The sequence below is a fragment of the Lissotriton helveticus genome, chromosome 1_2 (assembly GCF_964261635.1).
Source record: "Lissotriton helveticus chromosome 1_2, aLisHel1.1, whole genome shotgun sequence".
NCBI classification, from domain to species: Eukaryota; Metazoa; Chordata; class Amphibia; order Caudata; family Salamandridae; genus Lissotriton; species Lissotriton helveticus.
Genome location: NC_136058.1, coordinates 211620771 through 212680722, shown reverse-complemented (window position 1 = coordinate 212680722; position 1059952 = coordinate 211620771). Strand labels below are relative to the sequence as shown.

Genomic DNA, 1059952 nt, shown 5'->3' with positions numbered 1-1059952 from the left:
TCCCGCATTTTTTATCCCGCAGACTTTCAGTCCGCATACCATTATCCCGCAAGGTCATTGACTTCGCATACCATTATCCCGCATTTTTTCAAAATGCATGTGCATTTATCGCGCATGCCTTTACAAAGAATTACGTTTTAAAGGCATGTATGGTAAATGCATTTGCGTTGTGAAAACCACGATGACGAGAGAGGTAAGTGGGTTTGTGTTAATTTTTTCGTGGGTTAGTGATTGTGTAGTGTAGTGTTGTGTAGTGTAGTGTTGTGTTAGTGTAGTGTAGAGTTGTGGTGGTTGTTTAGTGTAGGGTCATGCTGGGGGTAGTGTTTTAGGGTTTAGGGTTGTGTTGTAGTGTTTGAGTAGTGTAGGGTCAAGCTGGGGCTAGTGTTTTAGGGTTTAGGGTAGTGTTGTAGTGTTTGCGTAGTGTAGGGTCATGCTGGGGGTAGTGCGTAGTGTAGGGTCATGCTGGGGGTAGTGTTTTAGGGTGTAGGGTAGTGTTGTAGTGTTTGCGTAGTGTAGGGTCATGCTGGGGGTAGTGTTTTAGGGTTTTGGGTAGTGTTGTAGTGTTTGCGTAGTGTAGGGTCATGCTGGGGGTAGTGTTTTAGGGTTTAGGGTAGTGTTGTAGTGTTTGCGTAGTGTAGGGTCATGCTGGGGGGTAGTGTTTTAGGGTTTAGGGTAGTGTTGTAGTGTTTGCGTAGTGTAGGGTCATGCTGGGTGTAGTGTTTTAGGGTTTAGGGTAGTGTTGTAGTGTTTGCGTAGTGTAGGGTCATGCTGGGGGTAGTGTTTTAGGTTTAGGGTAGTGTTGTAGTGTTGTAGTGTTTGCGTAGTGTAGGGTCATGCTGGGGTGTAGTGTTTTAGGGTTTAGGGTAGTGTTGTAGTGTTTGCGTAGTGTAGGGTCATGCTGGGGGTAGTGTTTTAGGGTTTAGGGTAGTGTTGTAGTGTTTGCGTAGTGTAGGGTCATGCTGGGGGTAGTGTTTTAGGGTTTAGGGTAGTGTTGTAGTGTTTGCGTAGTGTAGGGTCATGCTGGTGGTTGTGTTTTAGGGTTTAGGGTAGTGTTGTAGTGTTTGCGTAGTGTAAGGTCATGCTGGGGGTAGTGTTTTAGGGTTTAGGGTAGTGTTGTAGTGTTTGCGTAGTGTAGTGTCATGCTGGGGGTAGTGTTTTAGGGTTTAGGGTAGTGTTGTAGTGTTTGCGTAGTGTAGGGTCATGCTGGGGTGTAGTGTTTTAGGGTTTTGGTAGTGTTGTAGTGTTTGCGTAGTGTAGGGTCATGCTGGGGGTAGTGTTTTAGGGTTTAGGGTAGTGTTGTAGTGTTTGCGTAGTGTAGGGTCATGCTGGGGGTAGTGTTTTAGGGTTTAGGGTAGTGTTGTAGTGTTTGCGTAGTGTAGGGTCATGCTGGGGGTAGTGTGTTAGGGTTTAGGGTAGTGTAGTGTTTGCGTAGTGTAGGGCCATGCTGGGGTGTAGTGTTTTAGGGTTTTGGGTAGTGTTGTAGTGTTTGCGTAGTGTAGGGTCATGCTGGGGGTAGTGTTTTAGGGTTTAGGGTAGTGTTGTAATGTTTGCGTAGTGTAGGGTCATGCTGGGGGTAGTGTTTGAGGGTTTAGGGTAGTGTTGTAGTGTTTGTGTAGTGTAGGGTCATGCTGGGGGTAGTGTTTTAGGGTTTAGGGTAGTGTTGTAGTGTTTGCGTAGTGTAGGGTCATGCTGGGGGTAGTGTTTTATGGTTTAGGGTAGTGTTGTAGTGTTTGTGTAGTGTAGGGTCATGCTGGGGGTAGTGTTTTAGGGTTTAGGGTAGTGTTGTACTGTTTGTGTAGTGTAGGGTCATGCTGGGGGTAGTGTTTTAGGGTTTAGGGTAGTTTAGTTGTTTAGTGTATGCTAAAGGCATATTTGTTCTAAAAGTTTTCGTTATTTTAATTTGCGGCCTAATAATACATGCAGGATTTTTTTTGCGGACTGATGGTATGCGGGATTTCGTCATATATTCGCTTATCATACTTTCTATGGCAAAATGAACCCCCTCATTTTGTTCCTTTTTAAATTAAATGTTTTAAGAGTTACCACTTTATTCCAATCAAGATGGCTTCAGGTGTGCCATACCTTTGTAATAAGTAGGACTGTTAGCACTCTAGTTGTTCTTTAGAACACTCTGGGACATTCTGTCATTGGGCTATAGTTGGGCTACATCTGGCTGATATTTGGGCTACATTTGTTTTTTTTTGTCTCTGGTGGCCATCTTTGGGCTACATATATATATTTTTCAAAGTTAATTTTCGTAAAAACCACTGGAGCCTATATCTTGAGACATAGCAAAGGCACATCGGGCTACCAGTCCCCACAATTTTGCCAAGTTTGGTGTAAATCCATTCAGCCGTTCGGGCTAAAAGTGAGGCCAACCGCCCTATGGAAAATTGCATGGGAAAAACACGTTTTGGGACCCCCCTTTTTTCTCGGCCCCCCCTTGACGAAACCCCCCCAAATTTTCAGGGGCTGCTCAGAAACAAAATGTTCCATTTTCCTGAAAATTTCAGCCAATTCTGTCCTCAAACGCCAAAGTTATTCGACATAGAATTTTCAAAAATCCCATAGGAAAAAAATCCTAACTATATATACCTACTGGCTATTGCCAGTAGGTAATATATATATTTAAATATATATATTACCTACTGGCGGTCGCCAGTAGGTATATATAGTTAGGATTTTTTCTCTATGGGATTTTTGAAAATTCTATGTCTAATAACTTTGGCGTTTGTGGACGGAATTGGCTGAAATTTTCAGGAAAATGGCACATTTTGTTTCTGAGCAGCCCTTGAAAATTTGGGGGGGGTTCGTCAAGGGGGGGCCGAGAAAAAAGGGGGGTCCCAAAACGTGCTTTTAACATTGAGTTTTCCATAGGGCGGTTGGCCTCACTTTTAGCCCGAACGGCTGAATGGATTTGCACGAAACTTGGCAAAATTGTAGGGACTGGTAGCCCGATGTGCCTTTGCTAGGTCTCAATATATGTGCTCCAGTGGATTTTGAGAAATTAACGTTCAAAAAAAGATATATATCTGTAACAGCGGACCGGGCAGCGCTCCGGTTCGCGGACTTTTCGCGGTACGGAGCTTTGTGAAGCGAAGCTGATTGGTTCTCCGGCGTCTGTGAACATTCCAAACAGTCCGTAGCGGCCGCCATCTTGTCTCTCGGTAGGATCGAGAGACAAGAGGAGGCCAAAGCGAAGGGGCAAATGACCATAAGGGGGCATAGTAGATCCTCGCTGACCCCCTAGGTTTGATGTGGAGGTTTTAAAAGGGCCCCGCGGGGCAAAAAAAAATAATAATAATAATAATCGAACGGCTGAATGGATTTGCACGAAACTTGGTAAAATATTAGGGACTGGTAGCCCGATGTGCCTTTGCTAGGTCTCAATATATGTGCTCCAGTGGATTTTGAGAAATTAACGTTCAAAAAAAGATATATATCTGTAACAGCGCTCCGCTTCGCGTAACGGAGGTTTGCGAAGCTGATTGGTTCTCCGGCGTCTGTAAACATTGCAAACAGTCCGTAGCGGCCGCCATCTTGTCTCTCGGTAGGATCGAGACAAGAGGAGGCCAAAGCGAAGGGGCAAATGACCATAAGGGGGCATAGTAGATCCTCCTTGACCTCTTAGGTTTGATGTGGAGGTTTTAAAAGGGCCCCGCGGGGCAAAAAAAAAAAATAATAATAATCGAACGGCTGAATGGATTTGCACGAAACTTGGCAAAATTGTAGGGACTGGTAGCTCGATGTGCCTTTGCTAGGTCTCAATATATGTGCTTCAGTGGATTTTGAGAAATTAACGTTCAAAAACAAGATATATATCTGTAACAGCGCTCCGCTTCGCGGAGATAAAATTATATCTGTATTACCTAGCTGTTGCTAACACCAGTTAGCGACGGCTAGTAGGAGATAGCGACCATCTTGGGCCCCACTTTGCATGTGAGTGATATTTATCACTAATGACATGCAAAGTGGGCATGCCAAGATGTTAGCGACTGGAAACAGTCGCTAACATCGCTATCTCCTATTATCAACTTTTGGAAATATTCGCGATAAGCGCGAATATCTCCAAAAGCTAGCACCTGCCCTGAGCAGTTCTTAGCCATGTTATCCAATGGGAGGTGGATAACATGGCTAAGAGCATTAGCTCGGTAATGCATGAATATCGCTGAGTTTTCAGCGATATTAATGCATTGCGGTCGTTTTTTATCGTATTTGCGATAAACCTTGATAATAGCAAGGTTTATCTGCGATAATTCTGACGATGCTTAGCGGTAAAAAAATCGTTGCTAAGCATCGTTAGGGATAAATATCGCTTAACTTTGGTAATATGCCCCAACGTCTGTTAACGTTCGATTCGAAGGAAATCAGGAAGTGTTGAAAAACATTGTCTGCGCCATCTTGCCTTTTTTCAAATGCCACACTTTTGTCGTGCACGGCAGTCATTTTAGATGCCTTGACCAGACCCACTCTGTGCACGCTGTCGATCCTTAGCATGGCTCCCCACCCTCGCAAGCATCTCCCCCAGGCAGTGGTCACCCCCGCTCTCTGTCTTATGCATGGGTAATAAACCACCCCCCATCTGCGCTGCTCTTCCCTGAGAATCACACCCTGTGCCCGCCCGACACCTCCCTTTCGCCCTATTCACTACCGCACCCTCTGACACTCCTTTTCCTCTGTGTCCGATTGTCCAGGCCGGTCCTAGGGTATCAGCTAGCCCTGCAGATGTAGTTTATGGCCCCAGCTGTAAAGAATCACCCCTCTTCAAAGGAGTTATAGTAGATCAAGGCCCACACTCGATGAGATCCGTCACAGCAGACGCGTTCCTATTATCTGAAAACCATCCTGTATTGTGATTGGGGAGGGGACCGAGCCTGAAGCGGAAGATTCCAGGGATGACTCTTTGTACATCAAAGTTTTTACAATTATGTGTCACATTAAAAATATATAGCACTCCAACAAAGTAGTAAGATTATAAAACTTTAATAACTTATAAATATATACAAGAAAACAAAAACAGTAATAACATATAAACATTTTTAGGGAAAAACAACGAAGTAGCGGTCGGCTGTGCGAATAGTCCCAACGCAGCACAACGTCCAGATTTCTGGCGTGGGGCGTCGCGGGGGGTGGGTCATCAGTAGCAAACTGTTGTGCGAATAGTTCCAAGGCAGCAGAACGATGGCACCAAGGTGATGTCCAGTAAGTTGCCGCACTGGTTTTGGTATCCTACAATGCTGCTCCGAATAACGGCGTGGGGCGCCCCGGGGGAGGCGGCGTGAACGGGCCTCTCCAGGTGGAGTCTCGTCTGTTGTAGTGGGGCGCCCCTTTACGTTTCAGTTGCCATTCCGTCCGCTTTTGGTCCACTGTGTCAAAAGCCGCAATTCAGCTGAGTTGCGCCCACTCTTGCGGTGCAGCGATAGGCGGCTGTCACAGGACTCTCAAAATGGCGGCAGGCTGTTTTCTTTTTGGGCCTGGTCCACTGAAATGGCCCTGGGACACCTTGGAAATCGGACGCTTGTCTGCTAGGTCTTGGACCCCATTCTCGAAAGCGTCCCCTCCGCCTTGAGGATTCATCAAAAGTTTTGGGGGCCCCCGACTCCTGTAGGCTTCTGGTGGGGAGCGGCTGCCATGATTGCTCGCGGAATGACCACGACGGAGCTACGAGATGGTGGTGCTCTCATGCTGACGCCAGCTTCAGTCTGAAACATCCAGAAACAAGGTGGGGCTTTCATCGTTTGGGAAAAAAAAAAGTTTTCATCCAATGAAAAGTGTTGTTTTTAGGTCATATGATCAAGCCTTCCATCATTAGGAAACCAAAAGTAAAATGAACCAATGAAAAGTTTTATAAACAAGTCACATGACCTGTTATGCGGCATAGGGTATAAAATGCGGAGAAAATACGTTGGCACGTGAGGCGCCGTCAGTAGCGGACCGATGTGCGAATAGGCCGAAGGCAACACAACGCGCCAAGATCCGGATGGCACCGAGGTGGTGTCCAGCAAGTTGCAGCACTGGTGTGGCCATCCTACAATGCTGAAAGTCGGCGTGGGGCGCCCCGTTGGCCTGTGAGTTTGCGTCAGTAGCGGACCGATGTGCGAATAGGCCGAAGGCAGCACAACGCGCCAAGATCCGGATGGCACCGAGGTGGTGTCTAGTAAGTTGCCGCACTGGTGTGGCCATCCTACAATGTTGAAAGTCGGCGTGGGGCGCCCCGTTGGCCTGTGAGATGGCGTCAGTAGCGGACCGATGTGCGAATGGGGCCAAAGGCAGCGCAACAATATTTTCTGACTAGAAGACACCACAAGGCGCTGAGATGCCAAGATTCGGATGGCACCGAGGTGGTGTCTAGCAAGTTGTGGTACTGGTGTGGCCATCCTACAATGGTAAAAGTCGGCGTGGGGCGCCCCGTTGGCCTGTGAGATGGCGTCAGTAGCGGACCGATGTGCGAATGGGGCCAAAGGCAGCGCAACAATATTTTCTGTATGGAAGATACCACTAGGAGTTGAGATGCCAAGATCCGGATGGCACCGAGGTGATGTCTAGCAAGTTGCTGTACTGGAGTGGTCATCCTACAATGCTGAAACTCAGTGTGGGGCGCCCCATTAGCCTGTGAGATGGCGTCAGTAGCGGACCGATGTGTGAATAGGCCGGAACCAGCACAAGGCGCGAAGATCCGGATGTCACCGTGGTGGTTTCATAGTTGAGAGGCACTTCATCTGCAGTGGGGCGCCGAGATCCGGATGGCACCGAGGTGATGTCTAGCAAGTTGCTGTACTGGTGTGGTCATCCTACAATGCTGAAACTCGGCGTGGGGCGCCCCATTAGCCTGTGAGATGGCGTCAGTAGCAGACCGATGTGTGAATGGGGCAAAGGTAGCGCAAGAATATTTTCTGAATAGAAGACACCACAAGGCGCTGAGATGCCAAGATCCGGATGGCACCGAGGTGGTGTCTAGCAAGTTGTGGCACTGGTGTGGCCATCCTACAATGGTAAAAGTCGGCGTGGGGCGCCCTGTTGGCCTGTGAGATGGTGTCAGTAGCGGACCGATGTGCGAATGGGGCCAAAGGCAGCGCAACAATATTTTCTGACTAGAAGACACCACAAGGCGCTGAGATGCCAAGATCCGGATGGCACCGAGGTGATGTCTAGCAAGTTGCTGTACTGGTGTGGCCATCCTACAATGCTGAAACTCGGCGTGGGGCGCTCCATTAGCCTGTGAGATGGCGTCAGTAGCGGACCGATGTGCGAATGGGGCCAAAGGCAGCGCAACAATATTTTCTGAATAGAAGACACCACAAGGCGCTGAGATGCCAAGATCCGGATGGCACCGAGGTGGTGTCTAGTAAGGTGCACTGGTGTGGCCATCCTACAATGCTGAAAGTCGGCGTGGGGCGCCCCGTTGGCCTGTGAGATGGCAGCAGTAGCGGACCGATGTGCGAATGGGGCCAAAGGCAGCGCAACAATATTTTTGGAATAGAAGAGACCACAAGGCGCTGAGATTCGGTTAGCACCGAGGTGGTGTCTAGCAAGCTATGCAGCTGAGTTGCGTGCGCACTTGCGGCGAATAGGTCAAAGGCAGCACAACAATGTTTTCTGAATAGAAGACACCACAAGGCGCTGAGATTCGGTTACCACCGAGGTGATGTCTAGCAAGTTGCCGCACTGGTGTGGCCATCCTACAATACTGCTCCGAATAACGGCGTGGGGTGCCCGAAGGGGGGGGGGGGGAGGCGGCGTGAACTGGCCTTCCTAGGTGGAGGCTCGTCTGCTGTAGTGGGGCGCCCCTTTACCGTTTCAGTTGCCATTCAGCTGAGTTTCGGCTGCTCTTGATGCTACAGTGACAGGCGGCTGCAACAGGACTCTCAAAATAGCGGCCTGTTCTTTGGATTTGGGCCTGGTCCACTAAAATGGCCCTGGGACACCTTAGAACTCGGACGCTCGATTTTTTTTTCCTTTCCTGTACATGCAAAAAAAGGTAAATGCCCGGTACGTTACACGCTTCATCTGCCACGATGAACTCTCCAGAGGAACCGAAAAAAAATATAGTTATGGTAACTATACCATGCATCGTCATATGGAGAGGTGGCACCAATTAATTATAGTGCTGCATAAAAGAGATTTGGAGGAGAACCCCTGACCTGCTAGTACATTCATCAAAGAAGTGGCACTGACAGCATCAGAGGCAAGGGAAACGGTCCCAAATATTTAGAAGAACTTTGGAAAGATTAAAATGACATGTTTAGATTGTGGCAAATTAATTTCATGTGGACAGATGAGTGTTACTCTAATAAATACAGCATATGAACATCATCATAGTCGATGGTTGGTAGAGACATTTTGACTATATCCTGGACCTGCCCGTCCTCGCCCAAAATGGCGCCGGAATAAATGGGACTCGTAACTCCTTGTTGTGTACTGGTTGCAGAACCTTGAAATCACGAGATACGTATGCAGTTTTGAAGCACATGGCGGGCGGGGACGAGAATTGATTGAATATTTCGACATCCCTATTGATATTAAGTTCTGATGTGTTATTGATTACTGTACTATTGAAAGTTCGAATTAACGTCACCCATGGTACTTGCCCGCAAATGTATATCTAAATAATTTTATTGTAACTGGCCCTGTCGTATTTTAATTATAAAATGTACGTCCACCGATTCCGTAACTGTTAGACACCTTAGTTCTTGCAACCTAATGGCCCGCCCGTTACGTTCCTCTACAGTGTAAATGTCTACTCATCATATACGATTACAGTTTGCTCCGTGGCCGGCCCACGTGGTTATAGGCTCGTATTTGTATAATGAAATTTTCACAATAAAGGTTTTTAAAAGAAAACATGGTAGTAGTATATACATTGGTAAAGTTTTTAATAATAGTCACTGTTTTAGAATCATTAAAAGGCAAGTGAAATAAAGCAGACCAATTACATGAAGGGTAAAAGGTAAAATACGAAGGAACGCAGTAAAGATAAATGGTCAAGGGCTGTTGTGTTTTCTACTCCTGCAACATAAAGTGATCGATAAGAATCTCATATTCAGGCGTATCGGCGACTAAGACAGCAGGTCGACCCTCTTTTGCTCAACGGCTCCGTCATGGGACGAAGAAACGCTCTTTTTCTCGAAAAAAGAATATATTTTACTTGCAGGACAGTTGTAAATTTTCCGGGAAAGTACATTAGCCTGGAACATTATAACATATATTTAAGAAAAAATAATGTTCGGAAGTAATAAAAAGCTTAATTTTTAGGTCATATGACCAAGCCTTTCATCATTAGAATAAGAAAAGTAAAATGAACCAATGAAAAGTTTTATTAACAAGTCACATGACTTGTTATGCTTACGTTACGCGCTGCGCGCCCCGGATGACTTCCGGATGCGCTAACGCGGCGCGTCATATGACGCATTACGCGACAACGCAGGTCCAGAATATAGTCAAAATGTCTCCACCAACCAGCGGTCGGAACACAACCCCTTTCAGCAGGCTAAATAGTTCTGTTAAATGACAACAGAAGGGACAGGCAACAAGAACCATCAGTCAAAGAGGGGAGGGCTAGTTCTTCTCTACCGGGTTACATTGGGGCGCTACCGGAACTGATCGAATTGGTAGTCTACAGTGTTTCTGGATGTTTCAGACTGAAGCTGGGGTTAGCATGAGAGCAGCACCATTTCGTAGCTCCGTCGTGGCCATTCCGCAACCAATCATGGCAGCCACTCTTTATCGTTATTTTGGGCGGGGTGGGTGGCGGAGCCGAGCTGTTTTGCAGCCATCATTGTGTGGAGTTCAGTTCATCTCACTAGTTTTGTATTTGTCATGAGGGGTTGTTCCTAATGTTTCTATTTTAGCGAGGTCAAAAAGAGATCCCATTAGTGGCCTACTGATTTTGCTCGATTCCTTTTCTTTTTTTTTTACACGATTTTTCGTTATCTGCAAAGACTAAACAGAGTATTGCGACTCTGTGTTTGTTTGTAAATAGAGAATGAACCAAAGAGAACCAATTCTAAAACAGTAAATACTTGGATAACAATCAATCAAATGGAGAGAGAAGCAGGCACGACGTATTACAACGGGGGCAAAGGCCTGCGTTAACTACCCTTCACTATGTGCAAAGAGAGAGTACTCCTAATAGAAATGAGGGGGGGGGGGCACCATTCAAAGCAGATCAGTGTGCATAAACACGAAAATGTTTCCACTTACCACGTACTTGACATTCGACAGCTTATGATATTTGCTATTAAAAAACCATTGAAATTCACTGAAAAAAACATAGGTTATAGACCATATATAGTTAGGAATTAGCATTTACAAAACCTTGAAAATTCACTGAAAAAACCATAGGTTATAGACCATATATAGTTAGGAATTAGCATTTAAAAAACCTTATTTTACTCACACAAAACCATTGAAATTCCATATATAGTTAGTTGCACTAACTATATATCGCGCACCCGCAATCCACTGCTGATGATGTCACATATTACATCATTCATGACATGGTCAGTGACATCACTGATGACATCTCAAATGACATCACTGATGACATCACTGATGACATCTCAAATGACATCACTGATAACATCTCAAATGACATCACTGATGACATCTCAAATGACATCACTGATGACATCTCATTTGACATCAATGACCACATCACTGATGATATCATTCATGTGACAATACAATGCATCTCCTCACACTTTAATATAACCTCTGTTACACCCAGTGTTAAATATAGAGTATAATTTTTGAAACCATTGACACACCAATACTAGTTACTACATACGCACTCAGTGATTCCTATGTTTACACACACATTCACTCATTTACCCATACAATCATTCATACATACAATCACTCATCTTTACAACACTATCATATGCACTCATACACCTATACAGACTCTCACACTCTGTCACTCATCCATGGAGTTACTCACACACCTAGTCAGTCCTGTAAATAATCAATCACACTTCCATTTTCTAATCTATACAGTTAAACATAGAGCACCTTACATTTTGAAACATATACTAACACATACTTACTCTCTTATACAATCATTGATACAAGTACACATTGATCTGCACAGAGTCACACACCTCCCAGCCAGCCACACACACACTCAGTCTCCCATACAAATACTTGGGCAATCAATCAATAACCCATATAGTTACTCATATAGCTACTGACCAACACATGCAGCAGTTTACAGAACAACAGACATAATGATGCACAAATTAAGACAGTTTAGTCACTAACCCATGCACTCAGTGAGACACATTTAATCACTCACTCATACAGTCAGTCACGCACCTACTAAATCCTTCATCCAGACACTTCTACATCTACTCATTCTTCAATATGTAAAACATATTTAAACTTTTCAAAAACACACAGTCACTGGATGATGTCATCAGTGATGTCATTTGAGATGTCATCAGTGATGTCATCAGTGATGTCACTGACCATGTCATGAATGATGTAATATGTGACATCATCAGCAGTGGATTGCGGGTGCGCGATATATAGTTAGTGCAACTAACTATATATGGAATTTCAATGGTTTTGTGTGAGTAAAATAAGGTTTTTTAAATGCTAATTCCTAACTATATATGGTCTATAACCTATGGTTTTTTCAGTGAATTTTCAAGGTTTTGTAAATGCTAATTCCTAACTATATATGGTCTATAACCTATGGTTTTTTCAGTGAATATATCGCTAAGCGCGAATATCTCCAAAAACTAACGCCTGCCCTGAGCAGTTCTTAGCCATGTTATCCAATGGGAGGTGGATAACATGGCTAAGAGCATTAGCTCGGTAATGCATGAATATCGCTGACTTTTTAGCGATATTCATGCATTGCGGCCGTTTTTTATCGCATTTGCGATAAACCTTGATAATAGCCAGGTTTATCTTCGATAATTTCTGACGATGCTTAGCGGTAAAAAATTCGTTGCTAAGCATCGTTAGCGATAAATATCGCTTAACTTTGGTAATATGCACCAACGTCTGTTAACGTTCGATTCGAAGGAAATGAGGAAGTGTTGAAAAACATTGTCTGCGCCATCTTGCCTTTTTTGAAATGCCACACTTTTGTCGTGCACGGCAGCCATTTTAGATGCCTTGACCAGACCCACTCTCTGCACGCTGTCGATTCGTAGCATGGCTCCCCACCCTCGCAAGCATCTTCCCCAGGCACTGGTCACCCCCGCTCTCTGTCTTATGCATGGGCAATAAACCTCCCCGCATCTGCGCTGCTCTTCCCTGAGAATCACACTCTGTGCCCGCCCGACACCTCCCTTTCGCCCTATTCACTACCGCACCCTCTGACACTCCTCTTCCTCTGTGTCCGATTGTCCAGGCTATCAGCTAGCCCTGCAGATGTAGTTTATGGCCCCAGCTGTAAAGAATCACCCCTCTTCAAAGGAGTTATAGTAGATCAAGGCCCACACCCGATGAGATCCGTCACACCACACGTGTTCCTACTATCTGAAAACCATCCTGTATTGTGATTGGGGAGGGGACCGAGCCTGAAGCGGAAGATTCCAGGGATGACTCTTTGTACATCAAAGTTTTTACAATTATGTGTCATATTAAAAATATATAGCACTCCAACAAAGTAGTAGGATTATAAAACTTTAATAACTTATAAATATATACAACAAAACAAAAACAGTAAAAACATTTAAACAACGAAGAGACCGTGGCAATTTCTTTTGAATTATCCAATACATTTATTGAAATTGACAGCACCAATAATGAAATATTCTCACAAGGAGGAGATGACTTGAATGATTTTTTTGATCAATCTCTTGATGGCGAATTTATCGAATGTTTGGAGACCATAGAGTTACAAGAATCATCATTGCAGACTTTTCATGAGGAAATTCCTGATGAGGACATGTTACTAGTTCTTTCAAATTATGAAAATTCAGAAGATGTTGCCTGGGTGCCGCACTGATTTGGGTATCCGGCGTGGGGCGTCCCGGGGGGTGGATTGTCAGTAGCGGTCTGTTGTGCGAATAGTTCCAAGGCAGCAGAAAGCGCTGAAATCTGGATGTCACGAAGGTGATGTCTAGTAAGTTGCCGCCCAGCAAATAACGGCGTGGGGCGCCGCGGGGTGAGTGAGTCCAGTAGGCACCACAGCTATACTTACCGGCATTGCAGAATTACTGCTGGGGACAATGCCTGTGCTGTAGCAGGGTCACAGCAGAAACAAAAAGGATTCTGTTGAAGATGTTGTTGGTTTTCAATTTGAAAACAGTTCTGGTGTCAACTGCTATGCTAATGTAGTGGTTAATGTTTTGTTTTCTCTAGAAAATGTAAAAGAGGGGGAGGCAGTCCATAGTTCCGGTAAAATGGCAAAGGAAAGGATCGGTGGTTTGAACTATCAGTCAAAAAGGGGAGGGGGTGCAACAATTTTTCCTACCGGGTCACACTGTGCTTTCACCGGAACTGAGGTCTGCAGGATTCTAGTCATTCAAACTGAGGCTGGCGGCAGCATGGGAGCGCCGACGTCCCGCGGATACAGTTTCGTCACTCCACGGGCGATCATGGCAGTCATTCCCCATCGGGGGTGTCGGCGGGGGTCGGAGACTCCCGCGGCTCCTCTAGAATCTTCAAGGTCGTGGAGGACTACGGTGGTGGAGTCAACCAGTGACCGGGCCATTTCTTTATGCTGGGCCCGCTCTTGCCAGGTCGACCGCCATTTAGAGAGTTCGGTAGCTACTGGCGATCGCGGGGTCAAATGAGCGGACGGGCTCCACCCTGCCGGGCGAGACGTTGCAGCATTGCCACAGTGGAAGAACCCTTTTCCGGGCGCCTGGAGCGCTGAGGGTGCAGCTGGGAAGCCTCCACCTGGGGAGGCGGGAGAGGCCTGTTCGCAGCGTCTCTCCCTCCCAGTGCACCCCACGGCGTCTCGCTTGACAGGCGATGAGGATGAGGGGGGGGGGTCGGAGGCATGTGCAAGACATCCCCCCCCAGTGTTGTCGCAGCCATTATAAAAGAAAGAAGAAATGTCCCGTCCGTCTTTGGGCCGCACCTCCGGTGGATGGCGGCCGGACGCCCTTTGCTCTGGCCCCATGAACGGGTTCCTTGGCTCATCGGCTGCAGCCGGATCCCGTCGGCCCCAGCCCCCGGCCGTTGGTGGCCGGACCGGGAGAGAGTGTGGAGGGACAACCTGCAACTCTTAAGGGCCACCGCGGCCGGACTGGGAGAGAGAGGGGAGGGTCGAGGACACGGACATTCCCCCCCCTGAAACTCTCCAGTGTTGTCAATCCCCCTGGCCGGGTCCCGCTGGCCTCGGCCTCTCCTCCGGCTACACCCTACGTGATGATCTCCTGGCCGAGGCGTGGCAGCAGGACCCGCCTTATATGTGTTGCTTCCGGCTGGGCGTAGCCGAAAACCTGTTGCCCTTTGGAAGTTTCTAGAATGGGGCGGATGTCTGCTGACTTCTATCTTTCCCAGTTTGCCGTTATTTGGCCGTGGCAGGCGGTGGGACAGACACGTTTTGGGGCAGTGAGGGGCGATGTTTTCAGGTTTCTTATTACGGGCTTACTTCTAACGTTTCTTGTTTCTAGGACAATAATAGGTTTTATCATTACGTATTGTTATCGTTTCTTTGTTTGTTATTTAATAAAAAGTTCATCAGTGGCCTACTGATTTTCGTTTTCCTATTCTTTTCTTTCCAGGTTGTTTCATGCTAAAGTTTCTGTTAACAGGATACAGTGATCACTTCGTTATTATTGCATATGTCCTTTTCACTAGGGGTGCTCTCTGGTCGGGCCAGATGACCTATCTCTAGTAAATGGTCCGGGTGAAACAGGTGCATCAATCAGTGGGGAGTAGATAGGCATGACAGATTACAACGGGGGAGAAAGGTCCGCATTACGTACCCTTTCACTACTTGCAAAGATTTTCCTACGTTTATTTGCAAACAGGGAATACCTCCAAAAAGAACTAATTCCCAAACAGTCAATGTTCGGACAATCAATCAATCAATGAGGAATGAAATAGGTACGACGTGTTAAAGGCTTGCGTTACCTACCCTTCACTATCTGCAAAGGGAGAGAGAATATTCCTATTCTTCCTCGTTTGCAGGCAGAGAAGATCCTTAAGAGAACCAACTTCGAACAATTCAATGCTCGATTCAAACAATCAACAAGGGGTACTGTGAACACAAATGAACGCCGCTTATGTACATACACATTGCTATTTTCAACAGGTTGTTCCTAATGTTTCTATTTTAGCGAGGTCAAAAAGAGATCCCATTAGTGGCCTACTGATTTTTCTGGATTCCTTTTGTTTTTTTACACGATTTTTCGCTATCTGCAAAGACTAAACAGAGTATTGCGACTCTGTGCTTGTTTGTAAATAGAGAATGAACCAAAGAGAACAATCAATCAAATGGAGAGAGAAGCAGGCACGACGGATTACAATGGGGGCAAAGGCCTGCGTTAACTACCCTTCACTATCTGCAAAGAGAGAGTACTCCTAATAGAAATGAGGGGTGGGGGGCAGCATTCAAAGCAGATCAGTGTGCATAAACACGAAAATGTTTTTACTTACCACGTACTTGACATTCGACAGTTTATGATATTTGCTATTAAAAAACCATTGAAATTCACTGAAAAAACCATAGGTTATAGACCATATATAGTTAGGAATTAGCATTTACAAAACCTTGAAAATTCACTGAAAAAACCATAGGTTATAGACCATATATAGTTAGGAATTAGCATTTAAAAAACCTTATTTTACTCACACAAAACCATTGAAATTCCATATATAGTTAGTTGCACTAACTATATATCGCACACCCGCAATCCACTGCTGATCATGTCACATATTACATCATTCATGACATGGTCAGTGACATCACTGATGACATCACTGATGACATCTCAAATGACATCACTGATGACATCAATGATGACATCTCATTTGACATCATTCTTGTGCTAATACGATAAACCTCTTCAGACTCTAATATAACCTTAGATACACTCAGTGTATACAGACACTCACACACTGTCACTCATCCATGGAGTTACTCACACACCTAGTCAGTCATGCAAAGAAACAATCTCACCTCCATTTCTTCAACTATACAGTTATACACACCTTACTTATTCAAACATATACTAACACATATTTACTCTCTTATACAATCCCTGATACAAGTTCACAATGATCCATACAACCACTCACACATTCAGTGGCTCTCATGCACAGTTATTTATATATGCCAACTCTCACATGTACTGTGTTTTACATATGTACTTACTATGACATGTAGCATTGAGATATCCATTCACTCATCAATACACTCATGCACACAGTCAACTGCCCATGTAGCTGTTTCCACATGCACTCTTGAACTCATACACCTAGTGAATCAACTGCTCACACATCTATGCACAGAGTCACACACCTCCCAGCCACCCCTACACAAACTCAATCTCCCATACAAATACTTGGGCAACCAATCAATAACACATATAGCCTCTCGTATAGCTAATGATCAACACATGCAGCAGTTTACATCACAACAGACATAATGATGCACAAATTAAGACAGTTTAGTCACTAACCCATGCATTCAGTGAGACACATTTAATCACTCACTCATACAGTCAGTCACGCACCTACTAAATCCTTCATCCAGACACTTATACATCCACTCATTCTTCAATATGTAAGACATATTTTAACTTTACAGAAACATACAGTCACTGGATGTTGTCATCAGTGATGTCATCAGTGATGTCATTTGAGATGTCATCAGTGATGTCATCAGTGATGTCACTGACCATGTCATGAATGATGTAATATGTGACATGATCAGCAGTGGATTGCGGGTGCGCGATATATAGTTAGTGCAACTAACTATATATGGAATTTTAATGGTTTTGTGTGAGTAAAATAAGGTTTTTTAAATGCTAATTCCTAACTATATATGGTCTATAACCTATGGTTTTTTCAGTGAATTTTCAAGGTTTTGTAAATGCTAATTCCTAACTATATATGGTCTATAACCTATGGTTTTTTCAGTGAATATATATATATATATAGAGGCAGCGGCACAGCACTTGATAAGCACCACTAAAATGTCAGACCCCGCCTATGTGGGCGTGGCCACTCCAGTGGCACGCTGGTCTTTGTAGTGCTCCGTATTTCTCTAGTGAGCAGCTGTGCAAACGCGTCCATAATGTCAAAATTAAAACCATAGTGGGCAGTGGGACATGACTTGAGTCCCCGCTTACACAATCTTCCTCCAACAGCCCGGCTCCTGTCCCATAAGCAGCGGCGCATTACACGTCGTTGCTGGAGTGCTGGGGGCATTTGCCACTGCCTCTTTAGTTCGTTGGCCTTTGAGAAAGTGGAGTGACCACGAAATGCGTCAGGCTGAACTTTGATTTGTGAGGCATTGCTGTTGTTTTCCCAGCTTCAACCCCTCCAATAAAGCTTATTGTGGCAAAGAGCATCCGGTTGTGAGGCTCCTCTATACACAGGCATCGTGTTGGGATTAATGGCGGCTTGCCTGAGCCGCGGTGGAGCCCAGGTGTTGAATGAGCACTCCAGCAATGACGTGTAATGTGCCGCTGCTTATGGGACAAGAGCCAGGCTGTTGGAGGAAGATTGTGTAAGCGGGGACTCGAGCCATGTCCCACGGCCCACTGTGATTTTAATTTTGACATTATGAGGGCGTTTGCACAGCTGCTCACTGGAGAAATACGGAGCACTACAAAGACCAGCGTGCCACTGGAGTGGCCACACCCACATAGGCGGGGTCTGACATTTGAGTGGTGCTTATCAAGTGCTGTGCCGCTGCCTCTCTAGTTCGTTGGCCTTTGAGAAAGTGGAGTGACCACGAAACGCGTCAGGCTGAACTTTGATTTGTGAGGCATTGCTGTTGTGTTCCCAGCTTCAACCCCTCCAATAAAGCTTATTGTGGCAAAGAGCATCCGGTTGTGAGGCTCCTCTATACACAGGCATCGTGATGGGATATATCTATATATATATATATTTATTTTTATTTATTTATTTCTTTATTTCGGCCAACGGCCATAAAAGACACACATATATACATTCATTAACTCATATATCATAACAATATACATGCATCAATCATTTAGAACAATAATTTCAATAATAAGGTGCAAAATTAATTTTCACCAATTGAATCATAAGCATCATTCATTTAGCAGGGAAATACAATTTTTAGCAGCAAAGTTCAGTATTTAAAATCAATCCAGCTTCAAAGCACCTGTCCCAATTTCTTTCGGACAATAAAAACCGAGTGAAGAAACCTACTGATACTGAATACAATAAACTGTGCAGTATTTGTTTTTAAGATCCTGTATGCTGTAAAACAAGATCTGGTTCCTAAGAGAACACACATAGGTTTGAGCCATCTTTTTCGAGCTTTCAGATATGTTTTGCATATAAACAACATGTGAACCTCATTCTCCTTGCATAAATCTGAGCACATAGGACATCTCTCACTTGTACTATTAGGACAATCCAGTTTTTTATTTGTCCAACGCTCGATGTTGGAATTCAGCATGAGGTTTCCATACCTAAACTTCAGGAAGAGAGTCTTGGCAACGGGAGGCTCTATTTCGTCCAAGAAGTATTCAAAACACGGTTCACTTTTGAAGGATAAAAAATGTTTAGTTAAGGTGCCGATTCTACTTTCATGAACATGTCTGTTGTTCATAAAGCACCAATATGCTCTTTTTACCATGGTTTTAGCAGAGGCTGGTAAATTCTCTGGGTTTTCCCAGAACGAACACAAACCCAGATTATCGAACCATTTTTTAACATGCCCGAACCACCGAAGGGAATTGAAAGAATCTAAATTCAATACTTCTTGAAGACCATTCCTGTAATCTATCAGTTCTGGAGTGGACCAAATCCTTATCCAGAACATTAATGGTCTTATGATAGTTAGGTGGTCGGTTCGTTTGAAATTCAAATCGAGCTGGAGAGGTATTAGTGGTGTACTGGTTGGGACCTTTACAATTGTTCTCATAAATTTGTTATCAAGGCCTTGGAAACTCTCCCTGGCCCAAGGTCCCCATATCTCAGCCCCGTATAAGGCGGCAGATTGAATTTTAAATTTGAAGAGTTCAAGTACAGGAGTTATACTTTTACTTGTACTAGCATTCAATCTACAGATTATAGGTTTTGCATTATGGGCATATGACACCTTACTTTTCTCGATTTGAGCCTTCCATGTTAACTTAGAATCGAGTACTACCCCCAGATAAGTAAAGTTCTCCACAGTACCTAAAGTTTCCCCATTCAGGGTCAGGTTCCCTCTGTCCGGTCTAATAGGATTTAAAGCCATACATTTTGTTTTATCAACATTTATTTCTAGCCCTTTGGTCACACAGTAGCTGCTGAAGGAGTTTAAGAGTGCCTGGAGGCCCTTCTTGGTTTGGGATATTAAGATGGTATCATCCGCGAAGAGCAACGCAGGCACTCTCTCTCCATTCAGCTGTGGTGAATCATTGTTGCAAGCATTAAGATAATCAGGCACATCATTAACAAAAATAGAAAACAGGGTGGGGGCCAGGACGCATCCCTGTCGGACACCACGCTTAATCGGGATATCTCGCGTCAGTTCACCTTTCGGACCCCATCTGATGTTTGCGTGATTTCTAGCGTGCAACTCGATAATGTGGACCAAGAGACTTTCTGGCAGACCGGCTGTGTTTAGCGATCTCCAGAGCAGATTGCGAGGAACAAGGTCGAATGCCGCCCTTAAATCAATAAAGGCTACATACAAATGACCTTTCCTAATGTGAACATACTTCCAAAACAGACAGCAAAATCTAAAGACCTGGTCTAACGTGCTGGTCTTAGACCTAAAGCCTGCCTGAAATTTGGAAAGTATAGCCGACTCCTCCAACCAGTCATTTATCCTAAATAGTAGATGCTTAGCATAGAGTTTTTGCAGGATGTCCATTAAACTAATAGGTCTATAATTAGAGGGAACAGATCTTTTTCCCTTTTTAAAGATCGGGACAACTTCTGCTGCACGCCAACTATCAGGAAAATTACAACTTACGGACAGAGCATTAAACAAACGATTGATATAGGGAGCCCAAACTTCAGGTACATATATATATTACCTACTGGCGGTCGCCAGTAGGTATATATAGTTAGGATTGATTTCCATAGGGAAATCGCAACATTCTATTGGGAATAACTTTGGCGCCGGCTGAGGAATCTGCCTGAATTTTTCGGCACCTTTGCCTCGCGGCGCTCCGGTCCTTCCCTGAAAGTTTGGAGGGGATTCGTCAAGCGGGGGCCGAGATAAAAGGGGGGTCCCAAAACGTGTTTTCCCCATGTTAATTTCCATTGGGCGGTCTGTCGCACTTTTAGCTCGAACGGCTGAATGGATTTTCACCAAACTTGGCAAAATTGTAGGGACTGGTACCCCGATGTGCCTTTGCTATGTCTCAAGATATATGCTCCAGTGGTTTTTACAAAAATTAACTTTGAAAAAATATATATTGGGCTACATTGGGCTATAGATATGTTAGAGCCCAAATGTAGCCCAATGTAGCCCAATGTAGCCCAAAGATGGCCACCAGAGACAAAAAAAAACAAATGTAGCCCAAATATCAGCCAGATGTAGCCCAATGACAGAATGTCCCAGAGTGTTCTAAAGAACAACTAGAGCGCTAACAGTCTTACTTATGACAAAAGTATGGCACACCTGAAGTCATCTTGATTGGAATAAAGTGTTAACACTTAAAACATTTAATTTGCAAAGGAACAAAATGAGGGGGTTCATTTTGCCATAGAAATTATGATTAGTGCTGAAGAAAGAAAAATTAGGGCACATTTTGAGTGACTTCTCAAATCCTCTTATATTTCATTAAAAAAATTCTGATATGCAGTCTCCCAAGATGGCCACCAGAGACAAAAGAGCCCAAATGTAGCCCAAATATCAGCCAGATGTAGCCCAACTATAGCCCAATGACAGAATGTCCCAGAGTGTTCTAAAGAACAACTAGAACGCTAACAGTCTTACTTATGACAAAAGTATGGCACACCTGAAGTCATCTTGATTGGAATAAAGTGGTAACACTTAATACATTTAATTTGAAAAGGAACAAAATGAGGGGTTTCATTTTTCCATAGAAATTTTATATATATATATATATATATATATATATATATATATATATATATATATATATATATATATATATATAAATATATATATATATATATATATTACCTACTGGCGGTCGCCAGTAGGTATATATAGTTCGGATTGATTTCCATAGGGAAATCGCAACATTCTATTGAGAATAACTTTGGCGCCGGTTGAGGAATCTGCCTGAATTTTACAGCAACTTTGCCTCGCGGCGCTCCGGTCTTTCCCTGAAAGTTTGGGGGGGATTCGTCAAGCGGGGGCCGAGATAAAAGGGGGGTCCCAAAACGTGTTTTCCCCATGTTAATTTCCATAGGGCGGTCTGTCGCACTTTTAGCTCGAACGGCGGCTGAATGGATTTTCACCAAACTTGGCAAAATTATAGGGACTGGTAGCCCGATGTGCCTTTGCTATGTCTCAAGATATGTGCTCCAGAGGATTTTGAGTAATTTAGGTTCAAAAAAATTTATATATCTATGGCCGCGCCCCGGTACGCGCACCGGGGAGCGCTCCGGGCGCGCCACGCGACTTGCGCACGGGAAGCTGATTGGTTCTCGGGTGTCTGTAAACATTCGAAACAGTCCGCAGCGGCCGCCATCTTGTGTCTCGGTAGGATTGAGACACAAGAGGTGGCAAAAATCAAAGGGGGAAATGACCAAAAGGGGGCAGGGTAGACCCCCCTAACCCCCTAGGTTTGATGTGGGGGCCATTAAAGGGTCCCGCGGGGCAAACAATATTTTTTTTTGTTTTTCGCGGGGGGAGCGCCCGGTACGCGCACCGGGGAGCGTACCGGGGAGCGTACCATGGGGAAAAATTGTGAAAAAAATTATATAATCATAATATTAAATAATAAAATAATCATTTTTTGAAAAGAGCTTTTGGTTCTGTGGCTGTTTTAGGTACCTACAAGTACGTCCCATACACACCCACACGCACACAACCCCACACCTCCACACCCACACACTCCCCACACACACCTCACACACGCACACCTCCACCCACACCCAAACACCCCACACCCCCACACCGACACCTTACACATCCACACCCACACCCACACATCCCACACACACTCACTCACACACACACCTCACCCCCCAACACACACACACACACACACACACACACAGATACCTCACAGACACACCTCACACATCTCACACACACACCTCCCCCCACACACACACATGCACACCTCACAGACACACCCACACATCCTACACACATACCCCCCACACACACCCCACACACACCTCACACACCCACACACCCACCTACACCCAAACACCCCACACACCCACACCCACACACACACCTTACACATCCACATCCCCACCCACACCCACATACCCCACACACCTACACACACCTATACACCTCATCCCTCCTCAGACACACACACACACACACCTCACAGACACACCCCACACATCCCCACACACACCTCACCCCTTCCCCACACACACACACCTCTGACACACACCTCACACACACACACACACACACACCACACACACCTCACACACACACACACACACACACTCCTCTCACACACACACCCACACCCCCCCCACACACACACACACCCCACACACACACCCACACATCCTACACACACACCCCACACACATACCCCCCCACACACACACCCCACACCCACCCACCCCACACACACACACCACACACACACTCATTATTTTTCTTATTTTTTTGAGGGGGTGCCCCACACACATACCCCGACACACACACACCCCACACCCACCCCCCCACACACACCCCCACCATACCTCATACACCCACACCTCCACCCGCACCCAAACACCCCACACACCCACACACACACCATACACCCCCACACCCCCACCTACACCCACACCCCCCCAAATCCCCCCCACACACACCTCACTCCCCCCACACACACACACACCTCCCAGACACACCCCACACATCCCCCACACACACCTCACCCCCCACACACACACACACCTCCGACCCCCCCCACCCACACACCCCACACACACACCTCACACACACACACACACACACACACACATTCCTCACCCCCACACACACCCACACCCCCCCCCCACACACACACACACACCCCACACACACACCCACACATCCTACACACACACACCCCACACACATACCCCCCCACACACACACCCCACACCCACCCCCCCACACACGCACACCACTCACACACTCATAATTTTTTTTATTTTTTGAGGGGGTGCGCACCCCGGTACACGTATCGGTACACGTACCGGTACGCGTACCCTGGAGAAAAAGAAAAAGACAGAGTTTTTAAAAAATTTAGCATTTTTATATAAATTGGAGGTAGTTCTGAAAAGAACTGTTTTTTTATTCTTATTGTTGTTTTATATTTTTTTATTGTTTTTTTGTACCCCGTGACTTTAAAAAAAAATAAAAAATTATTTTGCCTTGGGGGTCCTTGTGGGACCCCCTGAGCAGGCCTAGGGGGTCAGGGTGTTTCTACTGTGGCCCCTTTGCGAGTTTCACACCTTTGTTTCACTGCTTTCTTGTGCCTTGGTTCGAACAAGGCACAAGATGGCTGCCAGGGACACCCAGTATGCAAGGGGAATTAGTTCCCCCCTTCAAACATGCACGGGGGCTGCGTTGCAGAGAGGTGTAAAAAAGGGTGTGGCCTCATTACACCTCTATGCAATGCAGCCATCTGGCGCATACTGGAGGCTCCTGGTGGGCTAGTTGGCCCCCAGGGACCCCCATTATGCAAGGGGAATTAGTTCCCCCTCTGCAAACGCGCCAGGCGGCTGCGTTGCAGAGAGGTGTAACAAGGGGCATAGCCTCATTACACCTCTGCAATGCAGCCCCCTGGCGCATACTGGAGGTTCCAGGTGGGCTAGTTGGCCCCCAGGGGCCCCCAGTATGCAGGGGGAATGAGTTCCCCCTCTTCAAACATGCACGGGGGCTGCGTTGCAGAGAGGTGTAAAAAGGACCGTGGCTTAATTACACCTCTCTGCAATGCAGTCCCCTGGTGCATACTGGAGATTCCTGGTGGGCTTTCAGGTCTTATATAGTTAGGAATTAGCATTAAAAAAACTTTGAAATTCACTGAAAAAACATAGGTTTCAGGCCTTATATAGTTAGGAATTAGCATTTAAAAAACCTTTGAAATTCACTGAAAAAAACCATAGGTTTCAGGCCTTATATAGTTAGGAATTAGCATTTAAAAAACCTTTGAAATTCACTGAAAAAAACATAGGTTTCAGGCCTTATATAGTTAGGAATTAGCATTTAAAAAAAACCTTGCAAATTCACTGAAAAAACCATAGGTTTCTGTCCTTATATAGTTAGGAATTAGCATTTAAAAAACCTTGCAAATTCAATGAAAAAAACATAGGTTTCAGGCCATATATAGTTAGGAATTAGCATTTAAAAAACCTTGCAAATTCACTGAAAAAAACATAGGTTTTAGGCCTTATATAGTTAGGAATTAGGCACAAGAAAGCAGAAAAACAAACGTGTAGAACACAAAAAGGGGGCAGGGTAGGAACACCCTGACCCCCTAGGGCTGCTCAGGTGGTCCCACTAGGATATTAATATATTTAAACATTATCCGCTAATAGAATTAGCATTTAAAAAACCTTTGAAATTCACTGAAAAAACCATAGGTTTCAGGCCTTATGTAGTTAGGAATTAGCATTTAAAAAACCTTTGAAATTCACTGAAAAAAACATAGGTTTCAGACCTTATAAAGTTAGGAATTAGCATTTAAAACAACCTTTGAAATTTACTGAAAAAACCATAGGTTTCAGGCCTTATATAGTTAGGAATTAGCATTTAAAAAAACCTTTGAAATTCACTGACAAAACCATAGGTTTCAGGAGTTATATAGTTAGGAATTAGCTTTTACAAAACCTTTGAAATTCACTCAAAAAACTATAAGTTTTAGTGGTGTTATAGTTAGCTGGACATTTTACTCATACAAAACCATTGAAATTGCTCCTATATAGTTAATTGTACTAAGTATATATCGCACACCCGCAATCCACTGCTGATGATGTCACATTACATCATTCATGACATAGTCAGTGACATCACTGATGACATCTCAAATGACATCACTGATGACATCACTGATGACATCATCCACGTGACAATCACATACACCTTTTCATACACTATTACAATTTTTCATCACTCTTTGTAAAATACAGAGTGTCATATTTTAATCCATTGTCACAGCAATACAAGTATCTAAAAATCCACTCAGTGATTCATACATGTATACACACATCTAATCCCTTACCTATGGATTCACTCATACATGCTGTCAATGAACAATAGAACACTATCAAAAATACTTATACATCTATATCGACATTAAACAACAGCACGCATCCTATTCACATATGAAGTCATCCTACTCACTTATGCAAACAATGGATCATACTTACATATTTACTTAGCAAAACACTTATACAAATACCACTTCTTCTATTCATTTAGATCGTAAGTCATACTTAGTGAATTATGAAATCATTATTACAAGTATACAGTTATCCATACAGTCACTCACACAATCATTGTGTCTTATGTATACTTATTTATATACAACAACTGACACATACACTGCCTTTTATTTTTCTAGTTTGTTGGACCTGTACCTTTGAGAAATATATTTGCTCATCACCACACCCATAAAGAGATTCCCTCACCCAAACTGTTAGAACATGTAGTTGTAACTTCATATGTCTACTGAATAAACTATTCACACATCTTTGGACAGTCACACACCCTCCACCGAACCACACACACTTTCACACTCCCATACAAATACTCAGTTAACTAATCAATACCTAATATAGACTTTCACATAGCTAGTAACCAACTGTAGAATCAGTTTACACAACAACTGACAAAGTGATACAGATATTCACACAGTTTAGTCACTATCCACTATATTTTGTGAGACATTATAAATTGGTCAAGTAAACAGTCAATTACACTGCTACTAAATCCTCCATCCAAATATTTATTTATATATCCACTCATTCTTCAATGCAAATTGCTATATATATAATGCATATTTAAATAACGAAGCAAACTACATTCACTGGATGATCTCATCAGTGATGTCATCAGTGATGTCATTTGAGATGTCATCAGTGATGTCACTGACCATGTCATGAATGATGTAATATGTGACATCATCAGCAGTGGTTTGCGGGTGCGCGATATATACTTAGTACAACTAACTATATAGGAGCAATTTCAATGGTTTTGTATGAGTAAAATGTCCAGCTAACTATAACACCACTAAAACTTATAGTTTTTTGAGTGAATTTCAAAGGTTTTGTAAAAGCTAATTCCTAACTATATAACTCCTGAAACCTATGGTTTTTTCAGTGAATTTCAAAGGTTTTTTTTTAATGCTAATTCCTAACTATATAAGGCCTGAAACCTATGGTTTTTTCAGTGAATATATATATATATATATATATATATATATATATATATATATATATATATATATTTATTTATTCATTTATTTATGTATACATAAATACATAGGTATGTGTATATATTACCTACTAGCAGTCGCCAGTAGGTAGTTATAGTGAGAACCTAGTTTTCATAGGAAAAGTGTTTTTTGTTTTGCCAATACCTTTGGTGTCATTTTCTGAATCTTCGCAAACTTTCAAAAATGAATGGGCGCTCTGGTCAGCTCCTGTCTTGAAAGTTTCAGGGTGATTCGTCAAGTGGGGGCCAAGAAAAAAGGGGGTCCCAACAATGCGTTTTCCTGATGTTAATTTACTTAGGAAAAATTGGAACAGGCTACAGCCCGAACTGCTGGTCGGAAATACACCAAATTTGGCAAAAAGGTAGCTCTTGGTTCAGAAAGCGGCCTTTTTTAAATGGTGTAAATCCGAGCATAAGCTGACTTCTGATTGGCTGCCAACACTCCAAACCAGGAAGTTTTTGCAGCGATCTTGTGACACGGTAGGCCTGCTCAGAGGCTAAAAAGATTTTATTTATTTTTTTAAACTGCAGAATTGCGCTGGGTGCACGGATCCTGCAGAGAAAAAAACAAAAAAGAAGCACGGGCTTTGCGCTTGATTATTTGGAAGCCCCCGGGTGGGCCAGGTCCTGGGGCAATGCCAAGATATATTTGTGGGGGTCCGCAGGGGCCTCACGGACCACCCCAATCCCCGGGGACTGCCACCTCCCCGGGTCTTTCATCAAATTATTTTTGGGGGGCCTCACTGGCCCCACAAGCCCTGGGATCCACCACCTCCCTCGGGCTTTGTGAAATGATGGGAGGGGATCTGAGCGGACCCCCTCCTGGAGCCCTAGATGGCCCTGGGGACCGCCAACCCCCAGGGCCAGCTCCTGCAATGTCCCAGGACATTTCTGTTTGCTATGGCAGGGTGGGAGCACACGCTCCCACCCTGTCATGGCAAACACTGCTTTGGTTTTTGGACACGAGAGCAGGAAACCTGCTCTTGCGTCCAAAAACCAAAGCAGATTGTTTTTGCACAAGGGTCACTGCATGTCAGCAGCGCCCCTATTCTCAAAGCAATGTTTACTCCCGCAGGAGGCAGGGAGCTGGCGGGACCGTGAAGGCATTGGGGTTCCCCCCACGGTCCCCAACAGTGAGGCCAGACCCCTGGGATGGGGTCCCTGGGGCCAGAAGTGTCCTGGGAGGGGGCAACGCCACCCCCTCCTCATTAATTAAAAAATCAAATTTAAAAAACAGAAAGGTCGGCCCCGGGGAATGAGGTCCCTGGGGCCACGAGGCCCCATCCTAAAAAAAGGTTGGCCAGGCCCCAGGGATGGGGTCTACGGGGCCAGAAGTGGCCAAGGGAAGGGGGGCCACGCAGCCCCACTCCCATATCATTTTTTTTTTAAATGAGGCAATGCCCTGAGGGATGGGGTCCCCGGGCCATAATAGGCCTCAGGAGGGGGGCTCTTGCCTCCCGCCAAAATAATACTTTTAAAAAATGCTGGACAGGCCCCGGAGGATGGGGTCCCTGGGGCCAATAGCAGCCCAGGAAAGAGAAGCCACATGGCCCTCTTCCTGTTTTTTTTTTTTAATGCTCAGGCCCTGGGGTATGGGGTCCCCAGGGCCCCAAAAAAGGGCATGTGCAACCACCGAGTAATACTCCCACAAGGGAAGTACAGGCAGCAGCCACTACATTGCTTTGGCACGGCCCCGAAAATAGTAAAAGAAGGGTGCCACACAACGCTCTTTCTACAAATATATATATTTTTTAAAGCCGGCATCTCGCTGGAGGCCTCGCCCCCTCCCTGAAGCACTCTGCAAATGTGCCACCTGGTGCATTCTAAGTTGAGGGATTAAGTCCCCTTGAATACTAAGGGTCCCTGGGGGCCAATTAGCCCACCAAGTACCTCCAGTAAGCGCCACACAGCTGGATTGCTGAGAGATGGTCCGAGGCCAGGCCCATTTTTACACCACTCTGCAAGCGCGCCTCTTGGCGCACTGCTGGTGGGGCGATGGCGTCCTCTTGTGTCCTAAGGACCTCAGGATACAAGTGGACTTCATCCCTCGAGCAGCAGTGCACCAAGAGCTGCGTTTGTAGAGTGGTGTAAGAAGTGCCTCGGACCACTCTCAGCAATCCAGGTGTGTGGGACTTACTGGAGTTATTTGGTGGGCTAGTTGGCCCCCAGGGACCCTCAGTATTCAAGGGGACTTATTCCCCCAATTTAGAATACACCAGGAGGGGGCTTTGCAGAGTGGTGGAGAAAGGGGGCATGGCCTTTGCCCAGCTTTCAGCAATATCACTACCTTGGACATACTGGAAGATATCAGGTAGGCTAGTTTGCCCCTAAGGACTCCCAGCAGCGAAGGGGACTTTAAGCCCCTTCTAAGAGCACATCAGGAAAAACTTTTGCAGAGTGGTGGGGAAAGGAGGCGTGGCCTGCTATGGCATCCTAGCAATCTTGCTGTGCGGGACTTACTGGAGGTAATAGGAGGGGTAGTTGGCCCCCAAGGTTGTCCTTGGGGCCAACTACCCCTCTTGTTACCTCCAGTAAGTCCCACACAGTGGGAATGCTAGGACGTCATAGCAGGCCATGCCCCCCTTTCTCCACCACTCTGCAAACGCACATCCTGGCAGACTACAGGCTGGGAGATGAAGTCCAATTTACTCCTGAGGGACTTTGGGGGCCAAGAAGCCTCCTGGTACCTCCTCTAAGTCCTATACAGCGGAATTCCTGAGCGCTGGTCAGAGGCCCAGCACCCTTTCTCCACCACTCTGCAAATGTGACTACTACTTAAAGAAGCATCTTTCTGCACCTCTGACTTAGAGGTATTTTTAATTGCCCTATTATGTACTAGGGCCTTACAGAGGAGGTCATTCAAATCACAGGGGTACCCCAACGCATAGTGTTCCCTAGTGTATTTAGGTGTTTTCACTGTATTCGAAGTGTCTTTTAGCATAGCACTGGTTCTATGCATGGTTAATCAGAGTCAGTTACCCCAGTAACCGTCAGCAAAAAGTTGGGGGCACAAGATGACTTTGCAACAAGGCCACTTTTTGCTCCTCTGTTGATTCTTTGTGCACATCTCTTGCTTCTCTACCTTTCTTCGTATTTCTGGACTTCTGTTGCCTCTTTCTGCATTCCTCTTGCTTCTTTCTCTGCCTTTCTTGCTCTTTCTGCACATGTCCTAACTCTGTAGGCATAGTTAGAAAGTAGCAAATTAGCATTTAAAAACCTTTGAAATTCACTGAGAAAAACATAATTTTCAGGGACGTTATAGTTAGAAATTAGCACTTAAAAAACCTTTGAAATTCATTGAAAAAATCAGAGGTTTCAGGGATTTTATACTAAGTTGGACATTTCACTCGTAAAAAAACAGAGAAATTCCACTGTTATAATTAGTTCAGTTCAGTATAACTTGCGCCCCCGCAATGCACCACTGATGATGTCACATATTACATCATTCATGACATGGTCAGTGACATCACTGATGACATCTCAAATGACATCACTGATGACATCATCCACATGATAATCTGTTGCACCTTCTCACACCCTAATATAACCTTTGATACACCTACTCAAAAATACAGACTGCCTTTTTCGAAACCATAGACACAGCAATACCAGTTACTACATACCCACTCACTGATTCTTCAGGTCTACCCACATACCACTCATTCACCCATACAGTCACTCATACATGTGGTCACTCATCAGTACAGCACTATCATATGCACTCATACACCTATACAGACACTCACACACCACCACTCACCTACAGCGTTACTCACTAGGGGTGGGCGGAATTTGCGAAATTCACTTTCGCAAACTATCACGAAAATGTCGAAAATCTCCACGAGCAGGCGAAAATATCGCGAAGACGCAGAAGTTTTTTTCCCGCCTGTTCGTGATATTTTCTCTGTGATCGAGTTGAAAAAGTCTCGCCAACTTACCCATGCAGTCGCCTATGGGCGCGGCCATCTTGTTTTTCACTCTATTGCATGGTTCTGGGGCCTACTTTTAATCCTCCCTCAATCTTTTCAATCCTTTGTTTCTAGACACTTTTTTTATTCGATTTTATTTATTATCTCTCCGACTATTTCCCAGCTTCTATATTTTTGGTTTTGGTCTACTTTTTCTGTGTTTTTTAACTATTTTTTCACTCTTTTTCCATCACCTGCTTTTTCCATTTCTTTTACTAACTTTTTTAAATGTTTACCTTTTCTTTTCTGCCCCCCGCCTACCCCAGAACCATGGCAAAGGGACACAGCAGGGCTCATCGCAGCCAGAGTCGCAACCTACTTACTTGCGGAAGGCGGCGCCCACAAGGGGTGCAGGCACGGGCCTTATTTGGGGAGGTGGAGTTGGCTGCACTAGTTTTCTTTGTGCAGCGCCACCTCCCCTTAACCCTAGCAGCAGGTGGCAGGCCTGGGTTCGGGTACGGGCTCCTGGAGCATCGGCAGCGGTGGGGGAAGGTGCGTCGGGCAGTGTTCCGCTGCTCTGAGGTCCGGCGCACCCAGAACCAACTGACGCACCGGTGCTCCGATATCCTGGACCGGGAGCAAGACCTGCTGGACCTGCTAGGAGTGGAGGTCCCGGGTCTTGGTGAGTAACTAATTATTACTACTTTGTGTCTGTTCTTCTGTTCTGTGTTATATATTGCAAATATATATTTTTTCCCAACCAGCTAGAATGCTGTTGCTTACAGTACAGGAAAATTAAGTTTAAAAGTCTTCAGTTATTGTTATGATGACACAGGTGCTCTTCTGCGCTACTATTCTTACTTGTTTGCAACTTTGCATTTGCGCTCGCTTACCGTGATTATGTAAGAGTTTATTTTAGAGAAATTAAGTTACGTAATGCTATAGTGACTCTAGTCCTCACTTTGTCCTGTCACTAAGAGATAGGGGTGGATTGATACTTAGGTTTAGTTACTTTGTATGAGTTTGTCATTCTTATGTGGTATGCATGATGCCCCCTCTGTAATGTCACGTGCTGCTAGTACCCCAGTCTTTAGTAGAACCTTTTCCAGTTTGTGCAATGAGTGGTAATAGGCCTAGCACTTGCAAAACATCATTCAGCATCAATCAATCAACCCAAAATTTGGTGTATACAAAAATGTAGTCATGTCATGTGTCCTCTATTTGACCATATGCATTGTTGAGGACTAAAAGAAGTGGAAATGCATACTTAGTGTACAATTGGCACGCCTGGAATAGGTGGGCTACGTCAGGTAGTACGTCGTACTTAGGCTTAGTTAGTATTCTGGAATCAAAATGGAAGACTGGATTAGTGTTGATAAATAGTAATTAGTCGATCCGTGAATCCCCCGATACTATTTGTTGACCAAATAAGATTGGTCAATTTAGTTATTGCAATTGTTGTTTACATGAGTGTTTTTTTGACCGTTCTTTAAAAATATTTTATTTGTTTCACACCAATCATCAATGTTTGTCTCTTTCTTATATCTTTCCTGTTCAGCACCGAGGGGCAGGCAGACAGGGTCACAATTGGCGGGAGTACACTATCCGGAGGACACCAACGAGGGCTCTTCTGCTGGCTCTAGTAAGTCTTCTTGTTTTTTTATTAATAATTCTTATTCCATAATTTTACTGCACCATATTTTTCCCTAACTATTGTTTCCGTTTTCTAATGCCATAGTTTACCAACAATTATCCTTCGATCTGTGCAATCTGTTTCGAAATTCTTGTTATCCTTGCCTCTGCTATGATGACTCTCTATACTACTACTATTAGTCTGTCTGTAGTAGCTAAGCTTGCCCAGTTGGCCACTCTTTATTTAAAAGGTTTTAAATAAAACTCAGATTCACCAGTAGCTCTAGCCATTGAGTCCAGTCCTTTGGGTTGTTTTCTTGTACTACTTCTAGTCTTATTGATCTTGAGTCTTTGTTAATTTTGAGGCTTTTCGACAATGTCAACCAACAAATGCCCAACCAGATTTATTACAATTTTGATAGGATAGGACATACTACTACTGTTGTAGGGATTTTACAAATACAGAACTTTGCACAAGAAAATAGGATGTTGGTGATGGGAGGTTGGACCTTCCTCACACCTCAATCAGAAGTTCAGAACCCACCACAATCCCCTGCCCGACTAGTTATAGTAGTGTCTCTTCATAACTATTAGCTCTCCGAACCCTCCCCCCAAGATACCCAACAAGTAGACAACCCAGAACATAACACACCCGACCTCTCAGTCGTGGACGCAATGCATATGCATTGCACACCCTTCCTTTAGCTTGCTCACTCGTGTAAGTCCAAACCTAATACCACTGAGTCTATGTAAGTTCAAAGGTTTTATTTTCAATGGACAAGCCTTCTACGTTGTTCTATAATGCAGCACCAACAGGAAAATTCATAACATTAAAACAATAAACATTCTTACACTTACAGTTACAACAACTAGAACTCCATGGTACAAAAAAAGTGAAATCATTATAACTGAACAGTGGTGGAAGCACCACCATCCCCTTGTTAGGAATATATTTTATATAAAATTTGAAATGAAGATCTCTGAGCAAATTCTGAGGACCCCTCACCTTAGAAGAACCTAGTACTGGTAGTTGTTATATCATAAGCTCTGCAAACCTCTGGTTCGTAGAAGGGAATCTTCCGTCTGTAATGAGAAAAATGGTGCACGTTAGTATATTGAAAGCATTTCTCAGCCGTGCCAAAAAGTGTATCATTTTTATGGATAAGCAATATGGACTAACACCACAACTTCATAAAAAAAGTGGCTTGTTAATATTTTGGTTGACAACGCTTAGACAGTAGCAGTATGAGGTCATGTGGGCTCAAAGGTGTCTATTATACAACAAGCTGTGACGTAACGTCACGTGTGCAAAAATAAAAGACACAAAGGTAAAATGGTTGCATGGCTAACTAAGCAAAGACTAGAATGACCCTAGGGACCAGATAACTACTATTGTCTACTCTAGTACTACCTGATTTGTAATAGTGATGTATTGTATACTATGAACTCATTTTTCAATCTTGCTACTGACCAATAGGGGGAGGTGTATATGACACTTAAAAAATGTGTAATGTTTTTTCTAGGCGCACTACCAACCACCAGTGCCGGGGCCAGTGGCGACGTGGCTGAAGAGGAGGAAGCGGCAGTTGCAGATGGAGCTGCAGGGGGCGAGCCAGCACCAGTGGCGGGCGGTGGTAAGTTAGATTAATAATCCTTAACTATTGACATTACACTCACTGCAAGGGTGTACTGTATGTATACTGTACTGTTGAGACTTAGGGCCCCATTAGGTTGGCGGGCAGATTGCCCTCGCCGGGCCGGCGGTAGTCACCGCCAGCCCGGCAGCGGCAAACCGCCCGCCATCCCTGTAGAAAATAAAGACCTCCCGCCATATTACAATGGCTGGGGGTTCTGTGGCAGATGGAAAGACCGTACGCCGCTTTTACGCATGGTCGACATGTTAACCGGGCAGAAATGGGTTAAATATGGTGCCAGCCATATTACATTATGCATTTTGGGATGCCTTTCCGTGACGGCATTGCCAGCAAGGAAAGGCGTGTGGAGTGTGCTTGTGGGGCCCGTTGCAGGCACATGGGGGGGCGCATGGGGGGTGCCTATGGATGGTACTCCCTGCCTTCCAAAGGACAACGTGGCAGGGACCGCACAGGCCTGTCACATTGTGCTTTGAAAAGCACATGTATTTTTAGCATTGTGGTGGGCGGTGTTTTCAGCACCGCCAGCCGCAATGTTAAAAATACGGGATGCGCCTGCCACTGTGGAGGGCGCATCCTAATTTTCACCACGGGACCCCCGCCCTCATGGCGGGCGGTCCCTTGTAGTGTGAAGATGGCGGGCAGACTAAGTCCGCCCGCCATCCTAATGATGCCCTAAGTAAGTTGGAGTTGTTGTGAACTTGTGAACGTTTGAAGAGTCAAGACACCCTTTGATTGGCATTAGTGCGGGAGTATTGAGTAACCAATGGCCTCTTCTCTCTGATTTCAACTCCGCTTTGAAAGTGTTATGGAGAAGACCAAAAGTCAGATCAGATCACCTGGTGTTGAACTACAAAAAAGGAAAGACGGGTGGAAGGAAGAAGGACGGGCAAGATTTAATATTTATGACTGAGAGAGAAGGATACGTGTGATGCAATCATGCAAATTAAATTGCAAAGGTACCCCCTGCCAAAGGTGGCCGATAGGAATCTGATGCATGGTTGGTTGAATGCCTGAAAAAATCCCGCAAATGTTAAAGACCAAGCACGTGGGAGGATAGATACATACCACAAATGTTATGTACTGTGCTTTATAGTGCTACCATGCCACTATGTGTACTATAATTAACTTGTCTTACTGTTTTTCTAAGAGTAAATTTTACAATAGTTTTGCTTTTTCTTTTTGATATACAGCTACTCCTAAACCAGATCCTAAGGAGTTGGCCGCCAAGGCTCGGTGCCGGAAGTTGGAGGCGATACAAGTAGAATATCGATGGCTGGTGGTCCTGGAGGTGGAGGAGGAGGAGGCAGCAGCAGCTGAACACTCCTCCAATGCCCCGGGCCCCAGCCACCGCCCTCCAGCGGTACGGCGCCACCGTCTTGCAGCCGCCTGCCCCCTTTCCATCACTGGTGCCCCACCACTGTGGCTGCAACTGCAGCGCTCTAAAGCGCCGCGTCGCCCTAGACAACCCCGCCGAACCTAAGAGAGGAGACCCTGTTGATTGCCCCTTTTTTATTTATTGTTTTGGTGGATGGGAATTGGCGTTGGGGTTTTGGACATTTCGTTGGACTTCTTTATGGACAATTGGACATTGGTTGGGGTTAGGGAGAGGGGTGGGTCAATCAATCAATCAATCAAGAAATGTTTAGAGTGCGCTACTCACCCGTGGGAGTCTCAAGGCACTGGGGGGAGAGGGGGCGGAGCTGCGACTGCTCGAACAGCCAGGTCTTTAGGTGTCTCCTGAAGGTGATGTGGTCCTGGGTCAGACGTAGGTGGGCGGGGAGGGAGTTCCATGTCTTGGCGGCCAGGTAGGAGAACGATCTTCCTCCGGTGGTGGTTCTGTGGATCTGTGGGATGGCGGCGAGGGTGGTGAAGCGGAGCTGGCGAGTTGGAGTGTAGAACGTGAGGCATCTGTTGAGGTATTCGGTCCGGCGTTGTGGAGTGCTTTGTGTGCGTGGGTGAGGAGCCTGAACGTGATTCTTTTGTTGACGAGGAGCCAGTGCTGGTCTCTCAGGTGGGCGGTTAAGTGGCTGTGTCGGGGGATGTCCAGGATGAGGCATGTGGATGCGTTCTGTATGTGCTGGAGTATGTTCTGAAGTTTTTCTGTGTTTCCTGCGTATAGGGCGTTTCCGTAGTCCAACCGGCTGGTGACGAGCGCCTGGGTGACCGTCCTTCTCGTTTCGGTGGGGATCCACCTGAAGATCTTTCGAAGCATGCGCAGGGTGTTGAAGCATGAGGGCGAGATGGCGTTGACTTGTTTGGACATGGTGAGCGAGGAGTCCAAGATGAATCCTAGGTTGCGTGCGTGGTCGGTGGGTGTCAGTGGGGAGCCCAACGCGGTGGGCCACCGGGAGTCATTCCAGGCAGATTGTGATGTTCCAGGATGAGGACCTCCGTTTTGTCTGAGTTTAGCTTTAGGCGGTTGTATTTCATCCATTCCGCGATGTCTTTCATTCCTTCCTGGAGGTTGGTTCTGGCGGTGGCTGGGTCTTTGGTGAGGGGCAAGGATCAGCTGGGTGTCAGCGGCGTAGGTGATGATGTTGAGGTTGTGTTTGTGTACGATGGCGGCAAGGGGGTTCATGTAGACTTTGAAGAGGGTCGGGCTGAGTGAGGAGCCTTGGGGTACTCCGCAGATGATTTTGGTTGCCGCGGACCGGAAGGGAGAGAGGCGGACTCTCTGGGTTCTGTCGGAGAGAAATGAGGTGATCCATTCCAGGGCCTTTCCTAGGATCCCTGCGTTGTGGAGGCGGGATCTTAGAGTTCGGTGGCAGACGGTATCGAAGGCGGCAGAGAGGTCTAGAAGGATGAGGGCGGTGGTTTCCCTGTTGTCGAGCATGGTCCTGATGTCATCGGTGGCTGCAATGAGGGCGGTCTCGGTGCTGTGGTTGGCTCGGAAGCCGGACTGTGAAGGGTCGAGGGAGCCATTTGCCTTGAGGAAGGTGGTCAGCTGTTTGTTGATGGTCTTCTCGATTACCTTTGCTGGGAAGGGAAGAAGGGAGATGGCCCGGAGGTTCTTGAGATCCTTTGGGTCCGCTGTAGGTTTCTTTAGTAGGGCGTGGATCTCGGCATGCTTCCAGCTCTCTGGGAAGGTGGCGGACAAGAAGGAGTTGTTCATGACGTTCCGGAGGTGGGGTGCAATGACGGCATCTGCTTTGTTGAATATGTGGTGAGGGCAGGGGTCTGATGGTGAGCCGGAGTGGATGGTGTCCATGACATGGGTGGTGTTCTCGATGCTGATGGGGGTCCAGGTGCTGAGGGTGTCGTTGGGGGGCATTGGCTCGGTGGCTGGTAGCGGGGTCTTGGGCGTTGAAGCTGTCATGTATGTCGGTGATCTTGCGGTGGAAGTAGGTGGCGAGGGAGTCGCAGAGGTCTTGCGAGGTTGGGATGTCATTGGAGTTGGCGCTGGGGTTGGAGAGTTCTTTCACGATGCTGAAGAGATCCTTGCGATCTTTGAAAGCGGTCCTTTTGGTGGTGCAGGTCAGTTGGTGTTGTTTGCGGGTGGCGTTCTTGAGAGCTGTGAGGTTCTCTGTTGTTTGGTCATGGCGCCAGGTCTTCTCGAGGGATCGGCATGATTTCTTTGTGTTCTTGAGGTCGTCAGTGAACCAGGTGGCTTTTTTGTTGCTGGGCTTGCCAGAGGGGGTTTTTAGGGCGTCGACGCAGTCACTGATCCACTGTGTAAGGTTGCGTGCAGTGGTGTTGGCGTCAGTTGTGTCGTTTGGTGGGTTCTGGCTCAGTGCTGTGGTCAGCTGGTCTATGGTGACTTTGCTCCAGCATCTGCGGGGATCTGTTGTGGACGGCGGTGGGATGTGGTCTTCTGGAAGGTGAAGTGGACGCAGCTGTGGTCTGTCCAGTGTAGGCCGGTGGTGTGGCTGAAGGAGAAGATGTTGCTGGTTGAGAAAATGGGGTCCAGCGTGTGACCGGCGAGGTGGGTGGGGGTGGTCATCAGTTTCTTGAGTCCGAGGTTGGCGAGGTTTTCAAGTAGGGAGGTGGTGTTCTTGTCATTGTTGATCTCCAAGTGGAAGTTTAGGTCACCCAGGAGAATGTAGTCTGCGGAGGTGAGGGCATGTGCACTGATGAAATCGACGAGGGCTTCGCTGAATTGTGTGCGTTGTCCCGGGGGTCTGTAGATGAGGGTTCCTCTGAGGGTGGTCTTGGGGTCAGTGTGGATATGGAAGTGTAGATGTTCGGTGGAGGGGAGGCCGTCCTCGGTGTTGGTCGTGATGTTGATAGAGTTCCTGTGGATGATGGCGATTCCTCCCCCGGTTTGGTTGATGCGGTCCTTCCGGGTGATCTTGTAGCCGTCCGGGATGGCTATGGCAATGTCGGGGGCTGAGAAGGCGTTCATCCAGGTTTCTGTGAGGAAGGCGACTTCCGGTGCAGTTGTGTCGAGGAGGTCTCAGAGTTCGATGGCGTGTTTGTGGACGGAGGGGGTTTTGAAAAGGATGCACTTGAGGTGGTTGTTGCATGGTCCGGGGGCGGGGTGGCGGTGCGGAGGCAGGTGAAGTTGCACATTCGGCAGGAGAAGGGTCCGTTGGTGCACTTCGGGGTGACTCGGTAGCAGGTGGATGATCGGCCAGTGTTGAGTGCGTGAAGGGTGGCGGTGTTGTAGCTTAGCCTGGTTGAATGGCTCCTGCGGGGGCCAGGGGTTATTGCGCTGGGCGCGGTCCAGGTACGGACGGGCGCAGACAGGCTTGCCTTAGGCGTGCCAGCGGCACGGCCCCGCAGCGGCCTGCATTATGAGGGGTCGAGGGAGGGAGGAGAAGCTGGGAGGGGGGGAGCGGGAGCAAATCAGGGCTCGGGTGCGGGGTCGCAGGGGAGGCAGCGGCGGGAAACAGACACAGGGCAGACACGGGATGGGGGCGAGGGGAATAAGCGGCACAGACAAGGCAATACAAAATAATGGAATACAACAGTGGGTAAAAAAATGGCACAGACAAGGCAATACAAGCCGGGAAGCAGGGTGTGCTACCGTGTTGGGGGAGCGACCCGGCTTGAAAACAGGATCAGGGGTCAGGTTTTTTTTTTTTTACATAGTTTTTTTTTGTTAGGGTTCTTAAATCAATATTTCTAATTTACATACAATGTTGCTAACATTTTGTGGGTGGGTTTACTGTTTTATATCACACTGTTTCCTTGCTGGTGCAGGGCCGCCCATAGCCAGTGTTTGATTTAAATAATTGGCTGACTCTGTAAGACACAAAAAGAAAGATGCGGCACCCCTCACTGATTGAGTTGTCCTACTAGTACTGTCAGTCTCTCTCTTCTAGTCTATGCATTCTTTATCTGGACTCAAAGGGTTGTGTGAATTGATTGACAACATGTCCATTGTTAATTATGCCTTCCCCAAACTTCTCTAACCTTTGCTTGATGTTTCGCTTAGGCACAGTAATGGCTGCATGGTGATGATGATTTCCTTTCCTAACATGCCATGGTTGTGGTGGTGGTGGTAGTAGTAGTAGTAGTAGACACTGGCAGGGCAGCAGCATTTGCAAAAAAAGAAAATGAGACAGTCAGTCACCTGAGAGAGACTGTTCGAGGAGTAGTACAATGAAGTACAGTACCGAACTTACCGAGAAACAATAATATGCAAAAATATTTTACAACAAAACATAACGGTTGTGGGGATAACCTACTAAACAGAGTTACAACCATAGTTGTGTTGACTCACTTGAGAAGGCCTACAGTAGACTCGACAAAAGTGTAACAGTTAGTGCTGTGTATGAGGATGACAACAACAAATCCTATCAATGCCGGCAATTCATGCTGATGTATTAGGTTCCTTCGGTAAAAAAAAATCACCTCTAAAATATACTGCTCATGGGTGGCCAAGCAGAAGAAGATCCTCGCTCTGCCTTGAAATTGAAGTACTGTTGCTTTCGCCATATCCGCCCCAGCAAGCATGTGATAAATTATTGGTGTACATTTAATTTAGTCACACCTCAATAAGTCACACAGCCCGGGGGAAGAGGGTTAGGGTTTGTTGAATGGATGGGAAGGGGGGTTTGGGGAAAGGTTTGAAAATGAAAAAACAGTACGCATGGCGAAACAACAAAACACAATCTCTGTAGTGTAGACTACCCTATCCATATCAGTATGCTAAGAGAGAAAAGGGAAATGCATGCATGATGATTATTGATAAGGAGACCCGGATTACATACAGTTCTTGTTCAGTTGTTCCGGGCTTACTTTTACAGATAGCAAATAAAAATTTTAAATATTGGTAGGATAAATCATAAACAGAGAGCAAACCTAATGATAATAATAACAACAAGAAGAACACACTATTGTAAGGATTGTAGACAAAAAAAGAATCAAATTATTTAAAAGATGATGAAAGTTGATACTGTTACTGTGTTATCCTGGTCAAAAATGTGGATTTGCATCTCGGTATTCATCTTTGTCCTCTCGTCCATCAATCTTGGGTGTCTCTATGTCGCCACTGCCTGCAAGGCAAAAGTAGATTTATTGGTAAGGTAAGTGTGCATTGTAATGTTTTCCCAAGTGTAGCGCAAGGCCCGGCCTGTAATTGTAGATGGAAAAACAAAAGGGATATTGAGAAACAAAGTTGAAAGAGAAATGCACAAGTTATGGTGTAGTGCAACAAGAACACTTTTCAATGCGGCATGTAGGCATCATCTCTACTCTAGCCTGTTTCCAGAATTGATCTTCAACAACAACAGGACAGAGCAGGCCCACAGTGACGGCACGTCACTTAGCACATCCTCCTTTTAGAGTACTTTTTTTTTTAAGAGTTGGACAAAGCACATATCCAAACATAGCATTTTACTGTTTAAGTTAGTAAATCAATGCACCGCAGTCATCCCACCGCTACACTCGACTCCACTTCTACACAGACATTTGGGTCTGCTGTGGTTGTTGTTGACGTGTTTACCTTTTATGCCACTCATGAAACGTCCTCCTGACTTGTTATTATTCCATCAATCATCTTCGATACTTGTACTGACTGACTATGAAGATCGGCCTGCAGTAGAAGTACAATTTTATTATTACACAACAAGAGTAGAAATATTATTGACTTGAGTCACTCTTTAGTGTGTACAGTAAGACTACTAGTACACTTTGACTTCACTTCATGCACAACAAACAAACAACAAAAACACAAACACAAAACGCTCACAGTCAGGTGTCCAATGCATGACATTCATTTTCATTACCTGTTCCTTCCCATCTTAAGTTAACGGGCTGTCTTTTTCGCCATCATCATCATGGACGGTGCTGTAGTCATACTCAGTGTGCAGATTGAGTCCCCTTCCTGTATTCAATCAAAAGCAATGTATCAAGCTGCAGTAGAAGTACACATTTCTTATTAAAAATAGTTGCGAGAAGGGGAAAATTGCCTTGAGTTACGTTTAGTGTGTACTTTAGAAAGATGATTAGAGCACAATGAAATAACTTTATGCACAACAAACAACAATAAAATCACTCAGTCTGCGTCCAATGCATGGCATCAATCATTACCTGTTCCATCTCATTTTCAGTTAATGGGCAGTCTCTCTCGGCTCTGAAAGGAGGATAGCTATAGTAGTCGTCATGTTCCACTTTTTTTGGCGGTACTAGGAAAGTTTAAATTTTTTCTTCTATTTTCCATCATCCAATCATCATGAGGGCAATGGATTTATGAAGATTCAGTATGGGTTCGGAGGACTGTACTGTGAAATGCAGACACCTGCATTTTCTATATTGAAATAAGAAGAGTAGAAGACGGTGGTAATGGATTTGTTGTGATTCAAAGTTTGTAACCAGAATGACAGACACACAAATAAAGGAAAATAAAGGAGGAAGACAGTAAGTGCAAGCCTAATTGTCAGGGAAGTATAGCTCATCCTCAAACTCTGGGGGTTCAGCCAGTAGCAGATAATCATGTATCATGTAACACACTACTTCTGTCACCTGAGCCGCTGTCCTCATCTTCCTCCCTTGCTCATGTATTGTGTAATTCGGTGGTATGAAGTGCTGATTCATTTTGATCATTGTTAACCTCCCCACATTCGGAAGAGACACTTGCGACAGGGCAAGCCAGATAGCTTATCGCCAGCCTGCTGAGCAGTTGCCATTCAGCCCTTTTCCTATACCAATACTGCAATGGGTTTTGATCAATGTACACTAGTGTTGGGTCGTCTAGGTAGGCCTGGACCATCCGCTCAATGTTCAGGGGTGCTGCTGCTAACCTTTCAGGCTCTTTTCTCTGTGCATCAGCACTGTGCTTATTAATGCCTAACTGTAAATACCAATCCTATAACGATTCTACTTGGCCGAATGATCCAGTTATTGTTGCTATTGTCGATAGTGATGGTGAGTGTTGTGAGCCAAACGCACTGCCCTCAGCCTCCAAAGTTGCACTTGATGCCGCATGCCCTGCTGCAGTGCTTTTTGTGGATTAATCTAGCGGGCTTTTAATTAGCAGCTGTTCATTTTCCATCTTACTCGCTGCCTCAGCTATCCAAGTTTTGTAGCGGGCAACATCCATCTCTGAAAAAGGAATGAATGTATTCAGTCCCAATTTTGCCCGTGGATCCAGAATTGTGGCAGAAATGTAATGTACTTGTGACAAAATCTTATTTTGCACCATTGTATTTTCAGCTAAGCGACAGGCTAAGCTCTCCACCAAGTCATAGGCTTCCTTTTTTACCTCTACACCTTTGTATGATTCAGACACCTTCTTCAGTTGATGCTCTAGCATTTTCAATAATGGGATAGCTTGGCCCATTGTACAGTCCTCCTTGCTGACTACACGTGTGAAGACCTCATAAGGACGAATCATCTCAGTCAGGCATTTAACTAGGCACCATTGGCCCAAATGAAGGGTCATGCCTTTCACAGTAACATCCAGTCCTCGCATGACATATTCATTGAGTGGCCTGTACTGCTCAAACAGACGATGAAGCATGTAATACGATGAGTTCCAACGTGTTGCCACCTCCTGGATGAGTGCTTTGACTGGCATTTTATATTCACATTGAATGATCCTCAGCTGCTTCCAAGCTTTAAAAGAACGTCTGGAATGAGTGCATATTCTTCGGCAGGTGGTCAGTAAGTAGCTGACTATGGGTTCTTTTTACAGAAAGTCTTGAACTATAATGTTTATTTCGTGCGCCAAACACGGAACCCTGAAATAGGAACCAAGTCGCATGGCTTTAAGTACATTACTACCATTATCAGTGGCAACAAAACCAATACTAAGCCCTCTTGGGTGCAGCCATTCAAAAACCTTGCTGCGAAAGTCTTCCAAAATGTTTACAGCAGAATGAGATTTCTCCATGACGAACATGGCTACAGTTGCATGTTTCCGAGTCGCTTTAAAAATCTCAGCTGTGTCAACAGCACCTCCTTCATATAGCTTATCTTTAACCCCCACAAAAGAGACCCAGTGTGCAGTGATGCACATGTAATCTGTGGTTTGGCAAATGGTCCACATGTCTGTTGTCAGGTGGATATTGTGAACAGAACTCTGCTGCAAAGCTTGTCCAACCAATTCCAGCACATCATGATGTAGTGCCGGAACAGCAAATCTTGAGAAATAGGACCGGCTGGGTACCTTCCATTTAGGGCAGATGGCTGACACAAATTCAAGGAAACCCACCCCTTCCACAAATGAAAAAGGGAGAAGGTCCAGCGCTAACATTTTAGACAGCTTCGCATTGTACAACCATGCCGTTGGGTGGTTGCGTTGGAACTGCCCCTCCAACTTAAGCATGCTCTCAATGGTAGGCTGGATTACTTTCCTTTGTGGTGCTGTTGTTTTCATTAACCCACTTAGGCTCAACAACGACTTTGTCTCATTGCAGTACCCGGTCGCCTTGGTGTCTCAGCCTGACTCTGAGTATGGCTCTTACTGCGGTGCCACTGAGATGTTGCTGAGGAGGATGTGGGTGGTACCACTACACTACTGGGGACAGGGCTTGAAATGCCTCCCTCTTCTTCACCTTCCACCGCAGTATTATCGTCCCCTGATTCTTCATGCCCAACTTCAATGGGTTGAGTTTTTCTACTTTGTTTTACGTGAAGTAGGTGATACTCCCACATGATAGTGTGGTGTATTCTGAGATGACTTGCTTGGCCTCCGGTACCATAGTTTGTACCAAGCTTACCCCGCCGAACATCTTGTTGACAAATTGAGCATATAGCAACGTTCTCCTCCTTGGTGCTAACAGAAAAGAAGTCCCAAACTGGGGAAGAGAACTTTCTGGCACTGCTGGATGTGCCACTTTCAATACCAGATGAACTGGAGGGTGTGCTTGGAATGTGACTCTGTGCAGCTACACTGTGACTTTTACTACCAGTACCTACTGAGATGTTTGAGCTGGATGTAGGTCCCTGCCGGGCCTTTGAAAATATGGCAGCTGGAGGTCGTGGTGGTGTAACCTGTGTTGGTGGTACCCGTGCTACATCCCGCTCAGCAGCATCCTTTTTGGATAGGGTGATAATGTTGGTCTCCATCCCCTTTGGGGCGGGAGTTATGTGCATGATTACTGGCTTCATCAACATCATCCCCCTCTTGTGCATCTACCTCCATAACTCTGAGTTTTTCTGGAACCTTACTTTTCAGAAGCATTGTCTTGTGGTGTGCATCACTCTCAGACTGAGCTGGTGGCTGCCAAGTGGTATCACGATCATCAGAAGTGGGGCTAGAAGAAGAAGATGATGGACTAAGCCTTCTTTTCCTTGCTTTTGGTCTGGAAGACAATAGCTCTTCTGAAACAGTGGTTTGCTCCACTTTGTCTGCAGGAAGTTCGATTTCCTGAAATGCCCCTACTTCAGGAGCAACAACTACTATTGTGGGCTTTTCTTGCGGCTGCTGCTGTTCTTGCGGCTGCTGCTGTTCTTGCGGCTGCTGCTGTTGTTGTTGCAGCTGCACACTTATCTGCTGAGTTTCCACCTGCGTTGATTGTGTACTACTTTTTTCGATAATGACATTTCAACATCGCTGCTCATTAGTAGACTGGCTACCTCTGCGACACTCAAGGGCTTGGGCATAGGTTTATGGGTTGGACTGCTGGTGTGGAGGTGCTACTCCCAGCTTGGTTCCCGGACAACACTGCTGCAGGCGTAATTTTTTTGGTTAAAAAAAAACATTGGCCGGCACACCAGTCGTGGTTAGTGGCACTTCCTTTTTCTGTTCCTTCGTCTCAAAGGCAACTTTCTTTGTACTGGACCTGGTACCTTTCTTTGGGGCTATCTTCTTCAGATGTCAGGGAGGATGCAGGTGCACAAGTTGTGGTCACACGTGGACGTGATGCGCAGCAGGACTTCTGTCTGGCTGGCAGTACAACGGGTGATGATGATGACACCTCCTCCTCTGGCTTTTTGTGCACCTAAAAGCAAATAAGGCAGGAGAAGAACATCAGTGAAATGTTGCATTTGTTGTTGTGGTTCAGTTACTACTGTACTAGTACAAACAAACAAACAAAAGTTATAGTCTTGCCCATTCTGAGACTTTGTCAACAAGGGCTATCTTATATTACTGTGTACACACTACACTCTCAGGAAGAATAGGAAAGAGAATAAGAACCACCAAAATAAAAATGTAATGGAAGTGGGGTGGACCCTATTTGCCATTAAAGTGTTTGAGCATCACATCATTCATGGAGCTGCTGCTGGCAAAGGGGGTGGATGGATGGAAGCAGTAAGCCAATAGGAAAACCATGCAGGCCTATATGGCAAGAGCAGGACACTAATAACTCCCACCACAAAAAAAGGCCACCAGCCACATGGACACTCACTAATCACAAGCAACAAGCAGGGGGCCTGGGAAACACCAGGAGCTGACAAAAGGCCTATAAAAGCCAGGCAAAAGAATGCTAAAGCACACTGCTCTGCCTTTTTAATGCAATAAAATGCAAAAACGAAAGTTCAAAGGCCCAAAAAAGGTCTGCAGGGTGCATGCATAGCACACCAACACACACCAGACACACACAACAAAGGCATGTCTTTAAGAGACCCAACAACAGAAAGCCCACCCCAAAACAAACACATTTCCCAACTCAATCCAATGCCATCCATGTCCAAAATGATGTTTAAATTCAACAGACCACACAGAAACACTTGATTAATAGAGCTGTGGTTACCTGCTCTTAGCCTACTGGATGAAAGCAGGCCAGTTGGCAGACAAGGCCAGACAAACTTGCAGGACTAGGCTTCAAAATGTCCACCAGCCACATGGCCATGCCAAACATCAGAAAGTACACCCGAAAAAAAAACACATTTCCCAACTCAATCAAATGACATTCATGCCCTAAATGATGTCTAAATTCAACAGACTACACAGAAACACTTGATTAATGCAGCTGTGGCTACCTGCTCTGAGCCTACCGGATGAAAGCAGGCCTGTTGGCAGACAAGGCTAGACAAGCTTGCAGGCCTAGGCTTCAAAATGGCCACCAGCCACATCACCAGGCCCAACAACAGAAAGCCCACCCCAAAAAAACACATTTCCCAACTCAATCCAATGCCATGTATGCCCTAAATAATGTCTAAATTCAACAGACCACACGGAAACACTTGTTTAATTCAGCTGTGGTTACCTGCTCTGAGCCGACTGGATGAAAGCAGGCCTGTTGGCAGACAAGGCCAGACAAGCTTGCAGGCCTAGGCTTCAAAATGGCTACCAGCCACATGGCCAGGCCCAACATCAGAAAGCCCACCCCACAAAAAACACACTTGCCAACTCAATCCAATGCCATCCATGCCCTAAATGATGTTTAAATTCAACAGACCACCCAGAAACACTTGATTAATAAAGCTGTGGCTACCTGCTCTGAGCCTACTGGATGAAAGCAGGCCTGTTGACAGACAAGGCCAGACAAGCTTGCAGGCCTAGGCTTCAAAATGTCCACCAGCCACATGGCCAGGCCCAACATCAGAAAGCCCACCCCCCAAAAAACCCATTTGCCAACTCAATCCAATGCCATCCATGCCCTAAATGGTGTCTAAATTCAACAGACCACACAGAAACACTTGATTAATAAAGCTGTGGCTACCTGCTCTGAGCCTACTGGATGAAAGCAGGCCTGTTGGCAGACAAGGCCAGACAAGCTTGCAGGCCTAGGCTTCAAAATGGCCACCAGCCACATGGCCAGGCCCAACATCAGAAAGCCCACCCCAAAAAAAACCACTTGCCAACTCAATCCAATGCCATCCATGCCCTAAATGATGTTTAAAATCAACAGACCACACAGCAACACTTGATTAATAAAGTTGTTGCTACCTGCTCTGAGCCTACTGGATGAAAGCAGGCCTGTTGGCAGACAAGGCCAGACAAGCTTGCAGGCCTAGGCTTCAAAATGGCCACCAGCCACATGGCCAGGCCCAACAACAGAAAGCCCACCACAAAAAAAACACATTCCCAACTCAATCCAATGCCATCCATGCCCTAAATGATGTCTAAATTCAACAGACCACACAGAAACACTTGGTTAATGCAGCTGTGGCTACCTGCTTTGAGCCTACTGGATGAAAGCAGGCCTGTTAGCAGACACGGCCAAACAAGCTTGCATGCCTAGGCTTCTAAATGGCCACCAGCCACATGGCCAGGCCCAACAACAGAAAGCCCACCCCAAAAAAACACATTTCCCAACTCAATCCAATGCCATCCATGCCCTAACTGATGCTTGAAAATGAAATACATTCAAAACTCACCAAATGAACAGTTGCTTCATCATGCACCCACCCATGACTAGCTCTGGGCCTACTGACTTCTACTACTACCCACAACAATTTAAAAAAAAGGAATGGTATGTACCAAAATTTAATTGTAGTTGAAACAACTGCAATGCCCTCAATCAAACAGACACAACAAACACTTACTTGTAAAATATCCAATTAAAAAATCCTCAAATCCAATAATAATGATGCAGCAGACAAAAATAGTGATCTTTCCAGCTCAAAATCCAAAGGCAGAATGGGCAGGAGATGGACAAAGCACTGGGAGGAGCCTGCTGGACAGGGACAGGAAGTTGGAGATTCTGTGGCACTTCCTCCCTCTCCCCCCCCCACTTTAAAAAAGGACTCCTTGCACAAACAAGGACAGTCAAACATCAATATGTGGAGTTTTTTTCATCCAAATCATCATTTGCAGAAGGTTTTAAAGTGCTAGAGATGATAATCTTCTCCAGATTGAAAATTTTACATGTTCGAGTTCTCGAGCTTCACCTTACTTCCGCCGGATGTCGATGGCGCGTCCAAAATGACGTGTTTGCGGTCTCTCGCTCCCTGTTGCGTTGGATATGACGTGTTCGGGTTCTCTTGCTCCTTGTCACGTTTGATATGACGTGTTTGCATCCTCACGCTCTCGTACGCTGTGGAGAATGACGTGTTCGGGTTCTCTCGCTCCTTGTCGCGTTCGATATGACGTGTTCATGTCCTCACGCTCTCGCTCGCAGTGCAGAATGACGTGTTGGATATCTTATACTCTCGCCGTGCATGATCACGTGACGAATGTCGTGATCGCGGGCACGAACTCTCGCGAGATAGCGCGGACGGCTACCAACATTTCGTGGAGCACGCGACTGGATTGGGAAAACTTGTCAGCGAATGCGGGGATCCAGGTAAGGCGATTGCGCACACGAGAACGTATTTTTACAGCACAAGCATGAAAAAAATTCCGGTACGCTGCAGATCGCGGAAATTTTGGCATTTTCGCGCTCTCCGCAGAACACGAAAATGTCAAATTATCGCAATTTCCGCGAGCGGAATGGAATTTGACGCCCAGGACTATTACTCACACACCTAGTCAGTCATGCAAAAAATCAATCACACTTCCATTTACTCACCTGTACAGTTATACAAACACCACCTATCTTATTCATACAAACACTAACACATACTTACTCTCTTATACAATCACTGATACAACCACACACTCATCCATACAGCAACTCTCACAATCACTCACTCTCACATATAGTTCATTTATATACTTCAACACTCACATATACTGCCTTTCACATATGTGGCTACTCACACATGTACCACTGGGACATCTATTCACTCACCAACACACCAATATACACACTCACCCACCCATACAGCCCTTCACAGATACACTCTTGAACCAATACACCCAGTCAATCACCCAATCACACATCCATTCATGGAGTCACACACCCCCCACTCACCCACACAGGCACTCAGGTACCCGTACAGATACTCAGACAACCAATCAATAACCCATTTAGACACTCATTTAGCCACCACCAACCCATGCAATCACTAAGACGCATTTAATCACCCACTTATACAGACAGTCATGCACTTATTAAAACATCCATTCAAACACGTATACACCCACTTACATTTCAATACACCTTGGCATATATATATATATATATATATATATATATATATATATATATATATATATATATATATATATATATATATATATATATATATATACATATATATATATATATATATATATATATATTTATTTATATATCTAATGTGCCCTAATTTTTCTTTCTTCGTCACTAATCATAATGTCTATGGCAAAATGAATCCCCTCATTTTGTTCCTTTGCAAATTAAATGTTTTAAGTGTTAACAATTTATTCCAATCAAGATGACTTCAGGTGTGCCATACTTTTGTCATAAGTAAGACTGTTAGCGCTCTAGTTGTCCTTTAGAAAACTCTAGGACATTCTGTCATTCGGCTATAGTTGGGCTACATCTGGCTGATATTTGGGCTATATTTGTTTTTTTTTGTCTCTGGTGGCCATCTTTGGGCTACATTGGGCTACATTGGGCTACATTTGGGCTCTAACATATATATAGCCCAATGTAGCCCAATATATATTTTTTCAAAGTTAATTTTCGTAAAAACCACTGGAGCATATATCTTGAGACATAGCAAAGGCACATCAGGGTACCAGTCCCTACAATTTGCCAAGTTTGGTGGAAATCCATTCAGCCGTTCGGGCTAAAAGTGAGTCCAACCGCCCTATGGAAATTAACATGGGGAAAACACGTTTTGGGACCCCCTTTTATCTCGGCCCCCGCTTGACGGATCCCCCCGAAACTTTCAGGGAAGGAGCGGAGCGCAGTGAGGCAAAGTTAAGGAAAATTACAGGCAGATCCCTCATTCGGCGCCAAAGTTATTTCCAATAGAATGTTGCGGATTTCCTATGGAAAACGATCCTAACTATAACTACCTACTGGCGACCGCCAGTAGGTAATATATATATATATATATATATATATATATATATATATATATATATATATATATATATATATATATATATATATATAATACTTTTCAGAAACACACAGCCACTGGATGATATCATTAGTGATGTCATCAGTGTAGGCATTTGAGATGTCATCAGTGATGTAATATGTGACATCATCAGCAGTGCATTGCAGGGGAGCGAGTTATAGTTAGCTGAACTAACTGTAACAGCTGAATTTCTCTGGTTTTATGTGTGAGATGTTCAACTAACTTTAACGTCTCTGAAATCTATGTTTTTTTCAGTGAAGATATATATGCATTACCTACTGGCGGTCGCCAGTAGGTATATATAGTTAGGATTTTTTCTCTATGGGATTTTTGAAAATTCTATGTCTAATAACTTTGGCGTTTGTGGACGGAATTGGCTGAAATTTTCAGGAAAATGGAACATTTTGTTTCTGAGCAGCCCTTGAAAATTTGGGGGGGGTTCGTCAAGGGGGGGCTGAGAAAAAAGGGGGGTCCCAAAACGTGTTTTTAACATTGAGTTTTCCATAGGGCGGTTGGCCTCACTTTTAGCCCGAACGGCTGAATGGATTTGCATGAAACTTGGCAAAATTGTAGGGACTGGTAGCCCGATGTGCCTTTTGTAGGTCTCAATATATGTGCTACAGTGGATTTTGAGAAATTAACATTTAAAAAAAGATATATATCTGTAACAGCGGACCGTCAGCGCTCCAGGACGCGTACTTTTCGCGCAACGGAGCTTTGTGAAGCGAAGCTGATTGGTTCTCCGGCGTCTGTCAACATTCCAAACAGTCCGTAGTGGCCGCCATCTTGTCTCTCGGTAGGATCGAGAGACAAGAGGAGGCCAAAGCGAAGGGGCAAATGACCATAAGGGGGAATAGTAGATCCTCGCTGACCCCGTAGGTTTGATGTGGAGGTTTTAAAAGTGCCCCGCGGGGCAAAAAAAAAAAATAATAATAATAATCGAACGGCTGAATGGATTTGCACGAAACTTGGCAAAATTGTAGGGACTGGTAGCCCGATGTGCCTTTGCTAGGTCTCAATATATGTGCTTCAGTGGATTTTGAGAAATTAACGTTCAAAAAAAGATATATATCTGTAACAGCGCACCGCTTCGCGTACTTTTCGCGTTACGGAGCTTTGCGAAGCGAAGCTGATTGGCTCTCCGGTGTCTGTAAACATTCCAAACAGTACGTAGCGGCCGCCATCTTGTCTCTCGGTAGGATCGAGAGACAAGAGGAGGCCAAAGCGAAGGGGCAAATGACCATAAGGGGGCATAGTAGATCCTCGCTGACCTCCTAAGTTTGATGTGGAGGTTTTAAAAGGGCCCCGCGGGGCAAAAAAAAAAAATAATAATAATAATCGAACGGCTGAATGGATTTGCACGAAACTTGGTAAAATATTAGGGACTGGTAGCCCGATGTGCCTTTGCTAGGTCTCAATATATGTGCTTCAGTGCATTTTGAGAAATTAACGTTCAAAAACAAGATATATATCTGTAACAGCGCTCCGCTTCGCGGAGATAAAATTATATCTGTATTACCTAGCTGTTGCTAACACCAGTTAGCGACGGCTAGTAGGAGATAGCGACCATCTTGGGCCCCACTTTGCATGTGAGTGATGTTTATCACTAATGACATGCAAAGTGGGCATGCCAAGATGTTAGCGACTGGAAACAGTCGCTAACATCGCTATCTCCTATTATCAACTTTTGGAAATATTCGAGATAAGCGCGAATATCTCCAAAAAGTAACAGCTGCCCTGAGCAGTTCTTAGCCATGTTATGGTGGTGGATAACATGGCTAAGAGCATTAGCTCGGTAATGCATGAATATCGCGGAGTTTTCAGCGATATTAATGCATTGCGGTCGTTTTTTATCGTATTTGCCATAAACCTTGATAATAGCAAGGTTTATCTGCGATAATTTCTGACGGTAAAAAAATCTTTGCAATGCATCGTTAGGGATAAATATCGTTTAACTTTGGTAATATGCCCCAACGTCTGTTAACGTTCGATTCGAAGGAAATCAGGAAGTGTTGAAAAACATTGTCTGCGCCATCTTGTCTTTTTTCAAATGCCACACTTTTGTCGTGCACGGCAGCCATTTTAGATGCCTTGACCAGACCCACTCTGTGCACGCTGTCGATCCTTAGCATGGCTCCCCACCCTCGCAAGCATCTCACCCAGACAGTGGTCACCCCCGCTGTCTGTGTTGTGCATGGGTAATAAACCTCCCCCCATCTGCGCTGCTCTTCCCTGAGAATCACACCCTGTGCCCGCCCGACACCTCCCTTTCGCCCTATTCACTACCGCACCCTCTGACACTCCTTTTCCTCTGTGTCCGATTGTCCAGGCCGGTCCTAGGCTATCAGCTAGCCCTGCAGATGTAGTTTATGGCCACAGCTGTAAAGAATCACCCCTCTTAAAAGGAGTTATAGTAGATCAAGGTCCACACTCGATGAGATCCATCACAGCAGAAGCGTTGCTATTATCTGAAAACCATCCTGTATTGTGATTGGGGAGGGGACCGAGCGTGAAGCGGAAGATTCCAGGGATGACTCTTTGTACATCAAAGTTTTTACAATTATGTGTCACATTAAAAATATATAGCACTCCGACAAAGTAGTAAGATTATAAAACTTTAATAATTTATAAATATATACAAGAAAACAAAAATAGTAATAACATATAAACATTTTTAGGGAAAAACAACGAAGTAGCGGTCGGCTGTGCGAATAGTCCCAACGCAGCACAACATCCAGATTTCCGGCGTGGGGCGTCGCGGGGGGTGGGTCATCAGTAGCAAACTGTTGTGCGAATAGTTCCAAGGCAGCAGAACGCGCCGAAATCTAGATGACACGAAAGTGATGTCTAGTAAGTTGCCACTCAGCAAATAACGGCGTGGGGCGTCGCGGGGGGTGGGTCATCAGTAGCAAACTGTTGTGCGAATAGTTCCAAGGCAGCAGAACGATGGCACCAAGGTGATGTCCAGTAAGTTGCCGCACTGGTTTTGGTATCCTACAATGCTGCTCCGAATAACGGCGTGGGGCGCCCCGGGGGAGGCGGCGTGAACGGGCCTCTCCAGGTGGAGTGTCATCTGTTGTAGTGGGGCGCCCCTTTACCGTTTCAGTTGCCATTCCGTCCGTTTTTGGTCCACTGTGTCAAAAGCCGCAATTCAGCTGAGTTGCGCCCACTCTTGCGGTGCAGCGATAGGCGGCTGTCACAGGACTCTCAAAATGGCGGCAGGCTCTTTCCTTTTTGGGCCTGGTGCACTGAAATGGCCCTGGGACACCTTGGAAATCGGACGCTTGTCTGCTAGGTCTTGGACCCCATTCTCGAAAGCGTCCCCTCCGCCTTGATAATTCATCAAAAGTTTTGGGGGCCCCGACTCCTGCAGGCTTCTGGTGGGGAGCGGCTGCCATGATTGCTCGCGGAATGACCACGACGGAGCTACGAGATGGTGGTGCTCTCATGCTGACGCCAGTTTAGTCTGAAACATCCAGAAACAAGGTGGGGCTTTCATCGTTTGGGGAAAAAAAAAAGTTTTCATCCAATGAAAAGTGTTGTTTTTAGGTCATATGATCAAGCCTTCCATCATTAGGAAACCAAAAGTAAAATGAACCAATGAAAAGTTTTATAAACAAGTCACATGACCTGTTATGCGGCATAGGGTATAAAATGCGGAGAAAATACGTTGGCACGTCAGGCGGCGTCAGTAGCGGACCGATGTGCGAATAGGCCGAAGGCAATACAACGCGTCAAGATCCGGATGGCACCGAGGTGGTGTCCAGCAAGTTGCAGCACTGGTGTGGCCATCCTATAATGCTGAAAGTCGGCGTGGGGCGCCCCGTTGGCCTGTGAGTTTGCGTCAGTAGCGGACCGATGTGCGAATAGGCCGAAGGCAGCACAACGCGCCAAGATCCGGATGGCACCGAGGTGGTGTCTAGTAAGTTGTCGCACTTCTGTGGCCATCCTACAATGTTGAAAGTCGGCGTGGGGCGCCCCGTTGGCCTGCGAGATGGCGTCAGTAGCGGACCGATGTGCGAATGGGGCCAAAGGCAGCGCAACAATATTTTCTGACTGACACCACAAGGCGCTGAGATGCCAAGATCCGGATGGCACCGAGGTGGTGTCTAGCAAGTTGTGGCACTGGTGTGGCCATCCTACAATGGTAAAAGTCGGCGTGGGGCGCCCTGTTGGCCTGTGAGATGGTGTCAGTAGCGGACTGATGTGCGAATGGGGCCAAAGGCAGCGCAACAATATTTTCTACAATATTTTCGGAGTAGAAGACACCACAAGGCGCTGAGATGCCAAGATCCGGATGGCACCGAGGTGATGTCTAAGTTGCGGACTGATGTGCGAATGGGGCCAAAGGCAGCGTAACAATATTTTTTGTATGGAAGATACCACTAGGCGTTGAGATGCCAAGATTCGGATGGCACCGAGGTGATGTCTAGCAAGTTGCTGTACTTGTGTGGTCATCCTACAATGCTGAAACTCGGCGTGGGTCGCCCCATTAGCCTGTGAGATGGCGTCAGTAGCGGACCGATGTGCGAATAGGCCGAAGGCAGCACAACGCGCCAAGATCCGGATGTCACCGTGGTGGTTTCATAGTTGAGAGGCACTTCATCTGCAGTGGGGCGCCGAGATCCGGATGGCACCGAGGTGATGTCTAGCAAGTTGCTGTACTGGTGTGGTCATTCTACAATGCTGAAAGTCGGCGTGGGGCGCCCCATTAGCCTGTGAGATGGCGTCAGTAGCGGACTGATGTGCGAATGGGGCCAAAGGCAGCGCAACAATATTTTCTGAAGAGAAGACACCAAAAGGTGCTGACATTCCAAGATCCGGATGGCACCGAGGTGGTGTCTAGCAAGCTATGCAGTTGAGTTGTGTGCGCACTTGCGGAGAATAGGTCGAAGGCAGCATAACAATGTTTTCTGAATAGAAGACACCACAAGGCGTTGAGATTCGGTTACCACCGAGGTGATGTCTAGCAAGTTGCCGCACTGGTGTGGCCATCCTACAATACTGCTCCGAATAACGGCGTGGGGAGCCCGAAGGGGGGGGGGGGAGCCGGCGTGAATGGGCCTTCCTAGGTGGAGGCTCGTCTGCTGTAGTGGGGCGCCCCTTTACCGTTTCAGTTGCCATTCAGCTGAGTTTTGGCTGCTCTTGATGCTACAGCGACAGGCGGCTGCAAGAGGACTCTCAAAATGGCGGCCTGTTCTTTGGATTTGGGCCTGGTCCACTAAAATGGCCCTGGGACACCTTAGAACTCGGACGCTCGGTTTTTTTTTCCTTTCCTGTGCATGCAAAAAAAGGTAAATGCCCGGTACGTTACACGCTTCATCTGCCACGATGAACTCTCCAGAGGAACCGAAAAAAATATAGTTGTGGTAACTATAACATGCATCGTCATATGGAGAGGTGGCACCAATTAATTATAGTGCTGCATAAAAGAGAGATTTGGAGGAGAACCCCTGACCTGCTAGTACATTCATCAAAGAAGTGGCACTGAGAGCTTCAGAGGCAAGGGAAACGGTCTCAAATATTTAGAAGAACTTTGGAAAGATTAAAATGACATGTTTAGATTGTGGCAAATTAATTTCATGTGGACAGATGAGTGTTACTCTAATAAATACAGCATATGAACATCATCATAGTCGATAGTTGGTAGAGACATTTTGACTATATCCTGGACCTGCCCGTCCTCGCCCAAAATGGCGCCGGAATAAATGGGACTCGTAACTCCTTGTTGTGTACTGGTTGCAGAACCTTGAAATCACGAGATACGTATGCAGTTTTGAAGCACATGGCGGGCGGGGACGAGAATTGATTGAATATTTCGACATCCCTATTGATATTAAGTTCTGATGTGTTATTGATTACTGTACTGTTGAAAGTTCGAATGAACGTCACCCATGGTACTTGCCCGCAAATGTATATCTAGATAATTTTATTGTAACTGGCCCTGTCGTATTTTAATTATAAAATGTACGTCCACCGATTCCGTAACTGTTAGACACCTTAGTTCTTGCAACCTAATGGCCCGCCCGTTACGTTCCTCTACAGTGTAAATGTCTATTCATCATATACGATTACAGTTTGCTCTGTGGCAGGCCCACGTGGTTATAGGCTCGTATTTGTATAATGAAATTTTCACAATAAAGGTTTTTAAAAGAAAACATGGTAGTAGTATATACATTGGTAAAGTTTTTAATAATAGTGACTGTTTTAGAATCATTAAAAGGCAAGTGAAATAAAGCAGACCAATTACATGAAGGGTAAAAGGTATAATACGAAGGAACGCAGTAAAGATAAATGGTCAAGGGCTGTTGTGTTTTCTATTCCTGCAACATAAAGTGATCGATAAGAATCTCATATTCAGGCGTATCGGCGACTAAGACAGCAGGTCGACCCTCTTTTGCTCAACGGCTCCGTCATGGGACGAAGAAACGCTCTTTTTCTTTAAAAAAGAATATATTTTACTTGCAGGACAGTTGTAAAATTTCCGGGAAAGTACATTAGCCTGGAACATTATAACATATATTTAAGAAAAAATAATGTTCGGAAGTAATGAAAAGCGTAATTTTTAGGTCATATGACCAAGCCTTTCATCATTACAATAAGAAAAGTAAAATGAACCAATGAAAAGTTTTATTAACAAGTCACATGACTTGTTATGCTTACGTTACGCGCTGCGCGCCCCGGATGACTTCCGGATGCGCTAACGCGGCGCGTTATATGATGCATTACGCGACAACGCAGGTACAGAATATAGTCAAAATGTCTCCACCAACCAGCGGTCGGAACACAACCCCTTTCAGCAGGCTAAATAGTTGTGTTAAATGACAACAGAAGGGACAGGCAACAAGAACCATCAGTCAAAGAGGGGAGGGCTAGTTCTTCTCTACCGGGTTACATTGGGGCGCTACCGGAACTGATCGAATTGGTAGTCTACAGTGTTTCTGGATGTTTCAGACTGAAGCTGGGGTTAGCATGAGAGCAGCACCATTTTGTAGCTCCGTTGTGGTCATTCCGCAACCAATCATGGCAGCCGTTCTTTATCGTTATTTTGGGCGGGGTGGGTGGCGGAGCCGAGCTGTTTTGCAGCCATCATTGTGTGGAGTTCAGTTCATCTCACTAGTTTTGTATTTGTCATGAGGGGTTGTTCCTAATGTTTCTATTTTAGCGAGGTCAAAAAGAGATCCCATTAGTGGCCTACTGATTTTGCTCGATTCCTTTTCTTTTTTTTTACACGATTTTTCGTTATCTGCAAAGACTAAACAGAGTATTGCGACTCTGTGTTTGTTTGTAAATAGAGAATGAACCAAAGAGAACTAATTCTAAAACAGTAAATACTTGGATAACAATCAATCAAATGGAGAGAGAAGCAGGCACGACGGATTACAACGGGGGCAAAGGCCTGCGTTAACTACCTTTCACTATCTGCAAAGAGAGAGTACTCCTAATAGAAATGAGGGGGGGGGGCACCATTCAAAGCAGATCAGTGTGCATAAACACGAAAATGTTTTCACTTACCACGTACTTGACATTCGACAGCTTATGATATTTGCTATTAAAAAACCATTGAAATTCACTGAAAAAACCATAGGTTATAGACCATATATAGTTAGGAATTAGCATTTACAAAACCTTGAAAATTCACTGAAAAAACCATAGGTTATAGACCATATATAGTTAGGAATTAGCATTTAAAAAACCTTATTTTACTCACACAAAACCATTGAAATTCCATATATAGTTAGTTGCACTAACTATATATCGCGCACCCGCAATCCACTGCTGATCATGTCACATATTACATCATTCATGACATGGTCAGTGACATCACTGTTGACATCTTAAATGACATCATTCTTGTGCTAATACGATAAACCTCTTCAGACTCTAATATAACCTTAGATACACTCAGTGTATACAGACACTCACACACTGCCACTCATCCATGGAGTTACTCACACACCCAGTCAGTCATGCAAAGAAACAATCTCACCTCCATTTCTTCAACTATACAGTTAAACACACCTTACTTATTGAAACATATACTAACACATATTTACTCTCTTATACAATCCCTGATACAAGTTCACAATGATCGATACAACCACTCACTCATTCAGTGGCTCTCATGCACAGTTATTTATATATGCCAACTCTCACATGTACTGTGTTTTACATATGTACTTACTATGACATGTAGCATTGAGATATCCATTCACTCATGCACACAGTCAACTGCCTATGTAGCTGTTTCCACATGCACTCTTGAACTCATACACCTAGTGAATAAACTGCTCACACATCTATGCATAGAGTCACACACCTTCCAGCCACCCCCACACAAACTCAATCTCCCATATAAATACTTGGGCAACCAATTAATAACACATATAGCCTCTCGTATAGCTAATGATCAACACATGCAGCAGTTTACAGAACAACAGACATAATGATGCACAAATTAAGACAGTTTAGTCACTAACCCATGCATTCAGTGAGACACATTTAATCACTCACTCATACAGTCAGTCACGCACCTACTGAATCCTTCATCCAGACACTTATACATCCACTCATTCTTCAATATGTAAGACATATTTTAACTTTACGGAAACATACAGTCACTGGATGTTGTCATCAGTGATGTCATCAGTGATGTCATTTGAGATGTCATCAGTGATGTCATCAGTGATGTCACTGACCATGTCATGAATGATGTAATATGTGACATGATCAGCAGTGGATTGCGGGTGCGCGATATATAGTTAGTGCAACTAACTATATATGGAATTTCAATGGTTTTGTGTGAGTAAAATAAGGTTTTTTAAATGCTAATTCCTAACTATATATGGTCTATAACCTATGGTTTTTTCAGTGAATTTTCAAGGTTTTGTAAATGCTAATTCCTAACTATATATGGTCTATAACCTATGGTTTTTTCAGTGAATATATATATATTCACTGAAAAAACCATAGGTTATAGACCATATATATAGTGTCATCAGTGATGTCACTGACCATGTCATGAATGATGTAATATGTGACATGATCAGCAGTGGATTGCAGGTGCGCGATATATAGTTAGTGCAACTAACTATATATGGAATTTCAATGGTTTTGTGTGAGTAAAATAAGGTTTTTTAAATGCTAATTCCTAACTATATATGGTGTATAACCTATGGTTTTTTCAGTGAATTTTCAAGGTTTTGTAAATGCTAATTCCTAACTATATATGGTCTATAACCTATGGTTTTTTCAGTGAATTTCAATGGTTTTTTAATAGCAAATATCATAAGCTGTCGAATGTCAAGTACGTGGTAAGTGAAAACATTTTCGTGTTTATGCACACTGATCTGCTTTGAATGGTGCCCCCCCCCCTCATTTCTATTAGGAGTACTCTCTCTTTGCAGATAGTGAAAGGTAGTTAACGCAGGCCTTTGCCCCCGTTGTAATCCGTCGTGCCTGCTTCTCTCTCCATTTGATTGATTGTTATCCAAGTATTTACTGTTTTAGAATTAGTTCTCTTTGGTTCATTCTCTATTTACAAACAAACACAGAGTCGCAATACTCTGTTTAGTCTTTGCAGATAACGAAAAATCGTGTAAAAAAAAAGAAAAGGAATCGAGCAAAATCAGTAGGCCACTAATGGGATCTCTTTTTGACCTCGCTAAAATAGAAACATTAGGAACAACCCCTCATGACAAATACAAAACTAGTGAGATGAACTGAACTCCACACAATGATGGCTGCAAAACAGCTCGGCTCCGCCACCCACCCCGCCCAAAATAACGATAAAGAGCGGCTGCCATGATTGGTTGCGGAATGGCCACAACGGAGCTACGAAATGGTGCTGCTCTCATGCTAACCCCAGCTTCGGTCTGAAACATCCAGAAACACTGTAGACTACCAATTCGATCAGTTCCGGTAGCGCCCCAATGTAACCCGGTAGAGAAGAACTAGCCCTCCCCTCTTTGACTGATGGTTCTTGTTGCCTGTCCTTTCTGTTGTCATTTAACAGAACTATTTAGCCTGCTGAAAGGGGTTGTGTTTCGACCGCTGGTTGGTGGAGACATTTTGACTATATTCTGGACCTGCGTTGTCGCGTAATGCGTCATATGACGCGCCGCGTTAGCGCATCCGGAAGTCATCCGGGGCGCGCAGCGCGTAACGTAAGCATAACAAGTCATGTGACTTGTTAATAAAACTTTTCATTGGTTCATTTTACTTTTCTTATTCTAATGATGAAAGCCTTGGTCATATCACCTAAAAATTACGCTTTTAATTACTTCCGAACATTATTTTCTCTTAAATATATGTTATAATGTTCCAGGCTAATGTACTTTCCCGGAAATTTTACAACTGTCCTGCAAGTAAAATATATTCTTTTTTCGAGAAAAAGAGCGTTTCTTCGTCCCATGACGGAGCCGTTGAGCAAAAGAGGGTCGACCTGCTGTCTTAGTCGCCGATACGCCTGAATATGAGATTCTTATCGATCACTTTATGTTGCAGGAATAGAAAACACAACAGCCCTTGACCATTTATCTTTACTGCGTTCCTTCGTATTATACCTTTTACCCTTCATGTAATTGGTCTGCTTTATTTCACTTGCCTTTTAATGATTCTAAAACAGTGACTATTATTAAAAACTTTACCAATGTATACACTACTACCATGTTTTCTTTTAAAAACCTTTATTGTGAAAATTTCATTATACAAATACGAGCCTATAACCACGTGGGCCTGCCACGGAGCAAACTGTAATCGTATATGATGAATAGACATTTACACTGTAGAGGAACGTAACGGGCGGGCCATTAGGTTGCAAAAACTAAGGTGTCTAACAGTTACGGAATCGGTGGACGTACATTTTATAATTAAAATACGACAGGGCCAGTTACAATAAAATTATCTAGATATACATTTGCGGGCAAGTACCATGGGTGACGTTAATTCGAATTTTCAACAGTACAGTAATCAATAACACATCAGAACTTAATATCAATAGGGATGTCGAAATATTCAATCAATTCTCGTCCCCGCCCGCCATGTGCTTCAAAACTGCATACGTATCTCGTGATTTCAAGGTTCTGCAACCAGTACACAACAAGGAGTTACGAGTCCCATTTATTCCGGCGCCATTTTGGGCGAGGACGGGCAGGTCCAGGATATAGTCAAAATGTCTCTACCAACCATCGACTATGATGATGTTCATATGCTGTATTTATTAGAGTAACACTCATCTGCCCACATGAAATTAATTACCACAATCTAAACATGTCATTTTAATCTTTCCAAAGTTCTTCTAAATATTTGGGACCGTTTCCCTTGCCTCTGAAGCTCTCAGTGCCACTTCTTTGATGAATGTACTAGCAGGTCAGGGGTTCTCCTCCAAATCTCTCTTTTATGCAGCACTATAATTAATTGGTGCCACCTCTCCATATGACGATGCATGGTATAGTTACCACAACTATATATTTTTTCGGTTCCTCTGGAGAGTTCATCGTGGCAGATGAAGCGTGTAACATACCGGGCATTTACCTTTTTTTGCATGTACAGGAAAGGAAAAAAAAATCGAGCGTTCGAGTTCTTAGGTGTCCCAGGGCCATTTTAGTGGACCAGGCCCAAATCCAAAGAACAGCTATCTCACAGGCTAATGGGGCGACCCACGCCGAGTTTCAGCATTGTAGGATGACCACACAAGTACAGCAACTTGCTAGACATCACCTCGGTGCCATCCGGATCTCGGCGCCCCACTGCAGATGAAGTGCCTCTCAACTATGAAACCACCACGGTGACATCCGGATCTTGGCGCGTTGTGCTGCCTTCGGCCTATTCGCACATCGGTCCGCTACTGACGCCATCTCACAGGCTAATGGGGTGACCCACGCCGAGTTTAGGATGACCACACCAACTTGCTAGACATCACCTCGGTGCCATCCGAATCTTGGCATCTCAACGCCTAGTGGTATCTTCCATACAGAAAATATTGTTACGCTGCCTTTGGCCCCATTCGCACATCAGTCCGCAACTTAGACATCACCTCGATGCCATCCGGATCTTGGCATCTCAGCGCCTTGTGGTGTCAGTCAGAAAATATTGTTGCGCTGCCTTTGGCCCCATTCGCACATCAGTCCGCTACTGACACCATCTCACAGGCCAATAGGGCGCCCCACGCCGACTTTTACCATTGTACGATGGCCACACCAGTGGCACAACTTCCTAGACATCACCTCGGTGCCATCCGAATCTTGGCATCTCAACGCCTAGTGGTATCTTCCATACAGAAAATCTTGTTACGCTACCTTTGGCCCCATTCGCACATCGGTCCGCAACTTAGACATCACCTCGGTGCCATCCGGATCTTGGCATCTCAGCACCTTGTGGTGTATTCTCTTCAGAAAATATTGTTGAGCTGCCTTTGGCCCCATTCGCACATCCGTCCGCAACTTACACATCACCTCGGTGCCATCCGGATCTTGGCATCTCAGCGCCTTGTGGTGTCTTCTACTCCGAAAATATAGTAGAAAATATTGTTGCGCTGCCTTTGGCCCCATTCACACATCAGTCCGCTACTGACACCATCTCACAGGCCAACAGGGCGCCCCACGCCGACTTTTACCATTGTACGATGGCCACACCAGTGCCACAACTTGCTAGACACCACCTCGGTGCCATCCGGATCTTGGCATCTCAGCGCCTTGTGGTGTCTTCAAATCAGAAAATATTGTTGCGCTGCCTTTGGCCCCATTCGCACATCGGTCCGCTACTGACGCCATCTCACAGGCCAACGGGGCGCCCCACGCCGACTTTCAACATTGTAGGATGGCCACAGAAGTGCGACAACTTACTAGACACCACCTCGGTGCCATCCGGATCTTGGCGCGTTGTGCTGCCTTCGACCTATTCGCACATCGGTCCGCTACTGACGCAAACTCACAGGCCAACGGGGCGCCCCACGCCGACTTTCAGCATTGTAGGATGGCCACACCAGTGCGGCAACTTACTAGACACCACCTCGGTGCCATCCGGATCTTGGCGCGTTGTGCTGCCTTCGGCCTATTCGCACATCGGTCCGCTACTGACGCAAACTCACAGGCCAACGGGGCGCCCCACGCCGACTTTCAGCATTGTTGGATGGCCACACCAGTGCGACAACTTACTAGACACCACCTCGGTGCCATCCGGATCTTGGCGCGTTGTGCTGCCTTCGGCCTATTCGCACATCGGTCCGCTACTGACGCAAACTCACAGGCCAACGGGGCGCCCCACGCCGACTTTCAGCATTGTAGGATGGCCACACCAGTGCTGCAACTTGCTGGACACCACCTCGGTGCCATCCAGATCTTGGCGCGTTGTGTTGCCTTCGGCCTATTCGCACATCGGTCCGCTACTGACGCCGCCTCACGTGCCAACGTATTTTCTCCTAATTTTACACCCTATGCCGCATAACAGGTCATGTGACTTGTTTATAAAACTTTTCATTGGTTCATTTTACTTTTGGTTTCCTAATGATGGAAGGCTTGATCATGTGACCTAAAAACAACACTTTTCATAGGATGAAAACTTTTTTTTTTCCCCAAACGATGAAAGCCCCACCTTGTTTCTGGATGTTTCAGACTGAAGCTGGCGTCAGCATGAAAGCACCACCATCTCGTAGCTCAGTCGTGGTCATTCCGCGAGCAATCATGGCAGCCGCTCCCCACCAGAAGCCTGCAGGAGTCGGAGCCCCCAAAACTTTTGATGAATTCTCAAGGCGGAGGGGACGCTTTCGAGAATGAGGTCCAAGACCTAGCAGACAAGCGTCCGATTTCCAAGGTGTCCCAGGGCCATTTCAGTGGACCAGGCCCAAAAAGGAAAGAGCCTGCCGCCATTTTGAGAGTCCTGTGACAGCCGCCTATCGCTGCACCGCAAGAGTGGGCGCAACTCAGCTGAATTGCGGCTTTTGACACAGTGGACCAAAAACGGACGGAATGGCAACTGAAACGGTAAAGGGGCGCCCCACTACAACAGATGACACTCCACCTGGAGAGGCCCGTTCACGCCGCCTCCCCCGGGGCGCTCCACGCCGTTATTCGGAGCAGCATTGTAGGATACCAAAACCAGTGCGGCAACTTACTGGACATCACCTTGGTGCCATCGTTCTGCTGCCTTGGAACTATTCGCGCAACAGTTTGCTACTGATGACCCACCCCCCGCGACGCCCCATGCCGTTATTTGCTGGGTGGCAACTTACTAGACATCACTTTCGTGTCATCTAGATTTCAACGCGTTCTGCTGCCTTGGAACTATTCGCACAACAGTTTGCTACTGATGACCCACCCCCCGCGACGCCCCACGCTGGAAATCTGGACGTTGTGCTGCGTTGGGACTATTCGCACAGCCGACCGCTACTTCGTTGTTTTTCCCTAAAAATGTTTATATGTTATTACTATTTTTGTTTTCTTGTATATATTTATAAATTATTAAAGTTTTATAATCTTACTACTTTGTCGGAGTGCTATATATTTTTAATGTGACACATAATTGTAAAAACTTTGATGTACAAACAGTCATCCCTGGAATCTTCCGCTTCAGGCTCGGTCCCCTCCCCAATCACAATACAGGATGGTTTTCAGATAATAGCAACGCTTCTGCTGTGACGAATCTCATCGAGTGTGGGCCTTGATCTACTATAACTCCTTTGAAGAGGGGTGATTCTTTACAGCTGTGGCCATAAACTACATCTGCAGGGCTAGCTGATACCCTAGGACCAGCCTGGACAATCGGACACAGAGGAAAAGGAGTGTCAGAGGGTGCGGTAGTGAATAGGGCGAAAGGGAGGTGTCGGGCGGGCACAGGGTGTGATTCTCAGGGAACAGCAGCGCAGATGGGGGAGGTTTATTACCCATGCATAAGACAGAGAGCGGGGGTGACCACTGCCTGGGGGAGATGTTTGCGAGGGTGGGGAGCCATGCTAAGGATCGACAGCGTGCACAGAGTGGGTCTGGTCAAGGCATCTAAAATGGCTGCCGTGCACGACAAAAGTGTGGCATTTGAAAAAAGACAAGATGGCGCAGACAATGTTTTTCAACACTTCCTGATTTCCTTCGAATCGAACGTTAACAGACGTTGGGGCATATTACCAAAGTTAAGCGATATTTATCCCTAACGATGCTTAGCAACGATTTTTTTACCGTCAGAAATTATCGCAGATAAACCTTGCTATTATCAAGGTTTATCGGAAATACGATAAAAAACGACCGCAATGCATTAATATCGCTGAAAACTCAGCGATATTCATGCATTACCGAGCTAATGCTCTTAGCCATGTTATCCACCTCCCATTGGATAACATGGCTAAGAACTGCTCAGGGCAGGTGGTAGCTTTTAGAGATATTCGCCCTTATCTCGAATATTTCCAAAAGTTGATAATAGGAGATAGCGATGTTAGCGACTGTTTCCAGTCGCTAACATCTTGGCATGCCCACTTTGCATGTCATTAGTGATAAATATCACTCACATGCAAAGTGGGGCCCAAGATGGTCGCTATCTTCTACTAGCCGTCGCTAACTGGTGTTAGCAACAGCTAGGTAATACACATATAATTTTATCTCCGCGAAGCGGAGCGCTGTTACAGATATATATCTTGTTTCTGAACGTTAATTTCTCAAAATGCACTGAAGCACATATATTGAGACCTAGCAAAGGCACATCGGGCTACCAGTCCCTACAATTTTGCCAAGTTTCGTGCAAATCCATTCAGCTGTTCGATCCTACCGAGAGACAAGATGGCGGCCGCTACGGACTGTTTGGAATGTTTACAGACACCGGAGAGCCAATCAGCTTCGCTTCGCAAAGCTCCGTAACGCGAAAAGTACGCGAAGCGGTGCACTGTTACAGATATATACCTTTTTTTGAACGTTAATTTCTCAAAATCCACTGGAGCACATATATTGAGATCTAGCAAAGGCACATCGGGCTACCAGTCCCTACAATTTTGCCAAGTTTCGTGCAAATCCATTCAGCTGTTCGATTATTATTTTTTTTATTTTTTTTTGCCCCGCGGGGCCCTTTTAAAACCTCCACATCAAACCTAGGGGGTGAGCGACAATGTACTATGCCCCCTTATGGTCATTTGCCCCTTCGCTTCGGCCTCCTCTTGTCTCTCGATCCTACCGAGAGACAAGATGGCGGCCGCTACGGACTGTTTGGAATGTTGACAGACGCCGGAGAACCAATCAGCTTCGCTTCACAAAGCTCCGTTGCGCGAAAAGTCCGCGAACCAGAGCGCTGCCCGGTCCGCTGTTACAGATATATATCTTTTTTTAAACGTTAATTTCTCAAAATCCACTGGAGCACATATATTGAGACCTACAAAAGGCACATCGGGCTACCAGTCCCTACAATTTTGCCAAGTTTCGTGCAAATCCATTCAGCCGTTCGGGCTAAAAGTGAGGCCAACCGCCCTATGGAAAACTCAATGTTAAAAACACGTTTTGGGACCCCCCTTTTTTCTCAGCCCCCACTGGACGAACCCCCCCCAAATTTTCAAGGGCTGCTCAGAAACAAAATGTGCCATTTTCCTGAAAATTTCAGCCAATTCCGTCCACAAACGCCAAAGTTATTAGACATAGAATTTTCAAAAAACCCATAGAGAAAAAATCCTAACTATATATACCTACTGGCGACCGCCAGTAGGTAATATATATATATATATATATATATATATATATATATATATATATATATAGATATATACATTCTTTCAATCCTTCTCCACAACATAAAAAGCAGGCACCGACTCCGTGAGGTGAGTATCAAGGATTATTCTTTATTCCATTCCGGAGACGCGTTTCGACGGACCTAGCCACCTTGGTCATTACATCTACTTCTCCCCAAGTGCATACTCATTTTATAGTGGTTCCAAATAACATGTGACACAAATGAAAAAAGTTTGGAAAAATGAAAAAAATCAAAGAAAAGACCATTGGTTGTCATGGTTACAGGCATATAAACGATAGACATAGTGGAGTTGAAATAAATTGTAAATATGCAAGTCATGGTGAGTAAATTCATTAATAGTGACTTTTCCGTTGTTATTTCAATAGGTCATGTTGCATTGATTACCACTTGCTACTTGTACAGAATTAAACAACCAAAAGGGGATTATCGTTTCGAGAGCCTGATTATGCTGCTTTTTCTGAAAGTGATGGAGAGTGAGAGGGTATTGTCATCCCGTTCCTTTAAATGCATGTCTGCGCGCGCAATCTGTAACTCCGTTTCAGAGTTGGAGCAGCCTGCGGGGAAGATGGTTCACGCTGCACTATGCCTTCATTAACACTCGGCTATTGTGGGCCTTCGCAGTTGAGGAACTGTTGCCGCTGCGAGCCCGCATTTGTCTATGTTACCAAAGTCATTGTTATCGCTATTGTGGGCTGCCACAGCTGAGCAGCTGTTGCTACTGAGAGCCCGCATTTACCTGTGTTACCAAAGTCATCGTTATCGCTATTGTGGGCCGCCACAGCAGAGGAGCCTTTGCCGCTGACAGTCCGCATTTACCTGTGTTACAAAATTCATCGTTTTCGCTATTGTGGGACGCCGCAGCTGAGGAGCTGTTGCCGCTGAGAGCCCACATTTGTCAGTGTTACCAAAACCATCGCTATCGCTATTGTGGGTCGCTGAATCTGAGGAGCTGTGCCACTGAGTGCCCGAATTTGCCGTCCCACGAGAATCATCGCTATTGCTATTGTGGGCTGCTGCAGCTGAGGAGCTGTGCCGCTGAGTGCCCGCAATTGACGTCCTATGAGAATCCTCGCAATCGCTATTGTGGGCCACTGCAGCTGAGGAGCTGTGCCGCTGAGTGCCCGCACTAGTCCCCACTTTGAGGATGTTGTTTGCACCTGCGTGTGCCGCTGGGTGCCCGCCTTTAAGTCCCGTCCCAGGATTATCGTAAATGCACGCCCCGGACCGCTACAGCTGGGAGCTGTGGCCCCTGCGAGTCTGCCTGTCATCACTACGGCTTCCTTGTGAGGCTGCGTGTCGTGCCCCTTTAAATCACAGGTACATTGTGCATCACCAGGTCAAGTGGACCCCGGCCTCCATCTCAGTTCATTCCACACGCTTTTTGAGTCCTCTATTGCTTTGGAAGTGAATCTGTAATTATGTGCATTGTAGTTTCTTGATTGCTTTTGAGCCTTGTGTTAAGCCTATATAAAGATACTTACTTTTCTATAGCTACTTGTGTGGTGTCCCTTTGTAGTGTCTTCCTTGCGTTATTGTGGATGGTCATAAATGATTCACACACTGCCTCTGAGATAGGCCTGTCTGCTGGTGCTACGATACCACAGGGTTGAGCAGGGGTTATCAAAGGGTGTAGTCCCCTTCCCCAGACTTAGGAAGAAGGATTTCAATTTTGGCCTCGGCGCCAGCCGCTGTCAACTAGAGATCCCTATTTCTAACACTCCTTTACTGCTCCGACTCCACCACGATGCCAAACGACTCCATTGCTGCCGAAAACTAAGGTGAGCTATTTGTACAATAGTATTCATGTGTTGACTATTGTTGCAGCCTCGTGTATCTTTTACATTGCTCTAACATGCAATATTTTTCTTAGGTGAAATGCAATAGTGTTCATTTTACTACGTAAATTGATCACACCTGAATTGACACATAAAAATAAAAAAATGTGTGTGATGATTATGGGTGTTGTGCCTGTGGTGCCTGTGGGTGTGCATTAGTGTGTGTATGTATTTTGTGTGTTTGGCATGCAATATGTAACACAAAGGGCCGTAACACATTGCTTGCATATGTTTTTGATACTAACATGACACATGCACCTAGACACATTGATATGTAGTACTTACCAGTCTCCACTTCAAACTGGACTTGTTACATCAGCAAACCTCTGCTAGGACACCGCCAGCAAAATGGGAACATGTAAATAGGCTCAGGACAATACCGCCGGCTTGACTGTGACGGAGTACTGTTAATCAGCAGAGATTGCCACTGCTGTGGTTCAGCCAGCACATCTAAATACAGCTGTCGGAATACCGTCAACTTGACGGAGTACTTGGAACCGCTGCAACAGAGGGACAGCGGTGGTCCCACCAAGATCTAAATCAGGCCCATGGTCTCCATGGTGAGCGGCACTGTGTGGATCATGCTTGAAGGGTCAATCTGGGATGTTTCCTCTCTCTACTGGCTAGGAGGCCAGGGCTGGAACGTTCTCCCCCTCTCGCTGCTCAGCCTATCTACTCACTTTTCCTTTTGAGACCTTGTCATCTCCTGCTGTGTCTAGCCTCCGGTGTCCTTGTATATAATGATACAGTTTTTTGCAGCCAGCATTTTACATTGCAAGCGTGTCACAATGGAGTCAATACAATGTGTCTTTACATCAACACTGTATAAATAGATCAGGTGTTTCCATCCCAACTGGGAGGTTGCAGGGTACTGCATGGGGGAGATCCAGGTCCTGGACAGGATCCATCGATTCAGCCTATAAAACTCACTCTGCTACAGGCGCGCAACACCCATTGGACTCAAAGGGCTTCAGCCCCCTGTGTGTGGATGAGACAGCTTCCCGGGCCCACACACAGCCGCACCCGAGCACTTCACAGGTACTTAAAAGACCATTTGCATGTTAATGAGGCCTTGCTATTGTTTCACCCCTTCTAAGAGACCCTGCAGCTCCACTCTGCCCATTGCTTAGAGTTTCAGCCTCTCCCGAAATGTTTTCTTAGCCCCCCCCTCTCCCTCCCTAAATGTGGTACTAGTTGCGCCTCTGCTCTGCTATGAATGACCCTGACAATAAGGCTGTGTGCGCCCCACTGCGGCTGTAGGCAGTGTTGGTGCTTTTGCTCCATGGGTGTTTTCTCTGCCAGCTTCCTCCTGGCTGGGTGCTGTCTGACCAAATATCACTTCTTGGTTGTTTCAATTCTCTGCTCAGTGGTGGCATTCACTGGGTATCAGGACTGCAAGTATCCTGTGCCCACTCTGTCTACGGCTCAAAATGACCAAGATGACACTTCTTAGCTGTGCTGGGCTTCTGAACAGGGCATCGCAGAGCTCGGAGGGCCGCATGAAGGAACCGTTCATGTATGTGTGCCTTGAGGAGCCAAAATAACAAGCATGAAAAAGAATGTGACAGGCCCAGTGTGCCTACACAGACACAACAATCCTTTCGCTGCCGTACTAACAAAGTGAACACGAAATTAATTGTGACTCTAAACATGATTAATGCTCACTCTTTGGCCATAGTAAAGTAACTCCAAATGCTGCAAACTATCCCCCTCCCCCGACCCACTGAAAAAAGTCAGGAGGGCCCCCTGAGAGTCCCATATCCAGGAGATATTCATTGTGATGTGTGAGGCCCCCACGGTGGGGGCCCCGCGGGTTCTGAAGGCCTCCTGCGCCTCAGGGTCTGAAGAGGCCTGTTTAGCAAGTAGCGCGTGCAAAAGGAGGCAACCGATGGAACCAATCAGTGGCTTGTTTTCACTCACTCCCTTATTAAAACAAGAAGGTCCTGTATTGCATGTCAGCGCTACCCAAACATTCTAAATGCTTTATTTTTAAAAGTGCTATTCGGCTTGTGAAATTATGCAAGGAGACTCGCCCAAGAGACTCACCATTGATTAAGCTCAGTAAACCCCCGAGCATGACCCAGTGATCTCTTGTGACAACGCCTTTTTTTATCTAACACTTCTCACATACTGGCTGAAATGTCAACAAGGACGTGTTGGCACTATCAGTGTGTCTAATATCAACCCAGTCCTTCAACAAAGTAAGCTACCCTCGTGTCTGCCCAATAAGAGAAGAGAATAAGCTGCCCCCCTCTCCCTGCTCATGTGATTCCTTCCCCCTGTCTGTCCAGGGCTGCCCGCTTTCTCCCTGCATGCAGAACGCACGGTGGTATGCTGGACCCTGCTTCTAATCCCTGCCTCCCATCCCTGTGTCCGCATCCTATTGTTCGGCCCTCGTCCACCTGCCCGTCAGAGCACAGGCGGCGGCGGGATGCCAGAGGCCGGAACCCAAAGAAATCTACCTTAAGAAGCTGAGCTCTGAGCCGGCGGCGGTAGAAAGAGGGGGAGCCACCCCACGCGGGGCAGCAAAGAATCGACCCGCAGAAGGCAGCAGAGACGCCGAGCGCGACAGCAGGTACAACCGCAAGGAAACTCGAACCACAGGTCAAAGGATTTCTCAGGGGAATTGGGTGACCTAGAGTAGACGCATGCCTCTCCTCCCCACGACCCGTCATCTGTTCTCTACTGGGTGGCCAGTTGGCTGCTCCCATGTTCTATGGGCCCATCTGCACAAAAGGCATAGGGGGCGGGACAAAACATTTTTGAGTAGCGCTGTTACATGTCTTTAGTGGTAATTAAGGCACTTATTGCACCTTTTACTGCATATTATCTGAAGGTGATAATGGGTGACAAGAATGTTTCTGTACATATATGTCTAATGGTCTTTCAACACTGTTTTCAAAACCGATATTTCACAGAAATGATGTCACACCTATGTATTTTTTTTTAAATGTAAAAGTACAGGAATTTATATAGCGCAAATCACCAAGCGGTCTCTAAGCGCTTGCTTAGGGAACCCGTCCTGGTATTCCCCTGTGAGATAACCCCAGCAGGGTATCCACAAGGTGAAAGCCAGGCATCCCGCCGCGAGGGGCCGTTGTGGAGATTAAGCAAGCTATTGCCCAGAGTCGCAGAGTGTGAACCCGTGAATCGAGTAGGCACCGGAGCGAGAATTGTCGAGTCCATGGACATTTTAGGACTCAAGACCCCGCGAAGCCGGGAATTGAACCCTGGTCCTGGGCTGACCTCTGCTTCCAGGTCTGCCTCCTCTAACCAGTGAGCCACACTTCTCCACATGATGTCTACAATTTTTGAAATTATATTATTCAAATGAATTATGGATTTCAAGATATAAGAAGGCTGAACAGCCGTTTAGTATGATGTAATTCATGCAGTGCTGTTTTCAATACTCATTATTCTCTTTTGCAAACATTTTACGTAAATTATGCTCAATATATAACATGTTCAGAAGTTATGGTGACTTTTACCAACCACTCTGCCTAAATTACATTAACATGTCACAAGAACGCTACTTTGCTAAAAGAGAACTATGGTTGAGTGAATTATAAACTTCGCCCACATTGGTTTACATCAGTCCTGTCCTGTGTCCTACAGTTGGAATTTCTACCGGACTTCCGGTTGCAGGGATACTGAGTTCCCTTGATTTGGATATTGAGTTCTCTCCCAGGGCCTTAAACCATAAACAACAGCCGTTTGCAGATTCGCATCATTCTTCACTTTCCAAGCTGCCAGAAGTGCCTTCATGGCACTTGCAACATCAGGGTATGGGGCACATGTGTACTATTGGGACCCAGACATGGCTGGCAAGCTTGATGAAGGCGCTGGTAGCAGCAATGCAGCCGCTGCCATGCAAGCTTTTTTTTTTTTTACAGTTTATTTACATTTCGAAACTTAGATAGAGCCGCACTTTTCAAGTGAGCACTTCGTAAATAGCTTTACAAAAAACATGTGGAAAGTGTGCTAATAAACAAAGATGCATATTCTGATTTGACAGCTCTGTAGTGTGCTCTACGTCACCTGATTTACTTGATTTAGTCATGTCACTCAATTTATGAAAAGTTTTTAGGAAGAGGAAAAGGTACGATGAGTGACGACAACAACATATAAAAAATGTATCTTATAGGTACTAAAACATACCAATTAAATTGCCTGTAACAGAACACATGATAGTGCTAAACAAAATCCTTTCAAATTCAGAATGATCACCCAAGCTGCACTACATCATCACTCCTTGCATTTTTCAGGAAGAGTATAAGTCTATGATTTTTTATAATTTTAAAAATGCCCTTTAACGAATGTGTCCAAGGGATTTTGGTGATCTGATATATTGTTCATTTTGTAATGTACGTCAAGTTTAACTGTAGCATCCCTTGAAACCTTTGTTTTTTTATTACATAAATATAATCTTTTTATGAAGTGATTGCTAACCTGTATTGTACTGTTTTCTAGCAATGTACATAGCAAATATTCATATTAGTCCGCTCAGTGTTGGCAATTTTGTCTGTATTAAAAGGAAACACATTTTAAAGTACATTGCGACAATCCCTGGTCAGAAGTTGACATTATTCAAAGAGATATTAAGACAGAGTTAGAGGGTCCCCTCTCTGTGGAATGTTTGAGAATATGAAAGGCAAAAGCAGCATTTTAAAGAAATGTTAGCAAATACAATTGATGAAAACATTGTAAGATCATTTTTATAGTAAAAACTAAGGGGAATTCCCGAAGGAAATAAAAAAAAAACCAGGTCGGTAGTGCATCTTATAGGACCCGGATCCCCCAGCATGCTCCCCGCTCCCTCCTCATAACCTGACGACCCACATGAGAATCAACAACAGAGATTTGTGTGGGTGTAAAACGGCCATGTTTAATATTTTTGACATTTCATAAACATGACAAGGCATTTCAAAATTCATTACATATAGTTATCAACACAATTTTATTCTTGACTTCCTGATCTTCATCCGCCAGATTAAGATTCTAATCCCCTAGCACTAAGGGGGCTTCCGGCTCCCCTCTTCCATGCCGTGCATCCACGCGAGATGGAACCCACCTGCACCCCATGAGGAGTGGGCCCCCAACCTCTGATCCTTGTCCGCCTACTCCAGGGGCCCACCCTCCGACCACCAGGCTGACCAGGAACCCAGGAGGCTCGTAACCTGTCGCCCTAGCCTCCCCAGCCGGGGCCCTATTTCACAGCGGAGAGCTTACCGTCTCCCCCCTCAGTGCTAGCCTAGGGAGTACGCAAGGCGGACTCCCGTCCATTCCGTCGGTCAATTGTACTGTTCCAAGATCTTTCTACCGCAACACGCCCTTCCAATCCACTGAGCTAAAGGGACGGGTGGGTGGGAGTTTAAAACTATACAAAGGGGCTGTAGAAGGGGGGACGCTTCTGGGAGGCCGCCACGATCCGGTGCAACAGAGGAAGGAGAGGCCGGGGTCCCTGCCCCTAGAACCTAAATAGGTCACCAGGCTCCGCCCTCTGTCGCACCGGAAGTGCGTCCTGCCCCGGAAGTGATAAGCGGCCGGTCGCCCATTGGGGCAGACCGGCCACCCCTATCTAGATCAGGGAGGGGCGGGGGCTGGGGGGCCGGGCCCTAAGTGCGCGCTTGCCGATGCTCTGCTCACGCTTGGCATAGGACCCGGATCCCCCAGCATGCTCCCCGCTCCCTCCTCATAACCTGACGACCCACATGAGAATCAACAACAGAGATTTGTGTGGGTGTAAAACGGCCCTAAGGGGGCTTCCGGCTCCCCTCTTCCATGCCGTGCATCCACGCGAGGTGGAACCCACCTGCGCCCCATGAGGAGTGGGCCCCCAACCTCTGATCCTTGTCCGCCTACTCCAGGGGCCCACCCTCCGATCACCAGGCTGACCAGGAACCCAGGAGGCTCGTAACCTGTCGCCCTAGCCTCCCCAGCCGGGGCCCTATTTCACAGCGGAGAGCTTACCGTCTCCCCCCTCAGTGCTAGCCTAGGGAGTACGCAAGGCGGACTCTCGTCCATTCCGTCGGTCAATTGTACTGTTCCAAGGTCTTTCTACCGCCACAAAGGTGATCAGGGCTCACAGGTCCGTCACCTTCCCCACCAGCGCTCTCCATGAAAGACCCTAATCCTCTAACCCAGCTCTATGTACCTATTCCCGATAACTGCACTCCATCATTGCGATACATCACCTCACCGGAAAATCCATTTGGTGCGGAATGTGACACCAGCGGCCCGTCACTGAGCCCACCTGGTCACCTCCAACCTTGTGATACCTCACCTCTCCGGAGACTGGAGACCATTCGGGTGGAATGTTACACAAGCGGCCCTACCCTGAACGCGACTTGGGCAATTCCTACTTGAGCCGCCTCACTGAGACATTCCAGGCTCTCGACATCTTTCCGGGGCCGCCCGCCCCGACACAGGAACCCTGTTCCCTTCAGGCCTACCGGCCATACCACTCGCCACTGCCATAGTCGCCTTGCAGCTTGTCGCATGAACGAGTGCCTCGTGCCACCACCACCTTCGCAGGCACACTACTGAACAGGAGAGAAATAGAAAAGTCAAGTATGGTCATTGGCAAATCATTAGCATTTCTGACACTACCATTCTGGCCAAATGGGTTTCATGCCACCGTTGGACGACCAGCGCCCGACCTATTCCATTGTGCTGTCTGGTAAGCCTGCCTCTGCAGTTAGCGTTCCCCACCTATCCTGCCTGAGAGGGCCGGGTATCCCAACAGGCTCAGTCCCAGTCCCGCTAACATTACTCTGAACGGCATTTCTATGGAAACGGACAGCCCGTTTTATCCTGTGTCTTCCTGAGACAAACTAAGTGAGCCTGAGTGACTGTATAGTTTCCATGCTCTTGAGGATCAGGGCCGTCCTGTTCCGAGGATGCTAGAAACTAAGCGGAGATTCAAGAGACTGTACGCTCGCAGATCCATATAGCCTAATGTATACGGAGGGGGAGCATGGAGGCTGTCTGCCTACAAAACCTAGTCTATGATATCCCAACCTGACGGGCCCATCTAGGGTATATGGGAACTCCACGCCCATTGAAGGCGGGGTCCTATGTTATCAGACAAGGCGACCAGACCAGTGAAATCTAGTTACTTCTTATTTACCCGAATCTGGCCTACTTTCCAGGATGATAATTGACATATGGGGGGTCTTGGAGTGAATTAATAACGCAGCTTATCATATGGTTTCCACCCCGGAATTAGCAGTACCGTGAACCGTATGTACACGATAACTATAAGCCACTGAGACTACTATGCAGGTACCCACATGGCGCTATCCTCATTTGTCTTAAGTACTAGCAATAAACCTCTTTACTCGCTGGTAAGGGAGCACTCCTGCCCTATTTAGATCACACAGAGCTGAACTTCAACTCTTGCACGTTCTGCCCCTACTAATCCCTTTGTTCATTAATAAATACCCACTGACAACCAATAAAGACTTGTCCCCCTACAACAGTCTGCTCCCATTAAGGTCCTCTATGGTCTTCTTGTGGATCTGCCAACCATAAGCACTTACCAACCCAAACCCAGTTCCCATTACGGCATGATTCTCCACCATAAGAAACGTGGACACTCACGATAATAAAGTAACCCAGTGCAGGCGCCATTTTGGAAGGCCAAAAGATGAAAGGCCGAGTAGGCCCCACCGAATCCCTGCTACGCATGCACACACAAATAATTACCTACGGCATGATTCTCCACAGTAAGAAACGTGGACACTCACGATAATAAAGTAACCCAGTGTAGGCGCCATTTTGGAAGGCCCAAAGATGAAAGGCCGAGTAGGCCCCACCGAATCCCTGCTACGCATGCACACACAAATAATTACCTACGGCATGATTCTCAACTATAAGAAACGTGAACACTCACGATAATAAATTAACCCAGAGCAGGAGCTCCTTTTGGAAGGCCAAAAGATGAAAGGCTGAGTAGGCCCCACAGAATCTCTGCTACGCGTAAGAAAAACGTAAAGAAAAAGAAATAGAACAATGACCTCGGGGGCAGGCGCTTCCGGCTGTTAATGGGAGCTTGGAAGGTTGAACCCTCTGGCCTTTTCACCAAGACAACTACCAGGAAACGGTCTCCAAAGTTCCCCATGTGGTCAGTGTACCGCACATGGTTATTCCACATAGTGCTTCTTTATGCCAACCTGATGCAATTCTAAATTGTGCACTTAACGAGGATTACTCGCATGGGAATAACATAACCAACGAACCCGCGCTGGGTCAGAAAGAAGTCCAAAGCGGAAGGCAGATGGAAGGTATCGGGGTCTCTCAGTGAGAAAGCTGTATACCGAACCTTAGTTAACCCCTGTCCCACGCTGAATACACATAGTGCGCACTTTAACACACAGTACACGCGAATCATTACAAAACAGATTCATGTAATAGAGAGCATTCCCCGCACCCCACAGCCCGCCCATGTCGACCAAGAAGGAGCCTGCAGACCCAGGAGCCCTGCCGGCAGCCGCAGACCACAGGAGCAGACTCACTATTATCGCCCGCCCCGGACACCACTCCCGCAATCCGCGGCCGCATACAGGCCCCCCGGCACACCCGACTCCTTACCTGGCGAGATGGACGGCTGCAAACGCGCTTCTCCTCGTCGCCTCCCACCACACGCTCGCTGTGCTGAACCTCCGGCATCCCCCTCTTAACTCCGGACGAGGAAAAGTTTAAAACTATACAAAGGGGCTGTAGAAGGGGGGACGCTTCTGGGAGGCCGCCACGATCCGGTGCAACAGAGGAAGGAGAGGCCGGGGTCCCTGCCCCTAGAACCTAAATAGGTCACCAGGCTCCGCCCTCTGTCACACCGGAAGTGCGTCCTGCCCCGGAAGTGATAAGCGGCCGGTCGCCCATTGGGGCAGACCGGCTACCCCTATCTAGATCAGGGAGGGGCAGGGGCCGGGGGGCCGGGCCCTAAGTGCGCGCTTGCCGATGCTCTGCTCGCGCTTGGCAATGGATGCAGGGCGAACAACATGAATGAATGAATTACACATTTGTTACGCGCACAGCTACCCGTAGGCATCCCGGCGCCCTTTGCTCATTCATTCACAAAGTTAGGCAAACAGGTGAGTTTGAATAAGAACACATGTAAACACAATTTTACACGGGAGTTGTGGTTTCTCACCAAGGGTAACTTGAAAGAAGATGAATTTCGAGGGTGTATTTAAAACTAATTGGATCAGGATCAGTGATGGAATCTGTTAGGGTGTGACGAAACAGCGCAAAAGGAACATATTTTGAAATGTTCTGAAAAAAGGAACATATTATAACAGTTTGATGTCTAGGAACAATCAGAAACGCAAGATGGAGTCCGTCAAATGCCGAATAACTAAGTAATTGTGGTATTCACTGATTCATAATTCACTCTGTCACAGCCCTACCAGCCTTTCATAGACGCCACCTGTAATAAAAATGATTGATTAATGATTAATCAACGGTGTACAGACCAAACCTGCCTCTCTTATAGTGCGCCATCATTAAATAAAGAAAGTCTAGAATACGTTGCTCCCAAGGGCAAAACGAAAATTCGCTTCAGAGCTGCAGAAATGCAGCGAGGCCTACCCTGTGGGACAGGTTTGATTAATAGTGAATAACGTGCAAGGGTGAGAATAGCTGTTATTGACTGTCTTCACAGCAAACAGAAAAGGCCCGCATTTCCAGAGCTTGAACATCCATGCCTGTGGGGCCGGGAGACATTGTTTACAATGAATGCGCTACAACGCATTCCATTACAATGTGTTTGTTATAATGCAAAGCATTACATCGCAAGTTGTTACAATGACTTGCTGTAGCGGGCAGAAGGTGTTGGATCTAGAATCCAACACCTTCGTACTGTTGCACAAACTGGAGTAGGAATAATAATGTATACTATTCCTAAGTCCAGCGCCCCCCCTACAGCTAGTCGTTGTAATGACTTGCGATGTAATGGTTCGCGTGGTAACACTGCTGTCTGTGAGAAGTTGGCCTGGCATATGCTGTCCACTAGTTATAGTGGGCAACTTGCACCAGTCCAAACAAGCCCGTAGAGGTGATAGGTTAAAGACAACCTTATTTGAAAGCTATCCTAGTGGTAGCTATGGAGAGCACCCTTCAGGCTAAGTCTTGAAGGAACGTAAAGCAGCTTGGTTGACCAGTCTATAATCTCTTGAGTGGCTAAATGAAAGGAGAACCACACCAGACATATATATAAAATATATGTATTTATTCTTAAACACACCCTACTAGTCTCTTTATGAGGCTAGAGGTCAAAGCAAAAATGTTACACTTAATATATCACAGTATATTAGCACAATATAGTTAGGCCCTAGGGGCAAACCAAACCATATATTAAGAAAGTGGTATAAGAGCCACGACTTGACTAGACACAAGGCCTAGAGCCTGTAGATCCGCTGGGACCACAAGGATATACACAAGTTAGTGACACAGGGGACCCACGGGGGACACGTGCAGTGTGAGAACACTGCCGTGAATCACAGTTAGCTTCTATGGGGAAAGTTGTGGTTGGAAATTTAAAGAATAAGGACATTTAGGAGAGGACTTTGAGCAAACCCCTCTAGACCTAAGGGGTTCTAGGGCCAGTACCCATGGGAGCACCGGAGAACTCTGGAATTGTCGTTTATTTCAATAGCGATCTGCTGCAAAGTGCGGCTGCTGTAGAAGAGGAAAATGTCCGGTGTGATCCAAGCCAGGATTGAAGATGTGGAGAACCTGAAAGCAGAGGGGACAGAGTCTGGGTCACTTGCCAGACAAAGGATGTCGAGTGCTGCGGCATTGGTGACCGGATTGGAGCCAAAAAGGCTTGGCAACAGCAATCCACACAGGAAGAGAAAATATGCTTCATGCGGACCAGCAAGGTCTGGGGGACTCACCAAGTGATGGAGAGTCAGGGCACGTCGAGAGCCCAAAGAAAATCAGAGCTGCCTTCTCAGGGACCCATCAGTCGACGGACCAGGGATCGCAAAGGTACCTCAAGTGAAAACACAAAGGGCCGGCTCAGGGAACACTCGTGGAGTGTAGGCCAGCAATCTTCGGTGGATAAGGTGCTCGGGGTCTGGGCTACAAGTAACCCAATGCATAGCCTCAAGGAACGTCGAGAAGCTGATGCACTTGCAAATGTGCACGGTGTCCAGGGGTTCTGGTTCCATGGTACCCACGAGGGCTAAGGGTTTCAACTTTGTTGGGGACTCGGTTTGGCCTCTGGGAAGTCTGGAAAGCCACCTCCTTTGTTGCAAATACTTCGGAGTCCGACAGGAGCTTCAGATATGCAAACTGGGCAGATGCGTCTTTGGTCCATGCCAAACTGGGGAGTAACTCCTTTACTCCAGGGGAGATTCTTCAGTCATCTAGTCGTGTAGATCGTTGAAGTTCTGGGATTTCTGTAGCAGAGTTTTGTCCAGGTGTAATGTAAAATCCTGTAGTCAGGGGTTCCTTTCTTCTACCCAAGGAAGGGGTTGGACATACTCTGGGGGCCCACCTATGGGAGGGTTTGGAAAGAGGGGTGGCTACACCCATTTCCTTTGTCCAGTTTTGCACCAGTGCAGACTTCAAAGAACTCTTGGAGTTCTCCCACCCATCCCCAATACACTAAAGCCTGTCTGGGAGGTGGTTACACCTCCCTGTGGCAGGTAACCTATTGTTCAGGCCTCCCCTGCGGGAGTTTTGTCCAGCAGCAGGAGGCTCGTGTCTGTGGTTGCAGCATCCATTTTGTGATGCCAGGGCTCTTTTAAACTGGTACCGGGTATACCGGTACCAGGACTGGACTCATGGGTGGATGATTCCAAAGTGTTTGACACCAAACATGATGTTTCCTTGCAGTCATTCCAAAGTTAGAATTTACCGCGAGGTTATAATTCACTTAAGAGTATATGGTGTGGCTGCATCACAGAACAGCCCCTGAGAATAGATTCCGAAGTCTGCAGAGGCGCCCTGCTCATGCATGGGCACCCTCTCACACAAAACCCAGCACCCTGCCTTCAGGTTTGATAAGGCCTACCATAGGGGTGACTGACAGGTTGCTATGTGTAGCGATTTAAGGTAGGTATAGGTAATCTATATCTAAGAAAGGGGTGCATGCACCACCTTACCCAGGCTTCAGTAGCAGTCCTGTGGTGTCTGGAAGGCTTGTGGGGTATGTATGCCCTTGATACCATATACTAGGGACTCATAAGGGAAACCCAGTAACCAAACTGGAGCTTACCTAAAGTACATGGAATCAATTTAGAGAGTAAGCAGCTAGGCTGGGCTCCTGAATAGCAGGGCCCCAGCCAGATTAAAGTCGAAACAGCAAAAGATGGGGGTAACCATAAGAAGTAGATCCTACTCTCCTACATGGTTGTTGTAACGACCGCGTTGTAATGGAATGCACTGTAGCGCATTCGTTGTAAAGAGATATATTCATGGGGCCTCTTGAAATGGGGCCACGGATAGCAGACCAGCTGCACAGTCCTTGTCACAATCTTTGAAACTAGGAACAAATTTTGAGGCTCTGTCGAAGATTTGCTGGCCTTCCCTGCTGCACATGTTGGCTGCATATGAGTCCCCTGTAACGCACTCCTCTCTAATACATTTAATTGTTCACAAGAAAAAGAGAGTGCAAGGCCACAGGCATGTATGAAGCATCAAGAAAACAGAGACCCTTCAGTGTATGAATGGGCTGCAGGTTGGGCCAGGGGACTCGCTTGGGAGGGTGAGGCCCACTTGACCCTCTCTCTAGAGTCGGGCCTGGACCACGACCCATCCTATGTTCTCTCTTGTGTGGCCAGTTGGCTGCCTCCATGTTCTGTGGCCCATCCGTACAAACAATAAAGGGGGCAGATCAAAAACATTATTTTATGATCCTGTTACGCGTCTTTGGTGGTAATTAAGGCAGTGTTCGTACTTTTTAGCTGGATATTAAACAAGCATTTGCAATGAAATAGGTCTCACACTTGCGAAAGTTTAAGCTATTGGCATTGTAAATGACAATGCCTTTTATTTATATGTTTTGATAATTAACACATATCTAAAAGGCATTGTTATTTACAATGCTAATAGCTCAAACTGTTGTAAATGCGAGACCTCGGCCGCCATTGTCCAAGGCTGCTTGAAAAGTGAAAGTGTACATTGGGCGCTAAATGTTGCAGGAAAGCCTGTCATGCTTGCAGTAGGAGAAATGCATTAAAGAAAATAGGGGTTACAGACTAAATAAGACATACCGTGTAAGAACAGAAGAAAAAGGGCCAGTCCTCATAGGAGGTTACAAATGAAGACAAGGCGGTACTAAGGAGGTACTAACAAGCCAATTATCGACTCAGAACCCACATTTAGATAGGACAATGACACAAGACAATGGGAAATATAGGCGGAGCTTCCAGTCCATACTCAAATATAGCATGCCACGCAGAGCAGTGCATGTGCTGCCCAAGCTTGATCTAAAAAGCAGACATCTGGAGGTGATTATGGGTGACAAGAATGTTTGTGTACACATGTTGCGTTATATTTTGTTATTCTGATTATTATGTTGTGCAATGTGGCATTATCTGTATGTACAGCATTATTGCATGGGTATTTCATTTAGTATTGCTACCTGACCGGTTTTATGTAGGGGTGGGAGGAATTTTCTGAGTTTCACTCCATGGAATTCCACGGAGTTACAGAAAAACTCCACAAGATTCTGCAGAATTCTACAAACGGTTGAAAAATATGCAGCTCATGCTACTCATGCTGGAATTTAGTGCAGTTAACATGAGCAGCGCTGAAAATCATCATGAATTGCACCATGCATTGTGCAAGAGCGTACAGCTATTCAAGTTAATTTTGCTGCCACTCAAGTCAAAAAATCCACTTGAGCGGTACCAAATCTGCTCGAACTGCAGCACTCTAACAGCGACCGCTTGCGAATGACAGCAGCTGTCCAGATCAGAAAAACACACTAGAAGATGCCAAATCTCACTTGGCAGCTTGCATATTCTTGAGCCTCATGGGACAACAATTTTGCCAAGTGGCAACTGGATGAATTTGATTAGAACTCCAAGTTAAAGAGTAACGAAAAGTGACCAAAATTCCACCAATTCCACAGACGGAAAGGAACATTTTACCCACCCCTAGTTTTTTTTTTATCGGTGTGACTGAATTTGTAATATCCATGCTCATACAAAAATTAAGAAGTAATCAAAAGTTGGTATATTTTCCCTCATCAATACATAGGGGCAGATTTATGATAACTGGCGCATCCCCAGGGATGCGCCAGTTATCTTGCGCCGCTGCTCCGCCACCCATGGTGCGCCGCATTTATAATGCGGCGCACCATGGGGCAAAAACGGCACAGATGCGTGACGCATCTGTGCCGTTAAGGTGGCGCATTGCTGGAGTTGCGTCGCAAGTGCGACGCAGCTCCAGCAAGGCTCGGGGGTGCCCCATCTTTGCAATGCTGCGTCAAGACCTACGCCTGCTTCAAGCAGGCGCAGGGTTTTGATGCAGCATTGGCCTGAAAGTGACTGAGTGAAATCTTATAGATTTCACTCAGCCACTTTTGCGAGGCGCACCTGCCCCGGAACGCCCACCCTGCGCCGGAACGCCCACAAGCGGCGCAGGGCTTTACAACGTGACGCATCTGCCTAGATGCGTCACGTTGTAAATCGGTCGTAGGGATGCGCCATGTTTACGCCGCCTTGCGTGACGCAACATCGGCGTAAACGTGGAGCAAGGGCCTCATAAATCTGCCCCATAATGTATACAGTAAAAGTAAGAGGAAATCACTTTAAATGTGTTCTACAGCTGCCCTAATAACCGTGAATGATGATTAAAGTTAACAAAGACAGAAAGGCCATGTTACAAGTGAATATATGTGTTTTCATATAATTCCTGTTTAAGGATCATGTCCAGGCCTCTGTATAATCTTAAAACGTGAACCAATGGCAGGTATTTTTTCAGCAGGAAAGGTGGCAACCTGAGTTGTACAGTGGATGTTGCATTCTGTTTTCTGGTTATTTTGTTGTGTTTTGCCCTTTAATATTGTTGCATTGATCTTATTTTGCTTTGTGTTATGTTATTTTATTATGTTGTTTATTGCAAAAATGTCTACAAATGCTGCTACGTTTTCAGCCAAATGTCGCTCACTTACTTGCAGGTCCAGTGACAAACAGCCATTTACCACTGTCCATGGTGGTAAAATATCACTGCTCCAGCATTTTAGCTATTTAAGACACCAGTCAGCCCAAAACTGTGGCAGAGGGCAAAGAGCTGTCCTAAAACAGTGTTCACTTAAGGTGATATTGCCTAGGTGTTCAGCCTGTTTCTTTTTGCATTTTCAGCATTCCCACAGTAGTATTGTTCCTACTTCATGCTGCTTTAGTGTTTGCTGCTGCATTCACTGTTCCTCACTCAGGCACGACGGAATAGCCTTCAGCAGTGGCCACTGATGGAACATGCATACATTGAAGTAGTTTCTGACTGCACCATTCCCTGCACTGCCCCTGAAGAAATTAGTATATTGTTTATTATCACCAGAGAAGTTGGATTGAATGTAACAGACAACGAAAGCACCCAAAACATGTTATACCCCTTTTGGAATTAGCGGGAATTCATGCAGCTGTCTCGTGTAAACTGGGCAATAAGCAACAAGAACATGAATGGAAGGACTGTGTATAAAATAGACCAGGTCTAAATCTGGACTTGGATCAGTGTACGTTAAACATTATACTGTCATCTATTAGACTGGGGTATGCCTTATATTTAGGGCCAATGAAATTAGGCAATTGTGCTGCCATAGTTTTTTATACATTATTTTGCCACATTTGCCACACAATCCATCAACTGCAGCCTATGATTTTGACCCCAAAAATTATTTCTAGCTCAAATGGTTCAAAAGTTGCAAAAAACACAGGGACACATGTTTCCTGCATAGTGGAAGGACCATGGCAAAGGTTAACTGGTCATCTCTCTATTGCTTATCGCTATATTTGGGTGTTAAATTGGTACTACTGAAATGCAACCCATGCTAACACAGTGCTAACAAGTGTAAAAGTGACACAATAATAAAGTAATCCTAACACAAAATGTGCCATATTATGCCACATATTTTGCCTTTTGTTGCCACAAAATTTACACAACCTTGCTGCATAAATTTGTCCTTCCCTCGCGCATAATTCCACTGGAAGTTTGCGATTGTGCAGTCGCATAATTCCAGTGGCCCTACTTATTTTCAGCAAATATACAGTCTCCCCGAAAAAGACATTTTCTGCGGTGTTAATTTTCCAGACCTACTTCCTTTTCCCCATTCCCTTCCCGAATGCCTCGCCCTTCAGAGAGGAGCACAGGTGGCACAGAGGGGCACACCTTATCTTCTGAGCTGTTTGGGAGGACTCGCATGAGTCACAGTGCTCTGCAAAGCAATGCTTTAATTCTGGCTTTACACAATGTACACAGGATGCTCCTTGTGAACTGTGCGAGAGCTCACAGCCGACTCCAGTTGATTCTATTGTGATTTAATCAAATGCCATTATATTAACACCTCAATCGGTCTCTGGACCAAAGCAATTAGACAATTTAGAATTGTTTGTTTTCTTACTTAATCACTATTTTTCTTGCACAGGAATCGGTTGACGCGCAGAAGAAGGTTACTAACAAGTGCTTCAAAGTTCACCCGGCACACACTTCGCTCCCAGTCATGGACAGCGCCACTTCAGCCCCCGGCGGCACCGGTGTGGAAAGGAAGACGCTGGGTACTCCGGACATCATCGTGGTGGTGGCGTATTTCGTCTTTGTTCTGGTCGTTGGGATATGGGTAGGTCCACAGTTACGTTGCACTTGTCAAAATTCAGTTTAACACACTTGGGAGCATATTACCAAGCCCTCGATAAATGCGTTAGCGACTTTTTAAAGTCACTAACGCATTTATTTTCATTTCGCACTATTCCCAATAGTCTCTAACCTGAGTTAGAGACGTATTCTTGACGTTATCTATCACCCCGCGCTGGGGGCGATAGATAACGCTAATAGGATGCAGGGTGGGCGTTCCCACGTCCAACCACATGTAAAATGTGGTTGGAGGTGGTAACACCCTATTATCAAGGCAGGCGTTGGAAGAAGGAGACCTGCGATAAACTCGTTTATCGCAGGTCTCCCAACACCTGCTTTGATCAGGTGTTAGGCATAGATAACATGGGGGTGTGGATCATAAAGCTGAATCCACCCCCCCATATTATCAATGCACACATTAGCACGTGACAACAACGCTTGTTTTCATGCGCTAATGTTCCATATCGCCGACTATCGCCGGATTTGATTTCGCCTACGTGATGCGTGTTGATAATTACGAGCTATCACGGCGAAAAAAATCCTGCGATAGCCGGCGATATGAAAATGTGCGATGTGCGTTTTGTAACACACATCTAGATAATATGCCCCTTGGAACGCTCAAACAGAGCCCGAGGGGTGGCAGCTGTCAACCCCTCCCTCCTCCCCACATCTTCCAGCATATATGTGCTCGGAGCCGCTGTTTATGCAGGGGCACCCGACCCGTCAGGCAGAACTGGGAGGCTCAGATTAACCCAGCAGTGTCTCCAACACTGCACAAGCATGTGTACAGTGGAGATATTCAGCTGACAGGGTTAACGGTATTGTTCCTGACCTAGCATCTAAAAATTGACACTCAAACTCCTGTCTTGGGGGTTTGTTCCAGCCCCTGACGTCATATAATTCGCTTTCATACCGAACATAACCCCTTTCTGACTGTACAGACGCCATGTAGAAGACATCCCATTGGTAAAGACAGAAGGAAGTGCACAGAGAGCTGTATGTCTCCCTGTCTACAAGCATTTATTTTTTGAGTTCCCAGTATTTTATTCAATTAAATAAAAAGACATACAATCAGATGTCATTGGGATATAAGTAGAAGGTAGACATACGATACAATAATGTTGAATAGATGATATACAAATTTATTTGAAAATATTGTGGAACTTCATTCACTTAAGACTGTAGTGTTACAATGATATATAAAAGATAGCTATGAATCCAGCACCACTTGTAAGATCAGCCCATGTAGGGTATCTAACAACATGCATATATGAGTGGGTGCAGATGTGGAGAAATTTGCACATATCACAGCATTCCATAGATGGGGAGTGTATATTGTGGGTTATGTATATCATTCTGATCTATCGCCTTGTTAGGTCTCGCTGAGTCAGCGGGCATGCGCTGCTCAGAGAGACATTTAGTAGCGGCTTTTGGAAGTGCTCCAAAAGCGGCCACGAGCTTGCGCTCACGCGCACAAGCATGTGCGCTCCTGCGCGCGCATCCCTTGCATGCTTTAGCTCATCATCGCGATCACTTTTGCTTACACAGCGTTCGTAATCGCGAAGAGTTTCTCTTTCACGGACGTGTGGCATTACTATTACTGCAGCGTGGCCAATGCTTGTTGCTTCTTGCAATTCCTCTCGCATTCTTATTTTGTAGCAACGACATTTGCAGGCTTCGGTTTTCTAATTATTAGTTCTCTACATCGCCGAAGGTCCGTTTGTCCAGGTAATTAAGTTCCCCTTGTGCCTACCTTCTTGCCCGCAGGGTAAGAAAGTAAGGGGCAGATTCATTTACTTTCATGTATGTACAATCCCGTGGTATGATCATGCCGCCCTCCTCCCTTTTATCTGCGGTCTGAGGAATAATTTGTTTCAAATTGGGTCTTCCTATTTTTATTTGTGAAGGATTTGCAGGGACTTATTTTGCATGACATCTAACCAGGTCTCATACATTTGTAGTGTTTTATTTTTCCAGTGTTGTAAAATTCTTACTTTCACCACGCAACTACACACAGTCAACATTTCAGGGCAGACTCTTTCATACTCCTATGATTTTCCCTTCCACAATGATGATGCCGGTGGAAGTTAAGGTGGAACGACGGGATTGGAAGATAGGGTCACAGTTGTAGCTTAAGTTGTGATGTTCATGTCGTTAGGCTTTGTGCTGTCACCACTAGTGGCGCCCTATCAGCTTGATGTCAGCATGTTATATGGAATTAATTAATAATACTGAGTGTGGATGCAGGCTGTGACTTGAGCAAGTTGAAGCCTCGAGTGGCTCATAATGGACCTCACTCATCAAAGCTAATATCACATTAGCTACTTTTCATCTGCTTGCATGGTTTAAACCATCTATTGCTGAGGGAGGGTTGAGGTAATAGGACACAGTTGAGGCTTTGACTCGGAGAGAGAGAGAGTCTCTCTCCCGTCTTTCTCCCGTCTCTCTCCTGTCTTTCTCCCGTCTCTCTCACGTCTTTCTCCTGTCTCTCTCTCTCGTCTCTCTCTCTCTCCTGTCTCTCCCATCTTTTCCTGTCTCTCCCATCTCTCCTGTCTCTCCCGTCTCTGTCTCTCCTGTCTCTGTCTCTCCCTCCAAATGGAACACTGGGGATTACAGAGACTCCAAGGGAGACTACACCTGGTTCTCATCTTCATCAGTGGTTGTCCTAGATCTTGCGTCAGTTTTTACAGGCCCTGAATTACATGAGTGCTAATAGTTTACGGGTATTATACTTGGAATGCCTACCCATCCTCCAGTACTTTGTGTTCTGGTGACAGTGGCTCCTTCTCATATTGCAGTTCTAGCCAAAGTTTGTGGCTGGGAGACTTTTTAGCATCTTTTGCTTGGACAATGTAGTGTTATACGAGAATCTGAAGTTGTTATCTTTTCTTTATAAACTGCTTATTTTACCTTGTGATGGGTCTCTTTCTAAAAAGAAGCATTGGCATAGCCAATAGGTCACGCCTTTGGGATATTATAAGTGTTTAGCCATGCAACAGTTGATGTTGCACAAAGGATATTGTGCTGCATAATTAAATACTTATAAGGTCCCAAAGGCGAGACCTATTGGCTATGCCTATGCTTGTTATTTTTGCCTCTGGAGTTTTATACAGCGCAAAATTGCCCGAAGGTATCAGAGTGCTTTACATGAGCACCAGTTGCTTACAAAAGTACACATATTTTTTTTTTTTAGGCACAGGGAGATTAAGTGATTGGCCCAGAATCACAGGTTGTTGAGCGTCCCTGCCGAGACTTGAACCCGGTTTCCCTTTGTCGAGTTGACCACTCTAGCTGTAAGATCACATCCTCTCCCAATATGCCTTGAGGTCCGGGAGAACAAGCAAAAAGGAATTGTGGTTGTGAGGTGGGGAGGAGGAGCTGTGGGGGAGGAGTGAGGTTGAGCAAGAAATCCAGAGCCCAGAAGTGACTTTTTTCAGACACAGGAGTCTGGCAGAGGATGAGTTATCTCCTCAAATGTATTCTTTCCTAAGTATTTGTCTGAGGAGTGCCATGCTGCACTGGAAATGGAGAGGGAGGGGGAGGAAGGGAATTGACTTTTAGAGTGCAGTGCATGTGCCCATCTGAGGTATGAGATCGATGCCAACCAGGTGTGATGAGAGGGAAGGTTGAATGATTTCTATTTTGAAAGGATAGCTTTCACTGCAATGGTTAAAATAAGGAGCCGTATCATTGACATTAAGGGTCAAAGCAGTCACTGAGGCCCAGGGACCAAGAGATATCATAGGAAAGTTTAGAGGTATGTGTATATCAAATCTTTTTGGTAGCTTGTCCTGTATCGGACGCCTTTATGGTTCCAGGAGTCGACATTCAAAGAATGTGTTGGGGTGAACCAGTCTCCAACAATAGTCAATCTCTCGCAGGTTTAGTTTATGTAGCCTAGATGGGGTCCAGTGAAGCAGATTCATTGTGAATAATTTGGATTGTTTGAGATGGGTGAAATTTAGCGGATGTGTCCTGCCGATAAAGCGGCAATAATTTTATCGTCTGTTCTTGATAATATGCCCGAAGTTTTTTCAGTTCCACCTTAATCATAAGGAAAACTGCAGAAATTAAAGTTAGGGAGGGCATAAATAGCGGCTAATGCCGAGAAAGGAAGTGGATCGTCACTAGTATTGTACAGATCTTGGATCAGCCTGATGCCTTTGAAGGCCTTCGCATTTGCAACCTGAGCTTCAACTTCAGTCTTAATTTTAGGGTTATGCCATAGTGATGCCCATCTGGAGTTATGGATAGGCTCCAGCACCTTTCGGTACAAAAGTTTAGGAGCATTCAGGGTATCTGTAAATATTCATTGGGAATGGGGTCGCAAAGATGTGGACATTGTAATAAGGGAACATGTACTTAAGGGAGCACATATGTCCTGTTCTATCTCCAACCACCTGCCGGTATTGGATGTTTCGAAGGCAAAAAAGCACATTGTGCCATCAGGAAGGCTGATTGGTAGAGGCTCCAATTTGAGAGATTACAACCACCATAGGAGAAACGTTTCCTAAGGGATTTGTAGGAGCTCTCACTCTTTTATTGCTCCACAGGAAATTTGAGGATATTTTAATATGTGAAAAAAGGAAGTAAGAGCATAGAAGACACAAAATCTACTATTGGGATGATCATTATCTCGAGAGAGAGACACCCAGCCCTTTGTGCAGGTTTATCCTAAAACTTTTTTCATTTTGCCTTCTATTTTTCTGACCCTGTTTTTGTTGGCAGTAGGACTCTGGGTATTTTACCATTGCTGATCAGTGCGAAAGTGCATACGCTTTCTGTGTGATTATGATTGGTTATCCAGGATTGGCATATCTGATTTACTGGTAAGTACCTAGTAAAGTGAAATGTGTGTTCCAAAACCTGTAACTCAATGCTACTAGTGAGCTTGCAGCACAGGTTGTGCCACCCACATGAGTAGCCCTGTAAATGTGTCTCAGACCTGCTATTGCATTGTCTGTGTGTGCAGTGTTTATCTGCCTTGCCAACTTGGCAAGTGCACCCACTTGCCAGGACTTAATATTCCCTTTCTTTACATGTAAGGCACCCCTTAGGTAGGTCACAAGTTACCCCCATGGGCAGGGTGTAGTGTATGTGAAAGGTAGGACATGTCCTGGTGTGTTTTACATGTCCTGGTAGTGAAATACTGTGTATTTCATGTTTGACTGTTGAAAGGCTGCCTGTCCCATAGGTTAACATGCTAGCTGCCTTTTAACATCTTACAAGTGCAGCTTTCAAATGGGACAAAATAGAGAAATGGAGTTTAGGCTCTCTGAATTCAGAATTTGATAACACACCTTTTAGTAAATGTGTTTTTTAAATTGTGTGTTTGAAAATGCCACTTTTAGAAAGTGGGCTTTTTCTCGCTTTACCATTCTGTGTGCCTCTGCATGTTTGTGTAGTCACCATCTGGTTTTGGAGTGACATGAGCTGGGCATGTGCATTCTCTCTAGAAAGTCTCAGGGGTGTTGGAAGAGTTTTCTGCCTTTCCTGGGTGACTCATAGACAGGCTGAATAGACAAATCTGCATTTAGAGTGGTGGGATGAGTTTTCGCCAGCACCTGACTGGGCTATGTCTCCTTTGAACAATGCTGTCTCCTCCCTCTGTGGTCAAGCTGGACCAGAAAGGACAAAACCGGTTTGCACTGAGCTCAATGAAAACATGGGGTATAAACCCCAGAGCTTTAGGTTACTTTTGGAAACAGGAGACCCTGCCAAGAAGAAGAGCTGAAGAGCTGTGTGAGGAGCCCTACTCTTTCTGTTGTGTGAGAAGAGGGTTGGCCGGAAGTTGCTGCTTCTATCTGTGGGCAGAGGAAAAGGACTGACTCTTTTTGCCCTACTGTGGTATCCTGCTTGAGAAGCTTTCCAAGGGCTTGTGTGTGCTGGCCTCGTCTTAGACGTCTCAGTGAAATCAAAGGCTTCAAAAAGATCCTTGCTAGATCCCAAAATAACCTGCCTGGAAAGAGAGCTGCGTGAGGAGCGCTACTCTTTCTATTGTGTGAGGGGTGGATTGGCCTGTAGTTGCAACACCTGACTGGAGCAGGAGAAGGACTGGACTGTTTTTCACCTAGTAAGCATGTTTTAGGAGCTTCATTTTGTGGCACAAGTCTGTGGAGATTGCTTCCCCTTTTAAGAAGGACCACTCTCAACAAGCGAGTGGTGAGAGGTTTATTCTGTTGTTTTGGCAGCGAGAAAGGTGTGGTGAGAGTTATAGTTGCCAGTGACCTTTTATCAAAAGTCAGCACATAGGGAGTGTGGCTTTATCTCCCCATGTAGCGTAGATCTGAGCGCTACTTATCCGGAAGGAAGATGGCTGATGTTTGTTCCTGGTACGGCCCCTGTCAGCAGGTGACCGGGGGGTACAGGGCAGAGGAGAAGGGTCTCTGCCAGTGTAGGCAGTATGACTAGCCATCGTAAACCTCTACCTACTTCAGTAACCATGATCCCAGTGTGACGGCACCACCGAAGGGAGACCAGTGCAGGGCACATTTCAGAGGCTGCCAGCATTTCTGGGTGTTGCAGACTCCCCAAGCTGGCTGCAAACCTTTTGTTTGACACATTCCATTCCTGCCATCCCAAGTAAAAGCAGAGCGGGTCCCCCAGGACGCGAGGACCTCTCTCGTTCCCTGCAGACTTTGCCCCACTCTTCGGGCGGCCTTTGCCTGTCCAGACTAAGTGGCTGCATTGTGTGTTTAGCAGTTGCACCTTGCTCACAAGCTGCTGCATTGGCTTATCCTGCACGCAGGGGGCCCCATCAAGATCGCCCTGCTGCTAGTTATAATGTGTGAGTGCCCCCACCATTCCTGATAAAACATAACTGGGGGGACACCCGTCTCTTGACTTGGCACTACAGGGCGGATCCTCAACGGAGGCCCCGGTAAAACTGCGCCTTGAAGAAGGGCTTGGAATTACTGTATTTCCCAGAGTAGGCATTCCCAAACTTCGGCAGCCTGCCTGTTGGGCATAAACACGTCCCTGGCAACCAAGCCAGAGTACAGACCATACCCTGCTATTCAGAGGGCTAGTATTACGTGTTCCAATATCCCTGATGGTTGCTGAGGAGCTTAGAGAATTACCTTGTGATTTAGGCACTACTGTCGATGATGAGGGTTTTCATGTGGTTTCCTGCACTCTGAATTCAGAACCTGTACATACTGCATAGTACCAAATAGGAGCACAGGAGTGAGGTGCCCTATTGGCTGGTGGTGAGGTTATAGTAATATGCATTTGGTGATGTTTCGGTGACTTGTTTATGCCTTTCCGTAGTGGTGAGCGAAAGTTTGGTCCTTGATGGAATGATGCCCTGAAGTTGTGATGTTTGTTGTTTTTCCTCATATTTCAAGGACTGGCATAGTATGCCCAGCAGCCAAAATTTATGTATGACCAAACCTCCATTTTAGGCCTTGATGTGTTCTAATGTAAGTCGTGTTTATGCCTCTTACTGACAGGATAACAAATACTCTTTCAGGAGCTGCCTAGATGCATTGTAATGTCTTCTTTTCATGATGTGTGCAACCTCTAAGTGTTTACTTTATTTCACTAATTGTGATGTTGTGACAATTGCCTAGTTGACAAAGTGATTTATTTGATTGTGGTCTATGTGTTATAGACAATATATGAATTACTTTTATATATTACTGTGTGGAGTCTCTTTTGTAGTGTATTTACTGTGTCACTGGTGTGTGTTTGTGTTGAGCAAACACATTGCCTCTGGGATAAACCTGACTGCTGCTCTGTCAAGCTAAAAAGAGGGTGTGCAGGTTTTTTTGGGTGTGTAACTCCGTTACCCTGACTAGAGTGGTGGGTTCTGCCTGTCTAAGCTGCATAACCAAGCCAACCAGAAACACAATTTCTAACAGCCACCATGAAATGAACGTAAGTGACCAGGAGGATAGCAGATCCTTAACTTTGGAAATGGTCTGTGATTCATTGCACTGAGCTGTTTCACCTATGTCGCTACAGAAAAAAAGTACAGAGATATTTAAGATGTTTGGGCTGCCATTTAAGTCCTGAGTCACCCAGGTGTGAGGGAAAGCACAGAGGGTTTAGAGGAAATACCTCAGTTGTCTCTCTATTTAAAGTATATCCAGAGACCTCTGAGGATGTATGGATAATGTTGGTAATGCTCTGAAATTCGGTATTGCATTTTCTGTGTCCACTGAGTAGATAAGAATGTCATCCGTGTAAGCCGCAGTTTTATGACTTTTAGATCTGATTTGGAGGCCTTTAATCTACGGGGCAGCATTGACTAATTTAAGTTAGCGGTCAATAGCGATTAAAAAAAGGAAGGGCGATAGAGGAAACCATTGTCTTGTACCTTGGTGTTGGTCAAGGTATGAGGTGGTGGAACCCTTTATCCTTTATCCTAATATTTGCCTTGGGATTCACTTAGAACACCATAACCATTTCAGCGAATGAGTGGCTGAGGTTATCGGGCTCAAGGATAGTGTGAAGAAAATGCCAATATACTTTATCAAATGCCTTGTCGGCATCAAGTGCGACCCGTGAGAGAAGAAAGTTGGGACTTTGCTATTACAGGATCACAGAATGTATGAATATTGTCTCTGGCAAGTCAACCCTTCACAAAGCCGGTTTGGGAGTTTTGTATAAGTGTTGGTATGCAATTTTCTAGTCTACTGGCTAGTATTTTGGCAAACATTTTGCCTCCATGTTTAAAAGTGAAGTAGGACTAAAGTTTTTAGGATCTGAATGATCTTTTCCTTCTTTGGGAATAACCACTTTTGTGGCTTAGCACGCCGTGCCGAACATCTTACCATGGAGAGTGAAGTGGTCAAGTGTGTTTTTGAGGTAGTTGATGACCGATGGCATAAATACTTTATAAAAAGAGATGGAAAACCATCAGGACTGGGCCCCTTACCCGTCTGAATTGATTGTATTGCTTTAACCATTCCTTCTGTTTCAATTGGCTGCTTCAGATGTGTTCATCTCAGCATCGGAGACCTAAGTCGCCGGGAGAGATTCAGAAATTCTAGGCTTTTTAATTTGTCTCATAGCCTTTGTGGAGTGTCAAGTGTACCATAGAAGTATTTAAAGGCCTCAAATATCTCTTTAGTTAAAACATTTTGAGAGCCTTCTTGGGCCATGATATGTGTAATCTGGTTGCTGCAGTTATTACATTTAAGAGTGGTGGCAAGCATTTTCCCAGCTCTATTGCGAAGCAGCAGTTCTCTAGGTTTTTGTCTATGAACACTACGATATGCCCCATTGCTTACAATGGTATTGTAGGCATACTTCAATTTTTTGATATCATTGAGTAAGGTCTAGGTATTAGAGTGTCTGAAAGCCTCTTCTTTTTTTTTACTTTAGTACCTAAGGTATGTAGTGCTCTCTTAATTTCACAATTTTTAGCTTCCATACATATAATAATATGACCTCTGATGGCGCATTTAAACGTCTCCTACAAAATTACTGGGGATTTGACAGAGTGTTCATTTTCTCTAAAAAAAGAAACCTATTTCAAGCTTAAGATCCTCAATGTCCCGATCATATTCTAGTATCTTTTTGCTTAGCCAGAAAACTTCATTACTGCTTTTATCAGGCAGGATCTTGATGTACATTGAAACCGCAGCATGGTCTGAGTTGAGAATGGGGTGAATCTTAACATCTTGGAGGTGGTGTGTGCAGCAAAGATTAAGAAATTGTTTATGTGCCCTAGAAATTCTAACTTTGAAAGCAGAGTGATGGTCCAAAATGGGGTCCATAGGGGGATTGAAATCCCCACCTATTATCATTTTGGAGTCTTGTGGGCTATCTGCACATTTTTAATTAGGGTATGCCAGAATAAGGGATCACCTATGTTAGGGGCATAAAAGTTCATGATATAAAGATCATACATACTGTTATTTATTCTAGTAAATAACCATATGCCATTGGTACCATGTTCTGAAGTGATTACATGTATATTAGATTTTTTAGAGAGTAGAGTAAGTACCCTGTTCTTCTTCCCACATGCTTCAGAACAAGTGAGATCAAAAACACAGCCTTTCCTCATTAAAAACGCTTCCTTAAAAGAAATCTTATTTTCTTTGAGTAATACTTTATCCGCGGCTAGATCCTTAATGTACTCCAGAGCTTTGATTCTTTTAACAGGGTGGTTCAACCCCTTGGTGTTCAAGGAGACAACATTTAGTGAGGACATTGGACGATTTCCGTAAGTGCTGATTGGCAAGTCAATCTCTGAAATAATAGATCTAGACAAAGATAAAAATCAGGTTATCATAAAGACAATTGGAATTCCAGGTACAATATAGTAATCCGTACAAAAAAGGGTTACCTAGAAACGGAAATGCAAGAGCATGTGAAACACACAAGTAAACCCTGTAGGAGCAACACTTCCTGCCTGCATTCAAATGACTATCTATATATCCTTCCAGTAGAACAACAACATAGTATTAATCCGAGTAGAACTTGATCCCCTCCGTTCAAGGTGGAATGACAAGATAAATCCTGTTGTTCTTGAAGCGAAGGATTAGGTTGGTATTACTTATGTCAGTTAAGTAGGACTAACAGTGACGAAACCTATGATGGCAAATGGTCTACTTAGTAAGTCTCACTTAGGAATGTGGTTCTGCGCCTTTGATGGGGGGAGAATCATAATCCTCAACCCAGGTGTCCATAAATACATATCAGGACAAGGTACAAAAATGGTCTAGTACTTAATGTCAAATAGTTTATCGCTAGTTGAATCAGAAATTATGGGTATTGGTGAGATAAAACCAGTGCCTTCTCCACAGTGTTATGGGTCTAATATGGACATATGTATAAAGAGGTATGCTATTAGGAGAGCCAGAGTGAATAAACCCAATCACAGTGTTTCAGTAAACTAACATGGATAGGTCACCATTTCCTGGGTGGGCATTTGACTACAAATGTGAGCCTGGATGCACCTAGGGATGACATAGGATGATCACTTATAGAACTTGTTAACTTACAGGTGAGAGTATATATCTAATTATAATCAATTCACAAAAATCATTGCATGAATAGTACAAGTGAGGTTAAAAAAGCACAGCAGAGCAACGTTAGGCAAGCAACATACAAAAAATAGAAGAAACGTCAATGAGGGAAAGATGCCATGATCTAGAAATTGAAAACAGGAATCCTTGCATAGTGAGGAAATGACTCTCAGCAAAAGGATATATCTAAACTGTTGATGTAGGCACAGGATCACAATCAGGAGGAGCCAGTTGAGTGGAGCATTGTTGAAGAACCAGGAAGATTGCCAGAGTCCACTTAATATTCCAAATTGTTGTCTAGGAAGGTGGCTAGTCAGACGGATCTGAAAAGATATTGGTCTGACCTTTAGATGTGATTTGACATTTTTAGAAACCAGAGAATGAAAATGGAATCTTTATCTCCATAAATTATTTCCTGAGGTTCAGAAAACCTTTGCGTTGAATAACCATATCTCTAGCATAGTTCTGCAAGATGAAGGTCTAGTGTTCTTGCCATTTAATCATGCGTACCTTCCACATATGTTACGGGATTTGTTCTGTGTTGATTGCATAACAGTTAAAAGATCAGTGGTCTGGGAGTGGGCATGTTTTTCAGCTTAAAGGCTGGGACCCCATAGGCTCTTTTGATCTCAAAGTCTTTGTTGAAGGAGATTTGAGGGATCCAGGTTACTAGGACGTTGGCTACAGAGTTGGCAGAGTTTTCAATACCTTCAGGCAGTCAAAATAGGCAGCATCATCTTACATTCCACCATCTCCTCAAGGACCCCTGGGACCATTTTGTTCAAGTATTAATTGTTAATTTAAACACAGCTAGTCCTTATTAACATTATTACAAAAGTGCACAAGAAAAAGGATTTTGGAATGTTCACATGCATTCAATTCAACACGGTTCTCATTTAAGAAACTCAAATGCAAATGAAATATTAAACAAATTGTCAAATCTAATTAAATATAACTTTATTTGATTCACTAAGCCATAAAATACATTAGCGTCACAATTCATACCTAATTAAAATCAACCATTTAATAGTTAAAAAGTGCATAAATCCTTTTATAATATCATATACTCTATTTCACGGCTCACATAGGCATCAATTTAACAGCATTGAAAACTACATTACAAACATACAGCCCCTAAAATAAGAACCCACTCTACAGTGCAATACCTTTCTCCCTTATTTTCTCTACTTGTAGTAAACATTTCACAATATAGAACCAAGTTAGACAAGAAATAAATTGCTGTGAATACAACTAAGCCGGCCTACATAATACAAAATATAAAGTTTTACAACGTTATAATATATGCTTTTCTAGGCAAAGCAAACAATTCATAGAAAAATCATACGAAGTGCACATGACTCTGAAAAGCTATCATATGTGAAGGGAGGGCCCCATTCACAGAACTAACTTAAGACAAAATCCAAAACTTACTACCATCTTGGTGTTCACAGAAGACACTTATTCATTTTGGTATTCACAGAAGGCACTTACTCATTTTTGTATTCACAGAAGTTAGGAGTCCTACCTTTAGGAATCCTAAATGCCTTCTGTGAATACCAAAAGTCCTAAAGTTAAGATTGTTCTCAGTTTAGGAGTAGCAAAGTTAGGACTCCTAACTTTACTACTCCTAAACTGAGATAAATCCTAACTTTAAGACGTTTGGTATTCACAGAAGTCATTTAGGAGTCCTAAAGTTAGGAGTCCTAACTTTACTACTCCTAAACTGAGAAAAATCCTAACTTTAAGACTTTCTGTATTCACAGAAGGCATTTAGGAGTCCTAAAGTTAGGACTCCTAACTTCTGTGAATACTGAAATGAGTAAGTGCCTTCTGTGAATATCAAAATGAGTAAGTGTCTTCTGTGAATACCAAAATGGTAGTAAGTTTAGGATTTTGTCTTAAGTTAGTTCTGTGAATCGTGCCCGGAGATAATAGCCTATAGGACATATTATCATAGTTTAACACCTATAAATAATTAATAGTGTTCAGCTGAAATCCAGCCCATAAAAGCCTATGAAATGCATTCTTTAGCATCTTAAGACAGGGCTGCATACCTGAGACAGTTAATAGAGGACTGTGAGCCACCACAGAAGCTTTATGTGATTTTCTTAATTCCCTCGCTTCTGTTCTCACCTGCAGGTCATAGTAGTGAGGTCCCTTTTAGTTATATCGCTCATGGACTGAATGGATTCCCAAACAATCAAGGCATGTCAATAGTACCACATCATCTCTTGATATAATTCAACCAGGGGATCTGTGGTGCTTCCCCCAGGATCCGAGCAGTCACTTTTAATCTTTCTATTCAATGAAGCCACCTCTTTAATCCATACAGCTCTCCACAGCTGGAGAGGAGCTGCATACATTTTGTCTTCAACAAAAAGAATGCCTAACTCCACATTTCAAATAAAATTAAAACAACTGTGGGGAACTGAAAGCATCTTTTCCAAGCACCTATTATCATCTTGCCAAATAAAATCCACGTTTGAATACTACCAGATGCCAGCCCCACAAGTTACTTCTGTAGATAGTAATCATTACTTTGAGTGGCTTGGTGCTCAACCTAGCCGCAAACCTAAATGTTGCCAAAATGGCTTTATCTAGGTATTATTGTTGATTCTCCAACAAAGTTTCAGCTTTTATTGCAGACCTTGATAGGAAAATGTTAACCCATGAAGCAACTGTGGACCAATGGAACCACACCTCCTGCACAGTTCCTTTTAATTAAGAATTGGTTCACTCCATTCACAGTACCAGCTGTTGCATGCAAAGCAGAAATAGGAAGAAACATAAAACAGAATTGTGCACCCTAACAATGGAAAGTCATTTTGCTATTTGCGGTTTGGAGGACAATCTGAGGCACCAGTGATAGATATGGATCATGGTGTCCCCCTTGGGGCAGTTGTGACTCCACCACAGCATTGATTAAAACTGTGCTGCATATTAAATAGGTGCCAATCTTCTGTATGGGACTTCTCATGGAACCCCTTATCAAAAGAGGTGCCTGCTTCATATATAGAAAAGCCCTGATGAAGTTAAATTCTTTTGAACGAAATGCATTGTCTGTTATCTTGGCTGTTTTTTATGGAAAACACCAATTCTCAATAAAGAATACTATAAAGAGCCAAAGGACTGTTGACCTTCCATTGTTAGGGTTCCCCATTCTGTGTAATGTTTCTTCTAGATAGGAAAACGTATTGGCAGAGAACATCTTATTGCCATTCAAAAAGTGAGCACCAGCTTGTTTATTTCCCACTCGGCTATACATATTTAATGATTTAACTATGTTAACTTCAGACCCAAGTGGTCCATACAGAGGGAAACAAAGGGAGATATTCTCAAGAACGTGTGATAATTACCGCAAAATAAGCTTAACGCAACTCTTCATATAGCAGTCTATTGCAGGAAAACAATGCCTTGTTAACTCAGTGTTCACAACACGGAGGTACAATGCGATAGGCCCACGACAACGCATCAAATGTCCGCAATAAAGACAACGCGACCCCGCAAAAATGCAAAACACCAACACAAAAAAAGTTGCGATGAGGCCGATCTCGAAACAAAAAGCAGCGAATACCAGCAACTGGCTTGCACATCCCATGCGTCAGGCGGGAAAAAGCACTATAAAAGCAACAAATAAAACACACCAAAACCAATTTTAACTGTGTAGCACAATGGATACACCAGGACCGAGTGCAGAGGCCAACACAAACCCCACATGCCACACAGACCACCACCAGCAAGGAACTTCAGGGTCGGGGAAGGCCAAGGAGAAGAGGAAGACGGGGTGCAGTCCGCTGCAAAACGAGATCAGCGTCATGGAGGTGACAGAACACTACCATCAACCGACCCACAATTAGACTAACGTGAATGCAGTTGGAGTGTCGAGGAGGTCAATGGAGGAGAACAAGAGGCGCTGGCATGATGTAAAAAGCAAAACCAAGCACAAACCTGCTGCCAACAGGAAGGCAGCAACAGCGACAGGAGGTGGAAGTCCTGCACCACAGGAGGAGTTGGAGGAAATGGAGGGCATAGTCATCAGTGTGGAGAAGGTGCAAGGAGGTGGGAGTACGGACACAGCTCAAGAGGACCTTACACAACATCAACAGGGTGAGTAACAACCAGGGACTTTGGGGACGGGGGGAGATGAGCACAATGACACACATGCACAACGATGTGTAGCACACTGCACACCCACAATGACCCAGGATCACGTCCCTGATCCGTGTGGCACACTGCAGCACACGCACATAGTAATCACAGCACATCCCACAACAATGTGGTACAAAGTGCAACACAGACACTGCCAAATAGGGGACACAACTGGGTCCACCCATGCGCAGAAACAGGCCAATCACATCTAACAGAGCAGGAAACTGGGAGATGGAAATGTACATGTACAACCTCACATGCGTCACATAGTCCAAATGTCCACTGTCCTGCATCAAATTGTCAGCACCTACCAAACAGTCACAATGTACATTGTCATACAGTCTGCATGTCAGCAAGAACAATGTGCCAACATACATGTCAACACCATGTCAACATTGATGCATCTCCCCTTCACATTGCAGAGGGACAAACAACACCTCCAGCAGAGCATACCAGACAACTCATCAGTGATGCTGAAGACGACCACCACATCTTCGACACTGACACCCTACAACATCTCATGGACATCTTAGGCAACCCACCCCCAGGAGCAAGGCAGCCAAGCTACATAGTGGAGACCCCAGCAACTGCACAGACCACACAGCAGGAAGCACCCGCCACCACGGCTGGCTCCCAACACTCCACCGAGGCACACATCGCATTCAAAAACCAGGTGTCAGAATGCCAAAATGAGGTGTCCAAACAGGTGCGGGTGGGGTCAGAGCGCATGGAAGCCAAACTACATCACATACGTGGTGTCTAAGTCCCATCAGGGACCACCTACACCTCACAAAGGGGACCCACACTGCGACAGAGACACATGCATTTGCACATTTCCTGTACTGAACCACGGCCAGAGCCTCGGAACACCATTCACACACCCATGATGGACCACCATACGACAGCCCAGTCCACTCCTCTTACGTATTGAGTGGGTGACAACAAAGCTACATGTCCACGGTCGTACCCGCTGCCAGTGGGGGCATGGTTGCGACCGCTGTACACAGCACAATGTAATGTTGGGTTTGTGTTACTATCCTTGTGGGGACTTGAGTGCGATAACACACTCACGCTGTGGGGACTTGATTGCACTGTGGGGACCTGAACCCAGGTCCCCACAAGGCAATGTCTTCTAAATGATAAAGAATGACTTCAGGAACATATGTGCCGATTTTTACAACATTTAAAAAAATTGCCTTGTGGGGACCTGTGTTTCATTAAGTGTGTTTATATTTTTGCTCGCTCTGTCCCTGTAGACAGGAGGTGGTACTGCAGCCTTAAACACACTTTGCATTTAAACACACTTTGCTCACCAGAAACAGACTAGCAGCAGAAAGGATAGAGATTTCGAAGTAAAAGCTGTATAGCCCTATGTTTATCCAAATATTTTTCATTCAAATTAACATTTTCTCTATTTATTAATATAAAACTTTATTGCTATGAAGCTTTTGAATTTAGACTATTCAGGTCTAAAAATTGTTAGTGGTTTTATAGGATTACTATAAGCAATTTTGGTCAGTATCGAATCCCAGATTACTTTATTATAGACATTTAATCCTTACCTGCAATTAAAGAATGAAGGTGAAAGACAATGTGATATAATATTAACTGATTTTCTTGCTTTTGGCAAGTAACCTGGGGGCATCAATGGCAATTGTTAGTTTAACCCCTTCCTTGCTGCCGTTGGCCATTGGCCGACGGCAGCACTACCTCCCCAGTGCTGCCGTTGGCCGATGGCCAACGCAGCCCCGGCCGTTTTGCAGAAGTGCCGCACTGCCGCAAAATCGCGGCAGCTGTAAACGGGTAAATGCTTATACCAAAAATGCAGAGCCTTTATATTGCTTTGCCTTTGTTTAAATATTACTATGCAACACAGAATATGTTCTTTTAGATTATGGCTAGATGATTGAGAGAATAGCGTTGTTTTGTGGTAAAGGCTACATTCTCTCAGGCAGCTAACTGAAGCAATGTTATGCCCACCTTGCAGTAGCCTTGAAGCACTTTGGATGAGATACATAGGGGGAGACAATTACTGATGTCGTGAACCACCGCTTTATCAACTAAAGCAGGATTGGGGTTCTTTTAGGGCCTCCTATATCTGCAACTCGGCAGACAGAAGTTCATAATAAACGCGATAAAGGAATATCGGGTTAATAAAAGAGCAAGCAGGAGCACTGAATAACAAAAGGTGCACAAATAGAAAGGAGAAAGAAGGAAGGAATATTGAATGAAAGGAAGGATGGATGCATGGGTGGGTGAGTAGATGTATGAGTGGGTGGGTAGATGGATGAGTGGGTGAAAGGATGAAAAAAGGATAGTTGGATGGACAGGCTGGCAGAATAAAAGGATGGGTGGATGAATGGATGGATAGGTGAGTAAATGAATAGGTGGATGGATAGGTGAAAGGATGGCAGAGAAAAGAGATGGATGGATAGTTTGATGGACAGGTAAAGGATGGGAAAGTAAAGGGACGGAAGGGTGTGTTAAAAGATGAAAGAATGGATGTCAGAGTAGCTGGATGTGTGAATAGATGATGGATACCAGAATAGAGCGGTGGATGGCAGACTGTATTAATGGCAGAGTGGATGGATGGATGTAGATTAAACAATGGATGAAAGAATGAATGGATCACTGAATGCAAAGTTGAAATGGTGGATATCAGTGGGTGAATGGAAGGGTGAAAATGTGATATAAATGGATCGATGGTTGAATGGCAAAGAGCAGTTCATGCACACTGTCTCCTGCACATTACTTTGTGTCTAAACGTATTTAATGCATGCATTGGATTCAAGAACATACTGCTTTTATGCACAAGTTCGCTGATGCACACACTGATTTCTTTCATGGGTGCGCTCTGCCGTAAGCACACTTTTTTAATAGGTCACTGTTTTCTAGCACAAACGTCTTGTATGTACACTTTGTTCAGGGACACAATTGTTTCATGAGAACACTTGTTTTGTGCTCACTCTGTATATGCACAAGCACTTCATAATAACAAAAATGTTCTTTGTCCCAGTGACCGTTTTGGAGCAAGCACAACTTTCCTTTACAAGTTGCTTTCATATACATGCTCCTTACGTGCGTGCACTGACCGGGAGCTGTAAGTACTGGGTTCCCAGGTAAAATAAACGTGGATCCAATCTTAAAAATCTGCTAAAAGTATTTAGAAAAGCCCTTGGGGGCCTGTAGCGGTTGATATTTCATAAATTAAAGCATTATTAATAATGGTTTGAACAGCTTCAGCAGATGTGCTTCTACGGAGCTGTTGTGTGTAAACGCTGAGTTTACTCTGAATACCGAATATTTTATGAACACATGCCTTCGTCTCCTACAAGAAGAAAGGGGCTAATGAGAGGAAAAATCCGCCCACCCCCCCCCCCCATCAAAGAATGCGTGCGCACTAAAAGAAAGGCACACAAGTATCCTTGCTTCTAGAGTCAGACGGAGACGGAGAGTTTTAGAAATCAGACTGCTGGGGAAGGCTCTCAGCTATGCAAACACTGCTGGGGGCGTGGGCTGAAAGAGGCCTGACGGAGCCGTCAAAGTCTTTGTCATGCAGCGCTGAGGGAAGCTCCCCTTCACACCTCTTCTCAATAGAGGCTCTCTTGCGCTGCAGGGTCCACACCCAGCACACCTTCAGGGGGGAAGGGCTGCCAAGGAGAACGAGCAGTGAAAGGGCTCTTCCCGAAGGAGGAAGGAAAAAAATGTGCAAAGGCCCTGTTGCTATCGCCACTGACACATTCCTTGTATGCTATGCTGTAAGGAATAAAAAGGTGAATGGAACTCCTATTCTCTGACCTTGGCATTTCTGCATCTTTATGCACGGACTGGAAATTCATTCTGAATTAACCCATCAACTATATGCCAATATAAGTAAACTGTTAAGTGTCTGTAATTGACCCAATATTTCTAATTTCAAATCTATAATTAGTTTCCTGTGCTGGTGCTTTAGAGAGGAAGTACTTTGAAAAGCACAGACAGTGAAAAGCTTTGAATTTGCTTGTGCGTTTTCCCTTATTTGAATTGTATAGGTAAAATGTCTGACTTTGCAAATTTTCAATTATATGCTGTGTGGCTTCTAGACACGAAGGTCTCATAAGCCTCTCCTTGATAAGACATAAACACTGCAAAATCAACGAATAATTCTTCAAATTCTACTTTTATCCTTTTCATTCTGGAAACTTTTTTATCATTATATATGGGAACAATAAGTCACAGGATGCATGAAAAATATAAAAAGGTCCGACATTCATGGTGACCAAATTTGAAAATCAAAAACCCTAGTGTTCCCCGAACATAGACATATAAATATAATTTTGCATGGTCCCAGGGCCACTGCATACCTTACATACTTTAAATGCCAGCATTCTCCAACACGGTCCACGTTACAGTAAGAGAAATTCAAAGCAGCCTTTACACAGTATAATCTGTGTTAACTAAATTGCTTTTGCTTTGGGGCAGCCATCTAACTCTGCACTGGAACACATGAACCGGTTTTCCTCTGTGTCTAGCTGCCCTTTACTTAAAACCGGAAACGTTCTAAATCTGTTGAAGAAGACAGACTCCGCAAATCCAGGCTCCCTAGTTACCCTATCAATATGGGATAACATTATCTGCGAAATAAGCATGCTCAATTGGCTAATGAAATGACTCTCAGCTTAGAAGTGTAGTAAGCTTGGCAAATGCAAAGCTACGTTTGGTAGAATTACCTTTTTGTGACTGGGAATGAGCTCAAATTAATTCCTGAAGTTCTCTCTGGTTAGGTTGGCATATCCAGTCCAGTACACTCCATTCAGGGGCGCTGGAATTATGCAGCATGGGGGCCCCAAATTATGTGACAGGTTTGACTAAATTATGGGTCAAGAAAAGGCAAGTTATGCAGCACAATAAGGCACATTTTGTGATAGTATTACCTCATTATTTTGTCATTTTTACACATTAACACTATCTGGGCAAAGCTTTCACCTCATTAGTATCACTTTGACACCCAAACACAACAGTATAAAACAGAAAGATGATCACTCAACCTTTGCGCAGCAACACGTTATGCTGTGTTTTAGTAACTTTTTATTCATTTGCGCTAGCAATCCTTTTGGTGCTACAATCTGCAGATTATGCAGCAGGTGATAGATTGTGTAGGAAAGGAGGCAAATCCATACTTATGCAGAAAATACTATGACTGCAAATTTGCATAATTCCAGTGACTCTGACTATAATGCATAAGTGACTAGACCCTGCGCTCCAGCTGATCTAAGAATCCATCACACATTTTCAAAAAGTGTTTAAATGAATTTTGTTTTCGGAATGCACAGACAGGAAAAGGCCACATTTCTGTAGTCTGACTTTTTCTGTACAAAGGCTGGCTGCCTGGTCCTTTTCCGTACAAAGCAAACACAAGGACATGATCGACGGAGCACTGAAACTTTTCAGACACTCACCCCAGTCACAGATCTGAGTTGAATCCATCATCGTTCTTTAGCTTACTTCACCATACCAGATCGGAACCAGCTATATGCAAATCAGTCTTGGCACTGTGCCTCATGGGAACAATTTATTCCTAACTGCCAAGCCAGGTCTTCCATGGACTGTAAACAAGCATCCTGGTAACACCCCTCATCAGCCAGGCTAGTTTGAATCCAGAGGCAAAGTGAGTAAGGTACCCTTGTCTGGGCATACCCTTCCAAGTTAGGGCACACAAAGCAAACACAAGGAGATGATGGACGGAGTTCTGAAACTTTTCAGACACTCGTACAGATCTGGGTTGAATCCAACATCGTTCTCTAGCCACCACCCAAGTTCAGACCCAGCCATATGTGAATCAGTCTTGACCCTGTTCTCAATTGGAACAGTCCAGCCCGAACTGCCAAGCCAGGTCTACCCTAGACCGGAAACAAGCATCCTGGGATTGGTTTTGGGTTAACAGCCCCCATCAGCCAGGCTAGCTTTAATCCAGTGGTAAAGTGAGCAAGAGACCCACGTCTGGGCATACCATGCCAACTTAAGGTGAACAAAGCAAATACAAGGAGATGATGGCCAGAGCGCTGAAACTTTTCAGACACTCACCCCAGTCACAGATCTGGGTTGAATCCATCATCGTTCTTTAGCTCACTTCAATACCCCAGTTCAGAGACGGACATATGCAAATCAGTCTTGACCCTGTTACTCATTGGAACAGTCCTGCCAAGTCAGGTGTTCCCCTGACCGGAAACAAGCATCCTAGCACTGGTTTCGGGGTAACACCCCAAATCAGCCAGGCTAGCTTAAATCCAGTGGCAAAGTGAACAAGAGACCCACGTCTGGGCATTCCCTGAGATGATGGACGGAGCACTGGCACTTTTCCGACACTCACCCCCAGTCACAGATCTAGGTTGAGTCCATCATCATTCTTTAGCTCACTTTTCCAGCCCAGTTCTGACCCAGGCATATTCAAATCAGTCTTGACCCTGTTCCTCATGGGAACTGTCTAGCCTGAACGGAAACAAGCATCCTGGGACGGGTTTCAGAGTAACACCCCATATCAGCCAGGCTAGATTTCTATGACTTGGGGTGAGTGTCTGAAAAGTTTCAGCACTCCGTCCATCATCTCCCTGTGTTTGCTTTGTACGCTTAAGTTGGCGTGGGTCCCTTTCTCACTTTGCCACTAGATTCAAGCTAGCCTGGTTAATGAGTTGTATTACCCTGAAACTGATCCCAGGATGGTTGTTTCCGATCCAGGGAAGACCTATCTTTGCAGTTTGGGCTGGACTTTTCCCATGAGGAACAGGGTCAAGACTAACTTGCACATGGCTGAGTCTGAACTGGGGTGGTGAAGTGACACAAAGATTAATGATGGATTCAACCCAGATCTGTGACTGGGGGGTGCATGTCTGAAAAGTTTCAGCACTCCGTCCATCTTCTCCTTGTGTTTAATACATTAATTAAAGTGTGAGTCTAGGGCAGTGTCTGATGTGTGAGAAACACACGACTAGTTTTGGACTTATCCCTGTCTGCAAGGGTCATTCCCAAGGTTTGGGTATGTTTTATAGTCTTGGGAGATGGCACTTTCCTTTCGCTTCTCTCAGTACTCTTCTTTCTAGAGTGGTTCATTTTGGATTTTTGGCCAGTCCCTCTTGAGTGGGAGGAAGGCATACTTAAGCTGTAATTATCTGTACAGTTGTGAGAAGTTGAGTTTGTATTCCTCATGAAAATCTTCGCGGGGATATATTTCCAAAATTGATACGCCTATGTTATCACATTTTCAGAAATTTCTCTAATGTTTCACATCCCCCATCATTTCTCCATTCCACTTTGGAAAGTTTTGAAAATTGTCACAGATGCTGTGGGATGGGATAAGGTAAGAACTCAAATGGCCCCAATCATAGCATTCAACTCGTGACATTCTCATCCCAGCTCCATTCATTAAGTAGTGTAAGCAACAGTTAATTTGTAAAAAAAAATAATTATGGGGCTCTGGTCAGGAGGCACCATGCACTACTAGCCCATATTTCCCGTTAGCGCTGCCTAAAATAGAACCAGCTACTAACCATAAAAAATAGGGTGAGAATGTATGTAATGGCCAGTGGTGCTGCTGACTTCGTAGCCAGTGGGAACCAGGTTTTAGTTTTGGGGTCGGCTCAACATCCTCTGATTCCTGACGAATCACTAAATCTCCCCATGCCTACCATAAATGAATGTGTCCTTAACTGGTGCCCATGAAAAGCAACAGTGTTGATGATTAAGTGCCTGTGCTGAGCACCAGAAACCATGGCTCAAATTAGGCACTGAGTGCAGGAATATTTTGTCCATCAGTTTTTTAATGCAATTTAAGTGCTGATTGATACAGTTCTTTAAAAGCCCATTTGTTGGCCACCACCATCTATGAGGCCCACTAATAGTGATGACTGTTGGGAGCACTATGCCCATAAAAAAAGACAGTCAGGTACAGAGTCACCACTGTCATTCTTCAGACACAGCCTCAATTCCCCTTCCAGCTGTCTAAAGATACAATTCTCAAGATTGATGGCTAGAACACTTTGCTACTCTGAAAACTCGTGTCACCAAGAATAAGCTGTCAGCACCCTGATAAATCCAAGAACTTACTGAAGACAAGCACAGTACTTGAAGACTGGAGAAGAAATGGAGGAGAATGAAATTCCAGGAGGACCCGATCATTCTGAAACCACTCTGCTGCATCTATCATTCCATTATCATCCCAGCGAAAACCACATACTCCAAGGAATTATTCAACAGAGCAATCAACAGAGGCATAGCCCACTTTAAGGCTGTCAAACAGTGTGCCAACCCCAACCGAGTACCCGTCATCCCACCCTAATCCAACAGATGCAGCACTATCAACCCCTTCTTCATGGAAAAAACAATAAAATCAGATTAAACATCAGCCATTCATCAGTATCATCCACACCATCACCTATACCCAGCCAGTACACCACTAACTGGTCACTCTTCAAGATTATCTCCACTAAGACCTTTCTAACATTCTGAACTAACTGATGCTGATCTCTTACAAAGATAGAAAAAGATTTATGAAGGTGCACCCAATGAGGAAAAATATACAGTCTTTCAAATAAAGTCTTCTTTATTTTTCTTTCTTTACCAGCCAACCCGTTTCGGCCATACGGATGCACTTCTTCAGGGCTTCAAATAGCTTTGTGCAATCAAGAAATTGGATGATGTAATTCCTCTGTTCCAGGATTAATATGATTCCAGTCTGCACATAACATGCTGCATCATGAACTCGCAAGCTTCATGTATAATGGGTATTGTGTACCCACTAGAGGCACTAGCATCCATGTCTAAAGCATACATCCATCGTTGCATATCCCGAATCGCAGGGGGGAAGGAAGCAGCCTGGAGCAAAGGGATTACATCATCTAATTTTCTAAAAGTGAAAAAAAAAAAAAAATGGGCAACCCAAAAACCCCATTTGATATTGGGCAAAGGTTACAGAAAGTTAGAGCTTACAAGGGAATTGTTTTAAAAAAAAAGTATTCCAAAAAGAATTGTTTACAACTTAATTGCCTCAACACTTAATAATAAATCACAAAATCATATTGTTCAAATGAGTGTCCCAAGAGGAGACCATATGAAGCAGTATATTTTTTTTTATTCTAAGTTGGAAAGTAAGCTGAGACCTGGCCCAATCCACCTTGTGCATTCGAACCGCACTCCAAAGAGGTCAGCCATAACTTTAGACTTTGTCCCGTTCTCACAGAACTAGATGCCAGTGGTTGGCGCTTCAATGTTTTAGGTGCTATTTTTCACTAGGAACTTTAAAACCTCATAACACCAGTTCAACTGATTGGATACCACCTTGCATATTTGCAAGCCCCTATAGCCACCGCAATGTCACCTTTTCAGACGTTGTGGTGGCAATAAGGGCTTTGCCTTGTTTACAAGGCAGCATTAAGTCACTTAATATGGCTTAACGCTGCCTTGTAAATAAGGCCCCCTTTCGCGCTACACTTAGCGTGAAAGGGGCGGGCAATGGGTGTTGAGGTGGGTGTTCCACTGCAACACACATTGATTTTGGCACTGCCCCCTATTTACAAGGGCAGTGTGAATAGGAGGCAGCGCCAAAATTAAGACCAGGAAAAACCTGGTCTTAAACAGGCAAAATGAGGAGAAATGCTGTATTACTGTTCCATGTGTGGTGCATTATGCAGAACAGATGGAAACAGCAAAACACCAATGATTGTTTGTGTGAAGGAAGGTGTCCCTTCCTGCATGTAAACAATCATTTAAAAAAATTACTTTGTGCAACTTCTATGTGTGCTGCATTAAACAGCACACACAATACTTACAAAACAGAATTTCGAGATTGTTTATGTGCAGGAAGGGGCAACTTCCTGCACATAAACAATCCTTCCCATCAACGCAGGCACTCTTGCACCATGGTGCAAGGGTGCCTGCGTTGGCGCTAGGCAGCTACATTTAGAGCAAGCACAGGGGAAACGCCGGGCGGCACCATATTCTTGTACATATGGTGCAGCCCTGTGTCTCTAAAGTGATGGAGCATGGAGTTTGCCTTCTTGGCACACGACATGCTTCACCACTTTCTTGTAAATATGCCTCTGTCTTTCTCACGCTCTTTGAAAGATGGCTCCTCACCAAGGACAGTGACAAAAAGATTGTCTCAAACCCACACTGACTGTAATTAAGTCATCAGCTCACATATACATCACAGAAGTCGTCAAGAAATATTAGGGCAAGAGTGGCTATTACTAAACTATCACTCTACTGCTATGCTATCAAATCCCTCATACATATGGTGCCTGAGATGCCCTGACAGATGGCGGAGACAGTGTGGAGGAACATTGCATATTACTATACACAGGGTGAACTGCCCTAAACTCCAGCAGTTCTGGACATGAATGCTAATGATAGCATGTTTCAAATGAGTATTGTCAGATTCCCAGGAAAACATGCTGCTTGGGCTTCCCTATACACAAATATACCCACTGCATGCTCAGTAGATGGCACAGGTACTTTGTGTTTTTAGCCGGCTGATCATCCTAGACTGGGGGGAAAGTGCATACCAGATTTTGGGGAATAGCACCTGAGACCTACTCAGTATAGAGAAACTAACCATAGTTCAAGTTCCCGGACTTCAGTCTTCAGACAATTTACATGTCCCTGATTCTTCAGGGTACAAAAGAGTATCCCATCAGACATTTCTCAGTTGGGCTCAATGTGGCATATATGAAATGAATGAAATGAAATGAAAAGGGGTTTTGTAAAGCACAGCAGCTGCCCTGCTAAGAACCAGGTTGGTACCTTCCAGTGAGTTGGTCCGGAGATTAGTCTAGCTTAGTTAAAAAGAAAGGTTTTAAGCTGTTTACGGAAACTCAACAAATTAGGATTGGATCTTAGATGGAGGGGAAGTGTGTTCCATAGCTTGGACGCATTATAGGAGAAAGACCGGCCCCCTGCTCTAGATCTTCGGATCTGGGGGACTTTTGCTAAGAAGGCGTGGGATGAACGAAGTTGTTTATTGGGTTGGTAAGGAGTAATCCGAGAGTGATTGATTGCTGGGCCAGATTTCCAGTATGCTTGGTGGGTGATGCACATAGATTTGAATTTAATTCTTTCCCACTCCATTCACAGTACCAGCTGTTGCATGCAAAGCAGAAATAGGAAGAAACATAAAACAGAATTGTGCACCCTAACAATGGAAAGTCATTTTGCTATTTGCGGTTTGGAGGACAATCTGAGGCACCAGTGATAGATATGGATCATGGTGTCCCCCTTGGGGCAGTTGTGACTCCACCACAGCATTGATTAAAACTGTGCTGCATATTAAATAGGTGCCAATCTTCTGTATGGGACTTCTCATGGAACCCCTTATCAAAAGAGGTGCCTGCTTCATATATAGAAAAGCCCTGATGAAGTTAAATTCTTTTGAACGAAATGCATTGTCTGTTATCTTGGCTGTTTTTTATGGAAAACACCAATTCTCAATAAAGAATACTATAAAGAGCCAAAGGACTGTTGACCTTCCATTGTTAGGGTTCCCCATTCTGTGTAATGTTTCTTCTAGATAGGAAAACGTATTGGCAGAGAACATCTTATTGCCATTCAAAAAGTGAGCACCAGCTTGTTTATTTCCCACTCGGCTATACATATTTAATGATTTAACTATGTTAACTTCAGACCCAAGTGGTCCATACAGAGGGAAACAAAGGGAGATATTCTCAAGAACGTGTGATAATTACCGCAAAATAAGCTTAACGCAACTCTTCATATAGCAGTCTATTGCAGGAAAACAATGCCTTGTTAACTCAGTGTTCACAACACGGAGGTACAATGCGATAGGCCCACAACAACGCATCAAATGTCCGCAATAAAGACAACGCGACCCCGCAAAAATGCAAAACACCAACACAAAAAAAGTTGCGATGAGGCCGATCTCGAAACAAAAAGCAGCGAATACCAGCAACTGGCTTGCACATCCCATGCGTCAGGCGGGAAAAAGCACTATAAAAGCAACAAATAAAACACACCAAAACCAATTTTAACTGTGTAGCACAATGGATACACCAGGACCGAGTGCAGAGGCCAACACGAACCCCACATGCCACACAGACCACCACCAGCAAGGAACTTCAGGGTCGGGGAAGGCCAAGGAGAAGAGGAAGACGGGGTGCAGTCCGCTGCAAAACGAGATCAGCGTCATGGAGGTGACAGAACACTACCATCAACCGACCCACAATTAGACTAACGTGAATGCAGTTGGAGTGTCGAGGAGGTCAATGGAGGAGAACAAGAGGCGCTGGCATGATGTAAAAAGCAAAACCAAGCACAAACCTGCTGCCAACAGGAAGGCAGCAACAGCAACAGGAGGTGGAAGTCCTGCACCACAGGAGGAGTTGGAGGAAATGGAGGGCATAGTCATCAGTGTGGAGAAGGTGCAAGGAGGTGGGAGTACGGACACAGCTCAAGAGGACCTTACACAACATCAACAGGGTGAGTAACAACCAGGGACTGTGGGGACGGGGGGAGATGAGCACAATGACACACATGCACAACGATGTGTAGCACACTGCACACCCACAATGACCCAGGATCACGTCCCTGATCCGTGTGGCACACTGCAGCACACGCACATAGTAATCACAGCACATCCCACAACAATGTGGTACAAAGTGCAACACAGACACTGCCAAACAGGGGACACAACTGGGTCCACCCATGCGCAGAAACAGGCCAATCACATCTAACAGAGCAGGAAACTGGGAGATGGAAATGTACATGTACAACCTCACATGCGTCACATAGTCCAAATGTCCACTGTCCTGCATCAAATTGTCAGCACCTACCAAACAGTCACAATGTACATTGTCATACAGTCTGCATGTCAGCAAGAACAATGTGCCAACATACATGTCAACACCATGTCAACATTGATGCATCTCCCCTTCACATTGCAGAGGGACAAACAACACCTCCAGCAGAGCATACCAGACAACTCATCAGTGATGCTGAAGACGACCACCACATCTTCGACACTGACACCCTACAACATCTCATGGACATCTTAGGCAACCCACCCCCAGGAGCAAGGCAGCCCAGCTACATAGTGGAGACCCCAGCAACTGCACAGACCACACAGCAGGAAGCACCCGCCACCACGGCTGGCTCCCAACACTCCACCGAGGCACACATCGCATTCAAAAACCAGGTGTCAGAATGCCAAAATGAGGTGTCCAAACAGGTGCGGGTGGGGTCAGAGCGCATGGAAGCCAAACTACATCACATACGTGGTGTCTAAGTCCCATCAGGGACCACCTACACCTCACAAAGGGGACCCACACTGCGACAGAGACACATGCATTTGCACATTTCCTGTACTGAACCACGGCCAGAGCCTCGGAACACCATTCACACACCCATGATGGACCACCATACGACAGCCCAGTCCACTCCTCTTACGTATTGAGTGAGTGACAACAAAGCTACATGTCCACGGTCGTACCCGCTGCCAGTGGGGGCATGGTTGCGACCGCTGTACACAGCACAATGTAATGTTGGGTTTGTGTTACTATCCTTGTGGGGACTTGAGTGCGATAACACACTCACGCTGTGGGGACTTGATTGCACTGTGGGGACCTGAACCCAGGTCCCCACAAGGCAATGTCTTCTAAATGATAAAGAATGACTTCAGGAACATATGTGCCGATTTTTACAACATTTAAAAAAATTGCCTTGTGGGGACCTGTGTTTCATTAAGTGTGTTTATATTTTTGCTCGCTCTGTCCCTGTAGACAGGAGGTGGTACTGCAGCCTTAAACACACTTTGCATTTAAACACACTTTGCTCACCAGAAACAGACTAGCAGCAGAAAGGATAGAGATTTCGAAGTAAAAGCTGTATAGCCCTATGTTTATCCAAATATTTTTCATTCAAATTAACATTTTCTCTATTTATTAATATAAAACTTTATTGCTATGAAGCTTTTGAATTTAGACTATTCAGGTCTAAAAATTGTTAGTGGTTTTATAGGATTACTATAAGCAATTTTGGTCAGTATCGAATCCCAGATTACTTTATTATAGACATTTAATCCTTACCTGCAATTAAAGAATGAAGGTGAAAGACAATGTGATATAATATTAACTGATTTTCTTGCTTTTGGCAAGTAACCTGGGGGCATCAATGGCAATTGTTAGTTTAACCCCTTCCTTGCTGCCGTTGGCCATTGGCCGACGGCAGCACTACCTCCCCAGTGCTGCCGTTGGCCGATGGCCAACGCAGCCCCGCCCGTTTTGCAGAAGTGCCGCACTGCCGCAAAATCGCGGCAGCTGTAAACGGGTAAATGCTTATACCAAAAATGCAGAGCCTTTATATTGCTTTGCCTTTGTTTAAATATTACTTTGCAACACAGAATATGTTCTTTTAGATTATGGCTAGATGATTGAGAGAATAGCGTTGTTTTGTGGTAAAGGCTACATTCTCTCAGGCAGCTAACTGAAGCAATGTTATGCCCACCTTGCAGTAGCCTCGAAGCACTTTGGATGAGATACATAGGGGGAGACAATTACTGATGTCGTGAACCACCGCTTTATCAACTAAAGCAGGATTGGGGTTCTTTTAGGGCCTCCTATATCTGCAACTCGGCAGACAGAAGTTCATAATAAACGCGATAAAGGAATATCGGGTTAATAAAAGAGCAAGCAGGAGCACTGAATAACAAAAGGTGCACAAATAGAAAGGAGAAAGAAGGAAGGAATATTGAATGAAAGGAAGGATGGATGCATGGGTGGGTGAGTAGATGTATGAGTGGGTGGGTAGATGGATGAGTGGGTGAAAGGATGAAAAAAGGATAGTTGGATGGACAGGATGGCAGAATAAAAGGATGGGTGGATGAATGGATGGATAGGTGAGTAAATGAATAGGTGGATGGATAGGTGAAAGGATGGCAGAGAAAAGAGATGGATGGATAGTTTGATGGACAGGTAAAGGATGGGAAAGTAAAGGGACGGAAGGGTGTGTTAAAAGATGAAAGAATGGATGTCAGAGTAGCTGAATGTGTGAATAGATGATGGATACCAGAATAGAGCGGTGGATGGCAGACTGTATTAATGGCAGAGTGGATGGATGGATGTAGATTAAACAATGGATGAAAGAATGAATGGATCACTGAATGCAAAGTTGAAATGGTGGATATCAGTGGGTGAATGGAAGGGTGAAAATGTGATATAAATGGATCGATGGTTGAATGGCAAAGAGCAGTTCATGCACACTGTCTCCTGCACATTACTTTGTGTCTAAACGTATTTAATGCATGCATTGGATTCAAGAACATACTGCTTTTATGCACAAGTTCGCTGATGCACACACTGATTTCTTTCATGGGTGCGCTCTGCCGTAAGCACACTTTTTTAATAGGTCACTGTTTTCTAGCACAAACGTCTTGTATGTACACTTTGTTCAGGGACACAATTGTTTCATGAGAACACTTGTTTTGTGCTCACTCTGTATATGCACAAGCACTTCATAATAACAAAAATGTTCTTTGTCCCAGTGACCGTTTTGGAGCAAGCACAACTTTCCTTTACAAGTTGCTTTCATATACATGCTCCTTACGTGCGTGCACTGACCGGGAGCTGTAAGTACTGGGTTCCCAGGTAAAATAAACGTGGATCCAATCTTAAAAAATCTGCTAAAAGTATTTAGAAAAGCCCTTGGGGGCCTGTAGCGGTTGATATTTCATAAATTAAAGCATTATTAATAATGGTTTGAACAGCTTCAGCAGATGTGCTTCTACGGAGCTGTTGTGTGTAAACGCTGAGTTTACTCTGAATACCGAATATTTTATGAACACATGCCTTCGTCTCCTACAAGAAGAAAGGGGCTAATGAGAGGAAAAATCCGCCCACCCCCCCCCCCCATCAAAGAATGCGTGCGCACTAAAAGAAAGGCACACAAGTATCCTTGCTTCTAGAGTCAGACGGAGACGGAGAGTTTTAGAAATCAGACTGCTGGGGAAGGCTCTCAGCTATGCAAACACTGCTGGGGGCGTGGGCTGAAAGAGGCCTGACGGAGCCGGCAAAGTCAAAGTCTTTGTCATGCAGCGCTGAGGGAAGCTCCCCTTCACACCTCTTCTCAATAGAGGCTCTCTTGCGCTGCAGGGTCCACACCCAGCACACCTTCAGGGGGGAAGGGCTGCCAAGGAGAACGAGCAGTGAAAGGGCTCTTCCCGAAGGAGGAAGGAAAAAAATGTGCAAAGGCCCTGTTGCTATCGCCACTGACACATTCCTTGTATGCTATGCTGTAAGGAATAAAAAGGTGAATGGAACTCCTATTCTCTGACCTTGGCATTTCTGCATCTTTATGCACGGACTGGAAATTCATTCTGAATTAACCCATCAACTATATGCCAATATAAGTAAACTGTTAAGTGTCTGTAATTGACCCAATATTTCTAATTTCAAATCTATAATTAGTTTCCTGTGCTGGTGCTTTAGAGAGGAAGTACTTTGAAAAGCACAGACAGTGAAAAGCTTTGAATTTGCTTGTGCGTTTTCCCTTATTTGAATTGTATAGGTAAAATGTCTGACTTTGCAAATTTTCAATTATATGCTGTGTGGCTTCTAGACACGAAGGTCTCATAAGCCTCTCCTTGATAAGACATAAACACTGCAAAATCAACGAATAATTCTTCAAATTCTACTTTTATCCTTTTCATTCTGGAAACTTTTTTTATCATTATATATGGGAACAATAAGTCACAGGATGCATGAAAAATATAAAAAGGTCCGACATTCATGGTGACCAAATTTGAAAATCAAAAACCCTAGTGTTCCCCGAACATAGACATATAAATATAATTTTGCATGGTCCCAGTGCCACTGCATACCTTACATACTTTAAATGCCAGCATTCTCCAACACGGTCCACGTTACAGTAAGAGAAATTCAAAGCAGCCTTTACACAGTATAATCTGTGTTAACTAAATTGCTTTTGCTTTGGGGCAGCCATCTAACTCTGCACTGGAACACATGAACCGGTTTTCCTCTGTGTCTAGCTGCCCTTTACTTAAAACCGGAAACGTTCTAAATCTGTTGAAGAAGACAGACTCCGCAAATCCAGGCTCCCTAGTTACCCTATCAATATGGGATAACATTATCTGCGAAATAAGCATGCTCAATTGGCTAATTAAATGACTCTCAGCTTAGAAGTGTAGTAAGCTTGGCAAATGCAAAGCTACGTTTGGTAGAATTACCTTTTTGTGACTGGGAATGAGCTCAAATTAATTCCTGAAGTTCTCTCTGGTTAGGTTGGCATATCCAGTCCAGTACACTCCATTCAGGGGCGCTGGAATTATGCAGCATGGGGGCCCCAAATTATGTGACAGGTTTGACTAAATTATGGGTCAAGAAAAGGCAAGTTATGCAGCATAATAAGGCACATTTTGTGATAGTATTACCTCATTATTTTGTCATTTTTACACATTAACACTATCTGGGCAAAGCTTTCACCTCATTAGTATCACTTTGACACCCAAACACAACAGTATAAAACAGAAAGGTGATCACTCAACCTTTGCGCAGCAACACGTTATGCTGTGTTTTAGTAACTTTTTATTCATTTGCGCTAGCAATCCTTTTTGTGCTACAATCTGCAGATTATGCAGCAGGTGATAGATTGTGTAGGAAAGGAGGCAAATCCATACTTATGCAGAAAATACTATGACTGCAAATTTGCATAATTCCAGTGACTCTGACTATAATGCATAAGTGACTAGACCCTGCGCTCCAGCTGATCTAAGAATCCATCACACATTTTCAAAAAGTGTTTAAATGAATTTTGTTTTCGGAATGCACAGACAGGAAAAGGCCACATTTCTGTAGTCTGACTTTTTCTGTACAAAGGCTGGCTGCCTGGTCCTTTTCCGTACAAAGCAAACACAAGGACATGATCGACGGAGCACTGAAACTTTTCAGACACTCACCCCAGTCACAGATCTGAGTTGAATCCATCATCGTTCTTTAGCTTACTTCACCATACCAGATCGAAACCAGCTATATGCAAATCAGTCTTGGCACTGTGCCTCATGGGAACAATTTATTCCTAACTGCCAAGCCAGGTCTTCCATGGACTGTAAACAAGCATCCTGGTAACACCCCTCATCAGCCAGGCTAGTTTGAATCCAGAGGCAAAGTGAGTAAGGTACCCCTGTCTGGGCATACCCTTCCAAGTTAGGGCACACAAAGCAAACACAAGGAGATGATGGACGGAGTTCTGAAACTTTTCAGACACTCGTACAGATCTGGGTTGAATCCAACATCGTTCTCTAGCCACCACCCAAGTTCAGACCCAGCCATATGTGAATCAGTCTTGACCCTGTTCTCAATTGGAACAGTCCAGCCCGAACTGCCAAGCCAGGTCTACCCTAGACCGGAAACAAGCATCCTGGGATTGGTTTTGGGTTAACAGCCCCCATCAGCCAGGCTAGCTTTAATCCAGTGGTAAAGTGAGCAAGAGACCCACGTCTGGGCATACCATGCCAACTTAAGGTGAACAAAGCAAATACAAGGAGATGATGGCCAGAGCGCTGAAACTTTTCAGACACTCACCCCAGTCACAGATCTGGGTTGAATCCATCATCGTTCTTTAGCTCACTTCAATACCCCAGTTCAGAGACGGACATATGCAAATCAGTCTTGACCCTGTTACTCATTGGAACAGTCCTGCCAAGTCAGGTGTTCCCCTGACCGGAAACAAGCATCCTAGCACTGGTTTCGGGGTAACACCCCAAATCAGCCAGGCTAGCTTAAATCCAGTGGCAAAGTGAACAAGAGACCCACGTCTGGGCATTCCCTGAGATGATGGACGGAGCACTGGCACTTTTCCGACACTCACCCCCAGTCACAGATCTAGGTTGAGTCCATCATCATTCTTTAGCTCACTTTTCCAGCCCAGTTCTGACCCAGGCATATTCAAATCAGTCTTGACCCTGTTCCTCATGGGAACTGTCTAGCCTGAACGGAAACAAGCATCCTGGGACGGGTTTCAGAGTAACACCCCATATCAGCCAGGCTAGATTTCTATGACTTGGGGTGAGTGTCTGAAAAGTTTCAGCACTCCGTCCATCATCTCCCTGTGCTTGCTTTGTACGCTTAAGTTGGCGTGGGTCCCTTTCTCACTTTGCCACTAGATTCAAGCTAGCCTGGTTAATGAGTTGTATTACCCTGAAACTGATCCCAGGATGGTTGTTTCCGATCCAGGGAAGACCTATCTTTGCAGTTTGGGCTGGACTTTTCCCATGAGGAACAGGGTCAAGACTAACTTGCACATGGCTGAGTCTGAACTGGGGTGGTGAAGTGACACAAAGATTAATGATGGATTCAACCCAGATCTGTGACTGGGGGGTGCATGTCTGAAAAGTTTCAGCACTCCGTCCATCTTCTCCTTGTGTTTAATACATTAATTAAAGTGTGAGTCTAGGGCAGTGTCTGATGTGTGAGAAACACACGACTAGTTTTGGACTTATCCCTGTCTGCAAGGGTCATTCCCAAGGTTTGGGTATGTTTTATAGTCTTGGGAGATGGCACTTTCCTTTCGCTTCTCTCAGTACTCTTCTTTCTAGAGTGGTTCATTTTGGATTTTTGGCCAGTCCCTCTTGAGTGGGAGGAAGGCATACTTAAGCTGTAATTATCTGTACAGTTGTGAGAAGTTGAGTTTGTATTCCTCATGAAAATCTTCGCGGGGATATATTTCCAAAATTGATACGCCTATGTTATCACATTTTCAGAAATTTCTCTAATGTTTCACATCCCCCATCATTTCTCCATTCCACTTTGGAAAGTTTTGAAAATTGTCACAGATGCTGTGGGATGGGATAAGGTAAGAACTCAAATGGCCCCAATCATAGCATTCAACTCGTGACATTCTCATCCCAGCTCCATTCATTAAGTAGTGTAAGCAACAGTTAATTTGTAAAAAAAAATAATTATGGGGCTCTGGTCAGGAGGCACCATGCACTACTAGCCCATATTTCCCGTTAGCGCTGCCTAAAATAGAACCAGCTACTAACCATAAAAAATAGGGTGAGAATGTATGTAATGGCCAGTGGTGCTGCTGACTTCGTAGCCAGTGGGAACCAGGTTTTAGTTTTGGGGTCGGCTCAACATCCTCTGATTCCTGACGAATCACTAAATCTCCCCATGCCTACCATAAATGAATGTGTCCTTAACTGGTGCCCATGAAAAGCAACAGTGTTGATGATTAAGTGCCTGTGCTGAGCACCAGAAACCATGGCTCAAATTAGGCACTGAGTGCAGGAATATTTTGTCCATCAGTTTTTTAATGCAATTTAAGTGCTGATTGATACAGTTCTTTAAAAGCCCATTTGTTGGCCACCACCATCTATGAGGCCCACTAATAGTGATGACTGTTGGGAGCACTATGCCCATAAAAAAAGACAGTCAGGTACAGAGTCACCACTGTCATTCTTCAGACACAGCCTCAATTCCCCTTCCAGCTGTCTAAAGATACAATTCTCAAGATTGATGGCTAGAACACTTTGCTACTCTGAAAACTCGTGTCACCAAGAATAAGCTGTCAGCACCCTGATAAATCCAAGAACTTACTGAAGACAAGCACAGTACTTGAAGACTGGAGAAGAAATGGAGGAGAATGAAATTCCAGGAGGACCCGATCATTCTGAAACCACTCTGCTGCATCTATCATTCCATTATCATCCCAGCGAAAACCACATACTCCAAGGAATTATTCAACAGAGCAATCAACAGAGGCATAGCCCACTTTAAGGCTGTCAAACAGTGTGCCAACCCCAACCGAGTACCCGTCATCCCACCCTAATCCAACAAATGCAGCACTATCAACCCCTTCTTCATGGAAAAAACAATAAAATCAGATTAAACATCAGCCATTCATCAGTATCATCCACACCATCACCTATACCCAGCCAGTACACCACTAACTGGTCACTCTTCAAGATTATCTCCACTAAGACCTTTCTAACATTCTGAACTAACTGAGGCTGATCTCTTACAAAGATAGAAAAAGATTTATGAAGGTGCACCCAATGAGGAAAAATATACAGTCTTTCAAATAAAGTCTTCTTTATTTTTCTTTCTTTACCAGCCAACCCGTTTCGGCCATACGGATGCACTTCTTCAGGGCTTCAAATAGCTTTGTGCAATCAAGAAATTGGATGATGTAATTCCTCTGTTCCAGGATTAATATGATTCCAGTCTGCACATAACATGCTGCATCATGAACTCGCAAGCTTCATGTATAATGGGTATTGTGTACCCACTAGAGACACTAGCATCCATGTCTAAAGCATACATCCATCGTTGCATATCCCGAATCGCAGGGGGGAAGGAAGCAGCCTGGAGCAAAGGGATTACATCATCTAATTTTCTAAAAGTGAAAAAAAAAACAAATGGGCAACCCAAAAACCCCATTTGATATTGGGCAAAGGTTACAGAAAGTTAGAGCTTACAAGGGAATTGTTTTAAAAAAAAAGTATTCCAAAAAGAATTGTTTACAACTTAATTGCCTCAACACTTAATAATAAATCACAAAATCATATTGTTCAAATGAGTGTCCCAAGAGGAGACCATATGAAGCAGTATATATTTTTTTATTCTAAGTTGGAAAGTAAGCTGAGACCTGGCCCAATCCACCTTGTGCATTCGAACCGCACTCCAAAGAGGTCAGCCATAACTTTAGACTTTGTCCCGTTCTCACAGAACTAGATGCCAGTGGTTGGCGCTTCAATGTTTTAGGTGCTATTTTTCACTAGGAACTTTAAAACCTCATAACACCAGTTCAACTGATTGGATACCACCTTGCATATTTGCAAGCCCCTATAGCCACCGCAATGTCACCTTTTCAGACGTTGTGGTGGCAATAAGGGCTTTGCCTTGTTTACAAGGCAGCATTAAGTCACTTAATATGGCTTAACGCTGCCTTGTAAATAAGGCCCCCTTTCGCGCTACACTTAGCGTGAAAGGGGCGGGCAATGGGTGTTGAGGTGGGTGTTCCACTGCAACACACATTGATTTTGGCACTGCCCCCTATTTACAAGGGCAGTGTGAATAGGAGGCAGCGCCAAAATTAAGACCAGGAAAAACCTGGTCTTAAACAGGCAAAATGAGGAGAAATGCTGTATTACTGTTCCATGTGTGGTGCATTATGCAGAACAGATGGAAACAGCAAAACACCAATGATTGTTTGTGTGAAGGAAGGTGTCCCTTCCTGCATGTAAACAATCATTTAAAAAAATTACTTTGTGCAACTTCTATGTGTGCTGCATTAAACAGCACACACAATACTTACAAAACAGAATTTCGAGATTGTTTATGTGCAGGAAGGGGCAACTTCCTGCACATAAACAATCCTTCCCATCAACGCAGGCACTCTTGCACCATGGTGCAAGGGTGCCTGCGTTGGCGCTAGGCAGCTACATTTAGAGCAAGCACAGGGGAAACGCCGGGCGGCACCATATTCTTGTACATATGGTGCAGCCCTGTGTCTCTAAAGTGATGGAGCATGGAGTTTGCCTTCTTGGCACACGACATGCTTCACCACTTTCTTGTAAATATGCCTCTGTCTTTCTCACGCTCTTTGAAAGATGGCTCCTCACCAAGGACAGTGACAAAAAGATTGTCTCAAACCCACACTGACTGTAATTAAGTCATCAGCTCACATATACATCACAGAAGTCGTCAAGAAATATTAGGGCAAGAGTGGCTATTACTAAACTATCACTCTACTGCTATGCTATCAAATCCCTCATACATATGGTGCCTGAGATGCCCTGACAGATGGCGGAGACAGTGTGGAGGAACATTGCATATTACTATACACAGGGTGAACTGCCCTAAACTCCAGCAGTTCTGGACATGAATGCTAATGATAGCATGTTTCAAATGAGTATTGTCAGATTCCCAGGAAAACATGCTGCTTGGGCTTCCCTATACACAAATATACCCACTGCATGCTCAGTAGATGGCACAGGTACTTTGTGTTTTTAGCCGGCTGATCATCCTAGACTGGGGGGAAAGTGCATACCAGATTTTGGGGAATAGCACCTGAGACCTACTCAGTATAGAGAAACTAACCATAGTTCAAGTTCCCGGACTTCAGTCTTCAGACAATTTACATGTCCCTGATTCTTCAGGGTACAAAAGAGTATCCCATCAGACATTTCTCAGTTGGGCTCAATGTGGCATATATGAAATGAATGAAATGAAATGAAAAGGGGTTTTGTAAAGCACAGCAGCTGCCCTGCTAAGAACCAGGTTGGTACCTTCCAGTGAGTTGGTCCGGAGATTAGTCTAGCTTAGTTAAAAAGAAAGGTTTTAAGCTGTTTACGGAAACTCAACAAATTAGGATTGGATCTTAGATGGAGGGGAAGTGTGTTCCATAGCTTGGACGCATTATAGGGGAAAGACCGGCCCCCTGCTCTAGATCTTCGGATCTGGGGGACTTTTGCTAAGAAGGCGTGGGATGAACGAAGTTGTTTATTGGGTTGGTAAGGAGTAATCCGAGAGTGATTGATTGCTGGGCCAGATTTCCAGTATGCTTGGTGGGTGATGCACATAGATTTGAATTTAATTCTTTCCCAGACAGGGAGCCAGTGTAAAGCTCTCAACCCAGGCTCTATCGGGATTCTGCGTGGAATTCCTAGCAGAGTGCGTGCTGAACAGTTCTGGATCCGCTGAAGTTTTTGCAAACTGTATTCAGGCGCCCCTAAATACAGGGCGTTACTGAAGTCAAGGCGGGATTGAATTAGGCCCTGCATGACTACCTGCTTGGCCTCGAAGGGAAGTAGAGGAAGGATTTTTTCAACATCCTGATGAGACCAAAGCAGGTCGCTGACACTTTAGTTGTTTGTATATTGAAGGTCAAGGATTTGTCCAGCCACACCCCAAGACTTTTTATATTGTTTTTGGGTGTGGGAGGTACGCCCAAGCTGGTGGGCCATAACAGCTCCAGGGTGGAGGGGGCTGATGGGCCAAGAAGCATAAGCTCGGTTTTATCCCCATTGAGCTTCAAGCGTGACTTGGTCATCCAACTCTTAACCTGTTCCAAGCAGGTTGTCAGACTGGTCTGTGGGTGGTAGCTATTCTTTTGCGCAAGAGAGACCACTAGCTAAGTGTCGTCCGCATAGGTAATGATCTTAATACCATGCGGACGGACAATCTCAGCCAGCGGTCTCATATATGTATTGAATAGCGTGGGGCTCAGTGATGATCCCTGCAGCACCCCACAGCCCAGAGGCTTGCTTGATGAGACAGAGGCTCCTTCAAAGACTTGGAAGGTCCGGTCACTTAAGAAAGATTTAAACCAAGCCAGGGCTTCTCCTGATATTCCTAGGCTAAAGAGACGGCGTAGGAGGATTTTGTGATTCACCGTATCAAAGGCGGCGCTCAGATCAAGGAGGATCACAGCCACTGATCCCCCCCTGATCCAAGATCTGCCAAGCTTCCTCTGTTACCACCATCAAAGCAGTTTCCGTCCCATGTTTGGGGCAGAAACCCGTCTGGGTAGCATCAAGCAGATGGTTACACTCGAAAAACCTGGTTAAGGAGATGTTAATATGTTTTTCGAGGACTTTGCTTGCCCTGGGGAGCAATGAAATCGGGCGGTAGTTGTTGAGGTTGCCAGGGTCAAGGGTGGGTTTCTTCAGGAGTGCTCGTACCATGGCGTGTTTCCAGGTAGGCGGTACCGTTCCAGTCACTATGGAGGAGTTCAGTAACTCCATGAGTGTGGGAAGAATAACCTTATCGGCTAAGACCAGTGTGCTCGGAGGGGCAGGGTCACATGGGGAGCCAGATTTTATTTGGTGCATCAGAGGCTCGAGTGTTTCTGTGTCTAGCTGGGTAAAATGGTCTTAGATGTTTTGATGAGAATCCTCCACTTCTGCAGCTAGATGAGGTCCTTGGGTGGGAGACTCTGCATCTGAATCCGGAAAGGATAAGTAAATTGTATTTACTTTGTGAAAAAAGAACTCAGCTAAGTCATTACATTGGGAAAGTGGATTGTAATTGGCGGCCGAAGATGGTGGGAGCCTAGTCAGACTTTTTATTGTTTGGTATATCTCTTTAGGCTTGGATCTAGCTGACATTATTTTCTCGCTTTAATAGGCCGATTGTATTGATTTTATTTCGGATTTATAGGTTCTGATGGCCTCCCTATAGATGGCTTTGTCCGTGGTGGCATAGCTCAGGCGCCACTTTCTTTCCAGCCTCTTACATAGACGTTTTTTGCCTCTAAGCTCTTCTGAGTACCAGGGAGCTGTTTTGTGCTGCCTTTTTGAGCCGGAGGTACGAAGGGGGAGTATAGAGTCCAATGATTTCGTAATCCAATTATCATATTCATTATTATTAAGAAAAGGGTAGCAGAGGAGTGGGGGTCTGGTGGTAGTAAGAATGCTGGTCCAATGATCTATGCTTAGTTTAGGCCAGTTTCTCATTTTGCACGGGAAGGGGATGGGGGGGTGAGAATTTGTGTGTGGTCCAAGTGAGGGGGATCAAAAAATGATCAGTCCAGGGAAGGCGACTGATAGTGCCCACTTTAAGGTGTGCGCAGTTGCTAAATACCGGGTCTAAGAGGTGGCCTTTGACATGTGTGGGAGATGGAACAAGTTGCTCTAGTTGAACTGCAGCCAAACTCTCTATCATCTCTATGGCGACGTTGTCCGAAGTATTGTCAAAATGAACATTTAAGTCGCCGAGTAGCGTGAAGATTGACGGGGAGGTAACCAATTCCGCTACAGCAGAGGGTAGAGCTGTTTGAAACTGTTTAATTGACCCAGGAGGACGGTAGATAAGAATGCCAGTAAAGCTGTCATCGGGGGAGAATTCAATGACAAAGGGCATGCTTTCACAGTCAGCGATAGTCTCCGACGAGCAGCGACATATGTATTTATCCTTGTAAATGATGGCAAGCCCCCCGCCTTTTCCCTGAGTGCGGTCTGTACAAGCTATCTGGTAGCCTGGTGTAAGGGCTTGTACCAGGTCAGGCTCAGAGTCTTGAGTCAGCCATGTTTCAGTCAAGAAGACTGCATCAGGCTTATGTTCGTCCAACAGCAGGGACATTTCCAAGCTATGTTTTGGCAGGGATCTACAGTTTAGGAGAAGCATATTGTAGTCCCACAGTTCATTCTTGCTTGATGGACTGGAGAGCTCTATATTACAGTGAGGACAGAGGTGGGGAATCTCCAAAGGGTGGAACTGGTGACGGCAGCTTGTTATTGTGGGGGTCCGTAGTTGGTAGAGAGACTCTATGCTATAGTGCTTCCTCAGTCCCAGTGAAGGGCCGCACGGGCTTACCTTTGGCGCGCCTTTGGCGCGCCCGCTGCGCGCCCGCTGCGCCGTCGGGGATAAGCCTTCATCTTATAGGGCTGAGGAGGGTGGGAGGCAGCCAACAGCTGGAGCGCTAACCTCGTTCACACCTAAGATGGCGCCCAACCCTGTCTGCGCCCGTGTCAGAGCCTACTCGCCTGATCGGGGAGCGGGGTCCTAATTACGGCGAGGGAGCGAGGTTTTTAAAGTAAGATTGTTGCAATCACAATCCCTCTCACAGCACAGTATTTTAAAAAGATTAAAAGGTTTTGCTACAGCCTAACCCCCGGCTTCCGCCTCAGGGGAAGTACAATGCTAATTCTAAGCGCTCGCGTATCAGCGTGCCCTAAGTACTATTGGGAGGGCGGGAGGCAGCCAACAGCTGGAGCGCTACCCTTGTTCACACCTAAGATGGCGCCCAACCCTGTCTGCGCCCGTGTCAGAGCCTACTCGCCTGATCGGGGAGCGGGGTTCTAATTACGGCGAGGGAGCGAGGTTTTTAAAGTAAGATTGTTGCAATCACAATCCCACTCACAGCACAGTATTTTAAAAAGATTAAAAGGTTTTGCTACAGCCTAACCTCCGGCTTCCGCCTCAGGGGAAGTACAATGCTAATATAATATATAGGAGCAGACAGAGTGCAGTTGGAAAGATGTTAATGTTAAAAAGCTGAGACATGGAAAGGTAAATGCAGCAAACAGATGTTCCTGTTTGTAAGGGAGGGAAGTGGATTAGTTGAGATTTTATATGCTTTTAAGTGAGCCCTACTGGCTACGTGGCTAACCACTTGTGACCAATACGCATCATGGGTTTTCTTCATTGGCGAAACTTGGTAAAGTACAGGGCTGGGTCCCACTGTTTGTACCAGAAAGTGTATTTCTTTTTTGCAATGGCCTGCATCTAACAATCTACTGTTTGTAATAGATATTTGGCAGTTGAAGGGCACCCAACTGAATAGGAAACACCCAGTATGAATTCCTATGGCACTGTGACTGTAATTAGTAATATCACAGGTGCTATGCGTTGGGCCAGATGGCATTTAAATTTTCCCGTTGTAATATCAGAAATCTCACATTTGGCTTTTTAGGTGACATTTTTGCAGTTATGCCTTTGTACCACATTGTGTAGTTACATGATGTTACCACAAGCGTATGAGAATAATGCCTATCACCTGAGCGTGATTAGCTATTGATCTCACCACTTGTGTTATTTGTGCAATTGTTTTACTGTGAAATGTGTCCTTGCATCAAAAATTGATGCAAAGAATGCATTTCACACTAAAATAAAGTACTAAATGGCAGATATGCATTTAGCATAATTACATCGTAAATTACGTGAATTTCACACACCCTAGCTGTGAGTGTTACAGTAATGGTCCAAACTGATAGAGATTAGGACCAACACCCTCCAGCCACGAGGACCTACAGTCTGGGGGATTACGATCAATTGTTTGGATCTCATACAGCAGTGACAAAGCATGTAGGTTCAGGGATCTCACAAGTACGGGAGAGTTGGACATGAAGCACACTCAGCCTTCTCAACTTGTGAAGCTGATGGACCTGTCCCTTAGCCTTACCCCTCATATATATATATATATATAAATATTAAAGATTTAATATTTAATATATAGAAATTATTTTGATCTTGAGGTTTTGTTCCCACCCAGAACTTGAGTGGCCTCCTTAAGATATCCCAGAGTCTGTTCAATTTGTGGAGTAAGAGATTGGGAATGAGAATGAAGATTGTAGTTGTATGAGTGAATATCATGTTGATTTCCTCTGAAACTATGAAACAGTCATCTGACTTCAAGGCTGAGTTTGTAAAGTGGCTGTTGACGCCAAAGGACACCCTGACTTATATTCCGCTCAGTGTTGTGTGGTAGCGTATATATGGTAGTACAAACAGTGTATTAGTAATCTTGTTTAATCTGATTTAGCATAGAATTGGTGTTCAGAGGGAATTGTTTGTGATAATTTTCATTTCCAAGTTTGCTCAAGATCTTAAGCATGATGTACATGGACCACAGGGCATACTAATTGTGTAGCTTCTGTCTCACCAATTTGAAAGTTTAGTATTTTACAGCATGATCACGTACTGAGCCTGCATTCATATCAAAGTAGAGCTCTCCTGATTTCCCAACTATTGCATACTAAGCTATATCCTTGAGTTAAACTGATTGCAGGTGCCACATTAGGCAGCTGGTTTTCTCCGGCACACTGGCAAGAGGCTCAAATTTACAGTTGTCTACCACATACTGAAGGAAAATTAATGTCATTAATGGATCCCTGTTCCGAATATCTGTGGCGTTCCTTTCAGGATAATAACTTTATCTGTTTTATGAATAAGATGTTTGAGCTTTAATTTTAAGTTTTAATTTAGTAATACATTAACTTTAGCAGTTTCTTTACAATTATTAACATGATTTATGGATATAACCTGAACCTTTATCAGAAGATAAGACTTCAATTCTACCAAAGAATGAAACCAGAAAATTCATAACCACTTTATTCAAATAATAATCTAAAAAAACATTAATCATGCTTTGTCTATTAAATAAGGTATCATTGAATGCGGATACCTACACCACATCTAATAACTGCTGAAAATCGTGGTTGTGTACACGTAGTGTCTGGTTTAACTATTAAGAAACATTTTCTCTTTTTGTTTGAAAACTATTTGTCTGGAGGACAGTCTTTTATTGGACTCTAACTTGTGGTCTGTTTACCCTACTCTTAAAATCAACTACTGTGTATTTCATATGTGATTGTCTAGATAAACAATAACATTTAAGAAAAAAGAAATATGCAGAGAATAAAAAATAATTATTGGAATTCTATTTCTCATTTAACTTCAAAATGAGTGTAATGTTGCACATAAGGAAATAAAATAACTTCTTACACCTTAGAGATGATAAATTATTTCAACATCCATGCCTATTGAAATATTTATAGGATTATCCTGAAATCTAATATACTCAAAGCAGATAAATCCATCGAACTTCTGTTTTTCCTTCATCTCAGTTTCTAATGATTCAATCCTCCAACTGTTTCTTCATTATAATGTATAATGGTAACCCCCTGCCCCAATGATGGTCTTGCCACTTCACAAACCTGTACTTGTAATTGAGTCACATTATACCCTGTGTTATTGACATTTTATGTAACATTACATAACTCATCAATTGAGGTGATTAACAGGCTACTTTTAGTCAGCCCATGAATTTGGTCTGTTAACTGTAAAGCCAAGATATCAAAGAAGCACTTTATTCAAAAAGTGGCTAGAGAGATGGACATTTAGGCCTATATTAAAAGAATTGTGGCAATACCAATTTGACCCATCATGGGAACTAAACCAACTGGTATTACTAAACTAACTGGAATTACAAGATGTGCGGGAACCTGCACTCCAAGTTTTTTCCTCAAACACACTTCGGTCAGAAAAAAATATTCAGCAATCATTGTGTAAACTTGTTATAGCATGGTGATAATGCACCCAGAATTTACTGCACCCTGCAGCATCAGTTTTGTGGGTGCAGTATTACTGCATTAGGAATCTAGTAACTTGTAATGAGGGAAAAAATGGTAAATGTCTGACACACCTTTTGGTTCTGGATCTCGAATCTAGTGCAGATCATTGTTGAATTATGTGGACAACAATTACTAGAGCCGTTCTAAATGGGTGATGTATTAAGGACAGAGCAGCTAGCTCTATGTATTCTATGAGGAAAACATTTCTACTACTTAACTGCACCTTCATAAATGGGGGATTTTTCTACATACATATAGGTTACATCCACAAGCTAAAAGATTATCCAGGTTAGTTTTTTATGAATTATATTCTACAATAGCTTCAAGGGAATATTACCTAATAAATTAATGAGCATGCCAACAATGTTCGATACAATGGAACTATCAGTTTTCCAAGTGCATACAGATAACCTTGTCTCATTGGATGGTGTGTTCATCTGCTTTTCCGAGCTTGCTGAGTGAATAGCTTGAGATCTACTTAGAAAATCCTTTTGGAAATGGGTCTCCCTATCCTCTACATATAATGCATGTATAACTCCTTAGCATATGGAGAAGAAGTTGCACATTTAATCAACCCTTCGGATTTTGAAAGGTCGGTGACATTTGCTATTCTGATAGTTTGCTTCTTTGTCAGGTCCGGTTATGCTTGCTGAAATTCTTCTAACATATATTTTTCTAATTTTGCATTGTGTAAGACATAGCCACGTTTTTACACTGGCAAACATATGTATGTATTTACCCAGAGCACTATGCAGTTTCTTCTTTTTCAAATATTTATATTTGTTTCATCAAAAAACCAATAGAGTGCATCATACTCATCAACAATTTGAAACGATGTAGCAAACTTCAACAACAAACCCACCTTCGACCCCCATCTTTCATCAGGACATTGAAAATTTGAGCTAATTTGAGCAAATTGCACAGGCCATAGCTCATACTCAAAATATATCTTAATCTTCCAATCAAATACACCACTATGTACTTTTACACTATAACACATTCTGTAGGACTCACCATCACCAGTAATGAAGAAAACTTACAGGTCAGTTTCTTTTGTAAAGGTCTTCAGCAGGCACCCTTTAGGCCTACACTCCAAGTGATTTGTTAACAGTGTAAATCAGTGGTTCCCAAACCTTTTCGACCCGCGGCTCCCTTGACCCATTGCCCATGGCTCCCCACTGTTGTTTTTTTTTTGGGGGGGGGGGGGGGGGGTTGTAAGCACGGTGACAGGAGTACTTGCATTTTTCTCCCTGAAAATGATTGGGATGCAGCGGTATTATATTCATATACGCCAAGTGTTTTGTATTACTAAGGAGGCGCCTCTAATAAAATATTCCTAAGTACATTTCTTTGCCCATGCCTTTTTTAGAGTACCCTCTCAAACTTATTTATCCCACTTACAGTGCTAGATAGCACCCCTATGCATGTAGGCCCCATTGCCAAAGTGGTTCTTCACTTGAAGAATATTTGCAGGCACTTCCATTTCTACCCATGTCAAACAATGCCAACACACCTGTCTCAGCAGGGTGACTCACGATTTTGTAAACCACTTACAGATTTATTTTTGCTGTCTCCTCCATAAAATTGCCTCCAAATCAATGCAAGTAAAAAAAATTCCTCTTTTTTTCTTTATTCGTCCCTCTTTCTTACTTCCATATGTTGCCCTTATGCCATATATGGTGTTTCACTTGCCCTGTGTTCCAGGAGAGAGCAGGCCTGTCTAGAAATGGGTTTGATCCCTTCAGCTCCCTTGGGCCCTGAATGGAAAATTCAATTAGCACGTGGTCGGGACAAGTTAATTCTAGGATGGGCTTACATCCATAACCATCTATACTACTATAATAAAGGAGAAAGTTTCAGGCTTTGAGGCGGGTAAACTCTGGAACCACTGCGCCAATCTACACACCCTATACACCGTAGAAATCGTCAGGGTATGTAGATGGTTATAGGCTATGTAAAGTTTAAAAATAAACCTTATTCAAACAATTAATATTTTTAAAAAAGTAGTCCCCCCCAAAGTAGCGCCGGCCGCGACGTGCGTGCTCACGTCGAGGAGCGGCGTCAGAGCGGCGTCAGAGGAGCTCCGGCCATGGCGCGGGGGAGGAGCGGTCACGTGAAGAGCAGCATGGAGAGGCGGACATGGCGCGGGAGAGGAGCGGCGGCGAACAAGCGGTGAGGAGCAGAGCGGTGAGGAACTGTGAACTCAGGAGCAGCGGAAAAGGTAAGCAGGCGGGTGTCGGGCCAGGCGGGGAAACGGTCAAAAGGTAATGTCGGGGCAGGCGGGGGTCGGGGAAGGTGGGGGACGGGGATTGACTCAGGCCACGCGAGGGTCGGGCCAGGCGGCAGGCGGGTGACGGGGCGGGCGGGGGCACGGGCTGCAGGCGGGGAACGGACAAAAGGTAATGTCGGGGCAGGCGGGGGTCAGGGAAGGCGGGGGACGGGGACGGGGATTGACTCAGGCCACGCGAGGGTCGGGCCAGGCGGCTGGCGGGGGACGGGGTGGGCGGGGGACGGGGTGGGCGGGGGCACGGGCTGCTGGGCAATGTCAGGGCAGGCGGGGGTAGGGGGAAGCCTTTAAAGCTCCCGGACAAGGTCGGGACGGGCTGCTAGTACTAATATAATAAAGAGAGAGCCCAAACCTTTGAGGCGGGTAATCTCAGGAACCACAGCACCAATCACAACACCCAATACAGCGTTGGAAAGGGCAGTTGCAGCAGAAGGACATAGGCTATGCAGAGGCCCACCATATGCATTTAAAAGGTAAAAGAACCGTGCCAGCAAAGTAGTCCCTTGTGGGCGTGTCTGCGTTGTGCTGTAGGCGTTTCTTGATTGCAGTGCTAAATTCACCTCCAAGGGCCCAGGAATGGATGGTATGGGTTTTTGGGTGGCAAGGGAATTTTTAGGGTCTAGGGTTGGTGTGGGTTTTGGGTGGCAATAGATTTTTGTGGGTAGGTATGGGTTTTTAGGTGGCAAGGGAATTTGTAGGGTTTAGGTTGGATATAGGTTTTCGGTTAAAAAGGGAATTTTTAGGGTTTAGGGTGGGTATGGGTTTTTGGATGGCAAGGGAATTTTGAGCATTTAGGATGGGTGTGGGCTTTTAAGTGGCAAAGGAATTTTTAAGGTTTAGAGTGGGCTTGTATTTTTGGGGGGCACAGGAAATGTATGGTTTTGGGTGGGTATGGGATTTTGGATGATAAGGTAATTTTTAGGGATTAGAGAGGAGGTGTGTTTTTGGGTTGTCACATACTTTTTCGTGTTTAGGTTCTGTATAGTTTTTGGGTGACCAGTGAATTTGTCTGGGGATAGGGTGGGTATGCGTTTTTGAGAGGCAAGGGTTTTTTAAGGTTAGGGCAGGTATGGGTTTTTGGGTGGTTAGGACATTTTTCAGGTTAGGGTTGCAAGTAATTTTTAGGATTTAGAGTGGCTATCGTTTTTTTGGGTGGTAAGGGAGTGTTTAGGGCTTAGGGTGGGTATGGGTCTTTGCGTGGCAAGGGATTTGTTAGGATTTAGAGTGCCAAGGGAATTTTAGTTTTTAGGGTGGGTATGGGTTTTTGATTGGCAAGGGATTGTTTAGGCTGGGTATGGTTTTTGGGTGGCAAGGGAAATTTTAAGGTTTAGGGTGGGTGTGGATTTTTGGGGGCAAGGGAAATGTTATTGTTTTGGTTGGGTATGGGTTTTTGGGTGATAAGGTATTTGTTAGGCGTTTAGGGTGGGAATGGATTTTTGGGTGGTAATGAATCATTTAGGTCTAGTATTTGTATGGGTTTTTGGGTAGCAAGGGATTTTTCAGGGTGGTTATGGGTTTTGGGAGGCAAGTGAATTTTTAGGGTTTACGGTGGGTGTAGGTGTTTGAGTGGTAAGGGATTTTTCTGCATTTAGGATGGGGGTGGGTTTTTAAGTGGCAAAGGAATTTTTAAGGTTTAGAGTGGGTGTGGATTTTTGGTGGGGAAGGGAAATTTATGGTTTTGGGTGGGTATGTGTTTTTGGATGAAAAGGGCATTTTTAGGGATTAGAGTGGATGTGTGTTTTTGGGAGGTGAGGGACTTTTTAAGGTTAGGGTGGCAAGGGAATTTTTATTTCTAGGGTACGCATGGGTTTCTGATTAGCAAGGGATTTTTTAGGGTTTAGGGTGGGTATGTTTTTTTAAGTGGCAAGGCCATTTTTAAGGTTTAGGGTGGGTTTGGGTTTTTGGGTGATAAGGTAATTTTTAGGGTTTAGGGTGGGTATGGATTTTTGGTTGGTAAGAAATGTATGTATGTATATATGTATAGGTATTCTTGTATAGCGCGAATTCTGTCACCCAACGGGCATCCTGGCGCTTAGACTGTCCTGACACTTACACATACATGATGTTTTACAACAGCAAATACAATTACATTGCCCTGGGAAACAGATGAGTTTTCAAAGTTTTTTTAAAAGAGTTTAAATGTTTTAGGATTTAGGCTGGGCATCGGTTTTTGGCTGGTAATGAATTGTTTAGGTGTAGTTTTTATGTGGGTTTTTGGGTGGCAAGGGATTTTTCAGGTTGGGTATGGGTGTAGAGGACGGCCCGGGACCAGGGTTCGATTCCCGGCGCGGCAGGTTTCTGGACCAGGGTCAGCGGACTCGATAATTCTCTCGCCTCGGTGCCCACTCTGATCAGCGTTCACACTCGGCAACTCTGGGCATTAGCTTGCCTCATCTTCACTAACGGCCCCACCAGACCGCCGGGGATGCCTGGTCTCACCCTGGAGATACCCATCAAGGGACCATCTCTCAGGGAAGCCAGGAAGGGTTTCGCAGCGGTCGAAGCGCCTTGGGACCCTACGGGTAAGTAGTGCGCTATATAAATGCCTATACATACGTGTTTGGGAGGCAAGTGAATTTTTAGGATTTAGGGTGGGTGTAGGTTTTTGAGTGGTAAGAGATTTGTTAGGGTTTAGGATTGGTATGGGTTTTATGGGTGGCAAGGGAATTTTTTTGGGTTCAGGGTGGGTGTGAGATTTTTGGTGATATTGTAGATTTTACAGTGTTTATGGGTTTTTGGGTCGCAAGGGTTTTTTAAGGTTTAGGGTGGGTGGAAAAGGATTTTTTAGGATTTCTAGTGGACATGGTTTTTGGGTGGCATTGGAACATTCAAGGGTTAGGGCTGGTATGGTGGTAATGAATTGCGATTTTCCTAATAACATGACAAGAGAATCTGGATTTCATTAAAGACATGGAGGCTAACATTATGCATTTTCTTTTAATGCTAACTCCAAGCAGCCACTTAGAAGCAATACATCATAAAGTGAAATAGATCTAGAATAGAATCTTCCAGATGTACAATAGCCATGCACATAGGATAGTCTGCCTCTTTTATATGCGAGGTAATAAGGTAAGTCTTCTTCTGTGTAGAATTTTCTTTCATTTTTTTTTGTGTGCATTCCAAATGGATAGAAATAATGAAGATTGAATGAAGGGGGCACAGAGTTAATTCTTTCTGAACACCTTCCTTGCGGAAACAGCAGTATAGATGAATTAGTTATATTGAATTATCTGAAATAAGAAAGAGTATAAGTGCTCTGTTGTCATGTAACTGAGAAAGGTGAAATATCAAAGCGCGCAAGTTATATTATATGACATTTTTAACAATCCATTAAAAAAAGATTGTATGAAACTTTCAACAATACATTGAATAAAGGTTGTGTCATAAATTATGCATCTATTGGTCAGTAATTCATGTATCCACCCATGGGAGGGCAAGGGTGGGATGGTGTTAGCCTCTGTGCCTTTAATGAAATCCAGATTCTCTTATTAGGAGAATCGTAATTTCATTACAAGACCGGAGGCTACCATTATGCATGTTGGTAGTTTAGTAATACATCTGACATATGTTTAATAGGATTACAATATTGTTTAGCAAGAGTGTTAGAATTTGACCAAACAGCTGCTTTGAGAATGTCATCTAGTTTACCTACTTTCTAAAGTGATTCGCTAGCCATAGCACCCCATATGAGTGTGCCTGGAATCTTTTAGGCCAATACCAGCTGATTGCATTGCTTATAGAACTCATCTTGCTATAGAATCTGATGTAATGGGTTTGAAGGGTTTCACAAAAGAGATAAGTAATTGATTAACACCATTCGCATGATGTTCGCTTATTCTTGCATCTTATTCTTTCATACATTCTACCACAAAAGGTTTTTTGCACGCGATAAACTTTGTGTTGAGAATTGATATAGTCTTAGTTCTCTTAATAATCCCGAAATTGACACCAAATGCATCATAGACTTCTAGTGTTTTAACGTCTGATACTCTACGGTAGGAGATTAGGCAGAGAAGAAATGCTAGTTTTATGGAAAGTCTCTTCTTATTTAGGTATCTGTTCTCAGACCAGGTATTGAAAGAGTATAGTAGTAACTTAACATCCCATAGTGTTTCATATTTAGGTTTAGGTTGTCTCCTTAGTTTGATACCTTTCATAATTCTGCATATTGTGGCATTTTTCCCTATGGTCTTGCCATTTATTACAGCATGGCTTGATGTAATAGCTAATCTGTAGCAATTAATTGATCTGTAAATAACCCCTCTCTCATATTGTTAAACTAAAAAGTTTGCTACGTGTACAATAGTAGCCTCCATGGAATCCAGGTTCCTCTCCAGGCACCAGCGTACCCAAGTTCTCCAGATGCTATTGCATCTAGTGGGTTCCAGGAGCCCATGACTCTTGTAGGATGTCTCCTAAAAGGCCTTCTGCGGGTGGAAGTAAAAAGGGTATTTCACAGGCTAATTCCAAGCTCATCGGAAACCATGCCTGGGAGGGCAGAAAGGGGTTATTAGTAATAAGGAGCATTGGTCTTGTCTCACGTCCCGGAAGACTCCCTGGGTCATTGCACATGGGGGAAATGCATATGCTCGAATTCTTTTCCATGGCTGGAGAAGGGCATTGACTGCTTGAGCACCAGGATCTGGCATCCAGCTGAAATATGTGTGCAGTTGGAATGTCAGTCTGCTTGCGAAAAGATCTACTTTCAGAGGGCCCCAGAACTGATTTAAAGTTCTGAAGGCTTTCATGTTAAGTTTTCAGTTGCTGTGGTCTAGGAGGAATCTTGAATTCCAGTCAGCAGTGATGTTGCTTTTTCCTGGTAAGTATGCTGCTTTTAGGGCTCTCTGGTGTTCTAGACAGAACATCCAGAGTTTTGTGGCTAGATTTATATAGGTCTGAGAATTTTGTACCCTATAAGCAATTTATGTATGCCGCAACTGATATGTTGTCCATTTTTATAATAACCAATCTGTCTTGTAGGGATTGTTTGAAGCTCATCAGAGCGTAAAGGCCAGTAGTTAACTCTAGGTAGTTTTTGTGGTGTGAGCTCTCTGTATAGGACCATAGACCCCCCATGTTCTGGCTCTGTAAGCACTCTCCCCAGCCATGATGGCTCACATCTGACTCTAGAATGAATTCTGAGGAGTTTATGAAAACGGCTTTGCCGTTCCAGGCATCTAAATTCTCTAACCACCAGTTCAGTTCAGGTTTGGCTTTGTGGTCTAGGGTTGATTGATTGATTGATTGATTGATTGTGGGTTTCTAAAGCGCTAGAATCGACTCCCGAAGGAGTAGCTCTGCGCTGTAGACCACTGGGGAACCCGTCCTGGCTTTCCCTGTGAGATGGTCCCTACTGGGTATCTCCAAGGTGAAACCAGGCATCCCCGGCATATGTGGGAAGCCGTTGTGGAGATGAGGCAAGCTAATGCCCAGAGTTGCCGAGTGTGATCCCTAGTTAGAGTAGGCACCAAGGCGAGAATTATCCAGTCCGTTGACCCTGGTTCAAGACCCTGCCGCGTTGGGAATTGAACCCTGGTCCCGGGCCGTCCTCTGCTTCCAGGTCTGCCGCCTCTAACCAGTGAGCCACAACACTCCACAGACGGTTACTTTGTCTCCGTACCATAGTCCAGCATGGAGGGCTTTTGCCTTCACTCTTTGAAGGGCTAGATAATTTAAACGTCCGGGAAAGATAGCTTGGATATAGGAAGATAGGAGGCCCAGGAGTTTGGGTTGTTCTCTCAGGGACAAGAGGTCTCGTTTCAATACAAGTCGTATTTCTTTGCCTATTTTCATGATTTTCTTCTTGGGTAGTAGCAAAAGACTCTACAATGATTCCCAATAATTCCAGAGTTTTTGAGGGTGTCATGATAGATTTTTGGGGGGTTTATTATGAAGCCAAGGCTCTCTAAGAGATTTACTGCTGTATTCAGGTCTTGAAGAATCTGAGAGTGGTGCTGGGATATAATGAAAATGTCACAGAGATAGACTAACAGTCATCTCTCTCTCTCTCTCTCTCTCTCTCTCTCTCTCTCTCTCTCAAGAATGATGTCAATAGTTCTCAATACCTCGGTGAAACACCAGGGAGCACAATATAGCCCAAAGGGGAGAGCTTGGAATTGGAATAGACAACAGTTCCATGTGAATTGGAGGTATGGTTGGAACTCTGAGGCCATGGTGATTGTGAAGTAGGCACCTTCACTAGTCCAACTTCACTAGCCAGTCCTTTTCTAGAGGCATGTCTCTCAGGAGGTAGATACCATCCATTTTGAAATGTTTGTAGATAAGAGATTTGTTCAGTTCTCTCAGGTTTAGGACTGGTCTTCAACCCTTGTCTTTTTTCTCTACCAGAAAGAGAGTGCTTACCAATTTCATATGATCCCATGGAACTTATATAAATGCTCCTTACTCTATCATCTTCCTCTACTATTTTCTGTTCTGTGATCAGTACTAGGTTCCTTGGGGGTGAGGATTGTGTCGGTGTTATCAAAAATTATATTTTGAAGCCTTGAATGGTTTCTAAAACCCAGGGGTCTTGTGTAATTGTTTTCCAAGTCTTTAAAAAACAAATCTGAGTTGACCTAATCCTCATTGTCTGTAGTAGGGTGTTTGGTGGACACCACCGGCAGAGCGGCCCCTTCTGTCAGGTCTGGCAAAAACACTAGGGTTGAATACTCGACGCATGCTGTTCTGAGCTTTGACTAGGGCTGTGGAGGTTGTGACATATTTGCCTAGGATCTTGATCATGTCTTCTCCAAATAAGAGTCTTTTGGGGTTTGCTGAGGGTTCTTTGTCAGCCATGTCTCTCAACTCAGGGTTGGTCTTGGTAAGGACTACTCTTCGTCGTATGCATGTATCCCTGCATTTGCGTTCCCTAATAGGATCCGAGTTTTCTGACTCCATCCTCTTTTCTTAGTAGATCTAAGTCTAACGGGGTACCGTTAATATGGCTGTCTTCTGCCATATCAATTATTCTAGTCAGTGGGCCTAAAATATCAAGTATGCGATCCTGGCAGGTCTTCAGTTACCATTTCATGCCCTTCCTGGGGTCTCTACCCACTTTGAATAGGAATTTGATTAATTCTGGGTCGAGGTTGGGTGTCAGGCATACCTTTTCTTGAACCACTGGATCTTGGGGCCACCATTGGAGCTCCTCGGGTGTCTGATATTATGTGGAGAGAACATCTCCTCACCCAGTGGGTTGGTTAGAATTTCTTTAGAGGATGAAGGGAGCTCTTCCTCTGATAGGGGACTCTCGAATTCTAGATCATCCTGGTCTAGATAAAGGATATATTCATCCAATGGGTTCATGTTTTAGTCTCCTTGTGGTTCAATTTCAAGATCTTGTGTATCATGACGAGCACTTCGATATTGTGTGCCGCTTTGGACACTTTGATAGGCTGTGTCGCAAAGGACACTTGATACTTTTGAGGTGCGTAGACCTCCCAAAATATTTGAGGTGCTTAGACCTCCCAATGTGCTTATGGGGCTTGCTCTTTCAAAATTGTTTTTTTCTCTTTAATCTTGTGCCCCCCTTTTTTTTAATTGTATTCCACATTTTGGCCTTTCTGGGTTTCAATAGTGCCATCTTCTTTCTCTATTAAGGGTTTTTTGGTTGCGATGAACCGGTTGAGTGTTTTGCGCATGCAGGAGTGCATCTCTTGTTGAGTAATCTTTTTCATTTCTTCATTATTGATGTTAGGGGTAAGTACCTCAAGACCATCTGATTCTACATTAGACATGTTGAGTAATCTTTTTCATTTCTTCATTATTGATGTTAGGGGTAAGTACCTCAAGACCATCTGATTCTACATTAGACATGTTGGATTTTATACTCCTTTACGGGTTGTAGTAGTTAGTAATCTATATAGATGACTTGGAAGGTAGGCAATCTGATTTATGAGTAAGGTTCAGAAGAGCTTATGTAAATTAGGGATTTGTTAGAGGAGCTTATGTAAATTAATGCATTGTTACATCAGGTCTTTTACATGTTATGCTCCTTTACTGTAAAATGAGGTATTTGGAGTAAAAATAGTTTGAGTACTTGCGGTCGCAGTTAGCAGCTGATCACAGGAGTGCCCAACTGCCAGACTTCCTGACATCGGATATGCTTGTGAGCGATCAGCTGTTGATTTACTGCCCAGGTAGCCCCTCAACTACAGATGGGTTAAAGATTTTATTTTTATTTTAATTATTGATTTTTGTTATGAGTTCCCAACTTGTCTGTATTTCGGGGTAGCCCGTTATTGGGTGAAAATGCAATGTGAGGTCCAGGGTGAGGGCGGAGAGTGGGGGGGAGCAGGATTTCCATAAGTTGAAAATCAGTTAGGTGTGAGACGAAATTTAAGAGGAGTTTGAGGTCAAAGAGGCATAAGTGTATTCAGAAAGGTATACAAATTAAATTGAGAAAACATACATACACATGTAGGTGCCCATTCTAGAAGATACAAGTCATACATGAAAGTGAAGAGAAAATGTACTTATCTGCCTGGAGCCACATTTAAAAGAGGCAGACTATCCTGTGTGAATGGCTATTGTACATTTGGAAGATTCTATTCTAGGCCTGTTTCACTTTATGAAGTATTGCTTCTAAGTGGCTGCTTGGAGTTAGCATTAAAAGAATTATGCATAATGGTAACCTCCGGTCTTGTAATGAAATCATTTAAGGTTTAGTGTTTGTATGGGTATTTGGGCCACAATGGCTTTTTTTTATGGTGGGTATGGGTTTTTGAGTGGCAAGTGAATTTTTCGTGTTTAAGTGGGTGTAGGTTTTTGAGGGGACCTGGGCATGTCTATGATCACACATATTCTTTTTGACAACCGTGGTAATATATAGTCACACACCATCTCTGTGGGGACCTGTGCATGTCTATAATCACACGCTATCTCTGTGGGGACCTCAACATCTCTATAATCACACACTATCTCTGAGGGGACCTGTGCATGTCTATAATTACACACTATCTCTGTGGGGACCTCAACATCTCTATAACCACACACTATCTCTGAGGGGACCTGGGCATGTCTGTAATCACACACTATCTCTGTGGGGACCTGGGCATGTCTATAATCACACACTATCTTTGTGGGGACCTGGGAATCTCTATATTCAAAAGAACAAAATGGAGGAGTACTACCCGATGAGGGTATGTGAAGGCTCTTGTCTGAACTCAGGAAGAATTGTTCCTTTGTTAGGAAACCCCTCACTCACCGCCTAGTGGTGACTTGCTTCATCATCGGGGCCCACCCAAGTGGCCTAGCGTCACTTGGGTGTGCTTCAACACCTGCAACTGCAGTGGAGCTGGTAGTGAAGTGTGGGGTGCAAACAAAAAAGAATGTGAGTGTTAAAAATTGTCCTGGTATTCTTTTGTATAGAGTTTTAATAAAAAAGATACTGGACAAAATTAAAAGATAAGGTTGAGATAGTAGTGGGGAAGTTACGGCCCACTTATCTCTGTTTTATGTGTTGGTCGACATGTTTCTACCATAAGGGGAAAATCCCCGGTATTCCTCAGGACCAAAACAAGGAAGTGGGTGGTATGTGCCCCCTAAAAGACACACCCAGACCTAAATCCTTGGACAGCCAGAAGAAAAATCAGCTTCTGGGACGCACACCTAAAATAGAGGGTGCTTTAAAACCTGTGGGGAAGGAAAAGAAAAGAATAAAATAATTACTATCCTGTTACGTAGTGCAGTGCTAGAGTGCAGGATTCGTGCAATTATTCTGGCTTCCCACAGTGGTGTTTGACATAGTGCCTTCATCGAAGCAGAGCGTGTCTACATGTGTTGTGCAAACGTGCTCTTAGCTATGGAGATAAAATATCTATGGAATAAGGTCTGATTGTAGCCTTAGTGCGTGCTATATAGGGAAAAGACATGCTGGCATCAAAGTCAGGGGTGCACTATGTAGGAGTGCTCATATTGTGTACCGCCGTGGATTGAATAATGTGCCAGCTAGGTAACATTTAATTACTTTTGTATGACCTGATCATGGTTTGTGGTCAACAGAAAAAGACAAACTGGACTGACAAACATACACAACATAGAGTAATTCACAACTAAAGATATGGCAGACTGATGGAAACAGGGCTTACAATGCTGTAGCTCAACTCGAGCTGCATCAAGCAGGAGGGGGGCGCTATGCCGGTAACAACATAGTCTAAGGAGAAAAAGATATGTTGATAGTAAGGGGGGGTTCCCTGTTAGGCACTGGCGATGACCTCCGTTGTTGGTCCTGTCTGTAAGGAAAGAAAACAATAACTTACAGTTGTCAGGGCGAGATCAGGCGGTTCACCTACTTCCCCGTGCTCGCTGCTCGGTAGGAATGAGTCAGCGTGGGCGTGGTGTTTAAAAAGCGTATGGTCGCTTCCGGTGGAGCCAGGGAGAGTATGGGAGCCTGTGAGGGACAAGGGTAGGCATGGTTACTCGCAGAAGCCGCGCATGCGTGGTAGCGCGAGGCTTACTGCTGGTGGTGGGCGAGGGAATCGCTCGGCACCGTAATAAGAGTGTTCACGGAGTTGGCAAGGCAACGGCAAGGCGCTGCGCCTGCGCAGAAGAAATGTAAACACTGGTGGCCCGGGAGTAGCGGAGTATGCCGCCCGGTGCCGAGTGTTTGGGCAATGAGAAAGTTCAAGGGGTAGGCATGGCAACAGCAATGCGCTGCGCCTGCGCAGAGGAAATGTAAACACTGGTGGCCTGGGAGTAGCGGAGTATGCCGCCCGGCGCCGAGTGTAGGGAAATCTCAGCGAAGGAAAAGGAAATGCTGGGATTTGGTCTACGGGACGGGGAATCTCCTTGGGACCTCATCGGAGATGACAAAAGGCGCATGATAAACAGACAGCAGGAGTGTCTTCAGTCTGTAGGGAGTGTAACTGAAGGGCATACGAGGAGATCAAAACACACAGGGGGGTACTGTATGTGGTTTATATGCCACTAGAGCCATTCCTAGAAAACACTGGAAAAATATGGGGAACAGGGCAGGGAATCTCCTTGGTAACTTGCCGGAGATGTCACGGGGGATTTATAAACGGACTGAAGAGGTGTCTTCAGTCTGTAGGGTCTATAGCTCAAGGGCATGGTGGGTGAAAAGACGGTGCTTGGGCCATGGGGAACTAGTTGGGTTTAGCATGGTACTTCAAACGTTGGTTGATAGTTAAGAGAGAAAAGGAAAAGTGTCCTACAGCCATGGGTGTGATCGTATCTGTGGGAGATAATGTCCAGACAGAGAAGATGGTTCATCTCAGCACAGAGTTCCATGGGATATTGTCATTAAGCCCATGGATATGAGTGGAAAGTCTATATATCCATCTCTGTTCCTTTTCAAATAGGCGGGCCTGGATATTGGGGCCCGCTTGCAGCTGTTCGATGACCGTCCACTTCATGTCGTTTGTAGTGTGGTGGGCCGTTAGAAAATGATCTGTGAGTTTTGTCACGTTCTTTTTACATCTTATTGTACTCCTGTGTTCACAGATTCGTTGTTTGATTTTTCGCGTTGTCATGCCGACGTACGGTTTGCCACAGGTGCAGGTGATAAGATAAATCACATTGGAGCTGTTGCAATTAGTATGGGATCTCTGCTCCCATGTCTTTCCTGGTTCCAAGTTGATGGTCTTGGTATTTGCAGTGAGGTGGCATACGCTGCAGTCCCCACAGCGTGAATGCCCAGTGACTGGTGGTAAACCCCAAATCTGAGTCAGTGTTGGTTCGTTGGTGTTGTGATTGTTTTTGGGTCTAGTGTTCACCAAGGTATTTTTTAGACTGTTCGCTTTTTTGTACGAAAAGAGTGGTTTTTCCCAATGGAATGATCCAGAGTTGATGATTGACCAATGTTTTTTGATACTTTTACTCACTTCATTGGAAATGACATTGTAGGTCGTGACACATGTCAGAGGAATGTTCTCAGTGTCTTTTACAACTTCCTCAAGGAGTGCTTGGCGTGGTTGGTTCCTTGCCCGTTGTCGGCATTTTTTAGTGATCTTGGTGGGGTATCCACGCTGAGACAGTTTGGTGGACAGGTCATCTGCTTGTTCTTTGAAGTCCTGGAGATTGGTACAGTTCCTCCGTAATCTAAGGTATTGGCCATAGGGGAGGTTCTCCCGTAGGGGCCGCGGATGGAAGCTTTCAAACCTAAGAAGGTTATTCTTGGCCGTAGGTTTGAAATGAGTCTTAGTGGTCAAGGTGTCCTGTTTTTTTTGGATTTCAATGTCTAAGAAGATCATTTTTTCTTTATCTATGCTGTGAGTAAAGTGTAGATGTGGGTCCCGTGCATTGATCCAGGTGATGAAGGTTGTTGGGCGAAAGTATGTGTTGTGTTTCAAAATCAAAAACATAGAGTCCCAACAACCCTTATCTTGGAAACCTGGTGTTCTGGCGCCGTTACATTGACGACGTGCTGGCAATCTGGAAGGGCCCCCAGGAGATACTAACAACCTTCATCACCTGGATCAATGCACGGGACTTCTTAGACATTGAGACTCATTTCAAACCTACGGCCAAGAATAACCTTCTTAGGTTTGAAAGCTTCCATCCGCGGCCCCTACGGGAGAACCTCCCCTATGGCCAATACCTTAGATTACGGAGGAACTGTACCAATCTCCAGGACTTCAAAGAACAAGCAGATGACCTGTCCACCAAACTGTCTCAGCGTGGATACCCCACCAAGATCACTAAAAAATGCCGACAACGGGCAAGGAACCAACCACGCCAAGCACTCCTTGAGGAAGTTGTAAAAGACACTGAGAACATTCCTCTGACATGTGTCACGACCTACAATGTCATTTCCAATGAAGTGAGTAAAAGTATCAAAAAACATTGGTCAATCATCAACTCTGGATCATTCCATTGGGAAAAACCACTCTTTTCGTACAAAAAAGCGAACAGTCTAAAAAATACCTTGGTGAACACTAGACCCAAAAACAATCACAACACCAACGAACCAACACTGACTCAGATTTGGGGTTTACCACCAGTCACTGGGCATTCACGCTGTGGGGACTGCAGCGTATGCCACCTCACTGCAAATACCAAGACCATCAACTTGGAACCAGGAAAGACATGGGAGCAGAGATCCCATACTAATTGCAACAGCTCCAATGTGATTTATCTTATCACCTGCACCTGTGGCAAACCGTACGTCGGCATGACAACGCGAAAAATCAAACAACGAATCTGTGAACACAGGAGTACAATAAGATGTAAAAAGAACGTGACAAAACTCACAGATCATTTTCTAACGGCCCACCACACTACAAACGACATGAAGTGGACGGTCATCGAACAGCTGCAAGCGGGCCCCAATATCCAGGCCCGCCTATTTGAAAAGGAACAGAGATGGATATATAGACTTTCCACTCATATCCATGGGCTTAATGACAATATCCCATGGAACTCTGTGCTGAGATGAACCATCTTCTCTGTCTGGACATTATCTCCCACAGATACGATCACACCCATGGCTGTAGGACACTTTTCCTTTTCTCTCTTAACTATCAACCAACGTTTGAAGTACCATGCTAAACCCAACTAGTTCCCCATGGCCCAAGCACCGTCTTTTCACCCACCATGCCCTTGAGCTATAGACCCTACAGACTGAAGACACCTCTTCAGTCCGTTTATAAATCCCCCGTGACATCTCCGGCAAGTTACCAAGGAGATTCCCTGCCCTGTTCCCCATATTTTTCCAGTGTTTTCTAGGAATGGCTCTAGTGGCATATAAACCACATACAGTACCCCCCTGTGTGTTTTGATCTCCTCGTATGCCCTTCAGTTACACTCCCTACAGACTGAAGACACTCCTGCTGTCTGTTTATCATGCGCCTTTTGTCATCTCCGATGAGGTCCCAAGGAGATTCCCCGTCCCGTAGACCAAATCCCAGCATTTCCTTTTCCTTCGCTGAGATTTCCCTACACTCGGCGCCGGGCGGCATACTCCGCTACTCCCAGGCCACCAGTGTTTACATTTCCTCTGCGCAGGCGCAGCGCATTGCTGTTGCCATGCCTACCCCTTGAACTTTCTCATTGCCCAAACACTCGGCACCGGGCGGCATACTCCGCTACTCCCGGGCCACCAGTGTTTACATTTCTTCTGCGCAGGCGCAGCGCCTTGCCGTTGCCTTGCCAACTCCGTGAACACTCTTATTACGGTGCCGAGCGATTCCCTCGCCCACCACCAGCAGTAAGCCTCGCGCTACCACGCATGCGCGGCTTCTGCGAGTAACCATGCCTACCCTTGTCCCTCACAGGCTCCCATACTCTCCCTGGCTCCACCGGAAGCGACCATACGCTTTTTAAACACCACGCCCACGCTGACTCATTCCTACCGAGCAGCGAGCACGGGGAAGTAGGTGAACCGCCTGATCTCGCCCTGACAACTGTAAGTTATTGTTTTCTTTCCTTACAGACAGGACCAACAACGGAGGTCATCGCCAGTGCCTAACAGGGAACCCCCCCTTACTATCAACATATCTTTTTCTCCTTAGACTATGTTGTTACCGGCATAGCGCCCCCCTCCTGCTTGATGCAGCTCGAGTTGAGCTACAGCATTGTAAGCCCTGTTTCCATCAGTCTGCCATATCTTTAGTTGTGAATTACTCTATGTTGTGTATGTTTGTCAGTCCAGTTTGTCTTTTTCTGTTGACCACAAACCATGATCAGGTCATACAAAAGTAATTAAATGTTACCTAGCTGGCACATTATTCAATCCACGGCGGTACACAATATGAGCACTCCTACATAGTGCACCCCTGACTTTGATGCCAGCATGTCTTTTCCCTATATAGCACGCACTAAGGCTACAATCAGACCTTATTCCATAGATATTTTATCTCCATAGCTAAGAGCACGTTTGCACAACACATGTAGACACGCTCTGCTTCGATGAAGGCACTATGTCAAACACCACTGTGGGAAGCCAGAATAATTGCACGAATCCTGCACTCTAGCACTGCACTACGTAACAGGATAGTAATTATTTTATTCTTTTCTTTTCCTTCCCCACAGGTTTTAAAGCACCCTCTATTTTAGGTGTGCGTCCCAGAAGCTGATTTTTCTTCTGGCTGTCCAAGGATTTAGGTCTGGGTGTGTCTTTTAGGGGGCACATACCACCCACTTCCTTGTGGAATACCGGGGATTTTCCCCTTATGGTAGAAACATGTCGACCAACACATAAAACAGAGATAAGTGGGCCGTAACTTCCCCACTACTATCTCAACCTTATCTTTTAATTTTGTCCAGTATCTTTTTTATTAAAACTCTATACAAAAGAATACCAGGACAATTTTTAACACTCACATTCTTTTTTGTTTGCACCCCACACTTCACTACCAGCTCCACTGCAGTTGCAGGTGTTGAAGCACACCCAAGTGACGCTAGGCCACTTGGGTGGGCCCCGATGATGAAGCAAGTCACCACTAGGCGGTGAGTGAGGGGTTTCCTAACAAAGGAACAATTCTTCCTGAGTTCAGACAAGAGCCTTCACATACCCTCATCGGGTAGTACTCCTCCATTTTGTTCTTTTGATCCTTGACCAGGGAATCAGGAGTATTTCCCGTCCGACGTTCACGGACACAACTCCTTACTCTCCTACTTGTTTTCCAAATCTCTATATTCACACACTATCTCTGTGGGGACCTGTGCATGTCTATAATTACACACTATCTCTGTGGGGACCTCGACATCTCTATAACCACACACTATCTCTGAGGGGACCTGGGCATGTCTATATTCACACACTATCTCTGTGGGGACCTGGGAATCTATATATTCACACCCTATCTCTGTGGGGACCTGTGCATCTCTATAATCACACACTATCTTTGTGGGGACTTGTGCATCTCTATATTCACACACTATCTCTGTGGGGACCTGGGCATGTCTATAATCACACACTATCTCTGTGGGGACCTCGACATCTCTATAACCACACACTATCTCTGAGGGGACCTGGGCATGTCTATATTCACACACTATCTCTGTGGGGACCTGGGAATCTATATATTCACACACTATCTCTGTGGGGACCTGTGTATCTCTATAATCACACACTATCTTTGTGGGGACTTGTGCATCTCTATATTCACACACTATCTCTGTGGGGACCTGGGCATGTCTATAATCACACACTATCTCTATGGGGACCTCGGCATCTCTATAATCACACACTGTCTTTGTAGGGATCTTGACATCTCTATAATCACACACTATCTCTGTAGGGATCTTCACGTCTCTATAATCACACACTTTCTCTGAGGGGACCTGGGCATCTCTATAATCACACACCTTCTCTGTGGTGACCGTGTTAATACTATGGTCACACACCATCTCTGTGGGGACTTGACCATTCCTGTAATTACATGCAATCTCTGTTTTGGCTTGAACATCATCAGCTTAGCATTCTCTGTATGGACCTTTGTGAATACTGAAATGTAGTAAAGTTAGACTTTTGGTCGAAATTTACCTTTGGGAATCGGGCCCTATTTTAATGAGGACTTCAAGACAATCATCTTCATGCACTATCTCTTAAACATTGCTATAATAACACACTATCTTTGTGGGGGCTTGAATAAAACTATAATAAAACACTATCGTAGTGGGGACTTGAACATAACGATAAAAACATACCAACTCTGTGGGGACTCGAGCATCCCTGTAATCAAACACATGCTCTGTTTTGACTTGAAGCACCAGGGGGTGCCATGAGGCACAAGGTCAAGACTGATTTGCATATAGCTGTGTCTGAACTGGGGTGGCGAAGTGAGCTAAAGAACAATGATGAATTGAACCCAGATCTGTGACTGGGGATGAGTGTCTGAAAGGCTTCATCACTCCGTCCATCATCTCCTTGTGTTTGCTTTGACTTGAACATCATCAGCTTCACATTCTCTATATGGGGCTTTGTGAATATTGAAAAGTAGTAAAGTTACACTTTTGGTCTAAATTTACCTTTGTGAATACTGACAAGTAGTAAAGTTAGACTTTTTGTCTAAGTTTACCTTTGCGAATTGGGCCATATTTTAATGAGGACTTAAACACAATCACCTTCATGCACTATCTCTGTGGGGACTTAAACATCGCTATAATAACACACTATCTTTGTGGGGACTTGAACACTGTAATAGCACACTATCTTTGTGGGGACTTGAACATCGCTATAATAACACACTATCTTTGTGGGGACTTGAACATCGCTATAATAACACACTATCTTTGTGGGGACTTGAACATCTCTATGGTAACACACCATCTCTGTGGGGACTTAAAAATTGCTATAATAACATACCATCTCTGTGGGGACTAGAGCATTCCTATAATTACACACAACATCATTAGCTTCACACTCGTTATAATGGGATTTAAGTTTTGAATATACACACTATTTCTATGGAGACTTAAACACAGTGATCTTCACCCACCATCTCTGTGGGGACTTGAACATCTATTTTGGCAAAAATGTAAGCAGTTAATCAAGCTCTGGGTTCGACTTGAACATATTCCTTAGATTCATATGTTAATATCTTTATGTGTTAGTTCCCTTATCTCCTAAGATTGTAAGCACTAATAAATAGGTTAAATACAGCTTTAAGGGCTTTTCTTTAAGCATGATATATTTTCTGGCACATTAACATAATGTGTCTTCAACATATACCCCTAGTATATATGCAGCAATTTATATATGAATAGATTATAATGCTGTTTGTGTATATTGTTGATAAAATAAACATTTAGCCATGTGCCTTCAACTGTATACAATCACAAACAGTATTACAGACTAGGTCCCCACAAGGATGGTAGCACGTGTTCAAGTCCCCAAAAGGATGGTGCTGTGCGCACGATTAAATAACAATATATTTCCAAATTTGAAGCAGGATCCTGTATCATGAATTTATTCTCAACATTTTTCTGTTATTAGTGTGTTTTAAAAACATTGGGAAAGGTTAGTCCCCACAAGGCTGGTATTCACACATAGTCCCCACAAGGATGGTAACACGTGTATGTCTGTATGCCCGGGCCCGAATGCATACAGTATGACCACACGGACACATTATATAGTTGGTGGGACTGGCTACGGGCACATGCGCCCGGCACTTTTATTGGCAGGGTCGCATGTACAGTGACTCCTGTGCTGGATGTTTGTGGGGTGAGTGTAAGCCAGCCCTCATGGAGTGGTTGGTGCTGGCAACAATTACAAAAGTGAAAACTATTAAAACAGAAACAGAAAACACCAGCATTACAGAGACAACAGCGTAGCATCATGGTGGTAGCCGGAGCAAGTACAGAGGTCACCCAAAATACAAACATAAGTGTCCGTGAGTTCCATTGCACTGAGGTTAGGGTACGAGAGCTGAGCGCGCTCATGTGAAGAACATGTATTGGATAGTGTCCCTTTGGGATATTCCTGATGCAGCTGCAGTGGTGGGTGTCACACCTGCATCATCGTCCTCATCATCGTCCCAGGTCTCCCACACTGCCTGAGGTGACATTGCTGCGTGAGTTCTCCATAGCAAAAAACAGAAATAGACGAAGACTTGTGGTGCGCTGAGTTAGTGGCACCTGGAATGCTGAGCAGGGTATCAGGCAGATGATGGCATCCACAACAGGTGTGAGCAACTCCATAAGTATGCCAGTACGACTGTTTCGACTCTGGCAGTTGGCGTTTAGAGGGGGTTCTGGCGTTGGTGGGCTGTGCCTCCTGCGGTGATGGGATGTCCGGGCCGGTCAGGACTCGATTTGATGTGTGAGCCCTGGTGGACTGCAGTGTAGTCCATAGGCAGCGGACAGTGCACAGCCACAGACACATGGCGTTGATGACCCAAGTCCATCATCTCAGAGGCCATCCAATATCTCAGAAGACAGGGTCCCTGACTTGAGCTGCACAGAGTTAGTGGCCCCGTATGCACTGCGGCTGGCACAGGTACACCGCCACGGGACAGTGACTTGCGGTGCACTGGGAAGGGCCACATGGACTGAGCGGGTTCTCGTCGAAGTCCAAAGGGAATGTGGCGGAGGGGGGCAGGGGACAGTGGAAGGTGTCCTCCAGTGCATGATGCAGAGAGCAGAAGCCACCCGGAAGCGGTAAATTGAGGACTGCAATGCTACTGCCTTGTCACTAGCACCAAGTCTGTATCAGCTACATGAGGATGAAGACAACCCCCAGTCCATAGACTCAGACGCCACTAAAGTTCAACCAGAGAGTGTCCATGAATGTCAGGAAACAGACTCAGTGGCACCGGGGCTGGGAAGGTATGCAGACTGCGATGAGGCCGGTACAATGATATGGACTCTGCCATTGCTAAATCAAGACTCAGTTCCAAATGTGTGACCAACTCAACCACAGTGTAGGCGGAAAGCGTATCCAGCCAGGGGCCACCTGCAACGTGTGGTTGTGATGCTGTACAAAAACTTGGTGGCACCACATCGAAGGGAGTATAGTGATTTTAAGGCTGCATTTCCATGTGTACTTGGCCATTGCATTATCAAGACTCCAAATGTGTGACCTACTCAAGCTTAGTGTGGCCCGAGAGCAGTAGTCCGTGAGGGCCCACAGACATGTGTTGTTGTAATGCTCTGCACAGACTTGGTGCCACCACATCGAAGGGAGTATAGTGACATAAAATCAGCCATAAATAATGTTCTCTGCCATAGTGTAATAAAGACTCAGTTCCAAATGTGTGACCTACTAGTCCGCTGTGTATGCCGGTAGAGTACGTAAACAAGAAAGTAGTACTGCGGGCCTTGCTCGCGGAGGCCATGATGGTCGTAGCAGGTTGCCAGTGTCGCGGGCCTCGGGCTTGGAGCTTGCACCGGTACATGGTGGGCCCACTTCGACACATGCCGGTGTCAGCAGATGAACATTGAGGCGTGGGTGGGCAAGGGTGGGCCAGATGGGTTCGAGGACTAGCGGCCTGGGGTGCAGCAGGCGCACAGGATTGCAGGCAACACCGCTCACGGCGACGGCATCGGCCTTGTGGTGGAGTGAGAGGCGTCGGCCTGGCAGAGACGCTGGGCCTTCCGGAAGAGAACCATGCCCAGAGCTATGTGCTTTTTATTCACGCTGGCCTGGTATACGCCGCGCCAGCTCACTCCATTCATGCTTACAGGGGGGGCATAACAAGCTACATTTCCGTGAGCTTCCCCACTGGTTGGGGTGACATGGTTGTGTCCACTGTCCACTACACTCCAAACTGGTCTGCATACTACTGTCGGTCCATCACATCCACGGCACACTTGGCATGGTGTACATTCTCATTCATTGGTCAGTTGCCTCCTTCGCACGTGCCTGGTCCCCACCTCTTCCCACAATCTGCTATCGTGTGGCTGAGGTGTCATGCTGTTGATGGCTTATGTGCATGGCTGGCCCAGATTCCCACAGTAAATTGTGCTGTCGGGTCTGGTGGGTGGGCATGCTGTTTGGCATGTTGTATGTGAGTTTGTAATGTGTGCATTCCCAGTGTTGTGAGTTGCATGATTGTCGAGTTGAGGTGTGTGGTGTGTTCATTTGGTACTTGCCAACAAGCAGTGCATTTCCTTAGGTGCCATCCTGGAAGCGCCGGTTGATGATGGACTGTCAGTAGATGTAGGAATCATGCACACTGCCTGGGTGGTTGGCATCGACGTTGGTGAAGAGTGCCTGGTGCTCCACTATTGCCTACACATTGATGAAATACGTGTGCTTTCTATTGCGGTTATTGTGTGCAGTGTTGCCAGGGGGCACAAGTAGGAAACGTGTGCAGTCAATTGCCCCTAACATGTGCGAGAACCCAGCTATGGGGTAGATGCCTTGCTTGGTCTCCAGCTGTTCATGCGCAGGGTGGGGGAAGTATAGAGAGTGGGGTACCAAGGGGATGATATCATCCACGACCGTTTTGAGGAACTTGGATTGGGCTGGCTGTGAGACTCCTCCGACTCTGGCAGTTGTTGGTTGGAAGGTACCAGAGGCCAACACGTGCAGCACGGCAAGATAAATCCTGTTGTTCTTGAAGCGAAGGATTAGGTTGGTATTACTTATGTCAGTTAAGTAGGACTAACAGTGACGAAGCCTATGATGGCAAATGGTATACTTAGTAAGTCTCACTTAGGAATGTGGTCCTGCGCCTTTGATGGGGGGAGAATCATAATCCTCAACCCAGGTGTTCATAAATACAAATCAGGACAAGGTACAAAAATGTTCTAGTACTTAATGTCAAATAGTTTATCGCTAGTTGAATCAGAAATTATGGGTATTGGTGAGATAAAACCAGTGCCTTCTCCACAGTGTTATGGGTCTAATATGGACATATGTATAAAGAGGTATGCTATTAGGAGTGCCAGAGTGAATAAACCCAATCACAGTGTTTCAGTAAACTATCATGGATAGGTCACCATTTCCTGGGTGGGCATTTGACTACAAATGTGAGCCTGGATACACCTAGGGATGACATAGGATGATCACTTATAGAACTTGTTAACTTACAGGTGGGAGTATATATCTAATTATAATCAATTCACAAAAATCATTGCATGAATAGTACAAGTGAGGTTAAACAAGCACAGCAGAGCAACGTTAGGCAAGCAACATACAAAAAATAGAAGAAACGTCAATGAGGGAAAGATGCCATGATCTAGAAATTGAAAACAGGAATCCTTGCATAGTGAGGAAATGACTCTCAACAAAAGGATATATCTAAACTGTTGATGTAGGCACAGGATCACAATCAGGAGGAGCCAGTTGAGTGGAGCATTGTTGAAGAACCAGGAAGATTGCCAGAGTCCACTTAATATTCCAAATTGTTGTCTAGGAAGGTGGCTAGTCAGACAGATCTGAAAAGATATTGGTCTGACCTTTAGATGTGATTTGACATTTTTAGAAACCAGAGAATGAAAATGGAATCTTTATCTCCATGAATTATTTCCTGAGGTTCAGAAAACCTTTGCGTTGAATAACCATATCTCTAGCATAGTTCTGCAAGATGAAGGTCTAGTGTTCTTGCCATTTAATCATGTGTCCCTTCCACATATGTTACGGGATTTGTTCTGTGTTGATTGCATAACAGTTAAAAGATCAGTGGTCTGGGAGTGGGCATGTTTTTCAGCTTAAAGGCTGGGACCCCGTAGGCTCTTTTGATCTCAAAGTCTTTGTTGAAGGAGATTTGAGGGATCCAGGTTACTAGGAAGTTGGCTACAGAGTTGGCAGAGTTTTCAATACCTTCAGGCAGTCAAAATAGGCAGCATCATCTTACATTCCACCATCTCCTCAAGGACCCCTGGGACCATTTTGTTCAAGTAGTAATTGTTAATTTAAACACAGCTGGTCCTTATTAATTAATTAATTAATTATGTGCTTATATAGCGCTGGAATCACTCCCGAAGGGGTACCTCCGCGCTTCGACCGCTGCGAAACCCTTCCTGGCTTCCCTGAGAAATGGTCCCTTAATGGGTATCTCCAGGGTGAGACCAGGCATCCCCGGCGGTCTGGTGGGGCCGTTAGTGAAGATGAGGCAAGCTAGTGCCCAGAGTTGCCGAGTGTGATCGCTGATCAGAGTGGGCACCGAGGCGAGAGAATTATCGAGTCCGCTGACCCTGGTCCAGAAACCTGCCGCGTCGGGAATCGAACCCTGGTCTCGGGCCGTCCTCTGCTCTCGGGTCTGCCGCCTCTAACCAGTGAGCCACACTACTCCACATTACTCCACACACACTACTTATTAACATTATTACAAAAGTGCACAAGAAAAAGGATTTTGGAATGTTAACATGCATGCAATTCAACACGGTTCTCATTTAAGAAACTCAAATGCAAATAAAATATTAAACAAATTGTCAAATCTAATTAAATATAACTTTATTTGATTCACTAAGCCATAAAATACATTAGCGTCACAATTCATACCTAATTAAAATCAACCATTTAATAGTTAAAAAGGGCATAAATCCTTTTATAATATCATATACTCTATTTCAAGGCTCACATAGGCATCAATTTAACAGCATTGAAAACTACATTACAAACATACAGCCCCTAAAATAAGAACCCACGCTACAGTGCAATACCTTTCTCCCTTATTTTCTCTACTTGTAGTAAACATTTCACAATATAGAACCAAGTTAGACAAGAAATAAATTGCTGTGAAAACAACTACGCCGGCCTACATAATACAAAATGTAAAGGTTTTACAACGTTATAATATATGCTTTTCTAGTCAAAGCAAACAATTCACAGAAAAATCATACGAAGTGCACATGGCTCTGAAAAGCTATCATATGTGAAGGGAGGGCCCCATTCACAGAACTAACTTAAGACAAAATCCAAAACTTACTACCATCTTGGTGTTCACAGAAGACACTTATTCATTTTGGTATTCACAGAAGGCACTTACTCATTTTTGTATTCACAGAAGTTAGGAGTCCTACCTTAAGGAATCCTAAATGCCTTCTGTGAATACCAAAAGTCCTAAAGTTAAGATTGTTCTCAGTTTAGGAGTAGTAAAGTTAGGACTCCTAACTTTACTACTCTTAAACTGAGATAAATCCTAACTTTAAGACTTTCTGTATTCACAGAAGGCATTTAGGAGTCCTAAAGTTCGGACTCCTAACTTCTGTGAATACTGAAATGAGTAAGTGCCTTCTGTGAATACCAAAATGAGTAAGTGTCTTCTGTGAATACCAAAATGGTAGTAAGTTTAGGATTTTGTCTTAAGTTAGTTCTGTGAATCGTGCCCGGAGATAATAGCCTATAGGACATATTATCATAGTTTAACGCCTATAAATAATTAATAGTGTTCAGCTGAAATCCAGCCCATAAAAGCCTATGAAATGCATTCTTTAGCATCTTAAGACATGGCTGTATACCTGAGACAGTTAATAGAGGACTGTGAGCCACCACAGAAGCTTTATGTGATTTTCTTAATTCCCTCGCTTCTGTTCTCACCTACAGGTCATAGTAGTGAGGTCCCTTTTAGTTATATCGCTTATGGACTGAATGGATTCCCAAACAATCAAGGCATGCCAATAGTACCACATCATCTCTTGATATAATTCAACCAGGGGATCTGTGGTGCTTCCCCCAGGAACCGAGCAGTCACTTTTAATCTTTCTATTCAATGAAGCCACCTCTTTAATCCATACAGCTCTCCACAGCGCGAAGGGAGCTGCATACATTTTGTCTTCAACAAAAAGAATGCCTAACTCCACATTTCAAATAAAATTAAAACAACTGTGGGGAACTGAAATCAACTTTTCCAAGCACCTATTATCATCTTGCCAAATAAAATCCACGTTTGAATACTACCAGATGCCAGCCCCACAAGTTACTTCTATAGATAGTAATCATTACTTTGAGTGGCTTGGTGCTCAACCTAGCCGCAAACCTAAATGTTGCCAAAATGGCTTTATCTAGGTATTATTGTTGATTCTCCAACAAAGTTTCAGATTTTATTGCAGACCTTGATAGGAAAATGTTAACCCATGAAGCAACTGTGGACCAATGGAACCACACCTCCTGCACAGTTCCTTTTAATTAAGAATTGGTTCACTCCATTCACAGTACCAGCTGTTGCATGCAAAGCAGAAATAGGAAGAACCATAAAACAGAATGGTGCACCCTAACACTGGAAAGTCATTTTGCTAGTTGCGGTTTGGAGGACAATCTGAGGCACCAGTGATAGGCATGGATCATGGTGTCACCGTTGGGGCAGTTGTGACTCCACCACAGCATTGATTAAAACTGTGCTGCATATTAAATAGGTGCCAATCTTCTGTATGGGACTTCTCATGGAACCCCTTATCAAAAGAGGTGCCTGCTTCATATATAGAAAAGCCCTGATGTAGTTAAATTCTTTTGAACGAAATGCATTGTCTGTTATCTTGGCTGTTTTTTATGGAAAACACCAATTCTCAATAAAGAATACTATAAAGATGCAAAGGACTGTTGACCTTCCATTGTTAGGGTTCCCCATTCTGTGTAATGTTTCTTCTAGCTAGGAAAACGTATTGGCAGAGAACATCTTATTGCCATTCAAAAAGTGAGCACCAGCTTGTTTATTTCCCACTTGGCTATACATATTTAATGATTTAACTATGTTAACTTCAGACCCAAGTGGCCCATACAGAGGGAAACAAAGGAAGATATTCTCAAGAACGTGTGATAATTACCGCAAAATAAGCTTAACGCAACTCTTCATATAGCAGTCTATTGCAGGAAAACAATGCCTTGTTAACTCAGTGTTCACAACACGGAGGTACAATGCGATAGGCCCACGACAACGCATCAAATGTCCGCAATAAAGACAACGCGACCCCGCAAAAATGCAAAACACCAACACAAAAAAAGTTGCGATGAGGCCGATCTCGAAACAAAAAGCAGCGAATACCAGCAACTGGCTTGCACATCCCACGCGTCAGGCGGGAAAAAGCACTATAAAAACCAACAAATAAAACACACCAAAACCAATTTTAACTGTGTAGCACAATGGATACACCAGGACCGAGTGCAGAGGCCAACACGAACCCCACAAGCCCCACAGACCACCACCAGCAAGGAACTTCAGGGTCGGGGAAGGCCAAGGAGAAGAGGAAGACGGGGTGCAGTCCGCTGCAAAACGAGATCAGCGTCATGGAGGTGACAGAACACTACCATCAACCGACCCACAATTAGACTAACAGGAATGCAGTTGGAGTGTCGAGGAGGTCAATGGAGGAGAAGAAGAGGCGCTGGCATGATGTAAAAAGCAAAACCAAGCACAAACCTGCTGCCAACAGGAAGGCAGCAACAGCGACAGGAGGTGGAAGTCCTGCACCACAGGAGGAATTGGAGGAAATGGAGGGCATAGTCATCAGTGTGGAGAAGGTGCAAGGAGGTGGGAGTACGGACACAGCTCAAGAGGACCTTACAAAACATCAACAGGGTGAGTAACAACCAGGGACTGTGGGGACGGGGGAGATGAGCACAATGACACACATGCACAATGATGTGTAGCACACTGCACACCCACAATGACCCAGGATCACGTCCCTGATCCGTGTGCACACTGCAGCACACACACATAGTAATCACAGCACATCCCACAACAATGTGGTACAAAGTGCAACACAGACACTGCCAAACAGGGGACACAACTGGGTCCACCCATGCGCAGAAACAGGCCAATCACATCTAACAGAGCAGGAAACTGGGAGATGGAAATGTACATGTACAACCTCACATACGTCACGTAGTCCAAAAGTCCACTGTCCTGCATCAAATTGTCAGCCCCTCCCAAACAGTCACAATGTACATTGTCATACAGTCTGCATGTCAGCAAGAACAATGTGCCAACATACATGTCAACACCATGTCAACATTGATGCATCTCCCCTTCACATTGCAGAGGGACAAACAACACCTCCAGCAGAGCATACCAGACAACTCATCAGCGATGCTGGAGACGACCACTACATCTTCGACACTGACACCCTACAACAGCTCATGGACATCTTAGGCAACCTACCCCCAGGAGCAAGGCAGCCAAGCTACATAGTGGAGACCCCAGCAACTGCACAGACCACACAGCAGGAAGCACCCGCCACCACGGCTGGCTCCCAACACTCCACCGAGGCACACATCGCATTCAAAAACCAGGTGTCAGAATGCCAAAATGAGTTGTCCAAACAGGTGCTGGTGGGGTCAGAGCGCATGGAAACCAAACTACATCACATACGTGGTGTCTAAGTCCCATCAGGGACCACCTACACCTCACAAAGGGGACCCACACTGCGACAGAGACACATGCATTTGCACATTTCCTGTACTGAACCACGGCCAGAGCCTCGGAATACCATACACACACCCATGATGGACCACCATACGACAGCCCAGTCCACTCCTCTTACGTATTGAGTGGGTGACAACAAAGCTACATGTCCACGGTCGTACCCGCTGCCAGTGGGGGCATGGTTGCGACCGCTGTACACAGCACAATGCAATGTTGTATGCCCCGGGCCCGAATGCATACATTATGACCACACGGACACATTATATAGTTGGTGGGACTGGCTACGGTCACATGCGCCCGGCACCTTTATTGGCAGGGTCGCATGTACAGTGACTACTGTGCTGGATGTTTGTGGGGTGAGTGTAAGCCAGCCCTCATGGAGTGGTTGGTGCTGGCAACAATTACAACAGTGAAAACTATTAAAACAGAAACAGAAAACACCAGCATTACAGAGACAACAGCGTAGCATCATGGTGGTAGCCGGAGCAAGTACAGAGGTCACCCAAAATACAAACATAAGTGTCCGTGAGTTCCATTGCACTGAGGTTGGGGTACGAGAGCTGAGCGCGCTCATGTGAAGAAAATGTATTGGATAGTGTCCCTTCGGGATATTCCTGATGCAGCTGCAGTGGAGGGTGTCACACCTGCATCTTCGTCCTCATCATCGTCCCAGGTCTCCCGCACTGCCTGAGGTGACATTGCTGCGTGAGTTCTCCATAGCAAAAAACAGAAATAGACGAAGACTTGTGGTGCACTGAGTTAGTGGCACCTGGAGTGCTGAGCAGGGTATCAGGCAGATGATGGCATCCACAACAGGTGTGAGCAACTCCATAAGTCTGCCAGTACGACTGTTTCGACTCTGGCAGTTGGCGTTTAGAGGGGGTTCTGGCGTTGGTGGGCTGTGCCTCCTGCGGTGATGGGACGTCCGGGCCGGTCAGGACTCGATTTGATGTGTGAGCCCTGGTGGACTGCAGTGTAGTCCAGAGGCAGCGGACAGTGCACAGCCACAGACACATGGCGTTGATGAACCAAGTCCATCACCTCAGAGGCCATCCAATTTCTCAGAAGACAGGGTCCCTGACTTGAGCTGCACAGAGTTAGTGGCCCCGGATGCACTGCGGCTGGCACAGGTACACCGCCACGGGACAGTGACTTGCGGTGCACTGGGTAGGGCCACATGGACTGAGCGGGTTCTCGTCGAAGTCCAAAGGGAATGTGGCGGAGGGGGGCAGGGGACAGTGGAAGGTGTCCTTCAGTGCATGATGCAGAGAGCAGAAGCCATCCGGAAGCGGTAAATTGAGGACTGCAATGCTACTGCCTTGTCACTAGCACCAAGTCTGTATCAGCTATATGAGGATGAAGACAACCCCCAGTCCATAGACTCAGACGCCACTAAAGTTCAACCAGAGAGTGTCCATGAATGTCAGGAAACAGACTCAGTGGCACCGGGGCTGAGAAGTTATGCAGACTGCGATGAGGCCGGTACAATGATATGGACTCTGCCATTGCTAAATCAAGACTCAGTTCTAAATGTGTGACCAACTCAACCACAGTGTAGGCGGAAAGCGTATCCAGCCAGGGGACACAGAAACGTGTGGTTGTGATGCTGTACAAAAACTTGGTGGCACCACATCGAAGGGAGTGTAGTGATTTTAAGGCTGCATTTCCATGTGTACTTGGCCATTGCATTATCAAGACTCCAAATGTGTGACCTACTCAAGCTTAGTGTGGCCCGAGAGCAGTAGTCCGTGAGGGCCCACAGACATGTGTTGTTGTAATGCTCTGCACAGACTTGGTGCCACCACATCGAAGGGAGTATAGTGACATAAAATCAGCCAAAAATAATGTTCTCTGCCATAGTGTAATAAAGACTCAGTTCCAAATGTGTGACCTACTAGTCCGCTGTGTATGCCGGTAGAGTACGTAAACAAGAAAGTAGTACTGCGGGCTTTGCTCGCGGAGGCCATGATGGTCGTAGCAGGTTGCCAGTGTTGCGGGCCTCAGGCTTGGAGCTTGCACCGGTACATGGTGGGCCCACTTCGACACATGCCGGTGTCAGCAGATGAACATTGAGGTGTGGGTGGGCAAGGGTGGGCCAGATGGGTTCGAGGACCAGCGGCCTGGGGTGCAGCAGGCGCACAGGATTGCAGGCAACACCGCTCACGGCGACGGCATCAGCCTTGTGGTGGAGTGAGAAGCGCCGGCCTGGCAGAGGCGCTGGGCCTTCCGGAAGAGAACCATGCCCAGAGCTATGTGCTTTTTATTCACGCTGGCCTGGTATACGCCGCGCCAGCTCACTCCATTCATGCTTACAGGGGGGCATAACAAGCTACATTTCCGTGAGCTTCCCCACTGGTTGGGGTGACATGGTTGTGTCCACTGTCCACTACACTCCAAACTGGTCTGCATACTACTGTCGGTCCATCACATCCACGGCACACTTGGCATGGTGTACATTCTCATTCATTGGTCAGTTACCTCCTTCGCACGTGCCTGGTCCCCACCTCTTCCCACAATCTGCTATCGTGTGGCTGAGGTGTCATGCTGTTGATGGCTTATGTGCATGGCTGGCCCAGATTCCCACAGTAAATTGTGCTGTCGGGTCTGGTGGGTGGGCATGCTGTTTGGCATGTTGTATGTGAGTTTGTAATGTGTGTATTCCCAATGTTGTGAGTTGCATGATTGTCGAGTTGAGGTGTGTGGTGTGTTCATTTGGTACTTGCCAACAAGCAGTGCATTTCCTTAGGTGCCATCCTGGAAGCGCCGGTTGATGATGGACTGTCGGTAGATGTAGGAATCATGCACACTGCCTGGGGGGTTGGCATCGATGTTGGTGAAGAGTGCCTGGTGCTCCACTATTGCCTACACATTGATGAAATACGTGTGCTTTCTATTGCGGTTATTGTGTGCAGTGTTGCCAGGGGGCACAAGTAGGAAACGTGTGCAGTCAATTGCCCCTAACATGTGCGAGAACCCAGCTATGGGGTAGATGCCTTGCTTGGTCTCCAGCTGTTCATGCACAGGGTGGGGGAAGTATAGATAGTGGGGTACCAAGGGGATTATATCACCCACGACCGTTTTGAGGAACTTGGATTGGGCTGGCTGTGAGACTCCTCCGACTCTGGCAGTTGTTGGTTGGAAGGTACCAGAGGCCAACACGTGCAGCACGGCCAGCAGCTTTGTCTGAGGTAGGATGTTGGTTGTCCACTGTGTTGTAACCATCATCCTGTAGGCATAGGTGGTCAGGATACTGAGGATGGTTGCCCCTTGAGCCTGTAGTGGGTAATGACATTCTCTGGTGTCGGGTCTGTGAGGTTGGTGCATTTTCAGGGGGGTCTCTGTCTTTGTCTGTGCTCCCTCAGTGTTGGTCCGGGGGGCAGGTGGGGGTCCGGGGCTTGGGGTGTTGCCTGGGGGTGGTGGCGGTGGGTGTTGTGGCCCTCTTGAGTGTCTGGCCTGCATGATAAGTGGCTCTATGGCATCTGTTGCCTTTCAGGTGTGGCTTTGGCCTTGGCTCCCTTTCCTGTTGGAGGCTGTCATCCGACTTTACACCAGGTCAGAGCAAGTGTTAATTTCCTGCTGCTAACGCGCCTTATTGCCTATTTTGTGATCTTATTGCCGATCTGGCTGGTGATTGAGAATGTTGCAGAGTTGTGTTGTTGTGACTTTTGGCACGGGAACGCCTACTCTGCATTTCAGGAGCGATAGTTGCCAGGGTCATCTGTGGTGATGTTTTTTTGCGGCTGCTATCGCAGGTAAACTGGTGATATGGGCTTTTATCACCAGCTTGTGAATGGGTAGATACATTTATCGCAACCTTGGCTGCGATAAAGTGCAGATAACTTGGTGATAGTTCCTTGAGAATATGCCCCAAATTCTGTTAAACACTGGAAGGTGATTCCTGTCTGCACCATCAGAACTGCATTTCCTGCATAAAGTAGGATCCGAAGTGGTCATCCTCCTATGGCATATCTTAAGCTCCTTCCACCAAAAATCTATCTTCCTTGTTAACATACAGTGTAAACAGAAAAAGCACAAGGATGCATCATTGATTAACACCTTTTCTAACATCAAACAATTCAGTGCATTCATCTTGCCTGCCGTACCATACTCTGGCCTTAGTGTCACCATACAGTTGACCACTCCATGTCTAACAAAAGACCCCGCAAAGTATATTGAGTTACGCATTCAAGAGTGGACGAGAAGTCTATGAAGGTTATATATGAAGGTCACTTTTAGCTAAATTATATTTGCTCATTAGAAGGAGTAAATTCAAGTATTGCTCTTCAGTCCCAAGTTTTTTTACAAAAGCCATGCTGTAAATCACAAATATTTTTATTTTCCTCTTCCCACTCTTCCAACCTTGCCAGCACAATCCTGCCCACAATTTTAAGGGTTGGCCCCAGCAACGAAATGGGTCTACAACAAGACTTTCCATTTTTAAAGATCGGAAGCATTACAGACGGTAAGAAATTGGGTTACTGGGTGAGGGGGAGGAAACCCATCTCAAGCAGAAAAGCCAATTCAAAATAGGGTCTCAGTTGCAAGTAACCCTGAATTAAAATGTGCTCAAACCTTGGGTAGCTTGGAACAGAACAGTTACACTTAACTCAGAGGCAATGTGTAAAGTATTTGTGCAACACTTCAAAGAGTCACATGGTGGAAACAAACCACAAAAGGATCCCACAACAATGTTAGAAAAATAGAACAATGTTTAATAAGTAGAACAAGACCAACACAACAAAAATACAACTAGTTGAATCGGAGATATTCAATTTTAAAGACTGAGTGAAAATAGTGCCAAAGGCATTAAAAACGATAACTGTGGATATCTGATCGTGCTGGACTGGGACCAAGTCACAAAATCAGGCCAACCACAATGGAGTGCGAGCCGACTACAAGGACCCAGTTATGCATGCTAAACAGAGCACCTTAAGTCCTAGTTTGCTGAGTGTTGTGAGGATGTGCGTCAAAGATGCAGCCTGCAGATGAAGCGATGTGTCAGTACTGAGTTACAGCAAGTCCGCAGTACGAGGATCCCATCAACAAGAGCTTGTGATGCATTGTCCAAAGTAGAGGATATGCCGGGCGATTGGGCGACGCACCAGTTCTGACTACCTCTCCTTTGTCAAGCACCTTAGGCCAACTTCCAAGGTCCAGGACTGTAGTGACACCTCTTGGCAGGGTAGGGTCACAGATTGCAAAGCCCAGATGCAGGGTCAAGGTGGTTGGAGCATTCTGTCCCCAAGGCTCAAGTCAGGAGGCAAGCCAACTTACCCTTGGAGTTGCTCTTGGGTTTTGTGTGCAAGAGATGAAGGTTCCGTCCTTCTCAGCCAGGGAAAAGGACATCAGGAAGAAGGTCAGAATGTTGTAATTTGGCAGTGATTAGGTTAGCATTAGCAGAAGCCATCCTGTATTTAGAGACTATCTTGTCCGTTTTGTGGAATCCATTTTGTATTTCTGTCAGCCATTTTGTTTGCCATGTGCTACCATGTGCTCGCCATGTGCTCTGTCCTACCTTCCTGTTAACTGCTCTTGAAATCTGCCTAGAGATGAGATATATTTAGCCTTTTCTGCTTTGCACATGCTCAGTTGAGCTTGCAGATGTCCTTGCAGCTGTCCCCAGTCTGTAACTGTCAGGATGTGTTCACCAGAATTAGCAACTGGTAGCTCCTCCCACTTGTTGACTGTGCAATTTCTGTATGACCTTATATGAACCTAAAACCAGCATTTTGTACTTGTACCGTCTTCATTTGAGCCCCTGTGAGGGTATAAAAGGACCAAGCTCCTTCCATTTAGTGTGCTACTTCCTACAATACCGAAGGTTGCTGTGTGAATATAGTTCCACCTCATGAGGTTTAATAAACTCTGTATTTTCTATTCCAGCTTCTCTGCCAACTTCTTCCTATTGGTCTGAGGACTCTGTGCAGAGAAGGGAGAAGCCATAGCACTGGTAGGCCTTGCTGAGGCTCACCACCACAAATTGGCGCTCCAACGCGGGGCTCATCAGCGACTCGGATGCCCGAAGGACTGATCGGAACGAAGGATTGGAATCTCGCTTTGGACGCGATCGCTGCCTGAGGAGACCCGAGTCTTGGCAACCACAGCGTTTTTCCTTTCTTTCTAATCTGACCATCCAGGTGGCGCCGGTCCTCGACTGAGATCTCTTTTGTTGATTCGCTGTGCAGTGACCATTTGGTCGATTTGAGAACTTGGCAGTTGGAACCTCGACACCATTTGATTGGTAAGAGTTGTTTTGCGGCACTTGCTGTTGGTTTTTGATGCCTTAAATTGGTAAGGTAGTTTAGTAACACTTACTGTGGCTTTAGATTTGAAGGATTGGGCAATAATTGTATCTGTTTGTAAGGTATGTATGAATTGCAATTTATTTAGGCAGGTAATGAGGAGATTTTTCTCTATTTGAATATGTTTGAACGGCGCAACGTACAAAGAGTAACTTAAGCGCTACTTTGATAATAATGCTCCATATTTTGCACTATTTTTGGCATGCCTGTTTCCAGCACACTTCGTAGGATGTGTTGCTTTTGTAGAGATACCAGTTTGATACTCGATGAAGCACAACCGGCCCCTACGGAGGGGACGCTTAATAGGGATATGTATATTAAGTATGGTATTTCTTCTATAATGTACAGCACGTTATGGAATAAATACACTTGTAAGGATCCTGAGTTGCGTTGGCCTATGCATGGGTCATTTGATTTGCGAAAGATTCAATATGTGGAACAATGCATGTTTAAGCGAAAGACTAGGCAAGATATGTTTGACTGTGTGCGAATGTGGGAGAAAGAAGTGCGTGAACGAATGAAGCGTGAGCCAGCCTTTTCTGCTTCGCACATGCTCAGTTGAGCTTGCAGCTGTCCCCAGTCTGTAACTGTCAGGATGTGTTCACCAGAATTAGCAACTGATAGCTCCTCCCACTTGTTGACTGTGCATTTTCTGTATGACCTTATATGTACCTAAAACCGTCATTTTGTACTTGTACTGCCTTCATTTGAGCGCCTTTGTGGGTATAAAAGTAACACGCTCCTTCCATTCAGTGTGCTACTTCATACATTACCGAAGGGTGCTGTGTGAATGTAGTTCCACCTCATGAGGTTTAATAAACTCTGTATTTTCTATTCCAGCTTCTCTGCCAACTTCTTCCTATTAGTCGGAGGACTCTGTGCAGAGAAGGGAGAACCCCTAGCACTGGTAGGCCTTGTTGAGGCTCACCACCACAAGAACAGCAAGGAAACAGTCCAGTTGATTGTTGCAGTAGCATAGCAGTCCTTCTACCTTGCAGAGTATCCACAGATCAAGAAGTGTACTGAAGTTGTGGTGTCTGAAGTCCACTATTTGTACCTTTGAAGTGGGGGAGAAGCTTCTAGAGTTTTTCCTTTGAAATCCCAGGTACCTTGCCTCTGCTGTCCTGGCTCCAGACTAACTACAGGGGTATGCAGCCCTTTGTGGAGGCACAACACAGCCTAATCAAGTGTAAGTGGGTATATGCACAGCTCCACCCTCCCATCCTGCAAGTGATGGCCTATGCTCCCTATTGTGTCTGGCTGTCTAGGAGGCACACACAACGCTCAGCCATTGGCTACATCCAGGCATGTGACCTAAGCACAGCCACTAAATATCTAAAGCAGGAAAATGCCAACTTTCTAAAAGTATTACATGTGTATATGTCTCCTACAACCTAAATTCTTGTTTCTTTTTATTGTCAGAGACAACTTTAATAATCCATGTCTATTTAGCCAATGCGAGCTTCTTGTTATTTCATAAACTTTTGCCCACTCCTCCTCACACACCATTATCATTAATATTTTGTTAGAAACATTAGTTTGATCCCCCCTTATTAACTCAACTGAACCAATCCCTTTCTAAAAGAGGTACTGTCGAAATTGTAATTTAAATTCCTACTGGCTACAATGGTATGCCTGAGACATGTTTGAAGAGCTACTTAAGTGGGTGGCACAAGAAGTGCTGCAGGCCAACTAATAACATTTAATATACAGTCCTTAGGTACACGGGGTACCACTTTACTAAGGACTTATGAGTAAATTAAACATGCCAATCGGTGATAAGTCAAAGTTACCATGTTGCAAGGAGTGAACACAGGCACTTTAGCACTGGTGAGCAATGGTGGAGTGTGCAGAGTCCTAAGGCCAGCAAAAAGTCGATCAGCAAAAAAAATTGAGGAGGAAGGAAAACAATTGGGGTGGGGGAGCTGAAAGTGGGGACAACTACCCAACCCCTTGGGAGCTTTCACCACTAAGGCCAAAGAACCTGGATAGGCCATCAGCATTGGTGTGGTCTGACTCAGGATGGTGTTCCACCATTAAGTCAATTTCTTGTAGGGAGATGGGCCACACCAACACTTTGGGGTTTTCACCCCTCATTTACAGGAGCCATCTGAGGGGCCTAGTGTCTGTCTGGACCCCAAAGTGAGTCCCAAACAGTATGGTCCCAGTTGTTTCTTCAGTGCTCAGACTACATCACTGCACCAGGGTTCCCAAGGAATTACCCTCCAGATAATATAGACTACCAGTTGGTCTAGGCTCTCCTCGTTTAACTGTGCAAAGACAGCCCCTATGCCATGCTCTGAAGCATATGTTTGCACTATAAACTCCGTAGAGAAGTCAGGAGCTTTGAGTTCTGGGTAGTGTACACATGGCCTCCTTGAGGGTAACAAATACTTTCTGGCAGGTGTCTGTTCAGATCACCTCTCTAGGCGTCTTCTTTAAAGTCAGCTCTGTTAAGGGGGCAAAAATGGGGTCATATCCCTTAACAACGTCCCATTTTATGTTATGTGGCCCAGGACGGCCCTCACTTCACTCTGTGTTTTAGGGGGTTGCCAGGCTAGGATAGTTTCAATCAAGTAGCAACAGGGTCAAAGAGTAAATATTTATAACATTATCAGAATATTGAAACCATCACTAAGTGGTGGTAAATTGCAAAGCCATATCAATGCACCAAATACGGTATGGTCCATTCTATGCCTTTCATGTACACCACACAAAGCCATTCACATGGCTAGCAACACACATAACCTTCACATAAATAAATTGCTGACTTCCTAGGGCCCATCACATTTATATGCCCACTGGACCATTCCATCAGTCATTAGACCACTTACAAATACACCTCAACCAAACAAATGCACACATTCCACCTGACATCAGCCATAAATATTTCCAGCCAACAGCCACATATTCGGTCATGCTACAGCCACACATACCGCCAGCCAAAAGCCAAACATACCACTAACTTTTAGTCACATATTCCACCAGTCAACAGTCATGCAAACCATCAGCCAAAAACCACACATTCAGTCAGCCAACGGTCATGCAATTTCCGCTATACAAATAACACCAGCGACTTTTGGCTGGTAGTGCTTTTACCAGAGTTCCACTTAGACCATGTCCATTGCCTCATGCCTATAGGAGATCTCTACGAAAACAAGCCTAGGCTAAGTTTTGTCTACCTGCTCATACCTGTCTCTCAGCTTGAGTCCTAATAATGTGAGGGCGCTGGGTGCACCTTCACTAACACCTCCCCATGCCAGCTTGCTTAGGGTCTGGAGGGCTCGCCTTTCATCTGCTTTAGTGCACTCACTTCTCTAAATCCAACTCCTTCCAGATTGTGGACTTAAGTTGGGGGTGTCTGAGGATGGAATTGGGACCCATTCCTCCGACAGTGTGAGCAAACCTACTATGAGGGCTAAAAAATGCTGGTCTATAAATGCTGGGGCAGACTGTACTAAGTTCCCTAAAGAGGACTTTTGAAAAAGTCCAAGGGCCTGATTAAACTTCGAAGTGTGGTATTTACTATGTATGGGAGACAGTGTAAAGATGTCCATCTTTCTAACTGAGTACCTGTACTATTTATTCAGAGTCCATTGGACATGCTGACAACTCTAGTCATTGACAGAAACCACAATCACAGGGGTTTCTGTCAATGAGTTGAAAGTTTGGCGCACAGCTCTGTCAAACATGATGACCCCTGTCAAACTTCTATCATGTTTTTTTTTCTTCAAAGCAATATCCCAAAGCAGGATTTTGTTTTTGAAAACCCCAAAACAAATGACCCCCACAACATGGAAGTTTACTTCCATGGTTTGGGCTTATTTAAACTTTTTTACTGTCCCTTACCACCAAGTTTTTCATGGCAGTAAGGGATTTTGGAAACTGGCTAATCAACCACCCTCTCTAAATCAGGTCAGCAGTTGAATGAGCAAGCCTCCAACAGCCATACTCCATCAGGCTATCAGTACAGTGTGTTACCAACAGAGCTGAAACAGTATCTGTCAATGACATACATATTGTCCTACCAACTGTAAATCAGGCAGGTGGACCTTCAGTATAGCAGAGATGGTGCTCTCTTATTGTGACAGAATACCCTCTCCACAAAACCCTTAATCAGCCTCTAAGGGCCATAGGGTTTAGGGGATAGGTGAATTTCCTTTCCACTGTTATGTGCATTGCATAGACTGTAATGTACTTGTAATAGATTGGGCAGAACATCTGACACTTTTTGATGTAGTATGAAGGTGGCAAGAAGTCAAAAGCAAGACCAAATATGTGTCACTTTACTGGAGTCAGTAAAAACGCAGTGACTCAAATCTAGTTTAGTAAAGAAAAATCTTGGATTAGAGTCCTTCTTCCAAACTAGAGGGCAGAATTTAAAAGTGTACAAAGCGAACCAATTAAAGGGCAGTGGAAGGTAGCATCCATGGACTGCCATCTGGGGCAGATGGCAACTCTTAATCTCCGGGTTCCTCTTCAGTCAGTTTTCCAGGACTTCACATTTGTGTGGTACAAAGTGAAGCTAGTTGGAAAACATAGACCAGGTTGAGATGTACCCTGGGACAGTGATATGTACTCTCCTACCTCTTTCCTTGCACAAAACAAACTCTGCATCTGCAATATCAGCTGCACTATTGCAGAAATGCAGTCACTGAAGTGCAGATCCTGCAACCTTGCAGCATTCTCTACAAAAGATACAACAGATGCTACTGTTTCTACAGCAGTAAAGCTTTCAATGACAGCCAAATTGAAGTCAAGGAAGGACATCAGTCTTCCTGTGGTGGCCTATCGATTTACAGCATATGCATTGTTTGTTGTCAACTGAATCAGGTGCCTTATACATTTCTTATACCATGTGTGCATTTTACAACACAAATTATATAGTTCAAGACCATGGTCATTTTGATCCATTCCAACGATGTACATGTTGTAATCAAGTGTTCAGGTGGGATTGTGCACGTCTGCCAACTAACCTAAAACCATAACCGGAGAAGGGCTCTCAGAGTGAAGTGTAGTGAGCACACTTGCTAACAACCTGTCTGAGAATTTGACAGTGAGCAATTTGCTGCAGTTCAGCACACTGCTATGACCATTTTGGAGCTTCATGCAAACAGATTCTGAGGGTGTCTCTTACAGTGCTTTCTAATTGTACCACAAGACACAAATGATGCCAGCTTTGTATGGGTCACTACATAGCTGGTATTTTCTGTATAGAAATAAGCTACATAAAGGCTATAACCTTTATGAAGGAGAGATTGGGGAAGATCCAATCCAATCTTGTCACTAACTCCTAAAATGGAAAGGCAGCCTAAAGGATTTATTGTAGAGCTCTCTCTCTGAGGCTGTGCACATAACCAGTAGAGCTCTCATACAACATGTAAATCTTGATCAGTGCTGGCTCCTCTGCTATGGCGGAGGGGCATCGCCCCCCTGCCAGCCACCTCAAAAAGTGAAAAATAGAATGATAATAAAACATGTTTATTATGGATTTATTTTTCCTTAGAGGGCTGAGTCTTAGAGGTGGAGCCATCGTGATATCTGTCATGGAGGAAGAGTAATGGGGAATACTGTCAGTGCGCATGTCGGTTGGACAGCTGTCCTAAGACATGCACACTGAGCTGCCGCCAACTCCAACTGTGTTGCCAGGTTGGAGACAGCAGGCACAGTCTCTCTGGGAGTGCAAATTGAGGGTGCTCAGGCCAATCCTGATGCTTCTCTCATGCTTAAAGAGCATAGGGCAACCTCTAGATTGGCCGCAGGGGAGTCTGGGTCCCTTTGCCTGCAGTAAACTGGAGTCAGAGAGGAGCAGAAGAGCTGCGATGCGGCAGGTGAGTTATTTGTTTTTGTTGTGCATTATGTCATCGTCTCCCCGACCCACTACTTTGGTTTCATACAGGCCGCTACTGATCTTGATGTGGTGAAAATCTCTTTTTTGGTATGTACTGCCTAAACAGTTCCTGTTCCATTGGGGGATGAATATTGCACGACCTGTGATGATCTGAGTGGTCGTGGGGCAGTACAGCATATGCTGCTAAATCAAAAAAAACTCCTCTCTGCGCATGACTAGTGAAAGGCTGGGTGTTGCCCAGCTTTTCTGTGCACTATTTTTAAGTCCAACATGAGGCCCAGAAATGTTTTCAACTCCCCAAGTGAAGTAGAAGTTCCTAGGTTTACCCTAAAGTGAGTCACCAGAGTGCCCCCTTGCCCTCACAGAAACTGTTTGGCATGCAGATTTGTTTGGGGCACACTTTAATCAAAGATCTTACCAAGATAGATAGAAGTCAACAGATAACACATTTGCAGTATACTCCCAGCATCTGCAAAGTGTGCCAAGTGAGCACTCTGCCTGTGGTCAAGGCAGTACCTCCCTGTACTCTGGATTTGTCCACCCTGGTCTGGCTCTCAGCTGCACAAATGATGCTTGCAAAGGTACATCATGACATGCCACGGCCATGTTCCCCTGAATCACTGGAAATGTGACTTCATTATGAGGACCTTCGAACAGAAAAATTGTTCCCACATTCTAAATCTTGTCCCTCTCCCTGAGATGCTTATTCAGTATCACACCCTGCCTCAGAGATCTCCTCTATTATGTGGCTTAGAGCCTCTGGAGCAGTCATCTAACGAGACAACATCTCTGTTTTCTATCGAAAGGTAGAATGCAGAGACACTCATGGAAATAATTGCTCTGTGTGTGTGCTATTAAATGAAATAGTGAAATGTAGTGTTGTGAATACAAGAGTGCAGTAAAGTGTGATCACAACAACAATAACATTTTCACAATCGGAAAAGTACTTATGTGAGCCAACGCCTAAAAGAACTTAATCAAAAAGGCTAAGAGAAAGCGTTGCAACATTTCCAATAAGGCAAAAGCATACGCATATTATGTCACGTTTGTTGCCGATGCCAGGAGAAACCTGTGAGACATGCCCCACATGAAAGAGTAGAATGCGAGTGACTCACAATAAAGTGAGCCATGTGCACTTGCCGGATGTATGACGTTACAACGCATACTTTTATCACGCATGCCTTTACAATGCGGTATTTACAACAAATACCTTTACAACGCATAGTGCTTTGGAGCGCTGGATAGTGAATAGTTTAATTTACTATTCCAACTCCAGTCTCCGTGGATAGTAGGGAAGGTGTTGGATAGTAAATTAAATCTATTCCCTATCCGAGAGCGCCCCCCAGCGCAATGTGTTGTAATGGTTTGCATTGTAAAAGTTGCGTCGTAAAGGCACTGCGTGGTAAAAGTTGCGTTGTAAAGGATGCTTCCCGCACTTGCCCCTCTGTTTTTGTCCACCACAGCGTAAGTCAATGTGTTAGCCTTCATCAACCACTGACCAGTTTTTGCTTCTGCCCAGCAAATCATGTATTGTTTGGGAAATGGGTGAGCAACCTTCATCCATTGATCATTTATTGTGCCAATCATGTTATGTCTACCCAGTATGACATACATCATGGGGTAATAGCTGACTTCACTTCAGCCAATGATCTGCTATTCTGACTTTCATTTGACTTTCACACACCATAGTATAGGTTAATATGTCAGACCACTTTAGCCATTAATCACTTACAGTGCCATTCACATTTTACTATCACCCACTTCAACATAGATCATGTGGAAATGGGTGAGCCCACTTCAGCCACTGAGAAGATATTGTTCATATGTTAATGGAGAAGTGGGTGAGTGTGAGAAAGTGGTTTCCTAAATGGTGCAGTTGTGTAATAAACTCACAAATCTGTGTCGGTCTAGTCAGGCTCATTTGCAAAACCTTAGCTCAATCCTGGGTAGTTCTGGCTTCAAGCAGTCAGGCTTTATCAAAGGAACACGTGCAGAGCAATTAGAAGTAACAAAACAGTTGAACAGTAGCGGTCGGCAGTAGGTGTTTCTGTAGCGCGCGCACTGCATTACATTTGGTGATGCAGTGCGCGCAATGAAATTCGTTTTATTTATTTAAATGTTTACTTACCTATAAAACTCCGTAATCCATACATTACTACCCCCCACCCTGCACCTCCCCCTGCCCATGTCACCGCCCTACAGAAACACCTACTGCCGACCGCTACTGCAGTTGAATAAGAAAGAAAAATGAGACAATGGAAATCCAACATCAGTTTATAAAACAGATCTTCAATGGTGTGGTCCTGATGCAACGGATACAGGATGATAAAGATGACAGAGGATGCTGAGGATATACTGACAGAGATCTCTCTGAGGCCCGTCCTCGCTCATGGTCATGGCAGAGCAAGTTTGGCCATAAGGATGGATGTCCCTCGTGGATCAGTTGAAGTCCAGCCAAAACACCAGTGGCCACTGGTCTAATGGTCAACAGCAAAACAATTGGTTCCCTTTAACCAGTGATAACTCCTGACTTGGGTGGCCAAATTGCACTCTCCTGGGTCTAGCTGCCTCGGGTGCAACTTTTGAGATTCAGGACTCAGTCCTCTAGGCTACATGTCATCTGTCAGCAGTGGTCAGGTAATCTTGGTTACTAAGTCACCAAAGCATGCTTCTTCAGCTTTCAAGGCCCTTTAGCTGTAACAGGAAGCCATCCAACTGACTCTTGGAGTCACTTTTTCTGTCTGAGGCTCGAGGATTACTTTTCCCCAAGGAGTGCACCACAGGTACAGTCATATTTTTGATAGCCCAAGGAGCAGCGGGTGCAGACCTGTCTTGTGCAGACTCTATTTGCTGGGTTCAAATATCTGCAGGGCAATCTTTAGTCATCCACTCTTTAGTACAGACGTGATCTGAGATCTGGGTGTCAAGGCTGCCACTTTTGTGTCCAGAAATTCCCCTTGGGATTCAGTGACTACTAATTTCTTGGTGTGGCTGACTAATGGTTACATGCCCAAAGGATAACAGGGTGGGCACCTGGTTCCCTCTCTCTGTTCCTACCGACAACTTATCTTGGAAAAGAGCAGTCCCTCTCGTATGTGTCCACTATTTCCTCTCCAAAGGTGGCTTCCCCATTACAGCTTACCTTTTGGGCTCATTCCCTCTTTGGCTTTCCTATCAGTGAGACCTAACGCTTCTTCCAGCATCAGGGCCTATGCGTTCCTTCCTGATTGTTGTCCTCACCTCCCCAGAGGATGGCAGACAGCTGTCTTGTGGTCAGTAACCGTAATCCCTGACTGGAAAGCTTTGAGCAACGGAATGGCACGTTTTTAAAGCTGCCATTTACTTGAAAGTCACAATAGATTTGACTTGCGCATCATGTTGGCTTTAATACAATGATTCTTTAGATACCTTGAAGTACCACTTTAGTAGTACCATTCAAAAGTTAGCACAGCTGAGTGGTCAGTGTGTAACCTGTACTTGCCAATAGTGCTTCTGACCTTTCTACAGTGAAAACAACAGTTTGGGGGTTCTAATGTTAGAACTTGTATGATCACATCATCTACTCAAGACTTAGGGCTCAATAGGCCTGACTTAGTGGTGACATACATCTATATCTAAAAGAAAGGTCTAGACTTTGTCATTATTGTAATTGGCAAAGATGAGCTAGCAGTTCAAAAAATGCTTTGCCAGTTAGCAATAGGAGTCATGCATTGCTTTGTCACAAATTGTGGTGGCACAATAAATGCTGCACTCCACAAGGGGCTCTTTACAGGTCCTAGTTTCCCCTAGTACCATCAACTAGGGAGGTATAAGTAAGTTAATTTATGCCAATTGTGGGTCAACTAATCAGACATACATATTTAAGGGTCTGAGGATGAGCACTGAGGCCTGTTTAGCAGGACTCGTGGTCCCTTTGTTATAAACGAAATTGAGGCCTTAACATAGGTACTGTCTCAGAGGCACAAATCCTTTGTGTCACAGAGACAGGTAGGCCCTTTGACCTAGATTAGCCCTCATTTCACAATAACGAGCAACAGAGAGGCTGTCCCCTTATCTGATCACTGTGTGCTCTGTGCACAGAAGACGGTCCATCCTAAATACGTAATCTCCATGTCCAACAGTGACTAACCTACGTCACAACAAATTCTTGGAAACAGACCAAGAACACATCTTCCTCTGACCAACATTACGTCAATCCAAGACACCTATCCAGTATAAGTATGCCTCCCTTTGCCCAAGCAAACCAGAGGAGACAGAGACTTCCAGGGCGACACTCTGCCCGAGGCACTGCAACCTGTGTCATGCCACAGCTCCAGCTGGCAGAGGTCCATCACCCATCTGTGGGTGTCCAGCTCAAGATCAGGATGAAGTCCCACTAAGGTAAAGGGGTTACACTAACTCCTAGGGGGATTATTGGCTCTCTAAGACCTACACACATGCTAGGTACACTTAGGTACATCTAGTTAGGCGTCATAGGAGTAAAGGCTTTATCTTAATGCATTCTGTATTTCATGTATTTGTTCATTACTATTGCAAAATGGTAGAACCATACAAAGCCTTTTTATTTAACTGCACTGCTGGCCATAATTCTCTGCTACTGTCCAACAGTTGTCGCAGCACATATAACCAGTACTAGAATAACAACTGTGCAATAAATTTAATTGTAAACACACCAACTGTTTCTTCTATGTACTTCTCTGAGATGAGTGACTGAATGAAAAGTAGTATATTGCTTTCATGATCCTGAGGGATGAGGGTTTTATGTTATGTGATAAGCTATTCCCTTCTTGTCTTCAAGAAGTTTCTAGTGGCCTCTGAGCTAACTGGTACAGAGTATTTAAGTTTATTATACATAATAGGGCCATACAGACCTCAGTCCTATGCCAAGCCTATCTTGTATGTTATTCCAATGCGCAGAACCTATAAGGGATATAGGAACTACACTACACCTTCAGATTAAAAAAAAAAAAACAACATCAGTCCAGAATGTTGTGAGTGATCATGCAAAAAGAGGCATTACTTTACAGTGAGTACACTTCAGCTATTGATCAATTATTGTTCCCAGCATGGCATACATCAAGAGAACACACTCCAGCCAGAGATCAGTTATTCAGCCATTTATTTTTCTTCAGTACACCACATCAACCACTTCTGCCACTTATCTGCCATTTATTGTGCCACTCACATTTTACTTCTACCCACCACAACATAAATCTTGGAGGCAATTGCTCCACACTGCTTTTTTCCTCTCTTTTCCAATGATGCATTTTAAACATTTTCCTGCCTGGGGGCACCATAAAGGCCCCAGGTGGCACAAAGATAAAAAAACAAAATGGCTGTCAGACTTTCCATTCCCATGGGGAAGTCAATACCCCCTCACTCGGCCAATTGGCCACCCCAGGGAAGGGAAAAAAAAATCATTTCAGGATCCTGGGGAGTCAACCCTTGATGGGGTGCGATCCCGTCACCCAAAAGGGGAGACTCCCCTCTTCCCAGTGATGCTATCCCCTATCCTTGGTGTGGCGGCTGGCAGTTGATTTTCCTCTGGACACACTGGAAGCTTTACTCACCTGCTTTTGCCGGTGCACTGATAATGTGGTATTGATGTCACTGACTGATGGTAGGAGGTGTGGGGACTGATGAAGAAGGGACTCCAGATCAGCCCTCACAAGTGCTCACATGAGGGAAAGCCTCTGGTGGAACCACCAAAACTTCCCCCGAGGTCCCTTATGAGCATGATGTGTTGAAGTCCTCTCCACTGCAGAGATAGCACCGAGGACATCATTGAGTCATCCTCCAAATGCTGGTAGTCAAATTTTGCCTACATGGCAGAATGAGGTAATTGAAATTCTGGCCTTGTCGGGAGAAGGGAGAACAAACCTTAATCCTTGATGTGTAACATTTTGCCAACATTCATAATACCTCTATATCTCTGAAATCTTTAAAAGTTACTATGTTCCTAGGTTGTGTGTTTATACCAACAGTTTTTAGATGTACAAACTGCAGTGGGAGGCGGGTTGCCTAGACATTGTGACAAACTGACAAGCAGGTTTTGAAGCAAGATTCACTAATAGATGGGAAGGTAACCAGAGGGCTGATGGGGACCGGCTAAGTAAAAAAGCAACTAATGTATAGCTTTGAGCAAGCCAATTGTGAACTATAGTGAAAGGAGAAGAGTCAGAACAAACGCTGCTGCCAAACTAGGCTAAAATACTTGGGGGCATATTAACAAGGCTAGGCGATATTTATCGCTAAATGCACTTAGCGCTAGGATAATTGTCACCGGCCAACTCGGAATTTTATCACGGAGGTAGCGTGCTATCAGCAACGCTTATATCCAAAGGGATAACATTCAGAGAGCAAGCTGCCAATTGTGAGATTATCGCTGGAAATACAGCGATAATCCCACAAGGTTTAGCGATAGCTTGCTGATAGGGATAGATATCCTTAGCCATGATATCCACCTTACATAGGATATCATGGCTAAGTCAGAAAAATACCAGACATAAAAAAGCAGCGTTAACCGCGGTTAGCGCTGCTTTTTTTGTCGCTAACAGGGTTAGCGATATCCTTGAAAATAGGCGAAATGTTGCTTAGTGACATTTCTCCAATTATTTTACTCTGGAACGCCCCCTTTGCATCTCATTAGAGATGCAAGGGGAAGCGGAGAGTAAAAGGGTGCTAACATGCAAATTTGTGTGTTAGCACCCTGTTGCTGATGGGGCGCTAGTTTATCTCGGCTTTTTTGGCTTTTAAAGCCAAAAAAACAGAGATAAAGCCCTTGTTAATATGCCCCTTGGTTTGACACTATTCACCTGTAAGTGTGCCTGACTGTGCTCTTCCCTCATGGTTGGGGCTGTGCACATAAGTCTGGGAAATGTTGTGTTTCTTGTCCAAGTGCATATTTTCCACTGTCCTATGTGTCATCTCTTCAAAGCTCCCAGTTTCTTCTTCCCAAACCTGTCCAGCGACCTGACAACAACACAGATTTGTTTAATTTCACCTGGAGATTTCAATTGCTTGTTACCGTAAAACCTCTGGATGAAAAACCAGGCCAAAATGAGAAATTACCAGAGAAATCAGAATGAATGTTTTCCTCAGTCATTCCTAATTTCGTAATAGACCCTCAGAGTCCAACTTCTACTTTTCTCCACCCTCAGAGCTACCTCCAATATTGGTAACTTGGAGATGGAATAATACAGACCCATTATTTGGACCACTTGTATTGAGGGGCCTTGTGAATTTATAATGATGGAGTCTAGAGATGTGGGTGAGTATATTGATGCAATCTAACAGTATGCATGTGTGAGAAGGTGCCTTGCTACAGAGCGAAGGCCACTGGTCAAACCTATTTCAAGTTACAGTTCTCTATATTTTTCTGCATTTTGTACACTTTAGCAATTGTTCAACATGTATACTCTGATTCCAATTTCTATAATGATAAGTTAACATTTTATTCTTCTTTTGAATGAAATGCACATAATCAGATCCTATGATTCTATGCATTTAGACATGTATTGCTGTTTAGTGAATAAATAGTGCATTTCTGTTGTAGGACGTTAGGGAGTAGCCATTTTTAATATCTAGCTATGCCAACTCCTATCAAAGCCCAACCCAAAAAATAATGCAGCCTGGTCATCATTTACCTCCTACTATGAAGAGGCCATAGGCAAAATACTCACTGCATTGAAACCAGCCAACCACCTCTCTGACCCGGTTCCGGCAAACGCAGTTAAAGACCTCATTCCACTGCTTTCACCTCTTTGGTCCAAGATCATAAACAGCTCACTTTAACAAGGATGCATTCCAGTTACCCTCAAAGTAGGTCAGGTTTCACCCATTCTAAAGAAGCCCACGGCAGACCCCACGGACCTTTCCAACTATCGCCCTATCTCCAATATCCCCACCTTAGCCAAGCTGCTGGAAAAATGTGTGCACCTACAGCTAACGAAACATATTGATCACTTCAATCTTCTCAACAATCATCAATCAGGCTTCCGTGCAGGCCACAGCACAGAATCAGCCATGACACACATCATTGACGACGCGCTGCAAATACTCGACCAAAATAGCTCCTGCCTACTCATCCTACTGGACCTCTCGTCGGCCTTTGATACGGTCAAACATGAGAACTTGTTAGACCTCCTGAAACACAGAATGGGTTTGTCTGGGACAGTACTTAGTTGGTTCACTTCATTTCTCCAAAATAGGACACAACAATACAAAGTCAATAACACCCTCTCCAAACCCGTCCCAGTATCTTTAGGTGTCCCACAAGGATCCGCACTATCCCCAACACTATTTAATCTCTTCCTAGAACCGCTCACTGAAATCCTACAAGCCTCTAACGTGCAATCCCACATGTATGCCGACGATACTCAACTCTACCTCAAGATACACACCCTAGAGGACGTCAAACTACTAAATACAGCGCTTAGGAGCACCCAAACTTGGCTTGCAGAAAATCATCTCAAACTGAACGCCCTAAAGACTGAATTCCTACTAATAGCGCCCCCGGCTCAAATCCCCAAAATGCAAGATTGGATCAAACATATTACGGCTTTTAACGTTAAACCTACCATCGTAGACTCAGTGAAATCACTAGGAATCACTCTGGACAGTAACCTCAACATGCATAAACATATCAGCAATGCTACAAAGGGAGCCAACTTCCAGATAAACGCTTTGAGGAAAATGAAACCCTACTTACCACACAATGACTTCAAACAGGCAGTACAAGCTCTGGTTATACCCAGAGTGGAATACAGATGTGTCTCTCTCTGTGGCCTACCCAAAACATCAACTGCACCACTCAGAGCATCCATCAACGCCGCAGCAAGACTCATAACTGGATCTAAACGTACCTCCCACACCTCCCCGGACCTGCAATCCTTGAACTGGCTACCCCTGGAGGCGAGAATCCAGCTGAAAATTGCCTGCATGACACACAGAGCCATGCATCACGTCACCCAGCTATTTGGCACAGATATTGACGATCTCGGGTGGTCCCAGATCCTCAAGAAGTGCGGCAAAACTACTACTAAAACCACAAAAATTCCACAAGAAAAAAACGTATAACAGATCCTTCTCTGGGATGGCACCCAGAATTTGGAATGCCCTACCCCCAGAAACCAGACTCAATCCATCCACTTCCCTTTTTAAAAAGGAAGTTAAAGCCATCCTCATGGCCAAGTTCACATGATGCTACCGAACCTACAGAAGTCCTGTGACGAAACGCACATGTGCCCCCACCCTCAAGACACTTTCTTTCCTTTGATGTTACACCTAACTATGTTGTTTTTACTATTTGCCTTGTACATATGTTTCTGATCTACTTTGGTGTTCTGTTTAAGTGACATTCACTGTTTGTACAGCGCTCTGATATCCGCTAGGATCTTGTTCGCGCTTTGTAAAACTTTTAAAATAAATAAATAAAATAGCTATGCTATGGTAACAGTATATAAATTAGATGACTTATCAAAACACTGCAAAGCTTATTTCTTACCCCATAATGCTGAATGATTTGGATGTCAATCAGGACAACAGGTTTGACATGTGTGAGTGTCTTGTTGATGTGCTATTGCAGTCAGGGTTTAAGTTTAAAATGCGAATCCAGACCATAGTGATTTGATGATGGAGTGACTTCCACTTCTGGATTCTCCTCAGGCTATAGCATTTGCTCCAAGCACTGGAGTATTTTCTAGTTCAGTAAAATTTTATTGAATTTTTGACAATGGAGAATACAGAAATACATACAAAAAATTGAAGAAATAATTCATTAAATTACAAAGAAGCGAAAGAGAACAATCATAAAAATACAGTCATCAATAAAATACATCGCAATATAATATTGTCAGTCAAAGGAGAACTTAAGAAGGGGAGAAGGGGAGGGAAAGGGAGGGAGAGAAGGGAAGGGAAATATACAATTCATAGCATAATAACTTAGATAAATAGAGTTACCAATAAGATAATATCAATAGGAAAAAACAAGAATCATAACTGTACATACGAATCTATAGGAGACCAAAAAGATTGAAAATGTGAAGAATTATGACGAACACCTTGTAACGATAGTTGAGCACCTCTTCTTGTAAAGATAATCCAAGACCACCAAGCATGGACTGAAAGAGAAGTAGCATCCTTCCAACAAAAAGTGATGGATTTTAACGCAGCCGAAACCAAAAAATTTAATAATTTTGCTTCAATATCATCAAGGGGCACACTCAAAGCAACAGATTTACATATGACTAAATTATAAGAGGGTAAATCAGAAATAGGTAACATTTTCAAGATTACATTCCATACTTCAGACCAAAATTTCCTAATAGTAGGACAATCAAATAACATGTGCCGTAAAGAGCCAAGATGCAAATTACAATGCCAACATAAGTTAGATGGTAACAAGTTAGCTTTAAATAAACGCAATGGAGTCCATAAGGAATTAAATAAAATATAAGCATTAGTTTGATAAATTGACACTGGCAAACATCCAGAAATACAATGAGTCCAAATTAATGACCATGAATCATTTGATAGAGATAAAGATAACTCATTATTCCAAAAAGTGGTAATTATATCAACATTGGAACCTAAGGATATGGTAAGTTTCTTATAAAATACAGACACCGCTTTAGAGGACAAAGAAACAGTATTAATATAAATCAAAAAATCAGCTGTCATTTTAGAAGGAATACCATTTGGGAAGGAATCTAAAATAGAATTACAAAGAAATTGATATTTTAACAAATCTGATAAGGGCAGATCGAATTTCGATTGGAGTTGAGTAAATGGAATAAAAGCATCATCCAAGAAAACATCTCTAAGATAAAAAATACCTTTAGCAATCCAGGAAGACCAAAAAGAGATATTCCTATTTAATTTAATTAAGGCACTATGTCATAGGGACAAATGCACCGTAGAAAGTAAAGGGGACTCAAAATTGGAGTCTAAATCATTAAATATTAATCTCGATGATTTGACAATGGAAGAAGAATGTACAATCTTAGATATAGGAGACATGGTTAACAAGGACAGTAAAGGAAAAGGTTTTACAAGGGACGTCTCAATATGAAACCAGATAGGGGGATTAACAATAGGGGAAATATTAAACCATAACGAACTTTGTTTAAGGATAAATGCCTTATGATACAAAAAGAAATCAGGTAGGGCAAAACCAACTTGACATTTGGGAATTTTTAATTTTTTGTAAGCAATACGGGGAGGCATATTATTCCATAGAAATTTAGATAATAGTTTGTCAATATCTTTATAAAATTTGAGTGGAAATTGAGTTGGTATCATAGCCAAAGAATAAAATATTTTAGGGGCAATAGTCATTTTAATAGATTCCATTCTCCCCCACCAGGAAAGATGAAGGGAAGACCATTTGGAAGTTTTTTGTTTAATATACTCCAGGATGAATTCACAATTTAATTTCAAGGTAGCATGGAGGGATAATGAGAATAATATTCCAAGGTATTTCAATTTACTCTTTTGCCAAACGATATCTGGTGAGGGTAACATATCAGAAGTACATAACATATTGAGCGGAAAAAATTCAGTTTTACTAATATTTAATTTATAACCTGACACAGTGGAATATTTAGAAATAATATCAAGCAAAAACGGAACCGATGAAACAGGATTACTAATAAATAATAACACATCGTCAGCATACGCCAAAGTTTTAACAGTAATATCATTAATAGTAATACCATGAATGTTGTCACATTTTCGAATATTATTAAGAAATGGCTCTATACCCAATAAAAAGAAAAGAGGGGAAAGGGGACAGCCCTGACGAGTTCCTCTGAAAAGGGAAAATTGGTTAGAAATCTGGCCATTAATAAACAATCGGGCAGTGGGAGCACAGTATAAGGCAGAAATCATACGAATAAAGGATGGGCCAAAATTAAAAGATAATAAAGTTTTAAATAAAAACTGCCAATGGATTTTATCAAAAGCTTTTTCAGCATCTAATGCCATAACACCAGCAGGGATAAGGATAGTAGAGCTTTGTTCAATAATATGTAATAACGTTCTCGTATTATTAGCAGAGTATCTATTTTTCATAAAACCAGATTGGTCGGGGTGGATGATTGAATGAAGGACAGGTGCTAACCTAGAGGCAATAATTTTAGCATATAATTTACAATCCTGGTTAATCAAAGAAATGGGACAATAATTAGCAACAAGGGTAGGGTCTTTATCAGGTTTAGGAAGGACGACAATTAATGCTTCAGAAAAAGAACCTGAAATGGTACCTGATGAAGAAAAATGAGAAAAAATCTGGCACAAATAAGGTAAAAGATGATGTTGGAACTCTTTATAAAATTCAGCAGGGATACCATCAGGACCAGGGGATTTATTCTTTGGAAGCGATTTAATGGCTGAGAGGATTTCATCATTAGTAATAGGTAAATCTAACTTAAGTTTATCAGAGGGAGAAATGTGAGGTAAATCAGAATGTTGTAAAAAGGCATCAATTATAGATTCATCACAAAAATCTGGTTTATTATATAATGTGGAATAAAAATTAAACTCTTGAACAATATCATTATGGGAAAGTGCAGTTTTACCTTGATGACACTGAATGGAGGTAATCTGTGTTTTATCTCGTTTAATACGTAAATAATTAGCTAGAAGTCTACCAGACCTATTGGTGTTAAAGCGGAATTTAGCATTGGATTTAAAAAGTTGAAGCCCAGCTCTTGTACTAAGAATAGCATTAAATTCATACCTTAGCTTTTGTAACTTTAATTTATATTGAGGATCACTAGACGTAATAAATAGACGCTCAAAATGAGCTATTTGTTTCTCTAAAGATTTAACATGAGAATTAAATTTCTTATTTTGATGAGCCATAATAGAAATAGTAGTACCTCTGACATAAGCCTTAAATGCATCCCATCTAGTGGTGACAGAGGTAGAGCCTTCCGGATTGAATGTAAAATAATCCTGAATTGCTTGGAAAAGTTTGGGTTTATGAGTGTCATTAAGGACAATATCAGTATTCATACGCCATCTCGACTGTTTAGTAAAAGAAGATGAAACATTTAAAACAAAAGAAATCATTGCATGATCTGAAATGTCAATGGAACCAATGGTAGGGTTATTTGCAAATTGAATGAGGGAAGGGGAAAGGAGAAAATAGTCTATTCAGGAATGGGAATTATGAGGATTGGAGAAAAAAGAAAACTCTTTACCAGTTGGATAGTGCAATCTCCAAATATCCGCTAACTTGGTGGTTTGAACAAAAGCCTTAAAGGCATGAAAAGTCTTGGACGGTCTAAATCGAGATGTAGATAATCTATCCAACAAGGGATCCACAAAAACATTGAAATCTCCACCAAAAATCAATGGAACATGTCCCAACTTTAGAACTTCAGTCGTAACAGTAGCCCAGAAAACAGGATCCTCAGCCGTAGGGCCATACACATTAATCAAAAAGAAAATGGAGTCATGAATTTTAACTTTGGCTATAATATATCTACCTTCAGAGTCTGAAATCTTATGTAAGACTTGACAATGTAATCTTTTGGCAAAGAAAATAGCGACCCCGTTCTTTTTACCTTTAGCAGGTGAAGAGACAATAGAGTCAACCCACTTTTTGTTCATATAATTTAAAACTTTATCATCAACATGTGTCTCTTGGACAAAACAAATATCAGCCTTAGAGTTACCTAAATAGTCTAAAATTTTCAAACGTTTTACTGGGTGTCTTAAACCTTTTACGTTAAGAGAAACAAGTTTAATATTATGAACATTAGCCATTAGGATAGAAGAGAAAGTAGAAAAAGGAATGAAAACAAGAAGGAGGCAGAAAAAGACAGGTTAAAAGAGTAACTCTAAGCGAAAAATAGGAAAGGGAGAAACAAAAAAGAGAGATTAAGGCACAAACAAGCAACATGAATAAAGACAAGGAAACGCACACCCGTTCCTCAAGCATGGCCGGTTACCGTTGGAGCCCATGAAGAATTTATGTATAAACATGCCACAAGAATTCAGCGAAATCAAGTCAAGAATTAGGATCTTGTGTATCCATTGACGGAGGAGCCTGCTGTTCAAGGAAAAGACGAAGATCTTCTGGACGTTGAAAAGATTTAGAGATATTGTCTTTCCAGACCCGCATTGTAGAAGGATCAAATAGTCCATATTTGAAACCAAGGCTCCTCAGCTGTGGACGAAGGGAAGAGAACTCCTTACGAATAGCCACAGTTTCTTTCGCAAAATCCTAATGGATGAAGATTTTGGTTCCATTCACCAATAATGACGGGATTTCCCTCACAGCTTTTCGAATAAGAACCAGATGATGATGACGCAGGACCTTAAATATCATCTGCCTTGGCTTAGAATGACGAGGATTGCGATGTGACGGAACTCTATGAGCTTTATCAATCTCACATTTTTCTGTGAACTTAATATTCAGGAGACCAGGCAAAAGAGATTCAAGATAGAGCCGACAATTGGTCCCTTCAATTTCCTCAGGTAAATTAAAGATGCGAAATATTGCCTATTGCGATTTTCCAAGTCCAGCAGCTGATTATGCATTGGAATAATTCTGGTCATTAAAGGTGTAAAAGCATCCAACTTATTCTTGTTATCTTGAATTTTAATAGTATTATCCAACACCTTCATCGATATAGACGCCATATCTTTACGAACATTTTTGACCTCTGAGGCAATGGTGTCAGTGTTCAAACGTAAGGCTTTAATTTCCTCCAAAATTAGGGCCAAAGAAGGTTCTGAGGATTCCACCACCTTAGATTTGGTTGGAGGAGGGGAAACCTGCTGCTTCCTTTTATTAGTGGAGGAATTCTTAGAATCCATTTTGAGGAGATAAAATATGCCTTAATATGTAGAAGAAATAGAATAAGACAAAATAACCTCAAAATGTGAAGCAAAATGTAATAAATAGGGGCAAATGCGGCAGAAAACACTGGAAAACCCCAGGTGCAGCAGCTAAACAGTACAGTAGGCGGAGCTAGGCCCAAGCCAGCCTCTCTCATAAGTAACTCTCCGCCCCCAGGCTCACAATTCCGGCAGTACCTTGAGGAGCAGCAGGGAGCAGAAACCATGGAAGGTGAAGAAAACACTTCCGTCGAGTAAAGTCGTCAAAAAAGAACTCCACAGGTAAGTAAAGGCATCAGGAGGCAAGCGCCGGTAATTTCGCTGGGTTTGTGACAAAAATTCGTCTCCTTCGCACTGGAGTATTTTCTATTGGTTTATCAGGTCTACTATTATTACAAGACTGTGAAAGGCAAGGTTGGTCCATAAGTCCAGTGAACTTTGTTTGCCTTTGTAATGATCTAGGCAGATTCAGACAACCTCATTCAAATTCTCTTGAAAATATGTAATGAACAGTATATGTTTTTGTCTTTCAGTCTTCTATACGTGCAAGTCGAGGAACTGTTGGAGGATACTTCCTTGCTGGCCGATCAATGACGTGGTTCCCTGTAAGTTTTTAAACTATATTGAAACTGAATATGGAATAAACACATACAAGCACATTCTGACCTTCAAGCTACGTTTTATTTTTCGTTTTTCAATTTTCTTTTGAATTTTAGCTTTGGAGCAAAAGTGCTTTTAAATTTGTCACAGTGGATTCCTTCACAAATTATTCAGAAAAAGATTTTCAGAAGATTTTACATTCTACACTTTCAAAAGTCACCCCTTTAGGATGCTAATGAAGAATTATATTTTATTAAAAACCTGTTTGATTGTGAGGATTTTTGCACACATCTTTGCCAGGATTTGTTTTATTTATTATTTTTATGGACCTGCCGAAATATGCACGAACATTTAGCAGTAGTGCAAACACTACAAGGTTTTATTGTCAATGTTTCTATAGTCCGATGGGTCTGTGGATTCATTGTGAGGGGTTGATATACACAAAAATGTTGTGACTATCTGAAATATATAGTATCTAGCTCAGGAGGACCCTGGAGAGAGCCCTGAACCCGTTCATGCCAACGCCGTCGGTGCTCGCGAAAATTCTGCTACAAATTCAGCGGTGACCCACTGGGGACACTGAAGAGACCAGAGTAGTAACCCGGTGCTGGATCAGATATGTGCAGCGTACCCACTGCAGAATCCCTTACCTACCCCTCACCCTGCTTCAACTTTTGCAGCAGATGTGCAATCAAGTTGTGAATGACTACGCTGTTGCACTTACCACTTAGGTGTAATAAATAGAAAACGTATTGATAGGCTCAGATCTGTTACTCTTGATGGGATAATGTCTCATGGGAGTTCTAGCACTCATCAGCCAATGCCTTATTGAGCTCCCTTGAGATTTAGAAGTACAATCCAACCTATGTCTACAACTAGTGTCTACCAGAATATTGGTAAAAGTCCTTCCATCAATGAAGCTTTATGCCATCAAGGGTCAGATCACAGCACAGCGAAACGCCGCCATAGACCATGTATGACCAGGCCAACAGAGGCTGGATGACCGGGAGGACGTGGGGTATCTTGTGACAGACACTGACCCCTAGTGAGGCCTACTGCACTGCTAGACTGCTTTGCTGATGGAGCAATGTGACAGCGGGGGGACCACTGAGGGAGCATACCTGCTCTAGAGAAGGCACCTATCCCAAAGAGACACCTGAGTTCCAGTGGCTTATGGCACTTATAATACCGGTGCTGAAACCGAGGAAGCCCGCACATGACGGCACAGCGTATAGGCCTCTGTCAATACTGAACATTGACTATAAAATAATGAGTACGATCCTTGCAGCCAGACTCCTGCAAAACATGCCATTCTTGGGCGAGACACAGCCACTAACATCAGGTGACTCCTGACCATCTTGGGCACAGATGACTAAGACAGAGCTGCAGCGGGTGTATTCATAGAAGACTTAGGAAGGTTTTCCATTGCATGGAATGGCACGTCCTCTATGATGTGTTAGGCTGGATGGGACTGGGGGTGGTTTTTTAGAGTGAGAGAAAATATTGTATGCAAACCCGATGGCCAGGGTGCGTACGGGGAGGGCTATCTCTCTGGGTCAGAAAGTAGAGCGGGGCATGTGAAAGAGATGCTCCTTGTTCACTCTGCTATTCGCACTGGCCATGGAGCCTTTGGTACGCTAATCGAGACAAGATAACCGCGGACTGAAGGTAAGGGATTCACAAATTTATATCCCCCTAAATGAAGATGACCTCCTGAAATTTTTCTGGGATACAGAGAGGACTTGAGAGGGGTGCAGAGCATGCTCGAATGCTTTGGTCTGCTTTTGGGTCTGAGCGTAAACTGGCAGAAATCCCAACTCTTCCCCATGACACCCAATAGGCCCCCCTAAATGAGCTCGGCTGCCTCCAATGCGGACCCAGTTGCCTGGCATACCTAGGGGTAAAAATATATAATGGAACCACTAACCTCATGAAGGGCAATGTCAGTACAGCGAAATGCTCCCTCCGCTCCTCCATGGAGTTTTGGATGTCCCTACCATTATCAGTGGCAGGCAGAGTGGCTCTACTGAAGATAGTGGCAATGCCGCAGTTATTGTATTTCTTTGGTACCCTCCCAGTTTGGATACTCCAGACGATGTTCCTGGATCTAGACTTACAGATCGTATCATTAATTTTGAGTTCTGGCTACAGACTAGTGGCCCTGACCACGATGCAGCGCTCCATAGCGACTGGAGGGCTGGCGGTTCCAGACTTTGAAACGTACTACATTGCGGCATAGCTCAACTGGCTAATCCACTGGAGGGTGACCAGGATGACCCTGGAGAGAGCCCTGAACCCGTTCATGCCAACACCATCGGTGCTCGCGAAAATTCTGCTACAAATTCAGCGGTGACCCACTGAAGAGACCAGAGTAGTAACCTGGTGCTGAATCAGATATGTGCAGCGTACCCACTGCAGAATCCCTTACCTACCCCTCGCCCTACTTCAACTCTTGCAGCACGATGGTGTCGCTATTACCCCAATAAAGACGCGAGCCAGAGGAGGTACAGTAGACACGTCTTTATTCTTACGTGTGTACCTCGTTACTACTTTGTTACCGCCTACTTCCTCTCCTCCCCACGCCCTTCCTGTGCTGCCTGTCCTGTCACACACAGGGTCAGGCAGCCACATTACGACATCTCCCCCTTTTGTATAAAGTCTTACTGTATCCTTAGATTACTTCAATGAGGCGTTCCGGCCGTCGAACTTGTCGTCGGGGTCTCTCTGATCTGTCTGAGGTGTGTCGATGACGCACAGGGTGATCTTGTCTTGCTGGGCTGGATGAGCCACAGTCGCTGCTTCTACTTCTACTTTCAGATTCAGTAGATGATTCCCACTGGTGTTGGTCATCTGTTCCAGGTGGGTTGCATTTCTTGAAGTGTGATACGTTTCGTGTTATTTTCTTGTGATCGCCTTGAGCCGTGATCATTGTCCCTTTCCGACGGCTGACCTTTAGTGGGTGTGCCAGGTAGCGACTGTCTGCTTTGGTTCCTCGATCTCTCCGAACTATCACCCAGTCTCCTTCTCTGATGTCCGAGTGCTTTGCATGTCTCCGCTGATCAGCATACGTCTTCATTTTCAGTTTCTTGTCGTGATCAATATTGACTAGTGTTTCATGGTCAGTGTTTGTTGGTCTTGACTGGCTCGCACTGGCTATGGTTGGTAGCCGGGTGCGTGGAATTCTCCCTAACATAAGGGTGGCTGGACATTGATCTGTGGTGCTGTGGGGCGTGGTGCGATATGCTCTTAGCACTTCATTCAGTGCTTGTTGAATGTCTTTGTGGGCCCGCTCCGCTTGTTGCACGGCTTTCTTTAATGTTCCCATGAATCTTTCCACCATGCCATTGGCTTGTGGCCACAGTGGTGTGATTCGTTGATGTTTGAAGTCCAAATGTGTCGCGAAGTTGGCAAACTCGTGACTGTTGAATGGAGGCCCATTATCAGATTTGACACGTAGAGGAATGCCCCATGCTGCAAACGTTTCATCAAGCATTGGAATTACTGCAGCTGCTCTGGTGGATGGTATGAGTTGGGCGAACGGGAATCTGGAGTATTCGTCCATAATGACGAGAATGTACTGTCCTGACTTCAGGGGTCCAAAGAAATCTACCGCCACTTGCTGCCACACTCCTTCAGGTAGTTCAGACATCTGTAGTGGAGCTGGCGGGTCATCTCGACTTACTAGCTGACATGATGTGCAGTCCTTGAGAGTGTCTTCCACCATTTGGTCCAGTGTCGGAAACCAAACCCGTTCTCTTAGCGCTTTCTTGGTGGCACTTGTCCCACGATGGCCTTCATGAGCAAGGTTGATGACTCCTTGTCTCAGTTTCTGAGGAATGACAATCCTCCCCCCTCTCAAAATGAGACCGTCACTGCTGATTGAGAGTTCATCTTGGACATGACGGAATGCAAGAAGCTCCCGAGAGAGAGAGCTTTGGTCATCCGGCACGTGACGCCATGAGCAGTTACGGATGCGTTCGGATACAGCCTGGACGACGGGGTCATGAGCGGATGCTTCCTGAATGGCGGTCAGCGGGACTGTGGGAGGACACGCTGCATCAATGACGAAGTGTAGATACTCCTCGGCAATGGAGAGCGGAGGAGTGGCAGAGGCTTTTGGGTGGCGTGACATATAGTCAGCAGGGTTGTCTGATTTCCCAGGCTTGTGGACAATGGTATAGATGTAGTCCTGCAGACGGAGGCCCCAGCGCTCTATGCGTGGAGGCATCTTGGCCTTGGGATTGCCGAAGATGGTGATGAGAGCCTGATGGTCTGTGACAATGGTGAAGTGCTTGCCGTAGACAAAGAGGTGGAAATGTTCACACGCCCAGACCACAGCTAGGCTTTCCTTCTCCGGTTGGGAGTACCGAGTCTCGGTGTCAGTGAGACTACGGCTGGCGTATGCAATGATGTGACGCTGGTTGGAGTCCTCCGTGTATTGGGCAAGGATGGCACCGAGGCCAACCGGACTGGCATCCACCGTGAGTTCTGTCCGCTTCTTTGCATCAAAGTAGGCCAGATTGATCGCCGAGCTGACAGCCTTCTTGATTTTCTTGAAAGAGTGATGGCAGGCGTCTGTCCATTCGAATGGCTGACCTTGACGGGTGAGTTCACGCAGTGGATGACTGAGAGTTGCAAAGTCCTGTATGTATCGAGAGCAGTAGCTTGCCATGCCGAGGAATGAGCGAAGGTCACTCACGTCTTGAGGTGTTGGCGTGTCCGCTAAGGCTGACACCTTTTCGGGGTCTGGTGTCATACCGTCCTTGGAGAAGATGTGTCCATAGAACTTCAGGTGTGATTTATGAAACTCACATTTGGCTGAATTCAGGGTGAGGTTCGCATTGAGGAGCGCATGGCACACTCGGTCAAGGGCCGTGTCATGTTCTGTCTGATCCTTGCCATACACCAGGAGATCATCGCTATAGTTGAAGGAATTCGGTATGCCTTGTATTACCCGTCGGATGGTTTCTTGGAAAATTTCAGCGGCAGATGATATGCCAAAGTTTAGGCGTTTATAGCGGAAGAGGCCTTGGTGAGTTGTGAATGTGGTGATGTAACGGGATTGTTCATGGAGTTCAAGTTGGTGATAACCTTTGTTAAGGTCTAGCTTTGAAAATACGGTGGCTCCATTGAGACGGGCAATCATGTCACTGATGTGTGGCCCAGGGTGACGTTCACGTTCAATGGCCACATTGGCTGCACGCATGTCTACACAGAGACGCACTTTGTTGTTTTGTCCTTTTTTGGGGACGACAACCACGGGTGATATCCATGGCGTAGGGCCGGAAGTGCGTTCAATGATGTCGGCTTTAAGTAGTTCCTGCAATTCATCATCTACTGCCTGTTGCAGATGAAATGGTACTTTCCGATGGTGTTGTGCTACTGGTGTGACACGGTCGTCTATGTGTAGTTTGACTTTGAAGTGGTTTAGCTTTCCCAGTCCTTTGAATAAGTTGGGGAATTTCGCCACAATGTCTGGTGCATCTTCAGTCATGTAGAGGAGTTCTACCAATTTGAGCCGTTCCGCTGTTGGCAAACTGAGTAGGCAATCAGCTATGTCTGGACCTTCTACCACATGGATATACGCTGGAATTGTTCGATCTCGAAAGGTTAGGGTAGTGTGAAACCGGCCCAGGCACGTTAGTGGCTTCCTGGACATCCACGTGAAGATTCTCACAGCTGCTGGTTCTAGCACCGGGCGTGGCTTCATACTCTGATGTTCTAGCGCGCAGATGTAATTCAGGGAGGCTCCTGAGTCTAGGACAAATTTGGCTGGGTGACTTCCAATTCGGATATCTAGTTTCTTATATTTTCGCAGCCGGTCCGGGTCTGAGACCATGCATATGTATTCGTCACTATCTTGAGACACAGGTGTGCGTGTCGCGGAGTCACTGGATGTTGACCTCGACCGACGAGACTGGCGTGATTCGAGGGAGTGATCACTGGATCGTGAAGAGCTGGTGGAGCGTCTTTCCTGTTCCTTGACAGCACGTGCATGATGATGTTTTGAAGATTGGGTCCTGGAAGATCTCTGTCTTGAGCGTGATGATCTTTGTCTTGACGACTTGGCTTGGCATACACTTTCGAAGTGATTGTCTCTGCCGCAGTGGTGACATCGTTGCCCCATGGCTGGGCATTGGCCTGAATGTGGATAGTCCTGTCCACACCGGTAACAGCTGGAGCGTGACTTGGTGGATTTGGTAGAGCGTGATTCCCTTGATCTGTGACTCGCTCTGGATCTGTGAGAAGAGTGATGATGTGTCGATTGTCTCGATTTCCCTCGATCAGTCTGATGTGGTCGATCCTTGTGGCTTCTTGCTTGAAGGCGAAATGCCTGTTCCTTCTTGTCTGATTTGTTCCCTTCCATTTTCTTGGCATGATCTTCTGCCTGATCGTTTATACGTGTCATTTCTTCGATTTCCGCTAGTGAGTAATGTTTCTTTAACAGGCGTCGCCTTAGTGACTCGGATTGACATCCTTCAATTATGCGTAGTCGCAGTGCGTCTTCAGTGTTAAAGTCATCAAAATTGCAGTGTCGGGCTAGTCGTCGAATGCGTAGTATGAAGTCACCCATTCTTTCTTCTTTTTCTTGTGTAGCTAGGTTGAACGTGTATCGTTCGTAATCAAGGTTGTATTTGTGTAGGAATTGCCTGTCAAGGATTCCTTTGACGTCATCATATGAAGCAGTGGCTGCATTAGGCAATTCTTTGATGAGTTGAGCAATGTCTTTTCCCACTAAATTACGTAGGGCAACTAGTTTCTGTTTGGGGTCCTGGACTTGTGCACCTGTCATATAGTCCTCAAAATCTTCGGACCACGTCTTCCATTTAGGGCCCATGCTGCTGCCAGAGGTGAGTTCCGATGGCTCTGGTGGCCGGAGATATGATAGTCCCATGATTGGTTGGGGCCCTGTGTGATTCATTATGGCAGCGTTGGTAGGTGGAGCTTGTGTTCCTGGTGTCGCGGGTGTAACCGTTGCTGGCATTCCTCCGGTATCACTGGAGGAGCTAGGTTGCACTGACATGCTCAGAAAAAGAGCTTAGTATGATTTGGGGCCACTTTATGTAAGTATTTCAGGGTGCCTGACTCTAAGATGGCCGCTCCAGTAAATGTGCATGAAAGTCTATGGGCCACGCCTGACCTCAAAATGGCCGCCGTCAGTGACACGTGGTATGGCTTGAAACAGTTAGATTCTGTGTAGAAACACGTTTTCTTTAGGCAATTTGAGCAATTTGGGCAGTCGCTTCGTTTTATGGACTCACCCAGCTTGGTTGTGCCCACCACGCGTCTCTCTCTCGCTTCAGTGCGGCCGCAGCGTCTTTCGCGCTCTTTTTCTTTTCAGCCGGGTGTCTGCAGCGTCTCTCACGCTTTCTCTTGGTGGCCGGCTGCAGCGTGATTGGACACCGGGACGTCCCTCTGTTTCTCTTCCCGCAGCGGTTCCTTTTCCACCGCGCTGCTTTGGGGACAGGAGGCAGGAGGCAGGAGGCAGCCCGTCAGCGATTGAGCGCGGTTTTTCCAGCCGCTCAGGCGCCGCTCTGACAGGGGGCTGCAGGCTCGAGTGTTCGGCTGCTCATAAGCAGCGGGGTGTTGAAGCGACGTGGGATCTATTGCAGGCATCCCACCCTCGTCGCCATTGTCGCTATTACCCCAATAAAGACGCGAGCCAGAGGAGGTACAGTAGACACGTCTTTATTCTTACGTGTGTACCTCGTTACTACTTTGTTACCGCCTACTTCCTCTCCTCCCCACGCCCTTCCTGTGCTGCCTGTCCTGTCACACACAGGGTCAGGCAGCCACATTACGACAGATGGGTACTGGGCTGGCCTAGATGCCTGGATGGAAGCGGTGGTGAAGGTGGTGGGGGACTTTTTTGAGATCCTGAGTTACTCCCCTTTGATGACTTTTGCACAGAATTATTCGACCTACCCGTAGGCCACTTTCTCCTACACAGGGCCCTCACCTCAGCAATTAGGAAGCACTTGGATATGGGGTGCACAAAACCACGAGCACAGGACTGCTGCCGCTACGTGGCTCTGTCAGCAGGTAGGAGCAAAATAGTTTCATGTCTTTACCGTGCGATACATCACGATATCTAGCAGCCCATGGAGTGGTTGCGACTGCAGTAGAAGGGGGATTGGGAATCCTGATCCCTGAGGCAGATTCAGGGGCCCTAGAAGATAGGACCCCGAAAGTCTTACGTAATGTCCGGTTCAAACTACAATATCCTACATAGGGCATATCTTACCCCGGTGCGAATTAAAAGATATTTCCAAGCGAAGACAGTGGCTTGCCCCAGATGTGGGGAAAGAGAAGTGCATATAGTACATATGTTCTGGGACTGCCCCACACTAAGTGGCATATTATCGAGAACAGGAGATAAAATTATCGTCACTTTATCAGCAGAAAACTGCAGATAAAGTGGCGATAATGGGCTTGATAATATGCTCTTTGGAATTCCAATCGAAGCCCATGTTATATGTGAAGACATCTAACATAGGCTTCGATTGGAATTCCATAGAGCATATTATCAAGCCCATTATCGCCACTTTATCTGCAGTTTTCTGCCGATATAGCGGCGATAATTTTATCTCCTGTTCTTCATAATATGCCCCTCAGTGTTTTCTGGGAAGGGGTGCTACACATAATGTGGGTAAGAGTCGAGCATGGAGAAGAGAACTAGAAAAATGAGCGAGCTCTAAACGGAGGATACTTCTGAAGGAAGCCTGAAAGGGCTTAGGGAGACTAGGCACGGCAAGGGCCTGGCGAACACTAGTCGACAAATTACTGGCATTCAACCTGGACGCGGCAACAGCAGTTCCCTCGCGTCCCCCATCGCTCAAACACAAGGGAGATGAAATGGGCCGGGACGCATAAGCGGCACTCCCTCCATGACCCTAACCCTTGCACCTCAGCATTATAACCTTTCTGACACTTCTGGCAGTTACCTTTAAAAGCACATCTACACACTACTCAAGCTGACATTCAGAAGTTGGAACGACTCACAGGGATGGGGGGAGGGAGTTGAAATGTTAACAATGTTGATCACAATGGGGATGACACTAATATGCCAACACTTTACTTAAAGATATGTCACGAAATTGTTATACTTCTGACGTAACTGTGCAAAACACCAATAAAATCTGGTTGAAAAAAAAATCAAGGGTCGGATCACAGATTGGATCCTGAAAGAACAGTCCTCTTTATTGTTTCTGAGTGATAAGTATGCCGGGATTACCTACAACGCATATAAAGCCATTTTATAAAACATGTAATACCATTTGGATTTTATTTTAGTAAAACATTTAAATGTTTTCCCGTGCCCCAAGTTACATGATTTGGAGGCATCTAAAAAAAGCGCTCGAGATATCCAGAATCTATGCATTTTGCTCTCAGAACTTATATATTAAGTCACTTTCGAGGCAGCGTGCATGGAAAACGTTACACTTCAGCATTGTCTCCAAGACAATTGAGGGCAAAGGCCAAACCAGTCAAATCCTTCACCAACTACCTTTCAGTTACATGGCAGATTTTTATGGTGTTGACAAGAAGAGGCAAGGGAGAGATCGCCAGATTTTAAAGCCTTCAGGCAACACTTTTCAAAGTTATCACAAACCAGTCTGTTTTAAAATTGTGAAGCAAGAACTTGTATGGCTGTTTCCTTTTGCAAGTAAGTAATTTTGAAACCCTACTAATCAATGGTAGAACTTTTCCTTTATAATGCAGAACCTTAATATACCAGTTGAGACATCTTTTGGTGAGATGCCCCATGAATAGCCAAGAAGGTCTATTGTTGTCCAACAGTCAGATAGAGATTGCTTCTAAAACTGGACTCCCCTCCCTCACCATGCCTAGGAACAGTGAATAGATATGCCTATTGTTAAAGAATGATTTAGATGTATGTACAGGCAATCCAGCCTATTCTTGGATAAGCAAAAGAGTTGCTTGAAGATAATGCTTCTCTTCCATGCACTGCCCACCACACTGGGGCTAGCAGAGGTACTGTGCTGGAACTAGTGACCAGGCAGCATTGTCTCAGTGGAAACATGCGAGGGCCATTCTTACTAAATGCTGATTGTGCTGTACTACATCTTTGGAATAAGAATATCTGACTGCTTTAGCACTGTAACATTAAGTGTTCATTAAGTGCAAACACTAGAGTATTTTCTGTATGTGTGTCAGAGCCATAGTGCATGATTCCATCACTGCAGATATGAAAGTGAATAGTCCAGATTCGCCTAGAATTCAGATGACATGATTCCATTTCTGCTAGATCTGTGCAAGACTTACTCATTGGAATTATAGAGGCCAATTCCAAAATGCGTTTATGAGCATGAGTATTGCTACATGAATACTCTTGTTCATACTCTTACATGCTTTTGTCAATCGCCACCAAACATCCAACTTCCTACTAATAAAAGTACATCGACCCTTCCAGAAATAGGCCGTTCTTCTTCTACCACCTTATGAAGGCATATTAGAGTACATAAGGGTATTACGTGAGCATTACTATGTACTCCAAAATGCTTTTGTGAACAGTCCATACAAATCTTAAGAATATCTCTTCCATAACAGCTTTATCTATCTTTTAACTTGTTGAAGAGAATTTTGGAGGCAATGAAAATTATTAGCCCAACAATAATACTGGATATAAATGAAAGACTCTCTTCACAAACATGAAAAGGCAAATTGGAATATTTTAAAAACCTTATAAACTCTTTACAACAGCTGCCTAGAAAGTGGATGGTACAACTGTGGAGTTAAGTGTTTGAGTGCCAGATTTTGTGTAATTGTGTTTGAATTTTTTATTGACGTGTCATACATTTTGTATACAGCATGTTCTACAAAGGAAAGCGAGTTATGGATTCATGTATAGCTCAGTTAAGGCATATAAGTGACGTCACAACATTCGGAAATACAGCTTGTAACAAGTACTGGGGTTAAATCAGAGGGGTTTTCATTAAATGTACAAGTCACATGTGTTGCACGTGGATCCATACAGTAGTTACCAGTTTAGGGTATCTATTGATCAATGTATCTTAAAATGGTCATCAGTTCATGCTTTCATAGTGGAGTAGAAAAAATTTCTTTATATGAAAAACAGAACAACAATAACATTTGGAGCCTATAACCGTAAGCCCCTAAACCCCCGTGCCCCCATCTCAGCCTACTCAGGAGGTATCTGGTGTGCCACTGAGTGTGCAGACATTTTAAGACTGATCCTATTTGTGCATGGGCAGGGAAGACAGGGACAGTCCCAGCCCATAAACACAACAGCCATTCATCACACCACCCTCATCTCATTGTGTGTCAGGGTCGCTCATATCACTGCCCTGGGAGAGCACTCAGAAACCCACCAAAATTGCATCCCAGCTAGAGGCTGCAGGTATATGCACAATACCAATATGTCCTCCCTGCATCACGCTCACCGCCTGCGCCCACATAAGAAAGGATTGAGTCCATGCCTCAAGTAATGGTGGCTCCGGGGGCTTCCACCGTTGGGCGATGAGTCTCTTTTGTGTTAGGAAACCAAAGTCAAGGAACCTAGAGGTTATCTTATTCTTATTATACCTCTGGAACACCACACCAGTAAGTACGGAGGAAAAGGCACAACCATAGCATCTGGAGGAGATCTGCAATCAATAGAACGCAAATGGAGCAGGCAGCATCTACATGGTGGAAGTAGCGATTGATTTTGGCGGGGATTAGATAGGTCCTGTCTACTATGTAAAAAAGATTGAGGCTGAACCTCATATTACTGATATATGTGTGGGGGTCTCCAAGATCGCTGCCCATTCCTTGTTTGTACGGGAATGGGCCAGACCTTCTTCCCAGTGGGCAGGCATTGATGCTGGCTTGACCTGTAGTGCGGCATCCAGCTAGTGTACGAAGTGCCTACCCAGCTCTATAACGTGTAAGTATTGCACTACTAAATCAGGGGCGGCTCTAGGCTCATGGCGGACCAGGGCAGGGAGCGTAGGTAGGGGGCCTCGGAAGAGGGGGTCCGGGAGGGGCAGAGCTCGGAGGCCAGTGAAGAGGGGGGGTCAGGGTGTTTGGAAGTGGAACAGAGCCAGAGATTGCCAAATCCTTGCCTGAAGCCGCCACGCAAATATGTATCCATCGTCACAGGATTATTATATTAAGGATAAATATTGGCGTGGTGGCCCCTGGGGTTTAGTGGCCCTGTGCAGGTGCACAGCTTGCACATGCCTAAGGCCGCCCCTGACTAAATGAGTTGGTGGTTCACTCGCCAGCTCACCCCATAGCTGGGCCAGTGTCACCATAAGGGAGTTGTACAAAAGGAACTGTCCCGATGATTGCTCAGATTCGCCATTAATGTCTCCTGGGGGTGAAGACAATTCTAAAGGTCACCCATTGCATGTAGTCCTGGGGCGTGCCAGGTCTCAAGTTCCGCTATGGAGGTAATGGTGCCATTTCTGGGAGTGCCTAGTAGGGCTAGAGCTGGTGCATAGGGAATCACTGAGCGTGTAAGGTAAAGGCTCCAGCCAGAGCAGTGGTGCATGACATTTAACTGTAAGGGGTCCAGTTTTTTGGCTCGAGTAGCAGGCTGCAGATTTGTGAAATAATAACAGGCGTGTGTCACATTATTTCAGATAAATTGGATCTGAAGCAGTGGCATGGATGTTTATGATAAAGTATCTCAAAAATAATATCCTGAGAGAACATCTTGAAAATAAAAATATTGAAGTTACAGTCTGCAATATTTTTCTGATGCATGAGACAGTGCTTTAGTCCAGCAGTAGAACAGTAAAATAGAGTTTATGGTGCCGAACAACATCAGGGAGGAACGAAATAGCAATGAAATGGGCTAAAAGCTCAAAATGTTAAATTATAAGGAGTTAGAAAACAGTAGGTGTAGTGAGGATGTAGGATTTTTTGGGATGTGTACCTTATCTAAAAAAACAGCTATGAAAGAAAATTTAAAAAAAACTTTTTGTACGATTATTGCAGAGAAAATATTGTTATACATAAAAGCATAGCCTAATAACCTACAGAAATATCGTAAAGGGATGTATATACAAATGTATACTTCTACTATATTTAAATCTACTTTAGTGTACCTCGGCGAGATATTTATGACAGTTCATATATAGGGTGAAAAAAGGTGCATTATTATCCACTTGAGGCTTAGCATGTCATGAGTCATGGTCTCTCCCCGCACTCAGCTGAGCTAATTAATACCTTATTACTCTGTGATATCAATATATATATTACAGAGTGGTGCTATACCACACTGCACTCCAATTTATACCCCTACACTACACTGTAAAACCCTCTACTCCATTCTCTTCCCCTACAATCCACTATATAACACTCTACTCCTCTCTAACACACTTTCCGAATTTCTATGATCACTCCCCTGTACTGTAGAAGACACGCTCCGACAGCGGCGGCTGGTGCCATTTGAAGTGGTAAGGCGTAAAATTGTCGTTTTGCACTGTGGCTGCGAGCACGCCTGATCAACCTGGGGTGAAATTTTTAAAAAAGAGTGGACAAATGGTGCATTTTCAAGCAAATTTTAGGAAGCAGGAAGGTTGATAAATGAGGGTAGAGGAAAACAAATACCTCCTCTGTCGTGTCCCCCAATAGATCAGCACTGTGTGCAGAAGTATGAACCTGTCACAAGTGCTACCATCACAGAGGATCTGTGTGCCATATCCAGGGCTGTAGGGCTCCAGGGAAAATTCTGCCACATGCCCATTGTGGCCTCCCATGGACAGTGTAAGGCAGTAGAAGGTATTGGTGGGAGCCAATCAACCTGAGTAAGGCTTGTTACTGTCATGACAGTTGCAGGAAAAGAAGCGAGGTGGAACCAGTTTTTAAGGAGGGGGAGTCAAATTGAAGAGCCTTGAATAAGTCCCAATCACAGGAAATTAAAAAAGAGCAACCTTCTTCACGCATAACCCAGAACCAATCAGGGCCATGTCTGATTTAGGAAAAAAGGAGCTCATGCATCAAGGAAAACAAGAATAGAATAGGGAGGCAGGGAGAAAGACAGGATCTACCAGTGCTTCCTGACCAAAGTCCATTCCAGCAGTGGAGTCAGTGAGTTGAAGGGGAGGGATCATGCAGCAACAGTACACCTACCTTCTGGAAGAGGGGGAAGGAGAGGACATATCAACAGCTCCTTGTCGTGAGTGCCTGTTCTTTACATTCCATGTCCATGAAGCTTAATGGGACTAAACCGTAAAGCTCTACTAATGCAGAGAAAAGGGCCACTAATGTAATTGCCTGGACTGACTGAACCTAAAACAAATGGGCAGATGCTATAAATCCACAATATATGAATGATTATACCCTGAGAAACAAAAGGAGAACAGCAGTGGCCCATGCAGATAAGAGCGGTGGGTCTGCAGGTAAGAGCGGTGGGGCCCAGTTTGGGTAAGATTCAACAGACGACGATGAGGGAAAATGATTTATTTATGACATTTTCCCACATGGTAGTCTGTTGAACCCCCTCCCCCCCAAACCGGGCCCCACCGCATCACCACTCTTACCTGCACGGGCCGCTGCTAAAGGAGAATAAAGAACATATCGCTAAGGAAAAGAAAGGACAAACTACAAATAAAAGTATTTCAGCCACGCAACTTCCTTGTGGTTGAGGTTATTCATTGAATGTGTTTCCCAGCTGTAAACACAAGCGCATGCCAGATTATCTGAGCCCCATTTACGAATTATTGCTTAGGCTTTGAACCCATAGACCTGCATATTCTGGAGTTCATGGCTGTTAGACAAAAGAATGTGATGCCCCTGAAAAAGCCTGTGAGAATCCCATCCTAAGCTTGAAGCTTGGAGGTAGAGGACATTACCACAGCGTCGAGCCCCCACACCCCTCAGGCACAGAAGAAGGCTATCCAAGTGGGTGGCAGAGCTTGCAGAGAGGTCCAGGGTCTGCGGCTGTCACAGTCTTCCTTTCTCTGGCCCCACTTCCTGTCATTTCTCCTCTTCTCATTCTCCCGGTGTGGGCCAGGAGAGGGGGTTGGGTATTTTGCACCAGCTTTCTTTGCAAAAATAGTCCGTTGCCTGTCTCAGCATCACTGGTGTGCACTGCTCAGCACCCAATCCGCGATGACAATCAGCCCCAGTGAATATGCAGCATTATTGTGGATTGCACAGCTTTAACTCTGAACAGGAGACTTCTGCCCCATCGACTGAGACTCTGTCAACATTCCAGTTATTTTCCAAGAAAATATTTTTCCCTGCAGACGAACCCCTTCCTCTACAACCTCTCCATATCTAGAGGCGATCCTTTCTCTAGTCTCCTTCCCAAAATAGTAGGAAAGTTACTCCCACGCTTTGCTGGAATTCCAAGGCGGGAAAGTCTCAGATCAGAGTTAAAAAATGCCAAACAACACAAGTTTGTGGTTGCTCACGGATGTACAAGACAGCCCCACCCTCTTGTGTTTGGTTTATTACTGTGTGATTCTGCTCACTCAGGAAGTAGAATTACAAAGTAGTAAAACTATCAACACCTACCAGGAATTCTTCTGTGACTTTATGACTGGTGTAAATGGACTAATTTGCCACTAAAAGTGTATACATTTGCCGAAAACGCCTTTGTGCATCGCTCCAGGCTTTAATTGTTGCCATACCTGCAGGTGTTGTGCGCATTATTACTCCAGCCCATTGTGTCACTGCTTCAGAAGGAAAGTACCAGAGAGCCAATCAGTGATACTCAACTTGATTTTCTAGCTGCTTTCTTCTGTCAATTTCGGGTACTTCTACAAAACAATTGTGAATGCATTCCGTAAACACACAAAAAGCAGGTACCAACTACTTTTGTGTCTCTGGACAGTATGAACACTGATATCCAGGGATTTCTAAATTTTTAAAACATTTCTGAAAGCACCGAAAACTGCCCCCTTTTAGTCTCTGCAAATATGTTCTAGAAACAGGAAACTCTAAAAATAAAATGTGTGGAAAAATTATTACACAATAGAAACAGCAAAAATAGTGAATGCACTGCTGCTTGTTTTTTCCTGAGGCAAATGCTTCTATTCATTCGAGCACCTAAACCTCAACAGGCATCTGTTCTATATTTTTCACGATTCTGAGGCACAGCATCAGATAGCTTCATTATAGCAAATATGTAATTTCCCTTACTTGTCGCTGCACCATCCAAGATCAATTTTACACCTACCTCATCCTGTCACTTCCCAGAGAAATTAACCAAGGGAAGATTTTCTCTGTAGTTCATTTTCCTTTGTGGAAAAGCAAAGCGTTTCGTGTATGAATCACCAATACAAAGCTTCTAGCCTGCTTTTCTAAACCGTAACAATTTCAAATTCCTCTACTTCACCTTTAATCACATCTTTCTTACGCCTATTGGTTATATAGAGCTCATTATGTATATCTGCTTCCCACTTAAAAGTCACTCTGGCTTTAAAAGTCGGTCCTGTAAAAAGGCTGTAGACAATTTTTCACATACAAATATCTGTTTTGGAAGGTTGGGGATGTAATAAATCCAACTCTCAATAAGAATGTTTCTGTAATTTAATAGAATTTGTTTTGAAGAATTAATTGTGCGTGGATAATTGCAGGTGTAAAATGAGGAACAATGGACTCTGATTTACCCTTGTTAAGTATTAACTGAAAGTTACACTTCCACTTGTGAGACTTAACCCCGGGATGAATTATTACCACGAGTAAATCTGCGAAAGAGATTTTTAGTCATCAGTATGAACACTTGAACGTGCGAAGAGTCTATGCTTCACAAGAGTAGTAATACTTGGTTAACTAGATATAGACATGCAATAACTGGCAGAGGCTTTAGGATGTGTTGAAATTAATATCAAACTCTGGGCTAGTGAATCTGCTGAAGGAATTTGTTTTTGCAGCATGTCTGCTTTATGGTTTCCCAACTCAATTTACTGCAGGTCTAGCAGGGAGTTAAACTGGCTTTAGCACTGGATCGGGATTGAAGAGGACCACCCATCCTTTTATTGTCAGAAATATTCTTGTCTATATTGGCTCCACTAGAGTTTCATGGTCTGCTAAGATTTGGGGGCATATTAACAAGGCCAGGTGATAATTATCGCTAAGCGCACTTTGCGCTAGGATAATTATCGCCGGCCAACTCGGAATTTTATCATGGAGATAGCGTGCTATCAGCAACGCTTATCTCCAAAGCGATAAAATTCATAGTGCAAGCTGCCAATTGTGAGATTATCGCTGGAAATACAGAGATACTCCCACAAGGTTTGGCGATAGCTGGCTAATAGGGATAGACATACTTAGCCACGATATCCACCTTAGATAGGATATCATGGCTAAGTCGGAAAAATACCAGATGTTAAAACGCAGTGTTAACCGTCGCTTAGCAACATTTCTCCTATTATTTTGCTCTGGAACGCCCCCTTTGCATCTCATTAGAGATGCAAGGGGAAGCATAGAGTAAAAGGGTGCTAACATGCAAATTTGCGTGTTAGCACCCTGTTGCTGATAGGGTGCTAGTTTCATCTCTGCATTTATGGCTTTTAAAGCCAAAAAAGCAGAGATAAAGCCCTTGTTGATATGCCCCTTGATGAGGCCAGATTCCACGTTCTAGACTTACTTAGGAACCTCTGGTCGATGGTCTTTATAACCTGCTAAAAAGCATGGAGGGGGAAAGCAAATTTTACGGATTATAGATTTCCCTTCCCCATGCGTCTAAAGGACCACAGACTCTCGATTCAAGTATGCTAATTTATTATAAGGCCAAAAAGAGAAAAACATAGATACACCTTAATATAAGAGTATAGACATAAATGAATACCAATATAGAGCCAAGTCTGCGAATATAATTCATTTGGCACACTAGGCACAGAACAATGAATTCCAATATCCGAACACAACTAAGTATATATAATTGCTGTGTCCCATTCCCTTTTCATTTGTATTTCAGTATTAGGAGTATAATCTGTCCCTACCCTACATCTAGAGTGACATCCCTACTTTACTTCCCAGTTGATTTCCCCTCACAAGGTGTCAGCACGTGAAGACTTCCTGAGAAGCGCACTCACATTAAATGGGTAAAGTAGCGTAAAGCTAAGGATCTCGCTCTAAATTGCTCCCTTTCCTCAATCCACAGCAGAAGTCCCCCGAATCTGTCCTTGTTCCTAATACAAAAATCAAAGTTACACCCCTAACAGATCACATGGTCATGCTCCAAGAACACTTCCTTTGTGTAATTTTCCACAAAACTCGAATTAATTTAGGTTTCACCCAGCGACCTTGGTTCCCAGGTTTCACCAAGCACGAAAGACGTCCTTCCTTCTCTCTGTACAGGCTCTTAAAAGTCATTCCTCTCCTCCCCATGTACCTTCTTAAATCTAAAGAAACAAGTTTGGATTCCTGCACCTGTAGTAGGGGTGAGAAAAGCTCTCTACACATACACACATTCTAATTAGCTTATAACATGAGAGCAGACAAGCAAAAACTAAATTTAGGGAAACAAAAGTTAGGCCTACAAGACTGGTTAACCTAGGAGCGTTCATTAATAAACACCTGTTACACAAGTCTCTATACAAACAATTTTTATAAAAGTAGATACATTTATATTGCATAATATTCATAACGTGCATTATAGATTACATGATTTCTCCAAAAACATGCAAAATCCTAATCATTTGTGTATACAGGATTACAAATTCATTCTAATGTCTAGATGTAGCGATATCATTTCTATTCTAATAACACGGATCACAGCAAAACAAGAATATGTGTGAGTACATTTTGTCAATGAGTTTAATGCCCTCTTACAAATTTTAAGAGCAGAGAGCGCTCTATCAGATTCAAGGCCTGAAATATGCCATTTGTTCTGGTGATTCATTGGCTCCTTGTGCTGAGGGATTGTGCGATCAGATCCTTAATGATGGTTTTGGATTACATTTTGGTGTGGGTTGTGGCAGTGCCTAATAGGTGAACTTTACACCTCACAACTCATTCAAGCTTTATAGTCCTCACTTCCAGAGCATCATTGACCCATTGAAGGATTTAGGGCATAAAGGTACAAACAAGATTACATTTATTCACTTTGTAAATTAGATCATTTTATGGAAAAGGAGTTTATGATATGACACCATGTATGAGACCTTTAGATAAGAGGTCAAACATGCCATGGTTCTCCTGTGCAGTATAATCAACAAGGAGACCGGTCTAGGTAGCTGAGGACCTCAGGTAATTAGTAATTTTGTCAAGAACAAAGGTCCTAAGCTTATCAAATAAAATCATGAGTGGCAAACATAGACTTAAATAGGGACTATGGCTCTTTTTTCTCTCCAATGTCCAGCCGGACAGGGAAATATTTATTTTCAAGATTTAACAAAGATTCACGAATAGGTGAGACACGACATAGATCAAAAACTGTGCACAAGCCTGTACCAAGTGAGTGAGGGGAGGGAGAACAATACAGGGAAGAATTGAGGGAAAGATAAGGAAAAAGTATAACAGGCAAAAGAAGTGGAGCAAAAGGCGGCTTACAATACAATGCAATCTTGTGTAAGCACAAACCAACAATTACTTCAACAAATGTGTACAATTGAGAAATGCAATACTGTTAAAACAGTCGACGTGACGTTTCGATCCCTAGCTCCAATTATTGACTGGGATCATCTTCAGGACTATTTATTGTACCATTGTCTGAGTAGTTAAAAAGCCTGATCGCGAGACAGGGGGGGGACCAAGGTGTCTAATTGTGAAGTCTCGGAGGTGATGGAGGTCACCTTAACGTATGAACACGGAGCCTAGAGAGGCTTCTGTAAAGTGATGGGCGAAGTAGCTGAACGTCTGATCGGCGTTCCTCGTCCCGGTGTGTGCAGCCTTTACGAAATGGCTGAGGACCAACTGCGCTTGTGAGCCTGGAATAATGTGGGCAAGGGCAGGCTGCAAAGAGATGCAGTCCGGTTCCAACTGATCCTCAGTGGGATCACGGTGTCAGGCGTTTCTAGTCCCGTCCGGAGTGCACGATAGCAGATAAGGTAATCTGCTATCGTGCACTCCGGACGGGTCTAGAAACTTCCGGACGGGACTCACTTTACAGAAGCCTCTCTCGACTCCGTGTTCACATGTCAAGGTGACCTCCATCACCTCCGAGGCTTCACAATTAGACGCCTTGGTCCCCCCCTTACTCGCGATCAGGCTTTTTAACTACTCAGGCAATAGTACAATAAATAGTCCTGAAGATGATCCCAGTCAATAATTGGAGCTAGGGATCGAAACGTCACGTCGACTGTTATAACAGTACTGCATTTCTCAATTGTACACATTTGTTGCAGTAATTGTTGGTTTGTGCTTACACAAGATTGCATTGTATTGTAAGCCGCCTTTTGCTCCACTTTTTTTGCCTGTTATACTTTTTCCTTATCTTTCCCTCAATTCTTCCCTGTATTGTTCTCCCTCCCCTCACTCACCTGGTACAGGCTTGTGCCCTGTTTTTTGATCTATGTCGTGTCTCACGTATTCGTGAATCTTTGTTAAATCTTGAAAATAAATATTTCCCTGTCCGGCTGGACATTGGAGAAAAAAAGAGCCATAGTCCTTATTTAAGTCTATGTTTGCCACTGATAATTTTTTTTGATAAGCTTAGGACCTTTGTTCTTGACAAAATGGTTCTCCTGTGCTGCATAGATATTGTAAGATCACTGGATGGAAGATTCAGCAGGTTTGTGGGGAAGAGATGATTGACTGGTTATGATCTAAACAGAAGGACGCAAATCCGTAGTTAGAGCTGGTAGCAAATTAATTCCGTGGTTGTGGGCCATAGAGAATCCGATGCACATAGAAGGGCTTCTACACAGGACTCACCTTTGACTTGCCGCAATTTTAGCCAAGTTTTACTGAAGGAGATAAAATGTACTATTTAAAGAATATCCTTACTCCATAAATTTGGAAACTGACCTAAACTCAATGTTAATGTTATAAATTGATAAAACAAGACACATTTATAGGTACTTAAAACTAAGTTGGTGATACTCCTGAAACCTGAAATAAATGGAGCGTAGGAAAGCATTGTTTGCTAAGGAAATGAAACTTAAAATATTTTCTATAAAACAAAAAAACAAAAATCTGGATTTATTTTGGTTCTAATTTGGGAGCTTGGAATTCTGTTAAGCCATGTCATCTGTCTTTTCACTTGGGAGTTCAGTGTTGCAATTTGTGTAGTAGACCCAAAATTCAACTCTGTTCCAGATAACCATCCAACTGATATTGCCAATACCATTGTTAAATGATGTATCTTCGTAGTAGTGTAGAAGTGTAGTGCAGAGCATTCCTGACCCAAATTAGCATGAACAAGGAGTCTCAAGATTGTAGCTATGCAAGCTGAACATTCCACTTCTGTAAGCTGCATGGTTTAAGCCTAAGGGTGGGCAAAGTTGCCAGAGTACCACTATGAAACTCCACTCCATAATTCCATTCTGTCTCATCCCAATTAATAAAACAGAAACCTCACATACCTTTGGTAAAACAACAAGTAACTCTCTCATTACACGCTAAAATGCATATAGTCATCTCACAAAAGTGAAAACGAAAATATGGCAAGCAGTGAGACAGGTGATGATTTTCGGGTCCTGCCTAACCTAGGGAGAGAACCAAGCAGATGCCTTGAAAACTAAGATCACATCTTGCTGAACGATTCGGTGGTGGTCCCATCATCTTAGGACCACCCCAAGCACAGTTATAGGCAACAATACAATCCCAAACAAAGGCCCTGCAAAGCATTATGAGACGAGATTCTAGAGTGCAGTGAATATTATGGTATCCAATATCAAAACATTCCTCAAGTGGCAGCGACTCTCCCAGCTCAACTGAGAGCTAATACTATAATATTCACTGCACTCTAGAATCTCGCCCCATAAGGCTTTGCTGGGCCTTTAGTTGCCCATAACTTTGCTTGGGGTGGTCCTAGGAAGATGGGACCCCCACCGAATCGTTCAGCATGATATGCTCTTTGTGTTCAAGGCATCTGCTTGGTCCTCCCCCTGGGTTAGGGGGAGGACACACAAACAATCTTCTGCTCAATGCAGACACCCTTGCATTATGGTGCAAGTGTGCCTGCATTTACGCTAGGTTGCTAAGTTTAGCGCCAGTGGAGGGGGAAACTCAGGGCTGCATCATATTGTTGTAAATATAGTGCAGTCCTACGTTTCTGAAGTGGTGGAGTGCAGCATTAGGCCAGGAAGGCTAACGCTGCACTCTGTCACACTAAATCTTTGATAAGCAACACCAAAACCAGTGACAACAGGCTACAGCACAGGGAGTCAGTATCGCTACTCTAAGGGAATAGCCCCCTTTCTTCAACCCAAAGCACAAGATACAGGGCTAAGACCTGCAGATTATCCTCCAATCGGTTTCTGGTCATACCCAAAGCAGTTAGCTATAACCCCATAGTTGCAAACCATTTAAAATTCTACCCATTGTCCATCCCTCAGGCACCTTGGGCGAACACATCTAAAACTGTGCAAAGTGAAGGTCTCTCAGATGCAGCTCCCTGCGTTCAAAACATGAGTAGGTCAGTTCACTATACCAGTTTGATCTATCCCTACAGCTAGCTGATAGAAAAATCTTCAGAAGAAACCTTAAATAGCCACAATCACGTGGAACTGATCACCATGGCTGCAGACAAACTGCAACTTCCACTTTTCCCCCTCCTCCTCGAATTGAGCTAGAATCACTCAATGCCTAGCCTGAAAGGATAGCTATAGACATGCAAAACGCCCTCAGAAATGTGAAGAAAGTACTTCTCTCAGAAAGCTATCTCTTCAAAATCATCCAGATTAAAAAATCAGTACACGTATTACACAGCAACAAGTTTAACATGATTAACATGACCCTACTGCCTCTGCCAAACAGGATTTTTTATTCATGCAAAATCCTCAGGTATCTGACGGACTCCGAAACTCAATCCTTAATGCAATCTTACGAGTTGTCAACCAGCCCCCGCCGGGATAGAAACGAACAACAAATTAGAGCAGTTCCAATCAACGTAAATAGAATAACACAGGTTAATCCTAGAAAATGAAATGCTCACAACCTGAAATAAATAACATTAATCCCTGTAGGACAAGACTCTATTTTAAATACCCCTCCAAAACCACTTTTGTGCTTACTACTGAATTGCAGATCAGCAATGAAACATGCAGCGGTCATTGCTGACCTAATCCTGAACCAGGGTATTGATGTAGCAATTTTAATGGAAACGTAGATCAATAATGCATCGTCCCTGTGCCTAGACCTGTTGGCTCTTCCAAACTACAATATTGTGAGACTAGACAGGCTAATTAAAATGGGTGGTGGAGGAGTGGCCTGTATCCACAGATCTGACATCTCCATCTCTAAAGCTCACTCTGAACCTCTGGAGTCCTGTGAATACCTGGGCTCTCTCTACATCTCTCAGACAATCAACACTTTAAGCTACACGTATTCTACCACCCCCAGGTAATAATGCAATGTTCATAGACCAACTGATGGAAATTATTACAGCAAACTCTGATCCACACTCCAATGATATTTTTCTTGGGAACTTCAATCTACATTGGAACGACCTTAAAGATAATCAGGTCAATATTCTCAAAAACCTTCTAGCAGACGATTCACTAGTGCAGGCTCATGGTCCTCCAACTCACTCTAAAGGCGCTACATTAGATTGGATCATTTCCAAAGAAAACAAGATTGATTCAATCGCTATTGTCCCTTGCTGCTGGTGTGACCACCACATCATCACCTTCCAAATTACAGCCATAAAGAAGAAAAGAACCACACAATCAGTCAAGCCTAAGCAATGGGTTAGAGATAATAAAGGCCTGAACATTGAGATACTAACAGCAAGTTGCGAGAACAAACTTGAACCCCCTACTGAATTGGTAGACATCAGCGAGCTTACGTATCATTACAACCGTACAATGTCTAATATAATCAATAACATAGCCCCTTTAAATACTCAAAAAAATTCAAGTTAAAGCTAAAAACCCATGGTTCAACGGCTCTCTGAATGAAGAAAGACAGAAACTCAGACTAACAGAAAGGAAATAGAGACAGCTCCCATCATCCGCTCATCTAAACCAGCTAAGAAAGATCAGGAAAAACTACAATAGAAGGGTACACCAGTCAAAAAAAAGACTTTTTTAGAAATGAACTTGATAATGCAAAGAACAGACCAGGAAAACACTTTGATCCTCCAAAGAATCAATGGAACAAATTGGCCAATTCCTCTCAACTAACAGCTCAATCTGCTCTCAGCTGTAAAGACTTTTCAACATTTTTAACAACCAGAGCTAGCTCCCTGGAGGGAGAACTCATGGATACCGCTGTCTACTAGTCCTCCTCGACCTATCTTCAGCATTTGACACCGCAAACCTTGATAAACTATTAGACTGATTGGAGAATATGATGGGTTTCTAGGGTACAGTCCTAAAATGGTTTCACTCCTTCTTAGACAACAGATTGCAAAGATTCTTGGTGAACCACAATCTATCCCTTCCATCCCCAAATGATATTGGAATTCCTCAAGATTCAACTCTATCCCCATCCCTATTCAATCTATTCATCAAGCCATTCACTGAAGTATTGCAGCAGGCTAGCATCTCATTCCACATGTATGCAGATGACACTCAGCTGTATAAGTAGATCACATCGTTGGAAGAGATCAACATAATGAAGCAAGCACTACAAAAGACCGTTCCCTGGCTATCCAGCAACCATCTTAAACTCAACTCGCAGAAAACAGAATTCATTCTGATCTCCCCTCCTAAATCCTCCACGTTGATCAAAGAATGGACCAAGCTGATCACAGAGCTAAACTGTACTTCGATTCTAGTGGAGTCTACCAAGTCTTTTGGAATCTTGCTGGATAAGGATTTAAACATGCGAGCACACATCAAAACTATGGCAAAAAATGCCCCATTCCATCTGTGCTTCATTAGAAAATTGAAACCATTCATTTACACAGCTGACCTTAAAACGGCAGTCCAAGATGTGGTTATCTGAAGAATTGAGTATCGGTGCACACCTCTAGCAGGGCTTCCTAAGATTTCAACTGCTCTACTAAAAGCCTGCCTCAATGCTGCAGCTAAACTTCTAACAGGTTCTAGAAAACCTGACCGCATCAGCCAACATCTGAAAGTGATCAAATGGCTACCGTACAAAGCAAGAATTCAGCTAAAGATGGCGTGTCTTACACACAAAGCTCTAAAACTACAAAACACCACTTTACCTTGGCCAGAAAATTACGATATCAGGAGGCTTTAGATCTTTGAGAGGTTCCGTAGATTTCCTACTGAAACCAGCATTCTTCTGTAAGAAGAGAACTCTCGAGCATTATTGGGAGCTGCACCAAGAATTTGGAATGCCCTTCCGCCGAATATCATGATTAAATAAAGAGGCTAAGTCATTTTTCAGGAGTAAATTCCTCCCTTAACTAACTACGGTTTACTCTAGGCTCTGTTAAGACCTTCAGTCATTCCTAAATCGGCTACATTCAGCTGGGCTAATAGGATCCTTGTATTGCTAATATCAGAGCAATGACTCCGGTAATTGTGCAAGTCAGTGAGCTTTCATCGATTCTTACCTTTGGGCCACTATCAGCCCTGTTTGGATACCTCAAATCCATACGCAAGATTGAAGGAAGATGGCAAATTAAGGTACCTTCACCAAGCCACAGGGATATGGGACTGGACTTGTAACTGTAACTGTATCCAGGTGCTGACTCCACGTTTTCTTTAATAGTGATATTACAGTCTAAATGCAATTAAGTCATAACATGTACTACTATAACCTGTGTTGCCGCCTAGTATGATTTAATATGTATTTTATTTGTAAATTTGTAAACACTGAAGGAAACTGATTGCGGTTGAATTGTAAAGCGCTCTGACACCCAGGATTGGGTAATGTTCGTGCTATAGAAAACACATGGGGCCCGATTCACAGAACTCACTTAAGACAAAATCCTAAATTTACTACAGTTTTGGTATTCTCAGAAGGCCCTTACTCATTTTGGTATTCACAGAAGGCACTTACTCATTTCGATATTCACAGAAGTTAGAAGTCCTGATTTAGGACTCCTAAATGCCTTCTGTGAATACCGAAAGTCTTAAAGTTAGGATTTTTCACAGTTTAGGAGTAGTAAAGTTAGGAGTCCTAACTTTAGGACTGCTAAATGCCTTCTGTGAATACCGAAAGTCTTAAACTTAGGATTTTTCACAGTTTAGGAGTAGTAAAGTTAGGAGTCCTAACTTTAGGACTGCTAAATGCCTTCTGTGAATACCGAAAGTTTTAAAGTTAGGATTTTTCTCAGTTTAGGAGAAGTAAAGATAGGACTCCTAACTTTAGGACTCCTAATTGCTTTCTGTGAATACCGAAAGTCTTAAAGTTAGGATTTTTCTCAGTTTAGGAGTAGTAAAGTTAGGAGTCCTAACTTTACTACTCCTAAACTGAGAATAATCCTAACTTTAAGACTTTTGGTATTCACAGAAGGCATTTAGGAGTCCTAAAGTTAGGATTCCTAACTTCTGTGAATACCGAAATGAGTAAGTGCCTTCTGTGAATACCAAAATGGTTAGTTCTGTGAATCGGGCCCTAGATAAATAAATAATTTAAAATATGTCTCTTGGTTTGATGCTAATGCCTCTTTCAGGCCAAAAACAGATGGAACAACTTCATTATCTGGGTACCGCAATACATAATGGATTGCTTGAGGTGGGACATATTAAACTTATTTTGGTTGTCCATTTACTTATATACTATTGTGCGGCCTCCTCTGATGTGTGTGTAAACCTAACCTTTTGCCACAAATTTTTGGCCTTACTTTTAACCTTCTGTCCTGAATTAGGACCCTTTGTCCTGATAGTTTACACTCACCGTCCTGAATGTGCACCCATGCCAGTTGGTCACAGCCCTGTATTTCGAAGGCGCTTTCTTGGCACTTTTTAGGGGTGGTGGCTTTTACTTGCATAAAAACCTGACAGAAGTTTTACAAGACGTGGAAAGGGCAAGGGTTCACAATCTTACTATTAGAAACATGAATATTCGTTCAGGATAGAACATCGAGAGATATAGCGATTACATAGAAAAATCGTTGTCTAAGTCTTGAGAAACTCACATTGAGCAGAATCTAAGACACACAGCAATGTTATTTTATGTTTTCCTAACAAGACTGCTTTAGCGCTTCCTTGCCAGTACAATAGCTTCGCACAGCTCTGAGTTCGGGTGCCTTCCTGTCCTGGTCTTCTGTAGTGTATTGTTTTTCTTTATATATTAAGTTGCATATACACTATAATGGTAGTGTCCTTTGCTGTGTGTAGTTGCTCTTCTTTACCATTTTGTGGACACGCCACATGAGTATAGTGCCTTGTTAGGATCCGTATCATTGCTTCAAACTGCACTAGCATTGGAGTTGAGCTCATGCAGCTTTATTGTGCTATGTTGGCAATCCAGGCTGGACTGTTCCCATGAGGAGCAGGGTCAAGACTGACTTGCAAATGGCTGGGTCTAAACTGTGCCGGCATAGTGAGCAAAAAAACAATGGGGCAGATTTATGAAGGCCTTGCGCCGCCGGTGCATCATTTTTAACATGGGAAAAAGTGACGCACCGGCGGCGCAAGGCCTTCATAAATCTGCCCCAATGGATTTAAGCCAGATCTCTTCACTGCGGGTGAATGTTTGATTCAGACTGGGTAGAATTTCACCCAGTAGACAAGCATGCTACCTTCCTGTTTCTTCGTCTCAATTGGACTGAGTATTAAGGACTCTGATTCACATAAATGTAATTAGGCTCTGGTTACACGTGTTGGGCCTTTTAATTATGGGTAGGATTTCTGTAATTCCATTTATGATGATCCAAGCGGAAATTATGTGACACAGGCATGAAACACGTCAACATTCAGGTTGAAAGATGCTCCATCTCGGCTGTTATAAGAAAAGAAGCATCCACTATGCGAGGAGATGAGAATAACAATCTTTTCTTGGATTGCCTGGATGGTTCACTTGAGGGGAGTAACTTGGACCTAAACAGAACATGGACTCCTGTCCTTGTCTGAAAAATGTTATTCAGGGAATAGGGAAAAGAATTATTGTCATAATTTTCTTAATATGAATTGAACAATTCTCTTAGCCTAATGTTACTACGGCAATTGTGTAAGTATTAAAGATATTAGGACAGATTTACAAGCCCTTTGCGCTGCCAGTAAGTCACTTTTTGTGACGCACTGGCAGCGCAATACACTGCCTCATATTTACAAAGACAGGAAAAGCCACCCTGGGTGGCTTTTCCTATCCTTGTAAGTATGGCCCTTTAACGTGAAAGGGCAGTTCCATGCGTATTGCTGTGGGTGTTCCCACGTAGTCAAGTCAGAATTTATATATATATATAGCGCACTACATACCCAGAGGGTCTCAAGGCGCTTGAGGAAGGGGAGGGAGGTTTACTTATCGAATATCCAGGTTTTAAGCTGTTTTCTGAAGGCTAACACCCATTGAACAAGACACATATCCAGAATTACGAGGAATCGTAAGTCTGGAAATGAGTATCAATGCTACGCCTCCACAGGGGAGGCCTAGGGAGGCACAACGAGGAGAAATTTATTATTTTCTCCTCGTTTTTGTTTCCTGTTTCTATGAGTGCTGCATTCTGCAGAACACATTGAAGGAGGAAATCATCTCTGATCATTGTATGTACAGGAATAGTTCCCATCATGCACATAAACAATTATTGAAAGAATACTGTTTTTCTACTTCTATGTGTGCTAATGCAGTAACATATAAGTTGCAAAACGGCATTTCAGATTGTATTTGTGCAGGAAGGGAACCCTTCCTGCACAAAAACAATCTACCCACGACCCAGGCATCCTTGCACCATGGTGCCAGGGTGCCTGCGTCTGCGCATGGCAGCAGTTTATGCGCCAGCGCAGGGGGAAGCACAGAGATGCAACATATTGTTGTGAATATGTTGCATCTCTGTGCTTTCCAAACTAACGCAGCACGGCGCAGGAAAATGACTTGCTGCGTTAGTTTATTGTTAATTTGCCCGTTGCATGTAAAGAAATGGTTACCAATTGCGACAAATTCCACTTTTTAGGTCAAGAGACTTTGTTATAATTTATCCCTATGGAGAACCCTCTTCAATAATTGATTTTTTATGTACATATGTTTACATATGTTTATCCGGGAACCCCCTTTTAACCTCCAGCACTTTGCCATAGCCATTCCTTAAAAGTTTGTAAAAGGAGATAGATTAGGATTTACAAAATCTTTTCTTTGTGCCAGAGCCTTGTTGAGAGAAGAATCTAAATTTATGAAATCCACAGTTATATCTCACTATGGACCACATGTATGAAGCATTTTTGCGAACAAAATGACAGATCGGGCCATTTCTGACCTAAAAAATTCTATTGGATATATACAAAACTCAAATTGCGATTTGGTAGCATGTTCCTAAATCGCAATTTGTGTCTGCGATTCGGTATTTGGAAAGGGCATGTTTAGGGCTTTCCCTTCCTAATACCGAATCTGAATGGTATGTACAAATGTTCTGTTCATTCGCACTGTACCACCAACCCAAAGTTGGAGGTAACCCATTCACAAATGGGACGGAGTCCCAAAGGCACACTTCCAACTATGAGAATGGTTTAAAAATATTTTTAGGCTTCCCCGCTTGTAGTGGTAATCCAGACAAGGATGAGGCTAGTGCAGCTTAAAATATTGCACAGGATATATGTTACAGGTCCCCATCTAGTTCGGATGGGTCATTTGGAAAGCAGAGAGTGCAGAAGGGGCTGTGGAGAACTGGGGACATTTATTCATATATTGTGGCACTGCCAACACATACAATTATATTGGAGGGAGTTCCATCACCCGCTGCGGGCGGTGCTAGCTGTCGATTTGCAGCCAGAGGCTAGTAGATGCATTTTAAATGTCTGGGAACCAACAGACCTAAATACTTACACAACACAGTGGGCAACATTGGCATTTATGATAGCGAAGTGTAACGTTGCTCAACTATGGGCTGCCAGTCAACCGCCTCGGATTGGGAAGTGGGCGGAGGATCTAGACTGGTGCATGTTCAGGGAGAAGTCAGTCTACATTGCTAGGGGATGCCCGGGGAAATGGAATATGGTATGGGAAGCTTGGAACCGGTACAGGGGAGACATCTGTACCCCACCAGACCGGATGTTGAAGTGCTTGAGTCAACCAAATACAAAAACTGTGGATTATCTTGTCATGTGTAAAATGTTATTGAGGAACCATGGAGACACCTGCTTGTAACTACTTGATGTGTTTTGGTCGAACTGTTTAATAAAAAGAAATATAAAAATATATATATATATATATTTTTAGAAGCAGGCAGTGGTCTCATGGGCCACTGCCTACTCTTAAAAAATGTATAGAAAATGTTAAAAAAAATGTAACGCATCATTTTTCCTTTAAAGAAAAAAGGCTTTGTTATAAAAATATATAGCTTCATTTAAAAGACATCACAGGCATGGTGGTCTGCTGACCCCAGCAGGTCCCCATCCCAGTGTTTTTTGCGACTTCCAATGGTTTGCAAACAGACACCTTACTCATTAATATTCGTGAGGTAGGCCTATTTGCGACCCACTGGGATTTGCAAAAAATGTGAAGCACACTTTAGTACATTAGTGTTTGCGTTTACCAAATAGCGATTTGGTAACCGCAAGCACTAATGTTAGTACATCTGGGTATATGATTATTAATATAAGGGTATTAGGTATTTAGGTTAAGTTCATATTGTATATGAGCATAACCTTCTAACACAGTTTAAAGTGGGCATTTTAAATCACTCTGTAACATTTCCTAAAACATGGAACTTACATCATGATTTAGCATTTTGGCATTGATATAATCAACTGATCAACGCACTATGGGCCATATTAGCAAGGACTTGCGATGATTAACGCAAAGCATGCTTAGCGCTGTATTTTTTATCACCGGCTATCGCTGGTTTACATCGCAGAGATAACGCGTTATTATCAACGTTTATCTCCAAGGCGATAACAAACCAGCGATAGCGGCGATTCTCCAGCATCAACGCGGTAATTCCAGCGATGAATTCCCATCACTAAGGAAAAGGTCGCTAATAGGCAGGTGAGGATTCAGCGGTAGAATCCACCTCCCATAGAAAATTATGGCTAAGCCAGGATTGTAGCAGGTGTTAAAATCCAGCGATAAACGTGGTTAGCGTGCGTTTTTTTATCGCTTCGCGGGCCTTGGTAAGAGGCAGAAGGTGTGTTTGCGACTGCTTTCAGTCGCTTTCAAGTTGGAAACGCCTCCTTTGCATGTCATTAGTGATAAATATAGCTGACATGTAAAGCGGCACCCAAAACGGTCGCTTTCGCATAAAGGTGTCGCTAACAGTTGTTAGCGACAACTTGCTGTAAGAGCGCTAAAAATATCGCCGCTTCAGCGGCAAAAAGTTGGGGCACTTAAAATTCAGAGGGTGAAATTCACTGCTCCTTTATTGTGTAATTTGTAATTTGCTAATTGTTTCCCATCCTTTTTATATTTCCAATTGATACCCTCTGGTTTTTTTTTCAGAACAAGATTTTATTGTGTTGTTGAAAAATTGCATGACAAGCACAGCGCCCCGGGAACCGGAGGTGCTGTGAGCATTAGAGTAATAATCACATTTAGGCAATTCAAACAACTATTTAAGGTAGAATAATTTTCCTACGTCCCCCCTCCCCTCTCCCTCCTAATCCCCCTACCCGGAACCCCCCTCCCGCCCCCTGCACAGCGTCTAAGTAGTCTATAAACAAAAAGCATATCAAGAAACATTCAGTGTGTGTTCCTCATCACCCGGGATCAGTGTCCAAATGACTTTCTTCAGGTTCATCATGTGCTGGTGGTTCCAGCCACAGTCCTCTATATTCTGCCCATCTCTTCCAAATCTTATAATGCTTCCGAGGGCAGCTCCAGTCCCATGTAGAAGTCCGGTCCCCTTTTCCACACTCCCACCAGGGGGGCCCTGGGGTCCTTCCAGGCTCGGGCCACATCTCTCTTGGCCACAGTGAGGCCCAACAGCAGCAAATGTCGTTTATAGATATTTCCCCCATGGAGAAGACCCAACTGTGGCAAACGGGGGAGCTCCCAGGCCAACACCTCAGACAGGCAGTCCCACACCCCTGACGAAAACCTCCGTAGCCCGTCACACGACCATACTGTATGTATAAAGGTGCCCACCTCTCTGCCACATCTCAAACAATCAGGGGACGCAATCAAGCCTGCCCTCCACATTCGTTCCCTTGTATAATAGGCTCTATGTAGATATTTGAACTGAATAAATCGTAGGCGTACTGCAATGGCCGCTCCTCTCAGGGCCTCAAGCGCTTCTCTCCAGTCTTCCTCCTCAAATGCACCCACATCACTCTCCCATTTAGTCCGCAGACCGTCTAGGGAAGATGAACAATGTGTAACTAGCGTTTGGTAGATGGTAGATATCTTTTTACTTTCCAATTCCCCCATAAATACCTTAGCCTCCAGTGGGCTAAACTCGGGCAATGAGTCCAGTCCTTTCAGGATGGGTGCAATAACATGTCGGAGCTGCAAATATCTAAAGAACTGGGTCTGGGGCATATCATACTCCCCACGCAGCTCCTGGAACGAGTTGAGGGTCGTGCCCCTGACAACGTGGCCTAAGGCTGATATGCCAATCGCGTCCCAGCCACGGAACCCCTGTAGGGACGTCAGCGCCGGCAGTAGCCCATTCTGCCACAAAGGGGTTTCCCTCGTTAGCCTGTTCCACCGCCCCATGCGGCGGAGTGCTCCGCGCCATATATGAAACACTATTTGAGTGACCACTGGGAGCCTCTTTCTCTTACTAGCCGAGTAAAGTATAGTATGTAGCGTGTCAGGGTCCATCAGGTACCTCTCCAGGGCATAGTTCAGATCGCCCCGGTCCTCATACCACCACTCATTCAGTATCAATAGATGGGAAGCTTGATAATAGGACAGAATGTCCGACGTCGCTAGGCCGCCACAATACGTGGAAAGGAAACATGTGCGGAGAGCTACTCTCGCCACTCCCCCGGCCAAAGAAACTTACTGAGTGTCGAATTTACTTGCTTGAACCACTGCGGTGAAATAGGATATGGGTGATTTTGTAGTTGGTATAATAGACGCGGGAGGGCTACCATCTTAAATATGGCTGAGCAGCCGTATATATTCAGGGGCATGCGGGACCATGTAGTCATGTCTGATCGGACACGCTCCCATACTGGCACAACATTGCGCGTCCAGGAGACTCCACGCAAGTCAGTCAGGAATACACCCAGATATTTAAGGCCTCCCGTTGCTTCCTGCAATGCCGCCCCCAGGACCCCAGGCCACAGCACTCTCCCAGCACCCACAGCACAGACTTACGTAAGTTCAAACGGAGGCCCGACACTTCCCCGAATATCCGCATTATGTCAAGGACCCACGGCCCAGATCTATTCAGATCTCTGAGGAAGAATAGGACGTCATCCGCATAGAGTGCGATTCTATCGCAGGGTCCCGCCTTCCACTCAATGCCTTGCATCTGAGCGTCCACTCGTACCCACACCGCAATGGTTCCATAGCCAGGGCAAATAAATATGGCGATAGTGGGCATCCTTGCCTGGGGCCCCGACCTATGGAGAAGGAATCGGACACTGCCCCAGCCACTCTCACCGACGCTGTCAGGTCTGTGTATAATAACTGCAGGTATGATAGAAAGTGGGGCCCGAGATTCAGGCGGGATAGAAGTGCGCGGAGGTAGACCCAACTTACTGAGTCGAAGGCCCTATCTATGTCGGCCAGCAGAAGTGCCGCAGGGATCCCCGCTGCTCGGGCCACCTTCACCACCACCTGCGCGCGTCTAATATTGTGTCTTGTTGCTCTATGGGGCAGAAACCCGGCTTGGTCCGGGTGGACAAGATCGGTAATGTATGGGAGGAGGCGATTGGCCAGCGATTTCGCCAATATTTTCGCTTCTGTATTCAATAGCGATATCGGTCTATACGACTCCGGTAGTTCAGGGGGCCTCCCTGGTTTGCAGAAGACCACAATTTCAGCGTGTCGCCAGTCCCTCGGGAGTCGGCCACACTCCTTGGCTGCCTCCAATGCCCTACCGTAGTATGTTCCTAGTTGGAGGTGGAATTTCTTAAAAAATTCACAAGGGAACCCATTGGGTCCGGGGGCCTTGCCCACGTTTAATTCTCCGAGGACTGTACCCAGCTCTTCCGCTGACAAAGGGAGTTCAAGTCGAGTACGCCCTTCATCTGAGATTGTTCATGGCGGGAGGTCGGCAAGAAACTTGTCGACATCTTCCGCCGGTAGGAGCTCCTGGGGGGCATATTGGGCCGCATAATACAGTGTAAAGCCGGCCGCCAGGTCCACTGGGGCCGTCATGGGTGTCCCCGCCTCATCACGAAGACACAGTAGGGACTGCGCATGGAAAGTGCTCTGGCAGAGCCTATATAGCATCGAGCTGGATTTGTCGCCCCACTGGTAGATCCTACTCTGAGTCGCCAGCCACAGCTGCCTAGCCTCATCTAACAGCAAGGAGGCGTACAACTGCTGCAACAGTAGTAGTTGACCCACATCTTCCTCACTCCCACCAGCGTGGCATCTTTCTTCCTGGTCGCTGACCCGGTCTGCAGCTTTCACTATATCCTCCCTTCTTGCCTTACGGGCAGCTGCACACCAAGCAATGTCCACCCCTCGAAGCGTGGGGTTCAGAGCATCCCAGAGGGTCATGTCATCCGTGTCAGGTTTATCATTGTCGCTCCAGTAGTGAGCAATAGCTCCCCTCATATGTGTCTGGTCGCTTTCTTGTTGCAAATGCCACGTGGAAAGACGCCATCTGAACGGCTGTCGTCTTCTATCTAGAAGTAGGTCAATCACTATCGGGGAGTGATCTGACAGACCGCGTGGCAGTATGGACGTGGAATCCACCCTCCCAACCCAGGCGTGAGGGACAAACAGGTAGTCAATCCTGGAGAAGGACTTATGCACTGCTGAGACGAATGTGTATTCACGACTTTGGGTGTGTTGGTGTCGCCTTGCATCCACCCATCCCATCCCTCTCACCATGCCATTCAGTTTAGTAGGTGTGTCCGAAGGCACCTCTCCCCCCAGCCTGTGTCGATCCATCCGTGTATTCATCACATCATTCCAGTCGCCGCCCACCACTGCCATAACATCTGGTATCTCAGCCCATACACCGAACAGCTTTTCTATAAGAGCTCCTTGCAGTGGAGGTGGGGCATATACACTCCCGAAGTCTACCGGTTCAGTGCCTATCTTGCCCTGGGCAAACACATACCTGCCTTGCGCATCAACCCACTAATTCTCATGAACATAGGACAGCCTGCGGTGTACCAAGATTGCTACCCCACGAGATCCCCTCGCAAACCCAGCATGATATACCTGCTGAAAACCGTAACGCTGTAGGCTAAGGGTCTTGGTACCCATGAGGTGAGTCTCCTGCAACAGTAACACATCAGCCCTGTCTCTCTTCCCCTGCCTTAGGACTGCCCCTCTATTTATCCTGTCCAGCATCCCCCGTACATTCCAGCTCACAACACGCATCGATGCCCTCTGTAGGCCCGATTCGGGAGTATCAACCGCCATCCATGGGCAGAAATATGGATAGCCCGAGTGTCTGAGGCCACACACACACATCTTGCTTCAATAGGCCTCGAAAGAACACTGTGCAAATTAACGCATCCCTCCCTCCCTTTCCCCCCTTCAATTCACACCCAACAAACCCCCCAACCCCTACCCCGTCCCAAGTCACTCCAACAACTTCCCCGCCACCCCCACCCCATACCTCAGTAACATTGAAGTACCTGTTGCGGTATAGGTCATCTCCGGCCCCCAACGGTAGGTCAGCGACCCACTATCCCAATGGATCCCCATGAACTACCCACTCAGTCCCAACCCACCCCCACCTAACAAACTCCTCTAAATTGAGGGGTTACCGCCTTTCAGTCCGTCCCTCCCCACCCAACCCACATCCCGTTTCTGTAAGTCTACATTTGTCTGCCAGTGTTAGTGTTACTATAAGCGTAGACCATCTTCGACCAGGCCTGCACTATCTGCCACTCAGCCTGTACTGTGGTATACAAATCAAACAGGTAACCTGTGTCCTTTCGCCCCTCACGGATCCACTTTCGGAGAGTCTGGGGTGTTAGTCTCCTCCGTGTTCCCCTTTTTTGCTGGGGAGCGTTTAGATGAGCAAGATCTCCAGTTACTTCTGCTGCGCGAGCGTCAGGGCGTCCGCGGCGGCACTGCTGAGGAGGATGAATCTGAGTCTCGAGCCGGCGGTGTATGTGGTCTAATTCGTACTGTCTCATCCGTCCATGTGAACACCTCTTCAGGGGAGTTAAAGAATAGGGTGCGGGACTGATAGACCACCCGTAGACGAGCCGGATAAAGTAGAGCATATTGGATCTTGAGGCCTCGCAGGCGGGCTTTAGCTGCCATGAAGGACTGCCGTTGTTGCTGCACTAGTCTTGTGTAGTCCGGAAATATCATGATCCACTGATTATTCCACTGGAGGGGCTCTTTCAACCGGGCTTGCTTCAGGATCGTGTCCCGGTCATGATAGTTGAGCAGCTTGGCTATTACCGGCCGCGGTCGTTCGCCAACCAGCGGCTTCTGAGTTAGCGCTCTGTGGGCCCATTCGATGATAAAGCAGCGGGAGAGGGACTCCGGCGGGAGCCAGCCTTCCAGCCACTCGGTGAGAAAGGCTTCCATGTTGCCCTTTTCGCAGTCTTCTGGAAGGCCGACGAATCGTAAGTTGTTGCGCCGAGCCCGTCCTTCGGCATCCTCAGCCCGGAGCGCCAGGCCCTTTTGTATGCCTTCCATGTTGGTCACTCTTTTCTTCAAGGTCGCCAGATCGTCCTCCACTCCTGTAATCCGGGCTTCTGCTTCTGTAATGCGGGCCACCGCATTCCGCAAGTCTTGCCGCAGCAAGGTAACATCAGCCCCAACGGCCCCAATTTTGGCATCTAACATGTCCCGGGATTGGGTGATTGCCGCCAGGAGCGCTGCATTGTCTAGTCCTTGGGCCTGGTGGCCTCCCGAAGCTCCAGAGTTTCCACTTGGGCACGTGAATTTATCAATAGTCCCCTGTTTCGAGGTTCCACCGCCACTCCCGCCTCTGGTCATGGTCAATGATTGATAGGGCAGTCGTCAGGTCACTTTCTGTGGCTCTCGTGTCTCTCGCCTCTCGCCACTGGGGGGGGGGGCCCTTCCTCTTCAAGGAGTCGTCCTCTGGGGCCCACTATCCCCACACCCCCCGTTCCACAGGCTCAGAGAGTAGGCAGCAGGGAGTCCGGGCCACGCTCGCCAACCACGGCTACAGTGTCTGCCCTTGGCGTCTTCCCTCCGGACACACTACAATTCACTACAATGTGCGTCTATCCACCAAGGGCACTCTTAGTCTCTGGCAATTAGGGTCCGGATTTGTCCATGGCTGCGGGGGCATGCAGGTTTAGACCGCCACAGGTTTGTTGTCTATCTCCAGGCTTCTGTGCCTCCAGCTGCCCCCTCGCTGTTTCATCCGCAAGATGGCCGTTTCAGGGGCCCGACCCAAGGCGCCCGCTACTGTCCCTCGCTACCAGGAGAGGCTTACTTGATGTTGCGAAGGCTTGCCGTCCGCGGTCTGTCTCGGCCGCCGAGATGTCCGTGGCTGCTCGTCTGCCCCGGTCACTGCACCCGGTCGTCACCGCGTACCTCCGTATCTGCTTTCGGCACGTTAGGTGCCCCCTGGCTCCGGGTGTCCCTCCAGGTCGCCGCCTTCACCACCAGCCAACACACAGCCGATACTCCGGTGTTCGGCAGCACTGCTCCTGTTTTGGGTCCGTCAGCGCCGCCGGACCAGCGCCAGTGCAGCCGCCGTCGGCTGTCCTCCTCCCCGGGCGTCTCTAAACTCGAGGTCCCCGGCGCCGCTCTCTATTGCGTGCTCAGGTTCCGAGCGTAGTGCAGCGTCTTCCTATGCTCCGATGCGGCTCAAAGTCGCGCCATGTCCGACGATCACCTTCCGCTGCACCACACCACACCGGGATACTGTTGGGTGCGGGGGAGGAAGGATAATTTTGGCGGATAAGATAACGGCGGGACGGAGCTCTGTTAAGCTGCGTCTGCCATGATGGCTTCCTTAGCCACGCCGATACCCTCTGTTTTGCAGTTGAAATCTTTCTGAAAATGGCTATGTGTACTAAATCAAATTAGTATTTTCGTTATTATAAATTTGATCTTTTTATATGTTTGTATTGCTTTTGTTAGTGTTATTAACTGAATGAACCAATTTGCTAATACTAGGTTTGTGAATGCAGGCCTGATTAATTTAACTCTGACTATCCTTAACTAGGCTTTGTATTGGAAATGTTGTTTATAATGTTTATAGCACTTCGTTCCTTGATCATAAAGAACGTGGGAATGGAACAAAATAGAATGGTTTTGATCCCACTTTTATACACATTTTACAGACAGGCTTTTTAGATCCACTGTCTAAGGCTTCAGAGCATGGTTGGGTTAGTTAACTTTCAAGTGCACTTTTGAGGCTGCCCTCCAGATACAGGGTGTGATTACGATGGTGGAAGGCCCTCCACCGCCAGCTGTGCGGTGGCAGGCCCTCCGCCATCGGACAGCAATTTACCCCCGTCACCGCCTGCAAACACGCCGTCGAACTGTGGGACCTCCTCGACTCAACCGCCCGCGACGTCACCTTCCTGACGGAGACCTGGCTGAATACCACCTCAGCACCAGACATCGCCATAGCCATCCCAGAAGGCTACAAAATCTCCCACAGAGACCGCACCAACAGAGTAGGAGGTGGAATTGCCATCATCCACAAGAACACTCTCAGAGTCTCGACCAACATCGACGACACCCTCAGAACCGCCGAGCACCTGCACTTCCAGATCCACACCGACCCCAACACCACCCTCAGAGGAACCCTCATCTACAGACCCCCCGGATCCCGACCACAGTTCAGCGCCTCCATCGCAGTCTTCATCAGCACCCACGCCCTCGCCTCCACGGACTACATCCCCCTCGGGGACCTGAACTTCCACCTCGAGAACAACAACAATGCTAACTCCACCACCCTGATCGACAACCTTACCAACCTCGGACTCAGACAGCTTGTGACAACACCCACCCACGCCACCGGTCACACGCTTGACCCTTTCTTCTCCGCAAGTCCCCACGTCTCCTTCAACCACACCACCAAACCCCATTGGACCGACCATCGGTGCGTCCATTTCACCTACAGGAAACCCACCACACACCACCGCACCCAACAGATGCCATGCCACTGCTGGGGCAAAGTCACCGAAGACCAGCTGACCACCACCCTCGCCAAGAACCCACCCGCCGACCCCACCAACATCGACATCGCCGCCCGCAACCTCAGACAGTGGACCGACGACTGTGCCAACACCCTTGCACCACTCAAGACCCCCTCCAACAGCCGCACCGGCAAGAAAGCCACCTGGTTCACCGAAGACCTCCAGGCCTCCAAGTGCACATGCCGGAAACTGGAGAAGAACTGGCTCCGCGAACGATCCCCAGACAGCTACACAGCCCACAAGAACACCACCCGCAGACACCATCAACTCATCAGAACCGCCAAGAGGACCGCATTCAAGGACCGCCTGGACAACAACGCACACAACAGCAAAGAGCTCTTTAGTATCGTGAAGGAACTCTCCAACCCCAGCTCCAACACCAACGACATTCCCCCATTGCAGGACCTGTGCGACTCGCTGGCCTCCTTCTTTCACCGCAAGATCGTCGACATCCACGACAGCTACAATGCCTCGACTCCCCGCCTACCACTGAGTCCCCCAACAAGACCACCACCCGCACCAGCTGCCTGTTCTCCTGGTCCAACGTCAGCGACAATGACCCCATCAAGATCATGAATTCCGTCTACTCCGGATTCCCGTCCGACCCATGCCCACACCCAGTCTTCAACAAAGCGAGCACAGTCATCGCTCACCCATCTCCGAAGAGTGTTCAACATCTCATTCGAGACAGCAACCTTCCCGGAGAGCTGGAAGCACGCAGAGATCAACGCCTTACTTAAGAAACCCAAGGAGGACCCCAACGACCTCAAGAACTTCCATCCTATCTCCCTGCTCCCGATCCCGGCGAAGGTCACAGAGAAAATCGTCAATGAACAACTGACCGGCTACCTCGAGGACAACAACATCCTGGACCAGTCCCAGTCCGGTTTCCGCAACAACCACATCACTGAAACCGCCCTCATTGCCGCCACCGACAACATCAGGACCCTGCTGGACAGCGGAGAAACAGCAGCCCTCATCCTCCTGGACCTGTCAGCCACCTTCAACACGGTCTGCCACCGTACTCTGTGAGCACGCCTTTACGACGCCGGAATCCAAGAGAAGGCACTGGACTGGACCGCATCCTTCCTCTCCGGGAGAATGCAGAGCGTCCGCCTCCCACCCTTCCGCTCCAAGGCCACCAAGATCATCTGCGGTGTACCACAAGGCTCCTCACTCAGCCCGACGCTGTTCAATATCTACATGGCACCGCTCGCCCATGTCACCCAATAGCACAACCTCAACATCATCTCCTACGCCGAAGACACCCAGCTGATCATCTCCCTCAATAAGACCCTCTCACCACCAAAGCCAACCTACACATAGGAATGAAGGCCGTCGCCGAATGGATGAAGGACAGCAGGCTGAAGCTGAACACTGACAAGACGGGGGTCCTCATCCTCAGCTCCACCCCCTCAGCCTGGGACGACTCCTGGTGGCCAACATCGCTGGGAATAGCACGACACCTACTGACCACGCACGCAATCTGGGGGTCATCCTCCACTCCACCCTCTCCATGACCAAGCAGGTCATCGCTGTCTCCTCATCCTGCTTCAACACCCTCCGAATGCTCCACAGGATCTTCAAGTGGATCCCCACCGAAACGAGATGAACTGTCACTCAGGCCCTCGTCACCAGCAGACTGGACTACGGAAATGCCCTCTACGCAGGAACAACAACCAAGCTCCTGAGACGGCTGCAACGCATCCAGAATGCCTCTGCACGGCTGATCCTCGACATCCTCCGCCGCAGCCACATCACACCCCACCTGAGAGATCTACACTGGTTCCCCGTCAACAAGAGGATAACCTACTGGCCTTCAGAAGACTTCTCAAGACCTGGCTCTTCGACCAGTAGCAGCTCCCCCCGTGCCTTGAGACCCTCACAGGTATGTAGCATGCTTTATAAATACCCTGATTGATTGATTGATGGCTGAGTGAATCGGAACACGACTGTGGCGGGTGCAAAGACTGCCTACCACGGTTCAGTCACAAGCAATCGTTCTTTTTGAGACTTATATTCCTATTTGTATAATGGAATTAATACGACTAAAAGTCTCATAACTCAAAGAAAAAACCCGGCTTGGAACAGCACATGATGCATGTACCTAGCTACTTGGCAGCTAAGCAGGGTCACTATCAATTTTGGGTTACAAACAACACAGGGACAGTTATCCACTGCCGACCATGAGACCATGCTTGATGGTGCACTCACCCAGGACACAAGAAAGGTCCTGCATCTCATTTAGTCAAGGACAAACCTAGGCTTCTACACCAACACTTGATAAATATGATGCCTTGGCTTGGTTCACATGCAGTCAGCAAACAGCAGCAGCAGCTTGGACCTAATGCGAACAAAGTCAGGGTTTAGCAGAAACCTGCCTGCCAAGGTGTATGTTATTTAATTTATTGGGAGGCCGAACAATATACAGTGTCATATACAGTGTCATCTGCAGAGCTATTTGTGCACAGTATATTATATGGCTCTATATCGAAGCGCAAAACATATACAATGTAATGAGTGCCATACTGATCACAAAGGACACCTTTTTATTGCTTGATTTGTCAACTCTAGATAACATGGTATGTTTAGTTTTTACCTATTTAAATGCCTCAACATTTCAAAAATTGGCATTCAAATTTCCTTTCATCGTATTTTACTGCTGCTCATATGGATGTATTTTTTATATGAAGAGCAGAAGCGATAATGTGCAATGGCTTTACTATAATAGTTCAATCTTGGTCCTAGATGGCGCATGCAGTAAAATCCACTGAGCTATGTTTAAACTTCATGCTCTCTCCTCTCCTGTGGTTTTTCTTGCAGATCGGGGCTTCGCTAATGTCGAGCAATGTGGGGAGCGGCCTGTTCGTTGGCATGGCGGGCACCGCAGCTGCTGGAGGCCTGGCGGTCGGAGGCTTCGAGTGGAATGTAAGAATCCATGCCAGGCTTAGGTTATTGTGTCAACTAGCCTTCTGACTGTCTGATTAATGAGTAATGGGAAAACTGGCTTAAAAACCACGATGTGTGTATCTTAGTTAATGCAACATGTCTACTACGTGTTGTGACATGACTTCAACGCTGTTATGTACAGGTCAGTGGCAAACTTTTAAGCTAAATTAAACATTTGCATATTTTTGATTGGTTTCGGTGTAGGAAGCTCGCTCTGTATATACTATACCAAGGTAAGGTATAGTGTGCACAGAGTTCAGTGGATCCCCTAGGGTAGGGAGAGGTAAAAGTAGATAACACCTTACTATCTATTTGTGGTAGTGTGGGTGCGCATTGAGGCTTTATCGGAGGGTAGTGCTAACATTTTGTGTACAATAGAAATGATGTCACACACTTAAAGACATGAACTCAGACCAATTTATTGGTATACAAATATTATTTATGGTATTTTATTTTCTAGAACCAATCCAGGCCTGGTACAGGTGGCATAAATATACTTTGCAAGAAAAATGCAGTTAAATACAGTTTGAATGCTGTTCAATGCAATTGGTTTGGTTACAGGTTAGTCATTTGTTCATAAAACAGTTGGAATTACTTTTTAGTTACGACTGAGGTCACTTTGTACATTACTTTTTCTAACACAGCAAGGTATCTCTAGAAACCAAGCTGGTATATTTCTAAGGCAGAAGGAAAAGAAGATAATATGTTTTGCAAAATAGTTATAGTTTTGCAGTATTGCTCACGATGCACACCTAGAACCTGGGAGATTATAAGTGGAGTTACGGGCCGCTGAGTAGGATTCAGTCAGATGGGCACTCATGTCGCACCACCAGCAGCACAGAGGTGGCTGGGTGCAGGGTGCTGGGGCCACACATTAGCCAATCAGCTAAGCATGGTTGTTAGTTTGGGGACTGCGGACGAGCCGGCCACCAGGTGGGAAAAAACAAAAGCTCCTGGGGTTGAGGTCAGCACTGTAGAGCCTAATGGCCAGCAGAAGATCTACACCTCCAGCGGAATAGAGGCTGCCGGGTGCAGAATGCGGTTGTTGGGGTTCCCAAGGGTTTCTCTGTGGAGACCGGTGGTCTTGGTCTCGTCTGCAGATTCGGTCAGGATTCCTGGAAGGCGGTTGATGACTGGAGGCAATTTGGGTCTTTGGGAGTTATTCACTCGTGACTGCAGCATTCATAGACGTAGTAAATTAGGCTGTCGCGGTTGGTCTTCTTGGACCTTTTCAATTAGAGAGTCGGTCGCGCTGTCGCCTTTGGGCGTGGTCGGAGGGTACCTCCCAGAGGAGGGCTGTATACTAGGCTTAGGAACGTGTAAAGGTTAAGGAATCACTGGGAACCAGACTAGGATTGCCAAGGGAAACGTATTAAGGTATTGGGTCACTCGGGCTCTGGGTGCCGGGAGCGGAATGGTGAAGGCCCACAGAGTCAGCCAGAGTTAGAGTCAGTTGGTTTTGAGCAAGTCCAATGCTCGCAGGAGACAAAGTGCTTTGAGATTGTGAAGGCATTGCAGGTTCTCCGGGTTTTAGAGGGCTGCTTGCTGCAGGACACTCTGAGGTTCTGCTGGAGGAGTCTGAGGTCAGGGCACGCCAGTAGGGCTGGGGCCAAGGCAGGGGGTGTCCTCCTTTTCTTCTTTCAGCGCATCTTTTCCGTCCTTCTTCTTCAGGCTTCTTCTTGAGAGAGTAGTCTGAGGAGGCAAGGTTCAGCGTTGCCCCTAAATACTAAATTTAGGGGCATTACAGGTAGGTACGGGTCACGACCAATGGGATGGGTACACATCCTATCATGCCCCCTCCATCTGCAAGATGGCAAGGACCTGAGGTGTGGGGTGGCAAAGGTGGGGACACCTCTCTTCCTATCTTGGTTTTACTCCCAATTCTCACGCCCAAAGTGGGGGTCAGAACTGGTAGAGGCCAGTTGCTGAGAGAAGCAAATGGGTTGAGTAGCTCGGAAAGGCGGAAAGCCTTGAATCTTCCCCTTTGTGGACTCTACCCATCCCGGGGGAGAAGTCGTCGCACCTTCCCCCAGGATTTGCCTTGTTTCAACTACTGTAGGCTCTCTACTCTGGGATCCAAAAACCTGTCTGATATAAGCAACCACTTAGCCAGGACACTAATGTTAAATATTTTTTCAGGGGGCATGTCTAAGATGCCCTCTGAATGCATGGGAGAGCTGACCTGACGCTGTTTCTGGGCTGCCCTTTATCCCTCACGCTAGAGGGGTACTGCCAAAACCGCTACCTCTCGCCACACCCGCTTCGCGGGTGCCGCAGCGCGGTTGAGGCGAGGGGCTTGACGCGCTGTTGGTGCTGTTGGTGTTGCCGCTATCCAGGTCGTGGGTAGAGTGGAAGAGTGGAGGAGCCTTTGGCGTGTTGAGAATGGTGGTGACAGGCAGGGACTCGCTAGACCAGGAGTCCCTGCACAGCCACGGAGATCTTGGCTGCGCCCCCTTGAAGCCACGCCCCCCGCCCGGCTGAGTTTCAAAAGCAAGCGAAGCAAGGTCTACGGTGGGAGAGCTGACCTGACTCTGTTTCTGGGCTGCCCTTTATCCCTCACGCTAGAGGGGTACCGCCAAAACCGCTACCTCTCGCCGCACCCGCTTTGCGGGTGCCGCAGCGCGGTTGAGGCGAGGGGCTTGACGCGCTGTTGGTGCTGTTGGTGTTGCCGCTATCCAGGTCGTGGGTAGAGTGGAAGAGTGGAGGAGCCTTTGGTGTGTTGAGAAGGGTGGTGACAGGCAGGGACTCGCTAGACCAGGAGTCCCTGCACAGCCACGGAGATCTTGGCCACGCCTCCTTGAAGCCACGCCCCCCGCCCGGCTGAGTTTCAAAAGCAAGCGAAGCAAGGTCTACGGTGGGAGAGCTGACCTGACGCTGTTTCTGGGCTGCCCTTTATCCCTCACGCTAGAGGGGTACCGCCAAAACCGCGACCTCTCGCCGCACCCGCTTCGCGGGTGACGCAGCGCGGTTGAGGCAAGGGGTTTGACACGCTGTTGGTGCTGTTGGTGTTGCCGCTATCCAGGTCGTGGGTAGAGTGGAAGAGTGGAGGAGCCTTTGGCGTGTTGAGAAGGGTGGTGACAGGCAGGGACTCGCTAGACCAGGAGTCCCTGCACAGCCACAGAGATCTTGGCCGCGCCCCCTTGAAGCCACGCCCCCCACCCGCAATGCTACCTATTTAACTCTACGTTGGGCGCGTAGCGGAACGCGAGCGGAACGCCGTGCGAAGCCCGGGCAAAGGGCGGGCAGTCTGTGGCAGTCAGGGGCTGTCTGAGGCTGGGCTGGGCCACCCCTCTGTCATCGCCGACTCACACAGCGCTGGAGGATCCATTAACTCTAGTGAGAGTACCTGCTCTTCCTTTATAGCTCGAGCGAATGACCACCCGCTCAGGGAAGAGCCTGAGGGGAGGTGGCGGAGGGTGTCCAAGTGGTGTCATAGGTACCATGGACAAATTCATCACACGGGTAGCAGCCGTCATAGAGAAGGAGATAGCTATGATGGAGCGGCGGCTTTCGCAGGAGCTAAATCCATCCAAGAGATCATCCTTGGGGTCTATAGCTCTGGTAGAGTCACCCACAAGCAACTCTGCTCCCCCTTTAATTTCTCCTCACATAACGGACGAACCACGGCTTGTTTCATTGAGGGCTAGTATTGACAGACTGGAAAGCCTGGTTGCATCATCTAGTCACGCTCCCGAGGTTGATGGCATTGAGGCACCCCCTCCTATTGTTTCCCCTGCTACTATAACCAGCCCTGAGTCCACCCCTCCTTCAGTTGGAAATCCCAAGTCTCTAGGCAAACTGCTGTTGGTCCCTAAGATCTCTGCATTCACAAAAAGGAAAAGGAAAAGGATTGCTAGCCCATTTAAAAGGAGCTCCCTGAAACTGTACAAGAAAGCACGGAAACAGGGACCCAAGGGCTTAGGTTCCAAATGTCCAACAAATTCCTCTTCTCTATTTAAGGGGACGGGTTCCATCATAGAAAATGTAAGCGCCCTTCCCTTTCCAACCCACCAGCCTTTGTCTTCCTGTGCCCCGGCTACTTTTGCGCAAATCGAGGGGTTGTTGAAATCACTGTTGTCTCCGATTGCCGACAGAGTAGCAGGGTTGGGAGATAGGCTAGACAGGCTTGAACAATCAACCATGGATAGCTTCTATTGGCTGAAAGCACTTATTAAACTCCACTCGAAGATAAGGGAGGAGGGGCAGGGAGGGACCTCCCCAAACAGCACTACAATGGTGTCTCAGCATGCCTTGCCTGATGTAACCCCCGTGGCTAGAGTAGCAACCCCTCAGCCAACTGACATTGCATCTGCAGTGTCGCTGGGGGCTTCATCGGGGAGTACTGGTCAAAGAGCGCAAGCTCCTCCTAGTATCCCTAAGCACCCCAAAGCGCCGGGTCGGGCTGAGCTGCCAGGGGGGAGTGGCCCAGTAAAAGCAAAGGGAACCCTAAAGGGGTCGGGCAAAGGTAAAGCCACTTCCCAGGCCTGCCCTGCTGAATCTCTGATTTCTAACCATCACCCTACACACCCGCAAACACAATCACCAAACGTTGCCCATGAAGCCGCATTTTCCAAAACTGCCCCTAAATCTCCTCCAGTGAATTTGCCCCCTGACTGCCACCCGTATGTTGCTGTCCTTATAAATGTACCCACATTGAAGGCTGGTCACAATGAATCCCCCGAAGCTTTATTAAACAAAACTATGTACTGGCTTGAGTCCAAAAGACCCCTTGCGAGGGGCCTTGATGGACACATTATAGGAGCCAGAAGGGTAACTTGGGTGGGTTACGGACACAAGCAAGCAGAAGGAGACTGCGTGGTGGTCAACTTTAGGGACAGAAGAGTAGCACAAACTATTTGCGACTACAAACCTAATCCTGGGGGGGGCAGGGAATCGGTATAGTGGATTTAACGTTTTTTATCCAAGATTAGTCCCAACCCCTACTGGTCGAGATTTCGGCATGGGATGGAGTAATAGCACCAACTGTTTTGATTTCCCTGCTAAACCACTATTTTATCCTCAGGCAGTCTGGCCATCACCTCGGTGGAGAACTCCGGGATATTGAAATGAACTTAATCCTGGGGAGGCCCCCGGAGTTGACAAATCGGTTGGTGACTCTGATTTGAGTGGGCTGTCAAGCAGAGCAATCCCCATTCCCATGCATGAGAGAAGGCAGGTTCCAGATGGGCAGGGAGGGATCAGCGGTTTAGTGCTCCAGGACTCCTTGGCGGGGGGGAATGACCTCGACTCCGGCGGTGTTACAGCTGTGACGGATCCAGTTCTCAGGATTTTCAGCTGGAACATCGCGGGAATCGACAGGAAGCTGGAGTTGTCTGACTGGAATGCCCTTGTGGAGGGATACTCCATATGCATATTCCAGGAGACATGGGCCATGGAGCCCTGCCATAAGGTGGGCTATTCGTCCCACTTTGTTCCCGCTGTCATGTCCCAGGCAGGGAGGGGGCGCCCCTCGGGGGGCCTTCTCATTTGGGTTGCTGTCTCCCTGGATTGCAGGGTGGAGGAACATCCCACAAATTCTCCTGATATCCTGAACATTACGTTGAAGGATTCCCGGGGGTCGCCTGCTCTTAGATATATGTAATGTCTATGCTAGAGGTACTAGGGGAGGAGTACAATCGGCCACCATTGCACTTCTGGAAGATCTCCTAAGGCAACGGCCAAGGAACTCGTGCACTATGGTGGCGGGTGATCTAAATTGTACGTTCGAGCCCCTGGGCCTCGACGACATGTTAGGAATAGAAGAGGAGGATGCGAGAAAGGGGATTCCGGCCCTGGCTCTGCCCCCCATTAAGAAGTGGACGCAAGTGGCGTTGCAGATCAACGCATTCAATTTGGAATTTGATTTAAGGGCGGTAAATGGGCGGTCCAAATCTGACCAGAAGGGCGCACACACTTACAATAGGCCCAATCATACATCGAGAATAGATTACATTCTTCTCGACGTATGTTTATGGAACACTCTGAGCGACATGGAGATTATTGAGAGTATTGAAAGCGATCATAATCTTCTCTCTCTTGTTCTGTCTCCAACTTTTGTTGGCACCCAACACCCAGACGATCAATGTATCTAACTGCGGGAGGCGGCTAAAATGGCCTAAGATCGCCCTGTCCAGTGAGAAACTATCTGCCATAGGGGCCCTGCTGGCTGCAGCCCAGAGCAATTTGGGCCCATTGCTGAGTGCACCCAAGGAGGTTACGCAGGTTTTCTGTGCCCTAATTGGTGCACTGAGCAAATTTTTTGTCTCTCCAAGCAGCGTCCCAGGTATGTCTAAGAGGAATGAATCCTGGACAAGACAGTGTTGGTACACGACCACATGTAGGTCCCAGAAAAAGGCCTTGATAGGGGCTGTTAAATCCAAGTCCCCACTAGCAGTTAAAACAGCAAGGAAGGACTATTCTCTTACCATAAAGGCAGCGAAAAGGGAATGGGAGGAGAAGTTTTGGGAAGATCTTTTGGTTGCAAGCAAGGGAAAGGACGCAAGGGGTTTTTGGAGTTTGATTAGGTATAAGAATAAGCCAGATGGCTCGATGGTTACATGCAACAACCCTGCCCAGCTCTGGTATACTCACTTCGAGGCCCTGTATTCTCATCCTGAAGGAGTTATTAGCGAGTCCTTTTTTTGGAGGACGACTTAACGGTTAGTGACATGGATGACTTTACTGAGAGGGAGGTGGAGGCTGTAATCAAGTCCCTGGTCCCATTAAAGGCTGCGGGCCGGATGGGATACCCGGCGACTTGCTTCGTGCCAATCCCAAGGAATGGGGACAATTGGTTGCTGCGTTATTAAATGCAATTATGAAGGGCGCACTGGTACCTGATTCCTGGAAGGGGGCGGAGATTGTCCCGATATTCAAAAAGGGGTGTCGGGACAACCCCGCTAACTACAGGCCCATCAGCCTAATTGACTCTTCCCAAAAGGTGGTAGGGAAGGTGATTTTGGGGAGGGTCCTCCAGTGGGCAGATGAGCATAAAATACTGTCGGACTTCCAGGCGGGTTTCCTTTCAGGTACGGGGACGAAAGAACAAGCATTCAGGTTGATGCTCCTGTACTGGAAGGTGGTGGTGCTGGGCAAGGGCAGTCTTTATCTGGCCTTTATTGACCTGAAGACTGCCTTTGACCTAGTACCGAGGGAGGAGCTATGGAGGGTTTTGCAGGGGCTGGGACTGCCCGCCTACATCCTGTTGCTTCTGATTAAACTTCATTCAGACAACTATGCACAGGTGCGGTGGGGCAAGAACGGGGAGAAAACCAACAAAATCCCAGTGCATAGGGGTGTCCGCCAGGGATGTGTGCTGGCTCCCACACTATTCCCATTGTATGTGAATGGCGTGGTTGAGCACCTCCTAAAGGAACCTGCAGATGCTCCGTCCCTGGCGGGCACCCGGATCCCCACCCTGCTCTTTGCCGACGATACCCTGCTCATTGCAAAGACACCTCAGGGTCTCCAAAAGCTCCTCACCCGCTTCCAGGAGTTCTGCTCCCTTAGGGGCCTGGTAATCAACGTAGACAAGACCAAATTCCTGATTATGAATCCCCCTAAAAAGCTAGGGCCCCCTCCGGTTCTAAATACCGTCCCCCTGGAGAGGGTCCGTGAGTTTGATTATTTGGGGATTCGCCTAAGTAACTCCATGAGCTGGACCCCACATATCCAAAAGATGTTGCTCAACCGCAAAAGGGTGACTGGTGCCCTACTCAGGGAACATCGTTCATCCCCCAAACATTGTATCTCCCCAGCTGTAGATATTTATAAAGCAAGAGGGGTTGCTGCGGCTTTGTATGGGGCGGAGTTGTGGGGCTCCACAAACCTGGAGGTATTAGCCAAGGCAGAAAGTAAATTCCTGAAAGATCTCTTGGTACTCCCATCGAGCACACCGACAGTCCCAGTGCTTCTTGACTTGGGCTGCAAATCAATCGCGGACCAGGCGCAATTACGGCCTCTGCTTTTGTGGGCTCGCCTGTGGAGGGTCCCGGAGCTAGCCTCCTATGCAGCAGGTCTGTCCAAGGTAATTGCTATGGAGGGATGGCATCGAATCAAATGGCTAAGGGACATCAAGAGCCTACTGGTGGAGCTGGTTTTGGAAAATTCCTGGGTTACTCGCTCTGCCCCTCCGAAGGCCACCCTGAAGAAGCTATATTGGGACTGGATAGCCACCAAACTCATTCGCAATCCTCGTCACTGCAATTCAACCGCAGCATTCCTGAGAATCAAGGACGTGGTTGCTTATGAGCCTTATTTGGACCTAATCTCCATTCCCCTGGACAGGGCTCTCTATTTTAAACTCAGAGTGGGCACCTTACCTTTGGCCAACTTGGTGTCCAGGTGGAGATCTTCACCTTCCCAGTCCTCACCTTTCTGTGCCACGTGCTCGACACGGGTGGAGACGGTGGCACATTTTTTCTTCGAATGTCCTGACTATCGTGCCCCAAGGAGGCGTTGGCTAATACCATTGTACAGGCTCTTAGGCACACAACAGCATCTGGTGGCCCTTCGTATTTTATTGACTGATACATCCCCCTCCATTGTTTGTGGTGTTTAAAAGTTTTTAAAATGGGCTTGGGTGATCCGAGCTAAAAGGCTTTCTATTTCAATTTAATTCTTTTTTTAATTGTTTATTGCATTTTACTTGATTATTTTAGTAATTACAATTGTATATTACCATAAGCCTTGAAAATTTATTTTTGTATGTACTGCTTTTAAGATATTTACGTATCGAAATAAAGCTTTTACAACAGCATTTAAATCCCACGCTGGTATCAGTGTGGATTTAATGTGTTGAGAATTTTGATACCAAACTTCCCAGTTTTCAGCAAAGCCATTATGGTGCTGTGGAATCAAAAGGTCATGGATAGCATCAGATATACAAAAGGGTGGCTCTGTAAATTCTGCCACAATGCAGAATTAGTTTTCAAAGTCTTTAACAGGTTTTTGCATAGTGTTCTAGCTTCTGTTCTTATGCAGCAACAAAGGGTGGGCGTAATTGGCGGGATTTCACTACACGTAATCCTGCTAAGATGAACAAAAACTCTGTGAACTCCGCTCTGTAACTCTATTCCATCTCATCCCAATTAATAAAACAGAACCCTCACATACCGTTGATAAAACAACAAGTAACTCTATCTTTACATACAAAAATGCATATAGTCATCTCACAAAAGTGAAAATACAGAAAGCAGTGAGAGAGGTGATGATTTTGGGGTCCTCCATAACCTAGAGAGAGAGCCAAGCAGATGCCTTGAACACTAAGAGCACATTATGCTGAACGATTCGGTTGTGGTCCCATCCTCCTAGGACCACCCCAAGCACAGTTATGGGCGAAAATACAATCCCCAACCAAAGGCCCTGCAAAGCATTATGTGACAAGATTCTAGAGTGCAGTGAATATTATAGTATCCAATATCAAAACATTTCTCAAGCGGTTCTCCCAGTCCAGCTGAGAGCTAATACTATAATATTCACTGCACTCTAGAATCTCACCCCATAATGCTTTGCTGTGCCTTTGATTGGCATTGTATTTTTATCCATAACTTTGCCTGGGGTGTTCCTAGGAGGATGGGACCACCACAATCGTTGAGCATGATATGCTCTTTGTGTTCAAGGAATCTGCTTGGTCCTATCCCTAGGTTAGGGGGGAGCCCAAAATCCTCAACTCTCTCATTGCCTGATATTTTTCAAAGCTCACTTTTGTGAATTGGTTATATGCTCTTTAGCATGTAAAGGTAAAGTTGTTTTCTCAAAGGGTTGTGGGTGCAGTAGATTACTCCCGAGTTTTTCATGAATTCATGCTTCGCGAAACTCCCCTCATCTCATCCCAATTAATGAAACAGAAATCTGACATACCTTTAGTAAAATAACAAATACCTACCTTTACATGATAAAATGCATCTAGTCATTACACAAAAGTGAAAAGAAAAGTTTAGCAAGCAGTACCTTTAGGTAAACAACAAATAACTCCATTGTTACATGCCAAAATGCTTATAGTCAGCTCACGATAGTGAAAATAAAAAAAAAGCAAGCAGTGAGAGAGGTGATGATTTTGGGGTCCTCCCTAACCTAGGGAGAGAACCAAGCAGATGCCTTGAACACAAAGAGCACATCATGCTGATTGATTTGGTGGTGGTTCCATCCTCCTAGGACCACCCCAAGCACAGTAATGGGCAAAAATACAATCCCATCCAAAGGCCCTGCAAAGCATTATGGGACGAGATTCTAGAGTGCAGTGAATATTAGAGTATCCAATATTAAAACATTCATCAAGGGGCAGGCTCTCCCGGCTCAGCTGAGAGCTAATACTATAATATTCATTACACTCTAGAATCTCGCCTCATAATGCTTAGGTTGGTCTTCCCGTGTCTGCCTGCGTCCCTCAAATTGTGTCTTATTTGTTTTTGCGGACCATAGGACTCTGAGCACTTTACCACTGTTAACCAGTGCTAAAATGCATGTGCTCTCTCCTCTAAACATGGTTTGATTGATGTATCCACATTTGGCATATTTAATGTACCTATTAGCGCCTAGTAAAGTGTACTAGATTTGCGCAGATGCCATAAAATAAATTATACTAGTGGGCCTGTAGCACTGATTGTGCCACCCACAGAAGTAACACTATAAACATGTCAGAGGTCTGCCACTGCAGGGCTTGTGTGTGCGGTTTACACTGCCCAGCCAATTGCAATTTAAAACCCCTCGTCAAGCTTAAATTCTCCTACTTATTACATATAACTCACCCCTAAGGGGGGCCTTAGGTAGCCCATAGGCCGGGGTGTTGTGTAATTAAAAGGTATGACATGTACTTTAGGTTTCACATGTCCTAGTAGTGGAAAACTCTCTAATTAATTGTTCACTGCTATGAGGCCTACCTATCTCACATGTTAACATTGGGAATTCTTTATTACACTTATAAGCTGTAATTCCTAATTAGGGAGAAATAGCTATGTCATGTGTGATATCATTGGAATGGTGATGAAAAATCCTCTTTACTGGTAAATTTATAATTTTTTCTGCTCTTATCCCTTTGTGCCGGTAGCCTGTCTCTGATACACACCTGGGGAAGAGGGGGGTTACAGCTGGACTTTGTGTATTCCCTCTAAACAACCACACACAAAATGAGCTTATGTATGACTGATGGGCCACCCACATCCTTATGTGTCTTCCTGGGTAGGATGAGAGAGTGGAGCTCACACTTATACCTGAATATGCTGTGGCTTGTCTCCACACAAAAGGCTTCATACCTCACTTCAAAGGAACACCTGGATATTTTCTTCGGTTTCCAGCCTTCTTCGTGAACTGCAATGGATGACTGTGCCTTACCGTGACAAGTTCAAAACATTATGCTACATGTTATGGGTCAAATCTGGAACTGCTCCTAAATATCTTCTGGACTCGGTCCACCTTTTCCATCCTTCCTGCTCCTGGAGAACCTCTCCGCAGACTCAGTTTGTTGTAACAAAAATCCTTCTGGCTCACAAGAAAGGCTGATCTTTTTCTTACTTAGGGTAACGTCTGTGGAATCCCCTGCCAGCTTCCTTGAGAGATTTGACATCCATCTCGACATTCCGCATAGTTCTAAAAACCTGGCTTTTTTAATTAGCTAAGCAGATCATTTTTTTACTCTTGCCTGCTCCAGCCCTGCACTGGGACACGTAGCTGTGCTCATTATAAGTTCTCTGATCATATTAATAATAATATATGTACTGGGTCTCTCATCCTACCACTTCAGTACACTCCTGGACCTGTGAAGAACTCTGCCAAGAAAAAGAACTGATGTGCTGCTATGAGGACTACCGCCATATGGGTCTGCTGCTCTGTATTAACTGCTTTTCTGTTGTGCTGCCCTGGTGCCTCCTACCCTCTGCCCTACTGAGGAAGTACTGGACCTATCTTACTTGAAACACCCCCTGTTCTCAGTCTCATGGACATCAAATACTTTTTATCAACCTGCAACAGCACCAGGACTTTGCTTGCTATAAGTCTTGCTCTGCCAAGTGGTACCAATCCAGCCCATGGCCCTTGGAAGTGGGTAGTAAGTGCTGCAATTGACGGAATCCACACATCGACAATGTTGCACCGATCAGAACCGGCACATCTCCCTTGATGACAACGCATTCCTGTTGCCACAAGGAGCAAAGCCATCGCATTGCATCGCTGACACCATGGCACATCTCTCCCAGGTCCTTACCCATTGTCCACATCCTTCGGTACCCACACAACACATCCTCAATTTATTCAGCTCAACAACGACACTTCAACAGTACTGTGCTTTGACAAACAACTCATCTCATTTTGCTTCCCACAACTCTGCCCTGTTGATAACACATCTAAGGTACCTTTCAGTAGACCAAGGCTGGTTTCTGTATCTGTCCTGCCCTCAATCACGGTCAGCCTGAACTTTCAGATTTGTCCCAGTCTAGCATGACTAGATAGCCTTGGTTGGACCTTTTAACTTTTAAGCACTATATTCTCATTTAACCATTAACAATTCTACATTCTTGTTCTACATATGAGATTTGTAAAAGTTTTGTTCTTACTTTATTCATTAAATCAAGCTCTAATTTTCTAACCAGGTGTGGTGTTTGCACTGTTTTCCTGTTTAAAGTGTTGCACAAATACTTTACACATTGCCCATTAAGTTAAGCTGGGCTGCTCCGTACCAAGCTACCAGTGAGTGAGCACAGGTTAATGTAGGCTGTTTTTGTTAACTTACCGTGATTAGGATTGTGGTTCCTGCTTGGACAGGTTGCATACCTCTGCCAAGCAGAAGCCCAATTTCTAACAGTGTTACTGTCTGGAATCAAAGCACAAATCACATTAGGAGCATTCACAGTCATGTGACCCAGGACACTGACAGAAAGCACAAATGGCTAGACTTTCTTAAAGTGGTATTTTCAGAATGTAATTTAAAGTCCAAGTTCATCATTAAAAATGATTTAAAATTATGATCCTTTTGCGCATAAAAAGTATATTGCTACCTATTCTTAATCCAAAGTTTGCACTTAGTAAATGTAATGAAGTAACCCTGTGTTAAGCAATGAGGAAATAGGCCTTGCAAGAGTGAAAAACTAATTTAAGTGTTTTTCACTGCCAGGACATGTAAAGCCTATGCATACATATCCTACTTTTTAAATACAATGCACCCTGTCCCTTGAGCATTTTATGCCTACCTTAGGGGTGACTAATAAGTATAAAAGAGGAAGGTATAGGCTTAACAAAAGGTTTAGTTTGCCTGGTCAAAATGGGAGTTTAAAACTGTACTATAGGAATGACAGGCCTGAGACATGTTTCAAAAGGCTACATATATTTGCTGGTACAATGAGTGCTAAATGCCCACTAATAGCATTTACAGACCATAGGTATCTGAGAATTGTAAATCCCTTCTACTGCCAATCAGCTCATTTGCTTGTGGGCAGTCATGATGTGGTCATCAACGTGGGCTTAAAAGTCCATATCATGAAAAACATACAGCTTGACAAAAGCACTGATATTTTTACAATTTCCCAAACTAACTGGCGGTGGTGCCAAGTTGAGATGCCTGGAATTTTCCATATATTGCTAATGCTTGCACTAAATAGTAAGAAATTGGAAAAGTATAAAGTTTGTTGGTGTGTCCAGTCCTTTGTTAACAATCTCTCGGAATATAGTACTTATGTTAGCCAACTTGATATTTGGAAGGTCTTTGGGCATCGGGTCACATTAATTACATAAATCATTAGAGGTCCATGGAAGAGCAGCCTATTATTCTATTATTTCTCCAACTTGAAGGCCTAGAGTGGGCAGATGCTTAACATCATCCCGTTTTAGGTGTGAATTGTACAGCTGGAATGGCCCTTCGTAATTTGCGATCCGGTACTTGTAATTTCACCATGATTAGTGAAAATTTTGTATAAAAAGTTTACTCCATTAGTAATGGTGGTGCGCTACATCATAATGTGAGTCCCAGGTATGTCTGTTGGAGTGATAGCCTCAGAAAGAATATAATGGAATAGTAATACAACTTTGCCAATTACAGAACAAGTGAAGGTGAAGTTTGCATGTGATCACTGTTTCACATGTTTTCTGCATATTTGACTGTATACTTTGTTTTGTATAAAAAAATGGATATAAAAAACAATATCACTTGACAGGCTGTGGTAGGATTACCGAGATTCCAGAAAAAAAGTCCTCCTTTCCCTATAAACTATTATTAAATTTGAGTTAACTTTATTTTGGTTATTTCAAATTGTCTGTAGCCTGCAGAATTTAATTGTAACTATATTCACATATTTAAATCATCTATAATGTGTATCTTATTGAGATAGACTGTATATATAATGTAGACCTTTCGATCTGCACACATTAAAATTTTGACCACTTCTATTTTAATTTTTGCAAATAGAAGCTTGTACTAAGAAGCCAGACATTTGATTAAGTATTAGTGTTTAACCAACATCATGGAGTCAGAGGCAGCAGATGGTACATCAAACTTTATTTTATCCACTTTACAGCTGGGTTTGCTATTCTATCATTACCATACAGTTGTAACAGTAGACTACCTAAGAATTATATACCTTTAATAAGAAAAACTCCACTGTACTTCTTAAAAATGAACATGCCTCAGAGGCTGTGTTAGGTTCACCATCAACTGCCCAATAAAGGATGAAATAGGAAAAAACACCCCAAACTGTGGAAAGGATCTCAGAGTTCTGAAAAGCACCTGGAGGCTAAAAGACAACTCAATGATGGCTCTGTTGTGCACTTCAGCCGGAGAAGCCTTCATGTCTTACTGCTGCCATCCTGTTTGGTACCTCCCCACCCGTAAAAATGTGCGTAAGGGCAAGCCTCCAAGATCATAGCTCTTTCAAGATGGTGGAGTCCGAGCTCTCCTGCCACGGAAGTGAAATAAAATGAAATTAATGAAATCAAATGAAAAAGGTATTTATAAAGTGCAGCTACTACCCAAAGGCATCTAGGCTCTAGCTCATGGAGCAAACGGTCACAGAAGCTGACCCGTAAGATCAGAGATTGAATGGCCAAGTTTGTTTATGCTTTTCTAAAAGCCAGCAATTGGGTTTCCCTTTTTAATTCCAAAAGCAGAGAGTTCAAAGGTCTGGTGGTCCTTAATAGAACATTTCTGTCACCCCAGTCGGCTTTTTATACTTAGGAACCACAAGGTTGTAAGTAGAAGTAGACCTCAGCGTCAGAGTAGGAACATAACATTGAAAATCGCCTTTCAATAAGCTTGGACCTGTACAGTGTATCGCTTTAAAGGCAATGCAAAGAGCCGTGCTCAGACGTGAGTCCCTTGCTCACTTTGCCACTGGATTCAAGCAAGCCTGGCTGAAGACGGCTAAAATGCCAGAAACCGGTCCTAGGAAGCTTGTTTCCGGTCCAGGGAAGGCATGGCTTGGCAGTTCGGGCTGGATTGTTCCCATGAGGCACAGGGTCGGACTGATTTGCATATGGCCATGTCTGAACTGGGGTGGCAGAGTGGACTAAAGAACGGTGATGGATTAAACCCAGATCTGTTGACTGGGTGTGAGTGTTTGATTGGTTCAGATGCTCCGTCGATCACCACCCTCTTTTGTACTGTTTTTGGGATACTCAACAGCAAGTGAGCAGGAGTATTTTGCACAATCTGAGCGCTGAAAATTGCTGAGAAACCCAAGGATTGAATCAGTTGTGCCGGAGGGGTGACATAGATATTAAAAAGGGTCGGTCCCAGCGATGAGCCCTGGAGAACACCATAAGGGAGTGTAAAGGTGGACAGTTTAAAATCGGCTAGTGCAACAAATTGTTCGCGATCCATGAAGAATGACTTGAGCAATGCCAGCGCTCTCCCCTTCATGCCTATTGCATCAAGACAATCCATCAGTTGTTTATGATTAATGGCATCAAACATTGCAAAAAGATCAAACATCACCAAACATTTCCCCCTGCACCCGCTGTCTGCCTAACCTGTTCTGATCCTGTAATCAGAGCCAGTTCTGTGCTGTGATGTTTCCTAAACCCATACTGAGTAGGGCCAAGATATCCAAGCTTCTCACTGTTGCGGTGATTCTGCTCATGCCCAGAACTATGCACAGGAAACCAGGACCTCAGTGAATTGTGGTGTACCAAAAAACTCACCTCAGTACCCAGAACCCCTATCCGACTAGCATCAGTGTCTCATTAGCTCTCCGTCCTATAGCGAAGCTACCAATGATTAGACAACCCAGAACAAGCGACTTAGGGTACTCTCAGGAATGGTGGGAATCAAGATTACTCTTTCATTTTTATTCTCATGCCAGTCCACAATGTGAGTAATCAGAGACACGGTAAAGTTTAAAATGTTTTTAATGACATGCTCTAAGATGCAGTATGTTGGCTAACATGAGCAGGCATCTGATTAGAAATAAATTAATCAGCATTTTTACAATTCCATAAAACACAAAGGGAGAAATCATGTTACAATGATAGTGGAACCAGGTCTTATAGTACCTTGCGAACCACCCTCCCCTGCTAGGAAATAGGTTTTATGATAATAGAAGGTCTCTTAGGCTTAAATTGGGAACCCCATACCTCCATGATCCGCAGAAGTAAATCTGATCACAGGATCAGCAAAGCTCTCTGTCTCTGGAAAGGTTTTTCTCCAAGTGCCCAAATCATGCATGCTTTGCAATAATAACCATCAGGATTCAAGCAAGCCGGGCCGAAGACGGCTGCAATGCCAGAAAACGGTCCCCGGAAGCTTGTTTCCTTTCCAGTAAAGAATTGGCTTGGTAGTTTGGTCTGCCCTGTTCCCATGATGCACTGGGCCAGGGTCAGACTAATTTGCATATAGCCAGGTTCTGAGCTGGGATGGTGCAGTGAGCTAAAAAACGGTGATGGATCAAGCCCTGATCTTTTGACTGGGTATGAGTGTTCTGTTTAACTCAGATGCTCTGTCCATCACCACCCCCTTTTCTGAATCGTTTTGGCCACTATAGGAGTGGCAGGGTATGCTCAGACATGAGTCCCTTGCTCACTGCACCATCAGGATTCAAGCAAGCCGGGCCAAAGACGGCTGCAATGCCAGAAACCGGTCCCCGGAAGCTTGTTTCCTTTCCAGTAAAATATTGGCTTGGTAGTTTGGTCTGCCCTGTTCCCATGATGCACTGGGCCAGGGTCAGACTAATTTGCATATAGCCAGGTTCTGAGCTGGGATGGTGCAGTGAGCTAAAAAGCGGTGATGGGTCAAGCCCTGATCTTTTGACTGGGTATTAGTGTTCTGTTTAACTCAGATGCTCTGTCCATCACCACACCCTTTTCTGAATCGTTTTGGCCACTATAGGAGTGGCAGGGTATGCTCAGACATGAGTCCCTTGCTCACTGCACCATCAGGATTCAAGCAAGCCGGGCCGAAGACGGCTGCAATGCCAGAAACCGGTCCCCGGAAGCTTGTTTCCTTTCCAGTAAAGAATTGGCTTGGTAGTTTGGTCTGCCCTGTTCCCATGATGCACTGGGCCAGGGTCAGACTAATTTGCATATAGCCAGGTTCTGAGCTGGGATGGTGCAGTGAGCTAAAAAACGGTGATGGATCAAGCCCTGATCTTTTGACTGGGTATGAGTGTTCTGTTTAACTCAGATGCTCTATCCATCACCACCCCCTTTTCTGAATCGTTTTGGCCACTATAGGAGTGGCAGGGTATGCTGAGACATGAGTCCCTTGCTCACTGCACCATCAGGAATTGCAATAATAAAGGCACTAGAATTTCAGTTGGTTGCAGTTGTGTACGTGTTGTGTCTAGAGCCTAGGCCGATCAACCTGAATAACTGCATACATTGTTATTATGACCTTGAAGAATTCTGCACTCAGTGTACAGACTAAGGTAGTTGTGTAAGTCTAGGGATGTGAAAAACAAACTGTTCTCATGCGAAGAGAATCAATCAGTTTAACATACAACAACAGTTACATGTAGTGTCGTGTGCAAAAGCTGCAAAGTGGCAAAATGGCGTTTAAACTTCTAATACATTTATGCTAACATAGCAATGTGTGCAAGCTAAACCCTGTCTTCTCTACACCGACCCCTGATCGGACTACGAAGCGATAAGCCCGGAGAACACCATAAGGGAGTGTAAAGGTGGACGGTTTAAAATCGGCTAATGCAACAAATTGTTTGCGATCCATCAAGAATGACTTGAGCGTTTCCAGCGCTCTCCCCTTTATGCCTATTGCATCAAGACAATCCATCAGTTGTTTATGATTAATGGCATCAAACGCTGCAGAAAGATCAAACATCACCAAATATTTCCCCCTGCACCAACTGTCTGCCTAACCTGTTCTGATGCTGTAATCAGAGCCAGTTCTGTGCTGTGATATTTCCTAAACCCATACTGAGTATTGCCAAGATATCCAAGCTTGTCACTGTTGCGGGGAATCTGCTCATGCACAGTACTATGCACAGGAAACCAGGACCTCAGTGAACTGTGGTGTACCAAATAACTCACCTCAGTACCCAGAACCCCTATCCGACTAGCATCAGTGTCTCATTAGCTCTCCGTCCTATAGAGAAGCTACCAATGATAAGACAACCCAGAACAAGTGACTTAGGGTACTGTCAGGAATGATGGGAATCAAGAACACTCTTTCGTTTTTATTCTCATACCAGTCCACAATGTGAGTAATCAGAGACATGGAAAAGTTTAAAATGCTTTTTTTAACGACGTGCTCTAAGATGCTGTTTTGTTGCTAACATAAGCAGGCATATGATTAGAAATAAAACAATCAGCATTGTTATAATTCCATAAAACACAAAGTGAGAAATCATGTTACAATGATAGTGGAAACAGGTCGTATAGTACCTTGTGAACCACCCTCCCCTGCTACGAACTAGGTTTTATAATAATAGAAGGACTCTTAGGCCTCAATGGGGAACTCAATACCTCCAAGATCAGCAGAGGTGAATCACATCACAGGATCAGCAAAGCTCTGTCTCTGGAAAGGTTTTTCTCCAAGTGCCCAAATCATGCATGCAGTGTAATATTAAAGGCACTAGAATTTCAGTTGGTTGCAGCTGTGTGCATGTTGTGTCTAGAGCGTGGGCCGATCAACCTGAATAACTGCATACATTGTTATTATGACCTTGAAGATTTCTGCACTCAGTGTACAGACTAAGGTCATGGTGTAAGTCTAGGAATGTGAAAAACAAACTGTTCTCATGCAAAGTGAATCAAGCAGTTTAACTTACAACAACAGTTACTTGTAGTGTTGAGTGCAAAAGCTGAAAAGTGGCAAAATGGCGTTTAAACTTCGAATATGCTTATGCTAACATAGCAATGTGCGCAAGCAAAGCTCTGTCTTCATTACCTTCATGCCTATTGCATCAAGACAAGCCATCAGTTGTTTATGATTAATGGCATCAAACACTGCAGAAAGATCAAACAGCACCAAACATTTCCCCCTGCACCAACTGTCTGCCTAACCTGTTCTGATGCTGTAATCAGAGCCAGTACTGTGCTGTGATGTTTCCTAAACCCATACTGAGTAGGGCCAAGATATCAAAGCTTCTCACCATAGTCTGATATTTCTATATTCATAGCTTTCTCCACCATTTTTGCAGGTAGAGGAAGCCTAGAGATAGGATGATAGCTGTTCTGGTCTATATTGTCCAAATTTGCATTTTGTTTTTTAAAGTGGGAGAGTTGATGCTAACTTTCACTTAATGGGAAAGATGCCCGAAACAAACATTTAATTGAAAATAGGTAGAAGTTGTGCAGCAAAGATCCTAGAAAGATCTTAGGAGGAACCGGATCAAGGGGGAACCGGATTTTGTGAGAAGAAGCACATTTTTAACTTGAGTGAGTCAAATGTGAGAAGCATGATAAAGTGGGGGTATTGACAGATTCAGTTACTATCTCTTGAGTATTATAGTGGATATCATGTTTGACCTGCGGGCACTGGGAGGGAACTGGGCCTAATAAAGGTGCCCTTGCGAAACTGCTGAATACTGCCTTAATCTTGTCCTGAAAGAAAGTGGCTAAGAAACTACAGAACACTTGACTCACGTTAGTGTTTATAACCTCTGGGGTTGGGGTAACTTTCTCACTGTAGCAAACAGTTCTTTGGAGGAGTTTGATGATGCTTCTATGGACATTGTGTAAAAGCAAGTTTTTTCCTTACGAATTAGCTCTTTATAAGTTGTCAAGGACTGTTTGTAAGCTTCCTTATCACTGGTGCCATAATGGAGTCTCCATTTCCTCTCTAATCGGTGGCATTCTTGGTTTTGTATTTTAAGTTTCTGAAAACCACAGTTCAGAGTGTTTAGATCTTCGATTTAGATGTTTTTTAGGAACTTGGGGCCAGATGTAAGTAAATTCAATTTAGCGAGTCCTTAATATCGATTTTTACCGAATCGCTATTAAGGACTCACTAAATTGAATGTAGGTAGGAATCGCTATAATATTAGCGATTCCTTAAAATTCCTTAATAACGAATCACAAATTGAGATTCATTAATAAGGAATACATACCCATTCATTCCTATGGGCTCATAGGAATGAATGGGAAGATATTCACTATTTGTGATTCGTATTAAAGAATCGCAAATAGCGGGAGCTATTTCAAGGGTGCCAGGGTGTCAAAAGGACACCCTGTTGCGCTCCTGAAATGTGCATGTGTGCACATGTGGCGCACATACATGCCCTAAGGGCATGAACACGTGCTTTTTCACAGGAAATCGCTAATTACCACCAACTTGAAGTTGGTGGTAATTAGCAATTCCTTAAGCTTAAAGTGCACTTTCTTTTGTGCTACCTACATTCCATTTAAGGAATCGCAATTACCGATTCCTTAAATGCAAAGCAAAATAAGGAATCGCAAATTTTGCGATTCTTTATTTTGCTAGTAGGTTTAAACTCACCTACATTGCTCTCAGCCAAATACCGATTGAAAACGCTGAAATTCTGCGAATTTCAGCGTTAGCGATCTGTATTTGGCCACCTACATCTGGCCCTAAATGATCTATTGAACCATGAACCTTTTGCTCAAAGGGCCCGATTCACAGAACTAACTTAAGACAAAATCCTAAACTTTCTACCATTTTGGTATTCACAGAAGGAACTTACTCATTTTGGTATTCACAGAAGGCACTTACTCATTTCGGTATTCACAGAAATTACGAGGCTTTACTTTAGGACTTCTAAATGCCTTCTGTGAATACCGAAAGTCTTAAAGTTAGGATTTTTCTCAGTTTAGGAGTAGTAAAGTTAGGACTCCTAACTCTAGGACTCCTAAATGCCTTCTGTGAATACCGAAAGTCTTAAAGTTAGGATTTTTATTAGTTTAGGAGTAGTAAAGTTAGGACTCCTAACTTTAGGACTCCTAAACTGAGAAAAATCCTAACTTTAAGACTTAAAGTTAGGATTTTTCTCAATTTAGGAGTTGTAAAGTTAGGACTCCTAACTTTAGGACTTCTAAACTGAGTAAAATCCTAACTTTAAGACTTTCGGTATTCACAGAAGGCATTTAGGAGCCCTAAAGTTAGAACTCCTAACTTCTGTGAATACCGAAATGAGTAAGTGCCTTCTGTGAATACCAAAATGAGTAAGTGCCTTCTGTGAATACCAAAATGGTAGTAAGTTTAGGATTTTTTCTTAAGTTAGTTCTGTGAATCGGGCCCATTGGCACTAGCAGCCACCATTGGGTCATTGCTAAAAGACGGGAATTTCTGGGCTAGACATCTTTCCAGGGCTTCTGCATAATCGTGTGGTTTGTGGTTAACTTCCTTCCCACTACTAGGTCATGACAGCTGGGGGCAACGAGTGAACACTACTGTTTTATGGTCAGACCACACCAGCAGGAGAGCAGTTAGGTTCTCGAGGGAATCATTATTTGAGAATACCCCATCCAGCAGGTGAGCTGCTGAATGTGTATCACCAGTTACATGTTGGGTGTATCCTATGCTTTCCATGATATCCATAAGATGGACAGCATCCCTATCCTGCGAGTCCTCTAAGTGAAGATTATAGTCACCTAAGATAAGAAAATGCTGCACTGGGTAGCCCACCTGGAAGTGCAGTCCCAAGGTGGACTACCCATAAGAGGTTTCTATTTAAAATGTGTTGTCCAAAAGAGGGGGCTGCACTACAACATTAGAGAAATAGAGAGCCAGCATTTGTACCAGGACTACGTCTAAGTACCTCTGGCGGATGAAGATGGCTGTGGCATGGGCTTGGGGAGAGCGGAGAAGAGAAGACCACGGACCTGGCAAAGTCTTCTGCACAGAAACATTGATTAAATGCCATCTGCTTTATGATTGCTGGCCCTCTGCACCTCCATGGATCAGACAGGTATCCCCACAGAACCTTGTCAACTCGCTTATACTATAACATTAGATGTGAGACCAGGAAAGTGCTTACAAAAAATCTTCCAAAAAAGAAAATTTAACAGTGGTGGGAGCAAGACTTTCTTCACTCCTTGCACCGATAAGATGACAAGGGCATCTCAGAAAGAAGCATTAAGGAATTTGCAATGCACTTCAAGGCTCTGACGAAATGTAAGTTATGCAGACCTACCTTGTTTCGTTTCAGAAATATGGGGTTACACTTGAGAAATGAAAATACGCATTTCGTCATGATGCATATTTGCGCTGCAGTTCGTGGCAAAAAATAATAGTGCAAGAATGCAGGAACAGCATGAACAACCAGAACACAAGTAGCTGTCAATTGTGTTTTTTCTTGTTATTTTGGTGGAGGGGGGTTTTAGCATATAAGAGACAAAAATGGACACAAGGATGCACTACAGATCAGATATTACAGGTACAATACCTCCAACAGTGGCACATTTAAATGCAAAATTGGGGAGTATATTCAGTAGTCTGTGAGACCACTATCTGCACATCCTGATTTCTGCAGCCTTCATAAGCACAGTGCAAGTTGTGAACATTTTACAGTTTACACCTTGTTATGGCTTTTGCCTACCCTTACTGGTGACAATTAGTCCATCCTTTGCAATCACAAGAACAGTTGCACAGTATTTGAGTACAGGGCCGAGAAAAAAAAGGTCCAGACACCAAATTAAAGGTGGCCCTATTAGTGAATCAGATAGCTAAAAAATGTGAACCACGTTTTTTGATTTTGTTGATTTTATTTCATTAGCAAAAACATCTAATCTCTTTCTCTAACTCTGCCCAGCATGATAGCACACCCACTAATGGATCCTCACACCTCTAGCCTAGAGCCAATTTGTATTTTACAACTAAAAATAATCACGCGACCCAACATTACATCCAACTTCAATTGAGCCAGTCCAACTCTTGAAGAACCGGGTTATTTAAGACCCAGCGGCGTCAGGGGACACGCCCAAAGTCTTCGGGTATCACCTGTCTTCGAACACAGAGACACGAAATCTTCTTGGTGACGTCAAAGATCGAATTTATTGGCTGCAACCAGAAACAGAGGTCCACGAAGTTCAATGGCTGTAATCGAATCGAATTTTACAAAGCAAGCCATCCTTTTTATGCCAAAAATCACATTCCAGACAAATACCTTACATTTACAAACTGTCCAATCACATGTGTCCAAATCGGAGGTATCGCATGATGGAAAAACCCACTTTTCAGTTGCCCAGCCCACGATTGCATGAACTCAACATTCTTAATCAGACAGGTCAATCGAGGCAAGGTAGGAGGCAACAGGAACGAGACAAAACATGTGCCCGAGAAATCAGGGGGCAACGATGTGTACGCTTTATCGTAACAGACAAAATAGGTACCCTTAGCTGCTAGAAACGGTGGGGAAGTCTGGGACGCAAAAACATACGTCTCCGTGCAAACACTCTTCCCTAACTGAGCTCTCGGATTCTTGCCATTACCTTGCAGACAAAGATGACCCTGATGGGGTACGATCCAAATCGGAGAGGATCTTTTCGCTTGCTGGTTCTCACTCAGACTAGCTCCATATCCAGTAACGTTCCATCCAATATACGCTAGTGTCTCATCGCTAGGGATTGTCTCATAGGAGCTAACTCCTCTAATCATATCGACTATTCCCTTAACTAGAGCACTATTCTTTGGATTATCCTTCACAGAGCGTAGGGGGTAAATTTCACGAGCATAGATGAACATCGTTCTGTATGCCCACACAGATTCATTGTAGCTGAATGGCAGGACCAGATAAGGAATGCCCTTTTCAGTAGTATGATGCATAAGGCCACACACCCAACAGTTAGTCTTGTTCACTACTAGTTGGTGTTGGTGCAGAAGCTGAACAAAGGAGTTATTAATGAATTCCAATCTTCTAATGGATTCATGTTCAGGCAGAGGATGAAAAGAATGCGAAGAAACAGTAGAAGAAGGTGTGGGTTGTGAAGTGGGTGCAAACGTCACTTGAAAAGAGAATATAATATATACCATTAAAAACATCATCAAACTAAGTAACATGAAAAGACATAATATTAAAAAACATTTCCTACTCATTGTTTGACACATTTTGTTTTTAAAACTTATTTCCTGAACAGGTCTCTCCATCTTGAAAAACTCCATCCTCTAACCGTGCTGTTCGCGACTGTTGGGTGTTCCGTGCTAAGGAATGCGCCTGTCAGTCCAGGGAACGCCTTAGGACCAACCAGAACTGTCGACCTTGTGTCTTCGGCTTGCACTCCCAAGACTTGACACCGCGACCTTACAGCTGAACCCGGATGGCGGTTCGAAAAACAAAAATCGGTCAAAACAGTTTCTCAGATGGGAGAGCTGAATTTCAAAGATAGCAAAAAGGAAAATTTTATTTTATTTGTCCCCTGACTCTTGGTCGCAAATTATAACGGCCTTTATCAGGTAATGTCTGGTCGCGAAATAAGGGTTCAGGCTCAGTAGTGTCCAGTCGAGTTGACGGTGGCACAGCTTCTTGCAGAAGATCGTCGCTTTCTCGCTCAGAACTTGTCCCAATTAAACGTGCATCGCTAAAAGGTAGAAAACGTGGCACAGTGTCAGTTTCCGAATCAGGAATGCCCTCCTGGACCCACCGATCGTACGGCAGAGGCAAAGGGACCCTCTTACAGTGTACGCCGTGGATCCAGTTCTTTTTTCCTTGCACTCGCATTGCAGATCGCGTTGATAAGAGTACCAAGTAGGGGCCAGTCCAGCGAGGCTGATCGTTCTTTGTCCGCTGAAAATTCTTGATTAGAACCCAGGTACCAGGATCGATGGCATGTCCTGGATCTTCAGAAGCCTGAGGCAGTGTATCATGAACCTGTTGGTGTAAGACACGCAATTTAGCCGTCAAATCATACAGATAGTCAAGCAATACAGGGTTTTCAATCTCGCTGAATTTCGCCGGCCTCGGCACTCCCCATATGTTTGCCGGGCGACCAAAAATTATTTCATAGGGACTAAGTCCCACTCGAGAATGTACAGTCATCCTAGTTGACAGAAGTGCTAATGGCAACGCGTCAGGCCACTTAAGACCAGAGCTCGCCTGTATCTTGGCAAGTTTTAACTTAAGAGTGCCATTATAGCACTCTACTAGTCCAGCTGATTGTGGGTGATTTGCAGCGTGGAACTTTTGTCGGATACCTAATCCTTCGCACACTCTCTTCATCACTTAACCCACAAATTCACTCCCATTGTCACTCCAGACCATTCTCGGCAAACCAAACCTAGGGAAGAACTCCTTAATAAGGGCTCTAGCTGTGGAAAAGGCAGTGTTATCTTTTAGGGGATATGCTTCTACCCATCTCAAAAAGGCACAAACAACCACAAGTACGTATTTCAGGTTGTTGCATCTCTCCATGTGAATGAAATCTAATTGTAAAACCTCAAACGGGTACGTCGGAGGCGCAAAACGACCAGCTGGAGTCGGGGTTCCCTTACCAGGATTGTACATCAGGCAGACCATACAATTCTTGACCACATTCTCTGCACATTTAGGAATTCCAGCATTCTGCCATACTGGAGCCAACAACTTACAAATCCCTTTCACACTGATATGAGCCATTCCATGCGCCATCGTAACCACTGCAAGCACGTACGCATCGGGTAACAACCATCGCTGATGCTCTGACAACTCAACCCAGCAACCATTTGCATCCAATTTACCCATACTCTCTCTCCACACACTCAACTCTTTCTCTGTAGCTTCAGCTTGAATAGACTTCACACTTTCTATCGTATCCTCACACATTCCAACATCACCAATCCATCTTGCAGGACCTGCAACATATATTCGACTCATCACATCCCTCGCCACATCTTTTGCGACTCCATCGACAAATGCATTACCGCGATCAACGTCATTGGTAACCTTCTTGTTTGCGCTGCATTTCACAATCGCAACTTGCAACGGCAAGGTGAGTGACTCAAGAAGCTCATTCACCAACTGACCATTCTGAATCTTCGTTCCATGAGACGTGAGGAACGCACGTTCCTTCCACAAGCGTCCAAAACTATGAGCCACACCAAACGCATACTGACTGTCGGTGTATATGGTCACTCTCTTTCCTTTCGATAACACACACGCTCTCGTAAGTGCAATCAACTCGGCTGCTTGAGCTGAATTATGTGGGATACGTGCAGCTTCAACAATCGTATGCAAAGTCGTAACAGCATATGCCGCAGTCGTGTCACCATTTGGGAGCTTGAAGCATGAACCATCCACCCATAAGGTACCATCACACTTCACAAGAGGAGTGTCCGTAAGATCTATTCTCCCTTTCGTTTCCTCTTCTGTCCTGAGAAAACAATCATGCTGTTCAGAAACATCTGTCTCTACTGAAATTGGTAGCAACGTAGCTGAATTCAACGTATTGCATCTCTTTATGTGCACATGACTCGCTAAGAGTGTCAACTCATAACCTGACAATCGAGCACTAGTTAAGTGCTGTGTCTTAGTCCTGTTTAACAGAGTATCCACTGCATGTGGCACCATTACAATCAACGTATTATTCATCACCAAGCCAGCAGACTGTCGGATAGAAACAGCTGCTGCCGCTGTGGCCCTCAAACAACTCGGCAACGCTCTAGCTACCGGATCCAAGGTCGACGAGAAATACGCACATGGACGTTGCTTGTCCCCAAAAGATTGCGTCAACACTGACAACGCGCATCCCTCTCTCTCGTGGACATAAAGCGTAAAAGGCTTACTGTAGTCAGGAGTACCCAACACAGGAGCCGAATACAGTGCATCGCGTAATTCAGAAAAACTTTTCTGACAGTCGTCAGACCACGGGAGGGGGTTCGGTGTATCTTTACAAGTCAATGCCACCAGAGGTTTGGCCAGCAAAGAAAAATTCGGTATCCATTGTCTGCAATACGATGTGATACCCAAGAAAGCACGCACTTCTCTCTGTGTAATTGGCACATTCATGTTCGCAATCGCTTGAATTCGTTCTGGGGTAAATCTTCTTCCCTCCTTCGATAAGAGATGACCTAAGTAGGTCACTTCTTGTCGACAATACTGCAACTTCGAAAGAGACACCTTGTGATGGAAGTCAGAAAAATGACGCAACAATGACAAGGTAGCTTCCCTACAAATCTACTCAGTGTCGGCAGCGACTAACAAATCGTCAACGTACTGGAGAAGAGCAGCGCCGTCCGGTAAAGCAATCGTATCAAGCTGTGTTTTTAAAGCCTGACTATAGATGGAAGGGCTTTCGCAATAGCCTTGAGAAGCTCTCTTAAACCGGAAGCTTCGGCCTCCTAAAGAGAAGCCAAAGATATCCCTACTCTCCTCGGCAATCGGGATACTGAAGAAAGCATTCTTCAAATCAATCACCGAAAACCACGTGGCAGACACTGGAATCATGGTCAATAAGGCTGTGATATCTGGAACAACAGGAAATTGTGGAACTACAATCTTATTCACCTCGCGAAGATCGATCACAAACCTGTAAACAGGTGGCTGAAAAGAGTCAGTGCGTTTCAAGACAGGCAAAACAGGGCTGTTGCAAACATTACCTCTCGTTTCTTCAATTACATCTTTCTCAATTAAATCATGAATAATCGCTAGCAACGCCCTTTCACCATCACTAGAAATCCTATATTGAGGAATGCGTGGCATTTTAACGTTTGTTTTCAGTGTCACAACATATGGTGGTATTTCTAAAAGACCCACATCATTAGGACCAGTAGCCCAAATAGTATCAGGAAGAGAAGACAATTCTGTCGGAAGTTGATCCCTCGACAAATACATCGGAGAGACCACCTTCTTACCCAATGTAAGTTGTACTCCCGAAGGAGAACAATACAATGTTGCATCCAATCTTTTCAACAGATCCAATCCCAACAAGTTTTCGCCACAACCTGTTGTCAGAATAAGGGGTGCTTCAAATTCACAAGGGCCAACAGAAAGAGACAAAGGATTAGAAATCTGGTTTCTAACTGGGGCGTCAGAAAAACCTACTGAAACGTTTGTTAAGGCAGACAAAGGTGCGCCAGGGAGTCTAAAGTGCATAATAGAACTCTTCGTAGCACCAGTATCCAACAGAAAAGGCTCTAACACACCTGATGTAATCACTTCAACCTGAGGTCCACTCTGATCTACTGGAACTGAAACAACTCCCTCTCTTTGTCCATGGCTGTCCTAGCAATCATTACCATCCATATTCTCACCTTCGACATAGTAGTCGTCCGCATAGTACTGAGTCGTCCTATCAGACGCATTATTCTGCTGATCAAAACAATTAATTGAATTCTGCTGAAGGAAGGAACGCGCGTTCTGGGGGAAACCTCCATGTCCCCTACCTCTAGAAGCTTGTGGAACACCCCGACCTCTTGTGCCAGAAGCACCATTCATACGTTGTAACAAAACAGGGCAATTATTTTTAAAATGACCCTCTTCTTTGCAATATGCACATAGATTAGGGCCTACAGGAAAACGTGGCTGAGAAGGCTCAAACCTTTGCGAGTTTCGCTGAAACTGCTGAGGTTGTTGATAATCACGTTGGTTATTACGAGGCGGGTACGCTTGCTGTAAAAGAACCTTCGTCTTCAAATCTTTAGTCTTCTATCCTTCTCATCCTTATCCCTATTCTCGTATTACTGTGCAGTAGCCAATATCTGTGCTGACGAGGAAACAGCCCAAGAACTCTCTGAATCCTTTAACTTGGTACATAATTCGGGAAGTAAATTATGCACGAACTTATCAACAAACAATCGTTGACCACCCTCGGTACTCATGTCTTGACCACTGTGGTCAATGAACGTTTCTTCAAACCTAGTGAAGAAATCAGATACTGTTTCATCTTTCTTCTGCTTACACGCAGACAATTTGTCCCAATTTACTCGCATAGCAGGCATCAAAGTTTTCATGTAAGTAATGATCTTACCAGGAAGTTCTGCAACTAAAGGCTCAGGTTTAGCACCACCAACTCGTCGGCCATCCGCAGCACTAATATTAACCCATGTGTCACCTAACTCCAGCGCATGATCAGTATGACGAATCAAACCCCATAAAGGCTGTGGGACCACATTACCAAATAACATGTCTATATCCGCTAGATTCATAACGCACAAGTCTGCAGTCTGTGATAATTCCTTATAATACCCTGCGGGATTTTTACGGGGGTCAGGCAAAGTCTGCTTAAGGGCCAAGACTTCAGCTCGTTTCCACGGAACATGCACCCAAACACGTTGAAAATGAGCCGGTGCAGCTATAATACCAAGACCTACATCAGCCTGAACTGCTTCCTTCCATACCGGAGGAACCTCTCTCATTGGATATTGCCGCACCTTTCTCCTAACAGAGGGATCAGGCTCAAACAACGACCGAGAAGGAGACTCATTCCTGAACGAAAGCAGCGTCGCTACTGCTCTCTCAACTTCGTGACCCACAATCGTGCCTTTCGCAAACTCGGATTGCACATTGGACAACTCGGGCGGAGTTAGTTCCAGATCACCATCTTCCCATTCCTCACAGAGGAACGTGCACATTTTATCAAAAACATATCTCTGCTTCGGCGCTTCCCATTGACGGAAGACATCCATAACAGACTCTAAATCATATCTTAAAGGACGAGTGACCCATATATGCACTAAATGAACCAATACTTCCCTCTCTTGGGAATCAGGTAGTTGACTACGCAACTGTTTACGCTCTGAAGCGGGGGTCGTACTAAATGACCCAAAGAAAGGAGACAAAAGAGTAGTGACAGTATCAGTCATCCTCTGTCGAACAGAAGGGGAAGTTGACAGGGCAGAAGATAAAGCGGACTGAGAAAAAGTCAACATAGGAGCAGTAGCAGAGGAGGCAGCAAGAACAGGCTAAAAAAGTCGCAGGAAGTAAAGGCGGAACAGGTAGCAAAGTCGGCAGCCCTTGAGAAGGTTGCGCCAGAGGGGTAGGAGCCAACTGAAGAGGAGCTGGCGGTTGTGCAACAGCAAGAGGCAAAGCAACCGGAGGTTGCGCAACTAGAGGTGGCGGAGGTGCTGTAGCAGTCTGCGCATAAGGGGGTGGCGAATTCAACGAATGTGACATCAAAGGATCTTTCTCAAGTTCCTTCGTCGCATCTTGCTGAAGAGGAGGCAAAACTGGATAGCATTTATCAATCGCCATTGTACGTTGCCTGTGCAACTGCTCACTCGCTTGTTCTTCTTCATTATCTCTAAACTGTATAGCAGCTTGCATTATCGAGATACCCTTTTCTCTTTTATTTTTCTTCGCTAATTTAATTTCTTTCTGTTTGGCTTCCTTTCGCGGAAAGAGTCAAACATCGCCGGCCGGGCTTTCTTCTTAAAAAGTCTAACTTCTAAATTATCTAAAACGTCAGTGTCAAAACTACCATATTGGGGCCATTTAAGGACACCGTCCTTCCTTGTGTACCTAATCCATACTTCATTATACGTGATGGGGCCCACGCCATGTTTTACATAGAGCTCATAGGTTGGAGTTCCAATCCGACGAACCGGACACGAATCCTCCAATCGGGAATCCCTATTACGACCACAACAAAATATTCTTCCAAGTCTCCTAAGACCAGGCGTCTTGGCTCTCTAGTCTAGCTTCAAACTTCAAGGGAGTATCGAATACGATAGTCTCGTGAATACACAAGTCCCTCGGCTTTGGAGCTTGCAAGTTCCAAATCAAAGATCACGAGTTCCAAATCAAAGATCCGAAGGGAAACCCAAAAACAAAACTAAGGACTGGGAGACGCTCCACTCATACTTAACTGAAGTATCGATGACGTCGCCAGAAGATCCATCTATCGTCTCGCTCTACAAGTCATCAAAGGCTCCAAGACAGGGCGACAATCAGGGCAGCAGTCTTTCGTAGCCGTCGGAAAGCGGGAAACCTCGCAGCAAAGACTTTCGGACCACAACGACATACAGGGGTCGATGAAGTGGCAGGCCTTCCTCCAGAATTTCCACACGAAGCTTCTCACGATCTTCAGGCTTGGACCGGTACCGCTGAAGTCGCCCCACGTTGGGTGCCAAATGAAGAACCGGGTTATTTAAGACCCAGCGGCGTCAGGGGGCACGCCCAAAGTCTTCGGGTATCACCTGTCTTCGAACACAGAGACACGGAATCTTCTTGGTGACGTAAAAGATCGAATTTATTGGCTGCAACCAGAAACAGAGGTCCACGAAGTACAATGGCTGTATATTCGTAGGAGACTGCTCGAATTTTACAAAGCAAGCCATCCTTTTTATGCCAAAAATCACATTCCAGACAAATACCTTACATTTACAAACTGTCCAATCACATGTGTCCAAATCAGAGGTATCGCATGACGAAAAACCCACTTTTCAGTTGCCCAGCCCACGATTGCTCATTGGTCGAACTCAACATTCTTCATCAGACAGGTCGATCGGGCACCTCCCCATCGTAAACAGCCAGAGGAGTAAGGAGCAGAGACAGGTGTGAGTAAGATAAGACATAGTTGTGTGCAATAAAGGGGATTATGATCTCCTGTGCCTTGATTCTCAATCTCGATAAGCTACTGGGAAAGGAACTGGTCTAACAAGTTTGGCTTTAGGCAAGAGGGTAGTTCGCTCGGGTCATTCAGAAGTCAGCTAAAGTGTACGTGTGCTAGGGACTCGTTTGGCCGTAGTCATCGGCCTATGTGGGGCAACCACAAAATGGCTGCCATACACAAAATGGAACCCAAGGGTTCAAAACGAAACTCTAAATACATAGTGAATCCATCGGTGTAACGTGACGAAAACACTCATGCTTGCCGTACTAACTGGTTACGGTTCGCTAATATCAAATTCCTAACGAAACCATGACCTTTATGAAACGGGTTCAGAAATCACGGAACCTCACTCTGTGCCCCTACTTATGCCACTAGAATCTTGTAATCACCCCATCCAGCTGATTGAAGAGATATATGAATATTGTGGGAAACAACTTTAGAAATTCGTACACAATGGGGCTAACTTCGTCTTCAATATGTTTACTCAAACATCTCAAAATATGCTTCAGATATCATTGTCTTTGCAAGCGCCTAGATTTTCCATATCAAATTATTGCATACTGATCCCTCCCGCTCCCATGTGTGCACCCCAAATACATTGAAAGACCCTTCTGCTCTGTCAAATTAATGGTTTCCTTGTACTTTGCCATATATCAATTTTTCATTGTCATGATTTTGGTTTTAATTTATCCATCGTGAAATGCTGATGAAATATGTCTGACTGACACTGTCAATATCTCAGTGTTGGATTGATAATTATGTTGCTTGCATGTGAGATGACAGCCCCATGTTTTGTTTCCTGCTAGGCTTCATGGGTTCTGGTGGCCCTGGGGTGGATCTTCGTTCCTGTCTATATCACATCAGGAGCAGTGACTTTGCCGGAGTACCTGAGGAAACGCTTTGGAGGACAGAGGATCCGGATATACATGTCCATCATGTCGCTCATTCTCTACATATTCACCAAGATATCTGTATGTATACTTTAATGAGCTAGCACTACCTGAGTAAATCCTTACTGGTTCTGCTTTGGCATGTTTGAATAGTAAATTAAGTGTACATGAGTTTTGAGGTATAGGAATTTGTTCTTAGTACTGCAAATTTATTTTACATATCGCCATACCTTATCAAAGCCATACATGGTGGCCATCTTGGGTGTTTCAAGCATTCGGCTACAAAATGCACCAAAATGCATCAAGTAATCCACTGATGCATGGGGCATGGGTGAAAAAATGTTGTTTGTCTTGCAGCACATGAATCCTTGTGCAGGTCCTGAATTTAGGAGCAGAAAGTTGGATAATTAGTGTTTGATAAATGGAAGGCTCTATCTTTCATATAAACGAAGCTACAAAAAGACAAAATAAGTCAACCATTGGTTATTTGAGTCTCTGGCATACTTGGTTACCTTTTACTGATTCCCACAGTATCTAAAGTACTATGGGTCAATTCACGGATCGATTTGGGTGTGTAAATCTAGCTTTAATAATCAGCTGAATTTACAAGTGAAAGGTATGGCCCCAGAAATCCATTTACTCGGGCACAATATTACCCCATATATGTTGGTAAACGTCGTTTACAACGCGGTGTTTACACCACATGACGTTTACCACGCTGCCATTACAACGCAAGTCATTACTACGACTTGCGCTGGATGGCGCTCTTGGTAAAGGAATATTGTGATTTTCTATTCCAACACCTTCCTTACTGTTACGTGGGCTCGAGTTGGAATAGAAAATTATAATAATCCTCAATCCGCGCCCTCCAACGCAAGTCATTGTGACGACTTGCGTTGTAAAATCCGCAATGTAAAGTACCACAATTAAAATGATCACGTTGTACTATCATACATCCTATATGTTTACGGGATAAATCACTTTCCATGATGTGAAGAGGAAGAAAACATCTCTAAAATTGGTGGGTTGGAAGGGGAAAGGGTTTTTCAAAAATGTGGCTTTATTTAGAGACACAATCGTTTAAGCATGCCCATTGACAAAATGGAGAATTAGACAGACAGATATGCCCTGTATCCACAAGCAAAAACAGGAATTTACAAACGTTCTACTGAAGTACACTTGTGCATTGATACCCTCATGGGTGATTAGCATGCTATACAAATAAACATAACATAACCTGTATCTGACATACCTTTCCAGGCGTACTTCAGAAAGTTTTGTGAATTTTTTAAATTGATGAAAATATCCATTCTATGGTGCAACTTTGTGGGTGTATGACTGTTTAAAGACTCAGGACTCAAGCTGATGCCTCCATTGTCTCTGCTGAACCGAATAATGTCATATTAACATTTATAAAGGAACAAAGGTCCCTCACAACATAAAATAAGAACTGTAATTAACACAGAAATACAATGATGTCAATGTTTCTATGAATCCAAATGGATATTGTAATTTATTTTTGAAAAGTACTCAAAGTCACAGCTTTCAACGAGGAATTGATATACTAATCTCATGCAGTGCACACAGTGGCTGAAATACAATCAATGGTTAGGCCACAGACATGAAAAATAGCACCATTGCACATATTGAAAATATAGGGATAAATAGGCCTGTCCCAAGTTGCTTAGGTCGATGATGTTTTGATCCCTAACATAATAATGGGATCATCATCAGGACACAACAAATGATGCCTGAGAAGAATGCCAGCATTACATGGAGAGTAAATTGGTATCTCACGATGTCTATGCGGGGTATCCAATCAAAGATCAATCAATTATTTGTATCATATACCATGCCAGAAGGAACAAGGCAGAAGATTACGTTAGCAACCCCTAAAATCAGGGAGCCGGATCAGGATCAGATTGGGGGAAATTGTGGTAAATGTCCAAATAGAAACTTCAATCGGGGAAACAATACGCGAGGTGAACTAAGAAAATAGCTGTATCACGGTCCCACTTTTATGGTTTTGTACACTTTTCAAAATTTGGATTTATACAAGCATAGATACTATTGTATTTTCGTGTTAATTATTGTTTGTATTTTATGTTGTGAGGGCCCTTTGCTTCTTTGTTAATACTTGCACGCCAGGCCCCTTCCAGACCGCTAAGGTTCCCATGTTTCTGTAAAATATAGGGGCATATGTACAAGCCCCTATCGTCACCACAACGTCACTTTTACCAATGTTGTGGTGGCGATAGAGACTGCGCCTTACGTATAAGGCTAACAAAATATATAATTGCCCCTCGAGGAACCATTCAAATCAGCTTCTTTTTCATATTTTGTCACATTCGTGATCAGTAATTCAATGCCTGCAGGAGAAAAGTATATAAAAACCAATCTATATACCTGGCTATATCAAAAATTATATTTATTCTTTATTCAAAGTATCTTTTTCGTACTTGGCAACAAACACAATACTGACAAAAGTACAACTGTTTTACAGTAGTGTTAGACCACCTTTTGCTGTAGTTATGGACAACTGAAATACCATATTTCATGAAAGATCACAGTCATATATGCAATTTTTATATAACCAAATTTGAACCAATTAGCAAAACGGTGATGGGCGTCGACGTTTCGGTCCCCGTTGGTCTACCAGATCCGAGGGACCATCATCAGGACGATGTAGTTGCTCACACATACATCTGATATAAGAAAAACAAACTTACACTTAGTACTTGATAAATAAATAAATAATCCCTGCTAAAAAAGTATCGTTCATGCTTTACACAGAAGGACAACAAAATCAAACAATTACCCAAGTGAAACTCAAAACCGGTGTGTCACACCAAAAAACATTAAAACCCTAAAAAGTGCCACCATCATTTGTGTAACCATGTGCCAACCATTATCAAAACATCACTTACAATTAAACGGTGGAAGTAGCCGGAATACCTGGAACCACCACTCCAAAAATGATTCTGGCTCTAATATAATATAAAAACCATCATCAAAAACTTTCTCTATTTATTTACCAAATATTCAACTACACTCAATTACATGGAGTACTTACATTTAAATATTCACCAATGATCACCTATGACCTATAACGACATAATATATAGAATTCCCAATAAGTATGGAACATATCCATCAATTTAACCTAGTACCAACACCACCCGTGTTTTAAAGGTGTTGAAAAACAAGCAGTTAGTACTCACTGAATGATCTTGAAGGGCTTCTCATCACCTATGAAAATAACATATAGCGTCTTAATACCATGCTCGCTTTATGGACTTTTTCGCTAGTCTGTATGGATATGACCTCGAGACCAGTTTGGTCAGAAGCACCTTCGCCTCCCTGAAATAATCCTCCCTTTTGGTACAATTACGTCTTATTCTTAAGAATTGACCAAAAGGGAGGTTATCCCGTAGATTTCTTGGGTGGTGGCTCTTGTACTTTAGTAATGTGTTACGAGCCGTCGGTTTAGTATAAAGGCTCATAAAAAGATGTCCTTCATTATGTTTAATTTTCAGATCCAATAAACTGATCGAGTCTTTGTCACTTTCTAGTGTGAATTGCAGGTGCTGATTGTGATCATTCAGCCAAAGATGAAATTCACTAAGCTCTAATTGTGAACCTTCCCATACTATACATATATCATCTATGTATCGTAGATATTGAGTGAGTTTAGAGCTAAAAGGGTTATTGTTGTAAATTACCCTTTCTTCAAAAGCGGCTACAAACAAGTTGGCTATGTCCGGCGCAAAAATTGCGCCCATGGCCACACCTTTTACTTGACCATAGAAATCAGTGTGGAATAAGAAGTAATTTTCTTCAAGTGCTATACGTGCACAATCTAGAATGAACTTAGTCGGAACTTGGTGGGGACAAACACGCTTTTCCAAATCCTCCTCAATCATTAAGAGAGCTTGATCCTGTGGAATACTTGTGTACAAGCTCTCTATGTCCATTGTGGCCAAGATATTAAATTGTGGATTGTAATCTTTCCCTTCCAATTTGCTGATAACATCTCTACTGTCTTGTGTGTAGGGACGTGTTTTGGGCACAAAAGGTTTCAGAAAGAAATCTACATATTCAGCCAGCCAGACCTCGAGACGAACGGATCCCTCGACCCCTCACAGTCCGGCTTCCGGGCCAATCACAGCACCGAGACCGCCCTCATCGCCGCCACCGATGACATCCGAGCCCTGATGGACAAGGGAGAAACAGCGGCCCTCATCCTCCTAGACCTCTCCGCGGCTTTCGACACGGTCTGCCACCGCACCCTAGTACAGCGGCTCAACAACGCCGGAATCCAGGGGAAGGCACTGGAATGGATCATCTCCTTCCTCGACGGAAGAACACAGAGAGTTCGCCTACCACCGTACAAGTCAGAGGCCTCCGAAGTCATCTGCGGCGTCCCCCAAGGTTCATCTCTGAGCCCCACCCTCTTCAACGTCTACATGAGCCCCCTCGCGGCCATCGTACGCAAACACAACCTCAGCATAATCTCCTACGCCGACGATACCCAGCTGATCCTCTCCCTGACCAACGACCCCGCCGCCGCCAGAACCAACCTGCACGAAGGGATGAAAGAGGTAGCCGAGTGGATGACGACCAGCCGCCTGAAACTGAACTCGGACAAGACGGAGGTCCTCATCCTGGGCTCCTCGCCCTCCGCCTGGGACAACTCCTGGTGGCCCCCCGCCCTGGGCACCGCACCCAAACCGACAGACCATGCGCGCAACCTGGGCTTCATCCTGGACACCTCCCTCTCCATGACCAGGCAAGTCAACAGCGTCTCCTCGGCGTGCTTCAACATCCTACGCATGCTACGGAAGATCTTCTGGTGGATCCCCACCGAGACCAGGAAGACCGTCACCCAGGCCCTCGTCACCAGCCGACTGGACTACGGCAACGCCCTCTACGCCGGTACCACCGCCAAGCTCCAGAAGAGACTCCAGCGGATCCAGAATGCCTCAGCCAGACTCATCCTCGACATCCCACGAACCAGCCACATCTCCGGACACCTGAGAGACCTTCACTGGCTCCCCGTCAACAAAAGAATCACCTTCCGCCTCCTCACCCACGCACACAAAGCCCTACACGACCAAGGCCCGAGCTACCTCAACAGCCGAGTCAACTTCTACGCTCCCAAACGCCACCTCCGATCAGCCAACCACGCCCTCGCCGCCGTCCCCCGCATCCGAAGAGCGACTACAGGAGGAAGGTCCTTCTCCTACCTGGCCGCCAAGACCTGGAACTCCCTCCCGACCGACCTGCGCCTGACCCAAGACCACCTCTCCTTCAGGAAGAAGCTGAAGACCTGGCTGTTCGAGCAGTAGCGGCACCCCCCCCCCCCCAGCGCCTTGAGACCCTACGGGTAGGTAGCGCGCTTTACAAGTGGCAATGATTGATTGATTGATTGATGGATGTGGTACTGACTGACAACCGGCCACAATTGGCCTTCCCGGGGGGTTTTGACTGCACTTATGAGTTTTTGGCAACGTGTAGAATGCCGGAACGGTATAATCCTTTTTGTTTAAATAATCAAATTCCTTTTTAGTTAGCCAGAGCCCTTCTAGACCAAGAGTTGTTAATGAAAAAAAATATTTTCGAATTCTAGGTGTGGGGTTACTTGAAAGTTTCTTATAATGCTTAGAGTTGCTTAATTGTCTCAGCACTTCCCAATCGTAATCAGTTTTGTTTTGTAGAATTATACCCCCACCCTTATTCGCAGGTTTTATAATTAAATCATCGCGTCTCGAAAGGGACTTAACAATGCCAAGTTCCTCTTTTGAGAAGTTCAAATTTGCATATTTTTTATCCTGAAACATTTGTTCTATTTCAGTGAGAACCACATTTTCAAATGTAATAGTTTCTTTGGGCATTAGGTACTTTACGTATAAGGCAGCGTAAAGTCACTTAGCGTGGATTAACGCAGTCTTGTACATAAGGCCCCCTGTCACGCTACGGTTAGTACAAAAGGGGCGTGCAGTGGGTGCTGTGGTGGGTGTTCCACCGCAACACCCATTGCATTCGACGCTGCTCCCTATGTAAAAGGGTGGCGTACATAGGAGACTGGGCCAAAATTAAGACCAGGGAAACCCCGGTCTTAAGTTAGTGAAACAAGGGGAAATGCATTATTTCTCGTCGTTTTTGCTTTTTCCATGTGTGCTGCCTTGTGCATCACACATGCAAAAAGCAAAATGCCATGGTTTGTTTATGTACAGGAAGGTGTCCCTTCCTGTACATAAACAAACCTTTAAACAAATGCCATTTTGTCACTTTCATGTGTGCTGCATGAAGCAGCACACATGAAAGTGACAGATTGTCATTTTAGGTTTGTTTATGTGCAGGAAGGGACTTTTCCCTGCAAATAGTATCAACAAAGGGTTTGTGGTGCCAAAATCACCATCTTCACTGCTAGCCTGGACTGATACTGCCCAAGCTGACTTCCAATTAGAGGTGATACATTTAATAGTGATAAAAATAAGAAGATCAAAAAGTTTACAATGGGACTCCAATAAGGTAGAAGATTATATATACGATATTTGCAAATAAGTATGCTATAATTGAGGACCTCAAAGATAGGAAGTATTTTAACAATAATATCCCAAACATTACGCCAGAATTTAAATATTACAGCACACTCAAAAAGAACATGCCTTAAAGTGCCCTCATAACGTTTGCAATGCCAACAAAGTGGGGAATCAACAAATTTAGCCTGATATAATTTCCCTCAATCATTTTTATATTCTGAGTTTGCTATTAAGGTTGCATTTGTGTAGTAATCTTTATTTATAAGGGCAAGCAATGCCAACCACTGCATTTCATTTTAAATTCTGACTGTATGATGATATTAAACTCATGCACCCTATAACACTCATGTCCTATTTATTGATTTACACACTTTTATGAATCGTTCCCTTTGTATATTATATGTGTATGTATGTGTGTGTGTGTATGTGTGTGATGTAAAACTCTCAGACACCCTATATTGGGAGGAGTAATGCTGTAAAAAAACTTCAAAGAATATATGAGAGGGTCTCTGAAGAGATGAAGGGCTCAATTGGCAGGTGGTAGTGAGTGACTCAAAGGAAAAGAAGGTAATTATGGGTGTGTCAATGCAAATTGCTGCACCGGGCACCTTCAGCAAATAAGGCGGTCCAGAATTGAATGAAGTATATATAGACTACAAAACTAAATTGAAAATTTAAACGCTCTGTAAATGTGCAGGAATTTGAAACTGGAGCCTTAAAGTTCAGTTCATATCCTTAGCTTGACTCGCGGAAACAGCACACGTACTTCAAACAGTAGAGTGGATGATTAGTAGGCTTAATTGAAAGCACTAGCATTATCTGACAAAAAGAGGATGCATTATTGGTTAGTGTTACCTACCCAAATAACAGATATTGAATCCCAGTGTTTGAAGTGTCATGGAGAACACAACGGAGCATCAGGACTGAGAAGATTCATAATGCAGCGGTGGAGATAACACCATGGCCCAAGCTCTACATCATTAATCAGAAAAATAGTCAGATTTGATTAATTTCTTAGGCTATAAATACCAGCAGGAGTTGTGTCAAAATGTTCACAATCCTTAAGGCACTGCACCCCAACAGTTGTTGTGTGAAATTCACACAATCAATAAAGCTCTGTACACTAGCAGTGGTCATGTAAAGTTCTCACCATCCCTAAGGATCTTCACACAAGCAGTGGTCATGTGAAAATGTTCACAACCCCGAAGGCACAGCACCCCAACAGTAGATGTATGAAGTTTACAAAACCTTACAGCTGTACACATCAGACATAGACATGTAAAGTTTGCACAATTCCCTAAGACTGTGCATACCAGAAGTAGCTGTGTGAAGTTTAAACACGTTCCTCTGGTTATTCACAACAGCAGTAGTCCTGTATAAATGTGCATGGTCCCTAAGTTTTTTTTATAATTAATAGTTTTGCAATCGTTTTCATAAGTTAGCTGTGGTGAGCTCATGAAGAACCATGCATACCATATGCTAGGTACAATTTACTCATCTATACCGAGAAGCAACACTACCATATCTTTGCAATGTGGCAATAGTAGCTAAGTGTGTGTTGTTACACTGGCTAGCCCATAGACTAATAATCCTGCACCTTATCTACAGTTGCTCCAAGGCATCTCATTGGTAGACACAATTACTATTACAAAAGAAGTGGAAGCTCTTTACTTGTGGTGTGCAATACCAATTCTACAGTAACTATGGGAAAGGTAAACCCAGCATTCTGCTCCATTCTGGACACAAGGTTGCATGTTGCAAAATGACTTCTGCCCAATTAGTATAGCCAGATTTTTTGCCTTTTGATCACCCGGTTTTGGAATTTTTACTGTGGGTTTGTCTCACTACTTGTGTCTCACCCACGGTAATCATATGTTAAATGAATTGCACATGCCTAATGCCAGAGTCCACCTTTCAAGATAAGGACACCGCGATGCAGCTAGGGTAAGGGGGACTTGGCTGGTTACACATGTGTGCACTTGCATGTGTGCACATTGTGTGTGGTTGCCTGGGTGAGACTATGATTGTGTGCAGCCCGGTAACTGTGCACAGAGGGGTAACTCTGCAGGCTTAGTTATTAACTAAGAGTAGGCCTTCTAATATGAGTGGGTACTCATAGGTAAATTCAGTATGGTTTACTGTTTTGTCTGCAGTGCAACATAGGCGAAATCTGCCTTAGAGTGCAGTTTTGCTTTCCTTTGACCTATAAAGTCTAGCAAGATGTCAAACAGGCTTGACATGTGTTCCCCCACTTCCAATATGCAGGTCCCAAGAAAATATTATGTACATCTTATGGGTAATTCAGATTTTTCATATTTCTCTGACTCAACTCAGGATAAGAGTCCAGGCTTTTGTCACCTTGCTGTGCAAATGTAATTACTCTGCTCACCAGCAGAGGGATCAAAGTTCTCCCCACACAAATGAAGTTATTTATAGTGCTTCCCTCAGCTCCTGAACAGGAAGCGAGGGGAAAAATCTGTATCTGTTATTTAGTTGTCAAACTGTACCATGTCAGCGGACAGCACAGGCCCACAGAACAAAGGAGGAAGCCCAGACTACTGGATGCAACACATTAGGGGGCTCCTCTTTCAAGTGTTGGTGGGAAAGACCCTGGCAGTGATGTCAGCTAGGGGCAAAGCTGAAGCTCCCAGAGGAGTTGTGTCTCATGACTTGTGGATGGCACTGTCTTGTACTATCCCAGCATTCTGTGCTGGAGGGTTGGGACATGGGGGGAGAGGTGATGTTGCAACCTAGGTTTGGCCAGGGGTGCCCAGCATCTGTAATCTTCCAATCCCATTTAAATACTCTTGCATAAGGGGGAGATCATTTTTATTCACTGAAACTAGACAGCTACAACAGCCATGGACAACTGGAAGGACAAGCTCCTTAATGCCCGAATGGACTACAAATTCTGCCCACTCTTGACCCTAGGACCAGAAAGACTCTCTGAGGTCCAGTGAGGCTTCCCCCCTTGCACCCTCTGAAGAACAGTTGGGTGAAGACTTGGCCTACACTGCTCCCACAGATGCCCTACAAGATGGCCAGTAGTACATGGGTTCTCTGAAGGGCACAGCAGAAAAAGACTGGAGCAAGAAGACAGCGAGACTAGCTCCCTCTAGAGTGAATCCCTTTAGAGGCAAGGAAGCACACAGGAACTTCTCCTGTTGGCCAGAGCACACCACCAGGAGTAAATTGAGCATATAACAGGGCTTGAAATATGGGCGTCAAACAATTTGACCTTCGAACCCCTGTTTCGTAAAAGAGCATGTGGCTCTTTGCTGTATTTTATAAAATTTCGCCTGGGGTGGGAGCTCCGGGCAAGATTAATTTATTGTGAATATCCAGAGGAGGCTTGCGTGGGGTCGCCTCTCACATGTTTAATTGCCGATGGGACCCCATCTCTGCTGGGCCGCTTCTCCTGGTTAAGTGTCCCAGCGAGTGGGAGGCAGGGTCCCCACGACTTTAATGGTGGTAGCAGGAGAAGGTGAGCAGGACAGCATTGCTTCTGCCTGCAGAGAGCTGAAGAGCCGATGGGACAGCCTGGAGTGAGTTTCTCACGCTTCCCCAACCTGAAAAAAGACTTGTGGTGTCATGGGTGGGACCGGGGCACCCCATTTAAACAAAAACAATAAAGCAAAAGGAAAAAAGAAACAACATGCAGGCACCCACATACAGGAGGAGCCCCGTTGTTCAAACAGTCACTGCTCTATGGCTATTAGAGTTCTATAATGCTTCAGGGAGTCTTATTTGCATATTTGTCTTGCCTTGTGGTGACCCCAGGGGAGCAGGAGCACCACCAATGGATTCAGGAAGTGTTGTGGGTGGTCTGTAGGAGTTGCAGCAGCCCCCCAGAAGTAACTTTTAAAAGCTGACCCCATGTTTGCAGGGTCAAGGAAATTATGAACCAGCTGGCTATTAAGGCTGACATTGTGTACTCTCATTGTTGAAGCTTTTGTTCTTCAGCTGAGAGTGCATTGCTGTTTAATGGCTTGTTCTATGGTTGCATTTTATGTGGTATGTCTGGTATAACAAGATCCTGGCATATGTTATGATTGTTTTCAGTGCTTCATTAACTATTTATGCCACTGTAATTGTTAATGTTAAAATTCTTTATTGACAATAATAACTGCACTAATTCATGGTTTTTATGGATTACAGTGAAATGATGGTGAGTTTAACACGTGGATTAATTGTGTTTTAATGTGATGCACTGTCAACAAAGCCAATGGACTTACTTTATATTATTGATCTGGTGATTTCTGACAAAGCTAATAGGCTTGCCTCATATGTTGTTTTGGTGAGTACTTGACAAAGCCAATAAGCTTACTTCTTTTTCCGCAATACACAACTATTTTGTGATGTTCTATCAATCAATCAAAAATAGCCTTATTCAATTTAAAATGTAAATCATAAAATCATAGGGGCAGATTTATGAAGGCCTTGCGCCGCCGGTGCGTCATTTTTAACATGGGAAAAAGTGACGCACCGGCGGCGCAAGGCCTTCATAAATCTGCCCCATAGTTTATAACATACAGTTACATACATTTGCACACAAGCAAACATTAAAGAATAAAATGGTTCAAAAAGATTTTCAATCAAATTTAAACACCAGGACTCATATTCCACGTTGTTTTCCTTGAGTTAATAACACATTTCAAGTATGTAACCATGGAATTCGTAAACATTTAATTTTCTAAAAATTGTGAGGCCAAAAATGCTAAGCGACATTGTCTCAAGCCCAAAGTTTTTAAAATCAGCACTTTCAATCTTTTTCTTGGGAGAGAATAAAACTTACAAAATAAGAGGATGTGCATCATAGATTGTTGTGATAAGTCATCGCATGGGCAAGCATCAAGGTTTTTAAACCAGTCATTTATGACCGGGAAACTTGAAAGTCTATAAAAAGACCCAGACGGAAATGAGTCAGCAACATCCTATCATAACTCCCAGATACATACACAAGATAGGGCTGAAGACTGTGACATCAACAACTGACTTTCCAAGGCCGTAGGTTTAACAATTTCTTGTGAAAATCTAATTGACTGCAAATTAGCGAAACAGTCATCTTTGAATATTTTTCTCGAGATTGATAGAATACTACCCGGCCTAGCAAAATATTCAGGGTGACCAATATCGCTCATGAATATTCTGATGTAGTTTAGCTAGGGGATAGAGATACCCTATGAAGCCTTAAATAGTCGTTAATGATGTCCCGATTAAAACTGATGTGTATTGTTGCCCATGTCTTGTGCCATAACAGAATTGGTTAAATTTTAATCAAATCCGAAATACATGAAATCCCAAGCTCGGAGTGACAAATAAAAGTAGCGGTGCTGTTGGGGACCACCAATAAGTACCTTGTGAATGCGTTCTCAATTAGTTGTAGGGGCTGGGCATCTGTGCATCCCCAAATGCCTGCTCCATACATAGCTGTAGTGATACACTTGGATTTGTAAATTTGTATTAATTCCGGCACTGGTCTAACACTGCAAAAGACCAGGCCCCCCTATAGTCAAAGTGGATGCCCAAATACGGAAATCTATTGATGCATTCCACCTTAGTATTGTTAATAAAGATATAACAATATTTAGAGCTATTCTTGCCACATTTTATCATGTAAGTTTTAGAAATATTCACTTCAAGGCCCCTAGATTGCGTGAACGTGGAAAAACTGGTTACAACTCTCTGCAACCCTAAATGAGTATGGGCCATTAAAACTAATACTACGCTACACTAACGGAGCATCAGTGCTTAATTTGTAAAATTTGAAGTGCAGGTGCTCAAATGTTTGACGGAGGCCACGCCCACATTTCTCTGGCTCCACCCACTTACTATATTGGCTCCACCCACATCGGCAACTGGCACTGCAAACGTCAGATGTAACATATATACAAATAGCAAGTAACAAAAGGATCTCTCTGACAGAAGCAGTAACACGTGTCACTGACCTACTTTACATGATTACATGCACTTTTTGATCAGCATGGTAAACGTTCTTTGCAGCAGGTATAGTAACCATCCGGCATCTGTACTACCTTACAAGCAGTCACAACTTCCCCTAGACAAAACTCCTGTCTTTCGCTATGAAGACGATTAATCACCAGTTATCTTGACATTTGAATGTATGCCTGAATATTACTGGAGGCCAGAAAGGAACTCGGCAGCAGGTGCTTTTAAAACAATAATATACTGCCTGTGCTGGGGCCTGGGCCCATCCGGCCCAGTCACAAGTCCAAGCCTCACCAAGAACACCAAGTTGGAATGCATTGCACGCAGTGTAATGGTGACGTGACTAGACCCTGCTCAGCCTGCTGACTGACACCTTCATTTGCCCTTCACTGTCCTCTCAGTCTGTGTGTTTTCACTGTTTTGTCTGATGAGGATTCCGAGGGTGAAAGGGAGGCATGCATGACTGTGTGCACCCAAACAAAAAGTAGTGTTGGTTGGTTTGGCAAGCAACAGCAAGCAATTGCCATGGCCCACCGCCCCTTCAAAGGCAGTTAGTTATTCTGCAGGCCTTTTCTGTGCTTTTTGTTTGTTTTACAGGCATGTAATGCAGAGGTGATAAGCGTGTCTGCCCCAGGGAAGACACTGACAGAGGCGGGACAGGAGAAGAAAGTTCAGGAAATGTGATTTCATGGGCCCACTGGGTAGGGAGAGAGGCAAAACGTAATACATTTTTACAAAACGAAAAATGCCCACATTTCAGATTCATTTTACTTGTATACACAAGTAAAATGAATAGCTGATGCAAATAAATACCTGAGTCTTTTTCATATTTTGGTCTTGGGTTACATATGTGAGAAAGTACATTTATTGGAGAGAAGTCAGACTAGAGCTACCTTCATCTCTCCAGTGGCATTGATACACTTATTCCACTTTTAGGGCGGTAATGGCCTGGACACTTTTTGGGGGGAATGTTGCAGAGATCTTTGTGTAACCTGCACGCCACAGGTTTAAATGCTGGTAAGTTTAATGGTGCAAGCAGGCAGCAGCCCTCAGCCCCATACTGACCGGTCACAAATTTCATTTGACTAATGTGTGCATTCTGGGAGTTGTAGTCTGTTTGCTGTCCTAGGGAAAATTAGATTAAGATTAGACCACGACTGGGAAATTCGTGCCCTGCTGACCTGGAAGTTGGACCTACTTGTAAACCCTTTGAGAACTACCGCAGCGAGACAACAATCTACAGCAGAGTTTGTGTATAATGAATATCGCAGATTTGAATCCTATGGAGAAACTCAAATTGTTTCTATTTTTTTGGTACATGCCCATGAAGTTTTGAGAAGTTTCCAATTTTCTAATTTCCAAAGCTTTCCAAGATTTCTTGGTTTACGTTTGCTGGAGCCTGTGCACAGTTTTAAGTACATTGGGAGTTAATGTTCACTCTTATCGAACCCAGACACAATGACAAATATCTACAGAATTCTTCTCCACCAGTTAACCCTTTGCGGGCCCGGCCTGGCCTGGCCTAAAACGAAACTGAATCCTGCCCTGGCTGGGCCTGGCTGCATAAAATAAAATAAATAAATAATCCTGTAGTACTGATTCCAGTCCGGCCCGCAACTGCGCAACAAGTAGCCAGTGCAGTCACAGAGTGCTGGCAACAAAACATGAAACATGGCGATGATCATCAAACTAGGGCATTTGAACAACATTTTTAAGCAGTGACGTGAGTGACCATGATGAACCGATAAAGTAAATCTGTAGGCCTCACCTGCGCTGCTGCGCAGATTTATTACTTAATTGAATTCAATGATATGTCTGCCGCCTATCCCAGATAACCAATCAACAATGATAATTTAAAAAAAAAACGTAAGCCTGCGGCCCCCGCCGCCCCCAGGGCCCAGGCCCTGCCTGCCCTGCCTCACCTCACCTGCCTGCCAGTGCCAGTGCAGCTCATGATTATAATCTCGGCCCCCGCCGCCCCCCCCTGACTGACACCAGTAAATTAATCACACCGTAACGCCCTGGCTGGCCCCTGCCTCGCTCACCCTCACCTGCTGTCTGAGCGCTCCCAGTCCCAACTCCGACCGAGTCCAGTCCAGTCCAGTGAGTCCAGCAACTTTGCAAGGCCGGCTGGCAGAATCTCCTAGATACTCGGCGAGGCCAGGGCGAGGGGAGAGGTGCGGGTACGGCCGGTATGCTGGGGCGGGCAGAGGAAATGCGCGCCACGTGCATTCAATTGCATGCAATCTGCGCACGCGTCGCTTCCTCTGGCGCGCATAGCCCCAACCCACTGCCCAACCCCCGCTGCAAAGCCCTGCCCAGTGCCTGGCCTGGCCCCTGCAACATGACACAAACAGTGTCCCGCCCACTGGGGCCCTGATCCGCGCCGCGGCCGGGCCGGGAACTCTTGCCTTGAAGAGAGAGTAGAGGTCGGACCGACAGCAGTAATTAGTACTGCATGCAGCAAAGCAGCATCATCGACGACCTGATCAGTGACAGTGAGTCAGTAGCACAGCCACACTCACCAGTGACACACACGCACGAGTCACGAGTTAAAAAATCAAATTCTAAGGCAGGAGCACAGGTGCACTTAATGCCGCGTGATAGACCCGGCCCCCATAATTAAGTGCCGGTGCTGAGCACCGGCAAGCTCCGGCTCAAATTAAGCCCTGCGGAGCATACGTAGTTTGTACTAATTCGCACTCTGCAAATTGCATGTAGCACAGTATAAACACTGTGCTTAATCCCGTAGCGTAGCAGCTAAATCAACAACATCCTCAGATGCTTTGATAAAGCAATTTTACATGCTAAAAAGCATATAACCGATTCACAAAAGTAACATTTTTGAATGAAAATACTAGGCAATGATTTTGGGGTCCCCCCTAGTCTTGGGGGGGGACCAAGCAGATGCCTTGAACACAAAGAGCATAAACAAAAAGCACATCTTGTTGAACTTTGGTGGTGGTCCCATCCCCTTAGGACCGCCCCAAGCACAGTTATTGGCAAAAATCTAATCCCAACCAAAGGCCCTTCAAAGCATTATGGGACGAGATTAGCAGTGGGCAGTGAATAGTATAGTATCCAATCTCAAAATAATTCAGCAAAGAGCTGCAGTTCAACTAGCCATTACTAGATGTCCCTCACGAGTCAAATGCAAAAGCATTGAAAGACCCTTTCATGAAGCTTTTGCATTTGACTTGTGAGGGACATCTAGTAATGACTAGTGGAACTGCAGCTTGCGTAGTGCTACTACACAAACTACGCCCAGGGTTAATTAAAACCACATAATCTGGTTATAGTAATGCAGGAATAGGGTGATTATTAATAAAGGGGAGGTCCTGGCATTGATCGATTAAAACTTAGCCGAGGCCATTGATATATAAAGTAAAAAGAAAGGGGGCGAGCAAGCAGCCTTGTCTCACTCCTTTTCTGATTGGGAATTTAGCTGAACATTCGCCTCGATTTCCGTATCGAACCCTTGCACCTGCATCTTTATAAAGCTGCCTCATTTAGTTTATAAGGGGTAGATCCACCCCCATTTCCGTGAGTATGTTCCAAAGTCTGTCGGGTTTCACACAACCAAACGTGGAGCTGAGGTCCACAATGGCTAAGAATAGCCTTCCTTGCTTTGCCTGCATATATTTACCTATCATGAGGCCCTGTTGCAGATTAGAAATAATAGCTGTATCTTCCACCCAAGTCTGTAATCTATTTAAAATAACATGCCCTGTCACTTTGAGAAAAGAGTCCAATAGGGAAATCGGAGGGTAACATGTAGGCTTATTACAATCCCCCGTTTTGAATATCGGGACCAGGATTGAATCAGACCAAGATGGAATGAGACCCTGGTGAAAGCAAGCTGTTAAAACAAGAGTTAGTAGTGGGACCCAAAGAGGGAGGTTTGATTTAAACACATCTACCGGGACTCCATCCAGGCCGGGAGCATTTCTCCCTGCACCAGCGTTTATTGCACCTGTAACTTTGTATAATGAGAAATGTAAATCCAATGGGAACGTATTAAAAAGTTTGGTCTCTAAAAAAGGTTCAGAATCTACTGGGTGCAGAGCCTGGTCCGCATCATTATATAAAGTAGGAAAATGGTGCACCCATGTGTCCTCGCTAATCGCTATTTCAATTGCTGGTAAATCTCTAGGAGCTAGGAAAGGCGCGTTAATCGCCTTCGAAAAGCTGGTATTGTCTCTAGTAAGGATGCTTCGTGCAGGGAACACCACAAATAAACTATTAGGGCCTCATTAATGAGAAATGATGGGCCATGTGGAAGGGCCTGCATCAGTCTTACGCCCGCAAGATTTTGACGTAACGGCGTCCTAGAAGTGATGCAGTGAAATCTCATAGATTTCACTGCGTCACTTCTACGAGGCTTTTTGTGGGGGAGCGCCCTCCCTGCATACAGTATACCTGACACAGGTATAATGTAGCGCAGGGGTTTACAAAGCGACGCATCTGCTTATATCATGTCGCAAGGAGTTACAGATACGTCAGTATTTTTTACGTATCTGTAAGCACAAAAGTGGCGCATTGCTGGAGTGTGTTATAAAAGTGATAAACCTCCAGCAATGTGTCATTTCACATCGGGCAAGCCCCATGTGAAAGGGCCTGAATCAGTCTTACGCCTGCTGTGAGGTAGGCGCAAGATTTTGACGCAACAGCGTCCTAGAAGTGACGCAGTGAAATCTCATAGATGTATTTTTGCATGTAATGATAGTGTTACTTGTTGTTTTATCAAGGGTATGTGAGGTTTCTGTGAGGTTTAAGTTTTTATTAATTAGGGTTAGACGGAATGGAGTTGCGGAGCGGAGTGGAACGGAGTTGCGCAGCAGAGTTCACAAAGTTTTGATCAATTCCGCACAATTCTGCTTACCCGAGTTAAATCAGGCTCCCCTGAGGATGTTTGTCCTCCACATATATATAGAGAAATAGGACAAACCTTGCCTCAAACTATTCTATCTGTACTGAATTCCTCACTGGTGAGTGGCATGGTCCCCCCCGATTCAAACAGGCCCTCCTTATTCCTCTATTAAAAAAACCTGGGGCTGATCCTCAAGCCTTGGTCAACTATAAACCAATCTCTTTACTTCCATATTTGTCGAAGATATTGGAAGCGCACATCTCCACATCCTTTTCCAAATTTATAGAGGATAGTGACTATCTTGAAACTAACCAAGCAGGTTTCCGTCCCTGTCACTCAACGGAATCTGTCATTTTGGCCGTTCAAAACACATTAAGATCAAATGCGGATAAAGGCATCCACCAGGCACTGGTTCTCCTTGATTTGTCGGCCGCGTTCGACACGGTTGATTTTTCTATTCTAATTAGCCGTGTCGAGCAGGCCGGCCTCAGGGGCGCTGCCCTTGAGTGGATCACTTCCTTTATCTCGAACCGCACTCAAGCGGTTCGCTTAGGGCCTTTCACTGCTTCAAGAACCACCTCCACTTGTGGGGTCCCACAGGGATCCTCACTTTCCCCTTTGCTTTTCAATTTGTATCTGCGCCCCCTCCTTCACCTCCTAAAACAATTCAATGTCACAATCTTGAATTATGCTGACGATTTACAGCTAATTTTCCCTCTGAATACTCCTGATTCAGTCGCCCACTTTCACCAAACTATGCTTATGATACAACGCTGGATGAGCTTAAACCACCTCAAGCTCAACCCGGGTAAAACCGAGTTAATTCTTCCCGGGGACAGCAGTATCAGCTGGGGCCCTCATTATTGGCCTTTGAGCCTTGGTCCTGCCCCAGTCCCTGCTTCTTCAGTGAAGAGCTTGGGTGTTACACTTGCATCGGATCTTTCATTAAAAGCTCAAGTCGGAGCAGTTGTTTCTGCTAGTTTTTACCAGATTAGGAAAATAAAAAAGATTGCACAATTTCTGACATACTCAGCCCTTATCCAGGTCACCATCGCACTGGTACTCTCCAGGCTGGACTTTTCTAATAGTCTGTACCTGGGCCTTCCATCTGGCCTTATAAAAAGACTCCAACTAGTGCAGAACCAGGCAGCCAGACTTGTTCTTAAACAACCTAGGCGGTGTTCCATCAGGCCTGGCCTAGAACAATTACACTGGCTGCCTGTATCTCAAAGAATCATGTTTAAGTCCGGCTGTATCATGTACAAGAGTCTACAAAACATAGGGCCTCAGTTCATCAATCAGTTGGTCTCCAAATACAAGCCCACTCGCAATCTTAGATCCATCAATAAAGACTTGCTGGTTGTTCCCTCTTACAGGAGAAAGCGTCAGGGCGGCAGCTGTTTCCATTACTTAGCTGCTGTCCTATGGAAATCCCTACCACTTTCCCTTCGGCTCAGCCCAGACTTTCTAACTTTTAGACGTTCTTATAAAACTTGGCTGTTCAGACAGGCTTATTTTCAGTAAGTTGTTGTGTTAGGTTCCTACTTCAACAGCGCCATGAAGCCCACGGGCGTACGTGCGCTTTACAAAAAAACCCTAACATAACATAACATAACATAACATAGTGGTACTCTGCCAACTACGCCCACCCTGATTTCCAGCTGATTTCTATCCTGCTTGTTTAGCAGGCTTCAAGTGCTGTCTCTTCTTGAATTCCACAGTTAGACAATCCTTAACCTCCGCAGAAATAAAAGAAAAGGAGTTCAAGACCTCCACGTAAGAATCAGACTCATTAAGGCAAACTGAAAAGGCCTGATTGCGTTTGGTTATTAATAGTTTAATAAACTCCGTCGGATCAACTTTAGGTCAGCTCAAGGAGTACTCATTCATTCTACTGAGGGGCAGTAATAAATGCAAATTGCTCTGGTGTGCCCCCCTTACTTAACACACAGCTTGGTAAGTCGAATTAATGCTCATAGGAAAGTGGTCACTCAGTGTTTGAAAGGATTTCAAAATTGATCACCCTACTTGAGTGGCTATTTGAGAGAAGAATAAAATCAATGATGGAACCACACGCGATGCCATTATATGTACGCCTAAATGGAACTATTGGGGTACATAATTCATTGGCGAACCCCAGGTCAAATTGAAACAAGAGTGAATTCAATAGGTCCCCAGATGTTGTGTGTGGAAAATTAGCGTTTTCAGCACCTTTTTCATGGGCTAAACCAGTGCTAAAAGTGCTTTGCGGCAGTTGTGGCCAAGGGTCCAGCCTAAAGTGACCCGTACAGGGCTTTCCCCGCTGCCGGACCTCTGGCGTCCTTTTGTGGCATCCTATGCCCCTTCTCCACTCAGTGACTGACCGAAAAGTGCTTTGCGGCAGTTGTGGCCAAGATTCCAGCCTAAAAGTGACTTGTGCAGTGCTTCCCGTGCTGCGGGACCTCCAGCATCCTTTTGTTGCGTCATATGCCCCTCTTCCACTCAGGGACCGGGTGAAAAGTGCTTTGCTACAGTTGTGGCCAAGTGTCCAGCCCAAAAGTGAATCGAGCAGTGTTTCCCTCTCTGTGGGACCTCCATCGTCCTTTTGTGGTATCCTACCCTATGCCCCTCCTCCACTCAGGAACCAGGCAAAAAGTGCTTTGCGGCAATTGTAGCCAAGGGTCCAGCCTAAAAGTGACTTGTGCAGTGCTTCCCACACTTTGGGACCTCCGGCGACCTTTTGTGCCATACTATACCTCTCCTCCACTCAGGGACCAGGTGAAAAGGGCTTTGTTGCAGTTGTGGTCAAGGGTCTAGCCCGAAAGTGACACATGCAAATGTTCTATCTGTATAGGTGGGAGGGTTATTTGGTTGTGGGGAGTCTTAAATGTTTGGGGTAAAATGCAATTTCATCATGTCATCTAAGATATTTTGAATTTACCTTATGTATATATTTGCAAATACATTAATGCATAGTATTTAGTAGTGTGTGTTTAAGAAATATACTTTTCATTTTCTAAACAACGGCCACTTGCTTTAGGATCATTTACATTGTTCCTATGGTCCTATGCTAAATGTTTGCAATGAATGCAACATAATTATGCTGCTTTGCATATTTGTGTAATTTCTGGAACTGTAATGTGAAATTGATGACATTCTGCTAAATGTTGCCAGTGTAACAGACATTTTGCCCAAACCTACTCTTCTCTTCATTTATCAGGGATGTTGTAAAGACTTAAAAATGCCCGGGATGGAAGTGGAGTGCTGTGCATGGCCAAGAGAGGATAAAACAGAGAGATGGCTTCATATTTATAGGTTACACATTAATTAACATGGTGGTGGTGTATAATATGAATGATAATGCAGGCTCCAAATACGCCAGAAATTATCATTGAGTAAGAAGGACAGTTGGTTGGGTGACAGAGCAGGAAGGATGGTACTTATTGCATTATGAGGTAAGGGCACAGTCTCAGTTATAGAGAGGTAACTATCACATACTGCATGTAGTCTAGATAAACTGTTCTTTTGGAGAACAGAGTTCCACAAGATTAATTCAGATTTATATGGTGTGCTCAACATTTCACCATTCATTTATGTATATGAAGCACACTCTTATTATTTTCTCATGGCTTTTCCTTAGTTAATGCTTTTCTGCCAATGTGGACAATATCTATATGTTTTGCCCCCACTGCTCGGTTTCTAGCACTTGTTTATACCTTGGTGATGGCTCCTTGCCTCCTCATTTTACATACAGTCTGCTACAAACAGGCACTTTAACCAATAAATGAAAGCTGCATCTATAATGATTATTGCAATCCATGAATGCCTAAACGATCAATCTTTTTCTACGCCTCTTGCTTTTAGATGCAAATGTTGCCTATCTTTATTGCAGGCAGATATTTTCTCCGGCGCGCTCTTCATCCAGATAGCCCTGGGCTGGAACATCTACCTGTCGACAGTTCTGTTGCTGACGGTGACTGCGATCTACACTATAGTGGGTAATTATGTCTGCTTTCAAAGCACATGGTCTGTCAAAAGGAGGCACACACCTGGCTCTGGTGCCCCGTTACTGTCACTTGTGGGTGCCAGCACGACCCTTACTAAGCAGCTCCTCTATCTGCTTTAATGGCAGTAGGTCTCCCTGACTCTGCCTGTGGTGAACTCATGCTGTCCACATTTCGCTCTGTGCCACCTCTAATTTAACTAATGTACTGCCTGTAAATATTCTAGCTGCACTGTTTACTTAGCCGCATTGTCTGCTCAGCCAAATCTATACTTAGCCGTATTTGCTCTTTTGCTGCATTGTTTATTTTTCTGCTTTGGGAAGAAGATGCGCCCTAGAAAGACTCCACATACCCAGCCACCTTCAGGACAGCCTTCAACAAATACCACCAATGCCTAAAAGACATTAAGAGAGGTGCTGCAGCCAACAGCATTGAAACCAGCTCCAACCACAGCAAGGAATGTTTCAGCATTATCTGAGAGTTCTCCAGCGCATCAGCCACCGGGAACACTATTTCCCCTTCCCAGGAACTCTGCAACTCCCTGGTGCACTATTTCTACAACAAGATATCCACCATCAACAGAAACTTCAAAGAACAACCCACGACCTCGACAACCGCTATCCACACAGAGCATTGCAGCCCTAATGCACTAGATTTATTCTGGATCACCCATGGGCTCCTTACCCCACCACTTCTTCTACCTCTGGAGCAAGGAAACAAATGGAGAAATGACCTCCATTTTCAACGCATTCATCAGCACACCTGTCTTCCTTAAGAAACCCTATGCCGACCCCAGCAATCTCAAGAACTACTGCCCCATTTCTCTCCTCCTTTCCCCACCCAAGTAATTGAGAAGGCCATCAATCACCAACTCACTGAATACCTGGAGAAATACAACCTGCTTGACTCTTCCCGTTATGTGTCCCACAGCAACCACAGCATGGAGACCACCTTGGTCACAGCCACTGACAACATCAGGGCCCTCTTCAAACAGGGAGAAACAGTGGACCTGATCCTCCTCGACCTTTGAGCAGTGTTCAATACCAATATCCCACCCCACCCTCAACAAGAGACTCAATCACATCAGGATTCAGGAAAACACCCTCAAATGGATTGTATCCTTTCTCACAGGTTGGACCCGAAGAATCCTCCTACCACCCTTAACCTCAGAACAAAAGAACTTCATCTGGGGGTTTCCTCAAGGTTAAACTCTCAGCCCTACCCTGTTCAACACCTACATAATGCCCCAGGACAATATCATGAGAACCCAAGGCACAATATCATATCCTACGCAGATGATACCCAACTCATCCTCTCACTATAATAAGACCTAGCCACCACTAGGAGAACTTCCACAGCTGCATGACAAGTATCACTGACTGGATGAGGACCAACTGCCTGAAACTCAACATCTACAAGACAGAAGTGCTGATTTTCAGGAGCAACACTTCCCCATGGAAAGACACCTGTTGGCCCTCTGAGCTCCGACCCACCCCCCTATATCAACGGACCATGCCTGCAATCTTGGCATCATCCTGGACAACAAACTCACCATGAGACCAATGGAGTCTCCTCCACCTGCTTCCACAACCTCCTCATGCGTTGAAAGATATTCAGATGGATTCCCACCAATACCAGGAGAAATTTCACTCAAGCCCTAGTCACCAGCTGGCTGGACTATGGATATGCACTCTAAGCAGGAATCACTACCCAACTCCTGCAGAGACTTCAGATGATACAGAACTCAGCTGCCAGATTCATCTTGAACTTTCCAAACAGGTCCACATCACCCCACACCAAATAAAACTCAACTGGCTCCCCATCCAGAAAAAGGTGCCAATTCAAAATGCTGCTATACACCAAAGCCCTCCATGACCAAGGTCCAGCATACATCAACCACCATCTAGAATTCTACCAACCCACCAGACACCTATGCTCCACCTCCCTTGCCCTCACACACGCTCTCCAATCTGCCGAAGCCCCAGTGGAGGATAAGCCTTCTCCCACCTTGCCGCCAAGTACTGGAAAAACCTTCCCCTTAACTTCCAAACATCGTCCTCACTCTGGGAATGTGGAAAGTGACTGAAGACCTGAATTTTCGACTGATCCCAGCAGGAACCCAGCACCTGGATACCCTTATGAGTTATTAGTCACGCACTAAAAATACCAATTTATTGATTGATTGATTGATTGATTGATTGATTGACTTCTCACAGCAAGCCCTCACATGGTCTTGAGACAACTAACTCTCATTTGGTATGTGAGTTCCCAACTTTTCTTGCATAATTATGCTGTGTTTAATATTTAACTCATACATGATGTTAGCACATTGTGTACTCTGAAGAGTGGGACAGTGTAAGTTGCATGTGGTAGTACCAGCCCCATTTCACTACTTTGTATCCTCTTTTAATAAGAGTCAGATAGAGTCCTATACGTCCTAACTTCTCTTACACCAGTATACATGCACAAGGACATAAAGCTGTGTGAGCAATACACCAGAAACACACCTAAATCTGCATTGGAATATGACAAGAGGGCTTTGTGGGATTAATGCACTGCAAGATGGTAAAGGCTAAAATAGAGGGCACAGGCTTGCTTTCATCATGAGTGGTATACACTGACAACCGCGAAATATTGTAAATATTTGGAAAACAGATGTTTTTAGTTTTCAAACCAGTATATTAAATTAATTGCCTTCTGAGTTCAATTTATGTTATTTGTCTTACAGTGCCATTAAAACATGTACATAAGCGCCTCAAATATGCAGCACAGGAGTGAATTTCACTAGTGATTTTTGTAAAGGTTTACAGTGGTTGCCATTTGTACATGTCATATTTTGTGTCTCCCAAAAGGCTCTGCTTTGCTCTCAGTCTTGCTAGACAGGTGCAGGGAAATGTCTGCTTTACCCTCAAAAACATGTTGCTTGGGAGAAGGTCTGTGGGGAAGTCATCCTTTTTGCCCTGCTCAGCACCATTTTCTGGCTGATATTAGTGGTAACTCACTCTGACTGTGCCCTGGGCTCTGCTATCTAGGCAGTGCTCTGATGAAAAAGGTTTATGGTAATTGGGTGTCATTACAATTGGCAATGTCAGACCCCTGTATGGCCCTAGTCTATACTAAGGCAATAGGGATTGAAATTACCTGCAAGTCCCTACTATATAATTGGAAAGGGGGGTTTCTTTTCTGTGAGACAATATCCATCTTTATAGCAGCCTACCCTGATTGGTAAGCCTTAACAGGCTGAACCAAGCTGCTTTGATTAGGTGGTAAGTGGCATGCATAAAGCAACAATTCAAAAAAGGATTAATGAGTAGACTCTCTGAAAGTAATAGGTTAACAGAGCTTCCTGCACCCTCTCCCTTAGGAAGTCCCCAGCCTAGAATGCGTACGGTGGACTTTTAAGGATTTCCCCAGGTGCGTTTAGGGAATATTAGCCCCAAACTTCCAAGGACCATTGCAGAACTCTTGACCCTCGGAAATATGTTTTTGACACTTTGAACCCTTAAGAAGATTTTCAGGAAGAAGTTCCAGAAGCTTGGAAAAGTTTAGAACAACTTTTGGAGAACGCTCTATAAGTGGACTAACCCAACGTCGATAGTCAAGCCGACTACCTTCAACCGTGACCTGGCCTAGATTTTCAGTTTGTTCCACTGAAATATCCGGAGCTCAAGGCTTCCAGGAGTTGACTGGGAGCTCCTGCAGATCCAAGCCGATGAACCAGATGCTAATCCGGCCTGACGAAGTGCCTAGCTTGCCGTTAAGAGAAAATCCTACAGAAAAGTTTCTGAGTGTGAAGGTAACATTTTGATAAGGGTCTCCCACTTAGTGAATCCGACCAGGGCTCCTTCGCAGTTGGCCCCAAACTTTGACTTTCCCCCGGTCAAGCGCGAACATATGCTCCAAGATTGTGGAATATGTTTTTAAGCACTAGAAAGTGTTTCATCTTTAACAATGAATATCTCTGGTTCCCTGTATTGGATTTTTGTTGTGTTGATGTCATATTAAGATTTAAAAAAAATCCTACTTTAATAAATTAGTGTGGGATTTTTATTGTGTGTTGTGTCTTACTTATTTAATGTATTGATGTTTTTAAATCTCCTAAGTTAAGCCTGCCTGATTGTACCCAGCTACAAAGAGTTGGGCAAGGGAATAATCTATTGAGACCATGTCCAGACATTATATTGCATTGGTATCTTTATTGTTAATTACTGATAGAGCGCACAGGTCACCCGACTAGTAATATTTTTTACCATATGCACACTTGGGCCCATAAATTTCAATACACCATACTAAATATATTCGGGTAACCTACACTCTACTACCAGCAATCCAATTCCTACCTAATACCGATACCTTAGACTTACCACTCCTTGTCACCGGTACCTATGACCACTGAGGATCAGGGAGCTAGCTGCAAGATAAGCAGTCAACAATAACATAATATTTATAACATTTGCACTCAGGTAATAACCACAGACTTGGGAAGTTTTAAAAAACCTTTATCTGATCTTCTTCAATTGATGAAAGTAAAAGATTTACAGCAAGTAAACTATCGATAACCAGAATCATGAAAAGCGTATATCCATATAAGAAGAAAATAAAGCCAACCATTTAGAAGTCTAAAGGGAAGGTAAGAACAGGGAACATACTATAATGAACTCACAGAATCTTTATTTAGAAAGGTGTTTCTAAAGACCGGGAAAATAAGGAGCATGCTAGAATGTCGCAGATTATTGTTTCCTACAGGATGGGTAAGAAAAGGGAACATAAAACAACAATAACGAAAACCGAGTTCACCATGTAACTATAAGGTGGGTAAGAAATTGGAACACGCTAATAATTCAGAATGATCACTTTAGTTCAGTATAGGGAGGGTAAAGAGAAGGAACATCTATTTATTCAGAGACAGCACTTTAGTATGCAACTATAAGGTAGGGGAAAAATGGAACATGCTAATAAAGGGACTTTCACGACTTCAGTATTTTGTCACCAGGGAAGGGGAAAAGAAGAAAGGAACATATGCGATTATAACTTTTAGCAAGATTTCAGGAAAGGATAAAGGAGAAAGGTCGCAAATGTGTTTCCCTCACAGACTTATATTTACCTAAAACGGTGTGGAGACCAGCCCTGGCCACGGGTCAGTTAAGGACAGGAGAAACCCCAGGGGAAAGCGATTGCCAGTAGGCCAGGAGGTGCAGTATGGAAACCAGGACAGGAAAACCAGATTCGGATCAGAACCGGACCACCAAAGGTGAGACCAGCACCCCCAGTTTAGTTGCAACACCTGCATTACCACCTCTCTGCAGCTATCAGTCAGAACCCCGATTGGGTTATCGAATTCCCCAGCAAAGTGCTTCACCAGCACTTAAGGTTCTCAAAAACCCCGATTGGGTCTGTGAGTCTGTCTGACAGAGTGCTCCGCAGCTATTGAGTGCGTTGGGTCAGTGAAAGGTCAGCTATTCGGACAAGCTATTCCGTGCCAAACACAGTACGGAATCGGCCCTACTGTCGGTCACGGAACATCTAAGGGAGGTGCAGGACCAGGGCGAGACCTCGTTTGTGATTCTGCTGGACTTGAGTGTGGCCTTTGACACGGTCTCCCACAGGATCTTGTTAGAGCGACTGTGGGAGATCGGATTCAGAGGGAGTGATTTGGATTGGTTCGCGTCTTTTCTATCGGACCGTTCCTTCCAGGTGCATGCCCCGCCGTACTCGTCCAGTAGGCACTCTGTGGAGTGTGGGGTCTCGCAGGGCTCTGCGCTTAGCCCCACATCGTTTAATGTGTATGTCCGCCCCCTGGCAGTGCTGGCACGAGATCGTGGAATTAGGCTGGTATCGTATGCTGACAATACTCAGCTTGTTTTCACTATCTCTAAGGACATTGAGTTAGACCAAATCAAATTCCAGGAAGACATCTTGGCCATCTCTAACTGGCTGTCCTAGAACTGTCTTCAGTTAAACTCCTCCAAAACAGAGGTACTTGTCATAGGCAAGGAAACCCAGAGTTGGAACCATCATTGGTGGCCCTCCATATTAGGACCTCCACCTATTCCTAAGGAGGTAGTAAAAAATCTGGGTGTGATGTTGGACAACTCACTCTCTTTAGAGTCACATGCCAAAAAAGTGGCGGGCACCTGCTATGGCCGCTTGCGTGCTCTTAAATCCATTCTTGGCTTCTTTGAGCCTCCCACTCATCAGTAAGCATGGGCGGATCTAGCGGATCTCGCGTACGCGAACTTGCGGATTTACGGATTCGCAATCCGCGAAGATCCGCGAACTCTAGCGGATTTGCGGATTTTCCCGTTTTTTGTGTTGGCGCGCGTTCGCGCCGATTTTGGGACAAGTTCGCAATTGCCAACTTACTTTTCGGCTCGCAACGGCCGCGACTATGTTGTTTCTACGTCTGGTTTATAATCACAGGTTCACAGCACCCTCTGTTTCACCACTGCCACCCTCTGGGACACCCATGCCACCCTCTGGTACATCCTCACTGCCACCCATTAGGTTTATTTATCACTGTAGATTATGGTGGTTGAAAAAAGCAAGCACACCTGCCCTTCTTCAACTGCCATCAATTAATTTGTGGGTCATTAATGTGTCAGTAATTTTGAAACTTCCAGTCTGGCTGGCACCTGCTTCCTTCCTTATCTGTAATTTGCTTTTTGTTGCAGTGAATTTTTTTTTCACAGGACCTTTATGGTCTACTTGTAGCTATTCTATGAGCCTGCTGTTTGGGTCATAGCAGGGTCATAGAATAGTTGCAAACTCTGGAGGGGCCCCTCAGGAAGCACTACCTTGAATGTTACTAATGTTAAGTTTGAACTTTTGCACCTGCTCATTGCTTTCAGTTTAGCTAAAATCGTTTTTTTCTGCAATTTCGCACGTTTTTTGGGTCTCGAATCCGTGCGAGATCGATTTCGGAAGCCGCGAATACGTGCAAATACAAAATTGTTTTTTGTGCGACGTGTATGTTCGCGTGATCTTGCGCGTGTTCGCGAGGCGCTTCTAACTATACGTTTGCCAAGTTACCCTATCGGTCGTACACGGGCGCGGCCATCTTGTTGGCGTGACGTAATTCCGTTTCCGGCCGCTATGTGTAATCTCGCAAAGTGTGCTGCTCGCTAGTACAATTTCGCGCGTACTCGCAAGGAAAATCTCGCGCGAACTTACCCACGCGGTCGTGAACGGGCGCGGCCATCTTGTTTCTCATTCATTGCTATGGTTCTGGGCATGCTTTCTCTATCCTCTCTCAATCTCTGCCATCCTTTGCTTGTTTGAAGTTTTTTTGATCTAATTTTACTTATTATCTATCCCTCTATTTTTCTAGCTCTATATTTTTGTGTTTTCTGCAGCTTTTAGTTACTTTTAAACTACTTTTTTTAACTCTTTTCTTTTCTTCTTCACTATTCTATTTCTTGTTTATCATTTAACTCTATTTCTGCCCAGACCATGGTAAAGGGAGCCGGGAAGCACCCTGAGAAGGGGAAGGGTCCCGCACCCCGTGCCCGGCTCCCGTGCGGGCGTTTAAGGGGGGAGCAAGTGGTCCCGAGGGAGATCTTCAGCGCGGAGGAAGTGGCGGCACTGATCTTCCACGTCCAGCGCCGCCTCCCCAAGACGATCCTGGGAGGCGGCAAGATCGCGACTGGCTATGGCATCCGGGAGCGTCGCAAGCGGTGGGAGAAGGTGTGCCGGGCCATGTACAAGATCTCTGGGGTCCGGCGCACATATAACCAGGCCACCCACCGCTGGACCGATGTCATGGACCGGGAGCGGGACTTGCTGGACGCGCTCGGCGTAGAGGTCCCCGGGCTTGGTGAGTAGTAGTAGTAGTACATTTACTACTCTGTTTTATCCTGCTCTGTTATTTGCAAATCTTTGTTCTTTACCAAGAGCAATAATGCTGCCGATTACATTGAGGTAAATTATATTTCAAAATCTTCTATGCATTTCAGGTGCACTGCTCTCCTTCTCAGTAGCCTTGCTTGCTACTATGCTTCTTTGTTTTGTATGTTGTGTTCAGAAGCATTTCATTGGCCTGAGAAATTATGTATGAGTGTAGTGTAAAGAAAAGAACTGCGTAATGCTAGACAGTAAGGGTCATATTTTCAATTACCGGCGCATCCCTGCAAAGTAGCAGGGATGCGGCAGTAATTGTGTGCCATGCCACCACCACCCATTGGCCCAAAACGTCACAGAAGCCTTACGCATCTGTGCCGTAAAGGCAGCGCATTGCTGGAGTTGCGTGCCAACGATGGCGCAGCTCCAGCAATGCTCTGGGGTACCCTATCTCCCCAATGCTGCATCAAGCCGTACGTCGGCTTCAAGCGCGCAGGGTTTGAGTCATGCATCATTGTCCTAAAAGTGACTGATTGACATCTTGTAGATTTCCCTCAGCCACTTTTAGGATTCGTTCCTGCGCAGGTACGCCCTCCCTTGCGCCGGAACGCCCCCTGATGGCGCAGGGCTTTACAACGTGATGCATCGCCCATATGCCCATATGTGTTTTTTTTTAATATATACGCCGCACCAACACCATGGCGAGTCTTTTGTTCTGCCGCTGCGTCACAAAAGGCACGCAACAATGGAGGAAAATGAGCCGCAACTTCCGCAAGGGACTTCTAAATCAGCCCCAACAGACTGAAGTCCAGTCCTTCCTTTAGACACATGGCTATAAGAAGAAATAGTGGCGGTGGTGGCGGGTGGATTGATAGTTTGAGTATTCACTGATCTGCAAGCAGGATGGACTTTGTCTGTCACTTCGCGTGCTGCGCACTGCTGCCTGCAGTGCCAGGCCTAGGCAAACCTCTTTAGTAGTCTGTTTATTGAGTTACATAGGAACTTTCTAAGTCAACGTTCCGCAAATCAGGCAATACGAATAACGTAGTATACCACATGAGATAGATCCCGTGGAATAGTGGTCTATCTATTTGCTATTTTTCCAAAATATTTTGTTATTGTTCTTTTGAAATGTTTGATTTGGTTGAAAAATCTCATCCATGTTTTCTGGTTTTTCTTTCTTTCATGTTGTACATCAGCTCCCCCCAAGGGCAAGAGGACACAGGAGGAGGGTGCTGAGGATGCAGGCCAGGATCGGGCAGGCGAGGGCTCCTTTGCTGGCCCCAGTAAGTTTACATTTTAATAAACAGTACCTATTTTTTCCTAGCGTTCCTCATTCGATTTTTTCTAAATCGTCTTTGATCTTCTTGTAGACTGGATATAAATTCTTATCCTGCCTCGAATATGACTCCCTGTGGTATTACTAGACTATTCGTATTAGTCTGTCTGTGTAGCTAACTAAGATTGGACATTTGGCAATTCCATTGGACTCCCATTATATTCAGCAATACCTCTATGCACTGTCTCCTTACTGACTAGATAGTGTGGCAGAGTCATTCAGCTCCCGAAGTCACCGATTATAGATCCCCAATGATCTCTAGATTATCGTACGCAGGACAAGAGAGTAGTACGGAGTCACAGCACAGTCAAGAAGTGTCAGAGGCACTCATGCTTGCAAAAATTCCAAAACCTTTAGCTCATCCACTCTAGTCTAGAGGAACAAAAACCACAGAGTCTATTTAAGTTTAAAAGCTTTATTAAAAGTAAACACATTTATTAAAATCTACTTTGTCATAAAACTATTTAACTGAAAACGGAAAAGTGGTTAGTGCTGACGATTAATTGGACACATTTCTTATGGTCGAGCCGAGCTCTCACCTTGTTTGAACTTGATCCTGGTCGTGTTCTTAGGAGTCAAGCTTCTGTCTGTTAGGAGAAAAAGTGGTGCGTGTTAAAAATCAAAAGCAAACATTCATCAGTTGTGCATAAAAGTGCAGCAAGACAACAGCCTTCCCTGGAAAATGGGACATTTTTACTATGGAGTAGACAGTCACAAATTATTCCATTGTATTCTGTTTTTTTAACATTTCTCCTAGACCAAATATTATATAGTAGTGAGTGGTGTATTCTAACATTCTTAAATGTACTTTGTAGGTGTAACATCTGGTGACGGGGCCAGCGCGGAGGTGGCTGTGTTGGGCGAGGACTCGGAGGCCTCTGGGGAGGAGGCGGTGCAAGAGCCGGCGGACGGTCCTGTGGGGGATCAAACGGTGGTGGCGGAAACAGGTACGCTATATATTCCTTACTTATTGAGATTGAAGACTGCATAGTGTGCTTTCTGCACGGGTGTATTACAAATCAACCAGGTAGTAGCCTCCTCGAAATGTACTCCGACTTAGCTGTGAAGTTTTTGGTGAGAAGTATCCCAATAAGTTCTTAGACGAACGTGATGGATGGGATGAACGAAAAGCGAAAGAAAGGTGTAAGTAAGTGGGACGCGAACTTGTATGATGGCTGGCAAAGAAGAACGATATGTGTTTGCTTGGCCCCCGAGGTGGCTGGGAAGGAAAGAATATGGTATGGTGCATGGCTGGGTCAATGATGAAGCAAGGATGGGTGGAAAGACAGCAGCCTGGGTGGGTGAAACAGAAACTGTATGTGTGCGTATACTTTGACTGAATGGATGCCTGGAGCATGGTATTCTCTGACTCTTAGATAGCACATGTGTATCTAGAGAGAGTAGATGGTCGCCAGGTGAAGTAAGTGTTACCTTGAAGAGCATGTACCACCGCACCCGCACGTCCGTTCCAGTGCAGGGAAGGCAAGGAAAAGAAATTGTAAATGTGTCCAATACTACCATGAATAGTAGCAGTACTTTGTATTGCGTTTACAATCACAGCATATATCTGGTTATTAGGGTGGACACTCCGTACCTCTCTTAATAACTTTAGTTTACTTGTAGTACGTCATTCATGTGTGGGTGTATCACTGTTCACTCAATATTAAGCAAAGCACCTAAAGTCATCTCATCTGTCATTAAATACGTCCCATGTGAAGTGATAGATAATCAAATTAGTTAGCTTCTTCATTTTCCTTTTCTAGTACTCATTTGCACTGTAGGGTGAAAGGTAAATTAATTAAGCAGTAGCCCTTGTAACAGAGTATTCTCAGTGCCACCCGTAATAGAAAAGTAATAGCTTCACCACCTGCATGTACTGGACCGGTACAGTAACGCAAGTCTGTCTCACTCATCATGGTGTGCAACTTTTTTTCTCGGGTGCAAGTTCACTGTGCTGTCCATGTCATTCTGCCGGCTTGCATAAGATAACGTACCAATTTCCCTAAACAAGAGAGAAGAAGAAGAATAAGACTGGTGTACTGTCATAGTCGACTGTAATGGAAGTCCATAGTGGTCGTAGAATTTGTTCATTAAACTACCACTAATGTTAGAGCAAGGATGCAGAAGTGGGAGGTTACATAGATACTGTCCTCAATAGTTATGTACTGTGCTTTCAATTTGCTACTTGTACTCTGTGACCCAACTTTCGGCTCAATCACTTTGTGTTATTAATAAGGAGCATTGGTTACAGACTATGTCTTTCTTTCTTCATATAGTTGCTCCTTCCAAATCAACAACAAGGAGGGAGCAGGCTAGATTGGCCCGGCAACGGAGGCTGGAGGCCACTGTCGCCGAATATCGGCGGCTGGTGGCCCTGGAGGAGGAGGAGGACACGCAGTCGAGCGGGGCAACAACAACATCCTCGACTGTGACCACTGCATCCTCCTCCGTGACTAAGCCAGCGGGACCGAGCCGGGCTAAGAAAGACGACCGCCACCGCCAAGCAACCGAAATACCAGCTGCCCCCCACAGGAGCTGCAAGGACCGCCAACGCCGCCTACGAGTCCGCATGTCCAACCTGGAGCAGGAGGTCCTGAGGTATAAGAACTTGGTTAAGGGCCTCCGCTCCGAGCTTGCCACCCTCCGCAAGGAGTATGATGCCCATGCCGCATCATGCACCAGCACCAGCACCCTCCAGTAGTGGAGTGTCCCTTGCCCTTTTTTTATAGACTTTTGGGGGGTGGGATTTGGGAGTTGGGATCGTTTTGGCCTTTTGGACGTTTCAAAGACAATCGTTGGGGTTAGGGTGGGTGAGGGAGATTATTTTGTTAGGGCTAAATAAATATATTTTTAAACTTTATCTGACCATACCTGTTTTTTACTGCTTTTTCAGTCTGGTGGGTGGGGGGCGGGGGTGTAACAGTAACTTTGTTTTCCTGAACAGTCGTAGGACTTTAGTAGTACAACCGTCAATCTCTTGTCTACTCCGAAATAATACTCCATTATATTACCTCCCACCAAACGCTTATCTTACCTGTAATTTGTGTTAGAAATTAGGGCTAGGCCCAGGGCTGGCTCCAGGTGAAATGGGGATTAACGTTGTCAATCCTGGGCGGGTGACATTTCCTCATTGCGGTGGTACTAGTGGTGTGACACAGTGGCAGTTGCATGCCTATGGAAAAAAAGAAAACGAAACCTTGTTTGTCCTCCTTACTGTAGCATTACAACGGTTACGGTACGATCGAGAAAATAGCAGGTGACAGTACACTAGAACAGTGCCATAATGTAGCCTAACAAATGGTAAAGTATTTGCTTGCAAGTATAACTAGTACTTGCGTTGAATTTATTTGACATTGGCTACTACTACTAGAAGATATAGTACTGAAGCTGAGTAAGTCTAGAAGATATCCTCGTATTCCTTCACCAGCCTGTTGCTATGACCTTATCCTCCCCAGCAAGTGTGTGGAATTATTGATGTCATTTTAGTCAGACATCAAGCAAAACAACACAGCCCGGGGGAAGAGGGTTAGGGTTTGTAAAATGGATGGGAATGGGGGTTTCTTTTTGGGTAGGTTTTGTTGAGAGAAGAAAAAAAAAGCAGAGCATGGACAAACAATAATTGAAGATACAGACAATCTTTGGTTACAAACTAAAGGTAAGCACATGCAGTCACACTCATAGAATAAAAGACAACAATGGATACTGTATCTGTATTGCGTATGTTGTTGGAGTTGTCCTGTTGAATTTGGTAAGTAAGTTGCATGCAGCAAACAATTCCTCTTATTGGCGGCACTCCTCCATTCCAGCTGACGCTTCGTCCATCAATGTGGTGACCACTGACAGAAGACACCCTGTCCACTGCCTGCCTGGCGGATGTTGACTGAAACCCGGCCTGTAATTATTGAACGGAAAACAGGAAGTGCTATTACAATACCACTGATAAATAAATAAAAGGTATGTACGCTGTGTGGTTCAAAAAGTGACACTTTGATTTCCCTAATAGACAGTACAATATTTTTGAAATTGCGTGCTCTGTCTGAGTCACCTTTTTAAGGATCAATAAGTATGGCCAAAATATTATAGCGGATCTTTCCCCTCAAGGTAGGTGTACTACTGTGTTTTAGAACAAAATTTGACCTTCCCAGCAATGCTCCCACCAAGACCCTTACTAAAGCCAGTCGCAAAAATGTAGAAGAACCCCAATCATATCTCCAAAAACGATGCCTAGCAGAAAAATGGTTACAAAACGTACTTTGAAAGTAACAGTAGGCCCAAATACAGACCGTGGATTGTATTCAAACCACTTGCAAGCAAGCAAAAGTATCCATAGCCAGCATCGCTCCAACAGTGCTCTACAACAACAGAACTGCGTTGCAATAGAACCCCCCGAAACACATGCAATCCTGCTGCTAGGGCTAACCCTAACGAACCCTAACTTACAAAACGTGCCAAAACTGGTGTTTCCTTATGGATTTTGTCCAACAAACTTCTAGCCGGTATTAGACCTTCCCAGGAATGCCCCAGGCAAGACCCGCCAACCCACCCGCAAAAAAACACCCGACACAACACCCCCAAACAGCGAAAAAGCTAAATCTCATACTTACAATGTCTCTCGGCCTTCGGTCCAAACGCGGCGCTGTGCAGCTAGGTCCTCATCATCATCAATCATCATAACTCCTGTTTTCCACCACGGATTTCCTGAAAAGCAAATGCAATCAAGATTAGACTGTCGCAGCAGTGCTTCGACAGAGACCCCGGCCGCAACCCACCCACGAACAGCAGGAAGCCCCCCAAAACGCTACATTGAGCAAGATGTCAGAAGAAATAGCAAAAAAAAGGCTGTTCCTTATGGATTTTGTCCAAAACACTTCTATCCGGTATTAGACCTTCCCAGGAATGCCCCAGGCAAGACCCGCCAACCCACCCGCAAAAAAACACCCGACAACACCCCCAAACAGCGAAAAAGCTAAATCTCATACTTACAATGTCTCTCGGCCTTCGGTCCAAACGCGGCGCTGTGCAGCTAGGTCATCATCATCATCAATCATCATAACTCCTGTTTTCCACCACGGATTTCCTGAAAAGCAAATGCAATCAAGATTAGACTGTCGCAGCAGTGCTTCGACAGAGACCCCGGCCGCAACCCACCCACGAACAGCAGGAAGCCCCCCAAAACGCTACATTGAGCAAGATGTCAGAGGAAATAGCAAAAAAAAGGCTGTTCCTTATGGATTTTGTCCAAAACACTTCTATCCGGTATTAGACCTTCCCAGGAATGCCCCAGGCAAGACCCGCCAACCCACCCGCAAAAAAACACCCGACAACACCCCCAAACAGCGAAAAAGCTAAATCTCATACTTACAATGTCTCTCGGCCTTCGGTCCAAACGCGGCGCTGTGCAGCTAGGTCATCATCATCATCAATCATCATAACTCCTGTTTTCCACCACGGATTTCCTGAAAAGCAAATGCAATCAAGATTAGACTGTCGCAGCAGTGCTTCGACAGACACCAAAAATTACCCACAAACACCCGGAACCCCGCCAAAGAGCACCTCAAAGGCAAGCAAGTCAGCAAAAACGGCAAGAAATTTCCACCTCATATTTGGTCCAAAACACTTTTGTCCATTATTAGAGCTTCACAGCAATGGGCCCAAATCCGTCAACTCACCCGCAAAGAAGTACAACACCCCCACAAGTGCTGAGTCTTTCTTCATTGGGCGTAATCCAGCACTCTGCTTGGAGGGAAATCGCAGTCTGGAGGAGGAGGATAGAGGAGCATGTTCTTCAGAACTTGTGAACCTGAGGAATGTAGACTGCGGCACCTTCAAATCAATAAGCAAACAAGTGAAGACAGTTCTGATGATGGTCTTGTTTTTGGGATTAGGTGATTAAAGTTTGAATTAAATTAACTGTGCAAAACAAAGAAAGAGAGACACAAAGCACACAGGAATAAAAGTGAATAAGGACGAAAAAGAAAGTTCTTGATTGATTGTCTCATTTTCAGGGCTCGGTGTCAGGGAATAAGAACAAGATTTCGTCATCATACTCTGCGAATTCAGGCTGGATGAGGTCAGTGGCACCGAACAGAGAAAAAATCCCCTCATCTACGTTGCTGTCCTCCTCGTCTTCATGCGGCGTGCTTTCTCGTACTTTGTAATCTGGTGGTATGAGGTGCTGATTCATCTTGATCATTGTCAGCCGCTCCACATTTTTGGGCAAGAGGCGGCTCCGTTTGGGAGTTACAATGCCACCAGCAGCACTGAAAACACGTTCAGAAGACACACTTGCGAGTGGGCAAGACAAATAGTTTATAGCCAGGTTGAAGAGCTGTGGCCACAATTGTTTTTTGCCATGCCAATACTGCAATGGCTCATCATTAAGGAAGACCTCTGTTGAGTCATTCAGATAGTCCTGCACCATCGACTTAAGGTCATCAACTGTTCCTCCACTTTGCTTACTTTTTGCTGTGCCTGTGACATTTTTTCGAGAACCATACCCCATCAAACTTAGCCAATCCTCCTCCGCAGCCACTGTTAGTGTTGTCATTGTGTGTGGTGCAGATGATCCAGTTGCCGGTGTCTTTAACGGCTGAGAGGTCACTTGTGCCCCAGCCACAGGTGCAGAAGTGGATTCTTGTGACTGCGGATGGCCTGCTGATGCTGATGTACTGGCTTCTCCTTCAATAACCTGCCGTTCTTTTTCAAACCTCTTGGCTGACCAGGCTAACCAATGTTTGTACTTTTGAATATCTGCATCAGCAAAAGGAAAGAATGCTTCGCCTGCCAGCGCCTTTTTGTAGCGTGGATCCAGAATAGTAGCACAAATGTAATGCTGATCTGACTTGATGTTTTGTAGACGTTCATCACCACGTAGGCGATCTAATAATTTCTCAGACAAAATGAAATGTTTTTTTTTATTTTTCATCTTTTTCAAACTCAGAAGACACCGCCATCAGTTGGTGCTCCAGCATGCACAACAATGGGATAGCTTTTCCCAAATTACAGTCCTCCTGGCTGACTGCACGCGTGAAGAACTCAAAAGGACGAAGCATGTCTGTCAGGCTTTTAACTATGTCCCATTGCGCCGCACTCATCCGCAGGTCCTCCTTCTGAGATGTAGCCTCTGTGAAGAAATAGTGATCGAGTACTGTATACTGCTCATACAGACGCTCAAGCATGTAGAAGGTTGAGTTCCAACGTGTTGCCACCTCCTGGATGAGTGCTTTCACTGGCATTCTACGTTGAAGTAGCAGTCTCCGCAGATGCTTCCGGGCCTTAAAAGAATGGCTGAAATGGTTGCACATTTTGCGGCAGGTGGCCATTACCTCGAACGCTGGACTCTGTTTATCACTCAAGAATTTTTGAACTACCAGGTTGATACAGTGCGCCAAACACGGCACTCTAACATGGTCACCCATGAACATGGCCTTAACTACATTGGCGCCATTATCCGTGGAAACATAACCAATCTTGCGTTTTAGGGGGGATAGCATTGTCAAGACCTTTTTGTTAAACTCTTCCAAAAGGTTTTCTGCTGTGTGACTTTTCTCCAAGCCAAACATGGCTAGTGTTGCATGTTTCCGAGCAGCTTTGAAAACTTGGTCCGGGTCAACACCTGCGTTTAGCTTTGCTTTAACACCTGAAAAAGAGACCCAGTGTGCAGTGATGCACATGTAATCATCGCCTGGGCCACTGGTCCACATGTCTGTTGTCAGATGTATTGTGTGAACAGCACTCTTCTGCAAAGCTGCCCCAATCGCCTGCAGCACATCTTCATGTAGTGCTGGAACCGCAACTCTGGCAAAATAGAACCGGCTCGGAACCTTCCATTTAGGGCAGAGCGTTGCCACTAATTCAAGAAAACCTACTGCTTCTACAAAAGAAAAAGGTAGAAGGTCCACAGCTAGCATTTTAGCCAGCTTAGTGTTATACAGACGCGTCAGTGGGTGGTTGCGTTCATATGGCACGTCTGAAGTAAGCATTGTTCTAATGTTGCCCTGGACCAAGCATTTACGGGCTGATAATGACTTCCTTGACCCAATTTTGCTCGCTGGTGAACTTTTGTGCGTTGGTGTCTCACTCGCTCCAACACTCTTAGTGTGCCTCACATTGGGTGTGCTGCTGACAGGGGTACTGGGTGTAAGGGAAGTCTTTGACACGTCTTCTTCCTCCTCGTCATCATCAGATGAAACATCAACGTTTCCTTGAATTTGCCCTTTCTTGATCGCATCTAGGTGCGCAAACCATCTGACAGTGTGCTTTCTCTCAAGATGACCTCTCTGGCCGCCGGTACCATAGTTGGTACCTGACTTACCACGACTAACTGCAAGCTTACAAAGGGTACAAATGGCAAACTTTGGATTTTTTGGACAAACAGTAAAGAAGTCCCAAACTGGGGACTTGAAGTGTCTGTGGGACCTGGAGGAGGCGGCGATACTGGTGGTGGTGGTCATGAAGCTAATGCCAGATGAAGTGGAGGATCTGGATTGCCCAACTTTTGTACGTTTTGCACTTTCACCGCCACTAATTAAGGTCGAGTTTGACGGAGGTCTCTTCTTGCCAGAAAGAAATATGGAAGCGGGACGAGTTGGTGTACTACTTAACTCCAATGATTGTGGTGTTTCCACTGCCTCCTCATCGACAACATCATCATCATCATCACGCTGAGCAGCTCTTCGGGCTAGGGTCAAAATGTCTGTTTGCTGCATGCCCGCTGGGGCTGCAGTGACCTTTATGATGACTGGGTCGTCGTTGGCAGAGTCTTCATCAGCAGCAGTATCCGCCACTTCTTGTTGAGCCTCATCACACTCCATAACTCTGAGACTTTGGACGAGCTTCCTTTTACGCTTAACTACCTTTGTTGGATCATGGTGTGCCTCACTCTCAGACGGCTGTGGTGCTGGTTCCCAAGTTTGATCCGTATCATCAGAAGGAGGTGTGCTTGAAGAGGATGTAGACACCACCCTTGATCTCTTCCTTGCTAGGGGTGCGGAAGACAATGAAGGATCATCAGGAGGAGTGGCTTCCTCAAATGATACCTCGCCTTGATTGTCGATTTCCTGATGTGCCCCTACTTCGGGAGGAACAACTATTGTGGGCACTTGTGACCCTCCATGCACCTCTGCTTGCGCATCTCCTTGCGCTGCCTCTCCTTCCACATGTACTTGGGCTTGTACTTGCACATGTGATTGTTGTTGCGGCTGTGGTTGTTCAACACTCGTCAGATGAGCTACAACAACCTGTGTTGATTGAGGGACATTGCTGCTGCTTTCTTGCGATGAGCCAACATCACTGGTCGATGGTGATTGAAGAACTATACTGGCTGCCTCTGCAGCACTCAAGGGCTTGGACTTCAGTTGGCATGGTGGTGGTGGTGGTGGCACTGAGCCCAATGGAGCGGGGGTGCTGCTGCCAGCTTGGTCCCCAGCAGATCCCGCTGCTGCTGCTGCAGGCATACTTTTTTTTTTACTCCCAAAAAAAGGGGCGGGCGGCACACCAGTGTCCTTGGTAACTTGCTTCTTCTGCTCCTTACTGGCACCTTTCTTGCTAGAGGAGCTACGGGTTACTTTTTTTGGGGCCATCTTCTTCAGAGCAGGTCAGCAGGCAGCAGTTGCACGAGTTGCAGAGGGTTCTGTGTCCAGACGTGACGTCGCGTGACGTTATGCTGCACACACCGCTGCAGGACTTCTTCCTGGCACTGGTGGTTCTCTTGAGTCTTCTTGTGCACCTAAAAGCAATGGAAGACAGAGGAACATCAGTTCAGTTATACACCCCAAAAAATCGACAAAACACAGAAAAATGAGCACAATCCCATGCCATCCATGATGTTTACATTGAAGACACCCCACAGAAAGACTAGGGACATGCAAGTATGCAACACTCACTACCCCTGGGCATAATGGATGAAAAGTAGGCAAAATAAGTGCAGGCCTCAGACACTGCCTCTCCTCAAAATGGCCCCTTACACCCCAAGCACATGTTGCCTGTTCCAGCCAGCACTCAAGATGGCCACCACCACCACCCACATGGCCAGTCCACATCAACAGTACACCCCCAAAAAACAGAAAAACAGCCAGAAATCACCACAATCCAATGCCATCCATGATGTTTACATCAAAGAGAGTGAGACCACACCACAGGCACACTCAGTCCATGCACCACCACCACCCCTGGGCAAGCAAAAGGCCACACCAGCAGCCCCCCAAAAACGACAAAAAACAATAAAATAAGCACAATCCCAGCCCATCCATGACCTCAATTATGTTTAAATTCAAGAAGACACCCCACAGAAAGACTAGGCCCATGCAACACTCACCACCCCTGGCCAAAGGGCCACACCAGCAGGCCCAAAAAAACGACAAAAACAATAAAATCTGCACAATCCCAGCCCATCCATGGCCTCAATGGTGTTTAAATTCAAGAAGACACCCCTGAGAAACACTAGGCCCATGCAACACTCACTACCCCTGGGCATAATGGATGAAAAGTAGGCAAAATAAGTGCAGGCCTCAGACACTGCCTCTCCTCAAAATGGCCCCTCCCTTACACCCCAAGCACATGTTGCCTGTACCAGCCAGCACTCAAGATGGCCACCACCACCACCCACATGGCCAGTCCACATCAACAGTACACCCCCAAAAAACAGAAAAACAGCCAGAAATCACCACAATCCAATGCCATCCATGATGTTTACATTAAAGAGAGTGAGACCACACCACAGGCACACTCAGTCCATGCACCACCACCCCTGGGCAACAGGCCACACCAGCACCCCCCCAAAAACGACAAAAAACAATAAAATCAGCACAATCCCAGCCCATCCATGGCCTCAATTATGTTTAAATTCAAGAAGACACCCCACAGAAAGACTAGGCCCATGCAACACTCACCACCCCTGGGCAAAGGGCCCCACCAGCAGGCCCAAAAAAACGACAAAAAACAATAAAATCAGCACAATCCCAGCCCATCCATGGCCTCAATGGTATTTAAATTCAAGAAGACACCCCTCAGAAACACTAGGCCCATGCAACACTCACTACCCCTGGGCATAATGGATGAAAAGTAGGCAAAATAAGTGCAGGCCTCAGATACTGCCTCTCCTCAAAATGGCCCCTCCCTTACACCCCAAGCACATGTTGCCTGTACCAGCCAGCACTCAAGATGGCCACCACCACCACCCACATGGCCAGTCCACATCAACAGTACACCCCCAAAAAACAGAAAAACAGCCAGAAATCACCACAATCCAATGCCATCCATGATGTTTACATTAAAGAGAGTGAGACCACACCACAGGCACACTCAGTCCATGCACCACCACCCCTGGGCAAAAGGCCACACCAGCACCCCCCCAAAAACGACAAAAAACAATAAAATCAGCACAATCCCAGCCCATCCATGGCCTCAATTATGTTTAAATTCAAGAAGACACCCCACAGAAAGACTAGGTCCATGCAACACTCACCACCCCTGGGCAAAGGGCCCCACCAGCAGGCCCAAAAAAACGACAAAAAACAATAAAATCAGCACAATCCCAGCCCATCCATGGCCTCAATGGTGTTTAAATTCAAGAAGACACCCCTCAGAAACACTAGGCCCATGCAACACTCACTACCCCTGGGCATAATGGATGAAAAGTAGGCAAAATAAGTGCAGGCCTCAGACACTGCCTCTCCTCAAAATGGCCCCTCCCTTACACCCCAAGCACATGTTGCCTGTACCAGCCAGCACTCAAGATGGCCACCACCACCACCCACATGGCCAGTCCACATCAACAGTACACCCCCAAAAAACAGAAAAACAGCCAGAAATCACCACAATCCAATGCCATCCATGATGTTTACATTAAAGAGAGTGAGACCACACCACAGGCACACTCAGTCCATGCACCACCACCCCTGGGCAAAAGGCCACACCAGCACCCCCCCAAAAACGACAAAAAACAATAAAATCAGCACAATCCCAGCCCAATTATGGCCTCAATTATGTTTAAATTCAAGAAGACACCCCACAGAAAGACTAGGCCCATGCAACACTCACCACCCCTGGGCAAAGGGCCCCACCAGCAGGCCCAAAAAAACGACAAAAAACAATAAAATCAGCACAATCCCAGCCCATCCTTGGCCTCAATGGTGTTTAAATTCAAGAAGACACCCCTCAGAAACACTAGGCCCATGCAACACTCACTACCCCTGGGCATAATGGATGAAAAGTAGGCAAAATAAGTGCAGGCCTCAGACACTGCCTCTCCTCAAAATGGCCCCTCCCTTACACCCCAAGCACATGTTGCCTGTACCAGCCAGCACTCAAGATGGCTACCACCACCACCCACATGGCCAGTCCACATCAACAGTACACCCCCAAAAAACAGAAAAACAGCCAGAAATCACCACAATCCAATGCCATCCATGATGTTTACATTAAAGAGAGTGAGACCACACCACAGGCACACTCAGTCCATGCACCACCACCCCTGGGCAAAAGGCCACACCAGCACCCCCCAAAAAACGACAAAAAACAATAAAATCAGCACAATCCCAGCCCATCCATGGCCTCAATTATGTTTAAATTCAAGAAGACACCCCACAGAAAGACTAGGCCCATGCAACACTCACCACCCCTGGCCAAAGGGCCCCACCAGCAGGCCCAAAAAAACGACAAAAATCAGCACAATCCCAGCCCATCCATGGCCTCAATGGTGTTTAAATTCAACAAAACATTTGTATCATGCACCCCTAACCAACCCTGGTCCTACTGGATACTGTGGCTACCCACAATATAATTTATTTAATGTTCTGAAAAAGTTCCAAAATTTTACTTGCAGCAACTGTAATGCCCCAAACAAACTTACTTGTGAAAGTTGATTTCTAATCCAAAAGTGATCCAAAGACAGTCAAAAAGGCCTCAAATCCAAATATCCAGCAGCACCCACAAAAAGTAATCCTTCCAGCTCCAGATCCAAATGAAAGTGACCAGGAGATGGACAAAGCACTGGGAGGAGCCTGCTGGACAGGAACAGGAAGTTGGAGACTGTGGGGCACTTCCTTCCTCCCCCCCCCCCAAAATGGACTCCTTGCAAAAAAAAAGGCCATGCAAATGTCAACCTGAGGAGTGATTCTGATAAAAATCATAATTTTCTGAAGGTTTATCCTGTTTGCTGGTGATTTTCTTGTGCGAAATTGCAAAATCTCTATTTCGCAAGTGCGAGATTGTTCCTTTCCGCCGCAACTACGTGTTCGCGATTGCGAACTCTCGCGAGGTGTGCTGTGCAAGGTGGCAAGCCGCGAGTACGTATTCGCGGGCGCTAAACTCCCGCGGGAACACGCAGCAAGATCTAAAATGGCGCGTCACTCGCAAAGAAAAACAACTCGGCAAACGCTAAATGACGGAAAGTGAACGCCGTGCACCACGCCGCGCGCCGCAACCAAGCAAAAAATCCGCCGCGAGCGGATTCACGGATTTTCGACAAATTCGCGAGAGTTCGCGGATTGCGAATTTGCCGAAAATCCGAAAAATCCGCGAGCGGAGCGGATTTTACGCCCATGCTTACTCATCAGGTCATAGTCCAGGCGGTAGTCTTATCACATCTAGACTACTGCAATGCTCTCATGCTGGGCTCTAACCTGACAGTGATTAACAGACTACAGAGAGCTCAGAATGCGGCTGCCCGTACTTTGTTTGCCTTGCCTAAAACCTGCCACATCTCCCCGATTCTTAGACGCTTGCACTGGTTGCCTATAAAACAACGCATCCAATTTAAAACTCTATGTATTACTCATAGAATCTTGTATGGCTCCGGTCCACGAATTCTGCAGGGACTTTGTACCTTCTATGTCCCCAGGCGCACCCTCCGCTCAGCGGATCTATCCCTTGCTGGCACAATCAAAATTCGGAGAAGTAGAGCTGGTGGCGGCTCCTTCAGGTACCTAGCCCCGAAGCTATGGAATTCGATCCCCCTAAAGGCTCGGGCCACCACGAATCACATGCTCTTCAGAAAACAGATTAAAACTTCGCTGTTCTCCTCTATCTAGCTTTTCTTACTGGCCGTGTTTCTGCATCTCCTGCTATGTCCATAAGCGCTAGGACGCCCCGCTGCTGGAGTAGCCATGCGCTATACAAGCAAATTAACATAACATAACACAAGTCGGACAAATTCTCTAGCTAAACCTAGGCTAGTTATACTGTTTTCGGGTCAGTGTACCACCCTCCAAATGTTGCAAGTGTGAGGATCCCCAATTTCGATTGGGCAAAAGAAAGGACAGGTCATCACACCTCCTAGGATTTGACTTTCTCAAGCCCCTCATTAGAATTTTTAATACCCGCCCACCGAATTTCAGGTTTTTATGATGACTTCAGTTTGTGAAACAATGGACAGTCTATTGACAATTACATTGTAGTCTTTTGACTTCTTCTTAGTAGGGTCAAACGTGAGTTCCCAGGCACATCTTGGCTGGTGCTTCGGCCTGGCTGGCGTTCAATGACACAGAGTTCATCCTCTGGTTGTGGACTGTCGTGCGCAGAAAGGATTTTCAAAATGGAGTATTCCCGTCCCTCATGCCCAAGGATTACGATACATGAAAGGTAAATAGAAACAGTTTTAGAACACAGAAAAAAATGAATGCACTGTATACCGTGAATCGCTATACTACTCCCATTACTTTATAATAACTATAGCTTTAGTGATTAATGCATAATGAACAGCATAGCTAAAGCAGCAATGCAATCTTCAGGCATGTGAGAACACAAAGCAGCCATCTTAGTTCTACTGCGCCAGTGCAAAGAGTTTCCCACCAGAACTGCGAGTACGTCACGTCACATGGGTATGACCGACGCATGCGCAGAAGAAATTCCCGCGCAGCAGCAGCCATTTTGAGTAGCAAGCGTATTAGGATCAGAAAACACATAGGCAAGCGTCTCTCGGACACCCAAAATGTCAGAATAAGGGGTAAATTAATAAGACAAACAGATTGATTAATAAATTAAAGTTATTCGAGGTTCATGATTTCAAGCAAGGCGCTTTACGTGCAAATCCTTGCTCCATCAAGTGGTAGGTGCAGACTTAACCCTACTAATAATACTATTTTATTTAATTAGATTGTTTTCTATTGCATGGACCATGCAACAAAAGCCTTGGAGTACTGTGTAGAAAAACCATTTGAAATAGATAGAAATTTTGTGCCATGCAAAAATTATCTGTCAAGCATACAAAATATATAATGTTATAAGCAATAGAACAAACATGTTCAAGAAAATAAAAGATCATCAACAGTTTTGTGACACAGTATATTGAAATGAGTTCATATGTAGAGATATGTGATAGGTCTTAGTATGTATGTTTCACCATAGGTTATGGATATGCATATAATACGTTGAATACATTTGCAGTATCAACCAAAATTAAATAATGCTTGAGTATTTACAGATTATTTTCATATTGAGAACAGTCACCACCAATACAGAAATGAAAAAACAAAGAACCAAATTAAGTGTTAGTAGTAAAATGTTTCAAAGACATCAGGTATGTCCAGAATAATATTTTTGTTAGTTATTTCATGCATATTTTTTCCTATTACAAGATAAACGCCACAGAATTAGCAATAACTGTGTAGGCCTGGCATAACCAGGCAGAACTTGTCTTGGAATTCCCAATATGTGGAGCTAACACGCATATTTGCCAACTGTTCTGCTCTGAGCAGGAAGTGCAGATGCTGAAAAGGATGTTAGAGAACCATGGAGGTGAGGGCGGGAGAGGGTAGTGGACTATGTTGTCTAGGAGGAAGGAGCATTACATGTTCCCCATTCCCCATGCCTTCAATCAGGTTTGGGTGGAGTCAGGGACTGGAGCTGGTCTGCAAAGCATTCTGGGGCTTATTTAAAAGTCCCTGGCACTGCCACTGCATCACTTTATATAATGTACCGGCAGCGCAATCTGCTGCACCATATTTACAAGGCTACTAAAGCCAAACTGCGTGGCTTTTCATGTTCTTGTAAATATGCCACCATTACATGCAACACTTTGCGTGAAAGGGGCTGAGGCATAGATGTTGATGTGGGTATTTGCACGCAGCACCAATGGCTTCTGTGGCATTTCCAGATTTACGAGAAATCGTAAATCTGGAAATTAGTCAGAATGCTGTGGGTAGGGAGGAGCAACAAGGATTTTTTTCCTCCAACTACGCATGCTGTATTCTGCAACTCACATAGGAAGTGGAAATCAAGTCTTGTGATTGTTTTTGTGCAGGAAGGTGTCCCTTCAAAAAACAATCATCCCCATGATGGAGGCACCCTTGCACCTGTGTTGGTGCATAGCAGCTTATTGTGTGCCAGCGCAGGGAAGAGCATAAGGCTCCCTCATATCATTGTAGATATGGCGCATCCCTTTGCTTCTCCTCAGGACACCCCCGTGCCGCACGGCCCTCCAGCTGTGTCTGTGTGCCCCCTCACTCGCTCGCTACTGATCGTTGCCGTTTTTTACCGCTAAGCACTGTGCCATTGTTTTCCCTCCATTTGTTTTCCCTCCATTTGTAGCCTGTTTGCCCCCGTTTTGATTGTATTATCGCCCCTGTTCCCTTTGTGTCTGTATTCTAGACACTGTGACCCCCGCTCCCCGCTTTCCGCCGCCGTACATCGTGGCTCGCCCCCTTTTCTTCTGTGCCCTCCCCGCTCCCGCCTCCCAGCTGCCCCTCCCTCCCACTTCGCCTTAAATGGAGACCGCGCGCACGCGCAGCGTTCACGCGCAGCGGGCGCGCCGATTGTGCGCCAAAGGCGCGCCAAAGGCAAGCCCGTCTGCGCCTGGACCGCGCCCAGTGCCAGGACCCCTGGCCCCGCCGATGCAAGACCACCCGACAGACCTACGACACCGCCGCCCTGAACGCACTCAATACCGGCCGGAACCCTGCCTGCTGCCGGGCCACCCCGAATCGCATCCACGGACCCTTCACCTGCAAAACCTGCAAGTTCACCTGCCTCCGAACCTGCACCGCACCCGCCAAGCCAATCACCAGCAGCAACCACCTCAAGTGCATCCTGCTCAACACCCGCTCCGTCCACAGACACGCCGTGGAACTCTGGAACCTCCTCGACACACCATCACCAGACATCGCCTTCCTCACGGAAACCTGGATGAACGTCTCCTCAGCCCCCGACAACGCCATCGCCATTCCGGACGGGTACAAGATCATCAGGAGGGACCGCATCAACCAGACCGGAGGAGGCATCGCCATCGTCCACAAGAACACCATCCGCATCACGACCGACACCAACGACACCTTCTCCGCCGCCGAGCACCTCCACTTCCAGATACACGCCAACCCAAAGACAACCCTCAGAGGCACCCTCGTCTACAGACCCCCGGGACCACGCACACAATTCAGCGAAGACATCACAGACTTCATCAGCCCGCACGCCCTCCCCTCCACGGACTACATCCTCCTAGGGGACCTCAACTTCCACCTGGAGAACAACAAGGACTAAAAAAAGAGGGAGTAAGAGGAGCACTCTGTATACACTGTTTTAAACCGTAAACTACTTTTTTTTATACAAGGGTGCTATCTGCAACTGTGTTGGCTACACAGTGTGTGAAATACTCTAATGAAATGTAAGCGAAGCCTACATGCAAGATGCACTGTTCCTAAGGAGAAGAAATTCTCACAATATGTTCCATTTTTATATGTACAATTATGTAATCAAATCATTAATTCTTTGAGAAACACAAAGTTTATTGATACCAAGACATATTTGGTTAATCACAATTATTCTGTAACGAAAATTGCTCTAAGTGCCTCTATTCAAATTTACTGTGTTGTTCTAAGAGCGATACAATAACTCGTAGTATTCATATATACATATGATCATGTGAGGACTTTACATCATTATATATAACAAGTAAAGGACTTGAAAGATGTCGCCCGATGCATTTCGGGAAACCCTGTTCCCTTCTTCAGGGGCGAGAATCTGCGAAAGAACAAATTAAAAATACATAAGATGCACAACTCTAATGAATTATTCTCATTTCGACTTGAATTGTATCAGTGGTGACACATAGGGGGGGGGATACTTGATCCTGGACTGAATGGGTCAACATACACCTAATGCAGCATGCTGCTACTGTATGTTACATGTCAAAACAACAGTGGGATCTATCGGGACTATACGATAAGAATGACTCAGGTTAAACTGATACATTGTCTACATACTAATTGGTTACGTGCATGATATGATGTAACAAAACTATCAAGCTTCACATGAGCTTAATCTTAATGACTTGTACTATGGTTTGTATGAAGTCGACATGTTCTGCTGATCAAATAATAATAATATCACTGACATAACAAAAACATAGTTCCAAACATGAGAGAATTACATCGGTAAGTATCAAAAACTAAAAACAGGAAATATATTCACAAATCACCATTGCTGTTACCTTCCTATTATCACGGCTCCTTCTTGATAAATGTTCCTATGGTAGGTCCTATTTACTCTTTAGGAGGAACGATGATACCACTCTAAATTACGTAGAGTTATGATTTATCATATGTGCATACCTTTAACAATGTTACCGTATGCTTTCTGTCCTCCGCGTTCGTCACGTGTTGTGTGGGGCCACTGTGCACGCGAATATAACCAAACTGATCCTGTTAATAAAGTGTACTAGGATTTACTCATAATAAACAAATATGCCATGTTTCTCATATCAGGCAAATATAAGATGCAATCAGTCCAACCTATGGTTGTAACAGAATTATTGCGTGCCCATTATAATTGCTCTCAATCTATTTACGTTCAATGACGACGCTTCATCTATACGGCTCTAGCACACATAATATTAAACTTGTCTCCCAGAGTACTGGTTATCAAATAATAAGTACTCCTTTCCATAAAGTTACTTTCTCGGTCTACATCCTGATTGCGAGTCTATACATAATATCCAAGGTGGCATGTAGTCCACGGACAACTGACATGCTTACATGTGGACACTGGAGCCTCATATTAATAATAAGAGCTGGGCCTATGATATGTAATTACCTACTGGCTGAACTATCAGGCCGAGATTACTGCGTTCTTCACTGTTCGTCAAAGCGATACAAATGAGATATCTGTAATTGAATAGACAGAAACAAACTGAGTGACGGGGCTAACGTTAAATATATCATCCTGATGGATAAACACAGTCACGTAAGTACCTTTAATCTTCATGCGTTTGTTACAGTAAGCCCTCTGTTATTGTCACAGCGGATGCTTGTATTTACCAGCCACTATCTATATAAAAATATAAGTACAAAATGCATGTGTCGATAAGATCTTCTTACTCTCAATTACCAACCGAATTATATAGCCTGAAATTAAGGGACACTCGAGGGCTGATTTACCGAGTTCTAATCTCTGTTGGCGTGTACTAAACTGGATCTGCGAAACCGCGGAAGGATACCATACGCCATTTAAATAGTTCGTATGTGATAGTACGCTGCGTGAGCTACACTAAGGATGCTGGGATCAGTAGTCATGGTGTCTTGCTTAAGACTAAATACGACATCCTACGTTCTACTAAATATAAATGATGATATGCCCAATCATAATAACGTACGAAATATCTGTACTATAAACGGTGCATGCTAATTATATATAAGCATCTGGGTGAATCTTGCGGGAAATAATTGAAGGGCTCTTCTGTGGTAGTTGTGTATGGTGGGGCTGTTTTCTTTGTAACATTCTGGTGCTGGAAATGCGTTCCGTGTTCAAAAATGATATAACTCCTAAATCAAACTATTTTTTACAAAAAATACAGACTCATAATCATTCCTGAAGCCTGACTTTTCTAAATGCGCTAAATGAGGATACATATACGTGCACATTGTACTGATTACATTTTTTTGCGTACCCCTATATTAACATATGGCTTATTGAATTATTCCACGAACATCAATACAATATACATCCTCCTTCTAATATGCTGTGACTCCAACCATTAAAGAAGCACAGATTATAGATCAAAAAATAAAAAATAAAAAAGTAATAATGTACCTAAAGTGCCAAAACATAATTATACAATGAGACGAAAGACATTCCATCTCCATCTTTCAAATCTTTATTTCGGCTACACGCCATAAAAGAGCAACTTAAACATTACAATTCAACAAAAAGAAAAAATAGTAACATTCAATTAAAAATATTAAGAACATTCTATATAGCTGTGCAATACATGTAGAAAAACTCTTGGAGCATGATAATAAAAATCATATGAGACTGAAGGACACATCATTAATTTTGGGAGCAATTTCAGTTAAGTGGTGCTGTTAAAAACAAATTCAAATTCAAGTCCATGATTCAAGTCCATAGATAAAGGAAACTCGTTTACAGCCGATGACCCATTTTTTTCCTGCGGTAGCAAACAGACAGTAAAAATCTACTAACACTAAATATTATCTGTTGTGAAGTGTTTGTAGACAAAATTCTCAGAGCCTGACAGTAGGATCTCAAGCCTAATAGTAGGCATATTGGTTTGATCCATCTTGTTCTTTCTTGGCCAAACAAGGGACAGAAGAAGAGAATATGTTGCTCATTCTCTATTTGGTTATTTTCACAAAGTGAGCAAACTTCGTCCAATGCCTCAGAAGATGGATCACGGTTCCTTGCCCAACGAGCCAAAGTTGATTTTAATAAAAGATTACCGTATCTGAACTTTAAAAATAATGTTTTGGCAAGTGGAGGCTCTATTTCGTCCATAAAGGTCTCATAAGAGGGTTCATCCTTAAAGTTTGAAAATTTTGAAACTAATGAGCCACTAGTTATGGCATTCACCGTCATGTTTGCTACATAGGACCAGAAGGCCTTTTTCAGGACTAATTTGGGGTTAGATGGTAATAGCTCAGGGTTCTCCCCAAAAAGTTTCAGACCTATGTTGTTGAACCACATGTCTAAGCCATGGGATTTTTTTCTGGCTGTCCAGTGCCATGATCTCTATCAGCCCCTCTCTATATGCTTGGAGTTCAGGGACATGCCACAATCTCACCCATAGCATAAGTGGTCTAATAAGAACATGGTGGTCTGTTCTTTTAAAATTAAGGTCCAATTGGAGAGGTACTAATGGAGTTCCTCTCGGAACCCTTACCAAGCTTCGCATGAAATTATTATCTTGGACACTGAAGGTCTCCTTAGACCCAGACCCCCACAATTCTGCACCATAAAGCACTGATGATTGGACTTTGAATTTAAAAAGTTCCATTACTGGAAACACCGCTTTACTAGTGCTTAAGCTTTGCTCTCTAAGTATCGGTTTGATATTCTGAGCAAATATTAGTTTGCTTTTTTCCAATTGTGCTTTCCAGGTGAAGTTGGAATCTAGTGTCACCCCTAAATATGAGAAGTGAGGCACAGATTCCAGCTTCACTCCTTTTAACATTAAACACCCCTTATCAGGTTTGGTTGGGTTCAGGGCCATGTACTTCGTTTTCTTAACATTAATCTCTAGCCCCTTTTGGCTACAATAATCATTGAAAGTGTTCAATAAAGTCTGCAAGCCATTTTTTGTTTGGGATATCAGGATAGTATCGTCAGCGAATAAAAGAGATGCTACCCTTTCGCCATTTAATTTGGGTGCATCGTTTTTACATCTTTCTAAGTATGAGGGAATATCGTTTACGAAAATAGAAAAAAGCGTGGGGGCCAGAACGCATCCTTGGCGAACTCCACGTTCAATTGGAATTTTCCCGGATAGTTCGCCGTTTGGACCCCATCTGAAACTCGCAAAGTTCCCTTCATGTAATTTTACAATCTGTGCTACTATATTATTTGGCATGCCTGCTGCACTCAACGTTTTCCAAAGAAGATCACGTGGCACCAGATCGAATGCTGCCCTTAAGTCAAAAAAGGCAACGTATAGATGGGCCTTTTTTATCGTTACGTACTTCCAATAGAGGCAGCAGAATCTAAAACACTGATCTATAGTGCTGACTTTTGTCCTAAACCCGGCTTGAAATTTAGTCAAAAATGAATTTTCATCCAGCCAATTACTCACTCGTGCTAAAATATGGCGTGAGTAGATTTTCTGTAGGATGTCCATTAAGCTTATTGGCCGATAATTACAGGGATCCTTCCTGTCTCCTTTTTTATATATTAAAACAATTTCAGCTCCCTTCCAGCTTTCTGGAAATTCTAAACTATATGACAGTTTATTGCACAGATAATTTATGTAGGGTGCCCATATTTTTGAGTCGTGCTTGTAAAGATCCCCAGGGATTTTATCCAAGCCTGGGGCTTTCCCAGTTTTAACTTGGCTTAAAGCCAGCCCAGTTTCCCCCAAGGTAAAGACAAGCGGATCTACTGGAATTACATAACTTGCTGTCTCCGATACTATATGGAGATCTTCATATTTTCTATACAAGTTAGTAAAATGAGTTACCCAAGTTTGCTCATCTAAAAAGGTATCCTTAGCCACCCTTCCTACATTATTCCCGTTTGCTATCAGCCTCCAGAAAGCTACAGTATCGCGTGACCTTGCGGCTGACAACAATTCCGCCCATTTCTCTTCCTCCCACGCACTTTTGGATATCCTTTGGACAGATTTATAGTTATTTCTAGCTTTATGAACGTCTAGTTGTGACTTGGATTTAATCGCAACTATCAATTCCCTCTTCGACTCTCTACAAGATCTGTCATACCAAGGTTTACTGTGCGACAGATTCTGGGTCTTCTGCTGGTTTTTTTCCGGCATTTTGGTAACCAATAATTTTAATTTAAGAAAAAACTCCTGATGTATAGTCAAGAAGGGAGTTTTTACTTCCTCCTCGGGAGTTAAACTCAAATATGAAGCAAAAGTCCCAGCAAAAAGTGAATATATATCACTGAGAATATCGCTATGGTCCAAAATAAATGGCCATTTTAGCGATCTCCTGTTATTACTAATATGGATTTCATTTCTGTCACCAGCACCTTCCTCAGATGAGAGTGATGAAAGAGAATCACTAAATAGTGCAACATCTAAGGACAAATTTAGAGGGAAATGGTCGCTTTCAGTCCTCTCCATTATGTCGAGATCTATGAGGTACGGCCAAAGGGGGATTGAAGCTATCACAAAGTCCAAATTACTCTTGTAGGTATTTCTACTAAAGGTTGGTTTTTTTAAGATGTCAGACGGTAACCGACCATTACAAGCCCTAAGGAAGTGCTCTGTGCATAATTTAATCAGCTGGAGAGCCAAAGTAGAGCACTTGACCGATTTAAAGTTCCCGAGAAAAGGGATCTTATTTGCCTGGTCTTCTTCCTCAAAAATCTCGCTTAGGCCCGAAATCGGCTCATAGTTACAGTTCAGATCCCCAGCCAAAATGTCAAAATCCTCCCTAGGATCCAGCCCTCTCAGAAAACAATCCAACTTGGAGACGGTTGGAGATTCCTTTGAAGAGGGGGTTGGCTTGTTATAGATATTTATTAGGAATAATTTGTTCCCATTGGAGGTTGTTATTTTTAGTACTAGGATATCTACAGAATTCACGTCTATCACCTCAATATTAACCTTTAGGTTGATTTTTACCCAAATCAAAAGACCCCCTGACGACCTTCCACTTCTAGAGGGTATTGCCCCAATGCCATAGGTCTTATAGCCTACCCTGTGTGGGATGTCAACTGCCCATGTTTCCTGGAGTAAGCAAAAATCAAAAGATTCTATGAAAGTAGCCCACTCCGGATCCCTCAGGTTACTAGCAACCCCGGCTATATTCCAACAAACCAGGTTAACTGGCACCCCAAATACAGAGGGCGTAACAATATTAGCCCTTGGCGTCTTACCAACAATATGTGACGCCATTTTATTTGCCGAGGATATTTCCTCGGGAAGTGAGTGCCTTGAAGAGCATGTTGGTTCTACCTGTTCTTCAGGAATATTTGTGATGTAAGTTACCAATTTAACCGGAGACCTGGATGCTAAAGTTGAAAATGGGTTACACTCATTTACAATTCCCGGAACTGTGGGATTCCTCATATCTCTTCCCTCATCCCCCCCGCTCGGGAAACTTCAATCACAGTTGTCAAGACCACTGAAGACATCAAAATGATTTGACGTTTCCAGTGGTGTGAAGGGTTTTAGATGGTCCATCCTTCTATTTTGGAGGTTTTGATTTCTAACTGGAACATAGTTCCATCCCAAGGGGTCAGGGGCTGTCACATGACAAGGGGGATAATACGTACTTCTCATACCCTGTTGGGACGGAGGATACTGAGCATATTGATTACTCCCAACATTCCCAACATTCTGTACAAAAGGGTAGTTAGATGGCTGAGTTTGCGTTGTGCAGTGTGAAGGGGGATACTGAAATGGAAACACCACTGACCTTGGATAAAAATACGTTAGGGGTCTTGGAGTTATAATGTTATTGGAACTGCCCATCTGCCAGTTCAATATATAATGAACCGCAATGGGATCCCTGAAGTTCACAACCACCACGTCACCGTCTATGTCTTTGGTTCTGCCCCCCAACCATTCAAGGCGGCGAACGTGAACTATTTCCCCATTGATATGATTTGCAAGTGGCCTATGCATTCTCAGCCAATGCGTTATCTTATTTTTTAATTGAAAAAAACCCTCCCTCTTATTTTGCTCGAGGACCGGCACCCCTGTTAGGACTACCACATAGGGTACTGCCTCTGGTGGAAGTTCGGGCAGCGGAACCCTTTTTGGTTTCCCCCAGGTGTGACTAGTTTCCCTCGTCTCCCTTGTTGGGTTTGACAAAACTAGATTAGATAAATTGCTGGTACTTTTAGATATATTGTCACTAGTTTTGGTTATGGCGTTACCCAGCAGATGATCAGCAATTTTTGATTGAGATGAACTAGGGGATACATGATGATGGACAATCGCTGATACTGTGTTCCCCATAGGTTTAGGGACAGATATAATTGGGGAAGGGCTAGGAACGATACAAGAGGAAGTAGATGGAGGTGGTTGGACTGTGGGTGACAGGGTTTGAGGTGCAGTGTTAGATGTTTTACTAACTACATTAGTGACACCTTTATGGCATACAGGATCTTGTTTGACCAAGACATTCTGAATTTTAGACAGTCTACACTCCACTTCCATTAACCTCTCTAGAATAGATGCAGAATAAGATTTGATCAGATTCTCAATATCAAGTAGGGACACAGGGCCCTTGTTCTCAGTATGAACATCATCAATTACAACAGTGACCATACTATCCTCCTTGTCTACTGGTGTATTAGGTTGGCCTGAGGATGTAGATATACTATGGGTCCCCTCTAAATCTGATTGTGTAACACAGGGATTCTTGACAACCATAGACAATTTTTTTCCAAAGTCTGAACAGCTCAATTTAGGTTGCAACGGATCCCACCTTTTCCGCCGTTTTTTATTCGGCGGTGGACCGTAGATTTTCCCCGTGACCGGCAATTTTTTGGCCTTATTCCGGGCTACGTGCAATTGTAACGAGACATCTCCCTTTGGTGTCGTTATACTACTTGTAATCGGTGATACAGGCAAGCCAGACGTGTCCGACCTAGATGCAGTGTCAGGTGAGAGTACAACCATGTTTACTTCCGGGAGTAAGCTGTCCAATATAAGAGGCAACTCATTGGTTATTATACCAGTAACAGTATCAAGAGGTCCAGTCGCGGGGGTTAAAGGTAGTGATGCAGACCCCTTCTTGATACTTTCCACGGAACGGCGGCGATCTGCCCGCCGCTCCGCCAGGGCAATCTCCCGAGTAATATCCGGTGATGGTTTAGAAAAATAATTATCCAAAGTCCCATTGAGCAGCAAACCCTGATTATCCTGCATGGGTTGCTCAATGTTAGTGGTGGCCATCTATAGATAATAAGAGCAAGTTGCCAAAATGATTGACGGAAATGAGAAAAAAAGTCGGGAACAGACAGTACCTGTAGGGCAAGGGGATATGCCCGGCCCGGCTCCTCGTGTCTCTGAGGGTCTCAGAGTGTTCGCCCTTAGTCCGGGCTTTGTCCCGGGATTCGTCCCGCACACGCGTACCGCTCACGCGTGCCAGGTAGCAGATCTTATACCGGAAAGAGTTTAAGGGGAGGAGTCCCCGGGAAGAGGCGGCAGGTGTGCTAGGTGTTGGGCGCACAGCCTGTTGGGCCTCGCAGTCCCGTCCCCCTTACGGCCACACTTTTGCTCAGCGGAGCGTCTCTCTTCACCAGCGCTATCCCAGGGTCACAGGCAAGGGCTTTCAGCACGAACATACAAACACTCCTCTGCGAGCGGCACCCGCGGAGCGGCGAGGAGTAAAGTAGGCGGTGATGGAGGGGAGGAGTCCCCGGGAAGAGGCGGCAGGTGTGCTAGGTGTTGGGCGCACAGCCTGTTGGGCCTCGCAGTCCCGTCCCCCTTACGGCCACACTTTTGCTCAGCGGAGCGTCTCTCTTCACCAGCGCTATCCCAGGGTCACAGGCAAGGGCTTTCAGCACGAACATACAAACACTCCTCTGCGAGCGGCCCCCGCGGAGCGGGGGCCGCGAGGAGTAAAGTAGGCGGTGATGGAGGGGAGGAGTCCCCGGGAAGAGGCGGCAGGTGTGCTAGGTGTTGGGCGCACAGCCTGTTGGGCCTCGCAGTCCCGTCCCCCTTACGGCCACACTTTTGCTCAGCGGAGCGTCTCTCTTCACCAGCGCTATCCCAGGGTCACAGGCAAGGGCTTTCAGCACGAACAAACAAACACTCCTCTGCGAGCGGCTCCCGCGGAGCGGGGGCCGCGAGGAGTAAAGTAGGCGGTGATGGAGGGGAGGAGTCCCCGGGAAGAGGCGGCAGGTGTGCTAGGTTTTGGCCGCACAGCCTGTTGGGCCTCGCAGTCCCGTCCCCCTTACGGCCACACTTTTGCTCAGCGGAGCGTCTCTCTTCACCAGCGCTATCCCAGGGTCACAGGCAAGGGCTTTCAGCACGAACATACAAACACTCCTCTGCGAGCGGCACCCCGTCAAGGGGTGTACTAAGATGTTGCCTGTGATGATATCATGCGTACCCCGAAACAGACTGACATCATGGATTCATGCAAAGGCACTATGTGTTGTTTGAACTGTGTACACTGTAATAATATCATCACAGGCAACATCTTAGTGCCGGGTAAAAAAATACAATTGCGTTTCACCGGAGACTACAATACAACTAATATTGTTTACAGTCTAAAGTGCCCGTGTGGTAAATTGTATATAGGCAAAACAGAACGTAAATTTAAAGTCAGGCTCACCGAGCACAAAAGTAATTTCAGAACTAGAAACAAGACCACGTCTGTAGCCAACCATTGGATTGAAGAAAAACATAACATTGCACAATTGAGAGCGCAAATCATTGAAGTAGTAAAAAAACGTGATGGACAGAATAACCATGTTAAACTCCTACAAAGAGAGTTATTTTGGATTGAACATCTGGGAACCTTTACTCCACGTGGTCTCAATGACAGAATTGATTACAGCTGCCACTTGTAAACACGTTACACGGTTCACATACATGTAACATACACTTTGCATATAATACAAACACAGCAGATTTACAAGTAAAAACAAACAGTAGGAAAGTGGACAAACAAGTAGGATCAGTTTCCATCATCTTCTGATTATAAAAACAGACGTGACATTTACAAAGTAGCAGAATGTTACATTTATACAGTAATACTTGTTGATCAGTAGACTGTAACTACCTTGAGTAAAGGATAATGACTTAAGACAGTGTGTTCTACATATAGCATGTTCATAGTATGGTTTGTTTAAAAAAACAGATAATATTGACATGAGTACACTAATATCTAGATACAAGATAGGGTATAGATTTTCTTACAGCACATAAGTAACGTATCTTGAATTTGATGACATGTGAATGTCTTTCGTCTCATTGTATAATTATGTTTTGGCACTTTAGGTACATTATTACTTTTTTATTTTTTATTTTTTGATCTATAATCTGTGCTTCTTTAATGGTTGGAGTCACAGCATATTAGAAGGAGGATGTATATTGTATTGATGTTCGTGGAATAATTCAATAAGCCATATGTTAATATAGGGGTACGCAAAAAAATGTAATCAGTACAATGTGCACGTATATGTATCCTCATTTAGCGCATTTAGAAAAGTCAGGCTTCAGGAATGATTATGAGTCTGTATTTTTTGTAAAAAATAGTTTGATTTAGGAGTTATATCATTTTTGAGCACGGAACGCATTTCCAGCACCAGAATGTTACAAAGAAAACAGCCCCACCATACACAACTACCACAGAAGAGCCCTTCAATTATTTCCCGCAAGATTCACCCAGATGCTTATATATATAATTAGCATGCACCGTTTATAGTACAGATATTTAGTACGTTATTATGATTGGGCATATCATCATTTATATTTAGTAGAACGTAGGATGTCGTATTTAGTCTTAAGCAAGACACCATGACTACCGATCCCAGCATCCTTAGTGTAGCTCACGCAGCGTACTATCACATACAAACTATTTAAATGGCGTATGGTATCCTTCCGCGGTTTCGCAGATCCAGTTTAGTACACGCCAACAGAGATTAGAACTCGGTAAATCAGCCCTCGAGTCTCCCTTAATTTCAGGCTATATAATTCGGTTGGTAATTGAGAGTAAGAAGATCTTATCGACATATGCATTTTGTACTTATATTTTTATATAGATAGTGGCTGGTAAATACAAGCATCCGCCGTGACAATAACAGAGGGCTTACTGTAACAAACGCATGAAGATTAAAGGTACTTACGTGACTGTGTTTATCCATCAGGATGATATATTTAACGTTAGCCCCGTCACTCAGTTTGTTTCTGTCTATTCAATTACAGATATCTCATTTGTATCGCTTTGACAAACAGTGAAGAACGCAGTAATCTCGGCCTGATAGTTCAGCCAGTAGGTAATTACATATCATAGGCCCAGCTCTTATTATTAATATGAGGCTCCAGTGTCCGCATGTAAGCATGTCAGTTGTCCGTGGACTACATGCCACCTTGGATATTATGTATAGACTCGCAATCAGGATGTAGACCGAGAAAGTAACTTTATGGAAAGGAGTACTTATTATTTGATAACCAGTACTCTGGGAGACAAGTTTAATATTATGTGTGCTAGAGCCGTATAGATGAAGCGTCGTCATTGAACGTAAATAGATTGAGAGCAATTATAATGGGCACGCAATAATTCTGTTACAACCATAGGTTGGACTGATTGCATCTTATATTTGCCTGATATGAGAAACATGGCATATTTGTTTATTATGAGTAAATCCTAGTACACTTTATTAACAGGATCAGTTTGGTTATATTCGCGTGCACAGTGGCCCCACACAACACGTGACGAATGCGGAGGACAGAAAGCATACGGTAACATTGTTAAAGGTATGCACATATGATAAATAAGTTTTAAGTAAGTTAAGTTTAAAATATTTATTAAGCGCAACATACACCTGGGCGGTTTCTTGCCGCTGAGATAGCAAACAGCCTACTGGGCAGAGTCAATCGCTAAGACATAAACTGAAGAGGGGAACAAGGTTTAAGACGGAAAGGCCTGAGTGAATAAAAATGTTTTCAATGATTTGCGGAAAATGGAGTACTGGGTGAGAGACCTAAGGTGAAGGGGAAGAGAATTCCAGAACATGGGGGCGAGGGTGGAAAATTTCGAGCCACCCTGTCTTTTTTTCCTGTAGCGAGGGACTGCTAAAAGATGTTGGGCCGAGGAACGGAGGTCTCTACCAGGGACATAAGATTTGATGGCTGAAGATATAAAACGAGGGGCCAGGCCAGTCCTGGCCTGAAACGCCATGCAGCCTAATTTGAACAGGGCGCGTTCCCGAACGGGAGCCAGTGGAGGGTCTTCAGGAGGGGGAGGTATGATGGAATTTGGGGAGACCGAAAGCGAGGCGGGCCGCCTGGTTCTGCACCAGTTGCAGTTTGCGCAGGCTGTACTGAGGGATGCCATTGAACAAGATGTTCCCGTAGTCCAGGCGGGGCAGGACCAGTGCGGACATAATTAGTATAAGTGCAGAGAAGGAAAAAAAGCGAGAAATAGAGCGGATAGTACGAAGAGTGAGAAAACAGGAAGAAACCACCGAACCTATCTGGGAGTGCATAGTGAGTTTGTCATTTAGCTTGATGCCAAGAGTCTTAACAGAAGGAACTGGGGTAGGAGGAGAACCGAAGGAAGGGGGCCAAAATAGAGAGTTCCAGGGACTGGAGCAACCACCCGTAACCACAAGTTCCGTCTTATCGGGATTGAGCTTCAGGTGGTTGAAGTTCATCCAGTCCCTGATGAAAGATAGAATAGATTGGAAGTTAGAAATAGAGTCGGAGGAAGAGGACAGATTAAAGATGAGCTGGAGGTCATCGGCATAGTTATATACCGTGACCTCCAGCTGCTGTAGAGCAAAGATAAGAGGCGAGATGTAAAGATTGAACAGTAAAGGAGACAGAGAGGAGCCCTGGGGAACACCGCACTGGACCTGGCAGGGGGTGGCTGAAAACTCCCCAAGATGAACCGCCTGGGTCCGGTCCCTCAAGAAGGACGAGAGCCAAATAAATCATAACTCTACGTAATTCAGAGTGGTATCATCGTTCCTCCTAAAGAGTAAATAGGACCTACCATAGGAACATTTATCAAGAAGGAGCCGTGATAATAGGAAGGTAACAGCAATGGTGATTTGTGAATATATTTCCTGTTTTTAGTTTTTGATACTTACCGATGTAATTCTCTCATGTTTGGAACTATGTTTTTGTTATGTCAGTGATATTAATATTATTTGATTAGCAGAACATGTCGACTTCATACAAACCATAGTACAAGTCATTAAGATTAAGCTCATGTGAAGCTTGATAGTTTTGTTACATCATATCATGCACGTTACCAATTAGTATGTAGACAACGTATCAGTTTAACCTGAGTCATTCTTATCGTATAGTCCCGATAGATCCCACTGTTATTTTGACATGTAACATACAGTAGCAGCATGCTGCATTAGGTGTATGTTGACCCATTCAGTCCAGGATCAAGTATCCCCCCTATGTGTCACCACTGATACAATTCAAGTCGAAATGAGAATAATTCATTAGAGTTGTGCATCTTATGTATTTTTAATTTGTTCTTTCGCAGATACTCGCCCCTGAAGAAGGGAACAGGGTTTCCCGAAATGCATCGGGCGACATCTTTTAAGTCCTTTACTTGTTATATATAATGATGTAAAGTCCTCACATGATCATATGTATATATGAATACTATGAGTTATTGTATCGCTCTTAGAACAACACAGTAAATTTGAATAGAGGCACTTAGAGCAATTTTCGTTATGTATCGTATCAAAAAATTGAAGTTTTTGTAAGCACTTCCAATTACAGAACAATTGTGATTAACCAAATATGTCTTGGTATAAATAAACTTTGTGTTTCTCAAAGAATTAATGATTTGATTACATAATTGTACATATAAAAATGGAACATATTGTGAGAATTTCTTCTCCTTAGGAACAGTGCATCTTGCATGTAGGCTTCGCTTATATTTCATTAGAGAACAACAAGGACTGCAACACCGCCGCCCTGCTGGACAACCTCGCCAACCTCGGACTCAAGCAACTGGTGACAACCCCCACCCACTACGCCGGCCACACGCTTGATCCCCTCTTCTCATCCAGCAAGCACATCACCTTCAGCCACTCCACCGGACTTCACTGGACCGACCACTTCAGCTTCAGAAGAACCACGACCCACCACCACCCGCAACAGGTTCCTCGCAGGAGCTGGAGCAAAATCACCACCTCCCAACAGGCCCAGAAGCAAGCAAGAAAGCTCCTGGTTCACCGACGAACTCAAGGACTCCAAGAAGACCTGCTGCACCCTCGAGAAAGCCTGGCTCCTCCACCAGACCACCGACAACATGACCGCCCTCAAACACGCCACCCGCAAGCACCACCAGCTTATCTGCACCACCAAGAAGAAATCACTGAAGGAACGACTGGACAACAACGCCCACGACAGCAAGGAACTTTTCAGCATCGTCAAGGAGATCTCCAACCCCAGCACCGGCAACAATGACATCACTCCTTCACAATATCTCTGCGACTCTCTCGCCTCGTTCTTTCACCGCAAGATCGCCGACATCCACAACAGCTTCGGTGCACCATGCACGCACCCAACCGTCGAACCAACGGCCGCCACCGCCACCCTCCGCACCTGGACCACGGTGACCACCGAAGACACAGCCCGCACGATGAACACCATCCACTCCGGATCCCCAACCGACCCCTGCCCCCACCACATCCTCAACAAGGCCGACTCCACCATCGCACCCCAACTCCGGAACATCATCAACACCTCCTTCAACACCGCCACCTTCCCGGAGAGCTGGAAGCATGCCGAGCTCAGCGCCCTACTGAAGAAATCAACAGCGGACCCCACCGACCTCAAGAACTTCCGCCCCATCTCGCTCCTCCCTTTTCCTGCCAAAGTCATCGAGAAGATCGTCAACAGACAGCTTGCCGCCTTCCTCGAGACGAACGGATCCCTCGACCCCTCGCAGTCCGGTTTCAGAGCCAACCACAGCACCGAGACCGCCCTCATTGCAGCCACCGACGACATCCGAGCCCTGCTCGACAACGGGTAAACAGCGGCACTCATCCTCCTGGACCTCTCTGCAGCGTTTGACACTGTCTGCCACCGCACTCTAGTTCAACGCCTCAGCAACATCGTTATCCAAGAGAAGGCACTGGAGTGGATCATCTCGTTCCTCGCCGGGAGAACACAGAGAGTCCGCCTCCCCCCATTTCGATCCGAGGCCACCAAAGTCATCTGCGGCGTACCGCAAGGATCATCACTCAGCCCCACCCTCTTCAACGTCTACATCAGACCTCTTGCAGCCATCGCACTACAACACAACCTCAACATCATCTCCTACGCTGACGACACCCAGCTGATCCTCTCCCTCACCAGAGACCCCGACACCGCCAGAACTAGCCTACACGAAGGGATGAAAGACGTCGCCGAGTGGATGAAGAACAGCCGCCTGAATCTGAACTCAGACAAGACGGAAGTCCTCATCCTGGGACCATCACCCTCCGCCTGGGATGACTCCTGGTGGCCCCCCGCCCTGGGCACCACTCCCAAACCAACAGACCACGCATGCAACCTGGGCTTCATCTTGGACTCCTCCCTCTCGATGACCCGACAAGTCAACGCCGTCTCCTCATCATGTTTTCACACCCTACGCACGCTCCGCAAGATCTTCCGATGGATCCCGACCGAAACCAGGAAGACGGTCACCCAGGCACTCATCACCAGCCGACTGGACTACGGAAACACCCTCTACGCCGGAACCACAGCCAAGCTACAGAAAAGACTCCAACGCATCCAGAACGCCTCCGCCCGACTCATCCTGGACATCCCCCGACGCAGCCACATCTCCGGCCACCTGAAGGACCTGCACTGGCTCCCCGTCAGCAAGAGGATCACGTTCAGACTCCTCACCCACGCACACAAGTCTCTCCATGACCTGGGCCCCAAGTACCTCAACTACCGCCTGACCTTCTACACGCCCACCCGCCAGCTACGATCTACTAGCCTCGCCCTCACCGCAGTACCACGCATCCGAAGAGCCACCGCCGGAGGCAGATCCTTCTCCTACCTGACGGCCAAGACATGGAACTCCCTCCCCATTCACCTTTGGCTGACCCAGGACCACCTCGCCTTCAGGAGACAACTCAAGACCTGGCTGTTCGATCAGTAGCGGACCCCTTCCCCCAAGCGCCTTGAGACCCTTCCAGGTGAGTAGTGTGCTATACAAATGTCATGATTGATTGATTGATTGATTGCTTTACAATTAACGCAGCACAGTGCAACAAATTGGCTTGTGGCACAGCACTGTGTTAATTCCTTGAAAATACGGCCCTCTGTTCCCAATATGATTTTACTACCAGATAGGATTAGGCCCAATGTTTCAGCATCTCATAATTTGGGTGCCAGAACATTGGACCATTTGCAATAGAATTCAATGGAATTCCCTACAGGAAAATCTATCCACTCACCTTGTAATGAAGCCCCAAGCCTCAAAAGGCTAACCTGAGCATAAGTTGTTGCTACTATTTTGCAAGTTCAAATTTGAATTAGCTTTACAGGTGATGCTTTCCTGAGATAGAGGGTGAGGGAGTTTCATATCTTTGTGACTGCTCAAAAGAAGCCCCTTTCAATGTTTCATATTTCGGTGCTTTAACGAATACTAGATCTAGACCAGTTTTGCTTCTAGAAGAGCGACCTCCCTAAGGTATTTTACAATTTTGGGAGAGGTATTTTGGTGTGTGCAGACAGAGTGCGTTATAAGTAATGCAAACATGTTTGTAGGAGTATCTTCATTTATTGCAGAACCCTTAGGCATTGGAGTACTATGGTCTACATGGCAGGTGTCAGCCTATTTTATGCAGATAACTATTGCCTATAAAGGTGGAAGCCAGGCTCTGGGGAAGTCTGTGAGGAGAGCACTGACATAGTTTATTCTGTTAAAATCCAAGGCTTGATATTTGTAGTCTGTGTTAGAAGTTGGGTTTCCGGTTGGCAGAGGTATGCACCCTGTCCAAGCAAGTGTGTTGTCTCATCATCTCACATGATCTTGACCTGATTGTGTTAACAGAAACCTGGCTAACTGAATCCTCCTTGTCCCTCTTTGGCATTCTTGTACCCCCAAATTATGACATCATCAGAGTGGATAGGAGTGATAAGTCTGGGGGAGAAATTGCGTGCATACATGGTAGCAGCATCTCAGTAGACAGAGCCTTATCCCCCTATTCTCCTTTTGCGAATACATGTGCATTGACATCAATAGTAATGGCACTCCAGTATGCTCGTTACACATCATCTATCATCCACCTGGTGACAACCTCATCTTCACTGATTACTTCATGGACATGGTCACAATGAACACTGGACGACAAAACACTCAAATATTCCTTGGGGACTTCAATCTCCATTGGAACGACCACAACGAGTCAGTGGTTAACAGTCTCAAAAATGTAATCGGCGCGCTAGACCTCACCCAAATTTGCAACAGCCCCAAACACAACAAAGGCGCAACCTTGGATTTAATAATCTCCAAAAATGACTCCATTCAGCTTGAGTCAATTCTACCCTGTGATTGGTCAGACCACCATATCATCACCCTCTTTATCAGGGAAACAGTGAAACTTAACTCAGCTCAATCCACTAAACCTAAGATATGGAAAAGAGACTTGAAAAAACTCAACACCAACACTTTACCTTCCTACAGCCACAAGCTACTCTAGCCTCCGGATGGTCTCTCCAACGTACATGACCTCACCGACCACGACCTCAACTCTATGACCTTGTTTATTAATGAGGTTGCTCCCCTTCAACTAAAGCGAGTTTTCTCGAAAGACTCTAAACCCTGGTAAAATGATCTGCTGAACGATGATAGTCGTTCTCTTAGAGCTTCCGAACGCAATTGGAGATCAGTCCCATCCGCCAAGCACCTTAAAACTTTAAGAAAAAAGAGAAATGCTTACTATAGAATGATCAAGCGCACTAAAGCAGACTTTTTCATCCACCAACCAGACCAAGCAAGAAACTGTCCCCAAAACGTTCTGAATTAATCAAAACCCAATCTAAGGATGAACCTCAAAGACTACAAGACATCCCTCGTCCACAACCCACTTGTGAAGAATTCTCTACCGTCTTTAATCTAAAGACTGATAACATCAAGAAAGATCTCCTCATTGACCTAATCTTACATTCGAGTACTTTCACCAAAACACCCCCTACTCTTCCAACGTTGTCACAGCAAACCACCTCAAAACTTGAACTAAAAAATGATACAGCTTGGTCTTCCTTTGATACATACACTGAAGAAGCAATAGGCAAGATTCTCAGCACACTGAAGCCGGCCAATCACACCACCGATCCTCTCCCCGCTAACGCTGTTAAACCCCGTTAATTCTGCCGCTCTGGACCAAAATCATCAAAAGCTCACTCCATCAAGGTTGCATCCCGGACACCCTCAAAGTAAGACAGGTATCACCCATCCTAAAGAAACCCACAGCTGACCCCACGGACCTAAACAATTATTGTCCTATTTCCAATAGCCCTACCCTGGCCAAGCGTTTGGAAAAATGTGTACTCCACCAATTGACAAAACACATTGATCACTTCGACCTTCTTGACAAACACCAATAAGGTGTCAGAGCAGGGCACAGCACAGAATCAGCTATGACTAAGCTGTCCTGTTTTCAGTTTCTATTTTTGGTAAATTCTGGTGGGTTTTTTTCAGTGATTTTAATATCTTAAAAACAGTTGTTATCAGTGGTTACACATTTTCACGCCACTAAAAACAACAGAAAAAGTGTATTTCCGGTGTTTATGGAATGTTTTGCTTTTATCATTGCTTACTTTCTGCACTGAAAGAACATGGTATATAGACAGTGTACGTATAGTGTAGATGAGGTCCAAAGAGATTTTTGCAAATTAATCTTATTGTAGTACATCATACAATACTTCTTCAGTGAGTCTTTGGTCATGTGTGCTCGCACTTTCCTTCCCATGTAAACTTCTGTGAAAAGGCCCTCTCAGCTTTCATAGCCCCTTGGGCTGAGAACCATCAGCTAAGGGGCACAGTTTGAATGACTCTTTCTTTGATGCCACATAAAGCACGAAATGATAAATATTTGCGTTTTAGTTCCTGGGCATAAGAAAACAGTGCACCAGAATGGCCTAAAAAGTCAATAGCATCCCTTATTAACTCTGAAGATTGTAAAGATGCTTTCAGCATACCATCTAACAAGTGGCAAGGATCTCCTACAGGGAATCACTTCAGCTCAGGTATCAATTTTGGCAGGTCATCACACAAATGTATTATATATGTAGCTGAATCACTACAAATAAAAACAATATCACTCCAATATTTGTTGAACTTGGAAAGAACCTTTTTTGCAGAGCATAGCAAGTGACACTGCGTTCCATGTTTTCCAAAAGTCTGGTGTCACGTTTTCACCACTATCCCAGATGCTTGGTGATATACAGACTCGTCACTATACCTTAGATTTAATGTATAAAGCCTGTCGTATTGGCAATTCACCTACTATCAATACTGAGCCACTAGAAACTATGGTCTGATGTATTAAGGGTTTTTACCCATTCTCTGTGGACAAATGTGATGACACATATTAGGAAAGATTTTTATGAAACTAGCCATTTTACCTATCAGTGAAAGATTCAAATGCAGCCAAAATATCAAATGCGAGTTTGATATGTCCTGATTCTCTACAGTTTATAAAATAATTAAACTAAACCGAAAACGTGAAACTAAACCCTGCATCTTTAGACCAAAGGCCATAAAACTGAAAAAAGTAAAAGGAAGAAGAAACCGTATTTTAGTGGCATCCCTAAAGAACAAAATTCAAGCAGAATATTGTTAGCCAATCTTTCTTAATGCTAGCTTGTATAACAAAGTTACATTTTATTGACCCCTTCAGTAAGAACAAAATGACTCTTTCACTTTCTTTTTCCTTTCTTTGAATGGCATTTAGTCTGTGGTTGTGCAGGTGTTTTTTCAGTGTTTATATGTTTTCACCGGTGAGGGCTACTTTTCTTTAAGTGGGGTTTTATCAAGTATTATAGGTTTAAACCTAAAACCCCACAGCCTAGCTATGACACACATAATTGACGATGCTTTACAAATACTTGATCAGAATGGATCATGCCTACTCATCCAATTAAACCTCTCCTCAGCCTCTCCTCAGCCTTTGATACGGTCAAACACGAGAACCTGATAGATCTGCTGAATCACAGAATGGGCCTATCAGGGTCAGTGCTTAACTGGTTTAACTCTTTTCTTCAAAACCGGACTAAAAAACTCAAGGTCAACAACTCCCTGTCCAAATCCGTTACAGTAACTTTGGGAGTCCCACAAGGGTCCGCACTACCCCAGACACTGTTTAATTTATTCATGGAACCACTTACTGTTCTGTTGCAAGCATGTAACATACAATTTCACATGTACGCAGATGATACACAACTATACCTTAAAATACACACACCAGAAGACATCAAATTGCTTAACACCACACTTATGAACACCCAGTCATGGCTAGCTGAGAACCGTCTCAAACTAAATGCACTAAAAACTGAATTCCTCCTAATAGCTCCACCCACCAAAATACCCCTCTTGCATGACTGGTTCAAACATCTTACAGCATTCAACCAACCATTGTGGACTCAGCAAAAACATTGGTTATAACCCTTGACTGCAACCTCAACATGCATAAACACATTAGCAACGCATTAAAGGGGGCAAACTTCCAGATAAATACATTGAGGAAGCTGAAACCCTTCTTACCGATCAATGATTTCAAGATGGCAGGTCAAGCGCTAGTTATCACTAGGTTGCACTATGGAAGTGTCTCTCTTTGTGGCCTCCCCAAAGCGACAACAGCACCACTAAGAGCCTCCATCAGTGCTGCAGCGAGACTCATCACGGGCTCGAAAAGAAGGTCCCGCATCTCCCCTGCCTTAAAATCCTTGAATTGGCTACCATTTGAAGCCAGAATTCACCTGAAAATTGCCTGCATGACTCATAAGGCTATACACCACAATGCACCCTGCTATCTCACTCAGAAATTGACTATCTCTGGTGGTATTAGATCCACAAGAAGAGCGGAAAACTTACTATTGAAGCCACACAGATTCAACAAGACAAAAACCTATGAACGTTCCTTCTCAGGGATGGCACCTAGCATTGAACGCACTACCCCCATAAACCAGGCGTATCACCTCTACGGCATTTTTCAAAAAGGAAGTAAAAGCGATTCTCATGGAAAAATTCACATGATTGTTAACTAAGGAAACTATGAGTTCACTAGTACCTCCACCAGTAGTCCTTTTATGACACGGGTCCAACCAGACAATCTAGGCACCACAGTTCCCATTGCTGTGTCTCAACAGGACTTTTCTGTTTTGCACCTTTTTGTTTCACTTGCAATATGTTATGTATACTTGATCTACCTGTTTCTATTTTGTTGTATAAATTTCATCACTGATTGTAAAGCGCTCAGATATCCGCAAGGGTCTTGTTCCCGCTCAATTAAACTTTTCAAAATAAATAGTTGGCTCAAGTCAGATACACACCATAAATGTACCTGTGCTCACCCTCTGGTAGATTGACACAGAGCAAGCATGCTTAACCAAAGAGGCAATTTGTAAAGTATTTGTGAAACACTTCAAAAAATAGCGCAGTGAAAACACCACAAAAAGCATTCACACTGGTTTAGGAAAATAGATTATCGTTTTATAAATGAAACAAGACCAAAACAACAAAAATCCAGGAGGTAGAATTAGAGATATGAAGTCTCAAAGCTTTAAATATAAAAATTGCGCATAGAAGCAAATAGCGCTCAAAGCGTTAATTGGTCACGCTGGACTGGGCCAATTCAAGAGTACAGACCACCGAGTCAAGCACCAGTTCCGATTGCAGTGGTTCCAAAGGTGATCAGAGGAGTGATGCATCAATCTTCTCTACACAGTGGCGGGAATGCGTTGGTTCCAAAGCGGTGGTTCTGGTGACAATGTTGCGGTTTTGAGTGTGGTGTGTCTGTCCAGGCCTTGAAACAGCGGTGATGCATCAATCCCAAACTCGCAGTAGTCGTTGAGTCTGTTCCGATTGGTGCAAAGGTGTTAATGCGCAGGTTATGGGTGTGATGCACTGATCCTACTCCCACAACAGCATTGGTTCTGCTTCCCACGGATTGCTGATGCATTGGTTTGACTGGAACAAGCACATGGGTCATCTTCCAATGAACCTGGCACAGGAGCAGGTGGTAAAAATGTGATATCCCTGAGTCTCAGAAACATCAGGCAAGCCAACAAGTCCCTAGGGATCACTCTGGGTTCAAGCAGAGCCCAGTTCTCCCTCAGCAGAGGCAGAGGGAAGCAGGCAGCAGGACACTGCCTATTCAGGTGTAAATACCCCTGCTATTCCTGCTGACAATTAGCCATTGGGATGCAGACGGCCACTCAAATACACTCAACCTTACTTTGTGGGTAGCTGTGCAGAGGGAATACACAAAGTTAAGCTATCACCTACCCCGGACATGTATTGGAAACAGGCTACAGGCACACATCTTTAAGAGCTGAGAAATGCCAACATTCTAAATGTGGCATTTCTAAAATAGTAAGGTTAAATCTGACTTTGCCAGCAGAGAGGAGTTATCATTACCATTCCAATGATGAAATATGACAGAGCTACTCCTTTTCAATCAGGAATTACAGAATAAAAATGTAATAAGGAATTCACAATTTTAACCTGTGAGAGGAGTAGGCCTCACAATAGTGGAAAACAAATGTGCAATAAAAGGGGAGTTTAAGGCTTGGCAAGGTGTTTTAAATGGCAAGTCGACATGGCATTAAAACTGCACATATAGGTTCTGCATTTTCAGGCATGAGATTTGTTTAACCCTTTCTATGCTGATGACGGAACCGCTCCGTCATCAGCTGCGGTGGCGCTGTGCTGATGACGGAGCGGTTCCGTCATGGCCCGGCAATTTTTCCATGTTTTAGGGGAGAAGCCATGGTAAAGTGCTCAAAGTTCTAAGATCAACAAAAAAGAATCAGCGAAAAGAGGAAGTAAGCAGGCAGAAGGTTTGGGGGATGACCACCTTAAGGCTCACAGGTCCAACATGTGTCCCTCCCCACAGATGAAAGTGGAGAGAGCTACCCAACTACTAGGGAGTACTCATCACTGAGGCTGAAAAACCTGGACAGACCATCAGCTTTGGCCTGGTTTACCCCTGGGCTGTGATCCACCCTAAAATCCTTACCCTGTACGTAAATACACAACCTCAACAGTTTTGGATTTTCACACCTCATTTGATTTAGCCACATGTAGGGCCTGTGGTCTGTCTGAATCAGGAAGTGAGTCCCAAACACGTATGGTCTCAACTTCTTCAGTGCCTAGACCACAGGTTTCCCTTTCAATAGCACTCTACCTTTGTTCCATGGGAAGTAACCTGTTTTAGATGAAGGCCACAAGTTGGTCTAGGACCCCTTCATCAAGTTGTGTAAATACTGCCCATATGCCATGCTCTGAGGCATCTGTCCTTACAATAAATTACCTGGAAAATTCAGGGGCCTTGAGCACAGGTGCGGTGCACATGTCCTGCTTTAGGGAGTCAAACTATTTTTGTCATGCATCTGTACAAATCGCATTCTGGGTCTGCTTCTTCGTAGTCAGCTCTGTCAAGGTGGCAACAATGATGCCATATCCCTTGACAAACCTCCTATAGTACCAAGTGAGGCCTAAGACTCTTACCTTCTTATGCCTCACTGGGTACTATAGACAGGGGTTTTAGACTATTGTGTTCTGGGGCTTCCAGGCTATCATAGTCTCTACCTTGGCCTGGAGGGGCTGCACCTTACCCCTGCCAACCAGGTGTCCCAAGTACACCACAGACCCATGCCCTATCTGGCACTTACTGGCCTTGATAGTCTGACTTGCTTGTTGCAGATCCGGAGGTGAAAAATGTGGCTCTTCCTGCTGCTTCTGAACCCTACAATGTCATCCAAGTAGGCACCACTGAAGGCCTCCTTTCCAACCGACACCTGGTTCACCCACCTCTGGAAGGTGGTTGGGCATTCTTGAGTCCAATGGGCATCACTCTAAACTGATAGTGGTCCCTTGGAGTAGAGAAGGCTCACCTCTCCTTTGCTCCCTCACTTGTATATCAGCTCATCAGCCCAGGGGGCTGGATGAGCATCAGTCCTGGTTACTGAATTGAGTCTCCTGAAATACACAAAGAAGCTGAGTCCAGGTTTGGTGCCCGGTGGAGCAGCTTTTGGTACCAGTACCACTGGACTATACCAGGGGCTACTGGAGGGTTCAATCACCCCCAGTTCCAGCATTTTAGAAACCTCCTCTTTAATGCTGGCCCTCACCTTATGAGACAGTGTGTAAGTTTTATTATTGACAGTAAGGCTGTCTCTTGTGTCCACATCATTGTGACAAAGGTAGATAATCCGAGGGGTGATAGAGGAGTACTGCCCCAGTAAATGGTAGCAGTCCCTCTGATGTTCAGGAGTTAGAGTGGGGGAACGGTTTACACCTTCCACTGATCCATCTTTCTCCTTGTAGGCTAAGAGGTTAATTAGGTTTTCACTCTCCTTTCCCTTCCCTGTATCTGTCACCAGCAGCATGGTGAGCACAGACCTCTCAAAGTAGGCTTTGAGATGTTTAATATGGAGTACTCTTTCGGGGTGCCTGGGGATATTGAGATCCACCAGATAGGTGACCTCCCCCTTCCTCTCAACTATCTCATAGGGCCCAATCCAATGGCCTTGGAGGGCTCTGGTCTCCAAGGTTTTTCTCACCCACACTTTCTGCCCATGTTGTAATTTCATATGGGTAGCCTTTTGGTCATACAACTAGTTCATCACTTTCTCACTGGCTTCAAAGCTATCAGAAGCTTACTTTCACAACTCAGCCATTTGGCTTTTAAGTCTAACTACATCCTGGGGACTCTTTCTGGGAGCTTGCACCCACCCTTCTTTTACCAAACTCAAGGGTCCTCTTACAGGGTGCCCGTACCGGGGCTCAAAGCAAGTAAAGCCACCCCTTCAGTTGCCCCCTATAAGCATGGAAACAGACATGTTAAGAGGACATCCTACTTATGCCACACAGCATCAGGCAGGCCTTTGATCAGGCCTTTCAGGGTCTTGTTGAACCTTTCAACCAGCCCACTGGTTTGTGGATGGTAGGGAGTGAAGAACTTGTAAGTCACTCGAAACTCTGTCGACATTGACTGCATGTAAACAGACATAAAGTTGGTTCCCCTGTCAGACACCACTTTTTTTGGGATACCCACTCTGGTAAACATCTCCATTAAGGCCTTAGCCACTGCAGGTGCAGTTGCAGTCCTCAGAGGTATGGCCTCTGGGTACCTTGTGGCATGGTCCATCAGCACCAGGTAAAGCTGCAGCCAGAGGCTGTCTAGGGATCAATAGGCCGTATAATGTCACTGCCCACCCTCTCAAAGGGTATGCTAATGACAGGCAAAGGAAGAAGGGGGGGGGGGGGTTCAGCCTCTGTCCTGTTTTCCCACTGGCCTGGCAGGTCAAGCAAATCCTGCAGAATGCATCTGAGGAACTCTTCATCCTAGGCCAATAGTGGGGGCCTAAGCCTTGCAAAGGTCGTGTATTGGCCCAGAGGGCCTGCCAGGAGTATGTGTAGATCCTGCACCAGTAGGAGAGCTCTTTATCATTGGGGTACCACCAAGGCCCTGCCTCATTGTACCATGCACAGGAGCCTTAGGCTCACAGTAAAGGAGGTTGTCATCCCATTAAATGTGAATGACTTCCAGAGGCATCACCTGCTGCTTGGGCTTCGGCTTGTTGCCTCATGCCCGCTAGGGCTGGACACTCTCTCTGTGCCATATAGAACTGCTACTTGGAAGATCCTCCTTCCATTTGCCAAACAGCAAGCTCTGGCAAGTCACCAAGGGGATAAATGCCTTCTCCGTGGGCTCCTAGGTGGGCACCACAGGTGCCCCATCAACCTCATTCAGGGCCTGATTTCCCATGCCCTCTGTCCTTCTTTTTCTTAGCAGCTGGCTGGGTTATATATTTAGGTTCCAGCCCATCTTGACTCCCATCCTGGGTAGCCATAGACCTGGTGGTAGCACATATCCACTCAGGCAAACTTAACATTTCCAGGTGTGCCTGAAGCAGCACTTCCTTCCAGGTAGTGTGCGGATGGGCATTACCTAACAAACAGTCCACAGGCATGGAAGGATTCAATGCAATTTCCTAAAAGCCTGAGGAACCGCCCACCCACCCACTCCAAAGGAACAAGGGCCATTGGACAGTGACCCCCTCTGTTGTCAGCCACCAAAACCTGGTGGAATGCATTTAGTATCACCTGTGCTGGAGACACCAGCTGACTCCTTACCATAGTCATACTGGCTCCTATATCCCTTAGAGCCTTAACATGTTACCCATTGATTGTAACCCACAGCGTATACTATGCTATATTTGATGGTACATGGGTTTTAGGAACCAGAGACAACAGGGTAACCTCACTGAACTCCCCCCCCCACACTTGTGGGGACAAATCCCTCCCACAGCACTACACTGATCACTCATGAGACTTTTCCTCCAGTGTGAGGTTGTGCTCATTTTGGGCACTTGGGTTCCCCCTCGTATTGGCCATACTCAAAATACTCAGAGCACTCGGGATTCTTTGGCTGCCTCTTATCACGGAAAGTCTTCATCTGGTGGCCAGTTTGGGAATTGGATCCTTTCCCCTGTGAGTTGTTCTGGGTGCCTTGAGAGAACTCTTTTATCCCCCCCCTTCTTCTGGTGGGAACCCTGACCTTGGAATTCTCCTCCAGGTGCTTTCTTGGGCACTCTGGAGCTGACCCAGATGTCTGACTCCATAGCAAGCTTCCTGGGGTCAGTCAGCTTTCTATCAACCAGGTGTTGGTGCAGCTCTGGAAAACAAGTATAACATAACATGTGTATTTGTAAAGTGCAAGATTACCCAAAGGTGTCCTGGCTCTGAATAACAGGTGTTTATTGTTACCCAACTCAATGGTACTCATTTTATTGACCTCAAATGGATGAGTGGACCCGCCGGGATTTGAACCTGTGACCATGAGGTGAAACACAGGCCCCTGCAGTGGCTGCTTTAGTCCACTGAGCCACCGGACTTAAGACACCAGAATCAAGCATGTGCGCCTTCAAAATGTACAGCCCTGAGTTATCATCAACCTTGCTGCCCCTCACTCAGCCCCTCAGCGCCTTGCTTGCATAGTAAAGGAAATCTGCACTTTTTTGTTAGGAAATCTTGTGGCTGCCTCTGAACTTCGGCCTATACCTCTCAAGGGCCATTCCAAACATATTAGGTAAAATTACCTTCATGGGGGTTTACTGGGTGTGATCTTCCACCTCAATCGTAAGGCGTGTTGCCTTCCCTACTGTGGGCATGTAGATCCACAGACTACGCCGCCAGGACTCCTCAGGGACCTCGTGCTCGCTGACAGCCAACTCATAGGTGGAGAACCACTTGTATATGTCATCTCCCACAACATAACTGGGTACCAGATCCTTTGGGGTGACAACCTTCCCATCTGCAGCAGACATTGTAGTTACTCTGCCACCACTACTGTGGATCTCCATTTGCATGCCTCTGATGTCCTGCTTTATCAGGCTGGGCTCATGGGCCCTCCTCCTCTCCTCCATGGACACCTTTTTTCTTCACGAACTGGGTACTACTCCTATTTAGCAAGAGCCTGCTCCTTCTAAAGCTTGGTAAGTGCCTACTCCTTGTTAATCATGGCACATTCTAGTTTCAGTTTCCTCTCCCCCTCCTGTACTCCAGCTCACCTGGGGACATGTTCATTGAAGACACACTGATGCCTGCCCAGGGGTAGACCTCCAGTCCTGAGAGGATGTTACCCCCATCTCAATAGGCTGCATGACAATATATTCTGTTAATGCTTCTGTTACATTAAATTCAAGGGAATACATGTTTTGGACAGCAATGATATTAACCCAATTGTGATTATAGACCCTAATGAATTAACAATTTAGGATGTTTTCTCATTGAATCACCGATTATTGTCTCTTTTGTGTTTTTTTTAAATAGTTTTTCATGAATTATTGGGGGATTGTTAAGATGATTTATGCCTTTTATCATGTTTTTATATTTTTGTTGATAAGAATTTACATAAATAAATCAATATATTTTCTTATATTTGGGAATTGTAGTTTTTGTTCTCATATCCACAGCTGACAGAGGGACGATATTTTGACATTGTGCTGTATGTATGGTGAGAATGGTAGTATGAGTGAAATTTAATCCAAGGCAAAGTTTTGATATTACTCTGACAATATCTTCAGACAGGTTCTGCTCCAACTCCTCCTTAAGCTCTGATCTTTCTTCCTCCTCTGTATTGGTGAGAATAATAGTACTGAATGGTGTGCCCTAAATTACAAAGTCCAACGTTCTGCATCCTTTAAAAACTTCCTTTATTGAATTTCCTTGTATTTTGTAAAGATAGCCAATAAAACAGCCAGTGCATTTTGTTCAAACAAATTTGAATTTCCTCAGGGCTCTAAATGGCACATAATAACACACAAAAGCAGAAACAACAACACAAACAATTCTACATACAAAGAAGCTGCAGAATTAATTACAGAAAATATATATTTAAAAGAAACGATATGACATATACATTATACATACAGAAATATATAAGCAAATCGAATATCACAAATAATTCTACATATAATGATGCTGTAGAATTTATGACTGAGAAGATATATTAAAGTATAGTCCTATAATCAGAACTGATATATCCTATACTAATAAAATGAATCATATGTGTACGGTAGCACGTGTACAGGGACCCTAAACAAAATAGGGCAGCTGCCTACTACCTTCCAGTATGTCCTAAGAAATTGTAAAGCCTGAGTCTGAACATATAAGTTTACAGTGTAACAAAGCAAAGAGAGGAATGCATAGTTCTTAAGTACATTGTGCTCAGTGAATCCATTTAACAAATTATGTTTCTGCTGCTACACATATTGATGCAAGGCCAACATACCTCTTAATTGTACAAAGAAGTGTCATTCTCTATGACTGATAACGAGATCAGTTAACAAGAAGGACTGTGATCATTCCCCTCCTTCTTTTCAAACAATCAGTACTTCAACAAGTTCTGCTAAGTGATTCTGATGCCATTCAAGCATTTTATCCTATAAATCTGTATCCTACTACCAATAAGTCCTACTGTTACGAACTTTTCCTCCTCCATTATTGTCTTTCAATGATCGCCTTTATTTGTTACGTGCCTTTTTGTTCACCTTTTCATTCCTTTTACTGTAAAGCGCTCTGCTACATGAGCCCCCTCGCAGACATCGCACGCCAGCACAACCTCAACATCATCTCCTACGCCGACGACACCCAGCTGATTCTCTCCCTCACCAACGACCCCGCCACCGCCAGAGCCAACCTTCACGAAGGGATGAAAGAGGTATCCGAATGGATGAAGAACAGCCGCCTGAAACTGAACTCAGACAAGACGGAAGTCCTCATCCTGGGATCCTTACCCTCTGCCTGGGATGACTCCTGGTGGCCCCCCGCCCTAGGCAGCGCACCCAAACCAACAGACCACACACGCAACCTAGGCTTCATCCTGGACTCCTCCCTCTCCATGACCAGACAAGTCAACGCCGTCTCCTCGTCGTGCTTCAACATCCTGCGCATGCTACGTAAGATCTTCCGGTGGATCCCCACCGAGACCAGGAATACGGTCACCCAGGCCCTCGTCACCAGCCGCCTGGACTACGGCAACTCCCTCTACGCCGGAACCACCGCCAAGCTCAGAAGAAACTCCAGCGGATCCAGAACGCCTCAGCACGTCTCATCATGGACATCCCCCGCCGCAGCCACATCTCCGGACACCTGAGAGACCTGCACTGGCTCCCGGTCAACAAGAGAATCACCTTCTGACTCCTCACCCACGCACACAAAGCCCTACACAACCAAGGCCCAGGATACCTCAACAGCCGCCTCAACTTCTACGCTCCCAAACGCCAGCTTCGATCGACCGGCCACGCCCTCGCCACCGTCCCCCGTATCTGAAGAGCCACCACAGGGGGACGGTCCTTCTCCTACCTCGCCGGCAAGACATGGAACTCCCTCCCGACCCACCTCCGCCTGACCCAGGACCACCTCGCCTTCAGGAAGCAACTCAAGACCTGGCTGTTCGAGCAGTAGCGGACCCCCCTCCCCAGCGCCTTGAGACCCTCTGGGTGAGTAGTGCGCTATATAAATGCCTTGATTGATTGATTGATTGATTGCTACCTTTGGGTCTTGTTAGCGCTATAGAAAACTTCTAAATAAATAATAAATAAATAAATACATTTTATAAACCTTTCCAAAATGTCGGCCACGCATACGAGGATTGAGACTGCGGGTTGGGGGGTGCTAAGATCCTGTTCTGATTATTTCACATGGTGTTAACACACAGGTGTTTTTACATTGTGATCTACGGGTGCATGCCAATTTATGTGCTCCTGATTGGGGAACGGTATGTTTGTCGAAAGCTGTGTGTGGGACGAATTGCTGATCGAAGTGAGATAGCATTACTAGCGGGGCCGAAACTTGGACTTTGAGGGTTTGTGCACTGTTTATGGTGTGCTCCAATGAGGGATGTCTGTTTGCCCACCTTCCCTGAGCATTGTTTATCTATATGGGGAAGGTGGGAAGATGATGAGTTCAATGGACTTATGATGGGATGCCACGAGTATAATGTTGTGATTATTTGTAAGGACTTCATATCAGGTGGTGCTCTCTCTCTCTATTAGGCAAGATGGTTACTGACTTTACATCGGGTAATGCTCTTTCTTTATCAAACAAGACGAATATCGGTTAGTAGTATAAAGCAAGGGGACGGTATTTTATTAGTAACACGCTTGTCTAAAATCAAGTATGATAGGAGTTATTCCCCTGGGTCCTATACAGCCTGAAGTGACTTGTTTTTTCATGCCCAGGTTGTGTGAATGTGGGGAGCGAGCAGAGCACTTTGTGTGTGGCGTCCTTACTTCTGTCGCTATATAGTCACATGTCTATGGTTGTGGGAGGGATGGCACATGATATATCTTGGTGCCATGTTCTTTTCCGCCTGTTTTTTATGAGTGTTTGCACCCTTTCGCTTAATATAATAATGACACAAGTGGGCTTTCCATGGTCCTTTGTCTTCTTTCTGCTGAACCATGGCGGACTTTATATCCCAAGGACCTTGCACACTCATTTTCTTGCGTATATATTATTGCTGTTCACCTACTTTGAGTTTGATTGACCAAGATGTGATTTGATTAATGTCACAAAATAATGAATTATGAATATTACAATATTATTTTAACCATGATAGGTGTCAACACTGGGGAATACCTTCACCTCACCCTGAAATGGATAACTGTTGTGTATTATGAGGGGATTTCTGGCAATTGAACCTGGGAATAATTTGAACAGTTATTTATAGAAGAACACTTCTTTGTGAGATGCCTTGCATCAATACATGTGGCAGCGGAAACATAATTTGCAAAATGGATTCACTGAGCACAATGTATTTAAGAATCATGCACTCCTCTCTTTGCTATGTTTCACCATACACTTATACAGTCACACTCAAGCTTTAAAATTTCTTACGGCATAGGGGAAGATAATGGGCAGGTCCCCATCTTTGGTGGGGTTGCCTGTGCATTTGCTACCTTATTCATGTGATTGGTTTTTATTGGCATAGGAAAGATCAGTTATGAGTGTTTGGCTACCTTTTTAATATATCTGTTCTGTCATGAATTCTGCAGCTTTTTTATATGTAGAATTGTTTGTGTTATTTGGTTTGCTTCTGTATTTTTTTATGTATCATTTACAACCCTGAGGAAGTTCATTTAGAGCCCCGAGGAAGTTCAAATGTGTTTGAACAAAATGAGCTAACTGTTTTGCTGGCTATCTTTACGAAATACATTAAACATTTTAAAAAATTAAGGGTTAAAGGATACAGAACTCTGGACTTTCTAATTTGTGGATGCACCATGCAGTGATATTGTTCCCATTTGTTGCTGCTCAGGCGTACTAGCATACAATAGATGGAACTGTGAATAAAGTGCACCAAGTTTGGATTGGAAGAAACTGCGTGGGAGGTGTAATGGCAGGTGGCCACATTTTTTTTTTATGTAACTATGCGTGTGAATCAAAGATTTAATTTGGAAGGTGCAACTTCAATTTCCGATCTTTTAAAGTTTTGAACTGATTAATTTCCCATTGCAGGTGGTCTAACTGCGGTGATTTATACTGATACACTTCAGACTGTGATAATGGTAGTTGGATCATCTGTCCTTATGTTCATTGGTAAGTAACTATCATATAATAAGAGACACATTGCACATTTGGATCTGGGATTGAAGTAGTATTTGGAGTAATATTGTTGTTTATTTAGTATGCCATGGCATTAAATTAATTGGGGTTTATTTACAGTCTCAATCATCCTCTTTTTTTATTTTTTTAAATGTATTTTGCAGTTAGTAGAAAAAGACATACACAAATAAACAATTCATCCGAATAGCAAAAACAATGTAATACTTAATAAATGCTTGTTGATTAACATAAATTCAAAACCTAAATTTCAATATTTCAAGAATATAAGCAAAAATGACCCTAATTCCCACCCCAAATTTTATAAAACTTTGTTAAGGCTCCTGCTCTTTGAGAGTATTTCTTCTCCTTTGCCTCAATTCAGGACATCTTAAGTAACCACTGCACAAATGTTGGAGAGTCAACCTCTCTCAATCTGTGCAATATCAGAGATTAATTTTTGTCCATTGGTGGAACTTTGTGGAATCTTACATAGTTTTTATGTAATTCCACAGTATTTTGGAAGAGTCAAATTATGCAAGTTCTGCCCACCCATAGGTGTAATTTCCAATTGAGAGCTGGAAGCTATGGTGTGTTTGGTATCTTAAAAATTATAATGAGAACCCCTATTTAATGGTAAAGTGGCTTTTTTGATTGCAACATTGAAAATGCCACTTTTAGAAATTTGACAGAACAAGAAACCTAGCTACCACTTATTTACACAGACAGAGGGCCAATTTCTTAGTTTCATTGGTCCTGTTTATTTATTTAACCATTACTTGACATTTCATTGTATTTTTTCAACACTTCAAAGACGTCTGAAATGGGAGATACACCGTATCTCCCGTTTCAGACGTGTTTGAAATGTTGAAAAAGTACAATGAAATGTGAAGTAAAGGAGTACACCAGGGCAGAGGAGAGAGCAGAATAGCAACACATCTTTTTAGCTTTTATGCTCTCTTTTGTTCAAGCAACGCCGGCAGCAACTCTACTTAATCCACTGCGTTGCATGATGTCTATATAAAATTGACCCTAGATTTTATTGATTTGCCCAAGGAACCAGGGTCATTCATTCTCACATACATACTAACAATCACAATGTCCAACCACATCTGTACTCCCTTTGCAGCTTGCCAGTGTCAAAATTAGTACATCTGTGTTCAAGGGGAATCTTCCAGCTTATTTACAATGTTGACAAATTTGCATCTACCGTTTACCAAGCTTTGGCTCTGAAAGCTAAATTTAAATAAGGACCTAAGCATGCCTCCCCCCGCCCCCCATTGATTAAGGAGGCCATTAGGCAATCTCATTAGGAAGACTCCATGGGGGACTTCCCTTACCTCAGCAGCATTGTTTTTATTTAGAAAGAACCCAGTGGCCCTGTGGTTTCTCAGCATTGCAGTTTCTTCCAACCTAACAGTTCAAAATAAAAGCTTTGCACACACTCAATATTCAAGATAACTCAAGCTAGCCATCAGTTAGAAACGTCAGCAATTTATTCATCTTCAAAACAATTTAAATGCAAAGTAAAGTCAAAAAGAGAAACCCAGTGCCTTTAGGTGTTCTCCTCATGCACCTCCATAGCACCTGAGGCACTCCAATACAGGCTGAAAATGCTCATCCCACCGGTGTAAAATTACAGATTGTCCATTTTAAGCATATGTATAGTGCTGATCGTATGATAGTTATATTGGGAATGTTTGGGGCATCTGGTATGCCTTTTAGAATTTTAGAATATCAGTCTAGTTGATTATTATTATTATTATTAGTATTAGTAGTTGTTTTAGTAGTAGAAGTAGTAGTAGTAGTCTTTCTATTATTACTATCAATATCATTATCACTATTACTTAAAATAATACTACTAATAATAAAACATATGTACTTCATTATAATTCACAATGATGAACTATATTAATTTCATCCTAATGAGGTAATATTAAATTTTAAATATGTAACTTTTTGTAATATGAGTAAACGTGTTTACTATTCCTAATACTATTTCTACCACTCTTATTACTACTACCATTACAACTACTAAAAATACTACTACTATTGTTTAATGTCATGATACAACAATATACACATATGACTACATATATTAGCATTATAATACAAAATAGTGAACATACAAATTAATTAAAGAGCATTTCATCACATTTTGTGGCACTACATCGTGTCATTCTACACAGGCATTGGCCTAGAATTACTGAATGAAAGCATGCTTAATCACTGAAAAGAAAATCCAATTTTCCGTATTTTACTGTTTTTAACAATAGATTCAAACAGAAAAAAATATTATGTGCGTTTTTATCGATAAGAAGCAGTAAAAGGGGAAATCTGCGAGGCTTTATTGTGAGTGAATTCATTTAGTAATGCTCCATGTATATATGTGAAGGGTTCAGAATACACAAGTGCTTTTAATGCTGGACAAAAACATTTATCCATCTTGCATGAATGGTCACTGCTAGTAGAGAGTGTTTTTCAATATAACAAAATTAGGCATGGGCTGAAAGTTCGTTCCGCTCGCGGAATTTGCGGATTTTCCGCAATTTCGCGATTTGCGCATCTCGCGAAATCGCGGTAAAATCCGCGAATCAGCGGGGACGAATTTTCAGCCAAGCACTTACAGGGTTACAGCAGCAGGTGCAAAAGTTGAAGCTAATTTTTTGTAACCTTTTACAAAAGGGTTACAAAGAAATTAACTTCAACTTGGGTACCTGCTGCTGTAAGCCTGTAAGTGCTTCCTGGCGCCTCGTTGCCTACTTGCAACTATTCTCTGACCCTGCTCTGACCCTTGAAGCAGGGTCAGAGAATAGTTACAAGTAGGCAATGAGGCGCCTGTCACGAAAATTAATCCTCAACAGGAAGCACTGACAGATATAAAAACAAGCATTTGCAATGCAATAGGTCTCGCATTAGGAAAGTTTGAGCTATTGGTCTAGTAAATGACAATTTTTTTATTTATGTGTTGGTTTTGAAAATAGCTAAATTAATAGCTTTGTCATTTACAGTGCCAATAGTTATAACTTTCACAAATGTGACACCTATAGCATTTGTAATGCAACATATTTTGTATTTACATGACTTAGCTGTATTGATATAACAACTTACAATGGCTTTTAATTTTTTTAAATAATTAATACTTAAATAAAAGTAATTTTAATTTATAATGGCAATAGCTTAAACTTTTGTAAATAACTTTTGTGAAGATTATGTTCAGTGTATTTTATTATGACGAAAATCCAAGAACAGAAGTGAAATATTAACATCTTTTTGTGACATTTGTAATAAAGTTTGAAACATTGAGAGAACATATTTGAACTAGTTGTTGTTGAATGGTTGCGCAGATTGATGCTGGGGTGGCGCTGAGTGGTGCTGTGGTGGTGCTGAGTGGTGCTGTGGTGATGCTGAGTGGTGCTGTGGTGGTGCTGAGTGATACTGGGATGGTGCTGAGTGATGCTGGGGTGGTGCTGAGTGGTGCTGTTGTGGTGCTGAGTGATGCTGTGGTGGTGCTGAGTGATGCTGTGGTGGTGCTGAGCGGTGCTGTGGTGGTGCTGAGTGATAATGTGGTGGTGCTGAGTGATGCTGTGGTGGTGCTGAGTGATGCTGTGGTGGCACTGAGTGGTGCTGTGGTGGTGCTGATTGGTGCTGTGGTGGTGCTGAGTGATGCTGTGGTGGTGCTGAGTGATGCTGTGGTGGTGCTGAGTGGTGCTGTGGTGGTGCTGAGTGATAATGTGGTGGCGCTGAGTGATGCTGTGGTGGCGCTGAGTGATGCTGTGGTGGCGCTGAGTGGTGCTGTGGTGGTGCTGAGTGGTGCTGTGGTGGTGCTGAGTGATGCTGTGGTGGTGCTGAGTGGTGCTGTGGTGGTGCTGATTGATGCTGTGGCGGTGCTGAGTGATGCTGTGGTGGTGCTGAGTGGTGCTGTGGTGGTGATGAGTGATAATGTGTTGGTGCTGAGTGATGCTGTGGTGGTGCTGAGTGGTGCTGTTGTGGTGCTGAGTGATACTGTGGTGGTGCTGAGTGATGCTGTGATGGTGCTGAGTGGTGCTGTGGTAGTGCTGAGTGATAATGTGGTGGTGCGGAGGGATAATGTGGTGGTGCTGAATGATGCTGGGGTAGCGCTGAGTGATGATGTGGTGATGCAGAAGGCAGAAAGGCACAAAAAGCAGTCTAACAAAGGGCAGAAGGGCAGAAAAACAAGGAAAAAATGAGTCTAACAGGGCAGAAAGGCACAAAAACGAGTCTAACAGAGGGCAGAAGGGCACAAAAACGAGTCTAACAGAGGGCAGAAGGGCACAAAAACAAATGAATAACAGAGGGCAGAAGGGCACAAAAAACGAGTCTAACACAGAGCAGAAGGGCAGAAAAACAAGGGAAAAATTAGTCTAACAGAGGGCAGAAGGGCAGAAAAAACGAGTCTTACAGGGGCAGAAGGGCAGAAAAACAAGGGAAAAACGAGTCTAACAGAGGGCAGAAGGGCAGAAAAAACGAGTCTAACAGGGGGCAGAATGAATCCCGCCATGTGTGTTTGTCCACGAAGATGCCACGTTTTTGAGCAATACCTCTACTCAACTGGAGTACTTTCTACTGTCTAATCAGTAAGTGCTCCCTTGTTGGCTAAATGTATAGGGGCAGATTAACAAAAACTGGCGCATCCCCAGGGATGCGCCAGTTATTGTGCGCCCAGTGGTGGCTGGTGACATTTGGAAGTAGGGGGGCGTAAAAGTTTGATCTGAGTGCTCGGTGGCGAGTGAGCCTAGCGAGTGAGTCTGACTGCCATAAGGTGGGTTTGTGGGGTCCTTCTCGCCATTTTTGTAATCACACTGACTATCCCCAGAGCTCAACTAACCCAACCAATACATACCTTAACACTACAGGCACACCAACACAGGCCCAAGTGATGGAGGAAAGCCACAATTCCCAGCGCCTAACTGGGCGTTGACCAAGCAAAACACAAGAAAATGAAGCACATTACAGCATCCACTGACCACACTTACTGAGGGATCCACCTGCTGGCGGGTCTCTGCAGTAGGAAGACCCATAAAGAACCCCTAATGACTGGCACATGACCAACTGAACACATTTACATGGGTGTTGGATGAGGTCGCATGGCACGCTACCCTATGAAGCTTCAATCTTATAGATTCCAACAACAACCTGCAGATAACATTGTACATAATGCACTCCGTACCCATTGATTACAGCTGCCGTGGGAGATGCTGTGCTGTGTATTGTCTAAAGTTACATAGAATGCACGTGTATGCACACGTCCACTTTCTGCGTGGTTTGCATGATTCAACTCCACTTCAAAGTCTTTCCCTCATAATTGTTTATAACTGTGAAAGTCTTTTTTTTTATTAGGATGACCACGTCATGCAGAGGAGTACAAAAAACGATTTTATGGCTCCTTACTAGCATCCTTGGCAGCGTGCCTTTAGTAAAAGTGGGTGGTGAACTGCGAGCACCTTGCTCTGGAACAAATGGCGCACTAAACACAGACATGTCTTTTTAAGAAACTGAAGAGTTTATTTTCCTGCTTTTCCGAGGTTGGGTCCAAAGACTGCCTGAAACTGACGTCTGAATGACATAGGAATCAGGCGGCAGGGCTCCCGATCTTCCATGCTACCACTTTTGCTTCAATAACCGCCTCCCTATCTCTCTGACCATCTTAACTCAATAAATGATGGTGATTGACGTGCTAAAATGTTTAGTTTAGTGTGTGCTGATATAAACCAATTTCAGTTTTCTGGTGTGAGGAGCGCGGTGAAAGGCAACCAAACAATATTTTCTCGACCCAAGACATGCGCTAATAAAACAGTGCCTTATTTTCCCTCCTTCTATTTGTTGACGTTCCAATAATGCAAGATGGGCAGTGGAAAGTGCACCGTTTGCGGCACCTTCTGGAAAATCAAGTTCTGAACCCGATTGACTCTCTAATTCTCTACAGATTGCAAGATCCGTGGGGCCTATTGCGTCCCCACTCCTCAGCTCTACCCTGAAACTGTTTTTCTTCAATGGAGGTAGGGCATGGCTTAAACCTAGATGCTTCTGTTCTGTCTGCGAGAATAAAGGCAGCTCCAGCAATGCTCTGGGGGGCCCTATCTCCCCAATGCTGCATCAAGCCTTGCGCCTGCTTCAAGCAGGCGCAGGGCTTTGACGCAGCATTGGCCTACAAGTGACTGAGTGAAATCTTGTAGATTTCACACAGCCACTTTTAGGAGGCGTTCCTGCACAGGAACGCCCTCCCCTGTGCCAGAACGCCTCCTGATGGCGCAGGGCTTTACAACCTGACGCATCTCTCAGATGTGTCACGTTGTTAATACCCAGCACCATGGCGCATCTTTTGTGCTGCCGCTGCGTCACAAAAGGTCTCGGTAGAGGGTGGCAGTGGTGAACCAGAGGGTGGCAGTGATGAACCAGAGGGTGACAGTGATGAGCCAGAGGGTGGCAGGGGTGAACCAGAGGGTGACAGTGCTGAACCAGAGGGTGGCAGTGCTGAACGAGAGGGTGGCAGGGGTGAACCAGAGGGTGGCAGTGATGAACCAGATGGTGGCAGGGGTGAACCAGAGGGTGGCAGTGGTGAACCAGAGGGTGGCATGGGTGAACCAGAGGGTGGCAGGGGTGAACCAGAGAGTGGAAGTGGTGAACCAGAGGGTGGCAGTGCTGAACCAGAGGGTGACAGTGGTTAACCAGAGGAAGGTACTGGTGAACCAGAGGTGCTGTGATGAACCAGAGGGTGGCAGTCGTGAACCAGAGGGTGGCAGTGGTGAACCAGAGGGTGACAGTGCTGAACCAGAGGGTGGCAGGGGTGAACCAGAGGGTGCTGTGATGAACCAGAGGGTGGCAGTGGTGAACCAGAGGGTGGCAGGGGTGGCAGGGGTGAACCAGAGTGTGGCAGTGGTGAACCAGAGGGTGGCAGTGCTGAAACAGAGGGTGACAGTGGTTAACCAGAGGGTGGCAGTGGTGAACCAGAGGTGCTGTGATGAACCAGAGGGTGGCAGTCGTGAACCAGAGGGTGGCAGGGGTGAACCAGAGGGTGACAGTTCTGAAGCAGAGGGTGGCAGGGGTGAACCAGAGATTGGCAGTGCTGAACCAGAGGGTGGCAGTGGTGAACCAGAGGGTGGCAGGGGTGAACCAGAGGGTGGCAGGGGTGAACCAGAGGGTGGCAGTGGTGAACCAGAGGGTGGCAGTGATGAACCAGAGGGTGGCAGTGGTGAACCAGAGGGTGCTGTGCCCATACATGACCGCATGGGTTACTTCACCATGCAAGCGACTCGCGAACACGCAAAAAGCCCCGTGAACACGCAAAAAACCCCACAAACACTCAAAAAACCCAGTGAACACGCAAAAAAACAAAAATCCGCAAATTCGCACGAATTCGCGGATTTTGCGGATTGCGAATTCGATTTCACGTGAATTTGCGGAACCCAAATTCGCAAATTTCGCCCATACTTAAACAAAATTAACACTATTTCTAGGCAGGATACCATTTAGGCCAGAGGTAGAAGATAAGAGTGAGGTGATGGAAAAAGATTCTTCTTAGCCACCATAGTTTCAGAGGTCAGGCCTGCAAAACTCACCGAGTTGCAAGGACATGCTAATTGTTGTGATTGTTTGGGATGGTATAGCTGTGTGATGTTAGTTAAATGACACACATTCCACATTTTTTTTCAAGTATCTTCATATCTATGACTTAGTATTTTAGAAATCGCAGACGTATCTATTTCAAGAATATCTACTTTCAGTGTGTGAGAAAACTGAAAAGTTAAACAGGGTTTATCCAAATGATTCTTTTTCCACAGAACAAACCAAACCTGACTAACTTTCCGCACATATGAGGTTATGGGTCTGTATTTCTGTACAGTAAAAGATGAATCTATTTTCTTTTCAGCATTTAATAAGATTGGTTGGTATCCTGGACTTGTTGAAAAGTACATGACAGCAATTCCCAATGTGACAGTACCTAACACCACCTGCCACCTTCCACGTGCTGATTCATTTCACTTGTTCAGAGATGCTCTCACAGGTGACCTTCCCTGGCCAGGACTGATATTTGGCCTCACTGTAATTGCAACGTGGGTTTGGTGTGCAGATCAGGTAAAGGCCATTTATTTTACAATTTTGGTACTCATGATATATCTTCAATTCAGGCATGCACTGGTGTAAGGAACTGCAATACTGACTGAGTCATTAGTGCATTTAAAAAATAATGTTGCATTGACAGAGCTTGATTGGGAGTGAGATGATTTTTAGATATAAGGTCCCATTAAATTGCCTTTTGAGGATTTTATGCTCTTTGTCTACTTTTAAATTTCCAGATTCCATTGAGTTTCCAAGAACACCTCAGCTTTCAGGAAGATAATTCTATAACAATGGTCACTCAAACAATACAGTTCTTAAGCCAACTAATTTGAGTCTGTACTCTGGATAGATGGCATTTTTCCCAAAAAAAGATCCCTAAGACCAGCGCTGATGGCATTTGGAGGATTTAATGTGGTGATATTAATAAATTAACTCATTTGTTTCCAACCTATCACTACCTATTTGGGAGTTAGTACGTGTATTTTAAGGTAGAAGAAACTTCAATTAATCATTTAAATCTCATAACTAGCTCTGTGCTCTGAATTATACACTATAGTTCTTGGAACTTCACATGTTCATGAATATGTGCAGTTTAGACAGTGCAGATGATGCCATCAAACATCTTTGGAATTTCCACAAATCTAACAAAAATATGTTTTTTGAGACAGAATTGGGCAGTAGACTGAATAAGATGATACATTTTAGGATGAAGCCTATCTTCGTGTGGAAATAATGTATTCAGGTATAACATATAGACCCTTACCTTTCATCAAGCCAACAGAACATGAAATGATTAATCACTTCCTGATGTCGTGGACAAGGGAAGAACTGGACAACACTAAACCTGTAGTCTTAGAGGACCATAGTATCGACCAAAGTTTCATCTGTTGCATCCCCATCTGAACCTGAGGTTCAACAGCTCCAAATCAATATGCCTGGTTTATTTCAGATGGAAAAGTTACAGAGGCAAACCCATTAGCCTATGCCATATTCTCTGTTCATCAAGAATAGCCTAAATACAAACTAAATTAATGGTCCATTTGTACCCACATCAGTTCTATTAAACTATCCCTTTCACATGAAAAAGAACCAAGCATTGGCAAAGCCAATAGATGTCACCTATGAAACATGGCAACATGGCTTAAATGAAAGCAAAAAGTGCTATGAGGCGGTAAATGCTGGCTTCTTTATAGCAATTTTTTTTTTTACTTGAACATGCCTAATTGCACAAAATTAGATAGTACGCACACCTTAATTGCATAAATGGCAGAGCGGGTTCGGGTGGTAACAGGCGGGGGCCTGTGGAGAAAAAAACAGATGGAGGCAGGTGCGTGGAGGTAGAAGAATTGGACTGTTGGAGAAGAAATAGATGGGGCGGGTGGGTTATGGGGACAAAAACAGACAGTTCAGATCAAACTGCATCTTATTTCACTATATAATAACTTTTTGCCACCAAAATAACAGTGAAAAGCTCATGAAGTGGCATGATTGTATATTATACATTTGCTACAGACTTCATATGAGTGCAATTATGAACATTAGGAACACAAGGAGTAACGTGTAAGGAAAGCACTACAGTGCCTCATCGGGGGGAGTAAACACTAAACAATTAGTGAAACTATTTCAGCCTGTTTACAGCAACAACAAAACAAGCATTTTCAATGCGAAAGGTCTCACATTTGGGAGAATTAGAGCTTTTGGCATTGTAAATGATAATATTTTCACTAATGTGATTTTATTTGGAGTGGATGTGGAAGTGAGTGGAATTATGTGGATTACAGTGGAATTGATATTTGTGTAATTTATTTCGTGTGGTGGAAATGTGCGGTGTGCAATATATTTTTGTTGTGGAATTATGTGGAATGGTAAGGGACACTGGAATTATGTGGTGGGAGAAGGCCAAATTATGTGACAGGTTTGATTAAATAATGTGGTAAGAAAAGGCAAATTATGCGGCGTGATGCATCATATTTTCTAATAGTTTTCCTTTATTATTTTGTCCTTTTTATATGTGTTAATACTGTCTGGGTCATAAATTGCACCTTATTAGTACCAGTTCAGCACGCAGTCATAGCAATAAGCAACAGAAATGTAATGAGTCAAACTTTTAAAATGGCATTTTACCCAGTGCTACTGGGGTCAGTTATTATGCATTATTCTTTGATTGAGACTGTACTGTTCCTTCTGCCCAATACCGCCAGATTGTGCCATATGTCTGTATTGTTTGTAATGGTGTATTACGCAACTGTTGAATGAACAGATTTAATTTTTTAAAACAATAAAAAATAAAATAAAATGGCATTTTACAGCACAGAAACTCGTGTTGTTGCAATTTTAGTAACTTTTGAACCGTTTGAGCTAGAAACTTTTTTTATTTTACTCAAGATCTAAGTGCAGATTACGTAGCAGATGATGGATTATGAGGCAAATGCGGCAGTGTGACATTGACCGCACAATTGCATGATACCAGTGGACCTGGGTATCATCAATAGATAGTGTTGAGAGCTGCACAGAATATATAGAAATGATGGTAGAGAGGGCTAGGAGGTTTGCTGAAGAAGTAGTAAATTAACTAAAGGCAGGAGCAGAAAGTAAAATGGAAATGGAAATGCAAATCCAGTGTTTGTAAAGCTATTGCCCAGAGTCACATAGTGCTGAGCTGACCTGCCGCCGGTACGGGGATCTGAGCCCCCATGTTCCGGCGTCAGTCGCCTGGCCACTGCGCCACACCTCTTCAAAAGTGTATGAGAAAGAGCTAAAGAAGGGGGGAGTAGGCTACAGATGTCTGAAGAGGGAGCATTTGTGAACGCCGAAGATACCCTAAGAAGAAGAGTAGGGCATGTTTTGGAGGGATGGAAAACTTGAAAGAGTTTGGGAAAGAAATTGTGTTTGAAGAGTTGAAGTGAACCATATGAGAGAAGTGGGAAGAGTGCATGAGAGAGTGAGAGAGAGGGGGGAAAGGGTACGAGAGATAGCTGGCTGGCAGAGAGATTGCCAAACCTGTAACGTAGAAGTAAATGTCTATAATAAATTAACAAGAAACACATACACCCAACATCGTTAGCCAGCACATAATGTGAAAACCCATCAAATTCTGGGCCGCCCAAGCACTGTACAGAATGAAACAGTATCCAACAACAAAATACTCATTTTCCAGACACCCCTGGAGCTGCAACAAAAACTTCGGTGATACAGCATAAAGCATGCAGGAATTAAAACACCTTCATAAAGAGGAGCAAAGTACGCCGAGTACACCACACAGGTATGACATGCTAAGGCACCTTGATAAGTGACTGATTCCGCCCCAGCTGCAAAGGCTATTTAAAGGTATTGTAAGTTAGGCCAGTAAGGGCATTTGCTCATGGACCAGTGAGCTTTTTTTACACCTCCATCACACTGCTTTAAGTGCTGAGAATCCTTAGTACTTGGCTCTCTGCCAGGCATCTGCATTACACCAGGTTCCAGCAAGGTGTTTCGGGCATAAAGGGGTTTAGTTAGCAAGGCACCTGAGGATACAGAAGAGACATCAAGGTAACAGCTGGTCAAGGAGGGGATAACAACTGTGCCTGGGGAGTAACCAAGGTGCCCTTAGGATGCGTAGGAGGGGGTATTAGGTGTCCTTCAGATTTTTGAAGGAATACCAAAGTGCACGTGGGACTTCGAAGGGGCATCAAAAAGCCTTTAGGGCCCAGAAGAGGTGCCCTGGTGATAAAAGTGCATTCAGAAGGCAATTGTGATATAATAGGGCATCAGGGTGTTACCAGGATGCACTAGTGACTGAAGGATGCCTGGGCACAGAATATACCCTAAGGTGCCTTCAGGACAAGGAGAGGCTAATAAAGAACCCGCAGAGTGCCTCACAGGATCCGAAGAGATCCTGGCACGCAGTAGGGGTTACAATGTTTTCTCACAACAGGCACCCTCGTAGTGCAGCGGGGACCCTGAGGTGCACTTGGGATGCAGAGACCACAACAAAATGCCCCAGGGATGCATTTAAAAGCCAATGTACCCGCAAGTGCACTATGGATTAGTCAGGCGGGCAACTAGAGCCAAATTTCGGGGGGTGGGGGGGTGGAAAATATTTCGGGGGGGGGGGGGTAATTCTTCCAAACACGGACAGAGTGGCTGTAAGAAGGGGTGAACACACAACAAAATCCTCATTTACAAGTAAATGGTCTTTAAAAGACCTGTTAAGTACTCGGGTGCAGCTGCAATTAGATGCTCGCCAGCCCGTGAAGCTGTCTCTGCCCGGGCTGACACACACGACGGGGGGGCGGGGGGTTGTGGGGGGCTGAAGCCCCGTGAGCCCAATGGGTGTTGTGTGCCTGGGATCAGTCATATGGGACGGGTTACGTGATGTGGCCTCCTGTCCGGCACTCTTTTGTGGCACTCTTCTCCCCTGGAACGTATATGGTGAGCCCTTGTCGCCCTGGGTGCCAGACTGAAACCTTCTCACTCCCCAGCAGCCACTGCTTGTGCACAGAGGCCCTCTCGGCCAGAGAGAAGGCAGCTCACATGACGGAATGCAGCAACCCCGGCACGGGGAGCCAGGCTAATGCGCATTTGCAACACCAGGGGGATCATAGAGCACTAGAGAAAGAGAGGATGTGCAACTAAAAACACAAACAAGCATTTGCAATGCAATAGGTCTCCAATTACGCGAGACCTATTGCATTGCAAATGTTTGGCAACTTGGCATCACGGACAACGCGGGAGGAAGGGCGGGGGGGGGGAGAAGGCAGGGAAATCAGTAGGGAGGGAGGGAGGGCAGGGGAAGTCATGGACAACATGGCTTTGTTAAGAAGGGACTAACACGCCTCATAATGAATCAGAAGACAGCATGTACGAAGGACAATCACACAAGCCAATAAAAAATAAGGATGGGGAGTGGTGGGGCTTCTCTCCGTATTGAACTACCACAGCTCTTTGCAGAGCAGCACAAGCTTGCTGGCTCACGCTCGACCTAAAAAGGGGAACATCCTTATACCGTGGCAGCATTTTAATTACTAATCTCTGTTCAATTTACCTTGTAATTGTGCTTACATAACTCACCCTTCAGGAGTAGAATGCGTTGTGTGTCAAAAACATTACTCAATTCCAATCTATGCCAACACAACGGAGAAAAAGTAAGCCTAAGTCTTAACATTTTCTCCTGGTAGTTCAATCCCCTCCTTCAAAACACTCTCCACTAGTGTCACCTAAGAAAACAGACTCTAATAAATCAGCGGTTTATGAAGATTTCTGAAAGATATGTCATCTTTAGAAACACAGTAGAGCAAGTATACTACCACTTAGCCCATCATAACAGTGTGAGAGTCGTTTCACCGAGTGTTAGGACACATGCTGATGGGTACTGAGCTGTGTATCATGCACAAGTCTGTATGCCTCACATGCTGGTGTGTGCATAAATCAGTGTGTTCCCATGAGGCACAGGGTCAGACTGATTTGCATATGGCCATGTCTAAACTAGGGTGGCAGAGTGGGCTAAAGAACGGTGATGGATTAAACCCAGATCTGTTGTCTGGGTGTGAGTGTTTGATTGGTTCAGATGCTCCGTCCATCGCCAACCCCTTTTGTACAGCATAATTCATTTTACAGTACAATGGTCACTCTTGAAACTGGTCAAGTGTGTATTACCAATGCCAAAGCCGCATTGTTAATCATAAGTAAAAGTACTGTGCTTTTCTTATTACCAACATGCAGATGTGCCGTGAACATCAAGCAATTCACAACTCATTGTGCCTTTCAATGTAAAGACATTATCCCGACTATTCTGTGCTGTACTCATTATTCCTAAGTGCAATTAACACTGTGCAACCTTGACATGTGTATTTTGCTTACAATTGCCAAAGCAACCCCATACTGTACACGCCAACCCGTGGTGGGCACTATCATGCTTGAGTAATTTGATATGCCATTTGAAATAAAGTCATTCCTAAAAAAAATAATGCAGAGATTGTTAATATCACTGTGCAACAGTCATCCTGGAAACTGGCCTAGTGTGTCTATTTATTATAAATGCTAAACCCGCTGTATTAGTCATATATAAATGTTTTATGCAATTTACCTTTTAAACATGCAGGTATGCCGTGAACATCAACCAATCAATCAATTTATCAGAGTACTTATAAAGTGCTCTACTTACCCGTGAGGGTCTCAAGGCGCTGAGGGGATGGGACGCTGCTACTGCTCGAAGAGCCAGATCTTGAAGAGTCTTCGGTAGGCGAGTAGGTCTTGGGTCTGCGGTAGGTTGGTAGGGAGGGTGTTCCAGGTCTTGGCGGCGAGGTAGGAGAAGGATCTGCCGCCGGAGGTTGAGGGCGAGGCTGGCGGAGCAGAGCTGGTTGGTCGGGGTGTAGAAGCTGAGTCTGCTGTTCAGGTAAGCTGGTCCGGTGTTGTGGAGTGCTTTGTGTGCATGGGTGCGGAGCTTGAAGGTGATCCTGGGGAGCCAGTGTAGATCTCTCAGGTGGGGGGTGATGTGGCTGCGGCGGGGGACGTTGACGATCAGTCGGGCGGAGGCGTTTTGGATGCGTTGTAGGTGTTTGGCTGGGATTCCTGTGTAGAGTGTGTTGCCATAGTCCAGTCTGCTGCAGACGAGGGCCTGTGTCACCGTTTTTCTTATTTCGGTCGGGATCCACTTGTAGATCCTGCAGAACATGCGGAGGGTGTTGTAGCAGGAGGAGGAGATGGTGTTGACCTGTTTAGACATGGAGAGGGAGGAGTCGAGGATGAATCCTAGGTTGCGTGCATGGTCGATGGGTGTCGGTGCTGTTCCCAGTGTGGTCAGCCACCAGGAGTCGACCCAGGCTGAGGGGTTGGGTCCGAGGATGAGTACCTCTGTCTTGTCCAAGTTCAGCTTCAGGCGGCTGTTCCTCATCCAGTCGGCGACGGCCTTCATTCCCTCGCAGCGGTTGGTTTTGGCGCTGTGCGGGTCCTTGGTGAGGGAGAGGATGAGCTGGGTGTCATCGGCATAGGAGATGATGTTGAGGTCGTGTTGGCGGGCCACTTGTGTGAGGGGGGCATGTAGATGTTGAACAGCATCGGGCTGAGGGATGAGCCCTGGGGGACGCCGCAGATGATGTTGGTGGCCTCGGATCGGAAGGGTGGGAGGCGGACGCTCTGGGTTCTGCAGGAGAGGATGGACGTGGTCCAGTCAAGGGCCTTCTCTTGGATTCCGGCTTCTAGGAGGCATGTCTTTAGAGTGCGATGGCAGACCATGTCAAAGGCGGCTGACAGGTCCAGGAGGATGAAGGCTGATGTTTCGCCGCTGTCTAGTTGGCGCCTGATGTCGTCTGTGGCGGCGATGAGGGCTGTCTCGGTTCTGTGGTTTTGTCTGAACCCGGACTGGGACGGGTCCAAAATGTTGTTGTCGATGCATGTTGACGATTTCCTCGATGACCTTCGCCGGGAACGGGAGCAGGGAGATGGGCCGGAAGTTCTTGAGGTCCTTGGGGTCCGGCTTGGGCTTCTTGAGGAGGGCATTGATTTCGGCGTGCTTCCAGCTTTCCGGATATGTCGCTGTTCGAAGGAGATGTTGATGACCTTCCGTAGTTGGGGTGCGATGGCAGCGCCTGCTTTGTTGAATACGTGGTGTGGGCACGGGTCTGACGGAGATCCTGAGTGGATGGAGTTCATGACCTTGCGTGTCTTGTCGCCGTTGACGTTGGACCAGGAGGTCAGGCGGTTGGCGCTGGTGGTGTTCACAGGGGAGTCGGGGTCTGGCATGGTCGGGGCGGTCATGGTGTTGAAGCTGTCATGGATGTCAGCGATCTTGTGGTGGAAGAAGATGGCTAGTGAGTTGCACCGTTCTTGTGAGGGCGGTATGTCGTTGGCATTGGCGCTGGGGTTGGAGAGTTCCTTTACAATGCTGAAGAGCTCTTTGCTGTTGTGTGCTTTGTTATCCAGGCAGTCTTTGAAGGAGGATCTCTTTGCTAATCTGATGCGGTGGTGATGTCTGCGGGTGGCGTCCTTGTGGGCTGCGTGGTTGTCCGGAGTGCGTTCGTGGAGCCTAATCTTCTCCAGTTTCCGGCAGGCGAGTTTGGAGGTCTGCAGCTCGTCGGTGAACCAGGAGGGTTTCTTGAGTGGGGCGAGGGTGTTGGCGCAGTCGTCGATCCGCTGTCTGAGGTTACGGGCTGCGGTGTCTGGGTTGGTGGAGTCAGTGGGCGGTTTTTGGGCGAGGGTGGTGATCAGCTGGTCTTCGGTGACTTTGCTCCAGCAGCGGCGAGGCAGCTGTTGGGTGCGGTGGTGCGGGGTTGGTTTGTTGAAGGTGAAATGGATGCAGCGGTGGTCGGTCCAGTGGAGTTCGGTGGTGTGGGCGGTGGAGAAGATGGAGTCCAGCATGTGGCCAGCGGTTTGGGTGGGTGCGGTGACAAGTTGTCTGAGGCCGAGGTTGTCGATCATGGTGGCGAGTTGGCGTCGTTGTTGTTCTCGAAGTGGAAATTCAGGTCCTCGTGGAGGATGTAGTTTGTAGAGGTGAGTGCGTGAGTGCTGGCGAGGTCGGCGATGGAGTCGCTGAATTGAACTCGGGGTCCGGGTGGTCTGTAGATGAGTGTTCCTCTGAGGGTGGTGTTGGGGTCGGAGTGGATCCGGAAGTGCAGGTTATCTGCGGTGATGAGGGTGTCAACTGCGTAGGTGGCGACCTTGAGGGTGGATTTGTGGATGATGGATATTCCTCCTCCGATTCAGTTGGCGTGATCTCTGCAGGTGATCTTGTAGCCGTCCGGGATGGCTATGGCGATGTCGGGCGCCGAGGAGTCGTTCCACCAGGTCTCGGTCAGGAAGGCCACGTCTGGGGCGAAGGTGTCGAGCAGATCCCAGAGCTCGACTGCGTGTTTGCGTGCGGAGCGGGTGTTAAGGAGTATGCAGAGGAGGTGGTTGGGTCCAGCCCTTGGAGGTTTGGTGGTTTTGTCGCAGGTGAAGCTGCAGGTGTGGCAGGGGAAAGGTCTGTGAGTCCGTTTCGGGGCGGCTTGGAAGCAGGTGTGGTTACGACCGGCGTTGAGTGCGTAGAGGGTGCTGGCGCCGTAGCGGAGTTTGGTGTTGTGGCGTTCGTAGTGTCCAGGGTTTCTGGCGCTGGGCGCGGTCCAGGCGCGGACGGGTGCAGATAGGCTTGCCTTTGGCGCGCCTGCTGCGTGCGTCCGCTGCATGCCTGCTGCGCGGCCTCCATAAGAGGGGGATAGGGAGGGAGGAGCAGCTGGGAGGCGGGAGCGGGGTGGCCAATAGGGAGCAGAGGGGGCGGGCCGCATGGACTCAGCGGCGGGAAAGGATCAGGAGAGGCGGGAACCAGGCGGCGGCAGAAAGCAGGTCACGAGGCAGCTGGCAGCTGTGTGGTGGAGTGGGGAGCGACCTTCCTACAAGCAGGGTCAAAGGTCGCTCCTACGCCACTCACTGTGCGGCCCCCTTAAGAGGGGGAGGGAGGGAGGAGCAGCTGGGAGGCAGCAGCGGGGTGGCCAATGGGGAGCAGGAGGGCGGGGCCTCAGGACGCAGTGGCGGGGACGGATCGGGAGACGACGGGAACCAGGCGGCGGCTGGAAGCAGGACACGAGGCAGCTGTTGGCTATGTGGTGGCGTGGGGAGAGATCTGCCTGCATCACACTCTTCACAATTAGTGTTACCTTTCAAGGCAAAGGCAATCTCTGGACACAACCATGCCATGCTCATAAATCCAGAAGTGTACAAGTCTCCATGGAACCTCAACACATGTGTATTTGAACAAATGCCAAAAAGCTCGCTCGTGATGGGCGATATCATGCTAGTATAATTCGACGCTGAGGTAGTGCTACACTGCAACATTAAACAAGATGGCTGGAACTCCTTTGGAACACACAATTAAAATGCATTTCCATTATGCGTTCCAAAGCAGTGCTGGCAATGTTCTTTTGCTCTGCATTTGACCGGTCGAAGTAAATGTTCAAAAGAATCTTCTTTAGGCAACTACAACAGCACAGGAGACCCTTTGTTAAAGAAAATGAAGGATCCTGGTGAACATGTTACATTGGTAACGCATCTCACAGCAAACCCCTATCAAAGGCAATGCCCTTAGCTTAATCAAACTGCTCCGATACCTTTGTGTCCAGTTTGCAAAATAATTGCAAGCAATTAAAAAAAAGCTGTCCCCCAGCAGGAAAGGAGCTGTTGCCCCAAAAGAGGCACCACCTCCAATGGTCCTGTGACCCTTCATGCAACTGGATGGGATCGGAGCAGCAGCAGCGGAAGTAGCCACTGGCTGCAGTTAACCGAGCACCGGAGCAATCTTACCAGGAAGCCTTATGTAGCATAAGGGTTAGAGTGGCCGCCCTTTAACTGGTCTAAACAAATAAAATGCAGCCGACAAACACGCTTGCTCACAAATAGAAAAGAAGGGCAAGCTACACGGATGAAAAGTTAACAGGACGGAGTACTTGCAATGAGTTGGGGCTGCTCTGGATGCTATGGCTTTTGGCTGACCAGATTTTATCTGTTCGGGGCTCAGCTTGTCTCCTTGCTGTGGGTCCCGGGTTCAGTTCCCTGTCCGATCGTAAGCTATGGGGGCAGAGACACAGGATGGAATTCACAGTGAGTGTTGAGGATAAAACAGCAGCTGAGCATTCAAGATGATAAGAATCTGTGTGAAGAGCGACACAGGAGGTCAAGAGTAAGAGGTCAGGGGAGGAGGGGACAAGCAAGGGTGCTGACATGCTTCCTCACAAATAGGAAAGACATTCAACAAAAGTGGATAAAAATGAGTATGTGGGCCATGTGCCACTGATAATAAAAAACACAGGAGGAAAAACAGGAAATAGCATGCTCCAACCAAAAGAAACAGAGGAAAAGTAAGTGGCAAGCACATGAACCAATGAAAAGTATAGGCGGGATGTAAGCCCCTCGTAGGAGTTATATTGATTGCAATAGATTTCATAAGCACAGCGCAAGTGCTGTGCAGGCAAAACCTGAAAAAAAGGCTTGGAGAAAACTTTTACATTAAACTATTAGTATCAAAAGCCATCTAGCTGTGCTCATAGTTCGAAACTTTAGGAAGTAGTATAACTCTCCTGTTAGTTTGGCAAAAAGGCAATATGAATAACATAGTTGGGCATTAATTTTGGAGTTTGTCATAGGTACACGAGATTAGTATATTTTGAAATGAGTTCTACCATGAGTAGAGAACTTGACAATAATATTTCAATGGCAACATGGAAAGAACACTTGCTATTTCCTAGAGGGCTGTAATGTGTATCTTGCTTTAAATATTGCAAATTGATAGTAAGAGTCTTAAAAGCATTGGATGGTGACATGTATTGAGTATCTAATTAAAAATGTAAGAATTTCTAGGGTCCCTGAACATGTTGATATCCCTATCGCTCTTTTGAAATTGAAACCTACTTGTTGGGCATGCAAGTTACTTTCTGTTTTTGAAGCAGCTTTAAAATCATGAATATTGCAGAGCTATTGAGAGGCAGGTTTACACTTAAAAAACGTAAAAATGGAGATAGAACTTAACAGCTAACTAAAGCTTGATAGCAATAATAAATACAGACAGCTAGATTCAGCCAAGACCCTTTTGTGCGACTTAAGGAACTTGATTGAACATAAGTATATGATTCCATTCATTTGGGCTGCTTTTAGGAAAGGGACATCAGTGGTGGTTAATGGAACAGCCATGTATTTGATTCCATGCGTGTCTCTGGCTGCCCAAGAAGGCTGGGCTGCTACTTCATTGACTACAGTGCAACATTCAAGAGGGGAGTCACATTTCAGTTCTAGAGGAACAGGACAGGATGGGAACTAAACAATCTATACTAGCACTCGTTTGTGCTTTACATTCTGGCATACCCGTACAAGTGGACAGAAGTGACCTTCATCCACGTGAACTTAAGACCTCCAGTGGACTAAATCAAGGGTGGTAGATACTGCAAAGCCCGCTGCCAGTTTAGCATGCCCAATATGCTTCCATCCCTCCTTGGCAGTGCTAACATTTATTTTGTCATCTGTTTGGACATTTAATTATAATTGATCAAGCACTGATAGGACGTCAAAAAGGTTGGATATCTTAAATGAATACAAATATGAACAGTGTTCAAGAATGAACAATACAAAAAAGGTCATAATTGTTTGAAACAGACAGAATTCTAAATCATCATTGTCAAGAGAAAAGGTCAAATTAGAAGTTGAATACCATTACAAGTATTTTTGAATTTCTTTTGACAGTCATCTAAATTGACAGTCTCACATACAACTAATGTTGTGTCACTTTATTTTGCTTCAATAATGTTGTGGAAATAACTCTATTTTACTATTTTTGCAATAATGAGCTCTAAGATCTTGTATTGCTCATTTGCTTTTTTGTGCATGGTTGAGCTAAACAGCTAGGCATCATAGAAAGCAACAAGCTTGGAAGGTTTACATATTTATCCGTCAACCCCACAAGCTTGGGAGCATGGTATTCCACCTTTTTACAAGTGAGAATAATGGGCATCTTTAAGCATTCACATACTGTCGTCTGTAAATTCATTTAACTCAATGCAACTAATCAGCTGAGTGGAGATAAGACCCCGAGGGAAAAAATAAACACAAAGTGATACAAAAAGTGAAATATGAATGAGCAAAACTGTGTTATTGATATGCAATTAATAATGAAAGTAAGAATATAGCAAAGGTGGTATGATCAATGCATTTCTGTTATACCAGCGCCTGCCAATCATATTTATGCTTTGGTATGTACAAATGCCCAAGTAAATGCGATGAAAATGTGGTTCCAACAGTTCAATTTACTTTGTTATATGAGTAGATGGATCCCTTATATTGCTAGTCTTACATGCCATTTGTATAATTTTGATGAAGAGACTTTATGATACATTGTCATGGTTGAACCCAGTCTTCGGTCTCAGAAATTACTATTTGAGGAATTGTATTAGAATCTTAACTTAGGCACATATGCAGAAGCAAAGAACAAAGGGGCAAATTATCAAGGACGGGCGATACATTATCGCCGCTTTTATCGGCAGGAAACTGCCGAAAAAGCGGCGATAATGGGCTTGATAATGGGCGATAATGGGCTTGATAATATGCTCTATGAATTCCTATCGAAGCCCATGTTATGGTTCTGCCATTCCCATTTCTAGTAATATTTGCCACAGCCTTGACTGATTCACACAGTCAAATGCGATAGTTGGGTCCCTGATCGCTAAATACATAGGGGTGTGCTTCACTACAGTGTATTTACCCAATATAAACAAAGGTTCAGGCACTTCTCCTGTGTTCCCATATGTGTATAAAAAACATACCGGCATAGGTTCTAAATCTTATAATCATCCACCCACTCAATGATTTTAAGATATAGGACCCTCCCAAAGATTTTAGCTGGAATGTCTGTGCAGCTAGGTGAAGATTGATCGCCCTTTTTGAAAATTGATACAACTGTTGATGATGCCCTTGTGGCAGGTAAAGATACACAGTTTACAATATTGGAAATATTGATCAACAGCTGAGCCCATGGACTATCATTGCATTTTATCCCATCCGGGCGGGGTGCCTATCCCTCTGTTCTTTGCTGTATTGCAATAGTCACTTCATGTAGGGTAACAGGCACAATAGTATTTGACTCAACCCGCTTGCTTACACACTTGGCTGATTCCCCACTGAATAAATTGTAGAAAAGTGTTTCTCCCATGCCTTGCTACTGATGTGGCAGCCAATTGGTGCCCCCTCTTTGTTAGCTGACTTGAGGGTTGGGACTGATTCCAAAGGTAATTGCTAATAATTTTTCTTTTTTTTTAATAAATAAATTTTCTTGCAATAATCAAACATAGCATTGCTAGGACAGCAACTATCATAGCACAGTGTATTGAGACATAGTCCAACAATGGGCAAACGTTATCGATTCCTACACAGTCAATGTAGCTCAATCTCCCTGGCGTTGCAACGGTTTCCTTCTCCTTCAAACAGGTTTTCATCAGACAATTCTACATAATCAATTTGCACAACCGGCATGCATAACATTCCCATAAATTCTTTGCACTTTACTCAAATTTTGGTCCATTTGTCCGGGCAACCTTTACCCTTGCAAACCACCCTCTCCGCCAGCATACATCAATCCATATTTGCCTTGCATTTTCTCAGAGTAGAGGTGGATGCAGCCTACCAAATCTTTGCTGTTACGTTTGGCCCCCTCTCTAGGTGAGGCTATTGCCTCCTTTCATTCTGTATTTTCCAGCTGTCCCACATCATCCTCCCATCTTTTTTGAAGGCGTGGCAAGAGGTCAGGGAAATTATTATAAAATGTGCGATCAAGTCATCAGTCTTCCAGCTGGGAAGCCTCAGGAAGCTCCTCTCCCCCTAGCAGTGCCCTTCGTAGAGTATGACTGATCTGGAGGTAGCGATCGGACTCCAAATGTGCCAGTTGGTAATCTCTCTGTAATCTGCAAAGAACATCACTCACCCTCTGACCAACAGGTCTCCCACTCTTCAAAGGCCTACTAGGTCCCACTTATCAAAGCCCTACTGGCTCATCAGTACCCCCAGTTTCTCTGTGTCCCTTAAAAGAGTCACCTGGGTAACCCTACCCTGCCATCCCAATGACGCCAATATCACATGCCATATTTGTATCATGACGGAAGTCGGGGTAGGATGTCATTTGTAGCTACTCGCACCATAGATCCTTCCAAGGTGATGTCCCGGTTACATATTTTGATGGTCCATTCGATATGCGGGCTCATCATGAGGTAAGTCAAACCAATGAGTGACCACCTTAAGCTGGGCCACCCAATTAGTATTTATGAAGGGCCAGGAATGCTAGTCCGCTGTCATACCAGTCTCCGGTCAGTTTTGGTGGGAATATTCTGGGGGCACTCCCAGTCTCAGAGGAGTGTACGAACTGTGGCTTTCACTGCACAAAAGTATGAAGGCGGTACCGGGTATGGAGTGTTGTGGAGCATATGAAGAAAGTAAGGCAGGGCCAAGATTTTTAATAGTGATGCCTTCCCCAGCAGGGTCAGAGGCAGGGCCCTCCAATGTTGGACATCCCTTTGCAGATGTGCAAGTGGGGGCTCAAGGTTGTGTTCATGAAAAACGTCTGGGTCTCTGGTAAAATAAATCCCCAGGTAGGGTAACCCTTTCATGACCACCCTTGCTGTGCAATCCCCGGGGAAGCATGGGGATCTTCATGGAGTACATAAATTAATGACTTGTCCCAATTAATTGTTTACCCCTCGTACTTATGATACAGGTCAAATATATGTATGGTGTTCCGATCAGCTATGTATAATGAATATATGACGTTACAATGCATGCTTTTACAACAAATATTTTACAGTGCAGCTACCACTGCAATGCATGTTTTCACACCACAAGCCATTACAATGCATGTTTATAGAAATACATACAAAGTGCCATTACAACACCCATGTAGAATAGGATGTTTTCTGTATTAAGGGAGATCTTGTCTACCCACTCCATGGGCCATTTTAGCCCCCTAATTAGCTGGTCACCCTTATCCAGACCCCCGATTGTTCCAGCAGGAAGGCAAAGATCAATGAGGAGAGCGGGCAGCCCTGCCTCATGCTTCGATGCAAAAGGAAAATTGTTGATGTGCCCCCATTCACCCTCACCTGGGCCAGTGGGTCAGAATATAAAATTCGAATCCAGGCCATGAATTCTGGTCCAAATCCCTGTTTTTCAAAAACTATATACAGCAATGGCCATTGCACCATGTCAAAAGCCATCCGTGCTTCCAAACATAGCACCGCTGCATATTCATGGATGTCACGGCTTGACATAACACCCCCTGTAAGCATCAATAATTTTGTGCAGTATTTCTACCTGGCATTAAGCCTGATTGGTCTGGGTCGATCAGCGACCGTATGACATGAGTCAGTCAGGTGGTCAGTAATTTTGCTTCTGCATTGAGCAGCGAGATCAGCTTGTAAGAGGCACAACTATCAGTCGTTTGGTGTCTCAGGTGACCCTCATGCCCCACTTACAGGCCCATTCAGACAGTCATGCAGCCACTCACAGAGTCACTCATAATCACAAAGACCCACTGATGGGCCCATTCAGAAACTCATGCACTGCTCAGAGACGTATGCCCCCAGTCACAGACCCATTCAGAGGCGTGTGCACCCACTCACAGACCCACTGAGAGACTCATGCACACCCTCAGAGACCCATACTCACTTAAAAACCTACTCACATACCCTCTCAGACTCAAGCCCCACTCAAATTCCCTAATGTCCCACTTACAGACTAACTCACAAAGTCATGCAGATACTTACAGTCTCACTCATATTCACATATACCTATTGACATACCCACTCAGAGACTCATGCAGCCCCTCACAGACCCACTGAGAGAATCATGCACCCTCCCACAGACCCACACTGACTTATTCACCTACTCAGAAGCCCACTGAGACAGTCATGCAGTCACTCACAGACTCACTCGTATTCACATACACCCACTAGTAGACCACTCAGAAACTCATGCACCAACTCAGAGACTTACTCAGAGGTTCATGCACCAACTCAGAGACTCATTCACCCACTCATTGATCCACTAAGTGACTCATGCACCCCTCACGGATACACACTGATTTACGCATCAACTCACAATCATACTAAGAGACTCATGCCCCACTCACAGACCCTCAAGCCCCACATACAGAACCACTGAGACAGTCATGCAGCCACTCACAGAGTCACTCATATTCACAAAGACCCACTGATGAACCCATTCAGAGACTCATGCACCACTTAGAGACCTTACCCAGTTACATACACATTCTGAGGTTAATGCACCCACCCACAGACTGACTGAGAGACTCATGCACCCCCTCACAGATCCATACTAACTTAAAAAACTTCTCACAAGCCCACTTTGAGTGGGACACTTTGACTCATGTCCCACTCACAGACCCACTGAGAGACTCAGGCACCCCTTCAGAGACCCAGTCAGAGATGCATGCACCCAGTCGTAGACCTATTCAGAGGCTCTTGCACCTACTCACAGATGAGCTGAGAGACTCATGAAACCCCTCACAGACTTATGCACCAACTCACAAGCCCACTCTGACACTTATGTCACTTATACCCACTGACAGACCCACTCTGATACTAATGCACTTCCTCAGAAACCCAATCAGATAGTCATGTACCCTGTCAAACACTCATTCAGAGGCCTATGTGCCCACTCATAGACCCACAACTACTAATGCATCTACTTACAAACCCACTCAGAGACTCTTGCCCCCACACAAAGACACTCTTGCATCACTTAAAGACCCACTGAGACAGTCATGCAACCACTTAAAGACTCACTCATATTCATATACACCCACTGACAGACCCACTCAGAGACTCGTATACCCACTCACAGTCCCACTCAGAGACTCGTGCACTCAATCTGAGACCTACTCAGAGATTCATGCACCCAGTCACATACCCCATCAGAGACTCATGTACACACTCATAGTTCCTCTCAGAGACTCTTGGCCCTCTCCCAGACCCATACTAACTTACACACCTACAAACAAGTCAACTTAGGGATGTATGCCCCACTCAAAGACCCCTATGCCCTACTTACAGACCAACTCAGACAGTCATGCAGCACACTCATGCATCCCGTCACAGACCCAATTCAGCTCATTCACACACTCACAGACCCACTGAGAGACTCATGAACCCCCTCAAGTCTCACACTGACTTACACCCCTACTCAGTACCCCCTCAAAGACTCTTGCTCCAATCACAGACCCTCATGCCCCACTTACAGTCCCACTCAGACAGTCATGTAGCCTCTAACAGACTCACCCACTGACAGACCCTATCAGATAATCTTGCACTCACTCAGAAACCTACTCAGATACTCATGCACCCTTTCACACATATTCATTCAGAGGCCCATGCACCCACTCATAGACCCGCACCAATTCATGCACATACTAACAAGCCCTCTGAGAGACTCATGCCCCCCTCACAGACCCTCACTTCCCATTTACAGTCCCACTGAGACAGTCCCATGCTGACTTACACCCCTACTCAGAGCCCCCTCAGAGACTCGCCCCACTCACAGACCCTCATGCCCTACTTACAGACCCACTCAGACAGTCATGCATCTACTCACAGACTCACACTTATTCACATATACCCACTGACAGCCCCAATCAGATACAGAATTCTACAAAGAGCTGCTGTTCAACTAGTCGTTACTAGGTGTTCCTCACGAGTCAAATACAAAAGCATTGACATTATTACATCAAGCTGCAGTTCAACTAGTCTTTGCTAGGTGTCCCTCAAGTCAAATGCTTTTGCATTTGACTCATGAGGGACACCTAGTAACAACTAGTGGAACTGCAGCTTCATGAAAGGGTTTCAATGCTTTTGCATTTGACTCGTGAGGCACACCCTGTAACAACTAGTTGAACTGCAGCTCTTTGTAGAATTATTTTGATATTGGATACTATAATATTCACTGCCCACTGCTAATCTCATCCCATAATGCTTTGCAGGGCCTTTGGTTGGTTGGGATTGTATTTTTTCCCATAACTGTGCTTGGGGTGGTCCTAAGAGGATGGGACCACCACCGAATCATTCAGCAAGATGTGCTCTTTGTTTTTAAGGCATCTGCTTGGTTCTCTCCCTAGGTTATTGAGGATCCCAAAATCATCACCTCTTTCACTGGTTGCTAAATTTTCATTTTCACTATTGTGAAATGACTGTGCATTTTAGCATGTAAACACAGAGATATTTGTTATTTTACTAAAATTATATGAGGTTTCTGTTTTATTAAATGGGAGTCCAACGGAGCGAAGTTGCAGAATTCACAGAGTTTTTGTTCAAGTTTGTTGAATTCCGCGTAGTAGTACTCCGCCAACTACGCCCACCCTTAGTAAAAGCATTAGGTGGTGCAGAGTGGGCTCTTGTGCAAGCTCTAGATTTATATTGTAATCTAGCGGGCTGGGATAAATACTCACCTTATCAAGCACAATATCTTATTAAACATAAAGCTAAACTCCCAGTTAGGGATATTCTCTCACAATTTAATTATTATGGTGTGATTGAGCCTTGTGTCTCCCCTATGAATAATCCCTTATTTCCAATGCTTAAACCTGAACATTCTTAACTTATAGTCTTAGACTATCGAGTATCGACATTTAAACAGTCACACAAGGACTTTTACTGTACTGATTTCCCACATTAAGGGCATAAATAATATAGGTTTGTAAAAAATACAAAACTACATCGGACATTTCCAGTGTTTTTTTCTATCAAAACATAGCACCTGAAACCCGGAATTTGACCGATTACTCAGCATTAGGAGAGTATTGAAGGTTCTGTTGACCCTCACAGGGTTCTAAGAACAGTTCAGGTCTATTTTCTGTTGGGTGATGTCAATTTTATAAGAAATGAACTTAGAAGCATTTTCTTACAATTTTGATGAAATTTACCTCACAGGCAATGATTTAATAGCACATTTGACCAGAGTGGATCGTACAGTTCTGGGATTCGCTGAATATTGCTTTAAATCTAATTTTCTGAAATCTAAAATTGCCTTTTTCAGTGTCCGGTTCTAAGGATATGACTTAGCGAATGAAGACAAAAGTCTAGCACCACATTCCTGAGATAAATATTCTTTATTAGAACCATGAGATACCTTAAATAAACTTCAATCCCTTTAAGGATTTATTGAATTTTTGTAGAACATACATACCATGTTATGCACAATGGGTCACACCATTGTGCAATTTTATTTGACCTGCCTTTTCTAATAAACATTGGAATGCTGAACATATTAGTATTCTCTGAAATCTACAGGCAGACATGCTTAAGTTGAAACACTTACATACTCGTTTCAGCTCTATTAATTCAGTTATCTGCATAATTGCGGGTTCCTGTGGTTACACATCTGTTTTATTTAATTAAGGAGAAATAGTGCTGATTGCCTTTAAATCGCATTCATTATCAAAAAAGCATTTTGCATCAACAGAAAATGACTGTATTGAGAGAACGTCCATTGGCACAAGGGAGACGTATAATTGTGGTGTCTCCTGTTTTGGCCCTGGAGGAAGTCACCAAGGCCAGCTTTCCAAACATGAATGCCTTACATCCTAAATGGATCCAGTGGGTCACTTCCTTGACAGCTACTGATGTAGATTACATGTTTTACCCTAATTTGAGAGCACAGGAATGTCTCCAGCATGAACAAGAATACCCCATGCCTAATGACATTTTGCCTCTCAATGATTATTCCTTCATAATCCATACGGATGGTTCAGCCCAGCCACTGGTTGGTACAAAGTACAAGTACTCAGCTACATGTGCTGCAGTTAAGGGTGTCATAAAGTATGGAGTTTTTCAGGCACAAAGGACATATATAGAAACTGTAGGTGGCTGTACTGCTCAGCAGGCTGAATTGAAAGCACTGGTTCTGGCTTTGCAGCATGATGATTTAAAAGTCTCTACACTTATAGTGTGTTATTCCTATTACTATGTCCAGGCCTTTAATGAAAATGTACCTTATTGGCGCCTTAATGGATTCAGAGATTCCAAAGGAAATACTATTAAGCATAACTTCTCTGGAGTAAATTGGCAGCTCCGAAAGATGCTTTGCCACAGACTCATGTGAGCCACACATTGAGTCATCAACGTGTCGGTGTACAAGTTGCAGGGAATTTATTTGCTGATAAAGCTGCCAAGTCAGCTGTTCAGATTGTTTATGTGGTTGCAATTACTCTTAAAACTCTACCTAAATGCTATTCAGCAGAGAATTCCTATCTGTTGAGTACTCAATGCTCCCTTTGCCTGCATTACTGAGATGCGTTATCGAGTAATGCCCAACCAGGACTGCAGGTTAGGATTAATAATTGATGCTCATGAGGGTTTATCATCTGCCTATGCAAGTGTGGTGGCAACTGTTTCTTTGTTACAGAAACAGTACTGGTGGGAGGGTTTTTATCAGCAGACCAGAAAGTGTGTACTTAGTTGCGACATTTGTAAACAAATTAAAGGTTCCAACGTTGCGCCCCCAGTACAGTGATATGGGCTTAACTCAATTTTTTTCTTTTGTTCACCAACCCATTACAGTCTGGACCGAGCCATTTACAATTTGTCTTGACCCTGCTCCCCATGGGAACAGTCCAGCTTGGGCTGCCAAGCCAATTCCTTCTTGAACCAGAAACAACCATTCTAGTACCACTTTCAGGGTGAATGTTTGCATTGTTCAGCATTCCATCCATCATATGTTCTCTTTTCTTTTGCTGACCTAAGTGGGAAGGGTATGCCCAGACATGGGTCCCCTGATCACTAAGCCACTGGATTGTAGCTAGCTTGATTAATGAGGAGGGATATCCCGAAACCGGTCTCAGGATGCTTGTTTCCAGTCCAGGGAGGATCTGGCTTGGCAGTTCAATATAAACTGTTCCCTTGAGGAGCAGGGTCAAGATTGATTTGCATATGACTGGGTCTGAACTTAGCTGGCTTGGTGAGCAAAAAAGCAATAGATAAAATCCTAATCTGTGACTGGGGGCGAATGTTTGCATTGCTCAGCATTCCATCCATTTTTTGTTGTTTTAATTTTCTAAAAGTGGCATTTTCAAAATTATAAAACTAGTTCTGACTTTTCCATTATAGAGGATTTATCTTTACAAGTCCATAGGTACCAAGTATGATAGATTTACTCCCTCTCGATTGGGAATTATAGCGTAATAAATGTATTAAGGAATTCCCAATGTTTTCTTATGGGACAGGTAGGCCTCACAGTGGCAACACATGAATTTGGAAGTATTTCACTACCAGAACATGTAAAACTTATAAGCACATGGCCTGCCTTTTACCTAAAGAGCACCCTGCCCTATGGGCTTCCAAAGGAGTACCTTAGTGATGACTTATGTGGAATGAAAGGAGTGTTTTAAGGCTTGGCAAGGGTTTTAATTGCCAAGTAGACATGGCAATGTAAACTACTCACAAGGGCTCTGTAGTGGCAGGCCTGAGAAATGTTAAAGGGGTGCTTAGGTGGGTGGTGCAATCAGTGCTGCAGGACCACAAGTAGTGTTTAACCCCTCCCATGCTCATGACGAGCTCAGCTCGTCATGAGCCACGGTTCCCGTGCTCGTCATGACCGTTGAAACGCTCGCACGTGGGGCTAATTCCCATGCTGGGCTGAGCGTTCCATGGAAACGGGTGTGGTGATGACGAGCTCAGCTCGTCATGAGCACACGAGTACCGTGGCTCATGATGAGCTGAGGTCATCATGAGCACCAGGGTGCTGTGCGCGCTCCCCTGCCCCCAGCACATCTGGGAAATGTGCCCCGCAGCCAAGGCGTTAATTTAGAGGAGCTAGGCACATGTAGTGCACTTTGCAATGAACCGATTAAATATGCCAATTAGGTGTATGCCAATCAAACTATGTTTAGGGGAGTGAGCACAAGAACTTTAGCACTGGTTAGCAGTCAGAAAGTGCTCAGAGTCCTATGGTCAACAAAACAAAACCAGCAAACTTAGAGGCAGGCAGGCAAAAAGTTTAGGGGAACACCACCCTAAGGCTGACAGCTTCAACACCACTACTCCACAGTAGCATTAAGGAAAGACGCTGGGCCAAATGATGTATTACGAAATCCCATTGATGCTTTTTGGCCTCTGTAATTTTTCTACCAGTGAAATTATAATTAGTAAAATAACACTGGTAGTTTGTGAATACCACAACAGTAATAATAATAATAATCTTTATTCGGTTTTTTAGCAGCGCAAAACCATAAAAGTTATCGCAACATACAAAAATGCGCAAGTATTAATAAAAACAGATATTACACACAGTTTGTTTAAAACGTAAGATCAGATTGTGTACAAATTGTGTAGATAGTAAAACAGTCAGAGGTTGTTCCTATGCCTCATAATACTCTTTAAGAAATTCAGTACGTGATAACAAGTACATTCCGATTCCAGCAACTGTAGTGCTAACATGGCTGGGTGACATTGTCTATAGCCCCATCTTTTTAATAGCGGGGTTATCCAAATTTTTCGGTGGATTTGGAAAAATTTACAAAACAAAATTGTGTGGATAGTAGACTGTTGGGACAGATCGTCACACGGACAGGGGGCCAAGTTAGTATTCCAATTGTTTTTTTCAGGAAAAGTCACTAATCTGTAAAAGAGATTCAGTCTGAACCTTGTTAGGAGCATTTTTTCGTACGCTGAAAATTCCAAGGTCAGATAAAGCTGGATTTTCGGGGAATGCTGTATCATATTCGCATGTATCGCAGATATTTTTGGGTCGTCAGCAAAGTCAGTCTCAAGGACTCTAGGTGGCTCAGGGCGATTTGTTTCAGATCTTTCTTGGATATTTCATTTAGCTTTTCTGGAGTAAAATAATACTTTTGTAATCCTAGATCGTAAAAGAAATTTCTGATATAGGAGAGCCACACTATTTTATGTGCATGATCTAATTCCATAGAGTCCTGCAGGATGTTTTTGGTCAGCCGATTCTCATCCGACAGCCACACGCGCCTCCAAAGTAGAAGTGGCTGGATCTTTATTAGGTCTTCAATGTATGGGATTCCCAATTCCATATGCGAGGCATAGATGGAAGTGCCTTTTGGCGTGGACAAAAGGAATCTCATGAAGATGTTTTCTTCTTTTTGCAGTGCACCAGTGGCTGTGTGTCCCCAAATCCCTGCCCCATATAAGGCGATGGCTTGGCATTTTGCAGCATAAATCTGTAACAATTCTAGTGATGGTCTCTTTCCAAGTTTATTTGAGAAGTTCATCAGGGCTAAAATTGCGCGTTTAAAAAGGTGTCTCCTGGCCTCAACAGCTGGTTTAAAAATTTAAGCTGTCATCAATCATGATGCCTAAGTATGGGTATTGCGAGGTTTTTTCAATTTTTTGGTCTTTTAAATAAATGTTCTTAGTGACTTTTCGTTTTCCTCCCGCTACCATGACAAATGTTTTTTTTACATTGATGTGTAAATCCAGAGCACCCATGAAGTCGGCATACTTAGATAGGGATTTCTGTAGCTCGATCGGAGTGCGTGCTAGGATGACTGCGTCGTCCGCATAGAGCAGTGCGGGGATCAGGTGATGTTTCAGTCTGGGCAAATCCTGCCCCCCCCTCAACATGGTCTCCTCGAGGCCGTTGGTATACAGAGAGAAGAGGAAGGGGGCCAGGACACATCCTTGCCTTACTCCTCGCTCTACCCTAAACGGCGCCGTTAACTCTCCTTTTGTCCCATATCTCACTTTAGCTGAAGCTTCGCCATATAGCTCCCTCAAGAAGTCCAGGAGGGGAGGATCAACCCCTAATGTACTCAGCAATGACCAGAGCTTCGCGTGCGACACGCAGTCAAACGCGGAGGACAAGTCCACGTAAACCATGTAAATTGTCCCTGGCTTTGCGTGGATGTATTTCGAAACTAGCATGCTTAAATTTAGGGCCTGCTCGACTGTTCCAAAACCTTCCCTAAATCCAAACTGGAGATCCGAAAGGATATCTTTATCTCTTGCCCAGTGCTGAAGTTTTTCTAGGACAACTCTGCCGACTACTTTACCTAGGGAGTCAAGCAGGGATATAGGACGATAACATTTCGTATCCTGGCGGTCCCCCTTTTTGAAGATAGGGACCATGATGGAACATGACCATGATTCCAGCAGACCGAGATTCGCTGCTGCTGTGCAGACTCTTGTGAGCATTGGTGCCCAAAGATCAGGAAGGTGTTTAAATAGATCCACTGGTACCCCATCGGGGCTGGGTGCTTTGCCGCTCTTGCTCATTGATAGTGCCATTTCGATGTCTTGTAGTTCGAAGTCAATCGGTATTGGAAATGCTACGGGTGAAGGATTAAAGTTACATTCTTCAGTCAAGGATGGTAGTTGAAATATTTTTGAGAAGTGGTTCACCCAAGTTTCCTCATCGATGGCCACATCGATCTGTGGGGTATTAGAGTCCGATAACAAGGGTGACTTAACGATTCTCCAAAATGACTGACTATCTTTAGATAGTGCACTTTTGTGCAGAGCGTTCCACAAGGACAGTTTCAGGTCCTTTTTCCTTGCCCTTCTGGCATTGTTGTAGTCTCGCCGGAGTTGTTGGATCTCGATTGGATCTCTGTTTGGTTTTCCAAGTGCTTTTCTAAGGTTGGTCTGTGCCTTAGTACATTCATGGTTAAACCAGCCTGTGGTACTTGGTTTATTTTGTTTGGGTACTCTGGTCAGAAGTGTTTTTACTTGTTCTAATATCGACTGGAAATTTTCCAAGATTTGCTTTGGATCTGTTTCGGAATCCAGGCATATCAATATGTTGTTGTGAGCGGTCTTTACTAAGGTATTAGTAAGCTTGTTCGGATCCACTTTTTCCCATTTTATAGTATATCCGTTGTTTTTTCCTAATTCAAGCCTGTTTTGTGATAGGGTACTTGCTATTGTTGCCATAAGGGACCTTGGTTGTTTCATGTGTAGGTTGAAACTTAGAGCGGAGTGGTCACTTAGAATGTTTTCCAAAATTGTAACATTACTGATTTGGTCTCTTAGACCTTCTGTGATCATTATGTAGTCCACTGTGGTCTCGTGCCCTCTTCCTCAGTAGGTAGGTTCTAATTGGTTATCTTGTGGTAGAATAGGATTTATTATTAAAAGTTCCAGGTCTGAGAGGATCTCGTTCATAGCTGACCCCGTTCGCGAGTGGAGGAAGTGGACGAAAGGGTTCTCATATTCGTCCATCATTCCACAGGTCTGATTGTTCATGCAGGGGTGTAGATTGAAATCCCCTCCCCAAATTATATGAACGGTGCCCTTTCTCTCGTGAAGGTGCCGATGATGAGTGATTTTTTGTTGAATTAAAAGAAGGGTGTTTATGAAGTTGTCATCATCTAAATTGTTGTATAGATTAATTAATATAGTGGTATGTTTTTTCCCTATTGTGAGAGTGAGCAACTGAAAGTTTGGAAAAGGATCTGCCTCTACTACAATCAGGTCTGTTATTGTGTTCGCTACGTAGGTTGCCAGCCCCCCCCCTAGATCTGCCCGAGCTGCTTGGAAGGGCAGGAGTTGAGTATGTCTTATATCCCTGAAGGTGTATGGGCGTCGTGACCCATGTCTCTTGTAAACATATAATTTTAGCATCCTCCAAAAATCTGACGGCGGAGCCATCCTCTATTTTTGATCGGAGACCTGCAATATTCCAGAAGATCACCAGGAGCTGTAAGATTACCTTTTCTGTGTCTGCCATTTTTGATTCTGATAGAACAGGGGGATCATTTGGTGTGACCGCGGTTGCATGTATGGGATTCGGGGATTCGTCTCGTGGTCAATCGACCATTTCCAGGCTGTTAAACCGGTTCATAGTCGGTATGCCTTGCCAATTTTGCCCATATGGCATGTCTCTATAATTGGAACTATATGATCGATAGAGAGGTCTGTCCCATTGTTCCCAGTTTCTAACTCTGTTTTGTGGTCCCACCGTCTGCCACGGGCCCTCGTGTTGTTGGTAATTCTGATTTGTTGACCACCAAGTATTGTCAGGATCACTATATCGCTGAGATATTTTAGGCCCAGCAAGATCTAGTTCCCATGGTTGGGGGATTGCTTTTCGCCAGATGTTATCGGGTTCATTTGCATAGTTATTATGATATCTTTTTGGGTAGAAATAAGAGAGGGATCTTGTAGCGATCCCTCCAGTTGTATTGTTTTGTTCCCAGGAACAGATATAGTCAACTATTCTCGGATCTTCGAAAGTGATCACTATACAGTCTCCCCTAATGGTTTTCTTCCTATGCCCCACCCAAGGGGTCCTACAAACTGATGTTATCGTGCTTTTCCAGGTTGGCGGAGCAGATCGATGTATGTTCAGCCAATACTGTACTTTATTTTTTAGCGACCAATTGGGTTCCTTCCCCTCTACCATTAGTTCGGGCACCTCCGTCATCACTACCACATAAGGACAAGCCTCAGGTGGCATGTTTAGAGGGTGCCTGTTGTCATTGGTCCCTCTCAAGACTCCTTTGTTATTTGGAGAATTTGGCTTTTTGGTGGCAGGAGTTTTGGGGGCCGGTATAGTTGTGGTTGGCGTATTTACTTTAGATGAATTTAATGTAATATTAGTCTGTGGGGGAATAGTAAGGACCTTGGGCGTGGGTTTCTGTGCAGGGGGAGCCTTTGGTGGAATAGGGGCCTTTACTGTGGGTTGCTGTTTAGGCGGTGGGCAAGCTGGGGTTAGCGGTTTTTTATGTGTAGACAATATGGCCGAGGTGTTTGTCCCTTCTTTTGGCGGTCCCTGTAGAGGGATTGTCTTGGGGCAAGTAGCGATTTTAATCAATTGAGCCTCAATGTTAAGCAGTCTGGTCTCTATTGGGCGAATAAAGGAATCTAGGAGGGAAGCTATCTCCTTCATTAGCCTTGATGATTCTCTTTCCTTGCTCGTTGTTAGAGGTGGGGGGGATTCTGAGATGGTGTTATCGCGGAGGTTATGTGGTGAACAGTGGATCGATATCACATTATTGTATGGGTCAGCTGTGTGATGGGATGATGCTTCCGGGTTCATGGTATCGATCAGCTCTGTGTCGCCGCCCATTCTTGTGTTTGAGGTGTTATCTAGTTTTTCCCTGTCCTTCCTTTTCTTTATCGCTCCCTCCCTCCTCCCTCTAGCTTGCCTTACCTCTTCCAGGGTGTTATCAGGAAGAATATCTGGAGATTTTTCTAGCTCATTTTCTGAAAATGATACTGAAAGTTGGGAGGCCGATAGATCTACATTATTTGGAAGACTAAGTCTGTTTGAAAGCACTGTTGTTTGTGTTGGCGCAAAGTGTGTATCTGGGGTTCTTGCGGTTGCTAGTAGTCCCATTGAGGATCGCCTTGCAATTTCAAGTTCAGTGGAAACTCTGCCCTCAATCAGGCTTATACTTTGGTCAATGAATGTGTTTGCTTTAGAAATAAAGTCATCCATTGGTCCTAACAGTCTGTCACCTACTCCGATTTTTTTTGGGGGGATTTTTTTTTGCTTACTTGCTCGCGTATTCATTTTCTGTAGGTGGGATATGGAAAGGTTTCTTGTTAGTAATGGTAAGTCGTAGCTAACTTCAGGCAGGTGGTAAATACCTTTAATTTGAAGACCGCGAAAGCTTAGTGCAAGGGCCCAGATCGGACTCTCACGTTCTCGAACGGCCTCAAACGGCCCGCTCTTTGCCCGGTCTTCGCCCTGAGCTGCGTCCCGCGCTGCGGGAAGATTGTGGTGAGATATTGGGGGCGTGGAGGGCGGTGGGCGGGCCAGCAGGGAGAGCGGACCGGAAGGTGGAGTTCGGTCTCGCAGGGACTCCTGGTTCCTGGAGTCCCTGCACGCTCGCAGCCCCGCTAGCGCTTCTCACCCGGAGCCGCCCTACAGCTGCAGAGTCTTCCTGTTTTGCCCCTTCGCCTCACGAGGCGATGCGGCACCCGTGAAGCGGGTGCGGTGAGGTGTGGGCGGTAAAAGAAAAGGAGCCGCTGAAGTGCTGATCAAGGTAAAGTGTCTCCGTGCCAATTTGGTTTGGGTCCCGCTGGAAAGGTAGCGAGGGAAGGTTTTGAATCCTCAGAAGGGCGGTGGGCGGGCCAGCAGGGAGAGCGGACCGGAAGGTGGAGTTCGGTCTCGCAGGGACTCCTGGTTCCTAGAGTCCCTGCACGCTCGCAGCCCCGCTAGCGCTTCTCACCCGGAGCCGCCCTACAGCTGCAGAGTCTTCCTGTTTTGCCCCTTCGCCTCACGAGGCGATGCGGCACCCGTGAAGCGGGTGCGGCGAGGTGTGGGCGGTAAAAGAAAAGGAGCCGCTGAAGTGCTGATCAAGGTAAAGTGTCTCCGTGCCAATTTGGTTTGGGTTTACCACAACAGTAGTAAAGTTACCAAAGCAACTGTAAATATATATAAACGTATATGTTTACCTAGCTTTCCTACTGGTTTGGAATTCACAAACTATGAGTATAATTTTAATAGTAGTAAAATTACTAGTAGTAAAATTGCACTTGTACATTGTGAAATACCAAAGTAGATGTAAAGTTACTAAACAAGTACAACCTTACACAAAAGTATGTTTGCCTTTGAGATTCAGGGCCATACAATTTACATAAATCAAGTTACCACACATTCCTAACATGTGGGCATGTGTCTGAGTGATCTAATGTAGGAATGATTTGGGAAAGTTGAATGGCAGTCATTTTACAGACTCTGACTCTGGATTCATGATCATTGATTTATAACTAAGATGTGTTCCTTTTATTTTTTGTCTGTTTCAGGTACTAGTCCAGAGGACACTCTCAGCCAAGAACCTTTCACATGCAAAGGGAGGCTCAGTGTTAGGTGGTTACTTGAAAATACTGCCCACCTTTTTTGTGGTCCTTCCTGGCATGGTCAGCAGAGCACTTTATCCAAGTAAGGATGTATTCACTATTTCATATTTACACACAAATAAAGTTATTTCATTTTTATGGTCTGAAACAAAATACTAGCTTGAAGATGGTTTACCAGAGTGGCATATTACCAAGACCATGGATCTAAATTCAAACAACAAAAACACAGCCTTAGTTCCCAGGTTGGGTAATCAAAGATAGTCCTATCTGAGTTATGCTGGACCCTTCATTCTTGTGGGCTCTTCTGCAAATGGAATTGTCCCACTGAATATCGAAACAAGATGGCGTCTGTGTGAGAGGTCGTGGCGGCTGCTTTCCCGCTTCAAGGAGCTTGGTACAGGGAGAAGCGACACAACCCCGTTCAGAGTAATCTTTTTGGGGCAGCAAGAAAACAGGGATGTTGAAGACCTACCCAGAGCCCCGGTTAGGTGTTAGCCACCTGGGATTAAAAAAAGACTGTTGGAACAGTTAGTGTATAACCTTATTGCGTATACTATGCAAGGAATAAGAATAAGGGTAGTGGCATCTTAGCCCGAAAGAAAGAAGCCAACGTTAAAATGCATTTGTCAGAAAAATATGGGGGATTGGCTCTCTTGGAATGCTGTAATGCCATACACACTTTTACCATCTGCTCAGTTTGTGGGTCTACTGGGGATGATCACAAGCTCTTTGAGTTTCTAAATGCATAGCTGGGGGGCGTGGCTAAGATGGCGGCGGAGTAGGACGTGTCTTTCTATCCCTCCGATGCCGTTTGTTAATCGCTTTGGAAATCAGCCCACCCGTGCCCATCCGAGCCGGAGTGTGAGAGCGGAGGCTGCCTATGAACCTCCCGTTCCAGTGGTGGCGACATTTCGGCGATAAAAGGCGGTGAGGGCTACTGCTTTGCTTAGTTCGGCCTCGCTTTGCTGCCGCCCGGCGAGGGAGCTGGTGGGACGCCGATGGAGGGGGACTCTGGCACTGGAGCTCAGTGACCTGGGTGGTGACACCATGTCAGGAGCTGTGGTGGGGTGACAGCCCCTCTGGCATTGCGGTGCGTCGGGCGCAGTGGGGTACTGCTTGCAAAGCGGCCTGGCGAGCAGCGGCCGGGGGACTGTCTCTGGGCCTCCATTTTGTGAGGCGAGCGGCCTGGGCCTACAGTTGAGTGGCGGGCCCTCCTGACATTCAGCAGCTGACGGTGCTCGCCGCGGAGAGAGGTGCCCTGGATTGGAGACCGCATAGGCATAGGAAGAGCTGTAGAGCTGTGGTGTGGAGGCGGCATAGAGCACGCAGGTGAGGAAGACTGCGGGTTTGGTGCGGCAGGTCTCGGTCCGTGCATCGGCGGACGGCTAGTTTCAGGGTGGTGGAGGTGTGAGGAGCCCAGTGAAGAGCGGGGGCTGACCGGCTTGGTGTGACTGCAGTGGATGCCGGGCTGCTGCGGCTTGCGGGACCTGATGTGTGGCCCACTTATGGACTGCATGATGGAGGGCTAAAGCTGCTCGATATTTGCTAAGATTTCTTGGACACTGCTGGGGATATTGGAGGCCGCCCGGTGGGTGAGAAAGGCTCGCTGAACCGCGTGTCGGCGGGGGGCGGCCCTTCTTTGCTGAGGTCTGGCGGCAGAGTGGCTGCCTTGAATCCGGGGCCTATATCTGGCCCGCGCATCGGAGGTGTGGAGCGCTGGTTGGGTTTCGCTGTACAGTGGTGGTGAACTGTGCCCCCCCCAGTCCTGTGGGGGCTGGAGTGTGAGCGGAGCCAGCCCTGGGAGAGGCCCTGACAGCGGTGTGTTAACTGGCCCTTGCTGATGCACCGGGGCCTGTGAGAACTGGGCTGCTGGGTGATTGGGGCCTGCTTGCTGCTCATTGAAATCACTTGGAGGAGGTATTGACTTGGCCTTCCTTGAGTGCTCATCTCCTCCAGACACTTGATTGCTGGGACCCCGAGGGGCAGCTGCACCGTTGTGGCAAGGAGTGAGGCCAGGAGAGTACGGTGGTTTTACCCTCAGTGGAGAGAAGGGAGGTTTAGGGGGCTCTCGTAGGGGCTGGGCAAGCAGCCGGATCGGAGTCCCGGGGCGCGTACGTAGGTCCATGGCTGTGCCCTCTGAGAGTTGGTGGCGTCCCTGCTTTGTTGCTGAGCCCTAGAGCCGACAGGGGTGAAATGGCGGCCTCCAGGAACCAGAAGGATAAAACCCTCAAAGAGCTCCCTCAGAGGGTGGTAGGGTAGTCTACCTCTCCGCCTAAGGACAAATCCCTGTGCACTGCGGATAGTGATGCACCGGCGACCAGCCCTTCATGCTGGACATTGTCTTCACCATAAAGGAAGACATCCTGGAGCTCTGCTCGCAGCTTACCTCGGGCCTGCGCGAGATGAGGCGGGATGTTGATGCGGTTGGGGAACGGGTGGCGACCCTAGAGGAGCACGACCTGGGAACAGCGGAAGACATCCACCGACTCTAGCAAGATGTAATCCGCCTCACGGAGCAGAATTTGGACCTTCACGCCCACGCTGAGGACTTTGAGAATAGGTCTCGGTGGGATAATATTAAGATACGGGTGGTCCCGTGGAAAGGCGAGGGAGATGATCTGCGTGAGTACGTCTGGGCTCTTTTCCATCAGGTCCTGGGCGAGGAGGAGGGAGACCTGGACATTCAGATGGATCGTGTACATCGCGTTGGTTTGCCGCGTGGCGCCAAGGCCCCTCCCCTAGACATTCTTGTATGTGTTCACGATTTTCAGCTTATAGAAAGGATCCTCCGGAAAGCTCGGGACCTTAATCCCATACATTTCAGGAACCACCAACCAGTCCTTTTTCAAGTTCTGGCGGCCTCCATCCTTGTCAAACGTAGGGAGTTTAAGCCTATCACCACTCATCTGCGGGAGCAAGGCATTCCCTACTCATGGGGGCACCCATTCAGGCTAATTTTCAAACTCAATGGCAAGTTGGTCCAAGTGCGTTCCCTGGATTCGGCCTTCAAGAACTTGGGCCTGGAGAGGGCCGCTTCTATGCCCAAAGTCGGGGGGTCGCCTGTGGCAATCTGGGCGGTGGCAGCATGTCGCGAAGTCGCCTTAATCCGTGAAACTAGACCTGACTGCAAGTCTTCTAGAAAGGGGGGCTGCTGTTGCCTCCGTGGCCTTGGTGACTGATTCGCCTGGGGTCTCTTGAAGCCTGGTAGCTTGGAACTAGTTGGGACTAACTCTGGCGTCGGAGGAGAACAGTTTTTCACTACCGTGTTGTTGCACTCGTATGTTCTTGACTGAAGGAATGTCCTGTATCAGGATCTGGAGATGGGTGATGGAGGCGCCATGTTCCCTTGCCATTGGGGCCTGTTTGACAGACGTATGTTTTGCGTAATCTGCTTCTTTTTTCCTTAGGGGTACTCATGTGGTTGGGGTTGGGGAAACGTTTGGAGGTGTGAGGGGCATCAGCTTTTGAAGGTTTTGGGCGTAGATCGGGGGCACCATCAGGATGTTGTGACTCCAAAAAAATGCTGGGGTTTAGCGCTGCAGTGGCTCTCCCTCCCTGCTTTAGATATGGTTGGTAGGAGTCTGAAAGTTGTGAGCCTGAATGTTAGGGGTCTGAATAGCCCAGTTAAGTGTTCTGCTATCCTCTCCCTGTTAGAGAATGCGGACAGTGAAGTGTGCCTGTTGCAGGAGACGCATCTCCTCTCCAAGGATGTTTAGTGCATGGCGGACAAGCGCTTCGCGCTGCAAGTCTGGTCCTCAGGTCCGGCTAAGAAGCATGGGGTAGCCATTCTCTTTAGCGTGCGGGCACACTGCAAAGTTCTCTTTCAGGTGGTAGACATTAAAGGTAGATTTTTAGCTGTCCGCGTTCTCTGGGGAGAGATGCAGCTCACGATTGGGTCCATCTATGCCAATCTCTCGCAGGCGTTAGCGTCTCTGGATGCCCTGATTCTGGTGGGTGGCGATTTGAATATTGTAATGGACTCGGGGTTGGACAGGTCCGAGCAGAGGTCTCACCAAGCGGGGGCAATGTCGCAGGGGGGGGAGGCAGTGGCTGCTAGACTGGAGGTTACCTTATGTGTGGCGTGCTCAGCTTCCTCAAGAGCACGATTATACTTACTAATCTGCGGCTCTTAAAACGTATGCGCACTTAGACCACTTCCTAGCCACATCCTCTCTGTTGCCTCATTTGTCAGCTTCCGATATCACACCACCTCCCTGTCCGATCATGCGCTCATCTCAATGTTGCTCACTTCCCAATGGCGACCGGCCGATGCCGTCGGGAGTTGGCGCCTCCGCGACTCCATGCTTAATTCAGATTTGGTGGTCCTGAGGGTCCAGGATTCTATTACCCAGTATCTTGCGGATAATGATGTAGAGGGGACTCCCCTTGCATCAGTCTGGGAGGCCCTGAAGCTAGTAGTATGGGGTGAGTTTATAGCGCTTGCAGCCACATATTCCCAATTGCGCAAGGAGAAGCACGCTGAGCTGGAGAAGGAGGTTGGTGGCTTAGAGGCGATCCACAAGAGGACTGGAGCCCCGAGGGTTTGGAGGGAGTTGGAGACAAAAAGACGTATGTTAAAGCACTTAGACCTTGATAGGGCTTCCCATGCATTACTGCGCTTGCGACATAAGTTCTACCTTAGTGGGGACAAGGGGGGGGGGAGATGCATGCGCATAGGTTGCGGGCGCGCACTCAGGTGTTAGCTGTTTCATCCATTAGAGACCCTCAAGCGATTGAGCAGACAACTGACGAGGCTATTGTGGACACCTTTCGGCAGTTCTATCAGACTCTGTACAGGGGGGAGGGCATGGATGGGGGATGTGGCAGACTACTTGGCGTCTTGAGGCATCACGCCCCTACTACCGGCTTCGGCGGAGGCTTTAGATTCGGCGATACGCGTCGAGGAGGTCATATCTGAGATCGCGCGATTGTAAATCGATAAATCCCCAGGGCCCGATGGCTTCTCGGCCTCATTTTATAAAACTTACTGCATGGAGCTGGCTCCTCTTTTAACCCGACTCTTGAATTCCTTCCTTGATACGGGAGCGGTGACTCCGTCCATGGCAGAGGCGGCGATTACAGTTATTCTTAAACCTGGGAAGGACCCATAGAGCTGTGGTTCGTACAGGCCGATCTCGCTGCTCAACATTTATGCCAAATTGTTTGCGGGCATACTGGCTGCACGACTCAGCCCTTTGATGGATGGGGTCATTGAGCCGGATCAAGTGGGATTTATCCCAACTCGCAAGGGGGAACAATACCAAACGGCTGCTGCACCTTATGGACTTGGTTCATCGTTCTCGGGCTCAGGCCTTCTTTCTCTCTATTGACGCAGAGAAGGCCTTTGACCGCGTAGAATGGGATTACTTGTTCACGGTGCTACGGGTCTTCGGGATGCGGGACAACTTCCTGCAGTGGGTTCAGTGTCTTTTGTGCGGCCCCTAAGGCGCCAGTGCGGGTGAACGGCTGTAAGTCAGCCCTCTTCCCCATCACTAGGGGAATGTGGCAGGGCTGCCCCCTCTCCCCGCTGCTCATTGCGCTCCATATGGAGCCCTTCGCCCAGCATGTACGGTCCAACATAGGTATCTCAGGGATCAAGTTCGACGCAGATACCCACAAGATTAGCTTATACATGGACGACGTTATTCTTTCATTCTTCCCTGCAGTGTCTGTCGGCAGAACTCTTTGCCTTTCAAAAGGTAGCGGGCTTCAAAGTCAAAGTCCCCAAGTTGCAAATTCTGAACGTCTCCGTCCCTAGTGCGGATGCACAGGATCTGCAGCAAGACTTCGACTTTCAGTGGGTGCATTCCGACATTCCCTACCTAGGTATCCGATTGCCCCCCTCTATCGCTAAAATGGCGTCTCTAAATTATGGATTGCTAGTTGAGCACACTGCCAAGGCCCTCTCAGACTGGTCCCGTCTTAAATTCGCCTGGTACGGATGGCTGCAGTAAAGATGACTGTGCTTCCAAGGGTTCTTTATCTCTTCCAAATGCTGCCTCTGAGCCCCCCACCGGGTACTCTGCGGAAGCTGCAGGGGCTCCTCAACAGGTTTTTGTGGAACAATCAGCGCCCGCGGCTAGCGGTGTCCCTCGTTACTTCCCCGAAGGTGGCGGGTGGGTTAGGTTTCCCTGTCTTGACAGCCTACTATCAGGCATCCTGTCTCCGCTATATTGCAGAATGGAATAGGCCCCTGTCTAGTAAGCATTGGAATTTTATGGACCAAACGGTGGTGGGGTGTAATATCTGGCGTAAGCTGTGGTTGCCGCGCAACTCTTCCCCGGTGACTTCCCTAACCCTGAAGGCATGGGACCTGCTGGCGCAATGCAGGGGGTGGACTACCTTTCCCTCCCCAATGACACCCATCATCGATAACCCAGTCTTTCTGCTGTGTTGTGCGTCCCCAGTCTTCCACCGCTGGCGGTAGGAGGGCTGTAAAAGAGTAGGCTCGCTTTTTGACCTGGACGGTCTGGTTCTTTTTCCCGCTTGCGTACTGAATTCTTCCCGCTACTGGAGTCTGATGCTTTTTACCACACGTAGGTAGCGCATTGGGTGACCCAACCATTCAATATGGCCTCTATGTCGCGGCCCTTGTCGGGATTTGAAAAATGGTTAGTCTGCAAGAAAGATGATCGCAAGCTCGTCTCAGAGTTATATGCAATGATTCTGCGCACACCCTAAGAAGCTATGTACGAAGGCGCAGGTTCGCTAGGAAACAGAGTTGGGGCGTCCCTTGACCAGTAAGGAGTGGGAGCACATTTTTTACCGCGTACACCACACAGCTTCTAACACTGCAGGTACCGAGTCTGCATACAAAGTGGCATCCCATTGGTACTACACCCCGGCGCGCTTCAAGGAGTAGGATGTAACGAAATCGGGGCTTTGCTGGCGGGGGTGTGGCCTCTCGGGGACTCTGGTGCACTTGTTGTGGCATTGTCCGAAGTTGAGGCGCTATTGGAAACTGGTATTGGATGAGTGGATGGTGCGTTTCAGATTACATTTACCCGGGTGCCTGAGCACGCCTTTCTGGGGCTTCCCCATCCTAAGTCCTTTCCCTTAGGGGAGGGGTAGGCAGATAGCTTTAGCTTTGTTGGCAGCGAGGCAGGTCCTCTTGGCGCAGTGGGGTTCCCCGGTCATGCCTGACACTCTGGACTGGATTCAAAGGCTCTGGCACATCCTAGCCATGGAACGGCTCTCACTGGGCATGGATGGGAAGGGATCTGAATATGCGAAGCTCTGGGGTCCTTTTTTAATACTGCTTGCTAAGGACCTCCGTGAGGTGACTTGTCCGAAATACCTTCAGATCTTACAACTTATTCCTTTGGAGCCTAGGGGGGCTACTGCAGAGGTTTGAGGGGTGCCTGATAGCCTTAGTGGTGCCTGGATGGTGAAGGAGGGAGGGGGAGGGTAGGGGGGTTGGGTGGTGGGGGTTTCTTCCTTTTTTGTGTTGTTTTTTGTGTTTGTTCTATTATAAAAGTGGAGACTATTGCATAGGCAGATTGGCTCTCGAACTCGGAGTTTGACGCGGGGTTGCCCCTCGGGGTGTAGGCCTAGACGCTGTGTTGAACCTGTGAGATTGCGCCCTGCCGGCAAGTTGATGTAGGCAGCTGGGCTGTGTACCAAGATGTTTTCCTACATAATAAAAATATTTGACTCTAAATGCATAGCTGGCTGCCTGGCCCACACAACTATGCTGTGCAGAGCCTTGAATGTCAATGGGAAGGACGGGCTCTGGGGCAATAAAATAGAAAAATATTCTGGCCATAAGCCTAAAGTCTTTAGAGCTTTTTCCCATTTAATATAGGACAAAGGGCTTATAGATGTGGCCATATTTAAATGCACCAGACTTAGGGAATACATTCTTTTCGGCCCGCACAAATCAGCTGCCCACCTTGACTACTTCATGGTCTCATAAAATGTAATATTAAACGGTAGCATTGAAAAAATACCCTCAGGCAATTTCAGACCACAATCCTTCGGTCTTAGCAATGACAAATATGTGGGAGCGAAGGAGTCCAGCAAAACTGGACATTTGAAAGAGGATTGTTGGTTGATAAATTACTCAGATGAATAAATGGATTGTAGATTTTATGGAGAATAATAGAGGCACTACAGGGATGGGTATGGTGTGGGATGCCTTTAAGGTCGGGGCAAGGAGACAGATATTAAGGGGCCGATTACGATAGCGGATTTCCCGCATCCACCGGGCCGGCGGAAGCCACCGCCGGCCCGGAGGATGCGGGAAATCCGCCGGGAAGCCTTGCAAGACTCACCGCCATATTAGGATGGCTGGTGGGTCTTACTATCTGTCCGCCGCTTTTCCGCTGCGGGTGGATTCCGCCCGCGGCGGAAAAGCATTAACATGGCTGGCGGTGTCTATCAGACACCGCCAGCCATATTAGGATGACTGCGGAAAGATGCCTTTACACGGCGGCATTTCCGCCGTGTAAAGGCATACGGATTTGTGTTTGGGGGCCCGTTGCGACCCCCAGGGGTGAAGGGGGGGTGCACATGGGGGGTACCTATGGTACCCCCCTGCATTTGCCTGCACAAAGCGGCAGGCACCGCGAGGTGCCTGCCGCTTTGTGCATGCAAATGCACAACTTACTTTTTTATCATTGCGGCGGGTGCTGCTTCAAGCAGCACCCGCCGCAATGATAAAAATACAGGATGTGACCGCCAGGGTGGCGGTCACATCCTAATTTGCACGGAAGGACCGCCGCTGCCCCTGCGGACGGTCCCTCCTTCTCTATGGTGGCGGACGGACTCAGGTCCGTCCGCAATCATAATCGGCCCCTAAGTGTTAGCCTTCACTGCAGATAGCTGAATATCATATTTTAAAAAGCTGATGGAAATAGAAGAAGAGCTTGTTTGTGCTATAGCTGCTGGGGCATGCATAGGGAACATACAGGGCAAACGGGCCTTTGCCAAACCAGCAATAGGCAATGTTACAATGGCAAAAGTGGCAGAGAAGTATATTGCATGGTGACAAGAGTGCTATGAGTATAACGAGCGAGTGGGACATACGCTGGCTGTATGTATAAGGCAGAAAACAGTCAGTGTGGAGATCAAAAATGAAACGGGAGATTGATAACTGGCTCCCCTGGCATTCGGGAAGAATTACACAGATTTTACGATAAGCTATATGACTCGGAGGAGGCACTGAGGAAAGTGCAATTAGAGCCTATTTGGGCTCTACTTATGTAGAGAAAATTTCCCAGGAAGATCAGGAGTTTTCAGAAGCTCCTTTCACGACAGAAGAAATATACAGGGCACTAAGTGATCTCCCTTCTAGCAAGGCTTCTGGACCTGCCCAGATCCCACCCTGGAACTTTACAAAGTTTTTTTGACATCCCTAGGACCCCATCTTATTAATACTCTATGTCGGATAAAAAACGGGAAGCTCTCCCCGGAGTCATGGGCTAGGGCCAGCATTATACTTTTCTGAAAAGGGATAAACCATCTATCTCCCATAGACAACATGGTTTCATCCCAGGTAGAGGAATCACTGATCATATCAGAAGTGTCATCATGGTATTTAAAACCGCTTGACTGCAGGAGACCCCATGGCATTGATATTTCCAGATGCTGAAAAGGCATTTGATACAGTTTCTTGGGTTTACTTGTGGGCCTCTTTTGAATGGTTTGGTGTGGCAAGGATATCGGGGTATTCGCTCAATCAGTATAAAACAAGAATTATTACAAATGGTTTGGTAAACATAGATGATCCTTGGGTGACACAATTAGCAATTTATTTCGGGATAAATATATCATTCGAATTAGAATGAATTCTAGAACTGAATCTAACCCCAGTCATCCAGAAAGGGAGGTAGGATTTTGATAGGATGAATAATTTACATTTGTCAATATTCGGCCGATGCAACATAGACAAAATGGCCTTTTGCCTAAGGTCCTTTATTTCTTGTGAGAAATACCTCTGGAAATCAAGAAAACAGTGGTTAAAGAAGACGGAGGACATGATTAACAGATTTATATGGGTGCATGGGAAGACCAGGAGGGCCCTTAAATAATTGCCCATACCTAGGGAAAGAGGAGGGTGGGTTGTACCCGACCTCAGAACGTATTATTGGGCTGCAGTTCTCCAGTATTGGTGCATTAGTGGGAGGAAAACCCTTGTATCAATGGAGTCAGAAAAGCGTACCGTATAATTACAAACTTTTACTAGGAAGTGGGGCTAACAATTGGCTCCTGAATTAAAGTGCATCAAACTACTATAAAAAAGTTAGAGTTAAGACACCTCTGGCTGCATTTCGGGTGTGAGTGACTAAGAAGAGAAAGATAGGAGTCAGGAGAATGGATTTCTATCCCCGCTTTTTAGGAACCCTTCACTCCCGGAAATCTTTCATAATGCGGCTATGCAATGCTGGGAGAGCTTAGGTGTGATGAATAAATGATGGGGGACTTTTTTGACACCGGAGGAATAAAGTCCTTTGTGGAAATTCAAATTAGCTATGAGGTTGATCAGAAAGATTTTTTTAAACATCTGAATATACAGAGCAAGTGGTTTATACTAAATATGCTATTATGGAGGATGTAAGGGACAAAGAGGCCTGTACAATTAGTCAGATTTATAAGGGGCTGATTAGCTTTTTGTCAATTATCTTGAAAAACAAGCTGAAAAATTTGATCAAAGACTGTGAATAAAGGGAGCGGGCTTTTTAGAATCTCTAAACCTTGGCCAGACAATTTTGTGCTTGTCAGGGTTACAAGCACATTATAAAACAATCCTAGATCTCTATTATACACCAGCTAAAATTGCTAAATGGGGGGCGTTCAGCCGGCACTTGGTCCCCCACTGTCAAAGCTCAGAGGCAGATGTGGTTCACATTTTTTCTACCTACCCTCATTTGAAAACACTGAAGAAAGACATAGAGAAATGTTTAGACCGATCCTTGAAGTTAAAAGTAACCCTAACGCCTGAGTTATTGCTGTTGAGGGTTAGTAGCGAGGGGCCGAATGGAGTACACCATTATTTTATGTTTCTGGCTATGGCATTAGTTAGAACTTGCATCTCTTCTGCCTGGTTGGACCCATCAGCTCCCACTGTTCATCAATGGCTTGCCCTGCTCTTATCAACATTTTATCTGGAAAAAGGGGTTTTTGACCGAAAGGGCTGGAGGGGTAAAAAATTAGGAAAGAATATATGGACCTAATTTACCGGTGGAAGAACGATGCTGGGGCGGGCCAAGATGAAACGTTAAATATGTGTATTGATGGTATTTAATAAGGGTGGGCGCAAAATTCGTTCCGCTCGCGGATTTTCCAGATTTTCGGCAATTTCACGATCCGCGAATCTCGCGAAATTGCCAAAAAATCCGCAAATCCGCTCGTGGGCGGATTTTGGGCAGTTGAGTAGAGGTATCGCACAAACCGGTAGCGTCTTCTTGGATAAATATGAAGGGCAGGGTTCATTCTGGCACGATGCTCCTGTCACAAAAATTAAACCTCAACAGGAAGCACTTACAGATATAAATAAAGCAGGTGCCGAGTTGAAGCTCAAATTCGGTAACGCATTCATCAGCACAAAAACAATCGTGAGCTTTGTCGAGGCAGGGCAGGTGTGCTTTCTCCCTATATATATAACGTCGAAAATTAGCTGTGATGCTGGATAGAGGCCTTTGCATCCTTGACTTTCACGAGCGCAATCCCCGTGCAGTTCCTGTGAGCAGGAGCTTCTTTCTCCTCATCTGCTGTTCTGATTGGTCTCTGACCTTTTAGACACACAAGAGGCATATGAACTCGCATAGAAGGCCTGCCCGATTGGCCCCGCCCACACACTAGCTGTGTGCACCGTCTTCCCGCCATTTACCCACTATGATGGACAGCTCACTCCAGGGACGCCTGCGCCCTTCGGTGCGATGGCATAGTAACACACACATGGTCACTGGAGACAACTCTTCTGGCACTTTACGCAGCTGTAGTGTAGTAAAAGCACCATACATTTACCTAAGGAGGTAGCACTTACTGATTAGCCAATAGAAGTACAGAAAGTACAGTCTATTTGTGCAAAACGGCATATTTGCGAGTTCGCAATTTTTTTTCCCGAACTTGTGTTTTTTTTTGCAATTTCGGGGAATTTGCTGACCGCAAATCCACAAAATTCGCCCATACTTAGTATTTAATATGACCTTTTACGGTACTTATTAAGTGGAAGCTCCCTTGGTTTTATTTTTCTTGGATGGTATTTTGTGATTGTTGAATCTCCTCATGTATGTATGTACTCATTAACCTGATCCCTATAAAATCTTTAATAAAATCTTTTAAAAAGAAAAAAGCAACTGCCTCACTGGATGCTCTCCATTGGATCCTGAGTGTGGCAAACTGTAAGCGTGTGATAGTATCCATAGTTTTCTGTATGCGGATGCCATACAAACAGTGACAAATCTATCCTTGGGTTATTATCCTAACCTTAAGGTTCAAGCCGAGCCATCATAAGTGGCTTCATAGGTGGAACACAATTTCATTAAATTTAATTTAAAAAATCAGAAATCCTGTCACTCTTCAGCATGGTGAATCAATAGAAATATTCCCTCTGGCCATTAAATCTGGGATATTGTCCTGAGGAGACATCTACTGTTCAAAATTATTTTTCTGACCAAAAGAATAATCTAAAAAAACAAATTGATATAATATCAAAGTCTTGCTTGTTGTACCTCACCCTGTGCTGTGTGATGGCATTTCCCATTTCCCCTCAAAATGTTTTGGTGGCCAATTCCATATACTGTGCATAGCTCTACAGTTGTGACAGAGGTACATCATTAAAAAAATCATTTACACTAGCCCGAATTTATTTAGTGAATTGCAGGACGGTGTAAATGCAAGCATTTGAATCTACAAGCACCGGTTAGCACCTGTGATGTGACTTCAGTTTTGTTAAGAGTAAGGTCTCCATGCACGAAATTGGGGAATTTAGCTTGGTGGGTAATTTCACAGTATTAAATGAGTCAGACAGCTGAATCCACAGGATCGATTCAGCCTATTCAGTCTAAAAGTAGATAATTGTGGTTATCTTGAATAATAAAACAATTGTTGTATGAAATTGAATTACTAGTCGAAAGGGGTTAGTGCCTACCTCAAGTAATAACCACAACCCTTGTCAGGGTGAAACCTTGAAGTCACCAAACTGACCTCAGTTTAACCCTCTGCTAGCCATACCACAGAGCAGGCATACTTAACGTTGAGGCAATGTGTAATGTATTTATTAAGAACCAAGTAGATAAATGTGATATCTCAAGAGCAGATGTTTGCACTTGAGAGCATCCATGGTAAAGGAATTGAATGGGGTCATAGAGTGTTGGGAAGTGAAAGAGACAATTGATGGAGTTTACATGTTAGTGATGGAGGCGACCTATTGAACATGGAATAACCCTCATTTTATACCCTTTTATGCAGTCTACTAATCATTGGGTCTACCATTCTACACTGGTGATGAGCAAGGAATGTGATTTCAGAGTTTTGTTGTTCAGGGTCTCAGCATATCATTCACACAATAGTCGTGGATAAAGAAACTCACTATCCTGGTATGCTGTCTCTTGTCACATGAAGACAACCATTTTTCCTGCTTGTGTGAGTTCTCTTGGGTGTGTGCTATATACGCTTTTTCATGTTTCTACAGCTTCTCCTGTGTTTTTCAGTCTCCCATCTGCTTTCTACTAACTTTGGAACTGTAATCAGAAATGTTGGGATGTTTTTTCTACCGGATGGTCTTACTTGTTACCTACTGTACATATTATTATACTTATGGCCACTCGCATGGAAATCTGAGGTGTTGCAGGGTTGGGAACACACAGCTCAAGCTCACTTACAACAGCTAAAGCACAACGAATACAGTACATCATGCTTTTCCAAGGGGGTGCCACTTTATCATGTGCTTTATATCGCGTGCAAGATGACCAACATCTTCTAGAACCTCGTCTCAGCAGGACGACACACCTGGCTCAACCGAGGTTGAGGACTCTCCTCCTCCATGTTTATTCCATGCTCTGCTGTGCCTTCATCACACATCTACGGTAACGTATCTCAAGTAATTTACGTGATATGGGAGTCATCTTGGATTGGTCCCGATCCGTTTCCAGAGATCGCGATGGTTGTGTCGTGGAGCCAACAGAAATATGCCACTTATTTGCATTGTGTGTACCTACTTAGCAGTGATATGCACATTAGTCTATGAACTCTACTTTGCTACTTTTGGATTTGTTCCCAGGGACACAGTGATGTACACACTTTATTTTGGACACTCATATCTACTAAACAGTGATACGCACACTTACTTCAAACATCTGTATCCACTAAACTGGCATTCCTGTGGTGAGCTACTCATGGTGCTGGTGTGTCACATACTAAGTTTTCTCATTTTAATTTCCTCACCTCTTAATATGTAAATTCATGCTGAAGGATTCTGTTTCTCCACCACTCCAGTGACACATGCTACCATCATTCTTAATTCCATGTTTACCTATGTTTGAGTATATTTTATGATTGACAGGTGGGCACAATATTTTTGCAAGCCTCCAATTGCAAGTGCTTAAACTTGCTTCTATACGTAGGAGTCCTTCAGTTTATTACAGTAAAACACCTCTTCTCAGGTGACTTATAATGCAGAATGTAAGAGCTCCTCCATTTTTTTTAACATCACTAGGAGACCCACCTATTAAGTGACAAAAATGGAGAAAGGTTTTTGAAAGATATGCAAAAGTTTGTGGGGCTTCTTTAGTGCAGATAGATAAAAAGCTCTTCTCCTACATTGTCTAGGTTCGGCAGGTCAATGCGTTTTTAACCACCTGCCAGAGATCATGAGAGAAGATCTAAATGAATATAATATTTGCATCATGAAACTAGATGAACACTATTTACCAAAGACTAGCACTATTTTGTACCGCTACCATTTTGGTCACAGAACTCAAAAGGAGGGTTGTAGGAGAGTAGGATCTGCTCTTATGGTGACCCACACTTTTTGCTGATGTTTCACTGTTTTTCGACTTTAGTCTGGCTGGGGCCCCGCTATCCAGGACCCCAGCCTAGCTGCTTCCTCTCTAAATTGATTCCAAGTACTTTAGGTATACTCCAGTTTGGTTGCTGGGCTACCCTTATGAGTCCCTAGTATATGGTATGTTAGGTACCCAAGGCATAGGTACCCCAGAGGCCTACCAGGGGCTGCAGCATTTATTATGACACCCTGGGAAGCCTTCCAAAATGACACCACAGGACTGCTACTGCAGCCTGGGTAAGGTGGCGCATGCACCCCTTACTTAGATATATGTTACCTATGTCTACCGTAAATCACTACATATATAAACCTAGCAGTCACCCCTATGGCAGGCCTTATCAATGCTGAAGGCAGGGTGCTGGGTTTTGTGTGAGAGGGTGCCCATGCATGAGCAGGGACCCTCTGCAGCCTTCAGAAACTATTCTCTGGGGCTGTTCTGTGATGCAGCCAGACCATATACTCTTCAGTGCATTATAACCTTGTAGTAAATGCTAATTTTGGAATGGCTGCACAGAAACATGTCATGTTTGATGTCAAACACTTTGGAATCCTACCCCCCGCCAGTCCTGGCGGTGGGGGTAGAATTCCACCCTTCTAGAGGGAAAGACATGTACACACCGGTAAACCTGGTGCCAATTTAATAGAGCCCTGGCATCACAAAATGGACACGACACAAGTCTGGCTTCCTGCTGCTGGATGTAACTCTGACAGGGGAGGCTTGGACAATAGGTTTTCTGCCATAGGAAGGTGTAATGACCTCCCAGACAGGCTCTAGTGTATTGGGGCTGGGTGGGTGCACTCCAAGAGTGCTTTGAAGTCTGCACTGGGGGCACATTTGGTGTTCCTGTGCATAGCCCAGTTCAAACCAGTTGCAGGGGCTACCAGCCCCTGCTCTGGTGTAAAACTGTACAAAGGAAAAGGGTGTAGCCACTCCTCTTTCCAAACCCTCCCATAGGTTGGGGCCCCGGAGTATGTCCAACCCCTTCCTTGGGTATAAGAAAGGAACCCCTGGCTTCAGGACTTCAGTTATCACCTGCACAAAACTCTGCTACAGATATCCTGGAACTTTGACAATCTACACGACTAGATGACTGAAGAATCTCCCTTGAAGTAAAGGAGTTACTCAACTGCTTGGCAGGCACCAAAGACGTATCTGACCGGTCTGCATCTCCGAAGCTCCCGCTGGACTCAGAAGTAATTGCACCCCAGGAGATAGATTTTCAGACTTCTCCAAGGCTGACCTGAGTCCCCAGCAAAGCTGAGACCCGCAGCCCTCGAGAGTACCTTGGAACCGGAACCCCTGGACACCATGCACATTTGCAAGTGCATTAGCTTCTCAACGTTCCTTGAGGCTGTGCATTGGGTTACTTGTAGCCCAGACCCCAAGTACCTTTTCCACTGCTGGCCTACACTCCACAAGTGTTCCGTGAGCCGGGCCTTTGTGTTTTTGCTCAAGGTACCTTCACAATCCCTGGTCCATTGACTAGTGGGTCCCTGAGAACGCAACTTTGACTTTCTCTGGGTCTTCTTGGTTGCTCCAGATGTGCCCAGACTCTCGACCACGTGGTGAGTCCCTTGAACCTTGCTGGTCCGCACCGAAGCATTTCTTCACTTTCTGCTTGGGTTGCTGTTGCTAAGGCTGTTAGGTCCAATCCGGTCACCGACACCGCAGCACTCGACATCGTTTATGGGACAGCATGAATCCAGCTCCTGGTTGTCATCAACGCCTCCTTGTCCTCGTGGCTGCAGAGTCAAGCTTCACCTCTTCAACCTGAAGGCACCCGACATCGGTGGGCATTGATCTATTGTGCCCCTGGTCACTGACAAGTGACCCAGACTCTGTCCCCTCTGCTTTCAGGTCGATCTCATCTTTGATACAGGCTTGGATAACACTGGACACTTTCCACTTCGACAGCAGCAGCACTTTGCAGCTGATCGCCCTTGAAATCAGCGATGATTTCTGACCCCAAAAGACACCTAGGCACCCGGCTTCCCTGGGTGAGGTGACTCTAGTACTAAGGTGCTCCCATGGATGTTGGCCCTTGCACTCCTTAAGTCTAAAGGGGTTTCTCAAAGTCCTCTCTCAAGTGTCCTTAATCTTTAAATTTCCAACTGCGACTTTCCCATTAGAAGCTAACGGTGATTCACGGCTGTGTTCTCACACTACACGCATCCCCCATGGGTCCCCTGTGTCACTACCTTGGGTGGGTCCTTGTGGTCCCAGCGATTCTACAGGCAGTAGGCCTTGCGTCTAGTCAAGTTGTGGTTCTTATACCACTTTCTTAATATATGGTTTGGTACGCCCCTAGGGCTCAACGTATATTGTGCTAATTTACTTTGTGATATTAAGTGTAACGTATGTGCTTTTACATATAAACTCATAAAGAGACTAGTAGGGTGTGTTTAGAATAAATACATATATTTTATATATATACCTGGTGTGGTTGTCTTTTCATTTAGCATTTCAAGAGATTATAGACTGGTAAAACAAGCTGCTTTACATTCCTTCAAGACTTAGTCTGAAGGCTGCTCTCCATAGCTACCACTAGGATAGCTTTCAAATAAGGTTGTCTTTAACCTATCACCTCTAAGGGGCTGTTTGGACTGGTGCAAGGTGCCACTATAACTAGTGGACATCATATACCAGGCCAACTTCTCACAAGGGTGAATTTGTAGAGAATTATGTCACTGCTTTAAGTAAATTAGTATCCTTCTGTAAGTTTGGTGCTTTAATTGAGGAAAGGATAACGGATCAGTTTATGCTCGGATGTTGCATGGAGAAGGCAAGGGATGATTTGTATCAAAATGATGAGCCATCCCTAGATGAAGTCCTATTGACTGCAAAACAAATAGAGCACTCTCTGTAATGTGTGGAAGTCATCACAAAAAAAGAACTAAAAGGAGAAACTGTTTGCATGATGAAACATTCAACAACAGAGAAAAAACACCAAAGAAAGGAAACAAACTATAGGGTTGGAAAGAAAAGTACCTACCAACCTAAATGTTATATATGTGGTAAATTTAGTCCTCTTGCAAATGATTAAAAGTGTCCAGCAATCAAAGCTGTTTGTACAAGTTGTAAGGAAACTGAGGGGCATATTATCAACAACTAGCGATATTTATCTCTAAATAAGCTAAGCGTCATTTTTTTTATCGTCGCGCATCGCCAGATTTTATCGCAGAGATAACGTGCTATTAGCAACGTTTATCTCCAATGCATTAAAATATCCGGCGATAGCGGCGAAATGCGTGAATTTCGCTGGAAATCCAGCGATATTCAGGCATTATCGCTAATAGGGTCTTAACCTGAATATCCACCTCCCTTTAAATATACAGGCTAAGAAGTGGTCTGAGCAGGCATTCGGTTTTGGCAATATTCGCGCATAGCGCACATTTTTTCATTGCTATGCCTGCCTTGATAATAGGCGATAGCGATGTTAGCGACAGCTTTCAGTCGCTAACAGGTTGGGTATGCCCACTTTGCATGTTATTAGCGATAAATATAGCTGACATGCAAAGCGGGCCCCGAACCGCTTGCTATCGCCTACAAGCTGTCGCTAACGTCTGTTAGCGACAGCTTGCTAATAGGGCGATAAAATTATCACCGCTTTGAGGCCAAAAACAGCCGCTAATGCGGCAATAATCTCATATCGCCCGCCTTGATAATATGCCCCTGAGCTTTTTTCTGCTGTTTGTAAAACTAAAACATACAAAGGGAAGGTTAATGAAGTCAGAGATAGATGCAGCAGTGACAGTGATGAGGACAAGGATTTTGACTGTAGTCAGATTGTTTTACAGGTGTCAGGGAATGTAAACAAATGTCCATTGGATGAGGTGGTTGTTGAGGGTGGAAGACCAAAAGTGTTGTTAGATTAAGGATCGAAAATTACTATGGTTTTGAATCAATTTTATCTATGAGACCTCATAAACAAGATTAAAGTTCTGAAACCTGACTTTAGACCATATGCGTATGGTGGGGAACCTATTCAATTATTTGGTTATTTTTGGGGATTGCTGGAGTATAATGAAAGGTACACAACTGCTAAGATTTACATATCACAAAAGGGGACAGCATTTTGTTTGAGCTGGTTTCACCAGAAAGATCTTGGGGTGATTCTAGATCCCAACTGAGATCCCCGATTGTATTGAAAGAGGGTTTACAGGTAAAGGAGGTGGATGTACAGGAAGGTTCTGAAGACACATATGCTCAACACTTGAAAAGGGATTTTCTAAGAGTGTTCAAAGATGAACTTGGGTGTCTTCATGATTATGTTAATCGCATACGCCTGGTGAGTGGTGGGGCCAACCCATTTTTTGGGAAAGTATGTGGGGTTCCATTTGCTGTGAAGGAAGAAATGAGAATGGAATTGGATAAAATCAAGGCTGATAGGATTATAGAGGAAGTACAGGGAACACAGTGGTTTGCTACGGTAGTGGCTGCAAGGAAGGAAAAAATGGTAGCCTATGTGTGGACGCGCACCGCAGTGAAATTCGCTGTCCATAAGAACTGGCTTCACCTGACTCATTGTCGCAGGGTTCCTTTGCCCTTGCCTAATGACCAGTGGGTAAAGGATGGAGTAGGGTACTCCCAGTGCAAGGCAGTGCCTCAGTTTGTCCCCTTCACTAATGGCAAATTGACCTGGACACGAACAGACAAGGAAAATGATAACGGTTTAAATGCAGCAGTTCTTCCAGAAGTACGAGCTATCCAGGAGCCCCTGTTTGTTGACCATTATGTTCCTGGGGCTACTAGGTACAAAATGAGAGAAGAAAGATTAGTTATGGACGGACTGTATAAGTCAGGACATACTTTGCTATAGTACCAACGGAGTTAGTTTTGAGTGATGAGAGTTTTGTGCACTGCTTGAACATTGAACAGGATAGATCAAAGTATCCCTTGGGGATACATTATCCTGGTTGATGTGGGATACAAGCTTAGAACAGATCAAGCTTCACCGCGGTGCTCAAGAGTGCTAACATATTGATGGACAATAGAAGCCTGTACCAGTGAGGCCCTGACAGACACTGGGAACTTGCATATTTCCCCATTTCATCATTTGTTTTGCATCCCTTTGGTAGCATAGTTGCTGAGGAAGAGCAGCCAGTGATTCTTGTTGCCCAGCACAATGGAGTGTGGACCCGTAAACAAAAGTTAACATGTAATTTTGCTGTTAACTTTGTTATGTAGGGTATCATGGGTTTTGGAAAGTGATCAAAGTGTACCTTTACATAGTAAGGATAAGAATGTTCCTCAGGTCCGAAAGAAAAGGACAGCTCCAAGCAGTGTGTTTCTAGATACACACAAGAGGTTCTTTAGAGAAGGGACTGCGTGTTACCCCACTGAATCTGTCACTAGTCTATGGACAGAACATCCATTGTCAATTGTCAATTTTACCTATACTCCCCCCTTGACTTTATAGAAGTGCAAGGAGTATTTGGGTTTTCGCTGTATAGGTCTTGCCTATATCATGGAAAGCTACGAGGCATGTCTTAACTAGGGTGTGACAACAACACTTATTGCAACAAGTTCTAAATGCAAAAACAGAATGTAACTCTGGTGGGTTACCAGTATAAGGAATTGAGAGTTCCCTGAGAAGCCGGTTATTACCCTGCTTCTTGTCCAATTATACATTTCACTAACACTATATTTTATGTCAACTCTTCAAGTTCAAGTTCAAGTTCAGTAATTTGTATAGCGCACTACTCACCCAGAGGGTCTCAAGGCGCTTGAGGGAGGGTGGGTGCATTACTTATCGAGTAGCCAGGTTTTTAGCTGCTTTCTGAAGGAGAGGTGGTTCTGTGTAAGGCGGAGGTGATTGGGAAGAGAATTCCATGTTTTGGCCGCTAACTAGGAGAAAGATCTTCCTCCCATGGTGGATCTATTGATGCGCGGAATTGCGGCGAGGGCTTGGTTGGATGAACGTAGTTGGCGGGTGGGTGTGTAGAAGGACAATCGTTTGTTGAGGCATTCGGGTCCTAGGTCGTAGAGGGCCTTGTGTGTGTGGGTGAGGAGACGGAACATTATTCTCTTGTTGATGGGAAGCCAGTGGAGATCTTTCAGGTGACCGGAAATGTGAGCTTGACGGGGGATGTCCAGTATGAGTCTGGCTGAGGCGTTTTGGATGCGTTGGAGTTTTTTCTGTAATTTGGCTGTGGTTCCGGCGTAAAGGGTGTTTCCGTAATCTAGTCGGCTAGTGACTAGTGCGTGGGTGACCGTCTTTCTTGTTTCGGTGGGGAGCCAGCGGAAGATTTTTTTGAGCATGCGTAGGATGTTGAAGCATGATGATGAGACGGCGTTGACTTGTCTGGACATCGAGAGGGAGGAGTCTAGGATGAAGCCCAGGTTACGTGCGTGATCTGTAGGTATGGGTGCTGTGCCCAGAGCCGGTGGCCACCATGAGTCGACCCATGCAGAGGGGGATGATCCTAAGATGAGGACTTCCGTTTTGTCCGAGTTTAGTTTTAAACGGCTGTTCTTCCTCCATTCGGCTACTTCTTTCATTCCTTCGTGTAGATTGGTTTTGGCGGTGTTAGGGTCTTTGGTGAGAGAGAGGATTAGCTGGGTGTCGTCCGCCTAGGAGATGATGTTGAGGTTGTGTTGTCGCGCGATGGATGCGAGGGGACTCATGTACACGTTGAAGAGGGTGGGACTGAGTGATGATCCTTGTGGTATGCCGCATATGACTTCGGTGGCCTCTGATTTGAATGGGGGAGGCGGACTCTCTGGGTTCTTCCGGCGAGGAACGATATGATCCAGTCCAACGCTTTTCCTTGTATTCCGACGTTGCTGAGGCGTTGTATGAGGGTATTATGACAGACTGTGTCGAAGGCGGCGGAGAGGTCAAGTAGGATGAGGGCAACTGTTTCTCCGTTGTCCAGTAGCGTACGGATGTCGTCTGTAGCAGCGATGAGGGCGGTTTCGGTGCTGTGTTTGGCTCGGAAGCCGGACTGTGAGCGGTCGAGGGAGTTGTTGTATTCAAGGAAGGCGGCGAGTTGACTATTGACGGCTTTCTCAATGACTTTGGCAGGAAATGGGAGGAGAGAGATGGGGCGGTAGTTCTTAAGTTCAGAGGGTTCCGCTGTGGGTTTCTTCAGAAGGGCGCTGACTTCGGCATGTTTCCAGGTTTCTGAGAAGGTAGCGGAGTTGAAGGAGCAGTTGATGACATCGCGGAGATGGGGTGCGATGATGGAGTCTGCTTTGTTGAAGATGTGGTGGGGGCATGGGTCAGTTGGTGAACCTGAGTGGATGGAGTTCATCAGACGGATGGTGTCTTCGGTAGTGATTGGGTTCCAGACGCAAAGGTTGTGGGAGTGCTGTTTTGGTTTGGAGGTGGATGGAGTGGGTTGTTCTTCGGACAGGTTTTCAAAGCTGTTATGAATGTCGGCAATTTTGTTGTGGAAGAAAGAGGATAGAGAGTCGCAGAGGTCTTGGGAGGGAGTGATGTCGTTGGTGCCGGCGGTGGGGTTGGTAAATTCTTTGACTATGTTGAATAGTTCCTTGCTGTTGTTGGCGTTATTGTCGAGTCGATCCTTGAATGCTGATTTCTTGGTGGATCGGATCAATTGGTGGTGTTTGCGGGTGGCGTCCTTGAAGGTGGTCAGGTTGTTAGTGGTTGGGTTTTTTCTCCAGGTTTTCTCTGGGGTCCGACACATCTTATTGGATTTCTTAAGGTCATCGTTGAACCAGGGGGCCTTTTTGCTACCTTGTTTGATCTGGTGATTTTTTAAGGGTGCTAATTCGTCAGCGCTGTGGGTGATCCATTGTGTGAGTTTGGTGGCAGCTTGGTTTGGGTTCGATGATATGGCGGGGGGGTTTGGTTGAGCGGTGTGAAGAGTTGGTCGGTGGTGATTTTGTTCCAGTTTCTTCGAGGAATAGGTTGTGGTGGGATGTAGGTCGTGTTCTTATTGTAGCTGAAGTGAACGCAGCTGTGGTCTGTCCAATGGAGAGCTGTGGTGTGATCGAAGGAGATGTGTTTGCTGGAGGTGAAGATAGGGTCGAGTGTGTGACCGGCTAAGTGGGTGGGGGTGTCAACAAGTTGTTTGAGTCCGAGATTGGCCAGGTTGTCTAGAAGGGTGGTGGTGTTGCTGTCGTTATTCTTTTCCAGGTGGAGGTTGAGGTCTCCCAGTAGAATGTAGTTCTCGGATGTGAGGGCATGTGGGCTGATGAAGTCAGTGATGTCTTTGTTGAATTGTGTGCGGGTTCCTGGTGGTCTGTAGATGAGGGTGCCTCTAAGTGTGGTCCTGGGGTCGGTGTGGATCTGGAAATGAAGGTGTTCGGCGGTTGCGAGGTTAATGTCGGAGCTGGTTGTGACTCGGATGGTGTTTTTATGGGCGATGGCGATGCCTCCTCCTGTTTGGTTGGTACGGTCCTTTCGGATGATCTTGTAAGCGTCCGGGATGGCTATGGCGATGTCGGGCGCTGATGATGCGTTCATCCAGGTTTCTGTAAGGAAGGCGACGTCCGGTGATGAAGTGTCGAGTAGGTCCCAGAGTTCAGTGGCGTGTTTGTGGACAGAGCGGGTGTTGAGCAGGATGCACTTCAGGTGGTTAGAGTCGGAGCTGCGTTTGGAGGGGGAGGATTTGGTGTGGGTCCTGATGCAGGCGAACTTGCAGGAGTGGCAGGCGAATGGTCCGTGGGTGTGTCCTGGGGCAGCTACGCAGCATTGTGGGGTGCGTTCAGGGTTAAGGGTAAGGAGAGTTGCGGAGTCATACGTTAAGCGGGCGGGGTGGCTAAAGTGGGGACCAGTGGGGCCGGCGCTGGGCGCGGTCCAGGCGCGGACGGGCGTAGACGTGCTTACCTTTGGCGCACCTTCGGCGCGCATAGGGCGCGACGCTGCGCGTGAACGCTGCGTGCAAAAGCATCTGTCATATAAGGATAGTGGAAGGGGAGGGGCGAGGGAGGAGCAGCTGGGAGGCGGGTGCCTGGTGCTTATCCGGCCAGGGGGCACAACAACAACAGCAAAATGGCTGCAAGCCAAAACCGAAACAGGATTGGGGTAAAGACACAGTGGGCGCGAAGCAAATGCCAGTGGACACAGATGATCAGGCACAGATGATTTAAATAGGCAGCACTACACAGTTGGGGATATTGTAGAAGCGCTCTATGGCAATCTAGTGCTACGATTTAAAATCAGATTGGCAGATATGACACAAACGGGAAATTTAGCGCTGCGATGTAATTCAGTTTGGCAATTATTAAACAAAGCAGGCAATCTAGCGCTGAGATAACTTCTAATGCTCAGATTGGCAAATATGACACAAACGGGTACTTTAGCGCTGTGATGTAATTTAGTTTGGCTAATAATAAGCAGAGCAGGCAATCTAGCGCTGAGAAAACTTCTAATGCTCAGTCAGGCAGTCGCAAGTCTTGCGGTGTAGCGTTACGATACCACTCGGTGGGAAGAGCAGGGAGCAGCGTGAAGAGCGGCCGCTTCTGATGGGAGTCAGGGCGGTCACAGTTTAATACACGGGAGAGCGGCGCTTACAAAGTCAGTGGGAGGGAGGAGCAGCTGGGAGGCGGGTGCGTGGTGGATATCCGGCCTGGGGGCACAACAACAACAGCAAAATGGCTGCAAGTCAAAACCGAAACAGGATTGGGGTAAAGATACAGTGGGCGCGAAGCAAATGCCAGTGGACACAGATGATCAGGCACAGATGATTTAAATAGGCAGCACTACACAGTTGGGGATATTGTAGAAGCGCTCTATGTCAATCTAGTGTTACGATTTAAAATCAGATTGGCAGATATGACACAAACGGGAAATTTAGCGCTGCGATGTAATTCAGTTTGGCAATTATTAAACAAAGCAGGCAATCTAGCGCTGAGATAACTTCTAATGCTCAGATTGGCAAATATGACACAAACGGGTACTTTAGCGCTGCGATGTAATTTAGTTTGGCTAATAATAAACAGAGCAGGCAATCTAGTGCTGAGAAAACTTCTAATGCTCAGTCAGGCAGTCGCAAGTCTTGCGGTGTAGCGTTACGATACCACTCGGTGGGAAGAGCAGGGAGCAGCGTGAAGAGCGGCCGCTTCTGATGGGAGTCAGGGAGAGTATTGCGTAAGGGCATGCACTCTTTAATACAAAGGACCCCAGTACCTTTGGGAAGAATTGTAAGTATTCTGCAGAAAATTATGATAGACTGGGGTATGTCCACCCAGCGTTTTCCTCTTTATCTAATAGGACTAATTGAAATGTCCATAATGGTTTGGATGATGTGGCACTTGGGATGGTACTGCACCTCTGTTGCCTCTTTCATCAACTCACTTGCTTATTTCTACACTCCTCTTTTTTCTTTCTGCACCCCTCTTGTCTCTTTCTGCACCCCTCTTCCTTCTTTCTGTACCTTTCTTGCCTCTTTCTGCACCCTTTGCACCCTTCTTTCTTCGTTCTGCACTTCTCTTGCCTGTTTTTGTATCCCTCTTCACTCGTTCTGCACTTCTCTTGCTTCTTTCGGCACCTCTCATGCTTCTTTCTGCACTTTTCTTCCCTCTTTTTGCACCTCTATTGAATCTTTCTGCACCTCTCTTGCCTCTTTCTGCACCGCTCCTGCCTCTTTCTGCACTTCTATTGCTTCTTACCACACCTTTCTTCCTCTTTCTGCACCTCCCTTGTTTCTTTCTGCACTTCTCTTGCCTAGTTCTGTACCTATTTTACTTCTTTCTGCTGTTCTCTTCCTTCATTATGCACATCTCTTGCTTATTTCAACACCTCTCTTGCTTTTTTTGCACTTTGTTTCCCTCTTTCTCGCCACTCTTGCCTGATGCTACACCTCTGTTGCTTCTTTCTGCACTTCTGTTGCTTTCTTCTGCACCCCTCTTGCCTCATTCTGTACTCCTTTTTCTTATTTCTGCACTCGTTTTACCTCTTTCTGCACTTCTATTGCCTCTTTCTGCACCTCTGTTGTTTCTTTCTGCACTTCTCTTGCCTCTTTCTGTACTCCTCTTGCTTCTTTCTACACTTCTGTTGCATCTTTCTGCACTTCTTTTGCTTTTTTCTGCACCTCTATTGCTTCTTTCTGCACCCCTGTTGCCTCTTTAAATGTATGACATAATATCGACAGACAGAATATCTACATACAAAAATATCGACACAAAAATATCGAAATCAAAAATATCGAAATTATATCTACATAATGGTAAGTACAAAAATATCGAAAAAATAATATCGTTGTACAAAAATATCGAAATTAAAAATATAGTTTTTTAAATGTATTAATAATAATTTAAAATTAATTTAAAAATACATATAATTTTACAAATATTAACGCATGTTTTTACAACGCAGATACTTTTACAACGCACACCATTACAACGTAAGTATTGGTAAGTATATAATAATTTTTTTATGTAAATTAATTAATATAATATAATTTAATTTAATTTAATTTAATTTAATTTAATTAATTTAATTTAAATTTAATTTTACTTTAATTTTTACACTGTACCCCTGTACCCCAAAAACCCAAAACTGACCCTGAACCCTAAAAATACCCCTTTACCAAAAAACTAAAAACTGACCCTGAACCCTAAAAATACCCCTTTACCCAAAAACTAAAACTGACCCTGAACCCTAAAAATACCCCTTTACCCAAAAACTAAAAACTGACCCTGAACCCTAAAAATACCCCTTTACCCAAAAACCAAAAACTGACCCTGAACCCTAAAAATACCCCTTTACCCAAAAACTAAAAACTGACCCTAAACCCTAAAAATACCCCTTTACCCAAAAACTAAAAACTGACCCTGAACCCTAAAAATACCCCTTTACCCAAAAACTAAAAACTGACCCTGAACCCTAAAAATACCCCTTTACCCAAAAACTAAAAACTGACCCTGAACCCTAAAAATACCCCTTTACCCAAAAACTAAAAACTGACCCTGAACCCTAAAAATACCCCTTGACCCAAAAACCCAAAACTATAACATTTTAAATATAATTATATACTTACCAATACTTACGTTGTAATGGTATGCGTTGTAAAGGTATCTGCGTTGTAAATGCATGTGTTGTAATAGTTTTTGGTTTGTAAAAGTTTCGTTGTAATGGTAGTGCGTTGTAAAAGTTGCGTTGTAATGGTTGTTTCCCTATAAACACACAACCCACTACACATAGATAAATGAAATCATTTATTCACTTAATAATTATTAATTACCAATTAGTTATTAATTAACAATATCAAAAATTAATAAATTAAAAATATTAACACATCAACTCTAATTAATTTAATTTACTACTTAATATTATTTCATTACAAATTAATTATTAATTAACAATAACACTAAATTAAATATATTAGCACAATAAATCTAATTAATGTAATTAACTAATTAACATTAATTAATTACCAATTAACTATTAATTAACAATAACAATAAATTATATATCTTATTTATTTATTTTATTTTATGTAGCTTATAAAGCGCGCAGCTACCCCCTGAGGGGTGTCCCGGCGCTGGAACCTGAGTCTTTAGAGGGGAGAGAAGGAACGGACAGGGGAAGTGACATGATAAATCAGAGTCTAGAAAAGAGCAAGGTTTTGAGTCTGGCCCGGAAGACAGATTCAGAGGGGCAGAATCTGAGCTCAACTGGCAGGGAGTTCCATAGTTTTGCAGCAATGACGCTGAATCCTCTGCCACCCATTCTGGAAAGTCTAAAGCGGGGGGAGATCAGAAGGCATAGGTCATTGGATCTCAAGGATCTGATGGACCGGGATATTGAGACTCGTTTTTTTAGATAGTTTGGTCCGCGGTCATTAATGGCTCGATGAGTCAGGGTAAGGATCTTAAACTGAATTCGGCTGGCCACAGGTAGCCAGTGCAGTTCCCTACGATATGCGGCGACTGACTGACGATAAGAAATGTTACCAATCAGCCTCGCCGCCGCATTCTGGACAATCTGCAGCCGGTCAATAAGGTATTGGGGAGCACCGGCATACAGGCTATTAGCATAGTCCAGGTGGGACGTGATGAGAGCGTGGGTAACTGTCCGGCGGGAATCCAAAGGGAGATAGGGGAGGATTTTCCTGATCATGCGTAGCTTCAGGAAGCAGGCCGAGGTCACTTTTTGAATCTGAGTCTTGCATGATAAGGAGTCATTGAAATGGAAGCCCAGGTTGCGGGCCGAGTGGACGGGAGAGGGGGCGGGATCGAGTGCCGCGGGCCACCACCAGGAGGAGGGGATGGAGTTCTTCTGGTTAAAAAACAGCACCTCTGTTTTGTCCGCGTTGAGTCTTAGATGGTTTTCAGACATCCAATCGCTGATGATGTTAAGACACCGGCGGAAGTTGGAGAACGCGGAGTCAGAGTGGCCTCTAAAGGAGAACACCAGCTGAGTATCATCAGCATAAGAGACCACCCTGACTCCGCAGGACTCCACCACGCCGGCCAGTGGGGCAAGATATATGTTAAAAAACAGAGGGCTGAGGGCCGAGCCCTGTGGCACGCCGCAAAACAAGGGTTTTTCCTCCGATCTGAAAGGCCGCAACAGCACCCTTTGACTTCTTCCAGAGAGGAAGGACTCAATCCAACTGATGGCAGTGCCGCCAATGCCCATGTGCCGTAGTCGGTCAAGGAGAATGGAGTGGGATACCGTATCGAATGCCGCGGACAGGTCGAGGAGGACCAACATGGCCTCCTCGCCTCTGTCCACGCACTCTCGAATGGTCTCCGAGACCTCCAGCAGAGCCGTCTCGGTACTGTATCCCGCCCGAAATCCAGATTGCGAGTCGTGCAGTAGTGAATTGTTCTCCAAGTACTCCGTGAGTTGCAACTGCACGGCTTTCTCCAAAACTTTAGCAGGTTTGGGAAGGAGAGATATAGGGCGGTAGTTGGAGAATACAGTGGGATCGGCATCTGTCTTTTTTAGAATTGGGATCACCAAGGCTTCCTTCCAGGTGGTAGGGAAAACGCCATAGTGTAGAGAAGCATTCCAGACGGAGAGGAAAGGGTCGGCTAGCAGGGGGGCCAATTCACCCATAGTTTTGGCCGGAACGGGGTCAGAGGGTGCACCAGACTTGCAGTGAATGAGTAGTCTGATAGCATCCTCCTGGGCAAGTTTATTGAACGCAAGAAGGGACGGAGAGTCAGGGGGGTCGGTAGACGAGGGCCGAGGCATTGGCCCTTTAGGGAAGGAAACGCAAAGTTTATCGATCTTTTCAAGGAAAAAGTCCGAGAGTCCTTCACAAAGTTTCTGGCTAGCTGAGACCTGACTGGTCCTGGCCGGAGGGGTGATAAAATCTTTAACGATGGAAAAGAGGGTTTTAGAAGAGTTTTTGGCCTTGGCGATTTGGAGCGAGAAGTGGTCTTTCATGGCTGTTTTTTTATGTTTGAGAAATTTTCTCAAGGCCGCCTTGTAGGCAAGCTTAGCTTCAAGATCGTAATTAAGCCTCCACTTCCGTTCTAGTGCTTTACAGCTGCTTTTTTCCTCGCGGAGGGAGGTGGAGAACCAGGGAGCAGAAGGACGGGATCTAGTGGAAGTGATGAGTTTCTGGGGGGAAATAAGGTCAATAGCATTGATAAGGGCGGAGTTTAGTCTGGCGATATTAAAATCGATATCCGGGGATAGATGGTCCGTCTGGAAATGGAATATCGGGTCCAGGGAAGCACAAGTGACTTTGTGCCATTTCCTACCCAGCTCTTTCCTGGGCACAGGAGGGATGGATTTACGGTCTAAGGCCAAAGAAAAGGGGATAAGGTAATGGTCCGACCATGTAAGAGGAAGGGAGGGGGAAACAATAACAGTGGGGAAATTAGCAAAAATAAGATCCAGGGTGTGACCTGCCACATGAGTAGGACCGGTGACAAGTTGAGTAAAATTAAGGCTATCCATGATTTCCAGTAAATTCTTCGCTTTTGCGCAAAGGGAATTATCGACGTGAAGGTTAAAATCACCTAGAACTAAAAAATATTGATGTTTCAAGGCTAGATCTTAGCACATTAAATCTAATTAATTTAATTAACTAATTAATATTAATTAATTACCAATTAATTATTAATTAACAATAACACTAAATTAAATATATTACCACATTAAATCTAATTCATGTAATTAACTAATTATTTTCAATTAATTACAAATTAATTATTAATTAAAATATTAAAAAATATATATTAATTATTTAATTATTATTAAATTACTTCCCACCCTATTCCCCCATAAACCCACAACCCGCTCTAATACTAAAACGCAAAATGTTAACATAATTACTAGGGGACAAGCCAGGAGCCAGGAGACCCTTACCTGCTCGCCAGCATACGCCTGCACACAGCGCCAGTCCCTGGGTGGGGAACGCTGTAAGTCTCGCCGCCATCACTCCATCAGCGCGGCTGGAGACTACAGCTCCCAGTGGGCTTAGCGCGCACTTCCGGTTTCCCGCTGTCTTCGCGCCCGGAGGCGCTACAAAGGCCAGGCTCTCCCTCGGTGGAGCGGGGGACAAGCCAGGAGCCAGGAGACCCTTACCTGCTCGCCAGCATACGCCTGCACACAGCGCCAGTCCCTGGGTGGGGAACGCTGTAAGTCTCGCCGCCATCACTCCATCAGCGCGGCTGGAGACTACAGCTCCCAGTGGGCTTAGCGCGCACTTCCGGTTTCCCGCTGTCTTCGCGCCCGGAGGCGCTACAAAGGCCAGGCTCTCCCTCGGTGGAGCGGGGGACAAGCCAGGAGCCAGGAGACCCTTACCTGCTCGCCAGCATACGCCTGCACACAGCGCCAGTCCCTGGGTGGGGAACGCTGTAAGTCTCGCCGCCATCACTCCATCAGCGCGGCTGGAGACTACAGCTCCCAGTGGGCTTAGCGCGCACTTCCGGTTTCCCGCTGTCTTCGCGCCCGGAGGCGCTACAAAGGCCAGGCTCTCCCTCCGCGTCGCGGGACGCGCGCGGGCAGCGCCGGGCGGAGCCCGGGCAGAGGGCGGGCCGTCTGTGGCCGTCAGGGGCTGACAGAGGCTGGGCTGGGCCACGTCCCTTACTCTCCACTATCTGTAAGTACACCTGCCTAGTGGAGCCCACATCTTGTGCCCCGCAGTATGCCTACCCGCTCAGGAAAGCCCATCAGGAGTGAAGGTGATAGGGGGTTAAAAGTTGCTAGCCCTGTGATAGGAACTATGGACCGCTTTATCACCAGGGTGGCGGCGGTGATTGACAAGGAGATTGCTATGTCAGAGCGGCGGCTATCAGAGGTATACCTCCCCTCAAGACGTTTATCCTTGGGGGTTGCTGCCCAGTCGCCTACACTGATAAATGCCCGGTCACAATCTGTATTTCCACCTAGTGGGCCTAGCATCTCCACCGACCCCCCCTTGCTGGCTGGTATAGAACTACATATAGAGAGGCTGGAAAACCTCCTGGTTGAACATACACCTATGGTTACCGGGGAAGACGGCGGTCTTAGCAGGCTGCCTTCCCCTTCACCCCTACCCCTAAGCTGTCCGCACGAAGCCACCGAGGATACTTTTTCATTAAATTCACTCACCTCCTTATTAGATACCCCAGTAGGGGAGCCAGACAGGGTACCCACCAACTCCCAATCTCCTGACATTAGTCAGGGACTCAGGCCCCCAAGTAAAAAACAACGAAAGCGCAAAAAGGGTAGGTTAGTAAGACAGGCTGCTCTTTATCAAAGAGCAAGAAAGTTAGATGGATCAGGGATGAGAAACTTAAGGGATGGGACCGTAGAAATTGAAGCTGACAAAGAAAGGGATCCTATGACCTCTCCCAAGGGGCTACATACTGGTGATAGTACGGCTAAAGCTCCTAATCCCACCGACCCAGTAGTAGCCGGTCATATTCTTGAGAAGATATATAGCCTCTTGAATCCTTTAGTAGCACAGGTTAAGGGGCTAGGGAATCGGATAGACAAACTAGAACAATCAACCCTTGATGGGTTTCATTCACTCAAAACTACAATTAAACAACTAGCTAGGATGAGTGAAAACAAGGACAAGGTCATAAAGGGGAATGAGTTGTCATCCCAGAGAGATCCCATAACCCCTTTAGGTACACTTAAAGCTGGTTCTAGCAATCCATTAATCCCACCTCCTAAATCTCCCACTCGTCCCAAAGCGGGACAAAAAGACAAGGGTTTGCCCAAACATCAGGAGCCTGTTAAAAATAAACCAATCCCTCCAACACTAAAACAGCCACAGGCAGGTAGTGGCCAAATGGAAGGTCCCCTAAAAATGGGCACACGGAAGAAACTCAATGGGGCGCTGGTAGGGGAAACCCATAGATCTGCATCTCAATCTATGGCCCCATCCACTACGTTACTGGTCCCTAGAAAACTAGTACGGAGGATTCCCCCAGTAAACCTCCCACCTGACTGTCAACCTTTTGTTGTTGTCCTGGTTAATGTGCCCCCTCTAAAAGAGGGCCAGTTGGAAAACCATCAGTCACTTAAGAATAAGTGTATCCACTGGCTAAAGGCAAATAGGCCAATTCCGCCAGGTGTGGATGGTATTATTTTAGGTGTTCGCAGAGTGGGGTGGGTAGGCCAGGGGAAGAAGACTCAGGAGGGGGATTGTATAATTATAAACTTCCAAGATCCAAGAGTAGTGCCCTCGATTTGTACCCCTAATACATGCATGGGAGCTCCAGGGGTTAAAGTAGTGGATCTCTCTTATTTTTACCCTAGTCAAAGTTTTGTCCTAACTGGAGGAAGCTTAACTTCCCCTGTTTCTGTACAGAATTGGGCTGGGGCCACAGGAGGCTTAAGGGAGAATCATTTGCGGCGACTAGAGCCTAACTGACTGGAAGCTGAGAGTAGTGTGGAGCTACCGGGAGTGTCACCCACCCATGTAAGCAGCGCAGGGGGGATGGTAGACCCGCTGATAATTCCCCAAGAACCCGGTATACCTCAGTCACACATGAGTAGGACCACCGCTAGGGACTCTCTTGCACCCAGTGACGCTCCAGCTGCGACGGACCTAGCCTTTAAGGTTTGCAGTTGGAATGTCGCAGGGATTGCAAGAAAACTGGATATACCGGAATTCATTACTTGTGTTGACGATCACACCCTGTGTCTCTTCCAAGAGACATGGAGCTTGGTCCCGGTTCATAGGGTGGGTTTTTCCTCCTTTTCTTCCCCTGCTCAGGCTTCGGTATCAGGGAGAGGGCGACCTTCGGGCGGCCTACTCATATGGGTTGCAGCCTCTTTAGATTGCAGAGTAGTGGAGTTCCCCACAGGTTGCCCGGACATTCAGAACATTACCCTAATAGATCCAAGGGGAAGAACTGTTTTGAATATCTATAACATTTACGCCCGGGGAACCAAGGGTGGGAGGAAGTCTTCTGTAATATCTCTCCTCGAGTCCCTGTTAAAAAACACCCCTCATAAGACACGTACACTGGTGGCGGGTGACATGAACTGTACGTTCGAGCCCCTGGGCTCGGACGTCGCCACCGATCAGGACGAGGATGATGCTAGGTTGGGGATTCCGGTTTTGGATATCCCTCCGATCAGAAGGTGGACTGAAGTGGCGCTCCAGATATACTCCCTGAGCCTGGAATTTAATTTAAGGGCAGCCAATGGGAGGACAACCTCAGATAGGGGGGGTGCACACACGTATAATAGGCCTGGACACACCTCTAGGTTGGATTATATCCTAATAGATGTGTGTCTATGGTCCTTTGTAAAAGACATGCAGGTGGTACATACGACGGAGAGTGATCACAATTCCCTCTCCCTGAGTATGGATCAGTGGTGGCGCCCCCTAATGAAGGACAACATTTACCCGGTCGCCGTACCCCCGGATCTGTCCGAAGTCTCCCATTGTGGCAGACGAATAAAATGGGCAAAATTGATTCTCTCTGAGGGAAAGGTAGGGGAAATCTTAACCCTCTTAAATCAAGTGGTAACAGATCTTAGAAACCCATTAGAGGGGGCAGGTAGAGCGAGTGGACTTTTCCCCTCCCTGGTTGAAGCCTTATCTAGTGTGTTTTCATCCCATCCTATCAACTTGGGAAAAAAAACATTTAGAAAACCTGCTGAGGGTTGGTACACCAAAAAATGTAGTTCTTATAAGGCCAAACTAGTTGAGGCAGTTAAACGCAAATCCCGTAGTGAGATACAGGAAACTAGGAAGGCCTATAATAAATCCCTTAAGATTGCTAGGCAGGAGTGGGAAGACAAATTTTGGGAGGACCTACTTCAGGCTAGTAAGGGTAGGGATTCTAGGGCCTTTTGGAATCTCATAGGCACACGGAATAAACCAGATGCATCTGTGAGACCCTGCAATATCCCCCCGCAACATTGGGTAAACCACTTCGGGTCCCTTTACCTCCCCCCAGAAGGGGAATTAAATGCTGGGAGGGAATTTAGATTAGCAGTTGTCCCCCATGCATACGATTTCTTCACTCCCTTAGAGATTGAGGGGGTCATAGGATGGGTGGCCCCGCGCAAAGCACCGGGTCCAGATGGTCTCCCTGGGGATCTTATGAAGGCTTACCCAGTAAAATGGGGTAGGATCATTGCCGCCCTCCTAAATGACATCATGATGGGAGGGGCAGTGCCTGAATCCTGGAAGGGGGCGGTGGTAGTCCCGATCTACAAAAAAGGGTGTAGGGAAACCCCGGGAAACTACCGCCCCATAAGCCTGATAGACTCCACCCAAAAGATAGCTGGTAAAGCTGTCCTTGGAAGGATCTTACATTGGGTGGAGGAAAACAAAATCCTATCAGAATTCCAGGCAGGTTTCCGGGCTGGTATGGGGACCATTGAGCAGGTGTTTAGGTTAGCTCTCCTGGGGTGGAAGGTTGTTGATCTGGGCAAAGGCAGTCTTTATTTGGCTTTTATAGACTTGAAGACTGCCTTTGACCTAGTCCCCCGGGAAGAGCTCTGGAGGGTACTCAATGAGTTGGGAATACCTCCTTACATCTTGTCCCTTCTCATTAGTCTCCATGACCATACCTTTGCGCAGGTCCGCTGGGGCAAAGACGGAGAACTCACTGAGAGGATCCCAGTGTCAAGGGGTGTTAGACAGGGATGCGTCTTGGCGCCCACCCTATTTTCACTTTATGTGAATGGGGTGGTAAAACATCTGCAAAAAGAACCAGCCGACGCCCCCTGTCTTGGAGGAGTCCGTATCCCCACATTGCTTTTTGCGGACGACACGCTTCTGATCTCCAAGACCCCCCAAGGCCTGCAGAAATTGCTAACGCGTTTCCAGGAGTTTTGCGCTGCTAAAGGGTTAATTATAAACGTGGCCAAAACAAAATACCTAGTCCTAAATCCTCCCAGGAAACTTGGCCGTTCACCTACACTCAACTCAGTGGCCTTAGAGAAAGTAGCCGAATTCGATTACCTCGGTATTCGGATTACGGATAGGATGTCCTGGGCAAACCACATTGAGAAAATGGTCCTAAATCACAGAAGAGTAGGAGGAGCACTTGTGAGGGAGTTTTTGGCCTCACCTAGGAGATCGCTTTCCCCAGTAATTGACATCTACAAGGCTAAAGTAGTGACATCAGCCTTGTATGGGGCTGAGCTGTGGGGCCACTGCCGATTGGATGCCCTAGCGATAGCGGAGACCAAGCTCCTAAAATCTATTATTTCCATTCCTCTGAGCACGCCATCTGTACCAGTGCTGTTGGACACGGGCTGTAAGAGCATCCAAGATCAGGCTCAGCTTCGCCCTCTCCTATTGTGGACACGAATCTGGAGGGGTGAGGACTTAAAATCCTACGCCGATGGTTTGGGGGAAATAATGAGTTTGGGGGGTTGGGCCAAGATCAGATGGCTGAGCGAAACCAAGAAGCTCCTGGAGAAGATTGGTCTTGGGGATTGTTGGTCTTCACGCACAGCCCCTCCTAAAGAAGCTGTTAAAGCGCTCTTTTGGAAGTGGACGGCGGAGCGCTTAATCACAAACTCGAAGCACTGCAAGTCCACGGTCTCATTTTTACAAACTAAAGACATTGTGGCCTTTGAACCCTATTTGGACCTAATCACACTCCCATTTGACCGTGCCCTGTATTTTAAATTTAGAGTTGGATCCCTCCCGCTAGGAGCTGTGGTATCAAACTGGACATCAGTGGCCCGTGCCTCCCCGTATTGTGCTTGTTGCCCGAACAGGGTTGAGTCTATTGTGCATGTTCTATTTGAATGTCCGGATTATGCCAGGCCCCGGAGGTATTGGTTGAAACCCCTCTTCCAAATCTTGGGTACTCGTAGCCACCTAGTCGCCTTGCGCATTTTAATTACTGACACTTCCCCCCCCATTGTGTGCGGAACTGCTAAATTTTTAAAACAGTTTTGGCTTATTCGATGTAAGAGACTGTCAGTAGCGATTTAATTCTTTTCTTAGCTAAGTTATTTATCGGGCGTTTTATGTCCTTTTATTCGTTTTAAATGGGTTCTTATACTGACTTCTTAAAGCTATGTCTTTTTGTATTTTGTATTGATGTTTTGTATATGTGCTTATAAGATATCTTGCATATCGAATAAAAGCTTATGACTGACTGACTGACAATTACTAATTTTCAAACATACATTTCTAAACATATTTAGCAAACATATAAACAACATAATAAAATACATAACACTAAACAACTAAATTTCGATATTACTAACATACATACCTTAATCTCGATATTCTGTCTGTCGATATTATGGCACATCGATATACTATACCATCGATATTAAAACATCGATAATATTGTATATCGATATTTTAATTTCGATATTTTGTCTGACTACCGCCTCTTTCTACATCTCTCTTCATGCACCTCTCTTGCCTCTTTCAGCATCTCACTTGCTTCTTTCTGCACTTCTTTTGCCTCTTTTTATACACCTCTTGACTCTTTATTCACTTCGCTGGCCTCTTTATGCTCCTCTTTTGCTTCTTTCTGCAATTCTCTTGCCTCTTTATGCACTTCTCTTGCCTGTTTTTGCACCTGTCTTGCCTCTTCCTGTATCTCAGTTGCCTCTTTCTGCACCTCACTATCCTTCTTTCCATATCCCTCTTGCTTCTTTCTGCACCCCTCTTCCCTCTTTCTGCCCTACTCTTGCCTCTTTCAGTACTTCTCCTCTTTCTTTCTGCATCTCTCGTGTCTGTTTCTGCACCTCTCTTGCCTCTTTCTGGTAGTTCTCTTGCTTCTTTCTGCACCCCTGTTGCCTTTCTGCACCTCAACTCCTGCACCTATCTTCCTGCACCTCTCTTGCCTCTTTCAGCATCTCACTTTATGCACTTCTCTTTGCTTTTTCTGCTCCTCCTTTGCTTCTTTATGCACTTCTCATGCCTCTTTATGCACTTCTCCTAATTGTTCAGCACCTGTCTTGCCTCTTCCTGTACCTCTTTTGCCTGTTTCTGCACTTCACTATCTTCTCTCCGTATCCCTCTTGCCTCTTTCTGCACCACTCTTCCCTCTTTCTGCACTACTCTTGCCTCTTTCTGTACCTCTCTTCTTTCTTTCTGTACCTGTTTCTGCACCTCTCTTGCCTCTTTCTGCAGTTCTCTTGCTTCTTTCTGTACCCCTCTTTCCTCTTTCTGCAGCTCTCTTGCCTATTTTTGCATCCCTCTTGCCTCTTTCTGCTCCTCTGTTGGTTCTTTCTGCACTTCTATTTCTTCTTTCTGTACCTCTCTTGCTTCTTTCTGCACCCCTCTTGCCTCTTTCTGTATCCCTCTTCCCTTTTTCTGTACCCTCTTCTCTCTTTCTGCACCTCTCATGTGTCTTTCTGCACCTCCTTTGACTATTTCAGCATTAATCTTGCCTCTTTCTGTTACTCTGTTGCTTCTTTCTGCATTTATCTTGCCTGTTTCTGTACCTCTCTTGCCTCTTTCTGCTCCTCACTTGCCTTTTTCTGCACTTCTCTTTCTTTTTCTTGCCTCCTTTTGCACCGTTCTTCCTCTTTCAGACCTTTCTTCATCTTTCTCTTGCGTCTTTATGCACCTCGCCTGCCTCGTTCTACAACTCTTTTGCTTCTTTTTGCAATTGTCCTCCCTCTTTCAGCACCCCTCTTGCCTCTTTCTGCACCTCTGTTGGTACTTTCTGCACTTCACTTGCTTCTTTCTGTATCTCTCTTGCTTCTTTCTGCATCCCTCTTGCCTCTTTCTGCACCCTTTTCCCTCTTTCTACACCTCTACTGCCCCTTTTTGTACCTCTCTTGCCTCTTTCTGCACGTCTGTTGCCGCTTTCTGCACCTCTCTTGCTTCTTTTTACACCCCTCTTCCCTCTTTCGGCATCTTTCTATATCTTCCTGCAGTTCACTTGCTACTTTCTGCACTTCACTTGCCTATTTCTGCACCTCTCTTGCTTCTTTCAGCACTTCTCTTGCCTCTTTCCGCCCCTTTCTTCTTCTTTCTGCAACTCCATAATACACAATGGCCCAGCAAACTAATACGTTCCAATATTTGCTTCTCTTCCCTTGTTCTGCAACTCTGTTTCTTGTTCTTGCTTTTCTACTGCCTCTTTCTCCACCTCTATTGCCTCTTTATACACCTATCCTGCTTTTTTACACCTTTATTGCCTCTTTCTGTACTTCTGTTGCCTCTCTCTGTACCTCTGTTGCTTCTTTCTGTACTTCTCTTGCTTCTTTCTCTACCTCTCTTGGTTTTTCTGCATCCCTCCTGCCTATTTCTGTACCCCTCTTCCCTCTTTCTGCATCTTTCTTCCTCTTTCTGCAGTTCTCTTGCTTATTGTTGCACATCTCTTGCCTCTTTTACACCTCTCTTGCTTCTTTCTGTACTTCTGTTACCTCTTTCTGCACCTTTCTTGTTTCTTTCTGCACATGTATTGCCTCTTTCTGTACCACTCTTGCCTCTTTCAGTACTTCTCTGGCTTCTTTCCATACCTTTCTTCCTTTTTCTGCGTGTCTCTTGAATCTTTCTGTAACTCTCTTGCCTCTTTCTGCACCATTGTTGCTTCATCCTGCACTTCCCTTGCCTCTTTCGGCGCCCATCTTGCTATCTTTCTGCACCACTGTTTGTCATTTCTGCACTTCTCTTGCTTCCTTCTGTACCTCTCCTTCTTCTTCCTGCACCTCGCTTGCCTCTTTCAGCACCCCTCTACCCTCTTTCTGTACCCTCTTTCTGCACCTCTCTTGCCTCTTTCTGTACCTCTCTTGCCTCTTTCAGCACTTCTCTTCCCTTGTTCAGCAACTCTGTTTCTTCTTCTTGCTCTTCTACTGCCTCTTTCTCCACCTCTATTGCCTCTTTCTACACCTCTCTTGCTTTTTTACACCTTTTTTGCCTCTTTCTGTACTTCTGTTGCCTCTCTCTGTACCTCTGTTGCTTCTTTCTGTACTTCTCTTGCTTCTTTCTCTACCTCTTTTGGTTTTTCTGCATCCATCCTGCCTATCCCCCTACCCCTCTTCCCTCTTTCTACTTCTTTCTTCATCATTCTGAAGTTCTCTTACTTCTTTCTGCACTTCTCTTGTCTCTTCCTGCATCTCTCTTGTTTTTTTTCAAAATGTCTTGCCTCTTTCTGTACCTTTCTTTCCTCTTTCTGCACCTCTCCTGCCTCTTTTTGCACCTCTCTTCTCTTGCCTCTTTCAGCACTTCTCTTGCTCTTTCCTGTACCCCTCTCACCTCTTTCCGCACCTTTCTTCTTGTGCTTATTTCTTCACCCATCTTTTCTCTTTCTGTACCTTCTTCCCTCTTGCTGCAACATTCTTCCCTCTTTCAGCAGCTCTCTTGCCTCTTTCTGTACCCTTCTTGACTCTTTCTCCACATTTGTTGGTGCTTTCTGCAATTCTCTTGCTTTGCTCTGTACCTATCTTCTTTATTTCGCTTGTGTAGTTTGCGAAGTTTGCGCTACTTTGCACTACGCGAATTGCACGTAGCACATTGCAAACATGTGTAGCGTAGCGGTCATTTTTTGCTTGCTCGCGGTCCTCAATGTCAAGTTGGCGAACAAGCAAAATTACATCCCGACGAGACGTTTTCTTCGTTCGCGATCAGCAACATCAAGATGCGATCCCGAGCGTGTAAAATGTACATCCCGGCGAGATTCTCAATGTGGGGAGGTCAGGTTTCCCATTGGGAGTGGTCGCGTATGCTCGCGACAGCTCGCGATGTGAAACTACCAGTCCGCATTGAGAAAGCTGCCGCTCGAGTAGAAATTTACTCGAGCGGCAGAAAACGACCTCTTGCACTGTGCAAGATGCAGTTTGCACTGATTGCACAGCGCGGACAAGCATCCGGCACTCTTCAATCAGTGCAAACAGCATTTTGCACAATGCACTACGCAGTTTGCGTAGCTGCGCATAGCTCGCGTATTGCGAAGTGTACTTCAAGTGGCCACGCGTAGCGCTACTTTGCGAACTACACCCTGGGTTACTTTTTCTTCTTTTTGCACCTTTATTGCCTCTTTCTGCACCTCTCCTGAATCTTTCTGTACCTGACTTGCCTCTATTTGTACCCCTTGTGCCTCTTTTTGCACTTCTATTGCTTCTTTCTGCACTTCTCTCCTCCCTGTACATTTCTTGCTTCTTTCTGTATGTAGAAGAGTAGGATCTGCTTGCTACGGTTACCCCCACTTTTGCTGATGTTTCACTGTTTTTCGACTTTAGTCTGGCTGGGGCCCTGCTATCCAGGACTCCAGACTAGTTGCTTCCTCTCTAAATTGATTGCAAGTACTTTAGGTACACTCCAGCTTGGTTACTTTCATCACAAAATGGATGCTGCAGCCACAGACACGAATCTTGCCTCCTGCTGCTGACCAAAACTCCGGCAGGGGAGGCCTGGACAATAGGTTTCCTGGCACAGGGAGGTGTAACCACCTCCCAGACAGGCTTTAGTGTATTGGGGCTGGGGGGGTGCACTCTGAGAGTGCTTTGACGTCTGCACTGGGGGCACATTTGGTGTCCCTGTGCATAGTCCAGTTCAAACCGGTTGCAGGGGCTACCAGCCCCTTCTCTGGCATGAAACTGGACAAAGGAAATGGGTGTTGCCATCCCTCTTTCCAGACCCTCCCCTAGATGGGTCCCCAGAGTATGTCTAACCCCTTCCTTGGGTATAAGAAAGTAACCCCTGACTGTAGGACTTTAGATTACACCTGAACAAACTCTGAAACTGAATCCTGGAACTTAGATGCTCTACTCAAGACTAGAGGATGGAAGAATCTCCCTTGGGGTCAAGGAGTGACTCCCCTGCTTGGCAGGTACCAACTAAGCATTTGCCGGTCTGCATCTCTTAAGCTCCCACCGGACTCCAAACTATTTTCAGCCCAGAAAGAGGATTTCCAATTTTCTCAGAGGCCGACCCGAGACCCCAGCAAAGCTGAGACCCACAGCTCTCACAAGTGACGTGGAACTGGAACTCCTGGACACCTGCACATTTGCAAGTGCTTCAGCTTCTCATCACTCTTCGAGGCTGTGCTTTGGGTTATATGTAGCCCAACTCCCAATCACCTTTTGCACTAAAGACCGTGGGCCTACACTACACGAGTGTTCCGTGAGTCCACTACTTGCATTTCAGCTCGAGGCTCCTTCACAATCCCTGGTCTGTCAACTGGTGGATCCCTGTGAATCCAACTCTAATTTTCCTTGGGCTTCCCTGGTTGCTTCAGGCGTGCCCTGACTCTCCACCATGTGATGAGTCCCTCAGACCTTGCTGGTCCACACCGAAGCATTTCTTTACTTTCTGCTTGGGTTGCTGTTGCCAAGGCTTGTTGGATCCAATCCAGTCTTTGATGCAGCTGCACCTGACATCCTTTGTGGCACAGCTCGATTACAGCTCCTTGTTGTCATCAACACCTCCTGGTCCTCATGGCTGAAGAGTCAAGCTTTTCCTCTTTTACCTGAAATCACCGGACATCGGTGGGCATTCGACTATCATGCCCCTGGTCACTGGCTAGTGACCCAGACTCTGTCCCCTCTGCTTTCAGGTTCATCTGATCTTTGATCCAGGCTTGGATGCCACCGGACACTTTCCTCTACGACGGCAGCAGCCCTTTGCAGCAGATCGCCATTGAAAACGACAATGATTCCCGACACCAAAAGACACCTATGCACTTGGCTTCCCTTGGTGAGGTAACTCGAGTACTCCGGTGCTCCCATGGGTGTTGGCCTTAGAACCCCTTAAGTCTAAAGGGGTTTGCTCAAAGTCCTCTTCGAAGTGTCCTTAATATTTAAATTTCCAACAGTGACTTTCCCCATAGAAGCTAACGGTGATTCGCGGCTGTGTTCTCACACTGCACGCGTCCCCCGTGGGTTCCCTGTATTACTACTTTGGGTGGTTCCTTGCGATTCTATAGGCTCTAGGTATTGTGCTAGTCAAGTCATAGTTCTTATACCACTTTCTTAATATATGGTTTGGTACGCCCCTAGGGCTCAACGTATATTGTGCTAATTTATTGTGTGATATTAAGTGTAACGTATGTGCTTTAACCTCTAGCCTCATAAAGAGACTAGTAGGGTGTATTTAGAATAAATATATATATTTTATATACATACCTGGTGTGGTTCTCCTTTCATTTGGTCATTCAAGAGATCATAGACTGGTAAAACAACTGGTTTTCATTCCTCCAAGACTTAGCCTGAAGGCTGCTCTCCATAGCTACCACAAGGATAGCATTCAATAAAGGTTGTCCTTAACCTATCACCTCTAAGGCGTTGTTTTGACTGGTGCAAGGTGCCGACTATAACTAGTGGACAACATATGCCAGGCCAACTTCTCTTACTGTACTCATGCGTCTGTCTGCACTCATCTTTCCTCTTTCTGCACCCATCTTGTCTCTTTTTACACCTCTCTTGTTGCCTCTTTTTGCACTTCTATTCTTTCTTTATGTACCTCTGTTGCTTCTTTCTGCACTTCTCTTGCTTCCTTTTGCACCCCTCTTGCCTCTTTCTGCACCCCTCTTCCCTCTTTCTGCTCTCTCCTTCTTATTTCTGCAGTTCTCTTGCTTCTTTCTGCACTACTCTTACCTCTTTCTGTGCCTCTCTGGCTTCTTTCTGCACTTAACTTGCTTCTTTCTGTTCCTTTTTTGCCCTCTTTCTGCTCCTCTCTTGCCTATTTCTGCACCTCTCTTGCCTCTTTTAGCACTTCTCTTGCTTCGTTCCACACCTTTCTTCCTATTTTTGCACCTCTCTTTCTTCTTTGTGCATCTCTCTTGCCTCTTTCTGCATCTCTCTTCCTTCTTTCTGCACTTTTCTTGCTTTCTTCTGTACTTTCCTTGCCTCTCTCTGTACCTCTATTGCTTCTTTCTGCACTTCCCTTGGTACTATCTGTACCTCTCTTTATATCTTTCTGTACCTCACTTGCCTCTTTCTATATCCCTCCTGCCTCTTTCTGAACTTCTATTGCTTCCCCTCTGCACTTTTCTTCTCTCTGTGTCGTCTTTCTTGCTTCTTTCAGTACCTCTCATGCATATTTCTGCACTTGTCTTTCCTCTTTCTGCACCCATCTTATCTCTTTTGGCACCACTCTTTCCTCTTTCTGCACTTCTATTGCCTCTTTATGCACCTCTGTTACTTCTTTCTATACTTTTCTTGCTCCTTTCTGCACCCCTCTTGCCTCTTTCTGTACTCCTCTTCCCTCTTTCTGCTCTCTTCTTCTTTCTGCAGTTCTCTTCCTTCTTTCTGTACTTCTCTTGCCTCTTTCTGCTCCTCTCTTGCTTCTTTCCGCGTCTGTCTTCCTCTTTTTACCTCACTTTCTTCTTTGTCTACCTCTCTTATCTCTTTCTGCACCTCTCTTCTTTCTTTCTGCACTTCTCCTGCTTCCTTCTGCACTTCTCTTGCTTCTCTATACCTCTATTGCTTTTTTCTGCACTTCCCTTGGCTCTTTCTGCACCTCTCTTGCTTCTTTCTGCACCCCTCTTGCCTCTTTCTACACCACTCTTGCCTCTTTCTGTACTTCTCTTGCCTCTTTCTGCACATCTGTTATAACTTTTTACACTTCTATTGCCTCTTTCTGCACTTCTCTTACCTCTTTCTGAACTTCAATTTTTTTTACATTTCTCTGTCTACTTTCTGTACCGCTCACGCTTCGTTCTGCACCCCTTATGCCTCTTTCTATATCCTTATTCCCTCTTTCTGCATTTCTCTTGCCTCTTTGTGCACCTCTCTTCCACCTTTCTGCACTTCTGTTTCCTCTCTCTGCTCATCTGTTGTGCCTTTCTGCACTTCTCCTGCTTCTTTCTGCACTTCTCTTGCTTCTTTCTACACTTCTCCTGCCTAATTTTGCACCTCTCTTGCTTTTTTTTGCATTTCTCTTGTCTCTTTCTGCACCTTTCTTGCCACTTTCTGGAACTCTCTAGCCTCTTTCTACAACGCTCTGGCCTCTTTCTACACTACTCTTGCTTCTTTCCTTAACTTTCTTTCTCTTTCTGCACCTCTCTTGCTTTTTTCTGCACGTCTCCTGCCTCTTTCTTTCTTCTCTGTTAATTCTTTCTGCAGTTCTCTTGCTTATTTATGCACCCCTCTTGCCTCATTCTGCACATTTCATTTGTCTTTCTGCACTTCTCTTGCCTCTTGTTGCACCTATGTTACTTCTTTCTGCACTTCTCTCTTTTTTATGTACCTCACCTGCTTATTTCTGTATTTCTCTTACCTCTTTGTGCACTTCTCTTGCGTCTTTCTGCACTTCTCTAGCCTCTTTTTGAACTTTGCTTGTCTGTATCTGTACTCAAATCAAAAGAGCAAGCTGTTAAGTTTAAAGGTCTGCGCGCTCTTGTGACTGAGGTACATGGCAACTTGTACATGTTTTCTCACATGCGTTATATACCTGATGATGGTAGCTTAAAAAGTGGGTAGCTTCTCCTATAAGTTGTCAAATCTTCTTAGTTCTGTTTCTTTCTGCACCTCGCTTGCCTTTTTCTGCACTTCTCTTGCTTTTCCCTGTGCATTTCTTCCTCTTTCTGCATATGTCCTACCTATGTAGGCATAGTTGGAAAATAGCATTTAAAAAATCTCAGAAATTCACTGAAAAAACAGTGGTTTATGCGAATTTATAGTTAGTAATTAGCATTTTAAAAAAACCTTTGAAATTCACTGAAACAACCTCAGATTTCAGGGACGTTCTAGTTCGGAATGAACATTTAAAAAACCTTAGATATTTACAAAAAAAACCCACAGGTTTAAAATGACATCACTGATGACATCATCTAGTTAATATCAGATGCACCTCTTCACACCCTAATATAACCTTTCATACACCCACTCTAAAATTCAGACTACCATTTTCAAAACCATTGGCACACCAATAACAGTTAGTACATTACCACTCACTGATTCATAGGTCTTCACAAATGCACTCGCTCACCCATACAGTCACTCAGAAATACAGGTACTCATCAATACAGCCACTGATGTATGCACTCATTCACCCATAGAGACACTCACATACCGTCACTCACCCATAGAGTTACTCACACACCTAATCAGTCACCCAAAGAATCAATTACACTGCCATTTGCTCGCCTATACAGTTATACACACACCACCTCACTTATTCCTATAGATACTAACACATACTCTCTTGTACAGTCACTGACACAGTAACACACATATCTATACAGCCACTCTCACAATCGATTCGATTTGATTTAAAACTTTTATTCGGTTAAATGATTCAACCATATAAGCAAAAACAAATATATATCATTATTATCATTATTCACAGCAATACACAGAAAAGAAAATGATGATGATTAAATTACCCATACATAAATTAGTAAAAAAATATGAATAAAGAAAAGTCTTAGACATAAGAAAACAATATAATAAATGCAAGTACATGATTCGTATACTCCCCCTGAGTATATGTAAACATAAATAGTCCGTATCCATATAAAATGCAAATGCAAGGATTACTTAAAAGGCACTAAAAAACATACAATCAGATATCAAGGTCATTTAGTTTCCTGGTATACATCTCTTACAGGAGGAATGTTACTATATAAGTACATAATTCATATACTCCCCCTGGATTTATATAAACATAAGTAGTCCGGATCTAATAACGCACAAAAGCAATAATACTTGAAAACCCTATAGATCCTGCAATCAAGTATCAAAGATCATTGATTTCCTAATATGAATCGCTTTCAGAAGGAATGTTGCTATGTAAAAGCACAATCCTGGTTCCTCTAATCTTAAGAGCAGATTCATAGCGTTTTTGGTAGATCTAATGTTACAACGTAAGAAGAACGGTTTCAAATAAATTTTCCTAAAATTAGAATACAAATTATAGAGTAATAACATATGGCAACAGCTTTGACGAGAAACTCCATCACATGGGCAGGGTAAGATAGAACCTTGTTTCATAACAGGAAAATGAACAAGGTGGTGTATGGTACCCAATCTTAATCAAGTTAACACATAACGGTGTGATGCTCTTGTTACAACAGACAAATAGCTTTGGAACCCCTATCTAAGATCCAATTGCATATAAAACATGTAAGTTATTTGATTCAAAAGCACACGGCAGCGGTCCACTGTTTTATGGGCTAACAAAGATGTTTTAATCTCCCCTCTTGCAATGAAGTCTACACTTTCGGGGTCTTGATGGATGTCACAATTAAACAAAGCTTTAAACCAGTGGGAGATATAGTTAAGCCAGGGAATTCTTAAGCAATTCTTCGTTTTAAGGCAATCCCGTATTACAGATTGTGTAAACAATGTCCCTTCCTTTGACCATATGGATTTCCAAAGTAAAAGAGGGCACAGTGAAACCAGGTCCGAAATATAATGAATGCCCGCTTCGCGGTGAATGATTTCCATAGAGGCCGATCGTGGGGCACACAACAAGCGTTTTAAAAAAAGAGTTTTCAGTTTCTAATTGTAAATTGCCATGACAGTGACCCCAGACCCCAGCACCGTAAAGTGCAGCTGTAACGCATCAAGTCTCATAAATTGTCAACATATCTTTAATACGGCGACTGCCCAGTTTAATAGCAAATCTAAATATGCCATTTATGTTCCTCAACATCTTTGCACGGGCATTGTCCTGTTCCTGTACAAAGGACCCACTCCCTGCAAAAGTAATGCCTAAATAGCAGAAGGTTTTAACCATTTCGACCTTACAACCTTCTATAAAATAGGATCTACATCTAATCGGGTTTCTGCCACAAGCCATCACAGAGGTTTTAGGTTTATTAATTAAAAGCTTCATTTTTGCGATAAAAACAGTAAAACTATTAATAAGATGCTGTAACCCAATGGGGGTGCGTGAAAGTAAAACCGCGTCATCAGCAAATAAAAGAATTGGAATAGGATTTCCTTCCACCCTCGGGGCATCTGCCACTATCGGCTTTAGGGCTGCTTCCACCTCATTAATAAATAAGGAAAAAAGTAGTGGAGCGAGGACGCAGCCCTGGCGGATGCCTCTTTTGACTTTAAAGGGGGGGGTTTATTCACCTAAGGATCCATACCGGACCTTACTGGATAATTCCTCATGTAGTCTTGCCAGGAAATATACTATCTCTTTGGGTGCACCCATTTCCAACAATAAAGGCAATAGGGTGGAATGGTCTACCAAGTTGAATGCACTACTAAGGTCGGCAAAACATACATATAAATTACCCTCCTTAGCTGTGGTATATTTACCGATCAATAGATCCAAGTTGACACACTGCTCTAATGTGCCAACTCCTTTTCTAAAACCATATTGTACTTTTGTGAGGATCGACTTCTCGGTTACCCATGCTTTCAGTCGTGAGAGCATAACCCGGCTCATGATCTTTATAGAGGAATCCAGTAGGGAAATAGGGCGGTAGTTGCGAGCATCGGTTTTATCCCCCTTCTTAAAAATAGGTATTATGATTGACTATCCCAAGGATCTCACAATCACTCACTCTCACATATAGTGACTTATATACTCCAACACCTAAACAGCCCCTCGCAGATGCACTCATGAACCCATACACCCAGTGAATCACCGACTCACACATCTATGCAGGGAGTTACACCCACCCTCCCACCCATACAGGTACTCAGACAACCAATCATTAACCCATATAGACACTCATGTAGCTACTTCCACACCAACTGACGGACTGATACAGACATTCACACAGATTAGTCATTCACCCATGCATTCACTAAAACACATTTAATCACTCACTTCTACTGTCACTCATGCACCCACTAAATCATCTGTATTTTAGAGTGGGTGTATGCAAGGTTATATTAGAGTTGTGAAGAGTTGCATCAGACATTAAGTGAATGATGTAATCAGTGAAGTCATCAGTGATGTCATTTGAGTTGTAATCAGTGATGTCATCACTGACCATGTCATGAGTGATGTAATATATGATGTCATCAGCTGTTCATTGCGGGGGGACACGTTATAATTAGCTCAGCTAACTATAACAGCTGAATTTCTCTGGATGGGTTTTTTCAGTGAATTTCTAAGGTGTTGTAAATGCTAATTACTAACTATAATTTTCCCTGAAAAAAATATTATACACACAAACACACATATATATATATATCTATATATATACATATATAGATATATATATATATACACAACTTTGATAGAAAAACAGACCTTTGAGGTGAGCAGATCTAGAGTGTCGCTGGTGTTGAGAGTGCTCTAACAGGAGCTGCTTTCCACCAAAACTTGAGAACTACACAGAGTTCTCTCTTTCTTTTTTGCATAATTTATGCATCAATCTATGCCTGAAAGGGTTTTGTTTTGACTTATTCTGGGTGCTCCCTTGTGTCTGGACAAAGCTATACCTCTCTGAAGAGCTCTAATTAGAGCAGAACACTGTGTCAGGGGTTGATTTTATTCATTTCAGGTTGGCTTGAGTTGGTATTTTACCAATTCAAAGCTGTAATATTGTGCCTGGAGTGATAAATGGCTTTTGTCATTTTACAGCTCGGCAAGGACAGCACTGTGCTTGTCCTATGCTTAAAGACTTTGCTGTATAAATGGCAAACAACTTTGTCCTTTTCTATCTCGGCGTGGATAGCACTGTGCTAATCCTATGCTTAAAAACTTTGATAAAAAAACAGAAAATTATGGTGAGCAGATCTAGAGTGTCGCTGGTGTTGAGAGTGCTCTAACAGGTGCTGCTTTCCAACAATACTTGAGAACTACCCAGAGTTATCTCTTTCATTTTTGCATAATTTATGTGTTACTCTATGCCTGAAAGAGTTTTGTTTTGACTCATACTGGGTGCTCCCTTGTGTCTGGACAAAGCTATACCCCTCTGAAGAGCTCTAATTAGAGCAAAACACTGTGTCAGGGGTTGCTTTTATTTATTTCAGGTTGGCTTGAGTTGTTTTTTTACCAACTCAAAGCTGTAATATTGTGCCTGGAGTGATAAATGGCTTTTGTCATTGTACAGCTTGGCAAGGTGTTACTTAGCACATAGATGCATGAATGACTGACTCTCTGTTTGTATGTGTTTTGAATACAGCATATGTGCAGGACTGTATGGGTGGATGAGTGTGTATATGAGTACGTTAGTGAGTGAATGACTGTCTCACTAGTGTCTTTATCAGTAACTACATATGTTTTAATCTAGTATATGTGAATATTGATGTATATAAGTGAGTATATGTGAGAGTAAGAGATTGTAAGAGTTCCTGTTTAAATAAGTATGTGTTTCTATAAGTGACTGTTTAAGAGAATAAATATGTGTAAATTTCCTTAGAAGTAAGATGGTAGTGTGTGTATAGCTCTATATGCAAATGAATGATGTTCAATAGTTTATTTGCATGTGTGAGTATGTGTGTGAGTAACTTTTGGATGACTGTTGGTGTGTAACAGGATGTATAAGTGTATCACTACATATGATGAGTGAGTATATGTATGAGTGAGTATATAGAACTGTTGGTAAATGAGTGGATGTGTATATAGATAGTGGAATAACTGAATTGGTTGTTGTAACTGGTATGGGTATCTCACTTTGTTTGCAAATTTTAGTTTCTATTTTTGAATATGTGTTTCAAAGGTTACATTACAGTGAAAGGAGGTCTGTCACTCTGTCACAAGGATGGTGTCATCAGTGATGTCATGAGTGATGTCACTGACCATGTCATGAGTGATGTAATATGTGACGTCATCAGCAGTGCATTACACGCGCAAGTTATAGTGAGTCCAACTAACTATAACATGGGAATTTTAATGGTTTTATGCGAGTAAAACTTCCAGCTAACTATAACTGGTGTGAAACCTATGGTTTTTTCAGTAAATTTAATAGGTTTTTTAAATGCTAATTCCTAACTATAACTGGTGTAAAACCTATGGTTTTTTCAGTGAATTTCAATGGTTTTTTAATAGCAAATTTCTATAGGTATAAAAAGTAAAAAATGTTATAACGAATTTTATATTGTATAATTATGTATTTTTTCTTTTTTATTTGTTTTGCCCCGGGGCGCTCCCGGGGCACGTACCGGTGAACGCACGGGTAAGCGCAATGTTACGGCGTGCCCCGGGGCACGTACCGGGGAGCGTCCCGTTAGCGCTATTCCTGCGAACGAAAACAACATCGTGACGTATCGCGTAGCCGCGTGATGCGTCATATGACGCACTGCGTAAGCGCACCCGGAAGCACGCGAGCGCATACAATCGCGCAACGTTCTGACACGCTTACGCTACGCACCCCTGGGCGTGCCCCAAGGCGCGACTACGGCCGCGCCCCGGGGCACGTAGCGTAAGCGCGTCGGGTCATGTCATCTGAAAATAACACTTTTCATTGGTGCAGATCAGTTTTGGTTTCCAAATGATTAAAGCCCGGATCATGTGACTTGAAAATAACACTTTTCATTGGCCCAGAACAGTTTTGTTTTCCAAATGATGAAAGACCCCACCTTTTTTCCTTATTCTGACTTTGTCCTTTGACTGAGGAAGACCTGTTTGAACAACTTAGAGAAATATTTTCTACTTTAAAATGGCTACAGTAGCAGCAGCAGCTGGAGCATCTGCACCACCACCACCAAGAGGACCACCACAACATTACATTGGTGGTCAAGAAGAGGAGGAGGAGGAAGAGGAAGAGGAGGAGGGGAGAAGATGGCTGCATGAAGACAATACCCCATACCAGCCAAGGCCACACATTGTATGGGAGTTTTTTTCTATCCCAGAGGGCAAGAAAAAAGTCAATGCGGCCAAGGTGACTTGCCTAATCTGTGGCATGGAACTTTCAAGGGGCAACCCTAACAAGAAATATTCTTTTGGTAATAATACCATGATTAGACACATGACCCGCAAGCATCCTAACAACTATTCTAATGCAGAGATGAGGGAACTGGCCAGAAACCTCCCCCAATCTTCAAGGACCACCTCCAAAAGAAAGCAACCCACTCAATCGGGACCAGAGACAACGGAGACGATGCTTTGCATTCAACCACGATTTGCGGATTTCCGAATTACATGTATATATTGTGGTAAGCTCATCTCCTATGGTGAAAAGAGCGTAAAGCTCGTCGTCCTTGCTGGTGACAACCACAATTGCCCCAAAAAACCCTAATTTTTTACGTTTTTTGTTTTTTGCTCCAGTTGAGCCATTTTCAATTCCCTTTTTTTTTGTTTCTCCCCATAAAAAATACAAAAAAAATATAAAACTGTTCAGAAAAGCCCAAAAAAGTACAAAATGTTCAAAAAAACATTAAAAAAATATAAAACAACAAAAAGAAGAAAAAAACAGTTCTTTTTAGAACTACCTCTAATTTATAAAAATAAACATATATTTTTAAAGAATCTCTGTCAATTTTTTTTTCTCAGGGTACGCGCACCAGGGAGCGCACCCAAAAAAAAGAAAAAAAAATGAATGAAGGAGTTAGCATGAGGGTAGAACACAAAGAGAGTAATGTTAAGAGAAAGAGAGATAGAAGGAGAAACACAGAGGTATTGTTTATTACATAGTAAAAAATAGAGAAGTTTAATAGGGTGAAAGTGAGAAAAGTAAAATGAATAAGGGAGCGAAAGAAGGGAAGAGAGAGGAAGAAGACTAAAGTAGAAATAGTGGGAGAATGTGAGTGGCTGTTGAAAGAAAAGAAAGGACACTAAAAAATGGGGAATGAAGGGTAGTGACGGAACCGGGATAAATGAACAACGGTGAGGGAGGGTGAAAAAAGAGCAGTGAGTGTAAGTAAAGAGGGGTGAAAGAGGGTGAAAAATTGAATTAGGATAAGACATGGGGAGTGACAAAGAGAAAGGACAGAGAGAGTAAAGGAAACAGTGCCTGAATGGGTCTGAGTGAAACAGCAAAGAAAGGTAAGTATTGCAGTGTGTGTGACTTATAGGGAGTCACTGGGTGTAGGTCAGGGTGTGGGTGTGTAAGGTGTGTCTGTGGGTGTGGGTGTGTGGGGTGTTTCGGTGTGGGTGGAGGTGAGGGTGTGTGAGATATGTGTGAGGGGTGTGTGGGTGTTGGGGGTATGTGTGTGGGATGTATGTGTGTGTATGGAATGTGTGTGTGTGTGTGTGTGTGTGTGTGTGTTAGGAGTGTGTGTGGGGTGTGTGTGTGTGTATGACGTGTGTGTGGTGTGTGTGTGGGCTGTATGTCAGAGGTGTGTGTATGTGTTGGGAGGGGGATGAGGTGTGTGTGTGTAGGAGTGAAGTAAATAATTAGGAAAAAGAGAATGAGTGAGGGAGCAAAGGAAGGGAACAGAGGGTAAGTGAACTAAAGAATGGGGACTGAAAGAAGTTGAATGTGAGAGGGGAAATAGGAAAGGGGAGTAAAGATGGAGAATAAGAATAAGTGAACGAAGCAGAGTAAGGAAACAGGAGTGAGGTTTCTTGAGAAATTATTAGTGAGGTTAAAGCAAAGGGTGATGACAAACTACATTTTTTTAGTCACACTTACCATATAATAAATGTAACTTTTATTACATTTTTTTACTACACTTTGTATCTGTGAAAGAGAGAAGAAAAAATAAGTTATAATTAGTAAAATTTCTATTTTAAAATAAAAGATACAAATGAAGAGGTTAAAAATCATAATAGTGTATTTAGAAATAAAGTAAGAGTGAAGGACACAGAAAGAGAAATAAAGTAAGGTAGAAGGACAAAACGAGAGAAAAAGAAATAGTAGGAGAGCAAATTACTAAGAGTGAGGCATATAGATTCACTGACAGAGAGGAAGAGAAGAAGAGAGAAATGAACTGAAGGTAAGAAAGATACTAAAAGAATGTGAGTTAGCAAAACTAAATCAGGAAACAGGAGTAAGTAAAAAGATAATGACTGAGAGGGAAAGGAGTCTAATTAAGGATGCATTTAGAAGAATGAGGAATGGAAGATAACTGAGAGTAAGTGAAGAACAGTCATAGAGTGAAGGGATAAAGGGAGAGAGGATAATATAGAAGGATTGAGTGAAAAGGAGTGAGGAAGTTAGTAGACAGACAGACTAAGAGAAAAACTGAGTGAAGTGGAGTACAATGAGTGAGGAAAGGAAATGAGTAAGGGAGCAAAAAAAGGAAAGAGAGGAGAAGAGGACTAAAACAGTGGTACTGAGAGAAAATGATTCGGTGATAAAAGTAGAGAGAAGGACACTGAAAGATAGGAAATGAGGGATAGTAATGGAACCAGAGTAAAAGAAATGGGATGAAGAACGATGAGAGAGGAGCAGTGAAGTTGTTGTAAGAGAAATGATAGAAGGTAGATAAACACAACTGAACATAACACAAGGAGAGTGAGGGACTGAGGACATAGAGGTAGTGAACGGAAAATAGACAGAAGAGGTCAAAAGAAAGGAGCAAACAAAGATAAGCGAGGGAGAGTGGGTGATTTATAGTGATAGAGTGCGACAATACTGCTGAGTGAGTAAAGAGGAATTACTAAAAGAGCAAAGGAGTAAAATACGGAAAAGGGAAGTAAAGCAGAGAGACTGAAAGCTGAAAAGTTATGCAAGGGATAGAGGGGATGCAGACCGTTGAAATGAGAATGAGGGGTTGTGAAAGAAGTGGAGTAAAGGAACGGGGTTTACAGAGAGTGAGAGAAAGACATTATAAGTGAGTAAAAAGAGCTGAAAGAGGATGGAAAAAGGAAAGTGAGTGTCAGACAATGGGAATAAAATTTAATTTACACAATCCAAAGTATAGAATAACTTGTACAACATGTTACATAGTTTATTTTTGCTGTTCTCAGAATATATTGAATTTCACTTAAAACAGTGAGTTCAAATTACTCATCATATGACAGCGGGAAAAAAACCCACAATCTAAAAGATTGTGTTTTTAAAAAAACCTTAGATACTGACAAATGACAAATGTACACTAATCTTTGATTCACTTACTTTTCCTTTAGGCCAAATAGTATATCATGAAGGTCCTTTTCTCGTTGGAAAGTACTCTGCTGTTCACTAAAAAATCCATTTCATCGACTTTCTAGAAGAAAAGCTCCAAGAACATCTGAAATATTTTCATTATTTTCATATACTCCTTTTTTTCAGTCATGACTCTTTACTCATTCCTTTACTTTTCCTTTTGGCCAAATAGTGTCAGACTATTGAGTATATTTTCAAATTAATTCGAAGAAACTCTGAAATTACCGTTTTTCCGACGTTCTGAAAGAAAGGCTCATACAATATTTTCACAATATTTAAGTATTTGTAAAACCATCTCTGACTCACTCATGTTCATCATTTTGTATAATACTGATATCACTTACTATGAGATCCACTTATAGTACCTATATGACAAGTCAATTTTTTATATTACCTGGATCACTTTTACTCAGAATATATTTTTAAATTGCAAAATAACCTTTATTAACTGGTCCCGTCTTCATAGGCCAATTACCTTTACTTAAATTTTGGTTCTAAAAACACTAGGTATGAATTTTTAAGTCAAAAGGCAAACGTTGTTTGAAAGTCAAATGAGTGTCATTACATTGGGTCCAACCTTTACGACATTTTAAATAGCATGTGTAATGCCCTGATGTTGTTGAAGGACCGTCATGATAAATAATTGCTACAGTTGCAAACGTTCTTCCTGAAATTGATAACTGAGAAGCCACAACATTTTTAATAGAAGTTGACAATTTACTTCCATCAGGTCTACATCGTTGGAACATTATAATCACATATTTGCCATAAGTTTGTAAAAATAATGTGGACAGCATTGCAGACTTACATTGGGTACACACCAAATTGTGATCAGCTGCTTTAACTAGATTATTAAAAGGCACTGATTTGCAGTCTGGTAAAGTCAAATATATAAATCTTTCAGTGTCTATTCTAGTACTACTTGATAAACTACAGTTGTCGCAGTCATGCTGCCATTGATAAGAAAGGCTAAAAAGATTTTTTATATCTACACCTTCATCTTCCAAAACATCAAGCATATACATTAAAAATTCCTGACAATTCTGCTGAATATTCTGTGAAAATTGATTTTGACCAGAACATATGTCTAGAAGATTTCTAATTTCTGAAACACTTTCTATTTTTGCTCTATCACTGCTACATTTCTCAAACACGGAATTCAATAAACAGCAGAATGTTTGATCCCGATTTTCAACAATCTGTTCTTGTAAATTTTGAAGAAAAAACCCAACATTAAGCACTACATTAGCATACCAGTTGACACCAGAACTGTTTTCAAACTGAAATCCAACAACATCTTCAACAGAATCCTTTTTCTTTCTGCTTACAATTACAGTTTCATCTACTTTTTGTCTTTTTGCTACTACCTCACTGCAATTATTCTCATTTCTTCTTTTTCGGCCTACCACACGTTTTTCAAACAGAGGATATTGAGGCAAATGTGGAGCATACTCTCTTCTTAACCTATTGTATTCTTTAACACAATCTAGATCAGCACAAATCTTTGTTTCTTCACACTCAAGCAAGTACAATCCTGATAAAGTTCTGACTTGTGATAATGCCACATATGCCATACCCTCTTTAAACACAGAACTTCCAATGTTCACCAAAGCACTATCTACACTTAAACTTCGAGATTTATGAATTGTCACCGCATATGCCAAACAAACAGGAAACTGTTTTCGGCTAACATATAAGTCTTTCACAAGCAAAAACCTAGCTGAACAACGACAAATTTGTTCTATTTCGTCAATGCCATCAAATTTAATTTTTAAAATTTCAATTCCATCTCTATTTTTGTAATTCACAAAACCAACAACATGACACATTTACCAGACCTCTTTCAACATTTAAATTCCTTCTCAAAATAATACGACAATTTAAACACACATTCAGAGTCTTTTCAAAACCAGCAGTTTTAGATACAGTCTTCTCTAATGAATCCAATTTTGATTTCAAATTTTCAGACAAAATAATTGTTGCTCCCATATGCTCTATTTTATCTATAGCTTCCAGTTTCACTATCTCTTCATTTTCTAACTTTAACATTTTGTTGTTGAACATGGAACATTCTTTCAGAGTAGGTATCAAACATATGCCAGATTTCTTCTCGTTAATTTTCCTAAAAATATTCTCTGGAAGAATGTTTTCATTTGGGTACATATTTGAAACTAATCGTCCATGTAAAGCTTCTTTTCCATGCTGACTTATTTTTCCGATTCTTACATCTTGTAGAATATTTTTATAATCTTCATCCTTTGCCTGCCGCATATTTTGGAGTAGTTCTGCATATTTGAAATTTAACCATTTATTAATGTTTCCAATGCTTCCTAGGCACTTCCTGGTATCTTCATGCGTGACCATTTTAAACACTGGTTGTCCTTTCACTGGAGTCAACTGCAGTAGATCTCCAAAAACAATAATGTGTTTTCCTCCGAATAACACATCATACTCTGTTCTAAGAATTTCTTGCATTCTCAAATGCACAAAAGCAAGCATTAGATTTGAGACCATGCTTACTTCATCAATGATAAGAAGTTTCATTTTCTTCAGGACTCTGGAAACTTCGGAACACGCATCTCCAGGTAGCTTGTGGTATTGCAATTTGTTATCATGCTCCACTGGCAGCATCAGTAAACGATGTAAAGTAATCCCTTTAATATTATGTGCTGCCAGCCCAGTTGGAGCGGTAACAACACAAGACAGCGGTGATTCAGTCCTTTTCTGCAGATAAGTTGCAATTGCTTTAATCAGAAAACTTTTTCCAGTTCCCGCTTCTCCACTCACGTACAGTTGGACAGGCTTAAATGATGTACATGAGCACTCTTTCTTCTCATGACTGAATCCATGTTCAACCTGTTCTGTGACTTCGTCATATATCTGTTTCTGCTCAAGGTTTAATTGTTTCACCAAATCTTCTAAATTAATTACATCCTCTTGAGCTTGCTCCATAGCTCTTTCCACCTCATCCATGGCAGTGGCAGCTTCATTTTGGATAATTGGTCCTCCTAGTGGATCCTGACTCAATGAAGCAGAACTCTGACTGTCTTGAGAACTGTCTCTCGCAATCTCTGCAGCAATTGTTGCTTCTTGCTCTATTTCTTCATTCAACATTTGCAGATAATTTGGAAAAACAGGACATTCTATGGTATCCTTCGTTGCATTAAAAGAGTCTTTGTAACAGAGAAAATCTCCAAGTAGTTCCTCTTCTGTACGCCATGGTTTAAAGAGTTGCAAAAGAGCCAAATAGTAAAATTCTCTTTTGTCTGGATTTTCACAACTCAATTTTTGATGATTTATCAAATGGCCTTTTCTCTGCTTCACTAGACATCCTTCACATCAAATGACAGCATATATTCCATTATTGATATCTTCTCTGATGTTCCTCTTATAAATACATCTTTGCAGAACTTCATAGAGACAAGCGTTCTCAAGATAAGGACTTCTATTTGGATAGTATGTATCCAACATGTTTGTCTTTAAAATATCTGTACTTTCTGGTTCTTTCTCCAACAAATACTCTATTCCCTGTACAGATTTCAAAACTCGGTTTCATGTTGCAGCAAGACCTAGACTCACCCAAATGATGGTTCTAGATTTGGCATATAGACTTGCTGATGACAACATTCATATGCTCCAATTTCTCGATGTGACAACATCTTTAGACTGTAACTGTATAATTTCTTGCTTAGACTCTTTTCATGTGAAATGTCCTCCCACATTTCCTTCAGTTCTGTCTTTTCTTTTTTTGTGATGTAAGACGTCACATATCGAGCCACAGCAATAGAGTTGTCAGCAACGAACTGAATATCAATGTTAGCATTCCACATGGACAAAATCACTGGGTTGTAGTCGTTGAGGTATTTGGACTCTTCGTTTCTTTTTAAATTGTATGTATTTTTGGGTGATTTCCTCGTCACAGTATGTCGCAGAGAAGACATCAATTTATTTACTCTTCCTTTAGAAATCACTGCTCATGGAAAACCAAATCAACATTTTGTGTAGAACTTGTCCTTGTTTCTGAATTTTCGACGACAGTACTTTCCACAACGATGGGATTGAAAGCGTAAAACTTGTTGCCTTAAACTGTTTTCTTCAATAGTTTTCGGAACAGCACTTGTTGAATACTCTTCAATGAAGCTCATCACTGTCTCATCCGAATCTGTTCCAAATTTGGGTGCATCTTTAATCCACAACAACATATGTATGTGAGGAGCACCTCTCGCTTTGTACTCCTTTCTCCAAAAGAAATCCAAAACCTCTCCAAGGGGAGGATTTTTTTTGTTGGTAATGAAAGACATCAAAGCTTCAAATCTATGATTAAAATATCTGCATACATTCACTGGATCCAAAGAACACAGTTCTCCAGGTGTTTTGAATTCTATATTTTGTATATTTGCATTTGCCTCGCGTATAAATTGAAGTAAGTCGTCCCATGCATACTCGGCACAGCTAAGAGTGAGGAACCATGTAGGAGTTCCTAAGTTTCTTAGCATACATTTCAATTCCCCATGACGACGGTACCAATACTCGTTTGTACCACGCTGACATGCCATGAGATTGATTAGATGAGATTCCAAAATATTATCTTGCAGATTAACTTTCTCCATAAAGTCCCTCGCCGAAACATTTTGAAAATGTGGTCCACTTTTCAGTATATGGTTTACTGCATAAGAAAGCCCAGACAAGTCACTTTCATACAGTAGATGAAACAAATAAGGAATGCATTGTTGAAACCTTGGATCTTCACCATATAATCTTACAGTTCGATATTCAGATGCAGGAATTTGAAGTGGTTGATCGTCATATCGTCCACCTCGACCTGTTGGAAATAAATGTGGAAAACAACGAGCTTCCAACCATTCTTCCCATACACTAATGGGACTTCCTTTTGCTGCTTTCATTTGAAACAAGTCAATTGCATTCCCCATCACTTCTTTGGAATGCAAAGGATGAACAGTATAATGTTCATATATTTCTTCACTTCTAGACACATCAACTTTTTCAATTTGGCCAGCTGAAGAATCACTGTCTTCATCTGCAGCTGTTTCCTCTGCTCCAACACATACATGTTTGTAGTACTCATTGTTTTTGACCAAATACAACGTTGCCTTTTTGACTTTCCTAACATCCACTAAATCTTGCCAGATTTTCTTACTCTTTGTCGGAACCCCATTAACTAGAATAACCAGAGGTTCCTCTTCCACTTTCTCTACACCAATTGTATCAATATTTTTCTTGAAATCTAGAGGCAAATAAACAACTCTTCCCTTTAATACTCCCTGTAAATCTGAAGGAGGCAATTTCCCTATCTTAGGCTCCATGCGAACAATTGCCTGAAAAGGATGGACACATTGAATCAAAATACACTCATATGTATTTAAATCCATCAATTCAGGAGGAATGTCTACCAACTCAAGATTATTATGAACAGCTCTAGTAGGCATTCTGTTTTGATTTAATTTATCATAACAATATTTACAAATACGCTGATCAGAACTCAAATCAAAAGAATTCTCCACCCACAAATAAATTGCAAAATCCTTTCACTCATAATTATTTTTCTTTTCACTTTTTACGTATAAATCAACTAATCTAGTTTGATTCTTATAATGAGTTTGTCGACAACACACACAAGTAAAATTCGGCCTTTCACTTGATTTCACCTTAAACCTGATAATTTCCTGGTCAAACTTCTCTGTACTTTAAATCTGTACATTGTCTTCCACATTACCTTGAATTTCTGTGTCAATTTCTACACTGTCCTCTTTTTCACTAAAATAACAAATCTCAATTTCTTCACAAATCTTCACATCTAATTCAGTTCCATGCAAAAGAGCACTGTTTAATTGTTTAAGCTTAAGTGCTGGACTTTTTGCATAATACAACCTTCTCACTAATTTCCTCATTTTGTTATGATGCACTGCTAACATCCTAAAATGATGAAAAAGACTCTGACATACTTTTCTTGAAAGACAAACCAGTGAATGGCCTTGCAAACCTGTCTTTTCTCTCACTCTGCAAGGATCTAAGTCTTGCAACATTTTCATTTTCTGTTTTAGAGTTTTCTTACTATATGTACGTAAGAAGTTACAAAACAAATCGATTGATTCCTGTCGCACACTACAAATACTACTACACTTCCAAGTGTACACTGGACCCTTAGTACGTCTCCCTAAAACTTCATCAGTTAACACCTCTTCTGGTTCTCTAGGCACAAGTTTCTCTTTTTCAATCGGACAACCGTCTTTCACCTCATATGCTCGACCACTGGTGTCAACTGCATGCAGTAAATCATTCTCCTGAAAGTAACTCTCCTCATTAAAAAATGGCTCACAACTTGAACTGTGCATCCATTCTCCAGAAAAAACTTTATCAAAATTAGTCCGATTAATTACTCTTTTCCATTTACTGTTTGATTTGAAAACATCAATTGTCTTGTTAAGTGTCCTAATTCAATTGATTATTAAAATAAATAATTTTTTCTTAACTTCAAAAGCATGATCAAATTTCTTCTCTACACTTTTATTTTTCTTATAAAAAGCAGATCTCTGTTTACCTTTTTTAATATTTTTTAACAGATTTAAAACCACCCTATTGCGAAACATTCGTTTACGAATGTCCCTAAATTGATTTTGCCTTCTATTCCTATACATATTATTGTCTCCTGCTGCAGTAGTAACATTTTTTGGGAATCTCTCCTTCCTCTTCAAATTGCTCTCTCCTCCCCTTTTTCTACATACTGTCCAACATTTTTTTTGGAGCTACATATGTAGCGTAAGATAGACTTAGTTGTCTTACCAGGAGCTTTTTTCCTGTTTTTTGAAGTATTTGTTGTAGAAGACTGCTTTAATTCCGTTGCTGTTTTTAATTTTTTCCGCTTACAATCTTTTCGTCTCCTTTCCCTTGAGGGCATTTTTTCTTATTTTTGAAATCTTGATTTAAATCTGTGCAAAACAAAAATAAAAATAAAAAAATCATTATAGACCACTATTACCAAACAACAAAACAATGACAATAAGCAAACAATATAAACACTATAATATTTCTACATATTACCGTATCTCTGTTTTTTAAATATAATTCTAAAAAAATATTTTGGGCACATGAATTACTTTTACATTTTTAACAAGGATTAGATAGTATCTGCATGTTTAAAAAAATATATTTGCACATTTCACAATAATATCACCTGTGTTTCCTCAGATTAGTAAGCAGATTGTACACATGAGGTAAGAACTGTCCTGGGGAACATAGGGGGTGAGGCCGGTGTCTAAGAGTCCACTGGACTGCACTTCATGAAGCCTATCCCCCACTACACTCTTAGACACAGCCCTCACCTCCTTTCCACCTCTGGACAGACCTCTCTTCCACTACACTCCTCAACACAGGCATCACCTCCTATGCACCCATGGACAATCCTCACCTTATCTGCAACCCAGAATAGACCTCAACTCATCTGCACCATTAGACAGGCCTCAGTTCATTTACACCCCTGAACACGCCTCATCTCATCTCCACCCTGTTACCATCAATTATACTCAATGTATTGAGGCCTGTCGAAGGGCCACAGATTACAAAATGTTTGTCTAAGGGTCAGAGGAGGTGAGTCCTCTCAATTGCACTCTTGGACACAGGCCTCAACTCCTTTGCGCCCCTGGACATGCCTCACCTCATCTGTACAATCCACTTCCTTATTTGAGGAAACACAGGTAACATACATTTCCTCTCTCTTGCAAACATTCCTACCAAGCATTACCATAAAAATGACACAAACCAGCAGCAAACAAGCTCAGTCTTCTTCCTAATCTGAGGTGACACAGGTGACATGATTGTGAAAGGTTCAAATATTTTTATGTAATCATGCACACACTATTTATTCCTTCTCAAAAATGTAAAAGCCATTCATTTGCCCCAAAATCGTTTTTTGAATAACATTTTAGAAACGGAGCACAGGTCCTATGTACAAGCATTCAACTTCACTACTGAAACCTCACTATTTCACAAAATAAAAATCCTCTATCTTGCAAATGTAGATACCAAGCATTATCAAAAAGCATGACACAAACCAACAGCAAAAAAGCTCAGAGCCTAATTTATGAGGCCCTCATTAGTTTTCCGCTGGTGATGCGTCACTATTTGTGACGCATCGGCAGCATAAAACATGTGCCTTGTTGCGCCATATTTAAAAAATGACACATCTAGGTAGATGCGTCACTTTTTAAACCCCTGCGCCACATTATATCTGCGTCAGGTATAATGTATGCAGAGGGGTTGTTCCCCCTTAAAAAACCTTGTAATAGTGACGCAGTGAAATCTATGAGATTTCACTGCGTCACTTTTAGGACACTGTTATGTCAAAATCTTTTACCTGCCTCACAGCAGGCGTAAGACTGACGCAAACCCTTTCACATGGGACTTTCCCCATTTGAAAAGACGCATTGCTGTAGTTGCGTCACTTTTGTGACACACTCCAGCAATGCATCACTTTTGCGCTTACAGATACGTCAGAAATACTGACTTATCTGTAACTCCTTGCGACATGATGCATCATACATTAAATATGACGCATCATTGGTGTCGCAAGGAGTGCACAGTGAAAACTGACGCATCGGTGTTTTCATAAATAAGGCCCTCAGTGTCCTTCCTAATCCGAGGTAACACAAGTGACATGATTGTGAAAGATTCAAATATTTTTATGTAATCATGCACACACTATTTATTCCTTCTCAAAAATGTAAAACCATTGATTTACCCCAAAATCGTTTTTTGAATAACATTTTAGAAACACAGCGCAGGTCCTATGTACAAGCATTCCATTTCAGTTCTGAAAACTCACTATTTTACAAAATACATTTCCTCTCTATTGCAAACATTCCTACCAGGCATTACCCAAAAAATGTCACAAACCAACAGCAAAGAAGCTCATTCTGCTTCCTAATCTGAGGTAACACAAGTGACATGATTGTGAAAGGCTCAAATATTTTTATGTAATCATGCACACACTATTTATTCCTTCTCAAAAATGTAAAACCATTCATTTGCCCCCAAATCGTTTTTTGAATAACATTTTAGAAACACAGCGCAGGTCCTATGTACAAGCATTCCTTTTCAGTTCAGAAAACTCACTATTTTTCAAAATACATTTCCTCTCTATTGCAAACATTCCTACCAGGCATTACCCAAAAAATTTCACAAACCAACAGCAAAGAAGCTCATTCTGCATCCTAATCTGAGGTAACACAAGTGACATGATTGTGAAAGGTTCAAATATTTTTATGTAATCATGCACACACTATTTATTCCTTCTCAAAAATGTAAAACCATTGATTTACCCCCAAATCGTTTTTTGAATAACATTTTAGAAACACAGCGCAGGTCCTATGTACAAGCATTCCATTTCAGTTCTGAAAACTCACTATTTTACAAAATACATTTCCTCTCTATTGCAAACATTCCTACCAGGCATTACCCAAAAAGTGTCACAAACCAACAGCAAACAAGCTCATTCTGCTTCCTAAACTGAGGTAACACAGGTGACATGATTGTGAAAGGTTCAAATATTTTTATGTAATCATGCACACACTATTTATTCCTTCTCAAAAATGTAAAACCATTGATTTACCCCCAAATCGTTTTTTGAATAACATTTTAGAAACACAGCGCAGGTCCTATGTACAAGCATTCCATTTCAGTTCTGAAAACTCACTATTTTACAAAATACATTTCCTCTCTATTGCAAACATTCCTACCAGGCATTACCCAAAAAGTGTCACAAACCAACAGCAAACAAGCTCATTCTGCTTCCTAAACTGAGGTAACACAGGTGACAACATTGTGAAAGGTTCAAATATTTTTATGTAATCATGCACACACTATTTATTCCTTCTCAAAAATGTAAAACCATTGATTTACCCCCAAATCGTTTTTTGAATAACATTTTAGAAACACAGCGCAGGTCCTATGTACAAGCATTCCATTTCAGTTCTGAAAACTCACTATTTTACAAAATACATTTCCTCTCTATTGCAAACATTCCTACCAGGCATTATCCAAAAATGACACAAACCAACAGCAAAGAAGCTCATTCTGCTTCCTAATCTGAGGTAACACAGGTGATATGATTGTGAAAGGTTCAAATATTTTTATGTAATCATGCACACACTATTTATTCCTTCTCAAAAATGTAAAACCATTGATTTGCCCCAAAATCGTTTTTTGAATAACATTTTAGAAACACAGCGCAGGTCCTATGTACAAGAATTCCATTTCAGTTCTGAAAACTCGCTATTTTACAAAATACATTTCCTCTCTATTGCAAATATTGATACCATGCATTTTCAAAAAGCATCACACAAACCAACAGCAAAGAAGCTCAATCTGCTTCTTAACCTGTTCGATGCTCATGACAAGGCCAGCTCGTCATGAGGCACGGTTGAGCTGTGCTTATGACGAGCTGGCCTTGTCATGAACAATGGTATTCTAAGAAAGTTAGCGCAGGAGGGGAAAACCCCTTAGCAGCCAAGGTGTTAATCTGAACTCTCTATCTATATTGAATGAATCATAACTCACCTTTACAAATGCTTTGGGAGATTGAGAACAGTGTCAGATACACACACCAATATTTCTTTAGCAGAGCAAAAGGTATGTACTCCAGGCACTGCAACCATGAATGGCACAGAAAACCTCTAATTCTACACACATATTCCTCATTGTAACCAATCAAAACTCGTCCCTCTCTATTTTCAAATCAACACCCTTCCCCCCTCAGCCCTTTCTACCTGTTACCATAGCAACTCCCTCCTCACTGAGCTCTCAGGGTTAAAAGTTTATTCTACAATGTTGCACATGAACTCAGCAAGGATGTTTGACCTATGAATAAACCAGCTTATCAGGTGCAATCTTTCTTTCTATGACTTTTTCTTGACAATTCAAATGACTTCTTTCACAGAACACAACCATGTACCCTAACTTTCACTTTTCAACTATCTGAATCCACCAATCATTGCTTGTGATTCAAGAGCACTGAAACTCAACAGTTTTTTTTTGCAAACTCCTACTGTTCCAACTGCCATTTCATTCCTACACTTCATCTGACTGCACCAGAACCTCCTCTCACCATGTACTCTGTCTGGATTATTGGACATAGCTACATTCACTAGGCTCAAAGGTATGCAGCTATCAGAAATTTTCACAACCTTGATTTACCAAATGTGCACATAAAATGGATTGGCCAAAGAGGATTGAGATGTCATCAATTGATACCATTGGTGAAAACCTTTCACCATCTGCCACACCCTGACCTTATAATTTTGCACTGTGGTGGAAATGACCTAGGCACTTTGACTGGGGTAGGTCTGGAAATGGGCAATTGATGACACTTTTTCCACAAACTGCCTTGGTATATTCCAATATATGCCAAAGACAGAAATGGAAGTGGTCCAACCAATTTTGTCCACAGATTGAGAAAGCAAGGAAACATGTGAATAAATCTGTTTCTGCTTACATGAGAGACTATGGAATGGGTTCAATATACAACAACAACTTGCGTTACAACATGCAAGATATCTACAAAGGAGATGGTGTGCACTTCTCAGATGAGGGGAATAGAATATTCCTCCTGAATTTAAGATTGTGCATTGGAACCTACTTGTAGGTACCTAAATCAGCCCCAGAACCGAAAAGCTCTTTTCAGGGCTACCCTACATCTGATCACTCACAATGATTATTTTACTCTAACTATTTTCACTAATTTTCACCAAAGTACGCTCCCCGGTGCGCGTACCGGGCGCTTCCCCCGCGAAAAATTAAAAAACATATATTTTTTTGGGCCTATATGGGCCTCCTTAGCCCCCTCAGAAAACCTAGGGGGTCAGGGGGTGCCTACCGTGCCCCCTTATACCCATTCCCAACGTTGTTTGTCCTCCATCTTGTGTCTCAAATCTACCGAAACACAAGATGGAGGACTCCCGTTGTGCTGCCGGTAAGCGTACCGGGGCGCTCCCCGGTGAGCGCTCCCAAACTTTTTTAAAAGTTCATTTACATAAAAACCTCTGTAGAGAAGTTCACCAAATATAGAATAAGACATACTACATACCAGTCCCTACCTTTTTCCCAAATTTGATGGAATTCCATTGAGCCATTTGGCCTGTAGCCCTCTCTAAATATCCTGAGGTAAATTACATGACAAAAACACATCTGAAGTGTTAGAATTTACAACCAATTAAAATGTTACTTTCAATTTCTAGTATTATTTCCTGACATTTGATTGGTTATGTACATGAATATAAATGAAAAAAGAGGGAAACACAGCCATTTTGACTACAACTACCTGAGGTACATCTGGAAAGGATTTTCAAATTTTTTCTTCTTCACCTCTCTCAAAAGTAAGTTGTTAATTTGTAATGAGCACTTTAAATTAATTAGTAAAAACGTTTTCTGATAGTTATTTATTGTCCCTCTGTTATAGTTATAGCTTGAGATACGCTTCTCTATTATATTTATGGTTTAAGTTAGGCTTCTCTAGTATAATTATGATTTTAATTAGTCTTTATCACATGCACTTTTTAATAATTCTACTTCCTGCCTGATACCATACACTGCCCAAACATAACTTCACTGTTAAAAACTCAGAAGTACCTGTCTGAACTTAAACCTAACAGTGCCCTATCTCTACTGATATATTTATTTTTTATACAATTTACAGCAACAAAATGGAAGGAGAGCAAAAGAAATTTAATATTTCATTCGAAATTGATCTCGAGAACAACCCAGAGGAAGAGATTAATGATTTAGACTTTTTGGATCAGTCTCTTGATGAAGAGTATCTTAAATATGTGGAAGAAATGGAATCATGTAATCCAAATGAGGACATTCCTGACGAAATAATGTTGGAAGTATTATTACATTTTGAAAAATCAGAGCAATATATTTTTATTTAATACTTAAAAATTGTTCCAGACATTATTCTTTTTTATATGTAATTCATGAAATAGTACCAAAATGAATATAATATAATGTGAGACTTATAGTATACTGTGCAACTTTTTTATGTTACATAATAATTTTACTCATAGTTACTTCCTTTCTCCCACTATATTATCTCCAATGTTTATTTGACATCTCTTTTTCATCTCCTGCCTCCATGTTGTTTCTGCTTTCCTGACAGACTATAGTATAGATTCCATATACCACAATAACTTCTGTAACAACATGCAAATTATCTACAGAGGACACAGTCTACATTGAATTTAAAACTCTGCATTGGTACCTACATGCTGGTACTTATATCACGCACACAACACAACAACTCTATGCAGAGCTACCCTACCTCTAAGCACTTTAAATTATTATTTTACTGTTTCACTGGGTTTTCCCCATGTGTGAGGGGGGGTGAGGTGTGTGTGGGGTGTGTTTGTGAGGTGTGTGTCTGTGTGTGTGGGGGGGTGTGGTGTGTGTGTGGGTGTAGGTGTGTGGGGTGTGTGGGTGTGGGTGGGGGTGTGAGTGTGAGTGTGTAATGTGGGTGTGGGAGTGTGGGGTGTTTGGGTGTAGGTGGAGGTGTGGGTGTGTGAGCTGTGTGTGGGGTGTGTGTGGATGTGGGGGGTATGTGTGTGGGATGTGTGCGTGTGTGTAGGATGTGTGGATGTGTCTGTAAGGTGTGTGTGTGGGGGGGCGTGTGGGGGGATGTGTGGGGTGTGTCTGTGAGGTGTGTGTGTGTGTGTGGGGGGGTGTGTGTGAGTGTGGGTGTGTGGTGTGGTTGTGGGTGTAGATGTGTAAGGTGTCGGTGTGGGTGTGTGGGGTGTTTGGGTGTGGGTGGAGGTGTGGGTGTGTGAGGTACGTGTGGGGAGTGTGTGGGTGTGGGGGTGTAGGGTTATGTGTGTGGGGTGTGTGTGTGTGTGATGTGTGGGTGTGTGTGTGTGAGGAGTGTGTGTGTGGGTGTGTGTGCGGTGTGTGTGTGGGGTGTGTGCGTGTGTGTATGTGTGGGATGTACTTGTAGGTACCTAAATCAGCCACAGAACCCAAAAGCTCTTTTCAGAGCTACCCTACCTCCGATCACTCAAAATGATTATTTTACACTAAGTTTTTTTCACTATTTTTCACCAAAGTACGCTTCCCGGTACGCTCCCCGGTGCGCGTACCGGGCGCTCCCCCCGTGAAAATCAATTTTTATTTTTTTATTTTTTTTGTCCCGCGGGACCCTTTTATGGCCCCCACATCAAACCTAGGGGGTCAGGGTGGGTCTACCCTGCCCCCTTTTGGTTATTTCCCCCTTTGTTTTTGCCACCTCTTGTGTCTCGATCCTACCGAGACACAAGATGGCGGCCGCTCCGGACTGTTTCGAATGTTTACAGACACCCGAAAGCCAATCAGCTTTCCGCGCGCGAACTCGCGGTGAGCGCCCGGAGCGCTCCCCGGTGCGCGTACCGGGGCACGGCTATAGATATATATATTTTTTTAAACCTAAATTACTCAAAATCCACTGTAGCACATATCTTGAGACATAGCAAAGGCACATCGGGCTACCAGTCCCTACAATTTTGCCAAGTTAGGTGAAAATCCATTCAGCCGTTCGAGCTAAAAGTGAGTCCAACCGCCCTATGGAAATTAACATGGGGAAAACACGTTTTGGGACCCCCCTTTTATCTCGGCCCCCGATTGACGAATCCCCCCCCCCCAAACTTTCAGGGAAGGAGCGGAGAGCCGCGAGGCAAATTTGAGGAAAATTTCAGGCAGATTCCTCAACCGGCGCCAATGTTATTCCCAATAGAATGTTGCGATTTCCCTATGGAAAACAATCCTAACTATAACTACCTACTGGCGACCGCCAGTAGATAATATATATATATATATATATATATATATATGAATATTCTTCTGTCCGGCTGGATTGGATGTTTGGATGAAATACGGTGATATATATATATATATATATATATATATATATAGAGAGAGAGAGAGAGAGAGAGAGAGAGAGATAGAGAGAGAGAGAGAGAGAGAGAGAGAGAGAGGTTGTAGGAAAGTGTGAAAGGGCAATTAAGTGATTGTGTTAGTGTGCGTGTGTGGTTTAATGGGTGAGTGAGTGACTCTGTGAGAGGCTGTTTGGGTAACTGAGTGCGTTTGTGAGTGGCTGTATTGGTGAGTGTGTGGGTATGTGAGTGCCTGTATTGGCTCTGCGAGTTGCTGTGTGGGGGATACATTGGGTTTATGAGTGGCTGTAAGGGTGAGTAAGTAGGTGAGTGAGTATTTCTATGGGTATGTGAGTGGTTGGTATATGATAGGTTGTATAGGTGTATGAGTGGGTCTGTGGATGATGTAATCAGTGATGTCATAAGTGATATCACTGACCATATCCTGAGTGATGTAATATGTGAGGTCATAAGCATTGCATTTTGTGGGGTGTATGCTATAGTTGGATCAGGTAAATATAATTGCTGAATGTTTATGGCTTTGTATGGATAAAATATAAACCTTACATAACAACCCTGTAACCTTTGTCTTTTAAAAAATGAATTTCTACTTTTTTTTACATTTTATTTCCTTGATATACTACTGCAGATTGGGATTCATGGCATGTCTCTCCAATGGGTAGCTGACTTCCTGTCAAACAGTACCCAAACTGTCATTCTGGGTCCTTACAAGTCGAGAACTAGATCACTTGACTATGGGGTGCCTCAGGGGTCCTGCATCAGCCCTAAGCTTTTTTATATTTATATGGCCCCCCTGACTAAATTAATCAGAGATTTTGGTTTTGAGATAATTTCTTATGTAGACAATATGCAGCTGCTCTTCTCCTTTGGGAACAATCTGTCCAAATCTAATGCTTCTTTCTTCTCCAGGATGAAAGCCATAGCAACCTGAATGTTGGAAAACAGACTTCAGCATAATCCCTCAAAAACAGGAATTATGTTATTTGGACAGACCCAATTTCTCGGGACTCCTGACTGGTGGGCATTAGAGCTGGTTCCTGTCCCAGTACCCAAACTAGTGGTACAAAAATCTGGGATTCCGCCGGGACCAATGCCTTTCTATGATAGAACACACTTTGGCCATTACTGGCTCTTGTTTTCAAATGTTGTGTTTGCTGAGAAGAGGTTTTCCTTTTACTGCCACTCCCCTCAAGGAAAACCCTTGTCCAGTCGCTGATTATCACCCATCTGGATTGAGGCAATTCACTTTTGGCTTCCAGAAATGAGAAGCAGCTCTCTAAACTTCAGGTTATTCAGAACACTGCTGCACGTCTTATATGTAACCTCCCGCCTGGCACAGCAACTGCCCCTCTTCTTCAGTACCTACACTGAACACTGGCGAGAAAAATAATACTTTTTAAGGTATGCTATGTAACACACCATGCCCTCCATTGACATGGTTCCACATATTTAGCCTCCAAACATTTGCTCTATACTCCTCCAAGAATTTTAAGATAATGTGACAAGGCCTTGCTCAAAGTCCCCAGGTTCAAGAAGGCTAAGGCAGGCTGCAGGTCTTTCTCCTTCCTTGCCCCTCACCTCTGGAATAAATTGCCTATGCAATTACGCATCTGTAAAAATCACTCACACTTCAGAAAAGTGCTTAAGACCTACCTATTTCAATAGTGCCTTTTGCCTACCATCTGTCTTGGTCCCGCACCAAGATAACCCACAGGGGGTGATTTGAGCCTGTAATCAATTAAAATAACATAACACAACATAACTATAACAGCCATGTAACCTTTGTTTTTTTCAGTGACTCTATTTTTAAAATTTGTATTCCTAACTGTAATGTCCCAAAAACCTTTCATTTTTGCACTGAATTTCTAAGGTTGATATAAAAGTAATTCCAAACTGAAACCTGTAACCTTAGAGGAAGTGTATGTTAGTGGCTGTATGGGTCGGTGAGTGGGTATGTGAGTGGGTGTGAGAGTGTCTCAGTAGGTCTTTGAGTGGGTGTATGAGTGTCTCAGTGGGTTTGTGAGTGGGTGCATGAATGTCTGAGTTGATCTGCAAGTGGGTGCAAGAGTGCCTGTGTGTGCCTATGACAGTGTGTAAGTGTCATAGTGAGTTTGTGAGTGGGTGCATGAATGTCTGTGTAGGTCTGTGAGTGGGTATGTAAGCATCTGTCTACTTCTGACTCGTTGTCTATTGAATTTCTCGAGAAAGAAGAGAATAGTAGTATGGAAGAAACATTATCAACCTGGAAAAATGAAGATATTGTAGCACTAATAATGAATGCCAGAGAAATGTTTGAAAGTTGGGGTATCACAATGACAAGACCAACAAAGAGACGATATCCCTCTCCTCTACTAACAGAGATAAAGAAAAACAAAAAAGAGGAAGTACCGATCATACCTGCATACTCAGTACACCACAATGCAAGAGGAAAAACAAACCTGTCCGGAGACGCTACAATGACTCCTACTCCTCAACAAGAGGGCAACAAATGGAATTGGATGGCCGCAGCCTTAAATGTTAGGAATATGGAATGACCAGCCACAAAGGGCAAAAGCATCGCCAGGAGTAACATAAGATTTTTATCTTGGAACATCGCTGGTGCCAAAAAAGAATTAGAGGAAGATACAGCCCCAGCTTCTTGGAAGTGCTATGACACCATCACCCTGCAAGAAACATGGATGATGGAGTGTAAGGATGTACCCAACTGTACACTCCACCAAGTAAAAGCTACCAGAATACACAATTATGGAAGGCCGATGGGCGGTTTGGCAACCTATGTTTCAACCGCGCTAAACATTCGTACAGAACAATTACCGAGTACTACACATGATCTACAAGTTATAAAAATAGAACAGGGTCAAAAAAATAATGAAACCGTAATTTTAATAAATCTGTACATTCATCCAAATGCAAGGGAAAAAAAGGTACAAATAGAAACATTAATGTCATTAGTCGCTTCAAACAGATTCGATAATCCAGAATGGGAGATAATTATAACTGGCGATTTTAATTCATATTTAATCCATACACCAGACGATGATGATCAGCTGCTAGTAGACAACGTGCTATGGTCCGTTCCTCCACAAGCATATGCATTAATAAAGAGACAGGACCTAAAGGGGCAACAGTTGGTCCAGTCACTAGAACATCTAGGTCTGCGCGTCCTAAATGGTAGAACAAAAGAGGACAACCCTCCACGCTGGACCTATCAAGGTACTCACGGGCAGTCAATCCTGGACTATACTATGATAACTCTTCCCTTACTGGCTTGCGTGATGAAATATAAGATTAAATATTCCACCCGAAGTGATCATGCATATCAAGTATTTGAACTGGAATTAGGTTACAATAAACACTGTGCAGCGTCCGTCGAGCTGGGTCAGTTGACCACGACAAACCTCAAAAGAATTCGATGGTCAACAGAAACCCTACCTGAACTATCAACATTAGCAAAACAAATAGTCGAAGCCAAGAATACAACAGGCAAAAACACATGTAGAATGTTGGTCTATTTTCACCGAAATGCTATTGCTTAAGGCACCAAAAAGCAATTTCGCACAGACAAGGAGGCTAAAGCCTAAAACAAATATGTCTAGGACAGCCTTCTTGTAAAGGAAAGAATTAAGAAAGATGGTGAGGAAGAACAATGCACAGAAAACCCCCAAACATACATGGCAGGATATAAAGACCTCCATCCCAGCCTCGATAGTGCCGGGAGGCACCGACGGATAGAGCGGGGTCTCACCCAATCGAGCTGGAGCCGCGTGAGGTGAGGTATAACCACTGTGGAGTGTCTAGAGATTCATCAGTCCAACAAGTACCGACTTGCACCCACCTGGGTGATCCACTAATGAACGACACGTACCAGAGTCCCGAGGGGCGATCCGGAGGAGGGGCTAGCGGTGTGCGCTCCATTGATGACTAAACACAATATGGCTTCCTTGAGCTTTGGGCCGAAGGGCTCTTGGACGACGCACCTGCGTGCCGGTTCTGGCATCGAGGCCTTTGACTGTTGTGTGGCGGCCTTCTCTTCCACCCCTAACGATCTTTTTCTACTGATGAAGGAAGTTATCCCGAAACCCAAGACGTGTCTCGGGCGATATCCTAAAACCCGGGACATGTATCGGGTCTAGAGATTCATCAGTCCAACAAGTACCGACTTGCACCCACCTGGGTGATCCACTAAAGTACGACAAGTACCAGAGTCCCGAGGGGCGATCCGGAAGAGGGGCTAGCGGTGTACGCTCCATTGATGACTAAACACAATATGGCTCCCTTGAGCTTTGGGCCGATGGGCTCTTGGACGACGCACCTGCGTGCCGGTTCTGGCATCGAGGCCTTTGACTGTTGTGTGGCGGCCTTCTCTTCCACCCCTAACGATCTTTCTCTACTGATGAGGGAAGTTATCCCGAAACCCGAGACATGTCTCGGGCGATATCCTAAAACCCGGGACATTTATCGGGTCTAGAGATTCATCAGTCCAACAAGTACCGACTTGCACCCACCTGGGTGATCCACTAAAGAACGACAAGTACCAGAGTCCCGAGGGGCGATCCGGAGGAGGGGCTAGCGGTGTGCGCTCCATTGATGACTAAACACAATGTGGCTCTTTGTCCTGATGGGCCGCACCCCCAAGGCACTCCGCACTCTAATTTCAGGATTTGTTCTTTTTATGGCCGACTTAGGCCTGACAACTAATTTTAAAAAATCCTTAATCATGAGTTGTGGCCCTAAAAATTATAAAATTGCCGAGATTAAATCAGGGTCAAATGTTTTGAAAAGTACCAGTACTTTCCCCTATTTGGGGTTGCTATTTTCAAACACTGGTTCGTGGCATGCACATGTATCTTATGCTAGGAATAAGTTGGGTAAAGCCATAAATTGTGTTATCTCTTTGAGACAACCCAACTACGCAGACGTAATTACACCACTAGTTAAGATCTATCAAACCCAATGCATGCCAACTGGCACTTATGGCGCCGAGGTCTGGGGTTACACAAACTGCTCCCATATCCAAATGGAAGAAAATAGGTTCTGCCGGAAGGTGCTGGGCGGGGTCATTTGTTCCCCAAACTATGTGTGCCATAACGAATTAAACATCTCATACATAGAGGACTTTGTAAGATCCAGACCAGCACTCTTCTGGCTAAGGATATGGAATAACCCGGCTGCCATCCTGACCCGCGAAATAATTTTAGATTGCTTAAAATGCGATAGGGCACTCTGTATACCATGGTTAAAAGCGGTAAAAGATTGCCTTGAAAGTGTAGGGCAGGGTTCTCTGTTTACTATACCAAGTTTAATAAATCGTTCCCATAAGACCATTATTCTTAGGGCACTATATGATTTGTATAGAGAGGAGCGGGAAAGGAAGAACTTGACTAAATGCACTGTTACAAAATATATGGGCTATTCTGAACCCCACATTAAACATCCTGGCCCACCATATAGGTACTTACGTCTGCACCTTGGCAGGTGGAATAGGGGTTTACTGTTTCGTTTCCGAGATGGGAGTATAGTAAATTTACTAAATTTCCCTTTGGGTTACAATAAACATCTAGAAACTCTAAATTGTCCATGTAACCCTAATATGAAACAGAGCCTTATGCATTTCTTGTTCTTTTGTGGTTTTTATAAAAAACTTTCCGTCCATTATTTAATGACTTATTGTAGAAAACATGAATTGACTAATTTTAAATTAGCATTGAGGTCTTTTTTACTACTGGGATCAGATGAAGTTATATTCAGGGTGAGCTGCTTCCTTAAAGCTGCCGTCAGATCACGAGCCACTTTATATATTGAGGTAGAATAATTGCACACTGCACTTCTTTCTATGCGCTTTAGAGAATCTCTTAGTTGCATATTTTTAAATTGTGTATAAAGCTGTTTTTATTATAATATGAAGGGACAAATTTGCGTGTAGATATGAAATTGAAATTTGATTATGTTTGACTGTTCTTAGACTTGTTTTCCAGATGTCATTATTGTATCATATTGTTTTTATTGTATTTTGTATGTACTTTTATGGATGTTTTTATTCCGAATAAAGATCATTTGACTTGACTTGACAATGTGGCTCCCTTGAGCTTTGGGCCGACGGGCTCTTGGACAACGCACCTGCGTGCCGGTTCTGGCATCGAGGCCTTTGACTGTTGTGTGGCGGCCTTCTCTTCTACCCCTAACGATCTTTCTCTACTGATGAGGGAAGTTATCCCGAAACCCGAGACATGTCTCTGGCGATATCCTAAAACCCGGGACATGTATCGGGTCTAGAGATTCATCAGTCCAACAAGTACCGACTTGCACCCACCTGGGTGATCCACTAAAGAACGACAAGTACCAGAGTCCCGAGGGGCGATCCGGAGGAGGGGCTAGCGGTGTGCGCTTCTTTGATGACTAAACACAATATGGCTCCCTGGAGCTTTGGGCTGACGGGCTCTTGGACGACGCACCTGCGTGCCGGTTCTGGCACCGAGGCCTTTGACTGTTGTGTGGCGGCCTTCTCTTCCACCCCTAACAATCTTTCTCTACTGATGAGGGAAGTTATCCGGAAAACCCGAGACATGTCTCGGGCGATATCCTAAAACCCGGGACATGTATCAGGTCTAGAGATTCATCAGTCCAACAAGTACCGACTTGCACCCACCTTGGTGATCCACTAAAGAACGACAAGTACCAGAGTCCCGAGGGGCGATCCGGAGGAGGGGCTAGCGGTGTGCGCTCCATTGATGACTAAACACAATATGGATCCCTTGAGCTTTGGGCCGACGGGCTCTTGGACGACGCACCTGCGTGCCGGTTCTGGCATCGAGGCCTTTGACTGTTGTGTGGCGGCCTTCTCTTCCACCCCTAACGATCTTTCTCTACTGATGAGGGAAGTTATCCCGAAACCCGAGACATGTCTCGGGCGATATCCTAAAACCCGGGACATGTATCAGGTCTAGAGCTTCATCAGTCCAACAAGTACCGACTTGCACCCACCTGGGTGATCCACTAAAGTACCAGATTCCCGAGGGGCGATCCGGAGGAGGGGCTAGCGGTGTGCGCTCCATTGATGACTAAACACAATATGGCTCCCTTGAGCTCTGGGCCGACCGGCTCTTGGACGACGCACCTGCGTGCCAGTTCTGGCATCGAGGCCTTTGACTGTTGTGTGGCGGCCTTCTCTTCCACCCCTAACGATCTTTCTCTACTGATGAGGGAAGTTATCCCGAAACCCAAGACATGTCTTGGGCGATATCCTAAAACCCGGAACATGTATCGGGTCTAGAGATTCATCAGTCCAACAAGTACCTACTTGCAACCACCTGGGTGATCCACTAAAGAACGACAAGTACCAGAGTCCCGAGGGGCGATCCGGAGGAGGGGCTAGCGGTGTGCGCTTTATTGATGACTAAATAACCACTGTGGATCATTGATGCAGCACTTCCCACATGCTCATCGTGGTTCTTAGAAGCAATACAGAGACTGTATGTATCTGATTTATATCCACTTGGAAAAAGCTTGTTGATGCAGTGACATTAATTGATATGGTCCTGAAGAATACCAGGGTTCTTATATCCAAGGAAGTCAGAAACATGTTGACCAAGCTATTGTTGGAGCAGTGATTAAGTTTAAACTGTTCTAAGTCTCTTTCACTTTATCATTTACACAGTTTTAGTAGGGCAACTGCGTGGATCCGATAATAATATGTGCTTTGCATCAACGTACACATGATCCAGGGAGTTTACCCTTTTTAAATCACTTCACTTACATGCACTGCACGAATTGTGACAATAAATACATGTCAGACTTAGTACACTACACAGATCTTGGTTCAGTTTTTTCCTTCAGATAAAATCATCAGAAGGATACGGTACTTCACGCAATGGTTTTCTCTGATTTATAAGAGAGCCTGTGTGGGCACTGTTTGGTTCCCAGATGATGACACTGGGCACAATACTGTGTAGTGATGGGATACCTTAATATCCTTGTATGATTTTTTTGTTGTAGCCTTCCCCTTTTCACACACTTGTGGTGTTAGAGAGAGAATATTCTTCACTCTGTTCATATGTACATTGTTCTTAGAGTACATTGTCAATAGTCTTCAGGATTCCGTTTTGTGTAGTAGTTTGTAAGGATATAAAGACTGCCAAAAGGCAGTATAAAATCCAAATTTGGAAGGACCTAAAGGCACAACAGGAAAGCCTCTGGACAAAATTAATTTTCAGTGCCAAACAAGCAAACAATAGGCTTTTCTGGAAACAAGTCAACAAACTGATAAGATCAAAAAAATTATAAACAACGCATTTATATCAGAGAACTCATGGGCATCCCACTTAACAAAAATATTTGATGACCATGCAACTTCCGTGAATCAGCCAAATACTGTGAGTCTCGATACCTTAATTGCAGTACCAAATGTGAAGACTCTTACAGATTCATTAGATCATGGAACAACCATAACCCAGGAAAGTCAAGGCTACTCAGTGAGTCCCGATGCCTTAATTGCAGTACCAAATGTGAAGACTCTTGCAGAATCATTAGATCATGGAACAACCATAACCCAGGAAAGTCAAGGCTACTCAGTAGAAGACATTGCAAGTATAATAGAAAAGGGTCGTAATGATGGCACCCCAGGTCCAAATGGCATCCCGCAAGCCATTTTTAGGACGGATCCAGACTACTGGGTGAAATCATTACATGGTCTTTACAATGAGATCACTTTAACAAATACCCTCCCCACAAGCTGGAAGGGGTCAATCATTAATCCGATCCACAAGGGTGGTGATCGGGCGGATCCGGCAAACTACCGGTTAATTGCACTCATGGACGTGGAAGCGAAATACTTTGCCACACTAATCCTGGAGGACCTGGTGGAATGGTCTAATACAAATGCCCTGATTCCTGTCAACCAAACTGGATTTCGAAAATGGTTGTGGCACCACAACAAATATTTTGGCTCTTGCAACGATGGTCGATAAATGCAAACACTAGCGAAGACCGCTACATGAGTGTTTTATAGACTTCAAATCGGCGTTCGATCGAGTGAAGCGTGGGCTCCTATGGGCAAAACTACACAACCTGGGGCTTCCGGAAACAATATTACGCCCTATCATACAACTCTACACAAATACGTGGGTCCGTGTAAAACTGGTGAATGGTACCAAAGTGTAAAAAAAAATACCAACTGAGATCGGATTAAAACAAGGCTATGTATTAGCCCCCCACTTATTCAATCTTTTTATGGCTGACCTCTCACCTCGATTGGATCAAGCAAATGCACACCCTCCACGGCTGGGAAACCAGCCCATAACGCATCTTTCTTATGCAGATGATATCGTTTTGTTTAGCCTGACCCGTGTAGGCCTACAAAGGGCACTTAATGAACTCTTGCTGTTTGCCAACATCAACGCACTAGAGATTAACGAGACTTAAACAAAAACTATGTTGTTCACGAACTGCTCACGACATCAGTATCAATTTAAATTAGGAGAAAAATGCCGTGAAATAGTAAAAACCGATAAGTACCTAGGGGTATATATCGACAAAAGTATGAATTTTCAATCTCAGATTCAATATCTTGAAAAAAAGGAAACGGAAATATTTATGCCTTTTGCGCTATCGCGAAGAAGCTACATGGTCCGTGATTTACGCCCTAATTTCTGTGATGGCCGCTAAGCTTCTACCATCAATCACGTATGGAAGCATAGTGCTAAATGGGAAAGATGTTAAAATCTTAGACTCAATACAGACAAAGGCATACAAAAAAGCGTTCAGTTTACCCCAGTCAGCAGCTCCGGCCCAGGTCTGACTTGAATTTGGCCTCATCAAGCAGGCTATTGGGAGAAAATACGCAGCAATCAAAACATGGTATAAACTGTGGCAGAATCGAGCTAATCTGCTAATTGATGCCTTGTGGCAAGCCCAGGAAGATCCAAACTCAAGTTACGGGAAATTTAAAAAAAAAAGCATTAGATGATACTAATACGAAGGAGCTATGGTCAAAGAACGCGTCATTCCAAATCTTCCGTGGCTTAGCAAATAAGACGTCAAAACTGCAATCATTATTGGCAGACAAAGCCACTTTAGCAAAAAGATCACATGGATGGATGGTTCTCCAATCATATACAACTCTTCGACCGGCGGAATACCTCAGCGCAACATACTCGCCGCACTTGAAACTCAAACTAATGGCAACAAGATTTGGGGTATTACCAAGCCTAGCGGAACAACAGTCGTAGAAATATAGTGGCATCAAATCTTGCGGTTTATGTGGGGAAGCCTGGCAAGATATCGTCCATCTAATATGCGTCGGTCCTAATTTAAAAATGCAACGCATGCGACTACTGATAAAGGCATTTAACGACAGAGGTATTCGAACGTGTAGAGGTGCAATAATTAAAGGACTCCGCACGACTGACCCTCAGTTGACTTGTAAAATAATGAAATTCTTACTTTATTATGAGACACATTTTAAGTTGGCATCATGAGAAGGACACTGTTGTTGCTTTATTGAAAATATTGAATTCATAAGTGGGTTCATGTTTTTAAAAATATCATTCTTTTTAAAATAATATTTTATAGTGACTTTATATTTGTATTATGAAATTGTTATGGTTTTAATTAACTTAAACAATAAAGACATTCATTAGTGTCTGAATGGGTCTGTGAGTGGGCATGAGGGTGTCTCAGTAGATCTGTTAGTGGGTGCATGATTGTCTTAGTAGCTCTGTGAGTGGGTGTGAGAATATCTGAGAAGGCCTCTGAGTGGGTGCACAGGTGTTTCACTTGGTCTGTGAGTGGGTGTGAGACAGTTTGAGTGGGTCTGGGAGTATGTGATTAGTGTCTGAGTAAGTCCATGGGTTTGTGCATGCATGTCTTTGCAGGTTTATGAGTAGGTGTATGTGTGTCTCAGTGAGCATGAGAGTATCTGAGTGGGTCTATGAGTGGATATGAGAGTGTAAGGGGATCTGTGAGTGGATATATGAATGGGTCTCTGAGTGGGTGTGTGAGTACCTATATGGACCTGTAAGTGGGTGTAAAAGTGAATACATGGATCCGTGAGTGATTGTGTGAGTACCTGTTTAGGTCTTTTGAGTGGGTATTTGAGTACTTGTGTGGGTATGTGAATAGGTTTGCTAGTGCTTGTATGGATTTCTGAGAGTGTGTGTGTGAATGCTTGGATGGCTTTGTCAGTGGGTCTGTGAGTACCCGTGTAGTTCTGTCAGGGGGATTGACAGTGCATATATGGGTCTTTAAGTGAGTGTGTGAGCATATGTGTGGGTCTATAAGTGGGTGTGTGAGTAGACCTCTGAGTGCCTGCATGGCTCTGTGAGTGGGCCTATGTGTGGCTGTGTGGGTATGTGTGTGGGTGTGAGACTGCCTATGTGTGTCTCTAAGCGGTTGTGTGAGTGGCTGTATTCGCCTGTGGGTAAGAGGGTATGAGAGTGCCTGTGTGGGTCTGTGAGTGGGTATGTGAGTGCATGTGTGGGTCTGTGAGTTGGTGTGTGAATACCTATGTGTGTCTGTGAATGTGTGTGTGTATGTATGTGAGTGTATGGGTCTGCCAATGGGTGTGTGAGTGTCTGTGTGGGTCTGCGAGTACATGGGTGAGTTCCTGTGTGGGTCTGTGATTTGGGTGTGTGAGTATCTGTATTGGTGCCTACGTGGGTGTATGAATGGGTCTCTCAATGCCTGCATTGGTCTGTGAGTGGGTGTGTCAATGCCTTCGTAAGTCTGTGAGTGGGTGAGTCAATGCCAATGTGGGTCTGTGAGTGTGTGTATATGTGTTTGTGTGAATGTATGGGTCTGTGAGTGGGTGTGTGAGGGTCTTTGTGCATCTATGGGAGGATATGTGAGTTCCTGTATGGGTCTGTGATATGTGAGGGTCTGTTGGACTTTCAATGGATATGTGAGTGTGTGAGCATATCTGTGAGTTGGTATACGAGTGTCTATGTAGGCCTGTGAGTGGGTGTTGGAGTGTCTGTGTGTGGGTCTGTGAGTATCTGTGTGGGTCTGTGAGTGGGTGTATGAGTGTCTGAATAGGTCTGTGAGATGGTGTCTGAATGTCTCCAGGGTCTGTTAGAGGGGGATAAGTGCCTGTGTGGGTCTGTGAGTGGCTATATGAGTGCCTTAGTGTGTCTGTCAGTAAGTGTGTATGTCCAGGTCTGTGAGTAGGTATGAGAGTATCTGTGTTGGTCTGTACATGGGTGTTTGAGTTCCTGGGTGGGTCAGTGAGTTGGTGTGTGAGTGTCTTTGTGAGTCTGTGAATGGCTTTGTGAGAGCCTGTGTGGACCTGTGAGTGTGTCTGCGAGTGTCTGATTAGTCCTGTGAGTGGGTTTCTGAGTGGCTGTGTGTGGGTGAGTGAGTGTGAGTGTGAGTGGGTCTGTGAGTTGATGCCTGAGTATCAGTTTGTGAGTCTGTGAGTGGGTATGTGAGTGTATAAGTGGGTCTGTGAGTAGGTATGTGAATACCTGCATAGGCCTGTTAGTGGGTTTTTGACTTTACAGGTCTGTAAATGGTTGTGAGAGTTAATGTCTGAATTGATCTGAAAGTGTTTTGTTTTCAAAGTGCGTCAAGATTCACAGATCTATCATAGGTTTATATTGGGGCTGCTTTGAGCCTCGCAGGGGATCTACAGATTCCAGAATTGGAAGGAAATATATAACTCCATTTCATACCCAATATAGACCCGTCTGACACTTCTCTAACGCATCCATAAGTTCAGGGTACCTGTGCCCTGACCTTTTTAATCATTCTGTTGATTAATTTTAAGACCCCGGGACCGTTCCCTGATAATTAAAAAGGTGGCCTGCAACCTCCCGATGAGATTGTGGTCAGTCAACCACGGCCTTGCTGGTGGCGTGTGACTTTGCTGATCCACCGCAGGGGTCCGGGTGGGTCCAAGACCCTGGATATACAATTTTGGTTTTCCTTCAATAACTCCACAACTACTGAATAGATTTACACTAATTCACAAAAGGGCTATTTCAAGACAAACAGCTACCTCTCTGTCAAATGAGGTGTAATTCAGACCAGCATTCGAGCTGTAGTGGTGTTCAAAATCACTTTGGGAAATTGCATTTGTTTATATGGTACTTTGCCAAAATTTAAAAATACACCGCAATTGTGCTGATACTTGTGAATATTTCATTCAGAGGCATGCTGGTTAATGTAGTATTTTGGACTACTTGGCACACTGCTTCTTGCATTTAAAAATCATGTGATTAGTAAACATTGCAAACTTGCTTCACCTGTGACCAAGGCTCCTGATGGACCTGAAATGTGGAAGAACTAATGCAAGGCACACACTCTGCCACTTTCAACTATGAAAATAAAAACTATTGGAATTTCGAGATGGCTTGATTGCTTCAGAGGCAGGATTTGAAAGTTAAAATAAAAAAAATGCTAGGACCGTGGGATGGAGTCCACTTGGGGCAAAAATCAGAGTGGTAGTGCACTAACGAGAGTTTGTATATGAGTGTGAGTGGGTGTGTCAGTGCTTCTGTAGATGATGTAATCAGTGATATAATCAGTGATGTCATTTGAGATGTCATCAGTGATGTCACTACCCTTGTCATGAGTGATGTAATTTGTGAGACTTTAAGGAGTGCATTGAAGGAGTGCAAGTTATTGTTAGCTCTCCTAACTATAACTGGTAAAATTCAGTGCTTTTTTGTTCAAAACATTAAGGCTGTCACTGACATATCCACCTCACTAAAACATTATTTTAACGTTTGTATTTTTTAGTCAATAAATATATTTATATACATCACTGGTACGGATATGTGGACTTAATTACCTTGATGCTCTTTTCCATCCTTCAAATATCATTCTAAGCCTTTATCTGGAAATTTACATATAGTGTCACCTTACAAAATAGGGGGAAACAGGTTAAATATTTAGGGCCACACACCGTTTAAAGAACATATGATGCCTTAATGATCAATAACAAGGGAATATGATTTCACCTTAAGTTTACAATTACCATAGATGTTGGCAGAATTTTTGTGGTCACTGTTGAAATCCTGTCTCCTTGACAGCTAGCTTTGGTCTGAATAAAGTAATTATGAATTCAAAATATGAGCATCGATAGGCTAAAGTATTTTCTAAGCTAATCATGGTGCACAATGTGTTTTTTCTGTCCTTGCCCTCTAGAAGACTTATTCTGTTTCCCATTTCTTATCAAGTAAAACATAAATATTTTTTTTGTTATGTTTGAAAATAAAATGTGGGTACATCATGTTTCACTTAAAAGATTATATATTTGTTTGTAGATGAAGTTGCCTGTGTGGATCCAGAAATCTGTCACATTGTTTGTGGAACTAAAGTGGGCTGTAGCAACATTGCTTATCCTAAACTGATAATGGAACTGCTACCTGAAGGTGAGAGTCTTTAAAAAATGTCTGTTATTTGCATTTTTCCTATCTATGATTTGTAGGAATGCATTACACATATGAAGACCAACATAACTAATACCAATTAAGCTATTTGAATATGCGTGCAAATATGATGCAGATGTGTCTCTGTATCTTAAAAAGTCTGTAATACATGACAACATTTGATCTAATTTATTCCAGTAAGATGCAGGATATAAGAGCATTATGGGAAATTAATTCATAGGACCTTGATCTCACCTTCTCAAGTAAGGATAGTGGATCATTTATATACCCTAACGAAGCAGGAGGCGGCATGTCTGCAATAAGGACTCACGTAGATGTGTCATTATCGGCCCCCATTAGGTTTCCCTGTGCATATGACTCACTAAATCAGCAATGCGAACCTGGCAAAGAAATGGAAAAAGGAAGCGGTGCGTGACATTTAGAACACTGAAAGACAACAAAGGTTGTGCTGTGGTCATACATTATGGATCACTCTGGTACTACCACAGCCTCAATTCTACAACATGGTGCTAAGCGAGGTCAACACACCTGTACCATAAACCTGACTCTGAAGGACAGAAAAAGGCATGTAGCAGGTTGGAGATACTCCCAACTAATGTCTTGCAATCCTGACCTGGAGTGATGATATGAAGCCAACAGATACACAAAATAAGGTAAGCATGGGACACTAGCTCAGAAAGAACACCACCTTCTCTCAGGAATTAAAAAATGTGTGGAGATGGGACTACCACAAAACCTCACCACTAAACACCAGACATAGGGAAGAGACACCTTAGGACTGTCCCAAGTACGTAGGCGTGATACAAGCCATTAAAACTAAACTTTATGATGCAAACTGGGCATATGATCGCCCTGTTGCACAGATTTGGAAACTCACATGATATTTTTTATTGTGCCCTGATGAGATGATGGAATTGAGAGTATTATACCAAGATACTCTACATATAATGCAGTTGGTATATGGACTGGATCACAGAAACTCCCTGGGGAATAAAACACCACAAGAACTGCAGATAAATTGAGGGTTTTGGAATAAAGTAATCCACCGTAGAGGCTCACTGGACATGTCATCATGCAGACTAAAGCAACAAGACCTCTTACATAAGGGACATGATAGTCATATCAAAGTCTATGCTCAAAATAGCTGGACCCCAACCAGTACAATCAGAGGATTTCAAATTGGTGACATAGGGTGGCATGGAAGGACTGGCCTCAAAAGGTGATATGCACAGAACAGTCAACACTACACAGCTAAAATGTGATGTAAACTCCAAACAGTTTGCAAAATCTTAGATTACAAATCCATATTTGGAGGGAGCATTGGTAATGGTGTAATATCTCACATACTCCATGTGAGAACCATTCGGTGCCATTGATACTCTATAACTATAAGGTTACTTGGCATACACTATATCTTACTTAGTGTAATCTCACAAAAGTGAAAATGAAAATACAGCAAGCAGTGAGGGAGATGATGATTTTGATGTCCTCACTAACCTAGGGAGAGAACCAAGCAGATTGCTTGAACGCAAAGAGCACATCATGCTGAATTATTGGTGGTGGTCCCATCCTCCTAGGACCACCCCAAACACAGTTTTGGCCAAAAAAATACAATCCCAAGCAAAGGCCCTGCTCAAAGAATTGTGGGAGAATTTAATTTCCTGGTTGAGTGAAGTACAAAACTGAATCAAAATGACATTTTTCAAAGCTTTATGAACATTAATACAAGGAGATTTGACCATACCTGTTAGAGTAGGAGTAGACATAGATCCTAGGGTAGCCAGGATACAATGTTTTGATCGATAAAGGATTACGTCCATGTATTTGACTTGAACAATTACATCAAATTACAGAGAAAGACGAGGTTCTACCATTTCCTCGTCATGGTATATTTAATTTGAGAATAATTGAGAATTTGAGACTGAAATTATACGAAATAAGACCACCTCCTAGCTCAATTTGCAGCATTAAATACTTGAGAACACATAGCTCACCAGAAAGAGAAAAAAATATATCAGGGTACTTATATAAAAACCATAGATCAGTATACATAAGCTAGATGGTATGCAAAACAGAAAGTATGGAGAGCAGATACTATTCAGGGAACAAGAATGTACCATTTGGTACCTGTCGAAGGAGAGAATAGAGGAAAACAAAAAGAGAAAAGAAATCATATTGAGAAAGGTAAGAGTGATGCTGAAACAGAAGGAGAAAGTAGTGACGGTGATTATGATCTTTTAAATTACTTATTGATGAATCGTCCAATACCATACAATGAATCTCACAGTGAGGGGTTGACAAACAGAAATATAGTTGAAATTCCAAATGTCCCTAATATGCCTGATACTAAAATAGACTGCAATTTTTTCTCCTGTAAGGGGGTGGGAGTGATAGAAATAACAACTTCATTGAACCCATATGATTTGAATTCACCAGATGCTTTAACCATTCCTGTTACTATCGGTCCTGTTGTACCTCTTTATAAATCTGGGTCACAGGTAAATACTGCCCACACTCTGACTATACCTGCTCTAGTGAATACTGCACATTGAAATCTACTAGATTTGAAAAGAAGATCTTTGCTTCATATGCCTATGGTTACGACTCTAAGTAATACTACCGGTACTAACAGTACAGCTTCATTTTAAATCAGACACAATTTGATCCGAGAAGCAGAATGGTTCAGAGGTTACCACCTGAACAAGTGAGTCTCCTGAAATAAGTTACACTGCTTATGAATTGACTGTGCCAACAGGAATCTCTTTTCCTGATACATCCACATTAAATATGCAACCTGGAACAAGTAGAGATTTGACCAATGGCGATTTGCATTCAAATACTTCAAGAGAAGAGTCTGGATTTACTCCCCAAGAATTGGATGACAGGCTCAGAGGGTTTAATACCCCAAAAAGCTCTAAAACTGTTCTGGTCCCAGTTAAGGGAAGAACAGTAGATGTGGCTAAGCTAAAAGTAGGGTTAGAAGCAATGATTTGTGGAATTCTTAGCCCACCTCAATTGGGTATCTACCAGGAGAAGGAACCATTATTTCTCTGTAAAGACATTACCCGATGAGCTAGACAGATGCTCAAGAAGCTACTTGAATTGGCTCAGAAAAACGAAACTGATGTTCAGTTTTATATTAATTAATTAATACAGAATAAGGAACTATTAGCACTGATCAAAAATGGAACGAGAGATAATCAGAGAATCAGTGGACGAGTAATTAGAGAATCTATCACTATAAACACCTGACCCCCACTTGCCAATCGCAGACTCTTACTAACAGACAAGAAAAGTGCCGCAATAGACTCAGGGTCGAACTTAATCTGGAGACTGAGTCTAAAAGTAGAAAACAAAGCAAACACAAGGAAAAAACACAATTTCCTAAAACTGTGTGACCATTTGGCAGGTGAAAAAAATAAGCAACTAGCCCTCCATCCCCTGTTGCTGACAGCAAAAGCAGTGATCCTCTTCTGCCAGGAACATTCTGTGGAGATCCACTGGGGTGTAATAAGCGAGATAGAAAGGACATCCTCTTAAAATATGCTGCTCTTATGTCCTCATTGCGAGACAGACTGCCACTCTGAGAAAGTGGATTGTGTGGACAGACTGATTTTAACTTAAAAACTTTAGGCTGACTGCCCCCCTGATCCCGTAGTAATCTATACCAGTTTCCAATCCCCCTTAGTTTTGACCTTAAAAGTGAACACATTACAGGGTGGGAGTTTAAGATGGACTCTGGACAGTGATTCTTTAAAAAGAGGGTAATCTGCTAAAACCACAGATAAAACAATTGCATTGATCGCCACATCTCGCATGCAGTTCTTGCCATGTAATACATATACCCCTCAACAAGAAATGTCCTAGTTCTTTAAAACCATTAGCATTCCATAAATCTGACTATGTGGTATTCTCAGGCCGGCATATTTACCTTACTGCAATGTAAGATACTCATAGCCCACTGAAATGTGCTTAGATGGATAAAGTGCTTAAAGTTGGCGCCAAACTCATGTGCACCCTTGTATCTTGCTTGCTTTGGGAATTTTACTGTCTTAATAAAAACTGGGAGCTGGAATCCTGCTTCCTGGATCATTTTGTCTGTAAAAAAAAAGATCGACCATCCTCTTCCTTTCAATGGATCTTACATGTGCGACTAGGGACAATATCTCATAATATGTCTGCACCTGAGGTAGGCCTCTTTTTGGTTCCTGATAGCGACGTTGCGAGGCCCCCGTCACATGAGAAAGAGGGCCCAGTGTATACCCTCTCTCCTCTATTCGTGGAAACCCTGATATAAATCGTTATTTGAAATCTTCTCCACGATAAACAGCAACAGAAGAAACTCTTTGAATGAAGCATATTTGGAAAAGTCAAACAGGTAAAGCACAGGATATCCATGGGAGTCACACTACACAGATACACACTACACAGATACCCCCACCCTTGGTAGAGAAGAGTGGAGCCTAATACCTGGACAAAAAGAAATGGGGTCCAACATCAATTTTAGGCAGAGAATAGCCAGCCCTATACACTGGATTGAAAATGAACGGCAGACAGAACAACATACAAGTCAGCTGCAGTGAACTGCAAGCCAGGGAAGCACTTCCACAAGCTGGCATAAAGATAACGTTCAGATTCCCCAATATTCACTTGTGACATATCGACACGTTATTGTTTATATCACTATATATAATTGAGGCCCTGAAGAAGATGGATATTAATTTCTAGATCCATCGAAACGTGCGTCGGCCAAGAGTCTTTGACATCCCAGAACTCAGCACAAAACTAGAGGAAAGCAATTATCTTCTCTTTACTTGCTTTTTTGTGCTTGATTAGTGGTTCAAGGGGGTGTGTCTGATTGATGATGTAAGAACGTGGTATGATTGTGGTTCCGTTTTTGTGGATGGGATATGTCTGAAGGGGAAGAGATGTGTTATATTAATTGCAAATATCAATTAATAGAAGCTGTACAGAACAATGTCTATAATGTTGAGATGACAAGATGTTAAAGTGTTTGATGATATCTATCGAGAAATGTACAAGCAAGCAGCTATGTTATTGAAAATATTTTTGTAAATCATATCATGTTGAAAGAGGTATACATATATATATTTTTATAACTAATACTATAAAACAGAACTTTTATTATTTAAAAAAAATTAACAAATGAACTAAAAATGTGTCATATGTGTTGAGAGATACATTTCTTGGTTAGCTGCCCTATATTCTCCAAGTAGAATTGAGAATACACTAGTAAAAGGAATATAGGTCAGGTGGGAGTTTGTCCTAGTGACTATATTTAGTTTTGCACCTGAGGTAGTGCCAACCCATCCTGACTGGTATCAAGTTGGAGTATAGAGATTTATACCCTAGAAACCTTCTTATTGCACACGAAGTGCCTAAAAAGTGTCTCCAGGTCCATAAAATAGCTCGTATTAACTTTGATCAGGACAATATTTTAGGGTGCAGTGAATATTATAGTATCCAATATCAAAACATTCATCAAGGGGCAGGCTCAATGCTTTGCTGGGCCTTTGGTTCACATTGTATTTTTGCCCATAATTTTGCTTGGGGTGTTCCTCGGAGGATGGGACCACCACAATAATTGAGCATGATATGCTCTTTGTGTGAAAGGCACTGATTGGTCCTCCCTCTAGGTTGGGGGGACCCCAAAATCATCACCTCTCTCATTGCATAATATTTTTATAAAGTTCACTTTTGTGAATTGATTATATGCTTTTTAGCACACCAATGAGGGAAGGGCACTCCTTCTGCGCCTTGCAGAATTCCTCCCTGGAGGGGCCACCTTCTTGCTGCCATTGGGTCAGCTCCAGTTCGGCCACCTGTTCCCCGGTAGGCTTCAGGGCTTCAGGGCATCCCCCTCAGGTTCTGCTTCCTCCTGGGCGGTGGGACCAGCTGGGGTGGGTCTCTCGCACCCCTTGCCGCTTCCTCTCCTGGCAGGTTCCTGGGCCACTGTTTCAGGCTCCAGCTCTGCTGTATCACCCTTACTGGCCGCTATAACACAGATCCACGCAGGCAAACCCAACATCTCCAGATTAGCTTGGTGCTCCACATCCTCCCATTGAGATCTCTCCAGGTCATTACCTTGCAGACAGTCTACAGGCAAGGCTTGACTTACAACAACTTCCAAGAGACAAGAGACCCCCATCCACTCAACGGGAACTCGCGCCACTTTGCAGAGGCGCACTGAGCTGTCAGCTGCAACTACCGGGCGGTGTGTCACGCTGGCTCCTGTGTCTCTCAGAGCCTCTATCTCCCTCCCATTGATGATCACCTTCTGCCCGTATTTCTTAGTGTTAGGGGGCAGGAAGGTTTCCTGGACAATCTCTAGGTCTCCTAATGAGACAAGGGTCATAACTGCTAGTCCCTCCTCCCCGCTAGAAATCACATCCCCTTCCAAAGCTACACTTGCTAACCCTGGGGTTGGAGCACCAGTGGGTGCTGGGGATTTCTTAGGGCACCTATTGACAACATGTCCCACCTCATTGCAGTGATAGCAGGTAGGGGGACCTCTGTTATCCCTTCTGACCCTAGGGGGCCATGGCTGTTTGGGTTTGGGGGGTTGGGACTCCTTTCCCTGGGAACTATTTTGGGGGCATTGAGAGAACTCCTTTTGGTTACCCTTGTCCCCCCCACTCTTTTGCTTGGGACCCTGACCACCTTTGGCTGTGGTACCCACAATTCCTCTGTGGACCTTGGTACTGGTCCAGTGGTCTGCCTCCTTAGCAAGCTCAATGAGGTCTGTCAGCTTGCTGTCTAAAAGATGCTGGCGCAGCTCTGGAACACAAAGACTACTCAAGTGCTCCCAACTAATTAAATGCAACAACTCCTTATAATCAGTTACTTTGCTGTCCTTTATCCAACCCTCCAGTGCAGGCGAGTACAAATTCACACAATCCATCAAAGTCTCAGACTCTTTCTTCTTAGAGTTCCTAAACTGCAGTCTGTACTGCTCTGGAGTAAGTCTATACCTGAGACATAGGGCCTCCTTCATATTGGGGTAGGTCATGGTACCTGCTAATTCTAAGGGCTCTAGAGCACTCCTCCCAGAAGCCTCAAAATATTTCCACAGGCCCGCCCCCAAAGCTGTTCAGGCACACCATTCATTCTCAATGCAATCTCATAACAAGTAAACCAGGCATAAATATCCTCACTCCTATTGCAGTTCTGTACCAAATCCTTGGGAATATATACTTTACCCCCTGGCACTGGCTGTGCGCTGCCACCATTTGAACTGGAATCCACCTGCTTGCATTTGACATCCAGTTCCCTCATGGTCAATTCATGAGCCAAAAGCAATTTTTTTTCCTCAAAGGCACGGGCATTTTTTCTCTCCTCCGCCGCCTTTTCTCACTCTTTCTCAATTTCCAATTGCTTTATCTTTAACCTCATGACTTCCAAGTCATAGTCTCTTACTCTTTGATTCTCTTCTAACTCTTCTGGGGTCAGACTCCGGCTGGAGTGGTTACTGCCAGCCCTTGAGTTTAGTTTGCCCACTGGCAATTCGTGGGGTTGAAACCCCTCCCTTCTACCTGCATCATTTCCTTCTTGGGCCTCCCACCAGGCCTTCAAGATTCTCTGCAAATCATCCTTCGTGTAGTTGCTCTTTATGGGGAATTCAAACTTGTGGCAGAATTGCTGCAGCTCTGCAACTTTGTAGGAATACAAATCCTCAATGACAAACTCCAATTCTGCTTCCACACTGGGTGCCTTTCCATTCACAGACATGATGTATTGAAGGGTTACTTAAAATAGAACCAACCAAAAAAAACTCAACCGTAGTATGCGGTGGCGTAGTAGTCTGCACTCACTAGTGATGTACACCAGTCACTGTGCGTCTAGTACAAATACAAGTTCAAATCCCTTCGCTGCCACCAATGTTATAACTGGGGATCTCTAGTTGGCAGAGGTAGGTACCACTGTCCAAATAGGAACCCTTGCTTCTAGTCAGGGTGAGAAGGAAACACTGCAGATAGCCCCTGCTCACTTCCTTGGTAGCTTGGCACGAGCAGTCAGGTTTATTGAAGGCAATGTGCAGAGTATTTGTACCAACACTCACAGTAACACAGTGAAAACACCACAAACTGACTCCACAACAGTTTAGTAAAATAAAGATATTTAATCTAAACTACACAAGACCAAAACGGCAAAAATCCAACATAAACAGTTCAAGAATATGGTTTCAAAAGTGTTCTTAAGGTTGCGTAACAATATTCCACAGTTGCGTCACGTTTTAGCCACCAGTACCTCTAGATGCAACAAAAGTTCCAAGTGAAAGCTGTAGCATTGAACATGAAAGGATGCGTTACTCCTGAGACCCTGGAGAGGCTATGGGACAACCGAGCTGACGTAGTGGGCGTGTCGCGGTGACTCCGATCTGTATGGGGAGGGATGCGATTCTGTGTGTGGGTTCCGGTGCAAAGGTTTTGGTGGAAGCAACTCGCAAAAGGTACGATGCGACGATCTTCGGGGCGGCGACGATCTCTGGTGCGATGACGATGCGCGGCTCAGCGGCGATCTTCTCCTCTCTCGGCCCCTCGAGGCGAATGCTCTGCAACGACTCTCACAACGACTTGATGCAGTCCACAAGCAAGTGGTGCAATGATCTCACCCAGTGACAACAGGCTCCGCAACAATACTCGCAGCGATCGTAACTTTCCCGCCCAGGACTGGTGCATCCCGCAAACGAAGGATGCAACGACTCTGGCATGGGCAACAGGCGCTGCGATGATCTCGGCCTTCGTAGCAGTGGGAATTTCCTCGCACTGACGGGGATGTGCTCCGCAAGCGAGCGATGTGTGAAAACTTGCAGAAAGTTCTTAACATCTTGGTTTCCAGTTTCCCAACACAGGTACAACTTCCAGAGGCACCACAACTGGCCCAAGCACTCTAGGAAGGACAGCACTCTCTCAGCAGAGTTCAGGGAAGCTGGGGGTGAAGTCCTTTTGTTCCTTGGACTTCTTAACAGGGAGCCAGCTCTTCTTCAGGCCCTTGGAGATTCCTTCAAGCAAGGGGACACAGCACAAAGCAAAGTCCTTCCATTCTACTTGGCAGCAAAGAAACTGCAGGTCAGTCCAGCAAAGCAACAGAAGGACAGTCTTCCTTCTTCAGTCTTCCATCTTTCTCCTTGGCAGAGGCTCCTTCTTGATTCCAGGATGATCTAATTTTCTGTAGTCAGGGGTCCTGTACTTATACCCCTAAAAGTCTTTGTTCCCTTTGTGCAGGAGGGCTCTGAGCCTGGTCTGAACCAGTTCTGGATGTTCCTTGAGCACTTTGTTTTCCTGGCTACTCCTTTCCTTTCAGAGTGAGGGGCAGGGTCATCAGCCGACCAGCAGGAGGTGGAGCCAGCATTGTGGAAGGCAGGCACAGCCCTATTCAGGCCCAGGTGCTATCCCTCCCACCACTCAAGATGCAGATGCAGTCATTCAGCCTAGGGCTGACTCATCCATCCTCCTGGGGGCTCCCCAGCCCCTGTCACTCTCAAATCAGACAGTCAATTCACAAACAGTCCAAAGCTCACAGAAAGGTCAGACAAGAGAACTGCAACTTTCTAATAGTGCTGTTCTCAAACACACGATTTAAAAACGACCTTTTCAAAAAGATGTGGTATTAAATTCTGAGTTCAGGGATACCAGACTTGTATGCCCTACCTTGGGAAGATATGCTGGTAGCCAATGTAGCCAGCATCCCCAATGATAGCCTATGGGCAAGGTAGCCTTACACTAGTGAAAAATGAAAATGGCTGTCATTCACGACCAGAGCATGACACCTGCACTAGTACATGCTCTACCTTTCACGTACATTGTACCCTGCCCAAGGGGGTACCTTGGGCCTTCCATCGGGGTGACCAATGTGTACAGAAAGGGAAGGAATAGGCCTGGTCAGTGGGGATACTGACCAGGAGGACATGGCAGTTCACAGACTGCACACAGGCACTGCGGTGGCAGGCCCAAGACACCATTTTAGGGCTACTCATGTGGGTGGCACAATCAGTGCTGCAGGCCCACTAGTAGCATTTATATCACCAGCCCTGGCACACTCAGTGCAGTTTACTAGGGACTTCTTGGTGATACAAATATGCAAATCATGGATAACAATTACAATCACAGTTTACACAGGAAACACTTGCACTTTGACACTGATCAGCAGTGGCAAAGTGTTCAAAGCATCTAAACCAGCAAAAACTAAATCCAGCACAGCGTCAAAAATATAGGAGGTAGAGGCAAAAAGACAGCCGAAACCACGCCAAAGATGCCAGGTCTAACATGTATTGTGTAACTTGATGTCTTTTCCATGTTTGGTATTTGTTGGGACTTGTTATTTAGGAAGCATTGTCACAACTACTCACTAAGGGGCAGATTTCCAAGAAACTGACGCATCTCTGAATCATAGCAAAGATGCGTCAGTTTACTCGTGTCACGCAAAAAACCCTTGCACCACCATGGATGTGTCGCATTTACAATGCGGCGCACCATGGCGCAAGGATTGACAGATGAGTCACTCATCTATTGGCGCAAAGTTCATGCATTGCTAGAGTCATGTCGCAAGCACGACACAACTCCAGCAATGCTAAGGAAGGCCTATACCTATTGTGCTGCATTACTCATTATGCCTGCTTCAAGGCATAAGGTTTTGACATAGTAGTGTTGTAGAAGTGGTGCAGTGAAATCTTGTTGATTTCACTACATCACTTTTACAAATCTTTCTTGCATTGGAACGCCCACCCTGCATACATTATACATGACACAGATATAATGTGGCACAGAGCTTTACAACATGACCCATCTCTTTATATGTGTCAAGCTGTAAATGCGTCACAACGTGGCGCGTTGTTTACACAGCCGCTGTGCCTCAAACGTGGCGCAACGGCGGCACAAAAGTGTCACAAGGGGCTTGTAAATCTGCCCCTAAGTTTGTATGTAAATACAGAAATTATTGAGAGTGTTTTTCCATTTCTCTGACAAGAAAAAAGAATGATTAAAGTTATGTAAAATGTATAAAATCATGGTTAATAAATACAAAGGCCAATCTAATCAGTAATTGATTTGAGTCTGTTGAAGTCGAGAACAGCACCAAAAGTGACAGCTAGACAAGATCCCCTTTTTTTTACTTTTACCTAGGCCAGCCTAGCTGCCAGATTAGGGCCCACCCCCTGACTATTAGAAAGTTGGCATTTCCTATGTCTTTTAGTGGAGATGCATCTCACAGCGGTGGCTCTGATGGGCTGTATTAGGCTAGGTGATATCCTTGTGGGGAGAAGCATCTGCTTTGATGGGCTGCAATGGGCAGGGCAAAGTCTTTGCGTCGAGGAAGTCTGCGCAGCAGAGGCAACTGTGCTGGTTTCCGAGGGTAATGTGTTCAGCAGCAAGGGAAATTTGCTGGTTCTGCAGCATATCTGCTGCACCAAGGAGGAAATGCATTGGTTCTGCTGGATGCACAAATGGGCTAGCAGAACTCCTTCAGACCCACTACCAAGGGTCCCCGACTGGGGTGGCACCACTTGGGAAGGCAGGGTTCACGGATGGCGGAGTCCAAGTGCTGGGTTCAACGCTGTTGGAAGCCCATTATGTTCCGGAGGCTTCTGATAAGGAGGACAGCAATCTAGCTCTTGTAGTCACACTGGGGTCACTGGTTTTAGAGCTGTAGGTCCAGTCCTTCTCACCCAGGCAAGAGGACAACAGAGCAGCAGGTCAACACAGCATGGCAGCCTTTGTGAGAGTGCTCAGGCAGAGCCACTTGTAATGTGCAAGTGCGGCAGGTGACAGCTTCTCACCCTCATTAACTCAGAGTGGGCTATCCTGCCTACACCAATTTTCCCATTGTCTTACTGTCTGTGATCGTAGATCAACTACCAGCAATAGCTAGTCATGTGACCCAAGATCAGACTGCAGGCACCAAATGGTTAGGAAATGCCAACTTTCTAATAGTCAGGGGGTGGGCCCTAATCTGGCAGCTAGGCTGGCCTAGGTAAAAGTAAAAAAAAGGGGATCTTGTCTAGCTGTCACTTTTGGTGCTGTTCTCGACTTCAACAGACTCAATCTCAATAGGAGGTAGTCTGGAGTAAGATTTCCTTGCTTGCGCTCGCCAACTTAATGTTAGTGAGCCGTGGAAGAGGAAAAATGCTACGCGGAGTTTTCAACTCCACGATCTACACAGAGGATGGAAAGGGAAAAACTCTGCAAACTCTGTGAGCGGAGTGGAATTTCACAGCCAGGCCTAATTGGAAACCCCATTGCTCGGATGCCCTGACCTCGCATCGCCTCTGCAGCATGACACATACTCAACACAGGAGTCCGCATCTCTTTGCAGCTAGGTTTAAGTTACTCTTATTCTTCAGTACTAACTGGGTTTCTGTAGCTTATTTTCACTCAAATACTACTGCTTGGATTTTTATAATTTTAGGTTTTGTTTATTGAAATGTATTCTAAATTGGTATGGGGTTTTTCTTGTGTTGTGCTTTCACTCTATTACTGTTTGAAGTGCTGCATAAATACAATGCACATTGCCTTTGAGTTAAGCCTGACTGCTCTGTGCCAAGCTACCAGAGGGATGAACACAAGTTAATTTAGGGTTAGCATGTGCCCCACCCTGACAAGGATTGTGGTTGCTGCTTGACCAGGTATCACACCCCACACCCCAGTCAAACAACAACCCAATTTCTTACAGGAGCTCCACAAGACTCCTGCAGAATTCCATAACCAAAAGTACAGAAACAAAAAAAATAACACAATCACAAGACTTCTGTGACAAAATCCCTATGGAACTCATCACTAAAATTTGAAAGATAGAAAATGACCATAAGGAACACATCACACAAATACATGTCCCAACCAAGATAGAAAGCAAAATCACTTTCCTACCATTGCATACATCTAATAGCCTATCAGAAAAAGATTTCCTCAGCATTACCATTGCAAGCAGGCCATCAGGATCACCTTCAGACCCAGCACCTCCTTAAATCTTTAATGATGTCCTTTGAACAACCTGTGCAGGGGAGGTAGATAGATACTTACTCAACAAGTCCCTAGAACTAGGTTCCTTCCACCTCAAATGTGTGTTTTTTTCTAGCAAAGTTTTTAAGCATAGGATTAGCGCAGTGCCTATCATCCTGAGCTAGAAGGGGACAAATTATTTTGCCATTTCTACAGCAAAGTCTTTAAGCATAGGTTTACCAGAGTGCCATCCACACTGAGCTGTAAAATGACAAACTCCATGCACAGTTTTACGGCATTAGATTTGTAAAATACCATCCAAGCCAATCTAGAATTAATAAAAGCAAGCTCTGTTGCTGTCATTATAGTTTTTCAGAGATGTGTAGACAAGGGAGTACCCTGTATAAGCTAAAACAATATCCTTTCAGGCTTAGAGTGCTGCAAAAATTATGTAAAAAGAAGCCTCGAATCCTGGGTACTTCCTGAGTTTAAGTGGAGAGCAGCTCCTGTATAGAGTACCCTACAACACGAGCGACACTCTGAATCTGCACACCAAAAGTTCTGTTTATCTAGCAAAGATTTTAAGCAAAGGATTAGCACAGTGCCATCCATGCCAAGCTAGAAAGGGACTGTGCGCAGCCTGATCATGAGTTGAACTCAAGCAGGTGGAGGGTCCTTATGCTATTCCCAAGGCAGAACCCTGAAAATGGGCACTGCAATGAGAACAGCAAGAATGTTCCAGACTGTAAAGTCCATGCCGTGCTGGAACTGGGGGTACAAGCAGACAGTGGGACACATGCAGTGCCCCCTTGAATGCATCCCCATGGTTTGTTTCCCCTCCGCCAACTTCGCAGAGGGCAAACTTATATTATGCTCAATGGGCCGTTGCCATCCAGCCTTGCATATTATAGGCTTGCTGTGTTGTGCCACTACCAGGTGATGGTAGTTCCGTGGTGCAGTGGTGGCTAGTCCTGAAATCCACTTTGTAATGAGGCAGAAGCAGGACTGCCACAATTGCACCACCACGATTCTGGTGGTCCAAGATGGCCAGACTCAAAATTCAGTCCAAAGTCTTTTTGCCATTTCTATAGAAAAGTATTTATGGATAGGAGTAGCACAGAGCCATCCACGCCAGGATGTAAAATTACAAAAACCTTTACCACTCCAGGCACAGAATTACACCATCCAAGTCAACATGGAGTTAATAAAACACTGTTTCGCTATCAATGTAGCTCTTCAGAGAGGATTAGCTTTGTCCAGACACAAGGGAGCACCAAGTATAAATCAAAATAATACCCTTTCAGGTTTAGAGTGGCACATAAATATGTAAAAATGGAGGTAAAAGGCCAAACGACGTGCACAGGATTGGTTGCATGTGGGCAGTTGGCTGCAGCCCAAGCCCTTTGGCCAACCACTCGCTGCGCACAGCAGCAGCTGGATTAATGTAAGGGATTTAAATATTCCTAGAAATTCACTGAAACAAATAAAGGCTGTAGGAATGTTATATTTAGGAAATAGAGTCAAGACGTCACCAGTAGGTAGTTATAGTTAAGACATAGGAAAAGTATTTTTTGACGTGGCTATAACTTTTTAGTTTGACCAATCTTCATTATATTTTCCCCCAAAAAAGTGTCAAGGTAGGTTCTTGTTGTCATGGAAAGTTTGGTCTTGATTCGTGCAGTGGGGACCGAGAATGTGGGGCATGAAATAAGGGTACATTTGTAATGGTAATTCTTATAGGAACCTTTAGCCCCAGCCCAAACCATTGAACAGACTTTCACCAAATTTGGCAAGAAGTCAGATGTTTGTTCAAGGAAGTGCCTTTAGATTATTTGGTGTAAATCTGTTTAGTAGTTATTGAGAAATTCAAATAAAGTGATATCACTGGTTTCGCAATTAATGCACTTGCCAGTAGGAATGGTCTGAATGGCTGGACGGAACCTGAACAGAAAGTTGTGGCTGCCATTTTATTGCTTCGGAATTGTTCCCGGGGATGAACATTTCAGAAAAAGCTACGATAGGGGGTCAGAGCAGAGGTACTCTGACCCCGTGTTTGAGAATTGGGGGTGTTAGTGACACAAGTTATGTGTCCAAAATAGATTTTTTTTAATCATGCAGGAATATCAACTTCCTCACGAATGTAGGTGGAAGTATTAAAAAAATATCAATGAATCATTAATACACATTGTTATAGCAATTTTGATAAATGTTTTTATAGAATTATTTATATAGTGAGTTATGTACTGTGATGGTTGGAATTAATTATAGAGCTATATATTTTTTTGTTGTGGTGGCTATTGAATTCCAGCTTTTGCTTTCTGCTTTCGCAACGTAACCATGGGGACCAACATCATCGCAATCTTTGGTCTCACCGCAAAAACGGATAACAGGTTCAAGGGATAATTGTTCTAGAAATACACTATAAAAACATGAGTTTGAAGTGCACAATGATAAACCCGTACTGTTTAAAATATGGTCATATGTGTGCATTTATTTGTTATCACTTTATGGAAAAGGCGTGATTGTTGCGGTTAATAACATCATTGCAAAGTCTCAAATAACAGCAAACACAGAAAATAGGCCTGAAAGATGGTGTTTAAAGAAACTTATTAGGAAAATATGAGTTTAAAAAGGCTTTGAAAGAAGTATGTATGTAGTAATATGTGTAGGGCAATGTTCAGAATGGATTATTTTTATATAATGTTTTAGAATTTGATGGTGGTCATTGAATGTCTGCTTTTGTTTTCCGTTTTCGTGACGTGTCTGCGGGGATCATGATTACCGATGTCATTGCAGTCTACGAAGTCACAGCGAAAAGTTAGAATAGGATTTGGAGATGGTTTTATAGAAACATGACTTTGGAGAACTTTGTAAGAAAACCGTAGCGTGTAAAAAACTGTAGGATGTGTGGATGCATGTGTTTTAGACTTTATGGAAAAGGCGCGATCGTCGCCATTAACAAAGTCATCACTACATCCCGAAAAACCACAAAAATGGGAAATAGGTCTGAAAGATGGTGTTTAAAGATACTTAGTAGAAAAATATGAGTTTAAACATGCTTTAACAGAAGTATGTATATAGTAATATGTGTAGGGTAATGTTCAGCATGTTTTTTTTTTACACATTATTTTTCGATGTGTTGGTGGTCATTGAATGCCTGGTTTTGTTTTCTGTTTTCGTGACATGTCATTGCGTAGATCCCCACAAACTAAAGAAAAAAAACCTTTAGAAAAAAACTTCACAATATTTTGGGTGCTAGGCTGGCTCTGACAAAAGCCATTGCAATGGTTGTGTGTATATGGTACTATACATAAGACCCAATGCAGAGTTTCAGGTTACTTAGAAACATCCTGTTGCCTTCATCTGTAAAGTAAACTCCATCCCATCTATAAATTCCATGCATGTCAAAATGCAGATTGTTGTTATAGATATAGCCCATGCGATGGTCTCTGAGGAATACAGAAACAGTTTTCTTAACATGTTTCCTGGCTTTGTCAATCTGTGGACAGAATTTATTTGACCACTTCTATTTCTGTCTTTGGAATTTATTAGAGTGCACCAAAACAGTGTGACGAAAAAGCAAATTCACTTCTGCGAAGGTTTTTTTACCATTAGGATTTCCAACCCTACCCCAGTCAATGTGCCTAAGTCATTGCCACCACAGGTTAAAATCATGAGGTGAAGATATTGGTAATCCACAACCTAAGTCCCTGAAATACCTTTCTTTTTGGCAGCTTCTTTAGCCCAATAGACGTAGCAGTAACCCACAATCTAAACATTTTGAAGTGAAGGGGCAATAGTTGTCAGGAGAAGGCTAGAGCTGAAGGAAAGCAGTTAAAATTGAGGTGATTTAAAATATATATATATATTTAATTGGATGCTGTCAGCATGAAAGTTAATAAAATTACATAGGTGCATATTAGCAAGAACCTGCGATATTTATTGCAAAACGCGCGTAGCCCGTTTACTTTTATTGCTGCCTATCGCTGGATATTTTAGTGGAGAAAACATGCTTTTGGCAACGTTTATCTCCACTGTGATCAAATATCCAGTGATAGCGGTGAAATATCGCGGGAAATCCAGTGATATTCACGCATTAACCCCATGGTGGACTTAGCCTGAAAATCCATCTCCCATTGAGAAATACAGGTAAGTCAGGTTTTCAGCAGGTGTTAAATACTAGCGATAATCGCACTTAGCGCAACTTTTTTTATCGCTACGCCTGCGTTGGTAATAGGGGGGAGTAGTGTTAGCGACTGTTTTCAGTTGCTTCCAGTTGGGAATGCCCACCTTGCATGTCATTAACGATAATCATCGCTGGCATGCAAGGCATTAGGAAAACCGTCCGCTATAGCCAGAAAGCTGTCGCTAACGCCTGTTAGAGAAAGCTTGCTGACAGGGTGATAACAAAATTGCCACTTTAGCGGCAAAAAGTGCCACTAAAGCAGCGATAAAGCCCTTGCTAAAATGCCCCACAGTGTGTTGGATGCCTTAGCAAGAAGTCTTATAATTGGCTGTTGTTTAAGAAATGAAATGTGATAGATGTATTGATATACTTTTGAATCTGGGGAGTAAAGCACACCTACTGTATCTTATTGGGAAGTAGCATGTTCCTTCTAGAATGTGCCTTGAACTTGTGACTAGGGATGGGCGGAATTTGCGAAATTGCCGTTTGCAAAATTCCACGATACGCCAAGAAATCTCAGCAAAAACACAAACTTTGGCGTGCTCGCAGAGATTTTTTGCGCCCGTTGAAAGTATCCCCTGTAAGTGGCGCTACTGTGTTTGCGTGAGAATAAAACCAACCTTGTCACCAACTGAGTTACACCTACTGGGGGTTCCAAATTTTGAACATTACTACTTAATGGCCCAGCTATAGTGGCCTGCCCGCTGACTTGCTGGGCATACCCTGAGCGAGATGTTGACTGCGTTTGAGGTGCACAGATTGAGAGAGCATTATGCACACAAACGAGTGTCAGCGTGTACGTGGGACATTGTATACATCCATAGGTAAGTGTAAGTGAAAGAGAGAACTGAGTGCACTGATTACCCAGGATCACGTTTGAGTGGCCATTCCAGCCCAGTTTGTTTCCCTTTTCATTGGGGTATCTGCAGCCCTGTTTGTTTAATGGGACTGCAGTGAGTGAACCCATGTGGTGTTAGTACTAGGGTGCACCCCTATTAAAGGTGAACACGAGAGAGCTAATGACTTCACCTTCATTAGCGAGTGAGGACAGGCACTTGTTCAAAAAACAAAAAACTCTGGGTCTGAAGTGCGATTTTTACTGAAACTAATCAGGATGCAAATTAAGAGTGAGCGAAAATGAAAAGAAAAAAACAGGCAAATGGAATAAACATGTGTTAACATGTTCCATGACACCGCTTCCTTGTAATCTTGTGAAAACATGTTATCTAAACCTTGCCAATTTTAGCCTAAATGCGTCCAATTAATTACACTGTGCAGCAGCCCTGTTCAAGCACAGAGAAGCAATGAAGCATCCGCAGCAGGACGTGTCTGTCGTACCCTGAGAGTTCACCTGTGAGGAGGGGTTCTATGGCAGCCGATGAGTACAAAGTGTTAGAAAGCCTCAGTGCTCACTAAAGGATTCAGTATCGGTGCACTATCGATTGTTGTTTTTTGCTAGAGACAAGATCAGGTGAAAAAGAAAATCTGTGATAAATCAGACCTTTAAGGGCTCAGCGCTGCCTCTCAGGCAATCAATGTTTTTTTTGTAGCCTTTCCTTTGTGAATTAGGCTTTTTGAGGAGGCTGGGAAAGAAGCAACGCTGTATTGAACCATCTGCCGCATTCACTTCTGACACAATAATAACAGCTCGTAAAAGAAATGAATGTGTAATATTCTAGCTCTCTAATAACAATAATGATCAAAATGAAGCGAGGTGAGAAGGTTGACTAGCAGCATGTGTTTGAGGTTTTTTTAACGCCATTGCTAGCGGGGTCTCTGAGAGAAGGTGCGGCTCCGGTGATCCAAAAGCAGAGAAAAGAAACCAAGCTTGGAGGAGTGGAAGGGGGTGTGTGGGGGCTGCAGACAGGCACCAGCCTGCAGTGCCAGGGGCTGAGCTCAGAAGAGAGCCTTGCTGCAGACAGGGAGCCGCCCTCATGCCCCCACAAATTCCGTTCCTCTGCGAATCGCGGAAGTTTTAAAATGTTCAGGTTCCGCGATGGAATGCAAAAATGCCGAAATTTCGCAATTTCCGTGAGTGGAATGGAATTTGCCGCCCACCCCTACTTGTGACCTACTGGTTCCAGGGTTGCTAGGTACACTGAGCTGACAGTGTATTGGGGAAGGGTGTTAAAGAGACAGAACATCTTTTTTTAAGATGAGAAGTGATGACATAATTTGAGTTATGGCAAGCTTTCATTTCCAACTCAGGACTATGTAGTAAACTGTTGTGTAGTATATTTTTTTTAACTAAATCTAGATATAGGTTCGAGCACTTTTTGCGATTTCTCCATGATCATACCAAATACATTGTTAGGAACACAAAGATATGAATCTCTTTTTGAAAGGGAGGGAAAAGGTTAACAGATACTAACCATTCACACGTGGAGATAATGTAGTCTTAAATGAAAGACATGATTTTACTTGCTGCCTTTCTTATGATCACAGAGTGCAAAGTTGAAGAGGTTGCCATTTCATGGTTGTTTTGTATGAGAGTGGTGTACCATTTTTGTGCTTAGTTTTTCAAACCCTAACAGTGTCAAAACTAGGCCTAGGCAGTAAATTCCGTTCAGTTCACGGAATTTGCGAAATTTGGGTAATTTGCGTCCTGCGGCGTCGCAGAATTGTTTGCTTTTTCGTGCTTTCAAAATACGTGTTCACAAGATATTTCCCCCTGAGCACGCAAACAGCGTTCGAGAACAGGAAAAAAGCATCGCAACCGGCCGGAACAAGCAATTTCAAATGTTCGCTGAACTTTTGCATGCTCGCAGAGATTTTTTACCGTTTCGCCGAGCTTTGTGTAGCGCGACTGCACAAATTACGCACACCCCTATTCAAAACTATCCATAAAGTGCTAAAACAACAATATGATCTAAAACTTGAATATACTGTTATGTACTTAACTTTTTAATCCGTTATAAAAATGAAATGAAGATGTATATGGGAGTTTGATAGAAAAAGGAGAATCAGTGATATGAATAAATTTATCAGATGAACTGTATCTATTAGAGTGTATGTTTTTAAGAGTTTAGTGGTACATGTTTTGGGAGGGAAGAGAAAAATTTCTTTGTGCCTCTTTATTACATTGTGTACTTTTATTGTAAAATAATAGTATAGTATTGTGGAAAGTAGCAATGAGGAACTAAGAATGTTTTATATGTCTAAACATCATGTGCAGAAGAGATGCATCTGTTGCATTCTGGGAGTTGCAGTACTTTTAGTAAGATTATTAAACAGGAGTGGTGTAGTCACAAATAAAAGATAAGAACATGGTGTCTGCCTGTATATGAATTAGAAAGAAGTCATACTTGTTAGGTGTGTATTGGAAAGTGTTTGTCGATGTGTTTTAACTTATATTACTGGTTGCATATGCTTATATGGTGAGAAATGGTTCATGTGGTTGCCAATAGATATATATACGGTGGGACTTTTGAGTTTACTCAAAGATGCAGAGAGGTATATATTTTTGGAAAGATGGCTTGAAGGTGTTTATTTTTTAAGAAAATGCATATATGTTTGCATGGTGTTCTGTAGGGCTAATGAAAATTTCATGTATATAGTGATGAAGGTGTCATTTTTTTAAACATTGAGGAGGATTAATAGTGCTTAATGCTTTGAGAGTTCTTGTGCCACCTTCATTTCGAGTGCATCTTTTGTTTGAGAAATGCTGAATATGTGTTTTAGAATCCGAAGAAGTATTTGAAAAAGGATATAGGTATACCATTCACAAAACGTTTTGTGCCTTGAAAAACTTTTAAATGTTGTTTCCGTTTTAGAAACTTAATGATACATGTGCACCCTCAGTAACAAAGCAATGTATGCTCTTAAAGAGACAAATATGCACTTAGATAGCAGGTGTGATATCTAGACTTCACTCACACATAGCTCAGTAGAAAAGCATATATGCAGTAAAACAGGTAGTTTGATACTGACAGAATGAGGTAATCAATGAGTCAGAGATATAGTCACAACTGTTATGTATCAGCAATGAAGGTACTTTCATGGTCAGTCAGGTAGCATTCAGGCACTCATTCAATCACCCAACCACTAGTGAGGCAGTCATATATTCAGTGATTCAGTATCCATGGAGTTATTGAAGTACCTAGATACTACACATGTACTCTTCGAATCAGGCAGGCAGAAACTATGTAGTCATTGAAATATGGAGGTACTACCTATACATTTATCTAATCACCTAGACCCTAACCATTTACTTTTGCAATTAACAAGGCTGTAAGTCTGAAGTCAGTGTAATACTTACAACCCATGAAGTAATTGAAATACTGAGGCACATGCATGAACTCATGCAAACACTCAGGTAATACTCATCTAACAATGCAGAGAGTATCATTGTAGTACACCTGTTATTCATTCAGTAGCTATGCACTCATTTAATTACTGTGGGAATACTCTTGCACTAATATAATCACCCCAGCAGTACACTTACCTTTATCCACTTTCTCAAGGTTTAACAATGGAGTTACAATCACTCAGACACTAATCATGCACCTATGTAATCAGCCAAGAACTACTGATACACTTCTTAAATTATCCAGGCACTACTCATGTAGTGATCTAAACAACCAGGCACTACCTGTTTATTGAACCAAAAACAAATGGGGAGCAGCAATGTAGTCAAGCAATCACTGAAACACAACTCATGTAGTCATCCAATCTGGTAGGTGCTATGCATATACTTAAACAATCGTGTATGCACTATCCATGGACTCCATAAATCACCTATATACTATATGTGCACTCCTGCATTCATCCAGATACTAAAGTTGCACTCATTTAATCATCCAACCATTATCTATGCATGTATTGAATCATTGACCCATTAGTCATGCACATATCTAATTATTCAGGTACTACTCTTGCACTCATCCAAACACCCAGATAGTACTGACATACTCATGCAAACATGCAGGCAGTAACTATGCAGATACATATAGGTGAGTAAGTAGCTATTTAATTAACTCTATTGGTGAGTGAGTAGGTGTGTGAGTAGCTCTATGGGTGACTGACAATGTGTGAGTGGTGTTATGGGTGTGTGAGGGGATTTAACAATAACTGTATTAGTGAGTGAGTTGGTGTATGACTGGCTGTATGAGTGAATGTGTATGTAGGCCTATGAATCAGTGAGTTGATGTGTAAGTAGTCTTATGGGTCTGTCAACGGTTTTGAGAATGGTATTGTGGAAATTGGAGTAGGTGTATGAAAGGTTAGATTGGGGTGTGAGTGGGTGCATCAGAGATTCTGTGGATGATGTCATCAGTGATGTCGTGAGTGATGTCATTTGAGACATCCTCAGGGATGTAATTGAGCATGACATGAGTGATGTAATATGTGAGGTCATATGCAGTGCATTGTGAGGGCGAGTAATAGCTCTGCTAACTATAACTTCAAAATGTTTGTATGAGTGAAACCTGAATCTAACTATAACATCTCTGTAACCTTTGTTTTTTTTAGTGAATTTCGAAGTTCTTTTAAAATCCATTTCCTAAGTATAACATCCCTGTAACCTTTGTTTTTTTCCGTGAATTTCTAAGGCTTTTTAAATGCTAATTTCTAACTATAATGTCCTTGTAACTTTTATTTTTTCAGTGGATTTCTGTTTTTCTAATTATATTTCCTAACTCTAACATCCATGTAACCAATGATTTTTGATGTATTTTTAATGTTTTTAAATTGTATTTTCAATCTATAATGCTCTAGAACAACTATTTAATATGCTTGTATTTTCATCAGTGGATTAATAATCATAATTGTTTTTCTTGACATTTTTGTATATTTGCGATGACCTTGCAAAAGCAGCAGTGATGTCATGAAAGGCGCATGTTTTTGAGGAAGTCTTAAACATATATATAGACAGATTTTAATTATTAGCAGACACTAGTTGTTTAGTAATATAGACTTTATATTTGAATTTGTGTGATGTTTTTGTTGAAAAACCTCGTTAATGTGGTGTGTTATATATTTGCGGTGACTCTGTAGACCATGGCTTCTTTCTCCCCTTTACCCTGTTGAATTGCATTGTATTGTTTAGTGCTTTTATACCTCTGTACCACACTGTGCAATTGTTATATAATTCTGTTTCAATAAAAAATTCTGTCAAAAAATAAAAAGTTGGGAACACATACTTACACATATTATAATTAATATTTGACACAAGTTGTATGTGAATATACTCTTCAAACCAAACTTTTGTAAGAATTCTTTCAATTAAAAGCATTTTACTATGTGTTTTGCGTGATCTCAGCGATGCTGGAAGTCGCAATGACATCAGTAACCACGATGAACGCTTGTTTTTCGTTAAGTATATTTATACATATTACATTGTATGATCCACATTTGGGGTTTAATATCAGGCGATTAACACTTATGTTTGAGTAACTATTTTCAAATAATATATTATTCTGTCCGATTTCCGGTCTTTGTGAAGATACTGATTGTCACGAAGAGCATTTTACTGGGAAATAAAGGAATATGATAGGATGATACACTTTTAAATTATAAGAATGTGAAGAACTCGCCCATTTATCTAGCTTGAACATTCTTCAGGAGGAGCTCATTGTAAGTAGCTCACTAGGATTTGTTGGAGTGTTGTTGTTTTGCTTATTTTGGCAACTCAGCCAGAAGAGGGAGATCAGGTGGAACAGCAGATGGACCAGGAAGTCTAAGATGTGAATTCTGGTGACTCTGGAGATGAGGTACCTCCCCAGGAGAAATCAAGCATTGCATTCAGGATTCCATTGGAAGAATCAAAAACAGTTGCCAAATCTGTGCAATGCACAATATGTGACAAACCATTGTCAAAGGGTACAAAACAAATATTCTTGCGGGACTACGTCCATGCTTAACCATCTAAAAACATATAATGGAAATTGTCTAAAAGCAGCAAGAAGGCAACACGAGGCTGAAGGACCCTCAACTTCAATAGCAGCCCAACAAAACCAGGGCAGAGAGTCCCTTCAGAGGTCCAATCTCAACTTCATGATTTGGCTCCAGAGTTTTCCTGGATGGCATCATACTGCACTGATTGCGAAGTTGTACTGAGTGCTGGAGAGCAGTCCATAAGAGTCCTTCGCAATGCTGCAAAAAATCATAAATGTTACACTTTTTTATTTTTGGCCTTCATAGTTTTTCTACATTAGCAGGCAACTGATTTTGCTTTTCCCTCACACTCTCTTGGTATACTCTAATATATGTCAAAGACAGAAATGGAAGTGGTCAAATCAATTCTGTCTACAGATTGAGAAAGCCAGGAAACCTGTCAATAAACAAGTTTCTGCATTCCTCAGAGACCATCGCATGGGCTGTAGTTATAACAGCAATCTGCGTTTTCACGTGCATGGAATTTATGGACATGATGGAGTGCACTATACAGACAAAGGCAACAGGGGGTTTCTAGGTAACCTGAAACTCTGCATCCAGTCTTATGTGTTGCTGTCATATACACACAATCAACACAAATGCTCTTGTCAGAGTCACCCTAGTACTACTGTTAATTTTCTCTATAAAGATCCTTTTTTTAGTTGTTGGTAATCTTCGCAACAATGTCAAGATCATCGCAAAATCTCAAAACAAAAGCAGAATATTCAACGGGTACCAGCACATCCAAAAATATGAACAAAAAAATCCTTTGTAAACATTGCACTACACATATTACCATACATATATGTATATATATATATATATAGATATATATATATATATATATATATATAGATATATATATATCTATATATATATATATATATATATATATATTCACTGTAAAAAACATAGGTTTCACACCAGTTATAGTTAGGAATTAGCATTCAAAAAACCTATGAAATTCACTGAAAAAACCATAGGTTTCACACCAGTTATAGTTAGGAATTAGCATTTAAAAAAACCTATTAAATTCACTGAAAAAACCATAGGTTTCACACCAGTTATAGTTAGCTGGAAGTTTTACTCGCATAAAACCATTGAAATTCCCACTTTATAGTTAGTTGGACTCACTATAACTTGCGCATGCAATGCACTGCTGATGACGTCACATATTACATCACTCATGACATGGTCAGTGACATCACTCATGACATCACTGATGACACCATCCAGTGAATGTGTGTCTTTCTCAAAAATAAATATGTGTTATATATGTATATATAAAAGTTGATGGAAGAATAAATGTTTAAATAAGTGTTTACGTAGATTTTTTTTTAAATTGATTGGTTAACTGGTTTATTAAGTGTATCTTAGTGAATACATATATTAGAGAGTAATGTTTAAATATGTAAATATATGTATTAGTGTTTCACTTTGTGTATAAGTGGCTGCATGGGTTGGTGAGTAGCTTCATGTGTATGTATATGGGTTATTAGATGTTTTTCTTAGTATCAGTATGAGTGTTTGTATGGTTTAGTGGGGGTATTACTTAGCACATAGATGCATGAATGACTGACTCTCTCTTTGTATGTGTTTTGAAGACAGTATATGTGCAGGACTGTATGGGTGGATGAGTGTGTATATGTGTGTGTTAGTGAGTGAATGACTGTCTCACTAGTGTCTTTATCAGTAACTACATATGTTTTAATGTAGTATATGTGAATATTGATGTATATAAGTGAGTATATGTGAGAGTGAGGGATTGTAAGAGTTCCTGTTTAAATAAGTATGTGTTTCTATAAGTGATTGTTTAAGAGAGTAAGTATGTGTAAGTTTCCATAGAAGTAAGGTGGTAGTGTGTGTGTATAGCTGTATATGCAAATACATGGATGTTCAATAGTTTATTTGCATGTGTGAGTATGTGTGAGAGTATCTTTTGGATGACTGTCAGTGTGTAACAGGATGTACAGGTTTTTTAAATGCTAATTCCTAACTATAACTGGTGGGAAACCTATGGTTTTTTCAGTGAATTTCATAGGTTTTTTAAATGCTAATTCCTAACTATAACTGGTGTGAAACCTATGGTTTTTTCAGTGAATTTCATAGTTTTTGTAAATGCTAATTCCTAACTATATATAGGGCCTCAAACCTATGTTTTTTTCAGTGAATTTCATAGGTTTTTTAATAGCTAATTTCTATAGCTATGAAATATAATATTTTTTATAATAAATCCTATATTGTATATTTATGTAATACTATTTTGTTTATGTATATTTTTCCCTTTTTTTTGTTTTGCCTTGGTGCGCTCCCGGTGCGCGTACCGGTGAACGCACTGGTACGCGCAGTGTTATGGCACGCCCAGGTGCGCGTACCAGTGAGCGTCCCGTTATCTTATGACGCACGGCGTAAGCGCACCCGGAAGCGCCCAAGCGCATATGATCACGCAACGTAAGTGCCGCCGGGCGCGCCGCCAGACGCGCACCGGGGCGCGTAGTGTAAGCGCGTCGGGTCATGTGACCTGAAAATAACACTTTTTATTGGTTCTGAACAGTTTTGGTTTCCAAATGATGAAAGCCCAGGTCATGTGACCTGAAAATAACACTTTTCATTGGTTCAGAACAGTTTTGTTTTCCAAATGATGAAACCCCCCACCTTTTTTCCTCATTCTCACTTTGTTCTTTGAGTGAGGAAGACCTGCTTCTATTGATAGAGAAATGGCTACAGTAGCAGCAGCAGCTGGAGCATCGGCACCACCACCACCACCAGCACAAGGACCACCACAACATCACATTGGTGGTGAACAAGAAGAGGAGGAGGAGGAGGAAGAGGATGAGAGAAGGCAGTTCCTGCCTGAAGACAATCCCCCATATAAACCAAAGGAGCACTTCATATGGGAGTTTTTTAAATTCCCAAGGGGTGAAAAGAAGGTAAATGCTGCAAAGGTGACCTGTCTCATCTGTGGCGCTGTACTATCCAGGGTGAACCCTGCCAAAAATATGCATTTGGGAATCACACAATGATTCGCCACATGCAACGATTGCACCCCAATAACTATTCTGCAGCAGAGGTGAGAGAACTGTGCAGAAACCTTCCACAATCGTCTTCCAGATCCTCAACAAGCCAAGAACGCACTCCATCTGGTCCAGAGGCAAGGGAGATGGTCCCAAACATACAAACCAAGTTTGGTAGATACAAAATCGTTTGTATCATTTGTGGAAAAATGATTACTTATGGTGAGCAAAGTATTAATCTCATCAACCTTGCTGGTGACAACCACAAGTGTTCAAAGAAGCCTTAATTTTTTCCTGTCTTTTTTGCTCCAGTTGAGCCGTTTACAATTCCCTGTTTTTTGTTTGTCCCCATAAAAAAATACAAAAAAATATAAAATTCTTCATAAAAGCCAAAAAAAGTAAAAAAAATTCAAAAAACAATAAAAAATTATAAAACAACAAAAAGAATAAAAAAACAGTTATTTTTACAACTACCTCTAATTTTATAAAAAAAATGCTACATTTTAAAAAAACTCTGTCATTCTTTTTTCTCCATGGTACGCGTACCGGTACACGCACCGGTACGCGTACCAGGGCGTGTACCAAAAAAATAAAAATAAAATAAAGAAGTAAGCATGAGGGAAGGACACAGAGAGAGTGATGTTAAGAGAAAGAGAGGTAGAGGGAGCAACACAGAGGGACTGTTTATTACATAGTAAAACAGAGAGAAGGAGTAATAGGGTGTAAATAAGAAAAGGAAAATGAATAAGGGAGCGAAAGAGGGGAAGAGAGAGGAAGAAGACTAAAGCAGAGGTACTGGGAGAATGTGAGTGGGTGTTGAAAGTAAAAGGAAGGACAGTAAAGGATGGGGAATGAGGGGTAGTGACGGAACCGGAGTAAAGGAACAACGGTGAGGGAGGGTGAGAAAAGAGCAGTGAGTGTAAGAAAAGAGGGGTGAAAGAGGGTGGATAAAAGTGAATAAGGGTAAGACATGGGGAGTGACAGAGAGAAAAGACAGAGAGAGTAAAGGAAGGAGTGACTGAAAACCTCCTCTCTCTCACTGTCTGTCTCTAATGCACCATATCACCACCAATTTTGTGTAGATTCAGAAGAGAGTAAAATGTAATTCTTGAAAACATCATAAGGGAGCTTAACTTAACTCTCCTCATTAAAAAATGGCTCACAACTTGAACTATGCATCCATTCTCCAGAAAAAACTTTATAAAAATTAGTCCGATTAATTACTCTTTTGCATCTACTCTTTGATTTGAAAACATCAATTGTCTTGTTAAGTGTCCTAATTCTATTGATTACTAAAATAAATACTTTTTTCTTAAGTTCAAAAGCCTGATCAACAATCTTCTCTACACTTTTCTTTTTCTTATAAAGAGCAGCTCTCTGTTTACCTTTTTTAATATTTTTTAACACATTTAAAACAACCCTATTGCGAAACATTCGTTTACGAATGTCCCTAAATTGGTTTTGCCTTCTATTCCTATACATATTATTCTCTCCTGCTCCAGTAGTAAAATTTTTGGGGGCCTCTCCTTCCTTTTCAAATTTGCTCTCTCCTTCTGTATATTCACATTCTCATCAACATTTTTTTCTGATCTACATATGTTCCGAAAGAAAGACTTAGTTGTCTTACCAGGAGCTTTTTTCCTGTTTTTGAAGTATTTGTTGTTGCTTTAATTCCGTTGCTGTTTTTGATTTTTTCCGCTTGCATCTTTTCTTCTCCTCTGCCTTGAGGGCATATTTCCTTACTATTGAAATCTTGATTTCAATCTGTGTTAAAGAAAAAAATAACACATTTTAGACCACTATTACCAAACAACAAAGCAATGACAATAAGCAAACAAGATAAACACTAGTTTACAACATATCTAAGTTTATATCACAGCAACTATGTAACTAGGAGTAAGACAGAGAAAAAGAGCTAGAGGAACTAACACAAAAAGACAGAGAGAGTCATACAAAGAAACAGGTAGAGGGAGTAAAACATATAGAAGGAGTAAGACAGAAAGAGTGTATAATATGTTGTAGGACAGAAAAAGGATGTAATAGGGAGAGGGAGTCAGTCAAAGAAAGGGACAAAGGGAGTAAGTCAGAAAAAGGATGTAACAGGGTGTAAGACAGAGAGAGGGTGTAAAACGATGTAAGACAGAGAGAGGGTGTTAGAAGATGAGAGAATGTAAAAGAGACTAAAACGGAGAGAGGCTGTAAAAGGTAGAGAGAGAGAGTAAGTTTGAGAGAGGGTGTAAGAGGAAGTAAATCAGAGAGAGGATGTAACAAGGAGTAATGAGAGAGAGGGAATAAATTAGAGACATGGTGTAAGGGAAAGTAAGTCAAAGATAAAGTGTAAGAGAGTGTAACACAGAGTCAGGATGTTAAAAGGAATGAGTCAGAGAGAGGGTGTTAGAAGGGGACTGATCGAAAAATAGAGTAAGTCAGGAAGAGAATATAAGAGAGACTTGTACATTCTTGACAATACTTGGTAAAGAAACCTTGGTGCATAAAGGAATTGTATTTTATAAATGAGCGACGTTTCAGTAGTGTAATGAAATGCTTATACATATGACCTTTTCGCAGTTTTTTAAATGTTATTCTAAAAAATGATTTCGGGCACATGAAATAGTTTTACATTATTGACAAGGATTAGATAGTATCTACATGATTTACAAAATATATTAGCACTAAGCATGGGCGGATCTAGCGGATCTCGCGTACGCGAAATTGCGGATTTACGGATTCGCAATCCGCGAAGATACGCGAACTCTAGCGGATTTGCGGATTTTCCCGTTTTTTGTGTTGGCGCGCGTTCGCGCCGATTTTGGGACAAGTTCGCAATTGCGAACTTACTTTTCGGCTCGCAACGGCCGCGACTATGTTGTTTCTACGTCTGGTTTATCATCACAGGTTCACAGCACCCTCTGTTTCACCACTGCCACCCTCTGGGACACCCATGCCACCCTCTGGTACATCCTCACTGCCACCCATTAGGTTTATTTATCACTGTAGATTATGGTGGTTGAAAAAAGCAAGCACACCTGCCCTTCTTCAACTGCCATCAATTAATTTGTGGGTCATTAATGTGTCAGTAATTTTGAAAGTTCCAGTCTGGCTGGCACCTGCTTCCTTCCTTATCTGTAATTTGCTTTTTGTTGCAGTGAAATTTTTTTTCACAGGACCTTTATGGTCTACTTGTAGCTATTCAATGAGCCTGCTGTTTGGGTCATAGCAGGGTCATAGAATAGTTGCAAACTCTGGAGGGGCCCCTCAGGAAGCACTACCTTGAATGTTACTAATGTTAAGTTTGAACTTTTGCACCTGCTCATTGCTTTCAGTTTAGCTAAAATCGTTTTTTCTGCAATTTCGCGCGTTTTTTTGGGCGCGAATCCGTGCGAGATCGATTTCGGAAGCCGCGAATGCGTGCGAATACAAAATTGTTTTTTTTGCGACGTGTATGTTCGCGTGATCTTGCGCGTGTTCGCGAGGCACTTCTAGCTATACGTTTGCCAAGTTACCCTATCGGTCGTACACGGGCGCGGCCATCTTGTTTGCGTGACGTAATTCCGTTTCCGGCCGCTATGTGTAATCTCGCAAAGTGTGCTGCTCGCTAGTACAATTTCGCGCGTGCTCGCGAGGAAAATCTCGCGCTAACTTACCCACGCGGTCGTGAACGGGCGCGGCCATCTTGTTTCTCATTCATTGCTATGGTTCTGGGCATGCTTTCTCTATCCTCTCTCAATCTCTGCCATCCTTTGCTTGTTTGAAGTTTATTTGATCTAATTTTACTTATTATCTATCCCTCTATTTTTCTAGCTCTATATTTTTGTGTTTTCTGCTGCTTTTAGTTACTTTTAAACTACTTTTTGAAACTCTTTTCTTTTCTTCTTCACTATTCTATTTCTTGTTTATCATTTAACTGTATTTCTGCCCAGACCATGGTAAAGGGAGCCGGGAAGCACCCTGAGAAGGGGAAGGGTCCCGCACCCCGTGCCCGGCTCCCGTGCGGGCGTTTGAGGGGGGAGCAAGTGGTCCCGCGGGAGATCTTCAGCGCGGAGGAAGTGGCGGCACTCATCTTCCACGTCCAGCGCCGCCTCCCCAAGACGATCCTGGGAGGCGGCAAGATGGCCACTGGCTATGGCATCCGGGAGCGCCGCAAGCGGTGGGAGAAGGTGTGCCGGGCCATGTATAAGCTCTCTGGGGTCCGGCGCACATATAACCAGGCCACCCACCGCTGGACCGATGTCATGGACCGGGAACGGGACTTGCTGGACGCGCTCGGCGTAGAGGTCCCCGGGCTTGGTGAGTAGTAGTAGCTATTCATTTACTACTCTGTTTTATCCGGCTCTGTTATTTGCAAATCTTTGTTCTTTACCAAGAGCAATAATGCTGCCGATTACATTGAGGTAAATTATATTTCAAAATCTTCTATGCATTTCAGGTGCACTGCTCTCCTTCTCAGTAGCCTTGCTTGCTACTATGCTTCTTTGTTTTGTATGTTGTGTTCAGAAGCATTTCATTGGCCTGAGAAATTATGTATGAGTGTAGTGTAAAGATAAGAACTGCGTAATGCTAGACACTAAGGGTCATATTTTCAATTACCGGCGCATCCCTGCAAAGTAGCAGGGATGCGGCAGTAATTGTGTGCCATGCCACCACCACCCATTGGCCCAAAACGTCACAGAAGCCTTACGCATCTGTGCCGTAAAGGCAGCGCATTGCTGGAGTTGCGTGCCAACGATGGCGCAGCTCCAGCAATGCTCTGGGGTACCCTATCTCCCCAATGCTGCATCAAGCCGTACGTCGGCTTCAAGCGCGCAGGGTTTGAGTCATGCATCATTGTCCTAAAAGTGACTGATTGACATCTTGTAGATTTCCCTCAGCCACTTTTAGGATTCGTTCCTGCGCAGGTACACCCTCCCTTGCGCCGGAACGCCCCCTGATGGCGCAGGGCTTTACAACGTGATGCATCGCCCATATGCCCATATGTGTTTTTTTTTAATATATACGCCGCACCAACACCATGGCGAGTCTTTTGTTCTGCCGCTGCGTCACAAAAGGCACGCAACAATGGAGGAAAATGAGCCGCAAGGGACTTCTAAATCAGCCCCAACAGACTGAAGTCCAGTCCTTCCTTTAGACACATGGCTATAAGAAGAAATAGTGGCGGTGGTGGGTGGATTGATAGTTTGAGTATTCACTGATCTGCAAGCAGGATGGACTTTGTCTGTCACTTCGCGTGCTGCGGACTGCTGCCTGCAGTGCCAGGCCTAGGCAAACCTCTTTAGTAGTCTGTTTATTGAGTTACATAGGAACTTTCTAAGTCAACGTTCCGCAAATCAGGCAATACGAATAACGTAGTATACCACATGAGATAGATCCCGTGGAATAGTTGTCTATCTATTTGCTATTTCTCCAAAATATTTTGTTATTGTTCTTTTGAAATGTTTGATTTGGTTGAAAAATCTCATCCATGTTTTCTGGTTTTTCTTTCTTTCATGTTGTACATCAGCTCCCCCCAAGGGCAAGAGGACACAGGAGGAGGGTGCTGAGGATGCAGGCCAGGATCGGGCAGGCAAGGGCTCCTTTGCTGGCCCCAGTAAGTTTACATTTTAATAAAGAGTACCTATTTTTTCCTAGCGTTCCTCATTCGATTTTTTCTAAATCGTCTTTGATCTTCTTGTAGACTGGATATAAATTCTTATCCTGCCTCGAATATGACTCCCTGTGGTATTACTAGACTATTCTTATTAGTCTGTCTGTGTAGCTAACTAAGATTGGACATTTGGCAATTCCATTGGACTCCCATTCTATTCAGCAATAGCTCTATGCACTGTCTCCTTACTGACTAGATAGTGTGGCAGAGTCATTCAGCTCCCGAAGTCACCGATTATTGATCCCCAATGATCTCTAGATTATCGTACGCAGGACAAGAGAGTACGGAGTCACAGCACAGTCAAGAAGTGTCAGAGGCACTCATGCTTGCAAAAATTCCAAAACCTTTAGCTCATCCACTCTAGTCTGGAGGAACAAAAACCACAGAGTCTATTTAAGTTTAAAAGCTTTATTAAAATTAAACACATTTATTAAAATCTACTTTGTCATAAAACTATTTAACTGAAAACGGAAAAGTGGTTAGTGCTGACGATTAATTGGACACATTTCTTGTGGTCGAGCCGAGCTCTCACCTGGTTTGAACTTGATCCTGGTCGTGTTCTTAGGAGTCAAGCTTCTGTCTGTTAGGAGAAAAAGTGGTGCGTGTTAAAAATCAAAAGCAAGCATTCATCAGTTGTGCATAAAAGTGCAGCAAGACAACAGCCTTCCCTGGAAAATGGGACATTTTTACTTTGGAGTAGACAGTCACAAATTATTACATTGTATTCAGTTTTTTTAACATTTCTCCTAGACCAAATATTATATAGTAGTGAGTGGTGTATTCTAACATTCTTAAATGTACTTTGTAGGTGTAACATCTGGTGACGGGGCCAGCGCGGAGGTGGCTGTGTTGGGCGAGGACTCGGCGGACTCTGGGGAGGAGGCGGTGCAAGAGCCGGCGGACGGTCCTGTGGGGGTTCAAACGGTGGTGGCGGAAACAGGTAAGCTATATATTCCTTACTTATTGAGATTGAAGACTGCATAGTGTGCTTTCTGCACGGGTGTATTACAAATCAACCAGGTAGTAGCCTCCTCGAAATGTACTTCGACTTAGCTGTGAAGTTTTTGGTGAGAAGAATCCCAATAAGTTCTTAGACGAACGTGATGGATGGGATGAACGAAAAGCGAAAGAAGGGTGTAAGTAAGTGGGACGCGAACTTGTATGATGGCTGGCAAAGAAGAACGATATGTGTTTGCTTGGCCCCCGAGGTGGCTGGGAAGGAAAGAATATGGTATGGTGCATGGCTGGGTCAATGATGAAGCAAGGATGGGTGGAAGGACAGCAGCCTGGGTGGGTGAAACAGAAACTGTATGTGTGCGTATACTTTGACTGAATGGATGCCTGGAGCATGGTATTCTCTGACTCTTAGATAGCACATGTGTATCTAGAGAGAGTAGATGGTCGCCAGATGAAGTAAGTGTTACCTTGAAGAGCATGTACCACCGCACCCGCACGTCCGTTCCAGTGCAGGGAAGGCAAGGAAAAGAAATTGTAAATGTGTCCAATACTACCATGAATAGTAGCAGTACTTTGTATTGCGTCTGCAATCACAGCATATATCTGGTTATTACGGTGGACACTCCGTACCTCTCTTAATAACTTTAGTTTACTTGTAGTACGTCATTCATGTGTGGGTGTATCACTGTTCACTCAATATTAAGCAAAGCACCTAAAGTCATCCCATATGTCATCAAATACGTCCCATGTGAAGTGATAGATAATCAAATTAGTTAGCTTCTTCATTTTCCTTTTCTAGTACTCATTTGCACTGTAGGGTGAAAGGTAAATTAATTAAGCAGTAGCCCTTGTAACAGAGTATTCTCAGTGCCACCCGTAATAGAAAAGTAATAGCTTCACCACCTGCATGTACTGGACCGGTACAGTAACGCAAGTCTGTCTCACTCATCATGGTGTGCAACTTTTTTTCTCGGGTGCAAGTTCACTGTGCTGTCCATGTCATTCTGCCGGCTTGCATAAGATAACGTACCAATTTCCCTAAACAAGAGAGAAGAAGAAGAATAAGACTGGTGTACTGTCATAGTCGACTGTAATGGAAGTCCATAGTGGTCGTAGAATTTGTTAATTAAACTACCACTAATGTTAGAGCAAGGATGCAGAAGTGGGAGGTTACATAGATACTGTCCTCAATAGTTATGTACTGTGCTTTCAATTTGCTACTTGTACTGTGACCCAACTTTCGGCTCAATCACTTTGTGTTATTAATGCTAAGGAGCATTGGTTACAGACTATGTCTTTCTTTCTTCATATAGTTGCTCCTTCCAAATCAACAACACGGAGGGAGCAGGCTAGAATGGCCCGGCAACGGAGGCTGGAGGCCACTGTCGCCGAATATCGGCGGCTGGTGGCCCTGGAGGAGGAGGAGGACACGCAGTCGAGCGGGGCAACAACAACATCCTCGACTGTGACCACTGCATCCTCCTCCGTGACTAAGCCAGCGGGACCGAGCCGGGCTAACAAAGACAACCGCCACCGCCAAGCAACAGAAATACCAGCTGCCCCCCACATGAGCTGCAAGGAACGCCAACGCCGCCTACGAGTCCGAATGTCCAACCTGGAGCAGGAGGTCCTGAAGTATAAGAACTTGGTTAAGGGCCTCCGCTCCGAGCTTGCCACCCTCCGCAAGGAGTATGATGCCCATGCCGCAAAATGCACCAGCACCAGCACCCTCCAGTAGTGGAGTGTCCCTTGCCCTTTTTTTATAGACTTTTGGGGGGTGGGATTTGGGAGTTGGGATCGTTTTGGGACGTTTCAAAGACAATCGTTGGGGTTAGGGTGGGTGAGGGAGATTATTTTGTTAGGGCTACATAAATATATTTTTAAACTTTATCTGACCATACCTGTTTTTTACTGCTTTTCAGTCTGGTGGGTGGGGGGCGGGGGTGTAACAGTAACTTTGTTTTCCTGAACAGTCGTAGGACTTTAGTAGTACAACCGTCAATCTCTTGTCTACTCCGAAATAATACTCCATTATACTACCTCCCACCAAACGCTTATCTTACCTGTAATTTGTGTTAGAAATTAGGGCTAGGCCCAGGGCTGGCTCCACGTGAAATGGGGATTAACGTTGTCAATCCTGGGCGGGTGACATTTCCTCATTGCGGTGGTACTAGTGGTGTGACACAGTGGCAGTTGCATGCCTATGGAAAAAAAGAAAACGAAACCTTGTTCGTCCTTACTGTAGCATTACAACGGTTACGGTACGATCGAGAATATAGCAGGTGACAGACAGAACAGTGCCATAATGTAGCCTAACAAATGGTAAAGTATTTGCTTGCAAGTATAACTAGTACTTGCGTTGAATTTATTTGACATTGGCTACTACTACTAGAAGATATAGTACTGAAGCTGAGTAAGTCTAGAAGATATCCTCGTATTCCTTCACCAGCCTGTTGCTATGACCTTATCCTCCCCAGCAAGTGTGTGGAATTATTGATGTCATTTTAGTCAGACATCAAGCAAAACAACACAGCCCGGGGGAAGAGGGTTAGGGTTTGTAAAATGGATGGGAATGGGGGTTTCTTTTTGGGTAGGTTTTGTTGAGAGAAGAAAAGAAAAGCAGAGCATGGACAAAAAATAATTGAAGATAAAGACAATCTTTGGTTACAAAGTAAAGCTAAGCACATGCAGTCACACTCATAGAATAAAACAATGGATACTGTATCTGTATTGCGTATGTTGTTGGAGTTGTCCTTGAATTTGGTAAGTAAGTTGCATGCAGCAAACAATTCCTCTTATTGGCGGCACTCCTCCATTCCAGCTGACGCTTCGTCCATCAATGTTGGTGACCACTGACAGAAGACACCCTGTCCACTGCCTGCCTGGCGGATGTTGACTGAAACCCGGCCTGTAATTATTGAACGGAAAACAGGAAGTGCTATTACAATACCACTGATAAATAAATAAAAGGTATGTACGCTGTGTGGTTCAAAATGTGACACTTTGATTTCCCTAATAGACAGTACAATATTTTTGAAATTGCGTGCTCTGTCTGAGTCACCTTTTTAAGGATAAATAAGTATGGCCAAAATATTATAGCGGATCTTTCCCCTCAAGGTAGGTGTACTGTAAACTGTGTTTTAGAACAAAATTTGACCTTCCCAGCAATGCTCCCACCAAGACCCTTACTAAAGACAGTCGCAAAAATGTAGAAGAACCCCAATCAGATCTCCAAAAACGATGCCTAGCAGAAAAATGGTTACAAAACGTACTTTGAAAGTAACAGTAGGCCCAAATACAGACCGTGGATTGTATTCAAACCACTTGCAAGCAAGCAAAAGTATCCATAGCCAGCATCGCTCCAACAGTGCTCTACAACACCAGAACTGCGTTGCAATAGAACCCCCCGAAACACATGCAATCCTGCTGCTAGGGCTAACCCTAACGAACCCTAACTTACAAAAAGTGCCAAAACTGGTGTTTCCTTCAGGATTTTGTCCAAAACACTTCTATCCGGTATTAGACCTTCCCAGGAATGCCCCAGGCAAGACCCGCCAACCCACCCGGAAAAAACCACCCGACAACACCCCCAAACAGCGAAAAAGCTAAATCTCATACTTACAATATCTCTCGGCCTTCGGTCCAAACGCGGCGCTGTGCAGCTAGGTCATCATCATCATCAATCATCATAACTCCTGTTTTCCACCACAGATTTCCTGAAAAGCAAATGCAATCAAGATTAGATTGTCGCAGCAGTGCTTCGACAGAGACCCCGGCCGCAACCCACCCACGAACAGCAGGAAGCCCCCCAAAACGCTACATTGAGCAAGATGACAGAAGAAATAGCATAAAAAAGGCTGTTCCTTCAGGATTTTGTCCAAAACACTTCTATCCGGTATTAGACCTTCCCAGGAATGCCCCAGGCAAGACCCGCCAACCCACCCGGAAAAAACCACCCGACAACACCCCCAAACAGCGAAAAAGCTCAATCTCATACTTACAATATATCTCGGCCTTCGGTCCAAACGCGGCGCTGTGCAGCTAGGTCATCATCATCATCAATCATCATAACTCCTGTTTTCCACCACGGATTTCCTGAAAAGCAAATGCAATCAAGATTAGATTGTCGCAGCAGTGCTTCGACAGAGACCCCGGCCGCAACCCACCCACGAACAGCAGGAAGCCCCCCAAAACGCTACATTGAGCAAGATGACAGAAGAAATAGCAAAAAAAAGGCTGTTCCTTCAGGATTTTGTCCAAAACACTTCTATCCGGTATTAGACCTTCCCAGGAATGCCCCAGGCAAGACCCGCCAACCCACCCGGAAAAAAACACCCGACAACACCCCCAAACAGCGAAAAAGCTCAATCTCATACTTACAATATCTCTCGGCCTTCGGTCCAAACGCGGCGCTGTGCAGCTAGGTCATCATCATCATCAATCATCATAACTCCTGTTTTCCACCACGGATTTCCTGAAAAGCAAATGCAATCAAGATTAGATTGTCGCAGCAGTGCTTCAACAGAGACCCCGGCCGCAACCCACCCACGAACAGCAGGAAGCCCCCCAAAACGCTACATTGAGCAAGATGACAGAAGAAATAGCAAAAAAAAGGCTGTTCCTTCAGGATTTTGTCCAAAACACTTCTATCCGGTATTAGACCTTCCCAGGAATGCCCCAGGTAAGACCCGCCAACCCACCCAGAAAAAACCACCCGACAACACCCCCAAACAGCGAAAAAGCTCAATCTCATACTTACAATATCTCTCGGCCTTCGGTCCAAACGCGGCGCTGTGCAGCTAGGTCATCATCATCATCAATCATCATAACTCCTGTTTTCCACCACGGATTTCCTGAAAAGCAAATGCAATCAAGATTAGACTGTCGCAGCAGTGCTCCCAGACACCAAAAATTACCCACAAACACCCGGAACCCCGCCAAAGAGCACCTCAAAGGCAAGCAAGTCAGCAAAAACGGCAAGAAATTTCCACCTCATATTTGGTCCAAAACACTTTTGTCCATTATTAGAGCTTCACAGCAATGGGCCCAAATCCGTCAACTCACCCGCAAAGAAGTACAACACCCCCACAAGTGCTGAGTCTTTCTTCATTGGGCGTAATCCAGCACTCTGCTTTGAGGGAAATCGCATTCTGGAGGAGGAGGATAGAGGAGCATGTTCTTCAGAACTTGTGAACCTGAGGAATGTAGACTGCGGCACCTTCAAATCAATAAGCAAACAAGTGAAGACAGTTCTGATGATGGTCTTGTTTTTGGGATTAGGTGATTAAAGTTTGAATTAAATTAACTGTGCAAAACAAAGAAAGAGAGGCACAAAGCACACAGGAATAAAAGTGAATAAGGACGAAAAAGAAAGTTCTTGATTGATTGTCTCATTTTCAGGGCTCGGTGTCAGGGAATAAGAACAAGATTTCGTCATCATACTCTGCGAATTCAGGCTGGATGAGGTCAGTGCCACCGAACAGAGAACAAATCCCCTCATCTACGTTGCCGTCCTCCTCGTCTTCATGCGGCGTGCTTTCTCGTACTTTGTAATCTGGTGGTATGAGGTGCTGATTCATCTTGATCATTGTCAGCCGCTCCACATTTTTGGGCGAGAGGCGGCTCCGTTTGGGACTTACAATGCCACCAGCAGCACTGAAAACACGTTCAGAAGACACACTTGCGAGTGGGCAAGACAAATAGTTTATAGCCAGGTTGGAGAGCTGTGGCCACAATTGTTTTTTGCCATGCCAATACTGCAATGGCTCATCATTAAGAAAGACCTCTGTTGAGTCATTGTATTGTATTGTATTTATATAGCGCACTTCTACCCGGAGGCCTCGTAGCGCTGTATTCATACCGCTGTGGAACCCATCCTGGTTTTCCTGTGAAATGCCCACTCCTGGGCACCCCCAAGGTGAAGCCAGGCATCCACAGCGCTGCGGGGGCCGTTGTGGAGATTAAGCAAGCTATTGCCCAGAGTCACAGAGTGGGACCCATGATTAGACTAGGCACCGAGGCGAGAATTATCAGGTCCGGGGACTCTCATTCAGATAGTCCTGCACCATCGACTCAAGGTCATCAGCGGTTCCTCCACTTTGCTTACTTTTTGCTGTGCCTGTGACTTTTTTTCGAGAACCATACCCAAGCAAACTTAGCCAATCCTCTACAGCAGCCACTGTTTTTGTTGTGTGTGGTGCAGATGATCCAGTTGCTGGTGTCTTTAACGGCTGAGAGGTCACTTCAGCCACAGGTGCAGAAGTGGATTCTTGTGACTGGGGATGGCCTGCTGATGCTGATGCTGATGTACTGGCTTCTCCTTCAATAACCTGCCGTTCTTTTTCAAACCTCTTGGCTGACCAGGCTAACCAATGTTTGTACTTTTGAACATCTGCATCAGCAAAAGGAAAGAATGCTTCGTCTTCCAGCGCCTTTTTGTAGCGTGGATCCAGAATAGTAGCACAAATGTAATGCTGTTCTGAGTTGATCATTTTAAGACGTTCATCACCACGTAGGCGCTCTAATAATTTCTCAGACAAAATAAAATGGTCTTTTTTTTTTTCATCTTTTTCAAACTCAGAAGACACCGCCATCAGTTGGTGCTCCAGCATGCACAACAATGGGATAGCTTTTCCCAAATTACAGTCCTCCTGGCTGACTGCACGCGTGAAGAACTCAAAAGGACGAAGCATGTCTGTCAGGCTTTTAACTATGTCCCATTGCGCCGCACCCATCCGCATGTCCTCCTTCTGAGATGTAGCCTCTGTGAAGAAATAGTGATCGAGTACCGTATACTGCTCATACAGACGCTCAAGCATGTAGAAGGTTGAGTTCCAACGTGTTGCCACCTCCTGGATGAGTGCTTTCACTGGCATTCCACGTTGAAGTAGCAGTCTCCGCAGATGCTTCCGGGCCTTAAAAGAATGGCTGAAATGGTTGCACATTTTGCGGCAGGTGGCCATTACCTCGAACGCTGGACTGTGTTTATCACTCAAGAATTTTTGAACTACCAGGTTGATACAGTGCGCCAAACACGGCACTCTAAAATGGTCACCCTTCAACATGGCCTTAACTACATTGGCGCCATTATCCGTGGAAACATAACCAATCTTGCGTTTTAGGGGGGATAGCATTTTCAAGACCTTTTTGTTAAACTCTTCCAAAAGGTTTTCTGCTGTGTGACTTTTCTCCAAGCCAAACATGGCTAGTGTTGCATGTTTCCGAGCAGCTTTGAAAACTTTGTCTGGGTCAACACCTGCGTTTAGCTTTGCTTTAACACCTGAAAAAGAGACCCAGTGTGCAATGATGCACATGTAATCAGCGCCTGCGCCACTGGTCCACATGTCTGTTGTCAGATGTATTGTGTGAACAGCACTCTTCTGCAAAGCTGCCCCAATCGCCTCCAGCACATCTTCATGTAGTGCTGGAACCGCAACTCTGGCAAAATAGAACCGGCTCGGAACCTTCCATTTAGGGCAGAGCGTTGCCACTAATTCAAGAAAACCTACCGCTTCTACAAAAGAAAAAGGTAGAAGGTCCACAGCTAGCATTTTAGCCAGCTTAGTGTTATACAGACGCGTCAGTGGGTGGTTGCGTTCATATGGCACGTCTGAAGTAAGCATTGTTCTAATGTTGCCCTGGACCAAGCGTTTACGGGCTGAGAATGACTTCATTGACCCAATTTTGCTCGCTGGTGAACTTTTGTGCGTTGGTGTCTCACTCGCTCCAACACTCTTAGTGTGCCCCACATTGGGTGTGCTGCTGACAGGGGTACTGGGTGTAAGGGAAGTGTTTGACACGTCTTCTTCCTGCTCGTCATCATCAGATGAAACATCAACGTTTCCTTGAATTCGCCTTTCTTGATCGCATCTAGGTGCGCAAACCATTTGACAGTGTGCTGTCTCCTAAGATGACCTCTCTGGCCTCCGGTACCATAGTTGGTACCTGGCTTACCACGACTAACTGCTTGCTTACAAATGGTACAAATGGCAAACTTTGGATTTTTTGGACAAACAGTAAAGAAGTCCCAAACTGGGGACTTGAAGTGTCTGTGGGACATGGAGGAGGCGGCGATACTGGTGGTGGTGGTCATGAAGCTAATGCCAGATGAAGTGGAGGATCTGGATTGCCCAACTTTTGTACGTTTTGCACTTTCACCTCCACTAATTAAGGTCGAGGTTGACGGAGGTCTCTTCTTGCCAGAAAGAAATATGGAAGCGGGACGAGTTGGTGTACTGCTTAACTACAATGATTGTGGTGTTTCCACTGCCTCCTCATCGACAACATCATCATCATCATCACGCTCAGCAGCTCTTCGGGCTAGGGTCAAAATGTCTGTTTGCTGCATGCCCGCTGGGGCTGCAGTGACCTTTATGATGACTGGGTCGTCGTTGGCAGAGTCTTCATCAGCAGCAGTATCCGCCACTTCTTGTTGAGACTCATCACACTCCATAACTCTGAGACTTTGGACGAGCTTCCTTTTACGCTTAACTACCTTTGTCAGATCATGGTGTGCCTCACTCTCAGACGGCTGTGGTGCTGGTTCCCAAGTTTGATCCGTATCATCAGAAGGAGGTGTGCTTGAAGAAGATGTAGACACCACCCTTGATCTCTTCCTTGCTAGGGGTGTGGAAGACAATGAAGGATCATCAGGAGGAGTGGCTTCCTCAAATGATACCTCGCCTTGATTGTCGATTTCCTGATGTGCCCCTACTTCGGGAGGAACAACTATTGTGGGCACTTGTGACCCTCCATTCACCTCTGCTTGCGCATCTCCTTGCGCTGCCTCTCCTTCCACATGTACTTGGGCTTGTACTTGCACATGTGATTGTTGTTGCGGCTGTGGTTGTTCAACACTCGTCAGATGAGCTACAACAACCTGTGTTGATTGAGGGACATTGCTGCTGCTTTCTTGCGATGAGCCAACATCACTGGTCGATGGTGATTGAACAACTATACTGGCTGCCTCTGCAGCACTCAAGGGCTTGGACTTAAGTTGGCGTGGTGGTGGTGGTGGCACTGAGCCCAATGGAGCGGGGGTGCTGCTGCCAGCTTGGTCCCCAGCAGATCCCGCTGCTGCTGCTGCAGGCATACTTTTTTTTTTACTCCCAAAAAAAGGGGCGGGCAGCACACCAGTGTCCTTGGTAACTTGCTTCTTCTGCTCCTTACTGGCACCTTTCTTGCTAGAGGAGCTACGGGTTACTTTTTTTGGGGCCATCTTCTTCAGAGCAGGTCAGCAGGCAGCAGTTGCACGAGTTGCAGAGGGTTCTGTGTCCAGACGTGACGTTGCGTGACGTTATGCTGCACACACACACCGCTGCAGGACTTCTTCCTGGCACTGGTGGTTCTCTTGAGTCTTCTTGTGCACCTAAAAGCAATGGAAGACAGAGGAACATCAGTTCAGTTATACACCCCAAAAAACCGAAAAAACACAGAAAAATGAGCACAATCCCATGCCATCCATGATATTTACATTGAAGACACCCCACAGAAAGACTAGGGACATGCAAGTATGCAACACTCACTACCCCTGGGCATAATGGATGAAAAGTAGGCAAAATAAGTGCAGGCCTCAGACACTGCCTCTCCTCAAAATGGCCCCTTACACCCCAAGCACATGTTGCCTGTACCAGCCAGCACTCAAGATGGCCACCACCACCACCCACATGGCCAGTCCACATCAACAGTACACCTCCAAAAAAAAGAAAAACAGCCAGAAATCACCACAATCCAATGCCATCCATGATGTTTACATTAAAGAGAGTGAGACCACACCACACGCACACTCAGTCCATGCACCACCACCCCTGGGCAAAAGGCCACACCAGCAGCCCCCCAAAAACGACAAAAAACAATAAAATAAGCACAATTCCAGCCCATCCATGGCCTCAATTATGTTTAAATTCAAGAAGACACCCCACAGAAAGACTAGGCCCATGCAACACTCACCACCCCTGGGCAAAGGGCCCCACCAGCAGGCCCAAAAAAACGACAAAAACAATAAAATCAGCACAATCCCAGCCCATCCATGGCATCAATGGTGTTTAAATTCAAGAAGACACCCCTCAGAAACACTAGGCCCATGCAACACTCACTACCCCTGGGCATAATGGATGAAAAGTAGGCAAAATAAGTGCAGGCCTCAGACACTGCCTCTCCTCAAAATGGCCCCTTACACCCCAAGCACATGTTGCCTGTACCAGCCAGCACTCAAGATGGCCACCACCACCACCCACATGGCCAGTCCACATCAACAGTACACCCCCAAAAAACAGAAAAACAGCCAGAAATCACCACAATCCAATGCCATCCATGATGTTTACATTAAAGAGAGTGAGACCACACCACAGGCACACTCAGTCCATGCACCACCACCCCTGGGCAAAAGGCCACACCAGCAGCCCCCCAAAAACGACAAAAAACAATAAAATAAGCACAATCCCAGCCCATCCATGGCCTCAATTATGTTTAAATTCAAGAAGACACCCCACAGAAAGACTAGGCCCATGCAACACTCACCACCCCTGGGCAAAGGGCCCCACCAGCAGGCCCAAAAAAACGACAAAAAACAATAAAATCAGCACAATCCCAGCCCATCCATGGCCTCAATGGTGTTTAAATTCAAGAAGACACCCCTCAGAAACACTAGGCCCATGCAACACTCACTACCCCTGGGCATAATGGATGAAAAGTAGGCAAAATAAGTGCAGGCCTCAGACACTGCCTCTCCTCAAAATGGCCCCTTACACCCCAAGCACATGTTGCCTTAAATTCAAGAAGACACCCCACAGAAAGACTAGGCCCATGCAACACTCACCACCCCTGGGCAAAGGGCCACACCAGCAGGCCCAAAAAAAGGACAAAAAACAGCACAATCCCAGCCCATCCATGGCCTCAATGGTGTTTAAATTCAACAAAACAGTTGTATCATGCACCCCTAACCAACCCTGGTCCTACTGGATACTGTGGCTACCCACAATATAATTTATTTAATGTTCTGAAAAAGTTCCCAAATTTTACTTGCAGCAACTGTAATGCCCCAAACAAACTTACTTGTGAAAGTTGATTTCTAATCCAAAAGTGATCCAAAGACAGTCAAAAAGGCCTCAAATCTAAATATCCAGCAGCACCCACAAAAAGTAATCCTTCCAGCTCCAGATCCAAATGAAAGTGACCAGGAGATGGACAAAGCACTGGGAGGAGCCTGCTGGACAGGAACAGGAAGTTGGAGACTGTGGGGCACTTCCTTCCTCCCCCCCCCCCAAAATGGACTCCTTGCAAAAAAAAAGGCCATGCAAATGTCAACCTGAGGAGTGATTCTGATAAAAATCATAATTTTCTGAAGGTTTATCCTGTTTGCTGGTGATTTTCTTGTGCGAAATTGCAAAATCTCTATTTCGCAAGTGCGAGATTGTTCCTTTCCGCCGCAACTACGTGTTCGCAATTGCGAACTCTCGCGAGTTGTGCTGTGCAAGGTGGCAAGCCGCGATTACGTATTCGCGGGCGCCAAACTCCCGCGGGAACACGCAGCAAGATCTAAAATGGCGCGTCACTTGCAAAGAAAAACAACTCGGCAAACGCTAAATGACGGAAAGTGAACGCCGTGCACCACGCCGCGCGCCGCAACCAAGCAAAAAATCCGCCACGAGCGGATTCACGGATTTTCGACAAATTCGCGAGCGTTCGCGGATTGCGAATTTGCCGAAAATCCGAAAAATCCGCGAGCGGAGCGGATTTTACGCCCATGCTTAATTAGCACATTTCACAATCATGTCACCTGTGTTTTCTCAGATTAGTAAGTACATTGTGCACATGAGGTGAGGCCTGTCCAGGGGTGCAGAGGAGGTAAGGCCTGTGTCGAAGAGTGCATTGGACAGGACTCACCTCCTCTGACCCTTGAACAAGCCTCACCTCCTCCGTGCACCCTGGACAGGCCTCAATGTATTGGGTATGATTGATGGTAACAGGATGCAGATAAGGTGAGGCCTAACCAGGAGTGCAGATGAGGTGAGGCCTGTCCTGGGGAGCAGAGGTGTTGAGGCCTGTGTCCAAGAGGGCAGTGGACTGGACTTTATAAAGCCTCTCCCCCACTGCACTCTTAGACACAGGCCTCACCTCCTCAGCAACTTTCACAATCATGAAACCGTATTCGACTTTCCTCATCTCCTCTGCACCTTTCGCAATCATGTCAGGTGTGTTTCCTTATATTATGAATCTGATAGTGTTTTTTTATTGTTGCTTTCTGTTATTTTTTTGTTAATGCTTGGTAAAAAATTTCTGCTGCATAGAGGAATTGTATTTTGTAAAAAAATGAGGTTTCAGTAGTGAAATGGAATGCTTGTACATATGACCTGTGCTCAGTTTTTTTAATGTTAATATAAAAACGATTAAAGGGCAAATGAATGGCTTTAGCATTTTTCAGAAGGATTAGACAGTGTCTACATGATTAAATAAATATACCTGCACTTTTACAAACATGTCAGCTGTGTTTTCTAAGATTAAGAAACAGATTAAACTTTTTTATTCTTTCTTTGTGTCATATTTCTTGATAATACTTGGTAAAGAAATGTTACTACATAGAGGAATTGTACTTTGCAAAAAAATGAGGTTTCAGTAGTGCAATGAAATGCTTCTATATATGACCTGTGCTCTGTTTTTTAAATACTAATTAAAAATCGATTTAGGGCACATGAATTGGACCCCTGGACAGACCTCACCTCATGTACACCCCTGGACAGACCTCACCTCATCTGCACCCTGTTACCATCAATTATACCCAATACATTTAGGCCTGTTTAAAAAACGATTTAGGGTTGCAGATGAGGTAAGGATTGTCCAGGGGTACAGAGGAGGTGAGGCCTTTGTTCAAGAGTGTACTGGGAGAGATGCATGTCCTGGGGAGCAGAGGTGGTGAATCTTGTGTCTAAGAGTGCAGAGGGCTGGACTTCATGAAGCCTCTCCACCACTGCACTCTTAGACACAGGCCTCACCTCCTTTACACCCCTGGACAGGCCTCTCTCCCACTACACTCTTCAACACAGGCCTTACCTCCTCTGCATGCCTGGGCAATCCTCACCTCATCTGCAACCCTGAACAGACCTCACCTCATCTGCACCCCTAGACAGGCCTCAGCTCATCTACACCCCTGGACACGCCTCACCTCATCTGCACCCTGTTACCATCAATTATACCCAATACATTGAGGCCTGTCCATGGGGCACAGAGGAGGTGAGTCTTGTCCAAGTGTCAGAGGAGGTGAGTCCTCTCCACTGCACTCATGGACACAGGCCTCACCTCCTTTGTACCCCTGGACATGCCTCACCTCATCTGCACAATCTACTTCCTAATCTGAGGAAACACAGGTGACATGATTGTGAAAGGTTCAAATATATTTATTTAATCATGCAGACACTATTTATTCCTTCTAAAAAATGTAAAAGCCATTCATTTGCTCCAAAATCGTGTTTCCAATAACATTTACGAAACAGAGCGCAGGTCATATGTACAAGCATTCCATTTCACTACTGAAACCTCACTATTTTACAAAATACATTTCCTCTCTCTTGCAAACATTGATACCAAGCATTATCCAAAATCATGACACAATTCAACAAGAAAAAAGCTCAATTTGCTTCCTAATCTGAAGTAACACAGGTGACATCATAGTGAAAGCTTCAAATATATTTATTTAATCATGCAGACACTATTTATTCCTTCTCAAGAATGTAAAATCCATTCATTTGCCCCAAAATCGTTTTTTAAATAACATTTAATAAACAATGCGCAGATCCTATGTACACACATTCAAATTCACTAGTGAAACATTACTATTTTACAAAATATAATTCCTCTATCTTGCAAATGTTGATACCAAGCTTTATCAAAAAACATGACACAAACCAACAAGAAAGAAGCTCAATCTGCTTCCTAATCTGAGGTAACACAGGTGACATGATTGTGAAAGGTTTAAATATATTTATTTAATCATGCAGACACTATTTAATCCTTCTCAAAAATGTAAAAGCCATTCATTTGCCCCAAAATCGTTTTTTAAATAACATTTTAGAAACAGAGCGCAGGTCCTATGTACAAGCGTTCAATTTCACTACTGAAACCTCACTATTTCACAAAATACAAATCCTCTATCTTTTTATCTTATCAAAAAACATGACACAAACCAACAAGAAAGAAGCTCAATCTGCTTCCTAATCTGAGGTAACACAGGTGACATGATTGTGAAAGGTTCAAATATATTTATTTAATCATGCAGACACTATTTATTCCTTCTCAAAAATGTAAAAGCCATTCATTTCCCCTAAAATCGTTTTTTAAATAACATTTTAGAAACAGAGCACAGGTCCTATGTACAAGCATTCAATTTCACTACTGAAACCTCACTATTTCACAAAATACAAATCCTTTATCTTTTTCTCTTATCAAAAAAAATGACACAAACCAACAAGAAAGAAGCTCAATCTGCTTCCTAATCTGAGGTAACACAGGTGACATGATTGTGAAAGGTTCAAATATATTTATTTAATCATGCAGACACTATTTATTCCTTCTTAAAAATGTAAAAGCCATTCATTTGCCCGAAAATCGTTTTTTAAATAACATTTTAGAAACAGAGCGCAGGTCCTATGTACAAGCATTCAATTTCACTACTGAAACCTCACTATTTCACAAAATACAATTCCTCTATCTTGCAAATGTTCATACCAAGCATTATCAAAAAACATGACACAAACCAACAAGAAAGAAGTTCAATGTCGGCGGCCTTCGACACCGTCCCCCATGGGGGTCTCCTCTTAAGACTTGATGAGATCGGTCTGAGGGGGACGGTGTTGAGATGGTTTACATCTTTTCTAGCTGGTCGCCGACAGTCGGTCTGGGTTTCCTTGGCTTCCGCTGAGATGCCGCCATTGGGAGTCGGAGTCCCGCAGGGCTCGGTATTGAGCCCGACTTTGTTTAACATCTTCTTGACCCCATTGGCGGCCCTGGCGGAGTCCTATGGAGCCCAGATCGTATCCTACGCGGATGACACCCAGCTGCTCTTCACCTGCCGGAAAGGGGAGGATTTTGAAGGAGAGAGTATCTGTGAGTGCCTTGGGGCTGTTTTTAAATGGCTCCAACTGAACAGCCTCAAGTGCAACTCAGATAAATCGGAGGTACTCTTCTTCGGTTGCCAATCCGACCCGGACTGGCAGATGTGGTGGCCGACGGACATGTCTCCACCGAGCCAGTCGTCGCAGGTGGCAAAGAATCTGGGGGTCAAAATTGACAACGGTCTGACCCTCAGATCTCAGATCCTCACTCTTACAGGCTCGTGTTTTGGACTTCTCCGCATGTTGCGGAAGTTCTTTCCGCTGCTCTCAGAAGATCACAGGAGGATTGCGGTGCAGGCCTTGATCGGTTCAAGATTGGACTATGCTAACATCTTATATCTTGGCCTGCCCGAATACCTCCTGCAGCGGATGCAGGTGGTCCAAAATGCGGCGGCTCGCGCCATTTTTGGCTTGCACAGGCGAGCGCATGTTTCTGGCCTGTTACAGGCACTTCATTGGCTGCCTATCCGACAGCAGATAGTTTTTAAAACTTTGACTCTTGCTCACAAGGCCTTTTACTCAACTGGGGCTAAATACCTGCAGAGGAGGCTTAAGCAATATTGCCCGTCGCGATCTTTGAGATCAGGATCACAGCTTCTTGCCGTTGTGCCCCGTGTGAGGAAGGCTCGACTGGGAGGTCGTTCCTTTATGCTTCGGGCTCCTCAGCTCTGGAACTCTCTGCCTTTTCTGTTACGAAGCAACTCTAATTTGCTATCTTTTAGAAAGGCCCTCAAAACCTGGCTGTTTGCCTCTTAGATTTTACAAAACAATAAAAATTAGTTTTTTTGTGCTTCCCTCTTTATTCTTCATGTGGTAGGTTTGCTTTTAGGATGTCAATAAAGCGCCGGGACCCTCATTGAGTAGCCGTGCGCTATAAAAGTCACAAAATAACATAACATAACATAACATAACAATGTGCTTCCTAATCTGAGATAACACAGGTGACATCATTGTGAAAGGTTCAAATATATTTCTTTAATCATGTAGACACTATTTATTCCTTCTCAAAAATTTAAACGCCATTCATTTTCCCCCAAATCTTTTTTCACATCACATTTAAGAAACACAGCTCAGGTCCTATGTACAAGCATTCCATGTCACTACTGAAACTTCACAATTTTACAAAATACATTTCCTCTATGCAGCAAAAACTTTTTACCAAGCATTATCAAAAACAATGACACAAAGCAACATTTAAAAACCACAATTTGCTCCCAAATCTTCTCCATAGTGTATACACGTCTCTATCTATATTAAATGAATCATTACTCACCTTTACAAATGCTTTGGGAGATTGAGAACAGTGTCAGACACACACACCAATATTTCTTTAGCAGAGCAAAAGGTATGTACTCCAGGCACTGCAACCATGAATGGCACAGAAAACCTCCAATTCTACACACATATCCCTCATGTTAACCAATTAAAACTCTTCCCTCTCTATTTTCAAACCAACACCCTTCCCCCCTCAGCCCTTTCTACCTGTTACCATAGCAACTCCCTCCTCACTGACCTCTCAGGTTTAAAAGTTTATCCTACAATGTTGCAAATGAACTCAGCAAGGATGTTTGACCTCTCAATACACCAGCTCTCCGGTGCAATGTTTCTTTAAATGACTTTTTCTTAACCATTCAAATTACTTCTTTCACAGAACAGAACCATGCACCCTAACTTTCAGTTTTCAACTATCTGAATCCACCAATCATTGATTGTGATTCAAGAGCACTGAAACTCCACACTTTTTTTATGCAAACTCCTACTGTTCCAACTGCCATTTCATTCCCACACTTCATCTGACTGCACCAGAACCTCCTCTCACCATGTATTCTGTCTGGATTATTGGACATAGCTACATCCACTGGGCTCAAAGGTATGCAGCTATCAGACATTTTCACAACCTTGATTTACCAAATGTAGACATCAAGTGGATTGGCCAAAGAGGATTGAGATGTCATCAATTGATACCATTGGTGAAAACCTTTTACCATCTGCCACACCCTGACCTCATAATTTTGCACTGTGGTGGAAATGACCTAGGCACTTTGACTGGGGTAGCTCTGGAAATGGTTTTAAAGGACACCTTTGGGCAATTGATGACACTTTTTCCACAAACTGCCTTGGTATATTCCAATATATGCCAAAGACAGAAATGGAAGTGGTCCAACGAATTTTGTCCACAATTTGAGAAAGCACGGAATCATGTGAATAAATCTGTTTCTGCTTACATGAGAGACTATGGAATGGGTTCAATATACAACAATAACTTGTGTTATAACATGCAAGACATCTACAGAGGAGATGGTGTGCACTTCTCAGATGAGGGGAATAGAATATTCCTCCTGAATTTAAGACTGTGCATTGGAACCTACTTGTAGGTACCTAAATCAGCCACAGAACCCAAAAGCTCTTTTCAGGGCTACCCTACCTCTCATCACTCAAAATGATTACTTTACTCTAACTTTTTTCACTGTTTTTCACCAAAGTACGCTCCCCGGTACGCGTACCGGGCGCTCCCCCCGCGAAAAATGTAAAAATAAATAAATAATTTTGGCCTATATGGGCCTCCTAAGCCCCCCTCAGAAAACCTAGGGGGTCAGGGGGTGTCTACCGTGCCCCCTTTTACCCATTCCCAACGTTGTTTGTCCTCCATCTTGTGTCTCAAATCTACCGAAACACAAGATGGAGGACTCCCGTAGCGCTGCCGGTACGCGTACCGGGGCGCGCACCGGTGAGCGCTCCCAAAAAATTAAAAAAGTTAATGTACATAAAAACCACTGGAGAGACTTTTACCAAATATAGAATAGGCCCTACTACATACCAGTCCCTACCATTTTCCCAAATTTGGTGGAATACCATTGAACCATTTGGGCTGTAGCCCTGTCTAAATATCCTGAGGTAAATTACATGACAAAAACACATACGAAGTGTTAGAATTTACAACCAATTAAAATGTTACTTTCATTTTCTACTTTTATTTCCTGACATTTGATTGGTTATGTACATGAATATCAATGAAAAATGAGAGGGAAACACAGCCATTTTGACTACAACTACCTGAGGTACATCTTTAAAGGATTTTGTCATTTATCTTCATCACCTTTCTATAAGGTAAGTTGTTAATTTGTAAGGGGCACTTTAAGTTAATTTATAAAAACGTTTTCTGATAGTTATTTACTGTCCCTCTGTTATAGTTATAGATTAAGATAGGCTTCTCTGTTATAGTTAAAGATTGAGTTAGGCTTCTCTGGTATAATTATGAATTTACTTAGGCTTCTTCACATACACTTTTTTATATTTCTACTTCCTGGCTGATACCATACACTGCCCAAAGATACCTTCACTGTTAAAAACTCAGAAGTACCTGTCTGAACTTAAACCCAACAGTGCCCTAACTCTACTGATATAGTTATTTTTAATGCAATTTACAGCAAGAAAATGGAAGGATAAAAAGAAAACATCAATATTTCTTTTGAAATTACCGATGAGTAGATTCTTCAACAAGATTTCGTTGATGAGGATTTTATGGATGAGTCTCTAGACCAACAATTTATTGACTGTTTACAAAATATTGAATCATGCAATTTTGAGGAGATTCCAGATCGTCTAATGCTGGAAGTTTTATTAAACTATGAAAATTCTAAACAATACATTTTTATTTAATAATTAAAAATTGTTTGAGACATTATTCATTTTTATATGTAAATCATGAAGTAGTACCAAAATGACTATAATATAAAGTGAGACTTACAGTATACTGTGCAATTTTAAAACATCATAAGGGAGCAGGAAAGACTACCCATGATCCCCTAGGCCTTCTAAGGGAGTGCTTAAAGGATCTGTTTCTGCTTTCCTGACAGACTATGGTATGGATTCCATATACCACAATAACTTCTGTAACAACATGCAAGATATCTACAGAAAAGAAGGTGTACATTGAATTTAAGACTCTGCATTGGTACCTACATGTTGGTACTTAAATCACCCACACAACACAACAACTCTATTCAGAGCTACCCTACCTCTAATCACTTTAAATTATTATTTTACTGTTTCACTGGGTTTTCCCCATGGTACGCTCCCCGGTACGCTCCCCGGTGCGCGTACCGGGCGCTCCCCACGCGAAAATCGAAAATTATTTATTTATTTTTTGCCCCGCGGGGCCCTTTTATGGCCCCCACATCAAACCTAGCGGGTCAGGGGGGTCTACCCTACCCCCTTTTAGTCATTTCCCCCTTTGTTTTTGCCACCTCTTGTGTCTCGATCCTACCGAGACACAAGATGGCGGCCGCTCCGGACTGTTTGGAATGTTGACAGACGCCCGAGAGCCAATCAGCTTTCCGCTCGCGAACTCGCGTAGCGCGCTGGTACGCGCCCCGGTGCGCGTACCGGGGCGCGCTTATAGATACATATATTTTTTTGAACTAAATTACTCAAAATCCACTGGAGCACATATCTTGAGACATAGCAAAGGCACATCAGGCTACCAGTCCCTACAATTTTGCCAATTTGGTGGAAATCCATTCAGCCGTTCGGGCTAAAAGTGAGTCCAACTGCCCTATGGAAATTAACATGGTCGAAAACACGTTTTGGGACCCCCCTTTTATCTCGGCCCCTGCTTCACGAATCCCCCCAAACTTTCAGGGAAGGAGCGGAGCGGGCCATCTTCTTTGAGAAATTCGCGAACATTCGTCCACTGGCGCTAAAGTTATTCCCAATAGAATGTTGCGGATTTCCTATTGAAAACAATCCTAACTATAACTACCTACTGGCGACCGCCAGTAGGTTATATATATATATATATATATATATATATATATATATATATATATATATATATATATATATTCCGAGCAATTTCAAAAAGACACCGCACTCTTCTCGGATGTTTTCAAGCGTATTTAATCCAACTTTAAGAAAAACTTCCTCACCTACGCGTTTCGAACACAACTGTTCTTGATCACGGTAGTAACAAGTCCGTTTTTACTTTTCAGTCTTTATACCCTTACTGCCCAATTGGCAATTAGGATGCATTGTGGGAGGGGTAGTTTGATTCCAGGTTGAATTTCAACCTATCAATTTCCCTATACACCAAAATTATAAGCCACATATTTATGACCTGTTCATAGTTACTGGGCTTAGTGCCTGTTGATTTGTGAAAAGTTATTTTCAATATACATGATGTGTGTTTTATACATCCTTGTATCGCTTTGTAAGTTTGAATACATATGTTACCACATGTTCATAACCTATTCATTTTTACTAGGCTTAGTGCCTAATCAATTTGGAAAAATAATTTTTCTCATATGCATGATGTAAGTTTACATCGCTATGTACGTTTGAATACATATATTGGGGTGATAGCTAAGTGCTGTATCCCAAGTTAGTGGCTTATGCTTTGGTGCGGGAGCATGATCTTAGTTAAAACAGCGATGCAAACTACAAACATAAATTTGTCATTTTGTTCTAATCAGCTTAGACCCTTTTTAAATTTCAAAATCTGTACAAATTGTACTTAGAGAAGCTTCTCAGATACTTGGATCGAGCATAGATTATACATTTCTTACTCTTTTGTCATCTATCATCCCTTATTGTTGTACACGTTTGATATTTGACCACTATTGTTCCAAGATAGATATCATGATTTTTAGATCACATACATTCTTTTGTATTTTTAACTGTCTCTTTGTTGATTCCACAAGTCCTTTATAAGTGTACATACAGTTCCTCATCCCCATTAAGACCCAACGGGATCTTTGTTTTGAACCTTATTATTAATTTCGATTCCAAACGTCTGAGTTTTTGTAGGCGATTCCCTCCTCTTTCATTTTCTGGTACCATGGCTATTCCTGAGTACCTTACATTGAGCCAGGTTTTGTTTTTATGAGACATGAGGTGTTTGGCCATTGCGTACGCTTGGTCTTTATTTTGTATGGCCCTAATGTGCTCCAACATTCTTTTTTTGAGAGCACATATTGTCGATCCAATATACCTTTTGCCACAGTCGCATTCAAGAAGATAAACCACAAAATGAGACTCACATGTGATCTTGTTCCGTATTTCAAAGGGATTGCCTCTTGGATCAGTTAGAGATTTAAGATTTTTTCCAATTTTGCACGCTTTGCATGATATGCATTTAGTGAAACCTCTTTGTCTTTTCTCCAACCAAGATTCTTCCTTTTTGTTTCTGAAGTGGCTGTTGATCAAGGTATCTCCCAGTGATGGTGCCTTTCTAAAGGTGATCAATGGGGCATCTCCAATCATATTTCCAATGTCCGGGTCTTTTTTCAACACACCCCAGTATTTGGTGACTATTTTTCTGATTTTGTCACTTTCCTTGGAATATGTTAGGATGAGACGTGGCTTTTCCTCCATCTTTGTTTTATTTTTCTTTTGTACAATCAGTGTTTCAGTTCTTGTCTTTTTTCTTGCTCTCTCTTCTCCCAATTTGATAGTTCGTATACTATATCCTCTTTGTGAGAATCGTAGTGCCGTTTCAGCAAATTTTTGTTCCATTTCAATGGGTTCTGAGCAATTTCGTTTCATCCTTAGAAACTCTCCGTAAGGTACATTTTGTTTCAGAGATGCCGGATGGAAACTGGTTCCATGAAGAATACTGTTTGTAGAGGTCTTTTTTCGAAAGAGCGTAGTATGTATTTTGTTCTCTTTTATATATACTTTTGTGTCTAAAAAAAATCAATTTCCTTATCTTGGATGTTAAAAGTAAATTGCAAACCCACATTGTTGGTATTCAAGATCGTTATGTATTCAAGCAATTCTTCCCTTGTCCCCTTCCATAATAGGAAGAGATCGTCGATGAATCTCAGCCAGAGAATTGTCTTGGAGGTGTATTGCTCGTTTTCCTCTCTCCAAGCTATGTGTTTCTCCCACCATCCCATGGTGAGATTAGCATAGCTTGGAGAGAAGGAAACCCCCATAGCAGTTCCACGATTTTGGGAATAAATTCCATTATTAAAGAGAAACACATTGTTTGTTAGACATGTCTGTATCATGTCTAACAGCATTGCTGAGTGATTGAGTTCTCCTATTGGTCTCTGCCTGAGAAAATATGCAATGGCTTCTAGACCCAATTTGTGTTCAATAGATGTATAGAGTGATACCACATCTATTGTGGCTAGTAAGTACGTTGGTTGCCATTCTGTGTCCATGATGATACGTAAAAAATCTCCAGTATCTTTAATGAAAGAGTTTAATGTTGGCACTATGGGAGATAAGAAGAAATCCACATATGAGGCAATGTTTTCATATAGCGATCCACAACTGGATATTATTGGTCGAGCTGGGGGTTTGTGCAATGTTTTATGCACTTTCGGCAGAAAGTAAATTGTCGGTGTTATTGGATTGTGGACTGTTAGAAATTTTGTTTCTTCTTGAGTCAACAAGCCTGTTTCCTGCCAGATTTTTATTTGTTGGTGTATAGTTGTTGTCATTGTCGCTATTGGATTGTCTTTTAGTTTTGTGTAGTTGTTAACATCATCTAATTGCCGATTTGCCTCTTCTATGTAGTCTGTTTTGTTAAGTATCACAATATTTCCGCCTTTATCGGCTGGTTTGATCTCGATTTTCGGGTTTTCTTTTAGAGACTTGAGTGCTTGGCGTTCTTCCCAGGATAAATTTTCCTTCTCTCTGTTGTTATTATTTTTCATTTTGTCTAATTCAATGTTGATCAGGTCTTGAAACGCATCTATTTTGTTGCCGGGATGTAAAACTGGACAAAATTTTGATGGATTTTTGAAGCTTGTTTTTGGATGCGTATTGTATGGAATTTCCATTTGTCTCAGTATCTGTGTTTCTGTTGCTGATACGTCAGTTTCATCATTAGCCAAATCATGAGCTACTTTTAATGCAGGTATGTCAGAGATAGTATATCTTTCTTCTTCAATGTCGATACTGGACTCCTCTCCAGTTTTCTTGGTTGATTTAGCAAAAAATGTTTTCAATTTTAACTTTCTGATGTACTTGTACATGTCTATTTTGGTTTCCACATTATCCTGATGCTTATCCGGGCTAAATGTCAAGCCTTTGTTCAATAAAGTTTTTTCATTAGTTGTTAATGTATAGTTGGAAAGGTTTATAATTAGATCGGGACCCAGATCATTTCCTTTTTTGTTTTTCGTTACTACTTCTTTGACAGAGTGCGATTGCGCAATGGATATCTTGGCGTGTTTATCTCTTCTGGTTTTGCGCTTGGATTTGGGTTTGAGAATTGACCTCTTCCTCGTCCCCTCTGTCTGCCTCTTCCACGTCCTCTCCATTGTGTTTTTGGAGTTTGTTGATCGTAATATAACATTTCCATTTCCTCTAAAAAAGAGCACCTTTTGTGAGCGGATATTTTTTCTCTCCCTCTTTGTTCTCCTTCACTCGTGTCAGATTCAGTTTCGCTTGCACCCGGTGTTATTCCTGTTGATTTTGGCTTGTTAGTTCCCTGTTGTTTTAAAGCATCAAACCTTTTGGCAAACGTGAATATTTGGCCATTTGCATAGTCATATTGATCCCTTCTGAATTTGCGCTGTTTTCTTTCTTCTATCTCATTCTCGTGTTTGTCCAAATTATTTTCCATTATGGTTCTTAGTTTTTTTATTTCCTCTTCCCCTTCTTGTGAGGCTTTAATTTGTTGTTCCATGTCCTCTATTTTTATATGTAGATCAGCTACTCCTATTTTGGCGTGTTTTATGATTATCAATATCATATTTTTAGAGCATTGCATGTTATTATGGCCCCATTCTTGGAAAATAATTTGGACAAACACGAGAATGAGATAGAAGAAAGAAAACAGCGCAAATTCAGAAGGGATCAATATGACTATGCAAATGGCCAAATATTCACGTTTGCCAAAAGGTTTGATGCTTTAAAACAACAGGGAACTAACAAGCCAAAATCAACAGGAATAACACCGGGTGCAAGCGAAACTGAATCTGACACGAGTGAAGGAGAACAAAGAGGGAGAGAAAAAATATCCGCTCACAAAAGGTGCTCTTTTTTAGAGGAAATGGAAATGTTATATTACGATCAACAAACTCCAAAAACACAATGGAGAGGACGTGGAAGAGGCAGACAGAGGGGACGAGGAAGAGGTCAATTCTCAAACCCAAATCCAAGCGCAAAACCAGAAGAGCTAAACACGCCAAGATATCCATTGCGCAATCGCACTCTGTCAAAGAAGTAGTAACGAAAAACAAAAAAGGAAATGATCTGGGTCCCGATCTAATTATAAACCTTTCCAACTATACATTACCAACTAATGAAAAAACTTTATTGAACAAAGGCTTGACATTTAGCCCGGATAAGCATCAGGATAATGTGGAAACCAAAATAGACATGTACAAGTACATCAGAAAGTTAAAATTGAAATTTTTTTGGCTAAATCAACCAAGAAAACTGGAGAGGAGTCCAGTATCGACATTGAAGAAGAAAGATATACTATTTCTGACATACCTGCATTAAAAGTAGCTCATGATTTGGCTAATGATGAAACTGACGTATCAGCAACAGAAACACAGATACTGAGACAAATGGAAATTCCATACAATACGCATCCAAAAACAAGCTTCAAAAATCCATCAAAATTTTGTCCAGTTTTACATCCCGGCAACAAAATAGATGCGTTTCAAGACCTGATCAACATTGAATTAGACAAAATGAAAAATAATAACAACAGAGAGAAGGAAAATTTATCCTGGGAAGAACGCCAAGCACTCAAGTCTCTAAAAGAAAACCCGAAAATCGAGATCAAACCAGCCGATAAAGGCGGAAATATTGTGATACTTAACAAAACAGACTACATAGAGGAGGCAAATCGGCAATTAGATGATGTTAACAACTACACAAAACTAAAAGACAATCCAATAGCGACAATGACAACAACTATACACCAACAAATAAAAATCTGGCAGGAAACAGGCTTGTTGACTCAAGAAGAAACAACATTTCTAACAGTCCACAATCCAATAACACCGACAATTTACTTTCTGCCGAAAGTGCATAAAACATTGCACAAACCCCCAGCTCGACCAATAATATCCAGTTGTGGATCGCTATATGAAAACATTGCCTCATATGTGGATTTCTTCTTATCTCCCATAGTGCCAACATTAAACTCTTTCATTAAAGATACTGGAGATTTTTTACGTATCATCATGGACACCGAATGGCAACCAACGTACTTACTAGCCACAATAGATGTGGTATCACTCTATACATCTATTGAACACAAATTGGGTCTAGAAGCCATTGCATATTTTCTCAGGCAGAGACCAATAGGAGAACTCAATCACTCAGCAATGCTGTTAGACATGATACAGACATGTCTAACAAACAATGTGTTTCTCTTTAATAATGGAATTTATTCCCAAAATCGTGGAACTGCTATGGGGGTTTCCTTCTCTCCAAGCTATGCTAATCTCACCATGGGATGGTGGGAGAAACACATAGCTTGGAGAGAGGAAAACGAGCAATACACCTCAAAGACAATTCTCTGGCTGAGATTCATCGACGATCTCTTCCTATTATGGAAGGGGACAAGGGAAGAATTGCTTGAATACATAACGATCTTGAATACCAACAATGTGGGTTTGCAATTTACTTTTAACATCCAAGATAAGGAAATTGATTTTTTTTAGACACAAAAGTATATATAAAAGAGAACAAAATACATACTACGCTCTTTCGAAAAAAGACCTCTACAAACAGTATTCTTCATGGAACCAGTTTCCATCCGGCATCTCTGAAACAAAATGTACCTTACGGAGAGTTTCTAAGGATGAAACGAAATTGCTCAGAACCCATTGAAATGGAACAAAAATTTGCTGAAACGGCACTACGATTCTCACAAAGAGGATATAGTATACGAACTATCAAATTGGGAGAAGAGAGAGCAAGAAAAAAGACAAGAACTGAAACACTGATTGTACAAAAGAAAAATAAAACAAAGATGGAGGAAAAGCCACGTCTCATCCTAACATATTCCAAGGAAAGTGACAAAATCAGAAAAATAGTCACCAAATACTGGGGTGTGTTGAAAAAAGACCCGGACATTGGAAATATGATTGGAGATGTCCCATTGATCACCTTTAGAAAGGCACCATCACTGGGAGATACCTTGATCAACAGCCACTTCAGAAACAAAAAGGAAGAATCTTGGTTGGAGAAAAGACAAAGAGGTTTCACTAAATGCATATCATGCAAAGCGTGCAAAATTGGAAAAAATCTTAAATCTCTAACTGATCCAAGAGGCAATCCCTTTGAAATACGGAACAAGATCACATGTGAGTCTCATTTTGTGGTTTATCTTCTTGAATGCGACTGTGGCAAAAGGTATATTGGATCGACAATATGTGCTCTCAAAAAAAGAATGTTGGAGCACATTAGGGCCATACAAAATAAAGACCAAGCGTACGCAATGGCCAAACACCTCATGTCTCATAAAAATAAAACCTGGCTCAATGTAAGGTACTCAGGAATAGCCATGGTACCAGAAAATGAAAGAGGAGGGAATCGCCTACAAAAACTCAGACGTTTGGAATCGAAATTAATAATAAGGTTCAAAACAAAGATCCCGTTGGGTCTTAATGGGGATGAGGAACTGTATGTACACTTATAAAGGACTTATGGAATCAACAAAGAGACAGTTAAAAATACAAAAGAATGTATGTGATCTAAAAATCATGATATCTATCTTGGAACAATAGTGGTCAAATATCAAACGTGTACAACAATAAGGGATGATAGATGACAAAAGAGTAAGAAATGTATAATCTATGCTCGATCCAAGTATCTGAGAAGCTTCTCTAAGTACAATTTGTACAGATTTTGAAATTTAAAAAGGGTCTAAGCTGATTAGAACAAAATGACAAATTTATGTTTGTAGTTTGCATCGCTGTTTTAACTAAGATCATGCTCCCGCACCAAAGCATAAGCCACTAACTTGGGATACAGCACTTAGCTATCACCCCAATATATGTATTCAAACGTACATAGCGATGTAAACTTACATCATGCATATGAGAAAAATTATTTTTCCAAATTGATTAGGCACTAAGCCTAGTAAAAATGAATAGGTTATGAACATGTGGTAACATATGTATTCAAACTTACAAAGCGATACAAGGATGTATAAAACACACATCATGTATATTGAAAATAACTTTTCACAAATCAACAGGCACTAAGCCCAGTAACTATGAACAGGTCATAAATATGTGGCTTATAATTTTGGTGTATAGGGAAATTGATAGGTTGAAATTCAACCTGGAATCAAACTACCCCTCCCACAATGCATCCTAATTGCCAATTGGGCAGTAAGGGTATAAAGACTGAAAAGTAAAAACGGACTTGTTACTACCGTGATCAAGAACAGTTGTGTTCGAAACGCGTAGGTGAGGAAGTTTTTCTTAAAGTTGGATTAAATACGCTTGAAAACATCCGAGAAGAGTGCGGTGTCTTTTTGAAATTGCTCGGAATAATTTACGAGTCTGGTCCTTGACTCGTCACCTGCACCAGCTGGCCGGCCGCTCCTCCTCCAGCAAGGGACGTTTGCTCTGAATACAATTGATACGTGAGGAGAGAGCCCAGCACCTTAATAAACCGCACATTTGCACTAATGATGTCGTGGCATGCGAAAAGGAACGTCAATAAGTAATCCAAAGGGTGCACAGACACACTGAAATAAAGCGGATTGAACTAAAATATCAGCGCAAACCACGAGCGGAATACAAACAAACAGTCTACGGCGGAACGGAAAAACACACCCTCTCAGGACTCGGTCGAGCGCTGACGCGAAAGTGCCGGAGGGCATTCAGCGGTCCAGGAGACTCCCGGGTAAGTGAATGCCGAGAGAAGTGTGTGTGCAAGCCCGTATAACTGAAGGTGTTGCAGCGTATGACAATATCGAGTGACAGACTACTTGTCACTTGGTGAACTAAAATAAACGTGTTATTTTCTCGGATAAGCGTCCATCTTTCAAAGGCATAGAGCCTTACAACCACATCGAAAAACTTCCCACGTTTAGCAGACAAGTCGTTCATCAACGACAGCAAACAAACAGACAGTTGAATATAAACACGCAAATAACGTGTTGTGGCTGACCCAAAACATTTCTGACAAAATGGAAAAGAGAGCGGCAAAGCGCCTGGAAAAAGCAGAGAGCTTGTTCTCACATTCTCAACAAACTGCCACAAATGTAACCTCTGACCCCAAAACAACGACCTCCAAGAATCCTCAAATAACATTAAAACAACTATTTCAACAGTTAGAAAAACTACTGCGCAAAGAGATATCGCGCTCCTGGGAAATAATAACACTCGATAAATACCTGGAATTAGGACTTTTACCAAGAGGTCTACGTTAAGCATGGGCGGATTTTGCGGATCCACGATTCGCGGATTCAGCGGATTCACGGATCGTGGATCCGCAAAATCCGCGGATTCGGCGGATTTGCGGATTTGGGGGCGGGGCTTCCTCGGGCGTGTGGGCGGGGCCAAACGGACGGGGCTTCCACGCGAGCGCACATGCCTCTTGTGTGTCTAAAAGGTCAGAGACCGATCAGAGCAGCAGATTAAGAGACAGAAGCCCCTGGTCACAGGAACAGCACGGGGGTTGTGCTCGTAAAAGTCAAAGATGCCCAGCCTCCCAACGCTCACGTTTTTTTTTGGGCTGCTGAATGAGTCACTGCATTTGCGCTTCAACTAGTTCCAGCGACCAAGTGTGTGTCACTATGCAATCGCGCCGAAGTGCGCAGGGGTCCCTTGAGTGAAATGTCCATCATAGTGGGTAAATGGCGGGAAGACGGTGCACACCTCGAGTGTGTGGGCGGGGCCAAACGGACGGGGCGTCCATGCGAGCATGCCTCTTGTGTGTATAAAAGGTCAGAGACCGATCAGAGCAGCAGATTAATTATTTAATTGTGCCAGGACCGTCGTGCCCGAATGAACCCTGCCCTTCATATTTATTCAAGACACCACTGTTGAAGTAATTTGCGATGGCGCCGGCAAGCTGCCAGCGCCATCCTGCAAAAGTTACTTAATTAGCTTCAACAGGAAGCTCCAACTGCTAAAATAAAGCAGGCGCTCGAGCCCCTGCTGTATCTTATCTGTTAGAGCTTCCTGTTGAAGCTAATTAAGTAACTATTGCAGGATGGGCGCTGGCAGCTTGCCGGCGCCATCGTTAATTAGGCGCGCGCGCTTGAACTTTTGACCGCAAAATCCGCTCCGCTCGCGGATTGCGGATTTTCGGCAAATCCGCGAGAGTTCGCGGATCGCGGATTTGCCGAAAATCCGCAAAATCCGCGATCGGAGCGGATTTTGCGCTCATGCTTAGTCTACGTATATTTACCTTACCAAATCATCCAGATACAAGCGCAGCGATGCTGGAAGAATGGGGCCATAATAACATGCAATGCTCTAAAAATATGATATTGATAATCATAAAACACGCCAAAATAGGAGTAGCTGATCTACATATAAAAATAGAGGACATGGAACAACAAATTAAAGCCTCACAAGAAGGGGAAGAGGAAATAAAAAAACTAAGAACCATAATGGAAAATAATTTGGACAAACACGAGAATGAGATAGAAGAAAGAAAACAGCGCAAATTCAGAAGGGATCAATATGACTATGCAAATGGCCAAATATTCACGTTTGCCAAAAGGTTTGATGCTTTAAAACAACAGGGAACTAACAAGCCAAAATCAACAGGAATAACACCGGGTGCAAGCGAAACTGAATCTGACACGAGTGAAGGAGAACAAAGAGGGAGAGAAAAAATATCCGCTCACAAAAGGTGCTCTTTTTTAGAGGAAATGGAAATGTTATATTACGATCAACAAACTCCAAAAACACAATGGAGAGGACGTGGAAGAGGCAGACAGAGGGGACGAGGAAGAGGTCAATTCTCAAACCCAAATCCAAGCGCAAAACCAGAAGAGCTAAACACGCCAAGATATCCATTGCGCAATCGCACTCTGTCAAAGAAGTAGTAACGAAAAACAAAAAAGGAAATGATCTGGGTCCCGATCTAATTATAAACCTTTCCAACTATACATTAACAACTAATGAAAAAACTTTATTGAACAAAGGCTTGACATTTAGCCCGGATAAGCATCAGGATAATGTGGAAACCAAAATAGACATGTACAAGTACATCAGAAAGTTAAAATTGAAAACATTTTTTGCTAAATCAACCAAGAAAACTGGAGAGGAGTCCAGTATCGACATTGAAGAAGAAAGATATACTATCTCTGACATACCTGCATTAAAAGTAGCTCATGATTTGGCTAATGATGAAACTGACGTATCAGCAACAGAAACACAGATACTGAGACAAATGGAAATTCCATACAATACGCATCCAAAAACAAGCTTCAAAAATCCATCAAAATGTTGTCCAGTTTTACATCCCGGCAACAAAATAGATGCGTTTCAAGACCTGATCAACATTGAATTAGACAAAATGAAAAATAATAACAACAGAGAGAATGAAAATTTATCCTGGGAAGAACGCCAAGCACTCAAGTCTCTAAAAGAAAACCCAAAAATCGAGATCAAACCAGCCGATAAAGGCGGAAATATTGTGATACTTAACAAAACAGACTACATAGAAGAGGCAAATCGGCAATTAGATGATGTTAACAACTACACAAAACTAAAAGACAATCCAATAGCGACAATGACAACAACTATACACCAACAAATAAAAATCTGGCAGGAAACAGGCTTGTTGACTCAAGAAGAAACAAAATTTCTAACAGTCCACAATCCAATAACACCGACAATTTACTTTCTGCCGAAAGTGCATAAAACATTGCACAAACCCCCAGCTCGACCAATAATATCCAGTTGTGGATCGCTATATGAAAACATTGCCTCATATGTGGATTTCTTCTTATCTCCCATAGTGCCAACATTAAACTCTTTCATTAAAGATACTGGAGATTTTTTACGTATCATCATGGACACAGAATGGCAACCAACGTACTTACTAGCCACAATAGATGTGGTATCACTCTATACATCTATTGAACACAAATTGGGTCTAGAAGCCATTGCATATTTTCTCAGGCAGAGACCAATAGGAGAACTCAATCACTCAGCAATGCTGTTAGACATGATACAGACATGTCTACCAAACAATGTGTTTCTCTTTAATAATGGAATTTATTCCCAAAATCGTGGAACTGCTATGGGGGTTTCCTTCTCTCCAAGCTATGCTAATCTCACCATGGGATGGTGGGAGAAACACATAGCTTGGAGAGAGGAAAACGAGCAATACACCTCCAAGACAATTCTCTGGCTGAGATTCATCGACGATCTCTTCCTATTATGGAAGGGGACAAGGGAAGAATTGCTTGAATACATAACGATCTTGAATACCAACAATGTGGGTTTGCAATTTACTTTTAACATCCAAGATAAGGAAATTGATTTTTTAGACACAAAAGTATATATAAAAGAGAACAAAATACATACTACGCTCTTTCGAAAAAAGACCTCTACAAACAGTATTCTTCATGGAACCAGTTTCCATCCGGCATCTCTGAAACAAAATGTACCTTACGGAGAGTTTCTAAGGATGAAACGAAATTGCTCAGAACCCATTGAAATGGAACAAAAATTTGCTGAAACGGCACTACGATTCTCACAAAGAGGATATAGTATACGAACTATCAAATTGGGAGAAGAGAGAGCAAGAAAAAAGACAAGAACTGAAACACTGATTGTACAAAAGAAAAATAAAACAAAGATGGAGGAAAAGCCACGTCTCATCCTAACATATTCCAAGGAAAGTGACAAAATCAGAAAAATAGTCACCAAATACTGGGGTGTGTTGAAAAAAGACCCGGACATTGGAAATATGATTGGAGATGCCCCATTGATCACCTTTAGAAAGGCACCATCACTGGGAGATACCTTGATCAACAGCCACTTCAGAAACAAAAAGGAAGAATCTTGGTTGGAGAAAAGACAAAGAGGTTTCACTAAATGCATATCATGCAAAGCGTGCAAAATTGGAAAAAATCTTAAATCTCTAACTGATCCAAGAGGCAATCCCTTTGAAATACGGAACAAGATCACATGTGAGTCTCATTTTGTGGTTTATCTTCTTGAATGCGACTGTGGCAAAAGGTATATTGGATCGACAATATGTGCTCTCAAAAAAAGAATGTTGGAGCACATTAGGGCCATACAAAATAAAGACCAAGCGTACTCAATGGCCAAACACCTCATGTCTCATAAAAACAAAACCTGGCTCAATGTAAGGTACTCAGGAATAGCCATGGTACCAGAAAAAGAAAGAGGAGGGAATCGCCTACAAAAACTCAGACGTTTGGAATCGAAATTAATAATAAGGTTCAAAACAAAGATCCCGTTGGGTCGTAATGGGGATGAGGAACTGTATGTACACTTATAAAGGACTTGTGGAATCAACAAAGAGACAGTTAAAAATACAAAAGAATGTATGTGATCTAAAAATCATGATATCTATCTTGGAACAATAGTGGTCAAATATCAAACGTGTACAACAATAAGGGATGATAGATGACAAAAGAGTAAGAAATGTATAATCTATGCTCGATCCAAGTATCTGAGAAGCTTCTCTAAGTACAATTTGTACAGATTTTGAAATTTAAAAAGGGTCTAAGCTGATTAGAACAAAATGACAAATTTATGTTTGTAGTTTGCATCGTTGTTTTAACTAAGATCATGCTCCCGCACCAAAGCATAAGCCACTAACTTGGGATACAGCACTTAGCTATCACCCCAATATATGTATTCAAACGTACATAGCGATGTAAACTTACATCATGCATATGAGAAAAATTATTTTTCCAAATTGATTAGGCACTAAGCCTAGTAAAAATGAATAGGTTATGAACATGTGGTAACATATGTATTCAAACTTACAAAGCGATACAAGGATGTATAAAACACACATCATGTATATTGAAAATAACTTTTCACAAATCAACAGGCACTAAGCCCAGTAACTATGAACAGGTCATAAATATGTGGCTTATAATTTTGGTGTATAGGGAAATTGATAGGTTGAAATTCAACCTGGAATCAAACTACCCCTCCCACAATGCATCCTAATTGCCAATTGGGCAGTAAGGGTATAAAGACTGAAAAGTAAAAACGGACTTGTTACTACCGTGATCAAGAACAGTTGTGTTCGAAACGCGTAGGTGAGGAAGTTTTTCTTAAAGTTGGATTAAATACGCTTGAAAACATCCGAGAAGAGTGCGATGTCTTTTTGAAATTGCTCGGAATAATTTACGAGTCTGGTCCTTGACTCGTCACCTGCACCAGCTGGCCGGCCGCTCCTCCTCCAGCAAGGGACGTTTGCTCTGAATATATATATATATATATATATATTCACTGATAAAACCATAGGTTTTACCAACGTTATAGTTAGGAATTAGCATTTAAAAAACCATAGAAATTCACAAAAAAACATAGGTTTCAGGGACATTATAGTTATTTGAACATTTGACTCATATAAAACCAGAGAAATTCGCCTGTTATAGCTAGTTGAGCTAACTATAACTCACACGCCCGTAAAGCACTGATGATGATGTCACATATTACATCCCTCGTGACATGGTCAGGGACATCTCAAATGACCTTACTGATGACATCACTGATGACATCATCCAGTAAATGTGCATTTCTCTAAAGTATAAATATTTTTCATATATATCTATACCAAGGTGTATTGAAGAATGAGTGGATTTACAAGTGCCTGGATGGATTATTTAGTAGGTGCGTGGCTGACTGTATAAGTGAGTCATTGAACGTGTCTTACTGAATGCATGGGTTAGTGACTAAACTGTGTGAAAGTCTGTATTAGTCTCTCAGTTGGTGTGTAAGTGGCTGCATGGGTTGGTGAGTAGCTGCATGAGTATCTATATGGGTTATTGATTTGTTGTCTGAGTATCTGTATAGGCGCCTGAATGTATGTGTTGGTGGGTGCGTGTGGGGGTGACTGTGCATACATGTCTTACTGGGTGTTTCACTGGTTGTATTGATTCAAAAGTGCATCTGGGAAGGGCTGTATGGGTGAGTTAGTGTGTATTTGGGTGTGTTGGTGAGTGAATGAATGTCTCAGTGGTATATGTGGGAGTAACTACTTTAAGGCACTATATGTGACTGTTTTAATATATAAATGACTATACGTGAGAGTGAGGTATTTGAAGAGTGTGTGTATACATGAGTGTCTGCTTGAATCAGTGATTGTATAAGACAGTAAGTATGTGTTAGTATCTCCATAAATAAGTGATGTGGTGTGTGTATAAATAACAGAGTAGGTGTGTATAACTGTATACATGAGTAAATTGGTATGTGATTGATGTTTGGTATCACTAACTAGGTGTGTGAGTAACTCTATGGATGACTGGCGGAGTGTTACTGTATGTATTGGTGTATGAGTACATATTACTGATTTGTATAGATGAGTAACCACATGTATAAGTGACTGGATGTGTGTATAGACCTAGGAAATAGTGGGTGGTATGCAGTATCTGGCATTGTTGTGTGTATGGTTTCAAAAATAGTAGTCTGTATTTTAGAGTGCATGTATCAAAGTTTATATTACGGCATCAGTATATGCATCAGATTTTCACGTGGATGATGTCATCAGTGATGTCATTTGAGATGTCATCAGTGATGTTATCAGTGATGTCACTGACCATGTCATGAGTGATGTAATATGTTACGTCATCACCAGTGCTTTGCGGGCGTGTGAGTTATAGTCAGCTCAACTAACTATAGCAGGCAAATTTCTCAGGTTTTATATGAGTCAAATGTTCAACTAACTATAATGTCCCTGAAACCTATGTTTTTTAGTGAATTTCTAAGGTTTTTATAAATGCTAATTCCTAACTATAACGTCTGTAAAATGCTAATTTCTAATTATAATGTTCATTAAGCATATCTTTTTTCTGTCTATTTTAATTTATCATCCCATTCTCAACGTAGTAAAAACTGCAATTCTCAACACTCTTCCATCGATACCTTCTGCCAACAAAATCGCCACAAACCACAGACACAAATAACGCTAATGATGTACAAACTAGTCGTTCACGTGCAAAAAAAAACCACGAAAACACAACTTCCCCATATTTTAAACAACCAGCCAAATCTGCAATGCTCCCTAAAAACAGACGAAAGCCACACTTACCAGTAACAAATTAACATCAACCTTCAACTGATGTAAGGACTTCAACTATCTACTGCGTGAATTATACCCAACTCACACCCACATCTAAAGACCAACACGTGATAGAGGTACTAATCATGTAGCTCCGACACCCAACAAGGCCACAACACCCAGCGCCACCACCACCAAAACCTTCCTCCCTGGTCCACTCTCCCGCTACTACCACCGAGGCAGCACAAAACAGGACAATGGAACTTCCCAAAATACCATATCCCCTCAACCGCACAATAGCTGAATGTTCGGACATGTGGCAACCAACTATATGTGACGGAGGCAAGTCGCCCATCAACAATAATTCACACAATTCCAAGTGAACCAGTGATGTGCTGTACAGACTAACCCTGGGCGTAGTGTGCGGAGTGGGGCTCCGCGGAGCTACGCGAAGTGGGCGAAAAGCTATGCCCACTCCCGCACTCCGCGTAGCCCCACTACGCACCTCCCTCCCGCTCTCCCCTAGATACATTATTTAAGCAACTACCCTGAAAAATACAATTATAAAGCACTTACCTTGTCCGGGGCTCGTCTGGGGCTCCCTCTTTGAATAGCGTCCTTTCCTGGATACCAATGCGCATCCAAATGATGAAAGCCCCCACCTTTTTTCCTCAATCTCACTTTGTTATTTGAGTGAGGAAGACCTGCTTTTTTCTTACAGATATGGCTACAGTCATATCAACAGCTGGAGCATCTGCCCCACCACCACCACCACCACCACCATCAAAAGGACCACCAGACGATCACATTGGTGGTCAAGAAGAAGAGGAGGAGGAAGAGGAAGAGGACGAAGAGAGAAGGCAGTTCCTGCCTGAAGACAATCCCCCATACAAACCAAAAGAGACCTTCATATGGGAGTTTTACAAAATCCCAAGGGGTTTCAAAAAAGTAAATGTGCAAAGGTGACTTGTCTCATCTGTGGTGCTGTGCTATCCAGGGTGAACCCTAAAAAAAATATTCCTTTGGGAATCACACTATGATTCGGCACATGATGCGTTTGCACCCTAACAACTATTCTGCAGCAGAGGTAAGGGACCTCTGCGGAAAGCTACCCCAATCATCATCCAGACCCTCAACATCCAAAGAACCCACTCCATCGGGTCCAGAGGCAAGTGAGGTGATGCCAAATATACAAACAAAGTTTGGGGGATACAAAATTGTTTGTATATATTGTAACAAAACAATTAGTTATGGTCAGCAAAGCATTACACTAATCAATGTTGCTATGGATAACCACAAATGCCCGAGGAAACCATAATTTTTCCTGATTTTTTTGTGCTCCAGTTGAGCCGTTTTCAATTCCCTGTTTTTTATTTCACCCCATAAAAAATACAAAAAAAATATAAAACTGTTCAGAAAAGCCAAAAAATGTAAAAAAATGTTAAAAAACAATAAAAAAATATAAAACAACAAAAAGAATAAAAAAAACAGTTCTTTTTAGAACTACCTCTAATTTATAAAAAAAATGCTACATTTTTTGAAAACTCTGTCATTCTATTTTCTCTAGGGTACGCGTACCGGTACGCTCCCCGGTTCGCGTACCGGGACGCGCACCAAAAAAAAAATAAAAAAAAAAATAAAGGAGTGAGCATGAGGGAAGCACACAGAGAGAGTGATGTTAAGAGAAAGAGAGCTAGAGGGAGCAACACAGAGGGACTGTGTATTAGATAGTAAGACGGAGAGAAGGTGTAATAGGGTGTAAGTGAGAAAAGGAAAATGAATAAGGGAGCAAAACAAGGGAAGAGAGAAGAAGAAAACTAAAGCAGAGGTACTGGGAGAATGTGAGTGGGTGTTAAAAGTAAAGTGAAGGACAGTAAAGAATGGGGAATGAGGGGTAGTGATGGAACCGGAGTAAAGGAACAACGGTGAGGGAGGCTTAGAAAAGAGCAGTGACAGTAAGTAAACAGGGTTGAAAGAGGGTGGATAAAAGTGAATAAGGGTAAGACATGGGGAGTGACAGAGAGAAAGGAGAGAGAGAGAGTAAAGGAAGGAGTGACTGAAAGGTAGTGAGTGAAGCAGCAAAGAAAGGTAACTGAGTGAGTGTGGGTGAGTTGTAGGGAGTGAGCATGACGAAAGAGTATTGACAGAATGAGGGGAGAGAGACAGCGACGATAAGAGAGACAGAGTGAGGGAACGGAAGTGAGGAACTGTGAGGACAGACGGACTGAGAGAAGGAGTGACAGGAGTGAAGTAAATGATTAAGGGAAACGGAATGAGTGAGGGAGCAAAGGAAGGGAACAGAGGGTAAGGGAAGTAAAGCAGGGGGACTGAAAGAAGTTGAATGTGGGAGGGGAGTTAGGGAAAGGGGAGTAAACATGGAGGATAAGAATAAGTGAGGGAAGCAGACTAAGGAAACAGGAGTGAGGTAGGGTGAGAGAATAATAGTGAGGTTAAAGCAAAGGGTGATGACAAACTACATTTTTTTAGTCACACTTACCATATAATTAATGTAACTTTAATTACATTTTTTACTACACTTTGTATCTGTGAAAGAGAGAAGAAAAAATAAGTTATAATTAGTAAAATATATATTTTAAAATAAAAGATACAAATGAAGAGGTTAAAAATCATAACAGAGTATTAAGAAGTAAAGTAAGAGTGAAGGACACAGAAAGAGAAATAAAGTAATGTAGAAGGACAAAAAGAGGGAAAAAGAAATAGAAGGAGAGCAAATTACTAAGAGTAAGGCATATAGATTCACTGACAGAAAGGAAGAGAAGAAGAGAGAAATGAACTGAAGGTAAGAAAGATACTAAAAGAATGTGAGTTAGCAAAACTAAATCAGAAAACAGGAGTAAGTAAAAAGATAATGACTGAGAGGGAAAGGAGTCTAATTAAGGATGCATTTAGAAGAATGAGGAATGGAAGATAACTGAGAGTTAGTGAAAGAGAGTCATAGAGTGAAGGGATGAAGGGAGAGAGGATAATATAGAAGGATTGAGGGAAACGGAGTGAGGAAGTTAGTGGACAGAGAGACTAAGGGAAGGACTGAGTGAAGTGGACTACAATGAGTGAGGAAAGAAAAATGAGTAAGGGAGCAAAAGAAGGAAAGAGAGGAGAAGAGGACTAAAACAGTGGTACTGAGAGAAAGTGATTCGGTGATGAAAGTAAAGAGAAGAACATTGAAAGATAGGAAATTAAGGGTAGTAATGGAACCGGACTAAAAGAAATGGGGTGAAGAACAATGAGAGAGGAGCAGTGAAGTTGTTGTAAGAGAAATGATAGAAGGTAGAAAAACACAAGTCAACATAACACAAGGAGAGTGAGGTACTAAGGACATAGAGGTAGTGAACGGAAAATACACAGAAGAGGTAAAAAAAAGGACCAAACAAAGATAAGCGAGGGAGAGTGGGTGAGTTATAGTGATAAAGTGCAACAATACTGGTGAGTGAGTAAAGAGGAATTACTAAAAGAGCAAAGGAGGAAAAGACGGAAAAGTGAAGTAAAACAGAGAGACTGAAAGCTGAAAAGTGGTGCAAGGGAGAGAGGGGATGCAGACAGTTGAAATGGAAATGAGGGGTTGTGAAAGAAGTGCAGTAAACGAATGGGTGTGAAACAGAGTGAGAGAAAGGCAGTGTTAGTTATTAAAGAGAGCTGAAAGAGAGAGGAAAAAGGAAAGTGAGTGTGAGAAAATGGGAATACAATATAAATTACACAATACAAACTATAGAATAATTTATACAACATGTTAGATAGTTTATTTTTGCTGTTCTCAGAACATATTGAATTTCACTAAAAACAGTAAGTTCAAACTATTCATCATATCACAGCGGGAAAATAAAAAACACAATCAAAAAGATTGTGTTTAAAAAAAAACATATAAACTTACAAATCACATATGTACACTAATCTTTGATTCACTTACTTTTCCTTTAGGCCAAATAGTACATCATGAAGGTCCTTTACATTGGAAGGTACTCTGCTGTTCTCTAAAAATTCAATTTCATCGACTCTCTAGAAAAAAAGCTCCAAGAACCTCTGAAATATGTTTCAATGTTTTCATATACTCCTTCTGTTCAGTCATGACTCTTTGCTCATACCTTCACCTTTCCTTAAGGCTAAATAGTGTCAGATGTATCAGTATATTTTCAAATTACTTAAAACAAACTCTAAAATTACCGTTTTCCCGACGTTCTGAAAGAAAGGCTCAAACAACATTTTCACAATATTTAAATATTCATACTTCCATCTCTGACTCTCTCCTGTTGAACATTTCCTATAATACTGATATCACTTACTATGCGATCCACTTACCATACCTTTATGAGAACTATAATTTTTATATTATCTTCATCACTTTTACTCACAATATAATTTTAAACAGCAAACTAACTTTTATTAACTGCTCCCGTCTTCATAGAGCAATTACCTTTACTTAAAGTTTGGTTAAAAAAACACTAGGTATGAATTTTTTAAGTCAAAAGGCAAACGTTGTTTGAAAGTCAAATGAGTGTCATTACAGTTAGTCCAACCTTTTCAACATTTTAAATAGCATGTGTAATGCCCTGATGTTGTTGAAGGACCGTCATGATAAATAATGCTACAGTTGCAAAAGTTCTTCCTGATATTGATAACTGAGAAGCCCCGAAATTTTTAATAGAAGTTGACAATTTACTTCCATCAGGTCTACATCGTTGGAACATTAAAATGACATATTTACCATAAGTTTGTAAAAATAATGTGGACAGCATTGCAGACTTACATTGGGTACACACCATATTGTGATCAGCTGCTTTAACAAGATTATTAAAAGACACTGATTTGCAGTCTGGTAAAGTCAAATATATAAATCTTTCAGTGTCTATTGTAGTACTACTTGATAAACTACAGTTGTCGCAGTCATGCTGCCATTGATAAGAAAGGCTAAAAAGATTTTTTATATCTATACTGTTGCAGGGTTTCTGTACTCACACAGAACTGTGCACAGAGGAGTGGAACCTCGGCAAATTAGGGCGTCCCAAAACTTACCTTAGCAACCAACTCACCCCTTACCGAGCTAGCTACAGTGTCTCATTGGACATATCAAACTCCCAATGTTTAGACAAACCAGAACATGAACTTACAGTACCTCAGGGTACGTGGGACTCATGAACACTCTTTCGTTATATTATCATTACAAACCAGAACATGGAGTAAAGAAGACACATGTGCATTTGAAATGTTTATTTACTAATGCCGTCTTCTCAGGCGCAGTATCTTAGATAATACAAGTATACTTATTATCAGTATCAAAATTATCAGCATAGTTACTAAGACTTAAAAAGCGAATGGTGACAGCATGTTAACATGCTGTAATGAATAAGAGTTAACAACACTTATATCTCACCCTCCCTAACACATATATTATATTATTAGCTAAGAAGGTCTCTTTGGGTTGTTTTAGGGCGGGCCCATACCTTAGTGTCCTAGCATGAAGGAATCACATCAGCATACACCAGCTCTCTCTGCATGTGCACCGCATCAAGTGTGTTAACAATTCTCGTGCAAAGCAATATCAATCCCGCCTCAACCCCAAGTTGGCAAAGGCTGCACTTGTGTTATGACTATGAAGGCGTGGAGATCAGACCTCATAACAATTTCATATCGTGTTGCTCCTGAAACTTCAGCACTCTCCGTGCAGACATGGTTTAACAAACAAAACTGATATCAGAGCAATAACATATTATTCTCACATACACCACGGCAAACCACTAGGTTGAAAGCTAAGTCAACAATTAAGGGTCGTGTGCAGAAGTTGCAAGAAAGGAAAAATGGCGTTTAAATCTCAAATGTACATATGCTAACTTAACACGATATAAGGATATATAGGAGCTATACAACACCCCCCCATGATCCGAGAACGGACTAAATAAGATAACACAAGTGCCATCACATGAGAGCAGAATCCAATTATAAACGAGCATGAATAAAAATTCAATTATAAAAACTAATGCTAAAAAATAGCCCACAAGTATAAGTGGCTCAAGCCAATAGGCAAGAAAAAAAAATGTCTTGACTAAAAGTCAATAAAATCAAGGAAATGCTATCAATCAGCATGTCATTTTGAGGCAGTGTCTATGATAAGACTGTATATGAAAAGTAAGCTGCAACAGCCTCCAGGAGGAAGTCACTGTCCTCATCCGAAAACAGTTCAGCCATCCAATTTAAAAGATGAAAGGAACATACGTGATCTTCCAGCACCGGATCCTCTATAACCATCAGAGGACAGCTCGGTGGGTTTTCAAGAAAACTTCGTTCCAAGAAATTTTGCGCTGCCGACAACACATCCCAACCATCAGAACGAACGTTCTGTTCCACCACATCCCCCACACCAACTCTTAGTACATTAGGAACATTAACGACTTCCGTTGGGCCATGAATCTGAAAACGAACTGCATCCCACGCGATTCCATCCAGAACAGGCCATGCTGTGATGTTAACCAAAGTCAAGTCTCTTTTTAATCTGTGTGTAGAATGTGAAGAGGAAAGTGGGGCCAATGTTCCATTTAAATGAGTAATGCAAGTTCTCTCCTCGACATAGTGTCCATTCATAATCCGAAAAAAATAAAACACAAAACCAATTGACATAAAAAGGTAAACCGAAAAAAGGACCAGCCAAATGTATATCCAAGGAGGAATCAAAAAATGTTTTTTAAACTGGCTAGCATATACCGCAATTTGAGAGGGTTTTTTCGAGGCAAGGGAAGCAGAGTCAAATGAAAATCTGGATTCCGTGGCTAAACGAGCTTGCAGGTCAGGCATGGACAAATCAGTGGGGTATGTATAGTCTGTCTCATCAAGATTAGTTCCGGGCATATTATTTAATAATGGACTGGAAACAGCAGGTAATTCGATGGCCACTTCAGGTTCAATATTAGAGGCAGTGGGCATAATTGAATTTCTCACAATGGAAGGACAGGAAACAGCCGGTGTCATGCTAAGAAGAATCGGCCACTCTGTGTATCTTGACATTGTCAATAGAAATAAACCTGTTTTCCTTACGACCTGGAAGTGGTGGTAAAATGACTGTTCTTGTGCCCTTCACTCCAAGCACTGGGACTGGAGCTCGATAGGAGGGACCAAACTCTTTCTTGTTGTCGATCTTCTCTCGAACCAGTTCTCCAACTTGGGGTAGCCAGCCAACTACCGGGATCTGCAACGCATCATCCGATGTGGAGGGCAAATGTTCCTTTGCAAGACTGTCTCTGGTCTTTTGTAGATTCTGTAAAACATTGCAATGTTCATCTGCGTCAAAGGAAGTGGCGCAAACCACAGAGTCTAGACCGTCAAGGTCAGGGACGTACATCTTGATGCCAAAGAGCATTTCGTATGGGGTCCGCCCACCCAGAGACCTTCTAGGGAGATTATTAAGAGCACGCTGCACGCCATAGAGGTGAGCCAGCCAGTTTCTGCCAGTGCCTATAACTCGGGCTGTCAAAGATTGCTTTAAATCACGGTTCATTCGTTCAACTACACTATTACCCTCAGGTCTGTAGGGTGACGAAAACTTGACTTGGACCCCCATCGAAGTCATGGCATCCTTATACGCCTTAGAGGCGAAAGCCGGACCCTGATCCGAATGGAAGGTACCACAGGCAAAAATCCCTATAAAGATACGCAAATCTCTAATGACAGTCCGTGAATCAGCGCTGCGATGTGGCCATACCCACACAAAGCGTGTGCATGAGTCAACTGCTACTAAGATGTACTTATACGCAGTATCAGATGAAAAAGGACCGCAGTGATCTAAATAAACACAGCCTAGTGGTTTATTAGAAATGTACAACTGAGTCTGTGGCGGACGCGTAGCAGTTGAAGGTTTAATCTGCTGGCATATGTCACAAAGAAGGACATAATCACGCGTCTGTTTGTACAGTCCCCGCCACCAGAAACGTTGTTGTAGCTGCGTTACAGTGGCTGAGACGCCTGCATGCGCAGACGCCACACCTTCATGAGCCGCTGTAATCAAGTCTGTTCTGCGATCCGAGTTGGGAATCAGCCGTTCCCCAACATCAGGAATTGTCACAAAAGGAACCTTTTCGGGACTTAAGTGGTATTTATACTTCGAAGGGAATCCCGCAGGATGTTTACTTCCCTTCTCAGAGGCAGCAATCGCTGCCAAGATGTCGCTATCAATCTTGGTTTTAGACCTAGTAACTGCTGCAACTAAGTATGTAGATACTGCTGATTTCGCTGCTTCATCAGCAAGCGAGTTGCCAACAGCGTGAACTCCTACGCGCTGATGACCGAGAGTATGAATCACATAAACGAGTGGCAACATAGCCTTAAGCTCTGCCACTCGAACCCAGATCATTTTATGTTTTATTGTGCTACCCTTGGAATCATGAAAATCATTTTGAATCCAAAAGAACAAGTTTTCATTGTAAGATTGGACACAGTAGTAAGAATCACTTACAATTAGAGTAGTAACACTTGGATCTGCGTACTCCAAAGCTAGTAAGAGAGCACGAAGCTCTGCCAATTGTGCGGTGCAATCGCCCAGGGGCAACGTGTGTACCTCCCTGGAAATGAACTCATCATTCAACATAGCACCGACCACAATGGCGCATGCGGAAACGTAGGCATGTTTAGAGCCATGCGCAACCTGCGCCGACCCATCAGTGTAAATGATGCAATGGAAGTCCTCTAAAGGTCGCATCGCCAGAGGAGCAGGATGAACGAATTCATACTGCAAGTACTCCTGCGACCGTAAGGAAGCGTCAAAAATAAACATGACATCCGTGGATGACAATGACGCAGCCCACTGAATCCACCGAGGGTGCAAAGCCTTTGAATTTGGTACACTGGCTTTCGTGACTGCCTCCAAATGAGGACAGGGTGTTACCACTAGCATGCGTTTCCCCTGAGACAGTGCTCGTTCTTTTAGAATTGCCATCTGTACAGCAGTTAAAACTTTTTCCACTGTGGGAAACCGCATCTCAGCCGAAGTGTACAAGTGTGACTTGTAAGCGATAGGTATTGTGTCACCTTCATTAAAAGTGAGGTATGTGAAACCCACCGTCCCGGGAATTATTCTTATTACCAGGTTGGTGTGGTTATCACGAGTCAGTAAATATTTAGAAGCGAGCAGATCAGCCTGCAAGGATTGCAAAATGGCTGAATGCTCAGGCAGCCAGCATGATTTTGAGAAAGTTGGTTGTATCAAAGCATACAAAGGCTTGATACGCTGGGCATAATCCGGAATGTAAGTTCTGCCGAAATTCAAAAAGCCCAGTAAAGATTGTAATTTTTCCAGTGTTGTTGGAGCGCGCAATTGTGCGCACTTCTCTAAGAAGTGAGGAGCCAAACCTCTACCTTCATTGTTGAGCTCATAGCCCAAAAACAACACTGTGTGTTCTGCAATGTGCGATTTAGCAAAATTAAATTTGTAACCCATGTCTGCAAAGGTACAAATTATGGAATTCACTCGACACAGATGCATCCAGATTTCGTCGTCTGTGAGATAAATATCATCCACATAAGAACATGCATCCGGATCGATTCCCTCCAATAGTGTGACTATTCTGGAGGTGAAGACCCCAGGACTATTTTTGTAGCCCATTGGGAGTCGCCGGAAGCATTTTTGCACACCAGCGGACGTAAAACTTGTCCATTGGGAGCTAAAGCCATCCAGTCTGTGGGCATAAAAACCATTGGAAATGTCAAGCGTTGTCTTGAAACGCTTACGCACTAGACTATCCACTAGGGCAGAGCCGTGAGTATTCTGTACTGCACAGTTACGGCAATGCGAGTTCAAATGCCGGTAATCCAATACCAAACGATATGATCCGTCAGGTTTGGTCACAGTAAAAAGGGGATTATTCATTGGTGACACACACGTTTCAATAACTCCCTGATATTCCAATTGTTCAAGGATTTCTGCGACGGCCGCTTTAGCTTCACGCCGTATGGGATATTGAGGCTGAGGCTGCGGCTCAGACCGCAAAGGAATTTCGTGGCATGGGGACAATTTGTCCCAACCACATTGGTTGCGGTAGAGAGCCGGTGCAAGAGCACGAGCCCACTCTTCTGCAAAATGCTGCGCATGCTCAGTTGAGACAGTGTGCGCAAAACTGGGAAGGATTACCTCCTCCCCTCGCGGCGCTGCGAGCACAAAAGGTGGGGGCCAGTCAGCCTCGGAAAGCAAAATGTCGTACGTAGACGAAAGGTTCTCCCAAAATACCCCTCTGACAGTACGCTGTATGTTACCTTCAATTAACAGGACAATTTCAAAAAGTCTTTCAGGGGGAGCTAATCTCGTATCGGCTGTTTCTATAACAACAAAAACTTCAGTCGCTGTCACCCTCAGTAGTGGACGGAGCGCCTCTCTGACTATGGTAATCTCCGCCGCGCTGTCCAGCAAGGTCAGAGCCCACGTCAGATTCCGAAGCCGCGTTCTCACTATCTGTGGCATATCTATGCGCTGTTAAGGCCGCGACTTTCTTCTTCGCAAACTGCGGACGCTTAGGCGTAGAATCCACCTGCTTCACTGCGCCGTCTGTCTGGCGGGACTGACCACGTCCTTGCTGGCCACCACGTCCACGTCCACCCCCTCCTCCACCACCGGTCTTCTGTGCCGATGTTTCCTGAAAGGAACGAGGAGAGCGTTGATCAGAACCCTGAAAACGATCAGGTGATTTAATCATCGCGCGATCGCGCAAATCATAAACTCTGTCTGCCGGCGCAGGAGCTTGTATTGCAGGAACCGAATCCTGAGTTTGCCTAGTCTGCTTCCCCTGTGTCTGTTTTTTAGGCCAATTCAGTTTTTTGGACTTGGGCTGGACATCTGTCACTGCAGATTGTCCCTGAGGTTGTTTTTTATCCTTCACTGGAAAATATTTCAGACCTCTACTTGTGCGGCCAATTGTCTTATAAGCGGCCACCACAATCTTTGCTAACTGGCGGGGTTTGTCGGCATCGGGCAGAGCAGCCAAAGCATTCGACACCTGAAAGTTAACTGCATCTCCTTTAACATTGGAGAGAATGAGATCACTTACAATCTCAAAAGAACCACACAGGCGCATACCCAATTCAACCGCTGCCTCTGGACCGTGATCATTCTGAACACGTCTAATGATTTCAGGCAGAGCATTCATAGACGGGGTGCCGAAGCACCTCGTATAAACTGCCGCAAAAGTTTTTCCCCAGCTTTCACAGTCAGCAAGTTCAGGAGTAATATCCTTCGGTAGAGTAATCGTTAACATTCTATGTTTATCAGCAGGAGTAGAATTCGGAAAAACCGCCTCCAGTTGATCAAACTTCTCTGCTAGCCAGAATGGGAAGTCATCGTTGTCAACAGGACGCGCACCAAAAACCGAATTAACCATCACTGGATTGAGACGCATTTCGCCTCGTTCCATGGGAGCGGCCGCACCCCCCTGGGGACCACCAGGAAGATGTCGACCGATGTATTGCACTAAAGCACGAATCACGGAAATGGAAACAACATGTAGCCTGCGAATTTCTGCCAGGGTACAAGCCCCGTGATTCGGGTGCGGGGTAAAGCCACCCAACGCAGGCCAATTTGTACCTGGAATTGAGAGTGGACCCAACCTCGCAGCGGACAAAGAGTGGGGGAGGGCGCCATCAAACCAAACTCGATGCTGCCAATGATCAATAGGTATTTCCAATGCCCTGTACGGCGTATATTCAGCCGGGACATCCGAGGCGGTGTAGGAGTGGAACAAACCAGAATTAGCGTCCACAGCCGGAAACGTAACCCAAGAGTAAAACAACTCGTAAGGAAACGCCGGATCTGCACATACCACGAAAATCACAGCCATCCCATCTACTGGGACTTGGTACGTCTGAAGGTGATTGCGTACCGCTACGCGACTATGCTGCGCAATAGCCACCGCCGCCATGTCAATACTGGAAACAAGAACACACAAAGAATACTTTGTAGCACAACTGGGTAGTAATTCAAAGAAACCGTTTGAGAAAGAATCAAGCTTGAATAAAGACCTATTTCAAAAAATAGGTAGGTTTCACCGACACCCCGATTTCCGGAAACGGATGTGAAGGGGTTAAGGCATGAACGATAAACTACTCGAGTGTCATGATTTAAGACCACCGAAACTGTTGGGCGCCATGTTGCAGGGTTTCTGTACTCACACAGAACTGTGCACAGAGGAGTGGAACCTCGGCAAATTAGGGTGTCCCAAAACTTACCTTAGCAACCAACTCACCCCTTACCGAGCTAGCTACAGTGTCTCATTGGACATATCAAACTCCCAATGTTTAGACAAACCAGAACATGAACTTACAGTACCTCAGGGTACGTGGGACTCATGAACACTCTTTCGTTATATTATCATTACAAACCAGAACATGGAGTAAAGAAGACACATGTGCATTTGAAATGTTTATTTACTAATGCCGTCTTCTCAGGCGCAGTATCTTAGATAATACAAGTATACTTATTATCAGTATCAAAATTATCAGCATAGTTACTAAGACTTAAAAAGCGAATGGTGACAGCATGTTAACATGCTGTAATGAATAAGAGTTAACAACACTTATATCTCACCCTCCCTAACACATATATTATATTATTAGCTAAGAAGGTCTCTTTGGGTTGTTTTAGGGCGGGCCCATACCTTAGTGTCCTAGCATGAAGGAATCACATCAGCATACACCAGCTCTCTCTGCATGTGCACCGCATCAAGTGTGTTAACAATTCTCGTGCAAAGCAATATCAATCCCGCCTCAACCCCAAGTTGGCAAAGGCTGCACTTGTGTTATGACTATGAAGGCGTGGAGATCAGACCTCATAACAATTTCATATCGTGTTGCTCCTGAAACTTCAGCACTCTCCGTGCAGACATGGTTTAACAAACAAAACTGATATCAGAGCAATAACATATTATTCTCACATACACCACGGCAAACCACTAGGTTGAAAGCTAAGTCAACAATTAAGGGTCGTGTGCAGAAGTTGCAAGAAAGGAAAAATGGCGTTTAAATCTCAAATGTACCTATGCTAACTTAACACGATATAAGGATATATAGGAGCTATACAACAATACCTTCATCTTCCAATACATCAAACATATACATTAAACATTCCTGACAATCCTGCTGAATATTCTGTGAAAATTGATTTTGACCAGCACATATGTCTAGAAGATTTCGAATTTCTGAAACACTTTCTATTTTTGCTCTGTCACTGCTACATTTCTCAAACACAGAATTCAATAAACAGCAGAATGTTTGATCCTGATTTTCAACAATCTGTTCTTGTAAATTTTGAAGAAAAAAACAACATTAACCACTACATTAGCATAGCAGTTGACACCAGAACTGTTTTCAAACTGAAATCCAACAACATCTTCAACAGAATCCTTTTTCTTTCTGCTTACAATTACAGTTTCATCTACTTTTTGTCTTTTTGCTACTACCTCACTGCAATTATTCTCATTTCTTCTTTTTCGGCCTACCACACGTTTTTCAAACAGAGGATATTGAGGCAAATGTGGAGCATACTCTCTTCTTAACCTATTGTATTCTTTAACACAATCTAGATCTGCACAAATCTTTGGTTCATCACACTCAATCAAGTACAATCCTGATAAGGTTCTGACTCGTGATAATGCCACATATGCCATACCCTCTTTAAACACAGAACTTCCAATGTTCACGAAAGCACTATCTACACTTAAACCTTGAGATTTATGAATTGTCACCGCATATGCCAAACAAACAGGAAACTGTTTTCGGCGAACATATAAGTCTTTCACAAGCAAAAATCTAGCTGAACAACGACAAATGTGTTCTATTTCGTCAATGCCATCAAATTTAATTTTTAAAATTTCAATTCCATCTCTATTTTTGTAATTCACAAAATCAACAACATGAGCCATTGCTCCATTTACCAGACCTCTTTCAACATTTAAATTCCTTCTCAAAATGATACGACAATTTAAACACACATTCAGAGTCTTTTCAAAACCAGCAGTTTTAGATATAGTCTTCTCTAATGAATACAATTTTGATTTCAAATTTTCTGACAAAATAATTGTTGCTCCCATATGCTCTATTTTATCTATAGCTTCCAGTTTCACAATCTCTTCATTTTCTAACTTTAACATTTTGTTGTTGAAGATGGAACATTCTTTCAGAGTTGGCATCAAACATATCCCAGATTTGTTCTCGTTAATTTTCTTAAAAATATTCTCTGGAAGAATGTTTTCATTTGGATACAAATTTGAAATTAATTGTGCATGTAAAGCTTTTTTCCCATGCTCACTTACTTTTCCGATTCTTACATCTTGTAGAATATATTTATAATCTTCATCCTTTGCCTGTCGCATATTTTGAAGCAGTTCTGCATATTTGAAATTTAACCATATATTAACGTTTCCAATGCTTCCTAGGCACTTCCTGGTATCTTCATGCGTGACCATTTTAAACACTGGTTGTCCTTTCACGGGAGTCAACTGCAGTAGATCTCCAAAAACAATAATGTGTTTCCCTCCAAATAACACATCATACTCTGTTCTAAGAATTTATTGCATTCTCAAATGTACAAAAGCAAGCATTAGATTTGAGACCATGCTTACTTCATCAATGATAAGAAGTTTCATTTTCTTCAGGACTCTGGAAACTTCGGAACACGCATCTCCAGATAGCTTGTGGTATTGCAATTTGTTATCATGCTCGACTGGTAGCATCAGTAAACGATGTAAAGTAATCCCTTTAATGTTATGAGCTGCCAGCCCAGTTGGAGCAGTAACAACACAAGACAGCGGTGATTCAGTCCTTTTCTGCAGATAAGTTGCAATTGCTTTAATCAGAAAACTTTTTCCAGTTCCCGCTTCTCCACTCACGTACAGTCGGACAGGCTTAAATGATGTACATGAGCACTCTTTTTCTCATGACTGACTCCATGTTCTATCTGTTCTGTGACTTCGCCATATATCTGTTTCTGCTCAAGGTTTAGTTGTTTCACCAAATCTTCTAAGTTAACTACATCATCTTGAGCTTGTTCCATAGCTCTTTCCACCTCATCCATGGCAGTGGCAGCTTCATTTTGAATAATTGGTCCTCCAAGTGGATCCTGACTCAATGAAGCAGAACTCTGACTGTCTTGTGAACTGTCTCTAGCAATCTCTACAGCATTTGTGGCTTCTTGCTCTATTTCTTCGTTCAACATTTGGAGATCATTTGGAAAAACAGAACATTCTATGGTATCCTTGGTTGCATTAAAAGAATCTTCGTAACAGAGAAAATCTCCAAGTAGTTCCTCTTCTGTACGCCATGGTTTAAAGAGTTGCAAAAGAGCTAAATAGTAAAATTCCCTTTTCTCTGGATTTTCGCAACTCAATTTTCGATGATTAATCAAATGACCTTTTCTCTGCTTCACTAGACATCCTTCACACCCAATGACAGCATATATTCCATTATTGATATCTTCTCTGATGTTCCTCTTATAAATATAGTTTAGCAGAACTTCATACAAACAACTGTTCTCAAGATGACTACTTCTATTTGGATAGTATGTATCCAACATGTTTGTCTTCAAAATATCTGTACTGTTTGGTTCTTTCTCCGCCAAATACTACATTTCTTGTACAGATTTCAAAACTCGGTTTCGTGTTGTAGCAAGACCTAGACTTGCCCAAATAATTGTTCTAGACTTGGCGTAGAGACTTGCTGATGATAACCGATCAGAACATTCATATTTCTCAATGCGACAACATCTTCAGACTGAAACTGTATAATTTTTTACATATACTCTTTTCATGTGAAATGTCCTCCCACATTTCCTTCAGTTCTGTATTTTCTTTTTTTGTGATGTAAGACGTCACATATCGAGCCACAGCAATAGAGTTGTCAGCAACGAACTGAATATCCATGTTAGCATTCCTCATGGACAAAATCACTGGGTTGTAGTCGTTGATGTACTTGGACTCTTCGTTTCTTTTTAAATTATATGTATTTTTGGGTGATTTCCTCGTCACAGAATGTCGCAGAGAAGACATCAAATTATTTACTCTTCCTTTAGAAATCACTGCTCGTGGAAAACCAAAACGACATTTTGTGTAGAACTTGTCCTTGTTTCTGAATTTTCGACGACAGTACTTTCCACAACGATGGGATTGAGAGCGTAAAACTTGTTTCCTTAAGCTGTTTTCTTCAGTAGTTTTCGGAACAGCACATGTTGAATACTCTTCAATGAAGCTCATCACTGTCTCATCCGAATCTGTTCCAAATTTGGGTGCATCTTTAATCCACAACAACATATGTATGTGAGGAGCACCTCTCGCTTGATACTCCTTTCTCCAAAAGAAATCCAAAACCTCTCCAAGGGGAGGATTTTTTTTGTTGGTAATAAAATACATCATAGCTTCAAATCTATGATTGAAATATCTGCATACATTCACTGGATCCAAAGAACACAGTCTCCAGGAGTTTTGAATTCTATATTTTGTATGTTTGCGTTTGCCTCTTGTAGAAATTGAAGTAAGTCGTCCCATGCATACTCAGCACAGCTAAGAGTGAGGAACCATGTAGGAGTTCCTAAGTTTCTTAGCATACATTTCAATTCCCCATGACGACGGAACCAATACTCGTTTGTTCCACGTTGACATGCCATAAGATTGATTAGCTGAGATTCCAAAATACTGTCTTGCAGATTGACTTTCTCCATGAAGTCCCTCGCCGAAACATTTTGCAGATGTGGTCCACTTTTCAGTATATGGTTCACTGCATAAGAAAGCCCAGACAAATCACTTTCATACAGTAAATGAAACAAATAAGGAATGCATTGACGAAACCTGGGATCTTCAGCATATAATCTTAAAGTCCGGTATTCAGATGCAGGAATTTGAAGTTGGCGATCGTCATATCGTCCACCTCGACCTGTTGGAAATAACTGTGGAAAACAACGAGCTTCCAAACTTTCTTCCCATACACTAATGGGACTTCATTTTGCTGCTTTCATTTGAAACAAGTCAATTGCATTCCCCATTACTTCTTTGGAATGCAAAGGATGAACAGTATAATGTTCATATATTTCTTCACTTCTAGACACATCAACTTTTTCAATTTGGCCGGCTGAACAATCACTGTCTTCTTCTGCAACTGTTTCCTCTGCTCCAACACATACATGTTTGTAGTACTCATTGTTTTTGACCAAATACAACGTTGCCTTTTTGACTTTCCTAACATCCACTAAATCTTGCCAGATTTTCTTACTCTTTGTCGGAACCCCATTAACTAGAATAACCAGAGGTTCCTCTTCCACTTTCTCTACACCAATTGTATCAATATTTTTCTTGAAATCTAGAGGCAAATAAACAACTCTTCCCTTTAATCCTCTCTGTAAATCTGAAGGAGGCAATTTCCCTATCTTAGGCTACATGCGAACAATTGCCTGAAAAAGATGAACACATTGAATCAAAATAGACTCATATGTATTTAAATCCATCAATTCAGGAAGAATGTCTACCAACTCAAGATTATTATGAACAGCTCTAGCAGGCATTCTGTTTTGATTTAATTTACTATAAGAATATTTACAAATACGCTGATCAGAACTCAAATCAAAAGAATTCTCCACCCACAAATAAGTTGCAAAATCCTTCCACTCATAATTATTTATCTTTTCACTTTATACGTATAAATCAACTAATCTACTTTGATGCTTATAATGAGTTCGTCGACAACACACACAAGTAAAATTAGGCCTTTCACGTGATTTCACCTTAAACCTGGAAATTTCCTGGTCAAACTTTTCTGTACTTGAAATCTGTACATTGTCTTCCACATTACCTTGAATTTCTGTGTCAATTTCTACACTGTCCTCTTTTTCACCAAAATAACAAATCTCAATTTCTTCACAAATCTTCTTCACGTCTAATTCAGTTCCATGCAAAAGAGCACTGTTTAATTGTTTAAGCTTAAGTGCTGGACGTTTTGCATAATACAACCTTCTCACTAATTTCCTCATTTTGTTATGATGCACTGCTAACATCCTAAAATGATGAAAAACACTCTGACACACTTTTCTAGAAAGACAAGCCAGTGAATGCCCTTGCAAACCTGTGTTTTCTCTCACTCTGCAAGGATCTAAGGGCCAGATGTAGGTAGGATTGATTTACCACTTCTTAAATACCGAATTTTACCGTTTCGGTATTTAAGAAGTGGTAAATATGAAGGGGGGAGATGTAGGTATTTCCAGATGTGGAAATACCGAATCGTTAAGATTCGGTATTTACCGAATCTGGAAATACCGAATCGGTATTTCCTATTGATTCCTATGGGCTGTGAAGCCCATAGGAATCAATGGGCAATACCGATTCTGTAATTACAGAATCGGTAAATACCGATTTTAGCAAGGGTGCAGGGGGTGTCACTTTGACACCCTCTGGCACCCCAAAAATAGGCATGTGCGCCATGTGGCACACAGACATGCCCTAAGGGCATGTCTGTCTGTCACATGGCTAGGTGTGCATGCACACATGTGCATGCACACCTGAATTCGGTATTTTAACACCCAATTGGATTGGGTGTTAAAATACCGAATTTGTAGGGCCTTTGGGACTCTGAAGAGTCCCACCTACATATGGATTTACAGAATCGGTATATTTACCGATTCGGTAAAATACCGAAGTGGTAAATTTACCGAATCGGTAAATATACCGATTCTGTAAATTCTGAACCACCTACATCTCAAAAGCCAAATACCGGTCGGTAACGGCCGAATTCAGCCGTTGCCGCCCGGTATTTGGCTACCTACATCTGGACCATAGTCTTGCAACATCTTCATTTTCTGTTTTAGACTTGTCTTACTATATGTATGTAAGAAATTACGAAACAAATCGATTGAATCCTGTCGCACACTACAAATACTACTAGACTTCCAAGTGTACACTGGACCCTTAGTACGTCTCCCTAAGACTTCATCAGTTAACACCTCTTCTGCTTCTCTAGGCACAAATTTCTCTTTTTCAATCGGACAACCATCTTTCACCTCATATGCTCGACCACTGGTGTCAACTACATGCACTAAATCATTCTCCAGGAAGTAACTCTCCTCATTAAAAAATGGCTCACAACTTGAACTATGCATCCATTCTCCATAAAAAACTTTACAAAAATTAGTCCGATTAATTACTCTTTTGCATCTACTGTTTTATTTGAAAACATCAATTGTCTTGTTAAGTGTCCTAATTCTATTGATTATTAAAATAAATAATTTTTTCTTAAGTTCAAAAGCCTGATCAACAATTTTCTCTACACTTTTCTTTTTCTTATAAAAAGCAGCTCTCTGTTTACCTTTTTTAATATTTTTTAACAAATTTAAAACCACCCTATTGCAAAACATTCGTTTACGAATGTCCCTAAATTGGTTTTGCCTTCTATTCCTATACATATTATTCTCTCCAGCTTCAGTAGTAACATTTTTGGGGGGCCTCTCCTTCCTTTTCAAATTTGCTCTCTCCTTCTCTTTATCCACATTCTGACCAACATTTTTTTTTTTATCTACATATGTTCCGTAAGAAAGACTTCGTTGTCTTACCAGGAGCTTTTTTCCTGTTTTTTGAAGTATTTGTTGTAGAGGAGTACTGTAATTCCGTTGCTGTTTTTGATTTTTTCCGCTTGGCATCTTTTCTTCTCCTCTGCCTTGAGGGCATATTTCCTTACTATTAAAATCTTGATTTCAATCTGTGGTAAAGAAAAAAATAACACATTATAGACCACTATTACCAAACAACAAAGCAATGACAGTAAGCAAACGATATAAACACGAGTAAATCAGGAAGAGGATGTAAGAGAAAGTATGACTTACAAATTTGTATTGGGTATAATTGATGGTAACTGGGTGCAGATGAGGTGACGCTTGTCCAGGGGTGTAAAAAAGCTGAGGCCTGTCTAAGGATGCAGATGAGTTGAGGTCTATTCAGGGTTGCAGATGAGGTGAGGATTGTCCAGGGGTGCAGAGGAGGTGAGGTCTGTATTGAAAAGTGTAGTGGAAGAGAGGTCTGTCTAGGGGTACAAAGGAGGTGAGGCCTGTGTCTAAGAGTGCAGTGGGGGATAGGCTTCATGAAGTCTAGTCCACTGCACTCTTAGACACAGGCCTCACCACCTATGCTCCCCAGGAAAGGTCTCTCTCCCACTACAGTCTTGAACACCGGCCTCACCTCCTCTGTACCTCTGGACATGCCTCACCTCATCTGCACAATCTACTTCCTAATCTGAGGTAACACAGGTGACATCATTGTGAAAGGTTCAAATATATTTATTTAATCATGCAGACACTATTTATTCCTTCTCAAAAATCTAAAAGCCATTGATTTTCCTCAAAATCGTTTATTAAATAACATTTTAGAAACAGAGCGCAGGTCCTATGTACAAGCATTCAATTTAACTACTGAAACCTCACTATTTCACAAAATACAAATCCTCTATCTTGCAAATGTTGATACCAAGCATTATCAAAAAACATGACACAAACCAACAGCAAAGAAGCTCAATGTGCTTCCTAGTATGAGGTAACACAAGTGACATCATTGTAAAAGGTTCAAATTTATTTCTTTAATCATGCAGACACTATTTATTCCTTCTCAAAAATGTAAAAGCCATTCATTTTCCCCAAAATTGTTTTTCACATCACATTTAAGAAACACAGCACAGGTCCTATGTACAAGCATTCAATTTCACTACTGAAACCTCACTATTTCACAAAATACAAATCCTCTATCTCGCAAATGTTGATACCAAGCATTATCAAAAAACATGACACAAACCAACAGCAAAGAAGCTCAATGTGCTTCCTAATCTGAGGTAACACAGGTGACATCATTGTAAAAGGTTCAAATTTATTTCTTTAATCATGCAGACACTATTTATTCCTTCTCAAAAATGTAAAAGCCATTCATTTTCCCCAAAATCGTTTTTCACATCACATTTAAGAAACACAGCACAGGTCCTATGTACAAGCATTCAATTTCACTACTGAAACCTCACTATTTCACAAAATACAAATCCTCTATCTTGCAAATGTTGATACCAAGCATTATCAAAAAACATGACACAAACCAACAGCAAAGAAACTCAATGTGCTTCCTAATCTGAGGTAAAAAACAACAAGTGATGGACTGAATGTGGATCAATGTCACACACTCCCCCAGTCAAAAGATCTGGGCCCAAATCCATCGTTTTTTTGCACTCCACACCACCCTGGGTCAGATAATGGCTTTATGCAAATCAGCTCTGACCCTGTTGCCCCATGGGAACAGTCCAGTCCGAACTACAACAGCCATATCTTTCCCAGACCGGAATCAAGCATCCGAGGACCGGACCGGTTTCGAGGTAACACCTCTCTTCAGCCCGGCTAGCTTGACTCCAAGTGGTGTGGAGTGCCTGGGACCCACGTCTGGGCATCCCCAGCGCACTTAGGGCGGCAATTGCAAAAAACAACAAGTGATGGACTGAATGTGGATCAATGTCACACACTCCCCCAGTCAAAAGATCTGGGCCCAAATCCATCGTTTTTTTGCACTCCACACCACCCTGGGTCAGATAATGGCTTTATGCAAATCAGCTCTGACCCTGTTGCCCCATGGGAACAGTCCAGTCCGAACTACAACAGCCATATCTTTCCCAGACCGGAATCAAGCATCCGAGGACCGGACCGGTTTCGAGGTAACACCTCTCTTCAGCCCGGCTAGCTTGACTCCAAGTGGTGTGGAGTGCCTGGGACCTACGTCTGGGCATCCCCAGCGCACTTAGGGCGGCAATTGCAAAAAACAACAAGTGATGGACTGAATGTGGATCAATGTCACACACTCCCCCAGTCAAAAGATCTGGGCCCAAATCCATCGTTTTTTTGCACTCCACACCACCCTGGGTCAGATAATGGCTTTATGCAAATCAGCTCTGACCCTGTTGCCCCATGGGAACAGTCCAGTCCGAACTACAACAGCCATATCTTTCCCAGACCGGAATCAAGCATCCGAGGACCGGACCGGTTTCGAGGTAACACCTCTCTTCAGCCCGGCTAGCTTGACTCCAAGTGGTGTGGAGTGCCTGGGACCCACGTCTGGGCATCCCCAGCGCACTTAGGGCGGCAATTGCAAAAAACAACAAGTGATGGACTGAATGTGGATCAATGTCACACACTCCCCCAGTCAAAAGATCTGGGCTCAAATCCATCGTTTTTTTGCACTCCACACCACCCTGGGTCAGATAATGGCTTTATGCAAATCAGCTCTGACCCTGTTGCCCCATGGGAACAGTCCAGTCCGAACTACAACAGCCATATCTTTCCCAGACCGGAATCAAGCATCCGAGGACCGGACCGGTTTCGAGGTAACACCTCTCTTCAGCCCGGCTAGCTTGACTCCAAGTGGTGTGGAGTGCCTGGGACCCACGTCTGGGCATCCCCAGCGCACTTAGGGCGGCAATTGCAAAAAACAACAAGTGATGGACTGAATGTGGATCAATGTCACACACTCCCCCAGTCAAAAGATCTGGGCCCAAATCCATCGTTTTTTTGCACTCCACACCACCCTGGGTCAGATAATGGCTTTATGCAAATCAGCTCTGACCCTGTTGCCCCATGGGAACAGTCCAGTCCGAACTACAACAGCCATATCTTTCCCAGACCGGAATCAAGCATCCGAGGACCGGACCGGTTTCGAGGTAACACCTCTCTTCAGCCCGGCTAGCTTGACTCCAAGTGGTGTGGAGTGCCTGGGACCCACGTCTGGGCATCCCCAGCGCACTTAGGGCGGCAATTGCAAAAAACAACAAGTGATGGACTGAATGTGGATCAATGTCACACACTCCCCCAGTCAAAAGATCTGGGCCCAAATCCATCGTTTTTTTTGCACTCCACACCACCCTGGGTCAGATAATGGCTTTATGCAAATCAGCTCTGACCCTGTTGCCCCATGGGAACAGTCCAGTCCGAACTACAACAGCCATATCTTTCCCAGACCGGAATCAAGCATCCGAGGACCGGACCGGTTTCGAGGTAACACCTCTCTTCAGCCCGGCTAGCTTAACTCCAAGTGGTGTGGAGTGCCTGGGACCCACGTCTGGGCATCCCCAGCGCACTTAGGGCGGCAATTGCAAAAAACAACAAGTGATGGACTGAATGTGGATCAATGTCACACACTCCCCCAGTCAAAAGATCTGGGCCCAAATCCATCGTTTTTTTGCACTCCACACCACCCTGGGTCAGATAATGGCTTTATGCAAATCAGCTCTGACCCTGTTGCCCCATGGGAACAGTCCAGTCCGAACTACAACAGCCATATCTTTCCCAGACCGGAATCAAGCATCCGAGGACCGGACCGGTTTCGAGGTAACACCTCTCTTCAGCCCGGCTAGCTTGACTCCAAGTGGTGTGGAGTGCCTGGGACCCACGTCTGGGCATCCCCAGCGCACTTAGGGCGGCAATTGCAAAAAACAACAAGTGATGGACTGAATGTGGATCAATGTCACACACTCCCCCAGTCAAAAGATCTGGGCCCAAATCCATCGTTTTTTTGCACTCCACACCACCCTGGGTCAGATAATGGCTTTATGCAAATCAGCTCTGACCCTGTTGCCCCATGGGAACAGTCCAGTCCGAACTACAACAGCCATATCTTTCCCAGACCGGAATCAAGCATCCGAGGACCGGACCGGTTTCGAGGTAACACCTCTCTTCAGCCCGGCTAGCTTGACTCCAAGTGGTGTGGAGTGCCTGGGACCCACGTCTGGGCATCCCCAGCGCACTTAGGGCGGCAATTGCAAAAAACAACAAGTGATGGACTGAATGTGGATCAATGTCACACACTCCCCCAGTCAAAAGATCTGGGCCCAAATCCATCGTTTTTTTGCACTCCACACCACCCTGGGTCAGATAATGGCTTTATGCAAATCAGCTCTGACCCTGTTGCCCCATGGGAACAGTCCAGTCCGAACTACAACAGCCATATCTTTCCCAGACCGGAATCAAGCATCCGAGGACCGGACCGGTTTCGAGGTAACACCTCTCTTCAGCCCGGCTAGCTTGACTCCAAGTGGTGTGGAGTGCCTGGGACCCACGTCTGGGCATCCCCAGCGCACTTAGGGCGGCAATTGCAAAAAACAACAAGTGATGGACTGAATGTGGATCAATGTCACACACTCCCCCAGTCAAAAGATCTGGGCCCAAATCCATCGTTTTTTTGCACTCCACACCACCCTGGGTCAGATAATGGCTTTATGCAAATCAGCTCTGACCCTGTTGCCCCATGGGAACAGTCCAGTCCGAACTACAACAGCCATATCTTTCCCAGACCGGAATCAAGCATCCGAGGACCGGACCGGTTTCGAGGTAACACCTCTCTTCAGCCCGGCTAGCTTGACTCCAAGTGGTGTGGAGTGCCTGGGACCCACGTCTGGGCATCCCCAGCGCACTTAGGGCGGCAATTGCAAAAAACAACAAGTGATGGACTGAATGTGGATCAATGTCACACACTCCCCCAGTCAAAAGATCTGGGCCCAAATCCATCGTTTTTTTGCACTCCACTTTTTTGCTATAAAAGTCACAAAATAACATAACATAACATAACATAACAATGTGCTTCCTAATCTGAGGTAACACAGGTGACGTCATTGTGAAAGGTTCAAATATATTTATTTAATCATGCAGACACTATTTATTCCTTCTCAAAAATCTAAAAGCCATTGATTTGCCCCAAAATCGTTTTTTAAATAACATTGTTATGTTAAAAAAATGTTATACCGCGCACGGTCACCAAAACGGTTTCATGGCGCTCATAACAGATGCGGGGAGCAGAAGCGTGTGTTTACTCGAAGGCTGACTGGAAGAGGTAAGTTTTTAACATCCTACGAAAGCAATCGTAGGTAGGGCAGTGTCGGAGAGTGGACGGGAGGGAATTCCAGGTCTTAGGGGCCAAAAAAGAAAAACCAGAACCGCCATGTTTTTTTCGTTTAATTTTGGGAATGACTAACAGGTTATGGTAGGAAGAGCGGAGATCTCTGGAGGGGACATAGCGCTTCAGATTGGAAGAAATGAAGGCAGGGGCCAGATCAGAGAGAGCTTTAAAAATTGTACAGCCCAGTTTGAAAGTGCATCGCTTAGCCACCGGGAGCCAATGAAGGCTCCGCAGTAGCGGCGAAACATGCTGGTGCTTAGGTTGATGGTAAACCAGGCGTGCTGCCTGATTTTGCACCAGTTGCAACCTGTGGAGAAGGTATGCAGGAATACCTGCATACAGAGTGTTGGCGTAGTCAATTCTCGATGTGACGAGGGCCATGATGACAAGGATAAGTGCGTCTCTGGTAAGAAATCTACAGATTTTACATATCCTGCGTAGATGGAAGAAGCAGGATGACGTGACCGCACTGATCTGGGGCCTCACAGATAAGTCACTGGTGATGACGACGCAGAGACTCTTCACAGAGTTGACAGGGCAGGGAGGGAGCCCTAGTGAGGGAGGCCAAAAGCTGTTGTTCCATGGATTGGCTACTCCACCCACCAGTACAAGCTCGGTCTTGGTGGGGTTCAATTTGAGCTGGCTATGGTACATCCATTCCGAGATCTCAAGCATGGTGGACTGAAAACAAGTACGGGAGGAAAGGGAGGTGTCAATGGGAAAAATTAATTGTAAGTCATCCTCGTAATTGAAGATAGTAGCTGCGGATTTGCGGAGGGATGCAATCAAAGGTTGCATGTACAAATTAAATAATAAAGGGGATAAAGCGGAGCCCTGAGGGACACTGCAGGATAGGGGAGAATAGGAAGTGGAGAAGGTGGACAGGTGCACAGCTTGAAGACGTCTGTCCAAAAAGGATCTGACCCAGTTGAGAGCCAGGCCTTGAATTCCGGCGTTCTTGACACGGTCGATCAATATTGCATGATCGACCGTGTCAAAAGCCGCCGATAAGTCCAACAAGACAAGTGCTTGAGAGATGTTATTATCGGCGCCCTTTCTTAGGGTGTCCATAACAGCCACGATGACCGCTTCGGTGGAATGGAGAGGGCGGAAACCGTCTTGCTGGGCCTTCAAGAAGGACGAACTCTCAATAAAAGCGCTTAGGCAGCGAGTGACATAAGTCTCCAAAATGTTCCCTAAATAGGGGAGAAGGGAGATGGGCCTATAATTGCTCAAGACCGTAGGGTCGGCATTGGTCTTTTTTAAAATTGGTATCACAACTGCCTGTTTGAAGGAATCCGGGACCACCCCCGTCACCAACGAGTTGTTAAGTAGGGCCAGGGGAGGGTCGGGACAGGCCAAGAAGACTTCCCTAAGGACCTGGGGAGGACAGCAATCATTGGGGGAGCCAGAGCTCACTTTATACAGCAGAGAATGAAACTCCGAGAGGGAGATCGGGGGAAAAACGTCCAGACAGCAAGGATTTCTGGGAGGTGGAGAAGGAGGAAAGGGGGATGAGGGCAAGGGAATATTGTTCTTGATGATGGTGATTTTATCCATAAAAAAAGCATTAAGTGAATCGCACAAGGACTGTGAGGGTTGGGGTTGAGGGGTGACTTGGTCTGGAAGAGAAAGCTCATTCACAATGGAGAAGATATCCTTTGCCTTGGAGGCAGACTCCATGATTATTTGGGAGAAATAAATGGTTTTAGCCAATAAGATGGATTTTTTTATAGGCTCTCAGACGGTCGATAAATTCAATTTTCAACTGATGGTCATAGTTGCGCCTCCAGCGACGCTCCGCCTGGCGTAAGGCCAGTTTATCCAACTTTAGTTGGTCCGTGAACCATCGCTGGGCGTCGTGGGGGCACCTAGTTTTTATAGTTTTCAGAGGGGCGATGGTGTTAACGGCCGATAACAGCCATTGTTCAAGGAGGGAAGCCTGGTGAGTAAGCATGGGCGGATTTTGCGGATCCACGATTCGCGGATTCAGCGGATTCACGGATCGTGGATCCGCAAAATCCGCGGATTCAGCGGATTTGCGGATTTGGGGGCGGGGCTTCCTCGAGCGTGTGGGCGGGGCCAAACGGACGGGGCTTCCACGCGAGCGCACATGCCTCTTGTGTGTCTAAAAGGTCAGAGACCGATCAGAGCAGCAGATTAAGAGACAGAAGCCCCTGGTCACAGGAACAGAACGGGGGTTGCGCTCGTAAAAGTCAAAGATGCCCAGCCTCCCAACGCTCACGTTTTTTTTTGGGCTGCTGAATGAGTCACTGCATTTGCGCTTCAACTAGTTCCAGCGACCAAGTGTGTGTCACTATGCAATCGCGCCGAAGTGCGCAGGGGTCCCTTGAGTGAAATGTCCATCATAGTGGGTAAATGGCGGGAAGACGGTGCACACCTCGAGTGTGTGGGCGGGGCCAAACGGACGGGGCGTCCATGCGAGCATGCCTCTTGTGTGTATAAAAGGTCAGAGACCGATCAGAGCAGCAGATTAATTTTTGGGCTGATGAATGAGTCACTGAATTTAAGCTTCAACTAGGGCACATGCTTTATTGATATTTGCAAGTGTTTCCTGTTGAGGTTTATTTTTTTGTGCCAGGACCGTCGTGCCCGAATGAACCCTGCCCTTCATATTTATTCAAGAAGACACCACTGTTGAAATAATTTACGATGGCGCTGGCAAGCTGCCAGCGCCATCCTGCAAAAGTTACTTAATTAGCTTCAACAGGAAGCTCCAACTGCTAAAATAAAGCAGGCGCTCGAGCCCCTGCTGTATCTTATCTGTTAGAGCTTCCTGTTGAAGCTAATTAAGTAACTATTGCAGGATGGCGCTGGCAGCTTGCCGGCGCCATCGTTAATTAGGCGCGCTTGAACTTTTGACCGCAAAATCCGCTCCGATCGCGGATTGCGGATTTTCGGCAAATCCGCGAGAGTTCGCGGATCGCGGATTTGCCGAAAATCCGCAAAATCCGCGATCGGAGCGGATTTTGCGCTCATGCTTACTGGTGAGTCACTAGGGCAGAGGTCGGAGGGACTGTAGCGGCCAGTATAGATTGAAGTTCCACCAAATTGGCTCTCTTCCAGTTCCGAGCAGTGAAATTGGTCGAAGGGGAAGGACGATTGGGGATGGTTAAGTTGAGGGAAAAAGAAATAAAACAGTGATCTGACCAGGAGCAAGGGGTCACAGTGGGAGGCGAGATTTCAAGATTGGCCGTCCACACTTGATCTAGGATGTGGCCTTTGCAGTGAGTGGGACATGTGATGTGTTGGTGACAGTTCAGACTTGATAGAAGATCAGAAAATTTCTCCGAGAGGTGACTTTCCCGGGGATCAGAGGGCCAGTAGTTGAAATCACCAATGATCATAACCTTGGCATGATTAATAATGAGTTGAGAGATAAAGTCACCAAACTGTCGAGGGAAGGAGGGCATGAAATCAGGGGGTCTGTACACAAGGACAACAATAAAAGAGGACCTGGTAGAAGTGAATTTAACAGTGAGACTTTCCGTTCTGGGGATCGCTGCACAGGCTAAAGTGGTGAAAGTGTACTGCGAGCGAATGATGGCAGCCACCCCCCCACCAGCTTGCCCCGCTGGATGATTAGATTGCAGGATATAGTAGCCGGCAGGGATGGCGGCAAGAATATCAGGGACAGAGTCCTCGGTCAGCCAAGTCTCTGACAGGAGAAGGATGTCCACCGCTCTTTCGTCCAATAGTTGGAAAATTTCCAGCTGGTGTTTCACCATTGACCGTGTATTGAGATAGATCACGGTCAATGGAGAGACCACAAGCGATGACGAATTGAGACAGGGGGACATCGGCACAGGGCAGAGGATCGGACTCACAGGGCTGACAGTGCATGGAGGAACAAGGATGCCACAATCCAGAGCGGTCTTTTCGGTGTGGGCCTATAAAGGGAATGTGCAGCGAAGCAGTAAGAGGTCGGCGGAAGAGTAGGAAATGAGATGGGCATTATGACAGGCCCCGGGCCTTGATCGGCCGCGGACTGGCGCAGACGGTCTTAACTTTGGCGCAACTTCGGCGCGAAGTTGGCGCTCCCGCTGCGCTCGTCCGCTGCGCTTCTGCCAGACCGCCATTTATACCAGTAGGGAGGTGAGCCACTAGACCACTAACCTGCAAGATGGAGAGGCAGGGCGGAAGTGGTATGAGGGGCAGGAAGTGGCGCTCAGTACTACGACCCTCCGCACAAACGGCACAATGCCGGGGCGGAACGGGGAAAGGAGCGAAGAACAACAGGTAAGAGGAGCCCAAGCCCAATGCCCAGTAATAAACAACCCAAAATCACGTTTGCGCTAGAATTGCAGTTTACAAAATACAGCTTGTAGCCAGCTAAGTGAGAGAGTTAAAAACAAGCAGCAGCGCATTCGCACGCCCGCAGCCTCAATCGCCGCGTTAGTTAACATTTTAGAAACAGAGCGCAGGTCCTATGTACAAGCATTCAATTTCTCTACTGAAACCTCACTATTTCACAGAATACAAATCCTCTATCTTGCAAATGTTGATACCAACCATTATCAAAAAACAAGACACAAACCAACAGCAAAGAAACTCAATCTGCTTCCTACTCTGAGTTAACACAGGTAACACCATTGGGAAAGGGTCAAATGTATTTCTTTAAGCATGAAGACACTATTTATTACTTCTCAAAAATGTAAAAGCCATTCATTTTCCCCCAAAATCGTTTTTCACATCACATTTAAGAAACACGGCACAGGTCCTATGTACAAGCATTCCATGCCACTACTGAAACTTCACAATTTTACAATATACAATTCCTCTATGCAGTAAAAACTTTTTACCAAGCATTTTCAAAAAACATTACACAAAGCAACATTAAAAAACCACAATTTGATTCCAAATCTTCTCCATAGAGTATACAAGTCTCTATCTATATTAAATGAATCATTACTCACCTTTACAAATGCTTTGGGAGATTGAGAACAGTGCCAGACACACACACCAATATTTCTTTAGCAGAGCAAAAGGTATGCACTCCAGGCACTGCAACCATGAATGGCACAGAGAACCTCTAATTCTACACACATATTCCTCATGGTAACCAATCAAAACTCTTTCCTCTCTATTTTCAAACCAACACCCTTCCCCCCTCAGCCCTTTCTACCTGTTACCATAGCAACTCCCTCCTCACTGAGCTCTCAGGTTTAAACGTTTATTCTACAATGTTGCAAATGAACTTAGCAAGGATGTTTGACCTCTCAATACACCAGCTTATCCGGTGCAATGTTTCTTTAAATTCATTTTTCTTAACCATTCAAATTGCTTCTTTCACAAAACAGAACCATGCACCCTAACTTTCAGTTTTCAACTATCTGAATCCACCAATCATTGCTTCTGATTCAAGAGCACTGAAACTCTACAGTTTTTTTTTTGCAAACTCCTAATGTTCCAACTGTCATTTCATTCCCACACTACATCTGACTGCACCAGAACCTCCTCTTACATGTATTCTGTCTGGATTATTGGACATAGCTACATCCACTGGGCTCAAAGGTATGCAGCTACCAGAAATTTTCACAACCTTGATTTACCAAATGTGGACTTCAAATTGATTGGCCAGAGAGGATTGAGATGTCATCAATTGATACCATTGGTGAAAACCTTTTTGCATCTGCCACACCCTCACCTCATAATTTTGCACTGTGGTGGAAATGACCTAGGCACTTTGACTGGGGTAGGTCTGGAAATGCTTTTAAAGGACACCTTTGAGCAATTGATGGCACTTTTTCCTCAAACTGCCTTGGTATTTCCCAATTTATGCCAAAGACAGAAATGGAAGTGGTCCAACCAATTTTGTCCACAATTTGAGAAAGCACGGAAACATGTGAATAAATCTGTTTCTGCTTACATGAGAGACTATGGAATGGGTTCAATATACAACAATAACTTGCGTTACAACATGCAAGATATCTACAGAGGAGATGGTGTGCACTTCTCAGATGAGGGGAATAGAATATTCCTCCTGAATTTAAGACTATGCATTGGAACCTACTTGTAGGTACCTAAATCAGCCACAGAACCCAAAAGCTCTTTTCAGGGCTACCCTACCTCTGATCACTCAAAATGATTATTTTACTCTAACTTTTTTCACTGTTTTTCACCAAAGTACGCTTGCCTATATGGGCCTCCTAAGCCCCCCTCAGAAAACCTAGGGGGTCAGGGGTTGTCTACCGTGTCCCCTTTTACCCATTTCCAACGTTGTTTGTCCTCCATCTTGTGTCTCAAATCTACTGAAACACAAGATGGAGGACTCCCGTAGCGCTGCCGGTACGCGTACCGGGGCGCGCACCGGTAAGCGCTCCCAAAATTTTTTAACAGTTAATTTACATAAAAACCACTGGAGAGACTTTCACCAAATATAGAATAGGCCCTACTACATACCAGTCCCTACCATTTTCCCAAAGTTGGTGGAATTCCATTGAGCCGTTTGAGCTGTAATCCTGTCTAAATATCCTGAGGTAAATTACATGACAAAAACACATATGAAGTGTTAGGATTTACAACCAATTAAAATGTTACTTTCATTTTCTACTTTTTTTTCCTGACATTTCATTGGTTATGTACATGAATATATATGAAAAATGAGAGGGAAACACGACCATTTTGACTACAACTACCTGAGGTACATCTTGAAAGAATTTTCTCCATTTATCTTCATCACCTTTTAATAAGGTAAGTTGTTAATTTGTAAGGGGCACTTTAAGTTAATTTGTAAAAACATGTTCTGATAGTTATTTACTGTCCCTCTGTTATAGTTATAGATTAAGATAGGCTTCTCTGTTATAGTTATGGATTGAGTTAGGCTTCTCTGGTATAATTATGAATTTACTTAGGCTTCTTTACATACACTTTTTTATATTTCTACTTCCTACCTCATACCATACACTTCCCAAAGATAACTTCACTGTTAAAAACTCAGAAGTACCTCTCTGAACTCAAACCCAACAGTGCCCTACCTTTACTGATATAGTTATTTTTTATGCAATTCACAGCAAGAACATGGAAGATACACCACATACCAACAATATTTCTTTCGAAATAACTGATGAGCAGATTCATTTCGAAATAACTGATGAAGAAATTCTTCAAGAAGATTTATTTGACTTCCTAGATGAGTCTCCTGACCAAGAATTCATAGACTGTGTAGATAATATGGAATCATGCAGTACAAATTTGGAGGAGATTTCGGATAATGAAATGTTGCAAGTGTCATTAAATTATGAAAATTCAGAATAATAAATTAATATTTAATAATTAAAAATTGTTTGAGACATTATTCATTTTTATATGTAATTCATGAAGTAGTACCAAAATGATTATAATATAAAGTGAGACTTACAGTATACTGTGCATACTATACAACTTTTTGGTGTTACATAGTAAGTTTGCTCATAGTTACTTCCTTTCTCCTACTATATTATCTCGAATGTGTATTTGACATCTCTTTTTGATCTACAGCCTTCTTTCTCTCACTGTCTGTCTCTAATGCACCATATCACCACCAATTTTGTGTAGATTCAGAAGAGAGTAAAATGTAATACTTGAAAATATCATAAGGGAGCAGGGTAGACTACCCATGATCCCATAGGCTTTCTCAAGGAGTGCTTAAATGATCTGTTTCTGCTTTCCTGACACACTATGATATGGATTCCATATACCACAATAACTTCTGTAACAACATGCAAGATATCTACAGAGGGGACGGTGCACATTGAATTTAAGACTCTGTATTGGTACCTACATATTATTTTACTGTTTCACTGGGTTTTCCCCTTGGTACGCTCCCTGGTACGCTCCCCGGTGCGCGTACCGGGCACTCCCCCCGCGAAAATCGTTTTTTTTTTTTTTTTTTGCGGGGCCCTTTTATGGCCCCCACATCAAACCTAGGGGGTCAGGGGGTCTACCCTGCCCCCTTATGGTCATTTCCCCCTTTGTTTTTGCCACCTTTTGTGTCTCGATTCTACCAAGACACAAGATGGTGGACTGTTTGGAATGTTGACAGACACCCGAGAGCCAATCAGCTTTCCGCGCGCGAACTCGCGTTACGCGCCGGGTGCGCTTCCCGGTGCGCGTACTGGGGCGCGCTTATAGATCTATATATTTTTTTGAACCTACATTACTCAAAATCCACTGGAGCACATATCTTGAGACAAAGCAAAGGCACATCGGGCTACCAGTCCCTACAATTTTGCCAAGTTTTGTGGAAATCCATTCAGCCATTCGGGCTAAAAGTGAGTCCAACCGCCCTATGAAAATTAACATGGGAAAACACGTTTTGGGACCCCCCTTTTATCTCGGCCCCCGCTTGACGAATCCCCCCCAAACTTTCAGGGAAGGAGCAGAGCGGAGCGGGCCATCTTCTTTGAGAAATTTGCGAAAATTCGTCCACCGGCGCCAAAGTTATTCCCAATAGAATGTTGCGGATTTCCTATGGAAATCAATACTAACTATAACTACCTACTGGCGACCGCCATATATATATATACTGGCGGTCGCCAGTAGGTAGTTATAGTTAGGACCTAGTTTCCATAGGAAATCCGCAACATTCTATTGGGAATAACTTTGGCGCCGGTTGTTGAATCTTCGCGAATTTCTCCAAGAAGATGGCCCGTTCCGCTCCGCTTAGTCCCTGAAAGTCTTGGGTAGATTCATCAAGCGGGGGCTGAGAAAAATGGGGGGTCCCAAAACGTGTTTTCCCCATGTTAATTTCCAAGGACCTTTAGACACGGCTACAGCCCGAACCGCTGAACGGAATTACACCAAATTTGGCAAAATGGTAGAGTCTGATTCGCAGATCGCTCTTCTGCTTAAATGGTGTAAATCCCTGCAGTAGTTGTTGAGAAAATCGAATTTGAAAAAATGTATATATCTATAAGCGCGCACCGTGTGCGCACCCGTGCGTGCACCGTGCGAGCACCCCGCCATTTAAAAAAAAAAAATGTTGCCTTGGGGGTCCTCGTGGGACCCCCTGAGCAGGCCTAGAGGGTCAGGGTGCTTCTACCCTGCCCCCTTTTTTGAGTTCTACAAGAAAGCAGAAAAACAAACGTGTAGAACACAAAAAAGGGGCAGGATAGACACACCCTGACCCCCTATGCCTGCCCAGGTGGTTCCACATGGACCCCCAAGGCCCCAATTTCTTTTTTTTTAAACCCGGTCTTTTTTTTTCCAAATTACCCCCCGGGGGGACTAAATCGATGGGGCATAGTGAAAAAGAAGTGAGGGGGGTCCCCAATCCCCCCCACACTGCCCCGGGGACCACCGCCCCCCGGAGCAAAGCAACGCAGCCCCCTGGCGCATACTGGAGGCTCCTGGTGGGCTAGTTGTCCCCCAGGGACCCCAAGTATGCAAGGGGAATTAGTTCCCCCTCTGCAAACGCGCAAGGGGGCTGCGTTGCAGAGAGGTTAAAAAGGGGCATAGCCTTATCATACCTCTCTGCAATGTAGCCCCCTGGCGCATACTGGAGGTTCCAGGTGGGCTAGTTGGCCCCCAGGGACCCCCAGTATGCAAGGGGAATTAGTTGCAGAGAGGTGTGAAAATGTTTTTTTTTTAATTTATATTAAAAATATGTATGTAATTGAAAAAACTAAATATCTAAAAATAAATATTTTAAAATAATGTAGTAAATCAGTATAAAAATATAACAATTAATACATTTAACAATTATCATTTACAAAACCATTGAAATTTACTGAAAATAGCCATAGGTTTCAGCCACGTTATAGTTAGGAATTACCATATAAAAAACCTTTGTAATTCACTGAAAAAACCATAGGTTTCCGCCACGTTATAGTTAGGAATTAGCATTTAAAAAAACCTTGCAAATTCACTGAAAAAACCATAGGTTTCCCACCAGTTATAGTTCGCTGGTCATTTTACTCATACAAAACCTTTGAAATTCCCCCGTTATAGTTAGTTCAGCTAACTATGACTGGCGCGCCCATAATGCACTGCTGATGACGTCACATACTACATCACTCATGACATGGTCAGTAACATCATTCATGACATCACTGATGACATCTCAAATGACATCACTGATGACATCATCCTTGTGAAAGAGTGACAGACCTCCTCTCACTCTAATACACACATTCAAAAATAGAAACATAAATTTTCAAGAAAATGTAGATACCAATACCAGTTACAACAACCTATTCCACCATCTACTTCCACATCCACTCATTCACCAACAGTTCTATATAGTCACTCATACATGTACTCAATCATCATATGTACTCATACACCTATACATCCTGTTACACACCGATACTCATCCATAGAGTTACTTACACACATACTTACACATGCAAATAAACTATCAAACATCCATTTACTTGCATATACAGCTATACACACAAACATACACATACTGACTCTCTTAAACGAAACACATACTTAGGTATACAGGAACTCTTCAAATCTCTAACTCTCATATATACTCACTTATATACACCAATACTCACATATAGTAGTTTAACACATATGTACTTAGTCATAAAGATAGTATTGAGACAGTCATTCATTCACTAACACACCTATGCTCACACTCATCCACCCATAAAGTCCTGCACACATGCTGTCTTCAAAACACATATAAACAGTGAGTCACTCATTAACGCATCTATGTCCTAAGTAATATCCCCCACCAAACCATATAAACACTCAGACACTCATACTGATACTCAAAAAAACAACTAATGACCTATATAGACACTCATGTAGTTACTCACCAACCATGCAGCCACAGAAAATGTGTGAGACTGATACAGATATTTACATATGTAAACATTACTGACTAACCCATGTATTGACTAAGATACAATTAATCAGTCAGTTATACAATCAATTTTACAAAAAAGTCATCCGTTGAGACACTTACTTACCCATTTATTCTTCCATCGACCTTTAGATATACATATATAAACAATATTTATTTTTTAGAAAGACACACATCCAAAAATGTATATATCTATAAGCGCGCACTCCCAAGGCCAATTTTTTTTTAAAACCTGTTTTAAAAAAACAAACATATTTTTCAAATTACCGCCCGGGGGGACAAAATCGTGGGGGCATAGTGATAAAGAATTGGGGGGGCCCAATCCCCCCTACACTGCCCCGGGGACCGCCGCCCCCGGGAAAGGCAACGCAGCCCCCTAGCGCATAATGGAGGCTCATGGTGGGCTAGTTGGCCTCCAGGGACCCACAGTATGCAAGGGAACTTAATCCCCCAATTTAGAACACTCCACAGGGCGCGTTTGCACAGTTTAAGTTGGGGAATTAATTCCTGTTCAAACCAGAGGTCCCCTAGAGGGAACTAGTCCAACAGGTATCCCCAGTAAGCGCCATGGAGCTGCTCTGCAGAGTGTTGTAAAAAGGGGGCGTGCCCTCTGAACACCTGCCTGCAAAAATGTAGTAAATTAGCATTAAAAAAAATAACAATTAAAACATTTAAAAATTGTCATTTAAAAAACCTTCGAAATTCAATGAAAATAACATAGGTTTCAGGCCTGATATAGTTAGGAATTAGCATTTAAAAAACCATTGAAATTCACGGAAAAAACATAGGTTTCAAGCCTTATATAGTTAGGAATTAGCATTTAAAAAACATTTGAAATTCACTGAAAAAAACATAGGTTTCAGGCCTTATATAGTTAGGAATTATCATTTAAAAAATCTTGCAAATTCACTGAAAAAACCATAGGTTTCAGGCCTTATATAGTTAGGAATTAGCATTTAAAACACCTTTGAAATTCACTGAAAAAAACATAGGTTTCAGGCCTAATATAGTTAGGAATTAGCATTTAAAAAACCTTTGAAATTTACTCAAAAAACTATAAGTTTTAGGGGTGTTATAGTTAGCTGGACATTTCAGTCATACAAAACCATTGAAATTTCTCCTATATAGTTAGTTGTACTAACTATATTTCGCGCACTCGCAAACCACTGCTGATGATGTCACATATCATATAATTCATGATATGGTCAGTGACATCACTGATAACATAGAAATATCAATATAGGACTAGCTAGGTTGTGTTAGTGAGACTCAGGAGGTACATCTGTGGGCAAACCATTAGGTTTGGTCATGAAGCCCTCACACACCAACCTAGTTGGTGTCATGCTTCATCATCGGGCCCACCACAGTGACACCGAATGTATCCCGGGTGTGCTGCGACTCCAGATTACTGAGGAGCTGGTATGCTTACTGAGTGTGCAGTGATTGGTGAGTATGAACGTGAAAAGTTAAAAGCTATACAGGTGGTCCCAGTTCCCAAGGGTGAAAGGTAAATTTTAATATCTGGGCCCCTGTTAGCAAGATAAAAAGGCTTGTGGACGATGTGGAGTCCCGACACTGGAGCAGGACGATAGGTCGCAGGAGCACGCTGATCGGAATTACCGGTCTTCTTCCCCTCCCTGCCAAGTGACCCATGAGGCTTTAACAGCAAGTAGCAAGTTAAAGCAGAGGGAATCCCCCTCTAACACGTACAGCACCTTAGCGAGTGCGACGCTTTTTACCACACACCAAGTCACTTAATATAGTTTATTGTCACCCACACATACTCATTGGTCCTGAGGAAAGCCAGTTTTAACCTAAAGGCCTGGCTGAAACATGTAGACCACATAGGACGTAGGAGCTCTTAATACACCCCACATCGTCCACAAGCCTTTTTATCTTGCTAACAGGGGCCCAGATATTAAAATTTACCTTTCACCCTTGGGAACTGGGACCACCTGTATAGCTTTTAACTTTTCACGTTCATACGATGCTAATTAAAACCCTGGCAACAAACTCAGGGGGAACACAGGAGCAATGATGATACCAAGGCGCCCTTAACTTGTGTCTTCATTGAGTCTCTGTTGGTCTAACTGAGGGAAGATTTCAAGCAAATGAAGAAGGAAACTGCACAAGAGATCAAGTAAGTGAGAAGGGTTGTGGACTCTTTGGGAGACACGGTGGAAAGGCAGGGATGAGGAGATTGAGTTCCTACAGAGGGAAGTACTTTGCTTGCACGACCAGCTCCTGGACCTCCAGGCCCATGTGGAGGACCTGGAGAACCAGTCTAGACGCAACAACACCCGTATTCCCAATACCCCCAAGGAGCGAAAAGACAGAACATTGCAGAGTACGTGCAGGGCCTCTTAAGGGCAATCCTTGGAGCCTCTGAGGATATGGAGCTTAAACTAGATTGTACATACCGGGTGGGTCCCGGAAGGCCTACTCCTCTCCCCCCCCCAGATATTTTAACCTGTGTGCATGATTTCCGGTTGAAAGAGAAAATACTACTCATGGCCAGAGACTGCGACTCCCTACAATATCAGGCGCATCAGCCCTTGTTATTCCGAAACCTAGCAGCATCGACCCTCCAAAAGCAAAAAGGGTTCCGACCCATCACAACACACCTTTGAGACAGCAAAATCTCATATTCCGGGGGGCACCAATTTCAGGTGATATTTCGCATCGACTGAAAGATACACCATGTTCGCTCAGTCAAAGAGGCCCACCAGATAATAAACATCACGGAAGACGCAGAGACAGGGCCGTGCTCAGCAGGGCAAAGGCCAGAGACAAGGAGGTTGGAGATCGTGGTGGCGGGCCCCCTGAAATCGTGACCGGATCTAGACACAATAGCAAAAGAGAGGCAAGCGGTTCTGACATCCTTGGAAAAAGACTCCAAAGGAACAGCATGAACAGGCGGAGACGAAGCTAGAGTAATACCATGCGGCTGGTCCTTGAGTTCATCTGGGCGCTTCTACCACTGTGTGTGTGGCCAGGGTCTGGAAGGAGCTGAGTGAACTGCTCCGTACTTCTTCCACCGCCACCTTGTGGAATGTATCCCCAGTACATTTATGAGTTATGTTCTGTTGTTTTGTTAAATTGTTATATTTGTTGGGGATGTTATTTAACCAAGGGTCCTTCTTCTGCCATGCCCATGTCACCAACACCACCTCACTACAGGCAAAAGTCTAGCTGCTATACTATGTTGGGCTACACACCACAAACCAAACCAACGCAACATGGCCTCACAACTACTCCCTATGTTGTCATAATGCCCAGACTTCTTAAGATCGTATCCCTGAATGTAAAAGGGTTTAATTACCCCATTAAACGCCGGGCCATATTGTCATACCTGGAACACTCCAAGGCTTATATTTGCCTTCTCCAAGAAACTCACCTACTAGCGGGAGACACACATAGACTGCGATCCCAAGCCTTCCCCCATCAGTTATTTTCATCTCTTTCCACCAAAAAACTGGGTGTGGCCATCCTTTTGTCTAGGGAAAATAGGCCCTAAACAAGCCAAGTTGACAGGGCAGTTTTTAGCTTACTCTTTTGTAGTGGGCACACAAACACTCACCTTAGGATCCATCTATGCCCTCTATGAGGGTTAGGAGGCGTACTTATCAAAAATAGTGCAAAAAATAATGCCTCCCAAGATAGGACAATTCCCCTCGGCAGAGATTTCAATATTGTCGTTGACAATTCCCTAGATAGATCAGCCCTGAGGCAGGGATGGACAGGGGCCCTCTCTGAAACAGGGAAGCAGATACTTGCTGAGGCAGGACTTGTAGATATGTGGAGGGAGAGCCATCCTACAGCGAGAGAATATTCCTTTAACTCCCATTCCCATAAAACATATGCACGAACTTCTTCGGCATAACACGCTTAATGCCCTACATCCAGCAAATAGACATTCAGCCGCGGTCTTTGTCAGATCAAGCGGTGATCATCCTAGCTCTTACACTGATGCTCGGCCCACCTTGCCCCAGCACTTGGCACCTGTGAGACACGCTGCTGTACAGGCCTGAGGTGGTCCAACAAATCACAAAGGTCATGAGAGATTACCTGGAAGTAAATGACACACCCAAGATCCAAATAGCTATTTTATGGGATGCCCTAAAGGCGGTGATACAGGGGGAATTTATCGCAATAGCTGCCTCTGACAATAGGGTGCGTAGGAAAAAAAGAAAGCTCTTGTTGCAAGAGACACAGGAGTTAGAGAGGATACACCAGAGGACCAGGGCACCTAGAGTGAAGACGGTAAGAAGCTGCGCTTTACCAGTTAGCAGGGCTGGACCTGGACAGGGCTGAGCATGCGGCACGTAGACTCCGACACAATTTTTACACAGGAGGAGGGAGACTCATAGCCCAAAAACTGCGGACACAGCGGCAGACATCCACTATAAATGCGATAACGACCCCCAACGGGGAAGAGAGGGTCACAGACAGGACATCGCTGATACTTTTCACCAATTTTATGCAGACTTATATACTGCTCAAGATCTCAGGCTCAGGCGGGGTACCTACAGGGAGTCCCTACATCTACTATTACCACAGACCAAGCAGATGAGTTGTAAGCTCCAATTCTAATTGAGGAGGTGATCTCCGCTGTCGCTAAACTAAAGCCTCGAAACTCCCCAGGCCCGAACGGGTTCTCCGTTCTGTTTTATAAAACTTTCTGTCCCATACTGGCTTCAATCCTCACAAGAGTCTACAACGCTGTGGGGATATCACCTAGGCTTCCTAATTCAATGCTGGGTGCATCAGTGATTGTAATTCCTAAAAGCGGGTAGGATAAAAAGCAGACCCGCATCCCTTCTCAGTATTGATTTTAAGTTCTTCACAGGGGTCCTCGCGTCCCGGATTATCGCCACTATTACCTGGACTGATCGACCCTGACCAGGTGGGTTTTGTGCCTGGACACCAGTGCACTGACAACACCAAATGCATACTCCATGTAATTGATAAGGCTAAGTGCTTTGGTACGGAAAACTTGATTCTGCCCTTTGACTCTGAAAAAGCGTTCGACAGGGTGAATACGACGATTCTGAAAGCCACGTTGCAGCACTTTGATCTCTCCGATAGGTTCATTGCGTGGGTTTTTAGTGGCTTTACTAAGCCAGTAGCTACAGTTCAAGTGAATGGGTGCAATTCTTCCCCATTCCCCATACAAAGAGGGACACGCCAGGGCTGTCCTCTCTCTCCCATGCTTTCATCAGAGATAATCCGCTCATCTCCGGCATTTGCTTTGGGGGAGACACACACACAATCAGCTTGTATGCCGATGATGTAATAGTGTCATTGGAAAATCTCACAACATCCTTCCCAGCCGTATTGTTGGAACTTGAGTGCATTTCCCAAGCTGCAGGCTTCAAAATAAATGTTCACAAATCGCTGGACCTTAATCTCACCTACAACCCACCACACTAAGCTCCCTAAAGAATTAATTTCCCATGCAATGGGTCAAATCAACTATTCCCTACTTAGGAATACAACTATTGGTGTCTATTAATGATACTATATTGCTAAACTACACCGCTTTGCTTCATCAGGTGAGGGAAGACTTACGACGCCGGAGACCACACGCATTGTCCTGGCTTGGCCGAATAGCCTCCATTAAAATTACTATCCTGGCATCGATTTTATTCCTATTCCAGACCCTCCCTTAGAGCCACCTCAGGTCATGCTGTGCATGCTTCAGCAGGAGCTAGAATCCTTTATATGGGCAGGTAGGACACCTAGAATGCATCGAGAGTTGCGTTATAGACCCCCATGGGAGGGAGGCATAGGGATTCCAATCCTTCAAGATTATTTTTGGGCGGCTCAGATAAAAACGTTTGTTGAGTGGTCACGCCCGGAATCATAGAAACAATGGCTTTTTATGAATAGAGCATTAGCAGGGAGGTCACTATGGCAAATACCGTTCTTTCCAAAAGCAGCCAGACCTAAGGACCTTTATCTTTCATGCGCAATGAGAGTCCCCTAACAAGCATGGGACAAAATAGTGGCCAAAAGCAACCTCATTCCCTTTCCGTCTCCTCTGACACCCATTGTTGGGAATGTTTCTTTTTACCCGGGTTTGGACTCAAGGGCCTTCACAGGATGGACGAGGGACGGAAGCAGATCAATTGGGCACTCTTTCGACAAGGAGGGTCCTCTTTCCTTTAAGACCTCCGTCGCCAACAGGGGCTCACCGAAGCAGAACGCTATCATTACCAGCAGAATAGGCACTGGGTTATCCACCCGGAAGTCCGCCCACTATTGCAGCGCTGCCTCACCGCCTATGAAAAATAGCTATGAGCTAAGCTAGATGATGCTCACCTTATATCACAGCTATACTGCCTGATCAGACAGACACAAATCGCTAAGACAAAGGAGATGGGAAATAGAATTAGAACGCACTCTCACACAGCGTGAATGGGAGGACATTTACTATAGAGCTAAACACCCTGCAACCAATATAGCCAGCGTAGAAACAGCAAACAAAATAGCAATGTATTGGTATTACACCCCCGTCCGATTCCACAATTGCAACCCATCAAAAGATCCGCTATGCTGCCGAGGGTGTAGTTTACCGGGCACCTTGACCCATGTTCTGTGGGATTGCCCTTGTTTACAATCCTACTGAAAGCAAGTTTTATGCGAAATAGACACTCATTTCAACACGGAACTGCCCCGATTACCAGCATATATTGGTTTGGGGTTTCCAAATGCCCTCATGTTCACTCTCAAATCACATAGGTGCCTCACACATTGGGGTTCCACCTGCCACCCACATAGATAGGATGGCTACAGCGCATGTGGCATATCCTAGGCATGGAGAGGATTTCACTTTGTCTCAACAAATAAGAGGGGACTAGAAGCTGGTTGTGGTCCAGTACCCATGCTCCTGATATTAATCACAATACCAAATAAAGGGTAGCTGTTTCAACAGTAGGGGTACTAAAAGTCACCCACTCACCAAAAGTAGAGGAAATAAAGGGGTGAAGGGAGAGTCCTAGGTCTAGAACCCACTAGTCACAGGCAAGCACATTTCTTGTCTCTTGTAGCCCTCACACACCCCAAAGGATGTCATGCTTCATCATTGGGCAATTGCTCCTCGTCGGGCCGGCGCTGCCATGCCCTACGGGTCCCCCAAAGGGTCACTTTGGAAGAGATCTTTTGTTAGAACAGCCATCAGATGATCATTATTGCCTCTACTTCCGGTGAGTGGTTGACTTTTAGCACCCCTACCATTGGAACAGATACCCTTTATTTGGTATTGAGGATTTCCCTTTCACTTGTGAATAAAGGCACCTCATTTCCCAATTGGTGGGGACCCTTTTTGTCACTGCTGTCTTTCGAATTCAACACAATTACCTGCCCTAAATATCTGAGGGTGCTGCGCCTTACCGAACAGGGACAAGAGGCTTCTCAAACCACAAGCGACTAGCTTAGACAGGTGCATCGGGCGTCGGGAGGAAAGGAGGGACATGGGACAGGTGTTTGGGGCAGGGGTAGTTGGGGGGGTGTTAATGAAAATTATACTGCTTCTCCCATGTAGTGGGAGGTCTAAATGCAGGTTTCTTGATGTGAACATTCAATAAAGAAATTTTAAAAATATATACAGCTGTGACTTTATAGTAGGGAGAAGCTTCTAGATAAATGCCTTTGAATTGCACAGATTCTATGCCTTCTTGGCCACTTGCTCCAGACTAACTACAGGGGTTATGCAGCCCTTTTTGTGGAAATAGGACACAGCCTATTCAGTGTAAGCGGAACTGGGCCCAGATCCTCCCATCCACCCTGCTAATAATTGACCATCCAGTCACACCTAAGCTACCCATTGTGTGTGGCTGTCTAAGAGGAATATACAAAGCCCTGCTGTCAGCTACACCCAGTCATGTGACCCACAGACAGGCTGCAGGCACCAACTGGCTAGGGCAAAAACATGCCAACTTTCTAAAAGTGGTATTCTTAAAATTGCAATTAAATTCCGACTTCACTATAAGTTAGGATTTCAAATTTTGATTCCAGAGACACTAAACATCAACTGGTTATATAAAACATAATAAGGCAACTTCAATATCATCCTACGGAAGAGATAGGCCTTGTAGTAGTAAAAAAAACATTTAAGAGTTTTTTACTACCAGGACATGTAAAACTTAAAAATACATGTCCTGCTTTCTTTTTATACATTGCACCATGCCCTCTGGGCTGTGCACGACTTACACTATAGTTGACTTATATGTATTAAAACAAAGGTTTGACCTGGCAAAAGGTATACTTTGCCACATCAAAATGACAGTTTAGAATTACACACACAGGCTCCACAATGGCAGGCCTGAGACATTTTTAAAGGGATACTGTAGTGCAGAGGGCCCCCTCCAAAACTTTATGGCAAGGATTGGGGGAGCGGGAGGGACATGGCTGCGTGCAGGGAGCGGGGCATATGAGATGATTTCAGGAATACTTTTTCTATAGCTTATGAACTGCACCAAATATGAGACTTATAAAACAGTAAATGCATCAACGAAAAACAGATATCCCAAACAAACTGAACCCCATAATTGGGGTTTTGTGAGCCCCTCACACTCTTTGACCCAATGCAACTATACCTGCTGCACTAATGATAACTGCAGTCCTGAGTAGCAGGCTATCTCCTCTTCCTCTTTTACCTCTTCCCCACCATCATGGATCATCACCTCTGTCCTAATGCTTGAAAGGACAATAAGCTATGATGCCCCTTTTTATAAAGTTAGACAGTCATAATTGTGATGCAGTGGGCCTCTCAAATCCCTGGGCCCCAGTCCTGCTGCATTTGCTCCTTTATGATAACCAGCAGTAGCCACTTACACACTTGGCATCAGTTCCAGCTTCACTAATAAATGTCCCTTTTTTTAAAAATGCACTTATATTTTCCCCTTCTTTGGGTTATCTCTCTGAAGAAGCGGTCTCTGGCCATTTGTAAACATAAAAATGAGTCTGCATACAGTGCTTCCTATTCTGGGCCTTCTCTTTGACAAAATCTATGAATCTCGCTCCTTTCTTCTGTCTCCTAGACCATTAGTGTGAGGCCCCAGGGATCGAGAGGATTAGGACTCTGCATCTGAATGCACCCTGCTGGCATTCTACCTGTCACCCCATGGACTCAGCTTTGACAAACAAACTGCCCCTGAATGGTTAATACTGACTTTGAGATTCCCCTGCCTGAAATCGAAGTGTGTGGTGGTAGTGCAGAAAATTAAAATATAAACCATGAAATTATGAGTTTCTGCAGCAGCGCTTTCCACAATATTTTCCAGTTTACCACATTTGCCACATAATCTGCAGATTTCAACAAAAAAACCTTGATTATAGCTCAAACGGAACAAAAGTTACTTAAAGCGTGACAAAGTGTTCCGGAGCAGTGGAAGGACCTTTGCAAAGATTGAGTGGTAATCTTGTAGTTGCTTACTGCTGTATTTGGGTGCTACACTGGTACTAATGAGGTGAACTACTTCCCCTGACAATGTTACCTTGAGATAAAATGACAAAATAATTGAGTAATGCTAACCACAAAATGTGGCGCATTGTGCCACATAATTTACCTTTTCTTGCTACATAATTTAGTCAAACTTGCCGCATAATGTTGTCCTCTAATGCTGAATAATTCCAGTGGATCTGCTTAAAGCTTTATGGTGGCAAAGATCTATTCTTTGTAAGATGTAATGTAAAGGAGTTCTTAGCTGGTATCTGGAATAGTGCAGACACTTACAAAAATGCATTAGATACAGTTTGAATACTTATTACTAAAAAGTTTGTTTTGTAAGAACTTGTTTTATCTCAATCACTGCATCATTTTGCAGCAGCCTAGCTTAGAGTATGTAAATACTGTTTTAAAATAATGACTTACATATTCACAGTGCTTTCTGCAACAGGCTGGGACCTCATAGCACTATAAATAGGGCCAATGGAATTATGCAGCAGGAGAAGGCCAAATTATGCAGCATCGTTGACTAAATTCTGCATCAAGCAAAGGCGAATTATGCTGCAAATTTTGTGATAGCATTACTGCACTATTTTGCTATTTTTACACTTGTTAACATTGTCCTGGCCTTTATTGTCCTCATAAGTACCACATTAACACCCACATATACCAATAAGCAACAAAAAGGTGACTAGTCAACCTTCAGGCAGGGCCTTCCACTGTGAGGTAACCTGTGTTGCTGCATTTTTAGGTTTTGCCTCGGCAATGCGTACGAAGTACGCATGCGCTAGCAAAACCTCTTGAGTTCTATATCGATCGATGACCCGCCTCTGTCTCTCATTGGCTAGGTCCATAAATGGAGGCTAGCCATTGGGAGACAGAGGCTGTCAATCACGCTTTCTCGGGGAAAACGCGATTCGGGGGCGTTTCTCTGGCTTTTTTAAGCCCCGCCCCTTTGTCCCGGGCCGCGCTGTGATTGGCTGCCGGCCCGGGACACCCCCGTGACGTCATTTCCCGGGCCGCGCTCTGATTGGCTGCCGGCCCGGGACCTGACTTGTTAGCTCTCTATAGGCAAACCCACGCTGAGCTGCCAGCCCCTCTCTCCAGAGCAGGTACTTTGCTGCTTTTGCCGACAGGTCACTCCACCGCCCTCCACGCTCCTGCCCTCTCCCTGCTCCTGGATATAGTTGCAGCTTTTTAGCTCTCTATAGGCAAACCCACGCTGAGCTGCCAGCCCCTCTCTCCAGAGCAGGTACTTTGCTGCTTTTGCCGACAGGTCACTCCACCGCCCTCCCCGCTCCTGCCCTCTCCCTGTCCTTCCCGTCCTCTCGCCCTCCCATCACTGCTCCACTGTTGCACTCCTTGCTCCCTCCTCTCCGGTCCCGGGAGATGGCCGAGGGCAGCTCCTGCGCGCGCTGGCCGTCCCCCTCCTGCTCTGCTCCCTGACTGGGATGCGGCCGCCCTCCGCCCTCCTCCCCCAGGCACAGGAACAGGACCCCTCCGGCGCCACGCTCTCTTTGAACCGTTTGGTGTGCGTTTCCAGCATTTATCATTTCACCCTGGATAGCCCCCATGGCCGGGCACGAATGAGACTGGTTCCAGCGGGAGGAGCTGATTGGACAGATAAGCGACATCCGAGTCCAGAATCTGCAAGGTAAAGGAAAAAACATGTTTTCTCCAGAGCCTGTTTCTCATTCCTCATGTTCTGTGCTGTTATGTGGGTTGCGCTACCCCAGCAACAGCTAGCTGTGGCTGCTTTCACCGACCACAGATCACAGCCAGATCGCTGAAAATGTTATCTATCATGTTTTTCCCTTTTCCATGATAACGCCGATCTCCCTCAAAGCACGTCAGTTGCAGCGGCGCGTGTTGTTGTATTGCATTATTTATATTTGATTTGTTTGTGTATGCGTTGCTTTTATGACATTCCTGCATCCATCAGGCTACAGGATTGTGTAGCAATGGTGGGTGGGGGGTGGGGGGCTTAGTCTTGGATGCGGCACGAGCCTCCGATGTTTTCCGCTCATCTTTTCTGAGTGTTTGCTGCTGTTACTACTTTGCACATTTTGTGTGGGCTGATTCAGGCAGTGTGTGATTGATGTTCGTCTTTGCCACTCTGAGGCTGCGGGGCAGTGTGCAGCGAACAACTCCTTCAGAATCAACAAAACAGCGTGTGTTGGTCTTAACACCGCTTTGGCGCACTCTGGCAGTCCTGGTGCGCGAGGGAGACTGGAGCCAATCAGGAGGGCTCTCTGAAGTTCAGCACGAGTTTTAGCACAAGCAGCCTCCGCTGGGTGGTCCTCCCCTCTTATTAGTATAATTGATTCGGAATAGAAGTGTTGCTGCTTGAACTGCCTCTCAATCTAAAATCACTCATTTCAGAACATCGCTGGCATGATGTGTCATAGAACTTCAAATGCTAACAACTTGCATGCTGCTTCACTTAGTTTCAAACGTACACATCATTTAACTGTTGTTAGTTGTAGGGTGGCCGGATGGCTTCACGTCACAGGAACGCCGCCTTTCCATTCTTGCACTTTGATTTCACATATCAGAGCATTCTGGGAGTTGTAGTCTTAGTTAATTTTGTTTGAGTCCTTTGGAACAGCCAATACATGCGACAACAATGATATGTAAAATCAAATTTCAGAGCCACATGGAGATCCTACATATTCGTGCAGAAAGGATCTCTTTCTACACTCTAATTTATGCCATGTGACCACGTTATCCAGTCATGAATTGTAGCTAATAGCTCACTGTAGTCTGGGACTTTAGTTTTACTTTAGAACTGTACATACGAGTTCAGGCCCCCCAGCATGCAGAGTGTTGTTTACTTTTACAATTAGTATTGGCCCATAAAAGGGTGCCCTATTTATTACACCCTGTATTCCGACAGTTGACGAATGTAAATGTATTGGGAAGAAGCGCAACTAGAGCCAAGTTTGGGGGGCTAAGAAAAACTTTCGGGTGGTGGGGCTAATTCTTCCAGCAATAGGCAGAGTGGAGCTGCAGGGGCTCTAAGAAGGGGTGAAAAACAACAAAGCCTCAATTACTATAACTGCCCCAAAAATTGGGCTAATGTGTGGATTTTGGTGCTTAACGCACCGACACGTCATATTATTTACTAGCTTGTGTGTGCCCTTGTAAATTTCGACATGTTTTAGCTGCTGACATTTAGTAGAAGAAAATGCGCCGAGGTGTGATGCTTATCACACAAATTGTAATTGAGCTATGTGTGGCAATAGAATATACCGTTTGCAGTAAATGAGACCCAGTTCCAAATGGGGCATAACATACAGATTTTGGCGTTGCCATATCCTGTTATGTATTGTATGAGGCATTTTTCTCCAGGTAAATTGTGGCAGTTTTGACTTAGCAAAATATACCTGGGGAGAAGTGCGGCGGCTGTAGTGCTTGTCTCACAACTTGTCTTTGCCACGTGTGCTGTAATTAAGTAAACATCGCTACAAAAATAGCTCAGCACACACAAAACTGGTTTTACAAACCATGTATGCTGCTATTCAACAAAGACCAGAGGTCACGGGCCGACAAACAGTGCCAGGCCTGGTGAGAGGCGGAAATATTTTCCGTGGGTGCTAAAGAGGCCGAGACAAGTGTAACTTTAGGATTCTGTTTCCATAAAAGCTTCTTTCTTTTTCCTGCACCCCAGGCAAGGAAGAGCCTCAGTGTAATATGTCACTGCTCAGAAGCGAGCATTTAGAAGAAATTATCAGTATTTGCTTATTTTCCTTACACGAGGCGCTGGCTTCTATGTGGTAACAAATTAACTCAAAATAACTGCAAAAGACAACTTTGTTTGCTGTGTATGCTCTGGAGATGTTGTTAGCCACAAAACAAATCTAAAATGCCTGAAAAAACCTTGTGCCGAGCATTCTGTGCCTCAAGTGGTGCATTAAAGGCTGGTGCATGGAGTTGTCGTGCTGCTTCGACACGGCACCCTGTCCGATCCTGCTGAGATGGTGCTCCCTCCATCTTACGTTGCTTTCATACATATTGCATAGATCTGGTCGCCTTGTACGCTCTCCGTACCAGATGCCATGTAGCGTATGCAAGGGGTAGAGATCTGTTTTGATTATTGTAAATACACCAGGCAAAATTAAACCCACCCCTCACAGACTCCGACGAGCCGGATGTCCACACGTGGCTGAGAGCGGCCGGCGCGGCTACCAAAGGAGTTCAATTGGATTTTGGCTAAAACAATGTTGACTTTGCTGGGTAACCATAATAAAGAGTTCCCAGCCCTGTGGACAGGCTAGACTGCTTTACTGGCAGCGCGGTAATATGCAAATTAAGCGCTGGGTGCGAGGCTCCTTTTCGGAGAGCACTGTGATCAACAAAGATGTCAGAGAGCTCTGCATGTGTGACTAAGTACTTTCATGCGGTAATCCTGGGCAAATCACTCCTTTCCCCTCTTTTCTTATTGACAAAAGCCGACAGTGCTTAGAAATCTGGCAGGCTGTATGAAGAACTATGTAAAACATACGGGAGAGATCACTCCGTTCAGGCTGGAGGAGCTGTAGGTAGCTGCAGTGTGTTATGATTATCTGATAGTGCCTTCTATCGCTAGTAAGGCTTCGAAAAGCTTTCTTAGCGTGATCGCCGTTTTCATGCTATTAACGGATTCAATGAAAACTATGCTGCACCGGCCTATCTATAAAGCTGCAGGGTGTTGTTTAAGGGAATGGCGGGGTGTAAAAGCAGAAAACGCATTATTTTAGTGATTTCATTTAGAGTTGTGCTATGGTGCAAAGTACTCACTCACTCACACACTCTCACTCACTCATTCACTCGCATACTCACTCACACACACACACACTCACACACACTCACTCACTCCCTCACTCTATCTCTCACTCACTCACTCACTCACACACACAATCACTCACTCCTGCCAGCCCTCCAATCGTAAGGTAATAAGGCGCCAGGGTGCTTGGAGTAGTCCAACAGTGTTAATGGGATCAGGGGAAGTGACAATTCCCCCAAAGAGTGGGTCACTCTGGGGAGTGGGCTCTGGAGAGACCCCCATGCCGTGGGCTTCCAGTTTGTCAAGCTTCGCGCCCGGGCTGTGTGGGTGTGTGGGGGAGGCTCTGTGTGGGGAGGCTCTGTGTGGGTGGGGCTCTGTGGGGGGGCTCTCTGTGGGTGTGTGTGTTTAGCATTTGCGAGAGATTATGCTATTGGTATTGTAAATAACAATGCCATTTATTTATTTGTTTTCAAAACCAACACATAAATAAAAATATTGTTATTTACAATGACAATAGCTCTAACTTTTGTAAAGGTGAAACCGTTGCATTGTAAATGCTTGTTTAACCTGCAAATAATGCAACAGATGATGGATTATATGGCAAATGCGGGAAAACCATAATTCTGCGCTGTGGGTGCAGGGTGAGCATGAAAGTGAAGGGTGAGAATGAGGAGTGAGTTGTCTGAATGCAGGGTGAATTCCCAGACACTTGAAGTTAATCAGCATGTTATTGACAGGGTGTGGGGTTTCAGATATAAGTTAAACTATTGCTATTTTGAAATTAATCAGGGAATAGAGGGTGAAGGAAAATAATAATATGCTGATCCTGCAACAATCTTCCAGTCTTATGATTAGGGTTGCCAGATCATTATTTTGATGTTGCAGATGGTACAAAAATAAACCGCCACCTAAAGCCTTATTATCAGCACTGTGCGTACTTCATGTTTCATGACTGAAAATAAAAGGAACAGACAAAGTCAAATTACAAATGAATACATACTTTTTTATTTAAGACCCTATTTAGTGTCAAAGCAAGGTCTTTGCAGGCTCTTTAAACATACATGGCTGGCATTTTTTTTATTGGCAACCCTTTTTAATATTCCTTTGCATGAAATGCATTTTCACACTACAGCAGAACATTTGAAATACAAATGCAGGGAATAGGCAGAGTCGGGGCAAGGAGGTACTGGAAAAAGTAAAAAAAAACTAACCCTCTGTAACCAGTTTCCAAAGGTATGCAAATGGTCTTTAAAGGCCTGTGAAAAACTCAGGCTTTCTGGAGTCTTAATAAGTCTCCAGAAACTTCCCAGCTGAGCCCCCAGCAGCACACCCACTGACCTCTGGCCCCACGGCACTCTGAGCGCTTCGGACAAAATGAGGACAGCCTGGAAATGCAGAAAATAAACATCGCTGCACTTCCAGGCGTCCTCATTTACATGTGTTTGCAGAGGCCTTTGCGCTCCCCCTGGGGACCCATCAAGGCCCCCCAGGGGGGGGTGCGCCCCACAGTTTGAAGACCTGTGCTCTAGTGAGTGGCACAACCAGTGCTGTAGGCCCCCTAGTAGCATTTAATTTACAGGCCCTTGGCACAGGTAGTGACACTTTATGAGGGACTTAAAAGCAAATTAAGTATGATAATTGGTTATGAGCCGATTTAATATGTTTAGAGGAGAGAAAATGTTGGAAGGTGATGTATTAGTAGGTCCATGCAGGTACCTACAGCTAGTAATAACACCAAAAATCACAAATAAGGCCCACTCAAGGCTCAATAATTTCATTCTTGCTTTTTCATTGGTAGCTTGGCTCACAAGGAGTCAGGCTTAACTTAGGAGGCAGGTATGTAAAACATTCAATATCACCAAAAACACACAATAAAAATCCAACAATATATAAAAACAGGACACATTTTTACCTTTAAAATGACACTGAAATGACAAGATCAAATGTAAACATGGGCTTTCTAGTGCTTAAAAGCATAAAGCGCCAACTGGGGACATCTGATCGCGCATGACAGGGACCAAGTTAAAACTTCAGGCTGACCACAATAGAGCGCCAGTTGGATACTTTAGGGTAGTTGGAGCAGGTCAAAATCTTACCTTTGCACTAAGTAACTTCTTTAGTCCACAAGGTTAAAATGATTGCCTACAGGCTGTTCAAGTTTCTTAATAATTATCGCTAATTTGTGGTTCCTGAATCGTGTGTGGAGTTAATTTGGTGTTTGGCCTACATATTGTTTTTTACAGCTTTTGCGTTTGTACTGAATAACATAAATGATAATGCTAATAGTTGGTATAGCTGATTCATTTGGTGTGTTTTTCTTCTTTCACCAACAGGTCTGAGAGGCTTAATGATTGCTGTCTTAATAGCTGCCCTTATGAGTTCACTCACATCCATCTTCAACAGTAGTAGCACTCTCTTTACTCTTGACATTTGGCAGAGGATACGCAGGAATGCATCTGATCAGGAGCTCATGATAGTTGGCAGGTTGTTATGCTTTCATATGAAATTGTGATTCCTAAGTTCCTCCTTAAGTTTAGGCATATTGTTGTTCAGCAACTCAAAGGATAAAGTGACATTATGTTCAGCATATTTTGCTTCTTCATTAAATAACTTACATGGCACAGAGAACATCACAGTGGTCTTCTTCTATGCAACTAGTGCATTCTCCCTGTCCCTTTACACCAATTTCATTGCATGTGTTCACTGTCAGTTACCCGCCGCTGGTGATAATTGATAACCTATGGTAGACGTAGAATCATACATGCCAGTATGGAAACAACTGCAGGAGAAACACATTCTGGCTTTGTTTTACTTTCACCTCCTGCCAATGAAACAATATAAACCATTGAGAATGGTCTAAGAATGTCTAAGAATGTGACAGTTCGATGTGGAGTTGAAGGGTGCTGCTGGAATGCGGAGCCAAAGCATGCTGATCACCATTGAAAAAGAGTACACTGAAGAAGTGAATGGAGCATCAGCCATGGTGAATAGGTTGGGTTTGGTGGGAGGTGTAGGATTGGCTTGTGCAAAGTGTCAGGTAGGCTAGAAACCTCAATGTGTTCCACCCCACATCAGAAGGTGCTCCTTTCTTATAGTCTCACTTATTTAAATGCAGCATTTACAGTTCATACTGAAAGATACAGCCTGCCACTATGAGTTGAGTCACATAGTGTAGAAGAGGATGTGGCCTTGCAGTATAATTACTGACAGGCTAGGCAGGCTGTCTGTCCTATATCCAAGTGAAAGTATGGCAGCTGCACTCCAAATATCCTCTATATGGAAGAAGGCAGGAGGGAGGAATGGAATTGAGCTATCCTGACCGTTTATCTATCCCAAGGACCTGCCCAATGAATCCCTGTTGCACAGCACTAACCTGGATTGCTGCCAATACGACATGTGGGTGAAGCCAGCTGGGTCTTTTGCCAGTTGCCTTCAGTCAATCTTTCATACAAAATGTGGTTCCACAAACCTGATAGATTTTCGCCTGCCCTAGTTCCAATTCTTTTCAAAACATCTTTTCATCTTCCCAAGTGAATATTGTGTTAGAATAAAAGGTTTGCACCTTTAACTGTTCCCACAAATCATGGTTCCGCAATCACACATATTTTTACTACCCATCTCCATCTTGTGCTCGTCTCTATTTCTCCTCATATGTTGGTTCCACCATCTCCAGCAATTCCTCATCCCCCACTTTATACCAAAAAAGATGTTCATTATACGTAAGCCAAAACCATCGTCATTTTCATTGGTTGTTACTTTCAGACTCCAGCAAGTTCTTCTTGGCAAATTATGAATGTTAATAGGACTAGTGTACTCAACAGTTTTGTATTTCGTACTGTAAATAAATACATTTTACCTTTGTGTTTCCTTAAGGGTATTCGTTCTGTTCCTGGTTGGTATCAGTATTCTCTGGATACCCATCATTCAAGCAGCCAACAGTGGAAAACTCTTCGACTACATGCAGTCTATGACCAGTTACCTGTCCCCACCAGTCACTGCAATCTTCCTTCTTGCTATCTTTTGGAAGAGAATCAATGAACCTGTAAGTAATATGAATCAATGAAGGTGACACATTCTAGGGTATCTGGTTCTTGATTCCCCAGAGTAATAACTACTGTTTGACAGAATAGGTGATCCTGATAATATGCCGACTTTTATTACAGTTGTGATTGGAGTGTCATGTCACCATACCAGGTGAAGAATGCACCACCTCCTTAAGGTATAGAGTCACACATGTAATATCTTTTAATAAGCATCCCTCTAAAATAAGTTTTGATATTCATCATAGTGCTTGGTTGTCTCCACTGTCCCAGCAGTATTATGTATAAAGTACAAACATACTGGACATGGATATGTTCTTGGCTAGAACATGCCTACTGTCTGTTTTTGCTTTGTAACTTTTGCTGCTCAATGAGAATATCTAAGTGCGCCCCTTAACACCACATCATTTGTGACTAGCATGCCCACACCTATGCAATATATAAAAAATACATGCAACGGATTTCCCTTATTGTAAATCACATGTATCTCACACATAAAGGAATGATTTAGCTTTGAACTCACTTATTGTGATGGCATTTTAAAGCACACTGAAAGTTACCTTGACTAACAAATTGAGAATGTTAACTTTCCAGCGTCACATAAAATGTTCTGCTTGCATGTTTTGGAAAATAGAACTATTTTGTGTGTTAAAAGGGATGGATATGATACAAAACCCTTGCATTAAAAAACAATAAGCTCGATTTATTCGGTGAAATAATGTTGCAGGCTGCCGCTGAGATCTCAGGAGCACCCTTCAGCATGCAGATCACGTTTACATGCTCTTCGACAAACAGAAACCCTGGCAATCAAACAATAAAGCTGGGTTGACATTTTTACTTAGAAGAAAGTATTTTGAGGCCCCTTTGTCCTACCCCACACGCCCAAGACATTCGTTTGAATGTATTAGGCTATAGGCCTAGCTCAGTTTCTAGCTCATGGTGAGAACTGAACTCCAATCATTTACTGAAAACATCAGGCAGCAATGGAGGGTCACATGTGACAGTGCTTGGGTTGAATAACAGGGTTGCACAGAGCCAAAGTCAATCGATCATTGATATACTAGGTATAATTCCTTTTTTCAAATCCACACAGTTAGAATAGTAGTAGGGTGTGTTTATTTATTTTACATGCTCAATACAAAAATTACTTTGGCGCAGTGATACCAACATTCACCACAAAAATTAAGAACACATGAATACACATTACTAATGATTTTAGGCATTCTCACCATGCATTACACAAGAACAAGTGATCCTGGGTGCAACTGGATACCAGCCCTTTAGTACAATGGCTGCTTGGGGAACAGTATGTACTATGCAATTCTAAATTATACATAGACTTTCGTTCCTGGTGGTGAGATCATGCAATCCTGAACAACTCATACACATTGATGTAAGAAGGTGTGCTCATATTTCCAAGTCACATTAGCAACAGCACAAGCCACTGCATTTCCATACTTCCCTTGGATATCACGCACTTGCTAAGATATCTGGAGGAATCCTCCTCCTCCCTTTGTCTGTTCAACACAATGCAGCCAAACGTGAGAGTTTCCATGCCTTTCTCCATACTTTGATTATCCGTGATAATAGCAGTGACCGAGAGGAATGTACTTTTCACCATGCCAGATGTGACCTTCAAGTCAGCCCAAATTGGGATTTGATGTCCTCCTTTCCAAGGACAGCAGGGCTAAATACTAAATAGCAAGCACACTTTTTAAGTTTTGAAAAAGGACATTTAATAAATGAGTTATATCAATAAGTAAGAAACCTTATAGAGTAATAGCAAACGCAGTAAACGCAGTGTTGGAATGGTGTTGGATTTTGAGTCCAACACCATCCCTACTGAAACACAGATTGGAGTCGGAGGAGTAAATTATACTATTCCAAAGTCCAGTGCTTTCCTAAAGCAAGTCAAAATCATGGTAAAGACTTGCGTGCTAAAGGAATGCACAGCAATAATGCAGTCATTGGTTAGACTTTGTTGTTAAGGCATGTGTGGTTCTGTAATACAACAGAAAAATAATATGGTTAGGACTCAAAGTAAATATTATTGCATGAAGAACAAGAGGGTAAAATGGTAGCGTGCATTTAAGTTAAAGTAACAAGGGTAACTATGAGACAGTTATAGATCAAAATAAAAATAAGGTCTGAGGTATGTTATCTGATTGAGAGGTTTTGTGAAGTTTTAGCCTTATTTTATCCTGTAGTGTAGAAGGCCAAGATATGTTTAGGTCACGTTCCATTGTAATTTAACTTCAGGTTTATCTATGTTGTCTGTGGAAGCACCGGAGACTACTTACCCCTTCGCTGCTAGGCCTTTTCCCCCTGTGCTTAGGCCCCTGTAACTTTTTTTTTTTTTAAGTTTGAAAAGCTTTATTGAGTTGAAGAAAACAATGTAAAACATCAGTACAATTGCACAAATAAAGAGCGATAAGAATGAAAACAATTGTGGGGAATAATGTGCCAATAAACAAGAAAGGCCCCAAAAGGGGAAAGCACTATACAAAGAAAAAAATGCTTTTATAACTTTTCATTTTGTGGGGGGGGGAAGAGAGAAAGAAAGAGGGAAGAAAGGGAAAAGAGGGGGGGGACGGAAGGGGAACAGCAGTAGAAAAATATATGGGAAGAGAAATAAAGAGGTATGAAATACAGGGAAGTTCACAGTAACAATAATAACAGTAAAACTAAATATAACAATAACATGTGATCAAGAGGCACTTTTAGATAAAAAGTCTGTTAAAGGGGACCAAAGTAAATCACGTTTTATCAACAATGGAATAGAAGAAGCACATGCACGATCTAGTCTATGATGATGGCAGAGCAAATTCCACTAAGCATTATAAACCACTTTTGTAGTGTCTTTCCAATTAGTTGTTATAACTTGAAAAGCGATAGCAATGCAAAGATCAATAAATTTACGAATATGGAGTGGGACATCCCAAACTGGGGCCAAACCACCCAGGAATACCAAAGAAATAACAAAGGGAACATTATTAGATAAAATCTTATTAAGTGTAGACCAAGTACGGGACCACATAAGTTGGACCTTAGGACAAAGAAAAAACATGTGAACAAAATCACCAGGAGTGCATGAACAGGACCAACACTTCTTAGTGTCTAACAATTTAAATTTAAACAAATCACAGGGAGTATAAAATAATCTATTATAAAAAAAATAAAGGGTTTGTGTGGTACTAGCAGAACGAGAGGTGGAATGAAGTTTGGACCAAATAGAGTCCCAGGTAAGTGAGGGAAAAGTTTGATTGAGGTCCGATTCCCAGAGAAGTTCAAGATTAGTTTTAGGCCTGTCAGTAAGTGAGGGGGAAAGTAACTTATAAATAGCAGAGGCCTTAAGGGGAACCTGAAAGTTAGGTGGAGAGGCAAGGAGGGGAGGTGAAGAGGATGAAGGAGTATTGTGTAGGATAATAGTGGATAGTTTGGGCAAAAGTTCATGAAAGTGTGTGCAGTATTTGTTAGAGATACCGAAGGAATCTCGAAGTGCTGGAAAGGTTAATAAGGAATTGCCAGAAATAAGATGTTGGTAAGTGAGAATTCCTTTGTCAATCCATTCCTTCCAAAAGAGCGCACGATTGTGTAATTTAAGAGATTTATTATACCAAAGTGGAGTGTTCATATGAAGGGAAGATGGTAAAGAGAATGATCGAAAAAGGGCAAGTGTTAAAGCTTTGGAGTGTTTAGAAATAGGAGAAAGTAGCTTAGGCGGTGGTTGAGTGAGATTGGAGGCAGTAAGGAAGGAGAAGGGGTGAAGTTGCGCCAATTCCAGAGAACTCCAAGCCGTGGTGGGAGGAGACGAGTTTTCAAGAAGAAAAGGGCAAATTTGCTTGAGAATGAAAGCTTGAGATATTGGAGAAGTTAACACCACCAAGATGTTTAGGTTGTTGAAGACGGAGGAGTGAGACTCTAGCCTTACGCTTATTCCACAGGAATTTGGAAAAAAGACTGTTGATAGACTTAAAAAAGAAATGAGGGAGAGAGATAGGAAGCATGGAGAGACAGAAGTTCACAATAGGAAGGAGCATCATTTTAATAGTGGAGAGACAACCCCACCAGGAAAGAAAAAGAGGGGACCAACGTTCTGTAAGAGAAGAGAGCTTTTTAAGGATATCGGAGTGATTAATTTTGATAGTTTCTCTAATGGTGTTAGCATATAAAACGCCAAGACATTTGATAAAACCGGAATTCCATTGGAAACCAGAACCCCGAAACATATAAGGAAGACAAAATTTATTGAGGGGAAGGACTTCAGTTTTATCGATATTTAATTTATATCCAAAAACAGAGGAATAATCATGTAATAAAGAAAAGAAAGCGGGAGGGCAACAACAGGGTTAGAAATGTAAAGCAAAATATCATCTGCATAAGCGGTAAACTTAATCTCAACATCTTTATAAAGAAAGCCAGAATAGGAAGTGGATTGTCGAATTTTTTCAAGGAAAGGTTCGAGCGCCAGATTAAAAAGAACAGGGGAAAGTGGACAGCCTTGTCTGGTACCTCTATGAAGGGGAAAATAATCAGATTGCATACCATTAATCCATGTAGAAGTGGTAGGAGCAGAATAAAGCAACTGAACAAATTTAAGAAAAGTGGGACTAAAACCGTGCCAGCGAAGGGCGCCAAACATAAAATCCCAGTTGACACGGTCAAATGCCTTCTCGGCGTCTAGAGTAATGGCAGCCAAAGGGCTGTCCATTTTAGCAGAAAGATGAATGATATTAACAAGGGTTCTAGAATTGTCTGTAATGGATCTTCCCTTAACAAAGCCGGATTGATGGATGTTAACCAAATCAGGGACAATGGAACTAATTCGTAAAGCCAGAATTTTCACATACAATTTACAATCAGTATTAATGAGGGAGATGGGTCGGTAATTTTTACATAGGGAAGGGTCCTTATCTTTCTTGGGGAGAAGAACTAGCATAGCCTGCGAAAAAGAACCTTTAGATTCACCAGAGGAGAGAAAATGGTTAATTAACTGAAGAAAATGAGGAATCAAGATAGATTTAAATTGGAGAAAGAAACGTACAGTAAAGCCATCAGGGCCAGGTGTCTTATCTTTGGGGAGAAGAGAGAGAGCAGCAAGAATTTCCTTTTCTGAAATCGGGGCATCAAGAGAAGAGAAATCCAACGAAGGATTGGGAGATTTAGGGATAGAATTAAAGAAAGAGTCTAATTGCTCTGTAGAGGGGGAAGACTCAGGAGTATAAAGAGTAGAGGAAAATTGAACAAAGCAATCCAGAATTTTGGCATCAGAAGACTGGAGCGAGCCTTGTGAATCTTTAATCGAGACTATTTTCGATTTCTGTTTTTTAATTTTGAGATAATTTGCCAGAGCCCTGCCAGCTTTATTGCGACCACCATAAATCTTCGCATTAAATTGAAGAAGCTGATTGGAGGCCGATTCCCAGAAATGTTTATTAAATTGCAATTTAGCGGAAATGAGAGAGGACAGAGATTCAGGAGAGTTGGAAGTGTAGTATAGATGCTCTAGTTCTTTAATGCGTTTTAGATAAGAGGAAGCTTGGGATAGCGCTTTCTTTTTTTTACGTGAAACAAAATCAATAATACAACCCCGGGCAGTGGCTTTGAAAGCATCCCAAAGAAAGTGAAAGTCAGAGGTGGAGTGAAAGTTAGTAGTAAAAAAGTCATCCATGAAATGAGTGAAGTGTTCAATGAAAGTGGGATCAAGTAAAAGAGAGTTGTTAAAGCACAGGGGAAAAAAAGGAAATTTCTAGAGAGTCATGGTGGGACAACCTCCATGAATCTATAAGGCCTCTAGATGAGATGGCTTTGTAAAAGGACTTTTGCATTTTGTTGGGAATGTAGCGAGCTTGTGATTTGCGGTCTAAAAAAGGGTCCATCAATTGATTACAATCTCCCCCAACAATTAAATCATCATTAGCATTAGAAGTGAGAAGGGAGGAGAAATCATTCCAAAAGGAAGAATCAATGCCATTCGGACCATAGACATTACAGAGAGAGAGATGAACATCATTAACAATGCAATCAAGGAGCAGCCACCTGCCATTAGTGTCAATAGTTTCATTTAGAATTTGAACAGACAACGCTTTATGAAATAAAATAACAACACAATTTTTGTGATTAATAGCAGGAGAGCAAAAAACATCCCCAACCCATTGTCTACGTAACATCGATAACTCTTGAGTAGAAAGATGTGTTTCTTGTAAAAAGGCAATTTGACATTTTAAACGAGCAAGATGAGATAAAACACGTTGTTTCTTGAAAGGGTTACGAAGACCCTTAACATTCCAGGATATGAGTCGGAAACTTTTCATATGAGGAGATTAAAGGAAAGTAGAAAGAGAGAGTAGTACAGGTAAAAAAAGAGAATATATAGAGAAAATGGCAAGGAGAGATAGAAAGTAACTAAATGAAGTAAAAAGAAGAACGATGGAAATAGTAGAGGAGCCCAAGTAGAGAGAGCAAAAGGAAAAAGGAGCAAGGCCATCAGAGTAAGGTGAGATGAGAAGAAGAGAAGAGATAAAAATGGAGGAGAAAGGGAAGGAGTGACTAACATCACAGTGCCAAAAGAAAGGAGGAAAGGAGCAAAGTGAGGTGGATAAAGTCGAAAAGAAAGGGAAAGGAGAGGATAGTGAGGAAAAAGGGAGTGGGAGCTAAACGCTGCCCGAAAAAAGATAGTAGGAAGAAGGATGGCAAGGGAAACCAAAACGGTTCCAGCCATACAGAACAATTAACGGAGTAAAAAGACAATAAAGTGAGAGCGGGAGCAACAAGAAAAGACGACCGCACAAAAGGGAAAGTGTCAGAAAACCCGGTCCGAGGAACATGAAGGAAGAGAGGCAAGAATAAGAACAGGGAATAAAGAAAATGGAACCCAAGACCGAGCACGACAATATAAACAAATGGAGGAGACTTACCGAACAGTTAAGCAAGGACAACAGCGAATTGGAATAATGGAGACGAAGACAGGACAGTACGATGGAGGGGCATACAACCAAAACATAGGGCGACGAACCTAGAAATCAGCGGAGACAAAAACCAATTAGATCATATGAAATAGAACAAATAAACAGCACAAGTATGAACAATAAGCGAAGTAAAGAAAGGAAGACATGAGGAAATTAAAGGACGCCTTGTTCCATGGAGTCTTCTCTGTGGAAATGGATGAATCTGCGGAGATCTGCCGGATCCTCGAAGCTGTAAGACCTTTCTTTGTATGTGACCTTGAAAAAACAGGGATGAATAAGTCCGTATCTAGCGTTCATGGAGCGTAGTGTAGCCCGCATATCCAGAAAGTCCTATCGACGCATCGCAGTCTGTTTGGAGACATCCTAAAAGAAAAAAAGTTTATGTCCCGACCAAAGTAGTTGCTTGTGTTGCTTGGCTGAATGCAAAACAGACATGAGGTCAGAATATAGAAGAAAATAAGCAATAATGCCTCTAGGTTTTAAAGAAGAAGAGGAATTTTTTGGGCCAAGACGATGCGCACTTTGAATATTCAGGTCCACATGTTTAGGCAAGCCGACTATTGGTAGGACTTGTGACTTCAAAAATAGGATGATGTCGGACCCCTCTGAATTCTCCGGAACGCCGTAAATAAGCAGGTTATTGCGTCTATTCCTCTTTTCCAAATCCTCGGTCGTTTTCTTGAGGACTTGAACTTCCTTGGTGAGGATATTCACTTTAGCGACAACATCTTGAGCGTCACTGATTTTTTTGTTCAACGTTGGTGACCCTTTGATCTAGGCTGGAACACTTGTCGTCTAACCTCTGCAGGGTAGCAGTAGTATCCACAATAAAGGGACGAATTAGACGAAGTTCCTCCATGAGGTCCTCAAGGGTAACTGGAGACGGCGATTTAGAAGGAGATGGAGGATCCGTCTTGGGATGCTTGCCTGTTGTTGCAGGATCCTTGCGTGAGGAAGAAGCTGCGGTGGAGGCTTTAGTGCTGTGCGCCTGCTGCATGGTGATGGAGGCGGGAAAGCAGCGTGAAGTAAAGAACAAATCAGCCGACCATGCAGTGGCGGTGAATGAAAGCAAAGCGAACTGCAGAGGTGGAGACAAGAACAGCCCAGTAAAGGACAATGCACCTTCGTGGCAGAGAGTAGCACACAGCAATGAAGTAGCGAAGCCCCAAGCAGGCGAGCTCTAATGTAGATGTGAGGGCAGGAAACAAACGTCAAAAATAGTACCAGAATACCTCAAGGTGCCTCAGAGGAAATCAAATGCCTCCTGGAACAGTAGAGTAAGACATAAGTCCATTAAGAAGTCATAAACAGCAGAAAAGGCAGCGGAGAGATATTTGAGGAAAAACGAGAAAATAAAAAAAAAAAAAAAAATGGCGGCCGGATCCGAAGCAGCGACATTTATACAAAATTCGGACTCAAAAGATGCATTGCCACAATCAGGAACATACCCATGTGCTGGGGGGCAGTTCCGACATCGAAATCCGAAGTTTCCGACCAAAAACGCTGTTGGGAAGCGGGACCTCTGTGAATGAAGCGCCGCCGAAATCGCGGAGCTCAGGGAGGGGCGGCCATCTTATCTGCCGCGTCGCGCGCTCTCTCAGGCCCCTGTAACTTTTTGACCACATAAGTTATCCTCACCAAATTTGCATCCTTTTCTTCCAACTTCATGGGGATTTCAAAGGTACCCACGGTTTGCTGAATCCCCTGGTGGAGACCCAGAAATTAACCAAAATACAGCTACACCATCCTTCTAGCTTTCAGGGACAAGCAGACTTTTGTAAAAAAAAAACTACATTTTTTAGACAGTTTTGGTTTTTCTGGGACATAGCCAATTTTTGCTATTTTTGGCACGTTCAACCTCTTTCCAGTTAATGGTACAAATGGGTACAAAAGCAGTGATGGATCCTAGGATCCTAAAAAGCTATACATTTCTGAAAACTAGACAGAATTCGAAACTCAACAAGGGGTCATTTGCGTAGATCCTTCAAGGTTTTTGTATAGAAATCAACAGTTGAAAAGAGACAAAATTGAAAACGCGTTAAAATAAACAGCCATTTGTGCCAGCGTTTTCACCTTTAACTTCTAATAAGTATGACAGATGTTTGAAAACAATATAATGTTACATCCGATGGACCCTTCTTGTTGTGGGGATATATAGAACTTGTATGTTCACCAAGAACCCGAGGTACCCGGAGCCAATAACTGAGCAGCGTCTTGCAATGGTTTTTTATTGTGTCTTAGGTATATTGCAATTCATTTGGGAAATATAAACAGGGAAAAATCAGTATGAAAGTCACCTATGTATTTCTGAAATGGAAAATAAATATATAGAGTTTATAAACAGTAGCTATTTGCACATCTCCGAAATTGTGGATACCGATACCAGTATGTGAATTATAGGTCATTTTTCAAAGTGATTTCTTTTTTACAAATTGTCTTACATTTGGAAAGCAGAAATGCTTTGAAAGTCAATAGGTTGCTCTACAATGGTGTGTTCCCCTAAGTCTCCCAATAAAAATGGTACCTCACTTGTTTGGGTAGGTGTAGTGCCCGCGTCAAGAAATGGCCCAAACCTCAACGTGGACACACCACATTTTCACAGTGAAAACAGACCCTTTTTTTGCAAACAGCCAAGCTGTAGATTTTGAACTCTTGCTCTGCCGGCACCTAGGGAAACCTAGAATACCTATACAGTTTTGAAAACTAGAAAACCAGGGAAATCTAGGATGGTGAGACTTGTCTGGCTCTCACCAGGTTCTGTTAACCAAAATCCCCTGCAAACCTCAAACTTTTCCCAAAAAAACACATTTTCCTCACATTTCTGTGGTGGAAAGTTCTGGAATCTGCGTGGATCCACAAAATTCCATCAAATCCTCATTCCCCAAAGTCTTGCGGAAAAATGGTACCTGACTTGTGTGGGTAGGCCTAGTGCCCATGACAGGAAACGGCCCAAAACGCAATGTGAACACATCATATTTTCACAGTGAAAATGAACTCTTTTTTTGCCAAGTGCCTAGCTGTAGATTTTGAACCATAGCTCTTCCGGCACCTAGGGAAACCTAGCATACCTATACATTTTTGAAAACTAGACACCCAGCGGAATCTAGGATAGGGTGACTTGTCTGGCTTTCATCAGGTTCTGTTACCCAGAATCCCGTGCAAACCTCGAAATTTGTCGAAATAAACATATTTTCCTCACATTGGTGGAAAGTTCTGCAATCTACGTGGATCTACAAATTCCGGGCCCATTTTCATTGTGGTTTGTCCACTTGCGTTGTGGGCCTTTTCCTGTCGCAGGCACTAGGCCTACCCACACAAGTGAGGTACTATTTTTATCGGAAGACTTTGGGGAATGTGTGGTGGGTGGGACTTTGTGGATCCACGCAGATCCCAGACCCTTTCCATCACAGAAACGTGAGGAAACTTTGTTTTCGTTATACTAAGTTTGAGGTTTGAAAGGGATTCTGGGTAACAGAACCTGGTGAGAGGCACAAAAGACACCCTATCCTGGATTCCCCTTGGTGTCTAGTTTTAAAAAATGAACAGGTTTGCTAGATTTCCCTATGTGTTGGCTGCGCTAGGGCCCAAAATCCAACGGTAGGCACATTGCTAAAAACAAAGCTGTGCCCAGTGGGCTTTCTGCCGCCCTGGGGGGGAGTCTGGGGTTTGCCCCTATATGCCCCCAAGGTTGACAGAAAGACTGTGGCTATTAGTATGGGGGCATTGGTATGCCCATTATGGACAGCCCCCATGCATAAAAAAGCCTGGGTAATCGCTTGTGCCTAGTGTGTTCTCCGACGCCTCCTGGGGGGCAGATCAGGGGCTACTGCCCCAATCTGTCTCCAGGGGGGCAGAAAGACTGTGGAATTTTTTTGGGGGATGGGGCATTGGCATTCCCATTCTAGGCAGCCCCCACCCCTACGTAGATTAAAGAAAAAATCCCTGGTGCCTTGTGGGCTTTCTGCTCCCAGCTCCCAGCCCCCAGGGGGGCTGATCCGGGGCATCTGCCTCCTGGGGGGCAGAGAGACTATGGCTTTTTAGGGGGATGGGGGCATTGACATGCCCATTCTGGGCAGCCCCTACCCCAACATATCTATTTAAAAAATCCCTGGGGCCTAGTGGGCTTTCTGCGCCGGGGGGACAGAACATTGTGTGCCTTCTTTGGTGGTAGGGTGGGGGCATTGTCATGCCCATTCTGGGCAACCCCCACCCCTGCCATATAATAAAAAATCCCTGGCACCTATAGAGCTTTTTGCCCCCCTGGGGAAACAGAAAGGCTTTCTGGCCTAATTTTATAGGGGAGAGGAAAGGCTCCAAAGGGCCGCTACCCTCTTCCTGGTGCCTAGTGGGTGGACCCCCGCTTGGGGATTGCCCTCCTGGGACAATCCCCGGGAAGGGTACCATTAGAAAAGGGAGATTCTCCAATTTCCAGCGTCACCTCTTCCATGTTTTCCGGTGCTCGGGGGCTGAGATAGCCCCACAGACACCGAAACTGTAAATCTGAAACTAAGTTTCAGTTTCATTTTCAACATAATGACAACAGCGTGCCAGGCTTGCGATCATCATTACAATGAAAAAAGCCAGTATGCTTTGGGAGGTTGGGGAAACATTCCCCCATTCCCCCCCGCAACGACAGATAAATACTTAAAGAACTGCTACGACTTTGGAAATGCAGCTTTTGTAGATGCTTACCTGCACTGGGTCCCACTGGATGACCCGCGCTGTTGAGGCCCCCGTCCGCTCCTTCGGTCGTCGACGGATAGCTGAGGCTATACCCTGAGGTGGTCACATTTACCAGGGGACATCCGTTTTCACCAGGGCAGGGCATTTTGGCGGCGGTGATTGTTCCCGTTCGCCGTCAGCAGTGGACGCCTCTGTGGCTGTTGAGAGGGCTGCAGATCGCAGCGGATCGCTTCAACGCCGTGCACTGGGTTCCCCTGGATGGCCTGCGCTATCGAGGCCCCCGTCCGCTCCTTCGGTCGGCCACCGATGGCAGAGGCTATGCCCTGAGGTAGTCGCATCTGCCTGGGGACGTCCGTTTCCACCAAGACAGGGCATTTCGGCGGCGACGATCGTTCCCGCTCACCAACGGCGGTAGATGCCTCAGTGAATTTGGAGGGAGCTGCGGATCGCGGCGAATCGCTTCGACGCAGTGCTGGGAGCCGAGACCTGTCCATGCCGTTGGAGGACGTTCGCGGTCGGAGCTGGGCACGGCTGCGGTGGTGGCCGTGTGGGCTCCACTGCGGGCTTGGAGTATTAGCAGCGTGTTCGGCAGATTGCACCGACTCCGTGCTGACTGACCTGGAGAGGCTGTTCTTCTTTGGCGGACCTATCCTGCTTGATTCCCCGACCGTCGAGGTGAGTGCCTTCTTGGACGACCTGCAAGGGTCGCCTGCTTCTACAGCACATTTGCTGGGGCCGAATGATCCCTTCGCCTTGAGCCTGCGTCCAGCTGCTCCCATCCGTGTGGTGCTGCATGGGTCCCCTCTGAGCCTGAGACTGGCTCCTACTAGCCGACCTGGTCCGGCAGGAACTCTGCTACACATATAGGGACACTACCTCGGCCGCCTCGTTGCTTAAGCTCGCCGACCCTCGGATCTTGAACCTGGATCCTGCGGGTTACACGGTGATTGGATTTGTCCCTGCCAATTGCCATTGACTAGGCTGCTAATCGCTCAGCCCAGTGCTGAATTAATGAAAACTTTTACAGCCTTGTCTGATGGCGATATGTGCTTTTTAACGTATTTTTATTTTTTTAACTCTTTGGGTTACCACCCTCTAATATTATTTTTATGTATCTCTCGTCATGCTTCTACCTGAGACCAAGGCTGTATTACCACATGATTCCAAACTTGTGGAACCCATTTTGTGTCTCTTAAATCACTTACAATTTTTCTTTGGCCTCCATTTTGCCTTCCTTTCTTTATTTTGGTGTTGTTGCCCCCTTGCCTTGCTGAAAATTAGACAGTGAAAAAGGACTTATTCCACCTCCTCAAAATCGATGGCCATCTTTGAATGGAGCCCCAGTTACAATTGCCTTTGTAGCTCCAGCCTGCTGTCTTTGCACTTCAAATTACTTACTTTCTTCTCTCTACATGCCTTCCCTATCTCTTTTCATATCTTTCTCATCCATGCTCACCCCATTTATCCTGCGCTTGCCTTCTTCCTGAATATACTACTCATCACACAGATGCTCTATTCTATGATACCTTTCAACTCTACCCTCTTCTTTACTGACTATTGACCTACACTCTACGGTACCTTTTAACCTTTTAACTCTACCCCCATCTTGGCTGATCATCAACCTATTCCTACACTGTATAACGTAATTTTGTGCACTTTATTCATTTCCGTTTTGATGTGTTATTTTATTGTTGTGCTTTCTGTCTGACAATATTATCCCCCCCTTATGATGTCCTTCAGTATGGCTCACCCCCAGTTCTTAATATTGTAATTTGTCCTGGGTTATGGATAACTCTACCTCCCCTCTTCTTAGTCGTGCCCTACACATTTTGTTATTTTGATTTTCTCTGTGGCCTAAGTTGCATGCTCCCCCCTTTCTCATCTCATGTTATTTGCTTTTATGTATATATACTACAGTTCACTATCTTTGCAGTTTATACCTTATCTCATCGGCATTTACTCTTTTTACTTTGATTCACATCTTTCTCATTATTAATTTGTTTTTCATCCTTCTCATTTGTAGTTTTAATTCTATAAATGTACATCGTGATGTGCTCCTTTTTCGTTATGTACTCTGTATTTTATTGTGTATTTTGTTTCATTTTGCTCCTCCCTATTTCATGTTTCTCTGTTTGGCTCACCTTCACTTCTTATCATTGCAACCTGCTTTAGCTAAACTATTTTGTTGTATATTTTCCTTGAATATGTTACCACCACACACGATGTTCTTTTGTTCGGTTTTACCCACACTTCTAACTGCTGGAACCTGCTCTGGCTATATATAACCTGACTCCCTCTTCCCCTATTTCCGCATTCTATATTCTTGTTTTGAGGTTTAGTACGGTCTAATCCGTTTCCTTCTTCTCTTTCTCCCCAGTCTCCTAATCATGCCTACCCTCACCCATCCCCCCTCTATCTCAGCTCCACCCATCTCGAAATTTGGCCCTAACTCTTGGTCTATCCTCTACCACTCGCATCTCTCCAAACATGGTAAGAAAAACTTCAAACACAAACTTCTCCGCCTCCATCCAGAAACCCTATTTGCAGATCACCATAATAGCCTTAACTCCTGGATCATCACCAACTACATCTTCTTCACCAATTGCCCATCTAAATGGAAAAGCCTATTTCTCCGACATCTCCCTATCACTAACTCCCGCAATATCCCATATGGTCTGAAACTCTCCACCACTCCCTCTCCTTCCTTTCATGGTGAAATAGATATCTCCATCTTCAAATCTGGAAGCATTCTCATCCAAGCATCTGAAAACCACCTCCACATCTTTGAACACCACTTTATCGCTCAATCCCAATCCCTCACACAGTCCTTGAACCCTTTCTTCTCACCCCCTCTACCCCTAAACCCATTCTCTCCCATCTCCTCCCCGGCCCTCCTGTCACTTCTCTCTGATTTACCCCCACCCCTAGTTCCTTCATCACCCATCGCTTCTCCGACCCCCTATCTCTTCTCCCTGATTTACCTTCCTCCTCTCTTACATCCAACACTGTTGCCCTTTCCCAAACGCATTTTACCCCCCCTGCCTCTATCACTATTACAAGCACTGATTCCCCTCACCCCACTCCCCCAATTTCTCCTCACACGATTTCCCCCTCCTCTTCCCCAATCATGAAGATTATTCTCATTCACTACTTACCACCCTCGCTCTCAACATTATAACCTGTTACGACACCCTTATCTCCCAGTCTCCTAGTGTACATGTCTCCTTCCCATCCTCCCCCACTAACGACTCGCCCGCCCCCCCTTGTGGCCCCTCTAAACTGTCCAATTCCCCTCTTACCCGCACACCTACTCTTGCTTCCTCTTTAACCCCGATTTCTTTATGCTCTGCTGCACGCTACTCTCCTTATGAACAATCCCCCCACCCTCCACATTATACATCTCCTCATCGACGCCTCCAGCCTCCCCCACTTACCCCCTTATATCCCCCATTCCAATAAAGCATTCTCTTCTATTCACCTCTCTCCCTCTGACTTCCATATCACTTCACCCTCTGATGCACTTTATCCTCTCCCTCCTCGCTTAACCGGCCCCCACACCCCCTCAACAGCTCCCACGTCTCCTCCACCGATACACCCTTCTTACACTCCCTTGTTCTCTCTTACAACTCACAATACACCAACCCTTACTGTCCCTCCACCTCACTCACCTAATGGTCTGCTTAAAACGAATGCCTTTCCTACGTCTACCTCGTGTGCATCCCCTCTCCCAAAAATGTTCCTCCCCCACTTTTTAATTTCCCCCTCCTCACCCACCCAGGTTTTCCCCCTTCTTCCCCACATTATCCCCCGCCCAGATAACTCTAACTCTACAAACTTCCACAAATCTAACGATCTACTTCACTCCTCACTTCTTACACAATCACTCCTCAATGTTGAACTTCTCCTTACGTCCCTCGTCATAGAACTCTCCTCACTCAGAGCTTATATCGCACTCCTTGCTAAAGCACACTCCTCAGAGCACGCACACACATCGATCCCTTCACAATATACCTTATCATAGCACATCAACACTCCTCTCAATTCTCCCACGAACAGCCCGCCGAGCGTTATTACCAACACCAACACTCCACCCCTCCCTTGTAACTACAAAACCCCATCCAAACCCGCTGAACTTACCTTAATCGTCCCTCCTTGTAAGGCCAACATGACGTCCCCTCCACAACTCAATACTTGCCCAATGACCTTGGGAGCTAACTTTTCTACAAACTCCACTGTCTCTCCCTCATCATCCTCGTCCACTATCCCCCGTATCCATCAGTCGACTATCCCAGTTCTCCTAGGAACGAGCAGACTCCCCCTTCATCCGCCATCTCCTAGACCCCCAACAACTTAGACCTATCCTCCCCTGTCCCCCCACCCAATTGCCTGACCCCACTCCCCTCTGTTGCATGTTGATTAACTGCCGATCCGCCTCTTGCCCTCCAACTTAGATTACGGAAACCATTCTCAGTGAAAACATAGACAACGCATTCCTAACTGAAACTCGGCTTAACACCCACTCCACTCCTATCCTCGACTTGCTCATTCCTCCAGGTTATTCCATCATTAAGAAAGACAGAATCAATCAAATAGGAGGAGGCCTTGCCCTAATCTTTAAAGATGAACTTAACCTCTCTCTAGTCCATCTACAAGACCCTTCCACTTTTGAATACATTTGCGCCGATCTCACTATTCCTGGCTCCCCTACCATTCGGTTGCACACTATGTACCACCCTCCTGGAAACTGTAACCCCTTTACGGAAGAGATGTCTGATCTTATTATTCAAGCTTTGCTCTCCCACTCCAAGAATCTCTTCCTTGATGATTACAACATCCACTGGAATAAAAATGAAGACCCTGCTGTCATCCTATTTAAAGACGCCATGGACATCACTGACCTTACCCAACTCTGCCATTCCCCTACTCTTACCAAAGGTGCCACCCTCAATGCCATTTTGTCCAGCAAAGATCTGGCCTCTCTCTCTCTAATATCCTTCCCGTAGACTGGTCTGATCACCACCTTATCCTCTTCACCTTGAATAGCTCCATTACTCGCCCCACCCCTACCGGCAGTCTACCCATGAAACCAACTCGCAACCTTCACCTTATTCCACCTGGCGAATTGGAATCGACAAATAAAACTCGCTTACTTCTCCCCCCTCTCTCTCACAGCACCAACGACCTAACCGAACATTATAACAATTCTATTCTTGAAGCCCTCGACCAAATTGCCCCAACCAAACTCAAACAACAAAAAAACATCCCTCCCAAACCCTGGTTCAATGCCGAACTCAATAATGAAAGACGGGCCCTCAGGCAAGCAGAATGTGCCTGGAGGAATCATCCCACCCCTAATAATCTGGTTCTCCTTAGAAATGCCAGAGCCCAATACAAAAAACACATCTTCAATGAGAAAGCCTCCTTTCTCCAGTCACAACTTGACTAGGCTAGAAATCGTCCGGGGGAATTCTTTAACATCATTAAAAAACAAACTTCCTCTGGCCTTCGTAAAATATTGGCCTCTGTTGAAAGATGCGAAGAAATTGCCAGATTCTTTACGAATAAAGTTAACAAGATCGAACTATCCTTCTCTTCTCCTCCTCTCTCACTCCAACCTCCCCTTAACCAACACACCCTCCCTAACATTCCTAAAACACCTCTGTCCTCTTTTCCCCCGCATCACGATCCCTCTCAACCCCTCCCTGCTCTCCCCCAACCTGACTCCACTCTTATGGTCCACCTTGCTAAAAACAATGCTTCATGGAGTGAATCTAGTATAGTATCAGAAACCACTATCGTCAACATCATTTCTAAACTCAAACCATCCTCTCATTCCAAAGATCCTCTTCCCGCCCATTTGCTTCAAGAACTCAAATACATCATTGCCCCAATATGGACCAATATCATCAACTCCCCTTTTCCACTAGCTGTGTTCCTGCCTCCCTTCAGCTATGCCAAATCTCCCCCATTCTTAAAAATACCTCTGCTGACCCTAATGACCTTAACAATCTACGCCCTATCTCTAACCTTCCCTTCCTCTCTAAAGCCCTTGAAAAATGTGTCCTGTCCCAATTAGATAACCATATCGTGTCCTTTAATCTCCTTGACGCTTTCCAATCCGGTTTTAGAAAGGGATGCAGTACCAAAACTGCTATGCTCAATATTACAGATGAGATTCATCGCTCGCTAGACAAAGGTGAATCCTCAATATTAATCCTCCTTAACCTCTCAGCTGCATTTGATACTGTCCACCATCCCACCCTTCTTAATACTCTCAAAGATCGCTTTGGTTTGGAAGGCACTGTACTCAAATGGTTCTCCTCGTTCCTTGAAAATAGATCACAACAAATTAAGCTCAGTCACTGCCTCTCTAAACCTCAACCGGTCTCACTTGGTGTCCCACAAGGTTCTATCCTCTCCCCAACCCTATTCAATCTTTTCATGGAACCACTCACCCTCATTCTCAAACAAGCTAAAATCAGTTACCACCTCTATGCCGATGATACCCAACTATACTACAAGATCAAATCCCACAATGACATCCTCCACCTCAACGATACCCTGATTAGAGTCCAAGCCTGGTTCCATCTTAATCATCTCAAACTGAATCCTAAAAAAACCTGAAATCATCCTTTTCACTTCCAAAAACAATTCCCTTCCCATTCAACTCTGGATCAATGATATCAAAGCATTTAATTGCTCCCTCTCCACCTCTAATTCTGTCAAATCCCTAGGCATCAGCATCGATCAGAATCTTACTCTCATCCCCCACAATAAAAATGCAGCCAAAAGTGCTCTTTTCACCCTTCACCACCTCAAAAAAATTAAACCTTTTATTCCAGCGGATGACTTCAAAATCGTTGTCCAATCACTTGTCCTTTCCAGGATTTACTATGGTAACGCCACACTTGCTGGCACCCCTAAAATCCATCTTGCTCTGATTAATTCTGTTCTCAACCTAGCTGCCAGACTTATTTCTGACTGTAAAAGATTTGACCACATCTCTCCGGTCCTTAAAAATCTCAATTGGCTCCCAATAGAAGGACGTTCCACCTTCAAAATTGCATGCATTACTCACAAGGCTCTTCACCAAAACACCCCTGCTCACCTTTCAATCAAACTACAAAAAGCAGCGTGCTCCAGGTCCCTGAGGAGCACTAACTCACTTATCCTGATCCCTTCTAGACTCAAATGCAAAAAGACCCAATCCTGTGCATTCTCTGGTAATGCTCCGTCGATTTGGAACTCTCTCCCCAAGGATCTTTGCTGCAACCCCTCTTACCCTCTCTTTAAAAAAAGACTCAAAGTACTTCTCAACAAATATTCGGGTACCTAATGTTACTGACTCCGACCCTGCTCACTCTTTTTTCCTTTCTTGTTCACTCCTCTACCTAACCCCTCTCCCTCTTTTCATATTCTCCCTCCCCCTCTCTACACCTCCATCTCTCTCCTAAAATTCCAACATTCATCGTCCCCTTAATGATCTCTCTGTTTCTTTGCCCTCATCGCTCCTTTGATTGCTTTGTTTGATCCCATGTGATTATTCTGCACATTGTTAATCTTATCTTGATATGTTGACCTACTTTGTAAAGCGCTCTGATACTCTTGGGTCCAGCAGCGCTATATAAAACCTTTTAAATAAATAAAATAAAATAAATAAAAATGACGGAATGGTTCCGTCATGAGCACACTGGCACTTATGCTCATGACAGAACCATTCAATCATGAGCATAGAAGGGGTTAAATATGAGAAGCTGGAGGGGATTATGAGAGCAAATTTGACAATTGAGGATTTTGAAGATGAGTGGAATTGTGTGCTAGGAGTGTGGACATGGTTTGTGAGATAGTGTGAATGTAGAAATTACACTTTTCATTATAAGAGAGAGGAAAATTTAAAAACAATTGTGCTAGATAATCATAGAGAAAAGAATCATGTTGAATATGTTGAGGAATCCAAAGTAAACCTTTCTCTATCCAAGAGTCTCAAAAAATTGATCTTCTGTTAAATTTTATATATTTATTATATCATATGGATGAATTAGAATGTGTTCTTTGAATGGTGAGAGAGAAATACTGCTTGTCAATATTTTTATGGATAGGAAGGTTACATGACAGTATGTTTTGGGATGAAAGACTAGAATTCTTGAAAGGAGAAAGGATGATATCAATATCTAACCAAAGAGGAGAGTATTCTAAATGTTTTTCTGATAAATAATGTGAATTGAGAATGAAAATCGGGAAAATTGACATCTCTTTTTTATGTATTTGATTTGAGTTGGAGAAGAGACAGACAGGTATTTAATTTTTTCAGAGAAATGAAGATAAAACGGAATACATTTTTAAAAGAAATTATATGGGATATTAATAGAATATTGTGAAGAGGAGAAATAGAACAAGAGTAACACGTATCATTTGAGAAAGTCAAGTGCACCCTACCAGGACAAAAGTAAGGGATGCCTTTTGGAGGTTAACTATGTTAATTTAGTTATAACTGCATATGACTTTAAATATATTGTTTCTTTAATACAGTCTGTAAACCAAGGTCCTACATACTTTATTTTATATGAATTCAAAGCAAAATTTATTTGAATGAAATCTTGTTAAAAGCATAAAGTGTGTGATAATTTCGCATTTGTCTGTGTTGATTTTATAAGCAGAAAGAGCTCCAAAACTATTAACTTCTGTAAAGAATGGTGACAGGGAGGAATCAGTGTTGGTTCCAAATATTAGAATTCCATCAGCATAAACCTACCTTTAACTTGTTTATCCCTGTAGTGAAAAGCAATTAATTTCAGTTTTTTTATATCTTTGCAAGAAAGGGTTCTAGTGTGAGAATAAAGAATAAAGGATATCCCTGTCCTAAACCTCTATGCAATCAGAAGGATGGGGGGGATTAAACCATTAACAAACATTGAAGGTTTGGGGACTGCATATAGAACACAAGATAACATTCTATAAAATTGGGACCAACAGCAACCCAAAAGAGGGATTGAAAAATAAAACTCAAGTACATACAATCAAATGCATTTAAAGCAAGATAGCTGCCAATCTTTGCTTATAAGATTTGGATTTACTTAAAACATGAAATAAAAACCTTATATTATCTGAGGTATGTCTACTCTTGATAAAATCTAATTGGTCAAGAGGACTTGTAATAAGAGTTTGCTAGGAAAATTGATGAATGGTTCCTACATAGCATGTCATCTCTTTCACCTTTGGGTATGAGAAATATGAATTCTGATTTGGTATTTATAAATTAGGAAAATAATTGATAAATGTCAGGAAATAAAAACTCAGAAAAATGAAGATAAAATTCAATAGGTAACCATCAGGAATGGGATATTTTCCTGTTTTAATCAATGTCAGTGCTGTGCTAGTATCCTTTTGATAGATGTCCTTTTCCAAAGAAATCAGTATGACTATCAAACTTTATTTGAATGGATCATAAATAATGATGTATATCATTTTGGTGAGGGATTATCTTAAGGGTATTATAATATTTTGTGAATTAGCCTAAAATTTCAGCATCTTTAACTAGAATAGAAGAAAGGAATCATCTTGTAGAATAAATTCCTAACTTATCGCAATCTTTTTAGATTTCAAGATAATTAGCCAATAGCTTACCTACTTTATTCTGGCCTCCATAATATATAGCACTTGATTTAGGTAGATTAGATGCAGCAGGCGTAAGGGTGATGCACCATGCATTGTAGGGGTGGCCCCTGTGCATTGCAGGAGTCATGTCGCACTTGCGACATGACTCCAGCAATGCGCCGCCCGTACCCCGAAAGATGCGTCATGCATCTTCCCTGCCTTGCACCATGGTGCGCCGCATTGTAAATGTGGCACACCATGGGTGGCGGAGCTGTGGCGCACTGTGGCGCACATTAACTGGCGCATCCCTGGGGATGCGCCAGTTAACATAAAACTGCCCCTCAGAGAGAGCGAGCGGCTGCTGGCTACTGCTGTTTATATATTCTATCATTCAGTTCTATTTTCTTAGCACATAATGTATTCTCTGGCTCATTTTGGAAGTGAGGATGCATTTTGCGGTAAGAAAATAGTGCTAAACGCTAGATTTTTCTTCTCACACAATTACACATAATTATGAGCAACGTTACGTTAATTACGAGAAATTACGCTGGAGAGTATTACACCAGGTACGCCCACCCCTCGTCTAGAGTAGGAGTGAGTGAAGGTTTAACTTTTCTAATGAAGCTAGCTGAAATATGGAATTTTATCCTTGGTAAAAATCAAGAAAAGTTTCCTAAAGTTTCGCAAGGGATTGAAATAGCTGGTGTTATTAGGAACAGTGTTGGGCAGGGGCTGGGATTACACACATTGACCAAGGTTGGTGTAAGGAAGGACGCAAAGAGTGGCAGTCACTTGTGCTTAGGATGCCTAAAGTAGCCCCTCTTTTTTATTTTTTTGCAAAGTTTTGTAACTTGACTTCACAAAAGTACACTCCTGTACCTTAAAAACATCATCTAAAACTAAGTTAAGAGGCACCATGATGCCTCAACAAATCTGGGGTTGATTGTTTTATCCACACTAAATGTGATTCGACAGTTCAGACTAGAAGGCTCCTTTCCATGTGGGAATGTTTGATTTACGTAAGATTAGTTTTCTTCAATGAGTGTGTACACGAGCAAAATATATTTATGGCCAAGGAAATGCATAACCATGAGGCAGCCTCCCATATTGGTGCCATGATAACTTGCGGGGCCATCAACTACTAACAGCAATATTCAGTTTTTGATCAGGATTGAGAGGCATGTCAGTGGTGAATATTTTTGGGTTGTTGGTCATGTTGCTCTTATGTACATTAGGCACATTGGGCAAAATGTTCAGTTGCAGACATCAACTCGTTGTTACATGTATGTGCCAAACATACATTCAGCAGCAATTTGCTCATAGGGTTAAATTATATGAACTTTAACCAGCACAGCATTGGAGAATTTTACACAGTCAGCGATACACACCATTTGTGTATACCAGGCATAACACGCAGTCCAATAGTAGACTGTGAGCACTACTGCACACCTCATTTGAGCATGCCTCTGTGTGGTAATGGACGTATGCCTCTGGCCTGAGTGCCCCTCGATACTGTCTGGATCCCTAATCCTGATTTTTGTTGTCATAAGTAAACACGGATCAGGTGTGTATGCCATGACATCAGCGTGCCTCATAGATTGCCATCTTGTTGGACCGAGAGGGGTTCCCAAAGTGCTACCTTCATAGTGGTGGACGGTTACTGAGCCTACCAGGAACTAAGAAGCAAGAATGATTAGGTTCCTTTATAATCTGTAATAGTGGTGGAAGGTTACTACTGTTACCAGGAGTTAAGCAGCAAGACTGATCAGGTCTCCAATTATCTGTGTCACCGGAGTGAGGTGCAGAGGCTCACTCACTTTTTAAAGTTCTGCTGCTGTGTGCCTAACTCACCCTTGGCCTACATTACTTAGATTTGAATTGCTGTGCAGTGCACGATTGGTGGCTCTGCAATGATTTCATGGGATAGAGCAAAGTCGTGCAGTGTGTGTATGATGGGTATACTGGATGTGTGTATAACTGGGAGGAACGCAGTACATTAAATATGTACTGCTGTGCAATACCTGCACGGTGAATGCATGTACTGGGTGTATGTGTACATGAAAGGAGTACAGTACATGAAGGGTGTAGTGTTGTGCAGAGCATGCATGGTGATTGTGTACACTGGCTGTAGGTGTGACAGGAAGTAGTACAATATGGAAGGGCTACAGTACTGAGCTGTGAACACAGAGTGAATGTGTGTGCTGAGTGTGTGTGCCTGTGGTGACACAATACATGGAGGTAACAGTGCTTGACAGTGTTTGTGCTGTGTACATACATACACTGAGTACAAGTGTGCCTGTAATGGTACATTACATGGCGGAACCTGGGTTCTATTTTGGGAGGCCCAAGCCTGACTGGTAAAGACATGAGGAGGTGGAGGAAACCCTCAGACAGGTTGGTGTATTGCTACATTTCCTTGCGATTAGGGAAACACACTGGAGAAAGGCTAGTGAGGCTCTGCCTGTACACTTCAAAGGGTTCTCTTTGAATCAGTGAGTGATCACAACTAAGGGGCCTGGACACATCTCAGGAAAGTGATGGGGCTGAAAAGGGAATAATAAAGAGTGGGACTGGGAGCCTGATATTAACACATATCACTGTGGCTGACATCTAGGTGCAAACTCTAGCCACTCCGCTGGTCTGTGTTGTGGGACGGTCTGCTTCCAAGTCTCTCCTGCTGTGAAAGATGTTTTTTTTAAAAAGAAGAGGGCGAAAAGTATGTACTACAAAAGAAGCAAAACCAAATCCTAAAACATCAGAGACACAGACCCTAAGTAAGATTTGGTGTCTGATAATGGGCTATAACAAGGGGAGGTTGCGACCCCAAAAATTGTCATCTGCCTAGCAGCCAGACAAGGAGGTGAAAGTCTGTAAGACTGCTACATGTGGCCTTCTGGGTGAGGGTACATGTAAGAAATTGAGTTGTTGGTTGACTGAGTTGTCAGCCCTGGTCAGCCCTGGTCAAGCAACAATCCCAATCCCTTGAAGGGTGAACCTTTGCTTAACTCTAGGTAGGTTGGCACAAAAGCAGTCAGGCTTAACTTAGAGGCAATGTGTAAAGTATTATGCAGGACACAAACAGTAATGAAGTGAAAACACAGCGCAAGACTAATCCCAAGCAAATTTCAAAAAATAGATAGCATTTTTATAAATAATTTGGCACCAAATTGACAAAAATATTATGAGAACCGAGGATATTGATTTTGAAGGTGTTAAGTGGAAATAGTGCCAACATGGGATATCTGGTCATGCTGGACCGGGCCAAAGTCAAACCTTCAGGCTGACCGCAAAGGAGCACTGACCAGCTACGGGGACCAAGCTTGGCCTACGGAGCAAAAGTACCTTAGCCTAGGATACATCAACTTCAAGGATCCTGTTCACAGCGGGGATGCGGGGTGCAGGCGAGGCAATGTGTCAGGTCAGATCCGCACAGCAGGAGCAATGCACCTGCTCTTATGAGTGCAGGTGTTGTGATGCAGAGTTCTCTGCATTGTTGTTAAGGCTGGTGCTGACGGGATGTGAGTACCTTGCATCAGGAAGAAGCGCCACACAATGGTGATTCTGAAGGAGATGCGTCAGCTCCGATCCATGTAGGGGTGGAGATAGGCCTGCTGGAGCAGCACCTTTCGGCCACTTCCAAGGGTCAAGGACTGGGGTGGCATCACTTGGAAGGGCAGACTCATAGATAGCAGAGTCGAGGTGCAGAAACAGGATGGCTAGAAGTCTTGTATGTCCACGAGACTAAAGATCAGATGGCCCGATAACTAGCCCTTAGAGTCACTCTGGGTTCTTGGGTCAAGTGTATAGGTCCAGTCCTTTTCAACCAAGCAAGGCGGGAAGCAGGCTACAGGTCAGCCCAGCAGAGTGACAGTCCTTCAGCAGCACAACACAGCCTGGCAGAGTATCCACAGGTCCAGAAGTGTACACTGAAGTGGTGGGGTCTAAGGACCAGTTCTTATACCCGGGGGTGCCTTTGAAGTGGGGGACACTTTCTGTAAAGTGCAGTGAGATCCTCCATTAATGCCCTTACTCCAAAATCACTACAGGGGTTATGCAGTCCTTTGTGTGTGGACAGGGCACAGCCTATTATGGGATAACTGTGGAGGTTCCTGGCTCCTTCCTCCCATCATCAAGTTACACCTAACCTTCCATTTTGCGACTGTATAGGAGAGATTCACAAATCCCAGCGGACAGCCAACCCGGACATGCAATCAGAGACAGGCTGCAGGCACATAGGGCTGAGAGCAGGAGAATGCCAAGTTTCAAAATTGTAATGCACAAACCGACTTTGCCATTAAAGAGGATTAATCATTCACATGCTAAAAGTACCAGCAGGACAGATCTACCTACTCTCAATTAGGAACTGTAGCTTATTAAATGTAATAGGGAATCCCCAAAGTTATACTAAGGAATGAGTAAGTCTCACAGTCATGAAAAATGGTTGCATCACAGTACCATGCATGCCTAAACCATGTGTGCCTTAACAACGCAGTCTAAACAATGACTGTGTCTTTATCACGCATTTCTTTAGCACGCAAGTTCTTGCAACAACTTGTTTTAGGAAAGCGCTGGACTTCGGAATAGTATAATTTTCAATTACAACTCCAGTCTGTGTTTCAGTAAGGAAAGTGTTGGACTTAAAATCCAATACCAGTACAACACTGTGTTCCCTAAAGCAAGTCATTGTAATGACTTGTATCCTAAAGGAATGTGTGGTAATGTCACAGTCATTGTAGTTCCCTTATTGTAAAGGCACTGTATAGTTTCTGACTACGTGGTAAAGGATGTTTCCTGTGAAAAATGAATTCGGGAGTTTTTCACAACTAGTACATGTAAACCCAAAAGTGCATGTCAAACCTTTTAATTACACAGCAATAAAAGGGGAGATTACGGCTTGGCATGGGATTTTAAATGCCATGTTGAAATGGCATTGGAACACTGCATTCAGGCTGCAATGGCATGGCTGGGACATGTTTTAGGGTGCTACTTAAGTGGTGCAAGCCCACTGGTAGGGTATATGGTGTACCACTCCACAAGGGACTTACAAGTAAATTAAAAATGCCAAATACGTATATGCCAATCAAACTATGTTTACTAGAGTGAGCACTAGCACTGTAGCACTGGATATCAGTGGTAAAGTGCACAGATTCCAGAGGCTGACAGAAGCAAAAATCTAGTAAAATTGGTGGCAAACACTGTTCCCAATAACCTGCGCGCCCGTGCTCGCGCGCATTGAAGGCACCCCAAGCGCGCAGTGCTCATTATTTAGCGCGCACATTCTGAGACTGTTCGCGCCGCCGGTTTTAACATGCCAGCGGTGCGAAAACCCGTAATTTTCTGTTCGCGTTCACTTGCAAATGGCCCTTGCACTTGCTCTATTCCTTTCCTGCCAGTGCACCGCTGCGGGGCTGATTGTGGGCCATTGAGGTAGTATTCATATTAATTGCAGCGCACACGGGCTGCAATTAATATGAATACTACCTCAATGGCCCTCAATCAGCCCCGCAGCGGTGCACTGTTAAGAAAAGAAAAACTGAGTTTCAAACACGACGTGTGCTTTAGCACACGCGGTGTTTGACACTGTGATTTTCTTTTCTTAACAGTGCACAGATGCGGAGCTGATTGTGGGCCATTGAGTTAGTATTCATATTAATTGCAGCCCGTGTGCGCTGCAATTAATATGAATACAGACGCTGAAGAGAAAGGGAGGAGGCGCCTGTCAGACAGAGGCTCGGAGAGGAAGAGGGCGGCGGATCCGAGCAGGGGAAGAGAGGCCGGAGCGGGAGGGGCATAGCTGCCAAGGTTTAAGATTCCCATGTGTGACAGTTTCATAATTTCAGTGCAATTATGAGTGACATTTCAAGGACTATGAGTGACAATTTCTCGTGAGGAAATTCAAGCAATGAAGACATGGGAAACATTAAAATATTAGAAATTACAACGAAGAGTGAGGCTGAGGCACGCACAGATAACAGTTAGGCTGTATTTCATTATGTAATGACTAGTTTAGGAGCCTCAATCCCAATAAAAATCATTACCCCGAGCTGGGTGGCCGACCCCAATCGGTGAGCGGTGCCCCTACCTGCCCAGCAGCAGGCACCAGATCACATCAGCTGCTGTAGGCAGCCTGACACTGAGCTACAGGCGATTCTGACAGTGACCTCCGGCTCAGCTCTGGAATTGCTGTTGGATCCGGGCCGACACTGCAGGCAAAGATTATGGTAAGGGACCCAGCACCAGCACAAGGACCTCAGATTCCAGACCCTGCCCTCTCAGTACATTTGTGTTAACAATGACAAAAACTCAGGGCTGGCAACTGGTAAAACACTGTCTACTTACGGATCTTTAGTCAGATTGGCCCGTCAGCGAGTCACACTGCAACAATGGAGCTGTGTACTCAGGCCGCGAGCCACACACCCCGCGGAAATCTGCCTTGTTCTTAGACTTTGGTCCAGGTTGCTGGCTGTCCTTGGCCGGCTCGGAAATTATAATTGAATGCCGCTGATCATAAATAGAGCAGAGCACCGGCGGCCTGGCTGGTCATATGGAAACAGTAGCATTGTAGACCGAGCTGCAGCATGATTCTGGACGGCCTAAGTTCCTCGCAACCAAACTACCCGCTCTGGCAGTGTCAGCCAGCAGGACGTGACGTACTACCGCTACCCCTCGGTAAAAGCTATAGGGATGCATAGTTTTAGGAATACAGAGGAGGCCTTTTGAGAGCATGCAATCAGAAGATGTTAAATTCTAAAAATAATTATGCTATTTGCATATGGGATTTCGCATTGCAATGTAGTATTTGTACAGCACTTAGTCCCCCTCACCTCCCCAATGTGGGGTACCCAAGCGCCTACTTACACAGACTGCGTGCTACTCATGTCTAAGTCATACACTTGGAGTCACACCAATATCAGAAACCTCATTTGCAATATATTAAATCAAGACTCTGTACAATAGCCTAGGAGCTGTTTTTTTCGGTTGTACGTTGTTTGGAGGCTTTTGCTACCAGCCTTTGCCAAACACAGATTGCCAGCCTTTGTCGTGGGCCCCTCCTTCCCATAAAATCAGGAAAACATAGGGTCTGGGCCTCTCTCTGATGTCACGTGAGTGACCCGGCCCAAGTGTGAACCAATGTCAGAGAGGCCCTACAACATGAAACATGCAGTTAGATACCTCACACGGCGCCGGTCCGGCCACCTATTACACCTTCTGAGCATTACTACCAGCTAGCACCTGATGGTGCGGTGCGAGACGCAGGCTGGTAAATTTAACATATTTCAGCTGCAGATGGGAGTCCGATTGTGGTGGTTATGCCTCTACATTGCCATTGGCGGCAGCGATACAGACTCTGCCAAGGCCACCCAGGAGGCTGCAGGCACTGGCAAGATCAGGGCACGAACCACTGTGGGCCACTGGAATAGGAGTTTACCGCCCGGTGTCCCCAGCCCGCCGCCAGTGTTTTTAAGGATGGACAGTGAGTTCCCCCACCCACAGGTAGCCATAGCCACGCCGCTATCACTGAGACAGAAGCCATATCACACACTGTGCAATTAGCGGGACACCTTGCAGTACCCGGATACCCATGTTATCTTTCTTATTAGCACACCAGCTTGAATACACACCTCCCGTCCAGCATCCAATGAGCACCAGACAACTGGCAAATGCCTGAAGAAAAAGTCAACACATAAATAAAAGGCATTGTCATTTACAATACCAGTAACTCAAACCCGTCGTAAATGTGTGACCTATTGCATTGCAAATTCTTGTTTTATAATGTTTTTCCCATCCTGCTGGAGTCTTGCGGGAGTCAATTCGGCCCCTGTACTCCTGTGGGCCTGAAAATGTTTCAGAATTTGGGCCCAGGGGGGTGTCTCTGATATAAAATACTGTATATAATATCTGTTTTAATATTCAGAAATTTGCACACGTACAAGAAGTAATACTTTTCGAATGTCAGAGTTTTCTATATGTGAAAGAAAGAGTATGTTGATATCTTGGAATAGCTGTGATGATGGGGCACGGAGGGCCTGGAACAATGTATCCATGCATCACCCCGAAGTTAATAAAATGCTCACTGCCCACATCCATGTGCATTTGGAGTTTATATGATTGCATAATATTGTTTGTTATTTCCAGTCCTTATAAATGAGGCGTGGTATATAAAGGGCTATACAAAAACACATTATTGTTCCTGCTATTATTATTAGCACACCAGAAGAGGTTGGGCATCAGAGAGAATTGTGGGACAGGTGACAATGAGACAGAAGCCAGGGCGGAGGCAGGCCGATTAGGGAATAACTACCAAAAAGAGAACCGAGGGTGGAGGGTGAAGGTGGGTCGAAGAGGAACTGCACCGTTGTCGGTAGTAGCTGAGCTCTGGTGGCATGGTGCCACCCCCCCACAGTATGCCTTACAGCAGCTGGCAGGCCATAGATATCCACCAACACCAGCTCCTTGTGCTCGGACCAGTGACACTGTAACTCCTCTCTCTCGGCCTTCACTTCATGCGCCACCCACCGCCCTAGCCAACCAGAGGCTGGGATTTCTCATCCCTGCTGCGGCGACAGCTGTTGTTTCAAAAGAGGTGACAAAGGAGAGAAACCGCATCTATACCGAATGTGCATGAGCAACATTTCAGCACCGGTGCACGGCCAGAAATCAAGGGACCCAGAAAGACGTAACCACACCGACGTATAAAAGCTGCAGAGCAACAGCCGGGCAAAATGATAGCTGCTTCGAAAGAAAACCAAAGTATGAACGCACTTCTAGATGACATAGCCTCATTCCATAACCATGGTTAATGTCACTCAGCAGATTTAAACAAGCATAAGCCTCTGTGTATCTAAATTGCAAATCTGCCTTAAGACCCTTAATGTGGCGCCGTGGGTGTGGAAGCGGTACAAAAGGTGGTGGTGATGGACGGAGCATCAGAACCAATCAAACACTCACACCCAGTCAAAAGATCTGGGTTTTATCCATCACCGTTCTTTAGCCCACTCTGCCACCCCAGTTCAGACATGGCTATATGCAAATCAGTCGGACCCTGTGCCTCATGGGAACAGTCCAGCCCGAACTGCCAAGCCATGCCTTCCCTGGACCGGAAACAAGCTTCCGAGGACCGGTTTCTGGCATTCCAGCCATCTTCAGCCCGGCTTGCTTGAATCCAGTGGCAAAGTGAGCAAGGGACTCACGTCTGACCATGCCCTGCCACACTTATGGCGGCCAAAAGCGGTACAAAAGGGGGTGGTGATGGACGGAGCATCAGAACCAATCACACACTCACACCCAGTCAAAAGATCTGGGTTTTATCCATCACCGTTCTTTAGCCCACTCTGCCACCCCAGTTCAGACATGGCTATATGCAAATCAGTCTGACCCTGTGCCTCATGGGAACAGTCCAGCCCCAACTGCCAAGCCATGCCTTCCCTGGACCGGAAACAAGCTTCCGAGGACCGGTTTCTGGCATTCCAGCCGTCTTCAGCGTGGTGTGGTGTGGAAGAGCACAGTATTTTTAGATTTTTAACAACAGTTTGGAGGGATATTTGGCGCTACAAACACGCGCACAGAGTAAAAAATTAGAGGGAACATTGGTGGCAAACAAACGTTTGGAGGAACACTGGGGGTGGATGAAAAAATTCTTCTCTCTCAGCAGAGTTTGCAGAGTTTTTCCCACTCTGTGTTTCGCTTGGAGCAGGGAGTTCCGCCAAAACTCCACCAACCACCGGGTGGCAGAGTTTTTTCTTGTGTGTGGCTCACCAACGATATGTTGGCAAGTGTGAGTGAGAATTTGCATACCCTAGCATGATTTTCAGGTGCTAGAACATCTCCTGGCAAGAATTCTCAACCCGGGCAGTCGCATAAGGTCTGGACCGTTTGCATTGAGAAAGCTGCCGCTAAAGTAGAACATTTACTGGAACTGCAGAAAGACAGTATGTATTACCAAAGGGTTCTGTTAAGAAGTATACCATTGATGAGATGTCTATGTTTTCCTATTCAACTAAAATAGCCAATAAATTGTGTAAAAACAGTCAACAATGATACCTACAAAGACAGTAAAAACACGATTGAAACTGAATTTTTCATTTATGCACAATATATTAATGTTCATGTGTTGTGCAGGATAATACATAAACTTAGAGGACACAGGACTGTTACATAACATATGTGGTTACATACATAAATGCCATTTAAAAAGTGCACAACATAGAATAAAATCCCAAACATCATAAGACGCTTGACATTATCAACAAAGACAGAAAGGGTAATTCAATTGGGCATCCGTATATCCTTGGTTTACATGTTCAAACACAAGTCCCTATTGCTTGAATGTAAGTATGTTGGACACTAGGATGGAAAACCTATGGTTATCGTCAATATTTCGACCCTTGATAGAAAGGGTGTACATACAACACATCACATCGGGTCTTCTTCAGGACAAAGACTTTTCAAAACTGCCTGTGTTATAGACATAATAGATCTCACTTGGTATAGAGGGGTAGAGATCAGATATATCCAGATAACGATCTCATAGGGGGTTTTCACTATGGACCAGGATGTATTATCTCATACCAGTCAAGAGAAAATCATGCAGAGGAATCAAATCTTTTCATGTGTGGGAGTAACCATGAAAGCCAAATAGGACACCACCTTCTCTGGAGCCTGGAGCACCAGAACCAGCTCCGGCCTGCTTGCCAAGATCAGTGAGCCCTGTGAGGAAGAGGAGAGCTTTGGTGGGACTGATGTCTAGTAGGGATCCCTGTTGAGTAAATTCACAATGTGAGGTGTGAGGGGACACATCTGCTGCACCAATTGGGTCTTTTCCTATGTGCAGGACTGAATCCATGACCCCTGTATACTAGGACATTGCTGCTGTGAAGATAGCCATGTAAAAAGATTGCCATGCGGTAGGGGCAGAAGCATGTGTGGCACCGTTGCTGCAACCCCTTTTAGTCGGGAGGGGCCTCCGTGGAAATGACTTTGTTTGGATCAGGGTTGAAGCCAGCTCAACACTGTAGCGATAACTCTGTATGCCAGTAAGAGCTGTAGTGGTAAGGACTACAGAGCAAAGCCTTGTGTGACAGAGGTGCGGCAACCGTGTATGCCTTGATGGGCAGCCGGGAATACTTGTGCTGTGCGTATCGGGCATGAGCCCTTGACCTGTGAGAAGCAGTGACCCATAGGTCACCAGAAACAATAAGAATTGCAATTGACCAAACCTTGCGGACTGAGTGAGGATGACATGGGAGCATCGCTACCTCCGCGGGTTTGAGATCAGGAGCATTGGAATCACCCCACCATTGGGAACGTGGAAACCTACACCACAGGAAGAGCACAGAAACACCTCTGATTGCTGCCTGAGCAAGACCACATAGGCTAAGGAGAGAACCCATGGTTGCCGAGTGCTGCCAATAATTCTGTGTGCATCAGACTCTCCTGGGCAAGACGTTGCACTCTTCTCCCTGATGGATCAATACGAATTGTTACAGGCCTACTGTGCACTTGCTGCTGAAAGCACTGTAGCACTAAAACACTTTTGACTGTATTCAAAGAGTGGACTTTTGAGATAAAGCCTGCTAGTGAGCATTCCCTGAATGTGGCTACCACTAAATGTAGAACAACCCAGATACCATTGCCAGGAACGGGTGAGACAAGGGCTTGCAACTGATGCTCCAGAGCCCTATCTCAAGGGGGGAAATATGCTATCGTCTGTGAATGCCGTAATCTTCCGTTGAATTATTAGAGTTAAAAGTAAAATAATTATTTTGGTTATAAAAGTAAGTATTTGGCTGGACACTAATTTATTGCTGCTAGGTCACACTTTTTGCATTGTCAGCCTTGTTCACTAATCTGTATCTACACCTCTGCCCATGGGAGCCCTAGATTGCACATTCATGTCTTCCCCTGAGAGTCAAGTGCAGAAGAGGTACTTGACCCAGACCCCTGGACATCAGGAGTAAAAATCCTCAATACCACAGTTAGGTCAAGTAACACCTTCATCCCCCATGGTCCTCGAAATTGGGCTCTGACACCTACTTTGGTGAGCCTGAGACCACCTATAAGTTCTTGGAAATAGGGAAATAAAGCAAACTCTAAAACCTGTTACCAGGCTTGTTGCTTCAAAAGTGTGCAACAGAACAGTGTACTTTTGAAGGGAGGCAGAGGATCCAAGATGGTCAATGGTCATTGTCAATTGGATCTTTTCAAATTTCAAAGATTTGTTTTCATTTGTATTAAAAGTTTTAGACCACCTTTCAGGTTGTCTATTTCTGGGTGGCCACAGTATTCTTATTCACTCTCTATGTAAGTGTGAAATCTCTGGAAACTACTTTAGGCTAGTGTCTTTCTTATCTTTTGGTTGGCTCTTTCTCAGCTATAATGAAGAGACACATGTCATCTTCTTATCCTGTTGTTTAGGAACCTTCTTATGAATCAGTTCTTGGTCGATTACTTTCCACACTGGAAACTATTCTGTTACCATCTATAATTTCTTCCTTTGGCTTTAACACTCATGTTCATGCTTATATAGTTTATCTACTTATTGTTTCTGTTTTCTGACTCTCTGTGTGACAATGTAGTGAAGTGGGTTATTCTTTGAGGTGGAAAAGAATAAGGCCACCACCTGCTAGATATCACCCATTTCAAATAAAACAAACCTGTGGTCAGTCCCTGGTAACATGAGACTAAGTAGTCAGGCTTAAATCAAAGGCAATGTGTAAAGTATTGCTTGTACAAAACAATCACACAAAACACAATACAATGCCACAAACTGCTTTAAAATAAGGTGATGAATTGTATGAGTACACCAATATCCAAACAACAACAATATAACAGTGGAACTAAAGAAATTATTTGTTTAAAAGTTTTAAGTGAAAATAGCTCCAGAAAAACACACAGCACTAACAGTAATCTCTGGAAGTGGTAGACCCGGACCTAGGTGCAATTTGAGACCAACAGCTATAGGACTCTGGAGAGAGCTACAAGTGGATTGGTCCCAGTTAAAGTCTGGAAGTCACTAAAGTTCAAATGCAAGTCCAAAAGCATAAAAGGACTTTGTCACTTTTTGGAAAGAAACATTTTCCATGGGTTGAGGGCCACTGAAACTGTAGCTGCTGCTGTGAAATCGAAGGCCAGATACTTGAAGCAGGTTGGGCCCTATATAGCTTTTGAGCTTCCTTGCTGGAACCTTTCTATTTCCCAAAGCAGAATGAGACTTTCTCCTTTTTTGGAACTGATTGTAGCCTTGACAAGGAGGAAACTGGAATTCAATCCAATGCCATGGAACTGCTGGTCAGTCACTTTTTCCACAGGTCTGTCTAAAGCTCTGGAGGAAAGGTTTTTCAATTTTCCAGATTTCTGCTTTTGCCCAGGCAACCTCCGGAGTACACTGCTAAGGCCTCCAGGCACCTCAGAGAAATGCACTTAGAGATTTTCAGGGTGTAAGACAGAGGTCCACAGCAAAGTCCAGTCCAGGTCCAGTTACCATTTTTCAGGTGAATATTTCAAGGAAAAGGCCTTGTGTAGCTTTTAGGGTTCCTGTTGCCCCATAACAGACCACCCTACTGACCCTTGGAGTCATTCTCTTTGTCCTAGGTACACGAGGTAGCAATTCTAGTCCTATAGGGCTTTTCTCAGGTTACTGAAAGCAGATTCAGACCTCTTCTGATGGTCCGCAGGTCCAGAAAGTATTCTGAGGAGGGATGGGAGAGTGCCCAGCTTTGAAGGGTTTACCAGTCTACGGGTTGGAAAGACTCTTGGCACCCCTAACCCATGAGGTAATCGATCTCGGGTCAACTTTAGCCACTTTTCCAGCAGTTCCTGGGTGTCTCATTGCAAAAAGTGCCACAGTTCCCCTCACTCTTGAAATCCAACATGGGGAAACCCATACTTTCTTTGTGTGGAGCCTATGTGCTCACCCAGAACTGTGGCTAGGGTAATGAGCGTTTCCCTCCTCTGTGGTCCCCAAAAAATAGCTCTGGAGATAGCTTAACCTCCACTGAGTTTGGTACCAGCTTGACTATGGGGTCAAAAGCTGGAGGTTTCCAAGTATCACCTAACATTTTCTTGTGACATGGTAGACCCCTTTGACGTTAATTAAGTTCTTAAGCCCACCCTCAACTGGTCTTCCTGCTCTTGGAGCTGATTCACTTCTCTTTCACACCTAATTCCAACCATGGGGAGTTTGAGTAGTTGCTGGAGAGATAATGCAAATTATCCTCCAGCAGCTTTAGGCAGGTCAAGAGTAATATTCTTAAAGTTACATTTTCCATATATTTAACTAAAAAAAACTTTCATTAAACATAAACAAGTCCTTGGAGTCTGTAGCTGGCCCATGAACAATTTCACAAAATAAATGTGTATGATCTATGATTTGTTTTTTTCCTATGGTGCAACTAAGCCTGGTCAGTGACAGTGTTGTTTTGATACTAGTCACTGGGGGGAATTATGTATATATAATATAACACAACTTCCACTCTTAGATGTTATGTACGCTACTTTGGTGGCAGCAAGATACACCTAGGAGTGACTTATTTCATATTTAAAATCAGATTTCCCTACCCATCAAAGGAGTGATTTTGACAGGCCTCAGTGAAAGGGTTCAAACTGCTGCTGTCAGATTCCACCGAATAGGCATGACGCTATGTTTTTACTGTCACTATTCTGGAAGGCACAATAGGTGCTTCAGTACAAAAGTGGCATTTAACTTTAAATGCCAATGGTGTATTTTTGCACAATATGCTCTGGTCTTATAGGAAATGTAAACGTGCCAATCTGGTTTCAAGCCAATTTCAACACAGTTTCGGGGTCAGAGCACATAAACTAAGCACTGAATAGTAGTGTCCCTGTATTAGAGTTTATGATTATCAGAAGGTGAGTCCCCCCAACGATTTAAAACATGGGGAACTACCCAAAAAGGGATTACTGTGCAAAAGGCAGTAAATCAGCTGGTGTGTCACTCTGAAAAGTGGGTGGCGTTGTACCTTTTAAAAGTCAACCCTTAAAAAAGTTGGACCCTTGTTTCCTCCGTCTGCTGCTAGAACTCCTTCTTCCATCTTCTTCTACTCCAATGTTACTGCTTTTTCTACCTTAGTTTGAATAGCATTGCTTTTAGATTTGACACATAAGGGACACCTAAGCCCAGATTTGCTAAGATCTTTACTTTGTCATTGCATGCAGCAAGTTGTTGCAAGGAAATGCAGGTTCTTAACTGAGATTTTTAAAGCCATTCAAAGGATGATTTGCACAATCTTGCATGGGTATTTTTTTAAAAAGAGTAATGCAAAGCAGCACATAGTGCTAAGTTGCATTATCTTGCACCATCGAGGCATTCCATGGGTTGAGTATGACTATGAATTTTGACGTATTGCCAGATTTACAAAGACTTGTAAACCTGGGAATGCCTAAAAATGGTGCGCTTCCCAGGCCCTGGTTTAAGGAGGAGAAAAATATGTATTTCTCCTTGTTACTTCCTTTTCTATGTGTGATGCATTCTGCATCACACAAAGAAAATGTAAAATTTATTTAAGGATTATTTTTGTGCAGGAAGGTATCCCTTCCTGCACTAAAACAATCCTGCTTGTAACGGAGGCACCCTTGCACTATGGCGTGGGTTATTTAAGCTTTCCCCTTTGTGTATGAGTGTTAGCTTTGGGCAGCACACAGTGCGCAAGAGCAGGAAGGGAGCAGAAGTGCACCATATCTGCTTGTTTCATGTAATGCAGTGCAGCGGCTTGCGTTGCTTTGCGTGAAATCTTAGTAAAGGTGCCCCATAGTAACTTGTGGAACTACAGCTTCATGAAAGAATATCCATCCTTTTGTATTTAGCTTGAGAGGGACACCTAGTAACAACTAATGGAACCAAAGGTTCATGAAAGAATCTCCATAATTTTGCATTTGATTCAAGAGTAAAGTCTAGTAACACCTTGAGGAACTGCAGCTCTGGGAAAGAATTTTAAAGGTTTTCCATCTGTCTTTTTAGGGACCTCTAGTAACAATATGAGGATTTACAGGTTTGCGAACATATTGCCTGCACAAGTGTTCCACAATAATCAAACCTTTTATTGAAAGATGACATATTGATACTTCAGTGTTAGAAATAGGGTTTCTGGTTGGCAGAGACTTGCACCCTGTCCAAGCTTGAATTACAATCCTAGTCAGGGTAAGTCAGATACACACCCTAAATTAAGCTGTGCTCACTGTCTGGTAGCTCAGCACAGAGCAGTCAAACTTACCTTAAGAGGCAATTTGTAAAGTATTGGTGCAACACTTCAAACAGTAAAACTGTGAAAACACCGCACAACAAGATACCACACCTGCTTAGGAAAATGAAGCTTAATTTAATGAACAATGCAAGACTTAAATGACAAAAAACCAATAGGTATAACCAAGTCGTCCTAGACCAGGTCAAATTCAAAGGTTCAGGCTGACCACGATGGAGCACGGTTTGGCTACAGGGACCAACCTTGTACTGCTACACTGTACTTTGTTTGCATCACTGATGAAGATCTGATGCATGGAGAAGAGGAGGCAATGCATGGTTGATCCTTTGGATGTAGGCGAGGCATTGGTTCCAAACCACGCAAAGTCAGAGATGCATCAAAGTTTTAGGTGCTACACCTTGCCGACAGCAAAGTGCTGTACTCGATTCCTGTGTCAACTGCGATGCATTGTCATTGATGGAGATGCACCGGTTCTGAGCAGGACAATGAGGGTGATGCAGGGATTTTGGCACTTGCAGCACTTTACACCTACTTCCAAGGGCCCAGAACTGGATTGGCACCACTTGGCAGGGCAAGCCTCCCAGATGGCAGATTCCAGGTGCTATAAGTAGATGGGATGGATATCTTTGATGTTCCTGAGACTTGAAACAAGAGGCAAGCCAGCTAGCCCTTGGACGTCATGCTGGTTCTGGGTTGACAAGATGCAGGTCAAACCTTTCTCACTTGAGAGCAAGGAGGGCTGAAGGTCAGCACAGCAGAGCTGGAGTACAGCAGAGTCTTTCGAGCAAGCAATCATGAGAGAAGTGGATGAACTCACCCTGAACCCACATCGACCTTTTCAGAATGTAACAAGGGCTGAACAGACAGCACTCAATGAACTTAAAAAAGATGGCCAGATCGTCATCAAGCCAGCCGACAAAGGCGGAGGTGTAGTCTTACTCTCAGCAGCTGGTTATGACAAACAGTGTCTGGACTTGCTGTCTGATGACAAATTCTATAAAGTACTGACAGTGGAACCCACTAACAGGTTACAAACAACCATAAGAATGATGATTGAAGAAGCTGAAGTAAACAACTGGATATCTAAAAAAGAGGCGGACTTCTTAGTGACTACAAACCCAAGGACTCCATACTTTTACTCTCTACCCAAAACGCATAAAGCACGAATTCCACCCCCAGGTCGACCAATAGTCTCGGGTATTGGATCAGTCCTTGAACCCCTCCCCCAGTTTGCCGATCATTACCTGAAACCGTTGGTTCAAAAGACACCAACATACCTAAAAGACACGAGAGATCTTTTTAACTTGTTGAAAGACGTAGGATATTCACCAGATACCATGTTATTGGTTGGGCTTGATGTGGAAAGCCTTTATACAAGCTTACCCCAACAAAGAACTTTGGATACCTTAGAGACCATCATCTTCAATGCAGACTGGCCACATAAGACGCCCAGACATTTCCTTTTAGAATGCTGTCGGCTCGCCCTCACCGAGAATTAATTTCAGTATAAAGAAACTCTGTACCTGCAATGCCACAGAACATCGATAGGCAGCACATTTGCCCCAAGTGTGGCAGGGCTATATGTGAGCACTTTTGAAGAGACACACATTCACACTGAATCAAATCCCTACTTTCGTCATATACTGTTTTGGAAGCGGTATATAGACGACATTTTGTTGATTTGGAGTGGGAATGAAGAAAGTCTACAAGCTTTCCACACCTGGATTAATATGAGGGACACCTGCTTGAAATTCACCTATAGTGCTGACAGATACAGCTTGGATTTCTTGGATATCACCATCTATGCAGAGACAGGATCCCTACAGACACGCACTTTTTTTAAAGAAACAGATAAGAACAGTCTGTTATCTTTCAAAACCTTTCACCCTCGTCCCTTAAGGGAAAATCTCCCTTACAGCCAGTTCCTCAGGCTACGTTTGTCCACAGACTCCAGAGGTTTAAATGATAACATCCCTTGGCTGAGCCTGTAAAAACCTGCACCCCCCCTTAAAATACTGAAACTATGATGTACAACCAGGAATTTGGACCATTAGCTTCGGTACCTGCCCTTCTCCATACTACTGGTATAAGCCCTAGCCAAATTTCCTCCTTGACCTATCCTAACACTCTGAACAGATATCGGAGCCCTTTGACCTTAATTATGAGGAAAGTCGACCACCTGTAAATGAAGAACAGCACAAACAGAGAACTACACTTGTCACCACATTACAGGAGCTCTCCGTTCCTAACAACAAATGGGAAGCTTTTAGAACCTGTTTGATGGAACCCCTAATTTCACGGTATCTATAATTAAATCAAAAATGTCTCTAAACCATTCTAGGTATTAGACTATATTATGGTTTAAATCTAATTTAGGAATCTAAACCGAGTATAGAATGTTCACCTTTATATGCACCATAAATCTCTTTAATGTGGGATTTATTATCACTTGGCCCCCTGACTAATATCCAGCCACTGTTATGTAGTTTTAACAAAGCACTCGGGCATCCATGTGAACATCTGTGTAACTTTGACGAAGTTCGAATATTAATCCTCAGCGTTATTTACCCCTTTTAAAATAGTGTTCTCCAAGTCAGGCATTTTCATAACCATGATTAAATACCCAGGCGACTATCGCAAGAAACGATAGTCTCCCTTCACTTTCCATTACTAAAGACTTATAATAGGGAACCCGGAAGCGCTTCAAGCTACTTCCGGGTTATCACTGGCAGCGTCAGCAATACGCGAGGCCCGAGGATTGGAGCAGAAGGTAACTGAAAAGATTCTATCAGTGCGAGGAAACCGCAAGTATTTCAGAATCCTTAACTAAAATCTCTAATTCCTCCCTGCGTCCAGCCCCCTCGAGCCCATTGAAATACCCGAAGGAGGTGTAAAATTGACACGCTCCAGGTATGTGTAAACCCGACTTTAAAACAGCGTTATTTGGGTTACTCAATAAAACTTAGGAATCGTGTTTGTGTTAAGAGCACTGACGCCAGGTATGGCGTTTTTGAGATTGTGAGCACAGTAGACCCACACCTTGAGAATGCATCTCAGTGCACATTATTCTGGTAACACGTTCATCTTCCATACCGAAGTGCACACTGTTTTAGCAACACAATATTTCTGCATGTTCGAGAATGAATCTACCAACACCACATCAGTATGGTCCAGACACTTTTTGCATGTAACACGTTTGTGGAAAAAGAGAGAGTGACACTGCCATCTACTAAGGGGCTTGTTAAAGTATTGCCATTTTTTAAGTTGCCATAAAGTTAATAGTCAAGTTTGACTTAGTGTCTCCCACTTACCCTTACCCTTGTTTTGTATTTCTGTCAATGTTTGTATTATATATTGCAGGTACATTGAGACCTAAAAGAGAAGAAACAGGTTAATGACCTTCTTTTCTCACACTTGTTTACAACAATACTGTAGACCTGCACTAATTTCACATTTCACGGTTGGTCCTGAAGAAAGCCCATAAGGCCGAGTATCGGCAGATGGGGCTGAAACATGTCGGCCATTTTTACTTTCACTAATTGTTAGTACGTTCTGAATTCATAATGATTCTAAGAACGCACATCTACAGCATTTCCCCACAAGGGGTTGCCCGAATCCAGATCCAATAAAGTCTAATATCTGGCTATACGGACATTTTAACTCAACACTGCCCACATCACTGGCTCACTACTGTTTTTAACCATGGGTAAGATCCTCCAGGTGGAGGCTGCATACCAAAAACTAACCCTATGATTATGCACACACGTGTACTAATAGCGGAGAATCAAATATACCGCTACTACGACCACCCAACACGTGCATGAGGGTTTTTATTGGAGACATATCGCTCACCTCCTGCATACCCTGGTTCATGCAGGACAAGTGTTCCTTCCCTCTATCTGGTCATTTATAGAGCGCACTACTCACCCGTAGGGTCTCAAGGCGCTGGGTGGGGGGGGGGTGCCGTTACTGCTCGAACAGCCAGGTCTTGAGCTTCTTCCTGAAGGAGAGGTGGTCTTGGGTCAGGCGCAGGTCGGTCGGGAGTGAGTTTCAGGTCTTGGCGGCCAGGTAGGAGAAGGACCTTCCTCCTGTTGTCGCTCTTCGGATGCGGGGGACGGCGGCGAGGGCGTGGCTGGTTGATCTGAGGAGGCGCTTGGGAGTGTAGAAGTTGATCCGGTTGTTGAGGTAGCTCGGGCCTTGGTCGTGTAGGGCTTTGTGCGCGTGGGTGAGGAGACGGAAGGTGATTCTCTTGTTGACCGGGAGCCAATGCAGATCTCTCAGGTGTCCGGAGATGTGGCTGCGTCGGGGGATGTCGAGAATGAGTCTGGCCGAGGCGTTCTGGATCCGCTGGAGTATCTTCTGGAGCTTGGCGGTGGTTCCGGCGTAGAGGGCGTTGCCGTAGTCCAGTCGGCTGGTGACGAGGGCCTGGGTGACCGTCTTCCTCGTCTCGGTGGGGATCCACCGGAAGATCTTACGTAGCATGCGCAGGATGTTGAAGCAAGACGAGGAGACGGCGTTTACTTGTCTGGTCATGGAGAGGGAGGAGTCCAGGATGAAGCCCAGGTTGCGTGCGTGGTCCGTCGGTTTGGGTGCGGTGCCCAGGGCGGGGGGCCACCAGGAGTCGTCCCAGGCGGAGGGCGAGGAGCCCAGGATGAAGACCTCCGTCTTGTCCGAGTTCAGTTTCAGGCGGCTGGTCGTCATCCATTCGGCTACATCTCTCATCCCTTCGTGCAGGTTGGCTCTGGCGGTGGCGGGGTCGTTGGTCAGGGAGAGGATCAGCTGGGTGTCGTCGGCGTAGGAGATTATGTTGAGGTTGTGTTGGCGTGCGATGGCCGCGAGGGGGCTCATGTAGACGTTGAAGAGGGTGGGGCTCAGCGAGGATCCTTGAGGGACGCCGCAGATGACTTTGGTGGCCTCTGACTTGTACGGTGGTAGGCGGACTCTCTGTTTTCTTCCGTCGAGGAAGGAGGTGATCCATTCCAGTGCCTTGTCCTGGATCCCGATGTTGCCGAGGCGCTGTACTAGGGTGCGGTGGCAGACAGTGTCGAAAGCCGCGGAGAGGTCCAGGAGGATGAGGGCCGCTGTTTCTCCGTTGTCCATCAGAGTTCGAATGTCATCGGTGGCAGCGATGAGGGCGGTCTCGGTGCTGTGGTTCGCTCGGAAGCCAGACTGTGAGGGGTCGAGGGATCCATTCGTCTCGAGGAAGGCGGCCAGCTGTTTGTTGACGGTCTTCTCGATGACTTTGGCCGGGAACGGGAGGAGCGAGATGGGACGGTAGTTCTTGAGGTCGGTGGGGTCTGCTGTGGGTTTCTTGAGAAGAGCGCCGAGTTCGGCGTGCTTCCAGCTCTCAGGGAAGGCGGCGGTGTCGAAGGAGGTGTTGATGATGTCCCGCAGGTGGGGTGCGATGACAGCGTCGGCCTTGTTGAAGACGTGGTGAGGGCAGGGGTCAGTCGGAGATCCGGAATGGATGGAGTTCATTGTGCGGATGGTGTCTTCGGTGCTGATCGGAGTCCAGGTGCGGAGGGTGGTGGTGGGTGGCGTTGTTGCGGTTGTGGCTTGCGTTGGTTGGTTGCTGAAGCTGTTGTGTATGTCCGCGATCTTGTTGTGGAAGTAGGACGCGAGGGAGTTGCAGAGGTCTTGCGACGGGGTGATGTCATTGTTTCCGGCGTTGGGGTTGGAGAGCTCTTTCACGATGTTGAAGAGTTCCTTGCAGTTGTGTGCGTTGTTGTCCAGCCGTTCCTTGTATGTATTTTTCTTGGTGGCGCGGATCAGTTGGTGGTGTTTCCGGGTGGCGAGCTTGAGGGTGGTCATGTTGTCCGTCGTTGGTTCCCTTCTCCAGACTTTCTCGAGGGCTCGACAGTTCTTCTTGGAGCTCTTGAGTTCGTCGGTGAACCATGGTGTTTTTCTGCTGCAGGGTCTGCTGGGTGGGGATCTCAGAGGGGCGAGTTCAGCAGAGTGGCAGTCCTCTCTGTAGCACTGCAGTCCTTCTACCTGGCAGGGTATCCACAGATTCAAAGTGTATTGAGCTGGTGGTGTCAAGTATATAGTTCGTATACCCATTTATTACGTTGAATGTGTGGGAGTCTTCAAAAACAGGCCTTTGATGTGCACAGAGTCCTTACCCTTCCTGCTCTGGTTCCAGACTCACTAAAGGGGTGTATGCAGCCCTTTGTATGGGGACAGGGTTCAGCCTATTTAGGAGTAAGTGTTAGTTTCTCCTTCCCATCCTTCCCAGGTTGGCCCATCAAAATGTGGATAGCCCGTCAGTCCTACCTAAGCTACCTGTGTGTGTGGCTGTCTGGAGTGAATGCACAAAGTCAAGCGGTCAACCACCCCTGCCTTGTATTCAGAGACAGGCAAAAGACACCAGATGGGTAAAATAAGAAAATGCCAATTTTCTAAAAGTGTTTCATGCAGACAAGGGAAAGCCAAGGATACCTAGGAACCAACGGTAATTTTAAGGCTACATGGAACAGGGGTCCCTAATCATAAATGAAGGAGAGTAATATTCAGGGTACACAATAATAATGCCCAAGGAGAGTTTTAGGAGTTAGCTTACCAGTAGTTTATTTGTCTAAAAATAAAATTGGTTTGTAGTGGTATGTACCCTTTAAGGGATGCAACACAATAGGTATTTCACACAGGCACAAAACAGGTTTGTGACAACAACAATTATATAAAATCAAAAGTCACACTTTTTGTTAAAGACAGCACTACTGCACCCAAAGAAACTATTTTGCATACTTATAGGGGTCAGAGTGATTCAGTTGATGATTTTTCGATCCACTAAACATATGGGATCATCAGGACAATTCATTATTTGCCTGAATACATAATTCACATATGATAAATCAGTATTACAACCTGTAGGAATACTTGAGGGAGTAGATAAGAGGAAGAGGGAGAAAAAGAAAGAGAAATTAGTTCTGAATGCACACTACAGGCTCTTAAATGATGGAACAACCATGATTCACTTGCAATTGGTACACGCAGTAAATTCTGTGTAGAGAATGAAATAAAAAAATATTTGTCACACAACTGGGGTGTACAAGTTAATAAATGGAGTGGTCCCCGAAATATGAATGTGTAGTTAGGGGTGGACAGAATTTGCAAAATTCACTATCGCGAAAATGTTAAAAATCTGCGTGAACACGCGGAAATATTGCGAAGACGCAGATGTTTTTTTCCCGCCCGTTCACGATATTTTCTACGTGATCGCGTCTCGCCAACTTACCCATGCGGTCGCTCATGGGCGCGACCATCTTGTTTTCACTTGTCCCGCCCGCTCGCGATGCTTACTTCCTGTTCCGGGTCGCGCATTGCATGCTCACGCCTGTTCGCGGTACGTATTTCCTGTTCGGTAATGCTTTTACATGTTCGCGACGCTTTTTGCGTGCTCGGGGGGAAAATATTGCGCGAACTTGTGCACGTGGTCACAAGGGGCGCGGCCATCTTGTTTTTCACTCTATTGATATGGTTCTGGGGCCTGATTTTCAATCCTCCCTCTACCTTTCCAATCCTTTGTTTCAAGACACTTTTTTTGATCTTTTTATTTATTTTCTCTCTGACTATTTTCCTGCTCCTATATTTTTGGTATTTGTCTACCTTTGTGTGTTTTTTACCTACTTTCCCCCTCTTTTTCTATTGCCTGCTATTTTCATTTCTTTTACTTACTTTTTTAATTTTATTACCTTTTATTTCCTGCCCCGTCTCACTCTCCCCAGAACCATGTCCAAGGGTAGGGCTCGCCGCAGCCAGAGCCGTGACCGTCTTCCTTGCGGAAGGCGGCGCCCACAAGGGGTGCAGGCACGGGACTAATTTGGGGAGGTGGAGTTGGTTGCACTCATTTTCTTTGTGCAGCGCCACCTCCCCCAACCCTGGCAGCAGGTGGCAGGCCTGGGGCCGGGTACGGGCTCTGGGAGCGTCGGCAGCGGTGGGGGAAGGTGCGCTGGGCAGTGTTCCGCTGTTCTGGGGTCCGGCGCTCCCAGGCCCAGTTGACGCACCGGTGGTCCGACATCCTGGACCAGGAACAGGACCTGCTGGACCTGCTAGGAGTGGAGGTCCCGGGTCTTGGTGAGTAACTATTTAATTATTACTACTTTTTGTCTGTTCTTCTGCTCTGTGTTAAATATATATTTACATAGCAAATATATTTTTTTGTCCAAAAAGCTAGAATGCTGCTGCTTACATTACAGGTTAATTACATTTAAAAGTCTTCGGTGATTGTTATGACACAGGGGCTCTTCTGCGCTACTACTAATCTCACTTGTTAGCATGATTATGTAAGAGTTTATTTTAGAGAAATTAGGTTACGTAATGCTATAGTGACTCTAGTCCTTATTTTGTCCTGTCATTAAGAGCTAGTGGCGGATTGATACTTAGGTTTAGTTACTTTATATGACTTTGTAATTTTTTAGTGGTATGCGTGATGCACCCTCTGTTACGTCACGTGCTCCTAGTACCCTAGTCTTTATTAGAACATTTTCTAGTTTGTTCAATGAGTGGTAATAGGCTTAGCACTATCAGAACATAAGCATCAATCAATCACCCAAAAAATTGGTGTATACAAAAATGTAGTCATGTGTCCTCCATTTGACCATATGCATTGTTGAGGACTAAAAGAAGTGGAAATGCATACTTAATGTACAATTGGCACGCCTGGAATAGCTGGACTATTATTCTGGAATCAGAATGGAAGACTGGATTAGTGTTGATAAATAGTAAGTAGTCGATCCGCGAAACCCCCGATACTACTTGTTGACCAGATGAGATTGGTCAATTTAGTTATTGCAATTGTTGTTTACATAAGTGTTTTTTGACCGTTCTTTAAAAATATTTTATTTGTTTGATACCATCTATCAATGTTGGTCTCTTTTTTATATATTTCCTGTTCAGCACCCAGGGGCAGGCAGACAGGGGCGCAGTTGGCGGGACAAGAACAGCAAGAGGAGGACACCAACTCGGGCTCTTCTGCTGGCGCTAGTAAGTCTTTTTGTTTTTAATATTAATTCTTATTCCATAACATTTACTGCACCATATTTTTCCAGAACTATTGTTTCCGTTTCATAATGCTATTTTTTACCAACAATTATCCTTCGATCTGTACTGTTTCGAAAATCTTGTTATCCCTGCCTCTGCTATGATGACTCTCTGTACTACTACTACTATTAGTCTGTCTGTACTGTAGTAGCTAAGCTTGCCCATTTGGCCACTCTTTATTTAAAAGGTTTTAAATAAAACTCAGATTCACCAGTAGCTCTAGCCATAAAGTCCAGTCCTTTGGGTTGTCCTCTTGTACTACATCTAGTCTTATTGATTTTGAGTCTTTGTTAATCTTGAGGCTTTGACAATTCATACCAACAAATGCCCAACCAGATTTATTACTATTTTGATATGATAGGAAATACTACTACTGTTGTAGGGATTTTGCACATACAGAACTTTGCACAAGAAAATAGGATGTCGGTGATGGGAGGTTGGACCTTCCTCACACACCTCAATCAGAAGTTCTGAACCCACCACAATCCCCTGCCCGACTAGTTATAGTTGTGTCTTGTCATAACTATTAGCTTTCAGAACCCTCCCCCAAGATACCCAACAAGTAGACAACCCAGAACATAACACACCCAACCTCTCAGTCGTGGAAGCAATGCACATGCACACCCTTCCTTTTGCTCGCTCACTCGTGTAAGTCTACACCAAATACCATCAAGTCTATGTAAGTTCAAAATGTTTATTTTGAATTGACAAGCTCTGTACGTTGTTCTATAATGCAGCACCAACAGGAAAATCAATAACATTAAAACAATAAACATTGTTACACTTACTTACAGTTGGCAAATAAATCATGATAACTGAACAGTGGTGGAAGCACCACCATTCCCTAGGTAGGAAAATAGTTTATATAAATTTATAAATGAAAATCTCTGAGTGAATTCTGGGGACCCCTCACCTTAGAAGAAGCTAGTACTGGTAGTTGTTGAATCATACGCTCTGCAAAGCTCTGGTTCGTAGAAGGGAATCTTCCGTCTGTAATGCGAAAAATGAAATGGTGCACGTTAGTATATTGCAAGCATTTCTCAGCCGTGCCAAAAAGTGAAGCATTTATGGATACGCAATATGGACTAACAACAGTACACCAGAACTTCATAAAAAAGTGGACTGTTAATGTTTTGGTTGACCGCTTGTACGCAGCGCTTAGACAGTAGCAGTATGAGGTCATGTGGGCTCAAAGGTGTCTTATACAACAAGCTGCAAGGTAACGTCACATGTGCAAAAATAAAAGACACAAAGGTAAAATGGTTTCATGGCTCGGGCTAACTAAGCAAAGGCTAGAATGAGCCTAGGGACCCTTAACACATTTTTCAATCTTGCTACTGACCAATAGGGGGAGGTGTATATGACGCCTAAAAAATGTGTAATGTTTTCTAGGCGCACTACCGACCAGCATTGGTGGGGCCAGTAGTGAAGGCGATGCGGAGAGAGAGGATGCAGCAATTGCTGATGCCGATGGAGCGGTAGGGGGAGTGCCAGCACCAGTGGCGGGCGGTGGTAAGTTAGATTCATAATCCTTAACTATTGACATTACACTCACTGCAAGGGTGTACTGTATGTATACTATACTGCTGAGACTTAGGGCCCCATTAGTATGGCGGGCGGATTGCCCCTGCCGGGCCGGCGGTAGTCACCGCCGGCCCGGCAGGGACAATCCTCCCGCCATCCCTGTAGAAAAGACCCCCCACCATATTACAATGGCTGGGGGGTCCGCGGCAGATTGAAACCGTCCACCGATTTTCGACACAGTCGACATGTCGGCCGCGGGGAAAAGGGTTCAATATGGTAGCGGTGTTTGAAACACACCACCCGCCATATAATCTGCATTTTGGAATTTCTTTCCGTGGCGCCAAGGAAAGGCATGTGGAGTATGCTTGGGGGGCCCATTGCGGGCCCCCATGGAGGGTACCTATAGTACCCCCCTGCCTTTCAAAGCACACCGTGGCAGGCTCCGCGCTGGGCCTTTCACGTTGTGCTTGGAAAAGCACAACATGTATTTTTAGCATTGCGGAGGGCGGTGCTTTCTGCACCGCCCACCACAATGTTAAAAATACGGGATGAGCCCGCCACTGTGGGGGGCGCATGCTAATTGCCCCATGGGACCCCCGCCTCTATGGCGGGTGGTCCCTTTTAGCGTGAGGAGGATGGCAGGCGGCCTAATGGTGCCCTAAGTAAGTAAGAGTTGTTGTGAACGTTTGAAGAGTGAAGACACCCTTTAATTGGCATTAGTAAAGGCATTAGGGGCGGGAGTATTGAGTAACCAATGGCCTCATCTATCTGTGATTTCAACTCCGCTTTGAAAGTTTTATGGAGAAGACTAAAAGTCAGATCAGATCACCTGGTGTTGAACTAAATAGTGGAAGACGGCTTGATGGAAGAAGGACGGGCGAGATTTAATATTTATGACTGACAGAGAAGGATATGTGTGATGCAAGCATGCAAATTGCAAAGGTGGCTGATAGTAAAGAATCTGATGCATGGTTGTTTAAATGCATAAAAACAATCATGCAAATGTTAAAGCCCAAGCAAGTGGGAGGATAGATACATACCACAAATGTTATGTACTGTGCTTTATAGTGCTACCATGCCACTATGTGCATAATTAACTTGTCTTAATGATTTTCTAAGAGTATATTTTACATTTGTCTTGTTTTTTCTTTTGGATATACAGCTACTCCTTCCAAACCTGATCGGAAGGAGTTGGCCGCCAAGGCACGGCGCCGCAAGCTGGAGGCAATCCAGCTAGAATATCGGCGACTGGTGGTCTTGGAAGAGGAGGACGAGGAGGCTGCAGCACTTGAAGCCTCCTCCAGTGCCCCGGGCCCCAGCCACCGCCTTCCAGCGCATTTCCATCTCTGGTCCTCCCCCCACTGTGGCTGCAACTGCCACGCTCTAAAGCGCTGCGTCGCCCGACTAGAGGAGCAAGTGCGTGTCCTCCAATCCCGCCACACATAGAGTCCCTGTCTATTGCCCCTTTTTTAATTCTTGTTTTGGTGGGTGGGATTTGGGCGTTGGGGTTTTGGACATTTAGACTTTCTCGTTGGGGTTAGGGAGGGGGGTGGGTCAGCTTTTGTATTTTTTTTACATAGTTTATTTTTGTTAGGGTTATATTGAATCTATATTTCTACTTTACATGCAATGTTGTTAATGTTTTGTAGGCGGGGTTACTGTTTTACATCACACTGTTTCCTTGCTGGTGCAGTTCCCCCCAAAGCCAGTGTTTGATTTAAATAATTGGCTGACTGTGTAAGACACAAACAGATGGATGCGACACCCCTCATTGATTGAGTTGTCCTACTAGTACTTTCAGTCTTTGTCTTCTAGTCTATGCATTCTTTTTCTGGACTAAAGGGGTGTGTGAATTCATTAAAAACATATCCATTATTAATTATGCCTCCCCCAAACTTCTCTTACCTTTGCTTGATGTTTAACTTAGGCACAGCGATGGCTGCATGGTGATGATGGTTTCATTTTTCTAACATGCCATGATTGGGGTGGTGGTGGTAGTAGTAGTAGACACTGGCAGAGCAACAACATTTGCAAAAATAGAAAATGAGGCAGTCACCTTTGAGAGACTGTTCGAGGAGTCGTAGAATGAAGTACAGTACAGAACTTACCAAGCAAAAATAATATGCAAAAATATTTTACAACAAAACAGAATGGTGGTGGGGATAGCCTACTAGACAGATATACAAACTATAATTGTGTTGAGTCACTTGACTAGGTCTACAGCGTAACAGTTAGTGTTGTGTATGAGGATGATAACAAATCCAATCAATGCCAGCAATTAATGAGGAGTTATATGTTCCTTTGTTAAATAAAAATCACCTCTAAAATATACTGCTCATGGGTGGGCAAGCAGAAGAAGATCATCGCTCTGCCTTGAAATTGAAGTACTGTTGCTTTCGCCGCATCCGCCCCAGCAAGCGTGTGATTAATTATTGGTGTACATTGAATTTAGTCACACCTCAATAAGTCACACAGCCCGGGGGAAGAGGGTTAGGGTTTGGTAAATGGACGGGAAGGGGGGCTTTGGGGAAAGGTTTGAAAATGAAAAACAGACAGTACGCATGGACAAACACCAAACAACAAACTCTGTAGACTACCGCATCCATATCACTATGTTAAGGGGGAAAAAGGCAATGCATGCATGATGATGATTGATAAGGAGACCCGGATTACATACACTTCTTGTTCAGTTGTTCCGGGCTTAATACTCTTACAGATAGCAAATAACATTTTTAAATATTGGAAGTGATGAATAATAAACAGAGAGCAAACCTAATGATAATAACAACAACAAGAAGAACACACTGTTGTAAAGATTGTAAACAAACAAAATGAATCAAACTATTTAAAAGATGATGAAAGTTGATACTGTTACTGTGTTATCCTGGTCTAAAATGTGGACTGGATTTGCATCTCGGTATTCCTCTTGTCCTCTCGGTCCTCTCGTCCATCAATCTTGAGTGTCGCCAGTCGCCACTGCCTACCTGGAAAATTTAGATTTATTGGTAAGGTAAGTGTGCATTGTAATGTTTTCTCAAGTATAGGGCAAGGCCCGACCTGTAATTGTAGATAGAAAAACAAAAGGGATATTGAGAAACAAAGTTGAAAGAAATGCACAAGTTATGGTGTAGTGCAACAAGAACACTTTTCGAGGCCGCATCTATGCATCATTTCTACTCTATTCTGTTTCCAGCATTGACCTTCAACAACAACAGGACAGAGCAGGCCCACAGTGACGGGCCGGCACGTCGCTTAGCACATCCTCTGTTTTTTTAGAGTACTTTTTTTAAAGAGTTGGACAAAGCAGCACATCTCCAGCAACATAGCATTTTACAATTTAAGTGAGTAAATCAATGCACCGCAGTCATCCCACGGCTACACTCAACCACTTCTACACAGACATTTGGGTCTGCTGTGGTTATTGTTGATGTATTTACCTTTTATGCCACTCATAAAATGTCCTCCTGACTTGTTATTATTCCATCAATCATCTTCGATACTTGTACTGACTGACTGTGAAGATCGGCCTGCAGTAGAATTAAAATTTTGTTATTATACAACAAGAGTAGAAATATTGTTGACTTGAGTCACTCTTTAGTGTGTGCAGTAAGACTACTAGTACACTTTGACTTAACTTTATGCACAACAAACAAACAACAAAAACACAAACACCAATCGCTCAGAGTCAGGTGTCCAATGCATGACATTCATTTTTCATTACCTGTTCGTTCTTATCTTAAGTTAACGGGCCATCTTTTTCGCCATCATCATCATGGATGGTGCTGTTGTTATACTCAGTGTGCAGATTGAGTCCCCTTCCTGTATTCAATGAAAAGCAATGTATCAAGCTGCAGTAGAAGTACAAATGTATTAGTAAAAATAGTTGCAAGAAGGGGAAAATTGTCTTGAGTTACGTTTGATGTGTACTGTAGAAAGATGATTAGTGCACAGTGAAATAACTTCATGCACAACAAACAACAACAAAATCACTCAGTCTGCGTCCAACGCACGGCAGCAATCATTAACTGTTCCATCTCATTTTCAGTTAATGGGCAGTCTCTCTCGGCTCTGAAAGGAGGATAGCTATAGTAGTCATCAACATGTTCCACTTCTTTTGGTAGGACTAGGAAAGTTTTTATTTTTTCTTCTATTTTCCTTCATCGAATGATCATGAGGGCAATGGATTTAGGGAGATTCAGTATGATGGAGCGGAGGAGCTGGATTTGGAGGACTGTACTGTCAAATGCAGACACCTGAAACATGTATATTGAAACAAGAAGAGTAGAATATGGTGGTAATGGATTTCTTGTGATTCAAAGTTTGTAACCGGGACGACAGACACACAAATAAAGGAAAATAAGGGAGGAAAACAGTAAGTGCAAGCCTAATTGTCAGGGAAGTTTAGCTCGTCCTTAAACTCTGGGGGTTCAGCCAGTAGTAGGTGATTATTTGACACACTACTTCCGTCACCTGAGCTGCTGTCCTCATCTTCCTCGCTTGCTTCATGTATTGTGTAATTCGGTGGTATGAAGTGCCGATTCACTTTGATCATTGTTAACCTCTCCACATTTTTGGGCAAGGGACTGGGCCTTCTCACTGTTACAATGGAACCAGCAGCACTGAACACACGTTCGGAATGAGACACTTGCGACAGGGCAAGCCAGATAGCTTATCGCCAGCCTGCTGGGCAGTGGCCATTCAGCCCTTTTCCTATACCAATACTGCAATGGGTTTTGATCAATGTACACCTCTGTTGGGTCGTCCAGATAGGCCTGGACCATCCACTCAATGTTCAGGGGTGCTGCTGCTAACATTTCAGGCTCTTTTCTCTGTGCATCAGCACTGTGCTTATTAATGCCTAACTGAAAATGGCAATCGTGTAACGATTCTACTGGGCCTAATGATCCAGTTATTGTTGCTGTTGTCGATAGTGATGGTGAGTGTTGTGAGCCCTCAGCCTCCGAAGTTGCACTTGATACCGCATGTCCTGCTGCAGTACTTCTTGCGGGTTGATCTTGCGGGCATTTAATTAGCAGCCGTTCATTTTCCAACTTACTCGCTGCCTCAGCTATCCAAGTTTTGTAGCGGGCAACATCCATCTCTGAAGAAGGAATGAATGTCTTCAGTCCCAATTTTGCCTGTGGATCAGAATTGTGGCAGAAATGTAATGTTCTTGTGACAAAATGTTATTTTGCATACTTTTTTTTTCAGCTAAGCAACGGGCTAAGCTCTCCACCAAGTCATAGGCCTACTTTTTGTCCTCTACACCTTTGTATGATTCAGACACCTTCTTCACCTGATGCTCTAGCATTTGCAATAAGGGGATAGCTTGGCCCATTGTACAGTCCTCCTTGCTGACTTCACGTGTGAAGACCTCAAAAGGACGTAGCATCTCAGTCAGGCATTTAACTAGGCACCATTGGTCCATCTGAAGGGTCATGCCTTTCACAGTAGCATCCAGTATTTGCATGACATATTCATTGAGTGACCTGTACTGCTCAAACAGACGATCAAGCATGTAATACGTTGAGTTCCAACGTGTTGCCATCTCCTGGATGAGTGCTTTGACTGGCATCTTATATTCACGTTGAATGATCCTCAGCTGCTTCTGAGCTTTAAAAGAATGGCTGAAATGAGTGCATATTCTTCGGCAGATGGTTAGTAAGTTGCTGACTATGGGTTCTTTTTTCTGAAAGTCGTGAACTATAATGTTTATGAAGTGGGCCAAACACGGAACCCTGAAATAGGAACCAAGGTCCATGGCCTTAAGTACATTACTGCTGTTATCTGTGGCAACAAAACCAATACTAAGCCCTCTTGGGTGCAGCCATTGAAAATCCTTGCTGCAAAACTCTTGCAAAATGTTTATAGCAGTATGAGATTTCTCCATGGCGAACATGGCTACAGTTGCATGTTTCCGAGTAGCTTTAAAAATCTCCTCTGTGTCAACAGCACCTCCTTCAGATAGCTTATCTCTACCCCCCACAAAAGAGACCCAGTGTGCAGTGATGCACATGTAATCTGTGGCTTGGCAACTGGTCCACATGTCTGTTGTCAGGTGGATATTGTGAACAGCACTCTGCTGCAAAGCTTGTCCAACCAATTCCAACACATCATGATGTAGTGCCGGAACAGCAATTCTTGCGAAATAGGACCGGCTGGGAACATTCCATTTAGGGCAGATGGCTGGCACAAATTCAAAGAAACCCACCCCTTCCACAAATGAAAAAGGGAGAAGGTCCAGTGCTAACATTTTAGCCAGCTTTGCATTGTACAACCGCGCCGTTGGGTGGTTGCATTGGAACTGCCCCTCCAACCTAAGCATGCTCTCAATGGTAGGGTGGATTACTTTCCTTTGTGGTGTTGTTGTTTTCATTAACCCACTTAGGCTCAACGACGCAGTTGGTCTGATTGCGGTACTCGGTCGCCTTGGTGTCTCAGCCTGACTCTAAGTATGGCTCTTACTGCGGTGCCACTCAGATGTTCCTGAGGAGGATGTGGGCAGTCCCACTACACTACTGGGGACAGGGCTAGAAATGCCTCCCTCTTCCTCACCTTTCACCGCAATAATATCGTCCCCTGATTCTTCATGACCAACTTCAATGGGTTGAGTTTTTCTCCTTTGTTTTAAGTGAAGTAGGTGAATCTCCCACACAACAGTGTGGTGTATTCTGAGATGACTTGCTTGGCCTCCGGTACAATAGTTTGTATCAAAGTTACCGCGCCGAACACCTGTGCGACAAATTGAGCATATAGCAACGTTCTCCTCCTTGGTGCTAACAGAAAAGAAGTCCCAAACTGGGGAGGAGAACTTTTTGGCACTGCTGAATGTGCCACTTCACTACCTACTGATATGGTTGAGCTGGATGTAGTAGGTCCCTGCCGGACCTTTGAAAATATGGCAACTGGAGGTCGTGGTGGTGTAAACTGTTTTGGTGGTATCCGTGCTACATCCGGCTCAGTAGCATCCTTTCTGGATAGGGTGAGAATGTTGATCTCCATCCCCTTTGGGGCGGGAGTGATGTGCGTGATGACTGGCTTGTCTTCATCAACATCATCCCCCTCTTCTACATCTACCTCCATAACTCTAAGTTTTTCTGGAACCTTCCTTTTCAGAAGCATTGTCTTGTGGCGTGCATCACTCTCAGTCTGAGCTGGTGGCTGCCAAGTGTCATCATGATCATTAGAAGCGGGGCTTGAAGAAGAAGATGATGGACTAAGCCTCCTTTTCCTTGCTGGTGGTCAGAAAGACAATAGATCTTCTGAAACAGTGATTTGCTCCACTTTGTCTGCAGGAAGCTCAATTTCCTGAAATGCCCCTACGTCAGGAGCAACTACTACTGTGGGCTGTTCTTGCGGCTGCTCCTGCTGTTCTTGCGGCGGCTGCTGCTGTTCTTGCGGTGGCTGCTGCTGTTCTTGCGGCGGCTGCTGCTGTTCTTGTTGCGGCTGCTCCTGTTGCAGCTACAGCTGTTCTTGTTGCGGCTGCTGATGTTCTTGTTGTGTCTGCTCACTCATCTGCTGAGTTTCCGTCTGCGTTGATTGCGTACTACTTTGCGATAATGACATTTCAACATCCCTGCTCGTTAGTAGACTGGCTACCTCTGCAACACTCAAGGGTTTGGGCCTAGGTTGGTGGTGTTGGACTGCTGGTGTGGAGGTGCTGCTCCCAGCTTGGTTCCCGGACAACGCTGCTGCAGGCGTAACTTTTTTGGTCCCAAAAAAAACATTGGCCTGCACACCAGTCGTGGTTAATGGCACTTCCTTTTTCTGTTCCTTCTTCTCACCGGCATCTCTCTTGGTACTGGACCTGTTACCTTTCTTTGGTGCCATCTTCTTCAGATCTCAGGTAGGACGCAGATGCACAACAAGTTGTGGTCACACGTGGACGTGATGTGCAGCAGGACTTCTGTCTGGCTGGCAGTACAACGGGTGATGATGATGACACCTCCTCCTCTGTCTTTTTGTGCACCTAAAAGCAAATAAGCCACGAGAAGAACATCAGTGAAATGTTGCATTTGTTGTTGTGGTTCAGTTACTTACTACTGTACTAGTGCAAACAAAAGAAATAGTCTAGCCATTTCTGAACTTTGTCAACAAGGGCTATGTTATACTACTGTGTACACACACTACACTCTCAGGAAGGATAGGAAAGAGAATATGAACCACCAAAATAAAAATGTAATGGAAGTGGGGTGGACCCTATCTGCCATTAAATTATTTGAGCATCACATCATTCATGGAGTTGCTGCTGGCGAAGGGGGTGGATGGATGGAAGCAGTAAGCCAATAGGAAATCCATGCAGGCCTATATGGCAAAAGCAGGACACTAATAACTCCCAACAAAAAAAAGGCCACCAGCCACATGGACACTCACAAATCACAAACAACTAGCAGGGGACCTGGGAAACAGCAGGAGCTGAGGACAAAAGGCCTATAAAATCCAGGCAAAGGATGCATGCTAAAGCACACTGTTCTGCCTTTTTAATGCAACAAAATGCAAATACGAAAGTTCACAGGCCCCAGAAAAGTCTGCAGGGTGCATGCATTGCACACCAACACACACCAGACACACACAACAAAGGCATGTCTTTAAGACGCCCAACATCAGAAAGCCCACCCCCAAAAAACACACTTGCCAACTCAATCCAATGCCATCCATGCCCTAAATGATGTCTAAATTCAACAGACCACAAAGAAACACTTGAATAATAAAGCTTTGGCTACCTGCTCTGAGTCTACTTGATGAATGCAGGCCTGTTGGCAGACAAGGCCAGACAAGCTTGCAGGCCTAGGCTTCAAAATGGCCACCAGCCACATGGCCAGGCCCAACATCAGAAAGCCCCCCCAAAAAAACACACTTGCCAACTCAATCCAATGTCATCCATGCCCTAAATGATGTTTAAATTCAACAAACCACACAGAAACACTTGATTAATAAAGCTGTGGCTACCTGCTCTGAGCCTACTGGATGAAAGCAGGCCTGTTGACAGACAAGGCCAGACAAGCTTGCAGGCCTAGGCTTCAAAATGACCACCAGCCACATGGCCAGGCCCAACATCAGAAAGCCCAGCCCAAAAAAAAAAACACTTGCCAACTCAATCCAATGCCATCCATGCCCTAAATGATGTCTAAATTCAACAGACCACACAGAAACACTTGATTAATAAAGCTGTGGCTACCTGCTCTGAGCCTACTGGATGAAAGCAGGCCTGTTGGCAGACAAGGCCAGACAAGCTTGCAGGTCTAGGCTTCAAAATGGCCACCAGCCACATGGCTAGGCCCAACATCAGAAAGCCCACACCAAAAAATCACACTTTCCAACTCAATCCAAAGCCATCCATGCCCTAAATGATGTCTGAATTCAACAGACCACACAGAAACACTTGATTAATAAAGCTGTGGCTGCCTGCTCTGAGCCTACTGGATGAAAGCAGGCCTGTTGGCAGACACGGCCAGACATGCTTGCAGGCCTAGGCTTCAAAATGGCCACCAGTCACATGGCCAGGCCCAACATCAGAAAGCCCACCCCAAAAAAACACACTTACCAACTCAATCCAATGCCATCCATGCCCTAAATGATGTCTAAATTCAACAGACCACACAGAAACACTTGATTAATAAAGCTGTGGCTACCTGCTCCGAGCCTACCGGATGGAAGCAGGCATGTTCAGACATGGCCAGACAAGCTTGCAGGCCTAGGCTTCTAAATGGGCAAAAGCCACAAGGCCAGGCCCAACAACAGAAAACCCACCCCAAAAAAACAAATTTCCCAACTCAATCCAATGCCATCCAGGCCCTAAATGATGCTTGAAAATGAAATACATTCAAAAAACACCAAAGGAACCATTGCCTCATCATGCACACACCCATGAGGCCATGACTAGCTCGGGCCTACTACTGACTACTACTACCCACAACATTTAAAAAAAAAAGAATGATAGTTACCAAAATTAAATTGTAGTTGCAACAACTGCAATGCCCCCAAACAGACACAACAACCACTTACTTGTAAAATATCTAATTCAAAAATCCTCAAATCCCATTGCAATGATGTAGCAGACAAAAAGAGTGATCTTTCCAGCTCAGAATCCAAAGGCAGAATGAGCAGATGGACAAAGCACTGGGAGGAGCCTGCTGGACAGGAACAGGAAGTTGGAGATTCTGTGGCACTTCCTCCCTCTCCCCACCTTATCATTTGCAGAAGGTTTCATGCTGCTAGAGCTGATATTCTTCTCCAAATTAAAAATGTTTCATTTTCCAGCTCTCGAGCTTCACATTACTTCCGCTGCATGTCGATGGCGCGTCCAAAATGACATGATCGCATTTTCTCGCTCCCTATCGCGTTGGATATGATGTGTTCGGGTTCCCTCGCTCCGCGTTACGTTTGATATGTTCACATCCTCCCGCTCTCGCTCGTGGTGGAGAATGACGTGTTCGGGTTCTCTCTCTCCTTGTCGCATTCGATATGACGTGTCCACGTCCTCCTGCTCTCGCTCGCGGTGGAGAATGACGTGTTCGAGATCTCATACTCTCGCGGTGCATGATCGCGAGACGAATGAGGTGATCGCGAGACGAATGACGTGATCGCAAGACGAATGACGTGATCGCGGGCGCAAACTCTCCCGAGATATTTGTAATGGCTACCAACAATCCAACATCTCGTGGAGAACGTGACGGGAACGGGAAAACTTGTCGGCGAATGCGGGGATTCAGGTAAGAAGACCGTGTGCGCGAGAACTTATTTTTACAGCGCGAGTAAGAAAAAAAATTCCCAGTCGATGCAGATTGCGGAAATTTTGACATTTTCGCGCTCTCCACGGAACGCGAAAATGTCAAATTATCGTAATTTCCGCGAGCGGAACGGAATTTGACGCCCAGGCCTATGTGTAGTATCTTCATGTTATGTTTATAGTGTTCCACTTTACCTTGTACCTAGCTGCTCAGCTAATGTTCTGTGTGGAATGTTGGTATGATGGACATGAGCGGAATGCTTGGGTGCCTGATGTGAGTGTAGACAGTTGGAAGATGGGCTGAGAAGCTAGCAGGCTGATCCTGATGGGGTTAAGAACCTAATAAATATCATAAAGACATCTCTCGGCTACTTCTGCTGTGTCACCTCCATGCATGGAACCAGCTCATTACAGAACGACATGCAGAGAAGTCAGGGGCACGCATCCATATACGAGCAAATGTGAAATTCTGATAATTACCACTGCAATTCAAGACATACAGTGCTCAATGCAAACATGTTTACCATACTATGGTCATACCTAAAACTAAGGTAATGGTAAAAGTACCTAATTCAAGATACAATCCTGCCACATATCCAACCAAGGGATCACTGGGGATGCCAGGGGCTAAAATTGCAGTAAACTATTGTTCTGTGCTCCCAGGGGAGCGAGACAGAGTCCAGTATTCGGCCCTCTCAGTTACAGGCTACGGGTTCTTAGAATTGAAATATCCAATTAGACAGTGCCTCTACAATTTTAACCGAACAGAAGATATGCTACAATAAACCCAAATGGAAGGAAAAACTTAAAGCTCACATACCTAACATAATTAATGCAGGAAGCAGCCAATGTATGTTTACAAGGGAGCTGGGACAAGGACAAGGCACAATATCCAAACTTCTTACCCAAGATGCTCAATGGCTATGAGGGGTTCCCAGTAATGTCCAGTGCAGTAGATGAACAAAGATTCGAGACAATACCTGGTGACTGATCGCTTCAACCAGAGACACATGGACTCTAAATTTCCAAACACAATATAAGTGAGGATTATTAACCAGGGGGGCAGTCATACCACTCTGTAAAATATAATAATTAGAAGTGCATTGTTGTACGTACCAAACTAGATAAAGGAAGCCCAAAGCCATTGGCAGCATTGAAGTGCAGGATGTCGGTACGGCGGGTTGTGTCAGAAGTTAACAACGTGTCCCGGGCATGGCAGAAACGAAGTAAAGCTTTTCCTGTAATGGAACTAAAATAGGGCAAATGAAGAACTTCATAAAAGTGCCATTTTCATAACTACAATTAAAAATGTAACTCCACCATTAATTGGGATTTTAAATTGTGATTCCAGCGATACCACACTTGGTGATCTTGTCTCTTCCCAATTGGAAATTATACTATGTAATAAGGTAACCCCATTGTTAGCCAATGGGAGTAATAAGCCGTACCACAGTGAAAAAAACCAATTTAGGAGTTTTTCACTACTAGGACATGTAAAACTTAAAAGTACATGGCCAACTTTTTAAAGATACTGCACTCTGCCCTAGGGCTGCACAGGGCCTGCCTACATTAGGGGGGACATCTGTATTAAAAAGAAGGCTTGGGCCTGGAAAACAGGTTGAAATTGTCAGGTCGACATGACAGTTTAAAACTGCAGACACAGGCTCTGCAATGACAGGCCTGAGACATGTTTGGCTACTTACGTGGGTGGCACCATCAGTGCTAAACTAAATATGCTGATTGGGGATAACCAATGTTACCATGTTTGAAGAAGGTAGCACATGCACTTTCGCACTGGTTAGCAGTGATAAAATGCCCAGATTCCTAAAGCCAACAAAAACGAACTTAGCAAAAAGGAAAGGAGGAAGGCAAAAGGTTTGGGGGTGACCCTACAGAAAGGGCCATTTCAAACACAGAACATATATCAGCATTGGCATATTTACCTGTTGAAACTATGCACAATGTATTAGACAAGTATAAGTGGATATGTACTTTTTTTACTGAAGCCATTACCCCTGCAATTTGTGAAGGACATTTGAAACAGTTGTAGCATACTCAAGACAGATGTTTAGGAACATTCAGCGTTATTGCAGTTTCGTGACAGACTTGTTAAGCAGCTGCTTCTGACTTGAGAAGTACATCTAGTAATTACTTGAGATCATAAAGCTGTGTGAAAGGCCAGACCAATTGGCTGTGCCAATGGACTTTATATTTTAGTCTTCCAAAATACTATATCACTCCTCTCCAAACTATTAAAAATGTATTTGTCTGTATTCTCTTTTCTCTTGCCTATCATACTGATGTTTCTCCATATCCTGCTATCTGTGTATTGTCTTCAAGTGCCTTTATTCTCTTGATCTTCTCACTCTATGCTCATTGATTTAATTGTACACCCAAACCTATCATCTATTTTCCGTCTCTCAATATTGTCTTTCTTTTCCTCGACCTCCGTGAATTCTTTATAAAGTGATCACACACTTTCTATTTGGGTTGCTTTAACTTTCTGTGTAAGAAACTGTTGGAAAGACACTTACAGGCTACCACTAATCAAGCATAACCTTGTAGTCATTTTTGTTTATTGTATTCATAAATAAGGTGCCATTTTTCTGTCTTTCAAACTGACTTCAAGAATTGCTTTAATAAATAGATATCATTTGAAAACTATTTTCTCTCGCGCAGTCCTCATTCAGTTATTGATGGTATGTACCTCTGAGTAACCATGCTGCAACTTCATTCTATGGCAGAGCTCCTACTACACTAAACCTATCAGCGATTATCTAATATTAATATGCACAAATGTGTTTTCATATTATTTTCTAGCCCCTGTGCATTCTACATATTCCACAGCTCCCAGGGGCATGCTTTGTAGCGTGCAATTAACTTGTGTGATTCCACCTGGATTCATGCTAAATGTTAACATGTGTATTGTATACATACATTGATGTAATATATGCCTTTAAAGGTGTTCTTAAATCAGGATTCTCTATTTTAGTCTGTACCATCCATGTTTACCATTTGCTTTGAGGATTAAATTGTTGATTTAAGCACTGATGGCGTGATTCACAAACTGCATTTAATAGTATGTAAGGTAGGACTACTTTACAAAATGCTATTCACAAACCTACTGGTAGAAATCTCCACATGCCCTATGTTTGTTTTAGGGATATCCTCACACATGTAGGTTTATTACATAGGGCCTGATTACGATGTCAGTTGGAAAGCATTCTGACCGGCTCCTTGTCGGAATCGTTTCTGACCGTCTCGGGTTAGGCGAGTAAGACCGACTGATTACGATGTTTCCGAACACCCTTCCATCGTACACCACATTGAAAATAGGGTACCTGCCACACTCTGCATGGTTGTGAAGATAGGTCCCATGGGTACCTACATGGGCCCCAACCAAAGGCCTCTAGGTGAAAGGGGGCCTGCTACGGGCCTCCCAAGTCAGTTTTTGGCAGCCATTTTGTGTCGGACAGACTGATTAGCTAAGTCTGTCCAATTCTGACATTGTAAATTGTAAATTGATACTTGTATAGCGCACTACTCACCCGCAAGGGTCTCAAGGCGCTTGTACGAATACAGCTGTGGAACCCATCCTGGCTTTCCCTGTGAGGTGTCCACTCCTGGGCACCCCCAAGGTGGAGGCCGGGCATCCTTAGCGTTGTGGGGGCCGTTGTGGAGATTAAGCAAGCTATTGCCCAGAGTTGCAGAGTGGGACTCCATGATTGGAATAGGCACCGAGGCGAGAATTATCAGGTCCGTGGAATTTTTTTTTTAGCCCAAGACCCGCCGAGGCGGGGAATTGAACCCTGGTCCCGGGCTAGACCTCTGCATCAGGGTCTGCCGCTCTAACCATTGAGCCACACTTCTCCACCTTGTAATACGTCTGTCGGAAACGCAGTCCATAGACGTGTATGATTCAGCTAGGACTGACTCAGAGTCTCCGCTACCGGTCGGAACCAAGTTGGAAAGACTGAACGGTTACCTTCTATCCTAATCGATAGGATGGAAATGTTTCTGAGTTGGTCAGAAACATAGGTTCCAACATGGGTTAGGAAATTCCGAATGCCATTCGGAGCCTTTCCTACCGACATCGTAATGAGGCCCTTAGTTGTAAATGTAGGAGAGACTGGGGGAGTGGCTGGAAAATTGGGACTGCTTACTACTAAATGGTAGGGGTTATGGGAGGGATAAGGCGGGGTTTTGGGTAGGAAAGACAACCAGCCATAAAAGAGCGAGCCCAATGCTATTTACAAATTGCACCTCTAAATTTACTACAGCCAAAAACGGCCCAGAACAGTAGTAAATGTACTCTTGCTCAGACCTACAGTATGTTCAACACCACACATGACCAGCTGTTGGTACTGCAAAACCCTCCCAATGAAAATAATAGAGACAGGAACTTAAAAAAAAAACATCTTTTTCAGGATAAAATATTTGAATACCCTATTTTAATTATATAAAAGTAACTTCATCTGTTTAAAATAAAATAGGCTAATTATATAAATATTTTAATTATTTCCTATTATATACCTATGTTTTTAATATATAATAAATAAATATATAACTTTTACTGTAGGTGAGTTTTCTTATAAAACAACACTATTGTTTAATGTAATTCAATTTAGTGTGCTAATTTAATTTAGTATATTTAAACTAATTACATATTTAGTAAACTGAGTAGTATTATCTAATGTTTTATTTTGTTCTACCTTTAAAATAAATATAAATCATTCATTTGCATTAATAATTGGACTATAATATATTTACTATTTATTTTACATTTAATACATTGTTTTATATGTTCTCTGTATTTACCATAGGATGTCTTTGCCTCTGTTGTGAAAAACTGTGCCAATTTGTGAAAAATTGCTAGTAGTAATTTATATTTTTTAATTAGGTTCCGTTTCCACCTTTTGCAGTAAATTTACACTCAGGAAATGGTAAATAGAGAAAAGAAGAAACTGTATTACAAAGTGTAAGAGTAAATCTACACAAGTATTCATGTGTAAATTTACCGTTTTTAATAGGCTCACAAATCTTTAATGATACAGTTGTGGAACCAAATGATTTCATTGACATGCACATAATGGGGCCCGATTCACAGAACTAACTTAAGACAAAATCCTAAACTTACTACTTTTGGTATTCACAGAAGTTAGGATTTTGTCTTAAGTTTGGCTTAAGACGAACTTAAGACAGACTTAAGTTAGGATTTTGTCTTAAGTCTGTCTTAAGTCTGTCTTAAGACAAACTTAAGACAAAATCCTAACTTCTGTGAATACCAAAAGTAGTAAGTTTAGGATTTTGTCTTAAGTTAGTTCTGTGAATCGGCCCCCTTGTTTCTGTAAGTATTCGCAGGTGATGTTCACTTTTTTATTCAATATGTATCACCAGCTTCATCTACATATGCACTAGGATATCTTTCAAGTTTGCTGTTTAAATTCACCCTTACTACCTCGTTCATCAATTCATCTGCCTCCAAATTGTTAATTATTATTAGCTCGTTACTAAAGCTAGGTACTCTTTTCAGGAAAATACATTTGTGTTCCAAAGAATTGCATTGACCTCAACAATGGGTTCTACTTCAACCATGTACTAGTCACAAAATGACTTCTAAACTTAGTTTCTACAATGCATTTTTTTACCATTGTTTGGCAAAAACACTTACACCTGGCTGTTATTTAAAAGCATATGATTCACTCTAAATAAATGATATCTCCGTATAGGATATCTCAAAGAGTAAGGTTTGAGGGTCACAATCTCTTTTTTAATCTTCTTCATTTCACAGGGTGCTTTTTGGGGACTCATCATTGGATTAGTTGTTGGAGCAATCCGCCTGATCATGGACTTCATCTATCAAGCACCGCATTGTGGTGAGGTGGACACACGTCCCTCTGTACTGAAAGATGTCCACTATCTACATTTCGCTTTTATCCTTTTTGCACTGACCTGCAATATCAGTATAGCTGTGAGCCTATGTACCCCTCGAATCCCAGAAGAAAGCGTAAGTATATTTACCACTTTTAAAATGGATTCATTGAGAACATTCCCAACCTGGGGGCATATTTATCAATAAGTTATACAGTGCAGCAAGCCACTTTGATGCACTTCACTACGTAACAGGGAAAGGGCAGGAATTAGCTGTATTTAGTATAATATAGCACATTCATGTCTTTTTTTAGTGCTGGCACACAATGGGCTTGCTATCCTCAGGCACCCTTGCAGCATGTTGTAAGGGTGTCTGCGTTGTATGATGATCGAATTTGAGACTAAGATCATTTTGTAGCACTCTCAAGGCCTTTTCAAGTTACTCTAGTAACCAATGATTCTGAAATTATGGATTTTCAACAAAACTGTATGCACCTCTTGACAAATGTGTTTCTTTCTGCGCATCAGCAGAAAATTAGCACTGGCTTCCAAATAATGCATTGAGCTAGGAGGATCTCTGTACAAACGGCTATTCTATAAAACCTATGTAATAGAAAAAAACAAAACTAAAACACAATAATATCCTATGGGCCACTTGAAAAGCATCTGTTGACCCCTTGGACCAGCAAGGAAGGCACATTTTCTTTAATGTACTATTTGATTAGTTTAGTCAGGTTTACTGAACTTCTTATCAGCACACATCACACAACTAATGGTTGTTTCTAGACATTCCAGACATTATTAATCAGTAAGAGAAAATATAAATATAAGCAGTAAAACATTTACCAGCAAGACATGTTACTTTAAGCAGAGATTGTCATCTTATCTACATGTTCCTCACATTATAAGTAAAAAACATATACCTTTATTAACTACTTTTATCAGACAAAATATATTTGCCCAGGCCAAGAGCTGGGAACCAATGGACCAAATGTTTGGAGACCATTCAGGGACACCACTTTCTGCATGTGAGTAAAGTTCAGGAAAGTCGGGATAATGGTTATGCACAAAACCTGCCATCTTGGGTACTGCTGTATTTTGTGGAGGCAGCCATAGATTAGTCTAAATTGAAAAAATGAAGGAGCAGGGAGATGGAAGATTTAGATTTGAATGGAAATGTCATAACAATGTGTGAAGTACTTGAAAAAAAATATTCAAATGTACCATTCTAAATCCAGATGGGATAGTCACCGTGAGGGTATCTATGAGCATCAGTGTATTCCATATCGAGTAAGCCAAAATCTTTCTCCAATAATCACTTCAATTTGCTGATGGAATCCATGTTATTATTAATCACTGTCCTACAGATCCTAAAATAGTTTTCCTCTACTGATTGCTGACAATGCTCTGCTTTCTACAGGTGATTATCTGGGATACCTTTAATTTCTTAGCGTAGTTTTTAAGGTTTGATTGAAAATTAAAAGTCCTACTTTTTAAATGCACTGCTACCTGCCCTCTGAGTTGTCCAGGGCCGATCCCAGGGGTGACTTATATGTATTAAATGGAATGTTTGGCCTGGAAAAAGGCTTATTTTGCCAGGATGAAACAGCAGTTAAAACTGCACACATAGGCTCCTCAATGGTGACATGTTTGAAGGGCTACTTAAGTTCGTAGCCCAAACAGTGTTGCATGCTCACTAGCAGCATTTAATTTACAGGCCCTGGGCACATGCAGTGCAATTCCACTAGAGACTTAACAGTACATTACATATGTTAATTAGAAATTAGCTAATGTTTCCGTGTTTTAAGGAGTGAGTACATGCACTGTAGCACTGATTAGCAGTGGTAAAGTACACTGAGTCCTAAGGCCAGCGAAAATGAGCTCAGCAAATATGGAAGATGAAGGAAAAACGTTCTGAAGGAAGACGCCCCAACGGCTGACAGGTCTCACATGTGTCCCCCCCAGTTGAAAGTGGAGAGAGCTAACCAACACCTTAGGGGTTGCTCATCACTTAAGCATAAATACCTGGATGGACCATCACGATTGGTTCAATCTGACCCAGGATAGTGTTCCATTTCGTATACAACGTTATGTATATAAAAACACCCGCATATACGAATGCAACGTTGTGTCAAAATTTCAAAGCAATCGGTGAAGAACTTTCGGAGATTTGAGATTATGAACAAACGAACAGTTACATTTTTATTTATATAGATATTCTGATGGTACTACTGGGGCACTTTTTCAAAGTAGTTAAATTGGTACTGGTTACACTGGCCTGGGCGGGGAAGCAGGCAAGATTCAATTGGGATATACACTAACACTGCCATATTCAATGAGGGGACTAGGAGCCCCAGACCTAGATTTGTATTACCAAAGCTGCGCAAAGTTCACATGCGTACCACTGGATTCAAGATATAACAGGGCCCCCCCATTTGCAGATTGAGAAAACAGTAGTGGCCCCCGCCCTACTCCCGGCACTAATGTTTAAAGCCCCCATCCAAAAAAGCAGAGCCCAGGACTCAGTAAATGCTGTCATGCATGCCTGGCGATACCGACTTAAAAAGCAGGCAGGTGCTATACTATCACGCCATTGACTCCAATAGAATAGTGCCAATGGCTACCTTTAGGCAGGTAGAAGGAGGTAATATGCGCTCTAAAATCAATGAACATCAATACTATAGGTGACCTATTTATGGAGGGCAAGGCGCAGGGGTGGGCTGAGAGAGAGGCAGATGGGCATAAAAACACAATAGTCGCACGATTCCACTTTCAAAGAGTGAGACATGCACTGAGGGAGACATTAGGTGATGAAATGTTGGAGCTGCCGGAAATGGCAGCCTTCATTTATCTACTACAAACAGACTAGCCCACAAAGATAGTTTCCAATAGATATAATATCTCATATGACTACCACAAAAACTATTACATCAAGGCTGAACTGGAGTGGCAGAATGAGATGGGGAGAATTTAGATGACACTACTGTTGTGAGACCACGAAGCGTGTCTCATTGAATGGGCACCACAGATTAATCCATTTCAAATTCCTCAATCGAGTTTATTACACCTCAGCTAGATTGCACCGGTATGCTCTGCAGGACTAGGCAGAGTGTGAAAGATGTAGAGCATGCCCAGCTGGGTTTTTTCACCTAGCTATGTTATGTCCAGGGATTGCCAATTATTGGAAACTAATATTCATTAAGCTAGTAGAAATAATTGGCATGACGTTAACTCCGGAACGGTTATTGGCGCTGCTGGGCTACTCAAAGCGTTTGCCGAAAGAAGTTGGACGGTTAGTGGATATGGGACTGCTACTGGCAAAATGCAGGGTTGCGATGTGCTGGGCTTGCGGTCCGCTTCCCACTAAAGCTAGCTGGTATAATGACATAGTGTACTGTAATATGCAAACAGAATTATACAGTGAGCTACTCCCCCCCCCGAGCCAGCCAAAAAACCTTTGGGGTTTATAGAGAAGTTACGTCACTGTAAGAGAGGTGAAAGAACCTCACTCGGAATGTCCAAACTTATGAACCTGCCAACAAGCGGGAAAGGATACAAATGTCTGTCTGACAAATTTTTATACTCAAGATGATGTTAGCTGCTGATTGACTGCCAAATAACTATTGCAAGGTCAGATCGACTGTAATCGACTAACATTGTTTATAGGCAAGACCTTCAAGAAGGAATGTATGCTCCCCCCCCAAAAAACTGCATAAATGACAGTAATAGACAGAATGCTGGTAATACTTAAATCAAAGTCTAAAGACTGCTGTGATCAACTATATGTTATGTTTTCAGTATGATGTTTTGGAATGTTTTTTTTCTTTCTCCTTTAATTTTGCAAGTTTTGTGCATGTGTGTTCAAATATCAATAAACAGATGGTAAAAAAAGTATATCCAGATTGACCTGCTACTACACAGATCACCAAATTCGTAGTGTTTGCACGTGTGTGTAAGTGTTTGGAAGCTATCATGTCAGCTTGTAAGGAACATCGGATATCTGTATGTTCCTGTGACCAATGGTGAATTGAAAAATCTGGTCTGATTAAGTTGTTGAAAGCTTTCACTTTTTCCGCATAATCTAAGATGTATGTTCTGCCAAAATTTAGAAATCCCAAAATGGATTGTACATTTTTTAGAGTCTTTGGAGGTTGGAGCAGTGCAAACATTTCTGAAAAGTTAGCTGCTAGGCTTTTCCCTTCATTTCACAATTCACAACCCAAAAATAGGATTTTGAGGTGGTCAATTTTTGATTTTTAAAATTACATTTGTAGACCTCAGAAGCAAACCCCAAAATTATGTTTTTCACTACGGCCAAATAATTCATCGTCCATCAGATAAATATCGCCTACATAGGACAATGCCTCCTCATCAAAATTTTGAAGCACCTCTGTTTTTCTTGCTGAAAACCACCACAGGCTATTCTTATACCCCTGGGGCAGTCTACAAAATTTACCCTGAGCGCCTAGGAGTGAAAATGCTGTCAAATGTCTGATTTCAGTTGCTTTATTTTGGCAAAATAATCCATTTGAGTTATCTTGTGTTGTTTTGTATTTTTTCTGCACAATGTTATTCATAAATGCGGCACTGTGTGCATTTTGTACTGCAAATATATTTGTGCAAGTGTTCAAATGCCTGTAATCTAAAACTAGACGATATGAATTTTCGGGTTTCATTATGTGAAGCAAAGGATTCTTCATTGAAGAGGTACAATTCTCTATTACACGTTGATATTCAAGTTGATCTACCTGACTTGTTTTTTCCCGTCATGTTTTATGGGGTACTGTCTCTGTGGAGTTGGAGTAGTTTTTACTAGGATTACATGGTGATGTGACTCGGCATACCATCCTAAAGGATTGCGGTATAATGCAGGAGCTAATGCTACCACGCGCTCCTGGGCGTATGAATGTTTCAGTGATTCTGTGACAAGGGCCAAGGATGTTGGTTAAATCACTGTTTCTCCTGTTGGGCAATCCATAACAAACTCAGGCGGCCAATCTTTTTCTGCTAAAAGAATGTTGTAGCCAAATGACAAGTTGTCCCAAAAGAGACCTTTAACCTTCCTAGGAATGTCCCCCTCCATCTGGAGTGTTATTTCATATAACTGGTGTGGGACACTCACCCTAGTATCAGGCATTTCCACCGTGATATGTTCATTCAACACCCCTGTCACCAGAAATTCCATCAGGTTCTGGTGAGTTGTTGTTACTTCTGCTGCACTGTCTAGCATCATCAGAGCCCAATCCCCTTTCAGAAGCTGAGCCCTCAGTAGCCTGGGAATTTCTTATTGTAAGGCCCGCTATCTTCTTCTATTTAAATTGAGATTTTGGTTTATCTTCTTTTTTGATATTAAAATCTGAATTGCGATGTGTGTCTCTTGACTCTGTTTGCTCTTCTGATCTGTGTCCCGACCGTCCTTCCCTCCCAGATTTTTTCGATGAAATCTACAAGGAACGAGAGGAATGTGTATCAGTATCCTGATACCTGTCAGGTTTTTGAATGTTATCATGATTACTAATATTATACCTCCTTTCGGAGGGCGCTCCTGCTGAGGAGACCCACCTCTTGATTGTGATCTATTATCTCTATTTTTTTGTTTTTTATTATCTCATTTTCTCTTTGAAGAGTCAGGTGCATGCTTGGTGTTATCCTTTTCAGAACTACCCATTACTTGTGTTTTCATAGCTCCTGCTCCCAAATTATCTCTACCTAATTTGGCATATGTATCTTCGATAATTGTTGGTAATTCTTGTTCCTGTTGTGTAGGGGTGCATTTCTGCAAGCATTGGTGTGTAGCCATTGCTGCTGCCTCCCCTTTTATGTTTGCTAACATAATTTTAGATACCTCGGAAAAATTTAGGGGTGGGTGGAATTTGCCTAATCGCGTTACGCAAATCTCCGCGAAACGGTAAATAATCTCTGCGAACACGCAGAAGTTCCACAAACTTGCGGGATTGCTTGTTCACAATGCTTTTTTACTGTTCACAATCGCTGTTTGCGTGCTCAAGGGGAAATATTTTGTGAACACGCGTTCTGAGAACGCGAACAAGCAAAACATTTCGCGAAGTCGCGGAATGCAGAAGTTTGGACAATTACACATTCTCCGCGGAACGCGAAATTACCCAAATTCCTTAAATTCCGTGAGCGGAACGGAATTTGCCGCCCAGGCCTAGAAAAATTACCTAATAATTTCATCCCCAAGTTCAGAGCAGGTTCTGCTCCATATTCATTCTGTATTTGTCTTGATACTTCTGATATAACCACTATTGAATGGATACCATGAGTTCTTGTATAGATGGCAGGGAAGCCTGTACCCAAGTGGTACAATCCTCTATCGGGAGAGCTATCCCCATTGGCAAGCAGATTAACAGTATTCTGTATTTTTCTTGTGGGCCTGTGTGTGTAAACACAGCCTGTACTGTGCTATTTTCTGTTCTATCCAGAATGGCAATCCCTCATGTTTACTGGGCATTCTTCCTCTAACCATGTTCAGCATTTGTGGGGTAATCTTAGTTGCTGTCCTTTGTAGTTGACCTGCAGGTGTAATGTTAGTTGGTTGAAGTGTGAGTTTCTCATGAAGAACTGTGTCAAGTTACTATGAAGTTTTATTATTTATTTGTGAAGTGTACGTAGTTCTGCTAATGGCAATGTTTCAACGTCTGGATGTGGTGTACAAGCCGCTAAGACCGACCAAGTTGCTCCATCTCTGCTGGGCGGACCAAGTTTTACTTTTTATGTGGTGTGTGGGAGGGCGCCTTTAAACCAGTTTATATGCTCCTGGTAACTAAGTGGAATTTCAATGTCCTTGTATGGACAATATTCTTCCGGTGTTTCATCCGGCTTGTAAGTATGAAATGTATTTATGCGTGCATCTGATGTTGGCAATTTAACACACAAATAGAATACCTCCATCCTGAATGATTCGTCTGCCTCAATCATGATTGTTACAGTCCCACCTAATGCTGAGACTCCAAACTGTGCTCGATTTAAAGTAAGTGCATTTCTGATATTTTCGGAAATGTTTATAGCACCTTCCAGCTCCCCATCCCCTGCTGTATTCGCTTGTAATGCTGCCGCAGCGTTCTCTTTCGAAAGACATTGTTGAAAGAGCTTCAGGAAAACTGAGATAAGGGATAATGCATAATAGGGAAGTAAAATCCTTCAAGCTTGAATAAAATCTACAGCCAATACATAGGATATATCTACTCAGCTGCAGCAGATTTTTCCCTTCCCACTCCAGACGTCCTTCGGTAGATGTGAGTAAGGGTATCTGACAAAAGCACAACTGAACTACTCGGATTTGACCATTAAATAAGAACCAAACCAACATTGGCTGTACCATGTTGTGTAGTTCCTATAAATCTATGTAGGATCTGCACGTTTAGACAACATAAACTGTGAGACTGGTGTCCCAACTGATTCCAGACACACCCACTGAAAATGTTTGCCACTCCACCGGTTAGCTCATGTGCCCCTCTTACCAAGGAGCAAATAGTTTCTGGCAACTATCAAACATGACAACCCTGACCCCCCAGGAATTGTGGAAATAATACAGTACTTTTGCTCAGTAACGCGTGCTCTCTTTGTGTCAGAGAGATACACAGAATAAATGATGGGGGCATTTTCAATTAGCATTTATTGAACCAGCGTCCTTCTTGTGTAAAATACATATGCTGCAACAACTATAAGACAGAAACGGATATATACAATCATGAGCACTAACAGAGTAAATAGATGGTAGAATTCTACCATAGTACTAATAGAATGAATATCTGTAGGCATGCAAATACAAGATAGTAATAATGCGTACTCCTACGATGCTTACCCTAACTCGATGTACCTAAATGTCCCTAGCCTGTGTGTAGCTGTATAGCCAAGAATCCCCTAGGATAAAGCATACCTGATTCAAGTTGATACCACACGCTCGCGCAGCTGCTGCTGTTGCTCTCGTGCTGCCTCTTTTTAAAACGCCTTATTTTAAATCACTTAGCTTCACATGCACTTGCACTATTGCTCTATTGCGCTGCGCGATTAGAACGCAGTTATCCTCTCGCGCTGGGAAATTCGCCTGGGGTTATATTCAGGTCTTACCTGCATTATAATTGTGCCATCACTCGCACTTTGCGGGATTTAGAACTCAGGATCCCCTGGAAAGCGCATTGCGGTGCTCGCGCCGCCATCTTGGGTGTGGATAGCCAGGAGGTGCCATATTACAGGCGCCATCTTGGGTGTGGGGCCAGAGATCGGCCTGGCAGGAATCCCGCGCTCTGAAGAGATTATTTAAGCGGATATCTCCTCAGTCTCAGGTAGATTCAACTTGATACCACACGCTCGCGCAGCTGCTGCTGTTGCTCTCGTGCTGCCTCTTTTTAAAACGCCTTATTTTAAATCACTTAGCTTCACGTGCACTTGCACTATTGCTCTATTGCGCTGCGCGATTAGAACGCAGTTATCCTCTCGCGCTGGGAAATTCGCCTGGGGTTATATTCAGGTCTTACCTGCATTATAATTGTGCCATCACTCGCACTTTGCGGGATTTAGAACTCTGGATCCCCTGGAAAGCGCATTGCGGTGCTCGCGCCGCCATCTTGGGTGTGGATAGCCAGGAGGTGCCGAATTACGGGCGCCATCTTGGGTGTGGGGCCAGAGATCGGCCTGGCAGGAATCCCGCGCTCTGAAGAGCTTATTTAAGCGGATATCTCCTCAGTCTCAGGTAGATTCAACTTGATACCACACGCTCGCGCAGCTGCTGCTGTTGCTCTCGTGCTGCCTCTTTTTAAAACGCCTTATTTTAAATCACTTAGCTTCACGTGCACTTGCACTATTGCTCTATTGCGCTGCGTGATTAGAACGCAGTTATCCTCTCGCGCTGGGAAATTCGCCTGGGGTTATATTCAGGTCTTACCTGCATTATAATTGTGCCATCACTCACACTTTGCGGGATTTAGAACTCAGGATCCCCTGGAAAGCGCATTGCGGTGCTTGCGCCGCCATCTTGGGTGTGGATAGCCAGGAGGTGCCGAATTACGGGCGCCATCTTGGGTGTGGTGCCAGAGATCGGCCTGGCAGGAATCCCGCGCTTAACGGCCATATAAGATGTGCTACCCTCAAGCGCGCAGCGGTGACGAGCAGCGGGCGCGCCGGAGGTGCGCCAGAGGCAAGCCCGTTTGCACCCGTTCGCGCGCCGGTCGTGCCCGGTGCCAGTCACGCTGCCCGTACCTCCTCATCTCCAGTCACATACTCCAGGTCTGAGTTAATACAGCTACAACCCCAAACGCATTGTCCTGTGGCCTGCTCAATGTCCGCTCACTTTGTAAACATCACGCTGAAATAGCACTCCTCATAGACTTCCATGCTTTGGATGTGCTTTTTTTAACTGAGACATGGACACGAGCAGACAGCAATGTGGAACTTGGACTAGCCTGTCCAGCGGGATATAAAATCATGCATTGCCCGAGGGTAGGGAGTAGAGGCGGAGGAATTGGTCTTATTTTCAGAGACTCATTGGCGCTCTCTCTATTCGAGGTCAAAGCGGTCCAGGAGTTTGAACTCTTGGGTTTCTCGATGAAAGGACATAAAGGGGTCGTACAGTCCGGACTGCTCTGTTACAGACCACCGGGCTCTGCACCGTCTAAACTACCAGACTTGGTAGACTTAATATATGACCTCTCTAATTCGCATGCGAGACTCTTTGTTCTCGGAGACTTCAATCTATGGCCTGATGGGTCTCTGGGTACAGCATATAGAGAACTGTGCCAGGCATGTGGCAACCTTCAGATGCAACAGCTGGTGCTGTCCCAGACCCATACGAAGGGTCATGTATTGGACTTGATCTTCGCTGAAGCCTCTCGGGTGGTAGTCGGGGAAATAATTTTTCAATGCTGGACAGACCACGCACTAGTTTGCTTCTCCCTCTACCTCCCTGTAGAGTCCCTCGGCAAGAATGGAGTGAAGTCTACTGCGAAGAGACAGTGGTCAAAGCTCTTACATTACTCGGAACTTCCACCCCTCCTTTCCGGGACTTTCCATTTGATGGAAAATGCTGAAGCAAGCTATTCTAGCTTGCGCCAGCAAATTACCAGCTCTCTGGACATATTGGTCCCGATACGGAACCCTAAGGCCAAGCGCCACCCACAAAGCCCTGGTATTCTCCTGACTTATTTCAACTGAAACTCCAGTGTAAGCAGGCGGAAAGGGTGTGGAGGAGGTCATATTCCGAGAATGCTAAGTCACTATATAAAACTGCATTGCTTGAATATAAAGCCCAAATCAAAAGTGCTAAGGCAAAATATTTTGAGGTCACGTTGACACAGGCAACGAATAAATCACAGTCCTTATTTAAAATAGTAAATGACCTCTCTAAGCCCGAGTGCGCGGCGTATAATATTCCAGCCTCACAATCACTCTGTGATTCCTTAGCAGGAGCATTTGAGGATAAAATTGCAAACATTTTAAATGCCCTCGCTCCCTCAGGCACATACGTCCCTCAGCCTGTGATTGCCTGTCCACCCTCCCCTGCCCCTGCTGAGGGGGATGAGCATACTTCCCGTTTACGGTTGGAGTCTTTCCCCCTTCCCTCATTGGACGAGTTTTGCAAGCTAGCAAACGGAGTGAACTCTGGTTCCCCTTTGGATCCACTGCCCCACAGTTATTGGAAAATATTTCAGGATGAACTTTTTTCCCCTCTACACTCCATCTGTCTTCAGTCCTTTAAATCAGCTGTGGTCCCTGACAGCTGGAAGTTGGCGGTGGTCTCCCCTCTCCTAAAAAAGCCAACGCTAGACCCCACCTGTTTGTCGAATTATCGACCAATATCCTTGCTTCCTTTTCCAGTGAAGATCATGGAAAAACTGGTTACCCGGTCCCTCTCCGACTTTTTGGAAAGTAACAACTATTTGGAGATGGCCCAGTTCGGCTTCCGGCCAGCCCATGGCACGGAGTCGGCACTGGTGGTCGTGTTGGACAAACTTCGATCGCGGGTCGATGATGGTCGAGCAGCCTTTTTAGTGCTGCTCGACCTATCGGCCGCGTTCGACACGGTCAGCCACTCCATCCTTGTTAACAGGTTGGAGGAGGCCGGGATAGCTGGTTTGGCAAGGAATTGGTTGATCTCATATCTTCAGAACAGGCATCAGGTGGTGGCCCTACCACCTTTTCGCTCAGGTATTAGGAGAGTGGGACAAGGCGTCCCGCAAGGGTCTGCGATCAGCCCCATACTGTTCAATCTATATCTGTGTCCGTTAGTTAAATTGATCAAATCCTTTGGCATCTCAGTGATCAATTACGCTGATGACACCCAGCTCATCTTTTCCTTGGAAAGCAAAGATGCGGTGTCCACAGATACCTTCCAGCGCTGTATGACGGCCACGTCCGAATGGCTGAGGAACAATTCGCTTCAATTTAACAGCTCCAAGACGGAGGTTCTCCATTGCTCATCGGACCGCGTCCCACGCGCTTTGCCGACTGATCTTTGGCCGTCCTCCTCATTAGGTAAGGTTGTGGCGGTGGATTCTGCCCGTAACCTTGGAGTGATGTTCGACTCCAACCTTCAGCTAAACGGCTTTGTCGACAAAACTGTCTCTGTCTGTATGATGCTACTTCGTATGCTACGGAAAATTCTCCCCCTGCTGCCACTCCAGGTTAGACCAGAGGTGGTGCGTGGCATTATCCTTAGTAGAATAGATTATTGCAACGCATTGCTTCTGGGGGCTCCTGGCAACCTGATCTCTAAACTGCAACGTGTCCAAAATATGGCCGCAAAATTAGCCCTTGCTAGGCCTCGCGTTGCTTCCTCCTCCCTTGCACTTAGAGATCTACACTGGCTCCCAGTCCATCAGAGAATTATTTTTAAATCTTCTTGCTTGGTCTTTAAGGCTTTACATGACCAAGGCCCAGTAATGCTACGGAACCTTTTCCTTTGGTATCACGCAGCGAGGCCGCTACGCTCATCCTCGTTATACCTGGCTGTGGTTCCCAGGATTAACAGGATTCGAATGGGGGGCCGATCATTTGGATTCACAGCTGCCAACCTCTGGAACTCCCTTCCATTATCCTTGAGGAGCTTGGAGGACTTGTCTTCCTTCAAGAAAAATGTAAAAACTCATCTCTTCCCCAGAGCTGGCTAAAACGTGTTGCGTATAGGTTTCAGTGGAGTCAAAAGCGCGAGGATACCCTTTGGGTGGCAGGATTTTGCGCTATACAAGTGCACAATAAAAAATAATTTAATACCCCATTTCCTTATGTGGGAGAAAGAAGGACCCTTTCTTGGTCTCGAAGATGGACATCCTGCGAGGGATGTCAGACCACTGTGTGCTGCAGTGTCTGCGTGCAGAGACCTCAGCGTCTCGTGTCAGCATGGATGTCTATCTTCTCTGCCTAACCCAGCAAAGATATGGTGCTCATATACCCAGAAGGTGCCCTCATGGGTTGTACCTTACTGTGTCATGTCAGCCGAAGATGACGATAGTGATGAACCTGATATACAGCTATTATGCAGAAGATGGTAATCCAGCTGTGATTCCAGAATCCTCATGCATAATTAATGAGGCTAGTTTTCGTAGTACAATGGCAGTAGAAATGTAGGTAAAAGGTTAGGAGACTTCCCAGGCCTATATTGGGGTACACTTGGAACCTTAACAACCTTAGGGATGACATCTGTAATAAAAGTAGAGTTAAGGCTTGGCAAGGGGGTTTAAATGGTAAGTTGACATGGCAGTTTCATACTGCATTCAGGCTGCAGTATCAGGCATTGGAAGTGTTCTACAGTGCTACGTTGGTGGTTGGCACAATAGGGGATTCAGTCCCAATGGTAATATTTAATTTACAGGCCCTGGGTATATGGAATATCACACTACAAGGGACTTATAAGCAAACAAAAAATTCTAATGAGGTATATACCAATTTCAACATGTTTTAGGGCAGTGAATACAAGTACTTCAGCACTGGTTAGCAGTGGGAAAGTGCACAGAGTCTTAAGGCCAACAAAACAGGTTCAGCAAAAATGCTCGAAGTGAGTCACACATTTTGGAGTAAGACTACCCCAAGGTTGAAAGGTCTAATAAATACGTATTAACAGCCACCAGGACAATTGGTATTAGGTGACATTAACATGTTCCACATGAAGTGAAATAATAAAAGTGAGCAAGGACAGCCCTGATTTGTTCCTCAGGGTATCAGTATGGAGCATGAATTTTTCTACTTTATTATTATTTTAGCTATTTTCCTTGTCATAACAGCCGTGAGCCAAATCTCATCCCCTCAAATAGTGTCCAGTGCTAGCACGAGGAGACCCTATCAAACATTTAGTATCAATATTGATAAGCATAGATTTGGCAACCCAGTTATGCATTATTTGAAGATAAGCACAGTCAGCCAGAAGAACAGGTCCAACAAGAAGTTATTTTCTCTAACTGTTATATCCTGTAGGTTGTTAGCGGGGGTTTCTGATCTTAATCAAATATTTTTTTTAAATAATCTCAGGGTGAACGTTTAGTTGCTTTGGGAATATTTTTAGATATGTATATTGTGAAAGTGGTAAGGGACTACACCATTTTCACAGACTGCGAACACTAAATATAAGAGACAAACAAATGTAAGACAGTATTTTCAGGTACCTAGTCAAACAAACAAAAGAGAGTATTTTCAGGGACCCATTTGTTTTAGGAACTGGTACCAATAAAAAGAGAACCATTTTAATGTACATATCCTGCCTTTTGCATAGTAATCAGAATGGTTGTAAATGTTCTCCAGGAATATGTCTCCTACAGCAGAAACATTTGGTGAGCTTGGTTCTAGTTCTTTTTTAAAACTCTGTGAACTTCACAGCTAACTTGTAGAGGGAGAAAGCATAGAGATATGTGGATGATACTGTAATGAGGCCTTTCTAAGAATTTTCTAGGAAATAATAAACTGGCTATGAGCCAATCAATTGTAGCATTTTCTGATTTGTAATTATAGTTTTAACTGTGTTGTTTTCGTTGATACATTTTAAGTTGTTTATCACTTTAATGCTTTTCATTGTCTTATTTTAAATATCTTAAGTATATATTTTTATCAGCTTGTTCGTTTAACATGGTGGACTAGGCATAGCACTAATACTCGAGTTGACCTGATTAATCCCTGGCTGAAGGAGAAAGATGCAGACAGCATTGCAGACATGGATGATTCTGAACAAGCTGCAGGTAACTCAACAAAAAGGGGCTATTTGAATAATATGTGTGTAATAGAATTGGTGGTACAATATTTTACTTTTTTAACAATAATTTTGGAGAAAGCAAGTTTTGTCATGAGACTGCCAGACCAATGAACATGATTTGAAACATGAAATTACAAACAGGAGATTATTCTAGAAAATGTAAATGAAAAATTCCAAATATTAAAACTCACGAAAAAGACTGGATAGGAAACATGCCACAAGCCTAGCATGATAAACGATCATGAGCATTTCTTTTAATTCATTTCCCACACATCAGTGCAGGAGCTACCCCAAGTGATACAAGTGAAAGAGTTCAAAATAGCTAATACAGCACTAATGTTTTAGCTATGTTAAGTTGTTTGTGCCTTTCAACAAACAAATACATTTACAGAGGTTTGGTATCTTTTGTGTTGCTATTTATTTCCTTACTATATGAATGTAATGTGAAATGTCTTTATGGAGGAGACTTTTGCAATGCCATGGTGCACAACAACTGATGTGAAAATGTCATGAATAGAGTAATATTCTCTTGACTAGTACCTTATTCCCATGCCCAGTCATTTTTTATTGATAAATAAGGGGGGGCATACCCAAGCCCACTCCAGGCCCTTGGTACACAATCCCCAGGGGCCTATTTTCTTACTTTGAGGGTGGAGTCATTCCTCTTTCCAGAGCCACTTTTAGATAGTGGAAACTCTGCCCTCTGGGGTCTCCCTATTTTTAATATAGAGGAGCGGGGGATAAGTGCCCCCCTTCTTAGCCATTTTAAGGCCACAGGGACCCATTTCCTGCAGCATTTTTTTTAATTGGGAGGTGGGCATGATGCCCCTTTTCCTGGGCCTTTGACAGGTTTTGGGAACCAAATCCCAAGGGCCCCAAAAAATGTTTCATTGTGGAGGGAGCCATGCGGCCCACTCACTGAGACATTGTATGCCTTTAAGGACCACCAGGTCCAGTGCCTGAAGGCAGCTGTGTTATAGGGACCCCCTCCCCAGGACACCACTCTGCTCTCTGACTGGGAGAGTATGGGGAAGGAATGTAAACTTCATTCAATGCCTGCACGCTTTCAGGCAGGGAACATAACTTTTCTCCCACCCAGCGGAAACACAAATAATGCTGTTCTTGCCCATGTGAGAGAAAAGTCACAGCCAGCTCCCACTGCACCCAGGATAAGTGGCAGGGAAGCAAGCAGGGGCTGCAATGTCATTGGGGCTGCCCCCAAAGCCCCCAACTTACTAAAATAGATGATGGGGCTGCAGGTGGGCACTGGAGGACCACAGTAAGAAAAATAAACAGCCAGCTTTTGTCATTGTGCTGACTGGTGAGCCAGCAGGGGCTATAAGGCTTAAGGCTCTCATTTGTGGCCCCTAAGTTTGAGAAGAAAAATGTCGGTGCCCAGTTTAAAAAGTAAATAGATGGCTGTTGCCATGGTGCTGGCTGGGGAGCCAGCAAGGAGTGCGTGGGTGTTGGGACTCACCCTGCAGTTCCCAACCTAAAAAGTGTGGGAGTCTCATGTAGGACCAGGATACCTAAATAATGCAAACAACGCCAAAAATAATAATAAATGAGGAGCAGGAGCTGCTCATTTATTTTTCACTGCCCTGGTCAAAGAGTGGCCATAATGTCCTGCAAGGGCTTTTTAGTCGTTTTTTTGTAGTTTTTTTGTGTGATTCAACTGGTGCCCCTAGAAGGGTAGGGGTATTACCAATACGATTTTTTAAAGATGTGGAGGCTGTAGGACGTGTAGCAGCCCCCAGAAAATAAAAAAAATACATTAAGTCTCCTATTGGGGACTTTCGGACTAAGCCAATAGGTCTGATTTGTAGATATTGATGAGCTGACTCCTTGATAAAGCCAATAGCCTGCCTTTTTTATATTTTCGTGTTCTTACCCTTTAACACAGCCAATAAGTCTGCCTGACTTAAAATTATACCCTTTATGTAAACAGACATTCGTAGTGGCGGGGGAGTTGAGTGATGGGCTGTATGTCCCTTGAAACTTTGATTTATTTTCAGTCAAATTCTTAGTTTTTTATGTAAAATAAGATAGTATTACTATTCCTAACTATAATGTGACTTTAACCTTTGTTTTTACATAAGGTAATATTTTATTACCATACGTAAAGCCAACCCCTGATGCAGGCAAGCAACCCCATGCGTTCTTCCCCCATACTTATTCAACTCCTGCTGGCATCCCTCCTGCCGTGCATGTCCTGCTGGCATGTGCATTGTGCAGTTGACCTCACAGATCCAAGCAGCACCTTGGCAGACTTACTGACTTTGTCAAAGAGTCACAACACAAAAATATAAAAAGTAATGCCATTGACTTTATCAATTGGTGAGTTTTAATGTTATATGTTCCTCATGAGGGAGAATCCTACCCTCCAGTATGCCACACGTCTTCTTTTTATGATTGAAAGCTTTATTGAGATAAAATTGGTAATACAGTAAGGTGACATCAGCAGAACAAAATGCAAAAAAAAGGGGGAGTATACATGGGAGAAATAAAACATAGGTCGCTGGTGGCACAATGAAAAAATCAAAGCATTTTTAAAGAGTTTTCTGGGGGGGGGAGAAGGGGGAGGGAAGGGAGGGATGAGAACAATGTTAATACAATTAAGAATAAAAAATAGAAATATGCATGCAAAGCGGTGGCAATAAAGTACAGTATATGCACAAGTATATTAAAAATCTATGGAATAAAAACCATATCAACAAGAGAACATAAGTAAGATAAGAACTGCATTAGTGAAAGCTAAAAATATGAACTATAAGCAGGAGTACAACTGTTCAGGGGGGTCGGAAATTGTCACCGGAAAGCGGGGTATAAGGTTTTTGGGCGGACTGATCTAAATATAGGGTAAGAGGCAGCCAATAAAGTTCAACATTACGAGAGGGTTTACAGCTAGACGCAAATGCAACATCCAATCTATGAGAATGACAAAGGAGATTCCACCAACAATTTATGGAGATTTTGGTCAAAGATTTCCACTTGGAAGCTATATGTTGGAGTGCAAGGGCAAGCACGAGGTCAAAAAGACCATGTGAATGTGGGGGAATGTCAAAAGATTCGGACAGGCTACCCAAAAACACCAAAGAAGTAGAAAAAGAAATAGAAAAATTAAAAATACGAGAAATGCGGGACCAGACCTGTGACCAGAAAAGTCGGACTGAAGGACAGAAAAAGAAAAGATGAAGAAGATCAGCGTTGGGAGCATTACAGGTCCAACAGTTAGCAATAGAGGAAGAGAGAAAGCGAGAAAGAGAGAGGGGAGAGAGGTATAGTCTGTGATAGAAGAAAAAGAGGGATTGAGTGATAGAAGCAGTACGAGAGGTCTTCAAAGATTTAGCCCATATTTTGTCCCACAGAGGAATCGGCCAAGAGCAAACAAAGTCTTTTTCCCCAAGAAAGTTCCAATTTTGATTTGGGACGATCGGGAGCAGGAGTCAAGAAGTAACGATAAATAAGAGAAGCTTTAGGAATAGTAGAAAGAATAGTAAGAAGAGATGAAGAAGAAGTAGATGTTACATCCGAGGGTAGAGAATAGTAGCAATCAAGAACGGATTCCATAAGAAGATAGTATTTGTTGGCAAACGAGGAAGGGCAACAAAATTGGGATTGAAATTGAGGAAAGGAACAGGGAGAGGACCCGTCAAAGAGATGGTGAACCCAGATGATACCCTTCGATCTCCATGAAGTCCAAGCAACAGGCCTATTTCGTATGAGGATAAGTGAGTTATACCAAATGGGTGACAATAAGAAGGACGTTCGAGAAACGGGGAGTGTGGATACCAAGGGCCTTAAAAGAGAAGAAGTGTGTTCGAATAATGGGGGATTGAGGCATGAAGCCTTAGCAGTGAAGCGAATTGCATCTTGAAAAGAGTAAGGAGACAATAATTCACGTTCAACAGAGAGCCAAAGGGGAGAAAAAGGGTTTATGTCGTGCGATAGCCAGCGAGAAGCTTGACGAAGAGAGAAAGATTTATGATAGAGCTTAAAGTCTGGAAAATTAACCCCAGCATTAGATTTAGCTTGGCGAAGGGCTAAGAGAGAAATACGAGCTTTCTTCTGTTTCCAGAGAAACTTAGACAAGACGGAGTCAATACGACGGAAGTAGAGAGCCGGGATATGTATTGGAAGCATAGAGAGTAAATAAATCAGGATTGGAGCAATCATCATCTTGATCGAGTCAAGACGGCCCCACCAGGAAAGGAATAGGGGGTTCCAAGAAGAGAGCAAAGAATCAATTCTAGAGACGACTGCAGAGATATTAAGTTTGATAGAGGAGGAAAGAGAGTTAGAGAAGAGAACGCCAAGATATTTGATTTTCTTACTGTTCCACGCAAAACCAGTGGCGGCAAAAACGTGTGGGAGGCAGAATTTAGTTAAGGGAAGAATCTCCGTTTTGTCAGAATTTATTTTATAGCCGGAAACCAAGGAAAATTTCTGAAATTCAGCTAATAAGGAAGGGACAGAGGTGACTGGGTCTGAAATGAATAAAAGTATGTCATCTGCGTAAGCAGATAATTTTAGCTGATGAGGACCGTACGGAAAACCAGAAATGGAAGAATTGTTACGAATAGAAGATATAAAGTGTTCAAGTGCTAGAATAAAAAGAAGGGGGGAAAGAGGACAGCCTTGACGAACACCACGTTTAAGTGTGAAAGGGGAGGTAAGTTGACCATTGATGAGAACGGAAGCTTTGGGCATAGAATAAATTAAAGAGATTTAAGAAATGAATTTCGGACCGAAACCATGCCACTTCAGGGACGCTATCAGAAAGGACCAATCAACCCGATCAAAGGCTTTTTCAGCATCAACCGAGATAGCTGCAAGAGGAAAAGAAAGGGATGGAGCCTTATTGAGAACATTGAGAAGAAGTCTGGAATTATCCGATGTAAGACGGCCCTTAACGAAACCACACTGTTCCTTCCCGATGAGATGTGGCAAGAATGTATCAAGACGCAGAGCCAACAATTTCGCAAACACTTTATAATCGACGTTTACTAGAGAGATTGGTCGATAATTCTTGCAGAATTTGGGATCCCTGCCCTCTTTAGGGAGGAGGCATATGGTAGCATCTTGAAAGGAGCCTTGGGCTAGGCCAGCTGAACAGAAAGATTGAAAAAGAGAGAGAAGCTTAGGTAAGAGAAGATCGGAAAAATGTAGATAAAATTCAACTGGAAATCCGTCAGGTCCCGGGGTCTTACCTTTGGTCAGAGACGATAAAGCTGTAGATAACTCCGAAAGGGTAAAGTCTGAATCAATGGTCGAGAAATTAAGTTGGGAAGTGTCTGGTGGAGGTAGATTTTCAAAATATGAGTGGACGAGTTCTGGGGTAGGGGGGTTCTCAGGGGAGTACAAAGATTCATAGAAGGAGTGAAATTGTTCCAGAATTTCTGTATCTGTGTGTAAAAGGGTATTGGTAGGAGAATAAATAGAATCAATAAGCGTTCGTTCTTTGCGTGATTTCAGATAGTTAGCCAGTAATTTACCCGATTTATTACGGCCTCCGTAGTAACGTGCTCTACCCCGAAGAAGAAAGGAAGAAGCGGAGTCCGTGGTAAGTTTGTTAAAAGCAATTTTCGCTTGAAGAAGTTCAGGGGACATATGATGTGGAGAGGAGGTATAAAATTGGTGTTCTAATGACTTAATATGTGCGAGAGCGACTTTACGTTTCTGAATACATTTCTTCTTCTTTTTGGAGACAAAGTCAATAATAAATCCGCGAGCTGTGGCTTTGAAGGAATCCCAAAGAACATGGGGGGGAATATCAGGAGTAGAGTTAGTTTGGAAGAATTCAGAGGTGAAAGAACGAAAAGAGGAAGAGAAGAGAGGATCCAGAAGAAGAGAAGAATTAAAACGCCAGCGAGAGGATTTAGGAAGAGGGGGAAGAAGATCGAAATCAGTGATGATAGGGGCATGATCAGAAATGACAATAGGTTCAATAGAAGAAGATATAAGGGTTTGAGATAAAGAAGGAGAAAGAAAAATATAGTCTAGACGAGAAAAGGAGGCGTGAGGAGGAGAGAAAAAGGAAAAATCTACAGTGTCTGGGTGGGTAAGTCTCCATGAATCTACAAGGTGAACCTGTGTAATAGTATCCAAGAATTGTTTGTGAGGTTTGTGAGGGGCAAAACGGACAGAGGATTTACGATCTAAAAAGGGATCAATGACCTGATTACAGTCTCCACCTAGCAGGAAGGAATCACTTTTATGTTGAATACATTTTGCAGTAATGGAGGGCCAAAAAGAGGAATCAAAACATGTAGGACCATAAACGTTGAACAAGGTGATTGGGATGGCATTAATAAGTAACTTAGCAAGAATCCAGCGACCCTGATCATCCTTTTCTTCAAGAATTACTTTACATTTGAGACGTTTATGGATCAAAATGGCAACACCATTCTTTTTATGAGAGGCCGGAGAAAAGAGGACAGTGCCAACCCATAATCTCTTTAGTTTCAAGGATTCAATATCCGAAAGATGGGTTTCTTGAATCAGAACAATGTCAGGATTATAGGAGGAGAGGTGTGAAAGTACTCTCTGCCGTTTAATCGGATGATTAAAACCTTTCACATTCCATGAAACAACTTTGAAAACCAAAACATTTTAAACTGTTCAAAATTGAAAAATGCATAAAAATACTGTACCAGTAATAAGCAACATATTAAAGAAGCAGAAGGAAAGCCAACCATTAGAGGAATAAAAGGAAAAATAGTGAAAATGAGAAGAAGGAAAGGAGAAAGGAAAAGGAAGAGGAAAAAGGGAGGGGGAAAGAATAGAGGAGAAGGAGAAAGTGCAGTAAAGGGGAAAAAAGGAAGAAAAAAGAGAATGCATAGAAGACAGTACAAATCCAGAAGGATGACTGCAATAAACATACCTGAAGGGGAAGAAAGACAAAGGGAGGTGGGGAAGTGGTGATGCAGAACAAGACGGGTAGACTAGGATCAGAAGAACAAGCGCACCGAAACCTCACAGAAGTACACGGGGTGATACATGGTGAGGGAACAACCAAGGTAGATCTGTACAAGGGAAGAAAGAACAACAATTAATTAGGAGTACATGAAATACAGGACATACTATGATGATTACAAAATAAAGGAAAAATATTGCAGAACACAAAAATCGAAAAAATTAAGTAAGAAAGAATTGCAACTACATAGATGAGATAAAGATAGATAAAGAAAATCAGAATAAGAATGGAAAGCAGTGATAAGGAACAAGAAAAGTCAGGAACAAATTACAACAAGGTATAATAGAAGAGAATAAAGAAAGAAGACACAGCGAAAGACCGTTCATAGAGAGAAACAAGAACAAGTATTCAAAAGATACAACAACATATATCAGCCACTATTTGAAGGCGAAGCATCCATTCCATCGTTGTTATGCAGGAGAAGGAAATTATGAAGTTCAGCAGGATCTTGAAAGGACCAAGATTTGTTCTGGTGGGTGACTCTGAAGGTACATGGGTGAAACAAGCCATATCGTGCTCCAAGAGAGCGTAGAGAGGGACGGAGAGCAAGGAATTCCTTTCGTCGAGCAGCAGTGGGGGTAGAAACGTCCTGGGAGATATAAACACGTTGACCTTGCCAGGATAATTGTCTTTTGTCTCTAGCTGCAGAAAGAATGGACAATAAGTCTGTGAATCTCAAGAAAAGGATGATGACTCCACAAGGTTTGGTAGATGTCGACGATCGTGCCCCCAGTCTATGTGCTCTTTGAATACTGAGGAGTGTAGAAGGTGGCATGTCTAATAATTTCGGAAGGAAAGTTGAAAAGAAAGTGACAGGGTCATCCCCCTCAAGAGTTTCCGGCAAACCATAAATACGGAGGTTGTTCCGTCTATTGCGGTTTTCCAAATCCTCGGTGTGGCGTTGTAAAGAAAGAACAGTTTTTTCTAACGAGTCAATGCGTCGTGAATTGGACTGAACTTCAGGAAGCTGCTGTTCTATGGAGGAGAGACGAGTATCCATGACTTCCCACTTGTCTTTTAAGAGTTGCATATCTCTACTGGTGTCCTCAATGAATGGACGCAATGCACGAATTTCTTCAAGAATTAAATCAATGGATTGTGAAGGAGGAGACTCTGGTGTAGGAGAGTTCTGCTTCAACCTTTTTGGAGTCGACGCAGAAGGTGATGATTTATTGGACGGTGTTTGACCTGAAGAAGTACGTTGAGAAGAGGAAGTCACCATCTCAACAGACCGTGATGAAGTATCCAAGGTAGTGGAACTCGCAGGAGTAACTGCAGAGGCTGTGAAGACAAATTTGGGCTTGCGCAGATTTACCATAGGAGAAAGCGAGTACAAAAAGGTACTTCCAAAAGTAGTATATGAGGAGGCTTATATGCAGTGAATAGTAGAAGGCAGAGCCACTGGGAACAAAAGTGGGCTGAGGACGTTGAGCGGTCTGGTTAGGATAGTCTGCGTGTCACTGTGAGGAAGCCATTACAGAGGTATCGCCATCAGAACTGAGAAATGAAGGCACAGTGTTACAGTTGTATGAGCGCTGTAGTCTGTTGTGCCGGCATGAAGAAAAACAACATTCCAGAATATTCGACACAGAAGTCTATAGGGATGGGATGGAAAGGCTGCAACAGCATACGTTAATAACAGGAATATGACCAAGCCGACGATGAAGAAATTACCACCATATTAGCAAGTCTATGCAGGGGTCAACATACGAGATGACATATACCAGGATTGAAAAAGTGGTAAAAAAGGCTCTTGAAGAAGGAAAGGTATCATATCCTGAAGTAACAGTAACAATAATTATAATTACGCCTCAGAAATAGCGCGTGTTCGCTGTAGAAGCGTACATCCCAGAGAATATCATGTGGTAAGTCTGCGCGCTATATGCATATATGGAAATACGGAGGAGGAGGTAGGCATTAGAAAGACAATGTAGAAGGCAGTAAATTGTAAGGAGCAGAGTCAAAACCGCGGCTTGCAATCAGCCGCGATTATCGCAAAATGGCGGTCGCATGACAGACTTCCATAGACGACTTGAGGTAAATGCGGAACGTAAACAATCCGGAAAGTGCTCCAAAAGCTCACCGCCAAGGTCCAGGGTCAAGGCGTAGATGATGACATAAGCCGGTGCAAGCAGGAAGAAGAAGCGCAACAAGTCCGCGAGGAGACCGGCAACACTGAGGCGGATCACAAAATGGCGGAAGCCGGCAGCTCGATGCTCCGAGATGTGAAAAAGGTCTTTGGAGCCGGTGAAGGGAAGTCGGAAAAACACACCTGTTGGTCACGGCATGTTCCGATGTCAAAATCCGTTGCTTGCAGCAGAAACGGTCTTCCTCACCGCAAGGAAAAGGTACGGAGGTGTTCCGGTGCGGAGGAGCTCCTCACCTAGCCGGCCATCTTGCGCGGCATCCAAGCCACGCCCCCCATGCCACACGTCTTCTAATCTCTGCTTTGAATCGTTACATCCTGGCGGGCTTGGAGCTCCTGACCGAGCAAACTAGCTGGTCGCCATCTTCGCAATTCTTTTCTAGTATAGGCATGGAGTCAGAAAGGCTCAGGGAGAAGCTTCATTTTTGTACTCCTCTGGAGTGGGGTTCCAAGGCCCTCCTTGATACTCGGAGAGAGGATACAACCCTCCCCTAATATGTATTAAAGCCACCCCACCCCCTAGCTGCTGGGCAACCTGTGGCGGTAATGTTTTTTCAAAGTGTGGGAGCCTGTTTTTTTAAATTTTATTGTCGATTCAAAGACCCTGTCTGAATTAACAGTAAAATGTACAACGCCAGCTCTAGTGGGGCAGGGTATCCCTACCCTGCCCTCTTTTATCTGTTTTTTTACCTTTTTTTCAGGACTCCAGACTCAGTCCTGAGTCCTCAGAAGACTGCTGCCACATCTTGTTCATGTGGTGGAAGCCAATCAGTCTTATCTTAAAATCTGCTGGGTCTATGGATCCTTCATGGCATGAAATATTCATTTTATTTTGCCTTTACTGCTCAAAAACTACTGTTACAGTTTTACCCTAAAGTTTTAGCACACTTTCTGGGTAAAAATCTAGGGCCATATTATCAAGAAAGGGCGATACATTATAGCCGCTTTTATCGACAAGGAACTGCCGCTAAAGCGGCGATAATGGGCTTGATAATATGCCCCTGTGAATAGGCCTGGGCGTAGTTTACGTTCATGTAGTATACTGTAATACACATAGTCTGCATAGTGTAGTTCATGACACTGTGTACTTGTCTGCACTGCTGAAAAATTGGAAAATAATTGCAAATGGCATCCGGCACAGTGACAGTTATGATAAAATAATTATCTCTATCTTTATATGCTAAAGTGCATTTAGTACTTTCACAAAAGTAAAACTGAAAAATTAGCAAGCACTGAGAGAGGTGATGATTTTGGTATCCTCCCTAACCTAGGGGGAGTACCAAACAGATGCCTTGAAAACAAAAACGCAAAAACAAGAGTTGATGGACAGAATGCAGAAAAATGTCATACATTCACCCCAGTACAGAGATCTGGGCCTAAATCCATCGTTTTTTTGCTCACCGTGCCATTCCAGTTTGAACCCAGCCATATACAAATCAGTCTTGACCCTGTGCCCCATGGGAACAGTCCAGCCCGAACTACCAAGCCAGGTCCTCCCTGGACTGGAGACAAGCATCCAAGGACCGGTTTCGGGCTTTCAGCCCTCATCAGCCTGGATAGCTTGATTCCAGAGGCATGGAGAGCACGGGACTCACGTCTGAGCATACCCGTCCCTCTCAGGGTGACAATGCAAAAACAACAGTTGATGGACAGAATGCAGAACAATGTCATACATTCACCCCAGTACAGAGATCTGGGCCTAAATCCATCGTTTTTTTGCTCACCGTGCCATTCCAGTTTGAACCCAGCCATATGCAAATCAGTCTTGACCCTGTGCCCCATGGGAACAGTCCAGCCTGAACTGCCAAGCCAGGTCCTCCCTGGACTGGAGACAAGCATCCAAGAACCGGTTTTGGGCTTTCAGCCCTCATCAGCCTGGATAGCTTGATTCCAGAGGCATGGAGAGCACAGGACTCACGTCTGAGCATACCCGTCCCACTCGGGGTGACAATGCAAAAACAACAGTTGATGGACAGAATGCAAAACAATGTCATACATTCACCCCAGTACAGAGATCTGGGCCTAAATCCATCGTTTTTTTGCTCACCATGCCATTCCAGTTTGAACCCAGCCATATGCAAATCAGTCTTGACCCTGTGCCCCATGGGAACAGTCCAGCCCGAACTGCCAAGCCAGGTCCTCCCTGGACTGGAGACAAGCATCCAAGGACTGGTTTCGGGCTTTCAGCCCTCCTCAGCCTGGATAGCTTGATTCCAGAGGCATGGAGAGCACGGGACTCACGTCTGAGCATACCCGTCCCACTCCGGGTGACAATGCAAAAACAACAGTTGATGGACAGAATGCAGAACAATGTCATACATTCACCCCAGTACAGAGATCTGGGCCTAAATCCATCGTTTTTTTGCTCACCATGCCATTCCAGTTTGAACCCAGCCATATGCAAATAAGTCTTGACCCTGTGCCCCCTGGGAACAGTCCAGCCCGAACTGCCAAGCCAGGTCCTCCCTGAACTGGAGACAAGCATCCAAGGACCGGTTTCGGGCTTTCAGCCCTCATCAGCCTGGATAGCTTGATTCCAGAGGCATGGAGAGCACGGGACTCACGTCTGAGCATATCCGTCCCACTCAGGGTGACAATGCAAAAACAACAGTTGATGGACAGAATGCAGAACAATGTCATACATTCAGTACAGAGATCTGGGCCTAAATCCATCGTTTTTTTGCTCACCATGCCATTCCAGTTTGAACCCAGCCATATGCAAATCAGTCTTGACCCTGTGCCCCATGGGAACAGTCCAGCCCGAACTGCCAAGCCAGGTCCTCCCTGGACTGGAGACAAGCATCCAACAAAATGTGCTTTTTGTGTATGCTCTTTGTGTTCCAGGCATCTGCTTGGTCCTCCCCCTATTTTAGGGGACCCCAAAATCATCAACTCTCTCATTGCCTAATTTTTTCATTGTAAAATATCACTTTTGTGAATTGGTTATAAGCTTTTAAGCATGTAAAATTGCTTTTTCAAAGCATCTGAGAATGTTGTTGATTGTGCGACTTTCGTTCGTAGCGTAGTATTAAGACCAGGGTTACTCCCATGTAACATGGGCCTCGGGGATTGGGTACCCAGGGCCTAACAAGGCTCCGGGAGACAACCATGAAGTCCCCCTCCCCTTAATTAAAATAAACAACCCTGGGGGATGGGGTCCCCAGAGCCTAACAAGGCTCAGGATGTGGGGGCACAAGGCTCCCATCCCCTTTATTTGGATGAGATCCTCAAGGTATAATCAAGCTTGGGGAGGTGGGGGCATGCAGTCCACCTCCCCTTTATCTAAAAAAGGCCCTGGGAAATTGGGTTCAAAGGACCTAATAAGGATCAGGGAGAGGGACCAACATGGCCCTATATACTTTCATTTAAATAAAGACTTGGGGGACGGGGTCCCCAGAGCCTAATATAGCTCGAGCACAGGGTGTTTGATTGCCCCTACTCCCCTTTAATTAAAACAAAAGGTCCTGTAAATGTGGTCCCAAGATTCTAATAAGGCTAAGGGAGGGGGATGTGAGGCCTCCCTCCCATTAAAAAAAAAGCCACAGCCCCGTGGGATGGGGTCCCTAGCATCTAATGAGGCTCTGAGAGAGAGGTCAATTGGTCACTGTTTTAAAAAATAATAAGGCCCTAGGGATGGGGTCCCTAGGGCCTAATGAGGGTTGGGGAGGGTGGCCATGTGGCCTGCAACCCCTTTAAGTAAAATACCCTGGAGTATGGGGGTCCCCTGAGCATAATAAGGCTCAGGGAAGGGGGACACTTGGTGCCCCTGCCCGCTAAAAAAACAAGGCCTTGGACCTGGGGTCCACAGGGCCAAATATCTCTCAAAAAGGGGGGCCAGTGGACAACCCCTTGCTGCACACAGCAAAATGCTGTGCATGACAGGGATTGGCTTTATATATGGTAATAAAATATTACTTTATGTTAAAAAAACTAGAAATTCACAGAAAAAAAAGCAGATGATGTAGTAATGTTATAGTTAAGTGAATATGTCGGTGACAACATTAATGTTTTGAACTAAAAAAACAGAGCTAATTGTAACTTGAGCCTCAACCATGCACCGCTTATGACTTCTCATATTACATCACTCATGAAATGGTATATAACAGTACTTATGACATCCCAGATGACATCTCAAATGACAGAGACAATATACATATATATATATATATATATATATATATATATATATATATATATATATATATATATATATACATAAATATATATAAATATATATATAAATATATATATACATAAATAAATATATATATATATATATATATATATATAAATATATATATAAATATATATATACATAAATAAATATATATATATATATTCACTGAAAAAACCATAGGTTATAGACCATATATAGTTAGGAATTAGCATTTACAAAACCTTGAAAATTCACTGAAAAAACCATAGGTTATAGACCATATATAGTTAGGAATTAGCATTTACAAAACCTTGAAAATTCACTGAAAAAACCATAGGTTATAGACCATATATAGTTAGGAATTAGCATTTACAAAACCTTGAAAATTCACTGAAAAAACCATAGGTTATAGACCATATATAGTTAGGAATTAGCATTTACAAAACCTTGAAAATTCACAGAAAAAACCATAGGTTATAGACCATATATAGTTAGGTATTCCCTGTTTGCAAATAAACGTAGGAAAATCTTTGCAAGTAGTGAAAGGGTACGTAATGCGGACCTTTCTCCCCCGTTGTAATCTGTCATGCCTATCTACTCCCCACTGATTGATGCACCTGTTTCACCCGGACCATTTACTAGAGATAGGTCATCTGGCCCGACCAGAGAGCACCCCTAGTGAAAAGGACATATGCAATAATAACGAAGTGATCACTGTATCCTGTTAACAGAAACTTTAGCATGAAACAACCTGGAAAGAAAAGAATAGGAAAACGAAAATCAGTAGGCCACTGATGAACTTTTTATTAAATAACAAACAAAGAAACGATAACAATACGTAATGATAAAACCTATTATTGTCCTAGAAACAAGAAACGTTAGAAGTAAGCCCGTAATAAGAAACCTGAAAACATCGCCCCTCACTGCCCCAAAACGTGTCTGTCCCACCGCCTGCCACGGCCAAATAACGGCAAACTGGGAAAGATAGAAGTCAGCAGACATCCGCCCCATTCTAGAAACTTCCAAAGGGCAACAGGTTTTCGGCTACGCCCAGCCGGAAGCAACACATATAAGGCGGGTCCTGCTGCCACGCCTCGGCCAGGAGATCATCACGTAGGGTGTAGCCAGAGGAGAGGCCGAGGCCAGCGGGACCCGGCCAGGGGGATTGACAACACTGGAGAGTTTCAGGGGGGGGAATGTCCGTGTCCTCGACCCTCCCCTCTCTCTCCCAGTCCGGCCGCGGTGGCCCTTGAGAGTTGCAGGTTGTCCCTCCACACTCTCTCCCGGTAAGGCCACCAACGGCCGGGGGCTGGGGCCGACGGGATCCGGCTGCAGCCGATGAGCCAAGGAACCCGTTCATGGGGCCAGAGCAAAGGGCGTCCGGCCGCCATCCACCGGAGGTGCGGCCCAAAGACGGACGGGACATTTCTTCTTTCTTTTATAATGGCTGCGACAACACTGGGGGGGGGGATGTCTTGCACATGCCTCCGACCCCCCCCCCTCATCCTCATCGCCTGGTCCGGCCATAAAAAATGTCAAGCGAGACGCCGTGGGGTGCACTGGGAGGGAGAGACGATGCGAACAGGCCTCTCCCGCCTCCCCAGGTGAAGGCTTCCCAGCTGCACCCTCAGCGCTCCAGGCGCCCGGAAAAGGGTTCTTCCACTGTGGCGATGCTGCAACGTCTCGCCCGGCAGGGTGGAGCCCGTCCGCTCATTTGACCCCGCGATCGCCAGTAGCTACCGAACTCTCAAAATGGCGGTCGACCTGGCAAGAGCGGGCCCAGCATAAAGAAATGGCCCGGTCACTGGTTGACTCCACCACCGTAGTCCTCCACGACCTTGAAGATTCTAGAGGAGCCGCGGGAGTCTCCGACCCCCGCAGACACCCCCGATGGGGAATGACTGCCATGATCGCCCGTGGAGTGACGAAACTGTATCCGCGGGACGTCGGCGCTCCCATGCTGCCACCAGCCTCAGTTTGAATGACTAGAATCCTGCAGACCTCAGTTCCGGTGAAAGCACAGTGTGACCCGGTAGGAAAAATTGTTGCACCCCCTCCCCTTTTTGACTGATAGTTCAAACCACCGATCCTTTCCTTTGCCCTTTTACCGGAACTATGGACTGCCTCCCCCTCTTTTACATTTTCTAGAGAAAACAAAACATTAACCACTACATTAGCATAGCAGTTGACACCAGAACTGTTTTCAAATTGAAAACCAACAACATCTTCAACAAAATCCTTTTTGTTTCTGCTGTGACCCTGCTACAGCACAGGCATTGTCCCCAGCAGTAATTCTGCAATGCCGATAAGTATAGCTGTGGTGCCTACTGGACTCACTCACCCCCGCGGCGCCCCACGCCGTTATTTGCTGGGCGGCAACTTACTAGACATCACCTTCGTGACATCCAGATTTCAGCGCTTTCTGCTGCCTTGGAACTATTCGCACAACAGACCGCTACTGACAATCCACCCCCCGGGACGCCCCACGCCGGATACCCAAATCAGTGCGGCACCCAGGCAACATCTTCTGAATTTTCATAATTTGAAAGAACTAGTAACATGTCCTCATCAGGAATTTCCTCATGAAAAGTCTGCAATGATGATTCTTGTAACTCTATGGTCTCCAAACATTCGATAAATTCGCCATCAAGAGATTGATCAAAAAAATCATTCAAGTCATCTCCTCCTTGTGAGAATATTTCATTATTGGTGCTGTCAATTTCAATAAATGTATTGGATAATTCAAAAGAAATTGCCACGGTCTCTTCGTTGTTTAAATGTTTTTACTGTTTTTGTTTTGTAGTATATATATATAAGTTATTAAAGTTTTATAATCCTACTACTTTGTTGGAGTGCTATATATTTTTAATATGACACATAATTGTAAAAACTTTGATGTACAAAGAGTCATCCCTGGAATCTTCCGCTTCAGGCTCGGTCCCCTCCCCAATCACAATACAGGATGGTTTTCAGATAGTAGGAACACGTGTGGTGTGACGGATCTCATCGGGTGTGGGCCTTGATCTACTATAACTCCTTTGAAGAGGGGTGATTCTTTACAGCTGGGGCCATAAACTACATCTGCAGGGCTAGCTGATAGCCTGGACAATCGGACACAGAGGAAGAGGAGTGTCAGAGGGTGCGGTAGTGAATAGGGCGAAAGGGAGGTGTCGGGCGGGCACAGAGTGTGATTCTCAAGGAAGAGCAGCGCAGATGGGGGGAGGTTTATTGCCCATGCATAACACAGAGAGCGGGGGTGACCAGTGCCTGGGGAAGATGCTTGCGAAGGTGGGGAGCCATGCTAAGGATCGACAGCGTGCAGAGAGTGGGTCTGGTCAAGGCATCTAAAATGGCTGCCGTGCACGACAAAAGTGTGGCATTTCAAAAAAGGCAAGATGGCGCAGACAATGTTTTTCAACACTTCCTCATTTCCTTCGAATCGAACGTTAACAGACGTTGGTGCATATTACCAAAGTTAAGCGATATTTATCGCTAACGATGCTTAGCAACGAATTTTTTACCGCTAAGCATCGTCAGAAATTATCAAAGATAAACCTTGCTATTATCAAGGTTTATCGCAAATGCGATAAAAAACGGCCGCAATGCATGAATATCGCTAAAAAGTCAGCGATATTCATGCATTACCGAGCTAATGCTCTTAGCCATGTTATCCACCTCCCATTGGATAACATGGCTAAGAACTGCTCAGGGCAGGTGTTAGTTTTTGGAGATATTCGCGCTTAGCGCGAATATCTCCAAAAGTTGGTAATAGGAGATAGATATCTTGCATGTTGTAATGCAAGTTATTGTGGTATATGGAACTCATACCATAATCTCTCAGGAAAGCAGAAACTGATCCTTTTGGGACCGCCTGAGAAGGCCTAGGAGGTGAGGGGTACTCTACTTTGCCCCCTTTTCACGTTCCGAACTATTTTTTTTTACTCTCTTCTGTAATTACACAAAATGGCACCGATAAGATGCATCAGAGACAGACAGTGAGAGAAAGGAGGCCGGAGATGAAGAAGAGATGTCAAATACACATTGGAGATAATATAGTGGGAGAAGGAAAGTAAATATGAGTAAACTTACCATGTAACATAAAAATGTTGCACTCTATACTATAAGTCTCATTTTATACTACAATCACTTCGCTACAACCTCATAAATTAAAAATAAAAATGAATAATGTCTCAAACAATTTTTGATTTCTAAATATAAATTTATTCTTCTGAATTTTCAAAATTTGAAAGAACTAGTAACATGTCCTCATCAGGAATTTCCTCTTCAATCATCTCATCTGGAATCTCCTCATGAAAAGTCTGCAATGATGATTCTTCTAACTCTATGGTCTCCAAACATTCGATAAATTCGCCATCAACAGATTGATCCAAAAAATCATTCAAGTCATCTCCTCCTTGTGACAATATTTCATTATTGGTGCTCTCAATTTCAATACATGTAGTGGATAATTCAAAAGAAATTGCCACGGTCTCTTCATTGTGAGCCATTTTATTTTGAAATTGCTTGCTGTAAATTGCAGAAAAAAATAATCACTTTCATTTATCGTTTTTAGTAATACATAATATAATACTAACTTTATCAAGTATTTAGTATAACAGAAGGACTGTAAATAAATAACAGAAAACATTTTTCAAATTATCTTCAAGTGTACAACATAGTTCCCCTTACAAATTAACAACTCACCTTTTTAAAAGTAGGAGAAGTGTTAGTACTGTGTAAATCAAACACCAGCAATTGACCACCAAAAATTCCTCACAAATGTACCTCAGACAGTAGTATCACAAAATGGCTGTGGTTTCCTCTCATTTTAGATATATACATAACCAATTAACTTTCATCACACACAAATACAAAACCAAAGTAACATTTTAATTGGTTCTAAATTTCAACACTTTCAAATGTGTTTTCCCCATGCAATTTTCCATAGGACATTTAGATACGTCTACAGCCTGAATGGCTGAACGGAATTACACCAAACTTGGCAAAATGGTAAATCAAACCTAAGAGGTCAGGGAGGATCTACTATGCCCCCTTATGGTCATTTGCCCCTTCGCTTTGGCCTCCTTTTGTCTCTCGATCCTACCGAGAGACAAGATGGCGGCCGCTACGGACTGTTTGGAATGTTTACAGACGCCGGAAAACCAATCAGCTTCGCAAAGCTCCGTAACGCGAAAAGTATGCGAAGCGGAGCGCTGTTACAGATATATATCTTTTTTTGAACGTTAATTTCTCAAAATCCACTAGAGCACATATATTGAGACCTAGCAAAGGCACATCGGGCTACCAGTCCCTACAATTTTGCCAAGTTTCGTGCAAATCCATTCAGCCATTCGATTATTATTATTATTTTTTTTTTTGCCCCGCGGGGCCCTTTTAAAACCTCCACATCAAACCTAGAGGGTCAGGGAGGATCTACTATGCCCCCTTATGGTCATTTGCCCCTTCGCTTTGGCCTCCTCTTGTCTCTCGATCCTACCGAGAGACAAGATGGCGGCCGCTACGGACTGTTTGGAATGTTTACAGACGCCGGAGAACCAATCAGCTTCGCTTCACAAAGCTCCGTAACGCGTAAAGTCCGCGAACCGGAGCGCTGCCTGGTCCGCTGTTACAGATATATATCTTTTTTTTAACGTTAATTTCTCAAAATCCACTGGAACACATATATTGAGACCTAGCAAAGGCACATCGGGCTACCAGTCCCTACAATTTTGCCACGTTTCGTGCAAATCCATTCAGCCGTTCGGGCTAAAAGTGAGGCCAACCGCCCTATGGAAAACTCAATGTTAAAAACACGTTTTGGGACCCCCCTTTTTTCTCGGCCCCCCCTTGACGAACCCCCCCCAAATTTTCAGGGGCTGCTCAGAAACAAAATGTTCCATTTTCCTGAAAATTTCAGCCAATTCCGTCCACAAACGCCAAAGTTATTAGACATAGAATTTTCAAAAATCCCATAGAGAAAAAATCCTAACTATATATACCTACTGGCGACCGCCAGTAGGTAATATATATATATATATATTTATATATATATATTACCTACTGGCGTTCGCCAGTAGGTAGTTATAGTTAGGATTGGCTACCATAGAAAATCCGCAACATTCTATTGGGAATAACTCTGGCGCCGCTTGAGGAATTTGCGCTCCTTCCCTGAAAGTTTCGGGGGATTCCTGAAGTGGGGGATGAGAAAAAAGGGGGGTCCCAAAACATGTTTTCCCCATGTTCATTTCCATAGGACAGTCTGACAAGTCTACAGCCCGACCCGCTGAACGGAATTACGCCAAACTTGGCAAAATTGTCGGGACTGGTACGCAGATGTGCCTTTGCTATATTTGCTGAAAATTGCTCCAGTGGTTTTTTTGAAAATTAACTTCAAAAACACATATATATCTATAAGCGCTCTCCGAGCGCTCACAGGTGCGCGTACAGGGGAGCGCACCCGGCGCGCTACAGGAGTGCGCGAGCGGAAAGCTGATTGGCTGTCGGGTGTCTGTCAACATTCTAAACAGTCCGGAGAGTCCGCCATCTTGTGTCTCGGTAGAATCGAGACACAAGAGGTGAAAAAGAAAGGGGGAAATAATTAAAAGGGGGCAGAGTAGACACCCCCTGACCCCCTAGGTTTTCTGAGGGGGGGTCTAGAAGGACCCTGAAGGGCAAAAAACCTTTTTTTTTGAGCGCTGGGTGAAAGGGCCTGCGTCAGTCTTACGCTTGCTGTGAGGCAGGCGCAAGATTTTGACGCAACGGTGTCCTAAAAGTGACGCAGTGAAATCTCATAGATTTCACTGCGTCACTTCTACAACCCTTTCTTGCGTCAATACGCCCCCTTTGCATACATTAAACCTGGTGCAGGTATAATGTGGCGCAGGGGTTTACAAAGTGACACATCTACCTAGATGCGTCACTTTGTAAATATGACTCAACAAGGTGCATTTTTTACAGCACTGGTGCGTCACAAAAAGTGACGCACCGGCGGCATAAAAGTGACTCATGGCCTCATAAATGAGGCCTTCAGTCTTCTACTCATGGGTCATATTTAATGTATGACGCATTGTGTCGCAAGGAGTTACAGATACGTTAGTATTTCTGACGTATCTGTAAGCGCAAAAGTGATGCATTGCTGGAGTGTGTCACAAAAGTGACGCAACTCCAGCAATGCATCCTTTCACATGGGGCCAGCCCCATGTGAAAGGGCCTGCGTCACTCTTACGCTTGCTGTGAGGCAGGCGCAAGATTTTGACGCAACGGTGTCCTAAAAATGACGCAGTGAAATCTAATAGATTTCACTGCGTCACTTCTATGACCCTTTCTTGCATCAATACGCCCCCTTTGCATACATAACACCAGACGCAGGTATAATGTGGCGCAGGGGTTTACAAATTGACGCATCTACCTAGATGCGTCACTTTGTAAATATGACTCAACAAGGTGCATTTTTTACAGCACTGGTGCGTCACAAAAAGTGACGCACCAGTGGCGTAAAAGTGACGCATGGCCTCATAAATGAGGCATTCAGTCTTCTACTCTTACTTTTTCTTTCACTTTCTCTGTTTCTTCACTGCCTTACTCACCTTGTCTCACACTCAATTGTCTTTATCCAGTCTGTATCTCCACTCTTTGCTAAACATCACTGCTCTTTTCTTACCCTTCCACACCACCGTTCTTTTACTACATTTTCTTCACTTATCCACATTTCCCATGTTCACTCTCCTTCTCCTCACTCTCCTTCCCCACACTCACCTTCTTTCAGTCCCCCTACTTCACTTCCCTTCCCCTCTCGTCCCTCTCTTTGCTTTCTCACTCATTTTCCTCTCCTCTCTCACTGCACTCCACTTCAGTTACTCTTTTTCATTTTTTTAAGAATACGGCTCTTTGATGAGAATTGGAGGTAGTTCTGAAAAGAACTTTTTTTTCCTTCTTTTTTCCTATTTTTTGAACAGAAACAAAAACAGGGAATGGGAAACTGCTCAACAGGAGCAAAAAAATAATAATCAAAATTAGGGCTGGGGACGGCAGCGGTGGTTCTCTAATGCTCGAACCATGAGCATAACTCTCTGAGTGACGTTTTGATAGCTTTACATAAATGCAAAATTATTTTCATTTCGTAAAACAAAAATACTGCTTTTATAAGTATGGTACTAAATGTCTTGCATTAATATTTACTTTTCATACATATTTTTTTTACGAACGCAGAAATAGCGCTCTCGGTGCGCTCTCGGGAGAGCTTACCGGTGCGCGCACCCTGAGCGCTCCAAGACAAAATGGTACCGGTGAGCTTACCGGTGCGCGCAACCTGAGCGCACCAGGAAAAAATGTAAAAAAAATATATATACATTGAACAAATAATTAAAAAAAATATATATATATAATTAATTGTTGTAAAAAACAGCTAATAAAAAAAAATCGTAGGTTACAAAGTCGATATACAAAGGAATTAGCTTTTAAAAAAACTATGAAATCCACTGAAAAAACCATAGGTTTCACAAACGTTATTGTTAGGAATTAGTTTTTAAAAAACCTTTGAAATTCACTAAAAAAAACATAGGTTTCACAATCGTTATAGTTAGGAATTAGCATTTAAAAAACCTTTGAAATTCACTGAGAAAACCATAGGTTTCACACTCATTATAGTTAGGATTTATCATTTAAAAAACCTTTCAAATTCACTGAAAAAACCATAGGTTTCACACCAGTTATAGTTAGCTGAACATTTTACTCGTACAAAACCATTGAAATTCCCCCATTATAGTTAGTTGTACTAACTGCAACTCGCGCGCCCGCAATCCACTGCTGATGATGTCAAATATTACATCATTTGTGACATGGTCAGTGACATCACTGATGAATGACTGACTCAATAGTATCTTTATGAGTAACTACATTTGTTTTAACCTAGTATATGTGAGTATTGATGTATATAAGTGAGTATATGTGAGAGTAAGAGATTGGAAGAGTTCCTGTATTAATAAGTATGTGTTTCTATAAGTGATTGTTTAAGAGAGAAGGTATGTGTAAGTTTCTGTAGAAGTAAGTGTAGTGGTGTGTGTATAGCTGTATATGCAAGTAAATGGATGTTTGATAGTTTATTTGCATATGTGAGTAACTCTATGGATGAATATCGATGTGTAACAGGATGTATAGGTGTATGAGCACATATGATGAATGAGTACATGTATGAGTGACTATATAGAACTGTTGGTGAATGAGTCAATGTGTATGTAGATGTTGGAATTACCTAATAGGTTGTTGTAACTGGTATTGGTATCTCCATTTTTTTGAAAGTTTTAGTTTCTATTTTTTAATGTGTGTCTAAAAGGTTATATTAGGGTGAGAGGAGGTCTGCCACTCTTTCACAAGGATGATGTCATCAGTGATGTCATTTGAGATGTCATCAGTGATGTCATGAGTGATGTCACTGACCATGCCATGAGTGATGTAATATGTGACGTCATCAGCAGTGCATTGCGGGCGCGTGAGTTATAGTTAGCTGAACTAACTATAACGGGGGAATTTCAATGGTTTTGTATGAGTGAAATGTCCAGCTAACTATAACGTGTGAAACCTATGATTTTTTCAGTGAATTTCTAAGGTTTTATAAATGATCATTCCTAACGATAACGTGGCTGAAACCTATGGTTTTTTCAGTGAATTTCTAAGGTTTTTTAAGTGCTAATTCCTAACTATAACGTGGCTGAAACCTATGGTTTTTTCAGTGAATTTCAAAGGTTTTGTAAATGAAAATTTTTAAATGTATTAATTGTTATATTTTTTTATACTGATTTACTACATTGTTTTAAAGTATTTATTTTTAGATATTTTATTTTTTAAATTACATTACATATTTTTAATATAGATTGAAAAAAAATGTTTGTAAAAATATTGAAATTGTAATATTTATGTATTTTATTTTATATTTTTTTAATTTATATATATTTTATATAGCAGGCAATGATAGTTACTGGTTACTGGTAAGTATGGTTAAAATTACATTTCAGGATCAGTAGTGGGCTGAAAGATGCAGAACTGAGGTCTCTCCTGATAACAGGTGAGTATATCGGAATTCGTAGTTCGGCTGATTTTAGAGGAATTTTTTAAAGTTCCAAAACTCCACACTTAGAAGAATTTCCAAGTGAAACCAGTCAATGTTAGCCTATGGAAGAAAATTCAAGTTAGTGTAAGTATGGTTAGAAATACTTCTCAGGATCAGTAGTGGGCTGAAAGATGCAGCACTGAGGTCTCTCCTGATAACAGGTGAGTAATTCGGATTTCGTGGTTCGGCTGATTTTAGAGGAATATTTGTACATTTCAAAAATAGACACTCAGGGGGTCCTAAGGATGACGGGCGGACCTTAGTCCGGCCGCCATCCTATGGGATTACAGGACCACCCACCATAAGGGCGGGGGTCCCGTGGAGGGTATTAGGATTCGCCCGCCATAGTGGCGGGCGCATCCTGCATTTTTAACATTGTGGCGGGCGGTGCTCTCAGCACCGCCTGCCACAATGCTAAAAATGCTTTCAATGCATTTGCATACACAAAGCGGCAGGCACTGCGCGGTGCCTGCCGCATTGTGTATGCAAATGCAGGGGGTACCACAGGTACCCCCCATGTGTACCCCCCACCTCGCCTTCACCATAGGAGCCCGCAGGGGGCCCCCAAAGTGCAGAAAGCCTGCCTTTCCGTGGCAGCATTGCCAAAGCTCATACTAATATGGATAGCGGTGTCTGATAGACACCGCCACCATATTAAACAATACCTACCACCGGTAGGTAATATATATATATATATATATATATATATATATCTTCGCCACTCCACTCCCAAGAGCTGGTCGCTTGCGTTTTCCCACAAGGAAAGAAACGTGGAGTACAGACCCAAATTAGTGCCAAGATTACCTATTTATTTAGCTGCTGTTCCGTCGGCCATTACGCGTTTCGGTACTAGACGTACCTTGATCACATGACACAGGGAAAGGTCACCTGATTCTTTAAATGCCAACATTTCTCGCTTTTTTTCATTTTTTCGTGATGCAATCTTAAAGTGACAGTGCTCCTATTACAGTGCAAAACAAAGCTACAATTTGTCAACTTATTTTTTGATATTGGTATAGTACCAGAATTCAATTACTTTCTTTACACGTATTATACATTTCACCTGGTTTGTTACTTTGTGCAAATTTGCATAAATATGTGCAAATCACGCAATACAGTACATCATTTAGTGCAAGTTTTTTTGTGTGCAATTTGCCAAACTTATCACGGTATAAATACCTAAAGGGCAAATTGTGCTTTTCTGTGCAAATACGCAGTTCATATTATATATATATATATATTCACTGAAAAAACCATAGGTTATAGACCATATATAGTTAGGGATTAGCATTTAAAAAACCTTATTTTACTCACACAAAACCATTGAAATTCCATATATAGGTAGTTGCACTAACTATATATCGCGCACCCGCAATCCACTGCTGATGATGTCACATATTACATCATTCATGACATGGTCAGTGACATCACTGATGACATCACTGATGACATCTCAAATGACATCACTGATGACATCATCCAGTGACTGTGTGTTTCTGTAAAGTTTAAATATGTTTTACATATTGAAGAATGAGTAGATGTAGAAGTGTCTGGATGAAGGATTTAGTAGGTGCGTGACTGACTGTATGAGTGAGTGATTAAATGTGTCTCACTGAGTGCATGGGTTAGTGACTGAACTGTCTTAATTTGTGCATCATTATGTTTGTTGTTCTGTAAACTGCTGCATGTGTTGATCAGTAGCTATATGAGTAACTATATGGGTTATTGATTGATTGCCCAAGTATTTGTATGGGAGACTGAGTGTGTGTGTGGCTGGCTGGGAGGTGTGTGACTCTGTGCAGATCAATGTGTACTTGTATCAATGATTGTATAAGAGAGTAAGTATGTGTTAGTATATGTTTCAAAATGTAAGGTGCTCTATGTTTAACTGTATAGATTAGAAAATGGAAGTGTGATTGATTCTTTACAGGACTGACTAGGTGTGTGAGTAACTCCATGGATGAGTGACAGAGTGTGAGAGTCTGTATAGGTGTATGAGTGCATATGATAGTGTTGTAAAGATGAGTGATTGTATGTATGAATGATTGTATGGGTAAATGAGTGAATGTGTGTTTAAACATAGGAATCACTGAGTGCGTATGTAGTAACTAGTATTGGTGTGTCAATGGTTTCAAAAATTATACTCTGTATTTAACACTGGGTGTAACAGAGGTTATATTAAAGTGTGAGGAGATGCATTGTATTGTCACATGAATGATATCATCAGTGATGTGGTCATTGATGTCAAATGAGATGTCATCAGTGATGTCATCAGTGATGTCATTTGAGATGTCATCAGTGATGTCATTTGAGATGTTATCAGTGATGTCATTTGAGATGTCATCAGTGATGTCATTTGAGATGTCATCAGTGATGTCATTTGAGATGTCATCAGTGATGTCATCAGTGATGTCACTGACCATGTCATGAATGATGTAATATGTGACATCATCAGCAGTGGATTGCGGGTGCGCGATATATAGTTAGTGCAACTAACTATATATGGAATTTCAATGGTTTTGTGTGAGTAAAATAAGGTTTTTTAAATGCTAATCCCTAACTATATATGGTCTATAACCTATGGTTTTTTCAGTGAATTTTCAAGGTTTTTTAAATGCTAATTCCTAACTATATATGGTCTCTAACCTATGGTTTTTTCAGTGAATTTCAATGTTTTTTTAATAGCAAATATCATAAGCTGTCGAATGTCAAGTACGTGGTAAGTAAAAACATTTTCGTGTTTATGCACACTGATCTGCTTTGAATGCTGCCCCCCCTCCCCCTCATTTCTATTAGGAGTACTCTCTCTTTGCAGATAGTGAAGGGTAGTTAACGCAGGCCTTTGCCCCCGTTGTAATCCGTCGTGCCTGCTTCTCTCTCCATTTGATTGATTGTTATCCAAGCATTTACTGTTTTAGAATTGGTTCTCTTTGGTTCATTCTCTATTTACAAACAAGCACAGAGTCGCAATACTCTGTTTAGTCTTTGCAGATAGTGAAAAATCGTGTAAAAAAACAAAAGGAATCGAGCAAAATCAGTAGGCCACTAATGGGATCTCTTTTTGACCTCGCTAAAATAGAAACATTAGGAACAACCCCTCATGAGAAATACGAAACTAGTGAGATGAACTGAGCTCCACACCATGATGGCGGCAAGACAGCTCGGCTCCGCCACCCACCCCGCCCAAAATAACGATAAACTCTATGCAAATATTACAAATATATACAACACACCAGCAAAGTAACAGGGTAAAACATTTTATTAAATAACTATTTACATAACTATTTTATACTTTTTGTTGCCCGATCCGGCTAGCTCAATCGATCGAGCATGAAACTCATGCACTCTGATAGTTCAAAGTTTTGAGGAGTGCTTGTAACACTGTCTGAAGCCTATTTGTACTTGCTACAGCTTCACTGTTCTCAATGTAAGTGGGGGCTGTTTGAGGACGTGACTGCATTTGAAAACAATGTGATGCGGTGCCACCCTGAACCGCTTGACGGAGGCCCCCGAGGGACGGTGTCATGGCGCGGACTCGGAGGGGGCGCTTGGCTCCGGCCCCCTCCGCAAGTCGTGTTGCCCTGGTGTGGCCTGAGATCGCCCCCGACATAGGTGGCCGGCTCCCGGGGTCAAGCGGAACTTTTTGCCTTTTGGTGACTCTTCCATTCTTGACCTTGTCCCACAATCCGTTTCACCTAAAGACACGCTGTAGTGGGGCGCCCCTTTACCATTTCAGTTGCCATTCCGCCCGCTTTTGCTACACTGTGCCTCTTCCGCTATTCAGCTGTTTACCGCCCGCTCTTTCGACTACAGCGTCTCGCTCACCATGTACTTGAGTTGCTCCCGCTCTTGCGGTGCAGCGATAGGCGGCTGCCACAGGACTCTCAAAATGGCGGCCGGTTCTTCAGATTTGGGCGTGGTCCACTAAAATGGGCCTGCGACACCTTGGAACTCGGACGCTTGTCTGCTAGAGCTTGGGCTCCATTCTCGAAAGCGTCCCCTCAGCCTTGAAGATTCTACAAAAGTCTTGGGGGCCCCTGACTCCCGCAGGCTTCTGGTGGGGAGCGGCTAGCATGATTGCTCGTGGAATGGCCACGACGGAGCTACGAAATGGTGGTGCTCTCATGCTAACGCCAGCTTCAGTCTGAAACATCCAGAAACACTTTAGACTACCAATTCGATCAGTTCCGGTAGCGCCCCAACGTGACCCGGTAGAGAAGAACTTGCCCTCCCCTCTTTGACTGATGGTTCTTGTTGCCTGTCCCTTCTGTTGTCATTTAACAGAACAATTTAGCCTGCTGAAAGGGGTTGTGTTCCGACCGCTGGTTGGTGGAGACATTTTGACTATATTCTGGACCTGCGTTGTCGCGTAATGCGTCATATGACGCGCCGCGTTAGCGCATCCGGAAGTGCTCCGGTGCGCGAAGCGCAGCTTCCCGGAAGCGATCCGGGGCGCGGCGCGCAGCGCGTAACGTAAGCATAACAGGTCATGTGACTTGTTAATAAAACTTTTCACTGGTTCATTTTACTTTTCTTATTCTAATGATGAAAGGCTTGGTCATATGACCTAAAAATTACGCTTTTTATTACTTTCGAACATTATTTTTTCTTAAACATATGTTATAATGTTCCAGGCTAATGTACTTTCCCGGAAAATTTACAACTGTCCTGCAAGTAAAATATATTCTTTTTTCGAGAAAAAGGGCGTTTCTTCGTCCCATGACGGAGCCGTTGAGCAAAAGAGGCTCGGCCTGCTGTCTTAGTCGCCGATACGCCTGAATATCAGATTCTTATCGATCACTTTATGTTGCAGGAGTAGAAAACACAACAGCCCATGACCATTTATCTTTACTGCTTTCCTGCGTATTATACCTTTTACCCTTCATGTAATTGGACTGCTTTATTTCACTTGCCTTTTACTGATTCTAAAACAGTGACTATTATTAAAAACTTTACCAATGTAAATACTACTACCATGTTTTCTTTTAAAAACCTTTATTGTGAAAATGTCAGTATACAAATACGGGCCTATAACCACGTGGGCCGGCCACGGAGCAAACTGTAATCGTATATGGTGAGTAGACATTTACACTGTAGAGGAACGTAACGGGCGGGCCATTAGGTTGCAAGAACTAAGGTGTCTAACAGTTGCGGAATCGGTGGACGTACATTTTATAATTAAAATACGACAGAGCCAATTACAATAAAATTATCTAGATATACATTTGCGGGCAAGTACGATGGGTGACGTTAATTCGAACTTTCAATAGTACAGTAATCAATAACACATCAGAACTTAATATCAATAAGGATGTCGAAATATTCAATCAATTCTCGTCCCCGCCCGCCATGTGCTTCAAAACTGCATACGTATCTCGTGATTTCAAGGTTCAGCAACCAGTACACAACAAGGAGTTACGAGTCCCATTTATTCCGGCGCCATTTTGGGCGAGGACGGGCAGGTCCAGGATATAGTCAAAATGTCTCTACCAACCATCGACTATGATGATGTTCATATGCTGTATTTATTAGAGTAACACTCATCTGTCCACATGAAATTAATTTGCCACAATCTAAACATGTCATTTTAATCTTTCCAAAGTTCTTCTAAATATTTGGGACCGTTTCCCTTGCCTCTGATGCTGTCAGTGCCACTTCTTTGGTGAATGTACTGGCATGTCGGGGGTTCTCCTCCAAATCTCTCTTTTGTGCAGCACTATAATTAATCGGTGCCACCTCTCCATATGACGATGCATGGTATAGTTACCATAACTATATTTTTTTTCGGTTCCTCTGGAGAGTACATCGTGGCAGATGAGGCAGGTAACGTACCGGGCATTTACCTTTTTTGCATGTAGAGGAAAGGAAAAAAAATTCGAGCGGCCGAGTTCTAAGGTGTCCCAGGGCCATTTTAGTGGACCAGGCCCAAATCCAAAGAACAGGCCACCATTTTGAGAGTCCTGTTGCAGCCGCCTGTCGCTGTAGCATCAAGAGCGGCCGAAACTCAGCTGAATGGCAACTGAAACGGTAAAGGGGCGCCCCACTACAGCAGACGAGCCTCCACCTGGGAAGGCCCGTTCACGCCGCCTCCCCCCCCCCCCTTCGGGCACCCCACGCCGTTATTCGGAGCAGCATTGTAGGATGGCCACACCAGTGCGGCAACTTGCTAGACACCACCTCGGTGCCAACCGAATCTCAGCGCCTTGTGGTGTCTTCCATTCCGAAAACATTGTTGTGCTGCCTTCGGCCTATTCGCCGCAAGTGCGCACGCAACTCAGCTGCATAGCGAGTGAAACACCAAGGGACGCCCCACTGCAGCCGAGGAACCTTCATCTTGGGGGCGACGCACAGCATCACATTGCTTTCCAATGCAGTCAGATCCTCAAACAACCCCCACTGACTGATGCGAACTCACAGGCCAACGGAGCGCCCCACGCCGACTTTCGGCGCAGCATTGTAGGATGGCCACACCAGTGCGGCAACTTGCTAGACACCACCTCGTTGCCATCCGGATCTTGGCGCGTTGCGCTGCCTTTGGCCCTATTCGCACATCGGTCCGCTACTGACGCCATCTCACAAGCCAACGGGGCGCCCCACGCCGACTTTCAGCATTGTAGGATGGCCACACCAGTGCGGCAACTTGCTAGACACCACCTCGGTGTCATCCGGATCTTGGCGCGTTGTGCTGCCTTCGGCCTATTCGCACATCAGTCCGCTACTGACGCCATCTCATAGGCCAACGGGGCGCCCCACGCCGACTTTCAGCATTGTAGGATGGCCACACCAGTGCGACAACTTGCTAGACACCACCTCGGTGCCATCCGGATCTTGGCGCGTTGTGCTGCCTTCGGCCTATTCGCACATCGGTCCGCTACTGACGCGAACTCACAGGCCAACGGGGCGCCCCACGCCGACTTTCAGCATTGTAGGATGGCCACACCAGTGCGGCAACTTGCTAGACACCACCTCTGTACCATCCGGATCTTGGCGCGTTGTGCTGCCTTCGGCCTATTCGCACATCGGTCCGCTACTGACGCCGCCTCACGTGCCAACGGATTTTCTACGCTTTTTATACCCTATGCCGCATAACAGGTCATGTGACTTGTTTATAAAACTTTTCATTGGTTCATTTTACTTTTGGTTTCCTAATGATGGAAGGCTTGATCATATGACCTAAAAATAACACTTTTCATTTGATGAAAACTTTTTTTTTTTCCCAAACGATGAAAGCCCCACCTTGTTTCTGGATGTTTCAGACTGAAGCTGGCGTCAGCATGAGAGCACCACCATCTCGTGGCTCCGTCGTGGTCATTCCGCGAGCAATCATGGCAGCCGCTCCCCACCGGAAGCCTGCAGGAGTCGGGGGCCCCCAAGACTTTTGTAGAATCCTAAAGGCTGAGGGGACGCTTTCGAGAATGGGGTCCAAGACCTAGTAGACAAGCGTCCGAGTTCCAAAGTGTCCCAGGGCCATTTCAGTGGACCAGGCCCAAAAAGGAAAGAGCCTGCCGCCATTTTGAGAGTCCTGTGGCAGCCGCCTATCGCTGCACCGCAAGAGTGGGCGCAACTCAGCTGAATGGCGGATTTTGGCACAGTGTACCAAAAGCGGGCAGAATGGCAACTGAAACGGTAAAGGGGCGCCCCACTACATCAGACGAGCCTCCACCTGGGGAGGCCCGTTCACGCTGCCTCACCCCCCCCCCCCCGGGGCGCCCCACGCCATTATTCGGAGCAGCATTGTAGGATACCAAACCCAGTGCGGCAACTTACTGGACATCACCTGGGTGCCATCCACATCCTAGCGCGTTCTGCTGCCTTGGGACTATTCGCACAACAGACCGCTACTGACGAGGCCTCCCCCCGCGCCCCCCGGGACGCCCCACGGAATGGCAACTGAAACGGTAAAGGGGCGCCCCACTACAGCAGACGAGCCTCCACCTGGGGAGGCCCGTTCACGCTGCCTCACCCCCCCCCGGGGCACCCCACGCCGTTATTCGGAGCAGCATTGTGGGATACCAAAACCAGTGCGGCAACTTACTTGACATCACCTGGGTGCCATCCACATCTCAGCGCGTTCTGCTGCCTTGGGACTATTCGCACAACAGACCGCTACTGACGAGCCACCCCCCGGGACGCCCCACGCCGTTATTCGGAGCAGCATTGTAGGATACCCAAAACCAGTGCGGCACCCACGCAACATCACCTGGGTGCCGTCCAGAACTCAGGACGTTGTGCTGCCTTGGGACTATTCGCACAACCGACCGCTACTGACCATTGTTCCTTCTTTTTTCCTAAAAATGTTTAAATGTTTTTACTGTTTTTGTTGCGTTGTTTATATTTATAAGTTATTAAAGTTTTATAATCCTACTACTTTGTTGGAGTGCTATATATTTTTAATGTGACACATAATTGTAAAAACTTTGATGTACAAAGAGGCATCCCTGGAATCTTCCGCTTCAGGCTCGGTCCCCTCCCCAATCACAATACAGGATGGTTTTCAGATAGTAGGAACGCGTGTGGTGTGACGGATCTCATGGGGTGGGGGCCTTGATCTACTGTAACTCCTTTGAAGAGGGGTGATTCTTTACAGCTGGGGCCATAAAGTACATCTGCAGGGCTACCTGATAGCCTGGGACCGGCCTGGACAATCGGACACAGAGGAAGAGGAGTGTCAGAGGGTGCGGTAGTGAATAGGGCGAAAGGGAGGTGTCGGGCGGGCACAGAGTGTGATTCTCAGGGAAGAGCAGCGCAGATGGGGGGAGGTTTATTGCCCATGCATAAGACAGAGAGCGGGGGTGACCAGTGCCTGGGGGAGATGCTTGCGAGGGTGGGGAGCCATGCTAAGGATCGACAGCGTGCAGAGAGTGGGTCTGGTCAAGGCATCTAAAATGGCTGCCGTGCACGACAAAAGTGTGGCATTTGAAAAAAGGCAAGATGGCGCAGACAATGTTTTTCAACACTTCCTGATTTCCTTCGAATCGAACGTAACAGACGTTATCTCTCCCACACTACTGGTCCCCCTGGGCTTAAACGCCGAGATGGTAGGGACTGCATCCCGTGGAGATAGGCCGAAAAAAAAGTAAAAAAAAGTCTATAAACATACAATAAGTTAAAAGTCAATCATTCTTGTTTCCTTGTAGTACGCTCCCCAGTCCGCTTACCGTTACGCTAACCAGGCGCACCCCACCAAAAAAAACGATTTATTTTTTTTCTTTTTGCCCCGCGGAGCCCTTTTAAAGCCTCCACATCAAACCTATGGGGTCAGGGAGGATCTACTATGCCCCCTTATGGTCATTTGCCCCTTCGCTTTGGCCTCCTCTTGTCTCTTGATCCTACCGAGAGACAAGATGGCGGCCGCTCCGTACTGTTTGGAATGTTTACAGACACCGAAGAGCCAATCAGCTTCGCTTCGCAAAGCTCCGTAACGCGAAAAGTACGCGAAACGGAGCGCTACCCGGGACGCTGTCACAGATATATATCTTTTTTTGAACGTTAATTTCTCAAAATCCACTGCAGCACATATATTGAGACCCAGCAAAGGCACATCGGGCTACCGGTCCCTACAATTTTGCCAAGTTTCATGCAAATCCATTCACCCGTTCGATTTTTTTGGGGGGGTTTTTTTTTTCCCCGCGGGGCCCTTTTAAAACCTCCACATCAAACCTAGGGGGTCAGGGAGGATCTACTATGCCCCCTTATGGTCATTTGCCCCTTCGCTTTGGCCTCCTCTTGTCTCTCGATCCTACCGAGAGACAAGATTGCGGCTGCTACGGACTGTTTGGAATGTTTACAGATGCCGGAGAACCAATCAGCTTCGCTTCGCAAAGCTCTGTAACGCGAAAAGTACGCAAAGCGGAGCGCTGCCCGGAGCGCTGTCACAGATATATATCTTTTTTTGAATGTTAATTTCTCAAAATCCACTGGAGCACATATATTGAGACCTAGCAAAGGCACATCGGGCTACCAGTCCCTGCAATTTTGCCAAGTTTCGTGCAAATCCATTCAGCCATTCGAGCTAAAAGTGAGTCCAACCGCCCTATGGAAATTAACATGGGAAAAACGCGTTTTGGGACCCCCTTTTTTCTCGGCCCCCCCTTGACGAACCCCCCCCAAATTTTCAGGGGCTGCTCAGAAACAAAATGTTCCATTTTCCTGAAAATTTCAGCCAATTCCGTCCACAAACGCCAAAGTTATTAGACATAGAATTTTCAAAAATCCCATAGAGAAAAAATCCTAACTATATATACCTACTGGCGACCGCCAGTAGGTAATATATATATATATATGTAATTTACATCTATATACAAACATAATTATCACAGTATAAATACATAAAGTGCACATCTTGCTCTTTTGTGCAAATACGCAATTCATATTGTATATAAATGTAGTGCAAATTCAGATCCACAAATAAATAGGAATTTGTTTAGAAAACTACATTTGCCATCTATATACAACTAAAATTCTGTACATTTGTAAGTAACATGTAAAGATGTCATTTTTCTTTTTTTATATATACATTCAAGTTAAAGTATTACTACTTGTATGTTCAAGGTCTTACGTGTGATGTATATTTACCATGGTCTTAAAAGGATGTATAGATTCTGAAACATATCAATTTTCTTATATATAGTAGCTTTTTTGATACTCCACTCAGAAGCCTCTGGTGATAGTATGTAGTGTTGTGTATATGAAGTGTTATAAAAAAGTGAAGTTGGTGCAGTTTTATGTTAGAATCTAGATGGGGAAGAAGAATTTTTTTTTAAAAAGGAATATATAAACAATTACATACATACATTTAATTAAAAAGTTGTTGTTACTTTTTAGGATTCTTCTAATTCGTGAGATTACCTAGTTAATGAACTTTCTCTCAAAGGGTGTTCAGCTATTTCTTATAGATTTTTAAATTTCCTTCTAAGACCTATTATTGATGTTATTCTTTTTATAACCCAGTATATAAATCTTCCGTTATGTTTAATCCATGCGGATGTTTAGAATCTAGTTCCAGGATATACCTGGTTTCCAGTTTTCTAAGTTTTTCATCTCTATCCCCTCCTCACTTGCTTGGGGGTATAGTATCTATTAGGAAGTACTTACGAAGTTTGATATCCCCTTGATGGTTTTCATGGAAATGACGGGCAACGGGATATGTTGGGTCTCGATTTTTGATTGCACGTATGTGCTGTAATATTCATTTATGCCCCTGCAGCTTAGTACTTCCCACATACTTTAGCTTGCAGGGGCATTCCAGAACATAAATCACATATTCTGTTTTGCAAGTTAGCATTTGTTTTATTTGATGTTCTCCTTTCCCAAATGATAATGCAAAACTTTTTGTGTTTTCTCCATTTAGACACGCCTTGCAATTTTGACATTTATAGAAACCCTGCCTTTGGTGAAACCAGTTATTTTTGGGGATTTCTATTGGGTTGTTGACCACTAGACGATCTCTCATATTTGGCGCTCTTCTATTGGTGATAGTTGGTTTGTTGGGTAAATACGGTCCCAATATTGGGTAATTTTTTACCAGCGGCCAGTTTTTTGGAATTATATGTCCGATCTCCTTATGTTGTTTATTGTACCTCACAATCATCCTGAAATCATCTGTTGATTGTGGGGATGTATTAGGTACCTCCATGTTTGTTGTTATTTTTGCAAAGGCTGATTGTAGGAGTGACGTTCTGTCTATTTCATTGCTTTTTCTTATGGCTGTGTCAATACATGATATCGAGTATCCTCGTTGTAGGAATCTGTTTTTGCTTATTTGTTGGGCTGTTTTTAACTCTTGTGTGTACTACATATACGTTTTAGTCTAAGCATCTCCCCGTATGGGATGCTTTTATTAGCTGTCTGGGGTGGTGACTATTAGCATGTAAAATGGAGTTTACCGCTGTTGGTTTCCTATGTACTTTTGTCTCCAATTTTCCACCCTCTATATATACCTCAACATCCAAGAATGTTACACAAGTAGGACTAATTTCCGAAGTAAACTGCAAGTTGATTTCATTCTGGTTAAGATTATCAATAAACATTTCTGCTTCTCTCTTAGTGCCCCTCCACACAATGAACAAATCGTCGATATATCACCACCAGCATTTTACATGTTCTGTCAATACGTTTTCAAATTTGCTATGGAGGACCAGTTACTCCCACCACCCCATATGGAGACAGGCGTAGCTTGGGGAGAAACTGGCCCCCATAGCTACACCACGTATTTGCTGATATAAAACATGCTGGAAAAGAAAGATGGTACTGTGCAAACAAAAGTCCATCATATCAAGGATCATTTTACTATGCTGTTTATGGGTTTCATGTCTTTGTCTTAGGTAAAATTCAGTTGCCCTCATACCATCTTTATGGTTAATGCTCGTATATAACGCGGTAATATCCATCGTGATTAGGAGATAGTCTGGTTGCCATGTTAGATTGCTGATTTTTGCCAAAAAATCTCCTGTATCGCTTAAGTACGAGGGCAACTTCTGGACAAAGTCTTGTAAAAAGTGATCGATATATTGGGACATGTGTTCCGTTAGACTGTTTATTGCAGATATAATAGGCCGCCCTGCTGATTTTTGTGAGTTTTTATGTAACTTTGGTATGAAATAAAGCACTGGTGTTGTTGGTTTATCGTTCTTTAAAAATAAAAACTCCTCTTTATTTATGAGTCCCAAGCTTTTCCAGGCTATCAATTTAGTATATAGTTTTTCATACGTCTCTCTTAATTTATTCTGATCGCATCAGCAATAACAGTCTTCGTCCATTAGTTGATTTTGCGCCTCTAGCAGATATTCAGATTTTTTCCAGAGTACCAAGTTACCCCCTTTATCTGCATGGCGTATCACAATTTGTCTATATTTTGACAATTTGCTCATTAGTCGATTGTAGCTGATTTCCAACTTCCTTTTCTTCCTATTTTTAGGTTTGTTTATGGCGATATTCAACTCTTTGAGTTCCTTCGTTATTTGTTCATGATATATGTCAATTCCATCTCGATATTTACAACAAGGGGTGGTGATGGACAGAGTCTCTGAATTAAGCAGAATACTCTCACCCAGTCAAGAGATCAGGGCTAGATCCAACACCGTTTTTTAGCTCATTGCACCATCCCAGTTTCAGAACCTGGCTGTATGCAAATTAGTCTGTCCCTGGCCCAGTGCATCATGGGAACAGGGCAGACCAGACTACAAAAGCCAATTCTTACACTGGGAAGGAAACAAGCTTCCGGGGACCGGTTTCTGGCATTTCAGCCGTCTTCGGACAAAAATATTTACAACCCCTTGTTGTAAATATTTTTGTCCACCCTAAGCGTGGAAGGGTATACTCAGACATGAGTCCCTTGCTCATTGCACCATCAGGATTCAAGCAAGCCGGGCCGAAGACGGCTGTAATGCCAGAAACCGGTCCCCGGAAGCTTGTTTCCTTCCCAGTGTAAGAATTGGCTTTTGTAGTTTGGGACACAGGGAAAGGTCACCTGATTCTTTAAAGAATGTGGAGAATGTGGAGAAGTGTGGCTCACTGGTTAGAGCAGGCAGACCCTGAAGCAGAGGTCAGACCCGGGACCAGGGTCTCGAGCTCAAATGTCCACGGACTCGATAATTCTCGCTTCGGTGCCTGACCTAATCATGGTTTCACACTCTGCAACTCTGGGCATTAAGCTTGCTTAATCTCCACAACGGCCCCCCGCGGCGGGATGCCTGGCTTTCACCTTGGGGATGCCCTGTAGGGGCTATCTCACAGGGAAAAGCCAGGACGGGTTCCCAAGGCAAAGCGCTTAGAGACCCCTGGGTTATAAGCGCTATATAAATCCCAACATACATACATACATACATACATACAAATGCCAACATTTCTCACTTTTTTTCATTTTTTCTTTATGCAATCTCAAAGTGACAGTGCTCCTATTACAGTGCAAGACAAAGCTACAATTTGTCAACTTATTTTTGATATCGGTATAGTACCAGAATTCAATTACTTTCTTTACACGTATTATACAATTCAACTGGTTTGTTACTTTGTGCAAATTTGCATAAATATGTGCAAATCACGCAATACAGTACATCATTTAGTGCAAGTTTTTTTGTGTGCAATTTGCCAAACTTATCACGGTATAAATACCTAAAGTGCAAATTGTGCTTTTCTGTGCAATTACGCAGTTCATATTATATATATATATATATATGTAATTTACATCTATATACAAACATAATTATCACAGTATAAATACATAAAGTGCAAATCTTGCTCTTTTGTGCAAATACGCAATTCATATTGTATACAGATGCAGTGCAAATTCAGATCCACAAATAAATAGGAATTTGTTTAGAAAACTACATTTGCCATCTATATATAATTAAATTCTGTACATTTGTAAGTAACATGTGAAGATGTCACCGCCACCATATTAAACCATACCTGTCGCCAGTAGGTAATATATATATATATATATAATCACTTCTCTCCCCCACCGGGAAGCATGGAGTCGCACACGAAACTTGCAATTTTGCCGATTTATTAATGGTTTTGAACAGCTTGTGGCAGGGTCCGACGCGTTTCGTTCGCCATGGAACTTTTTCACAGGTACACCCTACACCTCGACAAACTTTAAAGCTCCCAGGTCCAATGTTTTCAAAGTTCTCAATTCTCTGGTGGTTTTTTATTTTGGAATTCACTTCCTGTGATGACAAACAGCATTCTGGGACCTGTGGTGCGAGAAGTTGTCATTAATTATTTCCCTCCAGTGGGCGGTGTACTTTGCAAGCTGTTTAAAGATTTTTAAAACCAAAATCCCAGGCAAAAAGTTCCCCGAGTCAGTGCACTTTCAGAACTGTCTTGGGTCCAATACCGAGGGTAGTCCTCGGGGGCACCACATTCTCCTTATTCGTTTTACTGATTCCAACAGGATGGTTCAAGTCGGGAAATGCTTGGCGCTGTTTTGGTGGTACGTTTCTCTTCGGTAGAACCACACCGAAATATAAAATCACTTCTCTCCCCCACCGGGAAGCATGGAGTCGCACACAAAACTTGCAATTTTGCCGATTTATTAATGGTTTTGAACAGCTTGTGGCAGGGTCCGACGCGTTTTGTTCGCCATGGAACTTTTTCACAGGTACGCCCTACACCTCGACAAACTTTAAAGCTCCCAGGTCCAATGTTTTCAAAGTTCTCATTTCTCTGGTGGTTGTTTATTTTGGAATTCACTTCCTGTAATGACAAACAGCATTCTGGGACCTGTGGTGTGAGAAGTTGTCATTAATTATTTCCCTCCAGTGGGCGGTGTACTTTGCAAGCTGTTTAAAGATTTTTAAAACCAAAATCCCAGGCAAAAAGTTCCCCCGAGTCAGTGCACTTTCAGAACTGTCTCGGGTCCAATACCGAGGGTAGTCCTCGGGGGCACCACATTCTCCTTATTCGTTTTACTAATTCCAACAGGATGGTTCAAGTCGGGAAATGCTTGGCGCTCTTTTGGTGGTACGTTTCTCCTCGGTAGAACCACACCGAAATATAAAATCACTTCTCTCCCCCACCGGGAAGCATGGAGTCGCACACGAAACTTGCAATTTTGCCGATTTAATAATGGTTTTGAACAGCTTGTGGCAGGGTCCGACGCGTTTCGTTCGCCATGGAACTTTTTCACAGGTACGCCCTACACCTCGACAAACTTTAAAGCTCCCAGGTCCAATGTTTTCAAAGTTCTCATTTCTCTGGTGGTTTTTTATTTTGGAATTCACTTCCTGTGATGACAAACAGCATTCTGGGACCTGTGGTGCGAGAAGTTGTCATTCATTATTTCCCTCCAGTGGGCGGTGTACTTTGCAAGCTGTTTAAAGATTTTTAAAACCAAAATCCCAGGCAAAAAGTTCCCCCGAGTCAGTGCACTTTCAGAACTGTCTCGGGTCCAATACCAAGGGTAGTCCTCGGGGGCACCACATTCTCCTTATTCGTTTTACTGATTCCAACAGGATGGTTCAAGTCGGGAAATGCTTGGCGCTCTTTTGGTGGTACGTTTCTCCTCGGTAGAACCACACCGAAATATAAAATCACTTCTCTCCCCCACCGGGAAGCATGGAGTCGCACACGAAACTTGCAATTTTGCCGATTTATTAATGGTTTTGAACAGCTTGTGGCAGGGTCTGACGCGTTTCGTTCGTCATGGAACTTTTTCACAGGTACGCCCTACACCTCGACAAACTTTAAAGCTCCCAGGTCCAATGTTTTCAAAGTTCTAATTTCTCTGGTGGTTTTTTATTTTGGAATTCACTATATATATATATATATATATATATATATATATATATATATATATATATATATATATATATATATGTAGGTAGTTATAGTTAGGACCTACTTTCTATAGGAAATCCGCAATATTCTATTTGGAATAACTTTGGCGCCGGTGGACAAATCTTCGCAAATTTCTCCAAGAAAATGGCCTGCTCCGCTCCTTCCCTGAAAGGGGGGTCCCAAAACGTGTTTTCCCCATGCAATTTTCCATAGAGACCTTTAGCCAGGGCTTGAGCCCGAACGGCTGAACGGAATTACACCAAATGCGGCCGTGAGGTAGAATTCGGTTCGCAGATTGTGCTTTTTGTTAAATGGTGTAAATCCGTTTAGTAGTTCCTGAGAAAATCATAGTGATATCTAGAGACGAAATACTGTACGCGTACGGAAATTCGTACAATTACGAGCACGATCTGCATGTTGATCGGATGTCAACTGTCTGTCAACACTCCAAACCAGGAAGTGTTGGCGACTCAGAAATAACTTGCGAAAACGAAAGCAATTGCACTGTAGGTGTGGTTTATATAGTTTTTAGTTGTTTAGTAGTCTATGGAAGGAAGCTGTGGGTCCGCCTATTTAGATGGCATGTTTTGCAATTTACACATGCTCACGTTTTAACTGTTTTTCTTCTGCACGTGTTCGGAAAAGTTACAAACTGTGAAGCTGTAAAGGTTTCGATTTCGATCGTAACACGTATAAGGTATTATTATCTACATACGTTGGAGAGTTTGAAAAGTGTTACTCAGTAAAATGTGTTCTTTGCATTTTCATGATTAAAAACATCTAAATAGAAGACAACAAAAAAATATTGTTATCATTAGAAGAAAAAAAAGGATTCATATTTGTTATTATTATGCTACTTAATTTAAAAAATGCTAGCATTTGTAAATTGTAAACCTACCCTCGGAAAGGTGTGCTGGCGCTTCGGGCGTTGGGAAGATTAATAAATAATAAATGCCCTTTTCTAAGCAAATGCAAACTTGGCTTTTAAAGTTTCAATTGCCCAGTCTGTATCTTTACACTTCCTCCAAACATTCTGCTACTGCTATTTTAGTATTGTAGTGAGCTATACAGCAGAATGTGTTTATCTATACACTGTTTTAAAAGTGAAGCAGTTATACATTCAGCTCGACACTCTCCTTGGACAACTGTAATCATCCACTCACTACCTAAGTATTCATGCATTAAAATAGGCCTTAGGCCACAGACTGCTTCAAACCCCTATAGACTATGCATGCAGTCTTCTATGTACTTGCAAACTTGTCTTTTATACCTTCTATTCCTCAGACTGTTTCCCGCGATTTGCGAAATTGCTTTTAAAAGGAATATACGCTTATTAAAAGTTAAAAAAAAATGTTCAAAATTATCCCAGATAATGTCTTCTCTTAGTATGTACATTAAATACATAAATATATGTTTTTAAACAATTAAAAACTATCGCGCCTTTTGCGTACGGGGTGCCGTACATGATATCACACGGAAGCGTTGATGCGACGCGTAACGTCAAAGCGTATTCGTAGCGTATGCGCGGGTATGCACTGAGTACAATTAGCAGTACAAAGTATGGTGTGATCACCGTATGCGTATGGTACGATTACCAAAAAACAATGAAAAAGGAATTATATAGAATTTAATTTTGATATATTTTTTTAAAAAAATGATAACAAATATTTTGTTTTGTTAATATTGTACATTTAGAGTATGAAATATAACTTAAAAAAATATATGTATTTAGAATAAAAATTTAGGAAATTACTATAAAAAGAAAGAAATATAATAATTATTACATTTTAAAATTATCATTTAAAAAACCTTTGAAATTCACTGAAAAAAACAGGTTTCACACATTTTATAGTTAGGAATTAGCATTTAAAAAACCTGGCAAACTCACTGAAAAAAAACATAGGTTTCACACATGTTATAGTTAGCTGGACATTTCACTCATACAAAACCATTGAAATTTCTGAAAAACACACATTCACTGGATGATGTCATCAGTAATGTCATCAGTGATGTCCTTTGAGATGTCATCAGTGATGTCATGAGTGATGTCACTGACCATGTCATGAGTGATGTAATATGTGACGTCATCAGCAGTGCATTGCGGGCGCGCGAGTTATAGTTAGCTGAACTAACTATAACGGGGGATTTTCAATGATTTTGTATGAATGAAATGTCCAGCTAACTATAACATGTGTGAAACCTATGGTTTTTCAGTGAATATATATATATTTATAACCTACTGGCGGTCACCAGGTGGTAGGTATAATTAGGCCTTTGTTTCTATTCATACCGTTTGTCAAGCGGGGGCAGAGAAAAAGGGGGGTCCTAAAACACATTGTTGCCATGTTAATTTGCATATGAAATTTTAGACAAGGCCACAGCCCGAACTGCTGAATGGAATTAAATTAAATTTGGCAAAAAGGTAGCTTTTGGTACAAAAAGCACTTTTTTTGTTAAATGGTGTAAATCTGTTCAGTAGTTATTGAGAGATATAACTATTTCTCAGATATACAACTGTAGCCGTGGAGGATCCGCGAACCCTCCCAATCACGTGCCTGAGATCATCTGATTGGCTGCCAACAATTCAAACCAGGAAGTGTTGCCAGCCATCTTATGACTCGGTTAAACCAATTCACAAGAAAAAAGGTACAAAATCATTAAAAAACAAGAAAAGGGGGCAGGGTAGAAACACTCTGAACCCTATAGGCCTGCTCAGAGGGTCACACACGACCCCCAGGGCCCACAAAAGCATTTTATTTTATTTTTGGTGGGATTGGCGCAAAAAATTAATAAGAAAGTCCTAGCACCGGGGGATGGGGTCCCCGGGGTCTAAATCGGCATCAGGACGGAGTTTACGATCCCACCTCTCATGATTTTATTTAAAATAGGTCAGGCCCTGGGAGATGGGGTCTATAGGGCCCAAAATTGTCAAAGGAAGGGGAGCCACATAGCCCCCCTTCCTAAAATTAAAAAAACAAGAAAGCAGCAACGTGCTTGAGGCCCCGCTCCCGTTCTCCACTTCTCTGCAAATTCACCTCCTTGCACACTCTTGGTTGGGGGATGAAGTTCCCTTTATTCCTGAAGGTCCTTAGGAGCCAACTAGCTCATCTGTTACCTCCAGTAAGACCAAGACAGTGGGATTGCTAAAAGGTGGGAGGAGCCATGCCCCTTTTTACACCACTCTGCAATATCCACCTCTTGGTGCACTGCTGGTTGGTCGACAAGGTCCCTGTGTGTCCTGAGGACCTCAACTCTAAAGTGGACTTCATAAGAGGTGTGTTTGCAGAGTGGTGTGAAAAGGGGGCAGGGACCCTGACTACCTCACATCAGTCCAGCTGTGTGGGGCTTACTGGAGGTAATAGGAGGGCTAGCTAGACCCCAAGTTCAAGTTCAAGTTCAAGTTCGGGCATTTGTATAGCGCGCTACTCACCCAGAGGGTCTCAAGGCGCTTGGGGAAGGGGTTCATTATTTGTCGAATAGCCAGGTTTTCAGTTCTTTTCTGAAGGAGATGTGGTTTTGAGTAAGGCGAAGGTGTGTTGGGAGTGAGTTCCAGGTCTTGGCAGCCAGGTAGGAGAAGGACCTGCCACCCATGGTGGATTTCCGGATGCGTGGGACTGTGGCGAGGGCTTGATTGGACGATCTTAGTTGGCGGTTGGGTTTGTAGAAGGATAGTCGAGTGTTGAGGCATTCGGGTCCTATATTGTGGAGGGCTTTGTGTGCGTGGGTGAGAAGGCGGAAAGTAATTCTTCTGTTGACGGGGAGCCAATGAAGGTCTTTTAGATGTTCGGAGATATGATCTTGGCGCGGGATGTCTAATATGAGTCTCGCTGACGCGTTTTGGATGCGCTGGAGTTTTTTCTGTAATTTTGTTGTGATTCCGGCGTAGAGTGTGTTACCATAGTCCAGTCGGCTCGTGACCAGAGCATGGGTGACAGTCTTTCTTGTCTCGAGTGGGATCCAGCGGAAGATCTTTTTGAGAATACGAAGGATGTTGAAGCAGGAGGACGAGACGGCGTTGACTTGTCTGGACATCGAGAGAGAGGAGTCCAAGATGAAGCCCAGATTGCGTGCGTGGTTTGTGGGTGTGGGTGCAGTGCCCAGAGCGGATGGCCACCAGGAGTCGTCCCAAGCTGAAGGGGAGGGGATCCTAGGATGAGCACCTCGGTTTTGTCTGAGTTGAGTTTAAGGCGGCTCTGTTTCATCCATTCGGCTACTTCTTTCATGCCTTCGTGAAGGTTGGATTTGGCTGTGTTGGGGTCATTGGTGAGGGAAAGGATTAGCTGGGTGTCGTCGGCGTAAGAGATGATGTTGAGGTTGTGTTGACGCGCGATGGAGGCGAGAGGACTCATGTAGACGTTGAAGAGGGTGGGACTGAGTGAGGAACCTTGAGGTACGCCGCAGATGACTTCGGTGGACTCTGAGTAGAATGGGGGAAGTCGGACATTTTGAGTTCTTCCAGCGAGGAATGAGGTGATCCAGTCCAAGGCTTTTCCTTGAATGCCGATTTAGGGACCCTCTAGATGCAAGGGGACCTCATCCCCAACCACGAGCACACCAGGAGGGAAAGCGAGTGGTGGAGGAAGGGGGCGTGGCCTGCGACCACCTCTCAGTGATCCCACTGTGTGGAGCTTCCTAGAGGTAACAGGTTGGCCAGTTGGCCCCTAAGGAGCCTCTGCAGCGAAGGCGACTTCATCCCCCAACTAAGAGCATGCCCGGAGATGCTTTTGCAGAGTGGTGGACAATGGGGCGTAGCCTGGTATTACAGCTCAGCAATCCTACTGTGTGGCACTTACTGGAGGTAATTGGAGGGGGTAGTTGACATCCAAGGACATACTTGGGAGCCAACTACCCCTCCTGTTACCACCAGTAAGTCCCACACAGTGGGATTGCTAAGAGGTTTTAGGAGGCCACACCCTCCTTTCTCCACTACTCTGCAAACGCACCTCGTGGCACACTACTGGTTAAGGGATGAAGTCCACTTTACTCCTGAGGGACCTTTGGGGCCTATGCAGCGGAATTCCTGAGCACTGGTTCCAGTCATAGAAAGTATTTTTTTTAAGTTCATGAGTATTAAATATATATATCCTAAAGTGTATTGGTGAATCAGTGGGTTTTTGAGTGACTGTATAGATAACTCAATGGGTGCTTGACTGACTGTCTAAGGGAGTGATTAGGTGTCTCAGTAAATGTATGGGTGATTGACTGGTTGAATGAATGTTTGTATCTCTCTGTCAGTTAATGTCTAAGTGGGTGTATGAGTGCATTAGTGGGTTCATGAATGGCTATATGGGTGATTGATTTGTTGCCTGACTATGTCTATGGTTAACTGGGTGTCTGTGTGTGTAGGTGAGGAGATGTTTGACTGTCTTATGGATCAGTGAGTGGGTGAATCTGTAGCTATATGGGGTACTGTTGTGTGTTTGAAAAGTTGTATGAGTGAGTGAGTGTCTGTATGACTGTGTCAGTGATTGAGTGCTTGTGTCAGAATGGGTGAGTAACTGAGCATGTGAAAGGCAGTATACATGAGTGAATGTATGCATGAGTGAGTGAATGTGAGAGTGGCTGCATAGATGAGTGCCTGCCTCTGTCAGTGACTGTATAGCTGAGTGAGTATGTGTTCCTATTTCTATGAGTAAGTAAATGGGTGAGTGTGTAAATGTTTGGGTGAGTAAGTGGCTGTATGATTGACTGTATGGGTGAGTGTCTAGGCGTGTGAGTAGTTTTATGGGTGACTCACTCAGTGGGCCAGCGCCTGTATGCCTATATGAATGGATATGTCAATGGCTAAATTAGTGAATCAGTGGGTCTATGAGTAGCAGTATGGGTGAGCGAGTAGATGTGTGTATAGATTAATGAAGCAGTGAGTGGGTATGTAAGTACTGGTATGGCTTTGTGAATGGGTTTGTGAAGGGTTGTGTGGGAGCGGCAGTGGATGTATAAGGTATTCTACAGTGGTGTGAGTGGGTGCATCTTCAGAAACATGGTGAGACTTACAACAGTAACAAGAAAAGTTCCCTTGACCCGATTGTTCAGATACAATAGTTAACAATACATTAGAATATTGAATCTCGGGAAGCCCAATTCATTGCATGTTGCATGTTGAGCAGCGGAGAGCAGCAGGGCTTACTTTAATCTTTTGCCGGTTTGAGGAAAGGCAGCAGCTGTGTTACAATATTGGATACAGAGTGACTGGACGAAATCTTCTGCAAGATTGACGCAGCTGCTGGTTGCGAGCTTGCAGCTGGTGGACTTAGAAAGAGCAGCTGAGACTTCTCTGGTGAGTGCGGGTGAACTCTTCAAAAGCTTAAACCTACCTGTCCATGCGGAGCCCACCTGCCTTGGGGTTTGTGACGGGCGCGAAGACGGGCTGTGCTGCACTCCCTGGTCTCCCCCGCCGCCGCTGCCTTCCACCACCTGTGCGGCCACTGAGGGGGGGACCACATCTCCCAGGACTCCTTGCTGATGCTGACGCCGCCAGCGCACTGATTTTGCACCAGGTGGCACAAAAAGTCGCCGGAGTTCCCGCGTCGCCGGAGTTCCCGCTAAGCCCGGGGCCACAGGAGGGCGGGTTGGGCTACGGAATTAACATTATTTACTGTTCGTACCCGTAACACGTTTTATTTTGAACTGGAAAAATGTTTGGCATATAATTAATTGGCACTATCGAGCAGCTTTATATCTGCACGCTCATTATAAGGCTTAAGACTGTGTAGAATCTAATTACATTGCCGAAAATTGTTGATTTGTAGCAGTACACCCAGAATGGCAAAACAAAGGGATGAGAGCGGGAAGGGGCTAATTGGCACTTTAGATGCCTATTTATTAAGAGCTGAAAATGCCATAATTCACAAAATTAAGCAAACTGAGCGCAGACTGTCCCTGGGCTCTCAAATGCCACAAATACCTCAAAATGGCAATAGTACCCCAAGTCCTAACACCAATGACTGCCTCATTAAAAAAAGATTACAAACTAATGGGTGTATCTTATCATTACCCAAATTGCTAAGCATTGAGGAGATTTCAGATTCTGTAGATTCGTCCCTCATTTACATTGATAAACCCTGCGTAGTGACAAGGGCACAAAAAAACAAACAAAGTAATGGAAATTGCCACCCCCAGATTGTTACAAAAAGAAAGGGCCAAGTACATAAAAAAACGCAGAAACAAACACAGCATATGTCAATACCTTTTGTAAAAAAGGCCTCAAAGGAAAACCCAGATCTTTTAACTGATCCAGCACCTGAAATAAGCAAAGAAATAGCCCTGGAAGACACACAAATAACACTTATACCACCAATCATAGAACAGGGCACGGATGGGGGGTTCTGGGTTAAACTGGAAGCGGTAATCTCTTCTTATTTAAAACCAGTGCTGCAAAAACTGACGACCATTGATAGCAGATTGTCGTGTTTAGAGAATCAACACTCTAGCACTTGTGTTTCACATGCCAAAATGAGACCCAGTATAAACAGATCTAAAGGAGATTCTGACAGTATGGATATAGATAAATCTGATCCCCGGGGGAAAAATACGATACACAATGGGAAAGGGAGGGGAAACGCCGGGATTGCAGGTCCTCTCTTAAATACTCCTATGATAATATCAGAGGACCGGACTAAGGATGGCTCCCAGGCCCTTAGTATTAATAAATCCATAAGGGAACGAAACACTCAAAACAAAGACACAGTTAATACGCCTTTAAGTGCGGTCCATCCTCCACGCTACTCGTCCCAGAGTAGCCCTGATTCGACCCTTAACCTACCTCCACAAACTACTCCTTACATTATTGTTCTATCAGATATCCCTCTTTTAGCTCCAGAAGAAAGTGAAGAATGGCCCTCTTTGAGGAATAAGTCCATACATTTTATAAATGCTAAAACAGGTATAAGCCAAAACACATTGTTCTTAGAACTTAAGATGGCCCGTAGGGTTAGTTGGGTTGGACCAGCTAAGAAAACAATGGAGGGGGATTGTATTGTTCTAAGCTTCAGGCCCCCTGGTTTGGTAAGAGCCATAATTGACAGGGTAAACAAGCAGAATATACACAAATCTGGGGTTTTGATACTTCCCCTGGGGTTTTTCTATCGACATCTCATGGGATGATTACGTCAAATCGAATCTGCATTTCAAACTGGGCAAAAGTTATCACCATTGTTGCCCCCATGGTACCATTCAAATCGTTTTGACCCTTTGAGTTCCTTGGCTGAGGTAGATTGACTTGAACCAGAGAAGTGAGGAAAATTGAATTTTGCCTTGTCATGTGTGCCTACGTGTTCCCCATCCTATGATATATGTACATGATCGATATGCATATATCCCCCTATGATCGATTAAAGACGCAATTATAGTTGTGTCCAACGTTAGTATGCCAGTTTCCAGTTCCTGTGAAAGCAACGAGTATTAGGCCTATGTTGCCCACGTTTTACATTATGCACGTTAATTCATTGAATTGTCCCCGTTTCTAGACCTCAAAAGGGCCCGGACACCAGATTCAAGCTCCAGTCTCCTGAACCCACTCCGAGGAGCGATGCAGCCCCCACCTGCATCCCTGACCCTTCACTTACTCCCTGCCGCGCAGCGCGGTGCCCGGCCTGGCTCTGCCTGCCTGTCTGCCAAGAATATGTTATGCCTCTAGTTATCAGTTTAGCTCTCCGTCTTCACATTCCTAAGCTACTGAACCGCATAAACATCTCCAGCTATAGTCTAGTCTTTCTGTCTCCATGCAAGAGAATTACTGTATTAATATTCATAGAAGATTCATAGCACACGCAATACATGTAGAATATATGCATGCACCAGCCTTAGTGTCAAGTAGCCTTTGCCCTGATAACTTTTAGATTCTATCAACATGTACTCCAAACACCAGATACCAGATATGCTATAGGTACATGTCGTCCTGACACCGCAGACTTTAGTCTCCTCTTCTAGTACAGAAGTCAGAGCCCCCAGTTCTCCCCGGTAACACGTCATGGCCCGTTTGCGCGCACCACTAGGTTAAAGGTCCCAGCTGCTCAGGTAGCCCCCTCCATGTTTTCCGCCCATTCATGACACTTCTGTGACGTTCTCATCACATGTCTACGTGCACGCCCTGTGCACGCCTTCTTTTCACGCCCATGTGTTCTTATCTTCCAATTGTCACTAGTTACGCCTACTGTATGCAATGTAATTCTAATGTTTTACTATATATACCTTGTACTGTTGATGAAACGTTGCAGCTGCCTTCTATGCCATTCTATTTCAGGCTGTCCCGATCCTGTCCCTTCCCTTATGCCTGAATAAAGCCCGTTCGACTCAGATTCCTCGGATCCTGCCTCTTATTTATTGAGCTATCTGTTATTATTAATGTATTCAAAAATAGTACCGGTATTTAATTATTTATTTACCACATAAATGGCGCCCGAATAGGGACGTGCCCTTTCCCCACGCGCCGGCGATGTAACGCAGGCCCCCTGACCCTTCTACAGCCGTGACGGAACTCTACCGTGCACGTGCAGATATTTCTGCTTCAAGTCTCCCTCAGGCCCACGGAGGAGATGGAAACTGCGGTCCGGCATCCAGACGAGGCGGTGTGGAATGCGGTTCGTCCCGACCAGAGCCCAAGCCGAGAGAGCAAGGTCCGAGGTATCCGGAGGCCCACCTGTTTCTGAGGTCCGAAGTCCGAAGTTCGTAGTCCGACGTCGTAGCAGTCCAGTCCAGTCCGAGGCCTTCCAGTTTCTGCTTCCCGGTGAGTACCGTTGCGGGGGAAGTATCTAGACAGGATCATTAGTTTGTTCCTGGTCCGATGGGTTTGGGTACACAGATCCAGTCCGACGTGTCCACCTAGGTGGATACGGTATGACGTGTCTCTTTATGAGACCGGTATGTTCTGTACTGTTTTAGCAGTGCATCCAGTAATTCTAGTAAGTCCGTTCTCGAGAAATTCAAGTGTTATGTTTTCAGTCTATCAGGTAGTATTCTGTTCAAACTGTCATTAATGTATTTTTATGTCGTGGTATGAGTGATTTGTCTGCTATTTCATTACTGTGATTATTGTGTATTGTGTTCCAAGTATAAACTCAGTCATGCCTCTGTTTTCGAAATTACGTCAGATCAAAAACAGAAAAGGGTTACTCGAAGAATCAGTTCCTGTCCCTCCTAGGGACAGTCCTGGACATTTCATGTATCACAAGCATGGCTTAGATGCCATATTATATCTAGACTTATGGGCGGATTATACGAAAGATCTTGAAGAGAAATATAGATGGCCTGTATCAGGTACATGGGATGCCGAGTGCATCATGCGAGTAGAGGAAGCATTATGGAAAAAGAAAGCCAGACAGTCCCAGAAAGATGCCATCGAGTTATGGCGCAAAGAATCTCATAAAAGAACCGAGAAAGAATTCAGGAAAACAGAATTAAGTAGGGAATCCGCAGAAAAAGCCCAAGAAAGGGAATTAATCGAAGAAGGTGAACGAGTTAGAGCAGAACAGTCAGACAGACAGAGAAATGCCCTTATTAAAGGTATGTATCCTCTTCTTGCCGAGGGCTTGCCGAAGGCAACCCCGGAAGCACCCTGTAATCTACCGCCACCATTGGTCCCGATTAAGCTACGTCATAAACCGACCGCAGCTGAAATTTTTCTTTCGTCCTACTTGGACGACACAGTCCCAGAATATGCAAATCGTATTCCGCCTGCTAACGCTCAGCATCCTGTAAATAATGTAATTCCTGTTCCTCCAGTCACTGGTCCCGGGGGTCAAGTTAATGTGCCAGTGCCCCCGGACCAGCCCACATTAAATGTACCCGTTTTGCCAGTCACTCTGCCAACACGTACAGTATTAACTGACGATTCCAGTTCAGGAGGTGCGGGGGGAGGTGCTCCTATCACCCCGCCTCAAGTAAGACGACTGACGCCGCGAGACGCAGCGTTACAGCGTACGCCAAAAGTGGCTACATACGCAGACCTCAGGAGACTTCTTACCGACTGTATATATGATCCAGTCCCAGGCGAAGATCACATGGTATTATATTCAGTACGTTTAAGACGGGTTGCCAACTTTTTGGTCACCCTGCCCGACATGAAGGATCATCTAGACAGAATATATCGTTTTGTCCGTACAGGAGAGAATCCAGGAAGTATTCACGAAGCTATGGCACACAGAAAAGTCGAGACTCAACATATGATTTTACAGTTCTTGATTAACTGTTTAAGAGAGCAAGATTATCCTGATAAAGACCAAGACGAGATGAAAGGCCTGACCAGGTGGAGTGATAATATAGCCGAGGGAAAACACAAGACACAAGGTAGTGTAGAAAGTATGTACAAGAAAATTCGTAAGGAAATTATAAGTATACACCAGAAGGAGGAAGCAAAAAGAGCAACCGAGAAAGAGTATGACTCTTCTAGTGAAGAGGTAGACAGCGAGAATCCCTCCAGAATAGCGTATGTAGGTAGAACTAGACTTTCCGACCGACATTCACGCCTAGATTACAAGAAAGTTTTTCCTCCTCCAGTACCAGAACAGTGTTCTCTTGAACAAGTATTCCAGGCCACCGATCAAATTCTGAAATCACGAATAGGTTATAGTGAGCTTAGTACAATGCATGAACAAGAACTAGCCCAATCAGCAGTCCGATGGACTAGTGATTCTACCACGTTTCCAGATGAAATAGTGGCCCAAATGTTTCTGAAACTGCCCCCAGCCGAGCAGCGTCTGGTGGGTACGTATATGATCCAACACCTCATTACATTGTATGAGGGTCAGTATTCTGATCCAGGTCCTTTACATGATGTACTGAACGAGTTACTCCTAAACAGATGGAAAGGTCTAGGTACCGATTTAATTAGTGTCATACTAGAACAGCGCCACAAATACAGAACGTTCTTGAATCCACATTTTGTTCCTGTCCCACCTCCAGAAAGAAAATCATTCTATATAGACAGAGAGAATCCGTTACGAGAAGTACATCCAGTTAAGGGAGAGGGGGGTGGTCTAGAACGAGTATTTGTTTACACCCCTATCACAAAAATAGAACTTCTGGAAATGAAAAAGTTAATACCTTGTCACAATAAAGATCCAGCAGGGTTCCACCGTGAATTAAAGGACATGCTCCGTATGGGAGAATACACGTATCCTGATATCATTAAAATGTTAAAGGTCCTGTTGCCTGCGGGCATATATGAAAAACTTAAAGAAAAAGAATGGGAGGTGGGAGAGAAAAAGATAGATTGGACCGCATTAGAGACTGAAGATAACACACGAGTTCCAGGTACCGGTCTTGGGGAAAAAGCTAAAGCATTGCCCGAGTTATTGATACAAGTTTTGCCAAGATTACTAGCCACGAAAAAGGAAGATTGGGATGCCATCTCAGCCTGTAAACAGAAACAAGATGAAGACACTAGTGATTTTTATTCTAGATTTGAGAAATGTTTCATTATTAATAGTGGTCTGAAAACAAGTAGTGAATCTTATCCACATCTTTTTGTTACCAAGCTAGTCGAGAATTCAAGTCCACAAGTTAAAAATCGAGTACTGAAAGTCGAAAGTACCTGGCAAGCTAATACTCCGTCACAAATGCTCCAGATGCTCCAGTATCACCAGAACAGAATTAGAGAAGAGCAGGAACATGAAAGGAGACGTATGAAAGACACGAAAATGAAAGTACTAGTTGCACAGTCTGTTCCGCAAGACAGTCAGAAGAGGGGTACGAATCAAGCTAGTCATCCTGCAGCTCCCGTTAAAGGGACATGCAATTACTGTAAACAGCCAGGTCATTATATAAACGAATGTGCAGTTCTGAAACACAACATAGCTACTGGTAAGACAAAAGAGAGACCACGTCCTCCTAGACAAGAACAAGTTTCACAGACTTCCCAGCCACCGCAGAACGCACAACAGACAGTTACAGTACCGCAGCCTATAGCTGCGACACAGCACGTTACACAGCAGATGTACCAGTACGCACAGTCAGAATATCCAGATTATCAGCCGTATTCATGAAACAGCCTAGAGAGGGAGGTTGGCTTGCCTCTCATCGAGATTCCTGTAGATCAAGAGGGTCCCTATGTACATAGTCAAGTATTAGGGAAAGACAGAAAGTTTCTGATTGATACAGGGGCAAGTAGGACTACCATCAGTCATGACGAGGTTCCAGGGGCTCCACTCTCAGGCTCTAGAAACGTTTCCCTTGGATTTTCAGGAAAGCCTATTGTTAATGAAATATCGAAACCAGTTACTCTAGAAGTTGGTCCATTGTCCCGAACTACAGACTTGTTACTAACGAAATCCTGTCCAGAGAACTTACTTGGTATAAAGACTCTGAAAGAATTAGGAGCAGTTATATGCTGCTCTCCAGAAGGGGTACGATTGTTTCTGCGAGATTTTAAAGGTCATTATGTATTACGTGATTTTGATCCAAGATTATTGAATGTACCACAGCATTAATGGGCGCAAGGTCCAACTGATGTAGGTTGTATGCACATCACACCCCATCGTGTTACTCTGAAGAAAGGTGTTGTATTACCACGAATCCGACAGTACAAATTGCCACCTGAGGCTGTAGCAGCCTTATCCAAAATTATTGACGAGCTTATTGCTCAAGGAGTAGTTGTAGAAACTGACTCCAATGTATGTAATTCTCCTATCATTCCGATTCTGAAACGTACTGATCCAAATGCACCTCCAGTTTATCGATTAGTGATTGACCTTCCAGAACTTAATAAATGTATCATACCCCAGTACCCAGTAGTCCCAGATATTTCTTCCCTATTAACTGCTATTGATTCAGAAGCTACGTTCTTCACTGTTATTGATCTCAAGAACGCATTCTTTAGTGTCCCCATTCATCCAGACAGCCAGTTCCTTTTCGGATTCTGTTTAAATGGAAGAAGCTATAAATTCACACGAGCTCCTCAAGGTTTCACAGAAAGTCCTAGTATTTACAGTCAAGCACTTAAAAGACAACTAGACAATATTCACATGCTAACTGACACTGCCCTGCTCCAGTATGTCGATGATCTATTGATCACAGCCCGTTCTGAACGTGACTGCGAACGTGCGTCACTTACAGTCTTGTATTTCCTGGCCGAGATGGGGCACAAGGTGTCCCCTTCTAAATTGCAATTCTGTGTCCAGCAAGTGGTCTACCTAGGACACTTACTGTCCAAGAGGGGTAGGCAGTTGACACCTGATCGTATCCAGTTAATAGCACATCTTCCACAGCCCAAGACTCAGAAGGAGGTACGAGCTTTTATCGGCCTCACTTCTTATTGCAGACAATGGATTCCTCAGTATGCATTTCTAGCTAAGCCACTGATACAGTTAACGACACAGGAGGCAGCCGTATCGACTGTCCTCCCTTGGACCCAGGAACACACACTTGTTTTCAATGAGTTAAAGAAAGCCTTATGCCAAGCACCTGTTCTAGCAACACCGAACTACAGTAAGCCTTTTACACTTTTTGTCACTGAACGTGATGGTACTGCATTATCTGTTCTCACACAAGATCAAGCAGGACAATACAAGCCCTGTGCTTATTTCTCTAGCACATTAGATCCAGTGGCCCAGGCTCTGCCTGCGTGCCTCAAGTCAGTCGCAGCCACAGCTCTAGCTATCAGACAAAGTGATTCCATAGTGTTAGGACATTCCCTGACAGTACAAGTTCCACACTCCGTGGAAGTTCTTTTAAACCGAACACAGACTCAGCACTTGACAATTGCACGTTTAACAGGTTATGAACTGACACTGTTTCAGCCACATATAGAAATCAGACGCTGCAACATTTTAAATCCAGCTACACTGTTACCGTCAGTTACCCCAAATCCTGCCACACATGACTGTGTGGAAGTTGTTAACACCATGACAAAGCCAAGACAAGACTTGACGGACATTGCATTACCTAATCCCGACCTGACACTTTATGTGGATGGTTCAAGTATGAGAACAAGTACAGGAGAACTAGTAGCCGCGTATGCAGTGACTACTGAAACTGAAGTTATAGAAACACATCGTATTGACACCCTGTCTGCTCAAGCAGCAGAGCTTGTCGCTCTGACCCAAGCCTGCATACGGGCGAAGAACCTGAAAGTAAACATATACACGGATTCACGTTATGCATTCGGAGTCGTACACGACTTTGGAGTGCTCTGGCAAGAAAGAGGTTTTATGACTTCTCATGGAACCAAGATTCAGCATGGCCCCCTCATTCAAGCTCTGTTAGATGCAATACATTTACCGACAGCTATCGCTATCATGAAGTGCAAGGCACATACGAAAGTCACTGACATCATTTCCCAGGGTAACGACCTGGCAGATCGAACAGCCAAGCTTACAGCTCAGACTTCAGACATTCCAGTTAACATGACACAGACAGACATTCCCGATCAGACTACTTGTATGACAGTTAAGGACCCTACACAAGATGTACTAGATATACAGTTACATGCTACTCCCGATGAAATCAAGAAATGGTCTGAACAAGGAGAGGTCCAGACAGATCAAGGATGGTTGACGAAGGGAAAAGCCACATGGTTTCTCCCCGACTCTATGGTTCAAGTCATTATTAACACCGCACATAGTCCAGCACATTTAGGAGAAAAGGCCATGTTAGACAGTATTCAGAACCTTTGGTTTAACAAGCATTTACGAGCAGCAGCCAAGCAGAAAGTGCGTACCTGCATGATCTGTTGTCAGTTCAATCCAGGTAAAGGTGTCCCGGTGGAACAAGGTGGATTCCATCCTCCTGACTACCCTTTTGAAGTCCTCCAGATGGATTATATTCAGATGGAGCGATGTCGAGGTTTCAAGTATGTCCTCGTAGTTGTATGCGCTTTGTCCAGGTGGACAGAAGCCTATCCAGTTCCAGATTACACAGCTGCGACCACTGCCAGGCAGTTGGTTCGTGAGTTTTTCCCCCGCTATGGATTGCCTAGGGTCGTGTATTCAGATAACGGTCAGCCATTCTCATCCGAACTCATGAAACAAGTATCCCTTCTGTTAGGGTACCAGTGGAAGTTCCATTGTGTACGACATCCTGAAGCAGCCGGTCTCGTAGAGAGACATAATCAGACTCTGAAAATCCGCATTGCCAAAGTATGCGCAGAGAAAGGCGTAGATTGGATAGTAGCACTGCCAGTCGCCCTTTTCTATATGAGAATGGTCGCTCACTCCCGTTCAGGTCTGTCTCCTTTCGAGATAGTGTTCGGTCGTCCCCCAAACATGTGGGGTACACCTAGACCACGTACAATTACAGATGTTGACAGTAATATGCTGACAGATTACCTGGCCTCCTTGATGTCTGCACTACACTCTTGTCGTTCACAGGTTGCCGCTGCTTTTCCAGACAACACCGAAGTGAAACCGCATGAGGTCATACCAGGCGACCTCGTCCTCGTGAGAAATTTTGATCGTTCAAGTCCGCTGGAGCCCCGCTGGAAGGAGCCCCGACTTGTGTTACTGACAACAAGGACCGCCGTGAAGATCGAAGGCAGGAAGGGGTGGTTGCACTCCAGTCACGTGAAGAGATTCCATGGACTCAAACCAAAGACTTTTCTCAAGGACTGCCCCGTTCTCAAGGACTGCCCAGACACTGAATCTAAACTTCCCCTGTTAGAGAAAACTCCGCACCAGGAGTATAAAGATAAACTAAAGTCTAGTAAGTCAGCCAGTTTAATTGTCTAAGTCCCTCTCGGGTGAAACGGTTAGACAGGTTCCTGACATGTATGAGATAGACCCACACAGTGAGAGAGTTAGTCAAAACTCTAAGAGAATACGTTATCAAAAGAATCTTCGAAGTAGATGTATCGTTACTCTGTTTTTTCTGATATTTCTGAGTCTTATGGTTACTTGCATAAGTTATGCCTTACATTTATGTTTTCCTATTTCACATGTACATATGTTTTCTAATGTTACAGTAGAGCACACATTTAGTGACCTGCCTCCTCACGAGTTATCCTATCGTATTGCTATGCGTAATAATACGTTTATCCGAATGTTACACTATTCACACCAGACCAGCAATGCCACTAATTGTTGGGTGTGTGGTCGACTCCCCCCTTTCCAGACACCGAAGGGAGTTCTGCCACTCTTTCCCTATCCATTTTCATATAATGGTTTGTGTGGAGCATGGTCCACGTTAACGTCATCCTCAAATGATATGTTTCTCCTGAATCAGACATGTTTCCCAGACAAGGAAGGACCTTCCCATAGAACAGGGTTAGATCTAGAAAACGAAGTATATGATCTAGGTAATTATTCCTCGAATTTCATGGTTTTGAATGTTCAGTCCGAGACTACTCCAGATTTGCCTGCTATTTCGGTTCTACCCGTTAAAGGCGAATTATGTGTCAGAAAGAATGGTTCCGCACATGTAGGTCATAGTGATTGTACTACTATGGTCGAGTATAGTGACAGTGGGAAATCTATTTTCATAGCCTCACGTCATTCTTATTTTGTATGTGGCCAGACCGCATATGTTCGTCTGCCCCTCGATTGGGATGGAACATGTTACATTGCCTTCCTACTGCCACCCGTTTTTCTAGCCCCGTCTGATTATCACAGAAATACACATCTAGTACACGTTAGACATAGAAGGGAGATCGAATCCCCAATTGTCGATCAAACTGAAACTACCTTAGAACAGTATCAAGACTTCAATAAAGGTTTCTTTTTCTTCATAGGTCCTGTCCAGAATAGTAAGTTAATACGTAGGCTAACCAGAACCCTTGAAGCAGTAGTGAATGAGACTACTTCTGCTCTAGGCAACTTAACTGAAGAGCAATCTGCTATGAGATTTGTCGTGCTCCAAAATCGTCTCGTCCTTGACGTCATACTGGCCGATAGGGGAGGAGCTTGTAGAGTCATCGGATCTAGTTGCTGCATTTTCATTCCTAATAACGCACCGTCTGTTTATTCAGCTATAACCAGACTTCATAAAATTGCCCATCAGATACACCAGAATCCAGGCACCTGGACATGGTCCGGTTGGCTCTGGAGTATAGTATCTGCCTGGGGATGGAAAGTATTGTCATTCCTGGGTATAGCAGTAATGATCATATTCAGTTGTTGCCTCTGTTTACAATGTGGCCCTGCGATTTGCGGCTTGTGCGCTACCTCTTGTATTCCTAGTCCTAAGTCCCGTTCCAAGACAATTCGAGACGAGCAAATGATGCTCTATGAACAGATAGATGGTATCATGAATATTGATGTTTCCTGATGGAAACGTAGGGCACAAGGAGGGAATGAGGAAAATTGAATTTTGCCATGTCATGTGTGCCTACGTGTTCCCCATCCTATGATATATGTACATGATCGATATGCATATATCCCCCTATGATCGATTAAAGACGCAATTATAGTTGTGTCCAACGTTAGTATGCCAGTTTCCAGTTCCTGTGAAAGCAACGAGTATTAGGCCTATGTTGCCCACGTTTTACATTATGCACGTTAATTCATTGAATTGTCCCCGTTTCTAGGCCTCAAAAGGGCCCGGACACCAGATTCAAGCTCCAGTCTCCTGAACCCACTCCGAGGAGCGATGCAGCCCCCACCTGCATCCCTGACCCTTCACTTACTCCCTGCCGCGCAGCGCGGTGCCCGGCCTGGCTCTGCCTGCCTGTCTGCCAAGAATATGTTATGCCTCTAGTTATCAGTTTAGCTCTCCGTCTTCACATTCCTAAGCTACTGAACCGCATAAACATCTCCAGCTATAGTCTAGTCTTTCTGTCTCCATGCAAGAGAATTACTGTATTAATATTCATAGAAGATTCATAGCACACGCAATACATGTAGAATATATGCATGCACCAGCCTTAGTGTCAAGTAGCCTTTGCCCTGATAACTTTTAGATTCTATCAACATGTACTCCAAACACCAGATACCAGATATGCTATAGGTACATGTCGTCCTGACACCGCAGACTTTAGTCTCCTCTTCTAGTACAGAAGTCAGAGCCCCCAGTTCTCCCCGGTAACACGTCATGGCCCGTTTGCGCGCACCACTAGGTTAAAGGTCCCAGCTGCTCAGGTAGCCCCCTCCATGTTTTCCGCCCATTCATGACACTTCTGTGACGTTCTCATCACATGTCTACGTGCACGCCCTGTGCACGCCTTCTTTTCACGCCCATGTGTTCTTATCTTACGTTTGTCACTAGTTACGCCTACTGTATGCAATGTAATTCTAATGTTTTACTATATATACCTTGTACTGTTGATGAAACGTTGCAGCTGCCTTCTATGCCATTCTATTTCAGGCTGTCCCGATCCTGTCCCTTCCCTTATGCCTGAATAAAGCCCGTTCGACTCAGATTCCTCGGATCCTGCCTCTTATTTATTGAGCTATCTGTTATTATTAATGTATTCAAAAATAGTACCGGTATTTAATTATTTATTTACCACATAAAGGTGATGAAAATACTAACATAGAAATTATTCCCTCTCTCCCTGATTCTCTGGCTAATAATAGCGACAGTCAGACGTGTTTTGGTACTGTTGATAAAATCAATAGTTTACCAGTTGATAGCGAGAAAGATCATCATAACGTGATCCAGGTTGGCCAATTAATAGAAAGAAATCAGACGACTGAATCCACTAGTGTGGCAAATAGACAGGCAACTGGTGGTACCATTCGCCTGATTTCGTGGAATATAGCAGGTATTTAACTAAGCTATCAGATGAGGCATGGATAGAATACATTAAATCCTTTAACATAATTTGCCTTCAAGAAACGTGGAGTAGAGAGAACCTTTTCTTGGATGGCTAGAGTACTTTGTCTGTTGCTGCTGAACCCTCACCCTCAGGAAGGGCAAAGGGTGGTCTAATGACCTCAATTTCAATATGTAATATGTCATTAAGGATAGATAAAATATGTTCTTCTCCATGGTATCAATTGATCTTGTGCACTAATTTGATTGTTGTACCTCTGCTTATGGTGAACTGGTACTATAATATATTTGACACACGTGTCGTCTGTCATTGACACTTTGCAGGTGGAACTCACTAAAATGACTTGAAAAATATCACCCTTATGCATTATTGGGGATTTTATTTGTAATCTATGTCCATTTAGTGGAGCCACGTCTGTGGGTTATCAGACATCGATGAACAACCCTTGGCCCACTTCAAGCACACTACACAGGGAGATGCCTTAAACAACATCATTGTGGTAAAGGACCTCTGCATACTTGATACTCTGGTCGATAGGTCAATGGCCCCCATACCAACTTTTCAGGGCGCTAGGGGGTCGACGAGTATAATAGACTTTATCTTAATTTCTAGTGGTTATGCTTATTTAGTCGATGACTTTAGGGTAGCACCGAACCCGGCTAGTGATCATAACCCCCTCACGTTATCATTGATGATAGTGACACCGAGGACAATGTCCATAGAACAACCAAAAACATATAATTACAATCAACGGGTTAGAATAAAATGGGACAAGATCCTAAGAAAATGGAGGAACGGATCCCTGAGGTTAATTCCTTAGAAATAACGACATGCCTAACTGCCACTTCTGATCCAGAGAAGATAGTTCAAAGTTTCGAGGCCCTCTGTAAGAGTGTGGCACAAATCTACTTAAACCAGTTAAGAAAGGTGTTATTAAAGACAATAAATGGTTTAATGGGGAGTGTTCTAAAGCACAATCAATGCTGAGGAAGGCCCTCCATGTGGCACCCCAGGATAAAGAAATGGTCAGGAATGCAAGGCAAATATACAGAAAGGCAGTTGAGAAGAGAAAAATGGAACTAAAGGCGAAGGCCTGGGATGACTTGTGAAAAGCCATTGCCCTGCGAGATAGTAGGTTGTTTTGGGAGGTCATAAACCGCCCACTATTTATTAGCAAAGAGAGGTCTATGATATCGCATATAACCGGGGAGGTTTGGGAGACCCACTACTCAAAGATATTTAACCCAAAGGGCATTTTTATTAGCAAATGATTGTGAGGAGGATGTCCCCTTAAATGTTGAGTCTGCACGGCAGCTCAGCCTTTCGCTCTCCCTGGAGGAAGTGGAGGAGGCATTAAGAAAAGGTATTGCCCTGAAGGCCCTAGGGCCTGATGCCGTACCATTGGACTTGTTTAAAAATAATCCAAAACGTTGGGCTCCCCTCCTGCTAAATGTTTTTAAAGCAACTATTGTGGGATGTATCCCATCATCCTGGAAAAATGTGGTAATCGCTCCCATCTTTAAAAAGGGAGAAAATGATGACCCCGGTTGCTATAGGCTAATCTCCCTAATAGATGCCACCTGTAAACTTTTGGGGAGAGTAATATTGGCGCGATTGGAAACTTGGGCGGATGTATCTGGTATTATTGTGGATTCCCAATACGGCTTTAGGAGAGGTAGGGGGACCACAGAACAGTGTCTAAATTTAGCAATGATCATGGGTAAGTACATGAAGTCACGAAAAAAACTCCACTAGGAAGTGAGGGTCAAAGGGAACATATTTAAAGACCTACAACAGATTAAATCCCCAAATCCTATACTCAATAACAACAAAGTAATCTGGTGGTCTATGATCTCAAACATGCAAATAAAAAAGAGAGGGAACGAAAACGTGGTTGCTTACAGACAAGTTAAGTTCTAATGCAACCAACCTGAGAAAAACATATAGCCCTATTCAGGGAAGATGAAAAAAGGATTTCCATCAACTGCCCTTTGTGGCCAGTGTCATCATTTGGAATCCTAGCTTCCCTATCACATCACCCCATTAACTCAGGGGATGATACCGTGATCTAGGATTGTGAACCAGAAAGCCAGAACACCTTACAGAACAGTGTTAGATGACTCAAAGCCTATAGTCCCAAGTACTCAGACTAAATGGAAAAATTGCAGTGCAGTATTAGTGAAAGAATTTAAAAAGGACATGGCAGAAATCCCCAACAATTTTATTAATGTCCACTCCCATGCCTATTAAAATAATGCAGGTGCGGCTTCCAACAAATGTACCGCAGGTCTTAGGTCGACTAGTTTCAGCCAATGGGGTACACTGCCCTGGCTTTCTTCAGGACCTTACTTATATGTTAGCTACTGCAACACACGAAACAATATAATAAATGTGAAAAAAATAAAATCAGCTTGGGCTCAGAACAAGTACTGAGACACCGACGGAGAGGGCGGGGTCTCCTGCAGAACCTGAGTCTGTGCCAGGTGAGGTGAGGCCAATACCCTATGCAGGATAGGTGTGGAAATCCTCCATCCTGTTTTGAGGTGTTTGTGGTATTCACAAAAGGGAACACTGTGATAATGATTTTATTTTTTTCACATTTATTATATTATTTTGTGTGTTGCAGTAGCTAACATATAAGTAAGGTCCTGAAGAAAGCCAGGGCAGTGTGCCCCATTGGCTGAAACTAGTCGACCTAAGACCTGCGGTAAATTTGCATTTACATTTACAGCTGCATCATGGCACCTTTTCTGTTTATAATTTACACAAATGGTTTGGAACAGTTTTTATTGAAAAAATGTTTAGATTTTCCCAAGATAAACGGCAATTATGTACCGCTGCTGTCATATGCAGATGATACTGTTTTGATGACTCTAACGGCTAACAGCATGCAGAAAATATGGACCTTTGAGGACTTGTCATTCACAAAAGAAATTTTAAAGGATTGCATGAATCTTGATAAGGCTATGTCAATACCCTGTTTACGTTATGTAAAGGAAACTTTCCATAAAATAAGGTTAGAAAGTTTTTATGATGACCCGGTCTCTATCAATTCAAACATGAAGAAGGTCATTAAGTATGCTTATTACACTGTTGAAGGATTGCATAGGCAAGAAATATTAACATATAATCAAGCGGTCATACCACAACAACAGTTGTATTTGTCATTTACTACGCACACACAATGGCGCTTCTATTTGACTAGATTTCAGTTGCAAATATTGCATTTTTTGGCAGCTTTCCCGAAACAAGGGGGCTGGTGTGAGAGACTGCCCCCTTGCCCATGTAATAATGCAGCCCAACAAAGCACAGTGCACTTTGTCCTCTTCTGTTCACTTTATAAAGCTCCGAAAGATCGTTTTATCAAACCCCTCTTGAAGGATATTTGACCTTGTACGTATATGGAAGGTTTTGAGTATCTGAGATTATTGTCATCTGATGTTATATGTAGCTCTATGCTTAGTTTTATCAGATCTGCAATTTCTATTATAAAACGCTATGAATTATGAATTTGTATTGATACTATGTCTTTTTAAATATGATATTTTATATATTGAGAATGCACTGCACTTAAAAAAATCTTTTTTAATGATCTCGGGTGGTCAACGTGAACGATTTTAACCAGTACTATTCAATGATCTACCTCACTATTGTAATGTATAGCCTGTTAGTATGCATTGTTTGTGAATTTTGGTACTTTGAACATGAACTGTGAAATAAGATTTGTGATTGAATGTATGATACTTGTTAATTTAATAGTATACTTTTATGATTCTTTTTTTGAATAAAGTTATTTGAAAGAAAAGAATCTTATATCCAATACAGTATCATAACACTTTTTTAAAAAGATATTTTTCGTTCACATTCCATTATACAAAAGATAAAATGGCATAAAGCTATACAACTGTAACAAAATGAAATAAATTCTTCTTAGGTTAAAAGAACATAAAATACATATAATTTACGGGGAAATTAATGGACAGTTTGCAATTATGACCAGCATAATAGAGACACACACATGTAAGACCCAGCCCTTGTCAAATACCGATGCACATTCAATTAGAATCAGGGACTCCGTAGTTAATTTCAACAGCGTTGACACGTTTCAATGGCTCCAATAATATCACACCATCTTTATCAAGACACAATATTTCTGTCTCTTTGATTATGTCAATTGCTTTTTTTTCTCCTCTTGTTTTATATAAATTCAAGGTGTATCATTAACTCAAAATGTTTAATTCGACATGAAGTTATCCAGCCCAATGCAGAAATGCTGCTCCTAATCCTTCATTGAGTTTTGCTCTGCATGGGTCTTATAATGAGTTCCGCTCGTATTCCACATGTCTAAAATTAGAGGGGTGTGGCTGTCAGGTGTCGCTCGACTGATTAAGTTAGTAATTTGTCTTCGTCTGTGAGCAGCTTTAAATCGTCTCCCATGTATTTAATTTAGTGGGCTTTGAGTGTTGGTGGTGCTCTGCTGCAGGGCTTGCTTTTGCTTTTCTTCGGGTTGCAGCTTAAGTGTAGCGGTATTTCCTCACACCTCCGAGTGTCGGGTTCAATGATGTCCATCATTAAGCTGCGAACCGAAGAAAAGCAAAAGCAAACCCTGCACTGAGGTGCAACCCCATACACTCATCCAATCATTCAAACGTTATCCTATCACTCAGCTTTCTCTGGCAGCTCCACTATTCACGACTAATCAGAATGTTGGGCCAAGCAAAATAAAAAACAGCAATTCTTCCCATGTCACTGTTGTAAGTCTCACCATGTTTTCGCACCTCTCTTGCTTCTTTCTGCACCTCTCTTGCTTCTTTCTGTACCTATCTTGCTTCTGTCTTCACTTCACTTGCTTTTTTCTGCACCTCTCTTGTTTCATTCTGCACCTCTCTTGCCTCTTTCTGCACCTCACTCTTCTTTCTGCACCTCTCTTGCTTATTTCCACACCTCTCTTGCTTTTTTCTGCACTTTGCTTGCTTATTTCTATAGTTCTCTTGCTTCTTTCTTCACTTCTCTTGCCTTTTTTTGTATCTCACTTGCTTCTTTCTGTACTTCTCTTGCTTCTTTCTGTACCTCTCTTCCCTCTTTCTGTGCTTCTCCTGCCTCTTTATGCACCTCTCTTGCTTATTTATAAACCTCTCTTGCTTCTATCTGCACCCCTCTTGCTTCTTTCTGTACCTCTCTTTCATCACTTCTCTTGCTTCTTTCTGTACCTATCTTGCTTCTGTCTGCACTGCTCTTTCTTTTTTCTGCACCTCTCTTGTTTCATTCTGCACCTCTCTTGCCTCTTTCTGCACTACACTCTTCTTTCTGCACCTCTCTTGCTTATTTCTACACCTCTCTTGCTTCTTTCTGCATGTTGCTTGCTTATTTCCATAGTTTTCTTGCTTCTTTCTTCACTTCTCTTGCTTTTTTTGTATCTCACTTGCTTCTTTCTGCACTTCTCTTGCTACTTTCTGCACCTTACTTGTTTCTTTCTGTACCTAACTTGCGTCTTTCGGCACTTCTCTTGCTTCTTTCTGCACCTCTCTTCCTTCTTCTGCACTTACCTTGCTTTTTTCTGCACTCCTCTAGCCACTTTCTGCACCTTTCTTGCCTTTTTCTGTACCTCTCTTGCCTCTTTCTGTGCTTTGCTTGCCTCTTTATGTACTTCTCTTGCTTCTTTCTGCAGCCTTGTTTCTTCTTTCTACACCTCTTTTGCTTCTTCCTGTACTTCTCTTGCTTATTTATGCACCTCTCACTTCTTTCTGTACCCCCTTGCCTTTCCCTGCACCTCTCTTGTATCTCTCTTGCCTCTTTCTGCACCTCTCCTGCCTCTTCTTACAATTCTCTTGCTTCTTTCTGTACCTCTCCTGCTTCTTTCTGCACTTCTCTTGCATCTTTATGCATTTCTCTTGCTTCTTTATGTACCTTTCTTCTTTCTGCACATTTCTTATTTTTTCTGAACTGCTCTTGATTCTTTCTGCTCCTCTCTTGCTTCTTTCTGCAGCTTGCTTGCCTCTTTCTGCACCTCACTTGACTCTTTCATAACTTCTCTTGCTTCTTTTTTGCACCTCTCTTACTTATTTCTACACATTGTTCCCTCTTTCTGAACTTCTATTGACTCTTTCGGCACTTTCTCCTGCTTCTTTCTGCACATTTTCCTCTTTCTGCACTGCTCCTGCCTCTTTACAGGGATGTAATAGTTATGAATTAGCATTTAAAAAATCTTAGAAATTCACTGAAAAAACATACATTTCAGGGATGTTACAGTTAGGAATTGGCATTTAAAATACCTTAGAAATTCCCTGAAAAAACACAGGTTTCAATCATGTTATAATTAGAAATTAGCATTTAAAAACCTTAAATATTCACAAAAAAACACATCACATATTACATCATTCATGACATGTTCGGTGACATCGCTGATGGCATTTCAAATGCCATCACTGATGACATCACTGAAGACATCACAAACATAATCTCTGAAGCACCTACTCACATCCCAATATAACCTTTTAGACACCCAGTCCAAATGTGAGACTACCATTCCTGAAACTATTAAAACTCCAATACCAGTACATACCATTCCCAGTCACTGATTCATAGGTCTACATATATATCTACTCACTCACCCACAAAGGTACTCATACAGCCAGTCACTCACCAATACAGCCACTGAGACAGCTACTATTGCATTGTCAGCCACCCATAGAGCTACTCACACAGCTGCTCACTCACCTAAACACTCAATCACACTGCCACCTAATCAACCATACAGAAACACACACATACAAACTACTCATACAGATACTAACAAATACTTACTCTCCTTACAGTCGCTGACACAAGCACACACTCACCCATCCAGCCACCCTCACAATCACTCACTCACACATAAAAGTAAAGTAAAGTCCACATTTGTAAAGCGCACAATCACCCGTAAGGGTCTCTAGGCGCTGGGGGCCGTCGGGAAGATTAAGCGAGCTATTGCCCAGAGTCACATGGTGCTGGGCTAACCTGCCGCCGGAGCCGGGGATCGAACCGTGGTCCCCAGATTCCAACGTCAGTCGCCCTGGCCGCGGTGCCACACCTCTCCCACTACAGTCACTTATCTGCTCTAACACTCACATATACTGCCTTTCATATATGCAGTTACTCACCCCATACCACTGAGACATCCATTCACTCACTGACACAGGCATATACAGACTCACTTGCCCATACAGTCCCTCTCTGATGTACTTATGAACTCATACACTCAGGGATTCACCCACTCATACATCCATGCAGGGAGTGACACACCCCCTCACCCATCCACACCGACACTCAGGAACCCAAACAGGTACTCAGACAACTAATAATTAACCCACCAAGAAATTCATGTGCCTACTCACCAACCCATGCAGCCACTTCCACACCAACTGACAGACTAATACACACATTGACGCAGATTAGTCACTATCCCATACATTCACTAAGACACGTTTAATCACTCACTTATACAGTCAGTCCTGCACCAACTAACTCATCCATACAGACACTCATGTACCCACTCATTCTTCAATATATATATATATATATATGTATATATATATATTCACTGAAAAAACCATAGGTTTCACACCAGTTATAGTTAGGTGGAAATTTTACTCGCATAAAACCATTGAAATTCCCACGTTATAGTTAGTTGGACTCACTATAACTTGCGTGTGCAATGCACTGCTGATGACGTCACATATTACATCACTCATGACATGGTCAGTGACATCACTCATGACATCACTGATGACATCTCAAATGACATCACTGATGACAACATCCTTGTGGCAAAGTGGCAGACCTCCTATCAGCATAAAATAACCTTTGACACACACATTCAAAAATAGAAACTAAATTTTCTTAAAAAAGGAGAAACCAATACCAATTACAACAACTTATTAGGTAATTCCAACATCTACATACACATCCACTCATTCACCAACAGTTCTATATAGTCACTCATGCATGTACTTACTCACCATATGTACTCATACACCTATACATCCTGTTACACACTAATACTCATCCATATAGTTACTCACACACAAATTCACACATGCAAATAAAGTATCAAAAAACATTTACTTGATTATACTGCTATATACACACCACTACACATACTTCTACAGAAACGGAAACATATTTACTCTCTTAAACAATCAATTATAAAAACACATACTCACTAACCCACCCATACACACAATCATCCACCCATACAGTCTTGCACACATGCTGTCTTCAAAATACATACAAATAGTGAGTCACTCATTCATGCATCTGTGCTCTAAGTAATATCCACCACCGAACCATACAGACACTGATACTGATACTCAAAAAAACAACTAATAACCTTTATACACACTCATGTAGCTGCTCACCAACCCATTCAGACACTTATATACAAAGTGAGACACAGGTACAGATATTTAAATATTTAAACATTACTCGCTAATATATGTATTCACTAGGATACATTTAATAAGTCAGTTAACCAATCAATATTACACAAAAAAACATCCATTTAGACATTTATTTACCCATTTATTCTTCCATCAACCTTTAGATATACATATATAAAAAATATTCATTTTTCAGAAAGATACACATTCACTGGATGATGTCATTAGTGATGTCATTTGAGATGTCATCAGTGATATCATGAGTGATGTCACTGACCATGTCATGAGTGATGTAATATGTGACGTCATCAGCAGTGCATTGCATGCGCAAGTTATAGTGAGTCCAACTAACTATAACGTGGGAATTTCAATGGTTTTATGTGAGTAAAATTTCCACCTAACTATAACTGGTGTGAAACCCATGTTTTTTTCAGTGAATTTAATAGGTTTTATAAATGCTAATTCCTAACTATAACTGGTGTGAAACCTATGGTTTTTTCAGTGAATATATATATATAAATTTTCTATGGCAAAATGAAACCCCTCATTTTGTTCCTTTTCAAATTAAATGTATTAAGTGTTACCACTTTATTTCAATCAAGACGACTTCAGGTGTGCCATACTTTTGTCATAAGTAAGACTGTTAGCGTTCTAGTTGTTCTTTAGAACACTCTGGGACGTTCTGTCATTGGGCTATAGTTGGGCTACATCTGGCTGATATTTGGGCTACATTTGGGCTCTTTTGTCTCTGGTGGCCATCTTGGGAGACTGCATATCAGAATTTTTTTAATGTAATATAAGAGGATTTGAGAAGTCACTCAAAATGTGCCCTAATTTTTCTTTCTTCAGCACTAATCATAATTTCTATGGCAAAATGAACCCCCTCATTTTGTTCCTTTGCAAATTGAATGCTTTACGCTTTAACACTTTATTCCAATCAAGATGACTTCAGGTGTGCCATACTTTTGTCATAAGTAATACTGTTAGCGCTCTAGTTGTTCTTTAGAACACTCTGGGACATTCTGTCATTGGGCTATAGTTGGGCTACATCTGGCTGATATTTGGGCTACATTTGTTTTTTTTGTCTCTGGTGGCCATCTTTGGGCTACATTGGGCTACATTGGGCTACATTGGGCTACATTTGGGCTCTAACATATATATAGCCCAATGTAGCCCAATATATATTTTTTCAAAGTTAATTTTCGTAAAAACCACTGGAGCATATATCTTGAGACATAGCAAAGGCACATCGGGGTACCAGTCCCTACAATTTTGCCAAGTTTGGTGGAAATCCATTCAGCCGTTCGGGCTAAAAGTGAGTCCAACCGCCCTATGGAAATTAACATGGGGAAAACACGTTTTGGGACCCCCCTTTTATCTCAGCCCCCGCTTGACGGATCCCCCCGAAACGTTCAGGGAAGGAGCGGAGCCCAGAGAGGCAATGTTAAGGAAAATTACAGGCAGATCCCTCATTCGGCGCCAAAGTTATTCCCAATAGAATGTTGCGGATTTCCTATGGAAAACGATCCTAACTATAACTACCTACTGGCGACCGCCAGTAGGTAATATATATATATGTATATAACGGGAACAGGCATTCCAAATTTACTCCCACGGAAAGAAAACAACGCAGAGTAAGCCCAATCATTTGTGCAAATCTCAGTGCTTTATTGTGCAATCTTGCAGCCAGCCACCCGCCATATATATATATATATTGAAAACAAATTCCTATGCACACACAATATCAGTTTTAACACACAGTAATGTGATCGTTAGTCAGGTCATTCTTCTTATGTGAGCAATTTTCTCTTTATTGCTCAAGCCAGTGGCTGGCGTGACTTTGCTTGAGCAATAAAGAGAAAATTGCTCACATAAGAAGAATCGAAGAATAATTTCTATGATTTACTGACCTGACTAACGATCACATTACTGTGTGTTAAAACTGATATTGTGTGTGCATAGGAATTTGTTTTCAAATTGTCAGGTGTTGTATATAATACCTTTGTAGGGGTTGAGAGGGTTTCCCCTTTTCTGTGGCACCACTATTTATAACCATTGAGCTGGACAGATAGTCAGAAACATAGCAGAGCGCAAGTATTCCCTGTGAGTCAAAACCCTGTTTCTTTGAGAATATATGGATATATATATATTCACTGAGAAAACCATAAGTTTCAGGGGTTTTATAGTTAGCAGGACATTTTATGCGTACAAAACCATTGCAATTCCTCCGTTATAGTTAGTTCTACTAACTATACCTTGCGCGCCCGCAATCTACTGCTGATGATGTCACATATTACATCATTCATGACATGGTCAGTGACATCACTGATGACATCACTGATGACATCTCAAATGACATAACTGATGACATCACTGATGACATCCTCCGGTGAATGTGGTTTGGTTCGATATTTAAATGTATATTATATATATAGCAATCTGTATCGAAGACTGGATTAAGTGTCTGGATGGAGGATTTAGTAGCACTGTCATTGACTGTCTAAGTGACTAATTTAAAGTGTCTCAGTAAATATATGGGATAGTGACTAAACTGTGTGAATATCTGTTTCACTGTATCGCTTGTTGTGTAAACTACTACATAAGTTGGTTAGTAGCTATGTAAAGTCTATATTAGTATTAATTAATTAAGTGAGTATTTGTATAGGATAGTGAATGTGGTTGGATGGGAGGTGTGTGACTGTCCAAAGATGTATAAATAGTTGATTTAGTAGGTATATGAGTTAAGACTGCACGTGGAAACACTTGGTTGGGTGAGTGAACCTCTATATGGGTGTGGTGATGAGTAAATATATTTCTCAATGATACATGCCTAACAAAGTAGAAATATAAAAGGCAGTGTATGTGACAGTTGTTGTTTACAAATAAGTATACTTTACACTCAGTGATTGTATGACTGACTGTATAGAAAACTGTATAGTTCTAAAAGTGATTTTATAACACACTAAGTATGGGTTACTATCAGGGGGCCCGATTCACAGAATGAACTTAAGACTCAATCCTAAACTTACTACTCACAGAATGCACTTACTACTTTTGGCATTCACAGAATGAACTTACTACTTTTGGTATTCACAGAAGTTAGGATTTTGTCTTAAGTTTGTTTTAAGACAAACTTAAGACAGACTTAAGACTGACTTAAGACAAACTTAAGACAAAATCCTAACTTCTGTGAATACCAAAAGTAGTAAGTTCATTCTGTGAATACTAAAAGTAGTAAGTGCATTCTGTGAATACCAAAATAGTAGTACGTTTAGGATTGAGTCTTAAGTTCATTCTGTGAATCGGGCCCTATATGAATAAATGAAGTGGTGTTTGTATAAGTGTGTAGCTTAGTAAATGTAAGTATGATCAATTGTTTGCATAAGTGAGTAGGATGACTGCATAAGTGAATAGGATGTGTATGTAATGTCGATGTAGGTATATAAGTATATTTAATAATGTTCTATTGATCTTTGTTAGCATGTATGAGTGAATCTTTAGGTAAATATTTAGATGTGTGTGTAGATGTAGGAATCACTGAGTGGGTTTTTAGAAACTTGTATTGGTGTCTCAATGGTTTCAAATTTGGTACTCCATATTTTAGAATGAGTGTTGAAAGGTTATACTAGTCTATGATGAGTTGTATCGGATTGTCATGTGGATGATGTCATCAGTGATGTCATCAGTGATGTCATTTGAGATGTCATCAGTGATGTCATCAGTGATGTCACTGACAATGTCATGAATGATGTAATATGTGACATCATCAGCGGTGGATTGCGAGCGTGCAAGTTAAAGTTAACAGAGGAATTTCAATGGTTTTGGACGCATGAAATGTCCTGCTAACTATAACACCCCTGAAACCTATGTTTTTTTCAGTGAATTTCAAAGGTTTTTTAACTGCTAATTCCTAATTATAACATGTCTGAAACCTATGGTTTTTTCAGTGAATTTCAAAGGATTTGTAAATGACAATTTTTAAATGTATTAATTGTTATTTTTTTATACTGATTTACTACATTTTTTTAAACAATTTATTTTTAGATATTTTATTTTTTAAATTACATTATAATTACGTTAAAAATTACATTACAAAATATACTTTCTCAGAATGAATTACTTTAGTTTAAATACTTTTCAAATAGGCAATAGACTTTTAAGTACAGTAGTTACAGTTGTTGTAATGCGCAACCCAATTTCAGACACAATGCATCAATGAGCTCAATGTGAATTTCTAGTTAAATGCAATTAGTTACTTTTTGGATTACTTTTCAAACCACAGGACTGGATCCTAGATTCCGTCCTGGGATATCTCCTGTAAAGAGTTGAGAAAAAGCGTTTTGGTTACAGTAGTGAATTTTAAGGAATATTATTGTATTTTAAAAGTTGGCACCTAGAAACTTTTTCATATAGAATCACCAATGTTATTCTATGGGAGGAAATCCACTTATCAGGTAAGTAGTGTTACCGTTACTTTTTCTTACTCAGTGGTGGATCTGGGATCCAGCACGAATGCATCTCCTGTAAACAGTCAAAAGAATGCGTTTAAGTCATACAGGCAATTTTTAAGGAATATTTTTAATTTGTTAAAATAGACACTTAGAAACTTTTCTGCTGAAAACCACACAATGGATTCCTACGAAAGGAAATACAAGTTACTGGTAAGTACGCTTAGAATTACTTTTCAGGGTCAGTGCTGGGCTAAAAGATGCAGCCCTGGGTTCTCTCCTGATAACAGGTGAGTAAATCGGAAATCGTAGTTCGGATGATTTTAGAGAAATATTTGTACAATGGTGAAGGAAGGGGGCGGGGCCGTGTGGCCCTGTGGCGTGTTTAAAGTTGGGGAATTAATTTCTCCTCAAACCTGCGGTCCCCTTGGGGGCAAACTAGCCCCCCAGGTACCTCCAGTATGCGCCAGGGAGCTGCGTTGCAGAGAGGTGTTCAGAGGCCTTGACCCTTTTTACAACACTCTGCAACACAGCTCTGTGGCGATTACTGGAGGTACCTGGTGGGCTAGTTGGCCCCTAGGGGACCTCTGGATTGAAGAGGAATTAATTTCCCAACTTAAAAGGCGCCACAGGGAGTGTTTACACACATATCACCTCATATATTACCTACTGGCAGTCGCCAGTAGGTAGTTATAGTTAGGACCTAGTTTCCATAGGAAACGCACAACATTCTATTTGGAATAACTTTGGTGCCGGTGGACGAATCTTCGCGAAATTCTCCAAGAAGATGGCCTGCTCTGCTCCGCTCCTTCCCTGAAAGTTTAGGGGTGATTGGTGAAGCAGGGGCTAAGAAAAAAGGGGGCTCCCAAAACGTGTTTTCCCCATGCAATTTTCCATAGGGACCTTTAAGACAAGCTACAGCTCGAACTGCTGAACGGAAGTTCACAAAATTTGGCAAATAGGTAGAGTTTGGTTCACAGATGACGCTTTTTGTTAAATGGTGTAAATCTGTGCAGTAGTTCCTGAGAAAATCAAAAGTAAATTTATAAATATATCTATGGACGAAGTACCGTCCGAGGATTATACACGTACCCTTAAGAGCACGAGCTGCATGCTAATTGGCTGTCAACTGTCTGTCATCACTCCAAACCAGTTAGTGTTGGCTGCCATCTTTTGTCTCTGTAGAACTGAGGCACAAGAAAACTGAAAAACAAGTGCGCAAAAGACGCAAAGGGGGCAGGGTAGAAACCCCTGACCCCCTAGGTGTGCTAAGCCGGTCCCACAAAGACTCCCAAGGTCTAAAAAATATACATATATTTTTTAAATCGCTGGATGCGCGTAGGATATGCGTATGGCGTGGGAAAAAAAAGAAAACCTGAAGCCCGCCTTAGTGCTAATTAGCCCCCGGGGGGCCAAGTCCCAGGGGCAATGTAGTTTATTATAATGGGGGGCCCAGAGGGACCCCCCAGACCCGGGGACCGCTACCCCCGGGGCTTTTTTTTAAATATATGTGCGGCGGGGGCTCATGGCCCCCCACAGAAAATGTAAATGTATATGTGTGGGGGGCTCTTAGGTCCCCCCAGCCCCATGGACCACCACTCCTTGAGGCTTTAAAACATTAATTGAGGGGGGCTCTGAGGTCCCTTCAGCCCCGGGGAGCGCCACCCTCTGGGGCTTTAAAATATTAATTGAGGGGGGCTCTGAGACCCCCCAGCCCTGGGAACCGCCACCCCCGGAGCTTCTTGAAAGTGTTGGAGGGGGCCACATGGCCCCCCTCCTGGAGCGCAAGATGGACCTGGGGACCGCCACCACCAGGGCCAGCTCCTGCAGTGTCCCGGGGTGCACAGCCCTGGGACACTCCCGTTTGCAATGACAGGGCGGGAGCCTCGCAGCTCCCACCCAGTCATTGGAAACTGCTTTCCTTTTAGGAAGAGAGAGCAGGTTAAACTGCTCTCTTTTCCAAATAGGAAAGCAGATTGCGTTTTCTCAGGGGGAGCAGCATGTTAGTTGTTCTCCCTAAGGAAAAGCAATGCCGGCTCCCGAAGGACGCAGGGAGTCGTCTGGGACCGTGGGGGCATTGGCGCTCCCTCTATGGTCCCCTACGTTTCATGTAAGCCCCGGGGGATGGGGTCCCCGGTGGTAATAAAAATGAGTGATAGGGGCTATTTTTTTTTACGCTAAAATGGTACGCTCTTCAAACCCCAGGGACCACCAGTCCCCGGTGCTGTATGTATTGTGGGAGGGCAGGATTTTGCAGTGTCCCGGGGTGCCCATCTCGCCCTCCCATAGCAAGGAAATATGTTTTCTCTTTCAAAATCTAAATCAGATTGCTTTTCTAAATGGGGAGCTGCATGTTAGTAGTTCCTGCTGTGGAAAAGTAATGCCGGCTCCCAAATGTGTAGAAGTTGTGCACCAAAGGTGCTGGAGTTGCGCACTATACAGATTATGAGTTGTGCATCCAGGGCGTGCACAACAGGGGGCCGCACTGAGCTGGTTGCGCAACATTTACCTTTTCTGTTAAAAAATAACTCCTATCAGAACTTTCTAATATTCCTGGGGATTGTATTCCCTGGGTCTTATAAAAAAAATGTGGGGACCATGAGGGGAGCCACTATGACCCCATGGTCCGACCGGCTTTCCGTGTTTTTGGGAGACGGTATTGCTTTTACACATGGGGAGATGCTAACTTGCATGTGGAAATGCAATCTTGTTTGGATTTTTAAAGTGAGAACAGATTGCACTGCTCTGTCTTTCAAAATTCAAACTTTGTTTGTTATGGGAGGGCGGGAGCCGAGAGACTTCCGCCCTCTCATAGCAAACAGCAGTGTCCCAGGGGTATGCACCCCGAGACACTGCAGGAACTGGCTCTGGGCTTGGCGGTCTCCAGGGCTCTCGAGGGCACCAGGCCGAGGGCCCCGCAGCCCCCCTCACACAATTCAGGAATCCCAGGGGGGTGGTTGTTCCCGGGGTTTGAGGGTCGTCATTGAGGCCCACACACTTTTAATTTTGTAGGGGGCGGGGGCTTTGGACTCAAAAGTGGCACAAGGGGGGTTGTAAATCTGGTATAGTGTTTTGTTTTACTTTGCTTTCCTTTCTGTCTTGTAGAGGATCCAGGGTAAATATAATGGTTTTTGTACAGCCAGTACCTTTCAACCCTACCCCCAAACGGCTTTCTGCCTGTTATCATAGTAACAGTTCATGGAACACTTACGTGAGCACAGAGGTTAGAAGTTCACCATACTATGGCGTTGTACTTTGAAAACCTTTGGATTGGAACCGTTAGTTGTAGATATAGACTCTGGTACGGATCTGGTACAGAGTTAGTCTCAGAATTATATTTCAAATTATAAATATCATTTCTGTTGGGGACCGCTACCCCCCGAAAAAAAAAGATGTACATATTTTTTGTAATTAACTTTAATTAAAACAACAATAAATAACTGGAAACGAAAGCTTAAAGATAACAATACAATAAAGAACTAGAAACATAACTTTAATAAAACAATATAATAAACAAAATGTGATGTGGACTCCAATAGACGTTTGGTAGGTAATCTGCAAAACAAAAATGAAAATTAGTGTTTAAAATCAGATCGATGTGACTAAATGAGGTCAAACATTACAAGTCAAGGTAACCCTAGGATTTTACGTGTACAGTGTGCCTGGTACATTTCACTTGTGTTATAGGCCCGCGTTGAAGCAGTGTCTGTATGGAAATGCCTACTGGCTCAGATTTAAATTACAGATCAACAGGTATTTAAAATGATTCAGAGATGAGACAGAATTAGGTGAGAGATCAAGTCATTATGCAGGACAATATTCTTTAGGGCTTATTTACAAGAGTCTTGCGTGTTACTTTTTTCACGTTGAAAGTGACGCAAAAGTGGTGCAAGGGGCTTGTAAATAAGCTCTTTTATTTGTAATGCATTTAATCGGAGGTATTGTATATCTAGGCCGCTCTGCTTACCTTTTGTAATCACTGTGGCCAGCAGAATTCACAACTTCAACTTAGCTTTCGTTCTACACGTCAGAGTAGACAGCAGCGTCCATAACTTTAAAAGAGGAAGAGTAATGATGTGAGAGAGAGTGAGAAAGGGAAAGAGAGAAAAAACGACATTAAAGCGTGGGAGAGAGGAAGTCATACATGGAGCTGTTAATACTGGAGAAAATATTCATAGCTCACCTTTTGCCTCTGTTGTGTGACAAAGCACGTGCAGGTTCACAATGCACCCTCCAGTTTAGTGACCCGAAAGATAGAATATAGACTTTGTAAATATATCGCATTCCTAAGTTCTGAAAGTGCCGTAGCGTGGTACAGCCAAAGGGCATACGGTGCTATGCTGCGGTACTTTTGTGTAGACCTGCCCCCGTGTACATAGACTGTTGCATCTCATTGACTCGCAGAGTCTGCAGGTGAGTGTTTTTCTTGAGAAGTCAGAGGCAGATTTACAAGCTCCTTGCGCTACTTTTCCCATGTTAAAAGTGACACAAAAGTGGCGCAAGAAGTTTGTAGATCTGTTTGTCAGACTGTTGTAACCTATCTATTCTCACTGCTCTGAGTTAATTGTATATTTCTAATTAGTGAATGTGCTGGACACTACCCACTCTGTCCTTTCACAGATAACTTGTTATTGTTTCGGAAACAAGCTTCTTTGCTCAAATTTGTGCCATTGGCGTGATTCAAAGAGGGTGCACTATGTGTCGAAGCAGCTTTCTCAGAAGTTGTTACGATGGCCACACATCATCGCAGATTCCTCGAACATTGAGTTTTAGAAGTGTTGGGGGGACGCCAATTTGTGAAACACCACCTGTAAGATAAAAAGGTAGTTAACATTGTGTGTAATTTTTTTATCAAAGGAGAGAGGTAGTGACAGAGTGTTTTTCACCACGTTCTGGGACATAATGCACCCTGAAGCTCTACATTTAAAAGATAGTAAAAGAAAGATGTTATGATTGGTAATTGTAACTATCTTTATGTGGAGTTGGATAACATCGCCCTTTCACACACGTTCCTTCTCACATTTATAAGAACTATTTGTATAGTTTATATTCCGGACGCTTGAGCGATTATAAAAACGATCCTACTACTGGAAAAAAAATATATATACGGGTAAATTTATACACTAAATAGGACTGCGTTTTTCTAAATCGCTGCGTTGCTTTTTTGTATCCAGTCTGCTACAGTCCTTCGACTCCCTCCAATGCGTACCCAGGCCTCACTGCTCACCTTTTTGTGGATAGGACAACTTCTACATCATGCATTCCTGCTCTGCCAGTAAGAAGTCTCACATACGGTGCCGAGTCTTGATATCTCTATGGCTAACGACATACTCGTGCTCCCATCATCAACATCGCAGGTTCTTCACCCGCTCAGTGCTTTGGGTACTACTAACTCAGTGACCAAAGAGGCCATGCACGTGGTAGTGGGCCCCTTTGTTCAGTAGTTTGGGCCTACATGAAGCGTGCGAACCACCAGGACGGGCCATCACAGCGCTTGCTCTAAAATGGCGTACAGCACGCAGTCTGCCTCACACAATACACTAAAAAAGAAAAGAATGTGATGAGAGGTGATTTGTGACGTGTTTAGGCTTGAGAGCCTGGATAATCATTAAATGGGGTCTGGCAGTGAAGTGCATAGTAATTCTGGAAGAAGTCTTTCGGGGTCTTGCGAAAGCAAGTCATCTTTAATAATTGCCTCTCGCTGTGTGTACTTGTAAGATTATCTGATTTGTTCGTATGTTAAAAAAGATACTTTCAACACCTCTTTTTGAGTGGTTGTGAAGCATTGTAAGAAAGAAATGAATTAGCGACCAATCCCTTTCCTTGCGCTGATTTTGAAAAACATTTGATTGGCTGTTGTGTGGTTACGTGTACCTTCCTGATGCTAATTTTGATTGGCTTTTGTTTTACTATGTGACGTTACGATACACTCACCTTGTACGTAGCCCATTTTGTGATGCACTTTATCATATCACAGTCTCTAATCATTTAAATATTTTTGCTTCTTTCTTAAATATTTAAAACCTTACCCATTAAGATAATTTACCTCTCTTCGATATTCTTTCCTTCCTCCGTCAAAATTCATCCAACTTCTCTGGAGGGGGCATAATGTTTTATGTATTTTTAAATATACATTAACAATATGTTCCCTCTGAGGAAATTAAAGATATTGTCTAGAGGCTTTGCCCGTACTGATTCTCTGAAATGAAACTAATTATCCCACGGGTGTGGTTTATATACTTTTTGGTTACTTAACATTCTATGGGATCAATATATTGCTCCTCCCAATTTTAAGTCACGTTTTTCAGTTGACAGGTGTTGTCATTTGCACTGTTTTAGTGCGTCACGTGTTTATGTAAACGTGCCTCTTTCTATACTTTTTAACTTTTGTATAATTTCAAAATGCTTTACTTAAACTTGTTTTTATTATTAAAGTATTTTGTAGGGGGGGCCTTGAACGCAAAAGTGGCGCAAGGAGGTTGTAAATCTGGAACAAAGTGTTTTGTTTTACTTTGCTTTCCTTTCTGTCTTATAGAGGATCCAGGCTAAATATAACTGTTTTTGTGCAGCTAGTACCTTTCTACTCCACAACCAAACGGCTTTCTGCCTGTTACCATAGTAACAGTTCATGGAACAGTTTAGTGAGCACAGAGGTTAGAAGTTCACCACACTATGTTGCTAATAGATATAGTTACTTGGTGGCGTTTTAAATTTTTTCCAGAGGAACCGTTAGTCATAGAAGAAGTCAGTGGAAAATATAATAAAAATATTAGCAGGGATTCGCTGGGGCCCTCACAGTCCCGGGGCTTCACTCATGATGGAAAGGGGATGCAGTAGGCTGTGGAAATTATATCAGGAAAACAACAATGCGGCTTATTGCCGCTTTTCTTTAATATAATGTGGAATAATGTTTATTTATTAGGCAGTGTTCACTTTTGTAACAGATACAGTCACTTTGTTACAGGCAAGTTATTAATATGTAGGACGGCGTGTTCTGTAAGTGTGCGTGATACAAATTTAACATTTAATTGGCTAAGGTGTTCTAACAACAATCTTAATGTTCATATGGGTGTGAACTATTAAAAGTAGAAGTATTTTCTGTAATTCACTTGTGCTCCGGAGAGTTGCAAGGACATGTAATTGGCTTACATGTTGTATGGAGGACTTTCCTGAGCTTTATGTTGGTTGGTTGCGAACTATTGAAAGTATTATTGTTGTCAACCATTCATTTCTGCTCTGCGGAGTAGGAGGGACATCTGATTGGCTGACGTGATTTAAGGAGGACTTTCCTAAGCTTAATGTTTATTGGCTTTAAACTGTTGAAAATGAAAGTGTTGTTTTCGCGGACTATTAGGGTATTCGCGGAGTATTAGGGTAACGTGTTCCAAGCGGGAGCTTACGAAGCTTGATGTTTATTGGCTTGAAGTATTAAAAGTAGAAGTTTTGGCAGTCATTCCTTCCTCCTCTGAGGAACAACATGGACATTTTATTGGCTAAAGTGTTCCGAGCACAAGTTTGCTCCTTATTGGGTGGGAACGGTTCACTGTTGTCAGTGATTTTGTGACGCACTTCCAAAGGAGTATGGGAAAAGAAAGTAGTAGAGGGCATATTAGGAACACTATTAACTCTGTACAGTGCTCATAAGGTGGTGGGACGGGATTATGAGGGGAAAAAATTGTTTTTATATGTTTCAAGGGTCATTTATATAATTGCCGTGTGGTGTATAGATCACGGCGGAAAAATGACAGTGTCTTGCGCAGTTTTTTTTCATCAAGTTTGCGGGTGACATACTTCTTAGGAGTACTATTTACTTATAATGTGGTGTTTACTTTTCTGATGGGGAGGTGTGATTGTGCAGCAAAAAAATTCAGTCTAGGTTTGAAACAGTTTGTATTTAGCAAATACAAATAAACTTTCTTCAGAAACTGTCACTGTATTTATGAAATGGGTGAGAATTAAAATTGGAATTTCATAAAATATCAGTTAAGCATGGCCACAACCTTCCTTATTGTTGATAATGTAAGAGGGCATCAGTTACTTGTAGATAAAGTAGAATAGAAGTGCTACAGCAAACACTCCCGCACTACATTATCTGAGGTCAAGAGAACAAGTAAAAAACAGTTAAATACAAGTGACACATAGAAATGTGTGCATTATTATTTTTCAAATTTGTAATTCAGGAACGTTCTGTCGTAGTGCTTAAAGGTCGCACACTGTTCCGCTAACATATCACATACTCACTTAAGAATATATAGGATGGTACTCTTATAATATACAGTACTGGTCCTATATATTCTTTAGGGAGAAGGTGAATAGGAACCGCAAATAAGTATAGAAATTAGAAAATAACATTCAGAAATGTAGGGTTTATTAAATACTTAAAGTAACAAGGTATTCATGATAGCTATATTTTTTATTCTGCAATTTCGTAAAATATGTTTCTCGAAAAGAAATATACACAGATATATATTACAGATGGCCTGAACAATCTCCTATTCCTCATCTGTAACAATAGGACAATCTATTACAATATAACGATTTATACCATTGTTACGGTAAAAAGAAAAGGAAAATAAAGTTATCTACTTAACAGAAATCCATAATTAAATACTTTCGAGCGGTAATTATTTACTGAACTTCTTTTCTGCGGGAGGTGAAAAAGTTTGATTTTCATGGCGACGGGTCATAAACTCCTCTGAGATCATGACTGTGTGAATTAAAATATATATATATTTTCACAGTATATGATCACAAGGGGTGAACAGACTAGAAACCAAAAGGCTGTGTCATTGCTTATATATCTTTACTCTTTGTGCCGACGTGTCATGACCTCCACTGAGATCAGCATTATTGTTAATGTTATAATATACATATTAACAGTATATGATCTCTAGGGGAAAACACAGTAACAACTGGAAGATGATGACGTTGGTTGTAAATGTTTAGGGATTGCGCCGACGGGTCACCCACACCTCTCAAGCGAAGTACAGTGTCAATATTATAATATAGAAAGTCACAATATATAAGCTGAAAGGAGCCAGAAAAAGAGCAATGTTTGTTGTAATCTATCTGTTTCTAAAAACAAGCTGCGGATGTTACAGAGAAAAACGAAAAACATGCAATCAAATTTTTTCTAGATATAACGGTCTAAATATTGACAAATAGCCACAAATTATAACTAAGAACTATGCCTATGCCATATTGAAACAACTTACGACTCCGGAATATGATTGTTGATGCAAAAGAAGAATCCAATGCTAGAAAAGGGAACCTGCATCACAGATTGGTGACTCAGAAATAACTAGCGAAAACAAAACTAATTGTGCAGTAGGTGTGGTTAATATAGCTTTTGGTTCTTTAGTAGTCTACGGAAGGAAGATTTGCTCCGCCTATGTAGAGGTCACGTTTTACAGTTTACACGTGCTGACTTTTTAACTGTTATACTTCTGCACGTGTCGAGAAGAGTTACAAACTGTGAAGATGTAAAGGTTTCGATTTCCATAGTATCACATATAAGGTCATTATTATCTACATACGTTGGAGAGTTTAAAAAGTGTTACTCGGTAAACTGTGTTTTTTGCATTCTCATGATTAAAAACCTCTAAATAGAAGACATAAAAAAAATATCGTTTACAATATAAGAAAAACAAATTCATATTTGTTATTACTATGCTTCTTAATTAAAACAATGCTACCATTTGTAAATCGTAAAGCTACCCTCGGAAAGGTGTGCTGGCCCTTGGGGTGTTGGGAAGATTATGCAAGGTATTACTTACAGTGAGATAGTGGTAGGCTAAGATGTCATAGTGTATAAAATGGGACATGGCTTGAGAACAGGTCTCTGCAACGCACTTGTATGGTATTGAATAGAAAGACATGCTTGGCTAGTAGAGACCAGGGACTTTCAGGATTAAAAGAGACGAAATTGCTCACATAAAATACGTCACAGAGTGTGTTTTCAAGTACTCTTTAATATTTACAAGGACAAGATAAGGTACTGTGTGTAGCTTTTCTTCTCTATGTAAATGTGTCCTCATCATACACAATACTTTGTGTTGAAGGGGCGTTCTATAGCTGTTGCTGTGAGTATTTTCGACTTATACAAACAATGACTAATTTCTAATTATGTTAAAAGGTGTGTATTGGATAAGTGTTTAAGGATTTATGTGTGTGAAAACACATGAAGTATTCAAAACTTATTGTGAGAATGGTACATAAATACCCACAGATTCACAGTGTTATTCTAGACAAGCAACAGTATCCTTTGCATTTTACTAAAACACATTTATTAATTTGGAAGGGGTAAGGTGAATAGACATTTTCTATATTTTTTAGTACTGTATTTTAGTATAAGAGCCTGAGTCATTTTCCATAGTCATAAGCAGTGATTGGTTTCGAATTTTACGAAAACTTAAGAACAGGATATGTTTATAAGCAATTATATTTATATAACCTTATGAAGTACTAAAACTCTACTGTTGGAATGTCATTAGACAATGGTATTTACATAATATTTTTTTGGGGCCAATATAGTTGATAAACCTACTTTTGTATTATGTACTAAGAAAACTGTTAAAGTGAAGTGGACCTAGAACATAACAGATTTGTTAAAGATAAAGAGGAGAATATTACCGAAGACACATTGAAAATTAGCAACAGTTTAATTGAAGTACAAAACCTACCTATAACAGGCAGTGATACTGAATTAAAGGACATCAGTATTGCAGATATCACCTGTGATTTTTAAAATGAAAGCAATGATGCTGATTTTTTGGAAGCACTGGATCACGTAGAGTTACTGGAAGCTATAAACTCTGAAATGGCAAACCAGCAGTATGATCTCGAAGAAGTACCAGATAAACTCCTTTAAGAAGCTGTGTTAAAATATTAGATGTCTGAAGAATAATTTTATTGTTTAATAATAATAAAGCATTGAGCACTATGTACTAATCCATTCACTGTACTAAAACTCAAGCACTTGTAGATTCACTCAGATACTCACTTTACATTAATCTATTGATTCAGTCAGTAGCCAGTACTTATGCAGCGAAGTAGGCCTTAAGACATGGACTGCTTCAAACCCTTATACAGTATGCATGCAGTCTTGTATCTACCTGCACACTTGTCTTTTATACCTTCAATTCTCCAGTCTGTATCCTTACACCGCCAGCAAACACTCTGTTACTGCCCTTGTACTGTTATAGTGACCTATTCAGCGGTAAGTACTAATCATTCAGTGCGCTAAAACTCGAGCACTTATAGATTCACTCAGACACTCTCCTTGTAGTAGTGTAATCATTCACTCAGTACCCAAGTACTCATGTAGCGAAGTAGGCCTTAGGACAAGGACTGCTTCAAAGCCGTATGCTGTATGCATACAGTCTTCTATCCACATGCATACTTGTCTTTCACATCTTCAATTCTTCACTCTGTATTCTTACACTTCCACCAAACAGTCTGTCACTGCTATTGCACTATTGTAGTGACCCATTCAGCAGTATGTGCTCATCCATTCACTGCGCTAAAACTGAAGCACCTATAAATTCAGTCAGGCTCTCTCCTTGCAGAACTGTAATCATTCAGTCAGTAGCCAAGTACTCATGCAGCAAAGTACGCCTTAGGGCATGGACTGCTTCAAATCCCTATGCACTATGCATGCAGTCTTGTATCTACCTGCACACTTGTCTTTCACAAGTATGGGCTGGAACGCGTACAGTACGATTACAGGTGCGAAGGATAATGCGAGGACAGTACGTGTACCATACGTTTACCCCCAAAAAATTGCCAAAAATATATAGAAATTAAAAAAAATAATAATAAGAAGAAAATCGGGCCCGATTCACAGAATGAACTTAAGACTCAATCCTAAACTTACTACTATTTTGGTATTCACAGAATGCACTTACTACTTTTGGTATTCACAGAAGTTAGGATTTTGTCTTAAGTCTGTCTTAAGACAAACTTAAGACAAAATCCTAACTTCTGTGAATACCAAAAGTAGTAAGTTCATTCTGTGAATACCAAAATAGTAGTAAGTTTAGGATTGAGTCTTAAGTTCATTCTGTGAATCGGGCCCATCATGTTTAAATTTTATTTTTTTATTATTTTACATTAAAAATATGTAAAGTACGAGACTTCACGGGCAAGATGGCCGCCGACAGTCCGTAGGGGACAGCAGCCCCATTCCACTCTCCCTACGCTGACCTGGATTGAATGGTAAAAATGAATGACTAATACTGTCTAAGATCAAGGGAAGGTCGGAGAGGATGGAGAGTAAGCTGGAACATGTATGCTACATAACAGTGAGTGCATGACGATCTTCGAGGACCTGTACATCTCGGTGTCTACTCGCATGTGGATGCATACAGAAGGTCGCTTGCTGAGAAAACAGAGCAACCTTTGGGAGACAACAGTGACTATAATAAGGGAAGCAGTGGCACACCTCCTTGTGAGTTGGGAGGTGGTCAGACGGATCATGGCCCCGAAGGCGCAAAAGCTACTGAAAGAGCAAATAGAGCATAGGCAGAGGGAAGAAGATCCTGGGACACAGAGTGAGCCAGACACCCCTGCGGCGAACCTAAGGGCGAAGGCTCGTCATAGAGCTCAGGCACGGAGGGAGGCTGCGAAAAAGCGTGAGCAAGAACGCTTTGTGGCAAACGAGAAAAGAAGAAGAGAAGATCATCGTGAACCCTGCTGCAGAAGCTGTGAGGGAAGCGATACTCCGGCAGCCCTTGATATTTGAGTCGTTTTCACCCCGCTTGGAGCGAGCGATTCCAGCACTGGCGGGCAGATTCGAGGGTGCGACTGAGCAGGGCGCTGAGAAGCGTGAAGTCGAGCTTCCAAACCCGATGGCACAGCTCATCCTGCAGGGCTATGGAGCGCTCTCTGCGGCAGGGGAAGCAGCAATGGAAGCGGTGACTGCGGATGATGCGTGTGCTGCAGCGGATCCAGCTTTGGAGACTGCGCTGCATGATCGGGCCGATGTGTTGACGGGAGCAGCGGGGGCTGCGGGAGCTGGTGCAGCGGAGCTGGGCGGAGCTGGGACGCCTGCGGTGGAGACTGTGGAGACTGTGGAGCGCTCTGAACCTGCCGAAGTTACAGAGCAGGTGATTGGGCCTGTTTTTATGGGCGGAGATAGTGAAAACACTATTGAAGGATGGACTAGTAATCTTGTCATCAGCGCAGAGCATAAATTGAAGCCGACTGACCCGCAGCAACTTGTGGAGCCGCAATTTAATGCGCTGTGGATGGTGGAAGCGGCTGTACAATCGACTGTACAATCGGTAAAGCAACCGAGTGATGCGCGTGAACATAGCAACGCGCAGGAAGTGATAACTTCCACGCTTAAAGAAGGGGGGGCAGATTTATTTTCAAAGATAGAAAATCCTGATTTATTATTGCCACAATTGCCACAATCACAACTTCAAACTATTCAAATTATTTCTATTTCTGATTCTACGCCGCCCGAACAAGGCTCGATGCAACAGTCAAGCCCGGATACAGGGTTATCCGAAGTAACTCTGCATCCCGCACAATTAATTAAACAAACTGATTTGACAGTCTCGAAAGGAGAGGATGAATTACCCTCAAGACGACTAGAGGCAGAAGCAGAGTCCACATACGAAAGTGGTAATGGAGTTGCCTATAATGCACAGCAAGGACATACATCAACACAGCAAGGGGGGGGTATCTGCGCTTCAACAAGTACACTGTCTGAGATAAATAAAGGTGATACGGCAGTGGCAAAATTTGTGATCAACCCAACCAGTGGTGCTATCTCTAAAGCAACTATGAAATCAAAGCCTCATAGATTGGCTGGCCCTCCAAGGCCTACTAGATCAAAAGACCTCACATCACAAGATCGTAGAAAAATTGAAAAGGAGGGGGGCAGCAGTATTAGACGTCTTTCTGCTCAAGGACAACATAGGGATGAGCGTACCCTACCATGTAACAATGATAAAGAAGGGGAGGAATTTACTGAAACAGACTTGAGCTCTACCTCGTCTTGTGATTCATCAAGCAGTTCGCAGGAATCAGACGACTATCTCTCGTTATCCGAGTTGGAGCAGAAAGGAGCGATCAAAAATCTTAAACATAGGGGGGATCACACTCAAGAGTTAGTAGACAATCGGCTGCGACACAGAGAGGTCGGCCTAAAAAGCTAAACCGGGATAAATTAGCTTCATCACATAAACAGCAGGATGGAGTAAGACGAGGCGATCCACAAGAAGCGAAGGTGATTAATGAACAGGAGCGGGGGCTCTCCAGATCCAGATACAGACATAGATAGATTTGACCTTTTATTCTCTACGCTTAAACAAATGCAAGAAGAAGCCCGACTCGAAAGTAAAAGAGCAAAACGAGCAAATAGGAGAATACAGAGATCTCTTCATAAAGTAAATGAACTGTACACTGAATTTTCTGATAGACTGACGGAGGTGGAGCAGAGAACTGGCAAAGTAGAAGACGAGGTGGTAAAGTTTCAGGAATTCAGACAAGGGCAAGAGAAAACTGAGTCTGATATAATGTGGAAACTTGAAGACTTTGAAAATAGGCAGAGGCGAAACAACATAAGACTGCTTGGGGTGGAGGAAGGGAAAGAGGGTGGAGACGTAAGAGCATACGTGGTGGAGCTGTTGAAAGGAGCCTTTCCTGAGATGAATAACTGGGACTGGGATAAAGAGATCCAACGGGCACACCGATTTCCCCTGTCACAAAAAAAGGGTAATGCGAGTCCAAGAGCAAGAGCTATTCTCGTTTATCTTGGGAACTATTTGCTAAGAGAGGAACTAATAACTAAGGCTAAACCGCACAAAAAACGTACATATAAGGACATAACCTTTTTTGCTCTCCCAGACTTCTGTCACACAACAGTTGAGAGAAGATGGCGTATGAGGCAACTTATAGTACCTTTTCAAAATCTAGGGTGCGAGGTTTATTTGCTGTTTCCATCTCATCTTAAAGTAGGTTGCAATGGTCAGTTTAGAGTTTTCTTCTCTGAAATAGTTGCACAGGAGTATCTGTCCTATCTCCGAGAAGAGAGAACACATAGGGAACACTCCAATCGGGTTGAAGATACAAGACAAGTAGTTTCCATAAAAAATAAATAAAATGTTATTGGGATTGCTTAGCTGTTCACTATCTGAATAATAGTTATATAACAAGGCACATGGGAGAGTGGATGAGGGAAAGCCCCCTGGGGGCTCGGCTGTCACATATAGGTCAGGATTGACCTATTTGCCGGTAAGGGAGGGGGGGGAGGGACTTGGGGGGGAGCTAGGGGGGAGACAGGACACGGCACGGCATACAAAAGAGAGAAGTACTTCAGTGAATGAAAAAACTGAACTGAGAGAATGGCCAGGGAAACGAAAATATGAAAAAAGAAAGAATAGAAATAACAATGATACAGTGCTTATAGGATGTTGGATAACTAAGATAAACAGGAGTTTAAAACAAAAGAAAGAAGGAACACATTTATTTGGCGAGGGGGACAAATATGAGGAAACAGGAAATAAGGTAAAAGGAAACAAATTGTATAATATGTATAACGTGAATCTGTATGGTAACAAAAAAATGAATTATCTATGGGGACTAGATATGTAACGTGGAACGTGTGTGGGCTAAATGATACTCAGAAAAGGTTAAAAATTTCAATGTTATTAAGACAGATGAATGTGGACTTTATTTTTTTACAAGAGACACACGTCATGACTTCACAAGAATTCTATTTAAAACAACTGGGCTATCAGGTACTAGTAAGTTCACAGCAGGGTGTTAAAAAGAGGGGAGTAGCTATACTATCTAGAAATAAAAACCTGCTCCTAAGAAAAAAAGCATTTGATCAATGGGGGAGGTGGGCAATGGTTGAATGTATGATAGATGGGGAATGGACTACGCTGGTAACTGTATATGGATCAACTGAGGATGACCCGGAGATTCTTCAATTTTTAGATGTGGAGCTAGCGACTTGGGCACCTAGAATTATTATGGCAGGGGACATGAATATTAATGGGGCTGATGGTCTAGGCTTACGTTCATTCGGTAAATACTCTGGGAGAAAGAGGCGTGTTTGCAAAGCCTTGCAGGGATTAGTAGCAAATAATACTTTATCTGACGTTTGGGGGGAAAAAAATGTTGGAAATAAGGGTTATACATATTATTCGGCCCCACATAAAATCTGCGTAAGATTGGATTATTTTTTTATATCAAATGTACTTATACCAGAATCAACAATAGAAAGACTCCCACGGATCCTAAGTGATCACAATCCCCTAATCCTTACACTACCAAAACCGGCAAATATTCGAGAGCAAAGACAATGGACTTTCGAAAGAGGATTATTGCAGGAAGAAAAATACGTGAATCACATGAAAGTATGGATCAAAGAGTTTTTTTAGATTAACAGAGATAGCTCTACTGTAGGGGTAGTATGGGATACTTTTAAAGTGGGGGTCCGGGGAGAAACCTTGAGCTTTAACTCTTATAAGAGAAAACAGGAGTTGATGATAAATATTGAACTTGCAAAGGCAGTGCTTAAGGCTGAAGAGAAACTAGAGGAATGTATAGTAGGCGGTATCCCAGTAGATAACGTAATCTTGGAACTTGTAAAAGCGAAAGGGGATGCAGAGGGAGAAATCGCTAGAAAGGCTGCAAAATTATATACTGCAAAAAGAGAAAAATGTTACGAATGTAGTGAAACAGTGGGTAGAACCTTAGCTGTGCGAACAAGGCAGCAAGAAGCGTTAGGAACTGTAAGGGAGATTAGGGATACTTCTGGTAGGATTCATACAGAGTCAGGGGAAATAAGGGAAGTGTTTAGAAACTTTTATGAGAAGTTATATGAGGAATCAATAAGGGGAGATGCTACTAAAATTAGAGATTATCTACAGGAAATCCCGGTGACTAGATTTTCGGATGAAGAGGCAGATACTTTAGAGGAAGTCTTTCAGGGGGAAGAAATTAAAAACACTATTTTGCATCTCCCCTCTGGAAAAGCTGCAGGCACAGACCAGATCCCAATAGAGTTTTATAAAGTATTCTGGGACATCTTAGAAGCTGACATGGTTAGGACGTTGCAACAGGCACAAATTGGAGATTCAATACCTAGGTCATGGGGGGGGGGCTGAAATAGTGATAATTTTAAAGAAAGGGAAACCTCCGGAAGAACCGGGGTCATATAGGCCCATTACTTTGATGAACACGGATACTAAAATCTTTTCTAAAGTATTAGCAACAAGATATGCTAAAATAATAAATAGAGTAGTGAGTAATAACCAACATGGTTTTATACCTGGAAGAGGCACCACGCACCATACACGTAAGGTAATAACTTTATTCGATGCCACAGCAGTCTCAGGGGACCCAATGGCGATTATGTTACTAGATGCGGAAAAGGCATTTGACCGGGTCTCCTGGGACTATTTGTGGCATATCCTTGAAAGATCAGGAGTAAAAAAAAAGTATATTAAAGCAATTCAGGGGTTATACGTAGATCCTGTGGCCTCTGTGCGAGTGAATGCGGGGACTACAGCACAATTCCAGATTAGAAGAGGTACGAGACAAGGCTGCCCCTGCTCTCCGTTGTTATTTGCAATGTATATGGACCCATTAATTCGGAGAATAGAGACTTGTGATATAATTAAAGCACTGCCCACTCGAACTGGCTATTGTAAAATATTAGCGTATGCTGACGACGTCGCAATAATTACACCAACACCAATGGAGGCTATTGCCCAAGTGGAAATAGAAGCTTTGAAGTTTGGGGAAATCTCGGGTTATAAACTCAACACTAATAAGACCCAGATAATTAAAAACCATAATACCATGTGTACAGATACCCGAGTTGTCCAGGCATGCACATATCTAGGAGTATCTATCTCAGCTGATTTAGACCATTTAGTGGAAAAGAATTTAACACCCTTAATTAATAAAGTACGGAGAGATCTAGACAGATTAGATAACCTACATTTATCAATAGTGGGACGAACAAATGTAGTAAAGATGTTGATCTTACCTAAGTTCCTTTATTTTTTTAGAGCAATACCTTTATTATTTGAAGTTAAATTGTTTAAGAAGATAGAAGATATGATTAACAGATTTATATGGGCAAGGGGGAAAACCAGGAGAGCACTTAGATTTATGACACTTCCACGGGAGAGGGGGGGTGGGCACTGCCAGACTTAAAATTTTACTATTGGGCAGCAGCCCTGCAAAATATGTGTGGTTTAGCGGGGGGTGGAGAATCTGATGGGTGGAATGAGTTGGGATCACTAGCAATTTATGGTTTACTGTTGGGCCCAGAAGCAGAAAATGTTTTTTTTAAATATACTGAAATGAGCTATTACAAAAGGACACGATTTAGAACGCTACTAGCGGCTTATACTGTTTGGAAAGCCTTTACTAAAAGATTTGGGCTGGGGCGGTATAATTTCTACACTAGACTGAGAGGAAATCCAAACTTACCGGTTGAAGTAGTCTCTGATACTATATTTATAGAATGGGAAAGAAAAGGAATTAGAAGGATAGGTGACTTAATGGATCAGCAAGGTGTCTGCCAGTTTTCCGCACTACAAGCAAAGTATGCAATAGATAAAAGACAATTCTTTAAGTATTTACAAATAAGGAGTTCTTTGCACAATAAACAAGGTGGTGTGGCAGGATTTAGTAAAAATGCAATCATGGAAGTGATCGAAGCGGGTGAGGAATGCACTATAAAGAGATTCTATGCTGAGTTATTAAACTCAAAAGAGGATGATATCGAAAAATGGGCAAATAAATGGAAAGATAGTTTGGAAGTCAGGGAGGAAAGCTTCCATATGTCTCTGGAAATGGGGTATACACTGTTATGCTCAGCACCTCTCCAGGCGCAACACTACAAAACACTATACCACCTATACCATACACCGGCAAAGATAGCCCAATGGGGGGGGATAGCAGGAACTAACTGCTTTAGATGTGGAAATTCAGAGGCGGATCTAATTCACGTATTTGCAACATGTCCTCACCTGCAGCCACTTATAAAGAACATACAGGGGTTCTTGAACCAAGAATTAGGAATAAATACTCTTCTTACCCCCCCAATAATTCTCTTGGGGATAACGGAGGAGGAGAGACAGCACCAGGATAGATGGGAATCCTGTTTATTCTTAGCTATGGCAGTCATGAGACTCTGTATTGCATCTGCATGGCTGGATCCTTTACCACCATCATTTCACCAATGGCTGGCTAAATTACTATCAATATATAACTTAGAAATTGAGATATATGCAAGGAAAGGGAAAAAGGGAAGAAAAACTGGCAAACATATCTGGGATCCCATTACTCGCTGGAAAGAAGGGAGTATGGTTTGAAAGGTCTGAAATGCTTGAACAATATATACTCTGTTAAGATGTTTATTACTGTTTAAGATACATTTAGGTACGCTGATTTTGACCCAACTTGGGGGGAAAAGCTTGTAATCTTGTTTGGACTTTATTCATCAGTGCACTTACTTATTTATTTTACTTGATAGTAATATCTATTTTCTCCTTCCTTTGCATTTTCTCATACTAACTATTACTTTTTTTGCCTTACCCTTCATCTCTTTTAATACATGATATGTTATGTTCTATGCAAATATTGCCGTGCCCTGTATGTATGTATGCAAAAAAGAGGGGGAAAAAAACCTTTCAATAAAAATATTTTAAAAAATATATATATATGTAAAGTAATTTAAAAAATAAAATAGCTAAAAATAATTATAATTATAAAAAATGTACTAAATTAGAATAAAAAAATAAATATAACAATTAATAGATATAAACATTGGCATTTATAAAACCTATGAAATTCACTGAAAAAAACTTAGGTTTTAGGCACGTTATAGTTAGGAATTAGCATTTAAAAAACCTTGGAAATTCACTGAAAAAAAACATAGGTTTCACACATGTTCTAGTTTGCTGGACATTTCACTAATACAAAACCATTGAAATTCCCCCGTTATAGTTAAATCAGCTAACTATAACTCGCGCGCCGGCAATCCACTTCTGATGACGTTGTAGTGTAGTTCCTATCTTCCCAATAGGCTCTGCGCATTGGAATAATACCTACAGCAGTAAAGGCCTAGGCCAGACGTTAACTAGGTCTACTACTGTCGATACTAGACTTAAGTTTTGGGTTTGCCAGCGTAGCTCAGAGTTCGCTAGAAACTTTCTCGAATGTTCAGGAAAGCATTAACTCCCCTGATTAGACAAGAAGGGATTTAGTTTCTGACAACCATAGAACATGACAACTTTGCTCTCCCCTAATCAAGAGTGTATCTCCAGAGTCGTGTGAGCACAAGGCAATTATTTTACTCAGTCAGTACGTGCATTCTTAGTCTCATCAGATTGTAGAGAAAAGGAAGAGACGGGCGTGTTCAATAAAAAGGTGTTATTTATTGATCAGTCTCTTTTCTCGTACAAGAGAAATGGATCGATATTATTGCAATACTTATAGTTAAGTAAAGTGCATACATTAAAAGCAATAGTATAAAATAATACTGTAAAAACATTGATATGGTTTCTGAGCCATATGATGTTTAAAATGATTAAAATATATTTACATACAGATATACATTTGACTAAACATACTCAACTGGTGTTTCTAAATACGCCTACCCCGTGTACCTGACCTAAGTCTAATGCGTGGGCGGGAATAGAAAGTTACAGTTTAAGTTAAGTTTGTTTTTGTCAAGTGAATAACTAAAGAATTCTCTGTGAGGGGTTATTCAGTTCTGTACCTGGAAGTTAGGATGAATGAGGAATGGTATCTCTTTCTCTGGTCTCGATATTCCAGGCTGCCTGCGAGGGCTGCCCGAAAGCGCCGGTGCTGGGTCTCTCGGCAAGAGATAGCAGCGCGTCTCTCAGCGCGTCAGGAAGGCGGGCTGCTGCCAGCGGGGTCTGCTCTGCTTCTGGGCTTCAGCAAGTATGGCTGCTCCGTCTTGTCACCACGCGTGTGTTTGCATAGGGCAAGATCGGCAATATTTATACCTTAAAGGTGCCGAGATTGACGTAAGGATGGACATAGATGCGTCAATAAAGATGTCATACGACTTGCTCGTTAGCACATTCTTTTACTGAAGTTCTCTGTGAAATCAAAACAATGGCCGCACGGATTTTCCAGGCTGTCATAGGTTTGATTTGTTATGAGAACGTCGTATGCCTTATCAGGGGCTGGAGGAATGTCGCTTGTCTAATTAGATCTCAAGCGTTATGACCTAATCAGATAACACGTTCCTGTGCCGTAGTGTGACTGCGTCAGATAACGGTATCTGCATCATGGGGGCTTTTCTTGCCTCATGGGCTGACTGTTAGTTAACTTGATAGTTAGTTTAACCAGAATAGGGTCAGGAATAGGGGGATCGATTCAGAACCTATAGGAATACATGACAACGTCACATATTACATCACTCATGACATGGTCAGGTAAATCAGTCATGACATCACTGATGACATCTCAAATGACATCACTGATGACAGCACTGATGACATCATCCTTGTGAAAGAGTAGCAGACCTCCTCTCACCCTAATATAACCTTTGATACACACATTCAAAAATAGAAACAAACATTTTCAAAAAAATAGAGATACCAATACCAGGTACAGCAACCTATTCAGTAATTCCAACATCTACATACACATCCACTCATTCACCAACAGTTCTATATAGTCACTCATACGTGTACTCACTCATCATATGTACTCATACACCTATACATCCTGTTACACACTGACACTCATCAATAGAGTTACTCACACACATACTCACACATGCAAATAAACTATCAAACATCCATTTACTTGCATATACAGCTATACACACACCACTACACTTACTTCTACAGAAACGTACACATACTTACTCTCTTAAACAATGGCTTATAGAATCACATACTTATTTATACAGGAACTCTTCCAATCTCTCACTCGCACATATACTCACTTATATACATCAATACTCACATATACTAGTTTAAAACATATGTAGTTACTCATAAAGATACTATTGAGACAGTCATTCACTCACTAACACACCCATACACACACTTATCCACCCATATAGTCCTGCACACATGCTGTCTTCAAAACACATACAAACAGTGAGTCAGTCATTCATGCATCTATGCGCTAAGTAATACCCAACACCAAACCATACAGACACTTATACTGATACTCAAAAAACAAACTAATAACCCATATAGACACTCATGTAGCTACTCACCAACCCATGCAGCCCCTTATACACACAGTGAGACACTGATACACATGTTTACATATTTAAACATTACTCGCATTAATATATGTATTCACTAAGATACACTTAATAAGTCAGCTATACAATAAATTTTACAAATAAACCATCCATTTAGACACGTATTTATCCATTTATTCTTCCATCGACCTTTAGATATGCATATATATAAAAAAAATTATTTTTCAGAAAGATACACATTCACTGGATGAGGTCATCAGTGATGTCATCAGTGATGTCACTGACCACCATGTCATGAGTGATGTAATATGTGACGTCATCAGCAGTGGATTGCGGGTGTGCGAGTTATAGTTAGCTGAACTAACTATAAGGGGGGAATTTCAATGGTTTTGTATGAGTGAAATGTCCAGGAAACTACAAAATGTGTTAAACCTATGTTTTTTTCAGTGAATTTCTAAGGCTTTTTTAAATGCTAATTCCTAACTATAACGTGGGTGAAACCTATGTTTTTTACAGTGACTATATATATATATATATATATATATATATATATATATATATATATATATATATATATATATATATATATATTGCCTACTGGCAGTTGCCAGTAGGAAGTTATAGTTAGGAGCTTGTTTCTATTCAAAAAGCGTTTTTTCTTTAGCTAATATCTTTAGCGCTGTTTGATGAATCTTCGCAAAATTTTCAAAACGAATGGTTCGTGCAGGTCAGCTCCTGTCCAACAGTTTCGGGGTGATACGTCAAGCAGGGGCTGAGAAAAAAGGAGGGTCCAAAACCTGTTTTCCGCACGTTCATTTCCATAGGAATTTTGGAACAGACAACAGCTTAAACTGCTGAATGGAATTACACCAAATTTGGCAAAAAAGTAGCTCTTGCTTCAGGAAGCAACCTTTTTTTAAATGGTGTAAATCCGTTCAGCAGTTCCTGAGAAATAAAAAATAATCGATATCTGAGCACCGAGGAGGAATTGCAGCTCAACCCGAGCACAAGCCGACTTCGGATTGGCAGCCAACACTCCAAATTAGAATGTGTTGGCAGCCATCGTGTGACTCAGTAACCAAGTCACAAGAAAACAGTACAAAAAAGATGAAAAATAAGGAAAGAGGAAGGGTAGAAACTAACCCTGGGCAATGAACTCCACTCCACTACCGGAGTTTGCGGAGATTTGTTAACTACGCATTCCATTCAGCGTATGTAGCGGAGTCAGCTACTAAACTGCACCCACAAATGCTTTGATGATGCAACTTTACATGCAAAAAATGCATATAACCAATTCACAAGAGTGAACTTTGAAAATGAAAAGTATCAGGCAATAAGAGAGGTGATGATTTTGGGGTCCCCCTAACCTAGGGTGATGATCAAGCAGATGCCTTGAACACAAAGAGCATATCATGCTGAACGATTCAGTGGGGGTCCATCCTCTTAGGACCACCCCAATCACAGTTATGGACAACAATACAATCCCAACAAAAGGCCCAGAAAAGCATTATAGTACAAGATTAGCAGTGGGCTGTGAATATTATAGCATTGAAATTATTTCCTCAAGCTGCAGGTCAATGCTTTTGCATTTGACTCACGAGGGACACCTAGTAACGACTAGTGGAACTGCAGCCTGATGTAATCAATTCAGTGCTTTTGCATTTGAGTCGTGAGGGACGCCTAGTAATGACTAGTTGACCTGCAGCTCTTTGTAGAATTATTTTAATATTTGATACTATAATATTCACGGCCCACTGCTAATCTCGTCCCATAATGCTTTGCAAGGCCTTTGGTTGGGATTGCATTTTTGCCCATAACTGTGCTTGGGGTGGTCCTAAGAGAATATAACTAAGCATGGGCTGAAAATTCGTTCCGCTCGCGAAATTTGCAGATTTTTGGCAATTTCGTGATCCGCGAATCGCGCAAAATTGCCAAACAATCCGCAATTCGCAAGTTCACACATTTTTTTGCTTGTTCGCGCTTCTGAAATACAATCTCGCGCACGCTGCGTTGACTCACCTTGATTCTGAGTTTGCTGAGTTGTTTTCCTCCTGCGAACAAGATGGCCGCACCCAAAAATGACCGCATGGGTAAGTTCGTGTTAGCCACGCTGAAAAAAAAAAACAGCGAACACGCCAAAATAAAAAAATTCGCAAGTTCGTACAAATTCGCGGATTTTGCGGACCACAAATTCGCTTTCCCGCGAATCCGCAGGCCACAAATTTGCAAATTTCACCCATACTTAGATATGACCACCACTGAATCATTCAGCAAGATGTGCTCTTTGTTTTCAAGGCATCTGCTTGGTTCTCTCCCTAGGTTAGGGAGGATCCCAAAAACATCATCTCCATCACTGCTTGCTAAAATTCATTTTCACTGTTGTGAAATGACTACATGCATTTTAGCATTTAGACAGAACAACTTGGCTTTTTTTCAAAAGTATATAAGGTTTCTGTTTTATTACTTGGGAGTTGACAGAGCGAAGTTGCAGAATCAGAATTTATAGAGATTTTGTTCACCTTCGTGGAATTCCACGTAGTAGTACTCCGCCAACTATGCCCACCCCTAGTAGAAACACCCTGACCCCTTAGGCCTGCTCAGGGGGTCCCACAAGGACCCCCAGGGACAAAAAAACATTTTCTTGGCCCTGCTCCCCCGCACACTGCCCCAGGGACCCCCACCTCCCCAGGGCACTAATTCTTTAAATGCGGGGGGCCATTATGGACAACCCCGAACCCGTCTTGCCCAGACGTGGGTCCCGTGCTCACTACATCAGTGGAGTCAAGCTATCCTGGCTGATGAAGGCTGATTGACAGAAACCGGTCCTAAGATGCTTGATTCCGGTCCAGGGAAGACATGGCTTGGCAGTTCGGGCTGGACTGTTCCCATGGGGCACAGTGTCAAGACTGATTTTCATATGGCCATGTCTGAACTGGGGTGGCGTGGTGAGCAAAATAACAATGGATTAAACCCAGATCTGTGACTGGGGGTGAATTTTTTGCCAATGTGCAATATTCCATCCATCATCTTGTGTGTTTTGCTGTTCACCCTATGTGGGAAGGGTTGCCCAGACGTGGGTCCCGTGCTCACTACGCCACTGGAGTCAAGCTATTCTGGCTGATGAAGGCTGATAGCCAGAAATCGATCCTAGGATGCTTGATTCCGGTCCAGGGAAGACATGGCTTGGCAGTTCGGGCTGGGCTGTTCCCATGAGACACAGGGTCAAGACTGATTTTCATATGGCCATGTCTGAACTGGGGTGGCGTGGTGAGCAAAATAACGATGGATTAAACCCAGACCTGTGACTGGGGGTAAATGTTTTGCCAATGTGCAACATTCCGTCCATCATCTTGTGTGTTTTGCTGCAGTTCTCTTGCCTCCTTCTGCACCTCACTAGCCTCTTTATTTAACTCTCTTGCTTCTTTCTGCACCACTCTTGCCTCTTTTTGTACCGGTGTTTTTTGTTTCTTCATCTGTCTTGTCTCTTTCTGCGCCCTTCGTGTCTCTTTCAGCACCTCAGGTGCATCTTTTTTCAGTTCTCTTCCTCTTTCTGCACCCCTCCTGACTCTTTCTGTATCCCTGTTGCCTCTTTCTGTACCTCTCCTACCCCTTTCTGCACCCCTCTTACCTCTTTTTCCACCTCTGTTGTTTTTTTCTGCACCTCTTTGGCTTCATTCTGCACTTCATTTGCCTCTTTCTGTACCTCTCTTGCCTCTTTCTGCACCTCTGTTAGTTCTTTCTGCACTGCTCTAGCTTCTTCCTGCACCTCTGTTCCACATTTCTGCATCCCTCATGCCTTTCTCTGCACCCCTCTTCCTGCACCTCTCTTGCCTGTTTCTGCAACTCTCTTGCCTCTTTCTGCAGTTCTCTTGCCTCCTTCTGCACATCACTTGCCTCTTTTTGCACTTCTGATGGTTTTTTTGCTTGTTCTTGCTTTTTTCTGCATCTCTCTTGCATGTTTCCGCACCCTCTTGCCTCTTTCTGCACCCCTTTTACCTGTTTCTGCACATCTCTTGCCTCTGTATGCACCTCTGTTCCCTCTTTCTGTACCTCGTTTGCCTGTTTCAGCAACTCGCTTGCCTCTTTCTGCAGTTCTCTTTCTTCTTTCTGCACCCCTGTTGCATCATTCTGCACTTTCCTTGTTTCTTTCTGCACCTGTCTTGCTTCTTTCTGCACCCCTGTTGTCTATTTCTGCACTTGTCTTCCCTCTCTCTGTACCTTTCTTGCCTGTTTCTGCATCTCACTTGCCTCTTTCTGCACATTTCTTACTTCTTTCTGCACCTCTGTGGCTTCTTCTAGCAGTTCTCTTGCCTCTTTCTGCACTTCTCTTGCCTGTTTCTGCACCTCTCTTGCCTCTTTCTGCACCTCACTTGCTTATTTCCGCACCCCTCTTGCCTCTTTCTGCACTCCTCTTCCCTCTTTGTACAACTCTCTTGCCTCTTTCTATACCTCTCTTACCTCTTTCTGCACCACTCTTGCCTCTTTCTGACCTCTGTTGCTTCTTTCTGTACTTCTCTTCCATCTTTCTGTATCCCTCGTGCCTCCTTCTGCTCCTCTGTTGCTTTTTAATGCACTACTCTTGGTTATTTCAGCACTGCTCTTAGATCTTTCTGCATCCCGCTTGCCTCTTTGAGCACCTCTTTTGCTTCTGTCTACACTTCTCTCTCCTCTTTCTGCACCCCTCTGTCCTCTTTCTGCACCTCTGTTGCTTCGTTCTGCACTTCTATTGCCTCTTTGTGCAACTTGCTTGCTTCTTTCTGCAGCTGACTTGCCTCTTTCAGCACCTTTGTTGCTTTTTTCTGCAGATCGCTTTCATCTTTCTGCACCCCTCTTTTCTCTTTCTGCACCTTTTTTGCTTCTTTCTGCACCCCTGTTCCCTCTTTCTCCACTCTTCCTGACTTTTCCTCTCTTGCTCTTTTTGCACTCTTCGTGCCTCTCTCATCACCTCTGTTACTTCTTTCTCCACTTCTCTTCCCTCTTTCTGCACCTCTCTTGCTTCTTTCTGCACCTCACTTGCCTCTTTCTGCACCTCTCTTGCCTCTTTCTGCACCCCTGTTCCCTCTTTCTGCACATTTTTGGCCTGTTTCTGGTCCTGTCTTGCCTCTTTCTGTGCCTCTTTTTGCCTCTTTCTGTACTTCTCTTGCTCTTTCTGAACCCTTCACGCCTCCTTCAACACCTCTGTTGCTTCTTTCTGTACTTCTCTTCCTGCTTTCTGCACCCCTCCTGTCTATTTTTTTTGTACCTCTCTTGCCTCTTTGTGCACCACTACTACCTTTTTATGCACCCCTCTTGCCTCTTTTTGCACCTTTGTTGGTTCTTTCTGCACTGCTCCTGCTTCTTTCTGCACCTCACTTGCCTCTTTCTGCACATTTCTTGCTTCATTCTGCACCTCTGTTGCTTCTTTCAGCAATTCTCTTGCCTCTTTCTATACTTCTCTTGCCTGTTTCTGCACCTCTCTTGCCTCTTTTTGCACCTCACTTGCTTATTTATGCACCCCTCTTGCCTCTTTCTGCACCCCTCTTGCCTCTTTCTGCACCCCTCTTCCCTCTTTGTACAACTCTCTTGCCTCTTTCTATACCTCTCTTACCTCTTTCTGCACTGTTCTTGTCTCTTTCTACACCTCTGTTGCTTTTTTCTGCACTTCTATTGCCTCTTTGTGCACCCTTTGTACTTCTTTCAGCATCTCTGCTGCTTATTTCTGCACTTCTCTTCCTTCTTTCCTCACCCCTCATGTCTCCTTCTGCACATTTCTTCCTTCTTTCTGTACCCCTCGTGCCTCCTTCTGCTCCTCTGTTGCTTCTTTATGTACTTCTCTTGGCTTTATCTGCACTCCTCTTGCCTCTTTCTGAATCCCTCTTGCGTCTTGGAGCATCTCTTTTGCTTCTGTCTATACTTCTCTCTCCTCTTTCTGCACCCGTCTTGCCTCTTTCTTCACCTCTGTTGCTTCTTTCTGCACTTCTATTGCCTCTTTGTGCAACTTTCTTGCTTCTTTGTGCAGCTGACTTGCCTCTTTCAGCACCTCTGTTGCTTTTTTTCTGTAGTTCACTTGCTTCTTTCTGCACCCCTCCTTTTTATTTCTGCACCTCTTTTGCCTCTTTCTGTACCCCTGTTCCCTCTCCCTGCACCTTTCCTGCCTCTGCCTCTTTTGCTCTTTTTGCACTCTTCCCGCCTCTTTCATCACCTCTGTTACTTTTTTTTGCACTTCTCTTCCCTCTTTCTGTACCTCTCTTGCTTCTTTCTGTACCTCACTTGCCCCTTTCAGCACCTCTGTTGCTTTTTTCTACAGATCTCTTGCCTCTTTCTGTACTTCAATTGCCTCTTTCAGCACCTCTGTTGTTTTTTTCTGAAGATCTCTTGCCTCTTTCTGCACCTCTCTTTATGCACCTCTCTTGCCTCTTTCTGCACCCCTGTTCCATCTTTCTGCACATTTCCGGCCTGTTTCTGGTCGTCTCTTGACACTTTCTGTACCACTTTTTACCTCTTTCTGTACTTTTCTTGCTCTTTCTGAACCCTTCATGCCTCCTTCAACACCTCTGTTGCTTCTTTCTGCACTTTGTTCCTTCTTTCTGCACCCCTCCTGTCTCTTTCTGTACCTCTCTTTCCTCTTTGGGCACCCTATTACCTTTTTATGCTCCCCTCTTGCCTCTTTTTGCACCTTTTTTGGTTCTTTCTACGCTGCTCTTGCTTCTTTCTGTACCTCACTTTCCTCTTTCTGCACTTCTCTTGCTTCTTTCTCCACCTCTGTTGCTTTTTTCGCCAAATCTCTTGCATCTTTCTGCACTTCTCTTTCTTCTTTCTGCTTCCCTCCTGCCTCTCTCTGTACTTCTCTTGCCTTGTTGTACACCCCTCCTACCTTTTTCTGTACCCCTATTGCCTCTTGTTGCACCTCTGTTGGTTCTTTCTGCTCTGATCTTGCTTCTTACTGGACCTCATTTGCCTCTTCGTGCACTTCTCTTGCTTCTTTCGACACCTCTATTGCTTCTATCAGCAATACTCTTGCCTCTTTCTGCACTACTCTTCCTTCTTTCTGTACCCATCCTGCCTCTTTAAGTACCTCTCCTGCTTCTTTCTGCACATCTCCTATCTCTTTCTGCACCCCTCTGGCCTCTTCTTGCACCTCTGTTGGTTCTTTCTGCATTGCGCTTGCTTCTTCTGTAGATCACTTGCCTCTTTCTGCACTTATCTTGCTTCTTTCTACACCGCACTTGCCTCTTTCTGCACTTCTCTTGCTTCTTTCTACACCCCTATTGCTTCTTTCAGCAATTCTCTTGTCTCTTTATGCACTTCTCTTCCTTCTTTCTGTAACCCTCCTGCCTCTTTCTCTGCCTCTCATGCCTGTTTGTGCACATCTTCTACCTCTTTATGCACCTCTCTTGTATCTTTTTCCACCTCTGTTGTTTTTTTCTGCACTGCTCTTGCTTCCTTCTGTACCTCACTTGCCCCTATCTGCACTTCTCTTGCTTGTTTCCAAACCTCTGTTGCTTCTTTCAGCAATTTTCTTGCCTCTTTCTGCACTTCTCTTACTTGTTTCTGCACCTCGCTTGTGTCTTTCTGCACCCCTGCTGCCCTTTTCTGCACCTTTGTTGCCTCTTTCCGCATTTCACTTGCTTCTTTCTGCACCTCTCTTGCCTCTTTCGGTACCTCTGTTGATTAGCATCTAAAAAACCTTTGAAATTCACCATAGGTTTCCCGGGTGTCATAGTTATTTATTATCATTTTTTTAAACTTAGAAATTCACTACAAAAAACACAGGTTTAAGGACGTTAGAGGTAGAAATTAGCATTTAAAAAACCTTAGAAATTCACTGAAAAAAACACAGGTTACAGGGACATTATAGTTAGTTGGACGTTTCACTTGTACAATAACAGAGAAATGTTGACATTTTTGAGCTAACTATATCTCATGCCCCCACAATGCACTGCTGATGACGTCACAATATTATAGCACTCATAACATGGTCAGTGACACCACTGATGCCATCTCAAATGACATCACTGATGGCATCACTGATGACATCATCCAGTGACTGTGTGTTTCTGTAAAGTTTAAATATGTTTTATATAGATATATGACAAGGTGTATTGAAGAATGAGTGGGTGTATGAGTGTCTGAATAGCTGATTTAGTAGGTGTGTGACTGACTGTATAAGTGAGTGATTAAGTGTGTCTTACTGAATGCATGGTTTTGCGACTAAACTGTGTGAATGTCTGAAACAGTCTGTCAGTTGGTGTGTAAGTGGCTGCATGGTTTGGTGAGTAGCTACATGAGTGTCTATATGGGTCATTGATTGGTTGTCTGAGTATCTGCATGGGTGCCTTAGTGTCTGTGTGGGTGGGTGGGGGTATGTGACTGTGTGTGCAGATGTGTGAGTGAGTGATTCACTGGGTATATGTATGGGTTCAAGGGTGCTTTTGTGAAGGGCAGTATGGGTGGGTGACTGTGTGTATGGGTGTGTTGGTAAGTTATTGGATGTCTCAGTGGTACATATGTGAGTAACTACATATGGGAATGGCAGTATATGTGAGTGTTGGAGTGTATAAATGACTATATGTTAGAGTGAATGATTGTGAGAGTGGATGTATGGATGGGTGTGTGCTTGTATCAATGATTGTATAAGAGTGTAAGTATGTGTTAGTAACTGTATCAATATGTAAGGGGATGTGTGTATAACTATATAGGTGAGTAAATGGGAGTATGATTGATTCTTTGCATGACTGACTAGGTGTGTCTGTAACTCTATGGGGGAGTGGCGGTGTGTGAATATCTGTTTAAGTGTGTGAGTGCATATATCAGTGGCTATATTGATGGGTGACTACATGTATGAGTGACTATATGGATGAGTGGATGTGTGTGTAGACCCATGAATCAGTGAGTGAGTATGTACGAACTGGTATTGGTATATCTATGGTTTTGAAAATTGTAGTCTTTATTTTAGAGGGGGTGTATCAAAGGTTATATTAGGGTGCAAGGAGGTGCAGCAGATGGTCCATCAGTCATCAGTGATGTCATTTCAGATGTCATCAGTGATGTCATCAGTGATGTCACTGACCAGGTCATGAGAGATGTAATATGTAACGTCATCAGCAGTGCATTGCGGGGCCACGAGTTATAGTCAGCTCAACTAACTATAACTGCCGAATTTCTCTGGTTTTGTACGAGTGAAATATCCAACTAACTATAACATCCCTAAAACCTGTGGTTTTTTTCAGTGAATTTCTAAGGTTTTTTAAATCCTAATTGCTAAATATAACGTCCCTGAAACCTGTGTTTTTATCAGTACATTTCAAAGGTTTTTTTAAATGCTAATTCCTAACTATAAATGCTAGTTTCTAAATATGCCTACATAGGTAGGACATGTGCAGAAAGATGAAGAAGTGCAGATAGAGGCAACAGAAGTCCTGAAAGAGGAAGAAAGGTACAGAAAGAAGCAAGAGAAGTGCAGAAAGAACAGTGGTGGCTGGTGACATTTCAAAGTGGTGGGCGTTAAAATGATTGCCGTACTGCATTGTAGCGAGTGAGCCTGAACAACTTAAGGGGGGTTCGGGGGAAAATCTATAAATTAGGAGTGGACAAATGGTGCATTTTCAAGCAAACTTGAGCAGTAGGAAGGTTAATAAACAATACAATTGCAATATTTATCATTTAAGAAATTGCCAATTTTTATGAGTTATGGAGGACAACCTTTGCATATTTTATTAGCAGAGTCCCCGCGCTTTTAATAAAGGGCCTAAAGAAAGTCACATTTTCACCCTTCCCACTGGTTACCTGGAAGGTTTCAGATACATAGCGCTCTGGTCAACAGCCTCAGGTAATTAAAACTCCAATGCCAGCCCATGGTACCCACTACCGGAAGACCACTCACAGATGACAGTAGTGCAAGACATACCAGCAGACTTACTCCTGAAAACCATATCCATGAGCAGTATTGTAAACCCATCACAGTCAATATTAAAAAATACAGATAGGTCCATTTTAATATTAATATTACTCCAGCAGACATTTGGTCTATGAGAGGGGGGTGAGGGTATCACAAATTCAAAACACCAGACTGACCCTGTTCAATAGGGGTGCTGTGATGCTGCACTATTCCTGGCTATGGCAGGTGCAGGGGTGGCTTCATGGGGTCCAGGCACGGGGCCCTTGTCTCCGATGCAGTAGTCCCCACCCCAGTAAGAGCATAAACTTCGGGCATAGCATTCCTCCACCATCAACCAAGGCTTCAACTACTTAATCACACACTTCAAATTCACTTCTTAAAAAGACATAATTCATATTTAATTATTTTGGCACCTGGCATCACGGTCACTGGCCTCTTATATGAAGAGGTAAATACCGGTCTCGTTAACTAACGACCCCGCTGGGGAAAGTATTAACTTACTGAGGCCATTTCCTTCCATGCCTGGTTCTGCAACTCGGATTGTAGGAAAACCCAGTAATATTGCACATGTTATCTTGTTCGAAGTAGCAGCACTCAGGAAAATGACATTTTTTCATGCTCAAATTCTGCCTGGGGCTACCTGTAAAAACATGTGCAGGAAGAAATGGTGACATTTGTGCACAACTTGTTACCCTGCCCCCAGATTCAGGATAACTGACCCTCTTGGAATGAGGTGCAAAGTGACTGCAAAGCGAGGACTAACCAATTAACTGATGGTGCTGTAATAAGCAACTTAGAAACCCATCTCACGGAAAAAACATGTACAGATCAACAGCAAAGTAAAGTTAATGACATTTGTGAGAAGAGAGACTTCATCGGTATGCAGAGTCTGTCCGCAAGGGAGCGGGAAAGTTCCCCATTTCAGGAGTATTATTTAAAGTCTTTTGGCATTTCAGGAATGAAAAAAGAGTCGAACTAAACCACTCTAAGGACACAATACAATACTCTCTGTTTGTCACAGGAGCAAAGTCAACAGCGCACGTCCACTGGCTTGACCGGACAGTGAACAGCTTAAATCTTCATTCGGTGGCATGAGGTTGCCACTTTCTAGTATATTAGCATGATGTCAGAGCTCTAAGCAGCAGAACATATTGTACAATTTGAATACGTCACAGGCTGAACGGAGAGTGCAAATTCATTATGCAAGGCTGCAATGTCACGGAATGTGCAATGCTCATGATGGGGGTGCGCAGGGGGGGTTTCAGGCTGGGGGGTTGCACAGGAGGGGGGTTCAGGTTTTAAAATGAAAAATAAAAAACGTACATGACTGGGTCCACGCCACCTGTTCCGCTGTCCTCGTATTTTAACATTTTAATTGATTGGGGTGACTCCAGGCCATGAGCATCTGCCCCACTCTTTGAGTAGATGGCAGTGAGCTCTGCAGAGAGTCCCTCACACCAGGGGCTTGTACTGCTGCTCTCATGGGAAGTGTCCTGCCGCTGACCCGTACACCATGTGTGCAGAGGGTGAGGGTAGGTCCTCATGAGAAAGGAAGGTAACTGGCCCAAGGGTGGTGGAAGTAGCAACAGGGCCTGGCACGAGGGAGTGCGTGCAGCACCTCTCAGAGCAGGGCAGAGTCTGTGTGAATTCCTGCAGGCATCCTCCCTCCCTCCCCCCTCCACCGATCACAACGCTGCAATAGCAGTACCCCCATGCCCCAATGGGGGAGCCGCCACTGAGAATGAACAAACAGAGGTGGCAAAAGAGGCCTATTTTGACTGTACCATACAACAGACTCATACAAAGTAGCCTAATCACTACTCCTTATCCCAAGATGTCTTAAACCTCACTTTTCTCTTGAAGGTTCACTATTAATCAACTGCTCAGAATGTTAGGCCTACCTACCAAATATAAAACAGCAGTCCTAAGCATATCACTGTTGTAAGTCTTACCAAGTTTGTGAAGGAATGCATGCGTGTCTCTGCTTTTACCGAGTGACATGTTACATAAAAATACATATAAAAATACTTGAATACCTGTGTTTCAAACAGCATACTCTGTAAATATGTGTACAAAAAGGTGTATGTATGTCTTTCTGCTCATAATACAGGGCACATGTGTATTCAATGTGTATTTAATTGACTGTTGTGCTGCTCTCACTGCCTGAATAAAAAATAAAAAAACCCTCGCTGTATTTCTTTTTCTGTCATCTGCTTTGCTGTAATCTGGTTTGCTGTAATCTGTAGTCTGTTCTCTCACTGCCCATTAATCCTTTTCTTCCCCTGCCTAATATTGTTGTTTTCCCCCTGCCACTCTTGCTGTGCCCTGCTTTTGTTTTTCCCTGCCGTACATCGCCCGCTCTTTCCGCTGCTGCGTCCATGCCACCCGCCCCCTGCTCGAGTATTCGCTACCCCACTCCCACCTCCCAGCTGCTCCCTCCTCCCACCTCCCCTCATATGAATCCCACGCAGCGGACGCGCCCGTGTGCCTACGGCTAGCCTGTCTGTGCCCATCTGCACCTTGACCGAGCTCAGCGCCTGAACCCCTGGCCCTCACGAACACCACAACGTCCATCTCCTCAACGACTCCAGCGCCCTCACCCACTCAACGCAGGGCGATCACACACCAGCTGCCGGGCCTCCCCGAAGAGCACCCAAGGACCCTTCTCCTGCCGGAACTGCAGCTTGACCAGCATCCGGCCTGCCAACGAACCCAACTACCTCAGCTGCATCCTTCTCAACACCCGCGCCACCCACAAACACGCTGTAGAACTCTGGGACCTACTCAACACAAACACCCCAGCCGTCGCCTTCCTGACGGAGACCTGGCTGAACCCCTCCTCCACACCCGACATCGTTATAGCCATCCTGGAATGCTACAAGATCACATACAAGGACCGCATCAACGGAGTAGGAGGAGGAATTGCCATCGTCCACAGGAACACTCTCAAAATCTCGACATACACAGATGACACCCTCAGCACCGCCGAACACCTGCACTTCCAGGTCCACACCGACCCAACACAACCTTCTGAGGATCCCTCATCTAAAGACCCCCGGACCCCGACCACAGTTCAGCGACCGAATTCGTCAGCACACATGCCCTCGCTTTCACGGACTTCATCCTCTTCGGGGACCTAAACTTGTACCTCGAGAACAACAACGCAACAACGACTCCAACTCTTCCACGTTGATCGCCAACCTCAGACTCAGACAACTCATCACAATACCCACTCACTCCACCGGCCACAAGCTTGGCCCCATCTTCTCAGCAAGCTCACACACCTACTTCAACCACACCACCGAACTCCACTGGACCGACCACCGTTGCATCCACTTCACCTTCCGGAAACCCACCACCGCACCCAGTAAATGCCCCGCCGCTGCTGGAGCAAAGTCACCGAAGACCAGCTAACCAACACCCTCGCACGAAGCCTACTTGCAGACCCGACCAACCCCAACGCCGCAGCCCGCAACCTCAGACACTGGATCGACAACCATGCCAACACCCTTGCCCCGCTCAAGAAACCCTCTAACAGCCACACCAGAAAGAAAGTGAGCTGGTTCTCTGAAGACCTCCAGGCCTCCAAGCAAAACTGCAGAAAGCTAGAGAAGAACTGGATCCGTGAAGGAACACCGAAAAGCTACGCAGCCCACAAGAACGCCACCCGCAGACACCACCACCTCATCAGATCCACCAAAACAGCCTCCTTCAGAGACGGCCAAGGCAACAACGCGCACAACAGCAAAGAGCTCTTCAACATCGTGAAGGAACTCTCCAACCCCAGCTCCAACACCAACGACATCCCACCTTCGCAAGACCTGTGTGACTCGCTGGCCACCTTCTTTCACCGCAAGATCGCAGCTATCCACGACAGCTTCAACACCGCGAATGCCCCGGCAACCACAGAGAACTCCACCCCCACAACCACCACCCGCACCAACCCCCTGATCTCCTGGACCAACATCAACGACGACAACACCATCAAGATCATTAATTCTGTCCACTTAGGGTCCCAGTCAGACCCATGCCCACACCACATCTTCAACAAAGCCAGCACCACCATCACACCCCATCTCCAGAAAGCAATCAACATCTGCTTAGGGACAGCAACCTTCCCGGAGAGCTGGAAGCACGCCGAGATCAACGCCTTACTCAAGAAACCCAAGGCGGACCCCAAGGACCTCAAGAACTTCCTAAACATCTCCCTGCTCCGTTCCCAGAAAAGGTCATTGAGAAAGCCGTCAACAAACAACTGACCAGATTCCTTGAGGAGAACAGCATCTTGGACCTGTGCCAGTCCGGGTTCCGCAGCAACCACAGCACCAAAACTGCCCTCGTCGCCGCCACCGATGACATCAGGGCTCTGCTAGACAACGGAGAAACAGTGGCCCTCATCCTCCTGGACCTGTCAGCCACCTTCAACACTGTCTGCCACCTCACACTATGGACACGCCTCCACGATGCCGGGATCAAAGAAAAGGCCCTGGACTGGACCATCTCCTTCCTCTATGGCAGAACTCAGAGCGCACGCCTCCCCCCTTCTGCTCTGAAGCCACCGAGATCATATGCGGCGTACCCCAGGGCTCATCCCTCAGCCCAACGGTATTCAACATCTACATGGCACCGCTCGCTCATGTCGCCCGACTGCACGACCTCAACATCATCTCTTTCGCAGATGACACCCAGCTGATCCTCTCCCTCACCAAAGACCCCCACACCACCAAAACCAACCTCCACAAGGGAATGAAGGCCGTCGCCGACTGGAAGAGAAACAGCCCACTGAAGCTGAACTTGGACAATATGGAGGTCCTCATCCTCTGATACACCCCCTCGGCTTGGGACGACTCCTGGTGGCCGACCGCACTAGGAACAGCTCCAATGCCTACCAACTATGCACGCAATCGAGGGGTCATCCTCGACTCCACCCTCGCCATGACTAAGCAGGTCAACGCCGTCTCTTCCTCCTGCTTCAACACCCTCTGCATGCTCTGCAGGATCTACAAGTGGATCCCCACCGAAACAAGAAGGATGGTCACCCAGGCCCTCATCAGCAGCAGATTGGACTAGGGAAACGCCCTGTACGCAGGAGCCTTAGCCAAACTCCTGAAACGGCTCCAACGCATCCAGAACTCCTCTGCAAGCCTGATCCTCGACATCCCTTGCCACAGCCACATCACACCCCACCTGAGAGACTTGCACTGGCTTTCCATCAACAAGAGGATAACCTTCAAGCTCTTCACCCACGCACACAAAGCACTCCACAACATCGGACCAGTGTACCTCAACAGCCGACTCAGCTTCTACACCCCCACCCGCCAGCTCCCCTCTGCCGACCATGCCCTCAGCACTGTCCCCCGCATCCGAAGAGTGACTGCCAGCGGCAGATCATTCTCCCACCTTGCCGCCAAGACATGGAACACCCTCCCCATCCACCTACGGCAGACCCAAGACCTACTGTCCTTCAGAAGACTCCTCAGGACCTGGCTCTTCGAACAGTAGCAGCGTCTCACCCCTTAGCGCCTTGAGACCCTCACAGGTAAGTAGCTCGGCTTACAAATGCTTTGACTGATTGATTGAATAGTATATTTGAGAGGCTCTATACTATATATATATATATATATATATATATATATATATATATATATATATATATATATATATATATATATATTCACTGAAAAAACCATAGGTTATAGACCATATATAGTTAGGAATTAGCATTTACAAAACCTTGAAAATTCACTGAAAAATCCATAGGTTATAGACCATATATAGTTAGGAATTAGCATTTACAAAACCTTATTTTACTCACACAAAACCATTGAAATTCGCATATATAGTTAGTTGTACTAACTATATATCGCGCACCCGCAATCCACTGCTGATCATGTCACATATTACATCATTCATGACATGGTCAGTGACATCACTGATGACATCTCAAATGACATCACTGATGACATCACTGATGACATCTCAAATGACATCACTGATGACATCACTGATGACAACATCCAGTGACTGTGTATTTCTGTAAAGTTAAAATATGTCTTACGTATTGAAGAATGAGTGGATGTATAAGTGTCTGGATGAAGGATTTAGTAGGTGCATGACTGACTGTATGAGTGAGTGATTAAATGTGTCTCACTGAGTGCATAGGTTAATGACTAAAGTGTCTTAATTTGTGCATCATTATGTCTGTTGTTCTGTAAACTGCTGCATATGTTGATCAGTAGCTATATGAGTAACTATATGGGTTATTGATTGGTTGCCCAAGTATTTGTATGGGAGACTGAGTGTGTGGGGGTGGCTGGGAGGTGTATGACTCTGTGCATAGATGTGTGAGCAGTTGATTCACTAGATGTATGGGTTCAAAAGTGCATGTGGAAACAGCTGTATGGGCGGTTGACTGTGTGCATGAGTGTATTGGTGAGTAAATGGATATCTCAGTGCTACATGTCAAAGTAAGTACATATGTAAAACACAGTACATGTGAGAGTTGACATATATAAATAACTGTGCATAAGAGCTAGTGAATGTGTGTGTGGCTGTATGGATCATTGTGAACTTGTATCAGGGATTGTATAAGAGAGTAAATATGTGTTAGAATATGTTTGAATAAGTAAGGTGTTTATAACTGTATAGTTGAGAAAATGGAGGTGTGATTGATTCTTTGCATGACTGAGTAGGTGTGTGAGTAACTCCATGGATGAGTGACAGTCTGTGAGTGTCTGTTTACACTGAGTTTATCTAAGGTTATATTAGCGTCTGAAGAGGTTCATCGTATTATCACATGAATAATGTCATCAGTGATGTGCTCAGTAATGTCATCAGTGATGTCATCAGTGATGTCATTTGAGATGTCATCAGTGATGTCATCAGTGATGTCACTGACCATGTCATGAATGATGTAATATGTGACATGATCAGCAGTGGATTGCGGGTGCGCGATATATAGTTAGTACAACTAACTATATATGCGAATTTCAATGGTTTTGTGTGAGTAAAATAAGGTTTTGTAAATGCTAATTCCTAACTATATATGGTCTATAACCTATGGTTTTTTCAGTGAATTTTCAAGGTTTTGTAAATGCTAATTCCTAACTATATATGGTCTATAACCTATGGTTTTTTCAGTGAATTTCAATGGTTTTTTAATAGCAAATATCAAAAGCTTTAAAATGTATTCTTCTTTAATTCGAAAAATATATTTTATATGTTTTAATACAAATTTTTTATGTATTTTTTTTAATTATTTTTTTTGTTTCGCTCCCGAACCGCGAACCGGGTCGCTTCCCGTTAGCTCAAATTGGTGCCGCGACCCGGTCCGCGAACTGGTAAATGTTCTGTTTGCGCAACTGCCGCGTTAGAAAACAACATCGTGACACGTCGCGTAATCGCGACATATGGCGTTCTCGCGTAATGCGTCTTATGACGCACCGCGTTAGCGCACCCGGAAGTGCTCTGGAGAGCGAACCGAGGCGCGAAGCGCAGCGCCCCGGAAGCGATCCAGGGCACGGCGCGCAGCGCGTAACGTAAGTGTAACAGGTCATATAACTTGTTATCAAAAGTTTTCATTGGTTCATTTCACTTTTGGTTTCCTAATGATGTAAGGCTAGGTCATGTGACCTAAAAATAACACTTTTCATTGGTTTAGAATTATTTTTTTTCCCAAATGATGAAAACCCCTCCTTGTTTCCTCACTCTGACTTTCAACTTTGTGAGAGGAAGACCTTTTTTCATTACTTAGAAATCCTTAGGCTTTCGTACTACCGAAACGTAGGTGCTTATCCTCAGCCTCATGTCGGCACTGGCAAGATGGTAATGGTAGGCAGTAATAGCTACCAGCCTTTTTAGACACCATAGCATAAGTTATTCCCCAAAAATAAAGTTGGTTAAGGGGACTTTACGCTTGGTTTTTAAGCACTCTTTTATGTTGTGTGTTTGTCACCAGCAGATATCACTGCTATCCACTGTTTGTCACAATTTCTGTTGTTTGTTGTGGACACTCCTTTTCTTTCTTCTTTTTCTTTGAGAGACAGGTGACGACCGATGATGAGACAGGGGCCTGTCTGGAAATTTCATACCAGTTACCCCGTTGGTGGTGTTTCCGTGAGGTGTCACTTGTCTCTCACACATTTTTTCTAAGGAGAATTCAGTCCAACACAAATGTGTGGACACGGTTGACCAACATATGTAGGTCACGAGTGTTGTTGTTCGGTGTTGCTGTTAAGGCGAACAGGCGGAGACTTTTTTAACGTGGGCAGGAGTGCAGTGCAATATCTCCTTATAAGATGTATAAGAGATTGAGAGGTAGCAGTATATACTAACTGCCCTACTTTAGAGTCACTGACATATTTTGACGCCTGAGGACTGGGTCTTTTTGTTGTTTGGCAGATGAAGTGAGGCCTATCTTGCAACATGGTGCATCTTTTGCACTGCTGCTGTGTCACAAAAGTGACACAACAGCAGCGCAAAAGAGGTGCACGGCCATCATAAAACTGCCCCTAACATTTTAAATGATTGTTTCAGGATGCCGATAAGGTGTGGCCTATCCAGAGATTTGTTTGAGGTGAGGTCTACTCAGAGTTACAGATTAAATTTAGGCTTGTTGAAGAGTACAGAGGAGATAATACATGTGCAAGCCTACCAACGAAGTGAGTCATGTCCACTGCACTCTTGAACAAAGGCCAGACCTCCTCTGTCTCCCTGGACAGGCCTAAACCTCATCTGCACAATGTGATTCGTAATGTTAGGAAACACAAGTGATATAATTGAAAAACGTGCAAATATTTTTTCTCATTTAACAATCACATCACCTGTATTTCCTCAGCTTAGGTATCTCATTGTACAGATGTAGTCTAGCATATCCAAGAGTATGCAGAAGGTGAGGACTGTATGCAACAGAGCAATGTACATTACTCACCTCCCTTGACACTTACAGAAGCCTCAGTTTCTCCATGCCTCCTACACAGTTCTAAATGTATATCATAAATACAAAAAGTACAGAATTAATTATACATGTTAAATGGTTTATTTTTGCTGTTCTCAAATTTCACTAAAAACAGTGACTTGAAGGTATTCATCATATAACAGCGGGGAAAAAAACACAATCAAAATGATTGTGTTTAAAAAACCCATATAACATAACCAATCAGAAATCAGAACTCCTCAAAAGTAACTTACTTTCCATGACGTCGAAGGATGTCCTATGAACAGCCTATACTCTGTTGTGCTGTTATTATTTTCAGCCCGCCACTTTCTGAAAGAAAAGCTCAATCGTTTTGACAAATATGTTACATACAATAAATAACTTCTCGCTCTCTACCGCACTTCTCCTCAAGGCCAAATCGTGTAAGAGCCATTTATAACTCTTGGAATTCTTCTAAGCAAATCCCGTCATTTTCTTTTTCCGCAACTTTCAGAAAGAAAACTTTCAAGATCACTTTCACAATCCTGTACTAGTAATATCTCACCCTTCTTGCTCACTCATGTTCCACATTTCCTATGACACTGATACTGCTTACTATGAAGCAGACTTACACTACCTCTATGACTACTACAATTATTTAATTCTCTACATCACTTTTAATCACAAAGCAATTTAAAACAGTACATAAAATTATATCAACTCCTAAAATCATTATAGGCCAGTTACCTACCCTAAATTCTTTCTTCTGAAAACAGAAAGTAAGAATATTTTTAAGTCAAAAGGCAACATTGTTTCATAGTGCAAAGTGAATTTTTTCCAGAACATCAGCTTTTTTTACATTTTGAATAAGATGTGTAATAAGTGGATGTTGTCAAAGGACCATCATGTCACATAATAGCTGCAGTTAGAAATGTTCTTTCTAAAATCAACGACTGTGTAGCCATAACATTTGTAATTAAAGTTGAAAACTTATTTTCATCAGGTTTATATAGTTGGAATTTTAAAATGACATTATAACCAAAAGTTTGTCGACAGCATTGCAGACTTACATTACCTCTACTCCATGTTTTGATTGGCTGCTTGAATTAGCTTATTAAAAGAAACAGTTTTTCTGAACTCATTCAAAGTGCAGATATTTTTCCATGACGTCCAGTGTTATGGTAAGAACACCGTTTGCTTTGGGAAATACTCTGTTGTCCTTTAACTAATTCGTGCCCACCACTTTCTGTAAGAAAACCTTCTTTTTTTCAGAAACTACTTAAAACTCAAAAATAACTTTTGACTCTGTACTACACTTATCCTCAAGGCCAAATAGTGTAGGAGCCATTAGAACCTCTTGAAATTCCTCAGAGAAAATCCCGAGATTCTTTCCCTAACATTTTGGTTGTAAAAACACCAGGTAAGAATTTTTAAGGTCACAAGGCAATTTTTTTTTTAAAGTTAAAACAGAATCATTGCAGAATGACCAGCCGTTTCTAGACTTCAAACAAGCTGTGTAATGTCCTGATGTTGTTGAAGGACCGTCATGATATATAACTGCTGCAGTTACAAAAGTCCTTCCTGATATTGACAACTGCGAAGCCACAACATTTTTAATTAAAGTTGTCAATTTTGTTCCATCAGGCCTACATCGTTGGAACATTAAAATGACATACTGGCCATATGTTCGTATAAATAATGTGGACAACATTTCAGACTTACATTGGCTACACTCCATGTTGTGATCAGCTGCTTTTACTAGCTTATTAAAGGACACTGATTTACTGTCTGGCAAAGTTAAATATATAAATTTTTCTGAGTCTACACTAGTAGTACTTGATACCATACAGTTCTCACAGTCATGCTGCCATTGATAAGAAAGGCCAAACAGGTGATCTACATCTACACCTTCATCTTGCAATACATCAAGCATATACATTAAAAACTCCTGACAATCTTGCTGAATATTTTGAGAGAATTGCGTTTGACCTGAACATTTGTCTAACAGATTTCGAATTTCAGACACACTTTCTATTTTTGTTCTATCAGTGCTACATTTCTCTAACCCAGAATTCAACAAACTGCAAAATCTTTGATCCGAATTGACCACAATCTCTTCTTTTAAAGTTTCTAGAGAAAAGACAACATTAACCACAACATCAGCATAGCAGTTGACACCAGAACTATTTTCAAATTGAAAACCAACAACATCTTCAACAGAATCCATTTTTTTTCTGCTTATAATTTTGGGTTCATCGACTTTTCGTCTTTTTGCTACAACCTCCCTACTATTGGTCACATTTCTTCGTTTCCGGCCTACCACACGTTTATCAAACAAAGGATATTGAGGCAAATTTGGCGCATACTCTCTTATTAACCTATTGTATTCCTTAACACAATCTAGATCCGCACAAATGTTTGTGACATCACACTCAATCAAGTACAATCCCGATAAAGTTCTGACTTGTGACAATGCCACATATGCCATACCTTCCTTGAACACAGAACTGCCAATATTCACCAATGCACTGTCTACACTTAAACCTTGTGATTTATGGATTGTCACCGCATATGCCAAGCAAACAGGAAACTGCTTACGGCGAACATATAAGTCTTTTACAAGCAAAAACCTAGCAGAGCAACGACGAATTAGCTGTACTTCCTCAATGCCATCAAATTTAATTTTTAAAAATTCAATTCCATCTCTATTTCTGTATTTCTCAAAATCAACAACATTACCCATTGATCCATTTACCAGACCTCTTTCAACATGTAAATTCCTTCTTAAAATTATACGGCAATCTAAGCACACATTCAGAGTCTTTTCAAAACCAGCAGTTTTAGATATAGTCTTCTCTAATGAATCCAATTTTGATTTCAAATTCTCAGACAAAATAATTGTTGCTCCCATATGCTCTATTCTGTCAATAGCTTCCAGTTTCACAATCTCTTGGTTTTCTAAATTCAACATTTTGTTGTTAAAGATGGCACATTCTGCAAGAGTTGGCATCAAACATATTCCAGATTTCTTCTCAGTAATTTTCCGAAAAATATTCTCAGGCACAACGTCTTCTTCTGGATACAAATTTGATAGTAATCGTGCATGTAAAGCTTCTTTCCCATGCTCGGTCACTTTTCCGATTCTAACATCTTGTAGAATATTCTTATAATCTTCATCCTTCGCTTGACGCATATTTTCACGCAGTTCAGCATAATTGAAGTTTAACCATATATTGAATGTTGCCAATGCTCCCTAGGCACTTCCTGGTATCTTCATGCGTGAGCATTTTGAACACAGGTTGTCCTTTCACTGGTGTCAGCTGCAGAAGATCACCGAAAACAATGATGTGTTTGCCACCAAATAACACATCATACTCTGTTTTGAGAACTTCTTGCATTCTCAAATGCACAAAGCAAGCATGACATTGGAAACCATGCTTACTTCGTCAATGATAAGAAGTTTCATTTTCCTCAAGACTCTTGAAACTTCACAACAAGCATCTCCAGATAACTTGTGGTATTGTAATTTGTTATCATGCTCCACTGGCAGCATCAGTAGACGATGCAAAGTAATACCTTTAATGTTATGTGCTGCCAGTCCAGTTGGAGCGGTGACAACACAAGACAGCGATGACTCAGTCCTTTTCTGCAAATAATATGAAATTGCTTTAATGAGGAAACTTTTTCCAGTTCCCGCTTCTCCACTCACGTACAGTCGGACAGGCTTCAACGACGTACATGAGCACTCTTTCTTCTCATGACTTAATCCATGATCTATTTGGTTGGTAACTTCGTCATATATTTTCCTCTGCTCAACGTTGAGTTAAGTTAACCGCATCCTCCTGAGCATGTGCCATGGCTCTTTCCACTTCAATCATGGCAGTGGCAGCTTCATTTTCGATAACTGGTCCTCCTAGTGGATCCTGACTCAATGAAACAGAACTCTGACTGTCCTGAGAACTGTCTCTAGCAATCTCGGCTGCAATCATTGCTTCCTTCTCGATTTCCGCATTCAACATTTCTAGATATTTGGGAAAAACAGGACATTCTATGGTCTCCTTGGCGGCTTTGAAAGAGTCTTCGTAACAGAGGAAATCTCCAAGCAGTTCCTCTTCTGCACGCCAAGGCTTGAAAAGTTGCAAAAGTGCTAAATAGAAAAACTCTTTTCTTTCAGGAGATTCGCCACTCAATTTTTGATGGTTTACCAAGTGGCATTTTCTTTGCTTGACCAGACATCCCTCACTTCCAATTACAGCATACACTCCTTTATCAATATCTTCTTTGATGTTCCTCTTGAATATGTAATTTTGTAGAACCTCATACAGACAAACATTCTCGAGGTGACTGCTTCTATTTGGATAATATGTATCCAACATGTTGGTCTTCAAAATATCTGTACTGTTTGGCTCCTTTTCCGCCAAATACTCAATTTCCCGTACAGGTTTCAGAACTCGATTACGCGTTGCAGCAAGACCAAGACTCGCCCAAATGATACTCCTGGATTTGGCATAGAGACTTGCTGAAGACAACCGGTCCGAACATTCATAAGCTCCGATTTCTCGATGCGACAACATCTTCATACTGAAACTGTACAACTTCTTACTGAGGCTCTTTTCATGGGAAATGTCCTCCCACATATCCTTCAATTCTGTCTTTTCTTTTTTGGTGATGTAAGATGTCATATACCGAGCCACAGCCATACAGTTATCAGCCACAAACTGTATATCCATGTTAGCATTCCACATGGACAAAATCACTGGGTTGTAGTCGTTGATGTACTTGGACTCTTCGTTCCTTTTCAAATTGTAGGTATTTTTGGGTGATTTCTTCATCACATTATGTCGCAGCGAAGACATCAAACTGTTCACTCTTCCTTTAGAAATCACCGGTCGTGGAAAGGCGAAACGACATTTTGTGTAGAACTTGTCCTTGTTTCTGAATTTACGACGACAGTACTTTCCACAACGATGGCTTTGGAAGCGTAAAACTTGTTCTCTTAGGCTTTTGTCTTCCTTTGCCTTTCGAACAGCACATGTAGAATACTGTTCTATGAAACTCATCACTAAGGATCTGTTCCAAATTTGGGTGCATCTTTGATCCACAACAGCATATGTATATGAGGAGCACCTCTTGCTTGGTACTCCTTTCTCCAGAAGAAATCCAACACCTCTCCAAGAGGTGGATTTTTCTTGTTCATGATGAAAGACATCATAGCTTCAAATCTATGATTGAAGTACCTGCATACATTCACTGGATCCAAAGAGCACAGTTTTCCGGGTGTCTTGAATTTGATATTTGCAATGTTTCCATTTGCCTCTCGTAGAAATTCAAGTAAGTCTTCCCAGCCATACTCGGCACAGCTGAGAGTGAGGAACCATGTGGGAGTTCCTAAGTTCCTCAGCATACATTTTAAATCACCATGACGACGGTACCAGTACTCATTAGTACCACGCTGACACGCCATGAGATTAATCAGGTGAGAATCCAAAATACTGTCTTGCACATTGACTTTATCCATAAAGTCCCTTGCCGAGATATTTTGCATGTGTACACCACTTTTCAAGATGTGGTTCACTGCATATGACAGTCCAGACAGATCGCTTTCAAACAGTAGATGAAACAAATAGGGAATGCATTGACGAAACCTAGGATCTTCTGCATACAATCGTAAAGTCCGGTATTCAGAAGCAGGAATTTGATCAGGTCGCTCATCATATCTTCCTCCTTGACCTGTTGGAAATAGCTGTGGGAAACACCGAGCTTCCAAACTTTCCTCCCAAACACTAATGGGACTTCCTTTGGCTTGTTTCATTTGAAACAACTCAATAGCATTCCCCATGACTTCCTTGGAATGCAAAGGATGAACACTATAATGTTCATATATTTCTTCATTTTTAGAGGCTTCTACTTTCTCAATTTGACCAGCACACAAATCGCTATCCTCTTCTTCACTTACTTCCTCTTCTGCAACATATACATTCTTGTAGTACTTATTGTTTTTCTTCAAATTTAAATAATAAAACGAATTTCGTAGCGCTCACTGCACTGCATTTTGCGATGCAGTGCGCGCTACGAAATTCGTTTTAATATTTAAATTGTTTACTTACCTGTAATTATCCAGTTGCCGGTTTTTAGCCCTCTCCACCCTGCCCCTCCCCGCCTCCCTGCCCCACCGTAACTCCCTCCACGGCCCGCGACTGCCTTTCTTAATATTTTTTAACAAATTGCCAATTATCCTGTTGCGGAACATTCGTCTACGAATGTCCCTAAACTGATTTTTCCTTCTACTACCATGCACAGAGTTATCTCCTGCTCTAGCAGTAACATTTTTGATTGGCCTTTCCTTTCCGTTTAAATTGGCTCTCTTTTTCTGGACTAAAACATGTTCTGTAGTAATACTTTTTTTTCTACAAATGTTTCTTAGGAATGATTTTGTTGTCTTACCCGGAGCTTTCTTGGTGACTTGACGAGTTTTTATTGTAGAGGACTGCTGCAAGCATTTAGTAATCTGCTGTCTTTGACGTTTTGTAGCCTTTCGGCTTCTTTCTTTAGATGGCATAATGTAGTTTTGAAATGATCTGCAGTTGAATCTGTGGTAAAATATAATAAAAAATGTTATTAACCACTATTACCAAACAGTAAATCAATAACAGTCGTCAAAAAATTAACACACTACTTGTCAATTTTACATACAATAATTTTTAGTGCATTGGCAAATTTAGTACTTACAAATAGTAGCAAAGAAATAGAATGCTTCTACATTTGACCTTTGCTCTTTTATATGTGAATCTGAACTAATTTTTATCAGCATATTTCCCTATTTTATTAAAGACACTTCACACAAGCTGTTTTTGAAGATGTGTTTAATTTTAAATGAAACGGTTAACATGGTTACTTTTCATTTCCAGTAACTTTTAAAAATAAATGTTTATAGTTCCATAGGCTCGAGCAGGTCAGCTTCCCACCCTATGTCATACAATTCTGACAAATCGGCATCCTCATCATGTTCTTCATCATCCTCAGGATTTAAATCATCCAAGGGATCTACTTCCACTGATGTTTCAATCACAATTTCAATGATAATATCGAGATCAACAGATTGCTCATTATCACTCATGCTTGATGTTGTCGTTATCTTTAAAGAAAGAGAACAAACAATGAGATGTTGCAGAGTAAGAGACAAATCTCAGAGACTATAATTGTAAAATTGTTTAACAAGAGTAACATTTTGCAGATATTATTTAACCATGTCCAGCGATGCTGAGGAGGTGAGGCCTATGTCCAAGTTTTCAGTGAACAGGACTCATCTCTTCTTAACCTTGGATAAGCCTCACCAACACTGTGTCCCCTGCTAATACTTAAATTTAAAGGAGCAGATTTATGTTAACTGGCGCATCCCCAGGGATGCACCAGTTAACGTGCGCCACTGCTGTGCCACCCTTGATGTGCCGCATTTACAATGCAGAGCACCATTGAGCAAAAACAGCACAGATGCGTCACGCATTGCAGGAATCACTCCTTATGCCTGTTTCAAACAGGCGTAAGGATTTGATTCAGCAATGCCATAAATGTGACTCAGTGAAATCTTCTTAATTTTACTGTGTTAGTTTTACAGGGCTTTCATGCAAATGACTGCCCACCCTACAACAAAACGCTCACAGGAAATCTGCCGCAGGTTTCATGTGGCACAGGACTTTACAGCATGACACATCTGCCTAGATGCATCAAGTTGTAAATATGTCGCAACATAGCAAATCTTTTGCACCGCCGCTGCGTCACAAAAGTGACGCACAGCGGCGCAAAAGAGGCACACGGCTATCATAAATCTGCCCCTAACATTTTAAATGATTGATTCAGGATGACGATAAGGTGTGGCCTATCCAGAGGTTTGTTTGAGGTGAGGCCTACTCAGGGTTGCAGATGAAATTTAGGCTTGTTGAAGAGTACAGAGGAGATAACACATGTGCAGGCCTACCAATGAAGTGAGTCATGTCCACTTCACTCTTGAACAAAGGCCAGACCTCTTCTGTGTCCCTGGACAGGCCTAAACCTCAACTGCACAATGTGATTCATAATGTTAGGCAACACAGGTGATGTAATTGAAAAATGTGGAATTTATTTTCCTCATTTCAGAATCACATAACCTGTGTTTCCTTTTCTTAGGTATCTCATTGTGCAGATGGAAACTAACATATCTAAGACTACGCAGAAGTTGAGCACTGTATGCAACAATGTTGACATTTACAGAAGATTCAGCTTCTCCATGCCCCCTACACAATCCTAAATGTTTACAGTTTAAACTGACGGTATCTTGTTGGAGATGAAGTGAGGCCTGTCTTGCAACATGGTGCATCTTTTGCATCACTGCTGCATCACAAAAGTGACGCAACAGCGGCACTAAAGAGGCGCACGGCCATCATAAATCTGCCCCTAACATTTTAAATGATTGATTCAGGATGACGATAAGGTGTGGCCTATCGAGAGGTTTGTTTGAGGTGAGGCCTACTCAGTGTTGCAGATGAAATTTAGGCTTGTTGAAGAGTACAGAGGCGATAATACATGGGCAGGCCTACCAATGAAGTGAGTCATGTCCACTACACTCTTGAACAAAGGCCAGACCTCCTCTATCTCCCTGGACAGGCCTAAACCTCATCTGCACAATGTGATTCATAATGTTAGGAAACACAGGTGATGTAATTGAAAAACGTGCAAATATTTATGCTCAATTCACAATCACATCACCTGTGTTTCCTCAGCTTAGTTATCTCATTGAGCAGATTTAGTCTAGCATACCCAAGAGTACGCAGAGGATGAGGACTGTATGCAACAGAGCAATGTACATTACTCACCTCCTTTGACACTTACAGAAGCCTCAGTTTAATATTTCTCAGTTCAATATTTATTTAAAGAAGCAGACACCAATATGACCTTCTCATAAATGTGAAAAGCGTTTTTTTTTTAAAAAAAAACGATTTTCTGGTCATAATTTGAAAACACGACACAGGTCCTATGTAGAAGCACATCCTATCAGTACTTAAATTAGCCAAGCACACATGGGGGCGTATTTACAAGAACCTTGCACCACGGGGAAATGTCTTAAATTAAAATGGGAAAAATAATATCAAAGGGACTCAAAGGCCTTGTAAATATGCCCCAAGCAGCCTATGAAACTCTAGCAGTACATATAAAGAAACTTAAATGACTTCAATAAACGTTTTTAAACACATCAACTAAAGCAGTTATTCAACTACATTCAAGGGGAAGTGACTTAAAATGCCCTAACACACAAGAAAGCGTATTTTGAAGGCCCTTGCACCATTTTTCCATCACTTTTAACATGGCTATGTAACTCAAAGAAACAAAATCTAAATTTGCCAAGCACACATGGGGGCGTATTTACAAGGACCTTGCACCACGGGGAAATGACTTAAATTAAAATGGGGAAAATAACATCAAAGGGACTCAAAGGCCTTGTAAATATGCCCCAAGCAGCCTATGAAACTCTAGCAGTACATATCAAGAAACTTAAATGACTTCAATAAACGTTTTTAAACACATCAAGTAACACAGTTATTCAACTACATTCATGGGGAAGTGACTTAAAATGCCCTAACACACATGAAAGCGTATTTTGAAGGCCCTTAAACCATTTTTGCATCACTTTTAACATGGCTATGTAACTCAAAGAAACAAAATCTAAATTTGCCAAGCACACATGGGGGCGTATTTACAAGAACCTTGCACCACGGGGAAATGTCTTAAATTAAAATGGGAAAAATAATATCAAAGGGACTCAAAGGCCTTGTAAATATGCCCCAAGCAGCCTATGAAACTCTAGCAGTACATATCAAGAAACTTAAATGACTTCAATAAACGTTTTTAAACACATCAAGTAAAGCAGTTATTCAACTACATTCATGGGGAAGTGACTTAAAATGCCCTAACACACATGAAAGCGTATTTTGAAGGCCCTTAAACCATTTTTGCATCACTTTTAACATGGCTATGTAACTCAAAGAAACAAAATCTAAATTTGCCAAGCACACATGGGGCGTATTTACAAGGACCTTGCACCACGGGGAAATGTCTTAAATTAAAATGGGAAAAATAATATCAAAGGGACTCAAAGGCCTTGTAAATATGCCCCAAGCAACCTATGAAACAAAGCAACATTTTAAATACACAACTTTCTTCATAATTTTCTCCCTAAAGCATACTATTCTCTATCTAAATTAAATGAATCTTTTCTCACCTTAGCAAATACTTTTTGAGTTTCAAAACAGTCTCAGACACACACCAATTTGTCTTCAGCAGAGCAAAAGGTATGCACTCCAGAGGCTGCAACCAACAATGGCACAGAAATGCTGTAATTCATCACACATATCTCTCATGTCACCCAATCAAAACTCTTCCCTCACTTTTTTCAAATCAACACCCTTCCCCCTTCTGCCCTTTCTGCCTTTTTTCCATAGCAACCACCTCCTGAAAGACCTCTCATGTTTGCAAGTTCACACAACAATGTTTCAATTGAACTCTGAACTCTCAGTACACCTGCGTATCCAGTGCAATCTTTCATAAAATGATTTTTTCTTGACCATTCAAATTACATCTTTCAAAGAACTCATCCATGCACCCTAACTTTCTGTTTTCAGCAATCAAAATCCACCAATCACTGCTACTGATTAATTACCACAGAAACTCCACAGTTTTTTTGATTACATACTCCTACTGTTCCAACTGCCATTTCATTCCCACACTTAATCTGACTGCAGCAGAACCTCCTCTCACCATGTTTTCTGTCTGGATTGTTGGACATAGTTATATCCACTGGGCTCAAAGGTATGCTGATAACAGAAATTTACACAACCTCAATTTACAAAATGTGGAAATCAACTGGATTGGCCACAGAGGATTAAGATGTCACCAATTGATACCATTGGTGAAAACCTTTTTGCATTTGCCAAAACCTGACCTGTTAATTGTGCACTGTGGAGGAAATGACTTGGGGACTTTGACTGGGGCAGATCTGGAAATGCTTTTAAAAGACACATTTGACCAATTGATGGCACTTTTTCCTCAAACTGCCTTGGTATATTCAAATATATGCCAAAGACAGAAATGGAGGTGGTCCAACCAATTTTGTCCACAAATTGAGGAAGCATGTAAATAAGTCTGTTTCAGCTTACATGAGAGACCATGGAATGGGCTCCATCTACAACAATAACTTGCGTTACTACATGCAAGATATCTACAGAAGAGATGGAGTTCACTTCTCAGATGAGGGGAACAGAATTTTCCTCCTGAATTTAAGACTGTGCATTGGTACCTACTTGTAGGTACCTAAATCAGCCACAGGACCCAAAAGCTATTTTCAGAGCTACCCTACATCTGATCACTCACAATTATTATTTTACTCTAACTTTTTTCACTAATTTTCACCAAAGTACGCTCACCGGAGCGCTACCCGGTACGCGCACCGGACGCTAACCGTGCAAAAATTTGAAAAAAAATGGGTTTTTTTTCGCACATATGGGCCTCCTCAGCCACCCTCAGAAAACCTAGGGGGTCAGGATACGTCTACTGTGCCCCCTTCTATCCATTCTCAACATTATTTGCCCTCCATCTTGTATCTCAAATCTACCGAAACACAAAATGGAGGACTCCCGTAACACTGCCGGTTCGCGTACCGGGGCGCGCACCGGGAAGCGCTCGCTCAAAAAAGGTGGGAAAGTAATATACTGAAAAACCACTGGAGACACTTTCACCAAATATAGATTAGCTCATACTACAAACCAATCCCTACCATTTTCACAAATTTGGTTGGAATTCCATTTAGCCATTTAGCCTGTAGACCTCTCTAAATACCCTGAGGTAAATTACTTCACAAAACACATCTGAATTGTTGTAATTGACAACCAATTAAAATGTTACTTTCATTTTCTACTTTTTTTACCTGACATTTGATTGGTTATGTACCTGAATTATATATAAAGAAAGAGAGAGAAACACAGCCATTTTGACTACTACTTCCTGAAGTACATTGCAAGAGCATTTTCACTGACAACTTAAACTTGTTTTTAAAAGGTAAGATGTTATTTTGTAAATTTGAAAGGAGAACTATGTCATGCACTTTAAATTAATTTGGGAAAACATTTTTAGATAGTTATATACTGTCCCTCTGTAAGAGTTAGACATTGAGAAAGGCTTGTTTATTATAATTATGGATTGATTTAGATTTCTGTGGTATAATTATGAATTTACTTAGGCTTCTTCACAGGCACTTTTTAATAGTACTACTTCACGCCTGAAACCATACAGTGCCCATAGATTACTTCTCTGTTATAAACTCACAAGTACCTGTCTGAACTTAAACCCAACAGTGCCCTATCTCTACTGATAAATTTATTTTTTATGCAAATTACAGCAAGAAAATGGAAGGAGAGCAGAATATTTCCTTCAAAATTGTTCTGGAGAACAACACAGAAAAAGATATTGAGGACAATGATGACTTAGATTTCATGGATGAATCACGGGACCGTGAATTAGTTCAATGTGTAGATGCAGTAGATTCGCTGATTGAAAATGAGGACATTTCCGGCAATGTGTTGTTAAATGTTCTGTTAAATTTGGAAAAAGAATCACAAAAATAAATTTATATTTAATTAAAAAAAAAAAAAAAACAACAAAATGAACAATCAATAAACATACAATATTTAAAAAGTCTATCATTCTTTTTTCCTTATAGTACGCTCCCCGGACTGCTTCCCGGTCGCTCCCCACGCAAAGCCTCCACATCAAACCTAGGGGGTCAGGGAGGATCTGCTATGCCCCCTTATGGTCTTTTACCCCTTTGTTTTGACCTCCTCTTGTCTCTCGATCCTACCGAGAGACAAGATGGCGGCTGCTCCGGACTGTTTAGAATGTTGACAGACTCCGGAGAGGCAATCAGCTTCGCTTCGCGAAGTTCCGTTACGCGTCAGGTACGCGAACCGGGGCGCTGCCCGGAGCGCGCTTACAGATATATATATTTTTTTGAACGTTAATTTCTCAAAATCCACTGGAGCACATATATTAAGACCTAGCAAAGGCACATCGGGCTACCAGTCCCTACAATTATGCCAAGTTTTGTGGAAATCCATTCAGCCGTTCGAGCTAAAAGTGAGGCCAACCGCCCTAAGGAAAAATGCATGGGAAAAACGCGTTTTGGGACCCCCCTTTTTCTTGGCCCCCCCTTGACGAAACCCCCCCAAATTTTCGGGGGCTGCTCAGAAACAAAATGTTCCATTTTCCTGAAACTTTCAGCCAATTCCGTCCTCAAACGCCAAAGTTATTCGACATAGAATTTTCAAAAATCCCATAGAGAAAAAATCCTAACTATATATACCTACTGGCGACCGCCAGTAGGTAATATATATATATATATATATATATTCATTGAAAAAACCATAGGTTATAGACCATATATAGTTAGGAATTAGCATTTACAAAACCTTGAAAATTCACTGAAAAAACCATAGGTTATAGACCATATATAGTTAGGAATTAGCATTTAAAAAACCTTATTTTACTCACACAAAACCATTGAAATTCCATATATAGTTAGTTGTACTAACTATATATCGCGCACCCGCAATCCACTGCTGATCATTTCACATATTACATCATTCATGACATGGTCAGTGACATCACTGATGACATCACTGATGACATCTCAAATGACATCACTGATGACATCACTGATGACGTCATCCAGTGACTGTATAATTCTGTAAAGTTAAAATATGTCTTACATATTGAAGAATGAATGGATGTATAAGTGTCTTGATGAAGGATTTAGTAGGGGCATGGCTGACTGTATGAGTGACTGATTAAATGTGTCTCACTGAGTGCATGGGTTAGTGACTAAACTGTCTTAATTTGTGCATCATTATGTCTGTTGTTCTGTAAACTGCTGCATGTGTTGATCAGTAGCTATATGATTAACTGTATGGGTTATTGATTGGTTGCCCAAGCATTTGTATGGGAGACTGAGTGTGTGTGTGGGTGGCTGGGAGGTGTATGACTCTCTGCATAGATGTGTGAGCAGTTGATTGACTAGATGTATGGGTTCAAAAGTGCATGTGGAAACAGCTGTATGGGCGGTTGACTGTGTGCATGAGTGTATTGGTGAGTGAATGGATATCTCAGTGCTACATGTCAAAGTAAGTACATATGTAAAACACAGTACATGTGAGAGTTGACATATATAAATAACTGTGCATAAGAGCCAGTGAATGTGTGAGTGGCTGTATGGATCATTGTGAACTTGTATCCAGGATTGTATAAGTGAGTAAATATGTTTTAGTATATGTTTCAATAAGTAAGGTGTGTATAACTGTATAGTTGAGGAAATGGAGGTGTGATTGATTATTTGCATGACTGACTAAGTGTCTGAGTAACTCCATGGATGAGTGACAGTCTATGAGTGTCTGTTTACACTGAGTGTATCTAAGGTTATATTAGAGTCTGAAGAGGTTCATCGTATTATCACATGAATGATGTCATCAGTGATGTGATCAGTAATGTCAAATGAGATGTCATCAGTGATGTCATCAGTGATGTCATTTGAGATGTCATCAGTGATGTCATAAGTGATGTCATTTGAGATGTCATCAGTGATGTCATCAGTGATGTCATTTGAGATGTCATCAGTGATGTCATCAGTGATGTCACTGACCATGTCATGAATGATGTAATATGTGAAATGATCAGCAGTGGATTGCGGGTGCGCGATATATAGTTAGTACAACTAACTATATATGGAATTTCAATGGTTTTGTGTGAGTAAAATAAGGTTTTTTAAATGCTAATTCCTAACTATATATGGTCTATAACCTATGGTTTTTTCAGTGAATTTTCAAGGTTTTGTAAATGCTAATTCCTAACTATATATGGTCTATAACCTATGGTTTTTTCAATGAATTTCATTGGTTTTTTAAAAGCTAATATCTATAGCTGTAAAATTTATTCTTCTTTAAATCCAAAAATATATTTTATATGTTTATGAATAATTTTTTTTTTAAATATTTTTTTTGTTTCGCTCCCGGTCCGCGAACCGGGAAGCTTCCCGTTAGCTCAATTTGATTCCGCGATCCGGTCCGCGAACCGGTAAGAAATCAACATAGTGACGGTATCGCGTTGCCGCGTAATGCGTCTTATGACGTACTGCGTTAGCGCACCCGGAAGTGCCCCGGGGCGCGGACCGAGGCGCGAAACGCAACTCCCCGGAAGCGATCCGCGGCGCGAAAGCGCGACGTATCGCGTTGCCGCGAAATGCGTCTTGTGACGTATGGCGATAGCGCACCCGGAAGTGTCCCGGGGCGCGGACCGAGGCGCAAAGCGCAGCGAACCGGAAGCTAACCGGGGAGCGTTCCGCAGCGTGTAACATGAGCGTTAGAGGTCATGTGACTTGTTAATAAAACTTTTCATTGGTTCATTTCACTTTTAGTTTCATAATTATGGAAGGCTAGGTCAGGTGACCTAAAAATAACACTTTTCATTGGTTGAGAAGTATTGTTTTTTCCAAATGATGAAAACCCCTCCTTCTTTCCTCACTCTGACTTTCATTATTGTGAGAGGAAGACCTATTTTGCTTCTTGGAAGACCTATTTTGGTTGTGTGAAAATGGCTTCATTGATTGCTGCAGCTGGTGCACCCCCACCACCACCTCCACCTCCTCATGGGAAGAGAGGACCACCTCCCCAGGTGGTTACCAACACTGAGGAGGAAGATGAAGAAATGGATGAGGAGGGAGAACAACCACAATTCCTGGAAGAGTTGCCCCGGGTTTCAAGAAAGAAAGCCAGTTTCATCTGGCAGTTTTTTTCCATCCCTCCTGGCCAAAAAAAGGTCAATGCCAGGTACGCAACATGCCTCATATGCAAGGAACAATTGTCCAGAGGGACGGACAAAAAATACAGTTATGGTAATCACACCATGCATAGGCACATGACGAGGAAACATCCCCTAAATTACAGCCGGGCGGAATTAAGGGATATGATGGACAATCCTAGAGCAACTCCTGTGGCGAGATCAACAACATCGGTTTCTTTAACACCAGAGGAGGCACGGGAAACTGTGCCAAATATCCAACCAAATTTTGGGAATATGATACATTTATGTTTGCGCTGTCGTGCATTATTAGCTTGTGGCAACATGAGCATCAATGCACTCAACCTTGCATATGAACACCATGATTGCCCTAACCGCCCCCAGTAATTTTTTTTTGCTCCTATTGAGCCCTTTTCAACGCCTGTTTTTTGTTGTTTCCCCCCCCCAAAAAAACCAAAAAAAATATAAAATCGTTCAAAAAATACAAAAAAAACAAAAAATGTTCAAAAAATACAAAAAAAATATAAAACAACAAAAATATAAAAAAAAAGTTCTTTTCAGAACTACCTTCCCTTTCAAAAAAAATTGCTACAATGTTTAGCACTCTGGCAAGCTCTATTTCTTTTGGTTCGCTCCCGGGTTAGCTTCCCGGTACGCGGACCGGGAGCTAACCAAAAAAATTTAAAAAAAAAAAAAAAGTGTAAGTATAAGGAAAGTAAACAGAGAGTGATGTTAAAAGAAAGACAGCTATAGGGAGTAAAGAAGAGATACTGTTTAATAGATCTATTTACCGAAGAAAAGACAGAAGAGGGTATAATTGTGAAAAACAAAATAGATAACGAAGTGAAAGAAAAACAAGCATTGGCATAGCCAATAGATCTCGCCTTTGGGACCTTCTAAGTATTTAGTTATGCAGCATAATATACTTGGTGCAGCAACATCAACTGTTGCATGTCTAAACACGTATAAGGTCCCAAAAGCGAGACCTATTGTCTATGCCAATGCTTGTTTCTTAAGTAGAATTGCAATATGTCTGACTCCTCCATGTGAAAAGATCTTATCTTGTGCTCTAAAGATTGCTAAAGTCTCGACAGAGAACAGGCTAGGCTGTAAGTAGGGTAAATTGCGCTTGGTGATCTGTTTGAGGGAGCGTCTGCTTTGCCTGGTGTCTTTGGAGAGCAATTTTGATTGTTATACTGGACAATATAGCCCTAATGTAAATAACATAGGGGCATATTATCAACATAGGCAATAAAAGTTTTGCAGCTTTTATCGGCAGAAATGTGTCGCTAAAGCTGCTTTTGCGGCAGAAAACTGCCGCTAAAGCCGCTTTTGCACCAGTTTTCTGCCAATAAAAAGAGCAATAATTTTATTGGCTGTATTCATAATATGCCACTTAGTGTGCTTCAACTACACAGAGAAAGCATTAAGAACAAATAGTGATACAGTGATCAGTCAAAGACACTAAGAGTAATAGAGATGGAGTGAGTGAACAAGAGTGAGGAACTATGAGAAGAGAGGGACTGAGAAAAAGAGTGGAAGGAGTTGAGTAAGTATGTAATAGAGAAAGGAATGAGGGAAGTAGCAAAGGCAGGAAACTGAGGGTTAAAGAAATGAAGCAGTGGAACTAATAGTAGTTCAATGTGATAGAAATGTAACGAAAAGAGTACAAAATATTTACCTTATAATTGTCGTTAAATTACTCACTTTTTGTTTTTATACTTTCAATCTGTGAAAGAGAGAACAAACATTAGAAAAATATAAAAACATGTATTAAAAAATTACAAAAGACAAGGGCAAAGATTGAAGGACAAACAGTTTTTCAACAACTTTGACACTTACAGAAGCTACACAGTCCTAAAGATATACACTATCTTGATGCAGATGAAGTGAGGCCTATATTAAAACATGGTGCATATTTTGCATTGCTGTTGTTTCAGAAAAGTGTTGCAAGACACTAAAATTTTAAATAATTGCTTCAGGATGCCAATAAGATGTCTACTATCCAGAGTTTTGTTTCAGGTGAGGCCTACTCAGGGTTGCAGATGAAATTTCGAGTTGTTGAAGAGAATAGAGGACATAATACATGTGAAGGTCTACCAATGAAGTGAGTCATGTCCACTGCAATCTTCAACAAAGTCCAAACCTCCTATGTTTCCCTGGACAGACCTAAACTTGATCTGCACAATGTGATTCGTAATGATAGGAAACACAGGTGATGTAATTGAAATACATGCAATTTATTTTGCTCATTTCACAATCACATCACTTGTGTTTCCTTTGCTTAGGTATCTCATTGTGCAGATGTAGTCTAGCATATGAAAGAATACGCAGAAGTGCAGCACTGCATGCAACAACTTTGACACTTACAGAAGCCTCACCTTCTCCATGCCTCCTACACAGTTCTACATATACATCATAAATGCAAACAGTACAGAATTAATTATACATGTTAAATGGTTTATTTTTGCTGTTCTCAGAATGTATCAAAATTCACTAAAAACAGTGACTTGAAGGTATTCATCATGTAACAGCGGGGAAAAAAAACCACAATCAAAATGATTGTGTTTAAAAAACCCATACAACATCAGAAATCAAAAATCAGAACTCCTTAAAGTTAACTTACTTTCCATGACGTCCAAGGATGTCCTATGAACAGCTTACACTCTTTTGTGCTGTTATTACTTTCAGCCCGCCACTTTCTGAAAGAAAATCTCCATCGTTTTTAAAAACATGTTACATACAATAAATGACTTCTTGCTCTCTACCACAAGATTCCACAAGGCCAAATCTTGTCAGAGCCATGTATAACTCTTGGATTTCTTGTTAGCCAATCCCGTCTTTTCACATTTCCGCAACTTTCAGAATTAAAATGTTGAAGATCATTTTCACAATCCTGGAATAGTAATATATTCCCCTTCTTGCTCAGTCATGTTCTACTTTTCCTATGGCACTGCTACAAGCAGACTTACACTACCTCTATGACTACTACAATTATTTAATTCTCTACATCACTTTTAATCACAAAGCAATGTAAAACAGTAGACAGCATTGCAGACTTACATTCCCTCTACTCCATGTTTTGATTGGCTGCTTCAATTAGCTTATAAAAAGAAACAGTTTTTCTGAACTCATTCAAAGTGCACTTATTTCTCCATGATGTCCAGTCTTGTGGTTAGAATTTATGTCTCTGAACTACACTTATCCTCAAGGCCAAATAGTGTAGAAGCCATTAGAACTTCTTGAAATTCCACAGAACACATCCCGAAATTATCTCCCTAAAATTTTGGTTTTAAAAACACCAGGTAAGAGTTTTTAAGGTCATACGGCAATTTTTTTTTGAAAATTAAAACAGAATCATTGCAGAATGACCAGCCATTTCTAGACTTTAAATAAGCTGTGTAATGTCCTGATGTTATTGAAGGGCCGTCATGATATATAATTGCTGTAGTTACAAAAGTCCTTCCTGATATTGACAACTGCGAAGCTACAATTTTTTTTATTAAAGTTGTCAATTTTGTTCCATCAGGCCTACACCGTTGGAACATTAAAATGACGTACTGGCCATATGTTCGTATAAATAATGTGGACGTCATTTCAGATTTACATTGGCTACACTCCATGTTGTGATTAGCAGCTTTTACTAGCTTATTAAAGGAGACTGATTTACTGTCTGGCAAAGTTAAATATATAAATCTTTCTGAGTCTACACTAGTAGTACTTGATACCATACAGTTCTCGCAGTCATGCTGCCATTGATAAGAAAGCCCAAACAGCTGATCTACATCTACACCTTCAGCATGTAATACATCAAGCATATACATTAAAAACTCCTGACAATCTTGCTGAATATTTTGAGAGAATTGTGTTTGGCCTGAACATCTGTCTAACAGATTTCGAATTTCAGACACACTTTCTATGTTTCTTCTATCAGTGGTACATTTCTCTAACACAGAATTTAACAAACTGCAAAATCTTTGATCAGAATTGACCACAATCTCTTCTTTTACATTTTTTAGAGAAAACAAAACATTACTTACTACATTAGCATAGCAGTTGACACCAGAACTGTTTTCAAACTGAAAACCAACAACATCTTCAACAGAATCCTTTTTGTTTCTGCTTGTAATTTTAGGTTCATTGACTTTTTGTCTTTTTGCTACAACCTCCCCAGTATTGTTCTCATTTCTTCGTTTCCGGCCTACCACACGTTTCTCAAACAAAGGAAACTGAGGCAAATGTGGCGCATACTCTCTTCTTAACCTATTGTATTCCTTAACACAATCTAGATCTGCACAAATGTTTGTGACATCACACTCAATCAAGTACAATCCCGATAAAGTTCTAACTCGTGACAATGCCACATATGCCATACCCTCCTTGAACACAGAACTGCCAATATTCACCAATGCACTGTCTACACTTAAACCTTGCGATTTATGGATTGTCACCGCATATGCCAAGCAAACAGGAAACTGCTTACGGCGAACATATAAGTCTTTTACAAGCAAAAATCTAGCAGAACAACGAGCAATTAGCTGTACTTCCTCAATGCCATCAAATTTAATTTTTAAAAATTCAATTCCATCTCTATTTCTGTATTTCACAAAATCAACAACATTACCCATTGATCCATTTACCAGACCTCTTTCAACATGTAAATTCCTTCTTAAAATTATACGGCAGTTCAAGCACACATTCAGAGTCTTTTCAAAACCTGCAGTTTTAGATATACTCTTCTCTAATGAATCCAATTTTGTTTTCAGATTCTCAGACAAAATAATTGTTGATCCCATATGCTCTACTCTATCAATAGCTTCCAGTTTCACAATCTCTTGCTTTTCTAAATGCAACATTTTGTTGTTAAATTTGGCACATTCTGCAAGAGTTGGCATCAAACATATTCCAGATTTCTTTTCAGTAATTTTCTGAAAAATATTCTCAGGCACAACATCTTGTTCTGGATATAAATTTGACAGTAATCGTGCATGTAAAACTTCTTTGCCATGCTCGGTCACTTTTCCAATTCTCACATCTTGTAGAATAGTCTTGTAAACTTCATCCTTCGCCTGACGCATATTTTCATGCAGTTCAGCATAATTGAAGTTTAACCATATATTGACGTTGCCAATGCTGCCTAGGCACTTCCTGGTATCTTCATGCGTGAGCATTTTGAACACAGGTTGCCCTTTCACTGGTGTCAGCTGCAGAAGATCTCCGAAAACAATGATGTGTTTGCCACCAAATAACACATCATACTCTGTTTTGAGAACTTCTTGCATCCTCAAATGCACAAAGGCAAGCATGACATTGGAAACCATGCTTACTTCGTCAATGATAAGAAGTTTCATTTTCCTCAAGATTCTTGAAACTTCAAAACAAGCATCTCCAGATAGCTTGTGATATACTAATTTGTTGTCATGCTCCACTGGCAGCATCAGTAAACGATGTAAAGTAATCCCTTTAATATTATGTGCTGCCAGTCCAGTTGGAGCAGTGACAACACAAGACAGCGATGACTCTGTCCTTTCCTGCAAATAGCATGAAATTGCTTTAATGAGGAAACTTTTTCCAGTTCCCGCTTCTCCACTCACGTACAGTCGGACAGGCTTCAACGACGTACATGAGCACTCTTTCTTATCATGACTTAATCCATGATCAATTTGCATGGTAACTTCGTCATATATTTTCCTCTGCTCAACGTTGAGTTGCCTTTCCAACTCTTCTAAGTTAACCGCATCCTCTTGAGCATGTGCCATGGCTCTTTCCACTTCATTCATAGCAGTGGCAGCTTCATTTTCGATAACAGGTCCTCCTAGTGGATCCTGACTCAATGAAGCAGAACTCTGACTGTCCTGAGAACTGTCTCTGGCAATCTCGGCTGCAATCGTTGCTTCCTGCTCAATTTCCGCATTCAACATTTCTACATATTTGGGAAAAGCAGGACATTCTATGGTCTCCTTGGCGGCATTGAAAGAGTCTTCGTAACAGAGAAAATCTCCAAGCAGTTCCTCTTCTGCACGCCAAGGCTTGAAAAGTTGCAAAAGTGCTAAATAGAAAAACTCCTTTTTTTCAGGAGATTCGCCACTCAATTTTCGATGGTTTACCAAGTGGCATTTTCTTTGCTTGACCAGACATCCCTCACTTCCTATTACAGCATACACTCCTTTCTCAGTATCTTCTTTGATGTTCCTCTTGAATATGTAATTTTGCAGAACCTCATACAGACAAACATTCTCGAGGTGACTGCTTCGATTTGGATAATATGTATCCAACATGTTTGTCTTCAAAATGTCGGTACTGTTTGGCTCCTTTTCCGCCAAATACTCAATTTCCCGCACAGGTTTGAGAACTCGATTACGCGTTGCAGCAAGACCAAGACTCGCCCAAACGATACTCCTGGACTTGGCATAGAGACTTGCTGAAGACAACCGGTCAGAACATTCGTACGCTCCGATTTCTCGATGCGACAACATCTTCAGACTGAAACTGTACAACTTCTTGCTGAGGCTCTTTTCATGGGAAATGTCCTCCCACATATCCTTCAATTCTGTCTTCTCTTTTTTGGTGATGTAAGACGTCACATACCGAGCCACAGCCATACAGTTATCAGCCACAAACTGTATATCCATGTTAGCATTCCACATGGACAAAATCACCGGGTTGTAGTCGTTGATGTACTTGGACTCTTCGTTCCTCTTCAAATTGTAAGTGTTTTTAGGTGATTTCTTCATGACATTGTGTCGCAACGAAGACATCAAACTGTTTACTCTTCCTTTAGAAATCACCGGTCGTGGAAAGCCGAAACGACATTTAGTGTAGAACTTGTCTTTGTTTCGGAATTTACGACGGCAGTACTTTCCACATCGATGGCTTTGGAAACGCAGAACTTTTTCTCTTAGGCTTTTCTTCTCCTTTGCGTTTGGAACAGCACACGTAGAATACTGTTGGATGAAACTCATCACTGAGTCTTCTGGATCCGTTCCAAATTTAGGTGCATCCTTGATCCACATCAACATATGTATATGAGGAGCACCTCTTGCTTGGTACTCCTTTCTCCAGAAGAAATCCAACACCTCTCCAAGAGGTGGATTCTTCTTATTCATGATGAAAGACATCATAGCTTCAAATCTATGATTGAAGTACCTACATACATTGACTGGATCCAAAGAGCACAGTTCTCCAGGTGTCTTGAATTCGATGTTATCTACGTTAGCATTTGCCTCTCGTAGAAATTCAAGTAAGTCTTCCCAGCCATACTCGGCACAGCTCAGAGTGAGGAACCATGTGGGAGTACCTAAGTTCCTCAGCATACATTTTAAATCACCATGACGACGGTACCAGTACTCATTAGTACCACGCTGACACGCCATGAGATTAATCAGGTGAGAATCCAAAATACTATCTTGGACATTGACTTTATCCATAAAATCACTTGCCGAGATGTTTTGCATGTGTATACCACTTTTCAAGATGTGGTTCACTGCATATGACAGTCCAGACAGATCGCTTTCAAACAGGAGATGAAACAAATAAGGAATGCATTGTCGAAACCTAGCATCTCCTGCATACAATCACAAAGTCCGGTATTCAGAAGCAGGAATTTGATGAGGTCGCTCATCATATCTTCCTCCCTGACCTGTTGGAAAAAGCTGTGGGAAACACCGAGCTTCCAAACTTTCCTCCCAAACACTAATGGGACTCCCTTTGGCTTGTTTCATTTGAAACAACTCAATAGCATTCCCCATGACTTCCTTGGAATGCAAAGGATGAACACTATAATGTTCATATATTTCTTCACTAGTAGAGGGTTCTACTTTCTCAATTTGACCAGCACACAAATCGCTATCCTCTTCCTCACTTACTTCCTCTTCTGCAACATATACATTCTTATAGTATTTAATATTTTTTTTCAAATACAATGTTGCCTTTTTAACTTTCCTAACATCTACTAAATCTTGCCATATTTTCTTATTCTTTGTCGGAACCCCATTAACTAAGATAACCAGAGGTTCCTCTTCCACTTTTTCTACTCCAATTGTGTTAATGTTTTTCTTGAAATCTAGAGGCAAATAAACAACTCTTCCCTTTAATCCTCTCTGTAAATCTGATGGAGGCAGTCTTTGACTCCATTCTTACAATAGCCTGAAAGGGGTGGATACTTTGAATCAAAATAGATTCATAAGTATTTAAGTCCTTCAATTCAGAAGGAATCTCAACCAATTCCAGATTATTATGAACTGCTCTAGTAGGCATCTGGTTTTGTTTTAATTTGTTACAACAATAAGTACACACACGTTGATCCAATCCCAAATCAAAACAATTTTCTACCATCAAGTATGTTGCAAAATCCTTCCATTCACTATTATTTTCCCTTTCACTTTTTGCATATAAATCCACTAACTTAGTCTGATTCTTATAATAAGTGCGTCGACAACACACACAAGTGAAATTAGGCCTCTCACTTGATTTCACGTCAAACGTCGCAATTTCCCTCTGGAAATTATCTGTACTGGAAACCTGTACACTATCTTCCACATGACCCTCTACTTCTTGCTCAATTTCAACATTCTCCTCTTTACTTCCAAAGTAACAAAACTCAATTTCTTCACATATATTCTTCACATCTATTTCAGAACCATGCAAAAGAGCAGCGCATAATTGTTTCAGCATAATTGCTGGACTCTTAGCATAATACAACATTCTAACTAATTTCCTCACTTTGTTATGATGCACTGCTAGCATCCTGAAATGATGAAAAACACTCTGGCATACTCTCCTGGAAAGACAAGCCAGTGAATGACCATGCAAACCTGTCACTTCTCTTACTCTGCAAGGATCTAATTCTTGCAACAACATCATTTTCTGCTTCAAACTTTTTTTGTTAAATGACCGTACAAAATCACAAAGCAAATTGATGGAATCCTGTCGCACACTGCAAATACTACTACACTTCCAGGTGTACACAAGACCCTTAGCACGTCTTCCTAAAACCTCATTACCTAACACCTCTTCTGCCTCTGTTGTCACAAGTTTTTCTTTTTCAACTGGACAACCATCTTTCACTTCATAAGCACGACCACTAGTGTCAACTGCATGCACCAAATCATTATCCTGGAAATAACTCTCCTCATTAAAAAATGCCTCAGAGCTTGAACTATGCATCCATTCTCCAGAAAAAACTTCACAAAAATTACTACGATTAACTATTCTCTTCCATCTACTATTTCTTTTGAAATCAAAAATTGCCTTGTTTAGCTTCCTAATTCTATTGATTATCAAAATAAATAACTTACGTTTAATTTCAAATGCCTGATCAATAACTTTCTCAACTTTTTTTTTTCTCTTATAAAAAACTAGTTTCTGTTGACCTTTCTTAATATTTTTTAACAAATTGCCAATTATCCTGTTGCGGAACATTCGTTTACGAATCTCCCTAAACTGTTGTTTCCTTCTACTATCATGCACAGATTTATCTCTTGCTCTAGCAGTAACATTTTTCATTGTCCTTTTCTTTCCATTTGATTTCCTTCTCGTTTTATGGACTGAAACATTTTCTGTAGTAATATTTTTTTTACTACAAATATTTCTTATGAAATATTTAGAGCTCTTACCCGGTGCTTTCTTCGTGGCTTGAGAAATCTTTTTGTTAGAGGACTGCTGCGTTTTTTTTTTCACCTGCTGTCTTTGACGTTTTGCAGCCTTTATCTGTCTTTGTATTGTAGGCATGGTGAAATCTTGAAATGATCTGCAGTTGAATCTGTGGAAAAATATAATAAAAAATGTTATTAAACATTATTACCAAACAGTAAATCAGTAACAGTGATCAAAAACTTAACACACTACTTGACATTTTAATTTGAAGATTTTTTAGTCATTGGCAATTTTACAATACAGAAATACCAGAAAAGAAATGACATTTATATTTATGTTACCTATGCTATTTTATATGTGAATCTGATCTAATTTTATGAGCATATTTTAATATTTTATTGAAGACACTACACATAACCTGTTTTTGAAGGTGTCTTTATTTTTAAATTAAACGGTTTACCTTTTTACTTTTTATTGATTATAAATTTTAAAAATAAATGTTTATATTTCCAAAGGCTCAAGCAGGTCAGCTTCCCATCCTATATCATATAATTCGGACAAATCTGCATCCTCATCACGCTCTTCTTCATCCTCAGGATTTAAATCATCCAAAGGATCAACATCCACTGATGTTTCAATTACAAGTTCAATGATGAGGTCAAAATCAACTGATTGCAGATTGTCGCTCATGTTGAGGTTGTCTTTATCTTTAAAGAAAGATAACAACAATGAGATGTTGCAGAGTAAGAAACAAATCTCAGAGATTATAATAGTAAAATTGTTTAACAAGAGTAACATTTTGCAGCTATTATTTAGCCATGTCCAGCGATGCTGAGCAGGTGAAGACTATGTCTAAATTTTCAGTGAACAGGACTCATCTCTTCTTAACCTTGGATAAGCCTCACCGACTCTGTGTGTCCTGCACATACTTAAATGTAAAGGGGCAGATTTATGTTAAATGGCACATCCCCAGGCATGCACCAGTTAAAGTGCACCACTACTCTGCCACCCATGGTGTGCCGTATTTACAATCAGATAGGAGAAAGCTTCGTCAAAACCCTTCGCCTGCTTTAAGCAGGCATAGGTCTTGACGCAACATTGTGGAGATGGGGCACCCCTGAGCCTTGCTTGAGCTGCATCGCACTTGCGATACAACTCCAGCAATCACTACCTTTACAGCACAGATACGTCACGCATCTGTGCCATTTTTGCCCCATGATGCCCCGTATTCTAAATGCAGCACACCATGGGTGGCGGAACAGCGGCGCAGGATGACTGACACATCCCTTGTGATGCACCAGTCATCATAAATCTATCCCTAAGCTTCTTATCTTGTTACAGATGAACCGCCATATGTACCATCAAACTATTTTGCATTTCCTAAATAGCGAATTTTAAGGAATAAATAGCAATTCTTTACCATTCCTAATTTGCAATGAGCAAATTGCTAATTGCAAGTTACCCATTCATTTCCATGGGCTAGGAGGCTCATAGGAATGAAGGTTTAATTTGCGATTAGCAATTTGCTCATCACAAATTAGGAATTTTTCCAAGGGTGCAGGGGTGTCTCAAGAACACCCTGCTGCACCCCTGAAAAAGAAATTTGGGGGCATATGGCACACATACATGCCCTAAGGGCATGTGTTGGCGTCATATGGGACCTTTTGTTTTTTTGAAAAAAAGCTTTTTGAAAAGAATTCACAAATTACCACCAATTTACCACAATAGTTTCCAAATCCTTAATGTCATTTTTTACATATTTTTTGTTTGATACATTGCATTTAAGTAATCGCAAAATTTGCAAATCCTTCAGTGCAATCGCAAAATAAGGAATAGCAAATTTTGCTACTCCTTATTTTGCATCAAACTTGTTTGATACATACCATTTGTCTAATTAACATTCGCAAAGGCCGAAATTCGCAGAATTTTGATCTTTGCGAATGCTAATTAGCTTGATACATATGGCCCCAAGTGAGGCCTGTCTTGCAACATGGTGCATCTTTTACATCACTGCTGCATTGGTTTCATGTGGTACGTTTTTTTTACACCATGACATATCTGCCTAAATGCATCAATTTGTAATGTTGTCGCCTCATAGCAAATCTTTTGCACCACCGCTGCATCATAAAAGTGACGCACAGTGGCACAAAAGAGGCATACACCTATCATAAATCTGTCCCTAGCATTTTAAATGATTAATCCAGGATGACAATAAAGTGTGTCCTATCCAGAGGTTTGTTTAAGGTGAGGCCTACTCAGGATTGCAGATTAAAGTTACGCTTGATGAAGAATACAGAGGAGATAATACATATAAAGGCCTACCAATGAAGTAAGTAATGTGCACTTTATTGCGCCAGTCATCATAAATGTATCCCTAAGCTTCTTATCTTGTTACAGATGAACCACCATATGTACCATCAAACTATTTTGCATTTCCTAAATAGCAAATTTTAAGGAATAAATAGCAATTCTTTACTATTCCTAATTTGCAATGAGCAAATTCCTAATTGCAAATTACCCATTCATTTCCATGGGCTAGGAGGCTCATAGGAATGAAGGTTGCAATTTGTGATTAGCAATTAGCTCATCACAAAATAGGATTTTTTTCAAGCGTGCAGGGGTATCTCAAGAACACCCTGCTGCACCCCTGAAAAAGAAATTTGGGAGCATATGGCACACCTACATGCCCTAAGGGCATGTATGGGCGTCATATGGGACCTTTTTTTTTGTTTGTTGAAAAAAATGCTTTTTGAAAAGAATTCGCAAATTACCACAAACTAGAAGTTGGTGGTAGTTTCCAAATCCTTAATATCATTTTTTACATATTTTTTGTTTGATACATTGCATTTAAGGAATCGCAAATTTTGAATTATTGACATTTTAAGTCATTTCCACATGTGCAGTGTTTTCAAAATATGATTTGAAAATCGTTTTTGGGGAAAAGTAATGGTTTGCAAATTTATGACAAGGACATAATGGTGTATGCTTCTCTATAAGCCATTTCAGTGTCTCTGATGTCATTTTTCCCATATTACATTATAAGACCTTTCCCCATGGAGCACATTCCTTCTAAATATGCTCCCACCTGTGCATTGCGAATTTAGATTTTGACTGTTTGAGTCACAGAGCCATGTTAAAAGTGACCCAAAAAAATTGCAAACGTTTTAAAATAACACATTCATGTGTCTTAAGGACATTTTAAGTCATTTCCCCATGGACAATGTTTTCTAAGTGGCGCAAAAGAGGCATACACCTATCATAAATCTGTCCCTAGCATTTTAAATGATTAATACAGGATAACAATAAGATGTAGCCTATCCAGAGGTTTGTTTAAAGTGAGGCGTACTCAGGATTGCAGATTAAAGTTACGCTTGATGAAGAATACAGAGGAGATAATACATGTAAAGCTCTACCAATGAAGTAAGTGATGTCTACTTCATTGCGCCAGTCACCATAAAGGAATCCATAAGCTTCTTATCTTGTTAGACATCAACCGCCATATGTATCATATAACTATTTTGCATTTCCAAAAAAGCGATTTTTAAGGAATAAATAGCGATTCTTTACCATTCCAAATTTGCGATGAGAAAATTGCTAATTGCAAATTACCCATTCATTTCCATGGGCTAGGAGGCTCATATAAATGAAGGTGCAATTTGCGATTAACAATTTGCTCATCACAAATTAGGAATTTATTCCAAAAGTGCAGGGGTGTCTCAAGAACACCCTGCTGCACCCCTAAAAAAGAAATTTGGGGGCATATGGCGCACATAAATTTTAACAACATCCCTTTACCTCAACAACGATTTTCAAATCATAACTTCAAAACACTACACATGGGAAAATTACTTAAATTGTCCTTAAGACACATAAAAGCGTTTTTTGATTGGCTTTCCTGCATGGTAGGGTCACTCTTAACATGGCTATGTAACACAAACATTCAAAATCTAAATTTTCCATGCACATGTGGGAGCATATTTACAAGCAATTTGCGCCACAGAGAAATGTCTTACACTAAAATGAGAAAAATAACATCAGGGACAGTCAATTGCCTTATAAAGAACCGTACACCATTATGTCCTTGTCATGAATTTAAAAACAATTCCTTTTCCCCAAAAACGATTTTCAAATCATAATTTCAAAACACTGCACATGAGAAAATGACTTAAAATGTCATTAAAACACATGAAAGCGTTTTTTGATTGCCTTTCGAGCATGGTTGGGTCACTTTTAACATGGCTATGTAACACAAACATTCAAAATCAAAATTTTCCATGCACATGTGGAAGCATATTTACAAGCAATTTGCGCCACAGAGAAAGGTCTTACACTAAAATGAGAAAAATAACATCAGGGACAGTCAATTGCCTTATAAAGAAGCATACACCATTATGTCCTTGTCATGAATTTAAAAACAATTCCTTTTCCCCAAAAACGATTTTCAAATCATAATTTCTAAACACTGCACATGGGAAAATGACTTAAAATGTCATTAAAACACATGAAAGCATTTTTTGATTGCCTTTCCAGCATGGTTGGGTCACTTTTAACATGGCTATGTAACACAAACATTCAAAATCAAAATTTTCCATACACATGTGAGAGCATATTTACAAGCAATTTGCGCCACATAAATCATAATTTTCTCCTTAAAGCACACTATTCTCTATCTAAATTAAAGAAATATTTTCTCACCTTAGCAAATACTTTGAGTTTGAAAACAGTCTCAGAAACACACCAATTTGTCTTCAGCAGAGCAAAAGGTATGCACTCCAGAGTCTGCAGCTATCAAAAGCACAGAAATGCTGTAATTCTTCACACATATTTCTCATGTCACCCAATCAAAACTCTTCCCTCACTTTTTTTCAAATGAAAACCCTTCCCCCTCTGCCCTTTCTGCCTATTTTCCATAGCAACCACCTCCTGGAATACCTCTGGTGTTTGCAAATTCACACAACAATGTTGCAATTGAACTCTGAACTCTCAGTGCACCTGCATATCCAGTGCATTCTTTCATTTAATGATTTTTTATTGACCACTCAAAATACATCTTTCAAAGAACACATCTGTGCACCCTAACTTTCTGTTTTCATCAATCAAAATCCACCAATCACTGTTACTGCTTCATGAACACAGAAACTCCACAGTTTTTTTTTCATTTTACACTCTCATTTTTTCAACTGCCATTTCATTGCCACACTTCATCTGACTGCAGGAGAACCTTCTCTCACCATGTTTTCTGTCTGGATTGTTGGTCATAGTTATATTCACTGGGCTCAAAGGTACGTTGAAAGCAGGAATTTACCTAACCTCAATTTACAAGATGTGGAAATTAAGTGGTTTGGCCACAGAGGATTAAAATGTCACCAATTGATACCATTGGTGAAAACCTTTATGCATTTGCCAAAACCTGACCTGTTAATTGTGCACTGTGGAGGTAATGACTTGGGCACTTTGACTGGTGTAGGTCTGGAAATGCTTTTAAAGGACACCTTTGAGCAATTAATGGCACTTTTTCCTCAGACTGCCTTGGTATATTCAAATATATGCCAAAGACAGAAATGGAGGTGGTCAAACCAATTTTGTCCACAAATTGAGAAGTCGAGGAAGCATGTAAACAAATCTGTTTCAGCTTACATGAGAGACCATGGAATGGGCTCCCTGTACAACAATAACTTGCGTTACTACATGCAAGATATCTACAGAGGAGATGGAGTTCACTTCTCAGATGAGGGCAACAGAGTTTTCACTCTGAATTTAAGAATGTGCATTGGTACCTACTTATAAGTACCTAAATGTACCATAAACCCAAAAGCTCTTCTCAGAGCTACCCTACATCTAATCACTCACAATTATTATTTTACTCTAACTTTTTTCACTAATTTTCAACAAAGTACGCTCCCTGGGGCGCTACCCGGTACGCGTACCGGGAGCTAACCTCGCGAAATTTTTTTAAAAAAATGTTTTTTTTTCGCACATATAAGCCTCCTCAGCCACCCTCAGAAAACCTAGGGGGTCAAGATAACTCTACCGTGCCCCCTTCTACCCATTCTGAACATTATTTGCCCTCCATCTTGTATCTTAATTCGACCGAAACACAAAATGGTGGACTCCCGGAACGCTTAAGGTCCGCGTACCGAGGCGCTCAACGGTTCGCGTACCGGGTCGCTCCCTGGGAAGATAAAGGAAATAAAAAATAATCAACAAATCCAACAATCAATTAACATACAGCATTTAAAAAGACTATCAATCATTTTTCATTGTAGTACGCTCCCCAGAACGCTTCCCGGTTCGCGGACCGGGCGCTAACCACGAAAAAAAACAAAACAAAAATTTTTTTTTTTTTGCCCTGCGGGGCCCTTTTAAAACCTCCACATTAAACCTAGGGGGTCAGCGAGGATCTACTATGCCCCCTTATGGTTATTTCCCCCTTTGTTTTGGCCTCCTCTTGTCTCTCGATCCTACCGAGAGACAAGATGGCGGCCGCTCCGGACTGTTTAGAATGTTGACAGACACCGGAGAGCCAATCAGCTTCGCTACGCGAAGTTTTGGTACGCTTAAGGTCCGCGAACCGGGGCGCTGCCCGGTCCGCGCTTACAGATATATATCTTTTTTTGAACGTTAATTTCTCAAAATCCACTGCAGCACATATATTGAGACCTACAAAAGGCACATCGGGCTACCAGTCCCTACAATTTAGCCAAGTTTCGTGCAAATCCATTCAGCCGTTCGGGCTAAAAGTGAGGCTAACCGCCCTATGGAAAACTCAATGTTAAAAACACGTTTTGGGACCCCCCTTTTTTCTCGGCCCCCCCTGGACGAACCCCCCCCAAATTTTCAGGGGCTGCTCAGAAACAAAATGTTCCATTTTCCAGGAAATTTCAGCCAATTCCGTCCACAAACGCCAAAGTTATTAGACATAGAATTTTCAAAAATCCCATAGGGAAAAAATCCTAACTATATATACCTACTGGCGACCGCCAGTAGGTAATATATATATACGTTCAAAAAAATATATATACGTTCAAAAAAAGATATATATCTGTAAGCGCGGACCGGGCAGCGCCCCGGTTCGCGGACCTTAAGCGTACCAAAACTTCGCGTAGCGAAGCTGATTGGCTCTCCGGTGTCTGTCAACATTCTAAACAGTCCGGAGCGGCCGCCATCTTGTCTCTCGGTAGGATCGAGAGACAAGAGGAGGCCAAAACAAAGGGGGAAATAACCATAAGGGGGCATAGTAGATCCTCGCTGACCCCCTAGGTTTAATGTGGAGGTTTTAAGAGGGCCCCGCAGGGCAAAAAAAAAAAAATTCTTTTTTTGTTTTTTTTCGTGGTTAGCGCCCGGTCCGCGAACCGGGAAGCGTCCTGGGGAGCGTACTACAATGAAAAATGATTGATAGTCTTTTTAAATGCTGTATGTTAATTGATTGTTGGATTTGTTGATTATTTTTTATTTCCTTTATCTTCCCAGGGAGCGACCCGGTACGCGAACCGTTGAGCGCCTCGGTACGCGGACCTTAAGCGTTCCGGGAGTCCACCATTTTGTGTTTCGGTCGAATTAAGATACAAGATGGAGGGCAAATAATGTTCAGAATGGGTAGAAGGGGGCACGGTAGAGTTATCTTGACCCCCTAGGTTTTCTGAGGGTGGCTGAGGAGGCTTATATGTGCGAAAAAAAAACATTTTTTTTAAAAAAAATCGCGAGGTTAGCTCCCGGTACGCGTACCGGGTAGCGCCCCAGGGAGCGTACTTTGTTGAAAATTAGTGAAAAAAGTTAGAGTAAAATAATAATTGTGAGTGATTAGATGTAGGGTAGCTCTGAGGAGAGCTTTTGGGTTTATGGTACATTTAGGTACTTATAAGTAGGTACCAATGCACATTCTTAAATTCAGAGTGAAAACTCTGTTGCCCTCATCTGAGAAGTGAACTCCATCTCCTCTGTAGATATCTTGCATGTAGTAACGCAAGTTATTGTTGTACAGGGAGCCCATTCCATGGTCTCTCATGTAAGCTGAAACAGATTTGTTTACATGCTTCCTCGACTTCTCAATTTGTGGACAAAATTGGTTTGACCACCTCCATTTCTGTCTTTGGCATATATTTGAATATACCAAGGCAGTCTGAGGAAAAAGTGCCATTAATTGCTCAAAGGTGTCCTTTAAAAGCATTTCCAGACCTACACCAGTCAAAGTGCCCAAGTCATTACCTCCACAGTGCACAATTAACAGGTCAGGTTTTGGCAAATGCATAAAGGTTTTCACCAATGGTATCAATTGGTGACATTTTAATCCTCTGTGGCCAAACCACTTAATTTCCACATCTTGTAAATTGAGGTTAGGTAAATTCCTGCTTTCAACGTACCTTTGAGCCCAGTGAATATAACTATGACCAACAATCCAGACAGAAAACATGGTGAGAGAAGGTTCTCCTGCAGTCAGATGAAGTGTGGCAATGAAATGGCAGTTGAAAAAATGAGAGTGTAAAATGAAAAAAAAACTGTGGAGTTTCTGTGTTCATGAAGCAGTAACAGTGATTGGTGGATTTTGATTGATGAAAACAGAAAGTTAGGGTGCACAGATGTGTTCTTTGAAAGATGTATTTTGAGTGGTCAATAAAAAATCATTAAATGAAAGAATGCACTGGATATGCAGGTGCACTGAGAGTTCAGAGTTCAATTGCAACATTGTTGTGTGAATTTGCAAACACCAGAGGTATTCCAGGAGGTGGTTGCTATGGAAAATAGGCAGAAAGGGCAGAGGGGGAAGGGTTTTCATTTGAAAAAAAGTGAGGGAAGAGTTTTGATTGGGTGACATGAGAAATATGTGTGAAGAATTACAGCATTTCTGTGCTTTTGATAGCTGCAGACTCTGGAGTGCATACCTTTTGCTCTGCTGAAGACAAATTGGTGTGTTTCTGAGACTGTTTTCAAACTCAAAGTATTTGCTAAGGTGAGAAAATATTTCTTTAATTTAGATAGAGAATAGTGTGCTTTAAGGAGAAAATTATGATTTATGTGGCGCAAATTGCTTGTAAATATGCTCTCACATGTGTATGGAAAATTTTGATTTTGAATGTTTGTGTTACATAGCCATGTTAAAAGTGACCCAACCATGCTGGAAAGGCAATCAAAAAATGCTTTCATGTGTTTTAATGACATTTTAAGTCATTTTCCCATGTGCAGTGTTTAGAAATTATGATTTGAAAATCGTTTTTGGGGAAAAGGAATTGTTTTTAAATTCATGACAAGGACATAATGGTGTATGCTTCTTTATAAGGCAATTGACTGTCCCTGATGTTATTTTTCTCATTTTAGTGTAAGACCTTTCTCTGTGGCGCAAATTGCTTGTAAATATGCTTCCACATGTGCATGGAAAATTTTGATTTTGAATGTTTGTGTTACATAGCCATGTTAAAAGTGACCCAACCATGCTCGAAAGGCAATCAAAAAACGCTTTCATGTGTTTTAATGACATTTTAAGTCATTTTCTCATGTGCAGTGTTTTGAAATTATGATTTGAAAATCGTTTTTGGGGAAAAGGAATTGTTTTTAAATTCATGACAAGGACATAATGGTGTACGGTTCTTTATAAGGCAATTGACTGTCCCTGATGTTATTTTTCTCATTTTAGTGTAAGACATTTCTCTGTGGCGCAAATTGCTTGTAAATATGCTCCCACATGTGCATGGAAAATTTAGATTTTGAATGTTTGTGTTACATAGCCATGTTAAGAGTGACCCTACCATGCAGGAAAGCCAATCAAAAAACGCTTTTATGTGTCTTAAGGACAATTTAAGTAATTTTCCCATGTGTAGTGTTTTGAAGTTATGATTTGAAAATCGTTGTTGAGGTAAAGGGATGTCGTTAAAATTTATGTGCGCCATATGCCCCCAAATTTCTTTTTTAGGGGTGCAGCAGGGTGTTCTTGAGACACCCCTGCACTTTTGGAATAAATTCCTAATTTGTGATGAGCAAATTGTTAATCGCAAATTGCACCTTCATTTATATGAGCCTCCTAGCCCATGGAAATGAATGGGTAATTTGCAATTAGCAATTTTCTCATCGCAAATTTGGAATGGTAAAGAATCGCTATTTATTCCTTAAAAATCGCTTTTTTGGAAATGCAAAATAGTTATATGATACATATGGCGGTTGATGTCTAACAAGATAAGAAGCTTATGGATTCCTTTATGGTGACTGGCGCAATGAAGTAGACATCACTTACTTCATTGGTAGAGCTTTACATGTATTATCTCCTCTGTATTCTTCATCAAGCGTAACTTTAATCTGCAATCCTGAGTACGCCTCACTTTAAACAAACCTCTGGATAGGCTACATCTTATTGTTATCCTGTATTAATCATTTAAAATGCTAGGGACAGATTTATGATAGGTGTATGCCTCTTTTGCGCCACTTAGAAAACATTGTCCATGGGGAAATGACTTAAAATGTCCTTAAGACACATGAATGTGTTATTTTAAAACGTTTGCAATTTTTTTGGGTCACTTTTAACATGGCTCTGTGACTCAAACAGTCAAAATCTAAATTCGCAATGCACAGGTGGGAGCATATTTAGAAGGAATGTGCTCCATGGGGAAAGGTCTTATAATGTAATATGGGAAAAATGACATCAGAGACACTGAAATGGCTTATAGAGAAGCATACACCATTATGTCCTTGTCATAAATTTGCAAACCATTACTTTTCCCCAAAAACGATTTTCAAATCATATTTTGAAAACACTGCACATGTGGAAATGACTTAAAATGTCAATAATTCAAAATTTGCGATTCCTTAAATGCAATGTATCAAACAAAAAATATGTAAAAAATGATATTAAGGATTTGGAAACTACCACCAACTTCTAGTTTGTGGTAATTTGCGAATTCTTTTCAAAAAGCATTTTTTTCAACAAAAAAAAAAAGGTCCCATATGACGCCCATACATGCCCTTAGGGCATGTAGGTGTGCCATATGCTCCCAAATTTCTTTTTCAGGGGTGCAGCAGGGTGTTCTTGAGATACCCCTGCACGCTTGAAAAAAATCCTATTTTGTGATGAGCTAATTGCTAATCACAAATTGCAACCTTCATTCCTATGAGCCTCCTAGCCCATGGAAATGAATGGGTAATTTGCAATTAGGAATTTGCTCATTGCAAATTAGGAATAGTAAAGAATTGCTATTTATTCCTTAAAATTTGCTATTTAGGAAATGCAAAATAGTTTGATGGTACATATGGTGGTTCATCTGTAACAAGATAAGAAGCTTAGGGATACATTTATGATGACTGGCGCAATAAAGTGCACATTACTTACTTCATTGGTAGGCCTTTATATGTATTATCTCCTCTGTATTCTTCATCAAGCGTAACTTTAATCTGCAATCCTGAGTAGGCCTCACCTTAAACAAACCTCTGGATAGGACACACTTTATTGTCATCCTGGATTAATCATTTAAAATGCTAGGGACAGATTTATGATAGGTGTATGCCTCTTTTGTGCCACTGTGCGTCACTTTTATGATGCAGCGGTGGTGCAAAAGATTTGCTATGAGGCGACAACATTACAAATTGATGCATTTAGGCAGATATGTCATGGTGTAAAAAAAACGTACCACATGAAACCAATGCAGCAGTGATGTAAAAGATGCACCATGTTGCAAGACAGGCCTCACTTGGGGCCATATGTATCAAGCTAATTAGCATTCGCAAAGATCAAAATTCTGCGAATTTCGGCCTTTGCGAATGTTAATTAGACAAATGGTATGTATCAAACAAGTTTGATGCAAAATAAGGAGTAGCAAAATTTGCTATTCCTTATTTTGCGATTGCACTGAAGGATTTGCAAATTTTGCGATTACTTAAATGCAATGTATCAAACAAAAAATATGTAAAAAATGACATTAAGGATTTGGAAACTATTGTGGTAAATTGGTGGTAATTTGTGAATTCTTTTCAAAAAGCTTTTTTTCAAAAAAACAAAAGGTCCCATATGACGCCAACACATGCCCTTAGGGCATGTATGTGTGCCATATGCCCCCAAATTTCTTATTCAGGGGTGCAGCAGGGTGTTCTTGAGACACCCCTGCACCCTTGGAAAAATTCCTAATTTGTGATGAGCAAATTGCTAATCGCAAATTAAACCTTCATTCCTATGAGCCTCCTAGCCCATGGAAATGAATGGGTAACTTGCAATTAGCAATTTGCTCATTGCAAATTAGGAATGGTAAAGAATTGCTATTTATTCCTTAAAATTCGCTATTTAGGAAATGCAAAATAGTTTGATGGTACATATGGCGGTTCATCTGTAACAAGATAAGAAGCTTAGGGATAGATTTATGATGACTGGTGCATCACAAGGGATGTGTCAGTCATCCTGCGCCGCTGTTCCGCCACCCATGGTGTGCTGCATTTAGAATACGGGGCATCATGGGGCAAAAATGGCACAGATGCGTGACGTATCTGTGCTGTAAAGGTAGTGATTGCTGGAGTTGTATCGCAAGTGCGATGCAGCTCAAGCAAGGCTCAGGGGTGCCCCATCTCCACAATGTTGCGTCAAGACCTATGCCTGCTTAAAGCAGGCGAAGGGTTTTGACGAAGCTTTCTCCTATCTGATTGTAAATATGGCACACCATGGGTGGCAGAGTAGTGGTGCACGTTAACTGGTGCATGCCTGGGGATGTGCCATTTAACATAAATCTGCCCCTTTACATTTAAGTATGTGCAGGACACACAGAGTCGGTGAGGCTTATCCAAGGTTAAGAAGAGATGAGTCCTGTTCACTGAAAATTTAGACATAGTCTTCACCTGCTCAGCATCGCTGGACATGGCTAAATAATAGCTGCAAAATGTTACTCTTGTTAAACAATTTTACTATTATAATCTCTGAGATTTGTTTCTTACTCTGCAACATCTCATTGTTGTTATCTTTCTTTAAAGATAAAGACAACCTCAACATGAGCGACAATCTGCAATCAGTTGATTTTGACCTCATCATTGAACTTGTAATTGAAACATCAGTGGATGTTGATCCTTTGGATGATTTAAATCCTGAGGATGAAGAAGAGCGTGATGAGGATGCAGATTTGTCCGAATTATATGATATAGGATGGGAAGCTGACCTGCTTGAGCCTTTGGAAATATAAACATTTATTTTTAAAATTTATAATCAATAAAAAGTAAAAAGGTAAACCGTTTAATTTAAAAATAAAGACACCTTCAAAAACAGGTTATGTGTAGTGTCTTCAATAAAATATTAAAATATGCTCATAAAATTAGATCAGATTCACATATAAAATAGCATAGGTAACATAAATATAAATGTCATTTCTTTTCTGGTATTTCTGTATTGTAAAATTGCCAATGACTAAAAAATCTTCAAATTAAAATGTCAAGTAGTGTGTTAAGTTTTTGATCACTGTTACTGATTTACTGTTTGGTAATAATGTTTAATAACATTTTTTATTATATTTTTCCACAGATTCAACTGCAGATCATTTCAAGATTTCACCATGCCTACAATACAAAGACAGATAAAGGCTGCAAAACGTCAAAGACAGCAGGTGAAAAAAAAAACGCAGCAGTCCTCTAACAAAAAGATTTCTCAAGCCACGAAGAAAGCACCGGGTAAGAGCTCTAAATATTTCATAAGAAATATTTGTAGTAAAAAAAATATTACTACAGAAAATGTTTCAGTCCATAAAACGAGAAGGAAATCAAATGGAAAGAAAAGGACAATGAAAAATGTTACTGCTAGAGCAAGAGATAAATCTGTGCATGATAGTAGAAGGAAACAACAGTTTAGGGAGATTCGTAAACGAATGTTCCGCAACAGGATAATTGGCAATTTGTTAAAAAATATTAAGAAAGGTCAACAGAAACTAGTTTTTTATAAGAGAAAAAAAAAAGTTGAGAAAGTTATTGATCAGGCATTTGAAATTAAACGTAAGTTATTTATTTTGATAATCAATAGAATTAGGAAGCTAAACAAGGCAATTTTTGATTTCAAAAGAAATAGTAGATGGAAGAGAATAGTTAATCGTAGTAATTTTTGTGAAGTTTTTTCTGGAGAATGGATGCATAGTTCAAGCTCTGAGGCATTTTTTAATGAGGAGAGTTATTTCCAGGATAATGATTTGGTGCATGCAGTTGACACTAGTGGTCGAGCTTATGAAGTGAAAGATGGTTGTCCAGTTCAAAAAGAAAAACTTGTGACAACAGAGGCAGAAGAGGTGTTAGGTAATGAGGTTTTAGGGAGACGTCCTAAGGGTCCTGTGTACACCTGGAAGTGTAGTAGTATTTGCAGTGTACGACAGGATTCCATCAATTTGCTTTGTGATTTTATACGGTCATTTAGTAAGAACAGTTTGAAGCAGAAAATGAAGTTGTTGCAAGAATTAGATCCTTGCAGAGTGAGAGAAGTGATAGGTTTGCATGGTCATTCACTGGCTTGTCTTTCCAGGAGAGTATGCCAGAGTGTTTTTCATCATTTCAGGATGCTAGCAGTGCATCATAATAAAGTGAGGAAATTAGTTAGAATGTTGTATTATGCTAAGAGTCCAGCAATTATGCTTAAACAATTATGCGCTGCTCTTTTGCATGGTTCTGAAATAGATGTGAAGAATATATGTGAAGAAATTGAGTTTTGTTACTTTGGAAGTAAAGAGGAGAATGTTGAAATTGACCAAGAAGAAGAGAGTAATGTGGAAGATAGTGTACAGGTTTCCAGTACAGATAATTTCCAGAGGGAAATTGCGACGTTTGAGGTGAAATCAAGTGAGAGGCCAAATTTCACTTGTGTGTGTTGTCGACGCACTTATTATAAGAATCAGACTAAGTTAGTGGATTTATATGGAAAAAGTGAAAGGGAAAATAATAGTGAATGGAAGGATTTTGCAACATACTTGATGGTAGAAAATTGTTTTGATTTGGGATTGGATCAACGTGTGTGTACTTATTGTTGTAACAAATTAAAACAAAACCAGATGCCTACTAGAGCAGTTCATAATAATCTGGAATTGGTTGAGATTCCTTCTGAATTGAAGGACTTAAATACTTATGAATCTATTTTGATTCAAAGTATCCATCCCTTTCAGGCTATTGTAAGAATGGAGCCAAAGACAGGGAAATTGCCTCCATCAGATTTACAGAGAGGATTAAAGGGAAGAGTTGTTTATTTGCCTCTAGATTTCAAGAAAAACATTAACACAATTGGAGTAGAAAAAGTGGAAGAGGAACCTCTGGTTATCTTAGTTAATGGGGTTCCGACAAAGAATAAGAAAATATGGCAAGATTTAGTAGATGTTAGGAAAGTTAAAAAGGCAACATTGTATTTGAAAAAAAATAATAAATACTATAAGAATGTATATGTTGCAGAAGAGGAAGTAAGTGAGGAAGAGGATAGCGATTTGTGTGCTGGTCAAATTGAGAAAGTAGAACCCTGTACTAGTGAAGAAATATATGAACATTATAGTGTTCATCCTTTGCATTCCAAGGAAGTCATGGGGAATGCTATTGAGTTGTTTCAAATGAAACAAGCGAAAGGGAGTCCCATTAGTGTTTGGGAGGAAAGTTTGGAAGCTCGGTGTTTCCCACAGCTTTTTCCAACAGGTCAGGGCGGAAGATATGATGAGCGACCTCATCAAATTCCTGCTTCTGAATACCGGACTTTGCGATTGTATGCAGGAGATGCTAGGTTTCGACAATGCATTCCTTATTTGTTTCATCTCCTGTTTGAAAGCGATCTGTCTGGACTGTCATATGCAGTGAACCACATCTTGAAAAGTGGTATACACATGCAAAACATCTCGGCAAGTGATTTTATGGATAAAGTCAATGTCCAAGATAGTATTTTGGATTCTCACCTGATTAATCTCATGGCGTGTCAGCGTGGTACTAATGAGTGCTGGTACCATCGTCATGGTGATTTAAAATGTATGCTGAGGAACTTAGGTACTCCCACATGGTTCCTCACTCTGAGCTGTGCCGAGTATGGCTGGGAAGACTTACTTGAATTTCTACGAGAGGCAAATGCTAACGTATATAACATCGAATTCAAGACACCTGGAGAACTGTGCTCTTTGGATCCAGTCAATGTATGTAGGTACTTCAATCATAGATTTGAAGCTATGATGTCTTTCATCATGAATAAGAAGAATCCACCTCTTGGAGAGGTGTTGGATTTCTTCTGGAGAAAGGAGTACCAAGCAAGAGGTGCTCCTCATATACATATGTTGCTGTGGATCAAGGATGCACCTAAATTTGGAACGGATCCAGAAGACTCAGTGATGAGTTTCATCCAACAGTATTCTACGTGTGCTGTTCCAAACGCAAAGGAGAAGAAAAGCCTAAGAGAAAAAGTTCTGCGTTTCCAAAGCCATCGATGTGGAAAGTACTGCCGTCGTAAATTCCGAAACAAAGACAAGTTCTACACTAAATGTCGTTTCGGCTTTCCACGACCGGTGATTTCTAAAGGAAGAGTAAACAGTTTGATGTCTTCGTTGCGACACAATGTCATGAAGAAATCACCTAAAAACACTTACAATTTGAAGAGGAACGAAGAGTCCAAGTACATCAACGACTACAACCCGGTGATTTTGTCCATGTGGAATGCTAACATGGATATACAGTTTGTGGCTGATAACTGTATGGCTGTGGCTCGGTATGTGACGTCTTACATCACCAAAAAAGAGAAGACAGAATTGAAGGATATGTGGGAGGACATTTCCCATGAAAAGAGCCTCAGCAAGAAGTTGTACAGTTTCAGTCTGAAGATGTTGTCGCATCGAGAAATCGGAGCGTACGAATGTTCTGACCGGTTGTCTTCAGCAAGTCTCTATGCCAAGTCCAGGAGTATCGTTTGGGCGAGTCTTGGTCTTGCTGCAACGCGTAATCGAGTTCTCAAACCTGTGCGGGAAATTGAGTATTTGGCGGAAAAGGAGCCAAACAGTACCGACATTTTGAAGACAAACATGTTGGATACATATTATCCAAATCGAAGCAGTCACCTCGAGAATGTTTGTCTGTATGAGGTTCTGCAAAATTACATATTCAAGAGGAACATCAAAGAAGATACTGAGAAAGGAGTGTATGCTGTAATAGGAAGTGAGGGATGTCTGGTCAAGCAAAGAAAATGCCACTTGGTAAACCATCGAAAATTGAGTGGCGAATCTCCTGAAAAAAAGGAGTTTTTCTATTTAGCACTTTTGCAACTTTTCAAGCCTTGGCGTGCAGAAGAGGAACTGCTTGGAGATTTTCTCTGTTACGAAGACTCTTTCAATGCCGCCAAGGAGACCATAGAATGTCCTGCTTTTCCCAAATATGTAGAAATGTTGAATGCGGAAATTGAGCAGGAAGCAACGATTGCAGCCGAGATTGCCAGAGACAGTTCTCAGGACAGTCAGAGTTCTGCTTCATTGAGTCAGGATCCACTAGGAGGACCTCTTATCGAAAATGAAGCTGCCACTGCTATGAATGAAGTGGAAAGAGCCATGGCACATGCTCAGGAGGATGCGGTTAACTTAGAAGAGTTGGAAAGACAACTCAACGTTGAGCAGAGGAAAATATATGACGAACTTACCATGCAAATTGATCATGGATTAAGTCATGACAAGAAAGAGTGCTCATGTACGTCGTTGAAGCCTGTCCGACTGTACGTGAGTGGAGAAGCGGGAACTGGAAAAAGTTTCCTTATTAAAGCAATTTCATGTTATTTGCAGGAAAGGACAGAGTCATCGCTGTCTTGTGTTGTCACCGCTCCAACTGGACTGGCAGCACATAACATTAAAGGGATTACTTTACATCGTTTACTGATGCTGCCAGTGGAGCAGGACAACAAATTAGAATATCACAAGCTATCTGGAGATGCTTGTTTTGAAGTTTCAAGAGTCTTGAGGAAAATGAAACTTCTTATCATTGACGAAGTAAGCATGGTTTCCAATGTCATGCTTGCCTTTGTGCATTTGAGAATGCAAGAAGTTCTCAAAACAGAGTATGATGTGTTATTTGGTGGCAAACACATCATTGTTTTCGGAGATCTTCTGCAGCTGACACCAGTGAAAGGGCAACCTGTGTTCAAAATGCTCACGCATGAAGATACCAGGAAGTGCTTAGGGAGTATTGGCAACGTCAATATATGGTTAAACTTCAATTATGCTGAACTGCATGAAAATATGCGTCAGGCAAAGGATGAAGTTTACAAGACTATTCTACAAGATGTTAGAATTGGAAAAGTGACCGAGCATGGGAAAGAAGCTTTACATGCACGATTACTGACAAATTTATATCCAGACGAAGATGTTGTGCCTGAGAATATTTTTCAGAAAGTTACTGAGAAAAAATCTGGAATATGTTTGATGCCAACTCTTGCAGAATGTGCCAAATTCAACAACAAAATGTTGCATTTAGAAAAGCAAGAGATTGTGAAATTGGAAGCTATTGACAGAGTAGAGCATATGGGATCAACAATTATTTTGACTGAGAATCTGAAAACAAAATTGGATTCATTAGAGAAGAGTATATCTAAAACTGCGGGTTTTGAAAAGACTCTGAATGTGTGCTTGAACTGCCGTATAATTTTAAGAAGGAATTTACATGTTGAAAGAGGTCTGGTAAATGGATCAATGGGTAATGTTGTTGATTTTGTGAAATACAGAAATAGAGATGGAATTGAATTTTTAAAAATTAAATTTGATGGCATTGAGGAAGTACAGCTAATTGCTCGTTGTTCTGCTAGATTTTTGCTTGTAAAAGACTTATATGTTCGTCGTAAGCAGTTTCCTGTTTGCTTGGCATATGCGGTGACAATTCATAAATCGCAAGGTTTAAGTGTAGACTGTGCATTGGTGAATATTGGCAGTTCTGTGTTCAAGGAGGGTATGGCATATGTGGCATTGTCACGAGTTAGGACTTTATCGGGATTGTACTTGATTGAGTGTGATGTCACAAACATTTGTGCGGATCTAGATTGTGTTAAGGAATACAATAGGTTGAGAAGAGAGTATGCGCCACATTTGCCTCAGTATCCTTTGTTTGAGAAACGTGTGGTAGGCCGGAAACGAAGAAATGTGACCAATACTGGGGAGGTTGTAGCAAAAAGACGAAAAGTCGATGAACCTGAAATTACAAGCAGAAACAAAAAGGATTCTGTTGAAGATGTTGTTGGTTTTCAATTTGAAAACAGTTCTGGTGTCAACTGCTATGCTAATGTAGTAGTTAATGTTTTGTTTTCTCTAGAAAATGTAAAAGAAGAGATTGTGGTCAATTCTGATCAAAGATTTTGCAGTTTGTTAAATTCTGTGTTAGAGAAATGTAGCACTGATAGAACAAACATAGAAAGTGTGTCTGAAATTCGAAATCTGTTAGACAGATGTTCAGGCCAAACACAATTCTCTCAAAATAGTCAGCAAGATTGTCAGGAGTTTTTAATGTACATGCTTGATGTATTGCATGATGAAGGTGTAGATGTAGATCAGCTGTTTGGGCTTTCTTATCAATGGCAGCATGACTGCGAGAACTGTAGGGTATCAAGTACTACTAGTGTAGACTCAGAAAGATTTATATATTTAACTTTGCCAGACAGTAAATCAGTCTCTTTTAATAAGCTAGTAAAAGCAGCTGATCACAACATGGAGTGTAGCCAATGTAAATCTGAAATGATGTCCACATTATTTATACGAACATATGGCCAGTATGTCATTTTAATGTTCCAACGATGTAGGCCTGATGGAACAAAATTGACAACTTTAATTAAAAATGTTGTGGCTTCACAGTTGTCAATATCAGGAAGGACTTTTGTAACTGTAGCAATTATATATCATGATGGTCCTTCAATAACATCAGGACATTATACAGCTTATTTAAAGTGTAGAAATGGCTGGTCATTCTGCAATGATTCTGTTTTAATTTTCCAAAAAAAATTGCCGTTTGACCTTAAAAACTCTTACCTGGTGTTTTTAAAACCAAAATTTTAGGGAAAGAATCTCGGGATGTGCTCTGAGGAATTTCAAGAAGTTCTCATGGCTCCTACACGATTTGGCCTTGAGGATAAGTGTAGTACAGAGACATAACTTCTTACCATAACACTGGACTTTATGGAGAAATACGTGCACTTTGAATGAGTTCAGAAAAACTGTTTCTTTTTATAAGCTAATTGAAGCAGCCAATCAAAACATGGAGTAGAGGGAATGTAAGTCTGCAATGCTGTCTACTGTTTTACATTGCTTTGTGATTAAAAGTGATGTAGAGAATTAAATAATTGTACTAGTCATAAAGGTAGTGTAAGTCTGCTTCATAGTAAGCAGTATCAGTGTGATAGGAAATGTAGAACATGACTGAGCAAGAAGGGGAAGATATTACTATTCCAGGATTGTGAAAATGATCTTCAACATTTTAATTCTGAAAGTTGCGGAAATGCGAAAAGACGGGATTGGCTAACAAGAAATCCAAGAGTTATACATGGCTCTGACAAGATTTGGCCTTGTGGAATCTTGTGGTAGAGAGCAAGAAGTCATTTATTGTATGTAACATGTTTTTGAAAACGATGGAGGTTTTCTTTCAGAAAGTGGCGGGTTGAAAGTAATAACAGCACAACAGAGTGTAAGCTGTTCATAGGACATCCTTGGCCGTCATGGAAAGTAAGTTAACTTTAAGGAGTTCTGAATTCTGATTTCTAATGTTGTATGGGTTTTTTAAACACAATCATTTTGATTGTGTTTTTTTTTTCCCCGCTGTTATATGATGAATACCTTCAAGTCACTGTTTTAGTGAAATTTGATACATTCTGAGAACAGCAAAAATAAACCATTTAACATGTATAATTAATTCTGTTCTGTTTGCATTTATGATGTACATGTAGAACTGTGTAGGAGGCATGGAGAAGGTGAGGCTTCTGTAAGTGTCAAAGTTGTTGCATACAGTCCTCATATTCTACGTAGTCTTTTATATTTCATTACTTTCACTGTTTCTGACTGATCTAAAAAATTTTTTTTAAAAAGAACAGTAAGTATAAGGGAAGGAAACATACAGTTATGTTAAAAGAAACACAGCTATAGGGAATAAACTAGGGATACTGTTACCCGCAATCCTCTGCTGATGATGTCACTGAGCATGTCATGAATGATGTAATATGTGACATCATCAGCAGTGGATTACGGGTAATAGTATCTCTAGTTTACTCCCTTATAGCTGTCTTTCTTTTAACATAAGTGTCTGTTTCCTTCCCTTATACTTACTGTTCTTTTTTTAAAAAAAATTTTTTGGGTTCGCTTCCGGTTCACGTACCGGGGAGCGAACTGGGAAGCGAACTAAGAGAAATAGAGGTTGGCACAGTTGCAAATATTGTACCAATTTTTTAATAACGGGGAGGTAGTTCTGAAAAGAACTTTTTTTAAAATTGTTTTTGTTGTTTTATATTTTTTTTATTATTTTTCTGAACATTTTTTTACTTTTTTTGAATTTTTCTGAACAGTTTTATAATTTTTTTGTTTTTTTTTCGGAGGGGGCAACGAAAACGATTCATTGTAAAGGGCTCAACAGGAGCAAGAAAACAAAAAAAAAGAATTTATTGTTTGGGGAGTTTCGGACAAACATGAGCATGATTGTCAATAGCTCTGTTGATCAGAGTGATGCTACTTTCTGCGTAGCAAATGAATCCACTGCAATGTAGGCAGACTTGTTTTACTTCACGAAATCTCGTTTGTATATTTGGCACCATCTCCCTGCCCTCTGGTCCCGTTACTTCCGGTACAACAGATCTTCTGGCCATAATAGGGAGATTATCTAGGTCGTCCTGTTCCTCTTCTTCGTCTTCTTGCTGAATTATAACTTTAGCAGGTGGTCCACTCTTCCTTGGATGTGGTGGAGGTGGTGGGGAAGCACCAGCTGAAGCTAGTAAAGAAGCCATTGCTCACTGGTAACAAAGGGTCTTTCTCTCACAATGATGAAAGTCAGAGTGAGGAAAGAAGGAGGGATTTTCACCATTTGGGAAAAAAAATAGTTCTCAACCAATGAAAAGTGTTCATTTTAGATCATATGACCTAGTCTTACATCATTAGGAAACCGAAAGTGAAATGAACCAATGAAAAGTGTTATTACCAAGTCACATGACCTGCTGTGTGTATGTTACGCGCTTTGCAGGGCCTCCCGGTTTGCTTCCAGAAACCTGTGCTTTGCGACTCGGTAAGCGTACGAGTTCGCTAACGTAGCACGTCATATGACGTATCACGCGACAACGCGAAACGTCATGCGGACGGGAGGCGTCACGATGTTGTTTTCTAACGCGGCAGTTGCGGTAAAGAAACGTTTACCGGCTCGCGGTCTATTTCGCGGCATCAAGGTCAGCTAACGGAAAGCTTCCCGATTCGCGAAGCGGGAACGAAGAAAAAAAAATATTTTAAAAAAAAGTTATTAATAAACATATAAAATATATTTTTGGATTTAAAGAAGAATACATTTTACAGCTACAGATATTAGCTGTTAAAAAACCAATGAAATTCACTGAAAAAACCATAGGTTATAGACCATATATAGTTAGGAATTAGCATTTACAAAACCTTGAAAATTCACTGAAAAAACCATAGGTTATAGACCATATATAGTTAGGAATTAGCATTTAAAAAACCTTATTTTACTCACACAAAACCATTGAAATTCCATATATAGTTAGTTGCACTAACTATATATCGCGCACCCGCAATCCACTGCTGATGATGTCACATATTACATCATTCATGACATGGTCAGTGACATCACTGATGACATCACTGATGACATTTCAAATGACATCACTGATGACATCACTGATGACATCTCAAATGACATCACTGATGACATCTCACTTGACATCAATGATCACATCACTGATGATATCATTCATGTGATAATACAATGCATCTCCTCACACTGTAATATAACCTCCGTTACACCCAGTGTTAAATAGAGAGTATCATTTTTGAAACCATTGACACACCAATACTAGTTACTACATACGCACTCACTGATTCCTATGTCTACACACACATTCACTCATACAATCATTCATACATACAATCACTCATCTTTACAACACTATCATATGCACTCATACACCTATACAGACACTCACACTCTGCCACTCATCCATGGAGTTACTCACACACCTAGTCAGTCCTGAAAAGAATCAATCACACTTCCATTTTCTCATCTATACAGTTAAACACAGAACACCTTACATTTTTGAAACATATACTAACACATAGTTACTCTCTTATAGAATCACTGATACAAGTACACATTGATCTGCACAGAGTCACACACCTCCCAGCCAGCCATACACACACTCAGTCTCCCATACAAATACTTGTGCAACCAATCAATAACCCATATAGCTACTTATATAGCTACTGACCAACACATGCAGCAGCTTGCACAACAACAGACATACTGATGCACACTTTCAGACAGTTTAGTCACTAACCCGTGCATTCAGTAAGACGCATTTAATCACTCACTCATACAGTCAATCACGCACCTACTAAAACCTTCATTCAGACACTTATACATCCACTCATTCTTCAATATGTAAGACATATTTTAACTTTACAGAAACATAGTCACTGGATGTTGTCATCAGTGATGTCATTTGAGATGTCATCAGTGATGTCATCAGTGATGTCACTGACCATGTCATGAATGATGTAATATGTGACATCATCAGCAGTGGATTGCGGGTGCGCGATATATAGTTAGTGCAACTAACTATATAAGAATTTCAATGGTTTTGTGTGAGTAAAATAAGGTTTTTTAAATGCGAATTCCTAACTATATATGGTCTATAACCTATGGTTTTTTCAGTGAATATATATATATATATATATAAGACATGACTGCCTGGGCAACTGAATGACAGAATAGAATTGAGAACTGTTAATCGCCTATAGAAGAAGCTACCCGCTTTTTGAGCTACTATCTTGAGATGCATAACACATGAGAGAATACATATACAAGTAGACGTATACCTCAATCACAAGAGCAAGCAGACCTTTAAACTTGACAGCTTGCACTTCCCATTTGAGTACAGAAAGAAGCGAGTGAAGTATGGAAAGATGCAATAGATTGCAGAAAGATACAAAAGAAGTGCAGAAACAAGGGACAGAGGTGCAGAAAAAGGCAACCGGGGTACAGACAGACAGAATGGGTGGAGAAAGAGCCAAGGGGCGGCAGAAAGAAGCAGGATAGCTGCAGAAAGAAACAAAAGAAGTACGGAAAGAAGGAACAGAGGTGCAGTAAGAGGCAAGAGGGGTTCGGAAAGAGGGAGAATGGTACAGAAAGAGTTACAAGGGGTGTAGAAAGAAGCAAGAGTGGTGCAGAAAGAAGGAACAGAAGAGGTGCAGAAAGAGGCAAGAGAGGTGCAGAAAGAAGCGAGAGGTACAGAAAGAAACAAAAGAAATACAAAAAGAAGGAATAGGGGTGCAGAAAGAGGCAAGAGGGGTGCTCAAGGAGAGAAGTGGAGTGTGGAAGAGGCACTAGGAGTGCAGAAAGAAGAAAGAGGAGTGCATAAAGAAGCAACAGATGTGCAGTAAGAGGCAAGAGGGGTGCAAAAAGAAGGAAGAGGGTTGCATAAAAGGGTATGAGGGGTGCAGAAAGATGCAAGAGACATGCAGAAAAAACAAAAGAAGTACAGAAAAAAGGAACAGAGGTGTAGAAAGAGGCAAGAGGGGTGCCGGAAGAGGGAAGCGGGTTACGGAAAGAAGGGACCGAGGTGTATAAAAAAGCAAGAAAAGTGCAGAAAGAAGCAACAGAGGTGCAGAAAGAGGGATGAGGGGTGGAGAAAAAGGCAGGAGAATTGTAGAAAGAAGCAACAGAGATGCAAAAAGGGGATGAGAGGTGAAGAAAGAGGTAAGAGGAGTGCAGAGAGAAGCAAGAATGGTACAGAATGAAACAAAAGAAGAGCAGAAAGAAGGAACAGAGGTGCAGAAAGAGGCAAGAGGAGTGCTGAAAGAGGGAAGAGGGGTGTAGAAAGAAGCATGAGTGGTGTAGAAAGAAGCAAGAGAGAAGTACATGTGAGAGTTGGCATATATAAATAACTGTGCATGAGAGCCACTGAATGAGTGAGTGGTTGTATCGATCATTGTGAACTTGTATCAGGGATTGTATAAGAGAGTAAATATGTGTTAGTATATGTTTCAATAAGTAAGGTGTGTATAACTGTATAGTTGAAGAAATGGAGGTGAGATTGTTTCTTTGCATGACTGACTGGGTGTGTGAGTAACTCCATGGATGAGTGGCAGTGTGTGAGTGTCTGTATACACTGAGTGTATCTAAGGTTATATTAGAGTCTGAAGAGGTTTATCGTATTAGCACAAGAATGATGTCAAATGAGACGTCATCAGTGATGTCATCAGTGATGTCATTTGAAATGTCATCAGTGATGTCATCAGTGATGTCACTGACCATGTCATGAATGATGTAATATGTGACATGATCAGCAGTGGATTGCGGGTGCGCGATATATAGTTAGTGCAACTAACTATATATGGAATTTCAATGGTTTTGTGTGAGTAAAATAAGGTTTTTTAAATGCTAATTCCTAACTATATATGGTCTATAACCTATGGTTTTTTCAGTGAATTTTCAAGGTTTTGTAAATGCTAATTCCTAACTATATATGGTCTATAACCTATGTTTTTTTCAGTGAATTTCAATGGTTTTTTAATAGCAAATATCATAAGCTGTCGAATGTCAAGTACGTGGTAAGTAAAAACATTTTCGTGTTTATGCACACTGATCTGCTTTGAATGCTGCCCCCCACCCCTCATTTCTATTAGGAGTACTCTCTCTTTGCAGATAGTGAAGGGTAGTTAACGCAGGCCTTTGCCCCCGTTGTAATCCGTCGTGCCTGCTTCTCTCTCCATTTGATTGATTGTTCTCTTTGGTTCATTCTCTATTTACAAACAAGCACAGAGTCGCAATACTCTGTTTAGTCTTTGCAGATAGCGAAAAATCGTGTAAAAAAACAAAAGGAATCGAGCAAAATCAGTAGGCCACTAATGGGATCTCTTTTTGACCTCCCTAAAATAGAAACATTAGGAACAACCTGTTGATAATACCAATGTGTATGTACATAAGCGGCGTTCATTTGTGTTCACAGTACCCCTTGTTGATTGTTTGAATCGACCATTGAATTGTTCGAAGTTGGTTCTCTTAAGAATCTTCTCTGCCTGCAAACGAGGAAGAATAGGAATATTCTCTCTCCCTTTGCAGATAGTGAAGGGTAGGTAACGCAAACCTTTAACACGTCGTGCCTATTTCGTTCCTCATTGATTGATTGTTTCCCCAAACATTGACTGTTTGGGAATTGGTTCTTTTTGGAGGTATTCCCTGTTTGCAAATATACTTAGGAAAATCTTTGCAAATAGTGAAAGGGTACGTAATGCGGACCTTTCTCCCCCTTTGTAATCTGTCATGCCTATCTACTCCCCACTGATTGATGCACCTGTTTCACCCGGACCATTTACTAGAGATACGTCATCTGGCCCGACCAGAGAGCACCCCTAGTGAAAAGGACATATGCAATAATAACGAAGTGATCACTGTATCCTGTTAACAGAAACTTTAGCATGAAACAACCTGGAAAGAAAAGAATAGGAAAACGAAAATCAGTAGGCCACTGATGAACATGAACTTTTATTAAACAACGAACAAAGAAACGATAACATAACGTAATGATAAAACCTATTAATGTCCTAGAAACAAGAAAACGTTAGAAATATGCCAGTGGTGAGAGACCAGAAAAACAGTAAGAGAAACCAAATCACCCCTCGCTGTCCCACCGCCTGCCACGCCCAAAAAATCGATAGACTAGGGAAAATTCAAGTCAGTAGAACATCCGCCCCCACTCTGGAAACTTCCAAGGTGGGGCAGGGTTGCGGCTACGCCCAGCCGGGAGCAGCCCATATAAGGCGGGTCCTGCTGCCACGCCTCGGCCAGGAGATCCTAACGTAGGGTGTAGCCGGAGGAGAGGCCGAGGCCAGCGGGACCCAGCCAGGGGATTGCCTTTACAACGCTGAAGAGTTGCAGGGGGGGGAATGTCTCCTCGACCCTCCCCTCTCTCTCCCAGTCCGGCCGCGGTGGCCCTTGAGAGTTTCAGGTAGTCCCGCCACATGCTCTTCTGGTCCGGCCACCAACGGTCGGGGGGCCGAGGCCGACGGGATCCGGCTGCAGCCGATAAACCAAGGAACCCGTTCATGGGGCCAGAGCCAGGGGCGTCCGGCCGACATCCACCGGAAGCCCGGCCCAAAGACGGACGGGACATTTTTTCTTTTCTCCTTCGTAATAGCAGCGGCAACACGGCAGGCACCACTTCTTTCTTCAAAAATGGCTTTGACAACACTGGGGGGGATGTCTTGCACATGCATCCGACCCCCCCCCCGTCCTCATCGCCACCGGCCATAACAAATGTCAAGCGGGGCGCCGTGGGGTGCACTGGGAGGGAGAGACGGTGCGAACAGGCCTCTCCCGCCTCCTCAGGTGAAGGCTTCCCAGCTGCACCCTCAGCGCTCCAGGCGCCCCGAAAAGGGTTCGTCCACTGTGGCGATGCTGCAACGTCTCGCCCGGCAGGGTGGAGCCCGTCCGCTCATGTGACCCCGCGATCGCTGGTAGCTGCCGAACTCTCAAAATGGCGATCGACCTGGCAAGAGCGGGCCCAGCATGAAGAAATGGCCCGGTCACTGGTTGACTCCACCACCGTAGTCCTCCACGACCTTGAAGATTCTACAGGAGCCGCGGGAGTCTCCGACCCCCGATGGGGAATGACTGCCATGATCGCCCGTGGAGTGACGAAACTGTATCCGCGGGACGTCGGCGCTCCCATGCTGGCGCCAGCCTCACTTTGAATTACTAGAATCCTGCAGACCTCAGTTCCGGTGAAAGCAGAGTGTGACCCGGTAGGAAAAATTGTTGCACCCCCTTCCCTTTTGAAGTGATAGTTCAAACCACCGATCCTTTCCTTTGCCCTTTTAACGGAACTTTGGACTGCCTCCCCCTCTTTTACATTTTCTAGAGAAAACGAAACATTAACCACTACATTACCATAGCAGTTGACACCAGAACTGTTTTCAAATTGAAAACCAACAACATCTTCAACAGAATCCTTTTTGTTTCTGCTGTGACCCTGCTACAGCACAGGCATTGTCCCCAGCAGTAATTCTGCAATGCCGGTAAGAATAGCTGTGGTGCCTACTGGACTCACTCACCCCCGCGGCGCCCCACGCCGTTATTTGCTGGGCGGCAACTTACTAGACATCACTTTCGTGCCATCTAGATTTCAGTGCGTTCTGCTGCCTTGGAACTATTCGCACAACAGACTGCTACTGACGACCCACCCCCAGGCAACATCTTCTGAATTTTCATAATTTGAAAGAACTAGTTACATGTCCTCATCAGGAATTCAAAAGAAATTGCCACGGTCTCTTCGTTGTTTAAATGTTTTTACTGTTTTTGTTTTGTTGTATATATTTATATGTTATTAAAGTTTTATATTCCTACTACTTTGTTGGAGTGCTATATATTTTTTATGTGACACATAATTGTAAAAACTTTGATGTACAAAGAGTCATTCCTAGAATCTTCCGCTTCAGGCTCGGTCCCCTCCCCAATCACAATACAGGATGGTTTTCAGATAGTAGGAACACGTGTGGTGTGACGGATCTCATCGGGTGTGGGCCTTGATCTACTATAACTCCTTTGAAGAGGGGTGATTCTTTACAGCTGGAGCCATAAACTACATCTGCAGGGCTAGCTGATAGCCTGGACAATCGGACACAGAGGAAGAGGAGTGTCAGAGGGTGTGGTAGTGAATAGGGCGAAAGGGAGGTGTCGGGCGGGCACAGAGTGTGATTCTCAGGGAAGAGCAGCGCAGATGGGGGGAGGTTTATTGCCCATGCATAAGACAGAGAGCGGGGGTGACCAGTGCCTGGGGAAGATGCTTGCGAGGGTGGGGAGCCATGCTACGAATCGACAGCGTGCAGAGAGTGGGTCTGGTCAAGGCATCTAAAATGGCTGCCGTGCACGACAAAAAGTCTGGCATTTCAAAAAAGGCAAGATGGCGCAAACAATGTTTTTCAACACTTCCTCATTTCCTTCGAATCGAACGTTAACAGACGTTGGTGCATATTACCAAAGTTAAGCGATATTTATCGCTAACGATGCTTACCAACGAATTTTTTACCGCTAAGCATCGTCAGAAATTATCGAAGATAAACCTTGCTATTATCAAGGTTTATCGCAAATGCGATAAAAAACGGCCGCAATGCATGAATATCGCTAAAAAGTCAGCGATATTCATGCATTACCGAGCTAATGCTCTTAGCCATGTTATCCACCTCCCATTGGATAACATGGCTAAGAACTGCTCAGGGCAGGGGTTACTTTTTGGAGATATTCGCGCTTAGCTCGAATATCTCCAAAAGTTGGTAATAGGACATATATATCTTGCATGTTGTAATGCAAATTATTGTGGTATATGGAACTCATACCATAATCTCTCAGGAAAGCAGAAACTGATCCTTTTGGGACCGCCTGAGAAGGCCTAGGGGGTGAGGGGTACTCTACTTTGCCCCCTTTTCACGTTCCGAACTATTTTATTTTACTCTCTTCTGTAATTACACAAAATAGCAGCGATAAGATGCATCAGAGACACACAGTGAGAGAAAGGAGGCCGGAGATGAAGAAGAGATGTCAAATACACATTGGAGATAATATAGTGGGAGAAGGGAAGTAAATATGAGTAAACTTACCATGTAACATAAAAATGTTGCACTCTATACTATAAGTCTCATTTTATACTACAATCACTTCGCTACAACCTCATAAATTAAAAATAAAAATGAATAATGTCTCAAACAATTTTTGATTTCTAAATATAAATTTATTCTTCAGAATTTTCTAAATTTGAAAGAACTAGTAACATGTCCTCATCAGCAATTTCCTCTTCAATCATCTCATCTGGAATCTCCTCATTAAAAGTCTGCAATGATGATTCTTGTAACTCTATGGTCTCCAAACATTCAATAAATTCGCCATCAACAGATTGATCAAAAAAATCATTCAAGTCATCTCCTCCTTGTGACAATATTTCATTATTGGTGCTGTCAATTTCAATCAATGTAGTGGAATCATTCAAGTCATCTCCTCCTTGTGACAATATTTCATTATTGGTGCTGTCAATTTCAATCAATGTAGTGGAATCATTCAAGTCATCTCCTCGTGACAATATTTCATTATTGGTGCTCTCAATTTCAATCAATGTAGTGGAATCATTCAAGTCATCTCCTCCTTGTGACAATATTTCATTATTGGTGCTGTCAATTTCAATCAATCTAATGAAATCATACAAGTCATCTCCTCCTTGTGACAATATTTCATTATTGGTGCTCTCAATTTCAATCAATGTAGTGGACAATGCAAAAGAAATTGCCACGGTCTCTTCATTGTGAGCCATTTTATTTTGAAATTGCTTGCTGTAAATTGCAGAAAAAAATAATCGATTTCATTTATCGTTTTTAGTAATACATAATATAAAACTAACTTTATCAATTATTTAGTATAACAGAAGGACTGCAAATAAATAACAGAAAACATTTTTCAAATTATCTTCAAGTGTACAACATAGTTCCCCTTACAAATTAACAACTCACCTTTTTAAAAGTAGGAGAAGTGTTAGTACTGTGTAAATCAAACACCAGAAATTCACCACCAAAAATTCCTCACAAATGTACCTCAGACAGTAGTATCACAAAATGGCTGTGGTTTCCTCTCATTTGAGATATATACATAACCAATTAACTTTCATCACACACAAATACAAAACCAAAGTAACATTTTAATTGGTTCTAAATTTCAACACTTTCAAATGTGTTTTCCCCATGCAATTTTCCATAGGACATTTACATACGTCTACAGCCTGAATGGCTGAACGGAATTACACCAAACTTGGCAAAATGGTACATCAAACCTAAGAGGTCAGGAAGGATCTACTATGCCCCCTTATGGTCATTTGCCCCTTTGCTTTGGCCTCCTCTTGTCTCTCGATCCTACCGAGAGACAAGATGGCGGCCGCTCCGGACTGTTTGTAATGTTGACAGACGCCGGAGAACCAATCAGCTTCGCAAAGCTCCGTAACGCGAAAAGTACGCGAAGCGGAGCGCTGTTACAGATATATATCTTTTTTCGAACGTTAATTTCTCAAAATCCACTGGAGCACATATATTGACACCTAGCAAAGGCACATCGGGCTACCAGTCCCTAATATTTTGCCAAGTTTCGTGCAAATCCATTCAGCCATTCGATTATTGACATTTAGATACGTCTACAGCCTGAATGGCTGAACGGAATTACACCAAACTTGGCAAAATGGTACATCAAACCTAAGAGGTCAGGGAGGATCTACTATGCCCCCTTATGGTCATTTGCCCCTTCGCTTTGGCCTCCTCTTGTCTCTCGATCCTACCGAGAGACAAGATGGCGGCCGCTACGGACTGTTTGGAATGTTTACAGACGCCGGAGAACCAATCAGCTTCGCTTCACAAAGCTCCGTTGCGCGAAAAGTACGCGAACTGGAGCGCTGCCCGGTCCGCTGTTACAGATATATATCTTTTTTTAAACGTTAATTTCTCAAAATCCACTGTAGCACATATATTGAGACCTACAAAAGGCACATCGGGCTACCAGTCCCTACAATTTTGCCAAGTTTCGTGCAAATCCATTCAGCCGTTCGGGCTAAAAGTGAGGCCAACCGCCCTATGGAAAACTCAATGTTAAAAACACGTTTTGGGACCCCCCTTTTTTCTCGACCCCCCCTGGACGAACCCCCCCCCCCAATTTTCAGGGGCTGCTCAGAAACAAAATGTGCCATTTTCCTGAAAATTTCAGCCAATTCCGTCCACAAACGCCAAAGTTATTAGACATAGAATTTTCAAAAATCCCATAGAGAAAAAATCCTAACTATATATACCTACTGGCGACCGCCAGTAGGTAATATATATATATGTATATTTATATATTCACTGAAAAAAAACATAGGTTTGACACCAGTTTTAGTTAGCTGGAAATTTTACCGACATAACACCATTGAAATTCCCACGTTATAGTTAGTTGGATTCACTATAACTTGCCCGCCTGCAATGCACTGCTGATGACGTCACATATTACATCACTCATGACATGGTCAGTGACATCACTCATGACATCACTGATGACACCATCCAGTGAATGTGTGTCTTTCTGAAAAATAAATGTTTTATATATGTATATGTAAAGGTCGATGGAAGAATAAATGTTTAAATAAGTGTCTTAATGGATGTTTCTTTAAAAAAAATTGATTGGTTAACTGGCTTATTAAGTGTATCTTAGTGAATATATATATTAGCGAGTATTGTTTAAATATTTAAATGTTTGTATCAGTGTTTCACTTTGTGTATAAGTGGCTGCATGGGTTGGTGAGTAGCTACATGTGTGTGTATATGGGTTATTAGATGTTTTTTTTAGTATCAGTATGAGTGTCTGTATGGTTTGGTGGGGTTTTACTTAGCACATAGATGCATCAATGACTGACTCACTGTTTGTATGTGTTTTGAAGACAGCATATGTGCAGGACTGTATGGGTGGATGAGTGTGTATATGTGTGTGTTAGTGAGTGAATGACTGTCTCACTAGTGTCTTTATCAGTAACTACATATGTTTTAATCTAGTATATGTGAGTATTGATGTATATAAGTGAGTATATGTGAGAGTGAGAGATTGAAAGAGTTCTTGTTTAAATAAGTATGTGTTTCTATAAGTGATTGTTTAAGAGAGTAAGTATGTGTAAGGTTCCTTAGAAGTAAGGTGGTAGTGTGTGTATAGCTGTATATGCAAATAAATGGATGTTCAATAGTTTATTTGCATGTGTGATTATGTGTGTGAGTAACTTTTGGATGACTGTCGGTGTGTAACAGGATGTATAGGTGTTTCACTACATATGATGAGTGAATATAAGTATGAGTGACTATATATACAACTGTTGGTGAATGAGTGGATGTGTATATAGATGGTGGTATTACTGAATTGGTTGCTGTAACTGGTATGGGTATCTCTAATTTTTGGAAAATTGTAGTTTCTATTTTTGAATATGTGTTTCAAGGGTTACATTACACTGAAAGGAGGTCTGTCACTCTGTCACAAGGATGGTGTCATAAGTGATGTCATGAGTGATGTCACTGACCATGTCATGAGTGATGTAATATGTGACGTCATCAGCAGTGCATTGCAGGCGCGCAAGTTATAGTGAGTCCAACTAACTATAACGTGGGAATTTCAATGGTTTTATGTCAGTAAAATTTCCAGCTGACTATAACTGGTGTCAAACCTATGGTGTTTTCAGTGAATTTAATAGGTTTTTTAAATGCTAATTCCTAACTATAACTGGTGTGAAACCTATGGTTTTTTCAGTGAATTTCATAGGTTTTTTAAATGCTAATTCCTAACTATATAAGGCCTGAAACCTATGTTTTTTTCAGTGAATTTCAAAGGTTTTTTTAATGCTAATTCCTAACTATATAAGACCTGAAAGCCCACCAGGAATCTCCAGTATGCGCCAGGGGACTGCATTGCAGAGAGGTGTTATGAAGCCACGCCCCTTTTTACACCTCTCTGCAACGCAGCTCCCGTGCATGTTTGAAGAGGGGGAACTAATTCCCCTTGCATACTGGGGGCCCTTGGGGGCCAACTAGCCCACCTGGAACCTCCAGTATGCGCCAGGGGGCTGCATTGTAGAGGTGTAATGAGGCTATGCCCCTTGTTACACCTCTCTGCAACGCAGCCCCCTGCCGCGTTTGCAGAGGGGGAACTAATTCCCCTTGCATACTGGGGGTCCCTGGGGGCCAATTAGCCCACCAGGAGCCTCCAGTATGCGCCAGGGGGCTGCATTGCAGAGAGGTGTAATGAGGCCACACCCTTTTTTACACCTCTCTGCAACACAGCCCCCGTGCATGTTTGAAGAGGGGGAACTAATTCCCCTTGCATACTAGGGGTCCCTGGGGGCCAACTAGCCCACCTGGAACCTCCAGTATGCGCCAAGGGGCTGCATTGCACAGAGGTGTAATGAGGCTATGCCCCTTTTTACACCTCTCTGCAACGCAGGACACTGGCGCGTTTGCAGAGGGGGGACTAATTCCCCTTGCATACTGGGGGTCCCTGGGTCATATCTGCCCAAACACCGATATTCCGAACGATTGAAAATGACTTTTCTTGAGAAACATTTGGATTTGGATTATCATGTCCTATACTTTGGAATTTTTGAAAGACTGACTTTGAGGATGCTATAAATTACTCAAGTCTGCCCGAATTGTGTGGTTAAAATTGATACCTAGTCACTTTGAATAAGAATGTACTTACGTCTCGTCTAACATTTGGAAGAAATATCTAGTTACATGACAACAGGATACCGACATAACTTGAAGGAAATAAGAACACCCTGAAGAAGTTCTGTTGTACAGAACGAAACCTTTCGGCTGGCTGTGGTACATAAACTTAAGGAAAATAAAAGCATTTGAATATACACCAAGATTCAGCGCTTCAATAAGGACTCTACATGATATGATTTGATTGGAATATTTGTGCAAGTGGTGCTGTGCCAAACTTTGGAATATTCTCCAATACTCTCTACTACTTACTCTCTCCTACTCCACTACTCTCAAATACTCACTCTCTACTTTTCTCCTAAAGGATCTGGAGACCTGGGTGGATAAGAACAGCATTCTTCCGCCCACACAGACCGGCTTTAGGGCTAACAGTTCCACGCTGGATAACATCATAGCGCTCACGTACCTCGCGAAGAAGGCTAACTTGAGGAACAAATTACCTTTGTTCTGTTGCTTTATAGATTATTCAACGGCCTTTGACCGAGTGAACAGAAGCCAGCTATGGGCGAAACTAGTGACCTGGGGGATCCCCAAAGTCCTGCTAAAAGCCATACAAGCACTTTATGAGGGGACCTGGGTCCAGGTGAAACTAAGCTCTTCAACTACAACCACAAGAATTGCCACCAACTCTGGTTTAAAGCAGGGGTGCGTCTTGGCCCCTCTACTTTTTAATCTGTACACAGCGGACATGGGGCAAGCCCTGAAAGATGCGTACCTAGCACCCCCTAGATTAGGGAAGTTGGTCCTGGGAACGCTGCAGTATGCAGATGATACAGTAATCATGGACCACACCAGGATAGGGCTTCAAAGAGCCTTAAATAGTCTTGCCACCTACAACAAGGACAATGAGCTATGTATCAACGTGAGCAAGACCAAGATAGTAATCTTTGGCAAATACCATCTTAAAACAAAAACTTCATGGTCACTGGGGGAAGCACCGAATCACCACAACTCCATCTTACAACTATCTGGGCACATGGGTATCTGAGAGGGCCACTGCAGTTAAACATCTGAAGGAGCTCAAACCAAAAATAAACAAAATATTAGCGTCTTTAAGACGCTTAAGCTATGGCCTGGCCAGTCCTTCTGCGGACCCGATGTTGACAGTACTCAAGGCTAAACTGATTCCCGCCATCACGTACGGACATATAGCCTACCCAGGGGCCTTTGAGAAAGTGGTCCAAGCAGCCCAGGTGAAAGCATACAAGATGGTGCTTCGGGCCCCCAGACAGGCACGGAACAACAGGCTTAGATTAGATATAGGCCTGAAACGTCCAGAGCTGGTACTACTGGGGGATTTGCTAAAATACTATATGAGTATTGAAATCACCTGTAAACACCCTAAAGCATTCCCTAAAATTCGTCTTTGGCGACACAGGCTCCCCATGGCATTCCAAGGTGGAATTAGCCATTAAAGCTCTGAAAATTGAGGGCAGGAGCCTGCATCTTCACGAAATTCCATTTACCGCCTGGGCCCAAGCAGTTAAGCGCCAAGTTCAGTCCATTTCTTTTGAGCTAGATCTTTCTTCGCTCAGGCACAACCCACTAACTCTGGCCCTGGACAAGTCCTATATCTCTGGCAAACCCCAACCATATCTGCATGATTCATTAACAACTCAGGCAAGACAGAAAATTCTGTTTATGCGCCTCTTGGCTCTCAGGATCGCGGACTTTAATCCAACTTGGGCACGTACGGACGGTGCCATTGCTTGCCGTCTTTGCAACTATCGCAGAGAATCCTGGCTACACCTGCTATGTTGCTGTACAAAGTTGGCCAGCGACCGACAGCGACTGATCCGCCCGGCTTTACGGAATCTGGGTCACAGAACATGCAGAGAGGCCTCGGTCTGGTGTTTTTCAGAAACTACGACCTGCTTATTAGCTGGGGTCGGCAAGTTTATCCACCAAGTTAAAACTGCACTCGATTCCCAACTACAGGATACAGTTCCGATGTGCCCTGACAGTGGGCTTAGTGCTCCCCCCGCCGCCCCAAAGTTGTCAGCCTATAGTTAACCCAGGGAGTCGTCGACAAGTAATCGGAACCATCGGACTTAGGCACTTAATCTGGGTCGGCTAAGGGTCTGATGCAGAATCCACCAGTTGTCATCTGGCTCTGCAGCGTGAGTGTGGATGTCGAACCTCTATACGTCTCTCAGACTTTAGTAGGCGTGGTCCCATGGTGAAATCATAATTCTCATTCTTGTAAAAGAACCCTAATTGGACAATAGTAGAAAATATGTCAGTCTTGTAACTATATAATTGCACTAATGGTCTTACTTGGTTTTGGCCGAGAAAGGGGGGGGGGGCATTTTATTGCATTTTACTGCATTTGTTTGTAATTCATCGTATTTTACACTGTAAAGAGTTTAAGTAATCACACAGTTTATCAATAAACGAAAAAAAACGAGTTCTTTGCGTCAACGCAAAAAAAAACACTCTCTACTACTCATTCTCTACTACTCTACTACTCTCTACTACTCTCTCTCTACTACTCACTCCCTACTACTCACTATCTACTACTCTCTACTACTCACTCTCTACTACTCACTCTCTACTACTCACTCTCTACTACTCTCTCTCTACTACTCACTCTTTACTACTCACTCTCTACTACTCTCTACTACTCACTCTCTACTTCTCACTCTCTACTACTCTCTACTACTCTCTCTCTACTACTCACTCTCTACTACTCACTCTACTACTCACTCTCTACTACTCTCTACTACTCACTCTCTACTACTCTCTCTCTGCTAGTCTCTACTACTCACTCTACTACTCACTCTCTACTACTCTCTACTATTCTCTCTCTGCTACTCACTCTCTACTACTCTCTACTACTCACTCTCTACTACTCACTCTCTACTACTCTCTACTACTCACTCTTTACTACTCTCTACTACTCACTCTCTACTGCTCTCTACTACTCACTCTACTACTTACTCTCTACTACTCTCTACTACTCACTCTCTACTACTCTCTACTACTCACTCTACTATTCACTCTACTACTCTCTACTACTCACTCTCTGCTACTCTCTCTACTGTTCTTCACTACTCTCTACTACTCACTCTCTACTCTCTATTACTCAATATCTACTCTCTACCTCTCTCTACTTCTCTCTACTAGTCTCTAGCTCTCTACCGCTACCTCTCTACCTCTACCACTCTACCTCTACACCTCTACCTCTCTACCTCTCTCTACACACACACATATACACATATATATATGCATATATATGCATATGCATTTATATATATGTATGTGTATGTATATTACCTACTGGCGGTCGCCAGTAGGTATATATAGTTAGGATTTTTTCTCTATGGGATTTTTGAAAATTCTATGTCTAATAACTTTGCCGTTTGTGGACGGAATTGGCTGAAATTTTCAGGACAATGGCACATTTTGTTTCTGAGCAGCCTTTGAAAATTTGGGGGGGGTTCGTCAAGGGGGGGCCGAGAAAAAAGGGGGGTCCCAAAACGCGTTTTTCCCATGTTAATTTCCATAGGGCGGTTGGCCTCACTTTTAGCCCGAACGGCTGAATGGATTTGCACGAAACTTGGCAAAATTGTAGGGACTGGTAGCCCGATGTGCCTTTTGTAGGTCTCAATATATGTGCTCCAGTGGATTTTGAGAAATTAACGTTTAAAAAAAGATATATATCTGTAAGCGCGGACCGGGCAGCGGCCTAGGACGCGTACTTTTCGCGCAACGGAGCTTTGTGAAGCGAAGCTGATTGGTTCTCCGGCGTCTGTCAACATTCCAAACAGTCCGTAGTGGCCGCAAACAGTCCGTAGTGGCCGCCATCTTGTCTCTCGGTAGGATCGAGAGACAAGAGGAGGCCAAAGCGAAGGGGCAAATGACCATAAGGGGGAATAGTAGATCCTCGCTGACCCCCTAGGTTTGATGTGGAGGTTTTAAAAGGGCCCCGCGGGGCAAAAAAAAAAAAATATAATAATAATCTTACGGCTGAATGGATTTGCACGAAACTTGGCAAAATTGTAGGGACTGGTAGCCCGATGTGCCTTTGCTAGGTCTCAATATATGTGCTTCAGTGGATTTTGAGAAATTAACGTTCAAAAAAAGATATATATCTGTAACAGCGGACCGCTTCGCGTACTTTTCGCGTTACGGAGCTTTGCGAAGCGAAGCTGATTGGCTCTCCGGTGTCTGTAAACATTCCAAACAGTCCGTAGCGGCCGCCATCTTGTCTCTCGGTAGGATCGAGAGACAAGAGGAGGCCAAAGCGAAGGGGCAAATGACCATAAGGGGGCATAGTAGATCCTCGCTGATCCCCTAGGTTTGATGTGGAGGTTTTAAAAGGGCCCCGCGGGGCAAAAAAAATAAATAATAATAATAATCGAACGGCTGAATGGATTTGCACGAAACTTGGTAAAATATTAGGGACTGGTAGCCCGATGTGCCTTTGCTAGGTCTCAATATATGTGCTTCAGTGCATTTTGAGAAATTAACGTTCAAAAACAAGATATATATCTGTAACAGCGCTCCGCTTCGCGGAGATAAAATTATATCTGTATTACGTAGCTGTTGCTAGCACCAGTTAGCGACGGCTAGTAGGAGATAGCGACCATCTTGGGCCCCACTTTGCATGTGAGTGATATTTATCACTAATGACATGCAAAGTGGGCATGCCAAGATGTTAGCGACTGGAAACAGTCGCTAACATCGCTATCTCCTATTATCAACTTTTGGAAATATTCGAGATAAGCGCGAATATCTCCAAAAAGTAACAGCTGCCCTGAGCAGTTCTTAGCCATGTTATCCAATGGGAGGTGGATAACATGGCTAAGAGCATTAGCTCGGTAATGCATGAATATCGCGGAGTTTTCAGCGATATTAATGCATTGCGCTCGTTTTTTATCGTATTTGCGATAAACCTTGATAATAGCAAGGTTTATCTGCGATAATTTCTGACGGTAAAAAAATCTTTGCAATGCATCGTTAGGGATAAATATCGCTTAACTTTGGTAATATGCCCCAACGTCTGTTAACGTTCGATTCGAAGGAAATCAGGAATTGTTGAAAAACATTGTGTGCGCCATCTTGTCTTTTTTCAAATGCCACACTTTTGTCGTGCACGGCAGCCATTTTAGATGCCTTGACCAGATCCACTCTGTGCATGCTGATGCCAGCTTCAGTCTGAAACATCCAGAAACAAGGTGGGGCTTTCATCGTTTGGGAAAAAAAAAACAGTTTTCATCCAATGAAAAGTGTTGTTTTTAGGTCACATGATCAAGCCTTCCATCATTAGGAAACCAAAAGTAAAATGAACCAATGAAAAGTTTTATAAACAAGTCACATGACCTGTTATGCGGCATAGGGTGTAAAATGCGGAGAAAATACGTTGGCACGTGAGGCGGCGTCAGTAGCGGACCGATGTGCGAATAGGCCGAAGGCAACACAACGCGCCAAGATCCGGATGGCACCGAGGTGGTTTCCAGCAAGTTGCAGCACTGGTGTGGCCATCCTACAATGCTGAAAGTCGGCGTGGGGCGCCCCGTTGGCCTGTGAGTTTGCGTCAGTAGCGGACCGATGTGCGAATAGGCCGAAGGCAGCACAACGCGCCAAGATCCGGATGGCACCGAGGTGGTGTCTAGTAAGTTGCCGCACTGGTGTGGCCATCCAACAATGCTGAAAGTCGGCGTGGGGCGCCCCGTTGGCCTGTGAGTTTGCGTCAGTAGCGGACCGATGTGCGAATAGGCCGAAGGCAGCACAACGCGCCAAGATCCGGATGGCACCGAGGTGGTGTCTAGTAAGTTGCCGCACTGGTGTGGCCATCCTACAATGCTGAAAGTCGGCGTGGGGCGCCCCGTTGGACTGTGAGATGGCGTCAGTAGCGGACCGATGTGTGAATGGGGCCGAAGGCAGCGCAACAATATTTTCGGAATAGAAGACACCACTAGGCGCTGAGATTCCAAGATCCGGATGGCACCGAGGTGGTGTGTAGCAAGTTGCCGCACTGGTGTGGCCATCCTACAATGCTGAAAGTCGGCGTGGGGCGCCCCGTTGGCCTGTGAGTTTGCGTCAGTAGCGGACCGATGTGCGAATAGGCCGAAGGCAGCACAACGCGCCAAGATCCGGATGGCACCGAGGTGGTGTCTAGTAAGTTGTCGCACTTCTGTGGCCATCCTACAATGTTGAAAGTCGGCGTGGGGCGCCCCGTTGGCCTGTGAGATGGTGTCAGTAGCGGACTGATGTGTGAATGGGGCCAAAGGCAGCGCAACAATATTTTCTACTATATTTCCGGTGTAGAAGAGACCACAAGGCGCTGAGATGCCAAGATCCGGATGGCACCGAGGTGGTGTGTAGCAAGTTGCCGCACTGGTGTGGCCATCCTACAATGCTGAAAGTCGGCGTGGGGCGCCCCGTTGGCCTGTGAGATGGCGTCAGTAGCGGACCGATGTGCGAATAGGCCGAAGGCAGCACAACAATATTTTCTGACTGACACCACAAGGCGCTGAGATGCCAAGATCCGGATGGCACCGAGGTGATGTCTAAGTTGCGGACTGATGTGCGAATGGGGCCAAAGGCAGCGTAACAATATTTTTTGTATGGAAGATACCACTAGGCGTTGAGATGCCAAGATTCGGATGGCACTGAGGTGATGTCTAGCAAGTTGGTGTGGTCATCCTACAATGCTGAAACTCGGCGTGGGTCACCCCATTAGCCTGTGAGATGGCGTCAGTAGCGGACCGATGTGCGAATAGGCCGAAGGCAGTACAACGCGCCAAGATCCGGATGTCACCGTGGTGGTTTCATAGTTGAGAGGCACTTCATCTGCAGTGGGGCGCCGAGATCCGGATGGCACCGAGGTGATGTCTAGCAAGTTGCTGTACTGGTGTGGTCATCCTACAATGCTGAAACTCGGCGTGGGTCGCCCCATTAGCCTGTGAGATGGCGTCAGTAGCGGACCGATGTGCGAATAGGCCGAAGGCAGCACAACGCGCCAAGATCCGGATGTCACCGTGGTGGTTTCATAGTTGAGAGGCACTTCATCTGCAGTGGGGCGCCGAGATCCGGATGGCACCGAGGTGATGTCTAGCAAGTTGCTGTACTGGTGTGGTCATCCTACAATGCTGAAACTCGGCGTGGGTCGCCCCATTAGCCTGTGAGATGGCGTCAGTAGCGGACCGATGTGCGAATAGGCCGAAGGCAGCACAACGCGCCAAGATCCGGATGTCACCGTGGTGGTTTCATAGTTGAGAGGCACTTCATCTGCAGTGGGGCGCCGAGATCCGGATGGCACCGAGGTGATGTCTAGCAAGTTGCTGTACTTGTGTGGTCATCGTACAATGCTGAAACTCGGCGTGGGTCGCCCCATTAGCCTGTGAGATAGCTGTTCTTTGGATTTGGGCCTGGCTCGTCTGCTGTAGTGGGGCGCCCCTTTACCGTTTCAGTTGCCATTCAGCTGAGTTTCGGCTGCTCTTGATGCTACAGCGACAGGCGGCTGCAACAGGACTCTCAAAATGGCGGCCTGTTCTTTGGATTTGGGCCTGGTCCACTAAAATGGCCCTGGGACACCTTAGAACTCGGACGCTCTATTTTTTTTTCCTTTCCTGTACATGCAAAAAAAGGTAAATGCCCGGTACGTTACACGCTTCATCTGCCACGATGAACTCTCCAGAGGAACCGAAAAAAAATATAGTTGTGGTAACTATACCATGCATCGTCATATGGAGAGGTGGCACCAATTAATTATAGTGCTGCATAAAAGAGAGATTTGGAGGAGAACCCCTGACCTGCTAGTACATTCATCAAAGAAGTGGCACTGAGAGCTTCAGAGGCAAGGGAAACGGTCCCAAATTTTTAGAAGAACTTTGGAAAGATTAAAATGACATGTTTAGATTGTGGCAAATTAATTTCATGTGGACAGATGAGTGTTACTCTAATAAATACAGCATATGAACATCATCATAGTCGATGGTTGGTAGAGACATTTTGACTATATCCTGGACCTGCCCGTCCTCGCCCAAAATGGCGCCGGAATAAATGGGACTCGTAACTCCTTGTTGTGTACTGGTTGCAGAACCTTGAAATCACGAGATACGTATGCAGTTTTGAAGCACATGGCGGGCGGGGACGAGAATTGATTGAATATTTCGACATCCCTATTGATATTAAGTTCTGATGTGTTATTGATTACTGTACTGTTGAAAGTTCGAATTAACGTCACCCATGGTACTTGCCCGCAAATGTATATCTAGATAATTTTATTGTAACTGGCCCTGTCGTATTTTAATTATAAAATGTACGTCCACCGATTCCGTAACTGTTAGACACCTTAGTTCTTGCAACCTAATGGCCCGCCCGTTACGTTCCTCTACAGTGTAAATGTCTACTCATCACATACGATTACAGTTTGCTCCGTGGCCGGCCCACGTGGTTATAGGCTCGTATTTGGGGGGGGTTCGTCAAGGGGGGGCCGAGAAAAAAGGGGGGTCCCAAAACGCGTTTTTCCCATGTTAATTTCCATAGGGCGGTTGGCCTCACTTTTAGCCCGAACGGCTGAATGGATTTGCACGAAACTTGGCAAAATTGTAGGGACTGGTAGCCCGATGTGCCTTTTGTAGGTCTCAATATATGTGCTCCAGTGGATTTTGAGAAATTAACGTTTAAAAAAAGATATATATCTGTAAGCGCGGACCGGGCAGCGGCCTAGGACGCGTACTTTTCGCGCAACGGAGCTTTGTGAAGCGAAGCTGATTGGTTCTCCGGCGTCTGTCAACATTCCAAACAGTCCGTAGTGGCCGCAAACAGTCCGTAGTGGCCGCCATCTTGTCTCTCGGTAGGATCGAGAGACAAGAGGAGGCCAAAGCGAAGGGGCAAATGACCATAAGGGGGAATAGTAGATCCTCGCTGACCCCCTAGGTTTGATGTGGAGGTTTTAAAAGGGCCCCGCGGGGCAAAAAAAAAAAAATATAATAATAATCTTACGGCTGAATGGATTTGCACGAAACTTGGCAAAATTGTAGGGACTGGTAGCCCGATGTGCCTTTGCTAGGTCTCAATATATGTGCTTCAGTGGATTTTGAGAAATTAACGTTCAAAAAAAGATATATATCTGTAACAGCGGACCGCTTCGCGTACTTTTCGCGTTACGGAGCTTTGCGAAGCGAAGCTGATTGGCTCTCCGGTGTCTGTAAACATTCCAAACAGTCCGTAGCGGCCGCCATCTTGTCTCTCGGTAGGATCGAGAGACAAGAGGAGGCCAAAGCGAAGGGGCAAATGACCATAAGGGGGCATAGTAGATCCTCGCTGATCCCCTAGGTTTGATGTGGAGGTTTTAAAAGGGCCCCGCGGGGCAAAAAAAATAAATAATAATAATAATCGAACGGCTGAATGGATTTGCACGAAACTTGGTAAAATATTAGGGACTGGTAGCCCGATGTGCCTTTGCTAGGTCTCAATATATGTGCTTCAGTGCATTTTGAGAAATTAACGTTCAAAAACAAGATATATATCTGTAACAGCGCTCCGCTTCGCGGAGATAAAATTATATCTGTATTACGTAGCTGTTGCTAGCACCAGTTAGCGACGGCTAGTAGGAGATAGCGACCATCTTGGGCCCCACTTTGCATGTGAGTGATATTTATCACTAATGACATGCAAAGTGGGCATGCCAAGATGTTAGCGACTGGAAACAGTCGCTAACATCGCTATCTCCTATTATCAACTTTTGGAAATATTCGAGATAAGCGCGAATATCTCCAAAAAGTAACAGCTGCCCTGAGCAGTTCTTAGCCATGTTATCCAATGGGAGGTGGATAACATGGCTAAGAGCATTAGCTCGGTAATGCATGAATATCGCGGAGTTTTCAGCGATATTAATGCATTGCGCTCGTTTTTTATCGTATTTGCGATAAACCTTGATAATAGCAAGGTTTATCTGCGATAATTTCTGACGGTAAAAAAATCTTTGCAATGCATCGTTAGGGATAAATATCGCTTAACTTTGGTAATATGCCCCAACGTCTGTTAACGTTCGATTCGAAGGAAATCAGGAATTGTTGAAAAACATTGTGTGCGCCATCTTGTCTTTTTTCAAATGCCACACTTTTGTCGTGCACGGCAGCCATTTTAGATGCCTTGACCAGATCCACTCTGTGCACGCTGTCGATCCTTAGCATGGCTCCCCACCCTCGCAAGCATCTCCCCCAGGCAGTGGTCACCCCCGCTCTCTGTTTTATGCATGGGTAATAAACCTCCCCCCATCTGCGCTGTTCTTCCCTGAGAATCACACCCTGTGCCCGCCCGACACCTCCCTTTCGCCCTATTCACTACCGCACCCTCTGACACTCCTTTTCCTCTGTGTCCGATTGTCCAGGCCGGTCCTAGGCTATCAGCTAGCCCTGCAGATGTAGTTTATAGCCACAGCTGTAAAGAATCACCCGTCTTCAAAGGAGTTATAGTAGATCAAGGCCCACACTCGATGAGATCCGTCACAGCAGAAGCGTTGCTATTATCTGAAAACCATCCTGTATTGTGATTGGGGAGGGGACCGAGCGTGAAGCGGAAGATTCCAGGGATGACTCTTTGTACATCAAAGTTTTTACAATTATGTGTCACATTAAAAATATATAGCACTCCGACAAAGTAGTAAGATTATAAAACTTTAATAATTTATAAATATATACAAGAAAACAAAAATAGTAATAACATATAAACATTTTTAGAGAAAAACAACGAAGTAGCGGTCGGCTGTGCGAATAGTCCCAACGCAGCACAACGTCCAGATTTCCGGCGTGGGGCGTCGCGGGGGGTGGGTGATCAGTAGCAAACTGTTGTGCGAATAGTTCCAAGGCAGCAGAACGCGCCGAAATCTAGATGACACAAAAGTGATGTCTAGTAAGTTGCCACCCAGCAAATAACGGCGTGGGGCGTCGCGGGGGGTGGGTCATCAGTAGCAAACTGTTGTGCGAATAGTTCCAAGGCAGCAGAACGATGGCACCAAGGTGATGTCCAGTAAGTTGCCGCACTGGTTTTGGTATCCTACAATGCTGCTCCGAATAACGGCGTGGAGCGCCCCGGGGGAGGCGGCGTGAACGGGCCTCTCCAGGTGGAGTCTCGTCTGTTGTAGTGGGGCGCCCCTTTACCGTTTCAGTTGCCATTCCGTCCGCTTTTGGTCCACTGTGTCAAAATCCGCCATTCAGCTGAGTTGCGCCCACTCTTGCGGTGCAGCGATAGGCGGCTGTCACAGGACTCTCAAAATGGCGGCAGGCTGTTTCCTTTTTGGGCCTGGTCCACTGAAATGGCCCTGGGACACCTTGGAAATCGGACGCTTGTCTGCTAGGTCTTGGACCCCATTCTCGAAAGCGTCCCCTCCGCCTTGAGAATTCATCAAAAGTTTTGGGGGCTCCGACTCCTGCAGGCTTCTGGTGGGGAGCGGCTGCAATGATTGCTCGCGGAATGACCACGACTGAGCTACGAGATGGTGGTGCTCTCATGCTGACGCCAGCTTCAGTCTGAAACATCCAGAAACAAGGTGGGGCTTTCATCGTTTGGGAAAAAAAAAACAGTTTTCATCCAATGAAAAGTGTTGTTTTTAGGTCACATGATCAAGCCTTCCATCATTAGGAAACCAAAAGTAAAATGAACCAATGAAAAGTTTTATAAACAAGTCACATGACCTGTTATGCGGCATAGGGTGTAAAATGCGGAGAAAATACGTTGGCACGTGAGGCGGCGTCAGTAGCGGACCGATGTGCGAATAGGCCGAAGGCAACACAACGCGCCAAGATCCGGATGGCACCGAGGTGGTTTCCAGCAAGTTGCAGCACTGGTGTGGCCATCCTACAATGCTGAAAGTCGGCGTGGGGCGCCCCGTTGGCCTGTGAGTTTGCGTCAGTAGCGGACCGATGTGCGAATAGGCCGAAGGCAGCACAACGCGCCAAGATCCGGATGGCACCGAGGTGGTGTCTAGTAAGTTGCCGCACTGGTGTGGCCATCCAACAATGCTGAAAGTCGGCGTGGGGCGCCCCGTTGGCCTGTGAGTTTGCGTCAGTAGCGGACCGATGTGCGAATAGGCCGAAGGCAGCACAACGCGCCAAGATCCGGATGGCACCGAGGTGGTGTCTAGTAAGTTGCCGCACTGGTGTGGCCATCCTACAATGCTGAAAGTCGGCGTGGGGCGCCCCGTTGGACTGTGAGATGGCGTCAGTAGCGGACCGATGTGTGAATGGGGCCGAAGGCAGCGCAACAATATTTTCGGAATAGAAGACACCACTAGGCGCTGAGATTCCAAGATCCGGATGGCACCGAGGTGGTGTGTAGCAAGTTGCCGCACTGGTGTGGCCATCCTACAATGCTGAAAGTCGGCGTGGGGCGCCCCGTTGGCCTGTGAGTTTGCGTCAGTAGCGGACCGATGTGCGAATAGGCCGAAGGCAGCACAACGCGCCAAGATCCGGATGGCACCGAGGTGGTGTCTAGTAAGTTGTCGCACTTCTGTGGCCATCCTACAATGTTGAAAGTCGGCGTGGGGCGCCCCGTTGGCCTGTGAGATGGTGTCAGTAGCGGACTGATGTGTGAATGGGGCCAAAGGCAGCGCAACAATATTTTCTACTATATTTCCGGTGTAGAAGAGACCACAAGGCGCTGAGATGCCAAGATCCGGATGGCACCGAGGTGGTGTGTAGCAAGTTGCCGCACTGGTGTGGCCATCCTACAATGCTGAAAGTCGGCGTGGGGCGCCCCGTTGGCCTGTGAGATGGCGTCAGTAGCGGACCGATGTGCGAATAGGCCGAAGGCAGCACAACAATATTTTCTGACTGACACCACAAGGCGCTGAGATGCCAAGATCCGGATGGCACCGAGGTGATGTCTAAGTTGCGGACTGATGTGCGAATGGGGCCAAAGGCAGCGTAACAATATTTTTTGTATGGAAGATACCACTAGGCGTTGAGATGCCAAGATTCGGATGGCACTGAGGTGATGTCTAGCAAGTTGGTGTGGTCATCCTACAATGCTGAAACTCGGCGTGGGTCACCCCATTAGCCTGTGAGATGGCGTCAGTAGCGGACCGATGTGCGAATAGGCCGAAGGCAGTACAACGCGCCAAGATCCGGATGTCACCGTGGTGGTTTCATAGTTGAGAGGCACTTCATCTGCAGTGGGGCGCCGAGATCCGGATGGCACCGAGGTGATGTCTAGCAAGTTGCTGTACTGGTGTGGTCATCCTACAATGCTGAAACTCGGCGTGGGTCGCCCCATTAGCCTGTGAGATGGCGTCAGTAGCGGACCGATGTGCGAATAGGCCGAAGGCAGCACAACGCGCCAAGATCCGGATGTCACCGTGGTGGTTTCATAGTTGAGAGGCACTTCATCTGCAGTGGGGCGCCGAGATCCGGATGGCACCGAGGTGATGTCTAGCAAGTTGCTGTACTGGTGTGGTCATCCTACAATGCTGAAACTCGGCGTGGGTCGCCCCATTAGCCTGTGAGATGGCGTCAGTAGCGGACCGATGTGCGAATAGGCCGAAGGCAGCACAACGCGCCAAGATCCGGATGTCACCGTGGTGGTTTCATAGTTGAGAGGCACTTCATCTGCAGTGGGGCGCCGAGATCCGGATGGCACCGAGGTGATGTCTAGCAAGTTGCTGTACTTGTGTGGTCATCGTACAATGCTGAAACTCGGCGTGGGTCGCCCCATTAGCCTGTGAGATAGCTGTTCTTTGGATTTGGGCCTGGCTCGTCTGCTGTAGTGGGGCGCCCCTTTACCGTTTCAGTTGCCATTCAGCTGAGTTTCGGCTGCTCTTGATGCTACAGCGACAGGCGGCTGCAACAGGACTCTCAAAATGGCGGCCTGTTCTTTGGATTTGGGCCTGGTCCACTAAAATGGCCCTGGGACACCTTAGAACTCGGACGCTCTATTTTTTTTTCCTTTCCTGTACATGCAAAAAAAGGTAAATGCCCGGTACGTTACACGCTTCATCTGCCACGATGAACTCTCCAGAGGAACCGAAAAAAAATATAGTTGTGGTAACTATACCATGCATCGTCATATGGAGAGGTGGCACCAATTAATTATAGTGCTGCATAAAAGAGAGATTTGGAGGAGAACCCCTGACCTGCTAGTACATTCATCAAAGAAGTGGCACTGAGAGCTTCAGAGGCAAGGGAAACGGTCCCAAATTTTTAGAAGAACTTTGGAAAGATTAAAATGACATGTTTAGATTGTGGCAAATTAATTTCATGTGGACAGATGAGTGTTACTCTAATAAATACAGCATATGAACATCATCATAGTCGATGGTTGGTAGAGACATTTTGACTATATCCTGGACCTGCCCGTCCTCGCCCAAAATGGCGCCGGAATAAATGGGACTCGTAACTCCTTGTTGTGTACTGGTTGCAGAACCTTGAAATCACGAGATACGTATGCAGTTTTGAAGCACATGGCGGGCGGGGACGAGAATTGATTGAATATTTCGACATCCCTATTGATATTAAGTTCTGATGTGTTATTGATTACTGTACTGTTGAAAGTTCGAATTAACGTCACCCATGGTACTTGCCCGCAAATGTATATCTAGATAATTTTATTGTAACTGGCCCTGTCGTATTTTAATTATAAAATGTACGTCCACCGATTCCGTAACTGTTAGACACCTTAGTTCTTGCAACCTAATGGCCCGCCCGTTACGTTCCTCTACAGTGTAAATGTCTACTCATCACATACGATTACAGTTTGCTCCGTGGCCGGCCCACGTGGTTATAGGCTCGTATTTGTATAATGAAATTTTCACAATAAAGGTTTTTAAAAGAAAACATGGTAGTAGTATATACATTGGTAAAGTTTGTAATAATAGTCACTGTTTTAGAATCATTAAAAGGCAAGTGAAATAAAGCAGACCAATTACATGAAGGGTAAAAGGTATAATACGAAGGAACGCAGTAAAGATAAATGGTCAAGGGCTGTTGTGTTTTCTATTCCTGCAACATAAAGTGATCGATAAGAATCTCATATTCAGGCGTATCGGCGACTAAGACAGCAGGTCGACCCTCTTTTGCTCAACGGCTCCATCATGGGACGAAGAAACGCTCTTTTTCTCGAAAAAAGAATATATTTTACTTGCAGGACAGTTGTAAAATTTCCGGGAAAGTACATTAGTCTGGAACATTATAACATATATTTAAGAAAAAATAATGTTCGGAAGTAATGAAAAGCGTAATTTTTAGGTCATATGACCAAGCCTTTCATCATTACAATAAGAAAAGTAAAATGAACCAATGAAAAGTTTTATTAACAAGTCACATGACTTGTTATGCTTACGTTACGCGCTGCGCGCACCGGATGACTTCCGGATGCGCTAACGCGGCGCGTCATATGACGCATTACGCGACAACGCAGGTCCAGAATATAGTCAAAATGTCTCCACCAACCAGCGGTCGGAACACAACCCCTTTCAGCAGGCTAAATAGTTCTGTTAAATGACAACAGAAGGGACAGGCAACAAGAACCATCAGTCAAAGAGGGGAGGGCTAGTTCTTCTCTACCGGGTTACATTGGGGCGCTACCGGAACTGATCGAATTGGTAGTCTACAGTGTTTCTGGATGTTTCAGACTGAAGCTGGGGTTAGCATGAGAGCAGCATCATTTCGTAGCTCCGTCGTGGCCATTCCGCAACCAATCATGGCAGCCGCTCTTTATCGTTATTTTGGGCGGGGTGGGTGGCGGAGCCGAGCTGTTTTGCAGCCATCATTGTGTGGAGTTCAGTTCATCTCACTAGTTTTGTATTTGTCATGAGGGGTTGTTCCTAATGTTTCTATTTTAGCGAGGTCAAAAAGAGATCCCATTAGTGGCCTACTGATTTTGCTCGATTCCTTTTCTTTTTTTTACACGATTTTTCGTTATCTGCAAAGACTAAACAGAGTATTGCGACTCTGTGTTTGTTTGTAAATAGAGAATGAACCAAAGAGAACTAATTCTAAAACAGTAAATACTTGGATAACAATCAATCAAATGGAGAGAGAAGCAGACACGACGGATTACAACGGGGGCAAAGGCCTGCGTTAACTACCTTTCACTATCTGCAAAGAGAGAGTACTCCTAATAGAAATGAGGGGGGGGGGCACCATTCAAAGCAGATCAGTGTGCATAAACACGAAAATGTTTTCACTTACCACGTACTTGACATTCGACAGCTTATGATATTTGCTATTAAAAAACCATTGAAATTCACTGAAAAAACCATAGGTTATAGACCATATATAGTTAGGAATTAGCATTTACAAAACCTTGAAAATTCACTGAAAAAACCATAGGTTATAGACCATATATAGTTAGGAATTAGCATTTAAAAAACCTTATTTTACTCACACAAAACCATTGAAATTCCATATATAGTTAGTTGCACTAACTATATATTGCGCACCCGCAATCCACTGCTGATCATGTCACATATTACATCATTCATGACATGGTCAGTGACATCACTGATGACATCACTGATGACATCTCAAATGACATCACTGATGACATCACTGATGACATCTCATTTGACATCAATGACCACATCACTGATGATATTATTCATGTGACAATACAATGCATCTCTTCACATTTTAATATAACCTCTGTTTCACCCAGTGTTAAAAACAGAGTATAATTTTTGAAACCATTGACACACCAATACTAGTTACTACATACGTACTCACTGATTCCTACGTCTACACACACATTCACTCATTCACCCATACAATCATTCATACATACAATCACTCATGTTTACAACACAATCATATGCACTCATACACCTAAACAGACACTCACACTCTGCCACTCATCCATGGAGTTACTCACACACCTAGTCAGTCCTGTAAAGAATCAATCACACTTCCATTTTCTACTCTATACAGTTAAACATAGAGCACCTTACGTTTTCAACCATATACTAACACATACTTACTCTCTTATACAATCATTGATACAAGTACACATTGATCTGTACAGAGTCACACACCTCCCATCCAGCCACACACACACTCAGTCTCCCATGCAAATACTTGGGCAATCAATCAATAACCCATATAGTTACTCATATAGCTACTGATCAACACATGCAGCAGTTTACAGAACAACAGACATAATGATGCACAAATTAAGACAGTTTAGTCACTAACCCATGCACTCAGTGAGACACATTTAATCACTCACTCATACATTCAGTCATGCACCTACTAAATCCTTCGTCCAGACACTTATACATCCACTCATTCTTCAATATGTAAGACATATTTTAACTTTACAGAAACATAGTCACTGGATGTTGTCATCAGTGATGTCATCAGTGATGTCATTTGAGATGTCATCAGTGATGTCATCAGTGATGTCACTGACCATGTCATGAATGATGTAATATGTGACATGATCAGCAGTGGATTGCGGGTGCGCAATATATAGTTAGTGCAACTAACTATATATGGAATTTCAATGGTTTTGTGTGAGTAAAATAAGGTTTTTTAAATGCTAATTCCTAACTATATATGGTCTATAACCTATGGTTTTTTCAGTGAATTTTCAAGGTTTTGTAAATGCTAATTCCTAACTATATATGGTCTATAACCTATGGTTTTTTCAGTGAATATATATATACATACATATATAAACATATATAATCTGTATATCTATATAAATACAAATATAAATGCATGCATACATATACATATACGCATACAGATGCATGTTATTTACATGAAAGTTTAAAAAACACTAATAAAAGCAAAGTTAAAAAGCCACCTCATTACAAACAGAATGGCTTTAACTTAAACGAGGGCGAGATCTATTGCATTTTCAATGCTTGTTTACTTTGGTTCCATCAAGAAGGCATTCAGATGTGTCACACATTTGCCATAAATTCTGAATGTTAGCACTCTAGTTGCTCATTAGATCACTGTAGTAAAGCTACTGCTCACCAGGGAAGTCTGCTGCTGCTATTCAAAGTGCATGTTTCAGTCTGCATGTCAGAATTTTTTTAATGAAATAGAAGAGGATTTGAGAAGTCACTCAATATGATCCCTAATTTTTCTTTCTGAAGCACTAATCATACTTTCTATGGCAAAATGAACCCCCTCATTTTGTTCCTTTTTAAATTAAATGTTTTCAGACTTACCACTTCATTCCAATCAAGATGGCTTCTGGTGTGCCATACTTTTGTCATAAGTAAGACTGTTAGCGCTCTAGTTGTTCTTTAGAACACTCTGGGACATTCTGTCATTGGGCTATACTTGGGCTACATCTGGGTGATATCTGGGCTACATTTAGGCTCTTTTGTCTCTGGTGGCCATCTTGGGAGACTGTATGTCAGAATTTTTTAATGAAATACAATAGGATTTGAGAAGTCACTCAAAATGTGCCCTAATTTTTCTTTCTGCAGCACTAATCATACTTTCTATGGCAAAATATACCCCCTCATTTTGTTCCTTTTTAAATTAAATGTTTTAAGAGTTACCACTTTATTCCAATCAAGATGGCTTCAGGTGTGCCATACCTTTGTAATAAGTAGGACTGTTAGCGCTCTAGTTGTTCTTTAGAACACTCTAGGACATTCTGTCTTTGGGCTATACTTGGGCTACATCTGGGTGATATTTGGGCTACATTTGGGCTCTTTTGTCTCTGGTGGCCATCTTGGGAAACTGCATGTCAGAATTTTTTTATGAAATACAATAGGATTTGAGAAGTCACTCAAAATGTGCCCTAATTTTTCTTTCTGCAGCACTAATAATACTTTCTATGGCATAATATACCCCCTCATTTTGTTCCTTTTTAAATTAAATGTTTTAAGAGTTACCACTTTATTCCCATCACGATGGCTTCAGGTGTGCTATACCTTTGTAATAAGTAGGACTGTTAGTGCTCTAGTTGTTCTTTAGAACACTCTAGGAGGCTGCAGTAGAACACAAAGGAATCAACTGACAGTCTCTGTCCTTGTTGGATGTACATGTTTTACTGAGAATGTCACACTTCATTCTCACATGACTGAGAAAGATAATGTGAATTTACAGAAAATATGCTTTCAGTTTAGCTTATAGATCCCCTTCCAAACCACTGTGGGAAAATCATGAGATATTAGTTTTCTTTCAAACATGATTCACGATATCACAGCAGAAGGCTTTTTCACATGGTAAAATCACCTTAGAACACACCACAATTCCTAAAATGAGTATGGTACCATCAACAAATGATTTATAATGTAACTAAAGTCCTAAAACCCTCTATTAACTACAATGCTTTTTAATGAGGTGCTATCATGTATATTGGTCCCAAGATGGCTGCCAACACTTCTTGGATGAAGTGCTGACAGCCAATCAGATCAGATGTGTGGTTAGGCTCCGCCCAGATATATATATTTTTTTGAACCTAAATTACTCAAAATCCACTGGAGCACATATCTTGAGACATAGCAAAGGCACATCGGGCTACCAGTCCCTACAATTTTGCCAAGTTTTGTGGAAATCCATTCAGCCGTTCGGGCTAAAAGTGAGTCCAACCGCCCTATGGAAATGAACATGGGGAAAACACGTTTTGGGACCCCCCTTTTATCTCAGCCCCGCTTGACGAATCCCCCCCAAACTTTCACTGAAGGAGCGGAGCGCAGCGAGGCAAATTTAAGGAAAATTACAGGCAGATTCTTCAACCGGCGCCAAAGTTATTCCCAATAGAATCCTAACTATAACTACCTACTGGCGACCGCCAGTAGGTAATATATATATATATATATATATATATATATTTATATAAGTTAGAAGGTGGTTCTGACACTATGGGCTGCCCGGATTTTTCGCTTTTTGAGCACCTAATTGTTGAGCTTTTACTGTGGGCGAGCCTCATAATCTGGGACTCACCCACAGTGAACTCATAATGAAGTAGACTGCATGGAGATGTTACTGGTGTCCCCCTGGCTTGACTAGGCCGCTGGAGTATGGGGTACCGTGCTGGTTACATGCAGACACAGGTGTACATGCGTATGCACACGTGTAGGGGCTGTGTAAGGGAGATTCCTAGCGTGCGCAGTCCAGGAGCAGCTACAGAGTGAATGGCCTGGCCGGCTTATGCCGAATTGGGTCGTGACATGGAATAGGCTTTATACAATGGAAAGGAACATGCCAGGGAAAGTCAGTGTGTCTTACTGTGTTTTTACTTCATTATTTCCCTATGGGGATGTGGGGCCCATGGCTAAAATGACTTCCACAAAGCCTACAGATTCCAGACACGCACTAATGTACAGTATAGCAGATGTGAAAATGTGTATTCTGCAAAGTCCAAAGTCATATTTGTACTGCTTTTGGGTCGTCCAGAAATGTCATATTTCTCTGAGTCCCTGGCTGGGGTCTGGCCATAGCAGGTTAGATTAATGACCTTTCCTCCCAGAGCGAAGATCTTCCCTCCAAGGAGAAAAGATAGGTGGAGCTAAAAGCCAATCCATCCACTGCTGTCGCTGGGTGCCAGGCACCAAGCTGAACCAAGGCAGTAAGGGGGGAAGGAGTTGAGTTTCACAGGCCATGTGGCCAGAGACACTGGATGACGCCATTTTGAACAAACCCAGGGGCTGGACAAGAAGGAGGGTGCAAGGGAAGGGAAGTGAGGTGTCAGTGTTTGATAGGACACACAGAGACTTCCTGCCAGCCCCCTACTCAACTTTTAAAAAGTACTGGCACAGGAAGAGAAGCTCTCTCTGGGGTGTGGTCTGCTGAGGCGAAAGGTGCTGGAGCCTGGTGCAATGGGCAGTTGGAAGGAGGACACCCCTGACTGCCCACCAGGCCTCTAACAGCGCCAGAAGACGAGCCCAGGATCAGGGCGCAGAAGAGGAGGCCTCTGCGCAGGGAGAAGAGAGGCGCAGGGAGCAAATGAAAACCGCTCCCTGCAGAATGCACCCTCTTGGAGACCCGAAGGGCAAAGGAGAGTGCTCCCAGTGGCTGGGGGACGCCACCAGGAGCGAGAAGACGCGAAAATGGGGCAGATTGGACCCCCAGGGGCTGAGATATGGCCCCCGGAAGGTAGGCAACCTTTGACCCCTAAGAAGACTGACGACGAAGCGCGTGGGGCTCCGCCGCCGGTCTCAGAGATGCCCCCGGGGTGGGTCAGGTCCCGGGGGCTGCCCTCCAAAGAAGTAAAGCCGGGGTGGGCCGTCGCGCACCCCGTGAATCTGCCCCCGCGGGGTGCCAGGAGCCCACCCTTGCCCCCACTGAACCCTGCGCCAGGGAGCGCCGTTGCGCTCCCCATGAAGAGGTGTGGGAGGAGGGACCCTAAGTCAAGCCGGGGGGCTCCGTCGCGCTCCCCGCCGAAATGCCCAACCGAGGGCCAGGAGCCCACCCTGGCCCCCGCCGAAGGTGGAAGAGGGGGGGGCGCCGTCGCGCCCCCCGTAGATATCCAGGGGCCGGGGACCCCATCCCTGGGCCCCGATGACGAGGAGGAGGCTGGGGGGAGGGATGCCGCACTACCCCGAGGTCCGGAAGGGACAGCTTGCGTCTGCGTCTGCCCGCCGGGGCGGGCCAACGAGAAGTGCTCTGCGGCTCCCACGGCAGCACAGAGGAGTGCTGGCCGTGCGGGGAGCCAGCGAGGGCAGCCGGGGGTGGGCTCCCCGGGCTGCCCTCCAGCGAGAAGGCATGCGGGGTCCCGGGTGGGACTGTACCCCCCCGAAAGAACCTCCAAGGAGAGCGTGGTGCTCGGGGCCCGGGTAGGACCGGGCCCCAGAAAAAAATCAGCACGAGCGGCCGGGGGTGGGCTCCTCGGGCCGCGGGACAGTACCTGGGGGTCCGGGGGGGACCGGGCCCCCCAACGAGGCTGGAACATGGCAGAAGACCGCCGGCAGCATCAGCGCAGCTCTCCCCGGCACAACGGGAGAGCCTCTCATACGATATTCACGGAAAGGAGCCTGAAGCACCCCATAATGCCTTGCAAGGCATGGGGAATCTCGTTTTGGGCACGTGGTGGCCCCCCAGAGGAGGGGGGTCACCCTCAATGGTGAAAGGGTGCTGGGAGGAGCTGCTGGAGAGCGCAGTCTCCCCCCCCAGCAAGAAGAGACAAGTCCCCCTAAGTCACACGAGGATTTAAAAAGACTAACCCCTCAAGGGCTCAGCGAAGATTGCATCACCTCCTAGGCTGGAACTGTTGTTCTACAGCTGGGGGTGTGTTAAGAGGTGCATCATGGAGTGAAGGGCTGAGTTGGAGATGTCTTATTTATTTATTTATATCATTTATAGAGCGCACTGTTACCAATCGGTGTCCTGGCGCTAAATGAAAGCTCCCTGGCCTAAACTGTGCTTACTGAACAAAGAGCCAAGTTTTCAACTGTTTGCGAAAGGTCATTAGGTCTGTACTGTGTCTGAGTGCCCGAGGCAAGGCATTCCAAGCCTTAGCGGCACCCAGAATGAAACTTCTGCAACCCCATTTTTCGTATCCGTGGGATGGTGACTAGCCCCAGCTTTGCCGACCTCAAATGTCGACCCGGCAGATACCATTGAAAGTGCTGTATCAAACAAGCAGGGCCCAGCCCACGAAGGGCCTAAAGACCATGCAGACAGCTTTAAATAAGATCCGCTTACGCACTGGAAGCCAGTGCAGCTTCACCAGCTCATGGGAGATAGCAGCAAACTTAGGAACGCCTGAGATCAGGCGAGCCGCTGCGTTTTATAGGACTTGCAGTTTGTTAAGAAGGCCCTGTTGTGCATTAAGCAGTAAGCTGTTGCAATAATCAATTCGGGATATTACCAATGCCGTCACAACCGTTTTCCTGCAGTCGTCAGGAAAACGGGGGATGCCCTTGAGAAGGGCATCCCAGGAGGTGAAATGGTGTAATTGCACTGAAATTAATTTATTAATGGTTATTTCTTTTCAAGAGACTGATATCATAAGCAAAGTGGATTTAAGTGGCTAAACACTCCTGCTAGGGTGTCTGACTGTATTTACTTAATCCTGTGATCATCTGGGATGCCTTTAGGGGCTGTAATTGCACTGCATTTTTTATGATATCCAAAGGTGCTGAGCACTGTCATTCTAAAGTGTGTGTAAACATGTCTTCCTGCTGCTGCGCTTAGGTGAAGACCCCAGACTGTTAGCCCTTAAGATGAAGAGGTGCATACTGTATGATCAGTAGGAGATGCTCAGTCAGGGTCATGTGTCACCAAGGCAGGTGTAGCCTGTTTAATGCTTGTTGAGGTTATGGGGGGGTCGCTACTGGGATGGTGCCAGTGCGCAGGGCCGTCGCTCTAGGTTAAGACCAATTCACTGCATTGGGGGCAAGATGATGTGCCTACATGGGAGTGGTGGTATTAGACCCCACACCCCCTGCGGTAGGGGTGGAGATGTTATGCAATGTCACAAAGTAATTCCATCAGCTTATGTATATTTGTAAATTGGTGTATAGTATTGAGTGGTGTGTGTGTTTAATAAATGTACTCTTACTTTTATAAAGGAAAGTACAGACTGGACAATCAATTATTGAGTGTTATTTTTGCGCACCGGCAAATGGCGATTACTAGCCCACACCACCTCCCTTGAGTAAGCCTCAGACTGCTCTGCAACGCTACCCTCTGAGAGTCAGGCGCTGCCCTAGGGTGTTTGGTTCCCAGTGAAGGACAAATGTGTCATGTTATTTGTGCAGGCCTCACAGATGCTGCCTCGTTTTCCAACAATGTATAACTTTTAATTTCGAACTGTTGGGCACTAGTCCCTCTTCAATGTTTAAAGCTACGTTGATTATAAAAACCAAACGAACCCATCCCTTGCAATGCTGCATATGATTAAGCCTCGTGGAGGCGAAACGCGTCATGCTATGCTATGCTGTCTCCATTAAAGAAACTAAAACAGCACGATTGGAGTGGCCGTTCGTGAGTTACTTACTGTAGCTTAGTTGGTGATTTGTGTAAGGTGTCTGACACACCTTGGAAGAAAGGCTCCGACTCGCTTGGTGGAGGCGCTTTATTGTCAGGAGCTTGTAAATGGAGAGTATCCAATTTAAAGCCCGCCGGCTGTGTAACAGTGAGAAATCTACTACAGGAGAATGGAAGTACGCCTCATTGAGGGGCCCACCTAGACTGGAGAGACGAACACGGTCACAGCCAGGGTCGGGGAAGGAGATTGTCTCCGAGCCCGTCGCGCTGAGGAATGTGTTCTTTGGATGACGAAAAGGAAAATAACTTAATGCGGATGGTAGCGGAATTAACTTTGGAAAACGCCGCTGCTGGGAAATACAAGCCACACACGGAAATGTTCCTATTAAAGGCACTTTGTACTAGGCTGTCGGCCGATCCGAAGGAATAATTTTGCCAAGGACTACATTGGAGGACTTTGCTAACTAAGAGAAACAGCAAGGGTGTATTCTGGATACTGTGGTTCAACCAACACAGCGAAAATCAGTAATGGGGAAAAGCATAGTGTCTGGACACATAGTGTCTGGACACAGGTATGATGGAAAGACTTCATTTTCATGGAACTGTCCTGAGGTAACTGCTGGTACTTACCGACACTATGCTACGCAAAATGAATTATGAAAACCCTGCTGCCACTTTTAAGTTCGAACTGTTGGGCACTAGTCCCTCTTCAATGTTTAAAGCTACGTTGATTTTAAAAACCAAATGAACCCATCCCTTGCAATGCTGCATATGATTAAGCCTCGTGGAGCCGAAACGCGTCATGCTATGCTATGCTGTCTCCATTAAAGAAACTAAAACAGCACGATTGGAGTGGCCGTTCGTGAGTTACTTACTGTAGCTTAGTTGGTGATATATATATATATATATATATATATATATATATATATATATATATATATATATATATTTATTTATACCCCTCTGTTCCTTTTCGCAAGAATTTGCAGCGCTCTCTCGCCGGTTCGTAAATCCCCGCGGCAGAACGACGCTGCATTTAAATCCACAACCAATTCCCCCAGTTGGGAGAAAAATGGGACGAACTCGCGTTTGTCTTCACTTATGTGCTTTTTTATTTAATCCTCACAGCATGGAGTTTCTCAAGCAGGCAGGCACAAATCTACGCGTTTTGGTATAGCATATCCCTTGTTCATGATCAATTTGGCTCCAGGCTCTCAGTCTCAATATAGTGAGTCACATTATTACGTCATTTGCTGTTTGATGTTATTTTGGCCCTCGGCCTTTTGGATGATGTAATTTTTTGCAATTTTTTTTATACATTTTTTTATCCGTCTGCATAGCCTATGTCCTTCTGCTGCAACTGCCCTGTCCAACGCTGTATTGGGTGTTGTGATTGGTGCTGTGGTTACTGAGATTACCCGCCTCAAAGGTTTGGGCTCTCTCTTTATAATATTAGTATAGAGATATATATATATATATATATGGGGTGGACGGAGAACGGAGAACGGAGTACCCTTCCTGGCGAGTCGGGGCTTCGCGGGCGGCCGCCGCCGCCTAATTATTGCGATGCAGAAATCCAACAAAGAAAAGGAAATCAGCTAGTCCACAAGATAGTTGCAGCCTGTAAGTTTTTATTACTGGCAAGAAAGACAACGCGTTTCGACCACGTCCGTGGTCTTGGTCACATGACCCATGTCTCCAGAGTGCAAGTATTTAAAGGTGCATTTACACTTAGTCATTCAGATTGGTATAGAAGAAAGACTCTTTATAACGTGTTGACATTCACAGTTATATGAGTGGCGTAAATCATATATGCTAAACAGTGATAACATAGAGGCCAGTTATTTGAACATGCTAGTAGTCACATTTTGAACAGGCCTAATTGTCTACCTTTAAGGAGATGTGGTTATGACATAAGTGCATAAATTAAAACAGGGGCACTACAGATTGGTATGGAGTTTCCTGGGTATAGAATGTAATGTCTAGAGTACATTAATACATATTTCACAGTCGGGTTGCATGGGTAAAATAATTTAACAGTGTTGGACCCGGCCTCATGGCCTGGTCCTACCCCTCCCGCATGGCGGGCCCGGGACGACATCGGCCCTCCATCGATCCGCTGTCACCCCCTTGTCGCTACCCTACACGAACTCTCGACAGGAGCAGCCACCCTGGCAACCCCCGGCTCTCCCCCCTGGTACACGGCGAACCCTCCGCGCCCCAACTCTGCAGGTCCGGCTACCACTCCGGACCACCATGTCAGGCCTGACGCCATCTTGGGCCCATCACGTCCCGAGCACGTGGCCTCGGCCCCGACCACAGCGAAGCCCCGACATCGAGGCACCAAGATCCCCCCAGATGGTAGAGTGGCCACTCGACGGATCCAAGAGGAGGGGAGTGTCGATGGCCCTCCAGCCGTCCCCGGACGCCTGGTATTGATCGCCCTCCGGCCTCCCTGGGCGCTGGCTCCACCCCCCTGCTGGGTGTCTGGACACCACCATCCCGGCCCCTCTGACCCCCAGGTGCGAGGGTCCGGACATCAAAGGACTCCAGTCCTATATCTGGGCTAGCCCTGGATTAGGACGACAGTTGTATCCTGGAGTCGAGAGCCCTGATGACGCTGTCGCGGCTGACCCCGAGAAGAACTCGCTACCCTGAACCTTGAACCCCTCATAGGAGCCTGCTGGCGCTGCCGCGGCCCATCTTCGCTGAAACCATCTTTGGAGTCCTGCTGGCGCTGCCGCGGCCCACCTTCGCTGAAACCACCTTTGGAGCCTGCTGGCGCTGCCGCGGTCCATCCTCGCTGAAACCCATCTTTCGAGCCTGATGGCGCTGCCGCGGCCCATCCTCGCTGAAACCATCCTGGGAGCCTGCTGGCCCTGCCGCGGCCCATCCTCGCCGAAACTACCTCGAAGCCTGCTGGCCCTGCCGCGGCCCAACTTCGTCAAAACCAGGCGCTGCCGCGGCTCACCCTCTCGGAACCCCCAAGCTCGAGGATTGAGAGCTGTGCGCAGGGTATCCCTGCGCCCAACCAGAACTGAGACTGACCCGCTACCCTGTTCCCTGTTTACGAGACTTTACGGGTCCCTCGATCCGCTTGTACATATTGCCGAATCATCAACCTTTATTACTGATAAAACCTAAGAACTTATCCTCTTGTGTGGTGTCCATTTGTAGTGGTGTGATTGCTCTGCTGTACGATCCTAGGAGAGGAACCTCACCCAGGAGGCCTCCCGACAAACGCTCGGCCACTTCCAGAAGGAGGGGTGGACCTAGGGGTGGTCAGTCAGACATCTTCTGCCTCCCCCGGGATCGCCTTTCTAACATTGGTGGCAGGCGGTGCGATCCGAGCCAACGCAAATCGTACAGAGAGCGATTCAACCACTACCAACAGAAACACACAGCGACCATGACTACCAAAGAAACCAGACCGACTGCAGAGTTCCAGAAAGAAAAAATGGAAGAGTACAGTCATAAGGAATTGAAGCAATTCTGCAAGGACCTGGGCATCGCTACCACTGGCTTAAGCACCAAAGAAGATTTCAAGTCGGCCCTGCAAACATGGGTGGAGGCAGGAGCGACGCCACCCCAGAACGAAGATAACCCGGGCCCGAACGGATCCCCGGAGACCGACGCAACCCCAGCGGGGGAAAGACCCACAAATATAGACACGGGCCTCTCCCACGAAAACGGCCCGAGAACGAGAGAGGAACCGGCTCCACGAATTGGAGCTCGCCCGACTCCTGCTGGACGGAGAACTGCAGCTAGCTGAAAGGAAAATAGCCCTTGAGCAACTACGGCTGGAAGGAGAACTTGAGGAGAAACGGAGGCAGAGAGACCTGGAAGAAAAGAAACTCACGTTCGAGCACGAACGTGGCCTTAAAGAACTTGAAATCAAGTCCAAAACGAGTGAGGCCAGCACCTCCGGGAGCCGGAGCTCGCCTCCTCCTGTGGACACGAAAGTTCACATCCCCAAGGATGTCGTCAAAGAGTACTATAAAAACGACGACATCCAACAGTGGTTCAAAGCGTATGAAGTAGCCATGACCGCCCATCGAGTACCCCTCAAGGACTGGGGCGCCGGCTTGTGGGGAAAGTTCGTCAACGAAGGGAGGGACGCCCTGCTAGAGCTCCCCGATGCCGAGATGACCTCGTACGAACACATGAAAGCCGCCCTCCTCACTCGCTACGGACTCACCCCCGAAATGTACCGGCAGCGATTCCGAGACTGTAAAAAAATCCCCGGTACCACATGGATGGAGTACGTAAACTTTTATAGTAGAGCCCTAGAGGGGTGGATCAAAGGCAGCCAGGTCACCACCTATGAGCAGTTGTTCAACCTCATTGTATGGGAACACCTTTTCAACAACTGTTTCATCGAACATCGGCAGCATCTCCTCGACAGCAAACTGACAGAGCCACGGATACTCGCTGTTGAGGCTGATCGATGGGTGAGGACCCGAGTCCCCCGGAGCCCGATGGGAGACTACGGCCGAGGATCCCCGGGGAACCACCGGCCACAAGGCGGCGGAGGAGGCCAGAACAGGGGCAGAGACGCCCCCACGGGCCCACCCCCAACCTCCACGTCGACATCCCTGGCCCCCCCAGCACGACCGGGGCCCCGCCCAAACGTCACCTGCCACAGATGCCAGCGGCCTGGTCACTATGCTAATGACCCCCTCTGCCCGATGAACCAACGACCCGGCACCAACGGTCCTCCAAACCGCCAGATCGCGGCCGCCGCCCTGGGCGAAGAAAGAGGCGAGGAAGAGGACGACAACCCTGCGCAGGCCGAGTGGAAGCCCGCCGCTATGTCCTTGGTGTGCCTGGGTGAAAGAGACATGATCCCCCGAGCCCCGATCCCAGGCAACACACAAAAGTACCGCCAATGGGTCACCATTAATGGACACCGGGCCGAAGCCCTCCGTGACACTGGAGCCAGCGTGAGGGCGGTCCGCTGCCCTTTGGTGACCCCCGAACAGATCTTGCCCAACGTCCTGTGCCCAGTACGGTCGGCGGACAACTCCGAGAGCTTGTGCCAGATGGCACGGATTCCCTTCGAGTGGGGAGGGGTGTCGGGCATGCTGAAAGTGACTGTCCGGGACGATGTCCCCGTGGACTGCCTCCTCGGAAACGACCTGGAAAGTTCCCCCTGGGCCCACGTCGAGCGGAGAGAGCATCTGGGGATGCTAGGCCTGCCCAAGTGGGTCTGTGCGACCACCCGTTCCATGGCCGCCCGGGCCACCGCCCCGAACGAAGATACCCCGCCTGAAGAACCGGAGTGGCCCACACCTCTGCCGCCCGCCGTCCCCGAGGACGCCGACCCAGAGCCCGCCCCCCAGGGGCCCAGCCATGAAGACATCACCGAGCTCGGCCACCTTCCCGAACTAGCCCAATGGCGCCAAGAAGGTGGCCCCACACAGGAACAGTTCCGGCAAGAGCAGAAAACGTGTCCCTCCCTTGAGGGAATCCGACAACAAGCCGCCACTCAAGCCGCCGGAGACCCATCGGGGTCCCATTGGGTCTATTGGGACCACGATCTCCTATACAGCGAACAGAAAATTGCCGAACTGGGGGCCAGCCGAGTGCTGGTGGTCCCCCTACGATTCAGAGACTTCCTCTTAAACCTGGCACACGACGTGCCCCTCGCCGGGCACCTGGGACAGGACAAAACCTACAGCCGCCTGGTGACCCATTTTTACTGGCCAAAAATGCGCAACGATGTGAACAATCACTGCAGAACCTGTCCGACCTGTCAAGCCAGCGGGAAGAGCGGGGGGAAAGTCAGGGCCCCGCTCCAACCCTTTCCCGTGGTAGCAACCCCCTTCGAGCGAGTGGGGATCGACATAGTGGGGCCCCTGGACCCCCGCACCTCTCAGGGACACCGCTTCATCCTCGTCCTGGTGGACCATGCCACCCGCTATCCAGAAGCCATCCCCCTCCGGACCATAACGGCCCGTGGTAGGCCGAGCGCTAATGGGGATCTTCTCCAGAGTCGGCTTCCCCCGAGAGGTCGTGAGTGATCGGGGCACAAACTTTATATCCGAATACATGCGGTCCCTGTGGCAACAGTGCGGGGTCACCTGTAAGTTCACCACCCCATATCACCCCCAAGGGAATGGACTTGTAGAGAGGTTTAACCGAACACTCAAGGGGATGATCAAGGGCCAAGAAGAGCCACTACGACGCAAATGGGACGTCCTACTGCCCTGTCTCCTGTTTGCCTATCGGGAGGTGCCCCAGAAGTCCTTGGGGTTCAGCCCATTTGAACTATTATACGGACACCCCGTCCGAGGACCCCTCAGCCTGGTCAAAGAAGGCTGGGAGACGGCCGTCCGAGATGCTCCACCGGATGTCTTCCGGTACCTCCTGACCCTCCTCCGCAACCAAACTCGGAAGTTACAGGAACTTGCCGAGGCCAACCTTGAAGCCAGCCAGGAGGACATGAAACGCTAGTATGACCAGAACGCCTTGTCCATCGAGTTCGAACCGGGCCAGCAGGTCTGGGTCATGGCCCCGGTCGAACCTTGTGCCCTCCAGGACAAATGGACGGGGCCCTTCAAAGTGGTAGAGCGCAAGAGCCCCGTCACCTACCTGGTGGACATGGAGTCCCCCCGGAACCCCCTCCGGGTTCTACAAGCCAACCGGCTCAAGCCTCACTTCGCCCGCACGGAGCTGAGCCTGCTGTTGGCTACAGATGACGGAGCTGAGGATGACTCCGAGCCCCTACCAGACCTCCTGAGCACTGCCGAGAAGGACGGCTCCGTCGAGGGGGTCACCCTCTCCTCCGCCCTGACCCCAGAGCAGCACCAGGACTGCCGAAAGCTGCTGGGGCAATTTGCGGACCTATTTTCCCTCACTCCCGGGGTCACCCGATGGTGTGTCCACGATGTCGACACCGGGGACAGCCCGCCTGTGCGGCACCGAGCTTTCCGAGTTCCCGACAGAGTTCGGGCTTGCATCCAGTCCGAAGTTGCCAAGATGCTAGCACTGGGGGTGGTGGAACCCTCAGACAGTCCCTGGGCCAGTCCCGTTGTCCTGGTCCCTAAAGCCGCCGCCCCCGGAACTCCGGTTCTGTGTCGACTACCGGGGGCTGAATGCCGTCACCAGGACCGACGCCCATCCCATACCCCGGGCGGATGAACTGATCGATCGCCTGGGGGCTGCCAGGTATCTCAGCACCTTCGACCTCACGGCCGGGTATTGGCAGATCGGCCTCACCCCTGGTGCCCAAGAGCGATCTGCCTTCTCGACCCCCGATGGCCACTTCCATTTCAAAGTGATGCCCTTCGGCATGAAAAACGCCCCGGCCACCTTCCAGAGACTAGTGAATAGAGTGCTGGCGGGGCTAGAAGAGTTCAGCGCCGCCTATCTGGACGATATTGCGGTGTACAGCCTCCACTGGGACGAGCACCTGACGCACCTTTGGGAGGTCCTGACGGCCCTCTGACGGGCTGGACTGACAATTAAGGCCAGCAAGTGCCATATAGGCCAAGGGTCCGTGACCTATCTGGGACACCAAGTAGGGAGCGGCCAGGTGGCTCCACTCCAACCAAAGATTGACGCCATCCGGGCCTGGGAGCACCCGGTCACCCAGACAGCAGTTCCGAGCTTTCCTGGGGCTCACGGGATATTACCGGCGCTTCATCAAAGACTATGGGAGCATTGTGCGGCCCCTCACTGAACTGACCTCCAAAAGACTACCACAGAAGATGCACTGGACCCCCGAGTGCCAAACAGCCTTTGAGACTCTGAAGACTGCCATGTGCACCGCCCCTGTGCTCCAGGCCCCCGACTACAGCCGAGAGTTTGTGGTCCAAACCGACACCTCGGAGCACGGCATCGGGGCGGTCCTATCACAAGTTAACCCTGAGGGAGTCGACCTTCCTGTGGCCTTCATCAGTCGGCGCCTGCTGGCTAGAGAACAACGATGGAGCACCATCGAGAGAGAAGCCTTCGCCGTCGTGTGGGCCCTAAAGAAACTCCGGCCCTACCTCTTCGGCACCCACTTCCGGGTACAGACCGACCACCGGCCCCTGCGCTGGCTGATGCAGAGGCGGGGTGAGAACCCGAAGCTGTTGCGATGGTCCTTCTCCCTCCAAGGGATGGACTTCACTGTGGAGCATCGCCCTGGCAACGACCACGCCAATGCTGATGGCCTGTCCCGTTTCTTCCGCCTCGGCGAGGAGAACCCCCAAGAAGATGGGTGACTCTCCCCTGCCTTCAGCTGGGGGGGACGTGTGTTGGACCCGGCCTCATGGCGTGGTCCTACCCCTCCCGCATGGCGGGCCCGGGACGACATCGGCCCTCCATCAATCCGCTGTCGCCCCCTTGGCGCTACCCTACACGAACTCTTGACAGGAGCAGCCACCCTGGCAACCCCCGGCTCTCCCCCCGGTACACGGCGAACCCTCCGCGCCCCAACTCTGCAGGTCCGGCTACCACTCCGGACCACCATGTCAGGCCTGACGCCATCTTGGGCCCATCACGTCCCGAGCACGTGGCCTTGGCCCCGACCCCAGCGAAGCCCCGACATCGAGGCACCAAGATCCCCCCAGGTGGTAGAGTGGGCACTTGACGGATCCAAGAGGAGGGGAGTTTCGATGGCCCTCCAGCCGTCCCCGGACGCCTGGTATCGACCGCCCTCCCGCCTCCCTGGGCGCTGGCTCCACCCCCCTGCTGGGTATCTGGACACCACCATCCCGGCCCCTCTGACCCCCAGGTGCGAGGGTCCGGACATCAAAGGACTCCAGTCCTATATCTGGGCTAGCCCTGGATTAGGACGACAGTTGTATCCTGGAGTTGAGAGCCCTGCTGACGCTGTCGCGGCTGACCCTGAGAAGAACTCGCTACCCTGAACCTTGAACCCCTCATAGGAGCCTGCTGGCACTGCCGCGGCCCATCTTCGCTGAAACCATCTTTGGAGTCCTGCTGGCGCTGCCGCGGCCCACCTTCGCTGAAACCACCTTTGGAGCCTGCTGGCGCTGCCGCGGTCCATCCTCGCTGAAACCATCTTTCGAGCCTGCTGGCGCTGCCGCGGCCCATCCTCGCCGAAACTACCTCGATGCCTGCTGGCGCTGCCGCGGCCCAACTTCGTCAAAACCATCTTTTGAGTCCTGCTGGCGCTGCCGCGGCTCGCCCTCTCGGAACCCCCCCGCTCGAGGATTGAGAGCTGTGCGCAGGGTATCCCTACGCCCAACCAGAACTGAGACTGACCCGCTACCCTGTTCCCTGTTTACGAGACTTTACGGGTCCCTCGATCCGCTTGTACATATTGCCGAATCATCAACCTTTATTACTGATAAAACCTAAGAACTTATCCTCTTGTGTGGTGTCCATTTGTAGTGTTGTGATTGCTGGGCTGTACGATCCTAGGAGAGGAACCTCACCCAGGAGGCCTCCCGACAAACGCTCGGCCACTTCCAGAAGGAGGGGTGGACCTAGGGGTGGTCAGTCAGACATCTTCTGCCTCCCCCGGGATCGCCTTTCTAACAAACAGTATTCGAAGATGTTTAAGCAATGCAAAAATAATTGTCTAAATCAAAGTCTAAGGTACAACATACGTTCTCAGGGTCATGTTATCAGTGCAGGAGTTTAGGCGTGATTAGGGATCATTATTCCTAGTACAGGTATAGTAGCTGAATGTGCTCATATATCAGTGGTGACTTGGAGTTTGGGCAATCGCCACGGACTACGGTGCTCATATCTCTATCGTTGCTGTGGGGATTGGAGGAGACAGGGCCTGAGGTGACGTGTGCAAACACCCCCTGTGGCACATTGTAAGTTGGGGAAATAATTCCACTTGAATCCTGAGGGACCCGTTGGGCTACCTAGCCAACCAGGTGCTTCCAGTAAGCGCCACTGTGCTGCCTTGCAGAGAGGTGGTACAGGCTATGCCACTTTTTACACATCTCTGCTACGCAGCTATGTGGCGCTTCCTGGAGGTACCCAGTGGGCTAGTTGGACCCTAGGGACCTTCAGGTTTCAAGGGGACCTAATCTCCCAACTTAAAATGGCCACAGGGTGTGTTTGCACACATGGTGAAGGGAGGGGATGGGGCCTGAGGTGACTTGTGCAAACTCGCCCTGTGGCTCATTTTAAGTTGGGGAAAGAATTCCCCTTCAATCCTGAGGGCCCATGGGGGCAACAAGTCTACCACGTGCTTTCAGTAAGCACCAGTGCGCTGCGTTGCAGAGAGGTGGTCCAGACCGTGCCCATTTTTTCTGCAACACAGCTCAGTGGTGCTAACTAGAGATACGTGATGGGCTAGTTTTACCCAAGGGACACTCCGGATTCAGGGGGACTTTATCCCCAAAATTAAAACGGAACCCCCTCCCTTCACCAGTGTGCAAACATGGCCTGTGGCACGTTTTAAGAGGTAGTTTGAAGCCCCCTGCCCAATTATATACAAGGGCTTACAGAGGAGGTCATGCTAATAACAGGTGTACCGCAACGCATAGTGTTACCTAGTGTATGTAGGTGTTTTAACTGTATTCGAAGTGTGTTTTAGCATAGCACTGGCTCTATGACTGGTGAGTCAGTTACCACCAGTCCCCATCTGAAAAAGCTGGGGGTACAGGATGATTTTGCAACAAGGCCTCTTTCTGCTCCTCTGTTTGTTCTTTCTGCGCGTATTCCTTCTTCCTGCACTTTTCTTCGTCGTTGAGGACTTATGTTGCTTCTTTCTGCATTTCTTTTACTTCTTTCTGTGGGTTTTTTCTTTTTTCGTCACATGTCCTACCGATTTAGTCATAGTTGGAAACTAGCATTTAAAAAAGCTTTGAAATTCTCTTAAAAAAAACATAGGTTTCAGTTACGTTAAAGTTCGGAATTAACATTTAAAAAACCTTAGAAATTCACTGAAAAAAACATAGGTTTCAGGGTCGTTATAGTTAGCTGGACATTTCACTCATACAAAACCATGGAAATTCATCCGTTATAGTTTTGTTTCTACCCTGCCGCCTTTTTGTGTTTTGCGCATTTTTTCTTCTGTTTTCTTGTGCCTCGGTTCTACCGATGCACAAGATGGCTGCCAACACTTCCTGGTTTGCAGTGTTGACAGCCAATTAGCATACAGCTTGTCATCGGGACGGTGCGCAGATCCTGCGCGGCCATAGATATATAAGTGATTTTACTTTTGCTTTTCTCAGCCACTCCTGAACGGATTTACAAAAAGGCATGACTCTGAACCAAGGGCTACCTTTTTGCCAAATTTGGTGAAATTTTGTTCAGCGTTCGGGCCGTAGCCGCTGCTAAAGTTTCCTATGGGACATTGCATGGGGAAAACACGTTTTGGGACCCCCCTTTTTTCTCGGCCCCCGCTTGACGAATCACCGTGAAACTTTCAGGATAGGAGCGGACCAGAGCGGGCCATAGGTTTTGAAAATTTTGTGAAGATTCGTTACTCGACGCCAACGTTTTTGGGAATAGAATGTTGCAGATTTCCTATAGAAAATAGGTCCTAACTATAACTACCTACCGGCGACCGCCAGTAGGTAATATATATAGTATGGCGGCGGTGCTGGGCGGTGAATAAACTTTCAAAATAGCACTGAAACATTGGGTTCGCTTTGTCTATTTTCCAAGAAAGAAGTGTTGGACGAATACAAGATATATATATATATATTCACTGAAAAAACCATAGGTTTCAGGCCTGATATAGTTAGGAATTAGCATTTAAAAAACCTTTGAAATTCACTGAAAAAACCACAAGTTTCAGGCCTGATATAGTTAGGAATTAGCATTTAAAAAAATCTTAGAAATTCACTGAAAAAACTGTAGATTTTAGGGGTGTTATAGTTAGCTGGACATTTCACTCATACAAAACCATTGAAATTCCTCCGATATAGTTAGTTGTACTAACTATATCTTGCGCGCCCGCAATCCACTGCTGATGATGTCACACATTACATCATTCATGACATGGTCAGTGACATCACTGATGAAATCTCAAATTACATCATTGATGACATCATCCAGTGAATGTGGTTTGCTTTGTTATTTAAATATGTATTATATATATAGCAATTTGCATTGAAGAATGAGTGGATATATAAATATAAATATCTGGATGGAGGATTTAGTAGCAGTGTGATTGACTGTTTACTTGACTAATTTAAAGTGTCTCTCTAAATATATTGGATAGTGACTAAACTGTGTGAACATCTGTATCACTTTGTCAGTTGTTGTAAAAATGACTTCTCCAGTTGGTTACTAGCTATTTGAAAGTCTATAATAGTTATTGATTAGTTAACTGAATATTTGAATGGGAGAGTGAATGTGTGTGTGGTTCGGTGGGAGGTGTGTGACTGCCCAAAGATGCATGAATAGTTTGATTTAGTAGGTATATGACGTTAAGACTACATGTTAAAACATTTGTTTGGGTGAGTGAATATCTTTATGGGTGTGGTGATGAGCAAATGTCTCTCTTAATGGTACATGTCCCACAAAGTAGAAAAATAAAAGGCAATGTATGTGTCAGTTGTTGTTTATAAATAAGTATGCGTAAGACTCACTGATTGTATGCGTGACTGTATAGATAACTGAATACTTGTAATAGTGATTTTATAACACACTAAGTATAATTTACTATCTATATGAATAGATAAAGTGGTGTTTGTATAAGTGTATAGCTAAGTAAATGTAAGTATGATCCATTGTGTGCATAAGTGAATAGGATGACTGTTCAAGTGAATAGGATGTGTGCTGGTGTGTAATGTCGATATAGGTGTATAAGTATATTTGATAGTGTTCTACTGATCATTGACTGCATGTATGAGTGAATCTGTAGGTAAGTGATTAGATGTGTGTATAGATCTAGGTATCACTGAGTGGATTTTTAGAAACTTCTATCGGTGTGTCAATGGATTTAAATATGGTACTCTGTATTTTACAGTGAGTGTCGAAAGGTTATACTAGTGTATGATGAGGTGTATCATCACGTGGATGATGTCATCAGTGAAGTCATTTGAGATGTCATCAGTGATGTCACTGACCATGTCATGAATGATGTAATATGTGACATCATCAGCAGTAGATTGCGGGCGCGAGAGATATAGTTAGTACAACCAACTATATCGGAGGAATTTCAATGGTTTTGTATGAGTGAAATGTCCAGCTAACTATAACACCCCTAAAATCTACAGTTTTTTCAGTGAATTTCTAAGATTTTTTTAAATGCTAATTCCTAACTATATCAGGCCTGAAACTTGTGGTTTTTTCAGTGAATTTCAAAGGTTTTTTAAATGCTAATTCCTAACTATATCAGGCCTGAAACCTATGGTTTTTTCAGTGAATTTGCAAGGTTTTTTAAATGCTAATTCCTAATTATGATGTGTTTGAAACCTATGGTTTTTCTGTGAATATCTAAGGTTTTTTCAATGCTAATTGCTAACTATAACGTGGCTGAAACCTATGATTTTTTCAGTGAATTTCTAAGGTTTTTTAAATGCTAATTCCTAACTATAACGTGGCTGAAACCTATGGTTTTTTCAGTGAATTTCAAGGGTTTTGTAAATGATAATCTTTAAATGTATTAATTGTTATATTTTTTATACTGATTTACTACATTATTTTACATTATTTATTTTTATATATTTTATTTTTTAAATTACATTACATATTTTTAATATAAATTGAAAAAAATGTTTTTACACCTCTCTGCAACGCAGCCCCCTGGCGCATTTGCAGAGGGGCAACTAATTCCCCTTGCATACTGGGGGTCCCTGTGGGCCAACTAGCCCACCAGGAACCTCCAGTATTCCCCAGGGGGCTGCATTGCAGAGAGGTGTAATGAGGCCACACCCTTTTTTACACCTCTCTGCAGCGCAGCCCCCGGGCACGTTTGCAGAGGGGGAACTAATTCCCCTTGCATACTAGGGGTCCCTGGGGGCCAACTAGCCCACCTGGAACCTCCAGTATGCGCCAGGGGGCTGCATTGCAGAGAGGTGTAATGAGGCTATGCCCCTTTTTACACCTCTCTGCAACGCAGCTCCCTGGTGCATTTTCAGAGGGTCAGCTAATTCTAATTGCATCCTGGGGGTCCCTGGGGGCCAACTAGCCCACCAGGAACCTCCAGTACGCGCCAGGGGGCTGCGTTGCAGAGAGGTGTAATGAGGCCACGCCCCTTTTTACACCTCTCTGCAACGCAGCCCCCTGGCGCTTTTTCAGAGGGGGAACTAATTCCCCTTGCATACTGGGGGTCTCAGGGGGCCAACTTGCCCACCAGGAACCTCCAGTATTCCCCAGGGGCTGCATTGCAGAGAGGTGTAATGAGGCCACACCCTTTTTTACACCTCTCTGCAGCGCAGCCCCCGGGCACGTTTGCAGAGGGGGAACTAATTCCCCATGCATACTAGGGGTCCCTGGGGGCCAACTAGCCCACCTGGAACCTCCAGTATGTGCCAGGGGGCTGCATTGCAGAGAGGTGTAATGAGGCTATGCTCCTTTTTACACCTCTCTGCAATGCAGCCCCCTGGCGCGTGTGCAGAGGGGGAACTAATTCCCCTTGCATACTGCGGGTCCCTGGGGGCCAACTAGCCCACCTGGAACCTCCAGTATGCGCCGGGGGGCTGCATTGCAGAGAGGTGTAATGGGGTTATGCCCCTTTTTACACCTCTCTGCAATGCAACCCCCTGGCACGTTTGCAGAAAGGAAACTAATTCCTCTCGCATACTGGGGGTCCCTGGGGGCCAACTAGCCCACCTGGAACCTCCAGTATGAGCCAGGGGGCTGCATTGCAGAGAAGTGTAATGAGGCCACACCCTTTTTTACACCTCTCTGCCACGCAGCCCCCGGGCGCGTTTGCAGAGGGGGAACTAATTCCCCTTGCATACTGGGGTCCCTGGGGGCTGGGCTATCCCACCTGGAACCTCCAGTATGCACCAGGGGGCTGCATTGCAGAGAGGTGTAATGAGGCTATGCCCCTTTTTACACCTCTCTGCAACGCAGCCCCCTGGCGCGTTTGCAGAGTGGGAACTAATTCCCCTTGCATACTGGGGGTCCTTGGGTGCCAACTAGCCCACCAGGAGCCTCCAGTATGCGCCAGGGAGCTGCGTTGCTTTGCCCCGGGGGACGGAAGTCCCCGGGGCAGTGTGGGGGGGGGATGTGGGGCCCCCCACACTTCTTTATCACATCACTATGCCCCCACGATTTGGCCCCCCCCCCCGGGTGGGTAATTTGAAAAAAAACAGACCGGGTTATTAAAAAACATTTTTGGGGCCTTGGGGGTCCTTGTGGGACCACCTGGGCAGGTCTAGGGGGTCAGGGTGTTTCTACCCTGCCCCCTTTTTGTGTTCTACATGTTTGTTTTTCTGATTTCTTGTGCCTCCGTCTACCGAGCACAAGATGGCTGCCAACAATTTCTGTGTTGGAGTGTTGACAGACAGTGGCAGCCAATCAGCATGCAGCTCGTGCACAAGAAGGTACGCGCACTGTACCTGTGCTGTACGCGTACGGTACGCGTACGGTGCGCGCTTATAGATATATATTTTTTCTCTTTTGATTTTCTCAGGAACTACTGGAGGGATTTACACCATTTAAGCAAAAGCGTGATCTGCGTATCAGACTCTACCATTTTGCTAAATTTCTTGTAATTCCGTTCAGCCGTTCGGGCTGTAGCCGTGTATAAAGGTCCTATGGAAAATAACATGGGGAAAACACGTTTTGGGACCCCCTTTTTTTCTCAATCCCCACTTGACGAATCCCCCCAAAACTTTCAGGGAAGGAGCGGGCCATCTTCTTTGAGAAATTTGCGAAGATTCATCAACCGGCGCCAAAGTTATTCCCAATAGAATGTTGCGGATTTCCTATGGAAACTAGGTCCTAACTATATCTACCTACTGGCGACCGCCAGTAGAATATATATATATATATATATATATATATATATATATATATATATATATGCAGCAAACTTCTCTTCGAAAAAGAGAAGCAGACACCCAAGGGGAGACAGTTGAAGGCTTTAATGGAAAGAGTGGCGGATGCATTTCTGGCAGATGGTAGCCGTCGTCAGGGCCTAAAGCCTCCATGAATGATGCAGCACTCTGTAGATTAGTCCCGCCCCTTTAAGAAGGCTCGTTGTTACAAGTGCACACCGACCCCAGGCAGCACACCTGTGCAGCGACCCACGATGAGTGAAACTACAAGTCCCAGAGTCCCTAGTGTTCAGGACCCCGGGGATGTTGCTGCGGAGGATGAGGAAGATGACCTCTTCGTCGTGTATTTCGGGTGTGGGAAACAAAGTTGTGCCCAAAAACAACCAAAATGTAAACAATTGTAATGTCAGCTTAAAAGTTCACAGAAAAGCCTCCTCCGCTCCCCTGTACCGCTTCAGCCTCAGATACCGGGGGTCCATTAAACAGGGCCATACCTGTTGCCCAGCACGAGGTTGGGAAACCTCGCTACTGCCCATCTTCTTCCCGGGCTCCAAGGCGGGCTTGAGACCGTCCAAACAACTTTGGAAAACTTTGCAGAACCATGACAGTTCATTACCAGTGATGTCCAAGTCCCAGGTGAGGCGGGGGAGTCTGTAATGCGTCTCTGGTTGACGCATGGATATGTGCAGCAAACTTCTCTCCAAAAAAAAGAAGCAGACACCCAAGGGGAGACAGTTGAAGGCTTTAATGAAAATAGTGGCGGATGCATTTCTGGCAGATGGTAGCCGTTGCCAGTGCCTAAAGCCTCCATGAATGATGCAGCACTTTGTAGATTAGTCCCGCCCCTTTAAGAAGGCTGGTTGTAACAAGTCCACAGAAAAGCCTCCTCCGCTCCCCTGTACCGCTTCAGCCTCAGATACCGGGGATCCATTAAACAGGGGAGGAGCGGGCCATCTACTTTGAGAAATTTGCGAAAGATTCATCAACCGGCGCCAAAGTTATTCCCAATAGAATGTTGCGGATTTCATATGGAAACTAGGTCCTAACTATATCTACCTACTGGCGACCGCCAGTAGATTATATATATATGTACATATATATATATATATATATATATATATATCACTGAAAAAACCATAGGTTATAGACCATATATAGTTAGGAAATAGCATTTAGAAAACCTTATTTTACTCACACAAAACCATTGAAATTCCATATATAGTTAGTTGCACTAACTATATATCGCGCACCTGCAATCCACTGCTGATGATGTCACATATTACATCATTCATGACATGGTCAGTGACATCACTGATGACATCACTGATGACATCTCAAATGACATCACTGATGACATCACTGATGACATCTCATTTGACATTACTGATCACATCACTGATGACATCATTCATGTGATGATACAATGAACCTCTTCAGACTCTAATATAACCTTAGATACACTCAGTGTAAACAGACACTCACAGACTGTCACTCATCCATGCAGTTACTCACACACCTAGTCAGTCTTGCAAAGAATCAATCACACCTCGATTTCCTCAACTATATAGTTATACACACCTTACTTATTGGAACATATAATAACACATATTTACTCTGTTATACAATCCCTGATACAAGTTCACAATAATCCATACAGCCACTCACACATTCACTGGCTCTTATGCACAGTTATTTATATATGTCAACTATCACATGTACTGTGTTTTACATATGTACTTACTTTGACATGTAGCACTGAGATATCCATTCACTCACCAATACACTCATGCACACAGTCAACCGCCCATACAGATGTTTCCACATGCACTTTTGAACCCATACATCTAGTGAATCAACTGCTCACACATCTATGCACAGAGTCATACACCTCCCAGACACCCACACACACACTCAGTCTCCCATACAAATACTTGGGCAACTAATCAATAACCCATATAGTTAGTCATATAGCTAATGATCAACACATGCATCAGATTACAAAACAACAGACACAATGATGCACAATTTAAAACAGTTTAGTCACTAACCCATGCACTCAGTGAGACACATTTAATCACTCACTTATACAGTCAGTCATGCACCTACTAAATCCTTCATCCAGACACTTATACATCCACTCATTCTTCAATATGTAAGACATATTTTAACTTTACAGAAGCATACAGTCACTGGATGTTGTCATCAGTGATGTCATCAGTGATGTCATTTGAGATGTCATCAGTGATGTCATCAGTGATGTCACTGACCATGTCATGAATGATGTAATATGTGACATCATCAGCAGTGGATTGCAGGTGCGCGATATATAGTTAGTGCAACTAACTATATATGGAATTTCAATGGTTTTGTGTGAGTAAAATAAGGTTTTCTAAATGCTATTTCCTAACTATATATGGTCTATAACCTATGGTTTTTTCAGTGAATTTTCAAGGTTTTGTAAATGCTAATTCCTAACTATATATGGTCTATAACCTATGGTTTTTTCTGTGAATTTCATTGGTTTTTTAACAGCTAATATCTGTAGCTGTAAAATGTATTCTTCTTTAAATCCAAAAATATATTTTATATGTTTATGAATAATTTTTTTTTAAAATATTTTTTTTTCTTCGTTCCCGCTTCGCGAATCGGGAAGCTTCCCGTTAGCTGACCTTGATGCCGCGAAATAGACCGCGAGCCGGTAAACGTTTCTTTACCGCAAGTGCCGCGTTAGAAAACAACATCGTGACGCCTCCCGTCCGCATGACGTTCCACGTTGTCGCTTGATACGTCATATGACGTGCTACGTTAGCAAACTGGTACGCGAAGCGAGTGCCAAAGCGCAGGTTTCTGGAAGCAAACCGGGAGGCCCTGCAAAGCGCTTAACGTAAACACAGCAAGTCATGTGACTTGGTAATAACACTTTTCATTGGTTCATTTCACTTTTGGTTTCCTAATGATGTAAGACTAGGTCATATAATCTAAAATGAACACTTTTGATTGGTTGAGAACTCTTGTTTTTCCCAAATGATGAAAATCCCTCCTTCTTTCCTCACTCTGACTTTCATCATTGTGAGAGAAAGACCCTTTGTGATCACTGAGCAATGGCTTCTTTAGTAGCTTCAGCTGGTGCTTCCCCACCACCTCCACCACATCCAAGGAAGAGTGGACCACCTGCTCAAGTTGTAATTCAACAAGAAGAAGAAGAAGAGGAACAGGAGGACGAGCACGAAGAGAGGCAGTTTTTGCCTGAGCAGCCCAAGACGTCTCACCGGAAAGAAAACTTCATTTGGCAATTTTTTAAAATTCCCAAAGGTCAGAAAAAAGTAAATGCAAGATACGTAACTTGCCTTATATGTCAAGATAGACTGTCCAGAGGGACCGACAAAAAATACAGTTTCGGAAACTACACAATGCATCGCCATATGACTAGGTGGCATCCTAACAACTACAGTGCTGCACAGTTTCGGAACGACCTAGATAATCTCCCTATTATGGCCAGAAGATCTGTTGTACCGGAAGTAACGGGACCAGAGGGCAGGGAGATGGTGCCAAATATACAAATGAGATTTGGTGAAGTAAAACACACCTGCGTATTTTGCGATGGATTCATTTCCTACGGAGAAAGAAGCATCACTCTGATCAACAGAGCTATTGACTATCATATGCAAGTTTGTCCGAAACGCCCAAAATAATAAATACTTCTTTTTTTTGTTTTGTTGCTCCTGTTGAGCCCTTTACAATGAATCGTTTTCATTGCCCCCTCCAAGAAAAACCCAAAAAAATATAAAACTGTTCCGAAAAATTCAAAAACAGTAAAAAAATGTTCAGAAAAATAAAAAAAAAGTTCTTTTCAGAACTACCTCCCCGTTATTAAAAAATTGGTACAATATTTGGAACTGTGCCAACCTCTATTTCTCTTAGTTCGCTTCCTAGTTCGCTCGCTGGTACGCGAACTGGAAGCGAACCAAAAACAGTAAGTATAAGGGAAGGAAACACACACTTATGTTAAAAGAAAGACAGCTATAGGGGAGTAAACTAGAGATACTATTACCCATAATCCACTACTGATGATGTCACATATTACATCATTCATGACATGCTCAGTGACATCATCAGCAGAGGATTGCGGGTTTTTTGGCAACATGCCTTATCCACGGTTTAATAACGCTGCCTTTTGCTTTATATAAGTTTTCAAATTGTATGAAATATATACCAATAGGTCTTTATGAACCTTTAGGTAGTGCTTTTGTTCATGAGGTCTGGTCGCTTCCATACACATACAGATGTTTCAAAAATGATCAAGAAGTTTATCTGAATGGAGAGGAATGCACTGAGACGCCAGATCATTCACTAATGTGTAGGCACATACAGTTACACGATTCATGCAACAAACACCGACCAAATATGGCTTGCGTGTTGCAAGGCACGCCAGTTCCTGCTATCATCCCCACGTTCAAGTTGTTGGAAAATGGTAGTTATTTGATGCTCAATAATGAAGATTGTTCTGAGTTAATTAAAAAGTATTCCTTTTATCGTAACAGTAAGTGAACGGGTTATTTGCTGCAGAAATGTTCTATTTCCTCCCACACATGAACATAGGGAGTTTTCAATCTGGCCACAAATACCAACCTTGGGACACGTTTCAACGGCATGACAAGAATAAGAGCTCTTTTGTCTCAGAGAGAGGTGGCCTTGAGTTCGGCCCGTGAAACTTTCGTACTTCACATAGCGAACACCCGTACACAGGTTTGCCTTTCAATTTCAGCAACATGTTTCCGACTATCTTTAACGCATCCTCCACAAAATCCCTGGCACACTTTTTTAAAGTTGTTACCAGTGGTCTCGTGACTTCATTTGAGAAAATCTTTGGAGTCATCCCTGCTCCCTTTCATTCCATTTTCTCCACTCTGGTTCGTGGATTGCATTTTTACTTGCATTACCAGCGGACGCTCTTGTGCTTTTTTACATTTTTAAATATGGATGTCCCTCCTATGCAACCTCCGACCCTGCAGCTGCTGACACTGTTCCGCAATCGCATGCTAGAATATTATGGCACAATGCCGTTGGCGATATTAAGCACGGCATATGGATTATCTTTTCGGTTCTCCTACTTCACCTGTGTCCAGCCTGTATTTCACTGCCTGACCTGTGATTTCGATTGGGCCATTGATTTGTGTCTCTGCGGACCGGTTTCTCCTGACGTCGACTTTAATCAGCTGATGACTCCTATCATTACTCACGAGTTGATTTGTCCTGGCGAAAGGATTATGGCTGTGGCATTGATGCATGGACTACTTGGTCCCTGGAATTTACTGGCGGCAGCACAGTCTTTCTTGGAACACAGCTTTCTTGAAAACCCACCGAGCTGTCCTCTGATGGTGATAGAGGATCCGGTGCTGGGAGAGCACGTATGTTCTTTTCCGCTTTTAAATTGGATGGCTGAACTGTTTTCAGATGAAGACGGTGACTTCCTATTGGAGGCTGTTGCAGCTTATTTTGCATACACAGTTATGTCATAGACCTTTTTCATGTTTGATATGCTGAGTACTAGCATTTCATTGACAATTCATTGACTTATTTGTCAAGTTTTTATTATTTACCTTGCCTATTGGCTTAAGACTCGATAAAGTACTTGGCTGTTTTATTTTTCTTTAGCATTGAATTTTCCTAGTTTTTAATGCTTTACCTTGCGGACCGTCCACATATAAACTTGCAATCTGCTCTCATGAGATGGCACTTCTATTATCTTATTCAGTTCGTTTCCGGATCATGAGGAGGTGTCATCTAGGTCCTGGATATCTTTACACCGTGTTAAGTTAGCATGGGCTCATTACCGGTTTAAACGCCATTTTTCCTTTTTTGCAACTTCTGCACACGACACTTAGTTGTTGCTTTAGCTTTCCACCTAGTAGTTCATCGTGGTTTACATGAGAATAATATGTTATTGGTCTACTATCTGCTTTACTTGTTAAACTATATCTGTACAGCGAGTGCTAAAGTTTCAAGAACAACACGATACAGAATTGTTATGAGGTCTGATCTCCACGACTTCATACTCATAACATAAGTGCAACTTCTGCCAATTCTGGGCATGAGGCGGGTTTTATATTGCTTTGCCGAACACACATACACAACAGTTGATGCGGTTCACATGAAGAGAGAGCTGGTGTATGCTGATGTGATTCCTTCAAATCTAAGACACTAAAGTATGGACACGCCCTAAACCAACACAAAGAGACCTTCTTAGCAAATAATATAATATGTGTATTAGGGAGGGTGAGATATAAGCAGCCGCGGGCCGTGGAGGGAGTTACGATGGGGCAGGGAGGCGGGGAGGGGGAGAAGCAGGGTGGAGCCCTCTCTACCTTGCCCCTCCCCCTCCCCGCCTCCCTGCCCCACCGTAACTCCCTCCACGGCCCGCGGCTGCTTATAAGTGTTGCTAACTCTTATTCATTTACAGCATGTTAACATACTGTCACCATTCGCTTTTTATGTACTAGTAACTATGCTGGTAATTTTGCTACTGATAATATGTGTACTTGTATTCTCCACCCTGCTTCTCCCCCTCCCCGCCTCCCTGCCTCACCGTAACTCCCTCCACGGCCCGCGGCTGCTTATAAGTGTTGCTAACTCTTATTCATTTACAGCATGTTAACATACTATCACCATTCACTTTTTATGTACTAGTAACTATGCTGGTAATTTTGCTACTGATAATATGTGTACTTTTATTATCTAAGGTACTACGCCTGAGAAGACGGCATTAGTAAATAAACATTTCAATTACACATGTGTTCTTCTTAACTCCATGTTCTGGTTTCTAAGAAATATATAACGACCGACTGTTCATGAGTTCCACGTATCCTGAGGTACTATAAGTTCATATTCTGGATTGTCTAAACATTGAGAGTTTGTTATATCCAATGTGACACTGTACCTAGCTTGCTAAATAGTTTTTGATTACTAACGTGAGTTTTGGGACACCCTAATTCGCCGAGGTTCCAATCCTCTGTCCACAGTTCTGTGTGAGAACAGAAACCCTGCGACAGGGGCACCCCCGACCCTTGCTGGAGCTTCATCACACTTGCGATACAACTCCAGCAATGCGCCACCTTTACGGCACAGATACATCACGCATCTGTGCTGTTTTTGCCCCATGATGCGCCGCATTGTAAATGCAGCACACCATAGGTGACGGAACAGCGGCACAGAATGACTAACACATCCCTGGTGATGCGCCAGTCATCATAAATCTATCCCTATGCTTCTTATCTTGTTAGAGATGAACCGCCATATGTATCATCAAAGTTATTTGCATTTCCTAAATAGCGAACTTTAAGGAATAAATAGCGATTCTTTACCATTCCTAGTTTGCGATGAGCTATTTGCTAATTAGCCGAATGTAGCCCAATGAAGCCCAATGTAGCCCAATGTAGCCCAAAGATGGCCGCCAGACACACAAAAAAACAAATGTAGCCCAAATATCAGCCAGATGTAGCCCAACTATAGCCCAGTGACAGAATGACCAATCAGCTTCGCAAACCTCCGTTACGCGAAGCGGAGCGCTGTTACAGATATATATCTTTTTTTAAACGTTAATTTCTCAAAATCCACTGGAGCACATATATTGAGACCTAGCAAAGGCACATCGGGCTACCAGTCCCTAATATTTTGCCAAGTTTCGTGCAAATCCATTCAGCCGTTCAATTATTATTTTTATTATTTTTTTTGCCCCGCGGGGCCCTTTTAAAACCTCCACATCAAACCTAGGGGGTCAGCGAGGATCTACTATGCCCCCTTATAGTTATTTCCCCCTTTGTTTTGACCTCCTCTTGTCTCTCGATCCTACCGAGAGACAAGATGGCGGCCGCTACGGACTGTTTGGAATGTTGACAGACGCCGGAGAACCAATCAGCTTCGCTTCACAAAGCTCCGTTGCGCGAAAAGTCCGCGAACCAGAGCGCTAACCGGTCCGCTGTTACAGATATATATCTTTTTTTAAACGTTAATTTCTCAAAATCCACTGGAGCACATATATTGAGACCTACAAAAGGCACATCGGGCTACCAGTCCCTACAATTTTGCCAAGTTTCGTGCAAATCCATTCAGCCGTTCGGGCTAAAAGTGAGGCCAACCGCCCTATGGAAAACTCAATGTTAAAAACACGTTTTGGGACCCCCCTTTTTTCTCGGCCCCCACTGGACGAACCCCCCCCAAATTTTCAAGGGCTGCTCCGAAACAAAATGTGCCATTTTCCTGAAAATTTCAGCCGATTCCGTCCACAAACGCCAAAGTTATTAGACATAGAATTTTCAAAAAACCCATAGAGAAAAAATCCTAACTATATATACCTACTGGCGACCGCCAGTAGGTAATATATATATATATATATATATATATATATATATATGGACCACACCGCCACTCCTCTCACGCTCTGGATCTACTCCAGCCAGGAAGGAAGCCAACGGACACGGACCAAGTATAGTGCTCCAAGTTTTTATTTAAGGTGCAGGTTCAGTCTCATGACGTTTCGGCTCGCAAGAGCCTTGTTCACATGACAATGTATTAATGAAAGGTACACCATTATATACTGCCAGTGATTGGATGATGATCGTCATATGAGAGGGTAGTGTTGAGTCATAGTAGACATAGAAGACATACTGGCAGGTCATTGTAATGCATGTGAGTCAAATACAGACATGTACTATTGCAATCTCGGTGTGCTAATCCCACCCTGCTCCCTTTAAATAAGCCTGCAACCCATAATCATAACCCACCCTTACTCCTTAAAATACCCCAACACCCTTAAACACTAACCCATCTTAACCCTATAAATATACCCTGTACCCCAAAACCCAAACCTATCCCTAAACCCTAAAAATACCCCTTTACCCCAAAACCCAAACCTAGCCCTGAACCATATAAATACCCCTGTACCTCAAAACCCAAACCTACCCCTGAACCCTAAAAATACCACTGTACCCCAAAACCACCCCTGAACCCTAAAATACCCCTGTACCCCAAAACCCAAACCTAGCCCTGAACCCTTAAAATACCCCTGTACCCCAAACCCCAAACATACCCCTGAACCCTAAAAATACCCTTGTACCCCAAAACCCAAACCTAGCCCTGAACCCTAAAAATAACCCTGTACCCCAAAACCCAAACCTACCCCTTAACCCTAAAATACCCCTGCACCCCAAAACCCAAACGTAGCTCTGAATCCTAAAAATACCCCTGTAGCCCAAAACCCAAACCAAGCCCTGAACCCTTAAAATACCCCTGGACCCCAAACCTGCCACTGAACCCTAAAAATAACCCTATACCCCAGACCCAAACCTAGCCCAGAACCCTAAAAATACCCCTGTACCCCAAAACCCATACCTATCCCTAAACCCTAAAACTACCCCTGTATCCCATAACCCAAAACTGTATATGAACCCTTAAAATACCCAAACACCTCAAAACATATACCTCAGTACCCCAAAAGATATACCCCTATACCCATACTTACCTCATCCAAACATTTAAAAAAAACATGCCTTTACCATTCATGCATTTACAACGAATTTCGTTGTAAATGTATGCGTGGTAAAAGCATATAAAATGTAATGCCTTGCGTTATAATGGCATTGCAGATTCATGGTACTTTCGTAATGAAAGTATGCGGAGTGATGGTATGAGGAAAGAAAGTTGCGGAATAATGGGTGTTTACCCTCCCCCGGTAAGTACATTGGTGGCACGGCGGCCCACATCTCCAGCTACATACTCATATTTTTTCACCACCCATTTGAAAAATGCACAGGTCTCTCTCATTGATGGCCAGTACCGACATACACTTTTAGACACACCTTCCGCCACAAGTTCTACAATTGCGAACTTTAGAGCTGGGGAGCTACGTTCGAATCTCGGCATCAGCTCAACATCTTGTGATTCCAGGCAAATCGCTTTGCCTCCCCGTGCCTACCACACATTAATGTGTTCTTCTGTAATGTAAATTGTGCTCATGCCATGTTGTCGAGTTCGCGCTATTTAATATTGCAAGGAAAAATAAAGTAGGGAAACTCGAGTTCACACACTACTGAACGCGCACTCTTAAGTGCATCAGCAGTGCACTGTCAATCGGAGCGTTTCACAGGCCTGTCACTGATAAGAAATGCTATCAAAACGAAATCCTGCAAAACAATATACTACTGGCCGGCAGCAATTCATACCCGGACAATGTCGGGACGGGCTGCTAGTATATATATATATATATATATATATATATATATATATATATATATATATATATATATATATAGAGAGCGAGAGAGAGCAGCGAGAGAGCAGAGAGAGAGCAGAGAGAGAGCAGAGAGAGAGCAGAGAGAGAGAGCAGAGAGAGAGAGCAGAGAGAGAGAGAGCAGAGAGAGAGAGAGAGAGAGAGAGAGAGAGAGAGAGCAGAGAGAGAGAGAGAGAGAGAGAGAAAGAGAGAGAGAGAGAGAAAGAGAGAGAGAGAGAGAGAGAGAGAGAGATTATTTTATCATGCTTAAAACTGTAATGCGGTAAGTCACATGAATGGACCACATTGTGTGTGCCACCATTTGTTTCTTATTCTTTAGGCTCCCAGTTCTATTGCAATACGGACTGGATTGTATCACACTGCAGTTTGACTTCAGGTTACAGAGACATTAATACAAATATACTTAATAATGCAGAGAAAACTCACCTCTCAGGTTCATGTTACATTCAATCTAAACTGGATATTAAAGAATTAATTAAAGTCAAATAAAGTCAAAACTTAAACCAAATTTAGATTTGTAGAAACAAATGTGAAAACATATGAACTATTGGGATAAATCTATGGGAGGAAAATAGCTATTATTTCAACCCCAATAGCAGTAAGATTTATTTACAGATGTATTTGGACGGAGAACAATGTTATGTGCTGATGTTGTATTAAAGCAATGATTTGGCAATATAATGAATGTGTGGGTGATTGTATAACATTCCATTGATTTAATTTAAATCTTATTCCTCCAAACCATTTAATAGCTGCATATTTTCCTTGGTGGAAGAAAACATATTTCTGGATTTGTGGCATGTCTGGGACTCCCGCTGTGAAATTATCTAAAGAACAGCAAGCAGAATTGGACAAGAAACTTACAAGCATAGCAGAAAAGCCGTTTTGGAGGAAATTTTGTAATATTAATATGATCATTCTTCTGAGTATAAATACATTCCTCTGGGGATATTTTGGATGATAATAAACTAAATAAACAAATGATGTTGCATGACAAATTCTTTTCACATTTTACCCATTATTTTTCATGGACTTGAATACTTGGGGTGCTGATTCTCAAAGGATAAATTTACACTTTTGTCCAAGGTTACAATTGTTTGCTATTCACAAAGTGAGTTATGAATAGTAGCTTTACCAGTGCAGAAAGCAACTTATGTGACAGCAATGTTTGTGGAATTCAGTCAACACAATAGGAGAGCATTCCGTTTTAGTTGAAATTATTTGTCTTAGAAAACTTTGCTTTTTGGCATTGAAATGTTTTTATAAAAAGTGGACCAATTTGTGTAAAGACTATAAAGAAAAGATTGCCTATTGATAAAACTAAATATGTCAAATATTTCTACACTGACTGATGTGGTATAAATATTTGGAAAGGATATATCGATGTACAAAAGATGAATTGCTGTTTTATTGACACTTTATTTTATGTATTGAAATGGTAACAACAACTGTTTGAATGAGGATCTTGGGTCAAATAAAAAAAACGAAATTCTAATTATGTCAGATGAATAGCTTCGCCTTTGTTGATTAACTCATCATTTACATACAATAATTCTATAATTCAATCTCCTAGGAGTGTGGGATAGGAAACGGGGCCAGGTCATGTATCCAATACTCCCCAGCAGCATCTTGGAATGTTTTAATTTTGCACAATTACACATAATGACCAGACCAAATCTATTTTTATATGTCATGGATTTGTACATATGATACTCATCTTTGTAATGGGTTTTATTAACCACACAATAAAGATGAATTTCAACACCCAAATAACAGGTAAACAAGACACAGCTCATACACACACAAAACAAGGTCATTTTAATGTTATCATTACAACTTTATTCGTTCCCACAACAACCACATAGTATAACAAATATGCCCCTGTCATCGTTGTAAAAATTAAATGCTATTGTACTGTCAAAATACGCAAAATGTAGGTGCATGAATAGAAAAATATCATAGCATTAGTTTTTTTTAACTTCGCAGAATGCAGGGATCTATTTAGTCAAGCCACCCCAGTCGTATACATTGACAGTGATCAAAGTGCATAGTGGTGTGTAGTGGCCTTGCTACACAGTTCATATAATACATTTCTTTATTCTGTAAAGCTTAACACATTAGCCTTTTTGCCACTCTGCTCCTCGCTCAACCCTCCTAACTATCCCTCTCCCATTCTAGGTTCCATGTTCTCAAAGCAACATTCTACAGACGCACTACAGATCCCCCTTCCTCTTAGAAAAACAATATATAATCTTACAAGGTAAATATTAGACAAAAACAAATACCAGCAAAAGTTTATATTGAATCTTTACACTACCCAATAATAATTGTACATCGTATTCTGAAGCAAACAACTATAATCACATTCAAAATCATCCAAAGCTTTGGGATACCTTGTTACACTTTTAGGACATTTGACTTTAATGTTTGTTTCTTTGACAATGAGCTCAAGGGACATGGAAACAAGAACTTCAGTGGAAGAACCAGCTATATCTAATTCAACTGGAGGTACACTTCCTTCACCAGATATTGAAGGTTCCAGTTCGTTACTTAAATTCTCATTAGCATCATGGTCATCATCCTCAGCATTTTCATAATTGCAGGTTACATCATCGGAAGGCGACCGCGGCGGAAAAGCTGCGGACTGAATGCAAAACCCACCAGCCATCCTAATGTGGCGGTGGGTCTGTCTAGGCTCCGTGGCGGTTTTCCCGCATCCTCCGGGCCGGCGGTGGCTTCCGCCGGCCCGGAAGATGCGGGAAAACCGCAATCATAATAGGCCCCTTCATACATAGTGCCACTCTACCTAAATGCCAACTCCTACCATACTCTACCCTTCCCGAATTTGTAAGAACTTTTTTTATAGGCACATTTTATTGGTTTTTGAAGGATGGAACACATCAACAAAATGAAAAGGTAAATGCTCAACAGTAGTTATACACCATAGTGCCCTTTCCCCTAGACCCCATGGAATCACGGAGAATCACAATCCCGGGAGGTCGGAGACTCTGGCAAATTTGTCGGACCATAATACTCCCACCATTTGCCCCAGATCTTACAAAACATTTGTAGACACCCCCTGGTAATGTAGTTTGCCTCTTTTTGTTTGGCAACCACCCATCCTGCGCCAGGGGATGTTGAGATTCCCACTTTTGTACTATGTCTCTCTTGGAAACCATCGCTGCCAGACCTACAAGGGTGCGGCCCCCCCAGCACCACCAAACTCATCCAGGAGGCCCAGCAGTACAATCATTAGTGTCAATCCAACAGGTTTTTCCAGAACCCTAGGCAAGGAGTGGCCAATCTGATTCCAATACTGCATGATAGATGGGCATTGCCACACCATGTGAAAGAAAACGGCCTTTGGGGAGGAACAGCGGGTGCATTTACGTTCAGGGAGAATGCGGCATGCCAAAGCCACTGTGGTGTCATGTAGGCTGTAAATAATGCAGTTGTACCATCTGCAACAGCATGCCTCCCGCCACTCAGTGTCTTCCAGGCTTCCCAACCACTGCTATGACTTCCTCCGGAGATTTCCAAGTCTCTCCTGAGCATCATAGATCAGGGAACAGTAAATCTTGGAGATTTCTCCACTGTCCAGCCTACCCATCCGCAATTTTGCCACTATGGGACCGTACAAAGCCAAATCAGTAAGGTGTGGTTGATGCTACATGAGCTCATGTAAAAGCTGCATTGTGAAATTGGGTGCAAGAAAGTCTAAAGTGGGTTTTTAGGTTTTTAGGTTTTGAAATGAATGCATATTTGAGCCCCCCAGATGTCCCCGTGCATCATCATCCCAATCAGATCTCAGTACGGGAAGCCCTCCAGTTGTGCAGTATGATCCAGCAAACAGCCCATCCAAAGAGGACTCTGTTGGGTAAGCTTCTTGTTACACCCAATGACTATTATCCACCGGCCATGAAAGGAAGATCATCCTTGAAACCTCAGGAATCTGGGATGGGATGGGCCCGCCAGAAAGGAAATACATTATGCCGTCTAGTCTGAGGTGGGCAAGTTTTAGCTAGTAGCCTGGATGACTCCATTCTCTAGTCAGTCAGTCAGTCATTAATAAGTAGGAGTTGGGATGCCCAGTAGTACAATCGGCTGTCAACCGCCCCAACCCCTGTTTGTATACAGCACAGCAACATTTATCAAGTGCTACGCATGGAGGTCAACTCTTCTGGAGAAAGGACCAGGGCATCGCTGTCACTCCAGTAAACCAAGTGCTTGGGATGTGGAGTGGGAAGTTCTGCACAACATACAGGAAGCTGAGAAGTATTATTTTTATGAGTGCAATTCAACGCACTGTGTGAGAGTGTTCCAGGTGCATAAGCTGGCTTTAGTCACCATTAGGAGGGGGGATTAGATTGAGACTGAACAGGAGTTCTGGCACTGTGGTCATGTGCACCCTCAAATATTTAAAGCTGAGTCAATGAAACATGACATCTGATTACCAACGTAGCATAGCATTATCCAAGCATAATGGAATTAATAGCAACTAGATGTTGTTCACCTGGAGTCCCAAGGTTTCTCCAAACAGGTGCAGAATATCCAGGGCCCCAGGCCCAGACCTGAGGGGGTCTGCAAGGAAAATGGGATTCTATCTTCTAGCGTGGACCCTGGATCCAATCCCACATCTGGGTATCACACCGAATGATCCTAGCCAAGGGTTCTATGGCCAGGGCAAAAAGGAATTGCGAGAGAGGGCACCACTGTCTAGTCCCACACCGGATCCAAAATGTAGGTGACAGCACCTCATTAATGAGGACCTGGCCTGAAGGCTCCGAATATATGAGTTTAACAAATTTGCAGAAGGTCCGGCCAAAGCCCATATCTCATAATACTAAGTCTGGATAGGCCTACTCCAGTGTGACAAAAGCCTTCTCGAAGTCAACGAACGGCAGTGTTGCAGAGTCACCAATGTCATGGACATGGGTCAATGCAATGCATGGTGAACACATTTAATACACTGCCTAGTGCCATGATTGGGGATACCTCCAATGAAGTATGGATGTAACAAGGTACTAAAAATCTGCTGCAGCCTATTCGCTAGTTTCATGGCAAATATTTTATTATCAGTATTGATCAGTGAGATAGGGCGATACGAGGTGCAGCAGGCTTTCAGGTTGCATGGTTTGTGTTGCATGGTTTGCGAAGGACCACAATGGTTGCCATATTGAGATAGGGTGGAAGGAGCCTTTTTGCCTAGCTTCCTTGTATAGTCAAAGTAAGTATGAGGCAACAATGTCCTAAAGCTTACAGTAATACTCGAGAAGGAACCCATCTGGACATGTGGTCTTCCCTGTATTCAAATCATGCAATGACGGGATTACCCAAATTACTTTCATATTGCACTATACTAATTCACCACTAATCCTTTAGTAGCATGCTACTCGCCAAAAAAGTGCTTGATTACCCCATCAGGGGTAACAAAAGCTATTTATATATGCAAACCCTTTACCCTCTTCTATCCTTCTGCTACCCTTCTCAAGCCGTATAACCGACTAACATATCCACCACTCAAATTACTTTCATATTGCACTATACTAAGTCAACACAATCCTTTAGTGGGTTCCGAGTAGAGTGCTACTTACCCAAAAAGCACTTCAACACCACATAGGGGGTAACACACGCTGTATAAATGCAAACCTTTTTCCCTCTTCTATCTCTCCACTATCCTTCTCAATCCAAATAACTGACTAATACACCACCAAATTTACTTTCAGATTACACTATACTAATTCACCACTAATCCTTTATGGGTTCCAGAGTAGCGTGCTACTTGCCAAAAAAAAAGTGATTCAACACCCTATCAGGGTTAAAAAGTGCTATCTAAATGCTAATCTTTTTCCCTCTTCTATCCCTCCACTATCCTTCTGAATCCAAATAACTGACTAACCTATCCACCATTTACATTACTTTCGTATTTCACTATACTAATTCAACACTAATCGTTTATGGGTTCCGGAGTAGCGCGCTACTTGCCGAAAAAGAACTTTGATGACTTGTCAGGGGTAGTAAGAGCTATATTAATGAAATTACAATTACAATTAAGAGGAGAGTGAAGATCCCCATGGTGGTACTGTGTAAAGTGTGGGAGGGGAACTACAGCCAGTAGAGGGCGGGCGAGTTCCTAAGCAAGCCCTAGCCTGTAGGCATATAACTGCTCAGAATAGTCCATGAAGGCTCAACCTACCTGTTGGAACTGGGGTCACCAGTCCCCTAGGGTAGCATGGCACAAGCGGGTAGGCATCTGAAAGCACATGTGTTAAGCGATCATGCAGCACACACTCACACTGAGACAGAAACCTGGGCACGCAATAAATGACTACACTCCAGAGCTTGTATAAAAACAAGTGATTTGTATTAAGATAAATAATCAGATAGATAGAGCAGGATCAGGGAAATCATAAATTCATTTAAAATACATGTGTCTCAAAACTTGCGATCAATATTAGATGAATAAATATCCGTTCTGCAATAAATATTAAATATTGGATCAATAAATAGTTAAATACATTTTTTGTGGGACACAGGCCCGACCTACGCCTTGCTTCTTGGTCAGTACCTGAAAGGAATACATCTCAAAGTCATAAGAACAACACTGCATTAAGCATCAATATCCATTACCTCAGGTAAACAAAGGGACAGTTCCATAACAGAAACATCTCCCCGCTGTAGGAATAAACAATTCGTTAAGTGTAGTTCAAACATTTCCTTAAATATGAAACATTTCATTTGCCACAAAAGTATGTGGACGTAACTCTCCTCCTGTAATAGGAATTAAACATTTCATTAAGAATAATTATTCCATATAACAAGGTTGGGCATCCCTTTGGGAGAACTTCTCATTGGGCCCAGCTAACCATTGCATTAGCCAGCACGAACTAGGAGAAAACATTGCAATCTAGGTAACCATCCCCTTGTGCAGGTTTAACTGTATCAGGGCTACACCAACATTCCATCAGGGAAGTAGAAATCCCTACATTGAGCAGGTGTAAGTAGATCTCTGTTATAGCAGGGGTATGAGACCCTTCCCTGGGCAGGAGTAAACATTGCCTCAAATGAGGTCAACACCTTTCATTAGGCATAAAGTATTTCTTTAGGCATCACACACCATCCTATTACCTGATGCCTGAACAGGCAGGGCCTTCCCCCTATTAATCAGGAGCTTACAGGTAAAACATTTCCTGCAATAGAGATAATCAGTTTAGCAGAAGTAAAACACTTCACTGAGGGTAAAACATTTCATTAACCATTTCCTTAGGTAGGAATGAAACTCCTATGGCAGGAATAAAAACACGCCACTGCGGATAAAACATCTCATTAGGCAGTGTAACTATATCCTTATAGCATTAACGTTCCCCTACTCAGCAATCAACAGTTAACAACTCTTCAAGGAGAGATAACCATTTTTAACAGGCAAGCCTGAGCTTAGAAGACTTGGTTTATGCATGTAAAGCCTTTTAGTAAATGTAAACATTTCTTTTAAAGCAAAGAGCACCTCACTCCATAACTGTGGGCATGTGCTCCACCTTTCAACCAACATGAATAAATGTTTCATTAGTCAGCAGACACAGTTCATTATGCAGCTGTTGGCGTTTCCACCCCCAGGCCAGGATCAACATTCTAATTCCTACATTAAGCAGGCATAAACCTTTCAGCACCCAAGAGTAATCCTGTAAATAAGTAGAGGTTATAACACTGGGGCAGGGGTGTAATAAAACTTCTATAGTTCAGAATAATCCTGGTTCCAAGCAGGAATAACCACTTCAAAACTCTTCCCCAATCATAGGTAACATCCCCCTAATCAGGAGTAAACATTACAGGGAAGGAATCAGGCATAGGCATTTCATTAAGTAACTTATAAATAGAACATTACTCATTGCTAGAGAGCAACATCTCATTAAGCAAGCACAGGCCTTGCTTTAGATTAGTAAAACATTTCTGTTAATTAAGGTGAACATTTCAATAAGCAATTCAGTAAAGCATTCTCAATGAGCATTTTACTATGCCTTGGACTCCCCTATGCAGGGCTAAGCCATCGCAGGTGAACTCAGTATGTCTTTAGGCCTACGCCGGAACCAGGGCCCAAACAGTTAATGAATGGCAAGCCTGTCCTCAGGCATAAACAGTAACTTAATGGCCTCCACGTCACTAGAGGCACATAGGGGCCAACAGGTGGGCACTTAAGGTCAAAAATACAGCGTTTCTCTGGGGCCTACAAGAGAGCGCTTGGAGGCACAATTACAGCGCTTCTATGGGACATTCAAGAAAGCGCTTGGAGTGAAATTACAGCGCTTCCCTGGGCACTACCTCAGTTCCTCACATGACAGCGCTTGGCCACAGGCAATGCTGGGGACAGCGCTTCAGCAGGCAATCAGGTTTAGATAATAGCACCCTGCAGGTACAGCACTTCACAAGGCAGCAACCCCCTTCAGTACCTCAGCACTCTTCACAGGGACAGCAAAGGAGCGTTGGGGGAGCAGGGAGTCAGCGCTTCAGAAGGCAGCAACTTCTAGAGCCACAGAAGTTCTTGGTGACACAGCGCTTCAGGGGGATAGCGCTTTTCAGGATTCACAGCGCTACGATATAGCAGGCAATTCACACCAGAGGTAGCGCTCGGCAGACAGTTCATTCCAGGTAGCGCTGCTGAAGGGTACCACAGAATATAGCGCTTCAGGCAGGAATCACGCCCAGGATTCTAGCGCTTCACAGACAGCAGGGTGCAGGGCTATAGCGCTTTGGCCCACACGAGGTGGGGGCAAGACCAGCAGGTCTAATAACATTCAGTTCAGGGTGCTGCAGTTCAGGCAAATATAGCGCTTCAGAAGGCAGCAACCCCCTCCATTACTTCAGCGCTCTTCACAGGGTCAGCAAGGGCAGCGCTAGATATACAGGACAGGTGACACCCCAGTAGCAGGTTAGCAAGGGAGACCCCAGGTGACATCAGGAAACGCAGGGTCAGTACCGCGCCAATACCGGTTTGCTTCTTCAAAAGTCCTGTGATGATTTAATTTCTTCTTAGCGCTTTAGGTTTCTTGCGCCCTTGTAAATAGAGGCTTAGTTTCTTGTTGGCGTGATGTTTCTTGCGCCCTTGTAAATAGAAGCTTAGTTTCTTGTTGGCGTGATGTTTCTTGCGCCCTTTGGTTTCTTGTTTCCTTGAAGGGGGTTAAGTTGGTGGCTGGTGTTAGATCTCCTCAGCCAATCCCCTCAAGTGGTCCCTGGGGGTTCCCTTCCGCGGGGTTAGGTCAGTGGGGGGGGTACAGGATGCCTCAATACTTGTAAAGCAGCACTCTAGGCCCTGTCATTTCCAGCATCATAAGACCCTGCCCTGACCCCCACTGCCTATCCTCCTGCGTAGGTTCTTCCCCAGGTCTTCCCCTCAGTCACTCTGACAGGAAAGTTTTCCTTCCTTTCCTTATACAGTGCCAGTTGACAGTTGGCAGTGGCAGTTGGTGTCACCTCACCTGTTCCAGAAGGTTCCAGGGGGTTCTAGGAGGTTCCACCATTCTACCTGTGGGCAGGCTGGCAGGCTAAGTTGATACATTGTTTGGAGGGTTCCAGCCAGGCCCTAGCCACTAGAATGCGCCCACTAACCCCGCTGCAGCAGTAGTGGTCAGTGGCAGCCATGTTAGGGGTATAAGACACCTGCATCTTAACATCAGTTTCACAGTACACAGGGCTTTCCTCACTACACAAGGCCTATACATTGTTGTTACAATAGGGGCATTCTAAATTAAAAGGGGTAAAAAAAACAAAAAATTTCTGGGGAAAGGGCCAAGTCCCACACTACCACATTCTGGGTGTGCAAATGGCTGCCTGATGAACCTGTGATGGAAGGGGCCAGCTTTGAACTCACATCTCTGGTGAAAATCCAATAAAGTAGCTTATCACTTTGGTCACAATGCTCATAATCCCACTGGATAGATTCTCACCAGCATTGGTAAGCCTTATGAAACTTAAACTGCTGCAGTTATGCTTGATGTGAGAAGTTGGCCTGGCATATGCTGTCCACTATTCTAGTGGGCACCTTTAACCAGTACAAACGACTCCTTAGTGATGGTAGGTTAAAGACAACCTTATAGAAAGCGATCCTAGTGGTAGCTGTGGAGAACAGCCTTCAGGCTAAGTCTTGAAGGAATGTAAAGCAGCTTGTTTTACCAGTCTATAATCTCGTGAATGACCAAATGAAAGGTGAACCACACCAGGTATATATATATAAAATATATGTATTTATTCTAAACAAACGCCTTTAGTCTCTTTATGAGGCTAGAGGCAAAAGTATATCAGTTAAACTTATTTAGCACACAATAAATTAGCACAGTATACGTTTAGCCCTAGGGGGCCTCTCAAACCATATACTAAGAAAATCGTATAAGAACCACGACTGATATAGATACAAGGCCTAGAGCCTGTAGAACTGCTGGGGCCACCAAGAACCACCCACGGTAGTGACACAGGGGAACCACGGGGGACGCGTGCAGTGTCTAAACACAGCTGCGAATACCTATTGACTTCTAAGGGGAGAGTCACGGTTGGAAAATTACAAAAGAAGGACACTTAGAAGAGGACTTGGAGCAAACCCCTTTAGAGCTAGGCAGTTCTAGAGTCATTACCCACAGGAGCACCGGAGTTCTCGAGTCACCTCACCCTGGGAAGCTGGGTGCATAGGTGTCTTTGGATTTCGGGTTTCATCGTCGTTTTCAATGGCGAACTGTGGAAAAAGTGCTGCAGGTGACCCAGTCGAAAGTGTCCGGATGGGTCTAAGCCTTTATCGGAGTTGAGAAGAACCTGAAAGCAGAGGGGACAGAGTCTGGGTCACTAGCCAGTGACCAGGAAGGTGAAGAGAAGATGCCAACCGATGTCAGGTGCTTGCAGGTGAAGAAGGTGAAGCTTGACTCTTCATCAACGAGGAGCAGGAGGCGTCGACGATGACCAGGAGCTGGATTTGAGCTGTCCCACAAAGGATGTCGAGTGCTGCGGTATCGGATTGCGGATGACACAAGACACAATGGGCCTCTTACAGGATTTCCAAACAGAAGTTCAAAAGGGCTGTAGCCAAACCCCTTCTGAGGAAACTCCCTGTATGCAAATAAAAGGCAGGGTAGCAGGATGTCCCATCTTCACCTGAGCTTTTCAGGAAGACCCTTTATCATACCCTTTAAGGTTTTGTTGAATCTCTCAACCAAACCATTGCGGGTGATAGGGTGTGGTGAATTTGTGATTCACTCGACACTCCTTCCAAATTGCAGTCAAGTAGCCAGACATAAAGTTTGCATCTCTGTCAGATACTACCTCCTTAGGGAATCCCACTCTAGAGAAAACTCCCAAGAGGGCTCTTGCCACAACAGGTGCTGTAGTGGCCCTAAAGGGAAATGCCTCTGGGTACCTAGTGGCATGGTCCACCACCACTAGTATAAAGCTGTGCCCAGATGCAGTCTGAGGAAACATTGGTCCAATAAATTTCAATCCCCACTCTCTCAAAGGGGACCCCCACCACAGGTGATGGTATCAGGGGGCCTTTGTAGTGCCACCTGCCTTACCACTGGCTTGACAGTTACACAGGAGCGACAAAACTCCTCTGTGTCTTCAGACATGTGGGGCCAGTGAAAGTGAGGGACAATTCTGTCCCAGGTCTTGTTCTGGCCCAGGTGTCCTGCTAAAGAAATAACATGGGCTAGTGTCAATAGGAAGCCCCTGAACTTCAAAGGTATAACCAACCTCCTGGCTGTACCAGGCTTGAGTCAGGGGGAAGGCACTACCTTAACCCTACTGCTCCTTTTCTTGGAAGGCACCTGGTCCATTATTCCAGAATCTAGGACCTGCACATGTGCAGAGATCCATAACATGTCTGCATGGGTCCAAAACTCCACTTCAGAGCAGGCTGAAGTCTCTAGATCATTGCCATGCAAGCATTCAACAGGGAGGTCTGCACTCACCACAACCTTCTTAAGGCCAGTTACCCCTCCCCAGGAGAAATTAACAACTGCCAGGGCATGGTTGGTCCTGACATTATTAGCATTAGTCACTTGGTAAAGTTCACCAATAATGGTCCACAAGGTATTGTGCCACCATAGTGACACTTGCCCCAGTGTCCATGTAGGTCAAGCCTCTTTTCCATTTATTAAAGGCTGTTGGCTGTACTTGCCCAGATTACTGGAACTCACAGAGGAGGACATATCCATGGCTCCATCACAGACTAGCACAGACGGAGTTGAAACTCTGACTAGGCCGGAGCCCGTCTCAGTACACAGGGTTAACCCTACTACACCCTTCTGCTGAGTACCACTACTTGAAGCTGAACTAGGGGGAACAGTTGCCTTAGGGGCAATGGTGGCTGGAGTTGCATCCTTCTTGGTGCAATCACTTGTCCAATGGCTATTCCGTTTACAGATTTTACACCATGGTTTCTTTTGGCCTTTTCCTTTCTTGGAAGATTGGGAATCCCCACCCTTAGAAGCTTTTTGGGGGCCTTGTGAAGACTTCTTGTCTTTACCCTTCTCCCCACCCTTACTAGGGTCTTGCTTCTTCTGGTCACCACCTTGGTTATTTACCTCCTGCTTCACCCTGGTTCTGACCCATTTGTCTGCCTTCTTTCCCGCTTCAGGGGATAGGTCAGATCAGATTCTACCAGGTGCTGATACAACAGCTGATTCTGAACAACAGGTACTGTGCACACGTATGATAAAAACAATATCGGTGGTATGGTAGTTTTTAGACAAAGAGAAACGTGGACGTCGTTGATGAATTGAAGATAGTCTGTAGTTTTAAGTATTTGTCTTTTTTTTTTGCTTTGTTTAGCCAACGCCAGCCGACACGTGTTTCATCAACAGGGTGAAACCTGTGACTCTTCAGGGCTGTAAGACATTTATTAATGAGAAAAAACACGGACTTGTAGCAGCAGTCCAAATTATAAGCGTGATGACAAAATAATGAGTAAGAAAGCAAGAGAAAACCTCTCTTAAGTAATGACAAAAATGCTGTGTGCGACGTGCGTGGCGGGTACCATAAGCATAGAAATATGCAGTGTGGTCTTGTGATTGTGTCCAGTATTGATCAGGTGAGTCGTGAGTGCGCAGTGGAATATAGGTGGGGGATATGCAAGTAAATCTACAAATGAAAGTACCAAAGAGTGATGATGCCAGTAGTTGGACTACGAACTGATAATGGTGATAAGATGTCAGTGAGCCCCTATATTCACTAGACAAAAAATGTAAAATGAAAACCGCTGCAAAAAAGGATTCAAAACTGCGGATGCACATGCAGAGATGAATCCTATGAGAGCGCGTGAATGAGTACCAGTGAAAAATAGTGCGCAAGGACGTTCAATGGTCGCAGCAGATTGAAATCACGTGATATTAGGAACCTGGACGGCAAGTCGCACAAGGACGTGACATGGTAAATTACCCCAAGTGAAAAGGAAAACAATATCCGAAAGTGGTGTGCTAATAAAAGTGCGTGTGACTTGGCATATAATAATTCCAAAGCATGATACATTAAAATCAAAACATGAGTATGCATAGACAAAAAAACGAGCACCCTTCAAGAAGACCTGGCTGTTAACCGCAAAACCCTGGTCATAACATGTCTAATCTGGAGGCAGAAATGTCTAATCACTGAAGGCGCGAGAAACAAAACATAATAGTAGCAATAACCCATACTGTGAATATCGCATTAGTAAACAAGTGAGAGGACGAAACATATCTTGAGTTACAAATCGTTAATACACAGGTAGAACTAAAGACTAAAATATGATCCCCAAAGTTTGTTGATGAATAAAAGTACCTGTAAAAGGCGCAATTATAACTTGTGGGGAAAAAAGGGAAAGGGGGGTTTGTAGGGACAAAACGAGGGATAGTAACAACATAGCCACATGAGATACAAGGAGGCAAAATACGGGATCACATGTGGTGGGATGACACTCGCCAGGGTGTGGTGATGTATGAATAAATCCAAACGAGTGGGAGTCAGCAAGAATGATCGCTGTACAGGGGGCGCCGAGCAGTCGGGTGTGATTGCTCCAGGCTGTCCTGTGAAAAACCAGAAATACGAGGGTGATGGTCTGGATCGATAACTGGGGAAAGTATCTCATCAAAAGGGCTTGTCATGACAGCCCACGGGTTAACCAAGTACCTTAGAGTAGTAGGCATGTTCCTGGCCAAGGTCTGGCGGTGAATGAAGGAGGACGCGGAAGCTGAGGGGCAACGTGTATGTAGTGAAGGAAGCGGAGTGCACATGCGCGTTCCGCAGTGGAAATCGGAAGTAGGAGGGATAGGGCTATAAAAAAAACTAGAGCGCTGACTTAGCCTGGGAACGAGAAAGTGTGTGCAGCGTTCAGGCAGGATTTAGGGAAAAAAGGAAACTGAACAGTAGTGGATGAAAAAGCAGTAGAAAGAGAGTGTAAAGAAGGGATCATATTTTCACAAACACGGCCAGTGTAACTTGGCATACTAAAAAACAGTTGGGCAGCATATCCAAAAAACGGTTAAGCAGCACAATGGAAACAATGTGACAAATTATAACATAATTGATCATCTGGTGATAAAGAAGTAACAAAATTGGATAAAGTCAAAATGTACATTGTGATGTGTTTATGGTGCAGACACATATTCGATACAGGTTTTAAAAAATACAGCTTGTTTGATTCATGTAGGGGTGTGGCAGTAAGGTGCCGTCAATAGAAAAACATGTCGATATGTACATATACAATTGGGGTATGATTGCTGAATGGAGTAGTAGAAGGGTGTCTCCTAGTAGTGAAAACATGTGATTGGTATGAGTAAACACTAAGTAGTGGAAAGGGTGTCTCCTAATTGAACAAAAAAGTCATTGGTATGGGTAGACACTGAAGATCCACGGGTCATGGATATATGAAGGGATGAAGAAAGTAGGAAAAGGGGAGAATGGTATGATTCAATATTCCCACAGGGAAACGAGAAGGGAGAAGATACAGACTGCAAACATGATCTTCAGGCACTGATTATGTATCCAAGAAGTTTTCTAGTTCCGAATCCATATTTTGGCCTTATTTGACCATGTGCAAACGCATGATCCAGGTGGCTTCCAATCTGCGAAGACAGAGTTCCCGGTTACCTCCGCCTTATGTTTGGTGTAGCACTGTCTATTCCATAGAATTCAAATCTCTTGTGTGTGGATTGGCTTGTATATTTGGCTATGTGTAAGGCCATAGGGTAGCGAGGATCCTGTTGATGCATGGCCCTGGCGTGTTCGCTGATACGATCCTTCAGGGGCCTGATTGTACTGCCAACGTACTGGCTGTGGCATACACATTCCACGATGTAAACCACAAATTTTGTGTTGCAATTTATGTTGGTGTGAATTTCATATTTCTTTTTGTGGTGGCCCTGAAAGTGTTTGGTATTGTTCATCGCCCACTTGCACACGCCACAACAACCACATTTGTAATAAATGTCTTACAGACAAAGAAAAGAAATAAAGACAAATACTTAAAACTACAGACTATCTTCAATTCATCAACGACGTCCACGTTTCTCTTTGTCTAAAAACTACCATATCACCGATATTGTTTTTATCATACGTGTGCACAGTACCTGTTGTTCAATTGTTCAAGTGTCCAGGCATCTTCATGCCTGTTCACCTTAGAGAGGCTATAGGGTTTCCCTCTATACTGTTTTGCACCGTCTAAACTTTTCTTAATCTATCCATCATTACTACTTTTGCCTGCACTGTCATGAGCACACGAGCACCGTACCTCATGACGAGCTGAGCTCGTCATGAGCATCGAAGGGGTTAAGGATCTGCTCCCTCATGATCAAGTTATACAATCCTATATAATCACACACTTTACTGGCCAGTAACCAGCTTTCCGGAGCCTTAGTAGCACAATCTAGAAAGTAAATCCAGTTCTGTGTCTGTGCCTTTTGGGTATCTCTGAACGGTATTCTATATTACTCAGTGGTTAGGCCAAACCCATCTATGAGAGCACTCTTCAGGACTTTGTAATCATCAGCATCCTCTTCTCTGACAGTGAGGAGCTTGTCTCTACCTTTGTCTGCAAAGGAGAGTCACAAGATTGCTGCCCACTGCTCCTGGGGTACCTTCTGTATTTTGCATGCCCTTTCCAGTGCAGATATCCATTTGTGGATGTCATCCCCTTTCTGATAGGGAGGGACAATCTTGTTTAGGTTTCTATGGTCATAAGACCTTTTCCTAAAACTAGGGAAGTTGCTGCCACCAGGGGACTCTAGTCCCATCTTTTTTTCTTGCGTTTTCAAGTGCCAGGGACTCCCTTTCTTTTTTTTTTCTTTTTTTTTATGTTTGAAGAGCTTTATTAATATAATAAAAGGTAACAACTGACAAAAGGAAGGGAGATACAAAATATATGGGAAAGTAAAAAGCATAACATTCCTAATGTCAAACTTATAGCACAAGAAAGCACTTTATGTAATTTTAAAGGGAAAGAGTGGGAGAAGAAAGAGAGAAAGGGGGAGAAAGCAAAGTGGAGAAAGAAAGAGAGAAAAAGAAAATCATAGAGGCAATAAAAGAAGTAAAGGCAATAAAGGCAATTCTGCAAAAACTGTATAATATCTCAGTAAACATTGGAAGAAACCAAGAGAGCTAATAAAACATCATCAAAAGATAAATACAATGAGATATAAGTACAACAGAGAGTAAATCATTTAAGGGGTTTTAAAATTCTCAGAATTGATTAGTAATGGTTTCATTTTTGTAGTTAAACGATCTAAATAAACAGTGAGGGGAAGCCAATAAAGCTCAACATTACGAGGAGGTTTACAGGAGGAGGCAAAGGAAACATCGAGTCTATGAAAGTGACAAATAGAATTCCACCAATGTTGCATGGAGACCTTTGCAAGGGATTTCCAATTGGAAGAGATATGCTGAAAAGCGAGTGCAAGCATAAGGTCAAAGAGACCAGAAGAGTGAGGCGGTAAAGTAACTGCCTCTGAGAGGCTACCTAGGAAAAGAATAGAAGGTGAGTATGGAACAGAAAGTGAAAAAATCTGAGAAATACACTGCCATACCTTTTTCCGAAAAGTAGAAACCATAGGACAATAGAAGAACATGTGTAAAAGATCAGCATCAGGTGAATTACAAGTCCAACAGGCAGAATCAAAAGAAGAGGAAAAGTGAGAAAGGGAAAGAGGAGAAAGATAAAGTCTGTGATACAGAAAGAAGAGAGATTGAGTGAGAGAAGCAGAGCGAGAAATCTTCAAAGATTTGAGCCAGAGTTTATCCCAAAGGGAAGTGGGCCAAACACAGTCTAGATCAGCTTCCCAGGAAAGTTCAACTTTAGATTTAGGACGATCCGGGTTAGGAGAAGAAAAGAATTTGTATACAAGAGACGCTTTAGGAAGAGTAGACTTATGCAAGAAGGAATGAGGGCAAGAAAATTGAAGTTGAAAAATCGGAAACGAATAAGGAGTAGTACCATCAAAGATCTGATGAATCCATATAATACCCTTTCGTCTCCAAGAGGACCAACAGATAGGTCTATTATTGATAAGAATAAGCGAATTGTACCATTAGCCTCAGCTGAGCCTTCTTCCATTCTCACCTGATGCTCTCTCTTCTCCTGGGAGGTGTCCCTCCTATGGGAAGAGACAGAGGTCACTATTGATGTGCCAGAATGATCAGACTCCACTGAAGGTGATCTGGGTCTTCTAGGCACACCACCAACTCTCCCTTGGGGGACAAAGAAGTGACCCACTAGGCCTCCCTCTCCATCTCCAGTAGGAGCTGGATTGTCCAGGTCTAGTTCATTGTCAACCTCCTGGTCAGCATCAGAGTCTGAATCCTGTGGGATTGGACCACTGGGACTTTCCTCATCTGCTGCTCCCAACCCACTGCCTACCCTTTAAGGCTCTGAGGCCTTCTGCAGGTCATCTAACAGCAATCCCTCTCTAAGGCGTTGGGTGTTGGCACCTTTGCCAGCCCTCAGTTGTCTAAGTGTATACAGAGCCCTTAACTCAGAGAAAGGGAATGTGTCATACTTAGATGTCAGTAAAATACTAACATCTGGCAGAGACACACTAGGTCCTGCCCCTGAATTCATAACTAGTGAGGAGTGGTGTATGCACTACCTACTCTAGTTGGGTACCTACTGGACTCTCCTGAGTGGTAGAAAGGGTGTGCTTAAGCCCTTGACTCTAAGTTCAGTAGAACTTACTGTATTTAAGCTATATCATATGTACCTTTGGTACCTTTAGTGGTTTTCAAATGATCAAATACTTGAGATTATCTGGTAAAACAATGGCAAGCTGGAATCCCAGAAGCTGCACACCAATGTGAGAAGTTGGCCTGGCATATGCTGTCCACTATTCTAGTGGTCACCTTGCACCAGTCCAAACGACCCCTTATTGATGGTAGGTTAAAGACAACCTTATAGAAAGCTATCCCAGTGGTAGCTGTGGAGAGCAGCCTTCAGGCTAAGTCTTGAAGGAATGTGAAGCAGCTTGTTTTACCAGTCTATAATCTTGTGAATGACCAAATAAAAGGAGAACCACACCAGGTATATATATAAAATATATGTATTTATTCTAAACACACTCCTCTAGTCTCTTTATGAGGCTAGAGGCAAAAGTACATCAGTTAAACTTATTTAGCATACAGTAAATTAGCACAGTATACGTTTAGCCCTAGGGGCCTCACAAACCATATACTGAGAAAGTGGTATAAGAACCACGACTGACATAAATACAAGGCCTAGAGCCTGTGGAACTGCTGGGACCACCAGGAACCACCCAAGGGAGTGACACAGGGGATCCACGGGGGACGCGTGCAATGTCTAAACACAGCCTCGGATCACCATTGACTTCTATGAGGACAGTCGCGCTTGGAAAATCACAAAGGAAGGAGACTTCGAAGAGGACTTAAAGTAAACTCCTTTAGAACTAGGCAGTTCTAGAGTCAATACCCACGGGAGCACTGGAGTACTCGAGTTACCTCACTCAGGGAAGCCGGGTGGATAGGTGTCTTTGAATGTCGGGTTTCGTCATCGTTTTCAATGGTGAGCTGCGGAAAAAGTGCTGCAGGCAAACAAGCCAAAAGTGTCCGGATGGGTCCAAGCCTGGATCGGAGTTGGGAAGAACCTGAAAGCAGAGGGGACAGAGTCTGGGTCACTAGCCAGTGACCAGGAAGGCGAAGAGAAGATGCTAACCAATGTCAGGTGCTTGCAGGTGAAGAAGGTGAAGCTTGACTCTTCAGCCACGAGGAGAAGGAGGTGTCAACGACAACCAGGAGCTGTATTTGAGCTGTCCCACAAAGGATGTCGAGTGCTGCCATGTCAGATTCCGGATGGGACCCAACAAGCCTTGGCAACAGCAAACCACGCAGAAAGCAGAGATTGGCTTCGGTGCAGACCAGCAGGGTCTGAGGGACTCACCCTTTGGAGGGGAGTCAGGGCACATCTGGAGCAATCAGGAAAACCCAAGAAATAGAAGAGTTACCTTCATGGGGACCCACCAGTTGATGGACCAGGGATCGCGAAGGAGCCTCGAGCAGAAATGCTAGAAGTGGGCCCACGGAACACTCGTGGAGTGTAGGCCTACAATCTACAGTACAAATGGTGCTCGGGTCTTGCACTACAAGTAGCCCAATGCACAACTTAGGGAAAGCTCAGGAAGTTGATGCACTTGCAAATGTGCATGGTGTCCAAGAGTTCCAGTCCCACGTCACTCGTGATGACTGTGGGTCTCAGCTTTGCGGGGATCTTGTGTCAGCCTTGGAGATGTCTGGAAGTCTGTGTCCTGTGTCCAAATCCATCAGGATCTGGCGGGAGCCTTGGAAATGCAGACTGGCAAAATGCTTCTTTAGTGCCTGTTTGAACTGGGGAGTCACTCCTTGACCCCAAGGGAGATTCGTCCGTCTTCTAGTCCAAATAGAATGTCGAAGTTCTAGGATATATGTGGCAGAGTTTCGTCCAGGATAATCTAAAGTCCAAAAGACTGGGGGCCATATTATCATGAAAGGGGAATACATTATCGCTGCTTTTATTGGCAGGAAACTGCAGCTAAAATGGCGATAATGGGCTTGATAGTATGCCCTTGTAAATTCCCATTGAAGCCTAGGTTCTGGTGTTAACCTGGGCTTCAATGGGAATTCATAAGGGCCCTATTTTCAAGCCCATTATCGCTGCTTTAGCTGCAGTTGCCTGCCGATAAAAGTGGCGATAATATATCGCCCTTTCTTGATAATGTGGCCCACGGTTCCTATACTTATACTAAGTTTAGGGGTCGGACTTACTCAAGGGACCCACCTGTTGGTGGATCCAGGGAGGGGGTGGTTACATCCCTTTCCCTTTGTCCAGTTTCATGCCGGAGCAGGGGCAGAGCGCCCCTGCAACCGGTTTGAACTGGCATATGCACTGAGACACAAAGTGTGCCCCCAGCACTGTCTGAAAAGCATTCACTGAATGCACCCACCCAGCCCCAATACACTAATGCCTGTCTGGGGAGGTGGTTACACCTCCCTATGACTGGAAACCTATTGTCCAGGCCTCCCCTGCTGGAGTTTCCTCCAGCAGCAGGACGTCAGACTCGTGTCTGTGGCTGCAGCATCCGTTTTGTGATGCTGGGGCTCTTTTAAACTATTACCGTTTAGTTAAGCATGCACATGTCTTCTCCCTCTAGAAGGGTGGAATTCTAACCCTGCCGCCAGAACTGGCGGGGGGGGAAGGATTCCAGAATGTTTGACACCAAACACGACATGTTTCCATGCAGCCATTCCAAAGTTAGCATTTACCGTGAGGTTATAATGCACTTAAGAGTATATGGTATGGCTGCATCACAGAACAGCTACAGAGAATAGTTTCCGAAAGCTGCAGAGGGGTCCCCCTCAAGCATGGGAACCCTCTCACACAAAGCCAAGTACTCTGCCTTCAGAATTGGTAAGGCCTACCATAGGAGTGACTTATAGGTTTAAATGTGTCAGTGATTAAAGGTAGATATAGGTATCCTATATCTTAGTAAGGGGTGCATGCACCACATTACCCAGGCTGCAGTATCAGACCTGTGGTGCCATTTTGGAAGGCTTCCCAGGGGTGGCATAATACATGCTTCAGCCCCTGGTGGCCTCTTGGGTACCAATGCCCTTGGTACCTAAGGTACTATACATATACTAGGGACTTACAAGGGTACCCCAGTAACCAAACTGGAGTGTATCTAAAGTACATGCAATCATTCTAGAGAGAAAGCAGCTAGGCTGGGGTCCTGGTTAGCAGGGCCCCAGCCAGACTAAAGTCGGGAAACAGTGAAACACCAGCAAAAAGTCGGGGTAACCATAGTAAGCAGATCCTACTCTCCTACACTTGAGATCTTGACTGCGGGATTCAGTTGCGTCTGTGCCCAATCTAGTCTCCAATCAAATTATACAGGATTCAAGCCCTCTCATTCAGCCAAACTAGTCCCTCTCAGCATGCTTAAGATAAGTTTTAGCCTACCCCTGATTATAACCTTGCCTGCTGCCCACAAGGTGCCTGCACTATAGACCAACCCCTCATTAATATCAAAGTAGGTGCAGAGCTCCATAGACAAACAGTCTAGAAATTGGTCATGTGTAAAGAGCCAGGCACGAAAAATATGTTGGTTGCTGTCATGCCTTCTACATCTGTGGTGGTGCAAGATAGAAAGTTGATGTGGGATAAGGTTTTTGTAGATGCAGATGTATGCAAATATGGCCTATCCCTTGGGTTCCAAACCCATCAAATATCACACAGTCTTCAGGATTCCACCCAGGAAATGAGGGCCTTGTACAACTCCCTGTGGTGTCGCGTAGGTTAGCCCGAGGTATCTACAGCTGGGTGCAAGGTGGCATCGACATCTCCCGCAAGCAGCATCTTGAGTAGCAGGTTGATGATCAACTCCGTAAGTTCACCAAGGGTTTATTTGTGCAGCTGAGGAGGAATATAGATACTGTATGGTTTCCCTTCCAGCGTCCCTACCATCCCAACCAAGTGGCACTGTGAGTCGTGGACCATCTGCCTCACTACCATTGAAATGAGCCTGTGGATTGGAATAGCCACCCCTCTAGAGCCCTCACCAAAGACCGAGTTAAATACACAATTGTAGCTTTTGATAGGATCTAAGAGACCATTGACATTCCAGGATATAAGGCTAAATTCAGCCATGGGGCCAACAGGGAAGGCTACTAATACTAAACAGATTTCCACTGGGGATTTTGGAGTGTCTCCCGGTGTGTGAGAATATCCCCAAATAACACATACAAGCATTTGCAATGCAATAGGTCTCGCATTAGGAACGTTTGAGCTATTGGTATTATAAATGACAAATTATTTATTTATGTGTTGGTTTTGAAAATAGCGAAATTAATAGCTGTGTCATTTACAATGCCAATAGTTATAACTTTCACAAATGTGACACCTATAGCATTTATATTGCAATATATGTTGTATTTACGTGACTTAGATGTATTGCTATTACACATAACAATGGCTTTTAATTTTTTTTAATAATTAATACTTAAATAAAAGTTAATATAATTTATAATGGCAATAGCTTAAACATTTGTAAATAACTTTTGTGAAGATTATGTTCAGTGTATTTTATTGTGACAAAAATCCAAGAACAGAAGTGAAATATTAACATCTTTTAGTGGCATTTGTAATAAAGCTTCAAGCATTGAGAGAACATATTTGAACCAGTTGTTTTTGAATTGTTGCACAGATCGATGCTGTGGTGGCGCTGAGTGATGTTTTGGTGGCGACGAGTGATGCTGTGGCGTTCAGTGATGCTGTGGTAGCGCATAGTAATGTTGTGGTGCCCCTGAGTGATGCTGTGGTGGTGCGATAGATAGAGTGAGTGCGATAGATAGAGGGAGGGCGATAGATAGATAGATAGATAGATAGATAGATAGATAGATAGATAGATAGATAGATAGATAGATAGATAGATAGATAGATAGATAGATAGATAGATAGATAGATAGATAGATAGATAGATAGATAGGAGTGAGGGCGATAGATAGAGTGAGGGCGATCGATAGATAGAGATAGATAGTGTGATGGCGATAGATAGTGAGTGCGATAGATAGACAGAGTGAGGGTGATAGATAGAGTGAGGGCGATAGATAGAGGGGTTGTGTGTGTGTGGGGGGTTTGTGTGGGGGGTTTGTGGGGGGTGTGTTTGGGGTGTGAGTGTGTTGGGGGTTTGGGGTGTGTCTGTGTGGGTGTGTGTGTGAGGTGTTGTGTGTGTGTGTGGGGTTGTGTGTGTGGGGCTGTGTGTGTGTGGGGGGGTTGTGTGTGTGGAGGTGTGTGTGGGTGTGTTTGTGGGGGTGTGTGTGGGGTGTGTGGGCGGTTGTGTGTGTGTGTGGAGTTGTGTGTGGGGGGTTGTGTAGGGGGTTGTGTGTGTGTGGTTGTGTGTGTGTGTGGTTGTGTGTGTGGGGTTGTGTGTGGGATTGTGTGTGTGGGGTTGTGTGTGTGTGTGGGGTTGTGTGTGTGTGGTGTGAGTGGGGTTGTGAGTGTTGTGTTTGGGGTTGTGTGTGTGGTTGTGGCGTTGTGTGTGTGGTTGTGGAGTTGTGTGTGTGGTTGTGGAGTTGTGTGTGTGGTTGTGTGTGTGGTTGAGTGTGGTTGAGTGTGTGTGGTTGTGTGTGTGTGGTTGTGTGTGTGTGGTGGTTGTGTGTGGTGGTTGTGTGTGGTGTTCTAAAAATGATTTTCAGTGCATGGGCACAACTGCTTTAGTCCACACAAGATGAAGAGTTATTCAAATTAACTGTTTCCAGCAGGAATACTTTATACAGCTCCAAATCTCAAAAGTGCATCGCATGTGCAGTTTAGTAGGCCATATGAGAGTTATTTTGTAAGGTATCAGTTCCTCAGATAATCGATTAAAAGATCACCTCTCCGTGGCCATTTTCACAAATGAATGTAGAGATGCCTGTGGGAAGGACGTTCACAGGTACCCCTAGGCCACACATACAGTGTTAGAAAATGCAAGCAGCTACAGTGATGGGTTACAAGGTGACACCTCTCAACATCGTACTAGGAGGAACGTAGTCACCGTTCTAAAAATAGCCATGGGGTGGGCTTAGTATACCCAAACTTGTGCCCCGACAATAACATGTTTCAATTTGAAAGACCCCCCTTTTTTGTAACATACGGTTGAATAAGAAGGCCCACTTATGCAACAGGTGATGTGAAAATAAGTCCAGGGCTTAAGGAACACTATCCTGGTCTAATGAGTAGACATGGAATGCAAGAGTTTACTCAATGCTGGGGTTCGTGAGTTTTGAATCTAGCACTGCAAATACCGCTGGCATTAGGAAACGTGTAGCTTTGTTGCAAATAAAACAGAGATGATCTGACAACAACCACTTAGTTCTGGTTTAAATATACATGCAATATTTAGCACAACTTACACTGTTATTTTGGTGAGTTATAAACATGTTAGTGCAACATTGACTATACAACGCCTTTGAAGTCTCGGCTTGTGTTTTGGTTTTTGCAGCCAAACCTGCCCAGTCTGCTGGCCCATGAACACTCACTCTGCCTTGTCCACCTCTAGTGCACACCACGGTGACCTCCCGCATGTCCGCTACTTACACGGATTTCCCGTGAATTCAGCCTCATGCCCGGCCATCTGTCTTTGTACGATCCGATTTTTCCTCTCACAGTCACGAGTCCCGCCCATATTGAAGGGATTTGGGTAAGAGTTTAGGATCTGGATTGGGTTGGTGCCTGGGTATGAACCGACCCCTGAGAATATTTTGGCATGTCATTAACATTTGATTTAACAAGCGCAGCTGCAATTTAACCCCGACGGCGCTTCCTGGTTCCCTGTTGCCGTCTCTTCTGGCCTTTCCGAAGTCCTGTGCCACACTCTCTTTTAGACAGCAACACAGCCTGCATGGGTGCGCGCGCGAGCGGGCTGATGTAAGAACCAGCGTGGTAGGCTGTACCTTTTTCTCGTGTGAGGTGATGCGGCGGAGCCTGTAGCAGCGGAAAGAGCCCGGTGAGTGGGGGGGAGGGTGTATGTGCATGTGTGCGTGTGTGTGTGTGTGTGCGTGTGGGTGTGTGTGTGCGCGTGTGTCTGCGCGTGTGTGTGTGTGTGTGTGCGCGCGCGTGTCTGTGCACGCGTCCTGATGCGATTCCGGCATGCTGTTCACAGGAGCAATGGGCGCGCGACCTGATCCGATTCCTGAGGCTGTGCGTGCCCATCTCCTGTCTCCTGGGAAGCAGAGCCGGTGACTATAGGTCTCGCAGGCGAGACAGGGCTTTCGCGCTGTAATCGCCAGGTGCGAGACCTACAAAACCAGGAAGAACCTAAACCAGTACATCGCCCCAAACAACAATGACTCCCACCAAAAACTTTTACCTCCATAAGCATCTGTCGCCCAACCACCCAAACCAAAGAGAACACATTTCTTGTTATTTAAGATAGACCTCCTCCTATACAGGATTGCTTGTCGATGGTCATGAAATTCCCTGAACGCAGGGAAGAGCCAGCAGCAGGAGTCAAAACAGAACAGCATGGGTCCCACGATTATTACAGCTGTCCCAGCATGGATTCCCCTCCATCAGAAGTGTATTCCCACAAGGCAAGCACTGGTGGAGCATGGGAGGGCCCCTCTCCAGGTTGGGAGCAGCGAGGATCAGTATCAGAGGACTCATGAGAATGTTTACACTGACCCCCTCTAGACTTAAATCAACAGTGGTTCCTAGGCTGTCCTGAGGCAGTAAGAGATGGTGCAGGGACCTCTCTGGAAGTCATACTAGGAGAGTCATAGCACATAAGTGCCCGTCTCATTTCCCCAGCCTCCTCTGGGGTTTCAAATAAGTAAGAGTAGGAGCAATGAATCACATCCAGCCTTGCAGTGAAAAGTAACATATATTGTTATTTTATTTGTTTCTTTCAGTTCAGCTTCCTGGCATCAAAGGATTTACACAGTATTTAATGGATTTTGTGTAATCAGGAAAAATCATAATCATAATATGGGTTGAATAAAAATGTAGCTTTCCATGAGTACATGCCTGTCATGGAGTGAGGAATTAGACCGATGCAAGAAAAGGTTCTTGTTAAATGGTTTATTGATGAATAACTCCACCCATCACACAGAGCGTCCTCCCAGGTAAGTGTACGAATGGCAACTGGCAAGCTGCATTCGAATCACAACCGGGTGGACTCTCCATGCATGAGCCACACATTTAAAAGAATACACATAACATTCCTACATTCCTGAAGCATCGCGCGCTACCCGCACAACATGTAACATACCAACTATTACACTACCTTCCCCCTTACAGAAAAATAAATTACAGTGTACATAAAACTATACAAAAGGACATATTCTAACAAAACGTAATATCTGATAAAACCATCAAATTTCTTTGGAGTTCTAATAATCAACCCCTAGTAGAACTGGTACTAGAATAACAAGATGACAGGTTAACAATAGATTGGACGCTGGCATGGGGAACAGGGTTAACAGAGGAAGTAACTGTAGATGACAAGATCTCTACAGGTTTTCTTCCTGAATCCAACTAGTGCCTCCAATTAAGGTCATTCTCAACATTTCTTCTACTACTGTGCATAATCTCCACTTGATGCAAAGACACTTTCACAAGATACCTACTGTTACACCAACCTTTCTTCCCAATGAAAGCAGCTCCCTTACTAAATAAAAAAAATCGATTCACCCTTTTTAACGAATTTTTGGGGGTTTTTAAGTAAAACCGTCTCCGACCAGGAAATCCTTACTCAGAAAAAATGTTTTTTTTATCAAAGTCTATTTTTATCTGGGTTTGTTTCGCATTCACTCTCTCAGTTATTTCTTTAAAATTGACCTTATTTTCACCAGACATTTCCCGTAGCCAGGAAGGAAAAAGAACAGTGTGTGCCACTCTACCCCTTAATAAAGTAAAAGGCTGAACCCCAGTGGTACAATGTGGGGAAGTGTTATAGCTCCAAATGTTTTGTTTGACAAATTCCTCAACCTTCAGACCAGAAGCCAGTGCTGTTTGTATACCTTCCTTTAACACCTTCCATCCTGGTCAAACATGGAATAAGCACCCGAAAAATCAAGACCAATCTTCTCCCATGGAGCACATGGATATTCGGTAGGGTATAACGGGGTTTTAATGGTACGCCAGTGAGAAGTGTGGCTCACTGGTTAGAGGCGGCAGACCCGTAAGCAGAGAACGGCCCGGGACCAGGGTTCGATTCCCGACGCGGCAGGGTTGTGGACCAGGGTCAGCGGACTCGATAATTCTCGCCTCGGTGCCTACTCTAGTCAGAAACCACACTCGGCAACTCTGGGCATCAGCTTGCCTCATCTTCACAACGGCCCCCCCAGACCGCCGGGGATGCTTGGTCGCACCTTAGAGATACCCATCAGGGACCATCTCTCAGGGTGAGCCAGGACGGGTTCCCCAGCGGTCGAAGCGTGGAGATACTCCTCCGGGAGTCGATTCCTAGCGCTATATAAACCCACAATTAAATTAAATTAAATTAAATTAAAAATGCTTATCTGACAAAAGGCACACAGGGCGACTATCAATTGTTCTTTTTACCTGAGAGTCTAACGACGGCCACCAATAATGTTGCTTAATTTTCATTATAGTTTTAGTCACTCCTAAATGTCCCTGATGTGCTTTATTAATCATTGTAGGTCGTAAAGATGTGGGGGGAATAAACTTGTCTTCTTGATGGACAATTTTGTTCTCCAAGGAAAGTTCATCTGAAACTTGTGCAAACACCCACAAATCACCTACCAAACACCTGGCCTCAGGCCAGTAATGAATGGTATACTCCATCACTTTTTGCAAAACCACATCACTTTCACACGCTGACTTCCAATCCGCTTCAGATAAAACCGTATTATACTCTAGAACAGAATTCACAAATGATACACATTCAATCTCTTCAGAAAAAGTATCCTCCTCATCTTTGGGCATCAATAACCTTGACAAACAGTCAGCGCAGACCTTTTTTCCACCATGGATGTGTTTATTTTCGCAACTTAGATACCAACCTCATCAACCTGGCAGACATGCTTAGGGAATTCATCTTGTTAAAAATATAAACCAAAGGTTTATGGTCTGTCACCAGCTCAAATTTGCGCCCCCAAATATACATTCAAAATGTATGCACTGCCCACACGCATGCCAGGGTTTCCCTCTCTATAGTGCTGTATTGCCGTTCAAATGACTTAAGAGACCTAGAGGCGAAAGCCACGGTTTGTTCCTGCCCCTCAACTCTCTGGTTAAGAACTGCACCAAGTCCGGAAACACTGGAATCAACTATTATACTAGAGATACAGTCATCTCTAAAAGCGTGCAAAGCTTGGGCAGACACAACCATTTTTTTAACATCCTCAAAGACTTTGTCCAATTCAACAGTCCACTTGAAACTTTGTCCCTTCCTCAGCAACATGCGTAGTGGTTCAACTGCTTGAGCATAGCAAGGTACAATCCTCCTGTAATATTCGTCTAGTCCTAGGAACGACCGTCATGCATCTTTATCAGTAGGGGGCTTAGCATCCTCAATAGCTCTAATAGCGGAACACTTTGGTTTAATTCCATGCTTTGATACAGTGTGCCCTAAATATTCCAATTCTTGCACGGCAAACTTACATTTGTCTGCACGTACAGTCAGATATTTAGACCTCAAAATAGAAAAGTACTTTTTTCAATAAGTTGGTATGCTTGTCCAAAGATTTTGCATAAATTAAAATATCATCCAAATATGCTTGGACCCCACTGCCACCATGGAACAGCGTATCCATCAGCTTTTGGAACATGCTACCAGCTGACGCAAGGCCAAACGTGAGAAGTAAAAACTTGTATGCCCCGAAATGGGTCACAAATGTGGTAAACTCTTGAGAGTCTGTCGTGAAAGCAACCTGATGGTAAGCCGATCTTAAATCTATCAACGAAAACCATCTGGCCCCTCCGAGGTTCGCCAACAACTTGTGAATCTTAGGCAGTGGGTGGCAATCCACAATTATATTTTTATTAAGTGCGTGTAAGTCTGGGCAGAGCCTAATCTCGCCAGATTTTTTTCGTGCGTGAACGATGGGCGCCACCCACTGTGAAGAATCAGTTGCCTCCATGATACCTTGGTCACACAAACTTTGTAAGGTGCGTTTCAACTCCTCTTTGACACTCAATGGCACCGAACGCACTTTATGTGAAACTGGTTGAGCCCCAGGGGCTAACCTGATACAGTGTTCTATACCTTTAACCAGACCAACTTTATCACTGAACACAGGACTGAACTCAGAGATAATTTCTTTTAACACCTTATTGTCAGTCTCGAGTATGGAACACTCAACATTACACACAAGCAATTCCCTACTTTAATTAGAATCTCATCCCCAGAAACCAAATATAGCCCCATACGTGCTAGGTCCTTTAATCCAATTATATTTTTCCCTTTTTCTGCGACATAAATCTTATAGCGGAACATAATGGACCTTTTATAGAATTGGACTCACTACCACGGTCAAGTGTTACTACCACATTACTAAGGGAATTGCTACATGTATCTATAACATTATCAATACTGTTTACATTGAGAGATCTTCTAGCGTTCCTGCATACTCCATGGAAATGCCCAATTTTCTTGCAAATGACACAGCGTTTGCCATTGGCAGGACAACCCGGAAAATTCCCAATATGATTTTAGACCCACATCTATAACAGAACAAAGGTTGTTTCTTTTGGTTAAATTTTACATTTGTACCCTTGACATTCACAGGACAAATTGAGTTATCTTGTTCAACATCCGGGGGTGATATGAGGTTAACCCTGGTTTTAGAGACCTCTTACATGGCTTTAATAGAGATAGCAGAACACTCGATACTTAGAGCCAATTTGATAACTTCAGATGAAGAAGGATTTGTACAACCTAAGATTCTTTCCTTGATCTTGCGGGAAGCACAATTGAAAACAAATTGGTCTCTAATATAATTGTCCATCAAATGGTCCAAAATCACATGTGGTAGCTAATACTCTAAGTGCAGATATATATTCCTCTACCTTTTCCTCTTCTCCCTGTTTCCTTTTATAAAATGTATGTCGTTCCAACATGATATTTGGTTCATCCGAGAACTGTTTTTTAAGACGAGCGACAGCTTCTAAATTAACGTTCCACTGGCTAACGCCAGAATGAGATGCAGGAGGTGGAATAGGTACAACATTATCAAAAATCCTTTGGGAAGCTTGGTCAAGACATCCGTATAACACTGCCAATTTGCGGGCGGGTGTATAATCCACAGCATTGATGGCTACTAAGTGATTTTCAAAAAGTCTGTACCATTCAGACCAAATAATTAGTGGACTAACTGGTTTACTCAATTTCAATTTATTTTTATTATGATTTGGAATTCCATGGAATTCCACATAAAATACAGAATAAAAACAGCTTTTTCATACAAAGCAAAGAGATAAAAAACAATTTCACAATTACACCTATCGATACAATATAATTAGCCTCGTAAATCTGGTTTACTAAAAACATCAGTTGTTAAAATACAAAAATTAATACCTCATTTTCACTAAATTTCAACTGCGAGGGTAAGTAATCTAATACGTCACATTGAAGGGCAAAAGTATCATATCAATCGGCTTTTAGTCTAAAAATCATCGGTTATCAGCAAAGATAAACATTTCGAAAGACAAAGGGTGTTAAAAAAGTTTTTTGTTAGGAGATGATCTTGTCAAGAAGAGAATCGAAAATAGCAGCAATTATTTTCAACAGTACTAACTAAAGTGCTAATGCATTAGTTAAAGTGCAAATGCTTTACTAGTACTTTGTAATGCAACACATAGTTAAATAACATTCCCACAAATATGATCTGAAGCAGTAAGGGTTGAATGGAATTATTATTTTTAACGGTCTATCAAAGTGCCAATAGTGCTTCAATAAAATACTGATACAAAAAAATGATTACACACAATATCTACTATTCACCCATACCCATTAATTTTTCTTTTAATAAACATTTAAAAATTCTTTAAAAAAGCAGAAAATTTTAAAACACATCAGTTTGGATGGGGGAAACATAAGAAAATTGCGGGCCTGTTCTGCCGTTACAATGTTATGCTGTAAAAAACCATGCCTTAAATATTTACGGCGAATTAGATGGAGTGCTGGACACACTATCAGGACATGATTAAGGTCTTGTACACCGCCATTGCATAGATTACAGCGTCTTTCATTTTTGGGGATACCCTCCCAAGCACCTGTCACAATCCTCAAAGGAAGCATGTTCAATCTCAGTAATAAGAGCACTCGGCGTGCTCCATGATACAGGTTCCAAAATACATACGGCTGAGGTTTTTTGACAATAAAGCTCCCCATAATGCAATCTAGCCTTCCATTCGCATTACATATTTGCTGATCTCTTCTACTTGAGATCATATATATAGATTTTTTAATAATAAGCTTTAAAGCTGATTTATCTAAACGGAGTACTTCTTCAAAATCAAGATCAAAAATACTTAAAGATTTTAAATAATTTCTAAAAATTACACTTTTCTTTAGCAGATTAACAAAAATGTCCTTAAACAATGCAGCCCTTAATAGATTCTCCTGCCCATTCTGCAGAGCCTTACACCACCGCAAACACGCTGCCATCGACAGCACATATGTAGAAAGGAGGCCAAATTCAAGTCTAAGAGCTGCAATGGGCGCGGAATAATTTAGATTACATATTTGGCGCCAGATTTTTCCTTCCACCTTCTCAAACATTGCCCACTCACCTTCATCTATTGTTTCAATTGCATAGTTTAGAGTCGGAGGAATCTTTATTTTATATACTGCAATAGTGTGAGAAAAATGTCTTTTTCCACATTGCAAGTAAAGGCGATTAATACCAGATGCTTGCGAGATGGCTTTACTTTTGCAATGGTCCAAATGTCTCTTAGCAGAGCACCTATTTGTAAAAAAAATTCCTTAGTACCTATAAAATTTTACTATTTCCATTCTTTCATCTCCTAAAAACCATTTCAAGTTTGGTCTAACCTTACAGCCACTATGACTAAAAATCATCACTTTGCTCTTCGAAATGTTTATCTTTAAAAAATAATCCTTAGTATACCTGACCAATTCTGTTAATCGTCTCTGGAGTCCAATTGGGGTTAGATCCATTAATATTGCATCGTCCGCATATAGCAGACAGCTTATTTTTAGATCACCCACTTGTGGAGGATCCCCCTTACATTCCCCTAACCGACTTGGTAGATCATTTAAATAAATTGAAAAAAGCAATGGGGCTAATAGGCACCCTTGCTTCAGGCCATTATTAGTGGGAATTTTCTTTGAAAGGCCCTGAGTCCCTCCCAACAAGACTTGAGTCCATGTTGATGAGTGGAGTGCTATTATTACTCTTAACAAGTTCCCGGGTATTCCCATAGCAAGCAATTTCCTCCACAGCGTCCCTCGGTCCACCCTATCGAACGCTGTTTGAGAAATCAATAAATGCAGTATACAATGGGGACCTCCGACCCACAGGATATTTATCGATCAGGGTCTGCAGGACAGATATATTGTCTAATGTACCACTGTTCTTCCGGAACCCTGATTGTTCAAGAGGAATTAAATTATTTCCAAAAACCCACTCTTGTAGGTGTACCAAGATGCTTTTTGCAAATAGTTTTCCAGTTGCATCTAGAAGTGAAATTTGCCTGAAACTTGCCGGAGAGTTTTTTGGGCCCTTTTTATATAGGGGAACTATAATGCTTCCCTTCCAAGAGTAAGGGATGACCCCGAGATTGTAACAATGGGCAAACAGTGGTTGTAATAATTTTGCCCAATCGCCACAGTCATTCTTTATGATGGCCACGGGGACATCATCTGGCCCCATTGCCCCAGAATATCTTGCCCCCTTAATATATCCTTCAATTTCCTTCGTTGATGGGGCTTCGACATCACCTACCAATTGAGAGATTTTAGTAAACCCGTCATCATCTTCAGCCCCTGTATTTGTGGCATACAATAGAGATATATAAGTTGACCATTCTACTTCTGGAATTAACATGGGTTGGGATTTTACTACACTATCGCAATATTTGGCTATTAACGCCCAATATTTCCTGCTGTCCCCTGAAAGAGCCACTTCCCGGAGTTTAACCCATTTTTCATCTTCAGCAGCCCTACGATCTGCTGCTACTTTCCTTTTCCGGACCTGTTTTAATCTATATATCTCTTTTTGTCTTAGTGCTATAGGGTCTTTAAATTGGGCTCTAATTAGCTCATTTATCTTTCTATTTAATATTTTAATGTCTCTCGGCAGAGTTGCTAAGGGGGTGCCTCTTCCGCTATGCTGCTTTTTACCCAGCGCTTTTATTGCAATCATAACTTTTTCATATCCCACAATCAAGTTCTCCCGAGCAAGACCAGGTACAATATTTTTAAAAACTCACTGAAAATTCGGAAGGTTCTTGTATGACCAAAAAGTGCGACCATTATTTCGAGAATAGAATATATTATCATTCCTCTGATTCCAGAGTTCAGGCTTCTCGATACATATAGCTAGATTTACCGCCAAAATGTCATGGTCACTCAACTTCGTTGGAACCACTTTGAATTGTGAGCATGCCCCAAACAATTGAAAAGACACAGCCATGTAATCAAGTAGGGAGTGGCCAAAAGCCCCATGAAAAGTAAGTGCTGCTGGTAGATCTTCTGCGAATCTACCATTTAATAAAATGAGGCCAAGCTCCCTGAGATTTTGCAAAAGTGAGAGGCTCCGTTTATCGGATTTTAAATTGGGCGGGAATACAGAATCTGGTATACACCAAACCTCCTCCAAATCCTCATTAGAAAAGGCCAAACTAGAACTATTACTTATTTTAGCGTTAAAGTCACCAACCATTATTATACACACTTTGTCTTCACTCCTACATAAATTATGCACATAAGAACAAATAGAGTCAATCAATGGGGTGGACGCCTTCCCCGGAGGAATATACACATTTACCAAGAACAGAGACCCACTGTAATCCTTATGATTCATTTCCATCTTCAACTTAGCACACATACAACATTTTGAGTGGTGTATATCTATCACTGCATCCCATGCTAAATCACAACTCAGCAGAATGGCTAATCCGCCCCTTGCACGCCCCCTCATAGATTTCTTTGCCGTAGCACAGTGCACATAATAGTTCTCCAACTGGAACTCATCCCTAGCCCACGTCTCCTGGAGGCAAATTATCTTTGGGTCTAGGGAGGCCAATGATTTAAGCTTCTGGTTTTCTTTTCCTAGCCCTGCCATATTCCATGAGACAATTGTACACGGCAGGCTACCCCCGCGCTATTGTTTTTATAGAAGTTGTTTTTGCCCCATTCAGAGCGCTAGCAATCCAACTCCATTTTGTTACATCATCTTCTCTGTCTGTACTATGGACCTCTTGGACCTCCGGTGCCAAAAACTTAATTGATCTTACACCTGGTGCCCTTCCTACTCTTATTTCTATGTCCTCATATTGTATGCATGTACTCTCTCCCTTATGTTCCAAAAATTCACTCCCTTGCCGATGGCTAGGTACCTTGATGTTTTTAAACGAGGCATCAGATGAACCGGAACTAATAAGGACATCAATTCCTCTTTTCCTAAAGCCATCCGCATTAGCTAAGATAAGTGAAGCAACTACCCCTGATGTAAAAGTAGCTTTAGTTACAAATGGCTTATACCTCCAATCTAAATGGACTAATTCTATATCTTTATATCATCTATTTCTGAAATGATTTTTAGGAGAGCACTTCTATTTAGAGTTATTAACTCAGCATCAAAGAGAGGAATAAAAATAATAGCCCTATTCGCTTGCCCAGCACATGTCACTGGAATCGTAGCCTGATTAGCATCCTGCACACTTCTATGAGAGTCATCATGTAAATTCCCCCCTTTATTTTTATTAGTAGTTAGAATCATTCTCTGGCTAACTCCCCCATCTTTACTTATATCAAGATTCATTGTCAGCGGAGTTTGCAGAGCCAAGTCAAGTGCAGCGCCAATTAATTCTACTCTCGGGCAAATTTCAGAGCTATTTTCCGTGGACACTTTATTTCCAGTACTACTATGCAAGTTGCTACCACCTCCTATACTACCTTCGACCCCCCCAACATTGTCCAGAGAGACATTCTGCCTACCAGATATGCTGTCCATCTGAGAACCAAGAGCTTGCTCGTGGTTAGAACTCATGTTTAATTTCAGATGACCCAAGGGTGTTTTGTTCTTTTTGTCAACAGGGGCTATGTAAGAATTTTCCTTTTCACTTACAGGTTCAAAACGCAACTTTCTATGTTTGCGTTTTGGGAACCTGCGGTATTTCATCACTTTTTTCCTCCTTTCTTAATGGACCCTTTTCTTACTAGTAAATCTTCCCCTTCAGCTGGACTCTCTGAAATATCATTTGCTTCATCTAGTTGTTGTGGTATAGTTTTCTTCTGCTTACTCATATTTAAGATTGTATCTAGTGAGACTTCTCCTACAGCTGAGCTCTCTAAGATGTTTTTTGCTTCATCTAATTGTTGTAATAAGGTTTTATTTGGCTTACTCATATTAAAAATTGGGAAAACTCGCACAGCATCTAGTTTAGGGGAAGCATTTTCCGATAACTCTTCCCTCAGGGAGAGGGCTTTTACAGGAGCATTAAACCTAGCTTTAGACAGACTTGAATTTAATTTTCCTACAGACGGTAAGTTTACAAAATCTGCCTGCAGTTCTTTTGGTCCCCCTACCCCTGAGACTTTATCAGCATTAAGAGATACGTTAAGCGTTTGACATGCTTTACTAGATGTAGAAGTAGCACAGTTCACACATACCGGTCTATGATTTTTAAGATCCAAGACCCCTCCTAAGATTGGCGTGAGAACTTTCAGAATATGGTCGGAGTTTAAAGTACTTTTCTCCATCAGGGACAGAATTGCGGATAGGATTTTTTCTAATTTAGAGAATGTGCTCATTAACCCATCTGCCCCTACAATCTCATTTATCGGCGAGGGGTACAAAGGAATCCCCACCACATTGTTAGATGTCATTGAAAGTTCCACGCCTGATAGATCATGTAAGTCCGAAATCATAGACAAATCTGTAGGGGTGCTACTATACATGATAGGCATATGTGTTTGTGTTCCTATATGGGAGGACGATAGTAGTTTAATCGAATGACATTCTGAGTCCCCTCCCTGCAAGTGCAGTTTCGCTAGATGCATTACTCGTTCAGCATTCTTTTCTAGTGGGAAGGCTAAGTCCGGGAGAGTAATGTCCTCGGCTTTAGCCTGCCCATTTAGCAAATTCTGTTCTTTCTGTTGTTCTATTTTTAGAGAAACAGCATTTTCTTCTGTTAATGAGCAGTCCATCAAGCTCCTGTATGAGACGTTTACTATATCTTCTACGTTTTCAATAAGGGTGATTAGGTCTGCTAGGGGAGAGTTTGGCACAATTTCCTTAGTTTCGCTTCCCTTCCTCTTAACATATTCTATTACCTCTGGCCTCTGATGGACCACTTCCACCTCCATATCAGATTTATTTTCCTCACTCACTGCTTGCTGTACAACTATCCTGCTATCCAATGGAGGGGGTACTACTTTACAATCTCCCCCATTCACCTTTAGTATAGTCACAACAGGGTAAAGTCCCACCCGAATTGACGCGTATTCATCCAATCTGATCTCTGTTATCAATTCAGAGTCCATTGACCCCTCCATTAAGTTCCCCTCCAACTCTTCATCACCATTTTTTTGCCCCATTCCACACTTAAAGCTCCTTCCTTTACTGGTAAACATTGACTTTACCGATGGGTAGGATTTCAATAAAGACAGATGAGCGCCGGGTTTACGGCGTCTGATAGTTTTTTGAGGTTTTAGGGGACTCAGACTGCTCGTGACAGACTGACTGGTGGATACTAAAGATTCTGCGGCTTTTGCTTTTGACTGTGAGCGTAGTCGCCTTACAGACATTACCATTATGGTTGCAATTTAACACGACCTAAGATTGTTAACCACCCCACTATAAATGACACGGAGTAGGGGGGGACTGACAGTGTGTATAAATAAATGTTAAGACACAAACTACACACATTCCATGCAGTGAATCACGTACCACTCTGGCCGAGGCCTGGGCGATTCAACAGTGACCTAGTCTGAGCCACACGCCGACCCCCGTCTGGCAACTGGGACAGTAGTGGTTATAATAACCGCAAAGGTCTAGGAGATATTTTACACACAATCCTCGTCGTGGAGTCCCCTTTGCCCGGGCGCTCCCGCGACGCAGAGGTGGAGTCCAATTTGCAATGCCTCCTGGCACGATTCCTCAGGTGGCGGCTTCCGGCCGCACTGCAGGCTGGGACCTGTAGTCCTTGCAGGCCGCAGGGGATGGAGCGGACTGCGGCGGCGGTGGGGAGGTTGCGGCAAAGTATCAGCCCGTGCTCTGCCCAGCCCCAGATGGCAAGTCTCTGAGCTCCTCTCTCCAGCTAAGCTCCCAGCCAATCTCACAGCCTCTCCCAGTCTCTAGATTGCAGCTCAAGGAGCCGCTAAAGATATTGCTTTGCAGGTAATTTACTGCTCGCGGCAACTCGCAGCTCCCGTGGCTCGCTGTGGTTCCTGTGGCTCCCTGTCGTACAACTGCTGCTGCTGCGGCCGATTATCGGACGATTCCCGGCCGATTCCCGTACTCTTAATCTCCCCCGCTGGTCACTCGCAGGGGTGCTTCACCTCACCGGACTGCCCGCCGCCCCGAGCTCAGCCGCGGCTCTCCCTGAGCACCGGGAGCAAGTTCAGGTGCAAGTTCAGGTGCCGGCCCCTGCCTGCTCACACACCGCAACCGGAGCCACAACCGGAGCCGCTGAGGGTCAAACGGGATGCCGCATTAGCTTTCCCACAGCTTTCCCGCTGATCTCCTCCTCGCTGGACGCGTGGCGGCTTGCTGCTGCTCGCTATGGGGTTTGGCGTTTGGCGTTTCTGCTCTCTGCTGCACTCTGCAGGCAAGACTCAATCCATAACTATAACTGGTTTACTCAGGAATGGAGGAGGTTGTGTTATTTGTTGTACGTTAGTCATAATAAATCACAAATTGTACTGAAAATAAATAATAATAATGACGATAATATCAGGGAAGAATACATTTAAAGAAGAAATGATGACTATTGGCTCACAGAATAGAAGTGTGTGTATCGCTGAAGATTTAATTATGACACACAGAAATCTGAAGTAGTACATGCATGTTTCTGCACTGTGAAGTTGACGCGCTGTATCAGAATGAAAAACTCTGAATAAATGGTTGTGCAACACAAGTCTCAGAATGCGGTATTTGCTGTTTCCAATTATAGCGTGCGCATCGCTGAAAGTAAAGCTTGACGCGCAGTTTTTTTTAATTCAAAGCTTCGCCCTGTAAATAAATGGTTGAGCAATACAAAGCGAGCACGCCGCTGACACAATTGGAATTTGTTGAATTCAATTATAGCGTGCGCGTCGCTGAAGAGGAAGCTTGACGTGCTGATTTAAATTCCAAGTTAAGCGTGTACGTCGCTGAAAGGCTTGACGCGGTGAATTTAAATGCCCATGAAATGAATTGATTGCCGTACAGTCGTACTAAATTAAATAGTAATCGTCCCAATTAAAGATGGCACTGCGTCGTGTAATGAGGTCAGCGCATTGAAAGATGACAAATGCGCTTGAGGCAGGGAGATCGCCGTGAGGAGAGTGCGCGAGCCAACTGGGTGCCCCTTGTAACAGAACCCAAATTCACGTACCTCTGCAGAATCTCACCCTGATAATGACCGTGGAAATGACCGGTGAGCTTGATCCAACGGAAGAACTTCTCGAATCGCCGCTAAGGTCATCGCGCAATAATCAGGCCACACTGTTGTTAAGCGTAAAAGGCCATTTTTATTAAGACCAGGCTGCTCCAAATAACACAAATTACAACCATCAATAACAACAAATCTCCCCCCAAAAACTCCAGCTTCATTCAGTCCAGACTCTCCTGCCATTCCACTCCACATTCCCTTCTTCATCCCTTTCCTCCAATCTCATTTCGCATCCTGGCACTACTATCATGCCCCCAGTTGCCCCCCATCATTCACTCCTCCCCCCCACGAGAGGTGGGTGCACCCGCTAGTGACTCCCCCACCCCTCCCAACTACCACCAGCCCTGCAGCCCGTCCTAAATTGGCACAGTCTGCCAACCCTACCCCAAAACCCTAAAAACTGTAGGGTGGGCGGGTGGCCTTTGAAACTATTCCTACACAGCAATGCCAGACTACAGGAAGAGGAAGTCGCCTTCCTCCCCTGCAGCCTATATACCCACCCCCAAACCACAACCCTTCCCCCAGCCTGGCCCTTCCCCACGCGAAAGACCCCAGGGGGAAGACTAGACTGCGTCTTCGCTTCCCCTGGGGCCCTCCATTGCGCAATAATCAGGCCACACTGTTGTTAAGCATAAAAGGCCATTTAATTAGGACCAGGCTGCTCCAAATAACACAAATTACAACCATCAACAACGACAAATCTCCCCCAACAACTCCAGCTTCATACAGTCCAGACTCTCCTGCCGTTCCACTCCACATTCCCTTCTTTATCCCTTTTCTCCAATCTCACTTCGCATCCTGGCACTACTATCATGCCCCCAGTTGCCCCCCATCATTCACTCCTCCCCCCCACGAGAGGTGGGTGCACCCACTAGTGACTCCCCCACCCCTCCCAACTACCACCAGCCCTGCAGCCCGTCCTAAATTGGCACAGTCTGCCAACCCTACCCCAAAACCCTAAAAACTGTAGGGTGGGCGGGTGGCCTTTGAAACTATTCCTACACAGCAATGCCAGACTACAGGAAGAGGAAGTCGCCTTCCTCCCCTGCAGCCTATATACCCACCCCCCAAACCACAACCCTTCCCCCAGCCTGGCCCTTCCCCACGCGAAAGACCCCAGGGGGAAGACTAGACTGCGTCTTCGCTTCCCCTGGGGCCCTCCATTGCGCAATAATCAGGCCACACTGTTGTTAAGCATAAAAGGCCATTTAATTAGGACCAGGCTGCTCCAAATAACACAAATTACAACCATCAACAACGACAAATCTCCCCCCAACAACTCCAGCTTCATACAGTCCAGACTCTCCTGCCGTTCCACTCCACATTCCCTTCTTTATCCCTTTTCTCCAATCTCACTTCGCATCCTGGCACTACTCTCATGCCCCCAGTCGCCCCCCATCATTCACTCCTCCCCCCACGAGAGGTGGGTGCGCCCGCTAGTGACTCCTCCACCCCTCCCAACTACCGCCAACCAGGGATTCCCCTTTAGGGCGGTTACCTGCACCCCCGGACTCAAATGTGCATCTGTCGATTCAGACCCTCAAGCATTCCTGTGGCACCATATCTTCTCGTTCCACAACTTGGTCACCACATCCCTCACTTCCATTATATATTATGCATTCCCAAGAGTCGAAAGATGCACTCCGTCGTCCCTGAAAAGCAGTCCTTCCTCAAGTCGAATCCCGGGCTGCGCTATCACCTTAATGTCTTTGTCTGCACAACAAACCCTCATTGCCCTGTTCAATTTCCTTCGTGCCTTTTTGACCGCCCCATGCTTGTTTACCCCTCTCCAAGTCCGCCTTGGGTCAAATTCAGTCCATGCTATGCAGGCCCCAGATAACTTCTGTTTCATTACTTCCAAATCCCTCTGCATCAGCTGCAAGAGCGCCAAACCTGACAGTTGCACCAAGTCGTTTTCCCCCAAATGAATGATCAACAAGTCCGGGCATCCTTTTTGAGGGACCATCTTCACGAGCCAGGGCAACAGTACCGCCCATCGCATCCCCCTCTTTCCCCACCATTGCACCTCATGTTGTTGTCCTCTGAGTTCCAGGTTACGGCTGTATACCTGATGCTCTGCATATTTCAAGGTCCAGTGCACAAAAGAGTGCCCCACAATCCAGGTCACCATCTTGGCCCCCGGTCCGCCCACGCAACCTACGAAAGAAAAATAGGTTAATACACATCCTAGACCCCCGTGAACAACAACCTCACACCCCCGGCCTCCGAAACCCTAAACCCTATTTTCGAACGTAACGTTCACAACACCTTGACTTCCACCTGCCAATCCTCCGGATCCTATCCCACGACCACCCCAACCTTGATGCTGCTGTCGCTGCCCCAATTCGAAAAGAATGCGTCCCAAAACCTGCTGTATTCAGTTTCAACCTACCCACTGCCATACGCAACACTGCCAACAACTGAGTCACCGTAACCCTTGCCCCTGATGCGTGACAGAAAATCTGCTCCCTTGCAACCCCCACACGCTGCACAAACACCTTCCATTCAGTCACAGGGCAAACCCCCCCACCCACTTTCTCACAACCAAACCCATCTGCCCCTCCCCAACTGATCCGTCTTCGACTGACCCAACCAAATCCCCAGGCGTTCTTTCTCCAAACGGACGTCCTCAAACCTCCTACCACTCCTAGCCCTCGTCCCCAGCAACTCAAAGACCCTAAAGGCCCCAAAAAACATCTACACCATACACAGCCTGAACAAATGAACCTCAGAACTGTCATAGCAACACAACGGCAACACCTCAACCAACCGAACCAACAACTCAAAGGTGACTGCCTCCCTCAAAACTCCCCCTGTTTTGCATTCCGTACCCCAACCCCTAAGCCTCCTCCCTATGACCACATCTTTCGTGGGGTCAAAACCAAAAAGCAAACCACTATAAAAAGACAGCCCTGCCAATTTCCCGGCAATAGTCGCCGCCGACAACCTTTTATCAATACAGTGTAAAACAAACTACAACACCCCTTATTCAATCACTGAACGAACTCCGCACGCCGCATGCCTCTGCCATCCCATGAATGCGCCAAACTCCTCCCACGCCAGTCTGTATATTCTCCTTGTTGATTCAGCCACAGAATTCTCCACCAGTCCTAACACCCTCACTCCCCCAAGGCCCAGAAGCCGGCCGGCAGTCTGGTCTTGTACTGATCCGCTCCAGGCACCAGCCTCCGGAACCGCTGCCACTGCGAACGAGACAAAGCATCCGCAATGTCATTATTCGCCCCTGGGACATGCTTAGCTCGAAAAATCACATTAAATCGCAAACATCTCAACATGAAATTCCTTAACAAATGCAGCACTCTCAGGTCTCTCGCCCTCTGCCTGTTGACCAACTCAACCACCGTCATATTGTCTACGTGAAACAACACGGATCTGTTCTGAAACTCTGCACCCCACACCTCCAACGCCACCAACAGGGGAAAGAATTCCAAGAAAGCACTGCTCCTCCCTTGCTTCCTCCACTGTCCCGGCCACTCTTCTGCACACCACCTGCCATCCCAGAAGATGCCAAAACCCGCCGCCCCTGCTGCATCCGAATAGATCTGGATTTTCCAAATTGTCCGCTCCTCCACAAAGTCCAGGGACACCCCGTTGAAGTCAGCCATGTCCGTAGGTCAGCCCGCACCCCCATGGAGATCCGGACTCGGTGATGTGGTAGGATACCCCCTGACATGGCCATGCCGAGCCGCCTGCAGAACGTCCGTCCCGCCCTAACCACCCTGCATGCAAAGTTCAGGAAGCCCAGCAGTTGCTGCACAGCCCGCAACGCAATCCTCTTTTCCCCTGACTGCCCACAAGAGGCATGCTTGGATTTCCCCCACCTTCGCCTGCAGGATACCATTTAACCGAATCCAGCTCAATCCCTAAAAAGGTCAAACAGGAGCTAGGCCCAGCTGTCTTTACCAGCGCCAAATGCACCCCAAACTGCAACGTCACCTCCTGGAACCGTCACAGGGCCCTGCCACAGGTCCCTGACTGAGCTTCACCGATGAACAGGAAATCATCCAAGTAATGTGTCATGGCGTGATGCCCGCTAATCTGGGTAGAAGCCCACTGCAAAAATGTGCTAAAAACCTCAAAAAGCACGCAGGAAATGGCACACCCCATGGGGAAGACCTTGTCCACATAAATGGCCCCTGTAAACTGCATGCCTAACAGATCAAAATTCGCCCGATGAATTGGCAAAAGGCGAAAAGCTGATTTGATATCGCACTTGGCCATTTCCGCCCCCCGCCGGCTCATCATCACTAAGCGAATGGCGTCACCCACCGACGCATAGAGCACCCGAGAGTCTGCCTCCGCAATGAAATCATTAACGGACTGACCTTCTGGCCACGATAGGTGATGTATCATTCGATACTCACCCTCTTCCTTCTTCGGCACTACTCCCAGTGGGGAAAAAATCAATTGGTCGAGGGGCCATTCAGCGAACAGCCCGCCACCCTACCTTCCAAGACTTCCTTCTGCAATTTGGCTGCCACCACCCCAGGTAATTCTTTCGCTGATTTAAGGTTGTCCGCCCATCTCCGCACCCTCGGCCCCTGGTAACCTAATCCAAAGCTCTCCGAGAAACCCACTGCATTTTCAATGCTGCCTCCCTGTCCAGGTAACACGCGAACCACAGGGCCATTGCCTCCACCTTAACCGGTGTAGGGGCCCTTCCGAGCAGGCTGTCCCCTACCCTTCGCATTTGTGGTTCGCCACTGCTCTGAAGGCGTGGCCAAAGTGAAACACTAGATGACCGCATGTCTCCCCCGGCACTTAGAACATTCGTGCTGTCGTGCTGAAACTTACAGGGGTACCGTGAACAATATCCCTTGTTGTAGCTCCAACAAGCCCCAGTCGAGCCGGTGCCCGTTTTAGGCTGTGGGGCCGTGTGACCTGTGGGTGTAACCATTCCTCCCGCCCCAGACTGGGTGGTCTGCGATGGAAAGGACCGATAGGGTACCGGTAAACCACTTGCTGTGTGAGTGGAAGCCGACGAGTGCGTTGATGCCATCCACTGCATCCACAGTTCCTGATCGATTTCTCCCCAAGGTTTTTTGGGGTTAACACTGACTCGGGCCCTAAACTCCTCATCATAACTCAGCCACGTGAAACCCCCAAACTGCATCTGAGCCTTCCCAATAATCTCCATGTACTTCAACAGTGGGATGGCCCTATCCAAATGCTTCTCACAATATATACTTGCATATATAAGGAAAGCAGACGTCCAGTTCTCCGTATTCACAGGCACCCTTGGTCGTCTAGTCAATTCCCATTCCTCTTCTTTAGAGCCCTCCTTCTCCTGCACCTCTCTCTGCAGTAACTTAAATACTTCGACATACTCATGCTTCCAAATTTTTCCCTTAGTCTTCTCGGACAAGTGGGAATCTAGGGGCATTGCCAAACCCATATAGGGCAACTCCTTCTGATTTTTATCCTCCCCTTTCGCATCTTTATACTCCTTCCCTTCTTGCTTGTCCTCCGCCCCCTCCATTTTGTCCGTTTGCACCTCCGCTGCGACCACCTTCTTACCTGGCGCTAGGCTCTCTGCCCCAGGCCTTGCCCCACCAGCCCCTGCCCCCCCTGGGTCCCTAACAGACCCCTTCCCCACTGACCTGCACGCCTTCTTCCTACCCAACTTCGGTCCCTCCTTCCAAGCAGCCCACCATTCACCCTCACCTGTCAATGTTGTCTGTGCCACTCCTGGCCATCCTCCTGAGCTGCTGGCCTTAGGTGCCGCCTTGGTCTCTTTGCCCGTCTTCTTTCGAGGAGCCTGCAAGACACCAAGTCCACCGTTGCCTTGTCCCCTCTCCCCCATCCTGTCCACGTCATCCTTCACCTCCCCTTCTTCCAACTCATCACTCTCTGACCCATAATCCAACTCCAACTCATCATCCACTGGCTGCCACACCACTTCTCTCACCGCTCTCTTCACACCCTTCTGCACCTGCACACCACATCCAAAACAACTCCCCCCGCACGCGCCGCTGCTCAATCCCGCGATGGAGAGAGAGCCGCCGCATACTCCCCTGCTGCTTCAAGGCGGCGTCTTGAGGCCGTCTTGCGCCCCGCCGAACCTGCAACCCCTTGGCTGACCTTTGCCAGCTGGGAACCCCCCGGACCCCCCAGGTTGCTCGAACCTGGGCGGGCTCTGGCATTGCTGGGCCTCGTCGCCGTCCTGGCCGTCCCTATCTGCCCAGACCCAGTACCTCTGCCCTTAACAGCCACCCCTCGAGCTCTACCTACCCTCTCCTTCTCCACCTGCTCAGCCCAAAACTCCTCCTCTGAGTTAGGTGTAGGGGGCCCCTCCCTCCCCCCCTCCCAGTCAGCCCCTGCCCTGACGGCCTCCAGCTCCATCCACCGAGCATCCGCCTCCTGGACCAGCCGTCTCTGTTCCCTAATATTAGTCTCTAAATCCATGGCCTCCCATCTGGACAGCAATGGTGGGCAGTAGCCCCTCGGCCCAACTCCCTGCATGCTCCTCCAAGGGGCAGACACCTGTAGCTCGCCCCCCCCAACTTGCCCCTTTCCGCACCCTTATTGGCTTGTCTTTCTCCAGACCCTAGACTGGCCGGTGTGCTGGACCTGGGGCCTACGGATAGATCCAGGGCTCCCCCCTGCTCCCCCTTCCACGCATGTCCCCTCCTCCCCCTCGTTGCCCACCTCGAGCTCATCTCCCTCTCGGTCAGGCCCCCACCCTCCCCAGGCACCATCTCCCCCAGCCCTCCTGCCACCTCAGGCCTGCTGCCCTGTCCCGCCGGCGCAACCTCGCCTCTCCTCTTGTGCTCGCACGGGGGAGGGTCAGTGTGCACTCCCCCCGAAAAAGCCTCCTCACGCTGACCTGCCCCCGTCATCTGCAGCCGCGGAGGCAGGCTCTTACGCCAGCCTCCACGCTGCGCTCCCTTGCCCCCGGCGCCCCGCCCCCTTCCAGATGCGCCTCGACCCACCGGCGCCGGCTCCTCAATGCACGCAAGCACGGCCGTCGACACCCCCGTGGAGGCTGCCCGCTGTGCCCTCTCAAGGCCTACCCACGCCTGCTCTAGAACCCCCGGGCGCAAGAGGTCTTCCTGCCCGCCCTCCCCCACACCCGCAGTGCCTCCCGAACCGCCTCGGCAGAAACCCCGGACATACCGCCACAACAGCACCGCAGACGACACGAACCCGGAATCACCGACCAGTGGCGCCCGTCGAGACCACAGTACAGCCACCTGTACGCACTGCCCGGAAACCACTGCTGACTCCTGCCCTGTAAAACCTTCCAACAAACCTACAAACTATACCTGTGAAACTATTCCCACCCAGCAATGCCAGACTACAGGAAGAGGAAGTCGCCTTCCTCCCCTGTAGCCTATATACCCACCCCCCAAACCACACCCCTTCCCCAGCCTGGCCCTTCCCTGCGCGAAAGACCCCAGGGGAAAGACTAGACTGCTTCCCCTGGGGCCCTCCACTGGCAAGATGGCAAAATTCTGGAAATCTTTTGTGTGGGTATGTAGGTGGTGTATTTCTCCCTCTTCGCCAAATGAGGAATTAGACCCATCACACGGAGCGTCCTCCCAGGTAAGTGTACGAACGGCAATTGGCAAGTTGCTTTCAAATTCACAACTGGGTTGACACTCCACACATGAGCCACACATTTAAAAGAATACACAAAACATTCCTACATTCCTGACGCGTTGCGCACTACTAGCGCGACGTTTAACATACCAACTATTACATGGAGGTTCCGAATTTTGATTGATAGGGTGTGGAGTGCACCAGACAGATGTCGCTGCACAAGGGCCTGGTGCCTCCACTCCACCACAATCCATGGTGACAGAGCCCCCTCTGAGACCCATTATCTCGTTGGGGGCTCCGGAAACCCCACAAGCAACAGTTTATTGTGCATTCTCCTCTCAGGCATCCATTGTGCAGGTGGTAGAAATCAGCACTGTTACCTTTGCCTTGAGTCCAGCTCCATAGATGCAAGAGACCACTGAAGAAAACAGCCCCCAAACAGTTTGGAGCCCCTTTTCAGGCTGCCGGTCAAACCTTTCTGTCTCAGCATCTCACCCTGTCAAGCAGGCACAGTCAGCGACCAACTAAAAGCCCCAGCTCCTCAGACAAGGCTCTGCCGCAACTACCACCACCAGATGAGTTCCTCTCCGGTTGGGCCAACTTGCCTTGCAGCTACTCAGCACTGGTCGGCAGCCCTGCAATACCAGCTCCTGAATAGCAGTATGAGCACCCAGCAGCTCTAATAAGTGCCCCCAGTGGCGTTCCGTGGGCTCAGGCAGCAGGATGCAGAAAGATGGTGGAGGAGGTCCATGGCATCATTAAGATGCATCCACTGTTATTGCTGCTCTGGCCACACGTCCCTATAGGTCAGTGGTCTTCAAACTGGGGGCGGGATCCCCTAGGGAGGCCCCCAACTGATCCCAGGGGGGGTGCCAGGCTCTGCCCAAAAGAAGCATTTAGCTGATAACAGTGCTTTGTTTTAAGCTGACAAAGAGCGTCACAAAGCCGCTCTGTAATCGCTCATCGCACACATGTTTTGTCCTTTATATTCTAGCTGGGAGAAGGTGAAAGAAGGTGTCAAAAGGGAAGGGACTCCAAATATTGTTCAAACTCCTCACCCCCACTTCTAACAGTCACAAGGCAGATACTGTACATGTAGAATAGTATATTTGGCAATCATAGATTTGATTGCATTTTTAAAACGTTAAGAGAACGTAACTGCAATGTTTAAATATGTATAGACATATTTAAACATTGCCAATTTAATCAAATATTTTTGAAAAATTATGAGGGGATCCCCGATAATGTTTTTCACCCACTGGGGGGGCGTGGCAATAAAAAGTTTGAAGACCACTGCTATAGGAACTTATATTTAACCCTGGGCCTAGTTCACAAAGTAGCGCTATGCATAGATACGCGAAGTGAACAATATCACTCATGGGTTGGTTTGGGAAAACATGGCGGCCGCTAGCTAGAGCGGTGCGCGCGTCCCGACTGAGTCTCCTGTACTGATGTCCCCACTCTGATAGAAGACATCCTCGGTCATGTGAGGCATACCTGTGGTGGATCTGGCCGTCTGGAGGATCGGAGGAGCAACGGATTTGTGCCTGTTGGTTGAGTGTTTGGAGTTTCTGTTTTGGCATCCTCTTTCCCGGTCGCGTCTCTTCTCAGCGGCTCCGTGATTCACCTGGACGCCGCGGTCGGGGCCGTCGATGTGTTGGGGGCGGGTTTCCTTCCCCGCGCCCTTCCGTTGGAGAGAGGCAGCCGTGGAGCTGCGGAGAAGCCGGAGGGCGGCCACACACAGCTTTTTTGCGAGAAAGACAACCTCTGCAATACGGTGCGGTAAGGGGGGCCACCAGGGGGAAAGCCTCTCACTTAACGTGCAGTCGGAGAAAAAAGAGGTCGTAATTTCAAAATCTAATAACACTGACAATGTTTTAAGTTTAAATGTCGGCCGCCATAGCCACAAATGTGAAGATACAGATACAGATATTGACAGAAGCTTTTCGATTGACAGAAGCTTTTTGACATTAGCAATTCAAGATATAAGCCCTGTACAGCTCGTTGAAAAAGACCTTCACCCTGCTCCCACCCCAGACCTGACTAATATCAAGAGAAAACTGCAAGCCCTCTCCTGCGCTGTTCTAACACAAGAAAGCAGCAAGGCACAGTCCCAAAAAAAGAGAGTAGGAACGAAGAAGGGGATTACCGGTGACAACCTAGGGAAGCGAAAGGGAAAGGGAAAAGGGAAAGGGAGGAAGAGAGATAAAGATATAGATCTAGGAGGCTCAGATAAAATTGGCGACATAGACCTGGAGCAAGTGCTTGAAAGGATCTCCGAAGAGGAAATAGATACAGAATCAGGGACTGAAACTGAGTCAGACTTACCACAATCACTGTGCCTCAAAGCGTGTGTGGAGAAGTGTGGCTCAATGGTTAGAGCGGCAGAGCCTGATGCAGAGATCTAGCCCGGGACAAGGGTTCAATTCCCCGCCTCGGCGGGTCTTGGGCTCAAAATTCCACGGACCTGATAATTCTCGCCTCGGTGCCTATTCCAATCATGGAGTTCCACTCTGCAACTCTGGGCAATAGCTTGCTTAATCTCCACAACGGCCCCCACAACGCTAAGGATGCCTGGCCTCCACCTTGGGGGTGCCCAGGAGTGGACACCTCACAGGGAAAGCCAGAATGGGTTCCACAGCGGTATTCGTACAAGTGCCTTGAGACCCTTGCGGGTGAGTAGTGCGCTAGACAAGTATCAATTTACATTTTTACAAATCGCTGAGGAGGGAAAAGAGACACCAGACATTGTACACCTCTAAATTGGTAGCAGAGCGACCAAGTAACAGTCCGAAAGAGCCGCCTCACAAGTTAACTCAGAGTAAAGGTAACTCCAAAAAGGTCAAAGCTGCTCTGATTACGCCCTCCCTGAAGTCCTACTTTAATACCCTGCCTCAGGTCCTCAACATTAATCAAGAGTCTCAGGGCCTGATTACCACACAAAATACATCCATCCTAAGTGAAGCTTCTGCCTTGCCACCTACACTTAAAAGCACCAAGATTTTAGTGGCGGAGGTAATGGAACAGGAAAATATCTCAATGATGGGTGACGCTGTAAAGCGGAGCAAAGCCACGAAGCCCCCACCAGATTACTCAGCCACTAACTCATTAGAAACAGAAACTGTAAGCTGAACAAATGATTTGGATCCAGGCTCCGGAGGTAACAAAGAAGACAGCGAAGATACTCTCCAACATATACTTTTCAATATGAGAAATGAGATCAAAAACGGGTTTGAGGAGGCAAAAAAGAGCTTTGCTGAATCAAGACAAAACCAGTCTGAGATCCGGGTTATGTGTGAAAACCTGGAGACCAAAGTTGATGGGCTTCTTGTAAGAACCGGGAGCCTAGAGAATACTGTAGGCGAACTTAAAGCAAAGTTAGAACATGCAGAAACAAGGATCCTGACTCTCCGAAGAGAGGGAGAAGTGGTAAAAGAAAGAGTTGAATCTCTAGAAAATTTCTCTAGAAGGAATAATCTGAGGATTTTAAAAACTCTGGAAGGAAAAGAGGGAAGTGAAATCAAGAAATATGTTGCGACTATGCTTAAAGACGCTCTTAACTTGGAGGAGTCTGTGTCAGAATTGGAGTCAGACATACAGAGGGTACACCGTGACCCCTTCCGTCTTAACCCTGACAGAATCAAACCCAGAAAGATCCTTGTAAATTTCCTAACTTATACAATGAAGGAAAAGATACTGAAAAGCCAAGTCATTGAAGACTCCAGACTTCTCCTTCGAAGTCAGATCAGACCTATCCAAAACTACATTGGATAGGCAATGGGAGCTAGGTCAACGGATGGAGAAATTCAGAGCTTTGGGAGCTACTGTACAGATGCGATTTCCCGCCTTCCTGAAGGTTATGTTTAACAACAAAATGTATAACATAAAGACCCCTCTTGAGGCGGACGAGCTACTAGTCTCTATCAGTGAATTTGCAAAAACCACTTGACACTTGATGTCAGCTAGGACATAAAACTAAAATTAAAATAACATAAAATATATAAAGGAGAAGGGCCGACGAATGGTGGAGATTGGGAGAAAAAATAAATAAATAAACATGAATAGATAAAAAGGAAAAAAAGGGGTATAAAAAAAGGGGGGCGAATAAATGAGTGCACCGCCAAAGAGAGAGGGGGAAAAATAAAGGGGGAAAATAAATAAATAAATAAATAAATGTATAAAACATAAAACACAAAATATAAAACAAATTGGAAGAGGCACTAACAAGATCATAATAAGGTAATAAGGCACTGGAATAGAAATGCCACTTAAAAGGAATTAAAGTTGCCAATTTCAATAAAATAAAAAAAAACGACCACTATTTGATCTCCTTCCCCTTTTCTCCCTTTAATTTCTCTTGGATCAAGAGCTGATCACGATTTACTCTCTCCATGACCCATATGTTATCTGGGCAATTTAAATAAAATAAAATATATATATATATAAATAAGTACACCACCTACACAATATTGATTATATTGACCGACCTATGAGACAGATGGGGCTCCAGACGGGAGCATGTCGGAGACGATAACCTGGCAAGACACCTGGCCAGAGTAAGTAGGGGGGGGGGTTTCCAAGGGAGGGAGGGGGGTGAAAGCACAAAAAAGTCCTGATATGCTAAACTCGAAATTCTTTAAATTCATTGATCCTACAAAATGTTTAGTTGAAATAGGAAATAATAGACAGATAATTAAAAGGAGAAAAAACTACAGTGGGACAGCAGGGCATTTGAATGGTAAAAATAAATGAGTGACATTGGATTTCTGTCCTGGAACGTACATGGCCTGCGCGTGCGAGGGAGAAGACATAAAATCATGCAATATCTCAGAGACTCGCCCGCGCAGATCATTGCGATCCAGGAGACACATCTAAATAAACAGGAGATTACGGATATACTAAAAAAATTGAAATGGGTGGATAAATTCATAAGTACAGACCACAACGCCAACATTCGTGGATCAGCCATCATCTTTAAAAAGGGAGCAAGGGCTCAGATTGCGGATTGGAAGACGGATTCGAGTGGTAGGTGGCTGATAGCTAATGTTCAGTTGGCCTCAAGGCGATTTACCCTAGTGAGCTACTATGGTCCTAACCAGGATGATCATTCTTATTTAAATATATTACAGAATCACTTGATCACCATCACTGACCCAATAATATGGATGGAAGATTTCAATCTAGTGTTAGATCCAAAATTAGATAAATCTCCTAGTTCCAGGGCCGTAGTTCATAGCAAAATGAGAGATACACTCCGGTGCTGTATGTCTAATCTGGGATTAGATGATCTATGGCGACAAAGAGCCGGGAAAACCATGGGTGTTTCCTTTCACAATCATAAATACAAGCATAAATGACGTATCGATTATGCCCTGTTCAGCTTCTCCTTAAAAGACTCCATAAAGAACTTAATATATCTACCTCAGCATATGTCAGACCACTCAGCCATCCTCTTCACGTTAATACTAGATCAGGAATTCACTCATGCTTCATGGTCCTTTGACCGTACCATCTTATTAGAGGAAGAGGAAAGAGAGCACCTCATATCCGAAACCGCTTCCTTTCTAGAGTGGAACATAGACTCTGCCTCCCTGGTAAGTGTATGGGAGACTTGGAAAGCATACATAAGGGGCTGTATTACTAACAGGGCCTCCTACAGGAAAAAAAATACAGAGAGGAGCTACTAACAATAGAGCAAGATTTGACCCAATTGGAGTCGGTAGATCAAGCTTCCTCAGTAAACCTAGAAAAGATGAGAGTGCTAAAAGGCAAATTAGAAACGTTGTTGCAGGAGAGACTGAATAAACGATGGCAGGCCAGTAAACTCTCTCACTTTGAATATGGTGAATCAGCAGGGAAGTTGCTAGCCTGGAAAATAAAAGCTGACCAGTCTAGAAACCATTTAAAAGAAGTGAGAGTAGCTGGAGAAACGGATAGTAGGAAGACTGATCTTGAAATTGGTGAAGCCTTCAGTGCTTTTTTTCATAACATATACACAGAGGAGATTAATGTTAACACTGAGGGATGATCTGAATGGCTGGATAAGGTGAACCTTCCAAAGTTAAACGGGCTTCAAAGTGATGATCTGGATAAAGAGATAACTGAGGTGGAAGTTGAAAATGCTATTAAACAACTAAAACAGGGAAAGGCTGCAGGACCGGATGGTCTCCCGGGAGAATTATATCGAGTACTTAACTCTACTCTTACTCCGGTTCTAACAAATCTATTTAACAGCATATTAATAAGAGGTGAGACACCACCTAGCTCCTGGGGAGAAGCGAATATAGCTCTAATATTAAAAGCAGGTAAAGACCCAGTAGATTGTGGATCATATCGTCCAATCTCGCTTCTCAACAATGACTATAAGAACTTTTCGTCAATTTTGGCTGCATGTTTGGGAAACGAGATTGGAACAATCATCCATCAGGATCAAAAGGGATTTATTAGGGGCCGACAATTGGCTGACTTAACGTACGATCTAGTCGGAGCCATTGGTATTGCCCAACCTTTTCGTTACCCCTCGCAATCATGACACTCGACGCAACAAAAGCTTTCGATAGGGTTAACTGGTCTTATCTAAATGCAACCAGAAATTTCAACTTGGCCCTAAATTCTGTAGAGCGGTAGGCTTACTATATAAAAACCCAAGAGCTAGTCTGTTGATCAATGGTACACGCACAATTCCCTTTCAAATTAGTAGAGGGACAAGACAGGGGTGCCCTCTTCCCCCTCCTATTTAATATATATGTGGAACCATTTGCTCAGTCTATCAGAGAGGATACCAATATTCCGCATTTTTCTTTTTCTGGATGGGAGAAGAAAGTCGGACTATATGCAGACGACATTCTCATCTACACAACGGACCCGGCTCAGGCATTTCCAACGGTCATCAGAAGGGCGGAGGAGTATGGGAAATACTCAGGTTACGAAATTAATGCCGGAAAAACAGAAATAATGACTTGGAATATCACAAATCTCCAACTTCCGGTGAAACCTTCAATGAGATACCTGGGGATAACAATCACCAAAGACCTAAACCTCTTGACCCAAAATAACCTAGATCGGATCTCTCGCGAATCCAAAACATTGATGAAATCCTGGTCTTTTCTCCCTCTTACCATCTATGGGAGAACTAGCCTAGTAAAAATGACCATCCTTCCTAAATATACATTTATCTTCAACACCATCCCACTAATCTTCGATACCAAGCAACTCTCAAAATGTCAACAAAATATCAATTCATTTATTTGGTGCTATAAATCAAGCAGGCTGGCATGGAAGAAGTTAAGAAGGAGAAGGGAAAAGGGAGGACTCGCCTTGCCAGACCTGGAATACTACGCTTGGGCCTTTCATCTGACCCACTCCAGGATGCTATTTAAGATCCCGCTAGACAATGCAAATGGCCATATGTTCAAAGCAATGCTACTGGGTTCTGACCTTCCATTGAACGGTTTTTTATTTAAGTTCGGCCACCAGAGATTTTTCAAAAAAGTTAGGCTAAAGGCACTATATGGTCCCATAAAAGAATGGACTCAAATTAAATCTAAGGTTGGGATAGCATATTTCTCTAACTACGCACTGATTTGGGATTTACCAGGGTTCTCTCCACAATATACTGAGATGGTTATAACGGTCCTACTGGAAGCAGGAATAACACGATGGGGAGAGTTAGTGGCAGGAGGATCCCCCATGGAATGGGAAACATTCTCAGATAGGGTAACCTCACCCCTATCCTGGCTTGTCTACATACAACTGTCTAGTTGGTTGCGAACTCAAACTAAGAAAAGAGTTAAAATGGGAGGATACAGCTCCCTAGAAAACAACCTAGTTGAGAAACCCGCTAGAGGCAAGGAGGTGCGCTTTACTACTGGAACATCATGGAAGATGGGGAGTGCGAGTTTAATCTCCCGGTAAAACTGTGGGGAGGAGAGGGAGAACCCCAGGCAGAAGACAAATGGGCAGAATCCTTTATCCTTCTCTATAAAATCATAAAACCAGCATGGTTGAGGCGCAATCAACTCTTCACATTACACCGGGCGTATTATTCCCCCAAAAAACTCTCGAAGTTCCAACCAGGGAAATGCTGTAGTAAATGCTTCCTCCCAGCAGCCTCAGACCTACATATGTTTTGGGAATGTCCGAACCTCACCATTTATTGGCAAGAAATCAAGACATCACTTGAATCAATTCTCAGAATCTCTATCCCACGCTCATGGTCTTTAATTATCTTTGGGCTAAATAATAACATCAAGGGATTAGAAAGAGAATTTCTATACTACGCTATTCTTCTAGCAAGAAGACAAATCTGCAAAAATTGGGTTAATATTAACTCTCCGACTCATGCAGAGTGGTTGTCTTCACTATATGCAACATCGAAAGTAGATTTAGCTAGAACGTGTAGCCCTCGCGCCGTGAGATTCTGAAATTTCTTGATTGAGTGGAGATGGAACAGTTAAGGTACCCGGGGGGTTTTTTGGGGGGGTTTTTTCTTCCCCGGGTCCGATGATTAAGCCTAAGTTTCCATGTCCAATGGGAGGCACCCCGCGCCATATCGTTATTGGACCATCAGCCAATTAAAGGCTTGTATGGAGATAGTTCGTGTGGGGCCCTTTTTAGCAGGGACATCAGGCCTGCCTTTCTGGATATTATGAGACCACTTTCTGGTTTCTTGATGGTACAGAGGCGACTGTGTCTGGCGGTTGGAGCACCCCTGGATCGACTAAGTGGCTAATGAGGACAAAAAAAAAATAGAAAATAAATAGATACGCGAAGTGCACTTCGCACTACGCGAGCTACACATAGCACTATGCAAACTGCGTAGTACCCGGTTCGCACTGTGCAAGATGCCGTTTTCAATGATTGCACAGTGCGGACAAGCATCCGGCACTGTGCAATCATTGAAAAAGGCATCTTGCACAGTGCGAGCTGTAATTTTCTGCTGCTCGAGGAGATTTTTACTTGAGCTGCAGCTTTCTCAACCCGGACTGGTAGTTTCTCATCGTGAGCGGTCGCAAGCATATGCAACCACTCGCAATGAGAAACCTGACCACCCTGCATTGAGAATCTCGCCGGGAGGTTTATTTTCCACGCTCGCGATCGGCAACTTGATGTTGCTGATCGCGAACGAGGAAAAAGTCCCGCCAGGATGTCATTTTGACTGCTTGCGGTCGCCAACTTGACGTTGAGGACGGCGAGCACGCAAAAAATGACCACTGCACTACGCTATGCTATGCTACGCGTGTTTGCACTGTGATACGTGCAGTTCGCGTAGTGCGAAGTTGTGTACCCTTGTACACCCTTGAGAACTTTACAAGGCCTTAAAATTTATACCCAATTTCTCACTTTTTTCACAAGATTTAACATTGTGCTTATTTTCATAGTAGGTCTTGTATTCATAATGTTTTTTTTCCAGAGATTGATCCGAACTTCATCCACTGACCCATGATCTCCCTCAGAGCTGATTAAACAACCTGACATAAACATTGATGTAGGTTTCCTACCACTCATGATCTCAAATGGGGAGTAACCCATGAAAGCAACCTCAGTGGTTCTGTGGAATCATCATCATTTTCATAACTTGTTGCTCCCAATTCGAACCATTGTTGATAGCAATTTGAATGGCGCACTTCAAAATTCTACTAAAGCGCTCCAACATACCATTACCATTGGGATTATAGAGAAAAGCAGTGGAACTTTGAGATATGCTACACATTTTTATATAATCCTTTGCCTTAGTAGAGGTGAATTGAACACCATTAGCACTTAAAATATAAGTAGGCAAGACTTCACCTTGTAACAAATGATCCAAGAAGCTCAACACAAAGTCAGTGTCTATTTTGTCAACCACCTGAACCTAAGGCCATCTTAAAGGCAAAACCATAACCACAATGTTGAATATATTCTGAACCCCAATGGGTCCCCTAATTTATGCTGCTGTACATACACAAGGTGCTTCAGGACAAACACACTAGGATAGGATGGTCTCAGTGCCTTAGGTGTTTCATAAGCCACCATACAATCATTATACTCTCTAACTACTCTCTCAACATCATTGTCTACTCTTGGCTATCAATATGGCTTCCTTACAGCACTTGGTTCTTATGATGCCTGAATGGCATTCATGAACTTGAAGGAACATGTCTACCTCACCATGTTAGAGATAACCCATTTGCAGACAATTCTCCTAAACTTCCCAATATGGTTTCAAATCCTTCTTGTTCAGCCAACTTCCCTCAACACAGGGAATAACTCTTTGCAATAGACAGTCTCTAATTACTTCCCCCAATCATGATTTCATAAAGCACTGTATACCACTATCCCAAAACCAATGCAACCATTATATCCTCCTGTAGTTTAACATGGTTTTCACGCCATAGGCATTCTGGATGGAAAATCTGCTACAGCATTTTACTTACCTGAATATAAATGACTTTATAATCAAAATTTAAGAACTGCATATAAATGCACGCCACCAAAAAGAAGCCTTTGACAACCCGTCAGGAGTTAATATTTTGCTTATTAGAATGTGGCTGCACCTAAATATTACTACCTTACCCATAACACTGAACGAAAGTGCCAAACGAAACATGTCCGGACTGAACTACATGCACGCATGTTAACAGGATATTTATAGGCTAATATCATCCCGCAAGGGTTAATAGTCAGAAAGGTCCGTGGTATTTTCAGAGACTACATGAAATTTAAAGGAGGCTTTTCGCCATATCTCCACCACCTGCTCCAGGCACTGAATGGTGCTGGGGATTGAAACAGCATTGGAACATAGCAAACAAGAACTGATAGAAATTGAAAACTTGGAGAAAGAGTTGTTCGGCTGTGACAATCTAGAGGAATCCAAGGCAGCGTTGGAGAAGTTGAATAAAACTATACAAGAATTTAATATCTTTTGAATTGAAGAAGAAGGCTGACAAGGTTCACAAGGATATCACTGTCTGTACCAAAGAGAAAGCCTTTCCCTACCTACAGGACGATTATTACTCCAAGCCACAACCTAATAGGAAAAACGTAACCAGGGCCCTAGTGAAGTCCAATGAAATCAGCAACTGATTACTTTTTGAGTGCAGGCCCCGAGTGCCCGGGGCACCAACCTGAACCAATAGAAGACCTGGAACCAATGTGCAGGAGAGAGACAGACATGACACCTATATTATACATGGGGACCTGAAGACCAACAATGATGATGGAAGATGAAGATTCTCCCTCCACATCTGTCAATACGAACGAGAGTGAATTAACTTCAATCCCTTCACATAAAACTAACCCATTGAACCAAACTGATACCATCCCCATGTTCAACCTGTAAATCCACCAGTTAAATAGCAGTGAAACATCCCTCCTCAGTAAAAGGTTTATCCTTTGTCCTGACTGATAGAACTGATTTCTTCAAGCTCCAGACAGAACTACATAAATTTTTCCGAACATTGAGACTAAAGGTCGCCTTTAGTGACACCCAAGAAGTCCTTCCATTTCACAACACTGCATTGTGACCTAAGTCAACCTTCATGCCAGCTAATGCCCTGATGCTACCTTAAATTATTGCTTTCGAAAAGGGAGTTTTGGAAGACATTCTACAACTCAAAAAGTATTTACCCCATACAACATCTCTAAAGCAGAGCGGAACCTAAAGAACAAAGTCTCTCTTATCATTAGGCCAGCGGATAAATGGGGTGGGACTGTTATCCAGGACAGAATTAAATATGAAGCTGAGATAACAAGGCAACTGAACAACAACCACCACTACAAGAAACTGTCACGCAATCCCCTAGTTGCGATTCAGAAACATATACGGGAAATCACTACCTACGGCTTAGAGGAAGGTTTTATTACTAAATCGGAATTTGACTTCCTCAAACAAAAAAAACACAGGGCGCCAGTACTCTACACATTGCCAAAGGTGCATTAGGGCACAGTGAATCCCCCGGGAGACCCATACTATCCGGATGCGGATCCATCCTGAAACCTTTGGGATAATATATCAACAGTTTTATTAAAGACTTTGGGGCATATTACCTAGCAATAGCGATATTTATCGTTAGGCAGGGGTAGCGGGAATAATTTTATCGCCGCGCTACGACGATTTTTATCGCTGAGATACCTTGCTATCCACAAGGTTTATCTCAGAAACGATAAAAATCATTCGAAATGCGTGAATATCGCTGGAAATACAGCAATATTCACACATTATCTTGACAATGCTCTTAGCCATGTTATCCACCTCCCATTGGATAACATGGCTAAGAACTGCTCTAGACAGGTGTTAGATTTTGGAGATATTCGCGCTTAGCGCGAATATTTCCAAAACTACGCTTTTGTAGGTAATAGGTGATAGCGATGTTAGCGACTGTTTTCAGTCGCTAACATCTTGGCACGCCCACTTTGCATGTCATTAGCGATAAATATCGCTGACATGCAAAGCGGGCCCCAAGATGCACGTTATCACCTATTAGCTGTCGCTAACTGGTGTTAGCGACAGCTTAGTAATAGGGCAATCAAATTATCGCCGCTGTAGCGGGAAGAAGTTCCTCTAAAGCGGCGATAAGGGCCCTTGGTAATATGCCCCTAGGTCCCCTCTCTACCTACTTATGTATGAGACAGTGCCTATATGATCAACGTGATTGAAGGGAAAGAATATGACCCCCTAGAATAACTACTCGTGACATTAGATATTGAATCTGTGTACACAAATATACCACAGAAGGAGAGTATTGATGTGATCAAAGAAGTTCTGAACTCTCGTCCGGCACCGATGTCAGTACCCACTGAATTTATTATAGATCTACTGGAAATCTCCTTATCCTTGAACTAATTTAAGTTTAACACTGAATACTATCAGCAATGTTGTGGAACATCTATGGGGGCAATTTTTGCTCCAAACCTGGCGAACCTGTATGTGGGCAACCTGGAGAAAAGATTTATTAATTAATTAAACAACCCTTTCTGTAACAACATCAAATGCTGGAAGTGTGACGTTGATGATTTCTTTCCAATATGGGTTGGAAGCTTAACTAGTCTAAAAATGTTAATCTCTAAGCTCCATGACTGTCAATTGGCTCTGACTTTCACCTGCAGCACAGAAAAATGAAGAATACCGTTCCTGGATCTACAAATACAGAACTACAATAACCAGCTGATTGTCAGTCTCTATCGGAAACTAACATAGCGTAATACTCAACTGCAATAAAGAAGCTTGCACCTGAGAGCCCTGAAGGATGGCCTTCCATACGGACAATTCCTACATCTTAGAAGGAATTGAACGGTGAAAGAAGACTTCTTTAAAAAAAGCCAACATCCTGAGTGGCAGACTACAAGACTGAGGTTACCCGAAAAGACTGATTAGGAAATCCATGAAGAGGGCATGGTTCAGCCCATGAGAGGAAATACTAGCAAGCAAACCTGGTGAACCTGTGTGTCGGCGTCCTGGAGAAAAGATTTATTATTAATGTAAACAACCCTTTCTATAACTACATCAAATGCTGGAAGTGTTACATTGATGATATCTTTCTGATATGGGTTGGAACCTTAACTAGTCTGGAAATGTTCATCTCTTAGCTCCATGACTGTCAATCGGTTCTGACTTTCACCTACAGCACAGAAAAAAGAAGAATTCCATTCCTGGATCTACAAATATAGAACTACAATAACCAGCTGATTGTCAGTCTCTATAGGAAACGAACATGGCGTAATTCTCTTCTGCAATAAAGAAGCTTCCACCTGAGAGACTTGAAGGATGGGCTTCCATAAGGACAATTCCTACGTCTCAGAAGGAATTGCACGGTGAAAGAAGACTTCTTTAAGGAAGCCAATATCCGGAGTGGCAGACTACGAGACCAAGATTAACCGAAAAGACTGATTAGGAAATCCATGAAGAGGGCATGGTTCAGCCCAAGAGAGGAACTACTAACAAGCAAACCTAAAACACAAGATAAACAAAGTGTGTGTTATCACCTTTTGCCCTCTGAATACTCAAGTAGTAAAATTCATTAAAAGACATTGGCCCACCCAGAATTCACTTAGTACATGTCAAGAACTACCAATGTTCTCCTACAAGAAGGGTAAAAACATCAAGGACCACTTGCTACATTCAGACACCAGCACTCTGAAGCACATTGCAACTATCAACAAGGCTTGGACTCTCCCCGGTGTTACTGGACACTTCCGCTGTGGAGGTTGCATAGCGTGTCAATACACCTCAAACACTAAAGCTTTCAATTATGGCAATATAAAATGGACTCTAAATGACTTAACAAACGGTGCTACTACTAATGTAAAATACTGCATTTGGTGCCCCTTTGACCTCATTTACATTGGTCAGACCACCCAACCAGTCAAGGCCCGTATTGGCCAGCACCAGAGCAGATTACGTTGCAAGGTAGAAACTGCTCCCTTGGTACAACACTACAAGGAGAAGTCACACACCACAGAGGATATACGCTGGCAAGTGATTGAGAAGGCCAGAATACCACCCAGAGGTTGTAACATTCTCCGCACCCTGCACTTTCCGGAATGCAAATGAATTGAAAAGTGTAACTCCACCAGGAAAGCATCAAATAGTCTGGAAGAGTGCAGAAAATTCATCAGTCTAAACTGACGTTTGTAATCTGTAATCCCTACAGCCGCTCTATCTGCCTCCAGGAATGATTCTTTTCAACTACATTCCAATTAATGTCTAATGAACATCTACACTCAATAACTATATGACACCTAGGACAGAGGTAAATAGTCTTATCTAGACCTTCTTGTCAGTATTTAATGAGTGGTCTGACTCAATCTGATACCTTAATGTTCTGTACCTCATATATTGCATGGCCCTGACTACCTACAGCTTAATGCAAAAACAACAGTTGATGGACAGAATGCAGAACAAGGTCATACATTCACCCCAGTACAGAAGTCTGGGCCTAAATCCATCGTTTTTTTGCCCTCCATGCCATTCCATTTTGAACCTAGCCATATGCAAATCAATCTTGACCCTGTACCCCATTGGAACAGTCCAGCCCAAACTGGCAAGCCAGGTTCTTCCTGGACTGGAAACATGCATCCTAGGACTGGTTTCGGGCTTTCAGCCCTCATCAGCCAGGATTGCTTGATTCCAGTGACATGGAGAGCACAGGACTCAAGTCTGAGCATACCCGTCCCACTCGGGGTGACAAATGCAAAAACAACAGTTGAAGGACAGAATGCAGAAGAAAGTCATACATTCACCCCAGTACAGAGATCTGGGACTAAATCCATCGTTCTTTTGCTCGCCATTCCAGTTTGAACCTAGCCATATGCAAATCAGTCTTAACCCTGTGCCCCATGGGAACAGTCCAGCTCGAACTGCCAAGCCAGGTCCTCCCTGGACTGGAAACAAGCATCCTAGGACCGGTTTCGGGTTTTCATCCCTCATCAGCCAGGATAGCTTGATTCCAGTGGCATGGAGAGCACGGGAATCACGTCTGAGCATACCTGTCCCACTCTGGGTGACAAATGCAAAAACAACAGTTGATGGACAGAATGCAGAAAAAAATCATACATTCACCCCAGTACAGAGATCTGGCCCTAAATCCATCGTTTTTTTGTTCACCCTGCCTTTCCAGTTTGAACCTAGCCATATTCTGGGGGAGATTCAACTGGCAGACTTATCTTCAACCACAGTGCCGATTACCTGTGGTGTACCACAGGGCTCTGCCCTTTCCCCTCTTTTATTTAATGTTTATTTACAACCCCTGATTTCGGCTCTCAACCAGATGGACTGTCAAATTTACAACTATGCCGAGGACACCCAAATTATCATCCAAATGGAAGATTGTCTGGGTGCACACGCAAGAATGCAGAATATCCTAAGATACACAGCTAATTGGATGTCTCTGAACTCTTTGAAAATCAATCCAGACAAGACCGAGGTGTTGCCAATCACCATCATGGGCAACCCAAGGAATGATCAGTTCTGGCCATTAGAACTAGGAGCGCCTCCAGAACCTGCAGCAGTAGTGAAAAGCCTGGGCATTTCCTTGGATGGGAGTTTGACGATGCAAAAGCAAGTCTCGGGGGTGGTGGGCACGTGTGTAGGCCTCCTTCGACAACTAAGGAAAATTTCCTCACTCTTGTCCTTTGCCACCCTAAGACGCGCTGTATGTGCCATGATCCTAGCCAGGATGGACTATGGCAACTCACTATATGCAGGGCTCCCTCAAACCATCTGAACCGTCTGCAAATTGTTATGAACGATGCTTCAAGATTGATTTTCAATAAATCACGGAGAACGCATGCTTCTCCTCTATTGCGTGAACTCCACTGGTTGCTGGTCAAACAGAGGGTTTTGTTCAAAGGGCTTGCATTATGCACAAAGTCCTGTATGGAAGGGCGCCAAGTTACATCAAAGCCCGTTTGGCCCCATACATACCCGGCAGACGGCTGCGTTCTTCAGATGCTACCCTTCTAACTCAACCGCGTTTCAGATTATCCACCCTGGGTGGTCGTGCTTTTTCCAACATCTTTCCAGCTGTCTGGAATAGTTTACCAACCGAACTGCGCAAAGAACCCAACTTGTTGCCTTTTCGAAAAAAATAAAAAACAGTGCTTTTCCAGCAAGCATGGGGTGTGCTGTAACTTGATGATCGGCTGTAGAATTTGTTCTGTATATACCTGGTAAAGCGCTTGGAGACCCCGGGGTGATTACGCGCTATATAAATCAAATAAATAAATAAATAAATGTTTTGCCAATGTGCAGCATTTCGTCCATCACCTTGTGTGTTTTGCTGTTCGCCCTATGTGGGAAGGGTATGCCCAGGCTTGGGTCCCATGCTCACTATGCCACTGGAGTCAAGCTATCCTGGCTGATGACGGTTGATAGCCAGAAACCGGTCTTAGGATGCTTGATTCCGGTCCAGGGAAGACATGGGTTGGCAGTTCGGGCTGGACTGTTCCCACGAGGCACAGGGTCAAGAATGATTTTCATATGGCCATGTCTGAACTGGGGTGGCGTGGTGATCAAAATAACGATGGATTAAACCCAGATCTGTGACTGGGGGTGAATGTTTTGCCAATGTGCAACATTCCGTCCAACACCTTGTGTGTTTTACCTACAGCTTAAGGCAGGCTCAAGGGAGAACATACAATAGTACACGTACCAATCCGACCTCGGACTGCTTATGTGAGTCAACTCACTGAGTAATATGTTACGTCTTCGCATCGGGTTTTGGGCTAGGTCAGTTGCTATATCGCTGCTCATGTTATGTACACTATTGACTCGAGTATATAACTCAATGATACTCAATCGTTATGTATTACTGATCTATAGAATTGAGTGTTATCATCTTTGATATACCCTGGTAATGTATTGTAATCAAAACTATTGTTGTGGTTACTACTAGGGATATTGCTGATCTCCCATGATATGCCAACATAATGACACATACTTTTTTCTGTATATGAGCCTTATATTCTCGTTGGTCTAGCCAGAAAATAAAACCACCACCGCACATGGAGTATGCTCGCTTCTTTAATTTTTAATTGAATATGACGATATAATAACAGTTCTATTTATACGATTATACTACTTGGTTAATTGATAACAAATGATTATGAATGCACAGGGAGTACCTTTGCACCCCATTAATGCATTATACCCTAACCCAGTGTTTCCCAAACTGTGGTCCGCGGACCCCCAGGGGTCCTTGACACTTTCCCAGGGGGTCCGCAGGCAGCAGTTTTAAAAGCACTGCAAAGTTTCCTGTATCATTAGCAGTTTGCGAGCAAAAATAAGTGTCAAGATAACACCAGTGATTAATGTATCTGCAGGAGAGAGATGAGAGTGTTGTCCAGTGGCAGCTTTAACTTATCTAATGTAGCACTGAGGGTTAATATGCCTACTGCAAAGAAAGTGTACCATGCATTAAAAAATTTTTTATTTCATGTGCATAGGTCAGTGTGTTACTGCTTTTGTCAGTAACTTATTTTTCTTTTCAGATTGACGTACCCTGGTGCATAGTAAGGTTTTCATTTACTATTCTTTAAAAGCTAATCAAATTCAATACGTAATGATAAATGTGTTGTAGACTGCACCATTGTTTCCCAAAATCTTTTGGGGGAGAGCCTTACAAAGCCCCCTCTGTAGTGGCCAGGCTCACTCACTGCACTTGGTATGCACCGTAGGGGGACTGGTCTGAAAACATTTTCTAGGGCTGCTTTTGGTTTCCAGTCTGGCCCTGGCAGGAGCAGGCCAGCCATTTAAAAGTTAGTCCCTGGGATGCTGCACCAATCTTCCAATTAAATTATTTTGTTTTTTGCAAATTCTTTCAATATAAAATATTAAGAGGGATATTTAAAACAGAAGTGGAGGAGTGTGTGTCGTTAGCCTCCTTGGCTTAACGACACGCTCCGCCACTTCTGAATTGCAGGGCTGCACCATATTTACAAGAATATGGTGCAGCCCTGCGTTTCCACCTGTGCTGGTGCTACATTTAGCAGGGTAGTGCCAATACAGGCACCCTTGCACCATAGTGCAAGGGCATCTGTGTGCAGGGGAATATAGTTTATGTACAGGAAGGTCCTCCTTCCTGCACATAAACAATCTTGAAATGTTGTTTTGTCACTTCTATGTGTTCTGCTTAATGCACAACACATGGAAGTTACAAAATGTAATTTTTTTAAAGATTGTTGATGTGCAGGAAGGGTCACCTTCCTGAACATAAACAAATCAAGGTGTTTTGCTTTTTCCATGTGTACTACATAAGGCAGCACACATGAAAAAAGCAAAATCGAGGCGAAATAAAGCATTTCTCCTCGTTTCGCCAAGTTAGGACCAGTGTTTCCTGGTTTTCATTTTGGCGCAGTCTCCTATTTACGCTGCCCTTGTAAATAGGAGGCAGCGTAAAAATCAATGGGTGTTGCAGTGGAACGCCCACCGCAACACCCACTGCCCACCTCTTTCACGCTAAGTATTGCATGAAAGGAGGCGTTATTTGCAAGGCAGCGTTAAACCACAGTAAGTGCCTCGACGCTGCCTTGTAAATAAGGCGAAGCTCCTATCGACATGGGAACATCACAAAAAGTGACATTCCCTTCTGGATAGGTGAATGTAAATATGTGTGCACATGTGTGTTTATTTTGTTTGAATTAATGTTTGAAATTTAAATCTTACAAATTGCTTGGGGGTCCCCGGCTTCCAGTGGTGACTTAATGGGGGTCCACAGGAGTCAAAAGTTTGGGAACCACTGCCCTAACCCATTCACACCCCACTCTAGGATGGCCGCCTCCATGATAGAGTCTTGGACTACACTCAACACCGATCACAGAGCACGTGCGTCACCTGGCCAAGGTTCTTCAGACTCATGCATTGATGGTGGGCATATATAAAAGCCATTCAATTGCGTCTGGATACATGGTTGCCATCAACAGTGCTCCGCCGCCGAGTAAATAGATAAGCTGGCTGTTTTTAATTGGAAGAGGACTGCTATACTTTGATATTGCTCCTCCCGCGAGCCTCGTTGTAATATTTGGCGGGCTTGCTGCTTAACCAGGGGTATCCAATCAATCTGAGTAGGATTTCTGCCGCTGCGAGACGGTTTTTGACAATTTCAGCCAGCCTTCTCACAATCATATGGAGGCGTATTGCTGCATCACATTTTCACTGCACTACTTGCAAGCAGTAATTCATAGACATTACCATTTAGAATCACTTTAGTAACAATTGCTTCCTTAACCGCTAGCCACACTTTAAATATTTCAGCGGGCGGTTATAACTCAGTCATCTTGATTATTTTCAATTCATTGGCTGGCTGTAACGTATCCAGTTCCTTGCTTTATGCCCCTTAGCATGGAAGCAGAACCTCACCCACTAGACTAACCAGTAAGGTGAGTCTTCCCTCATTGTGATAAAATAATGTTTCAAATAACAGTAAAACGTTCCTGATATTACATTCCTTGTATATTAATATTTGAAATGTCAAATATGTTTTACTGCCACTTCGACCAGCCGGCAGACCCGTAATTAATGATATTGGGCCTCCTGTGTTGCCCTCACTGGGTAACACTTAATAATAAGGTTTGGATCTACAGTAACCCTTGTTACTGCGAACTTCGTCAGAAATCAAGATGTGGCTTTTCAGCCTTTTAAGGTTAGCCAATCCCTTGTGCACCTTCACCTCCTTCCCACTGGCACCTCTATAACCCATGTAGATGGCAAATTGTACTCCATCCTTGTTTTTTGATAGGAACTAAGCACCCTTATCGTGGGAAATAACAGGCAATATGCCAGAGCAAATACTACCCGGGCACCTGGAATTAACAGCTTGGTTAGCCTACTAGACTATTTGTCCCTTGGCCCCCAGGTCTAACCCCCCTTTTTAGCATGCTGAATATTGTTCTATCTTTAGTTCCCAGAATCCCGGTCCTGAAGAGACCTCGTATCGCAAGAAGGCCAAAACGTCTTCAGCTATTAATAAGAGAGAGCCCTTAACAAACCATATAGTTGTTTTTGAAGAATCAATTGCATTACATCTCTATTTGCTCCTTTTTAATTATCAATAACCACCATTACAGTTTGTCAGTTCCACCTTTTATACTTCACGGGTTTGGTTATGGTTATTTCACTGGGGTCACAACATGCAAATGTATATATTGTAAATACACAGACAGGAAAAAAACATGTTATGCCTTCTTTTGTATGAAAAAATTGTTATGCAAAAATAAATACTCTCACTTTGGCTGAAGTGAGTAAAAAAACATGTTTTGTCCAGTGGGCCAAAAACGCTTCAAACTGTTTAAGTATGTTTATGCTTTATTAAGCTAAGGCTCTATTCCATATCTGTTTGTTTTGCTTCAGTGCAGCAGGATACATTAGTTGCTGATGTAACCAATCAAGTTATTTAAAAATGAGTTCCTTGTAAACGCTATCTCTGCTTAATTAATAATCAATAAGTTTGAAACCAAGGAGTATATATATAAATATACAAATCAAGGAGAATATATATACACAAGGTCTTGACGCTATTGCATTAAATCCTTCACCTTATTTACAAGGAAGCATTAAGCCACTCAACGTGGCTTAACACAGCCTTGTAAATAAAGCCCCCTTTCATGCTAAACTTAGCATGAAAGTGGCGTGCCATGGGTGATGCAGTGGACGTTCTGCTGCAACACCCATTGATTTTGATGCTACCCTCTATTTACAAGGGTGGCGTAAATATGGGGCATTGCCAAAATTAAGACCAAAAATAACTGGTCTTAACATGGTGAAATTATTACTTTCTCCTCGTTTTTGCTGTTTCTATGGGTGTTGCATTGTGCAGCACACATAGAAACAGCAAATCACCATTAGTGCATGTTTATGTGGAGGAAGGGACACCTTTCTGCACATAATCAATCATTCTTTCAATGCAGGCACCCTTGCACCCTCGCACTGTGGTGCAAGCGTGCCTGCGTTGGTGCTAGGCAGCTGAATTTAGCGTCAGCTCTTGGGAAAACACAGGGATGCACCAGATCATTGTAAATACGGCACATCCCTGCATTTTCAGGATGGCAGAGAGTGGCGTTAGCAAGTTTGGTTTAATGCTGTGCTCCGCCATTCTCTTGTAAATATGTCCCGAGTCTTTTTTCAAAATAATTTCTCCAAACATAATCACAACACAATTGATCCTAACCTTTTTTCCTTATTCGTTTCTCTGATTTCCCTTTCTAGTACGCATGAGTGAGGCTACACTCAGAGATGACTTTACTCACAAGTTCCTGTTCCACAGTTCCACTGCCTGTTTTAACAGCCTTTGTAAACCTTCCTGATAACTCTGCATTCTTCATCAGCACCTATATCTTTCAGATCTGCATTACCATTCGCCCAAAGCCATTCCTACATTGCAGGATTACCCGTGTGCATGACAACTTGATCACGGATCAACGCTTCTTTCAGAGCACCGAACCTGCAATCTAATACTGATTTTCTTAATGCTGCAACATTTTTTTTTATCTTGAAGTCTGTGAAATACCTTATAATGTGTTATGCAAATGCATACATTAGGTGAAAAATTATTGTCTAGTTGTGTCAATGCCTCAGTAAAAACATTCCAATCTCCCACCACCCTTCCTTAGCTGACTGAGTCCTCCTAAAGTCAATGGTAGAAATTTAAATTGGGAAATACTCTTATTGTAATCAAGTAAATGGGTGTGTCACCAGGAACACACATCATTTCCTTTGGAGGATTGACTGTTACTGTGGGGAGGGGCCAAAAGCAGAAGGGCACAGCACTTTGAGGAGTGCCTTGAGTCCCTACCGGATGCCAGCACCAACTGTTTTATCCCAGGACTCAATGTCTCAGATATCCACCATTTGAGGTGGGGCCTTTAAAAGTGCTTTGCTGCGCTATAGTACGGTATACCAGCACCAGCTGTTTTCACTCAGGACCCTGTGTCCCAGAAATCCACCATGTGAAGAGGGAATAGGAAGGCCCAGTGCGTTAACAATCACTTAAAAAAGCTATTTGCTTCCCTGCACCGTGGGACGTGTGCGGGGTGCACCACGGCAAAGTCTGCTCCAGATTGAGACAGGAACCCTCCTCTAACTTTTATCCCCTAAAGCCTGAGGCTGTATAAGCATTTGAGTATGAGATGGGAGAAGGCAAGGCCATTACTAGAGGGGACTTCGATCGACATACGGACAGAGTTTACCTAACTCCTGGCAGTGTAGTCAAGTATACTTTTATTTATTTCCCCTGTTTCGGATGTACTGTATGGTGAATTTCCAATATGGAGGAAGTACTTGCCTTGCAGGGGAGGACAGATGATCTTTCTCCCGTACCTGCTTGTAGCATTACCGACTCAGCCTCTTCTTTGTTAGACACTACCTCAGGGTTCACCTCTGTCATTAGTTCCTGTTAGACCTGGCACCATTGGTGTGGGTCTCCCTTCCATTTTTTTGCTGTTGTCTCCTGCATTTATGCTATATGTTTTGCTGGTCTAGATGCTTTGGGCACTGTGCTACTGCTATTCAGTGCCACAGTGCAACTGCTCCCTATTGTAAAGTGTTATATTGGAATAGTGACTCCATGGTTGAATCATTTGATTTACTTGTCAGACCCTAGTACAGTCCCCTATGTGTGCCCATGGCCTGTAAACCAAATGCTGATGTTGGGCTTGCAGCACTGGTTGTGCCACCCACAGAAGCAGCTGGTAAAATGTGACTCAGGCCTGCAAATTCAGAGCCTGCGTGCAGCCTGGGGCTGCCAAGTCGACTTGGCAAGTGCACCCACTTGCCAGTCCCTAAACCTTCCCTTTTCTACATATTAGTGACCCCTAAGGTAGGTCCAAGGGCATGGTGCATTGTATGTTAAAGTTAGGACATGTGCTGATGTGTGTAGCATGTCCTGATAGTGAATTACAGTCAATTTCGTTTTTCACTATTGCAAGGCTACCTGTGCCTATAGGCCAGAATGGGCAGTTTGATTATAACATCTTATAATCCCAACTGACTCTGGGAATTAGGTAGAAATTCGAGTTTAGTATGCCTGAACTCAGAATGAAAAAATACATATTTTAGTGAAGTTGGTTTCAACATTCAGTGTTTGAAAATACCACTTTGGGCAATGAACTCTGCACCACTTTGGGCAATAAACTCTGCTCCGCTACCAGTGTTTGCGGAGATTTGTTAACTAAGATTTCCATTAAAAACTCTGTTCCTCCACATAGCGGAATCAGCTAGTAAACTGCACCTACAAATGCTTTGATAAAGCAACTTTACATGCTAAAAAGCATATAACCAATTCAAAAAGTGAACTTTGGAAATGAGAACTATCAGGCAATGAGAGAGGTAATGATTTTGTGATCCCCCCTAACCTAGGGGGAGGACTAAGCAGATGCCTTGAACACAAAGAGCATATCATGCTGAACGATTCAGTGATGGTTCCATCCTCTTAGGACCACCCCAAGCACAGTTATGGGCAAAGACACAATCCCAACCAAAGGCCCTGCAAAACATTATGGGACAAGATTAGCAGTGGGCAGTGAATTTTATAGTATCCAATATCAAAACAATTCTACAAAGAGCTGCAGTTCAACTAGTCGTTACTAGGTGTCCCTCATGAGTCAAATGCAAAACCATTGAGAATATTATATCAAGCTGCAGTTCAACTAGTCGTGCTAGGTGTCCCTCAAGTCAAATGCTCCTCACGACCCAAGGACATTTGGGAACCGCTAATGCATTACCTACGGACAAGAGATCAACCACCACTATCGAATAATGAAGATGGATAATACTGTACATGTATGATTGTTAACTTGACAAATATAATAGTCAATATGATAGTATCTGTGGGCAAATGGGTTAAAGGAACAGCTAACCACATGTTGTTTGTTTTTCATTGTTACTGTAAGGTATGCTACATTGTCTGTGTACATGATTTAAGAAACAAATAAAAAAAATCATGTGGGATCCAGAATGGTTTACATATGGAACATACTAGGGAAGGTATAGAGTTAAACAGCATCCTAAATAACAACAAATGAGCCTTTTCTCTGGACAAGGTGGCTTGTGCTTCAGCTCTACAAACTCCCCCCTACTTTTACAGACAGGGGCTGTTCCACCATTATAGACTACATTTTTGTCTCCTCCGTCTTTTTTTATTGATGTCTTATTTTAATATACTATATGGTGTTTTTAGTGAGTAATTGATTTTTTCAGCTTTTGTGAACATCTTTAATAAGGTAGCTGCACTCTTATTCCTTTGAGTAATTAATCCAACTTCTTCTGCCATTTTGTGGTTTGACTCTGGATGCTCAAAGGCCCTATGGACCCTTCAAGAGCATCAAATGCTAGCCCTGGAAATATAGACCTTGTTGTTAGCTCTTGCCTGAATTATAAGTCTGACCTAAAAAGACCCAATGACCACCTTAGGGAACAGTCTGGGTCAATTTAGCAGAAGCAAAAACATGGAAAAGTAGTTCGAATTTTGATTGCATTATTAATCAACCTTGTTTTGCTCAGGATAATGATGCCAGCTTTTGCCACCATATTACAGCCAACCGATAGGTCTTCTGTTTCGAAGGAAGATATAACTACTCATCCGCAACAGAGATAGCTGTGATCGAGATGCCCATGTCTGGGAGGTCTGATCAGGTATTTAATTTAGAGGTAGTCAACCAGGGAATACTAGGTTTAACAAGCACTAAGGCTCTGAGCCCGGATGGTAGTCCCCAGTCCTCTTCCTTAGAAAGGTTGTAGTTTGGGGTCCAGTTTTGATCCAGATATCAAATGCTGCGGTGAGGGAATTTCCCCCTCTTTCCTTGTCCATTTTGCTTATAGTTTCCATTTTCAAAAAAGGGGCTATGGGTAAACCACAATTCTTTTTTTTCCCTGATTTTATTAATTTTGACATATAAACATATGGTGATCCCAAAAAATAATAATGAGTTTGATCACCATGTTTTCATCCAACATTGCGATAGCATCTGCATCAACAAACAATTTCCCCCCAAAGCATCCACCCACCAGCCCATTCCCACAGTCACATACATATGTCCTTATATCATTCAGCTGTATCCCAATTGGAATCATCCCTTCACATCAAGTATTAGGTGCTGACAATTAAGGTTTGTGGTCTCAAGTCAGTCCTGCATCTTATCAACAGCAGTGGTCAGGTGCACGTGCATATCGTTAATTTCAGACAGGTGCCACAAGGATAACCCACAGTGGTGAAGACATATATCTCTTATTGATGCGGTTGTAAAGTCTAAGGGTGCATATTGCTGGCATGACGTTCCAGCTTGGTGGAGAAGAATAACTTCATGTTGGGCCTGCAGTACTTTTGTTGGACAAGGGAAGTCCACTATCGATCAGTTTCTGAATCTGTACTTGGTTGTCAATAAATACACTCTTGTCCTCCGTGAATCCCTTCACCTGGACTTTATGGACCATACCTCAGCTTTTGATAGGGTTTGATTCTCCCTTTATATTGAGCAGAACTTGTTGGCGCCTGCTAAGGCCAATTGTCATCAGTTAAGATCCCACTTCTCCCTGTTCTGTTATACGTGGATGATGCAGTTTTGATGGCAAGGACAGCTTTAATAAGTCTTTTGTTATGGTGGTGGGTCCTAGCTCTAATAAGATGAAACATTTAGTGTCTGTACCCACATAATCTCTAAGATCAAGGATTTCTCATATTTTAGATTCTTGCTTGACTCCAACATGAATTGGCAACCCCTAGTGGCTGCCTAGAACGAGGAGCTCACTAGATTTGTTGCTGCAGTTTTCAACTTTATGTCAAGATTGAATAGCAAACCCCTTAAGACTCTAGTGAAATTTCATCAATCTTAATGTATCTTCAAAGTCTTATAACGGAAGCAACACCTGGGGTTATGTAGCACTTAAGTGCTTCCAGACCAGTGGTTAATATGTGTTCCCCAAAGTACCCTTTCCCTGTGTATTCATGAAGAGTAGGGTGTTGGCTATTTTAGCTATCTATTCACTCTTCGTCCGTTGTTGGATTGGATTAGATTTTGAAGTAAGGAGTGAATAGAATAATTGTAAAGGATTGTGTTTTGCTTGATTGTACTCTTAAAATCATTGCATCAATATATCAAGGTTTCTTTTCTGCACGTCAGGAGTGGGGAGCTTTTCAGTACCCCTGACAGTATATGTAAATCAGACAAAAAATGGGTGATGGATAACTTTATGGTAAGAAGATCTCTGTATAGAAAGGAGACTGAACTGGTGAAGCCAACAGTTTGGAGGTATGTGATGCTAACAACGACACAGGCGATGGAGCCCTACCTTGCCCTTGTTACAAACAACTGAGAATTTTTTTAGGTTTAGACTAAACTTTCTCCATTTATTAATAGCTTCCCCCAGAGTATCAATCAATCAATCAGGGGGTTATAGAGCGTGCTACTCACCCATGAGGGTCTCAAGGCACTGGAGGGGGGAGGGGAGGTGAGCAGCTCCAGATCAGTCGAAAAGCCAGGTCTTGAGGTTCTTCCAGAACACAGAACATGTGCAGGGTCGAGGAGCATCTGATGTTCACAGGGAGCTTGTTCCAGGTCTTGGCCGCTTTGTAGGAGAAGGCTCCCCCGCCTGCTCTTTTTCTGCGGATGCGGGGGACTTCTGCCAGGGCGAGGTTGGCGGAGCGGAGGTTCCTCTTGGGTACGTGGAAGGATAATCTCTCATTGAGTGGTTTGAGTCCGGATTTGTTGAGGGATTTGTAGGTGTGGGTGAGGAGTTTGAAGGTGATCCTCATCTTTACAGAGAGCCAGTGAAGGTCTCGTAGGTGTTGGTTCATGTGTTCGTGGCGCGGTGTCCTGAAGTTGAGTCTGGCTGCGGCATTCTGGATGGTTTGGAGATTGTGTAGAAGGGTTCTGTTGATTCCGGCGTATAGGGCATTGCCGTAATCCAGTCTGCTGGTTATGAGTGTGTGGGTGACGGTCTTTTTGCAGTCGGGGGGATCCATTTGAAGGTCTTGCGGAGGATGAGCAAGCAGTTGAAACTGGTGGAGACAACAACGTTGATCTGGCAGTTCATGGAGAGGGAGGAGTCGAGGATGATACCGAGGTTTCGTGCCTGGACTGTAGGTGTGGGTGCATTCCTGAGGGCACCGGGCCACCAGCTGTTGTCCCAGGTGGAGGTGCAGTGTCCAAGGATGAGGACCTCGGTCTTCTCTGAGTTGAGCTTCAAGCAGCTGCCGTTCGTCGAGGCTGCCATGTTCTTCGTTCCTTCCTGGAAATTAAGTCTGGTGTCTTTGGGATTTTTCGTGAGTAAGAGGATGAGCTGGATGTCGTCGGCCTAGGATACAATGCTGAGCCCTTTCTGTCTGACGATGGTGGTGAGGGGGGCCATGTAGATGTTGAAGAACGTGGGGCTGAGCGATGATCCTTGTGGTACTTCGCAGTTGATGTCGGTGGGTTCAGAGAGGAAGGGAGGGTGTCTGATACTCTGGGTTTGTCCGGAGAGAAAGGATTGGATACAGTCCAGGGCGGCTCCTTGTTTTCCCGTGACGTGGATTCTGGCTGCGAGCATGCGATGTGATAAGGAGTCGAAGGCTGCAGAGAGGTCAAGACGGATTAGGGCAGCGATGGTATTATCCTGGGTCTATGGGTCCCTGCGACTGTGACAATGTGTCCCCGCAGGGCACCCTCACTTTGCGATATTTAGTAAATTGTTTATCAAATCCAGAAGAGCCTGCATTATCCTGATACTGGAGGATAATGGATATTTTCAATTCCGACCGGCATTTCTATATTTATAGATGTTAACTGATGAATTTATAATTTTTTATGTAGAATGTTTTAAAAATGCTGTTATGAAACTTAGGAATTTGCAGAAAGATTAATCGAGTTTTAACATCAATATGCATTATATCTTGATTGTTCTGTATACTGTGGTTAGAACATATTTATGTTTTATTTACTGTTGTGTACATTTGATGCTGATGACTATTATTGTTGTGTTTGCCATGGCAAGGGTGGACTAGGTAAATAGAGCACCCTTAGTCCTTTTTCACCACTGAACCACTGTAAAACATGCTACACAAGTATGTAGTGTACAAAGTATTTGTGTACAAATCCTCTAAAAGTTTGTATCCACTAGTTGTGCAGGATGCAGTACAAATGTAACAGCGGAACACCAACATGTATCCAGGTTGTGAAGAAAGTCTCACCTCAAATAGAGTAGGTAATACCTTAAATTCATAGGTTTACCATAATATTCTGTGAGATTTGTACAATGTACCTGAAAACTCAGAGCAGTAAGGAACAATTGACTGTGCCTTGATCCATATTTAGTGCAGCACATATGGATAATCACATTGATGCCCAATCCAAGTTGGTGGAGACATTGCATGACCCACATGAAATGGGCAATTGCATAGGCGTGTCAGCAAGGTCCCCATTGCCTCTGCCCTGGCCCTCTTTTAGTGACGTTGCAGGAGTCAGTTGTGTGCACGGTTTTGTACTGGAACCAACAGCTCAAAATGCACTTCAAAGAAATAAGGAAGAAATTGAGGACTCACACAAGATCCAGCACTGGTCACTACCTGTCGGAATGAAGATGTCTGTGGTCCCCACATGTGCAATGTTGCAGGCTGCCATCGGAACAATGCATACATAGTTTATCAGGCTCACTGGCTGGCTGGCCACGGGCTCATCGCTAAAAGCGTGTACTAACCACCCAACACAGTAAGTATAATAAATTGCTTTACTCATTACGTATTGCCCGGATCAGCCTCTTCGCTGTTCTCCTCCTATCTCAACCCTTATAACAGTCCCTCTTACACTTCATGTTTCATGTTCAACAAACAACATTCTACATACATACTACATGGTGCCTCTTAAAAATGAGAACCTGCCCAGTAGGTGATCCCTTGTCCACCTGACTAGACAATCAATTAAAGCAATTTGAAGGACTTGAAGTCAACCACTGTATTCAAAGGCAAATACTGTACACAAAATTAATAATTAGCCAACACTGCTCTGCCTAACAGAAGCAATATAATATGTTAATGATACATATGTTTCCGATGAGTGTGGTATTTAGGCTTTGCCTACACAGCACAGTGAAAACTATTATTTTTGATATATCTTAAAAGGGACTTACATCCCGCCTACACTTTGTATTGGTCCATATCCTTGCCAGTTTACTTTCTTCTGTTTCTATTGGTTGTAGCCCGTTTTGCCGTCTGTGCATCTTTTATCAGCTTACTGTGGCCTAACTACTCATACCGCTCCACATTGGTGGTTCAAAGTTTTTTCTTTTGACTAACACTACTTACTGCTTACTGTTTACATTCTATTATCTTTCCCTCTAAACACCTAATATTGCTATATTTTACTATTAAACATGCAGTCACAATTGCACTTACCTTGCAGTTAAAATGGGATTGTTTTAAACTGTGCAGTGGCACAAGATCCAACAGCTCTAGGGACCCCACTAAACACAGATTACTGCTAATTTTACTACTAAACAGACAGTCACAAGTGCAGCTATCTAGCAGGCACTAGGGTCATGATTACAATGGTGCTGCAGGTGCAGTGACCATTGGACTAAAAGCTCTATGCACACTACTAGCCACCTAATATTGCTAAATTTTATTACTAAACAGGCAGTCACAAGTGCAGTTACATTGCTGGAAAAAATGTCATTATTAAAATGATGCAACAGGTGCAGTAGGTCCAGGGCCAAAAGTTTTCATAACTCCTGCAGTTATGTTGCAGGCATTAGGATCATGATATGAATGGGTCAGCAGGTGCAGTGGCAATGGGCCCTTAAGTGGAAAGAACTCCTCTAGACACTGACTATTGGAGTGCAGTGTTTGGCGCCGATAGAGTGAGCAGCTCAAACCGCGAGCTCCCAGTTGGCCAGCTGCCATCGGCAGCCATCCTGAACCCCTGCATAGGGCATGATACCCTCCAGCTCGCCCACACCACTGGGGACACAGCTGGGGTGTCTGGGAGGCGAAACGAGCCCCCTGTGCAGCAAAAAATCACCGAGAATTGCATGGGAGCAGCGTCCCAAGATGGTGGCGCCCAGCAGGAACTTAGGGAGACGGAACAAATGCTGACTGCCTCCTCCGAGTAATGAAACACCAGCAACAGAGTCCTCTCCCTTCCTCCTTCTGTAAAGAGTGGCGCGGCGTGGCGTGGTGGGTCGGGTTCCCCTTGGTAGGCTCATGTTCTTGACGCGCCTGGGATGCGGAGTTTGCCAACCGCAATGAGACCCAGCGGTAAAATGGCAGCCTGAGAGTTAGGCGGCGATAGATAGGCCCTGGACCCCCCAGCTGGAGCAGCCCCTCCAAGGCCTGGAGTGCTCCCTCCTTCCGCCTATGACGCAGGGAAACTCCGACAACGGAGTGCCCTCCCTTCCTCCCCTTGTAGCAGCGCAACAGGCCGGGAGCGCCCAGACAATCTCCCGCTAATGAAACACCAGAGGTTCCAAAACCGCTGATCGCACTGAAGCCCAGACCTAGGATAGCAGAGTGAGTACTGAGCGGCAATACTGTGCCCTGACCTGCCCAGTCAACCGGGGGCCTGAGGAGCTCCCTCCTTTCTGCCCCTGATGCACGATAGGGCACCAGACTTGGGGGCTCCCTTTGCAGGACTACGTTGAGGGTGCTCCACTGTCTGCAGGCCCTAGGACGACCCGTGGAGTGCGGGCTGGTGGGAGTGCGGTGGCGCTTGTTGGGATCCCTCTGGGGTGTACGCAGGAATGAGAGAGATGACGTGAGGCAGCGAGTGGAGCGGCGCAACAGTGAGCCCAGGCGGGAACACTGCACGGAGAGACACTGGAAACCCACGAGTGCGAAATTAACCCTGGTGTTGAAGACCACATCGCCTCCCCCCGTAGGACTTTGGGATGAGGGACTGGGAAAATGAACGCCTGCGAAGAGGACCTTGTCCAGTGCGCAGTCATACGCGACCCGCCCTCTGCCTGAGACAGCAATTGCGGCAGACGAGGTACGAGACGGGCTTGGAGCAACTGGGCCTATGACCTTAGGTGCGTCTCATAGCAGCTTGCACTATCACTGATCCAGAAGACGGACAAGAGACGGGGAGCGCTAGCTGAACGGGATCGGCGCATGCCAAGCGGCAGCGATTTGTGGCATCCCATGAGCGGGCGCAATACCAGGAGCACTGCGGGACATGAAGGCGCCATGGGTAAACCCCTTAAAAAGAAGGTTAAAGAAGACCCCACCATGACTGCACTTGTGGAAGAGGGCAGGCAGACTACGCAGCAAGAAGCACACCCTGTAGTCCCAACACTACAGGACATCCTACAGGCTATCACCACATCTAGTGAGCCCTTGGAAAGTAAAATTGACTCATTTAGCTTGGCCATGGGGCTGCTCCGAAAAAACCATAGAAAGCTGGCGGACAGGGTCAAGTCAAATGAAGGAGAGCTCTCGCAGGCTATACCAGCGCTTACGGCCATTCAGCAATGAATGGCTCAATTGGAAACAAAAGTGCGGACGCTGGAGGACAGGGCTGAAGATGCCGAAAATAGATCCCGTAGAAGCAACCTGCAGATCGTGGGCCTACAAGAGAAAATTAAAGGCCGCGACATGATGGCCTAGCTTGAGAAGTGGCTCAAAGACGAGATAGCGCCTGAGGGTTTGTCATACTTTTTCACTACGGAATGGGCGCACCGTGTCCTTGCCAAGCCGCTCCTACCAGGAACTCCGCCACGAGTGGTGTTCGCGAAACTCCTGCATTATAAAGACAGAGAACACATCCTGACCCAGGCACGCCTCAAGGCAGACACACAAGTGCACAACTATACAGTGCTCATTTTCCTGAATTTTTGTGGGAAGTGCAGCGGCGAAGGAGATCCTACAGAGACGTGAAGTAGAGACTGCGTCAGCTAGACTACAAATAAGTGACACAATACCCAGCTACACTTCGATTGGTAACAGCAGAGGGCATTGAGTTCTTTAAAACCCCGCAGGAGGCATCTGACTGGCTGGACCAATATGACGGAGCTGGACCACCACAGAACATGGCGAAAAGAGGACGGTGCGGACCACGTTCCAGGACACAGAGGGTTAGAGCGCACTCTCTGACACCATCGCAGGAAGGGGCACGGCTTGAGCGACTGAACACGATGCAAGTAGTGGCCCAGATCAGCAGAGAGGTGCGGAGCCAAGACCTTTCCGAAGACAACTATCATGCAGGGGGCACCTGTTCTTAGGTGGGGGGGTCCAGCGACTCTGAGGCGCAGAGTGAGTTGCCTCCGAGTGTCACACCGTGGATAGCATCATATAACGGTGAGACCTAAAGGACCTGGCCCAGCGGAACATGAACACAGAGGGACGCCCCTGATGTTACATCCAGTTATTGGGGTGATTAAGTGGTGCGGGGTAGACCACCAAATATGCAGAGAGCGATGGCGGCTGCTGAGACTGGGACTGACTGACAACCCTACAAGCAGTCACTTGTAGACTTTATAAACTGGTTTGGATGGGGGGTTGTTTTTTCCTACTAATCCCGGGGAGTGGGAGTTTGAGGGCAAGTTTATTGTTGGGTTTAGCGGGAAATGTTTGACATCATGTGGACTCAAATGGGAGATGGACGTGGTGGGTACTGATCAGCTTGGTAGGGGCTCAGATCACGGTATTATTCGATAACGGCTGACAACCGACATTGCAAATACATGACCTGGAATATTAGGGGCATGCACACTATGTCTAAACGTCATAAAGTCCTCTCATAAATCAAACTGTGAGGAGCCCAGATAGCTCTCTTACAAGAAACACATTTAACACAAAAGGAGGTGCAGGCATTACACAGGAGATGGAGAGGGCAGCTTTTCTACACTACATACTCAGCTTATGCACGGGGGAGTTAGTGTGAGTCCAGGTGGGAGTCCGTTCCAGTTACTCCATTCAGTGATCGATCAGGAGGGCCGATATGTGGCAATCAAGGATGGCTGGAGAGCCCAGACATTACTCTGATTAGTGTATATGCCCCTAATGTAGATCAGCCAGCATTCTTTGCGACACTGAGCCACAAATTAGAACAATATCTTGCAGGCACTGTGATTATGGGGGGCGGCTTTAACAGTGTAGAGGACGTACTTCTGGACCAGACCCACCCCCCGCTACCAACCTCCCAGGCAGCTCATGGTTCCCATGCGTTACGTACTTGGAGGCAGAGTTGGGGGGTGTTGGATGCATGGCGAACCCTGAACCCGCAAACCAAAGACTACCACGACGTGTACGTGCGACTAGATGCCCTAATGTGGTCAGTGGATGCACAGCAGCAGGTCACGTCAGCAGAATATTTGACACGCATCATTTTGGATCATAATCTGCTGTTTATGTCCCTGAAATGGGAGCACCTGCCAGCGGCGATCCCCACGTGGCATCTTCGCCCAGACACACTGGAAGATCAGGTCTTTAGGGAGGAGATCAGGGGTGAGATATCGCATTACTTCTGACTCAATACTGGGACAACAGCATCCCTTACTATAGAATCTTTTAAGGTGGTTTTGAGGGGCAGTGCAATACATGTGCCACAGGAGTCAGGAGGGTAATTATGAGGGAAGTAGAGGGATCAGCTCTCCGGGAAGTGAAGCATAAGAGGCCAGGACATCCAGAGCTCCAAAGGGCACTCCTGGACGCCAAAGAGAAGGTAGCGAGGCGAACGGAGAGGCTCAGGAGCTTTGACTACAAAAAATATGTAGAACGCACACATGCTGAACAAGACAAGTCTGGATCGCTCCTGGCATGGCTGACAAATCCGATGAGCCAGGATTCTCTGCTATTGGAAATAGAGGACGAGTGGGGATTAGACAATTTCCCCAGGGTAAGATCAACAGGGTTTTTGCACGCTACTACACCTCACTTAATACCAAAACATGTGCATGTGAGTTGGTAAACATGGCGGACTACCTGAACGAGCTACCACTGACACGCCTGACCCCTGAAATTGCAGAACTGTTAGAGGCGGATATCACACAATGGCAGATTCGGGAGGCCATCAAGGGAATGGCGCGTAATAAAACGCCGGGCACAGATGGCCTACGGCTGAATTTTTCGGAATGTATGTGGAAGAATTGACACCTAACCTGGCTGGACTGTACCAGGAGGCCCGAGAATTGGGGCAGTTACCTGACAGCACCAGAGAGGCCCTAATTATCCCCATACCTTAACCAGGGAAGGAGCCCCATGATTACACGGCCTACAGACCGTTGTCCATGTTGAACATGGAAAATAAAATCTTCAGTAAGATCCTTACAACCCGTTTGCTGCCACATACGTCTCATATTGTCCATTCTGACCAGGCGGGATTTATTTCAGGGTGGAACACTGCCCCAAACGTCAGACACTTATTAGCGGTAATGGACTCTGAAGAATACAAGAAGCAGGAAGCAGCAGTGCTCGCAGTAGACATAGAAAAGGCATTTGACAGCCTGGAGTCGCAATACTTGTATGTAGTTCTGACCGGGATGGGCCTGGGGGAGGGATTCCTGAAATGGGTGCAGCTCCTGTACACAGCCCCAACTGCCCGGGTGCGCACTGGAAGAGTCATCTCACCTAGACTGGGGGTGGAGAGAGGAACCAGACAGGGATGCCCCCTTTTCCCCTCCTGTTTGCTCTAGCCATGGAACCACTGGTGTGTAGAGCCAGGAGCGGCCAGGATTACAGCTGACTAGAGATTTCCACGGGCCAACACCTGATCGCATCATATGCCGATGATCTTCTGATTTTCTTGCGTGACATCACAGGCAAAATTCAAGGAGCGCGCACTATGCTAGCCCGATTCAGCCCTGTGTCTGGCGTCCTCATAACATTGCCACACCTCTTATTTTATTTCAGGACGCTGCCAGTGTGGATACCACAGGCTATATTTAAAGACTTGGACTCGATGGTCACTTCCTTTATTTGGGACACAGGCAGACTGAGAGTGACACTGTCGTCACTGCGACACCCTACAGCAGAGGGCGGGCTAGCAGTGCCTGACCTTGAGAGCTACTATCTAGCTGCGCAACTATAGTGGCTGATCCAATGGCTAGCGGCAGACCGCAATCCTGACTGAGAATTCTGCCCGGATGCACCAAAAACTGCCAACCTTGCAAAAATCCTTTTATGAGTCCCCAGCACCACACCAACAGTACGCCTGGGCAATGAAATCCGCTGCGCTAGCAGAGTTTTCAGAGAATTATTAACTACCCATTCCATTAAAAACATGAAATTTAGACAAAAATTCAGTTTCTCCACATAACGGAGTCAACTATTAAACTGCACCCACAAATGCTTTCATGAAGCAACTTTGCATGCTAAAAAGCAAACCAATTCACAAAGGTGAAATTTGAAGATGAAAAATATCAAGCAATGAGAAAGGTGATGATTTTGGGGTCCCCCCTAACCTAGGGGGAGGACCAAGCAGATGCTTTGAACACAAAGAGCAAATCATGCCGAATGATTCAGTGGTGGTTCCATCCTCTTAGAACCACCCCAAGCACAGTTATGGACAAAAATACAATTCCAACCAAAGGCCCTGCAAAGCATTATGGGACGAGATTAGCAATGGGCAGTGAATATAATATATCCGATATCAAAATAATTCTGCAAAGAACTGCAGTTCAACTAGTCGTTACTAGGTGTCCCTCACGAGTTAAATGTAAAAGCATTGAAATTATTACATCACCCTAACCTTCCCTTTTCTTACATGTCAGTTGGCAGGGTGCAGTGTAAGTGAAAAATAGGACATGCCCTGTTGTGTGTGGCACGTCCTAACAGTGAAGTACTGCCAATTTCGTTTTTCACTATTGAAAGGCTACCTGTTCCCATAGGACAGAATGGGGAGTTTATTTATAACATCTCATAAACATAACGTGCCCTCGGAACATGGTAGAGTAATAAAGTTTAGTATGCCTGAAGTCAGAATCTAAAGATGCATCTTTTAGTAAAGTTGATTTTTACTTTCTGTGTTTGAAAATACTTCTTTCAGAAAATAGGTACTTTCTTGCTTAGCCATCCTGTGTGCCTCTGCTAGGATGTGTATTGACTGTCTGGCTTCGGAGTGACAGGGGTTGGGAAGAGTAGTGGCTCCAGAGAGTCTATAGAGGTCAGGGATTGGCTGAATAGACCTGGACTGCATTCAGACTAGTAGTAGGAGTTACCACTATCACCTAAGAAGGCCCTGTCTGCATTTAGAGTGGTGGGAAGATATTTCCCTTACACCTGAACAGGCCCTGTGTTGCATCCTGCTTTCATTTCTTCTCTGTCCTTCTTTAGTGTTTGTCATTACTTGCTCAGCAGGCATCTATGATGTCACTTAGTGTTCCAATTGTGTATGCTTGAAAGCAGGGACAGTTACATCCGAGGCTGAGCTGGAGTCCATCTGCTCCTGGTGGGGGTTCTATTATTGGATCTACTTTATTCTATTTTATCTACATGACCTGAATCTTATCTTCAATAAACCTAATCTGTTTTATATACTGGACTTAAAGACATCAATTTGTTACAATTTTGGTGACGAGGTAAAGAGCCTATGCATGAAGAAAAGACTGGATTACTGCAACTAAGGATTTTGAACTACTGCAACTGGAGAACTTTTTCAAGCCAAAGAAGAATAGGTATTTAATGAGAGCACCCTGGTTAACCCCACCAGTGTCCTCTGTGATCTGGACAGCCTGTTCCCCAGGGTGTTGGGATTCTTGCTGCATGATTTGGCCTGAATCTGAAGAGAACTTAAAGAGAGATTTGCTGCACGATTTATGATTTGACCTGAATCTGAAGAGAACTTAAAGAGAGATTTTGTTTTCCACTTTTGAATTTAAGGAAATCTCTTTCAAGAACTGTGTTCATACCAAGCTTCTAACTGTCTGACCAGTAACATACATGGGTTGGATTTAGACAAGAAAACACACGTCTACCAACAGCTGTAGGGAAGTGCATGCGCAGTGTTTGCTTGTTATTCGACAACTCAGAGGATGAGAAGCGTTTTGGCCCCTGCCGGAAAGACAGGGATGCTGGCGGTTGTGAGCAAGAGCACAAGGTACGGTTTGCTGTTGCATCGGAAGAAAAATGTACAGTTTTGTTGTAGGAGTGCAACATTCGCGGTATTTCTAGAACCGCGTGTTTCTAGCACATTTTAAAGCATTGTGGTGATTTTTTGCATGTCAACGTTTTACTCTTGAGGCAATTTTTAAAATAAAAACGAACAACTCACTTATGCAATCGCTCAAGCACCGGCATTTTCAGAGCGTCTACTGTGACGTCTGCATCTGCGTCTTCAGTCTTGCTGCTCAAAGACGTTTTCTAGCATTGGCGTGAGGAGAGCCACCCGGTGCAGTGTCTGTGTACGTGCCGCCATTTTGCAATGCGCATTTGTAAGCAGTTTTCAGAAAAGTGACAATCCAAGTTTATATTGGCAGAAGGACTTCGCTGCATCTGACTACTCGTCTCATGGCGGAACGGAGTCCTGGGGTCAGTTTAATTAACATTGTACACTTCATTGGGGAACTCTGGCCCAATCTTTTAAACCGCGGATATGTAGTGGTATAAAACACAACGGACAACTCACTGTTTCACACGCTTGAATTTTCGTCAGCTTTGGAGTTCTTTTTGCAGTTTCAATTGAGGTCAAGGACTATTGTCATCTGTGAGGAAAGTTGCAAAATTGTGAAGAATCTACTTACATGACTTGTGGTGATGCTTATGAAGTCTTCAGCTGTGAACTTCCTGTCCCGGTGATTTACAATCATAACCTCTAAACTGTTTTCAAAGAAGAAATTTCAGAGTTTTGCTTTGAACTGCAAATCTTACTACTTGTTTAAAGGAAGCCCATTGTGAGAAGTCCTCGGGTGAGAGATCGCTGACCGATGTTATGTGTTCATCTTTTTGTGGAAAATTAAGACCTTTATTGTAACTTGTTTTCAGAGGGAGGTGGTGGAGTTTCATATATGTATTCTTTGGGAAGGACTGCGCATTATTTTATTGCCATGTATTACTTCTCATATGTTAGTTGCATGTCTGTACTGGAACTGATAATACTACAGTAAGATAGTATCTTTAATGGTTGAGGTGTTTAGTCGTTTTAAGTTTGCATGTGTGTACTGGAACTGATAATACTACAGTGAGATAGTATCTTTAATGGTTGAGGTGTATAGTTGTTTTAATTTTGCATGTGTGTATTGGAGCTGATAATACTACAGTGAGATAGTATCTTTATTGGAGGGAGCCATGTTTATGCTCAACGTAGGTTGAGGTGCTCTGTTGTTTTTATTCAAATTTCTGGTGTGTTGGTTACTCAATGGAGTGAGCCATTCATATGCTCAATTTAGATTGAGGTGCTCCATTCTTTATTCCATTCCAGTGTTTCTGTATTTTATGTGTTTACGGCTTGCATCTTATGATGAGCCATGTTTGAGAAATTTTTATATTTTGAAGAGTTTTAGTATTTAGCTGAACCACAATGTGCTCTTATATTGTTAGAGGTGTTCAGTTTGTTGGATGTTTAAAGAACCACAGGGGAGATTGCATCCTGCTTTCATTTATTCTCTGTCCTTCTTTAGTGTTTCTCATTACTTGCTCAGCAGGCATCTATGATGTCACTTAGTGTTCCAATTGTGTATGCTTGAAAGCAGGGACAGTTACATCTGAGGCTGAGCTGGAGTCGATCTGCTCCTGGTGGGGTTTCTATTATTGGATCTACTTTATTCCTTTTTCTCTACATGACCTGAATCTTATCTTCAATAAACCTAATCTGTTTTATATACTGGACTTAAAGACATCAATTTGTTACACCCTGTCTGCCTTGGACAGGCTGTCCTTGCCTCCTGCTGAGAAGCTGGGCCAGAGAGGACCAAACCGGTTTGGACTAAACACAGACACTCTCTGCCTGAGAGGACAAAGGAATTTTGAGTATGAATATTGGGGCCCAGACCCCAGAGCTTTAGAACTCTTTTGGACCAAGAAGACTGCTAAGAAGAAGAGTTGGAGAAGCTGTGAGGAAGAACTACCATTTTGCTGAGTGCTTTGCTCTGTTGGCCTTCAAAGGCTGATTCTGTCTTGGGCAATGAAAGGACTGGATTGAATTTTCTACACCTTCTTTCTTTGAGTGTCTCAAAGGGCTTGAGGTAGAGCTTGTCCCCTGTTCAAGAAGTCTCAGGAACAGCAAAGACTTCAAGTTCTTCTGCCCTCAACACTGGGGACTGTGTGTTTTGTGCTGCAACAGAAGAAACAGCAACCCAACCCCATCCACGGCACCACTGCCGACTCCATGTCCTGAAGGCACTGCAGAGGGCACCACCGCAATGGCGCACCGCGACCCTGGTCTCACGACGACGCCATCTGATGCCGCCACCAAGCCGCTGCTGGTCCCATCTCCTGTAGGCACCGCATTCTGCTCCGCCTTGCTGCACACCACCTCCTTGGTATCCCCGACAATGATGCTTCACGCCAACATCGACGCCCCTGCTTTCACCGTGGTACGAGGGCACTGCTCGTAAGTTACACAATGGACCGTCCTCATCCTGCACCACAGCCTTGGCCTACCGATGCCGGCACCATCGACTCCAGTTCATCAGCAGACGACAGAGCTTCAGCAACAGCGTTTTCACCGTGACCTGCCAGCACCGCGACGAGCACCACATCACTTCGCACCGTGACCCTGGTCTCACAGACGATGCCATCTCATGCCGTTATCGAGCCGTTGCTTGCACCGCCACATGAGGGCATCGCACGGCGTAGCCCTGCAGTTCACTCCGCAGCACCTGATGCCCACCGACGCCAGCGCTCCTGACTTCAACCGCGAGGAGTTCGATTTACAACGCATATGACTTTGAGAGCCCGACAATTCCTGCACGACCTCCAGAACTGACACCTGTAGATGCCATGCTTTTGGAAGCTCAAAGAGAGGTTGCCGATGTCCTGCATTTCTAAAGGTACTGTTTTGCAGTCTCCGCGACACTGTAGCTGGATCGCAATGCTGCAGTCAGCCGGAAGTGTTTGGATTTGTTTGTTCACGACGCCATGATATCAACTTCAAGGAACTTTATTTCAATGTTATTTTGACAACTGAAGATTTCTATGTACTGTATTGTAGAATTTTTATCATTTTTGGTCTTGTCTTAAGTAGATAAAAATATTGGATATTTTTCTAAACTGTTGGGGTGTATTTTTGTAGTGCTTTCAATGTGTTACTGTTGGTTATGTGCAAATGCTTTACACATTGCATCTAAGATAAGCCTGACTGCTCATGCCAAGCTACCAAGGAGGGGAGCAGGGGTTATTTTAGGAGTGTAACTCCCTTATGCTTATTTGGAAGAAGGCTCCCTACTTGGACAAGGTGCAAACCATTGCCAACTAGAGACCCCCCTTTCTAACATTGCTCCTGGTCACCAGGTACCATGGCACCAGGATGCAGAAGCCTAGATTTTGGCAGCAGAAGTTGGAGGCTATATGGGCAGGCTACCAGTGACTGATGACTCAAGAGGAGGAGGAGGAGCAGGAAGAGCAGGAGGCCCAGGACCACAGCCAGGCCCCAGCACCTCCAGCTTCCAAACCACAATATTAGCACCACAGTCTGCAGGCAGCTGCCCGCCATCCAAGACCACACACTGCTGCCCCCCCTCAAACTGCACCCTACCACATCGAGTGCTGCCAAGGCTGGTGAGCATGGAGGCCGCCAAGAGAAGAGTGGAGCGGCACCTAGACAAGATCATGTGCCGTGTTTAGTTCCCTCTGCCCCTTTTTAACTTTTATTTTGGTGGTTCGGGTTTCTGCACTTTTTTTTTCACAGGCAATGGTTGGGGACGGATGGGGATATTTCATTTTTTTGGGGAGAGAGGTGGGCCAGTTGCTGTTGGTGGATAGAAGGAATGGGTTTTTTTTAACTAGAAAAATAAATATGTACTTTTTTTTATTTCTGCCTGTAATCTCTAATCACGGTTTTTGAGGGTACTTAACTCTTCAAAGCTGCCTTTTAGCACAACGTATTTTTAAAATAAGCTGCTAGTGTGCAACAACAATTAGGTATGTGCTATGCCAATGTGGTAGGTTTGGCCTACTACTCTCCTAGTCTCTGCAACTATTTTGACCACTAAAGGCGGGGTGAGAGGTTTTTGTTGCCTTTCCAACAACAACTTAGTAGAACAATGAACTACAGTTCTCTTACTGAATAGAAAAAGAGAGGGTAGCAGGGTTTCTCAAGGTGCCAAGGTGCCATGGTGGTAGTAGTAGCAGGCTAGTGCATTAACAACAGTGCAGGAATCAGAAGTCATGTTCCACTCCCACCTAGGTGAACTCACATTGTAGGATATTAATAAGAAGGAGTATCCATCGCAGGAAACTAATTGGAAAAAAATGTAAACGGAGTTAGTGTGTTATGTATTATTAGCTTTACAAACACTTGAGACCAAACTAGCAAACTACAAAGAATATTTGGTGCGGAATAACAAACAAGAAACAACAATAAATTAGTCAGACAAATGGTTGGTGAGCTAGTATTTCGAGGAAAAAAGGTGACTCTTAGTCTTGCATTGTAAATCGGTAGGGGGAGGACTTAAATTCTGGAGGATAGGGTTACTGGGTAGGAATTTAATGCAAAACACAATGCCTAAATGATGATAACGATGTTTTTCTATCACTTAAATATCAACCACGTTTATGCCTGGGTGGGTAAATGGGGCCAGTGTGGTCTATTGTTTCAGTAGTATGAGTAAAAGTGAAGATCCTGCACTGAATTGGTGTTGCTTTCACCTATCTGCCCCACCAAGTATGTGATCCATTGATGGTGTAAATTAAGCCACAACTTAACAAATACCACACAGCACAAGAGACAAAGGTTAGGGGTTTTTGATGAATGGATGGGAAGAGGGATGTGGTTTGAAGTTTGACGTAGACAAACACTACACAAGGACAACATTCTTCTGCGCAATGAGCAGTCAACCATCATAAATCTATTATAGGAGAAAAAGGAAATGAAGGAATGAGTACAGATAACTTAAATACAAACCAAACCAAACTGTCAGTCTGCTAGAGAGAGACCCAAGTTATATTAATTATCTGAATGTCCTGTGTTACCTAGCTTTGAAGGATAGCAAATATACTTCAAATTGCTTAGAAGTCAAGTGAACCACAAGCACATTTATAATGATTATTAAACAAAAAAATTATACCGTATTGCCCAATTGGGAGTTGCATCTGCATTCCTCTTCGACTGTCCATCAATCTCGGGTGCCTGGCAGATGCAGTACAGTAAGTTAAGCATGAGTGTTATGTTGCTTTTCCAGTTAGGTGAAGGGTGAGAGGGCCTACTGATTGAAAACAAAAATTATATGGTAGAATCAAGGAGAAAGAAAGAAGTTGAACTTCATAAGGAGTGCACGAAAGGTCTCACAGGCAGCACAAGAGAGAAGATAGTCCATTTTGCACTTATTCATTTTATGACTGGTGTATGAACAATTAGGTGAGGGCAATTTTACAGAAAAGTGGCTACATGTAACTATTAATACTGGGCTGATTAAAGTTGCAACTATCATGGTCATCAGTTCATTATCATGATTCATAACAATGATATGTAACCTAACCGCACATGCATAATGTGATGATAATTCATGACTAAATGTCTCCGGTTACTTACAACAACAGGCCTCCCACCGAACCACCACTTAGCTTAAAATGTGAGTCAGACAGCACTGATAACACACACCCAGCAACCTTGCATTTTCCAAATCAAGTAAATCAACGCACCGCTGTCACCAATCACCATCACTCCACAGAGTTGGGTAGCCCACATTAAAGCCATCACCAAATTGGTTGATTTCAGTGAAGTAGAAAACGTCCTTCTTCTGGTGGCAGTTATTGACACCCTGAGTCATTCCATCATTCCTGATCCTCCTGACTCTGACTAAGGTGTTCAACTCCATTCCAACTGTGTCCCAACTCATATGTATTTGATTCACCTGTAGAACAATGCTGTTGATACACAACACGAGAAACATTGAGTCATTTTGTTATGTAGACTAGATTTGTTTTGTGTTATCTATTCTAACGGGACTGGTTGGGTCTGACTCTTTGAGTAGTATAAAAAAAACAGAGCAGTGTGGAGTGGACCCAGCAAACAAATCTTGCTGACTTTCAAAGGGGAAGGAAAAAATCACCTTTAGGAAAAAAATGATCAGCCTTTAGTAGGCCGCCGACATTGTAAATCATTACTAAAACATTTAAGCATAATAGTTATACATAAACAAACACCTCGTGTCACTGCCTGCCACCACATAAATAATCTCATCATACTCACAAACAACAATCACTCAGCATGCATTGCATGCCATTTACCTGTTTTTCTAATTCAGGCATAGTGACTGTGGTACATTGGCAGTCCATTGTTCACGATACAGACATTGGCCAGTCAAAATCAAGTAATGTGGGGCAGTCCGGCTAGAGGAAAAATAAACTATGAAAGGATAGAAAGTCACAACCCAGGGTTGGAGACAGGCACAAATTTGCTTGAATCACTAATGGCCTTGAGGGAAATGGGTGTGGGGGACTTCTTCACTGCACACTGTTGCAACTACAATTCGGCAATAAAATGTGTCTCAGAGTAAGACTGTGGGGCTGAATTAGTCAACCACACACAAACAAATAAAATTAAATATTGTTCTCTGAGCAATATCTTTTTTTTGCGTCAAAGCAGCACAGCTATAGAGAAGGAAAGTTCTATGGTTGTTGGCCCAGGCCTAGTAGTCTGGGTAGTAGATCTCGTCCTCAAACTTAGGTGGTTTATCCATAAGTAGTTGGTAGGTAGCAGTCCTATATCACATAGATCTGTCTCCCAAGGCACTGGATCTATGCTGTACTCTTCAGCTCAACTTCATAAATCAATGTAGCTCAATGCCAAAGTTGATCATGCTTGCTTGTTTTTATTTCATTTGATAAGTTTTGATCATGTTGTAATCACATATCATCAATGATTATTCAAATTTAATTCATTCCTCTACACATCAGATATGGTATTTTTTCTCCAATGCATTTCGGCGTTAATACGCCTTCATCAGGGAAACATTCTAAAGGAAAAAACATAAATATAAAATTTCTTACTATTTGATTCCAAACATGGCCCTTGGTTCAAATTGTTGCATTCCTAATTGATACATTTTATACTCTTAACTCAGTTATAACATATATTCATTTGAACCTCCATTTACATTGTAGTTACTCGAAAGCCTAATGCTGTCATGCTAACATCTGATAACCTCTTTAAATATAACTGTCCTTTGGTTATCAATATCGATTCGTGCTAGTAGTACCCGTGTTTCTAATGTTGCGGTTTTCTGACTGTTTCTACTGTGAACGCTACCGTTATGGATAGTTACTTAACGGTTTTGGTCAAACTTTCGTTATTTATTAGGTATGCCTTGTATATGCTGGCGCTGACTTTCATCGCTGCTCAGTGTTATCGGATATCTTACTCTATGGGTAGTGATGGTATTTACCTTGGTTTTCTTAGTTTGTACCGAAATTCCGGCCGCGCTCACCTCTGCGTGTTTCCTTCTTCTTCCTTTGGCGTGTTACGCAAATGTTGTGCTCTCGCAGTCTAAATGGAATTACGCGCATGCGCTCTAACATGTGTGTATAAACCACTGTTTTTTAAAAAAACAAAATGGGAACTTTGAAGGGGAAGATTGATGTCGCTATGCTTAATGTTAACATTGTGTGGTGTTTAGGCTCACATGTAGTAACCATGATAAAATGCCGAGAGGTACTTAATATTGTTACTTAATCAGCCGATTATAAATAACATGTAAATTCAACTCTGTCATTCAATCCAAACGGCTTACGTGAATTTAAATAATAAATCCAATGATTTTCTCTTTTCAACAAGTTTTTTTTTGTTATCTGTTCCTTCTGTTTTCATCACTTCTTCCAACACACAGGCCCTTAATTGGCTGATTTGATGTTTTGCTTCCAGAAAATGTGCTGCCACCGTGGATTTTGTTGCCCCTGTTCTGATGTTGCTTTTATGTTCATTCATGCGAACTTTTAATTTTCTTTCTGTGTGTCCCACGTATAATGATCCACACGGGCACTTTAGCATGTATATGATGTTCATAGTATCGCATGTAGCGTTGACTTTCAAATGAATGTTGTGTTCTTTCATGGGGTGTGTGATGACATTACCTCTCATGATATTGTGGCAGTTGTTGCAATTTGAACAGGGGGTTGTTCCTCGATAGGTTAATTTCAACTTGTTTTCCATTGGTTGTTTCAGTAATTCTCCTAAGTTTTTAGCTCGTGTATGTGCGAATAAAGGTTCACTTGCAAAGCTCCCTTTGAAGTCTTGTTTTAATTTTAATATCTGCCAGTGACGTTTGATGATTGATTTGAAGTTGGTGGTTATGTTGGAATATTTACTTACACATGTTATACGGTTCTCACTACGGCGTTTTTTGACTTCTAGCAATTGTTCTCTGGTTTTAGTGCTAGTTCTGTCTAATGCTTGTTGCAATATTGTTTCTGGGTCTTCTAGGACATCAAACACACTACTTCCATGACCTGAGTCTCGCTCATCTTCTCCTGTCACACTTCCGTTATGGCATAATCCAGCGGTATTAAAGTGCTAATTCATTTTAATCATGGTTAATATCTTAGACTGGTCTTTCTCATTGTGACAATGGCTCCAGCCACACTGAAAACATGCTCAGTGGAGACACTGGCTACAGGGCAAGCCAGATAGTTCATTGCCAGCCTGATGAGCACTGGCCATTGGCGCCTCTTCCCATACCAATACACCAATGGGTTTTGATCAAGGTAGAACTCTGTTGGCTCATCCAGATAGGCCTGGACCATCCGCTTAATGGAGATTGGTGCTCCACCTTGCTCCAACTCTTTTACTTTCGCCTCTGCACTGGACTTAAGCCCTACTAGTAGCAGCTATTAATTTGCAGATTTTGGGGCAGATGCTCCTATTCTTGTGTTGATGATGTTCTTGTTGTTTGTTTTGGCTGCTGTGAGCCAACAGTACTGCCCTCAGGCGATGAACATGAAGGCTGCCCGTAGATCTTGTGCCCTCGAAGAGTGAGCCTCCCGGCCATTCTTTTTCTAGCTCACTGGTCTGCTCAGCTATCCATGTTTCGAATTTTGCAACATCCCCATCTGAAAAAGAAATGAAAGTGGACAGTATTGGTTTGTACCATGGATCAGGAATGGTGGCACAGATGACATTTTTTGATGCCACAATGTCACTTTGCACCCTTGCATTAACAGCTAAGCGATGGACTAAGCTTTCCATCGACTCATAGGCATCTTTATTTCCTCCATACCTGCATACATTGTAGACACCTCCTTTAGCTGTTCCTGCAGAATGTTCAAAAATGGGGCAGCTTGGTCCATGGTACTGTTCTTCTTACTGACTTCTGTGTGAACACCTCAAAAGGAAGCATCAGCTCTCTCAGGCTTTTTATTAGGCCACCATTGGTCCATCTCAATGATCATGCCTTTCACAGTTGCATCCCCTCTTTGCATGACATATTCATTGATCGGTCTGTACTGTTCAAACAGATGCTCAAGCATGTAATACGTTGAGTTGCAACGTGTTGGCACTTCCTGTGTGAGTGCTTTTTATTATGTGGAATGACCCTCAGCTATTTCCAGGCTTTGAGTAAATGGCAGAAATGTGTGCAGATTCTTCTGCAGGTGGACAGTAAGTTGTTTACTTGGCTTTCTTTTTTGAGAAAGTCCTGTACAATTATATTAATGCAGTGCACCAAACACAGCACCCTGAAACTGCCACCATTGGCCTTGGCCTTAACTATCTTACAGCCATTGTCTATGGCAACAAATCCAATGTTAAGCCCTCTTGGTCACAGCCATTCAAGGACCTTGTTGTTAAAGTCTTCCAAAATGTTTGCAGCTGTATGGGATTCCTCCATGGCAAACAAGGCTACTGTTGCATGCTTCCGAGCACCATTAAAAATCTCATTAGTGTCAACACCTCCAGATATCTCTTCTCTAATCCCCACAAAAGAGATCCAGTGTGCTGTGATGTACATATAATCATTGGCTTAGCAACTGGTCAATGAGTCTATCATCAGATGGATTGTGTGAACAGCACTCTGCTTCAAAGCTTGTCCAAGCAATTTCAGCACATCGTGCTAGAACAGCAAATCTGGCGAAAGAGGACCAGCTCGGAACCTTCCATTTCGAGCAGATTGCTGCTACAAATTCAAGCAAACCCACCCCCATCCACAAAAAACAATGGAAGGAAGTCCAGCGCTAACATTTTAGCCAACTTTGCATTGTATAAATGTGTTGTTGAGTTATTGTGTTCATACTGCCACTCCTGCCTAAATATGCAAGGAATAGTAGCTTTCATTTTTTCTTTTCTTGTGCCACTGATGCAGGTGACTTCTTGAGAACAGATATTTGGTAGGCTCAATGTTCTTTTCAGCAGGGCAGTCACTGTACTCTCATGCCTTGGTGTCTCGACCTGCGTCTTGTGTCACTGCGATGTTGCTGATGTGGGCGATACCATTGCACTGCTGGAGAGAGGGCTGCTTTGCGTAACGAAAAGGTCTTCCTCTTCTTCACATTCTCCCGTGATCAGATTCCCTGCTCAGCCTTTCACCCCCTTTACTAACAACACTTGCCTTTATTTGGCCGGGAAGGTGTGCCTCCCACTGGATTGTGTGGTGCTTTCTCAAATGGGTTGTGGCCTCTGATACCATAGTTTGTATCAATCTTACCCTGACTAACATTTGCTCTACAAATTGAGCGTGTGTACATTTCTACAACCTTCTTGATACCGTAAAGGAGTCCCAAACTCAGGAAGGAATCTTTCTGATGCTAGTGCCACTGCCAATATTGGATGAACTGGTAGTAGGTGGGCATTTTGATGTTTAACTTTCTGTAGTACCTACTTCTACTGAGGTGGTTGTAGGTCGATGCCAGGACTCTGCAAATATCAAAGCTGGTGGTGGTAGTGTTCTCTGTTGTGCTGCATCCCTCACAGCAGTTTGGGATGGGGTAACGTCGGCCTCTACTGGGGCTGGGCTCACATCCATGTTGACTGGCTCGTTGTCATCCTCCTCTTCTAAATCTGTATTCATAACTCTAAGGTTTCAGGAACCTTCCTTTTCGAAGCCTCTCGTAGTGTGTCTCACTCTCAGGATGAAGTGGGATCCAGATGGTGTCTAGATCATCAGAAGGGGGGCTTGGAGAAGAAGATGGTGCACAAACCGTCCTTTTTCTTGTTGGAGATCTGAAGACATGAAGCTCAATCTCCTTAACTGCTTCAGGAGGAGCTACTATTGGTGGCTGTGGCTGTTGTTGTTGTCCATATATTTGAGTTTCCTGCACGGATTGGGTGCTATTTTAAGATTGAGATAGGTAAATTTCAACATCACTGCTCATCGGCATTGTCGTGATTAGACTGGGCTAAGGCCTAGGTTGGGATGGGGTGGGTCAGCTGATGCTGGAGGCGTGGTTCCCAGCTTTCTCCCCTGAGGTTGGTATGTCAGGCACAGTTTTGGTAGCACTTTTTTGGGGGCCATCTTGAAGCTGTCAGCTAGCAGTGGCACTTAGCTTCACAAGTTGAAGAGATGTCTGTGGTCAAGTCTCACTTAGTGCACAGGCCTTCTGTCTGGCAGTATTGTGGGTGATGTTGTCTCTTGTGCACCTAAAAGCAAAGGAGCAAGAAGAAAATCAGTGAACCGTGGCATTGTTTCAGTTCAATTAGTAGTACAAACAAACAATATGAGTTAGTGTGGTCACTTGTTATTATTAACAATACAGTGTATCCATTCGCAGCATGTGGGATGTGGCACTCAGAGAGCTGCAGCTAACAAATGACAATGGAAAAATCCTTAGACAATGAATGTTGTTCTACACCTACAGCAGACATAGGGTTGATGATTAATTGATGCCAGATGTTATGAAAACTGTAAAAAAAAAACGTAAGAAAAGATTAACATTGAATAAACGAATACATTTTTTGAAAAAAAATTCAATTATCTTTTTTTTCAAAAATGTACATGTAAAAACTATTTAATAAGACAAAATTAACACATTCAAAAAAATCAAAATTGAAAAAATAAAATTAAAATAGTTAACATTGAAAACATTTAAATAATTAAATTATGAATAATTGAAATTATCCCCAGCATATCATTTATTAAACTGCTATCTCATTGCTCAACCATCCATGCAAGCATATGGCAGAGAGCCACACTGGCTGGTTGCACACAATTGCTGCCAGCCAGTGCCACATGGTCATCAACAACAACAACAGTGATCAAGAAGGCATTGGGAACAAAGAGACGACATAAAGGCCTATGGCAAAAGCCCACTGGCTGCCTATGCAAAATGGTCTCTAACCACTTGGTGAAAAAGCAAGCAAGGCGGCATGGACCCAACATAATGATAGAAGAACAACACATGCAGGCTTGTGGCAAAAGCACACTGGATGCCCAATGAAAATGCAAAATGACCACCAGCCACAGGGTCACAAGTTACAAGGAGCGGGAGGCATGGAAAACAAAAAACACATGCAGGCCTATGGGGAAAGCATGCTAGCTGGCTACACAAATTGCCTGCCAGCCACATGCCACTACAACAAGCAGGAGGCATGGAAAACAAAGAACACATGCAGGCCTATGGTAAAAGCACTCTGGCTGCCTACACAAAATGGCCACCAGCTATATGGGCACAACAACAAGCAGGAGACCTGGAAAACAAAGAACACATGCAGGCCTATGGCATAAGCCCACTGGCTGCCTATATAGAATGGCAGCTGACCACATTGTCAGACAACAAGCAAGGCGACATGGCCACACCAAAAAAGACAGGCAGGCCTATGGCAAAACCACACTGGTTGGCTACACAAAATGGTCAATGGCCACATGGTCACAGCAACAAGTAGGAGGCCTGGAAAACAAAGATCACATGCAGGCCTATGGACATTGACTATACAAAATGACCCCTGGGAACAAAGGCAAATGGTGGCCTATAGCAAACACACACTCACACTGGCCAGACAAAGGAGACCTGGTAAAGTACATAGCATTAATTCAGCAATGCCAATGATGAAAATTAACAGGGCTAAATTATTTACAAGTTACAGCATCACACATCCTCCAAAGACATTACCCACATAAAAATAAAATAGCACAAGAAACACATCTTGTATTTCAACCCAATGCCATCCATGTGCTAAATTATGTTTCAATTCAACAGACACCATAGAAATAGTTGTTTCATGCACCCATGACTAGCACTGACCCTTCTGATCATTTTTCCTTTATAAAAGAAGAAAAATGACTTGCAAAGAAATAACAAGGCCCCTACTGAAACTAAAGGCCACCCACCACAATAAAGTTTAAAAAATAATTAAAAGTACAAATAAATCCAGGTGCATGTCCCCGAACAAGCAACAGCAGTTTTTCAACTTACTTGTGAAATCTCAAATACAAAGTCCTTAAATCCAATGGTATATGGAGCAGACATAAAGAGTGATCCTTCTAGCTCCAAATCTAAATGAAAAGTGACCAGTGATGGACAAAGCATTGGGAGGACCTCCTGGAAAGGAAACAGGGAATTTGAGACTCTGGGGACCTCCTGTAAGTTGAAAAAAAAGTAAAACAAATTAAAAAAGGACTCCACACAATGAAACGAACTCCAAAGGTCCATTTGAGGAGGGTTTTGACTCTAAATCATTTTGGGAAGATTTTGATGCTTCTTGAAGAGAGAATCTTCCCCAGATTGCAGCCACTGTAGATCCTGCACGTTTGGGATCGCGTTCGTCAGAAAACATCCACCAGAAGTCACTGGTGTACCCAAATGACTTGTTGGTGACCACAAATTATCACTGGAGCATGCGGCTTGCTAGAAAATCTAGTGGCTCTCCTGAACGGCTCTGAAAATGGTGTGGGCGTATTGCGAGTGACCAGCAAGTCACTCCCGCGCATGTGAAAGGACATTTTGAGCTCACTAACAAAAAAAACTCTGCTCCGTTGCGGAGTGTGGAGTTTAGCAGTAACTCTGCATTCTACTTCGAGTTGTCAAACTCATCAAACTCCGCAAGCATAGTTTTACGCCCAGGCCTAGTAAAGATATTATCTTAAAATAGGGACTTAGAAGTAAATTAAATGTGCCAGTTAGATACATAGTAATTTGGAAAACTTTTAGAGAGAGATCAAATTCACTCTAGCAATGCTTAGGAGTGGTAAAGTGTACAGAAATCTGATACCAATAATAAGAGGTTAGAAACAGGAGGTCAAAATTCAAAGGGGTGACCCTGCCTAGAGGGCCAGGTCCAAAAAGATAGTTTGCAGCTCTGTCCCAATCACAAATGGGTTATAGCCGCACATTTTAATCATAATAAGTCTGCAGTTTATCTTTTCTTCAAAACAGTGGAGTTTTGGCCATCAACAAGCACACAGGACCTTCAGAGGAGCTGTGGGAGATAATACTTAGGGGCTTATTTATGAGCCCTTGCTTCACTTTTGCGCAGCCAGTGTGTCACTTTTTGTGACGCATCAGCAGCGTAAAAAATGCACTATGTTGTGTGATATTTACAAAGTGATGCATCTAGGTGGATGTGTCACTTTGTAAACCCCTGTGCCACAATACACCTGTAGCAGGTATAATGTATGCAGGGTGGGCATTCCGAAGCAAGTAAGCCTAGAAGAAGTGATGCAGTGAAATCTATGAGATTTCACTGCGCCACTTCTAGGATGCAAATATCTTACGCCTGCCTCACAGCAGGCATAAGACTGAAGCAGGCACATTTGAAATGGGACTTTCCCTTGTGAAATTATCCATTGCTGAATTTGTGTCACTTTTGTGACACACTCCAGCAATGCGTCATTTTTGCACCTACAGATGCGTCAGAAATACTGATGTATCTGTAACTCCTTGTGACATAAAGGTCATGCTGTAAATATGAAGCATGCAGCATGTCGCAAGGAGGGTGCAATGAAAGTGATGCATCGCTGTTTTCATGCAGCGATGCACCACTTTTCATATATGAGGCCCTTAGTTGGGTAAATGCTTGAGAAAAATCCAGTGAATGGCCATTTTAATCTGGTCAAGTGGCCTGGCTGCTGAATAACCTTAAATTACGTATATTGATTTTGCATATCTGAGACCTATGTGGTGCTCAATATTTTGCCATTTTACACAATTGGTGTCAAGGTAGGTCCCACATGAGGTAAGAAAGGTATCGCTTGCAGTAAATGCTGGGCTCCTGGAGTGAAAGCAAATGGCGCAAACCTTAATTTTTTTGTTCAAACAGCATACCTGTCCTATCTCTGTTCTTGTCAGTGCCACTAGAGATGTGATTTTACATTTTGAAGATAGCATCTAAATTTCAGTAGCACCCTATATAAATGTTTATTATGTTTCATTGTCATTCGTAAGTGTGTGCACTGCCTGTGTAGTGGCACCTTCCTGAAGCTGAAGGGAGGCCAGGTGCAATGTTACTTTGTGTGTGTATTGTTAATTGCCATTTGTAAGGCAGCATATTCAACTCATCTGAACATGAAGCCCCCATTCTACACTGTCTTCCAATAATGTTCTCTGAAAGGTAACAGGAAGTCACACCTAAGGTCCAGCAGAACAATGGAATCCAGACCTCTGAAAGATTATCTGCACATGGAAAAATAATAAATGGTGTTGTTATCTGACATCAACGTTATATACATGGTTTCCTTTCAGAGAAATATACAGTTATACATACAAAAGTGCAATCAGCATCATTGCTTACATTTCCATACCTGATTTCATACATCATTATGATGAGTGATATAAACCATTGTTAGTGTACGAGACTGCTAATCCTATTGTAAAGAAAATAGATACTAGGTTATCTAAAGTAGCATCACATCTTTTGACACTACATGGTTTTGAATAACTTTTTATACCATAGTATCCAGATTTTGGTTTTCAGTTGGGACAGCTGCAACAAGGAATACAGCATGAATACCACTGGTATGTGGTGACATTTGAGGGCTATGCAATCTCATAGCCTTGTTCAGGCTGATTTAGCCCATGCTGCATAGCTTAATAACTCATCGGGCGTCCACATTTTTACAATATGGTGACACAGCAGTTGATGGCAGTGCATATTAGAGTATATACATGCACTCCTGCACTTACCTCTGTTCTCTCGCATTACAGTTACCTATACTACAGCATGCAACACATCGCTGCTGCATGACAACTAACCGTACCTACATTGCAAAAGTATTGGCTCTTCTATTGCCAACTCTCTATAGGATAAACAATGACCATAGTACCATTCACATGCATATACATTTAATAGCATATTCACAGTCCCTCAACATGGTACTGCCAGTTTAACTGAATTTTGCAATGTTATAATGAACTTGAAATTTATAATAAGCATTAAGGAAACTAATCCAAAGCAACTTTAAAAGTATTTATTACAACAAAACTATTTAACAACAATACAAAACGACAACAACTACATTACCAAACAATATAAACAACTATAAAATGAAAAAAACCTTTAAAATACATAACATTTTTTCTGATGCTCATAACCACCTCCTAAACCACCCCCCCTCTTTTCCCTTTATTTGCCTACTGGATTTTGATGTTTTAGATTGATGCTATGTTATGGCAGGTTAAGTGGCAATAAAGCACGGCAGAGCAGCATATCAGTATATACAGACCACAAACCCTATCTCACCCAGAGTCAGCTCATGCTGCTGAAGTGTTCCACAGCCTTCCAACCTGAATACACTGTGCCTGAAAAGGTAGTCATTGCTGCACATTGCAATAACGCTGCTTTTCTTAACAAGGCTCTTCTTTGCTACTTATTTAATCAGATATTTATTTCCCCAGAGACAAGTTTCTATTTTCCTCCTAAACAAAGACATAATAACCGAGAAGATAAAAGTTATGTACTTGTCAATAAATGGCAACAATGATACATTGGTATATTGTCTAAATATTTCTACATTTTTCACCCGCTATCGCATATTTAAAGATAATGCACCAGTACCTTGTTATTTCTTTCTCCTGCAAAATTCCACACCCTTCACCCAGTGCACTTTTTTTATCACAAATAAATTATAACATGCCATCAAACCTCATTTCATCAACATTTGTAAAGTAACCCATTCCTCATGAAACACCTTTGCTAGCACTTGCCACAGCTTTTCATTCTAGAAATAGAAATATTACCACCCAAATAATGTATAGTGTTAAAGAACATGTACAGTTAGGTTAATAACAACAGTACAACTTGCATTGTTACATTCTTCATTTTGTAATTTGAGAAACATTGTTTCCTTTACTTATAATTACACACAGCTTTTACATTTCATTTTTAACACAATCTGCAAATCTTGCACACATCCCTCTACATTCTTATCTGTTCCTCTCAGAATCTATATTAACACATCTAGACCTCCCCAAACACACTTTTAATCTGTAAATATACTGTAGAAATACGTGTACCAACATTAGTACACTTACTAACACTTCACAACATGCCAAGGATGCAGTGATCTATCTCTTGGACGGCACCCAATCAAAGGACAGTATTCCTTCAACTATGTAATAAGAATTGTAAATATTGATTGAGCCTTGCTCTTTTTTTTACATCTCCCTTTACAATCCCGTGAGACTCCCACTGGATCATAAAATACCTTGTGGCAGGTCCAGTAATTTTCCAGAAGAATCCCACTAGAGGATTGCAGAATCACTAACACCTTGTGGCAGGCTTTCAGAAGCAAGTCTTGTGGGATGCTTGCGAGATCGAACGCACCCCAGAGAAAATAGCCATCCACTCATCACCGTACTTATCTCTTATACACTTTCTCTCAAAAACAAGGATGACAATATACATACCTACTAATAGAGTGTATTGAGAACTCACCTATCCCTTGTTACTATTAGCAATCCTGTGAGAGTCAGCAAGATCGCAAAGATTTATTGAAAACGATATACATTTATTGCTTTCACACTAGTTATCTTTTAGACACACCCTCTCTAAACCTAGGTGGACTTGCTTTTCTATGTAATCTACAAAACACCTCCAATTTTTCACAGTAAAAAGTACTGGTGGTCATTTAATTGCTCACATTCTAACAACCAGCCACTCAGAGTGCTTACTGTCTCATGCAAGACTCTTGTTCGCATGAGAACTTGAAGGCTCAAAAGAAAAACTGGCATTTTGACCAATCACAAGTAACCATTTGTGATTTTGCCCTCTTGCAGGATGCTCGCGCGACTCTTGTGAGCCCAACTGTCAAAATATACAATTACTGAACCAATTTACACCAAATCACAAAAAGCACAATCTGCGGACCAAGATCAAGCTGGTGTAATTCTGTTCAACAGTTTTTGCTAAAACCTGTCTTAAAGAAGTTTATGGAAAATGCATGGAGATTTTGGGCCAGATGTAGGTGAGGGACATTTACCGACTCATAAATACCGAATTTTACCGATTCGGTATTTATGAATCGGTAAATATGAAGGTGGGAGATGTAGGTATTTTTTAAAATAGAAATACTGAATCGGCTAATCGGTATTTCCTATTGATCAATCAATGGGAAATACCGATTCGGTATTTACCGAATCGGTAAATACCGAATGTTGCAAGGGTGCAGGGGGTGTCACTTTGACACCCTCTAGCACCCGAAGTAAAGGCATGTGTGACATGTGGCACACAGACATGCCCTTAGGGCATGTCTGTGTGTCACATTGCACAGTGTGCTTGCACACCTGGATTCGGTATTTTACCACACAATAGGATTGTGTGGTAAAATACCGACTCTTAAGGGCCTGTGACATTCTAAGGAGTGTCACCTACATTTGGATTTACCGAATCGGTATAATTACCGATTCGGTATTTTACAGAATCGGTAAATTTACCGAATCGGTAAATTTACCGATTCAGTAAAATAATGGCCCCTACATGCCAATTCCTAAATACTGGTCTGTAACGGCCGAAATCGGCCGTAACCGACCGGTCTTAGGTTCTCCTACGTCTGGCCCTTTGTGTTTTAGTAGCCCCCTTTTTTCCCACTCCCCGCTCGTAGTGATTTCTCAAACGGGGCAATGTTATTAGCAAATCAAAAACCGCTCTCTCTGTGGAAAAGCAGATCTAACTATAACTACGTTCTGGCAACCGCCAGTCGGTAATATAAATCACCCAGTAGTTGTCCACATCAAATGCGTTTATTATGTTGCTAATAACTTTGGCACTGTTTGATGAATCTCCACAAAAGTGTCTAGAAAAAGTGTTTTTTTTTGCAAAGTTTGGGCAACGAAAGTTTTAAGATTATCAGTCAAGCAGGGTTCAGAAAAAGGGGGAGTCCTAAAACATGAAATCTCTATGCATTTTCCTTAGACTTTTTTAAGACAAAACAAAAAAACTGCTGAGTGGAATTACACCTAATTTGGTAGGAAGCTAGATCTTGGGCCGCAGACAATGCTCTTTGCGATTTGGTGTAAATCTGTTCAGTACTTTTAGAGAAATTAAGATTCAAATATATTTCTATATTTGGGCGGTTACATCCGAGGGATTTCTGTGATATTCTCGCAGTCCGCTAATTTAGAAATATAGCATTCTCATTGGTGCAGGGAGCTTTTTTTTCCCCCTCAGGCCCACTCGCACCCACAGAAGTCAGACTCCCAGAGTTGCAGGCACTCCTATTGGTTTCCAGCAACTTGAGAAAAAAGATGCTGGCAGCCATTACAGGACTCAGGGACAGAGGGCCAGATGTAGGTCGGTCGGTAACGGCCGAAATTCGGTATTTTCGGCCGTTACCGACCGGTATTTGAGAAATGGTATGTAGGGCCACATATTTTACAGATTCGGTAAATTTACAGATCGGTAAATTTACCGAATCTGTAAAATACCGAATCAGTATATTTACCGATTCGGCAAATTTGATATGTAGGTGGGACTCTTCTGAGTCCCACAAGCCTTACAGAATCAGTATTTTACCATCAAATCAATTTGATGGTAAAATACCGATTCCGGTGTGCATGCACATGTGTGCATGCACACCTGTGCCATATGACAGGCAGACCTGCCCTTAGGGCAGGTATGCCTACCACATGGCACCCGAGCCTCTTTTGGGTGTGCCAGAGGGTGTCAAAGTGACACCCCCTGCACCCTTGTGTCAGTCGGTATTTATCGATTCGGTAAATACCGAATCGGTAATGCCCATTCATTCCTATGTGCTTCAAAGCCCATAGGAATGAATGGGCATTACCGGTCGGTATTTACCGAATCGGTAAATACAGATTTTTTTCCGAATCGGTAAAAGGAACATCTGGATGCTCCTACATGTCCCCCCTTCTCATTTACCGATTCTCATTTACCGAATCGGTAAAATTCGGTAAATAAAAATCGGTAAATGAGTCCTACCTACATCGGGCCCTTAGTCCCTTGTCTTAAACATTATAAAACAATTATATAAGTGGGCCAAAGTAAGGATATCCTGCCCCCCTAAGCCCCCTAGTGGTGACCTAGAGGGATCCCCGGCACTAAAATAAATAATATAATATAAATCCTGCAGGATTCCCACAGTATCATGGGAAAAAGGGGCTGACATTTAATTAGAAAATATATGGGGAAGGGAGTGTTTGTAGGGCTGACCTCCTAAGCTCATTTAGGGCGCTGTGCCGGGTATATTTTAGGGTAGGGGAACTTGCGTCCCTAATCCCCTATTTCCTAATAGGAGGGGGGTACGAGACTTCTCTTCATGAGCCATTTTCGGCCCTGGGTACCCATTTCTGTGGGGATCATTTCAATTATTTAGAGGAGGGACGCGTATCCCTCTTCTACCAGCTGTATTTGGCCTCAGGGACCCCATCCCCTAGAAGCCAAGTTATTTTATAAGGGGGATGAAAGGGCTTGCCCAGCGGGGATGGCTTTACCTATGGTAATAAAATATCACTTTGCATTAAAAAAATCCTATAAATTCACTTAAAAAACAAAGGTTGAAATAGTGTTATAGCTAGGTGGGATAAAAGGATCTGATTTTTAGTTTTAAAAAAAATCATTCATTTGCGATGTCATCAGTGACGTCATGAATCATGCCATAGAATGTGTCATGAGTGATGTAATATGTGAGGTCATAAGCAGCGCTTGGTGGCGAGGCGCAAGTTATTGTTAGCTCTGCTCACTATAACTGGTGAATTTCTGTTATAATGCTAACTTTAATGCTGTCACAACATATTCACCTAAATATAACCTTTGTTGTTTTTCGGTGAAAAAAAATAATATATATATATATATATATATATATATATATATATATATATATATATTCACTTAAAAAACCATAGGTTTCAGGCCTTATATGGTTAGGAATTAGCACTTAAAAAACCATTGAAATTGCTCCTATATAGTTAGTTGTACTAACTATATTTCACGCACCCGCAATCCACTGCTGATGATGTCACATATTACATCATTCATGACATGGTCAGTGACATCACTGATGACATCTCGCGCGATTTTTTGGAATTTTGTTTTTTTGGGCCCTTGGGGGTCATTTTGGGACCCCCTGAGAAGGGCTAGAGGGTTGGGGGGTCTCTACCCTGCCCCCTTTTCGTGTTTTCCACTCTTGTTTTGGGCTCTCTTGTGCCTCAGTTCTCCTGAAAAACAAGATGGTGGCCAACACTTCCTGGTCTGGACAGTTTGGAATGTTGACAGTCGACTGCCAGCCAATCAGAAACTCGCTCGTGCACATAAGGGTACGCGCACTTACGCGTACCGTACGCGTACGGTGCGCATACGGTGAGCGCATATAGATATATAATTTGCTCAAATTCAATTTTCTCAACAAGTACTGGAGGGATTTTCACCAAATATAGAAAAGGCACTACTGCACTTCTGTCCCTACCATTTTGCCAAGTTTGGTGTAATTCCGTTCAGCCGTTCGGGCTGTAGCCGTGTCTAAAGGTCCCATAGAAAATGGCATTTAAAACATTTCAAATTCAATTTTCTCAAGAACTACTGGAGGGATTTTCACCAAACATTGCAAAGGCACATCTGAATACCAGGCCCTACCATTTTGCCAAGGTTGGTGTAATTCCATTCAGCTGTTCGGGCTGTAGCCGTGTCTAAAGGTCCCTATGGAAATTAACATGGGGAAAACACGTTTTGGGACCCCCCTTTCGGCCCCCGCTTGACGAATCCCCCCGAAACTTTCAGGGAAGGAGCGGAGTGGAGCTGGCCAAAATTCTAGAAAATTACACACAGATTCCTCAATGGGCACCAAAGTTATTCTCAATAGAATGTTGAGCGCATATAGATATATAATTTGCTCAAATTCAAATTCTCAACAACTACTGGAGGGATTTTCACCAAATATAGAAAAGGCACTACTGCATACCTGTCCCTACCATTTTGCCAAGTATGGTGTAATTCCGTTCAGCCGCTCGGGCTGTAGCCGTGTATAAAGGTCCCATAAAAAATGCCATTGGAAAAATTTCAAATTCAATTTTCTCAAGAACTACTGGAGGGATTTACACCAAACATACAAAAGGCACTGCTGCATACCAGTCCCTACCATTTTGCCAAATCTGGTGTAATTCCGTTCAGCCGTTCGAGCTGTAGCCTTGTCAGAATGTCCCTATGGAAATTAACATGGGGAAAACACGTTTTGGGGCCCCCTTTTTTCTCGGCCCCCGCTTGATGAATCCCCCCGAAACTCTCAGGGAAGGAGCGGAGCGGAGAGAGGCAAATTTAAGGAAAATTACAGGCAGATCCCTCAATCGGCGCCAAAGTTATTCCCAATAGAATGTTCGGAATTTCCTATGGTAACTAGGTCCTAACTATATATACCTACTGGCGACCGCCAGTAGGTAATATATAATCCAAAACTGCTGTTCGCTTGCAGACCCCTGCCGCTGCCAGCGGCGGGCCCCGACGGGATAGCGAATCCCCACAAATTCCAAAACGTATCCTCCAAAAGGTCAGAAAAGGATTGTCCGGGCCACACAAGTGCAGAAAAGCGTGCTTTATTTCAGAAGCTCCACTCGACGCGTTTCGAAGGCAAGCCTTCTTTTTCACGAGTCTCTGCACAGGATAAGTTTTGGAATATATATATATATATATATTACCTACTGGCGGTCGCCAGTAGGTATATATAGTTAGGATTTTTTCTCTATGGGTTTTTTGAAAATTCTATGTCTAATAACTTTGGCGTTTGTGGACGGAATTGGCTGAAATTTTCAGGAAAATGGCACATTTTGTTTCTGAGCAGCCCTTGAAAATTTGGGGGGGGGTTCGTCAAGGGGGGGCCGAGAAAAAAGGGGGGTCCCAAAACGTGTTTTTAACATTGAGTTTTCCATAGGGCGGTTGGCCTCACTTTTAGCCCGAACGGCTGAATGGATTTGCACGAAACTTGGCAAAATTGTAGGGACTGGTAGCCCGATGTGCCTTTTGTAGGTCTCAATATATGTGCTCCAGTGGATTTTGAGAAATTAACGTTTAAAAAAAGATATATATCTGTAACAGCGGACCGGGCAGCGCTCTGGTTCGCGGACTTTTCGCGCAACGGAGCTTTGTGAAGCGAAGCTGATTGGTTCTCCGGCGTCTGTCAACATTCCAAACAGTCCGTAGCGGCCGCCATCTTGTCTCTCGGTAGGATCGAGAGACAAGAGGAGGTCAAAACAAAGGGGGAAATAACTATAAGGGGGCATAGTAGATCCTCGCTGACCCCCTAGGTTTGATGTGGAGGTTTTAAAAGGGCCCCGCGGGGCAAAAAAAAAAAATAATAATAATAATCGAACGGCTGAATGGATTTGCACGAAACTTGGCAAAATTGTAGGGACTGGTAGCCCGATGTGCCTTTGCTAGGTCTCAATATATGTGCTCCAGTGGATTTTGAGAAATTAACGTTCAAAAAAAGATATATATCTGTAACAGCGCTCCGCTTCGCGTAACGGAGGTTTGCGAAGCTGATTGGTCATTCTGTCACTGGGCTATAGTTGGGCTACATCTGGCTGATATTTGGGCTACATTTGTTTTTTTGTGTGTCTGGCGGCCATCTTTGGGCTACATTGGGCTACATTGGGCTTCATTGGGCTACATTCGGCTAATTAGCAAATAGCTCATCGCAAACTAGGAATGGTAAAGAATCGCTATTTATTCCTTAAAGTTCGCTATTTAGGAAATGCAAAAAACTTTGATGATATATATGGCGGTTCATCTCTAACAAGATAAGAAGCATAGGGATACATTTATGATGACTGGCGCATCACCAGGGATGTGTTAGTCATTCTGTGCCGCTGTTCCGTCACCTATGGTGTGCTGCATTTACAATGCGGCGCATCATGGGGCAAAAACAGCACAGATGCGTGATGTATCTGTGCCGTAAAGGTGGCGCATTGCTGGAGTTGTATCGCAAGTGTGATGAAGCTCCAGCAAGGGTCGGGGGTGCCCCTGTCGCAGGGTTTCTGTTCTCACACAGAACTGTGGACAGAGGATTGGAACCTCGGCGAATGCATTGCTGGAGTTGTATCGCAAGTGTGATGAAGCTCCAGCAAGGGTCGGGGGTGCCCCTGTCGCAGGGTTTCTGTTCTCACACAGAACTGTGGACAGAGGATTGGAACCTCGGCGAATTAGGGTGTCCCAAAACTCACGTTAGTAATCAAAAACTCCTTAGCAAGCTAGGTACAGTGTCACATTGGATATAACAAACTCTCAATGTTTAGACAATCCAGAATATGAACTTATAGTACCTCAGGATACGTGGAACTCATGAACAGTCGGTCGTTATAGATTTCTTAGAAACCAGAAAATGGAGTTAAGAAGAACAGATGTGTATTTGAAATGTTTATTTAGTAATGCCGTCTTCTCAGGCGTAGTACCTTAGATAATAAAAGTACACATATTATCAGTAGCAAAATTACCAGCATAGTTACTAGTACATAAAAAGTGAATGGTGATAGTATGTTAACATGCTGTAAATGAATAAGAGTTAGCAACACTTATAAGCAGCCGCGGGCCGTGGAGGGAGTTACGGTGAGGCAGGGAGGCGGGGAGGGGGAGAAGCAGGGTGGAGAATACAAGTACACATATTATCAGTAGCAAAATTACCAGCATAGTTACTAGTACATAAAAAGCGAATGGTGACAGTATGTTAACATGCTGTAAATGAATAAGAGTTAGCAACACTTATAAGCAGCCGCGGGCCGTGGAGGGAGTTACGGTGGGGCAGGGAGGCGGGGAGGGGGAGGGGCAAGGTAGAGAGGGCTCCACCCTGCTTCTCCCCCTCCCCCTCCCCGCCTCCCTGCCTCACCGTATCTCCCTCCACGGCCCGCGGCTGCTTATATCTCACCCTCCCTAATACACATATTATATTATTTGCTAAGAAGGTCTCTTTGTGTTGGTTTAGGGCGTGCCCATACTTTAGTGTCTTAGATTTGAAGGAATCACATCAGCATACACCAGCTCTCTCTTCATGTGAACCGCATCAACTGTTGTGTATGTGTGTTCGGCAAAGCAATATAAAACCCGCCTCATGCCCAGAATTGGCAGAAGTTGCACTTATGTTATGAGTATGAAGTCGTGGAGATCAGACCTCATAACAATTCTGTATCGTGTTGTTCTTGAAACTTTAGCACTCGCTGTACAGATATAGTTTAACAAGTAAAGCAGATAGTAGACCAATAACATATTATTCTCATGTAAACCACGATGAACTACTAGGTGGAAAGCTAAAGCAACAACTAAGTGTCGTGTGCAGAAGTTGCAAAAAAGGAAAAATGGCGTTTAAACCGGTAATGAGCCCATGCTAACTTAACACGGTGTAAAGATATCCAGGACCTAGATGACACCTCCTCATGATCCGGAAACGAACTGAATAAGATAATAGAAGTGCCATCTCATGAGAGCAGATTGCAAGTTTATATGTGGACGGTCCGCAAGGTAAAGCATTAAAAACTAGGAAAATTTAATGCTAAAGAAAAATAAAACAGCCAAGTACTTTATCGAGTCTTAAGCCAATAGGCAAGGTAAATAATAAAAACTTGACAAATAAGTTAATGAATTGTCAATGAAATGCTAGTACTCAGCATATCAAACATGAAAAAGGTCTATGACATAACTGTGTATGCAAAATAAGCTGCAACAGCCTCCAATAGGAAGTCACCGTCTTCATCCGAAAACAGTTCAGCCATCCAATTTAAAAGCGGAAAAGAACATACGTGCTCTCCCAGCACCGGATCCTCTATCACCATCAGAGGACAGCTCGGTGGGTTTTCAAGAAAGCTCTGTTCCAAGAAAGACTGTGCTGCCGCCAGTAAATTCCAGGGACCAAGTAGTCCATGCATCAATGCCACAGCCATAATCCTTTCGCCAGGACAAACCAACTCGTGAGTAATGATAGGAGTCATCAGCTGATTAAAGTCGACGTCAGGAGAAACCGGTCCGCAGAGACACAAATCAATGGCCCAATCGAAATCACAGGTCAGGCAGTGAAATACAGGCTGGATACAGGTGAAGTAGGAGAACCGAAAAGATAATCCATATGCCGTGCTTAATATCGCCAACGGCATTGTGCCATAATATTCTAGCATGCGATTGCGGAACAGTGTCAGCAGCTGCAGGGTCGGAGGTTGCATAGGAGGGACATCCATATTTAAAAATGTAAAAAAGCACAAGAGCGTCCGCTGGTAATGCAAGTAAAAATGCCAATCCACGAACCAGAGTGCAGAAAATACAATGAAAGGAAGCAGGGATGACTCCAAAGATTTTCTCAAATGAAGTCACGAGGCCACTGGTAACAACTTTAAAAAAGTGTGTCAGGGACTTTGTGGAGGATGCGTTAAAGATAGTCGGAAACATGTTGCTGAAATTGAAAGGCAAATCTTAATTGAAAAGGGTGTGCACCTCTGTACGGGTGTTCGCTATGTGAAGTACGAAAGTTTCACGGGCCGAACTCAAGGCCACCTCTCTCTGAGACAAAAGAGCTCTTATTCTTGCCATGCCGTTGAAACGTGTCCCAAGGTTGGTATTTGTGGCCAGATTGAAAACTCCCTATGTTCATGTGTGGGAGGAAATAGAACATTTCTGCAGCAAATAACCCGTTCACTTACTGTTACGATAAAAGGAATACTTTTAATTAACTCAGAACAATCTTCATTATTGAGCATCAAATAACTACCATTTTCCAACAACTTGAACGTGGGGATGATAGCAGGAACTGGCGTGCCTTGCAACACGCAAGCCATATTTGGTCGGTGTTTGTTGCATGAACCGTGTAACTGTATGTGCCTACACATTAGTGAATGATCTGGCGTCTCAGTGCATTCCTCTCCATTCAGATAAACTTCTTGATCATCTTTGAAACATCTGTATGTGTATGGAAGCGACCAGACCTCATGAAGAAAAGCACTACCTAAAGGTTCATAACGACCTATTGGTATATATTTCATACAATTTGAAAACTTATATAAAGCAAAAGGCAGCGTTATTAAACCGTGGATAAGGCATGTTGTCAAAAAACCCGCAATCCTCTGCTGATGATGTCACTGAGCATGTCATGAATGATGTAATATGTGACATCATCAGCAGTGGATTACGGGTAATAGTATCTCTAGTTTACTCCCCTATAGCTGTCTTTATTTTAACATAAGTGTGTGTTTCCCTCCCTTATACTTACTGTTTTTGGTTCGCTTCCAGTTCGCGTACCGGCGAGCGAACTAGGAAGCGAACTAAGAGAAATAGAGGTTGGCACAGTTCCAAATATTGTACCAATTTTTTAATAACGGGGAGGTAGTTCTGAAAAGAACTTTTTTTTTTATTTTCCTGAACATTTTTTTACTGTTTTTGAATTTTTCGGAACAGTTTTATATTTTTTTGGGTTTTTCTTGGAGGGGGCAATGAAAACGATTCATTGTAAAGGGCTCAACAGGAGCAACAAAACAAAAAAAAGAAGTATTTATTATTTTGGGCGTTTCGGACAAACTTGCATATGATAGTCAATAGCTCTGTTGATCAGAGTGATGCTTCTTTCTCCGTAGGAAATGAATCCATCGCAAAATACGCAGGTGTGTTTTACTTCACCAAATCTCATTTGTATATTTGGCACCATCTCCCTGCCCTCTGGTCCCGTTACTTCCGGTACAACAGATCTTCTGGCCATAATAGGGAGATTATCTAGGTCGTTCCGAAACTGTGCAGCACTGTAGTTGTTAGGATGCCACCTAGTCATATGGCGATGCATTGTGTAGTTTCCGAAACTGTATTTTTTGTCGGTCCCTCTGGACAGTCTATCTTGACATATAAGGCAAGTTACGTATCTTGCATTTACTTTTTTCTGACCTTTGGGAATTTTAGAAAATTGCCAAATGAAGTTTTCTTTCCGGTGAGACGTCCTGGGCTGCTCAGGCAAAAACTGCCTCTCTTCGTGCTCGTCCTCCTGTTCCTCTTCTTCTTCTTCTTGTTGAATTATAACTTGAGCAGGTGGTCCACTCTTCCTTGGATGTGGTGGAGGTGGTGGGGAAGCACCAGCTGAAGCTACTAAAGAAGCCATTGCTCAGTGATCACAAAGGGTCTTTCTCTCACAATGATGAAAGTCAGAGTGAGGAAAGAAGGAGGGATTTTCATCATTTGGGAAAAACAAGAGTTCTCAACCAATCAAAAGTGTTCATTTTAGATTATATGACCTAGTCTTACATCATTAGGAAACCAAAAGTGAAATGAACCAATGAAAAGTGTTATTACCAAGTCACATGACTTGCTGTGTTTACGTTAAGCGCTTTGCAGGGCCTCCCGGTTTGCTTCCAGAAACCTGCGCTTTGCGACTCGCTTCGCGTACCAGTTCGCTAACGTAGTACGTCATATGACGTATCACGCGACAACGTGAAACGTCATGCGGACGGGAGGCGTCACGATGTTGTTTTGTAACACGGCACTTGCGGTAAAGAAACGTTTACCGGCTCGCGGTCTATTTCGCGGCATCAAGGTCAGCTAACGGGAAGCTTCCCGATTTGCGAAGCGGGAACGAAGAAAAAAAAATATTTTAAAAAAAAATTATTCATAAACATATAAAATATATTTTTGGATTTAAAGAAGAATACATTTTACAGCTACAGATATTAGCTGTTAAAAAACCAATGAAATTCACAGAAAAAACCATAGGTTATGGACCATATATAGTTAGGAATTAGCATTTACAAAACCTTGAAAATTCACTGAAAAAACCATAGGTTATAGACCATATATAGTTAGGAATTAGCATTTACAAAACCTTGAAAATTCACTGAAAAAACCATAGGTTATAGACCATATATAGTTAGGAATTAGCATTTAAAAAACCTTATTTTACTCACACAAAACCATTCAAATTCCATATATAGTTAGTTGCACTAACTATATATCGTGCACCCGCAATCCACTGCTGATCATGTCACATATTACATCATTCATGACATGGTCAGTGACATCACTGATGACATCACTGATGACATCTCAAATGACATCACTGATGACATCACTGATGACATCTCATTTGACATCATTCTTGTGCTAATACGATAAACCTCTTCAGACTCTAATAGAACCTTAGATACACTCAGTGTATACAGACACTCACACACTGCCACTCATCCATGGAGTTACTCACACACCCAGTCAGTCATGCAAAGAAACAATCTCACCTCCATTTCTTCAACTATACAGTTAAACACACCTTACTTATTGAAACATATACTAACACATATTTACTCTCTTATACAATCCCTGATACAAGTTCACAATGATCGATACAACCACTCACTCATTCAGTGGCTCTCATGCACAGTTATTTATATATGCCAACTCTCACATGTACTGTGTTTTACATATGTACTTACTATGACATGTAGCATTGAGATATCCATTCACTCATCAATACACTCATGCACACAGTCAACTGCCCATGTAGCTGTTTCCACATGCACTCTTGAACTCATACACCTAGTGAATAAACTGCTCACACATCTATGCATAGAGTCTCACACCTTCCAGCCACCCCCACACAAACTCAATCTCCCATAGAAATACTTGGGCAACCAATTAATAACACATATAGCCTCTCGTATAGCTAATGATCAACACATGCAGCAGTTTACAGAACAACAGACATAATGATGCACAAATTAAGACAGTTTAGTCACTAACCCATGCATTCAGTGAGACACATTTAATCACTCACTCATACAGTCAGTCATGCACCTACTAAATCCTTCATCCAGACACTTATACATCCACTCAAGACATATTTTAACTTTACAGAAAAATACAGTCACTGGATGTTGTCATCAGTGATGTCATTTGAGATGTCATCAGTGATGTCATCAGTGATGTCACTGACCATGTCATGAATGATGTAATATGTGACATGATCAGCAGTGGATTGCGGGTGCACGATATATAGTTAGTGCAACTAACTATATATGGAATTTCAATGGTTTTGTGTGAGTAAAATAAGGTTTTTTAAATGCTAATTCCTAACTATATATGGTCTATAACCTATGGTTTTTTCAGTGAATATATATATATATATATATATATATATATATATATCCAACAGTCAACTTTCCTTGTTTGAAAGAAAAGAATGTCCGGGCCACTTTCAGATTTCAAAGCGTGTTTAATTCAGGAAGGTTTAGGTATATATATATATATATAAATATGATATATATATATATATACATTTGCAGCATGTTGGAATAAACACTTTTTCTTGAGTTAAATTCATGGAGTCAGTGCCTTCCTTATATCGTTTGGAATTTGGATTGGTAAATCATACATATATATATATATATATATTCACTGAAAAAACCATAGGTTATAGACCATATATAGTTAGGAATTAGCATTTACAAAACCTTGAAAATTCACTGAAAAAACCATAGGTTATAGACCATATATAGTTAGGAATTAGCATTTACAAAACCTTGAAAATTCACTGAAAAAACCATAGGTTATAGACCATATATCGTTAGGAATTAGCATTTAAAAAACCTTATTTTACCCACACAAAACCATTGAAATTCCATATATAGTTAGTTGCACTAACTATATATCGCGCGCCCGCAATCCACTGCTGATGATGTCACATATTACATCATTCATGACATGGTCAGTGACATCACTGATGACATCACTGATGACATCTCAAATGACATCACTGATGACATGACTGATAACAACATCCAGTGATTTTTTGTTTCTGTACAGTTTAAATATGTCTTACATATTGAAGAATGAGTGGATGTGTAAGTGTCTGGACGAAGGATTTAGTAGGTGCATGACTGACTGTATGAGTGAGTGATTAAATGTGTCTCACTGAGTGCATGGGTTAGTGACTAAACTGTCTTAATTTGTGCATCATTATGTCTGTTGTTCTGTAAACTGCTGCATGTGTTGATCAGTAGCTATATGAGTAACTATATGGGTTATTGATTGATTGCCCAAGTATTTGTATGGGAGACTGAGTGTGTGTGTGGCTGGCTGGGAGGTGTGTGACTCTGTGCAGATCAATGTGTACTTGTATCAATGATTGTATAAGAAGGTAAGTATGTGTTAGTATATGTTTGAAAATGTAAGGTGCTCTATGTTTAACTGTATAGACAAGAAAATGGAAGTGTCATTGATTCTTTACAGGACTGACTAGGTGTGTGAGTAACTCCATGGATGAGTGGCAGACTGTGAGTGTCTGTATAGGTGTATGAGTGCATATGATAGTGTTGTAAAGATGAGTGATTGTATGTATGAATGATTGTATGGGTGAATGAGTGAAGGTGTGTGTAGACGTAGGAATCAGTGAGTGCGTATGTAGTAACTAGTATTGGTGTGTCAATGGTTTCAAAAATTATACTCTGTATTTAACACTGGGTGAAACAGAGGTTATATTAAAATGTGAGGAGATGCATTGTATTGTCACATGAATGATATCATCAGTGATGTGGTCATTGATGTCAAATGAGATGTCATCAGTGATGTCATCAGTGATGTCATTTGAGATGTCATCAGTGATGTCATCAGTGATGTCACTGACCATGTCATGAATGATGTAATATGTGACATCATCAGCAGTGGATTGCGGGTGCGCGATATATAGTTAGTGCAACTAACTATATATGGAATTTCAATGGTTTTGTGTGGGTAAAATAAGGTTTTTTAAATGCTAATTCCTAACGATATATGGTCTATAACCTATGGTTTTTTCAGTGAATTTTCAAGGTTTTGTAAATGCTAATTCCTAACTATATATGGTCTATAACCTATGGTTTTTTCAGTGAATTTTCAAGGTTTTGTAAATGCTAATTCCTAACTATATATGGTCTATAACCTATGGTTTTTTCAGTGAATTTCAATGGTTTTTTAATAGCAAATATCATAAGCTGTCGAATGTCAAGTACGTGGTAAGTAAAAACATTTTCGTGTTTATGCACACTGATCTGCTTTGAATGCTGCCCCCCCCCTCATTTCTATTAGGAGTACTCTCTCTTTGCAGATAGTGAAAGGTAGTTAACGCAGGCCTTTGCCCCCGTTGTAATACGTCGTGCCTGCTTCTCTCTCCATTTGATTGATTGTTATCCAAGCATTTACTGTTTTAGAATTGGTTCTCCTTGGTTCATTCTCTATTTACAAACAAACACAGAGTCGCAATACTCTGTTTAGTCTTTGCAGATAACAAAAAATCGTGTAAAAAAACTAAAGGAATCGAGCAAAATCAGTAGGCCACTAATGGGATCTCTTTTTGACCTCGCTAAAATAGAAACATTAAGAACAACCCCTCATGACAAATACGAAACTAGTGAGATGAACTGAACTCCACACCATGATGGCTGCAATACAGCTCGGCTCCGCCACCCACCCCGCCCAAAATAACGATAAAGAGCGGCTGCCATGATTGCTCACGGAATGGCCACGACGGAGCTACGAAATGGTGGTGCTCTCATGCTAACGCCAGCTTCAGTCTGAAACATCCAGAAACACTGTAGACTACCAATTCAATCAGTTCCGGTAGCGCCCCAATGTAACCCGGTAGAGAAGAACTAGCCCTCCCCTCTTTGACTGATGGTTCTTGTTGCCTGTCCCTTCTGTTGTCATTTAACAGAACTATTTAGCCTGCTGAAAGGGGTTGTGTTCCGACCGCTGGTTGGTGGAGACATTTTGACTATATTCTGGACCTGCGTTGTCGCGTAATGCGTCATATGACGCGCCGCGTTAGCGCATCCGGAAGTCATCCGGGGCGCGACGCGCAGCGCGTAACGTAAGCATAACAGGTCATGTGACTTGTTAATAAAACTTTTCATTGGTTCATTTTACTTTTCTTATTCTAATGATGAAAGGCTTGGTCATATGACCTAACAATTACGCTTTTTATTACTTCCGAACATTATTTTTTCTTAAATATATGTTATAATGTTCCAGGCTAATGTACTTTCCCGGAAAATTTACAACTGTCCTGCAAGTAAAATATATTCTTTTTTCGAGAAAAAGGGCGTTTCTTCGTCCCATGACGGAGCCGTTGAGCAAAAGAGGGTCGACCTGCTGTCTTAGTCGCCGATACGCCTGAATATGAGATTCTTATCGATCACTTTATGTTGCAGGAGTAGAAAACACAACAGCCCTTGACCATTTATCTTTACTGCGTTCCTGCGTATTATACCTTTTACCCTTCATGTGATTGGTCTGCTTTATTTCACTTGCCTTTTAATGATTCTAAAACAGTGACTATTATTAAAAACTTTACCAATGTATATACTACTACCATGTTTTCTTTTAAAAACCTTTATTGTGAAAATTTCATTATACAAATACGAGCCTATAACCACGTGGGCCGGCCACGGAGCAAACTGTAATCGTATATGATGAGTAGACATTTACACTGTAGAGGAACGTAACGGGCGGGCCATTAGGTTGCAAGAACTAAGGTGTCTAACAGTTGCGGAATCGGTGGACGTACATTTTATAATTAAAATACGACAGGGCCAGTTACAATAAAATTATCTAGATATACATTTGCGGGCAAGTACCATGCGTGACGTTAATTCGAACTTTCAATAGTACAGTAATCAATAACACATCAGAACTTAATATCAATAGGGATGTCGAAATACTCAATCAATTCTCGTCCCCGCCCGCCATGTGCTTCAAAACTGCATACGTATCTCGTGATTTCAAGGTTCTGCAACCAGTACACAACAAGGAGTTACGAGTCCCATTTATTCCGGCGCCATTTTGGGCGAGGACGGGCAGGTCCAGGATATAGTCAAAATGTCTCTACCAACCATCGACTATGATGATGTTCATATGCTGTATTTATAGAGTAACACTCATCTGTCCACATGAAATTAATTTGCCACAATCTAAACATGTCATTTTAATCTTTGCAAAGTTCTTCTAAATATTTGGGACCGTTTCCCTTGCCTCTGATGCTGTCAGTGCCACTTCTTTGATGAATGTACTGGCAGGTCGGGGGTTCTCCTCCAAATCTCTCTTTTATGCAGCACTATAATTAATTGGTGCCACCTCTCCATATGACGATGCATGGTATAGTTACCATAACTATATTTTTTTCGGTTCCTCTGGAGAGTACATCGTGGCAGATGAAGCGTATAACGTACCGGGCATTTACCTTTTTTTGCATGTAGAGGAAAGGAAAAACAAATCGAGCGTCCGAGTTCTAAGGTGTCCCAGGGCCATTTTAGTGGACCAGGCCCAAATCCAAAGAACAGGCCGCCATTTTGAGAGTCCTGTTGCAGCCGCCTGTCGCTGTAGCATCAAGAGCGGCCAAAACTCAGCTGAATGGCAACTGAAACGGTAAAGGGGCGCCCCACTACAGCAGACGAGCCTCCACCTAGGAAGGCCCGTTCACGCCGCCTCCCCCCCCCTTCGGGCACCCCACGCCGTTATTCGGAGCAGTATTGTAGGATGGCCACACCAGTGTAGCAACTTGCTAGACACCACCTCGGTGGTAACCGAATCTCAGCGCCTTGTGGTGTCTTCTATTCAGAAAACATTGTTGTGCTGCCTTCGACCTATTCGCCGCAAGTGCGCACGCAACTCAGCTGCATAGCTTGCTAGACACCACCTCGGTGCTAACCGAATCTCAGCGCCTTGTGGTGTCTTCTATTCCAAAAATATTGTTGCGCTGCCTTTGGCCCCATTCGCACATCGGTCCGCTACTGCCGCCATCTCACAGGCCAACGGGGCGCCCCACGCCGAGTTTCAGCATTGTAGGATGGCCACACCAGTACAGCAACTTGCTAGACATCACCTCGGTGCCATCCGGATCTTGGCATCTCAGCGCCTTGTGGTGTCTTCTAATCAGAAAATATTGTTGCGCTGCCTTTGGCCCCATTCGCACATCGGTCCGCTACTGACACCATCTCACAGGCCAACAGGGCGCCCCACGCCGACTTTTACCATTGTAGGATGGCCACACCAGTGCCACAACTTGCTAGACACCACCTCGGTGCCATCCGGATGTTGGCATCTCAGCGCCTTGTGGTGTCTTCTATTCCGAAAATATTGTTGCGCTGCCTTTGGCCCCATTCGCACATCGGTCCGCTACTGACGCCATCTCACAGGCCAACGAGGCGCCCCACGCCGACTTTCAACATTGTAGGATGGCCACACCAGTGCGGCAACTTACTAGACACCACCTCGGTGCCATCCGGATCTTGGCGCGTTGTGCTGCCTTCGGCCTATTCGCACATCGGTCCGCTACTGACGCGAACTCACAGGCCAACGGGGCGCCCCACGCCGACTTTCAGCATTGTAGGATGGCCACACCAGTGCTGCAACTTGCTGGACACCACCTCGGTGCCATCCGGATCTTGGCGCGTTGTGTTGCCTTCGGCCTATTCGCACATCGGTCCGCTACTGACGCCGCCTCACGTGCCAACGTATTTTCTCCGCATTTTATACCCTATGCCGCATAACAGGTCATGTGACTTGTTTATAAAACTTTTCATTGGTTCATTTTACTTTTGGTTTCCTAATGATGGAAGGCTTGATCATATGACCTAAAAATAACACTTTTCATTGGATGAAAACTTTTTTTTTTTCCAAACGATGAAAGCCCCACCTTGTTTCTGGATGTTTCAGACTGAAGCTGGCGTCAGCATGAAAGCACCACCATCTCGTGGCTCCGTCGTGGTCATTCCGCGAGCAATCATGGCAGCCGCTCCCCACCAGAAGCCTGCAGGAGTCGGGGGCCCCCAAAACTTTTGTTGAATCCTCAAGGCGGAGGGGACGCTTTCGAGAATGGGGTCCAAGACCTAGCAGACAGTCGTCCGATTTCCAAGGTGTCCCAGGGCCATTTCAGTGGACCAGGCCCAAAAAGAAAAGAGCCTGCCGCCATTTTGAGAGTCCTGTGGCAGCCGCCTATCGCTGCACCGCAAGAGTGGGCGCAACTCAGCTGAATTGCGGCTTTTGACACAGTGGACCAAAAGCGGACGGAATGGCAACTGAAACGGTAAAGGGGCTCCCCACTACAACAGACGAGACTCCACCTGGAGAGGCCCGTTCACGCCGCCTCCCCCCCCCCCCCCCGGGGCGCCCCACGCCATTATTCGGAGCAGCATTGTAGGATACCAAAACCAGTGCGGCAACTTACTGGACATCACCTTGGTGCCATCGTTCTGCTGCCTTGGAACTATTCGCACAACAGTTTGCTACTGATGACCCACCCCCCGCGACGCCCCACGCCGGATGCCGAAATCAGTGCGGCACCCAGGCAACATCACCTGGGTGCCGTCCAGAAATCTGGACGTTGTGCTGCGTTGGGACTATTCGCACAGCCGACCGCTACTTCGTTGTTTTTCCCTAAAAATGTTTATATGTTTTTACTGTTTTTGTTTTGTTGTATATATTTATAAGTTATTAAAGTTTTATAATCTTACTACTTTGTTGGAGTGCTATATATTTTTAATGTGACACATAATTGTAAAAACTTTGATGTACAAAGAGTCATCCCTGGAATCTTCCGCTTCAGGCTCGGTCCCCTCCCCAATCACAATACAGGATGGTTTTCAGATAGTAGGAACGCGTGTGCTGTGACGGATCTCATCGAGTGTGGGCCTTGATCTACTATAACTCCTTTGAAGAGGGGTGATTCTTTACAGCTGGGGCCATAAACTACATCTGCAGGGCTAGCTGATAGCCTAGGACCGGCCTGGACAATCGGACACAGAGGAAAAGGAGTGTCAGAGGGTGCGGTAGTGAATAGGGCGAAAGGGAGGTGTCGGGCGGGCACAGGGTGTGATTCTCAGGGAAGAGCAGCGCAGATGGGGGGAGGTTTATTACCCATGCATAAGACAGAGAGCGGGGGTGACCAGTGCCTGGGGGAGATGCTTGCGAGGGTGGGGAGCCATGCTAAGGATCGACAGCGTGCAGAGAGTGGGTCTGGTCAAGTCATCTAAAATGGCTGCCGTGCACGACAAAAGTGTGGCATTTGAAAAAAGGCAAGATGGCGCAGACAATTCAATTTTCAATTCAATTCAATTCAAGAATCTTTATTCGGTGATTAAAAAACACCATAAAAGCAGATTTATATACACAGATAAACAATAAAACATTATTAAATACTAATTAGGATCCTTGTACATAATTAATACGCTAAAAAGAATGCCGACATAAGGGCCATATAATTACAGATCACAATATTTCATTCCTCTCCCCTCGTCGTTCTTAAACGAATTGCGACTTTGATGAAATTCAAAATACTACACAAAGTTAAAGGGTCAGAGGCTTTTAACAGAAATACTAGAGCATCCCTGGCGTGTTCCAGTTGAGCCTTTTTTAAAATATTAACAAGGAATCTACGCCTAGGCATGGAAAAATAGGGACAAATCAAGACAAAGTGAAGGGAATCCTGCGGAGACCGGTTGTCGCAGCCGCAGGGACCCTTCTGCTCGATAGATGAAGTAAACCCGGCAGGCATAGCCAACATGAAGGGGAGCAGATTCAGTCTGAGACGGCACATTAAAAATCTGTCCTGTGCATTATGTAGAAGAAATAAGTAAGGCTCCATGCCCTCCACGCTTTTTACCAAACTGTGGGCCCTTACAGTCTTTTTCACTCCTTCAGCACCAGCTCGACGTTGGGTTTCTCGCTCCAGAAATAGTTCCCCTACTCGCTTCTTGTGCTGTGCTGAAATAGTAGCTGGGTTCGTGAAGAGATTCCCCAACCCTAAATCCTCCAGGGTATTTTTCACGTATTTGAGCCAGGGGATGCGCATTGAATGGGTCCTACCTAGGCAGTCTAATAGAATTTCTCTGCTTAAATGCGCATCTGGGTTTATCCATATTTTTAACCAGGCCACTATTGGCCTAAGTTTTAACAAGTCTTCCAAATATGGCCTCCCTAGCTCCCTGTGGGCTATAAGACCAGCCGTGCTGGGTGGCGCCCTCAGGATTGCTTTCAAATACCTATTTTCTTCCTGTTGGATTCTAGTTGTGTTCACGAACCCCCAGACTTCTGCCCCATAAATTACTTTGGAGCATGTTATGGAGCCGTACAAATTCATCACCTGTTCCGGACTCCATCTGCCCACCCTCCTGCCATATCCAGCTATCGCCCCGTTAGAGGCAATCATTTTAGTACAACGTTCCGCTACCAAGGGGGTAAATTGCAGGGCACCGTCAAAAGTCACCCCGAGGTAGGAGAACGTCTTAACCTGCTCCAAACTGTGGGAACCAATTGTGTGAACAAATTCGGAGGAAGGTTTTTTGCCGGCCAGGAGCACATATGATTTACCTAGGTTGACAGATAGGTCCAGGTTACTCATGAACTCTGCAAACCCCTCTATCAGGGTTTGTAGGCTTCGAGGTGTTCTTGCCAGTAAAACCGCATCATCTGCGTAAAGCAGGACGGGGATATACCGCGGCCCAACCCTTGGACAATCTGCCTTTAAACCCAGAAGGAACTGCTCCAGGTTATTGATATAAAGGGAGAACAAAAAGGGGGCAAGTATACAGCCTTGTCTGACTCCACTCCTACATGGAAAGGAGTCAGACAGTCCTCCCTCCCTGTTAAATCTGACCTTGGCCGTGGTGTCACTATGCAGTTCCCTCAATATGGTGATTAGGCCACTCTCTATCCCCATACCTGACATCATATCCCACAACTTTCCTCTGTTGACGTGATCGAATGCTGCTGCCAAATCCATGAATCCCATATAGATGGGTTCATCGCTGGCCAAGGTATACTTGGCAGTCAGCATGTATAGGTTCAGGCACTGGTCACTAGTGGACCTCCCTGTCCTAAACCCATACTGGGTATCCGAGAAGATGTTGTTCTCTTCGGTCCATTCGGTCAATCTGTTCAGGATTGCCCTTCCCAAAAGTTTGGCCGATACGTCAATCAGGGAGATGGGCCGATAACACTTCGGGTCATCCCTATTGCCCTTTTTAAAAATTGGCACTATGATCGCCTTAGACCAGGATGGTGGAAGCCCACAGGTGATAGCGGTATTTAGAACCATGGTCATCAAAGGAGCCCATAGATCTATATTACTAAGGAACAGGTCAGGAGGAATTCCATCCGGGCCCGGGGCTTTATTTTTAGTTAAACCCTCCATCCCTGTCATGATCTCCTTAAGAGAGAATGTAACTGGTGGGACCTGTCTTGGGGATACCGGTGGTTCCACGTGGGTGCCCGACTCATAATTGTATAAACCCCTAAAGTGGGTTACCCATTGCTCCGGAAGAATATTAGCCCCTATCTCCGGAGAATCATTTTCTAAAAAAGTCGGTTTATTGATGATTCTCCAGAACCCCGCTAGATCTTTTCTTTCCCCAGCTTCTCTTAGATCTGCCCATGCTTCTGCCTGTAGGGCAAGTTTCCTCCGTTTGATCTCTTTTTTATACTTTTCTCTACTGACCCTAATAATCTGTGGATCCCGTGGTTTCGTCTTGAGGGAGCATTTCAGTTCCCTCAGTGCCTTAGAGCAATCTCTGTCAAACCAACGGGGATTTACCTGGTTACGTGTGGGCGCACTAGACCTTAATAATTCATCAGTTAAGTTAGCAATGTGATCGAACACTTCCAAGACCCTTGGACCCTGTATTTCCAGATCTAAACAATCATTAATGGCCACTAGGCCCTTATCGCCCAGAGTTTTATAAAACTGTGCCCCATCAATTTTAGACCATTTCAATCTCCTGCCTTGGTCAGTGACCCTCTCCTCGATTAAACAACGAGATTTAATTCCAGTGCCCGCCTTGTAAAAGAGCGTTAAGATGAGCGGGTTATGGTCGCTAAAACTGCTCCACTCTATCCCTACACTGATTATTTTATTGATCAAAGATCTCGAGACCAAGATGTAATCTATAATAGATGCACAGCCCCTGCCCTTGAAGGTTGGTGGGAGCGTGCCATCCGACTGTGGGTCTATCATATTAATAGTGTGCTCTAGGTCGTACTTAAGCCGAAGCAACCCAAGAGCCACCCCAGTCGGCGTGTGTGAAAAATGCGGCCCCTTCTCAATTGGGCATTGTGCCCAATCTGTATTTGCTTTAATCAGTACCGGACAGAGTTGACAGTTAAAGTCTCCTGCCAAAAGCAGCCCATGGGACGGCCCTTTGTTCTGGGATATAATTTCTTGACCCAGCCTATGGTCAAGTTCAGCTAATAGGGGGGAATGGGTATTTAATGTCTCACTGTTATAAAAATTAAAAACCGACAATTTCAACCCCTTTCCAGAAAACCGAACTGCCTGTATTCCATATATATTCCAGTCTGGGGACGACCAGGTACCTGGGAGGGATAAATCTACATAAACAGCTAAACCACCCATTGCTCTCCCTGAACTAGATTTTCGGGCGGGAACAAAAAAACACTTATAGCCCTGGAGATGGTAATTATTCACCACAGCCCATGTCTCCTGTAAGCATATAACATTAAATTTCCTGATAAAATCAACCCACTCCTTGTTGTTAAATATACCTGCTAAGCCCGCTACATTCCAGGAAATAATCCTCACATCCTCCCCACCTAATACTACACCCCCCTGACTCCTTGGTCCTATCTCCTGCAACACCCCTTGCATAGCCCCCCCCGCCTCCTTCTACCAAACTATCTACAGCCATACCCTTATTTTCAAAGAACATAGGTTCCTCCGCCCCAATTATTTGAATTTGCAGAGCCATGTGTCTTTGCTCCTCCGATATTACTACTTGAGCGCCCTTTTCTGTGTTCTCCTTAGAGGCCTTCTCTATTTGTCAATCCACCCCCTCTAGGCCGTTCAGACCATTAAACCGGTTATAAGTAGGGAGGGGTAGTGCTGGTCTGCCAAATAATGGCCTCGGATGAAAGGCCTGGTGTCTCCCCCTTCTTCCAACCCTCTCCCATCTGTCATAATTTGGGAGTGGGTGGAGTGGGCCTGGGGCGATGGGAAAGAAGAAGGACACACGGAGGGTTTGGATGGTAGATTCCCTTGAGATGTTTTCCCCTTGACATATATGCGACACCGTACCTTTGTCCCTAAAACTCACCAATAAACAGTCCCCAGGGATGGATTTCTGAGTTCTCCCCACCCATGGGACCCTTCTTACCATTATAATTTCGTTATTAAGATGTCTCGGGAGGGGTCTATTTCTGTTTAGCCACTTAATTACCCTGGTTTTTAGGGCACAAAAATCCTCAACTTCACCTTCGTCAAGTTGCGGGACCCCCGCCATGACCACAGTAAGGTCATTAGTCTCAGGTGGTAAGTTAGGACGACGGGGTCTTGCCGGGGGCTTCTTTTGGTAGTCCGGGATAATATTATCTACCGGGTGTGCCGGAGGTACTGGTGCAAGAGAGGGATTAAGTGTGTTTGCGTAGAGTGGATTGGTAGTTGCAGGTTTTGGATTTAAGGGTTGTTGATGGACTACCCCATTTACAGCTTGTGGTGGAGCTGGGTTTACTACCCTGAGTCCCGACCCTTGCGGGACTACAGAGGTGGTAATAGGTTCTGGATCACTTCCCTGTCGACCAGCGCGAGTTTTCAGACTTCCCAATGTGGCCTCCAATATGGTTAGTCTGATCTCAATCTTTTTTATGCTTTCGCTGATCTGAAGTAACAGCGACCTTAACAGGAATTCCAGATTTCCCAGCGGCACAACAGAGAGGGGGACATTAACAATACTAGTTCCTGTATCTTTGATCAAGGCAGGAACTGTGTCTTCCTGAGCGTTAGGTTTAGGGTATGGCTCTGCCGGTAGTTTCACTATTGGTACAGGGGGTTTTAGGGATTTGCCAAAGTCCAAATGTGAGTTCTTGGGTTTACTGCTTCCCTGCGCTCCCTTTGCCCTCCTCCTACGCTTTTTTGGAGGGGGTCCCAAAATTACTTGTGTAGTGACTGCTTTCGGTTTGGGATTCCTATCATTATGAGCTAGGGGCGGTTGTGAGATTAAATCGATAGTCCCCCTAGCAGGGCTGGGGCTAATAGCTGGAGCTGTACTCGTGATTTCAACTGGTGAGGTGTTAGTACACTCCCTTAACAGGATTGGAACATCCTCAATTCGAGTTAACTCCTCCCTAAATGTAATGGATTGTTCTCCCATGGGGGTATTTTTCAGGTTGTCCACTGATCGTCTCCGTTCCGCCCTTAGCCGAGACAAATTTCCCTCTTTGTCAGCCTCCCCCACTGCCCGTGAGAAATAGTTTTCGAGAGTCCCAGTTTTCACTCCTCCCGACTTCAGAGGGGTACTCTCCCTTGCCGGGGAAGGCATGATTTTACTCAGGAAAGATCAGTTATGCCTCACAGAGCGGATATAACAAATTATTAGTTCCAGGAGTTACCTGCACAATCTGGGAAACCAAGAGAGTAGGCCCAGCCCGGCCTACTCCGGCCTGTGACGGCCTTGGACGGTCCCGCCCTTGTCCCGGGCTTCTCCCGGCGCCCTCCCGCGCGCTCCCGCGCTACTAAAAGTGCAATTGAAATTATGCTGGCGGAAGTGGGTGTGGAGAGGCGGGGTGGGGCTGGGCGGGGCGGTCAGGGAGAGCGGGCCAGCTGGAATCGGCCTGCGCAACCCGGGACTCCTGGGAAACCGAGTCCGGGTTGCTGCTCGCAGCCCTGTCGCACGCTCACCTCCCAGCAACAGCAACAGCCTCGGCAAGCTCCCTCCTACGATGCGGGACCCGCGGAGCGGGTTCCGCGAGCTGTGGCAGAAAAAGTCCTTCAAGGGGTCGGTGGGCAGCAGCAAGTTCCAGGCGTCCTTTGCAATTCCCGAGGTAATTAAAATTCCCCGCGCTATTTGAGGCGGGTGGGGCTGGGCGGGGCGGTCAGGGAGAGCGGGCCAGCTGGAATCGGCCTGCGCAACCCGGGACTCCTGGGAAACCGAGTCCGGGTTGCTGCTCGCAGCCCTGTCGCACGCTCACCTCCCAGCAACAGCAACAGCCTCGGCAAGCTCCCTCCTATGATGCGGGACCCGCGGAGCGGGTTCCGCGAGCTGTGGCAGAAAAAGTCCTTCAAGGGGTCGGTGGGCAGCAGCAAGTTCCAGGCGTCCTTTGCAATTCCCGAGGTAATTAAAATTCCCCGCGCTATTTGAGGCGGGTGGGGCTGGGCGGGGCGGTCAGGGAGAGCGGGCCAGCTGGAATCGGCCTGCGCAACCCGGGACTCCTGGGAAACCGAGTCCGGGTTGCTGCTCGCAGCCCTGTCGCACGCTCACCTCCCAGCAACAGCAACAGCCTCGGCAAGCTCCCTCCTACGATGCGGGACCCGCGGAGCGGGTTCCGCGAGCTGTGGCAGAAAAAGTCCTTCAAGGGGTCGGTGGGCAGCAGCAAGTTCCAGGCGTCCTTTGCAATTCCCAGTGTCAGTCACGTATTAAGTCTAAGTGCACCGTTAATTGATTTATTTAAAATGACACTGGCAGTAGGCACAGAGAGAGCGTGAGCTGTGTTTAAGTTACCTCCAGGTTACCGTTGTGGTTGTTCTGATCATGTAAACACTTACTCTGTGTCTTTGGTGACGACGTCACGTGACATGACTGATTCTCAATTTCTCCTCACACTAGTCTTTCACTTTCAAGACTTCCGGCCGCGGATCACTGGGTTGGGCAGCAGGGCTTGGGCTTTGTCGGGGCTGGGTACACGGCAGAGGCAGCGACGAGAGCGCAGATTTTGCAGTTGAATGCGCGCGCAGACAATGTTTTTCAACACTTCCTGATTTCCTTCGAATCGAACGTTAACAGACGTTGGGGCATATTACCAAAGTTAAGCGATATTTATCCCTAACGATGCTTAGCAACGAATTTTTTACCGCTAAGCATCGTCAGAAATTATCGCAGATAAACCTTGCTATTATCAAGGTTTATCGCAAATGCCATAAAAAACGACCGCAATGCATTAATATCGCTGAAAACTCAGCGATATTCATGCATTACCGAGCTAATGCTCTTAGCCATGTTATCCACCTCCCATTGGATAACATGGCTAAGAACTGCTCAGGGCAGGTGGTAGCTTTTGGAGATATTCGCGCTTAGCGCGAATATCTCCAAAAGTTGGTAATAGGAGATAGCGATGTTAGCGACTGTTTCAAGTCGCTAACATCTTGGCATGCCAACTTTGCATGTCATTAGTGATAAATATCACTGACATGCAAAGTGGGGCCCAAGATGGTCGCTATCTCCTACTAGCGGTCGCTAACTGGTGTTAGCAACAGCTAGGTAATACAGAGATAATTTTATCTCCGCGAAGCGGAGCGCTGTTACAGATATATATCTTTTTTTGAACGTTAATTTCTCAAAATCCACTGAAGCACATATATTGAGACCTAGCAAAGGCACATCGAGCTACCAGTCCCTACAATTTTGCCAAGTTTCGTGCAAATCCATTCAGCCGTTCGATTATTATTATTATTTTTTTTTTTGCCCCGCGGGGCCCTTTTAAAACCTCCACATCAAACCTAGGGGGTCAGGGAGGATCTACTATGCCCCCTTATGGTCATTTGCCCCTTCGCTTTGGCCTCCTCTTGTCTCTCGATCCTACCGAGAGACAAGATTGCGGCCGCTACGCACTGTTTGGAATGTTTACAGACGCCGGAGAACCAATCAGCTTCGCAAAGCTCCGTTACGCGAAAAGTACGCGAAGCGGAGCGCTGTTACAGATATATATCTTTTTTTGAACGTTAATTTCTCAAAATCCACTGGAGCACATATATTGAGACCTAGCAAAGGCACATCGGGCTACCAGTCCCTACAATTTTGCCAAGTTTCGTGCAAATCCATTCAGCCGTTCGATTATTATTATTTTATTTTTTTTTGCCCCGCGGGGCCCTTTTAAAACCTCCACATCAAACCTAGAGGATCAGGGAGGATCTACTATGCCCCCTTATGGTCATTTGCCCCTTCGCTTTGGCCTCCTCTTGTCTCTCGATCCTACCGAGAGACAAGATGGCGGCCGCTACGGACTGTTTGGAATGTTTACAGACGCCGGAGAACCAATCAGCTTCGCTTCACAAATCTCCGTAACGCGTAAAGTCCGCGAACCGGAGCGCTGCCTGGTCCGCTGTTACAGATATATATCTTTTTTTGAACGTTAATTTCTCAAAATCCACTGGAGCACATATATTGAGACCTAGCAAAGGCACATCGGGCTACCAGTCCCTACAATTTTGCCAAGTTTCGTGCAAATCCATTCAGCCTTTTTTCTCGGCCCCCCCTTGACGAACCCCCCCCAAATTTTCAGGGGCTGCTCAGAAACAAAATGTTCCATTTTCCTGAAAATTTCAGCCAATTCCGTCCACAAACGCCAAAGTTATTAGACATAGAATTTTCAAAAATCCCATAGAGAAAAAATCCTAACTATATATACCTACTGGCGACCGCCAGTAGGTAATATATATATATATATATATATATATATATATATATATATATATATATATATATATATATATATATATATATATATATATATATATATATATATATATATATATATATATATATATATATATATATATATATATATATTTGTATTTGGTGGCTATCTGCTTCGACCCCCCTATCAACAAAGCCCTGTTCCGATTTTATTTTGTTCTCCACTGTAACCTCCTTACAGTGCAAATATATCATAACCATATGTGTAGCGTTTTTTCTTTTATTCAGTACAACCGTAAATCTAACGTTTGTGATTGTATCACATCCTTGCATTTATGTAAAGAGTTTTATCATCTTCTAGGAACTTGTCAGCAACTCTGAAGAAGTACATAAAAATCATACTGTGTACAGTTGCTGTTCATTGGGTAATAATGCCTTTAAATTCTGTCACTGAGTCAGGTGCGCAAACACGATATATACTTATGCACTGGAATACTCCCCTGACGTAACGAAACTTGAAGGGACTCCCCTGTTCATTACAAGAGGGTGCCGCAGGGAGGTCGCCCCCCGACCCGCACCGGGGGTGGCGGGGGTGCTGGGGCTTTTGTTACGCCACTGCAATGCACTTTTAAAAGCTATGCCATAAGTACCTTCAATAAATGGGGAAAATTCTGCACCGATTGCATTCATGCTGTTTCAATAAAGGACGCAAAATATAACTTGCATTAAATTATCATCTTGATCATGCTGCCATCTACTGGAAATCTGAATGATTACACTTACTAATTCCGCTCTCTTTTGAGCCCTTCACTCTGACAGATACCACTGATTTACGACAGTTTGCAAAGTATTCATGAGACACCTACAGAAACCAATGACTAGAGGGAGAAGGTGACACAGATAAGGAAAAGATTTTCACTGCACATTCTTTAAAGTGCAGTTCTACTGTGTGAGACTTGTAAAGAGCTAGATCAAACAAGCACTGGGATTCATAGCAATAGCGGCTATTGCATTGTGAAAAGGACTTCTAGAACAAAAGCAGTGCCAGATTCCCTCAGACCAAGGTACTACAGGGGCGTTAGTTGTGCACTCTACGCATCCATCAAAGAACCCCAGGGTCCAGGCCCGGACTGGCCGTTGTGGGCACCGGGCAATCCCCCGGTCGGCCGCAAGGGTGGGGGCCGGTTTTGGGCCCTGGGGGCCGTTTTTGTTGCAGGGCCGTTTTTGCAGCATAGCTGCAAAATCGTCCCTGTAACAAAATCGGCTGAAAAGCGGCCCTGGCAAAGCGCTCGCCCCCCTCCCGCCCAGGGGGCGGGGGGGCCGGCCGAGCACTTTGCCAGGGCCGGTTTTGGTTCCCAGTCCGGCCCTGCCAGGGTCCCAGTGGCGGTTGTCAAGCCATGTTTAGCAGGACAGCCAGACGCAGCCAGCACAGGTAACAGCAGAGAGGCAGTGGGGCAGTGGAGCGGGGCAGTGGCAGGCAGCATTGCTCCCGGATGGCGGTGGCTCATGGGGGATCGTGGGAAGGAGGTCACCAGGGAGAGCCATGAGGGGTCACGCGGGGGGTAGGCGGGGGGGTGATAAAAAATAAATAAGCTTACCTTAAGGAGGAGTCCCGTGTGTCTGCTCCTGATCTCCTGCCTCCGAACAGGAAGCCGACAGCCAGTCTCCATCCCCTAAGCCAATCACAATGCTGTAATGAACTCGGAAAGTGTTCATGGCTGGTTTGGGCAGCCCGAGAGGACTGACCAAACAGTCATTGTGCACTTTGGAGTGAGCAAACAACTCCTTCCCTGCAAAGCAGCAGGACACAAAGCATAAAATGATAATAACTTTAATTTATTATCATTTTATGCTTCTACTTGGTGCTGCTTAAAAGCAGTAGGGAGACACTCCTCCGCCATAGGGGAGGAGCCGCCACAGGGGCGGAGCAGGGCAGAAGTGGACAGACGACAGGATAGGGAAAGTATAATCCCCCCCCCCCAAAAAAACACTTTCAATGCGCTCGCCGTATCACAGACTCGGCGATGCAGCGACCACAAGGTAACTAGTTTTTAATGTTACTTTCCCTTTCGCGTTGTCTGTCCACTCCCCAACCCCCCACCAACCAGCCCCACCCTACTGCCCACCGCTGGTATCTGTGCTGGCCTCGCCTGAGGACAGCCATCACTGGCTTCCCTGTCCATGTTTTCTAACTTCTGGGCAGGTAAAACAATGGCCCTGTCTCGCAAGGAGAAAACTTCCTGCGACTCAGGGATATTGATTTTCTTTTTCTGAACAACATACCAAACTTCAGAAGAAAAGATAATTCAGAGTGGGGTGAAACAAGCTGCCACTCGATATTTTGCTTTCAGATCACCTGCCGCTTCATTGAAAACACTGAAGAAACAGAGGGGCATATTATCAAGAACGGAGTTAAGATTATCGCCGCTTTAGCAGCAGGAAAATGCCGCTAAAGCAGCGATAATGGGCTTGATAATATGCCGTAGAGAATTCCAATAGAAGCCCATGTTCACACCAGAACATGGAATTCTATGGGAATTCACAAGGGCATATTATCAAGCCCATTATCTAAAGTGGCGATAATCTTAACTCCATTTCTTGATAATATGCCCCAGAGGTCCCCACTAGGTAGGTGATAATGTATGTGTTCCACCTATCACATTCTCCAATAACGTCTTAAATCATTTACAACATGCACCGACTAAGCCCTTCATTCTATTACACCCAATACAGCATGTCACAGACCAACGCAGGATCGCGTATCTCATCACCAAAGACACAAAGGTACAATTCCCAGCAGGTCTTAAAAACTTGGAGACCCTATTTGTATACATTTCCACCTTAAGGTCAGCTCAATCACAGGGTTTCAAGCAGGTCTCTAGTACACAAATGATAATCAGTCCTAAGTCTATTCTCAAGAGTGAAGTTGCAAAAAGTCATCACCCAAAAATGTAGAAATATGGCACCAACCAGTAACTGAAATGGGGTGTCCCTAATGAAAGATCTCTGCGTGGCATGATGTGCTGAAATCGCCTTTTTGTTGCTTTCCTTGCATCATCTCTCCTTGTAATGGCCAATCAAATTGCTGTTTTCACTAAACTATTGATCCTTTCAACAAGTGGCTGCAAAACATGATTTGCTCTTTGGGATAACCTTCTTTCTGTAAAACATGACTACTATTGGTATCCCTATGGCAAATATAGAGGCATATTATCAAGAAGTGCGTTAGTAAACGCACAACGCACATCCCGATATCGCCGGCTATCGCCGGATTTCATCGCCTTTTTAGCGCGCAATTATCAGTGCGCATCACGTAGGCGATTTGAAATCCACCGATGGTCGGTGATATGGCACATTAGCGCATGAAACAAACGTTGTTTTCACGTGCTAATGTGTTCCTTGATAATATGGGGGGTGGATTCAGCTTTATGATCCACTCCCCCATGTTATCAATGCCCTAACACCTGGTCAGAGCAGGCGTTGGGAGACCTGCGGTAAAGGTATCGCAGGTCTCCCTCTCCCAACGCCTGCCTAGGTAATAGGGTGTTCCCACCTCCAACCACATTTTACATGTGGTTGGACGTGGGAACGCCCACTTTGCATGTCATTAGCGATGTTTATCGCTGACATGCAAAGTGGGCTTGCGCCAGTCTTTAAAGTGCCCTTGTTAATAGGGCTCTAGCAGTATCGCCGCTTTCTCTGCACAATTCGCAGAAAAAGCGGCGATACTTGCCCTTGGTAATATGCCTCATAGTTTCCACCGATTTTGAAACAAAGTCAACCATGACAACTGAAAACCTTTTACTCTCTTGCTACGAGCCCATTAGAATCATAACATCTAACTTGATCTTTTGCCATATTCTCCTTATCAATCCAGACGCTCAATATTTCAACATCTGATTTTTGAACTTAGGTCTACTAATTGTATGCAGAGTGACCAATCTGCCAGCGATGTAATGTTATTATCCACCAGCAACCACCAACAATGTCCCAGTTTAGGTAATGTTCAAATGGCCCTACTGCTCCAGTTGTATGAGTTTCGTGTGTAGGCCAGTGAGAGGGACGATCTGCTGAACAATGCCTCATTCTTCAAACTTTCTATCACTAACTGTATAACCTAAAAAATAGTTTGATCAAAAGGGACAGCTACTCCCCGTACTTTCTCATCCACAACTTTCCTCACACAACTGGTACCGCATCCCTCAGATTGGCAACCACTCATTTATTTCTAAATCGCGAATGCATTTTGTGAGAAGTTGGGTTACTGGCTGAGAGGGGTGAAACACTACTCAAGCAGGGGCCACAATCCTTTTAAAGTGAATCATAAGCAAACACTAAATTAACCTGTGCTCAGCTTTCGGGTAACTTTGCACAGAGGACTCAGACTTAACTCAGAGGCAATGTGTAAAGCATTTTGGAGTAACGAGGTCCAAACAGCAAGGTTGTAATTCAAGCAGGTAACATGTTGAATAGTTCCAGTACAACAAGTAGTTGAGTTGTGAAGGGGAGCTCCATCAGGAGTAGTCTGTCTGCTGCTCAGTTCATGCTCAACTGTCACCTCACCTCTCTGTATCCCAACATTCCAAGGCACACCATGACTCCAACATTCTATTAAGCACAGAGCACAAGCACTGGCTGAGCAGTAGGTGTAAAAAACATTAAAATAACAAATGCAGGATACTACATATCCCCTTTCCTTACACAAGTCCTGTATATGAATGACTTGTAACAAGAGAGACTCAAGGAAAAAATAACCAGGAAGAACATTGGTGGAACAGAAACAACGTAAAGGAAAAGAGTAAGCAAGGCAGAGCGAAGAGACAGGTGGAAGAAGAAGAGGAGGAAGCAAAGAGCAAGTATACACAAATGGGAAAGACCCAAACTCTCCAACAATGAATACAATAAGGAAGCAAGGAAGTGGCCGAACAGGAGAGAGCGAAGACATAGATGGGAGAAGACAAGGAGGAGGCAAAGTGTAAGTATACAAATAGTGTAAGTATACAAATAGAAATAACACATCCTCTACAACAATGAAATAGAAGGAGACAGTGAAACGCAGAAGAAGAAACCAGTAGAAGAGAGAGACTTAGACGCACTGAAGACTACCCCTACGCACACCCACAGGCCAGGCAAGCAAGCAAGGAAGGAAGGACAAGGCACGACACGAACAGAACATAAGACATACCCAACCACAAGGAGAAGAGAATAAAGGAACTCCTCCTGAACCAGGAAGAACAAGAAGAACACTGCAGAAAGGGAAAGACTGAAGACCAAAGAAGAACAACAGAGAAATGTGTATGGTTCAGATTCCAAAAATAAAAAGGAAGCGACATCAAGAGGAAATCTGAACATGTGAGAAAACAGAGAAGAAGAAGCGAAGTAAATACAAACAGTATCACTAATCCTCCCCCATTTCCAAATAGACAAATCCAATAAGATATAATAAGTGGGAGAGGTGTGGCGCCGCGGCCAGGGGGACTGACGCTAGAATCTGGGGACCACGGTTCGATCCCCGGCTCCGGCGGCAGGTTAGCCCAGCACCATGTCACTCTGGGCAATAGCTCGCTTAATCTCCCCGACGGCCCCCCAGTGCCTAGAGACCCTTACGGGTGATTGTGCGCTTTACAAATGTGGACTTTACTTTACTTTATAATACATAGCGTTGCATGTTCAAAACGACAAAGTAACATAAAATGATTAACTTTTCTATTACTAAATTGAAAAAAGTCCTAATTTTAAGACTTTCGGTATTCACAGAATGCATTTAAGAGTCCTAAAGTTAGGACTCCTAACTCTGTGAATACCGAAATATTAGGAAAATAGAGTACATTTTGTTAACTTAAATAAGACCAAAATTACAAAAGTCCAATCAGTAGAACAGGAAATATGATGTTTTAAAGACTTAAGTGAAAATAGCACACAAAAGTGCAAACCACCAACTGTGAATGTCTGGTCGCGCTGGACCAGGATGAAGTCATAAGTTCAGGACAACCTCGATGGAGCACAGACTGGCTACAGGGCCAGTAAGGCCCACTGAACAAGAGTACCTTAGATCCCAGTAGTGGAGTATTGCGAGGTCCCTCGTTGAAGATGCTTTGTGCAGCCGAGATAGTGCACTGGTTTTGGGGAGCTGTGAGGCTACGATGCAAAGTCCTGCATGGTCATCGAGGAGGCCATCAATGACGGAAGCTTGCGATTTGGAGCGCTGCATTGAGGATGCTTCAAGCATCGGCTGGTTTCAAACAAACTTCAGGGCTTGTGATGCGAACTCCTGCATCATCCTCAAAGCTGTTGTCGGACAGAGGTTTGCGATCTGAGGTCCTGTGTTGGGGATGCATTGTGCATCAGCTGTCCCAATGTGGGCTGCAAAATCGATGCAGATTCCTTGCATTGGAAAAATCCTCTCAGTAGAGGCTATGTATCTGTTCTTCTCGGGGATGCACTGAGCAGCAGAGGTGATGCATCAGTACTGCTGGATCCACCGATGGACTAGAGGAGCACCTTCAAACTCACTTCCAATGGTCCAGAACTGGAGTGGCCCACTTGGTAACAAAGAGGACTCACAGTGGCAGAGGATATGTGCTGGTTACAAGAGACTAGCCCTTGGAGTCACTCTGGTGGTCCTAGTTTCAGGTTACAGGTCCAGTTCTTCTCACCCAGGCAGGAGAGCAGCAGGCATTAAGTCAGCACAGCATGCAGCAACTCCTCAGAACAGCAGTCCAGCAGAGTGACAGTCCTTTCAGGAGCACAGCAGTCCTTCTTCCTGACAGAGACTTCCACAGGTCCAGAAGTGCACTGAAGAGTTGGTGTCTGAGGTCCAATATTTATACCTGGTGCCTCCTGTGAAGTCGGAGAAGATTCTTGCGGTTTCCCCTGGAAGTGCACAGTTTACTCTCTTCCCTACCCTAGCTCCAGACTAGGGGTATGCAATCATCTGTTTGAAGGCAGGGTGTTAGAAACGGGTAGCGTGGTGTAGAGCGGGCGGGCCAAACTCCGCAGCACACACAGGCGACACACAAGGCACACTACAAAAAGAGACTCCACACCAGGTTAGGTGAAAAACAGTTTGTATATTGTAAAATAAACACATCAGAATGTAATCACATTTGCATATACAATGTGCCAACCGATCGGACCGCTGCCAGAACCATCACAAGTGTACGGTTAGGATAAATGTAAGTGTGAAGAATAAAGGTGAAGTCCATCAGCATTAGGACACATCGGCATCAGACCTGAAAGGAAAAACAGGCTTCCAGGCCAGAAGGCCTCACCTTAGGCATAAAGACGTTGTCAGGCCTTGGGGGAAAACATTATCATTAACATAGAGCATTGGCAACATTGCCATAAACTCAGTAGCATTATATTCAGGCACAATCCTGGGGGCATAAATCACATTATATTAGGCATAACATTAGCAGAAAGCACATTGGCAATAGCATAATCACCGGGCCTTAGACATACTCGCATGAGGCGTCTCAATATGCATAAAAACACATTATGCAGCAACCTGTGAGCATAGAGACACCCTTAGGGCGTAAACCAACCTCGTGGGCGTCGATACATTAACCATGAATGGTACTTAGCCATAGAACGAAAACATGACCTTAGCGTGAGACATTATCATGAGGCATCAGAACACACCACCCACAGTGCAAACAGGGTAACACAATTCAAAAACACCACTTTCAGGAGGAAAGCACAATCAGGAAAAACAATAATCCCCAAAACCTGGGATTACTTTAAATGATCAGTTTGCAGTGCAACCTGTTGTCGCTGTGGTACTGCGCAAACACAAGTCCTATCCCACCGCTGAACACCAATGTTAGAAACGGGTAGCCTGATGCAGAGCTGGCGGGCAAAACTCCAGAGGAAATGGGTAAAACATCCACGCAGCACACACAGGCGCCACACAAGGCACACTACAAAAAGAGACTCCACACCAGGTTAGGTGAAAAACAGTATGTCTATTATAAAATAAACACATCAGAATGTAATCACAGTTGCATATGCAGTATGCCAACCGGCACTGGGTAGCAATTTACATGGGGACTATTTACAGGGCCACCCCTCCGCCTGATTCGCTTTCCTGTTGCGGGCGGGACTTCACCTCAGGCGCTCCCCACAGCGCCAATCACAGCGTGGCACCCCACACATCACGGGGAAGCCCGTGCGGTACTCCCGGGCTGGTGGTGGTAATTCCCGGCAGTCTCTCGCTTCCTCACAGAGGGGTAGGCTCCCTCCTAAGCCATTGTAGTATTTGGGACCGCGGGTGGGCACCCGTGGTCCCAAATACATTTCAATGCGGCAATAATGCGGGGTGGGCCCTGCGAAAGGCAGTAAAGTGCTGGGGTAGGCTCCCGCTGTGTTTTCAAGCAGGCAGTTCTCCTGGGCAGCGCTCCACTTCCTAGCACTACACAGCAACTCCGGAACCCGGGCAGCTCCTTGGTGCGACAATAAGGGGTAGGCTCCCTCCTAGGCACCAGCACCACGCCGGGTAGTTGAAATATAGCGCTTAGACAGAACAGCGCTGCAGGCCTCAGCTCCTCTTCCCCTGGCACCCTGAATATAGCGCTTACAATATACTCGGTCCCACCAGCTTCAAGGACAGCAGACCGGCCACCTCCTCTGGTAATCGCGCAAATAGTCCCACTAGGCGTGAGAGTGTAGGCAGAGCACCGTTGTAGCGCTCACGGAGCGCTAGGTAGGAGAGCAGCAGGCCCTACTAGGGAAGATCAGCAGTCAGTGAGCACTCATCAAAACAGGGTCGCAGTTCCTAGGAACTGTCAACCCCTGTAATGGGGCACTATCCTGGTACAGCAGTCTTCACTCCAGTAAGGGGGCTCTCACTAGCCCTGTGGACAGCAGAGGGGTACGATTGGGCTTAGGGGCCATCACACAGGCCCATGCAGTGGTACCTCCTGGCAGTAGGTCCCCTCTCATTCAGGTCCATGCTCTGACTTAGCACATGGCATCCCAGCTCCGCTTATTATACGCCGCTCACCCCACCTACCAGACAGTGCCAGAAGCTTCTAAAAGCGTCTGGGGAAACTGGTCCTAACTGGTTTAGGGGGAGGTGTAGAGCACCCTGGGTGCCAGACTTCCCTCCAAAAGCTGGGGTTGCTGGGAAACAAACAACTAGACTAGCAACCCACCTCAGTCAGGCGGCACAAACACACAGCATTAGCATCCATTTTAAAAGTACCATGTTTAAATAGTGAAAGTCATTCTGCGCACGCCATTGCGCGGCATGTATTATGGCATCTCACACCACACATGGCCTCTACATTCCTCTACCATGTGGGGAGATATCCGCTAATGGGGGACGGGGGGTGAAAAGTGAAAAATTTCAGAGAAGAAGGGCGAAGTCCAACACAGGGCACAACCTATTCAGGTGTAAGTGGGGCTGTGCCTTACTCTACCTTCCCATCCTGCCAGTGATGGTGCATCCAGGCACACCTAAGCTCTCTATTATATGGTGCTGTCTAGGAGTACTACACAAAGAGCAGCTGCCAACTACACCCGCTCATAGAGACAAGCTGCAGGCATTAAATTGGCCAGGGCTGGAAAATACCAACTTTCGGAGAGAGAAAGAGAAAACTAGGACAAGTGTCCTAGACACAAGGTGCTCTACCACTTTTTTTTGCACTTAGGCACATCTTGACCAAACACACATTGGTTTCTCATTTTGGACTGTTCACCACACTGCAGGATCCTACATGTTGTGCATCATCTGCTAATTTTCAGCATTTCACATTTTGTATTATGCTCTTCCAGTTTCAATGTTATCTTTTCCGCATGCACAATGCCATGTCTTTTGGTTAGAATAACCATTGTTCACCTCATTAGATTTTTCCCCAGCAGAGTTTTTGTTGTTGACCTGTACATTGCTCTAATTTGTAAAGGGGTTAACTAGTGTTCTACACACATCAGGTACACCTTACACCAAGGGCGCTAACTTGGTTCACTGTTCTTTGTTTACTGTTCTTTGAACACGCTGAGTTCAATCATGTCACAGATCACTGCCTTTATATTTATGTGTTACCACATTTTGAGCTTTGTTTACATGTCATGCAATTGTTCTTTGTCACGCAATCAACATGTCCCTCACAGTTTGACTTATATATTTTTTATTTGCTTTCAATTTTATTGTAGATGCCCCACTGCTTTCCATAGTATTTCTTCTATTTTTTTTGCAAACCAGGAGGAGGCTTCTCCTCTCTCCTTACTTTAGTCTCAGGCTGCAAGCTAATAGGAGCACCTGTTTTTTACAATGTGCCAGATTTCTGACCATGTTCTCACATCAGTGTCAACACAGAGGGGCTTCCCCCCTCTCCTTACTCCAGTATCTTGTTGCACACCAACACGAGAACCTGCTTTTCGAGAACGCGCTGGATTGAGCTGACCGCGCTCTTATACCGCTTTCAGCATAGAGTTTCGGTAAGCCTGAGCACATGCTTTGTGTTTCACTTTTTGAACTTCTTGATTCATTATTTTTTAATGTGGTTGCGTTACTTTTGTTTAATGTATGAAGGAGGCACATTGTGATTACAGCAATTTTCAGCAGTCTGCTCATCCCCAGACCACGCCGTTTGAAGGTATTGGTCATGTTTATTTTTATTGTTATTGCAAAGCATGTTTTAGATGCATGTCAATCTATGGACTGACACTGCCCGAAAGGTGTACCTTGTTTTTAATAGCATGGCAGAGCATGTTGTAAACGCACGCCAGTTTAGTCACCAACACTGCCCGGAGGTAAACTTTACTTTTAACCTGATTCTTTCAACTTTTCATTAGGGTGTTACACTCCTGAGGCAAAACAGCCGGGAGATTGCTTGTTTGTTTTTAAATCTTCTTGTGATTTATTCTGTGTTTTAAACCTCACTTAAACCTCACTTACCTGAAATTGCTCGCCTTTTACAGCGGATTTAGCGCTGTTGGTGACCTGGCGCAGGACCCTCTCCCCAGCGCCTCGCCTCGCCCGTAGGCCACGCCCCCTTCCGAGGCCACGCCCACCCAACATTATATAGGGACGCTGACTGAAAGCGCCGCCATTAGGGTGTTACACTCCTGAGGCAAAACAGCCGGGAGATTGCTTGTTTGTTTTTAAATCTTCTTGTGATTTATTCTGTGTTTTAAACCTCACTTAAACCTCACTTACCTGAAATTGCTCGCCTTTTACAGCGGATTTAGCGCTGTTGGTGACCTGGCGCAGGACCCTCTCCCCAGCGCCTCGCCTCGCCCGTAGGCCACGCCCCCTTCCGAGGCCACGCCCACCCAACATTATACAGGGACGCTGACTGAAAGCGCCGCCATTAGGGTGTTACACTCCTGAGGCAAAACAGCCGGGAGATTGCTTGTTTGTTTTTAAATCTTCTTGTGATTTATTCTCTGTTTTAAACCTCACTTAAACCTCACTTACCTGAAATTGCTCGCCTTTTACAGCGGATTTAGCGCTGTTGGTGACCGGGCGCAGGACCCTCTCCCCAGCGCCTCGCCTCGCCCGTAGGCCACGCCCCCTTCCGAGGCCACGCCCACCCAACATTATACAGGGACGCTGACTGAAAGCGCCGCCATTAGGGTGTTACACTCCTGAGGCAAAACAGCCGGGAGATTGCTTGTTTGTTTTTAAATCTTCTTGTGATTTATTCTGTGTTTTAAACCTCACTTAAACCTCACTTACCTGAAATTGCTCGCCTTTTACAGCGGATTTAGCGCTGTTGGTGACCTGGCGCAGGACCCTCTCCCCAGCGCCTCGCCTCGCCCGTAGGCCACGCCCCTTCCGAGGCCACGCCCACCCAACATTATATAGGGACGCTGACTGAAAGCGCCGCCATTAGGGTGTTACACTCCTGAGGCAAAACAGCCGGGAGATTGCTTGTTTGTTTTTAAATCTTCTTGTGATTTATTCTGTGTTTTAAACCTCACTTAAACCTCACTTACCTGAAATTGCTCGCCTTTTACAGCGGATTTAGCGCTGTTGGTGACCTGGCGCAGGACCCTCTCCCCAGCGCCTCGCCTCGCCCGTAGGCCACGCCCCCTTCCGAGGCCACGCCCACCCAACATTATATAGGGACGCTGACTGAAAGCGCCGCCATTAGGGTGTTACACTCCTGAGGCAAAACAGCCGGGAGATTGCTTGTTTGTTTTTAAATCTTCTTGTGATTTATTCTGTGTTTTAAACCTCACTTAAACCTCACTTACCTGAAATTGCTCGCCTTTTACAGCGGATTTAGCGCTGTTGGTGACCTGGCGCAGGACCCTCTCCCCAGCGCCTCGCCTCGCCCGTAGGCCACGCCCCCTTCCGAGGCCACGCCCACCCAACATTATACAGGGACGCTGACTGAAAGCGCCGCCATTAGGGTGTTACACTCCTGAGGCAAAACAGCCGGGAGATTGCTTGTTTGTTTTTAAATCTTCTTGTGATTTATTCTGTGTTTTAAACCTCACTTAAACCTCACTTACCTGAAATTGCTCGCCTTTTACAGCGGATTTAGCGCTGTTGGTGACCTGGCGCAGGACCCTCTCCCCAGCGCCTCGCCTCGCCCGTAGGCCACGCCCCCTCCCGAGGCCACGCCCACCCAACATTATACAGGGACGCTGACTGAAAGCGCCGCCATTAGGGTGTTACACTCCTGAGGCAAAACAGCCGGGAGATTGCTTGTTTGTTTTTAAATCTTCTTGTGATTTATTCTGTGTTTTAAACCTCACTTAAACCTCACTTACCTGAAATTGCTCGCCTTTTACAGCGGATTTAGCGCTGTTGGTGACCTGGCGCAGGACCCTCTCCCCAGCGCCTCGCCTCGCCCGTAGGCCACGCCCCCTTCCGAGGCCACACCCACCCAACATTATACAGGGACGCTGACTGAAAGCGCCGCCATTAGGGTGTTACACTCCTGAGGCAAAACAGCCGGGAGATTGCTTGTTTGTTTTTAAATCTTCTTGTGATTTATTCTGTGTTTTAAATTTATTTGGCATCCACTCGCTAGCGCTCACCTGTAATCCCCAAACAGCTGATCTTGAACGCTGTAAAGGGCAGGAATCGCTTGGACGGCGCCATCGCTCACCTCGAGGAGCCACGGGACACGCCCACTCCTGGTGACCACGCCCACCCCCCTAACGCCCAGAATCTCCTCCATAAATCATGTGTCAGCACAGGGAGCGCAGCGGACGGGCGCAGCGGGCGCGCCGTCAGCGCGCCGAAGGCGCGCCAAAGGCAAGCCCGTCTGGGCCCGTCCGGGCCCAGCCGGCCCCAGGCCCTGCCACTCTGCCCTTTGTAGCCAGGCACGCCCGAACCTACTCCCGTGAGGAGCTATTGGCCTTAAACACCCATACACATCCCTTGAGCACGCACACCCTGATGAGTGACAACCATCTCGCCAGATGCAACACCTGCATTCCTGTAGATCTGACCCCGGCGCGTAAGGGCTTGCACCTAGGCTTACTCAACTGCAGGTCGCTCGTGAAGCACTCACATGAAGTTAACATGCTAATCACAAATCAAGCCCTAGACATCTTGTTTCTGACCGAGACCTGGCTCACCCCTAGTAGTGGCCCCGCATAGTCCTGGCACTTCCCCCCATGTACTCTATGTGCTCACAGAATAGACCAGAAGGCAGAGGAGGTGGACTAGCCATAATCCTTAAGGACGGCCTCTCCTGTAGAACCTCGGATGGCAACATCAAGGGGCACGAAAGTTGTCACTTCACTATTCAAATCTCCCCAGTCACTTCTCTATCAGGATTGCTGGTATATCGTCCACCGGGCAGCCTAGGAGACTTTCCAAATAAAATAATTGATCAGACCTCCATTAAGTGTACGTCCTCCACCAATTACATACTACTGGGAGACCTTAACATACACTTCCTGGACCCAGGCAATAAGCAGGCCAGTGAATTACTTCAGGACCTCACTTCTATTGGCCTTGACTTAAAGAATCCACAGATCACCCATGAAAAAGGGCAATTGCTTGACCCCTTCTTTTCAAACTTTTCTAGCTTGACAACTCTTGATCACATCGCCCTCCCCTGGACGGACCACTTTTTAGTTCCCCTCGTGTGGGACATCGACACTCCGTCCCCTCAACCCCCCAAAGTCAAAACTCACACCAGGCGATGGCAGAAACTAGAACCAGACACTTGGGCAGCCAAACTAAGGGAACACGTCCCCCTCCCATCCTTAGACCCCATAACTGGGGACATAGAGTTTAACACCTGGATCACCCAATCTCTAGATTCCGTCCTGCCTAAAACCCACTCGCTAAAACATACCAAGAGAGTTAACCCCTCACCCTGGTACACCCCTGAACTCAACACTTTGCGCAAAATGTGTAAAAGGAATGAACGTCTGTGGAGGAAAAGTAAAACAGAGGAAAATAAAGAAACATTCCGCACCTCCATAAAATCCTATAAAAAGGAGCTACGCAACACCAAAATTCGTTTCTACGAGAGCAGAATTAAAAATACTGCCTGCTCGGCCCACGAAACCTACTCTGTTCTCAAAGAACTCCTCCATGCCCCCGACCCCCCACTCAAAGCCCTCGATCCCAAGGAGGCAGAAAGTAAATGCAGTAACTTAGCCACATTCTTTGACGAGAAGATCCAAAAAATCCTTTTGGACATACCCCCTCCTGAACCGGCCCACACGGATCGGAATCTCACCATCACTATCACCAATCCCATCCCTCCGGCCAATAACCCTCAACCCTCTCTAAACGCCTTCGGCCCAGTGACAATGGAGGAGGTAGAGGCAACGATGGCCTCAATCAAAAGTGGCTCTCCCCTCGACCCCGCACCCCTCCGCTTCCTGAAAAAAGTGTCCAGGACCATCATCCCCCCCCTCACGGCTCTAATTAACTCCTCCTTTTCGGAAGGTATAGTCCCCCCCGGCTGGAAAGCGGCAGCTGTTAAAGGCCTCCTAAAAAAAACCTCCTTAGACCCGAAGGACCTTTCCAACTACAGGCCCATTTCCCTCCTCCCAGGAAACAGCAAGATCACAGAGAAGTTGGTGAACAAACAACTGTCACTCTTCCTAGAAAACAACAACTTATTGGGGGTCTCCCAGACAGGGTTCCGTCCAGGTCAGGGCACTGACATCGCCCTCCTGGCGGCAGTAGAGAAGGCCAGAAGCATTCTGGACACGGGAGGATCAGTGGCAGTGATCCTCCTGGACCTCAGTGCGGCCTTCGACACTGTAGACCATCCCACCCTAGTCCAACGACTGGGAGAAATTGGAATAAAGGGTATGGCCCTGAAATGGCTAAAATCCTTCTTAGCAGGACGATCCTTCCAGGTTTGGGAGAACGACAGCCACTCACCTATCATCCCCCTCCGATGTGGAGTACCGCAGGGCTCATCCTTGAGCCCTACGTTATTCAACGTATACATGGCTCCATTGGAGAAGAGGATCACCCCGTTCGGCGTGTCCTTAATCAACTACGCCGACGACACCCAGTTGGTTGTCACCCTCACCCATCCTCATCATGCCCCTTCTGACCTTCACAGCTGTCTCTCGGAAGTCCATCGATGGATGAATCTTTCATCGTTAAAACTGAACGGATCAAAGACCGAGATACTACTGTTAGGTCACACGGGCCCTGCCCTTCCACCTCATCTCTGGCCCAGCTGCCTGGGCGACCCCCCCGCACCTAAGGACGAGGTTAAAAGCCTAGGTGTGTGGATTGACAAGGACACGACCTTCAAAACCCAGGCAAATAAAACAGCAGGGACATGCTTTGGTCTCCTCCGGGCCTGCAGGAAGATCTTCGCTCTGCTCCCAGCCACCGCAAGGAAGCTCCTTATACAGGGCCTAATCCTAGCGAGATTAGACTACTGTAACGCCATCTACCTGGGAGCTCCCGAAGCCACCCTTAATGCGCTGCAGAAAGTCCAAAACGCCGCCGCCCGCCTTCTCACGGGCACACCTGCAAGATCCTCCGCCAAGCCAGCCCTCAGGTCTCTGCACTGGCTGCCAATCAGAGAAAGAGTCATCTTTAAGGCCCTCTGCCTGGCCCATAAGACCCTCAACAATAACGCCCCCCCCCTTCTCAAAGAAATCTTAATCCCCTATAAAGCGAAAAGAGACCTCCGGTCCAATGGAGAAAATCTTATTTCAGTTCCCAGAGTTAAAAAAGCCAAAACCGGTGGCCGCCGCTTTTCGGTCCATACGGCCAAACACTGGAACTGTTTACCACGAAGTCTGAGGACAGAATTAAACCATCTTCGGTTCAGGAAATCCTTAAAGACCCTCCTTTTCCCGCAAACATAACCTCTTTCAGATGGCTGGAAGCCTCAGGAGAAACAGCTCAGCGCTGGGATGCTCTTTGAGTTACTACGCGCTTTATAAAACCATTAAATAAATAATAAATAAACTGAAGGATTTCAGTGGTCTATTTTTTCACAACCTAGGGCTTGCGTTTGGTGATGGCTCTGCCTTTGACCTTTGTTTCCTACCTTTCTTTCATGTTATCTCATGTGGGGTCACAATCTGGTTACTTTCTATGATCTCTGGAGAGAGTTGTTTGCTTTGATCTAATCCTTTTGATGTTCACCAAATGGTATTTACTGGCCGTTTTTTGACATTTTTGTTTTGTCAAGTTCAGAACTATGCATTCTCCTTGTAACAATTATTTGTTTGTAGATTCCCCTATAGAAGGGCAATTGTTCAAGCCTGAAATGTATTGGGAATTGTTTACTCACCATGGGAATTGCTCAATTACCATCTAACTCATGCGGAACTATCTTTCCCCGTGACGTGCCTGCGTTTGCACAATAAAATATGAATGAGCTACATTCAGCGTTTCAGTGACGATTCAATGATGGACTTTTGTACATTGATGTGTTGCTCTTGGTTTCAATTTTGAACGTTAAGGGGGACATTTGGATGACGGGCAGACTTTGTCCACCCGCCATCCTATCGGACAACAGGACCGCCCGCCATAAGGAAGGCGGTCCCGTGGGGGGAATTAGGATGCACCCGCCATTGGTGGGCGGTGCTCTTAGCACCGCCTGCCGCAATGCTAAAAATGCACGTTGTGCTTTTCATTGCACAACATGACAGGCACCGCGCGGTGTCTGTCATGTTGTACATTGAATTGCAGGGGGTACCATAGGTACCCCCCATGTGCACCCCCACCCCACCAAAGTCTCTGGGGGCCCACAACGGGCTCCCACAGGGAGACTCCGCATGCCTTTCTTTGGCGGCATTGCCGCCACGGAAAGGCATTGTTTACAGCCCATTGTAATATGGCTGGTGGTGTCTGACAGACACCGCCACCATATACAACCCTTTTCCGCCCCGGTTTCCGGGGCGGAAAAGTGGCAGACGGTCTTTCCGTCCACCGCGGACCCCCCAGCCCTCTTAATATGGCAGGGGGCCTTTGCAGCAAGGATGGCGGGCGGATCGCCCCCGCCAGGCTGGCGGTGGCTACCGCCAGCCTGGCTGGGGCAATCCGCCCGCCATCCTAATGGGCCCCATAGTATTTAAGTTTGATAATTACTTTTTTATTTTATTTTTTACTGAGAGTTCAAGGAGATACAGAGATACAGAACTGCAAAAATAAAGAGAGGAGTTGGCCTAACGGCTAGGGCGCTCGACCTCGGACCTGGGGAACTTGGTTCGAGTCTCGGTAACGACGCCAAAACCTCCTGTGATTCTGGGCAAATCACTTAATCTCCCTGTGCCTAAAAAATAAAAATAAAAAATAAAAATGAACGTGTGTCCTCATGTAACGTAACTGGTGCTATGTAAAGCGCTCGGATACCTGATTCGGTTCGGGTCTAGTTCGCGCTATATAAAACTCTGCAAAAAAAATAAAAAATAAAGTGCCTAGTGCGAGACAATTAGATTATAAATACTCGAGCTGCCATTACAGATAAACATCCTACAGGAAAGAAATACCACTCTACAAATCCGCAGTATAAAGTGCGAAATGCAGTACATTAAAAGTATACATATTCAAACTATCAAACAAATAACCTTGTTACAGAAAGGGAATGGAGCATTCATATGGCAAGAAGGTAAGAGATACAAAAAGTGCATAACATAGAATACCAATAGTTTTGGAGGGTGACCATCGAGAGACATACCCTCTCAAACTTGGCTATTCAAGCCAAAACCCTTACTTTTTGGACTAATTACCCAAGGAACTCCAACATTTCTCAAACTTCCACCGAAGACCCTGATCTCAAGGCATTTTTTCTTTCACAATCTTTGATTCTGTTTAATTTCGCTCTCCAGGCTTGGAATGAAGGAATCTTATCGGTTTGCCAGCTCTGTAAAATTAAAGATCTTGCTACTAGTGCAGCAATAAATAAGCACTCTTCATGGGTGGAGCTTAGCATTCTATTGGGAGAGCAACCTAAAACTGCAATGGATATGTCAATGGAAATAGAAAGATCTACGGTGACTCCGAGATAGTTTTCAATTTCTTCCCACAAAGCGCTCATTTTTGTACATTCCCAAACAATGTGTGATCAGGTGCCACCATTCTCTTTGGTGCAACGAAAACATCTGTCATAAATTTCTGGATAAATGTTATGTAGGAAAGAAGGAGTCCTATAGATTAGCCATTTAGAATAAAATTGCATACGCTTAAGGTGTGTACCTCTCAGTACTGAAGCATTGAGTTTATTGATTCTGCTCCAAGTTAAATTTGGGAGGTGAATCCCTTCCCTTGTCCACCACCTATCACAAACTTTCTCATATAGGGAGAGAGACTAATTTCCATCGAAAATTTTGACCCATGCACTGACCGACCGTTGTGATGGGGTATCAAAAGCTTCACTGATGTCTGCTCTTAAGGTATACTTCTTAAGTCAAATTCTTTCCAAAAGGGTTTAATAATGATAAATGACCATTTCAGAAATGCTTTAGAGAGTAGGAGCCCCATTTCTATCTCAGGCCAAGACTTCCAGCAGTTGGATACGATAAAATCTCGAATCTGTACATGTCCATTATCTTCCCATGTTTTTAAGATAAAGATACAGGTATCTAATAAACATCCTTCCCCCGTATAAAAATGGACAGCCTTGTTGAGCAATTAATTCTTGGAATACCAAAAATGTTAGGAATTAAGTTTTTTGCTTGAACATCAATTGAAGGGTCTTATATCAAACTTTTTTAGGGTTTTTAACTATTCTTGTGGGGTCGGCAATATTTTACTCGATTATTATTTTATTCATAAAAAAATTGTGTCAGGCTCAGAGGGGGTCTAATAGAGATAAAAATCTACAACTATTATGTGAAAAACTAGCGTGGTAGTAATTCCTAATATTTAGAAGGGACCGCCCTCCCTCTGCAACAGGGTAGCTTAAAGTGCTCAGTGCCAACCACAGTGTTTTATTAGACCATAAGAAGGAAGAAAACATACTATCTATCTCTTTAAAAAAAGATGCTTGAAGCGCGCACGGGGCAGCACTAAATACAAAATTAAATAAGGGCAAAATAGACATACAAATTAGTGCCACCCAACCTAATATTAGTAGAGGGAGTTGGATCCATTGTGCTAAGAGGCGTTTCACTTTTTTGATCAACAGGGTATAATTCAAGAGGAATATGTCTTCTACTTTCTCCGTCACGTATATCCCTAGGTATCTCTTTAGACGATTGTTATATACGGATCCAAAATCTGGCAAAAGTGAATCGCTGGAACAATTGAACAGTAATATTTCCGTCTTGGATTGATTTATTTTATAGCCTCCTACTACCTGGAAATCAGAGAAAATGCTCTTAATTTCATCCACGGTGTCATTTCCAGGATTTACGAAAAGAACAATATCATCAGTATATAATTTTGCATTAGTCATTCCTTGAAGGGGGGCGGGATGTGCCTTTTTCTGTCTAATTGTGATTGCTAGGGGTTCTATAAATAGCGCAAATAAAATCGGAGAAAGAGAACACCCTTGTCTGGTACCTCTATTTATTGGACAGGTGCCAACGTTCATGGAGTTAATTAGGATTTGCGCCTGTGAGTTCATATATAACCATCTTATTAGTTGTGAGAACCCATCTGGGAAGCCAAACTTTTCCAAGATTAAAACCAGACATTCCCATGAAACCAAATCAAACGCTTTTTCAGCGTCTAAAAACCAAATCTGGGACTCAGTCCTGTTTTTGTTAAAAAAATCCAGTGCTACTAGTAAAATTTTTGTGGTGGTATGGAGCTGTCTCCTGGCCACGAAACCACACTGATCCGTGGGGATAAGAGAGACCACCATTCTATTAAGCCTATTAGAAACGAGTTTCGTAAAGATTTTATAATCAACGTTAAATAGGCTTATGGGCCTATATGAATTAATGGTCTCGCTGTTTTTATCCTTCTTAAGGATACTAACCACTACGGCTGAATGAAAAGATAGCAGAGGGACGCCCCCTTTAAGAAGATAATTAGCAAGTTCTAAAAAGCCAGGAAAGCCATCTTTGCCAGTTGCTTTACAGTTTGGCATAGAACTCATAACTAAACTAAGTTCATCCATCGTAACGTCCACTATCAGTTCTTCTCGAAATTCCGTATTTAAATAAGGAATAGGCAAGTTGTCCAGGAAACCTAAGATAGATTCGGAAGATGCATGATGATCTGATTGATAGATCCCCTTATAATGCTTAAAAAAGGCCTCGCCTATATCAGGAGATCTAGTTAAGCGTGTTTTAGTTGGTTCATCCCAGATACTCTTAATTCTGTTACGTACCTGTTTCTCCTTTGCCTGCCAAGCTTCCTAGACTGTCCGGCGGTAAGTCCTACTTTCTGCTTTCCCCTAAATCGTAATAAAATTCCCTCACTTGTATTTTTGCCTAGACTAACTCTAGCTTAGTATTCAAATTTCTATTCTTGGTATACTCCTGGTTTGCAAGAGCGTGGGCCCGATTTACAGAATGAACTTAAGACTCAATCCTAAACTTACTACTATTTTGGTATTCACAGAATGCACTTACTACTTTTGGTATTCACAGAAGTTAGGATTTTGTCTTAAGTCTGTCTTAAGTCTGTCTTAAGACAAATTTAAGACAAAATCCTAACTTCTGTGAATACCAAAAGTAGTAAGTTCATTCTGTGAATACCAAAATAGTAGTAAGTTTAGGATTGAGTCTTAAGTTCATTCTGTGAATCGGGCCCCGAGTCTTGCTTCGATCTTCAATCTTTCTGCTTTTTTTGCCCTTTGTTGCGGTATTTCTTTTTAGGTGATTATGCCTCTTAGCGTGGCTTAAAATGCATCCCAGATTACATTAACTGGGGCGGAGTCTTTATTTATCTCGAAAAAGGCGCTAATCTCATTGGCTATTTCTGTGCACCACAGCTCATTTTCTAGATTTAATTTATTAAAATACCATCTTTCTGGTACCTTTCCGTCCCAGCTTCTGACCGCTATCTCCATTTTAATTTGGGCATGATCCTTAAAAAACATTCAGGATATGATCATATTTATTGACAGATAGATGTACGAGGTCAACAAAGAAATCTATTCTGGAAGCTGATTCGTATTATGCCACATAACAAGAGAACTCCTGCTTGCCTGGGTTTTAAGGCGGCACTTGTCTTCTATATCTAAGTCATTTTAACAGCTAGACAGGGCAGTGGGGACCTGGGGTTTATTTTGTTTGCGCTCTTTGTTAGCGGAATCAGCAGGAGGGTCCTGGAAGAAGTTAAAATCACCTCCCCATGTAATGTGTCAAGGGATACCAGGTAAGACTTGTTTTAGCTCTAAAAGAGGGAGTGGGTCATTGATGACAGGGGCATAAATTGTGGCAATTGACAAACATCCTTCTTTCCCTTGGGTCAGAGTGTGATGAATTTACTTGAAATTGAACGTGTTGCCTACAAAGATACCCACGCCCCTCTGCACGCTAACTGAGACAGATGAGCAATAGAATCCCTTCCAGCTCTTAAAGATTTTACTTGCGTCTGAGGTTCTCCGGATGTGTGTCTCTTGTAAAAAAAATTATATCGGGATTGTGCCCTCTAAGCCAGCTCTCAATTGCATGGGACTTACACCTATTGTCAAGACCATTAGCGTTAAAAGAGACAATCGTTAGGTTATTCCTACTCATAGTTATTGTGCCATATCATAAGCTAAAAGATAAACCCTCTGGGCCCCCCAGGCTTCTCTGGGGTCGACAAATTGTGAAAGCACACTTGGGCCAGCTTTGTATGGAATAATAAAATATGCCCTAATGTGTGGTGTAGGCCACATACATATAGAGTATCTAAGAGAACACACAGCTTTGCCTAAGGTTGTTAAAGTGTCTTATGCTAGCGTAAAAAATGCCAATAGCATGATAAAATGTTATTGATTAACTGTGTAACATCAACACCAAGATACATAAATATAGTACTAATCATAAGAATACTGACATACACCTAGTATACTCCTTAGGCCTTTTAGAGGTTTACCATGCACTTCAAAAACTACTTTCTTATAGAGCCACTTCCCAGCAGATGGCCATCTAAAGTGCAAAATTAGCATGGAGCAGCAAGTTTTAGTAGAAGCTCAAATATACAGTAGAATAGAACATAGAAACCCGAAGTGCATTATATAAATGAGATATATGAAAGTGCAGACCCTTTGCTTGTTGGAAATGGCTTCTTAAGAGGGCACATCACAGAGGATGGCCATCTAACGTGCAATTTTAGCATTGAGCATCAGCAATTCAAATTAGCAGCTGAAGTCTAAAGTGCAAAAGGACATGGGAACCTAAGGTACATTGTATGAATGAGGTATATAAAGTGCTTAAGTGGCCTACTATCCTGACCATCTCTTTGGCGGGATACCTACGCTTTCCAGAGAATGGTCGTCTAATGTGCAAATTTAGCATGGAGCAGCCATTCATATTAGCAGTTAAAGTGTAAAGTGCAATAGAACATAGGTACCTAAGGTGCATTGTATAGGTGGGGTGTATACAAAATATACAGTACTTTTCATAATGAACAGCTCTTCTATGAAACATTCCTCTATAGTGGCAATGCAAATTCTGCAACAATAAAACATCACACAAGCACTCTTTTTTCTAGATGTTTCACCCCCTCCACCAACCCCCTAACCCACCCTTGGAGATCAGAATTTCCCACTATACCCTTCTTCCACCACTCTTTACTGGATGCCATCTTATTGCATCCTTTTTTGTCTCCTGATTCACCTCATGTCCACCCTTAAACTAAGAAGTCATGCAAGATTTTTGACCAAGGCCACCCTTGTCTGCCCTGTATCTACGGTAGATCTTCTCTTACGCAACTCACAGTTCTTCCAAAAAAGATTAAGCTTCAGAAGTGTCGGTGAAAATAAAATGTTTTCCTTTGGCCAAAAATGTTAACTTTGATTGTTGGACGATTAAGGCTTTTGCTCCTTTTGCCTTAAAGGGGTCTATCATCTTGATAAAATTCTTCCGTCTGGGTGCTGAAGTAGAAAATGCTCTTTTTGGTATTGCTGTACTTAGAATTCTTTCCTTAATTCTGTAGTCTGCGAAGTTCAATAAGATCGTGCGAGGGTATTTGGCATTCGGAAGCTTTGGTGCAGGAACTCTGTGGGCTCTTGTCATTGTAGGATCTCCTTGTAGCTCTGGAATTACCTTCCTCAGGAGCATCTCGGACCACCCCACCATGTCAGTGTTCTCCAGGCCTTCCGGTACTCCGACAACACGCAGATTGGATCGCCTATTATAATTTTCTACGTCCGGGAGTTTTAACTCCATCTGGTGCTTGTTTTTGTTTAGTACTTGGATGTTTATTCTTTCTGCATAGAGGTGTTGTCCTCTAGGTCTGAAATGTGATTTGCAACTTCTGAAAGCCTTTTAGAGAGATTCACTAAACTCTCCTCAAGCTTCGACAGTCTTTCATGCAATTGTGAAATTTGAAGTGCCTGAGTTACTTTAAAGTCCCTTAGCTGTTGTAGGATGGTTGTGGGAAAACTTTTTATTGAGGTCTCTCCTTTAGGTTCATCACATGAGGTCAATGGATCTGGATCTGATTCGGACTCAGTCATAGTTTCAGACCCAAGCGCTTCTGGGATGGCTTGAAAGTCACTTGCTACACCCTGTGCGGCCTGTAGAATCACTTGCTCCCCTTGAGTAGAGAGGAGGTTGACATGAGTCTTTCCCAGAGGTTCTGCCTCGATTTGTGAGTGGGATTGAGGCTGAGACTTGATTGACTGGATTGACTGTGCCAGCGGAGCAGGCTGCCATTAGTGGTCTGTTTGGTGATTGGATGCTGGTTTGGGTGCTGGTCCATAATTGCTCCGTTGCGACATGCCTTTTGATTCTTTCTGAGGAAAGAGATGCTTCTGAAAAAGAGGGTGTTTCTTGAGACTGATCTGATTGTCATTACCCTTATTTGCTTTGTCTGCTACTCCGTCCTCACCAACCTCCCCACCTGTGGCTTAGGCTAGGCAGCTTAGCCCTAATAACTGTTCGGGTGAATATTCATCTTCATGCGAAAAATCCTGCAGAACATTTTGCCCGGACTGCTTATCCTTCTCAGCCAATGCCTTTGCCTTCAATTCCATCCTCTGTTGAGCATTTCTTTAGCACCTCCGAAGCCCTCTTGGGGCTGGTGAATGTGTTGAATTTATTTGTCCAGGCATCTAAAGGGTTTCTTTCCCCAACGCCACCTTGCTCTGTTTTCCATGCATATCTAGGTCTTTTTATCAAAACCAACCAGACTTAATGAATGGGTGGCCAGCCAGACTTAATGAATGGGGGAGTAAACACTAAGCCTGGGCGTAGCTTCACGTAGTATATTTTAAGCTTTGCATAGTACACATAGTCTGTGTAGCAGCTGATGACACTGTGTATTTGTCTGTACTATGCAAATATTGCAAAATAATTGCAAAAAGCTTCCTGTACATGACCAGATATGATAAAATAAGTATTTCTAGCTTTATATGCTAAAGTGCATATAGTACTTTCACAATGGTGAAACTGCAAACTTAGCTAGCAGTGGGAGATGTGATGATTTTGGGATCCTCCCTAACCTAGGGAGAGTACCAAACAGATGCCTTGAAAACAAAAAAGCACATCTTATTGAACGATTTAGTTGTGGTCCCATCCTAATTGGACAAACCCAAACATGGTTATTGGCAAAAAAACATTCCCAACCAAAGGCCCTGCAAAGCATTATGGGATGAGATTAGCAGTGGGCAGTGAATATTATAGAGTACACAATATCAAAAGAATTCCAAAAAGAGCTGCCGTTCAACTGGTGGTTACTAAATGTCCCTCACGAGTCAAATGCAAATGCTTGATGAAAGGGTTTCAATGGTTTTGCATTTGACTCGTGAGGGACATCTAGGGACGACTAGTGGAACTGCAGCTTGATGTAAGAATAATTCCAATGCTTTGCATTTGACTCGTGAGGGACATCTAGTAACAACTAGGTGAATTGCAGCTCTTTGTAGAATTATTTTGATATTGGATACTATAATATTCACTGCCCACTGCTAATCTCGTCCCATAATGCTTTGCAGGGCCTTCGGTTGGGATTGTTTTTTTGCCAATAACTGTGCTTGGGGTGGTCCTAAAATGATGGGATCACCACTGAAGTTCAACAAAATGTGCTTTTTGTGTATGCTCTTTGTTTTCAAGGCATCTGCTTGGTGCTCCCCCTAGGTTAGGGGGGACCCCAAAATCAACAGCTCTCTCATTACCTAATGTTTTCATTGTGAAAGTTCATTTTTGTGAATTGGTTATATGCTGTTAAGCATGTAAAATTGTTTTTTCAACTTTACGTGATTAATCACAGTTTTGGTACTGTACTATGTGCAATTTTCAAAGTGCGAATTAGTACAAACTTTGCATGCTCCGTCAGCGTAGCGTAGTTTTAAGCCCAGGGTTAGTAAACACAGAGAAGAAGTGTTCCAGAGAAGTCTCAGAAATAACCTGTGTGCCGAAATGCTGGAACACCCCGCCACAGCTAGGAGTCTAAACTTACCTTACACCTTACACCTTGTGAGGTTTATACGCAGTGCCTGACCCCCTGGGATCCTGGCTTATATGATGACAAGCAGTGGAGGATCTCGGGCCTGCATGCACTGTGGTTAACCGCGCTGGCTTGGAGGCTTTGCAGCTATTCTAGCGTGGCCTCAGACTGCTGTGAGGAAATGGGCGGAGCATCTGAGAATCAGGAGACGCCTGGCGGCTACGTGCATGGGTCACATCCACCCTCATTCCAATTTGTTTATTACTTGAATGTATATGGTTCACACTCTTTGAGTGAATAATAGCAGTGCACCTTGTGCCTAGGACACTTGTCCTAGTTTTCTCTTTCTCTTTGAAATGCGTGGTCAGGCAGAGCCTCCTCAGAGGATGCACACTTTAGAAATCTACTCTATTTCTCCTGTATACACTGTATTACACTTTTGTTTACCAGAGTGCAACCCAGCTGTCATTTTGCTTTTCAACTTTCGTAAAGAGGCATTTTCTAAATAGCGGCGAAAATCTGTTTTCATGTAAATTCCAAAGACACCAAACATGAACTGGTCACCTGTTCACATTTGGAAGTTACAGTTTATTAAATGTAATAAGATAACTCTACTGCTATCCTGTGCGAGAAACAAGCCTTGCAGTAGTGGAAAGAGTTTTTCGCTACCCGGGCATGTAAAACATAAACAATTTAAATACATTGCACCTTCCCCTGTGGGCTGGTTAGTGCATACCCTAGGGGTGTATTATATGTGTTAAAAAGGAAGGTTTGGACCTGGCAAAACATGTATTTTGCCAGGTTGAAGTGGCAGGTTAAAACTGCACACACAGGCTGAAATGGCAAGCCTGAGACAGGCTTGTAAAGATACTTAAGTGGGTGGCACAACACGTGCTGCAGGCCCATTAGAGGCATTTCATTTACAGCCCTGGGTACATGTAGTACCACTTTACTAGGGACTTATAAGAAATATAAATATGCCAATTGGATTTAAGTTGATAATACCATGTTTTAAGGAGTGAGCACATGGAGTCTAGCACTGGTTAGCAGTGGTAAAGTGCAGCGAGTGCTACCACCAACAAAAACAAGATCAAAAGAAAATGGAGGAACAAGCAAAAGGTTTGGGGGTAGTTCACCCTAAGGCTGTCCGGTCTTATAAATTCTATTCATTGTGACGTCTCATCTCCCAGACGTTTTGACCATCAGCCACATTTTCTGTTTCCCAAAAAAAAGTTAATATGGCAAAATACCTTTTCCACAAAAATGTTATGGAAAAGCTAAAGAGAGGTAGACACTGTGCAAAAGAGTTATTAAGGAACAACTGATAGGTATAGAGGACAATAACAGAGTAATAACAAAAAAGGTATTAGTAAGTGGGAGTAAACGTATTGTAAAAATAAATGTAGGTAAAGCTGGAGGGAAGTTTTTTGGGGAGGGGTATAAGAAGTCATCAGGAGGTTTAGTAGGATTTGCTAAGAAACTGGGAGTAAAAAGGTGGGGGCATGTTTTTTTAATGATTGGGAGTAAAGTGGCATGTGGCAGAGTAAGGCAGTTTTAAATGGGAGTAAAGCAAGAAGAGCAGCAGTAAGGGGTTGTTGAAAAAGGGAGTAAGGTGAGAGAGGGATATTGGGATTTAAGTAAAGCGGAAAGAGGCTAATGGGGCAAAAATGAATAGAGTAAACCAGGAGTTGGTGTAAGATGTTTATAAAAAAACATGAGTAATGCTGGAGGGAGAGGAAAGGGTTCGAAAATAGGGAGTAAAGGAGGAGTGGGAGTAAGGCGTTTGTAAAACATGGAAGCCAGGAGAGAGATGTCCTCCCAGTGTTAAATGGTTTAAGTGAAGTGAAACTAATGACACATTCAGCCCTGAATGCAAGATGATAATTGTTTTTCTCCAAGCCTTTGAAACTTAAACGTGGGGTAATGAGATAGCATGTGTGCGGGAGTTCGAGTGTGCACCTAAGAGGCAACACAGCCTATAAGTCAACCCTATGGTAGGCCCTACCAACTCTAGGTTACTTTATTCCATTTAATAAGTGTTAACTTTAGATTGGGAGTAGATAGAGACATACTGTTTACAATCAAATTAATTATGGTTTGAAAATCATCTTTAATTCTAAAGTCGTACTTTGAGTCACAATTCTAAAAATGCCAATTTTTATCTTTTTGCCAATAGCTGTGGTCACATGACTATGGTTGTCTCTCCTACAGTGGGTTGATGATTCCTTCCGGACAAGGGGCTAAAAGGATTCAAGTGTTGAATGGTTAGACACAGTCCTAACTACATTCAATAGGACCATGCCTGCAGAACACACAAAAGAACGTGACACCACGTCTGCCCTTGCTTTTTTCTCAGTAGAAAATTAGGAGCCAAACCCAGTAAGGACAGGAGAACTGGCAGAATTAATTTGGAGGGGGATGCCCCCACTCAAAGACTGGCACTAGGAATAAAATAAAAGTTGGCACTCTCAGACCCCAAATCAGATCACTTCTGTACCTGTGGAAGGCTCAAGCCTGCCTTGCTTCCCTGCTATTAGGAGGACTTCCTTGCTGCCTGAGGAAGGAAGACTGGACCTGCTCCCTTGGACCCAAGACCACCAGAGTGATTTCAACAGCTAGTTGAATGGCCTCCTGTGTGAGATTCAGGGACGCAACAAACTTCAGAGACCTGTCTTTTGAACTGCCCAGCTAACCAGCACTAACTAGACCTGCACGGGCCAATCTAGGCCCTTGTCTGGATTCTACTGGAATGAGTCTTGGTCTCCATTAGGTCCCCCCATCTCCTGGTTCCTTGGCTGGTGTTAGAGCTTCCTCCTCCCGGTGCAACTGAAGGGTTCATCGCAACTGACTCAGAGAGACACAACCTGACGCAGGAACTCACATTGCAGCATCTCACAGTTCCTGGTCTGCTGCCTCATCGGAACTTGGGCAACATGGCACAACCTGATGCTGGACCTTGCACCGCAAAGCCATGGACACAGAGGTACAATTCCCAGCAAGCCAAACTTCCAAACTTGGTCCTGTGCTTTGACCGCACTGCTTCATGGTAAGTATGGATGTGTGACTTTGGACTAGTCTCATTCAACCAGATAACCACAGTTGGTGCTTTGTTGTTGTAGGTGTTGCAAAGTTCAAAAATTCATAACTCCAGTTCTACTGATTTGATGTAATTTATTTTGGTGTCATTGTATTTATAAAAACATTCTCTATTGTTCTAAATTGGTGTGGGATTTTTCTTTTGTTGTGTTTTCAAATCATTACTGGTTGTGTGCTGTAAAAATACTTTACTCCTTGCCTCTAAGTTAAATCTGGCTACCTTTTGTGCCAAGCTACCATAGGGTTAAGCACAGATAAATTTAGTAACTTTGGTGGTTCAGTCTCACAAGGATTGTTTATTATTTGAATGAGGCTTCGACCCCTCCCAACTAAATGTTAAAAAGGAAGTATTTTGGGAGAAGGAGTAAGGGATTTGTAAAAAATAGGAGTAAAACGGATTTAAAAACTGAAGGAAAGTGAGAGGGGAAGTATTACAAGGGGCATTGAAAACAGTGGTAATAGTCTTGAAAAAAATGGGATTTGGGGTTTAGGGAGTGAACTCCTGCCCCCCAAAAAATTCAAAAATGGAAAGCAAACATGACAAAACAAACATTTCAACAAAAATGGCTTTCAGCAGGTTGTTTTTATCAGTGTGTTGAAAGCAATTCTGAAAGAAAAAGTTGTTAACAATGGTTTGACCATGTAATTTAATCAGAACCATTTTCTACATATTTGATTTTCATCTAAATCACATATAACCCTGAAATGAGACATGGGCAGAGAAGGCAAAGCAGTATCCAGTAGGGGTCTGTGGGGAATGCCTCCCGGGGACAGGAGTACCCAAGGGAAAAAGCCTGCAAAAAAGAGATGTGCAAGGATTGGGTGCGCCATTTGAAACCTGCAAGCTGTCCACTCGCAGAAAAGGGGGCAGAGTGGGGCAAGAAGGTCAAAAGGGGGCGTATGCCATAATGGAAGAAACATATGAGGCTCCATGGGGAATCTGGACTGGAACCTGGCAGTGACCTGCAGGTGATACTGGACAAGGCGAGGGCGGCTCAGAACACCAGAAGCCCACGAAGCACCAAGCAGGGTTGGCAACTGCCACTCCAGGGTCTGGTGGGAAGGGACATGCAGCCAGAACAGTGGCCACCACCAGGCCAGGCAAGGGAGAACAAAGGCTAAAATGTGGCAGCCCCCCACAGAGCAGAGACAGATGACTGCAAGCCCCATCCTAGGTAGGCATGTGGAAAGAGGCAGGAACATGGTAATTACACTGCTAGAGGAAGAAGAGAGCAATGCAATGGAGGGGTACAGCGTTGAGGACTGCATTGAGGGGCCTGCAGCCATGAAGGTGCCCTCAAAGGGGACACATAGCACAGCGAGCTACAGCACGGTAGCATGGAATGAGCACAAATACAGGAGCGGATGCGCAGTAAGGGGCAGGCCCTATGTTTTGAGGGGGCACTGGCTAACATGGCTAATTATGGAACTCAGCTGGGGGTGAATAACTCAGCAGTACAGGGGCTGTTGGGAGCCCATCTCCCTTGGCCAGCAAACCAGAAGGGTGGACAGGGAGATCCAAGGGGAAGCATGGGTGCAGATACCTTTCCAGCAGCAACCCCCCCACCCAGCAACTTGGATGCCCTGGTGGCTGTGGGCCGAGCCAGACATGCAATGCGGCAGAAGACAACACCTAGGGATGAGAAGCACTGGGGATGGTGGAGGATCAGGGGATGAAGGGTCCTGCCAGGCAGTGTTTCAGAAGAAGGGAACCAAGAGGCGCACAGAGGCAGCACATGAATACCCAGGGGACGCTGGGAGCAGGGGGAATGCAGAAGAGGGGGTGGCTAACACATGCAACTCATAGAGTACTGCGGCAACCAGTGGAGCCCAGCCAAGCAAGACCAGAGCAGGGGAAGGGCAAGCCGGCCAGTGAATACATCCACCTGTCACAAAGGGACCCACCCACTATAGCTCGACTGATGGGTCTAGCCAACCTAATACTGCTTGCAGTGAAGGAAAGAATCTGGCAGAAGGAATTCATTGATATATTTTCCTTACTGGAAGTGTGCCAGGCGAGGTTGGATTTAACAGTACAGAATAAATAGGATGAGGACAGGAGACACAGGCGCAACCCCAGAATTGCAAAATCAATAGAGAATTGGCTTTGGGCCTTTAGAACACTGGCATGCGTCTTCTTAAAAAAAAAACAGAGCGCAGCAGTCTTGAGTAGAAGGTGCATGAGGCACAGCAGTAGTACAGAGGGGAAGCTTGGTTCTGGTATGATGAGGGCTTAAGGGAAAAGTTACAGACCTGCCGAGTGATAGAATGGGACCTTTAGGGCATAGAAGGGTTAACGACTAACATGGTGGGAGCCGGGAAAGGGGTAGGTGCAAGTGAGCACAATTTTCATCCCTCAGGGTTTAAAGGGAAGTACAAATGTCAGGGACAAGGGTACAAGGAGAGAGGCCAGCCGGGAGGAAGGTGGGCAGGAAAAAGGGAAAACACTGCCCACCCCTATCAGCTTAGGGAGATTGGTGGAATTACTGAACAATTACCCAAAGGAGGCAGACAAGCAATGATTGGTAGATGATTTCACATACGGGTTCCCCATATCCTACAAGGGCTGCTGGCCCTGCGGCTTAGCCGCAATCTAAAATCCATACCGGCCAACGCAGTGGTGGCCAGGCAGAAGGTGTGTAAGGAGGTACAACTTGGGTAGTTGGCAGGCCCTTCACCGCCCCCTCACTGAGGAATCTCATGGTGTCCCTCTTGGGGTTGGTACCAAAGAAAGAGGCAGGTAAAGGGGATTCCATAAATGACTGACTAGAGCAGGACAGCTGCTCAGTGGCATACGCCTTGTTAGACGATTCAGTGAAGATTATTAAGCAGATAGGGAATGGGGCCCTCGTAGCCAAAACAGACATCGAGTCAGCCTTCCACTTATTGCCAGTGTACAAAGACAGCTATCCCCTGCTGGGCCTTCAAATGGTGGAGGCCTACTATTAAGACAAATACCTGCCCATGGGTTGCTCTATATCATGTACATATTTTGAGTCATTCAGCTGTTTCCTGGAGAGGGTGCTGTGGACATGGCTCCCATCGGGAGGGCATGTTCACTACTTGGATGACTTCCTGATCACTGGCAAACCAGGAACAGGGGAATGCGCAGACCTCCTCTACCAGTTTGAAGGGTTGGAGGAGGAGCTAAGATTCCTGTTAGCACCAGAAAAAACAGAAGGACCGGTCACTAAACTATCATGCTTGGGATTGATCTGGATTCCGTAGTAGGGACATGCAAGCTACCACCTGGCAAGGTAGCTGAGCTGCGCCAAATCAAAGGGCAATTGCTACAAAGAAAGAAGGCGACCCTGGGGGAAATCCAGCAGCTGCTAGGAAAACTGAACTTCGCTTACAGGGTGATCCCAGCAGGGTGGCCATTTGCCAGGCAGCTAGCCTGGTTGACCTTGGGGATGTCAACAAGACACCACAGGGTGTCCCTTACATAAGGGGTAATGGAGGATCTAGAGCAGAGGGACACTTCCCCTCTGCTCTAGATCAAAAAATCCTCCCCCCGGTCCCGCTGACGTGGACTGACCATTCAGTTATCCCATTTTCTCAACTGTGGCAGGGTAGAGTTGATGTGATCCGCCCAGTTGCTATGGTAAAACGGCCATGGCACAAGCTTGATCAGGAGGAGCTCGCCAAGCGATTAGCGGAATCTAGACCTCAGCTTCCTCTAAATATCGAGGAAGCGCATGCGTGCTTTCAGGACTGGCTAATAGCAGGTTTGGACAGCTGCATCTGGGCCAAAACGGGGAGGTAAGGGTCATGGTCCATCAAATCCTTGGTTCACTGACCTTCTAACGCATGCAGAGAAGAGGTGTAAGCAGTTGGAACGCGTCTGGCATCGCTCTTATGAGCCATCGGCCAAAGCTGTATACCGCAAGGCAATAAAGGATTATCATAAGCTTATCCGTAAAACAGCAGCAGAGTTTGTCGCTGATCAAATCTTGACAAGCTCCAACCCTACTAAAACCATCTTTAAACTGCTCAAAAATATGAAGAATGCTGGTCAGGCCAGGGTTTCCCCAGTAGGCTCTAATCATCATTGTGAGGCATTAGCTCTCCACTTTGTGGAAAAAGTGGAGCAGATCTATCGGGGCCTCTCAACAGGGAATACCCACACTGAAAACGCTGGGCTAGCAGGGCCAGATAATGGGATGAATAATGGCGTGTTGGCTCTGCCATGCCTGTCGCTGGAGGAATTCCAGATCCTAAGGGCTAAGATCAAGTCGGGGTCGCCGGCTGACCCGCTGGCGGCGAATCATCTCCGCCAGATCCTCCCTCTTATCTCCCCAGTGGCCTTAGAACTGGTTAACCTCTCTTTGAAGTCAGCCTCAGTCCCCAGGGTGTGGAAGCACGCTAAAATTATTCCACTGTTAAAAAAGCCATCACTAGACCCTGATGACCCAGGCAATTATCGCCCAATATCTCAGCTCCCCTTCATGGCGAAAGTGGTAAAGGCACATGTAAATTCCATCTTATCCACCTACATTGATGAGCATAATATCTTTGACCCATCCCAACATGGGTTCCGTCCTCGCCATAGTACGGAATCCGCTCTTTTGGCGGTCACGGAATCCATCCGTAGTAGGTTGGATGTAGATGATTCTGCGGCCTTGATCCTACTGGATCTAAGCGCCGCATTTGATACTGTGAAAATTGCAAAAAACACAGTTTATGGACAGAAAGTAGAACAATGTCATACATTCACCCCAGTACAAGGCTCTGGGCCTAAATCCATCGTTTTTTTGCACTCCACACCACCCTGGGTTAGACACTGGCTATATGCAAATCAGCTCTGACCCTGTGCCTCATGGGAACAGTCCAGTCCGAACTACCCAGCCATGTCTTTCCCAGACCGGAATCAAGCATCCAAGGACCGGTTTCTGGCTATCAGCCTTCATCAGCCTGGATAGCTTGACTCCAGTGGTGTGGAGAGCCTGGGACTCACGTCTGAGCATACCCAGCCCACTCGGGGTGAAAATTGCAAAAAACACAGTTGATGGACAGAATGTAGAACAATATCATACAATCACCCCAGTACAAGGATCTGGGCCTAAATCCATCTTTTTTTGCACTCCACACCACCCTGGGTTAGACACTGGCTATATGCAAATCAGCTCTGACCCTGTGCCTCATGGGAACAGTCCAGTCCGAACTACCAAGCCATGTCTTTCCCAGACCGGAATCAAGCATCCAAGGACCGGTTTCTGGCTATCAGCCTTCATCAGCCTGGATAGCTTGACTCCAGTGGTGTGGAGAGCCTGGTACTCACGTCTGAGCATACCCAGCCCAGCATACCCGAATACTATCACACGTGAATCGTTCTTAAATACCCCCATTTGGTATAATTCTCTTATTCTTTTAAATATTAGGCCCATCTTTTGGTCCTCTTGGAGATTGAAGGGCGTCATATGGGTTAACCATCTCTTTGATGGATTATTACCTTGCTCTTTTCCTCAATTTCAACTTTTATTCAATTGCCCACGATCTTTTTTGCAGAAATTCACTATTCTTATGGCAATAATTCTTGATCGTTATTATTCCCTCCCTTCTTCGACATCATTATTACCTCAATCTTCTCTTCTTACAATCCTTGCTACTCTCCCTAAAGCATCTCTTATTTATAAATGTTTCTCCTCTCCTAATCCAGATCGTGCTAAAACTAAAGTTGAGCTTGCTTGGGAAGCAGATTTCAATTGTACGTGGTCTGTTGCTCTTTGGGATAAAATCTGGTGCAGATCTTTAAATATTTCCTGTTCTGCTTCCCTCACTCAATCTTTATTTTATCTATATCATAGACTCTATCTTTCTCCTCTTTCTTTGTACCGTTTCATACCTTCTTCTGATTCTGAGTGCTGGACCTGTGGTGCCTTACATACTGATCTTCTTCATCTGTTCTTTTTCTGTCCTGTTGTTTCTTCCTTTTGGGACAAAGTTTGGTCATACCTTTCTTGCATTTTTACACTTTCTATTCCATACTCAATCACTATTCTCTTTCTGGGTAGTCTCTCAGATTCCTTAGAACTCCCTGCATATTCACATGGCCTTTTTGATCTCATGCTTGCTCTTGCATTCAAACATATTAATTCCAATTGGAAATCCCTTAGAAATATTTTCATACAAGGTTGGTGGAACACTTTATGTCACTTTCACAGGCTGGATGTCACCTTTGCATCTACTTGCAAACCAATACGTAACACTGATCTTTACTGGTTACCTCTCACCATATACCTGGATCGATTGGCTTTGAAAAAATCTACTCATGTCAACTCAGAAAATTTTAAACCTCCTTGAAAGACCTCTACTCTCTCTTTCTTGTTATTTTATCTTTTACAGGTTTCACATGCTTTGTCACCCTTTTATGCTGTTTATTTTGTATTGCAAAATTATGCTTTTTGTTTATCTGCCGCAATTATCTTTAATATTATATTGTGCAATGATATTATCCTTCCCCCCTCCCCTTTTCCCCCTTCCCCTTTCTCTATAAAATCCCCATAAAAAATGCTTTTTTACTCCCAATCATTGGCATTGGCACTTACTGTTCTTTGCTATGTTTTAAACAGTGTTTACTGTTTCTGCTGATGTCTTTGTTTGCTTATAATCTTCTTTAATAAAGCTTTTCAAACATGAAAAAATAAAAATGCTTCCACTATAGCATCCTCTAAATGACTGGAATCTATCATAGGACCAGGACGGCTGGACTCTTACTAGTCTGTCAGGAAAACCACTGTGTTCCATTTATATGTCTATAATGAAGTATATTTTAAAGGAATTTCGAAAAAGGTTGGCATCGGTCACCTGGACCTGTATTACACGTCCCTGCCATAGATCTTAATCTATCATAAATAATCACTTATTGTTGTAAGTTAAACCATCTGCTCTAAGATGTTATGTATAACCAAACTGTAGTCTTGTCCCCTTGCCCCAAAACACAATGTCATTCTAAGAAACATGGCATTGTGTAAAACTGAAATTATCTTGTCATTGTGTGTTGGAGGATGGGGCCTAAGAAACTGAAAAATGCAATCTTTAGTAATAACTGCAGTTAGTTTCTTTGCCCCGCAAATTAACAGTAACACTCTCTAGTATTACCTATTGTTTTAGGCATCTTGTAACTTAACTTCATCTCTAATCTATTAACGGCACAATTAAACACTGTTCTAGAAATAATTAAGTTACAATGGGATGTATCACACAAAGTGGCAGATGTATTACTTTTTAGTGCAGTGTAGCTCATAAGCTACATTTCTACACAGTGTTGCGCTAGTGGGATAGAGCACTGCAGAGCAATAGCAAATACAATATAGCCTTGCTGATCACTTTCACAGCCCTGGCACACAAAAAGGCTGCCTAGCACTACACACACACACACATCTTTGCATTAAAGTGCAAAGATGTGTGTGTTATGCCTAGCATAGGTTTTGAAATGCAAAGGTACCCTTTCAGTACAAAATACTATGCTGAAACTCATTTTTAAACTTGTTCAGTGCAGGACACATGCAATATGTGAAAAGTAAAGAGAAATGAAAACATTTCTCATTGTTAATGTCATCCTTAAGGAGGTCCTATTTTCTGGCACAAAGCACAGTCTACCATCGTTACTAGATAGGGCTTCATGTTAATACCCATGGGTGGTAGGTTGTGAATACCTATGCACCACTCATGGAACATCTGCTTGATGCAAACTAATGTAAAGTAGCATAGTTTTTGTACTCGATGAATATTTTTTCCATGAACAATGCTATGTCTAGACAAACTTTAGAACTTTTCCCAATTGCATTGCAATCTGTAAAGTACAGCACACATGTAAAGTTGGAAAAGTTTGGAGACTTGAAAATGTTTTTTAGGTGCACAGTCCAATTTACCATTGTTAGTAGATAAGGCTTGTGTCAAAAACCACGGGAGGTTGCATGGGAACACCCATGTACCACCCATGAAATACCCCCTTGATTCGGAATAATGCAGTGCAGCACAAAGCACTATTTTGCCTTATTATCAGGATTCTTTTCAGAGCAAAACAAGTCTTGGGTTGGAAAATAAATGCCAAATAAACATTTTGCATTGGTTTGTGTCATTTTCGTGACAACACTCTGGTGCAAAATATTATTAAATATGCCTCCAGTCTCTAGCACACTTTTGGGCTGACTGGTAATTGAAGAACTGGAGCACTGCTATTTTACCACTTTAAAAACTGTTACATGGCCGATGTCTCAGGAACTTTCAAGGCATGTGCTGTTTTTGGATACAAATGTAGCATTATTTTCTGACTAATCCAAAGTGAACAAAATAAGATAATATGCAGCATACATAAAGCAGCATAACAACACAATTAGAACATAGCAGGGCAAATCACACCAAAAGTCAAAACAGAACGCAGCTCAGCAAAACAAACCATTGTAGATACAGAGCTGCACAAAAAACAACCAAACACATCATCACTGGCCCCGGGCTGGGCTCGGAGAGTTCCCGAGTGGTTAAAGGGTAACACCTACCCAATCTTGATTTGAATGCATGAGTATGCCTTGAATAGAATGAATGCAAGAGATGTATGTGAATATATAGGGATATCCAAGTGAATCCATGTTGAAGGGATCAGTTCTGGTCCTGAAGAATGTTGGGCAACCCAATGGGTGATTTGAAAGGCTGGCTGAAACAGGTCAATTTTAATGAATGTGGAGAACATAGTATCCCCCATGCATTTCCCCTCTTGTTTTTCACGTAGTCCCTTGCCCCTAGATATTAAATAGCAATATAGGAACTGCGAGACTATTTTATTTGTGAATTAAGATCTCAGAAGAAAAAAAAAACAAGAAAATCAAAATACTATCCTAACCACCAAGCATAGGTTGAACCCATCCAGGGGTATCAGAAGACTAGATGAGGACTCAAGGATGAAGCATGCCACACAAATCTTGTGTATTTGAGAGTCCATGTTGAAAAGGAGTATTTTATATTCAAACATCCTTCACTACCTATACTAGCATAGAGTAATATTGTTTACTGATCAAAATGAGATTCTTCTCCATGTTTGGGGTGCAGACAAAGCACTACATTTCAATTTAATTACAGCCTCTCCTAATGTTCTCTGAAAGAAAATATTTGGGGTCTGAAATTCATGACAGATCATGATGTGTGCCCACCAAACAAATTGGGGCCCATCCAATGAAACATACATTTTCCATTTAGTGCTCTCCCTTTTAAATTCAATATGTGACCACTGTACCACAACATATAGCTTTTACCACCTTTGTATACACAGAATAAGCATACTTGAGTTGCAAACTCTCCTTCAACAACTTTCATTCAAATAACTGAATCAGTATTATTGTGTACACAAATCAGGACAAGGCACTACATTTTATTTTGACCTTAAATATTCCCGGTGGTATAACCTTCTTAATCCGCACCTTGTTCACTTTCTGGGTCTCGATACCCCCAACAAAACACTTTCTGCTTCTATGCTTTAATTACATAAGGACAAATTCCAATCCGGCAGGAGCAATGGTGGTTTGGACATTTTGTCAAACCCACACCCAAATTCACACTATTATTATAGAATTATGCAGTAGGCATGGAGAAAGGGGACTGGAATAAGAGAGAAAAACTGAGACACAGGGGGCAAGATTTATGAGGCCTTTGTGCTGCTTTTGCGTCACGCATGGTGGTGCAAGACAACCCTAAGGCTTCATGAAGATTTTCTAAGCAATACAAAGCCACCTTGCATGGATCTGAATGGCTTAGCAAATCCAGATTAATGAAAGGCAGCACAGATCACTGCCTTGTGTTATTTTTCATTGGGAATGCCTTCCATTGGTGGAGTGCGTCAAAATGCTATGCCACTCAAAAATAGGAGTAACAAGGATAAATATGTTTTTTTCTCCTTGCTTTTTCCTCTTTATACATGTCCTACATTCTGCAGCACAAGTAGATAAAGGAACATTCCTCCGAGTATTAATTTTGTGTAAGCAGTTGTCCCTTCCTGCACAAAAACAATCCTGCCCGTAATGCAGGCACCCTTGCACCATGGCACAAGGGTGCCTCCACTGGGGCTAGGTGCACTCAGTACACCAGGGCAGGCAGAAAGCAGGAATGCACCATATCATCTGAATGGGGTCATTCCTGCTCTCATTAAACATTGTGCTGCAGGTTGTTCTGCAGTGTTGCATCAAATATTAGTAAATCTTGCCCTGGATATCATCACAAACCTAAATGCATAGTTAGGCTTAGGCTCAAATACAGCAGCATTCAAATCTAAAAAGTAAAGATCTTTATTATCACAGATAACTCATTGTAAAATGAGCAATGCAATAAAGTTTAGAATCCTAAAGATAACTCTTAGTGAATACAACAGGTGTGATAACTGTGTAACCCTCATGGATGACTTTTCTGAAACAAACAAATGTGATAGAGATTGCAATCATCAGTGGATGACTCCCTGTGAAAATAATTATTCTAAGTTTCCTACAAGATGTTTTTCTTCAACTTCACAAAAGAACATATAACAGAATTCATACAGCAAATCCCAGCTGGAGCAATTGTGTATCATGACTGCCCACAAGGAAGCTATGGACCATGAGAAACGTACACTCTACACTTTCAAGATGACCCCTACGCCTCTGCAAGTTTCACAAGAGCCCTGTGGACTCTTAGGACATGCAGCCCTTCTTGTCTTCACTCAGGTGCATAACGAAATCTGTGCTTCTGATGTTGAGGCTTGTGTCTTGGCAGCACCCACATCCTTTCACCCTTCCATCATCTTCTGCACCCGAAGACAAACACAATCATGATCCTTGAAGAAGCATGTCACAAACAATTACTGAGCTTAGTCTGCATCATGACAGATTTTCCATGCAAGCCACTTCCCACCTTCCTTTCACATTCTGAGAAATGTCAATTCTACCTACAGTAGTGGTATTCTTGGCCTAACAGACACATTTTTGATCTCACTCAAGAAAAGTACTGTCACTTTTATACCACGGCTTAAAACATTCTTTCCTACTTCCTTCCTTATCTAAGTATATTGAAGATATATAGATTTAGAGGTTCCAATTCACAAAGGCAAACTTAGACCTGAGTCTATGTTTTAATCTGAGTCTAAGTTTACACCTGAAGTCTAAGGGCCCAATTCACAAAGGTAAACTTAGATGTGAATGTAAGTTTACTTTGGTGAATATGCCCCTTAGACTTTAGGTCTAAAGTAGACTTCTGGTCTAAACACAGGGCTTGATTTACAAAGGTAAACTTACACTTATGTGTAAGTTTATGAAAGTTTGCTATTCATAAAGGGATTTAAGAACATTATCCTTTACAAGTGCAGAGTCGACACACATAAAAAATCCTATATTTTAGACTCCGCACTTGTAAAGATACTATTCGATAATCCCTTTATTAATACGAAACAATTATAAACAGATACAAAAATGTAAGTTTACCTTAGGCTTCAGGTCTAATCTTATTTTTTTTTAAATTGTATTTATCATTTTAAACATATCATGATAAGTAACATGCATGTTACATTGCTGTCACAACAGAGTCAAATAGTGAGACAGAGTAAGTACATTTGTGCATCAGGAGTGTGGCAGCAGACTATAACAGGGTGGGTGGTACATTTCAGCAACTGGGTACAACAAGGCAACAAAGCTGTAGGCTGGTTAATTTAAGGGCTTCTATTTTACGCCTTAGTATGTTCGGCAGTGGGTAGGTTATGTACGCGAACAGGCATGTTGTGACGCGTTGAGAGTGTAACCATTTCTTGCAATGATTGGTTGATGAGGTGTCGCGTGTTGACTAGGCCTGGGCGGAATTTGCGTAGTCACGTTATGCAAAGTTCCGCAAAGATGTAAAAAATCCCTGTGAGCTATGCAGAATTCCACGAACATGCAGAATTGCTTGTTCTGCCTGTTCGTGATGCGTTTTCCCGTTCGGGGATGCTGTTTGCATGCTCGGGAGGAATATCTCGCGAACTTGCCCATGCGGTCACCAATTGGCGCAGCCATCTTTTTCACTTGTCCGCCGGTTCGCAATGCGTGTTTCCTGTTCGTGAACACAGATGTTCGATGGCTCGTCCGAATGACGTGGTTTGCGATTGCACACTTTCCAGGATCGCGCGGCAGGCTACCAAAATCTCCTGGCGCACGGGAACGGATAGGAAAACTCGTCGGGAATGCAGGTATCCCGGTAAGTCGCAACAGCATGCGCGAACATGCATTTTGAAAGCGCAAACAAGGAAAAAATTCCACCCCACGGATCACGGAATTTTCAGCAATTCTGCATTCTCCGCGGAATGTGGGATTAACACAATTCCGCAAATTACGCAAGTGGAGTGGATTTAACCGCCCAGGTCTAATGTCGACAATAGGATCATTTAAGGTTGTTGGTGTGTTTGCTTTGGCAGTGTATGAGCTGTTTCTTCTGTAGGTGTAGCAGCCCATGCCACAAACGGGGCCCATATGTCGTTGGGTCTTGACGCAGCAGGCATCAGGTCCTAGTATGCAGTGAGCATCTCTTGGCAATAGGTAATGTCCTGTGTCCACATCAACATTACCTATCACAAAACAACCTGGTTTTGCATAGGGGTGACCCAGGTTTTTGGCACCGGGCTCGGCGGCCATCTTGGAAAACTACCAAACCCACACATTTTTGAAAACTAAACACCTGGGGAGTCCATTGAGGTTTGGCTTGGTTAGACTATTCTGTAAGCAAAAGTACTCCTTGATTGAATGGCACGTTTGTGTTTTTGTGTAAATAGGTGGGTGAATGGAAAAATGGATTAAACCTTGGACTGATTATTGAGTATATTGATCAATGAAAATGATTTTGCTAATGCATGAAGTTAATGGGTGACTGAGTAAATGGATACATCCGGGGAGTTAGGAGCTCATTGCCTCATATCCCAGCATAGTTTGCCCCTTTGCATTATGGTAAATGCAGTACACAAAAAGCGCTCACTTCAATATTAACTGTATTTTTTCCACTAAAGTTGGAGCTGATAGTGCTGTAAATCTCTAGACACATGTTTCTGGATCTCATCCTTCATCAGTAGAAAACAAAAAAATAATCATCTGGGGTTCCTTGAAATGTTGACAAAGTCCTCACAGGTCTCCGTACCACTCACAGGCATACAGGTGAGTCTCTCAAGCTCCTCAGCTTGCTGGCTCAGGTGAGCCTTTTAAACAGAACGGGTGGTTGGAGCAAACCGACTCTCATCATAGTACAGTTTGCCACTCTATGTTATGATAAATGCAGTACACAATAAGCGCTTACTTTAATAATAACTGACGTTTTTCACCAGGGTAGGT

General features: G+C 43.9%; 1 protein-coding gene across 1 annotated transcript; it reads left to right on the top strand.

Moving 5' to 3' along the window:
* The first annotated feature begins 85276 nt into the window (after positions 1 to 85276).
* On the top strand, positions 85277 to 889070 carry LOC144799857 (sodium/glucose cotransporter 4-like). The gene is made up of 14 exons (XM_078671442.1): positions 85277 to 85460; positions 186991 to 187062; positions 229207 to 229311; positions 261993 to 262157; positions 283312 to 283417; positions 342407 to 342487; positions 350382 to 350587; positions 379780 to 379915; positions 463171 to 463278; positions 584476 to 584626; positions 586016 to 586184; positions 650728 to 650943; positions 664864 to 664987; positions 888844 to 889070. The coding sequence occupies exons 1-14, from the start codon at positions 85344 to 85346 to the stop codon at positions 889050 to 889052; spliced, it is 1965 nt and encodes a 654-aa protein (XP_078527568.1). The 5' UTR covers positions 85277 to 85343; the 3' UTR covers positions 889053 to 889070.
* Positions 889071 to 1059952: the final 170882 nt, after the last annotated feature.

What these genes read in the sequence shown, in the direction of transcription:
- LOC144799857 (XM_078671442.1), top strand. Translation starts at nt 85,344, where the DNA reads ATGGACAGCGCCACTTCAGCCCCCGGCGGCACCGGTGTGGAAAGGAAG. An exon ending in ATCTGTCCTTATGTTCATTG is followed by an intron (nt 342,488 to 350,381) that starts GTAAGTAACTAT and finishes TTTTCTTTTCAG; the next exon opens with CATTTAATAAGATTGGTTGG. An exon ending in AATGGAACTGCTACCTGAAG is followed by an intron (nt 463,279 to 584,475) that starts GTGAGAGTCTTT and finishes TTTCACCAACAG; the next exon opens with GTCTGAGAGGCTTAATGATT.